At 38.6% G+C, this 1,153,433-nt stretch overlaps 3 protein-coding genes, 2 long non-coding RNA genes, 1 other non-coding gene and 2 pseudogenes across 18 annotated transcripts; 3 read left to right on the forward strand and 5 right to left on the reverse strand.

Annotated features, from left to right (window-relative positions):
- Positions 1–152,765: 152,765 nt before the first annotated feature.
- LOC106506593 (G1/S-specific cyclin-E1-like) lies at positions 152,766–154,582 on the reverse strand (annotated as a pseudogene).
- A 24,509-nt stretch (positions 154,583–179,091) lies between these two features.
- Positions 179,092–186,059, reverse strand: TRIML1 (tripartite motif family like 1). The gene is made up of 6 exons (XM_021077521.2): positions 185,515–186,059; positions 184,873–184,968; positions 183,172–183,402; positions 181,866–181,888; positions 181,589–181,686; positions 179,092–180,323 (listed from the first exon to the last, which is right to left on the reverse strand). The coding sequence occupies exons 1-6, from the start codon at positions 185,938–185,940 to the stop codon at positions 179,773–179,775; spliced, it is 1,425 nt and encodes a 474-aa protein (XP_020933180.1). The 5' UTR covers positions 185,941–186,059; the 3' UTR covers positions 179,092–179,772.
- A 19,807-nt stretch (positions 186,060–205,866) lies between these two features.
- On the forward strand, positions 205,867–219,830 carry TRIML2 (tripartite motif family like 2). Of its 4 annotated transcripts, none has more exons than XM_021078065.2 (8): positions 205,867–206,019; positions 206,196–206,586; positions 206,865–206,960; positions 209,262–209,456; positions 210,404–210,544; positions 212,357–212,379; positions 212,809–212,906; positions 218,300–219,830. In XM_021078065.2, exons 2-8 carry the CDS (start codon positions 206,398–206,400, stop codon positions 218,869–218,871), a joined length of 1,314 nt encoding a protein of 437 aa, XP_020933724.1. In that variant the 5' UTR covers positions 205,867–206,019; positions 206,196–206,397; the 3' UTR covers positions 218,872–219,830. The 4 variants fall into 4 exon arrangements, with proteins under 4 accessions (XP_020933724.1, XP_020933725.1, XP_084860387.1 ...); XM_021078066.2 differs by having other exon boundaries at positions 205,867–205,977; XM_085004261.1 differs by lacking the exons at positions 209,262–209,456; positions 210,404–210,544.
- Positions 219,831–296,132: 76,302 nt separating this feature from the next.
- ZFP42 (ZFP42 zinc finger protein) lies at positions 296,133–303,723 on the reverse strand. Of its 6 annotated transcripts, none has more exons than XM_005672653.3 (4): positions 303,657–303,723; positions 301,971–302,061; positions 301,711–301,780; positions 296,133–297,687 (listed from the first exon to the last, which is right to left on the reverse strand). In XM_005672653.3, the coding sequence occupies exon 4, from the start codon at positions 297,590–297,592 to the stop codon at positions 296,708–296,710; it is 885 nt and encodes a 294-aa protein (XP_005672710.1). In that variant the 5' UTR covers positions 297,593–297,687; positions 301,711–301,780; positions 301,971–302,061; positions 303,657–303,723; the 3' UTR covers positions 296,133–296,707. The 6 variants fall into 6 exon arrangements, with proteins under 6 accessions (XP_005672710.1, XP_084859147.1, XP_084859148.1 ...); XM_085003021.1 differs by having other exon boundaries at positions 301,711–301,870; XM_085003022.1 differs by having other exon boundaries at positions 296,133–297,710; positions 301,711–301,870.
- A 117-nt stretch (positions 303,724–303,840) lies between these two features.
- LOC146395138 (uncharacterized) lies at positions 303,841–851,428 on the forward strand. 5 transcript variants are annotated; one of them, XR_014831884.1, is made up of 11 exons: positions 303,841–304,110; positions 304,739–304,821; positions 324,512–324,607; positions 444,048–444,117; positions 580,267–580,343; positions 798,295–798,366; positions 804,296–804,497; positions 830,410–830,556; positions 833,073–833,442; positions 845,009–845,117; positions 846,326–848,899. It is a non-coding gene; the product is annotated as an uncharacterized LOC146395138 (long non-coding RNA). The 5 variants fall into 5 exon arrangements; XR_014831886.1 differs by lacking the exons at positions 804,296–804,497; positions 845,009–845,117 and adding an exon at positions 848,943–851,428 and having other exon boundaries at positions 833,188–833,442; positions 846,326–847,087; XR_014831885.1 differs by lacking the exons at positions 804,296–804,497; positions 845,009–845,117; positions 846,326–848,899 and adding exons at positions 839,531–842,539; positions 843,519–843,963 and having other exon boundaries at positions 833,188–833,442.
- LOC146395139 (cytochrome c oxidase subunit 5B, mitochondrial-like) lies at positions 472,491–474,143 on the forward strand (annotated as a pseudogene).
- A 149,326-nt stretch (positions 851,429–1,000,754) lies between the features above and the next one.
- LOC106506594 (uncharacterized) lies at positions 1,000,755–1,013,247 on the reverse strand. The gene is made up of 3 exons (XR_001301998.3): positions 1,013,102–1,013,247; positions 1,010,906–1,011,017; positions 1,000,755–1,005,863 (listed from the first exon to the last, which is right to left on the reverse strand). It is a non-coding gene; the product is annotated as an uncharacterized LOC106506594 (long non-coding RNA).
- An 83,499-nt stretch (positions 1,013,248–1,096,746) lies between these two features.
- On the reverse strand, positions 1,096,747–1,096,853 carry LOC146395140 (U6 spliceosomal RNA). Its single transcript, XR_014832976.1, has one exon. It is a non-coding gene; the product is annotated as a U6 spliceosomal RNA (small nuclear RNA).
- Between the last annotated feature and the right edge of the window lie 56,580 nt (positions 1,096,854–1,153,433).

A 1,153,433-nucleotide genomic window follows, 5' to 3' on the forward strand; every position in this document is an offset into this window, starting at 1 on the left:
CCAGGGATTGAACCCACATCCTCATGGATCCTAGTCAGGTTCTTTAACCTCTGAGCTGGGAAGGGAACTCCTGCCATGCCCTTTTATGATTATGCCGCTGCTCATGCTCTTCCAGTTAGTTGGAATGTCATTTCTTCCTACCTTGTCTGTCTGGAAAACTCCTACTTATTCTGTAAGGCTCAATTCGATGTCATATCATCTGGGCAGCTTTCCTTGGTCTCCTTAAGGGAAATTATGTCTCTCATCTGTATTCTTATAGCAAGTTATTGTGCCTTTTAAAAAATATGTTAAACTGACATACTCTACATCCACAACTGGTTAAAATGGTAAGCTTACGTTACGTATATTTTACCACTATTGAAAAAAGAAGAAAGGGAGTTCCCATCGTGGCTCAGTGGTTAATGAATCTGACTAGGAACCATGAGGTTGTGGGTTCGATCCCTGGCCTTGTTCAGTGGGTTGAGGATCCGGTGTTGCTGTGAGCTGCAGTGCAGGTCGCAGACGCAGCTCGGATCCTGCGTTGCTGTCATTCTGGCATTATTTGTATCCTGTGCTAGGTGGATCCCCACTCTAAAGCCTATCTGTTGCGGTAGGAATAACTGGCTTCTAGCTTGAGAGCTAACAAGGCAATTGCAGACTCTTCCTTCTCTCTGTCTGCAGTTAGAAGTTTAGACTTAGGTAAAAGAAATGATTGTTTTAATTATAACAGCCCTGGCTATTTCTGTCTTTACTGTCAACTACACAAGTTTGAACGAGTGCAAAAGTACTATTCTGCATTTTGACCAATGCCTCCTGCTGACCTACATGGATTACTTGTTTGCCTGTATTAAACATCATATAAAAAAATCTTATCCCTGAGGACCCTGAACTCTGTTATTTCCTATGTTTTCTTTCAATAGTCTCTCTTGACAACATTAAAGAGAAAAGAAAAAGAAAACAAAACAGAAAGGGCTTCTATAAAGATTCCCTAATTAACTTTTTCACACCTGACTTCAGAGAATATTTGTCTAGGTATTATGGTAGTTATCTTTTTAAGGACCTCTGTCCTCTTGCAGCTTTAAGATCTATGTCATCAGCTGAGACAGACTTATTTACCTTTAAACCTTCACACTTAACATAAAACCAGACACATAAGAGACACTGACAACTTAATTGTATTGTATGGGAGGAAAAGAAGACCACTGATCACTGCTTAAATGACCACGCCTAAGAAATTGATAAATTCAAATGCACTTGTAGGATAAATCCCAAGCATCTAACTAACTGGACAACTTGCAAAATCACAAGGTTAGGGAACATAAAAAACACATAAGATAATTCAAATGAATTGAAACTGACTAACAAGCTTGTGGATCAAATACTCAACATCGCTCGTGATCAGAAAAATGCAAATAAAATATTACTTTTAGGAGGCAGGATCAAGATGGCGGAGGAGTAAGATATGGGGCTCACCTCCTCCCACAAAGACATCAAAAAAAAAAAAAAACTACACGTAGAATGATTTGCATAGAACATCTACTGAATGTTGGCAGAAGACCATAAACCTCCAAAAAGGGCAAGATACCCTCCACATAACTGCGTAAAACAAAAGGAAAAAAAAAGAGGTAGGGGGAGAGGAATCAGGATGGGACCAGCACTCCTGAGAGGGAGCTGTGAAAAGAGGAAAGGAACCCATCCCTGGGAAGTCACCTGATGGAGAGATCAGCTGAGATGGAGGTACCTCAAAGCCACGGAGAAAAATACAGCAGCCAGACTGAACAGGGCAAAGGAGAGAGAGAGCTGCACAAACCACTGGTACCACCTCCCAGGACACTGGAGCCTGAGATGCTCAGGCAGGGGCTGGGCACTGAGACTCAGGCTTCAGAGGTCATTTCCAGTAAGAGGACTGGGGTTGGATGTGAGGAGACAGCCTGAGGGGCTAGGGAGTAGGCACACAGGCTAGGGAGCATGGCACTGCAGCCAAGGGAACCTGGGAGGAAGCCTGGGCCCAGAGGAGAAGTAAGGCACCTCTGTTGGGGAGGGCAAGAAGAGGAGGGAGGACAGGAGTATCTTTCTCATGGGTGGAACTAGAGATTCGTATACTAAGTGAAGTCAGTCAGAAAGGGAAAGACAAATACCACAGGATATTACCTATATCTGGAATCTAATATATGCCACAAATGAACCTGCCTACAGAAAAGAAACAAACTCATGGACTTGGAGAACAGACTTGTGGTTGCCAAGGGGGAAGGGGAGGGAGTGGGATAGACTGGGTGTTAGGGGATGGGAGATGCATTTGGAGTGGATAAGCAATGAGGTCCTGCTGTACAGCACAGGGAACTATATCTAATCACTTGTGATGGAACATGATGAGGGATAATGTGAGAAAAAGAATGTGTATATATATGACTGGGTCACTTTGCTGTACAGCAGAAATTAACAGAATATTGTAAATCAATTATAATAAAAAAAGTTTTAGGAGTTTCCGTGGTGGTGCAGCGGAAATGAATCTGACTAGGAACCATGAGGTGGCAGGTTCTATCCCTGGCATCGTTCAGTGGGTTAAGGATCCAGCACTGCTGTGAGCTGTGGTGTAGGTCGCAGATGTGGCTTGGATCCCATGTTGCTGTGGCTGTTGTGTAGGCCAGTGGCTACAGCTCTGATTAGACCCCTAGCCTGCGAACCTCCATAGGCCATGGGTGTGGCCCTGGAAAGACCAAAAAAAAAAAAATTTAAATATTATTTTTAATGTGAATATATCTCCCAGGCTAAGGTAATATACACATTTTAATGTATATTTATTCATGACAGGTTAGCTAAGCTTTTAAACAGCAATTTTTAAAAAGCACTTGTGGTATGCAGATTGTCCTGGGGCCAGGGATCAAACCCAAGCCACGGCAATAACCCAAGCTACAGATGTGACAATACTGAGTCCTTAACTACTAGGCCACCAGGGAACTCCCTAAGAAAGCACTTCAGCTAAATTTATCAAAAAAAAAACACTAACGAAAAATATTGAAAAGCTTTCTTTGGATTACTTGAATATTTGTTTTTCTTTCCTTCTTTGTTTCCACATTTGCTCTACTTATTTTCTATAATTTATATAATGGGAAAAATATAATATTAAAAATATTATCAAATTCTCACGCAAGTTAAGTACTAGAGTGTCTTTAAGTGATTCATGAGGTTAAATATTTAGCCATTTAATATTTCACTCCAGATTGATTATTCTAATACTTCAGAGAAAGCCAAAACATTCTTTTAACTGTTTCTTGAGTTTGCCAAGTTTGCTGTGGAAATTATATTTGCTGTTATTGCCATGTACCAATTAAGCCAACTTGGAAATGTTACAGACACACACAGCCTTTCTGAGCCTGTTTCCTCATTTATAAAATGGTAAAAATAATAACAGTGACTTCACAGGGGGTTTGTGAGGTATTAGCAGAGATAACAATGATAATATTGAGATTAAAAAAGGCTAGTTCTTTTCTTCCTGCAAGTACATCTCTCCAAGATCTGACAGCGCAAACCATGATCATATCTTCTCTTGAGCTTTCTACCATAGCCTTTTGGTTTGTATCGGAAAAGGCACCAACATCACTGCATGGGGCAGTGAATTGCATGTGCTTCAAACTGAGGTAACAAACAGTAAGAATAAGAAAAATTTTTTTGTCTAGTCTTAATGGAAATTATACGCTCTTGGGAAAAGCTTTAAATAGCCTTTGGAATGAAATACACCATTTCTAATAGGATTCAAATACTATTAAATGTGTTAGACTATTCAGAGAATAATGGTGCAAGTACATGTTGGGAAAAAAAAGATGAGTCTTGTTAATATGCTAATTTCACAGGCATATTTCTATTTGACAACTGTGGGTATTATTTTAATTAGAGTCATACTTACACTCTAATATAAGAATTACTACTAAAAGCAGGCTTAATTTCTATCAAGAATAATTTATTGTATTCTTTTCACTTTATTCTTGCGTCCACACCCATTGCAAATTATCTTGTCTCTTTTAATTAGTAGCCTAAAGCAGTCTTCTTGTTTTCTACTCGTCTCTGCTATTTATATCAATTTGTCTTTATTTTTTTTTCAAACTTCATTTAAATCTTGGTGTGATAAAACTTTAGAATAAAATAATAATAAAATAATTTTGCTGGCTTTTAAATAAAAATATATTTAGTATTATTTCCACTTACTTCTAAATTACGGGGAAAATATAAACCTTAGTGGGACACAATAGGAAAAATAGCAGATAAAAATTTTAAAGCTCTGTGTTGTAACTGGAAATGTTTATTTTATCTAACCCCCTGGGACTTCAGAATTGAGAAATTAGGCTAAACTGTTTGTATTTTGCCATCTTCCCTGCATAATTCCAATTCAGGCCAGATATGAAGTTACCCTTTTTCGGGGAAAAAAAAAAAATCCTCTTTTCAATCATTAGAGTCCATCATAATAAGACATACCTACTCTGCATATTCAGCTTGGCATATACAAATCTGAGTTTCTATTATAAATTAATGGTTAAATGGGTACAATTAAATGTCCTGTGCATGGTTTTTATCTTATTTTTTCTATAAACACAATTTAATCTATTAAATTGTTTCTGATATTGGTAGCTAATAACGTGAAGAAATATTTAATGCTTAATATGTATAATACATGTCTTTGAAACACCTTCCATATATAGTGGGCCAATTTCCAGCGAAAATACAATTTAGTAACATAATTAGGTCTAAACATTAATTTATATGTCAAATATGTCAATTTTGCTGAAACTTCCATTTGAATGTATTACTTTGGAGGAAAATTTAGCTCACATTTCAAGAGAGATGGACATTTTGCAATGCTGAACTAAATCTTAAAAATAGAAATACTAAATGTCTCCCTAAAATGGGAATTTATAAATTTAACAGTATTCCTCAGTATAAGACATTTCATTTAATCAGCTAACAGTGGTAGGTTGCATTGGATTTTTTTCTGCTTCTCTAAGTTGACTGAAATACATTCGTGTATTTTTCTTTAATGGGAACATTTGTTCAGCACATAATATTATTTCATAATGTCCAGTCTCTCTTCTAACATTCTGGTAATTTTCTCTAATTTAACTGCCTTCTACAGAATATAGAAGTGTTCAGAGGTATAGATTAACTGTGAGAAGAATATACATTTTCACCATACATAGAAAATCAGTGTCACATATTTGCTTGACTGTCAGTTGCGACTGGTATTGGTTTTCATCAATGTGCGATCGTAGGTCTTCCTTTCTTACACATATTTCTCTTCTATAAATCCACGTACCATAATTTACCAAAAACTTATATGCTTGGCTTCTAGGAGGTCCTTTAAAACACTGTGGTTTTAGAGGCACTCAACAAAATTTTCTAAGGAACTTCTAAAAATTTTTTTCTTAAATACTATTCAATGATTTTGATTTTTCCTTTCTTTTTTTTAAGATTTTTATTTTTCCATTATAGGTGATTTACAGTGTTCTGTCAATTTCTACTGTAAAACAAAGTGACTCAGTCATACATATATATATCTCCATCATGTTCCAACACAAGTGACCAGATATAGTTCCCTGTGCTATTCAACAGGATCTCATTGCTTATCCACTCCAAATGCAATAGTTTGTATCTATTAACCCAAAATTCCCAGTCCATCTCACTCAACTCTGGCTTTTGGTTACATGTTTCGGCTTTTAGATCTTCAAAAGATCTAGCTATTGGCCTGGATGTTTTCTGACTACCTCACTATGTCGTTCCATCTTCTTGTGATGTCCCTTTGTCCCTTCTGCTCCTGGTCTGCTCAAATGGCTTCTAAACTAGCTTTTCTAATACTCTTCCTGAAAGTCCTCACCCTGGATTTCAGTTCATCCCTAGCAAGCTCATTTCTGCTACCCAGGAACCACTGGTCTAGAATTCGTGATGAATTCTAATCAACACTCCATCATGGTAACATTTTCTTGCAAACCAATATAAGCTGAGGTCTCCATTACACAAATATCCCACATCTTATGTGGAAGGAGAGACAGGGCTAAGTAATTTTTGAGGAAGAATACTCATTTGTGTGGTTAAAATACAGCTGATTTAGCAAGTCATGCAAATGGAAATTAGAGCAATTCATAACAGACATCTACGTATAGTCTCCAATAATTTGAGATGATTAGTCCCTTACCTCCATGTTTATTTTTGGAGACTGCCATAGAGTAAATGAGATGGCTTTATGGGTCATTTGCTTCTATTTTTTCCAATCTGATTGTTTGACATACTCTACTGACTAAATGTACAAAAAGTGGCATCAAGGAAAACAGAAAGAAGAAAATTAAAAATCTGTGATAACCTGCAATGAGAAAATATTTTTTCAATGGAGAGTTGAAAATGGAGAATTGTATGCATTTAAAAGCTCAATCACATGAAATATTTTAGCTGTTCTTTTATTTTTTCTTAACTTTTGTTGTTCTTTTATTTTTTTCTTCTTTTTTGAACAATCTTTTAACTGTGTGTTAACCAGACCACATCCTATTTTATTTATAATTTTATTAATAAAAGATAGTTCCCATCGTCCTTATTGATAATCTGCTTTACAGGAAGCAAAGAACACACTAAATCTAAAACAGTCAATAACAAACTCTGCCTCAAGTAATAGTTTGGTCATCAGAAGTCAACATGTTGGGAGATGGGATTAAGATGTGGAATAGAAGGACTGGAGCTCAACGTCTCTCATAAAAACAACAAAATTTACAACCAAATGATGAGCAATTTTCAACTAAATGGACCAGAAACTTTAAAAAAGACATCCTGCTCCAGAAGACAAAGAGGAGGCCACATCAAGAGGTAGAAGAGGGAATTATACTATATAAGCAACCCCATACCTCCCGGGTGAGAAGCCCCACAGACTGGAAACTAACTGGTTCACAGAGACTCACCTACAGGAGTGAGAGTTCTGAGCCCCATATCAAACCCACACACATGGGGATCTGGGACTGGGAGAAAGAGCCCCCAGATCATCTCGCATTGAAGGCCAGTGGGGCTTGTGTGCAGGAGCTCCAGGGCACTTGGGGAAGTTGAGGTCCCAGCCTTAAAAGGTGCACACAGACTTTCATGTGCACTGGGTCCCAGAGCAAAGCAGGGTCTCCATGGGAATCTAGGTTGGGCCTGCTGTGGTTCCTGGAGGACCTCCTGGGAAAACGGGTGAATGTGGCTTGTGGGGAAGGACACTGGAAGCAAAGCTCTTTGGAATCTTCATCAGTGTGTGTTTCTCTGGAGGTGGCCATTTGTCACTGAGAAGTCCCAGGAGAAACAACAATCCTGATGGGATCACAGCCTGGCCTATCAGTAAACAAGCTGCATAAAGAAGCTGAGGCACACAGCCGCCTCTAATCTCACCCAGAGACAAAGGCCCACCTACCAGAGGGATAGGAATCAGCTCCACCTACCAGTGGGCAGACATCAGTCTGTAAAAAGGTCACCACACCAAAAACCTATACAAATGAAAAGACAGAAAACTATAACGCAGATGAGGGAAAAAGAAAAAAAACAGAAAAACAGCTAAGTGATCAGGAGATACTCAGCCTTCAGGAAAAAGACTTTAGACTGGTGATGCTGAACATGATGCAAGACATTGGAAATAAACTGGAGGCAAAGATGGATAACTTTCAGGAAACCCTGAGCAAAGAGATACAAGATATAAAACTTAAACAAGAAGAAATGCAAAATACAATAACAAATAAAAAATTCATTAGAAGCAGCCAACAGCACAATGCAAGAGGCAGAAGAATGAATAAGCGAAGTGGAGAACAGATTAGTGGAAATCGCGGATGCAGAACAGAAAAGAGAAAAAAGATTGAAAACAAAGGAAGAGAGTCTCAGAGGACTCTGGGACAATATTAAATACACCAATATCAGTATTACAGGGGTGCCAGAAGAAGAAGAGAGAGAGAAAACGGCAGAAAAAATATTTGAAGAGATAATAGCCAAAAACTTCCCTAACATGGGAAAGGAACCATTCACTCAAATCCAGGAAGCACAACAAGTACCATATAAAATAAACCCAAGGAGGAAAACCCCGAGACACATATTAATCACACTGACCAAAATTAAAGACAAAGAAAATATTGAAAGTAGCCAGGGAAAAGAAATAAATAACATACAAGGGAACCCCAATATGGTTATTGGGAGACTTTCAGCAGAAACTCTGCAGGCCAGAAGGGAGTGGCATGATATACTTAACATGATGAAAGGACAAAAAACTCCAACCAAGCTTACTTGACTCAGCAAGGCTCTCATTCAGATTTGAAGGAGAAATCAAAAGCTTCACAGAGAAGAAAAAGCTAAGAGAATTCAGAAACACTAAACCAGCTTTACAACAAATACTAAAGGAACTTCTCTAGACAGAAGAGAAAGGGCCACAACCAGAAACAAATACCACAAATGACAAGCCTCACCAGTAAAGGTATATATACAGTGAAGATATGAAATCATCCAAACACACTTATGCCACCAAAATCAGAAATCATGAGAAGAGGTGGGTACAAATGCAGGACACTGGAGATGCACTTGCAATTAAGAGACCAACAACTTAAAACAATCTCATATAAATAGAGACTCATATCAAAACTTCAGAATAACTGCAAACGAAAAATCTACAATTGAAACACACATAAATAAGAAAAATCAACTCAAATACAACATTAAAGATAGGCATCAAACCACAAGAGGAGAGAACAAGAGAAAAGAGAAGAAAAAAGAGCAACAAAAACAAATTCAAAGCAATTAATCAAATGGCAATAAGAACACACATATAAATAACTACCTTAAATGTGAACGGACTAAATGCCCCAACCAAAAGACACAGACTGGCTGAATGGATACAAAAACAAGACCCATATATATGCTGTCTTCAAGAGACCCACTTCATTTCTAGGGAAACATACAAATGGAAAGTGAGAGGATGGAAGAAAATATTCCATGCAAACAGAAATCAAAAGAAAGCTGGAGAAGCAATACTCATATCAGAAAAAATAGACCTTAAAATGAAGACTATTTTAAGGGACAAAGAAGGACATTACATAATGATCAAAGGATCAATCCAAGAAGAAGATAGAACAATTTTAAATATCTACGCACTCAACACAGTTTCACCACAATATATAAGGCAACTGCTAACGACCTTAAAAGGAAAAATCAACAATAACACAATCATAGTGGGGGACTTTAACACTCCACTTACAGCAATGGACAGATCAACCAGACAGAAAATCAGTAAGGAAACATAGGCCCTGAATGAAGCATTAAACCACATGGACTTAATAGATATGTATAGGACATTCCATCCAAAAACAACAGAATACACATTCTTCTCAAGTGCACATGGAACATTCTCTAAGATTGATCATATCTTGGGCTACAAATCCAACCTCAGTAACTTTAAGAAAAGTGAAATCATATCAAGCATCTTTTCCGACAACGCTATATGACTAGAAATCAACAAGAAAAAAACTGCAAAAAACACAAACACGTGGAGACTCAACAACATGCTACTAAACAACCAATGGATCACTGAAGAAATCAAAGAGGAAATTAAAAAATACCTAGAAGCAAATGACAACAAAGATACAACACTCCAAAACCTATGGGATGCAACAAAAGCCATTCTAAGAGGAAAGTTTATAGCAATACAAGCCCAACTCAGGAAACAAGAACAAGCCCAAATAAACAAGCTAATTTTACATCTAAAGCAGCTCAAGAGAGAAGAACAGACAAGACCTAAAGTTAGTAGAAGGAAAGAAATCATACAGATCAGAGCAGGAATCAAGGAAATAGAAACAAAGAAAACCATCAAAAAGATCAATGACACGAAAAGCTGGTTCTTGGAAAAGGTCAACAAAATGGATAAACTCCTAGCCAGATTGATCAAGCAAAAAAGAGAGAGGACTCAAATCAATAAAATTAGAAATGAAAAAGGAGAAGTAACAACAGACATCACAGAAATACAAAGAATCATAAGAGATTACTATATGCAACTATATGCCAATAAAATGGAAAACCTAGAAGAAATGGACAAATTCTTAGAAATGGACAATCTTCCTAGACTAAACCAAAATGAAATAGGAAAGATGAATGGACCCATCATAAGAACTGAAATTGAAACTGTGATTAAAAAACTTATCCAAAAAATTGATAAACCCTTAGCCAGACTTCTCAAGAAAAAAAGAGAGAAGACAAATCAATAAAATTAGAAATGAAAAAGAAGTGGAGTTCCCGTTGTGGCACAGTGGTTAATGAATCCGACTAGGAACAATGAGGTTGCGGGTTCGATCCCTGGCCTCACTCAGTGGGTTAATCTGGCGTTGCCATGAGCTGTGGTGTAGGTCGCAGACATGGCTCGGATCTGGCATTGCTGTGGCTGTGGCGTAGGCTGATGGCTACAGCTCCGATTAGACCCCTAGCCTGGGAATTCCATATGCCGCAGGAGTGGCCCTATAAAATGGAAAAAGACAAAAAAAAAAAAAGAAAAAAATGAAAACAGACAAAAAAGGAAAAAAAAAAAGGATAAGTAACTGCAGACATAACAGAAATACAAAGGATCATAAGAGACTACTATATGCAACTATATGTCAATAAAGCGGAAGACCCAGTACAAATGGACAAATTCTTAGAAAAGTACAATCTTCCAAGAAAAAGATGAAAAAGACAAAGATGAAATAGGAAAGATGAATGGTCCCATCATAAGAACTGAAACTGAAACTGTGGTTTAAAAACTTAAACAAAAGTCCAGGACCAGATGGCTTCACAGGCGAATTCTATCAAACATTTAGAGAAGAGATAACACCTATCCTTCTGAAACTATTCCAAAAAATTGCAGAGGCAGGGACACTGCCAAACCCATTCTATGAGGCCACCATCACCCTGATACCAAAACCAGACAAAGACTCCACAAAAAAAGAAAAATACAGGCCAATTTTACTGATGAACATCGATGCAAAAATCCTCAACAAAATAATGGCAAACCGCATCCAACAATACATTACAAGGATTCTACATCATGATCAAGTGGATTTATCCCAGGGATGCAAGGGTTCTTCAATATCCACACATCCATCAGTGTGATACACCACATTAACAAACTGAAGAATAAAAAGCATATGATCCTCTCAATAGACATGGGAAAAGCCTTTGACAAAATCCAACACCCATTTCTGATTAAAAAACCTTCAGAAAATGAGCATAGAGGAAACATACCTCAACATAACAAAGACCATATATGAAAAACCCACAGCGAACATCATTCTCAATGGTGAAAAGCTGAAAGAATTCCGCTCAGATCAGGAACAAGACAAGGATGTCCGCTCTCACCACTACTCTTCAACATAGTTCTGCAAGTCCTAGTCACAGCAATCGGAGAAGTAAAAGAAATAAAAGGAAGCCAAATTGGAAAGGAAGAAGTAAAACTATCACTCTTTGAAGATGACATGATACTACACTTAAAGAATCCTAAAGACTCTACCAGAAAACTGTTAAAGCTCATCCGTCCATGAATTTGGCAAAGTCGCAGGATACAATATTAATACACAGACATCCACGGCATTGCTATATACAACAATGAAAGATCAGAAAGAGAAATCGGGGAAGCAATCCCATTTACCATCACATCCACAAGAATAAAATACCTAGGAGTAAACCTACCTAAAGAGACAAAAAACACCTGTACTCTGAAAACTATAAGCCACTGATGAAAGACATCAAAGAGGACACAAATAGATGGAACCACATACCATGCTCTGGGATGGGAAGAGTCAGTATTATCAAAATGACTATACTACCCAAGGCAATCTACACATTCAATGCAATCCCTATCAAATTACCAAGGACATTTTTCACAGAACTCGAACAAAATATTTTAAAGTTTGTTTGGAAGCACAAAACACCCAGAATAGCCAAAGACATCCTGAAAAAGAAAAATGGAGCTGGAGGAAACAGGCTCCTGGAATTCAGACTATACTACAAAGTAAGTCATCAAAACCATATGGTACCAGCACAAAGACAGAAATATAGATCAGTGGAACAGGAGAGAAAGCCCAGAATTAAACCCACACACCTACGGCCAACTCATCTAGGACAAAGGAGGCAAGAATAGACAATGGAGAAAAGACAGCCCCTTCAACAAGTGGTGCTGGGAAAACTGGACAGCCACATGGAAAAGAATGAAATTAGAACACCCTCTAACATCATACACAAAAATCAACTCGAAATGGATTAAAGACCTAGATATAAGACCAGACACTATCAAACTCCTAGAGGAAAACATAGGCCAAACACTCTCTGACATAAACGACAGCAACATCTTCTCAGATCCACCTCTTAGAGTAATGACAGGAAAAGCAAAAATAAGCAAATGGGACTTAATTAAACTTCAAAGTTTCTGCACAGCAAAGGAAACCCTAAACAACACAAAAAGACCACCCACAGAATGGGAGAAAATCTTTGCAAATCAATCAACTGACAAGGGATTAATCTCCAAAATTTATAAACACCTCCTGCCACTCAATACCAAAAAAAAAAAAAAAAAAAAACCCCACCCAAAAATGGGCAGAAGATCTAAACAGACGATTCTCCAAAGAAGACATACAGATGGCCAAAAAACACACGAAAAGATGTTCAACATCACTCATTACTAGAGAAATGCAAATTGAAATCTCTCTGAGGTACCACCTTAGACCAGCCAGAATGGCCAGCAGCAAAAAGTCGACAAACAAGAAGTGCTGGAGAGGGTGTGGAGAAAAAGGAACCCTATTCCACTGTTGGTGGGATTGTACATTGGTGCAACCACTGTGGAAAACAGTATGGAGATTCCTCGGAAAACTAAACATAGAACTACCATTTGATCCAACAATCCCACTCCTGGGCATCTATCCAGAGAAAACCATGACTCGCAAAGACACACGTACTCCAGTGGTCATTCCATCACCATTTTCAATAGCCAAGACATGGAAACAACCTAAATGCCCAACGACAGAGGAGTGGATCAAGAAGATGTGGTCCATATACACAATGAAATCTTACTCAACCATTAAAAGGAATCAAATACTGGCATTTTTAGCAACCTGGATGGACCTAGAATTTATCATGCTGAGTGAAGTCAGTCATACAATGAGATACCAACATCAAATGCTTTCACTGACATGTGTGATAACCATTGTACAACTATAAATGTAATAAATTCATTGAGTAATAAGAAATAAATAAATAAAAATTTAATTTTACTGGAGTATAGTTGACTTACAATGTTATATTATGTGCTCTTAAAAATATCTTGGCAGGTTCATCCCATGCAGATGTTCAACATCAACATTATTAGAGAATTGCAAATCAAAACCATGATTAGGTATCACCTTACACCAGCCAGAATGGCCAGCAGCAAAGTCTACATACAAGAAGTCCTAAAGAGGGTGTGGAGAAAATGGAACCCTATTACACTGTTGGTGGGATTGAAAACTTGTGCAACCACTGTGGAAAACGGTATGGAGATTCCTCAGAAAACTAAACATAGAACTACCATTTGATCCAGCACTCCCACTCCTGGGCATCTATCCAGAGAAAACCATGACTGGTAGAGACACATGCACTCTGATGTTCACATTGCAGCACTATTTTCAATAGCCTAGATATGGAAACAACCTAAATGTCCATCAACAGAGGAGTGGATCAAGAAGATGTGGTACATATACACAGTGGAATATTACTCAGCCACTAAAAGGAATGAAATACTGGCATTTTTAGCAACCTGGATGGACCTGGAAATTATCATGCTAAGTGAAGTCAGTCATACAATGAGACACCAACATCAAATGCTTTCACTGACATGTGGAATCTGAAAAAAGGACACAATGAACTTCTTTGCAGAACAGATACGGACTCGCAGACTTTGAAAAACTTATGGTTTCCAAAGGAAACAGTTTGGGGGTGGGGGGATATGTTGGGGGTGTGGAATGGAAATCCTATAAAATGGATTATGATGAACCTTGTACAACTATAAATGTGATAAATGCATGGAGTAATAAAAAAATTAAAAAAAAAATAAGTGAACATGTCATGTGGCAAATATGACCCCCATTAAATACCTCAATGAAATTTGTAACTGATTCCTGTTAACAAGTCCCTGATTATAAATAATTATGACATCATTTTTTCCTCCTTTTCATTAAAGTAGAATCCTCAATCAATTGAGAAGCCCAATTTTATAATTTCTGATTAATTAGAAATTATTACACAGATAAATGGTTATATTTAACATTGCAAAAGAAACACAGTAAAATGTATAGGCTTAAACATTTTAGATAAAGTAATTTTTGCTGAACTATATGGCTTATTAAGGAAGGAATTCATACCTGACAGTTGAATGTGCATGAGATCTTTATCTTCTGAAATAAAACCTAATTAGTCAGAATTGGATCCCTATCAGCACTTCTGGTAAACAATTTTTACAAAGGCCTAAAAAGGAGTAGAGTTTCCAACTGCAAAGCCTATGAACTAGTGTGTGTGTGTGTGTGTGTGTGTGCGCGTGCGCATGTGTGCATGCGCATGTGAGTTTGGGCGGGCTGCCTTGCTCCTCAGGGTGGGCATCAGGTCACCAAAGCCAATATCTTTGTTAATGATAAAGACAGAAAATGAATGTGGGTTAATGATATTTTCAGCCAGTACGAAGTCAGAAGGCAATGAAACTAGTCAGAGAACAGAAGAAAACCTCAAAAAGATTTAAAGAGTTTATGACAACTCAGAGGAAAGGAGTTTCCAAAAAAAAATCAGGAGCTTAAGCTTCTGGAACACAAGGGACAGCAGAAGCCAGGCTACTCAGCAGCTGGAGAAATGTGAGAAGCAGAATGGTCAAATGGGAACTAAGGATCATGACAGACACCAGCCATATAGCAGTTTTTAATTGTTGTCGCAGACCAAAATAATAATAATAATAATAATAATAATAAAATGCCAAAGCTAAAGCAAAATACCAAGAGATGTGTTTCTTTTTTAAATTTTTTTATTGCAGTTAATTTACAATGTTGTCAACTTCTGCTTTAGAGCAAAGTCACCCAGTTTTACATATATATACATTCTTTTTTCAAATTATCCCCCATCATGTTCCATCACAAGTGATCAGATATAGTTCCTTGGGCTATATAGCAGAATCACACTGCTTATCGTTCCAAATGCAATAGTTTGCATCTACTAACCCCAAACTCCCACTCCATCCCCACCCTCCGCCTCGGCAACTACAAATCTGTTCTCCAAGTCCATGAGTTTATTTCCGTTCTATAGATGGGTTTATTTGCACCATATATTAGATTCCAGATATGTGATATCATATGATATTTGTCTTTCTCCTTCTGACTTAGTATGAGAGTCTCTAGTTCCATCCATGTTGCTGCAAAAGGCATTATTTTGTCCTTTTCTGTGGCTTAATAGTATTCAGTTGTGTATATGTACCACATCTTCTTAATCCATTTATCTGTCGATGGACATTTAGGTGGTTTCCATGTCTTGGCTATTGTGAATAGTGCTGCAATGAATATTGAGGTGCATGTATTTTTTTCAATGAATGCTTTGTCTGCATATGTGCCCAGCAGTGGGACTGCTGGATCATATGGTAGTTCTATATTTAGTTTTCTGAGGTACCACCATACTGTTTCTCCCATAGTGGCTGTACCACAAAGAGATGTATTTGAACCTCAAATGAAGAAGTCCGGTCTTGGGAAAGGAGTCCCTTCATTTGGAATTAGGTTTCCACAGATTGGGAAACACAAGTGGAAGTCTGAGACTAAATGATGAATTTCTATTAAAATCACAAGTGAAACTGATAATTAAGTGTCAATAATCTAGGAATCTCCAATCTTCAGTTTTTCAAATATCAAGGTCTGTCGATTCTATTTACTAAATACCTCTCAAATCTATTCCTCTTTAACCATTAAGTCACTTTCCTAATGCAAATACCATGATCATTTCTCATGTGAACAAAGCAGGAGCATCCTTAAATGGTATCCCTACATCCACTTCTGTCATCATCCTATGCATTCTCCTAATGTTCACTAAAGGGGAGTATTTTAAAATGCAAACAGGTACAACCAGAGCCTCCTGCTAGCCAGAATACAGTGCCTCTGTGTCAGTTTTTAAAGGGCACTTTTCTCAAGACAATTTACTTCCACCTGTCAAAACATTGTTAAAAGTTACTTGTTTTGTTAGAATAGGCACTTTATCACTGTCTACCGGAAAATCCCCACGATAAATGTATAAATGTATGTCTACCACGTGAAGAGCTCTCACTTAAATGTGGTTCTCATCTAGCAATAGGGAGTATGGTCGATCATATGGTAAAAACTTTGTAGGCTAGCAGATGATAACTAGACTTATCCAGGTGACAATTTTGAAATGTATATAAATATCAAACCACTGTGACATACATCTGAAATGAATATGATATTGTATGTCAGTTATACTTCAGTTTAAACCACATCATACATAAATCACATGTACCATACACAGCAGCCTTGTTCATCACTCCCATTATATAAAACTTTATCCCAAGTAAAAGGCTGGAAAACCTATCATATCTGCAAGGCTCTAGATCTTTCTTTGCCTATTCTGTTCTACCCAAAATACTCTTTTTCCAACCCCACCCCATATGGCTTTATTATTTCCCTCTCAGCTTCTATTTTCTGTTTAGAAATGTCATTTCTTCCAGGAAGCCTGTTTCCAAGACTGGAAGAGGGTCATCCGAGTAATATTGTACCTTAGAGCATCACAGTCTCTTATTCAATGTGTTTTTTAGTAAAAAAAAAAAATGTGAAAAGACACATGCACCCCAATGTTCACGGCAGCACCATTTACAATAGCCAAATATGGAAGCACCCTCTATGTTCATTGTCAGAGAACTGGATAAAGAAGATCTGATAGATACATATAACGGAATATAACTCAGCCATAAAAATAACAAAATAATGCCATTTGCAGCAACATGGCTGGACCTAGAGATTATCATACTAAGTGAAGTGAGACACAGAAAGACAATCATATGAGATCACTAGTATGTGGAATCTAATAAAAAGGATACAAAAGAATTTATTCACAAAACAGACACAGACTCAAAGACTTCTAAACCAAACTTAGGGTGAGTTACCAAAGGGGAAATACTGGGGAGAGGGATAAATTGGAGGGTTGGGATTGGCATATATACGATACTGTATATGGAATGGATGCTCAGTGAGGACCTGATTTATATACCACAGGGAATTCTGCTCAGTGTTCTGTGATAACCTATATGGGAAAAGAATCCGAAAAATAATGGGTGGGTGGGTGGGTGTTTGTGTGCGTGTAACTGAATCCCTCTGCTGTACAGCAGAAGTTAACAAAACACTGTAAATTAACTACACATCAGTTAATAAAACAATGCAGCAGTCTAGTAAGCAGGCTCTCATCAGACATCTAATGTGACAGTGCCACAATCTTGTATTTCCCACCCTCCAGTATTGTGAGAAATAAATGTTTATTGCTTAAGCCACCCAGTCTACAGTGCTTTTGTTTTAGTAGCCTGAATGGACTAAGATACCCTCTTATTTACAATAATTAATCCCCTGTCTAAACCTCTATTTGTATAAACTTTCTGGTACAAATTCCTATCAGCCTGGGCCTTCCTTGCTTTGGTTTCATCATTTTTATCAGAGACTAAAGACTTGCTCTTTAATTCCTGGCCTCAGAGTAAAGTGCCTTAGGAGTAAGGTTGGGAAAAAAAATTTTTTTTTGTCTTTTTGCCATTTATTGGGCCACTCCCACGGCATATGGAGGTTCCCAGGCTAGAGGTCTAATCAGAGCTGTAGCTGCCAGCTTACGCCAGAGCCGCAGCAACGCAGGATCTGAGCTGCATCTGCGACCTACACCACAGCTCACGGCAACGCCAGATCGTTAACCCACTGAGCAAGGGCAGGGATTGAACCCGCAACCTCATGGTTCCTAGTCGGATTCGTTAACCACTGCGCCACGACAGGAACTCCAAGGTTGGGAAAATTTTGGCCAAAGTGTAAAAACTTGCAGATGAATAAGTCCTGGAGATCTAATATACAGCATTGTGATTCTTATTCACTATATCATATTATACACCTGAAAGTTGCTAAGAGACTAGATCTGGGAAGAGGTGATAATTAAGTGACATGATAGAGGTGTTACCTAACCCTGTGGTGGTCATCATATTGCAACACGTAACTGTATCGAATCAACAGGTTGTGCACCTTAAACCTACCCAAAGTTACATGTCAATTAGAAACAACAAAAAGAAATCCTACACACACACACAGTACCTCTACTGAGATCAGACCCCTTATCATCCATCTTTCTCTTGAATTCCCATAATGCCTATTCTTCACTCTTTTCTTTTTACTTTCATTCCCATATTGGGCACCCCTAACTTGAACCATCTGCCTTGACTCCCACTTACAATTATCAGTATTTCACCCAGCCAGAAAGCCTCCTGGTACCTCCAGCTAAACCTGGGCCCATCTAGAAACAAGTCCTCAGCCCCTCGCAGAATGAGCTGTTCTTAAACCATCACATCCTATTTGCTTCCATACACAGAGACCTTCTGTTCTTCAATCGTAGCTCTGGCGTCCTTATCGGTTCCACCCCTACCAATGTGCCCATCTCCCGCCTCACATGCCCTTCTCCACTGTCCCCCCATCAACCCCCTTGTACTTTTTTCACCTAACTGTAAGTCAACAACACTTTCTATCTACTGACACTGTACCAAGTGGCCACTTGTATTATCTCATTCTCAGAGCAGTGAGGATTTATTTCATCTTTACACATATTTTGAAGAAATAATAAAGGAAGGCTTACAAGATGTAATGACTTGCCAAACAATAAGGTGTAGAGTTGGTACTCAAAACCAGGTCTGCCTGATACTAACATCCACATGTTTAATTACTAGACTAAATTGCTCCCCTAGCTCCGGAGTGGTTGAGTTACTAACCCTCTTGGGATGGACGCACTCCTCCAACTGAAGGAATCCAGACTGAAGTCCAGCCAGGAAAGCTGGTTCTTAGAGGCACAGAGGATTAGACTAAATCAAAAGAGAAAAAGACCTAGAATAATCAGGCAACTTGGGAGGGCAACCAGAGAATCAGTTACACCCAGGGAGTTGCCCAAGCAGCAAGTGTGTGACAGTTTCTGAAAGTTTAAGGGTTCAAAGGAGTGCAACATCCCATTTTAAACACATTCAGTACATGATCCAAAGACATGGCTGGTATGTTTTACTTCTTGCTCTTGGGAGAGGAACAAGGGAGAACCAGACAGGGTTTACACACATACAATAAAAGCCAGAGAGCCCTAGAGAAGTCAAGACCGACAGGTGCCATTTAATCCCTATTACCAAAGGGGCAGCTCTCTTAGGAAACTTTTTCAAATTCCTCTTCTATCTGCAACAGATGGCAACTCACCTCTGCTTAAATGCTTCCACTGAAGAGGAATTTGGTACTTGCTCTGCTATTCAACTGAAAAGTTTGTCAGAATATCCTTTAAGTTTAGCTCTGACTCTCATCATTTAGTGTTACCTGTTTCTTCTGGAACACATTTATTGGTGATTATAATTTTCTCTTTATCTAGACACTGCAATTTTTATAATACAGGCTCTATTTGCCTATTATATTTATCTATTATATTTGTAAGTAATCACATCAATGTGTCAGTTGTGGGTTTTTTTGTTTTTTTTTTAAGTTGTGGCTAATTAAACCCTTCAGATCCTTTACAGACACAGCCCTCTTCCAACAAAACAAAACTTGCTGATGTAGGAGAAATGTTTGTTTCTTCAGGGGCAGTGGGAGCCAGGAAATCCCATTCTTTTTTTAATTTTTGGGAAATGTTTTGGCCATACCCAAGGCATGTGGAAATTCTGAGGCCCAGGACTGAACCCATATCACAGCAGTGACAACGCTAGATCCTTAACCTGCTGCTCCACCAGGGAACCCCTACAGATGCATTTTTGCCATTTAAATATTAGGTTATCTTTCCTGAAAGTAACTTCTAACTTAAATAAATCCAAACCACAATTGTCCCGATTACACCAATCTTGCCTTTATAAAATTTACTCTTCAGATTGATCTGGGATGATGGCTGTTATGGACTGAACTGTGTTCCCCCAATATTTCTATTTTGAAGACCTAGCCCCTAGTACCTGAGTATGTGACCTTCTGAATAGGGTCACTGCTGAGATAATAAGTTAAGCTTAAAAGAGGTCATAATAGAATAGAGTGAAGAGTTCCTGCTGTGGCACAATGGGATCGGAAGGGTCTTGGGAGCACTGGGACGCAGGTTCGATCCCTGACCCACCACAGTGGATTAAGAATCCAGCATTGCTGTGGCTGTGGCTCAGGTCTGATCCCTGACCCAGGAACTCCATATGCCACGTGGTGGCCAAAAAAGGCAGAATAAAATAAAGGTGTCTAATTGCTTAAAAAAAAAAAGGGGGGAAGAAGAAGAAGAGAGTGGACCCCTAATGTGTGCTTATAAAAAGGGGAAATTTGGATCTGGAGAACATACAGGAAAAATGCCATGTGATAATGAAGGCAGAGATAGGAGTGATACTTCCACCAACCAAGCAATGAGAAAATGGCCAGCGACCACCAAAAGTTAGGGAAGAGACACGGAACAGTCTGCCCCACCACCCAGCCAATGCCTTGACCTCAGACACTGAGCCTTCAACAAATTTCCAGTTGTTTAAGTCACTCATTTGGTGACACTTTGTTATGTCAGACTTAGCAAACAAATACCACTGTCTGTACTTTTTGAATCTATCATTTAATCTGAACCCCCTCTGAGGATTTCTACTCACAATGCCTCCTGTAAATTAAAAGTATGAAAGTGGGATTTTTAAAGTCCCCTCTTAAATGTCTACCTATGTGGGCATCTTTTCATTGGTATGGTCAGCTCTTACTCCATCATTAGTGCATTTATTCATGCCCATCTTGAAGTGGAAATTTTGGCAATATTTAATGGGTCAAGAAATCTAAAACAAACAAACAAACAAACCGATAAGCCATGCTGTTAGAAAAAGTTTCCAGCATGGCTTTCCACATTCTAAGGAATTCTAAGATTGTTTTGTATGTCAAAAAGCTTAGGTTCACATACACAGACTCACATTAAGAATGCACAAGCAAGCTCAAAATATCAGGTACTTTCCCCGAGCTAAATTTCTACTAACTTTATACCAGAAATAATATAAATACATTTTGAGAATTTGAAATTTTCCAAGCATGGCACTAAAAAAAATTGCATGCATTATCCCATTTAAATCTCATGAATTCATCCCAGGGGGTACTGCTATTATTATCCCCTTTTAGAAATGAATTCACCAAGGGTTAGAAAAGCAAATTAAGTATCTTGCCCAAGGTTGCATAGCCAGGAAGTAATGGAATAAGAATTAAAATCTAAATTTGTCTGACTCTAGTATGCAAACTGTTAACTGTACATATGCTTCTCCTGAGAAAGAAAAAGACTCATTGCTTCAGCCACTTAAGTATTGCACAATGCTGGATAAATTAATTAACTTTCTTTTTCTCCTTTAAAAGATGAAAACAGTAGTGACATGAACCTTCTAAAAGTGTCTTTTGGATTAAACAAAATAATATAAAATTAAACATACATGGTGATTAGAAAACTATTATTTTTGTTACCTAGTAAATGCAGTTGATTCAGTAGGTAAAATCTTTCATAACATCAGGAAAAAAATACAATGGATGAAAATGTTTGGAAAAATTCAGTTCCTGAATGCAATCTAGGAAAAGTAATGATTTCGCTTCTCAGTCTTACTTCCTATACTTAGGCATATGTATGCTTCACTGAAAAAAAGAGTATAAAATTTTTTACCAAATTTAATATTTGGAGGAAAGTATACATACGTGTATGTATATGTATATTTGATGATTAAAAGGACGTACAAGACGGTTCATGATATCGCACGTCCAGTGTGAGTTGAGCCGGTACACAAAGAACCTGAGAAGACTCAGTTTGTTCCGTGGAAGATAACTAGGAGGAGGAACCATATCGTCTTCACACATTAATCCTCTGGCAGGAAGGATACTACCATCACCAAATTTTAAACAAATTCAAATTGCCTTGACAATGTATACCTTCACTTTGCTCACAAGCTAACTACTCTGTCAAATTGACATTTCACCATTTCGTATTTCAAACAAAAATTGCCATGTATATATTTTAATTGCTACAGTGGGTGCCACAGTCCAGAGCTTATCACAAACTCAACTTCATTTAATCATTCTAAGAATCAAAGTGATTGGGCTAAGCATCTTGTGGTCCAGACCCTGGGGATGGTTTAACAATTAGATGGAATTGTCTTACATGTGAGAGACCAATTGATTCATCAGTAATTAAACTGGGAAATAATCAACCTGGCCAAATCCGTCAAACTTGTATGGTGATTCATTTTTCTTTTCTACATCCTGACTATTCCTTCAATTCAACAAATAGCACACAAAAACATACTTCTCTCAAGTTTCTCACTTCATTATTTGCAAAAGAGAGGGAAAGATACTTTCTTAAAAGCCATCTCTTAAGACAAAAAAAATAAAAATAAAAATAAAGGAGTTTCTGTCGTGGCTCAGTGGTTAGGGAATCCAATTAGGAACCATGAGGTTGTGGGTTCAATCCCTGGCCTTGCTCAGTGGGTTAAGGATCTGGCATTGCCTTGAGCCATGGTGTGAATCGCAGATGCAGCTCGGATCCAGCATTGCTGTGGCTCTGGCATAAGCTGGCAGCTACAGCTCCGATTAGACCCCGAGCCTGGGAACCTCCACATGCGGTGGGAGCGACCTAAGAAATGACAAAAAGACAAAAAAAAAAATCTCTCTCTTTTGAGGTATACATTTTTAGGTCTACTCTTTAACACTATATTCCTTATGAAAGAAAGAACAGTAGAAACTATCCTTTGGGAAATGTCTTGGATACTTCTTCCCACTCCCCACTCCCTGCCCCCCATCCCCGTGGGTGAAAATAAGAGAAGCAAACCTGGGAGGAATGTTAAAATTTAAAGAACAAATTTAAAGAATGAATCTATTTTCTCCAGGTTCGTGTTCTCAATAATTGCACTTTAGTAGATGCTGGGATAGCCTAATTGTGCTTTCATTTTTGCCCATGTAATTACCTTCACTGAACTCAAATCTGGTATGTTTATAGTCCCAGCTTCATCATTAAGCTAAAAATTGAACCTTCTATCTTACCCTGAAAAATTCCAATTAAGCCCATTTGGAGCTTTCCACTGAATGCCAGCACTAATTCCTTTCTATAAAAGATCAAGGGTGCCAGGATGTCACACCAGAGAGAGGCCAATAGTCAGCTCATTAACAAGACTGATGAAGTATACTAGTAGCTCTGACTGATGTGAGCCTCTCAACTCGGACTAAAATCGCATCCAATGAGACTGTACGGGGGATCTGAGAGGTCATCTCTCATTAAAAATGAGTTTGTATGGACAGTTCAAAATAAAATCATCTAAAGAACTGAACTTTGGAGTGATGCCAAATCCTAACGAATAGACAAATGGAATTAGGCATTCTTTTATTTAGACAGTTGATCTGCTGAAGTAAGCAACACTACTAAAACTCATCTAATCTCTTGGTTTCACCTCAATGAGAAATGCAGTATGAAAACTGATTGTTCTTACTTTACTCCTAGCTTTCTTTCTATCATCAAGATAGAGACTGGGTTCCACAGTCAAAAATGAAGCATACATCAGTCTATCAGCTAATGTTTTCATCAGTAGTGTCATAAGCACTAATTAGTAGGTTCTGGGGTTTTTTTTCCCCCCTTTTTCTTTTTTTCAGTTTTTTTGTTTGCTTTTTAGGGCTGCACCAATGGCATATGGAGGTTCCCAGGCTAGGGGTCAAATTGGAGCCACAGCCAGCCTATGCCACAGCCACAGCAATGCCAGATCTGAGCCATGCCTGTGACCTACACCACAGCTCACAGCAACACTGGATCCCTAACCCACTGAGCAAGGCCAGGGATAGAACCCATGTCCTCATGGATGCTAGTCAGATTTGTTACCTCTGAGCCACAACAGGAGCTCCCTGTTATTTATTTTAATATTCTTAAGTGAATTTAGAATATGGGCCTTTTAAGTAAATAAAACGGCCAGCAGTGTTATCAACATTTAAACATGGTTACACACATTGGTCAACTTGGGCCCTGAGCAAATGAAGGAAGACAGGCTTGAGGAATATTTAGTTTAAATCATGGGGAAATTTGGAGTTCCCATTGTGGTACAGCAGAAATGAATCCAAATAGGAACCATGATGTTGCGGGTTCGAATCCTCGACTCACTCAGTGGGTTAAGTATCCGGCGTTACTGTGAGCTGTGGTGTAGGTCGCAGATGCAGCTCGGATCTGGCATTGCTATGGCTGTGGCGTAGACTAGCAGCTGTAGCTTCGATTAGACCCCTAGCCTGGGGATTTACAAATGCCGGGGGTATAGCACTAAAAAGACTAAATAGATAAATAAATAAATAAATCATGGGGAAATTTGAAATTAAAAAAAAAAAAAAAACCTTTCCACACAACTAAGGATACAGCTTTACTGAAAATAACGCATTCTTTTTCCTAAGGATTCTATGTCCATTCTGAGTAGAAGTAAATTAATCCTGCTTTCATCTTTCCTTTTTCACAGAGATACTGTATCTTTGATTTAAAAAAATTTTTTCCCCTTAAGAAAGTTTACAATGAGCTTGGAGGAGTCACAAAATACTTTAAGTTTGCTCATATTTTCATGAGACACTGCCTTGCAAATCCTAACTGGAATTAGGTATTTTCAATTAGCCAAAGATGAATGGATCTCTTAAAATAAGTCACATTCCAGAAGCTAATCCCATCTATTTCAAAATACTTCCTGTTTTAACTTTACATCCAAATTCTGGAGACATCCTAACTCATCCTTATGTAATGGCAAGAAGAAGCATTGTATATTGAACCCGCCCAGGGCATGGAAGGGGAAGAGATTCATAACTGTTCCCCACCCCTCCGATCAATGGCATAATTGCAAGTCTTAAACTTTGTTAAAGACAGAAGGGGACATACAGAACAGCGAGCCACAATGCTGATGGAGAGGGCAAAGGGTAAGAAGTACAGGCTTCTTAAATACTCCTTATTCGAAAGATCAAGAAGGAGAAAAAAACGGTATTAATAAAGGAGATGTACACATAAAGCTTTTCGCTAATGAATTGGTTTCCTTTGAGAAGTGAAATTATAAGCTGCCCCAGGTAAACCCCAGAGTAGCCTGGAATTGAAGAATATGATAGACCTTTCATTTCCTGCTGTTCTTACTCATTTGTCTTTTACCCAGACACACTGAAACACTCACCATTCCATAATTTTAATATGCATATGACACATATTAGGGTACAAAGTGTTCTGCATTTGTTTGTTTATTTTTATTTATTTTATAATGACAAACTTGGCTGTAAATCCTCTTTTCTATCACCTACGACTTTGCATGATTTTAGTCAGATTATTATAATTCTGAGTCTCATTTTCCTGTGTACTTATATAAAACTGAATCTAATAATACCTAAGATAGATATAACAGAAGAGAAATTTCACATCTAGCTATTTAGAACATACTAAAAATTAAATTTTAAAAATAACAAAGAGGAAGCATTATAACATGTAGATGGAAAAGTTAAGCTATGAATTCAAACCATACCCCCAAATCCATTACCAGTGGATCTGCCTCATTTTCTCCACCCAGGGGGGACTGAATGTGGAGCAAGGAAGGGCACTCTTCTGTCATAATTACCGTTTTCCTGGGAAGAAAAGAATATTCCGGGTCCCTTACGCCCCTGTTAGTATAAATTAATCCAAAAATAAATGAACCCCACGACTCTCAACATTGTTGATGTCAAGAATTATCCTATGGATATCACGTCAATCACAAGCATACTTTAAAATTCTAGTAATAATGCATATTGTTAGATGCTTGAGTCAGTACAATGCTTATGAAAGCGCCTACCCAGTATAGTTAGAGGGACTTTGCAATAAGGTGGACCTGAGTTGAATCCTGATGACAGCGCTGCTTAGCTCTGTGCCTTGGATAGGTTACACAGCCACTTTTAAATCTCAGTTTCTTCATCTATAAAATTTGATTAATTATGATTAACCTTCCTGAAAGAGTTGCTCTGAGGATGTAATGATGTAATCGCATAAAGGGCTTAGCACAATGCTTGCCTCATGTTGCATATAAACTAGAAGTGATGATATTAATTATTAACTAAAGAGTGGTCATTATTATCATCAGGCACATGTTCCTTCTTCCTGTAATATCCTCCTTCTTTGCTCTTTCTGTTGTGCTTCTAGTAATCCTCTAAATTTTTTTGCCCCTATAACCCTGGTGCCTTGCTTGATACTAAAAAGGAACTCAGTAAATTTTTGATGGAAAAATAAATGAAGGAACAGGTGAACGAATGACAAAGAGATTGAACAGATTCTTGGAACAGATGAGTGGCCCTTAAGACCATTCTCATGAAACTTGGGTCAGCAATCTCTTTCTGCAGAAAAACAGAAAGCAAATGTTCTAAGCTTTGTGAGCCACAAGATCTCTGCAACTACTATTCAACTCTGCTGCTGTAGCATGAGAACAACCATCGAGCATACATAAGCGCATCAGCATGGCTGCATTCCAATAAAGCTGTATTTATGGAACTGAAACTTGAATTTCATGTAGTTTTCAAATGTCATAAAATTTATTCTTTGGAAATTTCTTTTCAACCATTTAACAATGTAAAACAGGCTTACTTCATGGGCCACAGGAAAATGGGCAAAGTGGGCTAGATTTGACCTGTGGCTATAATCTGCCAATCATTGAGCTAGAGAAACAATGTAATCAAAATGGGGAGAAAATTTTGGCTTATTAGTCAATGTCCATTAGGCCCATCAAAATGGTACAAAAAAAATGTCTTTGGTACACCCCCATTTTCATGGAAATGTGAGAAGGCTTCTCTCATAATATGTTGCCCATAACTTAGACTTAATTTTTGTAAAATTCTTCAGTTTCTTCTCCCAGCCAGCAATGGATAAAAAAATTGTGAGTTTTAGAGCTTGAAGCTGTACCTCTATTAGCTATCTAGCCTTGGGCAAGCCCCTCTTAATTTTATTGTGTACAAAATTAGGGTAATAATTCCTATTCTTCAGTGTTGCTATTACTATCAGAGAGTATACATGAGGCTCTTAGATGCACAAGAAATTTTAGTGACGATTTTACCCTAACATTTAATTTTTAGAAGATATTATTTCTCACATCAGTTTCATTTTCTCCTGCTATTTCCAAGCCAGATGAGAGTTTTACCACTCACACTAGCAGTGTCTTGTAGTCACAGATGACAGGATTACCTATGAAGGTGGTCATACTTTTCCTGTTCTCACTGCTAGAATAGGAAACCGGAATTGAAAAGATATTCACTCAACACACCGTCTTTCCACGGCACCCCAAGTACCCTCATGTTATTGTATTATATTGTCTAAAATACAAATTCGGCAAGAGTGGGAAATCTCTTCACCTTGTTCCAAGCCATATCCTTAGCCCCTAGGAACAGTACCCTGTATAAAACTGGGGCTGGACATTTTTGTTGAATAAGAGGAGCATCTAAGTCAGAAACAGGAAACTGCCTATAATCTGAAGATTTCTTTGCTCACAGAGCAATTCTGAAGTAATAGTAATTAGCAGAAAAACAAACAAAAACCCATGAGATGTGCATGTTTCTTTTATGTGAGTGGTATTTAGATTTATTTAACCAATCAGGATCTGCATATTCATATGACAACATGATTTAAACTAACTGTAGTTGTTTCTGATTAAAGGGTCATGCTGTTTTGTAAGACTGTGATCAAATCACATCAAGCCTCTGTTTGAGGACTAGAGGGAGCAGAGAGGCTGGTGTGTCATAAGCAGAAAAGAGCTGGTACCCAACTCAAGGAAATGGAGAATGAAAAGACAAACCACAGTTCTCCCAGGTGGTAAGACCTATGTGTCACACCTGCACAGCATTATGGAAGATGGCAGGATCTTGGAAGGGAAAGGCATGTCTGTGCCTTAAAATCCAGAACTGATCCCAGTGTTCAGCCTCAATGGCAGCCATCGAATAAGTGATGGAGGTGAGGCCCCTAAGTTTGTAGCACACCTAGAATAGACGTGCCTGTCAGGTAGCAGACAACTATATTAATGAAAGTAATGCTGGCTATTCTAACAAATGCCAGTATATATCCAGTATGTATGTGTGTGTCCATGGGTGTATTTCTATATTTCAAACAAATTTATTTCCTACATACCTAACCACAAGAGTAGTTTCTTTCTTTTTCACATCAAGTTCAAATACATGTTTGTGATTGAGGAGCTGGCTCTGCAGCTTCTCTCATTCCTCCTTACTTGGCCTCTACCATCACCTACTCAGTCTTCTAAGTTGTCATCTAAAGCAAGCAAGCGGATGGCAAAGAATAAGCAGAATTATGTACGAGAAGTTTTTTTTAATTTTTTTTTTCCTTAGGGCCACACTTGAGGCATATGGAGGTTCCCAGGCTAGGGGTCCAACCAGAGCTGTAGCTTCTGGCCTACACCACAACGACAGCAATGCCAGATCCGAGCTATGTCTGCAACCTACACCACAGCTCATGGCAATGACAGATCTTTAAACCACTGAGTGAGGCCAGGGATTGAACCTGCATCCTCATGGATGCTAGCTGGATTTGTTTCCTCTGAGCCACGACGTGAACACCTGTATGAGAAGGTTTTTTTTAGAGTGGGTTCCTCAATGGACAGATCTACAGGCGAAGATTTGTATGCAAGCATTTTTTTGAGAGGCATTCTCCGTAACAACTGTATGAGAAGTTAGGAGGTCAGGGAGAAAGCCAAGTGCATTCCAAGTGCAGTGTACCTCACCCAATGCCACAGGGAGGTCAGAAGCTAGGATGGTCCATCTGAGCAATTTCAAACCAGACTCAGCTTTTGGCAAAAATGGAGTATTTTGGGGGGAGGGGGTGCAGAAGGGTGGGAAGGACGGAATTTACTTTCCCTCCTAGAAAAAAAAATTTTTTTTGTCTTTTTGCCATTTCTTGGGCTGCTCCCATGACATATGGAGGTTCCCAGGCTAGGGGTCTAATCGGAGCTGTAGCTGCCAGTCTACACCAGAGCCACAGCCACGCGGGATCCGAGCTGCGTCTGCAACCTACACCATAGCTCACGGCAACGCTGGATCATTAATCCACTGAGCAAGGGCAGGGATTGAGCCAGCAGCAAGGGGATTAACAGCCTGGCCTGTTTCAGTACACCAATCGTTCAGTGGCCAAGCACCGTTTTGATTGGCAGTTGAGTGGTCATCATTTGCAGATGGGAGGTCACAATGTACAGTGACCCGCCAATAGCAGAGGACCCCTACCTGCTGTAGCTGCGCTCCAGAAGTCAGGTGCCAGACCCAGAAACTTTGCTGATCAGGGATTGAAGAGGGATTCCTCCGTGTATAATCCATAGTATCTCAACAAATGCCTGGTTCATATGATGATTTTGTTCCCAATACTCCAATCTTCTGATTAACTACAAACCACCTGTGATTAACTATCAAAACTACCTTCAAGTAAAAGGTGATTGTGATCATTCTTTTTGCTTTTAGCAAACTCATAAAATAGGAAAATCAACCCACCAGGTCTGAAGAGGGAATGGGCTGTTTTAAGAATAGATTCTACCTTCTTCACAGAAAGGCATTAGAAGGAGTTCCCTTCGTGGCTCAGTGGTCAATGAACCCGACTAGGATCCATGAGGATGTAGGTTTGATCCTTGGCCTTGCACAGTGGGTTAAGGATCTGGTGTTACTGTGAGCTGTGCCATAGGTCGCAGACTTGCCTTGATCCTGTGATGCTGTGGTGTAGGCCAGCGGCTGTAGCTCTGATTCGACCCCTAGCCTGGGAACCTCCATATGCCATGGATGAGGCGAAAGAAAGAAAAGAAAAGGAAGAAAGGAAGGAAGGAAGAAAGAGAAAGAAAGAAAGAAAGAAAGAAAGAAAGAAAGAAAGAAAGAAAGAAAGAAAGAAAGAAAGAAAGAAAGAAAGAAAGAAAAAAAGAAAGGAAGAAAGGAAGAAAGAAAGAAAGGAAGAAAGAAAGAAAAGAAAGAAAGAAAGGAAGAAAGAAAGAAAGAAAGAAAAGAAAGGAAGAAAGGAAGAAAGAGAGAAAGAAAGGAAGGAAGGAAGGAAGGAAGGAAGGAAGGAAGGAAGGAAGAAAGAAAGAAAGAAAGAAAGAAAGAAAGAAAGAAAGAAAGAAAGAAAGAAAAAGAAAGTCATTAGATAGGAGGAGGACTGTTGGAAAAAAGATTTCTTTCTAAACCTGCAAATGAATACAACAACCCTCTTCAGGAACCTGGGGAAGTGTCAGAGTGAGGTGTTTTTAACCCTAGTTTAGTTTCCTCATCCTTTTGCCTCCAAGCTGGATTCTCTAAGACTGCTCAGTCGGTCATAGGCTCTTATCTCTGCTCTTTCAGTGACATTTGCGAGATGGGCAGTACTAAAGGCAGTTGCCAACACTGATTGCTTACCTTGGACTAGGCTTTGTTCTATGTGCTTTATGTGCATTTATTCGTTTAAGAACAATCCCAGGATAAAAATGAGGTACCAAGATGGTAAGCAAATTGCACAAGGTATGGTGTGTCACAGTGCCAGAAAACCGTCCCAAGCAATTTGGGACCAAAGCCAATATTCCTTTCAACCATATTATATGTAAGCTCCTTTCCCTAAGTTGAATTAAACCATTCTTCCAGACCAAAGATCACCTGCCTCTGCCATCACTGCAAAGTCCTTTGTGTCCACACCACTCACCAGTTATACTAATTTCTCTGCTCCCTTTAATTTTATAGTCTGGCCATGAGTTCCTGCTGTGGCTCAGTGCTCAGACACAGCTCAGACCTGGTGTTGCTGTGGCTGTGGTGCAGGTCAGATTACAGCTCCAATTTGACCCCTAGCCTAGGAACTTCCACATGCCACGGGTGCAGCCGTAAAAAGACAGGGGGGGAAAAAAAAAAAGACTATGGCCTAGTAGGTCTAAATCCCAGCACTCTCTCCCCTATACATGGATCCCGTCCCATCAATGACACTTGACAAGATGCTGCAGGGCCACTGTATCCTACAATGTCAGGGGCACCAGTCACATAAGACAATGTGAATGGCACCCTCAGGGCTGTACATGGCCATCCTGGAACTAGGTTTATCTTCCAAGACCCTTTCTTGACCACTGTTGCGTTCCCTGCTTGCTGTCCTAGTCCACCACTCACTCCACCTTAAGGTGTGAAATTCTTTTCCTAATTATTGATCTGTTATTTTGGACCCTCATCTGCTCCAATTTTTTCTGTGCCCATTTCCCCCAGAATGAGTTTTTCTTCCCTGTAGTTGATCAAAGCTTCCTGTTAGCAGCGGTTCTTGCAAAGAAATGGCTAAGATCTGGTATCTTTGACCAGCCTCCTATTGCCAGCTCCACGCTTGTTCTTTAAAGATCTATTCCCAAAGGATACTCCAGGCAATAAAATACTTGGTATTACTAGTTTGTCATTCTATTTTAAGTTTTTATGTAGGTGCTATGTCATGAATTGGAATGCATAAACACCTTATTTACACTATGCCAAGTTTCTAAACTACTCTGGCCATGTTTCCTTCCCCGTGTTCCCTCCCATAGCCTTGTTTTGTCTTTCAAAGCCCAGGGCCCAAAAGAAACGAATGGCACTTGGCCACTGAACGACTGGTATATTGAAACAGGCCATGCAGTTAATTCCCTTGCTGTGAGCCTTCCCGAAGGAGGCAACACCAGCCTCTGATGGCTGGATTTCAGGTGCTAGAAAAGCCTGTGATTGACTGCTACAATTGCAGTATTAGATGGTGTTCAGCTCGTGGGAATTAAAAAGATACCACATAGTTAAAAGGTCTATCTTACTGTACACATTTTATAAAATAAAAAGAACCCCCAAAAGGAGAATACATAGCTATATTACACATCTGATTTTCTATATGATGACTAAATCAATAACTGTTCATTGTAGAAAACTTGATAAATATAAGAATTAAAACAAGAAAAAGAGAGTCAAATAGTCACACCACATAATCTCAGTTGCTGGTTGGTAAATTCTTCCCTTACCTATCCTATAATCATCTATTTGTTTTTACATCTGTACTAGGCACGAGTATGCAATTTCAACTATTTAAAGGCTTTCGAGCAAAACAAGAATGTGATTATAGCTTGACCCCCACAAAGTTATACTTGGCAATTGCATAAGAAAAAAACTGGACTGAATGAGAATCTGGAGCCCAAAAAAAACATGAGAAAAAAACACAGGCATAAACAAATATTAATGTAGTAAAAATAAAAAGAAGGTAACAGGTGAGAGGAAAACTTCTATATAAGCATTTCTCTAAGTCAGTCTCTCCCACAGATTTCTGAAAGAAATCTAAAGGCAGCTGCCTCCAGATGGATAATGGTTTCAAATGTAACCACCTCAAGTTTTTCGTTTTTCGTTTGTATTTTTTTGGTTTTTTTTTTTTTTTTGAAAGTTGGGAACTGTCATAAATAAACACACTATCATTTATTTGCCTTCAATTTTCTCATTCTTACTTCTAATTCTTGCAACTAGGAAAAGAGAATTAAATTTATGCCAGTGTTAAATCTTATAAGATTGCCATCTTATCTTTTTTTTTTTTTTTTTTTTTGGCTATGCCCCTGGCACGCAGAAGTTCCAGGGCCAGGGATCGAACCCATGTCACAGCAGTAACCTAAGCCATAGCAGTGACAATGCCGGATCCTTACCCACTGAGCCACCAAAGAATTCCAACCATCTTATAATTTTTACCATTTCATTTAACTTGTATGATTTTCTAAAAATGCTACTTGGAAATTTCAGATTGTTAAGCGCTCAGACGTTAGAAAGTGTGCTTCCTTAGTTGTACTTGGTTTTTTTTGTTTGTTTTTGTTTTGTTTTGTTTTTAGGGCCACATTCGTGGCATATGGAGGTTCCTAGGCTAGGGGTCGAATCAGAGGAACAGCTGCTAGCCTACACCAGAGCCACAGCAACCTAGGATCCAAGCCACGGCTGTGACCTACACCACAGCTCACACCAACACCGGATCCCCAACCCACTGAGCAAGGCCAGGAATCGAACCTGCATTCTCACAGATACTAGTTGGATTCATTTGTACTGCACCACAATAGGAACTCCTAGCTGTATTTGATTTGATATATAAAATGTATATGTGGCATGTATACATTCTTTACTGCCTGCCAAAAATTAAAATCAAGTGTTCTAATTCACGGTCAAATGATGGATCTGATCACATTTCTAGATTAAGGGTCCAGAAAACACAACTCTTTCTGGAGACAAAAACAGTGTCCACATTAGGGAACAACTGAATGCTTGATGCATGAATGTGTTAGGTATTGACATAACTAAATATTAGCACTAATTTTTAAATGGCATGATTGGAACAAAGAGGCCATTAATATAAAACCATGATAAATGTTTACTCCACGTTCCATTAAGATAACTCAATAGTTTCATTTGAAGTGTGCTATGAAAGTCTGCAGAGTAGAATTTTTCTTTCTTTCTTTTTTTTTTGTCTTCCTGCCATCTCTTGGGCTGCTCCCGCAGCACATGGAGGTTCCCAGGCTAGGGGTCGAATCAGAGCTGCAGCCGCCAGCCTACGCCAGAGCCACAGCAACGCAGGATCTGAGCCGTGTCTGCAACCTACACCACAGCTCACTGCAACGCCGGATCGTCAACCCACTGAGCAAGTGCAGGGATCAAGCCCGCAACCCCATGGTTCCTAGTCGGATTCATTAACCACTGCGCCACGACGGGAACTCCGTAGAATTTTTCTTATGATGAATCAGATGATGGTTTAGAATTCCTTGGAGCTTCCTGAGCACCATGGGGCAAGAGGGGCAGGGGGTGGGGAATCAATTTATGTCTGTAATTACCACTGTCTTCATTCAACTGACTTATCCATGGAACTAAGTTGATTTGATTGGTCCCCAGAGAAGTGACGCATCCCCCACTAACAACTGCCTTCTGCGGTAGACTGGCAGAGAATACCTGCTTGCTATAAAGTTCCCTGAAAGATGAACGAACACTGAGAAAACCAAGCAATCAATGAACTAAATCTGGGAAGCAAGCAAAAAAATAGAAAATTGCCAGACATGCGTCTGCTCCTTCTTTTGGAAAATGAAGGAGGAAAAGACTCCAACAAACCAATCAACAAATTTCCGACTTCATTTAGAGCTGGCTATTTTCAGCAGTTCCCTTTTACGTAGCACAGCATGGGTTCCAAGCATTGTTTTTCCTAGCTTCAGGAAATGATTGCTTTTTATAGGCATTAATTTCATCATTCTAAAGCAATTCTATGAGTTAATTTAAAACTATACATAAACACATGGATTAATTTTGTAAGGTTTATCGTAGGAAAGAGTAGCCCAATATGGAATCAGTCATATTTGGCACATCAGAGGAATAAAGTCATGATTTCTGTAAGAGCACAAAAAGAAATGATGGTCTCACCCTAGAATTATTTTCTTTCTTTTACACTTTAAGGCCTTCTTCTGTGGCCCAGAATAAAGAGAAAAAAAAGATAAATTAACTATAATAAAAATAAATTATTAAAAGAAAACACGGGGAGTTCCCATCGTGGCTCAGTGGTTAAGAAATCTGACTAGAAACCATGAGGTTGCAGGTTCGATCCCTGGCCTTGCTCAGTGGGTTAAGGATCTGGCTGTGGTGAGCTGTGGTGTAGGTTGCAGAGGTGGCTTGGATCCCATGTTGCTGTGGCTGTGGTGTAGATTGGTGGCTATGGCTCCGATTCAACCCCTAGCCTGGGAACCTCCATATGCCGTGGGAGTGGCCTAAGAAATGGCAAAAAGACAAATAAATAAATAAAACACTTAATAAATAAAACACTTACATGTCTGATTAAACAACTTTATGTTTCTCACAATTTGATACTTCTTGCTATTCATGAATAATTTCCACGGAACAGTTTAAGAAACTCATAACCTTAAAAAGATAGACAGGGGAGGTCCCGTCGTGGCTCAGTGGCTAACGAATCCAACAAGGAACCATGAGGTTGCGGGTTTGATCCCTGGCTTCACTCAGTGGGTTAAGGATCCGGCATTGCCGTGAGCTGTGGTGTAGGTTGCAGACGCGGCTCGGATCCTGTGTTGCTGTGCCTCTGGCATAGGCTGGCGGCTGCAGCTCCGATTCGACCCCTAGCCTGGGAACCTCCACGTGCTGTGGGAGCAGCCCAAGAAATGACAAAAAAAAAAAAGATAGATATTTGCAATGTTTAAATTTACTAAGTACTTGATAATGAAGTGTTGGCATAAATGCTGGAGTTTGAAGAAGGGTATCTATAGGTACATAGTAAAGATTAATACGGCAGGATACTAAGAGGTACAACTATGATGTATACAGCAAATAAGCTACAGTGATATATTGTACAGCACAAGAAACACAGCCAACGTATTAAATAACTATAAATGGGGTATATCCTTTTAAAATTATGAATCACGCTATACCCCTGAACACATATTTTGTAAATCAACTATACTGCAGTTAAAAAAAAAAAAAAAGATGAATAAGGCAATGATCTTGCACTCAAAGATGCAGACAATCTACCATGAAGAACAACGAGCTGCCCCTACACAGAAGATGGAAGGATTGAATACAATTAGGTTGCAAGAAGGACTGCCCAGTGCCCCCAGCCTCAGGTCCCCCAGTGGATATGTTCTTTCTGGGCAAGGAGCCACTTTCTCTCTCCTCTGTCCTGTCATTCTGTGTCAGGAGTATGGCAATGGTAACTTGACCCCTTGACAGAGGAGTTGACAAGAAAAAAGGTGATGTTTATTCGTTGGAGTTTTGTTTTACTAAATTTCTATTTTTATTTTATGTGATAAGAACCCTGGGCTGGAGATAGATCCACCCTCGAACAAATGTTTGACTGTGCAACACACTACTTTTATGGAGAGGCACAATGTTGTACAGTAGATCTCGCTTAGCACTTATTTGTCTTGCATTACTGAAACTTTATACTGGCTGATTAGCAACTCCCCATTTCCCCCTCTGGCTCCTGGCAACCATTATTATGCTACCCGCTTTGGTGAGTTTGACTATTTTAGATTCCTCATATTGATCAAATCATGTATATTTGTCCTTCCATGTCTAGCTTATTTCACTTAGCATAATGTCATCAAGGTTCATCCATGTTGTCTAATATTATAGGAGTTTCTTCTTTTTTAAGGCTAAATAATATCCCATCCACTCTATTTTCTTTATCCATTCATCTGTCAATGGACATTTAGGTTGTTTTTGTATCTTCTAGAACTTCGTAAGACTTGTTTTGTGAAGTAGGAGGTGTCCTGGCCTGGAAAATGTTCCCTGCGTGCTGGAGAAGAATATACATTTTGTTGCTGTTGTTGGGTGGAATGTTCTGCATATGTCTGTTAGGTTCCTTTGGTCTAACATACAGACTGTTTTAAATCTTGTTTTAGCATCATTAAAAATATCCGTGTCAAGTCTTTTCTCAAATCTCACCTTCTAATGCCGTCTTTCTCACCTACCCTAATACAGTAACCTGCTCTCCTGTGCTCCCTCCAATTCTCAAGATGCCTCATATTCTGATCAACTTTATCCATTATAAATAGTACTTTTGACCTTGTATCTTATTATAGCACTTATTCATTATGCATCATTTTATTCCCTATTTTTCTCTTTAGAACATGTGCTAACAAATAAAGGCAAAGATTTGTGGCAGTTTTTACACTAGTAAACAGTGCTTGCCAAGGAGCAGGTGCTTGATAAATATTTAGAAGAGATGAATGAAGAAAGAAAATATTTAGGGGCAACAACTCTAAAGTTGATATAAGAACTTGAATCCGGGAGTTCCTTTCATGGCGCAGTGGTTAACGAATCCGACTAGGAACCATGAGGTTTCGGGTTCCATCCCTGGCCTTGCTCAGTGGGTTAACGATCCGGCGTTGCCGTGAGCTGTGGTGTAGGTTGCAGACGCGGCTCGGATCCCGCGTTGCTGTGGCTCTGGCGTAGGCCGCTGGCTACAGCTCCGATTCAACCCCTAGCCTGGGAATCTCCATATGCCGCGGGAGCGGCCCAAGAAATGGCAACAACAACAACAACAACAACAACAAAAGACAAAAAAAAAAAAAAAAAAAGAACTTGAATCCCAGCTTTACCATTTCCTAACGTGGGTAAGATATTTAAATGTTCTGCATCTCATTTTTTTTCATCCATAAAACTTAGAAGCTCATTCAATTGGTAATAAATGAAAAGTCACATGAAGAACTCAGTCTCCCGCACTCTAAAAAAATACAAACTGTTGTTGTTTTTAATATTAGCACATAGATATGCTATGCTGAAGTTAAACTAAACTCACCTGATTTTGCAAAAGAAATAGTAAATGGTGTACTTTTTAAATAATTTCCAGTGAATAGAAAAGTAATTGTCATTATTCAAGTTAATGCAGATGTTAGATTACCCAAGGCCTAGAGAATTATCCTGATATTTGAGATTGCTACTTCTAGGTAAGAGCTGATGGACAGAAGTAGGGGAAGTTCCCAGAAAGCATTAAACAATGTTTAAAGTTAAAGATTGAGGACTATTGCCAGAAAGAGTATACCCAGATAATGCATCAGCTTGGACAAGACGATTAATGGGTTTGAATTTCTATCTTTAAGTGATACAATCACATTGACATTTAGAAGTAATGTGATTGAAGATAAAGCTATAAAAACTTAACAAAAAAACCCACAAAACAAACAAAAAAAACTTTGCATTTTTAAGAATAACTCATTAAAAGACAAAAATATAATTTACCTGAACATCCCACCATTGTGTAAAGACTGTGGTGATCTAAATAGAAAGCCTTTAAAAAGCCATTCATGGCTACCTGAAAGTTTTCCTTTAACATGAAGATAATGGCCTTATTTCTTTCTAATAGTCTGTTTTGTAAATGAAAGTTTTCCTTCAAGCTAAAGACAGCATTCTTTCTTTTTTTTAAATGATTTTTATTTTTTCCATTATAGCTGGTTTACAGTGTTCCATCAATTTTCTACTGTAGCGCAAAATGACCCAGACACACATACATATATTCTTTCTTTTTCTCACATTATCCTCCATCATGCTCCATCATAAATGACTAGATAAAGTTCCCAGTGCTATACAGCAGGATCTCTTTATTATTTTCTATTTTTTTTTTCCTACCATGACTACTAGAAAACCTTTTTTACAGCAAACCATCCTCTCTTAAGCCCCACTTGAACAAGAGCCTAATGAGAGCAGTTCTCAGGTTTCTCTCAGCTGTCAGTCTCCCCCCTGCAGTGTCGGCTTAGCATCCCGGAGAGACCACCTTCACTGCGGTCATGCCTGCGGGGTGTGAGCTGGTTGGAGATTAAAGAAATTACAGAGGGGAAACATAAACATTCGGTATTATTGTATCAAGTGGTTCTAACTCTGAAACTGTCTATAACAGCACCAGGCAGGCATAGAAGGCACAACTCAGAGAAAACAAGGAAGATACCTCCCGCCAAAGTGTCCATGTACCTCTTAGATCACGTAATGCGGCATCAGCATTAAATGGGGCAGCCTTCTGACCTGGGTGACTTATTTCACTGTGTTAATCAAATTTCTTTCTACATAAATTTATTCAACAAAGGTATTTTACATCTCAAATGTGGAATTATTTGTTAAATCCCAAATGTGCGTGTATTTAGCTTGTGTTTTAGTGGTTCAAGTAATTTATACAAATTTAATGAATCATTCAGAAACAGAAAATTAACTAAATATAAAAGGTAAAATAACATGCAAGCTCATCCACAGATTTTTTTTTTTTTCCCCTTGCGGTATATGGACGTTCCCAGGTTAAGGGTCAAATAGGAGCTTCCAGGCTACACCACAGCCACAGCAATGCCAGATCCAAGAAACATCTGCGATCTACACCACAGCTCATCGCAAAGTCGGATCCTTAACCCATTGAGTAAGGCCAGGGATAGAACCTGAATTTTCATGGATCTTAGTCAAGGTTGTTACCGTTAAGCCACAACAGGAACTTGCCACAGATATTTTTTTAACTGTATCCAACTCAAAGTTTTTGTTTTTGTTTTTTAATTGCCCACTTAAAATTTACAAACGGGCAGTTAAAGGATGTCATGCAAAGAGGTACAGTCATAAAGATGGCTAAAAATGTGTCACAGCTAGGTAATAAATTATCAATTGTCAAAGAATGTTCTGGAGGGGAAAAAATACATTTATGATAATATCTACAAGCCTTTATCAGAAATGTAGTTTAAATTCACGAAAGCTAAACAAGCAAAAATGAGATAAGAAAGAAGGTACAGCCATTATGTGTGCAGACTTAGATTTTGACTCTACACAATGCTTTTTTTTTTTTTTTCCTCTTTTGTCATTTTAGGGCTGCACCTGTGGCATACGGAAGTTTCCAGGCTAGGGGTCAAATCGGAGCTGCAGCTGCCGGCCTACACCACAGCCACAGCAACATGGGATCCAATTAACAACCTAAACCACAGCTCATGGCAATGCTGGACCCTTAACCCATTGAGCAAGGCCAGGCATCAAGCCGGCATCCTCATGGATACTAGTCAGGTTAGTTAACCACTGAGCCACAATGGGAACTCTCCACAATTCTTTGTCTAAATTATTGCAGTTGGAATTAGCACTACTAAGATGCAACTATACTTCTGCATCCACATTTAACCAAATTTCCATAATAATTGTGTTAATGGAACACAGCAAGAACAGAGATTTCACTTACAGTAAAGGATGTCTGATTTAAGCATTCAACATTTTGCCTTTGATTTTTTTGAATGTTCTAAACAACTGACTAATCAGTTTCTATTTTAAGTGCCTCTGTCAGTCTCCATGGTTCTATTCTAGAGCCAGACTAGGATCTATCGATTCCTTCAAAAGGTGTAACTAATAGTATAACTTTTTACTTTATATTAAAGGTAATGGCCATTAAGGCACCACTGACAGGCATTCAATGTTTATCTCATCTTCACTTAAATGAAGACTTTGAGACACTCTGCCATTTTATTCATCAGAAATGTTTGGAAACCCATGCATGACCTTTTATGGCATTATTCAAGCAGCTTTGGAGCCTTCACAACTACTCTTTTGTCAAATCATCTTGCAAACAGTCCACATGACCAAATTATGTCAACGCTACTGGGAGATACTAGCGTTTTGTCTTTAGATTCAACTTTAAATTCTCAAGACACTTCTTTATTTAACCTCTGACTCAGGAAAAAAAAAAGGTCTGCAGACAAGGTCAGTCCAATTTAACACAGTGGTTGTTCACATTTTACCAAAAGGAATTTTAAAATCTTATTAGAATTTTATATACCATGTTTTTTACGACATCATTGATTCTACAGTTTCTTAGAATGTTACTTGTTCTCGTTAAATTGTGATAGAACTTACTACATTTAAGACGTGTTAGTATTTCCTTTTAAAATTAAATATGGGTATCCATTAAAAATGGTTTACAGAAAAAGATCTGGTTTCATTTTCAGGTAACATTTTTGTTATATCTGCCTTCCATTCCACGTCACAAATGTGTTGAACTCTACTGAGCTTATTTGTTTCTCTTTAATAAACCAACTATTAACTGTGCGTGGTTTTCATCAGTGTACATATAGCTATTAATATAAACTATGTACTCAATTTAGAGTAAATCCCCTACTTTAACAGTTTTTATTTTATTTTAATGAAGACTAACTATGTCTGCTAATAATGATTCTTAAAAGAGAAGTCACATTCAGGTTATGGAAGAATGCTCACAATCCCGATAATTTTAAAATAATTAAATATCTAAATTTGACATTTTCCTCTTTCTCCAAATGGCAAAATCACAGGACCCTTTGCTTTTCATGGTGCGAAAATCTAGCACAAAGTCAGCTACACTAGAAGACAGTGCTGTTTGCTCTTTTTACAATAGTGAAAGTTGAAGAAAACAGATTTCCTACTCTCAACCAACTAGTGGGGAAAAAAAAAAAAACCTATAAACCTAAATTATAAAAGATTGATAACGGAGAGCTCTAGGTATTTTTCACATGTACTACTAATTACATTTACCCAACCCTGTTTTCACAGCGTTCTTATTAAATTTTATCTCATTTGATTGGCTCCATCTCCTCTGTGGATCATCATGCCAAGAAACAGTGAGCACAACCAGGCTAAAGACACAGGCCTTCAGCAGGCTATCCAGACACTTATTCATGATAACAATGAACCATCAGTTTATTTTTTTTTATTTTCACGTACAGTGGTCTCCCGTTTAGTAAAAATTCACTAGGGCGACCATCCAGTGCACATTTCACAATTTTTCCCAAGGAACTGTCAAAAATATCTTTGTCAGGCACATGAAATGACGCTCAACACCATTAATTATCAGGGAAATGCAAACAAGACCACAATGAGATGTCACCTCAGAGCTGTTAGAATGGTTATTATCAAGATGACAAGAAACGGAGTTCCCATTGTGGCTCAGTGGTAACAAACACAACTAGTATCCATGAGGATGCCGGTTTGATCCCTGGCCTTTCTCATTGGGTTAAGGATATGGCATTGCCATGAGCTGTTGTGTAGATCACAGATGTGGATCAGATCTGGTGTTGCTGTTGTGGTGGCATAGGCTGGCAGCTACAGCTCCGACCCCTTGCCTAAGAACTTCCATATGCTGCAGGTGCAGCAATAAAGAGAAGAAAAAAAAAAAAAAAAAAAGATGTGGTAATGTAAACAATGGAGTATTACCCAGTCATAAAAAAAGAATGAAATAATGTCATTTGCAACATGAATGGACCTAAAGATCCTCCTACTAAGTAAGTCATTTCTTTTCATTATCTTTGAGAAATACAAATACCATGTGTTATCACTTATATGTGGAACCTAAAATAGTACAAAAATGAACTTATTTACAAAACAGAAAGACTCACAGACATAAAGTTATGGTTAGGAGTTTGGGATTAGGAGATACATATAACACAGGTAAACAACAAGGTGGTCCTACTGCAGAGCAAGGGAACTATATTCAATAACCTGTAATAAACCATAATGAAAAAATATGAAAAATAATATGTATACATGTGTATAACTGAATCATTCTGCTGAACACTGAAAACTAACACAACACTATAAATCAAATATACTTCAATAAAAAAGAGTATACCATAATTATGTAATACAATAAATACCACTACAATAGCAATTATCTTAAAGAGATATAAATATATCAAAGTAACATACTGCATACCTTGAATATACACAGTAACATGCCATTTTTCAAAAAAAGTCCTGGTCAAATTGTTTAAAGTTTTTTTTTGTTTGTTTGGTTTTTTTTGTCTTTTTTGCTATTTCTTTGGGCCGCTCCTGCGGCATATAGAGGTTCCCAGGCTAGGGGTCGAATTGGAGCTGCAGCCCCCGGCCTTCGCCAGAGCCACAGCAATGCTGGATCCGAGCCGAGTCTGCAACCTACACCACAGCTCACGGCAACACTAGATCATTAACCCACTGAGCAAGGGCAGGGATTGAACCCGCGACCTCATGGTTCCTAGTCGGATTCGTTAACCACTGCGCCACAATGGGAACTCCAAATTGTTTAAAGTATTGAGAGTTCCCATCGTGGCTAATGGACCCGACTAGTATCCATGAGGATGCGGGTTAGATCCCTGGCCTTGTTCAGTGGGTTGAAGATCCATCATTGCCGTGAACTGTAGTGTAGGTTGCAGACGCAGCTCGGACCCCACATTGCTATGGCTATGGTGTAGGACAGCAGCTGCAGCTCCAATTTGACCCCTTGTCTGGGAACTTCCATATGCCATTAGTATGGAACTAAAAAAAAAAAAAATTATTGATAATTCGGTATTACTTAATCTTAGTTCATTTATCCTACTTCCTAATTTCCACTTACTTTCTGAAAGTTCATAAGCCGTATTATAAAAACCCACTTTAGAAATCTGTTATAACTTGAAACTCAATGAAATATTATTGTCTTTTGTAGTAATTATCATTGCATTTAAAAATCACTGCCCTTTGGAGTTCCCACTGTGGTACAGTGGAAACAAATGTGACCAGTATCCCTGTGGATGCGGGTTTGATACCTGGCCTCACTCAAGGGTCGGGGATCTGGCATTGCCATGAGCTGTGGTGTAGGTCACAGACATGGCTCAGATCCCACGTTGCCGTGGCTGTGGCATAGGCTGGCAGCTGTAGCTCCAATTGGACCCCTAGCCTGGGAACCTCCATATGCTGCAGGTATGGCCCTAAAAACCAAAAATATAAAAAAATTAAAAAAAATTAAAAATGATTGCCTTTTCTTATTCTACTTATTTCCCCCAATTCCATGTCTTTATGGAAAATACACTATAATAGGTAAAGTTCAATGTCTTGGGATCTCAAAGTTTCCAAAATGGGAAGTGGCCGGAACAGATCAGGAACAGAAAGAAGAAACAGAAGGTTGCCAGGTATTGACATTTTTATGGTAGATATGGTCAGCTCTCTAAGTGACTACTCAAGACTTTAAAGTCATTTAGAGAGGAGTTCCCTGATGGCCTAGCAGTTGGGGACTCGACATTTTCATTGCTGTGCCTCAGGTTTGATCCGTGGCCTGGGACCTTCCACATGCCAAGAGCATGGTGTGGGGGAAAAAAAAAAAAAAAAGTCATTTGGAGAGTATCACAATGCCTACATTTCCAAAGATTTACACCCTAGAAGTTTATACCAACCTAATCTATCCCATCTATACACTTCCATTTTTCTCCTCTATATACACTAGAGTCATGAATTATATAATGGAATTAAAATATCAAGCTACTACAGAGTTAAAGACTGAAGAAAAGGGTCTTGTTTACATTCAATTTTTGTTGGCACTGTTGTAGTTATAATTGAGAACAAAATTGCTGAAAGAAAACTGTGTCATAGTTAGTGTACTCACACTCCACACATGTGTTCCTGGATAGCATAGTATATAAGAATTAAAATCAAATATAAATATGGCGCATCAATATTTACTCTACATAGGCTATAAAACCCTTCTTCTAAAAATAAACCCCTATCCAGGGAACTTACAATATTTTATTTTGGATATCTGGATCACTCAAACATTTTTCAATAAAGGGTTTCCAATGAGATGTGCATTAATATATTGTATATGTTCTTCCCACAAGTTAGCACATTCCCCTACTTGAGATTATACTTTAGGAGCCTATTTAACACTGATAGCTTGTAACACGTGGACTTCAAAAATAAAACAATTTATATATAAATATATACATATATGACACGCATCATCTTGTGTGGGTTTTACTTCAAATATATTAAATTACACAAAACTGGGAAAACTGATAATCATATTCAAAGACCTGTTGTGACCTGTGAAGTAAATATTTCTATTCTCCTTTTTTTTCCCATCCCATTCATTTATCTCTTCACTTATTTGAGTCCTACTATTTGGAAAATCTTCGGTTAGATTCTAAAGAATCTAAAATTTTTAAAAGTTATACTTTCCAATCTACCCAGGATGGAATGATTCGATGGGTGGGAAGAAGGATAACTAACATTCGCTTACAGCACATCCCTTCTCCTTTATGTGAGATACTCATGAACAAGTGATCTTTGTACTGCTATATAATCTATCATCTCATAATTGATGTTGCAGATTTGTGTTTCATTTCTTAGATCTGCAATACACACTGCCATGTTACCATTAATGACTGTAAAGAGCAGAGGAAGTGCTTAACTTATAATCAGAGTGTAATTTGAAAACTTGGGAGAGTGTATATGCCTAATTAATATTAATTAATGATAATAATGTCAGTGCACTTAAGACTACACTTTCTTCGGCAAATTAAAATATGATGAGAATAAAATCATACTTGAAATTTTTCAAAAAGTCCTTTTTCCTTCCATCCCTCTTAACATGTTACTTATGTTTACTTTTTTTTTTTTTTTTTTGGTCTTTTTAGGGCCACATCCATGGCATATGGAGGCTCCCAGGCTAGGGGTCTAGTCGGAGCTGTAGCTGCCAGCCTATACCACAGCCACAGCAATGCCAGATCCAAGCTGCCTCTGTGACCTACACCACAGCTCATGACAACGACGGATCCTTAACCCACTGAGCTAGGCCAGGGATCGAACCTGCAACCTCATAGTTTCTAGTAAGATTCGTTTCCACTACACCACGAAAGGAACTCCTACTTATGTTTACTTTTAAAAAGCAGATTTTCCTAGCAACATGAGCACAGTACTTTCTTTAAATTTTGGGGGGGTATGGGGAGGAAGAGGAAACTAGTCCACCTATGGAAGATGTTGTGATGAAATCTCAGTTTCCTTAATGACCATGAAATGCAGAACTTGATTTAGTTCATTCTAGTCATACACCTGCAGCAGCATCCTTGTGCTTCTGCCCCAGGGCAATGTGCCAAAAGCGGAAACGGCTTTTTGATTGGATAAACCTTATAGCTCATGAGTATAAAGACATGCTTCTATGATGGGGATTTTTTGGTTTGGGTTTGTTTGTTTGTTTTTATTTTTGTTTTGCAGTACATGATAGCAAACATTCAAACACTGTGATTTAGGCATTGCACTCCTCAGCACAGGACAACTCAAGCAAACAGGAGGCATCGTAACTCACAGGTGTTATATCTTATCCATAAATTACCAGCAGCAATGGATGACAGTGAAGAACTGACCCCCATCCATCGCCGCATCGCCATTCAGCTCTCAGAAGGTCTATGAGCAAAGAAGTAAAACATGATTTATGGTAAGTTGCAAGATACCACGCTTGCATATTGCGGCGTGTAGAGCAGAGATCAATTCATGGCTTACAAATTTGTCACAGGACAGTGCATCTTCCAGTCTGCCACTTTCAAATTAAGTGTCATGATGAGAGAAAAATATGGCAATGCCGTGGGGGAAAAAAAATACCACATTTTGATTAGGTTACAGAAATGGTGTGGGACAGTGAAAGACAGGAAACTAGAGTTCTCATTTGGTCACAACGTTCAGTCTAAGATCTAGGAGAGAGAAATCAGAGAGCAAGAACATAAAACAGAAGAACAGAAATCCTACAACCAAAATGAAGATGGTGTCTCAGATTGCAGTACAGAAAAAAACCATTACTGATTATCAAGGGAACTGTCCAACCTCTAACCGCTAACATTAGCCTCTAAATATTGTAAATGAAACCAGCTTGTAGCTTTATCATTCAAATAAAATTATGCACTATCATCATTCTGTGAATATTTATTTGAAAATCCTCTTAATTAATGCATTTTCACTTTTATTTTATGGCTTTGAAGGTGAGGCCAATTAGAAACAGGTGATTAAATGGTGGATCATTTTCTTTCTCCATACACAACTGTAAATTATTCTTATTTTAAGACTTAAAATCTATCTTGGGCTAATGGGTAGGGCAATTAAACAATTAAAACTCTGCTGACTAATATTAACTTGACTCTGCAGATGTAGGCCTGCCTTTATAGGATTTTCTAGAAGCTTTGTAGATTTGATTTGCATTCATCCCAGTTGCTTACATCAATACCTCAAGATAGAATCAGAAGGCATGGCCTTTAGATTCCTCTTGCTTTAGACAAAGAGCAAAAGAGCTATAGTATAAATATAAGTTAATGTGGGTTTTCCCTTGGCAAATGAAAAGTGCCCAGATATTCAGCTTGATGAAATGTCTTCTTGGATTCCACACACATTTTTAAACATATTAGCATGCCTGCATCTGAATTCTGTATCTTTGTCTTAAACCTGTTTCTGGAGTTCCCGTCGTGGCACAGTGGTTAACGAGTCCGACTAGGAACCATGAGGTTGCGGGTTCGGTCCCTGCCCTTGCTCAGTGGGTTAAGGATCCGGCGTGGCCGTGAGCTGTGGTGTAGGTTGCAGACGCGGCTCGGATCCCGCGTTGCTGTGGCTCTGGCGTAGGCCAGTGGCTACAGCTCTGATTCGACCCCTAGCCTGGGAACCTCCATATGCCGTGGGAGCGGCCCAAGAAATAGCAACAACAAAAGACAAAAAAAAAAAAAAAAACCTGTTTCTCTGCTTCACCTCAGTAAAAGTCCTCGCCATCATTCCAGTTGTTTACATATCTGCGGATCTCTCTGATATCTTCTTTTCCATCACCTTGTACAATCTACACTTTCCCAAGCCCTATCAACCCCAACTCCTAAACACATTTCAAGGCTATCCAGCTCTCTTTCTGTTACAACTCCCCTGGCTGCTGCCTCGGAGTGTAAGCCATCTGCCTCTGTCCACCTCTACAGCAACAGCTTCTCAATCGGTCTCATCATTTCTTCTTCCTCTTTTTTTTTTTTTTTTTTTCCTGTTTTGTTTTGTTTTGCTGTTGTTGTTATCCTTTGTCTCTTTTTTAGGGCTGAACCCACAGCATATGGAGGTTCCCAGGCTAGGGGTCAAATTGGAGCTGTAGCTGCCAGGCTACACCACAGCCACAGCAATGTGGGATCCAAGCCGCATCTGTGACCTCCACCACAGCTCTTGGCAACACTGGACCCTTAACTCACTGAGCAAGGCCAGGGATCAAATCCGCATCTTAAGGATACTAGTTGGGTTCATTAACCATGGAGCCATGACGGGAACTCTGGTCTCACCATTTCTATTCTTTATCCCAATGATCTTTTTAAAAAGTAAATCTGAATATGTGCCTCCCATTCTGCAAAGTCCTCCACGTTTGTCCATTTTGGATAAGGTTAAGCTCCAAATTTTTTTTTTTTTTTCCTTTTCTAGGGCCTCTTCCCACGACATATGGAGGTTCTCAGGCTAGGGGTCAAATCAGAGCTCTAGCTACTGGCCTACACCAGAGCCACAGCAAGCGGGATCTGAACCGCATCTGTGACCTACACCACAGCTCATGGCAATGCCGGGTCCTTAACCCACTGGGCAAGGCCAGGGATCGAACCCGAAACCTCATGGTTCCTAGTTGGATTCCTTAACCACTGAACCACGACAGGAACTCCCTAAGCTCCAAATCTTTAATGAGACACAAGAGATTCTTCAGTTTCTGGCTACTGCCTACCCCTTCAGCTAAACCTCACATGGCACCTTCCTCCTCCCTTGCTATGACCAGGCATCCTTTCAGTCCCGTTTCCCAATCTTTACTTGTGCTATTCTCTGCGCTCAGAATCTTTTCCTCCTCACCCCATGCTCCTGAGTAACTAATCTTCACTGTTTGGGGGCTAATTTCTCAGGAGAAGCTGTCCCTGACTTCTCATTCTGATGGACCTTCCCTGTTCTCCTCGCTCATAGCATCCTAGATTCTTATTACACTCACCAAAATTTGGATTTTTTAATTGTGTATTTGTTTACTTAACATCCGTTTTGTCCACTCAGCTGTCGACTTCACTACCGTTTATTCACCTCTCTGCATCCTGCATGGACAACAGCCTCTGACACAGGATCTGCCCTCCATCAAGATCTGTGTATGATTAGTGGTGAATCTCAATAAACTCAGATGGGTCAGACAAGGTCATGACTTTATTACATTGAAGAAAAATGAATCTCCATCAGAGCTTCCACTTTATTGGACTGGTAGGAAATTCAAGTGCAAATATTATGAGGGCTCTGTCTCCCTCAAAGGATCATACTGGAACCCAGTGGTGACCCCCCCAAATTGGGAAGATCCATTATTCTTAAGCTTCACAGTTCATTGCTGATAACTGCATGATTCAAGGTCATAAGGACCCTTCTAGTCTGATGCCTCTCTCTGTCTCTGTGCCCCATGTGGCAAACAAGAATCTGAGTCAATGCTGAAAAGCTGCCCAGGGTGCAGTTTCCTTCAGCATACTTTCTTTGAGGTCACCTTCCCAGAGCACCACCAGAGAGCAGAGAATGAGTCTTCTCTGCTCACATATGTATCTCCTCTTCCCACTGTGAAAGGCACCATTCTGATCTCCTCTTTATTCACCACATCTCACCCCTTCTCTCCTCTTGTTGTCCTTGAAGATATCTTACCAAGCAGACAGGATCTGGGTAGACTACCGAGAGATAATACTGAATCCTGCCCTTCCTACTAGCCGCATGGATTTAAACCATTCTCAACCTCAGTTTCCCCATCCCCCCCCCTTTTTTTTTTGCTTTTTAGGGCCACACCCATGATATATGGAAGTTCCCAGGCTACAGGTCAAATCCGAGCTACAGCTGCTGGCCACGGCCACAGCAGCACGGGGTTGGAGTCACATCTGAGACCTACACCACAGCTCACAGTAACGCTGGATCCTGGACCCACTAAGCAAGGTCAGGGATCAAACCCGCAACCGCAGGGATACTAGTCAGATTCGTTTCCGCTGAGCCACAGTAGGAACTCCAGTGCCCCCATCTTTAAAATAGGATGACAATGACACCTACCTTGTGGGATTATTAGAAGATTAAATTAATACAATATCTTGGCATAGAGACTGGTTTCACAGTAAACACAGAAGAAACGCTAGTTTGTATTACTGTGATAGATATAATCCAGGCAACTCTGCTTTTGGCTCAAGAGGGAAAACTTCCCTGGAGCAATAAGGTACAAACGGGTTTGGCTTTAATCGTTCCTCCCCGTAAATATTCTAGACAGTAAGACTTGTTTGCCTTTTTCATCACTACATCTCTGTCTCAGAGAATGATGTCCGGCCTTAGGGACTCTATAAATACTCCCTTCAAGAGTTCATTAAAAATCACTGTCTAGTTTCAGTAGCACCACAGGGAGACAGGGAAGCACCTGGCTTTTCCTTGAAGTGAAGTGCAGCAGGGAGCTGGCTGTCTCAGCCCCAAGGCCAGAGTCCTGAGAGCGTGCACTGACCAGGACAGGTGCAGGGTACCTGGAGCAGAGGTGCAGATTCACCAGGCTCACAGTAAGTGAGGGCAGAAGCCTGGCATCATGGCAGGAGGTGAGAACAGAAGAATCTGAGGGACCTGATACTGAGCAAATGTGAAGCAAGCGCTCGGGAGATGGGAGGAACCAGGCTGGCTTCTTAAGGGGCAGGCACAGCTGTGTCTGCAATGACCACACAGGAGCTCGCTGCCTTGCAGTATCCTCTTGCATCCTATGCAGGGGAGAATGGTGGGCACCTCATGGGTGGCTGTGAGGACTGAATTTATGTCAGATCTAGAAGAACAACTGGAAATAGGGGAGTTAGTTCACAGTGTGGGTCACCTCGTGGATGCCCAGCTAGATCCTAGGTCTGCGGGAGCAAATTCTTCCTCTTAGCAATTCAAGCCTTGGCACTGTGTACACCACCTGGAATCCAGCTGCTGCTCGGTGCATAATTCATTGTTTAAGTGAGTGAACATGAACAGGAGGGGAATAGAGACGGGCAGAGAAGCTGGCTCTTGAGGGGAAGTTCAATGTGCAAAGAGGCAGAGGGTAAGTGAGAGCATTCTAGGGACAAGGAATAATTTGAGCAAAGATGAATGGAGGGAAACAGAACAGGCTAGTCCTGGGAGCCAGTGTAGATCCAGAAGGGGAGCAGCAAAGGGAGAAGGGATGGGGGGGATGAGGCAGGTGAGGAGAGCGTGCCTTGCAAGCCACACACAAGCCTGTTTGTTACTAAATCGGTCTTTTTCTCTATCTAATTAATTTGTTAACTCTACTGAGAACAAAAAAACTTGTTAAGCAGTCCACCACAGTTTCAGCAAACCTAATTATATATCTGGGCTCCGTCTCATTTTGTCTTACTCTGAACATTGTCATCTACCCAAATGTTAACATTCTAAGTATTCTTGCTCGTTTTTATGAGGCACAGGTGATAAACCTGAATATTGATGCCACAAGCTTAATTAGAGAGAAACTCTAATGACAGTTTCAAAGGACAAGAACAATACAGATCTCAAACTAATTGCCATCATCTTAAATACTGAATTTTAAGTTTTTGATATATTTCTGTATGTTAAACGATAAGAATGCAATAGTTTACATAACAAAGGTCTTCAAGATACACTTCTTTTAAGGTCTTTGAGATACACTTATCAACATAATTTTTTTCTATTTTGTGTTATGCATATTATCTAAATCTTCATCTCAAGCAAATAACAATGATTTTTTCATATTAATAATAGTGATTTGTTTTATCAAGAAATAGGTTTGTACCCTATTTTTCTACTTCATATATTCTTCCTATATAGTTGCCATTTCAACTAACCCTGTTATTTGAAATTGCACTTGATCAAAATGGACAAGCCTATCTTGTCAACACCAAAGGTTTTCAGCTCCCTCTCCCACTACCCCACCCTCCTGCCCAGAACTCCAAAATGCTCTGTGTGTAACCCTTTCATGGTATTGCTAGTTTTGCACATTGTATTTGAGTTTATGTACATGGCTTATGTTCCCACTAAACAGTAGGTTCCTTGAAAAGCATACATCCCTGCAGGACATTCTAACATATCATATGCCCCCAAAACAAACAAACAAAAAAAAATCAAAAACCTCTCAAATGAATTGAACGAAAAAATGTTTAATAATATATTCCTACAAATACATGCTTTAAATTTAGAACATTTACCCTAGCAGAACCGATAACAAATTATATATTCAGTTTTCCAACCTCAAATGCATTAACTGGATATGGTAAAATATGAATATAAGAAACTTTATTTACTCCGCCCTCTGAATATTTCTTTATTCATGTATTCTAAGCATTTTTTTTTCATACTTCGAGCTTAAAAGGTTTTAGAGTGATGGCCAAGAAGAAAATAAGGTATACTTTGAATCAGCCTTAAGTGTACTATGTAAAATGACTGCTATAAACTAGAAAGGGCTATTTGAAAATTTTAGTAATGTTGAATTACTTAATAATTGCAGGAAAAACAACATATATAACATAAATAAGATACACATACATATATCTTTTAGTTCCTTTGGCTGTTACAGGGTCATAGATTGGTGTACCTTGCAATGCAATGATATGTTATGTTACATCATGTTATATTGTGGGAGAAGGCTTATCCTTAAAGTGAAGAGAATTCTAATGGCTATTAGCTTTCAAACTATAACATAAATACGACTGCCATGCTATAATGTTGGCACACTGCTCTAGACTGTTGAAAATTGGTATATTTTCCTTTCTTCCCTGGAGGAATTCAACCCATTTACAAACATGAACATGGGTATCTGTCTTCTTTAACTTTGTTTTTCCCTGGGGATCCTACTTTAGGACCTGGAAAGACATGTCATGAGCTAGAGAAGATGTACGCTGTAAACAACAACAGATTAAACAGAAACTATAAAGTCATTTCAAATAAAACATTTTATTTCCCTTGTGATCATGTTTTGCAAATAAATCTCAACCGAATGGCTGTAATTCCCCCAGCCTTGAGTCGGAAAGGATGAAAACATAAGAGAAATGCAACCTTGTTCTATGTTTATTCACCTGCACCTCTAAACAGGAAGTGAGCCAGTTCTATATATGTTATTCAGCTCTGGAAGGAACCGGTAACTCTTTTCTTTTTTCTTTACTACAAAAGCACTATCAATGCCTATATTTGATTAGATGGATGTTCTCAGATTAATGACCTGGCATAGATTCAAAAGAGTGTTGACATTATAAATTAGCATAATAAAAATCTTTCTGAAAAATTTAATAAGTAGATGGACTTGAAATGTTTACAATGACATTATGACATTTTAAATAATGCTTTCATATAATTGTTAATTGAGAATTTAAATACAGATATAGGTCTTTTAAAAATCACATGTTTGTGGAGATTCCATCATGGCACAGCAGAAACGAATCTGACAAGAAACCATGAGATTGAGGGTTTGATCCCTGGCCTCAACTCAGTGGGTTAAGGATCCGGCATTGCCATGAGCTGTGGTGTAGGTCAAAGATGCAGCTCGGATCCTGCATGGCTGTGGCTCTGGCGGACAGCTGTAGCTCTGATTCAACCCCTAGCCTGGGAACCTCCATATGCCCTAAATGTTTGTGTCATTTATTAAAGAACATATTGATATGTTTCAATAATACTGAAACATCAACTTCTTTAATGGCTCCTTCTAAAGTAATCAAATAATATATAGCTAGATTTATCTAAGTTCAAAATGATTTTTATAATAAACAGAAATGAAAACAAATTAGAAAAAAATGAAGTTTTTGAGTATTTTAATTTTTAAAGAAATGTGCTTGGAACTATTCAGGCACACAGGAAGATTCAATGAATTGCGTTTGCTTTTTAATTGTGGTGATGATGCTACTTTTCTAATTTAAAACTGGAAACAATTATTACACATACTCAGTTTAACTAAAAGCTGGAACAAGTTAAAATAATCATTAATAAGATGGCTAATTTTTCATACATTTAAATAGGGTTGGAAATGTAATTGGGGATGCGTATTGGAAGAAAATAATTATCTTATTTGCCCTATGGAATTTTAATTTTAATTTCTAGGTTTCCCAGCAAATACTACTCAGAAAATTTCCATCTTCCCTTTGCAGCAAAGAAATTTTAAATATTCATTACAGACAACACCCTCTCATACTGTTGCCCCATCCTTAAATTCTAAAGCTATGGAGCAATTCCTTGACCACATACAGATATGATATGAATATCAAGATGATTTGGGAGTCTGGGCCTTTACTTCCAGCACCCATGTATTTGCCACAAAATTTACAACCAACATGCTTTCATTCTGCCTTAATCAGGGTATTCATTTAACCTTGGTTAGAAAACAAAGAAAATTACTCCTGGTAGTTAATGACAAAATATAATATGTTAACAAGTGTGCTACCTCATAAAATAACAAATGGGTCATTTCAGTAACAGCCTTTTTGCCTCTGTATGTGAATGTTTCAGATAGGGCAAGAATTATCATTTTCAGTAATTAACAATATCTTAATATCATCTCTGACCCCACTGCTTAATCTCATCTTGATTTGTGAATTTCAATCACAGGCACTAACTGTAAAACCTCCTTCAAATTCCAAAAAGTTTTTTTCTCTTCTCCCTTTCCTCCTTTCCTTTCCCTTCCCTTCTCTCTCTCTTTTTGTCTAGAAAGTATCAGTTCAACAGATCAGATGAAAAGATGGTCAACATCATGAGTGACTAGAGAAACGTAAATAAAAACAAGGAGATGCCACTAAATTCCAATTCAAATGACTAAGCAAACAAAAACAAACAAACAAACAAAAAACACCACAGTTCCAATTGGTGGTTAAGATGCAAAACAACTGAAATTCTTTTTTTGTTTTGTTTTGTTTTGTTTTTGGCCACAGCCATGGCATGAGGAAATTCCTGGGCCAGGGATCAAACCCGAGCCACAGCTGCAACTAGAGCCACAGCAGTGACAATGCTGAGCCACAGGGAACTCCAAAATTCTTAGCTCTTACACATTGTTGATGGAAATGTGAAATGATAAAGCCACTTTGAGGAAGCGTCTGGTATTTTTGCATAAAACAAAGCAAACATATACACATCATTTGACTAGCTGATCCTATACCTAGATATTTCCCCAAGAATAATTACAACTTATGCTCACATACGTAAATATTTGTAAATATTGTAAATATTCACAATCTAAATATGTAAATATTTACATTGGCATTTTAATATATGTAAATCTTTATACTGGCTTTTTTTAACATAACCTCCAAATATTGGAAGGAACTCAAAGATCCTTCAAATGAGGACTAGATAAGCAAACAGTGGTACTTCATACAATGTAGTACCACTCAGTAGTAAAAAAGTAAACAAAGTACTGAAGCATGCAACAGTATTATTGGATATTAAGTGCTTTATGCTAAGTGAAAAAAGCAGAAATAAAAAAAAAAGTGACGTTTAGTACAACCCCATATATATGTCATTCTGGATAAAGGTAACATTACAGTGAGGAGAACAGATGAGTGGTTACCAGCAGGTAGGGATGCTGAGAGGGATACCTACAAAAGAGCATGGAGGAATTTTTCAGTCAGTGGAACTATTTTACATCTTTACTGTGATGGTGGTTCCATTGCTGTCTACAACTGCTAAAACTTATAGAACTCTTCTCTAAAAAGGAGAATTTTTTTAAAAAATTTTTATTATAGTTAATTTACAATGTTGTCAATTTCTGCTATATAGCAAAATGGCCCAGTTATACATACATATACATACATATATATATACATTCTTTTTTACATTATCTTCCATCATGTTCCATCACGAGTGATTAGATATAGTTCCCTGTGCTATACAGCAGAAAAGAGAGAATTTTAACATATGTGATACCTTAATTGATAAATAAGTATATGTAATATTAGGTGGTGATGGTTGCTAAGGGAAAAATGAATTAGGGAGGGGAGATACAAAACAGCTAATAAGGTGAAATCCAAGTGAGGGTGGATGAGGCAAGAGAAGACTTCGTGGCAAAGATGATTTCTGAAACCATCTCCTACAAGAAGTCTGGCGTATTTCAGGATGAACAAGATCAATGTGGTGAGAAGAAAGTGAATTAGAGAGGAGAAGGATGAAGTCAGAGAGTTGTGTGCAGGTGGAGTGAACATCAAGTAGAACCCAACAGGTCACAGTTAGGTCTCTGAATATTACTATGAGTGAGACAGGAAGCTATTAGAATACTTTGAGCAGAAGATCAACATGATCTGGCTTACATCCCAACAGGATCACTCTGACTGCTGTGTTGAGTAGAAGAAGGTAGAGGTCAACGTGAGAAGACTGGACAATAGATGGTTGCAATAATCCAGGCAAAGGATGGTGGCCTGGACCATAGATAAGGCAGTGGAGATGGTACAACTTGGTCATGTCACAGATATATTGTAAATATAAAACCAACAGATTTCTACAAACTGAATGTCAGATGTATATGCAAGAAAAGAGTCAAGGATTTCCCTGGTGGTTCAGCAGGTTAAGGATGTGGCACTGTCACTGCTGTGGCATGGGTTCCATCCCTGGCTCCAGAACTTCCACATGCCACAGGCAAAGAAAGAAAAGAAAGAAAAGAAAAGAAAAGAAAAGAAAAGAAAAGGAAGGAAGGAAGGAAGAAAGAAAGGAAGGAAGAAAGGAAGAAAGAAAGGAAAAAAGGAAGGAAGGAAGGAAGAAAGAAAGGAAGGAAGGAAGGAAGGAGTCAAGCAGGCACAGGTAGAAAGATTCTTGGACTAAACGACTGAAAGGATGGAACATATTAATTGAAATGGAGAAGATTATAGAAGGAAATGGTATATGTGGAAAGTATGCGGATATTAGTCTAGGACATGTGAGTTGAGGATGCCTATTATGGAGGGATCAAGAAGGCAGGTGGAATATCTGAGTCTGGAACTCAATGGAGAGGTTCCTACAAGTACACAAATTTGGGAGTCATCACAATAAGAAATGGTATTTAAAGCCATGAAGTAGTATGAGATCACCAAAGAAGGTGATAGAAAGAGAAGAGGTCCAATGGCTGAGGCTTGAGACAATGTATGCATCAGAAAGATAATTATGGGAACAGAGGCACCAAGAATCTGAACTAAGTACAATAAATGTTTTGGAAGATAGAAAAGATACAACGAGAACAAAACACTACAAAACCTAAACTCAGTAAAAATACTGAGTGAAAAATGCAATGGTTGAAATGAAGAACAAAGTGTTTCAAATACATAACAGAACAGATACAGCTAATTAACAAATTGCTACGCTAAAAGCTAAGTATAGGAACTTTTCAGAGAGCAGCAATTATGGGCAAAGAAGAGATGTAACTGACAGTCTAACAGAAATAAAGACTAAAAACAAACATGACAACATCGAGATTATGAAAGTTTCAAAAGGCCAGATAATTAAAATGAGGCTGAAAAATGTATAGGAAATAATGGAAATAAATATCCCAGAATTAGAGAGAGATGGATGAGGTGTTTTTTCATTATTATTTTAAAAAACAATAAGGCCAGGACAAAATGAAGGAAAATGTACCCAAATTAACCCAGAACTAAATTCAAGTCAATGTCAATACAATGTGCCTGGGGGGACAGGAGACCAGTAAACAGGGGGACATGAAAGAATCCTAAGGTGCTTTCTTCATAAAGAAAAATGAGAGACAGATAGTAATAACAGAGAATCAACTGAGACTCAAAAGGGGGGAAAATATAAATTAAATTTTTATAAATTAAATAAATTTTTCTTATGGAAAACAAAGGTAGAAATATTGTTGTCTTAAAAAACAGATTTTTAAGGCAATATCATTTTTAAAAAAAGAGAATATCATATATTCATACATAATAACGAGAACAGTAGAACAGATTCCCTACCACGTCTATCATAAATACATGGGTACCTAACCATGTTGGCTCCAAATATATTAAGCAATAATTAAACAAACTGTGGAGACAGATCATTAAGTCAACAACTACAGTTGGTGATTTTATACACTCCTCCCAGAAAATGATATATCAAGCAGACAAAAAAAGAAACAAACATATTGAAGTCTACCAATGTAATTTAACACATGAGCTACTTAATATACTGTATGTAGAACACAGACTATTTGAAGTCTCCATAAATACCAAGGAAGCAATATAACATCTCATTATACATCCAGTAACCATAATTAGAATAATTTTGTTTTTCTAGTCAGAATCTTGAGCCTGTATTTTGTATATTATTCAATTTTAAGGAAATTACTTGGCAATAAAAATTGAATGATTTTAAAAATAGTTGTAATGCATCAAATCTTGAGAAGGATAATTACAGTTATCTTAAAATAATTATAAATAAGATACAAAGAACATAAAAAATTTTCAAAGAAGGGAGATTCGATGTCCCCATAAACACCTATCCTTTTTGTGCAAGTGGACATTAACATTCGTTTTACAGAACTTAGAAACTCAAGGAAATGTTGGAACTACATTTTTTTCCTGATAGCTGAAATAACTTTGGAAACATTTTAGCTACTGAGAAAAATACTGAGTTCCAACAATGAATTTAGATTCTATCCTGTCCTTTTATTGAAAACTCATGAATCTATCAACTTCATTTCATCATGGAGGTATAAATGCCATAACAACCTAATGTGGTAAGAGAGAAGGATTTTCTAGGGTCAGTGGTATCATACACCTAGCTACAGATTTTAGCAGGTCTTCCATTTTCAAAAAAAAAGAAAGGAAGGAAGGAAGAAAGAAAGAAACCCAGTTTCATAATAGCCTGCATTTCATCTGTAATATTATCAGAGCTAATGCCACCCTTGATATGCCATTATTAAGCTGATTGCTTTGAGTGGCACCTTGACATTTACTGCCTTGAATACTGGCTGAGTAAGGTTATAAGTACTACCAAACAGCTCATATCAACTTTATTTGCTGCTTCCTAAAAGGCAGGTTCCATGTGAACAGACTGCCTTAAGTACACTTTCTTCTCCCATATCAAACAGATTAAAAAACAAAATCTTTGTTTATGTTGCATGTGGTCCAAGTATTAAAAAAAAGAAAAAAAATCAAAGGAATTTGGAGAAGCAAAACAAATACACCAGACATTACCCATCAGTTCCAATAGAAGGACAATGAGAACAAAACATTCCATTTTTTAAAAAAGCTCTCATGTTAACTAAAGTAATATGCAAATACGCTGACAATTATAGTCTACTCAATGCAATCAGAGTGCTTCAAAATATTACAAAAGAACTGTTATAATCCATAAAATTATTCATAACTACTTATACATCAGCACTCATTTGACATTAGTATTTCCCATTTGCATAAGTGATTCTAACTAGTGAAGGCCAAACCATTTAACAGATTATTTATTAATTAAGCAATTGATTAATGAGTAGAGACTGGAAAATTGTGATTTAATGTTTCAAAATTCATAAAAGAGAAATGACAGTTTCTCTTTTATGGATGCTCAACCTTCCTAGAGTGATGATCGTGAAACTTCTTACCTAGTCTGTAGTTACTGGTCTTCTGGTCTAAAGCACTCTGTCAAATTTCGTTTATTTACAATAAACATAAATTAATGGAAAAAGGTGCTTAATGTCAGATACTCTTCGTAAATTTTTTTCCTATAATGATTCCAACTAAGACAACATAGACCTGTGTGGCAGGAGTGAACGGAGTCCTAAGAATTTGCTTGTGCCCTTCACAGTCATTAATCCTGTCATCATAAGAGTTACATAGGACTCTGTTCTACCCCATTTACCAAACACTGGGAATTTCCTGAGTAGTGAGACAAGCTTCTTAAAACATGCAACATGCTTTGATAGTAGTCAGTCTTAGCCCCTTCGACCTTTGTGCCTGTCCTTCAGGTTCTCGGTATTGGCATTCTTACCTCTGACAGCCAGGAATCCTCTCCTGGCTGTTCCCATTCAGGCTGCCTGCTTTTCTGATCTATAGAAGATCCACATTTCCTGCATCCCCATCAAAACATATCCAATTCAGTCTCATTCCCCGCAAACCTAGCTTTAAAGATACTAATGCTAACATGCTACTCTCAAACAAGGCTTCTTCCATAGGTTGGGCATACAGTAAGCACTCAGATAACCAACATTCCATAGAACAGCTAAACTCATTTATTCAGTAACATTTCTGGACAAATATTTCTTAAGTATCTACTTTGTTCTATATATTGTTCCAGGTGTTGGGAACACTAGGAGAACAGCAGAGAACAAGATAGTTAGGGTTCCTGCACATACAGAATGATCTAGGGGATAAGGCAGTTAGTAAATAATTAAACAAGTGGATGTAAAGAAGATTATTTTCGGAGTTCCCGTCGTGGCGCACTGGTTAACGAATCTGACTAGGAACCATGAGGTTGCGGGTTCGGTTCCTGCCCTTGCTCAGTGGGTTAACGATCCGGCGTTGCCGTGAGCTGTGGTGTAGGTTGCAGACGCAGCTCGGATCCCGCGTTGCTGTGGCTCTGGCGTAGGCCGGTGGCTACAGCTCCGATTCAACCCCTAGCCTGGGAATCTCCATATGCCGCGGGAGCGGCCCAAGAAATAGCAACAACAAAAGACAAAAGACAAAAAAAAAAAAAAAAAAAAAAAAAGAAGATTATTTTCTAATAAAGTGATTGTTTTCTTGAGATACGGAAAATAAATGTGAGTTTAAAGAAGGAAATTAAGGAGTCCTAAAGCCCAACCATATAAACCACTATTAATATTTATTCTAATATATTTGTTATATATACAGTATATATATAAGATGCATATATGTTAGAAGAAAAGTATAAATTGAGATTATATTGATTATACCATTCTGTATACTAATTTAAAGTTCACATTTAATATAACTTTTAATCTTTGCTAATTCAATTAAATATCCATCTAAAATATTACTTTAATAGTGACAATTGTCTATCATTTAGAGTAACCATCCTTTTGAATTAATCCCCTGTATTAGATGATTAAGACTGTTCTTTTTTGGCATTAAAATATTTGCTGTCATCACCTTTACATAAATTGTTGTGTGTGTCTATTACCTTCTGATAAACATTTATGAATGGTCTTGATAGGTCAAGAGACATGAAAACGATATACAGTACATAGTATATATCATATATATGGTTAAGAAAACCTTGAATAACAAAGTTGGAGGACTCATACAACTGATCAAACCTATTTTAAAGAGAAATTATTTGTCAGTGCATTACTGGTGAAAGAATTACAAATATACTACAGGCACAGGATAGAGAGCCCCGAACACAGATATGGATACTTGATATATGACAACGACAGTATTGCCAAGTAGTGGGGGAAAGACAGTGTTTTAATAAACAGACATCAATTGCAAGTTCACGTGGAAAAACGCTGATCTTGACTTCGTCCTCAGCTACGAACCAAAGAATATAGGACCTGAGTATAAAAGGAGATGAAAACGGGATAATATCTTTGTGTCCATGGAGTAGACAAAAATAGGACACAAGCCCCACTGTTCATAAGAACGAAAATTGCATTAGAATTAAGAACATATGTTTCTCAAAAGAAACCACTGAGGGAAAGAGCAAACTACAAAGTAGAGAAAGGTACATGCAATCAACACAACCAAGAAAGGATTCATTTCTAGAATATAAAAATGATTCCCACAAATTATAAGAAAAATATAGGCAACTCCTCATTAAATTGAGCAAAAAACATCAACTGACTAGTCAGAAGCAAGGTTATGCAAATGGCATATCGGGAACATTTTCTTGGATGTGAAAGGAGAAGCTATTGATTATTTCACCAAGGGAACTCCTATCAATCGGAACTGCCTTGGTTAGACTACCAACAAATGTAGGGAAAGATTCTCAACCTCAGTAGGAATCAGTGATAGCTAATTGTATGCATCAGCCTGAATTAGGCTAAAGGATGCCCAGACAGCCATTTCAACTTTTTTTTTTTTTTTTTTTTTTGTCTTTTTAGGGTTGCACCCATGGCATATGGAAGTTCCCAGGCTAGGAGTTGAATCAGAGCTGCAGCTGCCAGCCACAGCCACAGCAATGCCAGATCCAAGCTGTGTCTGCAACCTACACCGCAGCTCACAGCAATGCTGGATCCTTAAACCACTGAGTGAGGCCAGGAATCAAACCTGCATCCTCATGGATACCAGTCGGGTTTGTTTCCACTGAGCCAGCACAGGAACTTCTCAACATTATTTTTGATGTGTCTGGGAGAGAGTTTCAGAAGAGCATAGCATTTGGCCAGGAGACAGGGTAAAGATCTGCCCTCTCTGAAGCAGACGGAATCAGCTAATCCCCTGAGATGAACCCACTCTCTTCTTGAGGAGAGACACCCACCTCCTCCTGCCCTGGGGCATCAGAGCTCCTGGTTCTCAGTCCTTTAGATTTGGACTGAATTACACACCGAATTTCCTAGTTCCCCAGGTGGCAGACAGCTGACTGTGGGGCTCCTCAGCCTCCATAATCACAGGAGTAATTCTCATAATAAATCTCCTTATGTATATCTCTATAGTCTGTGAGTTCTATCTTTCTGGAAAACTCTAATGCAGTCTGTGAAATATGTACCAATGCTACAATGAAATGCCATCACCAGAATGGCTAAAACAAAACAAAAACACCACCAAAAAATTCATATTAAATGTCGTCCATCAGAGGGAAATTTATAGCAATACAGGCCTTTCTCAAAAAAGAAGAAAGATCCCAAATTGACAACTTAACCCTCCACCTAAACGAATTAGAAAAAGAACAAAAAAGGCCTAAAGTCAGCAGAAGGAAGGAAATTATAAAGATCAAAGAAGAAATCAATAAAATAGAGAATCAAAAAACAATAGAGAAAATTAATAAAACCAAGAGCTGGTTCTTTGAAAAGGTGAACAAAATTGACAAACCCCTGGCCAGACTCACTAAAAAGAGGGGAGAAAGAACCCAAATAAACCAAGTTAGAAATGCAAAAGGAGAAATCACAACGGATACTGCAGAAATACAAAAAACCATAAGAGAATACTATGAACAACTATAAGGCAACAAGTTTGACAATCTGGAAGAAATGGACAATTTTCTAGAATCTTACAGCCTGCCAAAACTGAATCAAGAAGAAACACACCAACTGAACAGACCGATCACTGGAAATGAAATTGAAGAGGTCATAAAATCACTCCCTACACATAAAAGTCCTGGACCAGATGGCTTCACAGGAAAATTCTACCAAACATATAAAGAGGAATTGGTACCCATCCTCCTTAAACTTTTTTGAAAGGTTGAAGAAGAAGGAATACTCCCAAAGACATTCTATGATGCCACCATCACCCTCATTCCAAAACCAGACAGAGATACCACCAAAAAAGAAAACTATCGCCCAATATCATTGATGAATATAGATGCAAAAATTCTCAACAAAATCTTAGCCAACCGAATCCAACAACATACCAAAAAAATTATACACCATGACCAGGTTGGGTTCATCCCAGGTTCACAAGGATGGTTCAACATACGCAAATCAATCAGCATCATACACCACATTAACAAAAAAAAAAAGTCAAAAACCATATGATCATCTCAATAGGTGCAGAAAAAGCATTTGGCAAAGTCCAACATCCATTCATGATCAAGATCCTCGCCAAAGTGGGTATAGAGGGAACATTCCTGAATAGAATCAAAGCCATTTATGATAAACCCACAGCAAATATAATACTCAGTGGGGAAAAACTGAAAGCCTTCTCACTCAAATCTGGAACAAGACAGGGATGCCCACTCTCACCACTGCTCTTCAACATAGTTTTGGAAGTCCTAGCCACAGCAATTAGACAAACAAAAGAAATAAAAGGCATTCATATAGGAAGAGAAGAGATCAAACTGTCACTGTATGCAGATGATATGATACTATACCTAGAAAACCCTAAGGACTCAATCCCAAAACTCCTTGAACTGATTAATAAATTCAGCAAAGTAGCAGGATACAAGATTAACATCCAGAAGTCAGTTGCATTTCTGTATACCAACAATGAATCATTAGAAAAGGAATACAAAAATACGATACCTTTTAAAATTGCACCTCACAAAATCAAATACCTCAGAATACACCTGACCAAGGAGGTAAAGGACCTATATGCCGAGAACTATAAAACTTTAATCAAAGAAATTAAAGAAGATGTAAAGAAATGGAAAGATAGTCCATGTTCCTGGATTGGGAAAATCAATATTGTAAAAATGGCCATCCTACCCAAAGCAATCTACAGATTCAATGCAATCCCTATCAAGTTACCCATGACATTGTTCACAGAACTAGAACAAACAATCCAAACATTTATATGGAACCACAAAAGACCCAGAATCGCCAAAGCAATCCTGAGAAACAAAAACCAAGCAGGGGGCATAACTCTCCCAGACTTCAAGCAATATTACAAAGCCACAGTCATCAAAACAGTGTGGTACCACTACCAAAACAGACAGACAGACCAATGGAACAGAACAGAGAATCCGGAAATAAACCCTGACACCTATGGTCAATTCATCTTTGACAAGGGAGGCAAGACCATAAAATGGGGAAAAGAAAGTCGATTCAGCAAGCATTGCTGGGAAACGTGGACAGCTGCATGCAAAGCAATGAAACTAGAACACACCCTCACACCATGCACCAAAATAAACTCCAAATGGCTGAAAGACTTAAATATACGACAGGACACCATCAAACTCCTAGAAGAAAACACAGGCAAAACACTCTCTGACATCAACATTATGAATATTTCCTCAGGTCAGTCTCCCAAAGCAATAGAAATTAGAGCAAAAATAAACCCATGGGACCTCATCAAACTGAAAAGCTTTTGCACAGCAAAGGAAACCTAAAAGAAAACAAAAAGACAACTTACAGAATGGGAGAAAATAGTTTCAAATGATGCAACCGACAAGGGCTTAATCTCTAGAATACATAGACAATTTATACAACCAACCAATCAATGGAAAAATGGGCAAAAGACCTGAATAGACATTTCTCCAAAGAAGATATACAGATGTCCAACAAGCACATGAAAAAATGCTCAACATCGCTGATTATAAGAGAAATGCAAATCAAAACTACCATGAGATACCACCTCACACCAGTCAGAATGGCCATCATTAATACATCCACAAATAACAAGGGCTAGAGGGGCTGTGGAGAAAAGGGAACCCTCCTGCACTGCTGGTGGGAATTTAAGCTGGTACAGCCACTATGGAGAACAGTTTGGAGATACCTTAGAAATCTATCCATAGAACTTCCATATGACCCCGCAATCCCACTCTTGGGCATCTATCCGGACAAAACTCTACTTAAAAGAGACACATGCACCCGCATGTTCATTGCAGCCCTATTCACAATAGCCAGGACATGGAAACAACCCAAATGTCCATCGACAGAGGATTGGATTCGGAAGAGGTGGTATATATACACAATGGAATACTACTCAGCCATAAAAAAGGATGACATAATGCCATTTGCAGCAACATGGATGGAACTAGAGATTCTCATACTGAGTGAAATGAGCCAGAAAGACAAAGACAAATACCATATGATATCACTTATAACTGGAATCTAATATCCAGCACAAATGAACATCTCCACAGAAAAGAAAATCATGGACTTGGAGAAGAGACTTGTGGTTGCCTGATGGGAGGGGAAGGGAGTGGGAGGGATCAGGAGCTTGGGCTTATCAGACACAGCTTAGAATAGATTTACAAGGAGATCCTGCTGAATAGCATTGAGAACTATGTCTAGATACTCATGTTGCAACAGAACAAAGGGTGGGGGGGAAAAATGTAATTGTAATGTATACATGTAAGGATAACCTGACCCCCTTGCTGTACAGTGGGAAAATTAAAAAATTATTAAAAAAAAAATGTCGCCCATAATGTGGTAGATCTAGATCCCATACACTGCTGGAAGAGACCTAATTGTTTATTAATACTTGAGAAAACTGTTTGGCATTATTTATCAAAGTAAAATAGGCATTTCTTAGGGTTGCCTGGTTCTAGTCTTAGGGATATGTTCAACTGAGCTATGTAATAATGTGAATCAAAAGACATGGAAAAAATTGTTCCTAACAGCATTGCTCACACAAATTAAAAACTAGGAGAAAGTCCACTGTCCGCCAACAGTAGTAACAATAGATAAATTTTGGGGTACTCAACAATAAAAATGAATAACTGCCAAGATGAACCCCAGAAACATAATATTAAGCAAAAGCAGGAGTCTGCATTGTGGCTCAGAGGGTTACAGATCTGATGTAGTCTTCTTGAGGATGCGAGTTCAATCCTTGGCCTTGCTCAGTGGGTTAAGGATCCGGCATTGCTGTGAGCTGGTGGTGTATGTCACAGACACGGCTCAGATCTGGCATTGCTGTAGATGTGGCATTAGCCGGCAGCTGAAGCTCTGATTTGACCCCAGCCTGGGAACTTCCATAAGCCACGGGTACAGCCATAAAAAGAAAAGAAAAAAAATTTTTTTAATTAAAAAAAAGTAAAAGCAGCCAGACAAAAAAGAGAAAGCATATTGTTATATTCCACTGACATGAAGTTCTGAAACAGCAAAGCTAATCTCTGTTGACAGAAATCAGGACAGCGGCTGCCAGTGGGGATGAGTGAGGCATAGTGACGGCAAGAGGGAGCTGAGGGGGCATCAGAGAGGCTGCTAAAGTTCTATTTCTTCTGGTTGTTGGCTGCTTGGGAGTTCATTTTTGATCATTCAGCACACTGCTAATCTTATGATTTGTCCCTTTTTGTTACACATCCTATTCTTCGATAAAAGACTTGTATGTTTCATAATTGCACCAAATTCCTCTCAGGGTAACACAAAAGAAAACAATGTGTAGTGTCTACACAAACACAAATAAAACTGATTAAATGTTCAATTCTCACAATATAAACAAGAATGCAAGCAGAAAAACTCCTCAGGAACTTGGGTCCAATTTGAATTACCTAGAAACTTGCCAACAGTTTCCCTCTATGGGCAGAGTGTTGGTTCCATGGGGAAAACAACCCATAAATGTCCACATAAAATAACTCCAAAAGATATGAAATGCATAATTTAATATGAGAATGCTATTGTTCTAGTTGAATAAGCCTGTGGATTGACACAACATAAAACAAATATTTGGTGGAACTCTATGATTATTAAAAAATATAATTTCTCAATTATTCCTAAATTGTCTGTTCCTTTATTTGTATGAGAAGTCAAAAAGAATCACAAGTAAAACTTGACCTTGTCATTATAAACACCAGCACTTTCTCACTTGTCAATTCAGTGTTATTTATGGCTGTCAACACTAATAAGCCAATCAACCCTCATTCTTAGTCTATTACATGTACCATCAAGAAAACAAGACTAAGCAAATACAATCACAATGCCAAAACCATAGTACTTATTACAAATACTAAGTAATAATGGTACTTTGATAGCTTTCTGAGCTGGTAGTTGTGAAGTGACCTACAGAGAAATTTACAAGTTAAGAATATTAATAGGAAAGTGAAAAGCAAAGTAACTCCTGCACATCATTCTGCCATAGATGTTTTGACTTTTTTTTGTTGAGTAATACTAGCTTCCAGGCCCACAGTGAGGTAAGAAGTCACTTATCTATTACTTTGATTGAATTGACTTGTGAAATCCCCAAATTATACATTGGTATTCTCGGGAGCTATTTTAGACAGTAGTCAGGTTCCAAACCCACTGAGCCACAATGGGAACGCCCCCATTCAGCTTTCTTAATGCAGTCAAAACGGGGTCCAGGAAATTCTTACTGAAGGCTCTCAGTGCAGGAACAAGTCGTGACAACAGTAATCTAGATTATTAAGAAAATATTCTGGAGTTCCCGTCGTGGCGCACTGGTTAACGAATCTGACTAGGAACCATGAGGTTGCGGGTTCGGTCCCTGCCCCTGCTCAGTGGGTTAAAGATCTGGCGTTGCCGTGAGCTGTGGTGTAGGTTGCAGATGCGGCTCGGATCCCGCGTTGCTGTGGCTCTGGCGTAGGCTGGTGGCTACAGCTCCGATTCAACCCCTAGCCTGGGAACCTCCATATGCCGCGGGAACAGCCCAAGAAATAGCAAAAAAAGACAAAAAAAAAATTTCTGATAGTTCAAACCAAAGGTTATTTTTCCTCACTTGGCTATAGATTTCACTTAATAAAGCTTCTTCTAATACATGTTATTATCTTCATTTTTCTTTGTAGTCGGCTTTGGTAGGAAGTTTCTGGTCTCATATACTTAAACCTGAGAGTAGTAGGACACAGTTCCTAATGCGATAACAGTACTCATTTCTGTAAAAGAACTAATATACATTTTTCCCTGATCACATGAATTATGTAAATACAATTTTGTTTTGGCTGCAAGGAATCTGAGAAAGCTACCCTGGGTGTGATGAGATCAGAACATTTTTTGAATCATTTATACAGAGAGTAGAAAACAAAATTGTGCTAAGCATGGTACTGCCCTCTGCAGTCCAGGCATTTCATGGCCCCCATATGGTCATCAGCCTGAGTCAACTAGACTCAGACTCAGAAATACACTAATGAAGACAACAGGGCAATGCCCAGGCTGTTGCCATTAATGCCTGAGGATGGGAGCCATGCTTGGGACTGACAGGGGGTCAACACTGGAATGAGGATGTGGGAAGCAGTCCGAAGACTAAGATGAGAAAAGTTTCCTTCTCTTTTAGGGCTCGTGACTCTCTTCTGACGTGAAATTTGGAAACTAAGGCACGACAACCCCTGAAACATTTCCACTGGTAAACAGGAGCTGCCTTAACCACTGGGAATGAGGCTGAGAGCTGGACTCCAAAGGGAGTTTGTGATAGGTAATTGTTCTGAGCTGCCAAGATAGCTGTGTCTTATTCTATGTGGGTAATTCCCTTTTATTCACAATCCTGAGAAGTTTTTATGTAAAGTTTTAAGCTAGTCTCCCTTGTGCTGTGGGTAGTTGAAGCACGCCCCATTCTCCAAGTGGAAGAGCAGAGAGCCCACAGCCCCCTGGCAGAGGGAAAGGACCTCCATGCCCATGGAGGCAGTAGCATGGCCAACAGCAGGGGTGGGAGTTGGTGAAAAGGATGAAGAACCTGGGGAAATTGTTCCCAGACAAATGGGAAGCTGCTAAGCTGGAGGCCTCTTGGAAACTGCTAAGGGTCACTCTGAAAGGAAGTAATTTCTAAAAATGAGGTCAGTGGTGCCTCACACTATCATAAGTTGGATATTAAAAGTAAATGTGGGGAGTTCCCATTGTGGTTCAGCAGAGATAAACTCTACTAGTACCCATGAAGATGCGGGTTCAATCCCTGGCCCCATTCAGTGGGTTAAGGATCTGGCATTGCTGGGAACTGTGGTGTAGGTTGCAGACACCGCTCGGATCCCAAGTTGCTATGGCTGTGACGTAGGCTGGCAGATGTAGCTCTGATTCATCCCCTAGCCTGGAAACTTCCATATGACGCAGGTGCAGCCCTAAAAAGACGAATAAAATAAAATAAAAGTAAATGTGGCTTTATGTTTTACTCATAAGCTGGCGAGGTCTGAGATTTGGGGATTGCAGTAAATTTAAACAATAGACACAAATGATAGGTAATATGTAAGCATCTATACCTAGCCTGTATGTTTTTTAATTGGGGCTTTTTATTATTTAAATATATCTTTGTTTCTATTGTTATTATTTAATATTTTGTTGTATGTGTTCTTGTGATAAAATACTTACATATCCAAAAGCAAAAGTGAGGCAGGAAGTTGTTAAAAATAAAAATGATAAATAGTACCTCATACACACACAAAAGTATCACTAGATTTTCATTTAAAATGCATTAGCTTTTTATGCAGCAATGTGACCTAAGGAAATACACTTTGTAGTATTGTGGTTTAGTTTCTTTCTCTGAAACATGAGTTTAGGTGGATATTTTGAGGCCCCTTCTATCACTAGGCTTCAACCATGAAATTTATGTTCATGTAACTTTAGTATAATATCCTAAAAATATTTTCTATGAAGTGAAGGATTTCATTCTTAGAAACTCTATTTAAACTCTAAAAATATTTTCTATGAAGTGAAGGATTTCATTCTTGAAACTCTCAAGGGGCTGTGCTATCTTTTAAAATAGCTAAATATGAACACAATGAATATTTTCTGAGGGAAACATGACAATTTGGAAGTTTTAAATCCTAGCAATGAGAAAGATTAAAAAGATTTCCCTTAGTTCGAGCATCACATGGAAGTTCATATGAATTAATACAGCATGTGTCTGCGAGGCAAGGAGCATGTAAACAAAAGAACTGCACTTTAAGGTTGACCTAGACCAAAAACCTCCACCTTTCCCTTCACGCGGAGAATAATCAAGTGAAGAATAGCACAGCTAATGCAATCTACAACTGAGTAACTTTTGTCTTACACTTTAGGCATGCATGGACGTTTTACTGAGACACTTTGTAATTATTTCTATTCGTCCTGTCACTTTGAATTTGTGGGTTATCTTGTCACTTCATTCAATCAACAGACAGGTATTGACCACAAACATGTGCCTGGAAATCAGTATAGGAAAGAAGCATAAGCCAACTTCTCTTCAGTCTAAACAATGCAATATTCTTCAGTGATCCTTCCAGTTAAAGATGATGCTTACATATTAGCATAATAAGGAAGTAACAACCAGTTGAATTAGACTTCCCAATTAAGCAGTGGATTGGAGCTATAGTTTATGAGGTTAATATTGATAATAACCATTACTCTGCTAGACAAGGTAATATTCCAGCTTGGCTGCAGCCTGCACTTCTTATCTATCAAGCAGAGCCTTCAGTAATCATCTTAGGATGCTTTGCAACTTTCCCTGAGTAGAGATGTAAGCCATCTGGAAATGCGACCTTCGATGTTAAACCAAGAGTTTTCGGTCCTCATGGACAAGTACTAAGTAGTTGCATAAAATGTCAAGTAGTTACAAAAAAAAAATACTAATAAGCTAAGAGGAACTCTACGTCCAGAAAAATCTCCACATTGAGACCACAGTCATCTGCAGAGGCTACACATTCTTCCCATTTTTTTTCTAATAGTAAGTAATCCCTCGCCATTCCTGAGCAAAGACACGATAATCCAAACAGAATTCACTTTTACCAAAGGGATAATTTTTATGGTTGCAAACAAGTTGCATTTACAGGATTACAACAAATTCCTTTATACATTTTACGTATGCTTTTAAATTTGTTTCAAGTAAAGGGGCCTGTTAATGGGCTGAACTGTGTCTTCCAAAAAGATATGTTAAAGTCCTAAATTCTAATACCTAGAATATGTTTATTTGGAAATAAGATTGTTACAGATGTAATTGGTTAAGGAAAGTTCATTCTGGAGTAGAGTAGGTTCTTAGTCCAAACTGACTGTTGTTCTTATGTAAAGAAGACAGAGACATACAGTGAGAACATCCTGTGATGACAAGGACAGCGATTAAAGTGATGCAGATACAAGCCAAGGACACCAGCGGAAGTTAGGAATAAAAAAGGAAAGATTCCACCCAGAGTCTCAAAGGCAGCATGGTCCTGTTGACCACTAGATTTTGGATTTCCTGACTTTCTAACTGTGAGACTAAAAAGTGTCTGGTTTTTTTTTTTTTTTCTAGTTCTATTACTTAATTTTTTTCTGCTGTACAGCATGAGGATCAAGTTACTCTTACATGTATACATTTTTCCCCGACCCTTTGTTCTGTTGCAATATGAGTATCTATACATAGTTCTCAATGCTACTCAGCAGGATCTCCTTGTAAATCCATTCCAAGTTGTATCTGATAACCCCAAGCTCCTGATCCCTCCCACTTCCTCCCTCTCCCATCAGGCAGCAACAAGTCTATCCTCCAAGTCCATGATTTTCTTTTCTGAGGAGATGTTCATTTGTGCTGGATATTAGATTCCAGTTATAAGTGATATCATATGGTATTTGTCTTTGTCTGACTCATTTCACTCAGTATGAGATTCTCTAGTTCCATCCATGTTGCTGCAAATGGCATTATGTCATCCTTTTTTATGGCTGAGTAGTATTCCATTGTGTATATATACCACCTCTTCCGAATCCAATCACCTATCGATGGACATTTGGGTTGTTTCCATGTCCTGGCTATTGTGAAGAGTGCTGCAATGAACATGCGGGTGCATGTGCGTCTTTCAAGTAGAGCTTTATCCGGATATATGCCCAAGAGTGGGATTGCGGGGTCATATGGAAGTTCTATGGATAGATTTCTAAGGTATCTCCAAACTGTTCTCCATAGTGGCTGTACCAGCTTACATTCCCACCAGCAGTGCAGGAGGGTTCCCTTTTCTCCACAGCCCCTCCAGCACTTGTTATTTGTGGATGTATTAATGATGGCCATTCTGACTGGTGTGAGGTGGTATCTCATGGTAGTTTTGATTTGCATTTCTCTTATAATCAGCGATGTTGAGCATTTTTTCATGTGTTTGTTGGCCATCTGTATATCTTCTTTGGAGAAATGTCTATTCAGGTCTTTTGCCCATTTTTCCACTGAGTGGTTGTTTTTTTTGCTGTTGGGTTGTATAAGTTGTCTATATATTCTAGAGATTAAGCCCTTGTCAGTTGCATCATTTGAAACTATTTTCTCCCATTCTGAAGGTTGTCTTTTTTCTTTCATTTGGGTTTCCTTTGCTGTGCAAAAGCTTTTCAGTTTGATGAGGTCCCATGGGTTTATTTTTGCTCTAATTTCTATTGCTTTGGGAGACTGACCTGAGAAAATATTCATGATGTTGATGTCAGAGAGTGTTTTGCCTATGTTCTCTTCTAGGAGTTTGATGGTGTCCTGTCATATATTTAAGTCTTTCAGCCCTTTGGAGTTTATTTTTGGGCATGGTGTGAGGGTGTGTTCTAGTTTCATTGCTTTGCATGCAGCTGTCCAGGTTTCCCAGCAATGCTTGCTGAATCGACTTTCTTTTTCCCATTTTATGTTCTTGCCTCCCTTGTCAAAGATGAATTGACCATAGGTGTCAGGGTTTATTTCCGGATTCTCTGTTCGTTCCATTTGTCTGTCTGTCTGTTTTGGTACCAATACCACACTGTTTTGATGACTGTGGCTTTGTAGTATTGCTTGAAGTCTGGGAGAGTTATGCCCCCTGCTTGGTTTTTGTTTCTCAGGATTGCTTTGGCGATTCTGGGTCTTTTGTGGTTCCATATAAATGTTTGGATTGTTTGTTCTAGTTCTGTGAAAAATGTCATCGATAATTTGATAGGGATTGCACTGAATCTATAGATTGCTTTGGGTAGTATGGCCATTTTTACAATATTGATTTTCCCAATCCAGGAACATGGAATATCTTTCCATTTCTTTACATCTTCTTTAATTTCTTGGATTAAAGTTTTACAGTTCTCGGCATATAAGTTCTTTACCTCCTTGGTCAGGTGTATTCTGAGGTATTTGATTTTGTGAGGTGCAATTTTAAAAGGTATTGTATTTTTGTATTCCTTTTCTAATATTTCATTGTTGGTATACAGAAATGCAACTGACTTCTGGATGTTAATCTTGTATCCTGCTACATTGCTGAATTTATTAATCAGTTCAAGGAGTTTTGGGTTGAGTCCTTAGGGTTTTCTATGTATAGTATCATGTCATCTGCATACAGTGACAGTTTGATCTCTTCTCTTCCTATATGGATGCCTTTTATTTCTTTTGTTTGTCTAATTGCTGTGGCTAGGACTTCCAAAACTATGTTGAAGAGCAGTGGTGAGAGTGGGCATCCCTGTCTTGTTCCAGATTTGAGTGAGAAGGCTTTTAGTTTTTCTCCATTGAGTATTATATTTGCTGTGGGTTTGTCATAAATGGCTATGATTATGTTCAGGAATGTTCCCTCTATACCCACTTTGACATGAGTCTTGATCATGAATGGATGTTGAACTTTGCCAAATGCTTTTTCTGCACCTATTGAGATGATCATATGGTTTTTGACTTTTCTTTGGTTAATGTGATGTATGACGTTGATTGATTTGCTTATGTTGAACCATCCTTGTGAACCTGGGATGAACCCAACCTGGTCATGGTGTATGATCCTTTTGATATGTTGTTGGATTTGGTTGGCTAAGATTTTGTTGAGAATTTTTGCATCTATATTCATCAATGATATTGGGCGATAGTTTTCTTTTTTGGTGGTATCTTTGTCTGGTTTTGGAATGAGGGTGATGGTGGCATCATAGAATGTCTTTGGGAGTGTTCCTTCTTCTTCAACCTTTCAAAAAAGTTTAAGGAGGATGGGCACTAGATCCTCTTTATATGTTTGGTAGAATTTGCCTGTGAAGCCATCTGGTCCTGGACTTTTATTTGTAGGGAGTGTTTTTATGACCTCTTCAATTTCATTTCTAGTGATCGGTCTGTTCAGTTGGTGTGTTTCTTCTTGATTCAGTTTTGGCAGGCTGTAAGATTCTAGAAAATTGTCCATTTCTTCCAGATTGTCAAACTTGTTGCCGTAGAGTTGTTCATAGTATTCTCTTATGGTTTTTTGTATTTCTGCAGTATCCGTTGTGATTCCTCCTTTTGCATTTCTAATTTGGTTTATTTGGGTTCTTTCTCTCCTCTTCTTAGTGAGTCTAGCCAGGGGTTTGTCAATTTTGTTCACCTTTTCAAAGAACCAGCTCTTGGTTTTATTAATTTTCTCTATTGTTTTTTGAGTCTCTACTTTATTGATTTCTTCTTTGATCTTTATAATTTCCTTCCTTCTGCTGACTTTAGGCCTTTTTTGTTCCTCTTCTTCTAATTCATTTAGGTGGAGGGTTAAGTTGTCAATTTGAGATCTTTTTCTTTTTGGAGAAAGGCCTGTTTCACTATGAATTTCCCTCTGAACACTGCTTTTGCGGCCTTCCACAGATTTTGAGAGGTTGTGTCTTCATTATCATTTGTCTCATGGTATTTTTTAATTTCCTTCTTGATTTTCTCATTGACCCATTGGTTTTTTAGTAGCATGTTGTTTCGTCTCCATGTAGTAGGTTTTTTCTCATTTCTTTTCCTGTGGTTGATTTCTAGTTTCATACCATTGTGGTCAGAGAAAGATACTTGAAATAATTTCTATACTTTTAAATTTGTCAAGGTTAGCTTTGTGTCCCAATATGTGGTCGATTCTTGAGAATGTTCCATGTGCACTTGAAAAGAATGTGTATTCTGATTTTTTTGGATGTAGTGCCCTGAAGATGTCAATTAAGTCTAACTTTTCTATTGTTTTCTTTAGGATCTCGGTTGCTTTATTGGTTTTCTGTCTAGAGGATCTGTCCATTGGTGTGAGTGGGGTATTAAAGTCTCCTACTATGATTGTATTCCCATCAATTTCTCCTCTTATGTCTGTTAATATTTGTTGTATGTATCTGGGCGCTCCTGTATTTGGGGCATATATGTTGATGATAGTAATATCCTCTTCTTGGATGGATCCCTTAATCATTAAATAGTGTCCTTCTTTGTCTTTATGTCTTTTGTTTTAAAATCTATTTTGTCTGATATGAGCATTGCAACTCCTGTTTTCCTGTCATGTCTATTGGCATGAAATATTTTTTCCCACCCCTTCACTTTCAATCTATTTGTGTTCTTTGTCCTAAGGTGAGTTTCTTGTAGGCAGCAGATTGAAGGTTTTTGCTTTTTTATCCACTCAGCTACTCTGTGTCTTTTGATTGGCACTTTCAGTCCATTGACATTTAAGGTGATAACTGATAGATGATTATTTATTGCCATTTTAAACCTCATGTTCCAGTTGATTCTATGGTTTTCCATTCTTCCTTTCTTTTTTTGGTTGGATGGTCTCCGGTTATTATCTGCTTGAGTGGTTTTTTTTTTTTTTTTTTCATTTTTTGTGAATGCAATATTTGGTTTTGGCTTGTGGTTGCCCTGTTTTTTAAGTATGCTAACCCCTTCCTATAATCGTGTGTTTTGACCTGATGGTCCTGTAGGTTCAAACCCTTCATTACTATATTAAAATTAAGAAGAGAAACAAACAAGCAAAAAAAATTTTTTAACAGAGTCTATTAATTTCCTTACTTCCCTTGTCCACATTTTATGATTCTGATGACTCTTTTTTTATTTTTAATTTTATTTTGTTTGAAACATGTTCATGATTAAATCTGTATGCTGGCTTATTAGAGTGACTGCTCTCTGATTGTGGTTTCCTCAATCATCCTTTCTTTTTGGTTTAGAGAAGCCCTTTCAATATTTCTTTAAGCCTGGGTTTTGTATTTCTGTATTCTTTTAGCTTTTGTTTGTTGGAAAAATTTTTTATTTCTCCTTCTTTTTAAATGATATTCTTGCTGGATAGAGTATTCTAGGTTGTATATTTTTTTCCTTTTAGCACTTTAAATATCTCTTGCCATTCCCTCCTGGCCTGTAGAGTTTCTGTAGAGAAATCAGCTGATAACCTTATGGGGGTTCCCTTATAGGTAACATTCTGATTTTCTCTTGCTGCCTTTAGGATCCTCTCTTTATCACTAACTTTTGCCATTTTTATTATAATGTGTCTTGGGTCTATTTGGGTTCAACTTGTGCTTCCTGTATCTTGAACTCAGTATCCTTTAGATTTGGGAAGTTTCCAGCAATAATTTCTTCAAATATATTTTCCACCCCCTTATCTTTTTCTACTCCTTCTGGAATTCCTATTATGCGTAGATTGGACCGCTTTATATTATCCCTTAGGTTTCTTATATTGATTTTATGTTTTCTCATTTGGTTTTCTGTCTGCTGACCTGATTGTGTGATTTCCATCATTCTATCTTCCACATCACTAATTCATTCTTCTGCATTATTCATTCTGGTTTTTACTGCCCTTAGTTCAGTTTGTATCTCTGCAAATGAATTTTCTAATTTTTCTTGACTCCTCCTTATATTTTCTAGTTCCTTTCTGAGGGTGTCTGCATTACTATTCATATCGTCTCTTAATTCCTTCAGTATTTTCACTATTTCCCTTTTGAATTCCAAGTCTGTCAGAGTGCAGAGGTCTGTTTCATTGTTGACTGCTTTAAGTGAGTTCTCCTGTTGGTTTAACTGGGGGTGGTTTCTCAGCTTCTTCATCTTGCTTGTTGTTTTCTTTTTTTTTGGTGGAGTTGTACTCACCGTGGCCGGGCAGAGTTTGCCTTGGCACTGCTATGGAATGTTTCCCGAGGGCTGGTGGTGTTGGTGGGTCTTCTTTGAGGCAGCATGGCTTTTATGAGGGTGGACAGGGCTAACAGGGTCTCTCTGAAACAAAGGAGGACTTCGTGAGGGCAGACAGGACTGGGAGGTCTGCACTGAGATGGAAGCAGATTTCACGCAGCCAGCCAGAGCTTGCTCTGGTGTTTTTGGGCTGTGGGGCTCTTCCAGGCAGCTGGCGGTGCTGGGCAGCTATTCCACAGGAGTGCAGCACCACCACCCCCGCCCCCCGGAGTGTGAGAACAGCTAGCTGGGCCGCTGAGAACCCAAGGGGCTCTTCCCCAGGGCAGGTGAATTGGCAGGACCACCTAGGGATAGAGGCAGATATTGCACAGCCAGGCAGAGCTTGTTCTAGCTTTTCTGGGCTGCGGTTCTTTTCCAGGGGGTTGGTGGTGCTAGGTGCTGCTTTGCGGGGGTGTAGCCCCTCCAGGGGGCAGGCAGGCCAGAGCAGCAAAAGCCCCTGTGGTGGTTGGCTTCCCGCAAATGGTGAGGCCAGCCCTCCGGGATGGCAGGCAGTCTCAAGTCTGGCGCTCGCAAGCATGGGGCAGGGGGAGGGAAGATGCACTGGGAAGCACAGCTTTCTGATAGCTGGTGGGCAAGTGAGCTCGCTGTGGTGTGGGGAGTATTCTATGATGGCCCACCCCTTCTCCTCTACCCTCCTCAACACTGGCGCCTTGTCTCTCCTGCAGATCCAGCTCTTCTTCCAGGTTCCCTCTGATGTGGCTTTCCACTCCCCAGCCCTTAGTGTATTGCTCCTCCACCCGCCATGCTCCACTCTCTAGACTCCCAGGCAGTCTCTGCCCTGCCAATCCGACAGACGGCTTCCTAGACCCCCGGGGCAGTCTCTTCCCTGTGAACCCGACTGACCAGTTCCTAGTTCCCCAAACAGTCTCTGCACCGCCCACCCCAGCCCATTCCCGGGGACTAACCTCCGGAACCGAGGTCTTGGTGCCCAGCCCCCATCCAAGCATCTCCATTTTTGATGACTGGGTCAGTAGTTTGGATGATCTGTTCGGTCCTTACTCTGCTCTTCAGCTCTCAGACTTATTGCTGCACTCTTCTCTGCATCTGGAGATCCCTCCAATTCAGTTGATCTTTCCGTCAAGTAGGTGACTTTCCAGGGTGTGGGATCCCTTTCTCCTCCACAGTTCCCTTTCAGGAACACCCATCCAGCCCTAATTCCCCTTCTCTCACTCTCCTCTTTTGTCTTGTTTTACCCAGTTATGTCTTGCCGTTATTGGAGTTTAGGTTCTTCTGCCAGCGATTACTGCTGCTCTGTGCGAGTCGTTTCACCTGTAGATGTGTTTTTTGGTTGTTGTTGTGTTTGTGGGAGAGGGCAAGCGTGGCCCCCAACTCTTCTGCCATCTTGTCTCTCGGTCTGGTTTGTTTTTTGCTTTTCAGGGCCACCCCTGAGGCATATGGAAGTTCCCAGGCTAAGGGTCAAATAACACACTGTGGCCTACTCCACAGCTCACCGCAACGATGGATCCTTGACCCACTGAGAAAAGCCAGGGATCGAATCCATATCTTCATTGATACTGGTTGGATTTGTTACCTCTGAGCCACAACAGGAACTCCAAAAATCTGTTGTTTTAAGCCACCCAGTTTGTGATACTTTGTGACAGAAGCCCTGGGAAACTAATATAGGAGCTCTTGAGGAAGACCTTCATCACTTTAGATATTATTTTGTGTGTGTATGAAGCTTGGGTAAAATGAAGACTCCTGTGCCATCAAAGAGAAACTGAGGTTGGTCCAGCTCTTACTGCATACCTGACAGTGTTCTAGATATTTTATAAATATAATTTTATTTAATATCAAGTATTACCAAGTGCTCCACCCATATAATGAGTTAGATTCTAACATTACCCCGGAGTACAGAAAAAAATCTGCACTAATTCTGTTTAAATGAGTATCCTTTCAAGGGAGGTATTATTCTGCTCTACAGATTGTTTCTGGAGAATAAGGCAGATCTTATACCATTATGCAAATTTCATTGTATTAAGCACTAGAAATTTAAAATGTTTTACTTTGATGAGAAAAATAATTGGCAACTATCTCTGTCTTCAAAACTAATTACCTCAAAGTTAAATCTATAGAAAAAAAAAAAACAACATACAGACCTATTTTCTATTATATTAAATTAAATATGCTAATAATCATTAGGTATAATAAATTGCAGTGGCTCATATACCACACTATGATACATAAAGAAAACCCTTTTAAATCATTATGTTTAAAACAAATGATTTAAATACTTGATTTAGGTGTACTAATTATAGGTTTAAAAAAAAAACCTATTTTCTATTATATTAAATGTAATATGCTAATAATCATTAGGTATAATAAATTGCAGTGGCTCATATACCACACTATGATACATAAAGAAAAGCCTTTTAAATCATTATGTTAAAAACAAATGATTTAAATACTTGATTTAGGTGTACTGATTATAAGTTTTAAAAAAAACACTAAATTTTTTTTTAATGTTTACTTTGGTTGTTGTAGTTGCCACCATTATGGCTATAATGTCCCTTGGATTTTTTCTGACTTTCTTATAGTAGCGTTACAGTGAACTTTTTTTTTTTTTTTTGGCCATGCCTGCAGCATGTGGAAGTTCTCTGCCCAGGGATGAAACCCATGCCACGGCAGCAGCCTGCTGCTGCAGTGATGACACCAGATCTTTAACCCGCTGCGCCGCAAGAGAACTCCAAAAATCACTAAAATTTAAAAAAAATTTAACTCCATGAAACTATAGACTATTCTAGATTAGAATTATTTTATAAATCATTTCGATTGTCAAAAATTACTGGGTATTTTAATCTTCCCTTTTTTTTTTTTTGGTCTTTTTAGGGCCCCACCCGCGGCATATGGAGGTTCCCAGGCTAGGGGTCCATTCAGAGCTGTTGCTGCGGCCTACACCAGAGCCACAGCAATGCCAGATCCGACCTTGTCTGCGACCTGCACCACAGCTCACGGCAACGCCGGATCCTTAACCCACTGAGCAAGGCCAGGGACCGAACCCACAACCTCATGGTTCCTAGTCGGATTCGCTTCTGCTGCGCCACGACGGGAACTCCTTAGTCTTATTTTCTACCCTTTTTTTTTTTACTCGCTTTGTTCATAAAGTATTTCAAAACAGCTGCAAAATGCTACTGACTAATAAAAGCCCCCACAAACTTACAACATCCATATATCAAGATGTTGCATGAAAAATCAGCAACTCTCTAAATTTCTCCAGACATATGGTTTACAATGAAATAGTTTATTGCTGAATAAACATTAATCTCCGACAGAGGCAGCAAGTGCCGTTTCTCCACCTCTAGATTTTTCTAATTCACATTCTTCAGCTGAAAGCAAATACATCGTCTGAATTTACTTTATTCCTACATATCTTCATTTCAAAATATCAAGAACTTCCATCGTTTGGCAAGCCATAAAGCCTTGGAATTGATTTTTGGCATTATTATTCTTTATTATCAATTTGGGCACTCCATCAAAATCAGCAAGATGGGCTTTATAATTTAATTGCTCAATAATAAACATAAAGTAATACAAGCCTATACCCCAGGTTTTATATTTGCAAATTTATTGCGCATCTGTATATTATAATTCTTCTTTTGCTCTACAGCAAAAGATAATACATTTATAAAATATTAAAACTTTATAACATGTAATTACACAGATAAAACACTGATATATACAACCATATAAAGTGCTTCTGAAATTTATAATATACAGTCATCTGTAAAATAAAGTTAAACCTATAACAACTAAAATTACAAAATATCCACATGAGGAAAAGTTCTGTAATGATACAAATATACAGAAAGTCTATGGGAATCTGGCAGTGGCTGCTGATAAGAAATGGTGCAAAGACACATAAGATCATGTGTGTCTTATCCCTTTCTCTCTACCAATGTAAGGGAATCACCCAAAACCCTTCTCCCTACCAAGAAAAGAAGACTCCAAAGATGCACTTTGGTTCTGAGTTTGCTCAGAGGACTGGTGACTAGAGGTTTCACATATACAAATATATTTGTTCATTCACTTAATAAACAAATATTTACTGTTTGGTATCGAATACACCAAAATAAAAAAGATAAAGTTTTGACTTTTAGGAGGTCACTTGCAAGTAAGCAGAGTTTGTAAATGGCACTATTTGAGGCATGTTTTGGCTGGCTATTACTAAATGACAGATTACCCCCAATTTAGCAGCTTAACACAACACACATTCTTATCTCACTGCTGCCGTGTATCAGGAATGGCTCAGCTGCACCCTCTGCTTCTTGGCCTATCACAAGGCTGCAATCAAAATGTAGGTGCAGGGTCTATGCTTTCATCTGAAGGCTCAACTAGTGAAAGATTTTCTTCCACACTCCTTCAGTGGTTTTTTGCAACGTTCATTTTCCATGTGTTGCCAGACTGAAGCCTGCAGTTCCTCACTGGCTGTTGGCCAAAAGCCATACTCATATCTTTGCCGTATGAGCCTCTCCTACACAGCAGCTTTCTTTATCTAAACATGCAAGCCAAGAAGGCAACAGAGAAAGCCTTCTAGCAAACTGGAAATCACAGACCTTATAACTTAATTGCATAAGTAGCATTCCATCTATTTTGCCATATTCTGTTAGTTAAAATCAAGTCACTAATTTCAGGCCACTCTCAAAGGGAGGGGATTACAGGAGGTCAGAGACAAGATGGTGGGAGAGAAGGGCTCAAGTTCACCTCCACTCATGAAAACACCAAAATTACAACTGCTGAACAGCAATCAACAAAATAGACTGGAAGCTACATATATATGTGTGTGTGTTTGTGTGTGTGTGTGTGTGTGTATGTGTATTCTACACACAAAGAAGCCACACTGAGACTGTAGGAGGGGCACTTTCGTGATATAATCAATCCCATACCCGCCATGTAGGCGACCCACAGACTGGAAAATAACTGTACCGCAGAGGCTCTCCCACAGGAGTGAAAGTTCTGAGCCCAAAATTAGGTTCCCACACCTGGGGGGTCTGGCATTGGGAGGAAGAGCCCCTGGAGCACTTGGCATTGAAGGGCAGTGGGGCCTGAGTTGCAGGAGCTCCACAGGACTAGGGGAAACAGAGACTCCTCTTGCACAGGATTCTCGATGCACTGGGTCCCAGGGGAAAGCAGGGACTCTGTTAAGAATCTGGATCAGACCCACCTGCGGATCTTGGAGGGTCTCCAGGGAAAGAAGGGGGTGACTGTGGGTCACTGTGGGGGCAGGACATTGGAGGCGGAAGTCCTGGGTACAATCATCAGTATGAACTCCTCTGAAAGAGCCATTCTGGAAAAATCTGACCCCATCCATCAGGGCTGAGAAGCCCCAGGCCAAACAACAAACAGAGCGGGAATACAGCCCCACTCATCAGCAAACAGACTGCTTAAAGTCCTCTTAGGCACGCAGTTGCAAATGAAGTGACTGACAAGAGATTAATCTTCAAAATATACAAACAACTCATGCAGCTCAATATCAAAAAAGACAAATTATTAGAGAAATATAAATCAAAACTACTACGAGGTACCACAAATCAAAACTACTATGAAGGAGAGTTCCCACTGTGGTGAATATCCATGAGGATACAGGTTTGATCCCTGGCTTTGCTCAGTGAGTTAAGGGTTCCAGTGTTGCATGAGCTGTGGTTTAGGTCACAGACATGGCTTGGATCCCAAATTGCTATGGCTGTGTTGTAAGCTGGCAGTTACAGCTCTGATTTTTACCTCTAGCCTGGGAACTTCCATATGCCACATGTGCAGCCCTAAAATGCAAAAACGAACAACAACAAAAAAAACTACTATGAGGTACCACCTTACATCAGCCAGAATGGCTGTCATCCAAAAGTCTACGAGCAATTAGTGCTAGAGAAGGTGTGAAGAAAAAGGAACCATCTTACACTCTTGGTTGGAATGGAAATTGGTACAACCATTATGGAAAACATTAGGGAGGTTCCTCAAAAAACTAAAAATAGAACTACCATAGGAGGCAGCAATCCCACTCCTAGGCATTTATCTGGAGAAAATCATAATTTGAAAAGATACATGCACCCCAATGTTCACTGCAGCACTATTTACAATAGCCGAGACATGGAAGCAACTAAATGTCTGACAGGAGAATGGATAAAGAAGATGTGCCACATGCATATACAATGGAATATTACTCAGCCATTAAAAAAATGAAATAATGTTATTTGCAGCAACATGGATGGACCAAGAGATTATCATACTAAGTGAAGTTAGGCAGTGAAAGACAAACATCATATGATAACACTTAGAGGCACAATCTAAAAAAAAAAAAAAAGGTACAAATGCAAATGAACTTATCTCTTACCTGCAGAACAGAAACAGACTCACAGATTTTGAAAACAAATTTATGGTTACCAAAGAAGACAGGTGGGTGGGAGGGATGGACTGGGGGTTTGGGATTGGCATATGCACACTGGGATATATACAACGATTGGCCAATAGGGATCTGCTGTATACCACAGGGAACTCTATCTAATATTCTGTGATGATCTACATGGGAAAAGAATATGAAAAAGAAGGGATGTGTGTATACGTATAATGGAATCACTTTGTCGTACAGCAGAAATTATCACAACATTGTACATCAACCATACTTTAATAAAACTTTAAAAAATGGGGAAAAAAGGGAGGAGATTACACAGAACATATACAAGTAGGTGGGGATCACTGGAGGCCCTTTTAAAAATCTATTCGAAGACATTAAAATGACCTTCTTCCTGCAGTCATTTTTACCACCAGCAATCCATCCTAAATTCTCTGCTACTACTACTGGTGGAATCACTCTGGGGCACCAAAAAATTTGAGCCTTTATTATTGCATGTTTATATACTACCAAGGTTATGTTACATGATTAATTCTCCTATGCTATGCTAGGGGACAGAGGAAAGATCAATTTTGATAGGCTGCAACAGCAAAAGAAGTTTTGCAGTATGAGCTCATGGGGAGGAGAATCAACCCAGAGAATGCCATACGGAGAGGAAAGAAGAGAGGAGAGAGAGGCAGGGGTAAAAGCCTTCACTGATTGCCTGTTACCCTAAGACATCAGGAATAATACTGATAATAATAAGGCTACTTTTATTACCAGCTTAGTCATGGTCCCTAAATATTCCTACAGTCAGACTACTCTCAACCTCTATGACTGTTGCTGGTGATGAGACGTGTAGAATTGAGATTAGTGGGGAACTCTCCTCTGCAGACCCTAATACGCATGCTTAGGGAAAGAGATGAGAAGTACATCCGAGCTTTAAGAGGAAAAGAAAGGCCTACTTACTCTTACTTAGGAACTATAATATAGAATTCTACAAACCGTTTCTGCCTCTGGCAAACATCCCATTTTCACCAAAGAGTCAGTACACATTTGATTTGATGGTGAACTCAGAATTCTAACAAGGAGGGCATTTATGAGTGTCCACAGGCCCAGGACTTAAACTTTTTTCCAATGGGAAAGTTGGGTGTCTTTCTCACCAATCTATCTAATTTTGATGTTTCACTCTTCTGGTGAGTTTAGGCAGGACACCTCTCCTTAATTTGCTCTTTGCTGTGAAACTGAGGCTGCTACCACTGAAAGGGTGCACGTCTTTAATGTCTGTTCCTTCGCTAGACCATAAACTCAGTATTCATCGTTGCTTTCCCTATTTCTGATATATTCTGGTCACTCACTACTGTTATGGGAAAGTTTAATGGATCATGATACTCAGGTCTGGGGAGAGAATGGAACAGCCTCGAGGACTCCCAAAGTCTGCCTGTAGCCTTAATGCACAAGCTGAAGATAAAGATTTGCTGATCAAGACATGACTCATGAAAGAATCTACTTAACAAAGCCATATCATACTCAACTGTGACATTTTTATTTATTTATTTATTTTTGTCTTTTTGCCTTTTCTAGGGCCGCTCCTGCGGCATATGGAGGAGATTCCCAGGCTAGGGGTCGAATCAGAGCTGTAGCCACCAGCCTACGCCAGAGCCACAGCAACGCAAGATCCGAGCCATGTCTGCAACCTACACCACAGCTCAGGGCAACGCCAGATCCTTAACCCACTGAGCAAGGCCAGGGATTGAACCCGAGACCTCATAGTTCCTAGTCGGGTTCGTTAACCACTGCGCCATGACGGGAATTCCAACTATGACATTTTTAAAAAGGGGACAGTCACCTCACTGGTTTCATATTTTGTAGTTAGAGATTGCTGGTAATCTACTTCATTTAAGAAGCTCTATCATAAAAACAGACTTCACTCTCCACAAGGGTGGCTATGCCAAGTGTCCATGAATTGCTGACCAATTACTGTCAGATGGCTCTAATCAGAGAGCAGTTAGTATTGGAAGGCCTGGTGAAATAAGTTCTAAGCTATTTTTTCAAAAATACACATTCAGCCATGGAAACTTTAGTTTTTAAATCAGTATTCCTAGGAAAAAGATTCTTTTCAAATTTAAAAAAAAAATGATGTTTAAATAATCCTCCTTTGTAATCCAACCTTAACCTATGTTTGGACTAAACATCTATTTGCCTAAGGTAGATAATTTACAGAAAATCGATAGGAAACTTACAGAAAATCGACAGGAAACACGGCTGCCTTTACCTTGCAAGTTTAGATGAGAAATTATGTTACTTTGTCCTTAATGCTCTGAATCAATTATGCATTTTTTGGCAAAGGTTAGTAACTGTTCTCCAAAAGTCTGTGTTTTCCTGATTCTGTGTTCCTTCCCATGCGATCAACTGACTACATTTCCCATCCACTCTTGCTGATAGGAGTTCTAGGAGTTCCCACTGTGGCTCAGCGGGTTACGAACCCAACAAGTACCCACAGGGACGCAGGTTCAATACCTGGCCTTGCTCAGTGGGTTAAGGATCCAGCGTTGCCGTGAGCTGTGGTGTAGGTCCCAGACGTGGCTTGGATCCTGCATGGCTGTGCTGTGGTGTAGGCCAGCAGCTGCAGATTCAGCCCTAGCCTAGGAACCTCCATATGCCCTGGGTGCAGCCCTAAAAAGATCAAAAAAAAAAAAAAAAAAAAAAAAAGCATGCCAAGTACTTAGATATGTCAACGTGTAGCAAACAATATCATTCTTTATTAAACACTTTACAGAAATCCAAAAGGGGGAATTTTTTAAATTTCTCTGGTCACTTATCTACCACAATGTTGGGGAGGGAGTGCAGAGAGGAATGGTGGCAGCATCCTCTAGTCATATGAATTTAGGAACAATAATGTCAGAGTATACTCTAGCAACAGCAACAAAAAAACTCTTAAGCTAGAATTAATTTTATTGCCAAGTAGAATGTCTCCGACAATAGTTTATAAGTGGCAGACTTTTAACCATAATGACAGAAATGAAAAGATCGTAATGATTTTAAATGAGTTTTTTGGTGCGAGATCTGTCAAAATAATAAATTGGCTGTTTTTTTACTTGGTTGGTTGGTCTCTTCCCTAATGCCTTATGAAATATTCAAAATCTGTGGTTTAAACTAATTTCCTATCATCGCCTAAGATTTTAAACATTCAACGTTGTTGATCTTTTGAAAGGGCATTTGTGGCAGTGGAGAAGCAAGCAGGAGAGAAAAGTGCAGAAATGAGCTTCCTACTGAGTTATTTACTTGGAATAAGTGCATCCTAATAAGCATATCCTATACAATGCTTGACCTAAAGTATTTAACTATACAACCCAAGAGACAATAAAACATGGCTTACACTGAGAGTTCATTAAAATTTTATAAGAACGCTATAGAAAGAAAAAATTAATTCAGTGATAACCTGAAAGCTATAGTTACACTGCTAAAACAAAACCAAAACAAGAAACTTGAAAAGATATCAAACCAAAACTTTGATAATTATACTTATTATTAGAGAAATAAATAAAACTAAAATACAATTTAATAGGCTACTTTTTAATAGCATTTCCCAGCTTGAAAAATTTGTATCGTTTTATGTGCCCTCTTGTAGGCAAAACTGAAGTTATCACTACTCTACAGAAAAACAGAAGAAACAATTTAATGGATACTTTAAAATACCATTTATGTAACAAAATGATAATTTAAGATGCTTCAGGTCACTTACCTTCTGCTTTTTTTGAAGGACAAAAGTAAGTGGTGTTTTCCATTCTAAATCACAAACCGTAATTTTATGGTTCATTTAAACCACATAGCTATTTAGGAAAGTTTAAAAGAGATTAAGGGGAGTTCCTATGATGGCTCAGCAGTTAGCAAACCCAACTAGCACCCATGAGGACGTGGGTTCAATCCCTGGCTTTGCTCAGTGGGTTAAGGATCCAGCATTGCCATGAGCTGTGGTGTAGGTTACAGACGTGGCTTAGATACCCTGTTGCTGTGGCTGTGGTGTAGGCCAGCAGCTGCAGCCCCGACTGAACCCCTAGCCTGGGAACCTCCATATGCTGCAGGTGTGGCCCTAAAAGACAAAAGACCAAAAAAAAAAAAAAATTAAAAAATAAAAGAGATTAAAAGAGAAATAAAATTAAAAAAAATAAAAGATTTGTCAGCTTCTCACAATTTATTCAACTGCCTTGCTTCTGGCTGCTAATCCAGTGCTTTTATCACCAAGAGCCTGCTTTGAGAAAACTTTTTTCCTCTTTTCAATGTACTGTACATATTATTCAAATAGTTGCAACTGCCTCCTACATAACAGACACTGAATTAAACTGGGCATGGGAGTTAACAATGGAATAGATTTCACTCTTGCCCTTGGGGGCCTTAGAAGGCTTAGAATCTAGGCGGGCACGTGCACATTTTCTAAAGGAGATGCAGGCAGCATGTATGAGATGAGGCAACAAGACAGACTTAATTTCCTCTATATTATGCTCCACTTATTACGTAAGTCCCTGTGATATCCACCCTCATGGAACAACTGAGCAGTTAACACTTAAAATCTCGGCTTACGGAGTTCCTGTCGTGGCGCAGTGGTTAACAAATCCGACTAGGAACCATGAGGTTGCGGGTTCGGTCCCTGCCCTTGCTCAGCGGGTTAACGATCCGGCGTTGCTGTGAGCTGTGGTGTAGGTTGCAGACGCGGCTCGGACCCCGCGTTGCTGTGGCTCTGGTGTAGACTGGCAGCTACAGCTCCGATTGGACCTCTAGCCTGGGAACCTCCATATGCCGCGGGAGCGGCTCAAGAAATAGCAAAAAGACAAAAAAGTAAAATAAAATAAAATAAAATCTCGGCTTACGGCTGTGACGACCAGCTACTTTAACTCTGAGTGAGCCGAAAGATAATATGTGGTAAAAACTTCTCTGCTTCAACGGACATACAGCTCCCTCTCAACCAAAGAGTGCATTTATTGGCCCTCCCCCTCATCCAGTCAGATCCACGGTTGTGTCTCCATAGGAAGACTGGGTCCTGTCACCATTCACTCATTCATGAAGTCATTCTTTCAGTGAATACATCCTGAGCATTTACCATGTGCCAGAGTCTATTAATAGGTGCTGAGGATAAAGTGACAAACCTTAAACAAAAGAGATGAGAAAATCCTGTTATTGTGGAGCCTACATTCAGAGACTAAACACATTAAACAGGTAAAATATATAGTATTTGAGCGGTTTGATCTAGAATGGGGGTTAGGTGCCAAGAAGAACAAAAGTGAAAGCAGAGATGGGAAATATAAACTGCAGAAGGTGGGAGGCAGGGCTGACGGGAATTGCAGACAAGGAGCAGAGACAATCCCTCCAAGACGGCCTTGATGCATGTTAGTGAAGGTGGAAATAACGACGTGATGGTTAACTTTGTATCACCTGACTGAGCCAAGAGATGCCCAAATACTATGTGGTAAAACATCTCTGGAGAACAGATAAGCAGTGAGGTCCTACTGTACAGCACAGGGAACCATATCCAATCTCCTGCGGTAGAACACGATGGAAGATAGTATGAGAAAAAACATACATATGACTGGCTCACTATGCGCTACAGCAGAAATTGACACAACACTGTAAATCAACTATAAATCTTTTTTTTTTTTTTTGTCTTTTGTCTTTTGTTGTTGTTGTTGTTGTTGTTGTTGCTATTTCTTGGGCCGCTCCCGCGGCATATGGAGGTTCCCAGGCTAGGGGTCTAATGGGAGCTGTAACTGCCAGCCTACGCCAGAGCCACAGCAACGCGGGATCCGAGCCGCGTCTGCAACCTACACCACAGCTCACAGCAACGCCGGGTCCTTAACCCACTGAGCAAGGGCAGGGACCGAACCCGCAACCTCATGGTTCCTAGTCGGATTCGTTAACCACTGCGCCACGACGGGAACTCCCTATAAATCCTAAAATGTGTTACATACACTAATCTCTCTGTATACATGTATCTTAAATAAATTTATGTTTGTTAAAAATAAAAAAAAAAGTCGGAGTTCCCGTTGTGGTGCAGTGGTTAACGAATCCAACTAGGAACCATGAGGTTTCGGGTTCGATCCCTGGCCTTGCTCAGTGGGTTAAGGATCCAGCGTTGCCGTGAGCTGTGGTGTGGGTAGCAGACGCGGCTCGGATCCCCTGTTGGCTGTGGCTCTGGCATAGGCCTGGTGATTAGACCCGTAGCCTGGGAGCCTCCATATGCCGTGGGAGCGGCCCCAGAAAAGGCAAAAAGACAAAATAAATAAATAAATAAAAATAAAAAATAAATAAGAAAAGTCTTTGGGTGTCTGTGAGGGTATTTCTGGAAGAGACTGGCATTTGATTTGGTGAGCTGAGGCAATCAGATGGCCCTCCCCAGTGGGAATGGCCATCATCCAATCCACTGGGTGCCCAAACCAAACCAAGAGGCAGAGGAAGGGTGAATCTGCTCTCTCTCCATACTTGAGCTGAAAAATCCATCCTCTCCTGCCCTTGGACTTCAGTACTCCTGGTTCTTGGACTTTTGCATCAGGACTTATATCACTGGCCTCTCAATTCTCAGGCCTTCAGCCTCAGACTGAATTACACTCCCATCTTTCCTGGCTGTCCCACTTAACAGCTAGCTGAACATGGTTCTTATTGGCTGGCTTCCATAAATGCATGAACCAATTCCTATAATAAATTTATGTCTGTCTGTCTGTCTATTTATATATATATATCACCATCCTCTGCAGAACTCTGGCTAATACATTAAAAATTTCCTCAAGTAAACGTGATTAAAGCAGGAATTACATCACTAACTGGGGCCCCCATCATGAACTTATCCTCTCCAAGTGCAGAGCCGCTGCCATGCTTCACAAGCCCTCCAGCTCCCTTTCCTGTGCAGGGCCTCTTACCCCTGAGGCCAGGGCTGGGTAGCTCTCGTGCTATGTGCCCCAGCTCTTCTCAGGCCTCCATGACAGTTAACAAGTGTTAATATCTCACACCTCTCTAAACATATGGCGTAAATGACACACTTAATGCTTATACCAATCCTCTGAAGTGAGACAGTTAATAATCTCTTTACAGAGGTAGAAGCTGAGCTTTTACAGCTCATGTAAAAAGTCACACATCAAGAAAGAGGCAGAGCTGACCTTGGAACCAGTTAGTGGGACCCTAAATTCTGCACTCTTGTCTTTCTATCCAGCAATAGTCTGGTGCAAGGGACTGGGCCTCCGCCCTTTATCCTTACTGCTGAATTGCATCACAAGGACTCTTCCTAGGGCCTCGTGGCTGCCTAAACCTGCAATCCTGACCCATCCTCCAACCCATTATCTTGGTCCCAGAAATATAAGGTCTGGACAGACAGCCTGACCTTAGAGTCTAAACTGCATGATTGATCACAGGCAGCTGCAGACACTCCCTCCTGACTGAATTTCTCTTTCCAATGGTTTCTGGAACAAGGTAAAGACCATAGTGACCTTTGGATGCTAGAACTGGCTGCCTTGTTGCATCATGAGAGCCAGGCCTTAGAGCTGGCTCTCATTTCTCTACTTAACGACTATTAAGAGAGTAGAGGAGCAAGGGTGTGGCAGAGTGGGCAGGGCTCTCTAAAACAGCGCTGGAAGAGCAAGGGAATAAGAGCTGACGGTGGCTGAGTGCTGCCTGTTACTAGGCACCATTCTAAGTGCTTGGAACTTTTTTTTTCCTTTGCTTTTTAGGGCCACACCCACAGCATAAGGAGGTTCCCAGGGTAGAGGTCGAATAGGAGCCACAGCTGCTGGCCTACGCCACAGCCACAGCAACACAGGATCCGAGCCAAGTCTGCAACCCACACCACAGCTTACGGCAACACCAGATCCTTAACCCACTGAGCAAGACCAGGGATCGAACCCGCAACCTCATGGTTCCTAGTCGGATTCGCTTCCGCTGTGCCATAACGGGAACTCCTAAGTGCTTTGCACTTAACTCATTTAAAGGAAGCGATTCACCCTCCCTAGCCATCTTCATTTGGGTGAGCTGGGGTCACAGCCTGAAAGAGCTTTCCTCCTCACAGAGATTTGGGTGGAGAAAAGAGAAAGTCAAGTCCCTTTGAACTTCTTTGAAATGAGTGGAGTTGGAAGGAAAAAATTAAAACAGAGAATAATGCTTTGTTTGCCAAAGGTTAAAAAAAAAAAAAAAGTCTTAAGACACACTGTTCTTTTGTTCTGAGAAGCCACTTGAATGAGTTATGTAGTTATGCAAACACAAAGCAGCAGATATCTGTGCCTCCAAGGAGAGAATCTGCTCTGCAGCAGAACAGGAGAGAAATCATCTGTGTAATAAGCCAACCTGCACCCATGCAAGTTGCCACCGCTGTTATTCTTTATTATTAGGGGAAATGTATGTTAAACATGAATTGAGATGACTGTGTCCCTAAAAACCACAAACTGTTCAAGCAAAGGGTTTATGTTTTTTGAGCTGATGGGAAATGCGAAGCTAAGGGTCATGCTAAAGACATCACACATGTTCAGAACCATTATGGATTCTAACCGTGCACCCACGTAAGAGCCCAGCACCAAGCAGGACAGAGTCTGTCTGCCTCCTAGGCAGGAATGATGCCATCACAGCAGTCAGGGAAAGGCAGCTCTGGAAGTACGGGGAGGTGGAGACCCTGGGGACACCTGGGCATGGGCCTTGGCCTCCTCATGGGATGTGACAATGGCAATGATGTCATTCCTGGGGACAAGTGGGCACAGTCTACGGGCGTCCAGGGCAGGGGAGGAAGACTTGCGACTCTGTAGATATTGATAATATTAAAAGGAGGATTTGTATGCTCGCAGTGTGCACTGCACATTTAAGGAACATTCCAGAAAGTAATATTTCACACAGGCAAGGAGACCTCTAGGAATCAAATTGTCCTGGTCTTGGAATTCTTAAATGTGGGTATTAAATATTGGTGCATCACATCTGTACTACCTGAGCCCTCTGCTTGAACAACTTCCTAAATTTCCCCTTTCTTTGGGTCTGAAACCAGCCAGCCTGTCTGCCATGATGTTAGTCTCCAGAGAAACTGGGCATCAATGGCCTGAATGCCTTTCCTAGATGTTCTGAGACAAGGCTTTAATAATCAGCCTCCTCAGCATTCTTGCTTAGTTACTCTGTGGCTACATTCATATGATGCTTTTATTTCCTCAGGAACTTCCTCTTTCTCTATTTATTAAGCCAGAAGAGGAAAAAAAAGACTGTCCATAACTATGCTTATATAAAGATGATGATGCAGTTTGTGATTTTGATTTTTGTTTTGCTTATTTTTTCCGTTTTAGGGCCGCACCCAAGGCATATGGAAGTTCCCAGGGTAGGGGTCGAATCAGAGCTGCAGCTGCCAGCCTACACCATAGCCACAGCAATGCGGGATCAAAGCTGCATCTGCGACCTACACCATAGCTCATGGCAATGTGAGATCCCCCACTGAGTGAGGCCAGGGATCGAACCCACACCACCATGGACACTAGTTGGGATCATTAGCACTGAGCCACGATGGGAACTTCCAATACTTTAAACAATTTTACAAAGACTTTTAATGGAAAAAAATGGCATGTAACTGTGTAAATTTAAGGTGTACACTGTGTTACTTTGATATATTTATACATCTTTAAGATAACTGCCATTGTAGTAATATTTGTGGGAACTCTGGTTTTTCTTTTTCCTGTCCAACATTTAAAGAAAATTTTAATAAACTTTGTTTTTAACAAGTTTTGCACTATGGATTCCACACACTGAATTCAATAGGAGCAAGAAAAAAAAAAATCTCAAGTATTAATACATAAATTCCTACATGGATCCATAGGGTTAGAAACAACAAAAACTTTCATGATAAATAATATGTTAAAATATATTTGTTAAATGAGTGAATAAAATGTTGAGTAATACACTGAATAAGTGATAACTTGTAGACATATGACTTGAGAGGCTAGAAATGTTTCTTTCTATAGCACAACAGATAAATATTCACAAGATGCCAAACATACTTTCTAAATTATATCAACAGAAGCAAACACGGAGACCCACAGAGGCCTATCCACAGGGGGAGAGCAGGAGAGATGATTAATAATGATATTCAGTAGGTTTTTTAAATGCCAGTACAAGACAAGATCCTACCACAGATACCATGGTGCATAAGTAAACTTTTTATAGTAAATTTTGACTGTGGTAATAAATTTGGGATAAAACTTTTACAAGTCATTGAAACTTTATTACATCACACATCTTCATGAATGGATAAAGAAGATGTGGTACATATTTACAATGGAATACTACTCAGCCATAAAAAGAATGAAATAATGCCATCGGCAGCAACATAGATGGAACTAGAGATTCTCATACTAACTGAAGTAAGTCAGATACTATATGATATCACTTACATATGGAATCTAATATATGGCATTAGCGAACTTATTTACAAAACAGAAACAGACTCACAGACATAGAGAACAAACTTATAGTTACCAAAGGGGAAAAGGGGTAAGAGAGGGATAAATTAGGAATTTGAGATTAGCAGACACAAACTACTATATATAGGAGTTCCCATCATGGTGCAGTGGTTAAGGAATCCGTCTAGGAAACATGAGGTTGCAGGTTCAATCCCTGGCCTCCGCACAGCCGGTTAAGGATCTGGTGTTGCCGTGAGCTGTGGTGTAGGTCGCAGACGCAGCTCAGATGCCAAGTTGCTGTGGCTCTGGTGTAGGCCGGCAGCTGCAGCTCTGATTAGACCCCTAGCCTGGGAACCTCCATATGCCGCAAATGTGGCTCTTAAAAAAAAAAAACTACTATATATAAAATGAACATACAACAAAATTCTTCTGGATAGCAAGGGAATTATATTCAATATCCTATAATAAACCATAATAGAAAATATGAAAAAGAATATGTATATATGTATGTAACTGAATTACTTTGCTGTATGCCAGAAACTAACACAACATTGTAAATCAACCATATTTCAATTTAAAAAAAGAAAAGAAAAAAATGACTCATCTACAATAAAATAAATCTGAATGATAAATAGGTAGAAAGTATCCTCGTCCAAACTTTCATTCTTCAAGTATTTGCTATAAAGATTATAAAAATCACTTCTTGGCCTTTTGACTAAGATCAAGTATATAAAGACTGCAAACAGTTTTATCTGAGGATTTACAATAAAAGCACTCTAGAGGTTAGGGGAGACTTCTCAACTAAGAAATTCCAGTAAAAACAGGAGTTCCCTTCCCTTTAGCCATGAATTCCTGAACTTCAGGGCTCAGAGGTTAACAAACCAGACTAGGATTCATGAGGTTGCGGGTTCAATCCCTGGCATCACTCAGTGGGTTAAGGATCCAGCGTTGCCATTTGCTGTGATGTAAGGTCGCAGATGCAGTTAAGATCCTATGTTGCTGTGTCATAGGCTGGCAGCTGAAGCGCTGATTCAACCCCTAGCCTGGGAACTTCCATATGCCACAGGTGTGACCCTAAAAGAAAAAAAAAAAATTCCAGTAAAAGTAGACATATTTAATTGTACTTTCAAAAATTAAATTATAGGAAGATTCCACAAAAGTCAAAATATTTGAAAAGTAATTTCAGTACTTTTTCTTGCAGATGACAACTAAATATTAAACGGTTACTCGGCTATACTATATAAAAATCCCTAAAAACCAGTATAAAAAGACAAGGAAACCAAGAGAAAAATAGCGAAGAATAGAACAGAAAAATCCTGAAAAGGCAATTGCAAATGGTCAATAAGTATTTTTTTTTTCTTGTCTTTTGTCTTTTTGCCATTTCTTGGGCCATTCCCATGGCATATGGAGGTTCCCAGGCTAGGGGTCCAATCGGAGCGGTAGCCACCAGCCTATGCCAGAGCCACAGCAACGCGGGATCCGAGCCGCGACTGCAACCTACACCACAGCTCACGGCAACACCGGATTGTTAACCCACTGAGCAAGGCCAGGGATCAAACCCGCAACCCCATGGTTCCTAGTCGGATTCATTAACCACTGAGCCACGATGGGAACTCTGTCAATAAGTATTTTAAAATACTTTTAAAAGGTGCTTAAACCCACTAGTAGTCAGAAAATGTAAATTTAATTTAATTAAAAGTGAAACATTAGTTTACGGACGCCAAGCACATGAAAATTTTTAAAAGAGCGTTAAACCTACTGTAGAAAGGTGAAAGGGAATTCTCCTATGATGCTGGTAGAAATGCCCTGCTATCTCTATGTCTGGCTGCATCTATTAAAATGTAAAACATGCACTTTCTCCTAACCATGTTATTTCTAGGAATCCCTGCCATGACAGTGAGAGCAACAATTGAGAAAGATACATGTGTAAGGATATTTATTGAAGCACTGTTTATACTGACAGAAAAGAGAGAGGAAGGAAGTGAACAAAAACCAAGAAGAGGAATAACTGAGTAAATGAGGCCACATCTTTCCCTTAAATACCATGTAGCCAATAATAAGAACAAATTCCTTTTTACACCCATTTACTTAGAAGAATTTCCATTACAAATTATTGGATTTTTAAAATGGTGTGAAACAGAATACAAATCTTAATAAAAATCCTCCATAAGAAGGTGTGGAGAAAAGGAAACGCTCCTATATTGTTGGTGGGAAAGTTAATTGGTACAACCACTATGAAAAACAGTATGGAGGTACCTCAGAAAACTAAATATAGAACTACCATATGACCCAATAACCCCACTCCTGGGCAAATTTTCATTCAAAAAGATACATGCACCCATAGGTTCATTGCAGTACTATTCACAATATCCAAGACATGGAAACTACCTAAGTGCCCACTGACAGATGAAGCAATTAAGAAAATGTGGTACATATACACAATGGAAAACTACTCAGCCATAAAAAAGAATGAAATTATGCCATTTGCAGCAACATGGATGGAACTAGCGATCCTCATACTAAGTGAAGTCAGAAAGAGAAAGACAAATACCATATGATATCACCTATATCTGGAATCTAATATAGGCAACAATGAATCTATCTACAGAACAGAAACAAACTCATGGACTTGGAGAACAGACTTGTGGTTGCCAAGAGGAGGGTGAAGGGAGTGGGATGGACTGGGAGTTTGGGGTTAGTAGATGAAAATTATTGCATTTGGAGTAGATAAGCAATGAGGTCCTAGTGTACAGGACAGGCAACTATATCAAATTACTTGTGATGGACCATGATGGAGGATAACATGAGAAAAAGAATGTATATATATGTATAACTGGGTCACTTTGCTGTAAAGCAGAAATTGACAGAACATTGTAAATTAACTACAACAAAAAATTTAAATAAGTAAAAAAATAAAAGTCCTTCATGAATAAAAATAAATGCGCATAGGAGTGCCTGTGTGGTACAGCAGGTTAAGGATCCAGCATTGTCACTTCAGCAACTCTGGCCGCCGCTGTGGCACAGGTTCGATCTATGGCCCAGTAACTTTCACATGCCCCAGGATGGCAAAACAAAAACCAAAACCAAAACAAAACAAAAACAAATGGAGGAGTTCCTGTCATGGCGCAGTGGTTAACGAATCCGACTAGGAACCATGAGGTTGCGGGTTCGGTCCCTGCCCTTGCTCAGTGGGTTAACGATCCAGCGTTGCCGTGAGCTGTGGTGTAGGTTGCAGATGCGGCTCGGATCCCACGTTGCTGTGGCTCTGGCGTAGGCCGGTGGCTACAGCTCCGATTCGACCCCTAGCCTGGGAACCTCCATATGCCGCGGGAGCGGCCCAAGAAATAGCAACAACAACAACCAAAAAAAAAAATGCAGGAAAAAAAAATGGATATACATTCATATATACAAATATGCAAATTTTACGTGATAATATGAGTATTCAGAAAAGTACAGAATAACACACATCAAGATGTTATCATGAGTTACCCAAAAGAGTGGGTTAGGATGGGGAGGATGATATAAGTGAAGGCAGAAAGATTTCAGAGGTGGGGGTGAGCAAAGAAAGAAAGCTAGAACTGCAATGTCACTTGTTAAAATAGTATATTTACGTCTGTGTTATAAAAAATTACCAAAAAGTTAAACATTTAAAGTCACTTATTCTTTTTGAGAATTTGCTGAAAACAAAGTATCCAATTCCCCGGGGGGGGGGGGGGGGACTCTACATTTGCACATAGATATAACAATTTGCAGTAATTTTAAGGGGATTACAGATGCCCTAAAATTCATCCATGGGTACCAGATTAAGGCTATCTCAGTGTGTGGAGTGTGGATAGGAACCATGGCAAAATCAAATTTATTCCGCCATCACGATACCTGAAAAGACCAAATGGCATCGCTTTGGTCCAAATTTTACTACTACAGTCAAGACCATTTTCCCATTGAAAAGCAGCCAGTGTATACTCAGGGATTAGCTGGTTCAACCTGATTTATTTGATCACAAGTATCTATGTCAACCTCCCAAATCATACTGCAAAGTCCAACTTGTCTTTCTTTATGGCAGGAAAATCTTTGGGCTTGATTTTTTTTTCTTTTTTTTTTTTTTAGGGCCACACCTGTGGCACATGGGAGTTCCCAGGCTAGGGGTCGAATTGGAGCTGCAGCTGCCATCCACAGCCACAGCAACACCAGATCCGAACCACGTCTGTGACCTACACCACAGCTCGCAGCAACACCAAATCCTTAACCCACTGAGCAAGGCCAGGGATCAAACCCGCATCCTCATGGACAGTAGTCGGGTTTGTTACTCCTGAGCCACCATGGCAACGCCTGGGCTTGAATTTTTATACAAAAAAATGTTTTTAATTTTCTGGGGAAATGATTTTAGTGAACCAAATATAATTAGTCCTCTCTCTCTGTCTTCAGTTTAAACATAAAACATCCAGGTAGAAAAGAGAAGAGAGTTAGGTGGTTTCTAAATGCAGAGGCAATCCTAAAGGTTAGAGCAGAACTACACTTTTCAGGTCTGGCTTTTGCCTTTTTCTAACTCATGAGCCTTTCAGCTATAACATAAAAGTGTTTTTAAAAGCAGAAAGTTTTTAGAAAAGACGACTTAAGAGGTCCATGTGGTAAGGACCTACTTTCAATCACAGCCCGCCAAGAACATCAAGTATAACATGAAGTGCCAAGGCAAACGGCTGTATTTCCTTCTTGCTCATTCAGTCCGGAGGCCAGCCCTGAAGAAAAGTTGCCAAGTTACATGGTGACTTGGTAATGGGACTATTATAGACAAGGCACTAAATGAGTTTGAGAAACTCATTCATCTTATTGATTGTGCCTGCAATCTGGAGAGAATGCATTCACTTTGAGTACCGTACAAATAAACTTCTATAGCACCTTTGATGCAAACACATCCCAAGGCATATTTCAGCAAAGTACAACACTAAAATGTGCAAGGGTACTGTCAGAGAAAACGAACCGATCCAAATATACAGAACTAAAGTTTAGGTGTAAATAAAGCTTTACATTTAGCACTTTGTCTTCTAGCTTAAATCCCATATAAGAACTGAGGGGGAAATTACAAGTGCATGATCAAGGCTCCAGAAGTTTTCAACATTCATCAGCACAAAGGTTGTACTGAATGATCACAGAAATAACCTCCGGATATTTTATTATTGAGATTTTTAAATTTGCATTTCAGAATATGTGTATCTGTTCCAATCAAGCACTGACTAATTTGCTGTACAAATTTACTCTGAAGTTATTTCTTTTGAGTTTGCGTTTTGGGTTTGGCTCACTTCCTTGGTCACCATGGCTCGAGGATTGCTTCCTTTTCCTTGGGGGGACACAGCCCAGATGATGTTCATCACACCCTCACAGCTGCTTATCAATTTGTGACGGCAAAAACAGGAGCCAATGGTTCTTACATTCCCCTGCTACTGAAACCAGCTAGGGAAACCTTCATAAAAGCATTATCGGCTGACATGACACTCAGTGTATTTTCAATATTCTCTTTTTTTTTTTGGCTATTTCTTGGGCCACTCCTGCGGCATATGGAGGTTCCCAGGCTAGGGGTCTAATCGGAGCTGTAGCCACCAGCCTACGCCAGAGCTACAGCAATGCGGGATTGCGGGATTGCGGGATCCGAGCCGCATCTGCAACCTACACCACAGTTCACGGCAACGCCAGATCGTTAACCCACTGAGCAAGGGCAGGGACCGAACCCGCAACCTCATGGTTCCTAGTCGGATTCGTTAACCACTGCGCCACGACGGGAACTCCCCGTATTTTCAATATTCTATGGAGACACAGGAAAGTACCTTTTAGTTCCTCAGAAAAGAAAATTGGTCAGACACACCTTCCACATGTCAGCACGTATGATGCTCTAAGGTATCTGATCGTTCAATGAAACCTACAGTTTCTCCATCTGAGGCTGGTATCCTCCACTGATCAAATAAACTGCATCTTTGCCAAACTGCATTTTATATTGCTCTCCGTGTATACATAATAAGAATATAGAGAACTGGTAAAAGGTGTTAACGGTTCTCCTTTACTTAGAATTATTTAATATTTCTACCTGCTTTTTTAAAACATTATACTGCAAGTCATCAAGAAATTTTTCTCATATGGATAACACATTTTTCTATGTGCTACCCATATTATTTTTTTATATGATGAATGTAAATGTTCTTCCAGTGAAGACCATGAATGTTAATTTGTTCACATTTAAGGAGAGCTCTGAACTTGCGAACACATAGGCGTGTTTTTAATCATTAAGGGCATTCCTAATAGTAAAGGCATTTGTCATGGAAATAAGCATGAGGAACAAATACAGATACAGTGATCTTATGTGAACTCAAATATCTGTAGTAATTAAAGGAACTATAAGAAGATAGAGAGTAACTCTGAAATTTTCCATGTGCTATTCAGAGATCATCACATCACTGACTTTTTTTTTTTTGGCCACAACCTGCAGCATGTGGAAGTTCCCGGGCCGGGGATCGAACCACACCACAGCAGCAATCCAAGCTGCTGCAGTGACAGTGCTTGATCCTCAACCTGCTTTGCCACAAGGGAAGTCCACATCACTGACTTTTACCAGTGATTTCAAATACCTATTTGGCCATCTGACTAATTTCTCAGTCAGAGACAGATGGCAGAAACCCCTCTTCAAAACCATAACCATTCCCTTTGCATCATCTGAGGCCCTAAAATCTGTATAGCCTATGTGGAATAGTTTCCTCTTGCTATCTAACAAATTATTGCAAAGAGTGTTTAAAACAGTACAAATGTTTTCTCTCACATTTCTTATACGTCAAAGTCCGGGCACAGTGTGGCCAGATTTTCTGCTCTAGATCTCAACTGGCTGAAATCAAGGTTTGGCCAGGTGTACTCACCTGGGGCTTGGTTCCTCTTCCAAGTTCATTGTGAATCAAAGGATTTATTTCCTTCCAGCTTTAGGACGGCAGTCTGGTTTTTCTGCCGGCTGCTCTGAAATCCTAGAGGCTGCCTGCTGCTCTTTGCCTCATGTTCTGCTCTACGTGCACATCACACCACGAACACTTGTTTTCTTCCAGGCCAACTAGAGCACATATCTCTGTCGTCTTCTCTGTGAGCAGCCAGAGAAATTGCTCTTCTTTTACAGAGTTCACGGGATTGGGTCAGGCTCACCCCGATCATCTCCCTACCCAAAGGTCAACTGATTTGGAACCCTAATTGCATCGGCAAACTCCTTTCACAGCAGAACCTAGATTTAGTGTTTGACTAACTGGAAGGTGCATTTACACCAAGAGTCAGGAATCTTAGCATTCTGCCCTTAACAACACATAAAAATCTCTTTCCAGGCACCTCCTCTGAAATAATAAACAAATCCAATCAGAGAATGTCTATAACCCTGTCCTTCTGAGAATAAGATGAAATTTGATACATAAGGATTTATTAATAACCTCTGCCTTGAAAACTGTTGTGAGCATTATAGGTGAGAAAATGGAAAAGAATAGGCATTCTATGTACACTGGTGGCACTACAGTAAGGTGGCTGGGGAGGACAAGATGACCAAGATGCCAGAGGTGGGAATCACAGGTAAAGAACACCTGCTAAAACCTGAGGGGCTTGGGACTGGAGGCCACACAAAACAGAAACGGGAGCCAAAGCAGGACCCGCCTGTGTGGCTCAAGCCCAAGAGTACACTGTGGACCATCTGTAGCCCAGAGCCCTGAACTCACCTTCCAGCAACTGATGGAATCGGCCATGTGCATCTCAGTCTCAGATACTGCTCTCCTTGCAGCCCAGACTGAAGGAGGCTTCCCCTGACTTTTCACAAGGCTGGCTCCTTTCTTTCCTCTGGTATGATCTCAACCTGTCACAGAAACCTTTCTTCAACATGACAGCCACATACCTGCCCCTGACCTTCATTTATAGAGCCCTACTTTTGTTACAACCTGAAACCCTCTCATATGTATCCATCTGTCCCAGCAGAACAATAAGCTCTATGACAGAGGACTTGGTCTTGTTAATTACCGTGACAGCGTGCTCAATTAATATTATTAAATAATCAAATAAATGAATGAGTAATCCAAAGGTCCATAGCCTCTTATGGGCAGAAGCCACATCTGTTTACCCTTCTCCCTTATGTATAAATGGAAATAACTTTGTAACCACCTGGGTTTACAGATTTCCTGTGAAATCATCAACATTCACGGTCTTGTCCCGAAGATATGGTAGCACTAAGCAAAAACTGGGAAATGTTTACATCGTTACCTGAAACGTTACTTTCCAGAAGTCTGGGTTATCTTTCTGAGAAGCCCAGGAAATACCACATAAATCTTGGTAAAACACATACACAGGGAGTTCCCATCGTGGCTCAGTGGTTAACAAATCCGACTAGGAACCATGAGGTTTCGGGTTCGACCCCTAGACCTCGCTCAGTGGGTTAAGGATCCAGCGTTGCTGTGGCTGTGGTGTAGGCTGGAGGCTACAGCTCCAATTAGACCCTTAGCCTGGGAACTTCCATATGCCACCAGAGCGACCCTAGAAAAGGCAAAAAGAAAAAAAAAAAAAAAAAAAAAAGACACACACAGTATACAATCACAGGCTTTGATATCAGACAACTTAGGGTCAGATACTTGTTTCACAGCCTACTCTAGTTGTGTAGACTCGAGCAGGAGCTTTAAAATCTCTGAGCTTCAACATCCTCTCACAGAAAAAGATAAGAACCTGCTAACATTAAAAGATGCATACAGTTTGTGTAACATGAGCATGTGTAACAGGTTTGTAAAGTAAAGTCTTTACCAGGTACCTAGATACAATTACATTGAAGTTACAAAGTAAGACCCATGCCAACACATGCAGATTTCCAAACAAAGTTTTTAAGAACCACTTCCACAACCACTGAGCTCCTCATTCGGGTAAGGGAGCTGGGGAGAGAGCTGGTAGTGAGGGGGGAGAACTCTTGTGCCAAAATTTCTTGGCAGGAGCCATTGCTGAGTTACCAGTCCTCATTCATTCCCTTTAGAGGCCAGTTCTATCCCCTCCCTGCTCCAGGCACAGTGTAAGGGGGCCGGCCTCAAAGGGGACAAGGGGAGCTTGCGGTGTTCAGGGGCTGATGGTTGAAGGTCAGGTTCCCATCCAGGGTGTCTAGAAGGTGAGAGGACAGCTGACAACTAGTGACAGAACAGGAGAGGGTTTCCGTGCTGCGAACTCAGAGTTTGTCAGGTGTGACCTTCGTCCTTCTCTGTGCTGCACCAGCGGACGCTTCAAAGAGCTACCGGGGAGATGAAGAAAAGTACAAGGTGAAGAAATATAGGCGAGACCATGCAGGGCCCCTTCCATCAAGCTGCTTCCAGCTTGGCACGCCTGACCTGGAGGACAGAGGAGCTTTCTTATTCTGCGGAGTTCAGCGTTTCAAGCTGAGTATCCTATTAAATGAATCAAGACCTGTAGTAAGACTAAAAGAAGGGTCCAGGTCAAAAAAAAAAAAGAAAATGGGAGTTCCCGTCGTGGCACAGTGGTTAACGAATCCGACTAGGAACCATGAGGTTGCGGGTTCGGTCCCTGCCCTTGCTCAGTGGGTTAACGATCCGGCGTTGCCGTGAGCTGTGGTCTAAGTCGCAGACACAGCTCGGATCCTGCGCTGCTGTGGCTCTGGCGTAGGCTGGTGGCTACAGCTCCGATTCGACCCCTAGCCTGGGAACCTCCATATGCCGCGGGAGCGGCCCAAGAAATAGCAACAACAACAACAACAACAACAAAAGACAAAAAGACAAAAGACAAAAAAAAAAAAAAAAAATGTATACACTGCTATACTGTAACTTCTCAAGGAAAATGAACCAACCCACTATTTTTATTGAGTTAAATCATTTAAGAAATGACAGTACCTGTCTAGTACATATTCTATGGTAAAGTGCAGATCCACTTCCTCTCCAAAAAATTTTTGACAGAAATTGCAAACTGTAATTATATATATATATATATACACACACACATTTTACATTGTGTAGAATATATATGATATATATATACATGATATATTATATATATATATACACACACACACACACACACATACATTTTGCATTGTGTAGAATAACCACTAGTTCCAATACATACTTATTTGTCAAGAGAGATGATTATTCCCAGTAAGCAAGGTGTTCCCAGGGTCAACTCTGCTGATATTAAAGGGACAAAGGACAAAGAAAAGGTGACCTAGTTTGATATTTAGTAGATTGTTAGATACCTTTGAAAGTGTAGTTTCTAAGGTGTTCTGTGGAAGGGGGAAAAAAAAAACAGCTTATCGGGAATTAGAGCAAAATGGGAAAGAAAAAATGGTGACAATGACTGTTAACATTCTAGAGAAATGAGGCGGCAAAGCAGGATGAAGGCTTTTGAGTATCTCAGTAAGATCACATGAGGAGGAAGTTGTTTGGGAGGATGGAGAGAAGACTGTGATTAATTGCAAACCAGGAGGGAGAAACCAGGGCAAGGGAAAGATTTGAGGTACAGAAGGAAAAAGAGTAAAAAAGAAAGAAAAGAAAGGAAAGGAAAGGAAAGGAAAGGAAAGGTTTTTCCTTAAAACATAGAGAAGTTTGCACTTAAAAAAAAAATGAGTGAACAGTATCTTTTCATAAGAGCTATTATTTTGAAAGTAAATATGTCTTACTATATATTTTTATAGGGCATCTCACAATAATATCAAATTGGTGTCATTATGCCCATTTTAAAGATAAGAAAACTGAGGCTCACAAGGTTAAACTCTTGGCTCAAAGTCATACGAGGTTAGCAAGCTCTAAAATGTCTGCTCTTTTCACTACACCACTTTGATATACAGTTTGTTTTTTAGTTTTTTTTTTTTTAAAGAAAGAAGACCAATCAAATAGATATCAAAGAAAACATGTGGTGAGATTAATAATGGGATAATTTGGTGAACTCCTAACCAAATAATTTGTATTTCTCCTATTAAAGAAGCTAAGGTAATTTTTCAAGAACATGGAAGAAACATGCAATTGAAAGCTAACAAGAAGTGGAGGTTTGGAATAATTAATGTAGGAAATATTGTAGAGAAGTCACAAAATGTTCATTAAAAGACTATAATCTTTTATTTCTGCCAAAAAATAAAAAGTGGCCCTAAACTGAATCCTACGTGAGCTCCTGGGCCACTCCCCTCACTTCCATAATCACCATATTTTCAGTCATATGTATTACTGGTTTGACATTCAACACATCTTTCCTTCAGAGTATGAAACTAGAACTCAAGACACAATAAAAATGAAATGGCATGTGCTATGCAGTGGTACAAACCAAACCAAGGGAACCCAAGCTTTGGAGTGTTTCTTTTCAACCAAATCATACTATGTTATTGTTTGGGGAAATCAGTTCATTTCTAAAAGTTACTGTGAAATTGTGTTTGCCAGGGACAAGAAGATTTCGTCAAAATACTGCTTTATGTTTTGAGAGAATAAACGGTGGGACCAAATGGGGTTGTTATTAACCTTATAGTCCTTTCATTAGCCTCATCTTTCTGACTGTAGGAGAAATGAGATGCTAGGAAAAAGCTTTCTTTGCATTTTGCTGACCTAACAGAAGATGACTTTATTTAAATTATGGCTCATTTCATTGCCATCATGTTATATATTAGAAATTGATTACCCAATTTCTTTTGTAATAGCTTCATTATACTGGGGGGAGGGGCTTTCTTTTATTTTCTTTAGAACAAGAAATAATGAGTATGTGAAAGTGAAATCTTTATTTTTATTGTGTCTATGATTTCAAATAAAGCATTCTGAGGATAATTATAGCATTAATTTGAATTTCAGTACAATTATTATTTTCTGAGTAAAATAAGAGTGCTTACAAGGGCTCTTTTTAATCAAATATTTTCAACTTTTTAACACTTTACAATAAGTCTGACACCACTTTATAGCAAATAGAAAGAGAACTGGTCAAAAGTGCAAACACTTCCTAGCTCTATATTTTCTCAATGATCCCAACGTGCCCCTATTAAGTGTAAAATAGTCTTTTACAATTTTTTGAAACATTTTCAAACTTTTAATTAGTTAGCTATTCAGTATCTCTGATCTCTGAGCTAGTAAAATTTGGACTTAAACTTTTAAACAATAAACTTTAAATCCCTGAGCTTTGAGGAAAGGGATGAAGCTAGAAACAAGAAAAGGAGAGCACAAGTTAAATATAATGACAATTGTTTGGCTACTGAATGCCTTGCATTGTTTTTCATGTTTTCTTTTGAACTTACTGTTTGGGATCAAAATAAAGTGGTGGTCTCTGCCTTTGAAGAATTTTCAGTCAAAGGGAAAGTTCATACGCAAGTGAGGATATTGAGAAAGAATACCAGAATGGCATACTGGAACACTCATCGTTCAGAACAGCCCATTAATGTATGTCCCTCTGAGGCTTTGCAAATAGAAATGGCAACTGGAGGCGAGGTTAGTTACCACAGACTTCCCCAAGGTCAAAGCCATGAGGAGCACCATAGGAAATAGAGGATTTAAAATCAGGGCTAAGTTACCCATGCAGGATTACTTCTTATGACATATGCTTTACTAGTTTCCCTAAGTGACATCGAATATACTTTAAAATTCAGTCCTTAAAGTGCTTCCTTAAATTGGACAATATGCTTTTTTTTTTTTATTGAAAAGCTTTTTTATAGGATCAACTCTACGCTTTTCTTAATCCGATTATTATTTGAGACGGGGATCTGTGACTCCTATCAAAGAGAAGCTCAATAAAAACAGTAGGTAACCACAATTTATAATAGGAATTACAGACACCACTTAAAGAGCAAGAGTAAAGCCACTACTATAAAAAAAAAGGGGGGTCTTATTTTTTTCATCCAAAGACGTCCTGAGGACCCTTAGGACACCTTATCTTTACTAAATTCCATTATCAAACAAGTATCTAACAGGATTCTTACGATATTGAGAAAAAAAGGAAAAAGATTGTGGTTTTAATAGTCTTCGTATTCATAGTCTAGAAGCATTGAAAATTAATTTTGAACATGGATAATGATAACCAAATCCTAACCAAATCTTATGGTTTTATCTCTCTCTCTCTCCTTTTTTTTTTTTTTTTTTTTTTTTTTTTTTTTTTTTGGTCTCTTGTCTTTTTAGGGCCACACCTGTAGCATATGGAAATTCCCAACCTAGAGGTCTAATCGGAGCTACAGCTGCCGGCCTACACCAAAGCCACACAACACCAGATCTGAGCCGTGTCTGTGACCCTTACCACAGCTCACAGCCAACGCCAGATCCTCAACCCACTGAGCGAGGCCAGGGATCAAACCTGAAACCTCATGGTTCCTAGTCGGATTCGTTTCCGCTGCACCAAGATGGGAACTCCTTTATAGTTTTATCTTATGGTTTCAATCTCAGTTCTTACTTCCTTGGCCTGGCCCTCCACAAAACTGTGAATCTGAGATTAGAGACTATGATTCAATAATAAGTCTTATGCCTCATAAGAGGTGAATGTATCAAGAGTAACAGTGTAAGAAAGAGAGAGAGAGGGAGGGAAGAAGAGGCGGGGAAGGAAAGAAGGGAGAGAAAAATCATTTTGATGGGAAAATTAGGGAACACAGAGCAAAACTCAGTCCTGGAAAACCCAGAAACCCAGCTAGTAAAATGATTGTAGAAGAAAAATAAAACTACTTGCCCAAAAGCATAAGCAGAGACTAGAGGAACCTGTAGTACAGTCTTCAAAACTGTTGTTAAAGAACCTATTAAATTCTTGGATAAGCATCCTCTTCCTCTGCAGTTCTTAACCTGGCAGAGAGAAGGAGGTGGAGGGCTATCTGGCTAGTTGCAGTCTCAGGGATGGTAAATAAACAACTGAAGAGTACGTAAATCTCTTCAATGTGATGTGATTCCCACTGGCTTTCATCTCTACCATTTTTTAACAGTAATAGGCCTATGCAGTGTGACATATCTGAAGGGGAAGAGGGAGAATTTATTAATACCTCCAAAGAGCCATGTCCTCCAAACGCTAGACCCTCCGTGGCAGCATGAAGAAATCGATCATGCGCCATGTGCAGCGACAGCTGTGGTTCCCTAGCACGGCTTCCAAGGGATGATGAATTTGCAGATGTGGTCCACTCAGTATTTCTGAGACTTAAGAAACCTAAGCGACCTAAGCATCCCTGTGAATGCTGTTCTTCAGTGCAAAAGAAAAATATCTTGACTGTTCGGCTCAGAAGAGGCTCTTCATTTTTTCCTCAGTTGCTTCAAAGTTTATTTTTTAAAATTTTTTTTTACTTATTTTTTTAATCTTATTGGAATATAGTTGGCTTACAATGTGTTAGCTTCAGGTGTACAGCAAAGTGAATATTCTGTAAATAAAGATTCACATTTATATAAAATTCTGAAAGTTTCGCGGTATGCTAATGGAAGGAATTTGGACCTTCGGGATTGAGTTTCAGAATGTGGAAGCATCTTCTGTACGTGTGCCTATTAGCTCCAGAAGGCGCCCAACAAATCCTCCACGTGTGCTTTTGTGTTGGCTGGGAAGCCAGGCTGTCTGTTTATTACTATGAAGTTTGAATAATAGGACACCCTTGAGGCTGACAAAAGTCTTGGAATCCTACTCAAGGAAATAATGAAAACCAAGGGTTTTAAAAGGTGGGAATTAAAGATATGTAATAACTTCAGAAATCAATTCAGGAAGAGGAATGAGAAGGGAATGCCATCAGTCAGCTAAAAGTCAGGTACAGGGATAGAAATGCCCAAGTGCAGAAACCACTATACCCATAAACAGTCAGAACTAGAGTCACTATGCCCAGCCTTGAATAGGAGAGTCTTGGTTTATGACTATTATACAATGACTGACATGTTTCAGCATTCATCCTAGAATTTTTATTTTATTTATTTATTTTTTTGCTTTTTAGGGCTACACCCATGGCACATGGAGTTTCCCAGGCTAGGGGTCTAATCAGAGCTACAGCTGCAGGCCTACACCATGGCCACAGCAACACCAGATCTGAGCCACAGCTGCAACCTACACCACGGCAACGCCAGATCCTTAACCCACTGAGGCCAGGGATCAAACCCACCACCTCATGGTTCCTAGTTGGCTTAGTTTCCACTGTGTCATGAAGGGAACTCCAAGAAATTTTTATTTTTTCATAAAGAATCATTATTAATAGTTCCAGCAAAATAAGTCAGAATGCTTTTGATAGGAGTTCCCATCGTGGCACAGTGGTTAATGAATCCGATTAGGAACCATGAGGTTGCGGGTTCCAGCCCCGGACTCACTCGGTGGGTTAAGGATCCGGCGTTGCTGTGAGCTGTGGTGTAGGTCGCAGATGTGGCTCGGATCACGCGTTGCTGTGGCTCTGGCATAGGCCGGTGGCTACAGCTCCGATTAGACCCCTAGCCTGGGAACCTGCATATGCCACGGAAAGCAGCCCTAGAAAAGGCAAAAAAAAAAGACAAAAAAAAAAAAAAAAAAAAAAGAATGCTTTTGATAAACCTTCTTTTTGTACTTTCAGGTTCTGCCATGATCTCACACAGACTGTATGGAGCAAATGCAGTGAAGAGAGTTCTCCTTTTAGGGGGTGGTTATATCTGAAAGACTGAAACCCACCTCTCTTTTCCCAGCCTTTTCCAAACATACCATAACTAATCCCCTCCTCTCAAGACCACCTTGTGGGTTCCCTGCTAAATGGAATGTTCTCAGCAATCCCACTTCTGGGTATACATCTGGGCACATAGCCAAAGGGGATAAAAAACAGGATGCCAAAGAGATGTCTACTCTGCCAGGCTCATTGCAACATCATTCACAATAGCTAGATACAACATACGTGTCCACTAATGAATGAACAGGTCAAGGAGATGTGGTGTATATACAACAGAATATTACTCAGCCACGAGAGAGGAGAAAAATCCTGCCATTTGCGATGACATGGGTAAACTTTGAGGGCATTATGCTACATGAAATAAGCCAGATAGAAAAAGACAAATGCTATGTGATCATATTTACATATAGATCATACAGAATCTAAAAACAAACAAAAAAGTCCAACTCAGAGAAACAAGGCAGAAAAGTGGTTGCCAAGGGCTGGGAGGGTGGGGGAAATAGGGAGAGACTGGTGACAGGATACAGACTTTCAGCTATAATGCAAATAAAATCTGAAGATTCAATATGAAACATGGTGACTATACTTGAGAGCACTGTATACTTGAAATTTGCCAAGACTGCAGAACTTAAATGTTTTCACCAAAAAAAAAAAAAAGATAAAGACGTGAAGTGATGGATGTGTTAATTAACTACATGGGAGAATTCTTTCACAACGTTAACTTTAAATATCTTCCAATTTTATTTGTCAATTTTACCTTAATAATGCTGACTTTTTTTTTTTAATGAAATATGCTCCAACATCAGCAACTGTGGTCTGCCAAGTCTTTCTAATCTTAATGCAGATAGACACACTGAAATGACTGCCTCTGTAGGCCACTTGGTCTAGCAGACAAATTATGAGGTAGCCTGTTCCCCAACTTGTGAAATGCAAGAAGCCACTGGAGTGAAAATCAGTAGGGTCACTGAGAACACAAAAAAGGTATAAGTCAAATGTATGCAGCTTACAAGCAGCGATAGAGGCTGAGGAGTTTGGCCACAAAATACAGAGAGTTTTTTTGGCTTTTTTAACTCATTGATTAATCACTGGGATCTTCCCACAATATAAGACTATAATGTTGCTCATCAGTATAAATCAGTAATAAAAGTCATTTCTGATGTGCACCCATTTTTTTTTTTTTGCTTTTGTTTTGTTTTATTTTTAGGGCTGCACCCATGGCATATGGAGGTTCCCAGACTAGGGGTCCAATCAGAGTTCAGCTGCCTGCCTACAATACAAGCACCGCAGAACAGGATCCAAATCATTTCTGAGATCTAGACCACAGCTCATGGCAATGCCAGATCCCTGACCCACTGAGTGAGGCCAGGGATTGAACCCACATCCTCATGGATACCAGTCGGATTCATTTCTGCTACACCACAAAGAAAACTTTGCACCCATGTTTCACTAGATGTTTCCAGAGACAAAAGAATGTAATGATTAATACTATAGATTCTTAGAGATATGTATAGAACTTGGAGTTCCTGTCCTGGTGCAGCATAAACAAGTCTGACTAGGAACCATGAGGTTGCAGGTTCGATCCCTGGCCTTGCTCAGTGGTTAAGGATCCAGCATTGCTATGAGCTGCAGTGTAGGTTGCAGACGTGGCTCGGATCTAGCATTGCTGTGGCTCTGGCGTAGGCCAGCAGCAACAGCTCCAATTAGACCCCTAGCCTGGGAACCTCCATATGCCGCGGGTGTGGCCCTAAAAAGACAAAAGACCAAAAAAAAAAAAAAGAAGATATATATAGAACTTGATTTGAATTCCAGATGTGCTATACCAGCTTAACAACTTTGAACAAATTTCCATCTCACTTTCTCACCTATAAAATGAAGACAATACTACTGCCAAGTTTACAGAAATGAGTTAAAAGACCAATGAGTTAATATAGGTAAAACACTTTCTTGCATGTACTTGGCACAAGGGCTACATAAGCGTAAGATATTATTGTTAAGCACCTATTATATGCTGACCATTCTACACAATCTAAAGGTAAAACATCCATTGCTTTCCAATTTAATAGAATTGTAATTCTTTTTTTTTTTTTTTAAAGGTCCACATCCATGGCACATGGAAGTTCCCAGGCTAGGGGTTGAATCAGAGCTGCAGCTGCTGGCCTACATCACAGCCAAAACAACACGAGAACCGAGCCACGTCTGCAATCTACACCACCGCTCACGGCAATGCCAGTTCCTTAGCACACTGATCAAAGCCAGAAGTCAAACCTGCATCCTCATGGATACTAGTTGGATTCGTTACCACTGAGCCACAACATGAACTCCCTAGAATTATAATTCTTGACTACATTATTTACAACTATGGCTGAAAAATATTGCTTTTCCCTCTTCTCTTAGTGAAGGAAATAAAAATAATTCAAAAAGATTCAAAAGAATTCATAGAAAAAGTAATTTTTCAAAAATATTATAGACATTAAACACACAGTTCAACTAGGCATACTTTTATTTTATTTATTTATTTGGCCACACCTACAGCATGTGGAAGTTCCTGGGCCAGGGATTGAACCTGCACCACTCCAGCAACCTGAGCCACTGCAATGACAATGCCAGATCCTTAACCCACTGCACCACAAGGGAACTCCTGGGCATACTTTTTATTTCATCACCACAATTTTTAACAAGAAATTTTTGGTAATCATGTGAAAACTTTATTCAGGGAGAACATGGGAAACAGAACTAACCTACATTGAGAAGATAATAGATTCTATTTATTAAGAGCTGACTTTGTGCCAGCCACTGTTCTAAACATTTTGTGTACCCAAATCATTCACACAACTCCAAGAGTCTGTTACAGGTTGAGCTAGTCCCAGATGGAAATCCTGGCTTCACTTCCTTCAACAATCCACAGGGGGAGTTCCTGTTGTGGCACAGTAGAAATGAATCCGACTATTATCCATGAGGATGCCGGTGTGATCCCTGGCCTTGCTCAGTGGGTCAAGAATCCGGTGTTTCTGTGAGCTGTGGTGTAGGTCACAGACGCAGCTCAGATCCTGTGTTGCTGTGGCTGTGGCTGTGGCTGGCAGCTGTAGCTCCAATTAGACACCTAGCCTGGGAACTTCCATAGGTCACAGATGCAGCCCTAAAAACCAAAAAAAAAAAAAAAATCCACAGGGAAAACTGTGGAGCAGAGAACTGGGGGAACATTCTGCCTCCCAAAGCACTGTTGCTTCATTTTTATATTTTCTCTAAGGAGCTGAACAGCCATAGAGGAGGGTTGCTTATAGGGTAGCGAAGAGGCAGGAGAAGGGGTGGAACCCCTTGGTGTCAGGAGACCAAATTCCAAAAGAAGTAAAAAAAAAAAAAAAACCTTCAAACCAGGATGTACCTACTCTTAGATTTTACTTCCTGCCAAAAGAGCAGTACCTCATCCTGGGTTCAAGGAGACACAGAAGAAATATAAAAAGGCAGCACCAGAAACTCAATCAACTTGGGAGGGCCTGCCTAGACACCTTGACAGCTGCAACAGATGTCACTCTAGAAACAATGACCAGGTACAGAGGCCTGAGGATGTTAACAGACCCATCTGGACTCACTGAGAATCCTCTTGGGCCCTTGTCCTGGATTTGCTAATTATCCTGGTCAAAGTGACTGTGCCGGACACACCAGTGACCTTTGTAAATCACCCCTGGTTCCATCTCTCCCCACCTCACCCCGGAGCCCTTCTCTATCCCTGACTCCCCATGCAGAAGAGGAAAGTCTAGGTAGTGATTGCTTAGAGCCAACAGTGCACCATCTTCCCTGGCCTAACCGTTAATTTTTTTAAATTAACATATTTTTTCAAGCCACATAGGCATGACTTTCATGTGATCAATTCAGCAAACCAACTGATAATCATCTGAAAACCACCAATTAATTCATAAATGTTTACACTGAGAAGTGACAGTTGGATGGTGGCTATTTATGAGTCTTGCATGTTTTTCTGGCTCTTTGGGAAACTAACCTTGTAATTTTTACAACATGTATTTCAAGTGGGAAACTAACCTTGTAAATTTTTACAACATGTATTTGAACGTTAATCAAATAGAACATGAATGACACAAATTTAATATATCTTCTAAAGTCTGTACTGAGTAACAGGTACCAAATATTGTTCTCACCATTTTGATCAATGAGCCCATTAAGAGTTGTAGCTGAGGAGAATAAAATAAAATATATTAATAAACAAAGTGCACTGATGTTTTATTAATAACTATTAAGGTCAGCTAGAAGGATATGTTATGCCAAGTGAACAAGAAAAATGGTCAAATGACATGAACAGATAGTTTAAAAACTAGGAAATGCAATATATAAACATGTTTATGAAAAATTAAAGGGAAATGCAAATGAAAACATATTTCCCTTTTAAATCTCTTCCAGTAGGAGAAAATGGTTTTAAATGATAACATCTCTTGCTGTCAAGGGAACAAAAAAACGGATACTCTCACTCATATCTGATTGTGTTTTTAAATGCTCTAATACTTTTAGAAAGCAATCTGGCATTATATTAGGAGGCATTAAAAAAAAACCCTCCCACTTTCTGTGTGAGAACCCCATTTATATAAATCTGCCTTAAGGAAATAACCCAAAATATTGAAAGTTTTCAGTCTAATTCAGTATTATTTATTATAACATCTGAATAGAAATAAAAGCCCAGTGATAAAGAAATAATCAAATTATAGTACATTCAAGCAGTAGAATATTATATCAAGATATTTAATAATTGTAAACACACATGCAGCAATATGGAAAATGCTTATGACGTAATGTTAAATAAAAAACTCCTGAGATATCTACAATAAAGGAGACAAGAATATACAATGGATAAAAGACAGCCCCTTCAATAAGTGGTGCTGGGAAAACTGGACAGCTACATGTAAAAGAAGGAAATTAGAACACCCTCTAACACCATACACAAAAATAAACTCAAAAAGGATTAAAGACCTAAATATAAGACCAGATACTATAAAACTCTTAGAGGAAAAAATAAAACAGAACACTCACTGACACAAACTACAGCAATATCTTCTCAGATCCACCTTCTAGCGTAATGACAATAAAAGCAAAAAATAAGCAAATGGGACCTTTTGCACAGCAAAGGAAACCATAAACAAAATTAAAAGACAACCCATAGAATGGGAGAGAATACTTGCAAATCAAGTGATTAACAAAAGATTAATCTCCAAAATATACAAACAACTCAGCAGTTCAATATCAAAACAACAAACAACCCAATCAAAAAATGGGCAGATCTAAACAGACATTTCTCCAAAGAAGACTACTGATGCCCAAAAAAACACATGAAAATATGCTCAACATCACTAATTATTAGAGAAATGCAAATCTAAACTTCTATGAGGCACCACCTTACACCAGCCAGAATGGCCATCATCAAAAAGTCTGCAAACAATAAATGCTGGAGAGGGTGAAGAAAAGGGAAACCTCATTCACTGTTGGTGGAATAGAAATTTGTACAACCACTATGTAAAACAATATGGAAGTACCTCAGAAAACTAATTATAGAACTAAGATAAGATCCAGCAATCCCACTACTGGGCATATATATCCAGACAAAACTTTCACTGAAAAAGACACATGTACCCATATGTTTATTGCAGCACTATTCACAATAGCCAAGACATGGAAACAGCCTAAATGCCCAAAGACAGATGAATGGATTAAGAAGATGTGGTACATATACACAATGGAATACTATTCAGCCATAAAAAGGACGAAATCATGCCATTTGCAGCAACATGGATGGAACTAGAGACTCTCATACTAACTGAAGTAAATCAGAAAGAGAAAAGACAAACACCATGTGATATCACTTATATGTAGAGTCTAAAATATGGCACAAATGACCTACATACAGAACAGAAACAGATCATGGACATGGAGGGCAGACTTGTGTCTGCCATGCGGGAAAGTGGAGAGAGGGGGACTGGGGAGTTTGGGGGTTGGTAGATGCAGACTGTTACATTTAGAACTGATGGGTGATGGGGTCCTGCTCTATACCACAGGGAAGTATATCCAGTCTCTTGGGTAAGAATTCTATAGAAAATGAAAAAAAAATAAGGTTGTGTGTGGGTGGCTGGGTCACTCTGCTATACAGCAGAAATTGAAGGAAAATTGTAAATCAACTATACATTAATACAAATTCTTTAAACACCTCCAGTAAAAAATAAATACATTGATTTTCCTATCTTTATATGAAAACAATTCTGAAACATGGTTAAACAAAATATCCTTGAATATATGAGTATCTTTTAAAAAGTAAACAGACTTCTACTAGTTATATTACTCATCACCAGTGAAAGCCATTTGGTAAAACCACAATGAGATATGACGACAGACATACCAGAATATCTGAAATTATATTACATATATAACATACATATATAACATATATAAAGCTGATGATATCGAGGGTTTCCAAGTGTGTGGAGGAACTGGAACTCTCATGTACTGGTGCTAAAAATGTGAAATTGTACAGAACTTTAGGAGACAGTCTGTCAATTTCTTTTAAAGTTAAAAACTAACTACCATATGACTCAGTCAATTTTAGATATTTATCCAAGGAAAATAAAAGCATAGGTCTGCACAAAAATTTATACACAAATGTTTCATAACAACTTTATTTGCAGAGAAGAAAGGAAGAGAAGAAGGAGACCAGAAAAGTCAATGTGATTACTTTCTACATAAAACTTATTATTATTTTTTTGAGCCCTAAGCCAGTTACTATTTGGGGAACAGCTATATTAAGCTGCTAGGACTTGGGAAACATTTATGGGTCTCATCCAGGGTGGCTTCCTGACCAAGCAAAGTGAATAAAACTACACACATGCATTTAAGCTCTGCCCTGAGCTTGACTTTGTGCTCCTGGAATGGGTTTTGCTTAGGAGATAAGTTGTAAGCAGGGATGTTTGTTTGTCTGGGGTGATGTCAGTGAGACTGACTGAAAGGATGGAAGAATGGCCTATCTGAGTAAAAAACATCAATCTGAAATTAAATCTTCCTTGAAACTGCCCAGAGTAACTTATTCTGTCCTTTCAAGGGTGAGATGACTGATAGCAAAGTTGCAAGTACATGGATTCTTAAATAAATCTGCTTGTGTGTGGTTCAGATTTATGCTATTCCATGAATCCTTTCTGATACACAGAGACACAAACCTACTGCTAATGCCTCTGCACTCCACCAAAAACATATTTCGGTGTATTTATTTTTCCTCTACACTTCTGCATGGTATATGGAATTATTTCCCACAGCAGTCCAGATCACACATGGACAATGCAGAATGTGCCACAGAGCAAGACAAATGAAATGTAAAGTAAGTGACAAAGATGAGGCCCATGCAAAACAATCGTAAGATGGGCTGGGGTTTTGATTCATAGAAAAAGACAATAAATAGACGGTTGAGCATCTAAACAGGAGATAGTTTTTAAAGCACAAGGTGTGAGTCTGTACCAATATAAATAGATGACTGGATAAATAAACAAGTGGGAGGGAAGAAGAGAAATCTCTCTTGCAGAAGAATTCCAAGTAATTTATGGAGATGTTCTACCCCTGATGTGGAGGCATAAATCAGAATTCCGTTACGTGTGAGCTGCATGTAGTGACTTCCTTCCAAAAAGTACAGTGTGGAAAAGAGTGGGGGAAAGTAACTTTCAAAAGAGAAACCTAAGCAACACATCCTCAGCCAGGTGATTACCATCAAGATCTATGATGATAAATCATATCGATAACATATATCAACATATATCGTGATGAAAATGGCTCTTCACCTCTGTTCTCTGCTCCAAACCCAGCATCCCAGTCTAGTCATGAGAAAAACACTAGATAAATTCCAATAGGAAGACATACTGCCAAATAATTGAGTATACTCCTCACAAATTGTCAAGGTCATCAAAATCAAAGAAAGTCCAACAAACTCTCCCAGCCAAGAGGACCCTAAGGAGACAGGATAACTAAATTTAATCTGGGTTCTTGGATGAGATCCTGAAACAGAAAAAGGACAATAGATAAACGTAAGGAAATCTGAATCAAATCTGGCCTCTAGTTAATAATGTATCAAAATAGGTTCACTCATTGCAACAAATGTTCCTTAAGATGTTGATAATAAGGAAACTGGATTATGTGAGAACTCACAACTGTCTTAATTTTCCAGCAAATTTAAAACTGTTCTGAAAACAAAATTTATTATTAAAAAGCACAAGGATGAAATTATCTAGGCAAAGGATGAAAAGGTTCAAAATCAAAAAATTTTTTGACACACCCAAAGCATATGGAAATTCCAGGGCCGGGGTGGAAATCTGCACCACAGCAGCTGTCCAGGCCACAGCAATGACAACGTCAGGTCCTTAACACACTGAGCCACCAGGGAACTCCAAGAGCATGACCTTTTTTTTTTTTTTTTGCTTTTTAGGGCAGCACCAAGGCGTACAGAAGTTCCCAGACTAGGGGTTGAATCAGAGCTTCAGCTGCCAACTCACACCACATGGCAACACCAGATCCCCAACCCACTGAGCAAGGCCAGGGATTTGTTTCCACTGAGCCATGACAGGAACTCCCAACCATGACTTTCTTAGCAAATATTTATAACCTTTCACAAACATACATCACTGGACTTTAATCATTTATAATTTCTATAGAATTTCATTTGTGTTAAATTCACCAACCATTACTTCTGTTTCTTTTAAATTGAAATTGTATTTGTTTTTTGTCCAGGTAATACCATCACGCAGTCCACAAGTATGAAAAGTATGCACATCAAAAAATCTACTTAGACTCAGAAACCATTTGTTTATCACTTTCTTGCATATCTTGCCAGAGATTGTTTACAAGTCTATCAGGAAAATATGTGTGTATTTTTCCTCCCATTTTTAGACAAAAACACCTGCATACCACACATGCTGTTCTGCACTTTGCTATTTTCTTTGGGCCTATACATGTTTCAGATTTTTTTATAGGAGTAATTAAGAAGCTTTCTTATTTTTCAAAGAAAAGAAAAAGTGCAATTACCAATGATTATGCTCAAACAAGAGGTGAAACTAGAACTGTTAAGTGGCAAACCTGGATGTATGACATATTAGGATGGAGGAATGAGGTAATATATGCTTGCTAGGAGAGATTAAAGAAACTGGTACAAGTCAAGACACCTGCTATTTTTTTTTATGATTTCTTTTGGCCATGCCCACAGCACATGGAAGTTCCTGGACCAGGTATCAAACCCACGCCACAGCAGCAACCTGAGCCACTGTAGTGACAAAGCTGGTTTCTTAACCCACTGTACCACCAGGGAACTCCATAACTGTTATTTATTATTAGTATTAAACATTCTAAACATCTATAGGAAAGATATGTGCTTTCATATCATCTACTTTGGGGGCCAAATTTATATTCTCTTGTGAAAAATAAGGAGAAACAAATCCCTAAGTAAGAAAAGGAAGCCCCACTTCCAACCAGAAGGTATCCTAAAAATAACTCTAGGCAGATAAATTCTCCTTCGAGAAAATGGTAAAATGGTCTTTCACCATTTTACTCCCCTGCTCCAGCATAATCAGCACACTAAGAGGAATATCTTAGTCATGATCCATGAAGCAGATGTTCTTGTGCATTTTGTTCACTGCCCATCCCCAGAGCCTATGATACATTGCTTAAGATATATTTGTTGAATGATTGAATCAATCAGTCAATACAGGATAGAGGTAGAACAAACAACATATCAAAAGGAAAAATCAGAGCAGTACCAGAGTGCTAAGAGACTACAAAGGTAGGATTGTGTAATGCGTGAAAATGCCCCAGCTACCAACTTGCCACTTCACTTGAGATAGGTTGTTTAATCTCACTGAAATTAGGATGTCTCATCTCTACAACTGCATCAATTATGTGCCACAATAAAAAAACAGAAGAAGAAGAAAAATCATGTGGGAGTTCCCATTGTGGCCAGTGGTAATGAACCCAACTAGTATCTATGAGGATATGGGTTCAAACCCTGGCCTAGCTCAGTGGGTAAAGGATCCAACATTGCCATGAGCTGTGGTATGGGTCGAAGAAAAGGTTTGAATCCTGTGTTGCTCTAGCTGTGGTGTAGGCTAGCAACAGTATCTCTAATTCGACCACTAGCCTGGGAACTTCCATATGCAGCAAGTGCAGCCCTAAAAAGCAACAACAACAAGAAAAAAGCACATAGCAAGAGAAGCCCAGACTGGGGATTAAGATGGCGGAATAGAAGGACTGGAGCTCAACATCTCTTCAAAAAACAACAAAATTCACAACTAAAGACTGAGCACTCTTCACGCAAATGGACCGAAAACCTTAAAAAAGATATCCTACTACAGAAAAAAAAAGAGGAGGACACATCAGGAGGTAAGAGGGGCGATTTCACAATATAAACAAACCCATACCTCCTAGGTGGGAAGCTCCGCAGACTGGAAACTAACTGGTTCACAGAGACTCACCTACAGGAGTGAGAGTTCTGAGCCACACATCAAACTCTCACGTGTGGGGATTTGGCACTGGGAGAAAGAGCCCCTGGAACATCTGGCATTGAAGGCCAGTGGGGCTTGTGCACAGGAGCTCCACAGGACTGGGGGAAATGGAGACCTCATTCTTAAAAGGTGCATTCAGACTTTCACGTGCACTGGGTCCCAGGGCAAAGCAAAGTCTCCAAGGAAATCTGGGTCAAACTGCAGTTCTTGGAGGAGATCCTGGGAAAACAGGGGTGAACATGGCTTGTTGTGAGGGAAGGACATTTAAAGCAAAGCTCTCAGGAATATTCAGCAGCCATGCCTTTCTCTGGAGGTGGCCATTTTGGGAAAATCTAGCCCAACCCATCAGTCAGCACTGAGAAGCCCAAGGGCAAACAACAATCCAGGTAGGATCACAGCCCCGCCCCTCAGTAAACAGGCTATCTAAAGACCCCTCAGGCACCCAGCTGCCTCTAATCCCATGCAGAGACTAAGCCCCAACTACCAGAGGGATTAGAATTGGCTCCACCCACCAGTGGACAGGCATCAGCCCCTCCCATACCTACTACAGCCACAAGGGGGGAGACATCAGAAGTAAGAGAGGCTACAACTCTATTATCTGTAAAAAGGTCACCACACCAAAAACCTATAAAAATGAAAAGACAGAGAACTATAACTCAGATGAGGGAGAAAGGAAAAACCCCAGAAAATCAGATAAGTGTTCAGGAGATTCTCAGCCTCCAAGAAAAAGACTTTAGACTGTTGATGCTGAAGATGATGCAAGACATTGGAAATAAACTGGAGGCAAAGATGGATAATTTACAGGAAACACTGAGCAAAGAGATACAAGATATAAAACTTAAACAAGAAGAGATGCAAAATACAATAAGTGAAATAAAAAATTCACTGTTAGCTAACAGCAGAATACAGGAAGGAGAAGAATGAAAAAGCGAGGTGGAGGACACATTAGTACAAATTATGGATGCAGAACAGAAAAGGGAAAAAAGATTGAAAAGAAATGAAGAGAGTCTCAGAGAACTCTGGGACAATGTTAAACACACCAACATCCATATTATAGGGGTGCCAGAAAGAGAAGAGAGGGAGAAGGGGACAGAAAAAATATTCCAAGAGATAATAGCCGAAAACCTCCCTAACACGGGAAAGGAACCTCTCACTCAAATCCAGGAAGCACAACGAGTACCATATAAAATAAACCCAAGGAGGAATACACTGACACACATAATAATCAAACTGACCAAGATTAAAGACAAAGAGAAAATCTTGAAAGCAGCTAGGGAAAAGAAACAAATCACATACAAGGGAACCCCGATAAGGTTACTGGCAGATTTTCAGCAGAAATTCCGCAGGCCAGAAGGGAGTGGCATGATATACTTAATGTAATGAAAGGAAAAAACCTCCAACCAAGATTACTCTACCCAGCAAGGCTCTCATTCAGATTTGAAGGAGAAATCAAAACCTTCACAGATAAGCAAAAGCAGAGAGAATTCAGTAACACTAAACCAGCCTTACAACAAATACTAAAGGAACTTCTGTAGGCACAAAATAACAAGAGAAGAAGGAAAGAAAAAAGAGCAACAAAAACAAATCCAAAGCAATTACTCAAATGGCAATAAGAACAGACATATCAATAATTACCTTAAATGTGAATGGACTAAACACCCCAACCAAAAGACATAGACTGCCTGAATGGATACAAAAACAAGACCCATATATATGCTGTCTTCAAGAGACCCATTTCACTTCTAGGGACACATACAAATGGAAAGTGAGAGGATGGAAGAAAATATTCCATGCAAACAAAAGTCAAAAGAAACCTGGAGTAGCAATACTCATATCAAAAAAAAATAGACCTTAAAATGAAGACTATTTTAAGGGACAAAGAAGGACACTACATAATGATCAAAGGATCAATCCAAGAAGAAGATAGAACAATTTTAAATATCTATGCACCCAACACAGCTTCACCACAACATATAAGGCAACTGCTAACAACCTTAAAAGGACAACTCGACAATAACACAATCACAGTGGGGGACTTTAACACCCCACTTACAGCAATGGACAGATCAACCAGACAGAAAATCAATAAGGAAACACAGGCCCTGAATGAAGCAATAAACCACATGGACTTAATAGATATGTATAGGACATTCCATCCAAAAACAACAGAATACGCATTCTTCTCAAGTGCACATGGAACATTCTCTAAGATTGATCACATCCTGGGCTACAAATCCAACCTCAGTAACTTTAAGAAAAGTGAAATCATATCAAGTATCTTTTCCGACCACAACGCCATACAACTGGACAGCAACAGCAAGGGAAAAAACTGCAAAAAACACAAACACGTGGAGACTCAACAGCATGCTACTAAACAACCAATGGATCACTGAAGAAATCAAAGAGGAAATTAAAAAATACCTAGAAGAAATGACAACAAAGATATGACACTCCAAAACCTATGGGATGCAGCAAAAGCCATTCTAAGAGGAAAGTTTACAGCAATACAAGCCCACCTCAGGAAACAAGAAAGAGTGCAAATAAACAAGCTATCCTTACATCTAAAGTAGCTAGAGAGAGAAGAACAGACAAGACCTAAAGTTAGTAGAAGGAAAGAAATCATAAAGATCAGAGCAGGAATCAATGAAATAGAAACAAAGAAAACCATAGAAAAGTTCAATGACACGAAAAGATGGTTCTTTGAAAAGATCAACAAAATTGATAAACCCCTAGCCAGACTTATCAAGCAAAAAAGAGAGAGGAATCAAATCAATACAATTAGAAATGAAAAAGAAGTAACAATGAACAGCACAGACATAAAAAGGATCATAAGAGACTACCACATGCAACTATATGCCAATAAAATGGAAAACCTAGAAGAAATGGACAAATTCTTAGAAATGTACAATCTTCCAAGACTAAACCAAGCTGAAATAGAAAAGATGAATGGACCCATCACAAGAACTGAAATTGAAACTGTGGTGTAAAAACTTAAAACAAACAAAAGTCCAGGACCAGATGGCTTCACAGGCAAATTCCATCAAACATTTAGAGAGAGGTAACACCTCTCCTTCTGAAACTATTTCAAAAAATTGCAGAGGAAGGGATACTCCCAAACTCATTCTATGAGGCCACCATCATCCTGATACCAAAACCAGACAAAGACTCCACAAAAAAAGAAAACTACATGCCAACATCACTGATGAACATCGATGCAAAAATCCTCAACAAAATACTAGCAAACCACATCCATTAAAAGGATTGTACATCATGATCAAGAGGGATTTATCCCAGGGATGCAGGGATTCATCAATATCCACAAATCCATGAGTGTAATACACCACATTAACTGAAGAATAAAAACGATATGATCCTCTCAATAGATGAAGAAAATGCCTTTGACAAAATCCAACACCCATTTCTGATAAAAAAAAAAAAACCCTTCAGAAAGTGGGCATAACAGGAACCTACCTCAACATGATAAAGGCCATATATGACAAACCCACAGCGAACATCATTGTCAATGGTGAAAAGCTGAAAGAATTCCCAGTGAGATCAGGAACAAGACAAGGATGTCCACTCTCACCACTACTTTTCAACATAGTTCTGGAAGTCCCAGCCATGGCAATCAGAGAAGTAAAAGAAATAAAAGGAATCCAAATTGGAAAGGAAGAAGTAAAACTATCACTATTTGCAGATGACATGATACTATACCTAGAGAATCCTAAAGACTCTAGCAGAAAACTGTTAGAGCTCATCCACGAATTTGGCAAAGTCAGAGGATACAAAAGTAATACACAAAAATCAATGGCATTTCTATACACTAACAATGAAAGAGCAGAAAAAGAAATTAGGGAAGCAATCCCGTTTATCATTGCATCCAAAAGAATAAAATACATAGGAGGAAACCTACAAACCTACCTAAAGAGAACAAAGACCTGTACTCTGAAAACTGTAAGACACCGATGGAAGACATCAAAGAGGACACAAATAGATGGAAAGATATACCATGCTCTTGGATGGGAAGAATCAATATTATCAAAATGACTATACTACCCAAGGCAATATACACATTCAATGCAATCCCTATCAAATTACCAAGGACATTTTTCACAGAACGTGAACAAAATATTTTAAAGTTTGTTTGGAGGCACAAAACACCCAGAATAGCCAAAGACATCCTGAAAAAGAAAAATGGAGCTGGAGGAATCAAGCTCCCAGACTTCAGACTATACTACAAAGCAACGATCATCAAAACCATATGGTACTGGCACAAAGACAGACATATAGATCAGTGGAACAGGATAAAAAGCCCAGAATTAAACCCACACACCTACAGCCAACTCATCTATGACAAATGAGGCAAGGATATACAATGGAGAAAGGACAGCTTGTTCAATAAGTGATGCTGGGAAAACTGGACAGCCACATGGAAAAGAATGAAATTAGAACACTCCCTAACACCATACACAAAGATCAACTCAAAATGGATTAAAGACCTAGATATAAGACCAGACACTATCAAATGCTTAGAGGAAAACATAGGCCAGATACTCTACAGCATAAACCACAGCAACATCTTCTCAGATCCACCTATCAGAGTATTGACAATAAAAAGAAAAATAAACAAATGGGACCTAATCAAACTGAAAAGTTTCTGCACAGCAAAGGAAACCCTAAACAAAACGAAAAGACAACCCATAGAATGGGAGAAAATCTTTGCAAGTGATTCAGCTGACAAGGGATTCACCTCCAAAATTTATAAATGCCTTCTGCAGCTCAATACCAAAAAAACAAACAACTCCACCAAAAAATGGACAGAAGATCTAAACAGACGATTCTCTAAAGAAGACATACAGATGGCCGAGAAACACATGAAAGGATGTTCAACATCACTCATTATTAGAGAAATGCAAATCAAAACCACAATGAGGTACCACCCTATACCAGCCAGAATGGCCATCATCCAAAACTCTACAAACAATAAGTGCTGGAAGAGGTGTGGAGAAAAAGGAACCCTATTTCACTGTTGGTGGGATTGGAAATTGGTGCAACCACGGTGGAAAGCAGTATGGAGATGCCTCAGAAATCTAAAAATAGAAGTACCATTTGATCCAGCAATCCCACTCCTGGGCATCTATCCAGAGAAAACCACGACTCGCAAAGACACATGTACTCCAATGTTCATTGCAGCACTATTTACAATAGCCAAAACATGGAAACAACCTAAATGTCCAATGACAGAGGAGTGGATCAAGAAGATGTGGTCCATATACACAATGGAATATTACTCAGGCATTGAAAAGAACGAAATACCGGCATTTTTAGCAACATGGATGGACTTGGAAATTATCATGCTAAGTGAAGTCAGCCATACAATGAGACACCAACATCAAATGCTTTCACTGACATATGGAATGTGAAAAAAAGGACAGACGGAACTTCTTTGCAGAACAGATGCTGACTCACAGACATTGAAAAACTTACTGTCTCTGGAGGAGACAGTTTGGGGGGTAGGGGGATGTGCTTGGGCTGTGGGATGGAAGTCCTGTGAAATCAGATTGTTATGATCATTATACAACTACAGATGTGATAAATTCATCTGAGTAATAAAAAAAAGAAAGAAAAAATCACGTGGCATATTAGGTTACTGTAAAGATGAATTATACATACACACTGACACACGTGCATACACAAACATACATACACAGAGTGTGTTCAAGTATATCAATACACATATTGTATATATGAATGTATACAAACATAGAGAGGATTATTTTGTTGTTTAGTCTTTAAAATAGTCATTATGAGTATAATCAATGATAGTGAGGAAGATTAAAGAATGACCTCAATGATGCCAAGGAAATCAAGGAACTGGGCATTTTAAGAAAAAAGTTAGTAATAAGATGAAATCTAATACAAAAAAAATTAAACTCGAACATAACTATAAGGACAAATGGACAAATTCACCCATAAAAGAAAACAAAAAACAGGTTTATACAGTTTAAAAAAAATGTATCCAAATATAAACTGTCTAAAAGAAAGTGATGGAACATGATTGCAGGTAAATGACTAGACAATGATGTTACACCAGACTACACTGGATTCAAAGCAGATGAAAAGGGAAAGAGAAGAAGAGCACTTTGTAATTATAAAGACATAATTCACAATGGAGAATATAACTCTCATGAATCTTTGTATTTTAATTTCACAAATTAAACCAAAGCTGCAAGAATCAAAGGAAATGTCATCCTAATGAGAGATTTTCACCCACTCGCCCAGCTCCATAACAAGCCAAGGAAACCAGAAATAATGGATACAAGTGACTGAAATAAGAAAAAAGATTTGTGTATATTTGCATCTGTCACACTCTATTAACTGAAAACAAGTATTTGTAGAACATTTACTTGAAAGTGTATTTTCACACCAAAATCATGATTTCAATGATTTCCAAGATTTCCCCAAAAAAAATCAGAAAAAATGCCACATTCTTTAACCATAATATAAAAATACTAGAAATAATATTTTTATAAAGTAAGCTAAAAGATATTGAGTCATTTAATGTTTTTAAAACTCATTCCTGTGCTGGAGAGGGTGTGGAGAAAAAGGAACCCTATTTCACTGTTGGCGGGATTGGAAATTGGTGCAACCACTGTGGAAAGCAGTATGGAGATGCCTCAGAAAACTAAACATAGAACTACCGTTTGATCCAACAATCCCACTCCTGGGCATCTATCCAGAGAAAACCATGACTTGAAAGGATGCATGTACTCCAGTGTTCATTGCAGTACTATATGCAATAGCCAAGACATGGAAACAACCTAAATGTCCATTGACAGAGGAGTGGATCAAGAAGATGTGGTACATAGACACAACGGACTATTACTCAGCCATTAAAAGGAACGTAATAACAGCATTTTTAGCAGCCTGGATGGACCTAGAAATTATCATGCTATGTGAAGTCAGTCAGACAAAGAGACACCAACATCAAATGCTATCACTTACGTGTGGAAGCTAAAAAAAGGACAGACTGAACTTTTTTGCAGCACAGATACTGACTCACAGACTTTGAAAAACTTATAGTTTCCAAATGAGACAGGTTGGGGGGTGGGGGGATGCACTGAGGGTTTGGGATGGAAATGCTGTAAAATTTGGTTGTGATGATTGTTGTACACCTATAAATGTAATAAAATTCATTAAGTAAATAAGTAAATAAATAAATAAAACTCATTCCTGGGAGTTCCTATTATGGCTCAGCAGGTTACGAACACAACTTGTATCCAAGAGGACACAGGTTTGATCCCTGGCCTCACTCAGTGGTGTAGGTCACAGACGCAGCTTAGAACTGGCATGGCTGTGGCTGTGGCATAAGCTGGCAGCTACAGCTCCGATTAGACCCTAGCCTGGGAATCTCCATATGCCACAGGCACAACCCGAAAAAAGCCCCCCCACACACCAAAAAAAATCCCTAAAACTCATTCCTAAAGATCCTCTGGGTCAAAGAGAAGCTCAAAACTAAAAGAGAACAGCTTTAAAGTGGCAATAACAAAAATACTAAAACTATGGAATAATAAAGCTTTACACACGGACAAATGCACAGCTTACACATTTTGATAGTCTAGGAAAAGTGAATATAAAATAGTTATGTGTTCAAAGGAAAGGTTATAAAAATGGAAACAAAATAAAGTGGTCTATAAGAAGGAATTCATTTAAAAACAAAAACTGGTAAACAATTAAAATCATAAAACTGGTACAGCAACAGCTCTTTCAAAGTTTATTTATATGTTTTTCATTTATTCCCTTGATTAACAAAACCAATAAAATAGTTCAATTGCCTAATATTCATAGTAATTCCCAGATTGAAATATTATTTCTCTTTTTTAAACAATTTCTTGTCTTTTGAAATATCTTGAATAATACTTAGACGTTGTTCTATCCCATCTGGAGTTTCTTCTAAGGATCCTAAATAAAAATGCACATCCCATGAATGTTCTTTTCCTTAGTATAACTGAGTTCTTGGATGGCAAGAAGAAGAAAAAAAAAAAAAACCTAGCTCTGGCCATGTTAAACGAGAACAGAATTTGTTGGAACCGTATCTGTAACTGCCTGGCTCTAAGTACAGGCTTAAGAACCAGGTTTATTTATAAAAGGATGGGACACCAAGCCAGTCTTAGGGATCTGAGCTACAAGAACTGAGAATATCACCAGATTGCCTGATCTAAAGTAAATACTCTCCAACTATTTTTTTTTTTTTTTAGATTTTCCTGTCCTTGTACCATTCTACTTGAGATGTAATAACGGAGAAGATTTTAATCTCATTCTGCAGCTAGCACAGAGCAAAGTAATTGATTTTCAACACACCAAGAATGAGCACAATGGAGAAAGAGATAATTCTCCAAGAGGAAATGAAGATGCTGATTATCCAAAGAACCAAAACTGTATATTGATAGAGCCAACCAACTTTCATCACTTGCAATGTCCTGTCTTGTGTGTCCTCTCTCACCTTCTCATTCTACCGGAGATCTCATCCCCGCCCCCACGGCCTCCAGTTATTATCTAAATTCCCAAAATTCTCAAATCTGTATCTCAATTTCAGACCTCTTCCCTCAAGCTTCAGACCTTTATTCTCAACAATCTATAATAAATTTCTTCACTTTAAAAAAAAAAAAGAGGCATCACAAACACTTCACATCTGAAATTAAATGAAGAAAAAGCAGACATTTAAATGCCGACAGATTGGGATTTGGGCATGATGGAGTCAGAAATACAAAAAGTCTCTGCAGTGATATCTCATGAAGAGGGTTCTTTAAATTTAAGATTTCAAGGTTATGACCATTCCTTACAACAAAGTCGAGTGGGAGACAATGGCTTAAATGAAAGGAAAACCACGGTCTCTCAGGATAAGGAGGTTAGGAACTAAGAAATTAGGGTGCACAATGTGTCAACCACATAAACACTGGAGACATTTTGGATGATTCGACAGGATTCAGGGAGGAGAAAAAAGTGACCTCTTAGACCTAGTCTAAGACAGGACACTAATGAACTGAAATTCAAGACTTAAGCCTTTGCAAGAAAGCACCCCACGGAGGAAGTACACAGCCAGAAGTTCCCCGGTTTTTAAATCTCCAATGAATAATATAGGATAACAAGAAGCACAGTGGTGACAGCAATGAGATAAGTTAGAGGATGTCTAGCTGGAGGTCGTGAGCCTCAGAAAGCACAATGTTTCATGGAAAGGCATTGGAACAATAGTAGAGAAGTGCATAGAAGTTGTATCCACTTGAATATATTGTATTGGATATATTGTATACAACAATATGTATTGTATACATATTATATATAGAATTGTATAGAAGTTACGAAGTTTTTCGTTTGCAGGAGAATGAACTGTCTCTAAGGAATTATAGGCAAAATGCTGTGCTCAATGAAAATCCAAGTTTTAGTTAAAATAGAGAGGTGGAAAAAATATTCCATGACAATTTCAAAGATCTAAAGATCAAAGAATGGACAGGCTGGGGTCATAATGACAATTTTTGGAAACAACAGAAAAGCTGTGATAGGAGAGATGAGCAGAACTTATTGGGATGAGAAAACAGAAGAGGATATAGAGACCCAGAAGTGCTTACATCTTGAGAGGTTACCAAGAAAAACAGGGGGTTTTAGAGATGATGAGTCTATGGAGCCTCAGTTTTTCAAATAGACTAACCCTAGAATTTTCCTAGTTGGATGTGCAGGGGTCCGGGGAGGGGAAGGGGGTAGCTCAGAACTCTTACCAATGAACACGTGCTTCCCTGCAAAATAAATGTCCTCCTCCTTTTGCTAGCAGACCACTGTAAGGTAAAGTGACAGGTATGAATACAGTGGTAGTCTGCAGAAGCACTGCTCTGGAGTCTAAGACAGGACACTAATGAACTAAAATTCAAGACTTAAGCCTTTGCAAGAAGGCGCCCCCACGGAGGAAGTACGCAGCCAGAAAGTTTCCTGACCCTCCAAATCCATCCCCAGCAGCTTCCCAGAGTCTAAGATTTATTTTGAGCCCACAGTATTCTGAGATGTAAAGGCCGGGGAGCAGAGTAATTAAGATGTGGATCTATTGCTCTCCTGGCTTTGGGCAGTTATCTCACTTTTCTCACTTTAGATGCTTATCTGTAAAACAGATGTCGCTTCCCCCATGAACCGCTGTGAGGATTAAAGTAAACAGATCTAAAACTCCTAGCACAGTAGCGGAATAAAATATGTGTTTAATAAATGGTCGCTTTTATTATTATTTTTTTCAGAATAATGTTCTGGCTAGAAGCACACAGAGCTCTTCTGAGACTGCGCTCGCAGTCCTTCACGGAAAGATGGTGGGGAAAAGAGATCCAATTTTAGAATAGGTGTCTCACTTCCCTCACTGAATTTTCCTGGTACTAAGCCAGTCTTCCCTCCCTGCCCATTACCTGCCTTTAAAACCTGCAATCCAGTGGGGTTTTGGACCTCAGCAGTGGAAATTCTAATTCTTGATTCCAGGGAGGGACCACACCGTTCTGCATTTTTAAGACCGTTGGAGAATCTGGTGCACAGCCAAGTTTTCAGACCACAGTCAACTGTAGACTATGCTAGAAACTCATGAGAGTCTTCATCGGTGTAGGCGTTAGGTCGTAGAGAACAAGGAAAATCTCACAGATTTCACGGCCAAATAAGGGAACATTTTTGAATAACCTATGAATTATTTGGCTCAGTTATTAACCTTTACTTCCAGCTTAGCATCCAGACCAGAACGAGATTGTTCTTCAGTCACAGATCATTCCAGACACTGAAGGTCCACTCCCTGATTTCTCAACCCCCACCCTTTCCCAAACTAATTCATATTCTTGCCTCAATGTCTCTGCTGCTGCTGCTGCTGCTTTGTGTTTTCACACCAACGCTAAAAAAAGACATCTTTATTTCCTTTTTGGTAAACAGCACATGTATGCAGTACAGAACTCAAAAACCCAAACTGCATATAGTGGAAAGTTGATTTTCTTCTCTTTTCTGTTTCCCAGCCACCTATTCCTGCTACTTGGAGACAAACACTACAGTTTCTGAAACATCCTTAGCATGATAAACATATTTTCCATATACATGGAGTGTATTATATCTCTGCTTTGTATATTTTTCACATTACAATAGATACTAGAGAATTTATCAGTATGTATAGATATTAATCATTCTTCATAATAGCTGCATATTCTCCAACGTTTGAATGGAACAGCATTTAATTTAGTTAGCTTCCTTATAAAAATTATCATTTTCAGGCAGTTCTATATGGACCTTGAAGGAATAATATTCACACATTATGCTTAAAAAACAAGACAAGGAGGAGAAATTATGGGACAGCAAAACTAGGGAGAGTAGGAAAATATATTATGAAATGTTTGTAGCACGCAAATATTTGTGACAGATATAGATTACTCCAGATGGAGTTTTATGAAACAAAATAGAGAAACAAACACCTATGATCCCATCATCCAACTTAACTAGACCATCACCCATAACTTTGAGGCTCCCTGCCTGCTTCTGTCCATTCTATCTTCCTGCCTTTCTTTATAGTTCCATTAACATATTTATTGAATTTTATATTATAGAATCACACTGCATATTTGTGACTCACTTCTTTTATTTTTTTATAATTATTTTCATTTTTTTCCATTATAGCTGGTTTACAGTGTTCTGTCAATTTTCTACTACACAGCATGATGACCCAGTTACACATAATGTATACATTCTTTTTTCTCACATTATCAGGCTCCATCGTATGTGACTGGACATAGTTCCCAGGGTTACACAGCAGGATCTCATTGTTAATCCATTCCAAAGGCAAGAGTCTGCATCTATTAACCCCAAGCTCCCCCTCCACCCCACCCCCTTCCCCTCTCCCTTGGCGACCTCAAGTCTATGATTTTCTTTTCTGTAGAAAGGTTCATTTGTGCTGTATATTAGCTTCCAGATATAATATACTTCTTTTATAAATGTATTAGCTGTCAAGGAGTCAATCTTTCTGACATATGTAGTTCAAATTCATTCATTTAAACTGCAATGCAATATCCAATTCACAGACACTGGACAATTCCATTATGTATTTTTTCAGCAATAAATGTTTGGCTTGCTTGCAGGTTTTTATTTTCACTATTTTTAATAATGCTACTTATACAGGATTCCTTGGACAAAATGGGCAAACACTTCCCTGGTGCATATGCTAAGACTGAATGTGCTCGTGTTCAATTTACAAAATAACACCAAATTGTTATATCAACTTATGCTCTTTATAGTTTCACAGTGTCCTTGTTGTCCATCTTGTTAAAATTTTCTATTTTCATCCTTTGACTATTTACCAATGTATTGAGTGTAACTGGTATTTCATTGACTATCAATATTCCTTTCACTGGTTATTATGAATTTAAGCATCTTTTATGTATTAAAATATATAGCTGTACAAAATAAAGGCATTTTATGTATTTTATTGAAAATTTATATTTCCTCTTCTGTGAAATACTTGTTTCTATCTTTTGTCTACTTTTCTAATTATTTCTTCTACTGTGAATTTTTTTACATTTTGCCTATTTTTATTGGTTTACTACTTTATAAAAACATTGTATTTTGGAGTAATCTCCTTTTTCAATTTTATATATGACAAAAAAAAACTCTCAGTATGTAAACTGCATTTATTGTATCTTTTGATGAAAAGAAGTTCATAATATTAATGGAATCAAATTTATCAAGCTTCTCTTTTATGGCTTGCACTTTATATGTTAAGAAATCCTTTCCAGAGTTCCCCTTGTGGCTCAGTGGAAATGAATCTGACTAGTAACCATGAGGACACAGGTTCAATCCCTGGCCTCACTCAGTGGGTTGGGGATGCAGCGTTGCTATGAACTGTGGTATAGGTCACAGATGCAGCTCAGATCTGGTGTTGCTGTGGCCATGATGTAGGCCAGCAGCTACAGCTCCAATTCTACCACTAGACCAGGAACTTCCATATGCCACAGGTGCAGTCTGAAAAAAAAAAAGAGAGAGAGAGAGAAAGCAATCCTTTCCTACTGGAAGGCCTTAATGGAATTATTCTATATTTTTAAGTTTTCCTTTCACGTTTAAATTAGTGCATACATAGTTTATACACACACACACAGGTACAGAGAGAGAGAGAGATGGATGGTTGGGTGGGGGGTTATTTGTGGAACAGCACACATTTTCTCCACTGATGCTCAGTGCCATCTCATCATCTATGAAGTATCCACGCCTTCACTGTGCTGTTTCTAGACTACCAAATTTCTGTTATCTATTGGTCTATCCCTGTGCCAAGACCACTGTCTTATTTTCCGTGGATTATAATGCATCTTGACCCCTGATAAAGCATATCTTCCCACTTTCACTTGAAGAATTTTTCTCTACTCTTGGCTGTTTGTGCTTTCATGTAAGTTTTTTTCCATGAAAAATTTTAATTTTTCCCATTTCCTTATAAGTCCTATTGGATGTTTTTATTGAAATTGTTTTCATAGTGTAATTTTGATAAGAATTACACATTCACTTGTTGCTATTACAAACATTTTTAAATTATATTTTCTATATCTTTATTGCTCATGTATAGAAAGGCAAATTGATTTTAATATTACCCAGTATCTATCTTTAACTACTCCATTCTATAAATTTATGTGTACTTCTGTAGGGAGGTGGGGATGGAATCTCTACATAGACAACTACATCTTTGGGACAAGTGGCAAATTATATTTCTTCCATTATAATCATTATTTCTAGGATGGCTTGGACTTCTATTATAACGTGAATTAGGAAACATACCAGCAGGAAATTTTGTCTAGTAATGATTGCAAGAGAATAGTTCTATAGCATTCCCCCATGGAAAATGATGCTTGCTTTAGATTTTAAATAAGTAGATTTTTATCAGGTTAAAGAGGTTCTCTTCTACTTGCAATTTGCTAGGAGTTTTAGTATAAATAATTATGAATTTTATCAAATCCATATTTTCTGTTTCAACTAAAATGATCACATGCTCTTTCTTCTTTTTTTTTTTTTTTTTCTTGGCCATACATTTGGCATGTTGGCATGTAGAAGTTCCTGGGCCAGGGATCTCACCCACACCACAGTAGCAACCCAAGTTGCTGCGATGACATCAGGTCCTTAACCCACTGCACCACAGAAGAACTCCTAATTTCTTATTGTAATTCACTGCATTAATCAATGTTCTCTTTTTTTTTTTTTGTCTTTTTTTAGAGCCACACCTGCAGCATATGGAAATTCCCAGGCTAGGGGTCAAATCTGAGCTACAGTTGCTGGCTTATACCACAGCCACAGCAACACCAGATCCAAGCCATGTCTGTGACTTACACCACAGCTCACAGCAACGCTGGATCTTTAACCCACAAAGCAAGGGCAGAGATTAAACTTGTGTCCTTATGGTACTAGTCATACTCATTACTGCTGAGCCACAAAAGGAACTCCTTGATTTTCTAGTATTAAAACACTATTGCATCATTGGAATAAATCCTAATTGGTCACAATGAATGAAATTTTTTACACTGTGCTGGGTATTTTCTAATATTTTGTTTAGAACACTTACATATATGTTCATGAACAAGACTGATTTTTTTAGATTTTAGTATTTAGAATTTATTGGAAAACATTCCTTCTCTCTATGCTCTGAATGATTTCATATGAGACAATTTGAATTCTGGTCTTTGTCTTTTTCCTAGGAAAATTTGTTATGGCTGATTAAATGTCATTAATGATTATAAGACAACGAAAATTTCTTTTTTTCTCATATATTTACTAACTTAATCTCACCTGTTTCTTTTTACTCTTAAATGTGGCTACTGGAAAATTTAAATTACATACATAAGTGACTTGCATTGTATTTCTACCATGCACTACAGCTATAGACAATGCTAAAAGGGCATGGGTAAGATAAACAGGGATAGCATTTCTTTTTTTTTTTTTTTTTTTTTTTTTTTTGTCTTTTGTCTTTTTGTTGTTGTTGCTATTTCTTGGGCCACTCCCACAGCATATGGAGGTTCCCAGGCTAGGGGTTGAATCGGAGCTGTAGACACCGGCCTACGCCAGAGCCACAGCAACGCGGGATCCAAGCCGCGTCTGCAACCTACACCACAGCTCACCGCAACGCCGGATCATTAACCCACTGAGCAAGGGCAGGGACCGAACCCTCAACCTCATGGTTCCTAGTCGGATTCGTTAACCACTGCGCCACGACGGGAACTCCCAGGGATAGCATTTCTGTCATACCCTGGCATAGATTCAAATCTGAATTCCATTTCACTGGAATAAGAAATCAACTTAGGGATAAATTATGATTTATTATTTGATAAAATGTTTAGCTTACAGGGAGAGAAGAGTGTTAACTTAAATCAAGCTGTTGATAACAAGTATGTTTATGAACTTACACTTAAATTCTTATAAATCTGACTTTGATTATATAAAAGCTAAGTACCATTTTATCTATCTCAAATTGCTATTACATATACAATACAAATATACTCTCAATTATCAAAACCACCCACTTGATAATGTTTATTTAACTCAAATGAATTTTATTACATTTACAGTTTTACAATGATCACCGCAACCCAATTTTATAGCACTTCCATCCCAAACCCCCAACCCATCCCCTCCACCCAACCCGTCTCCTTTACAAACCATAAGCTTTTCAAAGTCTGTGAGTCAGTATCTGTTCTGCAAAGAAGTTCACTGTACCCCCTTTTTAGATTCCACATACTAAGTGATAGCATATGATGCTGGTGTCTCACTGTCTAACTTCACCTAGCATGATAATTTCTAGGTCCATCCATGCTGCTGCAAATGCCATTATTTCACTCCTTTTTGTGGCTGAGTAATATTCCATTGTGTATATGGACCACATCTTCTTGATCCACTCCTAGGTGAATGGACATTTAGGTTGCTTCCATATCCTGGCTACTGTATATATAGTGTTGCAATGAACACTGGAGTATGTGTATCTTTCCAAATCATGGTTTTCTCTGGATAGATGCCCAGGAGTGGGATTGCTGGATCAAATGCTAATTCTATTTTTAGTTTTTTGAGGAATCTCCTACTATTTTCAATAGTGGTTGCATCAATTTACATTCCCACCAACAGTGAAAGGGTTCCCTTTCCTCTATATCCTCAGCATTTATTATTTGTAGACATTTTGATGATAGTCATGCTGTCTGGTGTAAGGTGGTACCTCATAGTACTTTTGATTTGCATTTCTCTAATAATTAGCAATGTTGAACATTTTTATGTTTATATATCTTGGAGATTAATCCCTTGTCAGCTGATTCATTTGCAAGTATTTTCTCCCATTCTGTGGGTTGTCTTTTCATTTTGTTTAGGGTTTCCTTTGCTGTGCAGAAACTTTTAAGTTTAATTAGGTCCCATTTCTTTATTTTTATTTTTGTCATTACTCTAAGAGGTGGATCTGAAAAGATATTGCTGTGGTTTATGTTGGAGAGTGTTCTGCCTATGTTTTCCTCTAAGAATCCTATATTTAGGTCTTTAATCCATTTTGAGTTTATTTTTGTATATGGTGTTAGGAAGTGTTCTAATTTCATTCTTTTCCATGTAGCTGTCCAGTTTTCCCAGCACCACTTATTGAAGGAAATGTCTTTTCTCCATTGTATATTCTTGCCTCCTTTGTCATAGATTAGTTGACTGTAGGTGCATGTGTTTAATTCTAGGCTTTCTCTCCTGGTCCACTGATCTATATTTCTGTTTCTATGCCAGTACAATATGATTTTGATGACTGTAGCTTTGTAGTATAGTCTGAGGTCAGGGAGCCTTACTCCTCCAGCTCCATTTTTCTTCCTCAGGATGGCTTTGAAATTCTGGGTATTTTTGAGCTCCAAACAAGCTTTAATTTTGTTTTAGTTATGTGAAAAATGTCTTTGGTAATATCAGGAGTTCCCATGGTGGCTCACTGGTTAATGAACCCAACTGGTACCCATGAGGACATGGGTTTGATCCCTGGCCTTGCTCAGTGGGTTAAGGATCCAGCATTGCCATGAGCTGTGGTGTAGGTTGCAGCTGCAGCTGGGATCCCACATTGCTGTGGCTGTGGCAAATTATAGCTCCAATTTGACCCCTAGCTCAGGAACCTCCATAAGCCATGGGTGTGGCCCTAAAAAAAAGTCCTTGGTAATTTCATAGGTATTGCATGAATCTGTAGATTGCCTTGGGTAGTACAGCCATTGTAACAACATTGATTCTTCCAATCCAAGAGCATGGTATGTCTTTCCATCTGTTTGTGTCATCTTTAATTTCTTTCATCAGCATCTTATAGCTTTCAGACTACAAGTCTTTTGTCTCTTTAGGTAGGTTTATTCCTAGGTATCTTATTGTTCTTGATGTGATGGTAAGTGGCATTGTTTCCATAATTTCTCCTTCTGATATTTTGTTGTTAGTATATAGAAATGCAGTCGATTTCTGTGTATTAATTTTGTATCCTGCAACTTTGCCAAATTCATGGAAGAGTTCTAATAGCTTTCTGGTAGAGTCTTTAGAATTCTCTAGGTATAGTATCATATCATCTGCAAACAGTGATAGTTTTACTTCTTCCTTTCCAATCTGGATTCCTTTTATTTCGTGTGTGTGTGTGTATATGTGTGTGTGTTTTAGGGCCACACCTGAGGCATATGGAGGTTCCCAGGCTAGGAGTGGAATCACAGCTGTAGCCACTGGCCTGTGCCACAGCCACAGCCATGCCAGATCTGAGCTGCATCTGCAACCTATATCACAACTCACAGCAACACTAGATACTTAACCCACTGAGCAAGGCCAGGGATCAAACCTGCATCTTCATGGATGCTAGTCAGATTCATTTCTGCTGAGCCACGACAGGATCTCCTGGATTCTTTTTATTTCTTTTTATTCTCCAACTGCTGTGGCTAGGACTTCCAAAGCTATGTTGAATAGTAGTGACGACAGCGGACATCCTTGTTGTGTTCCTGATCTCAGTGGGAATTCTTTGAGCTTTTCACCATTGAGAATGACGTTAGTTGTGGGTTTGTCATATATGGCCTTTATAATGTTGAGATAGGTTCCCTCTATGCCCACTTTCTGAAGGGTTTTTATTAAAAATGTGTCCTGTAATTTTATCAATCTTTGCCTCCAGTTTATTTCCAAGATTTTGAATCATCTTCACTATCATCAGTCTTTTTATGGAGGTTGATAATCTCCAGATTTCTTAGCTATTTTTCTTTTTTTTTTTTCTTGCTCCCTTATCTGAGTCATAATTCTCTGCTTTTTCATTTTGTATAGATTTTTGGTGTGGTTTCCTTTTTGAAGAAAATGGAATTGTAGCCTCTCTTGCTTCTGATGTCTGTTCCCCTTGTGGCCGAAGTTGGTATAGAGGCTTGCTGTAGGCTTCCTGCTGGGAGGGACTGGTTCCTGCCCACTGGTAGGTGGAGCTTATTCTTATCCCTATGGTGGGTGGGGCGCTGTCTCTGGGTGAGATTAAAGGCAGTGGTGTATGTGTGGGGTGTCTCTTTAGGCAGCCTGTTTGCTGATGGCTTGGGGCTTCTCAGCTCTAATGAGTGGGGCCAGATTTTTCCAAAATGGTCACCTGTAGAGGAACACAGACTGATGATTACTCCCGAGACCATTGGCTCCAATGTCCTTCCTGCACGACAAGCCACAGTCACCCCCCTGTTCTCCCAGGAGATCCTCCAAGAACTGCAGTCAGGTCTGACCCAGATTCCTATGGAGCCTCTGCTTTGCCCTGGGACCCAGTGCACATGAAAGCCTGCGTGTGCCTTTCAAGCATGGGGTCTCCATTTCCCCCAGTCCTGTGCAGCTTCTGCACACAAGCCCCTCTAGCCTTCAATGCCAAATGTTTCAGGGCTTCCTTCTCCCAATGCCAGATCCCCAGGCATGGGGACCTGACGTGGGGCTCAGAACTTTCATTCTCATAGGTCAGTCTCTGTGATAGCTACTTTCCAGTCTGTGGGCAGCCCATCCAGCAGGTATGGGGTTGCTTCTATGATGTAATCACCCCTCCTACCATTTTGACGTGGCCTCCTTTTTGTCTTCTGGAGTAGGTTATTTTTTGCGATAGTTTGTAGCCTATTTGGTTGAAGGTTGTTTAGCAGTTGGTTGTAATTTTGTTGATTTTATGAGAGAAGGTAAACTCCAGTCCTTCTGATCCACCATCTTAATCCTGTATCCTTGATAATGTTTCTTCAGAAATGGTTACCGCCTTTTTTTTTTTTTTCCATTTTCAAATGTCTTATTTCCTTTTTTTTTTTTTTGGTCAGGTCTCTTGACATGCGGAAGTTAATGGGACAGGGATCAAACCTGAACCACAGAGTGACAATGCAGAGTGCTTAACTGCTAGACCACCAGGGGACTCCCTCTTATTTTCCCTTAAGTCAGATTTAGAAGCTATATATTTTGTGGTCCATTTTGTCTGTTTTGAAATTTATTGTTATTTATTTTATTCTTCTTTCCTTTTAAAAAAAATCTCTATTCAATCTTTATTGACTTGACTTTTTTCCTAATCAATTTTGCCTTGAGTCTGTTAATTTTTTTTTATTTCAAATTATTTCTTGGGAACATTAAGAATGTTCCAGCCTGTGACTCTTTGGTATAAGTACTGCAAGAATACATAAGAAACTTTATACTTTCTCTAACCTTTTTTTTTTCTTTTTAGGGCCACACCCACAGCATATGGAGGTTCCCAGTCTAGGGGTCCTATCAGAGCTACAGCTGCCAGCCACAGCAACATCAGATCCGAGCCACGTCCGCAACCTACACCACAGCTCATGGCAATGCTGGATCCTTAACCCACTGAACGAGGCCAGGGATCAAACCCTCAACCTCATGGTTCCTAGTCGGATTTGTTTCCACTGCACCATGACGGGAACTTCCTCTAAGCTTTCTTTAGACCCATTCATATGTGTCTTAATTCGGTGGGATTTGGTGTTTGATTTGGGAAAGTTCCTCCATGTCTTCTGGTACCTGAAGAGCTTTAGGAAGTAGGATGCCTCTCCTACTCTTCAGTCCACTAGATGGTTACTCATAATCAATGCCTGAGACTCCATTCCAGTCAATCTGAAGAGCCTCTTGTCCCAAGACTAGGCACTCCTAATGGCACCACGAGAGTCTTGGAATATTTTAGTCTGTTAAATCTAGCAAGAATGTGATGTTCACATAGCCCAGATCATTCGCTAGTCATTTTATCCGAGCAAAGGATTCAGAGCAATGGCAATAATACTGCAGTTACATCATGAAATGCGTATGCTTTATCACTAAATACAACATCTAGTGTATCTAAAAATGCAAAATCCAAAGGATAGAAGGGAATCAAAGAGAACCAGAAAACTATCCCCAGGAAGTTGACAGGGTTTGGTTCTTTCAACTTTCCACTGAAAATAAATGAGTGCTTAAGATAGAAGGGTGCTGGGATGTTGCAGGAACATCAAATCCTCACAAATGAGGATAGAACTGAAGGTGGAACACCAGAAGGAGATGGCCCCATTCATTTGCTAAGCACTTCCTTGCTGCTTCTGCAGGGAGAAACTCCCAAGAGCAGGCAGGGAAGTCTAGACAGACAGCTGCAGCCCATGCACATTAATCCCGTGGCAACCTTAAAGCTGGATTCTGATCTCACTGATTATTAAATTTCCTTATTTTCTAACATGTGGATTTAAAATTATAAATTTTCCTCTATGCATCACTTTAGTTAAAGCCTTCAGATTTCAATGTGTGCTACTGTTCTCTTTTGATTCTAAGTATTTTCTAATTTGCAATGTGATTTTACACAGATGCATAATTACAAAGCACACTTTGCAAAAAATAATCCAGGAGTTCCCATCGTGGCTCAGTGGAAACAAATCTGACTAATATCCATGAGGACGCAGGTCCGATTCCTGGCCTTGCTCAGTAGGTTAGGGATCCGGTGTTGCCATGAGCTGTGGTGTGGCTTGGATCCCACATTGCTGTTACTGTGGCTATGACTTGACCCCTAGCCTGGGAACCATCATACACCACAGGTGTGGCCCTAAAAAGACAAAAAAAAAATGAAAATAAAATTCAAGTACATAAAATTGTTCCTTAATGTCTTGCTACTTATTTTTTTAAGGGCCACACTCACAGGATATGGAAGTTCCCAGGCTAGGGGTCAAATCAGACCTGCATCTGCCAGCCTACGCAAGAGCTATAGCGACACGGGATCCAAGACATGTCTGTGACCTACACCACAGCTCACGGCAATGCTGGATTGATCCTAAACCGAGTGAGTGAGGCCAGGCATCGAACCCCCATCCTCACAGATACTAGTGAAGTTTGGTACCACTGACCCATGATGGGAACTCTCTGTTTTGTTACTAACTTCTAACTTGACTTCACCTTAATCAGAAATGCGGTCTCTGTGATACTGATATTTTTTAACATATTGAGTCTAGCTTTATGGCCAAATATGTCAATGCATACAAATAATCTATGTGCATTTGGGAGAAAAAAAGTCAATATACCTCATTGCTTTTATAGGAATCGATGCCTATTCATTACAAAAATATAGGAATTTTTTCTTCAAAGTTTCAATGTTTTTACTGATATTTGTTTTCCTGGTTAATCTCTCAATTACTGAGTAAGTGTGCTAAAGTTTCTTGCTGTGAAGATGGATTTGTCAATATTTCCTTGCAGTTACGTCAATTGTTGTTTTATATATTTTCAAGCTATGCCATTAGTTATGTACACATTTAGAATCATTATATCTTCCTGGTAAATTGAAACTGTAAGTGACTATTTTTTTCTCTTTTAATGCTTTTTTCCATAAAATGCATTTAGTTATTATTATAACTACACAAATCTCTCTTGCTTAGTATTTGTACAATGCTATCTTTTGTTTCTCTGTTTTCATCCTTTCGTTATCCTTAAACAAGTCTGTCTTATAAAAATTGGATTCTGTTTTGAAAGAGTTCAACTAGTTTACATTAATTATTAGCACTACTATATTTTTATTCATTTACACCACATTTTTATTTTCTATTTGTCTTTCTTCCAGGTCTTCTTTCTCCCTTCTTGCCTTTTGAAATAATTGAGTCTCTTCTCATTCTGTTTTCTCCCTCTACTGGTTTAGAAGATATGCATTTTATTCTTTTCATGGTTACTACTGAAACTTTTAATATAAAAACTTTATGCTTCACACCACTTCAGGGCCACCCTATTGCACAACTCCACAAGTTAATCACAGCAGTAGCCCAGCCCCGCTCTCTAAAATCCTTAACAATGAAAGAAACTTAAAAAGCTTTAACACCATAAGCTCCCACCCAGTTGAAAAGCCATTTTTGCCCTATATTTTAGATTTCTCTATATTTTAACCTCACATGTTAAACATTTTTATTATTGTTTTATTCAATCAATATCTGTTACAATTTATCCACATTTAAATTTTTTTTACTTCTCATTCTTTTTTAATAACGATTTTTATTTTTTCCATTATACCTGGTTAATGATGTTCTGTCAGTTTTCTACTGTACAGCATGGTGACCCAATTACACATAACTGTATACTTCCTTTTTTCTCACATTATCATGCTCCATCATAAGTGACCAGACATAGTTTACAGTGCTACACAGCAGGATCTCATTGCTTATCCATTCCAAGGCAATAGTTTGCATCTATTAACCCCAGGCTCCCAATCCATCCTATTCCCTGCCCCCCCTCCCCCCAGCAACCACAAGTCTATTATCCAAGTCCTTGATTTTCTTTCCTGTGGAAAGGTTCATTTGGGCCATATATTAGATTCCAGATATAAGAAATATCATATATCAGATACCATATATTAGATTCCAGATATAAGAGATATAAGAGGTATTTGTCTTTCTCTTTCTGACTTACTTCACTCAGGATGAGAGTCTCTAGTTCCATCCATGCTGCTGCAAATGGCATTAGTTTGTTCTTTTTCATGGCTGAGTAGTATTCCATCATGTATATATACCACATCTTCTTAATCCATTCATCTGTTGATGGACATTTAATTGTTTTCATGTCTTGGCTGTTGTGAATAGTGCTGCAATGAACATATGGGTACATGTGTCTTTTTTAAGGAAAGTTTTGTCTGGATATATGCCCAAGAGAGGGATTCCTGGGTCATGTGGTAGTTCTAGCTATCTCCATACTGTTCGCCATAGTGGTTGTACCAGCTTACATTCCCACCAACAGTGCAGGAAGATTCCCTTTTCTCCACACCCCCTCCAGCATTTGTTATTTGTGGACTTATCAATGATGGCCATTCTGACTGGTGTGAGGTGGTACTTCATAGTAGTTTTGATTTTTGTTTCTCTAATAATCAGTGACGTTGAGCATTTTTCAGGTGCTTGCTGGCCATCTGCATATCTTCCTTGGATAAATGTCTTCTCAGATCTTTTGCCCATTTTTCAATTGTTGGCTTTTTGCTATTGAGTTGTATAAGTTGTTTGAATATTTTAGAGATTGATTAGACCCTTGTCAGTTGCATCATTTGAAAGTATTTTCTCCCATTCTGCGAGTTGTCTTTTTGTTTCCTTTGCTGTGCAAAAGCTTGTCAGTTTGATTAGGTCCCATTGGTTTATTTTTGCTTTTATTTCTGTTGCTTTGGGAGACTGACCTGAGAATATATTCATAACGATGACGTCAGAGAATGTTTTGCCTATGTTCTCTTCTAGGAGTGACATTCTCTAAACACTTTGAAGATATAATTCTACTGTTGACCATCTCCATTGTCACTGCTGAAGCTAAAAGTCTAATTGTTTCTTTGTAGGTAATCTGTCTTTTTAATTGGCTGCTTTCATGATTATTATTGTTGTCAATGACTTTATTTTTAGAGCTATTTTAGGTTTATAGAAATGTTGAGCAGAAAGTACAGAGAATTCCCATACACTCTTCACCATCTCCAACCCCAACCAGTTTTCCCCTAGCATGAACATATAGCTTCAGCATGGCATATGTGTTAAAATCAGCGAGCCAATATGATACATTAATATGAGCTAAAGCCCACAGTTTATACTAGCCCTCACTCTTCATGTTGTACTTTGCATAGGGTTTGGCAAATGTATAATCCACCATTAACAGCTATTGTACAGAATAGCTTCACTGCCCTAAACATTCCCTGAGCATCCTTCCTTCCTTCCTCCTAACAACCTCTGATCTTTTTATTGTGTTCATGGTTTTGACTTTTCCAGAATGTCATTATCATTGGAATCATACAGTACGTAGCCTTTTCAGACGGCCTTGTTTCACTCAGTATTCGGCGTTTAAGGTTCCTCCATGTCTTTTCATGGCTTGACAGCCTGAGGGCTCAGGGGGCCTCCATACAAATTCACCTAAGAGGCAAATACACCTCTAGGGTAAGCTTCTACTTTCTTGGAGGAAAACAGTCTCATTTCATATGAGGAAAGACTAATTCTTCCTATTAGTAGAACAAGGGATCCTGCCCTTTGTGAATCAACAGTCACAGTATTACTATACTAAGGAATAGTTAACTCTTTTTTGGCAGGTTTTACATTACAGTAGCTACTACATTGGCTATAACAGATTCTTTAAGAAATCCAACAGCACAAATAGCTGCTTCTATTAATTTAAAATTTTTACCTACTTCCCACTGGTCCCTGTCAATGGACAAAAGTTTATCTTCCAGTATATCTGACCACATTAATAAAATCATATTTAACAGAGTCATTCTGATAACAAGGTTATTTTCAGATGTTGGAGACTGACCAAAATCTCACTATGATTTTCACCAATCTAGGCAGTTACCTTCATTCTAACACTGTTTTCATAGCTGTTAGTCAAAGCCCCCAAGACACTGTAAGTATTATTTGAGAAGCACAAATAAAGATCTCCCAGCTGAAAAATTTCCTTCCCACTAAGCTGCCACTAGGGAAAGAGAGAAATTAACATTTATTGAGTTTCTTCTAAATGTGAAGCACTCTCATAAAAATTTATCTCATTTAATCCTCACAATATGAGGCAAGATGGGTACTATTATCCAAATTTTGATACTTGGGGAAACTAAAGGATGATGGTTTTCTCCACAGGGAACAAACCCTGCCCTTTATCTATTGTTCCTCCAGGACAGCTCAGTGGTGGACCCAAAAGAGGTACTGAATAAAAAGTCAGTTGGATAAATGAGACTTGAAAAGACTAAAAAAACTTCCTGAGGTCAAAAACTTTCTAAGAAGCAAAGAACAGATTCAAAATCCATTCTGCCTCCAACCTTTATTAAAAGCCTAAGTTGCAAAGACATACAGATGGCCAACAGGCATATGAAAAAAAAATGCTCAGCATCACTAATTATTACAGAAATGCAAATCAAAACTCCCATGAGGTACCACCTCACATCAGTCAGAATGGCCATCATTAACAAGTCCATAAATAACAAATGCTGGAGAGGGTGTGGAGAAAAGGGAATGTAAATTGGTATGATCACTATGGAAAACAGTACAGAAGTTCCTCAGAAAACTAAATATAGAACTATCATATGACTCAGCAATCCCACTCTTGGGCATCTATCCGGACAAAACTCTCATTGAAAAAAATACATGCACTCCTATGTTCATCACAGCACTATTTACAAGAGCCAAGACATGGAAACAACCTAAATGCCCATCAACAGATGAATGGATTAAGAAGATGTGGTACATATATACAATGGAATATTACTAAGCCATAAAAACTAAAACTAATACCATTTGCAGCAACATGGATGGAACTAGAGATTCTCATACTAAGAGAAGTAAGTCAGAAAGAAAAAGACAAATACCAAAGAATATCACTTATTTGTCACATCTAAAGTATGAAACAGATGATCTTATCTAAAAAAACAGAAACAGATCATGGCCAAGGAGAGCACACTTGGGGTTCCCTATTCCTGCCACAATGGGCTGCTTGTGGTTTGCCTTCCAATCACAGAAGGTTCTATCCAAACCAGAGGGCGTGAAATTGATACCAATTCTAATGATAGGAGTTTATTAAAAATGTGGTATGCTTTCAACTTTGCTTGTAAACGTATCATTTTACTCACAAAATAAATATATTCTGCCAATAGTACCAGATTATGTTATCAATAGTGTCAGTGTGGGGAGTTCCTGTTGTGGCTTAGTGGAAAGGAACCCAACTAGCATCCATGAGGTTGCAGGTTAGATCCCTGACCTTGCTCAGTGGGTTAAGAATCTGGCATTGCCATGAACTGTGGTGTAGGTCACAGGCGTGGCTTGGATCCGACTTTAACATGGCCCTTGCATAGGGTGGCAGCTACAGCTCCGATTGGACCCCAAGCCTGGGAACCTCCATATGCTGCAGGTGTGATCCTAAAAAGCAAAACATCAAAACTTAAGAGTAACTGCAAACCAAAAACCTACAATTGATACACAAACAAATAAGAAAAATCAACTCAAATACAATACTAAAGATAGTCACCAAACCAGAAGACGAGAGAACAAGAGAAGGGAAGAAAAAAGAGCAACAAAAACAAAACAATTAATAAATTGGCAATAAGAATATACGTATCAACAATTACCTTAAATGTGAATGGACTAAACGCCCCAACCCAAAAGACAGAGACTGGCTGAATGGATACAAAAACAAGACCCATATATATGCTGTCTTCAAGAGACCCATTTCACTTCTAGGGACACATACAAATGGAAAGTGAGAGGATGGAAGAAAATATTCCATGCAAACAAAAGTCAAAAGAAAGCTGGAGTAGCAATACTCATATCAGACAAAATAGACCTTAAAATGAAGACTATTTTAAGGGACAAAGAAGGACATTACATAATGATCAAAGGATCAATCCAAGAAGAAGATAGAACAATTTTAAATATCTATGCACCCAACACAGCTTCACCACAACATATAAGGCAACTGCTAACGACCTTAAAAGGACAAATTGACAATAACACAATCACAGTGGGGGACTTTAACACCCCACTTACAGCAATGGACAGATCAACCAGACAGAAAATCAATAAGGAAACACAGGCCCTGAATGAAGCATTAAACCACATGGACTTCATAGATATGTATAGGACATTCTTCTCAAGTGCACATGGAACATTCTCTAAGACTGATCACATCCTGGGCTACAAATCCAACCTCAGTAACTTTAAGAAAAGTGAAATCATATCAAGCATCTTTTCTGACCATAATGCTATATGACTGGACGCCAACAACAAGAAAAAAACTGCAAAAAAACACAAACACGTGGAGACTCAACAGCATGCTACTAAACAACCAATGGATCACTGAAGAAATCAAAGAGGAAATTTTAAAATACCTAGAAGAAATGACAACAAAGATACAACACTCCAAAACCTATGGGATGCAACAAAAGCTACTCTAAGAGGAAAGTTTACAGCAATACAAGCCCACCTCAGGAAACAAGAAAGAGTGCAAATAAACAAGCTATCCTTACATCTAAAGTAGCTAGAGAGAGAAGAACAGACAAGACCTAAAGTTAGTAGAAGGAAAGAAATCATAAAGATCAGAGCAGAAATCAAGAAAATAGAAACAAAGAAGACCATAGAAAAGATCAATGAAACTGAAAGCTGGTTCTTTGAAAAGATCAACAAAATTGACAAACCCCTAGCGAGACGTATCAAGAACAAAAGAGAGAGGACTCAAATCAATAAAAATCAGAAATGAACATAAATACAAAGGACTATAGAGATCCAATACAAAGGATCATAAGAGACTACTATATGCAACTATATGCCAATAAAACAAAAAACCTAGAAACGTTGGAGAAATTTTTAGAAAAGTAAAACATCTGTTCTTGCTACATGGATGTGAGTCCTTTATTTTTCTGAAGATCTTGAATATTCTTAGTTTTTTATTCTTTTTTTTTTTTTCTCTTTTTCAGCCACACCCACAGCACATGGAGGTTCCTGGGCCAGGGCTGGAATCCAAGCCACAGCTGCAACCTATGCCATAGCTGTGGCAATGCTGGATCCATAACCCTCAACCCCCTGCACAGGGCTGGGGATTGAACCCATGGCACTGCAGAGGCAGTGCTGGATCCTTAGCTCCCCTGCCCCAGAGCAGGAACTTCCTTAATTCATTTCTAGTAGTTTTATTAATTATATTTTTGTGTGTTAAAAAAATAACAAAATAATAAAGGGCAAAACAAAAATAGAATCAGCATGGTGTGTCTTCCTGAACCTGGTCCCCTGAGCCATTGTCTGTGCCTCTACCAGACACACTGTGCCTCTGAGCTCTTCAAGGTGCCTTTGGTCCACTCCCAAGCAAGGTCCACTGCAGCACCTGGGGCTAAGCTGGCACTCAGTGGACAAATGTGACTGCCGTCATTACTTTCAGGTAAGAATTGATGGTCTTCCCCTCTGCCTATACCCTTAATATGTATTTGTTTTCTAGTTCTGCTGTAACAAATAATCACAAACTTAGTGGCTTAAAATAGTACAAGTTTATTACCTCACAGTTCTGGACATAAAAAGCTGGAAATTATTTTTCCTAGGTTAAAATCAAGGTGGAGGCAAGCCCGCATTCCTTCCAGAAGGTCTAGAGGGAAATGTGTTTCTTTGCCTTTTCCCGTGTCAAGAAGCCACAGGCATTCCTTGGCTGGTAGCCCCTTCCTTCATCTTCAAGATCAAGAGGGGAGCATCATTTCTTCCTTCTGACCTCTACTTCATTCTCACACCGTGTCCATAACCTCCCCAGCCTGCATTTCTATTTCTTCTCATGCCCAGTGATGCCCCACTAAATGGCTATTTCAAACAGCTGTGGTGGGGTCCACAAAATTGAGTGCTGACAGCATAGTTCACACCACGTCAGCCAGGCTGCAGGCTTTTTTCTAGGCATGAGACTGACACCACCACATGTGGAATCACAAGCTCTGTGGATGCACCGTCAGCTCAGTGCCTGAAATCTCCAAAGGGAGGAGCAAGTAAGCTCTACCCTCTTCCCATAAAAGGGGGATCTAGATATCTGAGGGCACAGCTCACTCTCTCCAAAGCAAGCCTCCAATCTCCAGATAAACCTCCAGCAGCTTCAACTTTAACACTAGCCCGCCTAATGCATGAGTAAATGAAAAAGCTATTTATCTCCAACTCCTTTGTAAGTTTAACATAAGGAAAAATGAGATTGTCACAGAGGTGATCTTGCTCCTCGGCGAAGCCTAAAGAAGTTCCATTTTAGGGGAGTTCCCGTCGTGGCGCAGGGGTTAACGAATCCGACTAGGAACCATGAGGTTGTGGGTTCGGTCCCTGCCCTTGCTCAGTTCGATCCAGCGTTGCCATGAGCTGTAGTGTATGTTGCAGACACGGCTCGGATCCCGCGTTGCTGTGGCTCTGGCGTAGGCCAGTGGCTACAGCTCCGATTCGACCCCTAGCCTGGGAACCTCCATATGCCGCGGGAGCGGCCCAAAGAAATAGCAAAAAGACAAAAAAAAAAAAAAAAAAAAAGAAGTTCCATTTTAACAGCCTGTCATACACGGTCAGCTCCTCTAGAATGCTACATATGTGTTCCTAAAATCATCACATTGGGCAAGACTGTGCCATAAAAACCACAGGGCTTATGCGTTTAATGGGCATAACGCTTAAAAACATTTTCAGTGACACATTAAAAAAAAATAGGACCCTAATAAATACAGAAGCACAGTTTTACAGTTGTTAGGTGGTTAGGAAATACATAAATGGGTTCAATACATATGGCACTTTACCTTGAAAAGACCTGAAGTGTGCCTGTAGACACAGGCATCAGAGGGATGGCAACCTATGACTTATTGTGATGTGGTGAAAGTAGGGTCATCAAGAGGGACAGGAAAGGAGGGACATCAGATGGACAGACGTACCACCAAATGTGGATCAGTGTGGCTTGTAACACATGCAGTGAATTGAGGTGTGTGTGCGTATACATGTCTTGCACATTCCTGGGTGACGAGGTTCAGCTGAGTGCTGTTTTCTGTGTTTGCCAACTATTTCTTATGGATGAAACCATGCGTAAGCAAACATGAGATTCCTGTTATGCTTGAATTCCTCTCTGATGCAGCCATTGTGTTGGAACAGATCTGCATTTTCAAAACAAGCATTACAGCAAGCCTGAATGTATTTGTCTATGAGTGTTCTGATCAAATCCTCCTGAGGGAGATACGCCAAAGGAGAGAAGCATATCAAGCTATTAAACATAAGTTGTTTTCACTTGTCAGGCATCTATGGGTATTACTGGACAGATGGTAGGAACTAGGAATCATTCTCCTACGTTAAAGCCGAAAAGGAGAAGACAGTGTGAAGATGCCTAACTGGGACACAAGAGGAAACGCAGGTAAGGAAACAATCCATCATTGCATGAAAGAAACAAACTTCCACTGAACTCCTGGTCCAAAAAATTCTAACTACATACTGTGTGGTTCCAACTATACGATGTTCTGGAAAAGGCAAAACTATGGCCAGAGTAAAAAAAAGTTAGGTGATTGCCAGGGTTTAGGAAAGAAGAGATGAGTCAGCAGAGCACAGAGAATTTTTATAGCAGTGAAACTATTCTGTATGACAGGACAACAGTAGATACTTGTCATTACACATTTGTCAAAACCCATGGAATGTACAAGAGTGAGCCCTAAGGTAAGCTATGAACTTTGGGTGACAACCATGTATCAATGCAGGCTTATCTGTTATAGGAAATGTACCTCTCTGGTGGAGGATATTGATGGTGGGGGAGGGGGAGCGTGTGGAAGCAGCAGGGAGGATATGGGAAATCTCTGCACTTACTATTTAATTTTGCTGTTAACCTCAAACAGCTCTAAAAAAATAAAATCTATTTTTTTTGAAATCCCTCCTTTGATAAAAACTTAAATGCAGACATTCCAAACACATGTGCAGTACAAGCACAACCCAGCTACTTGTCATTGGAAAAGCCCTAACCCTTCCTTAAGTGATATTGCTCCTCGTATAGAGATTTTTCCAACCCTCTCTTCTCAGTCACAGTATACCCTGGAGAGAAGTTGAGAGCAGGCAGAGGAGGGGTACCAAGTTCCAATTTCTTACACTGATCAGGCACAAGCACCTGTTGCATGACACTTTTGTGTCTGAACCAGTTTATCTTGAGAATAAACAAGAAGTGGTCGTTTTTGCATCTGCATAATGTTGACTGAAGAGAAGTTAAGTGAGCATGCATCCTGTGGTGAATTTCTTTTGCAAAAAAGAAGGGTAAGAAGGAAAGCACAGGGCAATGCTTAGAGCAGATGCCTAATCTGGCTCCAACGAAGAGAGAGATCCTGGGGTCAAGCTGAGAATGATAGGTCCCAGATGAGAGAAAAAGTGGTATTCTGAGTGCCAAAATACCATTCATGCTACTTCCTGTAGTGCTTTTTTCTTATCTCTTAGCAACACAATATCAATATATTCTCTCACTCTTTTAAAAAGGGCACTTTTAGGAGTTCCCATCGTGGCTCAGTGGTTAACAAATCCGACTAGGAACCATGAGGTTGTGGGTTCGATCCCTGGCCTCACTTAGTGGGTTAAGGATCCAGCGTTGCTTCGAGCTGTGGTGTAGGTTGCAGACGCAGCTTGGATCCCACGTTGCTGTGGCTCTGGTGTAGGCCGGTGGCTACAGCTCCGGTTAGACTAGACCCCTAGCCTGGGAACCTCCATATGCCGCGGGAGTGGCCCTAGAAATGGCAAAAAGACAAAAAATAAAAACAAATTTTAAAAAAATAATAAAAAATAAATAAATAAAAAGGGCACTTTTAGAAATTTTGCCCAGAGGGCACAGGACCTCCCCTCTTCCTTCCCCATCCTCTCTTCTCTCCTACCATCTTTCCAACAACCCTAACCTTGTTGCTGTTGGGCATGGAACTTGTTTCAGCTATTTATTCCTAGACTTTTAAGCCATTCTGTCATTATTTTAGGTGTAGTTGTCAAAAAAGTAAATGTATATGTAAGGAATCATGTTTTTTGGGGTTTTTTTTTTTTTTTTGGTCTTTGCAAAGTCTTTTTAAGGATGTACTGGCCATCGATTTATTCAGAAGGTCAGCAGGCTGTGCCAAATTATTTTCAAAGGCTGAAACATGATGATTCTCATACAAATATAGACAGTGATATGTCAAAGATTTTGCACAGCTCAGTAATTAGTTTGGGAACCAGTCAGAGAGTACAGTTTGTTGCAAGAGGAATAAGAAGCAGTTTATACAGGGAATCAGGGATACAAAAGAATGTTAAAATAAGATTGCCGGAGTTCCCATCATGGCTCAGTGGTTCACAAAACCAACTAGTATCCATGAGAACAAGGGTTCAATCCCTGGCCTTGCTTAGTGAGTTAAGGATCTGGTGTTGCCAAGAGCTGTGCTGTAGGTCACAGACACGGTTTGGATCCCACACTGCTGTGGCTGTGGCCAGTGGCTAGTGGCTACAGCTCCAAATTCGACCCCTCACCTGCGAACCTCCACATGCCACAGGGGTGGTCCTAAAAAGACAAAAGACAAAAAATAAAATAAAAAAATAAAGATTGCTTAGGGTAGATACAAAACTGGTTAATACCAATAAAACTAAAACCTTTGAGGATTTCTTTTCTTCCCATAATTCATTTTTTTTTTTTTTTTTTGCTTTTTAGGGCCTCACTCACAGCCACAGGAACATGGGATCTGAGCCTCATCTGAGATCTACACACACCACAGCTCACAGCAATGCCAGATCCCCGACCTACTAAGCAAAGCCAGAATTGGAACACCCATCCTCGGGGATACTAGCCAGATTTGTTTCAGCTGGGCCACAATAGCAACACCAGGAATCATAATATTTTTTTTCATAAAACCGGATGTCTCAAAGACAATGTCATCTTTATTTAAAAAAAAAAAAAGGATAGACGTAACAGCACTTACAAAACCATAGTTCATGAAAGGCACTGTACACTGTCAACTGATAATATGGAAAGGGCAGACCCCCAGCACAGCTGGCTGTGGGCTGCACATCACAACACTCATAACCACCTGCTCCACTTAATACAACACAACCCAGAGCGCCCAAGGGGAGGACAACAGCAACACGGCACTCCTCAATTTCAAGACATTGTTATGTATGTGACTAGTCCATCAAGTCAAATATCACCCTCCTTAACAGCATCTGGAGCACTCGTTGCTGTGCTGGAGGTGGCTGGTGTACTTGACCCACTTATTAGAAAGTCTAAGCATTCAATAAAAAAACACTTCTCCCTGTCCAATGCTATGTCCACAGAAACCTCCTATGGTGGAAGAGAGATGCTCTTCCACTTAAATATCTGTAACAGCTAATGCAGGCCTCTGCTGCAGCAGACAGGAGAGAACCTGGAGCAGGCACGTGGGCACAGCTGTCTTTGGTGGAGGATGCTGGTGTGGTCATGCTGTTCCCTGCCCACTGCTCTGCTTCTTACTGTTCTGTGGGAGGGTGAGGCTCCAGCAGGGAGAGGAGAAATCCTATTTCCTTCAGACAATATGGCTTTCTTTGCTTGGGCTCTGTCCAGCAAATCCAAGCTGTTTATATGGGTCTGGTGATGTTGTGGGCATCTTCAGCAGGAACCCCTGTGAAGTGCTTAAGTTTTGAGCTTCCTGTCCCCCTTATAACCATGGCAAATGGAACCATCCACTTGACACACTTCTCTATTTCACACCACTGATACCCTGAAACTTTTTGCATCAATTCGGATGAAGAGAAACGATACAAGAGAACACCGTGGGGAAATTCTAATCAGCCAACATCCAGGACACAGAGATCTAAAAGCTCTGCAATCTGTATGAAGACTTGCTGGGGGTACTGTGGCAGGAGCACCTCCTAAAAATCATTTAGAGGAGTTCCCATCATGGCTCAGTGGTTAACAAATCCAACTAAGAACCACAAGGTTGCAGGCTCGATCCCTGGCCTCGCTCAGTAGGTTAAGGATCTGGCATTGCCGTGAGCTGTGGTGTAGGTTACAGACATGGCTCGGATCCCAAGTTGCTGTGGCTCTGGCATAGACCTGCAGCAGCAGCTCCAATTGGACCCCTAGCCTGGGAACCTCCATATGTCGCAGGTGTAGCCCAATACAAAAAAAAAAAATTAAAAAAATTAAAAAGAAATCATTTAGATATGCAACCTGCATGTATACATTCAGCCAAAACACAATGGTCAGGAGACTTAAATGCCACTTAAGGGCCTTCTTTTTTTTTTTTTTTTTTAAGGGCCTTCTTAATGATTAATTCCATGGTAAGAATTTCATCTACTGAACAAGCCCCATCTGTAACATAAGCAAACTGGTACAACTCTGGAGGACAGATTTCCTCAAGTTTGGCAGCAATAAATAAAGATGAAATCCCAATAAACTGTAAAAGCGTTTTTACAGCTTTTGCTGTGTTGCCATGTACCGATCAAAGAAATCCTGCGCCAAGTAAAATGTCTCTCTATGAAGTTAATAGACTTCGCACACCTCCAGCAACCAATCCAGAAGAATTGCTTGCATTTTAGGCTGAAGAAGAGGGTGCCGCGGCATAAGGTGCTTATCCCTCAAGTACGTCTTTTCCTGGTTTAACATGATCTTCCATACCTCCTGTTTTTTGGTTTTTGTTTTTTGTTTTTTTTTGTCTTTTGAGGGCCACACCTGCAGCACATGGAGGTTCCCAGGCTAGGAGGTCTAATTGGAGCTGTTGCTGCTGGCCTACGCCACAGCCACAGCAATGCCAGACCCGAGCCACATCTGTGACCTACACCACAGCTCACGGCAATGCCGGATCCTTAACCCACTGAGCAAGGCCGGGGATCGAACCTGAAACCTCATGGTTCCTAGTCTATTCCTTTCTGCTGCTCCACGACGGGAACTCCATTACCTCTTCTCTATTTGCCCAGTTTAGTATAGGCAGTGTTTGAGGCTCTGGATGGTGTGTGACTCTGAGACTTCTACACAGAATTTGGGCGTACAAGCTCATCCTCTTCTTTGTCAGGTGTGGGAATAAAGGAGCAGGGGTTTTCACAGGCTGTGTTATGGTCCCAAGGCTGACTGCCACACTGGCTTCTCACAGTTCTGCCAATTTTGGTTACTTCTTCATCTGGATCTTGCAAAAAAAAAAAAAAAAAAAACGGCCACATTTGCCTTCCTTTTCCTGGAGCGAACAGAGACATCAGTGCCACTTTCCTCTTTCCTAGTGGCAGGTTCCTTCTCATCCCTTTCCTTCTTCTCCCTCATCAGGGCGCTGGGCACAAGTTCAGACCTCAGGCCCGAAGCCAGCACGAGCTGAGGCTGGAGGCAGGAGGCAGAGGTGAGCGGTGGCTGCGGGCCCAGCACAGCGGTGGCAGGATCCGCACCTGCTCCCATGCTGGTGGCCGAGCCAACTGCCAGGAATCATAATTTTTTTAAAAAAATACAATTTATTCTCAAGATGGCGGAGGACTAAGAGGACACACTCACCTTCTCCCACAAACACATCAAAAAAACACATCTAACATGTAAAACAACTTGCACAGAACATCACCTGAATGCTGGCAGAAGAACTTAAACCTCCAAAAAGGGCAAGAAACTCTTGACATAACTAGGCAGAACAAAAAAAGAGAGAGAGAAAGAAAAGAAATCAGGATGGGACTAGCATTCCCCAGAGGGAGCTGCAAAGGAGAAAAGGAACCCACATGCTGGGAAACCACCTAACTGATGGAAAGATGAGCCGAGTCAGAGGGACCTTAATGTCACCGAGAAAAGTGCAGCAGCTGAACTGAGAACAACAAAGCAAAGTGAGAGTTGCACACATCATCTGAACCACAGGCCCGGACACAACAGCCTGAGACACTCAGGCGGGGGCTGGCCACTGAGACTCAGGCTCCAGAGGTCAGTCCTGGGGAGAAGACTGGGCCTGGCTGTGTTGGGACAGCCTGAGGGGCTAAGGAGCAGTGTGCTATGGGAAGGGGAGCGGTACGCCACAGGCTGAGGAGGGGAACGCCACAGCAGAGGGAACCTGGGAGAAGATCTGGACCCCCCGAAGAGGCAAGGCGCCATCGTTGGGGTGGGTGAGAGGAGGAGGGGCAGATGCCAAGGAAACTCCCTGCACCAGAGCATGCCCTTGCCCACGGGCTCTCAGAGGGCAGCGTGGCTAGAGGCTACAAGAAGCCTCTTGCTCATTAAGGGGAGACTGGGCGCTTCTTGTGCAGGCTAACAGTGGCCAGGCACCTCTTGTGTGGGCTAAGTGCGACGTGATGCCTCTTGCATGATCTACAGGTGGCAGGAACAGACTGTGACAGTAGTCTCAGAGGTCAGAGGGAGGCATGACTGGCCACCACTGGGAGCCTGTGAGTGGGCTCCATCTGTGACCCCAGTCACCTCAGGGGTTGGCAAAAAAAAGAAGAAGAAGCAGGCACTGCAACCAAGCACCATATGCTATTGCTCTCACTTCCCTGGGAACACACCCGCCCTGCAGCTGCCAATGCCAAATACTCTGGGCGGCACCCAGACACTTGGTCACTGTTCATTCCCAAGACCCTACAACCAGGAGCATTTGGTGCAGCCCCCCCACCCCCACCCCCGCGTGGGCTCAGTGGAACAGGGTGCGGGTGCTTCTTGCATGGTGTGCAGGTGGTGGGGGCAAATCACCACAGTTATCTCTGACTCCAGAGGTGGGCATGGCCCACGGCCACCGGGGATACCTGAACAAAAATCACTTGCAACCCCAACCACCTCAGAGGGCACCACAGACAGGCCTCTGCTGCTGCCACTGCCAAACACTCTGGGCAGTGCCCAGATGCTTGATCACTGTCCCTTCCCAGGAACCTGCAACTAGGAGCAGCTTGTGCAGCACCTTCTGTGGGGGTTAAGCAGGACAAGGTGCTTCTTGCCTGGTCTACAGGAGGCAGGGGCAAACCACTGCAGTTATCTCTGGCTCCAGAGGTGGGAGTAGCTCGCCACCACTAGGGGTCCATGAACAGACACCACTTGCAGCACCATTCACCTCAAGGGCACCACAGAGGAGGGCATTGTGACCAAACACCACCTGTTGGTGCTATCACACCCCTGGGAACACATCTGCCCTGCTGCTGCCACTGCCAAACGCTGCAGGCAATACCCACACGCCTGATCTCTGGCACTTCCCAAGATCCTGCAACTAGGAACAGCCTGTGCAGCACCTTCTATGTAGGCTAAGTGAGATGGGTTGCTTCATGCAAGGTCTACAGGTGGCGGGGGGAAATTACAGCAGCCATCACTGGCTCCAGAGGTGGTCTGGCCCGCTACCACTAGGGGTCCCTGAACAGGCACCACCTGCGGTTCCAATCACCTCAGAGGAGGGCATTGCAATTAAACACAAGCTGTTGTTGCTCTCACTCCCCTGGGAACTCACGCACCCTCCTGCTGCTACTGCCAAATGTTCTGATCACCTTGCAGATCTGCCTAGAGCTCCTTACCACTTCCCAGGGTCCTGCAAATAGGAGTGGCCTGTGCCACCTGCCTGCAGGTCCTTGCTGCTACAGAGCACCCAACAACCAGGCACTGACAGCTGGCCTTACCCATTGCCTCCTTCTCCCTGAAAACACACTGAGCATCCTGGGGATAACAGCCTGCTCACACCAAAGAAAGAGACAGCAAATATCCAAACTCCCACACCAAAAATAAATAGCAACCCCCCAAAAAGTACAAAGGGGTACTCTTGCATAGAAGTAGCCTTACAAGACTACAGTTTGGCATACCCAAACTCACAGAGAAAGAAAAACACAAGCAAGATGAAGAAGCACAGAAACCATTCTCCGTTAAAGGAACAGGAGAATTCACCTAAAACAGTCAACAATGAAACAGACCTCTGCAGTCTGACAGAATTTGAGTTCAAAAGGGAGAGAGTGAAAATACTGAAGGAATTAAGAGACAATATGAACAGTAATGCAGATTCCTTTAGAAAGTAACTAGAAAATACAATGAGGAGCCGAGAAAAACTAAAAAACTTATTTGCAGAGATGCAAACTGAGATAAAGGTAATAATGAGCATAATGAATAATGCAGAGGAATGAATTAGTGACGTGGAAGATAGAATAATGGAAATCAATCAATCGGGACAGCAGACAGAAAACCAAATGAAAAAACATGAAAACAATGTAAGAGACCTATGGGATAATATAAAGTGGGCCAATCTACGCATAACAGGAATTCCAGAAGGAGAAAAAACAGAAAAGGGGATTGAAAATATATTCGAAGAAATTATGGCTGAAAATGTTCCAAATCTAAAGGATACTGACATCAAGATACAGGAAGCACAGAGGGCCCAAACAAGTTGAACCCAAACAGGCCCACACCAAGACATATTATAATAAAAATGGTAAAAATTAAAGAGAGGATTCTAAAGGCAGCAAGAGAAAAGCAAAGTGTTAATTATAAGGGAACCCCCATAAGGCTATCAGCTGATTTCTCTACAGAAACATTACGGGCCAGAAGGGAGTGGGAAAATATATTTAAAGCATTGAAAGGAAAAAATTTGCAACCTAGAATACTCTATCCAGCAAGAATGTCATTTAAAATAGAAGGGGAAATAAAGAATTTTCCCAAGAAACAAAAGCTAAAAGAGTACAACAACACTAAACCCATTCTAAAAGAAATCCTGAAAGGGCTTCTCTAAATTAAAAAAAAAAAAGAGGAGTTCCTGTCATAGCACAGTGGTTAACAAATCTGACTAAGAACCATAAGGTTGCAGGTTCAATCCCTGGCTTTGCTCAGTGGGTTAAGGACCCGGCATTGCCGTGAGCTGTGGTGTAGGTTGCAGACGCGGCTTGGATCCCACATTGCTGTGGCTTTGGGGTAGGCCAAAGCTATACTCTGATTAGACCCCTAGCCTTGGACCCTCCATATGCCATGGGAGCAAAATGCCCTAGGAAAAGGCAAAAAAAAAAATTAATTAATTAATTAATTAATTAATTAAAAAGAGAGAAAAAGAAGAATTAGGATGGAGGAAACCACAATTGGAAAGCAGATACTCCAATAAGCCAGCGCACAGATCTAAACATGAAGATGCTAAAAAAAAAAAAAAAAAAAAGACATCAAAATCATACAATGTGGGGAAGGAAAGTAGGAAAATATAGATTCTTTATTTTAATGATGTGTTTGAGCCTATATGACTATCAGACAAAAGCAAGCAGATATAGGAAGGGTTTAACATGCTTAAAACACAGGGTAACCAAAAGTCAAAACTGAACATCATATTCACAAAAACTGAAAAGTACTCAAACATAAAATAAATGGAAACCATCTAGTCAAAAAAGAAAAGAAGAAAAGAGAAACATGGAATTGACTGGAAAACAAGGTTTAAAATGGCAATCAATATGTATCTATCAATAATCACCTTAAATGTCAATGGACTGAATGCACCAATCAAAAGACACAAAATGGCAGATTGTATAAAAAAAGCAAAAAACTTCAATCTGTTGTCTACAAGCAACTCACCTTAGGGCAAAGGACACATACAGATTGAAAGTAAGGGGATGGGAAAAGATATTTCATGCCAATGGACAAGACAGGAAAACAGGAGTTGCAATAATCACATCAGACAAAATAGACTTTAAAACAAAGGCCATAAAGAAAGACAAAGAAGGACACTATATAACGGTTAAAGGATCCATTCAAGAAGAGGATATTACAATCATCAATATATATGCCCATAATATAGGAGCACCCAGATACCTACAACAAATACTAACAGACATAAAAGGAGAAATTGATGGGAATACAATCATAGTAGGAGACTTTAACATACCACTCACATCAATGGACAGATCCTCTAGACAGAAAATCAATAAGGCAACAGAGATTCTAAAGGAAACAATAGAAAAGTTACACTTAATTGACATTTTCAGGACATTGCATCCAAAAAATCAGAATATACATTCTTCTCAAGTGCACACGGAACATTCTCAAGAATTGATCACATATTGGGGCACAGAGTTAACCTCAACAAAATTAAGAGTATAGAAATTATTTCAGGAGTTCCCGTCGTGGCACAGTGGTTAACGAATCCGACTAGGAACCATGAGGTTGCGGGTTCGGTCCCTGCCCTTGCTCAGTGGGTTAACGATCCAGCGTTGCCGTGAGCTGTGGTGTAGGTTGCAGACTCGGCTCGGATCCCGCGTTGCTGTGGCTCTGGCGTAGGCCGGTGGCTACAGCTCCAATTTGACCCCTAGCCTGGGAACCTCCATATGCCGCGGGAGTGGCCCAAGAAATAGCAACAACAACAACAAAAAAAAAAAAAAAGACAAAAAGACAAAAAAAAAAAAAAAAGAAATTATTTCAAGTATCTTCTCTGACCACAGTGGCATGAAACTAGAAATCAACCACAGGAAAAGAAATGAGAAAAATACTGACTACACGGATTCTAAACAACATGCTACTAAAAAACCAATGGGTCAATGAGGAAATCAAGAAGGAAATTAACAAATACCTCAAGACAAATGATAATGACACAACCACTCAAAATATATGGGAGGCCGCAAAAGCAGTGCTCAGAGGGAAATTCATAGCAATACACACCTTCCTCAAAACAGAAGAAAAATCTCAAATCGAGAACTTAACCTACCACCTAAATGAATTAGAAAAGAACAAAAAAGACCTAAAGTCAGCAGGAGGAAGGAAATTATAAAGATCAGAGAGGAAATCAATAAAATAGAGATTAAAAAAAAACAATTGAAGAAATCAAACAAAGAGCTGGTTCTTTGAAAAGGTAAACAAAATGGGCAAACCTCTGGCCAGACTCACCAAGAAGAGGAGAGAAAAAACCCAAATAAACAAAATCAGAAATGAAAAAGAAGTCACAATGGATACTACAGAAATACAAGAAACCATGAGAGAATACTATGAACAATTGTATGCTAACAAATTTGACAATCTAGAAGAAGTGGACAACTTTCTAGAGACTTACAACATGCCAAAAGTGAATCAAGAAGAAATAGATCAACTGAACAGACTGATCACTAGAATGAAATTGAGTATGTCATAAAAAACACTTCCTACAAATAAAAGTCCAGGACCAGATGGCTTCACAGGAGAATTCTACCAAACATACAAAGAGGAACTTATACCCATCCTCCTTAAACTTTTTCAAAAGATTAAAGAAGAAGGAACACTCCCAAAGACATTCTATGATGCCACCATCACCATAATTCCAAAACCAGACAAAGATACCACCAAAAAGAAAACTACAGGCCAATATCTTTGATGACTATAGATGCAAAAATTCTCAAAAAAATATTAGCCATCTGAATCCAACAACATATAAAAAAGATTACACACCATGACCAGGTGCACAAGGATGGTTCACCATACGGAAATCAATCAACATCATACACCACATTAACGAAAGAAAAGTCAAAAACCACATGATCATCTCGATAGACACAGAAAAAGCATTTGTCAAAGCCCAATATCCATTCATGATCAAAACTCTTACCAAGGTGGGTAGAGAGGGAACATACTTTAACATAATAAGAGCTATTTATAACAAATTCACAGCAAATATAACACTCAATGGAAAAATTAATATTGTAAAATGGCCATACTACCCAAAGCAATCTACAGATTCAATGCAATCCCTATCAAATTACCCATGACATTTTTCACAGAACTAGAACAAACAATCCAAAAATTTACATGGAGCCACAAAAGACCCAGAATTGCCAATGCAATTCTGAGGAACAAAAACCAAGCAGGACGCATAACTCTCCCAGACCTCAGGCAATATTTCAAAGCCACAGTCATCAAGACAGTGTGGTACTGCTACCAAAACAGACATACGGACCAATGGAACAGAATAGAGAACCCAGAAATAAACCCAGACACCTAGGGTCAATTAATCTTCAACAAAGGTAGCAAGAACATAAAATGGGAAAAAGACAGTCTTTTCAGCAAGTATCGCTGGGAAACCTGGACAGCTGCATACAAATCAATGAAACTGGAACACACCCCCACACCATGCACCAAAATAAACTCAAAATGGCTGAAAGACTTAAATATAAGACAGGATACCACCAAACTGCTAGAAGAGAACATAGGCAAAACAATCTCTGACATCAACCTTACAAATGTTTTCTCAGGTCATTCTCCCAAAGCAATAGAAATGAGAGCAAAAATAAACCAAGGGGATGTAATCAAACAGACAAATTTTGCACAGCAAAGGAAACCAAAAAGAAAACAAAAAGACAACTTACAGAATGGGACAAAATACTTTCAAATTATGCAACTGACAAGGGCTTAATCTCCAAAATATAAAAACAACTTATACAATTCAACAGCAATAGAGCCAACAACCCCAATTGAAAAATGGGCAAAAGACCTGAATAGATATTTCTCAAGGAAGATATACAGATGGCCAACGAGCACATGAAAAACTGCTCAACATCCCTGATTGTTAGAGAAATGCAAATCAAAACTACCATGAGATACCACCTCACACCAGTCAGAAGGGCCATCACTAATAAGTCCACAAATAACAAATGATGGAGGGGATGTGGAGAAAAGGCAACCCTTCTGCACTGTTGGTGGGAATGTAAGCTGGTACAACCACTATGGCAAACAGTACAGAGGTACCTTAGAAACCTATGCATAGAACTACAATATGACCCAGCAACCCCACTCTTGGGCATATATCCGGACAAAACTTTCCTTAAAAAAGACATGCACCTGCCTGTTCATTGCAACACTATTCACAACAGCCAAGACATGGAATCAACCCAAATGTCCATCGACAGATGATTGGATTAAGAAGATGTGGTATATATACACAATGGAATACTACTCAGCCATGAAAAAGAACAAAATCATGCCATTTGCAGCAACATGGATGGAACTAGAGACTCTCATACTGAGTGAAGTAAGTCAGAAAGACAAATACCATATGATATCACTTATATCTGGAATCTAATATATGGCCCAAATGAAACTTTCCACAAAGAAGAAAATCATGGACTTGGATAATAGACTTGTGGTTGCCAGGGGAGAGGGGGAGGGAGTGGGATGGATGGGGTGCTTGGGGTTAATAGATGCAGACTATTGCCTTTTGAATGGATAAGCAATGAGATCTTGCTGTGTAGCACTGTAAACTACAACTGGTCACTTATGATGGAGCATGACAATGTGAGAAAAAAGAATGTATACAGTTATGTGTAATTGGGTCACCATGCTGTACAGTAGAAAATTGACAGAACACCGTGAACCAGCTATAATGGCAAAATAAAAATCATAAAAAAATTTTTTTAATTTTTAAAAAAATTAAATAAGAATCTTTCACCTTATAACATTATCATTAATTTTTAAATTCTGCTTTTAAATTACTTAATTGTGCTTAAATCACATGATTTTAGTGTTAATTCAGTTTCACAATTGCTTATTCACAATTTCAAAATCCAAAGCTAAAGGTGTTTTCCCCAGTGTAGTGGCTGAAAACCTATTCACAGGCAAACATTCACTGTACTGCCAGGAGAATTTTTTTTTTTTTTTTTGGTCTTTTTGCCATTTGGGGGGGCCGCTCCCAAGGCATATGGAGGTTCCCAGGCTAGGGGTCTAATCGAAGCTGTAGCTGCCAGCCTATGCCAGAGCCACAGCAATGGGGGATCCAGGCCATGTCTGCAACCTACACCACAGCTCACGGCAACGCCGGATCCTTAACCCACTAAGCAAAACCAGGGATCAAACCCGCAACCTCATGATTACTAGTCAGATTCATTTCTGCTGTGCCACGACAGGAACTCCCATGGAGCAGTATTACTATAGTAGAGAAATGTAAGATTATTTATTCTAGGTAAGGTAAGTAATGACTAAAAATATTCTCCTGGGAGTTCCCGTCGTGGCTCAGTGGTTAATGAATCCGACTAGGAACCATGAGGTTGCAGGTTTGATCCCTGGTTTTGCTTAGTGGGTTAAGGATCCGGCGTTGCCGTGAGCTATGGTGTAAGTTGAAGACAAGGCTCAGACCTGGCCTCGCTGTGGCATAGGCTGGCAACTGTAGCTCCCAATTTGACCCCTAGCCTTGGGAACCTCCACATGCCTCGGTTTGGTTCTAAAAAGCAAATAATAATAATAATAATGCTACAATCAAATATTAGTTGACCTGCTTAAAAGGTGCTGCCTCAAACCCCAGTGATGTGTTACACAACAAGAAGTGCGTTTATCACTTCTCTATAAACAAAACTCTTGACTTCCAAAACATATTTAGCCTAAGGGTGATAAGGAATGGAAAACCTGCATGATTTTTGTTGACCACGAAACGTAACGTTAGGCTTTTCTACAGCTGCTGAAAAAACTGCTAGCTGGCCCCAGACCTAATTCCCCACATTCCCTTTTAGGTATGTGTGTGCAGATGACTAGGGGAATCTGAGATGAAAACATATGTGATGCTGCTGTATCCCACGGTTAAAAGTCACACCTGTAGCTCTGGACTTTGTTTCCTTACCCCTAGCTGCTTCTATTAGCTTGAAATGGTCATGCCTGAAACTGACTTGGAAGCCATTTGCTGGGGGTGGCAGGACAGTTTGCTAGCCTCAGTCCCCCCATGACTCTGTGGAGCAGAGACCACATTATCACCAAGCACTGTTACATAAGAAAAATGCAAAGTTCTCTGCTATTTAATCCACAGTATTTGGGGAGTATCTTAGTTACAGCATGTGGCCTTTAGCTCTAATTTCTACAACAGCCTAAGCCCATGAGATCATCAACCTGAAAGTAGCATGTTGGTTTCATAATTTGTATTTATAATGTGTCCACAAATTTTTGAATAGGTTTCTTAGTTTAAATAAGATGCCCTTTCAGCTCATTGATTTTTTTTTTCCTCTCATTGAATCTTAACTAGCATGCAAAACAATTAGCTGGTCAGCACTGGCCCAAATTGACTCAATTGTTTTCCTTTTCTTTGTTTCTAGTCATTTAATAGTAAGTTTCTCAACTAACAACTTTCTCAAACAATGGGTTTTTGTTTATTTGTTTTGTCTTTTAAGGGCCACAACCTCAACATATGGAAGTTCCCAGGCCAGGCTAGGTTTAATCGGAGCCTACACCACAGCCACAGCAATGCAGGGTCCGAGCCACATCTGTGACCTACACCATAGCTCTTGGTGACACCAAATCCTCAGCCCACCAAGCAAAGCCAGGGATCGAACCCATGTCCTCACAGATACTAGTCAGGAGTGTTACCACTGAGCCATGATGGGAATTCCAAAGAGTGGTTTTTTTTATTTATTTATTTATTTTCTCTCAGATAAAGTACAGAAGTTGCAGCCCTCAGGGCTGTCATTGTGTAGATCTCAGGGGAAGAAAGGGGTAAAAATAATCTTGAGTCTCTCTCTCTTTTTTTTTTTCAGGGCCATACCTGTGGCATATGGAGGTTCCCAGGCTAGGGGTTGAATTGGCCTACACCACAGCCACAGCAATGTCAGCTTCAAGCTGCATCTGTGATCTATACCACAGCTCACAGCGATGCCGGATCCTTAACCCGCTGAGCGAGGCCAGGGATCAAACCGGCAATCTCATGGTTCCTTGTTGGATTCGTTTCCACTGTGCCACAATGGGAACTCCTTGAGTTTCTTTTTAAAAAGAACTTTTTAAAGGGCAGTAAAAGAATAAACATACACAAAATGTATTCTTATAAACTCTGGGGATCTCAGTAAAAGAATAAACATACACAAAATGTATTCTTATAAACTCTGAATTCCTAATCAGTTTGACCTCAACCGACCACCTTTTTATTAATATTCTAAAGATAAATGTGCTACCCAAGATGTTGACACTCTATCCAATCATATCAGACGGTCAGGAACATACCAATAGCCCTCTACATCTGCCAGTCAGCAAATCCACAGCCATCCTGAGAAAACTACTGGTTAAGGATCCAGAGTGCTGATGTTTACTTTGAAATATCAGTGGTATCCTCTAGTTACTTAACAACCAAGAACATAAGATAATCAGCAAATCCTCTGCCATACTGAGACGAGTATTGGTTATTTGAGGGTCCAGAGTATTAATGTTCCATTTGAACTGTTGGTGGTATCCTTAGTTCCTGAACAAGCAAGAATGTGAGATTTTATTATAATGATCCTCTGGTTTGGGGGAGGGGATGTTGGGGGTGGTTTTTGTTTTTTTTTTTTTTTTAATGACGGAACCTCTGGCATATGGACGTTCCCAGGTTGGGGACTGAATCAGACACAGCTCTGATCTACGCTGCAGCTACAGCAACTGCAGTAACGCCAAATCCTTTAACTCTGTGATCCTCTATTGTGTGACTATATTTTGCTATCATCTGAAGATCTTATATTGTGTGCCCCCAAAAAGTAAATTGTTCTACTGACTAGTCTGGTCAACTAAATGCAGAATGGAGAAAGAGAGGAAGGAAACTCAAACACAGAAAGGGAAAAAAAGAATTGAGTCTATTATAGTATCTTATTCCTTCCCACCTGTAATTTTTTTACTTAGAAATTCCTTATGAGTGAATTTGGTACATTAAAATAGTACAGCAGTTTCTGATATTTCAATGACCTCTGTCTTAATTCAAAATTGTTTCAACAGATCTTTATTTGATATTCTTCTACCCTTCAAAGCTCAATACTCGGTCCTATGTTCTTCTCAATCTTTAGACTTTACTAGAATAAAGTGAGGTCGTCTTTCAACTGCAGTTCCTATATATGACAATCGCTATAAAGAAATCCTTCCTACATCCCCAACCCATCAAAAGAACTAATTTTCTATCCCTAAAGCCAAGGGATTCACTGTTCTTTCCATATTTATGTACCAAAATCTCCCTCGAACTCAAATGCTTGATCAAACAAACTGGATCCTTCACCTAATTCCTATCAAAGAATAATACAGCCCAGTGGGTAAAACCAGTCTCTGGAGTCGGTAGCCCTGGGTGGATATCTAGTTTTTCCTCTTGACAAATGCGTGGCATTGGGCAACTTCCTTAACCTTTTCATAGTTGTGTAAATGTTATACACAGTACTTTAGCCTACAATAGATGCTTAATACATGTGAGAAGTAATTTTCCATCTGGAATACATTATCCCAGAGAATATAATCTTATTAGAAAGAAAATACATACACAGAGTAAAGCCTTCAAGTCACTGTTGTCCCCTGTGCCCTGATTTCATAAACAAGTGAAAGAAGCTTCAAAGCAGCAGCTTGCTTATCTATGCACTAAGGTGTGATGATCAGCCCCCGGGATGGAAAGCCAGGGTATAGTTCCCCAGAGGGCCAAGCTTCCAGGGAGAGGGAAAGGATCTGAACCCAAACACAGAGTCATGATACTGCCCATAAAGTGAAAGATAATGGTAGTAGAGCTGAGAAGAGGTACACAAAATGAAATGTGATTTCTAGCAGAAACTACTGAGTAGAGGTGTCTCCCCCAGCTTGCTCTTTGTAAAGACTTAGTCTCTTCCCTATAGGAGCTAATGAGAAAAAATAGCAAATTATTTGTTCAACTCCTGAGGAGTTAAGAACATTGCAGTACATGTGAAGGATATATTTCATTCTGCAACTGCGCTAATGATCAAAAATTACAGACATGGAGTCAGACCACTTGGGTTCGAATTTTATTTCTACTCCTTATTGGCTCTGTGAACATGGTCAAAGTTACTCAACCTCTCTGTGCTTCATTTCCCCACGTGGAAACTGAACATCATAAGGGGAACTATCTCCGGATGGTTGTGAGACTAAATGAGTAAATATACTTAAGTACTTGAAACAGTCCCATGCAAAGAGTAAGTGCTATAAGCATTTGCTTTCATCATTATTACTATTATCATTATATTTCAACACATTTCTTTTCTCATAGGAATTGTCCTGCTGATGACAGCAGAAAACAATTTAAATACCAGTGATGGGGTCAAGAGCAAGCACCTGCTTGTTGAGATTCTTTGTCAGAGGGAGAAGCTTGCTCTTTGAAACTCTACAAGCATCAGCTGTGTGTATAGGTGATAACTGCTGATGGGGAGCCAAATTTGGGTCATAAAAGGTGACATGCATAACCAAACTTCGCTGCATCTATCTTTACTCTTTTTTTTTTTTTGCTTTTTAGGGCCGCACTTTCGGCATATGGAGGTTCCCGGGCCAGGGGCTAAATCAGAGCTGCAGCTGCCGGCTACGACACAGCCACAGCAACGGTGGATCTGAGCCGCGTCTGCAACTTACAACCACAGCTCACGGCAACATGGAATCATTTAACCCAGCAACCGAGGCCAGGGTTTGGACCCACATCTTCATAAATGCTAGTTCAGTTCTTACTGCTGAGCCACATCAGGAACTCATCTTCACTCTTAACTTAGGAAGCATGTGCTACAAAGCACTGTAAACCACATTAATTAACAGTCATGTCCGTCTTCTCCCTACTGACACTTAGCCAGAAATTTCGTTGCAGAATCGGATGGAATAACCCAAAAGTTAAAGTGTTCCAACAATGCAAATGTACAAAACTTTCATCGGCTTGGATAAATTTTGTTTTTATTATCCCTCCCTTTGTATGCATAATGCACTTATCGTCCTACAGACAAAGCCAAATGGTACCAAAGGAGGGTGTTATCAGGCCTTAAACAGAACTCCAAATGGTATTCTTAGCTTGGAATATGACAGAGAGACAGTATATATGCATCTGTATCTGTAGTTACTCTTCAACAGAAATGAATTTTTTGTTGTGGTCAATAAACGTTTTCGCTTATGGTGTAACCTGCATATACCAAGTTACACCTGCCAGGCCCGCTCCGGCTATTATAGCATCAGTACCTAGCGCAATGCCTGATGGGTAGATGTTCAATCAATAGCTGTCGAACCGAATAAAAGAAGAAATAGCCCTTAGGTGGGCGTGGGGGAAGTCATATAATTCATGTTTGGCAGGGATAACCTGGACTGTAGTGTCCACGTCCCCAAAATAGCCCACAACACAGGAGATACTACGTACTGGACAGACTTATGAGCTAGATCTAGGCTGCATCCTTCAACCAGGTTACTGGTTCACTACTTCTTCCCCAAACCGAAAAGCGGGACCAATTTTCCCCTGCCGGGGGAGGAAACTGAGGCCCGGTTAGAAACTCGGTTCCCGAAGTGGCCCTCGCCCTGAGGCACGTGGGGTCCAGAGCGGCGCTCACAGGAGCCGGGCGGGAATTGGGATGGGGATGAGGACACCCCGCCACCGGGAAGAACGGTGGGCAGCGCACGGGGCGGGTGGGGCGCAGCGCCGGGGCGCCTCGTCTCGCTTCCTACCTCGTGTAGCGATGCCTTGCGACGCACTCCCGGTGCTCAACGTCTCTGCCTTCGGTGAGGCCGCTTGCGGGCCTGCGGGAGATACCGTGGCCCCCGCTTGAAGCCCTGAGCTCCAGCGCTGCAGGCTGCCCGGAAGCCTCGCCCACCGCCCCCCAGCCACCGCCCCAGCACCGCCCACCCGACAGCCAAGGCCTGGGGGAGGGCAGCTTCCGCCCTGCTCCCAACAAGAGTCCCGATTCCTAGGTAGGCGGTTTTGAACATGTTTAGAAGGACTTAGAAACAGTCTTAAAAAATGATTAAGGCTTTTTCGTTTATTTTCCAAGAGCCAGAGGGAGTTTTTATTCCCTCCACCCCCCCATCCAAAGAGGGTGATTTAAGGGTCCCTAACACACCCCAAGAAACGCCAAGTCTGAGATCCCTGAAGAAAAGGCAGCCACCCCTGCCTTTAGTTATGTATAGTATACTGAACACTAAAAACCTGTAAAGGCAGAGCTCATGTTGTGTTCTTACCACAATAAAATAAAAAAGAAGAGAAAAAGAAAAAAAAAATTTTTTTTTTTTTTTTTTTGGCCACACCTTCTGCATATAGAACATTCTGGGCCAGGGATTGAATCCGAGCCACAGCTGTGACCTACTCTGCAGCTGCGGGCAATGCAGGATCTTTTAACGCACTCGGCTGGGTGGAATCTCCAGCCTGAGCCTCTGGCTTCCAGGGACCCTAGCCCCTGCTGTCAGATTCTTAACCCACTGCGCCACCGCAGAAATCCAAAAAAAAAAAGATATTTTTTTAATATTTCTATAAGATAATGCACGGAAACATTTAATTTGACCACTTAAGAAAATGTAAAGCATGGTTTTACCAAAAAAAGAGAGAGAGAGAGAGGAAGGGAGGGAAGGAAGGAAAGAATGAAGACAGAATAGGTGGGAGACAGGCCCTTGTCTCCAGGGGATTCCCTGAAACACAAAGGACCTGCTTGCTAAACGCCCACTCAGCATCTGCCCTGCTGCAGAAACCCAAACCTGCTGTAAGAAGCAGCCACTTCTTTGAGAGTTTTTTACTAAATCTTATTAAATTTACATACATAGGAATTCCCATTGTGGCACAGAGATAACGAACCCAACTAGTATCCATGAAGATGTGTGTTCAATGCCTGCCCCCCTCGGTGAGTTAAGGATCTGGTGGCATTGTCATGATCCGTGGTGTAGGTTGTAGATCCTGTGTTGCTATGACTGTGGTGTAGGCTGGCAGCTGTAGCTCCAGTTCAACACCTAGCCTGGGAACTTCCACATGCTGCTGGTGCAGCCCTAAAATAAAATAAAAGAAAAAGAAATGGAACATATACAGTTCCATCTTGATACAGTTTCACAAGAAGTGTAATCAGATAAGCACAGACCATTTCTAACACCACCAGAGACAATACCTCTAACAGTTACGTTTTTAAATGTCTATTAAAATTTTAACTGAGAACTGAGGGTAACAGTCCTTTAGATGTATGCAAAGGGAAGAAAGGAACAATCTTACATTATTTCCCAAGACAGTTGGCAGAATTCAAACAACAAAAGATTTAGACTTTAAATACATAATCTAGAATATTGCACCTAGTATAGTGTGGTTTTCAATATGCCTATTGCTTAAAACTGATTTTACAAGATTATTAGTGCAAAAGGACTAGTTATAAAATTACTAGGATGTATATTAAAGCAGCATGAGTTTCTGTTGTGGCTCAGCAGTAACAAACCCAATTAGTATCCATGAGGACTCAGGTTTGATCTCTGACCTCTGTCAGTGGGTTAAGGATCCCAAGGTGCCGTGAGCTGTGGGGTAGGTTGCAGATGTGGCTTGATCCTGCATTGCTGTGGCTGAGGCATAGGCCGGCAGCTAAGCCCTAATTCGACCCCTAGCCTGGGAACTTCCATATGCCGAGGGTGTGGCCCTAAAAGGGCAAAAATAAAAATAGAAAATTAAAAAATAAAAATAAAATCAGCATGAATCCTTCCAGACTAGCCTTGAGAGTGTCCCCGGCTTCTCCATAGGAAGACCATTTTTGTTGAGACAGTATCAACACATCAGTCTGGTCCTGCTCTGTGTGGTTTCCAAGCTCTTCCCTCTCATGTTACCCCAGGGCCACTTCCCTCTGGCAAAACAGAGTCCAAAAGACCCCTGGTGAGATTCTCTTCTCCAGCAGTGTATGGAGCCTGCTTTTTCATTTCTGAGAAACTAGGTGATTGGAAGACAAGGAAGAGAGAGTGCCACTTGAAGGGGAGCAAAGCAGGTGAGGGTCAAGACGAGACTCTGAAGACAAACTAAGCTCCTTCCAGGGTTCTTCCTAAACCACACTCCCTGCCGCACCACACACACACACATCACACGCCACATACCAGACACCACACACTAATCACACACACCACACTATATTCCTCACCTAGTGGATAATCTGCCTTGGCTGAGCACCCTGGGTGTTTGTTTCCCATCCGGATGGAGGGCTGGAAACTCAGACTCTGTGAAGAGAAGCCGTCTCCTACCAGGATGAAATCAAACTAAATTGGTGGATGAACACTTTCCCTTTGAACCAAGAGTTATGGATCCATCATCATTGTGAAAAACACAGCCCAGAAAGAATACCAGTTTTGAATTTTGCAACTTATAATTTATAAGAATTTGCTGGAGGAGTTCCCATCATGGCGCAGTGGTTAACGAATCCGACTAGGAACCATAAGGTTGTGGGTTCGATCCCTGGCCTTGTTCAGTGGGTTAAGGATCCAGCGTTGCCCTGAGCTGTGGTGTAGGTTGCAGACACAGCTTGGATCCTGCGTTGCTGTGGCTCTGGCGTAGGCTGGTGGCTACAGCTCCCATTAGACCCCTAGCCTGGGAACCTCCATATGCCGCAGGAGCCTCCCTAGAAAAAGGAAAAAGACCAAAAGAAAAAAAAAAAAATTGCTGGCGTTCCCATCGTGGCTCAGTGGTTAATGAATCCAACTAGGAACCATGGAGTTTCAGGTTCGATTCCTGACTTTGCTCAGTGGATTAAGGATCTGGCATTGCCATGAGCCGTGGTGTAGGTTGCAGACAAGGCTAGGATCCCTTGTTGCTGTGGCTCTGGCGTAGGCCAGCAGCTACAGCTCCGACTCGACCCCTAGCCTGGGAACCTCCATGTGCCGCAGGAGCTGCCCTAGGAAAAAAAAAAGAAAATTGTTATCTGAATCTTGAACTGGAAGAAAAAGAATTGAGTCAAATAAAATGTGTTTAAAATACTCAAGATTTTTTTTTTAATCTTCCTAGTAGATGAAGAATGAGGATTAGATTTAGGAACTCAAAAGGATAAGCAATATGCTTTGAGGCCATCACAACTAGAGGTAGAGATTCCATCAGGGATGGAAACCAGGGAGTTGCCATCATGGCTCAATGGTTAATGAACCCAACTAGTATCCGTGAGGACACATGTTCAGTCCCTGGCCTCACTCAGTGGATTAAAGATCCAACATTAAAGTGAGCTGTGGGGAGTTCCCGTCGTGGCTCAGTGGTTAACGAATCCGACTAGGAACCATGAGGTTGCGGGTTCGGTCCCTGCCCTTGCTCAGTGGGTTAACGATCCGGCGTTGCCGTGAGCTGTGGTGTAGGTTGCAGACGCGGCTCGGATCCCGCGTTGCTGTGGCTCTGGCGTAGGCCGGTGGCTACAGCTCCGATTCGACCCCTAGCCTGGGAACCTCCATATGCCGCGGGAGCGGCCCAAAGAAATAGCAAAAAGACAAAAAAAAAAATTTAAAAAAAATAAAATAAAGTGAGCTGTGGTACATGCCTCAGATGAGTCTCAGATCCTGTGTTGCTGTGGCTATGGCACAGGCTAGCTTAGCAGCTACAGCTCTGATTCAACCCCTAGCCTGGAAATCTCCATATGCCTTGGGTGAGGCCCCAAAAAGACAAAAAAAAAAGGGTTGAAAACCAGGACTGTGAGTAGGAGGAAGTATATTTTTCTATTTTTTTTTTTTTCTTTTTAGGGCTACACCTACAGCATATGGAAGTTCCCAGGCTAGAGATCAAATCGGAGCCACAGCTGCTAGCCTATGCCACAGCCATGCTGGATCTGAGCTGCATGTGGGACCTACACTGCAGCTTGTGGCAACACCAGAACCTTAACCTACTGAGCAAGGCCAGGGATCGAACCTGCATCCCCACAGAGACTATGTCAGGTTCTTAATCTGCTGAGCCACAACAGGAACTCTGAATATTCTGAACTCAGAAGTTCATGGTTAGAACTGTGTGAGAGAGAACCATGGAAGGCAGTAGTCAAAAATGCCAGCTAAGGAGTTCTCACTGTGGCTTAGTGGGTTAGAGATCCAGCATTGTCTCTGCATTGGCACAAGTTCAATCCCTGGCCAGAGAACTTTCATATGCTGTGGGTGCAGGAGGCAGGGGCCAGAGAGGCCAACAGAGTACAGCTAAGGTAGATGCCAAAAGTGGTGGAGCCGGAACTTGAACCCAGGAGATCTGGCTTTACAACCCACAGGCAGAGGTACTCTGAAACTAGTTAAACTTGAGTTTCAAGACCCTTATTTGTCTGAGACCCTCTAGATCCTAGACCTAATGTTATACTTTGTAGTTCCTTATTAGTGTTCTTAATGCGGACCCCCCCCCCCATTTGTAATAAGCATCAGGTCTCACGAAGCCTGGTTCCTTCCTCCTTGCTGTTAAGATATCACAGGAAACCCCAGTACGTGACAGTCTCCTGTGTGTATGTGTGTCCCGTGGTGTGGGGAGGCAGTGCTTTCCCACCTTTCTCACACTGGGGCACACATCTAACATGTTTTCATAAAGCAGTAGAAGGAGGAAGAGGTTGTTAACCAAACTTTCAAAAAATAAAGAGGTTTGGGGAATGATCCAGAAGTAGGTCACGTGAACTGTGTCCCGCCAGACTACAAAATGGGGGAAGCTTAGACATTCCCACCTTGTGGTAGTGGGTTAAGAACCTGACCGGGGTTGCTGAAAAGGTGAAGGTCAGACCCCAGCTCGGCGCAATGGGATAAAGGATCCAGCATCGCCACAGCTGCAGCATAGGTCACAGCTGTGGCTCAGATTCATTCCCTGGCCAGGGAATGTCCTATGCCATGTGTGGGTGTGGCCATAAAATTAAAAAAAAAAAAAAATTAATGGGGGAAGCCTAAAAGGCAACAAAAACTATAAGGTTACACAAGTTGTTTGTCAAAATTAGAATTGGAGCTGGCAAGAAGTCAGGGTGTTTATTTAGCTGGATTGGTTAGGGTTTGAAATATTAATTATGAAGGGGGAGCTTTGAAACTACAAAGTTGCAGTGGGCAGCTGGTGTTCTTTGATACAGATTAGAAAATTCAGGTGCTCAATGATGCAGGAATGTGTGTGAAACTACATCCACAGTGGCCACCCGGCTCTGGCTCCATTCTGAATGCCTGAACTATAGTGGCTACATTTGGTTTGTTTGTTTGTTTGTTTGTTTTTGTCTTTTTAGGGCCGCAGTCTGGGCATATGGAGGTTCCCAGGCTATGGGTCTAATCAGAGCTGTAGCTGCCAGCCTACACCACAGCCACAGCAACGCCAGATCCGAGCCACATCTGCGACCTACAACGCAGCTCACAGCCAACACCGGATCCTTAACCCACTGAGCGAGGCCAGGGATCAAACCTGCAACCTCATGGTTCCTAGTCAGATTCGTTTCCGCTTCGCCACGGCAGGAACTCCTACATTTGGTTTTTAAGTGATCTTAAATATGTCATCAGGTTTACAGCCGGTGGTGACCGCCTCAAGCACCACCCCGAGGCTGAGGGACTCAAGATCTTAGGGCACCTGTAATCTGGAGCACCACTGCGTGAGGCACAGGGGTTGAATAAGACTCCATGACCCATTCCTCTGGGTGCAGTACTTCAAGTGCCAACAGAGCTAATGATAGGAAAGTTCACACCATGTCCTAGCAGCCCGGAGCAAAGGTATGAGATTGCCAAGACTGGAGAAAGAGGAGTGAGATTGCTACCTTTTATTGTTATATTTATTAGTTATTAGTTAATTTTATTTATTAGCTTTTATTGTATCTCCTATTTATTATATTCATTTATTTTTTACTTAGGTAATGAGATGCTCACAAGTATAAAGGGCAAAAGGACTTCCATAAATGGTAAGAAAACCATCCATAGAGGTTTGCTTTTTCTGCAGCTGAATTTTGTGAACTTTTGTGAACTGAATTTTACGAACTTTTGTGAACTGAATTTTACTACTCCCCTCCATCCCAAAATAGTAACACTTACCTTGGAAGTAGTTCAAAGACTGTGGTGTCTGTGTTTTCCATATTCCACACAAGCATGCAATGGCTTTTCTGTCCCCTTTCTGACAAATTGAAAAGTGGAGTCTCTAAAAGGGTCATGGCTGAGGCTAACAAAATTCACCCTGCACCATGGAATAGTTGTTTTTTTGTGTTCTCACATAATTATCACAGCAAGGAGTATTAACCACATTTTTGAGAAAAGGAAACTAAGGCCATGAATTTAGAACACAACTTTCAAGAAGTTCCCTGGTAGCCTAGGAGTTAAGAATCTTGGGTTGTCAATGCTGGGGCACCAGTTTAATTCCCAGCCCATGTATTTATGAATCCCCAGGCCCGGCAAAAAAAAAAAAAAAAAAAAAAAAACTAGCGAAAGTTGCAGCATTACTTTGTGGTGAAGTTAAGTGCTCAAACACAGGACTGTCCAATTTCAAATTCAAGCACTACTCCCCAGTTCCTCCCAGGATACATGTTTTGGGCATAAATGCAGTGCTTCTGGCAAGATCATAGAGCAGAGGAAAACATGTCCTTTCACTTGTCTTAAAGCTGTGTCTGCATCTTGAGTAAGGAAATGCCAATAAGTCAGATATTCTGGACTCCCTGAAGTGCACAAATGAACTTTTGTAGGGGGATAGATGACCTTCAAACATGTGCCTGCAGGGTCCACGGGCAGATTTCCTGCCCAGGGAGAAATACTTGAGGAATAACTAGAAATAGACCCAAAGGTTTATATACATGTGTGTTCACCACAGTGTTGTTTATAATTGTCACAAATGGAAAACAATCTAAATGTCCCACAGTAAGGAAATGATTAAATTAAATTAGGGATACTCATATAATAAAATATTACTCCCATTAAAAATCATATTATAGGAGTTCCTGTCGTGGCTCAGTGATTAACAAATCCAACTAGGAACCATGAGGTTTTGGGTTCGATCCCTGGCCTTGCTCAGTGGGTTAAGGATCCGGCATTGCTGTGAGCTGTGCTGTAGGTCAGAGATGCAGCTCGGATCCTGCGTGGCTGTGGCTCTGGCGGACAGGTGTAGCTCTGATTGGATCCCTAGCCTGGGAACCTCCATATGCCACAGTAGCGGCCCTAGAAAAGGGAAAAAGACAAAAAAAAAAAAAAAAAATCATGTTATAGACTTGTGGTTGCCTGGGGGAGGGGGAGGGAGTGGGATGGATTGGGAGCTTGGGGTTAATAGATTCAAACTATTGCTTTTGGAATGGATTAGCAATGAGATCCTGCTGTGTAGCACTGGGAACTATGTCTAGTCACTTATGATAAAGCATAATGTGTGAAAATAGAATGTGTACATGTATGTGCAACTGGGTCACCATGCTGTACAGTAGAAAAAAATTATATTGGGGAAATAACAATAAAAAATTGTATTTGTCAAAAACAATTACTTTTAGTACATGATCCTATATTATTTCTGGATGCTAAAAGAAATAAAACAACTTATAAAGAACATTATAAGAGCAAGAAATTTTTAATATGAACTATTTATAAAATATCATTAAATAATATCTATTGAATGTAAAACTTTGATATAAATGTAGTTTAACAAAATGTGCTAATTCTTAGAAGATACATGCTTACACATTTAAAGATGGAAAAATTTGTATTCTTCAAGAAATATCTGATAAGGAATTTCATAATCTAGTATTAAGGTAATTAATTTTCATTCTACTTAAAAATATATGTACAGGGATTTTCCTGTTGTGGTACAGAGGAAGCGAATCTGACTAGGAACCATGAGGTTGCGGGATTGATCCCTGGCCTTGCTCAGTGGGTTAAGGATCTGGCATTGCTCTGGCTGTGGCATAGGCCGGCACCTGTAACTCTGATTTGACCCCTAGCCTGGGAACCTCCATATGCCGTGAGTGCAGCCCTAAAAAGCAAAGCAAAAACAAACAAACAAACAAAACTATATATATATGTATATACACATACATACACATACATGGGGGAAAAGATTAGAAAGAATTCATCAAAACATAACACTGGTATCTCCATGTAGTGAGATTTCATCAAGTTCTTATTCTTTGTACATTTCAGCATTCTTCTAGTTTCCTACTAGGGCCTATTATTATTTTGTTCCCATTCCTTCAAGGTAGATGCATAAGGGAGAAATCTAGACTCAGGAAAAGTTGATGGAGCACATTCTTGAGTCAAAAGTGTAGGAAGGCCTTGTAAAGTAAAACAAAGTAAGATAAAAGTACCAATACTATTAGAGCAGAGGGTAGATAAAGACCTGATTTGAAGAATTGATGGAATTTATTGGTAAATCAGATGTCAGGGCTAGATATGTATAATTTTTTTTTCTTTCTAGGGTTGTACCCGAGGCATAAGGAAGTTCCCAGACTAGGGGTCAAATCAGAGCCACAGTTGCCAGCCTACACAGCAACACAGGATCCAAGCCACATCTGTGACCTAAACCACAGCTCATGGCAACGCAGGATCCTTTAACCCACTGAGTGAGGCCAGGGATTGAACCCACGTCTTCATGGATGTTAGTCAGATTCATTACTGCTTAGTCACAGGGGGAGCTCCCTAGTGACTCAGGTCTCTGCTGTGGTGCAGGTTCGATCCCTGGCCAAGGAACTTCCCCATGCTATGGGCGTGGCAAAAAAAAAGGAAAACAGAGCCAAAAATTGTCTTAAAAAATGTGATTCGTTCTTTTCCTCCACAGTCCCTGAGTTTATGTGATATTGTGGTAAAAATGCGAGTGGGGAACACAAAGAACAGAAGAGGACATTATCTGCAATTCAAAGTCTCATTCATATCTCCTCCCCTGCCTTTGAGGGCATAAGATTAAAAGGTATAAGGTTGAACAATAAAGCAGCTCTAGATTAATGAGAAGGGTGCACAGCAACCCTAAAGTAAACCCAGTTACTTACTGACCTCCTTCTATGATTTTCTATGATGATTAAGAAGTTCAGTAATCAGAGTTCCCATTGTGGCTTAGTGGTAATGAAACCGACTAGTATCGATGAGGTTGTGGGTTCAATCCCTGGTCTTGCTCAGTGGGTTAAGGACTGATATTGCCATGAGCTGTGGTGTAGCTCACAGACATGGCTGGGATTTCTTGTTGCTGTGGCTGTGGTGGTGGGCCAGCAGCTACAGCTCTGATGCAACCCCTAGCCTGGGAACTTCCATATGCCACGAGCGTGACCCTAAAAAAAAAAAAAAAAAACCTACGGGAACAGACACTCAGTACAGGGAGGCTGAGTGAGACCAACCAAAAGAAGCTTCACTCAGATACCATCCCCTTTCTAAACCCTGGCATGCTGGAATAGAAAGTGGATTTGACTTAATCTTCCAGAGATGAAAAGCCTCTTGCTCATAGCAGATAGCAAAATCTGGGAAAATAACCTCATATAGGGCATCTATCCAGAGAAAACCATGACTCACAAAGACACGTGTACTCTGATGTTCACTGCAGCACTATTTGCAATAGCCAAGACATGGAAACAACCTAAATGTCCATCGACAGAGGAGTGGATCAAGAAGATGTGGTACATATACACAATGGAATATTACTCAGTCATTAAAAGGAATGAAATACTGGCATTTTTAGCAACATGGATGGACCTAGAAATTATCATGCTAAGTGAAGTCAGTCAGACAATGAGACACCAACATCAAATGCTTTCACTGACATGTGGAATCTGAAAAAAGGACACGATGAACTTCTTTGCAGAACAGATACTGACTTACAGACTTTGAAAAACTTATGGTTTCCAAAGGAAACAGTTTGGGGGTGGGGGGATATGTTGGGGGTGTGGAATGGAAATCCTATAAAATTGGATTGTGATGATCATTGTGCAACTATAAATGTAATAAATTCATTGAGTAATAAGAAAATAACCTCATATAAAACTTCCCATTCATATAAAGTAACCTCATATAAACCTTCCTGTTCATAGAAAACTAACCTCATGTAAAGTTCCCATTGTGGCTCAATGGGTTAAGAACCTGACTAGTTTCCTTGAGGATCCAGGTTCCATGCCTGGCCTCGCTCAGTAGGTTAAGGATGAGGCATTGCCATAAGCTGAGGCACAGGTTGCAGGTGCAGCTTGGATCTAGCATGGCTGTGGCTGTGGTGTAGGTTGGCAGCTGCAGCTCCGATTCAACCCCTAGCCTGGGAACCTCCATAGGCTGAGGGTTCAGCCGTAAAAACAAAAAACAAACAAAAAAACTCAAAAAGTCCCTCAGCACCCACAGCCTTGATACATTTATTGGTAGAGACTTGGCTCTGTCATCTTTGAACATATTAACAAACAGGATGTTCCATCCTCTTGTGATGATGGTAACATGAACACTACAAGGATAGTGACACGTCTCTGCAGTATTCTGAAAACACAGTACAAATATTCCAGGCCCCAACCAGGGGAAGAAAGGTAACTTTTCAGAGGAGGCTGAGTCATGAGTGCAAGAGAGAACCAGGCATCCATCCTCCTGGAGGCGTTAGAATTGCCCCCGCATGCAGAGCTTTGCACACAAGGCAAAGATTCATGCACATAGCAGAGTTTTTGAGAGTCAAATAAATAAATACACTTGAAAAAAATGGCATATATTTATAAAACTGCCCTATGACAGAGGAACTGGGGATAATAGGGGCTAGTTCTAGCTCTACATTTTCAGCAATCAGCATATACAGAGGGACGTTTTCGTAATGAATCTGGTTAAAGACACAGGATCAGCTTTCTCCTACTGGTGTTAGAAATTGTCCACTTTGGCTGTTCCCTGGGGGCTCAAGTCAATGGAAACTCTTGGGGGTTGGGGGTTGGGCTTTCCTTTCAGATCACCCAATGGTAACACTGTCAATGCATTAATCATCCTAATTAATAGTCATCCATCGGTCTTAGATCTCATTCTCAGAGAGGCTGAGGGCATCTCCCTCAGACATGGTTATTGAGTGAGCAGATGGTAAGAGGGCCTGTGTTCGTCCCTTCGTTTGGGAGACAAGGGGAGAAGATGGGCCTGAGAGCCTCTTGGAAAGAGGCTGGAGGGAAGCTGTAGATGAGGGACTCATCTGTCACGTTGTAGAATGCGATGTGTCCAGACTCGTAGTCTAAGAAAACACCAACCTTACGCACTGGCTCTCTAACATGTTGACCCTTCAAAGGTGATGAGACCCAAAGGCTATAATCATCTCCAATTTTCAAGCCTATAAGTGAGAAGAGGTCCCCCGGTGGCTTGGGGAGGTTCCCCTTTCGGCTCACTGAGTCCTTGCAGATGCCCACCTCCCACTCCGTCTTGTTGCCCACTTCCACCTCCCAGTAGTGTCTCCCGCAGGTGAAGATCTGAGCCCCCAGCACGGTGGCAGACTGGTCAAATCTTTCTGGGTTGTCAGGTAACTGCTGTCGGATTCCTCCATGTTTCACACTTTTCAGGTCCTCAGACAAGATGAGATAGGCATTGGCTGTAGCTGGATCTAGAGTTATATCTGCTGCAAGAGAGGGGGAAAAAGGAATGAATTCTCATTGGCATTCTAGAAAACCCTCTTAGGTATGTGGAATTTAAGGGCTTAGTATCTCGTTCAATTTTTTATTTATTTATTTTTTAATTTTTGCTACACAGAGTTCCCGTCATGGCTTAGTGGTTAATGAATCCAACTAGGAACCATGAGGTTGCGGGTTCAATCCCTGGCCTCGTTCAGTGGGTTAAGGACCTGGCATTGCCGTGAGCTGTGGGGTATGTCAAAGACGCAGCTCGGATCTCACATTGCTGTGGCCCCGGCGTAGGCTGGCAGCTTCAGCTCCTATTATACCCCTAGCCTGGGAACCTCCATATGCTGGGGGTGCCGCCCTAGAAAAGGTAAATAAATAAATAAAAATAAATAAATAAATGAGAAAACTGAGGCTCATAAAGGTTAGGAAACTGGAGCAAGATGACAAAGGTACTGAGTGTTTGAATAGCAGTTCCTAATCAACATTCTTCATCATGCCATGCTTAAATGCAACTTCATATGAGTCAGTGCAACCATCAGTGACCATTTCACAAAACACATTGTGAGCCAGTTCTGAGAGACCTCCTCACCCAGCCTCCTGGGAGGAACTTTCCTGACTATCCAGATGAGTTTAGGGCCCCCATCATACCATTTTACACTTCTATTTATAGATCCAGTCCCAATTATCCCTGACTCTCTGTGTGATCAATACTGATGTCAATTTCACTGAAAATTCTGCAAAAGCAAAAGCCGAGTCTTATTCATTACTGTAAGAATGCCCAGTGCCTTAGAGCACAGTACTTGCTACAGCCCATAATAGGCACTTCTCAAATATCTGTGGAGTCTCAAGGCCATCAGACCTTCCTCTGAAGGTCAGATTGTCAGCAGGAAAACAAAGTTGAAAACTAATGCTGACCTCCCTAGATCTTAACCAGCCTAAATATTTGGAGCCTTCTAAAAGGATAATTCTCTGCATGATCCCTCATTGAGATTTAAGAGTTAACACCAGCTTTTATCCTGACAAGAGCAGAGGTAGAGATGCAGAAACCCCAGAGGAGGTGTGTGTGTGTATGTGCAAGGCAATGGGATGAACAAAACGCAGCAATGAAAACAAACACACGAAGGAGCAGGACTCAGAAAACAAAGCCAGATCAAACATCCACCGAGTCTCAGAGCTTCTGTCCCCTCCAGCTCAGCGATGGCATGTGGCCCTGGTTAGCTCTAGAAACCACCTCCCCAGGGTTTGACATATCAGGCTGACTTACTGCTGAATTTTCTTAGCATCTCCCTCATTCCAGTGATGTGGCACAGAGTCAGTTCAGTGGTGGTGGCCTCTGGACTCTGAAGCAAGAATGGCTCACTCCTGCAGGAAGGCAGAGACAGGCATTCAGTCTCCTCCAGGCAGGTGGAATGACCTGCTCCACCTTGAGAACTGAGCTCATTTTGGCCCAGTGGCACGAACACTCATCCCCACTCTGCTAACTTACTGCATCGGCACCACATTTCTGTGCCTCACACAACTGAACACAGACAGAAACCTACCTTTCCAGGATTCCTCTCACATCCTAAGGGTATAAAAGAAAAGAAGGTTAGTATCCGTGCACTTCGATCACTAGCAAAGACTGAATCTGTTTTGGATACAGTCCTTTGCAGATTTCACAGAATCCACTTTCCATGGCTCTAGAATGCCTAGAGTGGGAGAGCATATATAGAGAAACAAACAAACAAAAAAACCCGAAACTTCTTCTAGGGGTGACTTCTTATGAACACGAGACATTTCTCACAATGACTAGAGTTTTCCTCTTCTTGTATCATCCTTTTTTCAAGAGAATCTGTTGCTGACAAACTATTGGCCTCATCATCCATTGCTTCTGAAAGTCAGATAAGCAAAGGAAAGTAGTGTAGCCCAGTGTGAGCTGAAACTGAGCCTGGGTACGGTTGGAAAGACCCTACATTAAATAGTGTTCTGTGGAGCCAGTGCAGGAAAGAGACCAAAGCTGGAGTTGGCTCACATAGCTTATGTTTACTAAGTTTCCTGCAGGAGTTCCCGTTGTGGCTCAGCGGAAAGGAACCCAACTAGGATTGATGAGGATGCTTTTTCAATCCCTGGCCTCATTCAGTGGGTTAAGGATCTAGCGTTGCCATGAGCTGCGGTATAGGTCACAGACACGGCTGGGATCCTGAGTTGCTGCGGCTGTGGCGTAAGCTGGAAGCTGCAGCTCCAATTCAACCCCTAGCCTGGGAACTTCCATATGCCTTGGGTGCGGCCCTAAAAAAAAAGCAAAAAAAAAAAAGTTTCCTGCAGAATTCAGCAGCAGCCTCTGAAGGCAGTAGAACAAGGATGGTGAGGAACATGGGCTCAGGACACAGACTCCTTGGGTTCTATCACCTATTAGCTATTTGACAGGCAAATCATCTACCTGCCATATGTCTGAATTATTAAACCACTGCTACTATTAACTCATTTATTAGATAACAATGATAACAATCCCCAATAGGAAATATCATAATAGTATTTAACTTCAGCAGATCTTTGTGAAGATGAAATTTAACGTGCCCTGCACGTAGTAAATGCTCATCCCACTTAAAATATTTGGCAAAGCTGGGGTTGCAACAAGATAGGCACAGAAGAGATTGGAGCCATCATTTGACTTGTCTCGAGTAAATAGTCCTGTGTTTTTTCCCTTCTCCTTTTCAAGACTTTATAGACTGTTCCGTCCTTAGGAAAATTTTTTTTGGACCAGAGCTTAATTTTTTAGGTAAATAAAAGTTTATTTTGTAGGACTTGAAATATGATAGGTGACTAAATGTTGGTTTTTCCCCCCATTAGTTTCCCCGATATTCTCACCTCAAAAGACTCTACAATCGAGTTCTGACAAGTAGACTCTATCTGTCCGATGACTTTGCTCAGGCTTCTCATTTGCTGGGTCAGCTTGATCTCATTATCCCGCAGTTTCTTCAGGTTCTCTCTTTCCTCCATTTCCAGCAGCTGGAGCTGCAGCTGCTCCTCCTCCTTCAGGAACTGGTGCATTTTTGCGTATTCTGATACAACAACCTGCCGACAAGTCTTTGTCTCTTCCTGCCATCACACACACACACACACACACACACCCCATAATAAAGTTAGTAACAGAAACACTTATGTAGGTTTTTCATCCTTACAAAGGGATAGAGTTCCATTGTGACAATTCTTGAAAGCTGACACATAACCCATACATCCTACTGACCAGCTGGATAGTAATTTTTTTTTTAAGAATGCTTAAACTGCTTAATTTTTTTTTAAGACTGCATTCTCTCTCTTTTTTTTTTTTTTTCTGGCCACCCCCGCAGCTTGTGGAAGTTCCCAGGCCAGGGCTTAAACCTGTACTGCATTTGCGACAGCTGCAGCAATGCTGGACCCTTAACCTACTGTGCCAGATGGGAACTTCCTAGTTTGATATTTCAGAAGGTGTATGTGCTGTAGCTATGTGATTTATAGTAGTAATGAAAACCAAAATTTCTACTTCTAGGAGGCTGCCATTCAGTTGGGAAAAAACAAAAATAAATAAGCAAAAATATGACAGATGGTGGTCAATGCCATTACTTTAAAAAAATGAAGCAAATAAAATAAGGCCAAAAATTAGTGAAAAAAATGGACATTCATTTATTCAACAAATATCTATTTAATGAAAGTAGGCATGGAGTTCCCATCGTGGCTCAGTGGTTAATGAATCCAACTAGGAACCATGAGGTTTTGGGTTCAATCCCTGGCCTTGCTCAGTGGGTTAAGGATCTCGCGTTGCCATGAGCTGTGGTGTAGGTTGCAGACACAGCTTGGATCCCGCGTTGCTGTGGCTCTGGCGTAGACTGGCAGCTACAGCTCTGATCGACCCCTAGCCTGGGAACCTCCATATGCCTCAGGAACGGCCCAAGAAATGGCAAAAAGACAAAAACAAAAACAAAACAAAACAAAACAAAAAACAAAGGAAAGTAGGCAATGGGATACATACTAGGAATAGACACAAACATCACAAATGCTCCCACCTAAGAGCTCCAAGTTTATTGGGAGAATCATGTACACATTTATTTTTTAAATATCTGTTTAAAACATTTGGTTCCATGCCTTGCTAGACAGCTCACATTCAAATCTCTGACTTACCTCGAGCATTTATTCAGGTGTACTAATCCACACTCCCATCTTGCTTTATTTCCCTTTCTCTTAATTTCTTTTTTTTCCCCTAAAGATTCATTTTGTATTGATTTCCATCCTCTGTTATATATCTCTAAATATAACTGTTAATAATTATAATCACAACCAAAATAGAAGTAGCCACTGTGTGGTATAGACGCACAAAGAAGTTTGGAAAAATAAGCTGACCTGGGGGTGTGGGACTTGAGCTTGAGATCCCCAGATGGGCAAGCAGAGGCGGGCAGCCCAAAGCAAGGATACTGCATATCATAGGACCGGGACTGGAAAATTTTGTCTTTTTTCTCTGGTATTTCACAAGGTTTCACTTTAGTCCCCCTCATAGAATCACATAGAAAATGCAAAAGTAAAACAGATACTTACCTTACACAATATCACTCTCTCCTTCTCATGGGTTAATATAACCTGAGTTTCCTTTTTCTTTTTATGCAAAATAGTTAGGATTTCCTGGAGTTTCTCCTGCAATAGACACAAACTCTCTGTGGCAAAGGAGCAGAGCCCCAGGTCAGGAAGGGGACTTGAGGACCAATAACAAGATGCCTGGGACTCAGAACAAAGGGGGAAGCAGAATCCAAATCAAGTTTGTGGTCCGGTGCCTGAAGATCAACACCCTTGACAGCCACCGTAGAAAATATTATGGGGAGTTCCCGTCGTGGCTCAACGTGGTTAACGAATCTGACTAGCAAACCTAAGGACGACGGTTCCATTCCTGGCCTCGATTAGTGGGTTAAGGATCCAGGGTTGCTGTGAACTGTGGTGTAGGTTGCAGACACGACTCAGATCCTGTGTTGCTGTGGTTGTAGCATAGGCTGGCAGCTACAGCTCTGATTTGACCTCTAGCCTGGGAACCTCCATATGCTGTGGATGCAGCCCTAAAAAGCAGGGGGAAAAAAAGAGAAAGAAAGAAAACAAAGAAAGAAAGAAAAAGAAAAAAGAAAATATTTAGGAGGCAAGTGATGGAACCTGATTTGTTTTCCAGAATTTATATTGAGCAGCCAATCTTACTTTGTGGTGCTCCTCAGCCTCACTCAAGAGATTCACTCTGTTTCCTCCATGACCTTGGGTTGAGGAATCGTGGACACTCTGCTCATCATCAGACCACACCTTAGTGGCAGCCAGCATTCTCTCATAGCCTCCTTGGGCACCCTCACTTTGCAGCACCTGGCACCTGAGCTGCTTGCCGATGCCCGCGAGCCTCCCCAAACGCTCATTGGGCTGGAAATGTGGGATCTCCAAGGTCCTCCAACACTCAGGACAAGATAAAGGGGTGTTATGTTCCTCCCAGCTTCTTAGGAGACACACCAGACAAAAGCTGTGCCCACACTCAGTGGTCACGGGGCTGGTGAAATAGTCCAAGCAGATGAAACAGGTCAGTTCCTCTCGGAGATTCTCCATCAAATCTGCTGTAGACATCTTCTCAAAAAAGGACATCAGAGCAAGCTCAGGCCCCTATCCTGGAATTAGAAAACCCTCCCTGAGGATTTTGTTATGAGTAATATGTAGGTAATCGGTAGCTATGTTGTTATTACAAGAAATTCTTACTCTCCTCTGTGAGTGATTTCAGCAATTGACACAAAGCCAATTATGACTTAATGTGGAACTTCTACACACCAGGCACATCATCAACTGTAAGCTTTTAAGGAATCTTACCGCACGAGCCACATACTGGACACTGAGGATACTTGCCCCTAACATTTCTCTCTTTTTTTTTTTTTTTTTGGTCTTTTTGCCTTTTCTAGGACCGCTCCTGAGGCATATGGAGGTTCCCAGGCTAGGGGTCGAATCAGAGCTATAGCCGCCTGCCTACACCAGAGCCACAGCAACATGGGATCCAAGCTGCGTCTGCAACCTACACCACAGCTCACAGCAACGCTGGATCCTTAAGCCACTGAGTAAGGAAAGGGATCAAACCCGCAACCTCATGGTTCCTAGTCGGATTCGTTAACCACTGCGCCACCGAGGGAACTCCGCCCCTAACATTTCTTGTCTCAAAAGTTGGTTATTGTATATAAGTAGCACCATGAAACCATTGAAACACATTGGCTTTAGGCTGGAGGGTTGGGTAATTTGGTGTAAACCAGTATGGAGATTTAAATTATGATGAATTCTGATAATATCTGGAGTCTAGGAGTTCCCACTGTGGCTCGGTGGTAACGAATCTGACTAGTATCCACGAGGATGTAGGTTCAATCCCTGGCCTTGCTCAGTGGGCTAAGGATCTGGCATTGCTGTTGAGCTGTGGTGTGGGTCACAGACACAGCTCACATCCAGCATTGCTGTGACTGTGGCATAGGCCAGCAGCTACAGCTCCAATTCGACCCCTAGCCTGGGAACTTTGATATGCTGCAGGTGAGGCCCTAAAAATACAAAAAAGAAAAAAAAAGAAATCTGGAGTCAAGGCCAAATCTTTAGAACTTCACTAATGGGATCTAGTTGAAAAACTGAAGGAAGAAAACTGCAGTATATACTCCTTCTCACATTAGGCCCTTTTCTTGCCTTGACCAAAGCCTGTAAATATTTTGCTCCTTTGTCAGGTACTCTGTCCTTTAATTTCATTCACCACCCCTCAAATGAGAATAATTCCACTGAAGTATTCCCTGACTTTAGATGTACGATAGATTAGCAGAATTATATTTGTGCTTTGCCACCATCAAAAGCATCGAAAACGACACTGTTGTTCGAAGTTGCCTCAAAGAGCCATTACGCTATGGAGTGGATGGAAAGAATTGTATTTTAGTTTTAATTTTTATTTATTTTTTATTTTTTGCCAGGCTATCCGACAGCTATAGCAACGCAGGATCCAAGCCTCGTCTGTGACCTACACCACAGCTCACAGCAACGCCGGATCCTTAACCCACTGACCGAGGCCAGGGATCGAACCCATGTCCTTATGGGTGCTAGCTGGGTTCGTTACTGCTGAGCCATGACAGGAACTCCTATATTTTAATATAAATATAATTTTGCTCACTTATTTTCCCTCTTCGAAAATGCTTAAACTAGGCTTATTATTTCGTACTGGAGAGAAGTTAAAGGTTCAGACATTATTTTTAGAACTATGAAAAAATAAATGTACAGTATGCAGACTGTGTATCATGACCAGTGAGATTAGTGCTGAGTCCTATAAATTTACGGTCATACGCTCAGGAGTCAGTCCTTGTCCTGACCCACCCTCCACTCGTACGCCAGCAAGTGGAAGCGTCAAGGCTCTTCCTCAGAGTCTAACCAGTTCTCTCCCCCCATTAAGGTCATCATACCTTTTTTTCTATGTTTCTCCTGTCACTCTCCCGTTTGGCAGCCTTCCGTGATTCTCCCTTACCCATCAGTTTCTTCCTGACTTTCGTGGTTCCAACTGATTCTTCTTTCTCACTCATCTCCAACAGGATGTTGAGTGTTTCCTTATCTTGAACTTTTGTTCAGAACTTTTCAAGCCTGAAATGGTGCTTCCTCCACCTTCCTTCTTCCTGGCCAAAACTCATTTTTCTGAAGTCACTAATGTTTTAATCATACCTCCTATGTATAGCACTTGTGAATGAGTGGGATAAGAGTTTATGCTGGAAAGAGAAAGCACCAGAGCAAAGAGTTACACTGGTTTAAATAGAAAAAAATGGTAGCATCAGGTTGGGATTGTGAAATCTCTACTGTTTTGATTGCGTCTAGGCTAATAACTGGTGGCACAGCTTCAAAATATTGTTAGGAGTTAGTCGCAAAGTAAGGGTCTGGCAAAAAGAAAGCAGAAACGAAACAAAACAAAAAACTACAATAATATGAATTGCTATCACCGGAAAATGAATTTATAAACTATCACCTACATTGTGTTATTCCCACACAAACTCAAGAGCCTTTAACATGGGAACTCCCATTGCGGGGCAGGGGAAACAACCCCACTGGTATTCATGTGGACAGGGGTTTGATCCCTGGCCTCGCTCAGTGGAAGGGGGCTCCAGCATTGCTGTGGCTGTGGTGTAGGCTGGAAACTGCAGCTGCAATTCAGTCCCTAGCCTGTGAACTTCCATATGCAGGCATTGCAGGCCAAAAAAAAAAAAGGTCTTTAACATGGACCAGAATCAGTAGAATGATCAAGTTATGGTACATCACAAAGCCTGTATTCCGATTTGGAATGGGGAGATTGGCATGTTCTAAGTTCACACCACTCTGATCTGTTCCATACCACTTTCCTCTTCCAAGCAAATTCCTTTCAGGATTCCCATTGTGGCTCAGCAGTAACAAAGCCCACTAGTACCCATGAGGATGTGGGTTCAATCCCTGGCCTCTCTCAGTGGGTTAAGGATCTGACATTGCCTTGAGCGGTGGTGTAGGTCACAGCATGGCTCTGATCTGGCATTACCCTGGCCGTGGTGTAGGCCGGCAGCTGCAGCTTCAGTTGGACCCCTAGCCTGGGAATTTCCAGGGCAGGTGTGGCCCTAAAACAAACAAAAAACAAAAAATAAAAAACAAACAGTCATTATTCCAAATAAACTGCTTTCATAAACTAAACGCAATAACCATATCTTATCTATTGCTGACTAGAATTCTTTTGCACATAGCAAGGACTCAACTTGTCTGTAAATAAGTGTTAAATAAATAAGTAGAGGAACGATCTTGTTAAAAAAATCATGGTCTTAGCAACAACAACAACAAAAGACAAAAAGGCAAAAAAAAAAAAAAAAAAAAAATCATGGTCTTTTTTATCTAACTGGAAGCCAAGAGGTCATATAAGCCCGCTACCTTCTAAAGATAATGAAGAAACTAAGACAAATAAATTGAGTTGGTTCCTGAATATTTATTGACTATATGAGTCAGGTCGGAGCTAGGAAACTGGGTCTCCTACCTCCCTGACATTCTCTTCTGTTAACACCTCACAGCACCTCACTTGTTGTCTCATGAGCAACATGTGAAAGTTTCCAGTTATGTCGATGAAATGAACGTGGCTCAGGTGTATTCAGAAAGCAGCTGGATAGCTATCCTTATGGTGTGACCATGTGACAAGTATCTGAAATCGCTGGCCACACTCACTACTGGGAATGCAGAGTTCTTTACCTTCTCTCTGAACACACTGATTAGGCTTAATTCACAGATGAAGAAGTTTATGGAGGGGGCCCACCTTCCCCAGAATACATTAACACCAACCCTCAGAGCACATTAGAGCCAGAAGGGATTTCCAAGATCGACAACTCAAATACTTTCTTTTCTGGTCCCCTTCCTCTTGAGGAAGTGACCATAAGGATACCCCAAGCCATCCACAGTCACAACTGTCACCTACATGCAATTAGGGTTGATACACACAGAAAAGAGGAGTATTAATGATGTAGCATGAAAGCTTTATTCCTTGATGAAGGCAATGGGCTAGATGGGGACTTATTTGAAAAATGTCTTGCTTGAAACCTAGTTTTAAAAATATGTCATTTCATATCAGTGTGGAAAAGATAGATTATCCAACAAATGGTTTAGGACATGTGGGAGTAGACAGCTGGGGAAAAAAAGTAGGCTCTCTACCTAACAATTTACACCAATGCATATTCCAGGTGTGTGCCTGTGTGTGTGTGTTCCATACTCTAGTCATGAATTTCTACTCATTTCTCTTTGTATGGCTTTTTTCACCTCATTTACTTATTTTATTTTTGCATATGTTTTTGTTCTAGATTACCCCACATCTATTTTTCAAACGAGAAGCATACTTGTTAAACATATGGCCAATTATTGTGTCCAACGACTGAAGCACCTTGTAAGAGGAAAGCATGGTATAAATTTAAAATGGACAACTTAGGGAGTTCCCTGATAGCCTAGTGAGTTATGGATCTGGTGTTGTCATTGCTGTTGCACAGTTGGGCCAGAGAACTTCTGCATGCTGCAGGTGCAGCTAAAATTAAAAAATAAAAATAAAAATGGATGACTTAGAGAAGCATGTTAAAGCATGCTTTGGAATTTAGACACCACTAAGGAAAAGATTACGTTGAAAACAACTAAAAATATGAGTTCCTGCCATGGCTTAGCGGTTAACAAACCCAACTAGTATCCATGAGGATGCGCTTCCATCCCTGGCCTCACTCAGTGGGTTAAGGACCCTGCATTGCCATGCGCTGTGGTGTAGGTGACGGACTCATCTCGGATCCTGTGTTGCTGTGGCTCTGGCATAGACTGGCAGCTACAGCTCTGACTGTACCCCTAGCCTAGAAATTTCCACATGCTGTGGCTGTGGCCCTAAAAAGATGAAAATAAACAAACAAACAAAAACTAAAAATAAAGACTTCTATAAGTAAAGTAACAAAATAATGAATGTATGTTTTTAAATTACAATCTAAGAAAGAGAATTTGGAACACATGCATCAAATACCTAATCTTAAATTATGAAGAGGTCATACATAAACTTAAAATAGTAGTTCTTGTTACTACCTAGCCATTTAAAAATAACAGATCTATTTATAAACACTGACATGACATGACATCCATTAAATGATAAGGGGGAGCAATGGGAGGAATACATTTTTGCTCCTCCAAATAGTTTAAGTATAAACAATAAAAATTAGGTTATGTATGTATTTTTCCCTGTAAAGATAAGGTCATGCTATAGAGGTTGATAGTATCTCTACACACAAAGGCATAAAAAAAGTAAAATTTGGAGTTCCCGTCGTGGCGCGGTGGTTAATGAATCTGACTAGGAACCATGAGGTTGCGGGTTCGGTCCCTGCCCTTGCTCAGTGGGTTGACGATCCGGCGTTGCCGTGAGCTGTGGTGTAGGTCGCAGACGTGGCTCGGATCCCGCGTTGCTGTGGCTCTGGCGTAGGCCGGTGGCTACAGCTCCGATTCAACCCCTAGCCTGGGAACTTCCATATGCCGCGGGAGCGGCCCAAGAAATAGCAACAACAACAACAACAAAAGACAAAAGGCAAAAAAAAAAAAAAAAGTAAAATTTCATGACTAGGACACTAAAGTACAGACAAGAAAAGCAAAATAGATAAATGGGACTACACTAAACTAAAAGGCTTCTATGCTGCAAAAGGAACAATCAATAAAGTGAAAAGACAACCAACAGAATAGGAGAAAATATTTGCAAACCATATATGAGAGAAAGGGTTAATTTCTAAAGTATATAAGGAAATCTTACAACTCAGCAAAAACAGGTAAACACTTGGATTTCCCGTCGTGGCTCAGTGGTTAACGAGTCTGACTAGGAACCATGAGGCTGTGGGTTTGTTCCCTGGCCTTGCTCAGTGAGTTAAGGATCCAGCATTGCCGTGAGCTGTGATGTAGGTCACAGATGCAGCTCAGATCTGGTGTTGCTGTGGCTGTGGCGTAGGCCGGTGGCTTCAGCTCTGATTAGACCCCTAGCCTGGGAACCTTCATATGCCCCAGATGCAGCCCTAGAAAAAAAACAGAAAAAAAAAAAAAAAAAAGAAGACAAACACAATAAAACAAAAAACAGGGAATTCCCGTCGTGGCGCAGTGGTTAACGAATCCGACTAGGAACCATGAGGTTGCGGGTTCGGTCCCTGCCCTTGCTCAGTGGGTTAATGATCCGGCGTTGCCATGAGCTGTGGTGTAGGTTGCAGACGAGGCTTGGATCCCGAGTTGCTGTGGCTCTGGCGTAGGCTGGTGGCTACAGCTCCGATTTGACCCCTAGTCTGGGACTCCATATGCCGTGAGAGAGGCCCAAGAAAATGGCAAAAAGACAAAAAAAAAAGAGAGAGAGAGAGAGAGAGAGAGACACATGTTAGTGAGGATATGGAAAAATTGGAACACTTGTACACTGCCAGTGGGAACACAAAATGGTGCATTTGCTATGCAGGAACATAGAGAGTATGGAGGTTCCTCAAAAAAAATTAAAAATAGAACTACCGGAGTTCCCGTCGTGGCGCAGTGGTTAACGAATCCGACTAGGAACCATGAGGTTGCGGGTTCGGTCCCTGCCCTTGCTCAGTGGGTTAAGGATCTGGCGCTGCCGTGAGCTGTGGTGTAGGTTGCAGACACGGCTCGGATCCCATGTTGCTGTGGCTCTGGTGTAGGCCGGTGGCTACAGCTCCGATTGAACCCCTAGCCTGGGAACCTCCATATGCCGCAGGAGCGGCCCAAGAAATAGCAAAAAGAAAAAAAAAAAATAGAACTACCACATAATCCAGCAATCCCACTCCTGGGTATTTATGCAAAAGATCTGAAATCAGGACCTTGAAAAGGTATTAGCACACCTATGTTCATTGCAGCCCTATTCACAAAAGCTTAGATGTAGAAATAACATGAATATCCATTGATGGATAAAAAGAAAAGGAAAATGCAATGTATACACGCAATTTAATTTTTTCAGCCTTTTAAAAGAGGAAAGTGTTCCCATCATGGCTCAGTGGTAGCAGACCTGACCAGTATCCATGAGGACGCGGGTTTGACCCCTGGCCTTGCTCAGTGGGTTAAGGATCTGGCATTGCTGAGAGCTCTCGTATAGGTCTCAGATCTGGCATTGCTGTGGCTGTGGTGTAGGCCTGCAGGTGTAGCTCCAATTTGATCCCTAGCCTGGGAACTTCCATATGCTGCAAAATAAATAAATAAATAAATAAAAATAGATAAAAAGAGGGAAATCCTGCCATGTGGGACACATAGGCGGGCCTTAAGGACACTATACTAAATGAAATAAGCCAGTGACAAAAGGACAAATACTGGATGTTTTATTTATATGAAGTATCCAAAATCACGAAGTGCACAGAATCAGAGAGAAGGGTGGTTGTCAGGAGCTGGGACAAGGGAGAGGGATGGGAAGTTGCTCATCAAGTGTCATAAAGTCTCAATTATACAAGATACACTTAGAACAAAAAATAATGGAAAGATACACATCAAACTGGTAGAGTTTGGTATGGTAAAATTGGAGCATTGGAAGGAATCATTTTTACTTCTTTAACATTTTGTATAAAAGTAGAGTTTATTTTTTTGAACCATTTAATGTGTTCTCAGCACTTTCCCAGTAGGGAAATATTGGGGAATGGAGTAGGTTGTGGCTTCAAATAACCTGGTTAATGAGGCAGTTTTCTTCAGGTTGAAGAGTAAAGTCGTCTCAGGGGATTGGTTTCAGCTGTGATGTAATAGAAATTTTTTTAACAGTGATTTCAATGCAGCTTTTATTTACTTAACTAATAGGTATGAACCTCACTTATATAGGGCAATGAACTCAGTGCTGAAAGTGATATAAATATGACTAAAAACTACTTATTTTCTTTGGGAGCAGGATACATGTGTACAAAAAAAACAAACCCCAAAAACCCTACAAAGCACTAAAAGATGTATACCTTAACAGTGGTAGAGGAGTTCTCCTGTGGTGCAGCGGGTTAAGGACCCAGGGTTGTCACTGCAGTGGCTCAAGTCACTGCTGTGGCATGGGTTCCATCCCTGGCCCAGGAACTTCCACATGCTGTAGGCGTGGCAAAAAAAAAAAAAAGAAAAAAAAAAAACCTTAACATTTATTCATTAGATTATCTCATCATAAAACAGTATCTTTAGGGGAAAAACACAAGACTAGCTAGTACAAATAGAACTCCGGCTCTGTGCCAGGCACCATTCTTAACACTTTTATAAATTTACTTACTTAATCCTCCCAAAAGCCCTAGGAGGTAGATATTCTGGTCACACTCACAGATGAGAAAACAAACCCAAGTTATGAACCTTGCTCTAGAATCCACAGTGGTGGCCTAATTTCAGAGTCCATGCTACTACTTACAAAGTTATATTGCCATTTCCACAGGATTAAATGAGTCAAAAACATTAAATTCTAGGAGTTTACAACTGTGACCCAAACCAGGTTTGCTGGTTATTCAAGGATCCAGTCAAATCCAGCACCGAAGATCTTTGGGGTAACTGCCTCCCCCGCCAGCTGTCCAATGGTAATTGGTGCCAGATGCTGCCAGGTGGCGCTCCTCTCATGTTTATTGTTTGCAACCACAGAGGTTAAGGTCTCGAGAGAGTAGGTTTGTGGCACAGCTTTTTAAGAGCCCAGAGAGTCTCTTGAGAAAAACAAATTGGCACTTTCTTCACCACCCTTGCCCTTTCTTGGATTTTGAGGTGCAAAGATCTAAGAAAATATCTGTTGGGCGAGGACGCCAATTACAGCTGGAAAGAAACCTAGAGAAGAAGGAAGGTCTTGGGCATAGCTCGGAATTCATGAGTGTAGTAATCCATGCCAATAATCAAGTACTCTGTAAGTGTGCCTGGTGAAAATTGCTACAAGTATTAAGAACAAAGCGCTAATGCCTTTAAGGAGCTGTGACATGAGGGGCCAGGTAATACTGCTGTGATCATGACTGAAACTAAGGGAAGGATTTTTAAAAAAGAGAAGGATTTTTAGGAGTACTCCAGGAAGAGCACCCCTAAAAGACTGAACTCTTTGCTGTCTGTGCAGCTGGGGACACAATGCATGTTTTAAGGTCCCAAGTTAGGCTAGGAGGTTTATCCAGGTTTCATATATGCCACCTTCTAGACGCCTCCAAATGCCTCTTTTTAAATCCTTTTGGTGTCTTAGAGTTGTAGTTCTCAAACTTGGTTGTATATGCTAATTACCTGATAAGTTAAACAATGCCTGAAGCATGTAACCCACCTCCAGAGGTCCTGAGTGGACAGGTAGAGTGCCCGCATTTTCCTGGAACTTGACGGAAAAGTACACTCTTGAGCCCCAGCCCAGACCCAATGAATCAAAACCTGTGGACTGGAGTCCAGCAGTCTGTGCCTTAGCACAGGGTTTCCTGGTGATCCTGATGTACTCTGAAGTGTGGAAGCCACAGATTTAGGCATCACGATTCTTTCAGCTCTCCAGAACACTGTAATAGGCAAGAACGTTTGAGAACCAGTACTTCAGTGAATAAAACAAACTACCTGAGAAAATGAAGTTACATGGCAGCTGCAGGCTGGTCCCTTGGTCGTTTCCACCCTGCCTTTTACCAAAACTGCCTGGCTTCTTCCTCCTCTTAGAAAGCAGAATTTTCGGGAGGTCCCGTCGTGGCTCAGTGGTTAACAAACCTGACTAGTATCCATGAGGATGAGGACACGAGTTCGATCCCTGGCCTTGCTCAGTGAGCTAAGGATCCAGCATTGCTGCCGTGAGCTCTGATGAGACACGGCTCGGATCCCTTGTTGCTGTGGCTGTGGTGTAGGCCGGCAGCTACAGCTCCAATTGGACCCCTAGCCTGGGAACCTCCATATGCCATGGGTGTGGCCCTAAAAAGACAAAAGACAAAAATAATAATAATAATAAAGTGGAATTTTCAGCAGGAATGGACATAGAGAATAACATTCCAAGAGAGGTCAAGGGTAAAGGGATTAAAGTCTCATACAACTTCTCAATATGATAAGAATGGCAATTAGAGCCAAAATTTTATAATAACTATAAATGGAATATAACCTTTAAAAATTGTGAATCATTATATTGTACAGCTGTAACTTATGTAATATTTTTGATCAACTATACTGGCAAGCCATGATGCGGTGAACTCTCCACTACGATGATCATCATTCACCCTATGGTCTCGGCTCAGTTTAACCAGATACCATCTTAGAAATGCTTATTTTGTTGCTCTTCTGTGCATTTTGCCCTTGCCACCCCAATTCCACATCCTCAACTCTTCCCTAAACTTCTTTCTACCAAATAACTTTCATTCTTTAAAAAAGCTGTTTCAAAAAAAAAAGCTGGTTCAGGGAGTTCCTGTTGTGGTGCAGCAGAAATGAATCCGACTAGAAACTGTGAGGTTGTGGGTTCGATCCCTGGCCTTGCTCAATGGGTTAAGGATCCAGGATTGCCGTGAACTGTCGTGTAGGTCACAGATGTGACTCAGATCTGAGGTTGCTGTGGGTGCGGTGTAGGCTGGCAGTTGTAGCTCCGATTGGACCCCTAGCCTGGGAACCTCCATATGCCATGAGTGTGACCTTAAAAAGACAAAAAAAAAAAAAGACACACACACAAAGCTGATTCATGAATTACTGTTGTAGCTCAGTGGTTAACGAACCCAACTAATATCCATGAGGACGCAGGTTAGATCCCTGGCTTGCTCAGTGGGTTAAGGATCTGGCATTGCCATGAGCTGTGGTGTAGGTCACAGATGTGGCTCAGATCTGGTGTTGCTGTGGTTGTGCCATAGGCCGGCAGCTACAGCTCTGATTTGACCCCTAGCCTGGGAACTTCCATATGCCTCAGGTGTGGCCCTTTGAAAGAAAGAAAGAAAGAAAGAAAGAAAGAGAGAGAGAGAGAGAGAGAGAGAGAAAGAAAGAAAGAAAGAAAGAAAGAAAGAAAGAAAGAAAGAAAGAAAGAAGAAAGAAAGGAAGAAAGAAAGAAAGAAAATAGCTGGTTCAACAGGTAGCTGGTTTTGCTGTGGTGGTGGTCTTTGATTGTATTGCATGGCTTTTTTTAAAAGGGCTGTTAATATTGTTATAAACATCTGGTTCAAGCTGTAGAGTGATTGAGCATTTTGCTGCAAAGCTTGTAAAAACACTGTTTAGTGCATAGATTGGCAGAATGTGAGGTGCCTTATTTTTTTGAGAAAATGTATCACAGTAGCAGAAATGCTTAATTAAAAAATGTGGTGTTCCATCAAGATCAAGCTAGATTTAAAGGAAAGCCAGTTAACTCTATTACAAGTCAAGGTCTATAGCACAGGGAATGCTACTCAATATTCTGTAATAACCTATATGGGAAAAGAATCTGAAAAAGAATGGATATATGTATATATATAACTGAATCACGTTGCTGTACACCTGAAACTAACAAAACATTATAAATCAAGTATACCCCACTATAAAATAAAAATTAAATTGGGGAAAAAAAGAGTCAAGGCAAAAAGTCATGCAAAAACCCATCAAGTGTATGTTGTTGAGAGGGGAGACATGTTTTCAGTTTCAGGACTAGGAAACTAGATGAGCTAGGGAGAGCTGCTAACACAGTGAGTAAAGTTCAGAGTCCTACTAGGATCTTTGACAGGATCTTGGTGAGCATCCTGGCAGACATATGTGGTCAGTGTGCCACTCTATGCAAGGTGAAAAGGAACTGCAAAATAATCATGGAAGAAGGGATCAGTCAGAATCATGGTATGATGTCAGTTTGCTTGATGGGTAGGTACCCTGGACACGTGCAGCCTCAGTGCTCATACCCAGCTGAGGTTTCCAACCAAATGCAACCTCACTTAACCAGAAAGCTCATTACTTCCTAGTAGGTTAATACCTTTTAACGGATGAAAGAAATATCATAGCCAGAATCTTTTTTTTTTTTTTTGTCTTTTTTTTTTTTGTCTTTTTTTTTTGTTGTTGTTGTTGTTGTTGCTATTTCTTGGGCTGTTCCCGCGGCATATGGAGGTTCCCAGGCTAGGGGTCCAATCGGAGCCATAGCCACTGGCCTACACCAGAGCCACAGCAACACGGGATCCCAGCCACGTCTGCAACCTACACCACAGGTCACGGCAACGCCGGATCGTTAACCCACTGAGCAAGGGCAGGGATCGAACCTGCAACCTCATGGTTCCCAGTCAGATTCGTTAACCACTGCGCCACGACGGGAACTCCCCAGAGTCTTAATATTTTGGTATTGAACATGTAAAAATTACTTAGTGTCATTCCTAACCTTTAGGAGTATGTAGCTTATGGTAATAACCACCTAACTCCAATCTAGAATATACAATTGGGGAGTTCCCATCATGGCTCAGCAGAAATGAATCTGATTAGTATCCATGAGGATGCAGATTCAATCCCTGGCCTTGCTCAGTGGGTTTAGGATCTGGCATTGCTGTGAGCTGTGGTGTAGGTTGAAGACATGGCTTGGATCTGGCATTGCTGTGGCTGTGATGCAGGCTGACTGCGGCTCCAGTTTGACCCCTAGCCTGGGAATCTCCATATGCCGAGGTGCAGCCCTAGAAAGACCAAATAAAATAAAATAAATAGAATATGCAATTGAGTCACTGATTTAAGATTTTCAAATTTAAGTGGGGAGCCAAATGTATACAAAGAATTGCAATATTTAAAAACTCCAGATTATTCTTATAAGCTTAATTTATTATAAGATTTTAATGCCTAAGGGAGGTTTTTAAGTCAAACAACTTAAATACTCAAAGATATTGACTGTATAATATTGTTACTATAGGTGTATGAAGTATCTGTGGTAAATTGCAATGTAAATTTGAGGCATTTCCTTTTATAAATTGGCAAAATTTTTAGTTAACATTTCATAGAAGTAAGGTAGTATTAGGAAACTTGGCTGTGATTCAAATCCCAGATCTGTAATTTTCTGTACTGAGTGCTCTGGGTCAACCACTTAACCTTACTCTTTTTATCAGCTGTAAAATGTACAGATACCACATACCTCAGAGAATTGTGGGGAATATATAGATATAAAAAGAGCTTAGCACACTGTGTATCATATTCTTCCAAATAATTTACTTAGAATCCAAGATGGACTTTACGAGACTCTAAGATAGGAGAATTTGGTTTAATGTTTTACCCTTTGATTCAAAGATTCTATGATGTTTTCCTGTCAAAATTAAATTATATAAATTATGAAAGGACAATAAGAATAAATGACTAAGTAATTGATAAAATCTTCATAAAAGTTAGCTGCATCAAAGCTTAAAATAAGCAAAAAAAAAAAAAAAAGAGTTCCCATCGTGGCTCAGTGGAAACGAATCTGACTAGCATCCATAAGGACTCAGGTTCAGCCCCTGGCCTTGCTCAGTGGGTCAGGGATCCGGTGTTGCTGTGAGTGGTGTAGGTCAAAGATTCGGCTTGGAGCCTGCATTGCTGTGGCTGTGGTATAAACAGCAGCTACAGGAGTTCCCATTGTGGCTCAGCAGTTAGCAAACCCGACTAGCATCCATGTGGACTTGGGTTCAATCCCTGGCCTTGCTCAGTGGGTTAAGGATCCAGCATTGCTGTAAGCTGAGGTGTAGGTCAAAGATGCAGCTCAATTCAGCCCATGGCCAGGGCTGCAGCTCAGATTCGACCTCTCTGCTGGGATCTTCTATGTGCTGCCAGTGTGGCCATAAAAAGGAAAAGGAAAAAAAAAGAAAACCCTTCCAGAGACAGATTTATAAAACTTGTGAAACTGCGCAGATTTTCTTTCCATTGAGGTCAACCATGAGCTAAGATTGTCCTTTGACCTCCCATCTATGACACATTCCTCAATAGTCAGTCACTTATTTCTTTCTGTTTTTCTTTTTTGGCAGTCCTCTGCATATGGAGGTCCCAGACCAGGGATCGGATCAGAGCCGCAGTCAAGACCTAAGATGCAACTGCAGCAAAGACGGATCCTTAACGCACTGCACCGAGCCAGGGATAGAACCTGCTCCCTCCACAGTGGGAACTCCAGTTATTTCTAGTCTTGATTTTTCTATATATGAATAATACAGTGATCACTTTTTCAGCAGACATTCTGGAAACAATGAAATCGGGCATTGTTTTCTGGTGAAACTCGTTAATGGCTTAAGATAAATTGGTAAAGTTAAGGAAAGAATACGATGAGATTCTAGGGTAAAGGCTTGTAGAAGAATTTCTTCCCATGAAATTGTCAGCATATACATGATATTCATTTAAAACAACAAAAAAACCTTACTAAGGAGCTACTCTCTGGTAGGCACTATATAAGACCTTGGAGAAGTAACAAAGAACAAAAGAAACTGAAACTCCTGTATGTGGTCCCTGGTTACAAGGTATTTTCTAGGAGCTCTTTAAAATGCAAATTAAGTCTCCACCTCAGATCTACCCTAACAAAGATTCTTAGGGTGGAGCCCAGAAATCTGTTTGCATAAGCTGAAATCATTCTACTGCTCCCTGAAGTTTGATTACCACTGTCCTGGATTTATTATATGGATTTCCTACCTGATGAGAGGGAGGAATTTCGTCTCCATTTTTCTAGCTATTTTCCCTAAAGGAAATATTGCAGATTACAAAAAAAGGTAAGCTTTTCTCTGAAGATCATTTCCTTAATCTTTGTTTTCTTTATTTTATTTTATCTTTTTTGTCTTTTGGGGGCTGCACCCTTGGTGTGTGGAGTTCCCAGACTAGGGGTCGAATAGGGGCTGTAGCTGCCAGTCTACGCCACAGCCACTGGGGATCTGAGCCGCGTCTGCGACCTACACCATAGCTCACGGCAATGCCAGATACTTAACCCATTGATCGGGGCCAAGGATGGAACCCGAGTCCTCGTGGATACTAGTTAGGTTTGTTAACCACTGAGCCACGACGGGAACTCCAATCATAGTTTTCTTTAAATACCTAAACTTGATTTTAGTATTTATGGAAACTTGAAAAAAACAATTATATGCAATGGAATTGTATGAAAAGATAAATGAGAAAGCCAGGGCAAAATGAATAAGTAAAATTAGGAAAAACAAGATAAGGACAGGTATGAACTTAACACATATATAACATTCGTGAGACAAATTATTCTCCAACTTTGCTTTCTCTTGGTTTCTGTAAAAGCATTTAATGTCTCTTCTCTGTCTCTGTCCTTCAACCATTTCCCTTTAGCTGATTTGATTTTAGATATTTCTAAATACTTATTGTGCATTAGATAAAAAATAGAAAGAAAATAAGATGATTATGAATGGTGGGTCGTTTTAGAAAGGCTCTCTGAGAAAGGGCTGTTTAAGCTGAGAACTGTAGGGAGGAAAGAGGGAGCTAGAATGGCAAAAACTTGAGAGAAAAGCACTGCCAGCTGTGGGTTTTAAGTAGTATCCTGGTTGTGGAGCTGAGAGGAGTTGGAAGATGGGAGTGGGGCAGGGTTGAGTATAAAATAGTTGAGATGATAAATTGATGGTTTAAACTACCCTTCCATAGGAAACTTTAACGTGAATTAGGGGAAGGGAAGGTATTATTGATTGACATCTTGAACAGTGTTATAGATATGTTAATATGAAGTGCTTCTTAGACATTTAATTGCAAATGAGCTGAAAGTTCGGGGTCTGGGTAGAAGGTTAAATTGGAGATCGGTACTTAAACTTTTGGAAGTATATGTGACCAACGCTGGGAGACTTTGTAACTAGAGTTGAGGGAAGGGACTGGAACTGACCCTGGAAACAGCTGAAAACTTAGAGGTTCAAGAGGATTCGAAGCCAAAAAAAAGAATTCTGAGAAACAGACCAGTAAATTAGAATGGATGCCATTTACAAGATCTTTGGTTTTTTCTTGCGGGGGCGGGGGGGTGCTGCACCCAAGGTATGAGGAGTTCCCAGGCTAAGGGTCGAAGCAGAGCTATAGCTGCTGGGCTATGCCACAGCCATAGCAACTCAGGATCCCAGCCGAGTCTGCTCATGGCAACACCAGACCCTTAACTCAATGAGCGAGGCCAAGTATAGAACCTGCATCCTCATGGTTCCTAGTTGGGTTTACTAACCACTGAGCCACGGAGGGAACTCCCATTTACAAGATCTTGACGGCAAAGAGACGAAACCCTTCCAAGCAGAGGGTCCTGGCCAACTATGCTGACTGTTGAGAACTCAAATAAGATAAAGCCATTGAATTTCTAAACTTGTTCATTTTTGTGATTGATCAGTTGGGTTTTTTTCAGTCTAGGACATGTTCAGGGAGACAAGAGAAGCTATAAAGGTTTGAAGGACCAGTAAGAAAAAATTGGAGTAAATTCAAATCAAATCGAAGTGACAAGTAGAAAATATTTGCAATTTGTATACTAAAGGGATAAGTATTTTCGATGTATAAGTATCTTACAATCAAGAAAAAAGGAGCTCCCACTCTTGGCTCGAAGGGATTGGGAGTCCTGGGACTCAGGTTTAATATCCAGCCTGGCACAGTGGGTTAAAGATCTGGCGTTGCCGCAGCTGTGGCTCAGACCTGATCACTGGCCCGTGAGCTCCAAATGCTATGGGGCAGCCAAAAAAAAAAAAAAAATTAAAAGATCAAAAATCTGGGAGGAAAAAATAGCTGAAAATCTTAAACATGTGGTTCACAGAAGTAATGAAAATGGCTAAGCATATGAAAATAACTTTTTTCATAATAAAATAAACACAAGCTAAAATTAAGGATACCATTTCTCACTGAGGCAGAATATTAACTCAGGTACTCAGTGTAGGAGCATGGGCTGCGAAGCATTCTTTGATATGGCCATTGATTAACATTTGTGGCTTAAGGGCTCCGGGGAGTAACATCCCCATAGGCCTTGTTTACTATAGGAAGTGTACCTACACCAAGGTGGACAATAGTCCCTAATCCCCTGTGCCTCAGTTTACGGGAAGAAAAAGACAAAGAAACTATGAGATTTATAGGACATTTCCACCCCTAAGACCCTATCAGACAAGGACTGATATAGGTAATTGAAAAGACCAATGGGAGAAAGCCACATCTTTCTGGACCCCACGTTGGTACCCCCCCATCTTGAAGGAATAAAAACCCCTATAGGATAATAGAGAAAAGGGGGCTCTTCTCCCCCCTCCCAGCTGTCCTGGGAGCTATTTGCATTTCTTTAATAAAGACGTTGCTTGCTTGCTGCCTGTGTGTTCGAGGAGTTCATGCTGCGAACAAGAACCTGGATTCCTGAACAAGAACCTGGATTCCTGAACAAGAACCTGGATTCCTGTATCATCTTTCTGGTATCATTACCAAGTGGGTAGAGAGTTTGACACCTCATGTGGTTTGAAATGCAACCTTATGTCATCTTTGTGGTTGAGAATCTGGCAAAATGTACCAAAATCACAGGTGCATTTATATCTATAGTTACTGTATTAGAAATTAAAACTTTAATTGAAAATATAACATTTTTATGAAGAAAATTTTCTGAACAATTCTTGAGACAGTAGCATGGTTTTACAATTTTGCAAATTTCTTTAATTTCAGGTTTATCAAATGACTATTTGCTTCAGCATCCCATCTATTGCATTGTTATTTTAGTTGAAGTATATGAATAAAATCTGTCCTTACGCTAGTACATAGTTGGAACACGGGAGATCATTCTAATACCTTTTTCAGATAATTGCTGTTTTTAAAAAAATCGTATTAATGGGAATTCCTGTCATGGCTCAGTGGAAAAGAATTTGACTAGCATCCATGAGGATGCAGGTTCAATCCCTGGCTTTACTCAGTGGGTTAAGGATTCAGTGTTGCCATGAGCTGTGGTGTAGGTCACAGACGTGGCTTGGATCTGGCATTGTTGTGGCTGTGCCGTAGGCTGGTGGCTATAGCTCTGATTCAACCCCTAGTCTGGGAACCTCCATATGCCTCGGGTACAGCCCTAAAAAGACCAAAAAAAAAAAAAATATATATATATATATATATATATTTATGAACATTTTGTCTTCTGTAACTTTAAAATTCACTGATCTGTTTTATACTTTGAATCCAGCTTACCCGAGTAATCTTGTAAAATCATGCATTTGTCCTTTGGAAGATAATTGGTTCACTGAGTTTACAGATTTTCCAAATGTTGACACATTTCATGATACAATAGCAAAAAATCACAGTTGTTAATATCCTCATTGATTTCATCAGAAAAGATTAAGTATTGGGAAACTGTCAAGCTTAGAATAGTAGATACAAGTTTTCCCAAACTTTAATTTTTCCTTAAAAGCTCAAATTTTATCATTGGTAGCCAATATACTGTTGATTTCCTTGAAATAACAGGGTCATTCTGTCAGTATTTGAGAAAATGCCTTGTAAATCTCACTACATCTGAATGACCAGTTTGTCTCATTTGTTCTTTATACTAAAAATGTCCTATGAGAAAAAACACAGTTAATATGGCTTTCAACTCAATCATAGAAAATGCTTTCTCGTGAGACAGCCATTGTTGGGTTTTTTTTTTGTTTTTTGTTTTTTGTTTTTGTTTTTGTTTTTGGGTTTCTTTGATCATGCCCACAAGCATGTGTAAGTACCTAGGCCAGGGATCAAACCTGTGCCACAGAAGCGATCCAAGCCACTGCAGTGACAAGGCTGGATCCTGAACCCACTGCACCTCAAGGGAACTCTCCGATTGTTTTTCCATATGTGGTATAAATGGAAATTCTTGTCAATCAGAATGCTAAATTCTATATTCATGGGTTGATATTTCATATTTTACTATTGCATCAAGAACTGGGAATGTCCTTAAGAAAAATGGGCATTTTTTTTTTTTTTTTAACTGGGAGCATACAAGTAGGTAGAGATTTTTAAAATATGGTAAATGACTATGGTACTGTTTGGTGCTATTTCCTTGACTGATGGTAAGACACTGGTAGGTTTTATTGGTGGTGTGGTGGTTTTTTTTTTTTTTTTTTTTCCTTAGGGCTTACACCTGTGGCATATGTAAGTTCCCAGGCTAGGGGTTGAATCAGAGCTGCAGCTGCCAGCCTACACCAAAGCCACAGCAACCCAGATCCAAGTCATGTCTGCGGCCTATACTGCAGCTCACGGCAATGCTGGATCCTTTACCCACTGAGTGGGGTCAAGGATGGAACCTGAGTCCTCATGGATACCAGTCGGGTTTGTTACCGCTGAGCCGCAATGGGAACAACGCCAGCAGTTTTATATACTATCTGCAATGTCAACACAGTGAAAAGGCAAGTCGAATCTTGGAAATCACACTTTAAAACTGCTGCTTTAACATATACCCTAGCAAAATAACAATATCATCATATATATAAGAATGATCAACTTTAGAATTTAAAAAATTTTGCATGTCTTAAAAATTAAGAAGAAAGAGTGAAAGGACAGGAGATCTGGTTGATGGTCAAGTTTGTGTGGAAGTGAGAGCCTGAGAGGCAAAATCTAGGACATCCAAAAATGGAAGTTTGGGAGCTCTGCCATCTGTTAGGTCAATTCCTTTCAAAAGATGTTGTCAAAAGAGTGGTTAAAGAGACAGAATGAGAACAAATATAAATTACATATAGGAGTTGGAAAAATTAATACTTGGTGTTACGGTATACCTAACAATAGCTAGAGATGGGATTAGACAAGGAAACTAAGGCAGTTCTTTACTGGGAAAGTTTCCTAAATTCAGTAGGTAGTATATTTTAAGAATATAATTAAAATGTTTCTAGAGACAAGGTAGAATTGTTATTCAAAGGTAATCAGAATTGTCTGCAAATGGGGATGCAGGAAATTATAGATCCTTTATTTTGTTTCCTTAAAAATCTGTCTGTATATATGCTCACATGTATGTATTTACAGGTGTATGTGTGTGTATATGTATGCGTTCATATGTATATATGTACGCATACATATATACCATTTCCCTTTAGTATTTTTGGAAAGGTTTTATTTGGGGGTTGTTTTTATTTATTGTAAACAATCATCCTTTAAAGGACAAGTTCCACGTCTCGCAGGAGACACGCCTTTCCTGTGCTCTGGGCGCAAAACCCGCGTTGACTCACTCAGGCGCATGCGCACCTCTGGCGCCCACAGGGGAGTGCCTTTCAGGCATGCGCACCCAGAAGCCTGAAAGTGAGCACCGCGGAAAACTTGCCACCCAATGCTTCGCCTCTCTCCGGTTTAATCTGGAGGCCTTTGATTTCCATCTGGCTCTTCCAAGCACTGCATTGAGTGAGTGGTTCTTTAATTCTCGACCTGCGTGCCTAAGGCTAGGTAGGTTCTGCCTCTCTTTCCTCCCGGAGGTTCTTCGCATGCTCTTTTCCGCATTGCGCCTTCCTTTAAACACCATTTTTCTTTGGGAAGTGGTGTGCTACGTTGTCACTTTTAAATAATTTTCAACGCATTGCTTCAACTTCTCAGAAAACTTGAATGCTGGTGTAATTCCCTAGGTCTCCTTGCCCAAGCACGTAGCTGCCGAAGATTTGCTGGATTTGAGGAGTCAGGGTGCGTGGACCTGCTCCGACACTTGACTGCGACCGAGGGTGACAAGTGTATCTGCCTCAGAACGCTGCCGTGCTTTTCCTGTCCAGAGTGCGGGAAAGTATTCCTTATCCGAAGCAGCCCAGTCTTCAAGTGCGGCCACCTGCCGGAATGTCCAAAAGGCTCCGCTCTCAGTTAGAGCAAGCAAGCACAGAAGATGCCTGCTCTGAGATACACCTGGAGCCACCACAGCTGTTCTGCGATGAAAACCAAATCACGCGTTGTGACAAGTACCTCCTGTACCAAGAGCATAGGAATCACGTGGTATACAGAGTACAGGAGGCCGCTGAGAATTACAGGGTAAGCTTCATGCGAGTAGAAGAGCCCTGTGTCACACTGGCTGCCTCCTCTTATTTATTGCCTTATTTATTTGGGGAACAGATTTTCGGGTCCTCTAAGACTATTCCCTTAGTTGATGTTTAGCAAAGAATTCTAGATAAGTACCATCTTTAGACCTTCAGCTTCAAGGCTGAGAAAACATATACTCAGCTATTGGCCTTTCAGTTGTCTAAGATTAGGAGTCTGACTGTTTTAAAGCAATTACCTTACCTGGTATTCTGTCATATATTTCTCTGCAGAAGTTATTTCAGGAGATATTGAACTCATTGAAGGAGAAACTTGAAGTAGCTAAAAGCATATTGGCTGATGAGCAAGAAAGAGTGGTGTTGATGCAGGTCAGTGCTTATCTTTATTCTTAGGGGGAAATTTCCTATAATGTTGGATCACAAATAACAAACACTATCAAAAGACAAATGAAAAAGCAGGGAAAACGACTTGAAATCCATAGGTGGGTAAAAATCTCTTCACGTATAAGGAGCTCTTAAAAGTCAATAAGCAAAAGACTGGAAACTCAATAGAAAAATGATCAAAGATGTGGGAGTTCGTAGAAAAGAAAATGCAGATAACTTTTGAATACACAGGAAGATCCTGAACTTTGCTCATAAGAGAAATTCAGATTAACTGTATTAAATTTCTGAGATGGCATTTACATTCCTTATTGGCAGAGAGCAAAAAGATTGGTGATACAGGACTTCTGTTGGGGCACAGTGGCTTCAGGATCGAGTGTTGTCACTGCAGCAGCTCGAGTTGCTGCTGTGGCTGCGGTTGGATCCCTGGCCCTGGAACTTCCACAAATATTGGGGTCTCACTGTCAGGAGGTATGTTAGGTGCAGTGAAAAAAACAAAGGAACAAAAACAATCTGCCCTTGTGTGTTTAACAGTCTAGCAGAGGTAAACAAAACAAGTAAAATGGACAGTATGTTATATAGTAAGTGCTATACTTTTTTTTTTTTTTTTTTTTTTTTTTTTTTTTGGTCTTTTGAGGGCTGTACCCTCGACATATAGAGGTTCTCAGATTAGGGGTCGAATGGGAACTGTAGCTGTAAGCCTACACCACAGCCACAACCACAGCTGTGCCAGATCTGAGCTGCGTCTGCGACCTACACCACAGGTCACAGCAATGCCGGATCCTTAACCCACTGAGTGAGGCCAGGGATCAAACCCACGTCCTCATGGTTGCTAGTCAGATTGTTTCCACTGAGCCATGACAGGAACTCCTATACATTATTTGTTTATTTATTTGTCTTTTGTCTTTTTTAGGGCCACTCCTGCGGCATATGGAGGTTCCCAGGCCAGGGGTCTAATCAGAGCTGTAGCCACCAGCCTACACCACAGCCACAGCAACGCAGGATCTGAGCCGTGTCTGCGACCTACACCACAGCTCACGGCAACGCCAGATCCTTAACCTACTGAGCAAGGCCAGGGATTGAACCCGCAACCTCATGGTCCTTAGTCAGATTCATTAATCACTGTGCCACGACAGGAACGCCTACATTTTCTTTTTTAAAGTAGGAAAGAGTGGTGGGAGGTACTTTATTTGAAATAAAGTGATCAAAACCTCGTCATTCATAAATTGGCATTTGAGAAGACTGAGGAGGTGAGGAAATGAACTATGTAGTCTTGGGAAGAATATTTTAGGCAGTGGGAAAGGCAAGTACAAAATTCTCAAGACATGTGGACTTGGTTGGGGTTGAGAAGGAAGTAGAGGCTAATAATGAGATCAAAAAGGCAAATCATAGAGGACTGTTAATTTTCTTTTTTTTTTTCTTTTCCTTTTTTTTTTTTAAAGAAAATGATATAAAGAAGCCAGTGGAACCTTTCAACAGAGGAGTGATGTGCTCTAACTTCCATTTTCATAGGAACACTCTAGCTGCTGAAGTGAGAATAGACTATAGGAGGATTACAGCGCAGTGGGGGACCTAAGGGGGGCTGTTGCAGTCATCAGCGACAGGTGAACTGGGGGTAGTGGTAAATAGTGAGACTAGTCATGTTCTTGATAAATCTTGACTACGGTAGGATTTCGTAAGGTTAAATATGGTCATTAAGCCGACTCCTCCCAATGAATGTCTCTGGCTCAGACTGCCAGGTGATGGGCTTTCATGTCCACGTTCCTGCCTAGCATCTCTCCTTGGATGTCTGCTGGTTAGGGGGTGTAGCTCAGTGATTGGCTAATCAAAATCAACATATCTCAAACTGAGCCGTCCCCACTTCTGGAATCTGTCCCTTCCATAGCTTCCCTTTCTATGTGGTTTGTTGTTGTTGTTGTTGTTTGTTTTTGTTTTGTGACAACAACTCTGTCCTTTGTCTAAAAACCTTGGAGTCACCTGTTGATTTTCTCACAACCCCCATCCAGAGCATCAGCAAAAGCCATTGGTGCTACCTTTCAGTTTTCCTGGTCTCCTTTTTCGTCACTGAAGTTGTGTAGATTCCTCAGTTTTCTAAGTCAGTTAACATTTCTTCTCATCTGCTAAGATTGTAGTGATGTCTTGACTGATGTTGACTCTGAAATTCCCTTTGTGTTTTGTATTTCTGCCTATTATTTCTTCCCCTCTGTGCTTCCTTATCTTTGTATTAGAATTGTAGAATATTTACCTGTGTTTAACCTGAAATCTGTCATATCTATATCTATGATGTAGGAAGAGGAACAGAATTTGAAAGAGGTGATTGAGTCTGAATATAGGCTAAGGTTCCGGTTGATGATGGAAGAAAATGAGGTGAACTTCCAGAGCCTGCAAGGGTACATATTCAACCTGAACTTGAGAGAAGCCAGTCAGAACCAACTGATCGAGTTTGTTGCAAAACTAAAGGAGAAGTTCCAGGAAATATTACAGGTGAGATTTGGAAAAAGGCATTCTCACAGTATTGGGTAAATGAGAAAAAGAAGAGTAGAACATTAGGTCAATTCCAGAAGACATCATTTGACAGCCATGGATGTATTGAAAGAATGTATATAGTCACCCAGCAGTTCTATTTCTGATAACTTGTTTTCCATAAGAAGAAATCAGGAGGAGTTCTTACTGTGGCTCAGAGGAAACGAATCTGACTAGTATCCATGAGGACACAGGTTGGATCCCTGGCCTTGCTAAGTGGGTTAAGGATCTGGCGTTGCCATGAGCTGTGGTGTAGGTCTCAGGTGTGGCTCAGATCTGGCATTGCTGTGGCTGTGGCGTGGGCTGGTGGCTACAGCTCTGATTGGACCCGTAGCCTGGGAACCTCTGTATGCTGCGCGGTTGTGGTCCTACAAAGCAAAAGAAGAAGAAAGCAAGTTTTCAGATCAACAGTAGAGTATCATATGACATCATTTCTGTTCACTAAGAAAAAAATAGCATCAACATTTGCTTGTGTGCCTAGGTGGAACATCTTAGCAAGGACAGGAAGGAATCTGGTGTCAATGGTTTGATTAACTTCATAATTCTTATTTATTGGATTATTTTAATTAAATTATAGTATGTCTTAGTTTTATTTTAATGAAGGAGATAGAAAACTTCTTGGACAAAACTGCACAGCAAAAAAAAAAAAAAAAAGTGACCTGTTTTAGGTTCAGGTTGTGAACTTATTAAGTAGACTACGTGGGTACTATTCATGTCAATACGGATGTTTTATATCAGAGAATCAAGTTTCTATTAAGGTGACTTGCTTGACAGAGGGGTAGCCTAGACTTAGGTAATTATGTCTGTTTCTGGGGTAGCAGGCGGTAAAGCAGGTTTTTAAAGAGATGAGTGAACTTGTGGATAGAAGTAATTGCCAGTCGTTGAATAGTAATAAAATGCTTCTGCAGAGGCTGGACGATCTGGGGAGAGAGAACATGAATAAACTGAAAGAGAGTGAAGTTAGACTCTCTGAGCAGATCTGCAGCCTCCAAAAGATGATCGCAGAGCTAGAGAAGAAGTGTGGTCAATCAGCCTCGGTGTTACTCCAGGTGAGTTTCTGGAAATGACCTTCAGTACAGGATTTGAGAAATGAGAAGTAGACAGTACTCATTAGGGGTAAGTTCTAGAACACAGCATGCAGTGATCTTCAGTCATACATGAAGGCTTCCTAAAGCATCACGACTCATCATAAAATCATTGTATTTATGGAGCTGCTTTGTTGATCAGCAGTGAGCTGGAATTGAGATGTCCTATAGGATGGTAAATAGGGGTTCTTGTTGTGGCTCAGATGAACCCAACTAGTATCTGTGAGGATACAGGTTCGATCCCTGGCATTGCTCAGTGAGTTCAGGATCCAGCATTGCCAAGTGAACTGTGATGTGGGTTGCAGATGCAGCTCAAATCCTGTGTTGCTGTGGCTGTAGCATAGGCTTGCAACTGCAGCTCTGATTCGACCCCTAGCCTGGGAACTTCCATATGCCCCAAGTGTGGGCCTAAAAAAACAAATATGTGTGTGTGTGTGTGTGTGTGTATGTAAAATAATTGGTTAATCACATTGAGATGTATCCATACAATAGAATGTTCTTCAACTGTGAAAAAAGAATGAAGCAGGTGTTCCCATCGTGGCTCAGTGTAAAGAATCTGAGTAGAATACATGAGGATGCAGATTTGATCCCTGTCCTTGCTTAGTGGGTTGCAGATCCAGCATTTCCATGAGCTGTGATATAGGTCGCAGATGCAGCCTGGATCCCTGTGGGGTAGGCCAGCAGCTATAGCTCAGATTTGACCCCTAGCCTGGGAACTTCCATGTGCTATGGGTACAGCCCTAAAAAGCAAAAGCGGAAAAAAAAAAGGAGTGAAGCAGCTCTAAGTGCACTGAAAGATTATCTTCAGGTTATCTCCTTAAGTGAAAAAAACATGCAGAAAAACTTTTTGCTATTAGAGAATATGTATATACATAGATGCTCATTAACATTCAAACAGCCTCTGGCAAAATAAACACATTGTAATCAGAAGTAACCTTGGGAAACAAGGGTGAGACTTAATTGTATAGTATTGTATGCTTTCAATTTTGTGCAGCAACATGCATTGCCATCTCAATAAGCAAATTTTTGTCTTATAAAGACTATCCAGGGAGTTCCTGTTGCAATGGTTAACGAATCTGACTAGGAACCATGAGGTTGCAGGTTTGATCCCTGGCCTTGCTCAGTGGGTTAACGATTCGGCGTTGCTATGAGCTGTGGTGTAGGTTGCAGACGCAGCTCGGATCCCGCGTTGCTGTGGCTGTGGTGTAGGCCAGCGGCTACAGCTCCGATTCGACCCCTAGCCTGGGAACCTCCATATGCCGCGGGAGCGGCCCTAGAAAAGGCAAAAAAAAAAAAAAAAAGACAAAGACTATCCATATCCCTCTGCTGGGCCCATATTTGCAATGCGAGTGCTCTTCTTAGAGAAGCCCCTGCATATAAGCCCTTACATTCCATCCTAGAGCCTAACCTAGTTCCAGACAGTGCAGGTAGGTAGGACCCAGTTATGTTCAGTTGCTAGTGACCTAGTTCCAGATGCCGTTCCCAGCTTGGCAGGCTCAGTTCTTGCCATCCCAGGGTAGAAGGCAAAGAGAGGGGCAGAATTTGAATGATGAGCATTCTGAATGTGAGGGCTAGAGGATTATTTCCCTTGGGGATATAACAGTGATTTCAAGCATTTTTCTGATATTACTATGCAGTGTTGAAATTTGATATCTGAGAATTAGCACTATGATGCTGAAGAAATTATTTGGAAATCGTGTTTCATTATTATAGATGTTTTTCAGGACTTGGCTCAAATACCCAGGAGTAATTGTGTCTCTTTTTTTCGCCCCACAGAATGCAAGATATGCTTTGGAAAGGTAAGTTATTCTTTTTGGAAATGTTTGGGTTAGATTCATAGTCTGCTAGGTGAGCACACAGAGGTAGAGATGTTGGGGTGAGGGCGGCAAGCCCATGTCCTGAGATCCACTTTCTGGATGGAGGAGCCTGGGATCTAGACAGATAGCATTTATTTATGTATTTATTTATTGGTCTTTTCTAGGGCCGCACCTGTGGCATATGGAGGTTCCCAGGCTAGGGTCTTATCGGAGCTGTAGCCACTGGCCTATACCAGAGCCATAGCAACACCAGATCAGAGCCGTGTCTGCAACCTACACCACAGCTCATGGCAACGCCGGATCCTTAACCCACTGAGCGAGGCCAGGGATCAAACCTGCAGCCTTATGGTTCTTAGTCAGATTTGTTAACTGAGCCACAATGGGAACTGCAGGTTGTCCTTTCTTTAATAGGAGCGAGTCACTACTGCTTCAGTGTCTGGAGCCAGCACGAATCACAGACCTGAGTTTATGCCAGACGGGAATAAGCAAAATGCTAAAAGTGCTGCAAAGTAAGTTGTCACACATCCTTGATCACAGGTATTAAGGATAAAATGACTATCGTACCATAAATGAAAATTCCAGATAGCCTAAGGATTTAAAAAGACTCTGTATTTGTAGATATTTCTCCTGTGGTTTATATTTTCATTTACCTAACAGTGTCTTTTGAAGAGCAAAAGTTTTAGATTTTGAAGTTCAGTTTATCATTTTTTTTTCTTTTATGGTTTGTGCTTTTTGTGTGCTAAGAAATATATATATATATATATATATATTTCCTTTTAAAAGATTTAAAGTTTTTGTTTTGGCATTTAGGCATATTGTCCATTTAGAGTTAATATTTAGATATGAGTCAAAATATAGTACAACTCCCTTCTTTTTTTGTATTTGTATGTATGTATCAAATTGTTCAGCATTATTTGTTGAAAATCAGTCTGCAGATATGAGCAGATCTACACTGAGTCTGATAGGTCTGTTGATCATTGTATCTGTCCTTTTGCTAATACCGCACTAGTCTGATTGATTACGCTATAGGAAGTCTTAAAATTGGGCACTGTGAGTTCTCCAGATTTGTCCCCCCCCTTATTACAATCACACCTGTGACATACAATCATTTCCTGGGCTAGGGGTCAAGTCAGAACTATAGCTGCAGGCTTATGCCACAGCTTGCAGTAATGCCAGATCCTTAATCCACCAAGCAAAGCCAGGTATTGATCCTCACACAGTAGTTCAGGTTCTTAACCTGCTGAGCCACAATGGGAACTCCCAGATTTTTTTTTTCTTTTAAAAGTAGTTTTGACAAAAAAAAAACAAATAAAAAATAAAAAAATGAAAAAAAATTTTTTTGGCTACTCTAGATCCTTCCCCACATAAGTTATAAAATGAGCTTGTTGGCCTGTACAAAAAAAATGCTGGGGTTTTGATTGGTATTACATTGAATCTGTAGCACAGTTTTGGGTTAAGGTAATAGACTCTAGTTAGGTCTTTGATTTCTTGCAACAGTGTATTGTAGTTCTCAGCAAATAATGTACATTTATTTAAGTAGATAGATTCCTAAGTATTTTTAATTCTATTAATGAAATTAAATGTCAATTTCTAGCTAAGTAAATCAACTATAATAAAAAAATATTAAAAAAATAAAGGTATCAAGATGCAGTAAAAAAATTTTTTTCTAGGAGTTCCCTTGTGGCTCAGCGATTAACAAACCGGACTAGGATCCATGAGGATGTGGGTTCAATCCCTGGCCTCACTCAATGGGTTAAGGATCTGGCATTGCCATGAGCTGAGGTGTAGGTCACAGACATGGCTTAGATCCCACGGTGCTGTGGCCGTGATGTGGCCAGCAGCTATAGCTCTAATTTGACCCCTAGCCTGGTGTGGCCCTAAAAAGCAAAAAAAAAAAAAAACTTATAGCTGAAATTTCATTCATTTCTAGTTTATTGCTGGTATATAGAATTATTCATTTGCATATATTCATTGGCATTCTATCTTAGAACTGAATTGGTTTATTAGATCTAGTGACTTTCTTACAGATATTGGAGGGATTCTCTATAGAGATAGTCAAGTAATCTATTATAGACAGTTTTATTTCTTCTTTCCAATCTGTAAGCCTTTTCTGTATTTTTCTTACCTTATTTCACTAAGGCCTCCAGTATGATGGTGAATAGAAGTGGTGAAAATCATCTGCCTTCTTCTTGAACTTAGGGAGAAAGAAAACTGTCTTTCATCGTTAAATTTGATGTTAGCCCCAAGTTTTTCATATTGCCTTTTGTCATCTTGAAGATGTTCCCCCTCTATTCCTGGTTCCCTAAAACTTTGTATCGTGAACAGATGTTGGATTTATTAGATGTTTTTTCTATACCTACCAAAATATTCATCATTTTCCTTCAGGAATTGGTATGGTGAATTACATTTGCTTTATATGTTGAACCAGCCTTGCATTGCCAGGATAAAATCTTGGTAATGATGTGTTTTATCCCTTTTATATATTGCCTGATGGAGTGTACTAGTTTTTTGGGTTTTGTTTCGTTTTGTTTTGTTTGGCTGCATGTGTGGCATGTAGAAGTTCCTAGGCCAGGGATTGAACCTGTGCCACAGCAGTGACTGGAACTACTGAAATGACAGCAGATCTTTAACTCACTACACTGTATGGGGACTCCAACGTATTGGTATTTTAAAGACTTTTCACATTTATGTTAATGAGGCGTATTGATCTGTAGCTTTCTTTCCTTGTAATCATTCATTGGCACTGATTCATTGGCATTTATTTAATTCATTGGATTTTTATTTCTAGATAATCTAGCTATTTTGTCAAATCTACTTGGTCTTGCTTTTTTAGTTTCTTATATTCTTTAGATATTTTTTTAAGTTTTTCTTTTTCCTTTAAACATATTAAGCAAATATCATTTAGTCTTTGCTGGCAGTTCCAGTATCTAAAGTTCTTCAGATTTATTTCTGCTAGTCTCACTTAGTAGTGCTTTTTTACTTACAGAGTGTATGGTTAATGAATTTTTTTAATAGTAAGCTTTCCATTTTTCCTTAAATAGTATTTTTAGAAGTTTTTTGAGGCCAAGAATGAAGGTATACATTCCTTCAGAGAGAATTTGCATTTGCTTCTGCCAATCTTCTGGAAATATTAGGAGTCTGGAACAAGTTGAAGTTTAAAATTCAAGGCTTGTGGCTTTTAAGACCACTTGAATGATGATGTGAATTAAGCTTTAAATCCAAAGATTTAAGTTCATTTGCCTGTAAAACTTGCTGCTGGATTAGATGTTCAAGAAAGAAATCAAGGACTATTCCAGGTTTATGGCTTGATCAACTATAAAGCAATGAGTGTTCCATTAACTGAAAAGTAGAAACTGGGAAGGGATAGGTTTGGAGTTCCACTTTGGGTGGAGTATGTTTGAAATGCCTGTGTCATGTCCAGCTGGTGTTTGTCAGCTTGTTTATCAAGTAAGTCATGAACACATAAAAGATATTTAAAAAAAATTTTTTCCAGTCTTTTTTAAGGGCTGCACCCACAGCATATGGAGATCCCCAAACTAGGAATCGAATTGGAGCCGTAGCTGCTGGCCTACACCACAACCACAGCTATGTCAGATCCAAGCTGCGTCTTCAGCCTACGCCAGGGATCAGACCTGAGTCCTCATGGATGCTGGTCAGATTCATTTCTGCTGAGCCACAGTGGAAACTCCCTATAAGAGATATTTAAAACTGAGGCTAGGAGTTCCTGGCATGGCTCAGTGGTTAACGAATCTGACTAGGAACCATGAGGTTGCGGGTTCCATCCCTGGCCTTGCTCAGTGGGTTAAGGTTCCGGCGTTGCCGTGAGCTGTGGTATAGGTTGCAGACACGGCTCGGATCCCACGTTGCTGTGGCTCTGGCGTAGGCCGCTGGCTACAGCTCCGATTCAACCCCTAGCCTGGCAACCTCCATATGCCTTGGGAACAGCCCAAGAAGTGGCAAAAAGGCAAAACAAACCCCAAAAAACAAAAAAACAGCTGAGGCTATATATATTTAAAACTGGGGCTTGTTATGGGGTGAGTCATGAACATACAGAATTTTTTTTGTTAGTTTGTTTTTTGGGGCCATGCTTGTGGCACATGGAAGATCCCAGGCTAGGTGTCAAATTGGAGCTGCCAGCCTATGCCACAGCCATAGTGACACCAGATCTGATCTGCATCTGCAGCCTACACCCCAGCTTAGGGCAATGCTGGATTCCCAACCCACTGAGCGGGGCCAGGGATCAAACCCGCCTCCTCATGATTACTAATCAAGTTCATTACCACTGAGCCACAACAGAAACTCCGTCATATAGAAGATATTTAAAACTGAGGCTAGATGAAGTCACCTAGGGGAAAGAACACAAGTTGTAAAGGAAGACCCAGTACCAATCCCTAAAAAAAATCACAGTATTTAGAAGTTGAACAGAAAGAGACGAGAAGAACCAGTTGGAGATATGAAAGCACTTACCACTTTCTTTCATGTTTAAGAAATCATCAGGAGGAGTTCCGGTCATGGCTCAGTGGGTTAAGAGAATGCGGGTTTGATCCCTGGCCTCGTTCAGTGGGTTAAGGATCCCAAGTTGCTGTGGCTGTGGTGTAAGCCAGCAGCTGCAGCTCTGATTCAACCCCTAATCTGGGAACTTCCATATGCCCTGAGTACAGCTCTTAAAAAGAAGAAGAAAAAAAAAAAAATCATCGTAAACTTTCTTGACCTAAGCTTGATTTTTCTGGAGGATTCTCACAGATTTTCTGGCATCTAATATGTTCTCTTTTGATTTACTCAGAATCAAGAGCCTGCTGGCAGCAGTTTCTGAATATCTATGTCACACTCTGGTGATATTTAAGATGAAGAGGGCAATTCAGTCACAGGGTAGAGCCATGAATCAACTGCTCTATTAGGAGACTCTGTGCTTCTGGCTATTCCAGGCTTGGAAAGGAGCATTAGGGACTGGAATTGGGTCCCAGGTGACAGAGGGCTAAATCTGGATAGCAGGCTATTTTTACAGCCTGGCGAAATTCCTTCCTAGTTTTGATAAGTATTTCTAAACCTCTCTGTAGTGGTGTTTTTGTTTGTTTGTTTTTTTGGCGGCATGCCACATGCAGAAGCAGTGACAAAGCCAGATCATTAACTTACTGAACCACCAGGGAACTCCACAGGCCAGTATTTTTGTTTTGTTCTTCTTCCTTAGATAGATTGCATCTGCTTCCATTATCTCTTTGTCTTTATGTGTGTGTGTGTGTGTGTGTGTGTGCGCGCGTGCGTGCATTTTTCTCTTCCTTTTTTCTTTTTTGGTCACTCTGAGGCTTATGGAGTTCCCAGGCCAGGGATCAGATCTGAGCCTCAGTTGCGACCTACATCACAGCTGCAGCAGTGCCAGATCCTTTAACCTACTGTCCTAGGCCGAGGATCAAACCTGCATCCTGGCACTGCAGAGATACCACTGATCCCATTTCCCATTGTGCTCCTGTGATGTCCAATTCTTTTTTTTTTTAGGGCTGCACTTGCAGCAAATGTAAGTTCCCAGTCTAGGGGTCGAATCAGAGCGGCAGCTGCCGGCCTACACCACAGCCACAGCATCACCAAATCCAACCTTCATCTGCGACCTATACTAAAGCTTATGGCAACACTGGATCCTTAACCCACTGAGTGACGCCAGGGATCGAAACTACATCCTCGCATATACTCGTCAGATTCGTTTCTGCTGCGCTACAGTGGGAACTCCCTGGTGTCCACTTCTTGAAACAGAGCTTAGAGATTCTTTTATCTAGATTCTCTGAGGTTGCCTCTCCTATGTATCTGCCTGCAACTCATGCACACTCATTCAGAAGCCCCTGGATGTTAGAATCATCCATCTCTGGCATTGACAGAGCCCCAAGTTAACTAAATGTCTTTCTTCCTGCAGGACCTATAACTTTGGACCCTAAAACCGCTCATCCCTGTCTGATCGTATCTGAGGATCTGAGAAGTATAAGACTCAGAAATATCCAGCAGGAGGTCCCTGGTCACCCAGAGAGGTTGGACTTTAGTGCCACGGTGTTGGGTGTGGAGAGCTTCACCTCAGGAAGGCACTACTGGGAGGTGGATGTGGAAAAGGCAACCCAGTGGCAGCTGGGCATAGGCAGAGGCTCTGCCAGCAGACATGCTTCTGGAGACAAAGTCTTACTCACAGGATCCATGATGGGAACCGATTTTACTTTCTGGGCCTTTCCCCCTTTGAAAAGAGTCTCCTTGAGAGAGCAGATGCACAGAGTTGGAGTTTTCCTAGACTATGAGTATGGGCAGATTGCCTTCTATGATGTGACAAGGCAATCTCTCATCTATAATTTCTCTTATCTCACCTTCCATGGGGCTCTCAAGCCTATATTTTCTCTTTGCATCTCCAGGGGAGGCACGAACCCAGACTCTTTGAGCATCTGCCTCCCTCATGTTTCTTCCTGTACTGGTACTCTAAGCCCTCAGTCTTCTTTGGTGTGAAACCTAACACCACAAGAGGCCGGAATGTTACATGCGTGACTTCATATACATTATTTTACAAAGGAATCCAATAAAAGATTTTTTAGCACCTGAGTTAGAACCCAGGTCAACACCCTAGAGACTTTGCATTCACGTGGCTTTCAACACCCATTTTATGGAAGAGGTTACATTTACGCTGAGTCATGCATGATAATAACTGGACCTCATGCTAGTTAGAACAGCCAAGGCCTATTCAGCTTAAAATCAGGAAATTGGAGCAGACATATCCTGAGATCCTTAGGACAGGGTTAAGGACTCTAGAGATTTCTAAAAACAGAATTGGGTGTAAATCAACTAGACGTCAGTAAAAGTTAAAAAATTAAAACAGAATTGGGTATAATCAAGACTTTAGATCTGAGGATATCATGAAAGTGACATGTGGAATGCAGGCTTACTATTCCTGACTTTGTCAGGACCTCTAACATCGTTCTAAATAGAGGAAACTTAACTTCCTTGGATACTTTATCTCAGTGGGGAGGAGGTGTTGGCATAAAATCTGAGTATTTTAAAATTATTTCAAGTATTCTACTTTTTTCTTACAAGGAAAATTAGATTTCTTAAAAGAAGTCAGATAGTTCACTGCTTTGAAAAACATTATGTTAAGTAATATTATGACAGTGTTCTGTATTTGTCTTCATCCTTCTCTGATAATCCACTGAAAATTTTTTTTCTGCAGCCTTGCTTATGCACGATCATACAATGCTGAAAAAACAACAAAATATTAAAGAGACTTTTAGTGAAAGCTTTATCATTCTTTATCTCCTTTCATATTTTTAACAGCCTATGAATGTGAATTAATCTTCATTATTCACATGTAGAAACTGAAGAATTCCTGTCATGGCTCAGCGGGTTAAGGCTTTGAAAGTATTTTGGCACAGCTGACCTTCTGAATAAATCGATGGCTAGCATATTCTTCCGAAGACTCTGCTTGTGTATTTTCCTGTATTTCAATCATTTTCCTGTATTTCAGTTTTGCTAATTCTGGCTCATTCTTCAGATCTTAGCTCAAGTGTTGCTCCCCAAAGCACCTTTCCTGACATACTTAACAAGGGTGAATCTTGGGACATCATCACACAAGTTATGGCTTCTTACGTGCAAAGCACAGTTGCAGTTTTACATTTACTCGGATGATTCTTTGATTGCCTTTCTCACTAGACTAAATTCCATAGAGAAAAGACTGTCTATTTCTGTTTGTCCTTTCATCTTAAATGGTCTTTTGTGCATAAATTTTCAAATACATGTTGAAAGTGAGGAAAACAAAAATGCAATAAGTAGTGTGGTACATGATGGGACTGGGTGAGTGATGGTGATGGTTAAAGTCCTGGAAAGGAGGTGTACCTCTGTCAAACCTAAAAGATCAGTAAATCAGGAGTTCCCGTCGTGGCTCAGCGGTTAACGAATCTGACTAGGAACGATGAGGTTGTGGGTTCCATCCCTGGCCTTGCTCAGTGGGTTAAGGATCCAGCATTGCCGTGAGCTGTGGTGTAAGTCGCAGACACGGCTCGGATCCCATGTTGCTATGGCTCTGGTGTAGGCCAGTGGCTGCAGCTCCAATTAAACCCCTAGCCTGGGAACCTCCATATGCCCTAGAAAAGGCAAAAAGACCAAAAAAAAAATCAGTAAATCAATTTAGGTGAAATGGTGGTTTAGTTTGTTAGGGCAGCCCTAACGAGGTACCACAGGCTGGTGGCTTAAGCAACAGAAATGTGTTGTCTCAGTTGTGAAGGCTAGAGAGCAAGGTGTTGGCAGGCTTGATTCTCTCTACAAAATATTCCCTGTCTCTCTTAGCTTCTGATTTGCTGGAAATCTTTGTTCCTTATCTTACTGCTGTGGTCACTCACCTTTTCTGCCTGTTTTCACTTGGTGTTTTCCCTGTGTCACTCTCTCTACACATGGCCTTTTTAAAATAAATAAGGTCATCAATCATATTGGGTTGGGGGCCTATCCCACAGTGTGGCGTCATTTAACTGAATAATGGTTTTGTTTCAAATGGTCACATTCCGAGGTACAGGGAGTTGAGACTCTTGTGGGGTGTGCTGGATGGTGGGGGACGACGACAGTTCACCTTACAGCCAGTGCATTAGTATGAAAGTAGTTTTTCATGTTCAGCAGCAGGTTTGCAAATTCCGACTATCCTAAAAGCATTTGAGGAGGAGTTCCAGGGCGGCTCAGCAGGTTAAGAACCTGACTAGTGTCCATGAGGATGCCGGTTCCATCCCTGGCTTCACTCAGGGGGTCAAAGGCTCTGGTGCTGTGTGGCTGTGGCATAGTCCGGCAGCTGTAGCTCTTATTTGACCCCTAGCCTGGGAACCTCCATATGCCACAGATGCGGCCGTAAAAAGCAAAAAAAAGATCATAAAAAATGAAAGCACCTGAGGATTTTTTTTAAATCCCAAATGTTCCCACCACCCCCTCCTCCCACATTCTAATTACATCAAAATCTTGGACCGGAAGCCAGGCATCTCTTTTCCACAGCTTTCTTGGCGATTTACAACATGCAGCCAGGATTGAGAAGGAAGTTGGTAGAGGCAAGCAGACGACAGAGCTGGTGTGGTCAGTGACTATAACCTTTTGTGGAGCTTGTAATTTCAAGTCTTAAAAGGTAAAGATGTGTGGTGATAGTGCCGGAGAGAGAGGCTGTTAGGTGGAAGATAAGAGTGAGCCTTGCAAGCCTTCTCAAGTGGTGAGCAAGCATGTGTGGTTCACATGACTAGGGCTGCCCATCAGACTGCTCTTTTAGCAAGATTGTTGACTGGGTGAAGCAGAATTGGAAATCACTTTAAGAAACTGTGTCTTAGAGTTCCCGTCGTGGCTCAGTGGAAACAGTCTGACTAGCATCCATGAGGACGTAGGTTCGATCCCTGGCTGTGCTTAGTGGGTTAAGGATCTCGCATTGCTGTGAGCTTCGGTGTAGGTCACAGACCCAGCTCAGATTCCACGTGGCTGTGGCTGGCAGCTGTAGCTCCAGTTCGACCCCTAGCCTGGGAACTTCCATATGCTGCAGGTGAGGCCCTAAAAAGACAAAAGAAAGAAAAAAAAAGAAAGAAACCCTGCCTTGGGGAGTTCCCGTGGTGGCTCAGCAGTAACGAATCCAACTAGTATCTATGAGGATGTGGATTCGATCCCTGGCCTCACTCAGTGGGTTAAGGATCCAATGGGTTCAGGGTGCCGTGAGCTATGGTATAGATTGCAGATGTGGCTCAAATCCAGTGTGGCTATCTATGGCTGTGGCTGGCAGCTGTAGCTCTGATTCGATTCCCAGCCTGGGAGCTTCCATATGTCACAAGCGCAGCTCTTAAAAAAAAAAAAAAAAAAAATTTCAGGGGAGGTACTCAGGAAGGCTCACAGCCCATATGATCTAGACCTACTGCCTTCCCTGGTGAGTCAGGACAGTCTGCCTGGAATAATCTGGAGCTAAAAGAGGCAAAAGTGACCTCCCTGAGCTACTTCTCTTCATCTTATATGAAGAAAAGAAATTAATAGAGGAGAAAATGAATTCATGGAGAATGGGCAAGAGATTTAAAGCTTTGGTTTCTCAGATGTCCTGATTAGATTGGTAATTGCCATCGGTGGTACACTGGCATTAAAGCACATGGATGGGGGTGTTCCCATTGTGACCCAGTGGGTTAAGAACCCTACTAGTGTCCATGAGCATGGGCGTTCAATCCTTGACCTTGAGCGTCCTTGACCTACACGAGCGTCAGTGTAGGTCGCAGATGCAGCCCAGATCCTGTGTGGCTGTGGCTGTGGCTGTGGCTGGCAGCTGCAGCTCTGATTTGACCCATAGCCTGGGAACTTCCATATGCAGCAACAGCAGCCCTAAAAATAAATAAATAAACAAACAAACCACGTGGGTGGGGAATGGGAAAAGATGGAGAAATTTCTGTGCTAGTTTGAGAGAATGGGACATTTGCTCTGAAGAGAGCCACATGTGAGAGCAGGCATTTACCGCCACCTCCCCCCATCCTACCATGAGAAGAATTCTGTGCAGCAAGAGATAAATGTGGTAGGGTGACAAAGTTGCTGAATTTTAAATATGACAAAATATTAAGATTGAAGTTCATACATATACTTTCTCCATGGTAAGGTTCTAAATGCTTTATATGCTTTATTTCATCTGATTCTTCTAACTCTGATAGTTGCTTTTTATTTTCAGCTAAAAAATCACCAGATAGTGATACAAACCAAACTCCTCCTTTCTTTCTACTACGCAGATTGTATCTCCCTAAAGGCATTCAGATATCTGAGGTTGACTGGAGGGGAAGGTGGGGTAAAGATATGAAAACGAAATTCACATTTCTCCAAAGATGCAGTGGATGGAGACTTAATATAAAATTATTTTCATGAAATGTATTTATGTATTTGTAGAATAAAGACTTAAATGAATAAGATTTTTCCCCCTTAAATGAGTAATTAGCTTTGTGTGCATCTTAGTGAACATTCTAATCTGCTAAAGATGAGAATGTTTTGTGTTTCTTATTTAAGATAGGAAAACTATGCGGTGATTCCAGATGGTAGTGGATTTTCTGTTTGAAAGAGGGAGGGGGCCAAGGGTACCATTTGAAATCTCCTTAACTCTTTGGCCTGTGAAATTTCAGAAGCCAAAAGCTATTTCTGTGTTTGATGTTGTGATTCAGCACTTCAAAGAGGAGTGAGTTTTGGTCCATGGACTGTAAATGTGAATTTTCTCTGAGAATATACTGTCCATATTTTCAACATGGAGTTAGAAGCTTGTTGTGGGGGGAAAGGCAGAGATAATCCTAGTTTGCTGGGTCTTGAATGATTTGGGGAACTGGGGGAGGTGTGTTACATACTCACCTTCTCAAAGACCAAAGCCTCTTTTAAAGAATTTTATAAACAAGGTGTTCCCGTCCTGGCGCAGTGGAAACGAATCCAACTGGGAACCATGAGATTTTGGGTTTGATCCCTGGCCTCGATCAATGGGTTAAGGATCCCATGTTTCCGTGATCTGTGGTGTAGGTCACAGACGTGACTTGGATCTGGCATTGCTGTGGCTCTGGTATAGGTCAGCAGCAACAGCTCTGATTTGACCCCTAGCCTGGGAACCTCCATATGCTATGGGTACAGCCCTAAAATGACAAAAAGACAAAAAAAAATTTTAAAAGAAAGAACTTTAGGAGTTCCCGTCGTGGCGCAGCAGTTAACAAATCCGACTAGGAACCATGAGGTTGCAGGTTCGATCCCTGGCCTTGCTCAGTGGGTTAAGGATCCAGCATTGCCGTGAGCTGTGGTGTAGGTCGCAGATGTGGCTCGGATCCCACGTTGCTGTGGCTCTGGTGCAGGCCGGTGGCTACAGCTCCAGTTAGACCCCTAGCCTGGGAACCTCCATATGCCCCAGGAGCGGCCCTAGAAAAGGCAAAAAGATTAAAAAAAAAAAAAAAGAAAGAAAGAAAGAAAGAAAGAACTTTATAAACAAGATTTGGGAATAGGATCACAAGTATCTACCCCACCCCCAAGTCAGAGCCAGCGACCTTCCCAAGCGTGCAGATCTCTGTGGCATTTCGTTTTTTATGTGAGCTTCATGGGTTCCCTTTGTTTCCATTTACTTTGGGAATCACTGACACCTTTATTTTCCTCCCATTCATGTTCAGTCTGTCAGCCAGTACTGTTAACTCTACACTGGTAGCTCTACCTTCAATATATATCCCAACTCAAACTTTTTACTATCTTCCCTCTCACTCTCACCATACTAGTCTGAACTCTTTCTTTCTCTTTCCTCTTCCTCCCTTCCTCTTCTTTCCTTCCTCTTTACAGCCTTGGGACATAATGGAAGTTCCCAGGCTAGGGATGGAATTGGAGCTGCAGTTGCCAGCCTACACCACAGCCACAGCATTGCCAGATCTGAGCTGCATCTGAGACCTACACCGCAGCTCATGGCAATGCTGGATCCTTAACCCACTGAGAGAGGCCAGGAATCAAACCCACCTCCTCAAGGAGACTGAATTGGGTCCTTAACCTGCTGAGCCACAGTGTGCAACTTCCAAACCCTCCTTTTGCATTTAGGCTACTATGGTAGCTTTCTACATGGAGATTCCACTCTTGCCTTCCTGCATCCAGTCTCCACAAAGACCTTCCCTGAACATTCTATCTAATCCCCTCATTCTCTTGCCTCTTAACTCTGGCTGTGGCATAGGCCAGCGGCTATGGTTCCGAATTGACCCCTAGCCTAGGAACCTCCATATGCCAAGGGTGTGGCCCTAAAAAGACAAAATTTAAAAAAATGTAAACTACATTGGTAGTTCCAATTGTGGCTCAGCAGAGACAAATCTAACTAGTATCCATGAGGATTCAGGTTTGATCCCTGACCTCGTTTAGTGGGTCAGGGATCCAATGTTGTGTGAGCTGTGATGTAGGCAAGAGACGCGACTCAGATCCTGAGGTGCTGTGGCTGAGGTGTAGGCTGGCAGGTGCAGCTCCTGTTAGACCCCTAGCCTAGGAACTTCCAAATGCCGGGGCGTGGCCCTAAAAAGAAAAAACAAAGAAAAAACAAAGAAACTACATCACTGGCAAGGACTTCGAATGAATGGTGAAGATGACGACCAGCACATATTTATTCAGGGATCCCTGTATGCCAGGTATTTTGCCTGAGGAAACAAAGCAGACATCAGACATCCCTGACATCAATGAGCAGATGAGAATCCTTTTTTTTTTTTTTTTTTTGCTATTTCTTGGGCCGCTCCCACGGCATATGGAGGTTCCCAGGCTAGGGGTCGAATCGGAGCTGTAGCCACCAGCCTACGCCAGAGCCACAGCAACGCAGGATCCGAGCCTCGTCTGCAACCTCATGGTTCCTAGTCGGATTCGTTAACCACTGCGCCACGACGGGAACTCCCAGATGAGAATCTTGACTTGAGCTTTGCAGTTATGCCCATGCGACCCTAGCAATTGCTTTGTGTGTTGCCTTGTTCTAATTTTTTAATATGACAACTGCTAATAGAAGAGACTTCTCTAGTGTCGTTTCATCATGATCCATTGACCATCAGGTTTTGCCAACTTTGGGGTTAATAGATGCAAACTATTGCATTTGGAGTAGATTAGCAAGGAGATCCTGCTGTAAAGCGCAGGGAACTATATATAATCACTTGTGATAGATGATAGAACATGGTGGAGAATAATGTGAGAAAAAGAAATACCTGGGTCACTTTGCTGTACAGCAGAAATTGACAGACATTGTAAATCAACTATAAAATGTTTTTAAAAAATTTAGGAAAAAAGCCACCTTTTCGCTGAGACTGCTTCATTAGTAGAACCTAAGCCTAGAAGTGCCAGCAGCCATCTTTGCCACCTCATGGGTTGCCAGTTAAAATGCAGGATGCCCATTAAATTTGAATTTCAAATAAAGGAGTAACTTTATAGTAGAAAAAAAAAAAAAAAGGTTTTACCTACTCTGTCTCTGAATACATGACTTTAAAAAAAGCAGAACTCAGTATTTTCTGATAGAAGAGCAGACTGCTTTCCCAGCTCAGATATGAAGCCTGAGATGTATCCATAGGAAATGGAGGTGTAGCCTGATTCACTTGCTTCAAATGAAAGAGAAGAGAATCCACCGTAAGGAGGAGTTCAGCCTTTTCAAACAATAAGAACAGATGATCTTTGGAGTTCCTGTCGTGGCTCAGCAGAAACAAATCTGACTAGTATCCATGTGGATGTGGGTTCAATTCCTGGCCTCACTCAGTGGGTTAAGGATCTGATGTTGCTGTGAGCTGTGGTGTAGGTCGGTGGCTCAGATCTGATTGGACCCCTAGCCTGGGACCCTCCATGTGCCACAGTGCAGCCCACACACACACACACACACACACACACACAAAGCAGATGATTTTTTTTTTTTTTTTGTCTTTTTGCCTTTTCTAGGGCCACTCCTATGGCATATGGAGGTTCCCAGGCTAGGGGTCTAATCAGAGCTGTAGCCACCGGTCTATACCAGAGCCACAGCAACTCGGGATCCGAGCCGAGTCTGCAATCCACACCACAGCTCACGGCAACGCCGGATCCTTAACCCACTGGGCAAGGCCAGGGATAGAACCCACAACCTCATGGTTCCTAGTCAGATTCGTTAACCACTGAGCCACGTCGGGAACTCCAGATGATCTTTGTTTATACATGCTCAGCAGTAATTCTAGCCTTGGGGCAAAGGTCACCTAAAGTGTCTGCTAAACAGTTTCTAGCTACTTATGGGTAAAAATAGACCATTACAGGTTAAGAAATCCCAAAAAGCCCATTTCCCCATATTAGTCTGTGGATTTTGCTCTGGGAAATCTCCCTGTGGCTTTCCCACAAGGATCAAAATCCAAATTCCTTTTTTGTTTTTGTCTTTTGAGGGCCAAATTCATGGCATATTGAAGTTCTCGGGCTAGAGGTGGAATTGGAGCTGCAGCTGCTGGCCTACACCATAGCCACAGTGTTGCCAGATCTGAGCCATGTCTGTGACCTATACCACAGCTCATGGTGATGCCAGATTCTTAACCACGGAGAAAGGCCAGGGATCAAGCCCATGCCCTCATGGATCCTAGTTGGGTTCATTTCTCCTGAGCCACGATGAGAACTCCCCCAAATCCAAGGAATTCTTGAGAGCCCCATTTTGGTCAGTGGTTTCTCAGCGATGAACCACTTCTCTTTGAATATTTTTCTCTAAATGAGAGTTCTTATACAAGGATCAAAACTTTTCTATCGTTCTGAAAACGAGGTCGTGGAATTCCCATTGTGGTGCAGTGGAAACGAATCAGACTAGGTACTCTGAGGTCGATCCCTGTCCTTGCTCAGTGGGTTAAGGATCCAGCGTTGCCATGAGCCATGGTGTAGGTGGAAGATGTGGCTTGGATCCCGAGTTGCTGTGGCTGTGGCTTAGACCAGCAGGTGCAGCTCCAATTCAACCCCTAGCCTAGGAACCTCCATATCCCGCCAGTGGGGCCCTAAAAAGGCAAAAAATAAAATAAAAAATAAAAACGAGGTCCAAGAGAAGATGCCATTTGGTATCAAAAAATAAATATATTACCTGACCCCCTTGCTGTACAGAGGGAAAATAAAAAAAATAAATAAATAAATAAAATAAATATATTGCCTAGTTGAGAACATGATGGTTTTTGTTCCCCAGTGGAAGGTTAATGGATTATTCTTTTTGACAGTGTAGCCATGCTTTCATAGAGCATCCATAATGAATGCATTTTTTCTTTGGAGAAGATGCCTTATTTACCTCTCTCTCTCTCTCCTTAAAAACTGTGAATGCCCCCAGAGTGGCCACTCATTAAATATTTGGTAAATGGACTTCTTGTTAAAAATAAACGGCCTTGGGGAGTTCTCTTTGTGGCTCAGTGGAAACGAATATGACTAGCATCCATGAGGACACAGGTTCGATCCTTGGCCTCGCTCAGTGGGTTAAGGATTCAGCGTTGCTGTGAGCTGTGGTGTAGGTTGCAGGTGTAGCTCGGATCTGGTGTGGCTGTGGCTGTGGCATAGGCCAGCAGCTACAGCTCCAGTTCGACCCCCAGCCTGGAAACTTCCATATGCTGTGGGTGCTGTCCTAAAAAGACAAAAAATATCTGGGGTAAAAAGACAAAGACCAACAGTAAGAAGTAGAATCTGGCTGGAAATCTTCAAAACTATCATTAAATGTCCTCAAAGATGAGATCCTAGAAATACTGTGTATATATAAACAAAAAAAATTTTTTAAATAACTTAGCAATTTAAAAGGCAGCAGCAATGAAATTCAGCTTAAAAGGTGCAAGAGAAAACATCACAGAGGGAGCAGGAAGATGGAAAATGGCTGAAAAAGCAGAGGTAAACCAATCTTTTGTATCTGTTTAATCCAGAAACTTACCATCTGACCAAAGGGAGTTCCAAAGAGAACAGAGAAAGTGAGGAGAGGAAAATTTGAAACAGTGTTTTTTTTTGTTTTTATGGCTGCACTTATGGCATATGGAAGTTCCCATGCTAGGGTTGAATAGCAGCAGCTGCTGCCTGCCTACACCACAGTCACAACAATGTCAGATCCAAGCCCATCAAAGAAATTTTAAATCAGTGGATTTTTTTAAAAGGGTCCCTCATTTGCCAGCAGGATGAATGAAAACATCCACACCAAAGCAGGAGATTATCAGGGATAAAGAGAGAATCCTAACAACTTCCAAGTCACACCTGAAAAATCCAGTATCAGAAAGGCTTTGTACTTGTCAGTATTTTTTTTTATTTTATTTTATTTTATTTTATTTTATTTTATTTTTTTTGGTCTTTTTAGGGCTGCACCTGCAGCATATAGAAGTACCCAGGCTAAGGGTCAAATCAGAGCTGTAGCCTCCAGCCTATGACAGAGCCACAGCAATGCCAGATCTGAGCCGCATCTGCAACCTACACCATAGCTCAAGGCAATGCTGGATCCTTAACCCACTGAGTGAGGCCAGGGATCGAACCCGAAATCTCATGGTTCCTAGTGAGATTTGTTTCCACTGCGCCACGATGGGAACTCCAGTACTTGTCAATATTGATACTAGAAAATTGCAGTCAAAAGATATAAATAGGGTCTCAAATGGGGAGTTAGTGAAGAATATTACAGGGTTTTGGAGCATGTGTCAGGTAATTTCCCAGGTGTGTATGTTTTTTTGGTTTTTGTTTTTAAGGATAAAAAAATAACTTGACCGCTTTGCCAGGCAAAGGAGGGTCACAGTAGGCTAAAAGCCTTAAAGACTGTGCTCCCTACCCCTTAAAAACAATTGCAAGGAGTTCTATAGTAAAAAGGAGAAAAACAGGTTTTCAGATAGGAATCCGGCTTGGGACAAGCATGCATTCTTCTTTCTTTGGAGGAATCTTAGTCATCACAGCTGGAGTCAGGAGATCTCGGTATGATCACGATGGTGGGCTTCTGGGTTATTGCCCAGAATAACAGTACCAGTGTCTGGACTCACTGAGGTTCAGGTTCTTCATGTCTCCACACAGGAGGAATTCAGCGAGAGACATAGCGATAGGTAAGAAATAGATTTATTAGGATAGGACGCTTGTGAGAGATGCAAGCGGGCAGGCAAGGAAGCTCTGCCCCAAGTGTGTTTTATAAGGCAGAGAACTGACAGAGGTTGAGCTACCTTCATGACTTCATAGTATGGATGGTCATCCCAGGTGAGGTGTGTAAGGAGTATTGGTGGCATTGGTTATTGCTAATCCAGCTGTGTTAGGTGGTTCATAGTGTTTGGGAGTAAATCGCCTAAAACCAGTTGCTAAATTATCTTTGTTTGGTCTTAGTATTGTTTAACAAATGTGTAGGCATTATGTTGGTTTCAGTAGTCGTTTCTTTTCCTTTTTGTCTTTTTAGGGCTGCGCCTGTGGCATATGGAAGTGCGCAGGCAAGGGGTCGAATTGGAGCTACAGCTGCTGGCCTACACCACAGCCACAGCAACGTGGGATATGAGCCTCGTTTGCAACCTACACAACAGCTCATGGCAAAGCTGGATCCTTAAGCCACTGAGCGAGGCCAGGGATTGAACCAACATCCTCCTAGATATTAGTTGGGTTTGTTACTGCAGGAACTCCTCGGTTTTTCTTTTCTTTTCTTTTTTTTTCTTTTTTTCTTCTTTTTTTTTTTTTGTCTTTTTGTCTTTTTATCTTTCCTAGGGCCGCACCTGAGGCATATGGAGATTCCCAGGCTAAGGGTCTAATCAGAGCTATAGCTGCCGGACACAGCCACAGCCACAGCAATGTAGGATCCAAGCTGTGTCTTCGACCTACACTACAGCTCACAGCAACACCGGATCCTTAACCCACTGGACAAGGCCAGGGATCGAACCCAAAACCTCATGGTTCCTGGTCGGATTCGTTAACCACTGAGCCACAACAGGAACTCCCTGTTTTCATTTCTTTTTTTTTTTTTTTTTTTTTTTATTTTCCCACTGTACAGCAAGGGTGTCAGGTTATCCTTAGATGTATACATTGCAGTTACAGTTTTTTCCCCCACCCTTTCTTCTGTTGCGACATGAGTATCTAGACATAGTTCTCAATGCTATTCAGCAGGATCTCCTTGTAAATCTATTCTAGGTTGTGTCCTGTTTTCATTTCTTATGCAAGAAAACATTTCCTAGTCTCCAAGAGACTTCCTCCTTACCTTAACTTGTATACTCTGTACACTTTATGTACACATACTAATAGAGCAACTTGGTGTAGTATTTCTCTGTAGCTGCAGGTGGATGGAGAGATACAGGGTCATAAAAAATCAGGATCACCTTAGGGATGCTACTTTTTTTTTCCTTTGTGTTACCCAGGTAGTTAAATTTGTGTGAAAGCCATTATTCAGCCTCTTCCCTGTCTGCCCTCCCACCTCCCGCCTTCTTTAAGTCAATGGACTTCTTTCGTCTGAACCTCTGATGATTCTTTTGTGTTAGTTCCCTTGACTCATTGCTCTATGTCGGCCTGCAAGCCAATTCTTACAGTTTCAGGAACTGGGATAGCCAGTAGACACTGCATTCCTGACCAGTCCTGATAACGGCTCCACATGCCCAGCTGGCTGTTAAACATTGACCAGCACACCACTGCCTATAGGTGCTACTCTTAAAGTATTTGATTTTGTAATTACTTTATTTATTTATTTTGTCTTTTTAGGGCTGCATCCATGGCATATGGAGGTTCCCAGGCTAGGAGTCAAATCAGAGCTGTAGCTGCCGGCCTACACCACAGCCACAGCAACACCAAATCCAAGCTGCATCTGCGACCTACACCACAGCTCTCAGTAATGCCAGATCTTTAACCCACTGAGCAAGGCCAGGGATTGAACCTATGTCCTTATGGATGCTAGTCAGATTTGTTTCCCACTGAGCCACAATGGGCACTCCGTGATTTTGTAAATAATATTTACCAAAAAATAAAAAGCAAAGAATTGTTGAATTAGATACTTAGATACTCATTTGTTTTAAGGGATGCCATTTCTTATAAGCCCTCTAAGGTTATGATACAAAAAAAAAAAATTATGAAAAATAGAAAGGCTTTTAAGTCTTAAGGCTTTTGGCTTTGGAAACTGCTCAAGTAGGTTCGGGTATTCTTTTAACCCCCCCCCCTTTTTTGCATTTTTTTTTATGCTTTTTAGGGCCACACTTGTGGCATATGGAGGTTCCCAGGCTAGGGGTCCAACTGGAGCTGTAGCTGCTGGCCTACACCACAGCCACAGCAACGCAGGATCTGAGCCTTGTCTTTGACCCACCACAGCTCATGGCAATGCTGGATCCTTAACCCACTGAGTGAGGCCAGGGATCGAACCGGCAACCTCATGGTTCCTAGTCGGATTCATTTCTGAGCGCCATGACGGGAACTCCAGCTCTTTTTTTTTTTTTTTAATTTTAATTAAAGTATAGTTAATTTACAATGTGCTGATTTCTGCTGTACAGCAAAGTGACCCAGTTAAACACAAATATACATTCTTTTTTATATGCTTTTCCAGCATGGTTTATCCCAAGAGATTGAATACAGTTCCCTGTGCTATATGGACTCATCCATCCTCGACTCGTTCCCTTTTTCCTTAGCTATATTGTTTTCAGGATTTCATTAGCCCTCGAGCAAGCTGGCTGGCTGATGAAAAAAAGCTGAAGAACTCCCAGGGGTGGGTTGTCTTGTTCATCTCGTTATCAAAAGCTTCATTTGCAGTCAAGTAGTTGAGATGAGAATTCAGGTGATAACATTCTCGTCTTCTGAGATCAGTCTGTGTTGTACACCTGCTTATGCTTTTCCCAAGCCACCTTTCTACCCATCCTCCAGTTTACCTTTCAAAACATCTGACAAGCACCTAAAAAAATGCCCGGTAGCTAGTAGGTGCTCAGTATAGGCAATGATTGTCATGCAGTTAGACAACTGCCAAGTTATATATTAGACATGTCTAATATATAATTTAGGACTGCCTGCTATGATAGATTATTACGAACTGACTTAAAACAACAAATTTATTCTTTCATCGTTCCGGAGGCCAGAATTCTGAAATCTCCATTTTGGGAGGGATGTATGCCCTCTGAAGGCTCTAGGGAAACAGCTGTCCTTGCCTCCTCCAGCTGCTGCTGGATCCAGGTAGTCCTTGCCTTATGGCTGCATCACTCCATCTCTCCATGGCATTTTCCTCCTCCTCCTCCTCTGTGTGTCTCTTAGAAGGACACTTACCATCAGATGTCCTGCCCACAGAATTGCCCAGCTTGATCTCACTTTTAGATCCATGACCCAATTACGTCCGCAAACACCCTTTTACCAAAAATAAAGTCACTGTCACAGGATCTAGGACAATGCGGGCAACTTGGAGAAGGTCATCTAGGCAAAGGGAATAGCACCATAAAGCCATGGAGAAGAAAGTAGCTGTTTTGAGTAGGGAAATTAATGAGGAGTTCAGTAGTGCTGGAATATAAAATTGCTCTTTGGTAGGTGGTGAGTAAAGGTGAGACAGGAAGTGATTAGGGCCTCTCGAATGTTAATGTGCTGTGAAATCATCCAGGGTTTGTTAAAATGAGACTCTGATTAAGCAGATAGGAAATGGGCCTGAAATTCTGCGTTTATCTACAGATTACACGGGCTAGCGCCAATTTATACCAGTGGATCGAGATCCTGCAGGTGTAAGGAGGAAATACGTGTAACAGGGCAGAGCTAACTAGGGTGATCTGCAGCGCCTTGCTGGATGGAAACGTGTTTCTGGCAGATGTTTGCATTATTTTCCAAGAGAAATAGGAATCTATTTTTATTTGAAGTTATTCAAATAAAATTCTAATGGGAGGGGAGGGGAATTGGTCTGCTAGTTCTGCAAGTTTTTCTTTTTTTTTTTAAGCCTGCATCCATGGCATATGGAAGTGCCCAGGCTAGGGGTGGAATCAGAGCTACACCTGCTGGCCTATGCCACACCCACAGCAACACAGGATTGGAGCCGTGTCTGCAACCTACACCACAGCTCATGGCAATGCCAGATCCTGAATCCACTGAGAGAGGCCAGGGATCCAACCTGCGTCCTCATGGAGCGAGTCAGATTCGTTTCCACTGAGCCACACACAACAGGAACTCCCGAATCCGAGTTTTTATTTGAAGTAATTCAAACGAAATTTCAACGGGAGATTAGGGGAAGTTGGTCTGCTTGTTCTGCAAATGTTTGATCTCTGTGAGAACTTTTGAGATTCTTTTAGGAAGAATTGAGATTCTTTCTAGGGGAGAGGGCCAAGAATAGTCCTGAGTCCTCACTGCTGGAGGCTGAGATAAGGATGGCCTGAGGTACTGAGACCCACTATTTACTGTTGGAACGCATGAAATTTTTCCACCAAAAAGACCTTGAAGCATATTCCAATGGATGGAAATGAGGACTTCATTCTGAGGAGATGGAATGACTTTATGACATTACTTAGTATCCACCCCCTCCAAAAAAACCTTTCTGAGTTTTACAGAGTTTATCGTGTAACTGTAGAAAGATTAAACTATGGGGGTTTTAGTATGGCCACTGTTTGGCAAAAGGCAGTTTTCTCAAGGCTTCCCCAAGGCATAATTTGGCTTTGGGGGGTTCTTGACCAATCGTTTTCCTCGTAGAACATAAGTGGTAGGGAAAGCATCAGTGAAGGGCTTAAGTGTAAATCTTTTAAAATCAGACTCTGGGAGTTCCCATCATGGCTCATCAGTAAGAACCCAATTAGTATCCATGAGGTTGAGGGTTCAATCCCTGGCCCTGCTTACTGGGTTAAGGATCTGGCATTGCCCTTAGCTGTGGTGTAGATTGCAGATGTGACTTGGATCCCAAGTTGCTGTGAGTCGTGGTGTAGGCTGGCAGCTGCAGCTCTGATTCAACCCCTAGCCTGTGAACTTATATATGCTGTAGAACCCCTCTAAAAAAAAAAAAAAGTTTTCCTTGTAGAAGATAAGCAGTAGGGAAAGCACCAGGGGAGGGCTTGAGTATAAATCTTTTAAAATCAGGCTCTGAGGAATTCCCATTATGGCTCAGCGGAAATGAATCTGACTAGCATCCATAAGGATGCAGGTTCAATCCCTGGCCTCGCTCGGTGGGTTGAGGATCCAGCATTGCCGTGAGCTGTGGTGTAGATTGCAGACCCGCTTGGATCCTGTGTTGCTATGGCTGTGAGTTGTGGTGTAGGCTGGCAGCTACAGCTCTGATTTGACCCATAGCTTGGGAACCTCCATGTGCCTTGGGTGTGGCCCTAAAAAGACAATCAATCAATCAATCAATCAAAATTTAAAAAAATAAAATAAAATCAGGCTCTGATTCTGATTTGGCAAAATCAAGTAACTCAGTTGTCCTTGAAGGTCTTCCCATTGAAAGGTGTCCCATTCATGGTATTCTCAGAAGGCAGGGTTACACAGTAGCCTAGGGCCCAGTGTCGACTAAACACTGTTCTAACACCTCCTCCCTCCAAGAAAGAAAGCAGTTCACTAGAGAAGTTTGCATCCATCCTGTCCTCTCAGAGAGGGTTTGGGACAGAACTGTGTAGTTCCTTCCAGTGGGCTGATTAGTTGATTCACTATTATGCTGGGAACTAGGAACTAGGTCTTGATTGAATGGCCTGAGAGAGAAACTTAGCTGTTTTCCTTACACAGAAAGAAGGGTCTAATGTATTATCTTCCTTCAAATTTTGTTAGGAACAGCTCCTTATGATAGCTCATGGAAAACATGGAAAGTGTGTGTTGTTAATAGTCTGAGCTGTCATGAAAATGGAGAAATATGAAGCCTCATCCAGCTCCATCACACAAATACAACTAGTTAATTTGATACAGAGTATTTGTTGCAATTCCCCTTTCTCTAGTAGGGTTTTAGCTTGTGTGACTGGAATCACACCATGTATAATTATAAAATGCACTCCGTTGGCTTTGATGACTGAATTATAAGGCAACTTGTTTTTGAAATTATTTAATTTTTTATTTTTCGGCCACACCCATAGCATGTGGAAATTCCTGGGCCAGGGAATGAACCCACACCACAGCAGTGACCCAAGCAGCTACAGTGAAAACACAGGATCCTTAAACCACTGTGCCACAGGGACTGCTGAAATTTATTTATTTATTTATTTATTTATTTTGTCTTTTGTCTTTTTTTTGTTGTTGTTGTTGTTATTGTTGCTATTTCTTGGGCCGCTCCCGCGGCATATGGAGGTTCCCAGGCTAGGGGTTGAATCGGAGCTGTAGCCACCGGCCTACGCCAGAGCCACAGCAACTCGGGATCCGAGCCGCGTCTGCAACCTACACCACAGCTCACGGCAACGCCGGATCGTTAACCCACTGAGCAAGGGCAGGGACCGAACCCGCAACCTCATGGTTCCTAGTCGGATTCGTTAACCACTGCGCCACGACGGGAACTCCTGAAATTTATTTTTTGAATAGATGATACACTTCTCTACATCTGCTCACCATCCAAGTATCCCTCTCCAATGAGTCTGTAAATATACAAGCAAATGTATATTTCTTTTGAACAAACTAATCATAGTACTTTTCCACACATTTTTTCATGAAACAATACACCATGGAATTCTTTTTATTTATCTGTTTTCAAATTATCCCCGTAACACATGATGTTAAATAGCCCAGGGAGTTCCTGTCATGGCTCAGCGGAAACCAATCTGACTAGTATCCATGATGCAGGTTTGATTGTGGCCTTGCTCAGTGGGTTAAGGATCTGGCATTGCCTGAGCTGTGATGAAGGTTGCAGACCAGACTCAGATCCCGAGTTGCTGGGTCTGTGACTTAGGCCAACAGCTATAGCTCCAATTCGACCCCTAGCCAGGGAACCTCCATGTGCTGCAGGTGAGGCCCTAAAAAGATGGAAGAAAAAATAGCCTTGTATAATGTAATTTCATATAATACATGATCAATTATATTTTAGAAGGAAATTCCTAGAAGGATAAATACTAAATCAAAACTGTGTGCCTTAGAATTTTTTTTTTTTCTTTTTCAGGGCCTCACCCTCAGCATGTGGAACTTCCCAGGCTAGGGGTTGAATCAGAGCCACAGCTGGCAGCCTACACCTCAGCAATGCGAGATCCCAGCCCCATCTGCAACCTACACCACAGCTCATGGCCACACTGGATCCTTTAACCCACTGAGCAAGCCCAAGGATCCAACCCGCACCCTCATGGATACTGGTTGGGTTCTTAACCTGCTGAAACACAAAGGGAATTTTTTTTTTTTTTTGTCATTTTTGCCTTTTCTAGGGCTGCTCGCATGGCATATGGAGGTTCCCAGGCTAGGGGTCTAATCAGAGCTCTAGCTGCCGGCCTACACCACAGCCACAGCAACATGGGATCTGAGCCGCAGCTTCGACCTATACTACAGCTCACAGCAACGCCAGATCCTTAACCCACTGGGCAAGGCCAGGGATCAAACCTGCAACCTCATGGTTCCTAGTCGGATTCATTAACCACTGTGCCATGACGGGAACTCCCAAAGGGGATTTTTTTTTTTTTTTTTTTTTTTTTTGTCTTTTGCCATTTGTTGGGCTGCTCCCTCGGCATATGGAGGTTCCAAGGCTAGGGGTCTAATAGGAGCTGTAGCTGCCGGCCTACCCCAGAGCCACAGCAACTCGGGATCCGAGCCGTGTCTGCGACCTACACCACAGCTCACGGCAACGCCGGATCGTTAACCCGCTGAGCAAGGGCAGGGATCGAACCCTCAACCTCATGGTTCCTAGTCGGATTCGTTAACCACTGCGCCACGACGGGAACTCCCAAAGGGAATTTTTTTATATGTCATAATTCTCCACAGGAATACCAACATACATTTTATAAGACTTTTATTTTTTCTATTATACTTGATTTACAATGTTTTGTCAATTTTGCTGTGCAGCAAAGTGACCCAGTCATATGTGTACACACACACACACACACGTTCTTCTTCTCACATTATTCTCCATCATGTTCCATCACAAGTGACTATATGTAGTTCCCTGTGCTATACACCAGGAGTCCACATAGATTTTTTTACTTGCAATTGTTTCTTTCCCTTTGTTTTAGTATAGTCAAAGTATTTTAATGCATTATTTAGATATACACATACAGAATATATGCATATATAGATACATAGATATAGAGATGCTTAAGTGTGCATATATATACATATGCATATTACAAATTGATAAACTTTATTTTTATGTTTTTAAAATTTTTATTTATTTATTTATCTTTTGTCTTTTTAGGGCTGTACTCACAGCATATGGAGGTTCCCAGGCCAGGGGTCCAATTGGAGCTGTAGCTGCTGACCTTCACCACAGCCACAGTAACATGAGATCCCAGCCACATCTGCAATCTACACCCCAGCAACACTTGATCCTTAATCCACTGAGTGAGGCCAGGGATCGAATCCACAACCTCATGGATACCAGTCAGGTTCCTTAACCACTGAGCCACGACGGGAACTCTGATAAACCTTTATTAACAAATAGATCCTGTGACCATGTGTCCTTTTAAGCATGTAAATGGTAACTGAGTTTTCTGATGTATTCCACAAAAGGGGGGCACCTGACCAATGGGCTTAGGAACCTAAGGACCCACAGAAGAGGCTGTGGCCCCCCTGGCCTCCGGGGGAAACACTGGAGGCCACAGATGGGTGTTTGTGTTGTGTGGACACCGTCACTAGCAGAGGACATCCTTATAGTCACCAACAGGATCTGTATGGGTCATGCTTCACGCATCCACCCCCCCCACACGCACCCCTACACAGAGAGAGTGATTAAGAATAATGAAACATCTATGGAATTCTCTTGTGGCACAGTAGGTTAGGGGTCTGTCATTGCCACTCCAGTGGCTCAAGTCATTGCTGTGACTCGGGTTTGATTCCTGGCTGGCCAGGGAACTTCCACTTGCCGTGGGTGTGGGCAAAAAGAAAAAAGAAAAAGAAAACACTTGAGAGTTCCCATCATGGCTCAACTGTAGCAAACCTGACTAGGACCCATGAGGACACGGGTTTGACCCTGGGGCTTGCTCAGTGGATTAAGGAATCCAGCATTGCTGTGAGCTGTGGTGTAGGTCTCAGATGAGGCTTGGATCCTGAGTTGCTGTGGCTGTGGCATAGGCTGGTAGCTATAGATCCAATTCGACCCCTAGCCTGGGAACTTCCATATGTGTTATTGCAGCCCTAAAAAACAAACAAAAAAAACCCCCAAAAAACCCCCCAAGAATATCTAGCCTAGAAGAATCCTTCTGGATTTGAATATTCTATATTCATTTTTTAAAGAGTGTTAATGCCAGTTAATAGAGAAAATTTGGATCGACTACATCAAATTCTACCACCTGGAGATAAACCAATGTTGTTAACATTTTAAATATATTTCCTTTCAATTTATTCCCCTGTGAATGTACACGTATTTTTATCCTAAAAATAAATTAGGATTTGAGTATTTAGTATTTTGTATCTTGCTGATTTCATATTAAAATTTTTAAATATTTTCCTGTGTCAATACAAATATAAATCATTTTAATAGCTACATGGCTCCATTCTATCAGTTTGCCATAAATAAATTACCCAGGTTTTGACTGGATTCAATTAAGTTGTTTATAATTTTGCTTATCTGCACACATGATAGGCAGTTCCCATTGTGACTCAGCAGGTTAAGAACCTGAGTAGTATCCATGAGGATGCAGGTTCATTCCCTGGCCTCAATCAGTGGGTGAAGGATCCTGTGTTGCTTCAAGCTGGGGCATAGTTTGCAGATGCGGCTCAGATCTGTCATTGCTGTGGCTGTGGCGTAGGCCAGCAACTACAGCTCTGATTTGACACCTAGCCTAGGAACTTCCATATGCGTACAGCCCTAAAAAGACAAAAATAAATAAATTAATTTTTAAAAAAACACCTCTTTCTAGGAGTTCTCTGGTTGCACACCAGGTTAAGGATCTGAAGTTGTCACTCTGTGGCTCAGGTCATTGCTGTGATGTAGGTGCGATCCCTGGCCCAAGAGCTTTCACATGCCAAGGGTAGCCAAAATGAAAGAAAAGAATTAAAAGTGTTTCTATTTAGTGACTTGATTTGTGTTGAAGGAACAAATCTAGCCATTATGTAAGACATCTTGTTTGGGTTTGATGAGGAGAAGCTACTGAATTGGTAGTGGTTCAAGAATTGTGCAAAATCTAATCCATAGAGAGACACAGCTCAGAGCTCAGAGCTATGCTTCTAGAATTGCTCTGTTCAACACAGTAGCCACTAGCCACATGTGACTATCTGAATTTAAATTAATTAAAATGAACTGAAATCAAAATCAGTTCTTCAGCCAAACTGGCCCCAGGTCCAGTGCCCATCACTTACGGCTAGTGGCTCTCAGCTTGGACAGTGGTGTGGCCATAGAATATTTCCACTGTTGCAGAAAGCACTGTTCTAAAAAATTAAACTGTGAGCACTTTGCAAAATACTCTGGGGCCAGAGAATAGGTGCGGAGGATCCTATCAGCAGACTATTTTTGTAGTTCATTCAAAGATAGTGTTAGTGGAAAGGGAAAAGGGAATTGATGCGAGAGGATGCTCAGTTATTATAGGGTGTAAAACATGATGCTCTAACTTTTAACGTGGGAGTCTGGGAGGTAGAAGTGTCATAAAGAGAAATACAGCACACATAAGAAACAGCAGGTGCAAGAGGCAAGATCCTCTGCAAGTGTGCTGTACGGCGTACTGGGAGTTCTCCAGTTAAAGCCCAGGAAGGCATGGGCACTTGGACAGTGTTATATAGTTATGAGTAGACTTTTGAGATAGGTTGGCCAATCTTTTGTTTGTTTTTGTTTATTTGGTTGTTTGTTTATTTAGGGGGATTTGTTTGTTTTTCATTTTGGCTTTTATTTTAGCGACTGGATATGTGCAATTCTTACAATTTTTTTTTTTTTTTTTTTTTGTCTTTTTAGGGTCACACCCAAGACATATGGAATTTGGAAGGCTAGGGGTTGAATTGGAGCTTTAGCTGCCAGCCTACACCACAGCCATAGCAACACCAGATCCGACCTGTGTCTGTGACCTACATCACTATTCATGGCAATTCGGGATCCTTAACCCACTGATTGAAGCCGGGGATCAAACCTGTGTCCTCATGGATACTAGTCCAGTTCATTACCACTGAGCCACAATGGGAACTCCTGAATATGTGCAATTCTATTAGGAAGGGGTTTTTTTTAATTAAAATTTATGTGAGTGGAGTTCCCATCATGGATCACTGGTTAACGAACCCAACTAGCATCCATGAGGATGCAGGTTCAATCCCTGGCCTTGCTCAGTGGGTTAAGGATCTGACATTGCCGTGAGTTGTGGTGTAGGTTGAAGACGCAGTTCAGATCCTTAGTTGCTGTGGCTATGGAGTAGGCCGCGGCTACAGCTCTGATTCGGCCATATGCCGTGGTTGTGGCCCCAAAAGACCAAAAAAAAAAAAAAATTATGTGAGTAAACTGAACAAATCTTTTTTTTTTTTTTTTGTCTTTTTGTCTTTTTTCTAGGGCTGCACCACGGCATATGGAAGTTCCCAGGCTAGGGGTTAAATCTACAGCCACAGCAATGCAGGATCCGAGCCATGTCTGCAACCTACACCACAGCTCATGGCAACACCAGATCCTTAACCCACTGAGCGAGGCCAGGGATTGAACCCTCAACCTCATGGTTCCTAGTCTGACTCGTTTCTGCTACACCATGATGGGAACTTCTGAACAAATCTTAAGTGTGAAGCTCCTTTAGCTTTTACACATTTATGTACCAGTGATACATACTAACACTTGGCTGTAGATTAAGATTTCTGTCATACTCCAAGATCATCTAGTACAGCTTCCTAGACAAGAAGTAACCTCCCCAAAAGTAACCACTATTCTGACTTCTATTACAGGATTAGTTTTGCCTGTTCCTAGACTTTGTATGCATGGAATGATAGAATGTTGCCTGTTCCTAGACTTTGTATGCATGGAATGATAGAATGTTGGTCATGAGATCTTCCATGCTGCTTCTTGTATGAGTAGCTATCTTTCTTGTTGTTGGGATTGCTATGCAGAGGGGCATGGTAGAAACAAATCACAGTTTTCTAAATCTATTATTTTATTGGCAAACATTTTCATTATTGCCAGTTTTTAGTTATTGTGAATAAAATTGCTGTAAATGTTCTTGTACACCTTTTTTCAAAGACACATGCATTAATTTCACTTAGATATATGTTTAGAGGTACAGTTATTGGGCCGTGGAGTTCTGAAACATGCAAATAATGTATCCAAAATTTTATATATATCTCACATCTCTGAATTTTATTATTTGTTGCATGATATGTGTGTATGTGTACATGTGCATGCACACAAAGATCCATAGCATTTTTTTTTTTTTTTTTTGGTCTTTTAAGGCCACACCAGCATATGGAGCTTCCCAGACTAGGGGTCAAATCAGAGCTGTTGCTACTGGCCTACACCACAGTCAGAGTCCTCAATGCGTTAAGGATCTGGTGTTGCCGAAAGTCAGAGCAACGCCAGATCCTTAACTCACTGAGCGAGGCCAGGGATTGAACCTGCATCCTCATAGATCCAGTCAGATTTGTTTCCATTGTGCCACAGTGGTAACTCCTTCATGGCATTTTATAGAAGTAACATTAGCAATAACTAAGAAAAATAATGGATCACTTTGCTGTACAACAGAACTTGATGAGACATTGTAAATCAACTATACTTTCATAATAAGAAAAAAAGAAAAGATGCTTAGGCTGTACATGCTTATGAAAAGAAGAAAAATAATGGAGTGGCAAAAAAAAAATAATCCCATTCATTGAAAGAAAAGAACCCTCAAAATTATAAAATATCTGAACATTAACAAGAAATGTGAAAGGCTTATGGAAAAGTTAATAATAAAGTTTATTTAAAGACCTTAAAAGGAGGAAGACATGCTGTGCTTCTCAGCAGAACACTTTATATCATACAAATGCCAGTTCTCATCTAATTTCTAAAGTGACTCCAAATGTAGTCCTTTTGGGATTTTTCTTGGAACACAGCAAATGGTTCTGAAGTGTATATGGAATGATAAATGTGTGAAAAGAGCCAATAAAAAGTAACCAAAAAAAAAAAATAATAAGATGGGGACTCCCAACCAGATATACACAATAAATTATTCAGTAAACTGTTTGAAACAGTTGGCTCTGCATTTAGAAGTAAAATATATATCCACACCTCAAACTCAGTAATAAATTCCAGATGGATTAATGACAAGTGCAAACAAATTAGTCCAACACTGTAAAATAGACTGCAGAAGTTCTCTTAGGGCTCAGCAGGTTAAGGATCTGGTGTTGTCCCTGTAGAGGCTCAGGTCACTGCTGCAGTGTGGGTTTGACCCCTGGTCTGGGAACTTCACCTTGCTCTGAGCGTGGCCAATAAATAAATAAATAAATAAATAAATAAATAAATAAAAATTTTTAAGAAGAGAGAGACTATAGAAAGAAATAAGCGTTATAGTTTTGGAATAGGGAAGGCTTTCCTAAGCATGCCATAAATCCTAGATACCATAAAATAAAGGTTGAAATGTTTAAAAGTACATAAAGTTCAAGACAAATGGTGAAGTAGGGAAAATGTTCTGCAACATAATATGACAAAGTAGTAATAGTCTTAATACGGAGAGCTCCAACAAATCAGTAAAGAAAAGACAGAGTCCAACAGAAAAATAAGCAATGAACATGAAAAGGTATTTCACAATGGCAGAGATAAAAGTAGACAGTAAATATGCTTTTACTGTCACTAATAATGCACAAAATATTTATTTATATGCAAATATTTATAGCACCTTTATGCCAAGGTTATGTGGAAACAGAAACTCTCATAATAGCTTGCAGGTGATATTTGTGACTACAGTCTGTGTAGGGCACCCTGGAAAACATCTACTTAAATGCATTAGTTTTGATCCAGCAAGTCCAAGTCCAAGACTTAACCCATGAACATAACTGGACAAGTGTTCAAATATGGGTTATAAGACATTCATTGTAACATTATTATAATAAGGGAAATGTCAGTAGGGGAATGTCTAAATAAATTGTGAAACATTGGAGTTCCCACTGTGGTTCAGTGGGTTAAGAACTCAACTAGTATCCATGAGGATTCAGGTTCCATCCCGGGCCTTGCTCAATGTGTTAAGGATCTGGTGTTGCCAAAAGCTGTGGTGTAGATCCCAGATGTGGCTCGGATCTTATATTGCTGTGGCTGTGGCATAGGTCGGCAGCTGCAGTTCTGATTCGACCTCTAGCCTGGGAACTTCCATATCCTGCAGGTGCAGCCCTGAAAAAAAAAGTACATGAAACATTATGTGATTGTCAAAATGGAGATGGATGGACAGATGGATGGAATAATGGAAAAAAATCCTGAAATATATTTTGAGTGATGAAAGCAACTTCCAGAAAAACTTTTAACTTGATAATGTATTGAGAGCTCTGGGCTCAATAATTTACATGGATCTCCTCATTTAATCTTCAGAAAACTGATTGTCTACTTTTTCTTTTTTTTTTTTTTTTTTGTGTTTTTCCCATTTCTAGGGCTGCTCCCATGGCATATGGAGGTTCCCAGGCTAGGGGTCTAATCGGAGCTGTAGCCACCAGCCTACACCAGAACCACAGCAACATGGGATCCGAGCCATGTCTGCAACCTACACCATAGCTCATGGCAACACCAGATCCTTAACCCACTGAGCAAGGCCAGTGATCGAACCTGCAACCTCATTGTTCCTAGTCGGATTTGTTAACCACTGAGCCACGACAGGAACTCCCTGATTGTCTACTTTATCAAAACATTTATTAAAAATCAGGATCTGAGCCACACCTGTAACCTACACCACAGCTCAAGGCAATGCTAGATCCTTAGCCCACTGAGCAAGGCCAGGGATCAAATCCGCATCCTCATGGATACAAATCAGATTCATTTCCACTGAGCTACGGTGGGAACTCCCAAATATCTCTTTTTTTTTTTTTTTTTTTTTTTTTGTCTTTTTGCTATTTCTTAGGCTGCTCCCATGGCATATGGAGGTTCCCGGGCTAGGGGTCTAATCGGAGCTGTAACCACCGGCCTACACCAGAGCCACAGCAACGCAGGATCCGAGCCACGTCTGCAACCTACACCACGCCAGATCATTAACCCACTGAGCAAGGGCAGGGACCGAACCCGCAACCTCATGGTTCCCAGTCAGATTCGTTAACCACTGCGCCACGATGGGAACTCCCCAAATATCTCTTCTTAATAAGGGCCTGCCTTGGAGTTCTCACTGTGGCTCAGCAGGTTAAGGATTCAATGTCATCTCTGAGGATTTAGGTTCGATCCTGGCCTCGATCAATAGGTTAAGGATCTGGCATTCCTGTGGCTGTGGTGTAGCCCGGCAACTGCAGCTCTGATTCCACCCCTAGCAACTTCCATATGCCGCAGGTGCAGCCCTGGAAAAAAAAAAAAAAAAAAAAAAAAAACTCAAAGCACAGAAGAATATGTTTATAAGATTGGGCTGTGTAAGACTCCTCAGAATGAACTTACACTCAAAGCCCACAAAAAATACAGATTGATTTGGATTTAAAAATATTGAAACTGGGAGTTCCTGTCGTGGCACAGCAGAAACAAATCCGACTAGGAACCATGAGGTTGTGGGTTCTATCCCTGGCCTTGCTCAGTGGGTTAAGGATCCGGTGTTGCTGTGAGCTGTGGTGTAGGTTGCAGACACGGCTCAGATCTGGCGTTGCTGTGGCTGTGGTGTAGGTGGGCAGCTTTGGTTCCAATTGGACCCCTAGCCTGGGAACCTCCATATGCCACAGGTGCGGCTCTAAAAAGACAAAAATATATATATATATATATATATAATATATATATGTATATATGTATATTGAAACTGGGAGTTCACTGGTGGCTCAGCAGGTTAAGGATCCACCATTGTCACTGCTGTGGCTCAGGTCACTGCTATGTTTCAGGTTCATTCCCTGGCCTGGGAACTTCCACATGCTGCAGGTACAGTCGGGAAAAAAAAAAAAAAAAAAGAAACTTTCTTCACAACAGAAAGTTTTCTGTTTTTTGTTTTTCTTTTTAGGGCCACACCCAAAGCATATGGAGATTCCCAGGCTAGGGGTCTAAGCAGAGCTGTAGACGCCAGCCTATGCCAGAGCCACAGCAACGCAGGATCCGAGCCGCATCTGTAACCTACACCACAGCTCACGGCAATGCCAGATCCTTAACCCACTGAACAAGGCCAGGGATTGAACCCACAACTTCATGCTTCCCAGTCAGATTCGTTTCTACTGGGCCATGGCAGGAACTCCCACAACCAAAAGTTAAAAAAAAAAAAAATAACAAATGGCAAACCAGAAGACAAATAAATACTTCACGTCATAAAACACAAATTTACTTAATCTATAAAAAGCCTTCAAGTGAATGGAAAAAATAGGAATATATGGCAAGAATAGAGTAGTTTATAGATAAAGGAATGGAAATAGTTTTTGAACTTATAAAAAGATGTTCATAATAAGAGAAATGCAAAGGAAATCTATCTTGAGATACCATTTGTTACCCATGAGATTGACAAAAATCCAAAATTTCGACAGCCTACTTTTTTAGGGCTGTGGAAACAGGTACTCTTGTACTGATATTTGTGAGACTATGGAGTTCTTTATCCCCAATCACACTGGCCTTCTTTTGTATCTTTCCTCAGGAACTTCCACTTGAATTGACCTTGGTGCAGGACCCGGTAACTCCTATTCGTTCGTTCATCAAAACAAGTTTAACCTCACCTCCTGAAGGAAGTCTTCTCTGATCTTAGCTCCCACCTCTAATTGTCCTTCTGCCTCAAACAATCATAATACCCTTTCTTAGTACCCTCATAAATGGTATTTATTCATCGAATATTTGTTTTTTCCCAAATGAATTCAAAATTTGCAAAGGCAGTAACCTAGCAATCATTTCCTCTAATACTTGGCACCTAGTAGGTACAATTGTATAGCAGTTAAAGAGTAAACTTTTATTTATTTATTTATTTATTTATTTATTTATTTATTTATTTATTTAGTCTTAGCCCACTGAGTGAGGCCAGGGATCGAACACATGCCCTCATGAATACTAGTCGGGTTCTTTACTGCTGAGCCACAACGGGAACTCCAAGAGTAAACTTTTAATTGTGACTGCTGTTTAATTATCTTCTCTCAGCCTCTATTTCAAATAAATACACACCTCTTTGGAATATTTTGACTATTAGAGTGGTATTATAAAGTACATAACATAATGCTTAATACAGAGCAAACCCTCAAAAAAAAAGGCTGGGGGGAACTATTCTAACATTTAATTACAATTTTTGCCACTGCAGTGTGTACCTGCTTGGCACCTGACAGATCAACAATTGCCAAACTTCTGTCATCCTTATCTCTACCTCACTATTACCGCAATAGCTATGTTGTCTACATTTTTATTTACTGAATATCTTTCTTTACAATGACTGAGTTCTTAAAATTAAATGTCTACTATAACCTCATGCTAAATTAATATCCCCAAAATTATTAGTTTTTGTAACATATTTTCTGCAATAAATCATTATCTAATAAAATATGTTGCTGGGGATCAAGAGCAGTCATCATGAGAAGATGCTACTTGACTCAGTCTTTGGAAAATGCAGAGATAATCACTGGATGTTTATCATTTCTCTTCTTTGCATGTCTCAATTGCACCTATTAAAATTATTTATCTCCGTGTTTATCTTCATCATTATCTGGGATCTCTCAGGGCAAGGATTGTGACTGTAAATTCTATTGCCAGTGATTACCAAGACACTTTCCCAGAACAGCAGCTCAATAAATGTTTGCTAAATGAATTAAACAGCTTTTGAGTACCTACATTGATTAAGGAATGTGCTCAGCATGTTGGCAGAATTCAAAGGATAATCAGACACAGATTCCCAATTAAGAAGATAAAAAAACTACAGAAGAAATACTTTGGTAATATAAAAGTGCATATTTTATACATTTTGTATGTATATTATGCATATATAGTTAATTTTCATGAATGTAAATAATAATAAAGTTAAAACCCTTTCAAATGAAAATTAAGGTTGAGACATATCTCAAAAGTCAATGATAGGATTTTTTTTTTTTTTGTCTTTTTAGGGCCACACCCATGGCATATGGAGGTTCCCAGGCTAAGATGAATCGGAACTATAGCTGCTAGCCTACATCACAGCCACAGCAACGCCAGATCCTTAACCCACTGAGTGAGGCCAGGGATTGAACAGGGTTCTCATGGATACTAATCAGGTTGGTTAACCACTATGCCATGAGAGGAACTCAGAAGATGTGCATTATTAATATGTATCAATACTGATTTAAGATTTAAGGAAATACTGGAAAAAGTCAGGAAGAGAGAATTGCTAATGCAAAGCCACTGAGGTGGGAAAGTGAGGAAACTGTAATGACTGCAATTGCAGTAGAGTAGAAAATAGTAAAAATAAGTTGATAATATACAGAGTTCCTGCCATTTCATAGAAGTGAAAATACGAATGTCTTTAAACTGTGAGAATGATTAACAATATATTTTATTTCATTCATATTTAAAGAAAGAACATAAAAGTTACAATGTGATATCATTTTTTAGCACTAAGTTCCTAATAATCTTAAAATCTGACAATTGTGTTGGCTAGCATGACGGAAAATGGTGCCCTTATCCATTGTTGATGGAAGTATAAAGTGATATAATGTCTTTGGAAGGAAATTTGCCGATATTCATTAAAATTTTAAATACATTTACACTTTGAGCCAGCGATTCTATTCCTGGGTTATTATCCGCCCATACATGTACATATGAGTGATGATCGCCATACAAGAGCATTTATTACAACATTGTTTAAAATCACAAAATCCTGGTACCTTAAATACCCCCAATAACTGGTCAGATACTTTTGAGGAGATTCTCATTCAAGGAAACTATACCATCTTTGAGAAGAAGAGAGAATTTTGCAAAAATTAGTGTGAAATGACCCCATATATATATATATATATACACACATATATATACACACACACATACAGATACACACCAAAAATTAGTGTGACCCCCAAATGACCCCCAAAATATGCACATACAGATACAAAAGATAAGGTATAGGAAATATGTATAAGTTGTTAACATTTGAAAGAATAAAAAAGGTTAATTATAGGGTCTACACACACACACACATACACACTTAAATGGGCTTACAGTATCTCTAGAAAAATACAAAAGAAATTGGTAAAATGGTAATTGCCTCTCTGGATAGAAACTGGATATCTGGAGAGATAGAGGGGAAAATTACTTTTACTTTATACTTTTTGTTCGTCTTGAATTTTATAATCCTTGAGCCAGAAAATGTTCATTGAGTACCTACTAAATTCTGAGTAGTTTCATAATTGGTGGAGGTAAAGCCCTACTCTCATGGAGTTTACATTGTACAGGTATACGTTATGAAAATTTTTTAAGTGCATGGGACAAATATGATTAATGTAATGTAGCTAAAATAAATGTAATTTACAAAAATTTCTTCTCTGGGGAGTTCCCTGGTGGTCTAGTGGTTAGGATTTGGCACTTTCACTGCTGCAGCCCAGGTTCAATCCCTGGTCTGGGAACTGAGATCCCACATTAAGCCACTGCATGAAGTGGCCAAATTTAATTAAATCAAATTAAAATTTAAGAAATAGGAGTTCGCATTGAGGCTCAGCGGAAACGAATCTGACTAGTATCCAGGAGGACACAGTTTCCATCCCTGGCCTTGCTCAGTGGGTTAAGGATCCGGCGTTGTCTGTGAGCTGTGGTGTAAGTTGCAGACACGGCTTGGATCCCGCATTGCTGTGGCTCTGGCATAGGCTGGTGGCTACACCTCCGATTCAACCCCTAGCCTGGGAACCTCCATATTCCATGGGAGCGGCCCAAGAAATGGCAAAAAGACAAAAAAAAAAAATAAATAAATAAAATCTTATATTAATTTTAAGTGCAAATAAAACTTTTTTTTTTAACTGTAAGCATTTAACAACTAGAAAGCCAGTTCTTAAAGTTAAAAAGCTAGGGATCAGATAAAAGTTTCCTAGCATTTGGATAATAGATTTACAAGTTTAAGAATGAAAGTCTCAGAGTTCCGGTCATTGAGTAGCAGAAACAAATCCGACTAGGAACCCTGAGGTTTCAGGTTCGATCCCTAGCCTCACTTAGTGGGTTAAGGATCCAGCGTTGCCATGAGCTGTGGTGTAGGTCACAGATGCAGCTTGGGTCTGGTATTGCTGTGGCTGTGGTGTAGGCTGGGGCTGTAGCTCTGATTAAACCCCTAGGCTGGGAACCTCCAAATGCTGCAAGTGTGGCCCTAAAAAAGACAAAAGATGAAAAAAAAAAAAAAAAAGAGAGAGAGAGAATCTCAAATTTGGTAAGGTATGTCAAAGATTCTTAGAGTGTATTTTTTTTTTAACAGGTGTTATAAACTTTGGAAGAACAAAGGTGACAGTGTAAATGAAGCAAGAGGAGAAAAGAGATGGAGCCCAAATAGAATGTGCAGAATTTAGCTTTGGAGGTTTAAAGGGCAAGGTCTCAGTCATAAGCCTAAAGATGGAGTCTTCTTGATGTTGAGGCAGGATGTGCCAGAAGAGGAGGGAGACTAAAATGTCGAACTCAGGGATACATTCAGTTCCAGACGATTGCAAGACTTAAAAAATAGCAGAGGGAGTTCCCTTCGTGGCTCAGTGGTTAATGAATCCGACTAGGAACCAGGAGGTTGCAGGTTCGATTCCTGGCCTTGCTCAGTGGGTTAACGATCTGGTGTTGCCATGAACTGTGGTGTAGGTCGCAGATGCGGCTCTGATCCTGAGTTGCTGTGGCTCTGGCTTAGGCCGGTGGCTACAGCTCCGATTAGACCCCTAGCCTGGGAACCTCCATATGCCGTGGGAGCGGCCCCAGAAACGGCAAAAAGACCGAAAAAAAGAAAAAAAAAAAAAAAGCAGAGAATGAGGATCCAGGATTAGAAGGAAGCAGACAGGACAGCGTTTGAAATTTAGTTTTCAGAGTTTCACCCACACATGACGTACAAATATGAGGACCAAGATCAAGCTTGCAGAAAGAAGATGCATCTTTTGGAACAAAATCCATAAGAGGAGCCATGAAGCTAGAGGGATCAGTGAGTGCGTTAAGGGGAGGAAAGGCGTTTAGAGACAAAGCAACCAGGGCCACGAGTTTTATAAGGAAAACGTACTTGGAGTTCCCGTTGTGGCACAGCCGAAAGGAATCTGACTAGTATCCATGAGGATGAAGGTTCGATCCCTGGCCTCGCTCCGTGGGTTAAGGATCCAGCCTTGCTGTGAGCTGTGGTGTAGGCCAGCAGCTGTAGCTTTGATTCGACCCCTAACCTGAGAATTTCCATATGCTGCAGGTACAGCCCTAAAAACAAACAGACAAAAGAAAGAAAAAAGGATAACACACTTAATGAGGTCGCTGTGCAGGATGAAGGGAAGGCAGATAAAGGGAAAGTCAGCGGCTAGTTGTTTATATTTGTTTTTTTTTGTTTGTTTGGTTGGTTTTGGTTTTTTTGTCTTTTTAGGGCCAGACCCTCGGCTTATGGAAGTTCCCAGGCTGGGGGTTGAATCAGAGCTGCAGCTGCTGGCCTATGCCACAGCCACAGCAACGCAGAATCCGAGCTATGTCTGCAACCTACACTGAGGCTCACAGCAACACCGGATCCGTAACCTGCTGAGCGAGGCTGGGGATCGAACCTGTGTCCTCATGGATCCTAATCAGATTCATTTCCGCTGAACCACAACGGGAACTCCCATTAGTTGTTTAGAAAGGCAAATTTTGAAAGTATCCTGGAGCTAGAAGGCATTTTTTTTTTCCAGAAGTTTAATTGTAAGCTGCAAGGGAAGGCAGAAATTCAAGTAGAATGATAGACTATTATGAGGTCAAAATAGAAATGACCTAGGATGCTCTCTTCATACATTTCTTTCAAATCAGTTAATTAAGGCTGTTAAAATACCTTAAGGTGAATATGCTTGGTGTTATCAGGAAGACTTGCAATTGCTGAGTATTCCATACACTCTACACTAGTACTGTGGTTACCGTGATTGTTCTTATTCGGTTGATTGAATTAAATTCCTCTTTATTTTACTGAGTGAATTGCTCCATTATAATTTCTATGTATTCCCCCCAAAACTAGTCTCTTTACGATAGGATGCAGTGAAGTAGCCCACTGAGACAAGCAAAGTATAGGTGTATTATCCTCCTTTTGGTTGAGGTAGAAATGTATTTGTTTTTGTGGTATAATTTAGATTGGAAAGGGAGATGACTTCTATTAAACCACAGGGAAGTTTCATGACTGTAGATGGAAGGAATGTTTGTTAGGAGACTTTCCAATTGTATGCCGAAGGCTGAGAGGAGAGAGACGTAGCCAAACTTAGGGGAAGTGCCGAGAGGTGGCTTGAATCATTAGTGGCCTTGGCCATTACAGTCCTTGGAAAGCTTAGGGACATTGGGTGCCTATTAGTGGAGCTAATATAACATAAAAGGAGGGTATACTTTTGTCTGTTGTTAACTCAAAGAATTATATTGCCAACTGAAGAACAAATGCACAGCCTTAAAGTTGAGAACTATGTTTTAGTTGGTGGATTTGCTGAGAACCTAAGCCCAGGATATAGCCTCTCAGAAAGCTCTGAGGATTTGTTCCAAAGAGGTAAGAGCGGAGCCATGATATGCAGGAGTTTTTTCAGCAAAACAAAACAAGCCAGGTCATTGAACAGCAAAAGATTATTGCTAATTAAAGAAAAAAACAAAAACAAACAAACAAACAAAAAAAACAGGAGTTCCTGTCATGGCTTAGTGGTTAACGAACTGGACTAGTATCCATGAGGATGTGGGTTCGCTCCTTGGCCTTGCTCAGTGGGTTAAGGATCCATCGTTGCCATGAGCTGTGGTGTAGGTCACAGATGCAGCTCAGATCCCAAGTTACTGTGGTTGTGGCGTAGGCTCTGATTTGACCCCTGGCCTGGGAATCTCCATATGCCTCGGGCAGGTGTGGCCTTAAAAAGACAAAAGACAAAAAAAAAAAAGAAAAAAAAGAGACATCTCAAGTTAATGAATTTAGGACTTTTCCATATTAAGGGAAGATGCAAGAGTCTGGACTTTGGGAAATTACTCCTTTGATATTGCATGTTAACTATCTAGGGCCAGTATCCTGTTTTTCTCCATTCTGAATCCCCTCAGGGTGCACAGTTTGGAAGCAGCTGCAGTGGCCCCATAGCTTGATGACCACAACATTCTTTGTTTACTGAAATGGCAGGAGACATTATTGGTCCACAGTATCTATGAGTAAGGAAGATGGCTGTGTTGGCCTTATCTATAAAGATAGCCAGAGATTATTTACTTGTTTAGTTTTTTAAACCATGTAAACTAAATAGCAAACTTCGAATGTGGGTGCAGGTTTTGCCACCTATCTCAAGAGTATCTGCAGACAGGAGTTCCTATTGTGGCTCAGTGGTTAATGAATCCGACTAGGAACCATGAGGTTGGGGGTTCAATCCCTGGCCTTGCTCAGTGGGTTAAGGATCCAGCGTTGTCGTGAGCTGTGGTGTAGGTTGCAGACGCGGCTTGGATCCCGAGTTGCTATGGGTGTGGCGTAGGCCGGTGGCTACAGCTCCAATTTAACCCCTAGCCTGGGAACCTCCATGTGCCGTGGGAGTGGCCCAAGAAATGGCAAAAAGACAAAAAAAAAAAAAAAAAAAAAAAGAATATCTGCAAACATAAAAAGCTTACTTGAATGTTCCTGATTTGAATAAATGTTACCTATTTATTGCAAGACAGCCTTAACTTCATTTGAAGAAGATGATGAAAATCAGAAACAAACAATGTCTCATTTTCTTTAAGTAAAGATGAAGTGGGAGTTCCTGCTGTGGCTCAACAAGTTAAGAACTTGACAAGTATCCATGAGGTTGCGGGTTCGGTCCCTGCCCTTGCTCAGTGGGTTAAGGATCTGGTGTTGCCATGAGCTGTGGTGTAGGTTGCAGACGCAGCTCGGATCTGGCATTGCTGTGGCTGTAGATTTAACCCCTAGCGTGGGAACTTCCATATGCCGCAGGTGTGGCTGTAAAAATTTAAAAAAAGATGAAGTGATTTCGACAAGAAAACCACAAGCCATCAGGAGCAGAGGAAACTACTCTGTCAGCAGGACCAGAAGCCCTTGTGTGTCTTTTTCTTGCTTCCAGGAGTATTTGGCTCATTAAGTGTTTCCCAAAGAGAAGGGAACAAACTATTCCAAGTGACCATAATGTACTACCTGGCAAGAGTGTTCTGACATTGAAGAGTTGTCAGTTAGTCGTATATACATCTTTGAAAGAGTTGTCAGTCAGTCAGTATATACATATTTGGTCTTAAATGAAGGGATCTCTAAAGTAGAATAAACCAGTTTTTTAAAAATGTATGCAATGTAAATCAAGTTTTAGGGGAAATCAGAGCATTTATCCAGAGATATCCTTCTAATTCATTTCGTAGTTGTTAATGATGGTAGTTAACACAAAATTCTCCTCTAAGGAAATGAATTTTGTTTTTTGTTTTGTTTTGTTTTGCTTTTTAGGGCTGCACTCATGGCACATGGAGGTTCCCAGGCTAGGGGTCTAATTGGAGCTACAGCTGCTGGCTTACACCACAGCCACAGAAACGCCAGCCAGATCTGAGATCTGAGCCGTGTCTATTACCTACACCACAGCTCAAGGCAACGCTGGATCCTTAACCCACTGAGTGAGGCCAGGGATTGAACCCACAACCTCATGGTTCCTAGTTGGATTTGTTTCCACTGGGCCACAATAGGGAATCCGCATTTTGTTTTCTTGACCAGTTCTTCTTGTTTACTCTCCCTCTAACATGAGAGTTGTCCCCAGTATTGGTTTGGTTGTTATTATTATTATATTTATCTTTGTGAGTCCCAAGTTTTTTTTTTTTTTCCCCAAGGTTTTTTTGTTTTGTTTTGTTTTGTTTTTTTGCATTTGTTGTTTTTTGGCGGGCCGCATCTGGGCATACAGAGGTTCCCAGGCTAGGGGTGGAATTGGAGCTCCAGCTGCCAGCCTATACCACAGCCATAGCAACACCAGATCTGCACTGTGTCTGTGACCTACACCACAGCTCATGGCAACACCCAATCCTTAACCCACTGAGCAAGGTCAGGTTTTGAACCTGAATCCTCATGGATACTAGTTAGATTCTTAACCTGCTGGGCCACAATGGGAACTCCTGAAGTCATCTTTGTTGTTAGAGAGATTAGCCATGAAATACATCAAGGTTGGCCTGCTTGGATGTCAACTTAGGCCATTTTGTTTTTCTTTCTTATAGTAAATAAGTAATACTGAACTTTGTATAAGATTGTCCCATATTCTAGGAGTTCCCATTGTGGCTCAGTGGTTAACGAATCTGACTAGGAACCATGAGGTTGCGGGTTTGATCTCTGGCCTTGTTCAGTGGGTTAAGGATCCAGTGTTGCTGTGAGCTGTGGTCTAGGTCATAGATGTGCCTAGGATCTGGCGTTGCTGTGGCTCTGGTGTAGGCCGGTGGCTACAGCTCCGATTTGACCCCTAGCCTGGGAACCTCCATATGCTTCGGGTGCGACCCAAAAAATGGCAAAAAAAAAAAAAAAAAGATTGTCCCATGTTCTTAAATATTTGAGAAGTGTTAGATATAGGGACTTCATGCAATGCATATATTAATCCAGATAAATATAGAGTCAGAAGTAGGTCTTTTTCTTTCTTTTTGTCTTTTTACCATTTCTTGGGCTGCTCTCGCTGCATATGGAGGTTCCCAGGCTGGGGGTCTAATCGGAGCTATAGCTGCCAGCCTATGCCAGAGCCACAGCAACGCCGGATCCAAGCCGTGTCTGCAACCTACACCACAGGTCATGGCAACGCCGGATCGTTAACCCACTGAGCAAGGGCAGGGATCGAACCCGTAACCTCTGGTTCCTAGTCGGATTCCTTAACCACTGCGCCACGATGGGAACTCCCAGGAGTAGGTCTTAACCTGAATAAATATTTATTCAAAATGGTTACTTTTAAAAAAAGAAACCCTTGTCTAACAGAATTATTCTCTAAGGTTTTCTCATGAAAGTTTATTGTGTATGTTTCTAGATACTTTGTAATAATGTGTCAGTTATTATTTTCTTTTTAAACATAAATGAAATTACGCTATACTAATAGGGTTCTGAAACTTGCCTTCCTCACTAAGTCTATTTTGCCCTGCATTCTGTATGCATACAGAGATCCATGTAATTGTCTTTAAATTATATCGTTTTTATATTATGAATGTTCCATATTAAATTCAGCAAGTCCTCTTTTGATAAACCAACCCCTGACCATTTCTACATTTTTGTGACTATAAATATCTCTGTTTTGAATATCTTTCTAGATTACATTTATGAACTTGACAATTTCTAGACATAGAATTGGTAGGGGAAAAGGAACAGGCCAGTGCTTTAGAATCTAATTTTAAAATGCTTTGGTGTTTCATTCTTATTTGGAATTTGATGATGTTTAAGGATGTATTTATTCCCAAGAAACTTTTTTTTTTTTTTTTTGGTCTTTTTAGGAATGCATCCATGGCATATGGAAGTTCTCAGGCTAGGGATCAAACCTCAGCTGCAGCTGCCAGCCACAGCCACAGCAACTCGGGATCCAGGCCACATCTGTGACCTACAGCACAGCTCACGGCAACACCAGATCCTTAACCTACCGAGTGAGGCCAGGGATCAAACTCGCATCCTCATGGATACCACTCAGGTTAGTTACTGCTGAGCCACGACGGGTACTCTTAAAACTATTAAATATATTTACCAAAATCAGTAAAATCTCACTTATAATCATTAGCTAGTAATATCTAAATTGAATAAAAAAGAAACATGAGTTTTATGAATGTGGTAAAAAAAAATCCTTGTGTACACAGATGATGAAATTTAATTTCATCTCAGTTTAATAGTAGGGTAGCTATTAAATTTAATAGTAGGGCAACTGAATATTATATGCTTCCTAATGTCATACAATATATAGTACAACTTATAAAGTGAACTTGCTGGCGTTCCTGTTGTGGCTCAGTAGTAACAAACCCAACTGGTATCCATGAGGATGGGGTTCAATCCCTAGCCAGCTCAGGGGGTTAAGGATCCGGCGTTGCAGCAGGCTGCAGCATTGGTCACAGGTTTGGTTCGGGTCCCAGGTTGCTGTGGCTGTGGCTGGCACCTGTGGCTCTGATTCAACCCCTAGCGTGGGAACTTCCATATGCCTCGGGTATGGCCCTTAAAAAAAAAAAAAAATACCCTGTTGCTACTAAAATCTTTACATCTCACTTCCACATTACAGGAAATACAGATGATAAAGAAAGTTAAAGGTTATCATGAGGAAACAAGTACAAATCTCGAGAGTGGAATATTATTGCAACTCAACTCTTCTGTTCAGTATGTCAAAAAGATTTTAAAACAAAGAGGGGCTACTCTTCTAGATTAAAATATACCCAAGCTCCTGCTGTGTAGCACAGGGAACTATATCCAGTCACTTGCGATAGAACATGATAGAAGATAATGTAAGAAAAAGGGTATATACATATATATGACTGGGTCGCTTTGCTGTGCAGCAGAAATTGACAGAACATTGTAAATCAACTATAATAAAAAATTTTTAAAAATACACCTGAGACTAAACAAAATGAGAGTTTTGTCTTTGATTATATTTTTATGTAAATAAACATCTTCTTGGGCCAGAAACAAAGACATGGTCAAAAACCAATAGGGGCATGTCATAAAGACATAGAAATCAGTTTGAAAGCATGTCTCCTTGTAAAATTTGGGACAATTTGAGCATCCAAATGAGCAATGACAGAAAAGTATAAGAAAAAGTGAATAAAATTCGCTAGTGAGTCCACATTGGCAAGAAAAAAAAAATAAGAAGAGGGAAAGGAAAGTTATTTTTTGAAGAAAAGTTCTAACTAGTCTCCTTTTTTTTTTTTTTTTTTTTGCTTTTTAGGGTTGCACCTGTGGCATATGGAGGTGCCCAGGCTAGGAGTCTAATCAGAGCTACAGCTGCCACCTATACTGCAGCCATAGCAACATGGGATCTCAGCCACGTCTTCAACCTACACCACAGCTCACTGGCAACGCCGGATCCTTAACCCACTGAGCAAGGCCAGGGATCGAACCTGCAACCTCATGGTTCTTAGTTGGGTTCATTTCCACTGCACCACAATGGGAACTCCACTGACTAGTCTATTTTTAAAAAATCATTACATTATAACTAATTCTGACAAGGATCGTCAGTGAAATAAAGCCATTAAGTGAAAGATCATTGGGGAGCATGATATTGACACAGTATCAAATTATCAGCCAGGGAGTTCCCGTCATGGCGCAGTGGTTAAGGAATCCGACTAGGAACCATGAGGTTGCGGGTTCGGTCCCTGCCCTTGTTCAGTGGGTTAACGATCTGGCGTTGCCGTGAGCTGTGGTGTAGGTTGCAGGCTCGGCTCGGATCCCGAGTTGCTGTGGCTCTGGCGTAGGCCAGTGGCTACAGCTCCGATTCGACCCCTAGCCTGGGAACCTCCATATGCCGCGGTAGCGGCCCAAAGAAATAGCAAAAAGACCAAAAAAAACCAAAAAACAAAAAACAAATTATCAGCCAAAGGACAGCATATTAATCACAAAGATAAGAGTACTTTAAAGTTGGGATGTGGAAGACACCATTTGAACATCCTTAGTAGCCAATGTACTGTCCTTAATGTCCTGAAAAACTGACAGATATAAGCTTCCTGACATGACACACATATCACTCATGTGGTATTCCTTCCAGAAATGTTTAACCTGAATCTATTTATGAAGAAAACATTGTACGAATGCAAATTGAGGGATATTCTGCAAAGCAACTGCTCTTTTGAAGTTCCCATCATGGCTCGGGGGTAATGAACCCGGCTAGGACCCATCCCTGGCCTCGCTCTGTGAGTCGGGGATCCTTTGTTGCCATGAGCTGTGTTGTAGGTCTCAGAAGTGGCTCAGATCCCAAGTTGCCATGGCTGTGGTGTAGGCTGGCAGCTACAGCTCTGATTCAACCCCTAACCTGGGAACTTCCATATGCCTTGGGTACAGCCCTAAAAATACAAAAAACAAAAAAAAAAAACCAAAAAACCTGCTCTTTTAAAAGATCGATGTCATAAAACTAAGAAAAGCTGGGAAACTATTTTATTCTTTTTTTTTTTTTTAAGCCGCCTCTGCAGCATGCAGAAGCTCCCAGGCCAGGATTGAACCTGTGCCAAGCAGCAACCCAAGTCACAGTAGTGACAGTGCTAGAGCCTTAGCCCTCTGAGCCACCAGGGAACTCCTGAGCATAACTACTCTAGATTAAAAGACTTGGTAACTAAATGTAACCTGTGTGCCTTAGATTTTGAGTTGGAGAAAACAGCAACCAACCTAGCTATATTAGGACAAATGGGAAAATTTAAATATGGCAGTACTTTTGATAAATATATTGAATCTCTGTTTACATTTTCTTTAATGTAAATTCATAATATGGCCAGTGAGGTGTATGAGAAAGTGTGCTGGTCCTTGGGAGATGCCTACTGAAATCTTTAAGGAAAAGTGTGATAATGTCTGCAACCAAGAGTCAAAGGATTCAGAGTTCCCGTCGTGACTCAGCAGTTACCGAACCTGACTAGCATCCGTGAGGACATGGGTTCCATCCCTGGCCTTGCCCTTTTTATATTTTTCAACATAAAAAGTTGCCCTGGCCATCCATCCCCTCAGTGGGTTAAGGATCCACTATTGCCGTGAGCTGTGCTGTAGGTCAAAGACATGCCTAGGATCCTGAGTTGGTGTGGGAACTTCCATATATATGCCTCAGGTGTGGCCCTAAAAAGAAAAAAAAAAAAGTCAAAGGATTCACCCCACCCCTGAACCTGCCCAAAGTGTGTGTGTGTGTGTGTGTGTGTGTGTGTAGATAGCATGCATATGTGGCAAAATGATAACAATTAGTGAATCTATATGACAGGTGTATGAGTGTATTCATTTGCTACAGCTGCCATTATAAAATACCATCGATGGAGTAAGTGGCTTATAAGAGACTTTTCTTACAGTTCTGGAGGCCAGAGGTCCACGAGCAAAGTGTCAGCAGAATTGGTCTCCACTGAGGCCTCTCTCCTTGGCTTGTAGATGGCTGTTCTCTTGCCTCCTCTTCACATGATCCACCTGTGCTCACACATCCCCCCCTCCCCCAACTCTTTCAGTGTCCAGCTTTCCTTATCTTTTAAGGACAGAAGTCAGGTTGGATCAGGGCCCATCCTTGTGGCTTCCTTTTAACTAAATCATTGGTGTAAAGTTCTGTCTCCAAAACCAGTCATATTCTGAGCTTTAAGGCTTTAACCTATGAATCTTGGAGGGAAGCAATTCAGCCCATAGAAATAAGACTTTGGACTTCCTGTCGTGGCGCAGCGGAGACAAATCTGACTAGTATTCATGAGGATCTGGGTTTGATCACTGGCCTCACTCAGTGGGTTAAGGATCTGGAGTTGCCTTGAACTGTGGTATAGGTTGAAGATGGGGCTCAGATCTGGTGTTGCTGTGGTTGTACTGTAGGCCGGCAGCTATAGCTCTGATTTGACTCCAAGCCTGGGAACGTCCATATGCTGTGGGTATGGCCTTGAAAAAGGAAAGGGAAAAAAAAAAAAAAAAAAGGAAATACGTATTCATTAGCCTGTTCTTGCAACTTTTCTCTTTAAACATTTTCAACATAAAAAGTTGGGAGAAAAAAATGGAGCACCCGACTGGCCACAGTATACTTCTCTAAAATCAAATTATTTGAGAATCAGAAATAGTTTTGTACGTGCTTGTGACTAAATTACATAGACAAGCTTTGTAAGATACTACAGGAAGGATTTTTTTTTTTTTTGTCTTTTTTCTTTTTAGGGCTGTACCCGCGGCATATGGAAATTCCCAGGCTAGGGGTTGAATCCGAGTTACAGCTGCTGGCCTGAGCTACAGCTGCTGGCCTATGCTACAGCCACAGCAATGTGGGATCTGAGTTGTATCTGCAACCTACACTGAAGTTCAAGGCAACACCAGATCCCTGACCCACTGAGCGAGGCCAGGGATTGAACCCACAGCCTCATGGATACTAGTCAGATTGTTTGCACTGCGCCACAACAGGAACTCTGACAAAAAATATTCTTTTTTTTTTTTTTTTTGTCTTTTTGCCATTTCTTGGGCCGCTCTCACGGCACATGGAGGTTCTCAGGCTAGGGGTCGAATCGGAGCTGTAGCCACTGGCCTACGCCAGAGCCACAGCAACGCTGGATCGTTAACCCACTGAGCAAGGCCAGGGATTGAACCCACAACCTCATGGTTCCTAGTCGGATTCATTAACCACTGCGCCATGACGGGAACTCCAACAAAATTTATTCTTAACGTGACACATGTCAACATCATATTACTGCTAATCATTACCATCATCGTCTTCAGATTTTAAAAATATTTCTCCTTTGGTCTTTCTCCTATTATAATTTCATGACAAAATAAAAGAATGTAATTGCATTCACCTTTCATTTTTAATTCTTCTTGATATTTTTCAGTCCTAAAGCTTTTGTTACCTCAAATCATGATTTGTCAGGTTTTGTAATATCTGAGTACTGTCAGCGTTGCCGGTGTGTGGATGGGAAACCTCTAGGGAAAATCGAGTTCTATAGAAAAAGGTATTGGTGATTCAGGAAGTGCTGTTCATTCCTCTGAGTAAGTATTGAACCAATGCCCCAGCACAAGAGGTCCTATCTTTTTGAAAATGACATAAAACAGAGGTCTTAAGTGTGAGGCTCTTTCGTAAAAAATATCCAGACACTACCCTCTGTTTCAGATTTCATGAGCCGTCTTTAGATTTTTTTTTGAAATGTACATACAAACTTTTAATACTTCAGAAGAGGAGAGGAATTTTACTGAGTTGAGAAGATATCTTTATTAGCTGATCGCTTTTTTAAAAGTTTTTTCCCCCCTGAGTATAAGGTTAGTTTTTTTTTCATATAAAAGAATTGCAGGAATAAAGGTATAAATGAAATGAAAATGTATGCATAATCCCATCATCTAGAGCCCAGAATTGTTAGCATTTAACCAATGTATTACTTTAAAGTCTAGGTAATAGAGAAAAAGAAAAAAACCTTATCCTGCTTTTTTTTTTTTTTTTTTTTTTTTTGTCTTTTTAGGGCCACACCCACGGTATGTGGAGGTTCCCAGGCTAGGGGTTGAATCAGAGCTGTAGTCTCTGGCCTATGCCGCAGCCATAGAAATGCCAGATCAGAGCCATGTCTGCGGCCTACACCACATCTCATGGCAATACCGGATCCTTAATCTACTGAATGAGGTCAGGGATTGAACCTGTGTCCTCATGGATACTAGTCAGATTCGTTTCCACTAAGCCATGATGGGAACTCCTATGCTACCTTTTTTTGCATGAACTGTACCTCAGGATAACTAAGAAATTACTTCTTGACATAATTATTTTCAATCATTCTTATTCCTTGATTAATACATATATTAATACATACAAATATATTAAAATATTGTCACTCATTCCTTGATTAATATATACAAATATATTAAAATATTTCATTATTTCTCTCTAGATATTGCTTTAGCTGTTCCACAAATATTAATATGGGATGTTTTTGGAGTTCCCATTGTGGCTCAATGTGTTAAGAACCCGACTATTATTGTTTTTATTGTTTAAATTCTTCAAAATGATTCCCATTTGGCTTAGGAGCTTTTTATTAGTGTGTTGTTAATTTTCCAGACAATGTTTAAATCAGTCATCTGCTAATGATTTTAAATGTATTGCCTTTTCAGCAGGTCATAATCTGTATGATACTGAATATATCGAGGCTTTCTTACATATTTCATTTTAAGATTCCATGTACCTTGAAAAATTAATGTTTTTTCTGTGTGGTGAGTATAAAGTTCTATCTAATATCTCAAACATTATTTTAAAGGGTTTTTTTTTTCAAATTTAAGTTCACTTTGAAAACCATACCTGTTTATCCTCCACATCTAACTAATATTTTAGTTATGTATTTCAATAAAAGTTTAGAGAATAAAACTTTCAGAGAAGTTTAGGAAAAAAAAACAATCAGCCTTTAGTTTCTAATTTATTGATATAGTCACCACCAAGTCAACATTCATAACTATTCTTAATATGCCTCTTGGATTCCCGCCCTGTCTATTCTAATTCATTAGCTTCCGGAGCTGGTCACATCTCCGGTTTATCACTTTCCCTAATCTCTAGAGACACATCATGAATGCTAATCAGTTTTAACAGACGTTGGGGGAAAAATCACTCTCCTTTCAGTTCAGATAAATTTTATTTTAGCTAATAAACTCACACAAAACAGGATGGGAATCATTGAATAATTCCTTCTCGGAAGCAAAGTGAAATTTTAAATCCTATCCCCCCCGTTGATCTAATCTTACTTATGAACTAATAATGCAATGGTATTTATTTGCGATTCATCGTTGGGTGATTTTGTATTTGCCATGGTGGGGACAGAGGTAGGAGAGAGGTTGCCGAAGCAATTATTCTGAGAGGCGTAACTGTTACCAATCCTTCCCAGTTGGTCCCCAACAAGAGTCCTGGTCTATGTCATTCTAGCCAATAGGAAGAGAGCCAGGTCTGCTCAGAAGGAAAGGAAAGCTTTATTCTCTGGTTGCAGGGAGTTCCAGTCATGGCTCAGGGGAATTGAATCTGAGTAGCATCCATGAGGACACAGGTTCAATCCCTGGTCTCGCTCAGTGGGTTGGATCCAGCATTGCCATGAGCTGTGGTATAGGTCGCAGATGTGGCTTGATCCTGCTGTGGTGTAGACTGGCAACGACAGCTCCCATTCAGATCCTAGCCTGGGAACCTCCCTATGTTGTGGTGCGGTCCTAGAAAGACACACACACAAAAATGATAAAATTTATTCTCTGATGAAGAATGCAGAGGACACACTCCCTCCAAAAAGCCATGGGAGGGAGTTCCCGTCGTGGCGCAGTGGTTAACGAATCCGACTAGGAACCATAAGGTTGCGGGTTCGGTCCCTGCCCTTGCTCAGTGGGTTAACGATCCGGCGTTGCCGTGAGATGTGGTGTAGGTTGCAGACGCGGCTCGGAAGGACAAAAAGCCATGGGAGAGGCTGCTTTATGTGGTTTTCCGCAGCAGGGCGAGAGCGTTTCGGGGGGGGGGTTTCTGCGACACCGCGCCGCTCAGGCTCCAGGCCGCGGTGCCGGGCGCAGCGTCTCTGCACACGGCCCGCCTCGGTCGCCGCAGCCGCCATCTTGCGTCGAGGTGTCACGTGAGGCTTCCGCACCTCCTCGGAGGCTGAAGGTCAGAAGCGTCGGCGCGCAGTTGGTTCGCACCACGTACTCTTGTCCGGAGCATAGGCTGCAAGGCCTCTGCATGAGGCCCCTGTGACCAAGTGAGACTAGACTAAGCACAAAGGACAAAAAAAAAAGGTTAGACTTTATTTTATTCCCATATACATTTTTAATTGAAGTATAGTTGATTTAGAATGCTGTGTTAGTTTCAGGAGTAGTGTCCAGATTCTTTTTTTATTTCTCAGGAACTGTTAATGGGCTTCTGCCTCTTGCCTGGCGCCTTGTTCCGAGGGCGCTGAGGGCCGAGGTGCGGCTTCTGTAACTGCTTCCTGCTTTGGTGGGTGTCAGGCATCATCCCCTGGGGTGGGGGGAAGGAGCGGGCCAACCCCTTGCTGCCTTTAGGTGCGTATGGTTGTCACCGGGCCTCAGCCCTGACTAGTCCTCTCCCCCAGTGAGTGACCCCCAACGTCACCGGCAATTGAAGATCCAGGGCCCGAATATCAGAAAGAGGATAATGGTCATATGCCAGGTTTTTTCCTAAAAATGAAGGTCTCTTGGTCTTTTGTCTGTAGATGAGTGTGTCCTGATGTGGAGGCTCAGTGTGGGGCCTGCGTGTCCCTGGTCACACTTGTTTTCAAATGAGATGTTTCAGGTCAGAGAGTTGTTCACAGGAGGTGTCAAGGGAGCCATTGCCCAAGGTTGTCTCTTGGGAGTTTGGGAGTTTGGGGCTTCGGGGCGTCTTTTCTTGAATGTGATGTTCCCATGGAGTGGTTCCTACAACTTCATGGAAGATGGGTGGTTAGTTTCACCCAGCAGGGTCTGTGCCACCTAGAGGAGTGAGCTCGTCTTTCAGGCTGCCAGTTTTCCAGGGTTTTAGGTGCCCCCAGTCTCCTGGCTGGGAGAGGTACAGGACCAGGTGAGTGGGTGTGGACATCAGTCTTCTAGTCACCATATTCCATGAGGGCTTTCATGGTTTCTCCCACCTGGAGGGCATCCTTGACTTGGTCCATTTCAAGGGGACTAAGGTGTCCTATCTCTTGGGCTTGAAGAATGAGTCTACCATATAGGAGTTCAAATGCACTTGACTTTGGAGTTCTCATTCTGGCTCAGCGGTATAGAATCTGACTAGAATCCATGAGGATGTGGGTTTGATCTCTGGCCTAGCTCATTGGGTTGAGGATCTGATGTTGCCCTGAGCTGTGGTGTAGGTCTCAGATGCAGCTCTGATCTAGCGTTGCTGTGGCTGTGATGTAGGCCAGCAAGTGCAGCTCCCATTTGACCACTACCCTGGAAACCTCCATATACCATGGGTGTGACCCTAAAAAGAAAAAAAAAAATGCGCTTGACTTTAACATCACTTGGGAGCAATCAGAAGCAACTTAATCCAGTTTTCTTGAGTTGCCTGGTATAGCTTGGCTAAGGCTCATTTCAAGGTCTGATTGGCTCTCTCTACCTTCCCTGACGATTGGGATTTCCAGGATGAGTGCAAGGTTTATTATGCCCAGGAAGTCGTTATCCCTTTCATCACCTTGAGACACAAATGCTGGACCATTATTGTTTTGTAAGGCTCCTGGGAGCCCAAACCTGGGGCAGGTATTTGCTTTTAGTAATGACTTAACCGCTTTAGCTGCTGTTTCAATTGTAGCAGGACATGCATCTGTCTACTCGGAAAACATGTCCACTATCACCAAGAGATACCTGAAATTGCCCAATACTGCCAGCGTGAGCTGGTCTTCCCCTGCCAGTCTTGCCCAGAATATGTCTCTCTGGTCTAAATGGGCCTTTCAGGAGTTCCCGTCGTGGCTCAGTGGTTAACGAATCCGACTAGGAACCATGAGGTTGCAGGTTTGGTCCCTGCCCTTGCTCAGTGGGTGAAGGATCCGGCATTGCCGTGAGCTGTGGTGTAAGTTGCAGACGCGGCTCGGATCCCGCGTTGCTGTGGCTCTGGCGTAGGCTGGTGGCTACAGCTAAGATTCAACCCCTAGCCTGGGAACCTCTATATGCCACGGGAGCGGCCCAAGAAATAGCAAAAAAAAAAGACAAAAAAAAAAATAATAATAAATAAATAAATAAATAAATGGGCCTTTTGGCTGGGGGTGGACTTGGGGGGGAGTCAGGTGCCTGTTGTTGGAGTTGTTCATTATGCAGATGAGGCAGGTCTCAACTATCTGACTAACTATCCTTGTCATGCCAGGAGTTAACCATGGCCTTTGCTGACCAATGATATAGGGCATTCCTCTGATAATGAGTTGCTTAATAAGCTGCAGTTTGGGGAAAGCAATATTGCTCACATTTATTAACTAGCCAACTCCTAGATCTCTATTGAAGCCCCATTTTCAACCTTTGTCTCATTCTTCCTTTGTGTCAATTGGAGAACATCTGGATGGATGCCATAGTGTGATCCCCTCAAGTGGACGCAGTCTAGATGATTCTGGGGGCTACCTGTATGTGCATCACATCTATGTGATGTGATTAGGTGGCTTGGCAGAGTTGCTCTGAATTCAGCTGAAGGGTGCCTACCCACTGCACCCTTTCCTGGCATTGGAAAGATCTTTGTTTTGCAGGACAAGTTAGCTTTACTGTTCAGAGGAAGAACAATCACAGCATTGTCTTGTTCTAATGATAGTGACCAACTCTGATGCTTTCAAGGTCAGAATCATTTGTCCTCTAGATTGGGGTCAGTAAAAACATATTTTTATCTCTGGGGAAAAACAACCAGATCCATTTTTTTCCACTGAAAAGGGATTTTTAAGAGAGTGAAAGCACTTCCTGCCCAGATCATGCACATACACAATTGCTCAATGATAGGAAAATAGGTAACATGGGTAATCATCAGACTGTGAAAATCACTAGTCTGAGTTCTGTAGGAGACCACATGGCCAGAGAAGAGGCTTTGGGGACAGGTTAGTGGCTGCTGGGGAATACTGTTCTCATTTTAAATGTAAGTAAAACCTGCAGTCTAATCTCTCAAAAAAGAAGCATTATTATTGAAGAGTGGAGTTGTATCTCTGTGTGGACTATGGACAGTCAACAGTAGAGGCTTTTGAGTCGCACTATTACAAAATGGGTATAAACCCAGGTTCTCATACACTACTTTTTTGTATAGGAGATTCTATTCCAGAAACATTTTCTTCTACTGTTACTCGCTTTTTATTTTATTTGTTCAATTTTAGTTTATTTATATATTTATTTTTGTCTTTTTGCCTTTTCTAGGGCCACTCCCATGGCATATGGAGGTTCCCAGGCTAGGGGTCTAATCAGACCTGTAGCCACCGGCCTACACCAGAGCCACAGCAATGCGGGATCATCAACCTGCTGAGCAAGGCCAGGGATCGAACTCACAACCTCATGGTTCCTAGTCAGATTCGTTAACTACTGAGCCACAACGGGAACTCCATGTTACTTGCTTTTTAAAGTGTTTAGCCACTTGAAGGAAATCTGCTTATGTCACAATTTGTACCAAATCCATTCCAAGTTGTATGTTGGTTTTCCAGTTTTAAAAACTACAATAAAAACAAAAACAAAAGGAGTTCCATTGTGGCGCAGCAGAAATTAATGTGACTGTTAACCGTGAGGATGCTGGTTCGATCCCTGGTCTTGTCCAGTGGGTTAAGGATCCATTGTTGCTGTGAGCTGTATTGTAGGTCGAAGATATGGCTGGGATCCTGAGTTGCAGGGCCTGTGTTGTAGGCTGGCAGCTACAGTTCTGATTCAGCCCCTAACCTGGGAACCTCCATATGCTGTGAGTGCAGCCTTTAAAAAAAAAAAAAAAAAAAGCAAAAAAAAAAGCAAAAAAACCCCACCAAAAACCCCAAAATAAAAACAGAAACATAGCATTATCTATATTAAAATCACAATGAGAAATCACCTCGAACCTGTTAGAATGGCTGTTATTGGAGTTCCTGTTGTGGCTCAGCAGGTTAAAACGCTAACGTAGTGTCCGTGATGATATAGGCTTGATTCCTGGTCTTCCTCAGTGGGTTAAGGATCTGGCATTGCAGCAAGCTGCAGAGTAGATGCAGATGTGGCTTGGGTCTCTCACTGCTGTGGCTGTGATGTGAGCTGGGAGCTGCAGCTCTAATTCAGCCTCAGCCTAGGAACTTCCATATGCCACACGTGTGGCCCTAAAATAAATAAATTACATAAGTACATAAATAAATAAGGAAATAAATAAATAAATATGAGTCTTTGCTCCCAATGAAGTATCACTATCTGAACATTCGCCGTGGACTATATTGTTTCGGAGACATTTCTTGATTCAAGCTAATTTTATCCACGCCTACTAGTTGGAGCAACAGTGGATGGGGAGGTCGAGTTTGGAAATTAGGAAGAGACATGACACTGGAGTTGAGAGCATCAGTAGCCAATTTAGGAGTTCCCATCGTGGCTCAGTGGTTAACAAATCCGACTAGGAACCATGACGTTGCCGGTTCAATCCCTGGCCATGCTCAGTGGGTAAAGAATCCAGCATTGTCGTGAGCTGTGGTGTGGGCTCGGATCTGGTGTTGCCGTGGCTCTGCCGTAGGCCAGCAGCTACAGCTCTCATTAGACCCCTAGCCTGGGAACCTTCATGTGCCATGGGTGTGGCCCTGGAAAGCAAAAAAAAAAAAAAAAAAGCCAATTCAAGGGATGATGGCAGTAAGGATAACAGACCAGGAGTTCCTGATGTTGTGCAGTGGGATTGGTGGTGTCTTGGGAGCACTGCAACACAGGTTTGATTCCCGACCCCAGCACAGTGGGTTAAGGATCCTTTGTTGCCGCAGCTGTGGATTAGGTGGAGACTGTAGCTTGGATCTGATCCCTGGCCTGGGAACTCCATATGACACTGGATGGCCAGAAAAGGGGAAAAAAATGTATGATGATAGGCCATACGGAAAGCTCTAATTAATAAGAATACAGGTGATACCAAATAATGTATGTAGAATTTGAATAATTCTTAAGAACATGTTCACCAACTCCCAATTTTCCTGGTGCACTGCCATACCTGGAATCATGTTTTTATTTATTAGCTTTAGCTAAAACAGTTCTTTACTATCTGTAATTATGAGCAATATTTGTAAGCCACTTCTCTCCAGTGTAGTCTTGCTACAATCGTCCTTAATTATACGGCTTCTAATTTTGATCCATTATGCAGAACCATTCTTGGACTTCATATTCAAAAATGCAAATAAGGCATTCTATTAATTAGACACATGTGAATGGTTATTTCTGAATAAAAAAGATGCTTACAAAGGACCTCTGTTATATTTATTTGGGAGGATTTTTGGTTTGGTTTTTAAGGAAAAAGAACTCTAAATTTTTTTTGTTGCCCTCATCCTTTACTTCCAAGAGAGTAAGAGAAATGCAACCAGCCATCTCTCAGTAATTCCCTACTTTAGTATCCTGCGGTGGGTATTTGACATTTTGATGCAGGGGTTTTGATGTTGCAGTTTTTATACTTTCATTTTGACTCAGACTGAAAAACAAACAAGCTTTTCCTTCAAATGTAAATAAATCTTGTTAAAAATGGAGATTTGATTTTACTTTTTAAAATTTTATATGAGTGCTGAAATACTACTGAAAACAGAGTTATGATTTAAAAAGAGATTTCAAAGAATTTTTGGAAAGAGGTAACAGGTTGAGAGCTTGAACCTAGCTAGCATCATGTAAAATAAGGCATAACAAATAATCCTAGCCTCAGTGAGTTTACTGTATAACTTGAAAACAAATCCACCCACATGAAGTATTAAAAGACAATTTGTAGTTAAGAGCTAAGTTGTATTGCAGGGACCAAGAAGGCTGCCAGTTCAAAGCACTGAGGGCTGGAGCAGAAAAAAATGCTTTCTTTCTTTCTTTTTTTTTTTTTTTGGTCTTTTCTATGGCCGAGCTCATGGCATATGGAGGTTCCCAAGCTAGGTGTCTAATAGGAGCTGTTAGGGATCCGAGCCGCGTCTGCGACCTACACCACAGCTCATGGCAACGCCAGATCCTTAACCCACTGAGCGAGGCCTCATGGTTCCTAGTCGGATTTGCTAACCACTGAGCCAGGACGGGAACTCCAAAAAAATAATCTATAATGGTTCAAAAAATATTTAGGAAAGATCATTTGGGGCCAGTTATAATTTTATTGGATGTGATGGTGGTATTATGATTGCATTTACAATTTTCCTTGGAGTTTCGGGTTTGATCCCTGGCCTCACCCAGTGGGTTAAGGATCTAGCATTGCTGTGAGCTGTGGTGTAGGTCGCAGACGAGGCTCGGATCTGGCATGGCTGTGGCTGTGGTGTAGGCCTGCAGCAACAGCTCCAATTAGACCCCTAGCCTGGGAACCTCCCTATGCCTCGAGTATGGCCCTAAAAAGACAAAAGACAAAAGACAAAAAAAAAAAAAAAAAAGAGAGATTAATTTCTCTGCTTTTTGAATTATATGAGTAAATTATTAGTTTTGTAAACACATTAAACAACTAGAAATTGTACCAAAATGTATCTGTAAGGAAAAACAAAAATAGGGCACATTTTAGAAATAGTCAATCAGTTTTTTTATCAGCAGGTGATCTTTTAAATAAAAAATGATTATTACTGAAGCTTTAAAGGAATGAAAGATGAAGGCAGATAAAAAGAAACAATTTCATAGTATCCTAGTAAGTATTTTTAAAATAATACTTTAGAAACTGCCTGTTATTTTTAGAGCACTCACTTTTGTTGCTTTTATATCACATCTAGGTTTCTGCCTTATTGTTTATCACAGATAAATTTGCCTTCCAGCACTTCATTAACCTTTTCACAGATTCTGTTTTTACCATTCCTCTCTATTTGCTTATTATCTAGCAGAGTTTGAAAGGGAACAAGTTTCAGACTTCTTTATGACACAGTGGCTCACCTACTAGGCTATTATTTTCTTTCTTTCTTTTTCTTTTTTTTTTTGGCTTTTTATGGCGCACTTGGGCCATATGGAGGTTCCCAGGCTAGGGATTGAATCAGAGCTGCAGCTGCAGGCCTGCACCACAATCCACAGCAACACTGGATCTGAGCTGCATTTGCTATCTACACAACAGCCCAGGGCAACATCAGAACATGAGCCCACTGAGCAGGCCAAGGATTGAATCAGTTGGGTTCATTACCACTGAGCCATGACAGACCTCCTGCTATTTATTTTTCAAGTCAAAGAAGTTCTCCTTCCTGTCCTTCCTGGAGGAGACTGAGCGGGAGGCTTAAATCTGCATGATTGTTCAGTTGTTCTGTCGTATGTTCTTAGAGAACTGTATTTTTTCATTTGGAGTGTCTTCCTGACTTTTTAGATTATTAGACATAGCCATATTCAATTTAGAATCAAAGACACTTGATAAAAGAGTCACTTTTTACCTTTACAAATATACCCTATCCATTTTTAGGCATCCCAACTACATGCAAGGAAATACCACATATTTTGAGACTATTTTAATACTTTCTGTGGCTTTAGATTTTCTGCCAGGATGTTTCTGTATTTTTTTTTTCCACAAAGGAATTTGATTACTCAGATGATTACTCAATATTTGTCAAATATTGTAACTTGGGCTTTGTTTCTAGATATTATCATTTTTCTAATTTGCCTAAAAAAGGAATAATTACTTGGAGTTCCCATCATGGCTCAGTGGTTAATGAACCCGACTAGCATCCATGAAGACTTGGGTTTGATCCCTGGTGTCACTCAGTGGGTTAAGTATCTGGCATTGCCATGAGCCATGGTGTAGGTGGAAGATGTGGCTCAGTCAGATCCCGAGTTGCTGTGGCTCTGGTGTAGGCTGGCAGGTCCGATTCAACCCCTAGCCTGGGGACCTCCATGTGCCTCGGGTGTGGCCCTAAAAGACAACAACAACAAAAAATACTTATTCCTATCCAGTAACAGTAAATAAAAGGAGTCAAATTTTCCTTTCTACACCTGCCTCAGTTAAGGCAGTTGATCTGCACTAAAGAACTTTAAGCTAGTTTAAAATTAAACTAGTTTTTAAAAAATAGTCTTATTGAAATATAGTTGATTTACAAGTTTGTGGTAATTCCTGCCATACAACAAAATGATTCAATTATACCTATGCACATATCCATTCTCTTTCAGATTCTTTTCCCACATAGATTATCATAGAATACTGGGTAGAGTTCTCAGTGCTCTACAGTAGGTCTCCATTGCTCAGTCATTCCAGTGTGCATATGCCAATCCCAAATCCCCAGACCATTCCTCTTCATTCCCTATCTGTCACCTTTGATAATCATAAGTTTTTCAAAGTCTGCCTGTTTCTGTTCTGCAAATAAGTTCATTTGTATCCTTGTTTTTGGATTCCACATATAAGTGATGTCATATGATGTTTGTCTTTTACTGTTGACTGACTTTACTTAGTATGATAATTTCTAGGTCCATTTATGTTGCTGCAAATGACATTATTTCTTTCTTGTTATGACTGAGTCCATTGTATATATGTACCACATCTTTTTAATCCTAAGATTAAATTAGTTAAAAAAATTTTTAGCAAACCTCAAGAATCTGTATAATACCCTCTAGCCCAGTATTGAACATCAAAACACAAAATTTTTTAAATTTACTTTTTTTTTTTTTTTTTTTTTTGCTTTTTAGCGCAGCATCCATGGCATGTGGAAATTCCCAAGCTAGGGGTGGAATCAGAGCTGTAGCTGCCCGCCTGTGCCACAGCCACAGCAACGCCAGATCTGAGCCGCATCTGGGACCTACACCACTGCTCACGGCAATGATGGATCCTTAACTCACTGAGCAAGGCCAGGGGATCAAACGCCCATTTTTATGGATACTAGTCAGATTCATTTCTACTGTGCTACAATGGGAAGTCCCAAAATTTTACATTTTGTAATTAATCACTAAGCCGTATTGATTTTTTACCTAAACATCTTTTGTTTGAACTACCATAGGAAACACAACTTTTTTGTTTGTTTATTGCCTCCAGCCTTTCTCTATCCAATTCATTTTTTTCTCTCTCTCTTTCCGGAAGTTCCCTGGCCAGAGACTGACCATAAGCCACAGTAGTGACTCCAGCCACTGCAGTGACAAAGCCAGATCCTTAACCACTGCATCACAAAGCAACTCCTGTGTGGACATAATTTTTAAACTCCTCAGTAAATACCAAGGAGCACAATTTTGGGATTGTATGGAAAGAGTATGCTTAATTTTGCAAGAACTCACCAAGCTGTATTCCAAAGTGTCTGTAAAATTTTGTACTACCAGCAATGAATGACAGTTCTCATTGCTTCACATCTTCATCAGCATTTGGTGTTGTCAGTGTTCCAGATTTTGGCTAGTCTAGTAGATGTGTAGTGGCGTCTCATTGTTTTAATTTGTATTTCCTTAATGACATACGATGTGGAACATGATTTATATGCTTATTTGCCATTTATACATCTTCTTTGGTGAAGTGTCTGTTAAAGTCTTTGGCCTGTTTTTCAATTGTTGTTGAGTTTTAGGAGTTCTTTGTGTATATATATATATATATATATATATATTTTTTTTTTTTTTTTTTTTGTCTTTTTGCTATTTCTTGGGCCACTCCGGCGGCATATGGAGGTTCCCAGGCTAGGGGTTGAATCGGAGCTGCAGCTACCGGCCTACACCAGAGCCACAGCAACGCTGGATCCGAGCCGAATCTGCAACCTATACCACAGCTCACGGCAACGCCGGATCCTTAACCCACTGAGTGAGGCCAGGGATCGAACCCGCAACCTCATGGTTCCTAGTCGGATTCGTTAACCACTGTGCCATGATGGGAACTCCATCTTTGTATATTTTTGATAATAGTCCTTTATCAGATGTATCTTTTGCAAATATTTTTTTCCCAGTCTGTGGCTTGTCTTTCTCATTCTCTTCATGTTGTGTTTCTCAGAGCATTTTTAAATTTTTATTGAAATCTAGCTTAGCAATTATTTCTTTCATGGACCATAACTTTGGTGTTGTATCTAAAAAGTCATTTCCATAATTAAGGTCATCTAGGTTTTTTCCTATGTTATCTTCCAGGTATTTAATAGTTTTGGGTTTTGTATTTAGGTCTGTAATCCATTTTGAGTTACCTTTTGTGGAGGATGTAAAGTCTATGTCTAGATTCTTTTTTATTTTCTTTGATTCATTTTCTTACATGTGAATGTCCAGTTTCTCCAGCACCATTTGTTGAAAAGAGTATCTTTTCTGCATTGTATTGCCTTTTCTTCGTTGTCGAATATCATTTGATTGTATTGATGAGCATCTATTTCTGGGTTCTCCATTCTGTTCCATTGAGCTATGCGTCTGTTCTTTCACAAATACCACACTGTCTTGATTACTGTAGCTTTATACTAAATATTGAAATTGGGTATTGTCAGGCCTCCAACTTGTATATTCTGTTGGCTATTTTGACTGTCCATATGAACGTTGGTAAATCTGTCAATATCCACAAAATAACTTGCTGGGATTTTGATTGGGATTCCATTGAATCTATAGATCAAGTTGGGAAGAATTAACAATTTGACACTATTGAATCTTCCTATCCATGAACATGGAATATTTGTGGGTTTTTTTTTTTTTTTAATTTTTTGTCTTTTTAGAGCCACGCCTGTGGCATATGGAGGTTCCAAGGCTGAGGGTAGAATCGGGGCTGTAGCTGCTGGCCTACTCCACAGCCACAGCAATGCGGGATTCAAGTCGCATCTGCTACCTACACCACAGCTCATGGCAACACTGGATCCTTAACCCACTGAGCGAGGCCAGGGACCGAACCCACAACCTCATGGTTCCTAGTCAGATTCGTTAACCACTGAGCCAAGATGGAAACTCTGGAATATTTGTACATTATTTTGTTTGTCTCCATTTTGGTCATCAGTATGTTATCCTTTTTCTTTTTTTCATGTAGATCTTACGCATATTGTCAGGTGTTATGCCTAAACATTTCATTTTTTGGAGTGTTAATATAAAAGGTATTGTGCTTTTAATTTCGATTTCTACTTGTTCATTGCTTGTATATAAAAAAAGTAATTGACTCTTATATATTAATATTCTGCAACCTTGCACATTTACCTGCATGTATTTAATGGCAAGCTTGAATTAATATATAAAAGATGATATAGTAACCATAGTAGAACAAAATACTTAATTTTTGTAATGAATCATCAGCTTAAAATTTACTTATATTGCAAAAAAAGTTTTATTATTGAATATGGAGGCTATTATTACCTGATTTGTATCATGACTAGGTAATTCTGTACACAGATCTGATCAAATGAAAAAATGTCTTTTATTCTTTATTATTATTCTTATTAAAATAATTTGTTTTTCATTGGATTTTCAACCAAACCATGGAATTTCAGAACAGCTATGGCGTATAAATGAGAGGAAAGTGTGAAGGAAGGCATATTTGAAATAGTGTCAGGGGACTTGGGTTTTGGTCACATATCAGCATCCACCTGTATGCCTGTGGACAGACCACTTTATCCTTCTGTGCTTGGTGGAGTGAGGATGTATAAAAATAGACAAGACAAGAAAGATCCTTTGTTATAGATGGCAGATGACGCTATGCTAATGATTATAATAAAGCTTACTGTCATTGGAATGCCAAAACCCCATCTGCATCTGAACTTTTCTCATCAAGAAAGAATTCACTTCTCTACTGGTAGTCAGGAATCTTTGTCAAGGAGTCAGAATTTTAACTTAATCTTTAAAAATGTAGATTTTGATAACTGATTTGCAATTTTAAATATTAGTCAATAGGATAGTATATTATGGCTATTTGAGAGCAAGGCCTTTTGTGTCAGTTAAATGAAAATGTAAAATGTTGTCATTAGTTGCCTAAATTTTTCATTACAAGAAAATCTAATTTCATGGTTCAGACTCTCCTATAATTAATAAACAAAAGTAATTGGGGTCATCCACTATCACTTGGATATTTGATAGAAAGAGAATTAATTAAATTACCATTTTCTATCTGGTACTGAGCCTAAGAGACTTGAAGATTGGCATTTTTACTTTAAATTTGCCATTTTGATTAAAATCAAATACTTTTTGTTACATAGAAACAAACTTCTGTGAACATTTTTAGGTTATTTTTTCTGGTTTAATGATTAATCTCTTTGGTTTCCATAGATTCTTAATCCTCTTAAATTGATAATAATAATAAAAAAAATGGACACATGTAGATCTGTTCTAAAGAATTTTATATGTAATGACTCTAGTTCCTAGTTGCAGAAAAATAAAAGCTTTCCATTATGTAGCAACTTTAATTCTCAGATCCTTACACAGCATCCCATTTTATCCTAAAGCCAAACACAATAAAATAAGACAGGTGTTACTGTTTGTATTTTACAGATGAGGAAATTGAAGTACAAAAATTTAGTGTATTGTCCAAGGTCGCACAGCCAGGTAGAGGGAAAAGCCCATCAGGAACTGAGTTCTCTCAATGCTGAGCCTCAGGGTCCTCATTATTCTCCTCCTAAGAAACTACTGTCCTTGTAGAACATCTTCTGTTTTTTTTATTTTTTTTTTTTAATTTTTTTTTAAATTTTCTTTAAGGCATATTTTTAGAGGAAATTTTTTTTTTTTTTTTTTTTTTTGGTAATTTTTTTTTTTAGGGCCGCACCTGAGGCATATGGAGGTTCCTGGGCTAGGGGTCTAATGGAAGTTGTAGCCATCGGCCTATGCCATGGACACAGCAACACCAGATCCCAGCCCCATCTGTGACCTACATCACAGCTCACAGCAACACCAGATACTTAACCCACTGAGCAAGGCCAGGGATCAAAGCTGCGTCCTCATGGATACTAGACACGTTTTGTTTCTGCTGAGCCACGATGGGAGCTCCCTTCAGAGGAATCTTTGATGTGGCTCTTTTATTTAAAAGTTGTGGAGGGAGTTCCCGTCGTGGCGCAGTGGTTAACGAATCCGACTAGGAACCATGAGGTTTCGGGTTCCATCCCTGGCCTTGCTCAGTGGGTTAACGATCCGGCGTTGCCGTGAGCTGTGGTGTAGGTTGCAGACACGGCTTGGATCCTGTGTTGCTGTGGCTCTGGCGTAGGCCGGCGGCTACAGCTCCGATTCAACCCCTAGCCTGGGAACCTCCATATGCCGCGGGAGCGGCCCAAGAAATAGCAACAATAACAACAACAACAACAACAAAGACAAAAAAAGACAAAAAAAAAAAAAAAAAAAAAACAACAAACTAAAAGTTGTGGAACTCAGAGTTCCCATTGTGGTGCAGTGATAATGAACCTGACTAGTATCCATGAGGTTGTGGTTCAATCCCTGGCCTTACTCAGTTGGGTGTGGGATTTGGTGTTGGCATGAGCTGTGATGTAGGTCACAGATGCAGCTCAGATCCTGCGTTGCTATGGCTGTGGCACAGGCTGGCAGCTTCAGCTCCGATTTGACCCCTAGCCTGGGAACTACCATATGCCACCTGTGCGGCCCTAAAAAGATTAAAAAAAAAAAAAAGTTGTGGAACTAATTTAAACTACATTTTTAATAGTTTATACACTTATCTGTATGTATTGGGGCTTTTTTTTTTTTTTGTGGTGGGGAGGAGTAGGGACACAGAGTTGTGTGCTGCATTTGAATTTCCCTATGGACAATGAATAATAATTATGTAGTTGCCAAATTAGTGCAGCCAGTTTGAATGTTAAGCAAGCAAACAAGGCAGAGAGGTGTTCCCCCAACTCTGACAGGAAACTAATGACAAAACCTTTAAACCAAGGGAAAAAGAGCTCCAGAGTTAGTGAAGAGGTCTTTAGTTCAGAATCATTATCATTAGTAAGTGATTAGAGTAGAGCTTTTTAAAGCGGGCTGATGAACTATTTGCATCTGAATCATCTAGGGGCATTTGTTCAACTCCTGGGCTCCACCCACAATTTATTGAATCAGAATTTCTAGGCTGGGACTGTGAATTTATAACATCATCTAACTTCAAGAGGAACTGGAAGACTATTTAATTGCTTTCAAATACCAAGAATTTCCAGTTTTAAAAATACTGTGGATAAAGATGGAGCACAACTTCCCATTTCTTCAATGTGAGCAGCACGTAGTGACTTCCCTCCAAAAAGTGCAGTATGAAAAAAGATAACTTTACAGTGAAGAAACTTGGCAAACATCAGCTCAATTAATTAATTAAGGCCAACATCAACTGTGGTCAGTCATAGTATGTACTCTTGATATGAAGTGATGAGGATGACAATTTACCTCAATGATCTTCCTTTCAGAAACATATTACCCCAGCTTAATTGTGAGAAAAACAGCAGACAACTTCCAGTAGAGGGGCATCCTACAAAATATAAGATCAACACTCTGAAAAATTGTCAAAGTCCAGAGTTCCCGTTGTAGCTCAGTGGTTAACAAATCCGACTAGGAGCCATGAGGTTGCGGGTTCGATCCCTGGTCTCCTTCAGCGGGTTAAGGATCTGGCATTGCTGTGAGCTGAGGTGTAGGTCAAAGATGCAACTTGGATCCTGTGTTGCTGTGGCTGTGGCGTAGGCAGGCGGCTACAGCTCCCGTTAGACCCCTAGCTTGGGAACCTCCGTATGCTTTAGGTGCGGCCCTAGAAAAGACAAAAAGCCAAAAAAAAAAAAAAAAAAAAAGGTCAAAGTCCGAAGTCATCAAAAATAAGGTGTGAAATGGTGTTCCCATCGTGGCTCAGCAGGTTAAGGATCCAGCATAGTTATGCTGTGGCTCTGGTTACAGCTGTGCCTTGGGTTCAATCCCGGTCCTGGAAGCTTTCCTATGTCATGGCTACAGCCAAACAATAAAGTCTAAGACACTTGCTACAACCAAGAGGAACCTAAGGAGACAGTAAAGGAGAACTTAGGAACGAAATGTAATGCGGTATCTTGGATGGGTTCTAAGAATAGAGAAAGGGCATTAGGTAAAAACTAAGGAGATCTGAATAAATTATGTAGCTGTATTTGTTCATTAATGGTAACAAATGTACCATACCAATGTAAAGTGTTAATAATAAGGGTAACTGTGTGTGGCGCTCTCTGCTATTTTTTCAATTTTTATGCAAATCTAAACTTAAAAATAATTTCTTTTTAAGGAATGTGCTGGTGTGCTGATGGTAATTAGGGACAATCTCAGCAAATGGTAGATTAGACAAAGAACAAGGTTAAGCTGGCACCACTTTGGGCCATGCCTCTGCAGTTGTTGAAGGCAGGCTAGACCTGGATCAGGAGCAGTCAGTGCTTGAAGATTAATGTTCATGATGGAAGATTAGTTGGTCAAACACAGAGCGCTCTCTCTACATGAGATAAAGAGCCTTAGACAGACTAAATGTTCCTTTTGACCTTTTCTAGAATCTGTTATATTTAAATGAAATCATACAGTATGTATGGCTTTTGCACATGGCATTTTTCACTTCGGAAATATTTTGAGATTCATTTCTGTTGCTATATGTTTCAATAACCCATTCCTTTTGATTGCTCATGGGGGAAAATACGAGAGCTTCTTTAAGTCAGTGTTTCCTGAACAGATTTGAGAAAGACGAGTTGCTATTGATGGAGGGCTTACTGTGTACCAAGCCCTGTTCTAAAACAGTTTCAGTTAACTCATTTCATACTCCCAATAGCCCCCTGAGGTAGGCGTTGAATTAACCCATTTTACAAATGAGAAAAAGGAGACAGAGAGTTAAGTGATTTCTAGGACCTTCTACAAGACAAAGCTATATCTAATTCCAGGTCTGGCCTTTGGGCTCCTGTACTGATTGTTGCCAAGTGGTTTTCCTAGTGAGAGTGTCATTGGAGGTTCTTTTTTTTTTTTTTTTTTGACATTTCTTTGGCCGCTCCTGTGGCATATGGAGGTTCCCAGGCTAGGGGTCTAATTGGAGCCATAGCTGCCGGCCTACTTCAGGGCCACAGCAACTCAGGATCAGAGCTGCGTCTGTGACCTACACCGGATCCTTAACCCACTGAGCGAGGCCAGGGATCAAACCCACAACCTCGTGGTTCCTAGTCGGATTCGTTAACCACTGAGCCACAACAAGAACTCCAAATTTATTATTTTCTAAGGCTGCTCCCCGTGATTTTAACTCATGAAATTCCCACAAACATGCTATGGAATCTAGGCTACTGCCACATTAAAAGAGAATCGCTGTTTGCCCTGTCTGCATCGTTGGCAGAATTCACAACCATGAACTTTATTTTTACAATTTTCCTTTCACAACTGCTCTTACATTGTAGCTTTTGAAAAATTATAAGTGTATTTATGAGCCACGTAATTTAATTGCCAGTCCCTGTAATGGACCATTAATCTGTATATTAACTGATTCTGTTTGTTTAGGTGAACTTTCCTATTTATCTCTGAAACTGTGGACTGCTTGCAGGAAAAAAACATTTTTCTTACCAATTCATTTCTTCTCAGCTCCCAATACAATCTCTGGTATTAGTTACAAAATATTCAACAAAAATGATAAATGATTGTTGAAGTACATTAAAATTAGAAACTTCTATTCATCAAAATGCCCTTAAGAGAGTGAAAAATCAAAGACACTAAGTAGAAGACATAAAGATATTTGCCATAAACACACACACATACACTCACATCTGACAAAGACTCCTGTTCATCACTTAAGAAAACTTTATGGGGTTCCCGTCGTGGTGCAGTGGTTAACAAATCTGACTAGGAACCATGAGGTTGTGGGTTTGATCCCTGGCCTTGCTCAGTGGGTTAAGGATCCGGTGTTGCCTGTGAGCTGTGGTGTGGGTCGCAGATGCGGCTTGGATTCCCCGTTGCTGTGGCTCTGGTGTAGGCCTGGTGGCTACAGCTCCGATTTGACCCCTAGTCTGGGAGCAGCCCTAGAAAAGACAAAAAGACAGAAAAAAAAAGAAAGAAAGAAAGAGAGAAAACTCTTTATAGGAATTTTCTTTCTCATTTAGGAAAAACTGAAAGTATTTCTTAAAGTTCAATATGTGTTTGTGTATCTCCAATGAATGAACAGTTATACTTCTAATTTTACACAGAAGAAATGAGCACATTTTCCTCCAAAAGACATAATACTCATAGCAGCACTATTTGTAATAGCCCCAAACTGGAAACTTCCCAGACGCCACCCACAATAAATGGTGTTAGAGGTCAGCTGGGTGGGAAACTTTTGGGGAGGGTGGATAATGTCTGGAAGGAGGAAGTGGGCTTTGGGTGCCTTTATGATTTATACATTTTTGGGGGGTATCTAATTCTTCAATAAGGGATTTGCATTCAACAATAATTTGACTCTCAGAATATCTTTTCTTCTTGTCAAAACATGTCCTAGAACTGACCTTTCCAAATTTCATTCTTTCAACATACCTACCTCCTATGTGCCAGACACTACACTGGGCATAGAGGACATAGAAGTAAAAGATAAAGTTTCTCTCCCTTTATGTAGTTTATAGTGTAGTTTGTATGCTTCGAGCAGAAGAATATTACTGTCACTTCTGTACAAACCTGGACCAGAATTCATTGATGGAATGCTCTGTGACCCAATTCTTTTTTGTTTCTTTCACGTATATCCTTGACAGGGAAGTCCCTGTATCCAGTATAAATTTATATACATTTTCTCCTAGTCTCCAGACAAATTTACTGGTTTCTAAAATAAGATATTTAAATGTCACCCATCTACTTTCATTAGTCACATGGGAACATTATAAATCAATTTATATGATCTTTGCAATTGAAAAAAAAATTTAAATTTTTTTTTAAGGGCCGCACCCACTGTATGGAATTTCCCAGGCCAGGGACTGAATCGAAGCCGCAGCTGTGACCTACACTGCAGCTGTGGAAATGCTGGATTCTTTAACCCACTGTGTGGGGTTGGGGATGGAACCCATGCCTCTGCAGTGACTGAGCTGCTGCAGTAGGATTCTTACTTAACCCACTGCACCACAGCAGGAATGCCAGTGACCACCTTTAAGCATCATAAAAGGATAACATTTTATAGACACCACATTTCTTCTGAGCTGTTTCCTTAATGAATGAGTGATTTACAAAAATGCGTGCTGTACATTTTCTTCCTTTAAGACTTACTTGAGACATTATCAATTCCTCGTATTTCTTTTGGAAGGACACAAAAGGGACATCATTATCTACTCACCTATCTTTAAATGTGGGAAGCATGTGTCCAATTAAATCTAGTGTTTCCTCTTCATGGTTCTGTATGAATAATTAACCTTTCTAAGTGCTGACATCAGGAAGGTTTTGACTCTTTCTTCCAAGGGGAAAATAAAATGAAGAGTGGGAACTGATGCTTCTTTAGAATTTTCTTTTTAATCACTTTGAAAGATAGTTATAAACAGTAAAATATGAATGTTAAAAACTAAAATGTTGATTCTAAAAATTATTTTTTTATTTAGTCCATGTAGACAATTTTTATTATTAACGTGAGCTTCTCTAAAGTAGTAATGTTCTCTAATGCACTCGTTTAGAACAATATGGTCACCCATCTACTTTCATTAGTCACATGGGAACATTATAAATCAATTTATATGATCTTTGCAATTGAAACTTACCGGATGCCGCTGTGTTAATATCTGTTAATTATCATCCTTTTAAACCTAATTCTTTCTGTAAGTAAGAAATGCACTTTAGGACTTTTTTTATAGTTTAAATTGTTCTGCTCATCCTCCTACAGGTCTCCTACAAGGTTTTAGCCCCTCTAAGTTGATTTATAATGTAACCTTGAAACAAGGAGAAGCATTAGTCGACTGCTGTTTTAATAAATGGCTTGTCAGCTATTTTACAACTATGGTTATTTCCTTGACTAGAGGAATTTCTAGATAGCAGGCTTTTGAATTCCTAATTATTTTAAAGATTTGGCTGGACATTTGTGATCAAATCTGTCTTCTGTGCAAATAAGTATTTGACGGCTAGAGAGAAAGTAGTTTTGATCTGTTTTGATTTTACATATTCCAAATTTGTCATAGATTTACTAGTCAATTTGGTGGGCTGAAAATGTAATGAAACCGTTTTACATTTAACCTGTTGAAATACTATTTATCCTCTCTGTATTTTTTATTTATTTTGCAGCACAGAGTTAAATTATCTAAAGAAATCAGTAAAATTTGGGGATGTGAATTCTGCAAAACTCTTTAACTGCCACAGTCAAATTTAATTAGGCTCACTTTTCACAGTGATTTTTTTCCCCCAACGTGCACAAATACTACTTCATCTTAAACTGAACTTATCGGAAGTCTCTCCTTCCTTCTTTTTCTGCATCCCCAAGTTTCCATCTCCCTTAATGGCATCAATCCTTCCACTCTATCAAACTGAAAACCTTAGGAGCATTCTAGATGTTTCTTCCTCCACTCATGCATCCCGACCACTGGAAAACTTTACAGAAATATGTGGAAATATGTCCGCATTCCTCTCTCCTCATCTTTACAATTGCTGCCTTTGGGGGGCTTTCAGTATTTCTTGTAAACTGACAGGTTTTCTCCAGTTCTTTCTTCTCCCTTGCTTCCCATACATTCACAACTGTATCTCACAAAACAGTGTTCAATACAGCATGCAAATCTGAATGTATTGCTCTTCAGATTTAAGAATTTATTGGAGTTCCCGTCACGGTGCAGTGGTTAATGAATCTGACTAGGAACCATGAGGTTGCGGGTTCAATCCCTGCCCTTGCTCAGTGGGTTAAGGATCCGGCGTTGCTGTGAGCTCTGGTGTAGGTCACAGACGCGGCTCGGATCCTGCCTTGCTGTGGCTCTGGTGTAGGCCTGGTGGCTACAGCTCCAATTGGACCCCTCTCCTGGGAACCTGCATGTGCCGTGGGAGCGGCCCAAGAAATGGCAAAAAGACAAAAAAAAAAAAGAATTTATTTATCAAAATGATTTTCAAGAATATATTTTTTAAAAATATGTTTTTTAGGAGTTCCCGTCGTGGCACAGTTGTTAATGAATCCAACTAGGAACCACAAGGTTGCGAGTTCAATCCCTGGCCTTGCTCAGTGGGTTAAGGATCTGGCGTTGCTGTGAGCTGTGATATAGGTCGCAGACGCAGCAGATCCCTCGTTGCTGTGGTTCTGGCGTAGGCTGGCGGCTACAGCTCCAATTCGACCCCTAACCTGGGAACCTCTATATGCCGCAGGTGCAGCCCTAGAAAAGGCAAAAAAGACTATATATATAGATATGTATATATCTATATATCTATACATAAATATATATATATTTTTTAAGAAGATATTTTTAAAAAATATAGTTCTTGGAGTTCCCGTCGTGGCTTAGCAGAAACGAATCTGACTAGGAACCATGAGGTTGCGTTTTGATTCCTGGCCTCACTCAGTGGGTTAAGGATCTGGTGTTGTCATGAGCTGTGGTGCAGGTAGCAGATTCGACTTGGATCCTGCGTTGCTGTGGCATAGGCCGGTGGCTGTAACTCTGTTTCGATCCCTAGCCTGAGAACCTTATTTTAGGGTTGGTGCAGCCCTAAAAAAAGCAAAATACATATATTTAGTGTATATATATATATGTATGTGTGTGTATATGTATATTCTCAAATTATTCCTTTTAGATGGTGACATTTTTCGTGTATTTATCTTTTTTATATGCTTTATATTTTGCCACAGTTCTTCAACATGAGCTCAGTTCTTATAACAATAAGCAATTAAAACAAACAAACCAAAACACCCCCGAACAACTTAGAACTCTCCCTTCAGTGGCTTTAGGTTCTATACATGAGAAATTAAATTTCCTAAGCATAGGGTAAAAATCCTTTTAGTACAAGACCCCTATCCGTACAAGTTCCTGCAAGAACTTTTATATTTTTTATAACAACATTTTATTCCCCGACTATTCAATTCTGTTTCCTGCCTGCATGCCTTTTCTCTTACTATCTCCTCTGGCTGGAATTCTTTCACAAAGTTCCCTGTATAGTCTGCTCGGCTGCTGTAACAGAATACCACAGGGTGGCTTAGACCGCAGAAATATATTTTCTTACAGTCTGGGAGCCTGAAGACCAAGATCAAGGTGTTAGCAGTTTGGTTTCTTCTGCAGCCTCTCTCTCAGCCTCTCCCTGGGTTCTCACATGGCCTTTCCTCTGAGGCCACATATCCCTGGCATCTCTTTTGTGTGTCCAACTTCCTCTTCTTATGAAGACATCAATCAGGTTGGATTAGGACCCAACCTACACTCTTCTTAATTCAATCTCCTCTGATGCACTGGGGGTTCAGGCTTCAACATACAAATTTTGGCAGAACACATTCTGTTTGTAACATGCCGTTTTATACTCCTGCAGCACTTCTGGTTTTCAAAGCACTTTGCAAATGTGAATGTATGCCTTTATTATCTAAACCAAAGCTAACATAACCACTTGTTATTCCCTTAAAATTCAACACCATAGTTTTAGCAACACTGTCCCCAAATCATTAGTAATGGTAGTAATAATAGCAATGATGACAATAAAACAAGAATTGACCTCTCTCTTACCTTTTATTTTATTAACTTAAAATGATCCATTTATCATCTGTCAACACTATTAAAGTTAGACCTTCAGATCTAAAAAGGGTCTTAGAATTATATTCTAGGACTGGAGATCTTTTTTTTGTGTGTGAGTGATCTGCTTTTTATAATTGTTATTTTTTAAAGTTTTATCTAATTATAGTTGGCTTACAATGTTGTGATAATTCCTGTCATACAACAAAGTGATTCAGTTATACATATACACACATCCATTATTTTTCAGATTCTTTTCGCATATAGATTATCACGGATTATTGGGTAGAGTTCTCTGTGCTAACCAGCAGGTCCCTGTTGGCCAACCAAAGAATGGAACTTTTTACATGTATATCTTGCTATCTTGTGGTTCAGGATTCCACACATTATAGTTCCAGCATATTTCATGTGTTTCATTCTTACTCATAATGGATAAACCTAAGTGGCCTAAAGTACCATCTAGTCTAAAGGTCCTCAAAAAGACAAAATATTTTCCTAAAACTAGAAAACACCTACTGTTGGACCTGAGTTATATTTATAGACCAAGCAGAAGGGCCATCTTGCAAGTCTACACTAATGAGATCAGGACAAGTGGAGTATTCACTCAGTCCCACCCTCACTGTCTTAGAAAGGAACTAAAAATCAAGAATGTGGTAAGGAGTTCCCATTGTGGCTCAGTGTGTTAAGAACCCAACTGTGGGAGTTCCCGTCGTGGCACACTGCTTAACGAATCCGACTAGGAACCATGAGGTTGCGGGTTCGGTCCCTGCCCTTGCTCAGTGGGTTAAGGATCCGGCGTTGCCGTGAGCTGTGATGTAGGTTGCAGACGCGGCTTGGATCCCGCGTTGCTGTGGCTCTGGCGTAGGCCTGTGGCTACAGCTTCGATTGGACCCCTAGCCTGGGAACATCCATGTGCCGCGGGAGCGGCCCAAGAAATAGCAAAAAGACAAAATAAATAAATAAATAAATAAATAAATAAATAAAAAAGAACCCAACTGTATCCATGAGGATGCAGGTTCAATCTCTGGCCTCGCTCAGTAGGTTAAGGATCCGGTGTTGCCACAAGCTGCAATGTAGTTTGCAGAGGTGCCTCAGATCCTGAATTGCTGTGGCTGTGTTGTGGGTCACAGCTGCAGCTCTGATTTGAGCCCTAGCCTGGGAACTTCCATATGCCCCAGGTTTGGCCTGAAAAAGGAAAAGAAAACAAAAAAGAAAGAAAGTGGTAAAAAAATTATGAATATTCTTTGTATGTTATTTTTATTTTATCCAAAAAAAATCTGGCCATAAGAGAGTGTTAACACTTGTAAGAAAAACTTTATTTTGGGGGGAAATGACCTCAAGGGATGCCGTTGATTCTTTTTGATGATGGAATCCTAGGACACTGCTGAAGCTCTGCCTGGGAGTCTAGAGTGGGGAGCTGTGCTACTGAAAGAGAGATCCCAGAATTTCATTGTTCATTTAACAATACAAAATACCCGTGAAGGATGGCTGGTGTAAAGAGAGAAGGCGACCTGAGTTTTGTAAATATCAGACCTACCCATCTTAAAGCTATCCTTGGAAAATCTTCAAGTGCACAAGCCACAGTGGTTTTTGTTTCTCTCTCTCTTTCTCTTTCTCTCTCTCTCACTATATATATATATACACACACATGAGAACTCCAATATATATGTTTTAATTTTAGCAAACAAATGAAACTTCAAGATACTGACTTTAGGAGTTCCCATCATGGCTCAGCGGTAACCACCTGACTAGTTAGTATTCATGAGGATGCAGGTTTGATCCTTGTCCCTCACTCAACGGGTTAAGGATTCGGCATTGCTATGAACTTTGATGTAGATTGCAGACGCAGCTCAGATTTGGTGTTGCTTTGGCTGTAGCATAGGCCGGCAACTACAGCTCTGATTTGACCCCTAGCCTGGGAACTTCCATATGCTGTGGGTGCGGCCCTAAAAAGACAAAAAAAAAAAAAAAAAAAAAGATACTGACTTTATTTTCATCTTCAAAACACTTTGCAAAAATTAATATATATGCTTGTTTAAGACATAAGCATGATAATTCATATCAAACACCTATAATGTTCTGTAAGATTTTAGGAAACTCAAAAACCAGGGCCATGTTCTTTTTTTTTTTTCTTTTTGGGCACTCCCATCGCATGCAGAAGTTCCCAGACCAGGAATTGAACCCGCACCACAGCAACGACTAGTTGTAGTGGCAACATCAGATCCTTAACCCTTTGAGCCACAAGGGAACTCCGAGGACCATGTCTTGACACAGTATCCCTGCTAGAGATAATATTAATAAGACAGAGAATAGGAGTTCTCATCGTAGCACAGTGGAAACGAATCAGACTAGCATCCATGAGGACTCAGGTTCGATCCCTGGCCTTGCTCAGTGGGTTAAGGATCTGGCATTGCTGTGAGCTGTGGTGTAGGTTGCAGACATGGCTCGGATTCTGCGTTGCTGTGGCTCTGGTGTAGGCTGGTGGCTATAGCTCAGATTTGACCCCTAGCCTAGGAATCTCCATATGCTTCGGGTGTGGCCCTAAAAGGACAGAAGCCAAAAAAAAAAAAAAGAGAGAATAATAGCTAATACTCATTTAAGGAATCCTAAATCTACATTCTCTCCTTTTTTTTTTTTTTTCTTTTTTCTTTTTTCTTTTTTTTTTTAGGGCCGCACCCATGGCATGTGGAAGTTCCCAAACCAGGGGTCGAATTGGAGCTGCAGCTCCCGGCCTAAACAACAGCCATAGCAATGCCAGATCCAAGCCACATCTGCCACCTATGCTATAGCTTGTGGCCATGCTGGATCCTTAAGCCACTAGCAACGCCAGGGATCAAAACCATATCTTCATGGATACTAGTCGGGTTCTTAATCCCCGGGCCATAATAGGAACTCCCTAAATCTATATTCTTAACCCCAGTTATTTAACCTCCTGGGTGTTCAATGTATTGTGTTATTCCTTTTGATGTAAGTGACTGTAAAATAGTTTATAAGACTATAGTAGTTGGCATAAGTGATTTTTAAAATAACAGCTTTAATGAGATATAATTCACATACCATAAAATTCACCCTTTTAAAGTAACAATTCAATGGGTTTTAATACAAACACAGAGTTCTGCAACTATCAACACTATCTAATTTTAGGACATTTTTTATCACCCGGAAGAGAAGCCATTTCTGGTCACTGCCTATTCTTATGCCCTTGCCCCTGGCAAATACTAATATACTTCAGTTTCTATGAGTTTGTCTATTCTGGGCATTTCGATTATGGTGTGGGGAATTTTGTGTCTGGTTGCCCTAACTTAGCATGTCCTCAAGGTTCATTGTGTTGTAACCTGTATTAGTACTTCATTCCTTTGTACGGCTGACATATTCCATTGTATGGATATATTAAGTTTTGTTTATCTATTCATCAGTTAAAGGACATTTGGGTATATATTTGGAAGTAAAATTTCTAAGTCATATGGTAACCATGCTTAACACTTTAAGGAACTAATAAATTGTTTTCCAAAGTGGCCACACTAATTTACCTTCTCAGTGATGGAAGATTAAAACTTCTCTTTCATTCTTTCTTTCGTTTTTTTGGCTGCACCCGTGGCATATGGAAGTTCCCAGGCCAGGGGGCAAATGGGAACTGTAGCCACCAGCCTATGCCACAGCCATAGCAACACCAGATCTGAGCCACATCCGTGACCTACGCCACAGCTCACAAAACACTGGATCCTTAACCCACTGAGCAAGGCCAGGGATCAAACCTGCATCTTCTTGGATCCTAGTCATGTTTGTTTTTGCTGAGCTACATGGGACTCCATAATTTTTGTGTTTTTTTTTTTTTTTTTTTTGCTATTTCTTTGGGCCGTTCCCGCGGCATATGGAGGTTCCCAGGCCAGGGGTCGAATCGGAGCTGTAGCCACCGGCCTATGCCAGAGCCACAGCAACGCGGGATCCAAGCCGCGTCTGCAACCTACACCACAGCTAACGGCAACGCCGGATCGTTAACCCACTGAGCAAGGGCAGGGACCGAACCCGCAACCTCATGGTTCCTAGTTGCATTCGTTAACCACTGCGCCACGACGGGAACTCCCGATTTTTGTGGTTTTGATTCGCCTTTCCGTTAATGACTTATACTGCTCATCATCTTTTGATGAGCTTATTGGCCATTTATTTATCTTCTTTGGAGAAATGTCTATTCAAGTTCTGTGCTTATTTTTAACTGGATTATTTGTCTTTGATTGTTGTCTGTTCATGAGGTTAAGTTCAGCTCATCTGTCCTTTTACTTTTTTGGCCATGTTCACAGCATGTGATTCCTGGTCAGGGCCAGGGATCAGACCCATGTCACAGCAGAGACTCTAGCTGCTGCAGTGACAATGTCGGATTCTTAACCTACTGTGCCACAAGAGAATTCCTTATCTTTCACTTTTTAAAATTTTATACTGCTTGGAAATTCTTTAAGCTTTGTCTAATTGAACATTTATTCCTTAGATAGGCCACCACATATATCAGTCTCTTCTGGTTTTGGAAGAAGGATAACTATCTCACTGTTATGGCTTATTGAATAGAGATCTAGTGTATAAATTTGAAAATAAAATTAAAAATTCTTTTTGAAGGTGTTCTCATTGTACCTCGGTAGGTTAAGAATCTGACTAGTATCCATGAAGATGCAAATTCGATCCCTGGTCTCACTCAGAGGGTTAAAGATCCAGCATTACCTTGAGCTGTGGTTTAGGTTGCAGATGCAGCTTGGATCTGGCATTTCTGTGGCTATGGTGTAGGCTGGCAGCTGCAGTTTCAAGTTGATCCCTAGCTTGTGAACTTCCATATGCCTCAGGCGCAGACCTAAAAAAAGACCAAAAAAAAAAAAAAAATTCCTTTTGAATTTAGGTATATAAGCTAACTCTGTAGTAAAATCTATCTATATATACATACATATACAACGCACAAATATAAAGCAGAGACTATAAAATTCAAATTATGTATTTAAAGTCGAGTTTGTTATCTGTTGGGAGCTGTAGCCATTGTTGCATGATGAACTAACTCCAAAATTCAAGTGGCTTAAAACGGCCATTTAATTTTAGCTTTATTGAGGTGTAATTAACAGTGATATTTCAAATGTACATTTTGAGGAATATTCATATACCACATACATATATGGCGAGAAAATTTATGTTCTGTTCTTTGCAAATATCAGTTGTACAAATGATCAACTGTAGTCACTAGGTGAAAACTCATTTTTTGGTCAGGAATTTGGAAAAGGACTATCTAGGCTCTGTAATTCATTTGGTTTCACCTGGGGTGACAGGCTGGATGATCCTACTAGGATGGCTCTTTGACCCACATGTCTGACACCTCACTACCTCCTGGCCTTGCTCTCTCCATGTCTTGTCATACAGGGCCTAGGCAAGTGGCTGGCAACAGCTCCTGTTGCAGCAACTACCATTTTCCCAGGTTAGGGTAGTCATGATGGCCGTTGCTTTCTTAAAAGCGAGGCCTGGAGTTGGCATAGCTGTTATAGCATCATTTATGCCATATCCTATTGATCAAAACATTTACAGGCTATCAGAGACTCAAGAGAAAGGACATAGATGCCAACTCTCAATTGGCAGGGTAGCAAAGAATTTGCAGGCATCCTTAATCTGCCACAGTTTAAGATCTTTTAAGTGTACATATCTGATAGGCACAAAGATTTCTACTGTCCTTCCCTCCTCCCCCACAAGCATAAGTACCATGCTAAGTTCTCAGTAATCTGCAAATGTATAGGTTGCCTTAAAGATGAGGTGCTGTTATCCCTATTGTGTATAACCTTAACAACTTTTAAAATATTTAATGGCCACAATAATCAAAATTCTCTAAGGTTTTATTACTTCTTGGTTTGTACATCTGTATTTTATGATCAACATTTTGAGTTGCAGGACTCATATAGTATGCTTTTAATGGAACACACCTCAGGTCTTAGGAGTACTAAAAATAGGGTATCAATCTAGCTGTCTAATAGCTTTGATTTACTAAAGTCACAAAAGTTATGTTGGTTTCTTTTATGAACATAACTTTAGCCACATAGTAAAACATAGCTTTGTACAGGTGTTTTCACATGTCTGATCCACTGACATCAAAGGAATTCAACCCTGGGGGTCATAGAGAGAAGCAAAAGATCTAATAAAAAAGCACATGTTAACTGTTGATGTTCATTTACCAAATCCTACTTAAACTCTTGTACTCTCAAAGCTAATTTCATCCAATTGCCTTTTAATTATAGTATCTTGCTCAGAGTTGCAAATATAATGGCTTTTTAATATAACTTGCACTGTTCTGTGTCCAATGTAGGATGTAATCATGCAATTTATTCAGTCAGAGCTAGTGCCTTAGGTAATTAAAACATAAGCACACACGGATTTCTGCACATGCATATTTGGCAGGAAAGTAATATAAGAATCTGACAAGTCTGCTTTTGCACAGGATTCTTTCTTGGTAGAACAGAGTGGAAGTCCTCTATGCACCCATGTACACTGTAGCTAAGGTGAAATACAATCAAATATGACTGAGAGAGACCTGTGCACATCAGAGAATAAGGTAAAATCAACTAATCTAAAGTAGGAATGTTAGTGGTTTAACATGTTGTTAACTATCTAATCACAGCCTTGGTAGATATAATTCTCGATGCAAGATAGTTCTTCATTATCCAAGATGATAGGTGACAGACCCTCAGTCTCCCACCACTTCTATTTTGCAGTAACCAGTTTTTTGGTTTTTGTTTTTTAGAGCCACACCCATGTTAAGTGGAGGTTCCCAGGCTAGGGGTCCAATTGGAGCTATAGCTGCAGGTCTGCACCAGAGCCACAGCACGTTGGGATCTGAGCTGTGCCTGCGACCTATACTGCAGCTCACTGCAATGCCGGATCCTTAACCCATTGGGCGAGGCCAGGGATCCAACCTGAGTCCTCATGGATACTAGTTAGATTTGTTTCTGCTGTGGCACAATGGGAACTCTGCAGTAACCAGTTTTAAAGTGAAATGAGTAATGTTTTATTACCTATTTTTGAATTACATATAATTTTGATAATTTTATAAAAAAATTTTATAATTTTTAAAATTTATTATTTATTTTTTTGGTCTTTTTAGGGTCGCACCCTCAGCATATGGAGGTTCCCAGGCTAGAGACAGAATCAGAGCTGCAGCTGCCAGCCTAAAGCACAGCTACAGCAACACCAGATCCGAGCTCTATCTGCAGCCTACACCACAGCTCATGGCAGTGCTGGATCCTTAACCCACTGAGCGAGGCCAGGGATCAAACCTGTGTCCTCATGGATGCTAGTTAGATTCGTTTCCACTGAGCCACGATGGAAAATCCATTGGTTTTTAAATAGCCATTAAGTTACATTTTTGCACATTTATTCATTCCATAACTTATTAAGTGCCAACTAAATATGTTACAAGTATCAAGACTGATGGGCTCTGCCTGAAGACTATAGAGTTAGCTTTTATCTGTTAATTTTGGCCATTTAAAAAAAAAAAAGAGATACAGGCCGTGAATCTAAATACCAGCATTAAGACAAAAATATTTATTCATCAGGATTTGGGGTTTGTAAAATGCCAATATCTGGAGAGGTAAAAAATCTAGATGGATTGATTTCCTTCTGCATTTTTCTCTGGGTATGTATTCACAGATCCTGTGTTCATTCTTCTTACTTAAAATACAAATGTGGAAAGTGTATGTACATTTCTTTTCTCAAAAGATTTCAGATAACATGTCTTTTTTTTTTTGTCTTTTCTAGGGCTGCACCCATGGCACGTGGAAGTTCCCAGGCTAGGGGTCTAATCAGAGCTGTAGCCGCTGGCCTACGCCACAGCCACATGGGATGTGAGCTGTGTCTGCGACCTACACCACAGCTCATGACAACGCCAGATCCTTAACCCACTGAGCAAGGCCAGGGATTGAACTGGCAACCTCAGGGTTCCTAGTCAGATTCATTAACCACTGAGCCACAGCAGGAACTCCTCAGATGGCATATCTTTGTTAGCTAATACCTTTTCCCGTATTTTCTTTTTTCATTATATCCACATGCTTTCTTCTTCTAACATTCTTAGCAGATCAGGGTTCCTCTTTGAAAACAAAAAACAAAGCAAAACAAGAATTAGGAGGCCAGCCACTTAACATCTTTTCCTAAATCAGAATTTAACTAAGCCTTGGAATTCAGATACACAAGTACTTTCTCAGATCGATGTTCTTGTACATTTAAGCATTAGGGCTGTAAATACTGAACCTCTAGCCCGTTCAGCTCCAAGAAAGTGTATTCTACAGAAGCAAACCCGCCTATACATACAGAGGAAGCCAATCTTGATCTTTCTTGAGACCCTGAGTCTCAGGCCTCAACAGTTTGCAGCCTAAACCCTGCCATCGAGTCTATCTAGTCTTGACTACTTTCTCCTAGTCTTCAAAGATGCTATTCTAATACCAACTCTAATTCAACTCTGAAGTAGAAATCCCGAGGGTCAAATTAAACACAGTGCTGTCAAAGCACAAGCCAGACAAACATGATTCATTATCTTGATCAAACACCAAATCCTCATCCTAAATTCTATTCTCATGTGTTTGATTCAGAAAAAATTCCAATGTAGCCTATATTCCCTGTAACTCAGGATCCACATTCCTGTGGAAATGATGGTAAAAATTCCATACTAAATATAACAATTAAATTTCTATAATAGTCCACGGTAGTAATTATTAGTTTATTCATTTTTTTTTTTTTGACTTTTCCATGGCCGCACCCTTGGCATGTGGAGGTTCCCAGACTAGGGGTCTAATTGGAGCTGTAGCCGCCGGCCCACACCACAGCTACAGCAACGCGTGATCCAAGCCGAGTCTGTGACCTGCATCACAGCTCACAGCGATTCTGGATCCTTAACCCAGTGAGGGAGGCCAGGGATCAAACCTGCAACCTCATGGTTCCTGGTCGGATTTGTTAACCACTGAGCCACGACGGTTACTCCTGTTAGCTCATTCTTTAAGTAAAAATGTAAGCTCTGAATTTTTTTTTATCACATTTTGCCATTTCTAAAATTAAGATTAACCTTAGAGATCTGGTTTATATCGTATTGACTTGTTCTTTTTTTCCTGAATGGCTGTTTATGTTAACATATTACCATTACCTCCAGCAGAGTCTTAAATATCAAACTTCTTCCTACACTATGGCTTCCCTCTGGCTGTGGACCTCTTTCCTTGCCTTTACAGCCAAACTCTCTTTAGGGTATTTGGACATTTCCTATTAAACAGAGGTATCAAGATTTCTACAACTTGTTCCTTTTTAATGGACATTGAAGTTATGAATCAAATTACTGTTAAAATATTCTTGGGAGTTCCCGTCGTGGCTCAGTGGTTAACGATCACCCGTTGCTGTGGCTCTGGTGTAGGCCGGGGTCTACAGCTCTGATTAGACCCCTAGCCTGGGAACCTCCATATGCCGTGGGTATGGCCCTAGAAAAGACAAAAAAAAAAAAAAAGATAAAAATATTCTTTAGTCAACATCCTTGAACAAATTATCTTTGTACAATAGTTCACATATTCTGTAGAATGGAATTCTAGAAATGGAATTATTGGGTTTAAAAGAATGCACTGTGTGCCTGCCCAAACCATATTGAAGTTCTAAGCCCCAGTACCTTGGAATGTGACCTTATTTGGAGAGGGGTATCTTTATAGTTAAAAGGAGGGCACTGGGGGGGATCTGAGCCAATGTTTGGTGCCAGATATGCCCAAAGGGATGATGATATGAAGATACAGGAAAATGCCATGTAAATATGGAGAGTTATCTGTAAGCCAAAAGACATTTGGAACTGAGCCTTTGTCCACAACCTTCAGGAGACAATCCTGCCAATCAATAACTTGATTTTGGACTCTAGCCTCCAAAACTATGAGACAATACATTACTGTTGTTTAAGCCACTCAGTTGGTGGTACTGTTACGGGGGCAGCCCTAGAAAACTGATTCAGCACACCCCGCCCAACTGCTGGGACAATTTATGCCTTATCCAATCGTGTAGGAAATAACTTCCCCTCTAACCCCCCGCAACTTCACCAGTACTGAACAATCAATCTTTGCCATGTTTTGCTAATTTTGAAGACATAAATAAATGGTACCTTTTTTTTCTTCTTGGTCTTTTTAGGGCCACACCCGAGGCATGTGGAGGTTCCCAGAGTAGGGGTCCAATCGGAGCTGTAGCCACCAGTCTATGCCACAGCCACAGCAATGCAGGATCCTTTATTTTATTACTTTTTTTTTTTGTTTTGTTCTTTTAAAGGCTGCACCTGCAGCATATGGAGGTTCCCAGGCTAGGAGTTGAATTGCAGCTACAGCTGCTGGCCTACACCACAGCCACAGCAACTCAGGATCCAAGCCACATCTGTGACCTACACCACAGTTCACGGCAATGCCAGATCCTTAACTCCCTGAGCAAGGCCAGGGATCGAATCTGAGTCCTCATGGATGCTAGTGAAGATTAGTTTCCACTGAGCCACAACGGGAACTCCATGGGATATTGACTTTAAATGCATACTTCCTTGTTTTTTTAATACAGTGTTAGTACATTTCTGTGGTTTTATTTCCTTTTATTTTAAAAATTCTAAAGTTGATTCAAATGGATTGACACTTTCAAGTAACCTTTTACATCTATGCTGATTTCAATATTGTTTGATACAATAACAAAATGATTAAACAATTTGTTCAATTTAAAAAATGGTTAACTACTCATTCATTTATTGACAATCTACTACACAACTTTTATTCTCTAGAATTATCGCATGTATTAAGAAATTCATAAAAGGAAAAAGCTAAACTGGAAACTACCACCTTAAGCAAAATTAATTTCATATTTATAGTATGTGATATTAAGTCCCATATCCAAAAAAAAGGGTACGATTTGTAGTAATTAAGGATTATGCTTTTGAATTAAGTTCATCAATGACCTTACTATTGGAAGCACATCATAATTCTACATGCAAAGTTACAAAGTACTGTAGACTATAGGAGCATCTTTGTAACATTAAAAAAAAAAAAAAAATACCTTGATTTAAAAATTGTTTCCTGAAACAATAATCAGTGAGGCATATCTGTCCCCAATCAAAAATGCTTATCATGTGAGGGGATTATTTTCAGTCTTCTTTCACTGATTTGTATTGGCCTTTGTATGAGTTAAGAGGTGAGATTTCATGTTATTTGATTGAATAAACTTCCTGCGACAGCCTTCAAAGGGACACACGAAAGGTTTCTCCCCGGTGTGGATGCGCACATGTGTACGCAAATTGAAGGACAGTGAAAAGCGTTTTCCGCATCCTTCAAAAGTGCAGGGAAATGGCTTCTCTCCAGTATGAACCAGAAAATGCCTTTTTAGTTTTGCGCTCTCCTTGAAGGCCTTCCCGCATTCTGCACACACGTGATCCCGGGGACTGTGAACGGAGAGATGCTTTCTCAGAGAAGCTCTGCTGATGAACTCTCTTGTGCATCCACTCTCAGGACAGACAATTTTCTCTGGAGCACTTTTATTTTTACTTGGCTTCGTCCTAGCACATTCTGTGAGAGCTTCAGGATCTGAAAAGTCAGTGCTGGGTATTTTTCCAGGAGGAAGCTTCTTGCCTGGCACGTACTCAGAAAACTCAAGAAGTGAATTCTCTCCGACACTTGGTTGAGGAAGTTCTTGTTTTGCCCCCTTTTTCATGTATTCCAAGGAACAATCGAGAAGTGAGCTTGCTGTAAGCACCTGTTGAGAGAGCTCTTGTTCTGATCCTTCTTTCAGGCAGTCAAGGGACTTAAGAAGTGAGTCCTCTTCCACGAGGGGTTCAGAAAACTCCCCTCTTATTATGCATTCTATGTAACAGTCAGAGAAGGAATCCTCCTCGACAACCCGAAAGCTAGTCTCATAGCACACATCTTCATCGCTTAAGGTCCAAGCCTCGTCAGGTGGTTCCTGCTGGGCTGCCTGTGACTGGTCCCTGCTGACAGCTCTTCCACCCAGGCCTTTCTTTTCCCTTTTCTTCAGCTGTTGGTCCATGTCGTCCTGTGAGCTCCCTCCTTGAAGCTTTGCACCAGAATAGATCAACCACTTCCACGGAGTAGGGATCTGGGCGAGTCGTCTTCAGAAAGCACCTGCTTGAGATAGTTGCCATTAGCTAAAATACATTCCAACATTAGAGCCATTGTCAGAAAATGAACTCAAAAAAAGGGGCCTGGAACTCACTTTCCAGCAACAGAATGGCTACATGTATATCTTTATTTATTTATTTATTTTTTGTCTTTTTGCCATTTTCTTAGGTCGCTTTCACGGCATATGGAGTTCCCAGGCTAGGGGTCCAATTGGAGCTGTAGCCACCAGCCTACACCAGAGCCACAGCAATGCAGGATCCGAGCCGCGTCTGCAACCTACACCACAGCTCACGGCAACGCCGGATCCTTAACCCACTGAGCGAGGGCAGGGACCGAACCCGAAACCTCATGGTTCCTAGTCGGATTTGTTAACCACTGAGCCACGACGGGAACTCCGATGTATATCTTTAGCTAACTCTGTAAGAGAGTAAGAGAATTAGGTGTGACGTACACAGGTCGTAATCGTTTCTTTCCTGGGTATCCCCGACAAGTTACCTGACCTCTGATTGATCACCTAACATTCACTGGGTACTCACTATGTGCTAGCCCTTCTCTAGGCTATTCAGGAGTTGGGATACATCAGGGAAGAGACATAACAAAACATCTGCCTCATGGAGTATGTGCTCTTGTGCGCATACAAATAATGTACGTTTTGGAGTTCCCATTGTGGCTCGGTGGTTAACGAATCCGACTAGGAACCATGAGCTTGCAAGTTTGATCCCTGGCCTTGCTCAGTGGGTTAAGGATCCGGCGTTGCCGTGAGCTGTAGTGTAGGTTGCAGACGTGGCTCGGATCCCGCGTTGCTGTGGCTCTGGCGTGGGCAGGTGGCTACAGCTCCGATTCGGCCCCTGGCCTGGGAATCTCCATATGCTGCAGGAGCGGCCCTGGAAAAAGGCCACAAAAAGACACACACAAAAAATAATGTACATTTTATGTAATAAGGCAAAGTGCTATAGAATAACCCAAGGGATGTATAACTGAATCACTTGCTGTACACTTGAACACAACCTTTTACATTGGAGTTTCAATTAAAAAAAAAAAGTTCTCTTGTGGTTCCGTGGGTTAAGGATCCAGCATTGTCACTGCAGCTGCACAGGTTCAGTCCCTGACCTGTAACTTCTAAATGCCGTGGGCATAGCCAAAAAAAGCCAAGGGACTGGCAGAAAAAAGTTTGCAATTTTAAATAGAAAGGAAACTCCTGGCAAACCTTGACTGAGGTAGTGGCAGTTGACTGAAAACCTGAAGGAAGTGAGGGAGCAAGATATGCTATATCTTATGTAACACTCCTATGAAATTCAAATTAAATGCATAAAAAGTACTTAGCACACAGTTCATGGCATAGAGCAAATTCTGATCACTCACGTGCACTCCTGTTTATTTTACCTTTGTATTAATCCTTTAAGGAGAGTTGCTGAATGCCGTTTAAGTGCCAGGTACTATTCTAGAACAAGGGTGGCATTTTTTTCTTGGAAGAGCTGGAAAAACTCTTAAATTTTGTGAGCCCTACAGGTCCATGTCATAGTTATTCAGCTGTCACTGTAGCACAGAAGCAGCAGCTGACAGGACACAGAGGGTAATACACTGTAGAGGCTGATTTGGGCATAGACTGTAGTTTGCCCATCCTTGTTCTAGAAGATGGGGATCCAGAGAATAAACCATGGAAAATCCATGCATTCCCGTCTCTTATGTATGCAAGTCAAAAATAAAGGCACAAGTGAATTTGGCCCTAAATGGATTTTGATCATTCTCTTAAAAAATCTAAAACGTAGGAGTTCCCATCTTGGCTCAGCAGTAACAAACCCAACTGGAGTAATGAGGATGCGGGTTTGATCCCTGGCCTTGCTCAGTGGGTTAAAGATCTTGTGATGCAGCATAGGTTGCAGATGTGGCTTGGATCTGGCATTGGCCGGCACCCGTAGCTCCGATTCAACCCCCTAGCCTAGGAAACTCCATGTGCCACTTGAGTGCAGCGCCCCCCCACCCATCTAAAAGTAGCATAATATCCATGAAGATGTGGGTTCCATCCCTGGCCTCACTCAGTGGGTCAGGGATCCAGCGTTGCCATGAGCTGTGCTGTAGGTGGCAGATGTAGCACGGATCCCGAGTTGCTGTGGCTGTGGCTGTGGCTGTGGCCAGCAGCTGAGGCTCTGATTCAAGCTCTCCCGAGCCTGGGAATTTGCATATGCTGCCAGTGTGGCCCTAAAAAGAAAAAGTGTACTAATGCCCTACTGTAGGAACAAAAGTTAAATACTTTAAAGAAAGTAGTGGGATGAAAATTATCAGCTTGAAAATATTTTTAAATAGTTACTTTTGGTAAAAAAACACATGGAATGAGGAGTTGCCATTGTGGCTCAGTGGTGACAGACCCAGTGGGTATCCATGAGGATGTGGGTTTGATCCCTGGCCCTGCTCAGTGGGTTAAGGATCTGGTGTCTCTTGAGCTGTGGTGAAGGCTGGTGGCTGCAGTTCTGATTCAGCCCCTAGCCTGGGAACTTCCATGCCACAAGTGCAGCCCTAAAAAGCAAAATAAATAGGAGATCCTGTTGTGGTGCAGTGGAAACGAATCTGACTAGGAACCACGAGGCTTTGGGTTTGATCCCTGGCCTCGAATTATCCAGCATTGCCTTGAGCTGTGGTGTAGTCCGGCAGCTGTAGCTCAATTTGACCCCTAGCCTGGGAATCTCCATATACCGTAGGATCGGCCCTAAAATTAAAAAAAAAAAAGCTAAATAAATAAATAAAAAAGTAAAATACACTCTCTAGATATACATATACACATACATAAGTACATTATTATTTGTTTATAAAATATGTAAATGTTGTGTATGATATATAACTTGCTAAGGGAAGATTTTTAAATGTCTTCTAAAGCATTTATATATACATATTTTAAATAAATATATAATTTTATATTTTATGAATAAATTATATACTCAAACAAGTATAAACCAAATATTTATATTCAAATTGCCCAGGGAAGAGTTTTAAAATGTCTTCCTAAATATCTGCATATATCATATAAATATTTTTATACTACATATACACATTTGAGAAGATGTTTAAAACTCTTCCCTTACCAAGTGAAATGCATGCTTTCCTCTTATTTATTCTATGTATTCTTTTCTTTTGCCAAAAATAAATGGCACGGGAGTTATTGTTGCAGTGCAGTGGAAATGAATCTGACTAGTATCCATGAGGATGCGGGTTTGATCCCTGGCCTCGCTTAGTGGGTTAAGCATCCAGTGTAGTGGTGGTGAGCTGTGGCTTAGGCTGGCAGCTGTAGCTCCTATTTGACCCCTAAGCTGGGAACTACCATATGCTGTAGTTGTGCGGCCCTAAAAAAAAAAAAAAAAAAAAAAAAAAAAAAAAAAAAAAAAAAAAGAGGCACGATTTTTTTTGAGGTAGTTATTTTTAATTGTGGCTACTTAAAAATATTTTCATGCTATTTATATATATGTTACATTCCTAATAAATAATATATATAATGTTAATGGTACAAGTGTTATCTATTCTATCCTTTATAAAAATGAAATAAACCAGGGAGATTGTATTCAGGAATATTTGCCTAACAAAATCTTGCTCTCACAGTTAAAAAATAATTCTCGTTTAATTTAATATTTGTGAATGTGGCACCTTTGGAGCAAAATCACTAGCAATAGAGCTGAAGTTTATGTAAGAAAGAACACAGTAGCTCCCTCCTTCAATTAGTTCATTTAAAATAACTGACAAAATCCTACCCACCTTCATATTGCACATCTGTAACATATATAATAATACCATACTAGAAATGAAAAAATTAGGGATAATATCAGATTATAGAATTAAAAAACGAAAATGACCCACTCCCCATCCACCTCACCATAGGAGCATGTGCACAGGCAGAGGTTTACTTCCCATCAACATTTCACATCTCTGCTTAAACGGCACTTTGAGTCAGGCAAGCTTCCCTGATCCTGAGTCTCAATTAGCTCCCTATTTTACACTGACCAGAGCCTCTTGGTTCTCATTATTTAAGGTCTGTCTTACCTACTAGACTGTAAGCTCTAAGAAAGCAAGGGCCTCTTGTGTCCATTCACAGCCCCAGCAATCCCCACATCTGTAATGAAGTAAATTGAAGAATATGTATTTAGTAATCATTTTGGCGGTATCCGATTTAGCAACCTTGGTTGTGATAATTGTTGTACACCTATAAATGTAATAAAATTCATTAAGTAATTAAGAAAAAAAATACCCAAGTAATTTAAAAGCAAAAAAAAAAAAACCAAAAAACAAAAAACCAAACTTACTAGAAAACCACCTGGGATGTTAGAACACACTTGATGTAGAAGTTTCAAAAAGTTGGCTGTCAAAGATGCCTAGGTGTTATCTAGACATTTCCTATGAGAGAGAAAGGTATTTTCTTTATGAATTTACCAGTGTCCAAGTACAGCTTTTACCTCTCTAAGCTAGAGTCTCATTTGTCAGGTCTGACTATTATGCCATTTCTCACACACCACACAAACCTCTGAGAGCAGTGTATAAAACTGAAATGGCAATTTACTAATTAATTATGAGAATACACCTCTTGATATAAGTGCATTTTCCCACTGGCAGAAATAACCACACAGAAAACGTATTGGTTAAATATGGTGTAAAGACAAAATCTGGGAGCAACATGAATACTTAAAGGCATGAGACGTTCTCAAATTGTGACAGAAGTACTTCCAAGGTTGCATCATGTTCTTATTTGATCACTCGACAAATATTTAATATTAAACATTATCCTAAGTGCTGACCCTTAGCCCTGGTTTTCAGAGAGAGTTTGTCTGAGATAGTAATATACATAAACAAAATAGTTTTAGATGGAGAAAAATGCTGTGAAATGAAACCAATTAAGAGGACAAGTGGGAAAGGCTATCTTAAAGAATGTCTGGAAAGGCCTCCAAGGAGGCATTAGACCTGGGGGGAAAAAAAAAAAGGTATTAGCTGAAAGAGGTGGAAGAAGAGTGTTCTTTTCAAGCTGGATCAGAAAGCACAAAGGGATTAGCTTGCTGGACGGCGAAGAAAGCCACGCTTACTGCACAAAATGGCGGGCAAGACCACAGAGGCCTGAGCTAAGGTTGGGGACCCGCGGGAGGGAGCCATTTGCATTTCATTCCCCAACTGATGGGAACCATCAAGGATTCCTTTCAAACTAGGAAATTAGCGTACTCTGATTTAGGTTAAAAGATGACTCAAGCAGACTTGTGAAGAATGGATTAAGGGAGGCAAGAATGAAAGCAGACCCCCCCCCTCCAAAAAAAAATCCTTGAGGCTGTTTAGTGATGTAGGAGGAGAAGGCTGGTGGTCTGGGGCAGGCGGTGGCCCTGAGGTGAAATGGAGGCAGAGGGAAAATGGAGGTAGAACCTTCCAAACCTGCGCTCGGGTGGGATAAAGAGGGTCAGGGAAGTAAGAACCAGGAATGAGTGAGGGGCTCTAGTTTTTTTGTTTTTTTTTTTGTTTGTTTTTTTTTTTTTCCCCTCAAGTAATTGAGTGGATGATAGAGTCCCACTTGCAGAGATATTTGAAGAGGAAAGAAAGGGAAAGTTTACTCTCTTTATAATAAACCACTTCAACATTTTAGTATAAAAGACTGCTAGCCATATCTTGCCATGAAATACAAATTTTTGAAACAGAATAACATTCAACTTCAAGGAAATTTCAACCAGGCATCTTGCTTTCATGAAAGTGTATTTACTTTCCTCCTTTATGTTTTAAAAGTTTGAGGCCAGTGGCCCAAGACAGCTGTGGATTAACGCAGTTTAAACACTAGAAGTCCACGGGCCAAGGTCCACTTTCCACCTGGTTCTAGGATGATTAAAATGGTTCCCATCCGTAGTTTTCAACATCTTATTGACCGTAATCCACGGCTAAAAATACATCCGAAGTATTGAACTCAATGCACACCCCTTCGCCAGTCGCTGAAAGAAGCCGCCCCACTGAACCAGACTTACCCATGCTAACGCGACGCGCTCTATTCCCTATTCCAATACCTCTCAAAGGTAAGGCGTAGAAGAAACTGCTTCTCGCGCCCTCGACAGCTGCTGAAAAGAACCCGACTCGCCGGTTGGACCCACCCTCCTGTTTGATGGACACCTTGTCATCAGGCTACACCTACGTTTCAGCTATGCCTTGATTAGTTGCTTTTCCAAGGAAAGGCTCTACCAACCCAGTAAAGGTCTAGGGATCAGGTAGCGGTGGGCGTGGCAGTGGGCGTGGCTCTGCTGCAGGCCCGGGTGGGGTTGGCCGCCCCACCTGGCAGCGCACGGTCACCTTCGACTGCTCCTTCCCACCCCGCCCCCCCTTCTCCGCGCCGCAGTAGCTGGGCCTCCGCCACGTGGGAAAACCTTTGAATCCCAATTTTAGCTGGAAGCAGGCACTCGGTAAATGTCTATTGAACAAATGAACGTAAGTATAATCAAATTTAAGGAGTTATATGTCAGTGGAAGAAAATCAGTTTTGGTGGAGGCAGATTTTACCCTCTGGAGCGCACACCACGCTTTTCCCTGTGCTTTCTCTTATCTTCCCCCCCCCCCACACCTCCCCCGTCTCGCCCTACCCCCAGTCGCAGAAGAATTCCTATTGCTGCTTTTTCTTTTTCACCCATTAATGTGACTATTCATATCTCTAAAAGTAACACAACTTAACTTGAAAGCAGCGGTCAATCAACGCTTACCGTTGGCTATGGTCTAGTGAAGTTTAATAGTTCGTATAAGTACACAGACCATTAAAACAAAAACCAAATCAATGTTTAAAGGCCTCTTAAATTTTCACCTGATGCTTGCCTTCAATTCACATATATATCTGGGAGCAGTTATCGAGTCTTTTTTTTTTTTTTTTTTGGTGGGGAGGGGTCTGTTTTAGAATAAGCGCCAGTGAGAAAAATAAAAGATCATTTCTGATGGGGGAAATAACGGAATTATTTTTTTAACGTATTCGCTGATCTCCCCAGTAGGCACATCAGGTACCTGTCCATTTGATATCGAAGTTATATAAAGCTACCTAGCTCCTTGCCTTAAAACATTTTTATTTGCAGGCAAATTTCTGAAGGCAAGAATTGTGAGAAACTTCTTTGCTGTTCTCCGTGGTGCACTGCTGTGGTTTCTAGAAAATGCGCAGGCAAGTTCTCAGAGCGGGTTTGAACCAGACGTGTGGGTCTTTGTGTGTGTGAGATAGAAATGTTAATGTTTTGGGTTTCAATAAGAAATAAAACTCCAAAGAGCCGAAAAATCCTGAGGAAGCATTCTTTCCAAGCCTTGAGATGGCAATTGCAAGAATCTTTGCTCACTGGGGTGTTTCTCTTTCTCTATTTATATATAATGCCATCATCATCAATTATATATATATGTATACACACACACACACACACACACACGACACATATAAATGATGTATAAGTAAAATATAAATAAATGATATCACTTATGTATGTGTTATAGGATGACATATAGAGAAAGGGATGCATGTATGTGTTATATTGCAGGATGACACATATAGAGAAAGGGATGCACATCACTCCCATGGTTAAAGATTCTTTTTTTTTAACTCTTCGTCTTATTCACCAGACCACACCTTTTTGTTACCACTCCTTTCACCCTTGGAACAGTGCATACAATCAACTAGATTAATTTATAATTCCCCACTACCGATTCAGTCTGGTCACTTGGTTTGTGTTGGTATCACTATGCTTGTAAACTGGAGTCTGCATGTTTAGAAAATCTGAATTTACATTTCGCACTACACCTCTTACATAAATTATATTTGATCCCGTTTTGTCTTAGCTTTCTTTATCATGGCCCTAAGAAGTAAATCAAAAAGAAGGAACTCATCTGTTGTCATATGAACCCAGCTCAAGGGAAATTGAATTTCTCCAAAATGAGCTAGGGAACCAATTAAACCCTGAAACAAAACCTTTTGAAACTGATGCAAAGAGGGTGGTGAATAGAAATAAGTGGGATTTTTTTTGGATTGCTGGAATTTTAGTCATAGTACTATTTCTATGAATAACATTTTGGCTGGTTTTTTTTTAAATTATTTTGACAATTTATTTCTGTAATACCAACTAATATTTTCCTTAAAAAGCTTAGAATTCAAAAACTACAATATGCTGTAATTCATACCACACGTATTTAAATCCCCCCCCAGACCATGAGGATATGTATCCCCGGCCTCCGGGAATTCGTGGGCTGAAGTTGCAGGGCCAGAGGTAGGGTGAGGCAAGTAACTTGTCAGTTTTCTGCAAAAAGATTGAAGGGTGCCCCCCAATTCAGTAGTTAAGATTAATCATATTTTAATGCAGTATTTAAAAAATAAGGTTAGTGCAGAAATTCATGATGAACAAGATATTGAAAACTTAAATAAAGACAACAAAATAATCATGCCCTGTAAATGTTGCTATGCAGCTATGATTAGCACAATGCAGGGGAGGTATTGGGTATTATGAGAGCCCATAATGGGAGACTGTAACAGAATCCGCAATTTCAGGAAGCTTTCCCTAAAGGTTAGTCAGCTGATAATACAGCTTTCCCTAACAGTGGATGGAATACTTAGGAAAGGAAAGAGAACAAAAGTTCATAGGAAGAAGCTAGATCTTCGTTTCAAGAGCAATGGCAGTGGAATATTTCAAAACACGTGTCATATCTAGTCAACACATAGAAACCTTAAACTTGTAAGATTGTTTCATTGTTGGAGTTTGAGAATTAAATATTTTATATGCATTGTCTCTATCTTAAAACTAATTTTATAAAGTGATTACTATTGTTATTATTTTATTTGCATTTTAAAATGATTATTCTGACATCCAAAGAAAGTTTACACACTGGTGAGTAACTAAACTCAGAACTTGAGTGTGCTTAATTTTTTGAGACATAGCATTTTTTTTTTTTTTTTTACGGGTAGAACACTATTTTTATTAAATTCACTGGCATTGGTAAATTCTGAGAGGTTTAAGGGTGTAAGGTCCAACAGCACAACATACCAGCAAAATTTAAGGGGTCGTGTAACTATCTCTGTATGGGGACACGCCCTGCAGGGTAAATGCTGGAGTCTCAGGAGTCCGGCCCTTGGTTGCTGACCTCAGGTAAGACACTAAGCAGTCTTGTCTGCTTATAAAAAACAAGACTTCAGAACCAACAGCAATAGGATTGGAAAGAACCGATTCAAGATGAGGGCCGGTCTGAATCCGGATTAGCTGGGATCGGTAGAATGGCTCGTGAACTGTTCTGAAATCACTGGTTTCCAGGTCTTAAGATGCTTTTCCCAGACAGAGGAGACATAGCATTTTATATTGTATTATGGTGTTTTACAAATTCCATGGTTATAGCTTTCCTAAAAAGCCTACTGCATTATTATTTTTTGTAATTTATATTACTTTTTTACATACTTATTTGATCTTGATAGAAAGCTTACAAATTGTTGTTACCCATTTTATGGATAAGGGAATGGGAAGTCAGTAAGGACAAATGCCTTATTTGAAGCCACAGAGGTATTAATTTATGAGTCAGAGTTTAGAACCTAAGTGTTGCCATTGTGACACAAGTTTAAAAGTCATCTTCCAAATTTAGTCAGTTGTTTTTAAAATGTATTTTTAAGGTTTCCACTCTAAAAAAGCCAGTAAATAACATATGTTTCAGGGAGTTCTATTTGGCTCAGCAGAAATGAATCTGACTAGCATCCATGAGGACGCAGTTGCAATCCCTGGCCTCGCTCAGTGGATTAAGGATCCATGTTGCTGTGAGCTCTGGTGTAGGTCACAGATGTGGCTCAGATCTGGCATTGCAGTGGCTGTGGTCCAGGCCAGTGGCTATAGCTCCCATTCAACCCCTAGCCTGGGAACCCATGGGTGTGGCCCTAAAAAGAAAAAATGTATATATATATGTGTGTGTGTGTGTGTATGTATTTCTCCTTGGAATTTGGTATCTTAATAGAGTAGGATTTTTATGAGGGCATATATAGGCACATTTTGACTCTATGTATTCAAAAAATTGAGATGTAATTAACATAGTTGCAAGTAGACAACATAATGATTTGATATGTATGTATTTATTGCACAATGATCGCCACAATAAGTCTAGTTAATATCTGTCAACACACAAAGTTACAAATTTTTTCCTTCTCGTGATGAGAACTTTTAAGGTTATTCTCTTAGCAACTTTCAAATATACATACAGTATTATTAACGATAGCCACAGTTATATCTCCAGGATTTATTTATTTTATAACTAGAAATTTCTACCATTTTATCACCTTCAGCAGGCTACAGGGGTGGAGGAGGAGTGATGAGAAGGGCAGGGAGTGGGTGTGAAATTAGTGAAGGTGTACTCTGCATTTTTTAAAAAAAACTTTCTTTTTTTTTCTTTTTAGGGCCATACCCGCTGCATATGGAAGTTCCCAGGCGAGGGGTCAAATCAGAGCTGTAGCCATTGGCCTACGCCATAGCCACAGCAATGCTAGATCCAAGCCATGTCTGTGACCTATACCACAGCTCACGGCAACGCTGGATCCTTAACCCACTGAGAGAAGCTACGGCCATCCTCATGGATACTAGTCAGATTCGTTTCTGCTTTGCCACAATGGGAACTCCTAATAAGAAAAATCTTTTTGTTTATTTTTTATTTTTATAGTTTTTTTTTGTCTTTTCTAGGGCCGCACCCGCGGCATATGGAGGTTCCCAGGCTAGGGGTCCAATCGGAGCTACAGCTGCTGGCTTACACCAGAGCCACAGCAACTCGGGATCCGAGCCGTGTCTGTGACCTACACCACAGCTCGTGGCAACGCCAGATCCTTAACCCACTGAGTGAGGCCAGGGATCGAACATGCAACCTCATGGTTCCTAGTCAGATTCGCTAACCACTGAGCCACCACGGGAACTCCTATATTTATAGCATTTTTATTACTCAATTGCATTCATAGTTGTACAACAACCACCACAACTAAATTTTATAGCACTTGCATCCCAAACCCCCAGTGCATCCCCCTACTCCTAACTTGTCTCATTTGGAAACGCTAAGTTTAAAAAAAAACCAAAATCTTAAAAAATAAATCTTAATGGAAGCTATTTGGTTCTTCACACTGAACAGAATGAGGCTTGTATCAAAATCTCCTATATTTTCAGCAGATTTTATGCTCTTTAGATGAAAGCTATAACCACATAAACATTGTCTTGTTTCATTTTCTCTGTAAGAATTTAGCAGTGGGCCTCAGTGTAGGAGCTAGAGGCTATTTTTAATTTTTTTTCTTTTTTTTAAGGTTACTTTTTAGACTACAGATTCTTCTCAGATTTTGACAATAATTCATGAATGTTATTTGGCAATTTCATAAGATCCTTTCTTCCTCTTAAGAGTGAACTATCCATATAACCTCACTTCCTATTAAAGAACCTATTAAAAGTGGGCTCACCTGTAGAAAATTTCAGAGCTTGATCTGAGTTGCTCTAGGTAATTTCTCATATTTTTCCATAAAAATGTATGATTCAACCTCAGGTGGTATTTTTTTATTTTTTACTTTTTTTGCTTTTTAGGGCTGCACCTGTGGCATATGGAGGTTCCCAGGCTAGGGGTAGAATCAGAGCTAAAGCCACAGACATAGCAACACCGGATCCAAGCTGTGTCTGTGATCTACTCCACAGCTCACAGCAATGCCAGATCCAACCCGCAACCTCATGGTTCCTAATTGGATATCTTTCTACTGCGCCACAATGGAAACTCTCTCAGATGGTATTTTTAAAAAACCTTTCTTATTTTGAGGTATTTTGGGGTTTATGGAAGAGTTGCAAAAATAATACAGAGAATTCTCATTTATCCCTTTACCCAGCTGCAGTGTAGGTTGCAGTTGTGGCTTGGATTCAGTCCTTGGCCTGGAAACTTCCACATGCCTCGAGTGTGGTTATAAAAATTAAAAAAAAAAGAATTACTTTGGCTTTTATGAATACATTCTATATATCATGAGTGACTTAATATTACCTTTAGAGGTGTTTTTTTTTTTTTTTTCTTTTTCCTTTTTCCAGCCGTTCCTTCCGTATGGAAGTTCCCAGGCTGGGGTCGAATTGGAGCTGCAGCTGTCGGCGTATGACACAGTCACAGCAATGCTAGATCTGAGTCTCATCTGTAACCTACACTTCAACTCATGGCAACATGGGATCCTTAACCCACTGAGCAAGGCCAGGGATTGAACCTTCATCCTCATGGATACTAGTTGGGTTCCTTTCTGCTGAGCCACAAAGGGAACTCCCACCTTTAGAGGTTTTTCTTTTTTTTGTCTTTTTGCCATTTCTTGGGCCGCTTTTGTGGCAAATGGAGGTTCCCAGGCTAGGGGTCCAATCGGAGCTGTAGCTGCTGGCCTACCCCAGAGCCACAGCAACGCAGGATCCGAGCCCCGTCTGCAACCTACACCACAGCTCACGGCAATGCCGGATCCTTAACCCACTGAGCAAGGCCAGGGATTGAACCTGCAACCTCATGGTTTCTAATCAGATTCGTCAACCACTGAGCCACGATGGGAACTCCAGAGGTTTTTTGGCTATGTGTAATGCAGTAAGTAGAAAGCCAATAAAATGCACATCTATACAGGAGAAAATCATTGTGGCACATTGGATGCTCTAGGCTTTTTAAGATCTATATAGTCTAAATAGGAAAATGGTAGAACAATTTGTTTACTGTTTTGTATCATTTTTGAGGTGGTAGGTATAAATGATGAATATCAGCTTGTAAGTAATACTAGTTCTTTCTTATTTGGGCAAAGAAAAATGTATTAAAAAATAGTTGTGGGCAACACAGGCATGCATAGTTATTTTTGGTTTTGTTTTTATTTTAGAGAGAGGATTTTAAGATCTAAATTCATATTGTTCAAACTATGAATTGGAACCAATGCCTGAGCATTTTGTCATGGCCAAAAAAATTGAAAAAATGCAGCTCTAAATTGTTTGTTTACATATGTGGTTAGAAGTGGATCAAAATGGATAAATATGTAAACATTAGTGACCCAAAGAGTGTATTTTCTTTTTTAGCCAAAATTCTCAAATGTGCTGTAAGACCAGTTGGTTTAGGTGATCTGCTTTCTCTTAGTAGCCGATATAGCTCCTCACTTCTCCAGTTATATACTTTACTGTTCTACCCCCAAGATAATAGAGTAGGGATGAAATATATGAAAACTAATTTTTTAGCTACATCCGTCTTTTTAATTTGCAACATTTAGTATTTCAAATAGTTTATTAAAATGGTAGAAAGGCATAGAATATAACACAGGAGAGCCCGGAGAGGGGCTTGCCCACATAGGGAACCCTGACTGATCTATAGCTCCCCAAAATTTTATGTTGAAGTCTCATCTCCAGTGCGATAGCATTTAGAGGTGGAACCTTTGGGAAGCAATTAGTTCATGAGGGTGAACTCCTTTTGGTTGGAATTAGGGTCCTTATAAGACGAGGCCAAAGAGCTGGCTCATTCCCGTTACTGTGAGGATACACAGCGGAAGCTGACAGTCTGCAACTCAGAAGAGGGCTTTGGCCAGAACTGACCGGGCTGAGCCCGTGAGCTTGGATTTCTAGCCTCTAGGACTATGAGAAGTAAATTTCTCATAAGGTGATAAAGCACTCAGTTTATGAATTTTATTATAGCAGCTTGAATTAACTAAGGCACTGACTCATAACAAAGGTGACAGTGGGAAAAGGCGAGTGTTTTCAGAAGCAATACTGAGACAATTAGCTATTTTTGTGGCAAAGAAAGAATCTTAACTCCTTACTCTCACTGCATATATAAGTTCCAGATAATAGCTATAATTAGCTATAATTATGGATTGTAGATATAATTGTGGAAGGTAAATATAACACTGAGAAGGAAATGGGGGAATGGCTTCTTCAATCTGGGGTTGAGAAAGATTTCTTATTTAATACACGGAAGTACTGGATATAAAATAAAAAATAAGAAGTTCCTGATGTGGTCAGTGAGAACAAACCTGACTAGTATCTATGAGGATACAGGTTCTATCCCTTGCCTTGGCTCAGTGGGTTAAAGGATCTGGTGTTGCCCGTGAGCTGTGGTGTAGGTTGCAGATGTGGCTCGGATCATGTGTTACTGTGGCTGTTGTGTAGGCCAGCAGCTGCAACTCCAATTCAGCCCCTAGCCTGGGAACTTCCATATGCCTTGGGTGTGGCCCTAAAACTAAAGAAAAAATAAATTAAAAAATAATAAATTGTATGAGATCGAAATTATGAACTTTAAGAGATATTACTGAAAGAATGAAAGGTATATTTCAGTGATTTGTTTTTTTAATTTTTTTATTTTTTTTTGGTCTTTTTAGGACCGCAGCCATAGCATATGGAGGTTCCCAGGCTAGGGGTTTAGTCAGAGCTATAGCCACCAGCCTACACCACAGGCACAGGAACACCAGATCTGAGCCATGTCTGCAGCCTACACCATGGCTCATGGCACAGCCAGATCCTTAACCCACTAATCGAGGCCAGGAATAGAACCCCTGTCCTCATGGTTACTAATCAGATTCATTTCCCCTGAGCCATGACAGGAACTCCCACAAGTATTTTTTAAAAGGTAAATGAGATGCCACTTCCTCTAATAGTTTTCCATCTCTTTTTGAAAAAAATCCAAATTCCTTCTTAGAGACAACATGTGATCTTGCCTCTATCCACCCTCCTCCCTCAGCTATGCTCCTTTTTTTCTCAAGCAAAACCCCCATTCTTGTTCTTCCTTGGCCGTGTCAGGCTCATTGATAGGATTTTTACACTTGTCTTAATTCTGTCTGAAATTCTCCATGCACTCTAGTTCTTTGCTTCATTCTGATCTCAGCTCCAGTGGTAGGTAGTGGCCAGTGAATTTCTTCAAATGCTATTGTATTTCCATTTCCTTCATGACATTTTTTGCTCTAGAGGGTACTAACTGCCCCAGTGCTGGAGGAGAATACAGGTAGAAGAGAGAGGCAGCCCAGGACTAAATTTCAACTGTCCCACTTAAAATGCAGTCTAGGAGTTCCTGTTGTGGCTCAGCAGATCACGAACCCAACTAGTATCCATGAGGATGCAGGTTCAATCCCTGGCCTCACTCAGTGAACTCAGCAGGATTCAGCATTGTGGTGAGCTGCGGCATAGGCCTGCAGCTGCAGCTCTGATTTGATCTGCAGCCTGGGAACTTCCATGTACTGCATGTGTGACACTAAAAAAGGCAATCTAAATAGCAGAGCAAAGTAGAAGGTGGTGGATTTTCTGCAGTGTTCAGTTCTGCTAGGCTTTTTTGCTTGGATGAATACGAAGGCTCATGGCAGAGGTTTCTGGGCATATATTCACTTTTCTACAGAGGGAGCCAAGAAACCATTGCCATGGTAGGGTATGAAAGGTGTTTCTTGCTGACCCAGTCCAGGAATTCGTTGGGAATTCTCAGACATGCCTTACTGCCTGTTATAGCCTCTAGTATGGGAATTCTCCTTTCCCTACCCCTAGGGTTTCACCCAGAACAGTCAGTCATGAAATTCTAGATAAGTTTTTTATAAAGAAATTGTCATAAAAAGAATTCTCAACTTCCAAGAGAAAATAGTTTTAGCTCGAGCACCAGCTTGCACCATATTCTTGGATCCCTTTTTTCTGAACTCCTCTCCTTATTTCTTTTTAAAAATTTTTTAATTTTTTGTCTTTTGTCTTTTTAGGGCCACACCCACGGGAACTCCCATATATCTTATTTCTTATTGCTCCCTTTATTTATTTGCCAGCATCGTATTTTTAGTGTCTGGGTCTTTTGGGTTAAATCTCCTTAATGTTACTAAATATTCTTTTTTTTCCCCCCGTCTCTGTGCTTTGCATGTATATCCTCTGCCTGTAATTCTTTTCACAGTTTCATTTCAGAATATTGAATTGATTTTTGTTCTTATCCATTTGGTATTTTCTCTCTATGGTATGTTCAGAGAGATAGTAAAATTGTATATTTGGGGAGTTCCCCTCGTGGCTCAGCATTACCAAGCCCGACTAGTATCCATGAGGACACAGGTTCGATCCCTGGCTTTGATCAGTGGGTTAAGGATCCGGCATTGCCATGAGCTGTGGTGTAGGTCACAGATGTGGCTTGGATCCGGCGTTGCTATGGCTGTGGTGTAGGCTGGTGGCTGCGGCTCTGATGTGACCCCTAGCCTGGGAACTTGCAGATGCCTCAGGTGTGGCCCTAAAAAAAAAAAATAGGAACAGAATCATGTCCATTTATTTATTTGTTGGATATAGCTGCTTTTTGCATTATAGTAGCAGAGCTGAGTAACTGTAACACAAAACAAAATAGTTATTGTTTTACCCTTTATAGAAGAAGCTTACTGACTGCTGAACTATGCCAGTTCATTTACGAAATTCTGATGTTGTTTCTGTGTCCTTTGGACACACAGTCAGTCCAGTTTTCTATTTTCTCTTCGCACCTCTTATTCTATACCGTGGGATAAGTGTTCACTTTTTTCCTCATTGCTTCCCTAGATCTTTCTCTTATACTTCACACCACCAGCTTTGTTGAAGCTTAAGATAATCAGTCTAAATTAACTGCCATTCTTTGATGCTGTCAAAGCTAAGGACCCCAGTACTGATCCTAGTGATTTCAGTGTCCACACCGCTGATTCTTCTTTACCTCAGCCACCTCACGGTCCAAACTTGTCATTATCTGTTACTGCTCTGGGCTTCATGTTCTCAATTAAAAGCATCACGCTCTGTGACCATCACTCCCATCTTCCTGGATCACTTTCTGTATGTCTAATCCAACAGTCTGCCATCCACCGACTCTCCATCTTTTCACGTTTTCACTGTCCTTTAACTGCTCTTGTCCTCGCTTCCTATCTGGTCCACCTTAGAGTTCATGGCCCATTAGTTGATTAACTGCCTTAGGTACACAGGTTATCATCCTTTATCCTAAACCCCTGAGGTCTGATCTATTTCCAAATTCAGATTAAGAACATTTTTAGAATAATAGTATAGTTCCTATACCTTGTTATGTGGTATGTGTAGTGAAGCTGGTAATTATTCCCAAATAGGCAGATCAACAAAGGGTCTAAATAGTTTTCTGTCTTTTCAGGATGAATTTTGTAGCAAAGTGAGTTGTGAGCAACCTTATGACAACAAAACAAAAATTTCCCTTTTCAGATTATGCAATTGCAGAAAGGGATGTGGATCTGGACCTTAACTTTCTGGTTTTATTCTAAATCCATTTTCTTCTCCAGTGAAGTTGCCACCCAGTTTAAATGCAACAAGGCCAGCTGTGAGCTTGCATCCAGGCAGCTAAGCAGAATGCACCCTAAATGGATCTGTCCTGGAATTACAGTCCCTAAGGGACTGGGCCCTTTGTCATGTCAAGCAACTTAATTATTCTCACCGAGGGTGGTATCGCCCCTTAGAGGGCCTGAGTATTTTTGTGGAGATGTTTTTAGTTTCCTAATATGCTCAAGGCTAAACATTTACATATGGAAATACTTGTTATTTTATTATGAATAACTTTTATTTCTTTATAGTGTGGTGAGGACATTATACTGTTAAAAAATATGTGCAGGTAGCTTAATTATTTGTACAGTAGCAAAGAGGTGAGAATATGTGATATAAAAGAGATCATTGGGTCTGATTGGCTTGAGAACGACTGCCCCAGTTTACCTTCTCATGATTATTTATTTATATATTTGATTACTTGTATAACAGAACTATTGTTTAGAGCACTTTTAGGCCCCCAGCAGAATCCATTGAAGGTTCAGAGATTTCCCATAAACCCGCTTGCCCCGACTCATCCCTAACCCCTCCCCCAGTTGTCAGCATCCTGCACCCGAGTGGTACCTCTGTTACTTACACTGATGAACCTGCACTGACACATCATAATTACGCAAGGTCCGTAGTTTACAATGGGATTCTTTCTTGGTGTTGTACATTCTGTGGGTTTGGACAAATGTATAACAACATGTGTCCACAATTATAGTACCAAATAGCATAGCTTCTCTGCCCTACAATTCCTCTGTGCCTTGCCTGTTTATCCCTCTCTTCCTCCGTGTCATGATTATTTCACATTACCCCCTATTTCCTCAAACATCAAACATTTCCCGCTAGTCCCATCAGTTATCTTTTTTTTTTTTTTTTTTTTTCTGGTCATTTTAGGGCCGCACCCTCTGCATATGGAGGTTCGTAGGCTAGGGGTCAGTCGGAGTTGTAGCTGCCAGCCTATGCCACAGCCACAGCAATGCCGGATCTTTAACTCACTGAGAAAGGCCAGGGATTGAACCTGCCTCCTCGTTGAGACTAGTCGGGTTTGTTAACCACTGAGTCATGAGGGGAACTCCCCATCATTTATCTTATTGCACTGAGAAATAAAAACATTTTAAAGAGACCCTCTATGCCCTCTACTATCCAACTCACCTGCATCTTTCCCCAGGAATTTTGCATCTCCCATTTGTAATGTAGGTGAACTGTTTGGGCTTCCCTCCAGATGGATCGATCATCCTCTTCATTTTTCACTGGATGCCATGTTCTCTTGACTACTTAAGGACATCATTCACTTCCTCCCATCTTTGATTCTTTTCTCCTGACTTTGGATTATTCCTGTTGGCATTGAGGCTCACATGCTATGGTAATGAGAATCCTAGAAATAATTCCCTTGACCTCACATCCCCCTCTTTGCTTTGCTCACCCACCCCTTCATTGCTCCCTTTTATAGAAAACTCTTTTTTTGCTACTCAATTTAAGACCCACCAAGAACATCAGCATCACCTAGGAGCTTAATGGAAATATAGACTGCCAGGTGCCTGGACTATTAAATCAGAAACTGCTTTTTAGCAGGAGCTCCAAGATTCACAATGACACTATAGTGCTAATTTTCAATTCTTCGCCTTGTTTTTTGTCTTGTATCCACTTCACTCAATTATTCTTTTCTACTCTCCATTGAAACAGCTCTTTTCAGGGTCACCAATTACTTCCAAATTACTAAATCCAGAGGTCAGTTTTCACGAGTTCCCTGGTGGCTCAGTGGGTTAAGGATCCAGTATTGTTACTTCTGCGTCTCGGGGTCGCTGCTGTGTCACAGGTTTGATTGTTCTGGCCCAGAAACTTCTGCAGGCCAAGGGTGTGACCAAAACAGAACGAAAAACAAATAAAAAAACAAAGGTCAGTTTTCACTGCTTATCCTGCTAGATCTGTGCATTTCTTGACAAGGTTGGAATCTCCACTTACTGTGCCTCCTCACCTTCAAGGTCATTAACATCTTTGTGCAGGGGGCTCCGTCCTTGGGCCTTTTCTCTCCCTTGTACTTATTCCCTAACTGATTTCTTTTAGTAGTTTTCGTAGTCTTTAATACTGTCTATTGATCTGGCACTTCATGTTTCATATTTCAAGGCATAGATCAAGTATCCAGCTTCTTGGAAGTTCCATTGTGACTCAGCGGTAATGACCCCGACTAGTATCCATAAGGATGTGGATTTAATGTCTGGCCTTGCTCAGTGGGTTAAGGATCCAGTGTGGCTGTGAGCCACAAGTGTAGGTCACAGACAAGGTTTGAATCCCATGTTGCTGTGGCTGTGATGTAGCTAGCAGCTGCAGCTCTGATTTGACATATGCTGAAAGTATGGCCCTAAATAGAAAAAATAAAAGGTACCTCACTTCTCACTTGAACATTTACAGATTTTTGTAGCAGAAATTACAAAATCACTTTCTTCAGAGTGATTGTTCCCATCACTCTGTACTTCTAGTTTCTCAATTTTTTTTTTTTTTTTTATGGCCACATCTATGGCATGTGGAAGTTTCTGGAGCCATTGATGGAACTGCAGTAACAATGCCAAATCCTTAACCTCTAGGCCACCAAGGAACTCCTCCCAATTTTTCTATTTCACTTTATGTGTAAGCTCCTTGATGACAGGATCCATATCATATTCATTTCTTTCTCTTTTTTAAAGGGCTACATTTGTGGGATATGGACTTCCCAGGCTAAGGGTTGAATTGGAGCCGCAGCTGCTGGTCTACACCACAGCCAGGCAATGCCAGATGCAAGCCACGTCTGTGACCTACACCACAGCTTATGGCAATGCCATATCCTTAATCCACTGAGTAAGGCCAGGGATCGAACCTGAAATCCTCATGGACACTAGTCAGGTTCATTACCTCGAGCCACAACGAGAACTCTGCATCATATTCATTTCTGTGTACCCATATATTATTTTACTATTTATTTATCTATTTATTTTTTCTTGTCTTTTTGCCTTTTCTTGGGCTGCTTCTGCGGCATATGGAGGTTCCCAGGCTAGGGGTCTAATGGGAGCTGTTGCCGCCGGCCTACACCAGAGCCACAGCAACGTGGGATCCAAGCCGTGTCTGTGACCTACACCACAGCTCACGGCAACGCTGGATCCTTAACCCACTGAGCAAGGCCAGGGATTGAACCTGCAACCTCATAGTTCCTAGTCGGATTCATTAACCCCTGTGCCACAACGGGAACTCCTATTCTACTATTTAAACAAAAGGCTTTTATTCCTCATGTAACAAATGCTCAAATGCACATCGAAGAGAAATTTTCCTTCCTTTTAGGAATGTGTGCTGGGCTTAAACTTTCTATGTGTAGTTTGCTCTTGGTTCTGTACCAACATGCCTCCCTTTATCCTTGACTAGTCAATCCTCATGCATACAGTCTAAAGAGACCTAAAACTCTAGGCAAGAGGAGAGGTAATTGAGCACCAACTGGGTTTGCAAAGCAGCCTTTTCAGATACGACCATTGAGACCCACAGAGTATTGTATATACAGATACTATTCGAAGAACACAGTCCACAGAATAAATCATGGAAATCAGATCATTAGAATGTTCTTCTTTCAGACCTTTCCATGGCTTGCTCTTTCTCATCATTTATATCTCACCTCTAATGAGATCAGCACAAAAAGGCTTTTCCTGATTGTCCTTTCTGAAGTAGTACATCTCAGTCACCCTCTATCCCATTATGTAGTTTTATGTCAGTCATTTACTTATGACTCTCTGAAATTATTTATATTTTTATGTTTTTATTGTCCATCTCCTATCCTTGTGGAATGTGAGCTCTATAACTGTAGAAATAAGCATTGCTTGTCTGTGTTCTGTGGTTATCAGTAGCCACAGTGCTTGGCACATAGTATGTGATCAATAAATATTCATTGGCAGAATGAAGAAGCACATTGTGAAGATGGGAGAGCCTGTTTGGTCCTGAGCTCCATCTGCAAAGAATTGAATTATAAATCCCATATTAATATAACTTGGTAATAAGGAGATAAGAAGAAAGGAAAAGAATATTAATGATTGGTAGGTGTTGGACAGCCTTTGAAAGGCTTGGGCTGAAGTCTTTTGGATTTTGAGATGGTAAATGCTTTAGAAAGTATCTCCTGGAGTTCCTGTTGTGGTGCAGTGGAATCGAATCTGACTGGTAACCATGAGGTTTCTGGTTCTATCCCTGCCCTTGCTCAGTGGGTTAAGGATCCAGCAGTGCTGTAAGCTGTGGTGTAGGTCACAGACATGGCTCGGATCTGACATTGCTGTAGCTGTGGCGTAGGCTGGCAGCTGCAGCTCTGATTCAACCCCTAGACTGGGAACCTCCATATGCCGTGGGTGTGGCCCCCCAAAAAAGAAAGAAAGAATCTCCCAAGCTAGGATGAAAATATTTTACTAGGAACTTTGAAATACATATTCAAAAAATCCTCTCTGATGGACTAACTCAGCCATTTATTTGGTAAGAATAATAAATAAGTAGCTAGGCCTCCTTATCTTCCAGAGTCTGTATTTGGAGGCCCCAAACTTTTTAAAGTGTTACAATAGGACATTTTAAACCAATATGTGATTTCAAATCAGCAGCACTTACATCACCTGACAGCTTGTTAGGAATGAAAACTTTTAGTCCTTACTCTAGATCTACTGAAGGCAAAGACTGAAGCTGGGGGTAGGAGGTGTTTGAAGAGTGAGTAAAGGGAGCAAGTTATGCAGAGGAGGCTTAAGAGTTATTTGTTTTCACTTCATGGTCAAAATAAGCAACTTGGATGAACACACACGTCATGAAGTCTAGTGACCAGTTTAAGATAGCACAGATGTTTGGCATTACATAGAGAAAGGAGGACAAGTCTATTTTCTGACTTGATTATAATGAAACACTTTTTGGGGGGGGAGTTGAGAGTTTTAACCCAGTGCTTAATGATGTATGAATGTCCTCAAGGCTTTTTAGTATCTTTGGGGAAAGGGTGAGTCAGAAGGTGATAGGTATGGTTCTGTGAACTAGGTCAACCTGGGCCACCAAGGAGGCAGAAGGAAGGAAAAAGCTTGGAGAAATGGATAAAGAAGTTTGCCTGTGTGGGGGGCTGCATGGAGTAAGGGTTGTTGAAATAGATTCCTATATATATTTATATATTAGAAGGGATTTGCTTTTCCATTGGTAGGGAAGAACATAAACTGTTTTACAGATGTTATTTGGGAAAGAAGAAAAGAACTGAAATTGTGTTCACATAGACCTTTGGAGTGGGCAGCAGATTGATATCCTGAAATAAGAATTCAAAAAGGAATAGATCTATGCTTATTTGCTTAGATCTGGGGAGTTATGGTGATTTACTAATGCACTATATTGCCATGACATCTTTATGAAGTCATTTTAAGCTTTCCTATATTTTTAATTAGCAGTCATTTAGCCAATGCCTCCATTCCTTGGCAGCAATGGACTTAAATGGCTATGAAATAAAAAATGAATAATGTCCTCCACTCTAAACATCTGAGACTGACCAAGGAGAAATAATCACTCTCTGCATGTCAAAGATTTTTCTGAAGCAGAGTCAGAAATGAGTTTCACATTCCATCTCTATTATTCCTCCAGTTTTAACAACCTGCCTGACACAGGTCCCATTATAATGCTTTGCACTTAGTAAAGCTTTTCTTTACTGCTCAGAGCTCCCCCTGCCCCTCCCCAGTGAATGTAGTGAGCGAATCCTGATTCAAAAATGGAGAATTACAAATCAGGAAAGCAACTTTCAAGAGTCCATTTCTCTTGGAGACTTTTCACTCAAATCCACCACTGTCTTAATTGGCGTGCATTTTGGATGTGAGGGGGAAAGGCTAGGAGAGACATGGTGCATCCTTTCCCTATCATCTCAATAAAACGGCACCTCTGACTTGGGGTATGTATTAATAGAAATATTTAATTAGTCCATTTAGTATCGAATGTACTTTTTGTCGATATGAATAATCCTATAATATAAGTAAATTGAAAAGCACAAATATGATATCACTTATATCTGAAATCTAAAAATGATACAAATGAACTTATTTACAAAACAGAAATGGACTCACAGACATAGAAAACTTCTGGTTGCCAAAGGGGATAGGAGGGGGAGATAAATTTGGAATTTGGGGCTAACAGATACAGACTACTATATATAAAATAGACAGACGACAAGGACCTACTATATAGCACAGGGAACTATACTCAATGTCTATAATGGAAAAGAATCTGAAAAGAATATATATATAACTGAATCACCTTGCTGTACTCCTAAAACATTGTAAACCAGTTATACTTCAATACAAAAATTTAAAAATGTTTTTAGTAGTTCCTGCTGTGGCACAGTGGGTTAAGAATCTGACTGCAGTGACTCAAGTCCGTGTGGAGGTGGGGGTTCAATCCTTGACTGGTGCAGTGGGTTATGGATCTGGTATTACTGCAGCTGCCATGTAGGTCACAGCTGTGGCTTGGATTCAGTCCCTTGCTTGGGAACTTCCATATGCTGTGAGTGTGGCCATTAAAAAATTTTTTTTTAAATTAAAAATAAATACATAGGGAGTTCCCGGCGTGGCACAGTGGTTAACGAATACGACTAGGAACCATGAGGTTGAAGGTTCGATCCCTGGCCTGGCTCAGTGGGTTAAGGATCCAGCATTGCTGTGAGCTGTGGTGTAGGCTGGCAGCTGTGGCTCTGATTTGACCCCTAGCCTGGGAACCTCCATATGCTGCGGGTGGGGCCCTAAAAAGCAAAAATAATAAATAAATAAAAAGAAAGAAAACAATTGTAGTTGGTTTCCACTTATTAGATACAATTCAGTGCAATGCATGTAAAAAGGTTCACTGCAGATCTTAGGCATCTGTAGTTTCACAAGATTGTTTAAGCATAAATGAGTAAATATGTCTATATATATATTTGTTTTCCTCCCTTTTTTAATAAAGGGGAGCATATGCAATTTGTGGGTGTCTTTAGCAAACCCTTCACATTTGTGTACCTTCTCCGTTGTTTCAAACCCAAGGACTACCTGTGCAGCTGCTCAATTGTGAAGCAGTGTCAGACAGGGAAGCTTGATTTAGTGTGACTTTGAGCTTCTCCAAAGCTGTCTGGGTGAGACTCCCCAAGGCTAAAATTATGATAAATGAGGCAGAAAGCCACTTGCTGCTTCCCTTCTGATGTCTTGAATTTATTTATTAAGAATTATTATGAGTTTATTTTCTGAAAGAGGTAATCCATGTGCTCCCATACAAACAGTAAGAGGAAATAAGAAGAACCAAAAAAGGAAGTGTTTTTCCTACTCCTAACCTCTGTCCACCCTGTCTCATCTCCAAATACCTTATGTTACATTGTCTTCTGTGGCTTTTTTAGTTCATCATCTCTGTATAACAAAGAGCTGCCCTAAATGGTTACTGTTCACAGTTGGTATTTAATCCAGAGGCAGTTTTCATGGCTTCCTAGTTGTAAATTTAGGCGATGAATCCTGTAATCTGCCTTTTCAGGAATAAAGGAAACTCCAAAGACACATGAGAGCAGTAGTTTCTTCCCTACAGAATTAATCCTGCCTTTATTGATGCAGCAAATATTCACTTCTGAAATCCCTCTTCTTATTAAGATAGACATTCTGAAATAGAATTAGGAAAAATATATTTCATGAACTTGCTACCTATTTTTTTCTCCCAATCTATAGCCCCTTAGGCTATTGTGGAAAAAAATAAATAAATAAACCTTGAGTTCCTGAGACATTTCTCACCCTTCATAATGATCTTTAAATTTGTTTTCAGCTGTGTCCACAAAATTTCTAATTCCAGTTGATTGGGTTCACATAGAGAAACTGGAAGAATTTTGTCAAGCTACATATTTGTGTGATTTAAGCGATTAGAGTTTAAATTTTTTTTTTTTTTTCCGGTCTTTGGTCTTTTTAGAGCCACACCCGTGGCATATGGAGGTTCCCAGGCTAGGGGTCCAATTGGAGCTACAGCTGCTGGCCTACACCACAGCTCACAGCAACGCCAGATCCTTAACCCACTGAGAGAAGCCATGGATCGAATCCGCAACCTCATGGTTCCTAGTCAGATTCACTTCTGCTGTGCCACAACAGGAACTCCAAGTTTTAAATATTAACACTTACATAAAAATTAACATTGGCATAATGTGTATTTAAACACAAAATTCATATGGATTTTTAAGGTAAAATAGAAGCCTTCAAAGAAAAATTAAGCCTGAGGAAGCATATTTCTCTCTACCACTAGAGAAAGTCCTTGGAAGAGTTTGACAAGCATTCTAAACAGATAAATCTCTGTGGGAGTTGAATAACTTGGCATATACAAATGAAGAACAAAGAATAGATTATTAAAGTTGGAATGTGGAAGGTAAATGGTTCTTCAAAGGCTCAGTCAAGCGAACACTATTTAAGATGTAACTTCCATGATGGAAATAAAACATTGAGGAATTCTCTTGGTGCAGTGCAAACGAATCTGACTGCTATTCATGAGGATGCGGGTTAGATCCCTTGCCTTACTCAGTGTGTCAGGGATCCAGCATTGCCTTGATCCATGCTCTGATCCTGCATGGCTGCATCTGTGGTGTAGGCTGGCGGCTGTAGCTCCTGTTCAACCCCTACCTTGGGCACTTCCTATGCCTCGGGTGTGGCCCTAAAAAGCAAAAAAAACCAAAAAATTGATATCAAAATCTAAACCATAGTGATTGTTAATTAGCACAAGGAACATACGGGAAATTATTTAACTGGTGAAATGGGCAGAGTTCCCATGTGGCTCAGTGGGTTAAGGATCTGGCAGTGTCACAGCATTGCTGTGGCTCTGGTTACAGCTGTGGTGTAGGTTTAATTCCTGGCTGGGGAACTTACATATGCGACAGAGGCCAAAAAAGAAAAAAAAAAAAAAAAAAAAAAAAAAAAAAGGTTTGCAAAAGTAGGCAAGAAAGATTTATCAGCTTTTCCTTGAATAAAGGAAGTAGAGTATCTCATGGATTTGCATTCCTAATCTTGTCAGAGTAGTCCCTTAGGTCTGACATTTAAGCCTATGGCCCCACCCTCACAGGTAATGACTGTGGAATCTGATCCTATCAACAAAATATTGCATTTACTTTAAGTGAAATCTTTTATTCAATTTGCTTGTCGGAGCACCCAGAGACTGAGGTTGTATGACTATTTTTCTGCCTACTTGCTATTAGATATTTGTAGGATTGACAGAATGAAGTTCCAGATGTTTTTTTGTCAATGTTTTTTCAACCTTTTTTGTTAACCTGGGGCATCTGGAAGTTATGAGGCCAGGGACTGAATCTGAGCTTCTTTTGGCTGCAACCTATGCTGCAGCTGTGGCAATGCTGGATCCTTTAAACCACTGCCCTGGGCTGAGGACCGAACTCTTGCCTCTTCTGCAGTGATTTGAGCTGCCCAGTCAGATTCTTAATCCACCGTACCACAGTGGGAACTCCCAGACTTGCTTTTCTTTAGTATACCACTTAGAAACTCGATAGTAAAGGGCAAGATAAATAGAACTAACTGGAATCTAGCAATTCTTATGATCAGATTCTGACAGTTGTCTAATGAACTATTTTTTACATCGCTATCGGTATTTACATTTTAGGTTAAATACTAACCAAGTCGGAGAGGATCTACTGGTCTATCTTGGTGAATGTTCCATGTGGACTTGATGTTGGATAGAGTCTTCCATAAAGGCCAAGTGAGTCTGTAGCCACTACTGTTCAGTGCTTCTGATTTTTTTTGTCTGCTCTCTCAGTTACTGAGATGAATGTTAAAGTCTCTAATAATAACTGTGCATTTGTCTCTTTCTCCTTTTATTTCTATCAGCTTTTGCTTTATGTATTTTGAAGCTCTGTAATTAGCTGGCACACATTTAGACTTGTTACCTAGTCTTGATGGATTGACCCTTTTATAATAATGTAGTAATGTCCCTTTTTACTTCTGGGAATATTACTTGCTCTGAAGTCTAATTTGTCTGATATTAATATAGCTAGTCTGTGTTGTTATGATTAATGTTTATATGGAAAATAAGGTTTTCCTCTTGCTAAAAAAACCCTATAAACCTTTAGATGCTTGTGACAAGTTACTATCTCTAACAGTAGAAAGGGGGGAGTGTTTTGGAGGAATATCATTTTCAGATGCCTAACTGTCACTAAATTGCATATCACCTAATAAGTAATAGGTGACAACACATCTATTGTCAGAATAATTTCAGAATCCAATTCTGAGGTGTATTTTGTAGGTCTGAATATGAACCCTTCTACTCCAAATATCAGGACTCTGAATACTAAAGCCCTATGAAAAACAATACCTTAAAATGCATCTCTTAAAAATAATCTATTTGGAGTTCTCGTGGTGGTGCAGAGGTAACAAACCCAACTAGTACCCATGAGGACTTGGGTTCCATTCCTGGCCTTGCTTAGTGGGTTAAGGATCCGTCGTTGCCACGAGCTGAGGTGTAGGTTGCGACATGGCTCAAATTTGGTGTTGCTGGTAGCTACAGCTCTAATTCAGCCATTAGCCTGGGAACTTCCATATACCATGGGTGTGGCCCTATGAAGACAAAATATGTATGTATCTATATATATGTAACCTATTCGTTTGGTTTATTTTTAAATGACTTCATAAAAGATACAGCTTTGATATAGAAACTATTTTTTTGCTTTTTTTTTTGTTTGTTTGTTTTTGTCTTTTTGCCATTTCTTGGGCCGCTCCCACGGCATATGGAGGTTCCCAGGCTAGGGGTCTAATCGGAGCTGTAGCTGCCGGCCACAGCCACAGCCACAGCAACGCAGGATCCGAGCCGCGTCTGCAACCTACACCACAGCTCACGGCAACGCCGGATCATTAACCCACTGAGCAAGGGCAGGGACCGAACCCGCAACCTCATGGTTCCTAGTTGGATTCGTTAACCGCTGCGCCACGATGGGAACTCCTTTTTATGCAAACCTACAAAAACTAATGTTGATCCTCTTTGCTAAAACTATTGAATGGCCTTTGATATTCTTTCATGTGTTCAATAATGTATCTGTCTAGTCTATGAAATATGGTGCCTCAATTTGTTCAGGGATAATGGTACAATAAAATGTAGGCTTAAGCATGAAAACCTTGTCAATACAATTTACTATGTTTTTTTGGTAGGTTTACAGTGCTGCAAAAAAAATCATGACATTATAAAGCTGTACCTATAAAGCATCCAGCACATAATTCTCCTTCTTTCTATGCTAAGCAAGTTATTAAAGAAAAAAATATTAACACTTATTATGGGAAACATAATAATGTTTTATTTTTAGAATAATTGGTATACCCCCTGTTAATTAAAACATCTTTGCTTTCATTTTTGATGAAAGCAACATTTTCATTTTGTTTTACATGCCAAAGTAAAACAAATATAATTATTGCCTTTTTCTTCCAAGTCCTTAAAGAGATTACTATCATTCTGCACTTGGCAAATCTAGACTTACAAGTAAACAGCTGTTGATTTATTTCGTCTTCTCTAAGGAATTTTGATCTCCGTACTTAGACTTTTTTTAATCTATTAGTAGAAGGCAACAAAGGAGGTTAAAACCCATAAAATGCAAAAATATCTTGTAACAAGTTTGTTTAAAATGAGATTCTTGAGGTAGATATTGCTAGGTTTTGGAAAGGGGAGAGACAGTTATCTTTGATCTCTTTATTTCAAGCAGAGACTCACTAAGGAAAACAAACAAACAAAATCAATTGCTTTATAGGTTTGTGAGAGCTTAGCTCTGTTAAGGGAAGCCTCAGTGGGAAAGTTCAGCTACCAAGTCCTAGAATGGCAAAGTCAAACTATGAGGGACTGGATGGATGCTGGTGGTGGGCTAGAGATCCATAATGCTAATGAAGCATTGCAGGTCAAGTCTCTTGTAAGACAGCTGAGGAGGATGCGCAGGCCCCAGGAGCAGGAGCGGAAACGTTGAGACCTGCACTGCAAGAGGTCATCTCAAGAATAAAACAATACAAAATGTTATAGCCGGAAGGGAAAAGCATTATCTTGTCCCAAGAGATTAATGCATTCTTCATGAATTTAGAGGAGAGATTGTAGCCTAAGAAGAACATTGTACTTTGTATTCATTGAGAAGTTGAAAACTACCAAGCAAACAGACAGCCGCAAAAGGGATTTTACATTGTATCTCAGTATAACCCACCAGCTATTGGGCATGAAGTGTTTAAGCACTAATGTCCTGAGTTACCTTTGCTGGAAGAATGTGTGCCCTCCACCATGTCCTGCATGAAAAAGGGATTCGTTTTCAGTTGCAAGTAATGGCAGAAAGTGACAATGATCTGTAAAAGTCCTTGTGTATCATTTCAAGTTTTCAAAGATATTCATCTCTATGGAAAGAATGTAGACAACCACCATTCATTTTGAAGAGACAGGACATTGCAAAAATCTACAACCAATGGCAGACACAGTGTCAGAGAATATATTGGGAGAAAGATTTCTGCAGAAGCTGATCGATCAAATCTCTGTACACCATTTATATTTTGATTGAGTATTATAGGGGCAAAAATGGTATCTAAGCTGCCCTAATGTATTGCTTCTAATTTTCCTGAACAGTATGTATCCCTTCTCGGCCTTACCCCTGGAAGATTTTGCCCCCTGACAAGAAAATAGCCTAGTCAGTAATAATACTCTGTCCCAGTGATCTCAGTAATTGGCCTGAGGGGTGAGCTAATTAGTATTTCTCCTCAAGATGTAGATTTAGAAGCATTTCCTTGAAGTTTTTTTTTTTTTTTTTTTTTTTTTTTTTTTGCTTTTTAGGGTCGCACCTACAGCATATGGAGGTTCCCAGGCTAGGAGTTCAATTGGAGCTATAGCCTCTGGCCTGTGCCATAGCTACAGCAACGCCAGATCAGAGCTGCATCTACGACCTACACCACAGCTTACAGCAACTCGGATCCTTAACCTTAACCCACTCGGCGAGGCCACAGATGGAACCTGTGTCCTCATGGATGCTAGTCAGATTTGTTTCCTCTGACTCATGATGGGAACTCCTCCCCCAAGTTTTTAATGATTCCTCTACTTCTCACAAGATTATATCTTCTCATAGTATCCTGTGAATACTTCTTTTATATCATTTATTACATAGAAATATAGTTATGTGTTTATATGTTGGTCTTTAGCTTATCACCAGACATGAAAACCTCAACAAAAGAACTGTAAAAATTTGTCTCTTATCTCTAGTCTGATACAAGCTTGACACTAAATCATCATTCTATTAATTTTTGTTGAATGAATATTTTATCCCTTTGAGTACTTTTCAGTACCAATGCCCCTATTTAATTTGATTTCTTCCTATTCTAATTCTTCAACTAAAATACCACTTTGGCAATAATGAACTTCACTATTGAAAAGGCAAATCCTTTTTGAATTCCATATCTCTTTAAGTATTATTGCTTTTGCAGCATTTTTTAATCCACCTGTCTAATTTTGTAGGTGAATGTTTTAGTTCAAATATTCATGTTTATAAGTATTATTACAAAGGATAAATGGATTTATATTTTGATACTGGAAAAAATAGGAATGCTAATATTAAAACACCAGTTTCATTTAAACATTTCTTCTTTCGTGATTATTTTTACATAGATTAAGCTAGCAATTCATAGTAAATTAGGGAATAAAGCATCACTTAGTGAACTGAAGCAGCAATTTCCGTGCTGTAGAATTGTAGGGCTCACCTTGAGGAAGTAGGGGTAATGCAAAGGGAATATATTATATTTGACATTGTTCTGCCTTTAGTGTTACTTCACTAATTTAAACTCTGAAAACAAGGAAGTATTCAAAGTATAAAGTATCTTATCGAGAGATATAATGATTTCCTGTTGTGGCTTAGCAGTAATGAACCCGACTGGCATAAATGAGGATGCAGATTTGATGCCTGGCATCTGTGAGCTGTGGTGTATTTTGCAGACATGGCTCAGATCCTGCATTGCTGAGGCTGTGGTGTAGGCTGGTAGCTCCGAATCCACCCCTAGCCTGGGAACTTCCATATGCCGCGGGTGTGGCCCTAAAAAGCAAAAACAAAGGAATTCTTATATCTGATAAGATACTGATATCTAGTACCCATGTTGCCTTGCAACAGAGGCCATGTGTTTGCAAAGGCTGGGGCTTCTCATTTGAAGGTCAGATTAGTCCCTTCTGACATCGCATTGATTTTTTAGGAATTTTCAGATAGATTCCACTCTTTCTAAATATCACTGTATTGATTACATGAAGAGTGAAACATAATACGTAATGATTAAAGTGAGTTTTAATTATTGTGTATATCTTTGCTTGAGAAGGCAGGGAAATGTATATTTTATCCCTTTTTTTTGTCTTTTTACAGCCGCATCCATGGCATATGGAAGTTCCCAGGCTAGAGGTCTAATCGGAGCTACAGCTGCCGGCCTACACCACAGCCATAGCCAACACCAGATCTGAGCCACGTCTGTGACCTACACCACAGCTCAGGGCAACACCAGATCCTTAACCTACTGAGTGAGGCCAGGGATTGAACCGGCAACCTCATGGTTACTGGTCAGATTTGTTTCCACTGAGCCACAACTGGAAACTCCAGAAATGTATATTTTAGAAAAAATAATTCTTTTTTGTTTTGTTTTGTTTTTTTGTCTTTTTTGCCATTTCTTGGGCTGCTCCCATGGCATATGGAGGTTCCCAGACTAGGGGTCCAATCGGAGCTGTAGCCACTGGCTTACACCAGAGCCACAGCAACACGGGATCCGAGCCGCATCTGCAACCCACACCACAGCTCATGGCAACAAGCCGGATCCTTAACCCACTGAGCAAGGCCAGTGATTGAACCCGCAACCTCATGGTTCCTAGTTGGATTCGTTAACCACTGAGCCACGATGGGAACTCCTAGAAAAGAAGAGGTAAAAGTTTCACCTTCTGAAAGTTAAATTTTTAAAATTCTTCAGATATCTATTACACATTTCTTTCTCCAGTCTGATTGCTCTACATGCATCAGCTGTGGAGATGTTAGTGATAGGATGCTACTGACAAATGTGATTTTATAGAAAGAAATACATTAAAAATAAAATGAAGATAGGAGTTCTCTTGTGGCACAGCAGGTTAAGGACCTGGTGTTGTCGGAGTCTGCTTATGGCGCAGCAGGAAATGAGTCTGACTAGTATCCATCCATGAGGATGCGCGTTAGGGATCCGGCTTTGCCATGAGCTGTAGTGTAGGCTGACAGCTGTAGCTCTAATTCTACCCCCTAGCCTAGGACCATCCATATGCCACGGGTGCAGCCCTAAAAAGCAAAAATAAATAAATAAATAAATGAAAATAAAAGGTTAAAAAAAAAATGATCTGGCGTTGTCACTGCAGCGGTTTCAGTCACTGCTGTGGTGCAGGATCAATCCCTGCCCTGGCAACTTCCAATATGTCAAAAAAAAAAAAAAAAAGATAGCAAAAGTTATTTTTTATTCTTTCTCGGGTTTTCTAGTTGTCAAACATTTAATTCGGCTATTAAACTAATTCAAATCTCTATTTACACTATGCTGCATTGTGAGTCCAAGAGGTTTCTCAGAGGCTCCCACAGAGAGCTCGAAGCTGCTCCCTATCTTGAGGAGGAAAAAGCTGAAGATGAGGTCTGAACCAAGAATAATGTCAGAGCTGTGGTGGGACTTTCAGTATAGCCAACCAAGAGGGAAAAGGCTTCTTTTGTTTTTTTGTTTGTGGGGCTCCCTAGTTTGGAATACCTCCTGGTGCTTCCTATTCTTTTCTGTCTTTTGAATGTCCTGTGTGTGATGTCACATGAGAAGCCTGGATATCCTCAGCTTTGCTGTTCATCTTCTTCTGCTCTCAGGAGGCCAAGCAGAAACCCAGACATGGTTCAAAGGAAAGGAGGAAGGAGTGAGGAGGTGAAGCCCTGTGCTTGGCTAAGAAAAGATGTCCCTTCTTCACTAGGGCTTCCCGGGTTCACTGCACGTAGGATTTCCTTCCTTGGCCCTGCTCTTGGTGTTTCTATCCCCCAGGAACCTGTCATGACAGTGCTTTGATGAGTGATCTCCTCGGAGCTGGTGCCAACATTATTTCTTGTTCCTAAATCGAAAACTTTTTTTACTTTTCTTTTTTTGGTCTTTTTAGGGCTGAACTTGAGGCATATGGCGGTTTCCAGGTTAGGGTTCAAATTGGTGCTGCAGCTGCTGACCTACACCACAGCCACAGCAACACCAGATCCGAGCCACATCTGTGATCTACACCACAGCTCACGGCAACACCGGATCCTTAACACATTGAGTGAGGCCAGGGATTGAACCCTCATCCTCATCGATACTAGTCTGGTTCATTACTGCTGAGCCATGACAGAACTCCAAGAATACTGTTTTTGCTGGGCTAATCTTTGTGTAAGGGAGATTCTTTAAGGAGACTGGTAAGAATTTAACCTTAGATACTTTTAGTTTGATTTTTTTGTCTTGTTGATTCACATGCAGTGCCCACATCAGTATGTCTCTAGGGATTTTCTGTACTTGTGGGATGGTAGCCACCGGGTGTGAGACCTAAGAACAATGAGGAGTTTGAAACAGTTGTACTTGCCATTCACACAAGCAGATTTCTGTGGAAGATTTTAGGACAAGCTTAAGAGAGGAGCAGAGCATTCTTTGAAGATGGAAGGTAAGGATTTACTAGGCAGAGATCACAGTTATGTAGGGGAAAAGCTCTCAATGCTGCTTTGTAAATAGATCTACTGACAAACACATAAAAGCAAAAGGCTTGAATAATGCTTTTTAAGAGCTGAGTGTGGCAGGTGCCCTGATGGAACCATCAGAAGCTTGGGTGTTGGAAAAGCCTGAGTGGGAGCGTTGGCACCGAGACCCCATTTGCTCACTGGTAAAGAATGCTCACTTGGGAGTTCCCATCATAGCTCAGTGGAAACAAATCTGACTAGGAACCATGAAGTTGCAGGTTCAATCCCTGGCCTTGCTCAGTGGGTTAAGGATCTGGCATTGCCACGAGCTGTGGTATAGGTCACAGACATGGCTCAGATCCCTTGTTGCTGTGGCTGTGGTGCAGGCCGGCAGCGGTCGCTCCAATTGAACCCCTAGTCTGGGAACCTCCATATGCCATGGGCGTGTCCCTAAAAAGACAAAAAAAAAAAAAAAAAAGATAAGAAAAAGAAATGCCCACCTTTTTACAGATGGGGTGATTAAATGACAGCTCTTTGTCTTGCCTTCATAAGATGTGACTATGCAATACTAATATTACATAAATTTTGTGCTTTTTCTTAATTTGAATAAATCCCATGAAAACAAATGGCAGATGTGCTAGGATGGTATATGCATCATCTCAAGACAAAGGAAATACAAATTATTGAGAAGAATTATTATCTGAAGGAAAAGGAACTATGAGGAATTAAACTTACAATATGCGGGAGTTCCCGTCGTCGTGGCGCAGTGGTTAATGAATCCGACTAGAAACCATGAGGTTGTGGGTTCATTCCCTGGCCTTGCTCAGTGGGTTAACGATCCGGCGTTGCCGTGAGCTGTGGTGTAGGTCACAGACGTGGCTCGGATCCTGCATTGCTGTGGCTCTGGCGTAGGCCGGTGGCTACAGCTCTGATTAGATCCCTAGCCTGGGAACCTCCATAAGCCGCGGGAGCAGCCCAAGAAATGGCAAAAAAAAAAAAAAAAAAAAAAAAAAAAAATTTACAATGTGCAGCGAAAGGGGGTTATTTAAAAATAAATTATATTCTTTTTTCTTTTCTTAATTCTTCCTTTCTCCCTCTGTTCCCGTTCTTCTTTCCTTCTTTCCCATCTTCCTTCCTCCCTCCATCCCTTCCTTTCTTCCCTCCCTCCTTCTTTCTTTATTCTCAAAGCTATTTAGGTATTCTTTTTTCGTCTTTTTAGGGCCGCACATGGCAATGCTGAATCCTTAACCCATTGAACGAGGCCAGGGATCAAAACTGTGTCCTCATGGTTACTAGTCAGTTTCCTTAATCTGAGCCATGATGGGAACTCCGGTATTTAGGTTAGTTTCCTATGTTGGCGCAGAATTACTGTGTGCCCATGGACAAACAGTCCTCAAAGGATCCATGGTTTAGGATGAAGGTAGGAAATAATAGAATTTACAGAATAAATTTGTAGTACAGTTTTGCGGGTGATCATCTTCCGGATATAGCTCTTGATAGTGTTGCTATCTGTAACCATAATGAGTACAGCTCTGTGCTAGACACTGCACTGGATAGTTTACATATATCATGACATTTATTCTCATAATAGCATGGCAAGGGTGAGTTTCTTTTCTTCTCTTTCTTTTTTTTGGCTTTTAGGGCCACACCAGTGGCATATGGAGGTTCCCAGGCTAGGGGTTGAATCAGAGCTACAGCTGCTGGCCTACACCACAGCCACAGACATAGCAACTCAGGATCCAAGCCTCGTCTTCGACCTACACCACAGCTCACAGCAACACTGGATCCTTGACCTACTGAGCAAGGCCAGGGATCAAACCCACAACCTCATGGTTCCTAGTCAGATTTGTTTCCGCTGCCGCACAATGGAAACTCCAAGGTGAGTTTCTTATTCTGCAAATGAAAAACTGAATTTCCAAGTTTAACTGCTCAAAGTTCTCCACTGGGAAACTGATAATGCTGTGAAGACCCCTTGCCCCCTAATTGCCAAAGCTGATATTCTTTATTTCATCAGATTTGCTCTTCTGTTTGCTTTCATTTCGACTGTACCATTCCATGCAGTCTCCAGTGTTCCTATCCCAGAGATGTCCTGTGCACTTTGCCAAAGCAAAGGACTATGACGTTCTCTTATTTATGGTGGATTTGGTAGGTTCTGGCTCATTTGCCTTGATATCACACCTCACCCCATCCACACACCCCTAAATCTCAAATCCATATCCCCCAGAATCCTTTGCTCTCACTCAGAGCAAGTAAAGTTTTGCTGATGCAGAATGTCAGCAATGCTTCCTTGCTGCAGGGAGAAATTAAGGGACAATTAGAGAAGGTCTTTTTGAGGGAGATTTGGAGGATCTTTGAATCCTTAATTTTAGAGTTGGAGTTGAGCTGTAAAAACATTTGTAGTTTCTATAACTGCTAATACGGTCAATATTGTGAGAGGAGAAAATATTTTGCTTGAAAATATTTTAATAGGAGTTCCCGTCACGGCCTAGTGGTTAACGCATCTGACTAGGAACCATGAGGTTGCGGGTTCGATCCCCGGCCTTGTTCAGTGGGATAAGGATCTGGCGTTGCTATGAGCTGTGGTGTAGGTTGCAGACGAGGCTGGGATCCCGCGTTGCTGTGGCTCTGGTGTAGGCCGGCGGCTACAGCCCTGACTGGACGGACCCCTAGCCTGGGAACCTCCATATGCCACCGGAGCAGTCCTAGAAAAGACAAAATAAATAAATAAAATTAAAAAAAAAGAACATATTTTAATAACTTACACAGAGAAAGTGCTTCCAAAGGGACAAATGGAGTCATGTGCATAAATAAATGTAATGTGAATGAAAATAGCTTTCTATCTCAGTGTAGCTATACAATCATATAAAATTGTTTACTATTACAGTGGCTTCTTAACAACTGTCCTGGCTTCCTTCATTGTCCCCTTCCCATAGTACTTTCTCATATAGAAAAGCCAGTGTTCCTTTTAAAATTTTAAATATGATTGTATTATATTACACCCCTGCCTCAGTGTTTTGTTGTTCTTAGCATATGATCCAGCAGCTTTTGTCCTCGCTATAAAGCCCATGAATGACCTCATATCTGTCTACCTCTTCAACCATGGTCTCAAGCATTGTCCAAGGGTCCTAGACTCTCAATGTATATGTGTGTGCATATTCAAATACATGTAATATGGATTATATATATAACGAATGTCACGGATGAGACACTTCCACACCTTTAATTTGTTGGGTATTTGGGTTGTACTTTCCATTTAAAAACTTATTTAACAGGTGTTATTTCATAATCTTAATCCTGTGACATAAATAATATTTTAAATTTTCCCTATTTTATAATTAGAAAAATGAGGCCTTATAGGTTAAGTGACTTGCCCATGGTTTCCAGTTGGTATTTGACAAATTTGGAACTCAAATCAAGTTGATTTTTTTTGTTTTTTTTTTGTTTTTTGTTTTTTGTTTTTTATCTTTTAGGGGCACACCTGCGGCACGTGGAAGTTCTCAGCTGGGGGTCAAATTGGAGCTGCATCTGTCAGCCTACACCACAGCCACAGCAATACCAGATCCCAGCCTCGTCGCCTCTGTGACCTACACCACAGCTCATGACAACGCTGGGTCCTTAACCCACCAAGCAGGGCCAGAGATCAAACACTCATCCTCATGGATACTAGTTGGGTTTGTTATTGCTGAGCCACGATGGGAATTCCTCAAATCAAGTTTTATTAGCTCTGTAGTCTTAACAGTGACAGATATTTATCAACCAGTAACTATTTGTTAATATCCTGGGCTTTACCTTAATTGGTAAGATAGGTTCCTTGTCCTCTAGATACTTAGAATTAGAAGAGGAGATACAACTAATTCTATGATGCAAAGTAGAATAAAATTAAGGCTACAGGAAGTTCCTGTTGTGGCTTATCGGTAAAGAGCCTGACTAGTATTCATGAGGATGTGGGTTTGATCCCTGGCCTCACTCAGTGGGTTAAGGATCCTGCATTGCCGTGGCTGTGACACAGGCTGGCAGCTGTAGTTCTGATTCAACCCCTAGCTAGGGAACTTCCATGTGCTGCAAGTGTGGGCCTAGCTGATTTTGATACAAACACTGGGGAACAGCTTAAAGGAAGTAAGTTTGTTTTTCATTTAACTTTTGTACTGTATTGTTCTATAAATGATGTAAGGTAAAAATACATGAGTAGAAGAAATATACCAAGATAACATAAATTAAACAGATAATGAAAAATATGGGTTGGAAATATAAAACAAACCAGATATAATATGAAAACATGTGTACAATAGCGTCTGCATCTTCCAATCTTCCATACATAAGTCATCCTAGATTGGCTTTAAACTTTTTTTTTAGTCTTTTTTTTTTTAGGGCCACACTTGCAGCATATGGAGGTTTCCAGGTTAGGGGTTGAATCAGAACTGTAGCCATCAGCCTACACCACAGACAGAGCAATGTGGGATCCGAGCTGTGTCTGTGACCTACACTACAGCTCATGGAAACACCAGATCCTTAACCCCCTGAACAAGGCCAGGGATCGAACCTGTGTCCTCCTGGATGCTAGTCAGATTCACTGCCGCTGAGCCAACAGGAACTCCTGACTTTAACCTTTAAATTTTTTTTTAATTTTTAAATTTTTATTTATTTTTATTAAAAAAATTTTGTTTTGGCCACGCCTGCTGCATGTGGACCTTCCCAGGCTAGGAACTGAACCCATGCCATAGCAGAAACCTGAGCTGCTGCAGTGACAATGCCAGAGCCTTAACCTGCTGTGCCACAAGAGAACTCTGGCATTAAGCTTTTTGGAAGCAAACTTACAAAGGGGAAATGTATCAATTTTATACTTTCTAGTGTCCACAAGACACAAAGAATCCCTACTATTTACTCCTTTTATGATCATGAATTAGAAGAAATTGTTCTTGGAAGTTTACTATGAGGAAGAAATCGTGATAGACATTCCACATCCTTGAAAACATCTTCAAAGTTAATGAAAAAGCTATCCAAACAATTTGACAGGGTTATTTTTTTAAAAAACAACATAGGCTGATGGTAACATGTCACAGATAATTCAGCAGAAGGCTTATAAGCAGAGTTTAGATTCCCAGGACTCAGCTGATCTAGCTTAATCCTAAGAGTGGATTTTAGAAAAAGCTGTAAGAATATAAGGGCGGCTTAAGAAAGTGGCATTTGATTAAACCTGGAGAGGCAAAGTAGAAATGTGATAAAAAGCAGATTAATGAGCAAAGGGGAGAAAATGATTCTTTGATGGGGAAAGGTGCATGCATAGATCAGTGTGGGGAGAGCAGTGGGTCTCGGCACAGGCTATCTGTGTTAGAATCAGCTGGAAAGCTCTATATCTAGAGATTCTGATTTCATCAGTCTGGGGCTGGGTCCTGGACACAAGTTTTCAGAGCTCTCTGGAGGATCCTCAAATGCAGCTGGGAGTGGGCACGACTAGCTGACACCTTGTACCTCGAGGGTGGGTTGTGCACTGACAGGGCTGTCGTTACAGGTACAGCTGTGACAGGTAAGCTGACCCAGGTGTGGAAGGTCTTGAATATTGTTCCTAGGAAATTAGCTCCTCAAGGCTCCTCAACCATAGGCATGGGTCACTTAGCCTAGTACCGCAGCCAAACGATTTTGTTAATTACTTTTATCAATTATAATACTTGCCCTTTTGTGCTGGTATGTTGCCTTAATGTTTTACAACTTGGTTTTTAGTAACAACCGTATTTCCTTTTTTTTTTTTTTTTTTTTTTTTTAGATATGGCAAATTGTCCTTTAAAAATGTACGCTTTCTCCTCTCTTGTCACCTTCATAGGAACTAACCATGTTATACTCTTTGTTATGTATGGGTCTTGCTATTTGTTTCCTTTCCTTCCAGCCATGCAAAGCCTTTTGGGTTATTCTATCAATATTCTAGTCAGTAACTTAATGCACAGGTGATAAAATTACAGAATATTTCAGGTAAAACCATCACATGATTTTCTTGAATTCTTTTAACCATATTTTGAAAAGAAATATGATGTCTAATAATAAATCATCCAGACACAGCGGGAGCACTCTTGGCGATTTTAGTGAAACTTGTGTCTCTTGAGTTTACTAATGAAAATGAATGGGCAACTTCTATGTTCCACAAACTTTCCAAAACCTTCACTACTTCTCAATAGACAGCAGCTGTAATTGAATAGTATGCTTAGATTGATGTTAGGATTAAAGGTTATGAGCTCTGAAGACAGCTGAAAACTTAGATCCACAAAGTCTATGAAAGGCAGACTGTTGAAGTGGAATTTTGTGGGCTTTTTCGTTTGTTGCTTTTGTTTACTGTGTGTCCAAGGCTAATTATACTAATTAGATTCAGAAAGCATAAATGGAAATTAAAGAAAAAGCCATTCAGAAAAAAAGTAATAAAGCATCAGGAATTACTTTGTTAGTTGATGAGTAAGTGTAAAGAATTGAAGAGCTGTTTCATCCTTCACCAAATCCTATAAATATATGGTGTGGAAATGGAATTCTTCTGAGCAGAGGTCATATTCGGTGCTCATGCCGTTATCTTATCTTGGTCATTGAATTTGAGGACTAAAGATGAAGCAAAGTAAGCTCATAAAAAGATAAAATGTGGTGTATAACGAATCAGAAAATCCATTACATAGAATCAAAATCACTTCTGAGTTGAAGATTTGTTGAAAAAAAACTTTTTTCAATCTTTTTAGGGCTGTATCTGTGGCTGTGGAAGTTCCCAGGCTAGGGGTTGAATCAGAGCTGTAGCTGCTGGCCTATGCCACAGCCACAGTAACTTGGGATCCAAGCCACGTCTTCAACCTACAGCAATGCTGGATCCTTAACCCACTGGGTGAGGTCAGGGATAGAACACTCATCCTCATGGATACAGGTTGGGTTAGTTACCACTGAGCCATGGTGGGAACTCCTTGTTGAAAATTTTTATGAAATGTTAGTAATCCTACAAAAGTAAGAAACTTATTTGCTGAAGCACTTCCCAAAGTAACAATAATAACATAGGTTGCATGACAAGGGCTTGTGTATTTTTTGGGGGGTGGTTGGTAAAAATTTTTACTCAGAGTCAAATGGATGACTTTAAAATTTATTACATAAAAGCCAATGTGTTGTTTCTAGCTATCACTTGGCTATGTATGACATACCTTTATAATTATAGAGTTATACTATAGAAAACTCTGGTAACAACCAAAAATTTAATACTTTTAATATATTTAATTTTAAATATCAGAATTGAAGGAAACTTTCTAAAAATGACCCCAGGGAGTTCCCATCGTGGTGCAGCAGAAATGAAACCGATCAGGAACCATGAGGTTTCAGGTTTGATCCCTGGCCTTGCTTGGTAGGTTAAGGATCTGGTATTGCTGTGAGCTGTGGTGTAGGTCGCAGATGTGGCTCAGATGGTGTGTTGCTGTGGCTGTGGCCTAGGCTGGCAGCTGCAGCTCCGATTTGACCCCTAGCCTGGGAACTTCCGTATGCCACAGTTGTGGCCCTGAAAAGACAAAAAAATATAAATGAAAACAAAAAATAAAAAAAGGTATGGCAAATTGTCCTTTTAAAATGTACACTTTCTCCTCTCTTGTCACCTTCATAGGAACTAACCATGTTATACTCTTTGTTATGTATGGGTCTTGCTATTTGTTTCCTTTCCTTCCAGCCATGCAAAGCCTTTTGGGTTATTCTATCAATATTCTTAGTCAGTAACTTAATGCACAGGTGATAAAATTACAGAATATTTCAGGTAAAACCATCACATGATTTTCTTGAATTCTTTTAACCATATTTTGAAAAGAAATATGATGTCTATGTCAGTCACTTTTCTAATCACTTAGGATATAGCAACAAGTACCCCTTCCCTCGTGGAACTTACTTTCTAACATGGTGTGTTTATTTCTAATAAATGTAAGTGATAAATATCATAAATTATTTGCAAATGAGGAGCAACGAAAGAAAAAAACAGTATGCTAAGGGAAATCATGAGTTTAGAATGAGTTGCAATTTAAATAGAATGGTCAGGTTGAGTTTCATTGAGATGGTGATATTTGAGCAAAAATTTAAAAGAGGTGGGGGAATTTTCCAAGTGAAGGAATTTTGCTAGGGAAAGGGAGTTCTGGGCAGTGGGAAGAACCAGTGCAAAATCTCCAAAGAAAGAATAAACTGAGGAGTTCCCGTTGTAGCGCAGCGGAAAGGAATCCGACTAGTAACCAAGAGGTTTCGAGTTAGGTACCTGGCCTCGATCAGTGAGTTAAGGATCTGGTGTTGCCATGAGCTGTGGTGTCTGTCTGTCGCAGACGTGGCTCAGATCTGATGTAGCTGTGGCTGTGGTGTAGACCTGCAGCTGTAGCTCCGATTCGACTCCTAAACTGAATCTCCATATGCCACGGGTGCTGCCCTAAAAAGCAAAAAACAAAAACAAAACAAAAGAATAAACTGACTATTGAGATGCAGAATAATAGAAAATTAAGTCAGGTAGATAATGTGTAAAGGAGAGTTTGGAGGGTTTTATGTGAACTTTGGTTTTTACTCTGAGTGCAGCAAAACATCTGGTTGTCTTTTTGGTTTTTTTTTTTTTTAGGGCCACACCTGTGGCATATTGAAGTTCCTGTGCCCAGCACAGTCACAGCCACAGCAGATCAGATCTGAATCTATGACCTACACCACAGCTTGTGGCAACACCAGATACGTAACCCACTGAATGAGGCCAGGGATCAAACCTGCATCCTCATGGACACCATGTCAGATTCTTAACCCATTGAGCCACAATGGGAACTCCTGATTGATTAAGTCTTAACTGGGTTTACTGCTCTGTTGAGAATAGTCTGTAGGGGAATGATAGTGGTAGAAAGTAGATGAAGTCAGATGTGGAATACATGTTGAACCCTAGTCAAACAGGATTCCCTGATGGGTTGGATGTGAGGAGTGAGAGAAACAGAAGAGTCATGGATGACTCAAAAATTTTTTAGTCTGGGGGTTCCCATCGTGGTTAACAAATCTGACTAGGAACCATGAGGTTTTGGGTTCGATCCCCGGCCTCGCTCAGTGGGTTAAGGATCCAGTGTTTCTGTGAGCTGTGGTGTAGGTCGCAGACTCACCTTGGATCCCCTGTTGCTGTGGCTCTGGCGTAGGCCGGCAGCTACAGCTCCTATTAGACCTCTAGTCTGGGAACCTCCATGTACCACGGGTCTGGACCTAGAAGAAAAAAAGACAAAAAAATTTTTTTTCTTGGTCTGAGCAGCTGGAACTCATCAACTGAAATTGGGAAGCTGCAGATGGGGGAAAATCAGGAATTACATTTTGGACACTTTACAGTTGAGATTTCTTTTAGATATCCTAATGGAAATGACAAGTAAGCAGTTGAATGTATAAAACTTTGGACAAGAATTATATCTGAAGGGGTTCCTGCTGTGGCAAAGTGGGTTAAAAATCTGAGTGCAGTCTCTTGGGTAGCTGAAGAGGTGTGGGTTCAACTCCTAGCCCAGCACAGTGGATCAAGCATTGCTGTAGCTGCAGCTTGGATTCAGTCCCTGGCCCGGGAACTTCCATATGCCATAAAAAGAAATTTATCTGGAGATATGCATTTGTGAATTGTTGGTGTAGAGGTGATAATTTAAAGCCATAATCTAAATCAATTGTGCATTTATACATTATAAATTGGGGTGAATAGGCTGTCATTATAATTGGTCAAGTGATCTTAAACATTAAAATTACATAAAGTGCCTATATAGATATTCTTTTTAATACAAAATATTGATACCTTGGCTTTTATTCTCTTAAGTCTTTTAATCTAATTCTTAATCTTTCTTATGTGGAAAGATGTCTCACAAAGGAAAATTTATCACCCAGCTTAAGGAGGTTGTCTAGAGAGAATACAGCTTATAGAAATTTGAACCTGATAGGGTCCTAAGATGTGTAAATGTTTTTTACATTTATTTATTTATTTAAATGATTTTTATTTTTTCCATTATAGCTGGTTTATGTTTTTTCCATTTAATTTTAAAGTCTTTTTTTTTTTTTAACTTTCTGCATTCTTTCATTATGTTATCAAATTTGGGGGGCTGTTTAAAACGATAACCTATTTACTGAAGTAGGAAATATCAGAGAAATTCAGGAGTTCTGAATATGATTGATTCAAGATGCCTGTGAGATATTTCAAAAAAGTAAGTAGTTGGATTTCAAGAGGTCTTGATTTTTTTGGAGTTCTTGTTGTGACTCAGCAGATTTAGAACCTGACTAGTATCCATGACTAGTTCAATCCCTGGCCTTGCTCAGTGGATTGAGGATCTGGCATTGCTGTGGCTGTGGTGTAGGCCAGCAGCTGCAGCTCTGATTTGACCCCTAGCCTGGGAACTTCCATTTGCCGACGGTATGGCCCTAAAAAGAAAAAAAGCAAAATATAATAAAAAAAAATCTGGATTTTGGAAGAGTATTTCAGGGCCAGATTCAAAATGTGATCATCATCAATATCTGATTTTAAGTATGTCAGTATTTATTTATTTAGCTTTTTAGGGCTACACCTGCAGCATATGGAAGTTCCCAGGCTAGGGGTCGAATTGGAGCTATAGCTGGCAGCCTATTGCCACAGCCGCAAAAACACTAGATCCAAGCTGCATCTGTGACCTACACCATAGCTCACTGCAACGCCAGATCCTTTAACCCACTGATCGAGGCCAGGGATTGAACCCTTGTCCTCATGGATGCTAGTTGAATTCGTTACTACTAAGCCATAAGGGGAACTCCTAAAGTATTTAAAATCATGGGATTGAATGAGGTTATCTGAGGGGTAAAGACTAGGAAGAAAGAGGGGTACACATTTCATAAACTCTACAAAGTAATGATGTTGCAAGAGTCAAAAAAAAAATCACATTCTTATTTCTTTGCATTGTACCTTAGAAGCATAATTTGGCGTGGTTGTCATGACTAGTTTATCTTTCAAGTGAATTGCAACTGAATTAATTATGTAGTGATTTATATTGAATGACTTGATCCCATTAAGACCCAGCTATGTTCTTTTCATTGTGAACTTAGGATGGACTAAAACCTGCTGATTTGGTCTGAAAAGTCATTTTGACTTGCTCAGATTTATTTTATTTTTTTATTTTTTATTTTTTTTTTGTCTTTTTGCCTTTTCTAGGGCCGCTTCTGTGGCATATGGAGGTTCCCAGCCTAGGGGTCTAATCGGAGCTGTAGCTGCTGGCTTACACCACAGCCACAGCAACGTGGGATCCAAGTCACGTCTTCGACCTACACCACAGCTCACAGCAATGCCAGATCTTTTAACCCACTGAGCAAGGCCAGGGATTGAACCCGCAACCTCATGGTTCCTAGTCGGATTTGTTAACCACTGAGCCACGACGGAAACTCCTTGACTTGCTCAGATTTAGATTTAAAGAACTTGAGATGCTGAGTAGAGTAACACATACACCACCTGTTTCTATCTAAAACACAAACCAAAAGCCACACTGATGACAGTACATGTCTTATTTTTTACAATAACAATCATAACTCAGAGATGAAAGAAACCCTGGAAAACCATTTGGTGTTGTTTATGTCTTGGTGGTTTGGTGTTGTTAGTGCTCTCTTGTGGCTGGAAATGAGGAGAGTGTGAAAGAAGAATAAGTGAAAACTTGTAATTTTTTTTTTTTCTTGATTGTGGCATGCCGCTTGATGTGGGATCTCAGTTTCCAGACTAGGGATCAAACCCAGGCTGTAGTGGTGAAAGCGCTGACTTCTAACCACTAGACCACCATAGAACTCCTGAAAAGCTTGTATTTTGTTGTTACAGAGCTCTATTATTTTTTAATACAGAAATAGTTGCTGGAGTTCCTGTCGTGGCGCAGCGGAATCGAATCTGACTTGGAACCATGAGGTTGTGGGTTTGATCCCTGGCCTCGCTCAGTGGGTTAAGGATCCGGTGTTGCTGTGAGCTGTGGTGTAGGCCGCCGATGTGGCTCGAATCTGGCATTGCTGTGGCTGTGGCCTAGGTTGGCAGCTGTAGCTCTGATTGGCCCCCTAGCCTGAGAGCCTCCATATGCTGTGGGTGTGGCCCTAAAAAGACAAAAGAAACAAACAAACAAAAAAAACCCAACCCCAGTAAACTTTACTTAAAAAAAAGAAAGAAATAGCTGTTATTAGGTAGTCTCTCATTGCTGAAAGAAAAAACATTTTATTTTTAAAATTTTATTTATTTATTTATTTATTTATTTTTAGGGCCGAACCCTCAGCATATGGAAATGCCATGGCTGGGGTCGAATTGGAGCTGCACCTGCTGACCTACATCGCAGCCACAGCAATACCAGATCCGAGCCGCGTCTGTGACCTACACCATAGCTCACGGCAACGCTGGATCCTCAACCCACTGAGCAAGGCCAGGGATTGACTCTGAATCCTCATGGATACTAGTCAGATTCGTTTCTGCTGCGCTACAATGGGAACTCCAGAAAAAACTTTTTATTAATCCTACCCTTCACCTGTGACTACTTGTACTAGTCACCTTTTGTCTTAGAGACTTGCCATTGATTTCTTGTTCACATCACTTGAGAGCGGCTGAGTAGCTGAGGTTCTCCTGGACTCTGCATGTTTTTCCATTTCAGGATTCAGACTGAAGAAGTTTCAATTATGACTGAGACAGAAAAGAGAGAGGAGGGGAATTGCACAGGGAGCATAGAGCATACAATTGCATTTAAAGCAAATAGGAACAATAAATCAATTTACAACACCAGTGTTAATGGCTTGGTCATAAAGTTCCTCAGACATGTTTTCCAAAACATGTCCAAATATTTAATACGCCTCCCCAAAATAGAAGTGCACTGTATGTTTTCCTGTATGCCTTTGACAATTAACAGTATATCTTGGGAATACTTACAAATTAAATCATTCGTCTCTTCTGTTTCCGGAAGAACACAAATTTTACTAAGAAAAAAAATTGATTGATGCTCCCCTCGTGATGCAGAGAAAGCGGATCTGACTAGGAACCATGAGGTTTCAGGTTTGATCCCTGGCCTTGATCTGTGGGTTAAGGATCTGGTGTTGCTGTGAGCTGTGGTGTAGGTTGCAGATTTGGCTTAGTTCTGGTGTGACTGTGGCTGTCACATAGGCTGGCAGCTGTAGCTCTGATTGGACCCTTAGCCTGGGAACCTCCATATGATGTGGGTGCAGCCCTAAAAAAAAAAAAAAAAATTGTTTTTATTCCACTTGAACATTAGACTTGATATACTTACCGTTCCATATTTTTTTGTTTTTCATTTTTTAGGGCCTCACTTGCGGGCACATGGAGGTTCCCAGGCTAGGAGTTGGATCGGAGCTACAGCCGCCTGCCTACACCACAGCCACAGCAACGCGGGATCTGAGCCGAGTCTGCAATCTTCACCACAGCTCATGGCAACGCCAGATCCTTAACCACTGATCAAGGCCAGGGATCAAACCCGCAACCTCATGGTTCCTACATGAATTCATTTCCACTGAGCCACAATGGGAACTCCCTGTTCCACCAATTTTGAGGACTCGAGTGAAGGGGCAACTGATCCTGCCCCAGATGATCAATCTCTATCTCTGCTCAATCTCTATCTCTGACACACATGCACATACATGCCATCATATCCCCCAGAGCAGAGCTCAGATAGTCTAAATCTTTGTTCTCATAGTGTGAGGTTAAAATATCAGCCAGATAACTCTCTTTCTTCTCAGGTATCTTTTCTGGCTGCCACCTTTAGAAATTCTTTTGAGGCAACTCTGACAACAGCTATCAAAAACTACTCCAGATAAGATGACCACATAATTTATCAACCAAACTGGGCTGTTTTTTAGAGTAAAACATGGAGCCCGGGGGGATATTAATTATGAATGCCTAAGCTGAGTTGTCCTGAGCAATTCAAGCTATTCTGGCATCCCAGTTCTAGAGGGCATTTTCAGATGGCACCTCTATGTTTTTGGTCCCGATTTCTTTCCTACTCCATCGTACTTTGTTACCTATAAAAAATAATCAAGAAAGTAGGATTTTCTTTATTTTGTTAAATGGCTGGCAAAATGCATATATGACTGGAATGGTGAAGATCTATCAGCTTTTTCCTGTTCCATTTCTATAGCATTGATCTCCTCTGACCTATTCCATGCTCTATCTTTTGGTTCAGTTTCGTATCTATACCCCATTACACACTTGAATAGCTATTTAATCTTGCACAACACCCATATGGTGAGGTTTGAAACCTGGCACAAGAGTTAAAGGCAAGTAATTACCATCCACACTTAACATTTTATCTTCTTGCCATTTAAAAGCTTTTTATAGAAGTACTGATAATCTGGGTGATTAAAAGTCTAGGTTCTCCATTCTTCTGATGTATTTTCATGGCTTGGACACAACAAAAATTTAGGTTTTAAAAAGTTATAGTTGTAATCTTATCTAGAAACCTGAAGATAGTTTATCACACTTGCAAAAAAAGTGAACTCTTATGAAATGAAAAATAGGAAATAGCATTATAGACCAAGCACTTTATTTTATTAAACATAGAATATGCTCACAAAATAAATATGCTAAAATGAAACGTGAACTATTAAAAAAAAATGGCCAAGGATGCCCCAGTGATACCTCCTTACTCTCTTTCTTTAATAAAATTATGATACTAAAGTAATTGAAAATATCCTCTTCAATAATCATTTTGGAATGTCTAATGCACACCAAAAGTTCAACATTAAAGTGGAAACTATTAAATATGGAGCTAACGTATCATGCCACAATCCTGATGCTGATATTGATTAGCTCTACGACCTTGAAAATAAACATATAAAAATAATCACTTTCTTGAACATCTCCTGTTTGCTTCTCTGCATATAGCAGTAATCCTCAAAATGGTCATATTGGGTAGGAATTAACTATAATGCAGGGGGCTTTGCTTAGTGACAGGCTAGCCCCTTAACATGCACTTGTTTCTCTCCCATCTCAGTCCTAGAGATGCTCCAGAAAACACAAAGAGGGAGATTTAATATGTCAGACTTAAGTAACAATTATGGAAACCCCACTGGGCAAAATAAGTTGTCTTGGCTCTTAGTAAGTGGTGGCTTCAAATAGCAGAGTGTTGGCAACACAGAAGAGAGAGTGCAGAGGGAGGTTTCTAGTATCACTCTTTGCCCTGTTGCAACTGCAGGGCAGGAAGCTCAGCTCAGTGGTGGCCCGTGACTGGCGTCAGAGCTGGCTGGGAACCAGCTGGTTTGGGGCGAGGAGAGAGATGCTGGCTGATGGGGAGCTACCTGAGCTTTCACAACTTTCACTTAGAAATTCCTCCTCTGCTCCTCCCACTCTGCACACCCAGAAGGCTGGGAGATCAAAGCTGTGAACAACCCCTCTGTCTCTTTTTTTAGGGCCACACCTGTGGCATATGGAGGTTCCCAGGCTAGGGGTCAAATGGAGCTGTACCTGCCGGCCTACGCCACACCAACAGCAAGGTGGGATCCGAGCCATATCTGCGACCTACACCACAGCCCATGGCAACACCAGATCCTTAACCCACTGAGCAAGGCCAGGGATCCAACCCTCAACCTTATGGTTCCTAAAGTTGGATTTGTTTCCGCTGCACCACAATGGGAACTAGTAAAGCTAAACTAGATCATCAGGTAGCTTGGTTATATGTGCTGCCTGTGTTCCAGTGCTGCATGAGGTATTAACTTCACTGAAAAAGGGGATATCAGGGAGGAAGATATTTTCCTCTACCCTTCTGGGTTCTTCTGGCCGATCTATGAATTAAGTTGACATAAAACAGATTAAGAGGAGAAAAATCACACAAAAGCTTAATAACATGTGCACACGAGAGAGATCTAAGAAAACTGGGTAACCCACCAAATTGGCTGAAACTCTCACCTTAAAAACTATCTTCAGCTAAAGCCAAAAGAGGATGTCGAGGTCGTGATTTGGGACTTCAGAGGGGAGGCAGGCAATTCACGTGAAGATGAAAGAGCAAATGTTTGGTAAAGAAGTGTTTGCTGGGTCAGCAAAGACAAAGGGACACTGAGAGGAATTAGAGCAAACTTTGCTAGGTCTACACACCTAGTTCATGGTAGGTTATCTGTGACGGTCGCTCCCTTTTCTGGAAAACGTCCTTCACATTCTTTTAGGCAATCAGGGGTAAGGTCAAAGTTTCTTCCTAAGTCAAATCTAATCTACTTTCTATCTTCAAGATTTGCCTCTTCTGGACAGTTCACTTAAGGGATCCTACTAAATATAGCTCTCTGTGTCTGGCTTCTTTCACTTGGCATTACATTTTCAAGGTTCATTTATGTGGTAGCATGTAGCAATACTTAATTCCTTTGTATTCTGTTGTGCAGATAGACCACATTTTGTTTATCTACTAATCAGTTAAGGCATACTGGGTTGTTTCCACTTTTTGGTTATTATGAAGAAAGCTGCCATGAACATCTGTACACAAGTTTGTTTTGTTTATTTGTTTGTTTGTTTTTAGGGTCACACCTGTGGCATATGGAACTTCCTGGACTAGAGGTCGAATTGGAGCTCCACCTGCTGGCCTATGTCACAGCCACAGCAACGCCAGATCTGAGCCACATCTGCAATCTACACTGCAGCTCACGGCAGCACTGGATCCTTAACCCACTGAGTGAGGCCAGGGATCACACCCACCTCCTCATGGATTCTAGTTGGGTTTGTTACCGCTGAGCCACAACAGGAGCTCCTGTTGTGGTTTTGATTTGAAATAACGAATATCTGGTACCTGATAACTAACAACTGGTAACTAATGATCCCATTTTAATTTTACTCAGATATAGTATTCAATATTATTAAAATTCACATGAATTTTTGAAATTAAAAAAAAAATTATATTTGAGGTGAGACATTTTGGGTGATCACCCATGTCACCCTTTAGTGTTCTTCACCAGTGGGGTCACTGCAGTGAAAAAGTGTGACACAGTAAATGTATGAACTTCTTTTTTTTTTTTTTTTTTTTTTTGTCTTTTTGCCTTTTCTAGGGCCACTCCTGTGGCATATAGAGGTTCCCAGGCTAGGGGTCTAATCAGAGCTGTAGCCACCAGCCTACTCCAGAGCCACAGCAACGCGGGATCTGAGCCGCGTCTGCAACCTACACCACAGCTCACAGCAATGCCAGATCCTTAACCCACTGAGCAAAGGCAGGAATCGAACCTGCAACCTCGTGGTGCCTAGTCGGACTTGTTAACCACTGTGCCACAACGAGAACTCCCAGTAAGTGTATGAACTTCTGAGGCAGCATGTTACATATCCTGAGGCCCCACCAAAATACTTATTTCCTACCTCAAAGCTTTGATTTTCCTGTTTGTGGTGAAGAAATACTTTTCTAAGATTCTGTCTTCCCATTGGAATGCCCTTCCCCACATTTCCACAGACCTAACTTCCGCTAAGCTCCAAACTGCATTTTTTTTTTTCAGAACTCTGATAATAGTTTACCTCTGCTTCTCTAAGTGGCATTTAGCCACTTTTTGTCTTAAATTACAGTTTGATTTTGATTCTCTTTTGTGTTTTTGATCATGTTTAATTGCCCATTAGAGATTTTGACTCTTGGAGTTTGAAGATAGGCAGGTTCCACATTTTTGTTTATTTTTATTTTTGTATCCTCTAAAAATGACTGAAACGTTAAATGTTCTATTCATAGCTTTCTGATAAATGTCATTAGGGTGGCAAATAATCCTAACATAGATATTAAGATATATAATTATATGATGAAATTTTCCTCTCAGCATGACCTGTGCAAGGTCATTCCATACTTTTTACCAACGCTGTTTTCCTTTATCATAACTTAATGTTTTTATATGTAGCTTTAATAAATACCAGCATTAGGCAAATGCAAGAGGATATTTTTACCTACCACTAGCAAGAAACAGAGAAGAAACTATGTGGTATACCTAGGATATCCCTATTCTTTGTTTTATTCTTCTGAGGAAAAGGCCATGGGGATTACCTCTTTTTTTTCCTCTTTCAGTGGGAAGCAGGTTTCATCCATCATGCTACAAACTGCTTTGCACTTTTTTTTTTTTTTTTGATCACACACACAGCATGCAGAAATTCCTGGGCCAGGGATGGAACTCCTCCATAGCAGTGACTCAGACTGCTACAGTGATGACGCCATATTCTTAATCCACTGCACCACAAGGAAATTCCTGCTTTGCATATTCAATGCGTCATCTCTTAGACCTGAAGAAGGCAGCCAGATATTTCTTCTTTCCTCCACAAACATGTTTACCTTTTTTGTATTTTGCACTTCCTTTAGTGTTTTTGGATGTAACTCTACATGGATTTTCTGGTCTCAGGTGGGAGAGTCTGGGGTGCATTCGTCAGTATTAGCAGAGGCATTACTGATCCTGACATTCTTCTGGTACTTAGGGCGCACACTTGTCCAAACATGTCCTTTGATGGAGTCTTAAGCACACCACATATTCAGAAGGTATTTTTGACCCTAAGGGTCTTGTAGGATACTTTATACTTTCCTTGATGTGTCCTTTTATTGACATAGATGGTTTATTCATTGGCTTCAGTTTTGCAGTTTCTAGTGGAAAATATATTATAGACTCCTCATTTGAAGGAAAACAATACTGTCTTTACCATTGAAATGGGCAATGATCCATTTCACTTCTCAAACAAAATTTCTCCAGCATAAGTAATTTCACTTGGATTTATTTCCCCATGAATGCAGGAGTTTTCCCTGTTATTATTTGGGGCCCTCCTAACCAAATTTTATTTTACTTTATTTTAAATTTTATTTTATTTATTTATTTGTTTTTTCAGGGCCACACCTGTGGCATATGGAGGTTCCCAGGCTAGGGATCTAATTGGAACTATAGCTTCCAGCCTATGCCATAGTCCTAGCAACATGGGATCCGAGCCACGTCTGCAACGTCCATCACGGCTCACGGCAACACAGGATCCTTAACCCACTGAGGGAGGCCAGGGATCAAACCTGAATCCTCATGGATACTAGTCGGGTTCATTAACCGCTCAGCCATGACGGGAACTCCCTAACCAAATTTTAGATCTAACGTTGACTATTAATTGACTCCTTGATACTGAATCCTGCAATTCAAGAAAGTAATTCTATTTCTTAAGTCAAAGTCCTGTTCAGGCCTTTTCAACATCATTTTGAAACTTACTTGCTTTCCTGTCTTCCCTGTTGTTGGCTCTTTTCCTACTGAAAACTTCATTTTCCTGTCTCACTCTTTTTGGGTGTAATTTACATCTATTAATTTTCTTGAGACTAATTTATCTTGGGGCTTCTGGGCTTTCTGTTTGCCAGATTCATTTTTGCATGTTCTTTTGCAGTCTTTGCATAAATTTATCTAAATTTGAGTCCTTCCATCATCCTTCTTTCTATCACAAACATCAAATGAGAGCGGACATATTCATATGCTCTAACATTAATGCCAGGAAATTTTGCTGTAACTTGTTTAGCACTCTCAAAATAATTTTTCATATCTGTGTCACACCTCAGAACTTTGATGAGCTCCTTCCACTAGTAAATGGAAACTACATATTATTTTTTTTATCACTCTTTTTCTACCTTCTTGGTTATCATCTCTGGTGCGTTAAAGTAGTATTTGTACTGGGTTAATAAACCATGTCACAGAGGACATGCAGTATCAAAGGAGAATTTATTTTCCTTCATCTTCCATTTCCAGGAGTCACTTAGCCACACCTTTACCATAATCTTCTAGCAATCCTTTTGCTCTTCTGATTCTCTCAGTTGTCCCTTTTTTTTTTTTTTTTTTTTTGGTTTGACTCTTCCAAACCCACATCACTGAACTTGATCAAGGGTGAGTATTTATTGCTTGCATTTCATTTGACCAACTCTTGTTAAGCATCAACCATCAGGATAAGCCTGAGAAGAAAGTGAAAACATCTTCCCCTCGTCACCCCACTCAGGGGAATGTTTACTTCCTGGTGGTCCCTTTCTTAGGGCTGCCAGATCTAGCAAATGAAAACACAGGTTTCCTGGGTAAATTTGAAGTTAAATTCATGACAAATTTTAGTATAATGGGTTTCAAATATTATATGATTACCTGAAATTCACATTTAAACAGGACTCCTGAACCTGTGTCTTCCTTCTCTGTGACTTGAGTTGCAACATGCTGGGCATCATGATAATGTCTTGGGATTATGATTAGGACTCACTGATGCATTTTCTGTTTAGATCATCTAAGGATAATTTGGCCTTGAAAACTCTGTATATTTGTTTCCTGGGCAGCTGTAACAAAGGATCATAAACAGGGTGGCTTAGGACAACGGAAATTTATTATCTCAATTCTGGAGGCCAGAAGTTCAAGATCTAGGTGTCTGCAGGGCCATGCTTCCCCTGAGGGTATTAGAGAAGGCTCTGTTCTGTGACTTTCCTAGATGCTGATATTTCCTTGGCTTGAGGTAGCACAACTCATGTTTTCACAAGGAGTTCTCCCTGTGTGCATATCTGTCTTTTCACATTTGCTTTCTTTTATTTTTCTTAAAATTTTTAAAAGTTCAATGCATTTTATTGCATTTATAGTTGTACAGCCATCATCACAACCCAATTTTACCACATTTCCATCCAACCCCCAACCCATCCCTCCTCCCCCAAAACCTGTCTCCTTTGGTAGCCCTAAGTATTTCAAAGTCTGTGAGTCAGTTTCTATTCTGCAGAGGAGTCCATTGTATCCTTGTCTTAGATTCCACATATAAGTGATAGCATATGACATATGACATTTGTGTCTCATTGTCTGACTAACTTCACTTAGTTTTTTTTTCTTTTTGCCTTTTTCTAGAACTGCACCCATGGCATATGGAGGTTCCCAGGCTAGGGGTCTAATCGGAGCTGTAGCTACCAGCCTACACCAGAGCCACAGCAATGCAGGATCCGAGCCACGTCTGTGACCTACACCACAGCTCACAGGCAACCCTGGATCCTTAACCCACTGAGCAAGGCCAGGGATCAAACCTGAAACCTCATGGTTACTAGTCAGATTCATTAACCACTGAGCCACGATGGGAACTCCTGACCAACTTCACTTAGGATGATAATTTATAGGTCCATCCATGTTGCTGCAAATGCCATTATTTCATCCTTTTTTATGGCTGAGTAATATTCCATTGTGTATATGTACCACATTTTCTTTATCCATTCCTCTGTCAATGGATATTTAGGTTGCTTCCATGTCTTGGCTAGCGTACATAGTGCTGCAATGAACACTGGGGTACATATATCTTTTTGAGTCATGGTTTTTTCTGGATAGATGCCCAGGACTGGGATTGTTGGGTCAAATGGTAATTCTGTTTTTAGATTTTCTCTTCACATATGCTTTCTTTTTAAAGGACATTGGATGAGGGGCCCACCCTCCTCCCATATGACCTCATCATAACTGATTATATCTGCAATGATCCTATTTCTAAAAAAGGTCACAGTCTGAGGTAGTGGGGGCTAGGACTTTAACATATCCTTTTAAGGGACATAGTTCCCACCCATAACAGATGAGGAGCGATACTGTAAAAACTCAATTTTGATATTATTTACATATCGAGACAAGACAGAGCCCAGGGACTGAACCAGGTCCATGTTAATTAAAGATTTAAGCAAATAGGAGGATTTTTGTATAGAGTTAAAAAAAGTTCTTTAAACTTGGAACACCTTAATTTGTCAACAATAGGATGTTGCTACTATACAAAAAGTATAGAGCAGAGAAATTTTAATGATGCAGCAAATATTCATATGTTAAATGAATAAAGGTTATTTGATTATACTAATTTTCAATTAAATATTTTCTGGATGTGCTATGGGTTTAACCACTCAATCTCTACACATGAGGCAAAAATCTGATAATTATTAAAATTTCTGATTTTCTACAAGTGTAAATATAATTGGTGTAGTAAAGAAAATGAGTGTTATAAAAACATGTACTTTTAGAGGCCAAAATATCTCTGCTATTTTCATGTGAAACTAAAAACTAGAGCTATTTCCATTTTGGGAGAATACATTAGAGCATGAATTTATATAAAAAAATGAGGAGTTCCCACTGTGGCACAGTGGGTTAAGGATGTGATGTTGAATCTGCTGTGGCTCCAGCCTGGAGCAGCGGGTTAAGGATCTGGCATTACTGCAATTGTTTCGTAGGTTGCAGCTGCAGCTCAGATTTGATCCCTGGCCAAAGAACTTCCATAGGTTGTGGGCCAGAAAAAAAAAGAATAGTATATATAAAAGATATGGCTTCTTGCTTCACAAGCTTTGTGTACAATATCTTCATTTTAAAAATTCCCAAGTTCCCATGTGGCTCAGAGGGTTAAGAACCTGATGTAGTGTCCATGAGGATGCAGTTTTGATCCCTGGCCTTGCTCAGTGGGTTAAGAATCTAGCGTTGCTTCAAGCTGTGGTATAGATCAAAGACAGGGCTCAGATCCTGTGTTGCTGTGGCAGTGGTTAGGCTGACAGCTGCAGCTCTAATTCAGCCCCTAGCATGGGAACTTCCATATGCTGCAGGTACAGCTCTAAAAAGAAAAGTAAATAAATAAATGAATAATTCGTAATTAATTATTTAAGCATCCCTGGCTTTCTATGGCTTCTCATGAAACTAAGCACACTTTCTAAGCTCCTTGCTAAGCCTTGTAAGTTCTCCCTTTCTAGTACTTGTCTCCATCTTCAACCAATATCATATCAATCCTTCCACTCTCTAATAGCTTGCTTCTTTCCAGCCACACTGGTTTTCTTTTTATTCCTTCAATATACCAAACTTGTTCTGGCCTCAGGGCCTTAGCACTTGCTGCTTTTTCTATGTAGAAAGCTGTTCACTCAGATCTTGGATAAGGCAATCTTCTGCTCATCATTTGAGTGGGCTTTCCTGACAACTTAGCACTCTATGCCAAACCCACTCCTATCACATTGCCTTTTATTGGTTTTGCAAGTTTCAGTTTCTGAAATCATCTAGTTTTAAAAACTAGTTCTCGCTCTCTTCCTTTCTTGCTCTTTCTGTCTGTGTCTTTCTCTCTCCACTCCTGCCCCCAGACTGCTCCTGCCTGTGCTTTCTCTGCACTTGTCTTCTCTTTCTTACCTCTTTAAATAAATACTTACTTGCCTCACTAAAAACCATAAACTAGTTATCAACTCTCTGTTTCTCTCTGACAGATGGTAGCTCCATAACAGCTAGCTTGGGAAATATAATTAGATGGGGGAGGGGTGGACATATTTTCCAAAAGGTGTACCTATTCAATGCATTTAAGGTATTATGCTAAAATCATGTTCAAGACTGACAAAAGTTTGTAAGAGAAGCCATGAAAAAATAAGACCATGAATAGGTCAAGAACATAGAAGAGTTGTCCCTCACCAACAGTGACCTAGGCCCCACCAGATTTAAGAGTCTGGTTATACTGTCTTAATTTTGATGATTGAATGAGTGAGGGAAGGAAGGAAGGGAAGAAGAATGGAAGAAAGACAGGCTCTTAGAGCAATAAAGTTCAACACTTATGTCTTGAAATCATCACCCTATTCTCAATCATTCTAGACCCCCTTATGCTTCCTCTGTGTGAATGAGCTAGTCTTGCTTCTAATACCATGAGGATCTAGAGAAGGAACTGACAACATCCTTGTATGTTGAAGGTGTAAGAACTGCTGTAAGAACTAATCCGAAACATAATATTTGTGTTTAGGAATTAAGACAGCATTCATGTCAAAGTCATTGTTTTGGCCTAATTTATAAACTCCTTACTCAGGAGACTTTTGTCGATCAAACAAAGACAAGAGAAGTTTTAAGGGGAGTAGAAGAGGGGCTTTGAACATGCTGTCTTTATAGTCTGACAAATGCTTCTGCACACATCCCTTGAATCTATCTGATTTCCTTCTCTTTTCTTCACTCACTGAAACCTAAATATTTAATATGTGAGAGTCTGTTCAGATAAGAGTGGCCCAGTGCCAACTGTGGGTTAGTACTTTGCCTGAGGACACAAACAATTACAAACTATGGAGGGTTATGTATATCCAATGTTGTCAGTATCAGCTGTAATAATCAATGGGCTTTTTGTTTTACTCTGGTGCTTAAACCAGCATCTGCTCTGTCCTCATAACAAAAATGAATGGGTTTTTGAAACTGTATTTTATTATCCATTCGGCTTTGTGTTTGAAGATCAATATTGTTGCACACTTGATTGCATTTCTTCGTTACTAGTCAGTTTTCCCCGTAGGCTCTTTTTAATTTGCTGAAATTAACTGCAATCAGGGCTTCTTATTCTTGTCTGTAAAGCCCACATTTAAATTAAAAATGAGTTCTTCTCCAAAAATAGTTTACCGCTTCTGGCTATGTTCTACTCACTATAAACACACCCCCCCACACACACCCAGGCGCAATAAGCAAACAAAACAATTTAAATGAGAAAAGTAGATCATAGTATATTTTACAAACATAAACATTTCATAAACTTATAGAAATTTTACACTAAAATGTGTGAAAGTTGAGCTAATGAAGATTTACATGGACATTCTGACATTGCTGCATGAGGAACTGTATTTGTTTAAATATCAGCTTGTATTTTTACTTAAAAAAAGTAAAATAAACATTCAGTATTTCAGTTTCAGATATTTATTTATTTATTTATTTGCTTTTTAGGGCTGTACCTGAGGCATATGGAGGCTCCTAGGTTAGGGGTCGAATCAGAGCTACACCTTCGGGCCTACACCACAGCTACAGCAATGGGGTCTGAGCCTCGTCTTCCACCTACACCACAGCTCATGGCAATGCTGGATCCTTAACCCACTGAGCGAGGCTAGGGATTGAACCCACATCCACACGGATCCTAGTCGGATTTGTTAACTGCTGAGCCATGAAGGGAACTCTGTCAGATATTTAATCTTCCAATTTTTGTCCACAGCTTGCTTATAAAGATAAAATGACTTTCATCCTACTTACGTTCAACAGGAGTAAGGTTACTAAGAAACTCTACTTTAGAAGATTTCGATTTCTAAATTCAAAATATCCCTTACCGCATAGACTCTTCCCTCTACTGCTAATTAACTTTTTCAGTCTAATCAGTGTCTAACAATTATGTTCTAAATATATTTAAAAATTTACATTGTACAACTCCAAATATAATAAATTCATTGAGTAATAAAAAAATAAATTAATTAAAAAAATTAAAAAAATAAAAATTTATACCAGAAACGTTTAGCCTCTTCAACATTTACATTATCTGAAAATATTTATTTTACAGTATGCTTTGCCTGTGGCTACCTGTAATTTACTTCCAAACACTGGTATGAAACTTGAACATATTTCTTTTTTATCTAAATTTAATTCTAGGAGCAAATGTGTAAATTGTCTCTACATTTCAACATATATATTAACCTTTGTTTATAAATCAGAGACAAGAAATGTCAGCTTCAAAAAAACAATCTTTTTTTAACTCAATGAAGTTAAAAAACAATCTTTTTTTTTTTATTTTCCCACTGTACAGCAAGGGGGTCAGGTTATCCTTACATGTATACATTACAATTACATTTTTTCCCCACCCTTTCTTCTGTTGCAACATGAGTATCTAGACATAGTTCTCAATGCTATTCAGCAGGATCTCCTTGTAAATCTATTCTAAGTTGTGTCTGATAAGCCCAAGCTCCTGATCCCTCCAATTCCCTCCCCCTCCCATCAGGCAGCCACAAGTCTCTTCTCCAAGTCCATGATTTTCTTTTCTGAGGAGATGTTCATTTGTGCTGGATATTAGATTCCAGTTATAAGTGATATCATATGGTATTTGTCTTTGTCTTTCTGGCTCATTTCACTCAGTATGAGATTCTCTAGTTCCATCCATGTTGCTGCAAATGGCATTATGTGGTTCTTTTTTATGGCTGAGTAGTATTCCATTGTGTGTATATACCACATCTTTTAAGAGTAAGTGAAAACAGGTTAGTGGAGAAAACCATAAGTAGGCTTAAGAAAGTGATTCACTACCATAAACAATATGATAGCAGATCATATTTGTTACTATTTTGTGCCTTTTTCTTCCCTTTCCTTTTCCATCTTAATCATAAGAATAAATTGCAGTTGTTCTAGTTTTAGTAATCCTTTTAAAAGCTTTTGTCAAAAGCATGATGTCAACCATTCTTTTTTATATTTTTAGGGCTGCACCTCCAGCATATGGAGGTTCCCAGGCTAGGGGTCAAATCAGAGCTGTAGCTTCTAGCCTATACCACAGCCACAGCAATGCCAGATCCAAGCCAGGTCTTTGACCTACACCACAGCTCATGGCAACTCTGGATCCTTAACCCACTGAGTGAGGCCAGGGATTGAACCTGCAACCTCATGGTTCCTAGTCAGGTTCGTTTCCACTGTGCCATGATGGGAACTCCCTTATGTCAATCATTCTTGAGACAAAGTCTTTAAAAAAAAATCAATTAGAATACCAATGGGGAGTTCCCGTCGTGGCGCAGTGGTTAATGAATCCGACTAGGAACCATGAGGTTGCGGGTTCAGTCCCTGTCCTTGCTCAGTGGGTTAACGATCCGGCATTGCCGTGAGCTGTGGTGTAGGTTGCAGACGCGGCTCGGATCCCGCGTTGCTGTGGCTCTGGCGTAGGCCGGTGGCTGCAGCTCCAATTCAGCCCCTAGCCTGGGAACCTCCATATGCCGCAGGAGTGGCCCAAGAAATAGCAAAAAAAAAAAAAAAGAATACCAATGGAACTGGTATTTATGGAATCAGGTGACTTGCAACTCACTGGATTTTAGGAATTCCTCTTACTGTTGATATTTATTTACCAACATTGTAGAGTGTCTTTGGTGGGGTGATAACCTTTTTCTGGCTAGTCACTTAAATTATCATCAGGAGATGCTGCGAGTACCATTTACTTCTTTAAAACTTTCTGATAGGAATTCCCATGTTTTATTTAATGACAACAGAAAGGTTAAATTAACTTTATCCTGGGTCTATATATATGACATTATATATATAGATATGGATAGAGATGAGATGTTGAAATCTGAAATTAGACAGCCAATCGACTTAAGTACTAAGCTATTCCTATTCTAAGTGATGGCTAAATGAAATATGCTAATACTATTTCTTTAGCCTTCATAATGCCTTGTGCATGGTAGTTGCTACATAAATATTTGTTGACTGTATAAAGAGGGTGAAAAAAACAATTAAATTTTTACCTAGGGAAAAAGCATTGCATCCAGGTTTCAATCTGTCACTTGCCAGCTATATAACATTGCAAATGTGAACTAATCTGTTGGAGCTTTGGTTATTTATGTACGAATTGGCATGTCAATATTAACTGAGGAGTCGGTTAATATGACTCAGTGGGTTAAGAACACAACATAGTGTCCATTAGGATGGGGGTTCAATCCCTGGTCTCACTCATTGTCACGAGCTGTGGTATAGGTTTCAGGTGCTGCTCAACCCTGGTGTTGCTGTGGCTGTGGCATTGGCCAGCAGCTGCAGCTCTGATTTGATCCCTAGCCCGGGATCTTCCGTATGCTACAAGTGCAACCATAAAAAGAAAGATGAAAAAACAAAACCAAACCAAAAAACATGTAATAGATTTAATCACTGCACTTCAAACTCTTGCAAATATTTTCTTTGAAATCTTTCCTAAAATATAATCAGTTCTTGTAAGATATAAACTCTTATTTATCTATATAATTTAGAATATAGGCAGTGTTTGGCCCATGGCAGGCACTTTCTGTGAATACTTATGGAGTTAAGAGTTTCAGTAATTTTGTTTACCTAAATTTATCTATGTCTAATTTGCATCTGTCTTATCTTGTGATTACTCTAAATATGTTTGCCTTTTCACCAGCCTGTGAGGGAAAGCTATACAATAAATTGGGTAAAGATCATATTTAGTATACCTGCACCGCACTGTCTGTGCTGTTAAAATTCTTATGTTTCTAGTCTGTAGATTGAAAGGGCATAGCCCATTACCCAAGATATATCTTCTACATAAAAGATACAAAACAATAACAGGACATTTAATGAAAGCTTTCAGTAATCTTTCTTCCTGTCACCTTACTTTTTACCCCATTATAACCACTAGATATCTATTTCCATGCCTTTATGTTGTTAGTATCTAATGGATGTTATAAAAGAGGTAACAGAGGTAAGAGAACAAACATTAGATTGCTAAAGTTCAAGAAAAAGCTGTTTTTGCTAAGTAAAAAACCCAAATAGGCAAGTCATTTGTTCAGTTATAAGTGCCAGGCATCATAATCTCATTTCAGGTTGAAATTTTAAAGCAGTCTTTCCACCAGGAACAAGTACATCAATGAGTCTGAAGATGGGTCACATTTAAAAAATGACTATCATGGAGTTCTGCTGTGGTCCAATGGGATCACCAGCCTCTTGAGAGCTCTGGGACACAAGTTCAATCCCAAGCCTGGCCCGGTGGATTAAGAATCCAGCGTTGTCACAACTGCAGATTGGATCTGATCCCTGGCCCAGGAACTCCATATGCCTCAGGGTGGTCAAAAAAAAAAAAAAAAAAAAAAAAAGGCTATTACTTTTGGAGTTCCCATTGTGTCTTAGTGGGTTAAGAAGTCAACTAGTATCCAGGGTTTGATCCCTAGCCTTGCTCAGTGGGTTAAAGGATCCAGAATTGCCTTGAGTTACGGACGTGAGTATAAGTCCCGTCTTGCTGTGGCTGTGGTGTAGGCTGGCAGCTGCATCTATTTGACCCCTAGCCTGGGAACTTCCGTGTGCTGCAGGCGTGGCCCCAAAAAGAAAAAAAAAAATGACTATTACTTTTGGTTGCCATTCTCCTTTACCTGGAAATTCTGAGTTTATCTAGAACATCATTATTGTAACCTAGTTTGGTTTGAAGTTTCTGGTAAAACAATTAAAAAAAAAATGAAGGCACAAAGAAGAAAAAGGAAGAAAGATCTTTTATTATAGTCTCATTTTATGAAGCTTCAAATAAACTCAATATGTGTCTTTACAATGGTGGGTTTGAACAGTTATAAACACTTGAATCTGGAGTTCCTGTCCTGGCTTAGCGGATACGAATCCTACTAGGAACCATGAGGTTGTGGCCTTGCTCAGTGGGTTAAGGATCTAAGCCGGCAGCTATAGCTCCACGCCTGGGAACCTCCATATTCTGAGAGTGCACCCTAAAAAGACAAAAACAAACAAACAAAACAAAAAACAAAAAAACAGAAAAACACTCGACTCCTTTCCTACATCATTCTCTCCATCTCACCCATGTGCTGGTTCAGTCTTTTGTCTTCCCTTTGGAAAAAATTCTTAGAACTTCTGGCTTGCATTCTTGCTTCCAACATTTCTTCTTCTTCTTCTTCTTTTTTTTTTTTGTCTTTTTAGGGTTGTACCCAGGGCATATGTAGGTTCCCAGGCTAGGGGTTGAATCAGAGCTGTAGCTGCTGGCCTATGCCACTGCCACAGCAATGTGGGATCCAAGCCATGTCTGTGACAGCTCATGGCAACACACCAGATCCTCAACCCACTGAGCAAAGCCAGGGATCGAACCTGTGTCCTCATGGATGCTAGTCAGATTCGTTTCCACTGCACCATGATGGGAACCTCTTCTTTTCAATCATGCTCCCCTTGACTGCCGAAGTTATTTTGCTAAAAACCTATTTCTGTATGGCTCTATGTGATAGTGGGTTGTTATTGCTCTGATATCATATCCCACTGCCCTTTGCTCACTTTGTTCTGGCCATATAGGCTGCTCCTGGAACACACCAAGCAAACTCCCACTTCAGGGCCCTGTCACTCACTCTTCCCACTCCAGAGAAAACTCTGCCCCCAGATAAACATGTGACTTGCTATCTCAATTTTTTTAGAGGTCTGTGCAAAATTACTCCATTAGAGAGGCCTTCTCTGGCCACCCCATTCGTTTGGGGTTGTGAACATTGGGCCATAAGCCAGATTTGTCATTGGCCTCTTTTTGCATGGCCTGAGAGCTAGGGAAGGTGTGATATTTTATTTTATGTTATTTTATGTTATTTTATTTTTATGTTATGTTATGTTATTTTATTATTTTATTTATTTTAATTTAATTTAATTTTAATGTTATGTTATGTTATTTTATTTTATTTTATCCTTTTAGGGCAGCACCTGAGGCATGTGGAAGTTTCCAGGCTAGGGGTTGAACTGGAGCTGTAACTGCTGGTCTATACTGCAGCCACAGCAACACCAGATCCGAGCCATGTCTGTGACTTGCACCACAGCTCATGGCAACACCGGATCCTTAACCCACTGAGCAAGGCCAGGGATCAAACCTGAGTCCTCATGGATCCTAGTCGGGTTTGGCACCGCTGAGCCATGATGGGAACTCCGGGTGTGATATTTTTAAGTGGTTGGAAAAAATAAAAATGAAAATAATGGTTTGGAAATAATGTGAAATTCAAATTTTAGTATTCATAAATAAATTTTTATTGGAACATAATCACACTCATTCATTTATTTACTGTCTATGGCCACTTTTGTGCTATAATGGCAGAGTTGACACAGACCGTATAGCTGCAAAGCCTAGTATTATATTATCTGGCCCTTTACAGAAAATGTTTGCTGACCCCTGTTTTTTTTTTTTTTTTTTTTTTTTGTCTTTTTAGGGCCATGCTTGTGGCATATGGAAGTTCCCAGGCTAGGGGTTGAATCTGAGCTGCATCTGCCAGCCTACACCACAGCCACAGCAACTAGAGATCTGAGCTGAGTTTGTGACCTTCACCTCAGCTCATGGCAACAACAGATGAGCTGGGCCAGGAGTCGAACCCACGTACTCATGGATACTAGTCGGCTTCATTACCACGGAGCCACAACAGGAACTTCTGCTGATCCTTGTTTTATATAATGTTATATCTCTCATGCCAGCTCATCCCTCTCTTAATTCCTTTTCCTGCTTTGCTTTTCTTACCACTTATCACCATGCTATTAAGTAAATGTTTTTATTCAAATATAGTATACAGAAAAATGAAAAGATATATGGGTTACGAGATCTGCTACTTAGTCCAAGGCATAGAATATTACAGCCACTAAAGAGTGAGAAACCCCCACTCATTCTCTTCCTCCAGTGTAACAACTGTTTTGACTTGCAACTCCATAGATCAACTTTTCCCTCATGATCTTTATGTATATAAATCATATATAAATCTTTATATAAAGGAGATTATACCACATATAATTTTTGTGTCAGGCATTTTTCACTCATAATTACATTTGTGATATTTATATATTTAAAATTTTTTTATTATATTTGATTTACAATGTTCTGTCAGTTTCTGCTTTACAGCAAAGTAACCCAGTTGAACATTCTTTTTTTCACATTATCCTCTATCATGTTCCATCGCAAGTGATCAGATATAGTTCCTTGGGCTATATAGCAGAATCTCATTGTTTATTCATTCGAAATGCAATAGTTTGCATCTACTTATCTATACATTTTTATGTAGCAGTAGTTCATTCAATTGAATTGCTTATATTATTCCGTCACATAAATAAACCCCAGTTTTAAAAAATCCATTTTGCTATCAATGGACTTTTTTATTGTATCTGATTTTTTGCTAATACAAAGAGTGCTACTGTGAACATTCTGGTGCATATCTTATGGTGCACAAAAGTGTACTGTTCTATTGACTTATACCTAAGGGTGAAAGTATTACATTATAGAGTATGCAGATCGGCCTTGATAGATGTGGTCAACCAGTTTTCTAGACTGATTACCATTTCTACTCTCACAAGAAGTATTAGATATTCCAGGTGTCCCACATGCTTATCAACATTTAATAGTCTCTATTTTTTTTTCCAGTCACCCCCATGGCATATGGAAGGTCCCAGGTCAGGGACCTTCCATGTATATACCATATCCATATATAATACATATACGTACATACATATATACATATACCATGTATGTGGTATATTTCGCTGTGCTAATGGCATAGGGAAGTTCCCAGGCCAGGTGCGGAACCTGTGCCACAGCAGTGACCCAAGCCACCACAATGACAATGCCAGATCCTTAAGTGCTAGGTCACCAGGGAACTCTCATGAATTATATATTGTTTTTTTTTTTTTTTTTTAATTTTTTGGCTGCCCCACAGCATATGGACTTCCCAGGCCAGGGATCAAATCTGAGCTGGAGTTGTGACCTATGCCACAGCTGCAGCAACACCAGATCCTTAAGCCACTTCACTGGCACAGGGATCAAACCCGTGTTCCTGCTGAGTCCCTGCAGAGGCACTGTCAGTCCTGTTGGGCTACAGCAGGAACTCCTATATTTTTGATGTGCATTTCTTATTCCTCCTGTTAGAATCAGGTTCTCAACTTTGACGCTATTAGAGTTTTGGGCTGGATAATTCTTGGTTGTGAAGGCCTGTCCTGTGTATTATATAATGTTTAGTAGCATCCGTTGTCCTCTACCCACTAGATGCCAGTGGCACTGCCTCCCCATCTCTCCCAGAACCCTTCCAGCCCCCACAATCTGGCCGTAGTAGTGACAACCAAAAAAGTCTCTAGACAATGCAAAATGTCCCTGGGAGACAAATTCTTTCCCAATTGAGAACCAGTAAGCTAGATAATAAACTATATAAGAACAAATGCACTGGAGATCCTGCTGTGGTGCAGCAGGATTGGCAACATCTTGGGAGCACTGGGAGATGGGTTCAATCCCCAGCCCGACACAGTGGGTTAAGGATCTGGCATTGTCACAGTTGTGGCTAAGTTCGCGGCTGTGGCTCTGGTTTGATCCCTGCCCTAGGAGCTCCAATATGCTGCAGGGTGACCAAAAAAAAAAAAAAAAAAGAAAGAAAAAAGAATAAATGTATCGACTTTCCTTCCAAGTTTAGCACAGGGTTTTACCCATAGTAAATGCTTCAGCTATTAAAGATTTATTCCGTTGTCTCCATGCCGTATATCAAAATCACCTAGAAAGCTTTAAAGGAATACAATTCCCCAGAATCAACCCATACCCTACTGAATCCTAGCCTATGGGATAGGGTCAAGGAATCTGTGAATGTTAAAAGGCTTCAGGTCATTCGAATGAGCAGCTTAATCTGAGAATGACTGCTTCTTATGCATCACTTTTGTTAACTAACAAATAATTCAGAGTAATCGGATCATACTGCACATCTTCATGTAGATACAATGTTCTTCCCTTTTAATAAGTGCAGATGCAAGTTTCATCCTTGTAATTTATCTGAAAATTATGTTCAGTTCAATCTAGTCAATCTACAATACTTACATTTAGGAGTTATTATTCCTAATAAGGTCTTTGTTTTGAAACATATTTGCAATTGTAATTATTTTTTGTGCTTCCAGCTTTCTGTGAGAAATACAATAAGAAAAATTTCGTTAATTATACTATGTTTACATTGTTATATTCACCTTTTGGGGTAAAAATCAGAATAGTAATCAGAGCAGATGGCAATGAAAAAGAAATATTGACTTCTTCAGAAATAAAAGAAGAAACCAGTTTATATATGCCTCTCCATCTTGACTTTGAATTGTAAAAATAAATGATAAAAAGCATAAAAGAGATTGTATTTTGCAACTACATTTTTTTCAAGTGATATATACATTGGGCTGGTAAAATTACATTTTTATGCAATGGAAAGGCAATTTTTATATTTAACTTTTAGTTTTTATTGATTCTGGGATAGCTTATTGTCAGGTTTCTGTATATTTTCTTAGATGTACCAAGTAAAAAGAAATATATTTTGACTTACTGTCACAAACTACAATATCGATAGTATAATGCAAATTTTCTTTAAAAAAAATTCTGGAGCATCTGAAAGGTGAAGCAAGGTAACTGCTCATTTTCCATTTTTATGTTTCCTCATAATTTACTTTGTTTGGGTCCATTTTTTACGGGCCATTATTACACATCCACAAAACAACCCAGAATGATGATTAAATTGTGGATCTCCTTTATTGTGTACAATAAAGCCTATTATTGAAACATTTCAACTTTAAAAAAGTCATCTGTGCTATACGCTGCTGGTTCCCTACCCAGTATGCATTTTCTCCTTCCTTATGACCAGAACTTAATATTTTTCAAAGTGGTAACAAGTTTAGCTTAAAGTCAACAAACCAAAAGTCCTACATATCCCTTGCACCATGTGGTGCAATTCTGACTAATAACCTATGAGCAGAAGTCACTGAGTTGGATTTTTGGGTGAGCTCTTAGTACTTTGACTGCCATGTGCTTTTTCCCCTTTGCCCTTCCTCATCTATCCATAACTTGAAGGTAAACAACCATCTTCTAACAGTAGGGTAAAAAGTCATGAGGACAAAAGCTACGTGATAACTCTAATTCAACAGAAAGAGAGAAAAATGTGGGTTCCTGAAAACGTCATGATCCATTTGAACTAGCCTGTTACATGAGAAAACAAAAGTGGTACTGACACTTTACATTGTACTTTCTTTTATGTTCCATTGAACTAATTCCTAGCTGATAAAACATCTTTGGCCATAATCTTATTTTTTACTTATTTATTTATTTTTGTCTTTTTGCCATTTCTAAGGCCACTCCCTTGGCATGTGGAGGCTAGGGGTCTAATCGGAGCTGTAGCCACCCACCTACACCAGAGCCACAGCAACACGGGATCCGAGCTGCGTCTGCAACCTACACCACAGCTCACGGCAATGCCAGATCCTTAACCCACTGAGCGAGGCCAGGGATTGAACCCGCAACCTCATGGTTCCTAGTTGGATTTGTTAACTACTGCGCCATGATGGGTACTCCTGGCCAGAATCTTATGACCAGCCTTGTTCTCACCTGGTATTTTTGGAAATCTCCTTTCTCCTTATTCTTGAACTTGAGCAATTTTTATATCCATTCTGTCCTCAGCATCAGTGCCAGAGCTGTCAATTCCACTGACTGCCTTGCCTGTATAATTTCTACAAGGTTTAATTTGGGTCTTCTGTTATACTCCACATACACTGATTCAGAAAGCTGTTTATATTTCAGAATGTTTCCATTGTTTACCCATGCTTAATCCTGCAAAAATGTGGTGATCCATAGCTCTATGCTTTTATTGAAGAGTGGAGCCCTAAAAGATGGATTAGAAATTACTGACACAATCATCATATCAACTTGGGCTGTACTCTAGTTTAAAATAGGGTAGGCTGGGAGTTCCCATCGTGGCTCAGTGGTTAATGAATCCAGCTAGGAACCATGAGGTTGTGGGTTCCATCCCCGGCCTTGCTCAGTGGGTTGGGGATCTGGCGTTGCCGTGAGCTGTGGTGTAGGTAGCAGACGAGGCTTGGATCCTGTGTTGCTGTGGCTCTGGTGTAGGCCAGCGGCTACAGCTCTGATTGGACCCCTAGCCTGGAAACCTCCATATGCCTCCGGAGCGGCCCCAAAAAAAGCAAAAAGACAAAAATAAAATAAAATAATAGGGTAGGCTGGAGTTCGTATCATGGCTCAGTGCTTAATGAATCTGACTACGCAGGTTCAATCCCTGACCTTGCTCAGTGGGTTAAGGATCCTACGCTGCTATGGCTGTGGTATAGGCCAGAAGCTATAGCTCTGATTTGACACCCTAGCCTGGAAGCCTCCATGTGCTGTGGGTGCAGCCCTATAAAGATAAATAAAATGAAAGAAAACACTGTTTCTTTGGAGATTTTCTAGTGCCGGTATTTTTATATCCTTTTTCTTGGTTTTTCTGAAAATCCCTAAGTAATCCTCCTGTTTCCTGCATGGAAGATGTTAGCTGACGGCCAGCATTTTAGAAGCCAAAGGGGGAAAGGCTGAAACACTATCAATATTCAGTTTGTAAACTTTTACGTCTCTATTTTCCAGGATGTTGCCTACCTCTCAGTGTATCCTATACAGAGATTCTCTGTTTCTCCTGTGCTAGAAAATAAACTCCTGTCTTCTCCAAGAGAACAGTTGGCTGCCGGGCTGGTTGGATGGTGGGGAAGTGAGGACTGTTAGAGGGGAGTTTCTACCTGGTTCTTAAACAGATTTTCATTCCATTACCACCAATTTCTGGAGGTCTGTGGGTTTTTGCTATAAATCATGTTGTTTCCTCGCTCTCCTCATTGCCAGCCTTGATTTGAGCTTTTACAGGTCACTTACTCTGTTATGACTCATTCATTTTGCTTTCTACTTCCAATATTTTGTTATTTTTGCTCTTATGGGTTTATGCCTTAAAATAAAACAAATCCCTTTATTTAATTAATTTATTTATATAAACATTTTTTATGGCCACTCCTGCGGCATATGGAAGTTCCCAGGCTAGGGGTCGAATTGGAGCTGCAGCTGTCAGCTTATGCCATAGGCACAGCAATACAGGATCCAAGCCCCATCTGTGACCTACACCACAGCTTGCAGCAATTCCTGATCTTTAACTCACTGAGGGAGACAAGGGATTGAACCCACATCCTCATGGACACTGTTGGTTTCTTAACCCACTGAGCCACAATGGGAACCCCTATTTTTTTCTTTTCTTTTTATTCTTTTTTTTTTTTGTCTTTTTGCCATTTCTTGGGCTGCTCTTGCGGCATATGGAGGTTCCCAGGCTAGGGGTTGAATCGGAGCTGTAGCTGCCAGCCTACGCCAGAGCCACAGCAATGTGGTATCTGAGCCTCGTCTGTGACCTACACCACAGCTCACAGCAACGCCAGATCCCTAACCCACTGAGAAAGGCCAGGGATCGAACCCACAACCTCATGGTTCCTAGTCGGATTCGTTAACCACTGTGCCACGATGGGAACTCTTTTTATTCTTTTAATTAAAAAAAGTTTTTAATATGTTGTCTTTGTGCACACCTAAGAGGAAGAAGAAGAACATGCGTATTTCTAATCTCTTATCTTTAACCAGAAAATTATACTTTCATTCCAAATGTTTATTTTTAGTATAACAGAAATATTCATTTGTACTGAATGCTGAAATATATTTAAAAACTGATGGTAGGGTTCCTATCGTGGGGCAGTGGAAATGAAACCCACTAGGAACCATGAGGTTTTGGGTTAGATCCCTGGCCTTGCTCACTGGGTTAAGGATCTCGTGGCGCTGCCGTGAGCCGTGGTGTAGGTCACAGGCACAGCTTGGATCTGGCGTTTCTGTGGCTCTGGCGTAGGCTGGCAGCCATAGCTCGATTGGACCCCTAGCCTGGGAACCTCCATGTGCCACAGGTGCGGCCCTTAAAAGGCCAAAAGACAAAACAAAAACAAAACAAAAAATGGATTGTAAACCCTAGTGTATTTCTTTTGAGTATGTTTCCCCGGCACATATATTTAGTACCAATTTAATTGTTTAATATTTAAATTTATGACATATAATTATATCCTATATAAATATAAGATATATGAAATAATATGTTATATGAACATGCCTAATACATGTATACCTTAGTAAATCATCATTAATTTTGTAACTTTTTTTTTTTTTTTTTGTCTTTTTGCTATTTCTTTGGGCCGCTCCCGCGGCATATGGCGGTTCAATCAGAGCTAGGGGTCCAATCAGAGCTGTAGCCACCGGCCTACGCCAGAGCCACAGCAACTCGGGATCCAAGCCGCGTCTGCAGCCTACACCACAGCTCACGGCAATGCCGGATCCTTAACCCACTGAACAAGGGCAGGGACCGAACCTGCAACCTCATGGTTCCTAGTTGGGTTCGTTAACCACTGCACCACGACGGGAACTCCAATTTTGTAACATTTAAAAAAGAATTTCCCATTATATCCTGAGTATTGACCCAGAAATTATTTATTAGAATATGATTTTTAAGGGCTACACAATATTCAGTATTATAAATAAACACAATTCATTTAAAGTATGTATTACTGGGGAGTTCCTGTTGTGGCTCAGTGGAAACAAATCTGACTAGCATCCATGAGGACGCAGGTTTTATCCATGGCCATGCCCAGTGGGTTGAGGATCTGGTGTTGCCGCGAGCTGGGGTGTAGGTTGCAGATGCAGCTCAGATCTAGCGTTGCTGTGGCTATGGCGTAGATCAGCAGTTACAGCTCCTATTCAACCCCTAGCCTCGGAACCTCCACATGCCATGGGTGCAACCATAAAAAGACAATAAATAAATAAATAAAATATGTATTATTGGGCACTAAGATTACTTTCTGGAATTTTGTTTGTTTATTTTGGTCACGCTCTGGCATGCCTAAATTCCCAGGCCAGGGATTGAACCTGCTCCACAGTTTAAGGACAATTGCCAGGTCTTTAACTGCCAGGCCACTAGGGCACTCCTGGAATTTAATTTGTTTTTGATGGGCATTCTGCTCCCACATCTCGTTCTCCACAAGTGGTACACTGACCTTCATCGGACTCCCACGATGCTGAGGAGGTCCCTGACCTCTATCTATTGACAGAGTAGTACTGCTGAATCAGCTCTGGAAGAGCCTTCAAAAATACTCAAGAAAATTCTTCTTGAAAAACAGAGCAATGGGGAGTTCCGTCGTGGCTCAGTGGTTAACGAATCTGACTAGGAACCATGAGGTTTTGGGTTCGATCCCTGGCCTTGCTCAGTGGGTTGGGGATCTGGCGTTGACGTGAGCTGTGGTGTAGGTCGCAGATTCGGGTCGGATCCCTAGTTGCTGTGTCTCTGGCGTAGGCCGGTGGCTACACCTCTGATTGGACCCCTAGCCTAGGAGCCTCCGAAAAGGCAAAAAGACAAAAAAAAAAAAAAAAAAAAAAAAAACCCCAAAACAAAAAACGAAAAACAGAGCAATGGTTGCTGCAATCTTTCATGTGCAGGTTGTTTCTGCCGTTGTTACTGCTGTATTGTGTGTGTGTGGGTCTGTGTGTTGTGTGGTTGGAGAGAGGGTAATAAAAATTCCTCCTTTTTTTAAAACTAAGGGGGCCACCCAGTGTGCATAGACTTTTACATGCTCCATAGGATAGTGTGGCCAAGCTAACTATTATGTAAATACCAGTTTCTTTCACGTTCTGATGGCATACAGAGATTTATCTTCCCAGAACAGCTTTCGGGTTTGAGACTGGACTGTTCATGACTGTAAACCATGAACTTGCATACTGACTTAATTTATTTCACAGGTTTTGATTCAGTTATAAATGCACAAAACCAGCACTTGATTTTCTGAGAATCATGATTTATTTTTTTCAAAACACGTCTAATATGAAAAGTTTAATTTCCAACAAGACCCCACACTCCATTCCCACTAATGCAAATGCTAAATAAATTATACCACACAATGCTGAGCACTCTTGTGTCTGAAGACTAGCTTTGCTGCCGAGGTAGTGTTTAAACTACAGGCTCAGGGGCAAATCATTTAACCAGAACGCAGTTGCTAATCTTTTCTAAGTTTCACTTTGCTTGTGTAAAAATTAAAATGTATCTTTCCTCTTTACCACCAGAGGATTGATAGCGAGGTCAAATGAGATCATTTCAAGTTATTCCTAGTATTTAGGGAAGGGTGCAGAAATCCAGAGTCCTGAAAACAAAAGTTTTCTCTTCATTTCTCTACTTTAAATACCAATTCCTTTGTAACAAATACCTCTCCTCCATGCTTCTACAGCGTTTTTCTCAGGTGCAGACAAGATTATCTGGTAATATGTTTGTCTTTTCCTCTAGAGTCTATACTGTGAGCTCCCGAGGGTGGAGATTTTGTGTCTTAAGTCCCTGGCATCTTGGAGAGTGCCTGATATGTGATTGGGCTCAGTTAGTGATTGCAAATTGAATTGAGTGGGGAATGCTTTGAGAAGGGATTTACAAATATTACTTTGTAATGTCTTCTGTGTAGGGCTCTGCATTGTGCAAAGTTCTTTCACATGTATTATTCATTCTCTCATATTTGATCTTCCCAGCAATCCTATGAAGGCACGTGTTAATATCTTTATTTTGCAGAGAAGATTTAAAGTTTGTGGATAAGAGATGAAAAAATTAAGTACCCCTTGCAGTTCATGTAAACTCATGAAAAGGATTCACTTGGTTAGTGAGTGTAGGATAGTGTCATTTTGAGAAACTGAGTCGCATTATCTCTTTAGTACAATGGAAAGTTGGATAATCATCCAATCTCTACTCATCTTTAAAGACCTTATGGAACTAATCAGAGATATGAATGAAATAATTCAGTGCTGTTCTTCTAGAAATAATGAAAACCCTATTCTGTTATTATAACACAATGTTTTAATGTTTAGTTCTTGTTTGTAACTTACTCTCTTTACGCTGTTGGTTTCCCCTTAATTTTGTATCTCTTTTATCCATAATCTCTTTACCTTTAAATGATCTTTTATCTTTCCTGGAAACAGCTGACAATACTGTTTTTGAGTTCAGTACGTTTTCATAATTACATTTTTAGCCTTGAGGGAAAAATTGTATACCTCATCAAATCCTCTGGCTCTGCAACTGAGTAATTTTAACAGCTCGGAATACCACTTGCTGCTGCTATAACTTAATTGTGAATTAGGAAGAATGAAACTGCTTTATGATTTCTGCCAATGTTAAATTCTGTTTAAATCGAAGCATTTTACATCATGTTTTAATGTTGCCAGTAAGTGGCGGACTATCTCAGGTGTTGATTTCCATTGAGAGACCTTGACCCAGTGGACTAATGTCCATCAGTACGGATTTAATCACCTTACATCTCTTGGTACAAAGCTGTTCCTCAAAGTGACAACACATTGCTGGGTTTTTTGTTTTTGTTTTACAACAATATTTTGTTTGTAAATTCAAGATTTCTCAGCGATGTATTTTAGTTGGGCTATTTTTTTTTTTTTTTTTTTAATGTGGAATCCAACCTTCATCTTCAGCCTACACCACAGCCTGAGGCTGGGGGTCAAATCTACATCCTCAGGGATACTAGTTGGGTTTGTAACCCGCTGATCCACAATGGGAACTCCATTATCATTAATTTCTAATTTAATTCATTTGTGGTTAGAGAATCATGAGTACTGTCATGATTTCAGTTCTTTTAAATGTCTCAAGCTTTATTTCATGAACCAACATACAATCTGTCTTTGTGAATATTTCATGTGCCTTTGGAAGTAACGTGTAGGAGTTCCCGTCGTGGCGCAGCGGAAACGAATCCGACTAGGAGCCATGAGGTTTTGGGTTTGATCCTTGGCCTTGCTCAGTGGGTTAAGGATCCAGTGTTGCCGTGAGCTGTGGTGTGGGTTGCAGACGTGGCTCGGATCTGGTCTTACTGTGGCTGTGGTGTAGGCTGGCAGCAACAGCTCCGATTAGACCCCTAGGCTGAAACCTCCATATGCCCCGTGGGTGCGGCCCTAAAAAGACAAAAAGACAAAAAAAAAAAAAAAAAAAAAAGAAGGTAATATGTAATATGCTGTTGCTCTGTGTTATATTCTATAAATATCAATCAGGTTGTATTGATTGATAGAATTGCTCATCTCTTCTATATTCCTACTGATTTTCTCATTACTTCTATTAGTTGCTGAGAGAGCAGTGTTAAAATATCCAGCAATAATTATGGAGTTCTGTTTATTTTTCCTTTCAGTTCTGTCTTTAATTTTATTTTATTTTTTATTTTTAGGGCCTTACCCACAGCATATGGAGGTTCCCACGCTAGGGGTCCAGTCGGAGCTGAAGCTGTTGGCCTACATGACAGCCACAGCAACTTGGGATCTGAGCCAAGTTTGAGACCTACACCACTGCTCAAGGCAATGCCTTAACCCACAGATCGAGGCCAGGGATTGAACCCGAGTCCTCATGGATACTAATCCGGTTTGTTGACCACTGAGCCATGATGGGAACTCCTCAGTTCTGTCTTGTTCATGTATTTTGAGATAGTTTTCAGATGTATATACATCTGGGATTGTTATATCCTGTTGACGAATCAACTTATTTATTGTCGTGCAATGTTCCTCTTCAACTCTAGTAATAATACTTGTGTTGAAATCTACTTTTTCTGATGGTAATATAGTTATTTCAGCTCTTTTGATTACAGTTTGCATGGTATATCTTTAACTATCCTTTTTTTTTTTGTCTTTTCTAGGGCTGCACCCCCAGCACATGGAGGTTCCCAGGCTAGGTGTCTAAATCGGAACTGTAGCCACCGGCCTAAGCCAGAGCCACAGCAATGTGAGATCCGAGCCACAACGGCAACCTACACTACCGCTCATAGCAACGCCGATCCTTAACCTAGTGAGCGAGGCCCTGGGAACTCCCCTAACCATCCTTTTAAAAAATATTGATTTGTTGGAGTTCCCATTGTGGCTCAGGAGTTAACAAATCCGACTAGGAACCATGAGGTTGCGGGTTCAATCCTCGGCCTTGCTCAGTGGGTTAAGGATCTGGTGTTGCCGTGAGCTGTGGTGTAGGTCACAGACACAGCTCGGATCCTGCGTTGCTGTGGCTCTGGCGTAAGCCAGTGGCTACAGCTCTGATTAGACCTCTAGCCTGGGAACCTCCATGTGCCTCAGGAGCAGCCCTAGAAAAGGCAAAAAGACAAAAAGAAAAAAAAATTATTTGTTTATTTATTTTGTCTTTTTAGGGCCACACCCATGGCGTATGGAAGTTCCCAGGCTAGGGGTCTAATCGGAGCTGTAGCTATTGGCCTACACCACAGCTACAGCAATGCCATATCTGAGCTGTGTCTTCACTACTGCTGAGCCACAATGGGAACTCCGTAACCATCCTTTTATTTTGAACCTGCCTCTATCATTATATTGAAATGAGTTATTATAGAAAATGTATAGTTGGAATTTGTTTTTTATCTGACAGTCTCTTACTTTCCAACATCCCTGTCATGTCTGAGTCTGATTCTGATGCTTTCTTTGTCTCTTCTAACTCTGTTTTTGCCTGTTAGTATGCATTGTAATTTTTTGTTGACAAGAAAGTAAAAGTTTTTGTGGAAAGCCAGACATAATGCACTGGGTAAAAGAAATTGCAGTTCCTGTCACAGCTCAGTGGAAGCAAATCTAACTAGTACCCATGAGGACTCGGGTTTGATTCCCAGCCTCGATCAATGGGTTAAGGGTCCAGTGTTACCATGAGCTCTGGTGTAGGTTGCAGACATGGCTCGGATCTGGCATTGCTGTGGCTGTGATGTAGGCCAGTGGCTACAACTCCAATTTGACCCCTAGCTTGGGAACCTCCATATGCCACTGGTGTGGCCCTAAAAAAAAAAAAAAAAAAAAAAAAATTGCAATGAATAGGTCATTAATGATAGGATGACAAGTTGTGGGGAAATGGGAAGCATCCTATAGTCTTATGATTCTGTTTGTCTTTTAGTGAGCCTGTGTTCCTGGGCTATGATCTTCACAAGTGCTTCTTAGCACTGCTTCACTGGTGGGGCAGGAAGTATAGAAGGGGCTGAAGTTGAGTATTTTCCTTTCCCCAGGTTAGTTAAGTTCTGATAAAACCCCAGTAGACTAGGTTTTGGTAAAATAGTTTATCTTTAGGGAAGACCTTCTTAAGAAGTGGGTGCTCTGGGCATCTTTCAGAATAGCTATTTCCCCCCTCATCCTGCCAAAACCAGGTTTTTTTCTTTTTTCTTTTTTTTTCCCCTCCAATTGTCACTATGAGAAAATGATAGGGCTCCTGAGGTAAAACACAAAAGTCAGGAGGTACACCCCTAATACCAGGTCCCCAAGGAATTTTTAACTCTCAATCTTATCCAAACTGAGCCTCCAGATATTGGTAAGTTTCAGTGTAGGTTTTCCTGCCCCAGGATTTTTTCTTGTGGCAGATTCAGCTCTGGTAAGTGGTAATTTTCTGTATCCACTAGGCTGTCTCTCCACTTTTGAGGGCAGCAGTATGCCCGTTTTGCTCTCCCATCTATCCTGTCCTGTCCCTCCTGTGACTACTATTTTGTTTAAAATGGACCGATTCTGGAGTTCTCATATGGCTCAGTGGGTTAGGGATCCAGTGCTGGAGGTTGCTGCTGTGGTGCAGGTTCTATCCCTGGCCCTGAAACTTCCATGTGCCATGGATGTGGCCAAAATAGCAAGGATCAAAAATTTTTTTTTTTTGTCTTTTTGCCTTTTCTAGGGCCACTCCCAAGGCATATGGTGGTTCCCAGGCTAGGGATTGAATCAGAGCTGTAGCTGCCGGCCTATGTCAGAGCCACAGCAACACAGGATATGAGCCGTGCTTGCAACCTACACCACAGCTCACGGCAACGCCGGATCCCCAACCCACTGAGCAAGGCCAGGGATGGAACCCGCAACCTCATGGTTCCTAGTTGGATTCGTTAACCGCTGAGCCACAGCGGGAACTCCAGCAAGGATCTATTTTATCAGTGTGTTTTGAAGAGACTGTTTCAACAAATCCAGAGCCTCTGCATATTTATAGACTCCATCCTGGGTGGATCCTCAGCTCTGTACTCGATCCTTCCATGTTCTGCAACATTTTATGTTCCTCTCAGTGGCTTTATCCAGACTCTCTTGATTTTCCCTCAGGATGTCAAAAATCCTCCCTATCTCCACTCCCACTTTTCTCCCTGATAACATTGCTTCACACTTTAGAAGAAAAATTAAGCCTATGCAAATGTACCTATAGCTGCATCCATCGTCATCTTCTTATCGCTAAGCTTTGTCCTTTTTAAGATAATTCCTGTTACCCAGAGACCCATTGTCCCTTCAAAATACTGCTTCCCCTGAAGCTCTCTAAATGAAGGCTGGTTTTTTAAGTCCTTTAGGGCCACAGCTTTCATTTCTGTTTTCCACATTATGCAATTGCATTCACATACTTTATTTTTCTCCCTGTTACTGTAGAAAAATAACCCCTACTCACTCCCATAGAAAGTCATGTACCCAAATGCCATCCCTCCCTGACATGGAAGGACATCACACCACCAGTTACCTCTTACTCTTCTATTCAACATTTTTCATCTTGCTATTGAAACACGCTCATCAGCATGTCAATCTGCTGCATTTTTTTTTAATTAAGGAGGAAGAAAACCCTTGTCTTGACCCTACTTCTCTCACCAGCTACCACCCTTATCCTCGTTTATAGTGAAGGTATTAACAAGAGTTGCTATACACATTTTCTAACTTCTTTCCCCTTCTACCTTACTTCTCCCCACTTTTTCTTTTGGAAACTTTTAATTTTGATTTACCATATATATAAAAGTTAAATGAATAGTATGAGAAACTCCTATATATCTTATACCCGGGCTCTCCATTTGTTTATATTTTTGCTCCAGTTGCCATATTCTCCTATCTATCTATCTATCTATCTATCTATCTATCTATCTATCTATCTATCTATCTATGTATCTGTCATCTATCTACCTATTCATCCACAGAGACAGACACTCATTCTTTGTTTTTCCCTAGTCATTTGAGAAAGAGTTGGGATGCTATGTATATTTCCTAAGAAAGAGTGCATTCTCTTAGCTCCACAGTAAAGTTATCAAAATCAGAAAATTAAACATTGGTACAGTACTATTATCCCATATACAATCTACTTCCAAATTTTATCGTTTGTCTCAGTACAGCTCAGGGTCATGCATTACATTTAATTATCATGCCTGGTTAGTTGGCTTCAATCTGGAACCATTCCTCAGGCTTCCTTTATCTTTGTTGACTTTGTCATCATTCCTAAATGCACTCCTTTTAGGAGTTTTTCCTACCATTTTACTGAAACAGTTCTTAGCTTGAACAGTAATATCCACAGGGTTAATTCTAAAGGTCAGTTTTCCATTTCGTCTGTCAATAGCATTTGGCACAACTGATCACTCTGTCCTTCTTGATTCAAGTTAATAAAATCTGTCGGACCCCACTCACTGTCTTTAGATGTTTCTCCTGCTTCCCTGATCTCCTCTTCTCAGTATTCATTCCTGGTTCCTTCTCTAATCCGTCACCTCTTACAGTTGCCTAGACCCAAGGGCTCAGTTTTAGGGCATCTTCTCTTACCTGCATTCATTCCCCAGTGGATCTTACACCATCTCATTGGCTTTATATTCCACCTACATGCTAATCACTTCCAAATGCGTATTTTAGACCAGAAGTTTCTCACAAACTTCAGACTCAAGTGTTTAACTACCTACTTGACAGCTCCATCAGTGCTGAAACCTTTCTTCTAATATACTAATAATGTGCAAATAGGCAATTCCAGTATTTTCTCATGCCTCCTCTTATTGGATCTTTATGCTGCACATATTTCCCTTGACCTACTGGTTTAAAAGTTGAATTCTTTGGTGTTTGCTTTGTCCCTCTTTTCATTTTCTTCTTCTCTAATTGTTTTGCTTAGTAGATTTCGGGTCCTCTTTTGACACCCTCCTCCTGGCTTCCCCATCTGTTTTGTCCTTAGTTATTTTCCTTTTCCTTTAGATATTTTGAGTAATATCAACCAGGATTTGTACTATCCACTATTTTTATACTGATCATTTCTGAATATCTCTTAAGCCTCCATCTTTCCTCTGAGCAATAAACTCACATATCCAGATGCTTGATTGACAGTTCAATATCTACAGAGCAACAGTGTCCAAAATTCATTATTATTTCTCTGTAGCCTCTTAACTTCTCCCCCATCTCTTACATTGGTAAATTTTGTCTTAAATAGCCTGTCATTTGGGCATGAAATTATGGAGTCATCCTAAAATTTTCTCATCCTTTATGTTCAGTTAGTTTCTAAGTTTGTTTGGTTCTGCCTCATTGAAATCTCTCATTTCCCCTTTTCTTTTCTTACCGTCTTAAACCAGACCCTTACATTCTCACAAAGACTATGGGACAATGGCCTCCTATTATTTCTACGTGTTATTGTTAAAACTCTAAGCACTGCTGCTAGAATGAGTCCAGATGTTTGAATCATAGGTGTATCAACAAAATCAGTCAGCAAAACATTTACTATTGAGAATACTTTTATTTTAATGCAACATTATTATTTTATTACAAAGACAGTAAATTTCTTTTAATTTAAATATAGACAGTTTAGGAAACTTTGCATTTCCATTCTTCATATTACTAAGAACAAATTTGCATTTAATTCTTTTTCACCAAATCAAGCAATTATGCAAAAATATCTAATACTTCAATGTTTTCCAGAGAATTATTTCATTCAGTTTGTAAGTAAAGAAATTATTCATGGTTAAGCTATGTTTAGTGTTGTTTGTTTTAACTATAAAACATAATTAGTTTAATGTGCTTCCCATGAGAAAAATAATATAGTTCTTTCAAGAAGGTTTCCTTGGTATCATGAATAATTGAAATAATGAATTCCAGGAAACTGAGCCCAGGAAGTGAAATTTCTTTTCATGTTTCCTAAGAAAGTAATTCTTATACTGAATAGTAGTTGACAAAAAAGTCTTCAAAGTTTTGTTTTCCTTATGTTCTGGATTTTTTTCCTATTTTTTTTCAAGTAAAATAGATAGAGGAATGCCAATTATCCAGGAAACCAGTGAAATACTTCTTTCAAATTTAGTGTTGGTGTCCAGAATAGGCAAATCCATAGAAACAGAAAGTTGATCAGTGATAGTCAGGGATTGAGGGGGAGGTGAGATGAGCAGGGACTGCTAATGAGTATAGGGTTTCTTTCTTTTTTTTTTTTCTTTTTTATTTAGGGCCGTATCTGTGACATATGGAAGTCACTGAGCTAGGGGTTGAATCAGGGCTGCAACTGTGGCCTGTGCCACAGCCATGGCAACACTGGATCTGAGCCGCACCTGTGACCTACCCCGCAGCTTGCAGCAATGCCGGATCCTTAACCCACTGAGTGAGGTCAGGGATCGAACCCACATCCTCATGGACACTATGTTGGGTTCTTAACCACTGAGCCACAACAGGAGTATAAGGCTTCTTTTTGGGGTAATGGAAATATTCTAGAGTTGGAAAATGATGATGGTGGTGATAGGGTTGGAGTAGGCACAGGTAATTGTAGCAGTGACAGTAAGGGACCATAGATAGAGAGGGAAACCTAGGGAACTTTGGGAAATCACTGTAAGTTAATTGCTCAAGAAAGCCATCAGAACAAGGCAGGGGATTTCCCGTCGTGATGCAGCAGAAACAAATCCGATTAGGAACCATGAGGTTGTGGGTTCAATCCCTGACCTTGCTCAGGGGGTTAAGGATCTGGCGTTGCCATGATCTGTGGTGTAGGTTGCAGACATGCCTCAGATTTGGTGTTGCTGTGGCTGTGGCGTAGGCCGGCGGCAACAGCTCCGATTAGACCCCTAGCCTGGGAACCTCCATATGCCAAGGGTGCAGTCCTCAAGAGACCAAAGACAAAAAACAAAAACAAAAAAAAAACAAGGCAGGCTTGCTTGACTAGTGGAGGCAGTAGATTTGCCTCAGGTCATGGGCAGGGGATGAGATGAGGCCTGCATTCAGATTCAGACCGAGGACAGAAGTTTGAGGACCTCCCTTCCGCTGATTTGAATAAGCATCTTGACCTGATACCGAGGAGGAGCTACTACTCAAAATAAGAGAAGAGTCATTAGTTCCCATCATGGTGCAGTGGTTAAAGAATCCAACTAGGAACCATTGAGGTTGTGGGTTCAATCCCTGGCCTTGCTCAGTGGGTTAGGGATCCAGCATTGCTGTGAGCTGTGGTGTAGGTCACAGACGGGGCTCAGATCCCATGTTGCTGTGGCTCTGGCATAGGCCTGTGGCTACATCTCCGATTGAACCCCTAGCCTGGGAACCTCCATTTACTGCGGGAGCAGCCCTAGAAAAGGCAAAAAGACCAAAAAAAAAAAAGAGTCAGTCTTTTCACCCCCACTCCCTTTGGGTGAAAAAACTAGCCCATCTGATCTTGCGGGCAGAGTCTTCTTACCTGCCTGCTTGAGCCTCCCACAAGTATCCTGTCTTAATAAGTCTATTTCTTGTCTATCACTTTGTCTCTCACTGAATTCCTTCTGCTCAAAGACATGAAGAGCCTGAACCTCCATAAGTCCAGACACCGGGCGAATGATTCTAATTTAAAACTGTGGGGTTCAAGTCCCAATCTGGGTTTTGGCTAGGTTCGAGTCCCAGCACGTGGATTCAAGTCCCAGTTTGGGTTTAGTCCCGGTTCAAGTCCTGACACGTGGGTTCAAGTCCCAATCTGGGTTCTGGCTGGGTTCAGGCCATTAATGCTGTCAGTTTCAGTGGCACCAGTTTGCAAATATACTACAAAACAGGAAAGTATAAAAGGGTGCATTTTATGGTGTGTAAATTATATCTCAATTTCAAAAATTGGTTTTGGTATCAAAATAGTTAATTATGTTGAATTCTAAAAGCACCTTGGTCTCTTGCCAGACAGACAATTTTTTTCAGAAATGGAGAACTGTTCCTCAAAGGCTCACATCTGGAATATAAAGTCACTGACTGGGGTTAACAATCCTATAAGAGAGTAAAAGTGCCCATTTATTTACTGATATTTTTGACCCCAGGGCAGATACGTTCAGTTTCTTCATTTATCAAGTTGTGATACCATAAACAGTGAAAGATTTAGAATTATGAGTTGCTAATAAAGGTGTGTCTAAGTGTGATTGAAATGTTGAGCTATTTATATCCTGGACAAGTGGGTTTATGATTCTTTAGGAAATCCTCTAAAAGCTTAACCTCTCGGGATGTTACAAAATGGCATAGCTGGTCTTTTTGAAGAAATATTACTAGGGCAATTTTTCGTAATGGCTATGCATTTTTTCTCTAGAGGTCTTGATTCCATAAAACTGTTTTTTTCTTTCAAGTGACATCCTATGAGTTTGCTTTATATAAAAATTCTGTCATATAAAGGTGCACATTAGGGGAGGTGAGTACTCATCTTCTAAATGAGTTCATTGTAGTGTTTTTTGTTTTTTTTTTTTTGAAAAAAGTCGGTTTCTCTAGGGCATTTAAAACTACATTTCAGGAGTTCCTGTTGTGGGTCAGTGGGTTAAGAACACAATATAGTGTCCAGGAAAATGTGGGTTTGATCCCTGGCCTTGCTCAGTGGGTTAAAGATCAGGCATTTCTGCAAGCTGTGTCAGACGTTGCAGATGTACCTAGGATCTAGTGTTGCTGTGGCTGTGGTGTAGACCTCAGGTGCGGCCCCAGTTGGACCCCTTGCCCAGGAACTTCCATATGCCACAGGGGTGGCTGTAAAAAGGAAAAATGAAATAAAACTATATGCCTTATCTTTCCTGAGACTGATTCTTCATAAACACATCCAGTGTACATAAAAATGGGCTAGTGCTTAATGCTGGGGACTCCCATTCACATCAAGGAGAATTGCTCTGAAATGCCACAGCCCATTTTGCGCTTCAAGGTAGACAGAAATACTTCAAAGGAAGATGTCAAACTTAATACTTTCCCCTGAAATCTTAGACTTTTACGTTTTGCAAATTAAAAGGGTTTCACAGTCTACTGAAGTTTGTTTCCTAGCCCTCCTTCACTTCTTGGTTACCTCTGACTTAAATTTAAACATTTCAAATACAATGTTGTCTCTCCAGACTTAGAAAAAAAATTAAACACTGTATATTTCTTTTTTTTTTTTAAGTTTCTTTTTATTTTTGCTTTTTAGGGCCTCACCTGCGGCATATGGAAGTTCCCAGGCTAGGAGTCAAATAGAAGCTGCAGCTGCTGGCCTACACACAACCACAGTAAAGCCAGATCTGAGGCATATCTGTGACCTAGAGTGCAGCTCGTGGCAATGCTGGATCCTTAATCCCACTGAGCAAGGTCAGGGATTGAACCCATGTCCTCGTGGATACTAGGATTTGTAACCTGCTGAGCCACCATGATAACTCTAAGCCCTGTATATTTCTAATTTACATTGGATGAGTCAAAACATCAACTCGTAAGCTAACAATTTGCTGCTAACATTTAGGGATGCAAAAAGAAACTCATTTACATTTTTGATTACAAATTGAATCTGCTGTATATATCTGTAGTTCAGATAAAACAGAGGAGGAAAAAAAGACGGAGAATTTGATATTGAAATAAAATAACTTTGGCATCCCACAATACTACTTCTTTCAATTTTAAAAAATGTTTACAAATAAACTATATTTAACTTAAATGTGAAATATTAAAAATGTATATGTTGGCTAGAACCTCTGTTTGTTGACATATTTTCAGCAGTTGCACCTATTCAGAACAAAGGTGTAACCCTGGACACAAAGCAAAGAGGATTTCAAAGAATAAGTAAAAAAAAGCTGCAAATATTTGAGCTTGAATTATTTATTAATTCATGCATTTCTTTCTTCCTTTATCATTTTGCTAAATTAAATTGATTGCCAGTGATGTGGCAGGTCTTGGGTAGACAGTAATGAACAAATATAAATTATATAGAGAACTCACAGAACTTCCCACAGGTTCTCAAAAAGAGTCTATTGACTTTGAATTTTTTTTGAAAAGTTCATGTAATTGATTTAACCACATGATTTCCTCGGTGCTATTTATATATGGTAAATGAAACGTGGAGTACTAGGGGTGAACAAAATGCTTGAAATTGACATATAAAAAGTCCAGTAGCCTGGGGCTGCTCAATATGAGACAATATTAATTCATTTGGCTATTAATTATTATAATTGTATTTTTTAGAAAAATGTGTTTATCATTACGATACTTAAAAACAAAGCTCTAATATAAACAAAGCATTCTAAATATTTTAAATGTTATCATTGAATATTTTATTTTTATCATATAAATCAAATTTAAATTTTCTTCCCTAAATTTTATGTTTAGAGAAAAAATTATCAGAGAATCTCCTGCTTCTGTGCTTTAAAATCTCATGAGTATTTACACTTTTATTTTCCTTTTGACCTTTTCTCAATGTCGATGATATTTCTGTATTTAGATTAAAGCCAAAATGATGAAATTTTCATAATCTTCTAGTTTTTTTATCATAAATTAGATGTTGTTTTATAGATCATTTCTCTTTTTCTCCATGCAACATAGTTTTTTAAAAATGCATGTATAAAATACAACATCAAGATTAGCATATCTGTTACTGTTTCAGAATTGAAGTTGATTTCTCTGTGTGTAATTATTTTATACCATCTCTTCTCCAAATTTCTAAATATTGTGCTCAGAACCCAAGTGACTCTCAAAAAATGATTGTTTACCAAGTACAAGTTGGTCAAGAGTAGGAGTTTTGAAAATGAAATAAATGTTCCACGAAAAGAAACCAACACATAAATGCTGAGTACAGAGGAAATCTCTGAATTGTGAAAATGTGACACAGCAGGTGGTTTTTACCTTTTGACCTTCAGTGATTCCAGTCACTGGAATTAACAGGTTGGGTTTTTGCTGAGCACAAAGCAATTTCTGTGGCAACTTTTTACATAGGGCCAAAGAGCAAACTAAAAAGCAGAAAGTGACTTTGTGGTGATTTTCTGAGCAGCACAAAGACATCATTGAATTGTTTCTCTTTGTAGAGTGTAAGAAATGTCTGGCTTCATTGTGTGAAGCTAAACAATTCTTAGACCAGGCTTTCTAATTGTTTAGGCAGCAATGGAATGTATTTGGCACATTTTCCAGTGCTTCTTGCTTTTTTTCAATAGATAATACTTGAGTATCTAATAACTCTTGCAGCTCTGAATTTCAGAAAACATTATTTATGTTTTAGAAGATGCAGTACCACTAGGCTTCCCTATATCCTTTGGGTATTCAAATTATCAGTGACCTGTGAAAAGAGATGCATTTATTTAAATTTAATACTTCAATCTATAGGTTTCTATTTTATACTAGCTGATATTTCATTCAGTGTTAGCTTTTGTGATCTAAGAAAGAGTGAAAACTAATAAGGGAGAAAAGATTCATACAAAAAAGAATTATAACATGCAGGAGGATGTAGTTAAATACCTGATTTATTAGGAAGAGAAGTGACTGCATCAGGAGCACAAAGAAAAAGACCCTATGCAAAGTATGAGTAGTCATCAAGGTTTTCCAAGGAGTGGTAAGACTTGAACTAGATCTTAGTAGATGAATATAGTTGGATGGGCAGAGGGGAGAGAGAAGGAAACAATTTGTCCAGGCATAAGGAGGAATTTAGTGTGGATGAAGTCTTGGGGGTTATCTGGTCCAATGCTTTAAGCAGAACACGAAATTCCTTTACTTCTGTCATCATTTTTTGGCAGTCGTTTTAGTTTATTTATTTATTTATTATTTTAATTTATTTTTTTTTTACTTTTTAGGGCCGCACCCTCGGCATATGGAGGTTCCCAGGCTAGGGGTCCCGTCGGAGCTGTAGCTGCGACCTGCACCACAGCTCATGGCAACGCCAGATCCTTAACCCCCTGAGCAAGGCCAGGGATCGAACATGCGTCCTCAGGGATACTAAATTGGGTTTGTTAACTGCTGAGCCACGAAGAGAACTCCTCAGTTGTTTTAGTTTAAAAATGACCTTTAAATCCTCCCTTCAAGGCCAATTAGTCATAAAGTGTCATTGATATCTCTTTTGAAGTGTCACTCCTATCCATCCTTTCTTTTCCAGTCTTGTGCTGCCCCTGTAGTTGTGGCTCTTTCAAGAGCTTCCTAACACATCTTGCTTCTAGTATATCCCACCTCACATTTATCCTCTATACTAAAATGCACATCAGATAAATGATCTTAAAATGACTCTTTTCATCCTATCATCAACCACAGTTTATAGAATTGTCTTAAAAGCTTAGACTGTTATTTAAGCTCTCAACATGCTGAACAAAACTGTAATTTTCCTATCGCCTCCCTACCTCGATAGGCCTAGTCCTCCTTAGCAAGGCTAATATTTTTCTCTAAACATGTCGGGCCCACTCCAGACTTGGTGATTTTTCTCATGCTCTGAATGCATTTCTGAAATGTACTCTTAATTTCTTCTTCATCATGCTAAATCCTATCTACTTTTGAAGGTACAATTCTTTTTCTCCATTGAATCATCTAAGATTATGCCAACTGTAGTGAATCATACTTCCTGGGAGTCCTACCATGTTCTTTCATTGACTTACATAGTAGTTATACATATTATGCCATCTTGTTAATTAACTTTTTTGTATTTGCCTATCCTGTCTCTGTATAATCCTTCCAAGATAAGTACTGAATATCAATAACGTTTATGTGAATACTATGCAATGTCTAACTGAATCCTGTACATATTAAGTGCTTAATTAAACACTGTATTAATCAAGTGGTAAATGAAACTAGCTCTCCTAAGGTAGGACCAAATTTGGAGAACTCTGGAAATTTCTTATACTTAAACAAGTAGAGAGAGGTTAGTGCTTTCTAAATTTTGACTTTTGGATTCATAGACTAAAATTCAAACCCTAAATCACAAGTTTATAGAAAGTATCTAGTCATTAATCATCTGAAGTTGGGAGAAGTAACTTTAATCTTTAACATTAATGACAAAAGAACAAGACCACAGTCTTCCCTTCTCCCATACCTTTTCATATGACCTCTCAGAATGGGAGAAGATCTTGCTCAAAACAATATTTTCTTTTGACACATCATTTTTGGGTAATAAATATAGTTTTTGTTTCCTTATTATCTGAGGCTGTTTCTATAATTAATTCATTTATTTGCTCACTGAACAGTTAGAGACTACTAAATAAATTTAATACTTATTATAGGTCTGTGGATAGGGATGGAGGGATAGGAGGGGTGTAACACAGACATGATTCTTGCTCTTATGGAATTTATTATAAGTGATATTTAATTAAATAAGTGGTTGGTCACAATATCTAATTCATTTGTACTTTTGACTATAAAATCCTCTGCCATTTGTGTATTTAATGGTATCATTGACCATACCTTGCATAGGATGGCCCAAAAATTAAAATTACAATTTGCAAAAAGTTATTCCCAAAGAGTAAAATAATGTAATGGTGGTTTTCAGTAGGAATCAATTTGTGAGGTGAACGTGATAACCACTATCCCAAGGAATCAATTTGTTTTCTTTTCCTTTCTTTTTAAATGCTATGAGTGTATAATCAGGAGTTCCTGCTGTGGCACAGTTGGTCACCTGCTGTGGCACAATGGGTCAAGAATCTGACTGCAGCAGCTCAGGTTGCTTGGAGGTGCAGGTTCCATCTCCAGCCCAGTGCATTGGGTTAAAGGATCTGACATTGCTGCAGCTGTGGTGTAGGTTGCAGCTGTGGCTTGGATTCACTCCCTGGCCCAGGAACTTCCATATGCCGTGGTGTGGCCATAAAAAATGCTATCAGTGTGTAATCAAATATTGAAATACTTGGATGACTCTTAAGATGTTGATGGCCAGGAAGTTCCTGTTGTGTCTCAGCAGTAAGAACCCGACTAGTATCCATGATCCAAGAGGATGTGGGTTGGATCCCTGGCCTCCCTTAGGGGTTAAGTAAATGGCTTTGCTGTGAGCTGCGATGTAGGTCGAAGACGAAGCTGGGATCCTGACATTCTGTGGCTGTGGTGTAGGCTATTGGCTATAGCTCTGATGCAACCCCTAGCCTGGGAATTTCTATATGCCGTATGTGCAGCCCAAAAAAAGAAAGATGTTGAAGACCAGACCATATAAATATTGCTGTCTACTTTAAGCAAAGTCCTGTCTCCAACCTACTCATCGAATTTGAGGTTTTTTGCTTTTGTCCAAGCCTGTGGATCCCAGTTCCTGGGCTAGGGATCGAACCCGTGCCACAGCTGTGACTGAGGCACAGCAGTGACCATACCAGATCCTAAGCTGCTGATCCACGAGGGAACTCCTCAACTTGAAGTATTTAGATATGTATATATTATATCTCCAAATAGATTATACTTTTCTGTATTATAAACCATGTTTCTTTAAAGAAAATTTATTGGTGTATAGATGACTTACAATGTTGTTTTAGTTTCAGGTGTATAGCAAAGTGATTCAGTTCTGCACATATATATCTCAATTCTTTTTCAGATTCTTTTCCCTTACAGGTTATTACAGAATATTAAGTAAATTTCCCTGTGCTATATAGCAGGTCCTATTAGTTGCATATTTTATATATAGTAATGGTATATATTAATCTCAACTTCCTAATTTATCCCTCTCTACCATGTTTCTCTTTGGTAACCATAAGTTTGATTTCAAAATCTGTGAGTTTGTTTCTGTTTTGTAAATAAGTTCTTTTGATCATTTTTTTTTAGATTCCACATATGCATTATTATATGATATATGATCTCTTCATTTAGTATGATAATCTCTAGGTCCATCTATATTGTGGCAAATGGCATTATTATTATTCTTTTTTTATGGCTGAGTAATAGTCCTTTGTATATATGTACTGCATTTTCTTTATCCATTCTTCCAGTGATGGACATTTGGGTTGCTTCCATGTCTTGGCTATTGTAAATAGTGTTGCAGTAAACATTTAAGTGCATGTATCCTTTAGATTTACAGTTTTGTCTGGATAGATGCCCAGGAGTGGGATTGCTGTCTCATATGATAGTTCTGTATTTAGTTACAAACCATATCTTTCACACCTTTATGGTTTTGGTTTTTTTTTTTTTTTTTTTTTGCTTTTCAGTGCTGCACTTCTGGCATATGGAAGTTCTCAGGCTGGGAATCACATCAGAGCTGTAGCTGCTGGCCTAATCCATAGCCACAGCAACGCAGGATCTGAGCTGGTCTGTGACCTACACCACAGCTCACAGCAGTGCCAGATCCATAACCCATTGAGCGAGGCCAGGGATCAAATCTGCATCCTAATGGATACTAGTCGGGTTCTTTACAACTTATCCACAATGGGAACTCCTCACACCTTTATGTTTGAGCCTATGTCATGTCCACCTTCCTCTTTCTACCTATTCATTTTTTATGCAACATACTAAGCTGAACTTAAGTTCCAGTTTTTCTGTGAAGTCTCTAGTGCCAAAAAGCTGTAATAGAGCACATTTCCATATGCTATTTTGTTCATTATTGTTTCATGGCTTTTTTTTTTTTTTTCACTTGATCAGTTAGAAGGATATTTGTGGGAAGAGATTTTTTTCCCTGCCTGGTTTTAAAAAAGTTCCCCTTTGCCTAACATAATGCAATTTATATAATAAGAGGTCAATACATGTTTTATTCACAACTAATAGGCGTAGCTTGATATAACTAGACTTGTGATTATGCTTCTTCAGGTATGCTGCTGTAGAAAGAAGCAAACTAAGCAAGTAAGTGAGTGATGATTGGAATGAACATCTAATAGTAACAATTATTATTAATGGAAAGAATTCGTAATGGAAGAGATTTTTCTTTTTCCCTGGTGCAGTGAAAACCAAGGGTTTCAGTGAAAAGGGATAAAAAATTCATCGTTTTGCTTTGCTAAATTAAAGGGATCTGCCAAAGGCAGAGTTTCTCGGAAACCGATTTGGTTTTTAAATTATTTAAGTATTATTTTCTTGCTTTAATAAATCTACATTATCTCATGAGATACTTCCTTAATTATCTGGCTTCAGTATGGGAATATACCGAAAGTCTTCCTTATGTTAAAGGCTCCAGCGCTTTTGCTACGTAGCTGATCAATATTATCATGTACCCATGATGGAGATGGGCAAAAAGAAGACTGCCACTGAGATGTAAAGGCGTATACCCAGACTTACCTGCTATGAGCATACCCTTTCAGTAGTGCCTAACTCTGCCAGATGTAACAACTTTGAAATTAATTCAATAAGCTTTATAGAAGCTTAAAGTGGAGCTGATTAAAACAAAAACATGGAGTTCTTGTTGTGGCTCAGTGGAAACGAATCTGACTGGGATCCATGAGGACACAGGTTTGATCCCTGTCCTTGCTCAGTGGGTTAAGGAGCCAAGAGCTCTGGTGTAGGCCGCAGATGCAGCTTGGATCTTGCTTGGCTGTGGCTGTGGTATAGGCTGGTGGCTACAGCTCTGATTCAACCCCTAGCCTGGGAACCTCCATATGTTGTGGGTACGGCCCTAATAAGAAAAAAAAAAAAAAAAAACCCCACAAAAAAACAAAACCCACTCTGCTTCAGCATAGGGATTTTTCTATGTAGCTCATTTGTGAATCTTGATAAATAGTTTAAAGATATTTATTACTCCTGTGGATTTTCCTTTTTGTTTTTTTGTTTTTTTCTTTTTAGGACCTGTGCCATGTGTTAAGTTCCAAGGCTAGGGGCAAATCAGAGCTATAGCTGCGGGCCTATACCACAGCTCATGACAATGCTGGATCCTTAAACCACTGATTGAGGCCAGGGATTGAACCTGCATCCTCATGGATACTAGTCAGATTCGTTTCCACTGCACCACAGAGGGGAACTCCTACCCCTGTGTTCTTTATTTCTTTTTCCAATTTACTTCCTTCAACAACAACAAAAATAATAACTTTAGTGTGAAGAAATATGTTAAAATATCTTACTGGGCTTTCGGAAGTATAAATGTCCCATTCCCATCAAGGTAATTAGAAGATCTTATTTAAAGAGTTTTTTTAATGGCTGCAGGCACTAAAAATATTTGGTCTATATTAGTTCTAAATATATGCTGTTTATACTACATCGAAAACAATACAATGAACATTGTGTTCAAAGTCTACACATGCCCTCTCTGCAAAGCATAGAGCAATCTTCTGGTTCGAGATTATTGTACAGAATCTTAATTAGTATGATCTGTTGAAAGCCTAGTCTTGGTTAATATTTATGCAGATGTCTATGCTCAGCAGCCACCCAGTTGTGAACAAACGTAAATGAACCTTTGGTAAACCGTATGTAATTTGGTCATTCATTTTGCATGCGCTCAAACTATTTTGCAGCATCACTGCATGCATTATTTATATTTCTCTCTTATGCCTTGCTGATTTGAAATGAGCTCAGAGTCAACTGTTTATAGGCTAAATCTCTTAATAGGTGCTCTTGTAATGGAAAGGATGAAATCAGACTCGCAAAGATATTACTTAAGCAATTATCAGTGATAAGCCTCAATGTTGGTATGTTTAGGAACAGCGTCTTTACTGCTGGCCATCCACTCTTACTGTGAATGTTATGTTACTGACACAGTTTTGGGGACAAACTTGTTTCCAGTACAAACCTGCATTTGAAATTGGTGGTGTATGCCTATTTGAGGACCAGAGAGAAACTTTCTGTATCCAAACAAATGTTTCTGCTTAGTAGTCTATACCCGAGGCTCTCCGTGGCTGAGCCATTTCAGTGAGGTTACCTAAAGCTGCCAGCTGCTCTTATTCTGGGTCTAGAATTTTTTTTGTGGCCGCCAGAGCTTTATCTTGATTCTGCCCTTAACAAAGGATAATTGTAAAAGCACAGGATGTCTTTTTGGTTAGCATTTTGTTCTCATTCTCTGATGAAATAAATAAATTCTGTTATATGTATTTGTGTGTATGTAGGTATCTATGGGTACCTTGCCTCATCCATTTTGAAATCTGAAACTATTAGTGCTTATCTCAATATGAAAGTCTCTGTGTATGTGTGTGTGTGTGTGTGTTTGCTAGTGGCAGCACTTTTTTAAGAAATAAACTGCTCTGGGTCAGTTGAATGCATTTCTTTGTCTTTTGTAGAGAATTTTCTTTTTCTTTCTTTTTTTTTTTAACCTTCTCAGTGTACTCTTTCACCCTATCACAGAAATTTGGGAAAGTGGAAATAAAACAAAGGTGTAGAAGAGACAAGGGCAATGCCACCAAGGACTATTAGCACTAAAACGCTGAAAAACAGCTGTTCGAAGAATTTTGCATTTAATGGTAACTTGATGTAGAAGTTATAAAATGGAATAGAAATATAGACCCTAACAGAAGGTAGCTTCCTATATTGTGTGTGTGTGTGTGTGTGTGTGTGTGTGTGTGTGTGTATTGTCTAAGGATTATTTGTTAACCTTTGTGTTAGTATTTTGCGTTTTTCTTTAAAGTCATATCCAACTATGAAAATTTGAACAGGGAGTTCCCGTCGTGGCTCAGTGGTTAACAAATCCGACTAGGAACCATGAGGTTGAGGGTTTGATCCCTGGCCTCGCTCAGTGGGTTAAGGATCTGGCGTTGCCCTGGGCTGTGGTATAGGTTGCAGACACGGCTCGGATCCTGCGTTGCTGTGGCTCTGGTGTAGGCGGGTGGCTACAGCTCCGATTGGACCCCTAGCCTGGGAACCTCCATATGCTGTGGGTTCGGCCCTAGAAAAGACAAAAAGACAAAAAAAAAAAAAAAGGAAAATTTGAACAATGCCTTTCCCACCCCCCTCCCTTTACAGCCCCTGTATCTACTCTGAGCTTTTTTATTCTGGCCTTTAAATACAAAAAAAAAAAAAAAGAAAGAAACTGTCATAGAATGTATCATTCTTCTATCTCAGGATCTGAGATTTCTGAATTCTTTTTTTTTTTTTTTTTTTTGTCTTTTTGCTATTTCTTGGGCTGCTCCCGCGGCATGTGGAGATTCCCAGGCTAGGGGTCCAATCGGAGCTGTAGCCACCAGCCTACGCCAGAGCCATAGCAACGCAGGATCCGAGCCGCGTCTGCAACCTACACCACAGCTCACGGCAACGCCAGATCGTTAACCCACTGAGCAAGGGCAGGGACCGAACCCTCAACCTCATGGTTCCTAGTTGGATTTGTTAACCACTGTGCCACGACGGGAACTCCGATTTCTGAATTCTTATAATTATGTAATAGTATACAAACTGTGGAAGGAAAAACATACTACATATATTTCATCTCCATGTTTAGGATAGGGACAAAAAAAAATTATTCTTTTTTTCTCCCAAGACATGAAGAAGTGACCTTAAAAAGCTCTAAAAATTATTTTACACTGTCTACGAGCTTTTGAAAACAAACTTAGTGGTGTATGTCTTTAGCAGTTTCTTTAGCACAAAGCATAGTGCTTTGCTCAAAAGTAGTCTGTATTTGTAGTATGAATAAATAAATGATTGGATGGGTAGGTGGATGAATTATGCCTTTGGATCTCAGGAAGAGAGGAGCTTACAGCCTATGAACGAATAGGATGGTAGCAGTTTTCCTAGGATCAGCTACTTTCATAAGTACAATGTGAACAAATGGTCATTCATTTTGCCTACTGCATGTCATAGATTAATATTTCCTAATTAGAGAGAATTCTTTGGTTTCCACTTAGTGAATTCGTTTTAACTTTTCTTGCCCTCATTGTGTAAGAAGTGTCTCCAATGATGTCTAGCCACTCTTTGCCTAGAATTTGAGAGCAGAAACTAATTACATGCTTAAAATGGATTAGAATGTTTCATACACATTGGTCTGGGATGAATACCCTGCTAGGAGCAGACAGCTGTAATTAGAATGTGCTCCTATGTAGAGAATTTGATTAGAGATGAGAAAGTTGTAAATTCTTCATGGGAAGAAATTGTCCAATAAAATTAAAAATCACCAGAGTTCCTGTTGCAGTGCAGTGGAAATGAATCTGACTAGTTTACATAAGGATGTGAGTTCAATCCCTGGCCTCACTCAATGGGTTGGGTATCCAGTGTTGCCGTGAGCTATGGTGTAGGTGACAGACGTGGCTCAGATCGCAAGTTGCTGTGGCTGTGGTGTAGGCCAGCAGCTGTGGCTCCAATTTAATCCCTAGCCTGGGAACTTAACATATGCTGCAGGTATAGCCCTAAAAAGCAAAAAAAAAAAAAAAAAAAAAAAAAAAAACAAACAAACCCACAAACCCTGTATTTCATGATATTCTTTGTGCTTCTTATCCCACGTTGCTAGTGCTAAAACCTGTGATAGGAAGGTACATTAATAAACATGTAAAAATGAAATTGGTTAGCAGAAAATAGGTTTAAAATAGCCAAATCTTAGATCCCAAAATAAAGACAATGATTAAGGATAGTGCTGAGAGAGTTCCCATCGTGGTGCAGTGGTTAGTGAATCCGACTGGGAACCATGAGGTTGCGGGTTCGATCCCTGCCCTTGCTCAGTGGGTTGACGATCTGGCGTTGCCGTGAGCTGTGGTGTAGGTTGCAGACGCGGCTCGGATCCTGCGTTGCTGTGGCTCTGGCTAGGCTGGCAACTATAGCTCTGATTAGACCCCTAGCCTGGGAACCTCCATATGCTGCGGGAGCGGCCCAAGAAATGGCAAAAAGACAAGACAAAAAAAAAAAAAAAGGATAGTGCTGAGAAGCAGCCATTTAAAAATTTTTTTTATGATATTCATAGTTGTACAACCATCAGCACAACCCAATTTTAGACATTTCCAGAGAAGCAGCCATTTCTTTTGCAACTGGTTCACATATAATCTTCTTATGGCACACACACATATATAAGAGACCACCTCTTTTTTAAACTTCTTTTAAAAATTATGTGGGCGTTCCTATTGTGGCTCAGTAGGTTAAGCATCCAACTAGTATCCATGAAGATGTGGGTTCAGTCCCTGGCCTCAATCAGCGGATTAAAGGAGCTGGCATTGCTGCAAGCCATGGTGTAGATCCCGGATGAGGCTCAGATCTGGAGTTGCTGTGGCTATGGTGTAGGCTCTGATTTGACCCCTAGCCTGGGAACCTCCATATGCTGGGGTTCAGCTCTAAAAAAAAAATAAAAGAAAAATTATGTGGATGGGAACAACACTCACAGAAGCAGTAGTGGAGATGATTGAAAAACTTGGTGATGGGAAGTTATTTAAATCTATTTCAGGGAGTTTACATTGTGGCACAGTGGAAACGAATTCGACTAGTATCCATAAGGAAGGGGTTTTGATCCCTCGCCTTGCTCAGTGGGTTAAGCATCTGGTGTTGCCGTGAACTGTGGTGTAGTTCACAGATGTGGCTTGGATCTGGCGTTGCTGTGGCTGTGGCATAGGCTGGCAGTTGTAGCTCTGATTTGACCCCTTGTCTGGGAACCTCTCTATGCTGCAGGTGTGGCCCTGAAAAGCAAAAAAAAAAAAAAAAAAAAAGAAAAAATATATTTCAGCTTATAAGAGGAAAACACACCATGCCTACAAAAGACGTACGCATTCCCTTTAAAGCTGTATATTCTTTATGTGCTAGTCCCCATATGCTTCCTATCCTCCCTCCAACTCAGCTGTAGGTCTCCTTTGTAGCCAACTCCAGCTTTCATATATACCGAAGAATTCAAGAGTTAGAGAAATTCTCCAGAATTATGGCTTCCCATGCAATTGAAAGGAATGTAAGTGGTACAAGTGCCTCTGTTACTTAAATAGATGCCCAGGACATTTAAAGCAGATTAGAAAATCCTTTAAGAGCATTGGTACTTGAAGAATTTGGAGGGAAAAAAAACCAAAAAACAGTAAAACTAAAATTTACAGCTTCTCTGTGGAATTGAAGAATCCCACTTTTCATCAAGAACTATGGAGAATTTGACACCTTTTAGAAGTCTTTACTTAATGAATCTATTTTGAATCATTAAGCACGATTAAAGACACTACAGACATATAAGACTTTAAAGGAAAAATATCCACCAGCCCCTAGTTTCAAATAGTAGAATCCTGACTTTTCATTGCTAATCCAGCGGTGGGAGTAAATAGGGATAGGGTGTGTGTGTTCATAGTGGTCTGTGCTAAGTATCTATTGTCTGTGGCTTATTACCTGATAATACTGTCCACTGCTATCCTTGGACCACCTACTGTCTGGGTGACACCAACTTCATTCTTTTTATTTTCCCTTTGCCCTTCATTAGAAAATAAGCTTTAGGACAGTGTTTTCAATGGGAGGTTCCCTCCCATCCAAGGGATATTAGGGAATGTCTGGAAACACATTAGTTTGTCAGACAGTATGGGTGTTTTTGTGTGTGTGCGCTATTGGCGTCCAGTGGTAGAGGCCAAAGGTTCTGCTCAACATTGGACAATGTACAGGACAGCTCCCAAGGACAGTTATCTCTCTGACTCATAATGTCAGTATGTCCAATGATTAGGAAAAAAAACAAAACAGAGCAACTTGTCTAGGTAGAAATAGCAAAGAATCGTAATATTATCACTTTGTGGAAATTCTGTCTCCTACCAAGAGCATTTTAATATCTTGTTGCAAGTTGAGTTCCTTGTGAAGCAGACTTTAAGATGGAAATCAGCAAACAATGTATATTTTAGGGACTATTTAGGAATCAGCACCCATGGAAGGTTACCTTCCTCCCTTTCTTTCTTATGTAGAAAGCAAGATTGGGCAGAAGTTGAGCTGAGATGAAGTCCCAGTGAAGGAGTTAGCCAAATCCTCCAAGAGCTATGATGTTGGGATGAACTTTCAGAATTGCTCCAAGTGGTGAGTGGGCAGGTCCTTTGTAGCCCCCCTCACCCCTGTTAGTCGGTCATTAGATGTGGGCTGCCCTGCATGGAGCTGTGACTTGAGTAAAGCAGTGTTCTTCCACTGAAATCATCCCCAGCGAGACTTGACAGCCAAGGGCCATCTTCTGGTAGCACTTCAAGCCACTGGTGCAATAGGTTCTTGAAATGGAAATACAGCTGAGGAATCCCAATGTCTACCAGTTTCCTACAGTGTCCTGTAGGGAGGCTTCAGTCTATACTGCTGAAGTTAAATAGCTAAGGTTCTGAGTCCAAGGTTCAGGGTTTTTTTTTTTTTTTTTTTCTTTGTCTTTTTAGGGCCACACACAAGGCATACAGATGTTCCCAAGGCTAAGGGTCAAATCGGAGCTGTAGCTGCTAGCCTATGCCACAGCCATGGCCATGCCAGATCCAAGCCGCACCTGCAACCTACACCACAGCTCACGGCAACACCGGATCCTTAACCCACTGAGCGAGGCCAGAGATTGAACCTGCCTCCTCATGTATACTAGTCAGAATTATTTCCATTGAGCCACGACAGGAACTCCAGGTTTGGTTTTTCGGTGCTTTGAGATAGCCAAGATATTTCTTTCTTTCTTTCTTTCTTCCTTCCTTTCTTTCTTCCTTCCTTCCTTCCTTCCTTCCTTTCTTTCTTTCTTTCTTTCTTTCTTTCTTTCTTTCTTTCTTTCTTTCTTTCTTTCTTTCTTTCTTTCTCTCTTCCTTCCTTCCTTCCTTCCTTCCTTCCTTTCTTTCTTTCTTCCTCCCTCCCTCCCTCCCTCCCTCCTTCCCTCCTTCCCTCCCTCCCTCCCTCCCTCCCGCCTTTCTTTCTTTTCTTTCTTTCTTTCTCTTTCTTTCTTTCTTTCTCTTTCTTTCTTTTTTTCTTTCTTTCTTCCTTCCTTCCTTCCTTCCTTCCTTCCTTCCTTTCTTTCTTTCTTTCTTTCTTTCTTATTTCCCCAATACAATCTTTTTTTTCTGCTGTACAGCATGGTGACTCAGTTACAGATGCATGTACACATTCTTTTTTCTCATATTATCATGTTCCATCATAAGTGACTAGACATAATTCTCAGTGCTACACAGCAGGATCTCATTGTTAATCCATTCCAAAAGCAATAGTTTGAATCTATTAACCCCAAGCTCCCAATCCATTCCACTCTCTCCCCATCCCCCTTGGCAACCACAGGTCCATCCTCCAAGTCCATGATTTTCTTTTCTGCAGAAAGGTTCATTTGTGCCTTATATTAGATTCCAGATATAAATGATATCATAAATGATATCCTATGGTATTTGTCTTTCTCTTTCTGACTTACTTCACTCAGTATGGGAGTCTCTAGTTCCATCCATGTTGCTGCATATGGCATGATTTTGTTCTTTTTTAATGGCTGAATGGTATTCCACTGTGTATATATACCACATCTTCCTAATCCAATTGCCTTTTGATGGATATTTGGGTAGTTTCCATGTCTTGCCTATTGTGAATAGTGTTGTAACGAACATGTGGGTGCATGTGTCTTTTTAAAGGAAAGTTTTGTCTGGATATGTGCCTAAGAGTGGGATTGCTGGGTCTATGTATAGTTTTCTTTTTCTTTTTTTGGTCCTTTTGCCTTTTCTAGGGCCACTCCCATGGCTTATGGATGTTCCGAGACTAGGGGTCCAATCGGAGGTGTAGCCACTGGCCTACCCCAGAGCCACAGCAACTTGGGATCCGAGCTGTGTCTGTGACCTACACCACAGCTCATGGCAACGCTGGATCTTTAACCCACAAAGCAAGGCCAAGGATTGAACTCACAACCTCATGGTTCCTAGTCGGATTCCTTAACCACTGAGCCACGACAGGAACTCCCTAAGTCTAGGTATAGTTTTCTAAGGTACCTCCATACTGTTCTCCACAGTGGTTGTACCAGCTTACATTCCCACCAACAGTGCAGGAGGGTTCCCTTTTTTCCACACCCCCTTCAGCATTTGTTATTTGTGGACTTATTAATGATGGCCATTCTGACTGGTGTGAGGCAGTATCTCATGGAAATTTTGATTTGCATTTCTCTAATAATCAGGGATGTGGAGCATTTTTTCATGTGCTTGTTGGCCATCACAAGCACATCATATCTTCCTTGGAGAAATGTCTATTCAGGGCTTTTTCCCATTTTTCCCTTGGGTTGTTGGCTTTTTTGCTGTTGAGCTGTATAAGTTGCTTGTATATTTTGGAGATGAAGCCCTTGTCCGTTGCATCATTTGAAAGTATTTTCTCCCATTCTGGAAGTTGTCTTTTTGTTTTCTTTTGGGTTTCCTTTGCTGTGCAAAAGCTTGTCAGTTTGATGAGGTCCCATTGGTTCATTTTTGCTTTTATTTCTGGTGCTTTGGGAGACTGACCTGAGAAAATATTCGTAAGGTTGATGTCTGAGAATGTTTTGCCTATGTTCTCTTCCAGGCGTTGGATGGTGTCTTGTCTTCTATTTAAGCCTTTCAGCCATTTTGAGTTTATTTTGGTGCATGGTGTGAGGGTGTGTCCTAGCTTCATTGATTTGCATGCAGCTGTCCAGGTTTCCCAGCAATTCTTGCTGAAAAGACTTTTTTCCCCCCATTTTATGTTCTTGCCTTCTTTGTCAAAGATTAGTTGACCCTAGGTGTCTGGGTTTATTTCTGGGTTTTCTGATCTGTTCCATTTGTCCGTATGTCTGTTTTGGTAGCAGTACCACACTGTCTTGATGACTGTAGCTTTGTAATATTGCCTGAAGTCTGGGAGAGAGATGCTTTCTGCTTGGTTTTTGGTTCTGCAAAATTGCTTTGACAATTCTGGGTCTTTTGTGGTTCCATATAAATGTTTGGATTGTTTGTTCTAGTTCTGTGAAAAATGCCCTGGGTAATTTGATAGGGATTGCACTGAATCGGTAGATTGCTTTGGGTAGTACAGCCATTTTTACAATATTAATTTGTCCAGCCCAGGAGCATGGAATATCTTTCCCTTTCTTTACATCTTCTTTCATTTCCTTGATGAATGTTTTCTAGTTCTTGGCATGTAAGTCCTTTACCTCCGTGGCCAGGTGTATTCCCAGGTATTTGATTTTGTGAGGTGCAATTTTAAAAGGTATTTTATTTCCATATTCCTTTTCTAATATTTCATTGTTAGTATACAGAAATGGGACTGATTTCCAAATGTTAATCTTATATCCTGCTACTTTGGGGAACTTGTTGATCAGTTCAAGTAGATTTTGGGGTTGAGTCCTTAGGGTTTTCTCCATATAATATCATGTCATCTGCATACAGTGACAGTTTTACCTCTTCTCTTCCTATTTGGATGCCTTGTATGTCTTTTGTTTGTCTGGTTGCTGTGGCTAGGACTTCCAGTACTCTGTTGAAGAACAGTGGTGAGAGTGGGCATCCTTGCCTTGTTCCAGGTTTTCGTGGGAAGGCTTTCAGCTTTTCTCCATTGAGTATTATATTTGCTGTGGGTTTGTCATAAATGGCTTTGATTATGTTAAGGAAGGTTCCCTCTCTACCCACCTTGGTAAGAGTTTTGATCATGAATGGATGTTGGACTTTGTCAAATGCTTTTTCTGTGTCTATCAAGATGATCATGTGTTTTTTGACTTTTCTTTTGTTAATGTGGTGTATGACGTTGATTGATTTGTGTATGTTGAACCATCCTTGTGCATGTGGGATGAATCCCACCTGTTTGTGGTGTATGATCTTTTTGATGTGTTGTTAGATTTGGTTGGCTAAAATTTTGTTGAGAATGTTTGTGTCTAAGTTCATCAAAGAAATTGGTCGATAGTTTTATTTTTGGTGGTATCTTTGTGTGGTTCTGGAAGTAGGGTGATGGTAGCATCATAGAATGTCTTTGGGAGTGTTCCTTTTTCTTCAACCTTTTGAAAAAGTTTAAGGAGGATGGGTATAAGTTCCTCTTTGTATGTTTGGTAGACACCTGTGAAGCCCAGATAGCCAAGGTATTTCAAATGCTATTATACTTTTAGTTAATGTGACCACATACAAAATGCAACACTTGTTTGAAAAGTGTAGATACATCAAAATTAAGCTATAGGAGTTCTCTTTGTGGCTCAGTGGGTTAAGGACCCAGTGTTGTCTCTTGAAGTTTCGGGTTCTATCTCAGGCCTTGCTCAGTGTGGGTATGGATCCAGCATTGCTGCAAGCTACAGTGTAGGTTGCAGATGGGCTCGGATCCAGTGTTGCTGTGGTGGTGGTGTAGACCAGCAGCTGCAGCTCTGATTTGACCCCTAGCTGGGGAACTTCCACATGCCATGGGTGTAGCTGTAAAAATTAAAAAAAAAAAATTAAACTGATAGATTAATAAGAAATAAAATAGCAAGATACAAGGCAAAAAATACTTATTTTCTACTATATGTAAAACCGTGGAAGATATTTTAAAGAGTGTGTCTATTGCCTTTGGAATAGATAAGCTATGAGATCCTGCTGTGTAGCACTGGGATCTGTGTCTGGTCACTTATGATAGAGCATGATAATGTGAGAAAAAAGAATCTATACATGTATGTGCAACTGGGTCATCATTGCTGTACAGTAGAAAATTGACAGAACACTGTAAACCAGTTATAATGGAAAAAAAATCATTACTTATATAAAAAAAGAATGTGTCTCTCTGTTTACTTTCCATATTATTAATTAGTAAATACTGATGTCCCCATATTTTTAACTTTAAGAAGTCACCCTTAATTAAATCACATTCGATGTCAAAGATACCAACTCTGCTTTCTGGAAACAAATATCATCTATTTATAATAAAATTAGACTATTTATATATTACTCATATAAACACTAAACATACGTTGGGAAATACTTCATTAACAAGGGAAATGTATAAAATATAGTGCACTTTAACCAGTGAATATTTACTGAAAAACTGAAATGCTAAGGGAAATACTAAAAATTTCTCAATGAGTAAGAGAGTAAGAAAGATACTGTTTTTGTTAGAGGGGCATTCATAACCCAGCAGCATCATAAAAGGGGTACATAAAAAGTAATAAATATGATACACCCAAGGAGCAATTTGAGTCTTGTTTTAGGAGGTTTAGGGAGAAAACTTAACTGTATTTGGGTTAGGGTGATCAGAGAGAGCTCCAAGAAGTGCAAGTATAGACAGGATTTTGATGGATAAGAATGAATGATACGTGAGGTTATCTCAGAAGAAAAAGCATAAACATGTGATTTAAAAATAGATGTATGTTTTGAGGAGTAAATTGAATCTATAAAGAAATATTCTCTTTTCTACTTGACCTATGTATTTAACAAAATGAAGCCTCCAGAGTAGGTAGTTTGACCGTTTTAAATATTTACTATGATGAAGCCATATTTCTTTGGGTTAAAAACTTCTTTTTTTCATAGTTATAGGGTTGTGCTTCAATGAATACTTGTGTTTTCTTAAATCCTTGTAATCATTTATGTTTAGATATAGAACTTCCACTGGGAAAGAATTTATGAGAGGTAAACTTTTTAAAAAAAATTTTCTACTGGCAAGTAAACATCTATCAAAATGAGGCTCAGCCATTTTCAGGATGAGCCAGATAATATGGGTTGCATCCAGGAAGATCCAGAAGGGTCAGTTGCAGCCTTGTAAGAGATGCTGAAGCAGAGGACATAGCTGAGTGGTGTCCAGATTCCTGACCATAGAAATGGAGATAATAAATGGGTGTTGCTTTAAGGCCAAGTCATGGTGATATGTTGCACCGCAATAGATAACTAACATAGGCACTGAGTTCGTGGTGAGGCTAAGTGAATATTGGGATGAATGGCCCTGAAGGCAAACAGGGACCAAGAGCAAGGTCATCTCTATATGATCTTCACTACCAGCAGTGCAAGGGCAGGCGTGGCAACTTTTCACAACCTCTTCTCTCTCCTCACCTTTTCCGAAATGCTGGGATGACACCATTTCATTTTGTATACCGGTTGTAGAGTTATAAACCAATGGATGGGAAATATACAAGGATCTACTTCTCTTTTAAACAAATATCAGGTCTAGTTCTACTGCTATTATGGAAATAGAGTTTTTGGTAAAAGCCAGTTCCATGGAATCCAATTTTTTTTTTGTCATTTGTCTTTTTGGGTCTCACCTGCAGCATATGGAGGTTCCCAGGCTAGGGGTCCAATTGGAGCTACAGCTGCCGGCCTACGCCACAGCCACAGCCACAGCCACAGCAACGTGGGATCCGAGCCGCTTCTGCGATCTACACCACAGCTCACTGCAACGCCGGATCCTTAACCCACTTAGCGAGGCCAGGGATCAAACCCTCAATCTCATGGTTCCTAGTTGGATTCGTTAACCACTGAGCCATGATGGGAACTCCCTGTGGAATCCAATTTTAATATCTGGAACAAAAAAAAGACTTTGTGATGTTTAGAAAAATGTTCAGTGTTCTTAGTGAATTTAAAAATAAACTTTTTTTATGATGTTTTCAAGTCCTCATATTCTTGATTCCAGTTTTCTTTTTCCTCCTCTAATCTTTAATGTAATAAATGATTTTTCATTTAGCCCCTGAGAACAATGTGAAATATTGATTCCCAAAGGATATTATATTCTAATAGCTTACAGGGGAAGGGGGGAAGTAAATTGCTTTGTTTTTTTCCCCTGTAGAACAATGCTGTATTTTAGGAAATGAACAGAAATTAAGAGTTTATTAGATACAACTGTGGAGATGAAATCTAAATTAGGTTCCTTGTTCCTTGTCCCACTGATTCATTTTGTAACCTTGGTAAACCTCTCAGCCTTTTTGGTGTATGTGTGTTTTCCACAATGCTTTCAGAAATAAAACAGTAGAAAACGCTTTTGAAGATCTTTTCAATGTATTGTGCCATGTTTGACTGTTTATTTGAAAAAGTTAGATCAGAAGTTCTAACAAGAATCATATATATCATATTAGTACCTTGTTGTGGAACTTGTTTATATTTTTCTCTTTTAGTAATTTGGTGTCCAAGATTAGAAGATAATTTCTTTTGTTTAAAATTTAGTCACAGGAGTGCAACATCTCTTGCAAAATAGGGAATTAGTTAAAGTCATGGATGTAGAATTGTGACTATTTAGAAATGCCTAATAATTAGATCTTTATTTTACCTTTTTTTTTTTTTTTTTTTCTTTTAGGCCCACACCAGTGGCATATGGAAGTTCCCCAGCGAGGGGCAGAATTGGAGCTGCAGTTGCCAGCCTATGCCACAGCCACAGCAGTGCCAGAACTGAGCCGTGTCTGCGACATACACTGCAGCTTGCAGTAATGCTGGATCCTTTCACCCACTGAGCAAGGCCAGGAATTGAACCTGCATCCTCATGGATACTATTTGGATTCTAAACCCACTGAGCCACAATGGGAACTCCCTATTTTACCTGTTTTTATAAAGTCTTTCAATTAAAAAAATAAGCTGTTACATATTTTAGTGTGCTTGTAACTTTTTACTGTATTAGAGCTTGGTTTTGTTTATATTAACAAAAAGTTGCCCTTTGTAGTATTGGGACATTTTTATATGGTTAGGGAAGAGGAAAAAGAAAAATGAAACTGGAAAACTTAAATTAAAAATTGCCACTAAATCAAATTAGAAGTCATTTTTCACATAAAATAAAATGCCTTTCCTCTGCAACAAACAAAATCTGATAAGAAATCTATACTGACAAATAGCTTCTTTTCGAAGTATAGTGCAATTGGCATTCAGTGTTTTTAGAACTTGGTTATAAACAACTTTAAATAAAATACTTCTATGACTTAAGGTTTCAGTAAAGAGTATTATGGAGTGTTACTGAGAAAAATTTCACAAACAACTGGAGAAGCACAATTTTGAGATGATGTTTTCTTTAGAAGTTAAACTAATATGTGCACCTCTAATATTGTGGAAGGAGGAAAAGAAGAAGATGAAATAGTTAAACTTATGAAAATTATTGTTAGCAAAAAATTCTTTTTTCTTGATTTTTAATTTGAAGGAATGCTATTTAAGAATGACAGCATTATTTTGGAGAATAATTTTATGTAGGGTAAAGTTTTACATATTTTATCCAGTCTTATACATAATTGCTATGAACAACTTGTAAATAAGGGTAATAATATATAATATATAACGTATAAACATTACTATATGTAATATATAAACAAAATTAAATGTAACAGAGATGACTGTATATAATAATATGTATATTTTATATATATGTGTGTTGATTCTCATTATTTATGGCAGGTATATTCCAGAAAATTGCCACTAACACTGAACTAGCAAATACTGACCCATTGCTCTTAGGAGGAATAGATGGGTAGATAGATAGACAGATAGATACAGATAGACGATAGACACATAGAGGCATAGATAAAAGCACACATAGAACTAACATTTATTTTAGTTTTAAATCCCGAAAACAGCTCATCCTGGTACTTTCTATTTTCCTTTTCTAATTCCTAGAATTTTTTTCTATTCTATTTTATAAAAGAGAAACCGAGGTTAAGAAATGTTGAGATTGGAGTTCCCATCGTGGCTCAGGGGTTAAGGAACCCAACTCGTATCCATGAGGACTCGGGTTTGATCCCTGGTCCTGCTCAGTGGGTTAAGGATCCGGCATTACTGTGAGCTGTGGTGTAGGTTGCAGATGTGGCTGGGATCCCACATTGCTGTGGCTGTGGTGTAGGCCAGCAGCTACAGCCCCGATTGGACCCCTAGCCTGGGAACTTCCATATGCGGAGGGTGAGGCCCTAAAACGACCAAAAAAAAAAAAAGAAATGTTGAGATTTACTGCTTGAGGCCACTCCACAAGGTGGAGCTGGACCTTGTCATACTACACTGCACAGCACCACCCCCTACCGTCCATATCTCTGGTCATCTTCTGTGGTGGCTGAAACCAGAAGGTGGAAGTAGCGTCCTTGGCCTCTTTTGGGAACATGTGAAACAGGGGACTCAAAAAATTTTCTCGCCTTGTGCGTGTCCATAAATGACCAAGAAAGCATCACAAATATTACATTTGGCATTGCAAATAAATTTTAGTGAGTAAGCACATCTGTAAACATAAGAAATTCGTGAATAGTGAGGATGGACTGTGGTTAACTCTGAAAGGTATTACAGTCTTTACCCTAACCAGTACCACTCAGGCATGGTCTGATCAGAATGGGGGTGGGCAGCAAATAAATGGCATGGTTGTATTGGCCTGTATTAGCCACCATCCTGAGTTACATCAAACTGTAAAAGTCTAGAAGCTTCTCAAGACACATTTCTGGTTTTCCATATCAGATTGCATTTGTACTCACAGTTGGTAACACAGCAGTTCTACACTGTGCAAGTGTATCATAGCCTCTCTTCTTATTTACGTAAAAGCTCTCTTTTCAGCTTTGTGTAAATGCTTAAAGATTTCTTCCATTTAAGTTTTGATGTATAAACTCTAAAGATATATTAAACTATTGTTTCCCCTGTGATTCTCTAACTTCATTATATCATTTAAATTATTTTCACTTAAAATGCTTAAAAAATTGTATTTGGATTAAACATGATAATGATTACAAGTATCTGAAGATAAATGAGTTTCAGGAAAAACATCTGCGAATCCAACTAACTGATGACGCTGAGATGAAGAACAGCTTGAAGTCAGTTCTTGTTTATATGCTGTATAACTTTAAATATGTATGATTAGAGTCATAGAAGATGCTTTTAATTTATTTTTTCTTTTTAGCGCCACACCTGTGGCATATGGAGGTTCCCAGGCTAGGGGCCAAATAAAAAATGTAGCCACTGGCCTACACTGCAGTAACAGCAACGTCAGACCTGAGCCACATCTGTGACCTACACCACAGCTCACAGTAACGCTGGATCCCCAACCCACCGAGTGAGGCCAGGAATCAAACCTGCGTCCTCATGGATACTAGTTGGGTTCGTTAACTGCTTAGCCCTAATGGGAACCCCTTATTTGTAGATAATTTCAATGGCAATTTTCAATTTTACGCATTTATAAAAGGCTACAGTTCATAAATCTTAAAGTGTGAAGAACAAATTTTCTCTATATTCTCCATGAAACACTAGCAACGATTGCAAAATCTGTGTTTAAAAGTAAATAAATAAATTACACATAAAACATCAGTCCTTCATTAATAGTCTACCTGACAACTTTCCTCCTGATAGTAGGTATTTGTAGCTTCTTATTACATCCCTCACTTTCCAGTAAAAATGTTTTCCCCCGACACTGGATTTAGATTTCATATATTCAATTTTAGTAGCAGAGAAGATAGTCAAGAAAGTCATCCGCTCTAAAGTGACTAGGAAGTCTCAGGATAGAACCTGGCACTTACCCAAGAATGGGGCATATGTCACCCATCGTATAGAAGAGGTCTTCTCATTCAAAAGGAGACCAGGCACGCAAAAGTTATAATTGTTGATATTTTATTTGCCTGGAGTACACCAGGGAGATACTGTGCGCATACATCCTTAGAAGGATTCTCTGCTGATCTGAGAAATAACTAAGATTACTGAGAACTAGAATGATTCCAGATTCCCAGCACATTTCTATTAACCAGAACTATACAGACGGTGATCTAGTGAATGCCTATCTGTCTTTCTGGGTCATGGGACTCAGGGCAGTGGAGATGAGACCTGAAACCCCTCCTCTGCTCCTGTTATATAAAGGTTGTAGCTCTAATTCAAATTATAAGAAGGACTTGGTGATATTTTTGTAGGGTCTAATCAGACCTGCATCCTCTTCTGGCCCATGTGGATTATGTTTATAATTTTCCTTCTTTTCTTTTTCTTTTCCTTTTCTTTTTAAATTTTATGACTTTTTCTATTGTGGTTACTCCATTCTTCTGAGCCATTCTTCTTCTCTTGTTTGCCTAGACCAGGGGTTCTCTAGAATTAAAGTATGTCAGTCACTTGGAGATGTTGGTTTTGGCATTTTTTTTTTTTTTTCAGGGCTGCACCCACAGTAAATGGAAGTTCCCAGACTAGGGGTTGAATCAGAGCTGTAGCTGACAGCCTATGCCATAGCCACAGCAACACAGGATCCAAGTCACGTCTGCAACCTACACCACGGCACACAGCAACACTGGATCCTTAACCCACTGAGCAAGGCCAGGGATGGAACCCGCAACCTCATGGTTCCTAGTTGGATTTGCTAACCACTGAGCCATGACGGGAACTCCCATAAATGATATTTTTAAATAGTTAAATTTTCTTTGTTGCTAATAGACTTTGTATCTACTAATGTGGCAATATTTACTAATTATTTCTAATAATTTATCAAGCATAAAATAAATTCAGATATGTTTTAAGGAGATAGGTCAAAGCCCATCATAATTAGCATCATTTAAGCTTATTACTTCATATTTAAGCTGACTCAAATACTTATTTAAGTTTGTGCAGTTGTAATAAAAATACGTATTTTCTACGAACTCTGTACTTAGGCATCTGCACCAAGATATCTGATCCTTAGCTGGCTTCTTATCAAAGAGGTAAAAGTCAGTAATGCCAATGAAAGCATTAAACACTTTTATACCATCCTTGGCTGATTTCTCCATCAGGTAATTGAACATAGCAATAATAAATTGGGGTATAAACACATCAGTATATTTTGTGATCCCACAATAAAATATGGACCTGAGGTACCAATATGTGCAGATATCAAAAGTAATCTGGCATTATTTAAAAGAAATTATAGGAGAATAAGTATAGCAAAATACTCAAATCTTTTTTTTTTTTTTTTTTGTCTTTTTGCCTTTTCTGGGGCCGCTCCCGAGGCATATGGAGGTTCCCAGGCTAGGGGTCTAATCAGAGCTACAGCTGCCGGTCTACGCCAGAGCCACAGCAACACGGGATCCGAGCCGCGTCTGCAACCTACACCACAGCTCAGGGCAACGCCAGATCCTTAACCCACTAGGCAAGGCCAGGGATTGAACCTGCAACCTCATGGTTCCTAGTCAGATTTGTTAACCACTGCGCCACGACGGGAACTCCAAAATACTCAAATCTTAAGTATGTAACTCAATGATTTTTTATGTTTTCATATTTATGTTAAAATATATTAATATATTTTATATATCCATATAGCCTCAATACAGATTAAAGTAAATTTACAAGACCTCAGAAATTTTTCTTTTGCCTCATCACAGTTAATACCAGTTGCATACTCCAGAGAAAATTACTATTCTGAATGCTATCTCAGTAAATTAATTTCTCCTGTTCTGGAACTTCATGGCAATGGGATGATACAGGATAGAGTATTTTCTGTCTGGTTTCTTTAGCTTTTTATTACATTTGTGGTATTCATCCTTATTGTTGCATATGCAAGTAGTATTTTTAAGTGCTCTGCTGTATTTCTGTTTTATGAAAGCACCACTATTGGCTGACATTTGGGTTTTTTCTAGATTTTTACTATTATGAACAATGCTGCTACTAAAATTCACGTGTTTTGGTGGACATACACATTCACATTTCCTATGTATCTATCTAGGAGTGATGGATCATAGGCATAGTGTATGTTTAGCTTTGATAGTTGTGGAAATAACATTTTAAATTAATGCAATGAAATGATAATTCTCTACTTAGAGAACAAAGGATTGTTTTATAAAAACGAGGCTAAAAATAATTAGAGTCATTCCCGAAAGGACTGCAGATGAAGAGCTGATTAAACAGTTTCACAAGAATTAGAAACCAGCAAATAGGCTTCTAAAAATTCTGATAGCAAAAAGGTTCAGCTTGGTTCTTCTAATTACTTTTAGGTGTTTCATCTGAGGAGTAGTATGAGATGATGGCAGCCTAACCTTACAACGATTTGGGTAAACACTATTAAAGATGCTTAAGGGTCATATTGGTTTTCATGAAATGATAGTTTTGTTTTTCTCTTTCCAGTTATTTTCATGTTTCATTGCTTGGGATAGAGACTTTAGTCAGTGTTGAATAGTAGTATAAAATAATCTCTTTCAATGAGAAATAAAATGTCAACCAGGAAAATGGCATTAAGCAGGAGAGCCTAACAAATAATACAGCTTCCTGAAGTAAAGCCTGCATTAGCAGAATATCCAATAAAAGTCAGAAAATATATCTGACATCATATTTCCAAAAAGCATTATTTCAGCAATAGATAATGACATTGAAACCTGGCCCAATTTGGCAGTTTGCTCCTTGACATTAAAAATATAAAAATAAAGCCTACTTAGACAATTTTATAAGGATTTTGAAATAAAATAGGAAAAACAATTATGTCTGTTGATTTTCACTCTGACAGGGACTGTGATTCTAAATCTATTCTGAATATATTTTTTTCTGTTTCTCTACTAAACCAGTAGAAAATATGCATATCTTGTTTAGTTTTCTAGAAATAACAAAATAAATAAATAAATAAAATGTTCATGTCTTTTCATTTAGAAAACAACTTTTAGGAAAGGGAATAGAATCACGATGGAGCATGTTATAAGGAAATGTCTGCATTTTGGAAATAACTTCATGATTTTAGAGTTATGTGGATTTACGGAGCTCATTGAAAATTTTGACCTAAGCTGAATAGCCTTAGCTCACCTGACCCAACATATACCTGACAATTCCGGGGGGCAGAGTTTGCTTGCAGAGAAGTGAGTTTACTGATGAGTTGATAAGATGGAAGAATTATATTAAACTGTTACTGGAAAGATCTGAGATGGACTCCATTATTATGTAATCTATGGAACTGTGTCTTTGGCAAGGCTAAGATCTGAGGAAGTATTTTGGTCTGTGCTTGGTTAAAGAATAGATTGATGAGACAGAGTTTGTGGTGTTTGGCCCTGCCTATGGCATATGGAAGTTCCTAAGCCAGGGACCAAATCTGAGCCACAGTGGCAACCTACACTACAGCCACGGCAATGCTGGATCCTTAACCCACTGCTCCAGGCTGGGGATAAAATTCGTGCCTCAGTGGCAACCCAAGACACTGCAGAGATAATGCTGGATCCTTAACCAGCTGCACCACAGCAGGAACGCCTGCATTTTTAAATCTTAAAGTATAGCTTTAAAATTTTTTTAAATTTAATTTAATTTTTAAGGTTTTATTAAAGTATAGTTGATTTGCAATGTGTACAATAAAGTGAGTCAGTTATATATACATATATAAACCTATCTATCTATCTTCATTCTTTTTCAATTCAGGCTATCACAGAGTACTGAGTAGATTTTCCTGTGTTATATAGTAAGTCCTTGTTGCTTATTATTATTATTATTATTATTATTATTATTTTGTTTTTTTTAGGGCTGGGCCTGTGGCATGTGAAAGTTCCCAGGCCAGGGGTTGAATTGGAGCTGTAGTTCCATAGCAACACTAGATCTGAGCCACGTCTGCGACCTACACCACAGCCTATGGCAATGCTTGATCCTTAACCCACTGAAGGAGGCCAGGGATCGAACTTACATCCTCGTGGTTGCTAGTCAGATTCAGTTCTGCTGAGCCATGACAGGAATTCCTCAATTTTGTATATAGTAGTGTGAATATGCCAATTCCAACCTCCCAATTTTTCCCTCCCCCACAACGTTTCCCCTTTGGTAAATATAAGTTTGGTTTTGAAATCTTTGAGTCTGTTTCTGTTTTGTGAATAAGTTCTTTTATATCATTTTTTATTAGATTCCACATATTAGTGTATAATGTTTGTCTTACTTCAGTTAGAATGGTAATATCTGTGTCCATCCATGTTGCTACAAATGGCATTATTTCATTCTTTCTTATGGCTGAGTAATATTCCATTATCTATATGTACCATATCTTTTTCCTCCAGCCCCCTGTCGATGGATATTTAGGTAGCTTCCATGTCTTGGCTTTTGTAAACAGTGTTGCAATGAACGTTTGTGGTGCATGTATCTTTTTGAATTACAAATTTCTCTGGATATATGCCTAAGAATGGCATATATCATAATGTCATATGATTGTTGAATCATATGACAGCTCTATATTTAGTTTTTTAAAGAACCTCTATACTGTTCTCCATAGTGGTTGCACCAGCTTACATTCTCACCAACAGTGTAGGAGGGTTTCTTTTTCTCTATACCTTTTCTAGCATTTATTGTTTATAGACTTTATATATATATAAATATAAGTATATATATTTATATATATTATATATATTATGTATATATTTTTATGTATATATATTTTTAGCTGTGCCTATGGCATGTGGAAGTTCCCAAGCCAGGGACTGAACACCCATTGCTACAGTGACACTGCCTGATCCTTAACCTACTGCAACACAAAGGAATTCCTAAAAATAATTTTAATATTGTATCTTTCCTTTTTTTGTTTTTCTAAATTCCCTTAGAATGTTGTATATCCATGTCCCATATTTTCTCTTACTCTGTAGAACTCTGACTTCCTATTCCACAATTTTATTTGCAGAGCAGCTAAATTCAATCCAAAGGAAGCTACGCATTTTTACTGTTTAAGGAAATGTATAGCTGTATGAAAGAAAAAGCAGTGCATGTGTGATTTATGATAGAATGGTTCACACTTCTTTCCTGACAGTGTTACTTTGGGTGATTGTTACACTGAAATCATTATGCGAAGTGCATGTTAAATGTTAACAAAATTTCCAGCTGACTTTAATAAGGGAAGTGGAAATTCTAGTAAAGCTAATAGAAAGATTTGAGAGACTAAAGAAAAAAAAAGGATTTCAAAAGGGGGGAAGGTGATGTTAGGGGAGAGACTGCTCAATTATGCACAAAAAGGAAAAAAAGAAATGAGATGAGAGTGATGAAATGGGATATGATGAAATGAGAGTGATGAAATACGGCCATAGCCACAGCTCTGGAGTTGGAGTCATTCTAACAGAAACATTGAGTCCAGAAGGAAGGAGGATTAAGACTCTAAAGAAACTGCTAAAATGAAAGAGCTGGAACACAAGGAAGCCAATCTGAGTAGATAAGAAGGCGAGAGAGCCCAGAAATCATAAACTGAGGGCCTCCTGGCAGATCGCAATTTGGGGTAATCAGGTGGGTGTTCCGATGTGACAGGCCACAAAGTCTGTGCCTTGGGAAGCGAGAGGAAAACTGAAAACTGCTGAGAGACAGCAGGAGCCCTCTCTGTTTTCGCTCAACTCCCCTGGGAACACCAGCCTTCTGTTTTAGCTCCAAGGGTATTTTCATATTTACACTCAATGTACCATCTGTTATTTTGCTGCCTGACTCATTATGAAATCCCTCTACATGCTGGAGCAACGGAAATCTCTGTCCCTTTACTCTCTGGGAACAAACATCGTGAATGGCCAGGAATTTAGAGCTGCAAGCGATTATTCTCCCTGACCCAACCTGTCCGATACCCTGGGTCACTCTGGGTGATTGTGACTGCCCACTTCTCCAGCTGCTGGTCATCGGCATGTTGCTGCAGGCTTCTGCCTGGCCTGCATAATTCGAGGCTGCTTTGGAATGTTTATAAGCCAGTGCGGTAGGGGATACTGGAGGAATGTGACCAACACCTTGCTCCAAGGAATGAGTAAACTGGGCCATATCACAAGCAACGCAGTTACACCCAAAGATCTGCCCCTGATCATATTATTTAACTACAGGGAAAAAAGACTGAGAAATTAAACCTGAGTGCCACTTTCTCAGTAAACACTCTGAGCCAATTTTCCCAGGTCCATTTACAGGTAAGTGTTTGCATTCAAATGATGAACTCATGTCAACGGGGGCTAGGGAAGGAAAGAATTAAAACATTATTGGTAACAAATCTTCAAATTAGAGTATAAGATGAAGCTTCTTTAAGCATCATCTTTAGATTGAGTCTTATTTCTTGTAGAGCTGGACAAAGGAATACAGATGATAATAGGCTAAGGGTTTCTAATCTAATGGCATTTGTTTTAATTCAAGGGACCCGAAGTAAGGCCAGGATGTGTGGTACATACTAGCACAGTGGCCCCTATGGCCATCTCTGGGCGCCACATCTGTCAGTGTGGTGCTCCATTGTCAAAGGCTTCCATGTGGTTTCTGTAAAAATGGCAGCACAATGTTCTTTTTGGTAATGATGGAGAGGGCAGGATGCTCTGAACTTTTTTTTTTTTTTCCCCTGTCTTTTTAGGGCTGCACCCACGGCACATGGAGGTTCTCAGACTAGGGTGGAATCAGAGCTGTAGCTGCGGGTCTACACCACAGCCACAGCAACGCGGGATCTGAGCCACGTCTGTGAGCTATACCACAGCTCACAGCAATGCCGAATCCTTAACCCACTGATTGAGGCCAGGGGTTGAACCTGCATTCCAGGATGCTAGTCAGATTCATTTCCACTGAGCCACAATGGGAACTCCAGGATGCTCTAAACCGCGGACAAAAATACCTGGTCCTGATCTTGAGAAAACCGCTTAAGCATTTGACTCAATTATTCAGTGTATACCACCACCTCATTCTTGTCCTGGGAAGACAACTAAAAAGGGTTTGTGTAGATGCCAATGAGAACACATTATTTAAATTTAGAAACTTACATATCAGTGTATACACTTATAAGTGTACCAGTAATATGTATTATATGTAGCATATATTTATAGATAATATAGATATAAAAATCTGAAAGGAAAACTTCTGAGATTTTTGACCAGTCTCTCTAACAAATAAGAAGCACAATTCTTAGATAATTACAAATTGGAGAATAAACATATTCTTTGAAAGATGAGACAGGGAGTTCCTTCCGTGGCTCAGTGGAAATGATTCTAACTAGTATCCATGAGGATGCTGGTTCGATCCCTGGCCTTGCTCAGTGGGTTAAGGATTCAGTGTTGCTGTGAGCTGTGTTGTAGGTCACCGACATGGCTTGGATCCTGAGTTGCTGTGGCTGTGGCATAGGCTGGTAGCTGTAACTCCAATTTAGCCCTAGCCTGAGAACTTCCAGGTTCAGCCCTAAAAAGACCAAAAAAAAAAAAAAAAAAAAAAGGGATAAACTCTGGGGTATAAGACAAAGAGATGACATCACCACAAAATTCTCACAGATTATAATGTTTGTTGTACCAGAAGCTGTCTTCAGTTCATCAAGTTTCTGCTTTTTTTTTTTTTTTTGTCTTTTTGCCATTTCTTGGGCCGCTCCTGCGGCATATGGAGGTTCCCAGGCTAGGGGTCGAATCAGAGCTGTAGCTGCCAGCCTAGCCAGAGCCTCAGCAACGCAGGATCTGAGCCGTGTCTGCGACCTACACCACAGCTCACGGCAACGCCAGAACCTTGACCCACTGAGCAAGGGCAGGGATCGAACCCGCAACCTCATGGTTCCTAGTCGGATTCGTTAACCACTACGCCACGGCGGGAACTCCAAGTTTCTGCTTTTGATCTGAGGTACTTTTCTCTAATATGGTAGAAGGAAATGTTAGGTTCTGAAGACATCTATACCCCTTAAGAATGACAAGTGTCATTTTGATTAGTTTTGTTTGTTGTACAAATTCTGGCTCCCACCTATTTGCCACATTACTATTTAGCTTTTTTTCGTTCAAGCATTTTAGAGTACTTTCTGTATACTGGAGACTTTCTCAAGCCCTAGAAAAGCAGCACATCTCCTTGGTTTGAACTGAAAGTTAGTTCTCATTACTTTTCCTGCTGCTTAATTTCTTAGTTTCAGGTCAACAGAGAGCAATAAAAAATAACCAGCAAACTAAGCAAAAATATGTATATATATATGTATCACTGCTTAATGAATTAGACTGTATTTCCAATGGACAGATGGCATTGTGAATTCTAGTACTTGCCAGGTTGCCTTCTGTGTGCTATTCTAAAGAGTAAAAAATTAACAGGAGCATTTCTACACTTTGCAATAATATCAGCACAAGTGTGAAATAACTCTTCCTTTCAGTGTGCTCAACTTGTGCTTGGTTAGTCTATTATGCTATATAAAGACTGTGGGCAAAAAAAAAAGCGAACTTTAAGTGTGGTGTCTGTCACATCCTACACTGGCAAAGGGTCCTAGACTGTTTGCTCAAGGATGTAATTTTGCCCTTTGTCTTAATTAGCAGTTGGGAGATTGCAAGTCATAAAAACGGGATGACACAGAAAAATAAATGCATGTTCACCTGCAGCCGACAGTATTCTAAATTAAGTGATTTGCTCTTCTTCTGAAACTGACATAATCATGCTAGAAAAAGAATGATCTGATTTAAAACTGTGAGAGAAAATGTATGAATCAGAAGTAGAGTACTTTAGATAAGTATAAAGATCTTTCTGTGAACCACATAAACATTCTTCACTCTCTACATTTTCTTTTTATTAACAGTCACAATTGAGCATCAGGATTATTCCAGTTTTTTTCTTTCTTTCTTTTTTTTTTTTTTTTTTTTTTTGTCTTTTCTAGGGCCACACTCACAGCATATGGAGGTTCCCAGGCTAGGGGTCTAATCAGAGCTGTAGCCACCGGCCTACACCAAAGCCACAGCAACTCGGGATCCGAGCCATGTCTGCGACCTACACCACAGCTCATGGCAACGCTGGAACCTTAACCCACTGAACAAGGCCAGGGATTGAACCCACAACCTCATGGTTCCTAGTCGGATTTGTTAAACACTGAGCCACGATGGGAACTCCAGGATTATTCCAAATTTATTGTAAAAAGAGAAGGCACTGCCTCTGACCTTTGAAAACCATAGTTGCTGCAAAAATATAGACAATATTGTTATTTTGATTTTAATTATTATTACTGGAGATGAGATTTGTTTCTAGAATCTGATGATATCCAAAAGGTTAGTGAAGCTGTGATATCGCACCACAAGTGGAATTGCAAAAAGTGCCATTCATGGGGAGTTCCCGTCTTGGTGCAGTGGAAATGAACCTGACTAGGAACCATGAGGTTTTGGGTTCAACCCCTGGCCTCGCTCAGTGGGTTAAGAATCTGGCATTGCCATGAGCTGCAATGTAGTTTGCAGACACGGCTTGGATCTAGACTTGCTGTGGTGTAGGCCCGCAGCTGTAGCTCTGATTAGACCCTTAGCCTGGGAACCTCCATATGCCATGAGTGCGGCCCTAAAAAGTAAAAAAACAAACAAAAAGTGCCATTCACTATTCAAATAGCATTTATTGAACATCTCTTTCATTACAGACTGTATTTGGTATTTATCTCTAAGTAGGGTTACCAATTTAGCAAAAACAAATCAAAATGAAACAAACCGATAACCAATAGAGGAACCCTGGAAATTTGAATTTCATGTTAACAATGAATCACTTTATTATTATCATCATTTTCTTATTTCTATATTTTGCAAATATTGCGTGGACATACTTATACTAAAATTATTTGTTTACCTGAAATTCATATTTAATTGAGCATTCTGAGTTTATTTGGCAACGTTGTTTCAAAGACAAGAGTCATAATCTCTGGAGAGAAACTTACTGTGGTGAAGAGGTCAGCATATTAGTATTACTGGTTGAAGCCACTGTAGAAATGGAGTGAGTGACGTGCTTTATGCACACAGAGGAAGGTGTAAGCTAAGTTGGTTGGCCTAGCCACTTTTTTCCTCACTTAGAGAAATACCTACAGCCTGCTCAAAAATATTTTGTTGTCCTCTGATGCCGAGGTCCTCCAATTCTACCTAAGACTGAATTTTCTCCCTAACCTCTCCTCTTGGTAGAGGGCCATGTTCTCAGAAATGGCTCAGAACTGGAAATGAATAAATAAGTCAGTTCATCTCATCTGATCAAAACTGTGGAAATCTCTCTCACCTGGGTTTGTGAAACTGGGAAGCTTCTGAAGTCACCTGATAGCAAATACTGATTTTAAGCAAGATATAGTACAAAAGCAAAAACTGCTAACTGATCTGGAAGGTGTACCTGGTGTCAACTTTTATTTCTTACCTCTAAGAAATGGATGGTGCCATTATCACTATATGTTTCTATTTTTTAACACCAGCATCCGCAAGGCCTAGCTGAGTGTCTATCCAAATGCTGAATTTCTGTCATGAACTCATAACCACCAGATTGATGCCCCTCCGAAAGGTAGAAGTAGCCTGGAGCTAGATTGAGATTCTCTTCATTCTAGCCCTTGCTCTGCCTAATTTGCTACATGGCTTGATTCTAAATTAAATTAGAATCAGAAATAGAGCTTTCTAAAGAGTTTGCAACTCTAGAAATCCATAGCTTTAAAATTAAGAAATATAGATCTAGGAGTTCCCATTTTGGCGCAGCAGAAACGAATCATGAGGTTGCAGATCCCTGGCCTTGTTCAGTGGGTTAAGGATCCGGCGTTGCCATGAGCTGTGGTGTAGGTCACAGATGTGGCTAGGATCTGGCGTTGCTGTGGCTGTGGAGTAGGCCGGCAGCTCTAGCTCCGATTAGACTCCTAGCCTGGGAACCTCCATGTGCCATGGGTGCTGCCCTAAAAAGACCAAAAGACAAAAAAAAAAAAAAAAGAAAAAAAAAAAAGAGAAATATAGATCCAACCCTCTATTTATCCTCAGTTTAAAGCCTGGGTCCCCTGGAGTTCTCCTTGTGGCTCATCAGGTTAAGAATCTGACTAGTATCCATGAAGATGTGGGTTTGGTCCCTGGTCTTGCTCAGTGGGTGTTGCCGTGAGCTGTGGCATAGGTCACAGATGCAGCTCAGATTTGGCATTGCTGTGGCGTAGGCCTGCAGCTGCATCTTAGATCTGGCGTTTCTGTGGCATAGGCCTGCAGCTGCAGCTCTGGTTTGACCCCTAGCGTAGGAACTTCTATATGCTGCAGATGTGGCCCTAAAAAAGAAAAAAATAAAATAAAGCCAGGGTCCTCAAACTCAAATACCTATAGGGATCAGTTTGGTAACTAAAGTAGTGACAAGCCAGATGGAGTGCATTGTGGCTTGGTGAGTACATGCAGTTTCAGGCCAGTAGGTGGGTTGTTAGCCCCAGACAATGGTTATGATGAGGAAATGAGTTGGAGCTAGATCCTGAAAAGTCAGCAAAATACTTATGGAAGCTGAAAATGTATATTTTTATATAAAACCTTCTGATTATTACATGGGAGTAATTAATAAAATAATCTTAAAAACTGAGAAGAAAAACTCTGTCCTATAGATGTGGTCTTTCAGTTTGAGTTTGTCTCTGATTAAAAATATCATTACATCTGTAAGGCCTCCTCCCACCCCTGCCGCCCAGGTTTCAAAGTACTGGAATTTCTGTCCTATTTATTACCTTTTTCTTATGTTCTGAAGTAACATGCAGATTTTGATTTTAAACAAATATTCTAGAATTTGCAATGTGTATACTTGTGTTGTCTTCCTCCAATTAGTTATCTTGTCATAATAATTAGGATTAATATCTACTGAACATTTACCTGGTCCAGAAACTCTTGTGTGTGCTCTCTCTCTCTATAAAATTATGTATATATATACACATATATATAATTTTTTTTCATTTCATCTTCAACAAAACCCTGTGAGATAAATGTTATTATTGTCCTACTATACGTTTTTAATCTTTGCTGTTTAATGAACTACCCCAAAATCTAATGACTTGAAATAACAGTTTATCATTTGTAATGATTCTGTGGATTGACAATCTGGATGGTTCTTCTACTGGTACCACGCGAGAATAGTCACGTGGCTGTCATCATGTGATGGCTCAACTGAGGCTGGAAGGTCCAACATGGCCTGGATCACATCTGGCCATTGACTGTCAACAAGGGGACCACATGTCTTCTCCACAGGATCTCCCATCCTCCAATAGGCTAGATGCGGCCTCTTCATAGTGTGGTGCTCTCATTTCAAGAAGGTGAAATGGAAGCTGCAAAGTCTTAATTTCTAGATGTAGGACTTGCATAATGTCACATCTATTATAAACTATTGGTCTAAGCAATTCATAGTGCTAGCCCAGATTCAGTGTGGGAGAGAACTACACAATGGCATGTGCTTAGAAATATATATTTTATCCAGGGCTCTTTTGAAACAATGTACTGTGTACAGACAGCTAAACTCAGGCATAGAATATTGAATAATTTGCCTTAGATCATCCCATTTGTAAGTAGCAGACTGGGTTTTTTTTTTTTTTTTGTCTTTTTGCTATTTCTTTGGGCCGCTCCCGCGGCATATGGAGGTTCCCAGGCTAGGGGTCGAATCAGAGCTGTAGCCACTGGCCTACACCAGAGCCACAGCAATGCGGGATCCGAGCCGCGTCTGCAACCTACACCACAGCTCACGGCAACGCCGGATCGTTAACCCACTGAACAAGGGCAGGGACCGAACCTGCAACCTCATGGTTCCTAGTCGGATTCGTTAACCACTGCGCCACGACGGGAACTCCAGAACTGGGTTTTGAATCCATATAGGTCTCTTGTTACTTTAGGCCAAAAGTTGTAATTCCAATAAAATTACTATTTATTCAGTGAAACTTTCTTGAAGGATGACATTTATTTAGAGATATAAGTTTTGTATCTTTGTTTATAAAATCACCTTATAATTATTCTTGGAATGCCCATTTACTTAAAAAGCTGCCCATGGAGAGTTTTAAACAACTACAATTAATGCTAAATGTTCTGTACTTTGGTTTAAATGCCAAGAAAGATAGAAAAATACGAATTCACATTTAGATCTTCATTTTTGCCTTTATAGATAGAAAAGTTGAGTTAAATGATGCAGAAACAATTGCATCCATTTGTTCCATCTAGAACAAGGTGAGGGAGGGGAAAAAGGAAGGTAGCAAATATATCTTCTATTTAAAAGAAAAAAAGATAAACTTACCCATAACCATAGATAATTCTGAGAAATACCTCATAAAAATATTCTTAGATGTCTTTAATGGGGATAGGTGTGCATTTTGAAACTTGAATGCATTATTGGAAATGATTTTTCCAAGCAAATAAAGATTTCATATCCTAGAAAATTAAGTTACTGACTAGCATGTCAGATTAGACCAATGTCGTATCATTTCTTAACATTTTAGGGAAAGTATTGAGATACTTAATGTAAGCTCAAAGGGTTATTCATTGGTAAGGTTGATTTTTCTATTTTGAGATGCAAATCAACTTGCCGAGTTTAATTTACAACACTTTATTAAGGGCTCAAAAGTTGACCAAACTTTTATCAACTGTTTAAAAAAACCTAGCTTAATTTTAATTGGTCATCAATTATTTATAAATTGCTTGCTTTCTCCGAATAGTATTGCATATTTTTTTGGTGTGTGATTCTATTAGATTTGTATACAGGGGAACAAAACAATGAGAGTTACACTGAAATGCGTTTAATAACAAAAAAAAGTAGAAAACTTCTGGGGCTAAATTGTCGAGATTTGTGAGATATCAGAACTCACCATTTGAATCAGAGACACAATATTTATTCACTTCTTGGAGATGAGAAAGCTTGTGCTCCTAGGGTAAATACAGAAAAATCAGAGACTCTGTGTTCTCACTCCCGTGTTGTTAACTGACAGCTTTGAACTTGTCAAATGACTTACCTTTACCCAGTTTCTTTCCTTTATAATGGCAATGAATACCTGAGCTTGCCTTAGGGACAGAGCAGGATATTTTTGTTCTTCCATAGATTTAAAATAGCCTCAAGTGGCTGGTTAGGAAGATCACAGGCGTCATCATGGCATTGCTCTGGTGCTACCTGTGTGTCCAGTCTCTGCTGGACAGTAATGGGTAGAAGTCAGGTGGAGGCAGGGGTGGTGGGAGAAAAGTGCTTCTGAAATTGGAAGAGAGAACACAGTTCCCATGATGGACAGATTAGCGTGCCTCCTCCATTCCTCTCCACTGCCTTGTGAGAAAAGTCTGGATGGTTCCAGCCTATGAACATAACCAATGACTAAGGCAGATTTTTAAAAAAAATTTTTAAATTACAGCTGATTTACAATGTTCTGTCAATTTCTGCTGTATAGTAAAGTGATCCAGTTATACTTATACATATATACATTCTTTTTCTCACATTATCCTCCATCATGTTTCATCACAAGTGATTAGATAGAGTTCCCTGTGCTATACAACAGGATCTCACTGCTTATCCACTCCAAACGCTATAGTTTTCATCTACCAAAAATAAACCCAGACACCTATAGTCAATTAATCTTGAACAAAGGAGGCAAGAATATAAAATGGGGAGGTCCCTCGTGGTTCCGTGGAAATGAATCTGAATAGTATCCATGAGGATGCAGTTTCTATCCCTGGCCTCACTCCGTGGGTTAAGGATCTGGCATTGCCATGAGCTGTGGTGTAGGTTGCAAATGTGGCTCGGATCTGGTATTGCTGTGGCTGTGGTGCAGGCCAGTGGCTACAGCTCCAATTTGACCCCTAGCTTGGGAACTTCCATATGTTGTGGGTGCGGCCCCCCAAAAAAGACCAAAAAAATATATAAAATGGGAAAAAAAAGTCTCTTCAGCAAGTGATGCTGGGAAAGCTGGACACTGCATGCAAATCAATGAAACTAGAACACACCCTCACACCATGCACAAAAATAAACTCAAAATGGCTTAAAGACTTAAACATAAGACAAGACACCATAAAACTCCTGGAAGAGAACGCAGGCAAAACATTCTCTGACATTAACTGTACAAATGTTTTCTTAGGTCAGTCTCCCAAAACAATAGAAATAATAATAATAATGAAAAAAAAAAAAAAAAAACAGTGGGACCTAATCAAACTTACAAGCTTTTGCACAGCAAAGGAAACCATCAAACAAACAAACAAACCCCAAAAAGACAGCCTATGGAATAGGAGAAAATAGTTTCAAATGATATTTTCTTTTCTTTTTTTTTTTTTTTTTTTGTCTTTTGTTGTTGTTGTTGTTGTTGTTGCTATTTCTTGGGCCGCTCCCGCGGCATATGGAGGTTCCCAGGCTAGGGGTTGAATCGGAGCTGTAGCCACTGGCCTACGCCAGAGCCACAGCAACGCGGGATCCGAGCCGCGTCTGCAACCTACACCACAGCTCACGGCAACGCCGGATCGTTAACCCACTGAGCAAGGGCAGGGACCGAACCCGCAACCTCATGGTTCCTAGTTGGATTCGTTAACCACTGCGCCACGGCGGGAACTCCCTCAAATGATATTTTCTTATAATAGTATGAGGTAAACCAAATTTTTTTTCTTGGAAACTGTGATTCTGTCTTGATATACAATTACGGAAAACTTAATCCAGTGTACAAATACATTCAGCTTCCAAGACATGCTCACAGATTTTGAGAAAAACTGTGTAGATGCCTCAGCACTTAAAGAATATGATGAGGGGTTAGTCGATGCAAACTATTGCATTTGGAGTTGATAAGCAATGATATCCTGCTGTAGAGCACAGGAACTATATCCAATCACTTGTGATGAAACATGATGGAGGATAATGTGAGAGAAAGAATGTATATAAAAGTATAACTGGGTCACTTTGCTGTATAGCAGAAATTGACAGAACATTGTAAATCAACTGTGATAGAAAAAATAAAAATCTTACAAAAAGAAAAAAATATGCTGAACACATTAGAAGTCTTTAAACTAGATATTAATTACTCATTAATTCTACAGATATTATTAAACAATTATTATATTTAGGGTGCTCTACTTGACATTAGAGATATAATCTGAAACAAAATAAGACAGTCTTCATGTTCATGAGACTTGTAATGAGATGTTGCTTACTTCAAAAGAGAAAATTGACAGAATACTGTAAATGAGCTATAATGGAAAAAATAAAAATTATTAAAAAAAAGGAGAGATCTCATCTTTGCCAACATGTGTTGAGTGAAAGCATCACAAGAATCCAGAGAATATTAGTCTTCATGTAATGTGATTCTAGACTACATAATAATAAATGTGGCTGTATATATACAGAGAATATTTTGTTTTATGTAGCAAGGACAGGTACTAGAGTTTATTATATCCTCCATGCAAATAATTTTTGCTGAGATATTTCAAAGGGCCAGATTTAGGAATAAAAAAGAAAAGCAGCTGTGTTTATTTGCATATATTTGCATGAGCCCTGCACATACTTCATTGGAAATTTGAATTTTTAGAAGTTACCTCCAAGAGCTAATTTAAAAGTTTTCTTTTCTCAATACCTTCTTAGAAACCTATTCATGGTTTCCCAAGTATTCACACCAGAGATTTGGAATACACATTTAAAAGCTTTTCCTTGCTAACCATATTAAAAAGATACAATGTTTACTTTTCATAAATGTCATAGATGTGAAAATCTGCTGCAGTCTAAGCAGAGAAGAGGATAGCCAGAGCAATTGCAGTGTCTTGTGCTGGGGATGATCAAAGACAAAATAGTGACTACACATCCCATCTTTTTGCTAAGTCTGAGTGGAAGATGTGGTTCCATTTGTTATGTCCCTTTATGTCAAGAAGGAATAACCAGACTTTAGTGTATTTTTGAGTAGTTCAGGCTTTTATTGATGGTTCAGTTCTCTTTTTGTTTTCCAGTCGTGGTTGTTGTAATAGTTAACAACAGTAATAATAATAGCAGCTATGTTGTTATTTCCTTGATGCATGCCAGTCACTTTGCTATATGACTTTTTTTTTTTTTTGTCTTTTTGCTATTTCTTGGGCCGCTCCTGCGGCATATGGAGTTTCCCAGGCTAGGGGTCTAATCGGAGCTGTAGCTGCCAGCCTAGCCAGAGCCACAGCAACTCGGGATCCGAGCCGCATCTGCAACCTACACCACAGCTCACGGCAACGCCGGATCCTTAACCCACTGAGCAAGGGCAGGGACCGAACCCGCAACCTCAAGGTTCCTAGTCGGATTCGTTAACCACTGCGCCACGACGGGAACTCCTGCTATATGACTTTGTCATTTATTTAACTGATAGGAAAAAATCCTGTAAGGTGGTCAGTATAATTATATTCATATTCAGATAAAGAAACTGAAATTCACACAGATGACCTTGAACAAAGACATAGAGTTAATAAGTAGGGTAGCCAAGATTCAAACTAGACCTACCTGGTTCCAAATATTGGGATGCTCATCTCAACTTACCCTCCTGAGAAAAGCAAGAGGCAATAATTAAAATAGAACAAATAGGGAGTTCCCGTCGTGGCTCAGTGGTTAACGAAGCCAACTAGGAACCATGAGGTTGCGGGTTTGATCCCTGGCTTCGCTCAGTGGGTTAGGGATCCGGCGTTGCCATGAGCTGTGGTGTAGGTCACAGATGCGGCTCAGATTCTGTGTTGCTGTGGCTCTTGCGTAGGCCTGTAACTACGGCTCCGATTAGACTCCTAGCCTGGAAACCTTCATATGCCGCGGGTACAGCCCTAGCAAAGAGAAAAAAAAAAAAAAAAAAATAGAACAAATAATATGTGTAAGAAAAGCAAACCCAAGCCATTGAAATAGGAATAGAGGGGGGTTTAATATATACATAAAGTATCTGTGTGAAAACAATTATACATTCTTTATTTAAACTATATTCACATAGAAATATAGATGGCAAAATAGATTTTTTAAAATTCTCACCCTCTTTATTGATAGCAGCAGTTAAAAAAAAAAAAAAAAGCAAAAATCTAAATGATAAGCCAGGAATTGGATAGAGGGATATGTCTAGAATAGTAAATCAGTCTGCTGGCCCCTTTCACACTGGTTGTTCAATATTATAATGAAACATGCCCACTGCGTGAACTGAGAGTTTCAAAACTTAATGGTACTGATCTGATAATTCTTCCTTCCTTCCTTCCTTTCTTTAATTTTTTTTATTGTTATTTCACCAATACAATTTTTTTTCTACTGTACAGCATGGTGACCCAGTTACATGTACATGTATACATTCTTTTTTCTCACATTATCGTGCTTCATCATAAGTGCCTAAACATAGTTCTCAGTGCTACACAGCAGGATCTCATTGCTAATCCATTCCAAAAGCAATAGTTTGAATCTATTAATCCCAGGCTCCCAATCCATTCCTCCCCCTCCCCCTTGGCAACCATAGGTCTATTCTCCAAGTCCCTGATTTTCTTTTCTGTGGAAAGGTTCATTTGGGCCATATATTAGATTCCAGATATAAATGATATCATGTGGCATTTGTCTTTCTCTTTCTGACTTACTTCACTCATTATGGGAGTCTCTAGTTCCATCCATGTTGCTGCAAATGGCATGATTTCATTCTTTTTTATGGCTATGTAGTATTCCATTGTGTATATATACACCACATCTTCCTAATCCAATCATCTGTCAATGGACATTTGGGTAGTTTTCATGTCTTGGCTATTGTGAATAGTGCTGCAATGCATATGTGGGTGTATCTTTTTCAAGGAAAGTTTTGTCTGGATAGGTGCCCAGGAGTGGGATTGCTGGGTCATATGGTAGGTCTATGTATAGTTTTCTAAGGTACCTCCATACTGTTCTCCACAGTGGTTGTACCAGCTTACATTCCCACCAACAGTGCAGGAGGGTTCCCTTTTCTCCACACCCCCTTCAGCATTTGTTATTTGTGGACTTATTAATGATGGCCATTCTGACTGGTGTGAGGCAGTATCTCATGGAAATTTTGATTTGCATTTCTCTAATAATCAGGGATGTGGAGCATTTTTTCATGTGCTTGTTGGCCATCACAAGCACATCATATCTTCCTTGGAGAAATGTCTATTCAGGGCTTTTTCCCATTTTTCCCTTGGGTTGTTGGCTTTTTTGCTGTTGAGCTGTATAAGTTGCTTGTATATTTTGGAGATGAAGCCCTTGTCCTTTGCATCATTTGAAAGTATTTTCTCCCATTCTGGAAGTTGTCTTTTTGTTTTCTTTTTGGTTTCCTTTGCTGTGCAAAAGCTTGTCAGTTTGATGAGGTCCCATTGATTCATTTTTGCTTTTATTTCTGGTGCTTTGGGAGGCTGACCTGAGAAAATATTCATAAGGTTGATGTCCCAGAATGTTTTGCCTATGTTCTCTTCCAGGCGTTGGATGGTGTCTTGTCTTATATTTAGGCCTTTCAGCCATTTTGAGTTTATTTTGGTGCATGGTGTGAGGGTGTGTCCTAGCTTCATGGATTTGCATGCAGCTGTCCAGGTTTCCCAGCAATTCTTGCTGAAAAGACTTTTTTCCCCCCATTTTATGTTCTTGCCTTCTTTGTCAAAGATTAGTTGACCCTAAGTGTCTGGGTTTATTTCTGGGTTTTCTAATCTGTTCCATTTGTCCGTATGTCTGTTTTGGTAGCAGTACCACACTGTCTTGATGACTGTAGCTTTGTAATATTGCCTGAAGTCTGGGAGAGAGATGCCTCCTGCTTGGTTTTTGTTCCTCAGAATTGCTTTGACAATTCTGGGTCTTTTGTGGTTCCATATAAAGTTTTGGAATGTTTGTTCTAGTTCTGTGAAAAATGCCCTGGGTAATTTGATAGGGATTGCACTGAATCGGTAGATTGCTTGGGGTAGTACGGCCATTTTTACAATATTAATTTGTCCAGCCCAGGAGCATGGAATATCTTTCCCTTTCTTTACATCTTCTTTCATTTCCTTGATGAATGTTTTCTAGTTCTTGGCATGTAAGTCCTTTACCTCCGTGGCCAGGTGTATTCCCAGGTATTTGATTTTGTGAGGTGCAATTTTAAAAGGTATTGTATTTCCATATTCCTTTTCTAATATTTCATTGTTAGTATACAGAAATGGGACTGATTTCCAAATGTTAATCTTATATCCTGCTACTTTGGGGAACTTGTTGATCAGTTCAAGTAGATTTTGGGGTTAAGTCCTTAGGGTTTTCTACATATAATATCATGTCATCTGCATACAGTGACAATTTTACCTCGTCTCTTCCTATTTGGATGCCTTTTATGTCTTTTGTTTGTCTGGTTGCTGTGACTAGGACTTCCAGTACTCTGTTGAAGAACAGTGGTGAGAGTGGGCATCCTTGCCTTGTTCCAGGTTTTCGTGGGAATGCTTTCAGCTTTTCTCCATTGAGTATTATATTTGCTGTGGGTTTGTCATAAATGGCTTTGATTATGTTAAGGAAGGTTCCCTCTCTACCCACCTTGGTAAGAGTTTTGATCATGAATGGATGTTGGACTTTGTCAAATGCTTTTTCTGTGTCTATCAAGATGATCATGTGTTTTTTGACTTTTCTTTTGTTAATGTGGTGTATGATGTTGATTGATTTGTGTATGTTGAACCATCCTTGTGCACGTGGGATGAATCCCACCTGGTTGTGGTGTATGATCTTTTTGATGTGTTGTTAGATTTGGTTGGCTAAAATTTTGTTGAGAATGTTTGTGTCTAAGTTCATCAAAGAAATTGGTCGATAGTTTTCTTTTTTTGGTGGTATCTTTGTCTGGTTCTGGAATTAGGGTGATGGTGGCATCATAGAATGTCTTTGGGAGTGTTCTTTTTTCTTCAACCTTTTGAAAAAGTTTAGGGAGGATGGGTATAAGTTCCTCTTTGTATGTTTGGTAGAATTCTCCTGTGAAGCCATCTGGTCCTGGACTTTTATTTGTAGGGAGTGTTTTTATGACATATTCAATTTTGTTTCTAGTGATCGGTCTGCTCAGTTGTTCTATGTCTTCTTGATTTAGTTTTGCCAGGCTCTAAGTCTCTAGAAAGTTGTCCATTTCTCCTAGGTTGTCAAATTTGGATCTGATGATTCTTAAAATAAGAGAAGTATAAATCCAGATATTATAAAGAAGAGAATTAAGATAAAAATTGCAGATTTAGGACTGTTACATTATGACTTGATTTTTAGCCATTTAGATCATTTTGCTTTGAAGGAAAGTGGCAATTTTCATAATTTAGCAACTAGTTGATGCTGCACACTCTGCTCAGACTTACCAAAAAATAAGTTCTTGTTTAAATGCAAATGTTCTTGAAAAAAATAGAGCAGAAATCACCTCCCTGGGAAGAGGTATGACTGTCCTAAATAAACATTGCTTTTACATCTTCCAGTGCTCGCAAACCTATGATTATCTTCTTCCTCAATTCAGGAATTTGGCTCCACATTTCTCTACATTCAGATTCCCTTTACATGACTCACCTTCTTTCCTTTCAGTCAAGCCAGCGTCTTAACTCGGATGCTTTGTCTACATATACCTGTGGTTCCTGTCTCACATCATTGCTGTAGTATAAATGCAATAAATATCTATGATGCAATCTTGGCTCCTTTTCTTTACCTACTGAAGATTCAGTTTAAGTCTTACCTGCTACACAGGACTCTTTTTTTTTTTCTTTTTGTCTTTTTAGGGCCGCACCCGCAGCATATGGAGGTTCCCAGGCTAGGGGTCGAATCAGAGCTGTAGCCACCGGCCTACACCAAAGCCACAGCCAAGCAAGATCCTTAACCTGCTGAGCAAGGCCAGGGATCGAACCCACAACCTCATGGTTCCTAGTTGGATTTGTTTCCACTGCACCAGCATGGGAACTCCAGGACTCATTTTTTAAGAGTTTTATTATAGGAGCTCCCTTTGTGGCTCAGCAGCTAATGAACCCGACTAGGATCCATGAGGATGTGGGTTCGATTCCTGACCTTCTCAGTGGGTGAAGGATCCGGCATTGCTATGAGCTGTGGTGTAGGTCGCAGACACGCCTAGGATACCTCGTTGCTGTGGCTGTGGTGTGGGCCAGCGGCTACGGCTCCAATTCCACTCCTAGCTTGGGAATCTCCATAGGCTGAGGGTGCAGCCCCAAAATAGCAAAAAAAAAAAAAAAAAAAAAAAAAAAAGAGTTCCATTTTATTTATAACCTATTATGCTTATGATCATTAGCACAACGCTTATTATACTGTGTCTGTGTCTTGTGTCACTCAAACCTACTTTTCTCTAACCTGCTCTGTGGGGCTAGGGGGGAAATTTTGTGATGGATAATCATCGTGCTTTGCCCTCTGGTTTCTGCCTACAGAAGGCACTAGAGGCAGACAGGAAAGCAGAAGGAGGCTTCTTTGTGTCAGCCTTGTTCACCAGCTGCTGCATTTGAGTCTACCTTTGTTCTCCACTCTCAGAACCATTCTCACCATCCTTGACTGAAATACCAGCACCAGCCAGGTGCCCCACCCCCGTCTCTGTCCCCTGCACCAGCCTGGAGATGGAAGTCCCAGCTCTCCTGGGTCCTACTCAGACACTTGAAGCACTCCATCAACAGTAACTGCTCTCCTCTCACTGATTTTTTTCAAAATTCTGGGTTATGATAAGTCCATTCTCTTCCCTTTATTCCAACCTGGGGGGTATTACTTATGAATCCCCCCATCCCCTTTCCACCTTTTCAAACCTCCAATAATTTTTTCTGTTAAAAAATGCTGGTGTCGTTTCTCTTTTCATGAGTGCTCTGACTGAAACATTCCTGAAAATGTACTTGAAATAATTTCAAATACAGTAAAAAATATGAGTAAGGATACCACCACTTGAATATTATGTAGGAGAAAAGAGAGTGTAGTGTTTTCACCTGCAGGCTTTGAAGTTCAGCAGGCCAGGTGTGCATCTTGGCTAGGTTACTTGCTATGGTGTGGGCCTGATGTTTTGGAACATCTGTTTCCACACAGCTAAAATAGGGGTAATGCCTATTTTCTTGGGTAGGTATCAACAGTAAATAATATAGGACATGTGAAAGACTTAGAACAGTGCCTGGCACACGCTAAGTAGTCAGTAAGTTGTAATTAACACAAGAGAAATAAAGGTGACTAAACTGAAGTGGATGTATGTGTTCAAACAGTGTGTGTGTATTTCTTTAAGGATTTAACTGATTGCTGTATAATTACCAGATGTTCAGAAAGATTATCTTATTAATTTTTGTAAAACTTAGCACTGGAAATTGAATTCTAAAAGAAATCTATCCAGTGTAGGATCAGTCGCATAGGTTCCTATCTACCACTTAACTTGCTTCTCACTGTCTTCTCCTGTTTCCCATTTTAATAAATTTCCTTTCTCGTAATTCATTTCCTTTTTCTCTATGTCATGCATTTATTTGTATTTTGTAAGCACTTCATTTCTGTCCAGCATTGAGTTAGCAAGTATAAACCATTCTATTTATTGGTTATTTTATCTTTACAGCACACTAGACTTATTTCAAATAAGTCTTTGGTGCAATTCGCTGAAAGAAACCAATGCTCCAAATCTCTCACATTTGGTCCACTCATCCCTGACAGCCCCTACTGCGTATTTTCTCACAGGAATGGATAAACTGCATCATCTGGAGAATAGTTGCAATTTTGAGACAGTTAAAATTTTTTTAAGTTTCTAAAAATATGTATTATGGGCCTCAATATTCACAATGAAACTTTTCTGGAATTATACACCTTTTACAAAATAAAGATACAGTAATATTTTAAGTATCCTCCTCAAGGCCACATGTATTTATTGGTAGATTCGGGAAACCCAGTGAAGTCTTCTTTCTCACTATATAAGGTCATTTGATTATCTGCTCCATGAATTCTTAAGGTTACACAAATATGAGGTATTCCTCCTTGGCTATAATAGTCATTGAGGAAATGACTGAACCAAGCTTTTATTTATGTCCAGTTTCTCTACTTTTATATCTTGTTCTCAGTCTCAGAGCTGAAGTGGGCAAAGCATAGCATATTTGAATCATCTAGGAGACATTTTATTTTCAAATGATTTTGGAGAGTTTGTGTGCATGTGTATATGTTGTGATGTAGCTGAGGAGCAGGACAGTGAGGACCAAGAAGCTCTGTGTTAGAGTTGCCAAAGGAGCTCACCAAATGTCCTTACCTAAAAATATTTTTATTTATTGTTATTTTTTGAAATCTCATCCATGGAAGTTCCCAGATCAGGGATTGCACCTGCACCATGGCAGCGACCTGAGCCATATCAGTCGCAAAACTGGATTCTTAACTTGTTGAACAACCAGGGGACTCTCCCCCCAAATAATTTTATTTATTTACTTTATTTATTTATTTTTTGTTTTTATTTTTTATTATTTTAAAAGTATAGTTGATTTACAGAGTTTCATCAAGTTCTGTTGTACAACAAAGTGACCCAATAATTTTAAACTCGAATGCTTCTCTGCCTAAAATGGGTTAAAGTATTCTCGATTAAAGTTAGAGAAAAGAGTTTATATTAAAATAATTTCAGAAGTTCCTGTTGTGGCTCCTTAGTAATGAATCTACTAGTATCCATGAGGATTCAGGTTAGATCCCTGGCCTCTCTCAGTGGGTTAAGTATCCGGAATTGCTGTAAGCTGTGGTGTAGGTCGCAGATGAAGCTCATATTAGACCCCTAGCCTGGAAACTTCCATATGCCATGAGTGTGGCCCTACAAAGACAAAAAAAAAAAAAAAAAAAAAAAAATTCAGACATACACACCCATCCTAATGTTTAATCTGCTTTAATATTGCTGTTATATAAGAGCTTCAGGATGTGTCTAGGATCACATGTTCATTAAAATGATTTATTTTACTAGTTAATTTTTATCAGTTCTTCGCATGGCCAGATTGACAACAGCACAATTAATAGGATAATTCAGTGCCCTTTGTGAGGCAGTGCAGTAAGTTTGAAACAGTACCCAGTGGAAGATTAAGCAATTTAGTCTCTCTTCCCATCTCTGTTACTCATTAGTTTTTTGGCTCTTGGAAGACACATGCTTTCTGCTACATTATTTATCACATCCATAAAATGAGCTGAAAGGTGAAGTCTACAGATACCAAACACTAATTCTGTAATTTCTGATTTAAACAAAATTAGGTTTTCCACTACCAGGTCTGTTGAAAGACATTCATGGACATAACTATCAAAACCCTATTAACATACACATACCACAGGCATACACACACACTGACATGCACATCTGAGGGGTTTTGTGGTTTCATGTAAAGGAGAGTATAGATGGTTATTTAATATGATATACACTTTATATTGTATCTCTATTGTTTCTATCTCTATCTCTGTCTCTCTGTCTACACACAGAATGGTCAAAGAAATTAGCCAAAGTACAGTCTTCTGAATTTTAAAAGGCAGATGATGGTTTTAATTTGTTCCTTTGCTCTGTTGCCCTCAGAAAATGGGCTCCATATATAGAGCTGTTATTTCTAGCTTTTTCTTAGAAAGGAAAAAATAATAATTTAATGTTTTGAAGTAAATATCTGTGGATAAATGTATATATATCTTTATATGTAAGGTGAACTGAAGATTATTCAACTGTGGGAAAATTTCTCAAGACTATATTAAACTAGAAATTTCTCCTATGTGCATGTTTGGATAAAATACGTACATATGTGTGTAATATTTTTATAGAGATCTAAATGTTTAATATAAAATTTAATTATTTCTTTCAACTTTAAAATTTATTCTATTAAAAGTCAAGAATGTATTGCCTTTGTAAAATTCGATGTACTGTCAGATATCATCTTTCATTATAGGAGTAACAGAATAGAGCCACATCTAAAGATAAAATAAAATAGCTAGTGTAATAATCTACATAATATGAAAACAAAAGTTTTATGCTGATTTACCTACAGTCTTTATTTTGACACAAACATTTTTGAACACTCTTGAAAGCGAGAACTATAGACTCAGAAAGGGGTCAGAAAGGACATAAATTAGGATCAGCGGCCTCGATTTGCTCTACCCCCAGTGGTTCTTGTGGAATATTCAGGGGTGATTAAAAATAGAATTCAGTGGAGAGCCTTTAGCTCATGTGTACAAAACAAGATAAGACTCCCTGTAGATCCCAGTATTAGTCTTTCAAGTTCTTAATAATTTTGATGAAATTGCTTGACTTCAGTATCAAATCAGATGTATTTTTGAACACTATCTGTTTGTTCAGCTTGCTTCCAGTCTATTTCCTATTATATCTTTACTGTTTTTAAGTGTACACAATTAAGAGTTTTAAGCAATGACAGGATAAATTTTGATGCTTTAAAAATGCTTTATTTAGTGGCATTTGGACATCTTAAAACTAGGCATGTTAAAATATGCTATGCTTCTTGATATGGTTCTTTAATGATAACTAAGAAGCATCGTTGCAGTAATTTGCTGTGAAATATTCAAGAATTATAGGTTAAATGTATTTTCTTTAAAATATTAATTCTACATATTTTATAATTATTCTATAGTTTTGTTTCCCTTTGTGGCATTTTTTGTCGTGGTCTTTTGTCATATAATATGGATAAAAGACTAAATTTTTTTATAGAATATGAAGAAGTTAATTTCACTTAAAATATGTATATATTTTTATTTATTTATTAATTTTTAATTTTTATTTATTTATTTGCTGCTGCACCCACGCCATTTTGAACATGCTGAACCAGGGATTGAACCCATATCACAGCAGTGACCCAAGCTTCTGCAGTACCACTGCTGGATCCTTAACTCACTGCACCACAAAGAACTCTTTAAAATAATTCTTTTTTTTTTTTTTTTTTTGTCTTTTATCTTTTTAGGGCCACACCCACGGCCTATGGAGATTCCCAGGCTAGGGGTCTTATCAGAGCTACAGCTGCTGGCCTACACCATAGCCACAGCAACACCAGATCAGAACTGCATCTAGGACCTACACCATAGCTCATGGCAACGCCGGATCGTTAACCCACTGAGCAAGGGCAGGGACCGAACCCGCAACCTCATGGTTCCTGGTCAGATTCGTTAACCACTGAGCCATGACGGGAACTCCCTAAAATACTTCTTGATAAAAGTCTATGCCCAATCAAATTACATGTATATTCCTAAAAAGATTATCTTGTTTGTTTGTTTTTTGCTTTTTTGTCTTTTGTCTGTTTAGGGCGACACACATGGCACATGGAAGTTCCCAGGCTAGGGGTCAAATCGGAGCTGCAGCTGCTGGCCTATACCACAGCCACAGCAACGCGGGATCAGAGCCATGTCTGTGACCTACACCCAGCTCATTGCCACGCTGGATCCTTAACCCACTGAGCGAGGTCAGGGATACTAGTCAGCTTTGTTACCACTGAGGCACAATGGGAACTCCCTAAAAACAAGATCTTAAAAATTTCGTTCTAGTCATGATATCTCAGTGCTCTACTACTTTAAGTTTTTTTGCTAAATGTTTTGTGCTTATATTTATAACTTGACCTTTGCCAATAAATGTAAGCTAAAGATCATAATCTTGAAGATCTTGGAAGCAAGGGTTGAGCCAAATAGAAATTGTAATTCCAGTGCCAGGATTTGAGTTTTGCATTGATCTGGTTTGCATCAAGGGTCACCGTTTTCAAAGAAAGCAAGAAAAGTAAGTTGAACTCTCACTCAGTAATATTAGAAATCGTTTGTGGGAAGTATTTTTTGTATCCAAATATTTCAAAGGAAGAAGGAGGAAGAAACATAAGATCATTGAAAGATAACTCAGGAGGTTTCATAAAAGGAAAGTTTACTCCAGGAAAAATACAGGTAGAGAGTAAGAGACTGTGAGGTTGAAAAAAATAAAAGGTAAAGAAGTGACAGAGAGATGTTTAGGGAAACATATAAACTTTGGGTCTGAAAAATTATTAATAACATATAGTGAGAAATTTATAAGGACAAACAATGAACACTGTTTTGTATAAATTAGATTTCATATGCATTTTGAACGATTGTGGAGGAATGTGTGCTTCACCCTGAAGACCTTGGAAACATGCCCGAATCCAAAAGCTCTAATGCTACACATAGCATCTCCACTTGAACCTTGCTTTTATTACCATATACTTCATCTTTGCCTCCCAAGTTCTTATGGTAGTAATTGTTGAATTTCTCAGTACAGAAAGCCAGCCTTTCATAAATATTATATGTGCCTATTATTGGCAGACACAGTGTCAGTTTTTAAAGAAATATGGAAATTCTGTAATTTGCAGTGATTCATTATTTATCTTATAATTTTTATGAATACAAGGGTCTCTTATTCATTAAAAATAGAACAACAAAAATATTCATCTAGCCATTATCCTCTTGATTGATCTTTCCCATTAAGCTAAAGATCCAAGCAGAGCACCTGAAAGCAACCTTAATTCTTCTTCAGAGATCATCATCACACTAAAATTATTTGCTCTGGAGATCATTAATTTCTTTTTATGGATATAAATTTTTTTTGTTCTGGATTGAGGTAGATTAACATTCCTTTTCATTCATCCCATTCAAGGAATTCTTAGTACTAAAGCAGAACTAAATGGCACGTATTAAACATCATTCATTTAATCTTGGGGGAAGACAGTTCCAAAGAAAGTTTGATGAGTAAATTGAGAGTCGTTCTTTGATCTCATGGTAGGAGTGACAGCCAGGGAATGTCGTTTTATTTCCCAGGAAATACATGGCTTTGTATGTTACTCGTGCCTATAACGAGGTATAAAATGATCCCATAATTACTCATCATTATTTAGATGCCAGAAATTCATGAGATTGGCACTTGTGCCCCTTTCTCACCTTTTGAGGAGCCTCCTGGCTTCTGCACTGTTGCCCCTTGGTGGTCATTAAAATGATTGGTCATTTCCAACTAAATCCCAATCATTCTGCACAGACTGCTGTTTTAACAGTTAAGGAAGGAAAAACTTCTAAAGATGGTTTCATGATGGGAAAATACTGTGTGTGATTGTAAAGAAAACAGAGCATTTTTAAAGAAGTAATCTTCACTTTGCATATGGCTTAGTTACCATATGTTCCAAATAGAAGGCAGTTGTACTTCTGCAAATTTATCTTTCAGAAGACAGCACTGTCTGGGTCCTTCAAAAGCATCTATTAGAATAAGTCTCTTTCAGTCATTTCATTTTTAACAGCAAAGTTCCGGTTTTCCTGAAATGATTTTAAACTTTGATGTTTATAAAAGTCACTCTACCTAGTGGGTAAAAAGGGAAGGAAAGCTATTTAAAATAGGATTTAGTGATTTTTCCTAGGGGTATAGGTTCACAATTGCAAAAGTGCATGTGGTTGTAAATAAGTCACTCAGAGTTAATTTGCAGAATGAAAGACTTTGTTCTACCCATATGGATTCTTTGGTTCCTGAGAACTTGGAAGAACAAAGTGCTAAACCCCAGTGGAAGCGTAGGAGTGTCTTAAAAGAAAATGGTGCTTGAATTTTTTATTGTGCATGTCCGCTCCTCAATCTTATTATTATTATTATTATTGTTATTATTATTACTATTTTGCCTTTTTTAGGGCTATGCCTGTAGCATAGGGAGGTTCCCAGGCTAGGGGTTGAATCAGAGCTGCAGCTGCTGGCCTACACCACAGCCACAGCAACGTCAGCTCCAAGCTTCATCTTCCACCTACACCACAACTCACGGCAACACCGGATCCTTAACCCACTGAGCAAGGCCAGGGGTTGAACCCGCAACCTCATGGTTCCTAGTCGGGTTCATTTCTGCTGAGCCACAACAGGAATTACGGACACACTTTTCTTTTCTTGTTGTGTGTTCCTATCTTTATTTTTTTCTAGATTGTTCTTTTTTTTTTTTTTTTTTTTTTTTTTGGCTGTGCCCATGGCAGTGGAAGTTCCCAGGCCAGGGTGTGTTCCTATCTTTGCAAATACCATTTTCCTCCAATCTTCTTTGTATTTTAAAGCAACTTAGATGTTAAAAAACCACATGCTGTGGAACAGATTAAATTACACATCTAACATCATTGTGATGATGGTGAAGATAAGGTTGTCTAAGATGAATGTGAAGAGTTTGAATGAGAGTAGAACAATGTAGACTCTTCCATTTTATAGTGTCTTGTTGTCCAATTTGGTAGCCACTAGTCAGGTGAGCCAATTTAAATTAAAATGAAATAAAATGAAGGAAATTTTAAAATTCATTTCCTCAGTTGCACTAGTCACATTTCAAGGGCCCATTACTACACATGGCTAATGGCTACCATGTTAGTATAGCTATGAAACATTTCCATCATGCAGAAAATTCGGCCAGATGATGTTGTACCAGAGTTTAAATTTAAATGTCTGGTGAGTTAAAATAATTCATATTGTAAATAGACATTTGACTGTTTCATTTATATGCTTATATTTCAAGTTAATCAAAGACATTCTTGAATAAATTGGGAAATTACATTTGAGGTCATTTTGTATTGGGCACACATGGTAATACATTTTCAATATAAATTGACTGTTTTTATTTTCTTAAAAGTCAGTGCCTCAAATTCTCCATGCACTTTGTTAACTTTGGGACATGGCTGATACTGACAGCAACTTTTGAAAAGTATTAAAGTCACTGATTCTCAGGTAGCAAATATAGGATTTCATATTTAATGAAAGTTTCACCACTACCATAATCCCTGATTTCATTTCATCATGACATTTACTCCTATAGGTTTCTGTTCTACGAAAGGACCCAGAGGCATCAAATAACATGTTATGTGAAAATGTAATACAGAATAGTAAAATTTCTATTTAAGAAAGAGCCGGAATTGTATTGCCTTTAAAATATTTTTTCCCCTGGACTTGATAAGCAATCCTTGCAGGATTAGTGGTTTCTCCTACCAGTTGATACAGAAACACAACCTCTATAACTGAGTCTTAATGGAATTTAGGAAAAAAAAAAAAATATATATATATATATAAGAGTAGCTTCTAAGTTTAAAGATATTAAACCTGCCCAGCGTTCTAATCAGAAGTCCAGGAGGGTTTTTTCTTTTTCTTTTTTCTTTTTTTTTTTTGCAGGTAAATTTCTTTAGTTATGTGGATTTCAGAAAGGAATTTTAGCGAAAGCCTTTCACTGCAATGAATCTTTTCCTCTCACTACTTGCCTCTTTTAAAAACCTCCTTAACTGTTGTTACATTTTGTTTCTTGAATATGGTAGCATTGAAGGTAAAATTCTCCTTTTGTTACATTTTACTTTAATATATGTGTGAAGAAGTAACATCATTAACTTGGCAGCATCCTCACCATCTCCCTCTGCATCCAGATCTCCTCACTTCATTTCACTCCTCCTATTTTTGAAAATAGAGAAATTTAGAAAGGACAGAATTTGCCCAGTGAGAGCCTTCAGAGAGGAAGAGTCTTCTCTGTGGAAGTCCTACGCAACCCCTCCCCAGGGTGTTGTTCAGAGATGTGGAAAGGAAGCTGGGGAGGAAGTGCCATTAAGAAATGTAGTGCACTGCAAGCAGGGCGTTCTGAAGGAGGGATATTCACGAATCCAATGTGAACTGAGCTCCAACCATTTTACTCTGAGCTGTCTCGGGGCTCCACCTAAAGCAGTCGTGGAGTTAATTGTCAAGCAAAGGAGAGAGACAACTTAATCACCCCACAAACACATTCAGCCAAATGTATTCATACACAAACGTGTGTCAGCCATTGTTCTAGATTCTGGGATAGAATGATAAACAAGGCAGAAAAGACTCTGCCCTGAGTGAACATATGTTCTAGTGAGGAGATACCAACAAACCCATAAAATTCCTTGAAATAGATACTATTATCACTATAGAGACTATTGATTCATACTTAATTGAGGAAATTGAAGTTTAGACAGATTAAATAATTTGCTGATGACATGATATAGTCCAGCAATTTTAGTTTGCAGGTGAGGATTCTGAAACCAACAGATGAGAATTAATCTCCTTGTGGTAGACTGGATGATGGTTAATGCTGCCCTTCCTCCTCTGCCATGTGAATTTGAAGGATGATGGTTAGGGGAATGACCAGCGTTGATCAAGGATGATGAAAAAGAGGCTGAGGAAGGAGGGGATGACAGAGAGGGTGCCAACAGTGAGGATGACTCTTAAGCACCTAGTGACTAACTGAGGTTTAGAACTCTTGTCTCGCTATTTCTTTACCTGGGCACTTGTCTAAAATTTTCACCAGATACTCCTCTAGTACATGGTCACTGTTCTTCCCGTGTTGTTACATACTGCCTTGTGCCTAGTCCCATTTTCATTTCCTTTGATGCTCTTAGTAGTTATCTGAGGTCTTAGCCTGTAATTTTGCTTTCAGTTTTGATACCTCTTTGTGATTTAATGATAAAAGGGATGTATGATTTTATTTTATTTATTTATTTATTTTTTTATTTTCCCACTGTACAGCAAGGGGGTCGTGTATACAGGATGTATGATTTTAAATGCAAACTATTACATTTAGGATGGATAAGCAATGAGGTCCTATTGTATAGCACAGGAAACCATATCCAGTCTCTTGGGATAGACAGGATGGAAGATGATATGAGAAAAAGAATATATATGTGACTGGGTCACTCTGCTGTACCGCAGAAACTGGCACAACACTGTAAATCAACTATACTTTAATAAAAATAAAATAAAACATAAAATATATATTTCTTCTTCCCTCTGAGGTTGGGTTTGACCCCATAACTTCATTTGGCCAAAGCAATTTTGGTATGGCTCTTTGCCTAGAGCATGCCATAATAGCAACTTCCCTTCTGCCTTGACCCCCAAAGAGACAAAGGGAGCAGAACCAAACTTAGAGCCTAGTCCTGCCAACCTCCAGGCTAAAGCAGAACTACCCCAACTGGCCAGTGGATCACTCTTTTGAAATATGACTGATGCAAATTTGTGCATTTTCTATATTGTATTTCAAATGAACTCATAAATTTTACCTAGTAGCAATTACCTTGTATGTGAAATTTTATATCATGATTTCCACTGATAATTATGAAGATTTTACCCTATTTCTACAGATCTTATAATTATAGTTTTTAATGGATTCTACATTAAGTGAATTAATGTAATTTATAATTTATTTCCTGAGACTATGTTCCATGCTTGTTCTGAACTAGAATTACTGATTTAAAGAGTGTAAAGACTTCTAGCTCATGTTGCCAAATTGCTTTCCAAATGGTTGCAAAAATTTAGGATGTTACCAGCACTATGTGAAAGTAATGCTACTTCATTGCTCTTTTAATGTGAAACTTTTCATATTTATCACGTTTCAATACTTTCCCACATTTTAAAGCTAATATTTAGTTAAAATATTTTCCTCTCTTTTGGGAATTGCATGTTCATATCCCTTTACTATTTAACTAATGAATTTTTTTACTGTTATTTTCTAATTTGCATGATTTTTTTAAACAAAAAATGTCTTGCTTGTCATTATCCTTAAATACATTGATGCTTTTATTACTTTATGAAAGAAAAACTCAGGTGGAGACTTGGGGAAACAATTGTAGTCTACGTATTTTTAAAACACTAATTAGAGTTATTTTAGGTTTATGGTGTAAAGTATGACTCTAAATGGATTTTTCCTGCCAAATTGCAAAGCACTTAATTCAAATAATGCTTATTAAATACCCCTTCCATTCTGCATAGTTTTGTGACATCTCTTTTAGTATATGCTGCTAGGTCGTTAGGTAAGATAATTCCATCTTCCTAAGTTAACTCTTCCAGTAGTTGGCATAGCTATTCTTTAATAAATTTTTGAGAATAGAAAATATAAGTGGCATTTGCTTTTATTTCCTAGTATTCTTCACGGGAGGCAATCAGTAAATGTTTATTGTTGTTGACCTTGGAATAAAACATGGAGAAGAGAAAAATTTCGACTATTCCATTCCTACTATTCTGTGTCTGTTCTCCCCACTTAGGTCAGTGGTAACACAAGGCATTTTCCTACAATAAATAGCAAAACACTGATTATGTGATCATCTCTGAGATAGAAATGAATCTCATAGATGGGTCCAATTACTGAACATTGAGACTTATTTGGGGACTTTCAAGTGGACTGAATTGTGAAGAATATAGTCAGAGGATCTGGAAAAGATTCAGAGCAACAGTGCTGAAACAAAAAGATAATTGGAGTTTTAGAAAAGGCTGATGCAAAGAAGAAACACATAAAAATGGATCAGTGGGGTTGCTTCGAACCATCCATTTTAGTTTCTTTGTATGTCAAAGAACATGAATAGTAAGGGGAAGCAATTTAAGATTCCATTTAATTTTTATAAGCTTCTTATTGTTTTTATTTTTAAAACCCCCCTTTCCCCTTTCTCTTATTTAGCAGTAAAAATTGTTTGAAATTCAAAAGAAATTCTAACTATTAAGAACAGACAGGAAAAGAGAAACTAAAATTCATTCTTGGTGTATCTGAAAGATGAAAGTCTGAGTGCTGATAACAAAGGAGTGGGCCAGACAGGTCCATCATCAAAGCCCAGAGAAGAATGACAAGAGAGGGCTTTGGAGCCATCCCAGAGCAGAAGTGGTGCTGAGATGAGAGCTGCTGGGAGGCCTGGGTGCATGTTAGGATCTGTCTGCTGTTTCCCTTCCTTTAAGTGTCCTTCTGTGTCCTTCTCTTTCTTCTTCAGCATTTCCTGCCTAGTAGATGTGTTTATCCCTTGGACCTCTCTTTAATTTGAAATATCTTGCTGGGTAATATCAGCGATATGCAAATCATCTTCAAATTTATGGCTCTGAGTTTTGCCATTCAATTAACGTAAATGTCCCAGACATTGCTTCTGGGATAACTTTTGTGAAGGCCCCACAGAAAATTCAAATTTAGTATTTTCAAAGCCAAGTTCATTAATCCTCACCATTCCACACCAGCTACATCTTCTATATTCCCTTTCTTAATTAATAACTTCAACAGGCACACAATCAGTCAAGCAAGAAATGCTGTAGCCTCCCCAATTTCCTGCTGCTTCATACCTCAAATTCAAATGTTCAAACCCCATATTCAAGTCAGCCCTCCTTTTCAAACTGTCTCTCAGTTCAATCTTACTGAGATTTTTATGAGCTCCTTTTAAAGTCTTGCCTGGAGGATCACAATAAGTTCCGATTTTACTCATCTTAATCTCTTCCATCTCTGATCCCTTTTTCTTTCTAGTGGGTTTTTTTCCGTAAAATACATATTTGATATCGATAGCCTATTTTATTTTCTTTTGGCTGTATCTGTGGTATGTGGAAGTTCCCAGGCTAGGGACTGAACCTACGCCACAACAGTGAACTGAGCTATTGCAGTGACAAGGCAGGATCCTTACCTGCTATGCCACAAGGGAACTCCATGATAGCCTATTTTAAAATAGCCATTAATGTCACCATTTTGTCTACTGCGTAAAATCCAAAATGTGGTCTCCCCCTACCTTTCCAAGCTTATTAATTGCCACACACATTCATGTACTCTAACCTTGAGCCTTGCCAGGCTATTTTCTTTCTCTATGTTATGCAGTGTCAGCCTCTATGACCATACAATTAATTCAAAAGACTTATCAAGTTGGAGTTAATCCTGTTCATTTTTTTTTTGCCATAGCATTCTTTTATACTGTGTAACACTTATAATTGTTTTACAGTAGTGGTGTTTGTACATTATAGAAAGTACAGCTATTACTAATTGAAAGGCAGGTCCAGTGTAATCTCTCCATTTTTGTATCCTCCTATGTTGTCCGTAAAAATTTATTGTGACAGTTTGCACATGGGATGTTCCAGTCAATATGCTTTATTGAATGAAATCTCAACTTCCATTTAGATAAAATATTCTACATTGAACCCTTGCTCTTACCTGCTGATACTTCAAAACCCACATGTTTCTGCACAGAAAATAACTCAAAACAATTCACCAGGAGTTCCCATTGTGGCTCATCAGAAATGAATCTGACTAGTATCCATGAGTACGCAGGTTCGAATCCTGGCCTCACTCAATGGGTTAAGGATTTGGTGTTGCCGTGAGCTGTGGTGTAGGTTGCAGACGTGGCTCAGATCTGGTGTTGCTATGGCTGTGGCTTAGGCTGGCAGCTACAGCTCCAATTGGACCCCTAGCCTGGGAACCTCCATATGCTGTGGGTGTGGCCCTAAAAAGCAAAAGCAAAAAAAAAAAAAAAAAAAAGATACACCAAAAATTCGTAACTGTGGTTACTTCTGCCGAGGAAGATTAGGTGGAGGGTTACAGCGGGAGACTGGAACTTTTCACCCTATGATCTTTTGTACAGTTTAAAATATTATACTATCAATTTTGTAATAAAATCAAAGCAAACAAAATAAATGCCATAGCCACCGGCACAGACCCAGTCATGCTTGTTTAAAGACTTGAACATACTTCAAGCCAACTAATGTTGTTTTGAGAGCACACTGTAAGAGTGAAAAATGATGCAGTCCTTTTTTTGTTTGTTTTTAAATCAGAAAGTTTCATCATGTCAAATTTTAGAAGAATTAGATGTCATGAAGAGTTTAAAATTTCTTCTTGAATGTACATATACATTAAAATACTATTTCAGATTTTAAAACAGAAAAGGAGATAACATTGGAAGTATATAGGAGTTCCTGCTGTGGCTCAGTGAGTTAAGAACCCAACTAGTATTTATGAGGATGCAGGTTCGATCCCTGGTCTTGCTCAATGGATTAAAGGTCCGGTGTTGCTGTGAGCTGTGGTGTAGGTTGAAGACTCGGCTTGAATCTGGTGTTGCTGTGGTTGTGGCGTAGGCTGACAACTATAGCTCTGATTTGACCCCTAGCCTAGGAACTTCCATATGCTGCAGGTGCGGCCCTTTAAAAAAAAGTTGGATGTGTATAGCTTACTAATTGCTGAAATTTTTAAATATTTTAAAAGATAACTCTGATTTTTTTATAATTACAATTTGAATAACTTCTGTTTAATAATTTTTTTTTTTTTTTTTTTTTTTGCTTTTTAGGACTGCACTCCTGGCATATGAAAGTTCCCAGGCTAGGGGTCGAATTGGAGCTACAGCTGTCGGCCTATACCACAGCCACAGCAACTCAGGATCCGAGCTGCCTCTGCGACCTACACCACAGCTCACAACAATGCCAGATCCCCAACCCACTAAGTGAGGCCAGAGATTGAACCCGCATCCTCAAGGATCCTAGCCGGGTTTGTTAACACTGAGCCGCAAAGGGAACTCCCTGTTTAAGAATTTTTAAAAAGTAGCTCTCCATAAGGCCAAAGGGAAACTAAGTGTAGTCCACGTATTTATCCCAAGATATATTGGATCATTCATGCACTCATTTAAAAAAAAAGTTTAGAAAAATATATAATCAATTTATCTATAATTTAAGATGTATGAACAGTAAGACCATCAAAGTAGTCCTACATACAATGGAGTTAATGAGCCATAAACTTACCTTGAACGAAAGTGCTGGCTTTGGATGGGGCTTATACATAATTTGTAACTTCAATGATATGATCTTCCTCTTCCTTTTACTGTACTATAATTAGAGATGTAGGAAATATAAATTATTCTTTTCATTTATTGTGCATATTGAAGAATTAATGTCATAAAATCCCTTGACTTCTTCCTATTTTACCAACAGTGATTGTGAGAGATAAAAGATTGTTCTAGGAGCAGCTTGCACTCCTTTTCAGAAGTTGACACTAATCTCCCTCTCTCTTTTTTTTTTTTTTTTTTTTTCTTCTTTCTTCTTAGGGCCGCACTAGGGGCATTTGAAGGTTCCCAGGCTAGGGGGGTCTAATCGGAGCTACAGCTGCTGGCCTACACCACAGCCGCAGCAACGCAGGATCTGAGCCGAGTCTGTGACCTACACCATAGCTCACAGCAACGCCACATCCTTAACCCACTGAGCAGGGCCAGGGATTGAAAACGCAATCGGATTCATTTCCACTGTGCTACAACGGGAACTCCCCATTTTTTTTTTTTTTTTTTTTCTTGACGCAAATCTCTTGAGAGCAGATACAGAAAGAAATAAGCTGGAGATTTCCCATCATGGCTCAGTGGAAACAAATCCAACTAAGAACCATGAGGTTGCGAGTTCAATCCCTGACCTCGCTCAGTGGGGTTAAGGATCCTGTGTTGCTGTGAGCTGTGGTGTAGGTCACAGATGCAGCTCAGATCTGTTGTCGCTGTGGCTGTGGTGTAGGCTGGCAGCTGTAGCTTTGATTAGGACCCCTAGCCTGGAAACCTCCATGTACTGTGGGTGCAGCCCTAAAAAGACAAAGAGACAAAAAATAAATAAATAAATAAAATAAGCTGGCAAATTAAGAAATTACCAGTGAAACTTTCCTCTTTTCACTAGGCATACAACATACAGCCTAACTGAGCAAGTGTTATTTCCCTCTGCAGGAGACTCTTCATTATTTTCAAGACATAAAGAACATCAATTTTAGGATTTGGGGGAGGCTAAAAATTATTGGTAAGTTTAATATCTTTGATATCCTTATAAAAGCAGAATTTACACTCTTGAAAGAAAACAGGTTCATTAAACTCCATACTGGAGAAAATATACTCTAGACCCATTCTATCCCTCTATTCTTTCTTTATGGTACTGTACTTTTCATGTTTCCACATTTTCACATTTTTGCACAGAATTTGTTTTCATAACTACCTTTTGGAAGTGAAATTTTCTGTGATAAACCAAAATCATCAGTATAACAGTTCCAGACGATTATTTAATACTGGATGTCAATAGTACTCGGTAACTTGTTTCTGAATCTGACTTAAAGCATAAACATCAAAATGTTTATCACTGCAAAATACGAAATAAAGGTCACTTTTTTTGAGTTCAGCAACAATAATAACCAAAGATTTAATTGAACAGGAAATGGCTGGTTATGTTTTCTTTTCCTTTCTTGCTGAAAGAATATCAATCCCATAATTTCTGTTTTTTGTTTCTTCTTTTTTAAAGTTGAGGTATAATTTATATATAATTACCACGATAAAGACAAGGAACGTATCATCTTCTGTTTTTGAAGTTTGAAGAGATATGTAACATTTCATATGGTGCTTTAACTGTGGGGTATATGCATTGTAAACAGGCAGGTGATGTGGAGTAAAACACTTTTTTTTTGTTTTGTTTTTTTAGGGCTGCACCAGAGGCATATGGACGTTCCCAGTCTAGGGGTTGAATTGGAGCTGTAGCTGCAGCAACTCCAGATCCGAGCCATGTCTGCAACCTATACCACGGCTTATGGCAATGCCAGATCCTTAACCCATTGAGCAAGGCCAGGATACTAGTCAGATTCGTTTCCGCTGAGCTTTGATGGGAACTCCCGTAGAACACATTTGTAAACTTCTTCAAGGATAACCTGCCTGCCATCCTCTCACCACTAACCTCAAGCCCACACCATCTCTATCTTGAGTCTTTGAGGAATAGACCATCTGCCTATTTCCTGAAGATATTGGTAGGTATTCTACTTAATGGCGTCTTCACATGGCATACTATTTAATGGGAAAAAAATTTGGAGTGCATTGGCAAAAATAAAAACTTGATTGACAGTAGGAAGCCAATAATATGTGTCATCAGTTCCTATCACATTGTTTTCCTTATGTAGAAATACAACTTAAGGACTAAAAGGTATGGGTGTTGTTTTAGTTACCTAAGAGTAAGGTGGACAAAGGAGAACACATAACAGTATAGAAAATTCTCCTTAGAAGGGATATGTCATCATGTGCTGAGACCAGCTCAGCAGGTGAGGGCTGAAGAACGGGTGCTGTGGAACTTAAGAAAACGTTAATATAAAACAAGACACAGAGACATTTATCTTAATTAAAGGTGGGAACCCGGGTACTCAAGTCTCAGGGACCAAGAGCTCTGCCTCACGAAACCACACTGCTTTTATTGTGCTCTTTAGGATTACATCAACTGAGGAGGGGATTGTAGATGCAGAATATTGTTCTTTTATTATTTTGAAAGTCACATAGCGGGTAGCTGCTTAAGCTTTTATTCTGACCTTTCGGCATTTAATAATCATTAGCATTGAGGAAGCTTGGTGTTAGCTGTCTATGCATAGCATGTAGAGAATCATCATCGTGCTTCATCAAATGGCATGCCTATCTGCAGCAACCCAGAGGTGCCTAGGTTTGCACCTCATTCTCCTTGCTGATGCATGTCCCGCTAACAACCCCTCATAAAAGAGGGCCTTGAGGCTCCTCTTTCTCTTATTCTAACAGGACATGCTGTGCAAATACTGTGCCTATCTGCACAGGTCCAGCATGCCTAGACCAACGCATTGTGACCTCATTCAGCTGACTGCATGAGTAACGTGTGCCTTTTGGTCTTTGTGCTTAAGCTTAAGTTATTTACCAGCACTGCAACTGATTTTCAAGCAGGAATAGAGGGTAAAGTTAAATAAAGCAGGACAAGATGGAGTTTTTAGCATAGAAAATAGAAACAGAGGTGAAGAAAAGATTGTAGAAACATGTCTCCCAACAATCATGTCAATAACACTAGAGACTGTCAAACATTATTTTCTATCACAAGTGGCAGGATGATATAATGAGGCCATCAGTGTATCTGGAACAGAAGACCTGCATCTAAGTCCATTATTCTTTACTGTCTGGGTAAGCATGGGCAAGTTTCTTTTTTTCTTTCAGAGGTTCAGCTACTTCCTTTTAAAATGAGGTAGATGAGCTAGATTGGGGTCAACAGTACTTTCTCTAAGGGCTAGATAGTAGATTTTTGCTCTGTGGGCCATATGGCCTCAGTTGCTACTACCCAACTCTGCACTGTAGTGCAGAAGCAGCCAGAGACAATATTTAAGCAAAAGAGTGAAGGAGCATGAAAGTGTCTATGTTGTAATACAATTTATTAACAAAACTAGAAAGTAAGGAGTAGTTTCCTGACACCTGGACGAGATGATTTCTAGAGCTCCTTTCAGTTATAAATGCCAATTATTGCACTAAGAATGTGCTTCCTTTCCAAGTATTGGAAGTTGTCACAGAATTACATTTGGAAAGAAGATACCCCAAGAGGAGATTTAGTTTCTTTATCTACTTCAGGCAAGATTAGACTTAAATCACTAATGAAAACAGCTCTCCAACTCCTGATCTAGTAAAGGGATAAATCTCCCTTTGCATTTTTTCCCTTTTGTAAAATCACCATACAATCGGTAATATATCTAAAGTTAGTGAAAGATTTTGGAAATATCCTTAATGGTTTTAGATTGAATATCTTGCCATTTTAAAAAGTGACTTTACACATGATAGAAGACAGAGGGATGATAGGTCTCTTTTTCATTATTCTTACAGCTTCAAACCCTCAGAAATCATTCTTTTCTCTTAATAGATCCAAACAGTATAAAATTTTTCTTCCATACGAAGAAATTGTCATAATTTTTTTTTTAGATTTGGAATGTATATTTAATAGATTAGAAACCATAGCTCTTCTGTCAGCCTTCAAGCTTTTCATTCCGTTTATCTTTTTCATTTAAGTTACTTTATGAGCTTTATAAATAAAACATAAAGAGTGCCCAAGACAATATAGTGATCAGAGTTTTCATGTAATAAAAACTACCAGAATAATCTAATCTTAACCAAAATAACATTTATGATCATTGTTACCTTAGAGTGTAAAAAAGTTCATTGATATAAATCTTAATTCAAAATAGATACAAAAAGTGGAATACAATTATAAATTATGTCAACTAATGTTAGCATTAAATTTTACTTCTCCATTTTTATGCCTTGATGTGCAGATAATCATTTAACTATCTTTTGGAAATGAATTGATTTCCCTAAGTTCTATTTAGTATTCATTATATATTTTTTACTGTCATATAAATAGGATAAATTACATAAAAACCCATTACAACTCAAAAGAGACAAATGCTCCTTAAGATTAGGTTAAATTTACTCTAAGGTCCAGAGATATTTGCAGAAGCCATATAAGGAAAGTGATTTTTTATATGTATATATATATAGTTACTGGAGTTCCCTGGTGGCCTAGCACTTAAGGATCTGTGGATTGTCGCTGCTGTGGCTTGGGTTCAGTCCCTGACCAGGGAACTTCCACAGGCCTCAGGCATAGCCAAAAAAAAAAAAAAAATTACCAGAAGTTATTCCTGTTTTTATCTTCAACATCTTCCAATCTTCCATCATGTGTTCTTTTTCTATTAAAGCCCAACTCAAACATCACTAGCTTTCAGCTTTGCACAAGTTAATAGCAATTCTTTCAGGGCTAGAAAGATATCTATTTTATACACTCCCATGTTGTCAGCACCCAGGAAAATGTGTAGCCCATGTAGTTGTTTATAAAGCAGATTGGCTTGGTTTCGTATGGCATTGTCTTTTTTTTTGGTCTTTTCTAGGGCTGCTCCCGTGGCATATGGAGATTCCCAGGCTAGGGGTCTAATCAGAGCTGTAGCCGCTGGCCTACGCCAGAGCCACAGCAACGCGGGATCCGAGCTGCGTCTGCAACCTACACCACAGCTCATGATAACGCCGGATCGTTAACCCACTGAGCAAGGCCAGGGATCGAACCCTCAACCTCATGGTTCCTAGTCGGATTCATTAACCACTGAGCCACAACAGGAACTCCTGGTATGGCATTGTCTTTATCACCATCATCATCACTGTCACCATCACCAAATCACTGTCCTGTTACTATGTCATACATTGTACCAGCCACTTAGATCATTTATAATCATACAACAAATGTACACATCAGATATATATATTTTTTCCTTTTTCATTTTCTTCAAATTTTTAGTCTTGTCAGGTTGTTAATGTCTGCGGTAAAGAAATACCAGAGCCAGGATTTGAACTTAGGTAGTCCAGTACCTTAATATACTATTGTATGTGTGTGTTTTACTACACCCTCAGCACGTATAAGTTCCTGAGCCAGGGATCAAACTCACACCATAGAAGTGATCTGAGCTACAGTAGTGACAATGCTGGATCCTTAACCACTAGGCTACCAGGGAACTCCTATAAAACTCTTAGAAGACATAAGCGGTAACCTTCTTGACATGGGTCTTGGTGATAATGTTTTTAACTTGACACCAAAAGCAAAAGCAACAAAAGCAAAAATAAATGAAACTATATCATACTAAAAAGCTCCTATGCAGCAAATGAAACCACCAACAAAATGAAAAAAACAAACTACTGATTGGGAGAAAATATTTGCAAATCACATACCTGATAAGGGGCTAATATCCAAAAAATATAAAGAACTCAAACAACTCGCAAAAAAAAAAAAAATAAACAATTTCATTAAAAAAGGGGGCAGAAGATCTGAATAGAGATTTTTCCAAAAAAGACGTGCAGATGGCCAAGAGGTGCATAAAAAGATGCTCAACACCAAGGAGAGGCAAGATGGCGGAAGAGTAAGAGGACACGCTCACCCTCTCCCACAAACACATCAAAAAAACCATGTCTACATGTAAAACAACTCGCACAGGACATCAACTGAATGCTGGCAGAAGAACTTAAATTTCCAAAAAGGGCAAGAAACTCTTGACATAACTGGGTAGAACAAAAGAAAAAAAAAGAGAAAAGGAATCAGGCCAGGACAAGCATTCCCAAGAGGGAGCTGTGAAGGAGAAAGGCAACCCACACCCTCGGAAGCCACCTAACCTAAGGAAAGGCCAGTGGAGGTGGAGGGATCTCCAAGATACTGAGGGAAGCGAAGCAGCAGGTCTGAGAACCGAAAAACAGTGGGAGAAGCACAGATCACCTGAACCACTGGTGCAGACCACAGCCTGAGAAGCTTGGGTTGGGGCTGGGCGCTGAGACCTAGACTCTGGAAGTCAGTCCCTGGGAGCAGGCTGGGGTTGGTGATGTGGAGACAGCCTAAGAGTCTAGGGAGTGGTGCGCTGAGGAGGGGGTAGGTGGTACACTAAGGGCTGGGGAGTGGAAAGCCATGGCAGAGGGAACCCAGGAGAAGGTCTGGACCCACAGGAGAGATAAGGTGCCATTGTTGGGGAGGGGAGAGGAGAAGGGGCAGGCCACTGCCATAGAAAACTCCTTGCGCCACAGCTTGCACATGCTTGCCACCCCCCCCACCCCCATCACAGAGGGCAGGGCGTCATGCAGCACCCTGCCTTGTGGGAATCAGAGAAGCCAAGCTCCTGGCTGAATCCCTGACCTTCGAGAATCTGGCACTGCTTTGCAGCGCTCTGGCCTCTTCCCCACCCAGGAGAAGCTCTGTTCCTTTGCAGCGTTCTGGGCCAGCCCAGACCTGGGGAAGCCATGCACCGATCGGCATAGCTCTGCCCAACCCCCCAGTAGCTGCATGGTGCTTTACATCACTCTAGGCCGTCTTGCCCTGCAGGAAGCCACCCTACCCACCCTAGACTGTGCCTCTGAGGTGCAACCCCTCGCGACCAGGAGTTGCTTGCTAGCCCACTGTAGACCTGATGTCTCCAGCAGTGGGAAGCCGCTTATTAGTCCATGGTGGACCAGACCTGCAGGTGGTGGGAGCAAACCACCGCAATTATCCCTGACTCTAGAAGTGGGCATGGCCTACCACAGCTAGGGATAGCGGAACAAAAATCACTTGCAGCCCCAACCACTTCAGAAGGCATCCAGAGAAGGACACTACCACGGAACTCCACCTGATGTTGCTCTCACTCCCCCTGGAGCACACACATGCACTGCAGCTGCCACTGCCAAACATTCTGGGAGGGGCCCAGACGCTTGGTCACTGTCCCTTCTTAGGACCCTGCAACTAAGAGCACCTTGTTCAGCACATCCTGTGGGGGCTAAGCAGGACCAGGTGCTTCTTGAATGATTTACAGGTGGTGGGGGCAAACCACCACAGTTATCTCTGGCTCCAGAGGTGGCAATGGCCCGACACCACTAGGGGTTGGTGAACAGGCACCACTTGCAGCCTCATTCACCTCAAGAGCACCGCAGAGGAAGGCGTTGTGAACGAATCAACTATTGGTGCTCATGCACCCTTGCAAACACACCGGCCCTGCTGCTGCCACTGCTGAATGTTCAGGGCAGTACGCATATGTCAGACCTCTGTCACCTCCCAGGATCCTACACCTAGGAATAGCCTGTGCAGCACCTCCTGTGTAGGCTAAGTAAGACGGATTACCTCATACATGGTCTACAGGTGGCAGAGGCAAACCACTGCAGTTACCACAGAAGCTAGAGACGATCGTGGCCCACTCCCACTAGGGGTCCCTGAACAGGCACCACCTGTGGTTCCAATCACCTCAAAGGAGGGCATTGCAATCAAACACAAGCCTTTATTGCTCTCACCCCCCTGGGAACTCACACACCCTGTTGCAGCTACAGCCAAATTCTCTGGTCATTTTGCAGATCCTTCTAGAGCTCATTACCCGTGCCCAGGTCCCCGCAACTAGGAGTAACCTGTGCCACTTTCCTGCAGGTCCCTGCTTCTGTTGAGAGCCCAATGAACAGGCAGTGAATGCTGGCCTACCAATTGCCCCCTTCTCCCTGAAAACACACTGGCATCCTGGGGATAACAGACTGCTCACACCAAAGAAAGAGACAGCAAATATCCAAACTCCCACACCAAAAACAAAACAAACAAAAAAACTCCCAAAAATACAAAGGGGGTATTCTTGCATAGAAATAGACTTATAAGACTACAGTTTGGCTTTCTCAAATTCACAGAAAAAAAAAAAAAAAAAAGCAAGATGAATAAGCTCAGAAACCACTCCCAGTTAAAACAACAGGAAAACTCACCCTAAAGCAGTCATCAAGGAAACAGACCTCTGCAGTTCGACAGACTTTGAGTTCAAAAGGGAAATAGTGAAAATACTGAAGGAATTAAGAGAGGTTATGAACAGTAATGCAGATTCCCTCAGAATTGATGGGAACTATAAAATATAAGGAGGAGCCAAGAAAAACTAGAACATTCATTTGCAGAGATACAAACTGAACTAAAGGCAATAAAGACCAGAATGAATAATGCAGAGGAATGAATTAGTGACGTGGAAGATGGAATAATGGAAATCACCCAAACAGGACAGCAGACAGAAAATCAAATGAAGAAACATGAAAGCAATATAAGAGACCTATGAGATAATATAAAGTAGGCCAATCTATGCATAATAGGAATTCCAGAAGGAAAAGAGAAAGAAAAGCGGATTGAAAATATGTTTGAAGAAATTATGGCTGAAAACTCTCCAAATCTAAAGCATACTAATATCAAGATATGGGAAGCACAGAGGGCCCCAAACAGGCCCACACCAAGACATGTTATAATAAAAATGGCAAAAATTAAAGGTAAAGAGAGGATTCTAAAGGCAGCAAGAGAAAAGCAAAGCATTAATTATAAGGAAACCCCAATGAGGCTATCAGCTGATTTCTCTGCAGAAACACTACAGGCCAGGAGGGAGTGGCAATATATATTTAAAGCACTGAAAGGAAAAAATTTGCAACCTAGAATACTCTATCCAGCAAGAATATCATTTAAAATAGAAAGGTAAATAAAGAATTTCTCCAACAAACAAAAGCTAAAAGAGTACAGCAATACAAAACACATTCTAAAAGAAACACTGAAAGGGCTTCTCTAAAAAAAAAAAAAAAATAGGAAAATCTAGGATGGAGGAAACCACAATTGGAAAGCAGTCGCTTAAGTAAACCAGCATACTGATCTAAACATGAAGATGTTAAAGGAAAAAAAAAAAAAAAAAAAAGACATCAAATTCATACAATGTGGGCAAGGGAAGTAAGAAAAATTAGATTCTTTTTTTTAAGGATGTGTTTAAGCCTATATAATTATTAGGCTAAAGCAAGCAGATATAGGAAGGGGTTAACACACTTAAAAACAGGGCAACCACAAATAAAAACTAGACATTACATTCACAAAAACTGAAAAGAATTCAAACATAAAATAAATGGAAATCATCCAGCCAAAAGAAGAAAGAAAAGAGAAGCATAGAATCAACTGGAAAACAAGGTTTAAAATGGCAATAAATATGTATCTATCAATAATCACCTTAAATGTCAATGGAATGAATGCTCTGATCAAAAGACACAGAGTGGCAGATTGTATAAAAAAGCAAAAACCTTCAATCTGCTGCCTACAAGAAACTCATCTTAGGGCAGAGTACACTGTTAGATTGAAAGTGAGGGGATGGGAAAATATGTTTCATGTCAATGGACCAGACAGGAAAGCAGGAGTTGTAATACTCATATCAGACAAAATAGACTTTAAAACGAAGACCATAAAGAAAGACAAAGAAGGACACTATTTAATGATTAAAGGCTCCATTCAAGAAGAGGATATTACAATCAATATATGTGCCCCTAATATAGGAGCACCCAGATACCTACAACAAATACTAACAGACATAAAAGGAGAAATTGATGGGAATACAATCATAGTTGGAGACTTTAACACCTCACTCGCATCAAAGGACAGATCCTCTAGACAGAAAATCAATAAAGCAACAGAGATTCTAAAGGAAACAATAGAAAAGTTATACTTAATTGACATTTTCAGGACATTACATCCAAAAAAATCAGAATATACCTTCTCAGGTGCAGATGGAACATTCTCAAGAATTGATCACATATTGGGGCACAAAGCTAACCTCAGCAAATTTAAGAGTATAGAAATTATGTTGAGTATCTTCTCTGACCACAATGGCATGAAACTAGCAATCAACCACAGGAAAAGAAGTGATAAAAAACCGACTCCATGGAGACTAAACACGTGCTACTAAAAAGCCAGTGGGTCAGTGAGGAAATTAGAAAATACCTTGAGACAAGTGATAATGAAGACACAACCACTCAAAATCTATAGGATGCTGCAAAAGCATCAGTGCTCAGAGGGAAGTTCCTAGAAATACAGGCCTTTCTCAGAAAAAAAGAAAAATCTCAAATCTACAACTTAACCTACCACCTGAATGAATTAGAAAAAGAAGAACAAGCAAAACCTAAAGTCAATAGAAGGAAGGAAATCATAAAGATCAAAGAGGAAATCATTAAAATAGAGATTCAAAAAACAATAGACAAAATAAAAAAACCAAGAGCTGGTTCATTGACAAGGTAAACAAAATAGACAAACCTCTGACTAGACTCACCAAGAAGAGGAGAGAAAAAACCCAAATAAACAAAATAAGAAATGAAAAAGGAGAAGTCACAATGGATACTACAGAAATACAAAAATCCATAAGAGAATACTATCAACAACTATACGCCAACGAATTTGAAAACCAAGAGGAAATGGACATATTTGTAGAGACCTACAGCCTGCCAAAACGGAATCAAGAAGAAACAGATCAACTGAACAGACCAATCACTAGAAACGAAATTGAATATGTCATAAAAACACTCCCTGCAAATAAAAGTTCAGGACCAGATGGCTTCACAGGAGAATTCTACCAAACATACAAAGAGGAACTTATACCCATCCTCCTTAAACTTTTTCAAAAAGTTGAAGAAAAAGAAACACCCCCAAAGACATTCTATGATGCTACCATCACCCTACTTCCAGAACCACACAAAGATACCACCAAAAAAAGAAAACTATCGACCAATTTCTTTGATGAACTTAGACACAAACATTCTCAACAAAATTTTAGCCAACTGAATCAAACAACACATCAAAAAGATCATACACCACAACCAGGTGGGATTCATCCCACGTGCACAAGGATGGTTCAACATACACAAATCAATCAACGTCATACACCACATTAACAAAAGTCAAAAAACACATGATCATCTTGATAGACACAGAAAAAGCATTTGACAAAGTCCAACATCCATTCATGATCAAAACTCTTACCAAGGTGGGTAGAGAGGGAACCTTCCTTAACATAGTCAGAGCCATTTATGACAAACCCACAGCAAATATAATACTCAGTGGAGAAAAGCTGAAAGCCTTCCCATGAAAACCTGGAACAAGGCAAGGATGCCCACTCTCACCACTGTTCTTCAACAGAGTACTGGAAGTCCTAGTCACAGCAACCAGACAAACAAAAGAATACAAGGCATCCAAATAGGAAGAGAAGAGGTAAAATTGTCACTGTATGCAGATGACATGATATTATATGTAGAAAACCCTAAGGACTCAACCCCAAAATCTACTTGAGCTGATCAACAAGTTCCCCAAAGTAGCAGGATATAAGATTAACATTTGGAAATCAGTCCCAAATAGTCTGTATACTAACAATGAAATAGTAGAACAGGAATACAGAAAGACAATACCTTTTAAAATTGCACCCCCAAAAATCAAATACCTGGGGATATACCTGATCAAGGAGGTAAAGGACTTATATGCTGAGAACTAGAAAACATTCATCAAGGAAATGAAAGAAGATGTAAAGAAAGGGAAAGATATTCCATGCTCCTGGGCTGGACAAATTAATATTGTAAAAATGGCCGTACTACCCCAAGCAATCTACCAATTCAGTGCAATCCCTATCAAATTACCCAGGGCATTTTTCACAGAACTAGAACAAACATCCCAAAACTTTATATGGAACCACAAAAGACCCAGAATTGTCAAAGCAATTCTGAGGAACAAAAACCAAGCAGGAGGTATCACTCTCCCAGACTTCAGGCAATATTACAAAGCTACAGTCATCAAGACAGTGTGGTACTGCTACCAAAACAGACATACGGACAAATGGAACAGATTAGAAAACCCAGAAATAAACCCAGACACCTAGGGTCAACTAATCTTTGACAAAGGTGGCAAGAACATAAAATGGGGGGAAAAAAGTCTTTTCAGCAAGAATTGCTGGGAAACCTGGACAGCTGCGTGCAATTCAATGAAGCTAGGACACACCCTCACACCATGCACCAAAATAAACTCAAAATGGCTGAAAGACTTAAATATAAGATAGGACACCATCAAACTCCTAAAAGAGAACATAGGCAAAACATTCTGAGACATCAACCTTACGAATATTTTCTCAGGTCAGTCTCCCAAAGCACCAGAAATAAAAGCAAAAATGAACCAATGGGACCTCATCAAACTGACAAGCTTTTGCACAGCAAAGGAAACCCAAAAGAAAACAAAAAGACAACTTGCAGAATGGGAGAAAATACTTTCGAATGATGCAACGGACAAGGGCTTCATCTCCAAAATATACAAGCAACTTATACAGCTCAACAGCAAAAAAGCCAACAACCCAAGGGAAAAATGGGAAAAAGCCCTGAATAGACATTTCTCCAGGGAAGATATACAGATGGCTAAGAAGCACAAGTAAAACCGCTCCACATCCCTGATTATTAGAGAAATGCAAATCAAAATTTCCATGAGATACTGCCTCACACCAGTCAGAATGGCCATCATTGATAAGTCCACAACAATTGCTGGAAGGGGTGTGGAGAAAAAGGAACCCTCCTTCGCTGTTGGTGGGAATGTTAGCTGGTACAACCACTATGGGGAACAGTATGGAGGTACCTTAGAAGTCTATACATAGACCTACCATATGACCCAGCAGTCCCACTCTTGGGCATATATCCAGACAAAACTTTCCTTGAAAAAGACACATGCACCTGCATGTTCATTGCAGCACTATTCACAATAGCCAAGACATGGAATCAACCCAAATATCTACTGATAGGTGATTGGATTAGGAAGATGTGGCATATATACACAATGGAATACTACTCAGCCATAAAAAAGAACAAAATCATGCCATTTGCGGCAACATGGATGGAACTAGAGACTCTCATCCTGAGTGAAGTATACGTCAGAAAGAAAGCCAAATGCCATATATTATCATATATCTGGAATCTAATATATATCACAAATGAACCTTTCCACGGAAAAGAAAGTCATGGACTTGGAAAATAGACTTGTGGTTTGCCAAGTTGGCAGGGGAGGAAGTGGGAGGAACTGGGAGCTTGGGGTAAATAGATGCAGAATGTTGCCTGCGAGATGGAGTAGCAATGGATCCTGCTGTGTAGCACTGGGAGCTCCGTCTTGTCAATTATGATGGAACACATAATGTGAGAAAAAAGAATGTATATATGTATATGTAACTGGGTCACCGTGCTGTACAGTAGAAAGCACACACACACACACACACACACACACACACATATATGATAAAAAAATTGATGCTTAACAGTATTTAATCATCAGGGAAATCAAAATCAAAATCACAGTGAGATATCACCTGACATCTCTTAGAATGGCTATTATTGAAAAGACAAGAAATAAGAAATGTTTGGGGAGTTCCCATCATGCCTCAGTGGTAACGAACCTGACTTGTATCCGTGAGGACATGAGTTTGATCTCCTTGCTCAGTGGGTTAAGGATCCGGTGTTGCAGTGTGCTGTGATGTAGGTCACAGACATGGCTTGATTCTGTGTTGCTGTGGTTGTGGTGTAGCAGCTACAGTTCTGATTTAACCCCTAGCCTGGGAACTTCCATATGTGGTGGGTTCAACCCTAAAAAGACCAAGAAAAGAAAAAAGAAACATTGATAAGGATGTGGAGAAAAGGAAACCCTTGTGCCCTGTTGGTGGGAATGTAAATTGGTGCAGACATTATGGAGAGTCCTCAAAAAATTAAAAATTAAAAATAGAACTACTATATTACTCAGCAATTCCACTTCTGGGTATTTATCTGGAGAAAACAAAAACACTGACTCAAAAAGATATATATATATTCTCATGTTTATTGCAGCATTATTTACAGTAACTAAGACATGGAAACAATCTGAGTTGGATGAATGGATAAAGAAATTGTGATATACATATATATTAGAATTTTTTTTGTCTTTTTTTTTTTGCCATTTTTTGGGCCACTCCCATGGCATATGGAGGTTCCCAGGCTAGGGGTCTAATCCAAGCTGTAGCCGCCAGCCTACACCAGAGCCACAGCAATGTGGGATCCGAGCCGCATCTGCAACCTACACCACAACTCACCACAGTGCCAGATCCTTAACCCACTGAGCAAGGCCAGGGATCGAACCTGCAACCTCATGGTTCCTAGTCGGATTCATTAACCAGTGAGCCACGACAGAAACTCCGAATTAGTATATTATTGAAGGAAATCTTGCCATTTGCAACAACATGGATGGATCTCGAGGGCTGTACTAACTGAAATAAGTCAGAAAGAAAAAGACAAATACCTTACTGTTTCTCTTATATGTGGAATATAAACAAACAAAAACAGGCTCATAGAGATAGAACAGATTGGTAGTTGCCAGAGGTGAGAGGGTAGAAGTTGAAAAAAATGAGTCAAAGGGGTCAAAAGGTAAAAAAATAAATTAAAAAATTTCCTTTCTGAGTTACCAAAAAAAGCTCGGACTCAAATTATCAAATACATATTTATATGTGACACAGATTTAACAATCACAGAGGGAAGTTGAGTGGTTGCTATACATATATAATGAAATGTCTCATTCCATGAATCACAAATACTTGTATATATTTCAGAAAGTCGTCTCCTTCTAAAGATGGCAAAGTTAATTTCCAAGATAATACTTCTTGACACTTAAAAAAAAAAAAAAATCACACAAACTAGGTAGAATGGAATCCCATCCAGTAGGGGTGAATTAAAAATTTCCAGAGAATTTAGCTCTCTGCTTCTTAGGAATCCAGTTCTGGATTTCTTCCCTGACTGTGCCATGAATATGCGTTCTCAACTCAGAATTCATCTCTATGTATCATTTCCCTGGCATGCATTTGGGAAGATATTTCATCACAAAGCTGATGTGAATATTATCTATTTAAAGTTCATTAAAAAAAAAAAGGTTAAAAGGAATGAAAGCATGAAGCATGCCTGGGATATCAGCAGTTACTGATTGAAAGTAGCAGGATTGTCAGAATTAATGCAAGGCCTGTAGCTTTGTTGGTGTTAAACCTACAAGTTTTGCACCTCAAAGAGAATCTTCTTTCAATTGATTGAGTTTCTCAGTGGTGACTCCCTTTATTTTGCAGACTCCCAAACTTAATAAATGTGTTGGAAGAATTTTACTTAAAGGAACATTATCTTAAAAGAGACAAGAAAGGAAAGTGAGAAAATATATTGGTTTTACTCTGGAATAAGCAGTCTTTCTGGCTAACTTGGTCTCAGCTGGATCCTTAGAGAACCAGGAGGCTTTGAAACACAATTTGCAAATGTTTTCAGGGCTAGTTTTGAGTTGGCTTGGGTTGAATCATATGGGTGCCCCTATACTTAACGGATTATATAAAAGCAAAAAACCAAAAAAAAGCCTCTCTGACTTTGAAAGAGCTGCATCATCTCTGGTTAATATCAACAAGAGGATAAGTAAATTTGTGATACCCCAAATGGCTTTCATTTGAGGAATCAAGAATCACTTTATGAGATATGTTTGGTCTCCATTATAGGTAGAGAGCCATTCTGAAACTTTCTAAGGAGCAATTGAAATTTAGTGATGAGGAATAGCAGAATGATTTGTCTTTTCTGTTGAGATTTGCCTTCGAAACTGAATTCATATCTTCTGTACAAGAAGGTTTTTGAAAAATGCAGTTTTAAGGAACAAAAAGAAGGAAAACAGCAGAGAAAACCTAATAGACCTCTGATACTAACTTGTATCACAGTTCCCTTCCTCTTTTGAACAATAGTTATTATTACCTACCTAATGCCTTATTGCTTACAAAATTTACTCACATCATTTCATAAATAAATAAATATTTAAAAATCTTACTGTCACCAGCTTCTACCTATTGGTAAAAATCACTCTACCAAAAAACTGCCATTTCTCCTAGCCCCCTCACCTCCTTGTTGTCTTGATTAGCTGACCCCAAACCATTTATTGAATAGACTGTCCTTTCCCCACTGTCACTTTTGTCATAAATTCAGATTCTCTATTCTCTTCTGTTGACCTATTTAACTATTAGCCTATACCACAAAGTACAAATTACTATACTTTATAATTGACATTTATATTTGATAGTATAAATCCTCTAGAAATATTCCTTTCATTTAAGATTTCATTGACTATTTTTTATAATGATTTTAATTTTTCTCCATTATAACTGGTTTACAGTATTCTGTCAATTTTCTATGTACAGCATGGTGACCCAGTTATACATACATGTATACATTATTTTTTCTCACCTTATCACACTCCATCATAGGCGACTAGACATAGTTCCCAGTGCTACACAGCAGTATCTCATTCCAAAGGCCATAGTCTGCACCTATTAACCCCAAGCTCCCCATCCATCCCATTCTTTCCCCCTCCCAAATGTCCATCGACAGATGATCGGATTAGGAGATGTGGCATATATACACAATGGAATACTACTCAGCCATAAAAAAGAACAAAATAATGCTATTTGCAGCAACATGGATGGAACCAGAGACTCTCTGAGTCAGAAAGAGAAAGACAAATACCATATGATATCACTTATATCTGGAATCTAATATACGGCACAAATGAACCTTTCAACAGAAAAGAAAATCATGGACTTGGAGAATAGACTTTTTTTTTTTCTTTTCCTTTTTAGGGCCACACCCAGGTTCCCAGGCTAGGGGTCTAATTGGAGGTACAGCTACCAGCCTACACCACAGCCACAGCAACACCAGATCTGAGCCACGTCTGTGATCTACACCACAGCTCACGGCAATGCTGGATCCTTAACCCACTGAGCGAGGCCAGGGATCAAACTTGCAACCTCATGGTCCCTAGTCGGATTTGTTTCCGCTGAGCCATGATGGGAACACCTCTTTGACCCTTCTTGACCCTTTGCATTTCCATACAATTCTAGAATTTTATTGTTAGTTTATACACACACACACACACACACACACACACACACACATACCATGATAAGATGTAAATTGAGACTGCATGTAATTTATAGGTCAATTTGGAGATAATTGATAGAAATGAGCCGAAGACTTAGGAACTTAATGAAAGAGAATATCCAAATGACCACTAAATGTATTATTACTTTATTACTCATCAGAGAAATATAAATTAAAATCACAGTGATATTTCACTACCAGATGCCATAATGTTAAAAATGAAAAACCCAGACAGTATCAAGTGTTGGTAAGAATGTGGAACAACTAGAATTCTTAGCCAATAACACTTAGGGAACCTATCCAGCAAAATGTAGTAAAAATGGCCATTATGTATATATCATGACACAGCGACTTCACATCTAAAATACACCCAATAGAAAATATCTTTATCCAATATGTATATGTATATTTAAACATACTATATATATGAATAACACACACACATATATATATGTATATATGTGTGTATGTATGTATGTATGCAGATATGTTCATTGCAGCACTATATGTTAATAGACCAAAAGTGAAGCTATTGGAAGGCCAACGTAACTTTGGACAAGATACTTACCTCTCTGTGTTTTGTGCTCATGTGTAAAAGCAAGAATCATAATAGCACATTGTTAATATTATTAATTAAGATAGCTTTGAGAATTAAGCAAGTATATATAACACTTAGAACAGTGCTTGGCATGTAATAAGTCATATATAAATATCTATTATTAAGATGAAACTCATAGCAATAAGAGAGATTCTGTTGTCTTGGTGTCTTAGGTTTCTGCTGTGGCTGGAGCACATTTTGCTTTTGTTCGGAACTCTTTGGGGGAAAACTGACAAAGGAGAAAAATCCATGTTTGTACTGCTTGCCTTATTATCAATCAAAGAACATTCATTATCGTCTCTCCACTGTTCCAGGTATCATCATTATCAAGTCAGACAGCAGCATTTATTACCTGCTTCCTATGCGCAGGTGCAGAAAGGAGTATTTATTAAATGTCCGTTTTCACATTGTGTCATGTTCTTTCTAAAGCGAGTCAAAAAGCAGAGTTCCTGTTCTAAAATAAAACTGTGATTCACGATTGTGTGAGAATACAGTTCCTGTGGCTTTGAATTGCACCCTGCGCAGTGTGAATTCCAACTCATAACTGATGACGGACATGGTCTTTATATTATTTAACACTTACAATGATGCTTCTATGGACCAGTTAGCAATATTATACTGTCTAGGTATAACGCAATTGAGACAATAGTATTGATCAACCCAGTTAGTCCTCTGTTCTCTGCAAACAGAAGTATTCATGGTCAAGAACCTTACTAGTTTTGTTCTACTTCATCATTTTAAGAGCCATTCAGTTAGAATAGGTACTATGCTGACTAAGGTGCAGACAGGTGTGGAATGAATCATAGAAGGGCAAAGGTGATTTCTGAAAGGCTCTTTACAAGCGGTTCTGACTCTCAATGTTTATTTCAGGGGCTTTGGTCAATACTGAGGTGGAGACCATGGCTGGATGCCAAAGAGCATTCTCAGTGACTTTGAGTTGAACTTATCCACTGTAGATCTTTTATAAACTTTGCACTAAGTAGAATCTTGAAGTTTCTGGACATAAGCCAAAAGATGTCGATTCCAGTTTAGGACTAATAGATAAGCTAGAAGAGTTCTTTCCATTGATCTTTTTTTGGAAAGATATAAAGCCAGTGAGAGTAGTATCTGCTCCCTTACTAATAAAGAGACATAAACCTTTAGCTGAGATTCTGTCTTTCAAACCAAGATATAATTTACTTTCTGATTTTTTACTGTTAAAAATCTGTTGATTCTTTATAAATAGTTTGAATATAAGTGTTTTTTTAGGTTATTAATTCTATCTTTCACAATTGATATGTGAGCCAATTACTTTGTTCTAAAACTGAAAAATTTGATTAGAATTCCAGAAGGAATACTAATTTGTTGATTCCAATATCTCCTTCTAGATATAATTACCTTTACATGTGTCCTATTTTTCATATTAAGAACGTCTCTGAATAGAGAGTATAATATTTTCAAAATATACATCAAATCTATGCATTTATCCTTTCCTTTATTCAACAGATATTTAATGTTTATTGATTAGGTACCAAGTATTTTTTAGGGACTAGAAGTAGAACACTGGGAAAGACATACCACCTCCCCACCATCATAAAGTTTACCTGACAATGAGGGAAGAGAGATGATAGATAAGTAACCAAATACATGGACTAGATAATTTCAGGTAATGATTAGTACCGTGAAAATGATGAAATGGGTGCAATTACAGAGAGTTCTTAGGGCATATGCAGCTGTTTTCTATGGCATAACTAATGAAGAGAATTTGTACTGTTGGACCCAGACATGATGGGATCTGGAGGCAGAGTGAGTTTCATTGTTGGGAAATTTACTGAAATTTCATTCAGTAAATGTTTGTTAAAAGTCACGATTGGAAAACAAATTGTATGTCTTATCCTGGAATTTCCAAATTGTACAACTTGATGAAAAGACAGTATGTGCATGTGTTTGTGTACATACATGTCTGTGACACAAAGCTCAGCAACTCTTTAATTCTCCCTGCATTAGTGAACAATGCAAGTTCCACAGACCCTTGGTACTGAAGGAAGAAGAGCAAATCCATGAATAAGCTTCAGCAGTCTCATCATTCCTTTAAAATCTGATTAACTATCACCACAGTTTATTTATTTTTTGCACTTTCCCGATATAGCTCCAAATTGCCATCTTCATCTTCCTCCTCCCTTTTTTTTTTCTTTTGTCTTTTGTCTTTTTTAGGGCCACACCCATAGCATATTGAAGTTCCCAGGCTAGGGGTCAAATCTGAGCTGTAGCTGACAGCCTATGCCACAGCCACAGCAACGTAGAATCCAAGTCACATCTGTAACCTACACCACAGCTCACAGCAACGCTAGATCCTTAATCCACTGAGCAAGGCCAGGGATCGAACCCGAGCCCGCATGGTTACTTTAACCACTGAGCCACGATGGGAACGCCTTTCCTTTATTTTTTTAATTAAAATACTGTTGATTTACAATGTTGTGCCAATTTCTGCTGTACAGCAAAGTGACCCAGTCATACGTATATATATATACATTCTTTTTCTCATACTATTTTCCATCATGGTCTATCCCAAGAGATTGGATATAGTTCCTTGTGCTGTACTGTAGGACCTGATTGCTCATCCATTCTAAAAATAATAGTTTGTGTCTACTAACCCCAAGCTCCCAGTGCATCACATCTCCCTCCCCACTCCCCCTTGGCAACCACAAGTCCATTCTCCGTGACTGTGAGTCTGCCTCTTTCCTCTAGATAGGTTCATTTGTGCCATATCCTTAGACTCTACACATAAGTGGCATCATATGGTACTTATCTTTCTCTTTCTGACTTAATATGAGAATCTCTAGTTGCATCCATGTCGTTGCAAATGGCATTATTTCATTCTTTTTTATGGCTGAGTAGTATTCTGTATTCCATTGCATATATATACCACATCTTCTTAATCCATTCTTCTGTTGATGGATATTGAGGTTGTTTCTATGTCTTGGCTATTGTGAATAGTGCTGCTATGAACATATGGGTGCATGTATCTTTTTTTTTATTCAGTGAATTTTATTATATTTAGAGTTGTACAACTATCATCATGACCTAATTTTAGAACATTTCCATCCCAAACCCCCAATCCTTCTCTCCCTCCTTACCTGTCCCCTTTGGTAACCATAAGTCTTTCAGTCTATGAGTCTGTCTTTGTTCTGCAAATGAGTTCATTTGTATCCTTTTTTTTTTTTTAGATTCCACATGTAAGTGATAGCATATGACGTTGGTGTCTCATTGTCTAACTTCATTTAGCATGATAATTTTAGGTACATCCATTTTGTTGCAAATACCATTATTTCATTCATTTTTGTGGCTGAGTAATATTCCATTATGTATATGCATCACATCTTCTTTATCCACTGCTCTGTCAATGCACATTTAGGTCACTTCCATGTCTTGGCAATTGTATGTAGTGATGCAATGAAGATTGGGATAAATGTATTTTTTCAAGTCATGATTTTCTCTGGATAGATGCCCACAAATGGGATTGCTGGATTATATGGTAATTCTATTTTTAGTTTTTAAAGGAATCTCCAAACTGTTTTCCGTAGTGGTTGCATCAATTTACATTTCCACCAGCAGTGTAAGAGAACTCCCTTTTCTCCACACCCTCTCCAGTGTTTATAGTTTATAGACTTTTTTCATGATGGTCATTCTGGCTGGTGTAAGGTGATACTTCATAGTAGTTTTGATTTGCATTTCTCTAATAATGAGTGATGTCGAACATCTTTTCCTGTGTTTTTTGGCCATCTGTATGTCTTCTTTCAAGAAATGTCTGTTTAGATCTTCTGCCCATTTTTTGATTGGGTTGTTTGTTTTTTGATATTGAGCTTTAGAAGGTGTTTATATATTTTGGAGATTAATCCTGTGTCATTTGCTTCATTCGCGAATATTTTCTCCCATTCTGTAGGTTGTCTTCTTGTTTTGTTTAGGGTTTCCTTTGCTATACAAGAACTTTTAAGTTTAATTAGGCCCCATTTGTTTATTTTTGTTTTAACTCTCATTACTCTAGGAGGTGGATCTGAGAAGATATTGCTGTGGTTTATGTCGGAGAGTGTTTGGCCTATGTTTTCCTCTAAGAGTTTTATAGTATCTGGTCTTATATTTAGGTCTTTAATCCATTTTGAGTTTATTTTTGTGTATGGTGTTAGAAAAGGTTCTAATTTCATTCTTTCACATGTAACTGTCCAGTTTTCCCAGCACTGCTTCTTGAAGGGACTGTCTTTTCTCTATTGTGTATTCTTGCTTCCTTTGTCATGGTTTAGTTGACCATAGGTGCGTGGGTTTAATTCTGGACTTTCTATCCTGTTTCACTGATCAATATTTCTGTTTTTGTGCCAGTACCATACTGTTTTGATGACTGTAGCTTTGTAGTATAGGCTGAAGTCAGGGAGCCTGATTCCTCCAGCTCTATTTTTCTTTCTCAGAATTGCTTTGGATTACATGTATCTTTTCGAATTGTAGTTTTGTCTGGATATATGCCTGGGAGTGGGATTGCTGGATCATATGATAGTTCTATATTTAGTTTTCTGAGGAACCTCCATACTGTTTTCCATATTTGTACCAATTTACATTCCCACCAACAGTGTAGGAAGATTCTTTATCTTCTTCCTCCTAAATACCTACCCTTGTTCTCACCCTTCACACCTCAAATTGTTCAGTCCTGTGTTACTTTAGTCCTGTTCCAGCTTCTATGCCTGCATTTGTCTCTCTGCATCTATCACTGGTGCTAACCAAAGAGACTCAAGAAAAACAAAAAGATATTATAAAAAGCAATGCTTATTTTTCTATTAAGTCACTATATTCACAATCTCATCAGAAGAGGTCATCTTTAGGATTGTTGTATGTTTTAACAGAGTTAATATTATGTAAGGTATTTAGACCTATGCCTGGCATATGTAGTAATTACTATACATTTATGTATTAGATTGTATTATATAGAAGCATTATATTATATATATTTGTTGTCATTACCATTATTATTATTATTATTATTATTATTATTATTATTATTATTATATAACATACCTTAAATGGATGGTAAGCTCCCAGGGATGTGGACACAGGTTTGATTGGCCTTTCTGTACTAAGTTTTTAACACTTGATGGATCTTTGATGAATATTTTGTAACGTGATAGTTTAATTTTAATAGTTACTTCACTGCAAAAAACTACATTATTGCTATAGTATTTTAGTGGGCATATCCTTTTGCCATGAATCAATAAAGTTTCTTAATTTTGTACTTTTAACCAAGGAATCATAACAGGGATTCATCAGATGTGAAAAAGAATTACTTTTTCATATGTATTTCATAACTTAAATGGAAGAAGAATTTAAAAAGTTGAAAACTCTCATGTACTTCCAAAGTGATGCAGTTTTGGACCCTGGAGATTTGACGCATATATAATTTATTGTAGAAAACTGAAATAATATCACTTGCTGCTTTGCCTTTTTCCTTCTAACTCTAAATGGGGCCAGCGCTTGTATAAATAATGATATGCAGCAGGGCTAAAGTTTGGAAAGGATGTTATATAACTTATTAAGGATCTGGAGAAAATTCCTGTATTAGTAATGATAAACCCTCAAAGTAGTTTTAAGAAAAAATTACCTTATAGTCCTTCTCTGCCAGAGTGTAAACGTAGCTTGGCAAATGACAAATGGTTGTAGTTTCTGTATCGTTTATGACTTTATTAGTATTCTTTTCCTATGTAGCTTTGTATAAAAGCCAAGTTTAGTTCAATCAGTATTATTTGTCACAGTTTTTCAGTAAATGGAAATACGTTATGTACTCAAAAAAGGAGATAAGTGCAGAAAAGAAGAAGACTATGGAAAATGTATAGTAGTATATAAATGTTTTGCTTTTGCACAAGATTGAAAAAAATGAATTTTCAAGCAGAAACTCTCTCTACCGTCTAATGTAGACGGACCTTTTGTTTTAATTCAATGTTCATATTTGGAGGGTTTAAGTTTATATTTAAAATATTATACTCTATCCTTTTTTACTAGAATCATTCTCAAAATGAGAGGAATATATTTAAAATTTCATATAGCCCTTTTATTCTCTCCTTATCAAGTCATATGATATTTAGTGTGTTTCAGCCCAATAAATGTCAAATTTTATTTTCATTTTATAAAAGTTAGCTTTTTAAATCCAGCCTTACTTCACATACCCTAAATTTAGCTTTGTATAGAGATTATTTGGTCACATTTTTAATACAAAAGGCATGATTACTGATATTGTACCTCCTGGAATGAAAACCTGAATATTTTTATGTTAAACAAACACATTGGCTTACATTTCGATTTTCAAAATGATTTCATGAAGTATAATCATTTTGCTTATACAATTCTATGGAATGCACATACCTGTTATTTTTAGCTCTTAGCTTTGCAAAGCAAGATTAAGTCAAATTATGTAGGATATTATATTTTACCATTAAAAGTGAAGTCTGATTGGACTCTCAAGCTTGTCTCTAAGTCTTTTGAATCAGCAAATGTTTTTCTTGTTTCCCATTAGCTGGGAAACTTAGTGCTCTATGGAGTTCACCAAGGGTATGTTTTTTTGAGGTAATCCCAGAGCTCCTAAAAAAATCCATCATCATCATTATCATCATGGTATATGTTACTTCATTCATAATTTCTTTAGAGTGTTGATGTAATGGGTTACATTAACTGATTTTCTAATATTGAACCAGCCTTGCGTACTAGGTATGATCACTGTATATAGCTGTTTTTATACATTTTTGTACTCAATTTCTAATATTTCATTGAGGATTTTTTTTTTTTTTTTGTATTTTTGCCTTTTCTTGGGCTGCTCCTGTGGCATATGGAGGGTCCCAGGCTAGGGGTCGAATCGGAGCTGTAGCCACCAGCCTACACCAGAGCCACAGCAATGCAGGATCCAAGCCACGTCTGTGACCTACACTACAGCTCACGGCAACACCAGATCCTTAACCCACTGAGCAAGGCCAGGGATCAAACCCGAAACCTCATGGTTCCTAGTCAGATTCGTTAACCACTGAGCCATGACGGGAACTCCTCATTGAGGATTTTTGCATGTATTTTCCTGAGAAATATTATTCATAGTTTTTCTTTCTTATACTATCTCTCTAGTTTTGGAATTAGGATAATGTTGACCTCATATTGAATAAGTTAGGAGGAAGTATTCCTTCTCTTTCTGTTTTCTGGAACAGATAAAAGAGAATTGGTATTGTTTCTTCATTAAATGTGTGGTAGAATTCACTGGTGAAACTACCTGGGCCTGATGCTTTCTGTTTTGGAATGTTATTCATTGTTGATTTAATTGCTTTAATTGATATAGGCCTATTCAGATTATCTATTTCTCTGTGAGTTTTGATACATTGTGTCTTTCAAAGAGTTGGCCCATTTCATATAAATTACCAGGTTTTTGGCTATAGAGTTGTTTATAATATTCTTTAAAAAAATAAAAACAATTTCCCTTTTTTTAACTAAAAAAAATTTTTTTTGGCCATGCCCATGGAATGTGGAAATTTCCGGTCCTGGGATTGAACCTGTGCCACAGCCGCAACCTGAGCTGCTCCACTGACAATGCCAGATCCTTAAGCTGCTGAGCCACATGGGAACTCCTATAATATTCTTGTATTAGCTTTTTTTTTTTTTTTTTTAATGAATGCATCCATGGCATATGGCAGTTTCCAGGATCAAATCCATGCTGCAGCTTCAGCCTACACCACAGCTGTGGCACTGCCAAATCCCTCAACCCACTGCACCAGGTTGGGATTATATCTGCACCTCTGCAGCAACTGCAGCTGCTGCAGGTGGATTCTTAACCCACTGCACCACAACAGGAACTCTTTGTGTTATCTTTTTGATGTCCATGAGATCTGTAGTGATGACCCCTCCTTCATTTCTGATATAAGTACTTTATGTCTTGCATCTATAACTTCTAATGCTTCCTCTTTCATAGGGCATCAAAATCATATATCTAGAGCCAGAAGGGAATCCAAGAAATGAATGATCGTATGATCCTATTGGTGGCAGATTAACCCAATTTTATCTTATTTTATGGACAAAGACATTAAGGCCCATAGAGAATTGGTGAGAAGCCCAAGTCTGCTGGCTAGTTTTTGGAGAGCCCATATGAAAACCCAAGTCTTGGAGTTCCCTCTGTGGTGCAGTGGGTTGATGATCTGGCTTATGTCTGTGGAGGCACTGGTTCAATCCCCGGTCTGCTACAGTGGGTTGAGGATCCAGCACTGCTACAGCTGTGGTGTTAAGTTGTAGCTTTGGCTTGGACTCTCTCCCTTGCCTAGGACTTCCATATGCTGCAAGTGTGGCCATTAAAAATAAAAATAATCAAGTCTTACTCATGAACTACAGAGAACTTTCTATCACAATGTGTTTCCTTTTCCCCTCTTCTAGTTTTTTTTTTTTTTTTTTTTCTTTTCTTAACTCCTCAACTCCCATTCACGGAATTTTAACATACTTGGGACTGGCAGACCTAAGAAAGTGGACAACTGAAAGGGACATTTCCTATAAACATTTTAAAACTTTCTAGTTCTCAAAATACATCATGAGTCATGCCAGAGCTATAGAAAGCTTCTTGTATACTTGATTTAGAGGACAAATATTATTTTCCCAGATATTGGTTATCTAATCAATAAAGCTCACACCATCCTTGTTCAAGAAGTGAAAAAGCAGAGACAGATGTGGAGTGGAGTGTTCCAGAATGAAAGGATTCACATTTGTTACTTAATTCTTGCATTTCATGAATCAGTAGCTTCCATTCACCCTCACTGAACTAAAACTGTTTAAAAAATCTGAACCTATAACTCCCTTATTCATTACTAATGCAGTTCAACTTTCTCTTTCTTTCTTCTTCCTTCTTTTTTTTTTTTTTTTGTCTTCTTGCCTTTTCTAGGGCCGCTCCCATGGCACATGGAGGTTCCCAGGCTAGGGGTTCAATCGGAGCTATAGCTGCTGGCCTACGCCAGAGCCACAGCAACACAGGATCTGAACCGTGTCTGCAACCTACACCACAGCTCATGGCAATGCTGGATCCTTAACCCACTGAGCAAGGCCAGGGATCAAACTCATGGTTCCTAGTCGGATTCGTTAACCACTGAGCCACGATGGGAACTCCCAGTTCAACTTTCTTCATTGCCTAAAATACCATTTTTCATTTCTGTGTACCAGCCCTGTAACAAGAAGAGTGTGTGCGTGTATGTGTGTGTGTGTGTATGGGGGGGTACACTTTGGACTTCATGGGTTAAAAGAAACATAAGGAATTATAAGAGGAGACAAATGAGTAAGTTGGAAGTGACCAAAAAGAGATGAATAGTGGGAGAATGTACTAAGAATGCTCTATTATTTCCCGTGAGAAAATGAAAGTCCCCAAAATGTTTGCTCACTTGTTTCTAAATCTAGGAATAGCTATTTTACAGAAAAGTTGGAGACGAGCTCTATAGAGAACTACATTATTTGACTTGGGCTACAATTAAAAAAAAAAACAAATTTGATTAAATAAAGGATATGTAAGTTACAATATGGGCTGACAGACAGCTTGGTTCCCCAAGAATTGTTGCCTATTAAAAAAAAAACCTTTCAATTCACTAAAATGGTTTATTTCTAATCTCATATTTGAAGTTAGAAGGTTAGAGGTGCTTATGATGGAAAGATTTATAATGACAGAAATATTGACAGTTGCCTTGGAGGTTTCTCCTTGACCTAGTAGTTAATAGTTCTGGGATTACTACATAACATGATTCTCATCCTTAGACTTCAGAATGGTGAAGACCCTGCTCTGGTTTCCCTAAAACCCCTCAAACTGACTCAGTATTTACTCTTGATAAAGTGTTGCTACTATTGAAGATGATGATGTTGATGATGATGCTGGGAAGGAGGATGATGGCTTTTTCAGGAACACTGAGGTTACCTAAAAAGAATATACCCTGCGTAAACTCCATAAATCCTTAACTTTAGCCAGCCCATGGGAAACAAGAAAAAGGGCAGTTGATTTGGTAGAGCAGTGTTTTTCAGTCTTGACACTACTGACATTTTGGGCTGGATAGTTATTTGCTGTGGATCTGTCCTCCTCATTGCAAAACATTAGCAGCATCTCTGATCTCTACCATCATGTATCAGTAACACCCTTCCAGGTCTTCCGCTCCCAGTTTTGACAAACAAAGATGTGTCCAGATGTTACTAAAGGTCCCCTCAGGGTTAAAATCACTCCTGGTTGAGAGTCACTGATCTAGGGTTAAGATTGAGAGTCCAGGTCAGACTTCACTTTTCATGCTACCCTTTAATAGACTCCCTAATGTGACTCAAAATTTCTATTAAATCTTCCCAAGTATTTTTTTTTTTTGTCTATAAAGTCTGATTCTTCTTATTTAAGAGCTATTTTTGAATACCTGTTACTGTAGGTTCTTTGAATGTATGATTAGGGCTGTTGTACTCAGGGAGTTTACAACTGAGTAAACAACATGATCTATTCTTAAATGGCTTAAATGACTAGATATCCTTAAATGATTAGTATATCCATAGTCTATACTAAATGACGTGGAAATGAATAATAACATGCACCATGTGTTCAAGGTGAAGCAAATCAATAAAATAAGCCTCAGAAAAGCAGCATTTGAATTTTACCTTGAAGGTTTGGATCAAATTTTCAAGAGGTGAAATAGAAATAATTCCTGACAGTTGGATTGTCCTATGAAATAACATTGATCTTGAAGGAATGTCAAGTCCATCTGATAAGGCAACTTTATGCTTAGATTGACTCCATGAAAAGAATGCAGTTCTTTGCTGGCCAGACAATCTGACATTTACATGGAATGAGCCTCAATGATTTATGTATATCCACTCAAAGAGACGAAATTATTTTTAATGTGCTAACAAAACCAGAGATCTGAGTGTATAAGGCTTTGTCCTCCAGACCCTGCTGAATTACGCAGAGCACTTTGGGAAGCATCTCTCACTCGGCTGGCCATCTTTGTGGGCATGGGTCCTGCTCATCTTAATATTAGAAATAACATGTGCAGAGAATACTTATTCATTGTGACCCCTGCCTACAATCCCCTGCCTTTGGTCGTTGTAACTTGTTGGAGTACTTATATATGATAAAGTCACACATAACACAGTCTGACACAATCTGAAAAAATCTCTGAATGACATGGAGGCACTCAAGCCCCGTAGGTACCATCAGGCCCCCTCTTTTCCAAGCCCAAGACAAGAGCTCAGCTGAGTCAATCTCATGACAAGCATCTGAAACATTTCTTTTATCTTTTCTTTTTTTTCTTTTTAAGGCTGAACCTGCGTCATATGGAAGTTCCCAGGCTAGGGTTTGAATTAGAGCAGCAACTGCCAGTGTACACCACAGCTCACAGCAACACTGGATCCTTAACCCACTGAGCAAGCCAGGGCTCAAACCCACATCCTCATAGATACTAGTTGGGTTCATCACTGCTGAGCCACAACGGGAACACCCTGAAATATTTCTGAATAGGTAAGATGATTGAGTGTATAATATGAGCTCTGCCAACAAATTAGATCTCAACAAGAGCTGGTATTTTGGTGGGACAGTTCATTATGCAGGTGTGTCCTGGAGATTTGGAAATACTTAGTATTTGGGAGCTTTTATCTACCAATTCCTTTAGCAAGTCCTGGTGACCTCAGTTCTCTCATGTTCACAGCTTCTTTCATTATCGCTTCATTGAAAACCACTGAAGTATATGTTTGACTTTGGGATGAGGATATGGGGCAAGTGAGTACCAGTGGGAAATCCTCCTTTTGTTCTGCATCTCTGCCTACTGTCTTATTAGCCTCTGGGCCAAGGGGGTTCAGAGGAAGGGACAACACGTTCACACTTGATCATTGGAAAGTCTCCACATGGCTTCCAGATTCATTTGACATTTTGGCATCAAGGCTACTAATTCCATTGATTGAAAGATACACCGTTATTTTCTACTGCTAAACTAAAGAAGATGCTGCCAATGAATCTATGAAATAATTTTTTAAAAACATGGAATTTTAAAAAATGTTATTCTTATGAAAGAACTTCTGGAGACTTAGGCAAGATTTTTTTTTTTACCATGAATTACTTTTGTAGATTAAAAAAAAAAATGTTACAAGCAAAATAAATTGGGAAAGTATTCTCAATTTCTTCACACTGAGTGTGAGGTTTCTAAAAAAGTATTGCCACTTAGTGTCCATTTTTTTTTCTACATGATATTGCGCATCACCATGCCATCAAAAGGGTGTTCTATTATCACTATTGGAATTTAGCTATGTCTTTTGTCTTCAATAGCATTTTTTTTTTTGCCTGTTATAAGCATTAGTTTTTGCTGATAGGTCAATACTAAGATATAACACATATCCACTTACCTGTGGATATCTTCTTTAAAGCTCTTTGTTGTTGGTTTGCAAGAAAATATGAAATTTTGGTTATTCCTCCAAAGTTTTAAGTTTTTAACTCATATCAAGTTTATCTCCATGTCTTCTTGTGAACACAACAACTTTTTATTTCAAAGACAAATTATAGTGCAATCCTTCTTAAATGATAATTAAACAAGAAAAGAGGCTAAGAGCAGGTAGCAGAAACCCAGTCAAGGCTCATATATAGTAATCTAGTCTGGAAGAAAAGGTTAGATCTAGCAGGGCTTCAGCCTCAGAAGAAGGGAAATTGAGAACCAAGGTGAGTGTTAGAGGCAACTAATTGTCAACAGATGGCATTCACTCCTTCCTTTAAAAAGAAATCCAGTCACGATTACTTTGCAGAACTGAAACACTGGCTGGCAAAGGCCCTGAGGGCCCACAGTCCCAGTGGGATTGCAGCAGTGTGCTCCATGGCATCTGGAGGTAGTTTTCCTACTGATGAGAAGCAGACGGCTGGGCTGGAGAGGAGAGCATGATGGCTTCATGGAAGGGATTGGACCCACTTAATATGCTATAGCCCCAAAGGCAGCTTCAGGCACCAAGAAAGACCCTCATTCTCCTCCAGCACCAACAAGTGAATAGTGTGCTGCATCTGTGAGGAAGACAACAGTGCCGCCATCTCATTCCGGCTGCACAAAGGTGTGTTTCATCGATGCCCTAAATGTGGAATCTACAAACTGGTGTCCTACCTAGTGAGCCTTTGCACCAACTCACTCACAGTGTGCTGTCAAGTTCCATCTTTCTAATAAAGATTACTCATTGGCTCAACTTAAAAAAAAATTGCCCAAGTCTTTCCTGGGATCCTGGCATTTCAGCTAGTATTTCCCAGCATTCCTTGAAGCTAGGTGTCATTAAATATCTAAGTGGACACAGACAGAAGTGATGTGGTGGCTGAAGCATTTCTGAAATAAATGGAAGTTGTGAATGTAAGTTAGTAACCATAACGGAAAAAATGTAGAGGGACAAGAGAAGAGCTAAAAATAAACCTATGAAGGATAGGAGTAAAACAGAATCCAAAAAAGGTTTGGAAAATACACGTCAAGAAGGAGGCTAAAGGAAAGAGAATTGAATGAGAATCAGGTCCTGCTGAAAGGAGACAGGATGATTCAAGGAGAAGTCAGAGAGGGTCAAGGAGGAGAGAGAAAGGCAAATGAGACCTCATTCCAGTTGTGCCTCTTTCTGTGGGGGTGGAAACTGCAGGGCTTCCTACAGAGCACACTGGACTAATTATTTTTGCCTCCAAAATATAACTGGACTTACAACCTACATTGTGGCTTTATTTCACATAAATTAAGGAATTAGTTTATATATTTCCATGCACTCCAAGCCTATTCCTACTCATTTAAACCATTGTTTATAGTTTCATTACTCTTTTTTCCCCCAATTTCTAAAGTTTTATTGAAGTAGAGTTGATTGACAATGTTGTGATAATTTCTGCTGCACGACAAAGTGATTCAGTTATACACACATCCATTCTTTTTTAATTCTTTCCCATATAGATTATCACAGAATATTGGGTAGAGTTCCCTGTGTTATGCAGCAGGTCCTAGTTGGCCAGACATTCCATATTCCTCAGTGTGCATATGCCAGTCCCAAACCCCCAGTCCATCCGCCCCATGCACCCACCTGTCCCCTTTGGTAATCATAAGTTTGTTTTCCAAGTCTGATAGTTTCACTACTCTTCATAATTAATTTTCTTTTATTATTTAACATTGGTAAATAGAACTGAAATCAGGCCAAAAAAAAAAAAAAATCCGTGTCTTGGAGTTCCCTTCATGGCTCAGGGTTAATGAACCCGACTAGGATTTATGAGGATTTGGGTTTGATCCCTGGCCTCCCTCAGTGGGTTAAGGATCCTGTGTTGCCGTGAGCTGTGGTGTAGGTTGCAGACATGGCTCAGATCCTGCATTGCTGTGGCTGTGGTGTAGGCTGGCGGCTACAGTTCTGATTCGATCCCTAGCATGGGAACCCCCATATGCCGTGGGTGCGGACCTAAAAAGAAAAAAAAAATCCGTGTCTTAATAAAAAGTTTATTTTTCCAGACATGGGTATAAAGTTCTTCCTATGCATCCTCAAAGTATTCCTTATATGTTAAGATTGAATATTTCTTTAAGTGAGAGGCAAAGAAAAAAACTTATATTTCAAGACTGAAATTATTAATGAAAAATAAATTTATAATATTATTCAATCAGCAGGGAGATTTTAGAAGTCACATAGAATGAGCTATTTTATAATATTTTTCCAAAGTTGACATCATCACTCAGTGGGAATATTCTCAGTTGAACAAACATGTATTAATGATGTGTAACATTTATTAAGGCCTTTCTCTGTATTAGAGACTGAGCAAAATGCTTAATTCACTGTTGCTCTTTCACCACAAACAACATACAGGAAAGCCAAGCTTTAGTAAAGTCAAGGGAAACATCCAAGTTTCTCAGGTGGTAAGTAAGGAGATGAGGTTCAGATTCAGGCTGTTGGACTCTAAAGCTCATTCAATTAACCATTATTATATATTGGTTAATTTGAAGGCAGGTATGTTTTTGCTATTAGCTTTTTATTGGGACTGTTAAAACATTTTCCCAGGTATCTCTTAAGCATAAAAATTGTCCTTTCATACCATAGAGTCAAAACATTAAATGAGGTATGTTTCTGGAGAAAAAGGAAAGTGTCTTATTATTATTATTTTTTTTAAATTTTAAAGTCATATTTACTTACTTTCTTAGGAAATAGAATTTCCCTTACATAGTAAAAATAGCCTTTGGATTTTATAAGGTAGTTGTATGAGGATATTATAGATATTACATGAGCTTTCGATTATTGATTTTATTTATTTGGCTAGTTCTTTCAGTAAGTGAATTGAGGTGCTATGTCATGTTTGGAGGTACAGAGAGGAGTTACAGTTCTAGCCTTTGCATTGAGGTCCCTCACATTTAATGTATAGCGGTGATAAATAGTCGATTTGTTATTCCCTTCATTAGAATCAAAGGAAAGCAATTTCTCCAAATGTTCCAGTAATGCTTTTTTAAAGGAAATTGCTAAGTAATCCTAATCTTGATCACATGACTATAATTTTATTTTATTTGATTTATTTTTGTCTTTTTGCCTTTTCTAGGGTCACCTCTGCAGCATATGGAAGTTCCCAGGCTAGGGGTCGAATCAGAGCTGCAGCTGCTGGCCTGCGCCACAGCAATGCGGGATCTGTGTCTGCAGCCTATGCCACAGCTCACAGCAGTGCTGGATCCTTAACCCAATGAGTGAGGACTGGATTGAACCCACATCCTCATGGATACTAGTCAGGTTCCTAATCACTGAGCTACAATAGGAACTCCTATATATAATTTTGACAATCCTGTATCTCACTTCCCTGTCTCTCACCTCTGGCCCTCTATCACCTGAATTCCTTCCCCTCACTACTCCATACTCATTTTATGCTTTATTTCACTTCATTTTTTTATCAGCCTTCTCATTTATTCATCTACTTATTCATTAAAAATATTTATTAAGAGTATATTCTATGATATGCTTATGTACTGTCATGCTGGATGAGGTGCTTATATCTTTAGTTGGTGTATGATGATTCAAATTTGGACTATTCACTGGGTAGCATCATCATGAAAGTGACTAGAAATGGTGATTAAAATGGTGTGTACACACACACACACACACACACACACACACACACACACACACACACTCTAGAATACTGCTCGGCCATGAAAAAGAATGAAATAATGCCATTTGCAGCAACATGGACGGACCCAGAGGTTATCATACTGAGGGAAGTAAGTCAGACAAAGATCCATGTCATATTCCACTTAATGTGGACGCTAATAAAAATGATACAAAAGAACTTATTTATAAAACAGAAACCAACTCACAGATTTCAAAACCAATCTTATGGTTGCCATAGGTGAAACCATTGAGGGGAGAGAAGAATTGAGAGGGTACGAATAATATTTACACACTACTTTTTAATGTAGGTGATTGATGAGAACCTACTATACAGCACAGGAAAATTTACTTAATAGTTTGTAATAACCTGCATGGGAAAAAAAGAATGGATATATTTATATATGTGACTGATTCACCATGCTGTACACATGAAGCTAATACAACATTGTAAGTTAGCTATACTCCAATAAAATTAAATTTAAAAAATACTTTCCTTCCATGTGATATCAAAATGGCTGCCAGAGACTTGCCATCATTCTGTTGATCCTTTGAAAAACCTGCCCAGTTTTGTGTTTTGTTTATGCTCCCAGAAATTTATCCTGCTCTTCTCTCATCCTTCTGTATATCTGAGAATTGCTGGTAGGCATGTTAGATAGTAGAAGGGATACTGAGAATGTGAAAATATTTCTGCAGGTAGCCAAATGGATTATATTAGAAGTAGCTCTAATGTTAACAACTTTCATTGCCTTCCTACTATGTGCAAATCTCTGTGCTAGGGATTGATGACCAAAAGATGAATATAGTACAATTCCTCCTTTAAACGATTTGAAATAATATAGCAAAGATGGGATGTATTTAATTGCATTTCTCAAATTAAGCCATTGGATTAAAAACATTTAAATATCCCAGAAAATATTCAGAATCCCATGTATTTTAACATTTTGTTTAAAAGAATTTCTTAAGGACTATTTTTAAAATATTTTAACTGAAAAAATTGCTTGGTAAAAGTAAAAATGGCATTTTCCTTCTGAATTACAGTTAATAAGGTGGACATACTCTTTATTAAGTGTTCTAATAGTATAGTTTCACATTAATAGTATTTTATTGTGTCTTCACTTTCAATTGTTTTAAATACAAATGCAGTTTTCCCCTCTATATATCTTTAGCTTTCATTATTCTTAAAGGGAAAAGGCATTGCATTTATGAGGTTTGTATGTGCTCTTATGTAAAATTGTTTGAGGCAAAACAACTGTAATAGAAGCACAGATCTCCTTTCTAAAGTGCATAACCTAAGCTCGAGGGCAAGGATTTCATTCAATTTGCATCTTTGAAAGGACCCAGTTATTGCTTTATCATAGAAGATGTTCAGAATGTATTTGTTGAATTTATCTCTATGTAATTAACACATTCTATAGGTTTAAATCTTCATTTATTAGATCAGTGCCTCTTCTTCACTTGTTTTCGCTGTCAAGCAATAGATCATCTATTCTGAGTAATTTCTTCCAGGACGATATGTCGCAGATTGAGCTGATGTTTTCTCCAGTAATTTAAAAGGTTGAGGACAACATGAGCATTAAAGAGCTACCAAAATATTACAGATGTGCAGCATTAGAAAAGACAGTGTTCTGCTTTTTTTGTTTTCCAGCTTTTCTGGGATTAAAGGTTGCATAATTTTAAGCCCATGAAATATTAAATTTCCTTGCAAATCTTTGAATAATGTTGTATTTAAACAGTGGCAATATATATGTACACACACATAAAATATACTTACTACTGGCTGAACAACTAGTTAAAATATGAAAATGAAATCAGTAATTTAAAATTTATGTTGTTTACCTGTTTCCCTTGCTCAATTAGTTATCTTTTAGGTCATGTTTTTGATTTATTTATTTACCTTTTAACATTCAGAATTGGTCACCAAAGCAATTTTAATTTTAACTTGGTAAGACAGATTTATTGCTGCAAAAGTTAAGGATGCAAATATTTCCTGAAGTATTATCCATTGGGAATTTGCTTTGCTTTATATCTGCAAGAACAGGCTCATGATAATGTGAATATTTAGTCTTAATTACACTTAAGAAACCTACACACACTTCAGAATTTTGCAGACACTGTACAGATCTCACAGGACCATGGGATGAAGTAAGTTAATAACATCCTCCAAAAGGATTCTGAAAATTAACATTTAAAATAAAAGTCATGCCCAAGCCAGTAGATGAATAGCCAAAGGAACAGTTCATATTTCACATGATTACACAGCATCCATTTCACATTCTTTGGGGAAAAAAGTACACGTTGAATTTTATATCTGGCAATTAAAATGAATAAATTTAATTTTCATAACTAAAACAAATTCCATGTTACCAAAAAGTTCTGAGAATTAAAACCAATGCTACAGGCAAAAATATAATTATTAAATTTTTTCTCACATAGATAAAATGAGAAAATGTTTCTTACGGTTATAAAGGTTTTATGTCTATCTCTTGATCTTGGGGGTCTTTACAGTTTCTAGCGGGCTACTAGGTAAGAGCTTTGAGACAAATTTTGGTTTATAGACTTTAACTTTTATAACGAATCACCTTGACCTCCTTTACCAGATGGGTATGGCCTGAGGAGGCAAGAATTAAACTATACAACCACTGTGGAAAACAGTATAGAGGTATCTCAGAAAACTAAATATAAATCATCTGGCAATCCCACTCCTGGGCGTATATCCAGACAAAACTTTCATTGAAAAAGATACATGCACCCATAGGTTCACTGCAGCATTATTTACCATAATCAAGACACGGAAATAACTTCAATGTCCATTGAGTGTATTAAGAAGATGTGGTACATATACATAATGGGATACTACTCAGCCATAAAAAGAACAGAATAATGCCATTTTCAGCAACATAGATAGTGAAGTAAGTTAGAGAAAGACAAGTACCATATGACATCATTTATATGTGGAATCTAATATATGGCACAAATGAACCTATCTATTAGAACAGAAACAAACTCATGGCCATGGAGAACAGACTTGTGTTTGCCAAAGGGGAGAGGGATGGACTGGGAGTTTGGGGTTAGTAAATGCAAACAACCGCTTTTGGAGTGGATAAGCAATGAGTTTCTGCCATACAGCACAGGAAATTATATCTAATAACTTGTGATGGAAAATAATATGAGAAAAAGAATATATATATATATATGTATATATGTATAACTGGGTCACTGGGTCACTTTGCTATACAGCAGAAATTGAATATTGTAAATCAACTATAATAAAAAAAATAAAAAAGAATTAAACCAACCACCTAGAGAAAAGGGATCCTACCTATTATGATTCTGGATCTTTGCATTTTTGCCTCATCCTGGACCTTATTATTATCTTAATAATCAAGTTTCTTCCTATCATCTGCAATCTCTCTCTTTCTACCTTCCTTTTGTTCTCTATTTCAAACATGTATACAGATGAAGTTTTCAGTAGAACATTTACTTAAAGTTACTCTCCCATTTTTACAAATATATTTTAAAAATATTTCTTAAACATTTTTTTATTTTTAAAGTTTTATTGAAGTGTTTATAATGTGATAATAGCTACTGCACAACCAAATGATTCAGTTATGCATATACATGCATCCATTCTTTTTCAGATTCTTTCTATATAGATTATCACGGAATATTGGGTAGAGTTTTCTGTGCTGTACGGTAGTTCCCCATTGGGATATCATTCATTTCATATCTTTTTTTTTTAAATGGTTTTTATTTTTTCCTTTTAGTTGGTTTACAGTGTTCTGTCAATTTTCTACCGTACAGCAAAGTGACCCAGCCGCACATACATACATACATTCTTTTTCTCACATTGTCCTCCATCATGCTCCATCACAAGTGTCTAGATATAGTTCCCTGCACTATAAAGCAGGATCTCATTGGTTATCCATTTCAAAGGCAATAGTTTGCATCTATTAACCCCAAATTCCCAGTCCATTCCACTCCCTCCCCCTCCCCCTTGGCAACCACAAGTCTGTTCTCCAAGTTCATGTTTCTTTTCTGTGGAAAGGTTCCTTTGTGCCATGTATTCCAGATATAAGTGATATCATATGGTATTTGTCTTTCTGACTTACTTCACTTAGTATGAGAGTCTCTAGTTCCATCCATGTTGTTGTAAATGGCATTATTTTGTTAAAAAAGATGAAATGAGAAAGGCTGGCAGGGGACAGATCATGGTAGAAGTCAGAATTCAGGGTTTTGTTCAAGTAAAATGAGAAGTCACTGGAGGCTTTCAAATGAGGGTAGGAAGAGAGGGTAAAATTATTACATAAAAATAAAAGTATATTGTGATTGGCATGTGCACACTACTGTATATGGAATGGATAGTCAACTGGGAACAGGGAACTCTACCCAATATTCTGTGACAACCTATATGGGAAAATAATCTGAAAAGGAATGGATATGTGTATGTGTGTATAACTGAATCACTTTGTTGTATAGCAGAAAGTATCACAGCACTGTTAATCAACTCCACTTCAATAAAACTTAAACAAATGGGAAAAAAAATTCTTAAACATCTCCACTCTGCTTTGTAACCAACATTTACCTTTTCATTCCCATATTGATTATCTTGTTTGGAGTTTCAGTCCAATCTTAGCTTTAGTTGGACTATAAGAATAACTTGTTTTTATTGGTGTAACTATAAAGGGCAATTTCATTGTTTATAAAATGTTGAAAACATTGGCTTTCCCTCTCAGTTTGCTGCTTTGTTTATATTTTTCTGTAAAGTCTATCAAAACCTCTTAAATATTACTTGCTATTAAAGGTAAAGAGGACACAGAAATGAAATTGCCTGAGAAATATGTTTATCTGAGGTCACATGTGGAAATGCAGAATAGAGCATTAATTTGGGCATTGTTGTGAAAAGAAATTATAAAGAGATAAAGATCAGTTTTGTAATTTCCAACATTTTTTGTCATCTGAAAATTAGTGTTTTCTATACATTATTTAAAGATGTTTGAACAGTATTGACATCACAAAGCTCTGAGCTCTAGTCATTGTTTTCATTGCTCTTCCAAAGGTGCAAGTAACACCTCACAGCCCTGCTTTCAGGAAGGCATGTGCTCGGTACAAGGCCTGTAATCATGTTCTTTCATTGATATAACAGAATAAATTAACTTCTGTTGAGCTTGCTCATATATCTCTCTTCCATGCCAGGGATTTCTGCCCATTTTCATTAATTAAAACTCATACACTCACCAAAACAGAGCTAGAATGTACTTTTGGAGGTCACTTTTGTCTTTTACAGATGTGTATGGAACCCAAATTCCTTCTATAGTGCATTGCAATTAAGAAGGACTTATTTCATGGGTTCCCTTTTCCTGGCCAAAAATTTATTAATATGCTTGAAAAGAAAAACCGAAGGAAAAAATCCTTTATAATTAGAAGATGTTGCCTGGAGCACTGTGAGAATGATAATCTGACCCATTTTTGGCTGCCTTTAGCGTTTATTTCCAAAACTCATAAACATATGTGCTTTGATGCTTCCTTTCTTTTTTTGCCCCAGGATACCATAAAAAAATGAAAATAGATTCTTACAAGTAGATTTTGCTCAAATGTTCTTCCAACATTTTGAGGTAGACATATCCCAAAGGTTGATGATTATGAGGACTTGAGTACATCATTCACAGAAATAAATGGTTCACCCTTTCATGAAGTTGGACATCTAGACCTCAACTGCAGCATTTAGAATGGCCGCAAACCTGCTGTTAGAATTCTGAACCTAGAAGTTCCCGTTGTGATGCAGCAGAAAAGCATCTGTCTAGGAACCATGAAGTTAAGGGTTCTATCCTGGGCCTCTCTCAGTGGGTTAAGGATCCGGTGTTGGCTGTGAGTTGTGGTGTAGGTCACAGACACGGTTTGGATCTGATGTTGCTGTGGCTGTGGTGTAGGCTGGCAGCTGTAGCTCTGATTGGACCCCTAGCCTGGGAACCTCCATGTGCTGCTGGTGTGGCCCTAAAAAAAAAAAAAAAAAAAAGAATAATTCTGGACTTAGATTAATGAATAGAAGGAAAACAAATTTCTTGTAAAATGACTTTTATATTTGCCACCACGTTATAAAACTATTACCAAAAGCTGTTTAACTAGAAAATATTTCTAAGCTCACTGGAAAGGCAAAGAGTTGCAAACTATACTGCGTTCAGCGAGAGGTTCTTCAATATGAACCACCCTTTCTTTGTCTTGCTAGCAAGTCAGTTTCTTGTAGAGCTGCTAAGTTAGATTCAATATTTTTAAAAGAGGGGATTATTGTAAGAAAAAAAATCGAAAGAGCATTAAGAGGTCCTTAAAAAATGCTCTGTTATAATAATGACACAGAGTTAGATTTTTTTTTTTTTAATTTGTTTCATCTTCATTCTTCCAGCAACAAAACTGCCTAGGGCTGTGGTCCTGCTAAGCTGCCCCTGGAAACCATTTCTGCACTCCTGCAGGCAGGCATGTTCTTTAGGAAAAAGCTCACTTTGGTACTGACCAAAAAGAAGGAGAAAAGGAAAAACAGCTGAAAATAACTAGTCACACAATACTAAATGACTCATGATTTCATCATCAAAAAGGCTATTTTACCTCTTTCACTGCATTGACAGCAAAATGTCTCACTTCATAAAGGACCCTAGACCGTAAATCATTACTCTTGCACATGGGCCTGAGAGTTGATGCTGGCCCTGGTTCAGGTGGTAATGACCCTCCTGAACTCTACTCTGTGATCCACACTGGCCAAATCCTGATAGCATCTATTATCACTATCCTAAAAGAAACTTAATCTACAGACAGGAAAATGTAGTTCATTCTAGTAGAGTGCCCTTCTGACAGATGGAATAATTAGTTTTGACCCAGCTTTAGAGCTAGTTATGTTATTTTAAACAGTCATGCTGATAACTGTTTTATAATTTCCTGGGTTTTGATATTTTATGGGTACATAATAACTGTCCTCATTTATTAAGTTTATCACTGCTTTACAGAGGCATGAATACATTTCAATTAGATTTATATAAAATGCTGAATCGAAAATTCTTTTCAAATAGAATGAAACAGTCTATCATCTTAGTTCAACCCACTCAGATAATTTGATCCATTTGGCTTAATACACATGTAAAACAAATTGCTCTAGTAGATTTGCATATAAAATAGCTCCAGTCCTAAAGGCTCTAATATAAACAGTTAATTCCGTGTTTTTATCTTGCAGAAACACTAGTTTCCCACACAACAAAAACAACCCTATAAAGTTTATATTTCAAAATTATGTTAGGGAGGAAAATGGTACATGACACAAATAGTTCACCTTTTCTGCTCTGCTGTTCAACAATGAAACGTTCCCTAGACCATTTCAAATATATTCTAATGATAACTGCTTGCACTCATTAAAACAGAGGCACTACAAGAAGTTCCTATAATTCTGAGTTTAACTCATTATTCACATTGAGCAAAATTCTGCTGGAAATGTCATTTAATCTTGGAAAGATTGCTTGGGCTTATCTTAATATGCAGGTCTGCACAAAATATATTTGAAAACCATAAAGAGTTCATGAACCTCTTATTGAAACAAACATTAGAATATGCTCTTGATGGGCCTGGAAAATCACAAAGCCTAAAGAGTGTTTATTTTTAAAAACATAGTAGTGTAGTCATTTTAGTACTACACTACTATGTTTTACTAAATTTAGTCATTTAGTGTAGACTAAATTTTTTTTTTTTTTTTTTTTTGGTCTTTTTTAGGGCTGTACCTATGGCATATGGAAGTTCCCAGGCTAGGGGTTGAATTGGAGCTGCAGCTGCCACAGCCACAGCCATAGCACCCTGGGATCCAAGCCGTGTCTGTGACTTACACTGCACCTCAGGACAATGCTGGATCCTTACCACACTGATCCGAGACCAGGGATTGAACCAGTGTCCTCATGGGTACTAGTCGGGTTCATTACCACTGAGCCATAATGGGAACTCCAACTAAAATGTGTTTAGAATATCTGGGCCATTAAATGAAGAATATTGTATTTAGTTCTTTCAGCATGTCAGTAAGACAAACTCAGATCTTTGAAGCCAATTACAGAAGTCACAGTAGAATTTTGTTGCATCGATTTCAATCATTAATTTTTCTAACCTGAAATATGATGTCGTATATTGTGTGGTGTGAGATAAATGGATGGATAGATAAGATAGATAGATAGATAGATAGATAGATAGATAGACAGACAGATAGATGTCACCAACATTTGCCTGACTGTGGACAGCTCTGACTTGCTTTAGAAATTAGTTTTAGGAGTTCTGGTCGTGGCGCAGTGGTTAACGAATCCAACTAGGAACCATGAGGTTGCGGGTTCAATCCCTGGCCTTGCTCAGTGGGTTAAGGATCCGGTGTTGCTATGAGCTGTGGTGTAGGTCACAGATGCAGCTCAGATCCCGTCTTGCTGTGGCTCTGGCTAGGGTGGTGGCTACAGCTCTGATTCGACTCCTAGCCTGGGAACCTCCATATGCCGCGGGAGCGGCCCAAGAAATTGCAAAAAAAAGAAATTAGTTTTAGAAAATCTTTCTAGCATTTACTAATGCCCTCTAAGAAGACTTTCTTATTCTTCACATTTCTTAGCATAACAAAGGCACGTAGTCAGTAGCCGATAAATATTTACCAGTATATTTACAGGAATTCAATCAGGAATTGGAATCATAGAGATGATACCAAAATAATTTTTATAAGTTTCGCATGACCAGTCCAGCAAAACTGCACTAGAATCTTGTTGTTTGACTTACAGTGTTTGGATTAAAATCTATTCAGAGTTTTATTTTGCTTGTGTATTTTGGTACGTGTGTGCATGTGTTTCTCTAGGACTAGGAAATAATATGAAACTTAAAAATTTGTACACTACTATAGGATGACATTTATTTTTCTTGTCTGTTGAATATAATAATGAGCATCATAATAGTTAATGCATCTCTTCTGGTATATATATCAGCTCCAAGATGCTTTATGTACTGTCCAGAAATAGCAGTGACTTTTCTTTTGAGATATTGCTCCTTTTGCAAATATTTCTTTGAAAAGATAAAGCTCAAATATGAATGCATCAACTAAGATTTTTGGTGGTGAGACAGTTAGCAAATTAACATTACCTCTGTGGTATAGGCACACCAGACAAGATAACTCTTATTTTGTGCAATCTCTATCTCATAAACTCAGCTTCATTTTGCAGAAGCCAAGTCTTAAAAGTTGTTATTACATATATATGCATATTTATTGCGGTAAGAACACTTAACATGAGGTCTTCCCTTAATTTTTTAAGTGTGCAATACAGTATTATTAATTACAGTCACAATGCGGTACAGCAGCTCTCGAGAAGTTGTTCAGCAATGATGAGGATAATTTCCACCATTATAAAGTTTAAAAAAATGTTTTCTGGTATTTGACTAGGAGTACATTTTTTTGTTTAATTATTATTATTTTTTTAATGCCACTGTTTTCTATCCTCAGGATAAACTTGCTGTTTATTGAATCATTGCTTTTAGTATTTGAAAATAGCAAGTAGTATGTCTTCCCATTAGATACAGTCTGATAAGGCATACAATTTCCGGGGCTCTGTGTTTTACAAACTATTTAGCACTAACTTCCTGCAACACATACTTGTTAGAAGAGCAAAGGCTCAGGGCAGGAAGTTATCCTTCTTATCATCTACTTTCAGCAAACCTAGTAAAATCAAAGATTGCTGCACTAAAAATACTTATTAAAAAGTTCATATTCCAAATATGCTTCCATGGGGCTTGAATAGCTAAAAAAAATTTCTGAGCATGAAACACAGTTTTGAGCCAGGTGGCGCAGGCTGATATTTGATGACACTTTTGTGATTGTCCATAATTAAGCCAGGGATCTCAATAGGTTTAATCAATTACAGAATGACAAGAAAATCTATTGTAACATAAACTAAGTTTATGTTTAAGTTCTTTTTGAACACTTTGTCAAATATAAGCTAGGTATGGATAAAGTTATTCGGTAATTCTCCTACTGGATGGCAAAGAGACAATTAACAAATTCTTGGGGGGGAGTGACTGATAGTGAAAGTAGCAGGTTTGTGACTTCAGATAAAAATCAGTTAAATTTTTTTCCATAGCAAATGCTTCAATTTGTTAAATAAAACTAAAAGCCATTACGGTCTTCCTTGATCAGTTCCTTGCTAGATTGTATTATTTGGACACAACTTTAAAAGATGCTTAGGATTTCCCGTCTTGGCTCAGGGATTAACAAACCCAACTAGCATCCATGAGGATGTGGGTTCTATCCCTGGCCTCCTTAGTGTGTTAAGGATCTGGTGTTGCCATGAGCTGTGGTGTAGGTTGCAGACACTGCTTGGATCCAGCGTGGCTGTGGCTGTGGCATAGGCCTGCAGCTACGGCTCCAATTTGACCTCTAGCCTGGAAACTTCCATATGCCGAGGGTGCAGCCCTAAAAATTAAAAAAAAAAAGTGCTTAAATATTTCTCAAAGATAATAGTTGACAATAATCTTTATACATTGTCCTTTTTTTTATAGTTGTACAACAATCATCACAACCAAATTTTATAGCATTCCTATCCCAAACCCTCAGTACTTCTCCCCACCCTCCCCAACCTGTCTCATTTGGAAACCATGTTTTTCAAAGTCTGTGAGTCAGTATTTTTTCTGCAAAGAAGATCATTGTGTCCTTTCTTTAGATTCCACATGTAAGTCATAGCATTTGACGCTGGTGTCTCATTCACCATCTGATTGACTTCACTTAGCATGATAATTTCTAGGTCCATCTATGTTGCTAAAAATGCCATTATTTCTGTCCTTTTAATGGCTGAGTAATATTCCATCATGTATATGCGCCACATCTTTATCCACTCCTCTGTCAATGGACATTTAGGTTGTTTCCATGTCTTGGCTATTGAAAGTAGTGCTGCAATGAACATTGGAGTACATGTATCTTTTCGAGTCATGGTTTTCTCTGGATAGATGCCCAGGAGTGGGATTGCTGGATCAAATGGTAGTTCTATGTTTAGCTTTCTGAGGAATCTCCATACTGCTTTCCACAGTGGTTGCACCAATGTACAATTCCACCAACATTGTACTAGGGTTCCCTTTTCTCTACACCCTCTCCAGCACTTATTGTGTAGACTTTTGGATGACGGTCATTCTGGCTGGTGTATGGTGGTACTTCACAGTGGTTTGATTTGCATTTCTGTAATAATGAGTGATGTTGAACATCTTTTCATGTGTTTTTTTGGCCATCTGTATGTCTTCTTTCGAGAAATGTCTGTTTAGATCTTCTGGCCATTTTTGAATGGGGTTGTTTGGTTTTTGGTATTGAGCTGGAGAAGGTGTTTATAAATTTTGGAGATTAATCCCTTGTCAGTCGCTTCATTTGCAAATATTTTCACCCATTCTGTGGGTTGTCTATAGATTGCCTTGGGTAGTATAGTCATTTTGGTAATATTGACTCTTACAATCCAAGAGCATGGTATGTCTTTCCATCTGTTTGTGTCATCTTTGATTTCTTTCATCAGTGTCTTATAGTTTTCAGAGTACAGGACTTTTGTCTCTTTAGGTAGGTTTATTCCTAAGTATTTTATTCTTTTTGATGCAATGGTAAATGGGATTGTTTCCCTATTTCTCTTTCTGATCTTTCATTGTTAGTATATAGAAATGCAGTTGATTTCCATGTATTAATTTTGTATCCTGTGACTTTGCCAAACTCATTGATCAGCTTTAGCAATTTTCTGGTAGAGTCTTTAGGTTTCTTAGGTGTAGTATCATGTCATCTGCAAATAGTGATAGTTTTACTTCTTCCTTTCCAACTTGGATTCCTTTTATTTCTTTTACTTCTCTGATTGCCATGGCTAGGACTTCCAAAACTATGTTGAAGAGTAGTGGCGAGAGTGGACATCCTTGTCTTGTTCCTGATCTCAGTGGGAATTCTTTCAGCTTTTCACCATTGAGAATGATGTTAGCTATGGGTTTGTCAAATATGGCCTTTATTATGTTGGGGTAGGTTTATTCTATGCCCACTTTCTGAAGGTTTTTTTTTTTTTTTATCAGGAATGGGTGTTGGATTTTGTCTAAGGCTTTTTCTGCGTCTATTGAGAGGATCATATGGTTTTTATTCTTTGGTTTGTTGATGTGGTGTATCACACTGATTGATTTGTGGATATTGAAGAATCCTTGCATCCCTGGGATAAATCCCACTTGATCATGATGTACATTCCTTTTAATGTATTGTTGGATGTGGTTTGCTAGTATTTTGTTGAGGATTTTTGCGTCAATGTTCATCAGTGAAATTGGCATGTAGTTTTCTTTTTTTGTGGAATCTTTGTCTGGTTTTGGTATCAGGGTGATGGTGGCCTCATAGAATGAGTTTGAGAATGTTCCTTCCTCTGCAATTTTTTGGAATAGTTTCAGAAGGAGAGGTGTTAACTCTTGTCTAAATGTCTGATAGAATTCACCTGTTTAAGCCATCTGGTCCTGGGCTTTTGTTTGTTGGACATTTTTTAATCACAGTTTCAATTTCAGTTCTTGTGATTGGTCCGTTCATCTTTTCTTTTATCTTGGTTTAGTCTTGGAAGATTGTACTTTTCTAAGAATTTGTCCATTTCTTCTAGGTCATCCATTTTTTTGGGATATAGTTTCATGTTGTAGCCTCTTATGATCCTTTGTATTTCTGTTATGTCCATGTAACTTCTCCTTTTTCATTTCTAATTTTATTGATTTGAACCCTCTCTCTTTTTTTTATTGATGAGTCTGGTTAAGGGTGTATCAATTTTGTTGATCTTTTCAATGAACCAGCTTTTCGTTTCATTGATCTTTTCTATGGTTTTCTTCATTTCTATTTCATTGATTTCTGCTCTGATCTTTATGATTTCTTTCCTTCTACTAACTTTAGGTCTTGTCTGTTCTTCCCTCTCTAGCTGCTTTATATGTAAAGTTAGGTTGTTTATTTGAGCTTTTTCTTGTTTCCTGAGGTAGGCTTGTATTGCTATAAACTTCCCTCTTAGAACTTCTTTTGTGGTATCCCATAGGTTTTGGAGTGTCGTATCTTTGTTGTCATTTGCTGCTAGGTATTTTTTAATTTCCTCTCTGATTTTCTTCAGTGATCCATTGGTTGTCTAGTAGCATGTTGTTGAGTCTCCACGTGTTTGTGTTTTTTGCAATTTTTTTCTTGTTGATTTCCAGTTGTATAGTGCTGTGGTCAGAAAAGATGCTTGATATGATTTCAATTTTCTTAACGTTACTGAGGCTTGATTTGTAGTCCAGAATGTGATCAATCTTAGAGAATGTTCCATGTGCACTTGAGAAGAATGTGTATTCTGCTGCTTTTGGATGGAATGTCCTATGAATATTTATTAAGTCCATCTGGTCTAATGCTTTGTTCAGGGCCCGTGTTTCCTTACTGATTTTCAGCCTGCATGATCTGTCCATTGCTGTAAGTGGGGTGTTAATGTCCCCCACTGTGATTGTGCTATTGTCAATTTGTCCTTTTAAGGTTGTTAGCAGTTGCCTTATATATTGTGGTGAACCTATGTTGGGTGCGTAGATATTTAAAATTGTTATATCTTCTTGGATTGATCCTTTGATCATTATGTAATGTCCTCTTTTGTCTCTTAAAATAGTCTTTATTTTAAGGTCTATTTTGTCAGATATGAGTATTACTACTCCAGCTTTCTTTTGATCCCTGGTTACATGGAATATTTTCTTCCATCCTCTCACTTTCCATTTGTATGTGTCCCTAGAAGTGAAGTGGGTCTCCTGAAGACAGCATATATATGGACCTTGTTTTTGTATCCATTCAGCCAGTCTATCTTTTGGTTGGGGTGTTTAGTCCATTCACATTTAAGGTAATTATTGATATGTATGTTCTTATTGCCATTTTATTAATTGTTTTGGATTTGTTTTTGCTGCTCTTTTTTCTTCCCTTCTTCTCTTGTTCTCTCCTCTTGTGGTTTGATGACTCTCTTTAGTGTTGTATTTGAGTTGAATTTTCTTATTTGTGTGTGTTTCAAGTGTAGATTTTTGGTTTGCAGTTATTCTGAAGTTTTGAAACAGCAGTCTATATATATATATATATATATATATGTGAGATTGTTATAAGCTGTTGGTCTCTTAATTGCAAGTTTATTTCCAGTGTCCTGCATTTGTACCTCCTTCTTCTCACAATTTCTGATTTTGGTAGCATAACTGTGTGGATGATTTTGTGTCTTTACTGTATATATCCCTTTAGCAGTGAGCCTTGTCATTTGTGGTATTTTTGTTTCTAGCTGTTGTGTTTACTTTTCTGCCTAGAGAAGTTCCTTTATTTTTTGTTTTAAAGCTGGTTTGGTGTTGTTGAATTCTGTTAGCTTTTGATTAACTGTAAAGCTTTTGGTTTCTCCTTCAAATCTGAGTGAGAGCCTTGCTGGATGAAGTAATCTTGGTTGGAGGTTTTTTCCTTTCACCATGTTAAGTGTATCATGCCACTCCCTTCTGGCCTGCAGAGTTTCTGCTGAAAAATCTGCTGATAACCTTATTGGGGTTCCCTTGTATGTGATTTGTTTCTTTTCCCTAGCTGCTTTCAAGATTTTCTCTTTGTCTTTAATTTTTGTCAGTTTGATTATTGTGTGTCTTGGGGTGTTCCTCCTTGGGTTTATTTTATATGGTACTAATTGTGCTTCCTGGATTTGAGTGAATGGTTCCTTTCCCATGTTAGGGAAGTTTTTAGCTATTATCTCTTTGAATATTTTTTCTGTTGTTTTCTCTCTCTCTTCATCTGGAACCCCTGTAATACGGGTGTTGGTGCATTTAATGTTGTCCCAGAGTTCCCTGAGACTCTCTTCATTTCTTTTCAATCTCTTTTTCTCTTTTCTGTTCTTCATCTGTGATTTCTACCAGTCTGTCCTCCACCTCACTTATTCATTCTTGTGCCTCCTATATTCTGCTGTTGGTTGCTTCTAATGAATTTTTTTTATCTTAGTTATTGTATTTTGCATCTCTGCTTGCTTAAGTTTTAAATCTTGTATTTCTTTACTCAGTTTTTGCTGTAAATTATCAATTTTTGCCTCCACTTTATTTCCAATGTCTTGCATCATCTTCAGCATCATCAGTCTAAAGTGTTTTTCCTGGAGGCTGATAATCTCCAGATTGCTTACCTGTTTTTCTGGGTTTTTTTCTTTCTCCCTTATCTGAGTTATAGTTCTCTGCTTTTTAATTTTCACAGGTTTTTAGTGTCGTGTCCTTTTTGCAGACAGTAGAGTTGTAGCCTTCTTACTTCTGATGTCTGCCCCCCCTTGTGGCTGAAGTTGGTAATAGGGCTTGCTGTAGGCTTCCTGATGTGGAGACTGGTGCTGCCCTCTGGTAGGTGGGTAGGGCTTTATCTCTGGGTGAGATTAGAGGGGGCTATGTGCCTGGGTGCTCTTTAGGTAGCTAGTTTACCGATTGGTGTGGCTGTGATCCCACCTGGATTATTGTTTTTGCCTGGGGCTTCTCAGTGCTGATGGGTGGGTTCAGATTTTCTAAAAATGGTCACTTCCAGAGAAACACATGCTGATGCATATTCCCGAGAGCTTTTCCTCCAGTGTCCTTCCCCACAACGAGTCACAATCACCGCCCCCCCCCTCGTTTTCCCAGGAAATCCTCCAAGAACTGCAGTCAGGTCCAGCCCAGATTCCTAGGCAGCCTTCCCTTTGCCCTGGGACCCAGTGCACATGAAAGCCTTTGTATGCCTTTCAAGAATGGAGTCTCCATTTTCCCTAGTTCCATGGAGGTACTGTGCACAAGCCCCACTGGCCTTCAATGCCAGATTCTCTGGGGGCTCTTTCTCTCAATGCCAGATCCCCAGGTGTGGGGATTTGATGTGGGGCTCATAACTCTCACTCCTGTAGATGAGTCTCTGTGATATAGTTACTTTAGTCTGTGGACTTCCCACCTGGTGGGTATGGGATTGCTTATATCATGTAATCACCCTTCCTATCTCTTGATGTTGCTTCCTCTTTGTCTTTTGGAGTAGGATATCTTTTTGAAAGTTTCCAGTCCATTTGGTTGAATGTTGTTCAGCATTTGGTTGTAATTTTGTTGTTTTTATGAGAGAAGTTGAGCTCCAGTCGTTCTATTCTGCCGTCTTAATCCCGTCTCCTACACATTGTCATTTGATTCCCTTTTAGCCAAGACAACAGATAGTTAAAGAATGCTTAATATCAGAAGTGAGATCAAAAATAATTTTTGTTACCTTGCGCTATCTTTGTGACCAATTTCATAGATCCACTTGGATTTTTACAGTGTCTGGAGGGCAACTGACAAATGTCAGGACATAGATTAATTTCAGAGATAACCAAGTGGGATTTGAGCAATAATTTGATTTATCATCAAATTTTCCAAACTGTGTTTTAGCAAATACCAGGCTAATTCCTTGCTCAAATAAGTATGGGAAATATTGGGTTAAGTAAACACATTTCTTTGTAGGACTTCTCAGTACTTTTAATACATGAGTATAAATAGCAAATCTAAGAATGCTCTGTAGGTTACATCTGCTGGTGCTGCCCTCAGTAGTATTTTCAGAATACTGCTTTCTGAAAAAGGCCACATTCCTTCCTCACCACTTGGCCAAGCAGCTTTCTTTTGGGTGAAGTTTCCTGGAGGGTAGGCTTCTAATCAGCTGACCCCTGATCCTTAGCCACTGGCTTGCCTCTGTGAGTTTGCTGTCTCCTGAGATTTTTGTTTTTCCTTCAAAATGTCTACACAGAGTGACCTAGTTACCATTTAGAGTTTATAATTTTTAGCCTTTATTTAATTTTACTGCTACTAATTCTCATAGTTGGCTACTATTCTTTGAAGCTTCTCTTATTACTAAACTGCATGGAAAGAGTATGTTGTAAAAATGTTGTAAGAAATAAGAGCTGGTATATGCTGAATCTGACAATGATACAATGTACTTGATTTGATTAGCACTTCTAAAAATTTCATTCTCTTTTTTTTATTACTCAAATGAATTTATCACATCTGTAGTTGTATAATGATCATAACAATCTGATTTCACAGGATTTCCATCCCACAGCCCAAGCACATCCCCCCACCCCCAAACTGTCCCCTCTGGAGACCATAAGTTTTTCAATGTCTATGAGTCAGCATCTGTTCTGCAAAGAAGTTCAGCCTGTCCTTTTTTCTGATTCCACATGTCAGTGAAAGCATTTGATGTTGGTGTCCCATTGTATGGCTGACTTCACTTAGCATGATGATTTCTAGGTCCATCCATGTTGCTAAAAATGCTGGTATTTTGTTCATTTTTATGGCTGAGTAGTATCCCATTGTGTATATGTACCACATCTTCTTGATCCAGTCCTCTGTCGATGGACATTTAGGTTGTTTCCATGTCTTGGCTATTGTAAATAGTGCTGCAGTGAACATCGGAGTACATGTGTCTTTCTGAGCCATGGTTTTCTCTGGATAGATGCCCAGGAGTGGGATTGCTGGATTCATTCTCTTTTAATATTTCTCTAGCAGAGCATCTTGAGAATTAGCAGATAACTTGTTAAAGGATAATGCAAGGAAACTATAATCTCACATGTCACCAACCTGTTTCTCTTCCTGAGCCAAATGAACATTTTAGGAAATAAACAAATACATTTGATCTAAGTAAAAAATGAGGGTCCTTCTATCCTAAGTCACAGTGTGCTTTATTTTCTAAACTTAGAAATAACTGCAATAGAAGAACTCTCAGAAGGGACCTTCATGTTGCAGGAAATTGGTGAGGCAGAGAAAAAAAGATAGTTTTTTCATCATTATTTTTAAAGGTGATTGTATTGATATTATCTAAAAAGTCCAAGGCGTACATCTTTAGCATTCATCAGTACAAGAAAACTTCATGAAACATGCTAAGTACTCTCTTCATTTTTGCTTGTAAATTCTTAATAAATTTAGCTGCAGGCTCTTGATTTCATTATTTAGTGTGAATATGAATATCTGCAGTACTGACACATGCAAGAATGCACTAATGCTGGACTCTGACCTTGGTGCCCATGCTCATTGCTCAAATTATCAGAGTAAATTGAAAACTCAGAGGAAAAAAAGAAAATTTATTATAGTGCTATTTTAAAATTTAATTTTTCCTCTTAGCTAAGGTACACTTAAGAAACAAATCTCTCCTTGCCTATGATTTCTAATACATGTGCAGTAAAAGGTCTTCCACATGTAAAATTTTTATGTTTTTCCCTGTATTTCCCATTGCCTTCTGATTGCAACTGGTAGCCTGTCCATGCTTTAAACACACACTACTCTGGATCTGTGACCCAAATAGTAAAAACTGTTCCAGGATTCTTCAAGATGAAATAATATACTCAAGTGAAAAGCAAGCCTCTGTTTAAGGTCATGAGTACAATTCTTTATTGTTATAAACAAACAAAAAAAAAGACACGTTGAATTAAAGAGCAGTGGACGTAGAAAGAAGGAAATCATGTTGATGATTTCAGAAATAATTTCTATCTGACATAAAACCAGTTATATGACCTGGCCTGAGAAATTTTGGGAAGAGCAAATTTGATGATCTATCTCAAAATCCAAACTAAATTTAAGTAATCAGAATTAGAGTCAGAAATGTGTTTTAACATCAGCGTGTGGAGCACTGAGCAATTAGCCAGATACACTGTGGTGTGTTCCCAACTTTTCCCCAAGTATTCTAAGATAGCCTATTGTGACCAGTATGTATTGTCTTCTCCAGAGTGTAAATCCTTTGTTTCCAGGGTGGCCTTCATGGTTGCTTTGATGAGTTTTCTTTGTTTTGACTCCAACAACAGTGTGCATTTCAGCTTCCTTTCTTTCTTCCTTGTTAAAAAGAAAACAAACCCATCATTAACTATCTTAAATGAGAGTCTGCTATTGTTTCTATTCAACTGAACTAATAAAATGAATAGCAATGGGAAATTTTCTGATGGATGCCTTCTAAATGATTACTATTATTGGCTGGATGCCTTTAAACTTATGTTAAATGGGGAATGGCATGCTATCAAACAAAATCTTTTGCTATTTTTAGTGTGTAGATAGAAAAGCTCAAGAAAGAAAAAGAAAGTTATTTTTTCCCTTGCAATTTATAATGAAATAAAACCAGATTGTTTGGGCTGTTTTACTAACCATTAATTTTTTCCTATGTTATCTAAAACCAAACCACTACAGAACAAAACAAAAACTTTCTCTCATATCTACATACTGAGGATTCATCTTTACTGAGCTTCCGATGATTTATTCTTCATGAATCTTCCAAAATTTATTGTCAACATGTGTCATTTTTTTGGCAGAGTGAATTTTTTTTTTTTTTTTTTTTTGGTCTTTTTAGGGCTGCACCTAAGGCATATGGAGGTTCCCAGGCTAGGTGTCAAATTAGAGCTGTAGCTGCCAGCCTATGCCACCTAAACCACAGCTCACCGCAATGCCAAATCCTTAACCCACTGAGTGAGGCCAGGGTTCGAACCTGTATCCTCATGGATACTAGTCAGATTCTTTTCCACTGAGCCAAGACAGGAACTCCGGAAGAGTAAAATTTAGATTTTTTTTTAATGTGCTTCTTTAATAATATCCATCTTCAAACTAATCACCAGAATTTTAATATTTTAACAAAAAACAAATACAGATACAATTGTTATCAAAGTAATCTTTGTTTGGATAGTCACATTTTATTTTATTTTATTTTTTCTTTTTAAGGCCACATGTGCAGCATATGGAAATTGCCAGGCTAGGGGTCAAATCAGAACTGCAGCTGCCAGACTATACCACAGCCACAGCAACACTGCAGCTTGAGGCAACACCAAATCCTTAACCCATTGAGCAAGGCCAGGAATCAAACTGCATCCTCATGGATACTAGTTGTGTTCTTAACCTGTTGAGCCACAGCAGGAACTCCTAGCTACATTTCAATCTGTAACTTTGCAATGTCCAAACTACCCATGGAGTATAATTTGTAGCTTGGCCATAGGTGTACAGTAGGATTAAACAGCTTTCAGACAGATTTATATTATATGAAAGTAGCATTGTTTTTTTCTTTTCTTTTTTTTTTTTTTTGGACTGTACCTTGGGCATATGGAAGTTCCCAGGCTAGGGGTTGAATTGGAGCCATAGCGACTGGCCTACACCACAGCTATAGCAACACCAGATCCGAGCCATATCTGCAATGTACACCACAGCTCATGGCACCGCCAGATCCCTTACTCACTGAGCCAGGGATTGAACCTACATCTTCATGGATACTAGTTGGGTTTGTTACCACTGAGCCACAATGGGTACTCTGTCTTTTTTTTTTTTTTTAATTCCAAATCACAAAGACTGCAAATTAATTCCTGTAAGGTGCAGAAGTAATCAAAACGAATAAATGCTCCTGGTATAGGTTATCAGCAATGCCTGTTATCTCCACCTGGAGAACATACCCCAGATCTATCAACTCCCCATTTCCACAACTTTCTCTTGATTTCAAGCCCTCCCTTCGTCCTCTTCCATTTCTACAATCTCTAGGCTGATAAGATTCTTTCCCTGCTTCAGTTCTATCAGATGTGAATAAGATCCAACCACAATCTGGGAAAACCCTCTATTGATTTGTTTCTATGCTTCAATTCAATATCCTGAGTTTGACCCACAGTTGAACCTACACAGCATGTTGGGACACTTTCTTGACACCCTGACTTCATCTCACATCTGCCTCTCCTTTTCTTGCCCATTCTCCGTGTGGGGACTCAGCTGGCCTTCTCTTCTCAAATCCGAGCATCCTCCTCCCTGAGGTCCATGGCACTAGCTATTTTCTCTGCCTAGTGCTCTCTTCCCCCGGAGTTTCCCAGGGCTCACTCTTCTTTGTCGTTTCATCTAAGCTCAATATGATCTTTTGGGAGCTTTACTTAACCACCCAACCTAAAATCACACTCCTCCCAATTACTCCCCATCATTCCCTACCACATCACTCATTTTTGTTTTCCTTATGCCATTTATCATTATGATCTTTGAATTTTCAGTTTGGTGTTTGCTGTGTGTCTTCTCCTGTGGAGTGAATTTCAGATACCTTTAACAATTCTCTGTCCTCAGTGTTTAGATCAATGTCTTATCAGGATACATTTATTAGATTGAATCATTGTGACACAATAGGTTACTCCCTCCTCCTTGAACTCTCTTGGGAGAGAATACTCTGTGTTGTTGGTGGTGGTGGGAGGCAGTACTATTTTGCTATCAATCTTTTTTTGTTTTCTTTGATAGTTGTTCCCCCCCCCCCCACTTTTCATGTTGGAATGTGCCTGGGTTCAGAGATGGATCTTCCTTTTTTCTCTCCACACTTACTCCTTGGATAAACTCATCTAATATCATGACTTTTCAATCATCTCTGGTAGGCTGAATAATGGCTCCTTAAAGATGGCCACATCCCAATCCCCCAAATATTTGAAAATATTATCTTCCATGGCAAATAGGACTTTCTTGATATAATTAAATTAAGGGTCTCGAGATGGGATGAGTACAATCTTGGATTATCCAGGTGGTCCCAATGTAATTGTAAGGACCCTCATAAGAGGGGGGCAAGAGGTCCATAAGCAGAAGATGGAACCACAGAAGCAGAAGTTGAAGTAAAACACTGAAGATGGAAGAAAGATCCATGAGCTGAAAAAGGCAGAGAAAGAGTCTTCTGGAACCTCCAGAAGGAACACAGCTCTGCTAACATCTCAATTTTGGCCGCATTCAACACATCTCTCCCTCTCTCTCTCTCTCACACACACACACACACACACACACAACTCTCTCTCACTCTCTATATAATATATGTATATATAAAACTGAATCACTTTGCTCTACACCTGAAGCTAACACATTGTAAATTAACTATATTTCAATTTAAAAATGCTTAAAAATGAGTCTATATGTTAAAAAAAGAAACACGTGAAAAAGTAATAATAGTTGTCATTAATACAAACTAATACAGTTTACAATAGTATCAAAAAGAATAAAATACTTAGAAATAAAAGTAACCAAGGACGTAAAATATCTGTACAATGGAAACTAGAAGATATTGATGGAAAATTGGAGAAGAAACCAAGGAATGAAAAGATAACCTATGTTTATGGATTAGAAGAGTTAAACTGTTAAAATGTTCATACTACCCAAAGCTTTTAATAGATTCAATGCAATCTCTATCAAAATCCCAATGACATTTTTTCACAGAAATAGAAAAAAATAATCTTGGAGAAAGAACAAAGCCAGAGGCATCACACTGCTTGATTTCATGCTATTGTACAAAGCTGCAGTAATTTTAAAAAAGTATGATACTGGCATAAAAACAGACACACAGACCAATGGAATAGAATAGAGAGCCCAATAGATGTAGTTGACATCTACAGTCAGCAAGGGAGCCAATACCTCTCTCTGGGTAAAGGGTAATCTCTTTAATAAATGGTGTTGGAAAAACTGGACAGCCACATGCAAAAGAATAAAATTGGCCCCCTGTCTCACACCACTTGCAAAAATTCGCTCAAAAGGAATTAAAGACTTAAATTGAAGACCTGATACCATACATTTTCTAGAAGGAAATGGGGAACATTCTCCTGACATTAGTCAATTTCACTATGATGCCAAAAGCACAAGCTACAAAAAACAAAAATAAACAAGTGGAACTACACCAAATTGAAAAGCTTCTGCACAGCAAAAGGAAACAATGAGCAGAAGAAAAGGCGGCCTATGGAATGGAAGAAAATATTCAAAAATGGTATGTTGGATAAAGGGTGAATATTCAAAATATATAAGTAACTCAACAACTCAATAACAAAAAAAATTTTTTTATATTAAACAATTTTTTAAAAATATGAGCAAAGGACATGAATAGACATGTTTCCAAAAAAGACACACAAGCGACCAACAGATATATACATGAAAAGATGTTCAGCATAACTAATAATCACGGAAATGAAAATCCAAACTATCATGAGATATCACTTCTCACTTGTTAGAATGGGTGTCATCAAAATAACTGAGTTAAGAGGTGTTGGTGCCGTTATAAAGAAAAGAGAACCACAGTACACTGTAGGTGAGAGTGTAAATTGAACACTATATCTAGAATTTTAAAAAAAGTTTCTCATGAGTTCATTGACATCTGAAAAAAAATGGGCAAAATTTTGAAATAAAAACAAAATTCCAAATACTAATTCCTATGCAGTTTATTAAAAAAATCCATCCCAAATGTCCCATCATTATAAATATGTCCATGCTGTAATCACATCAGACCCTGTTTTCCAGACTCTCTAGGGTTCATAGAGGTAATTCATTAAATGTCTAATTTCTGGCGTTCCTGTCGTGGCGCAGTGGAAAGGAATCCGACTAGGAACCATGAGTTTTTGGTTTGATCCATGGCCACGCTCAGTGGGTTGGGGATCCCGAGTTGCCATGAGCTGTGGTGTAGGTCACAGATGTGGCTTGGATCTGGCATTGCTGTGGCTGTGACGCAGGCTGGCAGCAACAGCTCTCATTAGACCCCTAGCCTGGGAATCGCAGGTGTGGCCCTAAAAAAGACAAAAGATGAAAATCAATCAATCAATAAATCAATTGTCTAATTTCTATGAGCCTTTCATGCCGAATTCAGTAAAACATTGGCATTTTAATGTGGTCCTTTCCTATTTCTTTATCCTTTCTTGCTTTTAAGAAATGAGGTGATCCTTTTTTTGAGTCTGTGGAACTATTGTCTCAGACTTTAGTCTGGACATTAAATAAATACGATTGCTTTGTAACTGTCCTGTGAGCCATCTACCTAACATTAGTACAGGGGGCTCTGATCTCTACCGTTATATTGAGTTTTTCTGTGTTCATTAGTGAACAAAAGTGAGAAAATATATTAATAAAGGTACAAATAGAGACTTTTACTATTCCGCCATCCTGTATCTTTATTAAGGGAGGAAAATGTCAGTTGCAGGGCCTGATCTTCGGTGCTCATTATTGGAAGGAATATTGCATAGCTGCCTGGAACGCTTCCTAAATTGTGAGACCTATTGGCTTCAGTGCTTCTGTTGCATTGGACTGTCCAATTTAAAGTGAAATTGTGACTCAAGTTTTATGACTAAATGACACTTAGAAATCAATTAGGATTTTATTGAAAATTACATTATTGAATATATGAGTGCTCATAGATGGGAAGTGCAGATGGCTGTGTATATGACCTGAAGGCTTGTTACCTCCTGGTATTTATATAATGTTTATATTTTGGAGAAAAAATTGTCTTCATACATATTGTTACCCCTTATCTACAACAGTGAATTTGAAAAACTGGTCTAGACATTCTGGCATTGCTAGTGATGTCGTCTTCCTGAAGGTATTAGAACTTGCATGTCAGTTATAGTTCAAAGAAGTTTTACTACCATTTAATCTTAAATAGTATGAAAATTCAAATGCTTTCTTACTCAAATCTTCAGCATTTACTTTAGCTCTGCTGATGAGCAGGTTATGAGAGCTGAAGAAATCAGGAGTTGACTTAACAATGTTCTATGGTTTTTTTTTTTTTTGTTATCACAAAGAATTCCTGTTCAAATACAGATTTGTATAGTTCTTCACCAAAGAATCAATTTTTGAAAATTGATATCATAGAGGATGAGGCATATGAGATATGCTTTTTTTCTGTTTTCTTTTTACATTTCTTGCAGAAAAGGATTTTGGTAAAGAAAAGCAATAAGGTAAATGCAACTGGTCATAGTGTGTCTTCGGGATAGAAGCATCCCAGTAACCTAAGGTGCTTCAGTTATAGTTCAGGAGAATGACTGTGTCTCTTTAGGACCAAGATAATGTAATAGAATAGTCACTGATACTATAAATTGACACTATAAATTTTATGGACAGACACCATTCCATAAAAAGCACATTTTATTTTCCCAATTCCCATTTTGGCTAGAAGCTTTCAAGCCAGTGCTGTCAAATGTGTTAGAGTCAATGTTCTGCCAAAACGATCAACACACTCTCAACCTGCTCTCAAAATCAGCCTCGTGATTGGAGTAATTGACTGAATAGAGGCAGAAGTAGGGCGTGCCTAGTTCTAAACCTGTGAGAAAGACTGAACAGCAACTGAAATTATAAAGAGAATGCCTTCAGAGCATGTTTGTTGTTGAACTTTATCCAGAAATAAGACAAGAGACCAGACCAGATGATGCTTTAAGGAGAAGGCTTGCCTGACTACTTTCCAGATAAGGACTGTTCCAGTATGGTATAGGCATGTGAAAAGCTGATACAGCTTTTCTAATATAGCCAAGTTAAAATTTAAAGCTTGCTAGTCTTAAGACTTAAGAGAAATTACTTAACATTTATAAATACAGATTTCTTCAATGTTGAATTGAGCTTCTTTAAAGAAGGATTGTTATTTATACTTGTGAGATTTAAATAAGAGATAGGTATAAAGTAGGATGTACATAATAAGAATGAAATAGATGTTAGTGTTCTGTCTGTCCTATTATTCACCTATATTTACAGTAACCTTGGGGAAGCTGTCTAATGTAGCAAGAGGTTAGGAGAGCAGTCTCTGGAGTCTATACAACAAAAACACCAAAACAGACAGAAACAGAAATAACAACAAAAGAAACAAACTGTTTGCAAGTCCCAGTATTTCTATCTGCCCAGCTATAAATTGGGGTTTCCACAACCCTTTCCTTGGGTTTAAAATTTGCTAGAATGGCTCACAGAACTTAGGGAAGCATTTACGTACAGTTACCTGCTTCTCATAAAAGGATGCAGATGAACTTTTGGGTGAAAGAGATGCTTAGGACAAGATCTGGGGTGAGATGCATGGAACTTCCATGCCCAGTCTGAGTGCACCCCTCTCCCAGCACCTCCACATATTCAACAACCCCAGAACATTCTGAATTTTGTACTTTGGGGATTTTTATGGAGGCTTCATCACATAGGCATGATCCATCAAGTCAATTTCCAGCCCCTCCTCATTTCCAGGAGAATGAGGGGCTGGGGCTAAAGCTTTCAAGCTTCTCATTATGGCTTGGTGACCCAGCGCCCATCCTGAAGTTAGCTGGGAGCCCACCAAAAGTCACTTCATTAGAGCAAAAGGCACTTCTATCACCCAGGAAATTCCAAAGGATTTAAGAGCTGTGTCAGGAACTGAGATCAAAGACCAACTATTAGAATAAAAGATCCTCTTACTGCTCTTATCAGTTAGCAAATTACAAGGGTTTTACGATGCCTGTGCCAGGAACTGGTGGCAGAGACCAATATATATAATTTCTATTATTTTACACTAGGGTAAGTTTTTTTTTTTTTTTTTAACCTTCTGTGCCTCAATATTTTCAGACCTAAAAGGATTAAAAATACCTACTTCATAGATTCGGTGTGAAGATTAAAGGAAATAAAACATTAAAGTGTTTAGAACAAATGCCCAAGACATTATATGCATTAACAGGAACACATAATATGTGTCAGTTAATTAGATTATGTATCCGTTTAATTCTGGGCATCTCATCCAACAATGAAGGAACTCATTGCTAACAACTCTGTGCAAGAAATAGTGTTAGATGTGTAGAAATAACTACAGTACTCGCCTTTCAGGAGCTCGCTAGATAGCGGAGAAATGCATGAAAAGATAAATACCTAAATAAACCTATAAGAATTCAGTACAGATGTCTATCGTTGACTATAAGAATAGCAATGCTCTTGAGGAAAGAGAATTAACTTTGCATTAGAGTAGACTGGCAAAATGTAGTGGTGTCGATAGTAGATGAGCTGCGTCTTGTGTGATTTATAGAATTTGACCATTCAGAGAGACAATGAAAGGGCACACTAAGCAAATGAAACTTCAAGGGCAATACATAAGACATCAATGATAAATATTCCAACAACAACAACACCAACATAACCACAAAAGCAAAGTAAGACACTTACTAAACATAAAACCAAGCACTCAGCTAAGCACTTAAATTTATTATTTCGTTTAATCTTCTTTATGACCTTATAGAAAAGGTAGAATCATTATCCCCATTTAGTGAAGAAAACAAAGCTTAGGCAGTTTAATTAATTTGTTTGAAGTTACTAAACTAGCAAGTGCTGGGCTACATTTTAATCCAGATCTAGCAAACTCTAGGTCCTAGCTCTTAACCTCAACTGTTTTGTTTCCTCTTAAATAATCTTTGTATACGTTATACCACTGAGGACCCTCCAAACAAACCCAGATCGGCATGACTGGTCAGATTATGCAAGGTGGCGAGGTGTTTAATGCAATGTCAGAGAATTTTTATTTTCTTTTTTACAGAATGGTGAATCCATTGCTATTTGGAGCAGTGAAGTAGTGTACCGTTTTTTTTTTTTTGAAACGATATTTTAATCAATAATCCTCTTTTTCTTGAATACGCAAGTATTTTTAAAACACTGCATTACCGCATTTTCTGTTATTTTATATAGCCAGTCTGAACTGATGTTTCTATAAAGGAAAGAACCTAACGAAGTGAGGAGAAGATTACATTATTTATTTTTTTTGTCTTTTTGCTTTTTCTAGGTGTGGTACCTACAGCATACGAGGTTTCCAGACTAGGGGTCTAATTGGAGCTGTAGCTGCCAGCCTATGTGACAGCCACAGCAATGCAGGATCCCAGCCATGTCTGTGACCCACCACAGCTCACGGCAATGCCAGATCCTTAGCCCACTGAGCAAGGCCAGGGATTGAACCCACAACCTCATGGTTCCTAGTCAGATTTGTTAACCACTGAGCATGACGGGACCTCTGAGAAGACTGCATTTTTTTTATTATTATTACTCAATGAATTTATTACATTTATAGTTGTACAATGATCATCACAATCCAATTTTATAGGATTTCCATCCCACACCCCCAGCACATCTCCCTACCCCCCAAACTGTCTCCTCCAGAGACCACAAGTTTTTCAAAGTCTGTGAGTCAGTATCTGTTCTGCAAAGAAGTTCAGTCTGTCCTTTTTCAGATTCCACATATCAGTGAAAGCATTTGATGCTGGTGTCTCATTGTATGGCTGACTTCAGTTAGCATGATAATAAGATTGCATTTTTTTTGAAGGTTCTTTCATTTGCATTTGCAAAAAAGCCTGCTGCAGATTGAAGTCCATATCATAGTTTATATTTTTTTCATGAGTCTATGAAGTACATTTTTCTCAGATTTTTAAGCCTCACATATAAGGATATAATCCACATCCCTAGGCCATTGAGAAAGGAAAAACACCTTAAATCCTGAGATTTAAGATGGCAATCAAAGGTCAATACATTAAGAATTACTCGCTTTGGTTAATTGTTCACAAAGTAACGACAGGGTCCAACATCGATGAGTTGAAAAAAAAAAAAAAAGAGGCAAGATAAGGTTTATTCCAACCAATAAACCCATCTGTGTTCAAGCAATCAGCTGCTTGAAATGTCCATAATATAATCATCTGAGGATACACTTATACATTTGTAGAATCATTACTTTGGCTTATCTAATTGTCTTTGAAATTAAATAAAACATTTTTTTTTACTATTAAATTTATTTTTATTTTTATTTTTTTATTATTTTTTATTACTCAAATGAATTTATCACGTCTGTAGTTGTATAATGATTGTAACAATCTGATTTCACAGGATTTCCATCCCACAGCCCAAGCACATCCCCCCCACCCCCAAACTGTCTCCTCCGGAGACCATAAGTTCTTCAATGTCTGTGAGTCAGCATCTGTTCTGCAAAGAAGTTCAGCCTGTCCTTTTTTCTGATTCCACATGTCAGTGAAAGCATTTGATGTTGATGTCCCATTGTATGGCTGACTTCACTTAGCATGATAGTTTCTAGGTCCATCCGTGTTGCTAAAAATGCTGGTATTTTGTTCATTTTTATGGCTGAGTAATATTCCATTGTGTCTATGTACCACATCTTCTTGATCCACTCCTCTGTCGATGGACATTTAGGTTGTTTCTATGTCTTGGCTATTGTAAATAGTGCTGCAGTGAACATCGGAGTACATGTGTCTTTCTGAGCCATGGTTTTCTCTGGATAGATGCCCAGGAGTGGGATTGCTGAATCAAATGGTGGTTCTATGTTTAGCTTTCTCAGGAATCTCCATACTGCTTTCCACAGTGGTTGCACCAATTTACAATCACACCAACAGTGTAGTAGGGTTCCTTTTTCTCTACACCCTCTCCAGCACTTATTGTTTGTAGACTTTTGGATGATGGCCATTCTGGCTGGTGTAAGGTGGTACCTCATAGAGGTTTTGATTTGCACTTCTCTAGTAATGACTGATGTTGAACATCTTTTCATGTGTTTTTTGGCCATCTGTATTGTCTTCCTTGGAGAACTGTCTGTTTAGCATTTCTGCCCATTTTTGGATGGGGCTGTTTTTTTTTTTTTTTTTTTTTTTTTTTTGGTTTGCAGCTGCAGAAGGCATTTATAAATTTTGGAGATGAATCCCTTGTCAGTTGTCATTTGCAAAGATTTTCTCCTATTCTGTGGGTTGTCTTCTCATTTTGTTTAGGGTTTCTTTTGCTGTGCAGAAACTTTTAAATTTGATGAGGTCCTATTTGTTTATTTTTCTTTTTATTGTCAATACTCTAAGAGGTGGATCTGAGAAGATGTTGCTGTGGTTTATGTCAGAGAGTGTTTGGCCTGTGTTTTCCTCTAAGAGTTTGATAGTTTCTGGTCTTATGTCTAGGTCTTTAATCCATTTTGAGTTGATTTTTATGTATGGTGTTAGGGAGTGTTCTAATTTCATCCTTTTCCATGTGGCTGTCCAGTTTTCCGAGCACCACTTATTGAACAAGCTATGCTTTCTCCATTGTATATCCTTGCCTCCTTTGTCATAGATGAGTTGGCTGTAGGTGTGTGGGTTTAATTCTGGGCTTTCTATCCTGTTCCACTGATCTATATGTCTGTCTTTGTGCCAGTACCATATGGTTTTGATGATTGTTGCTTTGTAGTATAGTCTTAAGTCAGGGAAGCTGATTCCTCCAGCTCCATTTTTCTTTGTCAGGATGTCTTTGGCTATCCTGGGCCTTTTGTGCTTCCAAACAAACTTTAAAATATTTTGTTCGAGTTCTGTGAAAAATGTCCTTGGTAATTTGATCACGATTACATTGAATCTGTAGATTGCCTTAGGAAGTATAGTTATTTTGATAATATTAACTCTTCCAATCCAAGAGCATGGTATGTCTTTCCATCTATTTATGTCATCTTTGATTTCTTTCATCAGTGTCTTATAGTTTTCAGAGTATAGGTCTTTTGTCTCTTTAGGTAGGTTCCCTCCTATGTATTTTATTCTTTTGGATGCAATGGTAAATGGGATTGCTTCCCTAATTTCTTTTTCTGCTCTTTCATTGTTAGTGTATAGAAATGCCATCGATTTCTGTGTATTAATTTTGTATCCTGCGACTTTGCCAAATTCGTGGATGAGCTCTAACAGTTTTCTAGTATAGTCTTTAGGATTCTCTAGGTATAGTATCATATCATCTGCAAATAGTGATACTTTTACTTCTTCCTTTCCAACTTGGATTCCTTTTATTTCTTTTAATTCTCTGATTGCCATGGGCTAGGACTTCCAAAACTATGTTGAAGAGTAGTGGCGAGAGTGGACATCCTTGTCCTGTTCCTGATCTCAGTGGGAATTCTTTTAGCTTTTCACCATTGAGAATGATGTTAGCTATGGGTTTGTCATATATGGCCTTTATTATGTCGAGGTAGGTTCCCGTTATGCCCAATTTCTGAAGGGTTTTTATCGGAAATATGTGTTGGATTTTGTCTAAGGCTTTTTCTGCGTCTATTGAGAGGATCATATGGTTTTTATTCTTCAGTTTGTTAATGTGGTGTATCACACTGATGGATTTGCAGATATTGAAGAACCCTTGCATCCCTGGGATAAATCCCACTTGATCATGATATTCAATCTTTATAATGTATTGTTGAATGTGGTTTGTTAGTATTTTGTTGAGGATTTTTGCATGTATGTTCATCAGTGAAATTGGCCTGTAGTTTTCTTTTCTTTGTGGAATCTTTGTTTGGTTTTGGTATCAGGGTGATGGTGGCCTCATAAAATGGGTTTGGGAGTATCCCTTCCTCTGCAATTTTTTGGAATAGTTTCAGAAGGAGAGGTGTTAGCTCTTCTCTAAATGTTTGATAGAATTCACCTGTGAAGCCGTCTGGTCCTGGACTTTTGTTTGTTGGAAGTTTTTTATTTTTTTATTTTATTTTATTTTATTTTATTTTATTTCTTAATTTTTTCCTGCTGTACAGCATGGGGATCAAGTTATTCTTACATGTATACATTTTTCCCCCACCTTTTGTTCTGTTGCAATATGAGTATCTGGACATAGTTCTCAATGCTACTCAATAGGATCTCCTTGTAAATTTATTCTAAGTTGTGTCTGATAACCCCAAGCTCCGATCCCTCCCACTCCCTCCCTCTCCCATCGGGCAGCCACAAGTCTTTTCTCCAAGTCCATGATTTTCTTTTCTGTGGAGATGTTCATTTGTGCTGGACATTAGATTCCAGTTATAAATGATATCATATGGTATTTTTCTTTGTCTTTCTGACTCATTTCACTCAGTATGAGATTCTCTAATTCCATCCATGTTGCTGCAAATGGCATTATGTCATTCTTTTTTATGGCTGAGTAGTATTCCATTGTGTATATATACCACCTCTTCTGAATCCAATCCTCTGTCAATGGACATTTGGGTTGTTTCCATGTCCTGGCTATTGTGAATAGTGCTGCAATGAACATGCGGGTGCATGTGTCTCTTTTAAGTAGAGTTTTGTCTGGATATATGCCCAAGAGTGGGATTGCAGGGTCATATGGAAGTTCTATGTATCGATTTCTAAGGTATCTTCATAGTGGCTGTACCAGTTTATATTCCCACCATCACAGTTTCAAATTCAGTACTTGTGATTGGTCCATTCATCTTTTCTACTTCATCTTGGTTTAGTCTTGGAAGATTGTACATTTCTACGAATTTGTCCATTTCTTCTAGGTTTTCCATTTTATTGGCAGATAGTTGCATATGGTAGTCTCTTATGATCTTTTTTATTTCTGTGATGTCCGTTACTTCTCTTTTTCATTTCTAATTTTATTGATTTGAGCCCTCTCTCTTCTTTGCTTGATAAGTCTGGCTAGGGGTTTATCACTTTTGTTGATCTTTTCAAAGAACCAGCTTTTCGTTTCATTGATCTTTTCTATGGTTTTCTTTGTTTCTATTTCATTGTTTTCTGCTCTGATCTTTATGATTTCTTTCCTTCTATTAACTTTACGTCTTGTCTGTTCTCTCTTGAGCTGCTTTAGAAGTAAAGTTAGCTTGTTTATTTGAGCTTTTCCTTGTTTCCTGAGGTAGGCTTGTATTGCTATAAACTTCCCTCTTAGAACTTCTTTTGTGGTATCCCATAGGTTTTGGAGTGTCGTATCTTTGTTGTCATTTGCTGCTAGGTATTTTTTAATTTCCTCTCTGATTTTCTTCAGTGATCCATTGGTTGTCTAGCAGCATGTTGTTGAGTCTCCACGTGTCTGTGTTTTTTGCAGTTTTTTTCTTGTTGTTGATTTCCATTCGTATAGTGTTGTGGTCGGAAAAAATGCTTGATATGATTTCACTTTTCTTAAAGTTACCAAGGTTGGACTTGTAGCCCAGAATGTGATCAATCTTAGAGAATGTTCCATGTGCAGTTGAGAAGAATGTGCATTCTGCTGCTTTTGGATGGAAGTCCTATAAATATTTATTAAGTCCATTTGGTTTAATGCATCATTCAGGGACTGTGTTTCCTTAATGATTTTCTGTCTGGATGATCTGTTCATTGCTGTAAGTGGGGTGTTAAAGTCCCCCACGATGATTGTGTTATTGTCGATTTGTCCTTTTAAGGTTGTTAGCAGTTGCCTTATATATTGTGGTGAACCTATGTTGGGTGCGTAGATATTTAAAATTGTTATATCTTCTTGGATTGATCCTTTGATCATTGTGTAATGTCCTCCTTTGTCTCTTAAAATAGCCTTTATTTTAAGGTCTATTTTGTCAGATATGAGTATTGCTACTCCAGCTTTCTTTTGATTCCCATTTCCATGGAATATTTTCTTCCATCCTCTCACTTTCCATTTGTATGTGTCCCTAGAAGTGAAATGGGTCTCCTGAAGACAGCATATATATGGGCCTTGTTTTTGTATCCATTCAGCCAGTCTATGTCTTTTGGTTGGGGTGTTTAGTCCATTCCCATGTAAGGTAATTATTGATATGTATGTTCTTATTTCCATTTTATTAATTGTTTTGGATTTGTTTTTGCTGCTCTTTTTCCTTTCCTTCTTCTCTTGTTCTTTTCTGCCTATAGAAGTTCCTTTAGTATTTGTTGTAAGACTGGTTTAGTGTTGCTGAATTCTCTCAGCTTTTGCTTATCTGTGAAGCTTTTGATTTCTCCTTCAAATCTGAATGAGAGCCTTGCTGGGTAGAGTAATCTTGGTTGAAGGTTTTTTCCTTTCATCATGTTAAGTATATTATGCCACTCCCTTCTGGCTTGCAGAGTTTCTGTTGAAAAATCTGCCGATAACCTTATTGGGGTTCCTTGTATGTTATTTGTTTCTTTTCCCTAGCTGCTTTCAAGATTTTCTCTTTGTCTTTAATTTTTGTCAGTTTGATTATTGTGTGTCTTGGAGTGTTCCTCCTTGGGTTTATTTTATATGGTACTCGTTGTGCCTCATGGATTTGAGTGAGTGGTTCCTTTCCCATGTTAGGGAAATTTTCGGCTATTATCTCTTGGAATATTTTTTCTGTCCCCTTCTCTCTCTCTTTTCCTTCTGGCACCCCTATAATATGGATGTTGGTGCGTTTAACGTTGTCCCAGAGTTCTGAGACTCTCTTCATTTGTTTTCAATCTTTTTTCTCTTTTCTGTTCTGCATCCATAATTTCCACTAATCTGTCCCCCACCATGCTTATTCGTTCTTCTGCCTCCTGTATTCTGCTGTTAGCTGCTTCTAGTGAATTTTCTATTTCAGTTATTGTATTTTGCATCTCTTCTTGTTGAAGTTTTATATCTTGTATCTCTTTGGTTAGTGTTTCCTGTAAGTTATCCATCTTTGCCTCCAGTTTATTTCCAATGTCTTGCATCATATTCAGCATCAACAGTCTAAAGTCTTTTTCCTGGAGGCTGAGAATCTCATCTCTTAGCTGTTTTTCTGGGGTTTTTCCTTTCTCCCTCATCCGAATTATCGTCCTCTGTCTTTTCATTTTTATAGGTTTTTGGTGTGGTGACCTTTTTACAGATAATAGAGTTGTAGCCTCTCTTACTTCTGATGTTTGCCCCCCCCCCCCGCCCAGGGCTGAAATTGGTATGGGGGTCTTGCTGTAGGCTTCCTGATGGGAGGGGCTGATGCCTGGTAGGTGGAGCTGAATCTAATCCCCCTGGTGGGTAGGACTTAGTCTCTGGATTTAATTAGAGGCAGCTTTGTGCCTGATGGGTCTTTAGGTAGCCTGTTTACTGAGTGGCAGGGCTGTGATCCCACCCGGATTTTTTTTTGCCCTGGGGCTTCTCAGCACTGACTGATGGGTGGGGCCAGATTTTCCCAAAATGCCCACCTCCAGAGAAATGCATGGATGCTGAATATTCCCGAGAGCTTTGCTTTCAATGTCCTTCCCTCACAACAAGCCACGTTCACCCCTGTTTTACCAGGATGTCCTCCAAGAACTGCAGTCAGGTTTGACCTAGGTTCCTGTGGAGACCTCGCTCTTCTCTGGGAACCCAGTGCACATGAAAGTCTGTGTGTGCCTTTTAAGAATGGTGTCTCCATTTCCCCCAGTCCCATGAAGCTCCTGCACACAAGCCTCACTGGCCTTCAATGCCAGATGCTCCATGGGCTCTTTCTCCCAGTGCCACATCCCCACACCTGAGATTTTGATGTGGGGCTCAGAACTCTCACTCCTATATGTGAGTCTCTGTGAACCAGTTAGTTTCCAGTCTGTGGAGCTTCCCACCCAGGAGTTATGGTGTTAATATTTTGAAATCTCCCCTCCCACTTCTTGATGTGTCCTCCTCTTTTTCTTCTGGAGTAGGATATCTTTTTTAAGGTTTCCGGTCCATTTGGGTGAAGAATGCTCGGTCTTTAATTGCGAATTTTGTTGTTTTTAGGAGAGAAGTTGAGCTCCAGTCCTTCTATTCCACCATCCTAAATAAACTATTGAATAAGATAAAAGATAAAACTCAAGGGAGAACAATGGATGTAGGGAAAGTTGTTCTTGAGGAGAAAATAAATTCCAAAGTAAAGGACTTTGGTCAAAAGTCTGTAGTAACCATTGTATGACTTCTCAATCTGTCATGAATTTGAATCCTCTAAATTTGCATTTGTAGCTCTTTGGATTATATTGCATTCACCTCCTGATAAATTCCACCGTATTTCAATTATCTTTTTAAATGTCATAAAAGGAAAGTTCTTAAAAATAACACCATTTTCCAAGTGCAATTCTTAGCTACCCAGGACTGACACTGACAGTTCAAAGTTGAATAGGTATCAAAGGCTATTTCAAGTAGAGTACAAATCTTCATTCCACACATTACATGCAGTTTAGAATTTGTTCCTTTAAATTTTAATTTGTATCTCTTTAACTTCTTGACTTCTTTCTTCCTGGAACATTCATCTCCATGAAAAAAAACTTTACCAGGCCCCTCAGCAACCAATAGTAGAATAAGGTACTGGGAATGTGCATAACTGGGGAAAGGAGTCAAGGATGCTGTCATCAATGTTGGCAAGTCTGTTCCCCTCCCACTGTAGGAAAGAGAAATTTTCACTAGGAAAGTCGGAAGTTTAGATTACTGCTCTATCAGTTGCTAATGGTGGAATCTTAGACAAGATGCATATTCCTTCTGAATTTTAGTTTCCTCGTTAAAAAAAAAAAGCCCACCTCCTGAGGTTATGTGAAACAATAAATAAGTATTTTTAATATGTATTTTCAAAATGCTTTGCCTAGGACTGGCACAATAATACACAAGTAAATGTGAACTCTCATTTTTAAAGTGGATTTAAGCATCAGTAAGTTATTGGGCTAGAGATTTTTAAGACCCTTTGCAATCTAAGGGTTCTATATTACTCATTTCTTAAATTACTTCTCCGTACCTAAGATTCTGTACCCAATTTCAAAGTGTGTGGGGATTCTCCCACACCACCAGGCAGTTATCTGACATCAGATGGATGACCTACATTCAGCGCATTCTGACTAATCTACTCAGAGACATCATCAGAGTCCACAAGTTAAGGGCTCAGTCCCAAAAGATCACCTTTGCTTCAGGTGCCAATCTCCAGTCCAAGTTGTCACTCATGCTTCTGACTTACTGGCTATAAATCAGGGGTTGCCATGACTCTCTCCTTGGATTGCCTTAATTTGCTAAAGTGGCTCATAGGACTCAGGAAACTAGTTCATGCGCTAGACTACTGGTTCATTATAAAGGATATTAAAGGATATGAAACAAGAGCTAGATGAAGAGATTCATAAAGCAAGGTTCTAAACAAAGGAGCTTCTGTTCTTGGGAAGTTTGGGGCACAGAGGCATGTGGAAGTGTTCTGGTTCTCCAACCTGGGTGGTCTCCAAATTCTGTCATTTTGGGTTTTATGGAAGTTTTATTATAGAGACATGATTGATTAAATTGTTAGCCATTGGCAACCTACTCTACTTCTAGCCCTTCTCCCCTCCCTGGAGGTCAGGGGGTGGGATTAAAAGTGACAACCTTCCATTCCTGGTTGGTTCCCCAGGCAACTAGCCCCTTAATTAAAAGTAGACTCATTAACATAACAGACACCTTAATTGTTCTTATCACCTAGGAAATCCCAAAAGTTTCAGGACCTCTGTGCAAGAAATAGGGACCAAGACAAAATACACATTTCTTATAATACAAATCACAGTATCATAGTAACTCTCATTTTGCCCGTAACGTATATAGACATTTTTGGGGGGTTATTTATCTTTTCAGGTGTTTATCTCGTGTTCACCTCGATAGTAAGTTTCTTGAAGGCAGGCACTGTGTCATGTTATTGCTTTTTCCCCCTGGGTACTATGGAGCATAACCTCCTATACAAGATGATTTTCTAAATCTTGTTTCCATTAAAGGTGCTGATCAATGTCTTGATAAACTTTTCCCCTGACTTGTTAGTATTAATTATTTCAGCTCACATGGATGTTTTTGTTATTCCTAGGGAGTGAGGTAGGTGCTTTGGAATATGCTGAAGGATTTCTAAATATCCCAAAGATTCCGTTTATTCCCAAGGAATGGTTTAGACCTCAGAAACATCTGGCTCATTAAATGAGTGTTTACACATATCCTGCATGAATTTGCTTAAAGATTCATAGAGTGACAACTTTGCACCAAATTATACTTTAGTGGCTTCCAGCATCTTTAAAACTGGGGAAAAAAATCACTCCAGTTTTTAACTGTTTTTCAGTCTGTGCCTGTAGCCTGGGCCAGTAATGGAACCCAAGCCACGGCAGCAACCCAAGCCATAGTGTGACAATCCCAGATCCTTAACCCGCTAAGCTATCAGGGAACTCCTTTTTTAAAAATGGTTTTAAAATACTAAGGGTGGTTTCAGTACTGATTTGAGAAAACGATTAGGGCTAAGTACAGAGAACAGGTGGACCCAAACAAATATGTAAGTGTTGCCAGGATAGACTAAATTCTGAAGCATCCCAGTCACTGCCTTTTACGGAATCAGCTACAGGTGGAAATTGCTCTGAGGAATCTTCCTAAGCCTGTGTTTTCATGGAGGGAAACACCTCTAAGCTTGAAGGGTTATACGTGGAGGAATGATTCCAGTGTCTCAAAGGATGGCTAGAACGAAAAGTATTCAACTTGTCTCTGAGACATCATGCATTCCCCATATTGAAACTTATATCTGCAGAGCTAGTTTTAGATAGTTCTACTGTGTGAAATTCAAAAAGTTCCCCTACTCTGCTGTGCTCAGTCCTTGGAAGCTAGTTTTGTGCCTGGCCTTCTGAGATTTTTCTTCCATCTGCAGAGCTGTTATCCTGTACTTCAGAAGGAAAGATTTGGAACAGAAGGGAAGGGAAATTTTACCTTTCTGCAGATGTCCCCCTAGGATGTGGTTCACTTTAAAACACAGTTGCATTCTTCCACTGTGTGGTCAAATGGATGCTTATATTCTGTGCAACTCAAGGCAACCATAAAGCTAAAAGAAATAATTGGAAGAGTGTCACCGAGGCTGTTTTTACATACTTACCCCTGCCCAATCTTTTTGTCTGATATTCATTTTTGAGTTTGCCCTCTACTGCTATCTACCTTTCAGCACTGGATCCATTCAGAGTCTGCCCTTTCAGACACTCTAATTTTCCTGCATTTAACCTTTAAAAAATTGACAATTTTTCTCCTCTTTACAATTTTATGACTTTTAAGTCCATAGAAAGCAGGAAATAAAATGCCATTTCCTTTCTCCAAATTAAAAATAAGAGAAATTTCAAAAGAGAACAGAAAACGAATTGTTAGACTGTCAAATCTTCCATGTTAGGGTATCGGTTAATGACATCAAAATGGATCAAGTATAGGTCAGCTCATTTGCATTCAAGCATTTCTTTAAAACAATGTGACACAGGAAGGTTTTCTACAAACCTGAAATGCAGCTATTTTAGCATCATCTTCTAAAACTTACTATTTATGTTTAGCCATTGTTTAATAAATTTTGACTTGCAGGAGAATGTTAGGAAATAAAAGAGTAGCTAAGAATTATGACCTTTAAGTCATTATTGTTTGTTACCTTTGTTTAGAAATGTTGTCAAAGATTTTCACACAATTTACCAATCTGTGAATATTGAGTTGGGCATGCAACCATGAGCTCTAGCTCAAGTAATAAGAATACGTAAAATGTAAAATAGCTATATTTGAACACATGGTCAGATATCATCTAACAAATGAGAAGATATCTGAAATAAAAACCATCTTGGAAAAGTTTAGACTTTCTAAAACATTCAGTTATCCAAAAAAGAATGTGTGTGTGTGTGTGTGTGTGTGTGTGTGTGTGTGCAGCTGTTTTAAAACAAGCCATTCATGGAGTTCCCATTGTGGCTCAGTGGGAACAAACCCAGCTAATATTGATGAGGATGCTGGTTCGATCCCTGACCTTGCTCAGTGGGTTAAGGATCTGGCGTTGCTACAAGCTGTGATGTAGTTTGAAGATGTGGCTTGGATCTGGTGTTGCCATGACTGTGGTGTAGGCCAGCAGCTGCAGCTCTAGCTCCTAGTCCCCTAGCCTGGGAACTTCCATATGCTGCAGGTGTGGCCCTAAAATAAATAAATAAAGGAATGAATAAATAAATAAATAAAACAAAACAATCCATTCATTTTAAATAGAAGTCCTATGGCAAAGTTAGGCAACTAATTAACAATAAGAGCAAAGCCCTTACTAGTGTTCCCAAGAGGCCTTGTTAGAAACTCTGCTCCATTTTTTCCATCAGGTTTTATCAATCGCAAATTACAGGTAACTACTTCCTTTCTAGTTTTTCATATTTTCAAAAATCATTATGAAGGCAGATTAGTGATATTTATAACTATTATTACCCTATGTGTTAAAAATTAGCAGTAATTATGAACATATCACATAGAACAAGATATTAGTAAACTGAGGTCCAGCAATGAAAGAAGCTAAGTTGACACGTTTGGTTGCTACAAACTTCCTCTCACCCTGCTTAACCTGCTTGGGCCCTGCTTGGGTCCATCTTGTCATTGTTATTTTTTAATTACATGTATTGCTTTTATAGTGTTTGGAGCAGACTCAATTGTAATTTTTGTGGAGTACAATATTTTTAATAAAACTCTACAGTGGAATCAAGATTACTCCTTTATAATAACTTATTGATGTTCAGTTCTAACTTGATTCTTAGCAAGATAGTATTTGTCCTGTCTGACAAGTATAGGGACGTTTCTGCAGCATCTATGCTCTCCAAATTTTCCAATTATCTATTCACATGTGTTTTTAGATTTTTGGTCATGGTAGAAATGTATCAAATTATAGCAGATTAGCATTTGAAGACTAATGGGAAGCTGTACCCAGACATGCACACACAGGTGTGTGTCCGTCCACATGTGTGTTGTATTAGCCCCTTCCAAGCAGAAATCTGCCACTAGTTGCTTTTCCATATAATTCCCTCCAAATGAATTTTTAGGCCCATCATAGTGGTAACTAATTATCCACTAAGCGTTGTCTTTTCTAATGCTACTTCAATTCCCTCCCCTCAAAAACCTCTCTGGGAAAAAATAATGTATTGGGGCAGAAAAATCTTAGACCTAGGAGCTTAGGAATCTAAGAAGACTTACATTATTGGTGGAAAATCAATTGGTTATGACACATTTTCGAGGAAGGATTTGAGATCAGTTTAGCCTAAGGCTATACTTGCTCCTGCCACTCTTTTTGTTCAAAGGCTGACATCCTACTAAGGAAAGAGACAAACATCTAAAAGCTTCAATCAGGAGTTCCCTTTGTGGCTCAGTGGTTAATGAACCCAACTAGTATCCATGAGGATGCGGGTTTGATCCTTGGCCTTGCTCAGTGGTTAAGGATCCGGTGTTGCCGTAAGCTGTGGTGTAGGTCCCAGATGTGGCTCAGATCCTGTTGCTATGGCTGTGGCATAGGCCAGCAGCTGTAGCTCAGATTCGACCCCTAGCATGGGAACAGCCACATGTTGCAGGTGCGGCTCTAAAAATAAATAAATAAAATAAAACCTTCAATCATTTATGAATCAAAGCTCCTATTAGGCAGTGTTATCTGATCTTCCTTGGTGTCAATTCATATTCTTTGTGCATTGCTGATATTTTTAATGAAACACGTGATTACAACATTGTTCTTTCTAAAAAGCCAGCTCCTTCATACTCTAAAGCAACTTGAAGAAACTTAACCTTGATTTTAGCCAGGCTATATAAATGGCCTAGTAGTAGGCTTTTCATGACTGTGTAGGGAATGATGAGTGGGTCCATTTAAAGGCAATTCCCCTGATCTCTCTTAGCTGAATATGGAAGGGAGTGATATCCTAGAAAATTCTGCTGGCTTGGCAGATAGACTGCTATTAAAATAAATTGGTTACCAAGTGTTTATTATGTTTTATGTTTGTCTCTCATTGTAATCCTTCAAAATGTGTTTAAACAATTAATTGCCATAATATCTGGACTTCTGAAGCTTGGAAAGTGACCCTAAGTAGATCGAAAGAGCTGTGAATCCCTATTTGGGCAAGACAGAGAAGAGGGTTGTGGTTGTTGTGCTTGTTAATTAATCACATATTAATTTTGCATTTTTTGAGTGTTCACAACTTAATGTGAACAACCAAATGTACTTAGAGAGACATATTAGGCCACTATGGTCTTCTCACACACTGTGCATTCAAGAGTCAAGTGCTGTTTCTTATTGGGGACCAAGGGGGTGAGGCAGTAACTCTTGAGAATTTTCCTGGGTGGGGAAAGGGTTGGTAAATATTTTGTATTTTATATTTGATTGACCAGTCTCCTCATAGGTCGATTAGGCAGTCATTTTGTTGGTAGACGTCTAAATTCAGTATCCAAGCTCATTTCTTTTGATTTGTTCTTTCGCCTTAGTGATATTATCTAGGACGCCAGTGTCAGTGTGCAAGTGCAGGGGGCCGGTACTGCTGTCCTTCTTCAGAATGTAGGCATGTATTCAACCTTTCTGATTTGAGTGTAGCAACTTACACCTTGTAACCATGCACAGCTTTCTCTAGCAAGTAAGCTTCACATGGCCAAGAAGAAGAGCCAATTTCTGTTTAGGGTCAGGTAACCTTAACTGCCCCCTACACAGGCTTGCATTCAATCTTACTGCTATTAGCTTACCCTTACCTAGCATTGGGGGGTGAGGGGTGGGGGAAGGGCTCCAACCCTGCCCTGTTCATTGCATTCCAGCCCTGGAGAAGTTTGTATCTATGTGGCACATGCTTAATAAAACACTCTCGCCTTATATGATGACATGATGTCCTTTTATTTTTATCCTCCCAACAAACCTTAGTGATTATTACTATCCTTTGACATATGACCAAAAAAAAAAAAAAAAAAAAGAAAGAGAGAGAAGAACTTGGAAGAGTGTTTCCTCATGAGTGTGGTCTATGAAACCCTGGGGGTCCCCAAGACCTTTTCAAGGGGTTCTTGAGAATAATCTAATTTAATAATGAGACAGTTTTTGCCATTTTCACTCTTATTCTTCTTTGAGTGTGTAGTGGTGTTTCCAAAGATTACATAAGTGATTATGTCATCACTCTTACAAATAATAAAATGTGTGCTTGTGTGTTCCTCTATTTTAAAGACTTCTCTGTATTAACTTTTAGTAGGGTAAATAACAGTAGGTATAACCCACATATGCAAAAGTTCTTTGTAATTTTGTAATTACAAAATTTTAAGAATAATTTTGTAATTTTGTAATCTCAGTAATTTTTAAAAGTGTAAAGGATCTGAAGACCAAAGAATTTGAGAACTGCTGCTTTAAAGGAATAAATTCCTGGTAGTCCACAAGGAACCCAACTGATTTTTAGGAGAAATGAATTGGCAACACAGACATTCTGTGGTCTTTGTAGTATACTGCGACTCCCTGACATGGTATATTTTTGGATGTCAGAATCTTCTCTGTTGTAACAGAGAAATGCAAATTTCCTGGAAGGTAGACTATATGTGTCCAGCAGAACAGCCCCCATTATATTCACCGTAATTAGCAGACAAATTTTCATGAAGATCTACAGATCTCTCTTTTCTCTTTTGCACTCAGAATTATCACAGAAATCCAGCTTGAATTCAGTTTACTTTGGGAAACTCGATATTGTTAAAACTTCACTGGGTGGCCAGTGGTGATGCCTATGTATAAGCCTTTCTTTGAGGCCATTTGTTTGTAGTTTACTCTTACCAAGCAAAAGTGATTTCTATGGATGTTAATCTCTTTGATGTTCACAAGAGAGAAAAAAAGCAAAAATTTCTTACAAGGCAGTCAGTCTTTGAAAAGCCTAGATATAAAAATTATTGAATCCTTTTAGGTTACTGTCTGACTCTGGTTATTGGGAATCTACCTGGAAAAGCTGCCAAATTTGACATGTTTGTGTGTGATGCATACTAGAACATATTTTACAAAGGATTTTTTTTCTAAGATATTGGACTTTGATGTACGTTTCTGTGAACCAAACACCGTGTTTTCAGACATTTAGAGTTTCCTCTCTTGCAAATTATGATGGAATTCTTTCACGGGGTTTTAAACTTATATTTACCGTAGTAAGAATCATCATAAGTTAGGAGTTCCCGTCATGGCACAGTGGTTAACGAATCTGACTAGGAACTATGAGGTTGTGGGTTCCATCCCTGGCCTTGCTCAGGGGGTTAAGGATCCGGTGTTGCCGTGAGCTGTGGTGTAGGTCACAGACATGGCTTGGATCTCGAGTTGGTGTGGCTCTGGTGTAGGCCGGCGGCTACAGCTCCAATTAGACCCCAGCCTGGAACCTCCATATGCCGCAGAAGCGGCCCTAGAAAAGACAAAAAAAAGACAAAAAAAAAAAAAAAAGAATCATAATAAGTTATAGATAATATTTTAGAGGAATGTTCAGTTATTAGATTTTGAAGAGATTATTTTAGACTTCAAATTATATAGAAACCCAAAAACTTGACTTAAGATTAGATTGTAAAATACAAAAAAAGTAAAATCTGATGATTTTTTAGCATATCAGAGATCCTTAAATCAACTACCTGATCAGTGAGAACACTTTCCAACATCCCAGTCACTTTATTTGCATCATATTTCCTAGAGTTCATGAATAAGACTGATTGGGGCAGTGGAATTGATTGTACGACAATCCCCATTAATCATTAAGACAGCTGAAATGAGCTGATCAGCCACAGGACAGTTTGTTTATTTGTGTGTATGAACATAGCTTTAATTTCCAGCACAGAAGTCTCGGAGAAATATTCTTAATGCAGTTTTTTTTTTTTTTTTTGACTGAGTCCACATTAAATTGTCATTTTCTCCAGTATTGTAGGGAATAAGAGCTCAGGGACATGGTCTCGGCATGTTGACACTGCATTTAAGGTTTGTAACAAAGGACCTTATTCTGCACCCTAAGGGTTAGAAATGGGCTCTGATAAATCTACACCAGGAAACCATTTGCAGGTGTTTTCACAGTGAGGATGGAGTGAGCCTCTGTCCCCTGAACAGGAATAAAACACCCCCGAGGGTTGTGATTATAATGCTCTCTGAATTTTTGCAGTTTGCTCTCTCAATATCTGGCTACAAGCAAGGTCTAGACTATAGAAGACATAGATGTGTTCAAAGAGATTCCCAACTGAAAATATGATTTTCCCCTAGGAGGTTTTTAGATGAGTACAAAGTCTGAAAGCTAGTGTCAACACAAAGTAGGTGTTGATTTTGAGAAAACATTTGGGAAAGACATGAAAAACATTTGCTCTCTGCATTCAAAATTTCTAAAACATGGCACAGGTAATGTATGAAGGAATATTCACAAAATATCTCTGAGAGATGTTCTATTTGACAAGATGATTAAACACCAAGTTCCATACTTAATCTTTTAAAGAAGATTTTTTAAGAAACTGTAGAATCCATCACTGAAAAAGAACTTGGGCAAGAGGGCAAGAGTTTATGCAAATGAAACTTGACTTTCATTTTTGTAACTAATTTGCAGTAATGTGAAAACTTCTTCTTCTTCTTCTTTTTTTTTTTTTTTTTTTTTTTTTTTTTTGTCTTTTTAGGGCCTCACCTGCAGTGTATGGATGTTCCCAGGCTAGGGGTCCAGTCGGAGCTGTAGCCGCCAGCCTAGGCAAGAGCCACAGCAATGCAGAATCTGAGCTGCGTCTATGACCTACACCACAGTTCCTGGCAACGCCAGATCCTTAGCCCACTGAGCCAGATCAGGGATCAAACCTGCGTCCTCATGGATCCTAATCGGGTTTGTTAACCACTGAGCCACATCAGGAACTCCCCAAAAACTTCTTATACGACCTTGAAATGCTGCTATTTCTATGAAATCTATAGGTTCCGTAGTTATCTGCTTTCCCCCTTTAACTATAGACCTTTAGAGAAATATGGCTTGTTTCTAGATTGTCAACTACTATTTGTTATCTTCTTTAAACTTGTACTTGTACATAGTTGTTCTTTTATAGATATTGGATTTTGATTTCCTTTTGCCTCTAATTAGTACACAAGGGTTGCCTGCTATTTCGCTCTCACTCCCTCTCTCTCTCTCTAGCAAAGGAGAAAATACCGGAAAAACTATGAGCATAAAAAATTGATGTTTTCATCTTTGTCATGACTCTCAAAAATAGAATGTTGAGTCACATTAGAAAAATGTCCATTTCAGAAAACTTCTCCCTTCTACAGGAGAACATCCCCTTTATTCTTGGACATGTCAGGAGTTATTTGAAGTCTTTTTGGAGCAACCAGCAGTGAGATTTGACTACAGATTCATGCTGGTTTAGAATGACTTACTTACTTTGGACTATTTCTTTCTTTCTTTCTTTCTTTTTTTTTTTTTTGTTCTTCGGGGTTGCAACTGCAGCATATGGAAGTTCCCAGACTGAAGGTCAACCTGGAGCTACAGCTGCTGGCCTACACCACAGCCATAGCATCACTGGATCTGAGCCTCGTCCGTGACCTATACCACAGCTCAAAGCAACGCTGTACCCACTGAGTGAGGCCAAGGATCTAACCACACTCTCATGGATACTAGTCGGGTTTGTTTCTGCTGCACCACAGAGGGAACTCCTGAACTGTTCTTAATGCAAGTTCACGCTTTACATGTTGGCATGATGTGTGCGTCTGTTTGACAAAATATCAAGCCTTCAGAAAGAGTTTTTTGAAGACTGAAATCATTATTGCTCTGACAAATAATTCAATATTTGTTTTTCCTAATGCCTCCTATATATTTATATGTGTTAAATTTATTTCATATCTGTCATCATATTAGCACAATGTCTGGTACATAGCAAAACAGTGCATGGGACTCTATAAGCCAATATTAAATTGAATTTATTTTAAATACTCTAAACTTATATTCAGACACAAATATTGCACATACACATAAACACTTTTAGATCCAAAGTCTTTTTTTGCTCTAATGATTTTCATCTCACTCAACGTAAATAATTCATCACTTACATGTACTATTTCCAATAATATATATCTTGCACAATTAATATCCTAGTAAAAGGCACTTTTTACTTTCTGTATTTTCAACTAGTAGCACAGAGATGCTATAACCAGGTGGTCTGTTCAGATATTGATGTGTGTGTTTGTGCATGTGTGTGAGTTTTGCTTTTCTTTTTTTTTTTTTCTCACATTTTCAACTGTCTTTTCCTTCCATTCATAAAGATACTACAGTGTAGCAGGGGGGAACATGGTAAAAGATCTAAATTCTCAGGAGAAATTAGAGACTTCAGATGAAGAGGGGGAAATGCAAAAGGCAATTGGTTGATAAAAGAAGAGTATTTTTAGCACAGCAAGTAGAAGAGAAGGGCTATTTTCTCACCACAAATTAGAAGAAAAAAGTGTGTGGGGGTCGAGGGAAAAAGAAAAGAGGGATATGTATTCCGTGGCCCCCACATCAGGAAAGACCTGGCTTTAAGTCTGCGTAGGAGAGTGGATACACAGGATGCTGGGGAGAGGGAAGTAGCTGCAATCTCAAAAAATATCTCCTGTTTTGGCTCAGCAGGTGAAGAACCTGACTAGTATCCACGAGGACGTGGGTTTGATCCCTGGCTATGCTCAGTGGGTTAAGGATCCGGCGTTGCCATGAGCTGTGGTCACAGACAAGGCTTGGATCTGGCATTGCTGTGGCTGTGGTGTAGGCCAGCAGCTGTAGCTCTGATTTGACCCTGAGCCTGGGAACTTCCATATACCGAGGGCGTGGCCCTAAAAATTAAAAAAAAAACAAAAACAAAAACAAACAATTCCTTGTCCCCTAAATGTGGCAGAGAATCATTCAAAATTGTGGTTGAGAATGGGGCCATATGGAGTGAGTGACAGCAATCTTAGCGGTAGCACAGATACTGATGATGATGCAGGAGCAGCTTGTTGCCTCACCAGCTCCACCCTCTTGATTTATATCCTGAAACTGTGGCACAACATCCTGATGGACAGGATCTCTCAGCATGATGGAGACTGGGCATCTGGTCTATGAAGCAACTGTTTGGCACCAGAAAGTTGTCCAGTTAAACAATACACAGCTGAATAGTAAACAAATTATATTGCTAAAATAATGGATTTCAAAAATCTGTTATTCTTTTTTTTTTTTTTTTGGTCTTTTTTGCCATTTCTTGGGCCGCTCCTGCAGCATATGGAGGTTCCCAGGCTAGGGGTCAAATTGGAGCTGTAGCTGCCAGCCTACGCCAGAGTCACTGCAACACGGGATCTGAGCCGCATCTGCGACCTACACCACAGCTCACGTCAACGCCGGATCCTCAACCCACTGAGAAAGGCCAGGGATTGAACCCGAAGCCTCATGGTTCCTAGTTGGTTTCCTTAACCACTGAGCCATGACAGAAACTCCAAAATCTGTTATTCTTTTGGGAAAAATAGTTATTCCTGCATCAGAGAATAGTAACCTGGAGCTCACAGAGTTTGAATAACTGACTCGAGCATAAAACTGGTAAGCCTAAGAACTGGGCTAGGCACACCTTAGTGTGTAACTCCTGTTGGATCTCTGATCCACTTACTGCATTCCTCTGTAATCCAGAATTAAAACCATAGTCTCAGGTGATTAAGTGGAAGTCTTGTGCAGAGACAGTACATGGACAGTTTTGCCTTAGACTGGAGAGTAAATCTAGTTTGAAATAGGAGGAAGCAGTGTGCAGACCAAAATTGAGTTTCCTAATTCAGTTTACAAGCACTAAAGCTGATATTTGGAATCTGTGTGAATTCCCAGCTATTTCTCATCTGAACCAGAGTGTTTAGGACAAAGATACTAGCACCCAACCATTCACTAACGGGCACACATCAGATTCATGGCGATAAAATCTATTCGTACTATCATTTCTCAGCCAAGTAGTTAAAAAAAAATGTATGTAGTATTATATACCATTAATATATGTATTAAAAATCAACCAAATTCCGTGCTTTTAAGCTTATAAGATAAAGCTTTCACACCTCCTTCACTGTAGTTCCAAAGACTATGACCCCTTTTTGCTTTATTGTGAAGTTCATTTTATATCCCCATCCCCTTTGAATTATTTCAAGCATATTTTGAGTTTATATTTTAGCACTTCTTCCACTTCGGAATTTCTAGTTTGCATTTTACAAAGTTGTTTTTATTTGGGCTGATATTTATTTCTTATCTTAGCAAAACTTCTTTATGTTAAATTGACCTTTTCATTTGTCTTCTTACCCTCTTCAAGTTGAGTAGTCCCTGTTTGGTTAACTTGATGGGGTCCATATATTTTTAACCTATATCTATGGGGATTTGTTGGTTGTGATCTCAAACCTTATTCCAGTTTTTCTGTCAGAGGTTCCAAATAGGGAAGGATCATTCTTTTGGGAAGTGGTGATTGTAGAAAGAATGGAACAGTAAATGAACATTATATAATTCAATCTAGACCAATTCAAAGTTATTAGAATATCTTTTTATTGATGTATTTATTTAAAACATCACAGCACACATTCTAAAAATAATTGCCATCATGATATATAACTTTCATTGTCCCAGGAAACTTTCTAGGAGGTTTATTTGTATTAAGGCATATAATCTCCATAATAATCCTAAATATAGGTAAGCTCCAATTTACAGATGAGAAAAGGGAGATAGAGGTCACACAGCTAAGAAGTAGCAGTGCTAGGAATACTCGTGTGTGTGTGAGTGTGTGTGTGTGTGTGTGTGTGTGTGTGTAGTTAAATGGTCAGTGAAATCCATTGCTGAATCTTAACAAAATTGTTACTTAAGAGTGAGACGAAAAGGAGTTCCCGTCATGGCGCAGTGGTTAACGAATCCGACTAGGAACGATGAGGTTGTGGGTTCGATCCCTGGCCTCCCTCAGTGGGTTAACCATTTGGCCTTGGCGTGAGCTGTGGTGTAGGTCACAGATGCAGCTGGGATCTGGCATTGCTGTGGCTCTGGCATAGGCTGGCGGCTACAGCTCTGATTAGACCCCTAGCCTGGGAAACTCCATATGCCATGGGAGCAGCCCTAGCTAGAAAAGACAAAAAAAAAAAAAAAAAGAGTGACGTGAAAAGATCAAGTTTTGTTCATGATTAAAGACATGGGGTCATTTTTCTCCTTCAGACAGAATTGCCCCTGTCTTTCATGGTTCAGTACAAGGACCCTTTGTACCCTTCTAGTCTCCTTGGATGATGATTCACCTAGCTTAGGTGTGACCGGAATAGATGGGCTGACTCAAAGACCATTCCCTCTGTGATTCAGGGTCTCAGTGTCACTAGAAATGCACTCCTCTGAGTCTAGGGCATGAAATGGAAATGCCTTCCTTAAGAGTCCAATTGATTCCCAGAGACTAAATCTAATGTTGGGCAGAATGTCAATTGTATTAATGAAAATGACTGCAAAGCCTAGTTGAAAATTTGGGGACTTCAGAATTAGGAACTCTAGGGAGCAAATATTTAAGCTCCACTGCTAAGTAGCTGAGTGACCTGGACAAATATCTTCTGCTCTGATATTCAGTTTCTTCATCCATCACTTGCGAATGTTTAACTTTCAAAGTTTGGGGAGTGGTTGGAAACAAGTGATGCAAACACCCATGCATGTAGGTTCTCAATAAGTTCTAAGTATAATTTTATCCAAAGGAAAAAAAAAATTCCTACAGAAGAGGAGAACATTTATTGGTTCTTTATCCTAAACAATATTTCTCTCCAACAACAATAATGTATTTAGAATATTTTTTCCCTAAGACCCCTGAATAACTTATATATGATGACCCACAATTTAATTAATGAGAATGCCCAAGCTAGTTTTGGAGGACTGAAAGCCACATATTGTAATTCACATGTCATGGTCAGGATTACAAAATTAAAGCCATGAATTTTCCTCAGAGGTCCTGTTCCAACAAAGTGGTTCCATCCTGAGATTCCTCAATTCTGTGGGTGCAAGAGAGGTAGCAAAGAGGTTGAGGGAGCTTGTCTCAGCTCGTGTTGCTGCAACAAAATACCATAGACTGAAGGATTTAAAGAACAGACATTTATTTTCTCACAGCTCTGGAGGCTGAAAGTCAGAAACCAAGGTGCTAGCAAGGTCAGGTTCTGGGGAGAGTTCTATTCCTGACTTGCAAAAGGTGACTTTTCCCTGTGTTCCCCTGGACTTTCCTTGGTGCATGCTCTGGAAAAGAGGGAGTGATTGCTCTCTCCCTCTTCTTACAAGGACAGTCTCTCTTCCTGTTCTTCTAATCTTTTTTTTCATTTCACCATGTGGGTTTCACCCTCATGTCCTAATCTGAATCTAATCACCTCTCAACAGTCCCATCTCCCATACCATCACATCAGGGGTTAGGGCTTCAATATATGAATAAGGCGGGGGAGGGGGAATGACATAAACATGCAGTTCATAAGAGAGCAATTTGATTTCTTTATTTTTATTTTTAAAATATTTTTATTTTTTCTATTATAATTGATATACAATGTTCTGTCAATTTCTGCTGTACAGCAAAGTGACCCAGTCATACATGTCTATATATATGTGTGTGTGTGTGTATATATATATATATACACACACACACACACACATTCTTTTTCTCACATTATCCTCCATCATGTTCCATCACAAGTGACTAGATATAGTTCCCTGTGCTATGTATCATTGGATAAGTAGGATATCATTGCTTATCCACTCCCAATGCAGTAGTTTGCATCTACCAACACCAGACTCTCAGTTCCTCCCACTCCCTCCCCCTCCTCCTTGGCAACCACAATAACAGGGCTGTTTTAAATGTTTCCAAACAGTGATGTGGGATCCCTAAACATACCCTCTGTAAAGTAGCTCAGGCTGATAAAAAACCACAAAATGCTTTGCTGTAATTTTATCAACTCTGTGATAAATAATTGTCTCACATTGATCATGAATTTAGATTAACATGTCTGCTTAACAAAACAAGAATAATATTACTTAATAAAATGAAATTTAATGGATAAAATGTTTCAAAATATGGTGTCATTGGTGCTGGAAAGAAAAACAGAATAATTTCAGGTCTAGATGGTAAAAAGAATAGTAGCATGGATTTAAGGGAAAGTAATCAGCACATGACTAAGACATGCTGATTTTTCGACATCCTAGCAGAATGATCTTTCTGGCAGTACTTAACCAGATAAAAAGAAATTTTGGGGAGTTCTCATTGTGGCTCAGAAGAACCTGACATAGTGTCCGTGAGGTGCGAGTTCGATCCCTGGCCTTGCTCAGTGGGTTAAGGATCTAGCATTGCCGTGACCTATGGCATAGGCTGCAGACAGAGCTTGGATCCCGTGTTGTTTGGCTCTGGTGTAGGCTTGCAGCTGCCGCTCTGATTCGACCTCTAGCCTAGGAACTTCCTATGCCACAGGTGCAGCCATAAAAAGAAGAAAAAAAGAAATTTTCCAATGGAACATAAAGGAATTTCTGAATCAAAATATATGACCTATCAAGTCTGTGTTTCAAGTGACCAGGAAGTGGTAGTAGGACATCCTCAGCCTCTTAGACATAAAAGCAATGTTTCGAGTGTGGGTAGTCCCAGGGCATTCTGCGTTTTTGTGGAGGTGGGCAGAAGTAAGAGTAAGGGTAATGCATATAGGGCATGCAGCTACCACAGAACAGAGGCAGAGAGCAGCTGGGGGCACAGCTGGCACAGTCACTGATTAGCAAAGAGTTCATTGAATGAATGAGCAGAGGCATGCCAGATGAAATAGTGCCGATTAAGGTGTTGCAGCAGGGACCCGGGAGAGACGTGCAGGCCTGCAAGAGAGGAGCACTGCTCTTAGGAGTCCTTTTGTACCGGATAATCAAGGCACTGGTAACAAGATATCTTGTTGTCAAGTAAGTGCATAAAGAGCCTCTAAGTTCTCTGATACATATGCAAGTAGCATAATACCCTCTCCTGACAAAGTATTTACAGAGTGTTGATTTAGTCTTCCTCAAAGACTGAGGATAACCACCCCAGAGTGAGGAGACTCTGACCTAGTTCTGAAGATTTTTAGAAAAAAAAAAAAAAAAAAAAAAAAAAAAAAAAAAAGGATTTCTGCCACCAATTCCCACACTCAATAACAGCTTTATTTGTTCAGCCCTTACAGTTTACAAAGTGCTTTTCATAGATTTTCTCATTTAGATTTTCATCACTGGCGATGCAAGAAGCACACAGTTCATTCCTGTTACGGATAAGCAAGGGGAGGCTCATCCGAAAACATAGTCAAGTTCAAGTTGCTGATTAAGGAGTAGAGTTGGGTCGTTAATACAGGGCTTCCAATTCCCAGTTCTTGCAGCTAAATCATGTTGACTGCAGATAAATACTGTCAAAAAGGATTTTTTGGTTCCTCAGCTACCTCATACAGTAATGAGGATTCAGTTTTTCTTGATTGGTAAAAATAAGGATAGAGAATATTACTGGCAGACATCTGAGATGGTTATTTAAAAAGATTAAACCTATCCAGCATAACTGTGTTAACCTTTCTACCTAGGCTATATTTTCTATCTTTTTAATCATCTCAGGTAGGTCTCATTTCACTATTTAATTATTAGAATTTGTGGTAAGCAGTGAGATAAAGTTACTTTACCCTTTCTTGCAAAACACAGTTGTCACAATAAGATAATTATGTGTAGAAAAAAGTGAACAGTTAAGAACATAACAGCTCCTATCTTCTACAAATGAATGAATAGAAGAACTGCTGACAGTTAGAAGATTATTAAAATCATTCTTTCACAATTCAGTGGGGCAAATTAGAAGCTAACAGTAAAAATGTGCTTAAATATAAATTGGCACAAGCTGTCTTAAAGAGATGTTATTGTTCTCATAATACTGTGCTTTTAAATTATAGTTCTTGTTTTTGATCTTAAAAGTGGAAACTTTATATCCTGGGATCACATTTCCTTAAACATTTTATAATGTTGTGTGGTCATATGAGATCCTGCATATAAAAGCATTTTAGGACTGATATTGTGGAAATATGAGTTAAGGACAATAATTGTAGAGCAATTGCTCTGTATTTCACGCATAAGCCTTGCATATATATTGCTCACCCTATAAAGTAGGTATTATTATCTATATTTTAGCCAAGTAAACTGAATGAGCAGAGGTTGGAATTGCCTCCAGATTTCACACAGCTTTTGTGCTGAGCTCAGGGAACAGACCCCATCCTCTCATTTCAAATACAGGATTTGCTCCATTTTTTTCACTTTACCTTTCCAACTATTCCACAAGATTCATACAGCAATTTTCTACCATTCATCCCAGTTAAAAATGTAGATGGCATTCAATTTTAAAAGTTTTAGTCCCTTTTGTCTCCTCTGTAATGACAGAATGTACAGAATGTCCTTAAGAATAAGACACTTTTTTTTTTTTTATTTTCCCACTGTACAGCAAGGGGATCAAGTTATCCTTACATGTATACATTACAATTACATTTTTTCCCCATCCTTTGTTCTGTTGCAATATGAGTATGTAGACAAAGTTCTCAATGCTATTCAGCAGGATCTCCTTGTAAATCTATTCTAGGTTGTGTCCGATAAGCCCAAGCTCCCGATCCCTCCCACTCCCTCCCCCTCCCATCAGGCAGCCACAAGTCTCTTCTCCAAGTCCATGATTTTCTTTTCTGAGGAGATGTTCATTTGTGCTGGATATTAGATTCCAGTTATAAGTGATATCATATGGTATTTGTCTTTGTCTTTCTGGCTCGTTTCACTCAGGATGAGATTCTCTAGTTCCATCCATGTTGCTGCAAATGGCATTATTTGGTTCTTTTATATGGCTGAGTAGTATTCCATTGTGTATATATACCACCTCTTCCAAATCCAATCCTCTGTTGATGGACATTTGGGTTGTTTCCATGTCCTGGCTATTGTGAATAGTGCTGCAATGAACATGTGGGTGCATGTGTCTCTTTTAAGTAGAGTTTTGTCCGGATAGATGCCCAAGAGTGAGATTGCAGGGTCATATGGAAGTTCTATGTATAGATTTCTAAGGTATCTCCAAACTGTTCTCCATAGTGACTGTACCAGTTTACATTCCCACCAACAGTGCAGGAGGGTTCCCTTTTCTCCACAGCCCCTCCAGCACTTGTTATTTGTGGATTTATTAATGATGGCCATTCTGACTGGTGTGAGGTGATATCTCATGCTAGTTTTGATTTGCATTTCTCTTATAATCAGCGATGTTGAGCATTTTTTCATGTGTTTGCTGGTCATCTGTATATCTTCTTTGGAGAACAGTCTATTCAGGTCTTTTGCCCATTTTTCCATTGATTGATTGGCTTTTTTGCTGTTGGGTTGTATAAGTTGTTTATATATTCTAGAGATTAAGCCCTTGTCGGTTGCATCATTTGAAACTATTTTCTCCCATTCTGTAAGTTGTCTTTTTGTTTTCCTTTGCTGTGCAAAAGCTTTTCAGTTTGATGAGGTCCCATGGGTTTATTTTTGCTCTAATTTCTATTGCTTTGGGAGACTGACCTGAGAAAATATTCATGAGGTGGATGTCAGAGAGTGTTTTGCCCATGTTTTCTTCTAGGAGTTTGATGGTGTCCTGTCGTATATTTAGGTCTTTCAGCCATTTTGAGTTTATTTTTGTGCATGGTGTGAGGGTGTGTTCTAGTTTCATTGCTTTGCATGCAGCTGTCCAGGTTAAGAATAAGACACATTTTTTTTTTACACATTCAGAATATTGACACTTACAAGACTGCTACACTTTCCTACATGTTAGTTATCATAATATGTCAGGTGTGTGTGCTTTGTCATATTTTGCATATTTACAATATGGATCTTTTTTAATTTATGAAATAACTCTTATCCATCTCTGGTATCAACAGTGGTCCCTATAATATATAAAGCTCAAACTTTGTGTGTGTTACTCAAATGTGATTCCTCACTCTTCTCCCGGACCTTGAAGAGGCTAGAATCCGTGCCTTTGCTGAATCTTTGATTATTTGGAATATTTGCATTTTCTGTTTTAACAACAGCTCAACAGGCAATGAAAAAGGAAAAAAAAAATCTAGCTCCATGCTTGCAGACTTCTTATAGGTTAGGAGAGGGCATATCTCATAAGGTAGCCTAATCAATCGCATTATGTATCTCATAATTCAGTAAAAGGTAGTCTATGTAACACAAGTCAGTGTATGTGATAAAAGACCGAATGTGTAGTACAGGGTATCATGTGCTAAGTGGCAGATGAGTTGCACACACGGTGGGGCTGAGGAGGTCAGTGTGGTCTGGGATGGCTGGTAAAGGTGGCGTGGAAGAAGCAGGCAAAGAGTCGGTCTTGACTCACAAAGGGCAGGTTCACTCCAGTTGTATAGAAATGCCCAAAGAAATGGATCAAGCTTGCCATGGTCAGAGAAAATTGTCTTCTTAAGTGATCTTCAGGCACTTCCAACTCTTTCCCTGACCAGACACCCACCTACCCTCCACACAGGCACACGAACACACGAAGGTCTCCCAAACTTACTGTACAGTGCTCCTGTATCTCCAGTTTTTAATTTAGAAACTGGTAAGTGATCCATGGCTTTGCACCCTTATGCTGCAAGTGTCTAATCAATCGCAAAGCTCAACTGAATCTCCTCCTACATATCTCTCCAATCTTCCTATTCTATCCATCACCACCCAATTCAAACTACTATTCTTCTGTGCCTGGATTATAGGAACAGGCTCTTTCTTGTTCTAAGTCCAGTCCCCATGCAGCTCCTAGAATAACGTTTCTGAAATGTAAATTTAGTTGCTCTTTCTGCATCTAAACAGAGTGACTTCTTCTTTTGGAGAGGGCATTGCCACAGTGACAACTGTAACTTCTGTGCCCAGCAGTGCTGGGTCCACAGTTGGCATTGCCAGTGGGCTCAGTGGGCAGTGCCAATTAAGACAAGCAGGCACTGCATGTGCATGGGAAAGTGGGCCAGGAGATGTAGGCGGATTTCTCTCTGAGCATCTTTGATAATTTCCTGGAGGTTCCCAGATAAAGAGCAGGTGATAGAGAACGTTTGAGGGGGTTGGTTCATGCTCTTTAGCTTGGCTAGGAAGGACCATTGTGGTTTGAGTACTAAAATGTTCTTATTTTTACTCACCAGCTGGAGACACCTGAGTTAAACACTAATATATAGCTAGTGATTCGGTACTGCTCCATGATCTATGTGTCCTGGATATGATATAACTACCCGTATCTGTCCTACCCTGAAGTTCCTTTTATTCCTACACTACTCAATTTAAAAAGACACTTTCTTTGAGAAGTTTTTCTGGTCCCCTGCCCTCAGGCAGATTTAGGGCCTCCTCTGTTCTCCCACAAATCAGCCCTGACCTGGTAGAGGTTGTCTCACAAAACTATAGTCTGTGTGTGCCCTCTGTATATTGCCCACATCTGCTTGTTCACTGATGCCCCAATCACCACTGCCTGTACATGGCAATCGCTGCAGAGCTGAGTCAGAGAGAGGAGAAAGAGAAGAAAGGATTTGTGTGAAAACTTGCAGATTGAAACTTTTCTGCTCCCTGAAACTCAGTAAGTGTGTGTCTTTGGAAAAGGGGGAAGGGGAGGCAGATTGGAGAGAAAAGGATTGTCTGTCCCCAGGGCCCCAGGAGTGGAGTATATAGGATCTTTATAACTCATGTGGTGGCATAGGTATAAGAGGAACCCTCTCTCCATCCATCCCCCACTCCACCGAACAGGACCTGGACCACTTCAAGGTTTTTATTAAACAGAGTGAACCTACTTGCTCTAATTCTGATGTTCAAAGTGTTGCTGACGCATTCTGCAGATTTTCTGGGCATGTTTGATGGAACTTAGATGCTGCCCCATGGAAGGAACATCAGGAGTTTTAAAACATGAATGAAAGGAATTAGAGAATCAGGTTATCTTCTAGATGAATATGTTCTAGAGATCTGCTGTACAACTCAGTGCCTGTAGTTAACTGGGCAGCATGTGCACTAGAAAATTTGTCAAGAGGGTAGATAGCATGTGACGTGCCCTTAATGGACCCCCCACAATACACACAGAAAACCAAAGGAACACGGGGAAATTTGGAAGGGGGAGGACGTAGGATATATTTCTTTGATTGTGGTGATGGTATCACTAATGTTTATATATGTCTAGACTCATCAAATTCACACATTTAATAGGTACAGTTCTTTGTATGTCAATTATATAGCAATAAAGCTGTTAAAAAGTTCTCTTGTAGCACAGCAGGATAAAAATATGGTGTTGTCACTGCAGTGCCTTGAGTCGCTGCTGTGGTGATGCTCCGATTCCTGGCCCAGGAACTTCCACATGCCTCAGATGTGGCCAAAATTTGTTTTTTTTTTTTTTTTTTTTTTCGTTTTTTGTCTTTCTGTCTTTTGTTGTTGTTGTTGTTGCTATTTCTTGGGCCGCTCCCGCGGCATATGGAGGTTCCCAGGCTAGGGGTTGAATCGGAGCTGTAGCCACCGGCCTACACCAGAGCCACAGCAACGCGGGATCCGAGCCGCGTCTGCAACCTACACCACAGCTCACGGCAATGCCGGATCGTCAACCCACTGAGCAAGGGCAGGGACCGAACCCGCAACCTCATGGTTCCTAGTCGGATTCGTTAACCACTGCGCCACGATGGGAACTCCAAAATTTGTTTTTAAAAATTAAAAAAGAGATGTATTTTCAATAATTATATACCATTTGAAGAGAAAGATGGAAGTAAAAGCTGCCATCTGCTTGATGGCAACTTTGCCTTGATTTTTCTGATTACTGAAGAGAAGATGTTTAGAGATTACCGCTATTCCTTTCTCCTTCTCCTTTTCTTCTTCTGCTTCTGAATTTGTTGAATTTTTTTATACAGAGGCTTTAAGGCCAGTTTTTGCATGTAAGCCAGGTACTAGCCACTGTTGCTTCTGCTTTGTTCACTTGCACTAATTTCCCTCCTTAACTATCTTTGAATTGCTTTGACTTGAATTGTGAAAGCAGTGACTTTTTTTTTTTCTTTTAAGTTTTGAAGTTAATTAATACTTCTCAAATTCATGGCTTTTTAACAACATGAGTATAAAGCGATAAAGGCGTTCTTGTTGAATAACTTATGAAATACTTTTTCTACATGTTCATCATTGCCAGTTTTATTTAAAAATAATTAACTAAATTTATTTAACTTAGGCCACACCCACAGCATGTGGAAGTTCCTGGGCCAGGGATCAAACTCGAGACAAAGCAGGAAGTCAGAATCCTTAACTGCTAGGCCACCAGGGAACTCTCCAAAAAATTTATCTTTTAAAGTGAGATTTAAGAAGTTTGTGAAAAGTTAGAAACTTCTAAGTAAAAAGAAGAAAATCAAAAGTATTGGCTAGCCCTTTACTCAGTAATAAACATTAAGATTTTGAAGAATATACTTAATTTATTTATCATTTATGTGTTTGTGTATTAACACGGTGGAATCATATTGTACATAAGGTTTAAAATCTACTTTTTCCAAATGATCCTAAAGTATATCATCAGGTTTACACAATAGCATTTTTAATGATCAGTTCATACTTCATTTTACAGATGCAGAATAAATCAAACAATTCCTCTGCTGTTGAGCATGGAAATGGTTTCCAGTTTTTTGCTATTACAAGCAACATTTGATGGCCATGCTTTTAGCTAAATCTTTGCCTGCTCTCACCATTATTTTCTCTGGATTTGTTGAATAACTTTACATTTATATTTTAAGACTTTCAGCACGTATTTCCCAATTGTCCCCAAGAAATACTCTACTAATTGGTACTATTACCAGCCATGTGGGAGAAAGTTTACCTCCCCTCTCTACCTCTTATTCTATAGATAGCAATTCTTGAGTTTAGGGAAAACCAGAACTCATCTCCTAAGGAAAACTCCATGTCTCACATAACTAGTTGTTAAATTCAGATACATCAGGTATCTATCAAATATCTTCCCCCTACAGCACAGAAGATAGGCTTTTCACCGGCAGACCTCAGTGCTTTTTAAAAAATATTTTTTCATTATCTTTCATCTATCTTTTGAATCGTAAGATCTTCCTGACACAAGAACAGAGAGATACAAGATCAAAGAAAGAAAACATTGTTAGCATTTGTTTTCTTTTCATTTGAGCATTGAAGAGAGATATGTATAGAAATATGCTAAGCATATAAGAAACTCTAAGGAATTGAAAGTTACTTGGAAAAATACAGTAATGAGCCAAGAAATGTAAATGGAATCCATGGAAATGAAAGTGACCTTCCTGGAGGGTAGACAGAACACATACTGATTGTAGCTTCTGACACCTACCTCCAGGACCACTGAGAGAAGCACGGGATCCTGAATGAATTTACAGCATTGATGACATACACACACACACACACACACACACACACACACAAAGATAAGAGAGAAAGAGATCCTTTGCTAACTATTGTGTACGTTTGTGTGTATGTGGAGGGAGGGGATAATGGAAGCGTGTAAAACAAATTCAATTAAATGTTTATTTGAAAATTTTGGAATTCCTTTCTTTTTCTGAAAGGATTAGATCATGGAAAAGAAGTTCAAAATTAGACGCATATCTGATAATTAAAGAATTTCTAGAACTCAGGAGAGGGATTCTGCCTAAATTATAAATGTACCTAATGCAAATAATGGCAAAAAGGATAGACAGAGCACCACTAGTTAACAGGAAGGGATTAGAATCTTGTGATGTTCTAATACAACTGACCAGTGTCTCTATATAATATATTTTGACTTCAGAAATCAAAAATTCTTGTACTAGAGTTCAATCTTAGAGGAAATAATCAAGGAATTTACAGTAATTTTTAGATGAAGAAAAGATCTGAAAATTTAACTCTGTAGTCCCTTTATAAGCGATTAGAATGGATGCTCTTGAAGAGTAATTCTAAGTTCTAGACTTCTACATCCTTCGAGAAAAGACTAGCACACAATTTCATTTATTTATTATTTATTTATTTATTTTGCTTTTTATGGCCATACCCCTGGCACATGGAAATTGCCAAACCGGGGGTCAAATTAGAGCTGCCACTGACAGCCCCCTACGACACAGCCACAGCCACAGCAACGTGGGATCCAAGCCGTGTCTGTGACCTACACCTCAGCTCACAGCAACGCCAGATCCCCAACCCACTGAGCCAGGCCAGGGAACAAACCCACATCCTCATGCATATCAGTCGGGTTTGTAACCCGCTGAGCCACAACGGGAACTTCTGAATAGCACATAATTTTAATTAGAAAACACATGAGTTCTGAAAAACACTCTTTTGCATAGCATAACCAATATGTGTAATAGTTTTAATCCTTACATATATGAATTCTTTGAAGACAATTAATCCACAGAAAATACCAGTGACATTCACCATTTCCCAAAATGATCATTTCAGAGAGCAAATCAAGCCAAAAAAGGACTTCTGCTTAAAATCAATTATTTGATACCAATTCTGTAAAGAATGGGATTGTAGCCATGTTTTGCTATCAGGCACCTGGCCCATTCAGATCCCCTCGTTATCTCCTCTCCCTATGGCTCATGTTTGCCCAGTGACTATGTAGAGGCCTTTTGTAATCCATGGAGGCCTTAGTCACTGGTTTAACTCTATGTCATAGCCGGCCCAGAGCTGTTTTTGCGCAGATTTTGGCTTTGCCTCTCATAGGCACCATCTTGAGTTCACCTCTTTGCATGGGGCACATTTATGGCCATGCTCTCAGCAAAATGCCGAGCTCCTCAAGGCACGGATCACATTGAGCTGTGAAAGGTGACTTCCCTGTGTCTCCAGGGGTTTCAAAGACCATCAGTTTGGGCATTTTTTCCTGGTTAATTTCACTGATTCTCAGAAGAGAGCATTTAACCACATCTCTTATTTAGTTGTTTTCCATAGCTACCTGGCAGCATAGGTATATACAAAGCAGATGTGAGCCTGAGAGTAGAAACTTTGGGGTTAGTAGATGCAAACTATTGCATTTTGGAGTGGATAAGCAATGAGATCCTGCTGTATAGCACAGGGAACTGTATCTAATCACTTGTGATGGAACAGAATGGAGGATAATGTGAGAAAAAGAATGTATATATATGTGTGAGCGGGTCACTTTGTTGTACAGCAGAAATTGACAGAACATTGTACATCAACTATAATAAAAAAAATAAAACCTTGACATCACCTGCTGTTCTCTTGACATAGGCAAGAGCTCCAAAGAGTCAACAGGACTTCCCTGTCCTCTTACAAAATGAGAAGGAACATCAGAACAAATGAACTGTTCTAGAATTGTAAAGAAGATAACCCTTTAGTGATTTTGAGAGAGCCCCTTCCAGAGCATGGTGAGCAAATTACCCGATTATAGGATGTTGAGGAGACAATGGATGGGATGAGAAAATGGAGGTAATACCCATAAGCTGCTTAATAAAGATTTTAACAGTAAAGAAAAAAAAAAAAAAAAAGGAGAAAAGACACAAAGGCACAGTAGGATCTTCGGGAGTTTTTTTTTTTTTTTTAATTTGGGAGAATTTGGGGGTGTTATTGCACAGAAAGAAGAAAGAGAAATGGACGACGATGTTGAAAAGGAAAATAAAAAATAAAACCCTGAGTGGGTGGAGGTTGGCAGGGCACCTCCGGCCTTGGGAGAGGATATCACTCTGAGCCCAGGTAGCAAGTGGGCTGTGGAGGCGGACTTACGCCTTTCCTATGGGGGGTCAGATTTTGGATGGTGTCCACATGCTCTGAGTCAGTCTTCTTGAACTAAAAATGCATGTTATAGGTAATAGGAGGGGCCTTTACTAGGATATTGAAATCCAGGGCTATTTTCCCTGAGCCTTTGGTCTTAGGGGACCCTGCAGAGCTACACACTGAGCAGCATCTCATGCTAGGGAGGTTGACCATGTTTTACGAAAACATAAAAGAGATGGGTGAGGCTCCCATGCCCACAATATAGTCAAAACTCTTCTATCACTTTGCTCAAAGCACTGTGGGACAATGTCTTTCTACTTTAACACGCATCTCAGATTACTCTCCAGTAGCTTCTTTCCCTTCCTGGACTGCCTCTAGTCCTTGTGGTGTCTATCCTGATTTTGCCTGCAGAAGACATTCTAGGGAGAGGGCAGGAAGCACACACTGAGGTTTGCTTTAGGGCCTGCACTGCCATGGATGCTCCTGGCCACAGCTCATAGGTCATGATTCCAGGGACAGTAATTCTCACTTTCGAAAAATAAAAAGTATTTTTTCTAAGTGAATTTTTTTCTTGGCCACTTCTTGGGTCACCCGGAAGTCCTGGAGCTCAGCAGCAACCTGAGCCACAGCAGTGAAAATGCCAGTTCCTTAACCTGCTGAGCCACCAGGGAACTCCTCTGAGTAAACTTTATACAGTCAAACCGAAGCACACACATAGCTAGTCATGTTTGGCCTTTTTCCCAGAGACGATGCTTCCTGCAGCATTTTGGATGTGTGAATTTTATAAAGTGCATTTATTGCTTTTTTTTTTAAACAAATTTGATAAGAGGCAGTTGAATGACAATGAGGTGAATGAGTCTATTAGTTGTAAGATGAAAGAGTGTTTAATGTGGTGGGACAGGTGATTTTAATAGTATGGGAGGACTCCACTTTAGGAAGGATTCCTATTTGTCTTTTTTTTTGTCTTTTTGCCATTTCTTGGGCTGCTCCCATGGCATATGGAGTTTCCCAGGCTAGGGGTTGAATCGGAGCTGTAGCCACCGGCCTACGCCAGAGTCACAGCAACAGGGGATCCGAGCCGAGTCTGCGACCCACACCACAGCTCACGGCAATGCCGGATCCTTAACCCACTGAGCAAGGCCAGGGATCGAACCTGCAACCTCATGGTTCCTCGTCGGATTCGTTAACCACTGCACCAAGACGGGAACTCTGTATTTGTCTTTTTTTTTAATTTTATTTTTATTTATTTATTTTTTTTCTTTTTAGGACCACACCCATGGCATATAAAGGTTCCCAGGCTAGGGGTCAAATTGGAGCTGCAGCTGCTGGCCTATGCCACAGCCACAGCAACGCCAGGTCTGAGCTGCATCTGTGACCTACACCACAGCTCATGGCAATGTTGGATCCTTAACCCACTGAGTGAGGCCAGGGATCGAACCCGCAACCATGGTTCCTAGTTGGATTAATTTCCACTGCTCTAAGACGGGAACTCCCTATTTGTATTTTAAAGGAAGCGAAGCTTATCCTAAACTTTGTATTGCATAAATAAACATATTACTATACGTAAACTCCAAGGAACTTCTGTGCTATCCCATCAACTTGGCAGAAGTTGAATCCAGAAAAAATAAAGCATGGTCACATAAAATTAAGCCTTTTGATTTCTTGACATTATCTGGGCATGAAAAAAGTCCCCTACCTGCTGAATTGTAGCTAAAACCTTAGTTTCTCAATTATAATGAGTCAAAATAGAGAAATGTGAGGCTAAAGAGAAATGTGAGTCATGGACAATGAGATGCCCTATCCCCAAAATTCCTAATATGAATTTTTTGTTGTTGTTTTGTCTTTTGTCTTTTCTAGGGCCATACCCGCAGCATATGGAGGTTCCCAGGCCAAGGGTTGAATTGGAGCTGTAGTTGCTGGCCCACAGCAACGACTCAGGATCTGAGCTGCATCTGCAACCTACACCACAGCTCACAGCAATGCTGGATCCTTAATCCACTTATAGAGGCCAGGGATCGAACCCACAACCTCATGGTTCCTAGTTGGATTTGTTTCTACTGCACCACAATGGGAACTCCTTCTTTTTTTTTTTTTTTTTTTGAGTTGTATTACTTCAGAGAAAAAGGAGACTGGGTGTATAAGTAGCCATGATATTCAACTGCTTTCCAAAGTTATAGAAATAAGTCTGACACACTTTTGAAAGTAGCACCTCTTATGCTCTATTAGAGTAGTAACAGCTAGACATTATTCCGAGCATTGACTTCTGCTAGGCTCGAATTTACATAATAACTTAGAGGTTAGAAACTAAGAACCCATTTCATCCATGAGGCAACTGGGGTTCAGAGAAAAAACTGTGGTCAGATGCTTTACACGTGGAGGTGCCTGCACCCTAAAGACCACAATCTCTCTCTGTCCTCTTGATGCTCATGCGATTGTAGGATATTGCTGTCTGATGAAAGGTTAAGGTACAGTGTGACATTACCCAAAGCAAAGTAAGCCAGCTGAACAGAGAAATGTCACTTTCTATTATAATTAAATTCAAAAATTAAAAACAGAAAGATGCACTGTGAGATGAAGTCAAGTGTTGAAAGTAGTATTGGTGTCTCCAACAAAGCACCGCATTGAGATGTGGCTGGGGAACCTTGAACAGTCAGAGGTTAGTGGGACAGAATAACTCTGAACCCCTTTCTTTCTGGTTCCCCCTTAATTCACCCTTGAATTCTCTAGCATATCATCTGTATTCTGCATAACATCTGTACACTCATTAAATATCTAGTCCAAGAAGAGGGCATGAAAGGAAAATCCCCCCGGAAACAAGGAGACAGCACCATTGGAATTGTCTGCTGCCACTTGCACTGTCTTGCCTGGGCGAATAATCTCTCTCAAATGCCCTTTCCACTTTGTCCTTAAATAGAAATGAACAAGCCCTTCTCATGTCAAAGCTTTTGTTGACAGTAACTATGAAAAAATTGAGATTTGTCAAATTTGGCCTGAACCATTACCTGGATCTTTACAGAAAAAGTTTGCTGACCCCTGCTCTAGATAGAGTAGGTGATTTTAGATTGGATCATTCTTTTTATGTTGCATAGTCTTAATACAAATATTACTAACTTGGAAAGACATTTTTTTCCAGTATCCTCACATGTGGGACAAAGACAATAAATGAGCTTACGTCTGGTACCTGTTTTCCGTGGTGGAGTCCCATAAACTGCCTTGGCTGGCCTCTTTGAAGACCCGTATAGATGTTTGCTAGGAGAAAATTAATGCTGACCAAGGATCAGAGTTCTTCACTCTTATCTTTGTGTTCCAGACATGAGATCACCTGATAAATTATTCTTTCCAGAATCAGACCAGCTGGCTAACTTGTCTATTTTCTTCCTCAGAAAAACAACAACAAAGCCTGAGTTATCTCTTTCATTATTCACAAGTTAAACCTCATCAACTGTTTTATCAGGCTCCTATGCTGGAGCGTCCTAACGCTCTCTTAGCTTAAATTCAGCATCAGGCATGTTTGAACAAGCTTCAAAGGCAGCTTCCGTCTTCCCTGTCCTTTTAGGATTATAGACTTGAAACCCTTGAGGGACGTAATGGCTTCTCTTGAGAAAAGCTGGGCTACAGTCTAAGTGTGAATGATGTTCAGAGAGACACTGAAGAAGGCTGGTGTTTGAAGTTGTGCCCGAGCCTGCTCTGCACTCTTCAGATAGCCCGTGTGCTTTCTACCTCGTCTGATGCTGCCAACGGGTCATTTCAAGAAAAGTCACCCGTTGGAGTTATTTCCAATAACAGTGCTGTTATATCCAACTGCTCATTCGCTTGCTGAAACACAGGCAGGAACTTCGCAAATAGAATTTCCTGAGGCAAGTGAACGGATGTGCTGATGGCAGCATGATGATGTAAGAAAGACTCAGCCTGTTGGGATCCGAATGAGCCAGGTTCATCTCAGATTCTGCCATTTCCTCTGTCATGTGGCAAGAGGCCTCTGAGCCCTGTGAGTCTCAGTGCCTCACCTGGAGAACGGGGTTTCCCACCAGGGCTGTTTGAGGATTAGGTGTGATAACATAAGTAACATACCTAGTTGCAAAGCTACCAGGTGTGTATAAACATTTAAAAGCATTTATTTTAATTAAAGGAGAGTTGACTTACAATGTTGTGCCGATTTCTGCTGTATAGCATAGTGACACAGTCATACATGTATGCATACATTCTTTTTCTCATACTATCTTACATTGTGGTCTATCCCAAGAGATGGGATATAGTTCCCTGTGCTGCGCAGTAGGACCTCATTGCTTATGCATTCTAAATGTAATAGTTTGTATCCACTAACCCCAAACTCCCAATCCATCCCACTCCCCACCTGCCCCCCCACACTTGGCAACCACAAATCTGCTCTCTGTGTCTGTGAGTCTGTTTCTGTTCTATAGATAGGTTCATTTGTGCCATATTTTAGATTTCACATATAAGTGATATCGTATGGTATTTGTCTCTCTCTTTCTTTTTTTTTTTGTCTTTTGTCTTTTTAGGGCTGCACCCGTGGCATATGGAGGTTCCCAGGCTAGGGGTCGAATCGGAGCTGTAGCTGCCGGCCTACACCACAGCCACAGCAATGCCAGATTGGAGCCGAGTCTGTGACCTACACCACAGCTCACGGCAACGTCAGATCCTTAACCCACCAAGCGAGGCCAGGGATGGAACCTGCAAACTCATGGTTCTTAGTCAGATTCATTTCCACTGCGCCACGACAGGAACTCCCTGTCTTTTTCTTTCTGACTTACTTCACTCAGCGTGAGAATCTCTGGTTGCATCCATGTTGCTGCAAATATTATATTGTTTCCATCCCCTAGGATTCTAAACATTTTTCATATTTTGGGACATATGCTTAAAAACAGGACCATTGAAACACTATTATTTTAAAAAAGGCCAATAAAACATGCATTTATATACCCAGAAAAACACATGCAACTTAATTGTATATAATGGAAATATAACCTTGATGTCACTTAATGGGGAAGGAACCTCCAGTCTGGGTCTGATAGTGCCATGACTCCCCTCCCTGGCTTATAATCTTTATCAGCAAAGTGAGAGTGGAAACAAATGCTCTTGCAGGGCTGTATAAAACATCCATTTCTGTGATGTTCAGGTCCTGATTCCTTTATGGGAATGTCTACATGTTGTTCACAGATTCTCTATATCCATTTTTCTTATTTCTTTACATGAAACTATAGACAGGTATATACAAGATGCATTTATGTTTGCCTTGGAATGTCATTTTGTACTTTAACATATGTATGAATGAATTTTTGGAAATATGCTTTAAACAAAATGATGAAGCCTCACCCTCAGGCTTCCCCTCCTGCCTTCTGCTCAAAGCCGTCCCTGGCTTCCTAGACTGTATGGAAAGGCTAAAGCACATAACATATCCTTTTGATAACAAGCGTCAGATTAAGCTAGTTTCTTCTGTACTCTCTCTCCCACTCTTTTGCTTTCCTTTCCTTAGGGGGTTTTTCTCATCACTATTTCCCTCATTTGGGGACGGTAATGAAGTACTTTGGTTTAAACATATCCTGCTTGTTTGCAGGCAGCACGTGGGACTGAAAGCCAGAGACACCGAACCATATTAACCACAAGCTATTCTGCTTCACTATATCAGTGTGATCCATGAAAGATAACTGAAAGTTGATTAAGTTATTTTCCGGAAAATAATCTTTATTTCCACTTTGTTTTTGTTTTCTTGTGGCTGATTTCCTTCACTGAAGTGAAGTGGGGTCTCTGTTCTCCTGAAACTCTGTGCTTTATTCTCTCTCTCTCTCTCTCTTTTTTTATATCATGCTGCAAGCTATTATTATGAGTGTAGTAATGAACACAATAAATCCTCTTACTGTAGGCAGATAATCTCTACTCCACAGGATAATTATCAGATCTCATGGGAATTTGTTTTTAAACTCACTTCATAATGATGGCTCTCTTCTCTGAAGATGCTTCATCACCTCTAATAGAATGTAATCACAAATCGGGGTGGGATGTGTAGTAGTTGTTCAAAATCCATCTCCTAAGAGGAAAGGAATGGGGGAAGTTCATTATATCTAATGGCCCTTGATCTCTCAAGAGGGTAGTCCTTCCCACCTGACAGAAAACAGTGGTTTGAGAAGCCAGGAAACCTGATAAGTAGCTTAACTGTTTCGTGAAAAGTGAGTGGTCCACTGGTATTGTATGTCAAGGCTACTGTCTGAAGAAGAAGCACTTAGGATTGCGTATTCCTTAAAGAGAAACCGCTAAGCAGAATAAGGGTCAAAGCTAATACTATAAAAATAAAAGAGGAAGAAATCCTTTTGAATTTTAAATCATCTAACTGTTGGCAAATAGAGGTTTTTCATTTCATTACAGCAACTATCTTGAAGATTTTACATATTGGCAAATATAGCAGATAATGAACTATTGATCTGAAAGAAGTTCAGGAAATGCAGAGCTTAACTAAATCGTCTATTTTTCATTGGAAGGTAAATTGATGTAGTAGGAGAAGAGGGGGCAATCTATTGATTCACCCCCCCAAATCCTTCTGATCTGTAGTGACAAAAGAAAGAGAAAAAGAGCTGAATATATTCTAAGCCCAGTTTTCATCTAAGAAATAATTCTGCATAGAAAGTAGAACTTGCGCCTCCTCAAATCTGATATCATTGTCACGATAGTCTACTTTGTGACCCATTTTGAGTTTTATCAGCACCACATGTAAAAGAATAGCAGCTGAATCTTTCATCTAGAAGCAGATGCTTACCATGTGGTGCTAAGTGAAGGGCTGTGGATTTCATCTTGCTGATAAGAGGCAGGAGTACAGATAATCTTTCCTAAGATGTTTTCCCTTTCACTCATTCCTGAAATCAAGTGAGTTGAGGCCAAGTTGTGGTGGAGATTCTTGCTTCTGAGAAGTACACTGCTTTACCTCTAACGCCCCAGCCAATCTTAAGATCCTAAGTTGGATCCTGTCAGTGTCAGCAATAGCAAGCAAGGTGAAGGGCACTGCAGTGAGCTGGAAAAGAGAAGTTCATTAACTCATTAGATTCATTTTGCTATCATTACCCATGTCTTTAACAAATATCCATTGTGCACCTGCTATGTGCCAGGCACCGTGTCTGGCTTTGTGGGATCAAGAGATGAGTTGGGCACAGTTTAATTACTCGGGATAAATAAACAAGCAAATCCCATTCATATCAAAATGTAGTAAGCTCTGTGACCAACATACAGCCACAGTGCTAAGAGGTAATACAGGAGAATCTAAATTATCAAGGAAGGAGTTCCCATCATGGCTCAGTGGAAACAAATCTGACTAGCATCCATGAGTACGCAAGTTTGATCCCTGGCCTCGCTCACTGGGTTAAGGATCCAGTATTGTGAGCTGTGGTATAGGTCACAGACGTGGCTCAGATCCCATGTGGCTGTGGCGTAGGCTGGCAGCTACAGCTCCGATTTGACCCCTAACCTGGGAAACTCCATATGCTGCAGGTGTGGCCCTAAAAAGACAAAATAAAATAAAAATAAATTATCAAGGACGTTTCCCCAAGATCTGAGTAGTTGAAGCAACCCATCGTGCTTTATACATCCAGGAGGAATGTATGGAGGCATGATCTGCGTGACTCGGTGAAGGAACTCAAAGAAAGATCTACAGCAAAAATTGCAAATATCGAGAGTATCAGAGAACAGGGGGCACACCCAATCAGTGAGGGAACTTGGTGCTAACCGAGGAGTTAACACTTTATCAGGAAAGCCCTGGGGAGTCATTGAAGGACTTAAATCGGGAGATGGACATGACTACATGTGTGATTTAAATATAGCCTCTGGCAACTGTGTGGAAGATACACCTGGGGAGCCAAGACCAGAGCAGGAAGAACACTCTGCAAAACATAGAATTAGTGCAAGAAATTATCAAAATCTGAATAGTAATTATTAAGTTTAAATATGTGTCACAAACCAGTAGGATGCTAAGTATTTTGTAAACATTATCTCATTTAACCATCACAATGAACCTATGGAATAAATATCAGATATCCATTGTGAAGACAGATGAACTGAAATGTATAAAATCTAGATACTTTGACTGAGTTTGCATGGATAATTGGTAAACCAGAATTTGGACAAACGAAACCAGGTTTATTTGACCTCAGAACGCATGCATCAGGAGGCATCAGGCAATACTTTCAAGGTGAATGGTAAGAGGAATTTAAGGGACAGTTCTACCATTCACCAAAACAAATAAACAAACAAACAGGTATAGACACAGCATTTCAGGGAAAAGAGAATGAAATACTTGTGGATATGCTGAAGTTGAGCTGCCTGTTGCTCATCTGAAGAGAGATGCCCATTGAGCTGTTATATACTTATCTGGAGTTTAAAAGAGTCTGGGCCAGATGTCCACTTACAGGCCAATCAGAGAAAGTCACATAAATGGATACTCACAAAGAGGTACAAAACAAAACACTGGGAAACGTTGCTAAGTAGAAGAGAAGCCCATGAATAAAGTCAGAAGAGTATCCAGGATGAGTCCAATACAAACTCAATCCACAAATTTTTTTTTTAACAGTTTTCTTTCTCTCTCTCTTTTTTTTTTTTTTTTTTTTTTTTTTGCTTTTAGGGCTGCACCCTTGGCATATTGAAATTTCCCAGGCTAGGGGTTGAATCGGAGCTGCAGTTGCTGGCCTATGCCACAGACACAGCAACGCCAGATTTGAGCCTACACCACAGTTCATGGTGATGCCGGATCTTTAACTGAGAGAGGCCAGGGATAGATCCCATGTCCTCATGGATACTAGCTGGGTTCATTCCTGCTGAGCCACAATGGGAACTCAATCCACCAATGATAATTATGTATTTTATGTACACAAAATACTATCTTTGGTCCTGTAGTTGATGCAAGAAAACAGTGTGACATTGGGATTTCCTCTAAAAAGTATAAAAGTGACATTGGGAGGAAAGTCACACGCACCCATACAAAAGGTTAAAATTAATACAAAAATCCACAAAACCACTAAGCAAAGTAAGAAATGTCACCAGGCAGAACACTATAAATTTCCTGAGTGGTTTAGGAAATAAGGACGCAAAGTTAGGAGAATTGAGAAATCACTGGGTGAACTGGTGAATAAGAAGGGATTCGCGGAAAATATAAAACAACTGATTTCAAACTTAGCTCTGCATCAGACTCAACAAGGCATCTTGTTTAAAAATGCAGATTTCTGGGCCCTTCCCGCAGTTCATCTGATTCATTTGCTTAGAATTTGGGCTCAGATATCTGAGTTATTGACAATGACTCCAGCCATTTCTGAAACAGATGCTCCATCAGTTCCAACTTGAGAAATACTCTCTTAGAGAATGTTAAAACATGGACAGAGGCATTGAGTGGTATGTAGTGTGTGGGCTAGGGGAAGGGGTGGGTGTTTAAGATGAAGAAAAGGCAAGAATGAAATCAGGACGACATAAGAAATGAAAGACTGTTTTCACAGATGGTCAGTAGAGTCCAGACTGGGAAACACTGAGAGATGGAAGTGAAAGATGGAGGCCTCTCTAAGAGAATCTTGATTACCATTGATGATTTGTTCTCAACAAAAGGAATTTAACCGGGACTTAACATTAAGTCTCACTCAATAGAACTCTGCTGTCTAGAATAAATAATATACATCACACTGTTTTTATTGTTGGAGAGTCTACAAGTTCTTCTGTGTATATGCTCAGTTTTAAATCCCTAGGAAAAAACTAAGACTTGAGAAAGAACGAGGTTGAAGGGGTTTAGTCAAAATCATAAAATACTCCATAGCAAATAAAATGCATAGATTTGATCAAGTTATTTAGGTTGCCCCATAACCATTTTTTCAACTAGGCAATAATAACATTGTTTCATTTAGGCCCTTACTCTTGAAATTTATGACAGTTTCAGAAGAACTTTTTGCTCCCTATAAGGTGTTGCTTAAAATTCATGCTTAATATCAAAAAGGAAACAACCCAATCCAAAAATGGGCAAAAGATCTAAAGTGATGATTCTCTGAAGAAGACAGACAGATGGCCAAAAAGCAGGTGAAAAGCTACTCAGTATCACCAATTATTAGAGAAATGCAGATTAAGACTACTGTGATGTATCACCTCACACTGATCAGAATGGCCATCATCAAAAAGTCTCCAAACAAATGCTGGAGAGAGTTTGGAGGAAAGGGAACCCTCCTACTATTGGTGGGAATGTAAACTGGTATGACCACTATGGAGAGCAGTGTGGAGGTTCCTTAAAAAACTAAATATAGAGCTACTGTATGATCCAGCAATCCCATATATCTGGAGAAAACCATAATTCAAAAAGATACATGTATCCGAATGTTCATTGCAGTACTATTAACAATAGCCAAGACATAGAAGCAACTAAATATCCATTGACAGAGAAATGGATAAAGAAGATATATATATATATACAACAGAATATTATTCAGCCGTAAAAAGTAGTAAAATAATGTCATTAGCATCAACATAGATGGGCCTAGAGATTATCATACTAAGTGAAGTAAATCAAAAACAAATATCCTATGATATCACTTGTGTGTGGAATCTAAAAAACTGATACAAATGAGCTTATTTATAAAATAGAAACAGAAGTACAGACATAAGAAAATAAATTTATGGTTACCAAAGTGGAAAGTTGGGGGTGGATAAATTAGGAGTTTGGGACTAACATGTATACACTACATGTATAAAATAGATAACCAACAGGGACCTACTCTATAGAACAAAGAACTCTACTCATTATTCTGCAATAACCTATATGGGAAAAGAATTTGGAAAATAGATATATGTATATGTATAGCTGAATCACTTGGCTGTACACCTGAAACTTATACAATATTGTATATCATCTATACTTTAATATAAAATAAAATTAAAAAAACCCCCAAAACTTGTTCTTAAAACACACTAAATGTTAGTAATTACTGTTAGTAACAACTCGTGCAGTTACACCTCCAAGCTATAGATGTGAAAATACAGGTAAAAGATGGGGATTTAATCCAAGATTCTGACAATAAGCTGATATGCCTTTGCTTGCTCTTATTTTGACATTTATTTTATAAATTTTGTCAATAGCCCACAGACTTCTTTTATTTGTTTCAAATAAAGAAACAACTGTATTTTGAAGTAAAAAAAAAAAAAAAAAGGAAATAACCAAGTCCATTGTTCATTTCCTGGCTTCTTCTAAGTATCTTAAATCCATTCTGATTCAAATAGTCTTTCAAATACTTAATCTTTAATTGCCTGGGATGCTTGTCTTTAGTCTCTTTTGCATGGAAGTGAGCTTCTCAGCAAAATTCCTCCATCTCCTAGGACAGAAGTCTCTTTGGATGTACATCTTCTCCTAAAACAAAACCCTTCATTTTCTTTTTTTTCCCTCCAAACCCTTCATTTTCTATCTTTTACCTCCTACTGGGTGTCAAGTTTCCTCTCGAACTCTCCAATGCTTCTTAGCTTATACTCTGTTAAATTGGAAAATGACTATCATCCCATAAAATTTTATGCATCCAGCATAGATAATGAATGTAGGCAATTAACAAAGACACTCTCTTTTTGTAAACTCAGTGCTAAGATCATTTCAAGTTCTGATACTTATGTGTATATGAGCATGTGAACATTTTGATTTCAAATATCTTATTAGTAAACAAGATAGATATACATCAGATGATTCAGTCCTCTAAAGGCCAAACAGAGAAATCATTATAATTCCAGAGCAGTAGCAGTAAACACTTCCTTGTGGCCTTATTCCAATGTCAGCACTTCATTTTAATGATAACTGCATCTCTGCTGTTCATTGTGAAATCCTTGAATGTACTTAACAGCCTGCTCAGAGTGTGTTGAGTTTATGGGGATGACCAAATGAAGCCTGAAAGTTTATTGTAAGGAATTGTGCAGATTATAGGAGAGAGATTCATTCTAATTTAGGGCTGAGCAGTAGCATGCAAAATGTAAAGGTTTGAACAAAACAGTGTTTCAGCAGGTGCAGTCATGCCTGTGCTCACTCTTCATCATTGTCAAGTGTCTTCCCCTATTTTTCTCTTAATTCCTGATTAGCAGCTGTCATAGCTCTCCCCAGAACATGATAACCCTGAAGTGCTTGTTCCGATAGTACTCTGCAGTTTGCAGAGCATCTTTTAATGAATCTTTTTAATGTTCTCAACAACCCCAAGAAACAAGCATTATTATGTTTATTTTATGTATGAGGAAAAGGAGGCTTAATTAAATGGACTGGGAATAGCTAGTTCGGTAAGGGTAGCTATCTTCTTCCTCCTGATAGAATGCATATTGGTGTGTGTTGGGTTTCCTTTGGCTGCTGGCATGCACTTCATAGGCCGTCCCCGTGGTGTGTGGTCCTGTGGGTCAGCAGGTCCCTGCTCCCACCATGGAAACTGTAACGGACCAGATCCCTTTCAGGCTAATGCCAGGCAGCCAGGGTGTGGATCATTACCTGGACTCATTTACTTTAGCTGAATTTGAGGAAGAAAAATTAATTTGTGGAAAAAATGCCAAGATAAAGAAAGAATGAAAATTTCCTTTTCTTAGGTGTGTCTGCTGGTGGCAGCATTTGCTAGGCCCAGCAGTATAGGAGAGGCCCACATACCACAGAACTAAACATTTAATAGTTCTAAATTAAGCAACTGTTTAATAATATACATAATATAGCTCTATTCTTATGCCTTGACAGTTATAATTTTCATGAAAATCCAGGTGACCACGACTGAATTTAGAATTCTGGGATCCCTTGGGGTTGCGTGCTGGATTTTAAAAGCTTGGGGAGAATGGTCCAATTGTGTCTGGCCCTGGCCTGCTGGCCCTCCCTCTTTCTCTTCCTGCTCCTGGCTCTGTTCTGCTTTGTAAGGAGTTAAGTGCCTTCGTGTAGACATCCTAGCCTGTAGATTCAAGCTCCATTCATATTTCCCAACAGCAAGCTGTCCCTGCCCACCCCTGTGGTCCATTCTTGATTTGAGAGAGCCTGTGAAGAGACCTGCATGAGCTCTGGAAGCAGGTTTAGGATATTGGTGCAGGGAATTCTGGGGTCTTGTGTATCCAGAGAATAGTCAAGAAGCCGGGGCTTGGGCTCTGGGTGAGCATGTTCCCTTAGCTTCATAGACCCCCCCCCCCCTTTTTTAGGGCCTTACCCGCAGCCTGAAATTCCCAGGCTAGGGGTTGAATTGCAGCTATAGCTGCTGACCTGCGCCACAGCCACATGGGATCCGAGCCACGTCTGTGACCTACACCGCAGCTCGAGGCAATACTGGATCCTTTAATGCACTGAGTGAGGCCAGGGATTGAACCCACATTCTCATGGATCCTAGTTGGGTTTATTACTACTGAGCCACAATGGAAACTCCTTCATAGACATTTTTTTTTAATGATTTTTATTTTTTCCATTATAGTTGATTTACAGTGTTCTGTCAATTTCTACCATACAATAAAGTGACCCAGTCATATATATATATGAATATATTATATATATATATATATATTATTTTTCTCATGTTATCCTCAATCACTTTCCCTCACAAGTGACTGGATATAGTTCTCTGTGCTATACAGCAGGATCTCATTGCTTATCTACTCCAAATGCAGTAGTTTGCATCTGCTAACCCCAAATGTCCATCCCATTCCCTGCCCCTCTATCCCACTCCCAGTCCACCCCACTCCCTCTCCCTCCCCTTGGCAACCACAAGTCTGTTCTCCAAGACCATGAGTTTCTTTTCTGTGGACTTTTGCTTCAGGAAGGTCGGATTCAAAAAAGTGCCAAGATGCAGATTTTAAAACCCAGAGTTTGAGTTCCTACTGCGACATGAAGGTGATACTGCGTGATGGTGTCTCATCTAGGAATTCGTTTTTTTCTTAGCTTCAAAAACCCCTTTGATTCTTGCTGGTTTTCTAAACAGGTCTTCTTACCTCATTCTTTCAATCTCCAAGACCCCTATGTACTCTCAGTCTATTCCTTTGGCTTAGAATAGCCATTTTGGTTGTGTGTTACAACTGGAAATCTTATTTGATACATACTGTCTCCCTTCTCTCCCCCACAGGATAAGGATGGTAGGGGTTGGCCGTGACTGGACAATGATGGCTGACAACAGCCTAAACGATTTGACGTACTCTTAGCCCATGATGAATATTCCACTATCCTCATGAAATGCTCCTCTACCTTTCTATATATTCCATCAGCCTCACTGTTTCTTCCTGCAAAACAACACGAGTTAACCGCTCAGCTGAAACACTGAGAGAATGACCCAGTATTTTGTGCTGGTTATTGTAAGCACTAATTATTTAAAAAACAATAAAAAAATATCTTACAAATTGCCAAATCAACAGATACCCATTATAGGACAGATTTGTAAATATAGATAAGCAAAAGGAAAGACATATACCCATAGTCATGTGATGGTAGTGCCCAAAGAAAACCACTATTGTTAAAAGATCATTTTCTGTGCATATCTTTAAGAGAAAAAGTTCATACTGTACATGTTCCTTCAACAGAAGTTTTATTCCCCAACTCTGTTAAAAACACGTTCATTTCAATAGCTGTCCACATTTAATATTTTTAAATGGGTAAATATTATATCATTGAATGATGTGAAATTGTTTAACCCAATACTTATTGTTGAACATTTTGGTTATCTTAAATTTTTACTGTCAGAGATCATATTAACAAATATCCTTGAAGTAAAATAATGATACATGTCCTTAATTATTTCCAAAGAAAATTTTTCTATAAGTGGAATATTCATTTCAAAGACTTTTCATAGCTACAGTATTAGAATGCTATTTAAAAACACTGTAACCCATGCAAAGGGTAATTATATATTGAACAGCATTCATCTAGCATATATTTTGATTAAGATCTAGTTAAGTATGAATAAAACCCAGTATTATTCAAATCCTTTATATTAACTCAATCATGTAAAATACACTTTGGCAAGATCTTCACATAAATCTGAAGGGAAATGAAGATTTCTTTCACTTAATAGTGACCCATTTTCCTATTTTTTTCTTTAAAAAAAAAACAGGTTTATTGTGATATAATCCATATACCATACGATTAACTCATTTAAAGAGTACAGTTCATTTGTTATTAGTATAGTCACAATTGTACAACTATCCCCACAATTTTGGAAAAAAAAAATTTTTTTTTTGACTGCACCTGTAGGATGTGGAATTTCCCAGGCCAGGGCCTGAACCTGCACCACAGCAGCATCTCAAGCTGCTGCAGTGACAATGCCAGATCCTTAACCTGTTGTGCCACAAGAGAATGCCCTAGAAAAATGTTATTACCCATAAAAGAAGCCCCGCACCCCTTACCTCCACCCAATTTCTCCATGTTTCCTAGGGATAGGCAGCCACTTAGCTACTTTCTGACTTTATTTTCCTCTTCTTGACACTTGATATAAGTGGAATCACACAATATGTGGCCCTTTGTGGTTGACTCCTTTCACTTAGCAACATTTTAAAGGTTCATTTATGTTGTAATGTGTGTCTGTGTTAGCAATTTGTTCCTTTTTTGTTCTTGCTGAATAATGTTCATTGTACGAATATACCTCATTGATTTAACCACTTATCAGATGGACATTTAGGCTCTTTCCACTTTTGTCTATTATGAGTAATGCTTCTATGAAAGTTTGTGTACAAATGTTTGTGTGAAAGTATGTTTTAATTTGTCTTGGGTACAAATGTAGGAGTGAAATTGCTTGATTGCATGGTGACTCTGTATTTAAAACCACGTGAGAAACTTCCAGACTCTCTGTTTTCAAAACAGATATAAACTGTTTCACAATGTTTATGTTGATACTTAAATTGATTTTCTTTTAAAATTCATTTTTAAATAAAATAATCCAACTTTACTCCAGGATCTATAATCGTGGTTTCATAAAGTTATTATATGTTTCTAACAGACTTGATATAATTAGACATTATTCCACTCTCCTATGAATGTAGATATTAGTCGTTTTCTGTCTATGGTTTCCAAGAATTTATTGCTTATAGTTTTATCAAACATCATGACTAAGCTTTGGAAATGTTCTATTAATTAAGAAGCACTAGGTGGTTCTCAGTTCAGAACACTGTATTCTCTGATAGGAAAATTCGTAAAGTATACAAGTTTGGAAAAGAGATTTTAGCACATCAGGAACTTAGATTTTTATTTTGTGTTATTTAAATTTTTTATTAAAAAGATGGGTTTTTATTAGTATTTGACTCAGTTTAGAGGAGGACATCTGATATGAAGCAATGGTGATGTAATGCTAAATAAATACGAGATCATCTCATTGAATGTTGAAAGGTAAATCGACGCAAAGAAAATAACTCTATGACATTGCTTTTAAAAACTACATGTGAATAAATGTGCAGCTTTATTTTATGGTATGAAAGTGGCATTCAACCCCTGAGGTAACAAACTTTGATACACTTGAGACTTTGAGAAAAGGCTGAAGGGCAGAGTGGTGAATTTACTTTCAGAACAAAATCCACATGCATATATTGTAGGTCTCAGATGGATTTGCAGAAAATCTTGTTCTCAAATGGATAAAAGTGTGCAAAGTCCTTTGAATAAAAAAAAGAGAGAGAGAGAGAGAGAGAACAGTATCAGTGGTGTAAGCTATAACAGGTATTTCATCAGCAAAATCAGGGATGACTCCCAGGGATCTGGAAGAATCAAGCTTTATATTGATGTATATTCCAAGAAAGGATTTCAGTTCTCCATTGCATCAAGGACAAGACTGAGTGAGAGTCAGATCTAATCTCTTGATTTCTGGAGGACAGTCTAAGCAGATGAGATGGCCAGACTGAAAGATTCATAATAAATCTGAGGGAAAGAAAGGCTGTGAAAAAATGTTAAGATAACTACAGAATTGTTTTCATTAGCTTTGCTCACAGCTGCCTTCACTTGACCACTGTTTCATGGTGTGAACTTGAACAAATCTCTCCAAGCAAGATGGAGGCAGCTGTATCCCAGGCTTATCATGTGGATTAAATGGGATAATGTGTGTACAAGCATTACCTAAGTTCAACTTTCTCATTGTGTCTGCATATAATAAGCATTCAAAACCAGTAATAAATTGAGTGCTTACTCTGTGCCAAGGACTTTTAAAATATACCTATTAACTCATATAGTCTTCACATCAACCCTAAGAGGAGGGTTGTGTTTTTTTTTAAACAAATGAGGCACTAAAACTCAAGTACAGAAAGGTTTAGTGATTTCTCTAAGGTCACACATCTACTAAGTAATGAGCCTGCAAAATGAACCCAGGCAGTAGTTTTAAACATAATATCATTATTACTTTGGATATAAGGTTAGGGTCATAACACAAAATTACTATATTTTAATGTAGAATTATTATTTTTCTACCAAAATTAAATTATTTTTCTACCAAAATTAATTTATTTTATGAATAAAAATAAATCTAGGAGAAACAGGGTTATTTCATGGATTTTGCAATCATCCTTAATAAGATAACTTCATGAAATGACATCATTCGTTTCCCAAGAGTATTTGATATCAATTCCCATAGGTCACATAGAACAATTATTGTAGTGTTTGAGTCAATTAAATTATCTAGGAATTAACTCTCAGTGATTCTAGGCAGGTAACTTCATGACTCTAACAAATACATCATCTAAAAGCCAAGAAGACTCAACACTCTGCTATGTTATAATTAAAGATGTCTGTCATGACTCAATCACAAGATCTTTCAACCCCTCCTTTAGGGTATTAATCACTGTAAATCAAGCCCACACCCTAAAATTTAGGCCCTCGAGGTACGCCCCACATCAAATTCTAGACTAACATCTAGAGTAATTTCTCTGGTAAAGCAAGCATTGACACTCTGAATCTGACTTAAGGCTTTGACTCTGTAATCCACTGTGTGTGAATAGTGAGCCTTTTCTTTCTCAGACACAGGTGATTGATTCTACTAAGCAAGCACCTTCCAACACCCACCAAATGCCAAAAATACACTGTCTAGTATGGTAGCTACTAGCCTATTGACACTGACCTGTCACTACCCAGAATGGAGATGTGCTATAAGAATAAAATACATATCAGATATAGAAATCATAGTACCAAAAAGAGGAGTACATGTTAAAATGATAATATTTTAGGTATATTTGGTTAAATTAAATGTATTATTAAAATGAATTTCACATGTTTCTTTAAGCTTTATTAATGTCAATACTAGAAATGTGCAAATATATGAAGAAACATGTAAATATATTTGAAGTACATCATATTTCTATTGGGCAGTGCTGCTCTAAGAACTCTGATTGGAAGATTCTCATGTTTTCAGGGAAGATGGAGAACTGAAATCTGCAAAGTCTACCCTTAGCCAGAGGAATAGAGTCAAACCTTAAGGGCAGATGAAAGAGCCATTTAGAATAAACTCATGATCTCAGTAAAGTGCTTGAACAAGCAGAAGAGTATGAAGCTCAGAAAAAGAAATAAAAGAGGTAAAGGTGGGAGATATTGGAGTTAATAATAAACATAGTAATCAAAGCCAACTGAATAGCTAATTACCTAGAAAGGATATAAAGATGGGAAAAAATAGAGTTCAGGTTAGAGCCTCCAAAGATATCAACATATAAAAGATGGAATATTATAGCAACTAAATCTGAAATAGAGTAGCAAAAAAAATGAAGAGAGAGAGAAACATAATAATAAAACAGGGAAAGTGTAGGTCAGATAAGTCAAGGCAGGAATATTATTATCCTGATTTGTGATAAGGCTTGAGGATAAGATCAGAAATTCCTTCCTATTGGAAGTTCCTGTTGTGGCTCAGCAGTAGCAAAACCAACTAGTATCCATGAGGATGAGGGTTTGATCCCTGGCCTTGCTCAGTGGGTTAAGGATCCAGTGTTGTCATAAGCTGTGTTGTAGGCCCCAAGTGTAGCTCCGATTCGACTCCTAGCCTGGGAACTTCCATATGCCGCAGGTGCAGCCCTAAAAATCAGGAAAAAAAAAGAGAAATTCCTATAAATTTATTTTTTTAATTAATTGATCTATTGAATGGCTAAATTTGAAGATACAAAGACCCCTTGTTCTTTAACTATAATTAACTCTTTTACATGTAAGGAACCATCCTCGAATTAGTAAAATTAAGAGCAACCTATGAAACATTTATAATTTTGCCATACTTGCCAAGAGGGGAATATATGAACTAGCAAGTGTAGCTAACTGGGTTCAAATCAGGCACTGAAATATTCAGTAAGTAATGCAAAAATGATCTGAGTCATGAACAGTATACCAACTTGGCACAGGGGTAACTGAGTTTAAGAAAAGCCTCAGAGTATAGATTTTCTGTTTGCATAGTAATGTTTCTGCTCGGTATATCTGTGTCACAAAAAAACTACTTAGTCAGATTTTATTCAAATGTTACAGGATATATTTGGAAATTGTTTGGCTTAAAATATAAACTACATGGCAGAGAGCAAGTTCATGTGGGAAGGGAGTTCTGAGCAGAAGCTGACAGTCAGTTCCCAGGTCAATGAGTCATGAACTGCTGCCACACCCAACTCTGACAACAGACCTCCATTATTTTATCAATGGTTAAGAAATCTCCTGAGCAATGCAGAGCTGGGCAGTGAGGATTGATAATGGAAAGTTATACTAGGTTGAAGTTATTTTCTGTGAACAAAGCAGTGACAATAAGATATGTACTCCCCTTCAGAAGTTCCCGCTACGGTGCAGGGGGTTAAGAATCGCACATCACTGTGGAGGCAGGGGTCCAATTCCCAACTGGTACAGTGGCTTAAAGGATCCGGTGTTGCCACAGCTGCAGTGGAGATCACAGCTGTGGCTCGGATTCAATCCCTGGCCCATGAACTTCCCTATGCTGTGGGTAAGGAAATAAAAAAATGATAAAGATAGATGTTATTAGTGGTTGACTTGGATAGGCTGTCCACTGTTACCCCTAAAACAGAGCTAGAGAAAAGTTTTCTCTTCATACATTGACGAAAGATTATTGCCATGCAAAATTAATTTTGATCAACTTTGTATTTAAATTTCTGTTTTTTTCCCCCCCTTCTTCTTAGGGAACTATTCCTTGACTGCCTCATTCAGTAGTGTGTTCCATCACTGTTTCTTTTTCTATTCTGAAAATCTACCCCAAATATCAAAGGGCTAGTTTTCTTCATCTGCATCAGACCCAGGCCAAACCTTTTATGATCCCATCTATTCTTTCTCTTTTGTGTGTGCCTATTTTCCCCTTTCTTCTAAGAAGAAGATTTTCCCCATTATAAGTTTTAAATAAACCTCAGAACAATGACTAAATTAACAGTGCGTCATCAGATGTGTTTGCCTTGGCCCAAAATTCTCTTTTTGACACAGAATCTCTTCTACCGAAACATGAAATTGAACTGATAGCTTAGTTATGTATGTGTCAACTAAAAATTTGGCACTTGCCATCTGCCTCTACAAGGATTAGGTCACGAGCCCCTGCAGTCACTGACCTTCAACACCTTCTGAAAGGAATTCAGGGTGGAGATCAGGAATGAGGCACTTTGTGCCCTGGGAAAAACTGATAGAACAGGCCTTCCCGCAGTTCCCTGAGGTTCTATTATTTATTATTTTTCTGAGTAATTTTCTCTCTTTCTTTAGGTTAGATCTGTTATATTGAATACTTGTCAAGGCAACTAATGCTTCCATCGTCTCCATTTTGCTGATAAACCTACCCCGAAAAATTTATTTCAGAAGCACTTTAGTTCTAGAATGTCCATTTCTAATAGATTCTGTTTCTCTGCTGAGATTTTCTGCTTTTTAAAGATTCTAAGAATGTATTCTTATCCTTCAGCATAGTTATAATAGCCACCCCAAACTCCTCATGTAGATCGTCTAAGGAATAGTTGCTGTTGACAGTCTTTTCTCTTGAGAATATTTTTCTTGATGATTTCTGTTCTGTTGTTTATCAAGTAATATAAGATTATATCCTGAACACTTTGATAAATTGTAGAAACTCTGGATTCTGTTATTTTACTCTGAGGAACATTAATTCTTATTGTTTAAAAAAAATCAAGCAGTAGCTAAACTCCACCTGCAAATTCTATCTCCTCTATGATGAGTAAAACCTTAGTTAGTCTATTTGAAGTCTAGAGAGTTGAGCTGTATTTTTAGGTAAAATTGTTTCCCCTCTAGAGTTCTTTCCTTTTTGTGATATGCTACTTCACTTACTAGCTGCTTTGATTTTTTTAAGTTAGTAAGTTCGTGGGTTGCCATCTGAGTTTTGGTTACCCATATGGCAACGACTGCAGACTGCCCTCATTCTAAAAGCAGTTAAAATAAACAGACAAGAAACCCTTGAAACTCATGCTGTTCTCCTGTTCTAAGGTGGACTTCCCTCTGTTATCTACTTGATTTTTTTTTTTTTTTCCTCTCCAGTGGCTTCAGACAGTTGGGTTTTCTTTCAATATTTGGTCCTGAGTTTTTAGCTCTTATCTATGAGTAAATTGGTCTAATAGAAACCTACCTAGGCACCAATGGAAAAAGAACATTTTCCTATTCTTTTAATAAAAAGGAGAAAGTGAAAATTTATTTCTTGAAGGTTGAAAATATATCTGCAAAATGATCTATTTCTTTGAAATATAGTGGTTTAGACTACCAATTCAGTTTTTATTTAAATTTTTCATTTATTTAAATTTTGTAATTTTCAAAATAATTTTAAAGCATAGTTTAGGCAATTATTAATTTCCCTTTATTTCTCAAATTTATTTTCATTTATTTATTTATTTTTTTGGTCTTTTCTAGGGCCACTCCCGTGGCATATGGAGGTTCCCAGGCTAGGGATCGGAGCTGTGGCTGCCGACCTACGCCAGCCAGAGCCACAGCAATGCAGGATCCGAGCCACGTCTGCAACCTACACCACAGCTCACGGCAACGCCGGGTCCTTAACCCACTGAGCAAGGGCAGGGATCGAACCCTCAAGCTCATGGTTCCTAGGCAGATTCGTTAACCACTGCATTGCGACGGGAACTCCCTCAAATTTATTTTCATACAATTTTTGCAATAGTGTCTAAATATATTCTATAGCAGAAATGTACTCTTTTCATTCCTCCTATAACTCTATGTACTTTTTTCTTCCCTTTTTAATTAGGCTGACACCTTGTTAATTTTACTCATTGTGGGAGGGAAGGTAAATAACTTTTATATTCACTGATCATTCTTGTTTTGTTTCTATTTTATCAAGCTCTCTTTACATTTATTTTTCCTTCCATCTATAGACATATCTCGTCCATGTATATGTGTGTGTGTGTTTATGTATAGTATACACACACACACAGAGATATCTTTTTTTAAAAAATCTTGGATGTAGGTCATTTTTTTTCCTTTACAAAAAGGTATATTTTAGGCTATAAATGTTAAACTACATTTTTATTAGTGTCCAAATATTTTTCATGCTTAAGATACTTTTTAAATATTTTAATTATATGTAACATCTCTTCAAAACTCAAATCATTTAGGAACTCCTTTATCCCAGTTACTGGTATTAGAAATATTTACTGTCATTTTCTTTTGATTTCTATTGTACTTGCATTCATTCATAGTCTAATAAATAGCATGAAGGAACAATTTGGTAAATTTGTTAACATATATATATATTTTTTTAATGTGTTTTTTTTCCCGCCATGACCTTATACATGCAAGATCCAAAACTTTGTCTTTCACATCATCTTGGGTGATTGAAGTTAAGACAGGAGAAGGAATGTATAGTCAGAATGAAAATAGCTTGAATAATAACATAAGGAAAGTAGCAATGGAAGGTTTGTTAGTGGGGAGTGGAGGAAGGGAGTGATTTTAAGGCTACAGTATCATCCATGATTTACCAGAAATCTCGGGGAATTGCCTTATTAGAACATGAACTTTCACCTTGTGGACTTGCCCGATAAAGAATTCTGGTACATGAACATTAAAAAGAAACGTAAAAATCACCTAGTTATAAATGTGGGAAAAGTTAACCGAGATTACACAAGCATTAAGAAAAGACTTGACTCAGAGATCTGTGATTATGAGTCAGTGGCTCTTTCCTTTACCTTAGTAATTCCCCAAATCATTCATAATCCTAGAGATTTAGAAGATATTTTAATTATTTCAAAATGCCAAATATAACACCCTCCGAAATATCTCACAAACTAAAAATGTCATTATAGTAAGCAGATATGGCAGTACCAGTTGTCATATGGTATTAGGAAAAAATATTTTAAACTGTGGATTTAGATGAGAGACACGAAATAATAAAATAAATCCTTGGTGGGAAATTTGGGAGCTATTGCTTGTATCATGCATATAATCAACCTTATTCTAACTTGAGAAACATAAGTTTTGGAGCTCCTGTCATGGCGCAGTGGAAACGAATCCAACTAGGAACAATGAGGTTGCGGGTTCGATCTCTGGCCTTGCTCAGTGGGTTAAGGATCTGGCATTGCTGTGAGCTGTGGTGTAGGTCACAGATGCAGCTCGGATCTCGTGTTGCTGTGGCTGTGGCGTAGGCCGGCAGCTGTAATTCCTATCGGACCCCTAGCCTGGAAACCTCCATATGCTGTGGGTGCGGCCCTAAAAAGAAAAAAAGAAAAGAGAAAAAAAAAAAGTAAGTATTTTCAAAATCTTCCAATAGCCAGCATACAGTATTATCCTATTGGCCTTGTAGCAGTCTTAAGAATTAAGGAACATTCATTAGTACAAGGAGTCCATGCTTGTTTCATGTTCACTACAAGAGTTGTTAGTGAAAACTGGCTTTAAATTATATGTAAGCTGTCTCTAATAATAATTTAATGACATATCTCACCATGACATAACACTTCAGAATTGTTTTCTTTTTAAATATGAACAACAATCATGTCACTAGGCAACTAAAAAGGAGGCTTCAAAAAATAAACATTCCTTGAAAAATAAATTTAATTTCATTTTAACCTGAAAACGGAAGATGCTGTCTGATGCAGATAATAAAAGTTGTTGTGGATGCTTTGAATAATTTCACTTGTAGGTATTAACATTTTGAATAATTTTAAAAAGTCATTGTTCTTTTAAAACCATAATTTTACTAGCACACCTATAGATCAAATCTTAATCATTTTTCTTCTTAATGTTCCAGCTTTCTTCTTTGTACAATTCATATATGAAGAGTTATCCAATTCATATGAATTGTTCTTTATATAAAATGGTATCTGTATTATGTGTCATAGCTTTTGCCTTTTTAAGAGACATAAGCAATAATTCAAATGAAGAGTTCCCTTCATGGCTCAGCAGTGACCAACCCAATTCATATCCAAGAGGACACGGGTTCAATCCCTGGCCTTACTCAGTGAGTTAAGGATCTGGTGTTGCCTTGAGCTGTGGTGTAGGTTGTACACACGGCTCAGATCTGGTGTTGCTGTGGTTGTGCGGTAGGCTGGCAGCTGCAGCTCCAACTCAACTCCAAGCCTGGGAATTTCCATATGCTGCTGGAGTGACCCTAAAAAGACAAAAAAAAAAAAAAAAAAAAAAAGGAAGAAATAATTCAAATGATTTTTCTAGTTAAAAATGGTGTTATATTATTTTCATAAAACAAGTTTACAGAAATTAGTTATTGATGAAATTTAAACTATAAAAAGACTATTTTGCAAAGGATGGCTCCTAACATGCTTCAACTTCAGTAAAGAATGTTTAAACAGAAACTTAATTAAATCAACAAAAGGGAGAATTTCCTGACCAAGAAGAGTTGATATTGAATTTCATTTGGGTCTCACGAGATGTATGTTAATTGGTTAAGTATTTTCCTAGCTTAGATGAATCTTCCAATTTAAGATCTCATGGGCAGAAGTAATACATTTAAACTTGTGTGAAAAATTACATAAATAAATGTAAATGTAAATTTGAAGCTTATTCAAGCTCACTGAAATCTTTGAGAATTATTTTTAAATTTTAGAATTAAGATGGGCTTTAGAGATTATCCAGGCACTAAAATATAGAAAGTTAGAACTACTCAAAGCATCTACAACATCATAAACCCCTCAGGTTTAGATAAGGAAACTGAAGTTCAAGGGAATCTAAGAAACTTGTCCAAAATGATTTACCTGGTTTTAAGCAACATTCTTACTAAAATTATACATTGTGAGTTCTATCATTATTCCACATGGAATGAGAAGAGTGGGCTCAGGTATATTTTTAGCTTTTAACCTTTAAATCTGTTTCATAAATATGCTCTTCTTCATTGGAATCTGAATGTCAGCACACTTCTAAGTGCTGCAATGCTGGGAGTCCAAATCCAACTGTTAGTTCTATTCCTTTAAACATTCAGCTTCTGCACATTCAATAAATCTATGGAAGACCTTGGATGTTCAAATACTAGTGTTAGAAAACAGTGTTTCCCCTGTCAGCTGGTAGCTTTTATACTGACAGAAACCATCGTCGTTCAGTGCCCTTTGTTTGGTTTGACTTTTATTTTAATTGTTTTTGAGCATCTATTCTCCAGAAAAGAAAGCTATCCAGCATAATCTTCTTCAAAAAAGACAGGATTCAAAGCTTATGGAAATAGTAGTGGTTGAAACGGAGGACAATTTCTTGAATTGATTTGAAGAAGGAGGCACGGCTGTCTAGAGTGATGTTAACTGTATTTAACATAAGTGATATACTGGGTTCAACAGAAGGCTGATGATCGTTTTGGTTTCCGTGTGAATCCTTTCTCAGTCATAGGCAAGTTGTTTAATTTGACAGTGGTTGAGCAATCCGTGATTCATAGCTCCACAGACAAGAGAGGATGTAATTTTCTGGTCTTCATTATTGAGATCAATAAGCAAATTGTATAGGAGGCCGTGCATGTCTGAAATAATGAAACAGAGTTGCCAGAACCTGTTTTCTCTATTCTGTCTCTTTATTTCACAAAGGACCCTGAGAAAGCTGGGATTTGGAAATAAACAAAAATAAATCAGTCCTGCTAGTTATTTATTTTAGCTGAGGCGTACTGCGCACTACTTGAGTTGTGTGAAGGAAAAGTGCATAATAAAAGGCCATTACTTTTCTAAGGTCAGAAACAATGAATAATGAAAGCAATACAGAAAATGTATAAGATGTGGTAGTAAGTGTGTCTGCGTAGGAGGTTGAGTCCTGAGGATGGGAGCTGGCAGAGAGAAGAGATATTTTATTCAAATATGGCATAAACTAGAGGCTGAATTATTATGCTTGAATCCTCTCTTCCAAACCAAGTTACCATATGCTGACTATATTCCACTTTTGTGCTTCATAAATTATGAATCAAAAAATGCTGTGCACATAAATCATATTTTGTTAAACTCAGCTTTGAGTGGGTACATGTTAACTTATTTTAAGTCCAATCCTGACTGTTTTTCCCCCTTCAGAATAAATTCTTTATTTTTATCACAATCCATTTCTTAATGCTTTACTTTCATTTTGGAGTTATCAGTTACGTAATATGAAAGAATTTTCATGAACAATTCTTAAGGAAAAATAAATTATTCTTCATTTAGGGCCTATTAAACACATCGAGTCTCAAACAAGAAAATATTTTGAAAGTTGATTATATTTCTTTCAGGCGTCATATTGGTTTTCACAGATATGGTTTTTGAAGCAAATATTAATACCACTTAATCAGAACTTTTGTCTAACATTATCTATTCATACAACAAAATGAAACTGCCCAAATGCACATCAATGGGCATCAGTAGTAAAATTCTAGGCTTGGTTTAATATGCTATCAGTAAGAAAATGGCTGTGTGATATATACTTTCTAGAAAGGAAAGCAAGATGCCCAGGATAAAAACTTCAGAGGAAGTTTACACCCCAAATATCCTTTCTTTTTCTTCAAAGGATCCAGTGATGATGGCCATTCTGACTGGTGTGAGGTGATATCTCATTGCAGTTTTAATTTGTATTTCTCTAATAATTAGTGACATTGAGCATCTTTTCATGTGCCTACTGGCCATCTGTATGTTTTCTTATGTCTATTTAGATCTTTTGACCAGTTTTTGATTTGCTTGTTTGTTCAATTTTGTATAAAGCTGTATAAGATGTATATTTTGGAGATTAATCCTTTGTTGGTCACTTTGCAAAGATTTTTCTCCCATTCTGTGGGTTATTTTTTTCTTTTTTTCTGATTTCCTTTGCTGTGTGAAAGCTTTTAAGTTTAATTAGGTCCCATTTGTTTACTTTTGTTTTTATTTTCATTACTCTGGCAACTGGATCCAAAAAGATATTACTTTGGTTTATGTCAAAGAGTGCTCTGCCTATGTTTTCCTCTAAGAGATTTGTAGTATCCGGTCTTATATTTAGGTCTTTAATACATTTTGAGTTTATTTTTGTGTATGGTGTTAGGAAGTGTTCTAATTTCATTCTTTGACATGCAGCTATCCAGTTTTTCAAGGACCACTTATTGAAGAGACTTTCTTTCCTCCATTGTATATTCTTGCATCCTTTGTCATAGATTATTTGAACATAGGTGCATGGGTTTATTTTTGGGCTTTCGATCCTGTTCCACTGATCTATATTTCTGTTTTTGTGCCAGTACCATACTGTTTTGATGAAGGTAGCTTTGTAGTAAAGTCTGAACTTGGGGAGCCTGATTCCTCCAGCTCTGTTTTTCTTCCTCAAGATTTCTGAGGCTTTTCAGGGTCTTTTGTGTTTCCATACAAATTTAAAAATTTTTTGTTCTAGTTATGTGAGAAATGCCATTGGTAGTTTGAGATTACACTGAATCTGTAGATTGCCTTGGGTAGTGCAGTCATTTTGACAATGTTGATTCTTCCAATCTAAGAGAATGGTATTTCTTTCCATCTCTTTGTGTCATCTTCATTTTCCTTTGTCAGTGTCTTACAGTTTTCATAGTACAGGTCTTTTGTCTTTTCAGGTAGGTTTATTCCTAGGTATTTTATTCTCTTTGCTGCAATGGTAAGTGGGATTGTTTCCCTAATTTCTCTTTCTGAACTTTCATTGTTAATGTATAGAAATTAAAGATATTTCTGTGTATTAATTTTGTATCCTACAATTTTACCAAATTCATTGATGAGCTCTCATAGTTTTCTAGTAGCATCTTTAGGATTTTCTATGTATAGTGTCATCTGCAAACAATGACAGTTTTACTTCTTGTTTTTTGTTCCAATTTGGATTCTTTTTTTTTTTTTTAATTTTTTCTTCCCTGATTGTAGTGGCTAGGACTTCCAAACTATGTTGAATAAATGTGATGAGTTTGGACATCCTTGTCTTGTTCCTGATCTTAGTGAAATGCTTTTCATTGTTGAGAATGATGTTAGATGTTCATTTGTTATAAATGGCCCTTATTATGTGGAAGTAGGTTCCCTATATGCCTACTTTCTGGAGAGTCTTTTTTTTTTTAATTCATTTTTTCCACTGTACAGCATGGGGGCCAAGTTATACATACATGTATACATACTTTTTCCTCCTATTGTTGTGTTGAGATGTAAAGTATCTAGACATAGTTCTCAGTGCTACACAGCAGGATTTTATTGTAAATCCATTCCAAGAGCAATAGTTTGCATTCATTAACCCCAAGCTCCTGATCCCTCCCACTCCCTCCCTCTCCCCCCAGGCAGCCACAGTCTATTCTCCAAGTCTATGATTTTCTTTTCTGTGGAAAGTTTCATTGGTGCTGTATATTAAATTCCAGTTATAAGTGATATCATATGCTATTTGTCTTTCTCTTTCTGACTTATTTCACTCAGTATGAGTCTCTAGTTCCATCCATGTTGCTGCAAATGGCATTATGTCATTCTTTTTTATGGCTGAGTAGTATTCCGTTGTGTGTGTGTGTGTGTGTGTGTGTGTGTGTGTGTGTGTGTGTGTGTGTGTGTGTATACACCACATCTTCCTAATTCAATTGTCTGTTGATGGACATTTGGGGACTTTCCATGTCTCGGCTATTGTGAATGGAGCTGCAATGAACATGTGGGTGCATGTGTCTTTTTTTTTTTCTTTTTGCCACTTCTTGGGCCACTCCCGCGGCATATGGAGGTTCCCAGGCTAGGGCTCTAATTGGAGCTGTAGCCGCCAGCCTATGCCAGAGCCACAGCAATGTGGGATCCAAGCCACGACTGCAACCTACACCACAGCTCACGGCAACACCGGATCCTTAACCCACTGAGCAAGACCAGGGATTGAACCTGCAACCTTATGGTTCCTAGTCAGATTCGTTAACCACTGAGCCACAATGGGAACTCCTGCATGTGTCTTTTTTAAGGAAAGTTTTGTCCGGATATATGTCCAGGAGTGGGATTGCTGGGTCATATGGTAGTTCTATGTATAGACTTCTAAGTACCTCCATACTGTTCTCCATAGTGGCTGTACCAGCTTACATTCTCACCAACAGTGCAGGAGGGTTCCTTTTTCTCCACACCCCTCCAGCACTTGTTATTTGTGGACTTATTAATGATGGCCATTCTGACTAGTGTGAGGTGTTATCTCATGCTAGTTTTGATTTGCATTTCTCTAATAATCAGTGATGTTGAGCATTTTTTTCATGTGCTTGTTGGCCACTATCTTCTTTAGAGAAATGTCTATTCAGGTCTTTTGCCCATTTTTCCATTGGGTGATTGGCTTTTTTGCTGTTGAGCTGTATAAGTTGCTTGTATATTCTGGAAATGAAGCCCTTGTCAGTTGCATCATTTGAAAGTATTTTCTCCCATTCTGGAAGTTGTCTTTTTGTTTTCTTTTGGGTTTCCTTTGCTGTGCAAAAGCTTTTCAGTTTGATGAGGTCCCACTGGTTTATTTTTGCTTTTATTTCTGTTGCTTTGGGAGACCAACCTGAGAAAATATTCGTAAGGTTGATGTCCCAGAATGTTTTGCCTATGTTCTCTTCCAGGCGTTGGATGGTGTCTTGTCTTATACTTAGGTCTTTCAGCCATTTTGAGTTTATTTTGGTGCATGGTGTGAGGGTGTGTTCTAGCTTCATGGATTTGCATGCAGCTGTCCAGGTTTCCCAGCAATACTTGCTGAAAAGACTGTCTTTTTCCCATTTTATACTCTTGCCTGTTTGTCAAAGATTAGTTGACTGTAGGTGTTGGGGTTTATTTTGCTGAGAACTATAAAACATTCATCAAGGAAATTAAAGAAGATGTAAAGAAATGAAAGATATTCCATGTTCCTGGATTGGAAAAATTAATATTGTAAAATGGCCATACTACCCAAGGCAATCTACAGATTCAATGGAATCCCTATCACATTATCCATGACATTTTTCACAGAACTACAACAAACAATCCAAAAATTTATATGGAACCACAGAAGACCCAGAATTGCCAAAGCAATCCTGAGAAACAAAAACCAAGCAGGAGGCATAACTCTGCCAGACTTCAGGCAATATTACAAAGCCACAGTCATCAAGAGACAGTGTGGGACTGGTACCAAAACAGACATACAGACCAATGGAACAGAATGGAGAGTCTTTTTAATCCAAAACTGGGTGGTGAATTTTGTCAAAAGATTTTTCTACATCTATTGAGATGATCATATAATTTTTATTCAGTTAGTTAATATGGTGTATCACATTGATTGATTTGCATATATTGAAGAATCCTTGCATCCATGGGGTAAATCCCACTTGATCATGGTATATGATCCTTTTAACGTGTTGTTGGACTCAGTTTGCTAATATTTTGTTGAGGATTTTTGTGTCTATGTTTGTCAGTCACATTGGACTGCAATTTTCTTTTTTTGTAGTCTTTGTCTGGTTTTGGTATCAAGGTGTAATTCTAATGAATTGTAAGAGTTCTGTATTTTGGATATCAGCTCTTTATCAAGAGATAGGATTTGCAGAATTGTGGCTCAGTGGTAATGAACCTAATATCCATGAGGATGTGGGTTCGATCCCTGGCCTTGCTCAGTGGGTTATCATCAAATACTGGCTATATTTCCTGTGTTGTACAATTTATCTTTGTAGTTTATTTATTTTATACATTGTTGTTGGTACCTCTCAATCACCTCCCCTGTTACCCGCCCCCCTCTCTCTATTGGTAACCGCTAGTTTGTTCTCTGTATCTGTGAGTCTGTTTCTTTTTTGTTATATTCATGGTTTGTTTTATTTTTTTAGATTCCATGAATAAGTGATATCATACAGTATTTGTCTTTCACTGTCTGACTTATTTCAGTTAATATAAAACCCTACAAGTTTATCCATTTTTTTTCAAATGGCAAGATTTCATCTTTCTTATGGTTGATAATTTTTCACTATATATGTGTATATGTGTGTGTCACTGTGTGTATATATGTGTGTGATATCTTCTTTATTATTCTGTTGATGGACTCTTAGGTTGCTTTCAAATTTGGCTTTTGTAAATAATGCTGCTATGAACAGCGGGATGCATGTATATTTTCAAGTTAGTGTTTTCTTTCTTTCTTTTTTTTTTTTTCAGATATATCCAGGAATGGAATTTCTGGGTCATATGGTAGTTCTTTTTTAGTTTTTTTGAGAAACTGTTTACCACAGGGGCGCCACCAATTTACCTTCCCACTCCCAGTGTATTTCGTTTGCTAAATATTTCTTTGCCAGAACAATTTGGCATGTAGAAATTTGGAAATTTAAGTGCCAACAAAGCAAGAATGCTGCAACTTTATTTTCAGGATTTAAAAAGTTTGCAATATTGCAAAACTGCCAGGTGGCTGACTGGAGTAGCAGTACATTCCTGCAACTATGGACAGATCGTTCAATTGATAGATTGCAACAGGAGACTAAGTAATTGGTGGCAAATTTTCTAAAGGATCATGTTTCTTCTCAATGAGAATCTGCAGCTAAAGCACCTTTGCTTGTGGGGAATAAATAAGTCAACCACAGACACTGAATCCATTTTTTAACACCATGGTTACAAAGATGAGTAAACCATTGATATGGTTCATTCATCTATCCTGCCACCATAACTAAATTTTCTCAAATATAATGTTATTGCCATTCTCCCCTGACATGTTACCTAGGAGCCAGGAAGTCCACAATAGAGACTCTATGAATTTTGAAAGCATGCAAAGTGAGCTTGATCTCCAGAGTTATATCAGTCTATTTTTCCATGACACATTTTGTAAACTAGTTTTAAATCACATTACCTTGTTTGTGATTCTGTCGCAGTAACTTGCCCATGTATTTCTTTTGAAAAAATTGAATGATCTGCTTAAAACGGCCTCTTTTATTTTCATAACACACTGTTCCCTTGCCTCTCTCTATCCCATATTCCGTAACACACTTCCAAATGATCCCTTCTTTTAGAATCTAGAATGTTAATGCTTTCCTAAAAGGAAATAAACTGAACCAAGCTGCAGGGTTGAAGAGCTTTATAAAATTACCAAAACCATGTCTTATTTCATTGGCTCAGGTTTGGTGGAGAAAAAGGGATGGATCTGGACATACAGTGTCTAAGGCAGATCAGGGCTCTGGAGAACAAACCCTGAAAATGAATGACTGAGAAATGAAGACACCAAGTTTCTGGTAGAAAATTTACCAGCTGTCATTCAAATTGAAGTCTGCCTAGCAATGTAGTTAAGAAATCTGAAAGATGAGATTATCTCAGCCATAATTTCACTTTGTTAATTCCTCTTATCAGTTTATGCTCAGCTCAAACTGTTGTTTTAGTGCAAATGCTTTAAAAAGTAGTACTTACCTTGGCTAGATGTTTTTCCTTCAATCCACCTGTGTTGATTCTCTTATCAATGAAGTTCTTAGTTATCTGATATGCTCTGAATCAAAGATACAACCTGATTACTTCTACATGCTTCTCTTCAATGTCTGATTTTGCACCATTCTTTATTTAAGAATTTCTTTAAGAGCGCTCCCAGGGAAAATAGCTCCCCCACAGGACCCAATGAAATTTCCATTCCAATTAAGAAATTTGATCGCTGTTTTAACAGATTTCCCAATTATTAATATAAGCGCTTTGTTAGAGCAACTCCTTCCTGCTTCTTCCAACCTTTTAGAAATTCTTCCCTCAGGATATATTTAATAGAAAATAGAGCAAACAATTCAACCATTATCCATACAGCAATCTTTGTCTTGTCTTTTTTTGTAACAAGTAAAACTACAAATTATAAGATAAATAACTGGTCTTACCCCAAACAATAAAGTATTCAAATAAAACTCTTATATAAAATAAAAGAAAGCAGTAATACTTTGATGGGTGTGAAAAAAATTTTATTTGCAAAAGTTACTTCTTACAGTAGCTATCAGTATGTTTTCACTTGTCCTGGCTCACAAAATATAATCCTTGCTTCCTGCTGAAATAAATATCACATTTGTTTTTGTTAATCTATTAATATAAAATCAGTTTTTTAAACAAGTTATTATAAAGCAAGACAAAATTTAATTGTAGGATGCATTTTTATGGGATTTTGCAAACTTAAAAAACAAAGAAATTACAAATTTAAATTTTATGGGTTTTGATCTAATATGAGTTTGCAACAAAAGTGATATATATAGTGTTCAGTTTTTAAAAATACTTTATCAATTTAAAATTCAATATGATCATCATTGTATACATGATTTGGTAACTGAACGATTTGTTAAAATAATTTTGGAATATAGGAAGACATTTTATCATCAAATGTTCAAAATATTTGAACAAAATATGAAAATCTCAGAAGAGTAAGTAAAATTCTCAGAGAATATGTCCTCTTTTGAGGACAATTCCTTCAATGTAGAAAATACAGTATTTTTTGAGTAGTTTTGCAGAAAGAAATTTATTTAAGACAAAATAAAAATATATACACATTTAAAAAGCATAGTTATATTCACATATTTATTTTCTTTTTCTTTTTTTTCTTTTTAGGGCTGCACCTGTGGCATATTGAAATTCCCAGGCTAGGGGTTGAATCAGACTTGCAGCTACTGGCCTATGCCACAGTCACACCAATGCCAGATCTGAGCCTTGTCTGCAACGTACACCACAGTTCATGGCAACGCCGCGCCGCGTCCTTAACTCACCCTCCCTGAGTGGGGTCCGGGATTGAACCCACGCCATTATGGATGCTGGTCGGGTTCGTTACCACTGAGCCACAATGGGAACTCCCTCTGTATTTATTTTCAAGAGGAACTTTCCTTTCCTTCTTGTTTTCCAAATGAACCTATTGCCTTGTCTCCAACTCTTGATGTGTCCTCCTCATTACACCTGTAATCATATACTGTAAGCCTTTTTCCAGCCAAGAGAGAAGGTGAGCAGCTGCCTTTATAGCAGAACTCAGTGCTGCAGCCAATAGGAATGTTGTTAAAACCAAAAGCAAGAGTCATTTTCCCACTCTTTCATCTGTCATTCCTACACCCGGTGTTTCTTGCTGCCAGCCCAAGTGAAAATCCATCCAACCCTACCTTAACTTTTATCATCTTGTGTGGCCGTTGACTGTCTTGATTGTCAATTCATTTACTCTAACTAATATGCAAAATGCTAGCAGGACTCTTTCCTTCATTTGAATACAGTCTGAATATTTATAACAATATTTGATTTACTTTAAAGGTTTCCAAGATGTGTACATAATATCAGGTTTTCACTTTTTTTTTCACTGTGAGCTGTTAGAATAGAAATATTATGATACTGAGTTAGACTTCCAAGAAATTATGATTCAGGTTCATACACTGCAGAAACCCAGCTTTGCTGGCAATTTTCCTGGCTTTGCTAAAGGACTAACTGGGTGTCCTTGGGCATATGATTTAAACATTCTTCCTAGGATTCCTCAACTTAAAAATGGGCATACTATAAAAAATAAACTTGAAATATACAGCTATTAGAGGGTCCACCAAAGGAAAAAAAATACAAGTGAGAGTTGAACACTCTCATTATAACAAAATTTTCTTTAAGATCTAACTTAATTCATAACTCTTGGAACACGTAACCTATGCTTGTGATTTCTGTTTAATTTAGAACTACCCATTTTATGAAATTTCCATGGGATCCCTAATTTGAATAAATTTCCTCCAACTCTAAGGGGCAGTCACTATTTAATCATTTAAAATATTTTATTTCAGGGTAAGTTAAAATGTGTTCAGTTGGGAGAGAAAAGTGCTAATAAGCTCCTTGAGTAAGGCACATAATTTAGTGCAGAAATAGGGTTTGACATAAAGCCAGACCGCCAGGAGCAAGGATCCTCCTGTGTTCTCTATGGAGTGAGTAGCCCTTGATTAAGAAGTTTATGCTGCCACAAGTTCTCCATAAACACAAAAGTTACAGACAAACATCTTGGGGTGACATTGGTGAAAAGAATTAGATAACCCACATGTATTGTTTCATATTGGCAAAAATTCATAAAGCTAAGTAATGGAAGAACAAATGTTCTCGAATTATTGCTTATCTTTTATCAATTTGACTGTGTCAGAGAAAGACAATGCCACCAAACTAGAGCGGCAGCATGTTACCTTGAAGGAGAAGGGGCCACATCTGCAGAACCTGAGAGCCAGCTGCTTCTCTCTTATTGTTTAGATCTAGGGTCTAGGGGATGGAAAGAAAGGGAGGCTGTCTGCTTCAAAAATTGTGAGAGACAGGGACCCAGGAGGGAAGTGAAACTACTGAGTAAGGGGATAGCGTTGAGCCTCTGTGAGGAGAATCCAAATCTAAATTGACTTTTCCTTTAGCAAAACCTCTCCTCAGTAAGAGCCATGAATTCAGTGGTTTTAGTACAGATTTTAAGAGATTGGTTTCCAAGTTTCTGGACATATCAAGAACACCTTAGGTATCTACGGCAGGACTCCACCAAAAGCTTCAACCTGGGCTTGCAATGCAAATGCAGAGTCCATAAAAGGAAGTGGCAATTTCAACTCATAAACAATGTGAGAAAAGAAAACAGAACTTTAAAGAAGGATTTTTTTCCTCTTTTTATGCTGTCTTTTAATTTCTAAGTTAGTTTTCTTTGCTTATATCTACTTGACTGATCTATCTCTTGGTGTTGACAATCAGGATGTTGGCTTAGACCTGTTCCTGGCCCCTGTGTAACCAATAACATACCTTCACAGGAAAGTCTTTCTGCCAATCAGGTCTGCCATGTGAATAGCGCTGCCACCTACTGGTGTTTATCTCAAACTGCAGCTTGCGTTAGCCTGGAACCTGTGGTTGGTTATATGGAGAGTAGAACAAGAATTCTAAAACAAGAGAGTTCTAGAAGACCTTTGGAGATTTTTCAGTCATTGATTTGGTCAGCCCATGGGCCTAGTTTATCAATCCTTGATCTAGAATATATATTCTATATTTTCTAACAATATCTAGTGTTTCATCACAAGTTTAGCTATATACATACGTGAATGCATTTGCACATCTGTCTGTCTATCTATCTGTCTGTCTTTCTATCTTCTATCTACCTATCATGCTTCTTGAAAATGCCACCAAAATAAGCTGTTCCTCAAGCAAAGCTGAATTTACTACTTATTGTGATGAAGGACACACCAATTTGACAGAACCTTAGTAACCTCTTGGAAGGCTAACAGCAAGGATAATATATTTACAAAGATTTTGAAGTGATTAGTTTAAGGTGGGCTTTTCAATACAGGGACTCAATTAGCCCTGAGTAGAGTTCACCATAATATAATTTAGGGTGGTGGACACAGTGTGGTCTGGGTTTTGAGGTGAGGGTTTCAGTCTTGGAGAATAAACAGTCTTTTGAAGCTACTTATTGAAAGTTGAATAGTCTAATGTTCTTTAAACTGCTTTGGGGGAAATTCTTCAAGTGAACAATAATAATGTTTGTACTTGTTTACCTTTTTGGACAAGGGTTTCTTGAAAAGGTAGAATGTTGAGGAAGACAGCTGAATAGTAAAGTCATATTAATATAGATAGTAAATTATATGTGTGTTATAGGTCATATGTGTAACCTTATGTTACAAAAGCCATATATTTTTAGGAAAATTACTTTCTCTTTGTTCGGAAAAATATTTTTGAAGCAAAGAGTAAGACTCTTGAATAATGACCTTGAATAGTCATAGTGCCCTAAATTATTGTTAGGTACTTTACAGTAAAGTGTAATGATTGCACACCCTATGAAATTATAACATAATAGGAAGAGAATTACTTGGGTCTGTTGACTAAGTGGTATTAAAATATATGCAAAATAACATAAAAACAAATGAAGGGTAGCTTAATTGTTTTCTGGAATAACTAAGTTAATTTGCATTCCACAAATTAAAAGTGAATAGAGTCTAGGACTAAGAATCTGAAAATATTTATGGGTAATATAGATTAATAAAATGAAGTAATAAGTTAAATTCAGAAACTCCTCTAATTTTGAAAGGAAGATCCCCAAATAGATGGTTGCAGTTTTTGTTGTCATTGCTATACAATGAATGGCCAGAATCGAAGAAATGTCTTAGAAGCAATGAGAAACTGACTTTATTTCTTTACACAAATTAAAATCCAGCAAATCCTTCTTCAAAAAGTTAGAGTGGTTGATTCGAATATCAGATGGTAGCATATTGGAGGAAATATATATCTAATACATATCTAATACATATCTCCATATGTATATATGTATTATATATGTATACATGTATTATATATGTATGTATGTATTATACATATGTATATATGTATGTATGTGTATATATGTATTATATAGATATATATGGCAACCAAAGAACAGCTAACAATGATCTGTCACGTAGGGCAAGGTGACAGAAAATGTTACCATAAAAAGTGCAACACAAACAAGAAAGCAGAGGCATTCAAGGCACTTTTCCTAGTCATTGCTATTTGAAGAAATAAAACATAATTTCCAAAATAGCAAGTAAAAATTTGAGACTAAAGAAGCAATGTGTTAGGCAAAAATATTCTAATCTCAAAAAAATTGAAATTTATTTTTTAAAGAAAATGAATCATTATGTTTATTATAATTATTCCTCCTTTTTTAAATCAAACTTTCTTTGATGGTTGTGGGCACTTGTTTCTTCTGAAGGCAACACGGCAGCCATACTAATGTCTTTAACCAAAACCCTGAAATTGTGCACTATATGGTTCTACACGAAGGGGGTCATGCATCATATACATTAAAAATTAATCCTTTGGGGAAGTTTTCAAATGTCGTATTATAGGAATAATTGAAAAATAACTGGCTCTGGGATTCCAAACTAGAGAAAACTTATAAGACAGAACAAGCAGTGATTCTTGCTATAGACTTTTTCATACTTTATGAATCACAGGTACAATGCCATTACCAGCAGCGATTGAAATCGTTTCCTGAGGGAACTCTTTTACTCTATGCCCCTTAGACACACTTTGATCTTACAATCAAAATTTTCTCTCTGTTGCCTGAATGATAAACTTCAAAACTCCTAATGCGATGCGATTTATTTTAGATCTCTAAGCTGAAATTTAGGAAGTGGAAAGCTGGCGTTATTTCACTACCTGCAACAATACATTCACTTTTAAAATGTATTTTCTACCCAAGCAAGAGAGCTCCTTGATATATCCAATGCCACATGTGCAAAGCACTCATTTTTAAGTAACAAGTTATTACTAAGTGTATATTTATTTTTCTCACTGTACCAGTACTTTATATTGAAAGCTACCACAAATACAGACCACATCAGGACCCTTTAAGAAAGTATTTGGGGCCATTTAAAGTCAGTGGTACACCACAGAATTATGTGAGTTCTTGTGGGAATCCCACCTTTTGGCAGAGAAATTCTGTGGTTTTTGCAAATTCTGGAAATAAATGCATGACTCCAATGGCATTTTTATTTTTTAAATTTTTTAAAATTAATTTATTTTTTCTAATGGCATTTTTAGACATCCATATTACACGTGGCAAGAACAATTTAAGTATGACTTAATTGGCAAGAAGAGTCAAGGAACAGCTAATGCTCCTTTTCACCAGGATTGTCTAGGAAAAGTAAATTCCTTTCTATCTTTGAAATCCTAACTCATTAAAATCCTATAGCATCAGAGTTGCTCCTAATGGAAGAGCAGACAAGTTTCAAATCATCGTTTTGCTGTAATTGTTCAATGCTGAGTGTAGCAGTAAGAGTTTCAGTCTCCCTTTTCATCCTAAACTATTTTGTAAAGTTTAGCTATAAGCACACCAGAAGCCTGAGGCAAGGTTTGCTGGCAAACACCCTAATGACAGCAAGGTGGTAATTTTGTGGAAGGAACTGCTCTGTGACAGAAGAGTCGAGAAGCTATTTAGCCCAGAGGGGAGCAGGTAGGAGCAGGATGCTCCAGGAATGCAGTCTCAGAATTGGCAGAGAGTCAAGTTCTCAGTGAGTCCAGAGAGAAAGGTCAAGAGGCAAAGGTGGGAGGGACACACAGGCTTGGCTTAATCTTATGACGTGTTTAACACTGTCGGAGCAGTCACAGGATTAGAGCAACAATATCCCCTCTCGCCAGAAGTCCCTTCTCTGCAGAAGCAGATAGTGACGTGTTCACACTGGAAAACTGGGCAAGGCTTTACAAGAAGCAAATTATTATTACTTCCTCTGGTGCTCATTACACTAACATTAATCATTATAAATTCTTTTAGTATGACATTATTTCCTCTTCTTTGTTCTCACAAGAAAACCTCCAGCATGTGTCACTTGCCAAACAAACCAGTGAAGAAGGTCGACTTATTTTTTTGACTCTTTCTGGCCATGAGTAATTTTAATTAATTAATTAATTAATTTTTATTTTTTAAAATGAAGACAAATCCATGAAGAAAAAAGTAGGCATGATTAAAGTTTGACTGAACTGTTTTCACCTTTGATTCTTGCCCTGATAGAAGCCAAATCATACCATCATTGTCATTTAGACTTAAGTTCTGTCAAATGTCTGTTGCATACACTCAAATACTTTAACATTTCTTTCAGTAGCTGGTATATAAAAATCTTTCTTGCATTTAATAACTTTTCAACCTTGTTTAGATGATCACTGCATTAGTTTCCATATTATATTTTCTGTTAAGGTTGGCAATTTTTTCCTCCTTCCACTCCATATCTTTTTTTCATAATAATAGGACATGTAGTTTAAGGCATTAAAATTAGCTCATGGTGCTAGACAATTTTGGAACTCCTAGTTTGAGAATTAAAGAACTAATGCTGGAGTAGTTAAAACAATAGTTTTTTATGTCATGGTCCATTTATTTAAATTAGTTGGATTTTTAAACAAAGGTAAGTGTCGAAGTTTAAACTATCTTGTTTTCCCCCAGAGAGAATACCTCTATTCTTTCCTTACACAGACATGAGAAATTTCATGATGTTTTCATGATAGAGAATACTTTTCTCTTAGCATAGTTCAATTTGTTATTGTTATGTGCCCTTAAGAACTGCCTGCTTACTGCTAAAAATGCAGAATAAAGTTTCCTTGATACTATCTGGGTGTAGGATTGATTAAGGTACTTATTTATATTATCTTCTATGCTGATACCGCATAACATTGTCCCCAAAGAAGTATATATTGATTGGAATCACAATTTTTTTTTTTTTTTTTTAGTTTTAGAGATTTTGGTTGCTTTTTTCAAATTTGGGAGATTTTACTCTGTTTCAAAAAAGTGCCTACATAATAACCACATAAATTGTGGAGCAAAATATTGCTTTTTCATGGAGTTTAAAATACTCTGCATTCATGCCTATATATCCTGATATGAGTGTTAAGTCACACATGGTTAGTTAAAATGTCTTTTATGTCACCCTGTTCATTATATAGAAATAAATTATCAATAATTTAGAATATAAATAATCCTATGTATAGCCAAGAAGGAAGCAAAGTATGTAAACAATCTTTGAGAATTCAAGAATAATTTATTCTGTCATCAATTTATTAAAACTGTGGAATACTGAATATTATTCTTAGGCTATATACTGGGAACAGATATGGCCCTTGCTTTTATGGAGCTTATAGTCTATGGAAATGATAGATGTTAACCAAGTCATAACATATAAATAATACTAAATATGTAATTTTAGGTGGGATCCAAAGAATGATTAGGGGTGAGTCAGATGAATAGCAAGGGAAAAAGTGTTCCAGGCAGAGGGACAATTGTTCAAAGTCCTGAGAGGAAGAATAACACAAAGATAAGACTATAGACAGGATAACTATATATATATTTAGTTATAGAATTATTTTAAAAAATTGGGAAGTTATTCCTGCTAGTTTCCATATACTCCAAACCAGTTCCCACTATTGACATCTTATATGAGTATAGTACATTTAATGAAGTAATATTGTTAAAATTTTATTGACTAAGTTTCATAGTTTCTTACACTTCCTTAGCCTTTTTGTTTGTTTGTTTGTTTGTTTGTTTGTTTTTAGGGCTTCACTTCCAACATATGGAGGTTCCCAGGCTAAGGGTCGAATTGGAGCCACAGTTGCCAGCCTGCGCCACAGCCACAGCAGCGCAGGATCTGAGCCACATCTTCAAACTGCACCATAGCTCACAGCAACACCAGATCCTCAACCCACTGAGCGAGGCCAGGGATCGAACCTGCATCCTCATGGATACTGGTTGGGCTCGTTACCTCTGAGCCACAATGGGAACTGTAGACTTCTTTAGTCTTTACAATGTCCATTTTGTGTTCCAGAATCTTACCCAGAATACCACATTGCTTTATTTGTCTTCTTTCCTTAGGCTCTTTTTGGATGTAATGGTTTCTCAGACTCTCCTTATTTCTGATGACCCTAACAATTTTGAAGACAACTACTCAGGTATGTTACAAGATGACTCTTACTATAATTTTCTGATTTTTTCCCATGATTAGACTGGGGTTTTAGTTTTTTGGGAAGAAGATCACAGAAGAGGAGTGCCATTTTCGTCACATTATGTCATGGGCATATACTCAACGTGCTTTATGATTTTAAATTTGATTGCCTCACTGAGGAAGTTTTGTCAGTTTTTTTCCCACTGAAAAGTTATTCTCCTACTCCCATTTCCAAAACCTCCTCTTTGGAAGGAAGTCTCTAAGTATAGCTCACACTGGCTGAGTGGGAGTTTTATGCTCCACTTTCTCAAGAGCAGAGTAACTGCATAAACTAATTTTTTTTTAACTTAAGAGATATGTCTCTGTTCCAACATTTATTAATTTATTCAGCCATTTATTTCAGTAAGGACTCATGAATTTTTTTTTTATACTTTAGGTTATAATCCAACACTGGTTTATTTCATTGCTCAAACTGTTCCAGCATTGGCCATTGGGAGCCCTTTCGGTTAACTTCTGTGCCCCTTTGACATGCTCCCACCATGTGGAATTTTACTTTGGGGAAAAGGGTAGCTTCCTTTCTTTCTGTCACTACAAGGTGCTCCAGGTTCATCATGTGTGTTTTCTGCCCTGGTATGAGAACTGGCCATTTCTCTAAAAGGAATCCTGATTGCTTTCATGAGAGAATGTACTGGAAAGTGAGATCTGGGCACTCAGTGTGTTGTTCATTGCTACTGAGGTGCCATTTATTTTAAGTCTCTTCAGCTGACAAAGTGTTGAAATATACGTGAGCATCCTAACAGGTATACGTACACATCTATACACATCTATGTAGGTAACCATCTGTATGTATATTCAGCTGGACATGAGGTTATAATGATGCCTTCAACTCTAGTCTATCAGCACATGCATTATTCTAACCTCCTCCTCTTGCTGATCTGTAAATGCTCACTCCAACTGTAAGAAACCTGACTGCCTCCACCCACCATCTGTTACATAGGTGTTCAGTCCTGGTGTACATGTGTAACAACTTAGGGATTTTTAAACTCTACCCTCATAGGAAATAGCATCATCAACTAGAGTAGGATGCCTATGTTGTCAACACATCAGTGAGGTAATCTCATATATTTATAATATAGTTGGAATCTCTTGTCATAATCTGCATTTATTTCTGGGATCTTCCGCCTCCTATTTATTTATTTTTTTTTCTTTTAATTTTTTTGCTTTTGAGGGCCACACCTGTGGCATATGGAAGTTCCCAGGCTAGGGTTCGAATGGGAGCTACAGCTTCCAGCCTAGGCCACAGCCACAGCAACGCAGGATCCAAGTCATGTCTGTGACCTTCGCCACAGTTCGCGGCAACACTGGATTCTTCACCCACTGATCGAGGCCAGGGATCAAATCCACATATTCATGGATACTAGTTGGATTCGTTTCGGGAGCTCCACAACGAGAACTCCCCAGCCTCCTATTTTTAAAAAATGTGCATACATTAAGGTTTACCCTTTGTGCTATAAAATTTTATCAGTTTTAACAAATACATAACATCTCCATCCATCATTATAATATCACACAGTATAGTTTCACCATCTTAAAAATCCACTGTGCTTTGCTAATTCACCTCTCTTCTTCCCTCCTGGAAACTACTGATCTTTTTACTATCTCTGTAGTTTTGCCTTTTACAAATGTCACATCATTAGAATCAAACAGTCAGTAGCCTTTCGGACTGGCTTCTTCCACTTAGCAATATGCATTTAACTTTCCTCCATGACTTTTTGTGTCTCCATAACTCATTTCCTTTTCACTGTATATTATTCCCTTGCATGGATCAAGCACGCTTTGTTTATCCATTTACGTATAGAAGGACTTTTCGTTTGCTTCCAATTTTTGGCAATTATGAGTAAAGCAACTATAAATATTCACACATAGGATGTAAGTTTTCAAATAAAATAGGTATGTACCTGGGGGCACAGTTATTGGATGGCATGGTAAGACTATGCTTAGCTCTGTAAGAATTTGGCAACTGTCTTTCATTCCCATCAGAAATGAATGCGCATTCCGGTTGCTCTGTACAACTTCGTGATCATTTGGTATTGCAAGTATTTTTAGATTTCAACCATCCTAATAGGTGTGTGATGGTATCATGCGGTTATTTTAAATTACAGTTTCGTAATCACATGATATTGAGCATCTTTTCATATGTTTATATTCCATCTTTTTGGAGAGACTTGACTGTTCAGCTATTTTGTCTATTTTTAAACTTGGGTTTTTTTCCTTATTGTCGAATTTTAAGAGTTCTTTGCAGAGGTTGGATAACATTCCTTTATCTAATATCGGCTTTGCATGTTTTTACTCCTAGTCTCTGGCTTATCTTTTCAGAATCTTGATACTGTCTTTTGCAGAGCAGAAGTTGTAACTTTTAATAAAATCCAACGTACCAATTTTTAAAAATTGTTTAGGCTTTTGGTGTTATATCTAAAACTCCTTGCTAAAGTCAGGGTAACATGGGGTTTTTTTGAAAAATGAGTGTCTCATTATTGTCTTAATTTGTATTTCTCCAATGACTATGATGTGAAGCATCTTTTTATATGCTTACCAGCTGTGTCTGTATCCTCTTTGGTCAGGTGTCTGATAAAATATTTGGCCTATTTTTACTTATTTATTTATTTATTTATTTATTTATTTATTTCCCCACTGTACAGCAAGGGGATCAAGTTATCCTTACATGTATACATTACAATTACTTTTTTTTCCCCCCACCCTTTGTTCTGTTGCAACATGAGTATCTAGACAAAGTTCTCAATGCTATTCAGCAGGATCTCCTTATAAATCTATTCTAAGTTGTGTCTGATAAGCCCAAGCTCCCGATCCCTCCCACTCCCTCCCCCTCCCATCAGGCAGCCACAAGTCTCTCCTCCAAGTCCATGATTTTCTTTTCTGAGGAGATGTTCATTTGTGCTGGATATTAGATTCCAGTTATAAGTGATATCATATGGTATTTGTCTTTGTCTTTCTGGCTCGTTTCACTCAGGATGAGATTCTCTAGTTCCATCCATGTTGCTGCAAATGGCATTATTTGGTTCTTTTATATGGCTGAGTAGTATTCCATTGTGTGTATATACCACATCTTCTGAATCCAATCCTCTGTCGATGGACATTTGGGTTGTTTCCATGTCCTGGCTATTGTGAATAGTGCTGCAATGAACATGCGGGTGCACGTGTCTCTTTTAAGTAGAGGTTTGTCCGGATAGATGCCCAAGAGTGGGATTGCAGGGTCATATGGAAGTTCTATGGATAGATTTCTAAGGTATCTCCAAACTGTTCTCCATAGTGGCTGTACCAGTTTCCATTCCCACCAGCAGTGCAGGAGGGTTCCCTTTTCTCCACAGCCCCTCCAGCACTTGTTATTTGTGGACTTATTAATGATGGCCATTCTGACTGGTGTGAGGTGGTATCTCATGGTAGTTTTGATTTGCATTTCTCTTATGATCAGCGATGTTGAGCATTTTTTCATGTGTTTGTTGGCCATCTGCATATCTTCTTTGGAGAAATGTCTATTCAGGTCTTTTGCCCATTTTTCCATTGATTGATTTGGCCTATTTTTTTTAATGCAGTTTTATGTTTTCTTATTATTGAGTTTTAAGAATTCTTTGTATATTTTAGGTAACAGTCCTTTATCAGATATGTCATTGACAAATATTTTCTCTCAGTCTGTTGTTTATTTTTTATTCTCTTGAGTCACATAGATTTTTCTCTTGTTTTCTTCTAGAAGTTTTATAGCACTTTGTTTAACATTTAAATTGAAGATCCATTTTGAGTTGCCTTTTGTGAAAAGTGGAAAGTCAGCGTCTGTATTTTTTGCATATGGATATTCAATTATTTCAACCATTTGTTGAAAGATTATTCTTTGTTGAATTGCCTTTGCTTCTTTGTTAATAATCAATTTACTATATTTGCATGAAAAGATATTTTTGAACAATATTATTGAGCTGTAATTTCATCCTATAGACTCCTCTGGAGTTCAATGTACAATTCAATAAATTTTGTAAATTTATGTAGCAATCACTGTAATCAGTTTTGGGTGTTTTTTTTGTTTTGTTTTGTTTTGTTTTTTGTCCTTTTAGGGCTGCACTCATGGCATCTGAAGTTCCCAGGCTAGGGGTTGAATCCGTGCCTACACCACAGCCACAGCAATACGGGAACTGAACTGCATCTGCAACCTTCACCACAGTTCACAGCAATGCCGGATCCCTGACCCACTGAGGGAGGCCAGGGATTGAACCTGCGTCCTCATGGTTACTAGTCAGATTCGTTTCCACTGAGCCACAACGGGAACTCCCTGAAGTCAGTTTTTAAAAAGATCTTGTGTGCCCATTTGCAGTTAATCCTAACCCTTAATCCCAGCCCTAGGAAACCTTGAATCTAATCTGCTTTCTGTCTCTTTTTGCCATTTCTTGCTAGTATGACCATTTGCATACCAGTTTTTGTGTGGCTATGTTTTTAATTTCTTGGGGTAAATTTCTAGGAGTAGGATTGCTAGTTCATATGGTATAGATTATATTGTTATTTTCTTTTTTTTTTTGGGTAATCGTCATTCCAGTGGGTGTGAAGTAGTTTCTCACCCTGTCTTTAATCTGAACTTCCCTGATTGACCAAAGGCATTAAGCAAACATCCTATTGTATGTTTATTAGCTATTCCCATACTTTGTTTAGTAAATGCCTATTTAAATCTTTTGCTTAGTTTTGAATTATCTTTCTTCTTCTTATAGATTTGTAAGAGCCTTTTATTTGTACTGGAAATAAGTCCTTTATCAGACATACAATTTGCAAACTTTTTCTTCCTGTCTGTAAGCTTGTCTTTTCATTTCCTCAAGGTAGATTTTGAAAGCGTAGAAGTTCTTAATTTTAATGAAGATCAATTCATCATGTTTTTCTTTTACGGATTGTACATTTAGTGTCATATCTAAGAATCCTTTGCCAAATCCAAGCTCACAAGAAATTTCTTCTGTGTTTTCTTCTGGAAATTGTATAATTTTAGTTTTTACATTTAGGTCTATGTTTCATTTTTCAACTAGTTTGTGTGTATTGTTTGAGTAAAGTGTCTAAATTCTTTTTTTGCTTTTTAGGGCCACACCTGCGGCATATGGAAGTTCCCATGCCAGGGATCGAATTGGAGCTGTAGCTACTGGCCTACATCACAGCCAGAGCAATGCCAGATCTGAGCCGCATCTGTGACCTACACCACAGCTCATGGCAAAACGCCAAATCCTTGATCCACTGAGCGAGGCCAGGGATTGAACCTGTGTCCTCATGGATTCTAGTCAGATTCATTTCTGCTAAGCCACGATGGGAACTCCCTCTAAATCCTTCTTTTCACATGAAGTGATCCAGATGTACCAACACTCTCTGTTGAAAAGATCATCCTTTCCTCATTGAATTACATTGGCACCTTTGTCAAAAATTAGTTAATTTTATATGTAAGAGTTTATTTTTGGACTTTCAGTTCTATTTATTGATCTTTATTTCTAAACTTCTTTCTGTACTGTACCTTCTTGATTATTATAGCTTTATAGAAGTGTTAAATTCAGGGAGTATAAGTTTTCTAGCCATGTTTGTATTTTTCAAAACTTTATGGTTGGAGTTCCCTTTGTGGTGCAGCAGAAACGAATCCGACTGGGAACCACGAGGTCGCGGATTCAAACCCTGGCCTCGCTCAGTGGATTAAGGACCTGGTGTTGCCATGAGCTATAGTGAGGTTGCAGATGCAGCCTGAATCTGATGTTGCTGTGGCTGTGGTTTAGGCCAGCAGCTGTAGCTCCTACTGGACCCCTAGCCTGGGAACCTCCATATGCCACGGGTGCAGCCCTAAAAAGAAAAAAAAAAAAACTGTATGGGCTTTTGGCATCATCAAATTCACCTTCCTCAGAGATCTCTGTATCAAAACATGACCACCGTGCATGCAGTTCTCAGACAAAAACCTTGGAATCACCTTCTTTTTCTTTTTCTCTAATACTTCAAGATTAACACAGCAACAAATCTTGCAAGCTCTACATGACAGATTATAAGGTCCAAGAGTGGAAAGAATGGATGCTGGGAGATTAATTAAAAAGTGATTAAAATATTTCCTGCAAACAAGGATATGGTTCACACAAGGATGGTGGCAGCAAAGTGTAGAGAGGTGAATGGATTTGAAGTATATTTTGAAGGTTAGAACCACTGTGATTTTGCAAGGGAATGAATACAGGCAAGTGAGTGAGCAATAACCTTTTACTGAGACTGGGACTCTGATGAAAAATGGGTTTGAGGGAAAGAGTTTAGGAGATGAAAAGACATGTTTCCATTTCTTTTTTTTTTTTGATTTTTAGGACCTCACGTGCGGCATATGGCTGTTCCCAGGCTAGGGGTCAAATTAGAGCTACAGCTGCCGCCTACACCACAGCCACAGCCACGGCAACGCAGGATCTAAGCTACATCTTCGACTTACAACACAGCTCGCAGCAATGCCAGATCCTTAACCCACTGAGCAAGGCCAGGGATTGAATCCGCATCCTCATGGATACTAGCAGGATTCGTTACTGCTGAGCCACAGCGGACTCCATGTTTCTAAATATTACATGCTTTAAATATTAAATATTACATATGAACCCTTCAGACTTAGATTCTGTAAATCAAAGCAGTGGCCATTTTATAGACTCACCTTATTCAAACTCTTAGCAGTGTATGACACAGTTCATCAGTTTTTTTCGTCTTTAAGCAATTTCATCATTTGGCTTAAAGGACCCCGGCTCACTCTTGGTTTGTTTTTTCTATCCCGTCGGTGTTGTCTCCATTTCCGTTGACGAATCCCCCTCCTCTTCATGATGTCTAAAGTTGGACTGCCCAAATTTGTTCTCCTCATCCTTTGTTTTTCTCTGTCTTTGCTTACTCTCTAGTTGATTGCATCCAGTCTCTGAGGCTTTAACGCCACTGCTAATACAGTAACTCCTGAAACGGAGATCTCCAGCCTTAACTTTCACTTCAACTACAGAACTGCATCTTCAAAGCCACTTCTATGTCTGAGAGGCAGCTTAGCTTTAACATGTCAAAACCTGAACTCTTAATTTCTGTGCTAACTTCTCCCCATCCAGAGTCACTTTCCTTACTGCATCCCAGTCAATAAGTGGTACCGGTAGCACCTTTAACAGGTCAAAAACTGAGGAGGCATCTTTTAGGTTTCTCTTTCTGTCATAGCCCATGCCTAATCTAGCAGCAAATATTGTGGACTTGATTTTCAAGACATAAATTATAGCTTATCATTTCTCATCACATCTGCCATTACTGCCCTAGTTTAAGCCTCTGTTATGTCTATTCTAGTTTCACTTCTACCACTCTTGTTTCTTTAAAGCCTATTTACCATAGAATGATCATAGCGATATTTAAAAACTTAGTCAGACACATGACTTCCTATCTAATTTAAAAGCTTAAGTCAGACTTACAAATCCCTGGTCTAAAACCACTTAGCAGATCCCCACATGGAATTGAACCCCCAATCCCTATGTGGGCTGCAGTGTCCTAGTGACTTGGGCTTTTCTTCATCTCTAGTTTATCTCGAGTTCTAATACACTACCAACCTGTCTTCATTTTGCTCTGGCCACTCAGACTCTCTCAAGCACACCCTTCAAATATCTGTTGAAGAATAAATTAATTAGGTAATTATTAAACATAATCATAGGAGTTCCTTGGTGGCTCAGCAGGTCGAGGATCTGGTGTTGTCCCTGCTGTGGAGCAGATTTGATCCCTGGCCTAGGAATTTCTGCATGCCGTGGGGGTGGCCCCAAACAAACAACCCCCCCCCAAAAAAAAACCCCACATAACCATAAACAATATTAACTTATTTTTTATAACATAGTGTATTCAAAGCCATAAACCAGGGGAAAGTGAAGGAAAAAGGGGCAAAAGCTAGACAAAGGGAAGGTAATGGAAGTAATATAAAATAAGAAGTATTACTCTAATAAGCAGTGATATCTAGTACAGAAATTTTATTTTATTTTATTTTATTTTTGTCTTTTTGCCATTTCTTGGGCCGCTCCTGCAGCATATGGAGTTTCCCAGGCTAGTACAGAAATTTTATAAGGAACAAACACCATAACTCAAAATTCAAAGCCTTGATTGTAACTAGTGCCCATCTACACCTTAGCAGGCACTGAGTGCTCCACTGTGGAGTCATCGACAGTCGCAAGAATACCTCTGAATCTTTAAGAGAAGATTAAAAGATATTGACCACATCAAGAAAGCAAGAAAAGAGCTTAAAATGATTAAAGATAAGAATAAATTTTATGAATTAGTTTAATTTTCCAATTACCTTACTGCTTAAAAAAGTGACTTTGCTTATTTGGAGTATTCAATTCAGTGAAATAATTCCTTTCTAGTAATGCTGTGTGTGGCTCTGCCTGGGTACCCTGAAGATGTGTGACTGGAGAACTGTTCATTACTATGACATAAAGACATTCAAGTTAAATAATAATTTTTCAGTTAGCATAAAATTAATGTTTTTCTTTTTAAATAGTATATTGCTGTGTTAGTTTACTTTTACTTTATGAAACCTTTTTCGAGAAAGTATAATAAACTATTTTTACCTCTCATTAAAATAGTTTATGCTCATTGTAAAAACGTAGAAAGAATGGGAAAAAAAAAATCACCCATAGTCCCACCAGCAAAATACAAACACCAATAAAATGTATGTATCATTACAGTCTTTCTTTACATAATTGCATTCTTAAACTTATGTTACTTTATTTTCAATTATTAATTTAAAATTATTATTCTTTGTGTATCTAAACCTATGCAACATTTCAAAAATGTACCTTAAAAAAATAAATCATTTCAATATTCCAGACAATGTGGTTAATGCCTTTGTTTTTCTAAGTATACTGTCCTTGTTTATTTAACAATGTCTGGAATACATTTTATTTATTTTAAATACTTTAAAAAGAAATTCTCTCTATGAAGAAAAAATAAAACTAATAGAACATAACATGTGAGTTATGGCATTGAAGTATTCATAATAAAAACTTAAGTATGAAATATAAGTAGCTACTTATTCAAAGCAGTCACTAATCTAGGGGGGGAAGAAAAGCAAACAGTTCCAATTTAAAATATATTAAAGCTGCATAGGTAAGTTAGAATCCCAAATGAAATACACAAATATTGTTTTAAATTGTTGTAATTTAATTGCCATGTATATTGCCAAAACTGTAGAAGGGGTCCAGTAATTCATGACAAAAGTGGAACTGTATATTGCCATTCAAATTAAATATTTTATTTCTTTTCTGAAGAGAATTCTAATTAAATCGACATAATCTACTTACATATGGAAGAATGCTTTACCAAGATTTTACTTACCAGAAATCTTAAACTTTGCATTTATGTCTCACTCTCTCTCCCTTTGATGATAAACTCTTATCTTTGCCTTACTGTATATCCAGTTTCTTGGGATAGACATGATGGAAGATGGTATGAGAAAAAGAATGTATATATATATGTATGACTGGGTCACTTTGCTGTACAGCGGAAATTGGCACAACACTGTAAATCAATATACTTTAATTAAAAAAAGAAAAGAAAAAATACTCTTATCTTTGAACAAGTTCTAATGCTTAAACTATAATAGTAATCAGACTTGTAGGAAATGATTACCAACTTGTTCTCTTAAATAGTTTTTACATTTAAAAGCATCTTAGAGGTCACCTAGTCTCATTATTTTTTAAAAATCCTTTCAATGAGATCCATGATAGACAGTCATCCAGCCTTGACTGGGACATTTCTAGTATCTGGGAGCTCACAAATCATTCACTCCATAATTGCTTATTCATTCTTCCATTACTCATTTATTTAAACAGTATTTATTGATTATCTGCTCTTTACCTGCCAAAATACTTGACATTGAATACACAATGTGAATAAATCTGGAGAAACATGAATGCCGCTAGAATATATATATATATATATATATTTTTTTTTGGCCATGCTTGTGGCATATGAAGTTCCCAGGCTAGGGGTAGAATCGGAGCTACAGCTGCAGGCCTACACTACAGCCACAACAATGCAAGATCCAAGTTGAGTCTGTGACCAACACCACAGCTCACAGCAATGCCGGATCCTTAACCCACTGAATGAGGTCAGCGATCGAACCTGCGTCCTCATGGATACTAGTCGGGTTTGTTACTCCTGAGCCACATCGGGAACTCCCAGGATGTTTTGTTTTTACTAAGCTTATATATCTCTTTTTGCTACTTCTGTCTTTTCCTAATTATGAAAATGGTGGCTGTGAAGAATAATTCTAATTTTTTTTTTTTTTTGTTAAACATGTATTTAAAAAATAAGACAGGGTAAAAAGAAGTAAATGTGAAACAACTTTGTTTGCTAAGAGAGAGTCCTACAAATATTGGTATTTTTCACATTACCTCCCTTTATTTCCTCTCCAAAAACTGTGCACAGACCTTACATTTCTAGGCTAAAAACATCTTTAATTTTCTTCATGTCATATAATCCCAGCAAAGTTGCCATATTTAAAATGACCTTTTGTCTAAAATTGTCTCTAATATGTTTTTAAGTATGGTAGCCAGAACTAAAAAGGTAGCCATTATCTTTTAAATCGTGTAACCAGAACTAAACATAGATTTCCAAACACTGAAACATAGACTTTCCTGAACACTTGCAGCTGGGTTTAAACTGCAGTAGTTTTGTAAGGGGAGGGGGAGAGAATCACACTACTAGCTCATATTGAGCTTGTTTTAGATATAAAGTATTCTGTCTTATAATACCGATTGAGTATTGATAAGCTAGAATTCTATTTATTTTATTTGTTTGTTTAGACTGCTAGGCAAAAATTTTCCTTATTTTTTTCTACATTTTCTCTCATTGTTTTAATCTCATCACTTTAATTTACTAAATTTTGGGGATTATGGCAAGTTCCCTTGTGGTGTAGCAGAAACAAATCTGACTAGGAAGGAACCATGAGGTTGTGGGGTCAATCCCTGGCTTTGCTCAGTGGGTTAAGGATCTGGCCTTGCCGTGAGCTGTGGTGTAGGTCACAGACACGGCTCAGATCTGGTGTTGCTGTGGCTGTGGTGCAGGCCAGCAGCTGTAGCTCTTATAAGACCCCTAGCCTGGGAATCTCCATATGCCACGCCGTGGGTGCAGCCCTAAAAAAGACAAAAAAAAAGACACATAAATAAATAAATAATTAATTAATTAATTTTGGGGATTATGATTTTGTCCGTTGGATGTACAGTTACCCATACTTCCTTGCTTTAAATGATTTGTAAATTTGATACTCTTTATATCTTCAAGTTATTGATTTAAAAAAAATGTAAACCGGGTCAGGATCATGGGCAGAAACTTCAGAAGGAAACAGATAATAAACCAATAAATCAATCCTCCAGCTTGGTAGTGAACTTCATCTTGATAATCAGTTGAAACAATAATCAATCCTTTTTGTCTCTTAAGCCAGTAGGGAACCTCACTGTCCATACTTTCTTATCTTTATATGAAAAAAATTTCAAATATCTTGATAACAACCTGAAGGCTTGTAGTATTTCCAGTATTTTCTTCATTGATTAGTCCACTTACCCTGCTACAAAAGCAACTCTTGTTTGGAGTTCTGTTGTGGCACAGTGGAAACGAATCTGACTAGTATCCATGAGGGTGCGGGTTTGATCCCTGGCCCCACTTGGGGATCTGGCCTTGCTGTGGGCTGTGGTGTAGATCGCAGATGCTGTTCAGATCCTGCATTGCCGTGCCTGTGGTGTAGGCCAGCAGCTGTAGCTCTGATTTGACCCCTAGCCTGGGAACTTCCATAGGCCACAGGTGTGGCCCTAAGAAAAAAAGCAAGAAACTGTTGTTTGAGGAAATTTCTTATGCAACCCTTCCTAACTTATCATTATCATTATTATTATTATTTTACTTTTGTTTCTCAAATATTAGTGAACCACATATATCTTTGATAATCTGTTCTGGAATCTTGTCAGGGATATACCTATGTTTTATTTTCTTTTTTATCTTTTATTTATAGTTGGCTTAATTTTATTTTGGAATGATTTCTGTAAAAAAGCACATATTTAGATTTTCTTTTTTTTTCGACTGGAAGATAGAATTAGATCATTTAATCCAATCTCATTTTTAAAATGAATAAATTGAGGCATAGGGAAATACATTTATGTCAATGTAAATCTAATCATGCATTTCCTTTAAGGAGGTCCTTCACCATTTTCCAAGGACAACCCTAATTTACTCAAGTTAACTTCCAAGTTGAAGACAGCCTCAGAATTTCTAGATATGACTTTCTATCATTATGAAGTTGAGCATTTTCATAACTATAGTCAAGAGAGTTTATGATTGGCCCGACTCCATCTATTCCTCATAATTTACATTAATAAGAATTATCATTAGATGAGAAAGGGACAAATTGAATACAACCATTACATTAAGTATAATATACCAAGCTGTTGACCTTACATCTACTATTGAAGGACAGACCAAGAAAAGACTGCGATTTCTGTGATAGGAGCTGAAGGGCAGACCCCAAATTACTGTTGTTTCTGTGATACAAACTTGCCATAGAAAATGTAACATTTTATCTAGAAATAATTTGAATTTTGCAGAGCCTATATTTTAGAGGTTTCAAATCAGCATTCACTGTATAATATTTTTAACAATCGAAATTAAAAACCTGTGGCCATTCATGTTTCCCTTTCTCAAATAAACTGCATTTCTTTCAGCTACGCAGAGTGTATTAATGTCATTAACTTTAAACAATGAAAATAAAGCATGAATAGAACAAATAAACAAACACAAAAGACACAACCCTTAAAATGTGAATTTTTTTTTTTTGCTCGTAGCACTCTTTGCAAAACCCAGCTCTGTGTTAGGCCAGGTCTACTGAATTAAACAGGCGGATTGAGGCTTTTCTTTCATTTTGAAATTCCTGATCACTTGAAAACTATGCAGTCTTTCACTTTGCTTTGGTTTTACAAAGGTGGTTTGAAAAGTTGTAATGTATTTAGAACAGAGAGTGACATTCATCCTGGTTGTCTGACAATTATGCTCTTAGTGCCTTGAGAGCAAGAGATAGCACATAATTTCAAGGTTAATCATTATATTCGTGTCTACAATAACAACAATTAGATTGTTTCTTATATGCTAGATCTCATTATTTTTATTAAACTTTAAAATTTCGCAAACAATAAGTGAATGCATTTCATTGTAAATGATTCAGTCAGTATACATAAAATAAAATTCAACCTTGATAAAATTATTTTCCTATATCCCTCCATCTACATACCTGGCCCCAGAACCGACCATTGTCTTTATGCGTTTCACATATGTATATATTTAAAACTATATGTATATGTGTAGATTTACGTATTTTCTACATGTATGCTTTATATTATAAATGTGTATATATGAATTATATGTTACACTGTCTTGTGGGCTTTAAAAATATGTGGAATCAATTTTTTATGTATTGTTCTTCAATTTATTTTTTAATTTAACAATATGACTTTGAAAATTATTTGGTAATACGTGTAGATAAAACTTGTTCTTTTAAACAGTTGCATTGAACCAAGAACCCTTGTTTACCTAGTTATACTGATGGGTATTTAGAGGTTTCCTTACATCCCCAATTCTAGAAAAACATATTTTTACAGGATTAAAATATTTATCTAGGGCAGATTCTAAAAAATTAAATTGTTAGATGATACTATATATATTTTACATTTTATAATATTCTACCAAATTTCTTCCCCAAAAGAATACATCATTTATACTCACCAACACTGAATTTGAGTAGCTGTTTCTCTATAACCTCACCAGCACTATACACATTCTTTTAATTATTTTTTTAAGCAGATGGACACAAATTGTTATCTTATTGCTATTTTAATTTGCATTTCTTTGATTATCACTGTAGTTGAGGATTTTTTGCTTAAGTTTGTTGGTCATTCATTTTTCCTCTATGAATTATCTGTCTCTATATTTTACTCACTTATAAATTACATTCTTTGTACTTTGAAACATTGATTTTAGAAATTTTTTACACAATTAAGTATTCTGGATGTTATTTTTTTGTTGTATGTGATAATAATGACCCTCACGACTAATGAGTCCAGGCACCATTCTAAGCAGTTTAGATTAGTTGTTTTAATTCTCTCAGTACAGTGAGCCTGGCAGGATTGTTCCCATTTTACAGATGAGGGAACTGAGACATAGAAAGCTGAAAAACCTTGCTTTTCAGTGTCATAGTAGGTGGCAGAGCTGGGTACAAACTTAGATGATCAGACAAACACAGAATCAGTTTTCCTAAACGATGTACAATAGCAGATGAGACCTCTGATATTATATATGTTTCATGTAGTAGAGTTTTTTTTTCCCACTTGGTCTTTAGTGTCTAAACAGAAGAGTTTAAACAGAAGGAGAGTTTTAACATCAAAAGTACACAGGTGCTGGAGTTCCCATTGTGGCTTAGTGGAAATGAGCCCAACTGGTGTCCATGAGGATATGGTTTCCATCATTGGCCCCACTAAGTGGGTTAAGGATCTGGTATTACCATGCGCTGTGATGTAGGTCGCATACGTGGCTTGGATCTGGCATTGCTGTGGCTATGGCATAGGCCAGTATCTGCAGCTCCAATTTGACCCCCAGCTTGGGAGCTTCCATATGCCACACCTGAGGTCCTAGAAAGCAAAGCAAACAAATAAACAAAAATTTTTTAAAAAGTACACTGGTACTTTTCATGGTATATTTTTTTATTATATAGAAGTTTACATTTTATGGACCCTAGTTTTTTAGTCTTTTCCTTTATTGTTTTTCCTCTTTATTGCTTTAGGGCCTTGTGTATTCTAAAGATCTACCATATGGTTTCCTAATAATATTATTGTTTTACTAAATTTAGAATGTATGATATATAATCTGTAAATTTATTTTTGTCCCACATGTTGATAACCAGGTTTTTAAGCTCTATGTATTGAGTTTTACCATCCATCCTTTTTTCTGCTGTTTTGAAAGATTACTCTTGTCATCCTTTGAGTTAGTTTGCATGCATAGGTCTATTTCTACATTTTCTATTCTGTGGCACTGATTGTTTTTTACTTTCTTATAACAAACGCTAATTCCAAGCAGTAGTTAAATGTTAATTGAATCACTACTACAACCCTTTGATTTGCTTCTTTTATCTTTAAGGGCTAGTTTCTTACCTTTACTTTCCAGCCTTGTCCTATCTCAGAAATGTCTTTAAATGTGACTAATATACAAAATATATGTTTATTTGTTCTTTTGTTTATGTTTTCTAAATTCATTCTCCCAATCTGTTTGTTGATTTTTTTGAAAATATATTAATTTTTATTTTAACTGAATTAATTAAAATATGGAAAACAGATATCTCTGTTACATTGAACTCTCAAACTGGCATGGGATGTGGGTTCATTTCTTTACACCATCCTTTATTATGTTCCTAAATATAATTTTGTAGGTTTTTCTGTGATTTTTTTTTTTTTTTTAACTTTTTTAGGGCCCTACTTGTGGCATGTGGAAGTTCCCAGGCTAGGGGTCAAATTGGCATTGTATCTGATGGCCTACACCACAGCCATAGCAACGTGGGATCTGAGCAGCAACCTACACCACAGGTCATGGCAACGCTGGATCGTTAAACCACTGAGCAAGGTCAGGGATCCAACCTGCATCCTCATGGATACTAGTCAGATTCATTTCTGCTGAGCCATGACAGGAATTCCCAATTTTGTGGTTTTCTTTATACATTAGGTTTTTCTCAGTAGGTTTATTCATATTTTAATTGTGAGTGTTGTGAGTGTAACTGGGCACTTCTCTCTTTTTTTTTTTTCAAATTGACCACTGCTGATGTTATTGATTCTGGTCTGCTTTCATTTAATATGGTGGGCTGGCTGAAGTCACTTATCAGTTTATCAATTGATTTTCTTGGCTTTTCCAGGTAGAATTTCTTTTCTTTGTTTCCCATTATTCTATTACTTATGTATTTCTCTTGTATTTTATTTCAGGACCTTCCAAGAGTGTTGAATAGTAGTATTAGTGGTAGAGGGTGTTTATGTCTTGCTGTTGGAATATTTAATGAGTGCTTCTAATGTTTCCTGCCAGTTATGATGCAGATTAAATGGTACCTACCTTCGTCAAGGAGTTATACTCTACTTTTTGTTTGCCAAATAATTGTTTGTTTGTTTGTTTGTTTTGTTTTTGTCCTTTTAGGGCCACACCTGTGGCATATGGAAGTTCCCAGGCTAGGGGTCCAATCAGAGCTGTAGCCACTGGCCTGTGCCAGAGCCACAGCAACGCAGTGGGACCTACACTACAACTCACGACAAAACTGGATCCTTAACCCACTGAGCGAGGCCAGGGATTGAACCCGTGTCCTCATGGATGCTAGTTAGGTTCATTAACCCCTAAGCCATGATGGGAGTGCAGCCAAATAATTGTTCCATTTGTTTGCCAGTGTCTTTAGGGAAGAGGTTAGATTCTACCCCCACCCCCTCAGTTTTATTGCAATATAACTGACATAACTATTGTGTCAGTTTTAGGTGTACAAAACTGTGATTTGGTATATGTATATATTTCAGAATGAGCCCCACAATAATTCTAGTTAACATCCATCACCAATAGTTACACATTTTTTTTCTTGTGATTAGAACTTTTAAGGTCTACTCTCTTAGCAACTTTCATATACAAAATATAGTATTGTTTTGTTTTGTTTTGGCTGTACCTGGGGCATATGGAAATTCCTGGGCCAGGGGCTGAATCCATGACACAACTGTGACCTATAGCACAGCTGCAGCCGTGCCAGATCCTTCACCCACTGTGTGGCCTGGGATCAAACCTCTGCAGAGATAACTCCAGGTTCCTAACCCACTGTACCACAGTGAGAACTCCTCACAATACAGTATTGTTAACTATGTCACCCGGCTGTACAAAAGGTCCCCAGGACTTATTCATCTTATAACTGGAAGTTTGTACCTTTTGACCATCTTCAACCAGTTCCCCCACCCTTCATCCCCGCCTCTGGCAGCCACCAATCTGTTCTTTATTCCTATATGTTCTTTTTTTTTAAATTCCACATATGGCAGTCTTTGTCTTTTTTGGTCTGACTTAATTTACTTAGTATAATGCCTTCAAGGTCCATTTGTGTTTTCTTTCTCATGGTTGAATAATGTTCCATTATATTCCATTTCCTTCATTTATTCATCTGTTGATGGACATTTAGGTTGTTTACATGTCTTCACTATTGTGAATAATGCTTCAGTGAACAAGAAGGTGCAGATATCTCTTTGAGGTGGTAGTTTTATTTCCTTTCGCTATATACCCAGAAATGGCATTGCTGGATCATATGGAAGTTCAATTTTTAATTTTTGGAGGAAACATCATACTGCTCTCCATAGAAGCTGTACCAGTTTATTTCCACTAATAGTGAACAAGGGTTCAAGAGGGTGGATTTTATCAAATAATTCTCTAGAATCACACTTATCCTCTAAAACTCATAGTAATCATGCAAAGTCAGAGTGTGAAGTGAGATTCGAAGAGATTAGGTAGACATGTGGAACCAGCCTCAGGAATACTAGAGAGAAGCGGGGAGCTCTTAGGAACCAAAGGAAACCAAGGAGAGGAAACTGTGTTTTCCCTTCTTTCTGAGCTTTGTCTCATGTTACTTGGGAAAATGATGGAAGCCATCCTGAAGGGGACTGACATCTTACAATGCGAACTCCATGCCAGTTAAAGTCAAAGCTTCCATGATTGTATCTTTGTCTAAAGTTACACAACCATGAGCATGTCTGAGAAGAAGAAAATATCCATCAGTCTGAACTGCTCTTTGCATGTCAAATGTGTCCTCAGTATGGGATTTCTGGACCTTGCCAGTTGTTTAAACTAAACGGATGAACTGCTATCAAGCACATCAGCCAAATTTCCTTCCAGGGCAATTTGGCAGCTGTCATATAGATATAATAGCAGGGTTCCTTTGGGTTGAAATGTATTATTATCTAAAATTCAAATGTTTGGTAAACATCACTGATTTTGATAATATATTTTCTGCTGTATTATTTCCACAACTAAATATCTATGCTATTTGGGTATTGTTGTGAAATGTCTTTCTAGCTATTTTTTGGGGGGGCCATCGTTATCCATCATCTCTGAAGTTTTTGCATTTTTTGTTTTTTTAATATTTGCAATGTTTCAATATTTGAATTTTTCCCTAAAAATGCCTCTTGTTTAGATGCAAAATACATCCTTTTAAAAATGCAGCTATGTTTAATAATCAAAACAAAAATAACCTTTAAGGAAGCAAAATTTCTTTCTTGGAATTTTTTTAAAAATTAATTTTTTTAATTTTATGATTTTTACTTTTTCCATTATAGTTGATTTACCATGTTTTGTCAGTTTCTACTGTACAGCAAAATGACCCAGTCATCCATGTGTGTGTATACACACATACACACACACACACACACATATATTCTTTTTTTGTCTTTTTTTTTCCCTTTTCTAGGGCTGGTTCCCACGGCATATGGAGGTTCCCAGGCTAGGGGTCTAATTGGAGCTGTAAACCCCAGCCTATACCAGAGTCACAGCAGCATGGGATCTGAGCCATGTCTGTGACCTACACTACAGCTCATGGCAACGGGCAACGCCAGATCCTTAACCCACTGAGCCAGGGATCGAACCCGCAACCTCATGGTTCCTAGTCGGATTCGTTAACCACTGTGCCACTATGGGAACTCCTGTTAGCTCATTAAGTAAAAGAATCCCACTCCCTCCCCTTCCCCCTTGGCAACCACAAGTCTGCTCTCCAAGTCCATGCATTTCTTTTCTGTGGAAAGAGTCATTTCTGCCATATATTAGATTCCAGATATAAATGATATCATTTGGTATTTGTCTCTCTCGTTTTGACTTTCTTCACTTAGAATGAGAGTCTCTAGTTCCATCCATGTTGCTGCAAATGGCCTTATTTTGTTCTTTTTAGGGATGAGTAGTATTCCATTGTATATATATACCACATCTTAATCCATTCATTTGTCAATAGACATTTGGGTAGATTCCCTGTCTTGGCTATTGGGAATAATGCTGCAGGAACATATGGGCACATGTGTCTTATTCAAGGAAAGTTTTGTCTGGATATAGGCCCAAGAAAGGGATTGCTGGGTCATGTGGTAGTTCTAAATTCAGTTTTCTGAGGTACCTCCTACTGTTTTCCGTAGTGGTTGTACCAATTTATATTCCCACCAACAGTGTAGGAGGGTTCCCTTTTCTCCACACCCTCTCTGGCATTTGTTATCTGTGGACTGGCCATTCTGACTGGTGTGAGGCAGTATCTCATGGTAGTTTTGATTTGCATTTCTCTAATAATCAATGATGTTAAGCATTTTTTCATGTGCTTGTTGGCCATCTGTGTATCATCTTTGGAGAAATGTCTATTCAGGTCTTTTGCCCATTTTTCAATTGGGTGGTTGGCTTTTTTGCTGTTGAGTTGTATAAGTTGCTTGTATATCTTAGATTAAGCCCTTGTCAGCTGCATCATTTGAAATTATTTTCTCTCTTTCCTTAGGCTGTCTTTTTCTTTTATTTATTGTTTCCTTTGCTGTGCAAAACCTGTCAGTTTGATTAGGTCCCATTGTTTATTTTTGTTCTTATTTCTATTGCTTTGGGAGACTGACCTAAGAAAACATTTGTAAGGTTGATGTCAGAGAATGTTTTGCCTATGTTCTCTTCTAGGACTCTGATGGTGTCTTGTCTTATATTTAAGTCTTTAAGCCATTTTGAGATTATTTTTGTGCCTGGTGTGAGGGTGTGTTCCAGTTTCATTGATTTACATGTGGCTGTCCAGTTTTCCCAGCACCAGTTACTGAAGAGACTCTCTTTTTCCCATTTTATATTCTTGCCTCCTTTGTCGAAGATTAATTGACTGTAGGTGTCTGGGTTTATTTCTGGGTTCTCTATTCTGTTCCATTGGTCTGTATGTCTGTTTTGGTACCAGTACCACAGTGTCTTGATCACTGTAGCTTTGTAATATTGCCTGAAGTCTGGGAGAGTTATGCCTAAGGAAGCAAAATTTCAAATAACTATGGAAGAATTTGCTTGTTCTGTTTTAGTGTTTTCATAGTAAAATATTACTTTACTTTGGGTAAGAAACTCTTCAATATCCTACTTAAACTTTCTGTGAAAAGAAGCCAATTATCCCAAAATTGCTAAAATTTATTAGAAGCACTTTACAAGAAAGAAAATTCCCTTGATTTTTTTCACCTTTGATCTAAATTACATCCTTAAATACTACATATTTTACAAAACAAGGAAATTAATTCCTTTTCCAAGAAGAAGATCTTTATAAGAATTCCATTGTCTTTGATTAAGCATTAAGTGCTAATGCCTGGGTAATAGGGAACCTAGACAGTGACATTTCTACAAATATTTATGACTTTCTTATCCCCTATCATATTCCTTTCCTTCCTGCTTATGTAAATGCAACAGGAGAGCCTGATGTGACACACGAGCATCCTATAATCAGAAAATGCCTTTGGAGTAAATTGGCAAAACTGTAAGCCATTCCTCAGAGATAAAAATATAGATGGTACACGCATGGGAGAATATTTTGTAGTAATTAAAGAAATTCAGCTTTAAAAGATAGGTATTATTTTATATCTATTAATTCTGCATTTAAACTAATAACACATATAATTCTAGTAAAACAGAAATGTTCATATAGGAATAAAAACGGTGCTGTCTCTTTAGAGAAAAACGTGGTAATGTGTATGAAGAGCAAAAGTAATGAACACCCATTGGTCTTTAAGCCTCACTTGGAGTATTTAATAAATAACTCAAAAGTAGGAAAAATCTATGATATAAAATTTCATTTCAATATTGTTGATCATGATTTTAAAAAATGAATTAAAAAAATCCCAGAGTATTCATAGACAAGATTTGTGTAGGTAAATTATAGTACCTATATGAAATCCTCTATAATCTTATATGTGAGAAGTTACCCAAAGGAGACACTAAAATACGTATATATGCAATTGAAAAATAATCTTTGTCTAACTACCATATTGGAGAGGCAAGATTCATCGGATATAGTCAGATATCAACTTAATGTCTGTTCACTTCTTGTTAAAGCCTTTCTGTGGCACTAATTCTTTCCATCTTCTTGGATGACATTTAGCTCAGGTACTATGATTCTCTAGTCGTTCTTAGAAAATGGAAAGACCTACCAGTACTTTATAAAACAAATAAAAATTGTCTATAGATTTCATTTTAGAATGAGTTTATTCTAGGAGAGTAATTACAACATTATATTTATTTAAAACTATTATTTCTTTTATTCATAATCTTAGTCCTGAGATGGGAAAGGGGAAGTGTGGTAGATTTCTTCTCTCTTTTTCTTCTTTGCCCATCTAGCTTTCTTCTCCATCCTTTATTTAGTAAGGGACACAAATGTCTTACTTGACTGATATGAGAGAAGGAATAGCCATTCTTTGGACTTGGCAGGTTGTTTAAACTGCGTCATCCATCACTGAGTGCTTACATGACTTCTTTGAAGAGCTTCTTCTATTTATGGTTCTCTTGATATTGGTGAAGTGTCTTTAATAACTGGTTGCTGGTAATTTTGATAACCTCTGAGGCATCTGGAAATCTTTTTCACATTCTCTAGAGAGTATTTAAAATAATCCTTACACATCCTTTGCTCTGCAATGTAGTAAGCTCTCCTCACATGCCCAAAGTTTCTTTTATTTTATATTTTTCATGACTGAACCAGACCAGGCTTTCAGACCCCAGACTCTGGAACCCCATGGCAAGCTCTTTGATCATTTCTCATGTCTCGAAGTGAGGCGAAGACACCCTCACCCTGGTCCACGGGTTTGGGGGTATGTCATGTCATGATAGTTTTCTCCAAAAATCTATTCCTCTTTTCCTCACTTGTCAAACCATTTGGACCCTTTGCTTACAAGTTCTTCATGGTTTCTCTAACTTTGTTTTGGAATATGATTTCTGTTATTCAGCAATTTCAGTGAAATTGAGTTTGAAATAGTCCCATGTAAAAATTCTGTACAATTACATTATTTATTATGGTCACAAAGCAGAAACATTTTAAATACTCAACAATAGGGACATGGTTAAGTAAACCATGGTTACTTATGTTGAATACAATGCAGCCATTAAAAAAACAGTGTTACCTCATGGGACTGTTAGGACAGAACATTAGGTACATAACAAATAACACAAGGTTGCACACACTCTGTGAGTATAATTATGTGCCATATGTGTATTAAATTAAGAATTTTAAATAATATTTTATTTTTATTACAAAAGAAATTTTTACAAGTGATTAAAAAACAACGTATTGTTGAAAGACTATTAAATCAAGGTGTCTAAAAACTTCTATGCTTGCTATAGAAAGGATATTTATTGGAGTTTGCATGTTGATAACACAGGTTTTTTTTTTTTTTCAAAATTTTTTAACTTTGTATGACTTTTGATAGAGGTAGTCCAATATTGGAAGGCGAACGCTACAGCAGATAAGGCTCCCAGGGGCAATAGCGCAATGCTATGAGGTTACATTTATCATTCTAGAATCATTCATTCTTCAGTGGATTAGATCATATTTAATTCATTTTTGTACTCACAAAACTTTCACAATAATGGAATTAAGTGGGGACTCAGTAAATGTATATTAAAATGAATGAATTAACGAATCAATCAGATATTTATGCTGAATTTTTTTTTTTTTTTTTAAGGGCTGCACTTGCAGCATATGGAAGTTCCTGGGCTAGGGGTCAAATTGAAGCTGCAGCTGCAGGCCTATACCACAGTCACAGCAACACGGGATTTGAGCTGCATGTGCTACCTACACCTTTAACCCACTGAGTAAGGCCGGAGATGGAACCCACATCCTCATGGATATAAGTTGGGTTCTTAACCTCCCAAGCCACAGTGGAAACTCCAAGTCCTATTGTTAAATTCCTATTTCTATTATCTTTCCTGTGGTCCTTTTTTTCAGGCTATGTGATATTAATTTTTTTTTTTTTTGTCTTTTCTAGGGCCGCTCCCGTGGCATATGGAGATTCCCAGGCTAGGGGTCTAATCAGAGTGTAGCTGCCGGCCTATGCCAGAGCCACAGCAACTCGGGACCTGAGCTGTGTCTGCAACCTACACCACAGCTCACGGCAACGCCGGATCCTTAACCCACTGAGCGAGGCCAGGGATCGAACCCACAACCTCATGGTTCCTAGTTGGATTCGTTAACCACTGAGCCACAACGGGACCTCCATATGTGATATTAATTAATTTATGATGTTAAAATGCCTTATGTATATATTCCTTAAAGTATCAAATGATGTAGGATAATTATTAGCCAAAAATGTCACAATATTTTGTTGTGTGTCTAACCTAGCACCCAAATTTCTCTACTTATGTAGTACAGTCCTTGGCTGATGTCTAAGTAAGCTATTTAGCCTATTCTCATCACTTCAATTAATAGTAATTTTTATTTGGGAATATAAGTTTTCCTCCTATTTTACTAAAAATGTGAAGTACAGTAGGAAGCACCAATTATACAGCTGATATGAAAAGTCAATTTATAGTTTAGGAAAGATATCAACTTCATGATTTGGAATATCTGAAAGTACTGCCTTCTCTAGTTTTGCATCTTGGTCAGTTATCTGATAAATTTTTACTTCATGTATTGCTCTTTAGTGACCATCCTAGAATATGACCTTAGAAGGAAAACCATTATCCTGGGGGTTGCAACTTAGAACATTGGGAACATCAAAGGTTTCTATGCATTATTTCATTTGCTTTTCACACCCTGCTGGGTATGCATTACTGCTTCCATCTTAAAAGATGAGGAAACCCAGGGTTAGGGAAGTAACTTGCATGTTCACAAGCTGTATGCAAAAGTCAGATCTCAAACTGGATGTTTCTAACTCCAGAGTCAATAGAACTGATTTGGCTCCCGCTCCCAAAGGACTTGGTGTAGAAATGGGCAAAACTGTTTACATTCTGGGTACTAGATTCCTCTTCTGTAAAATAAAAATGATTGGATTAGGAGATTCCTCAAGTACCCATCTACTTTATCCATGTTTAATATCAGACTTTGGGGTGTAATATCTTTGCTTTCAGAACCTTTAAACAGCAAGAGTCACATGCAATTCATAGACTTTCTGAATGATCAGTTATTTACCATAGCATGTACTCTTAGGGAAAGTACCTACCACCGTGTTTAGAAACAAGGCTTCCTAAGGGTTTAGTAAGCTCATGCCGCCATCGCAGCAGCAGTATAGGGTGCCTAGTGCAAGCCTATGTTTAGGAATTCAGGAATATTGGCTCTTAGCCCTTTCTAAGACATTTCTTTCAAGAACATGAAGATGAATGAAGCAGATTGATCAAAGTGCTATCCTTAAAACTCTTTGTAGTATGATTGCAGCAAACTGTTCCTATGGGAGCATTCAGGGCCAGGTTTCTGTCATCTATATTTTATAATATCCATGGATTGAGAATTCTTTGTAATTCTTACTTTTATGTACATTACAAGCAGCTACAGTTGGGAGAAATATAAGCTTATTACAGTTTGAAGAAAGACCTTTTAAGGACTTTTTTTTTTAATGCAAAACCATTGCTGTATTAGGTACAGAATTAACACTATAATTAGAATAAATCAAAATGTTCCTGCATTGGTTTCATTTTTAGGAAATGTTAACTGCATGTTTCTTTATGCTCTGTCTATATGATGGACTTCCTTAATTAGATTATGAGTTTGGGCTTGAAGGTCCAACCTCAGGATAATTAAACCACTGGATAATTAAACATATTTCCTGAAACTTACACTTGGAAAATATTTTTGTGGCTATATTTCCATGTCTTACCTCTTTTATGAACATATAATTTTTTCTTTTCTTATGAATAAAGTGTGGAAAAAGCAGTTGATGATCTGCTACTATAATAATAAATGGATTTTAATTTGGACAATTATGTTTTTGGTGTAGAGCTGCATCGTTTTGGTTTTGAGCTGCATTGATCAGAGAGGCTTGCAGTGGTCATTTAAAATCCTACCTCTGTCTGCCAGGCTGAGCTTGCGCAACAGGAGCCCCTACTTGTGCCAAAAAGTGAAGTGTCATTTAATTGTTGGTATATTTCTAGTAAATTCCTGGGAACTTGTACACATTGTAAAGTAACACACTGGACTTGTGATTAACTATCAGTTCTTACAAAAAGCAAATTTTTATCTACTTGGGGAAAGAACAAAGAGAAGTGAGGAAAATAGAGGATGAACGTGAAGCAAGTGACTGAGATAAAAAAAAGATGAACAAAGATGCTTAGATTCTAAAACAAACAACAAAGGAGGGGAGCAAAAATAAGATTATGGATACTTGCATAATCAAATGGAGGAAACACTTGTCAATGCAGTCTCCAAGAGCAGTTGAAAGAAGTGAATTTCATCAAGATGATCAATGGATTGCAGAAAATAAGACTTTCTCATAACTTACTGAAACCTTGGGAAATTCTGTCCTCACACATTTGGGGTTGCTTTCCCTGGGACCCAGCAGAAACAGGGGCAGCCACACCTGGAACTGTGCCTCCTGGCACCCGTAGAAGGGCAAACACAGAACTCCTTCACCAGCCTCAGTAAAGCTTCTTTCTAAGGGGGATGACGGTACTGGGATACACCAATCCCTGCTTTGCAAATTACTCTGCCTCAAGACAGGGTATAACTCCCACCACAAAATCATTTTCCTCACTGGCAAGATGGAACTAATAATAAATGCTTAACAGTAGCCAATATTAAACCACATAGGTTAAGAAAAATGTATGTAAACACCCCCTAACATTCTAGAGGATCGACACATTCTTCTTCTTCGTAACTTCTTTTAACAACAGTTCCTCTCTTTGCTTTCCTTTTTTTTAAATTTTTTTATTGTTATTTCCTCAATACAGATTTTTTTTCTACTGTACAGCATGGTGACCCAGTTACACATACATGTATACATTCTTTTTTCTCACATTATCATGCTCCATCATAAGTGACTAGACATAGTTCCCAGTGCTACAAAGCTAACCTCAGCAAATTTAAGAGTGTAGAAATTATGTCAAGTATCTTTTCTGACCACAGTGGCATGAAACTAGAAATCAACCACAGGAAAAGAAATGAGAAAAAAACCTCTCTTTTGCTTTCAAAATGACTTTGATAATTCTTTCTTCTTTCAGGTGTCAGTTTCCTAACAGCTTTACCTGCCCCTCAACCTAATTATGATAATAGCCGTCTTTCTAGGACTCTCCTTTCTGCAAAAGGGCCAAGACTCCAACTACATTTACCTCTTCATGATTTGCATGCTGCTGTCATTTATTTTATTTTTTTTTAATTAATTAATTAGTTTGGGACCACACTCATGGCCTGCAGAAGTTCGGGGGCCAGGGATCCAACCTGTGCCACAGCTGCTATCTAGCCACTGCGTGGCAACAGCAGATCCTTAATCCACTGTGCCACCAGGAAACTGCTGCTGTTATTTGCTTTAATTCTCTCTTTATATTTTAAACTCTGCAAGACATGACTATAATTTTATGTAGTTCATGTTTACTTAAATTTTCTATATATTTACCAGTCTTTCTTTTGGTTTCTTTCTGTATCTATAGCTTTCCAACTTATACCATTTTCCTTCTATTAGGAAATTTTTCTTTAGTGACAAGCTGTCTCAGTTCTGTTTATCTGAAAATATCTTTATTTTGCCTTCATTTCCATTGAAGGATTTTTACTGGGTATGGATTTTTGAGTTTTCTTTTATCCCTTTGAGATTATGATTCCACTATTTTCCAGCTTCCATTTCCAGCTATCGAGAAATCTGTTTTCAGTTTATGAAGCACTTTACCTATGATCTGTCTTTTTTCTCTGGCTGCTTTTAAGATTTCCATGTGTTTGATGTACTATAGTTTTACTAAATGTATCAAGATTTCTTGGGATTTAGTATCTGTGTTTAGAGCTGTTTCATCAATTGTGGAAAATTCTCAGCCATTCACTCTTCTAATACTGCCTTTGTTTCTTTCCACCATCGAACTGTAATCTTGTCATTTCCCTTCATTCTTTTGGCAACATTTATTAAAGAAGAAATCATATTTTCTGCCTCCACATCCTTACCATATACCATTATGCATTACATCTTAATTTTCCTGTAATGCTAAGTCTGATTTAAGTTTTCCTGTTTATTTCTGTTCACTAAATCCAAATGCTTTGCCTTGCTTCTCTTCAGTTTTTCTATGGAATTCATCACGATTTTCCATCTTTTTCTTTTCTCTTAAGATTTCTCCTCTTTCTGACTCTAAGAGAAAATTAATTTCTTACTACAATCCTATCATTCAATATGCCCTCTTCCCCTCTTCCCCTCAAATCTGCAAGATGATCCCTAAGAGTTTTTTTACCACCTGCCTTTCTCTCATTTCTCACTTAGAGATCCTATTGCCTATCTACCCCCACTTAAGGCTGCCATACCCGCATCGAGGGATGGTAGTCAGCTGGTGGCCCTGGCCTGGCAGTACCATGTGTCTGTGGCCACTCTGCATCAGGCTTGTCAGTGCAGTGTTCCCCTGGTATTAAATATTTTGAGTGTAACCCAGGATTATCATCCCCAACTTCCACCTCCCTAATAAGTCCATGTCCCATATTTTCAGTTGCCTTGGAGACATTTCCATTTGATTTATTCTGAACACCTTAAACTCAACTTGCCTAAAGCTGAAATCGTTATTTCCACTCCCACCTCACCTCTCTCCCCACGTTTCTCACTGATATCCACATGTCTCAATAAGAGCACTTGATTTTAGATTTTATATCACATTTTATTCTAATTTCTGTGTATTGGCAATTTTTAACATTTCTTTGAATATTTTTCTTATTCTTTTCCCCTTCCCTTCCCTTTGGCGTAACTGAATCCAAACATGACACAGTAGCATGTGGACTTCTATCTGACCCCTACTCTCATCTATCTGATGTGCCAGAGCCTTATCAATGTTAGACAGCACCACATTTAGAACACTGTTTCATAATCACAAAAGCCACTGCTGCTTAGAAAAATATATATTTTTTGAAATGGCCACACTTGTGGGTGGCATATCTAGGGATTGAATCTGAGCCGTAGCTATGGCAATGTCAGATCCTTTAACCCACTGTACCAGGTTGGGTGCAGCGACCTGAGCTACTACAGTCAGATTCCTAACCCACTGTGCCATAGTGGGAACTCCTACAGAAATACTTCATAATTATCTGTATTGAAAGCCCAGCTTTGGTTTTGTTTTAATTTCCAATTCACAGGAAATAATACCTTTATGAAATACAATAAAGTGAATTACACAAGAATAAAAAAAAACATACAAAATACAGTGCCACTTTCTAAATTATATGTTTCAGCAGATACAATTATACCATCAAATTGCTATACAGTTTTTATGTGCTCACTGTCAATTTCGCATCATGGATGGTACCACTTTGAAGACTAGCACAGCCTGCAGATCACACATGAAGTGGACCACACTTCAGTCACCAGGACACTGATTTTCTACTGTGCCTACGGAGCAGAATCAATAGAGGGTTTTTAAAATATGCAGATGTCCATGCCCCTAAGAGCTAATGAATAGAATCTCTGGGAGTGTTGCCAGGACATGGCCATTTCAGAAAAGCTATAAAATTGATTCTGATACTCAGCCAGGGCTGAGAACTACTGACTTATGGAGAAAAGTGCACACTTTCAGTTCTCTATAATCTGGTTCCAATCCACCTCTTAAATATTATCAAAATCACTTCCTTCATAGATCCCATACTTCAGTCAGCCAGGACATTTGACCTTTCCAAAATATGATCTACTCTTCCCCACCTCTCTTGCCTACACTCTGCCTTTGCTCCTATCTGAAAGGTTTTGTCACCATCTCTACCATCAATATCCAGTCCATCCTTCATATAATGAATAATGCCCTTCATGTATGAAACCATTACCAAAGAAATGAAAAAATTAATTTTGCCTTCATCTAAATGTCTTAACTACTTTAATACTTATCATACTTATGATAGCTTATTTAAATTCTCATTGAATAGGCTTTATAATATAAAGAGAGTGGGGAAAAAGGAATTTATATTTAGGAGGGCTGCATTTGAGTCCAGATTCAACCTCTTCCTAACTGTGTGACCTTAGGTAAACCCAATAACTTCTCCAAACAGGCACATTGGGAATAAAAATCCCAATCTTTATCACAAGATAGCTGTTGTAAGTAGATGAGATAATGCATGCTAATGTCAGTACAAGGTGTTATTACTTGCTTTACTAGATTATTAGCATGTTTGGGGAAAAAAAGTAATATTCTTTATATTCCTACACTTCCATTAGGATGTTTGAGACAGCAAGAATTCATTACATATTTTCAACTAAGTGAATAAGCAGATTTCTTACATAATAAGATTTCTAGTATAGGTCCCAATAAGCCATCTTGCCCCAAATAATATCCAGTAGCTTATTTGATATTGGTGCCTGAAATTCCAGCATTAGAAAGTTTTTCCTTTGGATGAGCATTGACTAAGCTATCTAAGATAACTGATTGAGTCCTTCTTACTCATACCTTTATGTAAATCTCTTTGTCAGATTATTTTCTCCTCTGAGAAAAAGTATCTAGTGTCACATGAAGATACAGAGAAGTTACTAAAAAGATGGGAAGGAGGGTTTGAAAATACCAAAGACTAATCTAATCCATTTAAACTTTTTTTTTCCATGAAAGGAATCTTTCATGAGATTGATCAAATGATAATAGTTTATCTTTACTGATAAATTACTAAACCCTTTACATGAATTCTTTTCAATTTTTACAATTTGATTATGTTAACTACCTTTAGCCTCATTTTGCTTTTGAGAAAAATGCAAACTTAGGAAGTTGAATAAGGTTAAATGACATAATTGTAGAGTTATTTAACTAGTAGGTAATGGAGGAAAAATTTGAACCCAGCTTTGACACTGGAGCTCAAGTTCTTGGTCATTAAGCTCAACTACCTTTTTAGAGCAGATTTCTAGTAAAACTCAGACTGTTGCTACTCTTCGGTAATTGCCCAATAACCATTTAGGCCTAAGGTTTGGTGTAAAAATGTATAAACATACAGTGCCTGCGTACAAAGCCTCTGCATTCCATTGGAAGGCAAGTCAAATAACAATTATTTTAAGATTTCTAAGCACAGAGTATGATGGAAATACACAGGAAGACCTGACTATGAAACCCAGCTGGGAAAGATGAGAGATGGTAGGCTTCTTGGAGGAAGTCATATAAAAAACACTAAAAATTTTCTTCAACATGAGCAGAGGATTGGCAGAAAAAAAGGAAATAACACTGAGAAAAGTGGAGTATTCCATACTGAGGAAGAATCTGCCAAGACTTGGATATGAATAAAAATACTGGGGGGTAGTTCAGCCAGTTGTGGCTCAGTGGGTTAAGGGCAACATAATCTCTGTGAGGGTGTGGATTCAATCCCAGCCTTCCTTGCTCCGTGGGTCAAGGATTCCAGCTCTGATTCAGCCCCTAGCTTGGGAGCTTCCATATAATGCAGGTGTGGCCATAAAAAGAAAAAAAACATGTGTATACACACACACACACACACACACACACACACACACACATACATATATATGAGAATTGTCTTGATAGGAAAAAAACATGGTTAGTGTGGAAGAACCTATTCAGAGATTACGGCTGGAGGATATATTTAGAGGGGCAAGGCAGGAGACCAGGGAAGTTTCAAAACAAAAAGTTATTGTATAGATTCTTTATCTTGTGGTTTACAGAAAAAGAAGATATTTATTTATTTGATCTAAAGCATTTCTGAATAAAGGTAATATATACTTGGCTCTTATTTAAAAAATTAGTGTGTTTCAGAACTTATCTCATGCTTCTATGCTTTAATTTCTGCAACTGCTTTCAACAAGAGACATTTAATAAGAAACATGCTAACACTTAACCAAAAATAGCTACTGGATGAAAAGTTCTATGACATGGATGCTTACCATTACCATGAAACTAGTTCTAGTGATCTAATGGAATTAGTAATCTAATTAGTGATCTAACCAAAAAAATATTGCACTGAATATTAAAATCAGGACTGTTCTAGGAATATAAGTTTGAACATATTCTGATTATAATTCCCTGAGTCTGATCAACTGAACAACTACCTTTCTTGGGCCCAATGGCTGTGGGTTCTGTAGGCATTCAGGGCCTTGTATCTTCCCCAAAACAATCCAGGAGAAACTACAGATACAGGGAAAAAAACATATCAGAAACACATACACAAAGAAAGAAAGAGAGAATGAAGGGGGGGAGAGAGAAATGAGAGAGAGACAGGCAGGGAGAGAGAGAGAGAGAGAAAGAGAAAGGATGGAAGGAAGGGAAAGAAAATATAGACTAAATCATCATTAAAAATGCAAAGAGAGAAAGAGGAAGAAGGAAAGAAGGAAGGAAGGAAGGAAAGAAGAAAAGAAAGAAAGAAAGAAAGAAAGAAAGAAAGAAAGAAAGAAAGAAAGAAAGAAAGAAAGAAAAAGATGTTATGAGGAACCAGGGAAGACTGAAAGCTGACGGCTATCTCAAATTGGTGTGGGTTGGGAAAGTGGGTAGTAGAATCCTGGGGTAGAGGTTGCCTGCAAGTTTTAGTAAGACAACAGAAGAATGGGTTGTGGGAAATCTTTCTATTATTATTATTATTATTATTTTTAATTCACCAGTAGTGTTGGTGCTTAGTAACAGCTCAGATTTTTATATATGTATCTTGAAGTCATATTAAGGTAGACCAAAAATCCTGCCCAATGTGAAGTATTTTTTTTAGAAGTTGTGGACCTAACAGTTTTCCTAAGACATCAGTGGCTCTAACCTCCCACGTAACTACCTTCAGGGCTGATGGACTAGATTCTGGGACGACTGCTCTGTCCCAGTGGAACATCATCTCTAGGTTTAAGGATAAACGTGATGAGAAGGACTGTCTGGTGAATAGTCATTGATGCTAATGATTCAGTGGTGCCTAAACTCTTTGCACTTAATCTTATTACTACCTTTTCCCTTAAACCACTGTCATAGAATATGACCTGGCCTTAGTTCTCTACACATTGCATGAGTTCATAAACAAAAATAAAAGAAATGCAAAGAAATAGACATGATCTGCCTTGTAAATGAGAATTTTATTACAGCAGACAGACAAAGAATCTTTTAAAATGAAAGATAAATATAATTAAGCTAATAAGCTAAGATATTAGCAATGTGAAACAGAATTAGAAACCGTAAATTCGGAGTTCCCGTCGTGGCGCAGTGGTTAACGAATCCGACTAGGAACCATGAGGTCGCGGGTTCGGTCCCTGCCCTTGCTCAGTGGGTTAACGATCCGGCGTTGCCGTGAGCTGTGGTGTAGGTTGCAGACGTGGCTCGGATCCCGCGTTGCTGTGGCTCTGGCGTAGGCCGGAGGCTACAGCTCCGATTGGACCCCTAGCCTGGGAACCTCCATATGCCACGGGAGCGGCCCAAGAAATAGCAACAACAACAACAACAACAACAAGACAAAAGACAAAAAAAAAAAAAAAAAAAAAAAAAAAGAAACCGTAAATTCAATGTAGAGGAAATATTAGATAAGAAAATAGAATAGGGTAAAGGGTACAAAGCATGGGGTGAATAGTTTGATGGGTACAACTAAAAATCAAATAAATGAGCTTAAAGACCAGATTAAGAAAAATCTGTAAAGAAGAACAAGGAAGAATAAAGCAGTTGAGAATATAAATGAAAAGCTAAAATAAATAAAGAACAAAAAAAAATTTTTGGAAGAGTCCCCAAAGGACAGAAAAATGAAAAGAGAAAATGTGAGGAATTAATAGACATTTTTAAAATTTAAAGAAAGTTGAAAGACTCCAAAGAGATAGGATTTAGAAAGGGCCAAATGGAGAGATGAGGAAAAATTAACACCTGGATATTAAAATAACGAATTTGGAATTCAAAGGCAAAGGGAAATTAAAAGAATTTCAGCAAAAAAGATCACATGCAAAGAAACAAAAATCAGTTTAGCAATAGATTTCTCAACAGCTAACTGAAAATAATGACAATGTAATGTTATTTTAAAATTAGTCAAGAAAAAGAACTGTGAATCTAAAATAGCATAACCAGAGAAGTTGATGTATAAATATGAACACTTAAAAGATTATTCTCATGTATAAAACTCCTCAAAAATCCTTTACTATGTAAAACACCTTTTGAAGAACAGAGCTAAGAGATGTTGAAAGAGAAATAGAAAGTAAGTAAGAAGAAATATCTTAGTTAATCTCAGAAAAATAAAACTAAAGATTGAAAAAGAGTAAAATTATATTGACTATAATTCACAACCAAAATTCTAGATAATAATAACATAATAAAGACAAGATAAAGGAAATAGTAGAAATAATCCAGTTTTTAGTGTGTTAGAAGAAAGATGTACAAATTTAGTAGAACAACAAGGACAAAAGACAAATATGAGTCAATATAATAAAATTAGAATATGTAGCTTTTAAACCAGAAGGAGAAAATTTTATTTTATTAAAAGTAGCAAAGGAACAGGGAAGGTACAAAAAGAGAATAAATAGAAAATACAAGGAAAAATATGGCAGAGATAGGACTTAATTGAATAATAATTACAATTTATGTTTAAATTGAAAATGTGAATTAAGATGGCAGGAATAAGATCTAAGTTCATAGTAATTACACCAACGAAAACTCAGAGTAAACTTCCTTCCTAATTGGATGAAGAAATATGTTGCTTGAAGGAGAGACAAACTGGAAAAAAAAAATACTCAGAAAGATTGAAAATAAAAGGATAGGAAAAAATGTATATCAAGCAAATATAAATCAAAGAAAGTTTGATATTTTCTTGTACAGTTTACACGGTGCTGAAAGACAGAAGTTAACACCATGGTGAAACCAAATGAAGAGTCCGATGCAGTAGAGGTAGGAAAGAATTTAGCAATAACCAAGGGACACTCAGGTGAGTCCTGATCAAAGACCCAGGAGCATCGCAGGGGTGAGGGTACAGATTGAGTTAGCCTCTGGCTTGGGAACGCAGCCATTGGTAGGAACAAGAGGGACCTGGAGCAGCTCTGAGAAGTAAACATTGAGATCCATTTGTGGAGTGATTATTAGAGGGTATGTGAAGGCTCCAGGCTGTTTTGAGATGATCTGCTATAGAATATCGAACACCTATTGTGATGGGGGAGTTAGAATGTTAAAATGTATGACCATGTACTCCTAAATAAAAAGAAAGAAAAAGAGATGAAAAAAAATGAAGACGCCATGGTAAATAAGCAAAAGAAAAAAGGGAGAGGGGGAAAAAGGGAGGAGGGAGCAAGGAAATAAAGAAAAGAATAAGCTATAGTCAAGAATAGATTATAGCAGGACTTTGCATGGTGGTTCAGCCATAAGGAACCCAACCATATCCTTGAGGACCCAGGTTCGATGACTGGGTTAAGGATCCGGTGTTGCCTTAACTGTGATGTAGGTCACAGACATGGCTCAGATCTCAAGTTCTGTGGCTGTGGTGTAGGCCGGCACTGATTCAACCCCTAGCCTGGGAATTTCCACATGCCACATGTGTGGCCCTAAAAAATAAATAAATAAATAAATAAATAAATAAAATACATTATGGCAAAAATAAAGGGCAAAACCCCAGGGTTTTTCTAAAACTGATGTAATTGTGTGTCTTGCTTTGCCTATAAAATAGCATTATTTCTGCTTTGGATGACAACCAATTGTCTTGCATGTAGTCCTAAAGTTTTGAACACCTGAATTTCTATTTTTTTGTTTATAGGTATATCTGAGCTAATGAGACTCCATTATAAGTAAAATGAAACAAAGACAAAACAGAATGTGTTTTGATTAGATAACCAAAGCTGCCAATGCTTGGTTTCCCCCACTGGGGACCACTGTGGAGCAGAAACACAGACGTTTACTCTGTCTGACCTTTCTTCTATCTGTTGTGAAAGTTACAAAGTAGGAGTTTTGTCCGACTGGCTCCTGCTCTCACTAAGGTTGACTCTGGTCTCCTTTTGCAGTGGCATCTGTAACTGACAGCCCAAAGAGGAGAAAGTTCATGACATTTTTATTTTCTGAATAGAACACAGAAAAACAGATGTAAAAATTGACTCTACCAAAGTTTCCTTCCAGGAAGGGAATTTATCGAACATAGAGCATCTTTTCTAATTATAAGAAACTCCCATTTGAATACTGAAGGCAGAAGCTCGTTCTGAAATAAAACGTGAAAGGTTAGTACGCAAAGTCTACTGGCATAGAGATAGCATTCCCTATCATTTTTGTTAATTTTTTAACATTAATTATTAATAAACCTTTCACGTGGTATGTGGAGAATATGCAAATGTCTTTCTCATTTTGTCTTTTTCACAACCAACATCAGGAAAAAAATAAAAGGCCCTACCTTGACCTGCCTGTTTTCCACAATGGCCTCTATTAATTGAATTTTCCTTTTTAAAGAGTCCATGGTGTTTTCAAGCTAGCAACTCTGAAATCATGATTTTTATTACTGGGAATTATTAATGTTTGGTTTACTATTTAATATTGCATCTCTCAAAGTCAAAACCTGAAAGTAAATTTAATTTCAGATGGTTTTAAGGTTTTCATAGTGAGATGCTTCAGAACATCATCTTGTGCGTGGAGGTAGATATTAAATGTGATATTTAATAGAGACAAATGGACACAGGGAAGCAGGTTTTGTCAGTAATACTTTGCTGGGCTCTGCCCTTTTGAATATGAGTTAATGACATTTGTTCCATGACCCATTTCTAATGGTAGCAGGTCTTTTCAAAGAGGATGGCATTGCCATGGTTCAGAGGTATGAGAGTCATACCATTATGGCACATTAAAAGCAAGTAGATAAAACTTAAATGTTAAATACCTCACAGAATAAAGAGCCACCAACTAATGAAATAAAGAAATTATTTGCAAACAATAGATTGTAAAAATGGTACTTGGTAAGAAAATGTCTCGATGGTCAAATTCTATTTTAAAATATAGTTACAGTAACTGGACTAAATAAACATTGGGAAGCACACTGCTTTTCTAATTCAAATATCATCTCATCGTAGATCATATGTTTCACGCAGATTTTTTTTTAAATTTATGTAAAGGTAGTATGTTTGTCTATCTTCACTCTCAGAGCTGCCATTTTTCTTCATCTGATTTTGTTTCACTTGGGTTTTGGTTACAATATCTGGGAACAACTGATTATTTCTCATTCCTGGTTATAAAACATTTCTATGTGATCTCGGCTATAAGTCAAGTGGTTTTAAGGTCTTAGAATCAAAATCCCATGTTATCTGTACTGGACTCATGAGTTATTTAATATCTCTAATCAATGGATTTCTCCTCAGAAAAAAATTTAATCTCCATCAATTATGAGATCATCAATTCACTTAAGCATATTCATTTAGTGTTTCTTTAATGTACTGCTACATTGTGGTTTGTCATGGAGAAATACAGAATTTTTTGAGTAGATCAAATAGGAACAGCAAGCACATGTGAACAGACCAATGAGCAATTTGATGTAATAACTGAGCAAACATGATTATTCATCGTAGAGAGTTTACAGCAAGAGAATGATTCTCAAGGGTGAATGTTAAGGGCGAATTTATGTAGAAGGGGACTCTGGATGCTGGAAAAGATTATTTCTTTTGTCCTACACTCATTCATAGCAGCTGGTCATTCACACTGATCCCAGGTTGTACTGAGTTCCTAGAAAACAAATTCAGGTATGATGCTGCATGTGAAGGTACAAATGACCTACAGGCCAATATCTATATATGAAATATACCCTATACACAGGGAATGCATCCATCATACCTTGTTCAGAGTTCCCTTGCGTACCTCAAATCTGTCATTTGATCTTAGTGTCTCCATCTTTACAATCCTATTACTTATTTTTCTGTGACCAGGCTTGTACTTTACATAGTTTACTTTTTTTTTTAGTAAGGTTTTCCTTAATTTATAAAATTATGAAATAAAGTAACAGAATCTTAATTATTTTGTTTTTTTTATTACTCAAATGAATTTATCACATCTATAGTTGTATAATTATCATCACAGTCCAATTTCAAAGGATTTCCATCCCGCAACCCAAGCACATCCCCCCACCCCCCAGACTGTCTCCTCCAGAGACCACAAGTTTTTCAATGGAAAATATTTGCAAATGAATCGACTGCCAAGGGATTAATCTCCAAAATTTATAAACACCTTCTGTATTTCCATACCAAAAAAACAAACAACCCCATCAAAAAGTGGGCAGAAGATCTAAACAGACAGTTCTCCAAAAAAGACATGCAGATGGCCAAAAAACACACGAAAAGATGTTCAACATCACTCACTATTAGAGAAATGTAGATCAATACATAGTTTACTTTGGAGTCAACATGTAGAAGACAATAGCAGAAGGAAGGAACTGGAGGTTGGAAGAGAAGTTTTGGGTTTTTATAAAACCTTACATGAGAGATCAATAGCACAGTGCTTGCATTTAGACACAAGGAGCAAAGAGGAGTCCAATCCACTAAGTATTATGGAGAAAACTACCCAAACCTACAATTAGATGTGAAGGAAGAGTGATTATCACACAACCCTAGTTAGTTCAGAGTGGGTATCCTTGACTACTGTTGCTTCACTGCTTGAGACACAGCCTCTCCTTGTAGTGCAGGACAAAGCTGTTCCATCTAGCCAGTGTATGTCCCTTCCTGCCAAAAGGAAAGAAAAGAGAAAGAGAGCACACTCCTTAAAAACAAAACAAAGCAAAACAGGGTTCTAGCAATTGTACTTCAAGGGGAGAAACAGCTACAAACTTTGTCCTGAGAGGCCACATGCCCATCTGAAATTCAATGTTTTATTAAAGAAGACGAAATGGAAAACAACTCCCAGTTGTAAAAAAGAAAGAGGAATCTCCCACCCCCACTCACCCAGGAGAGTAGAAGAATGAAATTAGACCTGGATGCTTTCTTTGTTTTCTTGACCCAATAGTAGACAAGTTGATATAGATATAGGTATAAACACAAACACGTTTACGCATATACACAGGCATATATATGTAGGTGTGTGTGTATGTGTGTGTGTTTGGGGCAGTAATTTCTAGGCAAACCACTCAAATACTCTACACACATGTTGACTTAAACCACACTTTTGTAGAAAGCTAAAAAGGAAACAAAACATTTAGATTGAGTTATAAGTACCCTATGAGAAAGATAACATTCTCAAACCAAATGGTGTTTTAAATTCTCTTTGATTTAAGATATCACGTTATTTCCTTTAAGTGAGAGTAGAAATGGAGGAATTTAGGAAGTTGAACAGAGTTGCTAGGGCGTTGCTATAAACATGAAGTGCTCGTAAAACTTATAAGGAATATTACTTCAATAATTAACTTATTATTGGGAATATTATGTTTCCTGATATATCTTAAAATTTGACATATATGCCTTTTTATCATTTCACAGTTTCTATGTTATTCTTATTATCAATTGAAAATGCAATGGTTTGATTTTCAAATCTATAGTTAGTATACCAAACATTCCATAAATGTAATAATTTTCCAATTTTCTTTTTTTGCAAAAATCAATTTCAAATATACCAAACAATGGAATAAACTAGGACCTCTTCTTGGCAGCTGTATTCTGTTGACTATCCAACTGGGTGTTACGGTCCTAGAATTTTATGGCTCAGTTGTTGTTTGTTGTTGTTTTCCAAACACAGTTATTGCTTTGGGCCATTTTCTGCATGAGGAGTCATAAAGTGTGAAAAAGAAAACAGACTGACTGGATCTCTAACGATAAAACCCAGCATGTTTGGGAAAGTAGCCTTAGATATATTTCAAGGTAGCTGTGTTTGGAAAAGAGAGCCAAACTTTAAGTCCTAGGTGGCAGAGATAATAACCAGACAGGTCTCTTATAACATTTTTTTTTCAGGGAGATAAGAATGTTAATGAGGTCAGAGAGCAGGTCAATGATGGCATAATAGCTTATACAGATATTGTACTGGAGAGAAGATGAAAAGGAGTTTAAGAAAGGAAATAAGATTTTAACCTTTTGGTTAAGTCCTTTGAAAGGAAAGGATTTCGTTATTATGCATACTAGTGACTTCATTTTTCACAAAATAGTAAGACCAATAGCATTTGATTCTGCAGCTTCTATTCCATCAGTACTCATATTAAATGGTTGCATTTTTAAACTTTAGAAATTGCATATAAATACATATACTGGGCCGCTTTGATATAAAAGGTATCAGAAAGTTGATGACGTTATGGGGAGGAAAGGAGAGGTCATGTTTTGGTTTAGAGCATCCATATTCTAACAGATCTCAACTAGAACCACTTTGTCCACACAGAAATACTACTTCATTGCTGACAAGACTGTCATAGGTTTTTATACCTGCGTTTTTATGGACTGTAATAACAGAAAGTCACAATATTTGGAATTTAGCAAGTAGTTAATGAGACTGGGCAGGCAATTTACATTTGTCATTTCTAACAGTGTTTGGGGAGTCCTTTTAGGAAATGTCTCATTTTAATCTGATAATTTTGGTCAGTAATTATATTCTATCCTTCCTTTATCCAGCTCCCTCTTACCTATTTGCCAAAACAAATTTTGTATGCATACAAATTTTGTATGATAAATTCATGTACATGAAAGCATTTTACACACTAGGTGCTATCTGAAAGTGAGTTACTGTCATTTTAGAGTAGTTAGTAAAAGAACTCATTCTTGTACAATAAGAGGGGACAGGCTGGACCCGTGTTCTTTTGTTCACAGATCAAAGTGTAACACTAGACACTCAAACAATCTAGACTTCCCTGTCTTTAAAATTAAAAGGTGGTTGAATTAATGACTTCTAAGTTTTCTTTTCATTTTAGGTATTCAGATGTTAAAACAGGTAAATCCATTGGTAGTTCAAATAGCAGTGAGGTGAAATACTTCAAAAAAAAAAAACCCATAGCAGGTGTTACCCTTGTGGCTCAGTGAGTTAAGAACTTGAATAGTATCTCTGAGGATGCAGGTTCAATCCCTGACCTTGCTCACATGGGTTAAGGATCTGGTGTTGCCATAAGCTGTGTAAGTCACAGATGCAGCTTGGATTCTCCATTGCTGTGGCTGGTGGTGTAGGCTGGCAGCTCTGATTCCACCCCTAACCTGGGAACTTTCATATGCTGCAGGTGCGGCCCTAAAAACAAAAACAACAACAGAAAAACAAAACCCATAGCAAATTCATCCATAAAAATAAATGAAGTACTGATAAATGCTACAACATGGGGCACCTCAACTACTCTCTGCTAAATGAAAGAAGCCAGACACAAAACACTGCATTATTGTACAATTCCATTCATGTGAAATGTCCAGAATAGGCAAATTTATAGAGACAGAGAGTAGATCAGTGGGTACCCAAGGCTGGGAATAGGACTGGGGGCAACTAGGGAGTAATGGTTACAGGATGCAGGGTTTCTTTGGGCCTGGGTGGTGGTGGTGGGGAAATGAAAATATTCAAAAATTGATTGTGGTAATAGCTGTACAACTCTGTAGTTACAAAAAGCCAACCATTGAGTTGTGAGCCTAAGTGGGAAAATTGTGTGGCATATTAATTATACGTCAGTAAGACTGCTTTGAGAAATCTTTTGGCTTTGGTGGTGCCAAGGATGGACATTGAACATATCACAATTCTCTTTTACTGGATGCCAGTCTCTGGTTCAAAATTACTTGATTGTCCTCACTGATGAAAATTATCACTAGGGTGGAAAGTACAAGACAGGGATATCTTTATCTTAGGTATTTTCTTGCTGATCCTGTCAACCTTTTGCTGTGTCTTTACCTGTCAGTGTTACTGTTTTTACTCACTCTCATTGGACAGTGAAGTTTTCATTGTCGTGGCCTCTTACATTTCAACCTATGCAGCTTTCTGGAGCCACTCCTACCCATCACAACCACAGAACTGGACTTTACCATAGCAATAAACACTGATCTGGAGAGTATTATTCACAGCTAAGCAATAATAGCACGTGCATTTGCATAACATATGCATCATCTAATTTTGCTCTTGTAGTTTTGTGAAGTAATTAGAGAAGATATTATTGCCAATTTACAGAAGAAGGAACCAAGCACCATAGAAATTAAATGTTTTGTCTAAAGTCAAACAGCTATTAGGCTGCAAATCCTGGATCAGAATTTAATCCTATCTTATGTCAAAAGCCAAGTTCTTTCTTTCACATTGTGCTGACTCTTTTACCAAAATGAAAAAAACAGCTACTCTTTTGGAATGCTCTGTACTTTTAAAATAGAGTTGTTATATAAAAACTTCTAGCAATAGAAATAGTCCAGAAAGCATGGAGAGAAACTGAAACTTGAAAAAAATTATCAAACAAAGATTTAGGAAAAGTTGACTTAATTAAAGAATTTTTTTTATTTTTTATTTTTTGATTTATTTTTAGGGCTGTACCAGTGGCATACGGAGTTCAGGCTAGGGGTCAAATTGAAGCTGCAGTTGCCGGCCTGTGCCACAGCCACAGCGACACAGGATCCGAGTCACGTTTGCAACCTACTCCACAGCTCATGGCAATGCCAAATCCTTAACCCGCTGAGCAGGGCCAGGGATGGAACCCACATCCTCATGATACTAGTTGGGGTTCATTATTGCTGAGCCACTGTGGGAACTCCAGGATTTTTTGTTTTACAAAAAGATTCAATATAGAGTGCCTCTAGAAAGAGAGTGCTGGTAGGAATTTAAAATAGGATTTGATTTACAGAAATCAGAGGCAGTTGCTAGATTGAAATATGAATGAGAGAACATAAACTAAATCTTAGTTCTTCTACTAACTATTTGAGTATATTGTGAAGCCTACAGGAGCTTCGATTTCCTTAATAATAAATCATGCATTGAGAAATTATCTCTCATTCATCCATTCGGTCATTCATTCATTCTACTGTTTCTACAGCCATGGAGTCGTAACAGCTTCCTGCCATTGCTTCCTGCCATCTCAGTGCCTTAGGCTCCCCTTTCTTGATGAAAAAATGTAACTTATAGGTTCTAGGGATCTACAAACCCCAAGCAAGATAAACATTAATAAAAATACATCAACATGCATTATAATCAAACTGTTGAAAACCAGTTATAAAGAGAAAGTCTGGAGAGCAGAGATAAAAGTAAACCAAAAATAAGAGATACACTGTTTTTACCAGAAACAATGAAAGCAAGACAACAAGGAATCTTTAACGTGTGGAAAACAAAAGCAAATGTCCCTTTTCAAACTAGAGTTCCACATCCAAGAAAAATAACTTTCAATATTGAAGGAGAAATAAAGACATTTTCAAGAAAGAGCTGTGAAAATCAGCCCCCAGATGACCTGCCCTACAGGAAATTTTAAATGTAGTTCTTCAGGGTGAAGGAATGTTATGTCACATGAAAACTTGAATATTTACAAAGGAATGAAGATCAGCAGAAATGATATATGTATGGGCAAATATCAAATACTCTCTTTTAAAATTGTTTTTCTAGGAATAGATTTGTAAAGCGAAGTGATAGCTTATTTTAGGATTTATAAAATATATAAAAGTAAAGTGAAAGGTATAAAAACAAATGATTGGCCGAGTGGGCAGGTGTGGTTGGAAGTCTAAGTTTTGAGGTTCTTACATCGTCTACAAAGTGCTTTAGTATTTGAAGTTGGACTTCAAAGAGAAGCTAAAGATGCACATTGTAATTCTTAGAGCAACCACTAAAGCAGTAAAACAAAGCTTTATAGCTAAGAAACAACTTTAAAACCTTCATGAGTCTATGTATAGTATCTCAGCATCAAATCTATTTTACTTGTTCAAATACACCTACTTAGGTTTTATTTTTTTTTATTTTTAATTTTAGTCTTTTTACGGCCATACCTCTGGCATATGGAGGTTCCCAGGCTACTGGTTGAATCAGAGCTGTAGCCGCAGGCCTCCACCACAGCCCCAGCAACATCAGCTCCAAGCCGCGCCTGCAACCTGCGCCATAGCTCATGGCAATGCCAGATCCTTAACTCATTGAGCAAAGCCAGGGATTGATCCTGCGTCCTCATGGATGCTAGTCGGATTCATTTCCTCTGAGCCACAACGGGAACTCCTACTTAGGTTTTATTTAAACATTTGATTAAATCTATCTCATCTTTGCTGCTAATGGAAAGACCTTTAAGACACATTTGAGAGTGTGCCAACCATGAATAGCCCGTTGATATTGAGAGGATGTACTTCTTAAGAAGCCTCTGTAATTTCACCTCAACATTCAAGGTCTTCACTGGGCAGTGTTTTTGCTTTTTGTCTATCATTTTTGTGCCATCTTTAAAAATAGTGGCATACCTTATAAGTGGGCTGGTCACCAATTAGGTAGGATCATACTATAGTTGTATCGTAGATGCCATTTGTACCTTGCATCTTGCCATCATGTCACTGATCTATATATATTGTGTTCAGTGGATCTACTAGCTTCATTACTGTAATGCTTTTTTAAAATTATTTATTTATGTATTTATTTAATAGTTATTTTCCTAATGCATTTTTTTCTACTGTATAACATGGTGACCCAGTTACACATACATGTACACATTCTATTTTTGCACATTATCATGCTCCATCATAAGTGACTAGACATAGTTCTCAGTGCTACACAGCAGGATCTCATTGCTAATCCATTCCAAAGGCAATAGTTTGCATCTATTAACCCCAAGCTCCCAATCCCACCCACTCCTCCCGCCCCTTGGCAACCACAAGTCTATTCTCCAAGTCCATGATTTTCTTTTCTGTGGAAAGGTTCATTTGTGCCGTATATTAGATTCCAGATATGAGTGATATCATATGGTATTTGTCTTTCTCTTTCTGACTTATTTCACTCAGGATGAGAGTCTCTAGTTCCATCCATGTTGCTGCAAATGGCATTATGTCATTCCTTTTTATGGCTGAGTAGTATTCCATTGTGTATATATACCACCTCTTCCGAATCCAATCATCTGTCTATGGACATTTAAGTTGTTTCCATGTCTTGGCTATTGTGAACAGTGCGTCGATGAACATGCGGGTGCATGTGTCTTTTTTAAAGAAAGTTTTGTCCAGATATATGCCCAAGAGTGGGATTGCTGGGTCATATGGTAGTTCTATGTATAGACTTCTAAGGTACCTCCATACTGATTTCCATAGTGGCTGTACCAGCTTACATTCCCACAACAGTGCAGAAGGGTTCCCTTTTCTCCACACCTCCTCCAGAATTTATTTGTAGACTTATTAATGATGTCCATTCTGACTGGTGTGAGGTGTTATCTCATGGTAGTTTTGATTTGCATTTCTCTAATAATCAGTGATGTGGAGCATTTTTTCATGTGCTTGTTTGCCAACTGTACATCTTCCTTGGAGAAATGTCTATTCAGGTCTTTTGCCCATTTTTCAATTGGGTGGTTGGCTTTTTTGCTGTTGAATTGTGTAAGTTGCTTGTATATTCTGGAGATTAAGCCCTTGTCAGTTGCATCATTTGAAAGTATTTTCTCCCATTCCATAAGCTGTCTTTTTGTTTTCTTTTTGGTTTCCTTTGCTGCGCAAAGGGTTGTCAGTTTGATTAGGTCCCATTGGTTTATTTTTGCTTTTATTTCTGGTGCTTTGGGAGACTGACCTGAGAAAATATTCATAAGGTTGATGTCAGAGAATGTTTTGTCTATGTTCTCTTTTAGGAGTTTGATGGTGTCCTATCTTATATTTAAGTCTTTCAGCCATGTTGAGTTTATTTTCATGTATGGTGTGAGGGCGTGTTCCAGTTTTATTGATTTGCGTGCAGCTGTCCAGGTTTCCCAGCAATACTTACTGAACAGACTTTCTTTTTCCCATTTTATGTTCTTGCTTTCTTTGTCAAAGATTACTTGACCATAGGTATCTGGGTTTATTTCTGGGTTCTCTATTCTGTTCCATTGGTCTGTCTGTCTGTTTTGGTACCAGTACCACACTGTCTTGATGACTGTAGCTTTGTAATATTGCCTGAAGTCTGGCAGAGTTATGCCTCCTGCTTGGTTTTTGTTCTTCAGAATTGCTTTGGCAATTCTGGGTCTTTTGTGGTTCCATATAAAGTTTTGGAATGTTTGTTCTAGTTCTGTGAAAAATGTCATGGATAATCTGATAGGGATTGCACTGAATCTGTAGATTGCTTTGGGTAGTATGGCCATTTTTACAATAACAATTTGTCCAACCCAGGAGCATGGAATATCTTTCCCTTTCTTTACATCTTCTTTGATTTCCTTGATGAATGTTTTATAGTTCTTGGCATATAAGTCCCTTACCTCCTTGGTCAGGTGTATTCCCAGGTATTTGATTTTGTGAGGTGCAATTTTAAAAGGTATTTTATTTCCGTATTCCTTTTCTAATATTTCATTGTTAGTATACAGAAATGTGACTGACTTCTGAATGCTAATCTTCTATCCTGCCACTTTGGGGAACTTGTTGATAAGTTCAAGTAGATTTGGGGTTGAGTCCTTAGGGTTTTCTACATATAGTATCATGTCATCTGCATACAGTGACAGTTTTACCTCTTCTCTTCCTATTTGGATGCCTTGTATGTCTTTTGCTTGTCTGGTTGCTGTGGCTACGACTTCCAGTACTCTGTTGAATAACAGTGGTGAGAGTGGTCATCCTTGCCTTGTTCCAGGTTTTCATGGGAAGGCTTTCAGTTTTTCTCCATTGAGTATTATATTTGCTGTGGATTTGTCATAAATGGCTCTGACTATGTTAAGGAGTGTTCCTTCTATCCTCTTTGGTAAGAGTTTTGATCATGAGTGGATGCTGGACTTTGTCAAATGCTTTTTCTGTGTCTATCGAGATGATCATGTGTTTTTTGACTTTTCTTTTGTTAATGTGGTATATGGTGTTGTTTGATTTGCATATGTTGAACCATCCTTGTGCACCTGGGTGAATCCCACCTGTTCATGGCTTATGATCTTTTTTATATGTTGTTGGATTCAGATGGGTAAAATTTTGTTGAGAATTTTTGCATCTATATTCATCAAAGATATTGGCCTATAGTTTTCTTTTTTGGTGGTATCTTTGTCTGGTTTTGGAAGTAGGGTGATGATGGTGTCATAGAATGTCTTTGGGAGTGTTCCTTCTTCTTCAACCTTTTGAAAAAGTTTAAGGAGGGTGGGTATAATTTCCTCTTTGTATGTTTGGTAGAATTCACCTGTGAAGCCATCTGGTCCTGAACTTTTATTTGTAGTGAGTGTTTTTATGACATATTCAATTTCATTTCTAGTGATCATTCTGTTCAGTTGATCTATTTCTTCTTGATTCAGTTTTGGCAGGCTGTACATCTCTAGAAATTTGTCCATTTCTTCCAGATTGTCAAATTTGTTGGCATACAATTGTTCATAGTATTCTCTCATGGTTTTTTATATCTCTGTAGTATTTTTTATGACTTCTCCTTTTTCATTTCTGGTTTTGTTTATTTGGGTTTTTTCTCTCCTCTTCTTGGTGAGCCTAGTCAAAGGTTTTTCTATTTTGTTTACCTTTTCAAAGAACCAGCTCTTGGTTTTATCGATTTCTTCAATTGTTTTTTTAATCTCTATTTTATTGATTTCTTCTTTGATCTTTATGATTTCCTTCCTTCTGCTGACTTTAGGTTTTGTTGTTCTTCTTTTTCTAATTCATTTAGGTATTAGGTTAAATTGTCGATTTGAGATTTTTCTTCTTTTTTTGAGAAAGGCCTGTATTGCTATGAATTTCCCTCTGATTACTGCTTTTGCAGCGTCCCATAGATTTTTAGTGGTTGTGTTTTCATTATCATTTGTCTCAAGGTATTTTTTAATTTCCTTCTTGATTTCCTCATTGACCCATTGGTTTTTTAGTAGCATGTTGTTTAGTCTCCATGTAGTAAGTTATTTCTCATTTCTTCTCCTGTGGTTGATTTCTCATGTCATGACATCGTGGTCAGAGAAGACACTTGAAATAATTTCTATACTCTTAAATTTGTCAAGGTTAACTTTGTGCCCCAGTATGTGATCAATTCTTGAGAATGTTCCATGTGCACTTGAGAAGAATGTATATTCTGATTTTTTTTTGATGTAATGTCCTGAAAATGTCAATTAAGTCTAACTTTTCTATTGTGTTCTTTAGGATCTCTGTTGCCTTATTGATTTTCTGTCTAGAGGATCTGTCTATTGACATGAGTGGTGTGTTAATGTCTCCTACTATGATTGTATTCCCATCAATTTCTCCTTTTATGTCTGTTAGTATTTGTAGGTATCTGGGTGCACCTATATTAGGGTCATATAATATTGATGATTGTAATACCCTCTTCTTGAATGGATCCTTTAACCATTAAATAGTGTCCTTCTTTGTCTTTCTTTATGGCCTTTGTTTTAAAGTCTATGTTGTCTGATATGAGTATTGCAACTCCTGCCTTCCTGTATTGTAAATTGGCATGAAATATCTTTTCCCATCCCCTCACTTTCAATCTATATGTGTCCTTTGCTCTAAGGTGAGTTTCTTGTAGGCAGCGGATTGAAGGTTTTTGCTTTCTTTATACAATCTGCCGTTCTGTGTCTTTTGATTGGTGCTTTCAGTCCATTGACATTTAAGGTGATTATTGATGCATATGTATTTATTGCCATTTTAAACCTTGTTTTCCAGTTGATTCTTTGTTTCTCTTTTCTTCCTTTTTTTTTTTTTTGATTGGATGGTTTCCATTTATTTTATGCTCGTGTACTTTTCAGTTTTTCAGAATGTAATATTTGGTTTTGACTTGTGGTTGCCCTATTTTTTAAGCACATTAACCCCTTCCTATATCTGCTTGCTTTTGCCTGATAGTCATATAGGCTCAGACAGATCATTAAAATTTTAAAAAAATCTGTATTTTCTTACTTTTCTTCCCCGCATTGTATGATTTTGATGACTTTTTTTTTTTTTTTTTTAACATCTTCATGTTTAGATCTGTATTCTGGCTGGTTTAAGTGATTGCTTTCCAATTGTGGTTTCCTCCGTCCTAATTCTTTTTCTCTTTTCTCTCTCTCTCTTTTTAATTTAGAGAAGCCCTTTCAGTATTTCTTTTAGAATGTGTTTTGCATTGCTGTACTCTTTTAGCTTTTATTTGATGGAGAAATTTTTTATTTCCCCTTCTATTTTAAATGATATTCTTGCTGGATAGAGTATTCTAGGTTGCAAATTTTTTCCTTTCAGCACTTTTAAATATATCTTGCCACTCCCTTCTGGCCTGTAGTGTTTCTGTAGAGAAATCAGCTGATAGCCTAATTGGGGTTCCCTTTAATTAATGCTTTGCTTTTCTCTTGCTGCCTTTAGAATCCTCTCTTTACCTTTAACTTTTGCCATTTTTATTATGATATATCTTGGTGTGGGCCTGTTTGGGTTCAGCTTGTTTGGGGCTCTCTGTGCTCCCTGTATCTTGATATCAGTTTCCTTTAGATTTGGAAAGTTTTCAGCCATAATTTGTTCAAATATATTTTCAATCCCCTTTTCTTTTTCTTCTCCTTCTGGAATTCCTATTATGTCTAGATTGGCCCACTTTATATTACCCAATAGGTCTCTTATTATTGCTTTCATATTTTTCATTTGGTTTTCTGTCTGCTGTCCCAGTTGGGTGATTTCCATTATTTTTCTTCCACATCACTAATTTGTTCCTCTGCATTATTCATTCTGCTCTTTATTGCCTTAAGCTCAGTTTGTATCTCTGCAAATGAATTTTCTAGTTTTTCTTGTATCCTCCTTATATTTTCTAGTTCCTTTCTGAGAGAATCTGCATTACTGTTCATATCCTTTCTTAATTCCTTCAGTATTTTCAATACCTCCCTTTTGAACTCAAAGTCTGTCAGGCTGCAGCAGTCTGTTTCATTGTTGTCTGTTTTAGGTGAATTTTTTTCCTTTAACAGAATGGTTTCTGTGCTTCTTCATCTTGCTTATGTTTTTCTTCTTCTGTGAGTTCAGGGAAGCCAAACTGTAGTCTTGTAAGGCTACTTCTATGCAAGAATACCCCTTTGTATTTTGGGGGGGGTTACTATTTATTTTTGGTGTGGGAGCTTGGATATTTGCTGTCTCTTTCTTCAGTGTGAGCAGGCTGTTGTTCCCTGGATGCTCAATGTGTTTTCAGGGAGAAGGAGGCAATGGGTAGTGCCAGTAGTCAGTGCCTGGTTGTTGGGCCCTCACTAGCAGCAAGGACCTGCAGGCAGGTGGCACAGGCTACTCCTAGTTGCAGGGCCCTGGGAAGTGGTAATAAGCTCTAGGCAGGTCTTCAAGGTGACCAGAGCATTTGGCAGTAGCAGCAGGGTGGGTGAGTTCCCAGGGGAGTGAGAGCCACAACAGCTTGTGTTTAATTGAAATGCCCTCCTCAGAGGTGATTGGAACCTCAGGTGGTTCAGGGACCCCTATTGGGAGCAGGCCATGACCATCTTTAGAGTCAGTGATAACTGTAGTGCTTTGCCCTCGCCACCTGTAGACCATACATAAAGAAACCTGTCTCACTTAGCCCACATATGAGGATAAGAGGTGTTGTAAAGGGTGCTCCTAGTTGCAGGATCCTGGGAAGTGACAGAGATCAGGCGTGTGGTACTACCCAAAACGTTTGGCAGTGGGAACAGCAGGGTGGGTGTGTTCCTGGGGGTGCGAGAGCACCAACAGGTGGTGTTGGGTCACAATGGCCTCCTCTGTGGTGCCCTTTAGGTGAATGGGGCTGCAAGTGATTTTTGTTCACATATTACCAATGGCGATGGGCCACGCCCACCTCTGGAATCAGGGGTAACTGTGGCAGTTTGCCCCTGCCACCTGAAGACCATGTAAGAAGCCCCTTGTCCCACTTAGCCCAGGCAGGAGGTGCTGCACCAGTTGCTCCTAGTTGTAGGGTCTTGGGAAGGGACAGTGTCTGGGGGTCATCCAGGGCATTTGGCAGTGGCAGCTGCAGGATTGGTGTGTTCCCAGGGAAGTGAGAGCAATAGTGTATGGTGCTTGGTTGCAATGCCCTCTTTTTTTCTTTTTTGGCAACCCCTGAGGTTACTGGGGTCACTGGTGGAGCCCACTCACAGGCCCCCAGTGGTGGCAAGTCATGATTCCTTTGGCCTCTGAGACAACCGCTGCAGTCTGTCCCTGCCACCTGTGGGTCCTGCAAGAGGCACCAAGTCATGCTTAGCCCCCTTATGCCCTTAGCCTACACAATAGGTGCCTGGCCACCAATAGCCTGCACAAGAAGCACCTAATCTCCCTTAGATGAACAAGAGGCTTCTCGTTGCCTGTAGCCTCCTCAGAGCCACCCCACCCTCTAAGCCTACTGGCATGCAGACTCTCCAGCACAAGGAGTTTCCTATGGCGGCCCACCCCTCCTCCTCTCCCCTTCCCAACAATGGCACCTTGCCTCTCCTGAGGGTCCAGATCTTCTCCCAGGTTCCCTCTGCTGTGGTGTTCCCCTCCTTAGCCCATGGCGCCCTGCTGCTTAGCCCTCATGCCATCCCTAGTTCTCTCCCTGGGACTGACCTCTGGAGGCTGAGTCTTAGCACCCAGCCCCCACACGAGCATCTCAGGTGGTGTCTGGGCCTGTGGTTCAGATGGTCTACTCAGCTCTCACTCTGCTTTGCTGTTCTCAGTCCAGCTGCTATGCTTTTCTCAGCACCTTTGAGATCCCACCAACTCAGCCTATCTTTTGTCAGTTAGGTGGTTTCCCAGGAGGTGCATTCCTTTTCTCCTTCACGGCTCCCTCTAGGGAATGCTAGTCCCATCCTCATTCCTTTTCTCTCTCTCATCTTCTTTTGTTCTATCCAGTTATGTCAAGAGTTTCTTGCCGTTTTTAGAGGTTTAAGATCTTCTGCCAGCATTCAGTTGATTTTCTCTGTGAGTAGTTTTACATGTAAATGTGTTTTGTTGATGTGCTTGTGGGAGAAGGTGAGCGTGACCTCTTACTCCTCTGCCATCTTACTCTGCCTCCCTGTAATGCTTTATTAAGTCTTTCTCTCTACCAATTCTGTGGTAAATAAAAAGTAGAAATAAAATCCTTTTAAAGATGAAAAATTTTTTATTATTACTCAATGAATTTATTACATTTATAGTTGTACAATGATTATCGCAATCCAATCCATCCCACAACCCCAGCACATCTCCCCACCCCCCAAACTCTCTCCTTTGGAAACCATAAGTTTTTCAAAGTCTGTGAGTCAGTACCTGTTCTGCAAAGAAGTTCATTATGTCCTTTTTTCAGATTCCACATGTCAGTGAAAGCATTTGATGTTGATGTCTCATTGCATGGCTGACTTCACTTAGCATGATAATTTCTAGGTCCATCCATGTTGCTAAAAATGCCGGTATTTTGTTCCTTTTAATGGCTGAGTAATATTCCATTGTGTATATGTACCACATCTTCTTGATCCACTCCTCTGTTGATGGGCATTTAGGTTGCTTCCATGTCTTGGCTATTGCAAATAGTGTTGCAATGAACATCAGAGTACATGTGTCTTTGTGAGTCATGGTTTTCTCTGGATAGATGCCCAGGAGTAGGATTGCTGGATCAAATGGTAGTTCTATGTTTAGTTTTCTGAGGAATCTCCATACTGCTTTCCACAGTGGTTGCACCAATTTACAATCCCACCAACAGTGGAATAGGGTTCCTTTTTCTCTACACCCTCTCCAGCACTTACTGTTTGTAGATTTTTTGATGATGGCATTCTGGCTGGTGTAAGGTGGTACCTCATAGTGGTTTTGATTTGCATTTATCTAATAATGAGTGATGTTGAACATCTTTTCATGTGTTTTTTGGCCATCTGCATGTCTTCTTTGGAGACTTGTCTGTTTAGATCTTCTGCCTATTTTTTGATGGGGTTGTTTGTTCTTTTGGTATTGAGCTGGAGAAGGTGTTTATAAATTTTGGAGATTAATCCCTTGTCAGTCGATTCATTTGCAAAGATTTTCTCCCATTCTGTGGGTGGTCTTTTCATTTTGTTTAGGGTTTCCTTTGCTGTGTAGAAACTTTGAAGTTTGATTAGGTCCCATTTCTTTATTTTTGTCTTTACTGTCATTACTCTAAGAGATGGATCTGAGAATATGTTGCTGCCATTTATGTCAGAGAGTGTTTGGCCTATGTTTTCCCCTAAGAGTTTTATAGTGTCTGGTCTTATATCTAGGTCTTTAATCCATTTTGAGTTGATCTTTGTGTATGGTGTTAGGGAGGGTTCTAATTTCATTCTTTTCCATGTGACTGTCCAGTTTTCCCAGCACTACTTATTGAGCAGGCTGTCTTTTCTCCAAAGACGAAAATTTTCTTTGATGGCCATGCCATCATTTCCCCTCCAGTTCTGCCAGTAAACAATGTCGAAGAAAAGAAATAAAAAATTTGGGATTAGAAGGTAATGATGACGGGATGTGCCTTAATAGGTTTGGTGGAATGGAAGGACAGAGCAAGGGAGGCTCCCCAAAGAATTGCTTTTTTGTGTAATATTTTATTTCCTTTCTCATATTTATCTTGTAACACATACATGTTAAAAGTGTTTCTTTGCCTATGTGATGTTCAAATCTCCCAGAATAAATAACAATTGTTAAAAAAAAAAAAAGCTTTAACTGCAAAGCCATCAGGATAATCTGGTTCCCTTATTCACAAACTCTGCTCTAATTGTGACCATAGAATGATGTAACATAAATCGTCTTGTGAAATATATTCTCTTCTTTACTGTATCCTTTATTTTTGTGTGTGTGATTTTTTTCAGCAAATGAAATCTAAAACTGTGCCAGTGACAGCAAATAAAATAATTATTTTGGTGCTGACTGCTGCTTTCTAGACTTAAATTAAACATTCTCTACTGTAATGCTGTCAATAGGTTAAAATATTATCTTCTATGATAGCTAAACAGTCTTATATTTAATCAGTTTTCAAGCATCCAGAAATGAATGTTAATGTTAATTTTTTTTTCAGTTACAAAAATGATGTAGTAACATAATCCATTTAGCAGCCTTCTTCTAGTTAGGTTCTTTTCTTTTCTTTTTTTGACAATACATCTTTAAAATGTATAATATACAGTAGTGAAACATGTACATTAAAATTTTTCACAAAAACATCAAGAAAATATTACCATTAAAGATACAGTTATAGGAGTTCCCATCACGGCTTAGCGTAAATGAATCTGACTAAGATCCATAAGGATGCAGGTTTGATCCATAGTCTTGCTCAGTGGCTTAAGGATCCAGCATTGCCATGAGGTGTGGCGTAGGTCACAGACATGGCTCAGATCTGGCATTGCTGGTTACAGCTCTGATTTGACTCCTAGCCTGGGAACCTCCGTACGCCGTGGGTACAGCCCTAAAAAGACCAAAAATAAATAAATAAATAAATAAAGTTATATATTTGAAATTCATTCAAAAAGTCTTTTCTTCCTAAAGTTACACCAGGTCATTTCTAAATAATAACTAATATTTTAGCAGTCTTAACAATTTGCAAAGCACTTCCAGCCCTGCATAGCTGTGGTTCAGGGAAATGACTTGTTCAAAGTTACTTAGCAAATAATATACAGAGCCCACAACCAGATTTTCTGATTTTTAAACCCCTGTCTCTGCAAACAGTCTTCCATCTCCATAATCTTGGTTTTTAAAATTTTTTTTTAATTAAAACATTTTTAAATTATTATTTTGGCTTTTTAGGGCCACACCTGCAGCATATGGAGTTTCCCAGGCTGGGGGTCGAATCAGAGCTGTAGCCACTGGCCTACATCACAGCCATAACAACACTAGATCCAAGCTTCATCTCTGAACTACACCACAGCTCACGGCAACACCGGATCCTTAACCCACTGAGTGAGGCCAGGGTTGGAAACTGTGTCCTCATGGATGCCAGTGAGATTTGTTTTCGCTAAGCCATGACAGGAACTCCTTGTTTTTTTTTTTTTTTTTTAATTTTATTGTAGTCGATTTGCCATGTTCTGTCAATTTCTGCTGTACAGTAACGTAACCCAGTTATACATATATATACATTCTTTTTCTCATATTATTCCATAACCTTGTAATACCTCTCCACTCCTGATCCTTATCCTCCTCATCCACTCCTTATTTTTTCTCCAATTTATGTAAACTCAATTTATACTACATACATTAGCAAAGTTTCCCTCAATTGTTATTTGAATGTTATGTTCTGTCTTTGCAACTAAATTGAGGATGTTAAGGCAGGCAGAGGTTGAATGTGCTGGCTGTTTCTGTAATGTCTCTCTCCTGGTTCCATAACATGCACCTAGGTGCAATACCATTTGGTGTCAAAGTACAAATGCAGGAGTTCCCATCCTGGCGCAGTGGTTAACGAATCCGACTGGGAACCATGAGGTTTCGGGTTCGGTCCCTGCCCTTGCTCAGTGGGTTAATGATCCGGCGTTGCCGTGAGCTGTGGTGTAGGTTGCAGACGCGGCTCGGATCCTGTGTTACTGTGGCTCTGGCGTAGGCCAGTGGCTACAGCTCCGATTTGACCCCTAGCCTGGGAACCACCATATGCCCCTGGAGCGGCCCAAGAAATAGCAAAAAGACCAAAACAAACGAACAAACAAAAAAAAAAGAAATGCATTTTTTGTGTACCTTACAGCATTTCTTAGTTCAAATTGATTGGAAGTTTCTTTGATTTAGTTCACAGGACCAAAGTGCATGTGGACATGTCCCAAAGATTCTGTAGCAGTAAATGGCATTAAGCTTCTCGAATACATGAAAAGTGTCTGATCTAAGCAGAGGTTTGCTGAATTTTGTTGATCCAAATTGTATTTCCTGAAACTTAATTTTATCACTTTTCATTCAGAGAAGTTCCTAAATCCCTTCTTAAAGAATGCTTTTATGTTTTTCTGCTCTGAATGTTGAAAAGCTTCCAATGGGACCTGAAAGCATGGTATTTCATCTCCTGGAGTTTCAGTGAATTTTTTTTTTTCCTTAATAGCTCAGTGAAACTGGAGAATAATTACTTTTTCAGTTAATGTTAAACTGATGGCATTTTTAAACAAAAAGCTGGCAGCAAATATTATGTCAAGCTATAGTGCACTGAAGAGTGGTTTGGCCACTTTGCAACTCACCTCTGAAACATCAGACTTCATTTGTCGTGCCAAGTGCAGCATTAAGAAAGAACACAATGGAGATAGAAAGGTTGAGGTTTTTTTTTTTTTTTTTTTTTTTTGGTTCCAGGTGTAGAGTTCTGTATCTCCACACACTGCCACATGAGCCTGACTTTCCAATCCTTTTTATAATGAGGCCGTCCTCTTGCGAAGACCCCAGTGTTCATTTTCTCACAATCTAAAATTCATGTACATACAGACAGGTTAATATTGATAAGCTATTTAAGTGCTTTAGTGTTTCTCTGGTTTGTTTAAAACTCTGGACAAATTTAGTCTTTTGTCACACTTTTTGAAATGTTTTAAGAAGACAAGAAAGTAGTATTTTCTGACAACAAGCCAAGCATCTGTACAGATTATGCCAATGACTGAAATGAAGGGTTGTAAAGCCTACTCATTCATATAATCTTAGCAGATATTTCTGTCACTCAGGACACATCAGAAATTGTTCTTTTTTTTTTTTTTAATGAGCAAACTCTGTGTTGGATCCTGTGGGGATTTAGTAAAGATGAAACAGTTGGAGTTATGATAGCTACCTAAATAACTCTATTTAATGCATGGTAGAATGGATTGAGTTTAATAGGAGATGCACAGATAAAATGCTTTGTGGAAAAGAAGAAAGCTGATCTTCTTGTTGAAGGGGCTGAGAGATGGTGAGGGAGGAATGAGGGCAGTGTCAGAAGGCTGGGTCAGAGTTGGATACGATGTGACCTGAACTGTGGATTTCTCCCAGAGACCCAGGGGGCCAAGCAATCCAATGTGAGAGGGATGGATTCTAAGTCATAAGAGCAGAGTCGGAATCAAGATTGGGATGGCACAGCTGGGAGTTCAGAGGTGGGAAGATGAGAATGAGAACAGTTTGGGAACAATAAGGACGGATGTCAGACACACGCTAAATGGGGTTTGTAAAACATCGAATTTGAGGTGCTTGACTTGGGCTGCTCCCTTTATTCAGCAAGAGGTTCACATGGAGGAGATGCTATGTAAGCAGCGAAAGGTTATGCCCAATTTTGCTGGCACTGATGGCTGTTTTATTTGTGTATATGTGTGTGCATCTGAAGGAGGACTGGATTGTTTGTGCCGCCGATTACGTGATTACTACCAAACTTACGAATGGAATAAAACTTTATTTGATCTTGGAAACAGTCATCAAAAGAAAATATTCAGAATCAAAAAATCACTTTAAGCTCTAAATTGTCAATGAAGTTTAGGTTGAGGCAATCAACTGAATAATACAATTTTTAGTCTTACCTTTAATTAGGTGTGATTATAGTAGATATAGGTTATCTAAAGATGTAAAGGGGACAACCAGAAAATTGGCACACTTTGGTCTTTGTTGTATTGTCTTTTTTCGGTTAAGAACTTTACTGTGGTATATTTTACATATCATGAAGTTTACCCATTTCAGATGTACACTTTAATGATTTTTGGTTACTTTGACAAGTACTGCTATTATCACCATAACTTAGTTTTAGGATATTTTCACGCTCCATCTAAGATCCCTTCTGCGTACTTACTGTTGATCCCTTTTCCTTCAGCCCCAGGCAACCATTAACATACTATCTTTATAAATATGCCCTTTCTGGATATTTCATATAAGTGGAATCATATAGCCTGTGGTCTCTTGAAGTCTCTGGCTTCTTAGCATAATGTTTTTGAGGTTCATGCATGGCATAGCATCTGTTAGCAGTTTGTTCTTTTTTATTTCCCAGTGGAATTCCATTATGTGGATGTATCACGTTTTTATTCGTTCACCAATATTTAGGTTATTTCTGGGTTTGTCTGGAATAATGCTACTGTGAACATTTATGTGCAGGTCTTTGTGTGTCTATATGTATTATTTCCCTTGGGTAAATACCTAGAGTGGAATCCTGAGTGATAGGGTGGTTTTATGGTTAACAACTTGATAAAATGCCAGATTGTTTTTCAAATTGGCTGCAGTGGTCCTGTTTTAGTTTTTTGTTTTTGTCTTTTTAGGGCCACACCTATGGCATATGGAGGTTCCCAGGCTAGGGGTTGAAATGGAGCTGTAGCTGCCGGCCAACACCACAGCCACAGCAACACGGATCCAAGCTGTGTCTGCGACCTACACCACAGCTCATGGCAATGCCGGACCCTTAACCCACTGAGCAAGGCCAGGGATTGAACCCGAGTCCTCATGGATACTATTCAGGTTTGTTAACCCTTGAGCCATGACAGGAACTCCAGGCCTGTTTTCTTTTTTCTTTTTTTTCTCTTTTTATCTTTTCTGGTGCTGCACCCTCAGTATATGGAGGTTCCCAGGCTTAGGGGTCCAATCAGAGCTGTAGCTGCCGGCCTACGCCACAGCTACAACCACAGCAGATCCGAGCCACGTCTGTGACCTACACCACAGCTCACAGCAATGCCGGATTCTTAACCCACTGGGCAAGGCCAGGGATTGAACCCACAACTTCGTGATTCCTAGTCGGATTCATTAACCACTGGGCCATGATGGGAAATCCCAGTCCTGTTTTTTTAATGTTTATGGTGAAGACAATATCTACTGTTACTACCTCTATCTGGTGGTTTTTTGTTTTAATCTATGGGCCAGGATTATGTCAGTATAATTCTTTCCATCTAAATCTCACAAAAATTCCAGGTGGGTAGGAGGCACCAGTATTATTATTCCCATGTACATCTTGGATTTCACTCTGTTCATCACTTCAGTTGCTCCAGCGTCGGTAACCTGGTATTTAACAAGCATGCCGAATACATCAAGGGGAAAGGCCCCACGTGGTCTCAGGGAGAACAGAGAAGTTTCAATATTGGTTGATATTTGAAGCCTGAGTAATTTATGAACAATTCTAAAATAATGTATGGCTGAATTGAAGGAGATGAAGGAAGAGGCAAATCTTTGTCTTGAGTGACCCATTTATGTAGGAAATGTCATGCATTTTAGAAGGCGAGGAACCAGACTGGCACCTGAGAAGTATCCCATGACTGCCCCATGCTGGCTGTAACTCAAGCTTAGCTCCTGACAGGCCTGAGACCAGGTAAATGAATTCTTCCAGGGCACAGCCTAGTCCTATTTATCATTATATCCCTGATGACTAGATCGTAACAGGGGCTTGATGTGTACTTTGGTTGATCAAATGTGGCAACACATAAATATACACTTTTCAGAGATATTCTCAGAGGAATTAGAATCAGATCGTGATAAGTACATACCAAAGAGAAGCACCAAACCACAGGATTGATAGATTATGATTGCCAAAACTCTAAATCCATACTAGCAAGGTAATTCTCACCCTGTGCTTTAAATTACTCATTATGAATTTTCTCCCAAGGCCAAATTAAGTTTACGGGGGTGCTTTTATTGCATGCAGTCATATTCACTTGGTCTCATTAAAAAAAAAAAACACATTAAAGATGGTCTAGCAGTGTGGAACTAGGGTATGGCAAACATTTTTAGGGGGAACAAGGCAAATTTCCTCTGTGTATATGGTATTAAATGAAACAAAATAGTATCTAAATAAAGTCATAATTTTTCGTGCCGGTTAAGAGTTAGATTTAGGAGTTCCTGTTGTGGCTCAGTGGTAATGAACCCGACTAATATCCATGAGGATGCGGGTTCAATCCCTGGCCTTGTTCAGTGGGTTAAGGATCCAGCATTGCTGTGAGCTATGGTGTAGGTCACAGATGCAGCTTGGATCTGGTGTTGCTGTGGCTGTGCTATAGGCCAGCAGCTACAGCTCCAATTCTGCAGGTGCAGCCCTAAAATGACACACAAAAAAAGTTAGATTTAGATCCTAATAGCATCTCAAATATTTATTTATTTATTTTTAGTCAATCTTGAAAAATTTTTTTTATTGTTATTTCCCCAATACAGTTTTTCTTCTATTGTACAGCATGGTGACCCAGTTACACATACATGTATACATTCTTTTTTCTCACATTATATGCTCCATCATAAGTGATTAGACATAGTTCTCAGTGCTACACAGCAGAATCTCATTGCTAATCCATTCCAAAGGCAATAGTCTGCATCTATTAACCCCAAGCTCCCAATCCATTCCACTTCCTTACCCCCTTAGCAACCACAAGTCTATTCTCCAAGTCCATGATTTTCTTTTCTGTGGAAAGGTTCATTTGTGCCGTATATTAGATTCCAGATATGAGTGATATCATATGGTATTTGTCTTTCTCTTTCTGACTTATTTCACTCAGGATGAGAGTCTCTAGTTCCATCCATTTTGCTGCAAATGGCATTATGTCATTCTTTTTCATGGCTGAGTAGTATTCCATTGTGTATATATACCACCTCTTCCTAATCCAATCATCTGTCTATGGACATTTAAGTTGTTTCCATGTCTTGGCTATTGTGAACAGTGCTTTGATGAACATGCAGGTGCATGTGTCTTTTTTAAAGAAAGTTTTGTCCAGATATATGCCCAAGAGTGGGATTGCTGGGTCATATGGTAGTTCTATGTATAGATTTCTAAGTTATCTCCATACTGATCTCCATAATGGCTGTACCAGCTTACATTCCCACAACAGTGCAGAAGGGTTCCCTTTTCTCCACACCTCCTCCAGAATTTATTATTTGTAGACTTATTAATGATGTCCATTCTGACTGGTGTGAGGTGTTATCTCATGATAGTTTTGATTTGCATTTCTCTAATAATCAGTGATGTGGAGCATTTTTTCATGTGCTTGTTTGCCAACTGTACATCTTCCTTGGAGAAATGTCTATTCATGTCTTTTGCCCATTTTTCAATTGGGTTGTTGGCTTTTTTGCTGTTGAGTTGTATTAAGTTGCTTGTATATTTTCGAGATTAAGCAAATATTTATTTTTTATATTGAGGAGCTTTAACTTAATAAATACATAATAATTTTCTCTAATTGACTTTGAATGAAGACAAAGGCAGATAAATAATTAAGGCAAAGATGTTGATTGATTATGTCATTGACATACTTACTTCTTGATTAAAGCTGGAATAAATCCAATGGTGGAAAGACAATGCATGACTGATATTTTCATGCCCTGCTTCAGTGTTTGCTCAGGAAACAACTTGGCAATAATCATCAAAAGCCTTGAAGATGCTTGTGCTTGTCAACTAGGTAATCTCTCTTCTTGAGATTTACCCAAAGAATATAAATGTAGGAAATATGGCAATACTAAGGGAAAGCTCTCTGAAGAACAGTATTAATCACAGGCTCTTCTTTCCATTTTTGGCCCTGAAAACCACTTATTTAGGCAACAATAGAGGGTGATTATGTATATATCAAATAACCCACTTAGTGGCCTATAAGATAGCCATTAATAATGTGGGTGATTATAATTATGTGGCATACAGGAAAATGCTCATGATGAAGTCCTACATAAAGCTGATATAAAGTCTTACATGTGTTGTAATAAATTTATTTATTTTTATGTATGGATGAAAAATTCCTGAAATATTGTACCATAATTCTGACAGAATTAGGGTCCTGTGCTTAGGGACTCTGTCTCTTTTCTGGTTCCATGTGCAGTTATGTTATATCAAGGAAAATGAAGAACGATGATGAAATTAATCATTAAACTTTTAGTTTAAAATAAATCTTAAATTTTCTTGTCCTTAGGGCTAAATAACTTTTATTGATTGTTAATCATGGGCTGTATATGAGGCTTCCGTATATGAGGTTATTTAACTTGATTACTGATTCACAGCACAAATAACATTCTTACCATCATTTTGATTGGGAAATGGTAGCTTAGAGAGGTCGGTGTGTCAGGTGAGGTTAAGTAAGGTGGTAAGTACAGCATTGCATGAAATCCCAGTCCTGGCCAGTTCCCACCAGAGCATAACCTCTTAACCAATGTACTTGTCTAACCTTAGAAACTGGATCTTGGCAATAAACTTGAGACCCTTCTGATGAAGTGCATGAAAGGGAAAAAAAAGTACGTTTTTCCTAGATTTGGGTTTTGCATAAACAGAATTTTCCTGTGTTTGAATTTTTCACGGGTAGTCGGGACATTTGGGAACATGAAATCAGACGCGGGGGATCGGAAGGCAGAGCAAGCCAAAGCTCTTGGCATGTTTCCTCTTGACTAGTTTTGCTTTTCCACTTCAGTTGACTCTAAACTATCACCACTTGATTGCCTTGTTTCTGGGATCATTGGGTTAGGTTTCTTGGGGATGAGAGAAGCTGACCATATTTGGTATTCCTGGACAACTCTCCATTGTCCACATAGGAGAGTTTTGGGAAATATGCAGTCTGTACGAAATAAAGCAGGAATGGTATTGCCTGCTCAGTGAATTGTAAAGGTGAAGTGTTACTATAGCTGCAACCCTGATTCCAGGGCCAAGGTCACTGTCAAATGTGACCTTTCAAATGGAAAGACAACCTACAGGATGGGAAAAAATAGTTTCAAAGGATGAAACTGACAGGGGCTTAATCTCCAAAATATACAATCGACTCATACAACTCAACAGCAAAAAAGCCAACAACCCAATGGAAAAATGGGCAAAAGACCTGAATAGACATTTCTCCAGGGAAGATATACAGATGGCCAACAAGCACATGAAAAAATGCTCACCATCACTGATTATTAGAGAAATGCAAATCAAAATAACAATGAGATACCACCTCATACCAGTCAGAATGGCCATCATCAATAAGTCCACAAATAACAAGTGCTGGGGTGTGGAGAAAAGGGAACACTCCTACGCTGTTGGTGGGAATATAAATTGGTACAGCCACTAAGGATGGAGGTACCTCAGAAAACTAATTATAGAACTACCATACGATCCAGCAATCCCACTGCTGGGCACATATGCAGACAAAGCATTCATTGAAAAAGATAACATGCACCTGTATGTTCATCACAGCACTGTTCACAATAGCCAAGACATGGAAACAACTTAAATGTCCATTGACAGATGAACAGATTAAGAAGATGTGGTACATATGCACAATAAAATACTACTTAGCCATAAAAAGAACAAATATAATGCCATTTGCAGCAGCATGGATGGAACTAGAGACTCTCATACTAAGTGAATTAAGTCAGAAGAGAAAGACAAATACCATATGATATATCATATCTGGAATCTAATATATGACACAATTGAGCCTCTATCTACAGAAAAGAAATAAACTCATGGACATGTAGAACAGACTTGTGGTTGTCGAGGAGGAGAAGAGGGAGTGGGATGGACTGGGAGTTTGGGGTTAGTAGATACAAACTAATGCGTTTGGAGTGGATGAGCAATGAGGTCCTGCTGTATAGCACAGGGAACTATATCTAGTCACTTGTAATGGAACATGATGGAGGATAATGTGTACAAAAGAATGTATATAAATGTATAACTGGGTCACTTTGCTGTACAGCAGAAGTTGATAGAACATTGTAAATCAACTATAATAAAAAATAAAAAATAAAATAAGATAGAAAAGACAAATGGGACTTTCACTTGAAAAGAGTGGGTGGGTGGTATTTCCTTTCTCTTTCCTTTGGATGGTCTGACTCACCCTGTCTGATCAGCTGAGACAAAATCCACTAAGAACAACTCTGAATGAGAATTACAGTAACAGCCTTTGTCTGACAGCAAAGAGATTTTCGTGAGCCAATGTGTTTGGCCTGGAGATGAGCCCAAAACAGTTTTACACTAAAGCTGTTGAGTCTGTCTGAAAAAAAAATATTTGTTTGTACCGACTATTTGGAATTTGAATGGGGAGTAGGAGGATCCAACTGATAGCTACGAAGTGTGACAGTGTTTATTTGAATTAGATGGTTAAAAAGGGAGTCATATCCATTCTAGGAAAGAAGCTCTTTTCATTGGAAATGTCCATACTTGCAATTTCCGTGTGACTCTCCCACTCTCCTTTAGAATAGATTTGACACTTTTGCTTTGAAACCAAAGCAAAAACAAACAAGGAAACCAAGCTACTATAATATCTCCCACGATCTTCCTGTGATACAGCACACTGGCGAAGACTACCTTATGCGATTGCAGAAAGAGAACAGCACAGTTTGGAACAGTTTTAATAGAGCCCAAAGCCACCTTGCCATGTTCAAGAAAAATAAGGAACTGAGTAGATTTGGGTGGAATAATGCCCAGAACTGGTACCATCACACTCAGTATAGGACTGTGCAGGAAGTTGAAACACAACCTCCTTTCTTACCTGTGTCATACTTTCTTACCTGTGTGTGCCCTCTCCTTGAATTGTTAGAATTTCACCCAGTAAAGATTTCAGCCTCAATCGCCAAGTTCATATATTTTGTGCTCCTACTGGCCCGAAGAGGAGCAATTTGTAACAATTTACCCAGTAATAAATAAATGATCCTATTGTGATAAAACAAATAGCCTTTAATCATGGAATTTTTGTTGTATCCTTAATGAACATTGATTACCATCAGGATTATAATGATGCGATCTGTTACAATAAATTTTTAAGTAAACACTGCTACACCTGCAAGCAACCAGAGGAAGATTTGAAATCAATCCAGCAACAGGCATTCTCTTTTTAACCTTTCACGTTCTCAGCTGCCATTTGCTTGGAGAAGGATTTTAAACGAACATTAAACATTTCACAAAACCTACTTTCTGTGCTCAGTAAATTATTTCTTGTTAGAACAGTTTTTCAGGCTAATTAAGATGAATTGTTTGTAATGAACAGAAACCTGGCATTCATAGATTGGCTTCAAGTCTGAATTCTAAACGACTAAAAGAATAGGAAACTTGAAATTAGAAAATGATTACACTATAATTTGCTGGTTAAAGAGAGTACGTATTCGTGATTCAGATGGCTACACATATTTGGGTCATGTTTTCTAAAGCATTGCCAATATTTAAAACATAGTTTGCTTGCAAACTAAAGGTTAAAAAAAAAAACTTTTAGAAAGGTCAGAGATTCAATTTGAGTGCCTCTTGAAAAATTAGAATTTTCCCCAGAAATTTGTTTGTTGTCTTTCTTCAGAGATCCATTTCCTTCCTTTAATTTTCTATTTTCAGATTTTCCTCATTTCCTCAATTCCTGGTCTAAATGACATTTTATAAGGGGAAGGATGTTCAACTGACCAAATTTGGTGACTTTGGTGAAATAAAATATTTTTATTTTCTATAAAGTCATAGGATTGAAACTAGATGATCTGTTAAGACCTTTTCAGCTCTAAAATTTAATCATTCCAACTAGTTTTTCATCATTATCATGTACTCTCATTGTGCTCTGCGTAGCCTTTGTGCCCAGGATTGTTATCTATGAAGATCCAGCTCAGTGGTTCTCAGACCTTAGGAGCAAGAAGCACAGGGTGGGGGGAATGGTGTTAACATTCAGGTTCCTTGGCCCTGACCCTGTATTCATGTTTAATAGGTCCAGGGTGGTCTTAGGAAGTGTGTTAAGAGCCCATCTATGTCGAGTTTGTGGCAGATAGCCTGTGGACCCATCCCTGTGGACCAAATGGTTTGGTGGTTTATTGACCAGTTTTACCTAATAACACACCAGAAAGTTACAGATGGCGCAAAACCCAGCTGACTTCATGCTGATCATCATCTATTACACGCAAACAAAACAATATCAAAAAAGGCACATTTTAAAGAATTCTGCTTGATCAAGATTCTCTCTCTCTCTTTTTTTTTTTGGTCTTTTTAGGGCCGCATCTGCAGCACATGGAGATTCCCAGGCTAGGGGTCCAATCAGAGCTGTTACCACCGGCCTACGCCTGAGCCAGGGCAACACCAGATCCAAGCCGTGTCTATGACCTACACCACAGCTCATAGCAATGCCGGATCCTTAACCCACTGAGCGAGGCCAGAGGATTGAGCCTGCAACCTTATGGTTCCTAGTTGGATTCGTTTCCGCTGTGCCATGACAGGAACTCTTCAAGATGTCTCTTCTTGAAATAGCTTTTTAGGAAGGGATCTAAAAAGGAGAGGATATTGAGAGAAGAAATACAACTTCAGTTCTAACCACTCGAAAATCACTTTTTCAGTCTCTAGAGAAAAATATGGGTCTTGTAAGACACCTGTTGAATCGAGTGCATAGTTATTTGAAACCATCAAGTTGAGCTGGGTCATTTTGTTTACATCTCATCACATTACCTTCTGAAACACTTTGTGATACCTGGCATTGAGCTCCCTTGGTTTAGTGCACGTCAGTACAGCTCCTTCCTGCTGACCTGGGAGGAAGGAGCGAGGTTGGCCCACGAACCTGAGGCTTACAGCACTGATTCTTCTGTGCTTCATTTGTCCATGCAGGTTGTCTCTGTGGCCACTGGTGTGCTTGTCTTCCTACCCTTTTCCATAGGAAACCCACTACCATCAACACTTTCCTGATTTTTATAGACTTTTACTGAAGGGTTGAAGAGATCAGGGAAGGGCCATGGGTCATGCAGTCTCTGACTTCTTTGTCTGTCTCTCCACTGTTCTCTCTCTCCTTTTTAAAATCTTTAAAGCAGAAATTACTCTCTTGTTTCAGAAAGGACAGTATCCCTAACACGCGACTTCTTTTTATCAAGACCCATTTTCTAGAAATCTGCAGTGCTGTTAGGATGAATAGTTCTCCTTTCCCACCTTGTTACTTATGGGGCTTCTTCCAAGTTCTACAATAGATACAATCTATTGATAAAGAGCTTATGATGTTTATAATGCACCCTTGGAGGTTGCTGGGGACTGGCAGATTGGGAACTATCGTCTTATGGTAAAGTGGCTTAATTTGGAATGCTAGCCTCACAGTCTCCATCCTGCACAGGTTATTTGCACTCGATATAAACATCATTTGCATATGCTACACACAACTTCTATTTGCATATCGATATTTCCACCCAAACAGTTCAGTGTGGGTGAATGATCGCTGAAATTCAGCATAAATGTCAGCCCAAGCACATATAGAACATCTTTTTTTTTTTTTTTTTTTGCATTTTTAGGGTCACACCTGTGGCATATGAAGGTTCTCAGGCGAGGGGTCCAATTGGAGTTACAGCTGCTGGCCTATACCATCACAGCCACAGCAACACAGAATCCGAGCCACTTCTGCAACCTACACCACAGCTCATGGCAACCCGCCAGATCCTTAACCCACTGAGCGAGGCCAGGGATTGAACCCACAACTTCATGGTTCCTAGTTGGATTTGTTTCCAGTGCACTACGATAGGAAATCCTAGAATATCTTTCTTCAACTCCCCATTTTCAAAACTGAGAGTGTGAAGTTTGGGCCTAGACATCTCCTTAGGATCTCAGTCACTACTCATTGAGCCCCCTTTGCTCTACAACAGCCAGACATTATGAAAAGCTTTTTTTTTTTTTTTTTTTTTTTTTTTTTTGTCTTTCTGTCTTTTCTAGGGCAGCCCGCGGCATGTGGAGGTTCCCAGGCTAGGCATCTAATCGGAGCTGTAGCCACTGGCCTATGCCAGGGCTACAGCAACATCAGATCCAAGCCACATCTGCTACATACCCCACAGCTCATGGCAACGCCAGAGCCTTAACCCACTGAGTGAGGCAAGGGATCGAACCTGCGACCTCACGATTCCTGGTTGGATTTGTTTCCACTGTGCCACGACAGAAACTCCAGAGAAGCTGTTTTTCATGACCTGACACACTGTTTGAAATATTTGGTTGCCATACTTGCTTCTTTGGGATTTATACCATTTATTTGCGCCCAGACTTGTATCTGCTGCATCACTTGATAAACATTTAATTTAATACACATTAGCATTCATTTATTGTTCTTATTATCCTGCTTGTAACAATGACAACTTGTGTGGAGTACCTCCTAGGTGTGTGCCAGGAAGCTGTATTGGTGGCTTATACATATTACTGATGTGTGTTATTAACAATCTCGCAACAATCCTGCAAAATAGGTATGGTACCATTTTACAGATTTAGAGACTGTAGGGCTCAAAGAGGTCAAGAAATTCAGTGATGGTGACAGAGCTCTTAAGTAGCAGAACTGTGATTTGAACCCGAGTCTGCTCATTATGTAAATGACAATAAGATGATGAGGTCAAAATGGACAGATATTATTAAGATTTAAAAAAGCACTTCAGGTGATATTACTACATTGCTCTGGTAGAATGTCTATAGGTTTTCAGTGCCAATGACCACGACTTGAAATTCTGATTACTCAGTGTTCTCCATTCAATGTGGCACTCACTGGAACCAACGAGGTCCTTGCACTTAACCTGTCTGATTGGACTCACTACTGAATACCTCCATCAGCCTCAGATTGCTGAGCGGCCACAATTTCCCTGATTGTAGGAAGGGTACTTAAAATGAAGGCTGTGGAGCCAAAAATTTCTATTTTTGAAAATCCTATGAAGCATAAACTGCATAGGATCCTTTTCTTGCAGAGAATGTGAAATTGTCCTTATCCGTTTATTTGTAATATTGGCACCTGGGATAACACAGTATCTGTGTTGATAAGGACCCAAGGTGCTACACAATTTAGAAATGTGTTTGTGAGTCCTCTTACTCTGTACGAAAAATGTCTTAAAACCTCCAGGTCGCTCTACATTAGGTTACATAGTTTGAAATTACGTTAGTTGCAGAAACATCAACTTTGCTGACATCAGATACATTTTGCTCTCAGAGGAAGAATGAAAACAGCATTAGGAGACTGTTAACCAGAGAGAGATGCTGTATTTTGACTCAACCTGATGTTCATTCACTAGGTCTCATATGATTATATTCCGCATCTCACATAAAAACTATACTCATGTATACACATAAAACATATTTAGCTGGTTTGTGGCAGAATCTAGTACACAGACTCTTTTCTTCATTGATCTTTTAAGATCAAAATTTAGATTGCTAAAACTATGTTTGCAAATCATGACTGTTTAACCAGATTTGCTTTTCTTTAATCTTAAAAGAAGCTTTCTGTTTTTCTAACTGTAACATGAAAAAACACAATTTCAACTGCGGTCCAACTCCGAATTCAAAGAAGATGACCTTGACACAGGCTAGTTCTAATGCGACTGCAGTGAAAAGCAGCATAAGAAGTGTATTTTGTTTTATATCAGGTCATTAGTAGCAATGTGAATGAGATATCTTAGAAGTTATGACCCAGAATATGGTTTTATAATTAACTTACAATTTATTTTAAAATAGAAATTTACAAGTAATTTGGAGAAAACATTCTAGATACTTAGGTAAACAGCTGCCACGAACAGGCCTTAGTTATTTCATCTCATATGTATGGAACAAAAGAAATAGGTAGCATGAGATGTGTTTAATGATAGAAACAACAAAAAAGAAGAGAAAAAATTCTTAAACCGGAAAATGCTCCATAAAAGCGTATCAGGTAAGGCCTGGAACAGATGCAGACGGAATACTTCTCTTTCTGCTCCCAGAACCCCTGAGGCCAGGCTTACATCAGAAAAGGAACGTGCATCTCATTAAAAACTGTAGTCTTGAATCTGTCGTAAATCTTTGATTTTTAACTCAAGAATGTAGTCCTCTTACATCCTGACAGGGTTAGAGAAAGGAAGCAAGGTTTTTTTTTTTTTTTCTTCTTAAGTTAATTAAGAGCCTGCTGTATCTTTAAAGTGTTCTTATTCTTACAAAGAAAGAAAATGCTAGAAAGTGTGTTTAAAAATGTAATAGATGCTTCTTCAAAGAAATTAACATAATACATTTGGGAATAGGATTGCTGCAAAATGAAAATTTTAACTATGGCATTTTAAACCTACAGAGCCAGATGAGCATGGCTACAGAATGTGAATTTAAATAAATATTCTGTTCATACCTGCTGCATGGAGGGAAACTTCTGAACATAGTAATTGAGTCATTTAGATAGATGTGAAGTAGAATATTTCTGTTCTGCTGGACTTTGAGTTGGTGGAATATGATATGAAAATTGTGATAAAAATGGAATAGAGTACAATTAGTGTATATATAGCATCAGTGATAAATGCATTTTATGAAAGCAAAATACTGCAGGATAATTACTATAAAATTTGGGGTAATGAATTCAGGACTGTGGTTTGTCTCTGAAAAGAATCGACAGCCTTAACCTGGCTCCCAGTGATTATTTGACGGGTGTCCACCACATGAAAACCTTCACAAAGGAAACACAGCAAAGGGGCCTGAACACGGAAACCAACAGGTTTATCTATTTTTTGCTCACTCCTTCGAGAATATTTGTAAAAATCTCGCCAGTTTGGTCTGCAAAAGAAACAAGCACGTGTGTGGTCTGATTGGAGGAGTCAGTAAACAGGGGTGGCAGAGAAAAGCATATTTTGCCACTGCCATTTCTGTTAGTAATTATATTACAGTCCCTTTGGATTATACATATTTAAAAATCAGACTAGGGAATGGACTATATAGTGCCACCCTGCAAACTCTCTGGTGCTGTTTTGCCCCTAGATAAATGTAGAAATTAAAAGCGTTTAAAAAATTTGACAGCAATTTGGAGTTCCCGTCGTGGCGCAGTGGTTAACGAATCCGACTAGGAACCATGAGGTTGCGGGTTCGATCCCTGGCCTTGTTCAGTGGGTCAAGGTTCCGGCATTGCCGTGAGCTGTGGCAGATGCGGCTCGGATCCTGCGTTGCTGTGGCTCTGGCGTAGGCTGGCAGCTACAGCTCCGATTCCACCCCTAGCCCGGGAACCTCCATATGCCGCAGGAGCGGCCCAAGAAATGGCAAAAAGACAAAAAAAAAAAAAAGAAAATTTTACAGCAATTTAACAGGATTGTTTTATGTTTATCAATTCTCGTACTGAAAAAGGAGTTGTTTTTTGTATGTCTTTGTTTTTTTAAATATCATTTTTCTAGTAGCTCAGTTTTTATTTTACTTAACAATGTATTGATTCTGCAACAAACTGGAAAAAAAATCCCACCTGATTCTTTACCAGAAATAGTTGAGAAATCTAAGTTCGGATTCCAGCTAAATAGAAGCCAGCTGGATAGAGCAGGGGGTCAGAAAACTATAACCTGTGGGCCTGATCCCCCCGGGGTTTGGGGTTTTTTTGTGAGGGGGAGAGGCTCACAAACAAATCTGTCTTTACATAGGTATGTTCTCAATTGATTTGATAGTAGGGAATACTAACTTTAAATCTCAACTAAGCAAAATGTTGTTGGCCTCCAAAGAAATTAATTCTTCTCATTAGTAGGTTTACATTACAAAAAAATGTGTACTTGATTTTTATTAAATTCTGAATTTTAACAACAAAAATTTGTTTTCCCCCTTATTATATATGAACATAAATGATACCTTGATTTTTTTTCTTGGCCTTCAAGGCATAAAATATTTATAATCTAACTGTTTCAAAAAAAATGTCCACACTGAGATAGAGACGTGTTTTTTAACTCATAAGAGTTCTTACAACTGTAAAAAATGTGTATGTCCTTTAAGCCCAAACAAGAATGGTTTTATGTGTGTGCATAGTAATATGATTCAAGTACACACAGATACTATTGTTAAGACAATCCAAATTAAGTTTTTCTGAATTAAATGCCTTTTTCATTAGGTATTTTATTTTCATATATTTATGTATACATTTGCATCTTGAAATAACACAGGAAAATTCCTTTTTAAAAAGTAGAGGAGAGTATCAAATGAAAGCTAGAAGATTCTCTTCAATCTCTTTCCAAAACCAATCCAGCTCCCTAGAGAAAACTTTGAAACATTTCTCTTTTAAATTCTGCTGGTTGTTACCACCAGAACTCTAAACTACATGCTTCTTTTCAGTTGATCAATTTTAGATATTACCTCTTAATTCCCCTTCATAGAAGAGAAGTGTTTGAACTTATTTACCACTAATTCCTCTCACCTTTTTTTTTTTTTTAAATTAAGGGAGGTAATATTTTAGTTTCTCTCTTGATATCATTAAATTTTTTTAGGTAATAATGCTTGTAAATAATGTATATAAATGTTTAGTTTTTGTCTTTTCCTAACAACTTGAAAGATCTCTTAATGCCCCAACTTGTTAAGGTGCCTATTTTAACCTATTTTAACATATACCTTCCTCAGTTCTTTCTCTCATCTTCTATTAGCTTTACCTTTGTTATGTCAGACTGATAGCATTTGCATTCAGATCTGTAAATGTATCGAATCTTTTTAAAGCCAGTTTTAAGATTTGAAAATAGATATATGACCTTTGCTTTTTCTCCATGTCCCTGGCACAGTAATTGCTTCAATTCGAGTTTGTCCAGTAAGATGCAATTCCTGGACAATTAACAATTGGAAAAGAAACACTCTTTTCAATGGGCACAGACCTCTCCTTCCAAAACTTCTCTTCCATATTAATTTCTCTTGACTTTTCTTTTATATTATCACTTTGCCTTTTTATTGTATATTCTGGGAAATTTTCTGTGCTTTCTTTTCAGCTGACTAGTGTGATTTTCAGCTCAGTGGATAATTACCTGACAACCTTAGTTTTAATTTTCTTTTTTCTTTTTTTTTTTTTTTTTTTTTTTTGTTTGCCTTTTCCAGGGCCGCTCCTGTGGTATATGAAGGTTCTCAGGCTAGGGGTCTAATCCGAGTTGTAGCCACCGGCCTACGTCACAGCCATAACAACTCAAGATCCAAGCCGCATCCTACACCACAGCTCATGGCAACGCTGGGTCCCTAACCCACTGAGCAAGGCCAGGGATCGAACCTGCAACCTCATGGTTCCTAGTCGGATTCGTCAACCACTGAGCCACAATAGGAACTCCTAGTTTTAATTTTCAATACCTATTTCTTATTCTCTAAAGGTTCTTTCCTCATAGCAACCTCTTTTCTCAAATTCCTAGATAAATTAGAATTGTTTACATTTCTTTCCTTATTTTTTTTTGCATTATTATTTTTGTTTCCCCCAGGATCAGTTGTCCTCATTGTTTGTAGTAGTATTTATGTTTCACAATCCTGGTATAACACAAAAAGTCTGGTGTAACTGGAGCCTGGACTGTGAGGGTATCTCCGCTGGTGCCTTTTACCATCTTCTTGGTTAATGGATCATTGCAGGTGGGATCTGCAGAGCTGGGGCAGAAGCAATGTGAGACGAGGGAGGATTGCCCTTCCTTTAAAGCAGCCACAAGTCAGAGAGCATTTCTGAAATAATGGGAGCAAAGAAATCCCTCAGTCTGCCCGACTTCACGTGGACAATGGTCTCCATTTGGATGCATTCTAGCAAGAAGATGATGTAGGGAGAAGAGAAAGGTGTAATGAACATTCTAATTGCCTCAGACATCATGACAACCCAGACAGACTGACTTTTTTGGTAGGTTTATGACACTGAACAGACTGGTATGTAAGATGCAATGGAATATCTGGGATCCATAGATTATCTCTATGTGCAGATAATGATCACTCCAGATAGGATGATCCAAACCTAGTGAGAAGCTCAGTATACTTGCCCTTTGGTACACAAGGATAGGTCTCAACACACAAGAAAGCTGGACCACTCCAGATAGACAGCACACATTGCAGAACCCTTGGGCCCCTGCCCACACTGCCCTGGACATTCTTCCTAGGAAGGAGGTTGGACTGAGATCATTGGGAGCCCCATGGACCACCTTTTATTTCCTCTTTCCATGTATAAAATAGTTAGCAAGATTTCCCCAAGTTTTGGCATGGCAAGGATTTCACATGTCCATTCAAGCCTTCAAGGTGCATTTAGGCATTCAGTGAACATGGCAAAACCACGCCAATTTAGAAATGCTGGCAAAGATGGACAAAAGGTCAACAACAGTCCCCCCAAATTATATGCATTTATAGGGCATACTTAATTTTTTTGAAATTAATTTGAAAATTTATACCAGTGTGCATGTTTTTAATACCTGTCATGATTTTGACATTAATAAGGCATGAAATAACAATTTTACACCTCTTATTCCTCTCAGTATGCAATCAAGGCTCTTTCAGTAGTATCTGCTGATTCTTTCCAAAACCTGTTTTAGTCATTGACTAAATGTTACTCATCAAATACTATGTTGAAATAACAAAATGATCAATCGTATTAGCAATAAAATATGTGAACAACTAAATGAAGATATTAATGTTATATTAATAATAATTAAGAAATACTAGATGAAAAATAATGACCATGAAGATCTAATGACTGGCCTGATTAAGGTGGCTGAAATCACTTGTACGAGGCAGCCAGGATCTATGTTAGGGTGATTAATTTCTGTGAATAAAAGATCATTGATCTTGATTCACACTGATAAAAAAACTTCTTAAAACCAAAATTAAAAGGAAGCAATATATTTAAAGCAGTATGAACACTATCTACAGTCAAGTTAGAAAGGATGCATTGCATAGACTCAACTGTTGTGTTCACTCCTCTTTCTTGCTCCATATTTTAAAAGATAAGATTTTTAGTTGACGTCTTAAACACATTATGTTAGACACTATATGTAGTCAAATCACCTTTGGTTTGAAAAAGCATGGACAGATACACAGCTGAACAAAAGTGCATTTTATGCCTCTCGTTTAGTGTGTAAAACCTGATACACCATGATGTCTACATACCATGTTCCTTCGCTTCCCTAGCAGCGGTCCCAATTCCAAAACGCCTTCTATTTTATCATTTTTATGATGCCTGGAAATCTCTCTTATCGCTTGAAGCTATTCTTATGAATCCAGTTATTTTTATATATCACCACACTAATTAGACTAAACCACACACTATGTCCTATTATTTGAAATTATACATGCATATTGTTTTCTGGGATTGAAGGACTTAATTTTATGATGTTAATGTTGTTATGGTCTTAGTTTTAAAAGAAAGGGAAGGTTTTAATGACTATTTTCTTTTATATTTTTGACAGATTTTCAAACTCTTAGGGGCCACATGATGACTATAAATGCATAGTAATCAGGAACCGTACAAATGTTTTTCTTTTAAACATGTAATTAGGTTGTATTATAGAATTTATTTAGACAACTAAATTAAAAAATAAAATCAATACAATTTTCTGCATGTGTGGGACTCTGTTTAAATTGAATGAATAGCTTCATTTTGCAATGTTCATCAAATAAAATGTAGAAATAATATGTTGGCGATGTGGTGTGATCCTAAAATTCCACTAAAGTTGTACGATAACATGACATAAAGCCTATCTTTTTCAGTGAGCATTTAAAAATAATGAGCATTTTAAAAACATTTAGTCAGTTGGACATTTGTCTCCAAAGGAAAGAAAAAACCTAACGAAAAACTCTATGGTTTTACTAGATCATCATTTAATTTGAAGTTGAGATAACCGGTAGTATTCCTGACATAATTTTACTTTTTAAATAAATTATCCTCACTACATTTTCAAAGTCTAAGTTATGTATGATAGCTTATAGCCTTTATGAACAAAACATTATGTATATATCTTATGTGTATTATTTTAATGTATATAAATATATATATTATATATGGTATATATCTTATTTTCACACTCTGAAAAATTATGGAATGTAAAATGCTGTAAATAACCATCTTATTTTTTCACAAGTCACTTATAAATACCGTCTTAATTGGCCAACATGCAGAAGATGCAGAAGTAGTGAAGACTTGCACAATAAGTTAGGTATACTTACTTACCAAATTAGGAGACTGAGCCACACATGATAGGGAAAAAACTTGCTAAAAATCAAACAGCACATTACTGAAAGAGCTGGGCTTATGGAGAGCAGACCCTAGAGTTCCCATGAGTTATTTAGAGCCTGTATCACACTGTTCCTTTATATCTCTAGGTAGCGCTATTGGTCAGCAGGCAACACAAACTGACAGATTAGATTAAGCAGAAAATAAGAAAGTGGTAGGATATTGCAGAACTGACAGAACAAGAGGGAGTCTAGAAATTCAGGTTGCATAACCTATAGTGACCAGAGGAGTTGCAAACTCAGCCAAGGTCAAACCACCGAAACATTGTGGGTTGACTATAGGATACTTGATGCAAGTTAACTGTATTTGAGCCTAATTTACATAGACTAACATACGCAATTTTAATGTACAGTTAAATAACTTTTGATAGGTGTGTACACATCTGTAATGATCATCCTGATCAAGACGCAGAATATTTTCATGACCCAGAACTTTTCCCTCACAGCCAGTTCTCGATCCCACCTTTGAGGCAACACTGAATTAATTTCTATCACTTTTGATTAACTTTGCCTGTTCCAAAAAGAAGGTCATATAAATAGATGGCCATACTATGCAGTCTTTTGTGTCTGGCTATTTTCACTTGGCACAATGTTTTGAGAGTCTTCTATATTGTATATTTCAATGAGTTGTTTCTTTTTAGTACTGAGCAATATTCTGTTATATAATATTTAACTGCGCATATGCATTCATCAGTGGAGGCACATTCGGGTTGGTTCTACCTTTGAAATATTATGAATAATGCTGTTATCAGCATTCTTTTATACATAGGCCTTTGTATAGACACATGTTTTTATTTCTCTTGGGTAAATACATAAAAGTGAAACTGCTGTGTCATACTGTAAGTATATCCTTTATGTGAAACTGAAAGCACTTTTCTTTCTCTCTCTCTCTCTCTCTTTTTTTTTTTTTTTTTTTTTTTTTTTTGCTTTTAAGGGCCACACCCGCAGCACATGGAGGTTCCCAGGCTAGGGGTCCAATCTTAGCTACAGCTGCCAGCCTACACCACAGCCACAGCAACACAGGATCCAAGCTGCATCTGTGACCTACACCACAGCTCACAGCAATGCCAGATCCTTAACCCACTGAGCGAGGCCAGGGATTGAACCTGTAACCTCATGGTTCCTAGTTGGATTCGTTTCCACTGTGCCATGAAGGGAACTCCCTAAAGCAGTTTTCTAAAGGCATCGTATCATTTCATAGTTTTGCTAGCAATGTTCCATTTGCAATTGCAATTCCAGGTTTCAACAATATTTCATATTATCACTCTTTGTATGTGTGTCCATTCTAGTGGGTTTCACACAATATAAATATAAATATTGTGGTTTTAATTTGTATTAATGATACTGAGCATATTTTCATATGTTTGTTTCAGGTGTTCATGTGTATTGGCCTTTTCTTCTTTTTTTGGTGTGTCTATTTGAGTATTTTATTTCTATTTTATTTGGATTATTTCTCTTCTTACTGAATTGGAAGAGTTCTCTTATTTCCTGGACAATTTCTCCCAGTCTAGCTAGATGTTTTTCATTTTCTTGATAATGATTTTTAAAGAGCAGAATTAATTTGAAGTCCATTTGACCATTTTAAAAAGTGTCTGCTGCCTTCTGTGTGCTCTCCAGGAAATCTTTGCCTGTCTCAAGGTCATGATGCCTTTCTTTCTTCTATGTTTCCCTTTTAAACCTTTTTGTTTTGCACTTCTGTTTAGGTCCATAATACATTTTGAATTAATTTTTGTGTTGGAGAGAAATAGAGTCAGAGTTCTTCTTTTTCTCCCCTTATTTGGATGTCTAGTTGTCCCAGTGTTTATTGAAAATAGTCTACTATCTCTTATTAAATACTTTGATGTCTTTATAAAAAATCAATTGCCCCTATGTATTTGTCTTTATAAAAAATCGATTTCCCCTATGTATTTCTTTGGACACTGTGGTGTATTCCTCTGATTTTTATGCCAACACCAAACTCTCTTACTTACTCTAGCCTTGTAATATGTTTTGAAATCAGGGAGATTAAACCGTCCAACTTTTTCTGCTGCTGTTCTCCTTCCTTCCTTCCTTTTTTTCTTTCTTTCTTTTTTAGGGCCACACCTACGGCATATGGAAGTTCCCAGGCTAGGGGTCAAATCAGATGTAACCACTGGCCTACACCACAGCCACAGCCACAGCAATGCTAGATCCGAGACGAGTCTGCAACCCACACCACAGCTCATGGCAGTGTCAGATCCTTAACCCACTGAGTGAGGCCAGGGATCAAACCTGCATCCTCATGGATATTAGTGGGGTTTGTTGCCATTGTGCCACAACAGGAAACTCCTTTCCTTTTTTCTTTTTTTTCCAGAAATTTTGTTTTTTTAAATAATTCCTTTGATTTTTACATGAAATTTAGAATCAGTCTGTCAATGTCTAAAGGAGGGGGGAGCCTTCTGGGATTTTGATTGGAATTGCATTGAATTCCATTTGGGAAGAATGGATGTCTTTGTCAATACTGAGTCTTTCTAATACTGTGTCCCACAGGTCTGGGTCCCTTCAGTGCTCGCTGATCCCCACCTCTCATTTCAGCAGGGTTGGCATTCTCTCTGTGGGCTCCAGCTCCTCTTTTTTTCAGCAAGGAAATTGTTCTAGGCTGAAAGCTGGGGTCAGGGGGCCCTTATGGGGCTCATCTCCTGGATCCTCTTTCTCTCAGGCATCACCTGCTTTTGCCTGCTGTCCAATCCCAGAAAATCATTTCCTGGAGTATTTTGTACAGTTTGAGTTGTTTACAAAGACAGTTACTTCTCACTAGAAGCAGAAATATCCTGGTGCTTTCATCTTCACCCATCTCATCAGTGGATTTGATTTTTTTTTTTTTTTTTTTTGCGCTTTTTGTGTGTGTGTGTGTGTGTGTGCTCTTCAGGGCTACACTTGTGGTATATGGAAGTTCCCAGGCTTGGGGTCAAATCAGAGCTGCAGCTGCCAGCCTATGCCACAGCCACAGCAACTTGGGATCTGAGCCCCATTTGCAACTTACATCACAACTCAAGACAACGTCAGATCCTTAACCCACTGAATGAGGCGAGGGATTGAACCCACATCCTCATGTATACTAACTGGGTTCATAACCCGCTGAGCCACAACGGGAACTTCCTCATCAGTGGATTTTTAAAGCTGATTACCATGAATGCTGTACCACCTGGGCCTTGATCTCTGGGCTTTAGTGTCTGCCTCTGTAAAATGTGGAAAATAATAGTTTCTACCTCATAAACTTGTGAAGATAAAATGAGTAAAACATTTAAAACATAGTCTGAAACATAAGAAGTATACAAATATTAGGTGTCATAATTTTCGAATCACTCTCTCAAGATTCAAAAATCTGGAACAGGACCATACAATTGGTAGAGCTTGTTCATGTGCTCAGGTGATTCTCCTGATTCTAAGAAGAAGGGGTATTTAGTTCTTTTAACCTGTTCATCAGGGAGTCTCTTGAGAAAGGAAGGGCTTGAGATGTTGAGTTCCAGAAAATTGAGAAGTGTACATTGAGGAAGGGGTTTGAACAGAGAACCATGGAGATGCAAAATCGGTGAAGGTTCCTGTGAAGGTTTCTATTTAGCATTGTTTGCCATCAAACCATAAGAGAATAATTGTACGTATACATTATATACATGAAAGCTCAAGGCATTTTGCTAAAATCTTCCAATCTTTTATGTTTCTCAAATTCTTTTTAAAAATATGTATGTGTTTTTTAATATACAGCAGAATTCTCATATTTAATAAATGAGAATGTCACTTATAGGACATATAATCATATTAATGTGTTTAGCAAATGGATACATTTTTTTCTAGAATCCATTTTATATAATTCAAAGTACTTTTCTCATTAAATATGTATTGTACTAAAGCATATATTTTTCTGTGAATTTTCTCTACTCTAAAATGTTTAGATACTGCTTTGAAAGAATCCTAAGATACACTATTTTTTTGGACTTCCCTTATGGCACAGCAGGTTAAGGATCCAGCATTGTCACTGGAGTAGCTTGGGTTGTTGCTGTGGTGTGGTTTTGATCCCTGGCCCAGGAACTTCCATATGCTGTGGGCCTGACCAAAAATATATAGAGTTTTTTTTTTTTTCAAAATTCTGCAAACTAGTGGATGGTATAGAAGAATACAGACATGCAGAAACCAAAGAAGAAAATAATCAACGCAATTGGGGCAATTCAGAGAAACCAGGTTATTCTCATACTTCTGTTTGTGTCTTTTTTTGTGGATGTGGATGTGCTGAGAGCAAAAGGGTTGAGTAGGAAGGAAGAGAAAAAACAACGGAGAGGAAAATAAACAGTTTTAAAGATAGCGGGCATTTTGATCATCAGTAAGTAAGTTCATCATTTTCTCTCAACTTGAGGTAGCACCTTGCTCTGAAAGACCTCAGTAACAGAATTTTCCCTGTTCTAAGTGAGCGCTAATCTTCCCTATCCCCATAACAAAAGCCAGGATGAATCTCATCCACTAGTGCAAAAGCAAATAATCTCCCACTAGCAGAAGTTGGCCAAATTGGATTGCTCTGGACCCCTTCGTTTTTCATCTTGCTAACTGTACCCCAATCATATGTACCCCTTGTCCATGAATACTTTTGGGAGGCTGCCTGCCTCATCCCATTAGAACCATAACACAGGGCAAATGCGAATTGTGTCGACGAATTGTGTCGACGCTTTCTACAGACTTCTTGGAAAGATGTGAGATTGTTTTTCTAAGAGGTGTACCAGAAAGAATAATCTTTTATTCCTACTGAATGTAATTAAGTATGTCTCTCCTGCTAGCAGCTAAACTGCAGCTTTTAACTAGAAGGAGAGATTTAGATTAAAGCTAAAGCCAATTTGGGGCTGAAATAATACTGTAGACAACAGGGAGAAAAGAGACGGAAGACATCTTTCTTTGGTCCTATCATTGTACCCCTTGACCAAGGCTTTGAGCCAGTGATTTCCCTCCATTGTTTAAGACAATTTGAGTTTAATGTATCATTACATGCAAGAGATTATTTGCCTTACAAGCAAATAATACACTCTTATAGAATGATAGTTTCTATTCACTTTCTGTCTGAAAACATTTTTCAGTGGAGAATTCCTATGTCCCTTTTCCTCATTACTTTTAAGGAAAAAACCTCATAATTTGAAATCATAGCTCTTTGTCTACTCAAGTTCAAGTCCAACCATTTTCTCATCCAATAATGCAATTTCAATTTTTTTCACCTAGATCCCATGTTTGCATTTAAATTTTAGTTGTTATTTTTTTTATATTTCTCTGGCATAACTGCACATTTCTTAGTCATTTCTTAGTTATTTCTTCTCCTAGTACTTCATTATATGTGGACCTCTCTTCTCATACCCTGATTTAGGAATGTTTCAATCTGAAATATGGAATCTCTAAGAGGTAATTCAATAGCTTCCTACAGCTACCATTTATCTTAAAAGAATAGAGGACCTAAGGCCCAGTGAAAGTAAGTTTACATGAACAATGACATTAGCATTAGAAAATCAGAATTAGGAGTTTCCATCATTGCTCAGAGGGTTAAGGACCCAACATAGTCTCTGTGAGGATGCAGATTTGATCCCTGGCCTTGACTCAATGGGTTAAGGATCTGGTGTTACCGCAAGTTGCATCATACATCACAGATGCTCAGATCCGGTGTTGCCATGGCTCTGGCATAGGCCTCAGCTGCAGCTCCAATTCGACCCCTAGCCTGGGAACTTCCATATGCTGCAGTGCAGCTGTAAAAAGAAAATAAACAAAAAATGAGTAAATAAATAAAGGACCTAAGGCTCAATGAAAGTAAGTTTATATGAAGAAGGAGATTGGTATTAGAAAATGAGATTTAGGAGCCTTTGTTAAATTGAAAATAAAAGCAATTATATTTATAGCTATTATCATCTAGAAGTAGTATCACATTTTGATTACTAATGAAATAAAATATATTCATTTATAAATTGACTCTATTTTCCAACTCCTTTAAAGTATCTATTTAATAATTTCTTAGTTTCATTTCTTAATATTTAAATCTGGAAAAACATTAAAAGGTGGGATGTATTCTCAAATTTTTGAAATATATTTTCTGTCTGACATTAGATGTTTGTGTGATAATAACAAAGAACTGTATTAGAGATGGGAAAAGCCCAAATTCAGTAGAAAATGTATGCTCTATGTTTTTCCAGTCATATGGATGGATTTGTGTCAAACAACTATGGTTTCTCAGCTCTCAGTCCTTAACTGATAAATTTTATATATATATAAATTTTATATATATAGTGTGTATATGTGTGTGTATGTGTGTGTGTATATATATATGTGTGTGTGTGTGTGTGTGTGTGTATATGTGTGTGTGTGTATATATGTATATATTTTCACTATATATATATATTCACTATATATATATAGTGAAAATGGAGGAAGACTCTAGAAACAAGTGACCCAAACCAAGATCAGCAGAATTACCTTGATGAGTTGAAGTGACGAGACACCTCTTTTATGAAGTAAATGGACACCTCTTTTGGATGTAACCATAAAGGAGTATGTACAAATGAAATGAAACACTCCCCCAGCAAAGAAATCTCTTCTCAAAAGGCATTGTTCTTTTCTAATATAGATAATGGGTCCTCTTGTCTTCCTTCAATTTCTGTGCTTTGTAATTAAAATTAAAAATTAGCCATGATAGATAGGATTTCATTTGAATAGTAAAAAGGAATATTACTATAAATGCAGGCACTACATTATGAGCTGGCAGATTTAAAAAAAGAACAGTACTTTTTCAATCAAGTTAAAATACTTATTAATTAAAATGTTTATAGTAGATGCCCTTTTCCATCCATGTGTATGCACCCAATCCTGGCTGCTCTTCTCTTTATAGCTAGTAGTAAAGCTTTATGCATACTTGTGACAAATTCTTAACACTTGTGGGGCTTTTCAAAAGAATGCATTAATGTTTGAAAGAGACAGCAAAACCAACCTTGCAGGGGGCTGAAAAATGTTTTACCAATCCAAAGAGGAGTCCAAAGAAGTGAGTAAAGGGCACAGCTTGAATGATGAGAAAAATGAGGTAGAAAAGCAAGGTGAAAATAGGGAAGGGTTTTTGAGAGCCTATTAGCAGAAACAAATCAAAATAAATCGTTAAGCACCCAGTGTGATTATCATGTAATGAGGTGAATATTCCTGTGTGGCTTATGGAACTACCTTCTTACTTCAGAATCATACCACACTCTTAAATCTGCTCACATTTGTCTTATGCTGATCCCCATAGCAACATATTTCCCATTAAGCAAAACCGAAAATATGGAAGGTTATGAACTTCTCAAGGGCAAACATGGTGTCATTCATAATGGTATATCCAGTCCTTAACACAGTGTGTGGCACATAGGGACATTCAATACATATTTAATGAACAAATACATTAATTTTAAATAGAAATGTAAACATAATTAAAATTATAATTACACGTAAATTTTAATATCCGGAAGTTCTCCCAAATGTCTATGCTTTTCTGAATTTTAGCAAATTTATTCAGCATGGTTAGTTTACCTCACTTTGAAACTATGTATTAAAGATGAGCATAATTTTAATTATTTTTTCAGAATATATAATAGAGCTTTTTCAATAATTATTGAGCTCTTTTCTTTCTACTAACATTGAATATTGTGGCAGAAAAGCCCTTGGCTTTAGGTTCCTATTTCTGGGTTTGAATTTCTGATCTACCACTTATTGTGTCATCCTGGGCAAGTTATTTAAAGCTTCTGAGCCTTTAGGAGTTCCAGTCGTGTAGCGCAGTGGAAACGAATCCAACTAGGAACCATGAGGCTGCAGGTTTGATCCCTGGCCTCACTCAGTGGGTTAAGGATCTGGCGTTGCTGTGAGCTGTGGTGTAGGCCAGCGGCTACAATTCTGATTAGACCCCTAGCCTGGGAACCTCCACATGCTGCGGGTGTGGCCCTAAAAATATAAAAGACAGGAAAAAAGAAAAAATAAAGAAAAAGAGCTTCTGAGCCTTTAAATGAGTACAAAATACCTTATACTTATTAAAGTATTAATATTATTATATTACTAATTGTTAGAATTAAATGAAATAATTGGCGAGATAATGTATAAAATGTCAACTCCTCTCTTTCTCCCTTCTGAATTTTGAGGGGATTGACTGAGAGGCAAGAACTGGCCTTGTAATATTCTGGGCAGAAATGGTTTATATTTAGTTGGAAATTATTATAATTCTCTACTTCTTTGAGGAGGTGTCAGAAATGTGTTCTTTCCCTATCTCCAACAATCAAAATCTATTACTACTTTTCTTTTTATAATTCAAATGCCTATTGTTAAAAGCCAAAATTCAACCAAATAATTTTAAAGATCAACAATTCACGAACAGGGCAGTATCCCATCTAGCTGAGAGAAAGAAGCTCCAAGAGGCTGTGTGAATGAAAGACTTTTACAGGCAGAAGAGAGTGAGAACAAGGAAATTATACTAGACAAAAAAACTGGATTGCTTATTACAAGGAGTTTCACTTTCTAGGAGTTCCCATTTTGGCTCAGCAGGTGAAGAACCCAACTAGTATCCATGAGGATGTGGGTTTGATCCCTGGCCCTGCTCAGTGGGTTAAGGATCTGGCATTGTAATGAGCTGTAGTGTAGGCTGCAGATATGGCTGGGGTCCCACATTGCTGTGGCTGTGGCATAGGCTGGCAGCTGCAGCTCCAATTAGACCCCTAGCCTGGGAACATCCATATGCTGCTGTGGGTGTGGCTGTAAAAAAAAAAAAAAACCAAAGCAGGACCACTTTCCTTGAGGAGGTCTATCAGGCAGATTACTTAACTAGTGTGATTAGATTAGGTGATTCCTGAGTGACTCATTTAAGATTTCCATTTCTTGAAGAACTAGAACTGTAATTAAGTCTTGGTTTAGTGAAGTGGGACTTATCAGACGTGACTCCATTTGGGGCCTGTTACTTTATTTTTAACACCATTTATCTGCTGAGAGTTAGTTTATCTAGTGGAAAACCGTGTTTCCAGCAGAAATACATTTAAATAGTTTTTTTTCCTAGAAGTAAATAGGAAAAGTTTTGCAAACTCAATAGCATTATTATTTTTCCTTGTCATTACCTGTTTGTCTTTCAATACCCAGCTCAAGTACATCGTTTTCCACAAAGCAGCCTGCATCAGCCTCACAAAATTCTTTGTTTCCTGAACGCCTTGAGTTCCTGTTTGGTTTGTTTCGAGCCCGTATGTGGTGATATTTTTATTTAATTAACAAACACGTGTGTATTAGAGCCCAACAGTAAGTCAGTCTGGGGATATAGAGATAAATAATAAAGAGGATTCAAAAGTTTATTTTATAATGTGATATTTATAATAGATACATGTATTTTAGCTCTACTTTTAGAATTTAAACGGCTTATCTTTACTACATTTACAGAGGGTTGTGGGAAACTTTGCTATACACAATTTTCCTATTATATTTTACAATGAAAAAAATCCCACGACTAAATTTTAAATGTTTTAAATAGTGCTACTTAGAAAGAATCTAACATTCTCATGATTAATTTTCTTTCTGAATCAGATTTATTGCAGTCTAACAGTTACACAGAATTGAGACCAAATTTTTAAGAATAGTCTTAGAAGTTAATCTTAGCAAGGTCAAGACTAAATGCTCAAAAACACATCAGATGATTGTCAACCTTATGCTATTTTTTCAGATGTCATTAATTATTCTGTTACTCATCTTCTCTCTTATGTAGAACTTTTTTTTTTTTTTTTTCAATTCAAATTTGGAACCAGTATTATTTTGCATGCATTGTATTATAGCAGAGTCCTTCATTTGTTCTCACAGACTCTGGGAAACATTTAAAAATTCTATAAATTAATTAGAAGTCAACCCCTACTCCATCCTGGATTTCAATATAATACATTTTAAAGGCAAATGCAATAGATTCATGTACATTATATTTTTCATCCAAGAGTAGGTTCTCTTGTATATGATCATGCAGTTATACTTGTGCTTTTTGGAAACACGAAATACATTTATTGCATGTTCATCATCCCCAAATTCATAATGAACATAGAATAACTATTGGTAGATCTTTATACTAAAGAATCTGTTAGTTCCTGGATTATACCTGCCTGATGTACTTAATTTAAAATGCTTAACTATGTTAATACTGTACTATCTTCATTCAATGTAGTTTTAAAGTCCATTTTTAAAATACGCTATCTTGAAGTTCCTTGGTGGCCTAGAGGTTAGGGATTTGGCACTGTCACTGCTGTGGCTTGGGTTTGATCCCTGGCCTGGGAACTTCTGCATGCAGTGGGCAAGGCCAAAAAAAAAAAAAAAACCCAAAATATTCTATCTTAGCTCATTATACCCAAGGTCTGGTTCTGCTCTAATAGCCAAAAATAAGTGACCATTAGGTCTTCCTTTTGTGTGAGTTTCCATTTAACCATCCTTAATTTCTTTAATAATTGAAAAACGGTGATGTTAGTGTTAAGTGATATAATTAAGATAAAGAGATCCAGGAATTTTATGAACATAATTGAAATTAACATTAAGGGACACAGCTGCCAGGATTCTAACATTTTCCTCTGGAATTTGTTCTAATGATAAAAGAAATGTATTCAAGCAGCATCATCATAGGCAAAATCTAGTGAAAATTTTTTGCATCAACCATCTTTCAAAGAAATAAATATCAGTCTGATTTATGAGTTTATGGATTTCTTAAATACAGACCTTAATATTTTGTCACCAAGTTTTAAATGAAATTGTGTATTACATTGCAATCATTCTGGGTTATTAGAGGATATTAATAATTGACTTCCTCAGGGAGAAAACTTGTGGGCAAATCTGCCGTAATTGCATCAATGTATGTCAATATTAGGGAAGGACAAAAGTAGACAAATATAAATTTCCTTTCTCCACAAAGTTTTGGATAAATAGTCATTGAAGAGTGACTTATGATGCCTATTTCTCAGCAAGAAAGAGTCCTTTAAGAAAGTTGTAGGTGGGTATATCCATGTTATCACAATAACAGTTGATAGACCGGTGAAGATCTGTTGGCACTTCTTAAATGCACTTCCCCTCAAAATAATAAAAGGCATAATTTTGTTTTATTTAAACATATAAGTTTTATTATTATAATTTGATTATTATTGGCAACATAAACCACAAAAATGTCATTAGCAAATGAATCATATATGTACATGTGTGTAAACAGCTTCAGTGCACTAGCATCATCCTTTGTAGTGTCTGTGAAATTCCTACAGTGGTGGTTGCCCTATTACAATAGGCTAAGAAAGAAAGAAAACAAGCTTCTACATTGTGCAGAGTAGGTACAGAGATATGTAGCAAGTGGAAACAAATCACGGCATAGGGTTTCTTCAGTTGCCTTGCAAAGTAGCGCAGATGCAGAATCGGCATTGTCATCTGCCATGAGTAGGTGAACCTTTCTTTTCCATCAGAAACTAGAAGAGAAAATGGTCTAAACCAGAGCGTTTCATTGCCTCTCTGTCCCAGGAAAGGTCTGAGCCAGGAACTTAGATAAAGAAATTCGGCTCCAACCTTCTGTTTCTCATCGGCATGTTAAGTGATGCATTTCACTTGCTGCAGTGAATTGTGAAGGTTAGAATCCTGAGGAGAGGAAGACAGGTCTGAGCCGGGCATCATTCCCGTTCCTCCTGATAGACTTCTACATGTTTGCTTTCATCATTTAGATCCAATGGCTGAACATCAATCATGCCTACATTCTAATGTAAATATGAAAGCATACTCCTAAGTAAAATATAAAATGGATTTTGGTCCATTTGGTGACTTAAATTATCTGCTCGATTGCTTCTATCCATTAGTGTGGATAATAGAAAATTGACTGAACATCTTTTCTGTACAGGAACAATCGAATTAGGCTTTCCATCTACAAAAGTGACTATCACAATTACAGAAGGTATTTAATACCCACTATAAATCTTCCCTGAAAGTAGGGAAAGAATAAATAATAACTGTCTGAGGTATTTAATGGCTGGGAAAAGGGAAATTAAATACCACAATTATTCAAAATTATATTAAAAAAAAAAAACTTGTGGGCTGCCTAAGCCTTAGGACTGTGTTATTAAGTAATATTGCATTAAGTAAACATGCGTTAGTGTTTCCTTAACAATAGTTCAGCCACCACACCAGACTTTAGCTCCTAAATATTGATGAAAATTCTTTCTAAGAAAGTAAGATAGATGTAGTCTACACACAAAAATTCTTTAAAAAGAGTCTGCTCTAGAAAACACAGCATATTCTTGAAAGGTCAGCTTTTTAATGGGAGCTATAAAGGAAGCTTCTGTAAACCAGTACAGACCTAGTGTTCCCAAGATGCTTAGGGGCATGTTGGTTGTATGATAAAGGACCATGCTCTATCAACACTTATAGTTATATTTAAGACTACACCTCTGGCAAAAAAAAAAAAAAAGGGGGGGGGGGAATTGTACAAAATTGAAAATTAATTATAGCTTCAGTTTAGCCTTCTCTCCCTTTATTTCTTCCTTGTCTGTCTCTCCCTTTCTCACAACAATCTAAGACTGTATTTAGCATCTATATTAAAATACTGCAAAGATGAATACACAGAGCTGAATTAAGTATTTCTTCTACATCTTTAGATTAATATTTAAAACACAAGCAAGTTGGGAGTTCCCTGGTGGCCTCGTGGTTAAGGGTCTAGCATTGCTGCTGTGGCTCAGATTTGACCCCTGGCCTGGGAACTTCTGAATGCTGTGGGCATGTCCAAAAAACCAATAACAAACAGAAGAAGCAAAACAGATAAATAAACCAAAAAGCTGCAAGCAAACTATTAAGTTGAAAATGTCATGGAAAAATCTCCAAGAGTTTGACTTCTGCAACCTTATAGCAGAATTTGTTTATACATGCTTGACCCCACTCCTAGTTTTTGCCACTCACGACTTGGCTCATGGAAAAGAATCAATTTGAGTTGTTCATTGTTATCCAGCTAGATGGTAGAAGGGCCCAGCCAAGAACACAGTCTAAACTCTGTAATAAAATGATTTGGAGGAGGATATAAAATATTGGGAACACAGATGTTTTGATCTAAACCTACTTACTACGGTTTGTAATTTAATGCATTTATTGGCAATGCATTTTTTGGCTTATATTACATCTCAACTTACGCATATATAAATTTGCTTTATCCATTTTGACTTTCTACTATCTTCTGAGTTTGTCAAACTCATGTGTGATGAGGAACGTTATATTTGCCAAGTCAACAATCTTCCAAATATCCAGTGCAAGATGCCATCAATAAACATGCCCTGGAATGTGATATTCCAAAGGTCATGGTTGCATTTTGTTCGTATTTACACCCTAGCCACTAGCTGCAGGTGGTTATTTAAATGTAAATTTAAATTAATTAAAATTAAATAGTGAAAATTCACTTTCTCCCTTGCACTAGCTGTTATTTCAAGTGCTCAATAGCTTGAAATAGCTCCATAGATCAAGTGTGACTAGTGGCTACTGTCAGATACGGAACATCATCAGCATCATAGAAAGTTCTCTTAGTGCTGATAGAGACGAGTAATACAAAGAGAAACAATATATTCAGGAGGGAGGAGAGGGAGAGACAGAGACAATTGACAGATGAGGTAGATGAATAAGGAGGGAGGAAGGAAGGAGAGAAAGGATGAAAGAACAAGAGAAGAAGGAAGAGAGATAACTAGCTGGTATTCTGAAGCATGTTAGATGTGTTCTGCTGCTGGGTAATTGTGTAAGAAGTTTGCTCAACAGCACCTTTCTGAGGCTTATAAAATGTGGATCTGGTCCACAGTGGCCAGACCAGAGGAGCTGTGACTTATTACAGGCACCCCCGTCACCTCAATTAATACAGCATGCCCATGGCGAAGTAGAGGCTTTGAAGCAGAGTAAAAAATAGTGGCTTTCAAATTCTTCAGGCAAAAAAAAAAGACAAAAACAGCAGTAATGATAATTTAGGACATGGAGCCTCTGACATTTATATTAGCAGCATAGGGATACGAAAACGATAAAAATGTCTGTGTATCTGTGGTTTACATCCATATTTATAACTTTTCCTTGAAGATTGTATACTACAGTCCCACCATCCCCATCTTTCTGTCATTTTCCACTTGTTTTAAAATCATAGTATATTATTCATGGGATTAATTTTAATGTCTTACAAGCCATTTAGCAGAGCTAATATACATCTGTTACTAAGTATCACATACTACCAGTGAGGATTATGATCCTTGTCTAATGAAGACACGCAATAAGTTTTTTTTTTTGAAAAGTATATAAAATGAAAATAATTTTAAATGAACCTATGAGGTTACATAATCCTTTCCCAGAGCCGAATAGTTCTCCGAAGAATGGCCTTAGTGTTTTGTCTCAGCCCTGTTGGAAATGGTCCATATAGCGGTATGGCTGCTCTGCTCCCTCGGGAAGCTCCAGTGTGCAGAGTTCAAGCTCAGAATCATCATAGACTCTTGTGGTGGCCGAGTGGGGTTTTCCTACCATGTGGTGAGGAAGACCATAACCTACTCATAAGCAAGAACACACAAAAAGCTTTTATTAAATATTCTCATACATCTACATGGACTTTTTGCTTTCATCTTATAATTTTTAGTTGTTATTCAAAACATCAAATCATTCTAATGGGAAAGCAAGTTGCCTTTTCTTCAGGAATGATGGCACTCACACATGAATACAGCCAATTTCAGAAGAAATATTTTAAAAACTCAACAATATGACCCACGAGGCAAATTACACCAATATTAGTGGGATACTATCCAGACTTAAGATCCAGTTCCCCTCCCAGCAAAGGATGCTTTTAATCAAAGGAAAGCGTCCAACTGACCTCTTGCTGTAAGTAGGCAAAGTTTATTTTAGTTTCAACCCACATGTTCTTTTATGTATGGGTCGTATGTTAGGATATTTTGCTATGCCAATGCTATGCTAAGTCTGGAGATGTGGCAATGAAGAAGAAAGCTATACTTTATGATTATATGGAGTTTAGAATTTACATGTAGTAATGGATATCCTACAGGTTCTTGTTGTTGTTGTTTGGCCAGATCCTTAACCCTGACCTCAAGGCCACAAGGGAACGCCCCAATACATTCATATGTAAACATTTATCCTGTTAAAATTATAGCAGGGTATCATACACATATGTAAGTTTAATTAAGGACAATTACTGATTGGAAGGAGAATATATAATAGGTTGACTTAACCAGGCTGGGAAGTCAAAGAAGTCCTCCTGAGCAAGTAGCATTTAACCATAGCTATTTCCATGTAAAGAAATTAGGGAGAGGCTCACAAGAAGAGCGAAGAGTCTGGAAAAGAGAGTCTAGAGTGTTCCAGAAACTGGAAGTGTACGTGCCTACTACAAAGAAGAAAGTGCTGAACTTTGCAGCTAGAAAGGAAAGTGGAGCCTGGCAAAGGACATGGCAGAGGACGAGGAGTGGGGGGGGAGGAGGGGGACTGAGTGTGGTGCCGTGGAGTGTAGAACAAAACCTTCTGGAAGGCTCAGAGGTGCTCTGGGGAAGATGGTGAGTGAGCTCCGTGAATGCTATTTTGGTGTAGAGTGGGCGACAATGGCAATGCTATCTTGAAATGGGTTAGGAAAGAGTGAGTGGTGGAGGAGGTAAAAACTAACTAATGCTTTTGAAAATGTTGGCGTTGAAAAGTGGAAAGAAAATGACAGTTACAGGCAGTTGTTCTATTCTTATTTTTAAGGATGGCAAATACTAAATTAGATTTTAATGCTGATGAGAAAAGTCCTACAGAGAAGGAAAAATTAGAGATCGAAAAAAAGAGGGTAATCAACAAACATAAGAAAACTACAGAAAGGATAACATTTCAAATAGCTAATATTTCTTTCAAATATTATATACATATATCTGGAAAAATATTGTGCTCTGTACTATGTTATGGAAATTCTCTGTAATTCTCTTTCCTAATTCTAATTAATTTGTTAAATTTTAATATTTAATCATTTGGCATTTTCCTGACACTATTCATAACATTCTTCACTAATAATTGCTTGTGTTAGCTCAGCATTCCCCTATTACTAATAAATTTCTAGGTCATATCATTATTCATATAATTAATGAAATTTGGGTTTAATTGGCCATTCTCAATAGTATGTATCTATTCTTAGGTAGAACCTTGTACTTGGGACTAAAAGAATTTATGCAATGGAATGAATCCCTTGATCCTCTGAATAGAGAGGAAAATAAAGAGTAAAGGAGGGAGATAGAAGGAAGATGACAGCTCAATTCAGCCATCATTTGTGGTTCCTGGGACCACAGCAGAAAGGAGGGTTGGGAGCTGCAAGCAGTTAAAGCCAAGGGCTCCCTCTGGACCTGTGGGTACAGAGTTCAGGCAGGTCTTCTCCTTCATAAGCTAAAGGAAAGCTGGAGGAACAGCATGCAAGAGCTCTGGGTGACAGGCCTAGAGAGAGCTTGGCAAAGAGCTTTTCTGACCCATAAAAGCAAAGATGGTGTCCAATCACTTGACTCTCTGATCACTGACTCCTAAAGGTCATGCTGGTCTTCCAGAAACATGAAGAAATCACAGCACCTGAGTAGATACTCAGAATTTTCTCTTCCCTTGACATCAGAGAATATGAGCATTTGAATCTGGACTATTAAAACCAAGAAAACCTTCAGATGAATTGGTATACATCAGAAATCAGTACCTAGAGTGTGTAATTTGAAGGTATTTTATTGACAATGGAAGATGAAGAAGTGGAAGAAGAAGAGAAACACTTAATAAGCTTTAATATTATCAAACCTAATTGAAATATATTAAAGAACATCCAAATATATGGAAAGGTGAAAAATATTTTGGATAGGAAAGCTGCAGAATATTTTGGAAGTGAAGGTTGAATTTATGTAAATCCTGTGATCTAGCAGTTCTACTCCTACATGTATTGGCCAAACAAACTCTGATACATAAAGGCATTATTATCGTTATTGTCATCACGGTTAACACTTACTGAGCATTAAGATTATAGACATCTGCAGGTAGTAATTCATTTCTTAGGTTGTGCCCTATAAAAATGCTGATATTTGACTATTTTTTAAAAAACAAAATCCATAATTACATATGCCCCAAGCTAATATTCTTCTTAATATTCCTATGAAGTAGATATTCTTATTTCCACTTTATTTATTTATTTTTTTCTTTTGTCCTTTTAGGGCCGCACCCACGGCATATGGAGGTTCTCAGGCCAGGGGTCGAATTGGAGCTGTTGCTGCCAACCTACACCAGAGCCACAGCAACCCCAGATCCGAGCCGCGTCTGCAACCTACACCACCGCTCACAGCAATGCCCGATCCTTAACCCACTGAGCAAGGCCAGGGATCGAACCTGCAGCCTCTTGGTTCCTAGTCGGATTCATTTCCCCTGAGCCACGATGGGAACTCCTATTATTTCCACTTTAAAATGGGAGACTGAGGCCCTGGCACAGCAATGCACCTACACCACAGCTCATGGCAACACCGGATCCTTCACCCACTGGGCGAGGCCAAGGATTGAACCCGCATCCTCATGGATACTCATTGGATTCTTAACCTACTGATCTACAATGAGAACTCCTTGTTTTTTATTTTGTTTTGTTTCAAAGGAGAAAAGCATAGTTTTATTTCTTTGCCAGGCAAAGGAGAATGCGGCAGGCTCATGTCTTCAAAAACTGTGTGTCCCACCTGGGAGGATGGGATGAGGAGTTTTACAGCAATGATGTAAGGTGGGGATTGCTGATAAGGATCAGGGTGTGTGCGGGGCTTGTATTCCTTTAATCTGGCCTCAGGGGGTCTCCTGATGAACTTCTATGGTTCAAGGTCATCAAACTGTGAACTTCTCTCTGGAATGAAGAATACTTCTGCAGAAGAGCTCAATGATTGTTCTGTGAATCTGTGTTTAAGAGCCCTATAGGGTCCTGCTTGGTTTCATTCCCCCCTTTTCTTCGATACTCCTTAATCTTGAGGAGAACAGGTGTTGGACAAGAAAGGGAGTAATTGTTTTTTGTTTATTTTTGTCTTTCTAGGGCCATACCCACGGCATATGGAAATTCCTGGGCTAGGGGTTTAATTGGAGCTGCAGTTGCCAGTCTACACCATAGCCACGGCAATGCTGGATCCTCAATCCACTGAGCATGGCCGGGGATCGAACCCACAACCTCATGGTTCCTAGTCAGATTCATTTCCACTGCACCACGACAGGAACTCCAAAAGGAAGTAATTGTTTTGACTAAAGATGTTAATCATAAACTCCACAGAGGAACTCATTTTAGGGGGACTCCATTTTAATCTCCTTTTCTTTCAACCTTCCCCACATTTTTCAGGAAACAGGACAACAAACACTCTGGCTTCTTCCTGCTGAAATGGAGCATAATCCTGCCTCTACTTTGGGGAATGGACAATGAATTAGGAATTATTTCTGAGTTCCAAATCTTGGATTTATGATTAAAATCTTAATCCCTTGGTCCACCATTTTGGTGCAACAGACCCAGTTAGAACAGCAGGAGTGACAACCAGAACTTTTATAGACAGACTAGATCTCATTCCCTGAGGAGTTTGGGAAAATAAGCCTAAACACTGGGGAGGCTTGTCAAGCCAGTTATCTAATTTTACATAAGTAGGTTTTAGCTTCTGATGTAGATTAACATTTACACAACAGGAGCTACTGGCCATTATTCCTACATCTCTTCTTTCTGTTAATATCTAATCTAAAGCAATTTCATTCTTTAAACTTTGAAGAGTTATAGAAGGGGATTTTGAAAACAAAGTTCAGCTACCAGCTTCCAGCAGACACTGCTTTGAAATGGCTGGTGGCATCTGACACAGCTCAGAAAATGCAAGTTCTTAAGAAGTCACATCCACCATAGTCACCAAGTTTTACCATGGTTACTCCATTTTGACTTTCAAATGCATCCCCCTCGTCAGTGGCCAAAGCATTTGTGCCATGCATGTCCAAAAGGCTGTAAAAGAGGCTACTTTGGTCAGTAACGTTTAAGTTAAGCCATGAATAAGCCAGAATGTCTTCCTCATACCTAAATACATGAAGATTTTTTCCCCTTCATTTTCCCTTTTGTTTGTAAGTCTTTCAATAGAAAATATTGATGATCAAAATATCTGTCCCTCGATGCCAGGGTGATTCAGCTGTTTGCCCTGGGTGTGAACGTGTCCCTGGCTGCTAGGCTTCCTTTAAATTTTCCATGCTGGGGAAAACTGACCAGGTATTGTGCGTAACCTCAGAGGTATGTTAGTAAGGAAATGCTTTATAGGCAATACATTTTGTCATTTATACCTGTCACACAGCGTTGTACCGTTGCTATCAGCAGTAGACCTGAAGCAAGCAGCAATACATCATGAGCAGTCACTCTGTGATGACTCCACTAAATAATTTCCTTTTCCTTCTGAATGTAAAGGCAAACGTGTGGCCAACACAGTAACTTTCATAAATACAGACTTCAAAAGCCTATGTGTTTAACTAGAAGGGTTGGGGTGGGGGAGGAATAAGGAGTTTGGGGGACCAGGAGGGAGAATTTGAAATTTGAAGTTGAGAAGACACAGATTTTTTGGAAGATAAAAGACATGGAAGATGGATTATAGGAGGATAACATGGGAAGAGGGATTTGCAGTTCTAAGTGGGGATAGAACCTCGGAGGATAACATGAGGGTTTATCCTTCCTTCGTGGGAAGGGGTGTGTTCCACACATGCCCCTTGAACTGTCAGTGAGCCTTGGGTTACCCTAGAGAAGACCAGTGCCTGGCCACGCTCTTTTTCATGAAGAACTGAGGTGGGCACAGAAGCAGAGCTCCCTTGTGGCCCAGATGGTGATGCATGAAACATGTGAGAGAGGAAGCCATTCTCTCTACCTGGACCCCGGAGATCCTTTGTCACCACAAGGAGAGGACTTCCTCAGCATCTGGAGTCAGCATCTTGCAGGGTCAGTGAACTTCTCAAGAAGGGCAGATGAGAAGTAAAACTTCCCCAGAAGGCTTCCTGGGGAGCCACAGCCAAAGGGCAAGTAAAGTGGAAGGGAGGTTTGGTCTCCTGCTGACACACCAGGCTGTAAACCTTGAAAACTAAAGATTCCTGGAAGACTTGGGGGAACTGATTTCTAATAACACGAAGATGGACGATTTGCTCATTACAAGCACATGTACATCATTGTGTAAGTGAAAATAGATCATGCTTAGCAATGGGAAGATGGGTTATACCTATTTTGTTCAATGTATAATTGTGTGTTGTATAATGAAGAATGTTAGCAGTGTTTTTAGCATTGTGAGGATTATTTTTTAGAAAATTAGTAGAATTTAACTTTTAAAAAAATTTAAAAATTAAAATTAAAAGAATTAAAATTAGAAATCAAAATTAAAATTAAAAAAATAAAGTGAAAAAAATTTTAAAAATCAATTAAAATTAAAATTAAAAAGGAGTCCCTATTGTGGCACAGCAGAATCTGACTCTGAACCATGAGGTTGTAGGTTTGATCCCTGGCCTTGCTCAGTGGGTTAGGGATCCAGTGTTGCCATAAGCTGTGGTGTAGGTCGTAGACGCAGCTCGGATCCCGCGTTGCTGTGGCTGTGGTGCAGGCCAGCAGCTGTAGTAGCTTCAATGCTTTGATTCGATCCCCAAACTTGGCAACTTCCATATGCTGTGGGTGCGGCCCTAAAAAAATAAAATAAAATACACACACACACACACACACACACATGTAAAATAAATAGCATAAATTAAATTAGTAGAACTTAATTTTTTTTAATTTTTAAAAAGCTTAACTTTTTTAAAAAAATGGAATGAATGAATGAAAGAGCAATTGTGTGAGAGACAATAAGAGCTAGAGTGAAATAAGAGAGACAGAAAGAAAGATATGGAGAAGGAAAGAGCATGAGTTTGACAGAAGCACCTGGGATGGGGAGGAGAGCTAGAGACCCATAATAGCTCTTCAATCTGTCTTTATAGAAGTAAACAGTCCTTAATAGTGAAAACACGGAGCTGAAACTTTAGAGCTAACGGCTTGGTTTCCATAAATTCCAAAAAGCTCATTATACTGATTAAGAAACAGTCTAAAGATTTCCTTAGAAGAGTAACAGAATGAACTGGATTTCTGTTGAATGTCATGTCTTAACTTAAGGCTTAATATATGGACTGTTTGCATTTTCTGAATTGGGTTTTCAGCAAATTAGCAGCAAATGAATCATCCCTAATTACTCAGATTGGATTAAAGGAGAGTGTTTTCCTATTTAAAAGGTAGGCTGGGGTCAATTTTGTGACAGAATTATTTATGTTTATGCATAAAGACATCTGGTGGCCTGAAATTTCCATTTCCATTTCCATGCCTTTTATGTTTTCACGAGTTCTTACAAGTTGAGCAGAAATGTCTGTTTCCTGCTAAATCCATTAGAAACTGATACAAGGGTGAGAAGAAAGGATGTCATGGAAAAGGTAGGGTATTGGAATTTAAAAGAATGTAGAATAACAAAGCAGACTACAGAATACATGGGTGAAAAGAATTATCTTCATCTTCAGAATGGAAAAGTTAAGGTGCAAAAAGTTAAATCAGATATGTGCTCTGCTTTTTAGTAATACATGCCCTACAAATGGACATGAAATGCTGCCATACTGTAGTTTTAATTTGCTTTTCTCTGATCGCTAATGAGTTTGAGCATGTTTTCCTGTTAAGCATCCCTTGTGCTTCTTTTACTGAGAAACTCCCATTCATATCTTTCGCCAATTGCTGCATTATTTATCATTTTTAAATTCATTTATAAGAATTCTTTGTATGCCCTTCATACCAAGTCTTTGCTGGTTTTGTGTTTTGCAAATACATTCTTCCTACTTTAGGGTTTTCAGTGGTTTCTTTTTATGATCAGAAAGGTCTATATTGTAATGTAGTGGAATTATCAATCTTTTATGAATAGTTCTTTAATATATTTTTAAAAAGTTATCCTATCCTGAGGGAATTAAGATATTCCCTATCTTGTTTTTTTAAAGCTTGTAGTTTTGCCTAAAATATTTAATTCTTTAATCCACCTTAAAGTTATACATCTAAAGGATGTGAGGTAAAATACAATTTTCATTATTTCGTATCTATGACTAAATGAACTAATACCATTTATAAGCAGTCTCTCCTCTACCAATGAACTCCAAGCCTCATGCCATTAATTATCAAATTTCTGTATGTGTGGGTTTATTTCTGGAGTTTTCTTTCTACTTCCTTGGCTTATATGTCTCTTATTTGTCTGGCTAATTTAATTACCTTTGTTTTACAATAAGGTTCAACTTATCTGATAATAAGCTCTCACCTTGCTTGGCCCTGTACTATATACGTTTTAGAATCAGCTTGTCAAATTATATGAAAAAAAAATCTATCTTTTTAAAATGGCATTATACTGAACCTGTAGATAAACTTGGGGAGAATGGACATTTTTGTGGTATTGACTTAATGTCTGGCTATAGTTTCTGATAGGAAAGATTATTTAGCTGACAAGCATGACTTTTTAAAATATTAAAATTAATTTATATCTGAAGCAGACATTAATAAGCCTGGATTTAAAACAAGGTGATCATTTATAAAAATCCGAAGCGTTTCTTCAGTTTTGGAGGCCAAGGACCACTTTACAAAATGGAGACACATTGTACAAAAGACTCCTTACATGAGACACTTGTTCTTTGTAAAATTCACTGAGTTATAAGAAGGGAGAATCAGCTTTTGCAATTCTAAGGAATCTGATTCATCTGCTTTGAGTTCATAGATGCTAAAATAATATAAAAATCATTTCTTATAGGCTACTAGAAGTCTAAATTCTTTTCAGTTTAGCTATAATTCCTTTATGGAATTGCTTTTTTTTTTTAAGCTGCATTTTTCTACGAATATATATATTTTGAGTAACAGTCTCCCCCAGACATCCCCTTATGCAGGCATTCGGATTTAATGCATTCTTTTCATGGTGAGATTAACAAGCCACTGAACTTAAAAGGATCAAAACTTCAGAAGCCCTTTTTTTTGAAATGCAGGTCTCAGAATTCACTTACAGATTCAAAACTGGTCCAAAGTTCTTATTTTTATCGTTCATAGGTTTACATAAGCAGAGCTTCCTATTCAATCCCTATATCCCATGGATAGAAAGCCGCTCTTCCAGACTGGCTGACCAGACTCCCTCCTCATCCAAGGGTGGTAAATGGGCACCAGAGGCTTGGGCTGCTTAGCTGAGCTGACCCCATTGAAAGAGTCCCTGCTCAGGCGAATGCAGAAAAGGGCAATGTCATTGGGAAAAGTTGTCACTGGTCCTCCTTCCATGCAGTGAACAAAGGCTCAAGCTGTTCTACACACCCAAAGAGCAGGAAATTAAAGTCAGCTCACAGTACGAAGGTTCAGGGGTGGAAAGAGAAAGAGTATAGGAGAACTGTAAACTTGTCTTGAGGGGGAAAGTCCCCACTCCTATTAGTGAAGTGGAGCCCAGGAAATGGCCTGTTCTCTGACCCCAGTGAGGAAGACAAAGAAAAGGAAAAGTGTAAGGGTAGGGCAGAAATTACCCCCTAGAACCACCTGATCCGAACCCCGTGTATTAGACCAGACTAAGCCTTTCTTCCTCGTGGACACCTGAAAGCAACCACCATGTCCACATCCAGGGCACATGGTAATAGTATTTGCTGGTTCATATTTGTGTCAGCTCTTCTAATGGTTACGGGTGTGGCAGTGGCAGGCATTCCTCTCAATTTAGACTATAATAATTTGCTGTGTCTTGTGTTTATAGACTGAACATTCTCCAAGGACATAATTCACACTATATGCATATGTCTCTTCCCCTGCACGTAAAACACTGCTGTATCTCATGAGGAATCATGGTCAAAAGGCACGCTGATCCCAAGACTCCCCCTGCACAGAAGTCCATATGCAGATCTGCCAACTAATGCTTCCTAAGGAAAGTGAGGTTATAGCAAGCAAAACTATGGTTCAAAATGATGCCATTATTGTGAAAGAGAATGAGTAATTTCGAGGGTCTAACTTAGCGAACATAAAACCCCCAGACAGAGCAAAGGCAAAGAGATAAAACAAAGCAAATAAAATGAAGGTGCACACAAATGCATCTTTGAGGTATGGAGGGTACAAGATATTCTGTCCTGGAGTACCAAGTGTCTTCAGTGAATTGAGAGCTCTGGAAGATGCAGTCCGATTTTAGGCGGCAGGTTCACATTGCTAGTCCTTCAGCGACAGAGGCATGCAGTCATCTAAGCCGGTGCCTTGAGACTGTTAGATGACCCTGTTCTTAGCACTGATGTCAGACCCATCACCAGTTAATTTGCCAACTGAATTCGTGAGATGCCTTGTCTCTTCTAGCATAGAAATGGCTTCATTCATTAGAAGAAACTAAAAATTACTTGTGAACCTATTTGAAACATTTGGGCATATAGGTGTTGGAAATTTTGAAGAGGTCTGAGATTTCACGGCCAGAGATCCATTGGTGGTAAAGGAGACAAAGAGGAAAACTGCCAGTGGAATCCTAAGATAAAATCCTAAGAGCCAAAAGAAAATTGGTTTTACCTGAGTGTAATAGATGTGCACGTGCGCACACGTGCACACACATACACACACACACAAATTGTTGATAATAGCCAATCTTCAAAATTTTAATTGTATAGAAAATTCAGAATTTTCAGAAAACTATTGAAAAACAGTGATATATAGAGGAAAACAGAGAGTTTTACTTGCAAGTTTTCTCTACCTCTTTAACAGACTCCATCAATTTTAGATTTGGATTCTCAGAATTGGAGTTGTGGAGGCTCATTTTTTCCCCCTCCTGACTCTATAGCTACAGTTTACATGACAAGTCTGAATCTTGGGTTATGACTATATGGATCTACCAACCAGATTTTCCCAGGGTGAAATAGTTGGATCTGGGAACTTTTCTCTTGTGATGCATTCAATTAAGCTTTTTCTGTGAAATATCATTATTTACCAAAGTAGTAAATATAAAATGCTAACTATATTAGATTATTTGCAAAAAAAAAAATGGATAGAACATAGAATAAGGTTAAACAGATAAAGTTAAATTCACTGTACCTTTGGCAGTGGTTGTGAAATTATTCCCATCACCCTTTAATTCAGCCCTGGCTTTCCTTAATCATTACAGAGAAACAGTTCATTTTTTTTCTCATTCTTCAGGCCTCAGCATTTCCAGAGATCTGGCCTAGCATAAACCTTACTGGGTGTTCACAAATCCTGCCTACTTAAAATAGGTATGATTTCATAGCAATTTAGGGTTAGTTAATGGACTTCTTAGGTTTATTCAAAAGATGATTTTGGTTTGCCCAGTTAACAGTCCCAGTTACCACTGGTATATTATCTTTACCCCATCTCAGCAAAAGGACCAGTCCCTACCCCTCTGCTCACTTTTTGCATTGGTTATCTGCTTCCTTTCATTTTAGAACAAAGCTGGAACATTTAAAAAATAAATAAATTAATTAAAACATCCTAACTGTTCAAGCATGTCTGTAAACCACAGACCTTTATCTAATGTTTGTTGTTGTTTTTATCACAATCAGCAGATTTTTTTCCCCCTGATGCCCAGACTACCATATCACTCACTCTAATTAAAGGCTTAGGCTCTTTATATGCTATACTTCAATAATTAAGATTATGAAACAGACAACCTAGGAGATTCATAATGCATATTTAAACTTGCTTCTTAATGGGGCTTTGCATTTTCCCCTCTCTGGCCATTGTAAAATTCCATCAGACAGAACCAGTAGTAAATTCAGGGCCTTTTCTCTATCCTCTCACTCTATTTTTGGTCCTTGCTCCATATGTCTGTTTTTTTTCCTTCATTGAAAAGATGGAGAAGCCAACTTCTTTGTAGCTCAGAAAATATCAATGGCACTTTTTAAAGGTTAAATGATAGCCAAGTAGGATTATAAATTTCAGGTAGGGGTGTATGATGTGACTGAGCAGATTTCAAACAATGACTTTAGCTTTAACAAAGTATATCTGTTGCTAAAATAGAAAATAGAATTTGGGGCTCTTTAGTTGTAGAAAAACAGCTGCATATAAACCACTATTACCTAAGAACTTTTTTTCTATCACAAATCAAAGGCACAAAACCAAAATATGTCAGCATTATCAGTATTTTGGCAAAAGACACTTTTTCAACATCTAAAGTTCACATTGCTTTTTTTAAATAATAACGAAGTGGCTCTTGGGCCCAGTGGGAAAACTCTACAGCTGGTCCATACCTTTAGAAATGTTTAAGATATCAATATTCTCTGCAGAAGTCTGATCTTCAAAAACTGCAGACTGGAACTTCCTGATGGTCAAAGTTTAGGAAAAATAAAATTTTGGGGGTAAGCATATTGTAGTACAAATCCAGCAATGGTTACTTTCAATCCTTAGGTTCTATATACACAGCTTATAAAAGCTAAAAGATACACCCCTTTGATTTAAAAAATAATGTCATAAGGCAGATATGTATCTTTTTCACAAGGTGACATTGTGAAAATAAGAAATAAAAATATTTATAAATACATTTTAGCTTTGTGCTAAACCTGCTTTTTCATCTCAAAAATCGAGACGTTTGTTAGCATCTTGTTTGTTTTTTCCTCATTTATTTCATAGTTCTTTTTTAAAAAAAAAAGAGTCTGAGTCTAGAGCCTCTTCCCATCTCTTTAGAACTCTAACACATCTGTGTCCTTTCAGTAATTTATGAATGCAGAAGCCGTGCATGTCTTCATGTGACCAATTTTCTTTCCTAGGGTAACTGGGCAAAATTGGAGGTTAGGTTATTTGTCTTTGGTATTTTAAGCTTCAACCACTAACTAGCTTTAGCCTGGATGCCCGGAAGACATCATGCTGCCCTCCCTGCCCCCACCCCCATTTGGTCCTCTGACCTGTTCCCCTGTACTTCCACAGCCCTCGCCAGAGCAAGCCCAGTGCTGACGGAAACTGGAAAAATTTTGCTGTCCTTGAAATATCAGGCTCCTTATTCCACTATTATTCAAGATAAACTTTGGGTGGCCTTACCATTTCTCAGGATATACTTGCTGGTTCTGGGACAATTTCCAGACCTGGCACAAACTCTCTGGAGACCAAACATTCTGGTTTGTTCAGAATTATTAATAGTGCCCCTTGCACAGTCAGAAATACCCCTGTTTGGACAATAAATTGTATGCCTGCCTTAGCTATAGATCAATACTTAACTTCAATTTTTTGACAAAGAGCAAATGGGTTGAGTCTTGAAAAGAGAACACGGGTTTTAGTGATTCGGATATTTTGCTGGTTTTTGAGAAAGCAGATTAATTGGGGTTTGGGGGCTTTAAACTGGAGTGGAGTGAATTGAAAAGTGACTGAGCTGGAGAGGAGGGCAGGTTCTTTCCCATTTAAGCAAAGCGACTCAAACGAGTTATTTCCAAACTCACCTGCCTTCTTTCCTCCTCTTCATAGCCTATCAGCAGCTCAAAAAAAAAAAAAAAAAAAAAAGAAAAGAAAAAAGAAAAGTTTTCTTTGTTGAATCTCCTATTTCTTGTTGCCAATCCCCTCCAAATCTATTCAGGCTCTGCACTAGAATCTATAGAATTTTGTTTCATTTTTTCTTTCATGGAGAATTAGTGCTTTGTTCCTGTCTGCTCCAATTCTGTTGTAAGATCTGAATCAAAGATTCCCATTGGTTTTGCCACAGCTTGAATTATTGTCATCACCTTCTAACCAACTAGTGTTTCTTCCATTCTAATTTGTCTTCCCTACTATTGACAGACTATTATTTCCTAGAAAAATATGTATCATGCTCAGCCTGCTTTAAAACTTCTGTCTGCTTTCTATTAGCCAATAAGGTAAAGATTCAATCGTTTAATAGGGCATAGGAGATCTTTCAAAATCTGGTTTCCAAGCACATTTTCTTTCTTTCTTTCTTTTTTTTTTTTTTTTTTGTCTTTTTGTCTCTTCTAGGGCTGCACCGACGGCGTATGGAGGTTCCCAGGCTAGGGGTCCAATCGGACCTGTAGCTGCCGGCCTACGCCAGAGCCACAGCAACGCAGGATCCGAGCCGTGTCTGCAACCTACACCACAGCTCACGGCAACGCTGGACCCTTAACCCACTGAGCAAGGCCAGGTATTGAACTTGCGTCCTCTTGGTTCCTAGTCGGAGTCATTAACCACCGAGCCACAATGGAAACTCCCTCAAAGCACATTTTCAAATGTAGTCCTTGCCCTGCTCTTCGCTAAACTGAAACTCAGACCATACCAAAGCCTGTTAGTTCCTAAAGACACGTCTTCTTCTGTTTCTTTGCCATTTTCTGTGCTAGAATGTGCTCTTCTTTCTCATTCCCACTGTACCCTTCTGTGCCTCCTAAACGTCCATATAGCCTTCAAGTTCCAACTCAAATGTCATCTCCACTCCAAAGCTTTTTCCAGCTCTTTCTAAAGCAGTTGTGTGCTGCTTTCCACTGTACTTTTAAGATGCCTCTGTTCCATTGCTTACAGTGTAGGTCCTAGTTGGTAAGTGACTATCTTACTTTAAGGGCAGACAACCAAGCTTTGATTTGTCTCTGTATGGACAAGAGTTAACAAATTGTAATACATATTAGTACTCATTATGTATTTGTTGGTGCAGATTAAGACTCATCATAAATTTCACCCAGAATTCTTTGTACCTATGTTCTACCTTACATTGAAAAACATGTATTCACTTTTGTTTTCATTTTACATAGGCTCTGCTTCCCTTCAGTCTCATTATTCTTTTTGTTTCTGAAACTTAAGAATTTGCAGAATCCCAAGATAATGTCAATGGTTCTGCTGATGTCAGTTGAGGGAATATAATATAAATTAATTTTGATGTTATAGATGATACTTCATCACTACAGTGATAACATACAACAATACCTACGGTGAGTACTGAAATTTCATAGCAATACACAATCATAAGTTGGTCAACCAGATGATTCAGAAAACGCTCATATTAATTTTTAAAACATTTTTTCAAATTAAAACACAAACTAGAAAAAGACTCTTACAGAGAACCCCAGACCTCCCAATACTACTTTGAGAACCACTGTACTATGGAAAATTCCCTTCTACTTCTGTGCATTACCAGTTAATTATCCAGACAACATTCAAGGGTCAGAAAATAAATACTATGGGTATTCGCCCACAGAGGGAACTCATTCCATCCTCACAGTCACACCTCACCAATGAAGAAACAGAGTTTGACTATGGAATAGGATGAAGACTAGAAGAAGACAGTGAATGCAGAGAAGGAGAGAATGGGCAAGGAAGGGAGGCAACAGCAGCAAAACAGAACTGAACTGTCTCTGGGTAGATGCTGAATGTCCGCCTTGATGAATTTATCCGGGAGATAGTGCACCACAGGCTCTAGAAGTCTGCCATGAGCTACCCACTCTGGTATTTGGGTACCGTTCCACTCAATCATACATTTCAATGTTCAGTGTTATGAGTCTATGTCTTCCTTTAGAATGGAACATTGTCTCTGTAAAAACACTCTTGTGTTATGGGGTAAAAAAGAAAAAATAGACCAAGTGTTCTGTTTCGTTTTCTACAGCAATTTGTTAGTTAGGATTGATTTCCTTTTAGCCAACCTCAGTCTTCAGCTGTATGAGGAATTGGGGCTATGACTCATAACAGGAGCAACAACAAATATATACATCGTGGAGTTGCCACTGTGGCCCAGTTGGTTAGGAATCTGACCACAGCTGCTTGCGTTACTGCGGAGGCAAGGGTTCAATCCTGGCTTGGCACCGTGAGTTAAGGGATCTGGCGTAGGTCACAGCTGCAGCTCCGATTCAGTCCCATGAGTGTTGCCAAAAAGGAAATAGCAACAACCAAAAAATCGCATTTGTTAAAAGCTTAAGTGCCAGGGAATGTTCTATTTATTTTACATATAGGAAATCACTTAGCCTGAGGAATAACTCTATGATTAGGTGCTGTTATAACTCTCATTTTGGAGATGGAGACACTGCCAAACATTAACATCTATTCGTTTTGCCTTTATGGTCATCCAGTCTCTTTTCAATAGAACTTTTGGTCATGAAGAGGAAATAAAATAAGGACAGGCTGACTTGGAAGAAGCACATCTGTACAGTTAGAAGTAAATTCTGAGCATATACTCTGTGGAATGTGACCATTTTTTGGTCATTTTGACCAAAATAAATGTTAATTCAATGTACATTTATTAAGCTTGAACCTATAAACACTGGGCTATGGGCTAAGAATAGACGGATGCAATAGAAATAATCATTGAGAAACACATGTGAAAATACTTTATAAATGAAAAGTAACCTATTTTCAAGGAGCAATGTTTTATGCAGAAGACTTTACCTTCATTCCCGAAGCTTCTAGTTTATTCTTTCTACTCCATCAAAGAATTTACCAAGCAAAAGCATTTTCACTTTAAAATAGGTTTTTTTTTCTCTATTCCTTCTGTCTGAAGACTAAAACTCTATTTATTGCCTGCATTTTGATAAAAGTGACCAGAGAAGATTGCAGTGTATTTAGATGGGACTTGGATTTGTCCACTCAGAAAATTTTGTTGAGCATCTACTATCTGTGAGGCTCTGCTAGGTAATGTTTAAACAGCAGTGAACAAGACAGAAATGGTTCTGAGTCGCATGGAGTGTACTGTTTCATGTGTGCTTTGGTGGGCTATGAATAGGTGAAAAAACATCTGCTATAAATCAACAAAGTTATTTATTCAAATTTCCAGCCATAAGGTGGCACACCTCCAGTGATTTATTGTGCTGTGCATGTTCCTGCAAAGTCTCATTAGGACCTTTAAACTAAAAATATCTGATCCAGCTAAATTTTGGAAAAGGAAACTATTATTTGAAGAATTCATTTTCAGCAGCTGAGTGCCTCAGGAAGTTAGTAATGCCCTATGGAGCTTTATGCTTCTGGTCCTCTCATTGGAAACCAGCAGAGGTTGGAACAGTTCTTAGTTATTAACATCTAATGGCTGTTTTGTGACTTCTCAAGTGCATTGGGCTCCTCCTCTCAAGTCCCAGGGAATGGAAAGATACTTATTTGAATTTAATTAACTCAGAGGAGATTCAGCCTAAAGGATAACGATTGAATATGCTTAGTATTGAATATTCCTACATCTTCGCTAAAACTTAATGATGGATTTGCCAGACTGCTAATTGCCAGGAGTATGTGGAGTAGAAGCCCCATGGAGAAGTAAAGCCAAGGGCAGGAAGTATCTCTCACCAAGGTTCTCCCTCTGTGATTAGGTTACAATCTCACCTCTCTCTGTATCCGTCTTCCCACAGAATTCCCTTTGCAGCAATACCCCATGCATTCCAGGTAAAAGCTCTGGAAAACACAGACAAGAAAGGCAGTGCTTTTTCTTTAGGGCAACTTCTCCATCTATCTTTCTCTCCCAAATGTGTGTCCACACAGGTCCCTTTACTAATGGAAAAGATATTTTCATTTTGATAAGAGTCTTCAATAACTTCCTTTTGACCACCCAAATTCATATCTAGAGTAATGAGATGCTCCACATAAACACCATGGGATCTTGCAAATGCTCTGAAAACCTGTAAAAGTAATTCGTTACATATTTCTTGATTCTCAAATATTCTCAAATACTTATTGCAGGCATGCTATGTGTCAGGCACTGTGTGAGGACGTGTAAGCATAACAGTGAGCAAGACAGATAGAATTACTGTCTTGTAATTATGTTTTATGGAGTCTACAAACTCATACATAGATTTATTTACCTACCTATTTAACTCATATGTATCATGTGCTAGGTCCTGTTTAAGTGGTTGGGAAAGATTTCAAAATAAATAAATCGTTCAAAGGAAAAAATGCAGGGTCCCCAGACTAGGACAATGGTAGTAGAATTACGAAAGGAAGGAAAAGTCTTCCAAGGTAGTTTGGAGGTAGAATCAGCATTGGATAAATTTCAGGGTCGGGAGTGGGGGTGGGGGGGAGGAAAGTAGATATTGATGGAGAGGAATTTAAATTACTTCAGAGTTTCTTCCGAAGGTTTTTTGGGAGGATAGCTGGTGCTCTTAAACCAAGTTAGAAGAAGAAAGAGGAGAAGCAGTTGGAAGGCAGGGTTAAGGGAGAGGGAAGAGTAAGAATAGTGAGAGGATGAGGAAAGCACTGAGCTAAACCAGACTTGAGATGATACATCCGTCCACGTCCTTTTAGATTCAAATGAGAGACTATAAGCCTCTCTAATCTCAAGAAATAAGTGAGTTCTCTGTATTAGATACTCATGGTAGAGATTATTTTTTATCCTCAATCTTGTTCTCAAACAAGGGAATAAAAAAGGCTTAAGGAGTTCTTGTTGTGGCTCAGAGGTAACGAATCCGGTATCCATGAAGACGAGGGTTCCATCCCTGGCCTAAGTGGGTTAAGGATCCGTCGTTGCAGTGAGCTATGGTGTGGGTCACAGATGCAGCTAGCTTGGATTCTGAGTTGCTTTGGCTGTGGTATAGGTGGGCAGCTGCGGCTCCCATTCGACTCTTAGCCTGGGAACTTCCATATGCTGCAGGTGTGGCCCTCAAAAGGCCAAAAAAAAAAAAAAAAAAGTTCATTAAGAAAGGTTTAAAAAGCCATATAAAGAAGTTCCTTATGTGGTGCAGTGGGTTAAGGATCCAGCCTTGCTGCTGCTGTGGCTTGGATTTGATCCCTGGCCTGGGAACTGCCATATGCCTCGAGTTGGTGGGCTTGGGAAAGTCTACTTTAAAATAGGATAAAATCGGAGTTCCCATCATGGCTCAGTGGTTAACAAACCCAACTAGCATCCATGAGGACATGAGTTCGTTCCCTGGCCTAGCTCAGTGGATTAAGGATCTGGTGTTGCCATGGGCTGTGGTGTAGGTCACAGATGGGGCTCAGATCCCACGTTGTTGTGGGTCTGGCATAGGCTTGCAGCTACAAGTCCAATTTGACCCCTAGCCTGCGAACCTCCATATGCCACCAGTGGGGCCCTAAAAGACAAAAAAAAAAAAAAAAAAAGACAAAAAAAATAAAGTAGGATAAAATAAAAATGAGGATATCAGGGCTGTGGTGGGCATTTCTTGCCTATGAAATAAATCTCGCCCCTAAATTAAAAGCCATCCTTTTCTGCTGCTTGTACTTCTGGAACTCCCTGGATCTCATCCTATCCAAAGTCTGGTTGTTTGAGTTTTTCTTCATTTCTAGACCTTTTCAAAAAAGTTTTTTTTTTTTTTTTTTTTTAATCAGTCAGAGCAGATTTTTCTGGTTTTCACCCAAAGAACTCTAACCTGATTTTTAAGTTTCCTAGAGGTAGGATATTGCAAATCACAGAATCTCAACAGTGTCACCAGCTGAACTCAAATGACATGAAATATAATGAAAGCCCTCTTCCTGGCTGGGCAGTTGGAAATCCTGTGATATAGCAGCACCCAGTGATTGGTTAACTGATTACCTTGGGAATCAGTCCACATATTTCCTGGGTAGTGATTAATAATAACAGAATTTTGGCATATGCTGACTAATTCTCAAAGGTTCTATAAAAAGAGACAAGTTTTACTTCCCATTAAAAACTGCAACATGTAAAAGCATAAAAAAAAGCAAAAGGAAAAAAAGAAACCTGTTTTTGTTTTGTCTCATTTTGTTTCTGGACTGTAGCTAGAAATTTGTGATCACTGAGAGATTGAAATCTTGGAGGGTATAAAGCGAGGCTGATGGGCTGAGCTAAGTCAATGTCCCAAAGCAATAAGATAAAAAAATAGGAGTGGAGAAGCAATGAGATCCTGCCATATAGCACAGGGAATTATATTCAGTCACTTATGATGGAACATGATGGAGGATAATGTGAGAAAAAAATGTATATATATTATATACATGCTATGTGTGTGTGTGTATGTATGTGTGTGTGTGTGACTGAGTCACTTTGCTGTACAGTAGAAAAAAAAATTTGGGGAGGGGGGTCTTTTTCGGGCCACACCCACGGCATATAGAAGTTCTCAGGTTAGGGGTCAAATCAGAGCTGTAGCCATCAGCCTACACCACAGCCACAGCAACGTGGGATCCAAGCCAGGTCTGCTACCTACACCACAGCTCACGGCAATGCTGGATCCTTTGACTCACTGAGCGAGGCCAGTGATTGAACCCGTGTCCTCACGGATCCTAGTTGGCTTCGATACCACTGAGCCATGACAGGAACTCCTGTATAGTAGAAAATTGACAGAACAGTGTAAACCAACTATATGGAAAAAATAAAAATCATTAAAAAAAAGATTAAAAAATAGAGTGGAAGATAAGATGGGACCTCAGGAAAGAAAGGTATGGCAGGCCAACCCAAGCACCTCCTGGTAAAAGTCTTTACTGAAAAAAGTCAAGGTTAAGATGAAGCCTTAGGACAAGGGACAGGTAACCTTGGCTAGACTCCTCACCTGAGGCTTATGTTTTAACATCCTGAGAGAGGCCCAGATGGGCCCGATACTAGCTAAAAGGAAGCAGCCCGTGTTGGAGAAAGCTATCTAATGCCATCTCAGATATGACAATGAAGGTAAAGAAAGGAAGATCTTCACAGAGATCATTGGAAAAGACAGGTGGGCTAAGAAGCTCTCTGCTCAAAGGGCTCCAGTGATTGCTTGGTCTGCACCTGCTACTCTTCTGTTGTTTTCTTTTGGCTGCTTTTCAAAAGAGGAGGAATCAGTTTTGTTTTGTAATTACGTTTGTTCATTTCCAGCACTGTATACTATGTATACTGGGTATGGTTAAGTATGTAATTGACATTTATTTATTTATTGTCTTTTTAGGGCCACACCTGAGGCCTCTGGAGGTTCCCAGGCTAGGGGTCCAATTGGAGCTGAAGCCATCGGCCTACACCACAGCCACAGCGATGCAGGATCCAAGCCATGTCTGCCACCTACGCCACAGCTCACCACAACACCAGATCCTTAACCCACTGAGCGAGGCCAGGGATCAAACTCACATCCTCATGGATGCTAGTTGGGTTTGTTAACTGCTGAGCCATGACGGGGAACTCCTAACTGACATATATTTAAATATATCATTTAACCATAGGTTGGTCCACCAGCAAAAGCTAATCTGGACCTGACCTAGAGAAATTCCTTTCACCCAAAGATCCTGACTCTAGGTATGGAGGCAGTTCCTTGTTCAGAGGACAAGATTTTATGACTCCCTTCCTTGAGGAGGAAGTGAGTGGATTTTAGATGTATAGTTAACACGTGCATTAAATTTGGAGTGGGCTTTTTTGAATGTGTGTGTTTGAAAAGAAGAATTGAGGTGCATGTCGGAATGAGATGTTCAATATTGTGAACATCTGTTGTTGTTTGCCGCCTATTTTATCAGTGAGTTTAAGCTAAGAACTTCTTCCGTTACAAAACCCTGTATTCAGTGACTTCCAACAAGGGTTTATCTGTTGTTCATATTGTATGTTCATATGAATTAGCTCTGGCCCCATTTTCTCTGTTGTCTTCACTCCGGGACCCAGACTGGTAGAGCTGCTCTTCTCTGGGACATTGCAGTGGGATGAGAGAACAGAGCAGAACGTGCCTAATTCTTAAAACTTCTATGTAGAAATTACACCTATCACTTGTGCTCACCTGTCAACACTGGGGGAGGATGGATATCATCCCTAGAGGATAGGCTTCATAAAGAGGGACTCTGAACAGTCTTCCTTTTTCTGGTAATAGCCACCCAAACTTCTCTTGAAGAATAATCCTTTGCTAACTCCTAATGAACGTGGGTTTGACAGAGTCGACCTGGATCCAGAGAGGGTATGAGAGAGAGCTAAGCTTAGCTAACCAGAGTTTCCCATTTCTCTGGTCAAAGCAAGCCCAGTGAAATTCAATTCCTGGATTAAAAAATTCCATCCGCTGGAACAGCTAAGAAGAGAACCTATAATCCTGGAGTTACAAGGAGCCATCTGGATGGGAAAAAAGCCTAAGAATGAAATACTCACAGAAGCAAACAAAATTGAAAAAGAGTGTGTTAAGCTCCGGCCTGATGTTAGTATTTGAGTCCTTGTCTCCCCCTCCCCCCACCCCAGGTCAGTAGGAAAAGGTCTAAATCTCAAATTCCAAAATAGGTTTAAGTCTGTATTTTTTTTCCCCTAAGAGTCAACGTAGGTTTGTGTTCCTTGTAACTTACAGATTCCTTATTTATAAAGGGAGGGGCATTAGTGCCTGAAATACATTTCATGTAAAAGGTTCTCTGTACTTTGCTAAAGGGGCCCAGAATTTTGGTTGCAAGCTCCCTATCTATCAATTCAAAGAGGAGAAAATTTCATTAGTATACAATACTATTACTATACCATATTTATATTGTAAGAAATTGAAGGGTATATGTTAAAAATGATCAAACATTGGTATTTTCATTTGCTCCAACCCAAAGCAATTTGCAGTACTACATTGTGAAAACAAACCATTTTCCCAGCAATCACAGCTTTTCTGAGAGTAAATTTATACCATGGGACATTGATAAAGCTTGCTACACAAAGTGTAGTCCACAGACCAGCAACACAGGCAGCATTGGGAATTTGCTATAAATGCAGTATCTTAGCTTCCACTCAGACCTACTAAAACAGAGTATGTACTTTCACAAGGTCCCCAGGTGATTTTTTGCACATTAAAATCTCAGAAGTATTTAGAGAAGATGTTATGTGATTTGGAAGATATCTTTAAGAGCATTGCTATAAAACATGCATTAAAATATTTATAAGATTGTACAACATTTCTCATTATAACTTAATGGCATAATGTCAAGTGATTCTAGGAGGATTGAAAAATATCCTAGGAGGGGGTCTTTGGAAGCAGTTCAGATAATTTATTACTTATGTGTTTCTAAAACCAAAACAACTCATATATCAACTAACTAGTAACACCTCTATCATCCCCCCTATCATAATGAAGGGAATCCATAAACTTCATTGATTCAAGTAAAATGTAGGATCATCTTATGGCATGGTTTACTTCCTCTTTCAAATCTCTTTCCAGTCTAGGGAAGAAAGATGAACTTGACTTTATCTGATGGTGATTGTCCTCTTACATTTGAATACAGATTGATATGCTGGGTCTTGCGACTCACTGTGACTCCCAGGATAGCAGTAGTAGTGTTAGCAGGTGGCCCCAGTTCTTCAGCCCTCTCTGAAGAGATTCAACTGGATAACACTGGAAACTGGAGACTGACTCTCATCCTTCATGCTTTCCAGGCCATGCTTTCCATATCACAGCCCAGTTTTTGCCCTCCATCCTGCTTCATTTTTTTCCCTCCCACCGCCACAAGAGAAGAATTTTCACCTGCCAGGTTTAAAGAACCATCTGGGCAGAGGACAGAGCCAATCTCACATTAGATACAAATTCATTGTAGAGGGGAGAAGTAGTAAGAGAAGGGCAGTTGACTTTCTTATGGCTGAGTTCTCAATGCACAGAAGTCATTGCTGCGAGCATCAGTGTGACAGATTACACACTACAAATGTCCTGCCTTCCTATTAATCAGAGGGTGGATTATGCGGCTAACCCATGGAGAGTGGTCTGTGTGAGTACAGCTAACCTGGCTTCATAGGGTATTCCTAGGCATGAGGCACCAGACAGAGCTACACAGCGTCTGGTAAAAATCATTTAAAAATAATTAGATTTAAAAAATCTCTCTGCTTCAGCTCCTGGGATACATTTGCAGTTGGGGAGATCTTTAAATACAGACTTAAGCTTCTAATTAGTGAAGGTAGCATTTGGGTATAAATCCAGCATAAGTAAACATTCCGAGCTCTTTCATTTGAAACCAACAAAAATAATATTTCTTTTTTTCTGCTATTGCTTCTTCTGACATTTTTTTTAAGGGAGTTATCTCTGCCATTTTACAAAAGGATGGCACTAGAGAAGCTTAGTTTTCTGGATTAGAAGCCATTTCTCCTGTTGGTTGGGACTAAATAATGGGATGAAAACGGGTATTTTGGACATGAGTTTAGACCCCTCTACCAATAGAACAACTTAAAATCAGAAAGACAAAATGCCAAGAGCTTGACAAGTATGTGTCTAGCCAGTTTGCTTCCTTTTCCATTTCCTCTGCATCCATGGATGTTCAATCAGATGATATGGTATTGGTTCAAAACCATCCCAGGAGCAAATGTGGATGAACATGGTGGTCAAAGATGGGCAGTATTTGGGGTAATATTGACTTAATATTCTTAAAATTCATAGAACATTACTTTTATAATGAAGTAAAATTCTTCTGTGTAATAGGTGTTAACCAAAAAATTCTCCAAACAGCTGTAAAATCCATAACTGAGGGATTGATCTAAGAAAACTTTATGGATGTTCTTAACAAATTAATATAGCCATTTTGATAAATTCATTTGAGGAAACAAGACACTCATAACAGTAATAGAAAGAATATACAAAATAGGAAGAGAAGAATGTGAAAAATAATTTATGTTATTGAAATATAAATACAGTAATCCTATGTTTTAGAAATCAAATATACACTAATTTTAATATCATCAATTGGTTCTAGGTTTTTTTATTCTAAACTTCTTTTTTATACACATCTTCTTTATTTTATGATTTTTATTTTTCCATTATAGTTGACTGTTATAGATATTTTTGCTGCAAGAGTTTTGCGACAAATGTGTTTGATGCATAACTTATTAGCCCTAAGGCAGTTTTGCCGTAAAAGGTAAAATAACAAAAATAGAAAAGTGATATTAAAAAGGACATACTGAAACATGAGAAATAAGTATCAAAAAGACTTTATACAAAACGGTTGAATATATTTAAAATGTATGCAGATTCATGGGGACATTGTGCAAACAACTGACTTTATTTTGTGGATTTACCTAAGTGTTTGTCTTCCAATTCTTTATACTTTTTTTTTTTGGCTTGTTGATTTGTCTCCTCATTCAGCATTGCATTTTTTTCTTTTTCCCTAAAGTTTCTTTCTTCATTAAGAGAGGTATCAGTTTCCCAGAGTTTCCTTTGTGGCTCAGTGGTTATCTAACCCAGCTAGGATCCATGAGGATGTGGGCTTGATCCCTGGCCTCACTCAGTGGGTTAAGGATCTGGCATTACTGTGAGCTGTGGGGTAGATTGAAGACGAGGCGCAGATCCTGAGTTGCTGTGGCTGTGGTGTAGGTTGGCAGCTGTAGCTCTGATTCGACCCCTATCCTGGGAACTTCCATATGCTGCGTTTGTGGCCCTAAAAACAAAACAAAACAAAATAAACATACGAAAAAAAGAGAGAGAGAGAGCTAGAGATATCAGTTTCCAAATATGTGGTGCATGCTTATGACTGAGCTTTGTATTGTGTTGTGAAAATCTCTACACTGTTGAATATTCTTGGCATATGTTCTTGGCGATGTGTCTGTTAATAAATGTTTCAAAATTTTCTTGGAAATGTGGGTTCAACTCTGCACCTTTGAGGCCCTTGGCCTCTTTCTCCTCCAATGTAGTGTGTTTCAAAATAAGAAACCATTTCTTGGAGAAAATCTTTGTCGTCTGTAATAATGTTTGTATTATATATGTCAAACCAAACTGTCAACCAGTTGCTTTATCTTTTATGATAAAATTGCCTTACAGCCAATTAGTTATGTGGCAAAAATGCCACAAAAATGTCTGCAGCAAAGATATTTACAGCAAAGAAGCTTGCAGTGAAAATATCCTTTCTTCGTTCTTTTCTATGAGTTTTGTTCTTTTTTCCTCTAGAGAATACTGATAAAGTAGTCTGAAAAATAAAAGTAGTCTGGAAAGTAGTCCAAAAATCAGTGTTCTGGGGCATATCCTTAAATTTACAGAAATAATTATTTTGATGGGACCAATGTATTAAAAGAAATAAAGATATGTCATTAATATATATTAAAAAACATGTTTATCCCTTATTAAAACTGCTGTTTTTTTTAAAAACAAAGGATATCATATTAATCTTTTGTGCATGTTTTATTGAGTAACTTCCTATGGACTATGCCTCTGCTTCCATTGCCTCTGTTAAGTTTTATTCCATCCTTTAAGAATTACTTTTCCTTCGGAGTTCTCTTGTGGTGCAATGGGTTAAGGATCTGGTGTTGTCACTGCTGCGGACATAGCTCCCCACCCCCAGATTACTTTTGTTTTGAGGGGAGAGGGTCTTGGAGAAGCTTCCTATAGGCAGGCAGCCATGACAGTGTTACGTGACTCTCCAGATGGGTGTAGGGAACAAAAGCTCTCAAAGTAATAGATTAGGAGACTAAACAGGCAGAGAAATTCTGAGTGGAAAAGTAAGAATTTGATGGAGGACTCTGTAATACTAAAGCTTATATCTCTACAGAGAACCCTCTTAGTTTCTTGAAAGCAAAGGGTTGTGTCTTCACCTTTCATTGTTCAGTGCTAGCACAGCACCTGCTAAGTGTTCACTAAGTCTTGTGAATTTTCTCTTTTAAACATGTTTTCACACTATCCCCTCTGCTCCTTTCAAACCTCCCTGCTGCCACTGTAGGTCATTCCCTCATGTGGACAATTGCAATTGCCTCTAAAGTTGTTTTCCTGTCTTTTATTATTTACCTTCAATCAATCCCCCATGTGATCCATGTTCTGCTAGTCGCTTAAGTACCTCTTCAGATGATGGTACTTTACAATGGATCCATGTAAGGTCCATGGGTGTCTTCTGAACACCCAATGTGGATTCTCTTACAATACTCCTCCATGAAATATTTCTTGTTATCTTTGTTGAAATGACCTTTTATACCTGAAAAAAAAGTCTTATATATATAAATGACTTGTCCTTTAAGACATTTTAAAATTTTCTCTATGGAATTGTTTTGAGTCTACCCAGAATTGGTATCAGCGGCTCTCTTCTCTAGCACTGGGTCTTGTACAAACACTGTTATAGTGGATGTTACCCTATGTTGTAATGATTTGGCTTTATGTCTGGTTCCTCTACTAAACTGGAAGTTCCTGGAGGCAGGGATATCTTATTTGGCACTATATCCTTAGAACACATGCACTTGGGTTCAATAAATGTTATTAAATATTGAACAAATGAATGCATAGTCTGTGTTTGAGCAAGAACACACTAACTAGTGCCAAAAGGACATTGTTTTCCTTATTAGAAGTTATAATCTATGACAAAGAAGCTTATCTACAGACAGAGCATGAATTCACAGAACCCCGGGTCTCTTGGCATGTTAGGAATAGCAGTGTGACACCAAGTATCTTGGGAAATTGTGAGCAGGATGATATATTAGCTTCTTACACTACCTAGAAATCCACCCAGATTATACCACATTTCCTAAAGTCAACATCAAAACCCCAAGCAAGAAATTGCTCAGTGGAATGGTATGGTTAGGTCAAGGGAGCAGAGTTCACATGGAAGAAAAATCTAAAAATAATGGCCTGAGAGTTGACAATGCTTCCCTCTAAGATAAAATTGTTTCAGAAGGGTATTTCTTACTACTGGCAAGTTGAATAAACTTAGTATCAATAGCTCAAAGTTGGGTTGAACCTTAAGACGCCTTGATTTCAACTTCCCATTTCTGGAAAGATGCTGATCCAGATTCAACTTGAATACTACCAGTGATGGGAATCTCATCATTTTGGAGGCAGCCATTGAATTTTGGATTATTCATGCTGAGTTGAAATCTGCCCCTTTATATTTTCATCCATGGATCTTGATTCTTTTTCCTGGAGCTACATCTAATTGTTTTTCTATATGAAAACTTTCCATGTGTTTGAACACAGCTATTGTTTTTCTCAAAGCTTCCTTTCCCCAAGATTAGAAGCACTCCATATCATGTGATAATTTCTTACATGATGTTGGTTTAAAGCTTTTCAGCTTCTGTGCTCATAGTCCAATGGACACCTTCCATTGTGGTACTCAAATGTGAATGTAGTCCTACAGATGTAGCTTAAGCCGGGCAACCAATAAGAAGACATTCCTCACTTTGTGTGTTCAATAACCTTCTTAATTATGGTCAAATATTGTACTAGATACAATAAATTCTTGGATCAAAATACTGTAAGCCAGGCGTCATTCTTGGTGTTGGGAAAGAAAGGTGATTAAGACAGTCTTTGCTTTAAGAAGCCCACATCTAACACAAACTACAAATACTCTCTTAATACATTGTCATGTTATATAAGTACTATTTTTGAGGTATAAGCAAAGTGTGACCATCAAGTAACTTATATATTAGGTTTTTGGACAATTGAAGATCTATGCTTATTTTATATGACTTGATATTCATCAAGATCAGCCTAATTCCAACCATGTGCTGTGGATTTTTAAAAATTGAAATGTTGGACTTTATATGTCTTTCCTAATTTCGTTTTGCTGATTTTGTTGTAATCCCAACATATCAAGGTCTTTTAAATCTTTATTCCATCATCAAATATGTTAGTTTTACTTTCTAAGCTTTGTGTCACCTCTAAGTCTGAGATTGACAGGGCAACTGGCAGCTTTTTACATGAACACAATTGTTTGTGTTCTGCTTTCCCAGCAGAAATTATGTTTGGGAATTTGGTTAATGGGAAGTGGTCAGGCATATATTTAGAAAAGAAAGTTTATTCTACTCTTGACAAATATAGATGCTTGGAATTCTATCTGCTGTGACTCACATAAACTAAGTACAGAGTTTTCTCATTCTCAACCGCTGCGTGGCGTTAGCTGTTGGCCTACAGTGAAGTCCCAGCCTGAGAAACACAAAAGGGAGACATTTTATACGTGTGTGTGTGTGTGTGTGTGTGTGTGTGTGTGTGTGTCTACCAATTTCTTTTTTTCTTTTTCTTTTTAGGGCTGCACCCACGACATATGGAGGTTGCCAGGCTAGGGGTTGAATCAGAGCTACAGCTGCCAGGCTGTGCCACAGCCACAGCAATGCCAGATCCGAGTTGCATCTGTGATCTACACCAGCTCACAGCAACACTGGATCCTTAACTTACTGAGAGAGTTCCAGGGATTGAACCTGAAACCTCACGGTTCCTAGTTGGATTCATTTCTGCTGAGCCATGATGGGAACTCCTATTTACCAATTTCTGACCATCAAAAGCCCTACTTCAAGTTGGGCTTCACCTTAACTCCAGCCACCCAGGGGAGCATGTCATGTGTTTATAATGAACTTTCCCTGAATCTTGGCTGGAATGACCTCTTACTAGACCAGCCTCAACTGACTACCCTGTATAAATAGTAAGGTTTCTGCCTTTGCACTCCCTCAGTGCCTTGCCCTGCTTCGTTGTTTCCCATGCCTCTTAGCACTCTTTGGTATGCTATGTATGTCTGTCTGTTTATTGCTGGGCTTTCTCTAGCACACATGCCCATGTGCCCTAGAATAAAGCCCTATGAAAGCATGGGCTAGGCTTTATTTATCATGCCCCCTTGGCTTTGAAGAGTATCTGGCACTAGCACATGTTCTATTGATGTGTGCTCAAATAGATACTCATTCAATAAATTCATGATTCTGTAGTAAAATGTTGATAAATTATTCATGCACCTAGCTGGCAAAAGAGTAAATAATGATGATGATAATAATAATAATAATAATAATAATAATAATAATAATAGCAGGTGGAGTTTCTGTTGTGGTTCAGCAGTAACAACCTGACTAGTGTCCATGAGGACTCGGGCTCAACCCTTGGCCTCTCTTGCGGTGTTGCCATGAGCTGTGGTGTAAGTCACAGACATAGCTCGGATCTGGCATTGCTGCAGCTATGTATAGGCTGGCAGCTGCAGCTCCAATTTGACCCCTAGATTGGGAACTTCCATATGCCATGGGTGTGGCCCCAAAAAGCAAAAAATAAAAAAAATAAAAAATAAAAAAATAAAAAACAATGATAGAAACATATGAGAACGTTGTGTTTATTTGACCCTTCCTGCAAATATAAGATTAATTATACAAAGAATTTTGATCTTCTCTAAATGAAAGAACTTCATATATACTTTTACCGTATGCTGGTGTTATTTATGATATGCAGGTAAAAAAAAAAGTTTATGAAAGAGTAATAGTAGATACCAATTGCCAAATGCTAAATAATGAGCTAATTGCTTAATATATATTTTGTCACTAAGAATCACAATATTCCCATAAAGTAGATTTTGTTTTATTTTTTGCTTTTTTCTTTTTTTAGGGCTGCACCCTCATCATATGGAGGTTCCCAGGCTAGGGGTCGAATTAGAGCTACAGCTGCAGGCCTATGCCACAGCCACAACAATGCAGGATCTGAGCCACACCTTCAGTCTACACTACAGCTCATGGCAATGCCAGATCCTTAACCCACTGAGCGAGGCCAGGGATTGAACCCACAACCTCATGGTTCCTAGTCAGATTCATTTCCATTGCTCTACAATGGGAACTCCCCATAAAGTAGATTTTATTGTGTACCTCATTTAGACAGAAATGGAGGCTTGGAGTTCCCTAGTGGCTCAGTCCATTAAGGCCCCAGCAATGTCACTGCTGTGGCTCTGGTTACAGCTGTGGCACAGGTCCAGTCCCTGGCCTGGGAACATCTGCATGCCACAGGCCTGGCCAAAAAATAAAAATAGAGACTCAAAGGACTTCAGTCATTTATCAATGACCCATCACTCAAAGCACCAGACCATATGTAAAACTCCTCCAACTTTGCAACACTTATTCTTGAGTAATAATAAAAGAAACAAATGTCTTTCTTTTAGGAAAATTCTAGTACAGTTGCCCTAGTACAGCTGGGGAATTTTTATGTTCAGGTGATCAGAGGTCTGTAATGGGTATCACTGCATAATCGAGATGGTTATACTTAGAAAAGTGACCGCCAACACGACAGCTGGATATTTTCCACCCTCTGCTTTTCTTGAAAATCAAATTTGCCAGGAAAGTCAGGTAAAGTGATGTTTTTGCAGCTGTCAGCATTCTTTACATCTGAAACAGGTTATGTGTTTTCTATTGCATTCATCACCCCCTTCAACAAAGATTTTATCATTCAAATGGGAGAGCTGTGTGAGGAAAAGTTTGTACCTCTCTCTTGCTGGCAATTTTGTTAGGTAAGATAAACTACAAAGCTTGCTCTTCAGACCTTCTCTGAATTCTGAAACTCTCACAGAGGCAATTTCCACCCAGGGGTTACCAGGAGGAAGTAAAGGGATGGCCCATAAACCAGACAGATGTTCTGGGGAAGGGACAAAAAACAGGATAGCACTGTGACATGGGCCCTTTGTAGAGCTATTCTTTCAGTTTCACCCATGCTAGATTACCCAAGGTCAGCAATTTTGGATATCTAAGATGTTGGAAGCATGAGAGAGAGAGATTCGCTGGATTTTTACCTCTAGTGCATGTCCTAGTTATTGATCCCATGCTCATACTCTTTGTTGAAATGTATGTGGTCTGCTCCTACATTCAGGTCATAAATTTCTTATTTGAGAAACCCCCTCTTTCCTTGCACATCCAAGCATCCTGTGTTTCCTGTCAGCATGATGTGCACAGACAAATAAAACGGATGAGAAGGAAAAAGGAAAAATCTGACACTCAGCAAAGACCACACCAAGGTGCAATTCTTAACACAATTTCTTCAGCATTGACCCTGGAGGTCCCTTGCCTGTCAATAGTCCTGTGAAGGACGAGTGGGTTCCCATAACAGCTGCTGTACCTTCCTCGTCTCTTTCAGCAGACTTAAAAGTATCGGATTTAAGAAGGCTCAGGGGCAATGAACCCAACTAGTATCCATGAGGACACTGGTTCGATCCCTGGCCTCACTCAGTGGGTTAAGGATCCGGTGTTGCTCTGAGCTGCAGTGTAGGTTGCGGACGCAGCTTGGATCCAGTGTTGCCGTGGCAGTGGTGTAGGTGGGCGGCTGCAGCTCAGATTCAACCCCTTGCCTGGGAACTCCATATGCCGTAGGTGTGGCCCTAAAAAAAAAAAAAAGCCAAAAAAGAAGGCTTGGGTTTCCTCCCAACAGGCCTCTCAGGCCCTGATCTTTGTTAGGACAGGAAGAGATAGGCTACTATCGGACAGGAGTCTTATTCTGGGCTAGAGCTTCTGAAGGTTTTGTAACAAAAGATGGTGAGCTTATTAGCATTAGATGAGAGTATGGACAAAAATAAGGCCAACACCTGTGTAAAACTATTATCCTCAGATCTCAATCTGGTTTGGAGGCAGCCCCTTCAGGGAAAGAATGGGTTCTGCTGTAGACCCATTCTGTTTCTCTTCATCTAAGCAGAAGGTGTAGGGAACGTTGCCCATAAATCCTATTTCCTAAATAGGCATTGCCATCTTGAAAGCAGACCATAATCTTGCATCAGACATGAACGCCTTGAACACCAGGCAGAGTCCTCCCAGAATGCCAGCTTTCTCCAATGCAGGGCCAGTGGGAGACGATGCAATTGTAGTCACCTTTTCCCAAACACTACTTTCCCTTCTACACTGCAAGAGTAAAAAGTAATAATAACAACTGGAGTTCCCTGATGGCTCAGTGATTTAAGGATCTGGCATTGTCACTGTAATGGCTCAGGTCGCTGCTGTGGCGAGAATTCAATTCCTGGCTGCAGGCATGGCAAAAAAAAAAAACAAAAACAAAAACAAACAAAAAAAACCCCAACCCCAAAACAAACAAACAAAAAAAACAATCAAACAAAAACCCCCAACATATCTAGTGAATGGAGTAAACTCAGTAACTTGAAAACACTTTATTCATAAAATAAAAACATGATTAACTATCCACTGTGTGGGGGGCATTGGGTAAATTTCTAGGAGTGACGCAAGTGTGGCGTAAACCAATACCATCTCCTTCAAACTCTTAGATTTTTTTTTGCAGGGAGGGCAGACTTGGAATCAGAATTGCCAAGTGATCTCATCATGTCATGTCTCTTCTGTAGCTATGAAAGTTGTCCCCTCACCCTCAATTTCCTTGTGACAAGTCAGACTGCCTGTCCTGGGGGACAAGATGGTCCAGGGTCTGTCTAGTCCAGCCAGCCTCTTCCAACATCAACTTCCCCTTTGCTCTGCTGGCATCTCAAGCTTTATCATCAACAATCTGCCCACAGTTCCTTTCATGTTCTACAGTGTTTCCATCTCTACTGCCCCCTTCATTAGAGTGCCTTTACCTTGTTCATCTTAAATAAATTCACAGCATTTAAAGACTCCTTCTTGAAGTCTTTTCTGAGTTTTTTACATAGACGTGAGCATTCATTCTTCAAATCCCCTTAGAGCAACTGCTTCCATCAGGATTTGAAAGGAACTTATCGCGAGTTATTGTCTTCGCATTAGAATGTGTGCTTTTGAGAATGAACAGTTTCTAGGAGTTCCTGACATGGCTCAGGGGAAACGAATCTGACTAGTAAAAAGAAAAAAAAAAATTACTGACAGGTCTGTTTAGTTGTTTGACAACTTCTGATTTTAAGAATCCATTGTGACTCAGTGGAAATGAATCTGACTGGTATCCATGAGGATGCAGGTTCGATCCCTGGCCTTACTCAGTGGGTTAAGGCTCCATCGTTGCCATGAGCTGTGATGTAGGTCACAGACGTGGCCTGAACCTGGTGTTGCTGTGGCTGTGGCGTAGGTCAGGAGCTACAGCTTTGATTTGGCCTGTAGCCTGGGAACCTGCATATGCAGTGGGTGTGGCCCTAAAAAGACAAAAAAAAAAAAAAAGAAAAAAGAGAGAATGAACAGCTTCTATTGTTGTTTCCTTAGCATGGATCCCAGCACCTACTATCCCATAGATCTGAAAATATTGTGAAAGAGTAATTGTGATGTAAGTATTTAACAAAGCAGAAAAAGAATGTAGCAACAGCAATATGAGACAAGGGTTAGTTATAGTTGGGAAGAAGGAAGAGTTCATAATGTGTCTGTGATTAGTGAAGCTTGGATTGGAGAGGTGGGTTTCAGCAGCACCTTGAAGAATGGGCTGAAGGAGTTCCCATTATGATTCAGTGGGTTAATAACCTGACATAGTGTCAGTCAGAATGTGGGTTCGATCCTTGGTCTTGCCCAGTAGGTTAAGGATCTGGCATTGCCACATGCTGTAGCGTAGGTTGCAGATGTGGCTCAGATTCAACCCCTAGCCTGGGAACTTCTGTATGCCTCAGGTGCAGTTTTAGAAAGAAATAAAAAAAGAAAGAAAAAAATAATGAGCATGATTCAGGAAGGAAAATTTTTTTTAAGATGAAGGGAGGAAGGGAAGAAAGGTTTTTTAAGATGAAGTTTCAACCTAAAGGGAATCAGAATGATCTGAAACATTCAGCTTAATAAAGGCTTACAATCTAAGACAGCTGAAGCAGAGTGTGCTTGTTTATGGTGATTTATATCTATCATGAAAAGATTGTGGTCTTCATTTAGAAGGCAACTGGGAGCCACTGAGGGTTCATGAGAAGAAAAATTACATAGTATGATGCTTGTTTTAGGAAGATAATTATGGCAGCAATGTGCAGGATGGTTTAAAATTCAGTGTCTTAGAAAACTGGGAAAGAAAATATTTCAAAAAGAATGTTGCCAGTGTGAAATTATATGAGAACTGAGAAAAAGCCATTTGTGAGCATAAGGAAAGCAGGAGGGTGGAGGGGGAGAATAAAAACATTACCAGCGTTAAGCAGAAGAGACCAAATGGATTGAGTTTGCAAGCTAAGTGGAAGAATTACCTTTGGAAATTAATGTAGATTCTTTCTTCTAGGAAAGGTGAGAAGGAGGGGGAAGTGGTTGAAAATACAGGACTCTGAGGTAAAGCAGGGTAGAGAAGATTTTGTATTGATAATTCCATATTAAATTAGCACCTCTTTCATATTTTGATTTAGGGCAAGACAAGGTCTTGTGATGACCATAGGAGAGTGTGGGATGTGTTCTGAGTTTGCATAGAGTGGAGAAGTTCCAGAACGGTGCTGTCAGAAATAAGAAAAGGAGTTAATTAGTGTGCAGTAAAGAACTGACAAGACCACTGAGGTCTTGCCTGAAATAACATAGCATGCGTTTTTTTTGTTTTGTTTTGTTTTTTACTGCTTAGTTATGCTTTTTAAAAAATAGTTTTAAATTATAGTTGATTTACAATGTTCTGTCAATTTCTGTTATACAACAAAGTGACCCAGTTACACCTATATGTACTTTCTTTTTCTTACAGTATCCTCCATCATGTTCCACCACAAGTGAACATGATTGAATCTAGTGATTGGATATAGTTCCCTGTGCTATACAGCAGGACCTCATTGCTTATCCACTCCAAATGCAATAGTTTGCATCTACTAACCCAAAACTCCCTGTCCAACCCACTCCCTTCCCTTCCCCCTTGGCAACCACAAGTCTGTTCTCCATGTCCATGAGTTTGTTTCTTTTCTGGAGATAGGTTCATTTGTGCCATATACTAGATTCCAGATGTAAGTGATATCATATGGTATTGGTTTTTCTCTTTCTGGCTTATTTCACTTAGTATGAGAGTCTCTAGATCCATCCATGTTGCTGCAAATGGCATTATTTTGTTCTTTTTAATGGAAGTGTAGTATTCCATTCTCTATATGTACCACATCGTCTTCTATAATCCATTCATCTATCGATGGACATTTAGGTTGTTTCCACATCTTGGCTATTGTGAATAGTGCTGCAATGAACCTAGGGGTATATGTACCTTTTTCAATGAAAGTTTTGTCCAGTTAGATGCCCAGTTTTCTTTTTGTGGAGGCAACTACTATGGTTCCAGTTATATACTCCTGACTAACAAACCACTCCCAATTCTGTGGCTGAAATCAATGGTCATTATATTATATTCATGATCTCTGGGTCATAAATTAGGGCAGAGCAAGTCCAGGTGGCTCTTTTGCACCACATGGCATTGATGGGGTCACTTGGTTTGTTTAGCTGGTAGCTGAAGAGATCTGCAGAAGGCTTTACTCTCATGTCCAGCACTCTTATAGGGATGGCTGGGAACTCACACACCTGAGTGCCTTTCCCATGTACTCTTGCTTTGTTGCACATCTTCCTCTCCATCAGGATATTCAGACATGGGGAAGGAAGCAGCTGGGCTCTGCAGATCTGGCGCTAGAAACTAACACAGAGTCACTTCCACAATTGTCTCTTGTCCAAAGTGGGCAGAAAAAGGAGACTTGCACATATTTCTAAGTGGAAGGAGGGCATGACATTTTTTGGGGGGGGGTGAGGGGGTGTAAGGGAAGGTTTTTATTTTTTCCTCAATGTGAATCATTCTAATGTCAATCTAACATGTTTATTTTCTGTTTTCTGTCATCTCCCCTGGAATATAAGTCACATAGAAGAGGGAGTTCCATCTGTTTTGTCCCAGCTATATGATATGTAATAGACAATAAATATTTGTCACATATGTTATAAGAAAATGTAGACAGAAGAGCAGATAACATGGGCATGAAATGCCTGGGTTGTGGTCGCCCAGGAAGGTAGGGAAGGATGGTAAGAAACTACAAACTGCATTCATAAGGGCTACAGCATTTCCCATTAGCCATAGTGGCTCAGTAAGCCTGTGGTTTTCACCTCCAGGAAGCAGCCATCTCAGCATCTTTAGGACATGTGCTCCATGGAGCCAGTGAACAGATTTATGTTTATCCCAACTGCAAGCCCTCCATCAGTTAAACTTAGGGCACTGAGGAGTTACTAGTTAACCAGACAGTTTGGAGGAGTCCTCATCTACATTTCATATAGTGGCCTTGAGGGTTGATGAGTCCTCTGAAACTGCATGGGCAAAGGCAGCATCTCAGGATGAAACCACATGGGCAAAGGCAGCATCTTAGGAGAAACTCTAAGAGTCTTGTCTATTTCTTAAAGGGATATCCGAGCCCAGAATGTTAAAAAGCACTGTCAGGGGAAACGCACCCGACTAATATCCCTGAGGAGGCTGAGTTGATCCCTGGCCTAGCTCAGTGGGTTAAAGATCTGGCATTGCCATGAGCTGTGGTGTAGGTCACAGATGCACCTAAGAGCCCACATTGCTGTGGCTGTGGGGCAGGCTGGCAGCTGTAGCTCCAATTCAACCCCTAGCCTGGGAACTTCCATATGTTGCAGGTGTGGCCTTAAAAAGACAAAAAAAAAAAAAAAAAAAAAAGCACTGTCAGAATAAACTATTTTTGGACTTTGCCTTTTAAATATAAAAAGCTAAGCCTTTCAAATACTATGGATAAAAAAAAAAATCACCTGGAACAGGAAAAAAATGCTTCTCACATTAGCTGAAGCCACATATGTAGCAAGCAAATGGCTGCAATAATCTTTAATGATTCTCCAGGAGCTGTTAGGTTTGATTTGGTTGGTAGCACATGAACCTGTGTGGATTTACGGGTAAAGTCAGGCTAGCTACAAAGGGAAGCCATGTCAAAAATCACTTTAAAAAAGGAAAAAAAAAAAGAGATTTTTGGAAATTTAGACTGTGAAAATGTATGTTTCCCAATTAGTGCTTTAAAACCTCTGATTATAATGTGGTATGTCTTAAAAAAAAAAAACACAACCCTTAAGTATATGTTAACAACTTGAACTAAAATTATAACTCCATTATTTGAAAATACTTTCATATGTTTTCTTTCCTTGTTTTCCATTCCATTACTTACTAAAAATAAGAAGTTTTTTTTTAAAAGCTTACAATTGTCAAGCTTTAACAATATACCAACATAATAGAGATATACACAGTCGAGTATTTTAAAACTTGAATAGTTTATAAGTTGAGGCTGTAAAGACATCAGGTAGATTATATCTAGAAACATAAAATCTATAGTTAAAATAATATATGTTTAAAGCAGTGCAGGAGTGTTAAAATGCATAGGTCTTTTAAAAAGTTTGGTTTCTTTTCTCTCTCTCTCTCTCTTTTTTTTTTTTTTTTTTTTTTTTAAGGGCCACACCCACAGCATACAGAGGTTCCCAGACTAGGGGTTGATTCCGAGCTACAGCTGCTGGCCTACACCACAGCTCACAGAAACGCCAGGTCCTTAACCCACTGAGCGAGGCCAGGGATTGAACCCATATCCTCATGGGTACTAGTTGGATTCGTTTTTGCTGTGCCACAATGAGAACTCCCTGGTTTCTTATTTTTAAGTGTAACTATTTAAAGGATATCGCCATCAGAATTTCTTGGCATGATCTAAATTCCAAGCAGACCAGAAAGCTGAAGGCTTCATCTCACCTGCAGCTGGATTCTTTTCTCAATGCCTACATTTTGTCAAATGAACCACTATTGCATTGGGCCACTCTTGTTTCCTTTCTAACCATGGAGATCTGGTACCTTCATCTTCTCATCTGGAACCTCAGATTCTGCAGCCTTCTGGGTAGTAACTTACAAATATGGTACAAACACCAGCCTGAAATAAACAACCACACACAGTCAGAATTCTTTTTTTCCTCCCTTTTTAGGGCCACACCTGTAGCCCATGGAAGTTCGTAGGCTGGGAGCTGCATTGGAGCTGCAGCTGCTGACCTACACCACAGCCACAGAAATGCCAGATTGGAGTTGCATCTGTGACCAATGCTGCAGCTTTCGGCAGTGCCGGATCCTTAACCCACTGAGCAAGGCCAGGGATCAAAGCTATACCCTCATGGATGCTAGACAGGTTCATAACATGCTGAGCCCCAAAGGGAACTCTCCTCAGCATTCTGATTCATTCCTTCAGCTATTCATTTCCATAGCTCAAAACCCATCAGTTTTCCCTTCTACTGAAATGTCCACTGCCTCAGTCTAGATCTTCATGATTTTCCTCTGAGATAATACTTTTGCCCCTTCTTCCTGATGCTAAACTACTTTTTTTTTTTTTTTTCTTTCAAATGCTGCTGAGAAACATACCTCTGTAAAACATTCCAATAATGGCTTTTCTCTTCGAGTACCAAAAATGGTTTCTCATTGCTCAATGAATTGATAAATCAGTCTGTGGCTCTCCTACCAGTGTAGTGGGACATGGCCAGTTAGACAAGTGTTAGTGAGAATTAGGCTGTAATCTCTGACCGATTGGTTCACAATGAAGGATCCAACCAATGCAGAGAGGGAGACTTTCTTTTTCCTTTTGGTCCAGCTTAGGATCCAGGATCTAGAAGTCAGCTGTGTCAAGATATGGTATTAGTACAACGTAGATGAAGTGAGTCTGAATTCACTACATGGCACAGGAATTAGAGGACACAGTTTACTTACTGGGTCATAGGAACTTGTGTCCAAGTAAAGGTTGCTCTGAATCTAAATATATGTGCTGTGTGTGCAAATGGTAGAGAAACTTGAAGGTGACATGCCACCAGGGTCTTTGTTAAAGACATTTGCATTAAAATAAAATTAATAAGATAAAGCATGCAAATACTATGGCCAAATTTATTTTTATCAGTTGCCAACGTGGACTTCCTCAGCTAAAATGGATCGGCTCTTTCTTTGGTCCCCCAAATAGTACCTTACCTTCTAGTCAATATCTCTGTTAATGCTGGAACCCTTCTTTTGCGATATCCCTTCATATCTGCTCAACCCAGCCAAGTCCTTTCATTCTACTTTGTATTTTATTTTGAATGCTGCTGAGATGGAATTGAGATCCAATTCCATTTCTTTCATGAAGCACCTCCAACTTCTTCACATCATTCTGACTTATCTCTTCTTAAAACTTCTGTGCTAACGGTGAATAATGGCCATGTCAGATACTCTTAGTTTCACAAGTGGAGAGTAGAGAACATGTCTTTAAGTTGTTTTGTGTCTTATTAGTAGCCTAGCATAGTGCTAAGAGCAATAAATAACCTTTAGATGATTCTTGTAATCAAAAATTCAAATGTTCCAAGAAATTATTAATCTTGGGGATTATATCATTTTTTTTTGAAAAAGGAAAGAAGTATATATTATAATTATGAAACCACCAAATTTAAGACCTGGAGTAGTGTTAGATACCATATCCTTTGACCTCCAAAATTAATGGATGAGGAAATTTGGTAATTTGCACAAAGCTAAGCAGTAAACCAGTGACTGATACGAGGCTAGGATTTAGCACTCGAACCCCCTCAATACTCTTTGCTAAACTGAACTATAGTGGATAGCATATAGTATACACAAAATTGAATGAAAATAATTTACCTATCCTTGTCTTTTGAGATTATGAATGGTGTGCCTTCCTATAAGTTGCAAAATAAATAGTATGACTATGACTGGGGCTGATACTGCTGGTTAGCTATCAAACATCCATTCTGCTTTCTTCCTTTCCTGCTTTTACATACACAAACAAATGCATACAGAAGGATGTCTATGTGCCATCTAAAACCTGTGTTGAAATGCCATTTGGTATGTTTCTTCTTACTAATGAGATGGAAACTCTGCTAGGAAGTGATCTTATTTCCAAATAAAAAGAACAAAATCCTTATGTGGAGAAGGTTTTTGGATCTTTATCCCTTTTTTTATATTTGGAATGCAGGTGTGATATTGGAAGTATAGCAGCCATCTTGTGTTTGTGAGAATGAAAGACATATCAAGGATTAGGAACAGTGCAATAGGAAAAGTTTGAGCATTCATGAGGAACAGATTCTGTCTTGAATCAACTCCAGACTTCTGAATAGGCACTATAAATCTCTGACTTGTCTAATCCATTAGTTGTCAAGTTTTCTGTGACTTTTGTCTAATCACCCTCTCCCCACAAAAGACAAGATCACAAAATATGTTAAGATGCAATGGAGTGAGTCACCAATCCATTCATATTTGACTAATCCTTTTGCAGTGTCTTTGCTGCAATGATAGTTTTTATTTTATTTTAAAAATTATTTGTATATATAGCCATTCTTTTTTCTTATATAGGTTATTACAGAATATGTTTTTCTTATACAGGTTATTACAGATTTCCCTGTGCTATACCATAGGTCCTTGTTAGTTATCTATTTTATATATAGCATCATGTGTGTGTTAGTCCCATTTTCCTAATTTATCCCTCCACCCCTATGGTAACCATAAGTTTGATTTTGAAATCTGTTAGTTTGTTTCTGTTTTGTAAATAAGTTCTCATCTTTATTAGGTCTCACACACAAGTGAGATCATATGGTATTTGCTTTGTCTGGCATACTTCACTTCACATGGACAGATAATTTCTAGGTCTGTCCATGTTGCTGCAAATGGCATAATTTCATTATTTTTTATGGCTGAGTAATATTCCATTATATATATGTACCACAACTTCTTTTTCCAGTCCTTTGTTTATAGACATTTAGGTTGCTTCCATGTCTTGACTGTTATAAATAATGCTGCAGTGAACACTGGGGTGCATATATCTTTTTGAATTAGGGTTTTCTCTGGATAGATGTCCAAGGAGTGGCATCATATTGTAGTTCTATATTTTGTTTTTTAAGGAACCTCTAGACCGTTCTCCATAGTGGTTGCATCAATTTACATTCCCACAGTGTAGAAGGGTTTCTTATATTCCACACCCCCTCCAGCATTTATGCAATGGGGCTTGTTAATACATAACAGCTGAAGTGTTTTTTTAAAATAGCCTAAATATGCTAAGCACTATTCTAAAGCCCTTTAAATATATGATCTTATTTAATAACCACAATCATGTGAAGGCTGTATTGGTATCCTCATTTACACAGATAGAGAAGAAAGTTTAGAGAGGTCATTTATCTTGCTCATGTTCACATGGATGTCCCTGGAATACCAATGACCATGTTTTGTTTATCTGTCAAACCGTATAACAAACCATGTGAGGTTAGTCACATAGTCAATAGTCAATGTAGTGTTTTAAAACTTAAGAGAGTTGATTAACAACTTTATTTTATTCTCTCCAAATGAAATACTAAAGCTGCAGTAAGGAATTCCCGTCATGGCTCAGTGGTTAACAAATCTGACTAGGAACCATGAGGTCGCGGGTTCGATCCCTGGCCTCGCTCAGTGGGTTAAGGATCTGGTGTTGCTGTGAGCTGTGGTGTAGGTCACAGATGCGACTTGGATCTGGCATTGCTGTGGCTCTGGCGTAGGCCAGTGGCTACAGCTTTGATTAGACCCCTAGCCTGGGAACCTCCATATGCCATGGTAGCAGCCCTAGAAAAAGGCAAAAGGACAAAAAAATAAAATAAAAATAAAATAACACAAAAACCTGGCAATCTACATGTCATCCAGACAGAAAATTAGTGAAAGTTGGAATGCCGGTAGAAACCATCAAACTTAATAATTTCATAAATAACCCATTTTATTATTATTATTATTATTATTATTATTAGTTGTCTTTTTAGGGCCTTACCCATGGCATATGGAAGTTCCCAGGCTAGGGGTATGTTGGGAGACATATTTCTACAATATTTTCTGAGCCTCTTTGCTTCTATTTTCTATGCTGAAAACTCCATCTCGTCCTGCTTTACCTTTACCCCATGTTCCTGCTTGAGAAGCAGTTGCAGTGCTGGTAAATGACTTATGCTTAAGAACAAAGACCTAAAGGCATAAGTTATTCATATGGTCAGCTGAATGAGGACATAATGCATTGGTCTAGGCATGCCGGACCTGTGCAAATTGGCACGCCGTTTGCACAGCATGATATGTCCTGTTAAAATAAGAGAAAGAGGAACCTCATGGTCCCAAGTGGTTTATGAGTGGTTGTTGGCAGAATATGCATCAGCAAGGAGAACTGAGGTGCAAACCTAGGCATGCTGGGTCGCTGCAGATAGGCATGCCATTTGTGGAAGCGTAATGATGATTCTCTAGATGCTATGCATAAACAGCTAATGCCAAGCTTCCTCAAATGCTAATGATTGTTAAATGCCTAAAGGTCAGAATAAAAGCTTAATCGTCTACCAGCTATGCGACTTTTAAAATAATAAAAGAACTTTTAAAATAATTTAAAAAACTATATGCACCTACACCCCCGCCCCCTTCACTTGATATAATCCTAGAGCACAATAAAAGCAGTGTGGTTTCTTGAGGTAGGGCTCTTGGTCTTTGATTTAGATATATGCCTCTGTGTCTTGTTTTATGTTAACTTTTTCTTAAGTTCCAGAGCACCTGTTCTTCAGCCCTCACCTGCTGAGCTGGTCTTGGCAGGGGTAGAATCAGGGCTGCAGCTGCCAGTCTACACCACAGCCACAGCAACCCCAGATCCTTTAACCCACTGAGCAAGGGCAGGGATAGAACCCACGTCCTCATGGATACGAGTCAGGTTCATTACCCCTGAGCCACAACAAGAACTCCCAAAAATCCATTTTATAACTGATTGTATATTTTGCTTTGGCTCTTAAACTTGGCCTTCCATTGATCTGGTAATTATTCCAGGGATAACAGCCTCAAACAACAAACAAAAATGTTATATTCCACAGCTTTTTAGCACTTCAACACCAGCTCCATTTAAGTAGAATAACTGCTAGATTTACTTTCCTCCTACAAAAACATGATTTAAGTTCAAGTTCTTAAATGGAATAACCCCCCAAATCTTTTAGATAAATCATGAGTTCTGATCTTTTATTCTCTAGGGATTATTTTGTTCATTGTTGCTTCAGAAAACAAAGGCAAACATGAAAAAAGAAACAGCGTGTCCCTAGATTAAAAGAGTGAATAAATACATATTATAATAAAACAAGATAATTGAATACTTACATCATTTAAATAGCCATTAATCAGAACAACTTTTAGAAAGTAATTATGAATCTAGTTGTATCTGCTTAATTGAGAAAAGGGATATTTTGAAGTCAGATGTAAATATACTTTGAGGTAAAAATAAAATATCTTTCACTCTCTAACACTAGACAATTGAGATAAAATGTTTCCTGGTTTAAACTTCTTGTATATTTGCCACAATAAAATGGAGACACTTTCTCATGGCTTATATAGATAATAGATTTATCTTCTTTACCCAGTGTTCAGCGTTTTGGGTGAGAGTCAGAATGAAACTCCCCCAAATTTGTAGTTTCAGGAGAAAACTTATGGAAAACTTAAAGAAGACTCAACCCACATTAACTGAGGAAGAGCTTGGGTTTTTTTTTTGGACCACACCTGTGGCATATGGAAGTTTCCAGGCTAGGGGTCAGATTAGAGCTGCAGCTGCCAGCCTACACCACAGCCACAGCAACGCAGGATCCGAGCCAATTCTGCAATCTACACTGCAGCTTACAGCAATGCCGGATCCTTAGCCCTCTGAACAAGGCCAGGGATGGAACCCACATCTTCAAGGACACCAGGTGGATTTGTTACTGCTGAGCCACAATAGGAACTCCCAGGAAGATCTTGTTTTTAATGTGTTGTATGAATCTCCATTGAGATCCTTCACAAGATACTTCTCCATCTTCATTGAATTTGCCGATGCTCCCCATAGTACAGTTTCATTTGGCTGAACACATGCCAGGTCTAATGGCTGCTGCATGACCTCCAGTGGGATTATTTTAGAGGTAATTCCAGTTTAGAAGAAAATCCTGAGTCCCTAATGTATTGTAACAATCCATTATTCTTTGTTAGAGAGATGTGAAATGTAAGACCTCAATGAGTTAGCTTAGTGGAGAGACAGTATTTACAAACAAGCACAAATAAGAGAAAAACAGAGACCAGACTACAAGTCAAGTTGAGTGCCACAGATGAGAAGCATGGTCAGACATCAATGGAGAGAAAGGTCCCCGCTGTCACAAAACCTGAGGACTGTGCAAGCTGCCCTTTGAATTCATTCACATGTCTATATGATACTCACTTGGGTACCATTGTGTGCCAGAGATAGTGTTAGACTCTTACAATAGAAGAGGCTGTGGCCTCAAGTAGTTTGCAGTCTAGCAGAGAATAGAGGAAAAACCAAGGAAGCGAGTAGTCGTGATGCAGTGTGATAAAAGCTGTGCTAGAGAAATGCACAGCTTCCTGGAGTTAGAGGAGAGGGAGCGTCTCATGATGGGCAACACAGTGAAGCAACTGATCAGGATAAAAGGTAAGCAAGTCTTTTAATCAAGGAGATATTACTTCTGGGATTGCTGGATCACATGGTAGTTCTATTTTCATTTTTTTGGAGGACACTTCATACTGTCTTCCATGGTGCCTGCCCCGATTTACATTGACACCAATGACCCATAGAGGTTCCATTTCTTCCACACTCTTGCAGACATTTGTTACTTCCTGTCCATTTGATTATGGCCTTTCAAACAGGCATGAGGTGTTATTTCATTTTGGTTCAGATTTGTATTTCTCTGAAGATAAGTGTTGGCAAGCACATTTTCACAGGCTTGTTGGCTATTTGTATATCTTTGAAAAAATATGTATTCAAGGACTCTGCCCATTAAAAATACAGATTTTTTTTTTTTTTGCTATTAAGTTGTACAATAAATGAAAATAGGATCTGTAAGAGATCTGTTACTTCCATTGCAGCATTATTCACAATAGACAAGATATGGAAAAAAATGTAAGTGTCAATGGATATATAGATAAGGATGGTGTGATAAATATATTGGAACGTTATCAGGCCATGAGAAAGAAGGAAATCCTGCCATTTGAGACAACAAAAGACGGGCTTTAAGGACATTATGCTAAACAAAATAAGTCAGAGAAAGGCTAATACTTATAATATTACTTATATGGGGAATCTAAAAAAAAAAACCCTGAACTTCTAAAAACAGAAAGGAGATTTGGTGGCTGCCAGGGACTGGGAAGTGTTGAGGAAAATGGGGAGATGCTGGTCGAAGGGTATGAATTTCCAGTTATAAGATGAACAAGTTCTGAGGATCTAATATCCAGCATGGTGATTAGAGTTAATAATACTGTGTATTATATACTTCAAAGTTGCTAAGAAAGTAGATGTTAAATATCCTCACTACAGAAAATAAGTGGTAATTATGTGACGTGAGGGAGTTAACACAATGGCAACATTTTAAGTGTAGCAATTCAACACATTGTACAGCTTAAGCTAACACAATGTTCTATGTCAGTGATCTGTCAATAAAGCTGGAAAAAGTAAAAGTATTTGTTGAGCATCTAGTCTGTGAATTCTTGTATAGTCTCAATGAAGTATGTTAAATTTGAGGATAAAGTGCTTTGGGAGCTAAAGAAAATTAAAATTTTTTATGCCTTTAGGATGGAAGGTTTCAAGTAAAGCCTCCAAAAGGGAGAAAGCAATTGAGCTGAGTGCATGTTTACATAGAGAAATTAAAGATTAATAGAATAATAAGCACAACAATGTAAAAAAGCATCAATGTGGAGAACAGAGGAATTCTATCCTGCCAAGACCAAAGGAGGCAGTCATGAAGGCAGAGGAATGAGGCTGGAAAGTTACATTGGGGGTCAGATAATTTAGACCTTGTAGCCACTTAATGAGAAAACTAGAAGTCATCCACCAAGAGGGTGATGTGAAATCCATGAACATAAATGTCTTCAAGAAGAAGATATATATTAAAATCAAAGCGCTAAGAGCAGAGAAAGACTAATCCACTTCCTTTCATAAATGTACTTAGGAAGGCCAAGAAGAATTGCCTACATTAACTGCTAATTTTACTAGTCTTCACCTATGACATGAAAATTATTGATGTACCATCAGTAGATCTCAGGCTTAGTAGTTTTCCTGTGGGGATGAATTTGCACTGAATGTCAAGGCGGCCTTGTTATCATCTTTTCAGGAAGGTTGGGCATTGCTTAAGAGTTGTGGGTTGCGGCTTAGACACAGACAAAATGTAGAAATAGGCGAAGTTGTTGTTTAATCTCCACTAAATTTGGTGGTGGGGAGAGACAGAGCACGAGAGAGGAGAGAGAGAGGGAGAGAGAAAGGGATGTTGAAAAGAGATGCAACATGAAACAATTTAACTTTCCCATTGAATTACAAATCAGTATATATTTCAAGAACAATGTTTAACTTCTTTCTATTTTTTAAATGATTTTTATTGTTTTCCATTATAGCTGGTTTACAGTGTTCTGTCAATTTTCTGCTGTATAGCAAAATGACCCAGTCACACGTACATATACATATTCTTTTTCTCACATCCTCCATCATGCTCCATCATAAATGACTAGACATAGTTCCAAGTGCTATACAGCAGGATTCATTGCCTATCCATTCCGAGGGCAATAGTTTGCATCTATTAACCCCAGATTCCCAGTCCATCCCACTCCCTCCCCCTCTCCCTTGGCAACCACAAGTCTCTTTTCCAAGTCCCATGAGTTTCTTTTCTGTGGAAAGTTTTATTTGTGCTATGTATTAGATTATAATTAAAATAATTATAACTCAGCAAAATTGGATTTGGCAAGAAATATTAGAAACCCAATGCCTTACAACTTCTTTTCTAAACCTCCTTAAATCTCCTTCATATGCAGTCAGGATTCATGGCTTGCCAGCTCTGAACCAGGGGGCATTGTGTTTTGTTCCTGGCACTGGAATTTCAAACTACATTCTACCACTTCTAATTCTAAGGGAGAGAAGGTTCTTTTCGGATCATTCTGAATATGGAGTTCCCTTCATGGCTCAGTGGTTAACGAATCCGACTGGGATCCATGAGGCTATGGGTTCGATCCCTGGCTTCACTCAGTGGGTTAAGGATCCAGCATGTCTGTGAGCTATGGTGTAGGTCACAGATACGCCTCGGATCTCACAGTGCTGTGACTGTGGTGTAGGCCAGTAGCTGTAGCTCTGATTCAACCCTTAGCTGGGGAACCTCCATATGCCGTGAGTATGGCCCTAAAAAGTGCTGCCCCCCAAAAAGTCAGATCATTCTGAATCTAAGGCAAGTATGCATGAACAGCAATTTCCAAGAACACAAACGCACCACTTTGAGTCTCTTTCACTCTTCTAAGATGAGTGTCAGAGGGAAACAAGGAACATGGAAAGAGTTTGCTAAAATAATAATGAGCAAAGCCCTATGAAACAGCTACTTTGGTTCTTTTAGATAGGCTGGCTGCCTAGGGGGTGACCTCGGGCATGTTCTGAAGCAAAGAACTGAGATTTAAACTAAAAGATGGTGAAGGGATGGTGAGAGAGAGGGAAGTAGTTTCATATTTCTCAGGCAAAGCTGTGAACACATTTCAGTGACATAGAACTGGTTGCATATAATTATGTTTAATATTAATATGCAGGAGTGGAACAATTGCTCATAATAATATATGTGCCATCTCAATTTAACTTTTATTCTCCATAGATAGTTTTGCAATATATTGTTATTTTCACCCACATTAATGAATGTGACAATCTCTCAGTTCTAAGAAAGAGAATAAAAATGTCTTGGCCCACATTCATCCTTAAATGAATTTATAAAAAAGCTCTAGATATTCCCTAGATATTCATATCAGGAACAACTGATTTTAATGTCTTTTTGATGTCTTCTCAGAACATATATTAAGAAAGGCAGGGGCTGCAAGACAAATTTTCTTGAAAAAGACTTAAGTGCTGCAGAATTCTAGAAAATGTTTATGGCAAGGGAATTGCAATTTGTTTGCATTAAAAAAAAGGGTGTGCAGTTGAGTCAAACTTAAAACAATGCTGAAATCTTTCAACTTGCCAATAAATTAAGTCAGAAATGCAAACTGTAGGAGTTCCCGTCGTGGCTCAGTGGTTAATGAATTTGACTAGGAACCATGAGGTTTCAGGTTTGATCCCTGGCCTTGCTCAGTGGGTTAAGGATCTGGTGTTGCCATCAGCTGTGGTGTAGGTTGCAGACATGGCTTGGATCCCACATTGCTGTGGCTCTGGAGTGGGCCGGTGGCTGCAAATTGTACAAGAAAGAAATAAAAACATTTGAAATGCAACATTTATCATTTCAGAAAAAAGCCATAACATCAAAAAAAAATATCTGTACTGTGTGGATACTGCTGATTATTTCCATTATCTGTTCAGTAGTAGAGAGAGACTCATGAGCAATAGATGGGAGAGTTGCAGTTTTCAGCAAATTCATAGTTACTTGCATCTTAGCAGATGAGCTTTAAATGAGAAGTACTGTGTTGCTTACTTTGAAGTTTTAAAAAATGCGTTTATTATAAATAATGCTATGGACTGTAGGCTCCACACTGCATCCAGTGCCTCTTCCACTCCACTGTTAGGACCCTCATTTAGGCTCTTGCTATTTCTTAAGGGAGTCTGCAAATCCCCCTCTTCTGCCACGCCATGTCTTCCTAAGTCATTGGACATTACTGAATCATCACTCCTCTTTCCCATTTCCCATGTCCCATTTTGGGGGGACCTCTTTTGGTATCCCCCACTTTCCCATTTCCCATGTCTCATTTTGGGGGGACCTCTTTTGGTATCCCCCCAAAAGATGCTGAAGTTCCAATTCTTATACTCTTGAATGTAACCTATTGGGAGATAAAGTGTATGTAGATGGTCAAGTTCAGACAAAGTCATCAGGGTGGACCCTAATCTGTTATAACTGTGTCCTTGTTAAAAGGGGAAATTTGGACACAAAACCAGAGACAGGCACACAGAGACAACGGTATGTGAAGATGGCAGTTATACTTCCAAAAGTCAAGGAACTATGAGAAGCTAGGAGAGAATCCTAGAGCCTTCAGAGGGAACAAAGCCCTGCCAAAATCCTGATTTTGAACTTCGAGCCTCCAGAGCTATGACAGTAAATTTCTGTTATTTAAACCACTGAGTTTATGGTACTTTATTATGGCAGCCCTAGCAGACTCATTCATGCTACCCCATTCATTTTGTTCTGCTGCCCATATATACTTTCTAAAGCTCTGCCTGACTCCTGCTTCCTCAGTGATGATGGGCTACACTAGCTCCCACACCCAGAAAATGTCAGACACAGATTAGGCGCTCATAATTTTTTGTTGAAAGCAGTGATAAATGACCAAATTAATTACCTCCTCCCCTGTTAAGAAAATTACCTCATTCCAAACACTTAGAAAATACGCCACCTGTCTTCAACCTGCTTTTCCAGTCTTATTTATTCCCATTGTCTTAGACGTATCGTATCATATATTACAGTCGAACTTGGCTTTTAGTGATGCTTTCATAACTTGCACTTTATGCATTTAATATTTTCATGTCCTGTGTGCCAGGCTCTGCGATGTTCACTTTGCCCTCTTATCCCTTGCTAGGCTCTCCTTCCAATTTCAACTGGTCATAAACCTAGATATTCTTTGAGGCCTGTTACCCACCTACTTTGGGTTGAGATTAGGCTGACAAGAGAGAGGCAACAGCTTGGATGCAAAATTTAAGGGGTCACCAAAAAGCTCAGTAATAAAGATAAATAATATTGTAGTGCCATATTTCAAAAATTAAAATTATTGTAATAATGCATGATGAACATAATACTAAACATTTAAATAATTACCATGGGTATAATTCAATCTTGCTCAGCACAGCACTGGGTCGTCACCCTTCAGCAGACCTAGGGAGCCGGCTATTACCTAGTTATTCATCCAGACTCAGTCTCCACCCTTCTCCAACTTATTTGGTACCTTAGAAAGCTATTCTTTAGAGACTTGCATTAATGATCTCTTTTTGCTCTCTGCCTTCTGACCAGTAGAGAACAGATTATCAGAAGACACTAGAATTATGTATAAGTTTGGGGTACCTATTCTTTGGTCCCTCTTTGATTGAGTAGTAGCAGTGGCTGCACTCCTGTACAGAAGGTTGTAGCTCCTCTCCCCCGCAGCTGTGATCTCCTAACTTTGCTCCTTGGAGCCCAGGAGTAGTAAAGACTTGCTACTATTGCCGTGTTGCCTCCACATTCCTCCTTGGCTCCCATAGTTCTGCCCACACTTCTGTAAATAGATTCTTTATTAAATTCCTCTCCAATATCCTTTTTGAATGAGATAAATGTTCCCTGTTGGGACCCCTGGTTTTGGACTAAGCTACAACTTACACAATGACTAAGCAGTGTCTAAGCAGTGTCTTAATCTCCATTCTGTCATTAGGAACTGAGTATGATGAGACCTTGTCCCCACAGCAATGTCTCCTTGTGAATCCTCAAGCACTGAACTGGCCCCTCTGCCCTTACAGGTCATGCCCCCATCCAAATTTGGCAACTTTTTTCATGTATGGTGAGTAATTTTTAATGATTGTTAGAACTAGACAAAATACAAGCATAATTAGTGAAATCAAGAAAGTTTAGATTATATGAAGCATTTATTTAATAAGTTGGGTATCCAATTAAAACTTCTCTTAATTACTAACCCAACTTGAATAAAAACTTTTTTTAAACCTGAACAGTTGAGGTAATTAGATCTATGATATGATTCTAGACTGAGCTCTAGGCTGAGTTGAACTCAAAGAAATGTTTCATATGACTGCATCAGTTCCCATCATGCAAATCATTTATTTGTTACATTAATACCAGCAAAACAATATTCAAAAACAACTTATGTGGCCTGGTGTAAAATATCTAACAACATAATTCTTTCTCATAAGGATCATAAAATTTAATTATCATAATTTATTCATTACCACTTGTGTGTTAATAATTTAGATATGATAACACTAATTTTTGATTCCTAAATTTTAGTGAATGTTTCAACTTTTAGATAATTATTATGAATTTACAATTGCAATCCCCTGTTGTAGGAAGCTAATGTTATCTTAAAATAGACTAGTAATACAAAAATGAATAATAAATGGCAGATTTTAGACATATTTATACAAAGTATTAATTTTCATAAGACATAAGATAATATTAAGATAAATAATATACAATTATTTTTTATAAAAGTTAACTAATACATACTTGCTTGTTTCAAGACATGATATATTGTAACAGCAATATAATGTCTACTTTTTTTAATTTGGCTTATGACTTTAATATAAAGTTCTTAGAGATTCTCAGAAGAACAGATCTATATAAATGGAAATTAGGAGAATCTAAGATGTCCTGATTGTAAAATATATGACATTCTACTTACTCATATCCAACCAAACTCCCCTTCCCTTCCTTCTCATCTAATACAAGTCATAATATATTTGTGTTTACATTGTGGGGAGGTGGGGAACATAACTTGAAAATCTCTTTTTTATTCTTTACTTCTTTTAACTATTGGAAGTGTCAGAGCTTCACGATGGACACTCACGTAAGACATTAGTGTTGACATTAGCTACTACATATTGTGGAGACATCCTTTATAAGATCAAATATTCTGCGTCTTCTAATTTGGCTAAAATTTTATTTTCTAGCGTTATTTATTATTGCTAAAATTTTCCAATATTAAAAATAGAAATTCACCCATAATTCAAAGAATGAGCTTTTGAAAGTATTCAAACAACTCAAATTTCAAATTCTCAAATACATGAGTTAGTGGACACAGGCAAAAAGGGAAAAAGTTAGGCTTTTCCTGTGCAGATAGATCAGTCAGAAATGCAATGAAATCAATCCATTTCCAGCGGCCACAGAAGACTTGCACTAACGCAAACATTTTGTGTGTGTGTGTATGTGTGTTCCTGCGATTTCATTTGAAAAAGCAAAGGAGTTCCATTAAACGTGGATTGAGGCCCCAACCACCAAGTCAAACCCATGCAATGAGAGATGAAAGTAGCTTTCTAGCTCAAAGACTGCACACTAAACTCATCTATATTTTTCAGCTGCCAGAAACTAAATAAATAAATAAGTCCCTGTGCTTAACATTTACTTGATGCCTTGCTTTTTTAAAGACTGAAATGGCAAGTCAGATGAAGGGAAAAACACAGCTAAGCAGGTCATGGTGGAGAGGCCCCCATCTGCTCTAGGTCCCCCTCTCACTCTTTCCGAGAGATTGGCCAACATAATGCACTCATGCTCACACTCACCAGTCTCAGCATCATAGACAGTCTCTTGGGGCTGTTACTTCACTGCCCACGTATTTTAAATGTAAATTAGAATACCTACTGAAATGGATTGAAAAGAAAAATCATCTAAGATCAATTTCACAGGCCAAAGGAAAGCAAATCCATAATAGGGATATTCAAACAATAGAGCACATAAAATAGCAAAGATGTCAGGCAGTTTGCCCAAAAATTACATATTCCTGGTGACCTAAAGTCCATTTGCATAGGCTGCCTTGCTGCCTTTGTAATGTTTTGTCTTTCTTCCTCCACTGGTTTTAGGGCTCCAGTGAGATTCAACCCTTGCAGTTTATAAAAAGCCTTCTACCATGCTCCTTCAGTTAAAAATTGCATTACCATAACAACAATTTTATAGGTAATCACTTCAATGTCATGCACTTATTGTGATCATCACTGAACTCTGTGGATCAGAGCCTCCCCGTCCTGTGGCAGGAGTTCCTAGATATGAATCTGGGGAGAACAGCTAGATGTCTAATGAGAGCGGCCAGGGCACAGATGCCTTATTTCATTTTTGTTTTTTATCTCCTCTTATCCCATTCCCAGTAACATCTATTTTTTTTTTAATTTCAGTATAGTTGATTTATAGTATTATATTAATTTCAGGAGTACAATATAGGAATTTGATATTTTTATAGAATATAATACACACAGTTATTATGATATATTGACTATGTCCCCTGTGCTGTACTTTACATCTTTGTTATTTATTTTATACCTAGCAATTTGTACTTCAAACCTCTTCACCTATTTGCCCCTTTCCCATCTAGTAACTGCTAGTTTGCTCTGTGTCTGTGAACCTGTTTCTGTTTTGTTCTGTTTGTTCATTTTTTTTTTTTAGGGTCTACATATAAGTGAAAACATACAGTACTCTCTTTCTCTGTCATATTTCACTAAGCATACTTTCCAGGTCCATCCATCTTGTCTCAAATGGCAAAATTTCATTTTTAAAATTAGGCTTAAGGGGGTTCCTGTTGTGGCGCAGCAGAAATGAACCTGACTAGTATCCATGAGGTTGCGGGTTCCATCCCTGGCCTCACTCAGTGGGTTGGGGATCTGGCACTGCCATGAGCTGTGGTATAGGTTGCAGACATGGCTTGGATCCCGTGTTGCTATGGCTGTGGTGTAGGCTGGGAGCTGTAGCTCTGACTCAACACCCTAGGCTGGGAATGTCCATATGCCACGGGTTCTGCCCCAAAAAGCAAAAAATAAATAAATAAAATAAAAAAAAATAAACCCACAAAAATCATAGACTTAAGGCATAGATTTAGTGCTTCTATGAACACACTTTGAAGTTATATTTATCTCAGTTTTAATTCTGATTGTACCATTCGCCCACCTCACGTTTGGCCCAGTGATTTCATACCATTAAGCCTTTCTCATCTATAAATGGAAATGATGGTGAAGGCACTTAACCCACAGGGTTGTTATGGGGATTGAATCAAATTATACGTGTACATAGTCAAGCCCACTGCCCACAGCTACAGAAGGTAGCTGTTTCCAAAAGTAGCTTCAATGTTTGTTTTTCCTTCTGCATTTCTCCTTTGCTTCTAATCAACCCTTAAAGTATTCCTGTCTCTCTCCTGCTTTCCCACCTGGGTCTTTTAGGTCAAGGACAGAGGTGCACACTCCTCCACATCTGGACTCAGGCCTCCATTCCCGTGTCGACTCCCATCTGTGCCCCCACAGACTCTACCATCCAGACCCACTGAGCTTTTCACCATCTGTACCACTGAGGGTCTCTTCGGGGTCACGTCTTTGTGTGTGCTTCTCTCTCCTCTGTGTGAATGAACTCTGGTTTACTTTCTAGAACAATACGCAAGTGTCACCTCCTCTTCTCCATGCAGGTTTCTTTTTTCTCTGTATTCTCATTGACCTTGGCAGCACTGATCTCCTTGTACTGTAATTGCTGCTTATGAGTTCATGTCCTAAGGTACTGATAACTACACCACAGGAGTTTAATACATGTTTGTTAAATAGAGGCCTGGGCATATGTGACTCTGAAATGAGAAACAGCCATATCCTTCTATCAAATTCACTGTTGTTTAGTGGGATGACTAGAGTTAACAGTACTGTATTGTGTATTTGAAGAGAAGATCTTAAAAGTTCTCAGCACAAGGAAAAAAAATTAAAACCATGTGTGGTAATAGATGTTAACCACTTCTGGGTGATCATTTCATAATGTATACAAATATCAAGTAATTATATCGTATACCTGAAACAAATATAATGTTATATGTCAATTATGCCTCAATGAGAATAAAAACAAGGCAAAACCTTGTTTGCCACCCCCAAAAAACACCCAACAAAGTTCATGCACCGTGAAGTCCCTGCCCTCTAGACATTAAAAGTCCTCAAGGAGAAATGGACATGTAAACAGAAACAATTACAACATAACATGCAATGAAAGAGGCTGTTATGGCTGCACAGGGGATTATCACTTATTTCAATACGAAAAAGTTAAAAAAGATACTCCAAAAGAGTGGAAACCAGTGCTTGAAAAGAGCCATCTCTAGAGTATTATTATTACTGTTTATCTTCTTTTTTGAATTTTATAAACACAATAAATTGCAAACCTATTATCAGTGAGGGTGTCTGTGAACTTAAAATTCTGGTTAACATAAGCAGCTATGTAGAGAGATTATTAGTCTTGGGTTACAATTTCAAATAATTCATATTAACATATTCTTAGCACTAAAATCAAATTGACCATAACTGCATCTTTGATAATTCAGAGGGCATTTTAGAATGCCGCAATGGCTCAAGGTCAGTGTGAAATTAACTCCTAACACGTAAGGTAAATGGTTATTTGAACCTTGTTTGAATTATCTTTAAGCATTTACTGAAACATCTAGAATTTTGCCACCCAATGTATAGGACTACCTAGTTGATAGTCGAAGGCCATTTGCTGTTATGAATAATATAACAGCACACTCATTCATATTCCCTCTCTTCCCCCTCTTCTCCATATTTAAGAAAACAACTCAGGAGTTCCCGTCGTGACTCAGTGGTTAACGAATCCAACTAGGAACCATGAGGTTGCGGGTTCGATCCCTGGCCTTGCTCAGTGGGTTAAGGATCCGGCGTTGCCCTGAGCTGTGGTGTAGGTTGCAGACACGGCTTGGATCCTGCATTGCCGTGGCTCTGGTGTAGGCCGGTGGCTAAAGCTCCCATCGGACCCCTAGCCTGGGAACCTCCATATGCTGCGGGAGCGGCCAAAGAAATGGCAAAAAGACAAAAAACAAAACAAAACAAACAAAAAAAACAACCAAGAAACCTCAATAGGACTAGATGCATGGACATGAGGAATTTCTGCAAAATTAGGGAGATGACCATTTTGTTAACTTTTATCAAATTCTTTCAAAATTTGTCTTCAATTGAATTAGTAGATAGATTTCAAATTAGTCACTCAGGTAGTTAATAGCTGGAATCAATTTTCATTAAGAACTGCATTTCCATCTTTGTTCATTGTTTCTCTTGCTGGATGAACAGTTCTTTGAGAACTCTTTTGTATTAAATGTCATTCATATACAAAGACCTAATTCTTAATCATTTTCCTTAATATTTTTTTCCCTACCAAGTCCATTCAACAAATGTTCACAATTTAACTTTCCTTGGGACTCATACTTTTTCCTAAAAATTTTAGAGGAGATTTCACAGAAATAGCTAGTCTACAGTCCCATTGCTAACATCGTAGGAATATTGACAGTCAACCAGCCATGAACCATTAAGTGGAAACAGGAGTAACCATGTCTTTTATGTGTTTGGATGTACGTATTATGGATTATACATATTTTATTTTTGGATACATTCATTAGCTTTATGTATTATAGACAAATATAGATATTTATCAAAATGAAAGTGAGGTATATGAAAACTAAGGGAATTACAGGTCACTATGAAATGTTAATTGATATCCATAAACTTGCGTCTTTTCACTTGCCTTTTAAAAGACTGACATTGCTGCGTCTTCCTTCTGTACAAGAAGTGTGGACATCCTCATGCGCCTACTTTGGAAATCATCAGGAATAGGGATTACATACATGATTACGCAGCAAATGAAAATATTTAATGTCACACAAAATGGACTGATTTCACTGCACGGGTGTTGCCCCTTCCAAAACCAACAGTAGCCCTAGTAGAGCCATGAATGCAAACAAGCAGAGGGGGACCATGTTCTGCTGCTTTCTTCCAGGGCGCCTGCAGCTCTCGGATTACAGCTACCAGCTTCCAAAAGCAACTGTGGATGGAAATAAGTTTTAATTGTGAGTGAATACAAAAAGGACTCTTCTAAAGAAAACACTCGTTTTACAGTACACAGTAGCCTGGCTGAAATAGCAGCACTCTTTTTATACTCTCATTCTCGGAGAAATGAAGCCAATAATTGGAAAATACACAGTAACATACTTTTATTCTTCTTTTCCACCTTAATCTGCCTTCCGGAGAAGGAAGGTGAAAGAAAGCTCTCCTTTTTTTTTTTTTTTTTTTTTTTTTTATGTCTATGTGTTTTGTTTTTATCAAATAAGATAAAAATCTTCTAAGTTTTATAATTTTTTTGTATGGTTTAAAAGTCAAAATGATGTATAAAGGCTATAGATGGGAAATAACCATGTTTTTTTGGGGGAGTTGTCCTTTTTTTATTTTTTATTTTCTTAATTAATTAGTTAGTTTTTTTGTTTTTTAGGGCACATGGAGGTTCCCAGGCTAGGGGTTGAATTGAAGCTGTAGCCACTGGCCTATGCCACAGCCACAGCAACACCAGATCCCAATCTGATCTTCGACCTGGACCACAGCTCACGGCAAAGATGACTGAGGGAGGCCAGGGATGGAACCTGTGTCCTCATGGGTACTAGTCAGATTTGTTTCTGCTGAGGCATGACAGAAACTCCATATTTTGTGTTTCCTTTGTATCCTTTGGTGGTTCCTTATGTCTGCAGGTATATCATTTCTCCACTTTCTTCGTAGTGTGCAAAAGATTACACACTACGAAGATTGTTCTATACCTTTATTATTTGCCTGTAATATATCCCGAATATTTCTTCCATATAAATATAAATGAGTATTTGCATTCTTTCTTACAGGAGTATAGTATTTCATTGTGTAGATGTGAAACGTTTATGCATTAATTACTTTTAAAGTTAGGAAAATGCACACTGTAAGTTTCATGCTTTTCTTTAAAAATAAAAGTTTTTAAATTTGATGGGGCTATGTTACACCAAAGGTTAAAAAAAAAAGTGTTTAAATCCTTTGCCCTAAGATCTTCAATGAATGTTATAACCACAAATCAAGAAATGATAGTTTTATATTCATACTGCAAAATGTTCTTGGTTCCATGTATAAAAGGTAAGCACACACTTGTAGTTGATATATCAGTATAACAGCTGCTATCTCTAAATGCAAAGACCATTCAAAAATTGCCACAAAAGCAATTTTATAAAGATTAATTGAGATTATACTTTGCCTCATAGTACTATATTATTTTTAATGACTTGTTATGTCACGCTTTTTTCTTCCAAGTTAATAAACTCCTTTCTTTCTTTGTATATTGGAAAAATATGGCAGAGCTGAGGGTGTTGGGTATTTGTGAAGGAGTTTAATCTTTGCAGCAATAAATACTTTTTCTCTGTGTTTTTGAGGCTATAGTATGTTATTTTCTTGATATTCTCTTGGATTATCTGAACCACTAGTTCTCTCTGTAGAGTAGTAAGTAAATCAAAACCAAGGATATCCACATATTTCTCAAAGACACTTAATGACGTACATCCATAAACAGGGAAATGCAAACAGGGAAATGCAAATGAGATTCCCTTTTGGAATCTCTGATCATTCTACACAGATAATTCAACCAAGTACAGAGAGGTTAAGTAGTCCATGATTGCATAGCTGAGCTAGGATTTAATTTCAGGAATGTTGATTGTGACTGGTCCTCTTGGTCCTAGGAGCCACTGCTTTATCAATAAATAACCTATGTGTATGTAACTGTATTACACACAGGAAGAAATGAAGAAAATAATTGGATATATTTTTTGTAAGGATAAGGGCCAAACTTCAGAGAAAGTTTAATGCAAAATCACTTTTACATTTTTAAAACATTTAAAAAGTGAATTATCAATTTACTGGCAGTTGTTATAAAGAGTATTATATATGGCATGTTAGTCATATACTGTGTGTTTGCTAGATGGTTTCAGAGTAGGTAGAACCATAGGAAAGAGCTAAGCAGCCAAATCAAACATTTTTGGTCTTTGGATCTGATAACTGAAAGACTACTTAATTACTGTCTTGGTGGAACTCACTTCCAGAGGAAGAAGACAAAATGGATTCAGATAGGTAAATGCATTCAATTAGCAATTATTGAGAACCTACTATGTACCATGGAGTGTTCTTTATTCTAGGGGTATAGTGGTCCTATCTTCCAGGAGGAAAGGACACCATTTTTATAGTTTCCAGAAGGTGATAAATCCTATGAGAAGGATCATAAGGAGTGGATGGAGTTTTAATTTAAAATAAATGGTCAGGAGGGCTACCTTATGGCTCAGTGAGTTAAGTTTCTGACATTGTTACTGCTGTGGCATGGGTTCAGTCCTTGCCATGGGAACTTCTGCATGCTGCGGGTATAGCCAATAAATAAATTAATGCATTAAATAAAATAGATGGTTAGGGAAGGTGCTGTGGGTTGATTTATGAACCCTCCAAAAGGCATACATTAAGGTCCCAATGCTTAGTTCCTCAAATATGACTTTCTTTGGAGATACAGTCTTTGCAGTGGTAATCAAGTTAAAATGAGGTGGACCTTAATCTAATATGACTTATAAAAGAGGGAAATTTGGATACAGCAGTACATGCAGAGGGAAGGAGATGTGAAGACACAGAGGAATGTGTGAGCATGAAGACAGCCATCTCCCAGCTGAAGAGAGAGTTCTAGAACAGACCCTTTCCTCACCGCACTCAGAAGGAACCAACTGCTAACATCTTGATTTTGGACCTCTGGCCTCTGGAACCATGAGGCACTACATTTCTGTTGTTTAAACCACACGTTTTGTGGTACTTTATTATGGCAGCCCAAGCAAACTAATTCCAAAAGTTTCACTGTGAAGGCAGCATTTGAGGTTTGACTATGGAACTATTTGAGGGATGGTTGAAATATGTTCTCAGGGGACAAAAGCCTGTGTCCAAAACTCGCACATGGCCACTTTCTACCACATTCCATTGATCAAAGTAGGTCTCCCTGTCAAACTCAAAATCTAGGTGGCCAAATGCAAAGATAAATGAGTCTGGAATTCATGGAAGCAGACCAGGCTGCAGATAGAAGCAGAGGAATCATCAGTGTACAAATAATAATTAATGTGAAGAGACTGGATGAGATTAATAATTAATCTCATTAACGAATGTGATGGAGAAGAGACTCAAGGTTTGAATATGTTGGAACTCAAAATCTATGAGTTCAGGATGAGTGGAAAGAACTCAAAACTAAGACAAAAGTTGCTTCAGAAAAGGTCAGATGATGGAGTTCCCGTGGTGGCGCAGTGGTTAACGAATCCGACTAGGAACCATGAGGTTGCGTGTTCAATCCCTGGCCTTGCTCAGTGGGTTAAGGATCTGGCGTTGCCGTGAGCTGTGGTGTAGGTCGCAGATGCGGCTCGGATCCCACGTTGCTGTGGCTCTGGCGTAGGCCGGTGGCTACAGCTCCGATTCAACCCCTAGCCTGGGAGCCTCCATATGCCACAGGAGCAGCCCAAGAAATGCCAAAAAAGACCAAAAAAAAAAAAAAAAAAAGAAAAAAGAAAAAAGAAAAAAGGTCAGACGAAAGCCCAAGCCCGGAGAGTTATGTCCTTGATCAAAGTGAAGAAATCATAGTAAGGGAGAAAAAGTGATTGGCTATGTCAAATATTGCATAGAAAACAAATGAGTTAAGAGTTGAGAATTAACCACTGAACTTAGAAATGCTGAGGCTCTTGGTGACATTGATGAGAATAGAGAAGCAAAACTCTGGTTGAACTGAATTTAAGAGAAAATAGAAAAAGAGATTTGATACAATGGATAGGATCATTTTCAGGTAATTTTACTATAAAGAGGAGTGAGAAAATAGGGAGATTCAACAAAGGGTAAAGTGGGGTTAAGAGATATTTTTGGGGAATAAAAGCATGTGTGTGTAGCGATAGGTATGATCTATAAAGAGGGAAAATTACTGAAATTGGTGACACAGAAAAGTGCAGAGGGAATAATTATTGGAGTAGTGACCTTGAATCAAGAAGAGGGGCTAGATAAGTTGTTTGTGTATTTTAGAGATTAAACCCTTGTCAGTTGCATAGTTTGAAACTATTTTCTCCCATTCAGTAAGTTGTCTTTTTGTTTTGGTTTTTTTTATGCTTTCCTTTGCTGTGCAAAAGCTTGTCAGTTTGATTAGGTCCCATCGGTTTATTTTTGCTTTTATTTTTGTTGCCTTGGGAGACTGACCTGAGAAAACACTTGTAAGGTTGATGTCAGAGAATGTTTTGTGCACTATGGAAAACAGTATGGAGGTGCCTCAGAAAACTATATGTAGAGCTACCATATGACCTAGCAATCCCACTCTTGAGCATATGTCCAGACAAAACTTTCCTTGAAAGACATATGCACCTCTATGTTCATTGCAGCACTATTCACAATAGCCAAGACGGAAAAACAACCAAAAAGTCCATCAACAGATGAATGGATTAAGGAGAAGTGGTATATATACACAATGGAATAATTGTGTATTAACTACTAACCAATAAAAAAGAACAAAATAATACCATTTGCAGTAACATGGATAGAACTAGAGACTCTCATACTAAGTGAAGTCAGAAAGGGAAAGACAAATACCATATGATATCACATATCTGGAATCTAATATATGGCACATATGAACCTTTCCACAGAAAAGAAAATCATGGACTTGGAGAATACACTTGTGGTTGCCAAGAAGGAGAGGGAGGGATTGGGGTGGACTGGGAATCTGGGATTAATAGATGCAGACTATTGCCTTTGGAATGGATAAGCAATGAGATCCTGCTGTGTAGCACTGGGAACTATGTCTAGTCACTTATGATGGAGCATGATAATATGAGAAAAAAGATTGTATATATGTACGAGTGACTGGGCCACCCTGCTGTACAGAAGAAAACTGACAGAACACTGTAAACCAGCTATAATGGAAAAAAATGAAAATCGTTAAAATAAAAAAAAAGGAAGAAGGACTGGATGTAGTGCCAAACTTGAGGGTTTGATTGTAGGAATGCACAGTTTATTTACAGCAGTGGTCCTCATCCCATGGAAATTTTGCCCCCATCCTCACCCCAGAGAACATTTGATAATATTTTGAGATGTTTTTTGATTGTCAGAGTCGGGAGCATCCCTGAAATCTAGTGGGTGGAGGTCAGAGATGCTGCTAAACATCTTCCAATGCAGAGCGCAGCTTCCCCTCAGTGAGAATGATCTGACCTGACATGTCAGAAGTGTAAAGGTGAGGAGTCCGGATTGATTGTGAGAGAGAGAAGCAGGAAGTGTATTTTATGCTGGTGGGAGGTTATGGGGAGCTTGAAAAATGCTTCTTCTTATTATGTGGTGGTTAATTTTACATTTGTTCGGCTGGGCTGTGATGACCAGTTGTTTGGCAAAACACCAGATTAGATGTTGCTGGAAGGTATTTTTTAGATGTAATTAACATTTCAATTAGCATACTTTGAGTAAAGCAGATTCCTCTATGTCATATTGGAGAACCTCATCCAATCCATTAGAGGCCCTGAGAACCAAGGCTAAAGTTTCCCAAAGAAGAGGCAGTACAGTCTCGACACTGCAATACAGAAATCCTGCCTGAGTTTCCAGCCTGCAGATTTGGACTCAAGGCTGCAACATCCATTCTTACCTTAACTTCCAACTTACAGATTTAGGAACGTCTAGAAGCTTCCACAATTACATGAACCGACTCTTTAAAATCTGTCAGTCTCCCCACTCCTCCTCCACGAGAACCCAACTTCATTTTTTTTTTTTTTTCTTCAGAGAAATAAGAAGCAACACTGCCAGATGCAAGTGAGCACAAGGGGGAAGTATTGCAAGTTAGAATGGAAAAGAGGGAATCCATTTGATTGCCTGGCTGTTTTACAAGACAACTTGAGGTTAATGATTCCAGTCGGCTTGAACGTGTGCTTTAAGGAAGTCCACTTTGGCCTTGAGGGAACAGATGTGGATTGTTCTCATGTACCTGTGATGGGGGTGGGGTGAATGGAAAGATGAATATGACCAATGTTGGTTTTGCTAGGGAAGCAAGGTGGAACAGGGGTGAAGGGAATTGGAGGTGTGGGGAAAGGAACAATTATAAAAAATGGACCACATAATTTCAGCTGGATAAAAAGGGAAATTAGAATAAGAAGGAGTGGAGTTTCTGGTGGTGCCTGGGATTAAGGATCCGGTGTTGTCGCTGCAATGGCTCAGGTGGCTGCTATGACACAGGTTTGATCTCTTGCCCCAGAACTTCCACATGCTGTGGATGCGACCAGAAAACAAAAAAAAAAAAAAAAAAAAAGAACAAGAGGATGTTAGAGACAGTGAAAGCTGAAGGGAGTCCTTCAATGAAATAATTTCTAGTGGGATGGAAGGATTTGTATTTTCGAGAGTGTTCTAGAACAGTAAGAGGCAGTGGAGGGAGCACGTGACATAGGAAATGAAGATTATGAGGAGTCTGTACTTATTAGTAATGACAAAGTCTAGGATATGACAAGGAGATGGAGGGGCTAAATTAGAGGAGAAGACGAGAATATTTGACAAGAAAGGAGGTCAAAGAACCAAGTGGCCCGTTTTAGGAGGATTATCTATATGGATATTGAAATCACTAAGAATAATGAATGAGTCGTGTTAGAAAGAGGTCAGGAAGTAAGAATTTCCAGGACTGAGAGGCATGAGCTGCAGATCACAGCTGCCTGGGGGTCAGTGGTCTGATGATGTTAGATTCCCAGCAGGGAGGTCGTGTGGAGGAGAGGGGAAAATCATGCAGAAATGACAAGGAGTTGCAAGAGGCCCCCCCCTCCCCAGAAGGCCCATCAGTATGACGTTTGAAGGAGAAAAACAGCCATTACTCAGAAGGGCTGTGGGAGGAGCGATGTCCAGAAGGAGAGACAAAATTCAATAAAACCAGAGAGTAAATGACCTTTCCTGTCAGGGCCACTTAGAAAAGTCTCAAAGGAGAGTTTTAAATTCACCCGGCCTGAATCACCTGTCCATCCCTGGCCAATTCTTCCTGAGAGGATGGGGTATTGAAATGGATTCTATTTGCCAGCACCACATTTCTTGAAAGAGTTAAACATTAAACATAGTAAAACGAAAGGAAAGAGTAAAATTAAAGCAAGCCCAAGTAACAGGACACAATGATTCTTCTTTTTCAAGAGAAGATTTATAATAATATAATGTAGTCTTAGTATTGGTAATAATACATCATTATGTTACTTGGGAGTTTAGGGACAGGAAAGAGAAAGAAGTGAGCCAGCATACTAGGAATATTAAAGACCCTGAATCTAAAATCCATAAATCCTAAGTGTTCCTTGAATTTATTTTATTACTATTCTTTTCTCATTGACACACTGCTACAGTCTCTTTTAAATTGGGAGAGTTCATCACTGTAGGCATATTCTGAAAGGTGGGTCTTTTTAGATTATGAAAGTAGTAAATTCAGAGGAAGTATTTTTATAAAGCAGGCAATTATGGGTTGTTCCAAATCTATATCACTTAAGTGAAGCCGAGAGTTGAATAACAATGCTCAGTGGATATTATGACAAAAAAAAAAAAAAAAATTGGTTGGTCAGGGTAGGCTATTATCACCCTTCTCCAAAGAACTAGAGTTCTAACTCCATTGCATAATTACTCAACTTCCCAGGTCACTTGAATATACACACACAGCCATTAATGATCATCTTCTGAATAGGAGAGGGGTAAATTGGAAGAGATAGAAAATCAAAGTGGATGTCTAATAATGCAACTCACAATTCAAACACCGAGGGTGGAACAGGACAGGGATGGGGAAAAAAGAACCATTACCAAAAGAAGTCAGCTCCTTGATCTGAAACGGAAATTGTAGTATTCGTCAAAGGCAAGGAATATACCACAGGAATCCCTTAACATACCTTTAAGGGCTTTTTCAGCAGAAATCTTAAATTTGAATCTAGCCTTGACTCTAGCGAACTAGTTAACTTGGAGCAAGCCACTTACCATCTTTGAGGCTTGATGAATATATTTCAAAACCTGTAAACTGATATGAAACACTCATTATTGCTCTTATTATGATGTTCTACTATATATGGTTATATGATGTATGTGTATATATTATATATATGCATACATATAAATTGATATAGATGTGACATAAGCTGGGGATATTTTATTTAGTGTCTATGCATTGATTATTAACAGGCCTGAGCTCATATTTCTCCATCTGTACCTGTGCAGAGTTGTTTGGAAGGTTATACACAATTTTAAATAATTTCTGGAGTTCCGGTTGTGGCACAGAGGAAATGGATCCGACTAGGAACCATGAGGTTGCGGTCTGATCCCTGGCCTCGCTCAGTGGGTTAAGCATCTGGCGTTGCCCTGAGCTTTAGTGTAGGTTGCAGACATGGCTTGGATCTGGCATTGCTGTGGCTGTGGTGCAGGCTGGCAGCTGTAGCTCTGATTAGACCCCTAACCTGGGAACCTCCATATGCCATGGATGTGGTCCTAAACAGAAAATAATACTACTAATAATTTCTGCTGCCTATAGGTACTTAAAACTGGAAATTATTAATCTTCATATAAACTATCTTCATATAATTTTATATTCCTTGGTTTTAGATGTTATCACCTATTTGAAGGTTTGGAATTTTATTTAAACCTTCCATTCTTCATTTTTAGTTCTAAAAAACAAAAGAGGAATGATATTATATGCATTTCTACTACTGGGCTTTGTATCATCATCTCTGTACTGCTAGCACTGGATGCAATAGAGAGTTTGAATGTGTTCAGAAAAATTGTGACTCAGAAGTAGAAATGAGTCCTATCAAGTGCTTCTCAGAAAGTGTTCTGTGAGAATGAATGGTTACACTTCCGCAGCCACAGATCTCTAGGCTTGTAACAGCAGTGATATTTCTAAGTAGATCAGAATCTTCTGTCAACTGTGAAAGAAATCATTTTTAACTCTGTTTACTATCATTTCTGTCAGGAAAATGTGGAGGGACTCCACGATCTCATATTAGATTCCTTTAAAAATTAAATGATATTGGCAGAAATAGAAAAATTGGATTGGTGAGCAATTGCCAAGCTCATGATTGTACATTCAAATACATGATGATACACTTAAAATAAATGTAAATATTATGATACATGATTAAAGTATTTTATTCTGATGTAATTTTAATATACCATTATGTGTTCATAATTCAGGGTAAATTCCATTGCATTTTTGTGAAACTTTTTTAGCATCTTTATTGCTATATAATTGATAACCATTTGAAGTTTACAATGCACTGGTTTTTAGTATATTCAGAGTTGTGCGAGCATCACCACAATCTTAATTTGAAACATTTTTATCAGCTCAAAATAAACTTGGTTTTGTTCACATTCCCTCCATGAACCTTCCTTCCCCTATTCCCCCAGTCCTGGGCACTAGGCTAATATCCTTTTTTTCTTGGCTTATTCTGAACCTTTTAGATACATAGGATCATACAACATGTGGTCCTTTGTAATTGGCTCTTTCACTTAACGTAATGATTTCAAGGTCCATTCATATTATGATATATATTGGGACTTTATTCCTTTTTATTGCCAATAGCATTCAGGTTTCTATTTACCTATTCATTAGTTAAAGGACATCTGTACTGTTTCCACTTCTTGCTACTTTGGATGATGCCATCATGAATATTTATGTACAAATTTTCATGTGGATGTGTATTTTTATTACTTTTGAGTATATAGCTAAGATGGAATTGCTGAGTTATATGGCAATTCTGTTTAACATTTTAACAAATCTGTGGGGAAAAAAAGGAAACACAGGTTACCAATATCAAGGCAGAAAAGGAGAACTTTTACCTAAAAGTTCGATTCAATAAAAAGAGAATGCGAATACATTTGGAAATAAAGTCAATGACCTATCAGAGTGTAAACTGGGTCTTGTCATTTCTTTTTTCAAAAGTCTTTAAAATTTTTCCCATTGCCCAAAGTACTTTCATGGACTTTCAAAACATTCGTCAAGTAGTTTATAGAAACTAACACCCCTTCTAAAGCACTATATTTGGCATAGTTAAAAGCACAAAGTCCCTTAGGCATATCTACTCTATACTGGGGAGAGTTTGCTAATAAAATTGCTAATTAGCAGCTTATCAAGATATCCGTGTCACTGTGTACCGTGTAATGCCCATGGGCCAAATGTAAATTATTCATAAATTAACATAGGAAAAGCAAAAGCTAGATCAGCAAGTTGAAGGTCTTATCTACCTGTTATACTAAAATGCTTGTTAACCCATGATTATTAAAGCTGCATATAAATATAAATAATCACTTCTGAATAAAAAAATACATTATAATGTACCTTAATTAGCTTGATAAAACTTCCAAATTAAGTTTATAAAATTGTCAAAGTTCAGTCACAATTCCTCTTCGTTAAATCTAAAATTTTTCTGGTGAAACCTACACAATTCAGCTTAAATAAACATAATGGTAATTAGTTATGAAAAACGCAAAGGGAAGATTTTTAAAAACCAGGATCATTGTCCTACATCTCTAATTCCTATGAATTTTCCTAAATTCTCCTCCATTAGTATTATTTCTAAACACAATTGCAATATTCAAAAAATTCATGTCAGACACATAAAGTGCCATACTTGGCATTGGGAAAATCTCACAGAATTTATTTTCCACTAGTAACAAAGAGAACAAAGACATTGAAGTGGTTCGTAAATGGTCACTTATACGAACTAGGCAAACAACTGAATACACCTATGTAACAAAATAGATATTTGTCACTCTTGGCTAGATACTTTCAGTCTTCACTAAGAATTAGTTTTATTGCTACATGATAAAAAATAATATTTGTGTGCAACAGTTGGCTGTTAGATTTTCTACTACTATAAACAGTTTATTCTCAAAGATGTCAGATCCCTTCAAGTTCGTTAGTCAATATCCATTGTTCCCTGTACTGTTTTCAGCCCTTACTAGCTTCGAACACCATCACAACAAAGACAGCCCAAGCACTGCTCTCCATGGCATTGCAGTACTGGTGTGCTCCTGATGAAACCGGGCTCTTTGTTCATTAAACATTCCATTCATAGCTGACTACCACCAGAACTGTACACTCAGCTCTGCTCCAAAAAACAAACCAAAGTATTTAGGAGGGTGCAGATTTAGTACCTCCAAATGGGTCCAAATCAAGAACTAACAAAAAATAGTGTGTTTTATTTATGGAACATTTTTCGTATGACCTAGTCAGTGTGGAGATCTTTTTTTGTTTGTTTGTTTCCTTGCTTTTTAGGGCCACACCGTATATGGCGGTTCCCAGGCTAGGGGTCGAATCTGAGCTGTAGCTGCTGGCCTGTGCCACAGCCACAGCAACACAGAATCTGAGCCGTGTCTGAGACCCACACCACAGCTCATGGCAAGGCCAAATCCTTAACCCACTGAGCGAGGCCAGGGATCCAAACTGCATCCTCACGGGATGCTGGTCAGATTCGTTAACCACTGAGACATGACGGGAGCTCCCAGTGTGGAATTCTTCGATTTATTATTATTATCGTTATTATTATTATCATTTTGCTTTAGCCCTTATGACAACTTATAAAAAATTTATTTTCATAAAAATCATTTTAGAGGTGAGGAAATGGGGACTTTGAGAGGCTGGTAACTTCACCAAGATCCTGGAAGTAGTGATTGTTGCTGAGTCAGATTTCTGACCTCCAAGCCTGTGGTTTTTGCCATCGTGCTCCCTCTATAGTGTTCAAGACAATGGGCTTCTTCAAGGTCAGGTCATTGACTCCTGACAATGCTTTACTCTGCTTTACTCTGACAGCAAGATTCAGCATGTGAAATAAATTGCTCTCTTTACAAAGAGCGTCAAAAAATAATCTGGTCTCCTCCAGGAGCTTCCTGCTTCCCATTTCTGATCTACAAAGTAGTAGGAATCTTTCCATTCCTGCTTTGCACTCTGGTTAATATTTCATTTCTACTGCACAATCAGCTTTGGTCTGGTGCCCATCAGAGAAAGAGGGAGAAGGTTTGTGTTAAAATTTTTATAATAATCTTAATGGAATGCAGGGTAAAATGATCAAAACTGTGGGAAAATGAAATCCAGTGTAACAATATGAACATAACACTTCCACGCATAGCAGACACTCAATGCTGAAAAATTAAAATAACCTGCTGATGAAGTTGTATCTCTAAGGGAACAAGTCTGTGTTTCTGAGTTTTAATGAGTGTTCACAATGTTCAAGCAATTTGCTTATTCCTCTTTAATTTATTTGTATTGAATAGAGCTTATTCAGCTACCAGGAAATGTACTCGGCCTTGTGACAGCTAAGACAGAGGTGTTTGTGAACACTTTTGGAAAAGAAAGTTTCTATGGATTAAAAGCAGAAGAGGTTTTGAGGATAGCAAATAACAAAGTAATCAAGTCTGGTGGCCTACAAATGCAGGCGGAAAGGAGGCATTGAGAGAAATCAGCCCTTCCAGAAAGATGCTTGGCCCAGGATCATTAAGAGGGTCAGATGCAGAGGTCTCTTTCAGTGCACAAAGTCTTCTGGTCCAAGGGCGCTGACCCAGTCATTCACAATGCTTTAAACTGACCACCTCTAACCTCTCACTTTCCAAAGGCAGGAAAACCTTATGTCCCTCAAAATCAAAGAGACTGAGTGTTACCAAGGTGAAGGGTGAGAGATTATATTTTTAATGGTTTACAAACATGCACCAGCATTCCCATTATGGCTTGGTGGGTTAAGGTCCTGACATTGTCTCTATGAGGCTATGAGTTCAATCCCTGGCCTCACTCAGTGGGTTAAGGATCCAGTGTTGCCATAAGCTGTGGCATAAGTTGCAGATGTGGCTCAGATCTGGTGTTTCTCTAGCTGTGGTGTAGGCCTCAGCTGCATCTCTGATTTGACCCCTAGCTGGGGAGCTTCCATGTATTATAGGTATGGTCATAAAAAGAAAAAAAAACAATAATTATTCCTTTTCAAGGTGTTATATACTCTATCCTTTTTAGAGTTATGCAGATATGGAAACAGTTATTCTAAAATGCTGCTCTTCATGTTCATGGCTGGATAGAAAAAATACTGTGTCACTCCCACAACACCAAATGAACTGCCTTGTATATGCAACTGGTGTGATTTAAAAACATTCTTTTGCTTTTTGGTGAAGATTTTGCTAATGTTTGCTATTATTTTTAAAATGTTTGATGTTCCAGTGAGCGCTATAATTAATTTTTATTGAAACTCGAAAATGGTTCCATGATGGAGATGATTTGCTATCTTTGGTTGTGAAGGATCATTGAGATTTTTTAATAAGATTGTGAAAATTGCCTTGAGAGCTAGAAAGTGCTATGCAAATTAAGGTATTACTTTGATTTGATACTAACAAAAAGAATAGCAACACAAATATTTGTCCTTTGGTCTTGTCTAAAGAAATGCACAGTTATACTGAATTCTATTAAAAGTAAGAAGTAAAGAAACCCCCAACACTTACCCTTCAATTAAGGAAAAATATGAAATCACATTTAATTTTCTTTCAACACCAAGAATATATCATGCTCACTCTTTCTTCAAGGCTTACATATCCTCACGTAGTTTCTCCTATTTGAACAACCCACCATCAACCTTTTTACTTGGCTAACTTTTTCAGTCTAAGCTTAGGCATCATTTAGCAATATGAGTTGAGGAGATTCCTGTGGAACTTGGGGAGGAATCAGTTTCACCTCTGGTTTGTGATGTGTACAACATAAAAATGGGCTATGTGAGATCTCTTAATAGGCAACATAATTCAAATAAAGCAATAACCTAAAATAGAAGTGACCATGACAATGCCCTTCTTGTCTCCATGTTCAAATTCCCCTGCCTATGCTCAGATTCAGAAAAATTTTTGGTGGACTTTGTCATCTCCAGCATTTGGGATGGGGCTTGAGCCAATCTTAGAGCTACCTGGAGCTGGGAAAAGTCAGCTGATATTTGGAATACACAGGCGCAACCAGAAGCATGTAGCCTGCTGTTAGGAGGTTGGCAAAAAGTGGGGGGAAGAAAAGAGAAGAGAGTGCTCACTTTCATTTATGATACATTTCAGCCCAGAGATGCCTGCATGCTGTTCAGGTGATTCATTGATCTGTCTCATCCACCTCTCTGGATCATAGATTCATGACGTTGTATGGTTGTCGGGTCTGCTGTGGACTCCAAACACAGCCTCTTTTATGGATGAAAGGCAAATTTATAGACAAAAGGACAAATGGTGTGCCTGGTGGTAGTGTCTTTTGGCCCTTGTAATCTTTCCAGAAAATTCCAATCTATTAAAACCCTTCCATAAGATGCCAACAATGCACAACCAACAACATTACATCCAAGTTGTAACAGGGCTCACAGAATAACACTGTGGGACTAGTATCCAGCAAAACTGTTTCAATCTGTCACTATCCCCATTAACTTTTGTTTTAGAAAAGATTCAACCTGTGTTTTTTTTGGGGGGGGGCGGGGTGGAAATATCAACAAATGACCATCTTTGGTAGCTTTGTTCTCTCCCTGATGATTTCTAAAAATGACCTGTGCCTCTTCAAGTGATTTATGGGTCCATAAAAGACTTTTTCTTTTTGAAAATTTAAAAAAGTATTTCAGAAAATTACATTTTGCAAAATCAATTGAACAATCTGGGGGCAGGTGCTGGGTAGTTGTTCCTTCCTCTGTTTGAAGGCAGTTAGAAAGGAGTGTGGGGGAAGGATTGTGACAAAGAACTTGAGAAAGATAGTGCTCATGGCCATCCTGTTATTAGCGAGAGTCTTCCTTGGGCAAAATGGACAAGTACTACTGATCTTTAAGAAATTTGAGATAGTTTTCAGAATTTAAGAAATTGCAACATTAAAGGTGGCTGAAGACTCTTCAGGTCAAAAGTGGGGAGTGATCAGGGTCTAGAATATGACTTTTGTTCCTTAAATCCTACAACCAGTGGAGCTTTCATAACTGGGTAAAATTAACACATGGTGTGTTTATGTCAGCAGCATTCAGCTAGAGTCCTAAGAAACACCTTTGGTCACGGATCTATTGACCTTTGCAAGTAATTCTCTCAGTAGTCACTTTGTGTATGAGCTCTGAAGTCACAAGAGCAGAGTTTTCAATTCTGGCTTCACTCCTCAGTAATTGAGTGACTCAGGGTGTCAATTAACCTCTTTGTGCCTCTGTTAATTCATCTACAATGTGAGAATAATTATAGTATCTACTTATCTATGTGCAGGGATAATAATAGTATCAACCTCAAAGAGTTGTTCTGAGACTTAAGATGATGCGTAAAGCATTTAGAAGAGTAGTTGCTTAGCAAGACTTCAATAATATTAGCTATTAATATCTTTATAATCTCCTAAATTTACAAACAAGCAAGCTGAATGTCAGAGAACCTATTTGCTACAAATTATGGCTCCAGGAAGTGACAGGGCAGAGGGTAAGATCCACCTGATTACAAAACACTTAGTCTTTTCCACATCATCATGTCACAGATCTGCATCTAGGTCAGAAGGAAAGAAGAAAAGCAGGCAGGTCGTTGGTTTGGTTATGCGAATGATAAAGGAAAAGGAGGGCTGATTATGGTAGAATGGTCAGTTGATGACTCCGCACTACAAGTTATTTGAGCTGGTGACTTAGTCTGGTATATAAGTGTGGGAATGACTTCAGAAAATGAAATGAGTGGTTACATTTTGAAGCTATCCAAAATTTCATCCTACATGGGTTATGTGATATGGGATTATAAACCAGTCTCCTAAGTCTGTTGTGATTTGTAAATTAAAAAGGACAGACCAAAATTATCTTTTAGCCCCCTTTCACATTTAAATCTTTGACTCTGTTATATGCAATTAGCACTAGGTTTTTGTCTGATCTAAACTTCTTTCACATTTTAAATGAACCCTTGCTACCTTATTCATGAATATTTATGAAGCCCTTACTAAGCATATAAACTATTATAATTATTATGAAAGTTAAAGAGATAAATTAGTGTTAATCTTGCTCTGAAGAATGTTACATTCTAGTAGGAAGAGCAGGGCATATGCACAAAACATTTCATTTAAGGGAGAAAGCAATTATTTCTCTTCTGAACATGTAACTGAAATGCTACTGAAATTCAAACCTTGAAAGATATGGTGTTGGAGAAGGGTCTAGAATTTGAATGTGAAGACATAGGGGAGGAGAGAGAGATTTTGGAAAAGTTTAGGGAATATGAAATGCCTGAACAAAACATGTCCATCCCTACACAGTGCATGGACCAGAGTGTGGGGAATGGGCATTGGGAAATAGAAAATGAGGTACCACCTCTCTACTTCTGAGATAAGAAGGACTGGGAGTGTGGGGTCAGGGTATGTCCTTGGGAGCAGCCTGGGGGCAGTAGGGGGCCATTGCAAGTTTTAAGCAGAGTATGACTAGATAAGAGCTATCTTTTTAGAAGAATATGACAGCTCATAATATGGCAGGGGAAAAGAAACTAGTAAAAAATGGCCATAATTCTTAATGTACATCACCGAACAGACAAATATGTGTCTTTGATTGGTGGACCTGGTTTAGCCTTTTGCCAGCTCATTAATATGCCTATTGAATGAATAAATAATGTTTTAAAATTAGAAAACAATGAAAAAATGCTCTGCCGACCCATAATAAAACCCAATAGACTTGAGCTGACAAGGATTAACATAATCCTGACAAAAATATAATAGCATTATAGAAAGCAGCTTAAAGAACAGGAGTGTTTTTGTTCACATGACCAAAAATACCACCTAATCCATTAAAAAGTACATGTTATTTGCAGAATAGCCCTGTTTAATATTTTATTTTTACTCATTTCCATATGTGCAATCAAAGCTTCAGTATAGTTCACACCCAAGCTTGTGCTGTGAAATATGATAGTCTGTTCAAACAATATTGTAATTACACAGCCTCAAAAAATTTACGCAAAATCTTTCAAAGAAAGTTTCCTCCACACGCTGTTGTATAATCAGTTTTGGGGTCCTTTTACAGTATTTCTCTCTTGCTTCAGTTCAGTTTTGGGGGTGTATGCATGGAGCTCAAATGAAATACAACTAGGTGAGGTGAGTCATTTAAGCCATACTTAGCATAAATACTTAGAATCTTTATTGATGGCTAAGTAGGAGCCTAGTAACTATAAGGACTTTATTGAACAGGTCTCCTTTCCTTAAGCACTTTTTTTGACACTATTAATAGGAGTAAGACATTCTTTTATACTTAAATCATAACTCTTGGGTAAATGATAACTTGCAAGCTTACACTGGAGTTTACAAAATTACCAGCTCCTGTAGAGTTGAATGATATTGCAATTTTAAAAGTCAGCCTGGAATTCCTGTTGTGGCTCAGAGGGTTATGAACCCGACTAGTATCCATGAGGATTCAGGTTTGATCCTTGGCCTCGCTCAGTGGGCTAAGGATCTAGTGTTTCTGTGAGCGGTGGTGTAGGTTGCAGATGAGGCTCGGATCTGGTGTTGCTGTGACTGTGGTGTAGGCCAGCAGCTGTACCTCCAGTTTGACCCTTAGCCTGGGAACTTCCATATGACACAGAAGTGGCCCTAAAAAAAAGAAAGAAAGAAAAGTATTGCCTAAATGTCTTAGTAGTTTCTATGTCTTTTATTATATGACCAACATTTTTGGAAAAGGGGGCAGATATGCCCCTCAGCCTCTTCTTTAGAACCATTATCTCTTAGAGAAATGCTTTTCCCATCCCATTTTTTACCTGCATTTTACTAATGCTCTTCATTTATTCTGTTAAAAATCTCTGAGCCACAGCCCTTACTCAAAGAATGGGAGGGTGGTTTCTATGGACTGTAGAGTACAGTGAGGGTCTAAGAGTAAATGTTTCTGATGTCAAGCAACTTGCCCATTTTGCTTCTCCATGGGCATTTAAATGCATTTGGAGACCTGAAGGGACCCCCAGTAAAAGTAAAGTAAGTCTATGTCCTCTTATCTGCTTCAGTTAAGTCTTCTTGCTAACTGGTTATCTGAAAAAGTTAGCAAACAAGAGGCTTAAAACATGATCTTACATACTGTGATATTTTATCCATCTATTTAATTGGTTTTTAATTTATTATCTATTTAATTTTTGATAGGGAGCCAAACCCATTTTTGAATAGGGGTTTTACAAATTGGGGATCCAATTTCTTTTTTTCATCAATCACATCCATAATGCATAGTTATAACTTTAGAATTAGGGCTTCTTAAAATGAATTAGAACTTAATGACAATCGCACAGCAATATGAATGCAGAATTCCAATGAACCTTCTTCTCCACACCAGTCTGCTTCAGTTGTATTGCCCACATATTGTAACAGTTTGTGTTCAAAATTCTTCGTGAATTTTTATTAGTTTCTTATAGAAATAGCAACTCTTCCCTTTTGCACTCAAATTTCATCACTTATTTATTAAGCAGCTAATTAAAATATGTATTTATAATAATAAGTAAACTGGCACAAACAAATTTAAGAAAAAATACAAGCACTTGCTAAGCATAGAACTCAACTATTGGGAGCAGAATTGCACCATAATAGTGGAGCATAGCAACCAGCCACATGATTTCAGTGGGCTATGGCAGGGATTTTTAACAGAATAAATAAAGAGCATTAGTTAACTGTTGTTTTAGTTAAGTAAAGATTGGTTAAGTAATCTTTTCTTCCTTAGATTTGTCAGCATTTGGACATCTTTGCTGACAAAGATTTGAATCTCTAAGGTAGTTGATTATTTCAAGTACGTATAATATATAGAAGTTATCTCGATCCTGTGTAATTCCCCCAAATAAAGTTTATTTCATAATTGGTACATTTCGTAACATACCAAATTGTAGCTGAGAACTACTAAGTATTACCAAGTACTCAAAACTTAACAGGTACGCTGCTCAGTGTTTTTAATCAATTATTTATTTAATCTTTTTAACAGCACTGTATTTAATACTAGTGTTATCAGCATTAGTAAATGAGGAAACTGAGGCTCAAAAGTGTGAAATTACTTATCAAGAGTCTCAAGAGAGTTCCTGTCGTGGCTTAGTGGAAATGAATCTGACTAGCATCCGTGAGGACACAGGTTCGATCCCTGGCCTCGCTCAGTGGGTTAAGGATCCGGCATTGCTGTGAGATGTGGTGTAGTTCACAGATGTGACTTGGGTCTGGTGTTGCTGTAGCTGTGGCATAGGCCAGCAGCTATAGCTCTGATTCAACCCCTAGCCTGGGAACTTCCATATGCTATGGGTGCAGCCCTAAAAAGATAAAAAAAAAAAAAAAAAAAAAAAGTCTCAAGGTAATAGACAAATGCTACAGATTAAAATTCGTATTCCTGACCATAAAGCCTAAGCTTTTAACCATCATCATTTTCTACTGTCCTATTTGTTAATACATTTTTTTTAAAATCTATATTTTGGGGATCCACTTAATGGATTTCTCAGCAATTAGGTTTCTCAATCTTGATTACTTTGCTATTAGTCTCTTTCTAAATATATTAATCTTTAACTTCTCTGTCTAGAATTTTTTTTTTTTTTGTCCCTTTGTCTTTTTAGGGCCACACCCGTGGCATATGGAGGTTCCTGGACTAGGGATCCAGTTGGAGCTGTAGCCACCGGCTTACACCACAGCCACAGCAATGTGGGATCCAAGCCACGTCTGTGACCTACACCACAGCTCACAGCAACGCCGGATCCTTAACCCACTGAGTGAGGTCAGGGACCGAACCAGCAACCTCATGGTTCCTAGTCAGATTCGTTAACCACTGAGTCACAACAGGAACTCCTCTGTCTAGAAATTTAATTTCTAAATTTAAATGATCAAAATTCAAAGTTTTCATGACAGTATTTTCACATCTTTCTTACTTTTTAAGGATCTGAGGTTTTTTTAATTTTTATTCTTTCTTCCTCTTTCCTCCTCCTTCCCTTTGTAAAAATAGTGCACACGATGACACTTATTAGTGTCCTAAGTGGTCTCACCTGCTTCCACCCCATCTCCCATCAGTCTATCCAGAGCCCAGTACTCAGAGTAATTCTACTAAAATGTAAGTCTGAGCATATCATTGGTCCTCTCTGACCTTCCAGTGGCTTCCTGACTCATCAGCACCTGCCTGATGTCATTTCCTTCTGCCCTCTTTCTCTCTGTTCCAGCCGCCATCCTCCTTACTCCTTTTTTTTTTTTTTTTTTTTTTTTTTTTTTTTTGTCTTTTTGCCATTTCTTGGGCAGCTCCTGTGGCACTTGGAGGTTCCCAGGCTAGGGGTCGAATTGGAGCTGTAGCCACCAGCCTACACCAGAGCCACAGCAATGCGGCTGCAACCTACACCACAGCTCACAGCAATGGCAACACCAGAGCCGCGTCTGCCGCGTCTGCAACCTACACCACAGCTCACAGCAATGGCAACACCAGATTCTCAACCCACTGAGCAAGGCCAGGGATCGAACCCGCAACCTCATGGTTCCTAGTCGGATTCGCCAACCACTGAGCCACAATGGGAACTCCACCTCCTTACTCCTTTTGAACACATCAGGCACACCTCTGCTTCTGGGTTTCTTCATTTGCTTGTCCCTTTCCTGCACCCCACTTCTCCCAGATGTCTACTCTCTCACTACATTCATCTTTTGGCCCAAACATTATCCTTTCATTGGAATCTTTGGTTGCCCATCGTAATTCACATTATGCATCCCAGTACCTTCTGTTCCCCTCGCCCACTCACTATACTTTTCTCTTTAATACTCATCACCTTCTAATAGTGTGTTTATTTGATTCATCTGTTTCATGTTATGATGTTTAGGTCTATTTCACGGCTGCATCCTTAGAGCCTAGACAAGGGCTCAGCCCAGAGTAATGCTCTACATTGCGTCTGGTGAATGACTAAAAGAATGAATGATATTTCATTAAACATATTTTATCAAATCATAATGCATGTGTAGGAACCTTAACACGTTTAAAAGCATTTGTGAAACTGTAGGCAAAGATTAGATATTTAGACTTAACATTTATCGTGAGATACAATAGTGTTTTACTTTGACAATTCAAAATTGTTATTTAATCATAGGAAAGATTTTCAAATGCTGACATTTTGTCACCTAGTAATGGTATAAAGGAAAATGTGTCTGTATAATATACATATAAATTACACACACACATACATACACATATACATATATATATATTTACACACACATATATGCGCACACACAGACACACAGCTCTATGTTAGAATCTTAGGAAGTATATTCTCAGGTTTTATTCAGCAGAAAACACCACAGTATTCTGTCTTGTAGTAGCTTTATAATCTGCCAAACCAACTTCATCTAAGTCTCTTACAATTAAGGGACAAAGAACAGGTATAAATTGAATGTTTCAAAGAGTTCTTCAGCTTGAAAGCTTGGCTGGGAGGGAATTACATTAACCTGTTCTTAAGGTCTTGAGAGGCTTAAGAGTTCAGGTTGATTGAATTACACAACTGAAGGAAACATTTTCAAATCATGCTTGCTCTATGAGTTTTCCTGGGAAATGCAGAGACCAAAAATAAATAACCTGTCTCAACTTGGCCCAGAACAATGTCACATGCCTGCTAGGTTAGTAGATGTGGAAAAATTATACCCATCGTGGCTATTTAGAAGAAATAGTCTGGTTTTCTGTTCTATATTTTTGCCATAACAACTCCTACTCATTTGAGGGGACAGATACATCAAGTGTAATTCTAAGATCAATATTGGGGGGGGGGCATTTTCACTCACATAACAACCCAGCTGTGTCCACATCTGTCTTAGTAATGCAAGGGTTTGAATTAGGAAATCTGTGTGTTTCTTTCTAATTCTATTGGGGTATGACGTTAATGAATCTGAAAATGCAAAATTTGTCTTGTAAGATTTTGCAAGGCCCAAACCATGTCCTCTACCTCTAGCCACACTATAGCCCTGCTTATAATTTTCTGTGAACTCTAGTTGTTCTATAACATGATCTTTAGAAAACTCCTGAACTCCTGGATCACTTATTTCACATTCCTAGGTTACTAATTATATTCACTAACCTGGCCAGAAGAACTCCTTAAAAATCATTTCTCCAGGCAGACATGTGAACAAGCGAATCTGGAGGATACATCTGTAGCAGGTTTAAGACAAAAGAAAACTACATTCAGTTGAAAACTCCACTTTTGGCACATTCAATTCTGAATTGCTTCTGGATAAGTAGAGAAAATCACTGTATCCTTTTTTTTTATTCAGTTTTATTGAGCTATAACTGACGTACGGCATTGCATAAGTTTAAGCTGTACAGGACAATGATTGACACACACCATGAAATGATTATCACGAGTTTAGTGAATATCCAACATCTCATAAAGATACAAATGTAAAGACATAGAAAAATATATATATATATTGGTGATGAGGACTCTTAGGATCTATTCTCAACAACGTTCATATGTATCAATCAGCAGTGTTGATTGTATTTACCACGTTGTATATTATATCCCTAATTCTTACTTATCATATAACTAACTGGACATTTGTACCTTTTGACCGTCTTCATCTAATAGGCAGAAAAAAAAAAATAAAAATGGGAGTTCCCATCATGGCTCAGTAGAAATGAGTCTGCCTGGCATCCATGAGGATTCAGGTTTGATCCCTGGCCTTGCTCAGTGGGTTAAGGATCAGGTGTTGCTGTCAGCTGTGGTGTGGGTGGCAGACATGGTTCAATTTGATGTCGCTGTGGCTGTGGTGTAGGCCACCAGCTGCAGCTCTGATTTGACCCCTAGCCTGGGAACTACATATGCCATGGGTGTGGCCCTAGAAAGCAAAAACAAACAGACAAAAACAAAACAAAAAAACAACAAGGTCTATATAATTGTATAAGGGAAAGAGTCTAGTTCACTCATGATTTCAGTTAGTGGTAATGTGGAGTAGGATTATATCAAATCGAGCATATTTCAGTTAGTTTGTGTCAGCTTTATGAGCAAGTATTGGAGAAAAAGTCTTGAAAATGGGTCAACAAATTTGGTGGTTTTTTAAAAAGACAATTTAGATTTTAAAAAATGAGTCCTACTACTCTGGATCTGTTGCCGTTCCTGGAGTTAATCCCAAATAGGTTTGCCCTAAGGGCTCTTACGGGGGGAATCAGTTTGCTTTCCACACCCTCTCCTTTTTGACTCAGAAAGGGTCTTTATTAGCCATGTTGAACCAAGTACTTTCCTGGCTACCGTTTCCTACACTCATGTCTAGCTCCTTGCCAAGTATATACATCAAGGAGAAAGAATTTCACACAACTGTTAACTTGTTATCTTTTATAAACCTCAACTATACAAAGTTGAGTTGGGGTGATGGAAAAATTAGTGTTTCTCTTTCTAAGATTTCTTGCTGACCATCACCATGCAAAGCATAGAGCTTTAGAGTTTAGGTGCTTAAATATTCCCAGGGGCATTCTCCAATTTCCATGGAGAACTCCTTTTTTTTTTTTCTTCCTCGCCATCACCTTTTTCTCCTCAGTTCTTTCTCTGAAATCTCAGTTTTCCCCCATGCACTAGACACAATACTCCCTTTCTCAGCATTTATGGAGTCAAAACTCCACACTTAGATTCTGCAAACTGTTGCTTCTTCTATCTATGATTATAAGTCAAAACATTCTAATACTCCTCCAACCTCAACTTGGATTTCATTCAAATTTACCCTAATTTCCACTCATCACATCTTTCATGTTACAGCTAAAGATGCACTTCGTTTAAAACACGTTCTTTATTTCTCTATCTCAAATTACTTTAGAATTCATTAGCCTATCTCTGTATTATTTGTTCGTATTTTAAATATTTTCCATACAAATTTTTATTTCCCCTTTCATAGGTTAAATCCAGTAACGAGACTTTATTCTCTCATTTAGAAATTTACACTTAGAATCATAGAGTATTAGGCCCACAATTCACCTTAGCGATCATCCAGTTCAATGGCCTCATTGTAATGATTCACAAATGGAATTATTTTACAGTCTCCATTAACATATAACACAATGTACATGGTAAATATGCAATAAGCATGGTTGAATAAATGGAATTTAACTGTTCTCATTACCTTTATGTGGTTGGCAGCATTTATTTACCACTTCTATGTGAAACAGTGGTAGATGCTCAAGAAATAGAATTGAAGTGAAGCAGTCACAAGATGAGACAGATCACATTAAAGCAGGCGACTCTATTAAAGTTGTAAACATGGCGGAGGGGTGGGGGTTGGTGTGACGTGCTGGTAATCAGGTGACTCCTAAAGAGGGGATTTCTCTTGGGGAATGTAGGTTGCAAGGAATCTTTTAATCTTTTGCACATTAGTAAAGGTTGATTTAATTAAAAGAGTAAGATTTTAGAAGTTGAATGATAGTCCTGAAACATCCAGGAAGATGAAGTACTCATTCATTATCTCGTATGCTCTGTCATTCAATGTTAAATTGTAGGATCAATTCTTTAGAGAGAATGTGTTCTAAATTATATTAACATTCCTAATTAGTTCTATTCTTTCCTATAACATGATTCTTCTAGGACAGTTCCTCTAATTGTTGAATTTGAGCATGCATTTATGGTTGTAAGAGAAACCATCTTTATTTAAAGTCATGTTCCTCATTTTGGAAGCATTTAATTTAAATATCTAAGTTAAAAATGCAGTTAGTTGGTCTCTGGATTAAGAGAGGATAGGGGTTAAGCCATGCTCAGGAGGTGAATGATTGCCCAAATCTATTTAATTGGTTTCTTTCCTGGGAGAGTCTACCTTAAAGTTCAGAAAAGACAAGAAAGGAGAATCAAAGTAGAAAGCTATTTTAGACCAAGGGCAATGAGTATATAAAGTTAAATCTAAATTACAGGATTAATAACTGAGTAAATAGAAATAGCTAAGAAGTGAAATAGGCAGAATATTTGGGATTCAAAGTAAATGCTGTACACTATAGAAGCACAAGATTTTCCTTCTTTTTTTTTTTTTTTTTGACTTCTTAGGGCCACACTTGCAGCATATGGGAAGTTCCCAGGTTAGAGGTTGAACTGGAGCTACAGCTGCCGGCCAAAGCCACATCCACAGCAACAGCAGATCCAAGCCATGTCTGAGGGCTACACTGCAGCCCTTTGCAATGCCAGATCCTTAACTCACTGAGCAAGGCCAGGGATCCAACCCACATCCGAATGGTTTGTTAACCACTGAGCCAAGAATGAAGAAGGGAACTCCATTTTTTTTTTTTTTTTTTTTTTAAGGAGACTCACCTGTAGAACATGGATGTTCCCAGGCTAGGGGTCAAATTGGAGGAGCTGCAGCCGCTGGCCTATGCCACAACCACAGCAATGTAGGATTTGAACCACATCTGTGACCTACACCACAGCTCATGGCAACACCAGATCCTTAATCCACTGAGTGAGGCTGGGGATTGAACCTGCTTCCTCAGGGATACTAGTTGGGTTCATAACCCACTGAGCCAGAACAGGAACTCTGAAACACATGATTTTTAAAAACTGTAACACACATTCATGAAAAAATTCAGACACTGTGTAAAGGCATTTAGAGGAAAGTAAAAGTCTCCTTTCCCACATTTAATTTGAACTTCTTAGCAATATTTGTTATCTGTGTCTATTGATTCCTTTTCAAAACTTCTCGAACACACCTCCATCTTTATTTCCATATCCATCTGCCTACCAGCCTGCTTACCTACCTATCTACCTACTTATTTATCCATCTTTTGTCTATAGCTATCAGTATCAATCTATGTTTCTCTGTTCATGGGTACATGCAGTTTTAACAGGAATTATTACACATTTCGCTTTTCAATGTTCCCTTGTGTTTTAAAAGTTCACAACATACCTTGACATCTTTTCAAATCAGCAATTGTATTTTATCTCCTATTTTTTTTTCACTGCAAAATATTCCATTATATAAGTGTGTAATTTTTAAAATCTAATCACTGCCTTATTTATAGGCATTTAGATTCCTTTGGGAGGAAGATCTTTTCTTCTACCCAACTAGATTCTTCTGGCTGGTCTGAAAATTAAACTGATGTGAGATAGATTAACAGGAAAGAAATCACACAAAAGTGCAATAGTATACATGGGAGAGACTCCAGAAAACAATAATTTGCCAAAGTGGCCAAAATCCTCACTTTAAATATTACTTTCAGCTAAAGACGAAAGAGGCTATTGGGGGTAATGGTTTGGAACTTTAAGGGAGGAAGGCAAAAAGACATGGCCAATGGAAAAGCAAGGTTTGGTAATCAACAGTTGGCTGGGCCCTGAAGAGACAGGGGACACAGAAAGGGCTTTTAACATACAGGCTTTGCTAGGTTTCTCCCTATCTATACCCCTGGTTTATACTATAGTTATCTATGGTTACTGCTCCCTGCCTGGAACAAGTCCTCTGTCTACATTCTTTGGGCAGCTAAGACGGAGGTCAAAGTTTCTTCCTGAATCTTTTGGGCATTGACTGTTTTCAGCTCAAAACAAGCCACATGCCAAAGAGATATTTTAGGGTGGCAAATATTTTAGGGTGGCAAATTTTGCTCCGCTGAAATACAAGGTTTCTTGTAGTGAACCTCCCTGGGCATATAACTCTGTGATAAATTCGAGGCATTTTAAAGGCTCCTAAAGAGGAGAAGTGAGCAATGCTTTCAAGAAGGTTATATAGTTAGAGGAGAAATGAGTGAAAATTGTTTTTACCAGGTGGAATATTGAATTGCAATTGGTGTCAGAGCCACACTGCATAGGAATATATGCATATGAAAACTCTCATTCGTTCAAACAATTTTTAGGTAAAGCCAAGAAAGTTAGAGACATTTTCCATATTTTAGAACCCACTTAACACTAATTATATAATCCAATTTATCATTCTGAATATTACTGTTTTTTTTGGTTAAGTTCGAATGAAAGGCACTTATGCAGAACAGAAGGAGCATTTTTGTCTTGGCAACATTTTTCTTTTTTTTTAAATCAGAATCAGCAGTGAGTCTGTCCAGGAACTGAACTTTGTCCTAAATCATTCTCTACTTAATTGTTTGTCAGAGCTTCCCAAACTACCAGTGGTTCTTTTCCTCAAGCCTTATAATTCCTGCAGACTTTAGGACAGAAAAATAATTGTTGCTTGGGAAAAACTAATTTACAATACTTTCAAAATCCATGGATAGTCCATTCCAGGTCTCTAATCTAGGATAAAGCCAATGATCTCTCTCACAAGGATGACATAAAGAGAATAGTTATTGTAATATTTGCAGAAAAACTTCCTCTTAAAAGTATTTAATAACGAATTTCCCCTATTTTAGTTATGTGAAAAATTGTGAGGGTGAAAATGGGGTGAGAGATAAAATACATGCACATACACAAACATGCACACACACACACACACATACACATATAAGTATATTTGATCTTTAGTGAAACTCTTAAAAATCTTTAGTCCTCTGAGGATGATACTCCTGCAGTAGGCATTGGTACCAAGGTAGGTTCTCTCTGGGGTTATAGGGGTATGTAACTGTACCTTTTTGTCCTGCCCAGGTAAGGGAGGGGTGTGAAAGGAATTAAGATCTGAAAGAGGTCTTCCACAAGAGAAATCATGCACACAAGTCCAGACAAGATCTTTGCAAGCAATAGAAAGAGAGCTAAAGATTGGAAGCAGCATTGCTGTCCTATTTATGATGGTGGATGCATTTAGTTCAGTGCTTCCCAGGAAGTTCCTGTTGTGGCTCAGTGGTAATGAATCCGACTAATATCCATAAGGATGTGGGTTTGATCCTTGGCTTGCTCAGTAGGGAAGGATCTGGCATTGCCATGAGCTATGGTGTAGTTTGCAGATGTGACTCAGATCCCCAGTTGCTGTGGCTGTGGTGTAGGCTGGCAGCTGCCGCTCCAATTCGACCCCTAGCCTAGGAACTTCCATGTGCCGCCCGTGTGGGTCTAAAAATAAAAAATAAAAAAAATAAATAAAAAGAAAAGAAAGAAAAGATCAGTGCTTCCCAATCTTCCATTTGCACATGAATTTATGGACCTTACTAAATTGCAGATTCTAGTTGAGTAGTTATGAATTTCTAACTCCCAGGTGATGCCAAGGCTACCGTCCTTTGAGTTGCTAGGTATTAATGGGAAGATTCCTTGTGGAAATGGGAGGCAAAGCTGATTGAAACTGGCAATTGATAGTGAGGGCAAATAAGTTCATTTCCTTGGAGAGGCTGATGCTCATGCAAGGCTTCAAAGGACTGCAAACATAGTTGTGTGAATGTTGATGAAATACTTAGCAATTTCTGTTACTGTTGGAATGCTAATTTCAGTAGCTGAAGAAAACATGTTTGGCAAATAGCATCAGAAAATAAACCGTGGTTGCGCATTGCCAACCAAAGAGTGTTGCTCGCCATCTGGCTCTACAAGGATTGAGTCACTGGCCACTGTAGTCACTGAGCTGACTTTCAACATACCCTGAAAGGAGTTCAGGGTGCAGATCAGGAATGATGGAACTGCGCTCTGGCAGAGCAGGCCTTCGGATAGATATTTTTAGGAGAAAAAATTTTGAACCCAATTTCTAGCATCTTCCCTTATTTAGAAAATTGCTAATGTCATTAACTAAGATTCCTCTTAACTAGCAGCTACCTTCTATGAAGATGTCTGCTTGAGTGCCCACACCCTTTCTCCAAAATCACATGTATGCTGATCTCCTTCACCCCTTTGTAGGAGTTCCTCAGGGCTATCTCAGAGGCTGTCTCCAGTCTCTGGTCCTCAGTGAGGCTCCCAATATAACTGAAACTCACAGCTCTCCCATGTGTTTCTATTTCAGTCAACAGCATCCAGTTCTCAGAAATCTATTTTGGTCTAGAGTTATAATTGCACTTCATTGGACTCTGGAGGATGGATAGGAATTGAAAGGAACCAAGAGGAAAATGGGCAAGAGAATTGGAAGAAAGGGACCCCCAAATATCTATAATCCTCTGACCCATCATAGCAGAGATGTTAGTAGCTCTTTGTGGGCAAAGATTTGCTAGAAACATACATACCCTATGTCTGCATACACAAATTAATTTCACTGAAGAGAATTCGTTTGCTTAGCTATTGTTCTCCAGTGTGAAATTTACACTGACAAATTACTGATGTAAAGCAAGCTTTCATTTTTAAAGCAGTTTTTCACCTCGATTTGGTAAAGCCATATACTTTCAAGTTTAGATTGTTTCACACAAGGAAGATGACAAATTGTATCATATGGAACTATAATTCCTCCATATATTGTCATGTCTCCTCCTACTATTACAGCTAAATATGTCATGAAAACTATCTAAATGTTCATTAATATGATCATTTAGATCTGAATTTAAGTGATCAATTTATTCCAAATCTTTAAATTACCTATGTTAATAATACAACCTGTATATTGTAGTCATGTTAAAGAAAATTTTAATTAGAAGACTAAAGAACAATAGAAACTATAGAAAATCTTTTAAGTTCTGAAGATAGAAAAAAATCAAACTTTGTAAAATATAATCAAAATGTTTCCAGAGTACTTACAGTTTTAAACATGAATAGAGAAAGAAAAATTAACATATAGGGAAAAATGAAACGAAATATTTTTATATACTATTGACAGTCATATGAGCTGCAGTTTTCCCTTTTCTATTTATTGATATCATTATTTTCAAGAAGCATAGCCAAAGCCTGGTATTTTACAATTGTTCAGGAAACATATTTTTTATTATCTGAATAATACTCAAGGAGTTTCAAAAATGATTGCTTTTGTTGAAGAGAGTACAAAAGTAATGTATTGACTTCAAAATGTCCTATTTCAAAACTTTCCCATTTTATATTTCTTTTTTTTATTCATGTACATTTTATAATTAACTTCCACATTTTGACCAAAGAATGGTGTGTCCTTCGGCCTAACCCCTGCTTTTGTTTATGCATGGATGTGTTTTGTGCTTTCCGTATGTAATCACATTTTGAAATTAGATTTAATGCCTTAAATTTGGGTCGAAGTGTTGAGAGAGAAACACCAGGTAATTTGACTTTTAAAGCCAGTTCTCTTACTTTCTGCTCCATCTCTATATCATTTTATTGTTCTCAGACTCTTCTGGCAACATAATTGAAATGGCTTACACCATTTTGAACCACACTTAGCTCCTTTAAAATGTTAAAATATTGAAGCTAGGAAATATACCAAAAGTATGTTTAATCCCCCCCCCCATTTCTAACTAGGTAGGAAGCAGTCCATCAACAACATTTATTGGAGTCTCACTGGGTGCTGTGAGCAGTGGAGTAGATTATATGCAGAAGTGTTGAAAAACCTTGGGGAATGTATCCAGTCTAGGAAGATTTGGCTCTCTTCAGATTTTGCTCCTACAAAGGAAAGAGCCTTTTCGTTGCCAGTAAAAATTCAGATGAGATGATAGAGAGGTGAGGAACTGACCCAGAATCAATATGGCTAATCACAAAATTTAAATAGATAATCCTAAACCCTCAATGATGATAAGGTTGAACAGTAACATAGTTAAAATAAATTTTTTTTTTAATTTGCTCTATATATCTGGAAATCCAAGTCAAGGAAGAAATCAAGACATAGCAGCTATGTAAATTTATGCAAGTTTTGACTGAGGGTTCTGTCTATCTATGCATCTATGTTTCCGTCAATCTGTGTGTGTGGGTATGTGTATCTATAAGTATGTATGTATCTATTTTTATGTGTGGGTACATTTTTATGTATATATTTATGGTCTATCCATTATCATTTTATTTTGATTCGAAATCAGAACTTTAAGTTGTTAACTTCCTCCTAATCTGATAACTGTTTTATGGTTTATCTCAATATAGAAACAATATAAGATGTTTTACAAGGGAAACGTCTTAATCTCGGTGATAGAGAAGGGGCAGAACAAGATTACAAGTCTGTGTCCTCACTATACCCAAAAGTTGCTATTTGTTTGAGTCATCACTCTGGCTTGATAAAAAAAGAGAATGTATATTTAGTGTGCGTGTATTATTCAAATGAAAATGTCCAGTTGTATTTGATTCAGTGTATGTTATTCAGTTACAAACCAATAACTAAAAATATACAATGCAATGTGTCCCGATTTTAAAACCACATTTAAAAAGTTGCTTATATTCTTCCAAACCATACCAGGGAATACACGGTCAAAGAAATAACACTCTATAAATATTCTATAGGTCCTTTATAATTGGTTTATAGGTTTCTTTTAATTTCATAAATCACATCATTGCAATATTAGTAAGCAAATGTCATAATCCATTATCTTCCATCTTTCAAGTCTATGGCCATTTCTAAATTTGTCAACCCATTAATATTCCAAATATTATTTAGAGGTGATTAAAACAACAAGTGGAGTTCAAGGTAGCGGCGTCAACTACCAAATTGCTTTTCTGCCTTTTCAGATTAATATGTAAAAAGTAGCATTGCTAATTATCTTTTTACAAATAAGTTGTATCACTGTGGGCATGGTGTCTACATAAGCCAGAAACATCACTTTCTTTCTCTAAAGTGATAAAAACTCATCACAGGCAACATTTATTGCTAAAAACCCCTGAAAAAACATTGAGGCAAAAGAAATACAGATAATTTTGAGCTCTATTGTGCTGGTTTTGTAGGTTTGTTTTTATTTCCTTAAAACATAATATATAAATACTTAAAGTCTTTGAGGAATCAGTCTCCAGATTCTGTTTTTATTTACTTTTTATTCTTGAATTTATACCCCGATATCCATGAAAGGAAGAAAACATCTTTTCAATAGAGCTTTTCTTAATTCAGACGTGAAGAATTCTACTTCTGGAGTCATGCTACTCTCTTCATCTCCCTTCTCTTTATCTCTCTGTTCTTATTTTTCTCTTTTCTTAATGAATGTATATTGAAAAAAATTCCCTTTCCCTGTTTAGAGGTGAGCAAGAATTAACATGAAAAGCCACAATGAAATTCTGCTGTATTTATTTACCTGTTTTGTCAAGGAATGAGAGGAGACCCCTAAGTAGATCGACATTTTTTTCCTTTTAAATATGAGGAACAAAGCCATTTTGATTTATTATTTTCCTTCAAAGGACAGGTGACATTTCCTGCAACATTAACTTTAATTCATAATCCCCTTTTGGCAAGCCAAAGAGAATTACAATTGGAAAGATTTTCACAGTCAGACACTCCACTAGAATGAAATGCTGCAGAGCACTTCACTTCAGCCAAACCAGCAAAATCCTTCCATTGCCAATTTTTCTTTTATATTTTGAAGTTGGCCTCTCAGCACAGATTTGATTCACACCATTTAAAAATAAATCTGGCGTCTGCAAAGCAGAAAATTCAGGCCGTGTTGTCATAATATCCATATTTCCATTTTTATGCCTGGAGACAACCTAGACTTCTAAAGAGAGCCACAGTTCCTCAGTCTATGGTAAAAGTGAAGACTAACTTTACTGTGAGCATTCACGTGATTTCTATATTTACCAAAGGAAAAAAGTACCACATTTATATGTGGTACATTAGACATTTTTATGAGTGATTACATTCCATGAGAAAATATGTATTTGTGTTAAGAGGTTGCCCCATGGCAACGATTGATTTTGAGATATAGAGCTTACATAGGAATTTGAATTCAATATCAATATGCCATTTTGTTTTCACTTCATTGTAATGATTTCATCATTACCTGCTTAAACATCAACTAAACAATCAATAGTGTTTGCCTGGCATTGTGTGGTAACGCGCCTCTAAAGATGACTCTTAACAGTTCTGTTCATGATCCCTGTACATGCTGCTCTGACCTTTGCTGGCTCCCTTGAATTCTGTGATGGCTTCGACTAAGAGGATAAGGAGGATGTGATGTTGTAGGACTTCTGAGCCCAGGCCTCAGCCTGTGATAACTTCCACTGCCTTCATCTTAGAGCCTTGAGCCACTAGGTATGGAATCCAGATTATCCTGTATGATGCATGTAAGAGTTTGTGTGTGTGGCGGGGAGATTATGTGGAAAGGACCTGGAGGACAAGACATCACAAAAACTGCAAGACCAGAAGTGTCACAACTAAGAGGGGTCTAAGGGCTTGACAACGAAACACAATACGGTGTTCTTGATGAGATCCTGGAACAAAAAAGGACATTAGGTATAAAGTAAGGAAATCTGAAAAAGGAAAGAAAAAAATACAAGACATTTCTCCAGAGAAGATATACAGATGGCCAGCAGGCACAAGAAAAAATGCTCAACGTCACTAGTTATTAGAGAAATGCAAATCAAAACTACAGTGAGGTACCACCTCACACTGGTCAGAATGGCCATCATTAACATGTCAACAAATAACAATTGCTGGGAGTTCCCATCATGGCTCAGTGGAAATGAATCTGATTAGTATTAGGAGGACTCAGGTTTAATCCCTTGTCTCGCTCAGTGTGTTAAGAGCCAGCATTGCCATAGGCTGTGGTGTAGGACACAGACATGGCTTGAATCTGGTGTTGCTGTGGTGGTGGTATAGACCAGTGGCTACAGCTCTGATTTTGACCACAAACCTGGGAATCTCCATATGCCTAAAACTACAAAAAAAAATAAAAATAAAAAAAAATAAAAACCCCAAATGCTGGAAAGGGAGTGGAGAAAAGGGAACCCTCCTTCACTGTGGGTGGGAATGTAAATTGGTACAACCACTATGGAAAATAGTATGGAAGTACCTCAGAAAACTAAATATAGAACTACCATATGACCCAGCAATCCCACTCCAGATGAACTTTCATTGAAAAAATACATGCACTCCTATGCTCATTGCAGCACTATTCACAGTAGCCAAGACATGGAAACAACCTAAAAGTCCATCAACAGATGAATAGATTAAGAAGTCTCTGTGTGTGTGTGTGTGTGTGTGTGTGTGTATACACACACACACACACATGAATACACAGAGTGGAATACTACTCAGCCATAAACAATAACAAAATATTGCCTATATAATGTCTATATATATAATGGAATACTACTCAGTCATAAAAAATAACAAAATAATGCCATTTGCAGCAACATGGATGGAACTAGAGACTCTCATACTAAGTGAAATAAGTCAGAAAAAGAAAGACAAATACCATATGATATCACTTATATCTGGAATCGAATATATGCCACAAATAAATCTATCTACAGAAAAGAAACAAACTACTCATGGACATGGAGAACAGACTTGTGGTTACCAAGGGGGAAGGGGAAAGAATGGGATGGATTGGGAGTTTGGGGTTAGTAGATGGAAATTATTGCATTTGCAGTGGATAAGCAATGATATCCTGCTGTATAGCACAAGGAACCATATGTAGTCACTTTTGATGGAGCAGGATGGAGGATAATGTGAGAAAAATAATGTATGTGTGTATATATATATATGTATGTATGACTGGGTCACTTTTCCGTACAGCAGAAATTGACGGAACATTGTAAATCAACTATAATAAAAACTTTAAAAAACCCCACAAGTATGGACTTTAGTTAATAATTATGCATCATGACTGGTTTAGCTGCAACAGCTGTACCAAACTAAAGTAAGATGTTAGTCATAGGGGGAATGGGGTGTGGGTTGTGTGGAAACGCTCTAAACTATAAATATAAAACTATAAATATAAAACTCTTCAAAAAAATAAATTCTACCTCCTTTTTAGATATGTAACCTGTGGGAGGGTCATTAGGGAGCTAAACATGAAGCCACACCTTCTCCAGCCTCCATTTGTCTGCAACGGCAGAGAAACTCCCAGTGAGACAGCAGAAGAAGCACCCAGCAGAGCCTCAGCCAGTCCACAGAATCAAGAGCTAATGAAACAGCTGCTGAAGTCTCTGTGTGCTGGGATTGTTTATGATGCTGCAATAGGTAAAATAAGCAACATGCTGCTTTACTTTGGTTGTATCAGTGATACAGGCCTATTTTCTTTTATTTAACTTCAGAAAAGGAACCACTAAGAATTTCATTCTATTGAGAGGCATTGAGATGTCGGGAGAAGGGGCTGCTTTTTTGCGGAAAATGATAGCTTAGTTTGAAAAATGTGAACATACAGGTTCTGGGGTCAGAAACCAGGGTTTGTATGTTCTGTTTACTTCCAACTAATAGTGTGCACTAGGCGTTACTCCTCATGAACTAAAAGATTTTTTTCTCCTCCGTTAAACATGTTACCATGCCTCTATCATAGTTAGTGTGATAATTAAAAGATATAATACATTTAGGCTCTTAACACAATTCCAGGCACAAAGCACTTGTGCATAAAATGTCAGATGCACAAAACAGGCCACACCGTCATGTCATTTCCTCACCCTCCTCTTCACCATTGCTTAGTTAGTTGCTAGTCTAGGTCTAGTTCTTCTGAAACCACATCTGAGCAAATCTTAAACTCTGTTATTGAGTAATTAGCATATGTCAAATATTTTACATATATTATCTCATTTAGTTTTTATGGCTACCATCCAAGGTGGATGTTATTACTTTCTTCTATCTAATGAGAAACATGTTTTAAACCCTTTACATTATCTGCCTAAACTCTAATAGATAGTAAGTGAAAGAGTTTGAATCTAAGTCCCAACTACTGGACTTCAAAACCTACACACTCAAACATGCTATGTTTTTTCTGTTTGTGTAATTTAATATTTTTGGTCCTTTTTAATTCAATATTGCTCCAAAGTACACTTTTTTTGAGCTTGCAAATGATGGATTTGTCTTATATAATGCTAAAGGAAATGCTTCCTGTCTTCAGGTTACTAGGCTCACAAGCTGTTAAAATTATTTTTTTTTTTCCATCACAAATCCCAGTCTAATTTTTTTCTTAAAATTATTTTATTTATATGAAACCAGCTAGATATTAACCAGTTTGATCTCAGAATTTTTTTAAGTTGTTTTTCTGTGAAACCCTGCAGAAAGGAAGAGATGGAAAATACACAGACACAGACACACACACACACACACACACACACACACACACACACACACACATGTTTATATGGCTTACGTTGAAAAGACCTAGAAGTAGAATACTCAAGTCATGGAAGGAAATATTTTTATACTTAAAGGAAGAAAAATTCAGTACATCTAGATAAGGATCAAGAAAAAAATCCCCCACAATACTGCAGTGATTGAGCCGAAGTGTAGAATTAAGTTGTGATGAAGGGCAACGGATGATAATGATAGAGATATGAAAAGGAAAAAATAAACAAGATAGGAGGAATACAGCATCATCTGCTAATACTGGCAATGTTCCCAAGAATTCAGCCACAGTGGGGAAAACCAAAGTTAGATAACTAACCTCTGGTCATAATCTCTGAAGGGTAAAGAAAGAAGCAACAGGAGAATTTCTGTGGAAAAATCCACAAAATAACATTTCAAAAAAAGGCTTAAAGTTGATTATTTGCAAAATACTCTGAATGCCTAAGTCCATCAGTTTAGGAGCTATATTTTTAAAACTGGAAAATGGTTTTCCTCCTGATAAAAATGGCATTTCCATTTCACATTTACAGCTTTAACAGAAGCAGGACTGAGAAAAGAGAGGCTAAAGGAAATCGGGATGACAGAAAATAGCCCCTTACAAAGGAGACGAAAATCAGCTTTTGAAGTTTTTTAATTTATGAGTAAGGAATGGTTTATTACTTCTAATTAGACAATCAACATTGAATATCATCTTTGTAGTTTTCTATAGCAAGATGTAAATTCTGCCTTTTGTGGCTATTTATATACTTGCTGCATTTACTTTATTTTATTTTTATTAGAGTATTGTTGATTTACAGTGTTGTGTCAATTTCTGCTGTAGAGCATAGTGACCCAGTCATACATATATATACATTCTTTTTCTCATACTCTCTTCCATTATGGTCTATCCCAAGAAACTGGATATAGTTCCCTGTGCTATACAGTAGGATTTCACTGCCTATCCATTCTGAATGTAATTGTTGGCATCTACTAACCTCAAATTCCCTGTTCATCCCACTCCTTCCCCCTCCCCTTTGGCAGCTATGAGTCTATTCTCTATGTCCATGAATCTAACTCTGTTTTGTAGATAGGTTCATTTGTGCCATATTTTAGATTCCACACTTAAGTAATACCATATGGCATTTGTCTTTCTCTTTCTGACTCACTTTACTTAATTCCTGAATCTCCAGTTTCATCCATATTGCTGAAAATGGCATTTTTTTTTATAGCTGAGTAGTAGTCCATTGTGTATATGTACCACATTTTCTTAATCCATTCATCTGTCTGTGGACATTTAGGTTGTTTCTATGTCTTGGCTATTGTGAATAGTGCTGCAGTGAACCTAGAGGTATGTGTATCTTTTTGAATGAAAGTTTTGTCTGGATACATGCTCAGGAGTGGGATTGTCCCGGATTACGCACCTGAGTCCAGTCTCATCACGAGAGCCTTTAAAAGGTGATAGTCTTTTCTGATGGGTTAGAGAAATGTGACGTGAAAGAGACTCAGCCCACTGCTATTGGTTTTGAGAATAGAAGAAGGGGCCATGAGGCAAAGGATGTGGCCTCTAGAAGCTGAGAATGGTCCTCATTTATAGCCAGGAGGGAGATGGGAACCTGAGTCCTAAACTGCAAGAACTTGAGCTCTGCCAACAACCTAGATAAGGAAACAGAGATTCCAGACAGGAACCCAGCCAGGCTGCTTTGATATTAGCCCCATGGGATGAGCAGCAGACTTTTGACCTAAGATAATAAATTTGTGTTTTTTTAAGATGCTGAATTTGTGGTAACTTGTTAAAGCAGCAGTAGAAAACTTATGCAAGGTTAATGATTATATCTTGCCCAGCTTACATTTTTTCAGAGCATAGCACAGTGCCTTAATTATATATACGTAACTATATTATATATAATTGTTAGATAACTTTATGTACTATATATAATTTTATATAATCATTAATAATTGCTAAAATTACCAATTACTTATTTTCTGGTCCTAAAATCAAACATAAAGGGACATATCTTTATCACTCCTATTTTTACAGATAAGGAAACTAGGTTTAGTGAGAACAGAGGGTAATAAGCATTTCTATTTCTCCTTTGGATTTTTTTTAAAGAATTTTTTTGTTTTTTTCCATTATAGTTGATTTACAGTGTTCTGCCAATTTCTACTCTACAGCAAAGTGATCCAGTCTCTCTCTCTCTCTCTCTGTCACACACACACATTTTCCTTTTTCTCACATTATCTTCCATCATGTTCTATCTCTAGTGACTGGATATAGTTCCCTGTGCTATACAGTAGGATCTCATTGCTTATCCACTCCAAATGCAATCATTTCCATCTATTAACCCCAGACTCCCAGTCAATCCCACTCCCCCTCATCCCCCTTGGCAACCACAAGTCTGTTCTCCAAGTCCATGGGTTTCTTTTCTGTGAAAAGGTTCATTTATGCCTTATATTAGATTCCAGATATAAAGGATATCATATGGTATTTGTCTTTCTTTTTCTGACATTTCACTCAGTATAAGAGTCTCTAGTTCCATCCATGTTGCTGCAAATGGCATTATTTCATTCTTTTTTATGGCTGAGTAGTATTCCACATCTTCTTAATCTTCTTAATCTGTTCATTTGTCAATGGACATTTTCAAAGCTATAGAAATAACTTATTAATGTGTCCACTGTGGTGGACTTAATTCAAATACCCTTCATATTCAGCTCATCAGCCACATCTATGTTAACCATATAGAAATTAATTATAAATACGGGGAGATTTTTTTTATCAATGTGAACTTTAAACAAAAAATGATACAATTTATTTCAAAAACTAAAAGCATGGATGTGGGTACCAAGGAAATCATGCTTATGAATCCATCAAATTTTATATTGTTCATTCAGAACAGATCTTATGTACTGCTAGAAACACTCCCAGTCCAATTAACATTTTATTCAAACTAAAAATAATATCCAGTTCCAACAAATGGACTTTAATAAGCTTGTACCTTTTCCTTTTGTGCTTTATACCTCCTGGTACACAGAATGTTGTAAATACATTGTTTAAGTGAATAATCGAAGGTATGTAGGTTAATGACTTAGCAAAGAAGCTGTAGGATCCCTTAAAGATGTTAACTGTGTCAGGACTGGGGTTTAGCCCAGGCCAGCAGATATTTAAAATAGAAAGGAAACAAGTGCAATTTTATCCACTGGATAACTCTAATTTGCTCGTCTGGAACAACATCAGCATAGCATAGAGCTTCCTAGGATAGTAATGATAATGAGGAGGAGGGGGAACAGGGCAGGCAGCCTCTACGGATGGCATTTTACACTCCGTGGGGCACTGATTTTCTCCTGAAATGCCGGAGGCATCTTCTGCCACATTTTATAAGGGTGGAAATCCAAGCATTGCAAGGTTGGGTATTTTGTACAAGAGCATAGGTGAAGCCCAATCTCTAGGTATGAAGGTGCATAAAATTAACAAGTTCTCTGTTTATGCATTTCAACTTTTCATGGTTTCTCTCCTCAAAATATTCTATCTTTAAATTGCTGCAGGTATCCATCAGTGAGAAAAAATTAATTGGCCCAGTTAGTTAATGTATAAGTAAACATTTTGTTTTTGTTTAGAAATAAGTGGCATTGATGTGATACTTAAGTAAATGTTGGCCCTAAAAATGTTTTCATTACTTCTTTGCCTTTTGCTGCTGAGTCCTACGCGTGCTGATCATGATTACTTTTGCAAGACGTCTCTAATGTGTGACAAAGTAAAAACACTTGATATTTAGATTTCCAAATTAAGATAATGATAAATGGGATGAAATCAGAGCTATATAATATATCGGGGCTGTATGTGTATTTCAGTTGTGTATCAGAGCTATGTATTTCTCAGATATTTATTTTTCATATGTGTGTTTTTCATATGGGATAGTTGAGCTTCAAAAGTTAAGTTCTCAATCAGTTCACATTTTCAAGATCCTTTTTATTTCACTTTTAAGACATAGGCTCTGAAAAAATGGGAGAGGGTATAAAAATATAAATATATATTTCTGAGGAGAGGGAAGTAAATCTGATGAATATTTGCTGGCAGTGCTTGGCATTCATTGGTGTATAGATGCATTACTCCTATCTCTGCTTCCATCTTCATGACACCTTTTCTGGGCCTCTGTGTTTTCTCTTCCTCTTATAAAAAGACATTTATCATCAGATTTAGGGTTTATTCAAAATCCAGAAAGCTCTCAAGATCCTTACCATAATTACTTCTACAGAGACCCTTTCCCAAATAATGTCATCTTTACAGGTTCTGGGGATTGAGACTTGGACATACCTTTTCAGGAGCCACTGCTTAACCTGCTATACTCATCTTTAATACGTATGCCTTTTTATTCTATACTGTTCACTCAATCATCGGCCATCAATCTTGTATGTGTTCTGCCTTAAGATAACAATAAAATACAGTGGCTAAGAGCATGGACTCCTGAGCCAAACAGCCTTTGTTCAAATCCTGGCTTTGCTATTTTACTAGCAGTTAATATTAGATGAATTACTTAACTCTACCTTGGTATCTTACTTGTAAAATGTACTTAATAATAACACAGAGTTCATAGAATTTTTTCATTAAATAAGGTAGTATGTATCAGCATAGACACATGAATGTTGCCAAATATCATTATGGGAAATTGCTTTCTTTAGCAGGACCTACTATTTTGAAGTGTGATCTCACCCCCCAGGATAGTCAGTGGAATTGCTAGTCCTGCAAAACTGCATTTTATATGGGACAGATGAAATTCAGGATCTTAGGTCAATAACTTGACAATATGGCAAGGATGGTTTAAGTATAGAGTATGCTCAGAGAAAGAAGGTTTCTTGTATCAGCTCTGGCCTGAGATAGAACCCTCTGGCCACTGAGGGTTGAAGGAAGTGGGAAAGGATGGGGAGAAAATAGTTGTTCCTGTTCATGTATGTTGAGTTTGAAGTAACAGTAGACATGGTTAGCCAGAGATTAGAAATTGGTACAACCACTATGGAAAAAAGTATGGAGATACCTTAGGAAACTAAATATTGAACTACCATATGACCCAGCCATCCCACTCTTGGGCATATATCCAGACAAAACTTTCATTGAAAAAGACATATGCACTCCTATGTTCATTGCAGCACTATTCACAATAGTCAAGACATGGACACAACCTAAATGTCCATTGGCGGATGAATGGATTAAGCAAATACGGTATATATACATGATGGAATACTACTCAGCCATAAAAAAGAACAAAATAATGCCATTTGCATCAACATGGATGAAACTATAGACTCTCATAATAAGTGAAGTAAGTCAGAAAGAGAAAGAAAAATATCATATGATATCAATTATATGTGGAATCCAATATATGGCACAAATGAATCTTTCCACAGAAAAGAAATTCATGGACTTTGAGAATAGACTTGTGGTTGCCAAGGGCGAGGGGGCAGGAGTGGGATTGACTGGGATCTGGGCTTAATAGATGGAAACAATTGCATTTGGAGTGGATAAGCAATGAGATCCTGCTGTATAGAACAAGAAAGTATATCCAGTCTCTTGTGATAGAACATGATGGAGGATAATATGAGAAAAATAATATATATATGTACATATATACACACACACACATATATATACACATATATGTGTAAAAAAATTAAAATACAGTGAAAGCTTGATGGTGGAAATATTTTAGTTATTCACAGAGAAATAAATGAGAAAACCAGGGGAGAAAACTTAGAAAAAGAAAAATAACCCCAGAAAACAACATAATCTCAGAAAAAAATTTGGTTGAGGAAGACAGAAGATGGAGAGTTCCCTCCAAGGAAGATCGAAACAGGTATTTAAGGGTCAAAGTGAAAAGACAGAACACACAATCTCATGGAAATTAAGGGAAGGAATCTCATGAAGGGGATAAACACCTATCAAATTCTTTAGCAGGGTCAAGGATACGGGAAATACATTAGCCTTTTCTCAGTTTGCAATTAGAAAGCCAGTATTGAATTTTAGATGAGCAGTATTTATAGAGATTTGGGAAATCCACTGAAATTTCAAAAGGTTGCACACTGTGCAAGTAGAGGAATTGGAGCCAGCAATTACTCCAGAGCTTAGCAATAAAAGAAATGAGTTTAAAAAGGCTGGTAGCAGGATTTATTCTAAAAGTAAGATTTTTGAGCAGATTTGAAGATAGTGAAGATGAAGCTAATAGAGTGTAATAATTGAAAAGATAAGAGGGAAGGTGATTTGTATGACAGCTTAGAGGATGCAGAAGGGGAGGGGAGATAGGAGAGGGATGGAGACCTCAAGACAGAACATGATTTGATTCAGTCAGACAAATATTTCTACAGCCTAGAGAAAGAATCTTCCTGGATTTCTTCATTGTTTCAGCGAATATTTATTGAATCCCTTCTACAAGTTTAGCTCTAAACAAAAGACATTGAAAAATGCCACAGCCCCAAAAATGCCTTCATAGACCTCACTTCTAGGTTTTCTGTGAGCTTAGATCTAATTTGGAGGTCTAAGATGCTAATCAAATAGCATGTGACATTTAACAGCTGTGCCGAAACCCAGACATTGAAGATGGTGTCACCGAGGTTCAATAGTTGATTCTAACAGAAGGTTAAAAGTTCCTGAGCTGCAAGTCTAGATTTCTAGCTGAAACAAGGTTTCTTAATCTCAGCACTATAATTCTTCATATGTGGAGTGTCCTGTGCATTGTAGTAGAGCCTCCCTGGTCTTGCTGCTAGAGGCGGGTAGCAACTCCCAACCCCCAAGTTGTGACAACTAAAAACATCTAGAGAATTGCCAGATGTTCTCTGGAGGATGAAATCACCCAAGGAAGCGGCCTGAGTGAGAGAAAATACTATAGGCCTGACTCACTGAGGTCCAGCTCTGGAGAGAGGAAGAAGAAGGTGGCTGGAGTTATGTGGAAACTCAGAGGAGTGAGAAGAAAAGAGGCCATAGTAAGAGTGAATAGCAGTGGCTGTGTGAGTGAGGGGCCAGGAGAGTTGAAGTGATAGGGGAGTGTAAAGGCTGCTTTCAGTGTCAACATGACTGGGCTAAGGAATGCCCAGACAGCTGGAGAAAGAGGATTGCTGGGCGTGTATGTGAGGGTGTTTCCAGAAAAGACCAGCACTTGAATCAGGAGACCAAGAAAGGAAATGGCCCTCCCTGATGCTAGGAGGCAACAATCTAATCTGTGGAGAGCTTGAATAGCATGAAAGGATGCAGGATATGAGGATTTGCTCTCTTGTCTGAGCTGGAACAGTCCTCTTCTGGGCTGGGCTATGGGCACTCCTGATTCTCGGGCCTTCTGGTGGGACTGAGTCACATCAGAAGCTATCTCCTCTTATATGTTCGGTTGGTTCTGTTTTTCTGGAGAACACTGACTAATCAGGGTGTTGGTAATAGCATCAGATAGAACTTGGAAATCAGAAGACTTGGATTTGAACTTTGATCCTCTCTGTGTGACCTGAGTAAAACATTTACCTGCTGAGTCTCAACCACTTCCTCTGTAAAATGAGGGTAATATCACAGGTTGTTTGGTTGTATTGTAGAGTTAAATTCTGCATATTAAATTATTGTATACAATAAAATGTGCTCTACAAAAATAACACTTTTATTAAGTCTGAGCATACAGGAAGAGAAAAAGAAAGTCAAAGGTAAGGTAAAAACTTTAGCAATTCCACAATGAATTTCATATGCATGCTTTGGAACATATGCAACACTTCAAAGATGAGTAAGTTAGTAAAACCTCAACTTTTTTAGATCTGTTTCTAAAAACTTGCAAATGCTTTCAGTGCTCTCTGCATAATCATGATGGAAGACAGATTTTCACAAAATCAGACTAGAGAGCTTGGATAGTGGCCTAAAATTATGTGTTCTTTTTTTGTGTCTTGTGAATTTAGAAATAGGACATTTCTGGTTTATTTTAATGTGTTTAAATGTGTGTAAAATATAGCTATATCTGGGCCCAAAAAACCCTGTGTTTTTACCACCCTCATGGTCTACATGGACTAAAAATACAATACTTTTCCAAAAGGGTTTCAATGCCTAGATCCTGCCTGTCTTTTATTGTCAATGTATAAACTCCAGGTAACATAGGTTTATGATGGAAATGCTGACAGTCTTTTTGATCTACCAGTTCTAACATTCTAACTTGCAGCCCTGCCTAACACCACTGTTAAAGGTTATTCAGAATGATCTTTCAAAAAGGAGGACTCTGAGAAGGTGCATTTAGATGAATTCACACCACAAAAACAAGACGTATTGACATTTAAATTAGTCCAAGATGGTACTCTTTTGGTCTTAATTCTAGGCCGATGTCAATCTGGTTTTTTATTTTATTTTTTTTAGGGCCTCACTCGTGGCATATGGAAGTTCCCAGGTTAGAGGTTGAATTGGAGCTACAGCTCCAGTCTACACCACAGCCACAGCAATGCAGGAGCCAAGCCACATCTGCAACTTACACCACAGCTCGCAGCAACATTGGACCCTTAGCCCACTGAGCGAGGCCAGGGATCAAACCTGTATATTCATGGATGCTAGTCAGGTTCGTTACCGCTGAGCCACAGTGGGAACTCCCAATGTCAATCTGTTTTGAGTTTTAAATGTGACCTTCTCCAAGTGGGTGTGGAAAATCCTTTTTTAAAATGTATGTAAAATATTGCAACTATTCTTTTTGATTAAATCTGCCTTCAATCATCTACATATTCCTGTCCCCAGTGGTCCGTTGGATGCATGACTGTGATGTGTTCTTGTGTGCACTTCATGGGTAGAGAGAAAGGTTCATTTTGGCTTATACTTGGCATTAGGGTTTGTACTTGTTTATGCGTAATTATCCCAAACCAAACAGACCTCTGTGTGTTAAGAAAACCATCAGAATATCAAGACCAAGGATAAAAGATTGCCTGGAAGTATTAGAAAAATCATTCATGCTACTTTCTTCTTTCTTTCTTAGAGATTTTTTTTAACATGAAAACTGGTGATATGTATGTACTGAAGTTGAACAAATTCAGTAAAATTTTAGTTTCGCATAATTTTCATTAATATAAACATTTACTTGCTATTTGAACTTCAGAATTGGCACCAAGCTACAACGATTACCAATTTTTAATCTTCTGGAGCTTTGTGTACATGACAGAACTGAGCACTGGAAGATAACAAATCAATATAGAATGCTTTATAGTATAATTTCCCAAGCCCCTTATTAAGACTTTTTTATAAAATATAAAAGATGTAATTTCTATATACCCATACATGATGCTAAAATCGTTTTTCTAGTTTGTCTTTCTTGCCTATAAAGTTGTAAAGTAATTCACTTATTTGTCTCCGAATGACAGTAAAATTTCTATTATTATAAAGGATTTTACTGAAAAGATGCACATTAAAATAAACCAGAAACACTGAAGCAATTTTTTCAGTGGAATTCATGTTCCTGTCTTTTTAAAAATGGTCACATGAAATAAGAAAGATAATGAATATCCTTGGTGATATTTTTGCTATTCAGAAGACACATCTTCCATGTACTAAATCTTCTCTTATCAAGTAAAATTTGCTATAGCTTCAATGCAGAGAGCTCTTTTCAATTATTCTTTGAAGTTCTTATGTTTGGATTTTCACATTCTAAACACAAAGGCCTTTTTATAGGCTCTATTCTTTTTTTAAAGTCTGCTATATTATTCTGAACATTGTGTATATTGCCCATTATTTGTTTGCAGACCTTCTGGACATTTTCCCCAGTACTGTACAAATTGGATCCCTGGAGATTTTTCTACTGAATACCTCTTTCATTACTGTTTCTTCTATTTATTTCTAAAAACATGTTAATATTGGATAGTACCCTAAGATTGGAGTGTTCTCCCTGATTATGGTACATGAACACATTTTCCAGAAAAAAGATAACTGCAATTTTTAGGCCAACTGTATGTAAGCCAGGAATGAGATGCAGTGAAGTAGGAAGAGAATGTATTATGACTTTGATGTTTATGGAAATTCCATAATTTTTTTAATGTTGTGCTTTGAGTGCACAGTCCTACAGCTGCCAGCCTTACTCGGCAATGATCTGCTCTATTTTCAGCTGCTGTTTCTAGTCCTGATTTCTAAGACCGTTATGGGTGTATGTGTCTATGTCTATGTCTATACACATACGCATATGGAGAGAGAGAGAGTGAGAGAGAAAGTGAGCTCAGAGGTGAAGCAGCAGAACACGCCTCTATTTTCTACAACCTTTTTCTACAACTTTTCTCACTTTATCCCAATTGTTACCATTTTTGTCTGCAAGAATCCTGTTATTTTTATCACTCAAACTTCCAATGTTTGAAAATGCTCCTGTTTATAATCTGCCACTTGTGTCTTAAACATAATTTATCTCTTTCACCTAAAGTCCAACACCATGAATTAGTTTTAAGTCCATCACCATCATTGTTTTTTTTTCTTTTTAGGGCCACACCCATGGCATGTGGAAGTTCCCAGGCTAGGAGTCGAATCAGAGCTACACCTGCTGGTCTACACCATAGCCACAGCCAATGCAAGATTTGAGCTGTATCCACAACCTACACCACAGCTCATGGCAACACCGAATCATTAATCCACTGAGCAAGGCCAGGGATCAAACCCACATCCTCATGGATCCTAGTCAGGTTCATTAACTGCTGAACCACGAGGGGAACTCCAACCATCATTAATAGTAACAAGCCAAGGTGTGGATAAATATTGCATTGTATAATACAACCATTTTATGTGTTACATTGCTTCTAAATATTTGACTATCATATAGTTTTTCAACAATTCTAACCTAACTCCTTCTCTTAAATATTGCTTTTGATTAAAAACTAATTTTCCCACTTGCATATGTGTCCCCAATATCCTGTGACTGAATTTGTTTTTTGTCTTTTTTTTTTAAGGCCACCGCCACTGCATTTAGAGCTTCCCAGGCCAGGGGTCCAATGTCCAATCAGAGATGTAGCCACTAGCCTACACCACAGCCACAGCAACACCAGATCTGAGCCACGTCTTCAAACTACACCACAGCTCACAGCAATGCTGGATCCTTAACCCACTGAGCAAGGCCAGGGATCGAACCCTCAACCTCATGGTTCCTAGTTGGATTTGTTTCCACTGAACAACGGGAACGTCCTGTGACTGAGTTTATTCTCTATCCATATTTTCTCTCTTAACTGATTCTATATTTAAAAAATTATTTTCAGCATTCATATTTAATCCATATGCATAATTTCTATCATTCAGTGAGTCATTTAAAGTTATTTTAGTGGGAAGTTATAGGAAAAATAACTTAAGACAGAAAAGTGGCTGCTTTGGCTCCTGCAACTAACATACCTTGCCATGGAAGTGTCTATGCAGAAGCTCAAACTAGTGAGAAACCAAGTGGGTTGTGGGGGAGGATGGAGGTAGTGCAGTTAGATCTCCCTACCAAGGGGGATAGTTTATCACTTACATTGATTAAAATCATGGGTGTGTAATTATAATAGAAAACACTACCTGGTGTATTTTTTTCACTTTTAAGAATTCTTTCTTCTTGGTATAATTAACCTTTTAGTAATTATGCATTATTACTATTATTATCTATTAAGTAAGTATTAAGTATTTACATGAATTTAAAGTGTCAAAGTAGATTCAGAGAATTAGAGCTTCCATCCTTGTCTGTCTCCCTTAGATAACCCTTATGTCTTTTTAAAACTACAGGTGGTTATATCTATTTAGCGCACCCCCCCCAATGTATAGACATATATGTGCCATAAATATGTTATAGAACTTTCTCACTTTTCTACAACAAAGGGAGCTATACAATAAGCACTGTTCTGCATTTTTTTTTTTTCGCATTATACTCTGGTGATGTTACCATGTCAGTTAACAGAGTCCTCGTTCATTTTTTACAATTGTATTACATTGTACACCATTATACAGTGGTGATTTACACAGCTGGGCCATTTTCTTTTAACGAAATAAAAGCTATAATAATAATAAAAATATGTTTTAATTATTAAGAAAAATTATTTTAAATATTATAGGGACACACAAATATATTCCTTTATCTCCACAACAACTCCGTTTATGTGAGTTCCTATTTGGAAAATATCTCTACTCAGCTGTAATCATTATTAACATTTTTGAAAGCAATTCCCTTTTATCCAATTCCCAATCTAAACCCCAAAGTGAAAATACTTGAGGGAAGTTTCCCCTTTCTCTTATCAGCAAAACTTTTCCTCATGAGTTGATGTTGGTGTAAAAAATTCCACCCCATTTTTCTTTTTTTAAATCAAAAACATTACTGACATTACTGACAGGGAGTTCCTGTCGTGGCTCAGAGGAAACAAATCCAACTAGCATCCATGAGGATGTGGGTTCGATCCCTGGCCTTGCTCAGTGGCTTAAGGAACCAGCATTGCTGTGAGCTGTGGTGTAGGCTGCAGATGAGGTTCAGATCTGGTGTTGCTGTGGCTGTGGTATAGGCCTGCAGCTGTAGCTCTGTTTCAGCCTCTAGCCCATGAACTTACACGTGCAGCCCTAAAAAAAAAAAAGCACTGACAGGCATATTTAGTTGTTTGACAACTTTTGATTTTGTTTAAGAATCCTAATCAAGACCGCCTGTCATAGGTCACAGGCAAGGAATCTGACTAGTATCCATGAGGACACTGGTTCCATCCCTGGCCTCGCTCAGTGGGTTAAGGATCCGGCGTTGCCGTGAGCTATGGTGTAGGTTGCAGTCGGGCTCAGATCCCATGTTGCTATGGCTGGGGTGTAGGCCAGCAGTTGTAGCTTGGATTCGCCCTCTAGCCTGGGAACCTCCATGTGCCGCAGGTGCAGTCCCAAAGAGACAAAAAAAAAAAAAAAAGAGAGAGAGAGAGAGAATCCTGATCAATTAATGTCCAGCTTCATTGTAGCTTCTTACTGTATAGCATGGTTCTCTGGCCATGCTGCTCCCCTCCGCCTAGGATACTGGAATTCACCCTGTCCTGCTTAGCTAGTGGGCTCCTGTTCTGAAGAACTTATTTTTGATCTATTCCTTCAGGGACGAAATTAGGGGCTTCTCCTTGACACTGTAAAAACACTGTGTCTGTCACTCTTAGCACTTATCACACTAAGTCGTTTACTTGTTTGCTCCCCTCTTATCTGATCAAAGTTCCTCTGGAACAGTCCTGGGTCACGCTACTCAACACCTTCAACACTTAACATGGTACTCAGCACGGTCGGTGCCTTCGAAAGTCGTCTTTTCAGATGGTTAATTGTATCACATCTCTTATTATACGCCTAAAACGATGCCTAAACATAGATGGAATATACAACATCTGTCTTGAACTGCAAAGTTTAAACTCCTAAAGGGACATTAACATCTATTTAGGTTCACTTAACATTAATACCTCTACTTTTGCTTAATGTTATAAAAAGAGGATTTACCAAAATTTTTCAATTATAGAAAATGGATATGGAATAGAGTCTATGGGTTTGGAAAAACAACAATAACAGCACATTACTCATAGATAATGAGATTTTGTTTATCTCTTTCCCGTAGCCTGCAGCTACAGTATTGTTGCTGGGTCATTCTGCCAAGCATTCTAAAGCATTTATCTCTCATTGAGTTGAACAGAATGCAGAACTTTCCTTCTGACCATAGGAACAAAACTTTTTTTCTAAAAAAACAGTGTCTAGATAATTGGAGGGTGACTGTGTTCTCAGACATTTATAGAATAAATAACATTGAGAAAATAAATATAAATTTTTTCTCTTAGGTTTCCTTTGATCATTTTTAACAAGATTGTATTCTTTTTTTTTTCTGGCCTAAATATTGTATTACTCACTCTGAAATACCCTCATAAAAGTTCATAAAATTCTTGCATTAATTACTTGCACTTCAGAAAATAGCATCTGTTCTGTGAACTATGAATAGTAGAAACATATTGTCAAGAGCAGAATGTAGACTTTTTCTATTTTAAAACTGGATTGAATAGGAATATACTATATAGGAAAGGAAAGCATAACACTTCACATAATAACTTCATGATGGAAGTGAGCTATGTATTTCCTTCTAGAAAGCCTGAGGTAAAATAGTTGCCATAAAATAACAAAGATAATATTTTTCCTCAAGGAATCTCTGTATCATTTTAGTCATACCTATACACTTTTCATAAATTCGCTATTAAAAATGACTAATGAAAATAATGGTTCTTTGGTATTGGTAAAAAGTCAATATGTTGATTCTGGTGTTTTCTTAGACTTTATGGATAGTAAAAGAAAAATCCTCGCTTTTTACTTTTAATTAAGAATTAGCATCAGCAAAAATAGTTTGTTATTACCTTCTTTCTGGGACTGTTTCCAAGTTTTAGAGATAATTTGTTTTTAGGAAATCCAAAAGAGAGATAAGATGCCATTACAATTACATTAGCTACATATTTCTATCACTACTGATATAAAAATCACATTATTTAAATAACTATATGTAATTATACACTGTTTTTTTGCTGAGGCTGGTTCAGATTTTTTCATATGTTGGATTTCTTCCAATTGCCCTTTCATATCCCATATCCACCCTTCACCCAGCTCTACCTGCTTTCTTTTTTTTTTTTTTTTTTAGGGCCTCACCCGTGGCATATGGAAGTTCCCCGGCTAGGGATCGAATCAGAGCTGTGGCTGCTGGCCTGCACCACAGCCACAGCAGCATGGGATCAGAGCTGCATCTGCGACCTACACTGCAGCTCACGGCAACGCTGGATCCTTAACCCACTGAGCAAGGCTAGGGATCGCACCCACATCCTAGTTGGGTTCACTTCCGCTGGGAACTCCCTCTACTGGCTTTCTACCCCTAAGAGTCCAAGTAATACAAACTAAATCAATGGGCTTGCTTCCTGACTTCAGGTTGAACCTGGCTGATGCGAGGCATCAGTAGGAAATCGTGGCAGAAGGAAAGTGAGATCAGGCTTTTTATTTCTCTGGCTTTCTCTCTGCTAGGTATCTGTGGGCAAGCTTTGCATGTCCAGAAAAGACCACAGCTCTTCTCAGGCAGCCTTCTCTGTACAAGAGTCTCTTCGGATTTTGGTAAAAAAACATCCCCGCTTTGCTCCTTCAGGCCTCGTCTTAGAAGCAACTTCCTGCTACTAGTCCCAGCTATTACTCAATCCTGTGTAGCTTTTCTTAAACCCTACCTATGGCTTTGTAAATACAGACATACCTTGTTTTACTGTGTTTCATTTTACTATGCATCACAGATACTGCATTTTATATAAACTGAAGTTTTGTGGCAACCCTGCATCGGAGGGGCCATTTTTCCAACAGGCTTTGTGCCCTCCGGGTCCCCGCGTCGCATATTGGTAATTCTCACAATATTTTAAGCCTTTAAAATTATTATTATATTTGTTAGGGTGATCTGTAATTGGTGATCTTTGGTGATACTATTGTAATTAACTTTTTATTTTGTATTTTTTAATTAAGGTAGGTACTTTTTTAGACATAATGCTATTGCACACTTAATAAAGTGTGAACATAACTTTTTATATGCACTGGGAAGCCAAAAAATTCTTGGGACTCACTTTATTGCAATATTTGCTTTATTGTGGTGATCTGGAATCAAAACCACAATTCTCTGAGGTATGCCTATAGTCTTCTACTAAATTCTCCTCAAAATACCCAATTTGAGCGAGTGGTCTGTTTCCAGGCACGACTCGGACTGATACATACACTATTTTTGAGTGTTTCCTTTGATATTCGGTCCTTTAGTTTCTATGGAGATTTATTAGTGTTCATAGGTATGGTGTCAGAATAGACACTTAATAGTAAATTTGCAGACAGCCAAGGCACAAGTAAAAATGAGGAACAGCCATCCAAGATGCACTATCTGCCATAGACTTTGTAGTCTATAAACTTTAGTCAGAAGCAGCGTATCTCATTCAGAATCACATTTCTCATTTTCAGGACACAATTACAATTAGCTTGGCTCTCCGTTTTCCCTCCCTAAGACATTTTAGAAGCTACAAATTGGAATGCAAGAGCTTAAAAGCACACTAATTGCGAAATTTAATGACAGATGACAGCCAAACAGCAAGAAAAGTGACAGAAAATATAAATAGAAGACACAGGCCTTAAAAAACACAGCTGTCTAGAGCAAAAGGAAAAAAGTAAACATTTCTAGACACCTTGATAGACCCCGGAAACATCATCACGTTAACCCAAAGGACAAACTCACGTGCATAATGGTGAGCCCTGGCTAGACTGCGCTGCATCTCATAACACAGGTGAGCATAAAATATGTTAGGAAAAAAAAACCTCTCACACTATTTTTGTGCTTTCAGTAGGGGAATGAGGTGAATTTACAATTTACATCAGAATTTTACACAGATGTATACATCACATAGAGTCAATAGCATGAATTTAATTCTATTTTCATTTATTTCTGGTTTACTACTTGTATTTATTTATTTATTTATTTATTTATTTATTTATTTATTGGTCTTTTTGCTATTTCTTGGGCCGCTCCTGCGGCATATGGAGGTTCCCAGGCTAGGGGTCTAATCGGAGCTGTAGCCACCAGCCTACACCAGAGCCACAGCAACGCGGGATCCGAGCCGCGTCTGCAACCTACACCACAGCTCACGGCAACGCCGGATCCTTAACCCGCTGAGCAAGGGCAGGGACCGAACCCGCAACCTCATGGTTCCTAGTCGGATATGTTAATCCGCCACCACGGGAACTCCTACTACTTGTATTTAATCACTCTACCTCTACCTCAATTTTTGACCATTCCAGTGTACTTAAATGTGATCTTTCCAACTGTTTGCTTGCTCAGTTTCTTTCCTTCTTTTCTTTTTTTTTTTTTTTTGTCTTTCTGCCTTTTCTATGGCTGCTCCGGTGGCATATGGAAGTTCCCAGGCTTGGGGTCGAATCAGAGCTACAGCTGCTGGCCTATGACACAGCCACAGCAATGTGGGATCCGAGCCTCTTCTGCGACGTACACCACAGGTCACTGCAACGCTGGATCCTTAACCCACTGAGCAAGGCCAGGGATCGAACCTGCAACCTCTTAGCTCCTAGTCAGATTCGTTAACCACTGTGCCACGATGGGAACTCCATCAGTTTCTTGACTTCCTCTTTCCCAATAATCTTTTACTTCACCCGACCTCAGCTATGTGCTAGACCTTGCAATTACCAATATGTAAAAGGTGCCATTATTTCTAGCCACAAGTCCCCATTTCATGACCGTCTCCTCTTTTCCTTCCACCTCAATCTATAACAATTCTACCAAAGCTAAATTCCATGATCAACCATCATAAGCTCTTTCTTGAATACATGCTCAGCGTGGTGGGCTGAATAATCGCCGCACGAAAGATATCCATATCCTAAATCACTAGACTTGGTGAATATTCCTGCAAATGGCAAAAAAGGAAGCTGCAGATGTGATTAAATTAAGAATCTTGAAATGGACAGGGTATCCTGGCTTTTTCGTGCAGGTTCTAAGTGCAATCGCATAAATATTCATGAGAGGGAGACAAAGGGAGACACAGAGAAGAAGAGAAGGTTCTATGAGCATGATGATGGCAGAGCTTGGAATGATGCAGCCACAACAAGCAAAGAATGCTGGCAGCCCCCAGAAGCTGGCAGAGGCAAGAAATGGATTCTCCTGTAGGGGGAATGCGGCCCTTTTGACATACTGATTTGCAGCCCATTGATAAATGATTTGAACTTCCGACCTTGAGAGAATAGATTCCTGTTGTTTTACATGGACCCTATTGGTAGCCATTTGTTACAGTAGCCATAGGAAAGTGATAATTCCATTTTTAATACTTGGGTGAAACCACAATCTTGGTTAAATTCAACGTCAGAATTTAACCTGCAGAATATGATCTGCAGATGTGTAGATTTATGCCTCATCTGCATTCAGGCAGCTGAATGTGAGTAAATAAAAATCACAACCAGTTCCCAGGCTAGGGGTTGAATCAGAGCTGCAGTTGCTGAGCTATGTCAGCAGCCACAGTCACACGGGATCGGAGCCACATCTGTAGACCTATGCTGAAGCTTGAGACAATTCCAGATCCTTAACCTAACTGAGTAAGACCAGGAATCGAACCCTCATCTTTGTGGATACTAGTCAGGTTCTTAACCCACTGAGCCACAGTGGGAACTGTGTTGTTACTTTTTTAAAGTGATACCATCTTTCCTTGGCTTCAGTGGCCTCATGATAGGTATCCATGCTTCTACCTGTTTCCCCATTGTTTCAATTCTCAGCACATAAGCGCGTGTTCCTTTTGAATGTAGGTCAGAACAGGTCACTCTAGCCAAAAATCTTCTAATTTCTTGGAGTAAGAATCCAAAACCTTGCAAAGGCCGCAAGTTCCTACACGATGAAGTCCCTTTAAGCATATTTATTTATTTATTTTCAGTCTTTTTTGCCTTTTCTAGGGCCACACCCGCGGCACATGGAGGTTCCCAGGCTTGGGGTCTAATCAGAGCTGTAGCCACCAGCCTACGCCAGAGCCACAACAACACCAGATCAGAGCCACATCTTCGACCTACACCACAGCTCATGGCAACGCCCAATCCTTGACCCACTAAGGGAGGCTAGGGATCGAACCTGCAACCTCATGGTTCCTAGTCAGATTCATTAACCACTGAGCCATGACATTTATTAAAACTTCCTCTTCCTGCATTCTGCTGTCCCTCATATACACCAGGCATATTCCTGCCCTGGGGCCTTTGTACTAGCCATTTTGTCTGCATGTATCTCTCCTTAATTGATGCATATGGCTAAATTCCTCACATCTTTTAAATAATTTCACTTAAAATCCTCAGAAAGGCCTACCCTGATCACCTGATAAAAATTGTACTATCATTGAACTTTTAATTCCTCTTGTCTTCTTGTATTTTTCTTTTTATTTCCCAAGGGATTTACCACTTTCAAACATACTAATTGTTTACATAGTTTTATGTGTAGAATTTATCGCCTATCTCCCAGCCTCTGGAATATAAACCCTTCGAAGGTGAGATCTTTGTTTTGTTCACTGATGTACTATAAGCACTTAAAAATTACCTGGCACATGGAGTTCCTGTTGTGGCTCAGTGGGTAACGAATCCGACTAGGAACCATGAGGTTAAGGGTTCAATCCCTGGCCTCGCTCAGTGGGTTAAGGATCCAGCGTTGCCATGAGCTGTGGTGTAGGTCACAGACGTGGCTCGGATCTGGCGTTACTGTGGCAGTGGTGTAGGCCAGCGGATACAGCTCTGATGGGACTCCTAGCCTGGCAACCTCCATATGCCGTGGGTGCAGCCCTAGAAAAGGCAAAAAGACAAAAAAAAAAAGTTACCTGGCACATAGTAGGTGCTAAAATATTTATTACTTTGTGAGAACCAATTTAGAGTTGCTTAAGAGGTATAAAATTTTTATTATAGAAGATGTAAGTGTAAATTAATATTATAATTTTAATAATTCATGTCAATCTATAAAGCTCATCTTAAGAAGTCTCACCTCTTCAAATATGTTACTTTTGAAAAAAATCATGGCCTGATATTTTTCTTATGTTGACCTGGAAATTTACTGGTTTTATTTTGGAATTTCTATTTTAAAAATGACACTTAAAAAATAATCTCTTCATAACAGCATATTATGGCCATACTCAAAGGATTATGTAATAATCAATTTGATGTTATATATGCTTAAATTTATACAAATAAGCTCTGTTATCCATAGCATTAGAATGTTAAAGAGGCAGAATAAAGAACTAATATATATTGCATCTCTAGCTTCTATATTTAAGATGTATATCTTTCATTCCACTATTAAAATTGGTTTGTATTTCCAGTATGAGGCTAAGTAATTTACATATGCTGTTTCAATGAATTAGCTCAACAATCCTGTCTACTAGGTAAAATATGCCTTTTATATGTGGGAAAACTGAAATGAGAAGAATTGAAGTCATATGCTCCAAATGGCACGAATAGAAGTTGTCAGAAGGGGTCTATAGGAGTTCCTGTTGTGGCGCAGCAGAAGCGAATCCGACTAGGAACCATGAGGTTGCGGGTTCAATCCCTGGCCTCACTCAGTGGGTTAAGGATCGGGCATTGCTGTGAGCTGTGGTGTAGGTTGCAGTCACGGCTTGGATCTGGTGTTGCTGTGGCTGTGGCGTAGGCTGGCAGTTGTAGCCCCAATTGGATCCCTAGCCTGGGAACCCCTAGCCTGGGTGTGGCCCTAAAAAGACAAAAAAATAAAATAAAAAGAAGGGGTCCATAATCCCAAAGCCTGTGTGAGACCCACACTCTGCTATGAGAGGCACCTGTGCTAATTTATGTAGGAGGCTAGATTCAAACACCATTTTTAGGGGCACTCCTTTCCAAAAACTCAAGTTCTCACACTGAAAGGAATGCAGTTCCATAGTAATGTACAGAGTAACTCTTTTTGACATCCATTCCAGAAACCCAGGCATTCTGAACTTAACTCGTTCTCAGCTTCAAAGATACTTTTGGCTGCTCTTCCTCCAAAAGTTGGCCTAATTTTATCACATGACGTACTAAAGTACAGATGATGTAAAAGACATTTTCTTTATCTGTGGATGTGAGGAGACCGACCACTGATGTGGACTCTTCCAAGAGGATGCAAAGCACACACACACACGGAAAACTTCTCCAAAAGGAGAGAAACCTTCGTGTTTTCCGCATGAACATAAGGCTGAAGTAAAAAGCAGTAAAGAAGAAAACATCTAGCCATTTTTACGAAGTTGTTAGGCCAACCCCTAGGACTGAAAAGTTGAAATCATAGAAATCTATAATTTACTCTCACTATTGTGAAATGTCACTGAGGAGGTCTTCACACAAATATGCCTTGTGGTGGGTAAATTGCTATGAAAAACATGAGCTGGGGGGAATTCTTCCATTTTAAGATCCTAAGAGCAGCCGGATGTGTAACCACAGGCTGTAGTTTCAAAGCCTTAGAGGACCTACAGGCTGACATTCTGGCTCTGCTCACATATAGTTCCTGGATTTTATCTGTAGTTATTTAAAAGTGAGTCATTTCTGAGGCATATTTACTCTGAAGTTAATGGTGAAGAATTATATTTCAAAATAAAGCATCATTTTTTTCCTCAAAGCATCTGTAACCCTAAAAATAACTATCTAAAATTATTCCTCAAAACAGCAATGAATGAAGGAATAAGTTAAAATTGAATAAGAAAGGGAATAAGCTAAATAATAGTGAATATGAGAAATAAAACATCAGAGTTGGGCGTCTACTTATATTACTCAAAAACAGAAAAATAGATCCAAGGCCTTTTTTGTAAAATGTGATTTTTTTCTAGAATTTCTATTTCCTAATTTTTTTAAAAAAAATGAAGATCCATAAATTTCTAAATTTTTGCTATTTCTAGTATAAGAATTGTTTTCTCCAAATATTGTTCTGATCTTTGTCTTAAAAAAATATAGTGTTATTGAGATATAGTTCACATGCCATAAAATACACCCATTCAAGTGTAAAATTAATGGTTTTCAGTACATTCACATACTTGAGTGTCCATCAGCACAACCAATTTTAGACCGTTTTCATCACCCTTAGAAAAAAACCCCAAAGCTTTGTTGTCACACCTTGCCCCACTCATCACATCCTCTGCAGCCCTAAGCAACCGCTCATCTACTGTCTGTCTATAAATTTGCCATTTCTGGCTGGACATTTTATATAAATGGAATCATATTTTATGTGGTCTTTTACATATAGTTTTTACTTAGAATAATGTTTTAGAGGTTCATCATGTCGTAACATATGTCAGAATCCATCCTTTTTTCTTGCCAAATAATTCCGTTGTGTAGTTTTACTACTTTATATTTAACCATAGATTAGTTAAAGCATAATTGGGTTGTTTCTGCTTTTTGCTGTGATGGATAATGCTTCTATGAATATTTTGGTACATTTGGGCATGGACATGTTTTCATCTCTCTCGGGTATAGACCAAAGGGTAGAATTGCTAGGTCATAGAGCACCTCTATATTTAGCGTTTAAGGAAGTGCCTATTATGCATATGTTATACATTTTAAATTGTTGCACAGTTCTTTTTAGTTTGTTCAGCTGTTTTTCTTGTAAGACAAAGGGTGACAACGTCCAAGCTCTTTACATGTCCCACCTGATACTGGAAATTCTGATACTCTCATCCTCTTACCTGAGAGCTTATTGTCATTCTGAATCATTGGCTTCTGTACACCAGGCAGAGCTGGGACAGAGAGCTAAGTTTAGCTAAGCTGAGTGGTTTTGGTGGATCTGAGCTTTCTCTTTTCTGAAGTTGTGTTAAATATGCTCTATTCCCTGAGGATGATTTGTCTTCAACTTGATACCAATTCACTATGGAGCCTTGTTTGTTTTTTGTTTTGTTTTACTGTGGATATCCCATGTACCATCCATCCAAGAGTGAGACAAGGTTAAGGGAGAAAACTTATTTTTCTTTCCTTTATCTTTTTAAATTTTTTTCTTCATTCGCTCTCTTTCTCCAAAATCTATGTCAGTGTTGTTACATTTTTTTGGTTTACTTCCCACTAGTCTGTGTGGGTTTTTTTTTTTCTGATTTCTAAATTTCTTTCTTTTTTTTTTTTTTTTTTTTTTGCTACACCTATAGCATATGGAAGTTCCTGGGCCAGGAACTGAATCTGAGTTATAGCTGGAACCTATGCCAAATCCTTAAATGATAGTGGGAACGCCAAATTTTTTTGTTAATCATTTATTGGACCTGAGAGATTCTGTATTTACTATCATGGTAAAGTCTACTCGGAAGTTTGAAGAAATTTTTCAAGTAGAACACGTTAATCAGTATTTGGAAGAAAAAGGTTTAGAATTTGTTACAAAGGAAGCAAAACAAACAAATATATATATATATATATATATATATATATATATATTTTTTTTTTTTTTTCTTCAAGGAAAAGACAATCTGGTGGGGGGGAGAATTCAGTGGCAGAGCCCATGAGTGGTGGTCAGTAGATGCAGGGTTTATCCTGGGTGTGCCACTGACCCTGACACCGTGTGACTTGGGACAGAGGCATCTCCACTCTTCAAAGATTATTTGAGCATTTAGTATTTTCCCAACATCAATCACATCACTGGGGATTTAATGATGAATAAAACAAATTCCTACCCTTAAGTGTTTGTCATTAGGAACAACATTCCTTTAAAATAGGAATTTTAAAATATTTTTTTAAAATATGGAGTTTCACTGTTTCTTTATCTGCTTAGAGCTCACTTTCCTATCTTAAGATGAGAGGCTTGCCTAACTACCATTTGATACCATACCTTTAATGTGAGCATTCTTGGATGCACAAGGACAAAAATGCTAGAACTTTAACAAGATATGTGATGAAAAAAGAAAGGATCTCTGTCACGGCAAATTCATCTAAAGAAAACACTAGATTCCAGATATGTTATATCATATGATATTTGTCTTTCTCTTTCTAATTTACTTCACTAAGTATGAGAGTCTATAGTTCCATCCATGTTGCTGCAAATGGCATTATTTTGTTCTTTTTTATGGCTGAGTAGTATTCTATTCTGTATATATACCACATCTTCCTATTCCAATCATCTGTTGATGAAGCGGAAAGGAGTGGGATGGATTGGGAGCTTGGGGTTAATACATGCAGACTATTGCCTTTGGAATGGATTAGCAATGAGATCCTGCTGTGTAGCACTGGGAACTATGTCTAGTCCCTTATGATGGAGCATGATAAGGTGAGAAAAAAGAATGTATACATGTATAACTGGGTCACCATGCTGTACAGTAGAAAAAAAAATAATGTATTGGGGAAATAAAAAATAAATAAATAAATAAAAGGGAAAAAAAGGAAAACACTAGAGCTGATTGATTGTTTGCAAATTTAAAACTCTTTAAAAGGAAGGGGAGGCCCATCAGCATATTAAATGCCCATCCTTTCAAAAAACAAGTTCTTAAGTTACTAGATAGGACAGTGGGATATCTGATGTGCTTGGGCTCTATACTCTGATTTCTTGCCAACTTAGAGGAAACAACTTTTTTTTGCTAATCCATGTAATACATTTTTTAAAACTTTTGTTTAATTGAGTTGGTGTACAGTAGGATATGTTTCAGGTGTACAGCATAGTGAGTCACAATTTTGAAAGGTTATAGTTATTATAAAATATTCCACTGATCCATATTTCTATCTTTGAACCAGTACCATATGGTTTTGATGATTATTGCTTTGTAGTATAGTCTGAAGTCAGGGAGCCTGATGCCTCCAGCTCTTTGGCAATTCTGGGTCTTTTGTGCTTCCAAACAAACTTTAAAATATTTTGTTCTAGTTCTGTGAAAAATGTCCTTGGTAATTTGATAGGGATTGCATTGACTCTGTAGATTGCCTTAGGTAGTATAGTCATTTTGATAATATTAACTCTTCCAATCCATGAGCATGGTATGTCTTTCCATCTATTTGTGTCATCTTTGATTTCTTTCATCAGTGTCTTATAGTTTTCAGAGTACAGGTCTTTTGTCTCTTTAGGTAGGTTTACTCCTAGGTACTTTATTCTTTTGGATGCAATGATAAACGGGATTGCTTCCCTAATTTCTCTTTCTGATCTTTCATTGTTAGTATATAGAAATGCCATTGATTTCTGTGTATTAATTTTGTATCCTGAGACCTTGCCAAATTCATGGATGAGCTCTAACAGTTTTCTGGTAGTCTTTAGGATTCTCTAGGTATAGTATCGTGTCATCTGCAAATAGTGATAGTTTTACTTCTTCCTTACCAATTTGAATTCCTTTTATATCTTTTACTTCTCTGAATGCTGTGGCTAGGACTTCCAAAACCATGTTGAAGAGTAGTAGTGAGAGCGGAGATCCTTGCCTTGTTCCTGATCTCAGTGGGAATTCTTTCAGCTTTTCACCATTGAGAATGATGTTCTCTTTGGGTTTGTCACATATGGCCTTTATCATGTTGAGGTAGGTTCCCTCTATGCCCACTTTCTGAAGGGTTTTTATCAGAAATGGGTGTTGGATATTGTCAAAGGCTTTTTCCACGTCTATTGAGAGGATCATATGGTTTTTATTCTTCAGTTTGTTAATGTAGTGTATCACACTGATTGATTTGTGGATTTTGAAGAATCCTTGCATCCCTGGGATAAATCCCACTTGATCATGATGTACAATCCTTTTAATGGATTGTTGGATTTGGGTTGCTAGTATCTTGCTGAGGATTTTTGCATCTATGTTCATCAGTGAAATTGGCCTGTAGTTTTCTTTTTTTGTGGTATCTTTGTCTGGTTTTGGTATCAGGGTGATGGTGGCTTCATAGAATGAGTTTGGGAGTATACCTTCCTCTGCAATTTTTTAAAATAGTTTCAGAAGGAGAGGTGTTAGCTCTTCTCTAAATGTTTGATGGAATTTGCCTATGAAGCCATCTGGTCCTGGACTTTTGTTTGTTGGGAGTTTTAAAATCACAGTTTCAATTTCAGTTCTTGTGATTGGTCCATTCATCTTTTCTATTTCATTTTGGTTTAGTCTTGGAAGATTGTACTTTTCTAAGAATTTTTCCATTTCTTCTAGGTTTTCTGTTTCATTGGCATATAGTTGCATGTAGTAGTCTCTTATGATCCTTGGTATTTCTGTGATGTCCATTGTTGCTTCTTCTTTTTCATTTCTAATTGTATTGATTTGAGTCCTTTCTCTTTTTCCTGATGAGCCTGGCTAAGGGTTTATCAATTTTGTTGATCTCTTCAAAGAATCAGCTTTCAGTTTCATTGATCTTTTCTATAGTTTTCTTCATTTCTATTTCATTGATTTCTGCTCTGATTTTTATGATTTCTTTCCTTCTACTAATCTTAGGTCTTGTCTGTTCTTCTCTCAAGCTTCTTTAGATGTAACATTAGCTTGTTTATTTGAGCTTTTTCTTGTTTCCTGAGGTGGGCTTGTATTGTTATAAACTTTCCTCTTAGAATGGCTTTTGCTGCATCCCATAGGTTTTGGAGTGTCATATCTTTGTTGTCATTTGCTTCTAGGTATTTTTTAATTTCCCCTTTGATTTCTTCAGTGATCCATTGGTTGTCTAGTAGCATGTTGTTTAGTCTCCACGTGTTTGTGTTTTTTGCAGTTTTTTTCTTGTTGTTGATTTCCAGTCGTATAGTGTTGTGGTTGGAAAATCATATGCTTGATATGATTTCGATTTTCTTGAGTTACCTAGGTTTGATTTATAGCCCAGGATGTGATCAATCTTAGAGAATGTTCCATGTGCACTTGAGAAGAATGTGTATTCTTTTGCTTTTGGATGAACTTTCCTATAAATGTCTATTAAGTCCATCTTGTCTAATGCTTCATTCAGGGCCTGTGTTTCCTTATTGATTTTCTGTCTGGATGATCTGTCCATTGCTGTAAGTGGGGTGTTAAAGTCCCCCACTATTATTGTATTATCATCGATTTTTCCTTTTAAGGTTGTTAGCAGTTCCCTTATATATTGTGATGATCCTATGTTGGGTGCATAGATATTTAAAATTGTTATATATTCTTCTTGGATTGATCCTTTGATCATTATGTATTGACCTTCCTTGTCCCTTAAAATATTCTTCACTTTAAAGTCTATTTTTTCTGAGTATTGCTACTCCAGCTTTCTTTTGATCCCCGTTTGCATGGAATGTTTTCTTCTATCCTCTCACTTTCAATTTGTATGTGTCCCTAGAAGTTAGGTGGGTCTCTTGAAGACAGCATATATATGGATCTTGCTTTTGTATCCATTCAGCCCATCTATGTCTTTTGGTTGGGGCGTTTAGTCCATTAACATTTAAGGTAATTATTGATATGTATATTCTTATTGCCATTTTATTAATTGTTTTGGATTTGTTTTTGTTGCTTTTTTCTTCCCTTCTTCTCTTGTTCTGTCCTCTTGTGGTTTGATGACTATCTTTACTGTTGTATTTGCGTTGATTTTTCTTATTTGTTTGTGCATCAATTGTATATTTTTGGTTTGCAGTTCTTCTGAAGTTTTGATATGTCTCTCTCTCTCTCTCTCTCTCTCTCTCTCTCTATATATATATATATATATATATATATATATATGAGATTTTCTTTAAAGTTGTTGGTCTCTTAATTGCAAGTGCATCTCCAGTGTCCTGCATTTGTACCTACCTCTTCTCATGATTTCTGATTTTGGTGGCATATTTGTGCATGGATGATTTGTATCTTTATTGTATATATACCTTTACTGGTGAGCCTTGTCATTTGTGGTATTTTTGTTTCCTGTTGCAGCCTTTTCTTTTCTGCCTAGAGAAGTTCCTTTAGTATTTGTTGTAAGGCTTGTTTAGTGTTGCTGAATTCACTTAGCTTTTGCTTATCTGTGAAGCTTTTGATTTCTCCTTCAAATCTCAATGAGAGCCTTACTGGGTAAAGTAATCTTGGTTGGAGGTTTTTTCCTTTCATCATGTTAAGTATATCATGCCACTCCCTTCTGGCCTGCAGAGTTTCTGCTGAAAAATCTGCTGATAACTTATTGGGGTTCCCTTGTATGTTACTTGTTTCTTTTCCCTAGCTGCTTTCAAGATTTTCTCTTTGTCTTTAATTTTGGTCAGTTTGATTAATATGTGTCTAGGTGTATTCCTCCTTGGGTTTATTTTACATGGTACTCATTGTTCTTCCTGGATTTGAGTGAGTGGTTCCTTTCCCATGTTAGGGATGTTTTTGGCTATTATCTCTTGTAGCATTTTTTCTATCCCCTTCTCTCTCTCTTCTCCTTCTGGCACCCCTATAATATGGATGTTTGTGCATTTAATGTTGCCCCAGATTTCTCTGGGACTCTCTTCATTTGTTTTCAATCTTTTTTTCTCTTTTCTGTTCTGCATCCATAATTTCTACTAATCTGTCCTCCACCATGCTTATTCATTCTTCTGCCTCCTGTATTCTGCTGTTAGTTGCTTCTAGTGAATTTTTTATTTCAGTTATTGTATTTTGCATCTCTTCTAGTTTAAGTTGTATGTCTTGTATTTCTTTGCTCAGTGTTTCCTATAAGTTATCCATCTTTGCCTCCAGTTTATTTCCAATGTCTTGCATCATCTTCAGTATCAACAGTCTAAAGTCTTTTTCCTGGAGGCTGAGAATCTCCTCATCACTTAGCTGATTTTCTGGGGTTTTTTGTTTCTCCCTCATCTGAGTTATAGTTCTCTGTCTTTTCATTTGTATAGGTTTTTGGTGTGGTGACCTTTTTACAGATAATAGAGTTGTAGCCTCTCTTACTTCTTGTGGCTGAAGTTGGTATGGGGGCTTGCTGTAGGCTTCCTGATGGGAGGGATTGATGCCTGCCCACTGGTAGGTGGAGCTGATTCCTATCCCTCTGGTGAGTGGGGCTTTGTCTCTGGATGGGATTAGAGCTGGAGCTGTGTGCCTGGCCAGGGTGGGGGGGTGGGGGGTGGTCCTTTAGGCAGCCTGTTTACTGATGGGTGGGGCTGTGATCCCACCTAGATTGTTGGTTGCCCTGGGGCTTCTCAGTGCTGATGGATGGGGCCAGATTTTCCCCAATGGCCACCTCTAGAGAAAGGCACACTGCTGAATAGTCTGGAGAGCTTTTCTTCCAGTGTCCTTCCCCCACAACAAGCCGCATTCACCCCTGTTTTCCCAGGAGGTCCTCCAAGAACTGCAGTCAGGTTTGACCCAGATTCCTATGGAGACTTTGCTTTGCCCTGGGACCCAGTGCACATGAAAGCCTGTGTGAGCCTTTTAAGAATGGGGTCTCCATTTCCCCCAGTCCCATGGAGCTCCTACACACAAGCCCCACTGACCTTCAATGCCAGATGCTCTGGGGGCTCTTTCTCCCAGTGCCAAATCCCCACACGTAGGAGTTTGATGTGGGGCTCAGAACTCTCACTCCTGTAGGTGAGTCTCTGTGAACCAGTTACTTTCCAGTCTGTGGGGCTTCCCACCCAGAGGTATGGGGTTGCTTATATTGCAAAATTACCCCTCCTACCTCTTGATGTGGCCTCCTCTTTGTCTTCCAGAGTAAGATATCTTTTTGAAGGTTTCCAGTCCCTTTGGTTGGAGATTGCTCAGCATTTAGTTGTACATTTTGTTGGTTTTAGAAGAGAAGCTGAGCTCCAGTCCTTCTATCCAACCATCTTAATCCCATCTGGATGCTAGTCTCTTTTTGTATAGTTATTATAAAATATTGACTAAACTCACTGTGTAATACTTTCTTCAGTTTAGATATTACCAAGCCAGCTACTATGTTCCATAATTCTCAGTTGTGTAATCATTAAAAGAAAATATTACAGTGGTTTAAAACAATAGGTAAACAAAGGATCAAGGGATTTTATTAATTATCCTCCTAATTCAGGGACAAAAGAGCACACTAAGAATCATTGCATATTCCCCTCCCCCCCCTTTTTTTTTTGCACAAATAGCTGAATATTGAACTCCAAAAGGAGAACAGGTGAAAGATATGCTTGGGGCTCCCTTCTCTCCCCTGTGCAAAAGGTGTGGCTAGAAGAGAAGAACAGGGAAGAGCAGATGCTAAGTATTTAACTCTCAGAATACCTGGAACCTTGTTTCTGAAGCTTCTTCATCTTCAAATTATTTATTCCATATACAGTTCATTAAAATGTCACTTAAAGATGAAGAGAGGAGTTCCTGTCGTGGCCCAGTGGTAATGAATCTGAGTAGTACCCATGAGGATACAGGTATGATTCCTGGTCTTGCTCGGTGGGTTAAGGATCTGGCATTGCCATAAGCTTTGGTGTAGGTCGCAGATGCAGCTCGGATCCTGCATTGCTGTAGCTGTGGTGTAGGCTGGCAGCTGTAGCTCCGATTCCCCAAGCCTGGGAACTTTCACATGCTGTGTGTGAGGCCCTAAAAAGAAAGACAAAAAAAAAAAGATGAAGAGAAATAGCAAATAATAGTATCTTTCATCTAAAACCAGAAAACTTCAAGCCTTCTCAAAAGATGTTGAGAAAGGAATAAAGCATTAACTGGGAAAGCTTTGCTTACTTGTGTCTCAAGTTCTCATCATCAAAGTTAAATATCAAGGTATTTTTCCATGAAATTTAATAACCAGTTTATTCTTTTTTATAAAAATACAATTTATTTGCTGTTATATTGCTAGCAGAAGACTGGAAATAACTCAGCTGTCAAATAACAGAAAAATTGTTAAATTATGGTTTATCCATACAATGAAATTCTACAAAACTAATTAAAATTTATAGATGTTTCCTCTTATTCTGTGTGTGTGCATGTGTGTGTGTGGTAGGAGGTAGTGTCAAGGCAGATTTTGATTCTGAATTTAAAGAATGTCTAAGACATATACTATTTTATGAGAAACAAATGCTCTGTGGATGTTAAAATATAACAAGGAAACCAACCCCCACTATGGGCACTGAATTTTGGACCAACACTAAGCGCTTCATTAGCATGTTATCTCTTGGACCCTAGATGGGTCTTTGTTCCAAATTTGTCTTTAAAGCTACCTGGAGCAGCACGGTAGCTAGAGAAGTGATATTAGTTTTAGGAGACAGCCTTTAATCTAAGTGCACTTTCTGGAAAGAAAATGGATTTAGTGGGAATTCTGTTGCAACCCCTGGGCTCATTTCTTTTTGAAGTGTTTTGTAGTCCACAAGCACCATGGGCTCTGACTCTGAACCAGTTGCTTTGTATTTATTAGTCATTTACTTCTCATAATAATCTAAAGAAGGAGTGCAGTCATTGTCCTTGTTTCAAAGGTAGGATTAAGGGAAAGTAAGGTGACTTACTCAGGACCACACGCCCAGTAAGGAGCTGAACCAGAACTGAAATAAAAGCCATCTGACTCTAAAGACCTTGCTTTTGTTTACCATCCTTTCCTCTCTGAGGCTCAATTTCAGCCCAAAATGCTATAAACACTGGTCAAAGGTGGTTGTGGTTTAAAGAAAGCCAGACTCCTGTTGGCCCAGATCCTTGCCCCAGCACTATATGGCGATACAGCAAACTGGCATAGGAATCTGGCTCAGAAATGCCTCTAACACCAGGGAGGATTATCTGGCTTACGTTGAATGGTTTTATGTTGGGTTCCTTTCAAATGTGTCACTGAGGCATCATTAAATGATGCCACACAATCACATATTCTGGGCATCTAACAGCAGGAAACAGATCTACCTGCAAGCATTCCAAAAGACTTCATGATTTCTTCCCTGCCTTGTACCCACCAGCTAAATGATGAATTCACTCTTTTCCACAATGACTCATGTTCTTCTTGATTCTCTATGAAAACTCACACTTTGTGCCTGTTTAAATGTTGCCCATGCTCATGATTCAAAAGATATGCAAGCTTTCCCAGTTTTCCTAAGTGGAAGTAACAGTTCTTTCCAGATTTTCATTGTGATGGTTGCCATTCATTATCCTCCTCATCTAAGAGCTCTTTTATGCCTTCCTTATTTCTCTTCCCTAACCATAAAAGCATGTCGGCCAAACCAAATTTGGTCTTCTGTACTCCACAATGCCTTGTCCATAATAGGAATTCAACAAAATTTTTTTAAAAATAAATAAATGATAAATGAACAAAGTATGTTGAAGAGCCAGGATGCAGGGGAATCTTGACAAATCTTAAGGGAGAGGTTGATGGAAGCAGACATTCACGCAGCAGTTGAATAATTTGGCGTTGCGTCCATCCAGCAGGACAGTTACTCAGAGGACATGATGCTTATTTTCATGCAGCATTACCAGATGCCTATGAAACTCCTCTAGCAGACTTTTGTGGGGATCTTGCTGTCATATTCCATCCCGGTGGAGGTATATGGAGACCAAAAAATCAAATCAAATCAGCATGGAGTATTTAGGATGAAATAGCTGTCTTGGCATGTGGACATATTTGAGGGGTCGCACAAGAAAACTAATAGAGAGACAAGATTCCTCCACCTAATTTCACTTTCTATTCCAATAAACACTTGCCAGACTTTCTTTCCTATCAAAAAAGTGCTAAGTCCTACTTTATAGAATGCATGGTGGAATAATCTATTTAAATCTGACTCCAGAGGTACCAGATATCACTAAGCCTTCCTTGGATTCCTTGGTAGTTGTGGGAGATGCAGATTGGGCCATGGTTTAGGACCTCAGACTCTCAAGGTTCAGCCATTGCTCTCAGTATCAATCTCAGTCTTTTTCGTCCTGACACTTGAACCACCAATAGCAGCTCCTTTGGCATTGGCATCATGTAAAGTTATCAATAAAGCAGAGGTGAATGTGTGCATTGATAAAAGAGAGTGTCTCTTCTCATTCTCATCTGAGCATAAGCTTCCTGATATTAAGGTCAATTATTTTTTATGTCTTTTTAGGGCCACACCACTGCAGATGGACCTTCCCAGTCTAGGGGTCAAGTTGGAGCCACAACTGCCAGCCTACACCACAGCTCATGGCAATGCCAGATCCTTAACCCACTGAGTGAGGTCAGGGATTGAACCTGTGTCCTCATGGATGCTAGTCAGATTTGTTTCCACTGACCCAAGACAGGAACTCCAAGGTCAAATTATTTTTTATCTAAGACTGGTTCATGGCTTTCAAACCAGAACAAGGGACTTAAGAGTGACGTGTGTGAATGTCATCAAAGTATTGGCAAAGTTGATGGCAAGGTTCCCCACTGCACATAGAGAACACTTCTCTAGCAAGTTCCCTGGATTCTCTTCCGCTTACAGGGGGCTCAACTCACACTGACAGGTTTACTTCTGCTTTTCTAGGCTGACTGTTCCCATCCTGCTGACACATTCTTTCCATAAATGGTGTTGATCTGGTTTCTGTATCCCAGTTCCCACGTCCTGGGTGATAGCCTATATGGGGAGATCTCCTCCTGCCCTGCTTTAAATAATTTAGCCTCTGGGAGCATAAACATGGAATTCACATGCTGGAGCCCAGTTACCCTCCCCGCTTTTGCTTCTTCAAGTAAGAGTGTCCCACTCAGCCAGGCAAAGTCTATTTTTATGACTCTTAATTTTTCACTCTGAATTTCAACTCCTTTATTTTACACATTTCTCCAGAGCTAAAATAAATTATGATTCTTTGTTTGTTAAGAGTCTTCCTTCTTCTCCTTCAGAGAGCTCTCAGAATCTCTTTTCTTGAGCTTTCCTAATTAAATACAAGATAACAATTTCCCTTCATTGTCCTAGCAACCAATTCCCATGTTGCAAAAAAATCCCTCAAAGCTGAAATATACTTGTAAAACATCTTGATTCTAATTTATCCTCTTGCAGGGATGTCCATAGTTCCATATTGACCAGATAAGAGGTAATAAAAGATACCAAATATGCAAGATTTTGCATAAATTTTTTTTAATTTATTTTTTGTCTTTTTAGGGCTGCACCCACGGCATATGGAGGTTCCCATGCTAGGGGTTGAATTGGAGCTGCAGGTGCTGGCCTATGCCACAGCCACACAGAATCTGACCTGCATCTGTGACCTACACCACAGCTCACGGTAATGCCAGATCCTTGACCCATTGAGCGAGGCCAGGGATCAAACCTGTGTCCTCACGGATGCTGGTCAGATTTGTTTCCCCTGAGCCATGATGGGAACTCCATAAAATTCTTTTTTTTTTTTTTTTAATTTCCCCAATACATTATTTTTTTTCTTCTGTACAAAATTCTTACTAATGTTTGACTGGTCACTCTGTGTTGATTCACAAACTCCCTTATTCTTTGCCTTTACTTGGGAAGGCTAGAAAGCTAAAAAGTACACTATGCAGACTTCTTTAATGCTAGGATTCTACAATGATGCACTTGTGAGAAATGTGGAAGGCAGAAGTGTGCTGAGTCCATCTTCCTGAAAGTTTTGGATGGTGCTGCTGGAAGAGGGTGAATTTCCAAGCAAGTTCATGGAAATATGAAGTTCCTCCAGCACCAGACATTGTCCATTATATGGACTTTTGGACATGAAGACTAAATGGTGGTAAAGGAGTCAGTTTTAGCTTCTTATTTGCAGCAAAGCTCCCATGTTGCGGTCTCAGTTCTATTTTCTGTTCTGTGTTGTTTTGTGTGTAATTCCAAGAGATTAAACCTAGACTTGTTCCTTGGACCTTCTAAAGATCTTGCAAATATCTAACCTACTGTATTGGATGCCTTTCTGCTTAAAACACCTGGAGTTCTTTCTGGTTCCTGAACCAAGCCCTGACTGATACACTGCCCCCATTACATGGAAAATGTGAATTCCAGGGACTTCCAGACCCATCCTTCCTAGGAGGCCTCCACCAGTCTCAGCACTCAGCACTCCTGCCAGACAGTGTGTTCTCATCACGCCATCCAGAATCTATCATGCATGTCCATATTTCTGTGCTCTGGACCTGCCATTTACTCTTAATCATGTCCCACCCCCTTCTTCTTGGCTCCTCCCTGACTCCCTTTCTTGCACTGCATGCTTAAGAATCTTCTTCCATTTCTTTACTTCATTAGAACTAAGTCAACTACTTCTGCATCCGGTATGTAGATCTGTGGCTGAACTTGTCACCCCACATGGCAGGACGTCTTCAGATTTCTACTCCTCTTCTAGACTATTAGTTCTCTGAGCTCAGGTACCTTGAACCCCCTTTTTCTCAAAAGTCTAAAAAATTAATAATAATAACTTAATAAAAATTTGAATGCATAAATGGAAATTATTCATGGCTTCTCAATGGCTTTATATTATTTCTGTCTCCCCTATGCTTGGGACACTTTGCAGCTGCCTATAAATAATAGTGGCCTTTTGGATGACAATGTTGTCCAGCCATGAATAAAGTAAAGCATTAAAATTTTCCACCCTCATGAACAGCATTTACACATGTTTTATGGCTGTTTTCATGCTGATTTACCCCACTCAAAGCATTTGCATTTGAATAGGATCTGATTTATAGCATAAATGCTCAGAGGAGAGAATTGGATCTGTTTAGCTTGTTTGATATAGATACTGCGGCTGAATCTTCAAAATATGCTGGAGGATAATCATTTAAAGACTCATGCTAAGTGGAACATTCCTTCAGAGGCTTTTCCATTCTGTGCTTGTACAGAGAATATCCCTATTTGTTGCTTCACGTGTATAAAGAACAGGTAGTAGAAAGTGTCTTCTACTCTAAGGGGACAAATTACAGCAGGTGGCTATTTTATGACTTCTGAACACTGGTCTTTTCTTTTATGGGGATTTATATTTCAATGTGGCTTGAGAATTATTATAAGATTTCTGTTAATGCTGAAATGTGCAGCTAACTTTGTAAAATTTTACTTTCTACTAAATTTCTCATTCTATCTGATCATTAAAAGATAAATGTATTTATGGGATGGCCAAAGCAAGGATTGTATAAAAGTTTGTCTTTGTTTAATAGAATTTGAGAGAATTGAATTTTCCTGACAGTATGTACTTTTAACCTTTTTTTTTTTAAATAACACTTTTTTGACTCTTTTCACCAGAAGACAGGTTATTCTAAAGAAACATTAAGTGATTTCTTAAACCGAAAATTACTACCACCATTTCATGATTTTATGTTTTCTTTATATCACACACAAAGTCAAAAGTCAGTAATGAGTGCAAAATATTTATTAGGAATGAAGGTATGAAATAGGGTTATAATGGAATATTGACAGATTTTATATTGTTTTGATAACCATTGCTAAACTCCCTAAAGAAATATATACTCCCTTCAGGAGAAAACACACTGAAGGTGTTTTTGTAAATGGGTTATTTTCACATGAAGCTCATTCCAAGCTACTTTTACCAACCAGAAATCTTTGTATCTTTGAGAATAAAATGGAAATTTGTCCAGTTATTGGACAATGAAGACACTGTCACCATCAACACACATAGAGAATTTGGGTACATTTATTTTACCTACACATCTGTTAACTGTAGGCCCTATTTTTAGAGACAAGTTGTATTCTCTGATTTTAATATTAAGGTGAATTGAAAATACTCTCTTAAAATATATTTCTTTACATGTAAACATGTAAATGCTTTGTCATTGTTATGGCCACTCAAGGAATATGATGGCCTCCCTGCCACCAGAAAATTTGGACAGGACGTCAAAACCAATGGCTCCATACACATACTAAAAGGGTGTGAACAACTCATTTCTGACATAATATTTTAAACAGAGGAGGGAAAACCTCCCAAGTCGACCCCAAAATGGAAGAGAGCAAGAAAGAAGCCTGGCCTTGGGTTTCTATGGTGGTTAGAAAGTGAGGGGATGAGTTTTTTCAAGTGGCATGAACTTCTTGGTGCCAAGAGAAAGAGCACCCAGACTTTTGTGTCAGCTTGTCCACATGTAGGACACAAGGAGAGAAGAGAGCTATTAGGCTTCAAAGCAGTCAGCAGTCAGATATCAACAATCGATATACAATATAATCAACAATCAATCAACAATATAATTATGCGAGGGTGAGTTCCCGTTGTGGCAGAGTGGAAATGAATCCAAGTAGCATCCATGAGATGTGGGTTCAGTCCCTGGCCTCGCTCAGTGGGTTAAGGATCCAGCAGTGCTGTGAGCTGTGGTGTAGGTCACAGACACAGTTCAGATCCTACATTGCTGTGGCTGTGGCATAGCCTGTAGCTCTGATTCTATCCCTAGCCTGAGAACTTCTGGGCGTGGCCCTAAAAAGCAAAAAAATAATAATGATAATAAGAATAATTTTGCTTGGAATGTTCTCCATTACGGAATATTGAGCTCCCTTAGGAGGTTAAGAATGCTTTGTACCATGCAACCTGACAAGCACAGCAGAAGGAACAAGAGCCTTGTTCACATTCTAATGTTATTACTTGTTTGTTTTCTTTTCACAGGGCTCTAGCGAGCAATGGGTGAGAATAAATGGATGCAAAACATCCGGTGCACCAGGCAAATGGTCAATAACAGTAAGTCTTAGCGTATTTTGCTTGAGATTTTCTTAAACTCTGGCATTTATGGCAAATTTGGTTGCTGTAGCTATAGATGAAATAAAAATCAAGTTTAAACTTTGCCAAAGATAGAGTGGCTCACTAGTTAAAATGGCAAGGACAGATTTTAATTAGTAATAACTACTGCAATGGAGGAAAGAGTCCAGCATGAACTGAACTCAACGGAGGTGAATGGGAGTTTTAAAGACAAAAGGTGTGTTTAGGAAGGAGGCAATCAAGGGCTTGGTGAAGAGAGTCTGGTAAGTGAAAAATTACTAAGAACAGAAGTGGGGCTTGGTCTGTGTAAAACCTGTCTGGGTTTGCTAACTGGTACTCGTCAAAAAAAATCGGGAAGTTAAGCTCCTACTTTCCCACAGAGACTGGGAGACTGGGGTGATTCAGGTGTTGGCTGGAACCATGAATTTCGTTGGCAGCCTCAGGCAAGCACTTTAGGGGTGGCTTAGTCTTCCTGGGGCTACAGCCTTGAGCTGTTAGAAACTATGTTAGTGTTTTTTCAAGTCTCTCTCCCTCTTTTTTTTTTTTTCCTTTCTAAGACTGTACTTGTGGCATATGGAAATTCCCAGGCTAGGGGTAAATTGGAGCTACAGCTGCAGGCCTATACCACAGCCACAGTAATGCCAGATCTGAGCTGCCTTTGTGACCTATACCCCAGCTCATGGCAACGCAGGATCCTTAACCTCCTGAGAGAAGCCAGGGATTGAACCCACATCCTCATGTATGCTAGTGGAGTTCCTTACTGCTGAACCACATTGGGGATTTCCGTTCAAGTCTTTGTAAGTCAAGCATGAGGACTCAGCAAGAAGAATGTTTAGAGGATCCTGGCTAGAGTTTGGTCAAGCAGAGAATCTTTGTCAAGTTAAAAAGGGATATTAGAGAAATGGGCTTTGGAAGTTTATTCTAAATTTTAAAACTGCTAATATTGTTTACTAATACAAATTTTAAAATCCTTTGACTTGTTTAAACATAAAAATCTTAGCATATGGAGTCATTCACATATCAACATACAGTTGAAAAAGTATATGAGATTTATGATTTTGGGGGGGAAGGGTTTACAAGGCAATTTAAAAAACGTTATTTTGAAATAATTGTAAATTCATAAGTTGCAAAATATGTACAGGAGCTGCCAAGTATGCTTCACTTAGTCTCCCCCAATGGTAACATCTGACATAATTATAGCACAATATTGAAATCAGGAAATTGACAGTGTACAATCCAAAGAGCTTACTCTGATTTTATGGGTTTTATTCTTACATAGGAAAGTTAGTGTTTTAATTCTACAGTGATACACTGCATCTGAAATGCAGGGGAAAAAAAAGCCATTGGTTATGCCAAGCTTTGGCATGGACCCATAACTTGAGTTGTATGCTTTTCAGTACCTTTAACTCTGTAATTGCCATACACAAGGCTCAATATTTTCTCTCATTCTTTTGTTTTGTTTTGCTTTAATTTTTGACATAATGTCAGACTCTGGTAAGAGTTACAAGAATTGCACAAAAATTCCATATTCCATTTAGCCAGATTTCTCAAGTATGCATATTTTATCACATTTGCTTTACCCATCCCCCCCCACATACATACATACATATGCAAATGCACATTTTTACATGTTTTCTTCTAAATACTTCAGTGTTTATTTGGAAGCAAAGACATCCTTTTTTCCAACCCCAGTACTTTTTCAAAACCAGGAGATTAACATTGACACAATATTATTACATATAGAACGTATTCAGATTTTGCCAATTGTCCCTATACAGTAAAGGAAGTCACTGGTCATGTTCTTTAGTCTCCTCTAATTTGGACCACTTCCTCAATAGCCTTTGTTTTCCATGACATTGACATTTTTAAAGAGCCCATGCCAGTTATTTTGTGGAATATCTGTTAATTTAGATTGGTCCTTTTTTTTTTTTTCCCCCTTGTGATTAGAGTCAGGCTATGCACTTTTAGCCAAAAATACCACATAGGTGACTATGTTCTTCTCAATGCCTTGTATTTGGAGGTGAAAAAAGTTTATTTGTGCCATTATTAGTTATATTAACTTTGATCACTTGGTTAAGGTTGTTTAGACAGCTTTGTCTAGTGTGTGGTTATTAATTTGTATTTATTAAGACTGTGAGAACACAATCTTGTTTCCCTCCTTTTCCTCCAACCCTTTAAGGTTCAACTAAAATATTGCTTCTCTACCTAACGTATTCTCCACTGTATACCTCTATTACCAAGAACTTAACTTCATGACGGTATTATATTGAAGAGTAACTTTGTTTTTCTATAATACCTACTAGATTAGAAAACTTTGCCACCAGAGACTTTATCATATTCATCATTGTATAGTCTAGAAAAATAACATGTTCTCAGTAACTATTAATAAAATAATTTAGTAAATAAATGAATGAATTCCAAGAGTTAGAATTGAGGTGTTATCTTCTCCATTTTATAAAGAAGAATATTGAAAATCGACAGATGATGAATTTGACAGCAAGCTCTTAACAAAGCTGTTGATTAGGTAACAATGGATGTTACTGAGCTCATTTTCTATGAGTTCAAGAGGCTACTTTAATTTACTATAACCCAGGAACAGAGAAGGCAAAAGACAAGCCTGGATGGATTAGAATCTGTTTCCTGACTGCTGACAGCACACAGGCTATCAGTTAGTGCTAGGAAACAGCCCACCCACAGCTAGTGAGAGACAACAGCAATCAGAATTCTCTCGAACTCTTTAGTGGGTTATCGGGAAATCAGCTGACCTAGACTGAACCCAGCCGGGCTGGCTGCACTCTTCAGGCTGGATCTAGTTATGCTCCATTCTTCTCTCATTCCCCTCGGAGCAGCAGACTCTTTGAATCCAGGGGAACTTTAGACAGAGGCCATAGCATGCAATGCCTCCCTGGGTTAGTGTAGAAGCAGTGCCTGTAACTAATTTCCACCTGCTGTTGGCTGAAGCCGAGCACATCGCTGTGCCCAGCATCCCATCTGAATGGATGCAAAAGGAGCAAAGAATTCGAAGAGTAATAGGAACAATAAGGCAACCCTTGCAGAAATACAAACATAGGGATGTATATACACCAACTTCAAGTTGAGGTGGGACACAACGAGGTTGCAAATCATGTGGGAAATCCTGTGGGTGTGCATGGGTGCAGCACAGGTGTCTGCCTGGCACTTGCTGGCTTCCCTCCGTATCCCCTGTGCCCTTCAGAGTCCATACTCTCAGAAATCCCATCTTTCCAGTGACATACATGTGTGCTATCTAAGGCATTTAGACATTTTGAGGGAGTTTCTGTAGTGGCTCAGTGGTAGCGAATCTGACTAGTATCCGTAAGGACTGGGTTTGATCCCTGGCCTCGTTCAATGGATTAAGATCCTGCCCTGCCCCCCCACTTGCTGTGCGCTGTGGTGTAGGTTGCAGGTGAGGCTGGGATCTGGCGTTGCTGCGGTTGTGGTGTAGGCTGGCAGCTACATCTGATTGGACCCATAGCCTGGGAACTTCCATAGGCCATGAGTACGGCCCTAAAAAGACCAAAAAAAAAAAAAAAAAATTCTATTTACTACATGTCCAACTTAATTCACACAGTGGTTGGAGAATAAAAAGGCACACAAGAGAAAAATACTGAGAAGTTGCAAGTAACTAATAATGTCTTATTGTTATTGCTACTTTTTTGCTCTTCCATCCAGATGCCAGTTGCTTCCCACAGGGCATGAAGATGCTCATATCCTGAATAGGAGAACTTGCTCCCCAAGTAAAGACATCCAGGTTTATGCTAGCTTGTATTGGACAGAAATGAATGAATTCTTCAATTTCTAAAATTCCAAGGAAAAACACAAGAAAATGTTGTGGAAGTCAGGTTATTTTCCAGCAATTAACAGAGAGAGAGAAAGATGAAGAAAATTCCAAAAGCAAAGCATCCTTCCCTAGAGTTCCAGTTTTCAATAACTATTTGAACTGAATTTTTAACATGTTTGCCTAGTGCTACTTGAAAAACAACTTCTATCTCCAAACACAATTCAATTAAATAAAAAGCACAATAAATCTGGGTAAAATTCACTGAGGTCTCATCTGCTTCATGAAGAGCAGATTTAAAAAAAAGCATCTTTCCCTCAGATATGCTGACACTTCTGTCACTATTCAAGCCATAACTGTAAAAGTCAGGCTCTGCTATTATGGTTCTGTGGGTCTTGTTGGCAACAGAAAACAAATGTTTAAGTCTTTAATATGGGAATGTGAAATAACTGCTTTGTTCTGCCATTTAGTCGTGACAAGTCTACATCAAAACAAAAAATGCAACCAAACAATTACTTGCCAGGTTCCTTTTATCAGGAAGAAAACCCAACTGTTCTTAGTTTTAAACACAGAAAGTATAAAGAACTATTTAATACGTAGATAAAAAGAAAAGAAGCATACAGAGCCAAAAGCATGGGTTAGAGAACACACACTCGGGAAAGGTATTTACTGACTCCATGATTTCACTTACTGCCCCCTCCCCAACAAAATATATCTTCGTAGCCTTCAGATTAAAGATTGACTTTCTGTAGTGCCAACATTCCATTCTATTTATCATCAACCATCTTTTTTTTCTCAGCCTATTTTTTGCTCTCTTTTTAGAAGAGTGATTGTGTGTGTAAAGGAGAATAGATTTAGAGTTTCTAAGCAGCATCTGTGAATAGATTGGTCACTGGCAGAACTAAACAGTGGCTAACTTTGATATTCATAGGCACCATTCTTGGAATAGCTTTCTTAATTTTCATTTCACTCTCAAACTTAAATATTTCCAACAGGTATGTGAGCACATGTTCAAGACTGACTTGAAACATTTTCCTAGATTGCACTTTGGTGATTTGCATTTTGCAACAAACACATCTCATGCAAGCGTGGCAGCAAAGACAGTGCCTATAGTGTGCGAAGCATGCTGGTCCTTCCCTCTCTCATCTCAGACTTCTTGCCTATCTGATAGTCAATATTCTTACCAATCTTTTTTTCCATTAAAGAAAATTTTATTGGAGTATAGTTGACTCACAAAGTTGTGTTAGTTTCAGGTATATTACAAAGTAAATCAGTTGTACATATACATATATCCATTCCTTTTCAGATTCTTTCCCCACATAGGTTATTACTCAGTACTGAGTAGATTTCCCGGTGCTATAAACAGGTCCTTATTACTTAACAATTTTATATATAATAGTGTGTATATGTCAGTCCCAACCTCATAATTTATCCCCCCCCCCAACCTCATGTTTCCCCTTTGGTAACCCCTAAGTTTGGTTTTTAAATCTTTGAGTCTGTTTTGTAAGTGATTTTGTATCATTTTTAAAAATTAGATTACACATATTAGCGATCTTATATGATATTTGTTTTTCTCTGTCTGACTTACTTCACTTAATATGATAATCTCTAGGTTCATTCATGTTGCTGCAAATGGCATTACCATGAGCTGTGGTGTAGGTCACAGACACAGCTCGGATTTGGCGTTGCTGTGGCTGTGGTATAGGCTGGCGACTACAGCTCCGATTAGACCCCTGCCGTGGGAACCTCCATATGCTGTGGATGGGGTCCTAGAAAAGACAAAAAAGACAAAAAACAAAAAAAAAAAGCAAAAAAAAAACTTTGAAATGCTGAGTTGTCTGAATTAAATCTAGGGGCTATTTCTTCAATTTCTGCAGTGCATTCTAGAGAAATATTTCAGATTAAATACCTTGCCCTACAACTTGTAATGGAAAGCAACAATGTATAATTAGATTTAAAAATTTTAATCAAAACTATCTTTTACGGAGGTCCTATTTACATGACTCAAGGCCAGTCTTACAACTTGAAAGGGAAATGTATACAGAAGAGGTACACATGAAGGATTCCTGTGCCTTCCTCCCCCACAGAGGCCAAAAGCTCATCTTCACTTTCTAGGAACTGGTTGTTCTCTGTGGCTTCCTCATAATGACCATTACTTGATCATGCATTTGGTGGTGCTTTTCTGAATACAGAAGTTCCAAGAGTCTTTTGAGGAGCCTGGTTCTTTGTTGTGGCTCCTGAATCATCCTAACGACTCTTTTTCCTCTGCTGTCTGTGACCAGTGACTGAACTTAAGGCGTTCCCACTAAAATGAGAGGTACGTGGAATGTGTTGATCTAAATGTTATTCCAAGAGATGCTCACACTTATTGTGGTGATATTATGGTAACTATGCAGTGATTGGACTGTACTACAAGGATCTGCTGTCTCGGTGCTTTCACCTTCTGGACCATGAGTTCCTTGGGAACAGATTCTATGCTTTCTATAACAAGGTTTCCCACATGTAATGTTATGGATAAATACTATTTACCCATTAAATAGTGGTAATACCTATGAGATACAAAATGTGAAACGCATTTCAAAACCATTGAAATTTTTCTAAGATAGGGGCCTGTGGCCTGTGTTTATTTAATTATTTATTGGTAGCAAACCGCTTATGAGACCATTTCTTTTTTTTTTTTTTTTTTGTCTTTTTTTGCTATTTTTTGGGCCGCTCCTGCGGCATATGGAGGTTCCCAGGCTAGGGGTCGAATCGGAGCTGTAGCCACCGGCCTACACCAGAGCCACAGCAACGCGGGATCCGAGCCGCGTCTGCAACCTACACCACAGCTCACGGCAACGCCGGATCCTTAACCCACTGAGCGAGGGCAGGGACCGAACCCTCAACCTCATGGTTCCCAGTCGGATTCGTTAACCACTGTGCCATGACGGGAACTCCTGAGACCATTTCTGATACACAGTCCTAAGAACACTGTCACTTATTGCATTGTAAATGAATTTGCCCTTGTAAGACCAAGGAGAATTCTTGACACTGATTAAGAGAAAAGTGTGTATCACTAGTAAAAACAAATGAGCCTTGGGTCTTTCGAGTATAATTTTGACTCGCAAAAGTAACGTGTGTATAGAACTATAATAAATCATAGAACTAGTAAAGTGGTTTGGGTGCTGCAGGAACAATGCTATTATTAGGAAGCATTTTTTTGATATCTCATGGTTCATGTATATATATATATGTTTTTGTGTATGTATGTGTATAAATCATATAAATTAACTTATTAATTGAGAATTTTCATTGGTATGTGTGGTTAATGAAAAAAAAAATAATCAAAGTTATTTCCTTGACCCCGCCTTTGGTCATAATCCAGAACTATTAGAACCTCCATTTATTCTCCCAGAGAAGAGCTGCATTTTCAGACAAGAGAAAATCTTGTGTTTCCTAGGAATGCTACCACTACTCTGTCATAAATCGAAAAGCTCTAATAGGTTGGGGGAAGGGAAGCTGCTGTAAGGAACCATAATTAAACCACTCTTTGAAGGCAACGTGTGAAGGTAACTAAATCCATTTATCCCCTCCACTAACTTCACTCTTACTGTGTGTTTGCTAAGCCTGTATCAGAAAACCAATTACAGATGTAGCTTCTGCACCTTGCCTGCTATCACTGAGGAGCAGCTAATGTCCTGTAAACACTACTCTGTTATCTCATTAATTGAAGAAACACAACTCAAAAGGGAAGTATGTTTACTGTGAAGGTAATTAAAAGAAGTACTGAAAAGGCTGGGGACTCAATGCCAACTTGCCTGCCTTTCAGGAAAAGTGAATAACCTCAAACTTCCATTTAATGCTCAGCCATATAAATTCTCACCAGGTAGTTCTGAGGGATCAAGTCATATACGTTAGATATAAAGTTTGTTCTGTAAAGATTCATGATTTAAGGAAACATTGTCTCAAGCATAAAATAAATATTTATGTCTTAGACAAAGGCACTCCGAACTAATAGCCAAGAAACATGCATGCAGTTTAGTAAGTGATTTTTGACGGTAAATCTGAAGACTCATGAATAATTCAGGTACAAACAGGATAAGAAGAAATGGAACTACTCTTCACCTACAGTTTTCTGGGAGAGATTTCATGACCAGGTACAATTTCAGGAGCTTTTTGGGGGATGAGGGTATTTGAATTGGTGGATTCAATGCAATATATAATTTATTCTTAAAAAACACAGATACACTAAAATTTTAGACTATATGCAGAGAATATCTCAGAAAACAAAGTTCAAAAACAGTAAGCCAAATCTTCTTCAAGAGTAAATTATGCCATAAAGTTCTGCAGCAAAAATTTACTTAATGGTCTGAAACAGTGAATATGCTTCCCATGGTACCTCAGCTGTGAATGGAGAGAGATTAGGAACACTTACGAGAAGAACGAAGTGAGCCCAGAGTTAGTAAAAAGAAGGAAACAATAAAAGAGCAGAAATGAATGAAATGAAACTAAAAAGACAATTGAAAAAAAAATCTATGAAACTGAGAGCTTATTCTTTGAAAAAACAAAATTGACAAACTTTTAGCTAGACTCACTAAAAAAGACTAGAGAGAACTCAAAACTAGAAACAAAAATAATAATAATAATTATTATTATTATTATTATTATTATTTCACATGGAGGTTCCCAGGCTAGGGGTCCAATCAGAGCTGTAGACGCTGGCCTATGCCACAGCCACAGTAATGCAGGATCTGAGCTGTGTCTATGACCTACACCACAGCTCATGGCAACACTGGAGCCTTAACCCACTGAGCAAGGCCAGGGATTGAACCTGCATCCTCATGGATACCAGTGGGGTTTCTTAACCACTAAGCCATGATGGGAACTCCCAGAGAGGAAAATTATAACTGATATCAAAGAAATACAAAGGATCATAAGAGATTCTTATAAACAATTATACATCAATAAATTGGACAACCTAGAAGAAATTACTAAATTCTTGGAAACATACACTCTTCTAAGACTGAATTAGAAAGAAATAGAAAATCTGAATAGAGTAATTGCTAGTAAGGCAGTTGAATCAACAATCAAAAGCCCTCAATAAACAAAAGTTCAGGACCAGACAGCTTCACTAGTGAATTCTACTAAATGTTCAAAGATGTCATACCTAGCCTTCCCAAATGCTTCCAAAAAATTGAAAAGGAAACATTTTCGAACGCATTTCACAAGGCCAACATTACCCTGATAGCAAAATCAGATAAGGATATCACAAAAAGAAAAGTGCAAGCCAATATCCCTGAGGAATATAAATGCAAAATTCCTCAACAAATATTAGCAAACCAAATTAAATAATATATTTAAAGAACCCTTCGCTGTGATCAAGTGAGCTTTATTCCAGGGATGTAAAGATGGTTCAACATCTGCAAATCAATCAATGTGACATCACATTAACAAAATGAAGACTACAAATCATATTATGATCATCTCAATAGATGCATAAAAAACATTTGACAAAATTCAGCATTAATTTATGAAACTCTAAACGGAGTGGGTATAGAGGTAACTACTTCCACATATACGACAACCATACAGCTAATATTGTACTCAATGGTGAAGGACTTAAAGCTTTTCTCTTTAGATCAAGAGCAACACAACTATGCTAAGCACTTTTACTTAACAGTGTTGGAAGTCCTTGCCAGAGTGACTATGCAAGAAAAGGGTAAAAAGTCATCCAAATTGGAAATGAAGAAGAAAAACTGTCAATATTTGATGATGGAAGATTCTATATATGGAAAACTCTATAAAGACTCTGCAAAAACAAAACTGTTAGAACTAACATGGATGAACCGTGAGGGTATTATGCTAAGTGAAATAAGTTAAAAAAAGACAATCACCATATGATGTCACTTATATGTGGAATGTACGAAACCAACCAACCAAAACAAAACAAAACTAAGAGACATAGAGAACAGATTGGTGGTTGCCCAAGGGGAGGGAGTTGGAAGGTGGGTGAAATGGGTAAAGGGGGTTAAGAGGTACAAACTTCCAATTATAAAATATGTAGTATTTACTTATTATTGCAGGGGGTGTAATGTCCAGTATGGCGACTATAATCATTAATAGTTTACTGAATATTTAAAAGATATTAAGAGAGTAAATCTTTAACATTCTCAACACAAGGAGAAAAATTTGTAACTTCATACAGTGACAGATGGTAAATAGACTTATTGTGGCGATCATTTTGCAGCGTATATAAATATTGAATCATGTTGCACACCTGAAACTAATATAATATTGTATGTCAATTATACTTCAAGGAGATCCTGTTGTGTCTCAACAGGTTAAGAACCCGTCATAGTGTCCATGAGGATTCAGGTTCGATCCCTTGCTTTGCTCAGAGGGTTAAGGATCCAGCATTGCAGGTGGCTGTGTAATAGGCTGGCAGCTGTATTTCTGATTTGACCCCTAGCCTGGAAACCTCCACATGCCACAAGTGTGATGGTAAAAAGAAAAAAAATTACACCTCAATTTAAAAAAAGAAAATGGAATTACTTACACATCAACATACTTTCAGTATAAATTACTAACAGTCAAATACTCAGTAAATTGCCAATATCAAAAGAAAGAATATGATTCTAATTTAGCTTAATACTCTTTTCATTCTGCTCATTAGAATCCCAACTGTCTCTACATAAAGGACTTTCTGGGCCAATTTACTTTAAAGTCCCCGTCTCATGCAGGATGCTGCAAATGTGCACGTCTATCTTAATTTTCTTAAATCATTTTTAATTAGGTATTTACAAAAGCAAAGAACCAATGTATTTTCCTGTGCCTACCTCTCATTTAATGTGTACCCGAAGGTCAAAAGAGCAGTAAAATACTGAAAACTTGAAGGATAATTTGAGGTGAGTGTTTGCTCCGTGTTTAACAGCTCAGTATACCTTAACTTTTTCTTCAAAATTTTCAGTTTTTCTTCAAAATTTTCAGAGAATTTAAAGTGTCATTCTCAAGCAATCAAAGCACATAGTAAGGAACTAGCAAGAATGGCCACACAAAGTTGTGATGATAAAAATGGTCACACAGTGCTCCTATACATTTGGTAAATGAGCCTTGTAAAGAATAAATCCAGGCAATAGCTGCTTTGCTGGCATAACTCAACCTTGCCTGCGGGATTATGTTGTAGAACGTCATGACCTCACTGAACGGTAGGAAGAACTACTTGGATAATTCTCTGCTCCTGTGACTCAATAACTTTGGTCACGTCTTGGGGTTATGTAAAAGTTAACAGTGGGCATTGAGGGCCAGAATCCCCACCTGGGGTCCCCTGTGAGGGGCGCTTTGCACCAACAGATTGTAACTCCTGTGACAGCGGCTTGCTTTCCATTTCTGCACCAGCAAACCAATGTGTAGCAGAAATGGGACCGAGATAACTTGCTGCAGGTCCAAAAGTGCACCCTGCATGGTTGCAGGGGACTGGTGACCTTGGTGCCTCGTCTCAAGACTTGTAGAATCTGCCTCTAGAACTCAAACAGGTTGAGACGGCACCCAGGACCTGCTCAGACTGACTGCACAAATGGATCAAGTTTGCCTAGACTGACTACTCTCTGGATCTTTTAACAAGTAAGATTTGTATAAGTTCCCCTGGATACCCAGAGGAGCTGGCACAATTCACCCCACAGCAGAACCAGCCTCAGCATTCAATCAATTCAGGACTGGGCAGACCCACCCAGTTTGTATCTTCTACAGTTATGATTGCTAATTCTGGTTGATAATAGGATCTGGTAAATTCCAATGGCTTTTGTCTTTCATCTCTCCCCTCCCACCAGTTTAAGAGCAGTTAGGAACACAGGGGCTCATTTCTTTCAGACTGCTGGCCACTATATATGTGGGCACCAAAAAGATTCTTGTCTTTGCTTTTGCTAAATTTATTCATTCAAAAAAAAAAAAAAAAGAAGAAGAAGAAGATGAAGAAGATGAAGAATGAGCATCAGATGGAGATCTGCCAAATTTTCTGTGATTTAATTTTTCTTTCTTGGCTCCTTTACCTTCTCTCAGGAAAATTTCATGGAGAGTATTTCTCAGACCTTTTCCCATTAAGCCAGGTTTCAGACCCACTTAGCAGAAAATATAGAAAATATCTCAACACATCAGGTAAGGTATACTTTTTTTGTACAATTGTTATCTGTAATTACATAAGAAAAAAATAAAATAATTTAGAGAAAAAGTAAGTACTTGAATGTGGAAGAAGAGAGGGATCCATCTAGGTTTTTGGAATAAAACCTTACCTTTTGATGTATTCATCTATGCTGAATGCTCTGGCTGGTCTCAGATTCCCCTTCTTAGGATACCAAAGCTCCTTGCTTTGGGATACATGTCAGTACCTTTCATTCTGTACAGCATTTCTTTTCTTTTCTTTTCTTTTTTCTTTTTATGGCTGTATCTGCAGCATATGGAAGTTCCCAGGCTAGGGGTAGAACTGGAGCTGCAGCCATAGCAATTGGTACAGCCAGATCTGAGCCATGTCTGTGACCTGCACCACAGCTCATGGCAACGCCAGATCCTTAACCTACTGAGCGACTCCAGGGATCAAACTCACATCCTCATAGACACTATGTAGGGTTCTTAACCCATTGCACAACATTTCTATGAAGACCTTCCTTCACTTCACAGTTCTAAACAGGGAGACTGAAACCCCAGTTGAGTGCTTAGATTTAAATTCTATCTTCTGACTTCCAAAATTTGATTTTTACTTCTATACTTGCCTTAATGCTTTAATGGGAATTATTTAAGGACATGGGAATTTATTGGCAAGATTAACATGATGCATTCGGAATTTCTATTATTCTCATCTCCTGTCAAAACCAAAACTATAGCTCTGTTCAATTCAATTAAAATTTACAGGGCATAGTATATGTTCATGCCAGTGTGCTCAGTACTAAAAGCTATAGACAGGTGAGGAGATTCCATCTCTGCCCTCAAGTAATTTCTATCTAGCATGAAAAAGGGAAATAGGATTAAATTCAACCAATCTTCGACAATCTGATGCATAAGGCAAGCACTGTATCTCGCGTCTTATTTATGTATCATTAGAAAACCACGAAAGGCTGTGGGGCTGGGAGAAAGGAAAAATTCATTTCCCAGTGAGGTGGACCAGCCAGGAAGGAGCCTGATAGAGATGGTGAAGACTCAGGAAGAAGAGACATCTAAGAAGATTGAAGGGAGTCATGAACAGATTTTCTTTGCTTTTACAACATGGCTTAGAAGAAGATACTTCTTTTGGAGTATCTGTTTCCTGTTTAAGTCGGCTTTGTGTGCTGAAGACTTCCCCACCCAAAGACCATGTTAACAGTAATGACAACCAAAGGAAAGGTGGGGGAGAGTGGGGACAGCTGACTCCAGCCCTGGGTGATCAGTCAGAATCGAAGGCGTCAAATGTGTAAGGGGTCCTGGGGGGTAAGAAGCAAGATCTCCTCTCCCTGCTTAGGCTCATTGCTTCTGAAATCTCCCTGGCCAATCTTCCTTCTTGCCCACCTGCCTTGGGCAATGCTCAGAACTCCTTGGATGGAGGCTGAAGTTCATGGAAAACGAAGGTGAATATTGTTCTTGGACTACGTGACCCTTACCAGTTGTGTTGAAAGGATTCCCTGAGGCAGGAGGAGAAATAAGACAGGACAAGAAAATAACTCCAGGGAAAAAGTGAGAGAACTAAGTTTAGAATGGCATCTATATCCCTGGGGAAAAGAGTGCAGAATGAACTGGTTTGGGAAGAGAAAATGAGAACATTGGAAACCCAAGGACAGTAGGAAGAGTTTCCAGCTGTGAACAAGAAAGAAGACTGTATTCCTAGTTCGTCATACTCTTCAAAATACACAGAAAATGACCCATGGTTTTCACATCTGTCCTGGGGATTCCTTCTTTCTCATAGTTTCTTATACCCAGATTTTCTCTCTTGAAAATTAGTTGATCTTGGAAACGTTTACCACTTTCTAACTTTATGTCCTCTTCTTCATTGTGCTTTGAGAAATTCAGATTGTTTTTTTATATTTTAATTTTTTTGATCATGTATTTGTATATATATTTTTTCTATTACCCCATGAAATCAGATATTCAGCCCTGCACTGTGTCTTTGAAATGTTGCTTCTAGAGCTTGGGTTTTAGCCCCACTGCCAGCATGGAACGTAGGAGATCTTTACTCTGGTGGGGCTGCTGTAACAAAAGACCACAGACTGGGGAGCTTGTAAACAGCAGAAATTTACTTCTCACAATCCTGAAGGCTGGACATATGAGACCAGGGTACCAGCATGGCTGAGGGAGAGCCCTCTGCCGGGTAGCAGATCTCTCACTGAAACCTCATGTGAGAGAAGGACTGAGCCAGCTCTCCGGCATCTCTTGTAAGGCACCAATCACCTCCCAAATGTCTCGCCTCCTAATGCCATCAGCTTGGGCATTAGATTTTCGATGAAGGAATTTTGAAGGGACAGAAACTTTCAAACCATAGTGTAGAATTCACAAAAGATCATTCATCTCCAGGATGATTTTCCATGCTTTAAAATGACTTCCCAAAAGGATAAAATAAGGAGTATGGAAAGAGAAAGGGCAGAAAATTTGTGATTGAGGAGACAAAGTGAACTATTTGAACACATCAAGACTTTCTAGCTAAATTCTTTCAGTTCAACATAGAATATATAAATAATTATACTTGCCAAGTAAGGTAGCATCTTGAGTTCCCACTAAATGACACAGCATTTTTCACTGTTTGCTGATGTCATTGATTTCTCAAAGCCTATATAAATTAAACAATATTATTCTCATATGAAAGCTGAAGTTAGTCATTGAAGTAGTCAAATGTTGAATCCAGCATGGTCTGATTCCTAAGTCTTTGCATTTTTTTTTTTTTTTTTTTTTTTAGGGCTGTACCCACGGCATGTGGAAGTTCCCAGCCTACGCCGCAGCCACAGCAACTCGGGATCCGATCTGCATCTGTGACTCACACCACAGCTCACAGCACTGCTGGATCCTTAATCCCCTGAGCAAGGCCAGGGATCGAACCTGCATCCTCATGGATCCTAGTCGAATTCGTTTCTATTGAGCCACGATGGGAACTCCAATCTTTGCATTTTTATACTTCCAAGATAGCTAACGCAAAGATCTGCTGGACTCAACATGTGAGGTGAAGTTCAAGTTGGGAAAGAGTGGTGCTTATCAGTGTTTTACCTATGTATAAAGTGCAACAAAATTTATTAGACATTAGGAGGCCCCCCTCCACAGGAAGAAAGGGACCAGTTTCCCCTGAAAGTCACAAGTTTGTGACTGAATCATAATAATTTACTACTTCATTAATTTACTTGCTCTAATACAGACATGTTCTTAAAGCAGTTTCCACTTGGGTTTACAATTTGTTTCTCAAATAAAAGTCTGTGTTTATCTCCTCTCTCTAATGGAAAGAAATAAATGCTCTTATGCTTAGCAGAAAAGTAGCTTTGCAAATAAGCAAATACACCAATGGTTTTTGGATTATACCCCCACCCCCAATATCCTTGCTAATATATCATAAGAAGCAGTGGCTGCATTTGAGTTTGGCAGAATGCCACAAGGAAATTCAATACCAAATGCCTGAAGTTTAAAATTTCCACATGGAGCTTCCACTGTCACCTCCACACGGCACTATCAGCTGTGACTGACGGTGCCAGATGTCTGAGTTGGAAACCTTACACGTATGCCAACATTCTCACTGCCCTGAGACACTCTTTGGGTTTCAGATAAAGAATAGAGAATTGCCATTGCATTAGAAATCCACAAATGTCAGTTCAAAGGCAGGGGGGTGGGTGGGGATGTGTCGGGGGTGGGGGGGGGAAATAGACGTAGATGAGGAGACAAATGTGTGATAAGAAAAGTACACAGATTCTTTGCACACTGAATCAGCTTTTGAAGAACCGTTGTTCTTTATATAAAACATGCCTCAAAGTAAGATTAAGACTTTATTTACACGTTTGGCAAGATTACTGAATTTCCATAAAATATCTAATCTGATGAACGTGGGACTAAGCAGCAATGTCTGATAAACTCAGATGTGCTCTTTTGTTCGTATCTTCTGTCCACCTTTGATTTGTTTCTGCATCTAGAATCAGATATAATTTAGTTGACTGAAGCAAGGGTTTATGGAAATATGACAAGAAAAGCACATTCCCCACAATTTACTATTTTAATTACACGAAGAAGGAAAAGACCATAAGATTCGTCTGCCAACAACTGTCTCAGAATGAAAAGGGAAAGCACATTGAGAAAAATATTCTATGTTCTTTGTTACTATGACTGCTAAAACAGCATTTCATCTTTGGATTTTTGTAGGATTTTTTAAAATAATGAAGTACCTTAGGAGTTCCTGTCATCGTTTAGCGGAAACGAATCTAACTAGCATCCATGAAGATGCAGGTTTGATCCCTGGCCTTGATCAGTGGGTTAAGGATCCAGCACTGCCATGAGCTGGATAGGCAATGCTGGATCCTAGCAGACACAGGATAGGTGTAGGCTGCAGACACAGTTTGGACCCCACGTTGCTGTGGCTGTGGAATAGGCTAGCAGCTACAGCTCCAATTTGACCGTTAGGCTGGGAACCTCCATATGTCTCAGGTACGGCCCTAAAAAAAGAGACAAAAAAAAAAAAATAATAAAGATCTTAGAAGGATTTACTATCCAAAATGTATAAGGAACTCACGCAGCTCAGAAACAAAAAAAGAAAATCTGATTAAAAAATGGGCAGAAGACTTGAATAGACATTGCTCCAAAAAAGGACATACAAATGGCCAACAAATACATGAAAAAGATACTCAGCATCACTAGTCTTGAGGGAAATACATATCAAAATCATGAGATATCAATGCACACCTGTCAGAATGGCTATTATCAAAAAGGCAGATAATAAGGACTAGCAAGGATGTGGAGAAAAATGAACCTAGGGCACTGTTGGTGGGAATGTAAATTGGTGCAGTCACTGTGGAAAACAGTATGGCGGTTCCTCAAGAAATTAAAAATAGGACTACCATATGACCCAGAAATTCCATTCCTGGGTGTATATTCAAAGGAAATAAAATCACCGTCTCAAAGAAATACCTACACCACCTCTGTGTTCACTGCAGCATTATTCACAATAGTCAAGACATGGAAACCACCTGAGAGATAAATGGATAAAGAAAGTGAGGTATACGTGTTTGTACACAGCAGAATGATTCTGCCATAGGAAAGAAGGAAATCCTGTCATTTGTGACAATGTGAGTTGACCTTGAGGGCATGATGCTAAGTGAAATAAATCAGACAGAGAAAGACGAATACTATATGATCTCACTTATATGTGGAATCCAGAAACATCAAACTCATAGGAACCGAGGGTAGAATGGCGGTTGCCAGAGGCTGAGTGGTGGGGAAAATAGGAAGATGTTGGTTAAACTTCCAGTTACAAGATAGATAAATTCCAAGGATCTAAGGTGCAGCATGGTGACTATAGTTAACAGTACACTGAAAAGGTGCTGTAGAGTAGAACTTTAATGTTGTCACTGTAGGAACAATAAAATAGTAATTGAGATAAAGAAGCAATAACTAACCTATTGTGATAAACATTTAACCATACATATTCATATCAAATCATTATATTATACACCTTAAAATTACACAATGTCAATTATATCTCAAACAACAACAAAACAAATAAATAATCTTCATAAGCATCTCAAGCTGAACAATTCCATCAAGCTGTCTTTACTTTTTTCATGAAATACAACAGTAACCTTCTAAATGGTCTTACCACCACTGTTCTCTCCTTACCTCCAATGCAACCTCTATTCTGTTTCTAGAGTATTCTTCCTAAAATAGAAAGCCAGGCATGTCACTCCACTATTCAAATGGAGGCAGGGAACAGATACAGTTCAAATATCTCTACAGCCTCTCTAAAGCCTTCCCCAGCCACTCATTACTTCCTTGTACATTCCTCCAGAGAACTTTCACTAAAGCAATGATACTCTGTCTTCCTGTTTCTCTGAATGTGAGACTATACTTTTGCCTTGGCTAGCAAGTACTAGCTTGTTAGAGATGATCATTAAATAGTCAGGTATTTTGCAGGCTGGTTGTTGAATTGGTTAGTAGCTTAAAATTGTCCGTGATAGAGTTTATACCCATAAATTGACAAGCAATATACATAGGGACTCTTTTTCTTTTTCCAAGAGGTGGTTTTTGAGCATACCTGGGTTTGTCTGCCTAGACGAGCTGAGTCTCTTCATAATCAATAGAATTGCTTGAATTATTAATGTGATTTCAATCAGCTGAAAGTGATTTGGACATAAGTAAAACAAAGGCAATTACAGAAAGAACGATAGAATTTCATGCATTGTCACAATTTGAATTACAATCAGATTACAAAAAAACAAGTATGAATTTCAAGTTTATAAATACTTGGGGATTTTATTCAAAGATCACATGATCTGTAGGTCTAGATATAGTGGGTGAAATACAGGAATGCTGGCTTATTAATCGTTGTGTCATTATATATCATGCAATCTGGCATGTGGTTGATCCTCATTAAGTTCTTATTAAGCAACTTTCCACATGAAAAACCATAGAATATATTTCTGTATCTGAAGGGTTGGCTGTTTTTATCCAGTCATATAGAATCACTGCTGGAAACTGGCAGCACCCATATGGTAAATCTTTTGTTCAGAAACAAAAATTAAGCCACCTAAAAAGCAAAAGAAAAAAATTTCTCAAAAAATATGAAAAATAATTACCATTTTAAGGATATTATATATTGAGCATTTTGTACATGTGCTCATTTTTTGGTAAGTGTGTATATATATTTATTTATAGAACTATATTATATATTATTATATGTGTTAGCTACTTAATTGCTTAGTGTAAATATATGTGTGTATAGTAACATACTATATGAGTATGTTATGAGTAACCCACATTACTTATATTGGAAAAAATTATTGGACAACCAAAATTTGTTCACATACCTTTGTGTTTAGATTTTCTTTTTTTTTTTTTTCCCACTGTACAGCAAGGGGGTCAGGTTATCCTTACATGTATACATTACAATTACATTTTTTCCCCCACCCTTTCTTCTGTTGCAACATGAGTATCTAGACAAAGTTCTCAATGCTATTCAGCAGGATCTCCTTGTAAATCTATTCTAAGTTGTGTCTGATAAGCCCAAGCTCCCGATCCCTCCCACTCCCTCCCCCTCCCATCAGGCAACCACAAGTCTCTTCTCCAAGTCCATGATTTTCATTCATTTCAAAAATCATATATAAGTTACATTGCTGGTTATCAGTTTTCGCATCAGTATTACCAGAGGAGATACATACATGATGAAACCCAGAGAGCCATATGGGAACCAGCCCAGGGTTAAGCCTACCCTTTTAGATAAGCTTTATCCAACACACTTATTTTACAGACGAGGTGGTAGCATCAAGAGAGGTTTATTTTATTTGTTTATCATCAAACAATTGGCTAAACTAATAGCCAGGATTTTGATTCAGGTCATTGAATTTTAAGTTAGCATGTTTAATAATATATATAAGCTTTGGGGTGTGTGTGTGTGTGTGTGGTGTTTAACTTTAGTGATCTAATTAGCAATCCAGTCCTGAGCTGGGTGCCCACAGAAGTAGTCTCAGTAAGAATGACAAGCAAGTTACAGACTCAAACCTACAGTTCATATTTGGGTGAATGAATACGGACTTTCCCAGATTTGTGTGTGTGTGTGTGTGTATGTGTTCTTTATTCACTGTGTTCTTTACCTATTATTGTTCTTTTTTTAAAAAGTAACTTTGAATTTCGAAGTATAACATAGCAAGATCACTTTCTATTTGTTTTCTTCTAATTTCAAATTTGTGTGACTTTTCAAAGTAGAAGATTATTAATAAACAGTTTTATCAAACTACTTTACCATCGATAGTGAAGGTTTAAAAAAAAAATAGTTCTCAACATATAAACGGCTTTATCGTACTTGATAATTGCTTTCTACTGGCTGTCCCATTTCCTCTATCTCTAACAGAATAAATTTTGGAAACCCAGTTTAGCTCAATGTATCTAATTATTGAAAACACTTACATGAGTGTGTTTTCCACGTATTTTATTTTGGGCAGAGTATCTGCTACCGGCCCCCAAATTTCTCCTTGATTTTTCAGGAAGGTCACGATATTCCTTACAACTTTACAACTTAGATTAAATATGCCTCACAGCTTAAATTTTACAATTATGGCCAAAGAATACAGATTCTCCCTCACATGATACCATAGTTTATGCTAGCGGATAACCAGTTCCAAACATTCACACTCCCTTGTCTTGTTTTTTGCAATAATGATCTTGTGGAATTTCAAAATTCAAGAGATAAACTTGCCAGAAAAAGGAAAGTATCTTTTAGTTCTTATTGAGGGCAGAGACCATATATCTTCTTTACATCTTTTTAACTTAAATGCTAAGGACAAATGAATTATCAATAAATGTGTATCAAGTTGAACTGGATTTTTTAAAAAATGTGATCCAAATTTTTAAAAAAACTCAGCTCTCTTAGAGGATTCATATTTTTTTCAAAATCTCTTTAAGTTTATATCCCACATAATTATATTTAATGGATATTTCCACAATATTATTGTTGAAAATCATATCTACTTATTACATTAGGTTATTTAAAACTAAAAAGAAATGATTTAGGAAAATAAGTTGTCCTTTTGATACAGAGACATTTTCAGAATCTTCTTCCAACTATTCAATGCTTATTAACTCCTGAAAAATACTTTTGTACTAAACAAAAAGATGCTTCAGTAAAATAAATTAGGCTCGAATACACATTTATTACAAGTCCCCAAATATAACCTGTAAGAAAGTGTGTGTGGGCTGTTGTCCAGTATTGAGAGACAGGGAGGCTTGGTAAGATTCTAAATTAATTTATTTCTCCCTTTAACAGTTGCTCTTGTGAGATTCCTGTGACATAATGAAGAGTGGAATTAAGTAGCCATGAGCTGGCCATCATCAAAACTTATGAAAATTTGTTTTACTATATAGTGAATTGTTTCTATACCTCAGTGGCATCTAAATAAAGATTAGTGATTAAAAAAATAAAACATCAGAGTTCCCATCATGGCTCAGTGGTAATGAACTTGACTAGTATCCATGAGGACGTGGGTTCGATCCCTGGCCCTGCTCAGTAAGTTAAGAATCCAGCATAAATGTCAGCTGTGGTTTAGGATCCAGACATAACTTGCATCTGGCGTTGCTGTGGCTGTGGCATAGGCTGGCAGCTACAGCTCTCGATTTGACCCCTAGCCTGGGAGCTTCTATATGCTGCCAGTGTGGCCCTAAAAAGATGAAAAAAAAAAAAAAGTAAAAGGTCTGGAAGATAATGGAAAATGAAATTCCTAAATTTCTTTAATTCATAAGTTAAATAAAATAATATTTTGTAAGATACATTGAACTATTAACATCTTAAATTCTTAGAAAACAGTAAGAGATTTTATATAATTTTGTTAAATTATCATCCTTTATTAATTATGTAGTTTAATTCTGCAATCAACACCTTCAGTAATAATGAACATTTTAAAACTTGACTCTAGAAATACTCATAATAAAATGCTTTGAATACTCAATGAAACAAATATGATATATACTTTTAATTATATTTATCTCCTAATTTTTCCACTATTGTTCTATTGGATGCATTGCCACATTTGGTGTTACTTTGGAATATATTTTCAAATTTCAAATGTTCAAATATAGGTTCCTACAGATTTTCACATACTAATGAATATTTAATTCCCGGATATTTCGATGCATTATAATATCATGCAATTTACCTTGTAATAAGACAATAAGATGCAATTAAATTGAACACAAGAATCAAGTGCCTATCTCTGTCCCAAAGAGAGCATAAAATTCAAAATCTGTTTATAAAATGAGAATTTTAAATGTAGTTTAATGAAACAAATTTTTCTTATATGAGTATTATAAATATTTAGGCAACTATTTATTTTACTACCTAAATAGGTGTGATATAACTGATATAAGTGTATTTGAAACTACTTGTATGCAAAAAGATAATAAATTAGATGTATAGCTAGATAGTTTTGTTAGTTTCAAATTAGAGGCAGAAATCTAGAAATGTATTCTACTTCCTGTAAATTATTTTTTTGTTTTGATTTGTATTCATATAGGAGTACATAAAAAATGTGAGGTTAATCTGACAGAAGCTACCCTGCCGTTACTCTTCCAGTTAAATTTTTATGCTTAGGTTTTGGCTGAACAAGTGACATATTCATAGCACTTAAAATTGATGAATCAATTACTAGGTATATGACTGTTTAGGTGATTTAGAATTTATTGTTATATATTGTCAACCTCCTCAAATACTTCTCATTAACTTCTATGTTATGCATTTTGAGTTTTAGGATAAGGAAATAGTTTGAAATAGTTCTGTGAGTAAAAGTTGAACAATGTTCTGAATAACTTTAAACCTGAAGAGGATTTTTTTTTCTTTTTTTTTTTTTTGGCCGTGCCCTCATTATGTGAAAATTCCAGAGCCAGGGATCAAACCTGCTCCAAAACTGTGACCCAAGGCACAACAGTGACGATGCCAACTGTGCCACCAAGGAAATCCTGAAGAGGATTTTAATTGAAAAATAATCTAGCTTGGTTAAGTAAATCGCCAGGTTATAAAGATTTCAGAGTGTTGGGGGGAATAACTAACACTCTAGTTGCTTTTAAAATTCTGTCTAAAGATTAGAGAAGAATTTAATGAAAAGTGAGTTAATCTTAATTAATCAGGATAACACAGAAGAAAACCATGTTTTCAGAAACTAAAGTGAAATAAAATAGAATGGATAATTTTAATAAAAACTTACATAATATGCTGTAGTGGGTATTTTCCTTTTATTTTATATTGAATTTACTTATTATAGATTATTAAATTTATTTTTAAATCCTGTTTATAGACTTACATTTCCTGTCTATAATTTATATCATCTTTGCATCTGTTCGCAGAAACTCTTAAGTCCTTGTGCTCCATCCCTGTTTAACCTAAGGATGGACTAAAAACGCTTACTGTATCCTTAAAGACTGTGACTATATTTACCACTGTTCTACAGACTCAGGAGTGCTGCCAGCTGCAGATTTCACAACATGAAGCTCCTTACCCCTTCCTAAAGAACTGGGCTGCTCAGAGGCCACTGTCAGATCCCTGGTCCCGGGTATTAGAGCTAGCAGAATAACGAGCCAGAGTCCTTATTTTGAGAGCTAACTCCTTAGTCACCTGTTGTGTCCAGGAATAAGGTAGAAGCCTTCCCTGAAACCTAGGTTGTGGCCAGACGTCTCAAATACCAAGACGTGGTTGTCCCACCCACTAAGATGGTTTCTGCTATGCTGTTTGGCAAAGGTTTCACCAGTCCTCCTCTTGGGCTGCCTGACCCAGCACGAAGACCTGCACAGCATCCTTCTCTGATAGGACAAAGGGCAGGAGCATCTTTCCTAGGGAGGCAGAGGAGCCAGGTATGGTTCTTAATGCCCTTCCTCTCAACTTTCAGGCTCTTATTCTCTGCTGCTACTAGACTGAGCAGAGACGCAGACACCCTCGGCACGGGGACAATGAAAAGAACTTTCACAGTGACCAAAATCAAATTAAATATTTCCCCAGGAGGGACAATCAACAACACAGCAAAGAATTTTACTTTTGTATAAAATTATTGAGATCTTACAATGTTATTCTACCCAACTCATCCTGGAATCTCTCAGGGTAGCCATATGTCAACCCTGTCCTTCGATGTTTAATTTGGTGGCACTGACTTTTCTGAAAGTTGGGCTTTTATTATAGTGGCAGTGGGGAGAGAGGGAGTTTAGTAATGGAGTACTAGTAATAGTAAAGCCACAGCTTTGTACATATTACTAAACCATAATCGGGGTGGGTCATTTCGTGAAGAATTTGTATGCCATTTCTAAGGATGAAAACATCTTTTAGCAGATGAGGCTTGAGTGTCAAAAACTTAGAATTTCCAGGATAATCTTAAAACTTATGAAACTAATAATATAAGAATAATGCTTCAGAAAACCCAGAGTTGTAGCAGAATATCTAGAGCATATGGTCGTCATGAATGTAATAAATAGTGCAACAGCTTGGGAGAAAATTGCAGTGGGATTTCTTTACAGCTTGAAAAGAACAAGGAGTCAGACTGTGTAAGACACTGCTGCGATGATTACAATGGACAAGGCCCGCAGAGCTTCTTTTATACTCACCGTGGCAACACGAAACTACCTAGTGTGACTTGCTCAAGAAATCAGAGGTTCAAAACCCACGAAGCAAACATGCCTTTGCATTATACAGAGTTCATGAAGCTAAAATAAATAAATAAAATCCCAGTGTAAATTTAATTTGCATTTTCTCTGTATGCTCAGGATTATCCCCAGGCTTTGGGGTCCAAAAGGCGTAGCGCAGAAAAATTCAAAAGCTTTCCATGAGGGAAAACAGCGTGCTCAGGAACCAAAGTCGTTCCAAAGTGATGGAAGAGCTGACTTGTCATCAGACCCTGGGTGCTAAATGGCACCTCTTAGGTAGTAAATTTCAGCTTTGGATTTTAAGGTCCTACAGGGCAGGATAATTCTCTTTGTATGGGTCCTAGAACAGCACTCTGCACATTTGAACATTTAATCAGTGCTCCTTAGTAATGAAGATAGGATTTTACTGCCCAGAATCAAATTGGTCCTGAGAGAAAAATTGCCTCACTCTAGGAGCTAAGCGCTTTCTTCCGAGTTGCTGAGTGGCCTCCCTGAGCTCCACATTGTGAAACATCCTCAGGTAAAGAGCCGCTTTCACCCCCTCGAGCCTCCCCAAGGTCAGGCCCAGGGATGACTCAAAATAGAGCGCAGATTACACTGCCCACTGCACTTAATACTTAGAAAACTAACAGCGGCTCTTGAAGGGTCACCTATCCACAAGGCCCACAAAGTCAAGACTGCCCCCTCACCGCCGCGGACTGACAAGCACTCAAGGCCCAGAGGTCCTTAAAATGTCTTGAGAGACTATTGAAAAGATAATTCCCCTCTAACATCTAGAACATTCTTCCTTTTACTACAGTGAGAGAGTACAATAAGCACGACAGGTCCACGCATCAGACTCAACTGGCCAAGTGCAGGCAAGAGTCCTGACAAGGCTGGTGGGGTCCAAGGGCAGCAGATGGTGCCAGCGTTGGAGGTGGGGGAGGGAAGGAGGGTCTGAAATCCCGTTCCTAAGGCCAACTCTTCCTTTCCCGGATTCCTGCTGAGATGGGTTTTCAAATTTGACTAGTTCTACCCAATATCCTTCCAATATTTTCCTTTTCTCCGAAAAGTTTCTGTTCATTTATCCTTTTTGAAAAAAAAAAAAATGATGGAGTTCCCATTGTGGTTCAGCAGTAATGGAACCCAACTAGTATCCATGAGGATTTGGGTTCGATCCCTGGCCTTGCTCAGTGGGTTAAGGATCCTGCATTGCCATGAACTGTGGTGTAGGTTGCAGATGAGGTTTGGATTTGGAATTGCTATGGCTGTGGGATAGGCCAGCAGCTGTAACTCTGATTAGTCTCCTACCCTAGGAACCTCCATATGCCTCAGGTACAGCCCTAAGACAAAAACAAAACAAAACAAAACAAAACTATTATTCAAGAACCCTGACTAGTAGAAATGGGTGCTTTGCAAATGTCCTCATTAACAAGGTGTGTTGATAAATAAGGGGAAAATTAGAACTATATGTATTATATAATACCATTTTCATTGGAAATATATTCCTATATCCACAGGAAAATGGAAAAATAACAGTATCATCAGCAGACATAATTTGAGTCCTATTCTGCTGGAAGCGAATGCTGATGCATGGCCACTTTGGGTTCTCTGCATCCAGAGATGTGCAGTTAAGGAAAGGAAAAGCCAGCTCGGTGAAATGATTGACTTGACCAAGTAGGACCACGGGTCACAACGGGACATGGGGAATATGTGTGGGACACAGTGATCCACTTGGGTTCTCTTTCTATCCTTCAGGGCTGAGAGTATAATCATCCTCCCAAGTAAGCTGTGGGGACAGGCAGAGGTGACAGGCAGAGGTGCCAGCCAGGATGAGGGGAATCAGAATGCACAGACGAGGAGGGAGGTGACATCGAGCAAGTATGGGGCGTGTACAAATGCTGCTCTGGTTACTGGCAGGCATGGCTCCTCCTCCAACTAGTCATCTTGTAAATGGGTCTAAGCTCATAAGTGGGACTAGATAGAAGGGGAAATGCCCATGAAAACAAAACATTAACACAGAATTCCCCAAGTACATGCCCTACAAATAATAAGGCTGTGTAATCAACCACTGATTATCTCACCTACTGTAATACTGCTTGTGCCCTGGCTTCTTCCTATAACGTGGGAGGATGGCAGCCATATGAAGTTCCAGAGCCCCGAGCCTGAATTCTGTGCTTGGATTTGAAATGCTGTCCCAGCTCCTTCTTTCAACCAAACTGTGAGCCCCTCTTTCCTGGGGCTTTGGAGGTAATGGGAGAACTTGTTTACATATGTTGCAGAAGAATCTGTAACTTCCCAGGCTGGACAGGCCAGGTGGCCCTGACTGAAAAGCTGTGAGTTGCTAGAGCTGAAGATGGCAGTGTTTCGGCAGCTTCCAAATTATCTACCACTAAAAGCTCTCCTGAGTGCTGTTAGAGAATTTCTACAACCTACGTACGCCTTTGTAAATTTCACGTGTAGCCTGTTCGATCCTTAAATGTGTGGATTGATAGAAAAAAAGCAATAAACTTCAGGTTAGATATTCTGGGTTTAAATCTCAGTTCTGCCACATAAAAGCTGATGAAGTTGATATATTTTTTTCACTGACGAAAAAAATATTAGCCCACTAAAGAATTTTAAGGAAAAGTTTAATGAAAATGTAGTTAAAAGCAGACCTGACACCTATTAGAGGTCAATGTTTGTGAGTTTTTAAGGTAAACTTGGATTCTTGGCCATTGAACTACATTTCTCTTTTGCCCTGACTTTATTCTCCCTCTTTGCCCTTGTTATTTATTCAACTTGACTTTAGAATTTTAAGTCTTCAGATTTGAAATTTACAACATCAAGATGTAGTTAAAATTAGGAAAACTGAAGCAATTCCAGAAACTAGATAACGTCTTTCCAGCATTAACTATGCCATGCTAGGATACCAACAATAAATATTTTTAAAGATGTGATTACATTCAACACCTTGACTTTTCCTATCTGCAAATATTGTTAACAATTTGCATAGCATAGTAACAGGAATAAACTATTAGGCTTCCTGACTGCTTTTCTTTCATGGTGAATTTCATAATTATGTATAATAATATAAATTCTTGTGATCAAAGGTGTTCTTGTTTTAAATACTTATTGCCTTTGCCTGGATAAAGATGAAAATTAGTCTTGGCCCTATGACTTACTTTGAACAATGGAAACTCTGTAGAAATGATACCTGTCACTTCTTAGAGAAATCCTTAAGGTCCAGTGGATGTTTTGCCTTTTTTTTTTTTTCCTCTGCAAAGGCCATACATTTTCCAGATAGAGACAGTTCCATCATCCTGACTTAGGGATCAGAATCTCTAATCCCCCAGAGCCCAGAGTCACCAAGATGGAAAGCCCAGTCTCCTAGTGGGTTACTGAGCATGATGATAAGCAAGGTCACCCTGCTTCTGAGCTTTAGTTCCCAACCAATGTATTTTCCTTATTTGGGAAACACAGTCCTATTTAGAGTCTTTGATTCAAGTTTCGTATAGCATCTTGAAGGCATGTGACCCATCCTCACAAAGTGACAGTGAGCTGGTGCTTTGGCTGCATGCTTAGCAGGCCATTCTACTGCTCGGTCTTGTCTGCAGCACTCTGTAATATGACTCGTGGACTGACCCCATGATCTCCTATTTGCTATAAAAATCAGTCCATTTTATGCTGAATCCCAGGCCAGCTGGTCAAACCCCCTGTAAACCCTTAGAATAGGAAAGACAAACCTCAATCTGAAATGTGTCTATTTCTGTGATAACAAATTATTTGCTCTTCCAGGGTGGAAGGGTCCTATGTACTCAACTTGCCACCAAGTGGCCAGTTGATTTTCTTGAGAAGCAGTGGCCATAACTGAGGCTCAGTGTTGGTCTCTGTTGCTAGCAAATTGGACAGCTGATGGCAGAAATAGTAAGTCAGCCTTGGTAAGTAGGAACCAATACAGAGCCTCCATTTCTTCCACTCTTAAGTTGGCAGGCCTTTTTGTGACCAAGTACATGGGCAGATTAATATTTTCAGGTGTGGAAAATGCAGCCTCTGAAACCCAAAGAGGCTTACCAGGCATTGCATTTTATAATTCCTGGTAGGAGGTGTGATGCAAATTTACTTTGGCTGGTGTGTCTTGGCATGGTGCCCACTGTCTCTGGCTGTCTACAATTTTTAGTGACATGGAAGACTTCTGACCATTCATAAGGTTTATATCCTGCCCTCTGGAGCCCATATATCTAAACATGGCTTCAAACATGCTGGCCCCCTCTGGCACATCAGACTCGATGAGCATGACAGAGTGGCACAGTGTGATAGTCTGCAGGCTATGCAGACATCTCCAAACACCGCAGATTATATTATGACAGAAGGAGAAAGATTTAACAAAGCCCCAGGGCAACAGTTTAAATGTATATATTTGCTTTTTTTTTTTTTTTTTTTGGCAGTGCCCGGGGCATGAGGAAGTTTCCAGGCCAGGGATTGAACCCCACACCACAGCAGTGACAATGCCAGATCCTTAACCTGCTAGACTACCAGGGAACTCCCTATACTTCTAGACATTATAAGTGAATGCCAATTGCTTCTGATTTTCTTTTCTGATAAGGGTAGGATCAAACTCTTTTCTCAAATCAAAGGACACATGTACCTCAGGCAATATTAATCAAAGGTATCTGGCATGGACACTGCAACTGAGGCTACTGCTTGTTGTCAGCTGTCACCCTCAGGATCCTTCTGGCTTCAGGAGGAGCCAGAGCATTAAATTAAATGCAGACATGATCCTCTAGCTTTCAAGGGAGGCGCTGATTTCTGCCACCTCCCCTACTACCCTGGGGTGCAATACTACTTTAAATTAACGACTTTCAGAATTCCCTTTGTGGTGCAATGGGACCGGCGTCATCTTGGGAACAGTGGGATGTAATTTCGATCCCTGGCCCAGCACAGTGGGGTTAAGGACCTGGTGTTGCTATAACTTCGGCTTAGGTCACAATTACGGCTCAGATCTGATCCCTGGCCCAGGAACTCCATGTGCCTCGGGGCAGCCAAAAAAGGAAAAGAAATGTAACCATTCGAGGTGTGTGAGAGACAACTGTTAACCATTTTCACCCGGCCTTCCTGCTCTCCCATCTCTTAGTCTATAGACCCGGGGCCCAGTGTGGACTGTGCCAAATCCCCCATTCTACATTTGAGGGCCTGGAAAATGACTTCTGAGCAGTTAGTAGACCACATGGACCCGTTCGGAGCCTGGTCCCAGGGGAAGCATCATGTGTCACCTGGGCCCACCTTCCCCACCCTAGTGGAGGAATTCAAACACCTCTTCAGGTCTCTCGGCTTATTATCAATGCGGGCCTCAATCCTAGCCCAGCTCAGTTTCAATATATCCCCTTCTCTACTGGGAAGTGACCTGAATAAATGGCCAGCAGTCCTTCTAGGGAAGGGCTGGAAAATCGGTACTGTAAACAATGCTGTGTTGTTTCAGGGTCCTGACCCCAGGGGTTTCCATTCTTTTTCAATCAAGTGGTTCTAAGTCTGAAAACTGACATCCAGAAATTAGACCCAGTAAACCATGTCTGTCCCTGAAGACAGAAAAGAGCTGAAGGCTCTGATTCCTGCACCCAGCAGAGGAGGCATCAGGATGGTCCCTGGTGGGGGCCTGGGCACATCCTTTACACCCCCTCTCAGTCTTTTAACAATAAAGTTCTCACTGATAAAACACATGAGCCTCAAGCAGCCACAATTAATACTACCTTTAGATAATTATAGGAGGTACCTGTTAGACATAGTGAAAAGGAGGTAGAGATTGATCGTGGGCTGAGTGATTATTTCTGAAGGTGTGGCCTGATGAGCACACAGGTTCAATATCCTTATCAAAAGCCTTCTAGAGATCACACAGAAAGTCGTTACACTGGGGGCTGGACAGAAAAGAAAGCTAAAGCAGTTCTAACATCCTAGGCATCGAAAAGCAAGGGCTGTGACAATATCTCGAGCACCTTTTTTTTTTTTTTTGCTTTTTTAGGACCACATCCGCAGCATATGGAGGTTCCCAGGCTAGAGGTCAAATCAGAGCTACAGCTGCTGACCTACACCACAGCCACAGCAACGCGGGATCCGAGCCCCATCTGCGACCTATACCATGGCTCACAGCAACACGGGATCCTTAAGCCATTGAGGGAGGCCAGGGATCAAACCCGCATCCTCATGGATCCTAGTCATGTTCATTTCCGCTGTGCCACAAGAGGAACTCCCCTCAAGCACCTTGAAAGAAAATGACAGTCTTGAGCAGTTGAAAAGGGTGAGATGATTCAAGTCATGACTCTAGGAGCGAGATCCAGAGCCCAGTGTTAAAAATGCACATGAAGAAAAAGGCTGGATGGTGGGCATCCCTTCCCTCTGTGCTGAGTGACTCTTGGGGTACCATCCTCCCTAGACCCTGGGCTTTGTGGAAAGACTTCATGAAATTTTCCACGAGTCCCTTTGGCATCCCACAGTTCAGAACCAGCTGGCAGCTTTCCTCAAATCGCCAATACACTCCTTCACTACAACCAGTACAACCCAGGCAGATTTGAACTCAGTGTAGCAAAGAGTCACAATGGAGAAAATTCAGTATGGGAGAAATACTCATGGAGGAAACCAACAGGAGAAATGGAAGAGCCAAAACCTTGAATATAGAAAAAGAGAAAAAATAAAAAAACAAAAATTCAAGAAGTGTATGTGCAAGCAGTATCACTCGGGTGAATGCATTTTGTTATTTTTAGACATTTCATTTTATTTCATGTTTGGGCCTTTGTGGACACGTTTAGGAAATCTCATTTGGTGGACAGTGGCCTATTTCCTAAAGTTTATCAGAATCCTATTATACTCAAATCCTCTCCTAAAGAATTTATTCTTGGCTTTGGATTGTCCACAAATCCAATTAGCACGCTTTCAACTCCATTTACCAAGTATTTAATAGCAAGACAGAGTAGAATGAAATTGGAAGGGATTCTTCTAAAACATGAGTTGGCATTAGGCTACTACAAATATATGCAGTTCATATTCTAAGATTTTCCCCGTAAGGTTGGGATGAAATCCAAACTATTACTGTAATAGCAATAACAATAACTGATATTAGTATATCACACATTTTTTTTATAAAACTAGTTCATAACCATCATTTTAGTTATTCTTTTTAATAACCCTTGGAGGGCAGATAAGCATTACTAAATAAATTCTTAATACAATGTTGATCTGAATTTGGAAGATGAGAAAATGGTTATTTATCTTTGTAATACTGATAAGAAAACCTAAAATGGCTTAGGCAGTTTGGAATACATAAAGTTGAACTTTTATTCAGTATTTCAGTATTGCCTATTAACCCTGTCCCATGATATCAAACTGATTTTTTCTGTCTCGAAATATTCATCATATTCATTCTCATCTATTGTCTACTATCTCAATAGTTGTTTACTATTTTTACAGATAGAAAGGAAGAAGACAACTCTCTAAATTCTCTCTCTCTCTCTCTCTCTCTCTTTTTTTTTTTTTTTTTTTTGCTTTTTAGGGCCACACCCACAGCATATGGAGGTTCTCAGGCTAGGGGTTGAATTTAATTGGAGCAACAGGTGCCGGCCTATGCCACAGCCATGCAGAGTCTGAGCTGCGTCTGTGACCTACACCGCAGCTCATGACAAGGCTGGATCCTTAATCCACTGAGCGAGGCCAGGGATCGAACTTGTGTCCTCATGGATGCTAGTCAGATTCGTTAACCACTGAGCCAGTCATCTAAATTTTCTGCTGGTCAACATCTATTGAGCACTTGACAATCTATTGAGTCACTACATCTGGCCCAGGGTGGCTTTGGCTGCTGCCTTAGGCAGTGGTTACATGTCTCATCATCCTATCTGAGAGCTTCTCCATCCTTCCACTTTACTGAGGAAACTTTACTGCAATGGACCTCTGTGACCATGTGGTGAATGATGTAATTTTCATTAAATCCTCTGCAGGTCAGAACCATCAACAGTTTTCTTTAGAAAATGCAGTCCCTCACCGTCTCCTTTGAACACTTTGCACCCTGACATGCACTCCCAGCAGCCAAGAATCACCAGGAATTATAGAAGCAACTGGCCCCCGGATTCTCTAACTCCAATCAGGTGGGGTTTTTTCATTGTTGTTTATTTTTGTTTGGGTTTTTTGGCATCACCCCTAGCATATGGAAGCTCCCAGGCCAGGGACTGAACCCACACCACAGCAGCCGCTGCAGTGACAACACCAGATCCTTAACCTGCTGCGCCACGATGAAACTTCCCCAATCGGGTGTTTTAAAGCTACCATGACGCCAACACAAATTTATACTCTCTTTGCCTAGCAGGAACACTCTAATGTCTAGTTTTCTGTCTAAAGACACCATTAGGATCTTGAGATTCTGGCCATCACTGGCTGAGAAATCCACTGTGGACTATGGACCTGGTGATGGCTTTTGTAACAGACGCAGCACCTGACCTGGGGGATGGCCAGGCCGAAGCTACGCCTCTCCTAGCGCTCTTCCCTCCTAACTGGTCCTGCCTCTCTGCAGCATAAGGCTGATGACCAAAAGAGGGAAAGGACTCCCCTTTCACAGAGTTCTGAGCCACCACGGATGTGCACCTCCATATATCTTGAGGTCGCATTTGGCTTTTCCAAAGCCCCAAAGTAGGGCTACACAATGAAGCTCATCTTCTGCATTAGAATTTCCACCTCTACCCTGAAAAGCTAGCTTTCCAGGGGTCTGCTCTGAGTCTGTAAAAATAAGGCTATATGTTTAAAAAGCTTTCTTAAAATCCTTGCTATCTTTAAGGATAATGAATTTTCATGGGAATATTACTTTTCAATCAATCCCATCTCTTTTTCTCTGTCAAAATTTTCTGTCATTTTCTAGGCCTCCCTAAGGGAATTTTAGTCTCTTCTGCCATCAAGAGATGGCGGTCATAGATGTCCCCATCTATATGAGACGATAGATTAGTTTTTACATGAAACAGACCAGAAACTTTTTAATATGAAAGAGAAGAGTTAAACAACAAGGTCCTACAGTAGAGCACGGGGAACTATATCCAATCTCCTGGATGGAACATGATAGAAAAGGATATTTTTAAAAATGTGGAAAAGAATGAGTCATTTTATTGTACAGCAGAAACAGGCACAACGTTGTAAATCAACAATAATTCAAAAAAAGAAAGAGGAGTTCTCGCTGTGGCACGGGGGAAATGAATCCAACTAGGAACCATGAGGTTGCGGGTTGAATCCCTGGCCTTGCTCAGTGGGTTAAGGATCCAGTGTTGCTGTGAGCTGTGGTGTAGGTTGCAGACATGGCTCAGATTTGATGTTGCTGTAGCTGTGGTATCGGCCAGCAGCTGTAACTCCGATTAGATCTCTAGCCTGGGAACCTCCATGTGCAGTGCAGAGCTAAAAAGCAAAATAATAATAATAATAATAGTAAAAGAAAGAAAAGAGTTGACTCATCACACCAAAAATACTATGCAAAAAAAATTGTTTTGCTGTTCTGATTCACTTTGGCTATAGACCAAAGTGTCAAGGATAAAATAAATGGTATCATCGTTGTCTAACTTGGGTCCCCATAGAGCAAAGGCTGTGGAGGCAGGTGCTACCCTTTTAGCAGGGACTTCAATCCCAGAGACACTGGAAATGGGTGGTGAGTGTGAGCAGAGGATGAACACAGGGCGGAGAGAAGCCCCTTCCCACTAGTCACCGCTCAGCCTCCCACAGGCATGTCCCCACCATAATCCACAATTACCTAACAGTAACTGTCCATGGAAGACATGTGCATGTATTCCAAAATATGACTCCATGTCACTTTGTGAACTGTATTCTGAAACAGACTTAATATTTAAGCAATGTAGTCACAGTTTTGGAAATGACATGGCTTATCTTTTTTAATTCATTGAGAGCCGTGAAATGATTACTTTTCCAGGCTTGATGAAATCAATAGACATGAATTAACACAAGATTTAAGGCCAAATAGATAACCTCTCCTCTCCTTCCCCCTCCTACCCCGACCACAGCACCCATGTATACTAGAAAAAACTCCCTTGAAAATAGAAGGTATACACAGTTGTCGAAAAAACATTTGGAAGAGTTGAAGGGACATAAGCCATGTTTCTAGGGACAATATAGGATCCCTTGCTTGCAGTGACCCCTGCCAACTCTGAAAGAGGAAAATGGACATATTTTGACATCTTGTATTCATACACAAAGGAACTGATTCAACTGATGTGTTCAATACCTTTCTGAATGTAATACTAGAATGAGAATTCAGTGAAGGGTTGTGATGAAATTCAACAATAGTCCCAGGTTTTTCTCACACTATGTTTTTCTCAGCTTAGGTGTTCTGACTTGGTATTCTACAATTCACACATAACGTGTAATGTAGTTATTCCATATATAATCTCAGCAGTTAACATATGACCCCTTTTGTCATGTTTGTTTTTCAAATAAGGAAGCATCAATGAGCCATACATCACCACTCTTTTTCCTGATTTGCAAAAAATCGCTTCTACCCTTTTAAAGCTGAGATACCCTCCAGCGAGATCAAATGTAATGAGATGACCTCTCTTGCATAATTCCTTTCAAATATGTTCAGAGAGACACTCTTTTACCACTTTTATAATTACAGACCAATTTCATAGAGTCCTCAGCAACATTGCCTGGAAGAAAATTCACACAGATTGATATATGTGATGAGAAATATTTCCCACAATTTTGTATTTTCTCACGAAATCTGCTCGCAGCGGTGGAAAGCATTCATATGGAGAAGCGCACTCTGAAACATTAGCAACCAGATGAATGGAGCGTTTGCTGGAGAGGCAACAAAAACCAGTAAGATGTGTAGCTCCACCGTGATGTCTGCAGGACAGTGATGTGCGTGGCTCAGTAAACCCGGCCCTGGGCTCAGGGGGCATGGAGTCTCCCCCAGACTCATCCCTGCGTCTCCATACCACCCTTCATCCCGTTCATGCCAGTCTCTGCTCCCTTTGATTTGCTTGGTAAGAGGTGGGTGCTGGATGAGGGAAGGGGGTTGTGTGGATGGGGACAGGGAATGCAACAAAGTAATACATCAAAGTTCAAGTAAACTACTATGAAGTCAATGGACTCATCATAAGGTCCTGTGATGAAATAATGGCTTCCCTGACTCTCTAATATGTGCGTGTTGGTTGATAGCCTAAGGGAATGACCCTCGAAGTCTCTGACTGATAAACAGCATCTCTACCTGAGAAAACTCTTGGGGCGGGGGGGATTGGTAACAAGGTGGGCTAGCAACACGTAATCAAAGTTGTAAAACATATCAAAGAGAACAAGTTCCAGGAATAACCAGAATCCTTGAGGAAGGTGGAGCAGGGTTGGCTACTAAAAGGTTGCTATAACCTTGTCTCATCCTATTTCAGTGAAATCCTTGCTCAGAGGAATAGACAAAAGAAGATTCAGTGGTTCTGAATGTGGTAAAGACTTTCTAGTTGGCAGCATTAGCTTATTATCACCCCATTGTGCCTCCTGTATATCTGCAGAGTTGCTGGGGATTTTTAAAGACAATCAGAAGTAAAACATGAGCACTTGGTTTTATATTAATGTAGAATATCTGAGTTCCTAAGTTCTATTTGGCATGCTTTTAAAGGAGTATCTTCTCAAAGTCTACTAAAATCTAAAATGAATTAGAGGACTGATTTCCTTTGAAGATTATATGTTAATTCTCTGCTCATCATTCAATTTCTCCCCCAAAAGGGATTTCATATATAACTAATTTTAGAATTTAAAAGTGATTAAAAACCCAATTAAATTGAACAATGAGAGTGTAACATAAAAATTAGTAATGTGTAATGTTGTGGAGGTTTTTGATGTCTGATGATTTTTATTTGCTTACTTTTTAACACATGAAGCATTATCCTGTATTAGAAGTACAGGATTATTTCTTAACTTCACTCTCACCCTCTGAACAGCACTCTGATGATGGCAACAATTAGATTCTATGATTTAAGCTGCCCTAATTAGAAGACCAGGCAGAATTATATATATATACACATATATATATAATTCTATATATGTAATATACAGACTATATTATACTATATGATATACATAGAATAAATGCATATATATGAAATCAGAAAGCAGGTATATTGAATACACACATATATTATATATAATATATTGTATATACAACATATTCTAGAACCATCACTTGTGTTTCCATAGGCTTATACACCTAAGGAGATTAAAAGTATCCCCATAAGTAGTTATACAATCAGCATTTCTTAGGTAACAAATTCCTGCAACACATCCAAGAAAGAGGCCAAGGCAGCCAAGGATGTCTCCTCCAGAGACTCTGTGAAGGGCAAACAATAGCTTGTCCTCGTTTGTGTGTGATATGGCTCATGTCCCTCCCATTCAGGAGTCTCACTCCTGTCCAGGTACTGGCCCCGGGGTTTCCTTGGTCACAGGTTGTAGTTTTCCTAGATCCCAGCCCTGGGCTACATGTGGTTTACAGCAGGCGTTGCTCTCCCTCTGTGGGCTGCCCTGAACTTAGAAGGCTACCTGCAGCTTTTGTGACGTTGTTTTTCCATACACGTTGTGGTCATCTCCTCTGTGAAGAACTCTTACACAAGTCTCTGATGTGAGTAAGTCAGGGGGAAAGTGGAGAAAGAAGCAGATCTCTCACCCTGACTCACTGTTCTGGTCACCCTGCCTAGTCAGCCTAGAAACTCTCCTCACCACCGTGGCTGTTCTTCCTTCTCTTGCACGTAACCAAACACATCTGCATTTTCTGGGGAACAAAGCTGAGGCTCAAAATTTGAAACACTCTCTCCCCAGTTACCTATTTTTAATGCATGTTTCTAATATATGATGATGAAATAGGGAACTAGTCTACATTAAGGCAGTTTTACAACCCAGACAATGTATTCTGCTCAAGGGTCACATGTCAGCCGTGACACAAAGGCCAACCTGGTTGATTAAGAAAAGTAATGAACACAACACAAACAATCCTTTATTTCTCTGTCGTCATGTAATCAAAAGAGGTGACGTTCCACTTTGCAAATATTTTCAAGTTCCAAGAGAGATATTGCCATTAAATTATGCCTATGTAAACATCTACTTATATCAAAATAGCTCTTGTTTTGCACCTCTGATGTTGTCCTTTACAATCCTAGCACTCATTCAATTCAGCTTTTTACTTCTTCCTACGTTCACTTATAGAAAATTTATTTGCTTGTAATATGTCTACTATGGAAAAAGTACTTTTTTTTTCTTTGTCTTTTGTCTTTTTAGGGCTGTACTCATGACATATGGAGGTTCCCAGGCTAGGGGTCAAGTTGGAGCCATAGCTGCAGGCCTACACCACAGCCACAGCCATGCAGGATCTTAGCTACATCTGCGACCTACACCACAGCTCATGGCAATGGATCCCCAACCCACTGAGCAAGGCCAGGGATCGGACCCACATCCTCATGGATACTACCTGGGTTTGTTAACCACTGAGCCATGATGGGAACTCCTGGATTAAGTACTTCTTTGGGCTAAGGTAGTTTCTCCAGAAATGCAAATGATCACCATGCACTATCTTTAACTAGCAGAGTTTAATTTGTCAATTTGCAGTCCCTCACAGAGAGTGAGGTCCAAAGGCAAAGAGTAGGTTTTGTTGTGACTATTGGAAATGGGGCTTTCACAAGCATACATTGCCTCTTGAAGAGAATGCCACACAGAGGGATTTGAGTTAGAAAGCATAGGAGAGCTGGTGTGTGTAGGGAAGAAGATGGTATGTGGTAAGGAAAGGAAAGAAGAGGCATAAGATGAACTTGCCAAGACCATGGTAGACAAGACATAGGCTTGAATGTCTCCGAGACCAGGGTAAGGGGACAAACCATCTATTTTTGTCTGGCACTGAAGAGCATCCTTGGACATGGGACATTTAGTTCTAAAACCAGGACAGTTGCTTATCCTAACCCTAAACCAATGGAAACCACTGTGTCTGAGTTGGGGTTGTGATGCTCGGTCAGGACAAAGGAATTATATGCAGCTTGTGAAGTATATATACAAAGCAAGGTCTGGAAGTTTCTCTCTGGATATCAATTCTGTGTCTCTTTTCTTATTAGGACCATCAAAAAATAGTCCTTTTGCTCTTAGAACTCTTTGTGCTGCTAGAAAATAATTCATCACCTAAATTCACTTGATGCTTCGAAAAACGGTTCTTTAAGGAAAAACAGCATGGCTCATTAACTCACAAAATTAGTTGAAAGGGCTCTAGACACTGTTATAATGCAGGGAAATTTAATTTTTTTCTATTATTCAAAGTATTGCCTTTCAGTTAAATAGAACTTTGCCTGTTACTGTGATTTATAAAAACACTCATATTACACTATTAAAATAGAATAATTCTAAAGTCACTCATTTACTTTTGCTCACTTATCACTTCAAAGTAGTAACAAATGTAATTAACATTTACATCAGTCCACACAGTTAAAAAACGTATTAAGTTAATTCATTTGATTTACATATCAAAGAAGATTTTTGTTTCATTTTTTCAGGAAAAACAGTATCACCTAAATAAATCTCAATGTGTCTTTTACCAAAGAGTTCACATTCAGCTTAATTTTGTTGTCCATATTTGGGCTGCAAATTTCTTCATATATGTAAAAAAACTACTCTTTTCTAAATCCAAAGTATTACTTTTTTACAAATTAATTAAATTTAGTAAAATCATTTAGTGAATCATATTCTTAAGTGTCAAAACTGTTGGCTTTAAGATGTCTGATAACTACAAGCTGTGCCTGAAGTTTAAGGAAGAGGGGAAAAGAGTTGTTGCACCAATACCATAGTCATCGCATAATAAGAAGTGAAGCCTGGAGTTCCCATCATGGCTCCGTGGTTAATGAATCTCACTAGTATCCATGAGGATGTATGTTCAATCCCTGGCCTTGCTCAGTGGGTTAAGGATCTGGCATTGCCATAAGCCATGCAGACACGGCTGGGATCTGGTGTGGCTGTGGCTGTGGTGTAGGCTGGTGGCTGAAGCTGTGATTCGACCCCTAGCCTGGGAAATTCCATATGCCACAGGTGCGGCCCTAAAAAGAAAAAAAAAAAAATTAAAAAAAAAATCAGTGAAGCCAAATGTTTCCCTGACACCCTCAGCTGAAAAGACCATATCCTACACCTGAGATCTGCCCATTTTTACTTTCTCTGCCTCTGTAGAGTCATTGTTATGAATGCTCCAACTGGAACAGGCTGGGACCTGGGACCCTTGGATGCAGCACTTATACCTGGACAGAAATTTCCTGCAGGAGTTCTCATCATAGCTCAGTGGTTGACGGACCTGACTAGTATTCATGAGGTTGTGGGTTTGATCCCTAGCCTCTCTCAGTTGGTTAAGGATCTGGCATTGCCTTGAGCTCTGGTGTAGTTCCCAGAAGTGGCTTGGATCCCAAGTTGCCATGGCTGTGGTGTAGGCTGGCGGCTCCAGCTCCCAGACCCATACCCTGGGAACTTCCATATGCTGCAGATGCAGCCCTAAAGAAAAAAAAAAAAAAAAAAAAAGACAATAACAACAAAAAACTCCCTTTCCTCCAGCAACAAAATACAAAGAAACTATAAAGGACTGAAAATAGCTGCATGAATGTGCCATTGGGGCAAATAATGAACAAGAAACAAAAAGGCCAAAAACCTACCTGCCACTTCTGAGGAGTCAGGAGCAAAAGCAAGGTACTGTGCATACACCCTGCACACAGTACCACCAAGGGGGTGGGCAGACCATCTAAGCCACCCTTCCAGCCCAAACCCTGGTCTAGCGCCTACAACTACAATCATCCCATGTAAGGGACCAGCTGCTGTTCCCCCCACCCCCACCAGGGAATGAGCAAGGGCACCTGTTACTAATTTTCATTCCCTTCTGCTGCTCCATGAGTCCCAATAAAGCCTTGTATGAATTCCTCCTCTGGCCTCTTATCAGTTTCTGCTGATTAAGGAGGCCAGGAACCATTCAGCTATGCAATGTAAATTCCTGTAGGTGCTTCCTACAGTGATGAATGATTCGTCATGGCCAAAAGACATGAGATTTACTTTTAAATACATATTCTATCTTTATTTTATCATTAATGATTGTGATTATCCAGTTTTCACATAACCCAGTGTCCCCAAATAGAAAGGCAAACTGATGCACTGAATCTGAAAGAAAATCCAGCAAGCCTTCTAAACTTATTTTCATGTTTTTATTTGTACGTGTTATGATTGAAGAGCCTTCTAAAAAAGATTGCTTTTAGGTATAACCATTTGACTTTAACTTACTGAGTAACCTGGTCCAAAGAAAAGCCTAGTTATTTGGTCCAAAGAAAGACCAAAATACAAAGGAAAGGCATGGTGGCATCCTTGTTACTGTATATATTCAAGCTGAACTTTTTTTGATCACTGGGAGTCAAAACAAGTTTTTAAAAAATAGAAAAGAAATATGTGGAAGAACTTTTTGGACCAGGAAAAGACAATGACCCCTCTCTCTGTCGACTACTAAATAATGTCAGCCCTTTGATTAATTATTGAAACCCCCATCCTGAAGCCACATGGTAAACCTCTGAAAAATGCATTTGCTGGTCCAGCCTTACTACTCTAGGAGTAAGATTTTGCTTTTGATTAACAAACTTTTCTTCAAGAAAGAGAACACTGAGCTATAGTAATATGTGTTTTCAAGAACCTCACCTATCTACTGAATGATCTATCTTGCTCTGTTTTATAAATTCTATTCTTTTGTGAATAATATTCATTTTAATGATGATATATTAGGAATGCTTAACATGAGGATGCTTTAGTCATGCAATCAGGAAGCAGGAAAGGATGAGGAAAGTGATGACAGGGAGTATGTTTACCTAGTCATGAACTTGATAAGTATTTATTGAGCATTTGCCACATGCCAAACCCTGCTGAATGACTGGGGATACAGTAGTAAACAGGAAGAGTAAGATCCCTGGACCTCAATAGCGATACATCTGTAAAGATGAAGTTGGAGGAGTTTGCCACCCTTCCACAGCAAGCAACAAAGTCAAAAACTTTTTTCTGGTTGTGCTGAGCCTGAAAGTTGTGACTTTCTGCCCTAAACAGGTAGTGCTGTCTATCAAGTCATTCCTGGCGACACTGAAGGGCGAAGATGCTCAGAGCAGAAGATTAAGTTCAGCGTACCTCATCCTGGGATAAGAAAAAAAAGGAATCACCTTCCAGTTAGCTGGCCAGCAACTGTGGCCCATGTTTGCAAATGCCAACGTGGATTTGTGACTGGCATCTGAAGTGGAGGGCAGCCTTGTAGGAGTGAGCCTTTAAACTGGGGATCTGACACTATCTCCAGGTAGATGGTGTCAGAATTGAGCTGAAATGTAGGATACCCAGCTGATGTCAGGGAACTGCTTGGTAAGGGGCAATACCCCACACATTGGACTTGGGTTCAAACTCTTGGCTTCTTTCCAGTCTATCATTATAGAACTGTGCTCTCAAGGAGATTCTCATGCTCAGCTGCAACTTAGTTGAAAGTTAAGGCTCATTTTTGTAGGCAAAAGAAGAAGAGCAATTAAAGGCTTTCGTTTTGGAATCAGAATGTCCAGGTGTGACTTTTGGATCTGTCCAATTTCTATGACATTAAGCAACTAAAACCCTCTAAACTTTAGTCCTCTCCTCAGAAAGTGGTAATGGTAATTGTATTTACCTCATAGGATTGCTGAGCTTAAATGAGATGATGTGTTCAAAGAATTTGGCACAGAGCAGGATGTAGAGTAGGCATAAATAAATATTAGAAATTATGTATAAGGACCTTACCTACCACTCTTCAATAGTCTTAGGGAAGTCTGAGTTATTTATGTTCCACTTTGTTAAGAAAGAGAGATTCTGGGTCTAATGAATTGATGACTTTGAGCAGAAAAACTCAAATTTATCTTAACTAAAAGTTTCCAACAATTGGAACATATTTCATGTCTTCAGAATATAGACTTTATAAAAGTAACTGGAGATGTTTTAACTATAGGATTCCGAGTCAGTACCCATTTTTCCTCTTAAACACACAATTGTCCTCTAAGATTTAAAAAAATTCCACAGCCAAACTTATGTCATCTTGACGAGATAAAGACCACTTCTCTTAGTCTTTTTTTTTTTTTTTTGCATAAAATAAAGGCTTCTAAAAGTTAACTTTCATCATTATGAAAGGAGAATATTAATGGACTCTTGAAGACACACATAAGGAGAAAGAAGCCCATGTTCATATTTCTCATCTGGCCTCAAAGAGAGATCACTTGGTCACAGCTTGGGGTCAACCGTCAGCTCCACCATGGAAAGAAATGACCTATTTCATTTCAGTATTTTTCACTGGAGATGAAGATATGTAAATGTTTAAAGGGTGATATCTGGATAGACCTATGCAAAAAAAAAATCCGTATGTGTGTGTGTGTATATATATATATATAGATATATATGCTTAACTAGACAAAAAGTATAATAAATGCATTTCAAATGCATGCATTTTACTTAACAACTTAGTTTATTAAAATTCTATAAACATTTTATTAAAGCTTTTGTAATGCCACTTCCAGGGAGAAAATACAATTTCAGAAAAGTCATCTTAGATTTGTCTTTCAGGAATATTTCACCTTTTTTTTTTTTTTTCCATCTGGCCTGAAAATAAGGGCAGACTTAATTCCTTTCAACTATATATTTAAAATAACTCCTGGAGCAATGAGGTTATGACAATGGAAATTCCTAATTTTGGTTAAAGACTACTGTTCCTCTCTTTACTTCCTCAGCCCTGATTTCTCAGGACCCAGCCATGGCAGCGAGATCATAGCAGTAGAAGCTACCCCCTGGTAGAGTGAGGGCTTGAATAGGATGGGACTGTGGCCTAGAGGAGAAGTTTCTATTGCCATGCTTGCTGGAAGCCAGCAGGTTCTGGAGCTGGTTTCCACCTTCAATCATCCCAACCCACTCTGCATCCAACCCAGGAAATGGCATTATTAACATTTTGTTTTTGAACTTCATACTCACCCCTTCATGATGTAGTTGTTTAGTGCTTCCAGAACAGTGGCAGGAAATAGAGTGACACAATGAAAATAATTAAAGAATAGCATCATATTACAAATGGATGCAATGTATAACTAAATATCAAGTGAAGTGCTCAATTAGGAAGGTGAATGTAGAAGGACCAAGGTATTCTAGAGAATGTTGGATTTTTGAATCGGGAGAGTTGCCTGGAGGTTGGTGAAGACGGACACAGGTGAGAGGTGAAGAGTGCACCCAGAAACTCAAGGGATTCATTGTTTGATGGGTAGGAGCAGAGACTGACAACCAGACAGAGGAGTTTGGGATGGAAGACATGGGAATCAGGAAAAACTTAAATGTTCTGAGTAGGTAAAGTGTGATGAGCAATAAATAACGTTAAAATCCCCATTTTCCACTCTGTAAACATGGATGTGTTTTCACACTCCTACAGTACAAATATATCATGCAAGGAAAAATTTGTTGGGAGGAGGTAGGAAATAAATAAATGTGTTGACATCCTTAAGTGAGAATCTTCACATGTCTCAATTTGCATTAACTTTAAAATCATGGACCCTTCTTTTCAAAGTTTACTTAAAATCCATCCAGTCACATGTAGATTCTGGCAGCAGCTGTGATAGCTTCATCTACAGCATGGAAAAGACAACGGGAAAGTGCACAGTAGTTACTGTATCTGTGAGCAGTTAGATAAAGTAGACACTGGTGCTACTTTATTTTTGGTTTGGAATTATATTCTTATTTCTGAAGCCCTAAAACCCACACTCTAGAGAAATCTTAAGGAGACAACAATCTAGTGGGATCTGATAGACAGCTTAGGAGAACTTGCCTTGGTGTAAGCTCTGATGGGGGCCAGCGGGATGCTGGGCAGAGCACAGGGCTGTTGAACCAGACTGAGACAATGACAAGCAGAGGAACATGAGGCACCAAATTCTTTGTGAACAGGAACAAAGGGCACCATCATCACACAGTGAAGTCTGGCTCAGCCCTATATTGGCTGAAAGCAGATTGGCCAAGCTATAAAATGGGAAACGACTTTCTGGAAATCTTGTTTATATTCGTATTATTACATGCCTCAGGGTTTCTAAAATGCCTAAGCAATATTTATGAAAAAAAATTATAAAAGGAGGAGTTCCCGTTGTGGCACAGTGGAAACGAATTCGACTAGGAACCATGAGGTTGTGGGTTCGATTCCTGGCCTTGCTCAGTGGGTTAAGGTTCTGATGTTGCCGTGAGCTGCGGTATAGGTCACAGACACTGCTTGGATCTGGCATTGCTGTGGCTGTGGTATAGGCCGGCAGCTGTAGCTCCAATAGGACCCCTAGCCTGGGAACCTCCATATGCCACAGGTGCTGGTCTAAAAAGCAAAAAACAAACAAACAAACAAACAAACAAACAAAAAAAACCAGGAGTTCCCCTTGCGGCTCAGCAGGTTGAGAGCCTGACATAGTGTCTGTGAGGATGTGGGTTCGATCCCTGGCCTGGCTCAGTGGGTTAAGGGCCCACTGTTGCTGCAAGTCACAGATGCAGCTCAGATTCCTCCTTTCTGTGGGCTCTGGCTGTGGCTGTGGCATAGGCCAGCAGCTGCAGCACCAATTCTACCCCTAGCCTGGGAAATTCCATATGCTGCAGGTTCGGCTGTAAAAAGGAAAAGAAAAAAAATTAAAATAAAGAAGTTTAAAAAAATTTATAAGCAAAAACTTTTAAAAAGTTAAAATTGGATGACCTTGTAAAAACATCACACACAACATGTACTTATTTTTAAATTAGTTTTTACACTGTTGTCAAAATTCACACTTTGTAGTTTAGTTGCTTAATGTGCCTAAGATTAAAATTTCTTTCTTTTTTTTTTTTGTCTTTTGTCTTTCTTTTTAGGGCTGCATCCGTGGCATATGGAGGTTCCCAGGCTAGGGGTCTAATTGGATCTGTTGCTTCCGGCCTATGCCGGAGCCACAGTAACACCAGATCCGAGCCACATCTGCGACCTACACCGCAGCCCATGGCGACGCCGGATCCTTAACCCACTGAGCGAGGCCAGGGATAGAATCCTCAACCTCAGGGTTCCCAGTCGGATTCGTTCCTGCTGTGCCAAGACAGGAACTCCTAAAATTTCTTCACACAGGACAAATACTGACAGGCGTCTTCTACTTGAAATGCTTTTTGTTTTTCCCATGTTAAGAGGGGATGATTAGATTCGTGTTCTCAAATCAAGGCAAAAATATCTTTGAGACAGTATGGTTATTACGTAGGTTTTCCCTTTTTAGTGCTCTTTTTAAAAAGGTACTGCAGTTCATCTTTAAAAATTAAAGTCCACTGACATGCAGAATGATCATAAAATAGATGTTTCATTGTTAGTGTGGAAAGTTTCTATAACTGGGTTTTAATTAAGTTAGTTTAAATGGATATTTCAAAACCTGAGTGGGTGTGTTAATAATGTGCTAATATATGCAGCTGGTAATGTCTTTTCTCCTATTGACTGTCAGTGAATTAAACTTTTATCAAGATTTGCCCCTGTCATTTTTTCCTCAACACCCCCTTTCTTTTTTTGTTCCCTGCAATCCTGAAAATACTCATCACCAGAAAATAAGACTGTGAAGCCATATCACAAGGCTTCACATCAAAACTTCCATTCTTCATCTTTCCATATTGTGTTCACCTAACCTAGGATGTCAAACAGCATTTATGCTTCAAAAGGAAGCCTCCGTATGTCCTCCGAAGATCAGGCACAAGAGACATTGGTCTGAACACGGAGCCTGCTGTTTGAGATGCCCTCTGGCTGGAGGTCCCTGGTGGCTTAGTGTGTTTAAGGATCCATCGCTGTCACTTCAGTGGCTTGAGTTGCTGCTGTGACTCTAGTTTGACCCCTGGCCTGGGAATTTCCGCATGCCGCAGGTGCAGCTGAAAAAAATAAAAAGATACACACTGGCTTTCATGATAGGTCATGAGGAATGAACTGGTGGACACAGGGAAGTCTGCTCACTAGCAAAAAGTCAAGTCCCTCAATATTTCATCCTATTTTTATTACTGGGATCTCAGGGTTCTAATTCACACAAGCTCTCTGGAATCCAGGCCAGGTAGCTAAAGACAAGATCTGGATGAACTAAGGAGACTTGGCCCTCTCTGCTTCCAGCACTGATCTGATAAGACTGAGCTCTCCCCAGCGTGCTCCAGGCCTGGGTGGGCTACACCCTGGATGGCTGCCTCCCCTGTTAACAGTACACATCTCAGGCTAGGCAGACATCAGCTTGAACTTTTTATTTTTTTTATTTTTTTGCTTTATAGAGCCATACCCATGGGCATATGGAGGTTCCCAGGCTAGGAGTTGAGTTGGAGCTATAGCTGCCGGCCTACACCACAGCCTTTGCAACACCAGATTGGAGTTGCATCTGTGACCTACACCACAGCTCAGGGCAACGCCGGATCCTTAACCCACTGAGCAAGGCCAGGGATGGCACCTGTGTCCTCATGGATTCTAGCTGGGTTTGTTAACCGCTGAGCCACGAAGGGAACTCCAGCTCTAACATGTACCTGTGCTCCTGTTATCTCTAGGAGCTGCTGCAATTCCCACCCCAAATGTCTTCTGTGACCCCAGCTTCCTGTTGTCCGCACACCTCTCCCAGGCATGTGGCCCTCTCATGCTCCCAGCCCCCCTCCTGAGGTTTGTCTTCAGCAGCATTTTGCTTCTATGCATTCTAGCCAAGGTTGAGGTTTTGGAGATCTTTCAAGAACATCAATTTCCTCTTACACCTTAAAAGGACTGAGCTAGAGTGTCAAGAGGAAAAGTAGTGGCCAAATGACTCTTTAACCCACTGGCCAGGTTTAGGTGAATCAAGGTAAAACATCCGGTGTTCATGCCTAGATGCTGTATTGACATGATGATAGAAATACTCTGATCCGTAGAAATGGACTCGATGACTAAAACTCAGACTATAAGGAAAATAAGTATTATTCTGAATTTAAGTTGCAAACTCTAGAATACCACGTAGAGTTTCAGTAAAACAATGTGATGGGCTAATTGGTTTGATAAAGTGGTTACGAGGAGGTGACAAGGAGTGGGGCTAACCAGGTTGGTATCTTTTCTATATCCTGGTGCTACTGCCTTTACTTCCTTGTGTGCCGTTTGGACCAGTTTCTGAATTTCCCCAAGCCTCAATGTTCCCACCTGGGATATGGAAACATTGACTCTCTTCTATGATGGTTGTGAGGATTTAGTGAACTATTACGTAGTTAGAAAAGAATCAAGAAGTCCCATCTGTTACTGCTAAGGGATCAGATAACATATGAACAGATCACTCTTTGCAAACTAACTTTGCCTCAATGAAAGGCAAGTGAAACGCATGCTTTTTGTTGTTGTGGTGGTTGTTTTTGTTTTTTAGGGCCACACCCGCAGCACATGGAAGTTCCCAAGCTGGGGGTTGAATTGAAGCTGCAGCTGCTGGCCTATGGCACAGCCACAGCAACGCGGGATACAAGCCGAATCTGTGAGCTCCACTGCAGCTCACGGCAACACTGGATCCTTAACTCACTGAGCAAGGCCAGAAATCGAACCACAGGCTCATGGAGCCTAGTCAGGATCATTAACCACTGAGCCATGAAGGGAACTCCCTGAAACACATGCTTGAAGAAAAAACACACATTCATTCTATCTTCATAACTGATAAGAATCTGGCAAATATGTTCAGCATACAAATCACAAATAGAAAACATAATTAAATTCCAAATAAACTTATTCAGTAAGTTGTGTTCGCCCCAGCTTCTAGTAGCTCAATGCTTTCAACCATCCCTTTTAAGCATCTTCATTGTGAAACCTTTGAAGGTGATTTTATAAACTTGTTCTTTCGTTTCTTATTCTCAAACCTCCCATAGGTACCAGGTCTATAAAGCCCAAGAACCCTTCTTCAATCTGTCAATGCAGTCCCCACTTTCTTCCTACGTCTTTACTTAGAGAGGGGTTTGGAAACTGAAATGTTCCCCCAATTCAAAACAAATATCTCATGATCCTCGGAGAAATGGCCACCTTATCTGTATTAAAATGGCACTTGCTTGGCCCCAGCACAGAACCCAGAATGGACAAAGGAATCAGAAAGTTCATCATGCAAGGCTGGCCTAGAGTTCAGCTGGAAGAAACCACACGAAAACAACCACTGCAAAATGAGACGAAGTTCCTGATATTTCCCTACAGATGCAGACCTGGGGTTCTCTCCAGGGAAGGTCCTGCTAGAACAGAGCATCTCTGTTTCCCAGTGCTTCATGGCTTTTTCATACCCATTCAGAAGAAATACGCAAAAAATATACACACGTATGGGCAGATTAGCAGTGCCCTTCTGGATTCCTGAGGAAACCACTGATCAGCAAGGCCAGATCTCTCCTTAGGAGAAGAGCCAGGAGTGGCTGCATGGCCTTCCCTGGTCTGTCTAACTCCTCAGCACTCCCCTCTTCTACCCTCCAGCCTTTTTTATCTCTCACTGTGCCACTGTATTGGTAATCGGACTCTGAATGTCATCAAACAGAAGGCAGTTACCCACAAAGTGCTGTGCCATCCAAAAAAGAAGCTAACAGCAGGTGATCTCTTTACTCCAGATATGAGCATTGTGTCAGAGGAATGTCATGCCATAAAGAAAAAAATAGGTAAGCGTGTATCATACCTGTATACATTTATGATGACGTTTATGGCTATATGCACTGGTCTTCTTGAGCTGCTATAACAAACTATCACAGACTGGGTGGGTCTGTGTTGTTGTTCAAGTGGGTCAAATAACAAAAACTTACTTTCTCCTAGTTCTAGAGGCTATGGTCAAGTCTCACAGGATCCGTTTCTGGTGAGAGTTCTGTTCTTGGCCTGCAGATGGTTGCCTTCTCACTGTGTCCTGACATGGCCTTTCCTTGAGTGGAGAGAGACAAAGAGAAAGAGAAGGGGAGTGGGGAGAGGAATTCTTCTTATAAAGCCATCGACCCTATCAGATTAGACCTCATTTACCCTAAATTACTTTCTAAAACACTTATCTCCAAATTCGGTCACATTAGAGGTTGGGACTTCAGCATAGAAATGGGGTGGGGTAAGATTGGTACAATTTAGTCCATACTATGCAACAACCATATCAACACCACTCTTACACACATTTATTTAGGAAACGAACATCGTCTATTATAATGAATCGCCAGGTCATCCAGCGCACTGTGTAGCCCTTACCAAACACTCTCTCTCTCATTTCTAGTCCTATTTCCATAACACGATGGCTTTTCTGATCATATTCTTCTCCTGCTGGGTTCAGTTAGCACACACAGCGCCATGTCATCTGCTGGTACATGAAATCAACAACCCTGCTTTCCCCACGCCAGCCAGTTTCCTCCCTTGCATGTGCCCGTTCTGTTTTATGAGGTTTGAAATTATGGTGCTTTGACTCTCCAGGCTTCTCCAGTACCTGAATTTCCCAAACGAAGGTTCCTAGAGTTGTTTATCCTTCTACCCTTCTGAGAGCTGGAGGCTGTACCGTAAGCACTGGCCACCTCACACCCGTATGTTTGCATTTCATGTCTGAAACTTTCAGGCTTCACACCCTTCTGAAAGCTCACTGATTTGTCAAGGAAAAAGAGAACTCATTTCTTTTCATGGTGATCATCATATTTTACTCTGTCTCCCTGAGATTTTTCTGTTTCCAACCAGGATATCACTTCTGATTTCTGTCTCTCACCATTACGTTTTCTGAGAACTTTTCTCCTGCCACACTAATTAACACACACACACACACACACACACACACACACACACACACACCAGCCACCAGACCCCAAGCATACCCTGTATTCAGAGGTTTTTTTTGGGGGGGAGGGCCTGCACCCACGGCATATGAAGGTTCCCAGGCTAGGGGTCGAATCAAAGCTGTGGCTGCCAGCCTACACCACAGACATAGCAACACAGGATCCAAGCCGTGTCTGTGACCACAGCTCACAGCAATGCTAGATGATTAACCCACTGAGTGAGGCCAGGGATCAAACACACATCCTCATGGATACTAGTCAGGTTTGTTAACCACTGAGCCACGACGGGAACTTCAGAGTATGTTCTTTCATAACTTCCTTCAGGAGAAAGAGAGCACATCTCATTGGCCCCTTAAGCCACCTCCCCAATATACTCAAAAAAGGAGCCTTCAGGCCAAAGCTCAGTGTATTTCCTAAATGCAGGCACTAGAGCTTGGGATTTTCTTTAAGATTTTCAGGGAAAGTCATGTCAAACTACCATGACAGTCCTTGCAGGCTCCAACTATAATAACAGAACACTAAACTCAATCATGAAGCTATGATGTAAATCATACGTGTCTGGGAAGTCTAAATCTAGAAACAGTTTTAGATGGTTTTGAGTTATTTGGAGGGGTTTTTAAAGCTTAAATGGTTTCTCAGTCAACATTGGAGGGAGAATAAAAGCTTCTTATTTATGACTAATCTCCAGGTTGTTGTGACTTTATTTCATGCCTTTCCCTTTCAGGACCTCGCTCACCTGCCCACTCCCCACCACTGCAGCTGAAGGGACCCACAAGAGGGGCTTGATCTAAACTGCCTCTTGAGGTTATTTTGATTTAGGAAAGTAGGCTTGAGAGAGGCTGGTCACTCTCTGTGGGCTTTTTGTGCTAAAGGGATATAAGTCTAAGATTTGCAGGGTGCTCTTCTGCCTCAAGGAGCCCAGCTCCAGAGGAAAATGATGGGAGCTGATGCTCAGGGAGAAGCAGACGGATGATCCGGGCAGTCCTAGAAGGAGAGAGGATGACTGAGAAAACCATCTTGGTTTCCAAGGACACTCCCAACTGCTCTTTCCCCTGGCTTTTCTGAGCCTGGCCACTAGTTCTTTACTGGAGCGCCAGGACCTTCGTCTAGGGAGTGGGTTAAATGGTGTCATGGTGTGAATGTCCATGTCACTCCTCAAATTTATACGTTGAAAGCCTAATCTCCAATGTGATGGAGTATGGGGGGGGGGTTGGGAGGGCAGAATTAAGTCATGAGGATGGAGCCTTGTGGATGGGGTTCGTGCCGTCATAAGGAGAGATGTTACAGAGCACATGTACAGACACGGCACGTCAGGAAGCAGCCCCTCATCAGACACTGGACCGCTGAGACCTTGACCTTGGACTTCCCAGCCTCTAGAACTGTGAGAAGTAAGTGTTCATTGTTTAAACCACTTAGTCTCTTGCAACCCAGACTAAAATATATGGTGAACCCCAAGAGATACGTCAACCCCAAGCCTCAGAATGTAAGCTTATTTGGAATAAGGGTCTTTGTAGATACAAATAGGGTCAAGATCTTGAGATGAAATCATCCTGGATTAGGGTGGGCCTCAAATCCATTGACGGATGTCCTCTTAAGTGACTGAAAAGGAGAAGACAGGCAGAGACAGAGAAGAGAAGATGATATGAAGATGGAGGCAGAGCTTGGACTGATACTTAGACAAGCCAGTGGGTGGCGAGCATAGCTGGGCAGCCCCAGATGCTAGATGAAGGCCAGGTCAGGATTCTCCCCCAGAGTCTTCAGGGGTGTTGTGGTCCTTCTGACACTTGGTTTTGGACCTTCGGCCTCTAGAATTGTGAGAGAATAAATTCCTCTGGTTTTAGGTTTCCTGGTTTCAGCAGTTTTGTTACAGCAGCCTTAGGAAACTAACACATTCCATACATCTTCTAACGCATTCTCTTAAAGCTTACATGTTTAGTTTTAATAGTAAGTAAAAGTTATTTCACTAAGACAGAGCTTATGTGTAAAAAACCATTAAAACAAAATTTAAAATCATTGTTATTGTAGGACAAGAAGATATCAATTTTATTTTGTTTTATTTTTTTATTTTTTATTTTTTTGCTTTTTTAGGGTCACACCTGTGGCATATGGAGGTTCCCAGGCTGGGGGTTGAATCAGAGCTACAGCTGCCAGCCTGCACCACAGCAGTCACAACTCCAGATCCAAGCTGCATCTGCGACCTACACCATAGCTCACAGCAATGCAGGATCCTTAACCCACTGAGTGACGCCAGGGATCGAACCCGCATCCTCGTGGGTCCTAGTTGGGTTCGTTAACCTCTGATCCATGACTGGAATTCCTGACAAAATATTATTTTACATCATGTTGAAATATTAAACTATTGAATCATACCAAGGAAACACTGTATAGCTAGGACAGCAACCTCCCTATAATCACTGTTTGACCATTTAACATAAGCTCCACACTGAATATAAATATTTTCCCTACTATTCTAAGTGTGAAGATACTGGTATGAATTTAATTTCTCAAGGTTGTGTTTTCTAATCATCCATGGAAATGATTATGCCTTTTACTTTAGATACCAAAGTGAAGTACACATCTCTAGACTGCTAAACTGAAAACAGGAAAAAATCATCTGCTCGGAATAGGGAAAAGAGGAATTAGATTCTGAGGGCTGTAGATTGGAATCACTACCCACAGTCTCTTTCACAAATTGATGGGAATGTTCTCTTTGGCTGTCCCCCATTCACTAGCTGATTCTCTAATATTTGGAGCTATAGTAAGAGAGTCCATCTCCCCCCAGGAGGACATGAAACCCATAAACTCACATAGACCTGGAAAACAGACCAAAACACTGGAACAGGAGATGATTTAGTCCAGCTCATTCAGTTTACAGAGAAAAGCTGAGGCCCAGCGAAGTGACATGAACCCCTGGCAGCAGCATAGCTTGTTAATGCATCCTTACCGTAATAAGCACAGGACAAGGGAAGCAGAGGGACAGGACTGCTTAGAAATGTACAGGCCTGCCAAGGAGGGAGAAAAAAGAAATCAAAACAGCAGCAAATATGAAACACTACAAAGATTTTAAAATGCTATTTTGTGGTCACTGGAGGAAACTGATTTCTACCTTCAATTCCATCTCTCTGTCCCTGAAGTGAATAAGAAAGAGAAGTTCATGTTTCCTTTGAAAGCTATGTTGTCTGTTCAATAAAGTCTCAATAGTAAGAAAATTAGGTTCTGCCCTGCCCTTGTCTTTATTCTTCAGCTGGGTATAGATTCCCAAACTATGTCATACATCTGCAAGTAAATTAATCCAAGAGAAAAGAAAATGGTGCTTACTTAAAGTTCAAGGCATTTCTTAAGCATAAGCATTGGGTCCAATGGGTCACCGATTCCATTTTCAGAACACTGATAACAAAATCCATATGTTTAAACATTAAGAAAATAGTAACAAGGAAACCTTTTACTTGTTTTTGCTTCTTCTCCATGACATTTCTTGAGGGTTTAGGCATTTGGCCCCTAATTTGATTTTCACTTCACTGCTCCGACAGCCGAGCCATGTAACTTGGCATTAAAAAAAAAAAAATCAGTATGACTGGTTGAAATATATAATTTCCTGGCTTTGGGGAGGCACAAAATGTCTGGACACTTACTTCCCAGCCATTTTTGTTGGTTTTATTGATGTGAAGGGACATATAGCTTTTTGACGAAGGATGAATTGGAAAGAAAAGACAGAATATGATGATCTGGTTTCGAGTCCAGTGGTGTGGAGATGAACTGGGTAGCTGAGTCCTGACCCAAATCCCTGTCCTCTTTCCCACACCAGGACAGGGATGTCAACTGAGGCTTCTGATTTCATATTCTTGTCATTCCTCAGCCAGGAAAGTTATATTTTGTTTTGTTTTTAAAGCATCACCACTGTGTTTTCTGTAATCTTTACAGTCATTTACTTCGCATCGCCTCTCAATCTTTGAAATTCAGTCTTGCGCTTTCCCAGTAAGATCATCATCCTTACCAGGCAGTGCTTCCCTCAGGCTTTCCAACTGCAAGCTGCCACCCTGGCAGCTTGGCTTCCACAGGCCATTCTCCAGTCCACCCTCAGCTCAGTTCCAGCCTCCTTGTAAACAACAGGTGCAGGTGAGATTTTTAGATTTCAAGGAATTCCGAGGCTCCTTTCCTGCCTGCCTTCAGCTGTAGCCGTGCTTGTTGCTACTCACACAGGGAAACAGCAACTGGTTAGGAAACCACTCACTTCTTGGAATAGAGTATTGAATGGTCTCAAAATCTTTAGTTAGGAGTTCCTGTCGTGGCTCAGGGGTAAAAAAAATCTGGCTATTATCCGTGAGGACGAGGGTTCAATCCCTGACCTAGCTCAGTGGGTTAAGGATCTGGCATTGCCATGAGCAATGGTGTAGACAGCTGATTTGGCTTGGATCTCGAGTGGCTGTGGCTGTGGCCTAAGCCCACAGCTGCAGCTCTGATTCTACCGCTAGCCTGGGAACCTCCTTATGCTGCAGGTGCGGCCCTAAAACAAAACAAAACAAAACAAAACAAACAAGAAAAACATTAGTTACACTGTTTGGGGACAGAGGCAAGACTCTGCTGCCCTTTGAGCTCTAACAAGCCATACGGAGCCATTTTCTTAACTAAATTTAAAAACAGGCAATGCCCAGAAGTGCCTATATCTGCTGAGCTTATAAATTGTGAATGAATGGCATAGGGTTTGCATTGTTGTGGAAAAGGAAAGTCTGAATTTTAAATATCTGCTTCTCAAAAAATAAACACGAGAAAGAACAAGCAAGAGAAAATAAAATGAAAGCAAGTTGAATCCTTTTCCTACAAGGCTTAATGCAGGGCTGCAGTATAGCTGTGTGGGCAGTGAGGGTGACCAAGCAGGTCCTGTAGCAAAGGTGAAGCTGGGAGTGGTTCTCCCTGGAGTTGTTCAATGCAGTGGCCTCAGCTTGGGGGTAGGACTTGGGGAAAGTTGCCCCAGGAGTAGGCAGGTTAAAGACAGATCCCTTCTCACCTTGAACTTGCCTAAATGTCATGGTCATTTCATGCAAGAGCCCTGGTAGGACACCCTTGAAACAGCCTCAAGATTAGGAGGAACCCCCTCTTATTGGGTTGGAGGTCTAGAGACTATTTTTTCCCAGTCTCTCAGTGTGTTTGCTTTGTTTAGAACTGGGTTTACCCCAAATTTAATGCCCCCGTGCCCTTTAAATGTAAGAACATGCATATGTTCTTTATCGCTTTTCTCCATTCTGGTATATTCCAACTTTTCCAGGCTATTGCCATTATTTATCATTCCACTAAAATGTAAAACTAGCTTCAGAAATGGCAAAGGAGAAATCAGAGACAGAAATCAACTAAAACCAGTCCCCGAGCTTCTACTTCTATGTAGCAAATGTGACTTATTTTCTTATATAGAGTGCTTTTTGGCAAAGTGAAAATGCCACTCTTTACAATGCGCGTGCGCGCGCACACACACACACACACACACACACACACACACATCAACTTGTCTCCAGAGGTAAAAAGACCATTTGATAAGATGTCAGTTTACTGAATCAAATCTATGTTTAATATTACCTCAATTTCATATTAAAGGGCTTGTGTGCTCTTTTTGGAGACAATATTCAGTACAATCCTATGTAAGCTCACTTTGATAGTGTTTTTGTTTGTTTGTTTTGTTTTGCTTTTTAAGGCCGTACCTGCAGCAGATGGAAATTTCCAGGCTAGGGGTCCAATTGGAGCTACAGCTGCCAGCCCACGCCACAGCCACAGCAACACAGGATCTGAGCCGCATCTGCGACCACAGCTCATGGCAATGCCAGATCCCTGACCCACTGAGCAAGGCCAGGTATAGAACTGGCAACCTCATGGATACTAGTCGGATTCATTTCCACTGCACCACAACAGGAACTTCCTAGAGTCATTTTTAAAATTTCAGTGATAACAGAAATTTGGTCAAATTATTTTTGACTTGTAATCTTTATTTACCAGTATTTATCGTTTTGTAAAATTTAGTCCATTCTTTCCATTTTGAATAATTCAGCTTTGTTTTCTTTCTTTTCTTTGTTTCTTTTTCCCTTTGGATTGAAATAAAACTTACTGGAAGTTCCTGTTGTGGCTCAGTGGTAATGAACCAGACTTGTATCCATGAGGATGCAGGTTCAATCCCTGGCCTTGCTCAGTGGATTAAGGATCCTGTGTTGCCATGAGCTGTGGTGTTAGGTCACTGACACAGCTCAGATCTCGCATTGCTGTGGCTGTGCAAAAAATAAAAATAAAAAAGATTCTAAAGAGCTATGAAGTGGTGGGGACTGGGGACTGCTAGGCTGTGAATCTTTTTCTAACTAATCATACAACAATAGACAATTCCTCAGCATTATGGTACCTCCATTTCATCTGGGAAAAAGAGAATTGGAATAGACAATGTCTAAAGTCTCCTGAGACTCTTAATTAATATACTTTTAAGTCATATATAAATTCAGATTAAAAGAAGTCAGAGGAAGTTAAAGAGGGTATGATTGTGAAAAATTTACCTATTATTTTTAATATTGCTATTTTTCTTTTAAAAATATTATGTTTATAAATGATAACTATTTCTAATTTACAAATTTATTTTTGTATCTAACCTCTTTTGGAATATCATCAGAAATCCACAGGGTAGATGCTGTTAAACTGACTTTTAAGTAAAAAATACCAAGACATAGAAAAGTTAAGAGTAAGTAAAAAGTATAATGTATAAAGTATAACCCAAGTTTTCTGAGTTCTAGGAGTATACTTATTCTTTTATCCAAGCTACTTCTTCAAAGGTATAAGAGGCATAAATAAATAACTTTTTAAAGAAATATTGAATACATCCCTAAAATACTAAGATTAATTCCAGTAAATTTGAGGGAGATAGTAGAAAACAGCAAAGAAACTGAGCTCCCAAAGGCTCAAAATATTACACATTCAAATCTCTCCTGTATGCAGGAGCAAGAATGAGAACAGGCTGTTATTAATGTCTGTTATGAATATATGCTCTCTTAGCTTCGTTCCCTGGAAACAGACTCTAAATTGGAGACTTTTTGTGTGTTGTAAATTTATTGGGGATTGGTTTGGGGAATTATACATGCAACAAAGTAAAAGAAGCAGGATTGAGCACATGGCAAGGCTGAACCATGATGCAGTTGCAACACAAACCTCAAATGAATCTTCAGGGAATTCTAGAACTGAGATACCTACAGAGCTGTTCCTTATTGAGGCAAGGGAACCGTCCTTTATATGCCCTCATTGATCAACATTGGAGGCAAGCTTTCCTGGGATGGAGACATAGACTTAGACGGAGAGATTACCTTCTGTCAAGGGAGATTTTCACATAAGTACTCAGCCATGAGATGTCAGCACCCAATAGTCCCAGGTATTCCCTTCTCTCCTTCCTGAAGCTCGGGGGGCAGGGGGGTCCTAGGTGGCACACAACGGCATCAACTACCCATCCCATCTCTTGGTTAAGTGGACTCTCTTTACCTGGCTATCAGAAGTCCAATCTAAAAGAAGTATTTGGAAAAACTAAAGGGAAGAAAAAGAGATGTCTCCTCAAATCTATTATATCTATGATTGCCAACCCCTTATATTCTCAATTGAAATTCCGTTATGCATGTTGCATGCATTAGGAGATCATTCTGGTTGCAAAACACCGGGGACTGAACAGGAAATTTCTACTCATAAAAATATTAGAGAAAAAAAAAAAGGAATCTAGGAGGTGACTGTAGCATTGCTTTCTTTCTTTGTGGGAGTTAGTGCGAAATCGTATAAAAGATGTAAATTTTGAAGGGAAATTGAATCTAATTCCATCTACCTCTCTGATCATGTTTATTTATCCTTTTCATCAAAAGCATTCTGTATATAAATTGTCTAGTTAACCAAGAAACATTTAGATAACCTATGGTCTATAATACAGCTCTAGTCCAGGCAATGTGGGGGAACACAAAGAAATATAAGACCTACTCTGATCTTTCTCTTGTATAAAAGAATGAAGCACATGTCAACGGGTAGATGACACAAAGGAGTGATCACAATGCAGAGGAAGAAATACATAGGAAGTATCTTAAACAGGAATTAAACGAGATAAAGAACCATGAGTAGATTGGTCATATTATAACATAGAGATTCCAATGGGAATGGTGGGTAGAAAACGAAATAGATTGGATCAGATAGAGCAAGATTGTAGATAGCCTTAAATGCTGAGCTAATTAATGAAGATGATGGTGAACAGGTTTTAAGGAAGAGATATAAGCAAATTGGCCTTCTAAGAGGCATGTAAGAAGCATGCAAAATGGATTGGATTAATGGGACAACTCAAGGGTCTGGAAATAATATTTAGCATTCAAGGGCAAGTTGACTTTCTCGCCTATCAGCTTGACAAGTGTGGATGATCAGGTTTTTATGGAAATGGCCTATGAGATAAAAATGTAGAAAATTAAAATGTCCCTAAACATTATTATCCCTGTATAATTACTGTTGAATTATTGATCCAAAAATTTTGTTATTAAAAAATCAGAGCACTTAACAATCATTTTTTGTCTAAGCTCATAATATGGTGAGTTCTCTCATGGCATAGCAGGGTAAGGACCCAGCATAGTCACTGCTACGGCTGTGGTCACAGCTCCGGTGTGGCTTGATCCCTGGCCTAGGAACTTCCACATGACCCCTGCCCCCGCAAAAGGCCACAATATACACTAATTTTCTCCAAAGATAACCTTTTTTTTCTCTAGATTTTTGAATAACAATAAAATATTTGGAAAACATTTGTCTAGACTCTTCGAAAGTTTTCCAGGGAGTTCCTGTCGTGGCTCAGTGGTTAATGAATCGACTAGGAACCATGAGGTTGCAGGTTCGATCCCTGCCTTGCTCAGTGGGTTAAGGATCTGGCATTGCCATGACCTGTGGTGTAGGTCACAGACATTGCTCGGATCCCACGTTGCTGTGGCTGTGGCGTAGGCCGGTGGCTACAGCTCCGATTAGACCCGTAGCCTGGGAACCTCCCTATGCCGCAGGTGAAGCCCTAGAAAAGGCAAAAAAAAAAAAAGCAAAGTTCTCCTAATATTTTCCAAGATATGTTACCTTTGTTTCTCTAAATGTTTACCTTGCATTCTCTCTGACAATCTTGCATCTAGATGAAAATCTAAACATTTCTTTCCACTCAAGAAATACATTAAACTGCAAACACATGATATCCAGGGTTTGAACAAGACAAAACAAACCAAACTTGAGATGTTCATGAACTTCCCATGATTCAAAATCCAGAAATCTGTATACATTCGGCTGCAGGAACTTTAACAATATGTATAATGTGACAGGCTGTCTGCTTTACATCGAGACAAAATAAATAAAAATGCTAAGGGTTTTGTGGAACTCAATACACATGGACATTATGATACATTAGGTAGGAAGTCTGTTATGAACATTAAAACAGCATCTTATATATGACTTCACAATAAGGAAGCTGACCCAATATCTGGTGGATACACATGATCACATCTCTTTTATTTTCTCAAGCATCCACAATTTAGACAGTTCCTGATAAAGAGAACACTCGATTGACTTTTAGTTCAGTTTTCTTTCAGTCACTGCCATTTGGATATAGACTCTATGCATGAACCTCTTCCTCTACTTACCTTGTAAAGATTGAAGGTTCTCACAACGAGGTTCTAAGCACTCTTTTCTTACTCCTATACATTCTGTCCTGGTTGATCTCAACCATCCCCCCCGAATGGAAATACATCTCTAGGCTGAAAAACACTAATTCTATCATTAACCTCAAAGGTACTCCTAGATCTAGGGTTTTATTTATTTATTTATTTGCTCTTTAGGGCCACACCCACAGCATATGGAGTTTCCCAGGCTAGAGGCCAAATTGGAGCTGCAGCTGCTGGCCACAGCCACAGCCACAGCAATGCCAGATCCGAGTTGCGTCTGTGACCTACACCACAGCTCATGGCAGCAACACCAGATCCTTAACCACTGTGTGAGGCCAGGGATCAAATCCGTAACCTCATGGCTCCTAGTCAGATTCGTTTCCACTGAGCCGCAACGGGAACTCCAATCTAGGTTTTTATCCAATGGGTTATTTGAAATCTACATTAAATGCCTCTTAGGCATCTCAAGTAGCTTGATGTTTCCAAATATGTTGTCTGAACTTCCCAGATAAATTCCTGGCATAGTCATCCACATTTCAGTGAATGGTACCATCATTCATTTAGTCAAGAACCTAAGATTTCCTTTGAGCTCTCCCTTCTCTCATCCCTCACATCCACCCATCAGCCTATCCTGGTGTTTCTTCCATGTAGATCTTATACTCACCTAAGCTCCTCTACCTTCACTCTCATCACCCTGATTCAAATTATAATTATGTTTTGCCTGGGTTATTCATTCACTGCTTTCCCAATTTCTGTGTTTACGACTTTCAACCTTCTCAACCAGGAAGCCGTAAATTTTTTTTTTTTTTTTTTTTTTTGCTTTTTTGGGCCACACCTGGGGCATATGGAAATTCCCAGGCTAGGGAATCAGAGCAACAGCTGCCATCCTACACCACAGCCACAGTGACACAGGATCTGAGCCACATCTGCGACATACACCACAGCTCACGGCAACACTGGATCCTTAACCAACTGAGAGAGGCTAGGGATCAAACCCACATTCTCATGGATATTAGTCAGATTTGTTTCCACTGAGCCACAACAGGAACTCCCAGAAGTAATTTTTTAAAAATGTAAATCCTACCTCTTTTCTTGTCTTTTCATGTGACTAGATCATCCTTATCCACTGAGTTTCAGTTTAAACCTCACTTCCATAAAGGGCTCCCTTCTCCAAACCATCTTGAAGTAAGTACTCTAGACTTTTTTCTCCAATATAGAGACCCAATTATTATTACATAAGGACCAGGAACCCTATATTTGTTCTTTGTAATTCTTTTCACAGTCTGGATTTTATTTTATTTATGTGATTACTTGCTTGTCTCCCGCCATAAGAGTGTGAGTTGGGAGTCAGGATCTATACAAGTTAGGTTCCTAATACTAAACAGAGTGCCGGTCACATAGAAGATAGGCCGAACATATTCTGGAGTGAATAGGTAAATGCGTGGGTGAAAGAAATTTGGAATTGGAATTTAAAATGTCAACAGTCCTAATATTAAAAATTCCTTTCTAGAAATTATTTTCTGAGTACCTAGTAGATAAGTGAGTGGTAGAAGTGTCCAACTGCCACCATCTTGGAACAAAGTTCTTTGCAAAGTTATACTATAGAAAAATACAGGGAGTGAAATATTTCCATGGGAAAAAATAGACTGTAATAAGGCTGCCACAAATTTCTGGCTGTCTCAGAAAGAATTGGCAGTCTACAGTTGAAGCCAAGCCAAGGACAGTAAATAGGGTGGGGTGATATATCTCAGAAATTGTGTACTTTGGCAAAGTTGGAGGAAGGCAGTTTTTCAACTGCTGCTTCTACTATATTTGGGCACAAGATATTATCATTAGTCTTTTTCTTCCTTTCAAGAATGACACAATTTACAATTTTAAGAAAACTAGTTTTTTTATTTCTAAAGATAAGCTCTAATTTCATAGTCTTCACATTTAATAGGGTGTGAATTAATAGTCCCGGAAAACGATGTCATAATTTGGACATTTATTAAACACGTCAATTTTATTTAAATTTGCAACAAAAGCACCATTATAATTAGAACACTCAGGCTTAGCTTCCCCTGGCATTGTAAAAGAGGACAAACTGGTAAGACACATTTTTAATACTAAATTAAATGAATAATCTTTGGAAGCTCATTTTATAGTTTTGGAAACAAGACTAGTTTTCTTCTCAAAGGGAGGAATTTTATTCTCACCTCTAACATTATCTCTATTCACTGGGATTTCAACTTCATTGCCAAAACTCCAATCCCCATTCATGATTTTGACAATGATGTATTTTGCTTCCTGAGGCAGAGATAAAGCTATATGGTCATGAAACCTTCCTCTATTTTCCTCCTGGGACACAACAAGACTGTCTCCCAGTCTAGCTTAGAGTTAGAGTGGGGCCATACGACCAATGCATGTAGAAGTGATTTACACCACTTGCAGGTTTGACTCCTATAGCATCATACAGGAGCCTCTGTGATTGCTGGGCAAAGGTGGAGTCATCCAGTGAGTGACTACAAAGATTTCAGATCCACAGCATAGAAGGAACCTTGATCCCTGAGTAACTTCATGGAAAAGAGCCACTGCCCTTCATCTTGAGCCTGCTGATTGGATTGTGATAGATGCAAGATATAACTTTTATTTTAAGTAACTGTGATTTTAGTGTCAGTGTCTTTATAGAAATTAGTCTTTCCTAATACACCTGTAAAATACAACTTTTCTAACTATTTAGTTAAAAGTTGTGATCACTTGTTCTAATTCTATTATTATGTTAGGTATAGGCATACCTTGTTTTATTGCACTTCACTTTATTGTGCCTCAAAGATACTGTGTTTTTTACAGACTGAAGGTTTATGACAACCTTGCATCAGTCGAATAGTGCCATTTTTCCAACAGCACTTATTCATTTCCTGTCTCTGTGTCACATTTTAGTAATTCTTATAATATCTCAACCTTTTTCATTATTATATTTGTTTTTATGATATGAACTGTGATTGGTGATCTTTGATGTTACTGTGGCAAAAAGATTGCAACTTGCAACTCGATAGAGGCTTAGATGATGGTTAACACCTTTTAGCAATAATATTTTTTTTTGTCTTTTTGTCTTTTTAGAGCCACACCCATGGCACATGGAGGTTCCCAGGTTAGGGGTCGAACTGGAGCTGTAGCCACTGGCCTACACCACAGCCACAGCAACACAGGATCCAAACCGCATCTGCAACCTACACCAAAGCTCATGGCAATGCCAGATCCTTAACCCACTGATCAATGCCAGGGATCAAACCAGCATCCTCATAGTTACTAGTCAGATTCATTTCCGCTGAGCCACGACGGGAACTCCAATACCATATTTTTAAATTAAGGTTTTACTTTTTTTTTTTTCAGACATAATGCTATTGCTTAATGGACTACAGTATAGTGTAAACATATCTTGTATATGTACTTGCATTTTGAGATTTGCTTAGTTTTGGTGATCTGGAACTGACCTAGAAATATCCGTGAGGTCTGCCTGTGCTATACTGCACACTTTATGTAAATTATCTTATTTAAATAGATAAGAATTCTTAAGTACCTTTCTTGCCAGTTTTTTGGTATCATTTTATGAACTGTTTTATTTCCAAGAGTTCGGTTTTTTGTATGCTTAAAAACTTTTTACCTTGGGAAATTTTAAACGAACAAAAGAAAAAAGATATCACAGTGAACCTCCATGTCCCATCACCCAGTTTCCTTAAATACCAACTCCTGGCAATCTTATTTACTTATAGTTTCATCAAATTTTCTTCCCTCCCATTTTTCAGTCTCTTGGAGCAAATTCCAGACACCCTATAATTTCATCTTTAAATATTTCAGAATGTATCTCTGAAATATATGAAGAATACAATTTTTTTTTCTTTTTAGGGCCACATCTGAAGGCCAGGGGTCTAATCAGATCCGCTTATACCACAGCCACAGCCACAGCAACGCAGCATCCGAGCCAGACCTGCAACCTACACTGCAGCTTGTAGCATCGCTGGATCCTTAACCTACTGAGTGGGTACAGTGATCGAACCCGTGTCCTCATGGACACTAGTCAGGTTCATTACCTCTGAACCACAACAGGAACTCCAAGCATACAGTTTTTGAAGTCAGGCTAAATAGAGGTTTAAATTCTGGTTCTATCACTACTTCTAATTTTGTCGAGATGTATGCAATTAAAATGCCCTCTTGAGACTTTGTTTATCTATCTGATGGCCCTGTCAGTGCTTGGTTCAAGTAAGCATTAATTAAATATTCTAGGCAAAATACTTAATATAGGTCCTGACACTCAATAAGAGTGACTTAAATATAAGTGATATCATGTATACTGTAAAACAATGCCTTTACTTCTTGGAATATTTATCAGTCATAATAAGAAGACAATGAATAACGGGGATAAGGGGAAAAATATACCAGAAGACTTTTTTTTTTTTGCCACTGGATAAAGCAGCTTAATGCAGGATCTCAGTTCCCAGCCTGATTGAACCCAGGCTGCAGCAATGAGGTGAAAGCACCGAGTCCTAACCACTAGACCACCAGGGAACTCACCAGAATACTTTTCAAAAATATATTTTTAATCAGTTTATTACTATAAAAACAAAATCTGCTGGATCCAAAGAACATACCAGGGCAATTAACACGGGGAATGTGGATATGTAAACAAGCTTTATAGTGTTAAGATCCTGCTATACAGTTGTGAATATATCAGAACCAGTAAACTAATTCAAGGGGGAGTCTTGTTATTTTAGGGAGAATTTCCTCTCATTTATGATTATATGGCTTAAAGGAGGATTCCAACCTTTAATGACAAATTGGGAGAGAACAAACAAAGCAATTCACAGTCAAATTACAAGAACAAAATAAAGTTATATGTCAATGCATAGTAGGAACAACATTTCCTGCTATTAATTATGAATAATAAGTAAAAATTTTTGCATTTCAGTTGCTTGTCTAGTGATTAAAATAATAAAATTATTTAAAAATCCTGTAAATATTTTTCAAATATAAAATATTACCTTAACATTTTTTTCTTGTCTTTTTAGGGCCGCACACCTGGCATATGGAGATTCCCAGGCTAGGGGTCAAATGGGAGCTGTAGCTGCCAGCCTATGCCACAGCCACAACAATGCCAGATCCAAGCCATATCTGCTACCTATACCACGGATCCTTAACCCACTGAACAAGGCCAGGGATCAAAACTACATCCTCATGGATACTAGCCAGATTCGTTTCCGCTGAGCTACAACAGGAACTCCAATTACTTTAACTTATAAAATCTCATGATAAGAATCAAACATTCCTCCACAGTAAAGAAATTATTCACACTGTAAATGCATGCAGAGCACTGAATATTTGCTTTTAAGTGGGGAATACCTTTTAAGACTCTTCAGAAGCATGGTGTTGCACATATTTCATTTCACCCAATTAGTCCAGAGCATTCATCTTATATATTTTCATTGAATTCTTCTTTGAGAAATTTATCTGATGGGCACCAAAGCTTTCCTTTCATCTCATAAAAAAGCACATGTAGATTTTAAAATTAAATATTAATATTAGTATTAGTTCCATAATAATCAGGGATCAAAAGTAAACTCTCTCCCCTTCTTTCTTTCTCTTGATACAATTAAGATCGTCTTGAGAGTATCTTATTAAAAATACTCTCCTATAGATGTAGCCTATTAGATACAATGTGGTTTTAATTGTATTTATAACCAAGGATAATTCTGTTTCTCATTAAGTTCTCACTTGGTACATTAGGAATTCTGAAGCCAAAGAGTAGTCATCCTTATCATTAATTGCATTCATGGACTGCACCTAAAGTGCCCCGTTTTATCATAGAGGAAGTGAAGGGTAGCAAAAAAGCTTTGAACAACAGCACAAGCAAGAGAAACCGATCCATAAATCAGCATTAGTTCCTCCACCTGAAGCAGGAGGCGACCCCCCCACCCCCAGCCCTAACTTCTACCAGCAGCCACTCTTAAGACTCAAGCGGAGCAGTCTCAGTGTGGAATTTAGGCATTTTGTTGTGGATAGTACCAGTTCTTCTATCTAATGATAGTCTCAAAGGACTGCTCATCAACTCCTACCTCTGCAGCACCGTATGGAACTTCCTTTCTACTGCCTGAAAAAGTTCCTCCCAAATAGAACTATTTCTCTAAAAAGCAGACAACGTATGCCCCAACTTCCCCACACAAAGAAATTTCCACTGACGGTTTTCCCAAGTGGCATGATGGATTCGTGTGTATCATACAGTCCCTCAGAAATTTTGTTTTTTAAATTTTAATTTGTGGTGCCTCTGGAACAAAGTTAGCAACTATGTGGTAGATCGATTTCAGATTTCAGATTATTTATAAGAAATTCTGAAAGACAGACGTTGCATATACAGGTAAATAGGCATCAACATAACATCAAAACAAAGTGTATGTCAAAATTCTTTTCACTGCAATGGCTTTGGATTTAAATATAAGGGAGCCCATTTCTAGCACAATCAAGGAATTTTTTTTTTAACAGTCTCTGCACTAAAAGAATTCAAGATATTTGATTTGTATTTAGAAATTGTTTCTAAAAACCTTCATTACCAAAAATATTAGATCAGCCAAAATATAATATTTTAAAAATCTGTGGAGGATTTCTGGCTGCCCACCCCAAAGCCACTAAGCTTAACATAACTTGAATAGTTGAGAAGTTATATATATTATACAAGTTTCTCAGTTCATTTGGATCATTGTGATAAAAATACCGTAAACTGGGTGTCTTTTAAACAAAAATATAAATGGAGGCTCTACCTTCATCACCAAGTCATTTCCCAAAGCCCCCACTTCCTAATGCCATAAACTTGGGGTGTTCAAATTTCAACATGTGCATTTGTGGGGCACAAACATTCAGTCTATTGGTTGAAGACCGGGTCAGATATGGAATTTTAAATTTAATCTGAGTAAGATGCAGTGGAATCTGAATGTATTAAAGTTGGATTTGACATAGACCGTAAAAGAATGACTCAGAAGGGAACTTTGTTTCCAACAATACGAGGCTGTAGCAACCCCCGAGGTGTCTTTCCTTCCACAGTCGTGGGAATTATGTGATGTCATTTCTCACCACGCACAAATCCAGCATCTACGAACCATCACCACCGCTGCCGGGACCACTGCTGCAAATTGGTTCTCCTGGGGAAATGGCTGCAGACCTAAAAGAAGGGAGAAGTGCACGTGTACAGGGCATGAGTAAATGCGGAGCGCATTAGCATGTGTGTTTAAAGAAATGGGAGGGTTTATCATTCATTCATTCAACAAGGATTTATGAAGGTTTTCTGTGGGCCATACTCCATGCCAGATGCTGAGTATAACGGTGAACCAATCAGACACGAGCTCTGTGCTCACGGAAGTACCCTGTACTTAGACCCTGGTGGGGAAGAAAGATGCAGTCACACAATAGAAATGTAAAGTGCCGGAGTTCCCCTCATGGCTCAGTGGTTAACGAATCCGACTAGGAACCATGAGGTTGTGGGTTCGCTCCCTGCCCTTGCTCAGTGGGTTAAGGATCTGGCGTTGCTGAGAGCTGTGGTGTAGGTTGCAGACGCAGCTTGGATCCTGCATTGCTGTGGCTCTGGTGTAGGTTGGCAGCTACAGCTCCAATTCGACCCCTAGCCTGGGAACCTCCAAGTGCCACGGGAGCTGCCCAAGAAATGGCAAAAAGACCAAAAACAAACAAACAAAAACACCCCCCCCCCAAAAAAGAAAGAAATGTAAAGCACAAGTGTGGAAAGTAGTATGACAAAAAGATCTATACTGTGATATGTATTCGTATTTGGGGGGCTGATCTAGTCAGGGTGGTCAGGGAAAGGATTTTGGGGGGCAAGATAGCTCAGCTGAGAACTAAAGAGTTAGCAGGGGCTAAGGGAGCGAGAGAAAGAGCAGAGTACTTCCCAAATAGACCATTGTGTGGAGTCTGGGGCAAATATTGGTCAAAGAGCGTCTGGTGGCTAGAGCTAGGAACTAGAACAAGTGTGGTTCGGGATGCAGCTACAGCGGTAAATCCACAGACTGCTTAAAGAGATTTATTTTTATCCTACTATCAGTACAAATCCATGAAAGCACTTTAACGGGGGAAGTGGCACAATCAATCTTTTTTTTTTTCTTTTCTTTTTTAGAGCTGCACCGGTGGCATGTGGAGGTTCCCAGGCTAGGGGTCTAATCGGAGCTACAGCTGCTGGCCTATGCCACAGCCACAGGAACACAGGATCCAAGCCAAGTCTGCAACCTACAACACAGCTCACTGCAATGCCAGATCCTTAACCCACCGAGCAAGGCCAGCCAGGGATAGAAGAGCTTCCTCATGGAGGCCAGTTGGGTTTGCTAACCAATGAGCCACAAAGGGAACTCTCTCAAATGTTTTAATTCAGAAATTATTACACTGGATACCAAATAGAGATTGCTTAGAAGCTTTGATAAATACAATTTAGTAAACATTGATGCATATATATCTGTATCTATATCTGTATATAGTTTGAAAAGCAACATGTAATGGCAATCCATTTTCTGAAACTGCAAGTTAAATTCAACACTTTAGGCCTGGAAGAATCAGATTTTACTGCTTCGTACATGTATCCACATGCCAAAAACTCTGGTGATTTATTCATAGTCTTTTTTAGTAACTAAATATAACCATTGTTAAGATTTTTCTTCATGATAATTAAGAACAAAAAAACTCAGAAAGTTTATATATACTGTTATCCAAAAAGACATTCATTGTTTTAACTCTCAGAATTGAGGTTTTAAAGAAACCAAACATAAAACCTATATGAGCAAAATTAATGTTTTATAGATTCAAAAAAGACATTAAATTGGTTACCTTCTCTCCCATAAATATTTGTAACTCCTTGAAGACATTGAGTCAGGTGAATATTGACCACTTCCTTAAGTGACCAACAGTATACTTTGCAGACTGTAGGAGGCTGAAGAGTACTTTCTGACCTAGTGCGTTTTCTAAGTACTAATACATTCTACTTTAGAAGCGCACTTTGATTTAGTAGTTAGGGTAATGGCTGTGCACTAAATGTTTTGTGTTTTAGAGAATGGAAAGTCTAAACTATTATGTTCCAACTGTAGTAAGATAAAAAGAATTTCCTGCCTGGTGAAAAACATGTTTCCCAATAAAACAATTGACTCTCCCAGAAATTTGTATTCAAAGAAGTGGGAAGTAGAGGATCGGTCCTAAGACTGGAAAGGTTAAAAAGAGGCTCTTGAAAGCACAAAGGAGTTATAGTGTTGGGACTCAAGGTGGAAGTTTACAGACAAGATGCTGTCTGTTATGTATTTTCCCAGTGACGAGGCATTTACAGATTAGCCAAGTGTTACGGAGTGAGTTGATGGATCTGACCAACCTGACAACCCCGGGGGGATTTTGATGTGGGAACACTGGGTAGCCTGGCTACGAGACTTTAAGGAGCTCTCTTTCTGCTCTCCTGGAATTAAAAGCAAATTCCAAGACAGTGCTTTTCCTTTGGTTTAGGAATATCTGGGTTAGGAGGTAGAACTCCAGGCATGTGCTGGCCTGGAGGACTTCCACCAGGACAGCTTGGCTCCAGGAAGGCTCAAGGAGAGGGTGCAGACTCATGAGGGGCCATCCCACTTTTAAACAATGCCCAGAGAACTGCCAGACTCAAGAATTGTCCTAAATACTCTAAACTCCTGAAGGTAGTTACATACAATTACATACAATCCATTTTATAGGGATGCGTTCCAGTGTTTCCAATAATGGAGCTCACGTTAGAGCTGCTGATTTGCTCAAGTCAAAATTTTATCTCTTTGTATTTTGATCATAGAAGCAGACTTTGAATCTCTAATGCAAAGGCTTTGAGAGAATGAAGCTACTGTACTTTTTTTTTTTTTGTCTTTTTACTATTTCTTTGGGCCGCTCCCGCGGCATATGGTAGTTCCCAGGCTAGGGGTCCAATCGGAGCTATAGCCACCTGGCCTATGCCAGAGCCACAGCAATGCGGGATCCGAGCCACGTCTGCAACCTACACCACAGCTCACGGTAACGCCGGATCCTTAACCCACTGAGCGAGGGCAGGGACCAAATCCGCAACCTCATGGTTCCTAGTCGGATTCGTTAACCACTGCGCCACAACGGGAACTCCAGCTACTGTACTTTTTATTATAACTTCTGAGGCTTTATGATTAACACATTTTTAAACAAATAAAAACTATTGTGTTATAACAATTTAAAACTATACAGAAAAATAGAATATTAAAAAAGAGCTATCTTACCACCCAGATACAACAACTGTTAACGTTTTGCCATTTTGTTAATCTAGAGCTATACTCTATATGTAAGTCTACGCTTGTATCATACTTGTGTTTATCTGTTTGGCTATATCACTTAGCATAATACAAAGATATGATTCTTTCTCCTAGATTCTTTAGTGTGTGAGAAAATGGTCCCCATAGGACCATAATAAAATACCTAACAAAATCAACAATAATTCCCTAATAATGTTGGATATCCCATCTATATTTCAATTTTCCCAAATGCTTGTTCATTGGGATTCAATCAAAAGCACTCGATGCAGGAGTTCCGGTCATTGCGCAGGGGAAATGAATCTGAATAGGAACCATGAGGTTGCGGGTTCTATCCCTGGCCTTGCTTAGTGGGTTAAGGATCCAGCGATGCTGTGAGCTGTGGTTTAGGTTGCAGATGAGGCTCGCATCCATTGTTGCTGTGGCTGTGGCCTAGGCCAGCAGCTGCAGCTCCAATTGGACCCCTAGCCTGGGAACTTACATATGCCGCAAATGCAGCCCTAAAAAAAAAAAAAAAAAAAAAAAAGCACTAAATGCATTTGTTTGTTATGTCTCTTAAGTCTTTCTAAATCAAGTAGTTTCTACCTCTTTTTTTTTCTCTCCAAGGTATTAACTTTTTTAAGGTATCAAACCAGGTGTCTGGTAGAATGTCTTACATTCTGCATTTGTCTGATCGTGTTTTCATGATTTATGTGTTAATCCCCTTTATTTTCTATAAACTGAAATTTAAAGCTAACATCATGACTAGATACAAATTAGGTGCTTTTGTAAAAAACAGTTCATGGAGAACATCTGTATTTCTTATCGCATTTCATTTACAGAATGTCTGCGTTGTTCACAGTTAAATGGTGCCACTGGATTAATTTTGTTATAGTCACACCTTTCCACCATAAACGTATGCTTTATCCTTTGCAATTAACAAGTAATCCGGAGTTCCCGTCGTGGCGCAGTGGTTAACGAATCCGACTAGGAACCATGAGGTTGCGGGTTCGGTCCCTGCCCTTGCTCAGTGGGTTAACGATCCAGCGTTGCCGTGAGCTGTGGTGTAGGTTGCAGACGCGGCTCGGATCCCGCATTGCTGTGGCTCTGGTGTAGGCCAGGTGGCTACAGCTCCGATTGGACCCCTAGCCTGGGAACCACCATATGCCACGGAAGCGGCCCAAGAAATAGCAAAAAGACGAAAACAAACAAAAAACAAGTAATCCATGGAAAGACACTCAGCAATCTGTGCATATTTTGTTTACCAACATTTTACCAAAAAGTGTTTCCATCCATGGAAGTTTCTTCCCTTATCTCTTTCATTAAGATTAGCAAATGGTGGAGATCCCATCGTGGCTCAGCAGAAAGGAATCCAATTGGGAACCATGAGGTTTCAGGTTCGATCCCTGGCCTCACTCAGTGGGTTAAGGATCTGGCGTTGCTGTGAGCTGTGGTGTAGGTTACAGACCTGGCTCGGATCTGGCGTTGCTGTGGCTGTGGTATAGGCCAGCAGCAACAGCTCTGATTAGACTCCTAGCCTGGGAACTTCCATATGCCATGGGTGCGGCCCTAAAAATAAAAAAAAAAGACACACAAGAAAAAGATTATCAAATGGTGATTTTCTAATTCTATTTTTTTACATTTATTTTTATTCTTCTCAAAGTAAGTAAAAGCTTTTTTTTTTTTTTTTTAATCAGCTGGGGTCACATTTTAAAACTCCTTGAATCTACTGTTATTATTGAAAAAAATCGGAAATCGTATTTTGTTCTCATCCTTTAATTACCCATTTTCAAAGTAAGAAGTTGGTATAGTGCTCATCTCCAGTGGTAATATGTGAGTTTGCTTTTTATTCTTTTTTCTTAGTTTTTTTTTTTTTTTCTTTTGGCCTCGCGCAAAGCATGTGGACGTTCCTAGGTCAGAGATCAGAGAATGAAGCTACTGTACTTTTTATTATAACATCTTTATTTTAAAAACTGCAGTGACAACACCAGATCCTTAACCCGCTGAGCCACAGCAGGAACTCCCCTTTTTCTTAGTATTACTATTAATTCAATGATATGTATTTATGTGAAGGATCCCAATGAATTATAATTACCGTTGTTATTATTGATGCTTCAATACTCCCAATTTGGACCAGTACTTCAGGCTGGCAACTGTGTCCTTTTAACACAATCCGTTTGTCCCTGAATACTTTCTTTCTCGGAATATGTAAGATATTCATGGTGTTAAAGGCTCAGCTGTTACCACACCCTCTCACCTCTTTGCTTCCCCCTTTAGAATCATCCATTTCCTAAAGGTCTCTGATTCCTTCCGTGTGAATAATAATTGGGAAATGAAATATGAGTAGGGGACTGCTGATTGCCACCAGGAACATTATTGTGTCTAGATTTTTTTTGTTTTGATAGAGCTAGAACATTTGTAAAATTATACTTTTATTTGCTACTTTTCAACTTTCAACATTACATTTTTTTAACTTTTTAATAATTTTCATGTATATCTCTTTTCTATTTTATTGCAACTCTCTGGTCTTAATATGACTATTACTGTGAAAATGAAACAGCTGAGATAATTTTAAGAGTCCCCTGCATTTTCTGGGTTTTTTTCCTTCTTTTGTTTTGTCTTTTTAGAGCCAGCATATGGAAGTTCCCAGGTTAGGGGTAGAATCGGAGCCGTAGCCACCCTATGTCACAGCCACAGCAACACAGGGTCTGAGCTGCGTCTTCGATCTACACCACAGCTCCTGGCAATGCCAGATCCTGAAGCCACTGAGTGAGGTCAGGGATTGAATCCACATCCTCATGGATACTAGTCAGATTCTTAACCCACTGAGCCAAATGAGAACTCTGTCTTTTAACCTTAGAATATATCTCTAAGTATAAACAGTGTATGTGGTATGTTCTAAGTCCATTCTGATGTGACTATTTATACTTTGAAAGATTTGTAAGAGTTCACACATTTTATTTGTCTTATAAAAAACATCCCTCTACATTGCCTTTCTAGTGGAGACCTTCTACTAACTTCTAGTTAAGCTTTAGTACGAAATCTAGTCGAATTTGGTTCTATATTTGGTTCTATATTCTATATTTCTATAATCTCTCTTATTGCTTGTAAACTAAAATTCCTCCCTCCAAATAATAAAAAATTTCATTCTCTGACACTCCAACCTAATGTCAACTCCCTCGATTTCTTCCTCACTTTTAGAATTTAACATCTTCCTCCACAATTAACAGGGTCTTCCATAGTTATACCGGCAATTATGTTTTGAAAGACACCTGATCATATTTTTATGCTGTTTGACATCTGTTGTGAATGGTGAGAAGTCATTTTTGGACCAATCACAACATGACACCCAGACACTCAGAAGAAATTAGAGTTAGGGATGAGAAATAATCCACAGTTGAGGTGGAAAAGGGAAAGACTTGAGTTGTAACAATTATTCTGACAACTCAGGAAGAGGAACTTAACTAGTTCTACAGTGGAGAAAGTGGGAGGACTTTGCCTACAATGACCCCAGTTAAGTGTCTAGTTTGATCAAATCCTCAAAGTAATGGCTAGGCTTTCTATTTCTTTCTACCTGACACCAGGAGCTTTTTCCATAGACTTTGAAGAGTTGTGGAAAATAATTTCATAATACATTCTTGCAGTGTTTTTCCTCATGGATTTGGGTGTCTTCTTTCTGTAATAACTTTGACCCTCTCTCAGTATTTACCATTTACTGGATAGATGATATATTTCTCATATAAATAATTTTGCAGGAAAGTTTACAAAGCAGAATCTTGCAGTGCTCCATGTAAAATTCTGCTGTTTCTATAAACTTCACTAATAGTCTGCCCTAATTCTTGTAACTAATCTAAATTACTCTTTACCTCATTCTAAGACTCAGTGACAAGATGAAATGATTTTTAAAATGATTTTAATTTACCTGAGAAAGTTATCAAAGTATGCTAGGTATCCAAGAGTAATACTTTAAAAATAATAAGAGGGCGTTCCCATTGTGACTTAGCGGGGACAAATCTGACTAGTATTCATGAGGACACAGGTTCGATCCCTGGCCTCACTCAGTGGGTTAAGGATCCGGCATTGCTGTGAGTTGTGGTGTAGGTCACAGATGTGGATCGGACCTGGCATTGCTCTGGCTATGGGGAAGGCCAGCACATATAGCTCCAATTCAGCCCCTAGCTAGGGAAACTCCATATACCATGGGTATGGCCCTAAAAGATAAATAAATAAGTAAATAAATAAATAAATAAATAATAAGAGAGTTATTATTGGAAAAGAATATTTAGTGAAATTTGTACTGGTGTAGATCCTTCTAGGTCTTGAACAACATACTATAAAACACTAACTTAGCATCTTCTATGTGATATTTTTATGTCATTTTGTTTTGTTTAGACTCAGAACGTATACTTTAGATAACAAGAGCTCTCAGATGGAATAAATAATGTTAACTAAAGGGAAAACTTAACTGTAGTAAATTTTAAAGGAAACGTAAGTATACAGAATTTAACTACATGAAAATTCTTTAATCCTATGAGTTTTCAAATTCTATGAGTGTTTCATTCTAGGCAGTATTCATTCTCTGTGTGCATTTTTAAGGGCATCTAATTTTGAAGGAAACAGAACAATGTGGAGAAGAAAGTGTGAAAATGCTTACTGTTGAATATTTGGGAGCCTGAACAATGACCTTGAAGATTTATTGCTAATAATGAAAAGGACCAGCATTATTTGTGAATTCACATTAGAAATACTGAAATCTAAGAGCAAGTTTTGAAGCTCAGATTCACAGATTCTTCTAAAATCTTTCATTTTTCTTTTGAATAAATATTAACAGTAGACAGGAGAACCATACAGAAGAGACTAGAGAACATCTATGTGAATATATTTGAGAGAGAACTAGACAGTAAAATAGTAGTGAAGCAAAAGAGAAGAAATGAATTACATCCATAAAAATACTACGAGATTGTTCTTCAGCTACTGCAGAACACAAGCAATAGCGTCTCCATCCTTAGACATCTTAAATAAGAGCATTTGGATATGTGACAGCTGTGGCAGTCAGATAAGGAAAGCATTGTGAAATAGTAGAGAAGTAATTTTCCTGCAACTTATTTATAGTCACTGGGGCTATAAAGGTAGTGGGAGAGGGGTGTGGGTGGTGTCGGAAAATCAATCCCAGCCTTGGAGAGAAAAAACTCAATACTTATTCTATAAACATTTTACATTGAAACAGTGATACTGTTATTCCACCTCATTTCCCACACTTTTTAGATACAAACCAGCCCAGTGAAGAATCCTCATCGATGCCCAGCTGCGTTTCTTGGTCATTGTCAAACGTTGTGAGCCAGCCGTAAAGCTGCTAAGAGTCATTCAGTTTTAGCAGGTTCTAATGACATTGGTGTTGACAGAATAATATGCATGGCATGTAGCCGGACGGAGCCTCGTGGAGATCTAATAACCTTCTGGCCTAATGTGAACGCCTCTTATATCTCCTGAAAGAAGCCAAGGAGAGTTATTTGAAACAACGTACAGAGACACACTGTCTTCTGTTCCTAAAATTTCCACTGGGCATCTAGCCCAGATATCAGCTTGGTTACAAAGTTCTACACACGTTACATGGGAAATCAAAATCTAATTACTGACCAGCGCATGGCTCCAGCATCTTTAAACCCTTTCCTGTCCCCTAGCTGAGTACAGTTACAAAAGCAAGAAAAGGGGGAGAAAAAGAAACATTGTTTTTCCCTTCTAGGAGGGAGAGGCTATGAAATCATAGGGAAAAAATGTCCCAACAAAATACACTGTATAATCTTTTAAAAATATCCTGGATGCCCCTTTACCCTGAGTGCTTCAACTGTGAAAATAATATGTCTTAAAAATTGTAAAATGCATCTTTTAAGAATTAGGCTTTTCAAGTAGATTAGTTCTAACACTGTGGCTATTATTCCCACAGCATCCCCAAGGGGATTAGCTTACTTTCTCACAGAAAAAAAGCAATGCCATGTATGACGACTCCTAGAAAGAACTCAGCCTGCTCTGGAAATAGCTACGTAGTCTTCCAAAAATAAGAATTTTATGACCATGGGAATCCCAGGGTCAAAAATCCCACCCCCAGGGATGACCGTCTCCTGACAGCTAGCCCTCCTCCTTTAAGGGGAGCCAGTGGCTTTGATGCTGTTCTAACACCAGTCTTTTTCAGAGGTGACCCAGAGACCTTGTGGATCAGATAGAATGAAGGGGTGTTCGCTAGGTCAGCAGGAGTGGAAAGAATAAAGATTAAAATCAAAGGGAAAATCAAAAGAAGACCCATTTATTCTGGAGCATGTAGGATCAAATACAGAAAAAGTGGGAAAATCTAGTGTCTCTCTCCAGCTACTGCTATGAATCAAAATACACTTTTTACTAATTCTTTTAAAGAATTTGTTAAGGGCGTTCCTGATGTGGTGCAGCATAAACGAATCTGACTAGTAACCATAGGATGCAGGTTCGATCCCTGGCCTCACTCAGTGGGTTAAGGAGCCCATGTTGCCCTGAGCTGCGGTGTAGACTGCAGATGGGCAGCTCAGATCCCAAGTTGCTGTGGCTGTGGTGTAGGCTGGCAGCTACAGCTCTGATTCAACCCCTAGCCTGGGAAATTCCATATGCTACAGGTGCGGCCCTAAAGATCAGAAATAAAATAAAAATAAGAGTTTGTTAAATCATCTCGCCTTAGAAATCTTCCTGTATCATTTTTTTTTTTTTTCCTCCATGAAATACAGGTGGGGCACTTGGAATGTAACTTAAGTGAAAATAAATTCAGTAAGACTCAGTCTCCCCTGCCTGAGGCATAGACTTGACTCGCTCTATTCACCAGGCACTTGTCACACACTGCCTTACTTCCTGATTTTATCGATTTGTGTACGTCTGACTTATTTCCCTTAATAAGGCATACAATTCTTGAGCACAAGGACCCTGTCTTATTGAGCTTGTCTCCTTCAAAGTGTGATAGTTCCCTAAGGAGGACCAGAGGTGGCAAGATAAACCTGGTTCACAAAAGCACAGCCAGCAGGAAACAGAATCACGTCACAGAGAAATGCCCTCATCTTCTCCTTCTCAGACACTGATGACTATTTATATAGAAAGTGCATAAACAACCTGACAGAAAATTGAATGGATGTGGCCATAATAATTGATTCCATTTTTAGAAAAAAAAAACACATTTAAACATTTTAATATAATTTTACTCTTCTTTCCCCAAAGAAATTGTATATTTAACCTCAGGGTTACAGGGTGACAACCACAATTATACATGCTTGGATGTAAAATGTTTTTAATTTTCTGTAATAGGTCTAACATTCTTCCACATCATTCAACTGGGAAGTAGAAGAAAAAGAGTACTTTCATTTACCCATTAAGAGTATATGTCATTCTTGGGAGTTCCCGTTGTGGCTCAGTGGTTAACGAATCTGACTAGGATCCATGAGGTTGTGAGTTCGATCCCTGGCCTTGCTCAGTGGGTTAAGGATCCAGCGTTGCCGTGAGCTGTGGTGTAGGTCACAGACGCAGCTCAGATCCCGTGTTGCTGTGGCTCTGGCATAGGCCGGTGGCTATAGCTCTGATTGGACCCCTAGCCTGGGAACCTCCATATGCTGTGGGAGTGGCCCAAGAAAATGGCAAAAAGACCAAAAAAAAAAAAAAAAAAAAAGGGGGTATATGTCATTCTTCTGGTATTTAAACAGTGATTGTGCATTAACTTCACCTACTTTGGATAAAGGCTCAGTCTTTTGGATTGCAGCTCACACAACCCTCCCACATGCATGTACATAGCACACGTATGTACACACATGTACAAACTATAAATGCATATAATACATATAGACAGCTCCTTCACGAGATGGTATCCAGGTGAATGAAGAGGAAATCAGATGCTCTCAGCAAAAGGGGGAGAGAGACTTAAGTCAATGAGTTTATATTTGCATCTGCACTTGTCTTTGTTCCAAAGGACCAAGTGAAATTGTCACTTGTTCTAGTTACTCTGTTTGAAGACTGTGACCATTCCTTGGTGACTGGTGCTATGGCTACCTCTGAGTATAAGCTTGATCCATGGTGAAACCCTTCTGGGGATCTCTCACCATGGTGGTTATTTGGCAGAAGGACAAATATTTTACAATCTCACTTATATGTGGAATCTAAAAAAACCAAACTCACAGAAACAGTGAACAGACTGCTGGTGCCAGAGGCAGGGAGGGGAGTGGGAGAAATGGGTAAAGTTTGTCAAAGGTCACAGACTCCCAATTATTAGATAAACTCTAGGGATGCAGTGTATAGTGCAGTAACTAGAGTTAACAATCCTATATTGTACATTTGAAAGTTGTTAGAAGAGTAAAGAGTAAATCTTAAACTTTATTACTAGAAAAAAAAATGGCAGTAACATGAACTAATATATGTATTAACTAACCTTATTGTGGTAATCATTTTGCAATATATACAAATCTCAAATTGTTACGTTTGTACATCTTAAGCTTACACAGTATTATATGTCCATTATATATCAATGACGTTGGAAAACAAAAACTCATCACACTGCACACCTTAAATGTGTGTGGTTTATTGTGTGCCCATTATACCTTAAAGTTGTTAAAAATGAATAAATATATTATTTTTTAAAATAAAGAGAAGACCATCTCAAGAAGAGAAAAAAGAATGTACAAAGCCATGGAAGCCTGAGAGAGGGGTTCTGGGTCCTTCAATTAGTAGACATTTCAGTGTGACACCAGGATAGGTGAGGGAGGAGGACCCATGAGAAAGGAAAGGACAGCAGAATGGAGAAATCAATTCTACAATTTTGGTTCACCTTAGAGGTTAAAATGTTTCATCTGTTCATGCATTTCTATTCCCTTTGGTTCTAGAAAGGAATCCTGGCAACTTAATTGTCTGCAATAAAATGATCCTGTAGATCTTCCCATAAGTCTATTGGATGGGCTCTCCAGCAACACTACCATATGCAATTTCTTTGGTGGAACGTGCAAACCTAGAAACCAAAAAGCGAACAAAATGATTCAATGTAATGTTAACAGAATCCAATTTGGAAAAATAGGTTTTGAGAAGCAAAACAGAAATATTAAAAATAGTCATTCCTTAACTAGGGAATCCAGGATAGACATGAGTGAAAGTGAGTTCACATACATTACTCTTAATATTATGGTAAAACCAACCCAAATGGTAAGAAAAAGTCTGTAGGCAGAAATTTGGCATGAGTCAGAGGAAAGCCTCCATCATCCAGGAAGATTTTTCAGATTCTAATTTATCTAATTCTGGGAGTATTGACAGATTTGTTTAAAGAAACACAACAATACAGGAAAGAAGCTAGATGGAACTTGCCAATAAACAAAATATGTCAACTTCTATGCCAAATTATCTTGCCAATGCGTTTTAAAAGCAAGGCCCAGAATTATTATTAAGTGATAATTAAAAAGAAAACATATGCTCAGGGCCAGCTTGATTTACTGGGGGAGGGTAAATTTTGACAGCCTTGTACTTCATAAATTTGTGAGTAATTTCTGCTATATAGTGGACTAACCCAGGCTAATCTATATGCTTTAATTAATTAAAAATACCCATCTATGTACAATCAACTTACTGTTTTCTCTTGCCATAAGTTTAATCATTAATTCATGATGAGTCATTATGTAACATTAAAAACATTTTCATTTAATTATTATAAATCCCCATTTTCAGAGAAAACCAAATCCAGCAATGTTCCAGCTAACAAAAGAAAAGAAGCTGAGCTTTAAGAATGATCTCTCTGAAAGTTTTAATCAGATTGGAATAATTATAGAGACTTTTCTTTATCTAAAATTAATGTCAGTCTACAGAATAAATAAATTATCTCATATACTAGCATTGGCTTATACAGTTATGATAAACCTAGACAATAATGAAGAAGTCACAAAATGAGGCCATTTTCTCTGGAAATTTTGACTTCTACCATACTCCATCCACTTATAGACACTTATAACCAACCTATATGCCATTTTGCCATATGCCAAATTCTTAGAGATGCTTTATACCATAATGATTTTGATCCTAAAGTTACTCAAACTATATATTTTAAGGCCCAGTTCACTGAACCTTGAGTCCAGCCCACAGGAGCAGATAGAAAGAAGAAAGAGGCTCTAATTTCTTTCTTTTAATTCTCAGAGTATATTAGAATAACTCCAGGACCTAGTGTCACAGAATAGAGCAAAATATTACTTTCTGTTTTAGATACGTGCTTGAACACAATCATGGAAAAATCACTATGGGTAAAAGTTGGAAGGCTGTGATCAGGGTGTTCTACCAACTCTCTCGTTCTAAGATTTACATTTTGGTTTACAAAGGAAAGTTTACTTTCTGGAAAACAGTGCAGGTCTACTTGGGCCTGTTAAAAGACTGTACATTCTACATTGGCTACAGAAAATGAATGCAGCAATCAGAGCCCTGGGATTATTTGCCTGAAAGGATCTGGAGAAACACAAAGCTGCTTTTATTAACGTCTTTCTAGAGATCCGACTGCTGTGATTAGGATGTGTAAATTGAGGGGTTTGCTTTCTAATATGTCCCTTTTCATGCTCTATTCTGGGTCATGACAATTACTTGGCCTACTTGGGGCTAAGGGCAGCTAGTGCTGTAATAATTGCCAAAAAACCCCTCTTGGAGTCAAAGTAACACATTGGGAATTTCACTTTCAGTCAGGGAGAGATCCCAGGACAAACACTTAATCTCTGTCTGATACATTCTTCCCAGTTACCTTTACAGAATGACTGAAGTGTCCACAAGTGAGCAGTTGTTTTTTTCAAAGCTTGTGCATTAAAAAAAGAAAAAGAAAAACACGTATGCCGTCTGAATGTTATATTCTTCAATATTAGAGTGGCAAAATCTTTTTAGCACTACGGTATTGAGTCTTGCTGACTTTCATCTAGTTTGCCCATGACTAAAGTGATCCACGTGGATTAAGGCAATAATTCAATCTGAATGTTTGCTTTGTATTTTAAAAACAAATGAAATGTTGAACAGTTGTCAGGTGTTAGCTTGATCTTTATTGTAACTCTTTGCTAAGATTACTAGGATTACACTGAGCACTTGAAGTAAGATTTGAATAGTGACAAACACCAGGTTACTATTATCTGGTTTCAGCATCAATCAAAGAAGTATTAAATAATCAGATAATGTCTCCAAGCTCTCAAAAAACTAAATCCCTTTATGCTAATCCACACATGCTACTAATCATAAGGCAACCACAGAAACTACACCAAAAAAATATATATATATATCTATATATATATGGTTCCATTCATAGAGCCTGTATTCAATATAAATTAAGAATTAAGATCCTGGAATTTCTGTCATGGCTCAGCGGAAACGAATCTGACTAGCATTCATGACGACCCAGGTTCGATCCCTGGCCTCGCTCAGTGGGTCAAGGGTGCGGGGTTACCATGAGCTCTTGTGTAGGTCACAGATGCAGTTTGGATCTGGCATTGCTGTGGCTGTGGCTAGGCCAGTAGCTATAGCTCCTATTGGGCCACTAGCCTGGGAACCTCTATATGCCACAGGTGCGGGCGGCCCTAAAAAGCCAAAGGAAAAAAAAAAAAAAAAGAATTAAGAGTTAAGATAATCTCTTCTGATTCTTCCATACATCTTATATCTGTAGGCAAGAAAAAAATATCTGTTGGTTGCAGGACCTCTTCTGGCTTATAGAACTCAAGATCTTCATTTTTGCCTTTGGTGATTCCTTCATATTTTTCATCCACCTTTGTATCCAACTTCAAAACTGCAAATATAATTATGATAGAATCATGGCATTTTTTAGTCTGAATTAGACCTTCAAAATGGTTTAATCTGAACCATTTGCTTTATAAATAAGAAAACCGAAGCCTGCCAGGTTATAGTTCATTTTTAGTAAAACTTCTGATCCACAGCTCGATTTTATTTTTATGACACAAAATTGGATGATTTAGAGAGCAGGCACACAATAAAATTCCAAAACAAAATTCACAATTCTTTATGAAGAGGAAAATAATTAGAATTTTTTAGCCAAAAAATCTCTAGAACATTGCTTTCATTTTCATCTGATGATATGGGTGCCTTTATGAACATTTTAGTGAAAAGCAAAGATTCTAAGTATACCAAAAAGTCGACATGTTTACTTTTGTATATAATCCCCCTGCCGCTTTTTTGGCTACATGCATGTTTCCACAATTTCCTGGGCCAGGGTTAGAACTTGAGCCACAGTAGTGACAGCCTTTAATTCTTAATCACTAGGCCACCAGGGAAATTTTACACTTGCCCCTTGAATTGTGCAGGGCCCCTTATAAGGAGGTTTTTTTTCAATAAATACTTTGAAAAAATTTTGAGACTTGCAATAATTTGAAAAAAGCTCTCAGATGACACATGTAGCCTAGAAATATCAAAAAAATTAAGAAAAAGTTATGTTCTGAATGCATAAAATAAATGTCATTAGTAGTCCACAATTGCAGAGACATAAAGTGAGTGGTATTTAATATAAAATTAATAATACATTGGTTTTCTTATTGTTTTATAACTTTGTTTTCAAAGACTCACATTACCATCTCTCTCTCCTGTAAATGGAGGAAAAAAAATATCAGTCTATCATCATAGGTTTTTTTTTTAATTGTAACAATGTTTCCAATACAGTATTATAAATTTGACAATACTGTATGCTACAAAAATTGTATAACAATTCATTCATTATTGAAAAGACCAGGCTACCATGAAGCAATCCTATTGATTACACAAGGCTACCATAAAGCAATCATATTGCTACTTCTTGGTTATCAATGCATGAATTATTATGCTTGTAAATAAATACAAACCTTTTTCACAGTATCTTTTCATTTTTTGATATCTAGTATGAGTAAGACATATAACATAGTGTTTTGGGTCATATAATATATCATTAAGAAGGTACTGACAGAGGATTGGTCTTATAAACAGACAGTGGAAACTTACAGTATCAACAAATACAATATAATACTGTAAATTACTTTCTCCTCCTTATGATTTTTTTTAGTAGTGTTTTCTTTTCTCCAGCTTATTTTGATGTAAGAATATAGTGCATAATACACATAACAAACAAAACATGCGTTAATCAACTGTTTATGTTATAAGTAAGGCTTCTGGTCAAGAGTAGGCTATTAGTAGTTAAATTTTGGGGCGAGCCAAAAGTTATAGGTGGATGTAGGGGGGGCACATGATCAGTGCCCAAAACCATCACATTTTTCTCATTTGGTGATAATGATGGATTGACTTTTTTTCTCCCTCTCCCTTCTACCCTTCATTTCTCTCCTACATGGTGAGATTGGTGCCAGCATTGCTTTGAGGAGATGGTTCCCTCCCAGTGAACATCCACTTTTCTCTGCAACTTGGTTTCCATCTTCCCTAAAGCCACTGAAACCTGCATTTTCTCCTAGATCGAAATCAACAGCCTTTCTCCCACGATCTATACTCTGTACTCAACGGAATTGAATGACCCTCTTCACTCCCTATCCCAGTCCTGCTCTGAGTTATTCCTCCTTTAACTTCTTCTGTGTCTATGGGTATTTTCTAAGACTAATCCTTGATTTCAAGTTTATTAGTAAAAATTAAGGAGCTTGGAGTTCCCATCATGGTTCAGCAGAAAGGAATCTAGCTAGTATCCATGAGGACACAGGTGCGATCCCTGGCCTTGCTCAGTGGGTTAAGGATCCAGCCTTCCCATGAACTGTGGTGTAGGTCACAGATGTGGCTCAGATCCGGCATTTCTGTGGCTATGGTGTAAGCTGGTGGCCACAGCTCTGATTCAACCCCTAACCTGGGAACCTCCATATGCCGTGGCCCTAAAAGACAAAATAAATAAATAATAAAAAATAAATTAAGGAGGTTGACAACAATTTCTGAAACAGAGAAGTCTCAGTATAATAGGATTTTTAAAAGACTACACTTCTAAAGGCAAAATAAAGTCAACTGACCATGTAACGCTCATTGCCTTATTTCACATAACATTTCAAGACTGCAAGTATCACTTTTCCAGAAGCCATCAAACTAGAATGATAAAACTAGTTTTTCCTTCTTGGTTCCTGTCCTATGCTATGCAACAAATCTTTTAATATTGGATTGATTTCAGATCTATCATGTTAAAAATGAGAGAACCCTACTCCAAATTCTGTCCAGGTACAGTCTCATTTCTCTGCTTCCTTTCAGAATAAAAAGTGCAGTTACTTGTGAAATGACATTAGCAGTATAATACTCATATATGTTTTATGCCAGAAAGAGTAATCCAAAAGATTCTTGAAAAAAATAACTGCTCAGGAGTTCCCATCGTGGCGCAGTGGAAACAAATCTGACTAGGAACCATGAGGTTTCAGGTTCAATCCCTGGCCTTGCTCAGTGGGTTAAGGATCCGACGTTGCTGTGAGCTGTGGTGTAGGTCTCAGATGCGACTCAGATCTGGCATTGCTGTGGCTGCGCTGTAGGCTGGCAGCAACAGCTCCAATTCAACCCCCAACCTGGGAACCTTCTTATGCCATGGATGCAGCGCTAAAAAGACAAAAGACAAAAATAAATAAATAATAAATAAATAAGATAGCTTGGATTTTCTTCATAAGCCCAGATCCAAGAATTGCAGCAAACTCAGAACAAGATAAATGCAAAGACAAGCACATCTAGGCACATCTAATCAAACTGCTGAAAAATTAAAAAAAACAAAATATCTTAAAAGCAGCAAGAGGAAAAAGATAATATATATATAGAAGAACAATGATTTAATTGAGAGCTTACTTCTCATTGAAAACAATAAAGTTTGGAAGATAAGGGAATGACATCTTTAAAGGGTTTTAAGGAAAACAATACCAGCCAGAATTATAATATTCTATTTTTAATAAAAATATCCTTCAAAATATGATTCAAATAGAGATTCGCATAAACAAAACCTGCGAGAATCCATTGACAGTAAATCTTCACGGCAAGAAATAATAGTACTTCTTCAGAATAAAGGGAAATAATACTTAAGGAAGACTTGGAAGGAAAGAATGGCAAATATCTGAATTGATAAATAAGCAGGTAAGTATAAAAGACTTAAATATGTTTTCAGATTTGGGAGTTTGTGATTTTCTCTGTCTCTGCCTCTCAGATTTTAATAATTTTGGCTGCCTACCTTTGCCTCCAGAACACAGTGAAGCTCTTATTTTCTGCTTGGGCCATTACCCCAAGGGCATAAACTAAGGTAATTCTCTAATTTCTTTTTCTCAGGTAGTTTCTGTGTTCTTGCTCTCCAATGTCTTCAAAGAGTTGTTTTTTATATTTTTGTCAAGGTTTCCTATTGTCAGAAGGAAGGTTAGTCTTATGAGCTACTCAGTCATGTCTGAGACAATAAGTCAGCCAAGCAATTTTTAAGGAGAAAATCAAAACTAAAGAACTTAACTCTGTATTTCAAGACATTATGAAGTTATAGCAATTAAAACAACATTGCTTGATGTAAGGAGAAAAAAAAAAAACACACACAAAAGGAACATTAGAGAGTCCAGAATAGATTCACATAGATGAAACTAAGTTTATGATAATGATGGCATTGCATCTCATAGTAAAATGTATAGACCTTTCAAAAACTGATGTGGGGAAATTGGAAATATATATATATATAGAAAAAAATATATATATACACCTAACTCACATTATATTCAAGAATTAATTTTTGAAGAATTATAGATCTAACTGTTAATTATAAAATAGTAAAGTTTCTTGAAGTAAACACAAGAGAATAATGATCTTTGTCTAGGCAAAGACTACTGAAACCAAACACCAAAAGTACTAAATCACTATATTTAAAAATTAAATTACATTAAAATTACAATATTCTGTTCAACACTGATAAATTAAACAATACCAATAAAAATGAAAATACATGCTCTTGGATTGGAAGAGTCAATATTATCAAAATGATTATACTACCCAAGGCAATCAGCAGATTCAATGAAATCCCTATCAAATTACCAAGGACATTTTTCACAGAATTCAAACAAAATATTTTAAAATTTGTTTGGAAGCACAAAAGACCCAGAATCGCCAAAGACATCCTGAAAAAGAAAAATGGAGCTGGAGGCATCAGGCTCCCTGACTTCAGACTATACTACAAAGCAACAATCATCAAAACCACATGGTACTAGCACAAAGACAGAAATATAGATCAGTGGAACAGGATAGAAAGCTCAGAATTAAACCCACACACCCACAGTCAACTCATCTATGACAAAGGAGGCAAGAATAAACATTGGAGAAAAGACAGCCTGTTCAATAAAGTGGTGCTGGAAAAACTGGACAGCCACATGGAAAAGAATGAAATTAGAACACTCCCTAACATCATATGCAAAAATAAACTCAAAATGGATTAATGACCTAGATATAAGACCAGACACTGTAAAACTCTCAGAGGAAAACATAGGCCAAACACACTCTGACATAAACCACAGCAACATCTTCTCAGATCCACCTCTTAGAGTAATGACAGTAAAGACAAAAATAAACAAATGGGACTTAATTAAACTTAAAAGTTTCTGCACAGCAAAGGAAACCCTAAACAAAATGAAAAGACCACCACAGAATGGGAGAAAATCTTTGCAAATGAATTGACTGACAAGGGATTAATCTCCAAAATTTATAAATACCTCCTTACCACTCAACACCAAAAAAAAAAAAAAAAACCAAACAACCCCATCAAAAAATAGGCAGAAGATCTAAACAGACAAGTCTCCAAAGAAGACATACAGATGGCCAAAAAACACACAAAAAGATGTTCAACATCACTCATTATTAGAGAAATGAAAATCAAAACCACTATGAGGTACCACCTAACACCAGCCAGAATGGCCATTATCCAAAAGTCTACAAACATTAAGTGCTGGAGAGGGTGTGGAGAAAAAGGAACCCTACTACACTGTTGGTGGGATTGTAAATTGGTGCAACCACTGTGGAAAGCAGTATGGAGATTCCTCAGAAAACTACAAATAGAACTACCATTTGATCCAGCAATCCCACTCCTGGACATCTATCCAGAGAAAACCACGACTTGCAAAGACACATGTACTCCGATATTCATTGCAGCACTATTTACAACAGCCAAGACATGGAAACAACCTAAATGCCCATCGACAGAGGAGTGGATCAAGAAGATGTGGTACATATACACAATGGAATATTACTCAGCCATTAAAATGAACGAAATATCAGCATTTTTAGCAACATGGATGGACCTAGAAATTATCATGCTAAATGAAGTCAGTCAGACAATGAGACTCCAAGATCAAATGCTATCACTTACATGTGGAATCTGAAAAAAAGGGACAGAATGGACTTTTTTGCAGAACAGATGCTGACTCACAGACTTTGAAAAACTTATGGTTTCTAAAGGAGACAGTTTGGGGGGTGGGGGATGGGCTGGGGGTGTGGGACGGAAATGCTATGAAATTGGGTTGTGATGATCATTGTACAACTATAAATGTAAAAAATTCATTGAGTAATATATAAAAAAAGATTCTACATAGCTTTCATCAGATTTATTCTTAGTTTCTTTTTATTAACATTGCTATTTGTAAATTGCCTTTGTTTAGTTAGAATGTTTAATTCATTGGTGTTGGTGTGTAAAAATGTAATTAACTTTTATGTTTATCTTAAATCCAGTAATCTTACTAAACTTTCCAATGAATTGTACAATTTGTCTCTACATTATTTTGGATTTTTCTAAGACGATCATACCATTCTGGACATACTGAAAGTTTTATTTATTCCTTCTGATCTGTATATATTCACTTATTTTTCTTGTCTTATTGCACTGTTTAGTTCTTCCAGTAGAATGCTGAATAGAAGATGTATAGAGAGCATTTTTGGCTTGAAGAAATGCTTTAAGTATTTTGCCTTTGGGTATGACATTTTGTAAGGTTTTTAGAATCTCATTACTGTTCTGGAGTTTGAGAAAAATAAGGTTCTATCATAAAAAAAGCATTGAATTTAAGTGAAAGATTTCTCTATAAGTATTGATCTGAATATATACTTTTCTCCTTTAAGCTGTTACTGTGGAAGAAATGTATTTTCTGTTTTTGCTTTCTGGAATAAAACCAACTTAGTCACAATAGATTGCCCGTTATATACCTTGCTGCTGTATTTGGTGAGCATATTTTTAGGGTTTTGTGCATCCATGTTCATGTCCAAGATTAGCCTGTAATTTTCCTTTCTCAAACTGTCCTTGTTTTGATATCAAGATTATATACTTCTTATCTATTGATTTTGTAAAACTATCCTCTGAAAAAAATTACATAAGAATAAGAATATCTATTTTTTTAGCATAGAAAATAAAAATAAAAAAATTAAAATACAGTGAAAATTGTGTTTGCTTTTTATTTTGTTTTGGGGTTTTTTTGGTTTGGTTTTGCCATAGTTAAGGATAGAAATAATACTAAACACCTATCAGAATAAATATAATATATTTAAATATAATATAAAATTTTCAGGAGTTCCTGTTGTGGCTCCATGGAAGTGCATCTGACTAGCATTCATGAGGATGCAGGTTTGATCCTTGGCCTTGCTCAGTGGGTTAAGAATCCAGCGTTGCTATGAGCTGTGGTGTAGGTTGCAGATGCAGCTTGGATCTGGCATTGCTGTGGCTGGGGTACAGGCTAGCAGCTATAGCTCTGATTCGACCCCTAGCCTAGGAACATCCATATGCTATGGTGCAGCCCTAAAAAGACAAAAAAAAAAAAACAAAAAAGTTCAGTAGTAAGGGTTGTCAAGGTTATGTGGCACCAAGAACTCTCACCTATGTTTTTTGATAGGAAAGTAAATTAGTGACCCCACTTTGAGGAAACACTTGGCAGGGCCCATTAAAGCTAATATAAGTGAAACATCTAAAACTCAGAAATTCCACTTCTCATATACGCCTAAGGAAAATGTATACTTATGGTTACTAAAAGATATGTACAAGAATATTTATAGTAACATTATCTCTATAATCAAAAATGTAATGAACCCACATGTATATCAGCAGTGTAATAGATAAACAGATTTACATACAGTCATACAAAAGAATACTATCCAAGAATGAAAATGAACAAAACCATGCTACTCACTCTAGTATGGATGGATTTCATTAACACAATATTGAGTAAATGATGGCAGATAGCTCAGGCATATAAGAATACTTAACTTATATACATTTTTCGGACTATCAAAACAGGCAAAAGTAATCAATGACAGTAGAGATCAGGATACTGATTATTTGGGAAGAGGATCAGAGACTGCAACGGAGCATAAAGGAAAAAATTAAGGTTCTACCATTTTTGACACGAATAAAGGCTGCAGGAACTTGAACGTTCTTTGAGCCCTACTTTGTGGTTTATATATTTATAGGTACATTTACTGTGCTTTGAAACAAGAAGAAGCTTATTAAACATGCAGTTTGGTAGAGTGGTACCCAACGGCACAATGATGAATGGGCAAGAAAGAGCAACAACAGCAAGGTTACAAAGAGAATTGTTTTGAATTGAGTTTTTCTAGGGCAACAGTTTTCAAGTTTTTTGAAGCCAAAACCCTACATTTCTGATGCTTCCTCAATCTGAAAAAGGATGTCCACAAAAAAACTATGGCTAACATCATATTTTTAGGTCCACACTTGGGGCATCTGGAGGTTCCCAGGCTAGGGGTTGAATTGGAACTGCAGCTGCCAGCCTGCACCACAGCCACAGCAACACCAGATTTGAGCTGTGTCTGTGACCTACACCACAGCTCATGGCAATGCCGGATCCTTAACCCAATGAGCGAGGCCAGGGATCGAACCCATGACCTCACGCTTCCTAGCTGGATGCGTTTTTGCTGTGCTATGACAGGAAATCCTAATATCATATTTATTGGAGAAAATTTGATGTTTTCTCCATGACTGTGGAAATAGGATCAAGATGTTCACTCACACCACTACTAGTCAGCATTGTACCGGTGGTGTTATCCAATTCATTTAAGCAAGAAAAATAAATGAAAGTTTTGAAGCTTGGCAAGAAAGTACACTTCAACCATATCAAGACTGTATATGTGGAAAATCCAATGCTTAAAAGATTCTTCAAAACCAGGATTTTCCAATTCCCCAGTTTATCATTTTAATCCATAATCTATAATATCTTATTGTTAATTAATGAGAATATAACATGTGTTCAATATATACATTTTTTGAGATAGATACATACATTGAATGAGACAGATTCAAAATTTTAAGTGTAGGTAAGCTTGGAACCAAAATTTTATAGTTTTATAACATGGTTCCAATGTCTGAAATCTTTAAAGTTTCACATTTCTTTATAAAATTTGCATACAAATTATTTCTTCAAATGACTAAATTTCTTACCATGCAGATATTAATATTATAGAACTACTAAATATAATAATTTAAATGTCCAGTGAATGCCTAACAAAGCTAGCTTAACTGTACTAAGAATGAGTATATAAGTCATCAAATTCAAGTACAGACTTAAGTACTAGGGCAAATATTGTCTAAAGCTTGTCTTTTCATCTTTAGCTCTATTCTGTCTTTTATTTTCATATTATCAAGAAATTTGGTGTGCATGGGTATTTGAGAGTGTGAATATGTGTGTGCGTGTGTGTGTTCTGTGTCTAATGCTGGATAACACTACAAGTGCTCCAGTAGCCAAGACACTTCTAGAACAAGGGAACTGGAACTTTAGTACATGGTTTCCTGTGGGAAAATTACCTTGGATTATAGGAATTGATCCAGAAGGCTTTTTAGCTAGCATCCAGCTCAATAAGAGGTCACATTTTTCAAAAGTGAGTTTTTAGTTTTGTATGTTTATGTACTTTGAATTCCACTCGGACTTTGTAGGATTTAAGCTCTTATTACTTTTTAAATATATTCTCATAAGGCTATTTAGGTGTTCTCTTTCATGAATAGCTTCAAATTGAGTTCAGAAACCCAAGGCAAGGGTATTCTGTGTGTCTTAACCCTTAAAGTTAATGACTTTTAATCAACCCAGCAAGAATCTAATGACTTGTAATCACTTGCCAATTGATTCTGAGGTTTTGTTTTGTTTTTCGTTTTTTGGGTAAAATTAGTCTAGGTGAAACTGAGAAAGCTCTGGCTGCTGGGGAAGGTGTTTAGGGTGGTGGGAACCATATTTATGGTCTTTTACTAATTATTATAAGGCCTATGAATGGTGTCATAAATAAAGTTGCATGTATAAGAGACTAAATAACTGAAACATTAAAAATTCCTTCTCTAACTTCATTTCTGTGACTTTAGTGCTTATCATTTGCAACAATTCAGCTACAAATAGAGGAATACACACACAAAATTATGCAATCAAGTAACCGATTTTATGAGATGCTTTATGTACAAAGATATTTGGTTGATGCAAGTTACTCCATAAGAAGAAGATAGAATACGTATGATAATGAATCATATATACATTTGTTAAGAATCTACCCATGAGCCAGGATCTGTACTACTCATTGTATATCAAAAGATGAATAAGCCATGGTTCTTTTCTCTAGGAGTTTACACTGTCCCAGATTAATAAATAAATACCTGGAATAAGGAACTTGATGAAAAAGAAATACTCTACAGGGTATAAAATTTGAAAATGCATGCACAGTCTTTCAGGTCCTTCATACAAAGCACACATATATCTTTATACCTCTTAGAATTTGCTTGTTAATACCCATGTGGAAGTTCAGGAGGCTGACAAAGGAATCTCAATATAAGAAATATTTGATGGAACCAGAGTATTGGCTAGTCTCATTTGAATTGTAAGAAATGTTTCAGAGAATATTCAAAAACCGTTCTTATAGCTCGAGCGATGGAAGATAATCTAGTTTAAGACTAACACTATTCAAAAGCATTATGTATTTAAAAGAGTGCTTTATGATTAGGTATAATTGGTTGTAGTAGTGATAAGACACTGGAAAAAAATGTCATTATTCGTTACTATTTTTTAAGATAAGAGAAGCCTGACATTATGGAACAATTTTCACTACCATGATGTAAAAAACTGTACCAATAAGGAGAATTTTAAAAATAAAGCAAAAAAAGTACAATGCTTCAAATACTATCCTCTTTTTTTTTTTTTTTTCACTTAGAAAATGGTTAAGAGCAGTTCAGCCCTACAATTTTTTTCCAGCAGAGAAACAAGGACAGTCAGTGTTAGCAGCAATAGAGGACCCTCGTGAAACCATGGCCTTTTCTGCTTTTGAACATGGTCAATACCTAATTTCTCCTCCATCTTGCTGCAGAATCCCCCACTGACTTATTCATTTTTAGCTGGCACTCTTTACTCTTTTTAAGTGTCTGCCAAAATCTTCTACTTAACTACTATGGCAAGAAAAAAAGTCATCAAATTAGGAGAGTGAAGAAAGAATAAGACCATTGTCTGTGCAAATACCTTCCAAACTGGCCTGTCATTTTCCCCTGGAAGGGAGATTTGAATTGAATCAACTGCCCAAAATCTTAGGTTCTGTTCTCGGACTTATCACTATGATTTCATGTGAGTTCAAATCTCTTCAATCTTACCAGCCTTCCTTCTTTAGAGGGAAGACAAGTTGTGTATGATTTCTTGTGTTGCATATATATGGGCAAGCGTCTGGTTATGGCTAATTGGATACCTGATAGCTTTGACTTTTGGGAGGTGTCTCCCTTTAATTTTTTTTTGTTTGATGGTATTAGATGATTTCAGTAATTCTAGTATAAACATATATGTATCTCTATATATGTCATGTGTACCTATGTGTGAGTGTATGTGTATAGCATGTAATGTGTGTAGCTTTATAAAAGATAGCTTTATAATAAGCACATTGTTTATTGTCCTTTGACCAAGTACAAAGGCTAATTTGAGAACTTTTGGAATGATAGTCAGAAATCTCTCTGATTCCTTCATGCATCTGCGTGCCTCTAAGAATAGAAATGAATATGATAATTCAGCATGGTAACCGTGCAGATCAGAAAATAAAACCCATTGGTTTTTCTTACAAAACAAAAACTGAAATGTGAAGTTTTGCTGTTATTGTTGTTGTTTTAGACCAGAGGCTGGCATTTCTTCTGGTTTCTCTCTCATCCCCCAAGGCCATTTTCCCCCACCACTCTTGATATGATGACTCTCCACTAACCCCAAGGAGGGGATCTAGTTTGAAAACTCAAGAAAATTCAACGCTAACTGCTATTTGCACCAATAAAACATGGTATGTTATCCTTGCTGATAAACATACATAAAAATCCTCAATCTTTCCTCCAAATTTTACAATTCTCTGAGTAAATTAATAAAAAAGAAACAATTCTATTAGCATGAATAAAATTATTATGTAAATTGAAGTTCCCATCGAGGCACAGCGGAAACAAATCCGACTAGGAATCACAAGGTTGTGAGTTTGATCCCTGGCCTCGCTTAATGGGTTAAGGATTCGGCATTGCTGTGAGTAGTGGTGTAGGTCAAAGATGTGGTTCAGATCTGATGTTGCTATGACTGTGGTATAGGCTGGCAGCTGTAGTTCCAATTTGACCCCTAGCCTGGGAACCTCCATATGACGCGGGTAAGGCCCTAAAAAGCAAAAAAAAAAAAAAAAAAAAAAATATTATGTAAAGAACTTTAGCTAAGTAAACATAAGAGATGGTAAATCATAGGCATAGAATCTTTTTTAAAAATTTTTTAATAGTATAGTTGATTTACAGTGTTGTGCCAATTTCTGCTGTGCAGAGGCATAGAATCTCTATTGCTTCTTCTGTCTGGAAGGAGACTTTTCTAGTCTTTGCCTGCTTTCTTGTGTCTCATTGAGGTTACAGTTCAAATACCATCTACTGAGAATGGCGATTCTTAACTATCCCATCTTACAAAGCATCCCAGGCTCCCATCTCCCCATTACCTTGTTTAGTTTCTATGCACTTTGATCTCTATTTATGTTCTTTTGTTAATTGGCTGGCTGCCTCTCCCACTAGCCTGTAAAGCTTCATAAGAGCTGAGAACTTTACTTGCCAAATCACACACTATTTCTAGCACCTAGAATCATGCTTGGCATATAGTAAGTACTCATGAATATCTGATCAGTGAATGAAAGAACACATAAAATGCTCTTGTTTTTGCTGTAAAGGAAAGGATTGTATAAAAATAAAAGGATGACCAATTGCAAGCCAAACTCAAAACTAATTTTACATAGAAGTACTTGTAATTTACCAGATAATACTTACTGCACACTTGACTTTTCAGACCTCAGTGTATTAAATTTCCTGAAATTTTTTGTATAATTGCCATCCTACATAAGTGTGAATAATATGCAAAATGAATAATAACAAATAATAGCAAATGCAAAGTATTACAGAGAAATAAAATGGCTTCTCCATGTGACAACTGGCTCAAAGTTGAATTCTTAAATAATTGGATTAGAATCAGTACCTTTTTTTAAAAATGAATTTGCAGATTGAGACACAATAATTCTTTTTTTTTTTTTTTTGTCTTTTTGCTATTTCTTTGGGCCGCCCCCGCGGCATATGGAGATTCCCAGGCTAGGGGTCGAGTCGGAGCTGTAGCCACTGGCCTACGCCAGAGCCACAGCAACGCTGGATCCGAGCCGCATCCGCAACCTACACCACAGCTCACGGCAACGCCGGATTGTTAACCCACTGAGCAAGGGCAGGGACCGAACCCGCAACCTCGTGGTTCCTAGTCGGATTCGTTAACCACTGCGCTACAACGGGAACTCTGAGACACAATAATTCTATCCACACTATAAACTCATGAAACATAGCAATTATAAATTAATCAAAGTACACAGTAGCAATAAAAATTCATAAGCTAGTTCCCTCATAGGAAGGTCATCTATGAACAACCAATCAAGCAGTGTAGTACAAAGCAACAGGAATTATTCATTTTGATCTGTGTTCTGATCACTAAATGCTATTACACTGTTTTTGAATTCTCATTGAAAGGAAGAACTTTAAAACAATGGTATTTTCTTAGCCATCAAATCAAAATCTGAGTTGCATGACTCTTAAAGTTCTTCTCATGGTCATCTTTTTTGCTGTTAAAATATTATAGATTATTATGATTCAAAATCATAATAAAATTACAGGAAATGATGGTTTGAAAGGATTTTGATCAAATTATGTTGCAAGAGCACTTGCCTACAACACTTTATTTTTCTATGTTTAAGTGTCAGATCTGCCATAAGGCAGAAGTTTTGTTAGCAGTTGCAAACTAGAAAAATTCAGTTGCAGATTCACAATAGGCATTTTCATATGTTTTGAATAGAACATCCAAATTCATTCTCTACTGTATTAAGAGACAATGTATATAAAAATTATGTTTTGTAAACTAACCACCTTTCCTTGGCCTTGCTGCAGGGAAGTTTTATTTTTAATGTTAAACCCCACTGATGATGATCTATGTGATTCATTTCAATATCTGTACTCAAAAAGCGAAAATTTGATAAATATAATAAAATTTCAGAATGAGGGTTTGTGTTACTATAAAAGGTGGACATATGTGGGGAAATGTGTATTTGCTAAACTAGAATCTTTTTTTTTCACTGTAATGATAACTGATTCTCTGTCTCTAATGTAGTATCTTCCAAGTCAGACCACTAAGAAAAACTGATTCTGAAAATCTGACATAACTGTGCCGGAATTTCATGTGATTATGTTGAAGATTTTCTATCAAGAACATGTCCTTACATAGCTGAAGGTTTGGGAAACTAGAAGACCTCTAAAAATTAAATGTCAGTTTGTTAAAATCAGTGACAAATTAGAAGAATTTATTATGAAACAACATGGAGACTCATAGGTTTACATCTAGTACAGCCAACTGGAGACTCTCTTTGGTCATTACAATGTAAAGGCATTTTGAAATATTTTTGAAACACAAGTTTGGAGTCAAAATAATTTCTGAGCCTCTTTTTCACTGCACTGAAGAAAATTTTAGTTATTTACCCAAAGATGCTTGCAAAGCCCTAATACCTTGAGAAGAAATTGATATAGATGGTAATTGATTAACTGATGCATTGGTCCTGGACAACAGAGTTTCTAAGTCCCCCATGTCTTCTTGCAAGACTAAGTTGCAATATGGAATTGTATATATTATAAAGTCACCCCTCCGAACTTGTATGTAATTCATACCATCCAGTTACATTCTTAAATTTTTCTAGAAAAAGTTAAATTCTTAAATTTTTCAGACCAGGCCATGGCTTGATTCAGTGTATATTTTGCAAGAGAATATTATTTAATAGTTTTTAATTGAGAAAAAGTTCAATCATTTTATAGTTTTATTTTTAGTTTAAATGATTTTTAACAAACTATTTATATTTTCTAAGTCTTCTTGTATTCTTTTCTTACAATCATTGCTAAACATAAATTGGCCCTTCTCTTAATGAAATCAACTGCTGAGGACATAGTCTTTTGAAGAAGGTTTACTTTAAAAATAATCAAGTCCAGAAATGATATTGCAACATCATATTCTCATGGCACCTTAGTCATAATCCAAGAAAATATTGTTGTTATTTGAAAACATTAAGTACCTATAATAATATGTGTGGCAATCTGGCTAAGGAGCATATTAAAATCTACCCTGTTGAAAATGCCAGGAAAAATTAGTTTATGGAAAACAAAAAGAGTTCCCATCGTGGCTCAGCAGTTAACGAACCTGACTAGCATCCATGATGACACACGTTTGATCCCTGGCCTTGCGAAGTGGGTTCAGGATCTGGCATTGCCATGAGCTGTGGTGTAGGTCACAGACTCGGCTTGGATCCCGTGTTGCTGTGGCTCTGGCATAGGCCAGCGGATGTAGCTCTGATTTGACTCCTAGCTTGGGAATCTCCATATGCTATGGGTACGGCCCTAAAAAGACATAAATAAATAAATTAATAAATATGCAAAAAATCTCAGATTTTTAATTACCAAGTAATATCCAAACTCAGTCTTTCTTTTCTCCTCTATTTCTACATATTTTGCAATTTTTTTTTTTTTTTTTTTTGGCAGCACCTGTGGCATATGAAAGTTCCAGGTCAGGGACTGAATCCAAGCCACAGGATCCTTTAACCCACTCCACAGGCCAGGGATCAAACCCAAAACTCCACAGTGACCCAAGCTGCTACAGTTGGATTTTTAACCCACTGCACCAGCCCCAGGAACTCCTGGAGAACTTTGGTAATTTAAAGATGAATGAAACCAGCACATAATGGAGCTCATTATTCAGTCTATTGGAAGAGAGATATGTGAATAATAATTGATTCAGGCTATGATGTGTAGAAATTGTAGCCCTCATACATTGCTGTGGGAATATAAAATGATGCAGCCAGACTGGAAAAGATTTTGGCAGTTCCCTGAAACATTAAACATGAGTTCCCTTGTGGTGCAATGGGTTAAGGATCTGGCATTTTCACTGAGTCATTGCTGTGGCATGAGTTTGATCCCTGGCCCAGGAACTCCCACATGCCATGGACATGGCCAAAAAAAAAAAAAAAAAAAAAATTAGACATAGAATTACCACACTATCCAGCAACTCCACTCCTAGAAATCATCCAAGAGAAATGAAGACCTAGATCCAACAAAAACTTTTGTTCACAAGTATTCAAAGCAGCTTTATTCATAATAGCTGGAAACAGAAATAATCCAAATGTCCATTCATTGATAAATGAATACATTAAATGTGTTATATTTATACAATGGAATATTATTCATCAAGAAAAGAATAATGAATTACTGATACATGCTAGAACACAGATAAACCTCAAAAACATCTTTAGTGAAAGAAGCCAGCGACAAAAGACCACGTATATTTATCTATTTATATGAAATATCCAGAATAGGCAAATCAGTATAGCAAGTAGGTTAGTGGTTGTCTAGAGCTGGGGAGGAAGGTGTGGGTGGAGTTGGAAGAGGGGATGGAGAGTCACTGATTATGAGCACGAGGGGGTAATAAAAATGTTCTAAAACTAGATGATATGGCTGTACAATTCTGTGAATATACTAAAATGATGGAATTGTACACTTTAGGTAAATACACCTACACTTAAGTTGGTGTATAGATTATGTATCAATAAAGTTATTAAAATACAACGTCATGTGTTCTAAAATTAAAAATTAAAGTACTCCTGAAGGATGGAAAAGAGAATGAATAATTCTTTATGTCATAGGGTAAGGGAAGAAATAGAATGTTTGAGGTTTTCTAGAAGAGGAAACTTTTAAACTAGATCTTGAAGAATAAGTACAAATTCCCTAAATTGAGAACATGCATCATGTTAATGGCAAAAACTTGAACATAGGAAAGACCATACTTTATCTAATGAATGGTTGAGTAGTGGGAGGATAGATAGACTTATGGGAGGAAGGGTAGTTGGAGGGATAGAGAATAGAAAGAAATAAGACTGGTTAAAACCCTTTGGGCCATGTTAAAAAATGATACACTTCTTTGCAGATGACTGAATGCTATTAACGTTTTTTGAAAAGAAACTTTGCATACTATTTTCCATTTTAGGGAAATAAAACCCTACACTTGCAGTTTAGATTTTCATCTCTGATCAAAATTGTCTATGGAATCTAGGAATTAACTACATTTAACTGGGTTTGACTGTCCATCAGTTTAATCAGTATGAAGAGCAGAACTCTTCCACTTTCTGGGAAAGATTTCTTTTACCTTTGGGGTTCAAGGTGGAACTGACATAGTCTTATAGACACAGCTTTCTGACCACAGGTTTATCCAGGTTTATCATTGAGCCAAGTAAAGTCAACCATAGTAACCATGACACAGTCCAAAGTCTTTGGTCCATTGTCATTATTTTTTTTTCTCTAATTGGGACTAAGAAATGAGATTCCCTTTCTGCTTAATGGTAAACCAGAAAGATAACCCAAAAGCTTCTGGTTTCCTTGGTGCCAGCATCACAGAGGACATTTGTTTATGAAAATTAAGTGGAGAAATAAAATCTGGCAGCAGTTAGAAACCAAGGGCACCCTGATGGTAACAAATCCAGGGTTCTAGCAATTTCTGAGTTCTCACCCCACCCCTCTTGCAATTTGGTAACAGGAGCCAGCTTTTGGCTTAAGCTGGTTAAAGCTGAATTTCAGTCACTTGTGGAAAAATATTTCTAACAGCAGTAGAGCTGGCCAGTTTAACCAGTCACTAGTAGTTTCTTGCTGGCTTATTTGATTCACCAGAATTTATCTGTCTTCTGATATTTGGACTTTCCTTGTTTACTTGGAACCCGGATATTCAACTCAGAAGCAAGAACAATGTGTATATACTATGGAAGGGACAATTGAAAGGGAAGAAATGAAGAAGTTCCATCAATTTTTCATGTCAGTTCTTGGCTGCTAGATGTTGTTATATCCAAAATGACATGTTTACTTTTAGAAAGCATTTGCAACTCAGAATGTAGGTCAGATATACTAAATATCTGGCATGTGTGTCAACTCTCCCTCGATACTTTTGGCAGCCATGGATAGCTGACAGCAGAACTATTTTACCAAACCTGGATGTACCCTAGGATTCTTTCTTCATGAACTCCCTAGAGGAAGCCACTGATAATTAAGTAGGGATTGCAAGTGAAATAAACTCTACTTGCCCAATAAGGTTAGTGATAATTATCTTAATAAAATCTTTATGACCCTCTTTCTCTCTTCTCTATAAAGTTATACCCTACTACCAGTTTAAGACAGAAACCTGCTTTCAGCAAATCTATTATTCATGTATGCCATAGTGTTGGTTTAAGAAAAGAGTTGCCTTTCCCAGTGTATGTGCGTTTTAATCCTTTACTACAAACATTGGATGAAAGGATTTCCTTTTGGCGATCAAGAATTTCAGGCATCTGAGAGCAAATGGAAGAGTTATTTCAGGAGGACTTTTTCCCAGAGCTCCTGAAAGCCTACCAGGTGTTTGGGGCTAATCCCCCTTTTTCGGAAGTCACATTGCCTATATTCCACACACCAGGTCCACTGCAGACAAAGAGAATTTGAGAGAAAGTCTGATCTGGTTCATTAAAACTGTTCATTTTATGGATTAGCTCCAAAATCTGTCAGATTTTATTTCAATATCCCTCAATATTCTAGAGACCTAAAGTTTAAAATGATACATATTTTTTCCCACCTCATAGATTCTCTGATTTCTCTTAGCAAAGACAGTGGTGGGGGTAAATCAAGCAGCTGTTTATAAAAGCTAAGCTCTTGAATTCTTGCAGCAACTGTCAGGAGCCTGTTCTCTTATAAACACACACACACACGCACACACGTTAAGGAGACTATGACAAACTAAGGCCATCAAATTAATTTAATTTAATACACACAAACATTTATACTAAAGGTGGAAATCATAAAATGTGCATGGAGGGAAAACCTTGTCTCCTTTTTCCCCTCCTAAAGAAGTCTCACTCTTCTTTGTCTTTTTCATAATGTTGTCAAGAAAAATGAAGGGTCTGAGATTTTATCCTAACTAGAAGCTAATATGTTAGCTCACTGAAGTTTCATGGATTCTGTCAAAAGTCATGAGACTCACGGGTTAGTGACAAATGACTTTGTGATTCAAGAAATAGCAACAGTCAGAATATCAGCATTTTCTTGCTCCAGTTCCACAAGCCTAATTCCCAAAGGGCAACTCAGAGGGTCAGGTGACATTTGTACCTGCAGTGGATTGTATTAAAGTAGAGAAATCTAGGTCTCAAGTAATTCAAGTATTTTATAATGAGCAGTAAACTTGCTTGCCCATTTGTCTAGAAGAGTATAGTATCATATCTGTAGTATACTATATTATATAATAATAATTATTATATTAAGCAAACCTAGCTTTTACCCTAGAGATACTATCTCTATCTTTCAAGGCTGTTTGCTATAAAAAAAATTTCCTGGAAAAAATAGCATATAACAACAGCAGTCAGTGTCTCTGCTCACAAGACCTAAAAATGAAAGGAGCCACATGGAAAATTCTCTCTCAACAGATGTGTGCACAAATTCTTACCTGTTAATCAATATGATTTGGTTATATTAAAATCAGTATAAATACAATTAATAGTTATCAATAGATTTCATGATAAATGTTCTCACTGAGAATCTTTTTGAGTGTAATATGAACTGACTACTGCTATGTAATGGTGGAAGAAATATTGCCAATGTGTAAATTCAGAAAACATTAAATTTCAAAAGGAAATAATGACATTTTATGTCTATCGTATTCCAAGAGTGGAATACACATTGAAAACAGTCAGGGGAGAATTTTAATTAGAGTAGCAGATTCATCAGTCTAAAATCAATTATTTAAAGATGGACATTGATTTGCCTTTTGTAACAAATGTGTAAAAATAAGAAAATAAATTGTGTGTGACCCAGAAAAACAGCTTCTTTTTAGATAAAATATATACTTGACTAAAATAATCATATATCTATGCCATCAAATGACAGTTCAAGTTTTATTACCTAAATTTATAATCAATAGCAGCTTTAAAATATGGTATTTCTTGGAGTTCCCACCGTGGCTCAGTGGTAATGAAACCAACTAGGATCCATGAGGACACAGGTTTGATCCGTGGCCTCACTCACTGGGTTAAGGATCCAGCGTTGCCATGAGCTCTGGTGTAGTTCGCAGATGCGGCTCAGATCTGGCATTGCTGTGGCTGTGGTTTAGGCCAGCAGCTACAACTTCGATTCAACCCCTATCCTGGGAACCTCCATATGTGGTGAGTGAGGCCCTAAAAAGATGAAAAAAAAAATGGTATTGATAGCTATGAATAAAATTGGACACACACTACCCTGTAATATTTAATCAGGTGATTGAAGTCGTTCCAATATTTTTACTGTAAATCTGTCAGGTTTGTTAAATGCCATTGTCCATGCACATGAGTCACATAGAAGCTCTGCTCACAGTCCTGGAATGGGCAGTGATCCCACTTCCAAGCTTATTTCTGCTTTGAAGAACTCTCACTGCAGGCACAAATTGGACCCTGCCTTCCCCGATAAATTCAAGGTCTTATCTTTTCTAGGTTGGCTTCTCACTTAGGAACCTGAAACAAGAGAGACATTTTTTAGGAGCTGCCGTAGAATTGATGGCCACTGTTTGAGTGGTATGCCAATCACTAATCCAGGGAACTTGATCCAAGACCACATCTGGCGGGCTTCAGACTAGACTGAACCTTTTGGGCCACCTGAACGCCATGCTATTATCCATGGTTTCAAGGCTCTAAATACTCCAAATTCTAGTTTCTTTGGCTCCCCTGCTCCCCATTTATCTATTCCTTTCCAAGCATTAGTTTAAGGGACCACATACCAGGTCACTACAGGTCAATTAAAATCCTTTGCAAAGGCAGAGTTGCCCTCCCGTAGAGTGAACTTGCATTAAACTCTTTCCTCTTTATCATGGTCCTTGTTTGTTTACTGCGCCATATGCCTGAATGTTAACTCAGGCTAATGTTTCACTTGTCATTAGGCTAGCTTGTGCTTTGTACTAACAACCCTTTCATTCTTCTGTCATTGCACATAAATCTTTACCCTGTTCAAATTAGTCCATTTCAAGTTATCCTCCTCGAGTGTGGCTTCCTGATCAACATGTTGCTGCCAGTTTCCAACACGGAAGAAAACCAGCATGCTGTCCATGCTTGGTGAAGGTTGGTTCAATTTTAAGAACCTGGTTACAGCAAGCACTATAAGGACCACTTTTGTTTTTTCTACTTCCTGCCCACATAAGCAGCAGAGTGTACAGATTGAATTAACCCAGTAAATGTGGTACTAGTTTGTATTTTTCTTCAGTGTAAAACCATAATTAGTTTGTTTCCTTTATACCGTGCAAAATGAACAAGATGGATTAGAGTGGTTGCTTCAAGTAATTATGTAATTAAGATTCATGTGCACTGCTAAGTGAATTCATAATCTTTAGGAAATTCTTTTCAATTATGACTACTGCAGAGTAGGCAATGTTTTCGCTTTTAAAATCTCAATGAATGTTTAATTATTTCCTTAACATGCCAAATTAGACTTTATTGACATATTGGCCTACAAATTTTCCTGTTTATATTTAAATTTTAGTTGGCTTAGAAATGCTCTAAAAAGGTTCATGATCAAGTCTGAAAATCTGAATTACCTAAAGAGCACTTGTTAAAAATTGCCCTAATGCACTTACTGAAACTAACAGTCAACAGCTTGAATTTTATGTACCTCTCACTTCTAAGAGCTTGCTATGAATTAAATCTGTATGGCTTGACAATAATATTATCTGAACATTCAGAACTAATGACATTGCTGCAAATATTCTGCAGGAAGCTAAATCAATATGAAATTCAAAAGTGCACAGCAGCCTTATTTGCTTCATAATATACCTATTTACCTTTTAAAAATTACAGCATTGTGATTTTTTAAATTAACCATCATTCCATTCTAATTTGTCTTACATTACTACCTAAACATAATCAATCAGAAATGAACAGAGAAGTTGTTCATTCAATATTTATAACCACCATTTAATAATTCACATCTAATGAATCAGAAAATATTCTCGCTTGTGTTATAATTATCTTTGTACACATTTTATATTATTCTATCTCATTGTCATCAGCCAAAGCATCTAATACAATACACTGAACATAGATATAGACATATTTGCTGAAAGAAAGGTCAGAGAAAGGAGGAAGGGAGGGAATAACCACTTCTAGATGTTTTTACTAATTATTTTGCACATTTTCAAAAGTTAAATATAAGTTTCACTGTAAATAGGTAAGAAAAGAAAAGATTCCAATGAAAAGATTCCAGTGAAATCAACACTTTGACTTTTTGCAGTGAGATCATTAAAATTAATTCAACCCTTCTCGAAAAAAATTTACTTTTATATGAAATTGAGACTGTGATAGTAAATACTTTAATTTCAGGGATAAGATAATAGAAATGTTTTCTGGTATTAACATTTTAATCTTTTACAAAGGCATTGGATACTCTCTAGATTAAATATGATAAATGTATTTACAGTTTATAAACAATCAACTAAACTGTATTTTCAAATATGAAACCATCCCATCACTACTTTCAAATATTTTACTTAGCTTTACCTTGAAAAGAAGTAATATTAACACCAATATTTGTACTAAGGATTATCAAGTTCTTCAATAATTATGAATTTTCACAAGACCTGGGGGGGGGGGTCCTAAGATTTCAGGTCATAAAAATAAGGACAGTGTTCTTCTGCTTTATTAAGTCTGAGCCTTTCTATCTCCATTCTCTCATCCTTGTAACTCCATCTTTGGAAGTGGCATCTATGTTAACCTCCAAGTGAGGATCTTCCTTACAGCTTCAACTCAAATTACATATATGTTGACCAATTGTAAATCGTAATTTCAACCATGGTTGTTTCTTCCAAGCTCCAAATATCTTCAACTGCCCAATCCATATTATAATTTGAAAGTAGTGTTACTTTCACTGAAAAAATGAATTTTAACACCACTCCCACATCTTCCTGTTTGGATCAGTGGCACCTATACCCCACCTGACACGTGCTTTAAAATGATTTTTTGAACTGCCATATCCCATCTCTTTTCCCTCAATTGTGCTGGAATTAGACTTTTTTGTTTGTTTGTTTGTTTTTGTCTTTTTAGAGCCGCACCTTCGACATATGGAAGTTCCCAGGCTAGGGGTCAAATCAGAGCTACAGCTGTTGGCCTACACCACAAGCCACAGCAATGCCAGATCCAAGCCTCATCTGCGACCTAAACCACAGCTCACGGCAATGCCAGATCCTTAACCCACTGAGCGAGGCCAGGGATTGAACCCGCATCCTCATGGAAACTAGTCGGATTCATTACCACTGAGCCACAATGGAACTCTGAATTATAACTTTCATAACGTTTTCCAGGACCCTGTTTTATCCTACTTTTAGACTAAGAAAAACGAAACAAAACAGAAAAGTAGTCCCATTATTTTCTGAACACGCTTAGGTAATACAGTGTCCAATGGTGACTTTTAAGACACAGAATGAAAATTTAAAAAAATAGAATGTTAGGAGTTCCTGTCATGGCTCAGTGGCAATGGACCTAACCAGGATTCAACCAGAACCCAACTAGAAAAAAAAAAAAAAGAATGTTAGAATGTTTAGTTCCATGAAATAAACAACACTTTGATCTTCATTCAAAGAGAATCCTCCTCTGTTATACAGCTAAGATGAGGGAAATGACAGCCTCTCCTCGCCTCCCCCACCCTCTTCCTTTCTTGATTGCTGCTACTTCTGTGCCTACAGGTTTGGAGAGGATAGAAAGAGAGGTCAAGAAATTCCTGGGAGTTCCCGTCGTGGCGCAGTGGTTAACGAATCCGACTAGGAACCATGAGGTTGCGGGTTCAGTCCCTGCCCTTGCTCAGTGGGTTAAGGATCCGGCGTTGCCGTGAGCTGTGGTGTAGGTTGCAGACGCGGCTCGGATCCCGCGTTGCTGTGGCTCTGGCGTAGGCCAGTGGCTACAGCTCCGATTCGACCCCTAGCCTGGGAACCTCCATATGCCGGGGGAGCGGCCCAAGAAATAGCAACAACAACAACAACAACAAAAAGACAAAAAAAAAAAAAAAAAAGTAATTCCTTAGTGAGCTAGGAGGAAAATTTCTTTCTCTGAGTCTGGAAATTGTTTGAAGAAAACCTCCTCTTTGAATGTTGTTAGGTTATCCAGAGTCTTCCTCCCCTTGCTTTCCAGCTCTGTTCATCAATAGGGATCTCTGACTTGTAATTCACCTCTATTCTGGCCACTTAGTCCTTCTGGAGTTTTTCAGAATTCAGAGCTTGGCAGTTCCCATTGTGGTGCAGAAGTAATGAATCTGACTAGTATCCATGAGGATACGGGTTTGATCCCTGGCCTTGCTCAGTGGGTGAAAGATTCGGTGTTGCCATGAGCTGTGGTGTAGGTTACAGACACGGCTCAGATCCAGCATTACGGTGGCTGTGGTGTAGACCAGCAGCCCCAGCTCCAATTCCACCCCTAGCCTGGGAAATTCCATATGCCTCGGGCACAGCCCTAAAAAGCAAAAAAAAAAAAAAAAAAAAAAAAAAAAAAAAAGACAATTCAGAGATTGAACCCCAGCAAATCTCTTTACAAGTAGCTGCCTACAGCTGGGCAGGAGGAAAGCAGTTAAACCATCCATGAAGTTATTCCCACCTTGTCCAAGTCATCAGCCAACTCAACCCCTGTAGAGTGAGAAAAGAACAGTAAAAAGGCATTTTGAGATGAAACCTTGAGGAAGCAAGACATAAATTATGAAAAGGAAGTTTCAGTGGGCCCTATGGTAAAGTTACTTCCACTCAGCGTGTAAAGGAAATAATCTGATTTAAATTTTAGATTCACAAATTAATTAAATATCCATTCTATTTCTTAAAAAACTCTGAAGATCTGTGAATCTATAAAAAATTTCAGAATAATTTCTCCTCCAGCCATAGGAATACAGTCTGCTTTTTTTTTTTTTTTTTTTTTTTTTTTTTGCAGACTGTCTAAGAAAGTGAAGTAAAAAACCCCAAAGGTTTTGGTTTTATCCATATTCACCCATGGCTGGGTGGATCTGACCTAAGTTGTTCGCTGGTAGAATTTAGTCTCAACCCCCATTCTGTCTGATACATGGCATTTTAAAGCTGAAATTGCCTAAGACCTTTAATTTAACTTCCAAGAAATAGTTTGGAAAAATCCCACAAAGGCAAAAAATGTTGGCAGCAAGAATGGAAAAGTGAGCTTCGTCAGGACAAAAGGACAGACCTAAGACCTGCAAGTAATCAGACACTCTTCAAAGGAGGTTTCTTAAAGTCAGAGCATGTGTTGGCTGGTTAGAAACTCCACACCAACTAATTCTCTCCAAAGGTTAAATTTACACCAATTCAATATCAGAGCTTTCGGTGCAAGGTTGATATTGAAGTGTGATATTTAATTCAGTGGCACAGAATTTTCCTGTATAATTAAATCCAAAGCACTGGCTAATGTGACTATAAAAAGGACACTTGGTTATCCAAGTACTGTGACTCTAAGACTATATTTATTCATCTAAAATGTCCAAGATATTGAGAAGTAAACTGATAAGTGATTTGTTAACTGCAGGGGGGAGGGGAAGAGTGGGAAAAGGACTGCAAAAGGCAAGAACATTAGAAGAAAACTACAGTAGCTCTTTAATTTCCTTCTATAATTGTTTTGCTTTGCTTTTTTATATAAATTAAAAAGCCTGCAAATGTGCTTATTCATGGCCTTACCAGAAAGAAATACATAAAGAGAAAGACAGAAATCCAATTGACTTTCCATAGTTGAAATAGTTCAAATGATCAGTTCAGAACAATTTCTAGGAGAAAAATAAAATTAGATCGTAATGTGAGCATACTTGTCCTCTGCATCCTCTGAAGTTGCAACAAAGCACAGGGAAGCTGAGCACACATTAATCAAGATTAAGAGGAAGATGCTCAAGGCCATTAAGCATCAAGAAGTCGGTCTAGAAACTAGACCCGGATGCGGTCTGCTTTTACTGCTTCCCAACATTATTTGATGACAGCTGTGAAATTTGAACTCATTTCCACTTTTTCCTTTCCACTATTGTCACGTTAATTAGTGTATTTCTAGTCACGCCCCACCTAGTGTCAGCTGATTACAGTCTATAGTATTTCATGCAGGGTCGGCCATGTTATCAGCGGGTTAATAAATTATTTAGTAATGATGATTGCTAATTGTGTATTTCATAATGCTCACAACAAAAACTGAAATCCTCACTTTTCATATGGAAAAACAGGAATGCTAACTTGCTCACTTGACTTCCCCAGCGCCATGTACACAGGTAGAAAGTGTCAAAGTCAGAGTTTGAATATGTACCTGATGTCTTCATTCATTCAGGGCTCATACTCATACAACCACTGCTCTTTATTTTCTCCCCCGTTATGGTTGGCCTCTCATTCTCAATGCTTTTCGTGTCAAAAAGAAAAGTGTTCTCTTAATAACTCACTATAGAATTTGTTCCTAAATAACCTGGCCAACTTCCATTGTCCATCTAGTAAACTGCATTTTAAAGAAGCTTCTAAATACCTGTAAGGACAAGGCCTAATTCTATCAAATAACTTTCTATCTGGATGCATTGGAAGCAATGGGCACATGAAAGTTTGGGGACTGGTTTTCTCTCATATCACATTAAGGAAACAACATTTTTGTTTGTTTGTTTTGCTTTTTAGAACTGCACCTGTGGCACATGGAGGTTCCCAAGCTAGGGGTCAAATTGGAGCTACAGCAACCGGCCTACACCACAGCCACAGCAACGCAGGATCTGAGCTACATCTGTGACCCACACCACAGCTCACAGCAATACCAGATCCTTAATCCACTGAGTGAGGCCAAGGATTGAACCCACATCCTCATGGTTACTAGTTGGATTCATTTCTGCTGTGCCACAATGGGAACTCCAAAAACAACTTTTAATGCCATCAGTGTGGAAGGAAAGGCCAGCTTCTCTTGGTAGTTCCCCTCTCGTCCTGGGACTATAACTTGTACAAAGAAAAATATCCTGGGAGATGACAAGGACAATGGTAGATAACAACATTGAATAGAAAACTCTTCCTACATAATTGTGGGATATTTATCTTTCATTTAAAATTCCTATTAGTAGGCAAAATCCAACTAAAATCTTTTTTAAAAAATTATATAGAGAATAACATGCATATCTCAGGCCAGGCAATATCTTCTATTAACAGATTTAATTTCCAGCAATTAAATAAGCCATCTTCCTCAACATCATCAAAAAAAATCCAATTGTCTTGCCTAAGCCATTTCATTAGCTGATGGCCAAAAATGAAATAACATCCTTAGCGTTTTTATAAACTTGATTTGCAATATATTTTAGTTGAGTGATTTTTTTTTTCCCCTCATGATCTAAAATAACCTTAAGATCTCCATATAATACCTACTGCCCTTCTGTCAAAGTCAGAAGTCCTTTCACTCTGATATGCTGCCTTCTACACCTTGCTACCAAAATCCCCAGGTTCCTAAAACATCAATGAGTCTCCTACCTGAAGTTGCCCTTTGAGGTGTTGTATACTTTTGAGTCATCTGTCTTTAGTGTCACTCCTCTGCTTTTCTCCCACTCTAGCTTCTGGTAAATATCACCTGGCATTTGTATGACATTACCATGACGACATATTATGCATGCCACCTAAGGAGGTTCCATATTATCAGCTCCCCTGTAGACTAGCTCCCATCTCTGGGAAACGCTGTGGCCTCCTAGTTCTTGTTTTCTATGTCATTAACAGCTGACACTCATCACAAGTGGAGTGGATGGAGTCAGGGCTGCCCAAAGAAAATGATTCCATCCAGAGTGGAACAGATATCACTAATGACAGGCGATGTTGCTAATCACACCTACCACTTATTGAGTACTTACTGCATGCAAAACAGTTGCTAAGTGCATTTCTTCCTCTCAGTGATCTTACCAGAATGTATTCTCTTCCTTAGAAATTTCCAAAGTGAGGAACTAAAGTCCAGAGAAAAGAGGTCATTTGCCCAAGGTTACAAACAAGCAATTAACAGAGTGGAGATTTTAACCCAGGCATCCTAACTCCAGGGTCAGCTTGCCCAGCAATATTACCAAGTGCCCATGGCAGTTTGAGTGGATGCTATGGAGAAGGCAGAGTGGTGGGCAGCAAAGCAAATGAGGATGGATGGGCTTTCTGGATGAACAGTGTTAAGTGTATCCCAGACTCTGCAGTTGTTTGAAAAGAATAAAAATCAGCGTGAAGGGGATATCAAGGATGAACGCTTTCAAGACTGAGTAAATTCATTTTACTCAATCTCTGTGTGTAAGAATACAGATGGCTGCATAATTTAAGCCAGTCTATATAAATAATTAGCAAAATAACTCAAGCCCTTGGCCTTTGGGAAAATCGCCAGTGTGGTTCCAGATGCTTGGAGGATGTGCTCCCTGGACCAAGCCAGGCAGTGTCCCTTTGGTGAATTAGTACAGTTCTGTGAATCACACCTCAACTTGTAGGCTATGGACTGTATTTTTTATTTATTAAGCAACCATGAAAGACAAAGCTGCAGGGAATTCCCAAAGCACCAATAAACAAGAAAAGAAAGCCCAACTGTTGTTTTGTTCACATTTCAGTTTTCCCACATGCCCCTCTTCTCAAACTGCAAAATTGCTATTCATCCCCATGTTGATTTTAACAAAATGTGGTAATCTATAGGGATCATTTTCTTTTAGGAGCAAATAGCAAGGAAGTTTGCTATTTGAATCTGCCTTCCATTGATGCACTTGAGTATTTAAATAGAACAGTTAAAAGTAATGAGCACTTAGTATCATTTGCTGTCTGCATCAAATCGCTCTTTCCCATTATCTAAGAGAAGGTGTTTCATTCTGAGCTTCTCAGATGAAAGAGAGAAGACTTTTTTACCTGTTTTTTGTTTTTATTCTCCTAATTCCTTGGTTCTCCCAAGCCTTAGCCCAACCACTTTTGGATGCTGACATGCTTTCTTTAAATGATAAATAGCTCCTTGAAGCCATCTCAGCAATAATGCCTTCTTCCTGCTATTAAAAGAGCTGTCAAAATTGCTAACTTTACAACATAAGTGTTTTCCCTATGATTCTTGCTCCAAATCAGCGATATCAGCTTCTTCCTCTGTGAAATTCTTTATAAGATAAAATAAATAAAGTAAAAAAAAAAATGATTAGCATATTTTACTTGTAGCTCAATATGTGACTTGCTATTCTGCCAAGGCAATGATTTCCAGTCAGAAGTGTCATGGTAAAAAAAAAAAAAAAAAAAAAAAAAAAGATTTAAAATTAAACTTGCTGTTGTTCGGTGACCCAGGCTTTGGAGTGTGTGGCTTCACTCAAACATTCATTCTCTATATGATCAAGAATTTAGCCTCAGAAATCTCAGTTTAGATACAGTGTCTGTTTTCCAATTAGATTGTACTTCCCCCCCGCCGCTTAGCCTGGGTTAATGGAAACACAAGGCAGAGAAATGGCCCATCCAGAGTGGTGCCCTGAGTCAGTGGCTCAGTTTGCAGTGAACAGTGTCCATCTGGCTGATGGTTTGCTTGCCACCCTGCTCTCCACTATCCCGGGGCCTCCCTGAACTGGCCTTCCTCACTATTTCAAGGAGTAATGGGGAAGCATCACATCTCATAGGCTTCTTCTGTGGAGAAAAACATCTCCACCTAAAACACACTAGATCTGCTCATACCCAAGGGGTCCACCCACTAATGACCAGACACGTCTTACCCGACTCTAACAACTTTATATTGCATTACAGTATGCTTTTTTAAAAATAAGAAAGTGCTTTTATTTTATTTTTATTTTATTTTTTAGGGCCGCACCTGAAGCATACATAAGTTCCCAGGATAGGGGTGGAATCAGAGCTACAGCTTCCAGCCTACACCACAGCGACAGCCACAGCAACGTGGCATCCAAGCCACCTCTGCGACCTGCACCACAGCTCACAGCAATGCTGGATTCCCAACTTACTGATTGAGGGCAGGGATCAAACCTGCATTCTCATGGATCCTAGTCAGGTTTGTTAATTGCTGAGCCATGAAGGGAACTCCCAAGAATGCTTTTATTTTAGTGAATTGACTAATTCATTATTTTTTTACCTTTAAAAGAGTAAATTAAATATCATTGTATATGGAACAAATGTTATAAAGTAGACAAAATGATGGTACTTTAGATGAATACAGGGTCCTCAGTGAATATTTGTTGCAAAAAATTGAACTTGACATGCTCAATTTTTTTTAAATGATTTTTTTGAACACGAACATGATTTTGTCAAAACATCCCTTTGTCAAGTTCAATTTTTTTTTTTTTTTCGCTTTTTAGGGCCACCCCTGCAGCATATGGATGTATTGCAACGCTGAATCCCTGGCCCACTAAGCAAGGCTAGGGCTCGAACCTGCATCCTCATGGATAGTAGTCAGATTCATTTCCACTGAGCCATGACGGAAACCCCAAGTTCAATTTTTTGCAACAAATATTCATTGAGGACCCTGACCCATTAAGAAAAGTATTTATTTGGTCATCCTGAGCAAGGAAAAATTAACAAGATAGTAAATTTAACTAACATGAATCATCAATCTTAGAAACAGAAACAATCCTCACCCCTATCTTTACTCTGTAATCAGTTTATCACCTTGATTTATAGGATAATTACCTAATCCATCTTGCATATGGAGACAAGAATTCATCAACCTGAGGTACTTAAGTGTATTCATCTTTAAAAGAAAACTCCAACTATCCAGCCACTATGTCCTAATTCATTAGCTATGATCATCACTCAATACTTTCTAGGGAAAAGTCATTCAAAGGAAATACTTATGAGAATTCCTTTTCTGACTCAATGAGAATTCTAATATTTTAAAATTTATGCCTACAACATGGAAATACTATGGTAATATTTCTCCAACCTTGACTCAGTTTGAGGGGTATAATTCCTAGCTCTCCCTCTTCTGAGAAGTAAACTCTTGTAAGCCTAAGACCCTCCTGAACATGTCATAGATTTTTCAACAATTGTTATCTTCTCCTGTTCCTTCTCCTTTCCTCTGTGTGGTGGGGGTGGGGGAGTGGGGAGATTATATCTGTCGGAGGAGGTAACACTTGGAAGCCTCAGTTAGATGTTAGGTATTTAAAAGATTTAAAATGGATTTCCTGTAGTGGCTCAGCAGAAACAAATCTGACTAATATCCATGAGGACACAGGTTTGATCCCTGGCCGTGCTCAGTGGGTTAAGGATCCAGCATTGCCATAAACCGTGAGGTAGGTCACAGACAGGGCTTGGATCTGGTGTTGCTGCGGCTTTAGCATAGGCTGGCGGCTACAGCTCTAATTTGACCCCTAGCCTGGGAACCTCCATATGTTGCAGGTGAAGTACTGAAAATACAAAAACAAACAAACAAACAAATAAATAAATAAATAAATGATTTAAAATATTAAATGTTCTTCCTTTTAGTTTTTTATTTATTTGATCCACTCAAGTCTTCTATACTTGTTAATCTGCTAGAAATACAGAAATATATTTGTTTATAATCAATGCAAACAATACCAAAGTATATTTGGGAAAAATGTAAACTCTCCACTGTTGCCATCAATTTCATTCCCACCCCCCCCAGAAAGAATGAAAGCAGTGTCCCTTGTACCTTTAGAAAGTTTTTCTATGCATTTACATACATAGATATATTCCTAGATGAATAAACAGAACATTTAGAATGAATAGTGTTTGTTATCTTAATATAAAAGGAAACATATAAATATTTCTTCCAAATTATTTTCTAATAATAATAGGTCTTCAAGATGTTTTCGTGTTTATATTTTCAGGTTTTTACTATTCAACTGCCAGAATAGTTCTTTGTATAGTTTGGGATATTATCTAACCATTCACTTTTTGAGCAAAATTTATAATATTTTATATCTATCTATGTGTATATTTTAGATCATCCTGGTTTGAATACTCTTATATATGCCTCCTTTGACAGCAGTGAACAGGTATGCACTAAAGATATTTGGACATTGTATTTTCCCAAAGGGAAAAAAGAAAATTCTAAGAACTCTACATCTACACATTCTTACATTAGCAGAGTCAGACACTAGGGTCCTAGAAATTATATATCTTCCCCCTCAATCTACAGAACACATCCAGATGATTTCTTTAAATTGGGTTATGTATTTCTCAGTATGTCCCTCCAGCAAATTTTCATGCCCATGTAATCTTTCTTTTCCCACATCAATTATCTCTATCAGGTTCTGTAAGATTTGTCCTCTAGATTAGCTGTAATTTCTAGTAGCCCCAGGTTGCCTAACATGTGAAACCATCAATGATGTTTCTGGTAGGAAAAAATTTGGCTGAATGAAGTTAGCTGAAACCTATCTATTTAACTCAACAATTTGTTCAAAAATTAGTACGTGTGAGAGCTCTGTTAAAAATGAATATATACAGGAAATGATTTTTCAGGTATTCTTTGTTCAATAGTGTGCAATCACCTATTAACCTTTTTAATACTTGTACAGACCATTTTCTAAAATGCAAAGTGGGTATATTATATATTACATAAACATCATGTCTCATTTATCAGTAGAAATGATCTCATAGCATTATTTTTTAAATGTACCATAACATCATTTATTTAGGCTATTTTGTTTCATGTTGTGGAAAGTTTGAATTTTTGCCATATGTTGGAGTTTCTAGGTAATATCTTTCTCTAATTTTTCAATACCAATTATCAAGCATTACCTGCTTATTTCCCTATTTTTTTAACCTTCATTTCTAATCCATTCTTGGACAACTATGCCAATTCTGTCATTTTTGATAGAAAAACATTAGATCAATCCAAATGTCAAACAAAAGTGGCTTAGTCTAAAAAAAAAAAAAAACTGTGCAGTTTTTTTTTAACCTGTGCAAAAAGGAAAACGTATCCAGATTTACAGAGTAGGCATGATTGTCTTTAAATTGTTATTTTTAAAGTAGGGAAATCTTGTCTTTAAAATTTTATTTTTATTAATGATTAATCATTAAATTCTGCTTCCATTTTCATTTTTTTTTTTTTTTTTGTCTTTTGTCTTTTTTTTTGTTGTTGTTTTGTTGTTGTTGTTGCTATTTCTTGGGCCGCTCCCGCGGCATATGGAGGTTCCCAGGCTAGGGGTTGAATCGGAGCCGCAGCTGCCGGCCCACACCAGAGCCACAGCAATACCAGTTCTGAGCCGTGTCTGCGACCACAGCTCATGGCAATGCTGGATCCTTAACCCACTGAGCAAGGGCAGGGACCGAACCCGCAACCTCATGGTTCCTAGTCGGATTCGTTAACCACTGCGCCACGACGGGAACTCCCATTTTCATTTTTTTTAAGAGAAGTATGTGTTTTATTTTACACAGAAAAAAATTTTCAGGTTTTAAAATACAAATTTTTAAATACTTTAAAAACAGAAAAATACAAATGGGAGCACAAAAACCCTAGAGTTTTACCTATCCAAACTATCTATTAACCTTTATATTATCAGTACAGGTTATTTTATAAAATATAAGGTATGTTTGCTATATATTATAAATATTTGTGTCTTACTTGTCAGCAGAAATGGGATTATACTATCATTGTGCAACCTACAATAATTTATTTAGGCAATTTAACAAATGTTAGATATTGATTTTTTCCAACATCTTCTTATCTTAAATAGAGTGTGCAGGAATAATTTTAATATAAATTAGAATTGTTTAATATAAACAAAAAGATAGAGATTCAGAGAAATGATTGGTTAAACATGAAAGACATAACGAATTACATGAGCTATTAAAAGGCAAAAAAGTAGAAAAATTTCTATAAATTGGAAAAGAATGTAATAATGTGTAAAAGTCTGCAAAGTTGCAAAAATAACTAACACTAAAAAAAATAAAATAAAAGCAAAGCTTAGGAATTTTCATTTAAACTCCATCATCATTTCAGCCAAAATGACCTGCTGACCAACTTGCTTTTAACTAAATTGCTTTCGATGAAATTACATTCTATAGAATTGGATTTGTCCACATTGCTTTAAGTTTTTTTTTTTTTTAATGGTCAAATTATATGTTCTATCAAGGACAGAATTAGGAATCTGGAAGCCATTTTTTTCCCCATGTTTAGCTCTTTCTTCTCTTTTGCATCTCTCTCGGTCTCATCATCTTTATCCTTGGATTTTATCATGAATCAATCTCTATCCCTGGACCATGAGATTCTTCCTATAAATGTAAATGTCCTTTGGAAAATGACCTTCTTCATACCATACTTTCAGAAATATTCTACAGAGTTATGACTTTTTAACCATATAATATCATGCTATTAACTCTCCGTTTATCTCCTAGTTTTAGGATGTTCTCTTCAGTCTTTTTTTCAAACTAATTTTCATGTATCATTTTACCTCTTCTTATAAGATGAAAACAAAACTTTTCAGGTAAACTCTTAAAGAAACATTCAGGCTATATAAACCAGTGAATGAACCAACTTGGTTATTCTATTGCTCTTTGCAAAATTTTATGATACCATACTTTTCCATTTATACTAAGAGTACTATATTTTCCCCTCCTTATGGCTTCATCCTCCAATTCTCAAAATTGTCTGTACAATGTTATTCACCTAATAGCAATGCAATAGAAAAAAAAAAAAGAACCCAAATTATCAATATACCAGTATTCTTGGCCTTTCTACCTTGAATTCCAAAGATTCTTATCTGAAAAATCATCTATTTACCTCTTTTCTATAACCCCAAGTCCAAACAGCAGGCTATCCTAGTAGTTGTATCTAGGGCATCATAGTATCTTACAGTGGAAGTTTGGTAAGTGTGAGATGTGGTGGACATGGTGCGTGAGAGTGTGTTGAGTGAGGGTTAAGAGATAAGTAGGAGCAAGTGAAATAGGGAGGCAAAATGGCCCGAAGGGACAGGGAATTTTTTTTTTTCTTTTGTTTTTTGCATGTGTAGTTTTCATGAATGTATAATATTGAACTGAGAAAATTATATTTGGAAGCATTTATGGTCCTGTATCATGGACAGAGTAAAAATGTATGGCTGGACTTGTTAAGAAAGTAAAAAAGCAAAAAATGATGCCTCAAAGCCTGTGCAGTCAGATTTGTGCTTCTTTTTACCATGACTGTAGAGTCTGTGTCATGTGGAGGTAGTTTGTACATGTGATCATCTGGACAGGGGGCGAATAAGTTCGCCTGATAACTTTCACACAGGTGAAATTAGACTAACAGCCATCCTCTACTTGATGACAGCTCCAGGTAACACTCTAACACCAACGGGCAGTCGGATCCCTTGCCTTCATTTAAATTCCATCCACTTAACAAATTTGCACAACAATCACCAGCTATGTTCCATCTCAAATTTCTCTCAAGTCTATAATAAACCCATATCCTATTTTGCATTAATCCCTTTCAGCCTAACCACATCACACTCAGCATTTCGTTTGAGAAAGGAACCCAAATCTGTCATCTGAGCAATACTGAACTCTTATCTTAACACGACTAGACAAGTTGCGGTACTTAGGACATGGCATTGTTCTGGAGAGAAAATTGAGAAATCATGATTCATCTATAAGTCCCTCTAAACCCATGGCATCCTTTTATCACCACCACTCCAAGTTCACCAGAACTCACACTGGCAGTAATAGGAAAGGAATAGCCTTGGAAACATATCAGATGTTGAGTTCAAAGGCTCCAACAGTGGCAGGAAGATTTTTTGAAAGAGATTCTACCATAGTATGGGGCTGTTCTCAAGAATTTATCTGGACCTACTTTGTAACCTCCCTGTGTCTCTCATTTTCCTTGCCAAGACTTCTGTCTGTTATTAGCCCTCAGAAATGTATCTTGATGTTTGCCATTATTTAATTCGCAATATCCTGTCTTATGAAGGTTGTGTTGGTCCTTAATTCATGTTTCCCCTAAATCTACCTATTTTGTTCACTATTACCACCCTGGCACCTAGGACTATGTTTGGAACATAGTATATGTGCCCATTTGACCGTGTCTATATTCTATGTCTTCTTTATTACTGTCTCAGTTCCAAAAACTCAAACTATGCACCCTAAGGTAGCATAAAAGATCTGCACCAACTTTCATCATCAAAAGAAAAGAATTCTGTTCATAATAGTTAAGTTAAAGGTAAGAGAAAGTGCAGAAAAATTCTCTGTTAAGAAAAATGATTAAGGATCAAATGATGTTTTGCAATTGCTTACAATGCTCTAGGAGCTGAAGTTTGTGAAGAAACCTTGACTAGTAGTTTCTAGGAAGGTGATTACCTTTGCTAGGGTGGTCAGGAATGTCTCCTCTGGAAATATTTTAGCAGAGAACCAAATAATGAGAAGGAGACAGCCATGTGCAAACCTGAGAGAAGATCATTCCACATACAAAAAAAGACCAAGTTCAAAGAGCCTGAGGTTCAAAGGGTGAGCTCAGCATGTGCCAGTGACAGGAAGAGCAAATGAATAGTAACAGGTATTACACAAATGATGGTAACAGGTATTATACAGATTAAAAAAAATAATTAAAAAGTAATATTTAAGAATGTGGTATAGGTTGTTTTTTCACGTGGACATTGTTATGAATAACGTGGACATTGTTAGATATTCTGCCCAGAGATCTGAAATAAAGAAAATCAGTTCCCTCACCTGCAGTAATATACAAGGAAACATTTACTAGACATGTGCTATATGTGCTTCCTTAATTTACTATTTTTAATAAATTTTACTGAAGAATAGCATACATATACAGAAGCACCCAAAGCCTAAGAGCAATCAGTATACACATCCCACTCTCTGAAATCAACCATACAAATGTTTTCTTAGGTCAGTCTCCAAAGGCAACAGAAATAAAAGCAAAAATAAACCAATGGAAACCATAAAAAAAAGACAACCTACAGAATGGGAGAAAATAGTTTCAAATGATGCAACTGACAAGGGCTTAATCTCTAAAATGTACAAACAACTTACACAACTCAACAGCAAAAAAGCCAACAACCCAATTGAAAAATGGGCAAAAGATCTGAATAGATATTTCTCTAAAGAAGATATGCAGATGGCCAACAAGCACATGAAAAAATGTTCAACAACACTAATTATGAGAGAAATGCAAATCAAAATGACTATGAGGTACCACCTCACACTTGTCAGAATGGCCATCATTAACAAATCAACAAATGACAAATGCTGCAGAGGGTGTGGAGAAAAGGGTACCCTCTTACACTGTTGGTGGGAATGTAAATTGGTAAACCACTATGGAAAACAGTATGGAGGTACCTTAGAAAACCATACATAGAACTACCATATGATCTAGCATTCCCACTCTTGGGCATATATCCAGACAAAACTTTCCTTGAAAATATACATGCACTGGTATGTTCACTGCAGCACTATTCACAATAGCCAAGACATGGAAACAACCCAAATATCCACTGACAGATGAGTGGATTAGGAAGATGTGGTATATGTACACAATAGAATACTACTCAGCCATAAAAAAAAACAAACTAATGCCATTTGCAGCAATATGGATGGAACTAGAGACTCTCATACTAGGTGAAGTCAGAAAGAGAAAGACAAATCCCATGTGATATCACTTATATCTGGAATCTAATATATGGCCCAAATGACCCTTTCCACAGAAAAGAAACTCATGGACTTGGAGAGCAAACCTGTGGTTGCCTGGGGAGAGGGGGAGGGAGTGGGGAGGTCTGGGAGTCTGGGGTTAATAGATGTGAACTATTGCATTTGGAGTGGATAAGCAATGATATCCTGCTGTATAGCATAGGGAACTATATCTAGTCACTTGTGATGGAACATGATGGAGGATAATGTGAGAAAAAAGAAGTCATACATACATATATGTATGACTGGGTGACTTTGCTGTGCAGTAGAAATTGACAGAACACTGTAAACCAACTATAATGGAAAAAATAAACATCATAAAAAAGACAATTCTAATTATATACCTGGCCATATTTTAAGCATTGGATAAAGGGATGAAATGAAAGAAATCAAGTATCTTTCATATGACACATATTTGAAAGGCAGAAGATAGAAAATTGTTCTGTAAACAAATGAGACCATTTTTCATGCTGTTCATTGCTATGATGTGAGAAAAGCTGGGCAGCTGGTTAGTTACAACTCTCATTATATTTGGCTTTACTGATATTGGATTAGCAAAAGAAAAAGTCTACAACTTTGGTTTTTATTTTTCATATGTATAAGTATCACCTGGGGAACTTGTTAGGCATTCACTTACCCAAGGTTCCACCTCAGAAACTAATTCAGTAAGTTTGTTGGGACCTGGATATCTGCATTTTAGTAAGCATCTTATGCAATTTCAAACAGCTGAATGTTTGGGGGAAAACCTTTTTTTTTTTTCTTTTATAATATTTTTTTTTAATTTTCCCACTGTACAGCAAGGGGGTCAGGTTATCCTTACATGTATACATTACAATTACATTTTTTCCCCCACCCTTTCTTCTGTTGCAACATGAGTATCTAGACAAAGTTCTCAATGCTATTCAGTAGGATCTCCTTGTAAATCTATTCTAAGTTGTGTCTGATAAGCGGGAAAACCTTTTTAAAGAATGATCTAGATGGTACAAATTTAATCTACCCCAGGACATTTTGGAGAAATAGAGACAGACAGAAAAAGAAAGGAAGGAAGGAAGGAAGAAAGAAAGGAAAGAAAGAAAGAAAGAAAGAAAGAAAGAAAGAAAGAAAGAAAGAAAGAAAGAAAGAAAGAAAGGAGAGAGAGAGAGAGAAAGAAAGAAAGAAAAAGAAAGAAAGAAAGAGAGAGAGAAAGAAAGAGGGAGGAAGGAAGGAAGAAGGAAAGAAAGAAAAGGATTCCCTTGTGGCCCAGTGGGTTAAAGATTGGGCATTGTTGCTGCAGTGGCTCAGATCGCTGATGCGACAAAAGTTTGATCCCTGGCGTGACACAAGTTTGATCCCTGGCCTGGGAACTTTTGTGGTGTGGCCACAAAAAGGAAGGAAGGAAGAGAATGAATAGATTGTTCCGCTGCATAGCTCCCAGTGAAATAGTTGTCCCAGTTAGGCGAGTATATTATCACTGTATAGATTTAGTAATACTTGGAATTTTAAATATTAAGGCAAATGATCAAAGAATTATACATTCTCAGACTTGAAAAGTTGTGCGTTTGAATATTTATACAGTTGGAATTATCAAGAATTATAAGTAAGATATTTCATATAGATTTTGAAAGATATATTACAATGGAAGCAAAAATAAAAGAGTTATGAACTATAGGTATAGATGGAAAAGTGTATGTTTTTAGGGATATCTGTTTACAAAACTTTGGTTAAAAAAGCTTAATTCAACTATTTTAGGTGGCAAAATACTCCTTAGAAAATGGTAAATTAAGGCTAGATTCTTCAGAATTTTTTTGCTACTGGGAAAATCTCTTCAGTTTATTTTGCCACATAGGCTGCTTTCTTAGGTCATTATGGAGCTGCAGGCAATTCTGTTTTAATAAAAGCCTGTGTGAGTAGGAAAGTAAGGGAAGAATTATTAAGGAAATGTAAAGTATCATCAAAGGAAACAAAGCCAATGAATGTTTCAAGATATAAAAACGGAAATAATTCATAAATTAAATAGAGTAATGATACATTTAAGCAGCAAATGTAACATTATAACTGACGAAAGCTTGATCTCAAATACACACACACACATAAATATATATAAAGTTACCAGTCACAATCTGCTAAACAAGTGCTTATTATAATTTTTAAAAACTTGCCCATAAAGAAATATAAATCAAAAACTATATAAAAATACATAGAAACACAAATAAAAACAATTTTGTTACAATTATATATTGCAGTTAAGACTTCAAAAATTAATTTCAGTAATATGCATAGATGCCTAAACTTACGGCAGTATGTGCTGGCTCATTTCTACTTCAGAGCAATCTGGTTAAGATGCAAAAAATACTGTTGAGGAAAAAACTACAGGAATAATATTATAATAAATAACATACCAAAATGCTCTATGGAATTATATTACTACACAGAATTATAATATTGTATAAATTGTGGAAGTCAGAATAAGATCCTACGTTTCAACAAATTATGTGTGTAAAATACACGCACAAATATTAGTAAGAATTGAAGTAAAAATTTACAGAATGCAAACTATTTTTGTTTTTCGTGTTCACCAGTGTTTTGTTTTTGGTAGAACATTTCTCAAGCATCTTAGGCAATAGATATTTAAAATTCCCTGACATGCTCTTTATAAATAGAAAACAGCACATCATATGTGAGAAAGGATTACTTTTTGTTTTTTGGAGCCCCTTCATGAAATGTGGAAGTTCCTGGGCCAGGCATGGTACCTGTGCCACAGCAGCAAGACAAGCTTCTGCAGTGACAACACTAAATCTTTAACCTGCTGTGCCACAAGAGAACTCTGGAAGGGTTGTTTTTGTTTCTTTCTGTTAAGGAGCTCAGAATCAGCCTCCTGTGAAAGTTTTTATTCATTTCTCTATGGGTGATACAACCTTCAGAATAACATTTACCTCTTGTCTTCCTGGCATCTCAATCTAAAAACCTAAGGAAATAAGACCACTTTTCAGCCTTTCCCTCACTAAAGATTTTTTATCAGTCAAGAGAAGTGCTGTGCTCAAAACAACTAGTGCACTCAACATGGAAATTGTCCATCTGTTTCAAGACTTGGGAGTCACATCCTGCTAGCTTCACCCAACACGTGCCCTTGCCTCCACTGGACTTACAGTCACATCCACTTACCTGTGATAATTTATGTTTCCATAGGATGAAGCATATGCCCCCAACAAATACAACTGTTCCTTGCTGGCTGGGCTTCTGACCCAAATCCTACCTCTTCACCAAATGTTAGTTCAAATTTATCAACGGCAGAAACTTCAAGAATTACCTTTGTGCTGTTCTCTAAGTCCTAAAAAGAACAAAAGAATCTAAACCCTTGCTTCATACAACTTGAAACCCAACCTGACTTTTCTAAATTCTCCATAAGGAAAAGGGCTCCAAAAGCAAAGGAAAAGATAACATGTATGATAACCTCAGACATTTTTCAGTGTTGCCTAAAGATCTGGTGCTCTCCAAGGGCAGGGTTGAAACAAGACATTGTTTGTGACCAGACTGTAATTTTAGCATCTCAGACCTCTCCTTGAGGACAGATCTGTGGAGGAGAAAAAGCATTGTCAACATTTGCCAGTCTGAAAATTATTTTCCAAATATTTGCATAATAATGCCTACACTAGACTTGCAGCATTGCTTTCCGTCTTTTTAAAAAAAGTTTCAAAAGATTTACATAGTTTCTTAACATACTCTATGTCATCTGAGAAATTCTTTAGACTTGTGTAGGGGAAGGAGGTAGAAGTAATTTGTGAAATAACTGACTGGGAAAGGCACTTAGAGAAAAATTTAAAGTACATGTGTAAAAAATATTTATATGAAAAATGTAAAAGACTGTCATCATTTTCCCCAGAGCATAATATTGCTCAGTTACATAATTTTTGTTGGAACAGAAGGAAGTGGACAAGCAGAGAGAAAGCTTAGGACTTGAAAGGTAAGTTATGACTTTGCACTGATAGTTTCTAAGAGGAAATTAATTATGTCTCTCTTAATAGAGGGATAATAAGGGGAAGTGGAAATCCACAGAAGAGAGAGAAAAAGGCTATAAAACTTTTGATACTTGAATAAGGTATTTTAATTCCCAGATGAGGGTCCGGTGACAAGTACCATAAAATCACACTGGCCCAGTAAAGACTTAGGATGAGCTAATTTTACTCAAGGATGAAAAAATCCCAGCATGAATAATAATTGAAGATTAGGGGGAAATTTAATCACACTTAACTTTGTAAAAAAAAATTCTGACCTAAATTATATGTTATTCGTTTAAATGCACAGTATTTAAATGCACTAGATAATAATTCTCATAGACACTAAGTATAGCTCTGTTAAGTGCTTTTTGTGTTCTAAAAGAGTAGGAAAGGGGCTTTGGTTTAAATCTCTCAGTTAATCATGCTTATAGGAAGTCTAGAGGTTAATACGAGGACTTAAACTATCTCCACACATCCAGTGGATAAATATGGACATTTGAAGTATAATGTCCCGAAGATACAACATTTTTAAATCTTTGAATTGTAGCCTACAAAATACATGAAAATATTTTTTAAATATTAGTGTAAATATATCCAAACTTTAAAAAAAAAAAGATTTTCAGCCAGATATATTGCCAACTGGTAACTTAAGAAAATTTAGGAAAACCCACCTAATATCTACTACTTTGATTCCTCATCTTTGAAATATACTTTCAGTGAACAATATTCTAAGTTCTATGTGAGGTTGGAAGAGAAAGTTAATTACATTTCTGAACTTTCCTGGATGGATTCAGATGTTCCAATTTATTTTTTTCATTGTTGGGTCCAGAGATAAAGTCAGAAATATGTTCACTATGACCAGGAAAAAGATCTTCTCTCTTGAATTAGTATTTCAAGACTGTTTTTTGTGTGTGTCTCTTTGCCTTTTCTGGGGCTGCTTCCCATGGCATATGGAGGTTCCCAGGCTAGGGGTCTAATTGAAGCTGTAGCCGCCGGCCTACACCACAGCCACAGCAATGTTGGATCCAAGCCGCATCTGTGACCTACACCACAGCTCACGACAACGCCGGATCCTTAACCCACTGAGCAAGGCCAGGGATTGAACCCAAAACCTCATGGTTTCTAGTCGGATTCGTTAGCCGCTGCACCACGATGGGAACTCCCCAATACTATTTATTACTGCTAAATTGCAATTTGTCTTCCAATTTGCTTCCCCATATGGTCATGGACTGTTTCCCCATTTTATATCCCTACTTAATCTACAATGTTTCTATCAAAAAGTGATGTTTCTATCAAAAAGTGATGTTTCTAAGGGCTGCACCTGGCAATCTGGTGTTAAAAGTGTTTTCTTCCAGAGTTCCCATTGTGACTCAGCTGTAATGAACCCAACTAGTATCCATGAGGATGCAGGTTCAATCCCTGGCCTTACTCAGTGGGTTAAGTATATTAAGGTTGCCATGAGCTGTGGTGTAGGTCACAGTCGGTGCTCAAATCCTGCATTACTATGGCTGTGGCGTAGGCTGGCATCTACAGCTCTGATTCAACCCCTAGCCTGGGAATATCCATATGCTGCAGGTGCAGCCCTAAAAAAAAAGACAAAGTGGGGGGGGGCGGTTCTTAGAACAGATAACCAGCAATAACTTAATTTGCCTCATGATGCTCCATTTTCTATAGAATTGTCTATCTTCCCTCAAGAAGCATACTCTATACGTCCAACACTAAACCTGTGCTAATTTTAAAGAACAGAGTCTCCTACTTAGATAATCAGTACACTTCCACATCTCATTTCAGTTCCTGTACTCAGATATTCCTCTTAAGTGCTTTCATAGTTATAATGAACTGTTTGGTTTATAAACTGTAATGTCTGCCATGAAACTATCAGATATTTCTCATGCATTTTGGACTCTATTCCGGATGTTAGGATTCTCTTTGTAGCTGAGTTGTGAAGACAGTATTTGTAGACTTATATTGAACTTTGAGTTTTATGGAATCATAGAAATCAAAATTCTTTACCCTCGTGGCCTGATCATAGAATTTAGTGAGTATTATTTAATTTTCAAGTTTACCTCTGTATTTAACAAAAATTATGCATTTATTAACAAGTTTCCATCATTAATAGTGATGTATATCTAGAAACTTTCTTCTGGATTTTTTTTTTTCTAGTGATATTTTCTTTTGGCTGTAAAACCAGGCAAAATTCTAGGCCAGTCCCATTTCTTCTTTTTATTAACAGTCAAATTTTAAACATTACTTAAACTCTCTTACTTTGCTTTCTTAATCTGTATAATAAACATAATACCACTGCCATGGGCCATTATAAAGATGCAGTGAGAGGTTATGCTCAGTAAATACTATTTCCCTTAACCTAACTTTTTAAAGCCTTTCTTTTTTTTATAATTGCAACATTTGGGGCATAATGGCAGATTCACATGAAGTTGTGAAAAAAGATACAACTTACCTTTCAATCAGTTTTCCTCAATGGAAACATTTTGCAAAATGATAGTACAATATCACAGCCAGAATATACAATTGACAGAATGCACAAGTCTTACAGAGGTTTCCCCAGTTTTATTTGCAGTACTGTGTGTGGGTAGTGTGTGTGTGTGTTTAAAATGTTATGTAAAAATAGTTTTAAACCTACAAAAGCCGAAAGAATACTACTAGGAGTATTTCTTCTCCTTCTTAAATCATTTTAACTTGCCAAGCTGATGCCTGTCGCCTTCCAAATATATAAGTATGAATTTCCAACAAACAAGGACATTGTTCTACATAATTGTAATATTATCATCAAAATCAGGAATCTAACATGGATACATTATTACCATCTAATCTAAGATTTTTTTTTCAAATTTCACCCTTTTCCAATAATAGCCTTTATAGAAAAGGATCCAATTCTATATAGTTAAGCCCCATACGCAGTGGATATATTCTTCCATTTTACTTGACTTATGTGAGTTGACACTTGAAAGAATTATAGGTCAGTTATTTTATAGTGTGTTCCTCAACTTGGGTTTATCTGAGTTTTCGCTCTTTTTTAAAATTTTAAAAATTGTTCTTCATGTCTATATTCAAGTTGAGTGTTTTTGGTAGCAATAGCAGAAAAGTGATACCATATTATTCTCTTTGCATCATATCAATTTATAAACAAATTCAATTCATGCTGTTCCTGGGGATATTAAACATAAGCACTTGATTAAGGTAGTTTCTTCCAGGTTTCCCCAATTGTAAAGATTCTCTCTTTTACCTTTGTATTAGATAAGTATTCTGTGCAGAAGTCCTCTGAATTTATAGAAATATCTTGTGCATTATTTAACTCTCACAAAAATGTTTTACATGCAATCGATGTTTTTGGCTGAGTTACTTATAACTGTGATTATGACCAAATAATTTTATTATTCTATAGTTTTCTTCTCTGTTTATTATTTGGCATTCCACTTTTACGAAAATTTTTCACCGTTCCTCATGTAGTCATTCATTTATTTATTCATCCATTCATTTATTCATGCATTCATACTCTGCATGGACTTGTGGATTTCTGTTGTTTTCAGTTGATTACAATATGTTGCTATTGTTAATCCTTGCAATGCTCAAATTGTCTTAGGTTTGACCAGTGGGGATCTCAAGCTGGTTTGCATATCCTTTTGACATGGTTCTGTCATTTGGGGAGCATTTCTTTATTTTCTGGTACATCAGGATGTTCCTGGCTCATCTGTTTCTTCCTTTCCCAGCCCATGATTCATCAATTTCTCCAAGGAGTTCTGGTTCCTTTTAGTGGAGAATGGTATTTATAAATTAAGATCTGAGTGAAAGATACTCATTGCTATAATCCCTGCTTCCAGGAGGATATATATGAATTATGTTGTATACAATTATATTACCTATTCATATATCTGTATTTGTTTTTCTTTCTTTTCTTTCTTTCTTTCTTTCTTTCTTTCTTTCTTTCTTTCTTTCTTTCTTTCTTTCTTTCTTTCTTTCTTTCTTTTTCTTTCTTTTTCTCCTCCTTCCTTCCTTCCTTCCTTTCTTTCTCTTTCTTTCTTTCTTTCTTCCTTCCTTCCTTCCTTCCTTCCTTCCTTCCTTTCTTTCTTTCTTTCTTTCTTTCTTTCTTTCTTTCTTTCTTTTTCTTTTCTTTTTCTTTCTTTCTTTCTTTTTCTTTCTTCTTTCCTCTCCTCCCTCATTCAGCTTTTCCTTTCTATCACTATCTCTATCTATCGAAAACTATGAATTCACATTAATATTTCCATACCCAGTCCAACATTATAGGGTTTATTCTAGTTTTCTCTTTTACCATATTTGTAACTCCCTTCTCTTGCAGCAATAAATCTGTCTCTGTGTTTCTCAATATAAATAATTATTTGACTTGTTTACCTTCAGAGGTATCTAGCCCGTATCAAAGTCATTATCACCCTTCTCTCCACCCTCCATATCTCCCCATCACAGATGCAAACTCTCAATCTTCTTGCTTTCTGAATACTCTGCACCAGCAGCTACCACTTCGTGCCTCCCCATGGATGCCATCCTCACCCAAACTTTTCACAGTAGATGCCACTATTCACCGCCCCCACCATTTTCCTCAACTCTCTGATGCTCTAATAAACAGGGCCAGGCTGCCACCAGTGTATCCAATCCCCCAGACACTCTTGTACCTCACTCAGATCCTAAAAGCCCCCATAGCCATTGCCTTAAAAAAAAAATGGAAGAAAGGAGGAAAGAAAAGGGAAAAGTTCACAGAAAGAACTTCAAGTCAGCGATTTATAGAACTATCTTACACTACACACAAAAATCAACTAAAATGGACTAAGAACTTACACATAACAACTGAAACCATAAAATTCCTAATAGAAAACATGGGGAAAAACCTCCCTGACATGAACTTTGGCAATGATTTTTTGGATATGACACCAAATGCTCAAGCACTGAAAGCGTAAATAAACATATGGGACTATGTCAAACTAAAAAGTTTCTGCACAACAGGAAACTATCAACAAAATAAAAAGACAACATGTGGAAAGGGAGAAAATACTTGAAAACCATCGATCTGATAAACCGTGTATCTGAAAGCCATGCATTTGATATCCAAAATACATAAGAAACTCATACAACTCTACAGCAAAACAAATAACTCAATTAAAAATGGGCAAAACAGCTGAATAGATATTTTTTCCAAAGAAGATATATAAATTATCAATAGGTATATGAAAAGGTGCTCAACCTCACTGATCATCAGGGAAATGCAAATCAAAATCATAATGAGATATCACCTCACACCATTTGAACAGCCATTATTTAAAGACAAAAGGAAACAAGTGTCAGTGACAATATGGAGAAAGGGGGACCCTTTTGTACTGCTGGAGAGATTGTAACTTGGTATAGCATGTATGGAAAACATTATGGCGGGCCCTCAAACAATTAAAAATTGAATTACCTTATGATCCAGAAATCCCTCTTCTGATATACATGCAAAATGAAAATAAATCAGCACCTAGAAAAAAAATCTGTGCCCCCATATTCACTCTAGCATTATCTACAATGCCCAAAATACAGAAACAACCTAAGTGTCCACTGATGAATGATTGGAAAAGAAATTTTTGTATGTACATACAATGAAATATTACTTGGCTTTAAAGAAGAGGAGAATTCTGCCATTTGCGACAACATGCATGAAAATGGAAGACATTATTGTAAATGAAATAAGCCAGAAGCGAAAAGAAAAATACTACATGGTCCCATTTATAAGCAAAACTTGTAAAAAGTTGAATACATAAAAGGAGAGAATAAAACAGTGTTTACCAGGGGCTGAGAGGTTGAGGAAATGGGGAAATGTTGGTCAAAGGCTATAATGTCTCAGTTAAGTAGAACAGTTAAGAGTTAGAGATCTAACATACAGCATCATGGAGTTTCTGTTGTGGCTCAGAGGTAACAAATCCAACTGGTATCCATAAGGACACAGGTTTGATCTCTGGCCTTGCTTAGTGTGTTAAAGATCCAGCGTTGCTGTGAGCTGTGGTGTAGGTCATTGCCGACATGGCTTGGATCCCATGTTGCTGTGTCTGTGGTGTAGGCTGGCAGTTGCAGCTCCAATTCAACCTCGAGCCTAGGGACGTCTATATGCTGTGAGTATGGCCCTAAAAAGACAAAATAACAACAACAACAACAACAATAATACTATATAGCATCATAACTATAGTTAATAGCACTGCATTGTATATTGAAAATCTGCTCAAAGAGTAGATTTTTGGTGTTCTCACAATAGCAATAACAAAATGTTAATTCTGTGAGGAGATGATATGTAGTAATCATTTACATATATATCTCAGTCAGAAACATTCTGATATCATTGTATAGCACAGGGCTTGGGGAGATTGAAAACAAAGTAATAAATATTTGATGAATAATAAAACATTTTTAAAAATCAAGGGACTTATTTATCATCTATCCCAACAGAGATATGATAGGGAAAATTTTCTCTTTTTAACTGGCAGTGTGGTTATGTCAGGGAGAAAGAATACTGAAGGAAAAGTTAATTTAGGATATTTAAAATAGGCCAAGAGTTGTCCCCTGAAAAATTTACAGAGTTGTCATGATTTGGCTTTAGAGTCTACAACCTCCCATAAAAATTAATAAATAGATATCTTAACTAAAACAGAGTCAGGAAGCCAAAAGGGGGAGCTCTCCACCCTACAAGAATTGAAGATCCCAGCACGAAGAAGAAAGATGTCTTGCCTGGCAAGAGCTCAGCCAATGAGAGACTGTCATAACGCAGCCAATGAAAAGCCTCTATACTTCAAACTCTTAATTCCTCCTCCAGTGGACACTTTGTTTACTACAGCCCTCCCAATTTCCTTTCTCCCTCTTTAAAAGAGTGCTCCTCCCTTGCTGATCCTGAATAAACTGGAGAAATAATGGACAGACTATTTGTTGAACATTAACACCCCTCATTTATGCCTTTCTGCTATCTCACATATTGTGGGCACCTAGTACCCCCATGGACTCTTCTCCCTCTACATTCAGCTATTAGGGAAATATTTGAAATTCATTTACATATTGTTCATAAGCAAAAGTCAGGGTTGTTTTTTTTTTTTTTTTTTTCTGAGATAAATAATACCCAGAGACTAGATGCTAAGTATTCTTTACCTACCGAACATCATTTTCTAAACAGATGGCCTTCCTAGACACCATCCTTGTCTTGTATCTCCAACATGCTTAAACTAAGATCATGACTCAGTTCTTGACCCATGTATCACATATCTAATTCTCCCTGTCTTCACCAGACCATGCTTTTGCTCTAGATAATATCCATACCTTGTTCGTGCTTAGTAATAAATAGAAAGATAGAAGGAAATGACTTCTCACTTGCCCAGGAAAAAAAACTGATTGACTGTAGAGTGGATAGGAAAAATATGGAAATTGGAATCAAAGATATGGTCCTTTGGGTTCCTACTGACATTATTGAGGAAGGCAGATGATAGAAGACAAGCACAGGGGGACAGCACATGAGTTTGTCTGACACTGGATCAGAGGTGCAAAAGGCAGGTGAGTTTATACGCAGAGACCAAGGCAAGACCCCAGAGAGGTGGTTCTTCGAAGCTTGAACCATAGGCTGCTGTTGCCTCTGCTGACAGTTGTGGTGGTCACACATTCAGAACTTCAGTCAGACTTTCTTTAGTTCCTTCCCCTATGGTTTCTACATGGTGAGGTGTTTTATTGAATGTCTGGAGTAGCAGCATAGGAAAATGTCATAAAAACGGAGGAAATTAAATGAAACATGCCCGGTAGGAGCTGAGCATGAATGCGCCAGTTCCTGTTCTTCATTGCTGTTCTTTCCAGATGTGCAGACCTTTCTTGAAATAAAAAAAGAATGGTTAGCGGTGTCTAAAAATATCTAATTGGATTCAATGACTGTTGTGCTAGAAAGGTGTTTTTCAGAAGTACTTCCTGGAGAGAAGGAGGTAGGAGAAATTGTATTTTGGCTGGCCTGGTGACATTTTCCTCTTGGAGGATTGTGACTGTTTTATCTGGCTGTCATCCTTTTGGCTTTGCTGAATGTTAACCCTCTGATGATATATTAAGAGTCCAGTGCCAAGGTAGCTGTTCAATGTCTCCACCTCAGCTCTTGTTGGCTGGAAGTTGAGGCACATTGAAAAAAACAAAATATATTGCTGTGGAATACGGGAGAATATTTTCCTATGGATAGAACCTTAATGGATGTGTGGGAACGAGTCACTGTGTCTTAAAAAGTTTTTTCTCTTTTTATTGAAGTTGCTTGAAATCTTCCTACCTTTCACTCAGTGGTGTAGACTGGGGTTTTTACCTCCTGCTGTTGACAGGGTTTGCCTTTCTGAAGGCAAGTCATCTTCTCAATAATTTCCTCAATGGTTCTATTTCAATACCTTTCATGATGAGTGATTAAACTTTTGGTCGTCTTTTTTTTCCTCTTTCTAACTTCACTCACATACAGTTTTCTTTACCTGAAAGAGGGAAAAAAATGTACCTTGATCTTTGAAACTGATATTTCATGAAGTTGCACCTGCCATTAACAAAATTTGTACCCTTCATATTTTCTTGATCTTATCGTTTTTCCAGCCCAAAGTCTAAAATGAAAGAACACATAGGTTCAATCAAAGGAAAAGGAGAGAGGCATCCTGCTATATAGCAAGGCAACTTTGACATGTTTCTTTTATTCAGAATATTCAATTCATTCCTACATTCATTTAATAACTATCTATTGAAATTTACAAGCTACAAGGTAGAGAATTACACATTTTAGGTGTCATTACACCATTTAGATGTAAAGATCTATAAGATACATTCTCTGTCCTCAAAAAGTTATATTCCAGTAGTTATGAAAAAGATACATTTAGAATAGAAGTAATAAGGGAGTTCCCATCATGGCTTGGCAGTAACGAACCCTGACTAGTATCCATGAGGCTGCAGGTTCAATTCCTGGTGTTGCTCAGTGGGTTAAGGATGAAGCATTGCTATGAGCTGTGGTGAAGGCCACAGACATGGCTCAGATCCTGCATTGCTGTGGCCGTGGCATAGGCCAGCAGCTGCAGCTCTGATTCAACACCTAGCCTGGGGACTTATGTATAGGAAGCATGAATCATGAAATTATTATATTAATTTTACTTTATGAATCAGGGAATTATTTTATAGGGAAAATTCCCTTTGATTTGGGACAGGAACACTAGTTGAATTTTGTCAGATAAAAATGGGGTGGGAGGAAAGGAATTCGAACAGGGAAGACTAGGATAAACACGATCATTAATTGACAAGGGCCTGACCAATAAACTTGTTTGCTCATATCACATATTTTTTTATTTTTTATTTTCTTTTATTATTTACTTATTTATTTTTTGGTCTTTTCTAGGGCTGAACCCGCGGCATATGGAGGTTCCCAGGCTAGGGGTCCAATCGAAGCTGTAGCCACCGGCCTACGCCAGAGTCACAACAACGAGGGATCCGAGCGGCGTCTGCAACCTACACCACAGCTCATGGCAACGCCAGATCCTTAACCCACTGAGCAAGGCTAGGGATCAAACCGGCAACCTCATGGTTCCTAGTCGGATTCGTTAACCACTGTGCCACAATAGGAACTGCACATATTTTCTCACATAGGGAAGACGTCACCTTGATATTTATGCCTTTCTTTTCTCTTACTGTTCCTCCTAGTTCTACCTTGATAGGGCCCAAGGGAGCTAAGGAAAATATGAAAGTTTCCAGGTGTCCCTTTCCAAAACTGTCTGCTTAAACTGAGGTTTACCCCCAATCCATTGGCTTTCAAGGCCCGAGAATTACACGTAAGTGATGAGAGGGGCACTACTGTAGCCCCCATATGCATTTTCAGACATATAGATTTTTAGCATGGGAAAGGCACATGGGCCCCCTGAAAGCTTTCACAGTTTTTTGGGTTTTTTTCTTAAACAACTACCCAACTTCTGCTTAGATACACCTGGTCTCATGGGACTTACTATTCCAAAGAGAGTCCATATTTCCTTCTGAAAATACTATTACAAATTTATTTTTCACATTGGAAAAGAAAGTGGAAACATGACCTTCTTTTCTCCACTTCTCTCAGGACTGTTCCTAAAGCAGTCAGCCAATGAGAAAATCCTCTTCTGCTACAGATAAACTCTATTCTCTCTCTCTCTCTTTTTTTTTTTTTTTTTTGTCTTTTTTTGTCTTTTCTAGGACCGCTCCTGCAGCATCTGGAGTTTCCCAGGCTAGAGGTCTAATCGGAGCTGTAGCCACCTGCCTACACCAGAGCCACAGCAACACGGGATCCTGGCTGTGTCTGTGACCTACACCACAGCTCACGGCAACGCCAGATCCTTAACCCACTGAGCAAGGCCAGGGATCGAACCCACAGCCTCATGGTTCCTAGTCGGATTCATTAACTATTGAGCCACGACGGGAACTCCTATTCTCCTTAACATTCATTAACTACCGGCTTCTCTCCATGGGAAGCATACAGAATGCTTCCAACTCTCTGACCCATGATGTGGGATAGTGGATGGATTATTTTGAGTATTTACTACTAAATTCCAAAGACCTCAAAAATATTTTCCAGGAGTTCCCATTGTGGCACAGTGGTAATGAACCTGACCAGCATCCATGAGGATATGGGTTCCATCCCTGGCCTCACTCAGTGGGTTAAGGATCCAGCATTGCCATGAGCTGTGGTGTAGGTTGCAGATGTGGCTTGGATCCTGGATCCAGCTTTGCTGTGGCTGTGGTGTAGGCTGGCAGCTCCAGCTCTGATTCGACCCCTAGCCTGGGAACCTCCATATGTAGCCCTACAAAGACACACACACACAAAAAAAACCTTCTAAAATAAAGCTCTTACTATTAAGAATGTAATGAATACAATCATCTTGGCAAAATAATAATAATAATAATAATAATAATAATAATAATAATAATAATAATAATGGATTTATAAACCTCTTTCTTTATGAGCCATTCTCTTACGGAATCAAATACCTTGGATTTGTAGAGCCTTTGTTTCAGAATGTTTAAAACACAGCAAGGCAGTAACTGAGGAGGCAAGAGTGGCAATGAATATTATGCTTTCAGGGATTATTCACCAGAGTCTGGCTGTGAGAGCCTATTTCGTGAAGGGTGGTAATGTCAGGACACTGGGGAAGACCACTGATTGCTAAAAGCACTGTTGAATCTTTCAGAAAACAAAAGCGTAAACCCAAGCTTAGAGACTGAAATCCAAAATGGTTCCAAGTTTTGCTTTGACTACAGGAGCTTTCAACATCTCTGAATAAAATAAAAATCAATATAAAAGTTCTGCATCTCTCAATGTTTTGGTAAGTAAGGCTTCTTTGTTACCACCTATTTAGTCAAGGTGAGTCCACCTAGAGAACTTCCAAAATGCCTTGGGTGCTTTTAAGACTGTGTCCCTCACTGGCTACTGAAATGCCTCTTTTCAAGTTTCAAGCAAGTTCCTGGATACCAAATCTAATGGCTTCTCAACCAATTCTCTCTGTTTTGAAGAGCTGGACACCCTCCCTTAGATACTCTATCCTCATAGAAGTAAATACATCAAGAAGAGCTAGAAAAACACAGAGCTGCAATTCAGAGCTTGGATAAGAACTTAAACTAGTTGGCTGATGACATTTTTAGAAATCTTTTTACAAAAATTGATAAATAAGAAGGCACATCTCATTAAAATTATAGATTTGCTTTTCACACATAGCTCTACAGACTATTTGGAATTTATTTTATAATACACTGTGAGGTAGGCTCAGAGTCATTTTTGTCTACAGAGTCAATTTTTCTAATATGATTTAATGAATATTCTGTCCTCTACCATTGATTTTCCATGCCAGCTCAACTATATGCCAAATTCACATATATAAAAGGATTTGCTGAACAAATGTGTTCTCAACTTAGTCTATTTATCTGTTTCCATGCTAATGCCACACTCTTTAATTACTATACTTTTGTAATGTCTTAGTACAGTAGTTTGGGTTTTTTTTCAAAATTGCTTTAATTATTTGCGAACTCTTGATCTTCAATATATTTTTAGAATCAGTTCTTCAAATTCCCCCGTACAATCCTGCTAGAATTTTTATTGGGAATATTGAATAATCAATGTGTACATTAATTCAGAGAGAATTGACACGAAATGGTGTTTCTTTCCACTTAGGTTTGTCTTTGTTAAAATTCTTTACTAGAATTTTAAAAGCACGTGTGAATGTTTGTGTGTGCACATGCGTGCATGTGAAAATCTTATGCATTCTTAAGTTAAATTCAATATATTTACATTGTGGTGTTTAATTTTTATTATGTTTTAATTTGTTATTACTGATGTAAAGAGGTGCTATGAATTTTCAGGTTGATTAATCTCAGACTTTTGCTGAATTCTTATTAACATGAGTAATTTTCTGTGTAAGTGACCAGAGCATCTTCTAACAATAGTTTTTAAAACCCTTCACTTCTATCCTTATCTTTCTTGGTCCCTTTTTTCAAAAGTTATTCAAATTTTTTGTATTGGCCAGAACCTCCAGAATCACCTAACTTATTTCAATTCCTAGTTCAAATATTACCTTTTGATCTACTTATTTAAACTTGTAACTCCCACCCAGTATTCTCTTTCCCCATTCTTGTGTTATACTTCTCAAAAGCACTCTTACTTACCAATATTCTAAAATATACATGATTATTTTTATTTTCTGCTTATTCTGTTAGAATGTAAGTTCTGTGAGGACAGGATTTTTTGGTCCGTTTTCTTTCTGACTGCATCCCAGTGTCTAGGAGGGTGCCTGGAATATACTGGGTGACAAACAAATGCCAGTTGAATGAATAAATATTGGATAGGTAGGTGGTATTCTTTCATATTCCTTAAATTAAAGAAATGTATCTAAAATATGAAAATTTCTAGTAAACATAACTTTTTATGGTAAAAATATTTTTTTCTAGTCCTAGTGTTCTGGTTTGTTTAGAATAAATAAAGGTTTATGATCAGATCATGGACATGGAGAGCATGTGGTTGCTGGGGGAAGGGGGAGGGAGTAGGTTGGATGGGGAGTTTGGTGTATGCACATTGTAACATTTGGAATGGATGGGCAATTGGGCCCTACTGTATGGCACAGAGAACTGCATGTGATTGGGTCACTTTGCTGTACAATAGAAATTGAAGAAACATTGTAAATCAACTATACTTTGATTAAAAAAAATAATAAAGGTTGGAGTTCCAGTTCTGACACAGCAGAAGCAAATCCTACTAGTAACCATGAGGATGTGGGTTTGATCCCTGGCCTTGCTCAGGGGGCTAAGGATTTGGCGTTGCCATGAGCTATGGTGTAGGTTGCAGACGTGGCTTGGATCCTGTTGCTGTGGCTGTGGCATAGGCCTGCAGCTGCAGCTGTGATTGAACCCCTAGCCTGGAAACTTCCATATGCCATGGGTGCCACCCTAAAAAGCAAAAAAAAAAAAAGTTTATTTTCTGCATATGTTACAACAGAGGCAACATAAAATGGTGATTAAAAACCTGGTCTCTGAATCCAAATAGGCAGAATTTGAATCTTAGCTTTGCTTCTAATTAGCAGAATGAACTTAATTGGACTAATTAATCTCCCTGGGTTTCAGTTTCTTCATCTTTAAAACATGGATAATAGTATTACCTACCTCATAGTGTTATTATGAAAATTTAATTAGTTAATATTTGTAAAGCCCTAGACCAGTATCTTCTGCAGTGTAAACGCTTTAATAGTGTTGTTAAAAAAATACTGTAATAATCGTGGAATTTTTCTCCTTAATTCGTTTTATGGTGTTTTAATTTGTAGGGTTCTTTTATTATGAAAATTTTTACATTCTAGAAACATATCAGGCTTATTCTCATTGAATTCATTTATACTATTCTATCAGATTTAATTATTTACAGTTGTACTTAAGATATTTGCAACTTCCTTAGGAATAAAATTAACATTTTTTTTTCTCCAGTGATGAATTTAAAAAAAAAATGATACTAGTCATAAAATGAATTAGTAGTTTTCAGTTCTTCCGTATTTTCTGAAACAACTCATGTAAGATACAGATCCTCTATTTCTTGAATTTTTGGTAAAGCTGACATTCTGAGTCTAAAGATTTACTTGTAGGAGGAGAAGTACTGAGAAGGTGCTTGAATATGAAGGTTTCAAGAACTTTAATGCATATAACCCATTATTTTGCCAAAATCTATAATTTTGTAAATTATATATAATTTTAATTTGCTAAAATGAGGAAACTCTATGTTTGTAAAGTTGATTATTTTTATGGAGGATCTGTTTTGACTCAGTACATATTCAATTTTAGAAATATCCACATGTGCTCTTTTATTCCGTTGTATTTGCGGACACTCTGTAGGTATAGTATTGTGTATATGTGCACAATACTATACATGTATGTATGTATGTAGGAAAAAATACATGTATGTAGGAAAAAATTTAAACCATATTTTAAACTGTTATAACCTTATTTTCAATCTCATGTTTTTCTGAGAGAAATTTTTTTGGCCACACCCACAGCATATGGAAGTTCCTTGGCCAGGGATTAAACCCTCACCAAGCAGCAACCCAAGTCACCGTGATGATGCTAAATCCTCAACTCACTGCGCAACAAATGAGCTTCAGAGAAAAATCTTAAATACATAGTGGGGTCTTATCCTAGTGATTTTAAAATCTAACATGAAAGCAGTATCTTTTTTTTTTTTTTTTTTTTGTCTTTTTAGGGCCACACTCACAGCATATGGAGGTTCTCAGCTAGGGGTCAAATCAGAGCTACAGCTGCCAGCCTATACCACAGCCACAGCAACACCAGATCCAAGCCACATCTGCAACCTATACCACAGCTCATGGTAACACCGGATCCTTAACCCACTGAGTAGGGCCAGGGATCAAACCCGCATCCTCATGGATACTAGTCAGATTCGTTTCCACCGAGCCACAAAGGGAACTCCAAAAATAGTATCCTTTGATGTTAAACTCGTTTATATTTAGTCTAGGTACATTCTATTGAGATATTTCTTTCAACACATACAAAAGTATATATGCACAAACACACACCGTTTTTCTAATCTTTACTTTTATCTCTATCCTAGTGTTCCTCTGATTTATTGGAATTTCTTCTACCGATTTAAAAGTTTATTTCCTATTTTTATTATCCTGGTGGTTATTCAAATTTAGGACTATATTTACAATAAATTCCTAAAGATTCTCAATATTGTATATTCCCACTAATAACAAACTTATCATTCCTTATCTCCCTTTGCCCTCTCCTCTTCCAATATCCTTTGGCGTGTCAGCCCCAGAGCCTTTATTTAAGTATAGTTGACCCTTGAACCCCATATGGAGTTAGCAGAGTCAAGCCTCTGCGCAGCTGAAGGTCCACATATAACTCAAAGCCAAGCCCTGTATACCTGTTTCCTTCATATCCTCCGTTCTGGATCCATGGATTCAACCAACAGTGTATTGTGTAGTACTACAGTATTTACTAATAAAAAAAAAATCCTTGTATAAAAGGACCCACATAGTTCAAACTTGTGGTGTTCATGGGTCAACTCTAATGACTCATTTAGATTTCCTAAATAAGGCTTGATAAATTCTTTCATGGACATTTCTTTTTCAGGAACTTATTTCCTTAGCCAAAGAATATTCCTATAAGGCTTTTTTCAAATGGATCTGTTTCCTAAAGTTTAATCAAACTTTATATCATTTATATAATCATCTTTATTTCACTCATATTCAACATCTTGATAGTATTTTCCATTGCTATCTTTTATTTTCCTTTTTTTTTTTTTTTTTTGGTTGGTTGGTGGGGGAACTCACCTGTGGCATGTGGAATTTTCCAGGTTAAGGGTCGAATTGGAGCTGCAGGTACTGTCCTAAGCCACAGCCATGGCAACACTGGATACAAACTGCATCTGAGAACTACGCCACAGCTTGTGACAATGCCAGATCCTTTACCCACTGAGCGAGGTCATGGATTGAACCCATATTCTCACAGAAATTATGTTGGGTCCTTAACCCTCTGAGCCACAGTGGGAGCTCCTCCATTGTCATCTTTTATCTAATATTATTCATAATTGGAGAACTTCAATATCAGAGAATATATAGATAAAAAAAAAAATAGGAACTAGGTTCAGAGGGAAGAACTCTATTCTCACTGTCCCCAAAGAGAATTCTTTGTAATAAATTACTCAACTACTGCCTAAAGTGTTTTGCCCTGAAAATAGGGGATCTGCTCGCAATTCTTCAGATTACTACCCCTAATATATCTAGGAATTTATATGTAAGTTATGATAACATGTATAAAATTGTATATATACTACTAAGAAAGAAAATTAAAAAATAAGGCAAACTCTTTCAATATCCCCTATTATTTAGTGTTCTTGCTTTGATCTAAGACAATTCAGAATAAATATATAAATCAGAATACTCTTCACCACGTTGCTATTCCAGGCTAACTTATTAACTATCCATTTTTCATTCTTATGGCTGCCTATACTATTTACTTGCTACTTTAAAATAAATTTAATGAAGTCCACACATTTAAGTTTTATTTTTGAAAGATATTATTAACAGCTAAGAAATTGAAAGAGTTTATTTCAATGATTTCTATAAAATGTTTGTCTGTATTCCCTTTGTTTTAGGATTATTTGAAGAAATAACTGACCCTCTGCACTTTCAGAGCACCTCTAAACACATCTGGTCTACAAGACACTGAAATAGGACAAATTTAAAACAAAGCTAAAAGTTAGTTTAAAAGAATACTAAACATTTAAAAATTCTAATTAAGATACTTTTTTATTTTTAGTAAATTTGTATGATTGTTCTGTCCAAAAATGGTTAACTGGGAAGTAATTAATTTTGTTCAACCTTGAACCTTAATTTTGAGAGTCATATAGTTTTGTTTATGACAGTGGGAGATGGTAGCAGTCAGCCTTGAACATGCTCCCCAATGGTTTTACACCTACTGGTATTTATACCTTCATGGAATCCTTCTCATTGAGTATGACAGAGGTGATGGATGTCATTTCTATGATTATATTACATGAAACTCAATCGTTGCAGATTGGACTAGAGTTCATCCTTGTGGGCTTGATGAAGTAAGTGGCTATCTTGGAAAAACCCATAAGACAAGAACTAGAGCCAGCATCTAGGACCTGCGGGCAGCCTCCAGCTGATAGCTAGTGAAAAGCCAAGGAATGTCAGTCAGTCATTCACCGTCAAGAAAAAGAATTCTACCAGCAATCTGAATAAGCTTGAAAACAGATTCTTCCTTAGTTAAGCCTCCAGATGAGCCCAGTCAACATCTTGGAACTCTGAGTAAAGGACTCAGACAAGCGGTGCCTGGACTCCGACTCACAGAAACTGTAGGATAATAAATGCGTGCTGTTTGGAATTCCTGTTGTGGCACAGCAGGTTAAGAATCTGACTAGCATCCATGAGGATGCAAGTTCGATCCCTGGCCTTGCTCAGTGGGTTAAGGATCTGGCATTGCCACAAGCTGCAGGATAGGTCGCAGATGAGGCTCTTATGCCTGTGGCATAGGCCAGCAGCTGCAGCTCTGATTCGACCCCTACCCTGGGAACTTCCGTATACCTCAGTTGCAGCCCTAATAAGGAAAATAAATATAAATGTATGCAGTTTTAAGTTTGTGTCAATTTCCTAGGCAATACTAGAAAATGCATGTATGATAATACCTAGACGTGATAAATGGAGAAAGCTAAAGTTTGAGGAATCGTTCATTTTTTTTTTAGCCTAGAGAATGCTAAACACAGAAGATATTCTTATGATCTGGTGAAATGAATATGATAATAGAAAATGTAGGAGATTCTTCAAATTGCTTATCCAAAATGAAAGTGAAATTAACTCTGTCTTAGGTGGACCTCAAAATTGGAAGGCAGATAAAGCTGTTCGTACATAATTTGAAAAGGCCTTTGATCACTGGTATTTGATAAAAAGCTTTTAAAAGAAATCCATAAAAAAGACACTGATGTAACAGTAAATATTGGGGAGTGGGGTGGTGGGGAAAGGCTTTACTGAAACTTCCACAGTAAAACTCCACAAGTTATAAAATAAGTTGATTTTTATTTTGAATAAAAATAAGATTATAATATGTTAGCTCTAAGAATAAAATTAATCAAATGTTAGTTGATGGATTGGGCTTTTTTCCCTCATAATATTATGTTATGGAGGTACAGGCTTTTCTACTTCATGTTTGATTTAATAGCAAAATTAAGCTGTTTATTTTTTTTTAATTCTTAGATTTCATCAGTTTATCCCATGATCTTTTCTAATTCTTCCATGGTGAAGTCATTCTATTTTACTAAGTATTATTCATCAACTTTGTTTCCTTTCCTTTTCTTCAGTTATTAGCTGGTCTAGACAGATAGACTTTCGTTTGTCTTTGGGTTTGTGGTGATCTGAGCAGTTCTTTCATATCACTTTTACTGACTACATGAAATATCACATGTTTTACCATAGTCACCCTTTCACTTTGCAAAAAGCTTTATTTTCCATCGTATTGTTGACTATCTAACAATTTGCAAAACCACTCCCCGTCTCATGGCAAAGACAGACTGTAATATTAAACCTCAAATGTGAAATCTGCAAGAGCAAGGATTTTGTCTGCTTTGCCTATTATAGTCTCTTCCAAGATCTTAATGCAAAAACCTCAATTTATACTTTGAAATCTGCTCTACCTTCTATTTCTAGCCTCATTCAGACCACAATTTCCTATCCTTTTTATTTCTAGTCCTCTGGAAAAATACACAGAAGTTAAGTCCATGAGCTGGACTTCCTTGAGTGTTTACAGTTGGGAGGGGTTACTCGGTACCTTCTTATAGTTTCAACCCATCTCATAGAGTGGACTCTACGAACCAAGAGAGAAGGAAAAGCTTCAATGCTCTACATGCTAATAGAACCAAGAAAAGTTTCTGCATGTATCTATTTGTTGTCTTCTAAAGGTTGCAGGTCCGGTTTACCACATCTACAACGCTATCCACAGTGTAATGCATACATTGAGTATAAGTCATTCATTCTCCTCTGCAATCTCTCCTTGTCCCATTTCTATACTTGCTATCTTCTAGCCACAGACAGGTGCCTGGCACAAAATCGCTTCTTAACAAAGAGTTGTTGAGTATAAGAGTCAAATATTCTCAAGCAAGAAAACTAGTAATATGTTTAAAAATACAGAACTATGTATAAATATTAGTGGTAATAGATTTCTTATGCCCCCATGAACAAATGCAAATTTAGCTGTAAAAAATATCACTGAAGAGAAGGATTCCAGGGAAAGTTTTGCACTTTACACTAAGTGTTGAGCAAAGTTAATGTGTTATAACTCTGCGGGGTCCATTTGCATTTAGCAAGCAACAGGCATATACATGGAATCAATTATTTTTTTTAAAAATATGGACATGAGTAGACATGATTTTCTAATGATCAGGTATGAGCAATGGCAACACAAACTTGATTACCACTGGCTCTGGGAAAAATCCAAGGCTTCCTAGTAGATAAACTTATGGTATATATAGTTCATTAGTTTCGTTGATTAAAACACAGTGAGGCTCCAATCAGAATCTGAATTCACGTGGAGATCAAATTATCTTCACTCTGTACCATGGCCAACTCTTAACTCCAAGCAGCAAACATCTGAGCTGTTGGTCTCAAGATGATCTGAATGAGAAGAGGGTGACGTTTTAACCATGTCCTTACAAGGGGAGAATCATTCACAGCTGTAAAAATTGCCATTTGGGGCTATAAAGGCTTCTCTTCTGCAATTACAGCTGATTCAAAAGAACAAAACGAAACATTAAATGATCTTTTAAGTAAGGTACTGGGATGGGATTTTTCTTTGTTACAGTCGAACTTAAAATACATCCACCAGAGTAAAGTGACATCTTCATTAAAATCTAATTCCAACCCATTAGATTTGCTGTTATGGTAAGTAAAATAGATTCAGTTGTCATATACAAAATGAAAATGGCAGCTACATTATTGACTATAAGACAAAATAAGTAATAATTGGGATGAGTAAATTGGATCTCAAGCCCAATTTATATAGAAAATTTCAATCCAGGAGGAGAGTTTCAGCATAATGAGCCTTTTTCTTTGTTTGCCTTCGCTTACCATTGTAATGATAATGGGCCGGACTGTACTTCCTTTGTTTTTGTTACTGTTGTTACTGTTGTATTTCTTTTGTTTTTGGCTCAACTGCACCTGGATTTTTCTCATCAAATAATATGAAAATGTTAAATTCTGGTTATCTTATTTAAGAAAGGATATGGCTTTCCTGGCTTGTTGGCATTGAAAGTTTAATATATGACAAATGTAGTATCGCTAAGTCGAGAAAAAAATAAAAAGCAATAGTCGGACCAACTACTTGCCATTTGGACACTATTACTATTCTATCTTTTCTTGGAATATTGACAGAGTCAATAAAGATTATTAAACTTTCTGATAATTATAAAGCGACACAGAGCACCTTAATTCATTTCATGAACTTTTTGATTCTAAAAGGTCAAAAGATGAATGAAAACTTTAATAAATTCTAAAGTAACATTTAAATTTTGTAATTAAATAGTTATTAACATTTGTACTGAAATGTAATGCTTTACTCTTTACTGTTATATCAGCAACACTTATATTATATTTAAATAATGAATTTGTACAATAAAAATCTGATCATTAATTGAGCTACAGAAATGTTTTGTTATAAATGGGCATGGGCTACAATTTCAAGCATTTCTGTTAAGAAATGAGTTTCTTTTTGAGGTTGGCAAATGTATACCAGTTTTTTGCGTTCGTTTGTTTTTTCCACTTTTTATGGTCACAGGTGTGACACATGGACGTTCCCAGGCTAGGGGTTAAATCGGAGCTACAGCTGCCAGGCTGTGCCAGAGCCACATCAGCTGGCCTACGCCGCAGCCGCAGAAATGTGGGATCCAAGCCACATCTGTGACCTATACCACCGCTCGCGGCAATGCCAGATCCTTAACCCACTGAGCAGGCCCAGGGATGGACTCCACGTCCTCATGGATGCTAGTCAGACTCATTTCCACTGTGTCACAACAGCAACTCCAAATGTATACCAGGGTCTTTTTTTTTTTTTTTTTTTTTTTTCTGGTACAGAATCACACATTGCTTTTAGTTTTTAGTGTTCCTTTAGTTTCTGTAATCTAAAATGGGGTTTATTTCTTTCTTCACTTTTCATGGCTTTGATATTTTTTCAGAGAATAGGCCAATTATTTTGCACACTGGCCCTCATTTTGGGTGTGTCTGATGTTTTCTCATGATTCAAGTCAGTTGACGCATTTTCAGCAGGGGCCCTGATGTAAGTGATGTCATAAATTTCTCAGGGCATCCTGAGAATCAGGAGACCCACAAGTGGAAACATTTTACAGAAGAAATTTAATTATCATTCTGCCATCTTAATCAATTAGTTTCTCTTTTTCTATGAACATTTCCATAATTTTTTCATACTTGTAATTGCTGAATGATATAATTTTTTATTCTGTTTCCTTTTCCAACATAGCATCTTATGTCTTCAGAAAACTTCATGATTTTCATGTGATAATTGCATAATATGAAGCAAAATTCATGTGCCATAATTTAACAGGCTGTATATTTATTATTGGGCATTCAGATTGTTTCAAATGCTTCACTATACTTTCATTAAGTGAGTTATAACCAGGTATGTGCCACACTGCTGATGGAGCTATTAGGTTCAACGGAACAAAAAATTATGACAAAATATTATGGAGACAAAGGTGAGGTTCTTCTTTATTCTCAAGTCTTCTGCAATAGTCTGCCTTTTCTCAATCAGCAGACTTACAAATGGAAGCTTTGCAACAAGCAGGATCTGGCAGGGAATAAAGGTAGGACCAATATGCATTCACTCCCAACTAGAAAATAATTTTAAATGTAGGCTGTGTCATTTTTCTTGATGAACTACAGAATGGCTTTGTATATAAGTGTGCTTGGGAGACAATGTAATTTAAATTGGCTTAAGATTGCTAAAAATTATTATTTTTTAAGAGAATGAACTTATTGTGCAAAGCCTTAGATATATAGCAAAGAATTTTATTCATGCTTTCTCTAACTTTTACCCTAGAAAAGACAATATCTAAGAGAAGTTTCTGCCCACTTACACAAGTGGAGAAAGAACAAGGGTTTTTTTTTTTTTTTTTTTACGTAAGGCAACTATTGTGAATGCAAGCGAAAGGCTATCAGGGGATCAGAACTAGTATGTTGATATTCCCTGGTGAAGACTTAAAGATTCTCCACACAATGTGAGATGTTCCACTGGTGCCAGCAGTGGACCATTTGGAATAAATTGAATCAGAGTGGCAATTATCATAATGCAATGCCAGATTCTCCAGACAGAAAGTTGGAGGGAAAGCAGAAAGGAAGAGAGAAAGCGCCTATTTGTGATCCCTTCTTAGGCTGCATGGTTGCCTAGGTTCACATCAATTCCTTGTAGCTGCATTTCTAAAACTTGTCCAACCACCAAGCTACAGAAGAGCCTATCTGGGAATCCATCTGCTGAGTGGGAAGGAAAGAATTCTTGTGGCTCTTGCTGGTTACCTCATTGCTTAATGTGAGTCTTCCCTGTATCTAGTCAACTCATAATTATCTGCTCTAATGGGTCTCTGAGGGAGGGGTGGGAAAGGGTAGCTGTGACACAGATAATACCGAATAGCAAAGACTACAAAATATTTTCTGTTTGTCTTTGTATATATCATATGCTTAAGAAGGAAGTATGTTTATCTTTCTAATTATGTTTTACTGAGGCTAATTTTTTAAAATTCCCATGCCAATGCAAAAGCTATTTCATGTTACAGAGATAGTAGGGGGAAATAGCCTAGGTTTTATTTTCTTTTTAATTTTATTCATTTATTTATTTATTTTATTATTATTATTATTTTTTTTTTGCTTTTTGCCTTTTCCAGGGCCGCTCCCAGGCTAGAGATTCCCAGGCTAGGGGTCTAATCGGAGCTGAAGCCACTGGCCTATGCCAGAGCCACAACACAGGATCTGAGTCGCGCCTGCAACCTACACCACAGCTCACAGAAACACCGGATCCTTAACCCACTGAGCAAGGCCAGGGATCGAACCCACAACCTCATCATTCCTAGTCAGATTCGTTAACCACTGAACCATGATGGGAACTCCTAGCCTAGGTTTTAAAGTTGAGATAAAATTCATGAAATTGGTAAATTACAAACCTGAAGTATGTTTTTCTGAAAATGTGGCCTCTCCACTGTTCCTGTGCCTCAGTTCAAGTCTTCATTACCTCTTAACCAGACTCCTCATTACTCATTCTCTTTTCAGCTTCCCCCTCTTCATTCCTGTAGTCAGGGGGTGGGAGGGAGTGGAGTGAAGTCAACAGCCAGAGTCCAGGTTCCAGGGGTGGGGGTGCTCCCATGCTCATCACCACCAATTCCTCGAGGATTCCATCCTCTGTATCCAAGGGCCTATGAGTAGTTTAACCTAATGAAAGAAAAAGTCCAGGGAGTACAGTGCACACGGCAAGGTTTTGCTTGGTGATCCACAGATAGGTAGACTCAGGTAACTGCCATGCCAACAGATGGCATTCCTCAAAGCAATGAGAACAGACAGCATGGGAGTTCCCATCGTGGCTCAGAGGTAATGAACCAGACTAGTAACCATGAGGACTCAGGTTTGAACTCTGGCCTTGCTCAGCGGGTTAAGGATCTGGCATTGTCGTGAGCTGTGGTGTAGGTCGCAGAGGCTCAGATATCGCCTTGCTGCAGCTGTGGTATAGGCTGGCAGCTCCAGCTCTGATTGGACCCCTAGCCTGGAAACTTCCATATGCCACAGGTGTGGCCCTAAAAAGCAAAAAACAAACAAACAAAAACAACCATTTTGGAGAAAAAGGAACACCAGACTGTATTTTTTTTTCCTCTTTGCTTGTCTGGTGTGACAATCCAAACTTACTGTGGGCAGGCAATTGACTCTCTCTCTCTGTGAAGTAGATAGGAGGTCACTTGCAAGAAAGTTTAGGAAGAACAACGTGAACAGAAATAGTTAATGGGTTATTTCAGTACAGAGATGGTTCTAAGGCAGATCTCTTTAGGTTATGCCTCTATTTGAAAATCTTCAGTCACCTAGCATTTATGGCATTAAAACAGTATGTGTCATAGTTGCAAAATTTCCAACTGGCCTTTCCAGTTTTCTTTGTGTCACTCCCCTACTAGGCCAAACATACACATACAAAAAAAAGATTTTCCATTCTCCAAAGGTGTGTGTTCAACTTAATATGCTTTTAGAAGAGGATCACTGCTGAAAGAATATGGGCTTATAGCCTAAATATAGTCTCCAGACCCACATCCACCAGCAGATTTGTTTGGTCAAGCATCAAAATGTTATTATTCTTGAAAAAGGCAAAACGGAATATTACCACTCACCCTGCTCTTTTGCCCTATTTACGGATTTACAAAGAAAAGGATGTCCCTGAAAAGGGCATAATAATAAAGTGCTGCCCCAAAGTTTCTGTGAATGTATAGTTCCCTGGGCTTGTGGTCATAATTAAGGTTGGTGAGAAGGGGGACTACATTTCTCCTTTCCATGCTCCTTCTCTAGGTCAAAAGAATTATTTTTATTACAGATAAATTCATATTTTTCCTTTTATTTTTATTTTATTTATTAATTGAGTTACAACATTATGTTAGGTTCATGTTACTACATAGTGATTCAATATTTTTATACATTACAAAATAATTACTACAATACTCTAGGTCTATCATATTGTTGCAAATGGCAAGATTTCTTTTTTTTTTTAATGGCTGAGTAATATTTCTTCCTTTTAGCCCTCACATATTAGAAAATCCTATTGGCTTCTATCTAAATTATATTCAAAATTGACCGGATCTCCATCACTGCCACCGCAATCCCAACAAACCCCCATAGGTTGTCCCTTGGACCCCAGCAAAATCCCCTACATGTGCTCCTTTTTCCTCCACTGCTCTGTTAAGGTTCCTCCTCACAAAGGAGTCAGAATGACCCAGTTAGAACGTGAGTTACATTATGTCACTTTTCACCAGGCACCTTTTAAGAGCGTCTACCCATCATAGTGTAAATCAAATCAAATCAAACCCCATGCCCTTCCACCTGCTCCCTGAACTCACCCTTCAACTGCCAACTCTTTGATCTCATTTCCTGCCTCTTTCTCCTGCTCATAGGACTCCAGCCTCAGCCACCTTATTTTTCCTCAAAATACCAAGCCCTGCCATGGACCATTTTCAATTGTCTAGAAGCATCCTCCAAAACTTCTTTTTTTCTTTTTTCGTCTTTTGTCTCTTGAGGGCCGCATTTGCGGCATATGGAGGTTCACAGGCTAAGGGTCTAATCAGAGCTGTTGCTGCCAGCCTACACCACAGCCACAGCCATAGCAATGCAAGACCTAAGCTGTATCTGCAACCTACACCACAGTTCACAGCAGCGCCAGATCCTTAACCCACTGAGCAAGGTCAGGGATCGAACCCATACCCTCAGGATATTAGTAAGATTTGTAACCCACTGAGCCACAACAGGAACTCCTCGTTGATCGTTTTTTATTTCCCGTCTGTAGAACATAAGCTCTCCAAAGACAGAATTCTTTGCTTTATTTACTAGTATATCATAAGTAGCTAGCTAAGGAGTTTGACACATTTTTAGTGCGTCTTAAGTAATGGTAGTTAAATGAAAAAATATTGGCTATCATTGTTGATACTATCAATAACACAAGTTACTCATCTCTACATACATACACAAGAGTCTCACAGCTCCATTTCTTTTCCACATCATACAAAGCACACCCATCATAGGTCTAACATTTTTGAACATCAATCTTACAAGGTAAGAGTGGAAGAAAAAAGAACAAAGTTAATTACTTTTGTACTGGGTTAGTCAGTAAGGCTTATGTCTTTAATATTTCTCAAGAAATTTTCCTTTTCTAATAAATGATGAAGTCTAATATTTATGTTTCAGGCTATGTTTCCACTATAATCCAACTGAATATTTATCATCAGTATTCAGTACGTGTTTTATAGAAAAGTAATAAAAAATGCCTGTTTAGACATTTCAGAAAGCCATTTCTATATGACTAAAATTACAAGCTCTTGGGGAATCAATGAAATGAATGTCATTTTATCTGTCACCGGTCCAAAGAGGGCACATTTGCTATGTGAAGTCTTTTCACATCTTCCTGAGGCATTCTGGTTTGGCATTTTTCTTTTTTTCTTTTTTCTTTCTTTCCTTTTTTTTTTTTTTTTTTTTTTTTTTTTGTCCTGTCTTTTTAGGGCTGCACCTGCAGCATATGGAAGTTCCCAGGCTAGGAGTCAAATTGGAGTTGTAGCTGCTGGCCTATGCCACAGCTACTGCAACACAGCATCCAATCCACAACTGCAACCTACACCACAGCTCATGGCAATGCTGGGTCCTTAATCCACGAGAAAGGCCAGGCACTGAACCTGTATCCTCATTGATACTAGTTGGGTTCATTATCGCTGAGCTACGATGAAAACTCCTGGTTTGGCATTTTTCATTCGGAATATTCTGATGAGCCCATTCAACACCACATAGATGACATTTTTTGATTATTAAACTGGAAATCAAGCAAATACAAGAGTTGACCATGTGGGGACCCTTTAATGATAATTCCTGCCCATGTTAGCCGTGGTTTTCCCATCACTGTAACAATCTTCAACTGTGTAATCAGTTAGACTTTAATTCAGTTCAGGATTAATCTCCAAGTCTGAGCATCTCTCTAGTGGAACACTGCTGAGGATTAGCCAAAGCTGAATTCTAAATTCGGAGATCAGGAGCAACAGAGGAGAGAAAGGGAGAGGAGGAAATGACTGCCAAAATAAAGATTGGCTTTCGTATGTCTGCTTTCTCCCCTTCACGTCTATAAAATTCTGGAAGACCAGTTTATTTTGGAAAATTAATCTTTCCTTTAGTACACAACATATTTTGCAAAAAAAATGGTTTATATAAAAATATCTATACCAAAGTGGCCATGGTGTCCATTATAAGTGCATACATATTGTATAAGGCATAAGGAGAGAAATAAAATCTGGTTCATATTTCTTCCCTTGGGCAAATCCCAACATCTGCCCCCCCACACCCGCCCAAGTAATAGGCTATTCAGTCTATGCTTTGTTTTGCTTCTTTTGGAAGCAATGAAATTTGTATGATTAAGATTTAGAGAAGTCTTCATGTGGTCATGTGCTAAAGCACTTTAAGCATTAGTGAGCTGTTCTACATTAGTTAGCTATTCCTATGGGTTTTGTTTCATTAAGTGGAAAGCCATCCTTAATATAAAACAGAGAAGAGCATCCATGTAACCTGCTCACCTTGGTTGGAAGACACTTATTGAAGAACATAAGCCCTGGATTATGTTTACCTGGGTTCAAATCCCAGCCCTACCACTTACTAACTGGGCGAGATTGGGTATGTTACTTAACCTCTTTCCATCTCTGGATTTTCTCTTTAAGGATAATAATAACACCTTCCATAAAGGATATTTTAGGATTTCACCTAAATAGTGCTGTATTAGTTTGCTCAGGCTGCCATAACAAAATACTATAGCCCATGGAGTTTGCATTGTAGCTTAGTGCTAACAAACCTGACTAGTATCCATGAGGATACAGGTTCGATCCCTGGCCTCTCTCACTGGATTAAGGATCTGGCATTGCCAGGAGCTGTAATGTAGGTCGCAGACATGGCTCGGGTCCGGCATTGCTATCGCTGTGGCATAGGCTGGCAGCTGAAGCTCTGATTCAACACCTAGCCTGGGAACTTCCATATACCGCAACTGTGGCCCTACAAAAACAAATATACTACAGACCAGTAGCTTAAATAACTGCTGAAGCAACAGACAGTCTTGTTTTCTCACAGTTTTGGAGGGTGGAAGTCCAAGATCAATGCGTCAGCATGGTTGGTTTCTAGCGAGAACGCTCTTCCCAGCTTGCAGATAGCAGCCTTCTTGCTGTGACCTCACCTGGCCTCTTTGTGCACATACAGTCCTGGGGTGCCTTTCTCTCTCTCTCTCTCCTTTTTTTTTTTTTTTTTTTTTAGGGCTGCACCTGTGGCATATGGAAGTTCCCAAGCTAGGGGTCGAATTGGAGCTGCAGCTCCTGTTCTGCACCATAGCCACAGCAATGCCAGATCCAAGCTGCCTCTGCAACCTACACCACAGCTCACAGCATTGCTGGATCCTTTAACCCACTGAGCAAGGGCAGGGATTCAACCTGAGTCCTCATGGACACCGATCAGGTTCATTTCCCCTGGGCCACAACAGGAACTCCACCTTTCTCTTCCAAAAAGGACACCAGTCTTACTGAACTAGGGCTCCACTCTTATGAGCTCATTTAACCTGGAATACTTTCTTAGAAGCACTACTCCAAATACAGTCACAGTGGGGCTTAGAAATTCAACATAGGAACTTTGAGACAACACGATTCAGTCCAGAGCAACTACATATTATACCGTGCCTGGCCCATAGTAACTTTACAATAAATATGAGCTCCCATTATGGGATATGCTTCTACTTTTCTCTCAGATGTGTTTATGAATCCTACTTTCAACAGTCATCATCATCTTGGCTGGTTAAAAACCCAGCTTATAAGTAGGGGCAAATTTACATGAGTACTCCTCAATGCGTACATTTATTTAAAACGACAGTGAGTGTAGTTTTGTTTCTAGTGGGGTGACTTAAACACTGACATATACACTACACTCATTAATCTATGAAAATTTATGCAATTTTTGTAAAAGTCACCTTACTGTAATCTTTCACAGTATATCATTGCACAATAGCCAAAGCTAGTCTGTGGCTTGCTCTTGTACCGCATATAAGCTAAGAATTATTTAATATTTTTTAAATGCGGCAAAACACATGTGCACACGTACACATGAAAGAATTTGTGGCTGAGACTGTATGTGGTTCAAAAAGTGGAAAATATTGACTATCTGGCCCTTTCCTGAAAGAGCTTGCTGACTTTGCATAATGCATAGACTCTCATTTGAGCCCTTCAAGTACATCCATTTCTTGTCACCAGAACATCTCAGCTTTTCTCTATCCTGAGCCAAGTTTTACTAGTTACCCCCAACATTTTCTCTGTTTTGTCTTTATCAGGGGGAGAAGTAGTTCTATAGGTTCTGGCATGTCTCACCAACTTCTGAGAAATATACCAAACAATTTCACCTTTTACTGTTTCCTGGGACCCAATGGTGGCCCCAGAAGTGAGTAGCATGGGGGCTTTGAGCCGCTCTTTCTATTTGATACTCTTATGGTCAGGCTGGACCATAAGTTTGGCCTGTGCATCTCTGAAAACTCCTTCTCTTCTCCTGCTTTCCATCCACCATGGGCTGGGAAAAGAAGGAAAAGAAAGAAATCCCTTTTGAAGAATAATGTCTATCAGGTTTCATTAGATTCTTTTCCTATAGTAGGTTCTTTAATTCTCATAACAAAACTTTATGGTTAAATGCCATTATTTCTGACTCAGATGAAGAAAAGGAGACTCATTAATTTTCAGAAGAGTTAATTTACTTGAATTCAACCCCCTCGTACTCTGCCTCCAAAATTCAAGTCCTTTCATCAAAGAAACCAACAAAACTGGCTGACGTGAACTATACGTAACATAAGGATGAACAGACTAAAACGATGCTTTTGTAAATCAACTGCCCAGTGTTGACATGTCCTGAGACATCCATTTTGTTTTCCTCTTCGATCTGAGCTGTGTTTCAGATAGTTCAGTTGTCTGACAAACAGCTTCTAAATCAGTGAGGTGTGATAACACCTCCCTTGTTCACATATATCCACGGAGAACATCCATTCCATACACTCACTTAATGGTAAATATTGAGAATGTACGTGTACTTATGACACTAGAGAAAAAATCAGTATGGTTAGGGAATGATGCCCCATATATAGTGTTATGCACATAATGGTATATAAATAAATAAATACACACACACACACACACACACACACGTGCATACACACACGTACACACACCATTTATGCAGGTATGCACCCTGGAGACTCAACTAGAGCATTTCTGCTCACTTCCATTTTACTCCTCCAGCCTTTCCCCTGAGGCAGGTTTTAAGTTAAACTCCTGGGATATATCTGATGTCCACTCTTATTCCCAGCCTAAATAACATAGTACTTCTGCATAACTTTCCCAAAACAGGAGGAACTGAATCATTGCAAAGACACATATTCACTGAAACAGCAGAAGCCCAAAGTGCAGGATTCAATAAATAAATTATTTGGGAGATCTTTCCAATTACCTAACACCACCTTTAACTGACTAAATACTTTAATTTCTAGATCATGATTACGTCCATGGTATATATGATTGTATTTGGACAATAGGCAATATTTGAGTAAAAAGAGAAAGAACCATTTCGATACCACACCAATTTAACCATGAGGGTTAGCTTCAGGCAAAGTCTGAAAATTTCATCGAAGCAGGGGAACTTCTGGGCTTTAAGGGATTCGAGCTATAAGGGGAACCATAATGGCACATTCAATTTTTCTTGCCAATGTTTTTGAAAAGCAGGTCACAACTGAACGTATATGAAAAGATATTAATTGAAGTGGAAATTTACTTTAGTTCTCTTTGCACATTTCTTTCCATGTGAAGAGCAGGTGGGTAGTCACAGGGAAGGACTGGATTCCAGATGGAAAACAGAAGGTTGTAAAAGTCACTCTTTTCCTGGGATTTGGGTTCCCAAAGCTGGAGCTCTTTCAGAGCATTGTGCTAAGGGAATCGGTGTGGTGGGGGAGTAGTCTGACCAGCTAACAGGAAAGAGAAAAGCTTCTCTTACAGAAAGGCTGGGGAATTGCTGGATTTCCCAAGCAACAGTGACCTCTGCTTCACCCCAAGAGTTCCTGCAGGGTGTGGGGTAGTGGAAAGTCTTCAAAGAGGATTCGCTGTATGTATGCCAAAGGAAGACGAACTCCAGGATCGGTGTCTCTGAGCACTAAGAAATCTCCTAAGATGGCTACGTGCAAGGTCCCACAGATTGGGACAAGGAGATTCCCAGGTACCACCGTGGTGACCTAAAGATAAGAGAGTGCTTTTCCCAATTTGTAGATACTACAAGAAATTCTCATATTGCAAGAGAGAAATCCCCAGTAATAACTGAGATGGAATTTCTAAGGCAAAATATTTTGATTTTAAAATTATAAAAGACTATAGAGTTCCATCGTGGCTCAGTGGTAACAAACCCAACTAGTATCCATGAGGACGTGGGTTAGATCCCTGTCCTACTCAGTGGGTTAAGGATCCGCCATTGCCGTGAGCTATGATGCGGTCATGGAGGCAGCTCGGATCTTATGTGATTATGGCTGTGGCACAGGCCACCAGCCACAGCTCCAATTCAACCCCTAGCCTCAGAATTTCCATATGCTGAGGGTTTGGCCCTAAAAAAAGATAATAAAATAAAATAAAATAAAATAAAATAGGACTATGGTCTCTATTCCACTGCTGGGTTTATGGACCAGTCTCACACAAGTACATCCCCGAAGAGAGTTCTCCCTACAATGGTCAAATCATAGGGCTCTTCCAACCTCCCACGGGGCTGGCGATGCTGTAAACCAGGGCCACCGTTATTTATGCCATGGGGGCCACTGCTGCCCAAGAGATGCCGTTCACATATCAAGTGGCCCCCAGTCTGCAGTGATCTCTTCTGCTTTACACAAGGAAATAGGAAATACCGCCTTTTCTTCTGCATCTCCTATCTCCCCCGTTACAACTTCAATATGACTGCAAAGGGGACTCTTTCATATTGTTATCAGCCCTTCACTCTAAATTCACAAAAAACTTTCTGGCTTTTCCAGATCTTTTAGATAACATGTGCAAACAAAAAACCAGACTAACTCTCTTCCCCGCAGCACAGCAGCGGTGCCTCGGGCATAATTCTGAGACTGACTGTTTTCTCATCCTTGATACTTCCGCCAGGGCCCCTCTCCTTCCAGGTCTTATCCTTCAGGGACCTGAAGGCTGCCTGGAGCTACTTTTCCTGGCAGTACCCCACCGCCAAATTTTCCCTGCAACTCATTTCTCAGAACAACTTCCTTTGCTGAGTCTAATTTCTTTGGGGCTTTATCCTAGGAAGGAAGGAAACTGAGGAGTAAAATAGGGAAGAATCAAGAGTCCTAAGGTTCCAAAGCAAAAAAAGAGGAGTTCCCATTGTGGCTCAGCAGTAATAAACCCAACTAGTATCCACGAGGAAATGGGTTCAATCCCTGGCCTCGCTCAGTAGGTTAGGGATCCGGCATTGCCGTGAGCAGCGGTGTAGGTCACAGATGCCATTCGGATCCCACGTTGCTGTTGCTGTGCTGTAGGCCAGCAGCTGCAGCTCTGATTCAACCTCTAGCCTGGGGACCTCCATATACTGCAGGTGCAACCCTAAAAAAAGAAAAAAAAAAGAATCTTAAATTTCCAAATGCCATAAATGTGAACTGAAATACTTCATTGGTTCATGGAATCCAAAGAATACGTTTATTAAAAATTAGAAAAAAAAGAAGGGATAAAATGACGCTAGAATATCCCCCACCTCTTGCCTCTGCTTGAGTCTCTTTTACAGGAAAGCAGTTTTTTCCCTACAACAAAGACTTGGCCTTATGGCCACTGACAGCTCCCAAATTGTACACACTAATCATCGCTTCCCAAACTAAAAAGGGAATCGGTTTTAGTTTCAGTGAAATACACACACACACACACACACACCCATATACACACGCAACTAAACAAAACACAGAAAGATTTCTAATGTGCTTGGTTTGGGTCCCTTGTCCATTCAAAAATCAATTAATTGTGATCAGAGGAAAAGGAATTATGATTGTCCAGTTCAGATCAAGGTGGATCCTGTAAGAACATAGTACCTCCCACTATAGCACATGGAAGTATTTTCTAAGAAAAGAAAGAATAATTCCTAGCAGATAAATATCTGTATGGTAATATTTTGTGGTGTCTATTGAGCCAGACATTGGAATAGATATTTGCACATGCTTTAAAAAAGATGAGGAAAAGCCAGAAAACTTTTGTGTGTGTGAATTTGGAGTGAAGGGCTGATAGCAATATTAAAAGATCCCCTTTTCAGTCATTAAAGCTGTAACGGGGCAGGTGGAAGACAGAGAGGTTGCCAGCAGCCACCTTAGGAACGTGCTGTCGCTCTGAAGACCAAATTCACTTTTGGAAATAAATACCAGTATTGAAGGACTCAGATTCAACCACAGCCACAAGATTACTTTTAAAAGTATTATCCGTATATTGATCTTTATTTTTCCTGTTTATAAACTTTGCTTGATCAAAGGAATTGGAGTGAAAAATCCAGAAAAGTACAGAAAGAATAAACATTGACACTTTTAATATGTATTCCTCCGGTCTCCTCTCTCCCCACTCCCTCTTTCTATATAGGTCTATATTTCTTCCCCCTCTTTCTAGATCTGTACCTATATCTCTGTCTCTCCTCTCTCTCCCTCTCCCCCTGCTCTGTCTCTCCATGTATATGTGTATACACACACACACACACTCTCTCTCTCTCTCTCTCACTCACACACACACACACACACACACACATACACATTCTCACACAAGGATCTTGAACCCTCCTTCCAAATCCTTGTCCCAGGCTCAGTCTGGTAGTTGCTTTATCTTGAGGAGGTCCAGAGTTGCCATATTTAGGGGAAGCCCTTTCTGTAGTGGTCACAGTGGCAGAGTTCTTGGTTGCAATGGCTACTCACCAACTGATGTAGAGGTCCTTTGATAGTTTAACAACTGGGATGGTGGTATGGCCATCTGTATCGGTATGTACTGATGGAGTTATTAGCTTGGGACATATTATAACTCCTTATCATTTACATTTTCTGCACTTAGCAAAATCTAGTGAACACTTTCCTATGGCAAAATATATTCCTATACGAGAGCTTTCTTACTGGTCTTTGATGATGAGCTATGGATATGCCAAGATAATGATCCCCTCAACTCCTGCAATGGCTAGGTGGGCAAGTACCACCAGTTTCCATAACCCATCACCTCCAGCCCACTGCACTGTTTTCCCTAGTATGTTATAAAAATACTGTTGTTTTCTTTCTGTGTCATGATATTAAAACATTTGGGAAGAACTCTTTTACAACATGGTTTTTAATGAGAATATATCATTATATATTATATGTCTATAATATGGTTTTAAAGTAACCATTCCCTATTAATGGACTTTTATCCTGTTACTCTTTTTTTATTTCTAATGGACACACTTATAGTATGTCTGGTTATTTTCTTAGGTTGCAGAAAGAGGATTTTTGCTATATTGGATCCTATTTAAGACTTACGGAGTATAAAACTTTCCTGCCTGTCTCTGAGTATCTAAGAATACAGCTCTAGACCTGGGCTGCATGTGTGTGCATCCCTGTTTCATCACCTTATTAGATGTGTGACAATGGCCCTGTGATTTAGTCTCCCTGCTGAAAATGACGATAACCATAATATTCACCTCATCTAATGGCCATGGGGATCAAATGAGTTAATACATATGAAGTTCTTAGAACAACTCTTGGCTCATTGTTGGTCATTAAATATTAGCTGTTTTCTTTAGGGGCAGTCGATTCTGCTCTTTTAAAGTTTGCCTATTTTCACTCCCCCAGGTATATGTAAGAATATCTTTTCTCTCACAATCCCAAAGAAATTGTGAATTCCTTTGGGAATCCGATTCTTTATAATCATTGCCATCATAGAAGAGGTAGGCAAAAAAAATTTCCTTTTAGAAAAATGGACTTCAATTACTTATGAGGCTGAAATTACGAGATTACAAATTTTTGCCAGAGATACATGTTCTGTCTTTTGCTCATTTTCTATTGGGCTGTTTGTCTAAATTCAGGGATTTTTGTTTTTTTAATGGAAAACTTTCTGAGCGTCCTAGGCAGCCGTTTACACCACTCTGGATAAAATGAAAAACAGGAATGTCAACGTCATTGGAACCTTGCAGACATGCTCTAGTCAGGGAGTTGTGGTTTTACCACCTTGGCTGCCCACTGCAGTCATCTGGGAAACTTGCAAAGGTGCTCAGAACTGGACCACACCCGCCAGAGATGGTAATTTAATTGGTGTGATTTAATTACCTGCCAGAGGGATTGTTAAAGACTGCGGGAGTGATTCTAATGTGCAGCCAAGATGGGGAGCCATGGTGTAGGTGGGTACTGATTGATTTGGGGTCACTTGGGTATGTCTGTGGGGCCAGGCGTTGGAGAGAATGACTTTCATAATCGGCTGACTCTCCAGGCCAACTGAGTCACTTGCCACCGGGTAAACTGGCTGTAGAGCCTTCTGACTAGGCTCTGACAAAACATCCAACTCAGCTAGACTTTGCAATGTCTTTACATTTTTGCTCTGGGCAGTGGCTTTTAAATTTTTTTTGCTTAAAAATCAACCCAAATGTTATCCTTGCATTTTGAAAGTGGAAAAGATCTCAATGTAACTGATATTTCATGTTCTTGGCTGTGTTTCTTCTGTGTTTTGTTGCTACTGATGAAGCAAACAATCACCAGAAGATGAAACACGCATGAAACAGACTGGCTACCAGGCACCCTGGGTGCAATGGTTTTGCTCTTTTGTCTCCTTTGAGTGTAAGTGTCTTGAGATGCAGTATTTTAAGGAGAGTATACTTTACTCGGACGACACACTCCAAATTGAAATTGTCCTGGAACTGGGAATGTTCAACCACAATGTAATTTCAGGGGAAAGATTTAAGAACAGCTTCAAAGAAGTCAGAAATTTAAGGACAAGAAGATGCTGATGTGTTAGGAAAGTCTACAATATTTGCTTCTGTGGGTTTGAAGATGTAAATAGAAACAGCTATGGCAAAGAACTTCTATAATTAGCTTTCATCCTGATTCCAAAAGTTGCTTATTATGGAGCTTTTAATAGTATGTAAAAACCACTGTTTAAAACTCTTGCTTTGAATTTTCTGGCACTTTAATGGAAAAAAAAAAAGTATTTTCAGGCATTGGTGCTTTCTCTAAAGTCATGTGCTAAACAAGGAGAAGGCTTCTGTTGCCAAAATGTTTGGGGGGAGGGTAGCTACTCTGGTAATTTTCTTCTCCCTGGCATAGTTTTCTCGAAGAGTCAGAGCATGAGTTTAAATCCGAAATTAAATGAATTACTGCTCTAAGCTGGTGAGTGTAGTTATGGACAGACACTGGTATTTAGACCAAACAAATGTGCCCTTTAAGCACAGTGACCGTACCAAGTTGTTTTTCCAAAGCCACAGCAGAGAACTATCCTGCTCAGATAATCAGACCTCCCTGGAACCACCACCTACAATGGTGTCTGCGTTCAGAAGCAAAATGGGGGCAACCATGTCCTACACTGTAAAGTGAATCCTCGTCACTTCCCCTAAATCCGTGGTGACAAGGCAGTATCAGGTCCCTTTCCTGAGGTCCCCAAAGATGCTATTTCATTATTTGTTTTTCCACTTTGGTCTAAATCCTATATGATGCAAATTGAATCTGAAGAAAGACCTGGAATAAGCCCCAACCAAATTTTACCCAGATGCAAAGGAGACCAGGTGGGAATAAGAGGAAATTAAACCCTGTCTATAACTGAGTATTATTGGTAAGTGGTCAAGGAACATTTATGGCATTCTTGAGTTCTCATTTAATATTTTGAAGTTTCAGAAAAAAAATGTAATAGCCATGGTGACCAATGGAATCAAATACGTGAATTAAGTCTAACTACAATTGTGTTGCTCATTACATGCCAGAAGAACAAAGTTAGTTGTGGACTAGACTCTTGGATACGAGAGAGGGAAAATGTAGCCCAATGTACCCCCTGATTTGCAGAGATGGCAGGGAGCCTTGGAGTATACCCTGCAGAAATTAGCCAAATGAGATTACTTCTGGGTTCCTCCGAGAATTCAGGATGCTGTTTGGACACCACTGTGGGATTCCCCTGGGCTCACTTGAACACACCCAATAGGAAACGAAAAATTTCCAGCAGTGGTTCTCTTTTTTAAAAATGATTTTTATTTTTCCCATTATAACTGGTTCTGTCAATTTTCTACTATGCAGCAAAGTGACCCAGTCACACATACATACATACATTCTTTTTCTTACATTATCCTCCATCATGCTCTATCATAAGTGACTAGATATAGTTCTCAGTGATATATAGCAGGATCTTATTGCTTACCTATTCCAAAAATACCTTTTAACATTGCACCCCAAAAAATTTAAATACCTGGGAATAAACGTGACCAAGAAGGTGAAAGATTTACATGTTGAGATCTATAAAACATTAATCAAGGAAATTAAAGAAGATTCAAAGAAATGGAAAGATATTCCATGCTCCTGTGTTGGAAAAAAGTAATATCACAAAAATGTCCAAACTACCCAAAGCAATCTACAGACTCAAGGCAATCCCTATCAAATTTGCCATGATGTTTTTCACAGAACTAAAACAAACAATCCAAAAATTTATATGGAACCATAAAAGACCCAGAATTGCCAAAGTGGTTCTCAATCTTTATTTCTCAGAATTATCTGTAGAAACTTTTAAAAATTATTCTTATCTATAGCCCATCCCAGAATGTCTGAATCAGAATCTCTGGTGGTATACATTGTGAAGACATATTCATACGTATTTTAAATGCACCGCAAGTTGAGCACCTCTGAATTTAGGTGACTAGAAGGGTCAAGTTCTCCATAAGAAACTAGCTTTTCTAAGGGTTGAGGGACCCAGAGAATTTTTAGGATTGGCCCAGATGATCCCAGCAGTCTCTTTATGGGAACTTAAATCATTTAAGATGTTCTAATGAACAGGATCAGTTATAGAAAGGAGAAAGGACAATCTTTAATTGTAATGGATCTGTGAATATTAAAAAGCTGTGCACTTGAAAGTATTCTTTCAAAAAATTTTTTTCTGCAAGAATTAAGTTTGGGTATGACTTTTATTTTTACTGTTTGTAAATTTTCCAAAAAAAGTATAAATCCTTCAGTTAGACAAACTTCATTGTCTGTAAATATACCTTTCATGTAAATATATTCCTGTTTTTATATTTGTCATATTATATTATTCCCAAGAGTGTTTCCATTAGAAATTATTTGCCAAAATATGATCATACAGTTCATAAATAAATTCTATGCAATTTATTTGAGGAAAAGGAGTGTATGCAGGAAGGTTGGACTAATATTTATTGAGCTTTTCATATGCATCCTTTTAAAATGGACTGGTTATTCTTCTCATTTTGCTATTGAAAAAACAACATTTCTTCTCATTTTGCTGTTGAAAAAACAACAACTGAAGTTCAGGTTAAGAGAAATCTCTGATACCATACAGTTTACAAGTGATAGTGTCAGGATTTATATTCAAGACTGGCTGATTCCATAAGTCATATTTGCTAAATTGCATTATAATAGGACAATCAATAGAGAAGCAAGTTTTGTTTCTTAGTCCTTAAAAACATATCATTTCATAGTTCACCTGGGGTTTCTGCTATGGCAAAGCAGGTTAAGGATCCAGCCTTATCATTGAAGCAGTTCAGGCCACAGCTGTGGCTCAGATTCAATTAATCCCTCACCCCCAGTAATTTTCATATGTTGTGGGTGTGGGCTCCAAAAAATTTATCTGGAGGATTAGTCTGTACTCACATCCAGGCCATAAAGAGTATGCATTGGGTATCCAATAAGACTTTTTCATCTTTCTTATTTTTTAATTTTTCATGAGGGATTATTCAGACACCTTAAAGATTCATTCAGGGGTGGGTGTCCAATTTTTTTTTTTTTTAAATCTACTGTCTTAACTGAGAAATAAGGCAAAAGAGTAAGGTAGATTTTTTCTTTCTTTCTTTTTTTAGGAGGTTCCCAGGCTAGGGGTCCAATTGGAGCTGCAGCTGCTGGCCTACACCACAGCCACAGCAACTCGGGATCTGAGCAACATCTGTGACCTATACCACAGCTCACAGCCATGCCAGATCCTTAACCCACTGAGCAAGGCCAGGGATCAAACCTGCATCCTCATGGATACTGGTCTATTGAGCCATGATGGGAACTCCAGAGCAAGGTAGATGGGAACCAAATCACTGCCTTTATTGTGGACAGTTTGAGCCGAAGGATACAGTTTAACTCAGGAGGAAACTGGGCTCCCTGAAAGTGAATCTCAGTTTTAAAACAGATGTCTATCTAGGCACAGGCTACCCCAAAACACTGAAAGCTTGAAGGAGCAGTGTTAAGTGTATGTAAACATACTTTTAAGAGAAAATGAAGAGGAAAAATCTAGTTCTCTCCAAACTTGCCAATCTGGTAAGTGACTCCCATTGGGAATAGAGAAAGTCCAGCGTTGCTACACCAATGGATTGCTCTTCAAATGGGAAAAAAATCAGAATTAAAGAAAAAGTGCTTCTCCTGGTCAGAAAAATATGCCAGGAAGTTTTTCACATGCTTACTAAAAATGTGTAAGGAAACATCTAAAGTTAAACTTTATTTGCTGAGTTAAAGAAGAAGCAAAAGGCTAGCAAAACCACTCCCCCACCCACGTATTTACAGCCCAGTTCATTGAAGAGGAAAGATGAAAAGCCTCTCGTGGAAAGTGTATTTAAATCCAATGCTTCTAATATATATCTAATCAAGCACATATTAAAGTTGGGGATTTGAGGTGACATGACTACTCTCAGTGGCAGAGAAGTTGCTCATTAGGACATTTCTACTATACTTTAAATACTTCTTGCTTTTTATTTCCTTCATCTCTTTGGTAAGATGTGCTTTAAATTCAAGTATCTTAGAGGACACCTTCTTCACCATAAATCCTCAGTTCTATACGAAAACAGACACAGCAGAAACGACACCATTATCCACTTAGTATCAGATGTTCTTTTGATTCTTCTTTTGTCTGTTTGAAGAAATATTTCTGCAATTTAATATTTGTAAACATAAGGGGTATTTGTTCAGCTGGTAGTTCATTTATACTAGTACACAACAAATTAATTCACAATTAATGTGAATTTACTTAGTGAAATAATTTCCGACAATTTCTTACTCTTCATGAGTTTTCAATTTACATGTTAAAAACAATGTGTAATATGAAGGCATATTTCTAAATAATTTAGGCCAACCTTCCTATCCCACTCTCCTAAAAAGCTTTTATATCTGATTCCTTAAATTTGAGCCAATATTTGTCTGATGTAACACCTCAAAAATCAGAAATAGTAGAGCTGGATAGCACTGGGCTAATACCCTCATTTTGTAGATAAAGGAACTTGGACTTAAAAAGATTAAATGATATGACAAAGATCAAAAAAATAACTTTTTTAATAGAGTTGAAACTGGAATTAAGGTCTTCTAACCCCCTGAACGGGGTTTCAATATCAGTTCCTTTATTTTCCAATTTATTTTTTTACTGCTATTGTCTAGTTTAAAAATTCTACTTCCTAGGATGACGTTTCTCAATCCTAGTTGCTTTGTTTTGCAATTTAATTTGATTGTAGTTTTTGTTTTTTTTTAATCTGGTGCTATTCTACAGTAGGAAAATGTTCTCCTTATTGCTGCTTTTATACTATAATATAAAAAGTTCTAAAAATTTGAAATCACATGATATCAAAATTCACACAAAGCATTTGGTGTATCTCCACGCAGCTCTAATTTTAATAGGCAATTCTAACTTTATGAAGAATATGCCTCGGCACTTTCCACTTAACTAAATGTTTCAGCGCATAACTTTGTTTTCCCAGACTTGCCGGTTCATTCAGATTTGACTCCCATCACCTGCATTTTGCAGAGGTCTCTTTGCTGCTTCCAAAAGTATGTGTCAGATTGTAATAATGTTTATTACATGAGAAGATGTTAAGTGCATTTCCCAAATAATAAACCCTGTTTTCCCCTCAGCTTCTGGGAGTAACTTCAGAATCTCTGGGGATGACCCTGTCTGTTCTCAGAGGTTCTCCTTGGGGTCTGACTGTGTAAAACAAATCTGCCTCTTTTCCAGACACACTTGGAAGTCTCTCTTTTGTCCCCGTTTGATTTAAAAACCTGCTTAGCTGCTCCAGATCAGAAAAAACATTACTTTCCTACCCAAAGGTTTTTGCACCAACCAAGGCTCATGCGATGGTCAAATTCATCGTCCAAAATTTTTAAATCAGGTTTTGCGCCTCTTAGCAATGATGATACAGTCATCATACTCTTCCAATACAAAAACATATGAATCAGGGCATAAATGTTTAGAAATATCTTGTTGGAAAATAAACAGTAAAATGCAGCATAACCTAGCATATGCCAACGCAGTGGGAAACAACCGGTTCCAAATGAAATGAGCCTAATTTTCTGACCCACTGGTGTGTGAGTGACTGGACTTGGATGGGGCACAAAAGAAGCCATCTGAGGACCTAGGCTGCCAGAGGAAAGGACGCTTTTAGAATCCTGCCCTTCTCAGGAGCACTTCCACTTTGATATGAGATCCACTTTGATGTGAGTAGAGAGGACAGCGCTGGGAATGGACTTGCTCCCTCTGTTTCCTCCCATTCCTTTCATGGCTGCAGCAGCAATACCCCATCTCAAATAGTTGAAGCTCCATCAACAGCTTCCAGGCTCTGGGGACAAGGAAAAGTTGGAGTCCTCCCCTACAAGCCAGACCTTCTCTGCCTAAAACATCATATAATTAGGATCGATTGCATTTTTAGTGTTGAATTGATGTCTCTCTTCCTTCTGCAGGTATGGACCCCACCTAGCCATCAAATTGGCAATCTGAAATCCATGGTTAGGAGTTCCTATTGTAGCTCACTGGTAATAAAGCCGACTAGTATCCATGAGGACATGGGTTTGATCTCTGGCCTTGCCCAGTGGGTCGGAGGTCTGGCGTTGCCATGAGCTGTGGTGTAGGCTGGCAGCATCAGCTCCAATTTGACCCCTAGCCTGGGAGCTTCCATATGCCACATGCGCGGGCCTAAAAAGCATAAATAAATAAATAAATAAATAAATAATAAAATGCATGGTCAAATGTCTCTCTTCACCCCATTTTTTTGTCTTTTCATAATTTTCAGCCAAAAGAGAGAGAGAGAACAGAATGTTTCAGGAAATTTTAGGGAGCCAAAAAGTATGCTAGATGCATATATGTCAGATGTAGGATCTAAGGGGAATAAGAAATCCAGGAAAAGTTTAAACATCAGAATGATTCTAAGAGGAAGCAGTCTCTGGCTTGGCCCCTTAATGGACAGCAGGCATGATGCAGGGAGCATTGTAAGTCATTCTTTTCCCAATTAGGTCTGATTTTCCCTGACGGTACCATAAAACCATGTCTCCACATGGCAGTAAAATTCATATTCCACTGATCAGTCAGGTTCTTTACTGCTGATTAGGTTTCCTGAATAAGTTCAGTAGTAGCCCTAATGAAATAGTTTCGAATTTGATGGATAGAGAGAGTTGGAGCCTGGTTTAATAGCACAATTTCAGTTAAGATCTTCACAATTCTTGCCAAATGGAAACGAAAACAATGTTTCAGCCTATTCAACCTGCCATATTCACGACAGGCAAGTCATTGCTCCTGAAGCCTCACCAGCAGAGCTGAGTCACATAGGGAAGGTCACTGGCATATGGGAAAGACCAGCCGGTCTTGCTATGGCCCTGATCTGTCCAGGATCATTTACTTCATTCCATGGTCAAGAGTTTCCTTCCCTGTAAAATGGGCAGTTGAACTAGAGATCTCCTGCAAATGAAACCACTGTGGCTCTAGGAACAGGACAAAGCAAATGTTCTGATCACATCAAGTCTGCCTTCCTTCGTGAGAACATCTCAGCCAAAACAACCACAACAAAAAAAGCATGGCATCTGAGAAATGAGTGTTTCAATTGCTACCTCCCATCAGGCCTCCTTTCCCTTCCCATTGCTAGCAGGTCCCTAGGTTTTGCTATCCCCATGGCTGCAATGTTACTTACAGAGGTCAAATGAGAGGCAAAGACACATGGACAAAGACCATCAGCAGATACCTTCTGCTTAGACCCATGATAGCACTGTCTTGAAAACAACAAATGGGATAAGGGGGTTCTTAGGAGAGCAAAGGTACAGCAGCCACCAGAATTTAATGTCAGACTTCTTCCAAGCTCCTCTGCTTATTTTCATGAAAAAAACAACCAACCAAACAAACAAAAACAACTATGGTTCCACATAGAAGCAGCAGCATTGGAAGTTCCTACTGTGGCTCAGCAGTGATGAACCCAACCAGCATCCATGAGGATGCAGGTTCAATCCCTGGCCTCGCTCAGTGGGTCAAAGCTCCAGTGTTGCCATGAGCTGTGGTGTAGGTCTCAGACATGCCTCAGATCCCATGTTGCTATGGCTGTGGTGTAGGCCAGCAGCTGCAGCTCCAATTTGACCCCTAGCCTGGGAACCTCCATATGCCATGGGTGCATGGGTACAGCAAAAAAAATAAATAAATAAATAAAATAAAAAAAAATAAGAAGAAGCAGCTTTATTTGCAATTGAGATTCCAAATGTTCACATACTTGTTCATAATTTTTCAGGAAAAAATCAGAGAACCGTGTTCATCTTAAGTCTGTGTGTGTGGTGAGGAGAGGGGACCCTCAACAGCCGTGCAAGTAGGGTCCAAGAAAGCAGGGATTCTTGTCCATGTTAGAAAACCTAAGTTAGAAGTGAATTCTGAGAAGACAGTCTGACCGTGAGATGATAGCAACCCACATATAAAGACTACTGGGTCAAGAAGGACTCACTAGGAAACTTTTAGAGAATTAACTGTTATGTCTTAGAACATAAGACTACAGGTAGATGTGCAAAGGTTACACTTTCTTTTCTTTCCAGGAGAAATTCAGACTGTCCTGTGATGCACTTGGAACAGCGACTGGGCGTGGAAGGTGGATATCATGAAGGAAGCCACTGAAGGAAGAACTCTAGCTGGGGAGGTAGGACATGTTTTTCCTTTTTCTCCAGGAACAAGGGCCAGATGAACCTTTCCTTTCTGTCCCGTTTCCTTTCCCTTCTCCCTCTTTCTGCCTCCAAGTAATATAGGGTAGGAAAGTTAGCAGACATTTGGTCCTGTCCAAATGTAAGACACTTGGCCCATAAGATATTTAGATCATGCCAAATTGTCCTTGAAATTGTTCCATGAACAAGTCTGTCCTCCATGTCTAGGAGTCTGTTTCTTTTCTGTAGACAGGTTTGTTTGTGCCTTATTTTATTTTCTTTTACTTTATTTTATATTTTTAGGGCTGCACCCATGGCATATGGAAGTTCCCAGGCTAGGGGTCTTATCAGAGATACAGCTGCAAGCCTACGCCACAGCCACAGCAACAGGGGATCCGAGCTGCATCTACGACCTACATACACCACAGCTCAGGGCAACGCCAGATCCTTAAACCACTGAGAGAGGCCAAAGATCGAACAGGCATCCTCATGGATACTAGTTGGTTTCATTAACACTGAGTCACAATGGGAACTCTATTTGTGCCATATTTAGATTCCACATATAAGTGATATCATATGATGGTGTTTTTTTTTTCCTCTTAGTAGCTACTTTTTATAAAAGACTGAAATTCAGAAAGGTTAATTGATTGTCCCAGAGTTTAGTAACTCCATGTTCTAAGTACTCAATATGTTTTTGTTTCTCATGACATCAGAATTTTTAATATGAATATTCAGAAGTATTAATTTTGAAGGCAAATTAAGAGTCTTTTCTATGTATGATGTTAGAACATAGAACTGTTATTCCGAAAATAGAAGGTACTCTTAATCGGGAAAGACCTGATTTGTTGAATCACAGCTAACCAGATCTGAGAGTACAGCAAGGGTCTTCAGATGTTCTGAGACTCTTTCTCCTCTGTCCAGCAAAGGGTAATGGGTATTTAAATAAAGTGATACATTTAAAGACTTGTGCCAATAGACACAATCCTTGCTTAATGTTCCATATTTTTGAGAAGTGAAAATTTTTCCTGTCTTTCGGAAATTATACTTAGATTTCTAAAAATGATAAAAAGCTATTCACACTTGGTGTCATAAAGACCTGCTAATTACATCTTCATTTTAACATATACCAATCGTAAGAGAGCAATTTTTAAGCTTCCTCTTGGAACCCACCACATAAAAGACGTGCTAAAAAAAAATGCAATGCTCTATAATTGAGAAAGGTCCCCCAAATAAAAGAAGTAACTTTACAAGCATTCAAATACAATTCAAACCCAGAGGTAATATGGAAGAGATTTTTATGTACTTTAGGTTGACATGGAGGCTTGCCTTTTGGTCTCTGGAAGAAATTAAAGACACACAATAGGCAGTTCAGTAATGACTGAAAAGGGTGTCTGAAACCTTACTTTCTCTCCATGCTCCCACCCAGGTGGCATCAATTTATGTAATTGTCTGATACATAGAACTTCTGAACAATGAATAAAATTCACCCCCTAATAAGCTGAACTATTTAAATGACGATCAAGAGTTCCTCCCAGAGACTTCATAAATTTAAAAATCCATTCCACTTTGCACATATTTTTAGCTGCTTTTATGCCCACACTTTTTGCTGGACATGAGAGAAGATGCAGAAATGATTAAGTTGAGGTAACTTCAGAGAATGAAAATGCTATGGGAAATTTAGCCTAGCATACAGTGGAGTCAACGCAGAATGGGTGGTGTAAACAAAGTGGTGTAGGAGGAGAGAGGAAGAAGCATTGATTCTGCCTGGAGCACAGAAAAAAGGCATTGGAGAAAATAACCTTAGAGTTGACACTCCAAGACTATTTATATAACATGGGAGGAAAGTACAACTCAGATACAGAGAACAAGAGGGGTAAAATGTAAGTGTCAATGTGAAGGATGCTTTGAGTGATAGCAAGTTCTCTGGTTTAACTAGAGCACAGAGTAGATGGCAGCAAGAGGCATCACTGTGGTAGGCAGAGTAATAGCTTGCCCAGCAATGACTATGTCCTAATACCTGGAGTCTGTAAATATGCTATCTTTCGTGGCAAAGGAGAATTAAGGATTCTGACCAACTGATCATAATATAGGGAGATTATCACGGATTATCAAGGTGGACCTAATATTCTTGGTAGGATCCTTAAAAATGGAAGAGAGAGGCAGAACCTGTCAGAGTGCTGAAATATGAGAGGGAGCTGACCTGCATCGCTATCTCTGAAAACAGAGGAAGGGGACCACAGCCATGGAATACAAGGAGCCTCTAGAAGCCAAAACAAACAAGGAAATAAATCCTTCCTCAAGCCTTCAGACTGTAATGCAGCTCTGATGACACCTTCCTTTTAGCCCAGTGAGATCCATATCAGACTTCCGACCTATATGACCGAAAGATAATTTTCTGTTGTTTTAAGGCATTAAGTTTTGGTAATTTGTTACAGCAGCTATAAGAAACTGATACACAGGAGACATTGCCAAGGGCCAAAAGGAAGAGCTTAGAGGAATGTCAGAGATATTTGGACTTTTTTCTAAGAATGAAATACTGTGAAAAGCGAACCGTGATTGGTTCTCTGCTTTGGAAAGATGAATGGGGAAGTAACACCAGAGGAGGGTTAGGTCAGAGGAAGGGAAATTATTGGAGGTTGTTGCAGTAACACACAATGCTGAGTTAGGGCCATAGATCTAAAGATCAGAAGATGTTATAATAATGATACAAGACACTGAATAGGTGCTACAGATCTACAGTATCTTAGATATAGGGGTAGAAGTAAAATCTTGGTACCCAAGTCAGAGGCTGGTTTAGATCTATTTCACAAAGCTTATTCATGTATTCATTTATCACCATTTTGTTTCTCCCAGAAGGAAAAATCCTGCTGAAGAGCAAGTCAAGAAAAGATTGGCTATAACAGGGCAGTCTTCTGTGACTGAGCCCCTCCATAGAAAAATCACAACAGGGAACAGGATTCAGAAACCTGCGGGTCCAGATATTTTGTCAAGAACTCAGAGGGTATTGAAGATTGTCCTGTGTGATGACTTTCTCAGCCACAATCTGACTAGATCTATATCAGTTAATTGTATTAATCAATTCAGATAAATTATATGCAACTCAGTGCCTTCAAAGAATTTGGGAATAAGCAAATGACATATGGTACATTGCTTCCATTCACTCCATCATCCAAATAGTAACAACTAAAGGTCAAGCCTTGGCAAATCCCAATCCTAGAGTTGCTTAGACTCTTCAAGGAGGACAAAGAGTTTATGTTTGTTCAGAGTACAGAGGAAACACAATGCCTGAAAAAACTGGCAGGGAGTTCTCGTTGTGGCTCAGTGGTAATGAAACCGACTAACATGCATGAGGATACGGGTTCAATCCCTGGCCTCGCTCAGTGGATTAAGGATCCAGCCAGCATTGCCATGAGCTGTGATGTAGGTCACAGATGCTGTTCAGACATGGTGTTGCTGTGGCTGTGGTGTAGGCTGTCAGCTGCAGCTCTGATTTGACCCCTAGCCTGGGAACTTCCATATGCTGCAGGTGCAATCCTAAAAAAACAAACAAACAAAAAAAAAACCCAAAACAAAAAAACTGACTGGCAAATCAGCAGAGGCTTTTTCGAAAAGATAGGTTTTGAGGATAGTATAGAAAATACCAAGACAAAAAAGAAGACAAGCAGAAGGTAGAACACTGGCAAAGAAAGGAACAGTGAAACCATGTGGCATTTGGAAAACAGGAAATACTGCCTTCAGATGTTCCCTCAGGAATATGTCAGATCCTTCGTCTCTCTCTCTCTCTCTCAATTATATTAGAACATAAAAGAAAAAAAAAAAAGGATGCTTTTTTCCCTCCACTCTTGACTCTCTTCTGGAAAACAAAACCAGTAAGATACATACATATATATCTACATGTTAGGAGGGAGGGGGGAAAGGGCATTTTTTCAACTTTACTGAGATCTGGTCGACACATAAAATTGTAGGATATTTAAAGTGTACATTGTGAAAGGATTTCTCCCATCGATTAATGATCACATTCATCACCTCACAGATTTGTCTTTTGAAAAAAAAAGTCTTATTTGCCTCATAACCAAAAATTTGTTCCCTCCTCTTGCCAACCTCTCCCTGTTTCTCTCACCCTCTAGCCCCTGGTAACCACTTTTCTACTTTTTGTTTCTGAATTTGATTTTTTTTAAAGATTCTGCATGTGCAGTATTTTTCTCCCTCTATCTGCTTTATTTCACTTAGCGTAATGTCCCCAAGGTCCATCCATGTTGATACAAATGGCGGTATCTCCTTATTTCCCATGGCAGAATAGTATTATACATATAACAATATATAATATAATAATACTATGTATAACAATACATAATAATACTGTGTATAACAATATATAATATAATAATACTATGTATAACAATACATAATAATACTGTGTATAACAATATATAATATAATAATACTATGTATAACAATATATAATATAATAATATAATACTATATATAATATATAACAATAATACTATGTATAATAATGTATAATATTAATTATATATATCACATCTTTACTCATTCATTGATAGACGCTTAGCTTAACATAACATATTATAACATATAATATACATAATACTAATTATATATGTGTATCTCACATCTTTATCTACTCATCCATTGACACACACTTAGCCTCCATATCTTAGCTGTTGTGAATAATGCTTCAATAAAACATGGGAGTACAGATATCTTTTTGTATCCCATTTTCATCTTCTTTGGATCTATACCCAGAAATGGCTTGCTGGATCATAAGGTAGTTCTAGTTTTCATCTTTTGAGAAACCTTCATACTGTGTTCCATTAAGGTTGCACCAATTTACATTCCTACCAACAGTGCATAAGGATTCCCTGGAGAAAGGGCATTTTTGATGATAATTTTGAATCAGATCATACCGTATCTGAAGCTAGTCACTCCTGGAATTTCCTATTGAGCCTATAAATATCCTTTTTAAGAAAAACAGCATTAGTTTGATTTTAGTTACTGACAAGAAAGGGCTCTTGATTGATATAAGTAACCCAAGCCAAAAAAAAAAAAAAATCACTAAAGGTATTTTGTTCTTTCATAAATATTCCTGAAAGCACTGAAGGTGTCTGTCAGAAAACCATTCATAAAGGCAAAAATAACATTCATATACACATACACCTACATAAACACTACCTCTATATTTGAAGCTGCCAAAAATTCCAACAAAATAGGATAGGTACCCCTAGGCTTTAATGCAACAGAATTGTTTCAATTCCTTGCTTTCCATAAGAAAGATTTTATTTCCCCAGTTGATCAGAGAGCATTCTTGGAAAAAAGTCTGTTGATAGTCCCCTTGCCGAGTTTTAAATAGCCTGAGTATGTGTGATATATCTTTTGTAGTGAGTACTTTAGAGAAAAAGCATTGCTTTTAAATCTCATGCATGCCCCAAATGTAATGTGAAATAAATTCCACTGTGAATGAGCTCCTGCCATGTCTAAAAACTGAATTGTAATATGCAAGTTTCTCCTCGACAGGCCATTTTTTTTTTTGTGGTCTTAAAAGCAGCAAAGCTAAGAGGATTGATAAATTTTAAATCTCTCTAGCAGATTTCATGTAAAGCAGTAAGTTTATATCTCCATGCAACTTTAGTAGCAAAAACATGAGTAATTCATTCTGAGGTTTCCCAGGAACTCAAGCCTGTTCAATTAACAGGGTACCTTTTTACTCAATACAGGAAAGTTGGGAGGAAGAATAATAATGATACTGACAGCCTTGGGTCTTCCCTCCAGGAATGTGTATTTCATCTTTAAGATGAACCTCGTCTCAGAGAGGGTGGTCTCTGAATTTTTCCTTCTTCTTTTTGGCATGCTTCTGAAACTATCAGATTGTAATGTAAAGCTCCAAATCAATCAAATCTGTTTGGTGACTCACAGCTATAGGGAGGGAAGAGCTGAAGTTTCCTCTGTGATTCTCTCAACCCTCAAGGGTGAGGAGTCTTTTATGAATTCTCAAAGAATAGCGTACTCTCCCTAGAGTCCTCCACAAATTCAGTAGGAATCGAATTTAAATGGCCAAAAGAGCTGTCGTTCACTAAGCACATACTACGTGCAAGCACTTCACCTGCTTTTCATATATCACCTCTCTTAATTCACGCCATGATCTCCCAGAGATCCTGTTATTTCCAATGTAAATTGCCTGAAGATCAGTGAGGTTAATTAACTGAATTAAGGTCACAACGTTTTTAAAGAAGCCAAATTCAATTCAAATCTTGAGCAGTCTGTCACCAAAGCCCCCCCTGTTCTTTCCACTCTGCTGTGCCTCCCTGCAAAAGTGCCTCGAAGGCCTCATATTGAAGCTGTGAAGTAATGCTTTAGAATAAATACAGTTAAAGAGGCTCTGGCTGGCTTTCTTCTTCCACACCTCAGATCATTTCACGAACTACTAAAGCAGAGTCTGTAACCTGAGAAAAAGTCTTCCCAGAGGCACTTCACCTGCAATCACTGAAGATAAGAAAGCATTCCATACACCACGCCACTCTTAACACAGCCCACAGAGGTCACTCCGTCACCATTACCAAGGTCTCATGGCTGAGCAGAATGGTAACAATGGACCAAAGGGACATCCATTTAACAGATCAGATTTGCAAATATCACCTTCTGAGTAACAGTCATGTACTGTACCATGCACGCCCAATATGAATTAAAATATGCAAAATAAATAGATGCACATGCAAACTTTTTTCAAAAAACAAGCATTTGCAATTGTAAATGGAAACTGAGGCTGTACAGACATGAATTGTGTAAATAAGTGTTAGGACATTCACGTTTTATTTCTTTAGCTCCGAGAACTTCACAGCTGCTCTTAATGTGTGTGTGAATATATTATGTGTGTGTTTTGAAAGAGCCACCTTTCTTAAAATTATCTACACATAGCAGATTGCAGCAGAAATTTTTTTCTCAAATATCTAAGCTTTCCTAAAACACTAAACTTTATTCTCAGAACCCAGTTAGGAATGAAGTAATCCACTGTCACCTCTTCTGAAAAAGAAGTATATCATTTCTTTCAAACTTCTTAAGAGTTTTTTTTTTTTTTCCTTTAAAATAATTTCATTAGCCTCTGGAGAAAATTTATATAAAACATAAGATTTTATAGATTTTTTTTTTAAATTTCCCTTTCCGTGCTCTTATCAGTTATATGCCATTGAAACTGGGCAGGCTCATTGGTTAAAAATGACAGACTAAGAATGTGTTATAATGTTAAATTGTACTCTAGTAAGGTATATATATATTTTAAAATCATGGCAAGATACACCTGAAATTTTCCATGTTAACCATTTTTTAGGTGTACAGTTAAGTAGTATTTAGTGCATTCATATTGTACTTAATCGCTGCTATCCATCTCCAGAACTCTTTTTATTTTATTTTATTTTTTATTCATTTATTTATTTTTTGTCTTTTTGCCTTTTCTAGGACCGCTTCCCGTGGCATATGGAGGTTCCCAGGCTAGGGGTAGAATTGGAGCTGTAGCCACCGGCCCTCACCAGAGCCACAGCAACACAGGATCCGAGCCGAATCTGCGATCTACACCACAGCTCACGGCAATGCCGGATCCTTAACCCACTGAGCAAGGCTAGGGATCAAACCGGCAACCTCATGGTTCCTAGTGGGATTCGTTAACCACTGCGCCACGACGGGAACTCCTAGAACTCTATCTTTCAGAACTGAAATTGTCCTTGTAAACAATAACCCTCCACTTCCCCCTCCCCTCAGTCCCTGGAAACCACCATTTTACTTTTTTGTTTCATTGAATCTTGACTACTCTAGGTGCCACATATAAGTAGCATTAAGCAATATTTATCTTTTCATGATGGGTTATTTCACTTAGCATAATGTCCTCAATCTTCGTCCATGTCATAGTATGTGTCAGACTCTCTTTTTAAGGCTGAATTGTAGTCCATTGCCCATATATGCCACATTTTATCTATTCATTCATTGAGGAACACTTGAATCGCTTTCACTTTGGGCTACTATTATGTATTATGCTGATATAATCATGGGCCTACAAACAGTTTTTCAAGATCCTGCCTTCACTTCTTTAGGTAAATGCTCAGAAGTAGAACTGCTGGATCAGATGGATAATTCTCTCCAATTTTTTTAAGAACTGCCATGTTGTTTTCCACAGTGGCTGCACCATCTTACAGCCTCACTAACAGGGCAAGTTTCCCATATCCTCACCACCTGTTATTTTCTGATTTTTTTTTTTTTTTAATTTTAACTTTTCTAATGGGCATGAGGTGGTACGTCTCATTGTGATTTGATTTGCATATCTTTTAAAATTAGCAATGTTGGGAGTCTGCTCACGTGCTTATTGGCCATATATGTATCTTCTTTGGAGAAATGTGTATTCAAGTTTTTTGCCTATTTTTTAATCAAGTTGTTTATTTTTTGTCGTTGAGGCATAGGAGTTCTTTATATATTCTGGATATTAACCCCTATCAAATGTTTTACTTGCAAATATTTTCTCCCATTCTGTACATTTGTCTTTTTCATTCTGTCGATTTAGTTCTTTGATGCACAGTTTTTAAAATTTTGATGCAGTTCAATCATCTGTTTTTCATTTTGTTGCCTGTGCTTTTGGTGTCATATCCAAGAAATCATTGCTAAATCCAATGTCATGAAGATTTTCCCCTGTTTTCTTCTAAGAGTTTTATAATTTCAACTCTTCCATTTAAGTTTTTGATGCATTTTGAGTTAATTTTTGTATAAGGAGTAAGGAGTTCCACTTTATTTTTTTGCATTTATATATATATTTTTAGTCATCGATTCTCCTTATTCATGGAAGTTTTATGCTATACAGTCATTTTACTTAATTAATTAATTAATTAATGTATTTATTTATTTATTTATTGCTTTTTACGGCCACACCCACAGCAATGGAGGTTCCTAGGCTAGGGGTCAAATAGGAGCTACAGCTGCTGGCCTACCCACAGCCACAGCTACAACAGATCTGAGCTGAGTCTGCAACCTCCACCACAGCTCACTGCAATGCCAGATCCCTCACCTACTGAGTGAGGCCAGGGATCACACCCACATCCTCATGAATACTAGTTGTATTCGTTTCCGCTGAGCTACAATGGGAACTCCTATACAGTCATTTTAAACATTGAATTAGAGAATAGAGGAAATGTAGGATTAGTCTCCTGTGAGCCTATGGTCACATTTTTGTCAACTAATCAATACACAGTCTTGTTTTATGTGTGTTTCTATTTAAAGATACCCCATTCAATGCACATTGTTGATTTACTAACATTGAGCTCAGACAACCTGAATGAATCTTATCTATCATAGTAATTTTCTCTATAAGATAACACAGCCCTGCTCTTAGGAGCACTAGAATGCACTCAGCACAATGTTTGGGGGGGCGTTTTAAATAGCAAAATCACCAGCAAAAAAAAAAGAAACCATAAAAATGGAGAAAAGATGGCACTAAATTGATCATGAAAATGATACTTGTGTACAGTATGAGAGCAGAACCATGAAGGCAGAGGGCTTCCTTGTTCCATTTCAGTTGGGAATGTGTGCAGATCACCTCAAATGTTTTGCTGCTCTGCACATATCTGCAAATAACCATGAGAGCACTGCTCATATTGATGCGGAATTACAAATACATTTTTTAGCAAGTAGGTGAATTAGAAAAAGTCAAATCCATGAATAATGAGAATTGTGCAAATACATATTTCTACTTTGCTTCAGTAATCCTTATCTCTCTGACATCCATTGAGAAGAAGAATTAGATGTGCATAAACTGAGGAATAAAGATGTATATATTTTAGTCTTGGTTCCTTATCAGGGACTTCTATATAATTTATTTGGTCTCCCTCACCACCCTCCCCCAAACCAACCCTCTCTCACCCTCAGACATAATTTCAGAAAGCATGAGAAAAAGATGTTTATTCTCATTCTGAAATTATACTCTATAGGGTTATTTGGCCCAAATCACTGACTTTTCTAAAGATAGGTCAGATCGACTCAAGTATCTAGACCATTTAAACAAATACATACCTATTACGAAGATAGATACACCTGACTAGCAAAACTCAATGTCTTAAATATTTGAACATATATGACTCTCATACTTTGGCTTGCTGCCACGTAGCATATTATAAGATCAGACTATCTAACAACTGCTGTGAGTTCTGACCAGCTTGGCTGTGAGGCATGCCACTGGAAATTTACAGGATGCAATATTGCTATGTTCACTTCCTTTAAACAGCACTAACCTGAGGTCACACATATGAGCCCCAACAATTCTGACATACCAATAAGATTCTGGTCTCTGAGAATTCAAGGGTAAACAGACATGGGCCTGGGGTGATTCTAAGTTAAAGGCAATCTTGCGGAAGCGCTGGGGCTCTTCAAGCTGCTTTTTCCTCTTGAGACCTCCCTCATGATTTTCCAAGCAAATGAGTCCATTTTATTTAAAACTAAAATGAGATTACGAGGAATTCCCATTGTGGCTCAGGGGTAACGAACCCCACTAGTATCCATGAGGATGCAGGTTCGATCCCTGGCCTCGCTCAGTGGATTAAGGATCTGGCATTGCCATGAGCTGTGGTGTAGGTCACAGACACGGCTCAGATCCCATGTTGCTGTGGCTGTGGTGTAGGCCAGCAGCTCCAGCTCCAATTCTACCCCTAGCCTGGGAACTTCCACATGCCACAGGTGTGGCCCTAAAAAGCAAAAAGAATAAATAAATAAAATGGGATTACATTTAGAGTGGGTAAGTAATGTGATGCTACTGTAGAGCAGAGGGAACTATATCCAATCTCTTGGGATAGAACACCATGGAAGATAACATGACAAAAAGAATATATATATATACGTATGACTGGGTCACTTTGTGGTACAGCAGAGATTAGCACAACGTTGTAAATCAACTATAATTTAGAAAAACAAACAAACAAACAAAAAAAACCACAAGTTAAAACTAAAATGAAGTTTTCTATTTTATTTCCTATTTCTAGCATTTACAATGAGTGCCAATTATGTCTATATATGTGTGCATACTTTTGTATCGAAAGATGGGAAACATATTCATAGATATGTGTCCATTTTTCTTCCTTCCACATGTCTAAATCTCAGAGTTTTATGACTACTTTGTTTGAGACTGGTGCCTTCTTCAACAGAAATAGACCATGCCTTCAGATGTTCTGGTGGGTTGAATTGTATCCCCCAAAAGATATGTTTCATTCTTAAACTCCCACACTTGTGACTGCACCCTTATTTACAAATAAGGTCTTTGCAGATGTGATCAAATTAAGATAAGGTTATAGAGGATTAGAATAGTGTCCCTATAAGAGAGAAATTTGGACACAGAGATATCATACATGGGAGAAGGTCACAAGAAGACAGAGACAAAGGCTGGAATGATGTGCCTACAAGCCAAGAACACCAAGGACATCTGCCAATCATTAGAGGTTAGGGAGAGGCAAGGAACCATCTGTCGCTGGAAACTTTGGAGAGAGCCCGGCCCTGCCTTCAGAACTATAGGAGAGAATAAATTCCTGTGGTTTTAAACAATCCAGCTTGGAGTTCCCTTCGTGTCTCAGCAGAAATGGATCTGACTAGCATCTATGAGGACACAGGTTCGATTCCTGGCCTCGCTCACTGGGTTAAGGATCCTGTGTTGCTGTGAGCTGTGGGGTAGGTGAAGACGTGGCTTGGATCTGGCATTGCTGTGGCTATGGTGTAGGCCAGCTGCTACAGCTCTGATTCAAGCCCTAGCCTGGGAACCTCTATATGCCATAGATGGACCCTAAAAAGATAAATTAATCAATCAATTAACAAACAAACCACCCAGCTTGTGGTAATTTGTTAGATCAGCCCTTGAAAACTAAGACAGGAGGCTTTTCTGGAAACAGTACTGCTTATATAATGCTTTGTCTGTTTCATTCCAGAGAATTATTTCTTAACTGTGTCGTACAAAACATCTATATAATTTTCTCATTTTATGAAGATGGAAACTGAGATTCAATGACATTATTTGTTGTAGATCAGGGAGATATAAAGGCGAAGAGTCAGAAAAGTAATACAATCTCCTGACTACTTGATTTGTGTTTCTTTTCAATGTACACATTTGCAAAGAAATTTTAAACTAATGGTTGAGAGAACAAACACATAATTCTTTTTTTTTTTTTTCAAACACATAATTCTTTATCATCCTTTTAAACTACAACTATAGATTTAGCAGCAATCAGGAAATATCTTCAGGAGTTCCTGTCATGGCTCAGTGGTAACGAACCTGACTGGCATCCATAAGGATGTAGGTTCAATCCTTGGCCTTGCTCAGTGGGTTAAGGATCCAGCATTGAGGTGAGCTGTGGTGTAGGTCGGCAGCTGTAGCTCCAATTCAGTCCCTAGCCTGGGAACTTCCATGTGCCACAGGCGTGGCCCTAAAAAGCAAAAAAGAAAAAGATGAAAGAAATAGCTTCAGAGCTATAGGAGTTAGCATCTCACTGTTCCAAATGTAGCTTAAGATTCTGCCAGAAATAATTTGAAATACCACCTATCACATTGTCTTGGATTTTGTTCCTTTTCTGGTAATGGCATCTGTAACTGGATACAGACTTGCATCATTTAATTCATAGTTCTAGCAGATTAAAGATTTTCTACCTCCCTTTTCCCAAATGTGCCCCTCACACACATACTCATACACACCTACCATAAGGGTTAGAACTTAATTGAGTTATTAGGTACATATAAAAAAATCTTTACATTAATATATTTCCCAGTGAATAAGATCTATTTCTCCCCAAATTATTATGTGTCTGAAGAGCAACGAGGGAAGGCTCAGCATCAAAGATAAGGGGGGTTGGGGAAGATGTGTTATCCTCAGTGATGGCAAGAAGCACCCACATGCATCATTGCAAAGACAGAAATTCAGAGCTTACCAGTCACTTCATTCTATTAAACCTAAACAGTAAATCTTATTTCACAAAGGTGGTCAAAGATAAAATATGACTTGTTGTTGTTGTTATTGTTTGCTTTTTAGGGCCTCACCTGTGGCATATGGAGGTTCCCAGGCTAGGGATCCAATCAGAGCTGCAGCTGCCAGCCTACACTACAGCCACAGCAATGCTGAATCCTTAACCCACCGAGCAAGGCCAGGGATCGAACCTGTATCCTCATGAATACTAGTCGGACTCATTTCTGCTGTACCACAACAGAAACTCCTTGAGTTGCTTTATTAATACTTTAGGTTAAAGTATATAACTACCATAATTAAAAGCTATCTAGTTATTATTCTTTTTCACCTACAAGTAGGTATCTAATAATAATCAGATATATTTACTTTTCTGAATTCCAGAGCATTACATTGGATTTTCTTCAAAATTACAACTTTATGTAGTTCCCATCGTGGCTCAGTAGTTAACGAATGCAACTAGGAACCATGAGGTTGTGGGTTCGATCCCTGGCCTTGCTCAGTGTGTTAAGGATCCGGCATTGCCCTGAGCTGTGGTATAAGTCGAAGACGTAGCTCAGATTCTGCATTGCTGTGGCTGTGGCATAGGCTGGCGGCCCTAGCCTGGGAACGTCCATATGCTGCCAGTGCGGCCGTAAAAAGATAAAAAGACAAAAAAAAAAAAAAAAAAAAAATTACAACTTTAGGTATACTTACTGCAGCTTTTTGGTGGATTGTCTTCAAGAATTATGGTTACTTACAGAGGAATTCAATCAAATTTATTTTTCATTGCCTTGCATTTTAGTTACTGAGATTCATTAAAATGCATTACCACCTGTGCTTTGGGGTATTGCATGTATGGCGGGACTTATTTTAAAATTAAACTGTGTTTCATGGCTAGATATGTACCAGTATTTACTGACAATAACATGGATTTTTTTTTTAAGCCATGCTACTTTATAGCAACTTCTTCAGTTTCTATATAATGTTACTGTATAACCAAGCATTTTGAAATCTTTCTGGTTTACATATATATATATATATATATATATGTGCATATATTCTATATATATTTATTTATGCTACACTTCAAAATTAAAATTAGTTAATGCATGTATGTCAAAAGTTCTTAATATTTTTTTCAAAAAGTTGTCCTTGTGTAATTAAGAAACATCTTACACTTTAGCTATCAAACACTGGCAAATTAATACATTGAATAGTCTACAGCTATGCTAGTACAGGGGCTGTTAGCCATGTGTGGCCTTTAAATTTAAATGAACTAAAAGTAGATAGAAATGAAAATTCAGTTCCTCAGTCACACTACTCACACTGCTGATGTTTAATAACCACATGTGGCTAGTAGTTACATTATTAGACTGTGTGGATATTAAGGATTTCTATCATTGTAAGAAGTTCTATTGGACTTTGCTGGTCTACAGCATGAAATTCAGAATTTAAACTTAAAAATATATTATTTGAAAAGAATATAAAAATGGGGAGTTCCCGTCGTGGCACAGTGGTTAACAAATATGACTAGGAACCATGAAGTTTCGGGTTCCATCCCTGGCCTTACTCAGTGGTCAAGGATCTGGCATTGCTGTGGCTGTGGTGTAGGCCAATGGCTACAGCTCCGATTCAACCCCTAGCCTGGGAACCTCCATATGCCACGGGAGCGGGCCAAGAAATGGCAAAAAGACAAAAAAAAAGAATATAAAAATAGTCCGCTTATGTATCCCAAAGAATAGCTTTTAGGACTCTTTAAAACAAAGGCTGAAAGAAAAGGAAAAATAAAGGACATAAAACTTTTTGCATAAAATGCTAAATATCCAGAGGTCCTACTTCAAATTCCTCTGTTTCTTCAGTTCTGATTCTCTAACTTCTGAATCAAGTTGATGTACACCTAGTGGCTATATTTTCCAGGTCTTTTCCATTTATTTCAATAATTTGCATGCTTTCTATCACATAACCAGCCTGTGTATCATAGTGTGATAATCCATAGCTACACTGCTTGGAGTGTTCATTTCAATTAGGGATTTAGCTAGCTTTCTGAAAATATCCAGATCTAATTCTAAATGTCCTGGTACATAAAATATAGTAACACATGAATATTATATACAATCTCTTCTCATTCATGTTATGGAAAAATGCTAGGTGGACATAAAAATATACATAATTTATATGGTAGCATTACATCTTAAAATTACATTACACTTTTTTAAATTAAGGATTTACCATTATTGTTTGTTAATTCAAGGAGTACTTTATTTATTTATTTATTTATTTATTTATTTATTTATTTATTGTCTTTTTTGTCCTTTTAGGGCTGCACCCGCGGCATATGGACGTTCCCAGGCTAGGGGTCAAATCAGAGCTGTAGCTGCCGGCCTGTGCCAGACCCACAGCAATGCCAGATCCGAGCCACATCTGCGACCTACACCACAGCTCACGGCAACGCCGGATCCTTAACCCACTGAACAAGGGCAGGGATCAAACCCGAAACCTCATGGTTCCTAGTCGGATTCGTTTTCACTGCACCACGATGGGAACTCCAAGGAGTACTTTATTTTTTAAATGAAGTTTTAATCCACACCTGGAAAAAGGAATGAGAAACTAAGACCAGTCATATAAAATACTACCTCTGCGACTGAAAAATAAATTATTTAAACAGAGTGTAAAGAGGTAAATTAAGTCTCTCATTTAAATTTCCCCTTCCTGTCATTCATAATTTCTAGGTTTTGGTTTCAGTGTGAATGTTAGATAAGGAAAATAAACAAAGCACTCCTTCAAAGAGTCTTAAGTAATATGTCATAAAAATTGCTCAAGGTCAAAGCTCAAACAGCACAGGGGAAAACTGCTGGCCGTTTAGGGAGCTTCTGACTAACAAAGCAATAATTTCAAAGATGCGGGGGTGCCTCCAGCCAAAACCAGGAAGAAGGTTTTCCTACAGAGAATACTGTTGTAATGGTGTGTGCTCCTAGGAAAGAAATGGACTTTAATAATGTAACAAGTCTGTCAAAACCCCACAGCAATGTACTTTGGTGTCTGGCCAGAGAGATGTACTTTTAACAGTAGAAATACTGCTCTCATCTCTTTCCCCAATCATCAAAATGAAAAGAGTTTCATTTTGCTATTTCTCAGTGGACAGTTCTTTGTTACAAAAATTAAAAACAGGATACAGAACATGTTCAAGTTGTAAAGCTCACTAAAGGTATGTTAATTTAACAAGACATGGTATGCAATTGCCTAAGTATTATAAGAATGTCCTTTCAGCTATCATATACCAACCTACCGTAAGAGAAACCTAATGTTTATTGTTGCATAAGCAAAGATAAACACAATTCATAAAGTAATGAGGAAAAGGAGAGGGACCAGCTGGGTATCAATCATCAATACCTTTTAAAATTGTTTCCACTTTCTTTTTAATCTCTTGTAATTTCTTTGATGTCTTTGGCTATATCCCTGGAAGATTCAGAAAAGGAAAAAAAAAATGAGCAGATAATTAAAAAGAAAGCGTGTATAAGAAAGAGAGATAGGGAGGTCCCGTCGTGGCTCAGTGGTAATGAACCCAACTAATGTCCATGAGGAAGAGGGTTTGATCCCTGGCCTTGCTCTGTGTTAAGGATCTGGCATTGCCGTGAGCTGTGGCATAGGTTGAAGACGAGGCTCAGATCCTACGCTGCTGTGGCTGTGGTATAGGCTGGCAGCTGCAGCTCTGAATCGACCCCTAATCTGGGAATTTCCATGTGCTGCAGGTGTGACCCTAAAAAAGACAAAAAAAAAAACCCAAAAAACAAAAACATAAAAGAAAGATAGATCGGAGTTGGTTACAAGGTAAATTTCACATAACTAATAAACTGTACATATATGTTTTGATATTTTACCAAATCTTCAGCAGCATGCCATGAGCTAAAAAAAGACACTAATTTGAGCTGGTTAAATCTAATGCAGTGGGAATATATATAGTTTTACATAACTTCTGGCATCAAGTAAGGTATTAGTTAATTAATCAGAACCAATGAATAATTATATAATAAAAAGTATATTTACTGCAACATCATCTTGTATAGACACATAACAATAGTTCAATTATAATTCAAAGAAGGGAGACAGCACAATTAGCTAGATTCACTTTGGTGAAGAAAATAAGAATTCATCTGGCCTTGATGGATTGCTCATATACATAGAAGAAGAAAGTGGGGAAGAGGGTCCTAGCAGCCTAGAAAGAAATGGAGTCAAAAGTGAGCATTGCCAGAGTTCCCAAGGTGGCTCAGAGGGTTAAGACTCTGACTAGTATCCGTGAGGATGCAGGTTCGATCCCTGGCCCCTCTCAGTGGTTTAAGAATCCAGTGTTGCCATGAGCTGTGGTGTAGACTGCAGACACGGCTTGGATCTGGCATTGCTGTGGCTGTGGTGTAGGCCGACTGCTGTAGCTCTGATTCACCCCTAGCCTGGGAACCTCCATATTCCAAAGGTGCAGCCCTAAAAAGAAAAAAACAAACATTTTTAACAAAAACAAAAAAAAAAAGTGAGCATCTCAGCTCAGAAAAAAATTCAAGTCCATTTTTCCAATAGGAAAAATGGGATTTTGCACATGCACTGGAGAGTTATGGAAAATCAGATTACAAGGATCAGATAAAGTCCATATTCAGAACACAACCATACCTTTCAAAGCAGGCAAAACTTTCTAAGTCAAAAGGCATTTGCATACATCCTCTGTTGTAGGGCCTCAATGAAATAAAAGCCCAGACGTACAATAAAGAAGAAACCTAAACTAAGAAAAACAAAGATACAGGGAGTTCTTGTTGTAGCTCAGTGGTAATGAATCTGACTAGTATCAACTAGGACTCAAGTTCGATCCTTGGCCTCGCTCAGTGGACTAAGGATCCAGCATTGCCATGAGCTATGGTGTGGACTGAAGATGTGGCTCTGATTTGGCGTGGCTGTGGCGATGGTGTAGGCTGGCAGCTGCAGCTCCGATTCAACCTCTAGCCTGGGAACTTCCATATGCCATGGGTATGGCCCTAAAAAAGACCCCAAAATAAGAGATAGACTTGAGGGTCAACTGTAATGAGTGATTGCAACAGATTTCTGAAAATCGTTGAAGGGCAGGAGTATGCACAGCCTACTCTACTGCTGAGAGGTGGGGCCAAGGGTGGGGGCTGTCCACTCATGGGGCTCTGAGGGGCCCAGGGTTCCAGTCCACAGGACCTGCTGAGGGCTGAGGTTGTGCTGTGCAGCTGGAGAGAGTGAGATTAATTGAATCAGCACTCACACCCCTCTCTCCTTATCCAAAATGGAAAGCAAACAAAAGCTGATGTTACCCCAGTGCCAAACCCCAGAAGTTCTTCTCTAAAGACATGGAAAATGTTTGGGGAAAGCTGCTGCTCCCAACATGATTGCTGACATCCCAGAATCAATCTTTCTGTCCTGGTATTGGGGATTTGGAGTCTGACAGCTGGCTCCTTGTCACTTACTGGGAAGTGGGTTAACCAATCAGTCTGCGTTGCCTCTCTTCATATGCCTCCGTTCACATTTTTTAGACAGGTGGGAGACCTGGCTAGAAAAGAGCCACACTCACCGAGCAGCAAGTGCCACTCCCACCAGACTCCCACCTGCCTATTTGAATGCAAATGCAACACTGCTGTGAGTGAGTGTTTCATCAACATCTCTGCTTCTCCTGATGTACAGGCGGGAAGCCTGGATAGTGCTTTGCCTAGACTGACTTGGTGCGAGGCACCTGCATGATATCTGGACAGTGCAACAGAACAGGAAGCTGGGCTTGCTCCAGCATCAGCGGGAGGCATGACTTCCGCAGACAGAGGAGGTGAGAGTTTTCCATCACTGCTCACGGGACCGCTTGGGAGTGACTCGGGCTCTGGTCTCCGTATTTGCTGATTTTCCAAAGACTGGAAAAACTTCCTGGACCTAAAACACACCCCAGTGCTTCCTATGATATTATAAACCTCTAATTTCCAGTGTTCTTCCTCTAAAGAAATACCCAGCGTTGTTTCTCTTTTCCTGAATGAAATTTGGCCCATTCAGAAAACTATAAAGAGATACAAATATTACCTTTACTTTTATATGTGAAAGTAAAATAAATTGAAAACATCAACATGCAAAAAAAGCTAGCCCTAGAGTAAAAAGAGCTAATTTAGAAAGGAGAAGAAGACACTGGGGAAAAAAATAACTTAAAAAGTTGGATTACTATTCTTAGACAAATCTTTTTTTTTTTTCCTTGTCTTTTTAGGGCCATACCCATGGCATATGGAGGTTCCCAGGCCAGGGGTTGAATCGGAGCTATAGCTTTCAGCCTATACCACAGCCACAGCAACACCAGATCTGAGCCACATCTGTGACCTGCACTGCAGCTCATGGCAATGTCGGATCCTTAACCCACTGAGCGAAGCCAGGGGTCGAACCTGCATCCTCAGGGATACTAGTCAGATTGGTTTTCACTGAGCCAAGATGGGAACTCCAGACAAATCTTAAAATATAAGACATCTCTGAAGCAAAACAAGATACTGTAAAAAGGAAAAGGGAATAAAAGATATTTAAATATAATAGCTGAAGTAAATGACTCAACAGAAGGATTAGAAAACAACTGTGAAGAAATAAAAAATAAAAAGCTTAAAGACAGCAAGATTTGAAGATACAGAAGAAAATAGAAAGAAAACTTAAATGGAATTTTCAAAGAAAAGATAAAAAAGAAAAGTTCAAAATCTAAAGAAGGGCATAAGTATTTAATTGAAAGGGACACTGATTTCCTAACACATTAAAAAAAAGAAAAAATTGATTTTTAAAAAACTTTTGTGTTCAACTAGTTATGGACCAGCTAGACACAAAGAGTTATGCCAGCAGTATTTATTTTATAAAAGATAGTCTTTTAAAAATCAAGATATAGACTTATTATACAATAAACTACAGTAATATTTAAGCAAAATCCGGTTTCATAAGATTCAGAAGTCTTTTCTATGTTTGCTAAGATTTGGCACAGTGTCAATGCCTTCAAAAATCAAAACATATGCCTCATGGAAGATAAAATGATTTATAATTGAGGCTTGGGTACAAATTCAATCTGTTCCTCTTCATGTTGTGGTGAAAAGGAGCATTTTCTTCGAACCATATCAGTGAACCAAAGGCAAAGGGGATGCTCCTTACCACGAGGACCAGCATACTAGGAAGAGGAACACTCCGCTTGGGTGACATATACATTTCATCCCACTTACCAACTCCGTACTATTAGCTGTGACCATTTGGAAGGCTTTGCTGAAAAAGATTTTAGAGTTGAGTGTTGGCTCTGTGGGAAAGGGTCCTTATCAGTTAAGCAATTTCTCTTTTGTATTACAGAACAGGAAAAAGTTGCATGTATCACTCACCTTGCAATTCACTAGCTTGATATATTCTGCCCTCATACTTCCACATATCTTCCTTAGAGTCTCACGTTAATCTTATTACTAACATGAGAGAATAGCACTGAAGATATGGATTATGTCTATATGTCCCTTTTTTTTCAGAATGGTTTAGATCTTTTGAGGGTTGTCTGTCTGTAAGCAACCTAGACCTCAACCATTAAACAAATAAAAACAAAAGCACGGAGCTTAAGTATCTGGCACTATGCTAAGTAATAGGAATATCAGGATGAATAAAACACAATTCTTGCTTTTAAGGAGACGGCACCCTAGCACCAGAGAGAGAGAAATAAATAAAAGATAGGAATACAATGCGAGAAATACTTCCACTTATGTCACACAGAACACTATACTATCACAATAAAGGGCATTACCTAGGAAAGGGAAAGAATTTCTATAAAAAGAAAAACTTTAGAATGGAGGCTTGATGAATAAGTCAATATTTGGCAAAGATTATAAGAGGTGGACATAGTCATTCTACGTATAAAGGACATAGGATGTGTAAAAGTGCTGAGGTGCTAAAGAATACAAAACATTCTTTTCTTCTTTTATTTATTTATTTTTTTAGGTCTTTTTAGGGCCAGGCTGCAGCATATAGATGTTCCCAGGCTAGGGGTCCAATCGGAGCTGCCAATCTACAGCACAGCCACAGTCACAGCCACGCCAAATCAGAGCTACATCTTCAATCCACACCACAGCTCATGGCAACTCCAGAACCTTAACCCACTGAGCAAGGCTTGGGATCCGACCTGCATCATCATGGATCCTAGTTGTGTTTGTTACCACTGAGCCACGATGGGAACTCCAGAATACAGAACATTCTTGTCTGGCAGCTGTGAGGGTAGGAGGGTGGAGTAGGTAGGGTGAATAAAGGAAAAGTGGTAATAAGCCAGACACATCAGGTAGCTTATTTGGTGCTAGGGGGTTTTGGCTTTTTCAAACAGAGATGTGAAATTCTGAGAGTATACATTCCCTTAGGGTCCTAGGTCAGGCGGCACTGTCCTCCATGCAACAGGGAGCTGGCCACTTGTAAGTGTCTAAGGTGTGGTACACAGAGCTGGCATCCTGTGCATCTCATTCACACGCCTTCCTCTTATCCCCAGGTGCCCTTTACCTTATTTATTTATTTATTTTAGAGCCTCGCCTGCAGCACAAGTTGCCAGGCTAGGGGTCAAACAAGAGCTGGACCTCCAGCCTACACCACAGCCACAGCAATGCCAGATCCAAGCCCCATCTGCGACCTACACCACAGCTTGTGGCAATGCCAGATCCTTAACCCACTGAGCAAGGCCAGAGATCGAACCCACATCCTCGAAGATACTAGTCAGATTCATTAACCACTGAGCCACGACAGGAACTCCTGCCCTTTACTTTAGTATGTAAACTGTCTACTCACGTTGCTTTTGCTAAGTGGCAATAGCACTGGAACACTTGGAGGATTTTGATGGTTTTTTTCCCACTTGCTCTTGATCACCTCAAGGTGATCTTTCATTCCTTAAAGAAGTAATCCCCTCCTCCTGTTATTAATACCCATTATTCCCAGTACATTTGTTTTTCAATTTCAGCAAGCATTTAATCTCCACACCTCTGCTGTCTTATCCAATCTACAGCCCCTGTGATCATATCACATTAAACACTCACTTAGCAATATTTTGAACTTTCTTGCCCCTTTTTCCTTTTGTACCTTTCCCTGGGGCCAAATCCCAACCCTGGACCAACCCAAGAACTTTCCTTCCATTGTCACACCACACTGGGGAGGAGACCACACAAGCACACAGATGCAGTGCAGTAAAACACCAGAGCTGATTATACTGTCCCTAAAGGCTCATGATTAGAAATTCAGACATTTTGCAAGTCGACTGTTAAACCATTGACGTCAGCCATGTTGGGAATGTTTATTGCAGCAAAGCTGGTAAATACCACAAATCAGGACATTTGATTTTTTTCCAAAGACCCAATTTATCAGCATTCCACTGTCCCTTTTCTGCTCTCCAGACCCACCTGGGCGCTCATCTTTACCAGATAATCCATCTACGTTTCATCATCAACCTTCCACTCCAATCTCTATGAGTTATTTTCCAAAACGCCATCCTCCTCAGACCTCTTATTTCAGTCCTTCCTCACTCTCCTCACATTTTTTGTGCCCCCCCCCCACCTTGCCCCGTCATGTGAAAGTTCCCAGGTCAGGGATCGAACCTGCAATATAGCAGTGACTTGAGCCACTGCAGTGACAAGGCCAGATCCTCAACCCGCTGCACCACAAGAGAAGTCCTTTCCTCACATTTGATGAAGAAAATAATTTTATCAGCCCCCAATTCTCTCAGTATCCTGCCACTTCCACTGTGAAACTTCCTCACATTCATCCATTCTAATCTTTTCCTTCTTCCCTCTTGTTAAAAAGTTTTCCCCTTTTACCTGGATCTCATCCCCTTCTGCCTCCTGAGAAACTTCTGTCCAGCTATCTCTTTTCTCTTCTGTATATATACTAGTTTTTTCTCATTTGTTTATAAACATTCTCAAATTTCTCTAATTAGAAAAAACATCCCTTAGCTCTCTAGATCTCACCAATGATTATACTCTTTCTTTCTTTATTCTTTATTTTGGCATTAAGCTAGTCTTGCTTTTTTTTTTTTTTTTGCTTTTTAGGACCAAACCTACAGCATATGGAAATTCCCAGGCTGCGGGTCGCATCAGAACTACAGCTGCCGGCCTATGTCGCAGCTACAGTAATTTGGGGTCTCCGACAACCGATCGAGGCCAGGGATTGAACCTGCATCCTCATGAATACTAGTCAGGTTCATTTCTGCTGTGCCACAATGGGAACTCCAAGCCAGGCTTTTCAAAAGACACCTCTCTACCCACTGCATCTCCTTTGGTAGCTCCGGAGCCACACAGCTGTGGTTAAGATTCAGTGTTTACTAGTCACAATAGCCAAGACATGGAAACAACCCAAACGTCCATCGACAGATGATTGAATTAGGAAGATGTGGTATATATACACAATGGAATACTACTCAGCCATAAAAAACAACATAATACCATTTACAGCAACATGGATTGAACTAGAGACTCTCATACTGAGTGAAATAAGTCAGAAAGACAAAGAAAAATACCATATGATATCACCTATAACTGGAATCTAATATACAGCACAAATGAGCATTTCCACAGAAAAGAAAATCATGGACTTGGAGAAGAGACTTGTGGCTGCCGGGGGGGAGAGGGAGGGAGTGGGAGGGATCGGGAGCTTGGGGTTAACGGATGCAAACTATTGCTCTTGGAATGGATTTACAATGAGATCCTGCTGTGTAGCATTGAGAACTATGTCTAGATACTTATATCGCAACAGAACAAAGGGAGGAAAAAAATGTATACATGTTAAGTGTAACTTGGTCCCCATGCTGTACAGTGGAAAAAATAAATAAAATTAAAAAATTAAAATTTAAAAATAAAAAAAAAAGATTCAATGTTTATCTCTAACTATTTCTGCCGTCTTAGACAAGTGACTCAATCCCTCTGTGGCTCAGCTTCCTCATCTGAAAAACCAGGGAGTATAGTCATACTTATTTCAACAAAGGAGTTGATACAGCTGACACACTCCAAGAAGTACCAGACACATAGCAAACAGCAATTACCACTTACGCACTATAAACTCCACTCCCCCAGGCTGTCAGCAATCCTCATGTTGCTAAATTTAACGCACATGTTCCAGCCTTTATGTTTTTAACTTTTATGCAGCATTTGACCCTGCATCCTTGTAATCCCCCCTTCCCTTGGGCTCCCTGCCACACAATCCTCATTTTCTTCCAACCTCACATACGGTGTTCTTCCCCATATAAAAGTTTGCAGTGTCTGACATGCCATGTTCTTCCTTGACCTTGGGCTTCTTGGAAATGTCCTAAGTCAACTGGTCGACCCCCAAAAAAATATTTTTGAGACTTTTATTATTAATAATGATCATTGTCAAGAGAGATAGGCGAGTGAGAGTTAGATAACAGGTTCAAAACAATCCTTACCATGTGTTGTGTAAACTAATTTGAAGTTGCAGTTTCCTGTCCTGTTTGGTATCACTATACTATTCATGAAAGGTTCACTGGCACTGAAGTGATCACAGGTTACAGGTAAGACCCAGTTCATATTATAATTCATGTCCTCTTAAATAATAGTCGGACACAGAATAATTAAGGAGTCAAGCTTCCGGCATCTTCCCTAAGGGGTCAGGTGCTATTGATTGCTTCATACCTACACCATGTTCTTACAAGGATGGGAAAGTCTCCAACATATTTGCACCATCCACACCTCCTGAACACCACCCACTTCACCCATGCAGGCTTCTTCCTAATGTGCACTCTATAAACCTGCACGCCTCTTATTTTCCAATGAAAGTTCATTCTAAGGTGAATTGTGCTAAGTAACAAGCCCCCCACCCCCCATTGATGAGAGCTAATCCAACTGAAACACTGTAGGAGCTACTTCCACAGAATTCTCTTCTGTCTTTTACGCCAGCTGAATACCGCAGGAGTGATCTGGCCATTCCCATCTAGCGAGGTTTTACCATCTCCAGCGAGGTTTTATTAAGTGAATGATAAGCATCATAACAGGTGAACCACTCTCCTTCCTGCATTTCCTTCAACCTCTCTTCTATTGGAGAAGCATCCCAGATCGTGATGTCTGCATGTATGTATGTATTTATCTGTCTTTTTAGGGCTGTGCCCGCAGCATATGAAGGCTCCCAGGCTAGGGGTTGAATCAGAGCTGCAACTGCTGGCCTACATCACAGCAACAGCAATTCAGGATCTGAGCCAAATCTTCGACCTGCACCGCAGCTCATGGCAATGACGGATCCTTAACCCACTGAGCAAGGCCAGGGATGGAACCTGTGTCCTTACGGCTACTAGTCAGATTCATTTCCACTGAGCCATGATGGGAACTCCAACCAGATTGTTATTTTTATGTACTTCCTCTGAGATACAGCCTCATCTCCAAGGAAGCTTGGTCAGTGCCTCGACCGTGAGCTCCGCCCTGCTCTGCAGTAGCACTGTTGCATTTTATTGAAATTGTTTATATACTTACCTTTTCTTCTAAGACTGTATGTTCCTTAAAAGCAGAAAACTGGGTCATTATTCCCAGGGGGCCTCCATACACCTGGTATCATGTAGGCGCCTATGTGAGTGATTTTGGAATCAATGAAAGGGAACAAGCCTAATAGCAGCTTATATTGGGAACTGCTATTTTATTCACAATGAGCAAATATTTTGAATACCCATGATGCAAAAGGATGTGCACTATGATCTGGAAATATGAAGAGAAATAAGTCAGAAGCCCCAAGCCTGTGAATTCGCATCCTAGTTAGGTAGGCAGATAGACAGATACAAATAATTAAAAAAAAAGGCAATGGTAATAGAACATGGATAAAGATGTTCATCCCCACTTCCAGCGGCAAACACCAACTGATCAATTCCGTCAGGGTAGCACCAGCCTCATGTTCTTAAAATTGATCCCATTCTCCAAGCTTGAGTCAGTAAGTTTTGACCTTACCCTGGTCAGATAATTTTGTTAGAAAAGAGCACATGACACATTTTAGGGCCAATGAGATGCAAGGGGAGTTTGACTAGGATTTCTGAAAAAGAAATCTTACCCTTTTAGAGCTTCCAAAAGAAATATTTCCTCTTCTAGTCTGTGTGAATTATCCATAAAAGCCTGGAACTGCAGCCTTTTACTATCATGAAGGCAGTCGATCTTACAAAAAATTTAACATCATAGAAGGCAAAGAGGAGAGACAGACATGCTGCTGAATCAAACCAGCCCTGAAGCTGTCTCGCATAGGCTTTCCATTATAACCAAATTTCCCCTTATCTCAGTTTTCTTCCTACTTTCCACTATTTATATTTGAAAACAATTAATTACATGTGTTAAAATAGGACACAGAATCCAGACTCCAAGATTTGTATTTCATTTATTCCTCAGTATGCAATGGTGAATAAAGCTGCCATTTTGACCAATGTGGCCTGTCACTTAGATTAATTTTAACAAGTACACTCATGGAGTTCCCGTCGTGGCTCAGCGGTTAACGAATCCGAGTAGGAACCATGAGGCTGCAGGTTTGATCCCTGGCCTTGCTCAGTGGGTTAAGGATCCTGCATTGCCGTGAGCTGTGGTGTAAGTTGCAGACGTGGGCTCGGATCCCGTGTTACTGTGGCTCTGGCGTAGGCCAGTGGCTACAGCTCCGATTCGACCCCTAGCCTGGGAACCTCCATATGCCATGGGAGGGGCCCAAGAAATGGCAAAAAGACAAAAAATAAAAATAAAAAATAATTTTAATAAGTACACTCAGATACTAAAGTGGTCTGGTGCAATTAACTAAACCACCAGTAGTTTTGGCACTAGGTAAATGATCAACCTGGTTTGAACTACCAGGCATTCCCTGGAGAAGAAAAAAGAATCTGGGAGAAGAGAAAAATGATACCACATGAATCTTAAGGAGAAGACTGAAATGGAATAACCAACCCTCACAGGCATGATGCTGCCTCCTGTAAAAAAAGAAGTTCTATGCAACTCATAGAATGGAACAGAAAAAAATTAAAAATAACTATAAAATCACTGCAAGATGATTAGGAACCAAGTCTTTTTAAGACAGGATTCAAACGTATCTACTACAGAGTGACTTATCCCCTAGTGCATGAGGTTTAGCTGAATTCCTTATATGACTGAGGTCAAATAAAATATATTTTTCAAGTTCTTTGAAAAGTTATCCTCATGCTTGTTTGGAAAATTTAGCACAGCAGCAGCATTCAGAAGTAAATCCCAGCCCTACAACCTGCACAGAAAAAAGGCATAAACTGAATCTTATTACTTCTGCTGCTTCTGTTTCCTACACAATCCAACGTAACTGAAAAGAATTAAATTAATTTAACACTTACAGATTATTAGTTTATCTCAATAATTTCCCAGAACATTTTGTATGTGATTAGTTTAGAATATTTGTGTTTGGTAATTAGTCCAGCCACAAAAAAATGCCTGATTCCACAACCTCACTTCAAAGTGATGAAAGGATTATTCTTATGCACTAAATCCCACTGCCAAACACAGTTGGCCTGTTACCCTGGCAAGCTGTACAGGTACAATGTGGCATAAGGGCAGTGCATGCCATAAAGAGCTGGTGAGTTACAGTAAAGAAGAAATGATGGGCTCACGTAAACAAAAGACTGAGAACAGTCTTAAAGCAGGATTCCTCAGTTGCCACACTATTAACGTTTTGGGTCACTCAACACATTTTTGTCCTGTGCATGGTGGGATTCTTAACAGCATCCCTGGCCTTCACCAATTAGATGTCAGTAGCCCCAGCTCTGACAATCGAACACCTCTCCAGGCATAACCTGCCCTGATTGAGGACCACTGGTTTAAGTAAAATAATTTTTAAATGAAATCATGATCAATTGGTGCTTTATAAGTATTGTCCAATTTTTACAGGGCCTTGAAAAGTAGATACAATCAGTTCAGCTTAAAGAGAAATGCAACTAGTGTCAAGATGGAGCCAACAAGGGCCCAAGGCCGATCAACAGTCCTGGATTCAAATGCTAACTATGTCTGATCCTGTGCTGGGCCTTGGATATTGAACAGTGACCAAGACATAATTTTTGTCCTCAAGAAGTTTCCAGTCCTTTGATGTTTGGCTGAGGGGTTGTCATGGAGACAGAGAGTGCTATGGGGAGGTATCGGAGACTACTCTCTAGGCAGTCTTGGAATTGCAAGGAGAAGAGGTCAGAGTGACCTTTCTGGAGAAAGACCTGAGGGCTGAATTGGAATTTACAAGATTCATGGAGGCCAGGATGGGGTTTGGAGGTGAGAGCAGAGAGAAGAGCATCCCAAGGAGGGCAAGCAGGATTTACTAATGCCAGGACTTAAAAGAGAACATGGCATAGTTCAGGATGACGGGGGGAAAGGAGGAGAAAGAATTGATTGTGCTTCTCGATGTGTCTTAGAGAAAAATGATGAGCTTGAAATAAGATCAGTTATTTCCTAGGACCCTCATCATCTCTTGGAAAAAGCTTACCTGTGCTTCCAAGAAAATCCTGGTCTCTATATATGAGTCAGCCGTGGTGTGTGTGTGACAGTCAAATCGGTGCTGTGTTCATGACTAAGCAGTAAAAATGAAATAACACTGATATGAGATCATCTCAACCTGTTGAAAACAGAAAATAGTAGGTACTCAGTAGGCATCAATATCATTTATTTAATTTTGTTCCTGTTATTGCTTATCTCCATATAGCTTGGCATTTTTTCCAAACATTCACACATACACATCTAGTAAAAATATACACGATATCAAACTTCAGAGGTTTCTAAACTGTTACTCTTTTATTAAGCAAGAGGCACAAGGGGCCTCAGAAGTCTATTCAGAGTCTGAGGGATTTGAATCTCAAGAGCTCCAGAGCCAGTTTAGGTGAACTGTACGGAGGAGGCAGACATTTGAAAAAAAAGTCCAAGAGCAGACAGTTCTTTACAATGTGCTTCAGTTTGTATAAAAGATCCTTGCATGTGTGCCTCATGAGCATATTTTGTATATTATAACTTCCTTTCGATGAGTGTAAATTAAATACTTAACTGTGTCTCCAGATATAGTGAGCCAAATCTTCTCTTCCATGTTTTTCCACTGTCTTCAACTTGTAGTTTGAACTTCATCATTACACCTAAGGGATTTAGGAGAACAGGGAGGTATAGTGTGGTTTAAAGAAGCTCATTGACAGGACAGTCAAGAGATTGGGGTCTCTTGATACTTTATAAACAGCATGATTGACATTGTGCTGCCATAGATAAGTCACATGAATTGATTTACATATGTCCTGATCAACCTCACCAGGTTGTTATGGGAATAAAAACAATGGATTCATAAAAAAATACCTTAAAAAGTGAGATTGGTAATGAAAATATCTTTGTGTGTAAAGTTTGCATTTTATGGCTCCCAAATTCTAAGCTTCTCCATTTTTAAAAGTTTGAAATGTTCCCTCTGCCTCCACTAAAGAGAAAAAAGAACTTTCATGAGACCTCAGTCTCTTCTAGACCTCAGTAGATTCCTTTCTCAACCTCCTTCTCAGGCACTGGCACTTTTTTTTTTTTCCAAATGCCCACCCCGCAGCCAACCTCCTTTCTCCCTACTGGAACAAAATCATTACTATGTCAGTAACTGTAATTTATTTCATATTTAAAAAAAATTCAAATGCATCCCAAACTTTTCTTCGGCTGCATTTTCCTCTTTAGACACCATCTCATTTTTTTCCCCTCCTTTACAGCTAGAAATCTTCTAAAAGATACTTTGACACACAGTCTCTGTTTCCTCTTCTTCCATTAATGTGTCCATCCACCCCAATCTTCCTAGTCTGTCCCTAGATTTCCTAACATCCAAGTCACTAACTTCTGATCATTCTTTTCACTCCTCATCTAAGCTATCACTCACTTTCTTGCTGTGCTTTCTTTTGGAGAAGCTGTCTTCCTTTCCAGTCACTAGACTTTCCTCCCATCCCAACCTCTCCAAGGGTTTGGCTCCCCTCAGTGAGTCATGCAACTCTTCCTCTATACTTGGCCACTGAGTTTTGGAGTCCGTCAAGGTGCTCTCCTCAACCTGATTCTATTTTTATTATATAGTTTTCCCCACATAGGTGTCATCTATAGCCACAGTTCCAATAACCTCTGTGGTGGAGCTCACTGACCCCTGAAGATGTTTTCTTCTTTCCCACGGCAGCCTGGGAGAGAGTGTCCTTTATCATACCTGCCACCATTTGCAGTTATATTTCTCAGTCGCCCAGTGATGAACAACCACAGCCCTCATACTATTCTCAAACTAATGGGAGAAGAAACCGTACCTGCTTTACTCAGTCTTGAATTCTCAATGCCTAGCAGCGTTCTTGTCACATAATTGGCACGCAATCAAAGTGGATTTAACTGAAGGACTAAAAGATTGAAAGTAGAAACGAGTGAGTGGTAAAATTGTCATGGATTGTAGTCTACAATGGGACACCCAGTGTTTTCTTTCTTTTCTTTTCTTTTTTTTTTTAATTTTCCCACTGTACAGCAAGGGGGTCAGGTTATCCTTACATGTATACATTGCAATTACAGTTTTTCCCCCACCCTTTCTTCTGTTGCAACATGAGTATCTAGACATAGTTCTCAATGCTATTCAGCAGGATCTCCTTGTACATCTATTCTAGGTTGTGTCTGATAAGCCCAAGCTCCCGATCCCTCCCACTCCCTCCCCCTCCCATCAGGCAGCCACAAGTCTCTTCTCCAAGTCCATGATTTTCTTTTCTGAGGAGATGTTCATTTGTGCTGGATATTAGATTCCAGTTATAAGTGATATCATATGGTATTTGCCTTTGTCTTATTTTCTGATTATAAAAACAATTCCTGTTCCCTCAACTTAGTGTCTATTGATATGTCACCTTTTGGAGAAGTTTTCATTGATTGCCCTAGATTAAAAGTATCCTTTCCCATTATCTGCTCTCTCCTTAGACCCTGCTTTATTTTTTGTATAACTCATTACTATTGGATATAATCACATGCATATGTGTATATTTATTTTCTATATTTCCAGACTAATCAAATGGTTGAGGGGGAAGGGATGAGAGTAGCAGTCCCAGGAGGAAGGTTTTTTTTTTTTTTAAATACTGATATTGTTTAGAATTGAGTGATATTAAAAAGATGACTGACTTATCAGCAGGTAATTTTCTTTAATTCTCTACAGACAGCGCACACTTTTACTTGCATTCAGAACAGACCACACCCTCTTAGTGCACCAAGGTAAACCTCATCAGAAAGAGAGCTTTTGTTTTTTTTCATTGCTTTTTCTCATATTAGATAAATGAAAGGTCCATATAAGCATTTTGGAAAATAAAGATTAACATAAAAAGGAAAACAAAAAAATAGCCACTTGTAATGCCTTAACCCAAAGGTTCAAAATTTTTTCTTACGTTTTAACAAACTTTCTTCCATCTTTTTCTACATATTTTTTAACATAACTAAGAGCTTGAAATGTACTCACATATCTGAAATTTAATTTTTTTCCTTAATAAAAGGAAAGTAGTTAAATGGACACAATTTGAAAGCAGACAGCCACAGTTCCAATCCCTTGACAGCCGCTTATTGTCTTGTGAGATGTTAAGTCATATACTTAACATCTCTGAGCCTCAACTTCCTGATTTTAAAAATAGACTAATTACATAACTGCCTCATTGTATTGTTACAAAGGTTAAACGAGATAATCTATGTGCCTGGCTTGTGATAAATGAATGTCACACTTCCGGGGTATGCAGCCGCTAAAATGGTCCCCAGTGATCCTAGCCTCTGGGTATTTGCATCCTTGTGTAATCTCCCTTTGATCTTGGACTGTGACTCAATGCCAGAGAAGTAACTAGTGACTCAATGTCAAAGAATAGAATATAGCAAAAGGAATGGGGATATCATTTCTGAGAATTGGGTGTAAGGAGGGTGGCTTCTGTCTGGTATTAAATTCTCTTGCTCTCCTTAAACTCCAAGGGAAGCCAGCTGCCATGTGTGAGCTGTCGTAGGGAGAGGTTCCTTGTGGCAAGGAGCTGAGGGAGGCCTCTTGCTGATAGCCAGCAAGAAACGAAATTCGGACAACAGCATGAATGAACCTGGAAACCATCACATGAGATCACAGTTGTCATGATTGGTGTGCATGGGTTAGAAAAGGAGCTTTCCAGCATAGCAAGGTTAAGAGAAAAGAGTTTATTGAGATGAGAGATGCTGCTATCACAGTGGGACAATTTCCGGATAATCAGAGAGGGCTGACCCTAAGCATGTGGTCTTGTCTATTTTTATAGCCCAGTGAGAGAGGAGAGGTTTTTGTGATACACCTGCTGATCTGCTGACTCGTTGGGGGAAGAGGGGTCTTAGGATACACTTGCTTGTTTGTTGGGGGTATGTAAGACCCCTATAGGGGTGGGGTGAGGAGTGGGCCACATACCTTTCCTAGTAGGGGCAGTAAAGAGTAGGCCAGGATTCTCAAGGTGGGTGAGGGGGCCACTACAGTGATTTGGGTGGGGTGATGATAAGGGTCTGCTCCTTTTTGTCTTGGCCAGAGTCTTTGAGTTCTATCTCCCTGAAGAGGACTTGAAGCCCCACAACACTCACAGCCCACCCTGGACTGCAACATTTTGAGAGAGCGTGAGGCAGTGGCACTTAGATAAACCAGGCCTGGATCCCTGATCCACAGAAAGTGTGGGATAATAAATGTTTGTAGATTTAAAATGATGTCTACATTTTGAAGTACGTTGTTCTGTAGTTTTTATGAATGGGCAATTTCAAATGTTGGAGAATGTGGAGAGCCTTCTAGGATATAACAATTTTCTTTCCCACCAAGATTTTGAAGAAGAGATACAAAACAGGACTGGGAGATGGGAAGTCAATATACCTTCATTTAGTAGTAAAAGCTAAGCTTCAGTATGTGCCTTAGTGGGGTAGCCAAATAATCTTGCTAACTGAATATTAGAAGTAAGCAGACTTAAACACTATCATGGGTAGCACTGGATGAAGCAAGCTTTCTTGCATGGTTGGAAAGAAGATGACTCAGGAAAAAAATTCTGTCAATGGAGAGGAACAGAAAGCAGAAGTCCTATGCAAGCAGCTGGATCCCCAAAGGAAAAAAAGGCTAGAGCAGATCATATCCAGTTTTTCACCCCAAAGTTAGCAGCTATGCCAGGAGAAGCATGAGTCATGGGGCAGAATAAAACCAGGAGACAAAACTGTAGAGTTCCTTGCACCTAGGGAACATAATCAGTACTGATTAAGTAGTACTACTTTTCTAAATTCAGCCTTTCCAAACTACTTAGGAATATTGGTGTAACAGTTGTACCACATTTATCGTGAAAGTGTACTCCCGTTTATTAAACTAAGTACCTCCTACTAGAAATTTAGGTTATTTCAAACTTTTAGTGTTACAAATTTTGCTGCCATGAATGTCTTTCTCTTTATTTCCTCAGCATAACTCCACCCAAGGAGAATTGCTAACTCAAAGGTTATGAGTATTTAAGTGTTTCCTCTCTATATTGCTAGATTGGTCTCAAAAGTCTGATTAATTTTCACTCCTATCAGCAGTGTATAAAAATGTGCTTCTGACCCTTGAAACCTTGTATTTTAGACTTTATTTGATAATCTTTGCAAATTTGATAAGTGAATCATATCTTGTCCTTTTTTCAATTTGGGATTCTTTAATTCTTGGTAAGGGTGAAGAATTTTCATTGTTAATTGGTCATTTGTATTTATTTCCTTTCCGCTAAATTATCTGTGTGTGTCCACTGCTGGTGAATCTACAGGCATCAACCACCTCTATCCTTAGGCAAACACTCAATCACCCTCTCCTCTGGAACAGTGTGATCCCACAGAGAAAAGTCTCTTGGAAAATGCCACTGAAAGTTTTGGGTTATTCTTAATATTTCTATAATTCCTTTTTTCAAACTTATTTTTTCTGGAGTGTTTCATACTCTATTATGGCCCATAATAACACCTAATATAGCATGATACAGTGTCAGGTTTTGTTCTAAGGCCTTTCATAGACTAATATACCAAATCCTGGTATCCACCCTATGAAGCAGCTACTATTTTTATAGCTATTTTCAGAAGGGGAAGCTAATAGAGATTTAGTTGTTAGTTGTTTCAAACTTTTAGTGTTATAAATTTTGCTGCCATGAATATCTTTCTTTTTATTGCCCTAGGTAAAGCAGATAACAAGCAGCACAGCTGGGATCTATACTCAAGAGCTTCCATGCCAAGATCTATGAGTTTATCCACTAATCCACCCACTACTAGACCATGGTTAACCCCAGAGGATAATGGACTCAATTTTCCCTGACAAGTCATACTCAATAAATAATGTGTCTGAACATTAAAAATGATAAGGATTCTACCCTGCTCTGATAAGTTTTTAATAATAAAATGATTTATTTTCAAAATAGAAGAGTTTACTTTTTTTCTGATTTTAAATGATGTTCATATTTTGATGGTTGAAATGCTCAGGGATTGCAAAAAATACAAAAAAAGTTATGTAAGTTCATCCCTCAGAAGTAGAAAAAGCACAGGAAAAAATAGTCTATTTTGGTGTTGTTGCAACAAAATACGATAAAGTGAGGGAGGGAATTAAAAGCATAAAATCCTAGTTGCTCTAAAAGACACTCAGACCACCCTATGACTATACATATTACACTGTAACATTTAAATGTTACCAAAGAAACATATATATTGGGGGAAATTTAATTATTGAGGTAAAATCATTTAAAATTCAATTATAGAAAGGAGATTTCATTTAATTAAAGAAACAAAGCATTTAAAAACAGCCCAGATAATCTAGGATATTTGTGTTGCTTCTACTAATTCTATGCCCCTCTTCTATTTAGAACACTAATTTGTTCCATTTACATTAACAAGAAAGAACTTACCACACATTTAAGTTAATCAAATTTATGTAGTAATTCATGGGTGAATACAGTTTTGGTGTACACTACATCCCTAAAGCGATGCTATTAAAAACACTTGACTTCCATTTTACTGAATGCTCTAAAGTTATGGCAAATATTTAAGATTATTTAAGATTGCTTTTTGGTTAATAGAGCTATTTGAAAATCATACAATCCCCCATAACAGGATATGCATAGTGTTTTAAATGTCACATTTATTTAATTTGAAAAATATAAACAGTGATTTTTAAAGCCTAAAATAGTCTTTATTTGAAAACCCTTTTAAGCTAAATGTTGATTATTCTTCTAAAATCTTTAATTATCTCACACCTTAATTGTTAGTATTACAAAGTGAGAATTGATCCCAAATATATATTTTCTGGTCTTAAATTAACACCCATTTCACCTGTTTCAAAATACTGTGAAAAATTACACTTCACAACGTGGGACATAATATATTCAGGAAAAGGCAAGCACCATAATTTTAACCTCTGTGTAACAGTATACCTGGTTCCTGGAAGACATGCCACCAATAACTGTTGCCTATGATTTCTATTTAAAGGTAAGTATGTTAGATCTGGAATATGTTTTGTTTTCATACCAGTGTATTACCAAACTTCTCTTTCATTAAGTGTTTAAAATGCAGGGCCCTAAGAAAAACAAACCAAAAAAATACGCATATACATAACAATCATTTTGGCAGCAATCAAATGATTCCTCTGTACTTGACCTTTTTGACTCCCTTTCTTTAGAGATCAGATATTTGAATTCAAAACTAGAGGGTTTTTTTTTTTCTTTTTCTGTTTTTATTTTCTCTATCTTCCGTTAAATGTGCTAAGTATTGAGCTATAGTAAAGCTTCATGATATAGAAAAAAAGAGCAGAACTAAGGGTATAGCCTAACTTCACCTCTAACATCTAACTGTGAGAAAATTTCTGATTTGCAAAATAATAGGACTTAGTATTTTTACCTCATAATGCTACCTAACGAAGTCATGATATTACCTATCATCATCATATTTAATAACTGCCATGGCTCTTGTCTATTCTTTTAAGTACTCTGTCATTTCTTTTCAATGTTATTTTTATTTCTAATTATTCAAGGTAATCAAAGATGTGCTTCTTTCACAAATAGACTTCTGCAAAAAATAGAAAAATTCTAAAAATGTGAACGGGTAAAACCTAAAAAGATAAACATTTTGGAAAAGCTGATGAAGAGTGGAAAAGTTCCAAAATCGATGGCATGATGATGAGATACTGTGACAGTGAGGAAGTCTCATCTCTTCTATTTCTGGTTTTGTTCAGGGCTAGCCAGGGAACACGAGGGAATCAACAGCTTACATGATCTTATACACCCCATCTCTGCCGCTGGGCCTGAAGGTCCTTAGATACACCTCTAAGGTGTATGGGGAGGGAGTCATTCTGGCATTGAGATGCTTTGGACTGTACATCAGCCCTGGAGCAGGCAGGACATCCTGCACTGAAGCCAGGGTCATGATGCCCAGAGGGCAGCTATGGCCAGCCTCTGCTATGAATAATCACAGACTCCAGTCTTTCTCTGATCAGGGACCCTCTGTCCCATCTACACCAAATGTTGATTAGTGCTGACATTGAAACCAAGTTGTATACGCCCCAAGACTCACTTTTTAAAATCTGTTTATGCATGGTAACAAAAATCATAATGCTGTGCAGGACAAAAAAATAAACCCTGGCTAATATATGTGTTTTACCAACTCACGAACTAAATTAATGATTTTTTTCCTTAAAAATCAATGAAACAAGGAGTTCCCTGGTAGCTCAGTGGGTTAAGGATCCAACATTGTCACTGATGTGGCTTGGACCATTGCTGTTGTGGGGGTTCTATTCCTGGCCCAGGAACCTCCACATGCTGCAGGCATGGCCAAAATAATAATAATAACAATAATAAACCAGAAAATAATTCAAACAGAAACAAAACTATATTCTAAAACTATTAGAGCCAGTTATCAAGATATTTTTTCAAAACGAAGCCAAACTGAACCTATGATTTACTGGGTGGAAGTCCTTAGATAACCCAGTGATAATATACTTGGAAGAGCTTTCAGAAAGAAGGCAAGCCCCCAATATTAAGTGAGAAGCTCTGAATTTTCGCACATCCCCTTTGATCCCCTAATTACACTGAGGCTTGAAGCATGACTTGCACCTGTGGGAAAAGGATCTGCTCCCTCCAACTGGAATTCTGTCACATGCCCCCTCCATCCTCTCCATACTCAGAGACCAAAAAACCCATCAAAGCCCAAAGGGATTGATCTCTCCACCACGAAAGCTATAATTTTCTCCATTGCGCTTCTCTCTTCCATTTGGGAACTTATCAAACATATTATCAAGACCTCTTGTGACTGTCTTTAAACTGTCTTAAAACAACATGAACAAGGCATGGTACATTTACAATCCCTAAATCCCTACTAGATACAGGGTTTATGTGAATACAGCAGCATGTCCTACCAAAAGTCCTGAACCAAGAGGAGCTTCCGGCCACCAAATGGTAATTCTTCAAGTGGATAGCCACTGGAATCTCTCCTGAAATTGCCTTCTCGGTCCCTCGATAGGGGAACCATCCTAAGCATTGTGTTTTCATGCAACTGTGCGCAAAGGTGCAAAGTGATTAAGAGCAAGGAAGAGTCTCCTTGTTCCCTTCAATCTTTGAAGGAAGCTCCAAAATCTTCCTGTTATAGCTCATTGCCCAATGGAGATCATGCCTACTTCTAGAATCTCCGTACCCTAAGAACCAAATCAAGGTGCTGGTGGGAAAGGAAAAAAAAAGGGTCGGGGTAGGATGTTTTAGATATTGTATCTAGTTTAGATGAACATATGTAACACAACCAACCTATAAGGAAGGGGAAGATTTTGATCTTTTAGCAACAGCCGCAAACCCCCCTGAGGTTCGAATACACTAAGTAACTTGTCTTAGACCACAGGACTAGACAGGAGTGGAGCAGGATTGAAATTCAAGATTCTCCTGCTCTAAATAGATTCATTCTTAATATTAAGTTCATATATTAATTTCCCTTTTGACTGTTAAATAATTTAATGGAAGTGGGTATGTTTGCTTCAGCTTTGTATATGTACATATTTATTGTATAAATAAAAAATAACTCCCTCAACTCTATTCGGCAAGATATTAATTTCCATAAAGATATTGAAAGGCTTAAGCAGAATTTACAATAGAAAGAGAATGGAACTTCAGAAAATAGTAAGCATTGAATACGGAGTAGATAGGGAGCCAAGGGGACTTAACTGTATTTTAAAACACAAAGCAAGCTACTAGTTATATGGCAAGAAAATTATTAGTATTAATAATGAATGACAATAACACACCAGCAGTTACCGTGATTCCTATAGTCTTTTCTGTTGGTCTAATGATGTAGGAAACAAGGTATTATTTATTCTAATTTTGCTATAGACTTCTATATTATACTACTAATGTGTCTTAACAAATTTTAGGATTACTTGTGATAATCTAAATGGTAATAGAGACACCAACATATACCTAAAGCAGTGGGTGACCCAGAGACCTTTTACAGTAGAATATTTTTGAGCAGACTTGTTTTGCTTATGCTAATGGTAAAATGAGTTTGCTTTTTAAGGCACATTTCAGCGGGTCTAAATGCAGCAGAGTCCCTGAAGGAACCAAGTATTAAATTAACTCTCCTTTGTATAGTTTTAAATTCTCACAGTGACTGTTTGATTTTGCAATTTTTCTCACTGCCTGGTAAGGGCAAATTCTTTACATTAAAATGCTATGTTCAAAACTGGGACTGCTATTAGTAACTGGAAGCATTTACCCAACAATTATTTGTGCAATTATTTGTATTTTTTAAAACAAGATGTCTTTCTGTCAAATGAGCACTTGTGGCATAGACTTCCATCCTAAGAATTAGTTAAACATCAAGAAAAACCAGCATGCATTCATAAAGAATCAAAGTCTTTTTTAACTTCCATAAAGTCTCATGTTCAAAGGTAGGGTTTATGCAGAATTTCATTTAGAAATATATCTATAATCACTGCGTTTGTACCTTCAAACTGAGCATAAGGCTTCAGGCTGCAATATACACCTACACATTACAGCTGCCTAAGTTCTTCCATCTCTTTTTAAATTCTCTTCTTACTTTTAATTAAAATGCATTAAAGAAAGAAAAAAAACAAATGGTTGTTGAAAGTAGCATTTGAATGGAAACGATTGCTCTAAACGCTGCTGTTTAGGAAATGTATGGCATGGGGTACAGCTTTGCAAGGCGTCAACAAGTACCCACAAAATAACATGAGTATCATTGATTATGAGGCTGAATGGAGGGAAAAGGACGGTTTCTGGGATCTGACTTCCAGATGGAACTTCTCAGTTTATGAGCTAAAGCACCCCCTGAATCTTTCTCTTTTTGTAATCATTTGTGTTTTCATAAAATGTGGAAATGTATATAACACTGAGTTGATTTTCTATTGCTGCTGTAGAAAACTAGCTCAGACATAGTCGTTTAAATAATACAGATGTATCATCTTAGAGTTCTAGAGGTCAAAAGTTTCAAATTATCTCTCTGGGCCTAAAGGTAAACTGTTGGGAGGATCTCATGCCTTTCTGGAGGCTCTGGAGGAGAACTGGTTTCTTTGCCTTCCCCAGCTTCTGGAAGCTGCCCTTATACCTTGGCTCATAGCTCCCTCATCTTCAAAGCCAGCGCCGGCCAGTCAAGTCACATCCTGTCCCTCTGACGCTCACTCTTCTAACACACGCCTACACACCTAATCAGGTTTCTGAATCAATCCTATCAGAGAGAGGCAAAGCTTTTTCACCCTGATTTCCAAGGATTCACCTTTTAGTCGTTGTTGCTAAATCCAGTCTTATGTAGTTTCCTTGCTGAAGCCATTCTAACCCCAACGACGCTAATTCTGACAAAAAGGTTATGGTTACATCTGCAGGTAAAAGTCTAAGTCTCCCTTCAATATAGGCCTACACCATGCATCCTGGTTCATTTATAGATTCATAGTCTGAGGACTCATAACTATACCTTATGTTTTGATTCTAGAAAGATCTGAGACTCTGTCCTGCATGTTGATGATGTTGGTTTTAGAATGTAAGAGCTTGCACACTCAAATTAATGTGGCACAGCTATTGAGAAGATAATTATGTCCATCACACAGAGTTTTGTTCCATGGAAAATGGAAGAATACACTCTGTCTTAATTAACATGCTCAACCTAAAACAGCTAAAGAATGTTGAGCTTCTTAGGCAGCCAAATTCCCTAAAAGTTTTATTCTTCGGCAACATTAAATTATTGCAATAAATATTTACGAAATATGTATTATGTGCCAGGCTTAGCTTTAGGCACAGGGGGTACATGAGTGTACAAAAGAGAAAAATGACTTGAGTCTAACATGTTTCATGTTTCAGAGCAGCGCATTCAGGAAACCTCAGATAAAAGAATTTGTCATAAGAATTCTCTGCGCAGGAAGTAAGCAAGCACAGGCTGCCTTCCTCATGGTCTTGTTCTTCCCTAGGCCTGCTTCTCCTTCAACTTGTATTCAATTTCATTATTTACCTTTTCATGTGTTCTTTTATCAGCATTCACCCATCATTCCAAGAATGAAAGCTCAAAGAAGGCAGAGAATTTTATCTATGTTGGTCACTGCGGCTTCTTCATGGCTTAAAACAGTGTCTGGTGCCTAGTAGATCCTCAAGATTTTATTTGTTGGATGAATGAATAAATAAGTGAACTTTGCCTCTTCATCCACTACTGGCTGCTCTCCTCCTTGGCTCATACTTTATCCAGTTTCCATGGCCTATGTGTTCCACGGCAGCTACTGAACAGAGGGAAGTCTTAGTATTTTATACCTTTAGCTCTCATAGCTTTTGCTTCTTCATCTGTAAAATGAGAGTAATAAAGGTTTTATTAGTTATCTACTGCTGTATAATAAATGACCTCCAAATTTAGCGGCTTTCAACAATTTAAAAAACAATTAAAAGTATTATTTCACATAATTTCTAGGGGCCAGGAATCTGGGAGTGGCTTAGCTGGGTTCCTAGAACTAGGGTCTACTAGACAAGGTCTCTCATGAGGTTGCAGTCAGGAGACTGAAGTCATCAGAGGCTTAAATGGGGCTGGAAAAATTACTTTCCGGTGGCTCAAAAGCCAGTTCAGGTGGTTGACAGGAGACCTTCAATATGTGGTCTTTTTCATAGAACTGCCTGAGTGTCCTAATGACATGGAGCTGGCTTCCCTCAGAGAGTGACCCAACAATAAGCAAGGCAGAGGCCACGTAGCAGTGTGATCTAGACTCAAAGTCACACAGCATCCTTTGTATGAAATCCTATTGTGGACGTGAGTCAGCCCTGTTTGCTGTGACAGGAGAGCACACAAGGATGCCAATTCCAGGAGGCAAGGAGCATTTGGCATCATCATCTTCAAGTCTGGCCACCAGAAGATACTGGTAGGGTGGTGGTCGGCATTGAAATAAATCTTACACGTAAAGTACCTGGCATGGTGCCAAGCACACAGTAATTAGGAAATGTCAGCTCCACTTGGTTGCTCAGGCTTCAGTGAACTTTTATCACACTGGTAGAAGATTCCCTCTCAGTGCTTCCTGCCGACATTCTGCCTTTGCCTATGGAATTCATACTTCTTTCTCATCCAGTCATTCATTCAACAAATCTGCTATCCTCAAATACTACAGAACTATGACAACTTTATCCACCTAAAATGTGCATCCTTGGCACTTGTCACATGGTGAAATAATGACTCTAAATTTCTGGTCTATCCCTGCAGTATTAGAATTTCTTGGCACCTGTGCATTGATATTATCTTCCAGATTTCCAGAGTACAGCTGGGGTCTGCCAGTGGTAAGTAAATTGGCCACCTTTTCTAACCCATTCTGATAACTTTGACCCTCTCAACATTACCTTCTATGCTTCTGGTCTTTCTCTACCCTATCATGGCCTCAGCTTGGGTGTTATGGAAGCAGACCACTGGGGTCGACCACTATTGCAGAAATAAAAGAGATAAGAAAGCAAATGAGAACAAGTCTTTGATAAGAGGACTGAAGACCAAGCTGGGAACATAGAAAAACAAATCTTTCTAAAATGATCTTTTCATCAAATCTGAGATTAATTAGAGGAAAAAGAAGAAATTTTGTAAACCTCATTCCTCTTGATTTTTTGAATTATAAGCTGTTTATGAGCACTCTCCTATAAGCATTATTTTGCACATTTGAAGAAATGAATCACAAGCTTCCCCTGAAGCCAGCACCTGTTCAATTTTGCATTGCCAGCAAGGGGGGCCACAGGGGTCAAGGCCTCACTCCAGGGAGTGAGCAGAAGATTAAACTTCAGCTGGAATGATGGGAGAAGCTGGTCTGCTGAGTCAATACCAAGGACCACGTTTAATTTGATGTTTTCCACACACGATCAAAATTGCTTTTTTTTCCTATCTGTAGAGCTATTGCCTCCTCTGCTTTCTTTTATGGGTTCCCTGTAGAGTGTGTGTTATGCTCTAGTATTTGAAATTGATTGTGCAGATTCTATTTCAAGGGTGATAATAAACCTGGTACAAAAGCTGGGGTTAGTGAAGGTGACTATTAACCTTTCTTCTAATACGGTTGATGGATTTTTGCCTTGTGGCACCAACTGATTCCCAGTGTGATCTGCTGATGACTTCAATTTAAATATCACCTATAGATAAAGAATCAGAAAAGAAAGATAAATCGTTGTCTGAATTTTTGCAGGGAGTGCTAAAAGGAGTTATCCTTCATTATGGCCAGATTATTATTACGCATTTTGCCATTACTGAATTCATAGATAAATTAAAACCTTTTATTATCTGCCATGTAGGGATTAACACCTATAGAATAACACATTTCTCATTTGCTTATGAAGCTAAAGATCAAAGTGCTAAAAGACTTGAAGCAATTATAAGATCAAAATGACTCTTTCCATTGTATGGTGAAAAGAATTTAAGTTTTAGAATTAGATAAATCAGACTTATTGTCCTGTCTGGGAGTAGTAACTTAATTTCAGCCTTGGTTTCTCTGTCTGCGGAGAGAAAGAAGAATTCCTGCTTGTCAGTTCTGTTAAGGTTAAGTTAGTTAACATCTGCAGCACCTAGAAGAATACTAGGTGGATGCTGAAAAAAAATTGTGTGATTTCTTGGAGTTCCTGTAGTGGCTCAGTGGATTAGGTATCCACGAGATGTGGGTTTGATGCCTGGCCTCGCTCAGTGCGTTAAGGAGCTAGTGTTGCTCTGAGCTGTGGTGTGGGTCACAGATGTGACTCAGATCTGGCGTGGCTGTGGCTATGGCTGTGGTGTAGGCTGGCAGTTTGACCCCTAACTTCCATATGCCACAGAGGTGGTCAAAAAAAGAAAAAAAAAAATGTGAGTTCTCTTCCAGAATGGTTTTTACAGCATAATGTACAGGTTTTCTTTTTCTTTTTTTTTTTTTTTTTTATTTCTGGGTGTAAAGAATCTTAGGTTCTACTCTCATTTGTTGTAACAGATTTCCTTCCGATAATGTATTGTCCTTCAGATAAGGGGACAAATGAATTACTCAATATCTGACTGGGAAATAGATTTTTGGACTTATTGTCATCTTCAAATGTGGATGTAGATTGGATTACGACTGTTTTGACATTAGTAAAAGTATATACAGGAGTTCCCAGCGTGGAACGGTGGTAGCAAATTCGACTAGGAACCATGAGATTGCGGGTTTGATCCCTGGCCTCGCTCAGTGGGTTAAGGATCCAGCATTGCCATGAGCTGTGGTCGCAGACACGGCTCAGAACTGGTATTGCTGTGGCTCTGGTGTGGGCTGGCAGCTGCGGCTCCATTTGGATCCCTAGCCTGGGAACCTCCATATGCCACAGGTGTGGCCCTAATAAGAAGACAAAAAAAGCAAACAAATAAAAATATATACAACAATTATAGCTGTTCATTATATGGCAGTTTTTGTGGGCACTTTGTGCTCTGTTTACTATTTCAAGGGGAAATCCAATAAATTTCATTTTTGTAGTTTAAAAAAGATTTTATTTCCAAATGATTTATCAGCTAGAAAAACTATAAACCTCCTGACTCAAGACTTCGGTAAGGAAGAGATTTGATGCCTCTTGTAAATTCTCCATCACAAACAAAATCAACATTTCTGTGATATAAGAATCACAACTTGACCATTATCAGGCACTATATGCATGCATTTAAGTGTCCAAAGTTAGGATCAAAAAGATATCCAACAAGGACCAACTGGGACTATGACACAAGAGTCTAGCTTGAATTTAGAGTTACGTAGGAATTACTATGTAAGGGGAATCATGACTGTCATGGGTTGCAAATAAGTATGCATCTAGATAGCTTAAAGCAACATTTCAAAAATGGATATATGCTGTATCAGTATAGTTTTTTTGTCCAAGTAGAAAACCAAACCTCTTATTTCTTGATATTACACTTTTGGGGAGTAGGAGAAGAAAAAGAAATTTATTTAAGAATTTTCAAAAATAATGTTGAAAACAACACAAAGCCCCAGGAATCTCAGGGATATGATAATAATTGTTCAAAAGCTGCATCTTTGACTGAAAAGGATAGAGGTGGAGAGCAAATCTAAAAAGGCTCAAGATTTTGAACACTTCAAAAGCTTAAAAATGTGAAAGACAGACTCAGAGACATTTTTATTGAAACATCTCCCTTGTGCTGAAGAAATTAATACATATCCAAGGCTATGGCATATGTATGTTTGTGTTGGAAAATAGCCTAATGTGTTTAATGCAAATTCTTAAAGTAATGTATTCAAGGCATTGTATGCTTCTCATCCATGGTATAAATTTGGATTAAGCAGCAGAACAGAAGGTTTGCTTCATTCATTATGGGAAAAAATAATTGAACCATCAATGAGTAAAAAGTGCTAATGGACACAACTCAGTAAAATGTCTTTTCACCCTAATCCCCGGCAGTCAGATTCCCTGGATTTGGGGTGCCTGTGAATGCCTGGAGGAGGATGGAGAACCGTGGCCTTCCCTGTGAATCTGTCTGAATTGACATGGGCTTGACTTCTCGCTGGGTTTGCCTGCTCAGCTGATTTTGCAATTTTGCTTTCTCCTAGAGTTTCTGTCTTTCAGGACCTGAAACACTTTTTCTCTCTACATACTGAATTTTATGACTAAAAGATAACTAAAATACAAAGATGGCAGGAGAGGGGAAAGGGCTACAGGCATGCTTAGCAAAATCTTGGCAGAAACTAAAAAAAAAATGTTTTCTTGCTAGAAACTGGTTTGACTACTTAAATCTGGGTGTGTGTAGGGAAATTTTATAAATTCAGGATTGGGACTGCTGGAGAGGCCAATTTTGTTGCCTTGGCCTTTGTTCTAGAAAGAATATGCTTAGTTTGTTTTGGGTTTTTTTTTTTTTTTTTTTTTTTGTCTTTTTTTTTTTAGAGCCACACACATAGCATATGGAAGTTCCTAGGCTAGCGGTTGAATCAGAGATGCAGCCGCCCTACACCACAGTCTCAGCAATGCCAGATCCGAGCCTTGTCTGAGATCTATACCATAGCTCACAGCAATGAGCAATCCATAACCCACTGAGAAAAGCCAGGGATTGAACCCGCATCCTCATGGATACTAATTGGGTTTGTTACCACTGAGCCACAACCGGAACTCCCAGAATTTTTTTTTTTTTAATTGCTTGAAAATTTCACATAGACTCATTGATTTTTTTTATGAACCAAACCTGACTTCGACACTTAATTCTGCCGATCATTATGTGCCCTCTGCCACCTTCCCTCTTTAAGCCCTTGTTTCCTTGTCTGGAAAACAAAATCCTAATAGTCCCTATTCCTCACGTTGTGAGAATTAGATTGGGTTTCCTTTGCATTCAAAGCACAAGTGATTGTTACATATTAAGCCGCAAAACTTTTTAATTTTTTTACCTTTATTCTCTGTAGATGTTGGTTCTCTTCTGTTTTTCCTAGAAGAGTTCTGAGCAGTTTTCTTGCCTTCTCATCAACATCTTTACTCTGAGAAAACCATTCTTCCAGGTACCTGTGGAAACACACAAAGGAGGTCTATGACTTTCCAGAGCTCCCTCTCAAGTGGGGTAACTCTGCACAAAATAACTTCAAAACCACAGTGTGGATTGTTAGAGCAGAGACATAAAATTGCTAACTTAAGGAGTTTCAGAGGAAGGCCTGGCTGTATAATTTGGAGGTCTAGTGCAAAATGAGAATAGAGAGGCCCTTGTTCAAATTTCAAGATGGCCAGAGCAGAGCATTGAACCAGGCAGGCGCCATTTCTGAGTACGGGGCCCCATTGGACTTTGTGTGTCTCACACCCATGCAGCAGGTCCTGACCGGATGGCCATATTCTTTTCATGCAAGAAAATCTACTGTTGAAAGATATAGCAGCTCAACTTGACATGGAAGAATGGACAGAACATTGAAGAATGGGTAGAATAGTCTGGGCAAAAGAGAATAATTGTGTCAAGCCACTATGGAATTAAAAGTAGGGTTTTTAAAAGTGAGACTTACAGGGGCAAGTTGATTTGACAATTTGGAGGAAAGGGAGATGAGGAGCTAGTAGAACTAAGTTCAAATTTTCTACCAAAACAAAGCAATCCAGGAGTTCCCTTTGTGGCTCAGTGGGTTAAGAAGCCAACTAGTATCCATGAGGATGCAGGTCCTATCGCTGGCCTCCTTCAGTGGGTAAGGATCCTGCGTGGCCATGAGCTGTTGTGTAGGTTGCGGCCATGAGCTGTTGTGTAGATTGCAAACATGGCTTGGATTTTGAGTTGCTGTGGCTGTGGTGTAGGTCGGCAGCTGCAGCTTCGATTTGATCCCTGGCCAGGGAACTTCCCTATGCTGAAGATGCAGCCCTAAAAAGAAAAAAAAAAAAAAAAAGCAATATCAATCTGATCTTGAGAATATATGCAAGATCAGATCAATTCAGGAAGATGTCTCTGGTGGCAGAAAGACCAGAAGGATTGCTTTTATGAAAAAGGGAAAGGAGTATGGGCAGAAGGAACTTTGAACGTGAAAGTGACTTGTTTCTTACTCAGAGAGTAGAAATGCTCTTCTCCTTCTATTTCTCTGAAATCTGATGTGTGCTGGTTTTTTTTTCCTTCCCTCACACAAAGCAACGATCTGTTTCTGTTTTGAAGACATCTTCAATTATACAATGCAGGCCACAGAAAAACATAATGGAATTTTAACCAGATTGTTTTTCCCTCTATAGACAGCTTTTCAGGAACATCTCCATTCTGGTTATAGAAGGAAAGCTTGAAAATACCCCCAAAGTGCATTAAAAACCTATCACCTTTTCTTGGCCTTTCAAACTGAATTGTGCTCCAGAAACACCATGTCATTGCGTATTCCAGGCCATGCATTGAAGACAACAGGGGTGAAACCCTTGCCCTATCCATTGCTGAACAGAAGTGCAAGTCTGTGCACGTCTGTGTGTCTGCCTCTTGTCCTGACAAACTGTCTTCAGTAGTAGGAAATTAAAACCTTCTTCCTTCCTTTTCTGTTTTTCTTATAATAACTCAGCCTTGAGTCAGAGGTACATGTTCAGCCTCCCCAAAGCGCTGCTGTCATGCAGAAGGCGTTCCTTTTGTTCCCTAATTTATCAAGTCTTAAGGAAAGCTAAAATGTTCAGGACCAGAGGGAGAGCATCAGCCATCCCCCGAGAGTGGAGAATGCAACTGGGGAGCTGTTTTTCAGCATCTATATAATGCAGGGACTAGAGCTTCATCCGTGCTGCAGATCCCAAAGAAACGGGAGCAAAGGATGAATATGTGTTCATGTCAATGGAAATTCTTAAAACTAATTACAGGTTTTAAGGAAGGACTCTCCTTAAGGTAAAAATTCAGAACTTTTGTTTTCCTTTTGCTCCTCCAATAAATTTCTACTGTCTCTGTTAAACTAGGCAAATGACTTAAGTCTCTTCAAACCTCGGATTCCTCAAGAATAGATGCTTGCTAGGATCCCTGAGCCTTAGAACATGGGTGCTGACATTCTCTGCCCAGGGGATCTCTGTCCCAGGTGCCCACAAAGGGGAGAAGATGGGAGGACCCACATTCTTGCCCAAATATGTGCCCACACAACGCCCGTGCCCTTGAGTGCAGCACTTACCTCTCTAAATGTCTATATTTCTTAAACGAGCCTAGTTACCCTTGTCATTTTCTCCAGGAAACGATGCAGATTACAGGCAATAATTAACATTCCTCTAACCATGTGCAGCCAGTGTAGGATTGAGTCAGCAGCTGCTGGTCAAGCTCAATCAGACTGGTGGTGGGAGGGGAACAGGATGGAGACAGGGGGAGGAGAATGCAGATTCAGACACATCATGAAAAACCTGAATTTCTAGGGCTCTAAGAACAGGGCTGAGCCTCCTTTTAAACTAGCATTTCCTCTGTAGGTCTATTTCATAATTCCAACCAGATTTTAATACTGTTTCCTCATTTTAGCTGCTTTTTAAAAACCACAACCATTCACTTCACTTCTTGCATTTCTCACATGCTATACACACACACTAAAGGAATGTCTCATATTTGCACTGAAATAATTTTGCTATTTGAAATATGCATGACAGTAGGAGCTAGGCAGAGCGGCCCTCAGGAAATTTCTATTATCTGAAGTCTGAATTGCAGAAAAAGAGCTACATCAAAATTCCTTATTATGCCAGAGAGCTAAGAGAATAACGTGGCAGGAATCTCAGATGGTCCAGGAAACAAAGGCTTCTCTGGTGACCACAGATGTAATAGGTGTGAGTATGAGAGAGATGCAGGTATTTGTTGCTGTCCTGGAGAAGGTAATGGGGTGAGGATGGGCAGTTTCCTTAGATCATTTTCCACTCAGTGGCTTTTGGGTAATACCTCCAAGAAGGTGCCAAGAATAACTCGGAACTTTTTGAGCTGCAAGAATGGAGAAAAATATACTGCATGGTTAAGGGCAAGAATATTGTAACAAGTCCTTCCACAGTGCCAGTGATACAAGGTCTATAGATTTTATAGTTATTGAAATATGAGAGGGCAGATAGCTATCGATAAACAGTAATAACAGAACCTGGTATCAGTAATGTCTCACAGTCTACACTCTCATTTGTATTATTTCTCCCTTTATAGTGCATATTGAAAACAAAACTCAAAGAGGCTTAGCGATTTGCCCCAAGTCACATAGAAAGAGGCAGAGCTTACAGATCCCACAGCTTAGACTATAAGTCTTGCTGCTGGTCTTATAACACTTTATCTCTCAAGGAAGGGTGGTTTTCCTAGAGGACAAGGCTTTTCATTTTCTTTAAACCACTCACCTTATTGTTCCTGTCTCGTTTTCTCACAAATAGTATATGTCAGTTTTAATAAGTTGTAATCAGAATATTATGCACTGATATGAATGCAACAGAGAAAAAAATTCTCTCTTGCTTCTGTATTGTGGAATTTCCTTAGAAGATAAGAACACCTTTGTCTTTGTGATCATTTTTGTTTTCTTTCATTTTGTGTTTTACTGTTTCTAGTATGGCTACATAGTACCGAAATGCAAGAAGTTTTGCAATTCAAGCATTTGCCTCCAAAGGGATAAAATTGTTCAGTTCAAAGAGTCACTGATACTTGGTGAATTTAGCAAAACGCATAAAACACCAGCCATGAGTTTTAATTTCTGCTCCATTACCAATGGAATTATATTTTTACTAGAGTCGATGGGTGAATTTTAATTAAAGAAGGAAGCATCAAGCTTTCTTGAATTGTGTTTTACATTGTGCTTTTTTCTCATATTATTGTATACCTGTACATTCCTATTTTTTTTTTTTTTTAAGAAGCTACTACATATAGGCATCTTCTTTCTCATTTGACGGAAAGTTTGCCTGAGCTGCCTAGAATACTTCTCTCCTTTTACCTTTACTATCCTGCTATAGAAGGTCAAAATCTCTCTTACAATTCACTTCCATCTGAGCAGCAGGGCTGAACCAAGCTCAATGTATCTGCAGATGCTGGAAGAGTCAGAAAAGCACTGGATCCTTCTTTACCAGCACGTTGCAGCTAATTGATGCTCCCTGAACACCCTGCTTCTTCAATGATCCAGCACCATAATCCTTTCAATTTCATGAGCTGCTGAAGCTCACTGTGGAGATGGCTCAGAGACATACAGATAATGTCAGTGGTCAAGGAGAAAGTCTTAGAGGAAACTGCTCTGAGTCAATCTGTCTTTTGTAGGTACTGTGGCAGTATTATACTGCTGTATGTTATACACAAAAGTTGAGTAAATCCTAAGAGTTCTCATCATAAGGGAATTTTTTTTTTCCTTTTCTTTTGTAACTGACCTGATGGATGTTCACTACATTTAGTGTGGTAAACATCTCATGATATAGGTAAGTCAAATCATTATGCTCTATACCTTAAACTAACACAGTGCCGTATGTCAGTTATAGCTCAATGAAAATGGAAAATTAAAAAATAATTTCCAAATATACAAGAGTTTCAGTGATATGAAAAGAAATCCTTCAGTCCTGGGTCTACTCTCTACTAACTAACACTGTGACCGGGACCAAATGCTCAAACCTCTGTGAGACTAGCTTTCTCCTATATAAAATGAAAAGTGACAAGAATTCTCCTGCAAGACCATCTGATAATTACATAAAATAAGATGTATAAAAATCGGGGGACATATTAAACTATTGAGATACCCTTAAGCTTTTTAAAAAGTGGCCCCATTATGGAGTTCCCGTCATAGTGCAGTGGAAATGAATCCAACTAGGAACCATGAGGTTGCGGGTTCGATCCCTGGCCTCCATCAGTGGGTTAAGGATCCAGCGTTGCTATGAGCTGTGGTGTACTTTGCAGATGCGGCTCGGATCTGGTGCTGCTGTGGCCATGGCCTATGCCAGCAATTGTAGCTCTGATTAGACCCCTAGCCTGGGTATTTCCCCATGCCATAGGCGTGGCCCTAAAAATAGGACAAAAGACAAAAAAAAAAAAAAAAAAGCGGCCCCATTAAGGAACTTTTTTATTTTTTTATTTAAACATGGTGGCTTTGACATCATCTGAATGGTTTCAAAATAATGTCAAAGCAAGGCACATGTGCCACAAAAATAAAGTTAATGGAAGGTTGCATATATAGCATTTCATTCCTTAGATAATTTCTCTGTTGCTTTTTTACCTTTTGATAACTTATTTACTCTCCTGATGACATACATGAGACCAAGGTTATTTTTTTCTTTGTCTAACTTAAAATATATAAAACCAGTGAGCAATACTTACTTATCCATTTTTTTTTCCATATCAGTTAGGTATATTTAAAAGAACAGTCTTCGTTGTTTTTTCTTTACTTTTCTTTTTTTCAGTCTTAGTGTTTTGATCCCTGCTCTTACCAGAAAACTCATAACAGAAATATAGCCCCAGGGGTAGATATTCAAATTGATATGTTTGTATAGCTTCCATTAGTGATCTGAAGTATATAAAGTGTGTATTAAAAGATTTCCCTATGCTCCATTCACCCCTTCATGACCTTTGCTCAACCAGGGTGCTCCAGCTGGCTGCCCTGAGGGCTCAGCAGTTAAGCTATATAAAAGAAGCATTTTTTGAAAAGCATACAGCAAGATGTTGAACTCAAGCTCCTGGTAACCTGCAACCCCACTCCAAGACTGCCGTACTCAGGAGGCACATAAAATGCCTTCCTCTTTCTCTCCTCTTAATTCTGCAAGCACCAATGATAAGAACCTAACAAGAACTGCCTTTTTATCACTAGAAGATGCTAGAGTGGATCCAGAAGAAATCAAAAGTTGGAGGGGTCAAACTGGGCACCGGAACAGTTCTCTCTGTTACAGGAACTTTTCTGTATGTTTTGATCCAGCGTTGGCTGGGTTTCATTCTTCATGTTGACAGGATCTGAGAGAAGGCAATTGAGGCAGAATCAAATGAAGCAAACAAAAGCTTCATTTTACTGTTGTGGCCTGTTACTGATTGGTGCAAAAGAGCTTTTGAAACTATCACTCTGATGTGCAAAAAAAAACAAACTCAGCAAACAGGCTGAATACTATAAAGCCATTTTCCACACATACACATCTGAATAGAATTAATTAGCACTCTTCATTTTCACACATTTTTAAAGGCTCAAACTAAGCTTTGTCTAACCCTTAGAAGTTCAATTTATTTCCCATGCACAATATTTGAAAATGTGAGTTCTGTATACCAATGTGAACACTTGTTTAATATTCTTTTGAACATTGGAATAAATAGAGACAAGAAAGAGAAAAAGAGAAAGGGAGAAAGAAAGGAGTTATACAGGGAGGGAGGAAAAAAAGAAAGGTATTCTTGGAAAGAAATAAAAAACCTTAATGTCAATTTTCTCTGTAACTGAGCAGGACCCTTTAGGGCCTTTATCCTCTGCTTTAGCTCCTCTCTGAAGTATAACATGTATCTTGTTGGAGGTTTACAGGAACATCATGACCTGACTTCTGTGGGCAGTTGCAAGAAGAAAGGATTTTCACACCAAGAACTTTGCAAGAACCAACAACCCCTCCTCCCTCACTTTGTCTTTAAATGTGCTTTGCAATTTTGGTCCTGGGAGTTTGGGTTATTTGAGAGGCATGAGCTGCCCATCTCCCTGCATGGCCATGCCATAAACTTTTCTCTGCTCTAAACCCTGATGTTTTCATTTGTTTGGGCACATGACTTGTGGTCTACTCTGGGGAGGTTCCAAGTTGATGGAAGGTGGGAGGTTGAAAGAAACAAGAGGAAAAGCAAAGACCATAAGGATATTAGACTGTAATTTTTCAATCAAAGTGAAACAATATCTGAAAGCAAAAATACGTTATCATGTGTCAACCCAGTCAAAAATCTTTGTAGAACTTTCCATATATCTATCTCTATCTCAAAACCCATGAAACTTCAACATGCAGAGGAAAATGGTTTAGAAAATGGAAGATGATACCTAAAAACAGTTTTTCTTATTAAAACCTCACTTTTGTAGAGGTCTATAGGACAGCATATAAACATCCAGAATCTGTTGATTAAATAAACATTTCCTATTTTAATCCAAATACATGGCTTTTGTACAGTTATTTTAAAGGGTATATTGAGGAAAACTGCAGCACAGGAACCATTTTTCCTCTTTGGAAGATAAGTTATCTTGTTCTTTATTATTAGAGACCCAGGCTGCAGAACTGGTTTATCGTCCTGACTTAGTAACCTTGTTACTACTCCCAGGTATGGTACAGAGCACAATGTCGAGACCATACCCTAAGACTGAGAAGACTGTCCCAGCATTGCAGGACTAAAAGCTGGAGAGCCCACATGGCAGAAGCCTGGCTATGACAGTTTTTCAGTTGGGTGGATGCATCTAGGATGTGGAGTAAAGACATGGAGCACAGCAGAGCACAGAAAAACAACCCCGCACAGAGCCTGGGATTCTCTCAGGGATTTTAAACTTTGTAGGCATCTTCCTATGTGCCTAACTGACTACTGAAGAATGATTTGGCTTCTGGAAATAATTTAGGTAGTAAATATGGGATGATGATCAGGATAAAGATAGTCTGTAATTTGAGGTTAGACTCTATGACCCAACATAGCAATTTCTCAGTGGTTTATAATTTTTGCTTCCAATCTTGAACTGGATAGAGTACAAGTGTAAGAAAACAAATGACCATTTTTCCTTCCAACATTCTAAATACTTCATCTGGATTTGGGTACATTTTTGAATGTTCATTGTGTTAGGAAAGATAATATTATCTTAAATCATTTCTCTGTCTGAATGCCTATTCATCAGATAGGCACAAAGAATCTACATGTTTTTCATATCATCTTAGAAGTTATGACATGTCTCTCTCTACACACACACACACACACACACGCATGTGAATTATTTATATTTTCAGTCATTGATTCTTGTAACATAATATTTGAAGTTTAAGAACTTTATTTGGGCAATATTATATTAAGTATGAAAAAGTTATATACCCTCAATGGATAGTGTTTCACATTTTGAAGCTAATATGTGAAAAAGATATGCATAAAATGTATATATATATGACTGGGTCACTTTGCTCTACAGCAGAAATTGACAGAACATTGTAAAACAGTTATACTTTAATAATTTTTTTAAAAATTTTGCTAAAGAGAATATGGGAAAAGTCAAGTGAATCTTTGATAGATAAAATAGTATTTTATTTATGAACATCAAAGGACCTCAAAAAATCAACAGATGTTCAGAGGACAAATTGTGTTAATGCTTTTCATATTCTTGTCTATCTTAGTGAAAACATTTACCATATTATGTACCCATGCAGCTATAAAGCAGCAAATCTTTAGAAAATGCTAAGTTGTAGAATAATAATAACTAGAAATTTTGTATTATTTGAGGTTTGGAACTGAAATGAAGTGCACAATTTTTAATAACCACCTGTGAATGCGCAAAGCCACCACTCAATCATAGAATGTGATCAACTATCTGAAAAAAGGGACTTCAAAGATGAAAAGGAAATTAAGGCAGGTAAATTCTTTTCTGAGGAAACAAAGAGAAAACTGAAGTGTTTTGCATATTTGTATTATAGAAGCAAACTGGCCTCTTATATTCAAAATAGTGTAAATGACTTGTGAAGTTAATGACCAAACACACAAACATACACAATTTTTTAGTAAATACATGGGCCTGTGAGGATTTTTCTTAATTGAGGTAAAGAGGCTAATCTAGAATCTAGTCTCTCTCCATTTATGTATAAACCTTTACATTTTGTGAAGTTAGCAGTTTTGTCAATCAAGTCATCAGCATAATGAAACAGTTGGTTTATTGCACACTTCAGATAATGGAGCCCATCATCAACTGTACCAAAAAAAGGAGACATAACTTACACTGCCTATATTGGAGAAAAACAGGTTTTTAAGTTATAATTTTCATGGTAAATGTAGTATCAAATGTAACCATAAAAGTATTAATGTGGTATAGTATTTTGGTACTGAAAAATATTGAGTGATATGTTTGCATTACATAAAAGCAATAGTGTTATTGCTTTTCAGGAAGGACTCTGTCTAACCAAGACAATTTCTGCACATCTTTAATGAAGGAGCTTAATGTTTCCCTTGATAATTATCTTATAGTCTAACAAGAGCTCTACTCAAGAGCTTTTGCTATATGTAATAGTTGCTCCAATTCCTACCCATTTCTCCCTGAAGAGAAATCATTGATTTCCATTCTTTTGAATGCCTTAAAAGGCTTTCAGGTAAAGCTTTCCGACTTAGGACAAATATGAGAATATCTCTGGGACCGTGGCCTGATCTCCATGAAGCTCACACGGGTCATGTCTGTGAGTCAATTGTAGTGAAGAAGGGAGAAAAATCTCATATAAACTGCTAATTATGATCCATTCAGTCACATGTAACATGAAACAATTTGAAAAGTGCAAAATAGAATGTTTAGTTGTTCTGATTGTGTAATTACACCAATGTGTATAGATCTATAACCAAGTATGATTTTATTACTCCTCACTGATGGAGGAGCATATAAAGCATATAAAGGTATAAAGTTTCTTTTAAGAGCAATAAGATATGATTTTGTCCAGAGTATAAAAGGACATATTCCTTCTCCAAGGGGATATGTAAGTGGCACAAATAAAAAGGAAGTCAAAATGTCATTTAATTATTAACTAGGCTAAACCACAAAAACTCAGTTACTGAGTAAAGTGAACTGAGCAGATGGTTTAAACTAGACCCAAGTGGCATCTATTTTTCCCCCAGGAATGAATCTTACCACCAGATGGCCACAAGAAACTAAAGCAACCAGTATTTACATATAAGGAAAGGTAAAGAAAAGAAAAAAGATTTCTACTGGCTTTCTTGTCCAGCCAGCTCTACAGAGTCAGGAACTAAGGAGACACACTTAACTTAAAATGCAAATGTGAGCAATCAGGTCAGTATTTCATCCACTTGGCGGAGAACAAAAAAGTGATGGATGGGGGCTGGAACCTTGACTCCTAAAAAAATGTATGTGTATGTATGACTGGGTCACTATGCTGTATAGCAGAAATTGACCTAACACTGTAAATCAACTATAATTTTTAAAAAGTGTAAAAAAAAAAAAAGAATTTAGAGGATTGAAAAATTCAGGCCTATTCTCTCTTAGCCTGTGTGTTGGATACAATCCTCCCTCAGTATTCTTGGGGGATTGATTCCGGGACCTCAGGGGACACAAAAATCCAAGATGCTCAAGTTTCTGTATGTAAAATGGCATCTATTTGTATGTAACCTATGCACATTCTTTAAAGCATCTCTAGATTGCTTATGATACCTAAGACAATCTAAATGCTACATTAATATTTATAAATAAATGTAAATGGTAAATAAATAGTTGCTACCACATAGCAAATTCAAATTTTGCCTTTTGGAAATTTCTGGAATTTTTTCCTTATATATTTGATCTGCAGTTGGTTGAATGCAGGACCCTCAGATACAGAGGGCTGAGTGTACTCTGCAAAAACAGACAGAGGCATCAGCTCCCCTCCAGGATATCCTGCCATAGCCCAAGTTTCACATGCCTTCTCCATGATAACTAAAGTGGGGATCAGGAAACTCCAGACAATAACCTCCAACAATCTGGAGAATCTCCCATCAAAGAAATTCCAGGCTAATGATCTAAAGTTGGAATCCTTTTCTCCGTAGGCAGAAGTTCTACTAAATAGAAGAAATTCAGCCTTCTTTCCTAGTGTTGTCTACTGGATTGCATGTCCCTTTAATTATACAATACAGTGTTATCAGCTGCAGTCACCATATGTCCATCGATGGATGAATGGACAAAGAAGACGTGGTATATACAGACAACAGAATATTATTCAGCCAGGAGAAAGAAGGAAATCATGATACTTGTGACAACATGGATGGACCTTGAGGGCATTATGCTAAATGAAATAAGCCAGATAGAGAAGACAAATACTGCATGGGAATACTTACGTGTGGAATCTAAGAAAAAAATCAAACGTAAAAATAGATAGGAGAAAACTAGTCACCAAGGTCTGCAGTAGGGGCGGGGGCGGGGGGAGGAAGAGGTTGGCAAAAGATACAACTTTCATCTATAAAATGAATGAAGTCTGAGAATCTAATGTATGACAAGGAAGGTCTATTCTTACTGATCTCTGTATGTTTGATGAATGAATGGAGCAGTGAGATATACAATTAATTTTTTTTTTTTTTTTTTTTTTTGTCTTTTTGCCATTTGTTGGGCCGCTCCTGTGGCATATGGAGGTTCCCAGGCTAGGGGTCCAATCAGAGCTGTTGACACCAGCCTACGCCAGAGCCACAGCAACGCGGGATCTGAGCCACGTCTGCGACCTACACCACAGCTCACGGCAACGCCGGATCGTTAACCCACTGAGCAAGGGCAGGGATCGAACCTGCAACCTCATGGTTCCTAGTCGGATTCGTTAACCACTGCGCCACGACGGGAACGCCTACAATTAATTTTTGAGCTAAAAGTCATTTGAAGGAAGATGTACCACCAAACACATCAAACATAACAATTATTCATTATAATATGTAGGCTGAAAGATAATGACACAAACTGTTTGCATTATTTTATTAATTACACATATAAGGCTGTTATTCAACTCAAAGTCATAAAGTAATATAAGAAGGTGCAAAAGAGGAACATCCATCAAGGAGAATTCCAAGGGGATCTGAATATTACTAATATTGTTTTAAAGTTTCCAAGCTATAGTACACATCTAGGTAATTGAAGGAATAATTTTTAAGCCTTCCATCCTTCACATGTATGCTGCAGATATTCACTTGGTCAATCAACAAAATGTCAAGAGTGCTAAGTTCCAGGATTTGTACTAGACACCAAAAGTTCAGAGAGAAAGAAAGAATAACTCTCGGCCTCTTGGAAATCCTATTTTAGCAAGGTATGAAAACATCAGAAGGAATAGTCTGCAAATCTTTGGGAATGTGGGAAAGGATGTATTGGATTTCATATACATCTAAATAAGCAATTTGAGGGAAATTTTTATCAGATCTGAAGCATTTTCAGATATGTCTCCACGTGACCTTTGGGTGGGAAGGAAATGGGTATTAGGTGAAGCTGGGGTAAGGGTAGACCTAGGACTGGGAGCAGTTAAGGAAAAGAATATAGCATGATGGAAGCATAAAAGTATACAATGTTTTCCAGAGAGTTTCCTGATGGTTAAATCAGATTGTGCAGTTAAGGAAAGGGGTGAAAATTTTCAAAGAAAAGGGTGCTGGAAAGTGATACTTTAAGGTAGATGGCGTGGGGGGCAGCTTGTAAATACTCTTGGCCTCCATGTTGAGGAGTGCAGACACCTAGCCCTTTGATGTTGCTCTTTGATACATTTTCTCCTGCTCCTATGTTCCCCTAGATAATCATCTACGCTTCCCTTCTTCAAGCCTCAGCTCAGGCATCATCCCACCGGGAAACTTTCCTGAAAACCTAAGGTCTGCTCTCCACCGAGCTCCATTACACTTGGGTTCCCTCTGGAATAACATTTTCCATATTAAATTAAAAGGACCAGTTTTTGGCTAACTTCCCACCTCACCAATCACATATCTATATTCATTTTTAGGGGAAGGCTACATCTTATTCCACTTTGTATCCCATCTCCAAGTTAGGATGGGATGACCCATAGGACTTTTGGATGACCCTATTTTTAAACTGTGCATTTTAAGTAATAGGAATTTAGGTTTAAAAGTATTAAGCCTAAATGTGACATGGTTGATTCTTTGCTTTTAAATAATCACTTAGCAGCTATCTGGAGGCTGGATGGTAATAGGCAGAGACTATCATAGCCTAATAAGAAGATGAGACATAGCACTGGAGCAAGCACGAGATCCTGAACTAGGGGCAGTGGCCAGCAGTCACTTTAAGAATCAATAATGGGTGAGGAAAATAAGAACAGGTTGGTAAAAGGCTACAAATAAAAAGATCTGAGGATCTAACATATAAAATATGATGACTGCAGTTGATAACATTGTATTGTATAACAGATATCTGCTAAGAGGATGGAAGTTAAATGTTCTCCCCAAAAAGGGGGGAAGAGGGTAAGTAAGTGAGGTAGTGGTTTGTTAATTAGCTTAGTTGGGGGAATCCTTTCACCGTGTATATTAAACCATCAGAGTCCACTTTAAATATCTTATAATTGTGTCAGTTATGTCTCAATAAAGCAGAAGAAAAGGAATCGATCAGACACAAGGACTATATTGAAATGGTAACAACTGGGAAGGTGAACTGAACAGAGGGAAAGGCCTAAGATGATTAAGTCTTCTGATCTGATGAACAGAAGAGACAATACAATCATCTATAAAAAGCAAAAGATCTGTGTGAGGTTGCTAATGCGGTGCAATTCAGTATTCATTAAACCTTTGAATCCCATCAACCTTTCCCATAAATCAAAGAATATTTCAGTTTGGCCTTTCTCATTCTTGCATTAGCTATTGTGGCGTCTGCTGATTTTTGCATTCTGGAATACTTACCAATAGTGTGAAATAAAAATGTATCTTCCATTTTTTTCTACTTAGAAGTCCATTAGCCTTTTGTGTAATTCCAAATGTAACCAGTATAGGAGAGGAAAATTTTTTATATTTTACTTTCATAAAAGATGGTACACTCGGATTTCCAGTCGTGGCCCAGTGGTTAACGAATCCAACTAGGAACCATGAGGTTTCAGATTTGATCCCTGGCCTTGCTCAGTGGGTTAAGGATCTGGCGTTGCTGTGAGCTGTGGTGTAGGTTGCAGACACAGCTCGGATCCCTCGTTGCTGTGGTTCTGGTGTAGGCTGGCAGCTACAGCTCCAATTCGACCCCTAGCCTGGGAACCTCCATATACTGCAGGAGCGGCCCAAGAAATGGCAAAAAAAAAAAAAAAGATGGTACACTCTCTAGGTAATCAATTTTACATATTTACTTCAATTGTATCCATTTCTAAATGTTATGAACCTTTCCCTTGATACCTATATAATTTTACATAATTTTCAATGACTTTCAATTCCATCACATAGTTGAGCTTCATTCCAGTTACTAAATAATGGGTTTTGAGAAGACCAGAATAAAAATCAAATATAAAATTCAAAGCATTACGCTAATGTAATATTTATTTCTCCTGCGTGGGAACTTGGATATACATTGGAAGAAAAAAAATACAAACATTGGATTTAAAATGGAAAAAAAATTCAAAAATCACTAAAAATATTGAAACAGTCTCTACATCAGATCTATTCTATTTACCATTAGAATCAAATTTTGAAAGGAGTATTTCATGAAGATGAGATTTCATTGTTATCCATGAAGATTTTCTGAGTGTGCTGATTTATTGAAATGCAGTATAAGAGCATGGGACCTAAAGTTGGAGAGGCTGACTCAAATTTTTTTCTTTCTGACAAATTTCTTAATTTCTCTCTGAGCTCCCATTCCATTATAAAATGAGCAAAATAATTGTATTAGTTAAGATTTTATAGGATGCAAGTTTTAGAAAGGTAATTCAAATTAGTTCCTTTTCTGTGTGAAAAGGAATTTACTACTGTAGGTTACTGAAAAGTGCTGAAAGTGGTAAGTGCTAACTTACTCAAGCAGTATCCCTGTGGTCAAACAATGGCTCTTTCTCTCTCTCCAGTGCTTGTGACTGTTTTCTTCAGGTTGGCTTCATTCCCAGCCGCCAGAAGTCAGGGCCTATACACATGGTGGGAAAGTTGCTGGTTCCGGTTTTTTTTTTTTTTTTTTTTCCTCATTCTCTCTCTTTCCTTCCTTTCTTTGCTTCTTTTCTATCCTTTTTTTTTTTAAGTATAAACTGAGATGTCTTATATAATTCTGCAACAGAGACAAAAATGGCACCTTCCCAGGAAGAAACAATTACTCATGCTTGGATCATGTGACCAACCCTGAACCAATGGTGGTTTCAGGAAGAAAAATAATTCTGATTATCCAGGTCATAGGTCCAGCCAGCACTTGCTCCAGGGGAGCAAGATCAATTCCACCCAACTGCAAGGTTTCTTCCAGAATTATTGCCAAATGAGAAGCAATAACAGAGAGGCAAAAACAGTTTCCCATTATAATAATAATAACACACAGTCCAAGGTGGTTGGAAGATTAAATGAGATGATATATAAAAGCACATTAGAAAATTCAATAAAAGGTGATTTATTATTAATTACTCATTCATAATATTAATAGAATCATGGGCTATTCTTATCTTCTGCCTACAGAAGAATGGCCTATCTCTGCCTAACCAATTCCTGAGCCTTTAAGTTAAAGGTAAGAAATGTAGTGTTGATGAAGCAAAGACAGTAAGGGATCATATATTAAAGGGATCCTATGTTGAGAATAAGGGATCGTATATTGAGAGTAAGGGATCATATGTCATATACTGAGTCCCTACTTGGTGTTAGACAGTTCTAGGTGCTGGGATACGGTGATGAAACTCAACAGATGCAGTCCCCCCCCCTTGTATACTTGTGTAAACAAAAATAATTTCAGGTATAATCAAAGGTTTCTAGAAAAGTAATACAAAGTAATAATGCCAAAAATTGCCTAGGCACGATTGGGTGGCCTTAAGAAGGCTTGGCAAGAAGTGACAAGACAATAATGCAGTAAGAGATAGTCAGCACCTGTTGACTGGAATGTCATGCGTGAGAGAGAGAAAAACAGTGATGAAGATGCAGAGAAAACAGGATCTAGTGGGCTATGATGAAGGATTTCAATTTGATTCATGTTAATCTAAAGGTAATAGAAGCCATTGAAAGATTTTGATTTTGACCAGGAATAAAATGTGATTGGCTTTAGGGTATTTAAAAAAATCAGACTATCTTATTTTTAAAAAATTATTAATTGAGGCAAATGTGGACACAGGAATACCAATCAAGACGTTTCTGCATTCCATGCTGTGATGAGAGTGACGTGAAATGTGGAGATGACCATAGAGGTGAAAAGAAAAGTGTGTCAATACCAGGTAATTTTGGAGATAAAGTTGACAAAACTCCATGTTGGATCGGATATGGAAACTGAGAATAAAAGCGTCAAGGACAGTTTCTAGGTTTTAGTCTTGAGCAACTGGGTGGATGAAAAGGCAGGGAGAGAAATAAATTTAGGGATAAAAGAATCCATAAAGGTTTCCTTTCAGCCATGCTGAATCTGAGCTCTCTAATAGACATCTGTGTCAAATAGGCAGGTGATCACGTAAGTCTGGAGTGGCTGGGCTGAAGACACAGATGTCAGAGTCATAGGCATCTAAATGATATCAAAGCCTCAATGTTGGGTGAAACATCCTAGGGAGAGGTTTTGAATACAGACATGTAGAGGGCCTAGCTAAACTCTGAGTCCCAAATATTAAGGTGCCACGCATAGAAGAAGAAGATAGCAATTTAGATATTGAAGAACACAGGTATCAGTGAAGTAAGACAAAGGAAGCCAGAAACTTGGGATACTGTGGAGAGCCTTTTCAAGAGGAGAGATGAGTGTGGTGTCAAATGCTTCTGAGAGAGAAGGTGTTATGGTGTCAGAGATTTGACCATTGGATTACATAACATGGAGCTCACTGGTGATCTTGACAGGAATCGTTTCTGTGGATTGATGGTAATGGAAGCCCAAAATGGAGTGGGCAGTAAAGGAAATGTGGAACGAAGAAAGGAGAAACACGGCAGCAGTTACAGGTCAATGTCCTCAAAGAATGGTTTTCTTAAGCCCTGACATGTGAAAAACAAGTTGATAATTATAAAAATAATCCAGAAGAGAATGGGAAACTGTAATGCCAAAAAAAGGTGTGGGAATGGGTTATTATTCATGGGTAAAATTCTAAGAAGCAGAGAAGGATGAGACCCACAGCACCAGCGAAGGAAAGGCTCTTGATGGAGGCTGGAGCCCTCACCCGCTATCACAGGAGAGGAGGAAGGTACCGTGTATGGATGGAGAAGGAAGTAGTTATTTTTTTATTTATTTTTGCTTTTTAGGGCCACACCTGCAGCACATGGAAGTTCTCAGGCCTGGGGTCAAATAGACGCTACAGCTGCCAGTCTACACCACAGCCACAGCAATGCCAAATCTGAGCTGCATCTGCAACCTACACCACGACTCACGGCAATGCTGGATCCTTAACCCACTGAACAACCACTGATCAAACCCGCATCCTCATGGATCCTAGTCGGGTTCATTAACCACTGAGCCACAAAGGTGACTCCCAGAAGATGAAAGTATTCAGATGGATTTGATGGTGGGCAAAAAGGAAGACATTTCCTTCTGAAAACTTCTATTTTCTCAATAAAATATGTGACGATGTCATTATCCGATTAATTAAAACAATGGGGGCATATTGGAGGTAGCAGAGAGATGACAAGACCTAAGATTGTTGTTTCAAAGTGTAAACCGGCAAACTGTGCAGGGGAAGGTGTGAGGATGAGGGTTGCAGAGACCGTCAGGTGAGGTTTGTGGGCACTGATTTAGGCTGAGCTCAGGAAACTGGCTTGTGTGTCATCTTTAGAGACTTTTAGTACACAAAGAGTTGGGATTAAGCAAGTTCAGGATTTTGCTGGTAAAATCATATTGGCAAAGAGAGGCACGGAAGTTAAGGTTGTTTGCAAGGGAACAACTAGACTTATAGTCAATATAAATTAAAATATGGAGGAAGAAAAGTAAGGTTGAGGATTACAGATAATTTTAAAAGTGTCATGGAGTCAGTGAACACTGAAAACACAGAATAATAAGTTTTGAAGAATTAATGCAAGAAAAGATCAGAGTTCACATTGCTGAGTTTGGAGAAATTTGGGGAGAGGAAGAAACACCTCGGGATAGCTTGGCATGTGCTGTATGTGAACATATACACAAGCATTGTAGGAAGGCTTGTTTATTATCAGTGGAACTCTTTCCTGGCATTTTTTTGAGGCACCCCTGCAAAGATTCACAATTGCTTTACAAGGATGTTTTGAAATAGGATTGGCATTTCTTTGAGCATGACTCAGCCCTGAGAATATGCTTGACTGAACTGCACAGGGGATTCTGATTCTTTATAATTATCAGATCTTCATCAGACCTACAGAGCAGCCAGGATGATGTTTTAGAAGATAAGCGGTGCAAACTTTGGTAAAACTAAAGTTTTACTGGAACCCAGCCATTTGTACACATATGGCCTACGGCTGCTTCAGCACCACAGCTGCAGGACCGCATAATGAGGGTGCAGTCCACACAACAGAATCCACAAAGCCTAAAACATCTCCTATCCGGCCCTTTACAGAAAATGCTTGTCCATCTCTGTTTCAGAACACAAGTCCAATCATGTTGCTCCCACTTCAAAACTTCCAGTGACTTTCTTTTTTCTTTTTTCTTTTTTTTTGCTTTTTAGGGGCACACTTGGTGCATATGGAGGTTTCCAGGCTAGGGGGTCCAGTCGGAGCTACAGCTGCCAGCCTACACCACAGCCACAGCAACACAGGATCCAAGCCGTGTCTGTGACCTACACCACAGCTCATGGCAACATGGGATCCTTAAACCACTAAATGAGGCCAAGGATTGAAACCACAACCTTCTGGTTCCTAATCGGATATGTTTCCACTGGGCCACAACGGGAACTCCCTTCCAGTGACTTTAAATTCAAATCCAGATTTGTTAGCCCAGTTCTGTCTTCACTCCCCACTCCCCACCACACTCTCCTTCCAGCTAGCTCTTTTATCCACGGCTATGGAGGTCTGCTTTCTGTTCCTTCAATGAGACAAGTGCCTTACCTGCCCTGTGCCTTTGCCATAGCCGTTCCTCAGGCCAAACACACCCTGCCCTAAATCTTCACATTGCTGGTTTGTCTCACCACCTCCACGTCTCCTCCCAAAGACCTGCCCCAGAGCGTGGCACTACACACCACGCTTCCCTTCAGAGCACTCAACAACTTATTGAAAACTTAGTGTTTTTTTCTTAACTTTCTGCTTCTTTCCCTGAGAATGTAAGTTCTCTTGGGATGGGACCCAGGTTTAGTTTTGTTTGCTTGAAACAAAACCTAGAGGCTGACACAGAGGAAGTGGTTGTGAATAAATGAAAGCAAAGGAAAAATAATCAAGTGCTAAGCACTTCAGAATATTACTTTTTTTTTTCTGCAATACTTCTCTGAAATCCATCCTCTAAGGCGCTTGTGCTGTGATTACGCTTAGTGCCTTATATATAGTGCACAGACTCTGAAGCCACACTGAATGACAGCTCTGCTCCTTGCCAGATGCGTGATCTTTGATGAAGCACGTAACCTCTATTTCAGTCTCTCCATTTGGAAAATGTAGACAAAACAGTAGCTATCCCAAAGTGTTGTGAGGATTAAATGCATGTAGGCATCTGAAGGGTTTCAAAGAGTGTATGGCTTGTGGCAAGCACTGAACAAGCAATGGCTGTTTTTAGCATCATCATCAACATCCCTAGACCAAGCAACTACTGCCAGGGAGGCATCCTAACAAGAAAACACAGATGCTTCTGTCAAACTCCAGATTGTAAGGCTGGGGTGGGGTTTGCTCACAGAAGATGTGGTGGTGTGTGATTATGATTTTCAATCTTATTTGAATGCTAAAAAGAATAAATTAGCAGAAAGACAATGCTACCTAGAGCACATGTCAACTATGTGGGGATTTGGACATGCCATGTTACCTGTTTTGGTCTTACGTCTCTCACTTGTAAAATAGATTATTTCTAAGCTCTTTCCAGGTCTCAGGGTTTATGATTCTTTTGTAACCATAAATCCAGACGTAATACAAAGGGGGGAAACTTAAAAATTAATTCCCTACTTAGTTTTCAACAAATTCTAACTTTTTAAAGTCTATGACATGAGCCGGTTTTATTTTCACCCTGATTTGTACAAGCAGTATTTCTGGGTCTCACAAAATTCTTAGGCTGTAAATTAAATACAATTGTAGGCTCTTTCATGAATAGATGAAAGGAGGTTAAATGACTTTTCCAAGGTCTTTCCAAAAATTATTTTAGAAGATCTGAGATTAAAATAAAAATACTTATTCCAAGTTTCTTGTCACTTCATTCAATTAGCTTTTCTTCTCTCTCGCACAGTTAACTTGGTAACGTTCTCCTGTTAAAAGTGTAATCTTGGATGAAATAACTGTATGTCACTCCAAAGAGATTTCAAAGTACCAAGAATGCTTTCTGGATTATAAATTCCTAGCAAACTTTACTTCATATAGACCACAAAGTATATTCAAATTAGCTAATAAAGAGTCAAATTTATTTCGTGTGAGGAATTAGATGTCAAAGGGGAATTATAAAATATAACCATTGCAGAAAACTCTTACTTTACATTCAGTGGTTGCCGCTCCTTTTCATGCCATTTGTCATGTAGATAATTATTTAAGTATCTGTAAATATTTGTCTTAAGATCACTATTCTAGATTGGGGGCGCTATTTTCTCATTTAGATGTCAGGTATCGTTAAGACAACAGACATTAAAAACAGCTAGCAGAAGATTATCTTTGTATGCTAGAAATCACATACATGAAAATAATATTTGTCAAACGTTTACGGTGCATTAAAAAACTGCATTTAAAAAGCAGAAAAACTAACTTTTGTCAATTTATTTTCAATCATTTACAAAAGGATTAAGAATAACAGTTACATATATACTATATATATACATATATTTACAGATAAAAATAAATAAATCTGCCTAACAAAATAATTTGATGAAGAGAAAGATAGGAAAAGCATCAATATGCGGATTATTTTCATGAGCTTTATGTTCCTTTAAGATAATACCTTAAAAATACAATGAATTTTATTCGTACTATTTTCTGGCCCTTGGTAATTTTTGTCCCTCTGAAACTTGGGGGAAAGTTGGAATCTACATATCACTACATATCACTTGGAACTGGACTCTACATATCACTTGGAATCTACATATCACTCAAGCGCCAGAGATACCAATAATCTCAAGGACCAGATATTTCACAGGAACATCACACTTTACGTGACAACCTCCCATCCCCAACAGAAGCCATGGATCATTTCTCTTTAGGGAAACCAAATCAAATCTAATCAAAACAAAAAAAGACAAGCCACACTTTCCAATTTTGCAGTCAGAATATATCAAAGGGACATTTTCTTAGAAGAAAAGAAAAATCAATAGGCATATATTTTATAGTACAGGAATCACAAAAGCCCAAATTTCGTTTCCTATCATCTCTCAGTGTCCCACAAGGGATATTTGTCATTGTCATAATTATTAGACTTGTCGAATAAAGACATGTTCCAGAATCTTCCAGGAGATATATTTCAATAGCACTTGGGGTAATTTACACAACCGGCTTCCCCCCTCAGCTGGGAAAAAGCCATTGGCTCACTGAAGGTTGCTAAAGGCGCGGGGCGTGGGGGGGTCTCTTGGTAGCCTAATTGGCTTTCACTTTGCCCCCCCCCCCCCAGTAGATAATATCCCTCACAAATGCCCTTGTCTATTTTCACTCCACTTCCCTCTTGGTCTGTTCTTTTCCTCTCTATTTTGGCAGTTTCCTGGCTTCATCCACGTATCTCTCTGCCTATATTCTTGCAACAGAAAATAAGAGGATATGATTTAAAAGTGGTAAATATGAATTGGCAAAGAAATACCATTCAAATGCCCTTCTTCTTTCCAACTCCTGACCTGTTCATCTCTTTGAGAAGGGCAAGATGTGCAGTCAACAGAAGTCATTGGATGATATATAGTATTAATAGGAATAGTTTTCTCCAATCAGGTTCACATCACCATTTGGGGAACATATGAAATGAGAGACTTATCTCCTTTTGTAACTTTACTAGGGAAAATACATATTTTACCTAACATGGTAAGATTATGACTAATAACACCAAATTATAGCTAATTAAACTCTCTCTCTAAGGTATATGAACTGATTTATGAAGCCAAAAATTTGGATTAGGCAATAGTCTCCACATTGCAAAGGGTAAAATTCCAAGGGGATTTTTGCAATCCATTACAAGTGCAGAAAGAAATTTTATTTCATAACTTTTACTTTCTATTTTCGTACATGTGTAACAGTGCACTTACTGTGTGTTTTATAAATGTGTCAATATATGTACAAGTTGGCACTGGGCAACAGAAGTTTTGGAGGACTTCGGGATGAGAGTATCTTCTATACCTAAAATACTGATTTTAGCCATATCAACCAAGACCCCTGATAATATTCTCTTTTCAAAATTTTTGAATGGCAATTTTCAATTAGGCATAAGCTTTGGCTGTTTACAGACTTGTCGTAAGTAATACTTGGGCTTGATCAGGGTCTTTTCTAAAGTTATAGAGAGATCCCCATACCTGACTATTGATCATAGTGAGGTTAATAATCCAACCACAAAGAAGATGGCATTTTCATTTGTTTTAATCCAAGGTCATCCATCTCCTCAGAGCCAGTTATCCACGTGAGTGGTACCACAACCTGCTGGTCTGTGGGATTTGCACAAGGCACAGCACTAGCTGCAAGGTATTTTCTGACAATAGTTGTCTTGGCATTCAGAGACAACCCTCTCAAGGTGTGCAGTGGGAACCACATGGGAAAGATAGATTATAGAACAGAAGGCTCTGTTTTCCCCTTATGGGAAAAGCAAGAATGATATCATCTTTATCCTAATTTCTTGGCGAGACGTTTCCTGAAGGACTGTGAATTTTAAAAATTTCTCTTTGTGTTAAAAAATTGCCACTGATTTCCAAATTATTTCAGTGGTCACCATGATAAATCTTGGTAAAACAAACACAAAGTTTTAACATGATAAATGCAATACCAAAGGCCAATATTAGGAGAAAATGCTGCATTATAACCAGTACAAGGAAAATATAAAATGTTAACCAATGATGGGCAAATTTTTTTCTTTTTACCTGCAGCCTATGGAAGTACCCTGGGCTAGGGGTCGAACGGAGCTGGAGCTGCCGGCCTACACACGATCCAAGATGCATCTGTGATTTACACCACAGCTTGTGGCAACACTGGAGCCTTAATCACTGAGCAAGGCTGGGGATAGAATCCACATCCTCACAGACACTATGTTGGGTTCTTCTTTTTTTTTTTTTCTTTTTTTTTTTTTGGTCTTTTTGCCATTTCTTGGGCTGCTCTTGTGGCATATGGAGGTTTCCAGGCTAGGGTTCTAATCGGAGCTGTAGCCGCCAGCCTACGCCAGAGCCACAGCAATGCGGGATCCGAGCCGCGTCTGCCACCTACACCACAGCTCACGGCAATGCCGGATCGTTAACCCACTGAGCAAGGGCAGGGACCGAACCCGCAACCTCATGGTTCCTAGTCGGATTCGTTAACCACTGCGCCACGACGGGAACTCCCTATGTTGGGTTCTTAACCAGCTAAGCCACAATGGGAACTCTTAGTTTTTAAATATTAGTTTAACACTGCCCCTAACTAGCTGTAAGACTTTGGATGAATTTCTTAACTACAACATACTGCATCTTTCCTTCTTTGACAAACTTGGATAATCCTAACTTACCAGCAATATTTCTGTGTGTGTGTGAAATCCTAGGCTGTATTTCTTAATCAGTAAAGTGTAGCTATCATTATTACTTTTATTATTGTTGTTGTTGTTATTATTACTACATTGGCCACATAAAACTTGACCAAAATGACAAGTCTTTATTGAGCTTGCTAGAATTCTTTGGACTAAAGAAACATGCTGTGGGGATGGTTTTAGCTCAAATTTCAGATATTATACTTAATGTTATAGTTAATGTTAACATAAGAAGATTTGCAGTTTCTCCAGAATTAGTTTACATAGAATATGCAACGTCTAGGGAAAAGAGCAGCACTTGAGCTTGAATATCTCTGATCTTCCATGACAAAGTAAAAGTAGGAAAACTATTAAGCATCACAGGCCGACTGGTGACAGAGAAGAGATGTTGATGAGATGGCCAAATCTAAGCCAATTCAAGATAAATAAAAGAATGTACTGCTTTGTCCCAACTGTGGGTTTTACAACCCGACCTACCTAAGTTTGGATCTCAGTTTACCCACCCAGACATGGGATGCTGAGGACATAACTTCAAGGAGCCTGTTTTCTCCTAGCAACACATATTCCCTATAGCCATTTCTTTTTCTTTTCTTCTTTTTCTTTTTGTTAAAACATGGTTGATTTACAAAGTTGTGCCAATTTCTGCTGTACAGCAAAGTGACCTAGTTGTTCATCTATTATCTTCTGTCTTTTTCTCTTTTTCTCATATTATCTTCCATCATGTTCTATCACAAGTGATTAGATGTAATTCCCTGTGCTGTATAATAACACCTCATTATGTACCCAGTTTAAATACTAACCCCAAACTCCCAGTCCATCCCACTCTATTCAGAGGATCCTGATCGAAGATGTCCAGGAGAAGGCTTAAAACTCTCAGATGCTATTTAATATTGGTGAGTTTTTTTCTTTTTTTCCCATAGAAATGCTGGTGAACTACTAGGCAAGTTTATAAATACCACATTTTTAAAAAATGAGTGAAAATATAGATTGAAAATAAGCAGTGGTGCCTGGAAGGTATGCCCATTTAGCAAAAGACTCCTTGGTAATTAGAGAGGAAATGAAAATTCCATATTTAGCTAACAAACATCAAAGAAAGATAAAGATAGTATTGAGTAGCCCTTAGAATGTGTTGCCTTTTCCTCATTTCCTACTCTAATTATTAAGGGCAACAGAACCGTTTTGTTAATTCTCAGTAGTGATGAGGAGCCCCAATGCAAATGACTAAACACCCAGATTAATCACTAAATAAATAAGTCCAATTTTAAAAAAGAAACATAAAGTGCTGAGATATAGGATGCGATCTATTCATTCTGTAATTGCAGCTGAATTTTAATTATTTTGGATAATACCTTATTCCACATATGCAAATGCTCCTTAATACATTCAGGTAATATCAGATGTCCTCACAGTTTTCATGCCCAAATCATTATTTAAACACTGAATTAGTCCACTAAGAAATTCGTATGACTGATTTATATTAACATATACCAATCCATATTTTAAAATGGCTTTAATCATCTTCTCATCTTTAAGTTTTGATTATTCCTCAAACTCCAGAATGCCACAATTACTATCTACTAAAGTCACAGGAGTTCAGCAAGCAAGGAAGCAGGCATTACACTATTAACCGGTTCTCGTAGATTTTATTCTCAATCAATAACGATCACAGTCACTAAGGCAAACGTGATCATTTTCTGTATCTGTTAAACTGGAGGCAATAAGTAGTTCAGCTGTCCTCAGAATATTCGATTTTACATAAAAAGATTTTCATTCTCCAGCAGACCAAGGGTGTTCAAATGAGGTACTAAGGGGAAAAAAAGCCAAGTTTGTGCATGCAAGAAAGCAAGCAAGCAAGCCATTATTCTAGAATCCAGAGCACTCAAACCCACCTTAAAAGGTTATCATAGAAACATCTTACCCAGGTCTGTTTCACTAACATAAACTTATTTGATAATAAATAACATACTCTTGAAGAAAGGGCCCCAAATCAAGTTATATCTCACAGTTGAAATAAATACGAGAAGACTGACAAATCTCCCTCCATAAATCCTGATGATTTCATGTTCCCTTCAATCAAATGGGAAAAAAAACGTAGAGCAGAAAATGAGGTTGTATAAGTAGAAAGTGTGTGTGTTTTTGTTTTTTTGGGGTTTTTTTTTTTTGTCTTTTTGCCTTTTCCGGAGCCACTCCCCGGGGTATATGGAGGTTCCCAGGCTAGGGGTCTAATCTGAGCTGTAGCCGCCGGCCTACACCACAGCCACAGCAAACACGGGATCCGAGCCACGTCTGTGATCTACACCACAGCTCACGGCAACGCCGGATCCTTAACCCACTGAGCAAGGCCAGGGATCGAACCCGTAACCTCATGGTTCCCAGTCAGATTCATTAACCACTGTGCCACGATGGGAACTCCAGAAAGTGTGTTTTTAAAGTACCCCACGTGATCCACTGTATCAAGGAGATAGGTATGACAGAAATAATATTTGTTGAACATTAAAGGGGATTAAAAGGAAAAAAGAGTCATGTTAATAAAACTTCTTAACTGAAAAGTTATTACCTAGTCATTCACAGTACATGGAATCAGGGTTCCTGTTTTAAGGTTACTTGAGTTTGAAGACAGTATAAACTGTCCTTCTGTGGGTATATATGCTACTAGTGAGCAAAGGAAAACAGATGCTCGTCAGTTCTTAACACCTTCTAGGGTTATTTATCCATCTTCTTTATCCATTCCTCTGTTGATGGACATTTAGGTTCAGAAGGATCTAAATAGACATTTCTCCAAAGAAGACATATGGATGGCCAAAAAACACATGAAAGGATGCTCATACATCACTAATCATTAGAGAAATGCAAATCAAAACTACTATGAGTTATTTCCCAATTTAGGATAAAATGAGCTGTTTCAAGGAAAGGAACTTACTACAACTGAGATTATGAACACCCCAAAGTTTTGTTAACCAGCCACGGGCTGTTTCACAAACCAGCTTGTATGTCATACCTGTTGACATTGGCTGGAATAGCTGCTGGAGGATGAGACTTCTGGTCTTACCCTCACTTTCAACAACTACCTGCAATTGTGGTAACATGCCTACATTTTTTTTTAAGTTTTATTGAAGTATAATTAATTTACAAGGTTGTGATAATTTCTGCTGTACAACAAAGTGACCCACCCAGTCCTACATAAACACATATCCATTCTCTCTCAGATTCTTTTCCTACACAGATGATCACAGAATAGTGGGGAGAGTTCCCTGTGCTCTACAGCAGGTCCCCGTTGGCCAATCATTCCATATACTCAGTGTGTATATGTCAATCCCAAACCCCCAATCCACTGCCCCACAATGGTTCCCTTTAGTAACCATAAGTTTTTCAAAGTTTGTGAGTTTCTTTCTGTTATACAAATAAATTCATTTGTATCCCTTTTTTTAAGATTCCACATAAGTGGAATCTTAAATTCATACGATGTTTGTCTTTCACTATCTAACTTCACTTAGTATGATAGTTTCTAGGTTCATCCATGTTGCTGCAAATGCATTATTTCATTCTTTTTTAGGGCTGAGTATTATTCCATTGTATATATGTGCCACGTCTTCTCTATCCATTCCTCTGTTGATGGACATTTAGGTTCAGAAAAATCTAAATAGGCATTTCTCCAAAGAAGACATACAGAAAGCAAAAAAAAAGTGAAAAGATGCTTAACATTACTAATTATTAGAGAAATGCAAATCAAAACTACTATTAAGTATGCCCTATACCAGCCAGAATGGCCATTATCAGAAAGTCTACAAATAATAAATGCTGGAGAGGGTGTGAAGAAAAGAGAATCCTCTTACATTGTTGGTGGGAATGTACATTGGTGCAACCACTAGGGAAAACAGTATGGAGGTGCATCAAAAAACTAAAAATAGAACAATAATTCCTGGTCATCTATTCAGAGAAAACCATAATTTGAAAAGATACATGCACCCCAATGTTCATTGCACACTATTTACAATAGCCAAGACATGGTAGCTTGCCTGCATTGATACAAAAGCATCAGTACTTTATTGTACTAAATTTTAATAAAAGGACTTTTATTCTACTCTCTACCCTAAAGACTTTTTTTTTAATTTATGGACCTCTTTTAAAATTGCAACATGAAATGTCTTTACCTTTGGTTCTTGACTTTGATTACAACCTTGAAGTTTATACTCTCCAACTGCAGTTAAGAATGAGCTAGAATTCATCCACATATCTGCATATTCTAAATTATCTAAGTTCAAGGCTGAGTATCAAAATAATGTGTGTTTTACACCGGTTTTGTTGTCTCTTGTAAAAACACTCACAAACAAAAAGCTTCTGCATTCCATTGTTGACATATAGAGAGAGATGGAATATACTGAGTGAGCCTCTTGGATCACTGTTCACTGTAGTGAAAACATCACCTGAGATCACCTTAAGAGGACTAATGGGAAGCATTTATTCTGACTCCAAAATGAAGCAATGATTCTCATAAACAATTAAGTCATATTTATTGTCTGGACATTATTTCTTTAAATGGTGGTGACCCTCTTCACTTTGGCTCTCCATTAACTTAGAGATAAGACTTAGGGTTGTTTCTAGTAATTGTGTATCAACTATGCAATATTAATATATATTTATTCCTGAATGTATTAGTTTTCTACTGCTGCATAACAAATTACCCAAAACATTAGGGCAATAAACACTTATTATCTCATAATTTCTGTGGGTGCAGCTTAGCCAGGTGATTTTGCCCCAAGGTCTGCCACAAGTTTATAATTAATTTTTGACCAGGGCTGTCTTCTCAACTAAGGACTTATGGAAAGGAATATCTGCTTCAAAGATCACTTACGTGGTTGCTGATAGGATCTGGCATTTCACAGGTTGTTGGACTAAAGTCCTCAGTTTCTGATTGTGGGTCAGAGGCCTTGCTCTGTTCCTTGTCAAAGGGCCTCAGCTCACATTCATGGCAGACTAAGAAAGCAATAGAAAAAGCAATAAAGAAGATGCAAGAAACTATCTTTTTGTAAAGTAATCTTGACGTGATGATGAGACCTCACTTCTGATATATTCCATTCAATTAAAAGGAAACCATCAGGTCCAGCTTACAGTCAAGGGGAGAGAACTGCACAAAACATGGAGACAAAGAGGTGAGGTCATTGAAGGCCAATTTAGAGGCTACTATTTTTATTTTCTTATAGCGATCTCCCTTTGCCCTAAGTTTTCAATATTTTTATCCTTTGTATTTTATCTACTTCAATAACCTTGCTTAACGTGCATACATATATCATGTGATAACATATGGTGTCTAGTAAATGTCTGTTGTGTTAGGTTGAACAGCCTTGGTCATTCATTTTAACAACTGTAATAACTACTTTATTAATCCATCCACTAGCTATAGATCTGTTTTGAGGACCAGGTACACCATGGTTTTTAAAAAGGAAGAAAAAAGTCCTGCCTTCAAGAGTGGTTGTGGGGAGTCCATATAGAAAGGAAGTAAGACTCTAATCATCATCCATTCAACCCTTTAAATTCTCTGACTCAGTGCCCACTATGTCAGTTACTCTTCCGTCCACAAGGTTTTTTAATTCTGTAGGATAGAGTATGGCTCAGGAAGAAGTTGGAGCTAAGGTTCTAGGTGAGCATCAGAGACTGGGGCAGGCTATAGGCTTCACACATAAATCTCAGATATTTTTTAGTGAAAGGTTTAACAGTTTGCTATTTTTGATCATGACATATGCATGAACATCATGCTCTCCATGCAAAATATGCAGTGTCCAAATAACACAAGAGTTATTTGACATGGACACACCCATGTTAAGGCAGGCAGGACCATGCCAAAGTGCCATGTGCTAAGAAGGGAATGCCTTGTGGGTCCTCTTGGGCTCTGGATGGTGGTACTTAGAGGCTTAAATTGTTGGGCCTTTTTTTTTTTTTTTAATTAGACAATCGATGCCACAAAATGTATCCAAGTGATAGAACTTCTATTCGGCAAGTTTTATTAAAGTACCACACATACAAAAATGTGCACACATCATCAGTGTAAAAAAATTGCATTTTTCTAATCATGTTTAGGGAGGTGAAATAAATTATAAAGATTAAAAGTTTGTATTTAGGATAGTGTGATGCAAATAAGTCTAAGGGTCATTTAGCTCATTCACAGCAATGTAAGGGCTACAGTTCCCATCCTGTGGCTCCTCCCAGGGCTACTTCCAAAGCACTACATCCCATTGTTCTCAAAGAGAAATTACACATATAGAATCCATTTTCGAGACCCTTAAACATTTTGTTGTTTATAGATTAATTATTCAAGTGCAGGTATTTACTTACGCAATTCTTCATAAGATTAACAGTAATTAAATGTTCAAGTAAATTTTGGAAAAATCCAAGTTGAAGAAATTTATTTAAATTTAAAACCTATTTATTTTAATTTAAAAACCTATTTAGATAATAGGTTTTTCTATAGCAAGAATTCTCTGACCCTTGATTATGTTAAACCTCAATGTTAATTTACTCACCATCGAAATGTGAATTATATTCTTTTAAAATAAAGCCACTTTGCCTACTGAGGATAAACCTAATCCTGTCTTGGTATATTTTCTTCTTTAATACGCACTGGATTTGGTTTTCTAGTTTTATAATATAAATTATTTTTAGGATTTTTTTCACACCCATATTAAAAACCATGGTGTCCCTAGTCCTTGAAACAGACCTACAGCTAGTTGATGGATTAATAAAGTAATTATTGCAGTTGTTAAAGTGAATGACCAAGGCCGTTCAATTTAACAGATATTTATTAAAGACATACCATATATTACCATATGAAGTAAGTCAGAAAGAGAAAGACAAATACCATATGACATCACATATCTGGAATCTAATATACAGCACAAAGGAACCTTTCTACAGAAAAGAAACAAACTCGGACTTGGAGAACAGACTTGTGATTGGAGGAGGAGGAGGAGGGAGTGGGATGGACTGGGAGTTTGGGGTTAGTAGATGCAAACTATTGCATTTGAAGTGGATAAGCAATGAGATTCTGCTGTATAGCACAGCAAACTATATCTAGTCACTTGTGATGGAACATGATAGAGGATGGCGTGAGAAAAAGTCATATTCAGTATGTATAACTGGGTCACTTTGCTGTACACAAATTGGCAGAACAATGCAAATCAACTATAATAGAAAAATAAAAACCTAAAAAATAGTAAAACTGGTCAAGAATTTTTCCTTTTATGTGTCATTTTTGGGTTTTGATATAAGGCTTACGTGTTTGCAGAATGGGTCAGATTTCCTGCTTTTTTTTTTTACCATTAATAAGCATTTGTTAAATTAAAAATTAAATAAGTTAACGATATGCATTTTGAACATCTGGTAGAATTCACCTGTAAAACCATCTGACCCTGTTGTTTTACTTGAAGATTTTTAACTTGCATCTTTATTTATCCATTTTATTTGAAGATTTAAAGATGAATTTGTTTTAATACTTATAGCATAATTCAAAATTTTAACCCTCTTTAGATCATTTCTATACATTATATTTTCCCAGGAATTTATCCATTTCATCTCAGATTTCAAAACTGTATGAATGTAGTTGTTGGTGGTGGTATTATTATCTTTTAAACTTCTAGTTATAGGAGGCAGGCTTAGGGCCAAAGGTGCAGGTAGTCAGTATTTATTTTCACTCATAGTATTTATTTGTGTCTTCTTGCCCTTGATCAGTATTGTCGGGAATTCATCTCTTCTGTGTGATTTTCATTTTCAAGTATTCCAATTTTGGATTCTGAGTTCCCTCGTATGATTTCATGTTTCTACAATACATTTCCCCGTTCTAGCCTTTCCTCTGGATTGTGAACTCCAGTATCTCACCTGGCCCTCAGGCAAACTTTCTCCCTGAGTTTGGATTTCCCTGATTACTTATGGATGAGATACTTCCCAAGATGTAGGAATATGCCCCACATATAATCTTAACCACTCCTTACACTGAGGAGAAGATTTGGATATCATGTGATAAAATGTAACCAGATCTTTAGTCCACCCTAGTTCTGGCCCTTTAGGCCAATTCTGTCTCAATCAGAAAACGCACACTCAGGTTGGAGCAGAGAAAGTCTCTATGTCTCAGGAGCTGCTTCCCATCTTCTCCTGACTACCTGCACCTTGGGCCCTAAGCCTGCCTTCAGAGCCTAGAATACTGTGGTGCTGTCCCTGGCACCCCAGAACCTTCCATGCTCCTTCATGGCCTTTATCCACTGAGCCCACAGACAGACTTGGCCACCCTGACACTTTCAATCTGGAAAACAATCCACGCCACTGGCGTCTTCTGTTCTGCCCCCCAACTCTCTGTGTCTTTAGGGGGGTGTGAGTCCCTGAGACAGAGAGAAGACAAGTCTAGAGAGAAAAAGGGAAATGGCTAAGCCCTAGAAATGGATGCCTGAGAAGAGTTTTCCCCTAACTGCAAATAAAAGTCTGGAGCATGATGGAGGATAATATGAGAAAAAGAATGTATATATGTATGTGTGACTGGGTCACTTTGATGTACAGCAGAAAGTTGACAGAACACTGTAAACCAGCTATAAGGGGAAAAAAGTCATTAAAAAAAAAAAAGTCTGAAGCTAAGCCTTGGGGATCGACTACACTTGATCCTTCATGTCAATTCCTCTTTGGAAGACTGGGCAGCTATCATGTTGCCACTTAAAAGTAGGTCGGATAATTTTAATACAAAAAAATAGGCCTCTTAAACAATCTTTTGAATTTTTATTACATATATTTTAAGCGGATTTTTCTTTCTGCATCATGCATTTTCTACCTAATCTCTGACATGCTGCTCACTCACATCTAAGAAATACGTATACGGCCCGGTAACTGGATAAGCTACGCTGGCTCCCTGTGTGCCCAACACTCCCTCACAATTTTCTAATGCCTGCATTTCATCTTGATATGGCTTTGTACCCAGGTGACAACACAAGTCAGGCTGTTCATTTCCTTGCCCTTGACATTATTTTGTCCAACGCGGATAGCAGACTTAAATATGAAAATGCCCTAACTAAAGTGACTGTGATAGTTTATTCTGCAATCTTTCCTTTTTTCTCCTTTCATAAATTGGCAAAGAATTTCATCAATCAAAGCCCAGGAAAGAAAATTCTCCACTTCTTTTAAACTGTTTAACAAAGGCTGTGTCATTTTTAATCACCTACGTGGGGATCAATGCTAAAAGGAATAAACAGATACTCTCTCTGAAGAAAATTGATAGCAAATGAGCCTAAAAAGTCAAGTTTGGCTTGGTATCAATCACTTGCTTAATTGTCACCATCTTCAGGGCTCTTGGCCTTTGAGACAGGACCCCAATGTCAGAGAATGTAAAAGGTGTCCTGTGTCCCTCGAATGAAGGGCTCTTGCGCTGTCTGTCCCCCTTTTTTGCTACATCTAACAATCTGGAGGTGAATGTGCTTAATGGGCTTTGTCTGTGAAAAGTTTCATTTCTTTTTTTTTTTTTTTTTTTTTGAGGGAAGCTATAGCCCTGGACTTGTCTCCTCATGCACTCCACCTTTTGACAGCACGGAGCCTTTATTTATGAAAGACATTTAATTAATGCCCTTGGATATACTGTTAACCTTTGAAATGGTTTCCTGATGCATGGAGGCCCTTTCTCTCCTGCCAGGAATTGATTTTGGAAATGGCCCTGTCTCCTTGTGGCTTAAAATTCAGAGAAAGGAAGAAACCGTGCAAAGCGTAGCAAGGCAGGGGAGAGAGCCCCGTGAAGAGTGGTGATGAAGCCTTTGCATCAGTATCTGGAAAATACAGGTCATTGAAAATGTGGGGAATCAACTTCAAAGAAAGATGATGGCTGTACGAAAAGATTATAATATCATCCCACTGAAACAGAACCACACCACTGAAAATATAAGGCAGTTTTCAAATAAACTAAATCAAAGCTCTCAAATTTCTAGTAAGATAATATTTTTTTAATGGCATAGATGATGGATACACAGAGAGGGGAAGGAAGGACACAACTTTTAGGTTAGAAATTTTATTGTATTTTCCTGGCATGGCTCCCAGAGACCTTTGCAAGGAAAAGGATGCCAAGAGTTGTTCTTCAGAGGCTTTATTCTATTAATGTAGGGGTTTTTTTAGGTTTTTTTTTTTTTTGTCTTTTTAGGGATGCACTTGCTGCATATGGAGGTTCCCAGGCTAGGGGTCAAATTGGAGCTACAAATGCCAGCCTGTGCTACAGCCACAGCAATGCCAGATCTAAGCCACATCTGCGACTTACACCACAGCTTACAGCAATGCCAGACCCTTAACCCACTGAGCAAGGCCAGGGATTGAACCTGCAACCTCATGGTTCCTAGTTGGACTTGTTTCCACTGTGCCACGACAGGAACTCCTATTAATGTAGTTCTTATTCAACATAGAGTTGTGTAATGAGACAAATGTTACTTAATTAATGTTATTTCAGAAAAGTGATTTTTTCAAGGAAGGAGCAATGCTTTGGGACAAAGCATGTGAGAAGATGTATTGCAGAAGTTTCCTCATGTTTGTGCTTACCTATACCAATAGGAACTCTTGGTATACTTAAATTACTATGGCCCTCAATGCGTTTCCATGGTAGGACAGTCAGTGGAGACCCCATAATTTTGTCATCTCATTAAAAGAAGACCATAAGGAGACCATATTGGTTTGTCTGCTTGGAAGTTACAGAAAAGTCAATCTACCACTGATAAAAAATAAATGAATCTCTATTTTCAGTTACATTGTTACCACTTCAGTTTTTAGATCTTCACTTACAAAACCTATCTGTCTTCCACACTAGTGATACAAATTGCTTATTATATTAATAAGGACCAAGCAATAGAGATCTGAGTAGAATAACAATTTGGAGCCCATTGGACTATACAATAATTGCATTTTCCCAACCATGTTGTTCGTATTAAGCTCCCTATTGCCCGATGAGAAATATCACTGCACCACGTTTCCCCTTGAAAACCTTTGCATTTTCAAATTAGGAGACAGGGGTATGCTTGAGGCTGTGTTACCTACCCTCACCATTCTAGCTAGCATGGCACATTCTGTGGAGAATGCTGAGAATTGGCGAAAAGTGACAGAACATTCTTTTCGCCAGCCAGTGCCTCCCAACCACTTCACCCCTTACTAATCAGGAGCATAGCGGAGGCCTTCCGGTAATCCGGTCACTTCTCCACTGGTGAGGACCACTCAGCCAACTGCTGCCCTGGCATGTGTGTTCTTGGCCAGGTCTGTTGAGAGGAGTGCAGCCCAAGAGCTGTGACACGGCCAGAAGCTCTAGAAATAGAAAAAGCAGGACAAATCATGAGTCACAAAGTCTTCCCAGGGAGGAGATGAAGAATGTTGCAGGCTCCGGAGTTTTTCTGACTAGAGCAGGGAGCCAATTTCCTGAAAGCAACTTCTTATTTTAAGGTTCCTTCTGTATTTTGTCATGAATGTTCAAGATCTTAGATGCCAGAAGATCATAAAATCCAATCTTTATTTTGCTGGTGAGAAAATGAAGGACCAGGGAGCAGTAATTTCCTAGTGGCGCCCAGCTTCACAAGAAACAGCACAGTCTATAAGCATCCGGGAGTTCCCTTTGTGGCTCAGCGGTAACGAGACTGACTAGGATCCATAAGGTTGCAGGTTCGATCCCTGGCCTCACTCAGTGGATTAAAGATCTGATGTTGCCATGAGCTGTGATGTAGGTTGCAGACCTGGCTCAGATCCCAAGTTGCTGTGACTGTGGTGTAGGCTGGAAGCTGTAGCTTTGATTCGACCCCTAGCCTGGGAACTTCCATATGCCACAGGCATGGCCCTAAAAAAATGCAAAAAATAAAAAGTAAAAATATGTATATATAAGCATGTGATTCTCCAAATCCTTAGTCTGAGGTTTTTACCAATATATAAAGGGAAATACAATTTTGATGTGTAGCTAGAACAGAGGCAGTCAGAGATGAAATGTTATCTTATAAGCGGTAAGAGATTGTGATATAAAGTGTTTGCTTTTGTCCTGTGTGTAGTGAGTCCTGAGAAAGGGTATCACTGTGATGCCACTGCTACTGTTGTCTCCCACTTTTCAGGAAGGTGGGAGGGAGGAAGGTGTCTTAACATATCCTTTGTCCTGAAACATACAATAAGGCCAGGGTTAAACTGAGATCTCACTTCAGCACTTATCATTGTCCATTGACCTATAATGAAAAGTACTATCTTTCTAATTTTCCAGAAGACAGCAAACATCATATTTGGTCATCCGTGAACATTACCTAATACTCTGGTCTTTGGAAATGATAGTCAAGGATTGAAGTCTGTCCTAGCCACTTAGAAACCAGTACAATGATTCCAGACATCGCTTTTAGGATAACGCTAAGCACCCAAATATATGATTGATAGTCAGAATGCATACATCTGGTCACGACCTTCATTGCTCTTAATTCTTTCCAGGTACCTTGTATGTACTTTATAACATACATGTAAAATGCCAATTCTTATAGTAGTTTTCTCCATCTGCACTGTGAACTCTCAAGATCAGTGGTTTGAAGTATAAAGGGCACCACATTGCAGATGGCCACTTACAGAGTTTCTGATGGGGCAGTAGGTGTGAAGTAGAATCCTAAAATCTCCCATCTGCTGCTGGTATTGATGACCAGGGGACCGCACTCAGAGAATCATCACACTAAAGAAATATGAATTATAAGTTATTACAGAACTATTAAAACCGACTTTTTACACTCATCTAAAAAATCATTGAAGAACACGTTAAATTAGTAATCATTATTAGTAAGAGAAGGGAGGTGATTGAATTTGATTGTACACTGACAAATACTTTATTTGTATTGCTTGAACTCAGTCAATAGAGAATAGATGTATTTAATACTTGTGCAATTAAAAATACATTTAAAAAATAAAAATAAACTACGTTTAGTTGATGGTCAATGGATGGCTAAAATTTTCTATTTTTTTGTGGGCACATATCTTAATTTATGTTTTCCTAGAAAATTATCCATTTCATTATTTTTTTCCTTTATGTGTGTGTATTGAGCTATAGATATCCCAATAATTTATTTTATTTTCTCCATATCTCTTATTTTTTCATTGTCATTGATATAAATGATAGGGATTTAGCCTGTTTCCTTTTGATTATTGATTTTGTTTTCATTATGATGAGACAAATATTTCTGTTTTGGAGTATATTTATTTAGTATATACTAAAGTTTTCTTTGTGTTCCAATGTATGACAAAAATTTATAAATATATTATGGCTATTTGAAAAGACATCTAATTATAGGATTTAGCATATACATATTTGACACATTAATCATGTGTCATTAATATCCTCTGTATTGTTACACATGTTTTCATCTAAAGATATTATCTGTAGTGAATTGAGAGGGGTACTATAGTCTTCTAACCAAATCATAAACAAATAATAAATCACACTTTTAAAAAAGTCTGCTTTCCCACACATGCTTCTCCTCTCTCCATCTTTGAACTCTTATAAATTAAAATAATAGAATAAAAATACTATTATTACTCAGAATAATGACAATGAGAAAAGAGAAAATAGGAGATGGGGCATTCAAAGAAGCATTTGTAAGACAGCAGTGAAGGACTGAGAAATGACTACGCAGAGCAGAATTAGCTACAACCTAGTCATCTGAAGTGGGGAACCCAATGAAACGAGCCATGGTGCCAGAGAAACCCCAGGATTGCTCTGGAGGTGCACGTGCTGGGCTGGGATGCAGGTCTTCATCTACAGAGCTCACTTGAAAAGTCTGCATAAGGATAGTCAACCTCTGGGCCTCTCGCCTTCAATGCCAAGAATTTTTCTCCTCAATCATGTCATCCATGCCCCTCAGGAGGCAGGAGGCTATTCTGTGTATAATTTAAACAGATGCTCTAGACTTAGGGACACAAAACACAGTAGAGCACTGAGTCTATAGAGCAATGGCTATAACATAGGGAATTAAGTGAAATGCATACAGAGAACTAATGAAGGGATTCTCAACTCTTTTCCCTTGTCCCACTTCAGAATCCTAACAGCCAAGCCTTATCTCTTCTCACGCATCTGCTACACCCTGCCCGGCCACACAGCAGAAGTTGGAGACAGACTTCTTGGAAGATTATTCTCGGAAAGACCTCTAGATACTGATGTTTGGTGGGACCTACTGGAATAACTAAATTGAACCCACTTGTGTAGTAGAGATTCTACCAGTTGAAATCTTCTCCTTATAAACAGATTTTCTCGCCAATTTTTCATGCCTTTCTCTCAAAAAAACAAGCTTATAGGGAAAAAAATCAAGAGCCCTTTGAAAGAAAATGTGAATTTGAAACATACAAAAGCAAAACAAATATGTATACATAGTGACATACATAGTTCATATATAAAGGGGGAATAAACTCTCCAGTTGCTATCCTCAGAATCAGATGCTTTTAAATAGGCACAATTAGAGATCAAGAAACAGTACTTGAAAATCAATACATAAAGACTCATAAGTAAAAAAGCTTGAAAGATAAAAGAATGGCTAAGAATACATAATAAAAATATAAAATGATAAAAAAAAGTTGAGAAATAATTTAGGAAAATAGAGATTTGATATGAAAAATAGGCATTCCAGAAACAGAAAACAGAGAAAATGGAGAAGAAAATTGTATATTAAAAACCCACAAATGTATGTGCTAATTTTCTAGGACACTAGTTCATCAGTGACCAATATGATATTTTATTGCCTTGGCCAAAACTGTGAAATAATTATATTTATAGCAGACTTCTGGTGATAGGCTAAAAAAGGATGATGTTTATTCTTAAAAAGTCAAGTATTAGCCTAGTAGGCCTATTATTTAGAGAAAGAGTGAAACGGGCTAAAAAGATTGTAAATATCAATGTGTTTGATGGAGAGATGGCGCAGAGAGAAGATAGACATTTCCTATTGTATATCCTTTAGTTTTACTATTTAAGTTTTTACTACATACATATATTATGTAATAAAAAATTATTTTAGAATAAAATTTATAAAAACTCTTGAGAAACACAGAGAAGACCATCCTACTAATATTTGGATATTTACAATTAGTAACAGAACACACTGACAGGTTGTGTCTTTCATTTCAATACCTCTTCTCACATAATCCATCGCTGCCTTTCTTCCCAGCCCTTCCTCCTGCGCCAGCAGGAGATGAGAGATTTTAAACACAGAGGCTGCAAATCAGGGAATTCAGGCACAAGAGGAGAGCTGTGGAAAGTGAGGGACCCTCATTCATGCTCGCATAGAAGAAGAGGGGTTTCTTTTGCTCTTTAAGCAATAAATTTACAGAATATATTGGTAATTTTTATTACCTCAAAAATCTATTTTATGGGATGAGTTTAAACATAAATCTCCAAACATGCATCTGAGAAGTATTTAAATACTGCCTCATATTATTTAGCAGACACGGTGCTGCTTGGTAATTAAGGAAAAATCCTTTTAAAGTAAGACAGGTGTCGGCGTTCCCACCATGGCTCAGCAGTTGAAGAGCCTGACTAGTATCCACGAGGACATGGGTTTGATCCCTGGCCTTGATCAGTGGGTTATGGATCGGGCATTGCCATGAGCTGTGGTGTAGGTCACAGACATGGCTCAGATCTGGCATTGCTGTGGCTGTGGTGTAGGTCAGTGGCTACAGCTTCAATTCAACTGCTAGCCTGGGAACCTCCATATGACGTGGGTGTGGCCCTAAAAATTAAACAAAATAAGGTTAGACAGGGGTGTATTTCAATGTTGTTTTTACCCATTCCCCGCAATGGGACCTTGGAAATATTTTTCAACCCCTATCTCGTCTGTGAAGTGAGGGTTGTAACAATAGCCACTGAAAGTGAGGTTGAATGAAATTCTTAGTTCAGTGTTTGGTATTACATGGGGACAAGTAAATACATTTTAAGTCATAGAATTAACAGAATAGCCACAGTAATACTCATTGTAACTAAAGGACTTAGGCTAGGAATAATGTGAAGAAAATTTACAATTGTATGTAAAATAGTATCCGAATTTAATTTTAGTCTTTTTTTTAATTGTTTTTGCATCCTTAAATAATGTTTGCTCTATATGTGATAGAATTAACTAATTTAGTTTTAAGATCTTTATTTTTAGTATTCTTCATTAGGGTGGCAACACTAGATGGGAGATAAAAAAAAGAACAAGATGGGTAGGTATTTTAAAAATGTAGATACCATAAGCCTAATTAATCAAGAGTTTATATGTATGACCTCATCTACTATGAACAAACAACCATAGGAGAAAAACACATTTCTTGAGTTGTTCACAAGAAGGCTATGGTTTCGGAGATGGGATTAAGATGGCAGAATAGAAGGACTGGAGCTCAACTTCTCTCCTCAAAACAACCAAACTCACAACTAAAGGCTGAGCAATCTTCACCCAAATGGACCGGAAACCTTAAAAAAGATATCCTACTCCAGAAGAAAAAGAGGAGGACACATCAAGAGGTAGGAGGGGCAACTTCGTGATATAAACAACCCCATATCCCCCGGATGGGAAGCCCCACAGACTGGAAACTAACTGGTTCACAGAGACTCATCTACAGGAATGAGAGTTCTGAGCCCCACATCAAACCCACACATGCGGGGATCTGTCACTGGGAGAAAGAGCCCCTGGAGCATCTGGCATTGAAGGCCAGTGGGGCTTGTGCACAGGAGCTCCACGGGACTGGGGGAAATGGAGACCCCATTCTTAAAATGCGCACACAGAACTTCACGTGCACTGGGTCCCAGGAGAAAGCAAAGTCTCCATAGGAATCTGGGTCAAACCTGACTGAAGTTCTTGAAGGACATCCTGGGAAAACAGGGGTGAATGTGGCTTGTTGTGAGGGAAGGACATTGAAGGCAAAGCTCTTGGGAATATTCAGCAGCTTGCCTTTCTCTGGAAGTGGCCATTTTGGGAAAATCTGGCCCCACCTGTCAGTCAGTGCTGAGAAGCCCCAGGGCAACCAAAAATCCACCTGGGATCACAGCCCCATGCCTCAGCAAACAGGCTGTCTAAAGACCCCTCAGGCACACAGCTGCCTCTAATCCCATCCAGAGATAAAGTTCCACCCACCAGAGGGATTAGAATCAGCTCCACCTACCAGTGGGCAGGCATCAGCCCCTCTCATCAGGAAGCCTACAGCAAGCCCCCATACTGACTTCAGCCACAAGGGGGGCAGACACCAGAAGTAAGACAGGCTACAACTCTATTATCTGTAAAAAGTTCACCATACCAAAAACCTATAAAAATGAAAAGACAGAGAACTGTAACTCAGGTAATGGAGAAAGGAAAAACCCCAGAAAATCAGCTAAGTGATGAGGAGATTCTCAGCCTCCAGGAAAAAGACTTTAGACTGTTGATGCTGAAGATGATGCAAGACATTGGAAATAAACTGGAGGCAAAGATGGATAACTTACAGGAAACACTGACCAAAGAGGTACAAGATATAAAACTTCAACAAGAAGAGATGCAAAATACAATAACTGAAATAAAAAATTCACTAGAAGCAGCTAACAGCAGAATACAGGATGCAGAAGAACGAATGAGCAAGGTGGAGGATAGATTAGTAGAAATTACAGATGCAGAACAGAAAAGAGAAAAAAAGATTGAAAACAAATGAAGAGAGTCTCAGAGAACTCTGGGACAATGTTAAATGCACCAACATCCATATTATAGGGGTGCCAGAAGGAGAAGAGAGAGAGAAGGGGACAGAAAAAATATTCCAAGAGAAATAGCCGAAAACTTCCCTCACAGGGGAAAGGAACCACTCACTCAAATCCAGGAAGCACAACAAGTACCATATAAAATAAACCCAAGGAGGAATACACCAAGACACATATTAATCAAACTGACCAAAATTAAAGACAAAGAGAAAATCTTGAAAGCAGCTAAGGAAAAGAAACAAATAACATACAAGGGAACCCCAATAAGGTTATCAGCAGATTTTTCAGCTGAAACTCTGCAGGCCAGAAGGGAGTGGCATGATATACTTAACATGGTGAAAGGAAAAAACTTCCAACCAAGATTACTTTACCCAGTAAGGCTCTCATTCAGATTTGAAGGAGAAATCAAAAGCTTCACAGATAAGCAAAAGCTAAGAGAATTCAGCAGCACTAAACCAGCCTCACAACAAATACTAAAGGAACTTCTCTAGGCAGGAAAGAAAAGACAGCAACTGGAAACAAAAATACCACAAATGACAAGGCTCACCAGTAAAGGTATATATATAGTAAAGATACAAAATCATCCTTGCACAATTATGCCACCAAAATCAGAAATCATGAGAAGAGGTGGGTACGAATGCAGGGCAGTGGAGATGAATTTGCAATTAAGAGAACAACTACATAAAACAATCTCATATACATATAGACTCTTATGTCAAAACTTCAGAATAACTGCAAACCAAAAACTACAATTGATACACAAACAAGAAAAATCAACTCAAATACAACACTAAATCTAGTCATCAAACTACAAAAGGACAGAACAAGAGAAGGAAAGAAAAAAGAGCAACAAAAACAAATCCAAAGCAATTAATTAAATGGCAATAAGAACATACATATCAATAATTACCTTAAATGTGAATGGACTAAACACCCCAACAAAAAGACATATACTGGCTGAACTGATACAAAAACAAAACCCATATATATGCTGCCTTCAAGAGACCCACTTCACTTCTAGGGACACATACAAATTGAAAGTGAGAGGATGGAAGAAAATATTTCATGCAAACAAGGATTGAAAGAAAGCTGGAGTAGCAATACTCATATCAGACAAAATAGACTTTCTTCATTTCTTTAAAATGAAGATTATTTTAAGGGACAAATAAGGTCATTATATAACAATCAAAGGATCAATCCAAGAAGAAGATATAACCATTTTAAATATCTACACACCCAACATAGGTTCACCACAATATAAAAGGGAACTGCTAACAACCTTAAAAGGACAAATCAACAATAACACAATAATAGTGGGGGACTTTAACACCCCATTTACAGTAATGGACATATAAACCAGACATAAAATCAATAAGGAAACATGGGCCCTGAATGATGCAATAAACCAGATGGACTTAATAGATATTTAGAGGACATTCCATCCAAAAGCAAAAGGATACACATTCTTCTCAAGTGAAAAGGGAACATTCTCTAAGATTGATCACATCCTGGGCTACACATTCAACCTTGGTAACTTTAAGAAAATTGAAATCATATCAAGCATCTTTTCAGACCACAATGCTATATGACTGGAAATCAACAACAACAAAAAATCTGAAAAAAACACTAACACATGGAGACTAAACAACATGATCCTAGATAATCAATGGATCATTGAAGAAATCAAACATGAAATTTAAAAATACCTGGAAGCAAATGACAATGAAGATAAACCTATGAGATGCAACAAAAGCTGTTCTAAGAGGAAAGTTTATAGCAATGCAAGCCCACCTCAGGAAACAAGAAAAAGCTCAAATAAACAAGCTAACTTTACATCTGAAGCAGCTTGAAAGAGAACAGACAAGACCTAAAGTTAGTAGAAGGAAAATAAATCATAAAGATCAGAGTAGAAATCAATGAAATAGGAGCAAAGAAAACCATAGAAAAGATCAATGAAACAAAAAGCTAGTTCTTCAAAAAGATCAACAACAATGATAAACCCTTACCCAGACTTATCAAGAAAAAAGAGGACTCAAATCAATAAAATTAGAAATGAAAAAGGAGAAGTAACAATGGATATCACAGAAATGCAAAGGATCATAAAAGACTACTATATGCAACTATATGCCAATAAAACAGAAAACCTAGAAGAAATGGACAAATTCTTAGAAAAGTACAATCTTCCTAGACTAAACCAAGATGAAATAGAAAAGATGAACAGACCAATCACAAGAACTGAAATTGAAACTGTGATTAAAAAATTTCCAACAAACAAAAGTCCAGGACTAGATTGCTTCACAGGCGAATTCTGTCAAACATTTAGAGAAGAGCTAACACTTTTCCTTCTGAAATTATTTCAAAAAATTGCAGAGGAAGGGATACTCCCAAACTCATTCTATGAGGCCACCATCACCCTGATACCAAAAGCAGACAAAGACTCCACAAAAAAAGAAAATTACAGGCCAATTTCACTGATGAACATTGATGCAAAAATCCTCAACAAAATACTAGCAAACCGCATCCAAAAATACATTAAAAGGATTGTACATCATAATCAAGTGGGATTTATCCCAGGGATGCAAGGGTTCTTAATATCCTCAAATCTATCAGTGTGATACACCACATTAACAAACTGAAGAATAAAAACCATATGATCCTCTCAATAGACACAGAAAAAGCCTTCACAAAATCCAACACCCATTTCTGATAAAAACCCTTCACAAAGGGGGCATAGAGGGAACCTACCTCACCGTAATAAAGGCCATATATGACAAACCCATAGCTAACATCATTCTCAATGGTGAAAACCTAAAAGAATTCCCTCTGAGATCAGGAACAAGACAAGGATGTCCACTCTTGCCACTACTTTTCAAAATAGTTTTGGAAGTCCTAGCCATGGCAATTAGAGAAATAAAAGAAATAAAAGGAATCCAAATTGGAAAGGAAGAAGTAAAACTATCACTCTTTGCAGATGACATGATACTATACCTAGAGAATCCTAAAGACTCTACCAGAAAACTGTTAGAGCTCATCCATGAATTTGGCAAAGTCGCAGGATACAAAATTAACACACAGAAATCAACAGCATTTCTATACCTCAACAATGAAAGATCAGAAAGAGAAATTAGGGAAGCAATCCCATTTACCATCGCATCCAAAAGAATAAAGTACCTAGGAGTAAATCTACCTAAAGAGACAAAAGACCTATACTCTGAAAACCATAAGACACTGATGAAAGAAATCAAAGACGACACAAATAGATGGAAAGATATACCATGCTCGTGGATTGGAAGAGTTAATATTATCAAAATGACTATACTACCTAAGGCAATCTACACATTCAATGCAATCCCTATCAAATTACCAAGGACATTTTTCACAGAACTTGAACAAAATATTTTAAAGTTTGTTTGGAAGCACAGAAGATCCAGAATAGCCAAAGACATCCTGAAAATGAAAAATGGAGCTGGAGGCATCAGGCTCCCTGACTTCAGACTATACTACAAAGCAACAATCATCAAAACCATATGGTACTGGCACAAAGATAGAAATGTAGATCAGTGGAACAGGATAGAAAGCCCAGAATTAAACCCACACACCTTCAGCCAACTCATCTATGACAAAGGAGGCAAGGATGTACAATGGAGAAAGGACAGCTTGTTCAATAAGTGGTGCTGGGAAAACTGGACAGCCACATGGAAAAGAATGAAATTAGAACACTCCCTAACACCATATGCTAAAATAAACTCAAAATGGATCAAAGACCTAGATATAAGACCATACACTATGAAACTCTTAGAGGAAAACATAGGCCAAACACTCTCAGACATAAACCACAGCAACGTCTTCTTAGATCCACCTCTTAGATTATTGACAATAAAAACAAAAGTAAACAAATGGGACTTAATCAAACTTAAAAGTTTCTGCACAGCAAAGGAAACCCTAAACAAAACGAAAAGACAACCCCCAGAATGGGAGAAAATCTTTGCAGGTGAATCAACTGACAAGGGATTAATCTCCAAAATTTAGAAACACATTCTGCAGCTCCATACCAAAAAAAACAAACAACCCCATCAAAAAATAGGCAGAAGATCTAAACAGACAGTTCTCCAAAGAAGACATACAGATGGCCAAAACACACATGTAAAGATGTTCAACATCACTCATTATTAGAGAAATGAAAGTCAAAACCACTATGAGGTAACACCTTACACCAGCCAGAATGGCCATCATCAAAAATTCTACAAACAAGAAGTGCTGGAGAGGGTGTGGAGAAAAAGGAACCCTACTACACTGTTGGTGGGATTGTAAATTGGTGCAACCACTGTGGAAAACAGTATGGAGATTCCTCAGAAAACTACAAAGAAGACATACAGATGGAATAGAACTACCATTTGATCCAGCAATCCCACTCCTGGACATCTATCCAGAGAAAACCACGACTTGCAAAGACACATGTACTCCGATGTTCATTGCAGCACTATTTGCAGTAGCCAAGACATGGAAACAACCTAAATATCAGTTGACAGAGTGGATCAAGAAGATGTGGTACATATACACAATGGAATACTACTCAGCCATTAAAATGAACAAAATATCAGCATTTTTAGCAACATGGATGGACCTAGAAATTATCATGCTAAGTGAAATCAGCCATACAATGAGACACCAACATCAAATGCTTTCACTGACATGTGGAAGCTGAAAAGAGGACAGTCTGAACTTCTTTGCAGAACAGATGCTGACTCACAGACATTGAAAAACTTATGGTCTCTGGAGGAGATAGTTTGGGGGGTGGGGGGATGTGCTTGGGTTGTGGGATGGAACTCCAGTGAAATCAGATTGTTATGATCATTATACAACTACAGATGTGATAGATTCATATGAGTAATAAAAAATAAATAAAATAAAAGTGCTCTGAAGCAAAATTTTAAAAAAAAAGAAGGCTATGATTTCAAGAACAATTGAAAGCCACGTGAGTTACACCTAAAAAGTCTACTTCACTGGTATGGCTATTGAATAACAGTGTCCTAGAAGATAAAACTTTTAGCTCTCAGTAAAAATAAAATTTTGTTTTTCCCTAAATGTTTCCAGGTTTTATTTCTTCTACAGACTAGAGAGTAGGTGTTTTAATTAGTTACATTCAAGCTCTAGGCTTTATCCTCTCAGCTGAGTCAGCAAACACTCTGCACATTGACCTTTAGGCAGCAGTGCAAGGCTCATCCATCTGCAAATGCATAAAGCTGAATAGGAAATGGAACTGTCCCTTGGGCTCTCCACATAGGAAGGGAGTCTTTCACTGTGACTCTTATCATTTGTTCATAATACAGGCTTGCTTCAACATGAACAAAATGTCCATTATGAAAATTGAAAAATGAATGACTTAACAAGACACTGTGGATATAAATATTATGCCCTTTTTAACTGACAAGTGAAATGAAGCTAAGAAAGATGAAGTACAGTCCCATAGGCTACTCAGTCAGTGGCAGACACATACTTCAAAAGTTTTGATCTTGAGTCCCTGTCAGCATTCACCTTCCACAACCAGTGCCACTTTTCCTTGTCTTGGCTTCAATGTCAACTAATTTGGCTCTTTTGAGAAGGAATTTCTTTCAAGATGGGAGGAGAGTCCTCGGAAGGTGTTCCCTTCCATAAGTCTCAATTTGAAATTGAGAGAAACTGCTATGAAATCCAGAAAGAAAATGAAATATGATTCATTAAACATGTAAACTAACAAGAGAGATGTACAGCCATGTTACTACTGTAATAACCATCATGGCCAATTCGTGAAACTTCAGAATTTACATCACAGATTTACAAAGGAGGCAACAAGAATTACCTCTTTTGCAGTGATTGTGGTTATGAAAGGTGGGTACATTCCAAAGATGCTAGAATATAATTTGGATTTCTAACATCCTGCATGTTCAGAAAGTCTACAAAATGCTTTTAAAAAGAACAATTTAAACAGACAGGCAAAATGAACACTTCCTCTAAAAAAAATGCCTCTATATTCCAAAGATACTTCCACAGTCTTGTGGAAATATGTTGTTTGGATGACAGATTTATTTATGCATATATATATATACATACACACACACACACACACAAAGGATTCATTGTTCGAATGTACTGAAATCAGAGATAGAACCGAACCACAACAAAAATTACTTTTCTATTTAAAACTGGCATTTCTAGGGATAGCTTCTAATTTGTAATATATTTGATACCATCTAACAGAATTCTACCTATAGAATTAGTTCTGAACACCCAATTCCCAGCATACTAAGATCTACTGCAATGGACTTTATCTCTACAAAGAATTCCACATTTCTTCTTACGGTTTGTCACTTAAATACTATATAGAAAAAGGAACTGTTGACAATTACAGACTAAAAGGAGGTATTTTAGGATCGGGTGAGGAAGACAGGTATTGAACTATTATGATACAATTTACCTAAAAACTATTTTTAGGAGCTGCTTAATAATGCTTGCTCAGCTTTAGATTAATGAGCTGTATTAGGAAATATCTCATAGAGAAAGGATGCATGAAGATCTGGATGACAGTGTGTCAAATGGCATCATATTTTCCTCCATCATTAGGAAAGTGACAACAAGGACTGAGAGATCCACAGATTCTCATCCAGCTGGTGATTTTAGAAATCTCTGTATAAGAATGAAAATTCACGCACACATAAAAGCTATATGTATAACATCCCTCAAAACACTTGTCCTATTGATCTGGAGGATCTAAATATGGTCAGATCCAAGAAATACCACAAATCTCCTGGAAAAAAATAGAACTCAAGAACAACCTTGAAATATGTCTAAAAAGAGTATGAGTCCACTTTCCTATAGGTTATCCTGGGCCCCTCCTGGTCCCATGCCCACTGTCACACTTCACTTCCTTCTTAGCCTATGTTCCACAGCCCCTGCACAGATGTGCAATTCTTTTTCAGTCCTTGGTTCTATCTCATTTCCCTGAGGGGAAAAAAAAAAGAAATGAAATACAGAAGGTGAGCAAGACAAAGACATGTCAGTATGCAGTAACGTGGCCCCTTCTATTTTAATATTATGGACATTGAAATTCTCACCCACACAGCAACTGCAAACTCCTGTGTTACGTGTGCTCTGTGGGTAGAGAATCACCTTGGCCTTCAGAAGTCTGTGGGTGATGTCAATTTCAGTTGCTGTAGGATAATTCCATACAAAAATCTCTTGGAGTTCCATTGTGGCACAGTGGAAACGAATGTGACCGGTACCCATGAGGATGTGGGTTCGATCCCTGGCCTCTCTCAGTAGGTTAAGAATCTGGCATTGCTGTGAGCTGTGGTGTAGGTCGAAGATGCTGCTCAGATCCTGCATTGCTGTGACTGTGGCGTAGGCCAGCTGGTGTAACTCTGATGTGACCCCTAGACTGAGAACTTCCAAAAGCTGTGAGTGCAGACCTCTAAAAAGACAATAACATTTTGAAAAGATAAAATCTTATTGTTTAGATGAAGCCACATTCCGTGGGTATTTTGTATTCTTAAATCTCCTTGCCCCATGAGAACTAAGTTCCTATTTAACTGAAGGCTCTAGCCTTGCATAGGTAGACCCTCTTGATTACACATCTTCTATTGTGGCAAGTTGACGTACTACCTTTTCCTGAAATAGGTTTTCATCTGTATTTTTTAGGTCAATAATTTTATTTTTTTACTTATTTTATTTTATTTTTGTCTTTTTAGGGCCGCATCTATGGCATATGGAAGTTCCCAGCCTAGGGGTTCAACTGGAGCCACAGCAATGCCAGATCCACAACATCTCATGGCAACTCTGGATCCTTAACCCACTGAGCAAGGCCAGGGATCCAACTCACGTCCTTGTGGATACTACTAGGGTTCATTAACCGCTGAACCATGACAGGAACTCCTAGGTTCATAATTTTAGCTCTAAGTGGTAAGCAAAGGAAATTTTGTCTAAAATAACTAACTAAACTAACTAAACAGACTAAACTAACCAAACATTGTACTATTGCAATATTTCCAGAGATTTGCTTGTGATAACACTTAAATCTGAAGTATGATTAGAAAGGTAATATAGATTTTTGGAAGAAAAAAGATTTATTATTTTATTACTTTATCTCTGGTTATACATTTTCAAGCATCCAAATAACATTATTCTCATGATTTTGAGAAGTAAATAGGAAGTGGTAAATACTAGCAAGTGGTAAATAATATATTAGGAGCATTTGAGAAATTAAAAAAGAATCAATCAATAATAATTTTTTAAAAGCTCAGATTAATGCCTCTAGAGCATTTACTGTTGGGTTAATCAGACAGTTTTAATCAGTATATTCAATGTATGTTGTTTATTAGCACATATTTCTTCAGGATTTACATCCATACTTCACAATTCACACATATAATATCAGCATTTACAATCTTTCTGATGCCCTCCTCTTAATATCATGTGTAATCTTTACTGAAAAAGTCTCATCTCATGTCAAAGTCTTCACTCGGTTACTAATAGAAAATATGAAGGAACTAAAAATTGGGACGAGGTAATAATCTGTGTGTATTTTTACCACAGTTCTTGGCACATTTTACTGAAATTCTAAATCTATATTCTATGAGCTATAAAAATATAGATCACAAATTTACATATCTCTTTCCTCACAGCTTTTTAGATGATATGATAAACTTCTCAAAGATAGCATATTTTAGCTGACATAAAAAAATGTCAGCTTAGGACTCTGTCTGGCACAGAGTAAGAAAGCAATAATATTTTTGCTAAACTCATTTAAACCAATGGTAAGAGGTTATTTATCAATATTCCTAAGTAGAAGTGGCCCAATATATAATAAACACTGCTCAACCAAACTGATTTTTAATAACAGCTAGATTACATTAACTAAAATATTGAGAGGCTCTTGCTTTACACATAAGAACTAAAACTTTAAAAATTTTCAAACGACAGTGTAATGAACATCAATATAATATTTAAAAAGCCTATGGAATTGAAACTAGGCAACAGGTACATGTTATGAATAGAAAATAGGCATGATATTTTCAAAAAAAATGATGTTTTAATAAGTAACTATTTAGCAGTAGAATTTAAAGTGTTATATGTTTTGTAAATGTATTATTTAAAATGCCAATTCATAATTATTTTATTATTTTAATAAAAGATGCCTTTGTAAAATATCATCTTAGAAAATGATAGAGATATGAAAATTGATAACTTTGTGACTTGAGGTAAATATTACTTGATAATGATAGGTAATTATTCCTCTTCTATTTGCTGATATTAAATTTACAATGGCTTAATGGTTATATTCAGTAATTGATGAAACAGATGCAAAGATACCATTAAGAACACAACACCCACGTAAATGTAAATGGACTTAACATTGTAAGAGGTGAGGTAATGAGAAAGATCAGTTCAAAAACATTAATGAAACCCATGTTTCTGGAAGGGCAACATCATTCTTTCAGTTTTTTGGAAGGGTGGGTGCACGTGCAGCTTTTGGAGGTTCCCAGGCTAGGGGTCGACTGGGATCTGCAGCTGCTGGCCACAGCCACAGTCACAGCAATGTGGGATCTGAGCCACATCTGTGACCTACACCACAGCTCACAGCAATGCCAGATTCTTTTTTTTTTTTTTTTTTTTTTGTCTTTTTGCTATTTCTTGAGCAGCTCCTGAAGCATATGGAGGTTCCCAGGCTACGGGTCGAATCAGAGCTGTAGCCACTGGCCTATGCCAGAGCCACAGCAACGTGGGATCCGAGCCGCATCTGCAACCTACACCACAGCTCTCGGCAACACCGGATCCTTAACCCACTGAGCAAGGGCAGGGATCGAACCCGAAACCTCATGGCTCCTAGTCGGATTCGTTAACCACTGCGCCACGACAGGAACTCCACAATGTCAGATTCTTAACCCACTGAGTGAGGCCAGGGATTGCACCCATGGATCCTAGTCAGGTTCATTACTGCTGAGCTACGATGGGAACTCCTCATTCTTCAGTTTTTTGTATAGAATAATATGGAAAAAACTTTAGGAAGTAACTGCATGGAAGGTGCCTTCACATACATGTTAAAAAAAATTGGGGGCATTTATCTGGAGAGTTTCTCTGTATAATGCCATGACTGAATTTAGAAGACATCTGGATACTTGGCTATTTTGAACAATTTTTTTTTTCACTTGAATATTTAACTTCATAAAAACATACCTTGTTGCAGACTAATTCAGATTTCTAGATGTTATTATATTGACAAAGGACTTAATTTAAAAAAAAGTAAACAGCCAAAAAGAGGAGAAGCATGCACTAGGAATCATATAAATCTATTGGTTATAGACAGTGGTAAAAACAATTTCAAACCACTTTATCAGTGGTTTCCAAATCAGAGCTAAGTGATATAAATGAAAAAAAAATTTATTGAAAATAAGATATCTGCATCCAGGCAACAGCAATAATTGGACATCAGGCAAAAGTTATTTCAACCCTCTGAGGTTTGGTCTCCCATGTAAAAAAAAAAAAATTAGGTTAAACTTAGTAATTACTAAGGAAATTTCAGAAAGTACAAAGTTTATAAAGGAAACCCTGGCTAACAGAGCCACCGCACAAGAAAAAAAACAAAAAGGAATACAACAGAAAATATACATGCTTGGTTTTAATGAACAGTGAATTGTTTTATGTGGGCAAGTAGAAAGAAATATACTATTCCTGTTGACAAGCCTCACCACTAGCCCTAAGTCCATGAAACATTCATAAGGCCCATGAGTTGATGGGACACAAATGAAAAGCACAGATCACCCTGATGATGTTCAAGGGGCACTTCTTCCAACGGTTTTCAGCAGCGTGATCTGTATAGACAAAAAAAAAAAAAAAAAAAAATCCAACTTTAATAATGACAGCAGTATCTTAACTCTGAACTTGGCAGAAATATAGTCCCAGTGATGTTAATTTTTCAATGTGACAAACCTTACCGCAACTGCTTTCTTAATAACCAATCCGCAGATGTTGCCAAATCGGTGTGGGGTTTAATTCAATTCTAAAGATTAGTATTATTATTTGGGTAGAGTAAATGGAACACTAACAGGAAATTATTTATTTATTTACTTATTTACTTACTTATTTATTTATTTATCTTAGGGCTGCACCTGCTGCATATGGAGTTCCCTGGAGAGGGGTTGAATTGGAGCTGCAGCTGCAGGCCTACACCACAGCCAGGGCAACACCAGATCCGAGACACATCTGTAACCTACACTGTAGCTTGTGCCAACGCTGGATCCTTAACCCACTGAGCGAGGCCAGGGATTGAACCCACATCCCCACAGACAGTATGTTGGGTTCTAAACCTGCTGAGCCACAATGGGAACTCCTAAAAGGAAATATTTTTAAACACCATTTTTAAAACGAGGAAAAAATCAGCACTTTTGTCTGAATAACAAACCTTCCCAGGCAGACAAGCCGGGCATCTGAATGTGATTTACACTGTTCACCTAGGTACACACAGGGAACCACAATGGGTGATGCCCAAATATCACCTCAGTACCCAGTCTAAGCATATGCCTTGAACTCTCCATGGTAGGCGCTGCGAACTGAGGTAGAAGTAGACACATTTATTCCTAAAATCTTAGAATTGATCCTTTCCTGCCCAAGCACTGCCCAGGACTGATATCTGTTACCTGAAATTTAGCCTCACCAAACACCTTAAGGAATTCTGACAATGAACTCCAGGACTACCAGCCAAGGAAAATGGAATTTATTTCTCTGCCCCCAAATCAGCATCCATAACCCAGTGTCTACTAGGCTTAGAAAAAGGCCTGATGACATTATTTATTTGTCCTAAAGACGAGCCTTTTGCCTTCCTGAGAAAGCTGACTTTTCCTGCCACTTGGGCTGGAGTTACACCCTAAAATTTGGCCCTTTGGTCTAGACAGGGAATCCACTAAGTTCATGTCAACTACCCTCTAGTTTCAGATGCTAGACACACTCCTTCCATCCTTAAATTGCTGGCTGGGGCCTTGCTTAAAGTAGAGCACCATGAAGCTTAGGAGGTAGCATTCCATGTGCTGCATCCATAGTCTTGTCTAGTGGCTCTCTGGGCTTCCATGCCCTGTTCAACAGACCAGACCTCTGGGACAGTAACCTTACCCTGCCTGTCACCAAAGTCATGACCGTTCCCCAGACACTGTTATATAAAACACTGGCCACCCCCACATAGAGGCCCGCTCTCCACAGGGAGAATCCCATGGGCCGGATTCTGTCTATATTGTTTTTCCCTCCATTTCTGCTGAGGTCCCCGCATGTCTCATAACTGAAGAGAAACAATATATGAATGTGCAAAGCACTTAGAAAGTAAAACAAACATGTTATAATAAATAATGGAGTAAATACAACCAAGGGCTGATCAGATGGTATAGCCTTTGCATGTCACAACAGAATATCAAAAGGAACATATTTCATTGCAACATTAGTTACAATGTTGGATCAGGCAAGACATAAATACAACCTAGCTGTCTACTAATGCGTGAATGGATAAAGAAGATGTGATATAGCTAGATATCTATATAGATACCCATATATATTTATATGTGTATATACATATATACACGTATGCACACACACACAATATTAATTCAGCCACAAAAAGAAGGAAATCTTGCCATTTGTAACAACATGAACAGACCTAGAGGGTAATGTGCCCTCTAGGCATAATAGAGAAAAGACAAATACTGTATGATTTCACTTATATGAGGAATCTTAAAAAAAAAAAATTCATAGGCAAAGAGTTCAGATCTGTGGTTACCACAGGCAGAGGGTAGGAAGTGGGGGAAGTGAGGGAAGGTGGTCAAGGGTACAAACTTCTAGTTACAAGATAAATAAGTACCAAGGCTGTAAAGCACACCACAGGGACTACAGTTCATATTGCTGGATAGTATAATTGAAAGTTGTTGGAAGAGTAAAATCCTACAAGTTCTCATCGCAAGGGAAAAAACCCATCTTTTTCTTTTTTGTGTATTTCTATAACATGGTGGCTATCAACTACACTTATTATGGTAATCATTTCACAAGATATGTAAGTCAAGTCATTACATGGTACACCGTAACGTTATACAGTGCTCTAGGTCAATTATAACTCAGTAAAACTGAAAAATTTTTTTAAAGATAAAAGTAAAAGAAAGAAGAGGTAGGAGTTCCTGTCATGGCTCAGAGGAAATGCATCTGACTAGCATCCATGAGGATGCAGGTTTGATCCCTGGCCTTGCTCAGTGGTTAAGGATCCAGTGTTGCCATGAGCTGTGGTGTAGGTCACAGATGCGGCTCGGATCCCGAGTTGCTGTGGCTGTGGCGTGGGCCAGTAGCTACAGCTCCAATCCAACCCTAGCCTGGGAACTTCTATATGCTGCAAACTGGCCCTAAAAAGACAGATGGACAGACAGACAGAAAGAAAGAAAGAGGTATAAACTGTGGACAAAAAAATAAAAATAAAAATTTCCTCAACTTAGATAAATTGTTCCCCCAAGAGCATTGATAGAAATATTGTTAAGAATAATATCAGATACCAAAAAAAGAAGGCATTGTATGTAATAATTAATTGCATCACCTCACTACAGACACTAGTTCAAGATTCCTGATGGGGATGATGCCCAATGTTTCTTTGTCCACGGTGTGTGTAAAATTGTGTTATTTCTGAGAAGGAACTTCTTTGGATTACCATTTAAATAATTTAGATTCTGGAAAATATTCACATTATAATTTCTCCTCTCAAAGTGCAAAATAACTTCCATGAGACTTTCTGATGAACATAATAAAGCTTTGAAAAACACCTACAAGTAACTTTATTCAAAACTCAAGCTGAAGTTCTTCCCGAGAAGCCCTTCACCATGGCTCATTTAAGTTCCCTGCTGCCACTTGGTTGAGATGAATGAGCATACAGATTTGTGGCTATTATTCAAATGAAGGCAGCTTCCCAGAAGGCTAGCTTAACAGAGCACAACCTGTCAGGTTCTGCTTTTGAAGGTTGAATCTTCACAGTGCAGAGAAGTAAACACCAGAGGAATAAAATGTAAGACTGGTTTATCCCAAATCACAGAATCTAAAGATTGCCATTACTTTAAGTTTCAAATCTAGCTTCTCTCCTCCCACACTGTCTCCGCTTCCTTCTATTCTCTTAGAGAATTTTTCTAAAGGTATGTTAGTATTCAGTTGTATTCCCCAAATATCTTTGCCTAAGTAGGTGACTGTGCTTTACCTTTTTTTTTTTTTTTTGGAAACTGAAAATTTTTCATCATCGTATTCCTGAATATCTTCTAAGATATGTAAATGCCCCTAAACACAAAATAAGAAGTCTTGTCTTCCCTCAAGTCAATCTAGTATCTTTTCTGTGACACATTATTCCCCTAGGAGCAGCCTATTCCCCTAGGAGCAGCCTGGATGAGGGCTTGGAGAAATTTTGCTCCATATCACCCTTTAATTTTAATCTCAGTCCTACTAATCATGAAATGGATGGTTACTGTTTCCATTAAGATACACATATAAAAATATATAATATTTTTAAAGATCCAAGTGGCAGTAGAGGAGATCTGATGGCTCTGAAAGTCTTCAAAATCAGTGACTTGACAAGTCATTTATAATCACAATCATTATGCCAAGACAAATCACAATAATGAGGGCTGTGGAAGTAATCAGATCAGCAAAATTTCAGTTTCACTAATTCACTAATAATCACACAGCCGTAATTTGGGCTCCTTTGGACATTTTCCTTCCAAACTGAACTTGAAAAAGTAGACAGAAAAAAAAAAATAGAAAAAAGTAAGAACAGTCTAATATCCAAACTGAGTTCAATACTGTTGTTAGGAGCAGTAGGGAGACATGAGGCAGCCCGAGTTTTTGGCAAAAGTACATTTTGATTCATTGACTCCGCTCCCAACTATGTGACCTTGAGCAAGTTACTTAGACACTCGGTGCTCCAGAATAATCTTCCTCTTCTCTGCTGTGATTTAGGTGAGGCTGATGTGCTGGGCATGGTCAGCTCCACCTCTCACCCGATACTGTGGAAGAGAGTGACTGAGGCTACTCTTCAGAATCATTGGGCACTTCTAAACATTATGTCTCAACTTTGGGGCCTCAGTCTTATAAAATGAGATAATTTAACTAACATCCCATTTCACTGGTCTAGCTACCGTAATTATTTTCAGTGTAATTATGTTGCCTTTCTGTAGCACTGTTCTCATGTTATTTTTTTTGCTTTTTTTCTTTTTTCTTTTTTTTTTTTTTTTGCTTTTTAGGGCTGCTCTTGCAGCACATGGAAGTTCCCAGGCTAGGGGTTGAATCGGAGCTACAGCTGCTGGCCTACACCACAGCCACAGCAACGCAAGATCTGAGCTGTGTCTGCAACCTACACCACAGCTCACAGTAATGCTGGATCCTTAACCCACTGAGTGGGGCCAGGAATTGAATCTGCATCCTCATGGATACTAGTCGGGTTCATTTCCACTGTGCCACAATAGGAACTCCTTTTTCCAATATTTTAATTTGAAAAATTCATACACTAAGAAAAGTTGTAGAAATCATAAAGGAATATCCATATGCCGCTTTCATCCATTTTAAACATTTTGCTACATTTTCTTTCTCACCCTTTCCCTTGCATGTGTATATGTGTATGTGTGTGTATCTATATCTACCTCTCTACGTAAGTGTGTATTTTGCTGAATCGTTTGAGACTAAGTTGCAGCTATCACGACCCCAAACACGTCTCCTAAGAACAATATTCTCTTAAAAAAAAAATACAACATTCAGCAAGTGTGACATTCATCCAATACAGTTTTCCAATAATGTTCATTTTAGCGATTTTTTTTTTCTGATTCAGCATTCAGTCCAGGATCTTGCATTACATTCAGTTATATTTTGTTACTTATTATAAGATTACTAATTTTATCATTTGTCTCCCAGTTTTAGGCTAGATTATAAACTCCTGAAGATAGATACTATATTTTAATATTATTAAATATCTATTTAATAATAGATACTATATTTTAATATTTTAATCCATACTTTCAGCATAAGCACTTTTCTAGAACATAAAGGGAGTTGGTAACTGTTTTATGAAACTCTGGTTGGAAGTTGTCAGTTTTTCCCATATTAAGTACTAAGCAAGAAATGTGACAGTGATATTTTTCATTAAAAAAGTTGAGAGTCAGAAATTATTTTGCCCAAATTCTTACTTCTTCAATAAAATCCCAAAGAGTAACTCGCTAGCATCACAAAGCCAGGGAGAGCCAGAGAAGGATGAGAACCACGTTCCCAACCCCTAGACACCATACATTCCATCAGGCCGTGCTGACTTTCTCAGCCACTCTCAGAATCTGCTACAAATATGCAAAATGTTACTTTCTTGATCAGCATCTATTAATCTGGGCAAAGCCAAGTCACTAATGAAAAGAATAAGCATAATTTAATATCTTGTACTACCCTTCTCCGGTCTGAGCCATTCTCATTTAGAAAAACAACCATGGCACCGAAGCAACCTTTCATAATTGAGATAGATGTGGATCTGCTATCACTGTGCATCAAACAACAAGCTATTTTCCACCATCACATGGGACATTGTTCAGTGTTCAACTGGAGTGTCGGAACATGAATATCACAATCAATTTAACAATTAGCATTTTCCGAGACAATAGACACATTATTGGTTGGAACAGTAGCACACACTTTAAACAGAGAGCCATTGAATCACTACTTAATGGCTGTTTTAGTCCCTTTTATGTAGGCTTAATGAACAAGGATGAACATTAGGGAAAAATTTATTTGGAAATTCATTATAAACATATTTTATTCAAGCAATATAATTTTCCATGTCTTTCCAAGAAAAGAAAATAATATGGATTTTAAGGATTAAATCTCTTACTGATTTTTCATGGGCATGAATATAAATTCCCTGACATTATCATGTAATATCATAATATAATGTCATAATATAACAATATTGTATAAATTAAAACACATTTTCCTTTTATCACCTCAGAAACATGGGTTACATCCTTAAGAGAAACTTAATTCATGTTGTATTTCATAATTTTACCCTAATAAAAGTATCCATTTTATACATAAATCATTAAACTGCAGTTTTTCCCATGATAAGAAAGGAGAAGTAGAGTTTCTCTGAGATTTAAAAATCAAAGAGGTAATTCCTTTATATTCCTAAAGTCATTAGGCAGATATATGGCTCCCTTGACTAAAGCATTTCCTTTACCAGATAAGATTTACAGCTATCAATGAAAAAAGAGGCAGAGTCACCTCCTGGGGAAGAAGCGTCTTGGGGGAGGGAGAGAGGAAGGAATCTCTCAAGAGATCAAGACCAAGAGGCAATTTCAGTTCTGAACATCACAATGACAGAAGTGCAATGAAGTTTCATCAGAGGGGGGAAGGTGTGTGTGTGCGCTTGCATGTATTTGGTTTTTGTCTATGGGTTCCTCCTCTTCCACTAGACTGTAAGCAATTTGAGAATAGAAACTTCCTTTTTGCCTCTACTCTCCACAGTGTTTCAGTGTTTCACCCAGTGCCTTGAATGTAAGAAATGCTTAATGAATATTTGCTAAAGAAAGGAAGGAAAGAAGGAAGGAGGGAAGGAAGGGAAGGAGGGAAAGAGAGAGGCAGAGGAAAAGAAGAAGGAAGGAGATAAGGGAAAGAGAAAGGAATCAAAAAAATCTCCCAATGAAAAACTAAATTTTCTCTCTTGCCATTGTGCAGCTTCCTTAAAACTTTTTTTTTTAAGCCTTGTCTACCCTTGAACTCACACACATCTTGGGCTCCAACAGCTATGCATCCACCACCTTTGTCTTCCACCAAGATCCTCTCCTCACCTTTTCTCAATCTTCATAACCCACGGTGGGTCTTGCCACCATGGCCCATCCTGAGGCTGTCTCCTCGCTCTCTTGGGCTCTGACCTTCCTCACTAGGCTATGCGCATGCCCTTTGCGCCCTCTGGAGCACCAAGTCTTCCCCAAAAGAGGACTTCCACTTCTTAATTTTAAAACTTCAAAGAAGCCATGGTAATCAAAGCAGAGTGGTTGGCATCAAGACCAACATCAATGGAACAGAAACAAAAGATCAGAACTAAACACTTATATTTATGGTCAATCGATTTCTGACAAAAAGCCAAAGCAATTCAGTGGGAAAATATAATTGTTTCAACAAATGGTGCTGGAATTATTAGCTATCCATAGGCCAAAAATAGTGAGAATAATCATCATCTTAGCTCTTTATAACACACCACACATGAAATCAACTCAAATATAAAAATAAAACTATAAAAATTCTATGGAGTTCCCATCCTGGCTCAGTGGTTAACAAACCAGACTAGCATCCATGAGGATGCAGGTTTGATCCCTGCCCTCCATCAGCAGGTTAAGGATCCGGTGTTACCATGAGCTGTAGTGTAGGTCGCAGACATAGCTCCTATACTGCTGTGGCTGTGGTGTAGGCCAGCAGCTGTAGTTCCGATATGACCGCTAGCCTGGGAACTTCCATGTGCCTTGGGTGCAGCCCTAAAAAGACAAGAAAGAAAGAAAGAAAGAAAAGAGGCAGGGAGGGAAGAAAAGAAGGAAGGAAGGAAAGAAAGAAAGAAAGAAAGAAAGAAAGAAAGAAAGAAAGAAAGAAAGAAAGAAAGAAAGAAAGAAAGAAAGAAAGAAAGGAAGAAAGAAAGAAAGAAAAGAGGGAGGGAGGGAAGGAAAGAAGGAAGGAAGGAAGGAAAGAAAGAAAGAAAGAAAGAAAGAAAGAAAGAAAGAAAGAAAGAAAGAAAGAAAGAGAGAAAGAGAGAAAGGAAAGAATTCTAGTGTAACCATGAAAGAAAATATTTTTGAAATTGGGGTAGGCAAAGATCATTTTAAGATGTGGCACTAAACTAAATTCATGATCTATAAAAGAAAAATTGATAAACTGGACTTCAGCTCCCTCATGCTCTTCTCCTCCAACTGGCCTCCTACACTCATCACTGCTAAAAAGGAGGCACCTCTGCCTCCTTTCAAGGAGGTCCACTTCACCTCCTCTGACTCCAACACCCCTCTCTGGGGCTTCTACAAACACCCACGTACCCCTCCCTGTGCAGAAACCCCGCTCATCCAAATGGGTTTTAGAACCCCACCCCCAGTGGTGCAGACACCACCTCTAACCTGCTTAAGCAATAACATGCGTACTGTGTGGCTGCCCTCCCCACTTACAGGTGCCTACCTACCTTGCTCAGCCCCATCTAAAGGCTTCCAGAATGAGAAGGAAAAGAGTAAGGATGAATGGGTTTGAACTTAAGAGTCAGTGTTCTACCTGGTTATTGTTTGCATCTTTAAGTGTCTGTGTGGAACACACATTATCAGCATGTCTCCATTAAAAGTCTAAGATATGTAGCCTATATATTCATCAGATCATATACATTCCTTGAAAAAGATACCAAATGCACGGGACAGAATAATGCATCTTCTTGGGTTCTCAACAAATATTCATTGGCTGAAGGAAATATATTTATTTTGCTACATACTCAGCAGTTTATTTGAAACCAAATACCCCATCATAGTTCCTGAGAGCCATAAATTATATATTGTGTCATAATTAATTCATTAAATACGTACAAGCAATTGAATTAATAAATTTAACTTAAGAATTGTTCACTCCATACTTTTGTTTTCTAGCCATGAACACCAAAAAAAATTCTTTTCTCTTAGTAGAAATTTTTAATGAAAAATCTATAGTGAATATGTTGCTTTATTTGGAACTAAATCATTTCAATAGGCAGGGTGACACAATTGTGGCTGAAATCTATGACATTAAATTGACAATAAAATGTCTATTTTTTAAAATGATTTGATTTCAAGTGGCTATAAACTTCTGTTATAATACTGGCCATTTAAAATGAACTTCTTCGTATGTCTCAACATTTGCCAAACTGAAGGAAAATCTATTCTTGTAATAAGCCCATACTGAAGAAATAAAAATTTAAAATAGTCAATGCCAGATATTAGAATCCTACATCAATATAAACTATACTATTTTTATTTAATTTATAGTTGAATACCTTCTAAAATCTTTGGTTATGATTTGTTTTAATAGTGAAGTTTGTTATTATTTCTATTGGTTTATGACTATCTAAATATTATTAAAGCCTTGCAAACAATGCACTGTATATACACATAGAAAATAATGGAGACAGATGACCTGTTTTAGCATTCAGCTTTTGAAGTGATTGGAAACTTTACAAATCAGAAAACGGGGGGCGGGTGCCGAGAACTGGTGAAAGGAAAATGGAGAGTTTCCATCTATCTACATTCAAAAACTAAAATTAGCTCTATGCAAAGTTAATCCAAGAAACAGAACATTGGTGAAGATGTGCATGATAATTTAATGGTACGATTCGTACTGCCTTGGATTTAACAAAACTGTATTTCTCTCAATCCACAATATAGTTGGATATCCTTTGTTTAAATGTTTCAAAGAGACACTGACTTCATTGGGTAGGTCTGGATTAAAGTATGGACATCTCCCAATCTTTCTACTCCACAGACTGCATAAATTTGAAATTTTGAGAGGTTGGGTTTCTACTGGCTAAAACCTTGCTTAGCTAGAGAAAGCGCTGAAGTTAGAGTTAGCTTCTTTCACTGCAGATGGACTTCTAGAACGAGGGCTTTTATCAATTCAACAATGCCTCATGATTTTCACAATGTCTTTCAGGCATAATCTCCCAAACAGTGTTAGATTTTCAGGCAATCCAACAGCAGCTCCAGGTTTGGGTGTCATTTGTCCCTATCCTCTTCTTTGAGACAGGTCCCTGCATCTCTCTAGCCTTAGTCTTGGATTCTCTATTATCAAGCAGCCTATGACAATAATATTGTGATGCTAATCAGATTAGCACACTTTAATTACTATATTTCTGCAGCTTATTTTATACTAATTAAGGCCAGTAAAATTTCCTGCTAATTTAATTAATGAAGCCACTCATCTTTGACAGACATCATCTTTCTTGCTTCATCCACATATGTAAACAGAGCCTGAAGCCTGCAGCTGATTCAATTAAATCACCATTCTAGAAGGTGTAACTATCCTTATCTCTGACCAAGGACAAGCAAAAACCCCTTTATATAATGACACCATGACCATCAACACTAAGAAACTAGTCTCTTACTCAGCACCTCAAGTGATCTAGAGTTATAATAACCAATTTGTGGGTACCCTGCTGCCATAGTCACAATCCCAACATAATGCACTAAAATGATCGTTTTCACCAACAAATTTCTAAGGTGAAAAGAAAATCAAGCAGCCATATTTGAATTGCCTGCTTGGAATTGAATTAATTGGTTATTTTAGCTAAAACCTCTATCCAAGTTCTCATATAAATCTAGTTTTTAATCTATAGATTCCAAAATAAACACAACTCAGTTTAACCCCATTTTAAAAATGGGTTGTATTTGTAAAAAGATTTCTTCAATTATTTTCTTCTAAGACAAATGTCATTGGTGGTTGGTTTTCCTGGTTAGCTCAAAGAGTATATTTAATCCATAACTACTGTTGTAACATAAAACTACTCACCAAAACTGTATAGCTTGTGAGCAGGTCAATTCTACCTACTAGTCAATTCTCAACTACTCAGCTTCCTTCCTTGCATCTGCTTCCAAGCTCATTCCTTTGCTAAAATATCCCAAGTAGTTTCATAAACAGCCATGGTGGCAGAAATTCCAATGCAGATGGTGATCCATATCACAGGCAGAAAAAGACAATAATGAACTAATTTTGACTACTATGAATTTGGAAACTTAAAGCTCTGACATCCCACCAAAATGACTGGTAGGTGCTTGTACTTTTTTCTCCAGAAAAATACAGGAAAGCATTTGTGTAACCTGGTTACTTACACAAAAGTCAGGTATCCTATGTCAGAATGCCCTGATGCTTGGACTTAGCATGGAAAGAGCACTAACCCTTTAACGTAACTCTAAGGTACAAGCTTCAGATTGGGTCTATATGACCGTGAAGATCTCTAATACTCTCCTGTTCTAAAAGTAAATTGTGTTAAGTTAGGAAAGCATGGAGTTGAGAATCCCAAATACCCAATGTTGGAAATATTTTTAGCCCTCTGAGTTTCCCCAAGTTTTTGCGATCCAAAGGAAAATTATAATGAACTCATTTATTTTTCTATATGCTTCTTTAGGATTAGATATTGGATGATATGTGGGCTTCATGGATTGGGATTCTGTACTAGAATAAGTTCCAGTGACAATAAACGGTTGCTTTGAAACAACTGGTTTGTTAAACTGTGGTTTGGCATGTCCTGAAACTTGATTTGCTTCCCATTCAAAGCAGCTAGTTCTTCCAGACTGCTAAAAACTGTGGTAAATTGACCCTAGTAATGACTTCAATTCTTCAGACATACCTGTATTCTCTTTCTCGGTAGAGCCCTCCCAAGTGGCTGCTGGTCTTGGTTTTGTCACTTGCCTTGACTAATGGGACATTTGTAAAAGAGATATGAGTGGAGATTTAAGAAGTCTTTCCTCTTACTATTGTGGGTACCCTGCTGCCACAGGAACAAGCTCAGGATAGTCTGATGGATGATAAGGAACACACAGACCCGTTGCCCACCCTGACCCGGTTGACATCCAGTTAACCCCCAGGAGCAGAACAGCCAAGGTGACTGGCAGTTGACCACAGACACATGATCGTTATCAGGAGAAAAACTGCTCAGCTAAGCACATCTCAAATTGCTGATTTAGAATTGTGAGCTAAAAACAAATGGTTGTCTTTCAAAGCCATTGTTTTGAAGTGGTTTGTAATGTTGCAAAGGTTAACTTATACAAGAGCCAATAAAAAGTTCCTAACACATTTGCAAAGTAGAGTGGCAAAGTTGATTTCCCCTTTCTCGGGATTATTTTTAGGAGTGGAAATTAAACCATTATCTATAGTGGAAGGAATACCACGAGGATAATATTTGGCTCCACTTAGAAAAGAAGAGCAAAGTAGAGGACTTTATTCAATTTCAGCACTTGCTGTAAAGCCGCAGTAATCAGGGCAATGTGGTTACCATAAAGATTTACATATAGATCAATGGAACAGAACAGAAAGTTCAGGAAAAAACCCTTATATTTATGGTCAATTGATTTTTTTCAAAGAGCCAAAGAAATTCACTGAGGAAAGGATATGATGCCAGAATAATTGAATATCCATGTGCAAAAAATAGCAATAATCATCATCTTAGCTCTTTATAACACACCACGCACAAAAATCAACCCAAACTGGATCACAAACCTAAATCTAAGAAATAAAACTCTAAAAATTCTAGTGGAAACATGAGAGAAAAATATTTTTGGAATTATGTTAGGCAAAGATTTCTTAGATATGAGACTAAAATCATTATCTGTAAAAGAAAAATTGATAAATTTGACTTCAAAGTTTTTGAACTTTTGTTTTTTAAATAGACACCATTAAAATTAAAATATAAGCCACAAACACATAGAAAATATTTTCAAATCACATATATCATCAAGAACTTGTATATTGAATCTATAAAGAGCTTCTACAACTCAATAATACAGCAGAAAAAAAAAAAAAAAAAAAAGGGAGTTCTCTGATGGCCTAGCGGGTTGAGGCTCCTGCGTTCTCACCGCTGTGGCTCTGGTTGCTGCTGTGCGGCATAGGTTCAATCCCTGGCCCAGGAATTCCCACAAACTGCCTGTGTGGCAAAAAAGAAAAAAAAAATACAAAAAAAAAAAAAAAAAAAAAAAAAGAGAGAGAGAGAGAACCTGAAATAAACGTTGCAACTCTCATTAAAAAAAAAAAAAAAAAAAAAAAAAAAAAAAAAAAACTTAAAAATGGGGAAAGGGAGTTCCCCTCACAGTGAAGCAGAAACAAATCTGACTAGGAACCATAAGGTTTCGGGTTTGATCCCTGGCCTCCCTCAGTGTGTTAAGGATCCAGCATTGCCATGAGCTGTGGTGTAGGTCGCAGAGGCAGCTTGGATCTGGTGTTGCTCTGACTGTGGTATAGGCCAGCAGCTGTAGCTCCAATTCGACCCCTAGTATGGGAACCTCCATTTGCTGCAGGTGCAGCTCTAAAACAACAAGAAAAACAAAAGAAAAAGAAAAAATGGGTGAAGGAATTGAATAGACCTTTGCCCAGAGAAGATATAGAAATGTCCAGTAAGCACTTGAAAGAATGCTCAATAACATATATTATTAGATAAATGGAAATCAAAATCACAGCAAGGTACTACATCAAAGCCACTGGGATGTCCATAATCAAAATTCAGATAATAAAAATATTTGCAAGGAAAATTTGGAACCCTCCCACATTGCTGAAACATGTAAAATAATACCAGACTTTGGAAAACTATTTCCTTTTCTTAAAAAAAAATAAACATAAACTTGGGATATGGCACAAAAATTCCATTATTGGCTCTCTGTTCAAGAGAAAAAAACTGACATTTATAAAGGACTGGTGTCTGAAATGTTCACAGCTGCGTATTTATGAGAGCCCCCCAAAAATGGACACAATCCAAATATTTATAACTGGTGAACTGATTGAAATACACGCACAATGTGGTATAACCATACACTGGAGTACTATGTAGCAATTTACCAGTAGCACAAGCTACTAATATATGCTACAACGCCACAGGTGAACTTTCAAAACATGCCAAGTGAAAGACGCATTCCAAAAATTGTATTGTATTCTATTATTTGACTTACTTCAGTTTCTTAGAAAAAGCAAATCTATAGAGCAGAAAAGAATCAGTGCTTGCCTGGGGCTGGAAATGCGAGAAGAGACTGACGGCAAGTGGGCACAGGGGACTTACTGGAGTGAGGGAACCATTTGAAAACTGGGTTGTAGGGATGGTTACGCTGTTCCATAAATTCACTCAAAACTACTGATTTGCACACATTTACTTTTCAGGTACGTAAATAATACCTCAGTAAGTGGGACTTCCTCTTGAAAGAGTGGGAAAAAAAAGGAATGGGTAAATGCCTGAATAAAATGATTTGGACTTTGACGATAGAGAAAATACAGTTTTAAAAGACTGACCCCCATTCTGCCTCTGTGTGCAGGTGTATATGTTTTAATGATGGATGTGCTGAAATGCTAACACTATTCTTGTCTTTTGGCTTTATGTTAAAGTGAAACCTTTCCTAACATAATCACTCTAAGCAGGGGGGACTGGACAGCAGGGAACTTGTGAGGCTGCCCACAGTGTGTCTGGGAGGCCAGCAGAAGGACAGATGATGTCTGCGTAACAGCTCGTAATCATGGCATCTGAGAAATCACTTTCCCCAGCGCTCTCCAGCCACCCTTGCTGTCAGCGGCCATCAGCACACCTTAGCGTGGTCAGTCCCCTTGGTCTGTCAGACGCCCAGCTTCAGATCCACGTGAGGAACATCTAGGTGGTCTTAATGGAGCATATGGTTCCATTTTGCTGATTTGGTCCAGTTGTTTGAAAACACATTGTCTTAGGTAGCATGCTGTTTATCACATTTCACTATTTTTCAGGAGAGGTTTGAAGAGGAGAGAAACATGGTACATTTTCCTGATGTAATCTTACTTTCTCAAATTTGAGAAATAAATTGTTTTATTACTTTACCATGGAAAAGAAGATTGCACCCTGTCTTTGTTTTAACGGTATTTATAAGAAAAACCCATTGTTGTGATAAACTAAATCTGGCAAGGATTAAGGGAAAATTCTCCACCGTTGCTTAAAGCAAAGTCCATACATAGGTCAACTAAACCATCCCTCTGCCAAAGACAGACTGTGCTTAAAAAACCACACCCAGACAAATGAAAGTTTATTCTATTTTTAAAGATTTCCTGGGGAGAGGATCATAGGAATTTTTGCCCCTTGAGGCATTTAGTCTGTCTGAGAAATTCATTTTACATAGGATCATGATAGAAACAAAGAGCATATGATCGTCTGGCTGCCAAATCCAAGGGGTTTTATTATTATTATCATCATTGTAAAATACAAAGGACAAAGTAGAAGATAAAATTCATTCACTGTGTCTGGTGTGTTTCTGATTCATGAAACAGACCCTTACATTTTGTTAAGGTTAGGTAAGTGAGTCTAGCCAAGGAGCTGAGTTTTGTGTTTTAATTTGAGGAATCACAGCAATAATAAGGCTGCTGAATATAAGAAGCTAAAGCCAAGAACTGTTTTCTCTGGAATTCTACTATGCTTTTCCCCAGCTATCACACTGAAGGAATTGTAGTTTAGCTAGTAAGAGATAGTTCCATAAATTTAAAGTATTTATGGGGCATTCTCAATTATTATTCTAAGATACAGAACATCCTCCAGCATAAATGGAAAAGTCAGCTCACAAGTAGTTTAAAATGAGAAAGACTGCATAACAAAAAAGTCATTTGAATACATATAAAATATAAATAAGCTTCTGGGCATATTTTAATTTAAAAGAAATCAATGCTCTGCTGAAATAATTTTAATTACTCAAATTGCCCATTGTCATGATGGGCTAAGACTCATTCTTTTTTCTAATTAAATGTGATCGTTTGCTCAAATTGTTCTCTTCTCAGTGGGTAATGGGTACAAACTGACCTTGTGAAAAGAACTAACTTCCAAAAAACCCCGAATACTTCTCCTCACTTCAGTTTGTTATTTAAAAAAACCCAAACAGGAGTTCCCGTCGTGGCTCAGTGGTTAACGAAACCAACTAGTATCCATGAGGACACGGGTTTGATTCCTGGCCTGGATTAATGGGTTAAGGATCCTGCGTTGCCATGAGCTGTAGTGTAGGCCAGATCCTGCATTGCTGTGGCTATAGCACAGGCCAGCAGCTACAGCTCTGATTCAACTCCTAGCCTGGGAACCTCCCTATGCCACAGGTGTGGCCCTAAAATGTAAAAAACAAACGAACAAATGGGGAGGGCATGGAGATGGAGCCAGCTTTTGAAGGGCTTACTCCATGCATATCTGAGGTAAGGAAAAGAACAAAGAAGCAATAAAAGAAAGACTGTCCATCTTAATGAAGATCCAGCTTGCTGCCTAGCTCAGCCCAGGTGTGGGCCTTGAGCTCCTTCAGAAGGCCGCTCTGCAGAAATCACCCACTTTGTTCTCTTGGCCACCACCCCTCATTCTTTCCCTCACCGTCACCCGCCCATATATAAATAAATGCATGAAAACGCCAAAGTCAAGTTCTGTCTAAGGTAAATATTTAACCCATATCTTGCCCATATTTGCCATCACACTCAACAGATATTCCCATACGTATTAGTCATTTCACTTCCTTATTTGTCATATCTTTGGTATCTTTCAAGAAGGAGAGGAGCATGCTGGGAAGGGCAGACCTCAGCGGGTCCATGTCGCTGAGGTAGGTGGGAAAGGAGAGTCCAGCCTGCCCAGTGTTCTGAGCCCATGCCAGTGGCTTCTACTTCATAACACTTAGGTCAGGAAGACACTCACACAGATCTACCTCTAAGAGCAAATGCGGACCACCCCTGGGGACGCAGTCCTGACAGAGAAAGGTGACCCCATTGAGGATGATGGTGACCCCACCAACTCACGTCCAAGAGCAAAGAGAAAGCAGAGCCCTCATCTGCTCTCTTGGAATCTCAAGGACCAGGGAATCTGCCCAGTGCTAGACAGAAGTTCACATGCAATGAGACGCATCCGGGCCCCGGGTACCTGGGTACACATGCGCCCTTTGCATGGGCACAGAAATTATGTGCCCAGGCCAGTCTTAAGATCCCACAAAGGAAATTATAGAGTTCTAAAAAACTGTGGGGATAAACTGGCTCGGAAATCTTTGATTATCTTAGAAGGAACACAACATTCAGAGTAGAGGAAAGCCACAGATAAACTTTGGTTTTCATGTGTGTCATCAAGAAGCTTCCCCCCAATCCCTAGATGAGAGAGAACCCATTAAACAGAGATGAAAATATTCTCTTTGGAGTTTGGTTAATTCACTAAGGATTTAAATAAGTCTTCAGAACTCTAGGTTAAAGAAAATGTGCAATAAGCTCAAACTTTCATATAAAACATGGATAGTCATAAGCAGAAAGGGGTAGGAACTGCCAGAGAAGATTGGGGGTTATCTGTAAAGAAGAGGTTTCTATATTAAAAGGTACAAAATATATCTAATTTGAGAAGAGGATTATTAAACTCATGCTACTAAGTCTTTAAACAAAGAGAAAGTCATATATTTAGGCTAGGAATTAGCATCTCTTAATGAAAAACCCTGTGTGCTTTAAATATGTTAGGTATTATAATGCTTGCTTTGCATAAACTTCCTATTAAACATCAGAGGAGTTATTTGAAGTGGCCTTTAGCAGTAGTAGCAGTAGTAGTAGTGGTAGTAATTACTAACAGAGACATTGAAAATTAGAATAATGAAATAACTTAGAATTTTTGATCTCATGATTACAAGAGTAAGGACTTGAATCTGAGTTTCGTAGATGTTAAAATTTTTGCTTTTTAAATTTCCCTATTGTGATTCCCAGAGATTTGGATTTTTATGAGTGCTTGATAGGCCTCGGCTCAGGACATTCCCTGTGGTCGTGACTAAATGCTCTTGGCCTTTGAAAGGCAAGGACTTAGACCATAGCTGTGAGAGTTCTCCCACAAAAGGCTGGGAGATTCAGGGACCCAGACTGAACATGAGCCTGCAGAACTAGTTGTCATGAGTCTGCAAGGTGCTGATTTACTCCCTTTCTCTAGCCCTTATTCCCTAAATCCATCAAGTCTCAACATGCATGTAGGTACGAGTTCCTACCTGTCTCAGGTGGGATTCTCTGGGAAACCCACCTGAGGTGGAGATTTAATTGCGGGAAGTTTGTGGGACGAATACCTGTGGAGAATTGAAGGAAATGGGATGGGGTGGATGAAGACATGAATTGTGACACAGCTGCAACAAAGGTTTACCATCCCTTCAGCTACCAAAATTCCCAGAAGTTGGTGGAATAAGTCCCTTTTAGAACGGGGGTGGCAGGTGAATGGCACTCATAACTCCCATAACACCTATGCCTTCTGTGCATCTGCTTAGACCAGCTTGATGCAGCGAAGCAGCACGGCTAATTGATGAAGAAGTAGATTCCCTTTGGGAGGTCAGCCTGCCAGCAGTGGTGCAAGCACCCCTAACTCACCCAGAGCCACCAGTTCCAAGAAGCAAAACTTCACCCTGGAAGTGCTGCATTTATTAAAGAGCCAGAAGTGGAAACAGAGATAGAAAAAGTCACAGGCAAGGATTTAACTGTACAGGTTGGTGAACTTGAGGAAGGCTGTGATCTCTGCTGAAGTTAGAGATGCTCTGCAGAAGTAGAACACTGTATGCAGCCCTCCCTCTGGCCCTATGCTTATGACAGGGGCTCCACAGAATATCTGAGAAAGGGATAAATGAAGGAAAATGATTTGACACCAACACGGAGTGAACATCACTGTAGACAAAACCTGCTGGGATACGGCATTGTAGAAAAGGAAGCTAGTCTCTGGGTTGAACACATTCGTATATGTCATACTAAATTCATTTTATTAAAGAGTGTTGGGTATTATACTCTATTATTGTCAGAATGCTTTCAGCAAGTATTTTCCCAAAGAGCAAATATTAAATCTGATTGCATCCTGAGGTTCTTTGTCTATAAGTGATGGGCATGGCCCAGAGAGCTTTTTATGCAATCAATAAAAATGTATCAAACACCTACTATGTACCAAACACTCTTCTAGTCACTGGAGACAAAAAAAATTTACTGAACTAGTATTTTCAGATATCAAAAGTCATGAGTATTGAAGACAGCTAGTTACGAAGCGATTTGATAAGTTCTACAATAGTGTTACATACAAATTGCTATGGGAGCCCAAAGGAAGAAGCAATCAGAGAGGGATGACAATAACACTCTCAGAAATAATGGTAGATGTTGAATTGAATATAGGAAGCACAGTTTGAATTTCTAGGGCCCTGCAATCTAGCAGCCCTAAAGCTAACATCATTGCTGTTTTAATGTCATCCTTGCAGGGGCAGCAGGCGGGATTCTAGGGTAATGGTAACAGCAAAAGCAGAAGGGGAAAACTACTCAAGTAAGATAGGGCTTCTAAAGTTATTTTCCACAAAATCTAAACAGAACTTGACATTTTCCTTCAAAGAATGCAGTTATGAAAGGGAACATAAGCACAACTCAACCACCCAACCCTTTACATTTTTTTCTGTTGTAGTCATCTCAGCCTTTCCAATGTACAGATACTTTATGATCAAAGAAAACTGACCTTGATTTCAAAACCACAATTTAACAGCTCACTCGGAGCTATCCCACTTCCATCCCCATTCCTTCAGAAAGAGAGTTCTTTCTTGCTTAGACTTTCTTGAGCTCATCAACAGCTTAATTTTTGTTTAGAGTTTTTAATTTTTTTAATTTTTATTTTATGTCTTTTTAGGGCTGCCTCTGTGGCACATGGAAATCCCCAGACTAAGGAATGAATCAGAGCTGCAGCTGCCAGCCTCACCACAGCCACAGCAACGCAGGATCTGAGGCGCATCTGCAACCTGCACTACAGCTCGCAGTGACACCAGATCCTTAACCCAATGAGCGAGGCCAGGGATTGAACCCTCATCCTCATGGATACTAGTTGGGTTCGTTTACTGCTGAGCCATAATGGGAACTTCAGTTCAGAGTTTTTTATTTTTTAAATATATATATATATATATATATATTTGTGTGTGTGTGTGTGTGTATTTTTAGGGCTGCACCCATGGCATATGGAGGTTCCTGGGTAGGGGTTGAATCAGAGCTATAGCCTCTGGCCTACACCACAGCCACAGCAGATCCGAGCTGCATCTGTGACCTACCCCACAGCTCACCGCAACACCAGATCCTTAACCCACTGAGCAAGGGCAGGGATCAAACCTGTGTCCTCGTAGATGCTAGTCAGATTCATTTCCACTGAGCCATGAAGGGAACTCCTAGAGTTTTTTAAATGGCAGTTAGGAAATGAGAAAGGATTCACCTCTTTAAAAAGCAATGTAAGGTCTGGCTGGGTATTTATCCTTCTGCCTGGGAAAGTGATTTCAGGGGTCTGTTTTGGGATTGCTCAGACTTTTCAGCTGCCTCCCACTCAAGCGAAGCATTCCTTTCCTGGGGCAGAAAGTTGAGAGGGGAGAGCCATTCTCCAGAGCTTCTGGCAGATTCTTTCATCACGAGTAGCCTACAAGCAGAAGTTTAGACTCACCAATTTTCCATGAAGCATATGGTCAAATTTGGGGGTTTTAAAATGGGAAAAAACAAAACAAAACAAGGTGTTCCCCTGTGGCACAGCAAGTTATGCATCTGGTGTTATCACTACAGTGGTTCCAGTTGCTGCTACCATGGTGTGGTTCAAACCATGGTCCAGGAACTTCCACGTGCCACAGCCCTGGCCAAAAAGTAAATAAATAAAATAGGAAGGGAATGGTATGTGACTATTTAAATCTCGGATAAAACTTGCCACAAAGAGGTAGGGAGTAGGGAGAGATAGAGAACCGTTTCTATTGGTTTAGAACTTCGCATGAGGCTTTGAGATTTATGTAGATCTAATAATTGAGCACAACCCTCTAATAGAGATCTTTTTTTTTTTTTTTTTTTTTTGGCTTTTTAGGTCCGCACCTATGGCATATGGAAGTTCCAAGGTTAGGGGTTGAATTGGAGCTGCAGCTGCCGGTTAAAGCCACAGCCACAGCGGATGCAGGATCCAGGCCACATCTGTGGCCTACACCACAGCTCATGGCAATGCTGGATCCCCTAACCCACTAAGCAAGGCCAGAGATCAAACCTGTATCCTCATGATTACTAGTCAGATTTGTTACCATTGAGCCCCGACGGGAACTTCACAGAGTTCTAAATTCAGTGCCAATGCTGGAATGAATTAATTATGTGATATTATATAAGAAAACATTTGTTTTCATTCCATACTGCTTTATTATTTGATTTTTATGAGACAAAGTTTTCAAGAGAGTGAAAATGTGCCAAAGGAATGATAAACAGAAATACATGAAAATATCCTCATGTGGAGTAGCCACTTTATAAAGTCCCACTAACCCAGTACATTTCTCCCATGATAATTATGCCCTGTGCTTCCAGCAAGCACCAGTTTCCTCTTGGCCTACTGAGGGTGGGATGTCCTTGGCCACAGGGCAAAGGCAGAAAGGAGTCCAAGGCATACACAGAAACAATAATTGAAGGTGACAAACTTGAATTCCGCAGCAATCTGGCAGGACCAGCAGATGGCCCAGTACACTGTCTGCCACAGTATGTACTGCAGCTGCCTGCTCTGTCGGAAACCACCCCACTGCAGCCTCTGAATTACAGTCAGACATTGCTGTAGCTCAATCACACCCCACGGCAAACACTCTCTTCCATGTGAGTTGATAAATCAATGAGAAAATAATTGTTGGCAAATATGTTGATTAGAATCCTGAAAGAGGAGTTCCCGTCATGGCTCAGTGGAAACGAATCTGACTAGTATCCATGAGGACCCAGGTTCAATCCCTGGCCTCCCTCATTAAGGATTAGGGGTTGCTGTGAGCTGTGGTGTAGGTCACAGATGCAGCTAGGATCTGGCGTGGCTGTGGCTGTGGCATAGAGTGGCAGCTACAGCTCCCATTCAACCCCTAGCCTGGCATTTCCATACGGTGACCCTAAAATTAAAAAAAAAAAAAAAAAAAGAATCCTATGAGAATAATAATAATAAAGATAGTATTAACATTTCCATTTGCTGGCATTCTAAAAGATGTCAGAGTTCCCGTCGTGACGCAGTGGTTAACGAATCCGACTGGGAACCATGAGGTTGCGGGTTCGGTCCCTGGCCTTGCTCCCTTAAGGATCCGGCGTTGCCGTGAGCTGTGGTGTAGGTTGCAGACGCGGCTCGGATCCCGCGTTGCTGTGGCTCTGGTGTAGGCCGGTGGCTACAGCTCCGATTCAACCCCTAGCCTGGGAACCTCCATATGCTGCAGGAGCGGTCCAAGAAATAGCTAAAAATACCAAAATAAATAAATAAATAAATAAATAAAAATAAAACATGTCAAGGATTAGAATGGGTCCTTGAGAAACATCACCTCCACTTGTAGTTCTGTAAAATAAGTAGCCCATTCCTTAGAAAATTAAATGCCCCCAAGTTAAATGACTGACCTGTGTTCGCATAACTACCAAGTTGCAGAGGTTGCATTTCCGACAACTCCATATTTTCATATCACTATGGTTCCCTTAAATAATAACGCGAATGCTGTCAGATACCACCTATTGAGCATATTGTGTACCTGGTATTCAACCATGAACTTTACATATGTCATTGTATTTAATCTGCAATACAGTCTTTGATATCAGGTAATGGCATTTCCATTTACAAAAATCTCTTATAAAGGTAAAATGTGGAGTTCCCATCATGCCTCAGCAGTTAACAAACCCAACTAGCATCCATGAGGATGTGGGTTCGATCTCTGGCCTTGCTCAGTGGGTTAAGGATCTGGTGTGGCTGTGACTCTGGTGCAGGCTGGCGTCTACAGCTCTGATTCCATCCCTAGCCTGGGAACCTCTGTATACCGGGGGTGTGGCCCTAAAAAGACAACAACCAAAAAAAGTAGAATGTTTGACAATCAAGGTAAGGTTTGGGGACAGTTATCATTATCTGTGTCACTGTAGGCATGATGGATCTTGGTCTCCTATTTTTGTTCAGGGAATAGATTGAATGGAATGTTGTCTATATCTCGATAATTCTATAAGGCTTTTCTAGAAATATCAGCTAACATTATGCTCCTTGTACATCTTTTACCCAGAGGGAAGAATGACTGCATTAAACGGATCTTAGTGGTTGAGAGCATAAGCTTCGGAGTCATCCCAAACCGGTTGCGAATCCAGGCTGGGTCATGTCTGAACTACATGATGACCCTGTAGATACTATTTAATCTTTCCAAGCTTCCATTTTCTTATTTGTAAATTATAGATAATAATACCTAACTCATATGTATTTGTATTGTGCAAATCAAATCAGACCATGTCCATAAAACACTTAGTACAATGTCTGGCATCTACTAAGTGCAAAATAATTGGTAGCTGTAGTTATTTTAAAACAACAATAATCACATTTTATTGACTGCATCAGCTAGAATTCAATACAGCTGCTTTAAAAGAAAAAAAAATAGCAGTGCCTAAGAAAGATAGATATGAACTTCTCTCTCATGTAAAGAAGCAGAGCAGATCTCCAGGACACATATGATGGCTACATGGTGTTATTATGGAGACCCACAGCGTTATCTTTATTCCATTACCTAGACAATTGCTTCTGTTCTCAAGATCACCCATTGTCTAAGGTGGCTTCTGAAGCTTAAGCCAGCACATCTCAGTCTTGCGTCTAAAGGAGAAAAAGAAAGACCAAAAAAAGGGATTCTCTGAAGCTGAGTCAGCTCCCTTAAAGCTACCCTCCCAAAATCCCATGCAACTCCTTGGCTTCCACTTCATTTGCCGGATCTCAGGGACAGGACCACGCTATGCTACGGGAAAATTAAGACGTATAGTCTTTTATTATAGGAAAAATTAGGCCAGCTAAAAATATCAAGATTTGTTTCTAAGGTGGAAGGGAAAGTTGGAGAAGGCGACTGACCGTCTGACACACTGGATGAGAATGATAGTACCCTGATCAGAGGGTGTCAGGGCCGATGGAAAAGTAGCGATCTCTTAGTTCCATCATCTTAAAAGATGAATAAACTCCCATCCAGGGAGATAATAGGATGTATGAAAGACTGCATGGGGAGTCAGAGGCTGTGCCCAGACAGAACCCAGATCTCCTGACTTCTAGTCCCATGTACTTTCCATCAAATCTACTGCATTTCTAATAAATGACTTTTTAAAAAATCTCCTGTTAGAGGGATATGACCTGATCTTCATGTTAAGGCTTCTTGTTCTTGTTTCATCCTCTATATTGTTTAAAAGTGGTCACAATTCAATTTGCCATTGTAAACACTGTTTGTAATCTGCTAACGGCCATTTTACCAAGGCAGTAAATACAATTCTGTCAGCTGCTCTACAGATATTATTTTCTAAGCCTCTAATTTTGCTACTCTCCTCTGAGTTCATCTTATTGTTCCTTCAGTTTAAATTTTATCCCTTGAAGATGTACTTTGCCCTTCCTGAGGTTATAGCCATGGAAATATTAGAGAGTCTGTAATTTGCAAGCTTGTGCTTTTATGAAAGAATATTTAGTTCACATGTTTCTATCTCATTTAAGCTAAGAGCTGTGAAATATTAGAGTGCTATTTGATATCTAGGCACTCCTGAGGGCCTTTTAAATAGGCTTTGAAATAATCTTTTATTTTTAGAGATAGGAAGCTATGTATTGCTAAAAGCACCTTAGAAAATGGACACAAGCAGTGAAAGATTAGAATTGTTAAGTGCCGGCCAGTGAATTTTAAATGAATCATAAATTAGAGTGATTTCTCTAGCTCCTAATTAAAGAGGTTTTAATCACAGGCAAAGAATAAACAACATAAAAGAACATGTGGCATAAGGCAAGAAATCGTATTATTTAGTTGGGAGGAAGTTGTGTTAGAAAAAAAAAAAAACCTATGCAGTCACATTAACTTGCCATACCTTCCAGGCATGATTTCAAAGGGAAACAAGAATTCCTTTCTGCCATCTAGAAACCTAGATTTACCTTAATCACAGATTCCTTTGAAAATAACTTAGTAGGGAATTCCATATTTTAACAGGATATCTTCTCATGGAAAGATGTTAATCCTAAATTGGTAAATTGAAGAAAAAAAATACAACAAGCTATAAACAGAGCCTAGAAAAAAGATCTCTTTAAAAAAAATAACAGGAGTTCCTGTCGTGGCTCAGTGGAAATGAATCTGACTAGCACCCATGAGGACATAGGTTCGATCCCTGGCCTTGCTCAGTGGGTTAAGGATCCAGGGTTGCCATGAGCCATAGTGTAGGTTGCAGACACAGCTCAGATCTGACATTGCTGTGGCTGTGGTGTAGGCCGGTAGCTACAGCTCTGATTCGACCTCTAGCCTGGGAACCTCCATATGCCATGGGTGTGGCCCCAAAAAGACAAAAAAAAAAAAAAAAAAAAAAGAATAATAGAGACAAGCATGTACACCTGGATACTAATAGTAAATATCTCGAATGGCAGAATTATGAGGAATTCTCCCCTTTTTCAGTCTATATTTTTTCTAAAAGGAAAAATATATCTGTTAATCTTTCAATTATGTATATATATATACATATACACACACATATAAATAATATACACTTATTATTATTTTTTTTTAATGGCAGCACCTGAAGCAGGATCAAATCAGAGCTACAGTTTCTGGCGTATACCACAGCCACAGCAACACCAGATTCGAGCTGCATCCATAACCTACACCACAATTTACAGCAACACCAGATCCTTAACCCACTGAGCAAGGCCAGGTATCGAACCCACATCTTCATGGAGCTGGGGTCAGGTTCTTAACTTTCTGAGCCACAATAGAAACTCCAATGCTTCAAATTTAAAGGACAATTATCTGATAACAAACAATTGATTTTGAGAGAAATCAAATAGTCTTATTTCAAAATGCACAATTTAATGAAAGGACAAAATGCACCCAATGACCGTTTTATATTGCATGGACAGAATATCTATTATATTTGGGGATATTAGGGCTCCCTTTATCCAACAAAACATTTGGTCCTCCAGAGGTGTTCAAATTTATCTACTCCTGTTTTTACAAATTTTTTTTTATTTCCCCAATACATTATTTTCTTTTCTACTCTACATCGTGGTGACCCAGTTACACATACATGTATACATTCTTTTTTCTCACATTATAAGTTACTAGACATAGTTCCCAGTGCCACACAGCAGGATCTCATTGCTAATCCATTCCAAAGGACACAAGCAAGATGAAGAAGCTCTGAAACCATTCCCAGTTAAAAGAACAGGAGAATTCAGCTAAAGCAGTCAACAGTGAAACAGACCTCTGCAGTCTGACAGACATTGAGTTCAAAAGGAAGACAGTGAAAATACTGAAGGAATTAAGAGAGGATATGAACAGTAATGCAGATTCCTTTAGAAAGGAACTAGAAAATATAAGAAGGAGCCAAGAAAAACTAGAAAATTCATTTGCAGAGATGCAAACTGAGCTAAAGGCAATACAGAGAATGAATAATGCAGAGGAACAAATTGGTGACGTGCAAGACACATTTCTACAAAATTTGAAGATAAAAAAATTCCTTAAAAAAGTTCTTTAAAAAATTATGTAAAATGAAAAATAAATCCTTTGTTTTCCTGATGTCCACACGATGATACTATTACTTTTACTATGGTATATTGGGAAACAAATGAAAAACAGAAAAGGAATACTTCGTATGAACTTATTAGCCCTAAATAATAAATTAATCTTTTGTTAAATTTGAAAAATAGCAGTACAAGTAAACGGCATATGTTATTTATTCCATCTATGCACAATGACAAGGGTTCATGGCATGTATTGATTAATAACCACTGGCAGTAATTCCAAATATGTCAGGAAGCTGAGAATGGGAATGTCTGGTAAATTCACTTGAGTTCCTGCCCTCTCCACTGTGTGCACAACCTGAGTTATCTGCCCCTTAGTCAATAAAAGGAAATTTCCTCCAAAGGCAGCCTTATCCTCACATCTTCATCCCCCTTCTGCCCGTGCTTTCTCTCAACTGCCTGCCTCTTCTTGTGCCAAGGGGCAGGAGATAGTGATAGGAGATCCAGAAAGAGCCCAAAATCAGGGCATTGGGTAGAAACCAGAGTGTTAGGTGCTGACCTTCTGCTTCAAAGCTCTTCTCCCAGGTGCTCCTCCGTACCTCATGCCCTTGAGCTGCCCCACCATAGACCAATCCAGTGTCCACTGCAGACACTGCAGCTTCAAACCCTTTCTGTGATCTACAGTTCTCACACATGTAAAAGGAATCTAGCCCAAGCATAGACTATGTCCATTTCTGATCAAACCTCATAAACTAAGAGCACAGCCTAATAGAAGAAGTCCACATCCATTAAGGTGAGACTCTTTGGGAAATTAAATTCAACTATGCAGAATTCAAAAACTTTGTTTTGGGCAGGGAAGATGCACAGAACTGCCTCTCTGAGGTGTATTTGAGTCTCTTTCAAAGGAGCCTTCCAAGAAAGAACTCATCCTACAACCTTATGAGCTGACTGGCCACAATTCCTAGGAGATTCAAAATGAATAATGATTGGTCCTATATAAGTTAGACTTGCTCCATTTTCAAAGGAAAAAGAGAGCTGTGCGTCAAAGGCGAAAACCCTGCATCCTGAAATCTCTGCAAATCATTGGGGCACAGCAAAGTTCCCTCAAGAGATCGTGTCATCTGGAGTAGATTATGACTCAAAGGAAACCAGGCAGAATAAATAGCAGGTGAGTCAAAGGAAGATCAGGGTGCCCAGGGGGTAAACAGATTATGATCCAGAAAGGTAGGCTTTGTGCTTGCAATTTCGATTTCTTGGCTGATAAGACACCTTACCAAGACTTAAGCCACCAAAAATGAAATGAGAGTTGATATTTTCGCCCTGTTATGTTTGAGCCTCTTTGTGGCTAGCCTGCTTGCCAAGAGAGGAGCTGGCTCACGTTTAGCATTTTCTTGTCAATTCTGACTTGAGAAAAGCCTAGGCCTGCTGCACAGGGGAAATAAAGCATAGATTCCTAAACTTCAGATGTTTAACCAGGTTTTGTTTTTTTTTTTAACCACTGGTCTGTTAAAAATGAACCAGAGAACTTATTCTTAAATTATGCTCAGTTCACTCCTTGGGCAATTTCTGGGTTTCATCATTCTGGATGTCCAGCTCTTTTGATCAAATGATTCCAGAAATTTACTGCACTTTTTATGGCTCTATCACCAGAGAATGTAGATTCTCCTCTTGGTTTACTCATTATCTGTTTGTGTATATTGATGCAGGAGTGAGCAGGATAGCAGGTGCCAAGACCCAGGCTGTCTTAGTCCTTCCCGAGCCGCTGACCACTGTGTAATGAGAGGACGACCATGTCCACTTCGCACAGGCAGTCTTGCCTGGAGCCCAGCCAGATCCAGAGATCCTTAATTGTCTTCTCCTGGAAACTTTCCAGAATCTTTGAGTAAGATTTGCATCAAGCCCCAGGATATATACCTGGCCCTAACTACGTGCCTTCCTCTAAGGAGTGACCTCCCAGAATTATGAGATTGGGTTGTCCAAAAGCAAATGCATCTTGTGAGATGCCTAAGAGACACAGACTATAGGGATTTTATCAGAAGAAAGTAGAACGAAGTCCAGGATAGTTTCCCCCACTATATTAGTTCCCTATTGTTGCTGTAACAAATTGCCAGACTGAGTAGCTTCATACAATACAATATTTACAGTCTTGGAAGTCAGAAGTCTATATCAGTCTCACAAGACTGAAGGCAAGCTGTCAGCTGGGCTGGTTCCTTCCAGAAACTCTAGGGGAAAACCCGCTTCCCTGCCTTTTCCCACTTCTAGAGGCCACCTTCATTCCTTGGCAAGTGGACCCTCCTCTGTCACCGAAACCAGCAGCCTAGTGTCTGGCTCCTGTCATCACAGCACCATCTTCTGTAATCAAATGTCCCTCTCCCTCTCTCCATATGGATCCTTATGATTACATGGAGAGCCCAGCAGGATAATCCAGAGTAATCTCTCCATATGGAGACCCATAACTATATCATATTGGTAAAATCTCCTTATGAGGTCACTCACAGGCTTCTGGGGTTAAAACGTGGATATTTTTTAAGGAATCATTATTCCATCTATCATAATCAGAAAATAGGGACGTTTATGGTTACATTAGGTAGGATTCTCCAAGAAACATAATAAATAGGATATATATAATATATTATACAATAATTAATACCATATTAAATACCTTAATACCTTATATTAAATCTTTCTAGATGTATATTACATATAATTTATCTAATATATATATAGATATTATGTCTATATTATAATGATCTATGATAATATAATTATCTATAGATATTATATACTATACACATATATCTAATAATATAATAACATTTATGTATTTAATTATATATTTATTGCCAGATTCAGTACCTTCATACAATAGACTATTTACAGTTCTGGAAGTCAGAAGTCCAATTTTTGACTATATTTATATTATATATTTATGCATTTATATTTTAAAATATTATAATTATACATATAATTATATATAATATAATTATATATGATATAATTAATATAATATTAACATATAATCTAAGAAATATTTTATATATTTATTATATAAATATATAATATTTACACTAGGTATTTAATATATGTATTGTATTTTATGCATATTATAATTATATGCATAACTATATCTAATACATATTAGGTTTTATAATTATATAATATACAAATAACTACATGTCTAAGAAATATATTTTTTATAAATATGTAATATTTATATTATGTATTCAATACACATGTTTATATTTTAAATATAATTATACATCTGAAAGAGCTAGCATATATATTTCTAAAAATATTTTTATAATCTCTATCTAGAAAGAAATTTAACATAAGGTATCAGTGGCAGTTGCCCTTGTGGCTCAGCAGTAGCAAAGCCAACTAGTATCTGTGAGGACCCGGGTTCCATCATTGGTCTTGTTTAGTGGGTTAAGGATCCTGTGTTGCCGTGAGCTGTGGTGTAGGTCACAGACCTGGGTGGGATCTGGCATTGCTGTGGCTGTGGCTGTGGCATAGGCCAGCAGCTGTAGCTCCGATTCCACTCCTACCTGGAAACTTCCATATGCCATGGATGAAGCCCTAAAAAGACAAAGGGAAAAAAAAAGGATCAGCTCACCTAATTATGGAGGCTGAGAAGTCCCATGTTCTGCTGTCTGCAAGCTGGAGATCCTCAGAAAGCCGTGGTGTAGTTCATAGGCCTGAAAGCTAGAGAGCAGATTGTGGATGGTGGAGAGCCAGTCCAAGCGTGAAGACCTGATGATCAAAAGAGCTCAGGACAGAAGATCCAAGTCTCAGCTCCTTGCTTAGGCAAATCCTGTCTGCTTCCCCCTTTTTGTGGACTGGATGATGCCCGCCTACTTTGGAGAGGGCCAGCTATTTCACTCCAACCACCAATTCAAATACTTGTCTCTTCTGGACACATCTTTACAGATCCAGAAATAATGTTCACCAGTTACCTGGGCTTCCCTTGCCCCAGTGAAGCTGACACATAAAATCAACCATCACAAAGATGTAAGATATCTTATTCTAGTAGACATTTTATACTCTATAGATATACATCATAGGATTTGTGGACTCCAAAAACCCTAATTTCACAATTACTGGAAAGAAAATAGACAAATCCTTGTCACTTGTATTTGATTTTTCCCTTAGAATTACAGTGCTTATGCTGAGTCATGGAATTGTTAGACTTCAATTTCCACCTTTATTGAAAATATTCCTGAGTAAACCAAATTAATCCTGTTTGTCTTTTTCTTATTTTGCCATGTAAAGTGGATCTGTCCTACTCTATGTAGCAGATTAGTTTTGAATTATTAAAATCCAACTGGACTTGTAGCCAATGACTTCAGTTATGTAAAAAAATCTATAATTAATAAGGCATCTGCTCCTATAGGTTGGAGGGTAGTGGCAGTTGTTGGATGAATAGCACAACACCCAGTGAACTATCAAATACATAGAAGAATTTGTGCCGCATCACACATTTCAGGCTCGTCAATGAAAATGGGATTAAAATGTAAAATAAGAGAATTAGAATTCATTAATAAACTTTTGTCAATGGAGACCATAATTCAATATTATAGAACCTAACTAATCAAAACTTATGTAATTGAGAATTTTTATATATCCTGAAAGGCAAAGAATTTTAATCTATTAAAAATTGATAAAGGCCTTTACAACATTTTCTTTTAAAATAAAACTAATATTTGAGTTCCCATGTGGCTCAGCAGTAATGAACCCAGCTAGTAACCATGAGGATGCAGGTTCCATCCCTGGCCTTGCTCAGTGGGTTAAGGATCCTGCCCTGCCACAAGCTGGTACAGGTCACAGATGCAGCTTGGATCCTGGGTTGCCGTGGCTATGGCATAGGCCTCTGGCTGCAACTCCAATTCGACCCCTAGTCTGGGAACTTCTATATGCTGCACATGTAGCCCTTAAAAAAATAATAATAAAACTAGCATAACTATTTGTAGTCAATACTAAAAACTTAAAAAAACAACCTCATAAGTTAGTGGGATAGATTTAAGCAAACAAATCATAGAATTTTGGCTCTGATTATGCTACCTATAAGCCGTGTACATTAAGACAAATAGTTTGATCTCTCTGAACCTCAGTTTCCTTATTTATAAAATGTGAATTACATGCCTCTTTCAAAAGATTGTTGCCATAAATAAACGAAATATCATATGCTAAATACTTTGTGAATTGCTATTAAAAGGTAAGATGTTATTTTGAAGGGCCTACCATGCACTATTGCTTATTTACAACTAAATACTTCTTTGATTATATATATTTTAGCAGTTTAAAATAATTTAGGTGTCCATAAATTTAAAAGTTAAAATAACAAAACTCATCTGTGGCCCCAGAAGACTTCTCTAAACTCCACACATTGGTAGTTGCTATTAGTACTTTATCATATAAAAAAACACCAACTCCCAGGAATTAAATTAGCACCAGAAAAAGGGACATGATTATAGTGCTAAAGTGGCTAAGATAAATGACACTGAAGTTGGCTATTTTGTTAGATGTAAAAGTGACCTGAAGAGTAGTTACAAAAATATTTCCATTGAAACCTGCAAATGTTTTCATTTAATACATACACAGTATTTTAATTTAATACATACTTCATGAGCAGATTATCCAATAACATTTTCTAAAATATGAGAAATCGATAACAGTAAACATTATAAACATCAACCCTGAAAAACAGGCTGTTATAAAGCTGCAGCTCTTTAGCTCACTGAGCATCCCATAGGTCTGTGCCCCGCAATCCTCTAGCTTATGTCTATCCAACAACCAGTGTCCCTTCTAATTGGTCCACACATGTGCTGTCCTGAGTGTTCCATAATATATCACCTCTGCCAACATGTAAGCCAACTTCTGTCCCCAGTCTGCTCTCCAGATCATGGACCAAACCTGAAACCTAATTATACATACTCTTTCCAGTTTTCCATGCACCTGGCATTTCTGTTCATTACTATTCTAGTGAGGCATGTTGTTAATTATAGTAGCCACTCAATAAATATTTGTGTGTGTTAAATCATTCCAATATGAGATAAAGAAAAGTAGGAACTACCTTAGTTTCCTATAAATTATACATACAAATACTACTTTGGGAAAATAAAAGGCTGTTAAAATAAAATTTAGACGTTATAATAGGTTATAACATTATAACATAGGTTATAAAATGATAATATATTATAAAATTTTATAAAATTAAATAAGGAGCAGGAAACAGATTCTCCTAAATTGATAAAGTTTGTAAAAATTGGATCAGATTTTATGAAGAACAATTTGACAATGCCAAGGAGAGAGTATTTAACAGTTCTCCCTTTTACCAAAACAGATAAATTCCTTTATCTGTTTCTAGGAATTTGGAATATGTTATACTTAAATGTGTGTAATAAAAAAGAGACTAACAAGATTTAAGAATACAAATGGTCATCAAAGAATCACCCACAATAGCAATAAGCAAAAGGAAATTTCTTGAGACTAATATAGAGTGAGAGAAATAAATTGTTACTTACATAAAATTAACATTTCACTCATAGTTAATACATTCATTAAACACATTATATAAAATGTTAAATTATACAATATGCACTGTTTAATTTTAATTTTAACCAATGCAAAATTTTAAATAAAATTAAATATAAAAGTAATAAAAAGTAAAAATACATGAAAATAAACATATATCTACACATTTTCTCTAAAAAGATTTAGGCCAACATAGAAATAGTGGTTGTTTTTTGAATCAAGTTAGTTTTTTTATTATTTTCCCCTTTTCTTTTGTATTCTCCTAATTTTCTACAATAAACATGTTTTAATTTCATAATCAGAACAAAAAACTCTCTAAAATTAAAATAACACCCTGAGGCAAATAAATATCCATTGTAGCAAAAATAAATTCCATCTTACTGTAACAAATTCCCTGTTAACTAATGCTTTATTATGTACTAGGCTCTGTGGATTCAACAAGGTCATTACTTATGTGCCACTCATCAAAATAAATGTTTAAAATATCTTTCTATTTAATTTCATCTCAAAGGGATTTGGCAAAATGCCTACTTGAATGCATTCTTGAATATGTCCAAGAGGATACTGATTTGATTTTATAAGTCAACCACAGAAGACGATGAACACAGGTACCACAACATCCTCAAGTGAATTATAACCAATTTACTTCTAATCAATGGTACCTCAATGGCCCTTAAATAAACTGCGTCAATACAATCACTAGAGCGGATCGCTATCATCTGATTTTGACTCAGGAGAAGAATGCTGTACAAATATTTTCCATTCATATGACAATTTTGGTTGTTTAAAGATGTTTTTTAACACCTGTGAAAAGAGCTCTTACTATCTAGGACTCTCAGTTACCGCCGATGCTTTTATCATCATTTTATTTTATTCTATTTTACTCATTTTTTAAATAATGCAGTGCAGTATGCCAAAAATATGAAGCGCTTCACGAATTTGCATGTCATCCTTGCACAGAGGCCGTGCTGATCTTCTTTGTATTGTTCCAATTTTAGTATCTGTGCTGCCAAAGCAAGAACTATCATTATTTTAAAGATATTAATTAATTAGAAAAAGTTAGTGTGCTAGCTTCAGCTAAATTAGCTTCATAAGATAATCTTTGTCAGAGAAGATACCTGGAGAAAAATAAACTTAGTCACTAAGCATTGGGCAGGACAGAGTTCCAGGGGTTTATTAGGCACAGCCCTGCTGAAAATGAACTCACACATAAATGTTTATGTCAGATCTACTGGGAACTTCAGTACAACAGATGGCTCTTAGGAAGGGCAAAGAATTGGAGATTCACAGGGGAGTCATGAAGATCCAAGGCTGGTTTAATATGATACAAGAGAAACAAGGCTATCAGTTGAGTTGGAAATGAATTTGAACATCCTGATTTAATTTTCAGAAACATAAATATTATTGCATTTATTCGTAAAAACATAACGTTAATTTTCTTGTCTCTGAAACCCTCCTCAGCCATTCAAGATATTCATTCAGGCTTCAACTCATTTTATCAGTGCTTTAAGAATCCTATAATTTTAGAAACTGTTTCATCTACCTAATCTTATTGTATTGCAAAATAGTCCCTGCCTACGAAAGTATTTTGTGGAATTCTTTACTGAAAAATGTGGATTATTTTTGAGATGTTTCAGTCATTGCGTGGATGAAGTATAAAACGCACTTGGGATTGATATAAATCAAGGATGGGAGTTACCACTGGATACCCCACTGCAATGGTTAAACGGAATAGAAACGTGATGCTCAAATAAACTGACTCTGCAAGGAACAGTGCCTTATTTGATTGTATGTTTTTGTTTCATAGAAGAATATTGCAAGCTTCTAAATTGGGTATAAAATGACAAATTGTTACATGACTGTTCTTATCTATAAGACAAGGGAGTTGAACAAAATTATTTCTAAGTTCCCTTTCATTTTTAAAATACTATGATTCTACATTTTTCACTCACAATATGACAGTAATGGTGACTCAATGCTACCACAGCAGCCCAGGAAGGTTTTTTAATGACCATTGACTACCAACTATTATTTTCCATGTCAGTGGCCCAGAAAAAGACTTGAGGTCCACTTGGAATTTATAGAAAGTAAGGTACTAAAAGCACAGATTAAAGTTATCCTTTCTGAGGTTTCTTCAGAGATGGGTTTTTATTTGAATAATTGAGAAAGTGGGTGGTTTTTTTGTTTGTTTGTTTGTTTGTTTTTTGTATTTTGTCTTTTGAGGACCACACCTGCAGCATATGGAGGTTCCCAGACTAGGGCTTGAATCGGAGCTGTAGCCGCTAGCCTACACCAGAGCCACAGCAACGCGGGATCTGAGCCGAATCTGTGATCTACACCACAGCTCACAGCAACGCCGGATCCTTAACCCACTGAGCAAGGGCAGGGATTGAACCTGCAACCTCATGGTTCCTAGTCAGATTTGTTTCTGCTACGCCATGATGGGAACTCCGAGAGAAAGTATTTTTTAACCTATTTCTCAATGTTTTGGGCAAACCACACAAATCTTCATCATCTTTAAAAATAGAAGTGATTCAGTAGAGTAATGATGCCCCACATCATTCATTCCAATTTTCAGAAAGTAAAACATGTCTCCAAATCTTAAAAATCTTATCTTGGCTGGATGAAGATGGAACAGGGATGTTTTCCAAAGGTGGCATGGGAGTTCCGTTGTGGCTCAGTGGTAACAAACCTGACTAGTACCCATGAGGATGAGGGTTTGATCCCTGGCCTTGCTCAGTGGGTTAAGGATCCAGTGTTTCTACAAGCTGCGGCATAGGTCTCAGATGCGGCTCAGATCCAGTGTTGCCATGGCTGTGGCATAGGCCTCAGCTGTGGTTCTGATTTGACCCCTAGCCTGGGAACGTTCATATGCCACAGGTGCAGCCGTGAGAAGAAAAAAACCATAGAGGGATAAATAATATGGTCCTTCAACCTTCTCCAAAATCTAATATTTCAAATATTTCATGATTCTGTCAACTGCTTATAATATATATATTCAAAGATATATGTATTCAAATACATATGATTCTATGTATAAAAGTATAATTGTAGATATGTATTCAAATATATATGATTGCATACATATGTATAATCAAAGAGAGGAGTTGTAAATTGGTAATTTGGGAGTTAACTCCTTTGATGCCTTGGTTACTTTTACTTTTGATGTTTTATATCAACCGTTACAGTTCTCAATATCCCTGGAGAACACGTAAATTCCTGTTACAGTTTGACTTCCTGATCTTCTAAAAAGGAGATGAATCAGCATCCTTAGCTACAGACATTATAAAAATCGATACCTTCACATCCTGATTTTCGTCTTTAAGTATTTCCTCTCCACACACCTATAAAAGAATGCGAAGCTTCCTATTTTTAACCTGCCTTAATTTCTCAGTCACCTCCTCTGTAGCACAGTCACAAAGTAAGGCTTAAAAATGCCTTTGCCTTTTCTGTGCAATCTGCCAACCAGTAAAAGGGAAAAGGATTGCAAATGCTGAGGTCCCCAGGAGGACCATACCCTGGAGTGGACTCCAATGATATTCTACTCAGTCACTCATTCAAAACAAACCACTTCAGACTTCTTGTTTCTAGCCAACGCTGGTTTATTCATGCAGCACTCAAGCATGCTGAGTCTCACTGAAAAATCTATTCTTTTTGTTGTTTTTCCGGGGCATTTTTTTTTAGGGTCACAGCCACGGCATACACGAGTTCCCAGATGAGGGGTCAAATAGGAGCTACAGCTGCCAGCCTGAGCCACAGCCACAGCAATGCAAGATCTGAGCTGCATCTGTGACCTACACCATAGCTCACGGCAACACCAGATCCTTAACCCAGTGAGTGAGGCCAGGGATCCAACCCACATCCTCACGGATACTATTCGGGTTCGATACCTCTGAGCCACGACAGGAACTCCTGAAAATGAAATCTTAATTTCCTTCACTAATGGAACCCATTTTATTTCTTTTAAGCCCTGCCTTTGATTATTACCTCCTGACACCAAAAAAGCAGTGATAAAGCATTCTAGTGGATGACACCTCATGATATGTGTTACGCCTGCTATAAAGTAATTAGTTATTTAACTTGTAATAACTGCTCATTAAACTGAAATGCAATACGTATGAGAAAATCTGGGAGTCAATTTAGCCGCTTAGAAAAAGCTATGGTCCGTTAAGCTATCAAGAGCAAAGATCTCTTTGTGTATAGGTGTGATCTGCAGTGTATTCCCACTTTACTTTTTAATACCCTGGATTGTGACGCCCTCAGTTTAGTTATTAGCAAACAGTGTCCTTATTATACAAAAAGTGTAGACAGCCATCAACTACTCCCCTGATAACAGACAAACCAAAGGCTCAACTCTCATGGAGAAGCCCTTTGCCAGGGAGATGATCCTTCAGCTCCAGCCTGAGCAGGGTAGGTCTGCTCGGCTGTTCTTAATACCTGCCTGGAGAACAGACTCTGCTTTGATTCTTTGGCTGCTGCTCTGCTGTTACTTTGTTGGGTGCAGGAGACACGTGCAATAAACAGGGAGGAAGATGATACTGGACTTAGCTATGAGACAGGGGGAGGGGAAACAATGGACTTTAACAAACAAACACTATGGCAGACACCCATTTTGTCTCTGTATTTCAAAGGAAATTAACCTCTACAAAGAGAAAGGAAAATCTCCTTTTTTTTTTTTTGTCTTTTTTGCTATTTCTTGGGCTGCTGCCACGGCATATGGAGATTCCCAGGCTAGGGTCTAATTGGAGCTGTAGCTGCCAGCCTATGCTAGAGCCACAGCAACGCAGGATCCGAGCCGTGTCTACAACCTACACCACAGCTCACGGCAACGCCAGATCCTTAACCCACTGAGCAAGGGCAGGGATTGAACCCTCAACCTCATGGTTCCTAGTCGGATTCGTTAACCACTGCGCCACGATGGGAACTCCGGAAAATCTACTTTTTAAACTTGACTTCTGACTCTCTAGAAGGAGATTACACAATAAAAACAAAGGAAAGCACAAAAGGGATTGGAGAAAACAGATTTGTTTTTCTTCTATGTCTATTTTCTGAAGGCACATAACCTGACCAGCTCACTTACTCTCTAGATCTCATACTTCCTAGTTTCCTTATATTTAACGTTTTAATGTTAATTGCCTCACAAGCGTTAAGTTCTGCTAAGAGAGCCTGATGACCTTGGGGAAAAGATTTCTCACACACACGCACACGCACACACAGGCTGTTCACTACTTTCATCTTCATAGCCTAAGTGTCAATCACGTATATTGTAAAAAAAAAAACACTATACAATGTTTATGCATATGGGCCATTCAGATATGTAGTAGGCTCATTATACATTAACTTAAATATTCAACTGCATTTGTTACTCTGTAAACATTCTGAGGTTGATTTTTTAAATTTGTTTTTGTGGAATATACTAGGTAGACTAACTTACATAGTATAGCCTCCTGTATTTCTGCTCTGAAATTTTTAATGAAAAGATTCGGTGTGGGAGAATCGCTGGGTCAGATGAATCTGAGTCCACTTATAACCCAAATATAAGCCCGTTTGTTTTATTTCCTTCACTAATCAAACCTCTTCAGTGTATACTACTGAAGATGAATTAGAGGGGCCCTGTTTGATTTAGTTTGTTCAGTGAACAGAGATTTACCTTACTCATCAATTCAAAAATAAGAGGTACCAAAGTCCAAAGTAAATAGTTGCGAATACAAATGTATCTTTTAAAGATAAACTTGACTTTCTAGAAATGATATGCATAAGTTCATGACTTTTCACCTCATTTTAATACAATGAGAAAATTGAGATTTTTCAGACCTCTGACTTTTTTTTTTTCTTTTTAGGGCTATGCCTGTGGCATATGAAAGTTCCCAGGCTAGGGGTGGCCTACACCACAGCCACAGGAACACCAGATCTGAGGTGCATCTGTGGCCTATGCCACAGCCTGTGGCAACCCAGAGCGAGGCCAGGGGTCAAACCCACATTTTCACAGATACTATGTCAAGTTTTTAAGTGGCTGAGTTACAATGGGAACTCCAGACCCCGGACTTTTTAAATGATTAATTCGATGTCCTTTAGAGCAGGTGACCTTAACTAGCCCTCCTGCTACTTCCCCATCCTAACCACCACCAGCACCGTTAGACTTGAGAGAGGGAGGCAGAATTCATAGATGGACTTAGGGGGCTCATTAACATACTGAAGCTGTTGTTGTTTTACCTTTATGTGTATTAGGGCTCTTATTTGCAAACAACAGAAAACAATTCTGGTGAACTTAAATAAAAAGTGCATTTACTGGAAGGATATTGGATAGTTTGCCAAATTTACTGGGAACAAATTTAATCACATTGGTAGGAGTTTAATTTGAAATTTATATCTCCCATAAGTTTTCAATTGATGAAAGTTGTCAAGTGTCTTCACTGGTCACCAGAAAAAAGAAAGAAAGAAAGAAAAAGAAAACCTGTTGGCAGACATGGAAAAGATCTTCATTCTGGGAAGAAAAATAAGGTATTAAAAACTTGATGTTGTTACTTGGCTGTAAGCTATGCTTTTTCTCAAGCCCACATTAAAGAAGACATAACATTGTATCCATACTATCCCAGAATGAAGGATGCAATTAGTTTCTGGGTCATATATGGTTCCATTATAAAATATTCTGTCTTTTTTTTTTTTTAATTTTAGGGCCTGCACCTGCAGCATATGGAGGTTCCCAGGCTAGGGATCTAGTTGGAGCTATAGCTGCCAGCCTACACCACAGCCACAGCAGCGTGGGATCCAAGCCTATCTGGGACCCAAACCACAGCTCACAGAAACGCCAGATCCTTAACCTACTGAGAAAGGCCAGGGTTTGAACCTGCAACCTTATGGCTCCTAGTTGGATTTGTTTTCGCTGCGCCACAACAGGAACTCCTAAAATAGTCTATCTTTAAACCAGTATTTGAGTAAGTGGGCTCCATAAAAAACTTGCTAGAAAATTTTTAATCACTTGCTTTGTAGAATTTCCTCCCTTTTCCTATTTTCTTTTTTTCTTATTCCTTTCCTTCTTTCTTTCTCCTTTGTTATATTGAAGAACTGTACATAAATGTGTGTGGGAAGGACTTACACATCATGCAGTTTTATCTTACCCCATCTACACTACAATGGTCACTGGTCACAGTTTGAACTTTCATTTAAGAACTGCCTTTGCTTTGCTTTGCTTTGCTTTGCTTTCTTGGCCACACCCATGGCATGTGGAAGCTCCTGGGCCAGGGATTGAACCCGAGCCACCGCAGCAACCGGAGCCTCTGCAGTGACAATGCCTGATCCTTAACCTACTGCACCACACAGGAAGGTCCAAGAACCGCTTTTCTAAAAGCTGAAGAAAAAAATAATAATTTCTCAAAAATAGTTGGTTGTAAATAATAGTAATACCAAAAAAAAGGACGGAGAGCCAAATGTTAAAATATATAAATTTATTAATATTTATTCAAGAAGCTTTTCAGAACATTTTAACTAACCTATAAAATCTGATAAAGACCTCTGAAAAGAAAATACCACATGCCTCATTTTGTGTATCAGAAAACCAAGGCAGGAGATCCCGTCGTGGCTCAGTGGAAGCGAATCCAACTGGGGACCACGGGGTTGTGGTTTAATCCCTGGCCTCCCTCAGTGGGTTGAAGATCTGGCGTTGCTGTGAGCTGAGGTGTGGGTCGCAGACGCGGCTCGAATCCCGCGTGGCTGTGGCTCTGGTGTAGACCGGCAGCAACAGCTCCGATTGGACCCCTGACCTGGGAACCTCCATGTGCCAGGGGTGCGCCCCTATAAAGACAAAAGACAAAAAGAAAAACAAAAAAAGAAAGAAAATCAAGGCAAAGGAAATAAAGACTTTCCTAGGCGTAAATTGTTAAGCAATAATCAAAGGACTAGAGAATAATTAATATCATCATAGTAATGCAGTTCAGGCCTCTAGGCCATGAACAAGGCAAATATTAAGGTAGTGTGATTATTTCAATTAGGTATGAAATGAAGTTAATGTGTTAAGATCCAGGAAATCAAAGTGATGGAGCTTAAATAATAAGTTGGAGTAAGAAAACCAAAGAGAAGAAGGGTAGTGCTGGTGAGACAGGGAAGTTATCCAAGGATCTTGTTCTATTCAGGAAATAGCTGCTGAGAGCTGAGAATTTTCAGGAAAGATGACGATCTGAAAACATATATTTGAATACGTTTAGAGTAGTTCTCAAGCATCACACCAAAGAGTTTTTAACTTTGGGCAAGTAGTCTACCAAAGCAGTATTTCACAAAGACATGTCTGGTTTTTCCATGAATAGTTGAGCTAGGGCACTTATAGGAAGAATAAAAAGGAAGAGTAGGAGTTCCCATCGTGGCTCAGTGGTTAACGAATCTGACCAGGAATCATGAGGTTGAGGGTTCAATCCCTAGCCTTGCTCAGTGGGTTAAGGATCCGGTGGAGCTGTGGTGTAGATTGCAGACACCGCTCTGGTGTAGGCCGGTGGCTACGGCTCCGATTAGACCCCTAGCCTGGAAACCTCCATATGCCACAGGAGCGGCCCTAGAAAAGACAAAAAGACAAAACAAAAACAAAAACAAAAAAGGAAGAGAAAATAAATTACAAAAATATTACGACAATACCTATTATACTGGTAATACCATTCACATTTGAATGACTTAGATAAACATGCAAGAAGTTGAGCCAGGTCACCCATTCAAGTGTCCTGACTTCAAATTATGGGCTTCTTCTAGATTTATGTTGTGTTATAGACATTGCAGTAAGAGAAGAGAAACTCGAATTTACACATGAGTTTGAGGGTGAAGTGATAGAGCATCAACAGAGCATCATTTATTTAGTAACGGGGATAACACTCAGAATGAAAGTAAAACCCAGAGACAGCGATTTCAGGGAAAGTTAGAAAAACAGTGTTTCCAGAGAGGACATCAGTCTTTGTGGTGAGGTAGGATTCCAGGTTCCTTGCTGAGGGAGGGAGACAGAGCTGCTGGGCCCAATCAATCCACACACATAGTTCTGGAATGTTCTCAAGCCTTTCAAGTTTTCTGTAACGATAAAGAGGACTGATGATAAGGTGAAGTGGGATATTCCTGAATTGGCTCAATGAACACACTAGTAGTTACGAGTGGGGTGAAGGAAGGGGGGAGGGGAAAAGTTATTATGGGATTATATGAAATCGTGTAGGTGAACTTTTGCAAACTGTAAAGCACTACAGAGATTAAAGAATCTTTCCCTTGATTAAAAAAATTGTATTTTAAATACTACAAATGTTGATGAAGTGAAATGTTATCTATCAAATAATTACGAAGGAATTTTTATTTTTGTCTTTTTAGGGATGCACCTCTGGCATATGGAAGTGCCCAGGCTAGGGGTTGAATCCTATGCCACAGCCACAGCAACGCGGGATCCTAGCTGCATCTGTAACCAACACCACCTCTCACAGCAACCCTGGATCCTTAACCCATGGAGCGAGGCCGGGGATCGAACCTGTGTCCTCATGGATGCTAGTCAGATTCATTTCCACTGAGCCATGATGGGAACTCCTACTAATGAATTTTTTAAATGCTTGCAGTTGAAGGTAGGTTAAGGGAGAAAGAAGCCTATGGTACTGGTGAGAATTAATCTTTCTGATTAATCATATAAAGCTTGGAAGAGGAGTCCAAAGAAGCCTAGGGGGTTGAGGAAAATGGAAAGAGGTAGAAGGGTGAGAGTGCGAAGAGCATGCAGGAGATAAGACCCAGACATGTTAATACCCCACCAAGTGGTGTGAACACAGAGAGGTTCAGCTAAATACAAGGTGTTTGATGAATGGCTTAGCTAAATGCGGAGGGGTTGAAATGGGCTTCATGCTCCTAGAACTCTGCCAATAGTATCCCTTGACCCTAGAAGAGGAATTCTCTGGCACCGTCACTGCGTTTCTGGGAACGCTGTCAAATTCCCAGCCACCCAGTGCTACTGCCTTTGAACCCACCTGGCATCAACTCTGAAAGCTGTGCTTCCTGGCTCTGAGTCACCTAAAGCTTTAGGTGGATCTATGTCCACTACAGAACCCAGAGGGTCCGAAGCTTCAAATAATTTTAAATCAAAAGTTTAGCCTCAGGGGGCATAAGGTCAATTGAAAGTCAGGTTTGTAAAATCCATAAAACAGAATGAATAAAATAAAATGAGAAATGTGCACAGAGCAGTCACTGGAAGGAGAATTTATGCTCTCTATTATACACAATCCAGACACTCAGAGAGGAAAGATAATATAAGACCTGACCCCAAAAAAATGTTTCTGAAGAAAGAGTTTCAAGAGATTACTTTTAAGTGCATATTACTCTTTATCTACAAAGGGCATTATCAGATATGCCATGAAAAATGGCTCTTAATTTGGTCAGGATTACCCTCTTCTCTTTCATTGGTGTCTAATATACTAGTAAAAAATACTAAGAAAATGTACTTTGCAGCAAGCACATAGGAAAGGACTTGGAATTTAGTAGCCATAGTCCTTTGGTCCTGGTTCCAAGGGTTGCGACCTCACCAAAAAAAAAAAAAAAAAAAAAAAAAAAGGCAAATATTTATTTTCAGTGAGGCTGTAGGAAAAATGATGAGCAGGCTCAAAATAGCACTTATAATGTAATTGTTAAGGCTCAGCGGAGGTGATAAACTTTTAAAAAAGAAATGAAAGAACAAAATCATACTTGCCAAGAATATATTTGGGAGTTCTCTCAGCAACAGGCATTTGAAATATGATCTGAGAGAATTAAAGCAACGCACGAAGCCACAATAGTTACTACCGAGCCCTTACATTGGTGTCTGTCCAATTAACTTAATATTTCCTTTCATTATGCCCACACCATTAAAAGGCATTCATTTTATGGACTGTGGGATGATAAAAGGGATTATTATTTTGCCCATATCTGTAACATCGACTGGAGGACGGCGGCACTTAAGTTTCTCACACACACAGTCCATAAATTCAAGAACAAACTCTCTCCTCCACCCCCAACCTTTTCAACCCCAAGGCGTTCATCAAGGAAATATTTCAACTGGAAGAAAAAGGCAGCTCCCTGGCCAAAAGGGCAGGGGGAACCCTAGGATACCCCACGATGCAGACTCTAGAAAAGAAGACTTGTTCACCCTTTCACGTCCATGAAACAGACATCAACTGAGCTGCTCTCAGGGCTGTGCAATGAATTCAGTCTGACCAAGGAAAGAGTGCTTCTTCTTTCTGATAAAGTGTGTGGGCGTGCAAAATGAATTCCTTTCTTTAATATAAAAAGAGAAACACATTGAAAGGAAAATAAAACTGTCTTTGGGGACACAAGCTTGAAGGAAAGAACATGTCAGCAAATGGCTAAAAACTGGGGGTGGGGGTGGGGGTGGTTAGTAGATAATTTGATGGCTTTTGAGAGAATGAAGCAAGATACTTGGTCAAGGTTTGGGGTTTGTGTTATTTCCTAATTCCATGAACAAATTCTTACTGATCTTAATGGATATGCAGATGTCCGAAGATACACTCACACACAAGACATGGTTTCTCTCCTTCAGCTTCCATTTGAGAAGAGAACTATACGCAAGTTAAATGGCTAGTTCTCACAAACTCAGTAAGTTAAATGGCTAGTTCTCACAAACTCAGTAAAGGTTATTTTATTCTGTTTTCTCTGCAAATAAATGAGAAGCAGAATAATGTGGACCAGTTCAGCCTGATTGCCTGCTAATGAGTTTCTAAGGAGTCTGCTAATCATCGAAGATGAGATTCGATCCCACAAATGAACTTACAGTATGTTTGGGAAATGACATATAAAACTCAATGTGATATATGCCAGCAGAAATAGGTAGCACGTAGAGAGGCAAAGCAGCAAATGACAAATTCTATCTGCAGGGCATCGGGTTAGATTTGCCAAAATGAGATCATGGAGCTGGTTGCGTGATGGTGGAAGGACGTGGGGGAGTCCGGACAAGGGAAGAACATTTTTCACAGGGCGGTACCCTCGTGGGTCCAAGTGGAGTCTCACCGAAGATGTTTACATCTAGGGAGTAGGTATTGGCAAGATAGAGTCTTTGTTTCCATACCACTGAAGAAAGAACACTTAAGAATTGTCTAAAGTTACAGACCCTAGAGCAAATCGTTAGCACTCATGTTAGCTCTGGACAATATCAGTCCTCATCTTGATATAGGGTAGAAGAAAAATATTTGTTTCCATTCCAGTCCCATTTCCAAAGAAAATGCAGCTGAATTTCCTCTATGAAAGAAGACATGAGAAGTTACATTTTCATTTGCTGACTGAAAGCAACAGGGCTATGAATACACAAGAGAGCTCTGGGAAATTTTTTCCCTGCAACAAACGTGTAGAGAAAACTTGCCTAAAACCATATTCCTGTTCATTAGATTCTAAAGAAGAAATAGATTATGTATGTGATGCTCATATATTTTTTAATCCTTGTTTTAGGGGTATGTTTAATGTGCATTCAGTGAAATGTTTAAGATTTTCATTTGAGCTGTGTCAGAGTCTCTCTTGTTTCAAATGTAACACACCTAATTACTTTGTATGGAATATCATGTCAAACCAAATGGGTATATATTTTCTAGGTTTTTAGCAAACTCCAAAATTCTAGAAATGCGTCTAATATGCTTAAGCACGGCACTACTCAAGATCTTTTCCAGACAAATGGATAAATGAAGAATGATAATCACCTGTATACAATTCTTTGACCATGTGTTTAGAATCTCCATGTGACAATTACAGAATAGATGTATTGAACAAGTTTGTATTTGGGGAGAGATATTAATTTCCGTTTCTTCAGAAATATCCATCAGCTTCTTTGATTCATGTTATTCTAACTTACAAATACTTGCTTTTCCTAAATTCAATCGAATCATGAAATATGAGTATATTCAAGTGCTTTTTAGAGTTAGAAATAAATAGTAGGTGAGACCTTAAGACTGGGGTTTTGTTGAAAATCTTCACTTAGTTTTTAAAATTGTGCCTGAATTACACTCTTTTGAATAACTAAATCTTTTTCTTCCCCTTTTGCTCAAGGACAGTTTACTGATTATCTTGCAAATGAGCAATGCACTAATACCTCTAAGTCGATGGATGGAGAACAAATGTTATCAACTCACTGGCCAAATAATATATGCTTTGTGATTGAAGTTCCTATCAGGTAGTCAGTGGGGAGGCCATACATTTGCCAAATGTATAATAAAGGGACTATTTATTAGGTGAGGGCAAGATTATAGGAAACTCTAAGAGTCAGAACGATCAGTATTCTGGAGATAGGAATGGTGGAGAGAGAGACAGAGACAGAAACAAAGACAAAGACAGAGAGATGAGGAGACAGCTTACTTAGTTTCTTCTAGGCTTCCTGCAGATTAGACCCAATACACACCCTGAAGAGAAGAGAGACGCATTGATATGAAGCCTATAGTCAATCTCCAAAGCCCAGAGTACAGTGGAGAAAGATTGAGAGTGTATCCAAAAGGAAAAAGAAGATAAACTACACTGCAATAGACCTACAATTTAGGGCTTGACTTTTCACCTCCTATCGCTGAAAATGCCAACAGTGGATCTTAGACTCAAACTTTCCAAGCTTTGATCTGGTGGTGTGCCAATCCTTTTCAAAACACATTTTTTTTTTCTTGCTGTTGGAAAGCATTGCTCTAGTAGAGTGGAGAATGGTAAGCAAAACGAACAAGATGCAACTATCCAAGCATCTAAATTACTTCTGGGGAGTAATTTAGGTAATAAAAAAAAAAATACGGTTCTTGGGTTACATATGTTCATGTGCTCCTCTTTCAAAAAAAGTATAGAATCCATCAATCACTGGCCAATAAATGTTTTTAAATATATACCATAGAGAGAGATTTATTGATTCATATATTCCATGGTCAAAACCTTATAGCGAAAATGCCACATTCAATATAATGCTCTCTTAGACTGACAAAAGCAAGAATCTTTACCTTTAGCAAAATTTTACTTTAAGTAATCACTACAGATTTCATCCTATATTTAATTATCATACTTCTTCTAAAACTAACTTTTACATATCTGAAAAAGTTTTTTGTTTTTGTCATTTTTTTAGGGCCACATATGGGACATATAGAAGTTCCCAGGCTAGGGGTAGATTTGGAGCTGCAGCCACTGGTCTAGACCACAGCCACAGAAACTAGGATCAAAGCTGTGTTTGTGATCTACACCACAGCTCATGGCAACGCTGGATCTTTAACCCACTGAGTAAGGCCAGGGATCAAACCTGAATCCTCATGGATACTAGTCAGTTTCCCTACCACTGAAACACAATGGGAACTCTTTTTTTTTTTTTTTTGTCTTTTTAGAGCCACACCCACAGCATATAGGGGTTCCCAGGTTAGGGGTCTAATCCGACCTGTAGCCGCCAGCCTACACCACAGCCATAACAATGCCAGATCGGAGCCACATCTGCAACCTACACCACGGCTCATGGCAACGGTGGATCCATAACCCACTGAGCGAGGCCAGGGATCAAACCCGCAAACTCACGGTTCCTAGTTGGATTAATTTCCACTGCACCACAATTGGGAACTCTTAAAAAAGTTTTTATGCCTTCTCTCTATATAGAAAAAAATCTTTTTTTTTTTTTTAATTGAAATCCCCTGAAGGATTTATTTATTTATTTTGTTTGTTTTTTGTTTTGGGATTTTTTTTTTTCATTATAACTAGTTTACAGTGTTCTGTCAATTTTCTACTGTACAGCATGGTGATCAAGTTACACATACAAGTATACAATCTTTTTTCTCACATCATCCTGCTCCATCATAAGTGACTAGACATAGTTCCCAGTGCTATACAGAAGGATCTCATTGCTAATCCATTCCAAAGGCAATAGTTTGCATCTATTAACCCCAAGTTCCCAATCTATCCACTCCCTCCCCCTCCCCCTTGGCAACCACAAGTCTATTCTCCAAGTCCATGATTTTCTTTTCTGTCAAAAGGTTCATTTATGCCATATATTAGATTCCAGATACATGATATCAAATGGTATCTGTCTTTCTCTTTCTGACTTACCACTCAGTATGAGACTCTAGTTCCATCCGTGTTGCTGCAAATGGCATTATTTTATCCTTTTTTATGACTGAGTAGTATTCCATTGTATATCTATACCACATCTTCCTAATCCAATCATCTGTTGATGGACAGATGTTGTTTCCATGTTTTGGCTATTGTGAATAGTGCTGCAATGAAATGCAGGTGCATGTGTCTTTTTCAAGGAAAGATTTGTCCAAATATATGCCCAAAAGCGGGATTTCTGGGTCATATGGTAGTTCTAGGTATAGTTTTCTAAAGTATCTCCATACTGTTTTCCATAGTGGTTGTACCAACTTACTTTCCCACCAACAATGCAGGAGGGTTCCCTTTCCTCCACAACCTCTCCAGCATTTGCTATTTGTGGACTTTTAAATGATGGCCATTCTGACTGGTGTGAGGTGTCACCTCATGGTAGTTTTGATTTGCATTTCTCTGATAATCAGGGATGTTGAGCATTTTTTCATGTGCTTCTTAGCCATCTGTATATCTTCTTTGGGAAATGTCTGTTCAGGTTTTTTGCCCATTTTTCAATTGGGTTGTTGGCTTTTTTGCTGTTGAGTTGTACAAGTTGTTTGTATATTTTAGAGATTAAGCCCTTGTCAGTTGCATCATTTGAAACGATTTTCTCCCATTCTGTAAGTTGTCTTTTTGTTTTCTTTTTGGTTTTCTTTGCTGTGCAAAAGCTTGTCAGTTTGATTAGCTTCCCTTGGTTTGTTTTTGCTTTTATTTCTGATGCTTTTGGAGACTGACCTGAGATAGAAAAAAATCTTAATAAGAGAGAAAGTTCAGTGAATAAAGTTTGTTTGGATACAGCTTATGTATGAAAGAAGTTGAGATCTAATTTATTCTTCACTATATTCAGTCTTTTATTTTTTATAGTGATTTTTATTTTTTCCATTATAGCTGGTTTACAGTGTTCTGTCAATTTTCTACTGTACAGAAAGGTGACCCAGTCACACATAAATGTATACATTCTTTTTTCTCACATTATCATGCTCCATCATAAGTGACTATATATAGTTCCCAGTGCAATAGAGCAGGATCTCATTACTATCCATTCAGTCTTTTAAAAGCAATTTGAAAATTAACTTTTCAAACTTGATTTGCAAAATATTTTTTCTGTTGGATTTGGTTCTCTTGCTAAGATCATCTCATTTACTAATTTTTCAGTTATGTAAATATTTTCCACCGAAACAGTGAATTTCAACTGACTGTTTCATTGTCTGCTACACAGAAACATCTCAAAGTCAGGAGCTCTTTTCAGCTCTGAGTCAGTGTACACTGGGAGCAGTAGGAGTGGATGCTGTGATACTACTTCTCAAAACACATTCTTTCTCACAAAGCACCAAATTACTACATTGCTTGTCTTTAAGTTTCACTAGTCAAATTTTATCTAGCATAATAACTTATGCCCATCACAGAAAGCATTGGCCTTTCAGGACTAGCTACTTAAAAGGTAGCTGAATCCAAATAGAATCAACTATTTCTATCTCAAAAAAAAAAAAGGGGGGGGGTCTTTTGCCTAATCCTTATCTGAAGTAGGGCTTGAGATCATAAACAGTTCAGCAGTTTAGTGAAAATAAAATGTATTTTCCTAAGGACTTAGATGTTTCTTGTCACTGCCAGGAGTTTCCAACGTTCTGAGTTTTTATTCCCAGGGTCACTGATGCATTTATTAACATAATTTTAAATTTTCATGGGAATAGCTAATGTGGTAGATTTTCAGAATTAAATCAGGTTCCAAGGTACTGCAGTTCTCAGAACCTTTGTTAAATCTTGATAGTTTATCTCAGTCAAAATTATTTATCATGTCTTTTGTTATTCTATTGCCCCTCATTTACACATATCATAAATTAATTTGTAGTTATCATTAGCCACCTATACTAACCTCTAGACTATCTAATTGTACAAGCAGGTACATTTTTATATATTCCAAAGGTCTGCTACTAATAGTAACTGCTCTGTACCTAATAGTAACTCAACAAACTTTTGTCAACTGAATCAACATCTTTAGTATTAATATTTGGCCATACTCTCATTTTAGGAAGTGTTTATAACCTTCTGAAGCTCTTTCTACAAAGGAACATTTTTTTTCCCATTAAAAAAGTCAGGTCTTTCCTCTAAGATAAAACCTAAAATTGATACTGTTGAAAATTTCCAAACACATCAATTTGGGGCATTTTGATGCTCGGGTCCAAACACTTCTGCAGCACTTTCAAAATTGTGGCAGGAACAGTACTATCTTCTCCAAGAATGTTTACAATGAGATCCTGCTGGGTAGCATTGAGAACTCTGTCTAGATACTTACATTGCAACACAACAATGGGAGGCAAAATTATGTATACATGTATGGGTGATTTGGTCCCCATGCTGTACAGTGGAAAATAAATAAATAAAGAAAAAGAAAAAAGAAAAAAAAAGAAAAGAAACTTTTCTTTGAACACATCTTTCTCTGAAATCTTAACCCATTTAGAGTAAGAAAAATGGGATAATATTTTATAAAGATATCCTATTCCATATTATATGGTGTTTTAATATTGAATAATGTTTTTCATGTATGTAACTATTCTCATGACAGCAAAAATCATAAACTCTCACAGGGTAGGTAATATGCCAGATTCTTCTAGGCGTTACATCCGTAACAAGGCAATTTCAGAGCAAAAGGATGTGATGATTTTTTTCCAACTAAACTATTTTATATCTTGAGCTGGGCCATGGAATAATGCAGAAATAGTTTTGGTCCATTGTTTGCAAGACAGCTTAAATCTCACTTTAGAATATGGTTATACTGGACTTTTAATATTTTATTCTTTATAATAATTTAATTACTTAATATTTTATTCTCTAACATTTTTTACATGTGGGATTATTTTGTTTTCTTTCTTCTTCTATTGTTTCTTTTGATATTTTATTAAATATGTTTGACATATAACATTGTGCAAATTTAAAGTGGACTACACATTAATTTGATACATTATACATTGTAATATGATTGCTGCTGCTGTGATATTAGCACTTCTATCATATTACATATTCATCCTTTCTTTTCAGTGGTGGGAAACAGTAAGTTTTAGTCTCTTAGCAAGTTTGATGATTACAATACAATGCTATCTATCATCTATATTCACTATACTATGCATTATATCTCTAGGATTATTCACTACTTTGAGCAAGTTTGAGTGCTTAAACATCTTTCCTATCTCCCTATCCCTCATTTCCTGGTAAGTACCATTTTCCTTTCTGTTTTTGTGAGTTTGACTCTTTTAGATTCCACATATAAGTAATGTAATAAAGTATTTGTCTTTCTCTGTCTGATTTATCTCAGCATAGACTCGGGGTGTATTGAGTGAGTCAAGGTGACTATTTAACACATCTTTAAAAGACAAGAAAAAACAATTTTTCTCAATTCCAAAGGTCAAAGACTTTAAAAGATAAAATGTGCATAATTTCCTAAATCTTCCTTTTGGCTTTTTGAGTAGTTTTTTCTCTCTTTACTATCATAAGCAAGATATATCAAGAAACCTTGGAGCAGTAAGAGGGGCAATCGAATGGAACAACTCTATGCTATTGGAATTCTCATTTCAGAATTATAATAAGTTCAGTGTTATGGAACATCCCAGCTCAGATTCAGTTAGGGCAATGGCCAGGAAGATGCTTTGTTGAATTGTATGGTAAGTGGCAGAATTAGATATTTACTTTACCTTCCTTCCAAATCATAAAGTACATTCAAAATTTAACCAGGCATTATATGCATGTATAGCTAACATTTAAAATTTTCAATATTTCAAAATACTTTCATAAACTCCCAACTGAAAGAAGGTGTGTCATTTTAACTACAACTACTCTACTGGCGGCAGTTGGGGCCGAAACTTGAAAATACCTAAGCAAATTTGTTGATGATAATACCACTATTACAGTAAAAATGATAACACCACTATTACAGTAAAAATGACCCTTTGTATTTTCGTCTGAAGATGTCAAAGAATTTTGAAAATATCAATTCAGTCATCTTCAAAGCCTTTCAATTTATATTAAGATAAACCTACACCAACATAAACCTCCTTTCCACATTGTACATTTTCCCTGATAACAGAAGAGAAAAGCAACATTTTCCCCCAAGTTGCACATAATGAAAGCTTGGACCTTTGAGTTGTTAATAGGATAATAAGCCAAAAGTCTTCAGGAGCAATGCTTGTGATTTTCAGATGCGGGAGAAGCACTAGAAAAATGGAAAGGCAATGAGAGTAAACAGTTTTCTAAAGCCATCATTTGGTTTCTGAAGAAAGCGCTGAATCGGATGCTCGGTTAAGAGATACTGATGCTGCACGAACACAAAAATGAGTTCATCTCTCAATCTCTGCAGGTTCCGTCTCTGGACCTGGTGGGAAGGGAAAACTGCACTGGTGTTACCATTTGCAACAACACTGACAGACCTTGGGAGAATTAAGCTAGTGAAGTAAGTCAGACAGGGAAGAGGAAACATTGTACGACCTCATTTATAAGTGGAATCAAAAACACCAAACCCATAGAGACAGAGAAGTAGTTACCAGGAGCTGAGGGATGCACAAAATGGGGAGATGTTGGTCAAAGGGTTCAAGGCTCCAGATGCAAGATGAGTAAGTTCTGAAGGTCTGTGTACAGCATGGTGACTATAGTTAACAATACTGTACCGATCACTCCAAAGTTGCTATGAGAGTAGAGTTTCAATGTTCTTACCATAATAACAAAAACAAGATGTTATTTACATGAGGGAAAGGATGTTTTAACTTAGTGTAAACACTTCAAAAAATATATGGATATTAAATCATCACATTGTACATCCTAAAATGATACAATGTTGTGTGTTAATTATATCTCAATAAAGGTGGGAAAAAATAAAAAACCAAACTGAGATAAAATCGGCTGAACCATCATTAGCTAATGAATAATTTACTGAGCGTTATATATGGTATCACATTTGAAAAATTACATTCACATACAACAAAGTAAAACAAATCAGAAACAATTAGCCCTTAAAGTCTTAAAATTTTTTTTTTTAATTTACTTCTAAATCTTCGGCCAGGAGCAGGCTGGAAAATAATTTTGCTCAGGTTTGCATTCATTCTATTTTTTTGTCTCAGTAATTTGGCAGCATTTGTTGGCCCTCATTTTATTCCATCCTGCCTCCCACCCCAGGTAATTCAATAAATGACAGCTTTTGTACCAGCCAATCTTTCCTTCCTTTAGGCTTTGAAGGGTTACTGCAGAGACTTCTCAAGCCATGTAAACTTTTTCTAAATATTCAGGAATTTTAATCAATTATATGCCAATAGCTTAGAACTTCTATTTTGCTTTTTTTTGGGGGGGGGGCATATGTGTGGAAATGTGGAAATTCCCAGGCTAGGGGTTGAATAGGAGCTACAGCTGCTGGCCTACACCACAGCCACAGCAATGCAGGATTCACGCCACATCTGCAACCTACACTGCAGCACACAGCAATGTGGATCCATAACCCAATGAGTGAGGCCAGAGATCAAACCTGCATCCTCATGGTTACTAATCAGGTTCATACCTGCTGAGCCACAATGGGAACTCCAGGATTTTTTTTTTCTAATAGCAATACAACATCTGTTCAACAGCTGGAAGTACAAGAGAGACAGTTCCTTTGACACTGTATGCAGAATGTCTTCTCTGTCTGCAAGATACTGTAGTACCTTAGACTGAAAGAAAGTGAACATCCAGATTGAATTACAGGACAGAATTTCCCCCACTACTTAAAAAGTTTTACGTCTGCAGTAGCACTTAATAAATCCTCTTGAACCACCAACCAAAGTTAAATAGCTCTATCTTCAGCATCTCTGATAAATTTCTGTTGCATGTCGGTTTTGTGGAACATATTTCATATGATTTACCTTCCCATGCTTTGCTTTTCATTGATACAGTCACTTTTCAAAACAAATTTAAGTGTGCATATCAAGTTATTTCAAAATTCATGGTTAAGATGTACTTTTAACTTTATACACATAAATATTGGTCACTGTTTATATATTTTGGTGTAACATTGATTTTTTGTATTCAGGCATTATCAAAAAAATTTGAGTCTCTACTCTAGTGCCAGCTTTGTTAGATGCTAAAGAGAGAAAACAAGACAGGAAAAAAATAAAATTAAATAAATAAATAATTGTTTTATCTTACTGATGGAATTAAAATTTTACATCTGTGTACTTTTCTATTTGTTGTGTTTCTAAACTTTATTTTTACCATCAAGTACTACTTTTGTAATAATAATATAACTCAACAAGTTGTTTCTAAATCATGTAAAACTTCTAATGTAAGAGGTTTATATGCTCCAGGAAAGGAATTGGAAGACTTTTTCTGGGGAGTCTTAAAAAACAGAACACAATCTAAGAATAATGATGTTGGAGGTTTCAGAGAAGAAACCCAAGCAGATCTCCTTAGAGTGTTTTACTTACCTGAATGGAAAAGACATTGCATCCATACAACAAGAACAATATGCTATAAAAAAGAACAGTGTTGGAGTTCCCATTGTGGCTCAGTGGAAACAAATCCGACTAGCATCCATGAAGACGCAGGTTCAATTCCTGGCCTCGCTCAGTGGGTTAAGGATCTGGCATTGCTGTGAGCTGTGGTGTACGTTACAGGTACAGCTTTGATCTGGTGTTGCTGTGGCTGTGGCGTAGGCTAGGGGCTACAGTTCCAATTCAACCCCTAGCCTAGGAATCTCCATGTGCAGCAGGTGCAGCCCTAAAAAGACAAGACAAAAACAAAACCAAAAAAAGAACAGTGGGAGTAGATAAATCGGGGATAAAAGCAGTTACTAGTTGCAGTGGTTAAAAAAAATGCACAGAAAAAAATTTAAATTTTGTATATTATATTGCTCAAGTGTTAATAGTGTTTTTATGGTCCTAATACTGTGAGTTCTGAATTTGATGTTGATCTAACCAAAATCACCTAGTATTATTTTATATTAGATTGAAGGGGCAGGAGTTAAGAGAGAAAGATGAGGAAGAGATTACAAAGAGCTAAATTCTCAGCTCCCATTTTAAGAAGTCAGTAGTGAATACCAAGAAGCAAAACACTGTTAAATATCAAGAATTAACAATATATACCTGTTCATTAGAGACACAGCAGTGAAAACAACGACAACAAAATTACAAGAGTTGAAAAGGAGATATTTTTAGGGAAAATACAATAAAAGTGAGGGAGGTTAGGGTGAAAGGTTGGTGATTTTTCTAACAAGTTTTATAGAATTATTTACTTCTTAAAAGTATGTTCATAGATAAATTACATAAAGTAAAACCAGAACAGATGCTGACTCACAGACATTGAAAAACTTATGGTCTCTGGAGGAGACAGTTTGAGGGGTGGGGGGATGTGCCTGGGCTGTGGGATGGAAATCCTGTGAAATCAGATTGTTATGATCATTTTACAACTACAGATGTGATAAATTCATTTGAGTAATAAAAAATTTTTTAAAAAAATTAAAAAAATAAATAGTAAATAAATGAAACCAATTAGGACCTATGAAGTATACAACATTAGGACCAAGAATTGTTTCTCACATGGCAAAGAGCAGAGAGAGGAAGCAAGCTTTCCTGTGTCTCTTCTTATAAGGGCACTAATCCCTCATTACCCAAAAGCCTCACTTTCTAACACTATCAATAGGGGTTGCGATTTCAACATGTGAATTTTGGGAGTTCACAAACATTTAATTCACAACACATGTCCACTGTCATTTTGTTGAGGGGATGGCTTTCACATGGACTCTTCCCATTCTAATCTACCTTAATCTTCCACAGCACAACAGACAAGGGACTGTTATTTACAAAGGAATCTTCTGAAATTTCCACAATAATGGAGGAAAGTATCCCATAGGATTTATAATAACAAATTACAAGTGTTTTTCTATTGAAAGCAGCTTCTTAAGAATTGCAATCCCGGAGTTCCCGTCCTGGCGCAGTGGTTAATGAATCCGACTAGGAACCATGAGGTTGCGGGTTCGGTCCCTGCCCTTGCTCAGTGGGTTAACGATCCAGCGTTGCCGAGAGCTGTGGTGTAGGTTGCAGACGCGGCTCGGATCCTGTGTTGCTGTGGCTCTGACGTAGGCCAGTGGCTACAGCTCCGATTGGACCCCTAGCCTGGGAACCTCCATATGTCGTGGGAACAGCCCAAAGAAATAGCAAAAAGACAAAAAAAAAAAAAAAAAAGAATTGCAATCCCACTTGATATGGTCATCAACCATTTTTTAAGATGCCATATTTCAAGTGGGGCTTAATAATCCCCCTTTCAAATATTACAAAAATCACATAGTCCCATTCCAAAATTTCCCTTTCTCTCTCTACACAGCTCCAAAACTACCTCCAGGTACCTGCATGGGGTACAGTTCTTCCTGTCTCCCAATCTTCAGTGAACAACTGCTTCAGTGAACAACATTACTTAGTCAGACAACCCACAAACAGACCTTCTAAGAACAAGCAATAATGAAAATATAATGGCAGTCTAAATCCAGAGTTTGAAAACAAACCATTCTCAAAAGAAAGCAAAATCTGTAGAGATGGCCTTTAACAAGAGGATTCAGAGCAGTTTAGTTCTTTGGGGCCATAACTTCAAACTCTCCATTCCAAATGAGAATTTTCTCTAGACATAACTATAAAATGGTTTTCTAGGACAAGAAGAAAATATCTCTCAAAGACAGATTCTTCCTTCTGATGGTTAATTTTATATGTTGACTTGGTTGGGCCAGAGTGCCCAGATATTTGTTCAAACGTTATTCTGAAATGTCTTTGTGAGTGTTTTTGGATGAGATTTACATTTAAATTAGTGAATTCTGAGTGGAGTTCATTGCCCTCCATAATGTGGGTGAGCCTCATCCAATCGGTTGAGAGCTTGAATAGAACCAAAGATTAACCTACTCCAGGCAAGAGGGAATTCTCTAGCAGACTGTCTCTGGACTCAAAATGCAACTCTTTCTCAAGCCTCCAGCTTGTCCACCACCCCCATCAAATTTTGGCTTGCTAACCTCCACAATCACATGAGTCAATTCCTTAAAATGTCTGTTTCAATAAATACATGCCCATCCTATTGGTTCTGCTGCTCTGGAGAACCCTGCCTAGTATACTCCTCTTAGAAAGCAAAACTATTCCTTACAGTTTTTAATAAACGGAATTCTAGTCTTTCCTCATCTCAGACTCAAAATAATTTGAGTCCAGACCAAACCAAGGTCACTTTGTTACATTAATATAAACAGCCTCTCACTAAATGTGGCGGTTCAGTAACCATTTATGCTTTGAGGCCAGGAACAGTGAGGAATCAGGCTTATTTATAAAGTCTAAGGAGAAGGAAGAAAGGTGGGAAAAGAAAAGCGACTGGAAGGATTTCTGCAAATGGTTTTAAGTCACCCGCTTCAAACTAGGCAGAGAGATGACTTGCCTTCTCTAAGAAGACTCTCACATTGATCATGGAACCAAAAACGATGCACTGATGGAAGTGATAGCAAACAAGTAATATTATGGAACACATTTTGGTAAATGTATGTCTCTTAGCAGTTTCACACTGAAATGAGACTGCAATGCACAAGGAAGGGGATTATTAATAGCCCCACTTGAAATACAGGCATCTTAACAAATGGCTGATGACCACCATATCAAGTGCGACTGCAAGTCTTAAGAAGCTGGTTTCTATAGAAAACACTTGTAATTTGTTATTAACAATGGTTATTAAATGGCCCTGGATCCTTTTATTGTCACTGTTGCTGTTGTCATTTGCATTTTATTACCAAACATTAGAGACTGGAAGAACTGCTTAGGACTCTCTTGTGGGAAATGTTCTATGACTTTGTGTGTAACATTTATGAGCCCACTCTTTCTCCATGATACCTAGGTAATAAAGTAAAATATGTGTCTTACTAGATGGATATAAATTGTTTCTCCTTAACTTCAAGCTCCTTAAGAAGCTCTATAGTTTTTGTTTTGAAAATAAAGATAATATCTGTCACTGAATTGTAGGGAAAGTAACATACTTAAGGCACCAAGTATCATGCCTGGCATTTGGGTATTTGACGTGCATTCAACAAATGGTGGGCATTATTGTCGTGGCTTTCTTTTTTTAAATCTTTGTTGTTGTTGTTGTTTTTTAAGGCAGCGGCACGTGGAAACTCCCAGGCTAGGTGTCGAATGGGGCTGCAGCCGCTGGCCTACACCACAGCCATAGCAACACCAGATCCAAGCCACATCTGTGACCTACACCACAGCTCATGGCAATGCCAGATCCTTAACTCACTGAGCGAGGCCAAGGATCGCACCTACATTCTCATGACTCATACAGATTTTAATCCTCACTATCATTTGGCATATTTGTTTGCACAGAATTATCAAATATTGATTGAATTAGAAGGCAAATGCCATAAAAAAAGATAATACTACATTCTGTAACAATGATGATATTGATTATATTATTTAATGTGGACTTGAGTTTATAGCATTTATTTCAAAGTTGCTAATTATTGGCGTTAAATAAGATTAACAGCTGTGTCTAAGCAGTGGGTCTCACTTCTCAGGAATTAGTAAGTGCACTTGAAATACTTTATGACTTACCAGTGTGTACATTTCTTAAGCAAAATTAAGACTTTTAAATTCTATTTTTAGAATCCCAAACTTCTGTTACTACTTTCTGTGAACTCCAAGCATGATTCATCGCATTCTATTCCTGATTTCTCTATATTTCTTACCTGACCTCTCCTACTGTCATAAAGTAAAACCAATTGATTCCATCATTAGAAAAATTCACCACAAGTGACAAGAGAAAAAAAGAATTTAAACAAGGGAGTTCCCGTCGTGGCACAGTGGAAACAAATCCAACTAGGAACCCTGAGATTTCGGGTTCAATCCCTGGCCTTGCTCAGCAGGTTAAGGATCTGGCATTGCCGTGAGTTGTGGTGTAAGTCACAGACGCAGCTCGGATCTAGCATTGCTGTGGCTATGATGTAGGCTGGCAGCTATAGCTCCCCTAGAAAGCAAAAAAATAGAGGAGCCACTGCAACTGTACCTCCACAGCTTGGAAAATTTGATTGCTAGTAGACCTAATACGTTACTTTGGTCTGTGAGTTACGTACCCTCAAAATATGTCTTCAGATTTAACATATAACAAGTCATGGGAACACTACTGTCAATGCTGCCCCAGTCATCCCCATAGACAAGCACAATATTTTCCTTTCAGAAGGAAAGGAAGCCTCTTGATTGTAAGAGCAGAGCCATAGAGTTATTCCCTTTCCCTTATTTTTTAACTCTTCCCATTACTGCTGAATTCTTCAAGGAGGAAGTCTCCATTCATGGAACCATGCGTGTTTAATGAGCTCTCTGAAATGTGCTGTTTCCATTTTTTAAAAGAAAAGTGCTCAGGGGCAGAAGCTTCAGGAAGGCAACAATACGAAGAAAGAATTTAATCATATTGTTCTCATTGGACTTTTTATAAATCCCACCTATATATAAGGTTTTGAGTTTCTACTGAAATTTCTTCTAAAATAGATTTAAATAAAAATATAGTAAATTAATTGAAGGAAAAATAGTAGGTACATAGGAAAGTACATAAGAACACATTAAGTACACAGAGGAAAAAATACAAAAGTCATTGATGAGATTCAATGTTACCATAAATATAACGGAACTCTGAGAAAGACTGCCCTAGAGGCCATCACATGTTTTACCTAGAGAAAGCTTAGAGAGGAAAAGGAATGCTTTAATATGATCCAAAGAATAGTGGATACACTATTTAGAATGCAGAGTTCCTTATTCCTCTTCACATATATATATTTTTTTCCCTAAACCTTCTATTTTCTTCTTCATAGCTACATATATTTATTTCAAGTTTCAACCAAATCTAGGCTCACGGCAAAGAAACTAAAATTTCTGTCCATCTCACCTTAAATTTCCTTTTATTAGTTGCCTCATTTTATCTATATTTCTTTTTTTCTACACTAGATTATAAGTTCCTTGAGAATGAAGACCATGTATTATACTTAGAAAACATCAGAGTATAGATAATGCCTGCATGTGTATATGCTGATTGACTCCAACGGCCTTTGTAGCAAATCAGGTGAAGGAGAAAAAAAACCACATGACATCATAAGACCACTCCGTGGCTTACTTCTTACAAGATTTGTTGTAAAGCCTTGAGAACTAACTGCAGTGGAAATGCTACTCACAAGCCTAGGTTGACCCCATTAGAAGGGACCTAAGAGATATGTTAGGCCAACTCCCTAATTCAAGAAAATTTTAATCTAGGTAAATTAAAACTGCAGATCAAATGGTCATAGTTCATCGTGTGACCCTAAACGTTTAGAACCAGAAGAGAATACACTCTTCCCAGTTCATGAAGCCTCTTCACTGTAAAATTATATGTTCAATAAGGATTTGCTGCACACTTACCTTATATGTGCCAGACATTCAAAATAATATGTGAACTTACCCTATAAGCAGCTTAAAGTCTAGGGCTTGACATATGTTATTATTAGGTGCACCCTGAAACAAATGCTCAAAAGACTTTTAGAGCTGTTTTAATAATAGAAAACCACATAAAATGTCAAAGTCAATACTTTAATACAAATTTCTTACCTTGAGAAAAGCTGGTATGATTCATCCCGAAGCTGTTTATAAACATTTTTTCTCTGAAAGGTCTACCAGGAACCCAAACATTATGCCAATTCAGGATGTTTACATTTCTAAAGTTTCAAGCAGGTAAATAGTACCTTTTGTATGGTATATGTATTTCAAAAGGTAGCAAAATTATCAACTTCCTGCCTCTGAAAGTTGGGCTGTGCTTATCCATTTCTTTAATGCTTACAGGAACCACCTAAACATTAACTCTCTCAAAAACAAATTGATGCTCAGTTCTATTTTTCTCAAGACTATTTGTCATCATTATGCAAAAGCTTGAAAGGCATTCCTGTCCATGCCTCTTTCCAAATACATTCTCTGACCTATACTTTCTGGAATTAATATTTACCATGATCATGATGTCTATGTTGGTTATCAAGGAATATATGTGACATAGAAACCATGGCTTAGTATTTTCAAATTTAGTTAGTATCCAGTTAGCTGTATATCTGAATAATCAATGATTACATACATTTATATATATTATATATAATATTATCTTGACATCTCAGAAAAATAAGGAATTTAGGAGAGGAAATACAATTGTAAAATTTGGAGATTTTTTTTCTTTTTCTAGTTTAAACACATCTCCCACTAACATTAACTCTTATTACTTGTGTATGGGTAAGTGAAATGGAAAACCAAAATAAGCGTCTGAATTATAACACTCTTTTCTCAGTTATGTTCCTATTTATTTGGATTATTGCCTCACACCTTCAACATATATTATACATGTATACTTTACCTAGTAGAAATTAAGTTTTGCCAATATCTTGAGTATGGTATTAAAATTATTTTTATTCCCTTCCTCTATTTTCCTAAGTATATAATTTTGAAAGTACAATAGCCATTGTTTTAGCAGACAGGTTTTGAGCTTATAATTTTTTTAGTTATTGCCAAGTTTAAAATATTTCCATTTAAATTTTGATACCTTAGAATTAACTGTTGATATTTACCTTTTTTTTTTTTTTTTTGGCTTTTTAGGGCTGCACTCGTAGCATATGGAGGTTCCCAGGCTAGGGTACAATGGGAGCTACAGCTGCCGGTCTACACCACAACCACAACATCAGATACAAGCTGCATCTTCAACCTACACCACAGCTCACGGCAACACCAGATCCTTAACCCATTGAGCGAGGCCAGGGATCAAACCTGCAACCTCACGATTCGTAGTTGGATTCGTTTCCACTGCAGCACCACGGGAACTCCCTACCCATTTTGAAAAGGAAAGTTCTAAAGATGACATCAGTGGTGAATGCTGCCAAACATTTAAAGAAAATTTAATACTAATCATTCTCAAGTTCTCCTAAAAAGGAGAAGAGGAAGGACTAATCCTCCATCAGCCTATGAAGTCAGAACTACCCTGATACCAAAACCGGATGGAGACACCCCAGAGGAAGAAAATCACATGCTTCATGAAATCCGCAGCAAAATACTAGCAAACTGAATCCAGCGGCATATTAAGAAGATCCTAAGCTAAGATTAAAGGGAATTTATCTCATGACTACAAGGGTATTTCAACATACAGAAAGAAATCAAGGAGTATCCCTTATGGCTCAGCAGGTCAAGAACTTGATTAGTGTCTGTGAGGATGCAGGGTTTGATCCTTGGACTCGCTCAGTGGGGTAAGGATCCAGCATTGCCACAAACTGCAGCCTAGGCTGCAGGTGCAGCTCGGATCTGGCATTACTCTCCAATTTTGACCGCTAGCCTGGGAACTTCCATATGCCACAGATTTGTCCCTAAAAAGAAAAAGAAGAAAGGAAGAAAAAAAGAAATCAATGTAATACATTTTTGAGGAGAAAAAAGTCACAGGAGTATCTCAAGGGATACAGTAATAGCATCTGAACAAAAAAGAAAGCCAACATCCTTTTATGATAAAAAACATTCAACAAACAAGGAATAGAAAGAAACTCTCTCAACCTGATACAGGACATTTATGAAAATCTCACAGCTGACGTGATACATACTCAACAGTGAAAGACTGAAAACTTACCCCTAAAATCAATAACAAGACAAGACTATTTCTCTGATGGTTTTGTACACTAATCTAATTTTGCCAACTAAATTACAAGTCATTTGAGTGAAAGCAAAGCACTTTTTACTTCTCTGCAGTTCACCTAGGTCATGCTGGAAATAGAATTTTTAAAAAATCACCTTTGGGGGAGTTCCCTTTGTGGCTCAGCAGAAATGCATCTGACTAGCATCCATGAGGATGCAGATTGGATCCCTGGCCTCGCCCAGTGGGTTAAGGATCTGGTGTTGCTGTGGGCTATGGTGTAGATCACAGAAGCAGCTTGGATATGGCCTTGCTGTGGCTGTGGTGTAGGCCGGCAGCTGCAGCTCCCATTGGACGCCTAGCCTGGGAACTTCCATGTGTCACAGGTGCGGCCTTCAAAAGGGGGGAAAAATCACCTTTGGTTGACGAACTGCTTTTGTTCTGTTTTGAAAACAACTAAACTGGACTCTTTTACACCAATGGAAAAATTTTTGGAGTGTTTTTACACTTTTGTTCTGAAAATTAAAGAATAGGGAGCAATATCTTACTGAGCCCTGAACTGTGCAGCATTCTTTCTTAGACAAAATAAAATTTTAAGATCATTTCTTGTATATGTTCCTACTAAAGGAAAATTGTTGACATAGATATTTAACTTTTAAAACCATCCCACCTTAGAAGCTCTAAAATCACTACGAAAAACTAGAAGTAGTTTTGATGCAATCAACACATTTATTTATATACCCACTGTCTTAATTCTTAAGCACATCTTTGAAACATTAAACTTGACAGTTTTTGAAAAGGTGCCTTATTTCAACCTAAAACTATGAGAACACCATAATGTGGCTGTTTCCTTTCGAAAGAAGGAATGCAGGGGAATTTTTTTTTTTTTCCTGCTTAAACAAATGCTATTGTTTTATTGCCAATTTTTCTTTAAAAATACCCATTAATGAATCCAGCAATCTTATTTGGTACTTTTAATCAGTTAACAATGCTGTTAGAACTTGTTATAAATTCTCACACACTATAAGAAAGTTCCACAGCCTTTAGTCATTCTTTGAACCTGTACCTACCTATCTGACAAGTTATTTCCATGATGCTGCTTTAATATTGTATAGTTCATTATGTAATGACAGGGTTTCCATAATACCACAATGAAAACTGTTTTCTTCAGTTTTATTTCATGAAATTGATGATAAATTTATATTACATTGTCTTAGTATTTTTGCAACTTATTAAATCTGTATATGTCTGCTAAATGGCACATCAAATGTGAATTCCATTCAGGCTTTTTTTTTTTTTTTAGGGCCATATCCGCATATGGAGGTTCCCAGCTAGGGATTGAATCAGAGCTGTAGCTGCTGGCCTACACCACAGTCACAGCAAGGCCAGTTCCAAGCCCCGTCTGTGACCTACACCACAGCTTATGGCAATGCTGGATCCTTAAGCCACTAAGTGAGGCTAGGAATCGAACCTGTGTCCTCATGAATCCTGAGCCATGACAGGAACTCCTCCATTCAGTTTTATGCACTTGGAAATACCAGAAAATGCCCCTTAGAGCCTGAACAGAAACTTGTTTTCTCCCCCAAAGTTAAATTTTTACTCATTTATGTCAGTCTTATGGAAATTCTGGTTTATTTGCACTGTTTTGCTTTCAAAAACCTAAGATTTATTACTTGGAATGCCGTACTTTCCAGAAATATTTGATGTTTTTAAATACTCAATTGATTTGTTATTGTAAGAAACATAAAATTGAAATATGATGTGAAAATAAACTATAAAGAAATTCAAAGTGCTAGATTAGCAAACTAGAACCTAATGGAACTGTTATTCACAACATTTACCCCATCAAAAGATTGTCTATTACTTCAACCTGCGTACACATATTTTCTATTTTCCCCTGCTTTGATTCACAATCATCTTTCTGTCATCTATGATATAACCAAGGAATAAGCAAAAGCACACAAACAACTTATAAAGCTAAATTCAACATCCGAAAGTCATATTTTAACAAAGTATTTGATACACTTTTTCATTTTCTCAAAGGAAAAAGGGAAAGTGAAACTGATAAATTAGAATTTAGGTCATTCATTGTCATTCACTTAGCCACAAAACAATCAGGTTCTGTGTTCTTACTATGTAGCCAATATTGTACTAAGTATCCTGGAAAACATAAATGAAATAAAAGATCCATTCTCTGCCTGTACAGTGCAAGCCACCAATTTATATTTGTTCCTATACAAACCCTAGGTAGATATCGATGTGCAACAATATTGCCAAACCAGAAAAAGAACAGGAGTAACCTGGTTCCTAAAATAAAGTTTTCTATAGGTATTTTCAGCAAGTAGACCATTAAAAGCCAGGCATCCCAAATCCCCTTCTAAAGAAACAGAGGGCAATTAAAAGATGAAAACCTATTTACTTACTCATCAAAAAGGTATGAAAATTGCCCAAGTAGAACTTGGCTGCAAAAGGCATGAACCATTCCTAGCATGCACGGATCTTTCCCCTTTTTTTTGGATAGGTCATTAACTTCTCCCACTGGAAGGAAATCTCCACATTCCACACTACTTTAAATGTTTTACCTTGAATGCTATAAACTAGTAGCCCTTCAATGTCTGGTAAGTAACATATCATCAATCACCCCTAGCAATGAAAATCAAGTATGAAAAGGCACTAAAGCATGCTGCATTTATAAGAAACTGAGCAACACATCCATCATTTGTCTTTGACTCTTGAAGAGGCAGCAACTACAACAAACAGGGGTCCAAGGGAGGGGAGATAAGAAGATATTTCAAAATAAGCAAAATCTAAACTAACGAGCTACTGGAAAAAACATAAGTTTTCCTTAAAAACATTAACTAGAAGAGATAGCCATGCTTTGACTTTAAAATCAACGTATCTTTACATAGTAAAGTTTATCTTTTTTACTAAAGATTTTGAAAGACAAAAAGAACATAAAATATGCAAAAGACAGCCTCTGCCCCAAATGTTCTTATCAATATGAAACACACATTATTTCTAACACAGCTCAGCAGTGATTCCCATAATGACGTATTGTTTGAATTACAAAAGTTTTTCAAATCTCATTCTAACCCTAGCAAACAACTGTAATTTATATATTACTATATAAGCCATAATTAGCAGTATGACCATATAGATAAAATGTGTATCACTGATGCACATTTTAAATAATACAGGAAATGCAATGGTCTATAATCCAGTTTTATATCATGTCTGAATTGTGACAAGAAAAGCTCTACAAAAATACAATGTATTTAGAGATTAAGGGGGAAATTTTTGCGGGGGGGCCGTACCCACGGAATATGGAAGTTCCCAGGCTAGGGGATGAATCAGGGCTATAGCTGCCGGCCTACACCACAGCCACGGCGACACTGGATCTGAGCTGCATCTGCAACCTACACCACCACTCACTGGCAATGCTGGATCCTTAACCCACTGAACGAGGCCAGGGATCAAACCTGCATCCTTACGGATACTAGTCAGAGTCCTTTCCACTATACCACAATGGGAATTCCCACGGGGGAAAATATTAGACTGTCAACATTTCAAGCTGCAAGTCTGTGTTTAAAAAAGACATTTCCAAGTAATGAAACAGACTATGACTCCATTTGTATTTCCCATGTTCACTTTTCACATTCACTGAAAAGACATCACTGAGAAATGTCTTGTAATTTCTGCAGGGGAAAAAAGGCAACCACCATTCAATTCTCACAGAGTATTTCTCTTCAAACTGCATAGAACATACCTTACCCATTACCCAAACCCTTGCACTGTGTAATCCGCAGTAAACCAAAGAAATTAAAGATGAGCTTCTTTAAGAACAGAATCAAAGGAATATATAGGTGAGAATATTTGGTGTAAGACCAGACACCCAGAGTTCTTGCCTACAATGACAGGACACATCACAGAGGTAGATGCTAAGAAGATTCTTGAGCTTGGCCCAGGAGAGATACTAGAAACTGAGAACAAAAGGATAGACTTTTAAGCCAAAAGGCCTATTACCAATTCATCTTTTAGTGCAGAAGTATAACAGTTCATATATAAATACATTTGTGATCTATAAAACCAAAAGGAAATTTTGCTCCCAATTTGGGGATAGAACGCATTAAAGACAAATAATTAGAACAATTTTTATAGAGAAAAAAAAAAAAGACACTTCCTTTACAGAGTCTGAAAATGCCTTGGGTCAAAATAGAAAACGTGCAGTGGACCAGGAACAAGTTAAAGAAAAAAAAAATCTGGATGCAACAATAGCTCTACTAACATAAGAAATGAAAAATCCATGAATCCCATGATGAACACATAGTACTCAGCATGAAACATTCAAGGTCAAAGGCAAAAACTAATTAATCAATTGATTGGTCTTAACGCTTTATTCTTCGAAAATTAAGTGTATCATAATACTTCAAAATATTAGTTTTTATTTAAACCAGAATGGAAAATTCTCTATGCAATTATTTCCTGAACTGTTCATAAGCACAATGGCTTTCTGCTAAAAGGTGTGAATAGCCTCAGTGCTGAGAATGGCCCCATAAAATTCTGCAAATAAAAACTATTGCCTTTTTGACATTTTCTCCAGTGCTGTGTATTAAATAAAAAGATGGGGATATGGGAAAATATACTTGTTTAAAATTTTTGATCTAGTCATGTCAGTCAAATTAATTTGATGTAAACCAGAACTCTAAAGCTAACAAACAGAATTTCTGCCTTCATTATTTTCGCCAATTTCTGGAGAAGAGGGGAATCAATGAATTCGATTATTTTCTTCCATGTGTTTCTATAAAGCTGTGCCAAGTAAAAAGAAAATAGACATACATCGTCTCCTAAGGAAGACAAATATTATGAAGCAAGTCTTTATTTCTGCAATTTGAATTACACAAATAATTTTTGTGGAAAGGCCATGCTTTGTTCACAAACACTGAACTGAGAAATTTTTTACTTTCAATTAGTTTTCCCAGCTTCAGCACAAATGACACTATAGACCAGATAGGTCTTTGTTTGTGGGGAGGCTGTTCTGTGAATTCTAGGATATTTAGCAGAATCCCTGACTATTCAGTACAGCCAGCAATACCATACTCTCATTTGCAGCAAAAAATTACCACATATTTCCTGGAGGACAAAATCATACCAGCTGATGATAAGCAAACTTGCATTTGCCTTTTCCACTAATATGTATATCAGTAACAAAAGCATCGATAGGTAAAACTGCTGGCAACTTAGCACCAACCAAACAGTGGCACTTTCATAATGAATCCTTAATATGTATCATCCGAATGACAAAAGAAATTTAGGTTATAAAATTATGGATGTAATTGAGATAAACCTAAAGAACAATGGTTGTTGTAATTGGCATGTCCTCACTCCACGGATTCCCAACTCAGGTACCCAAAATGCCCCACCCCGAAAAATAACTGGAATTACGCCTAACGTGGGATGTCTAGAACAGGGATTCTAATCTCAGGTACCAAAGGATTATTACTGAGGGATTGCTCCCTGGAGGAACCTCAAGGAAAGGGAGGGAACACAAGAGGGAAGGAGAAAGAGCCAAGTAGGAAGTGTTTTTAGTTGTGACCAAGCTTCAGCCTAATCCTAGGAGAGTCCTGGAATATAAAATCTGCACCACATAGTCAGAGCTGCCTGGAGGACAACTTGCTTGGAGACAAGGGGCTGGCCTTTTATATGACATCAGTCAGCCATTGGCTGCAGGCCACCAAGTACGGTATAATCTCCAGGGCAAAGAAGCTCCTTAAATCATGGGCAATTCTTCAGAAAGGAGAAAGCTGGGAACCTGTTCACAATCACCACAGAGCAGTTGGAGGATGGGAGCTCCGGGACAGCAAATGGATACAGGGAACCAATATTGTTCATTGCAGATGGCTTTCTGTAACAAGAGAACAATGAGCTACCTCCTCACATAAAAGTTGAGCTTTCATTGGCCAAGGCATGGAGCATATAGGTACTATTTTGTTTACTGTCAAGTATCTCATTGGAAATAAAGAGCCACAGCCTAGAATGCAAGGTGTTGTGTAAATAATATGACTCACATATATAAAAGAAAAATTATAGACACAAGAACATTCAATGAGAAATTTTAAGGAAAAACATTCGATTAGTCCACTGATTATGATCAAGGCTTCTCATTAGAATTTACGTAATTATATACTAGTTTTCACATTGATAACTAAACTCGAAAGTATATAATCTTCATTTTTATGGCATATGACATAAAAATTTTGTTTATGAAAAAAATGAAAATGCTACAAAATTATTTTTTACTATTACATTCAATTAGAAAACATTATTGAATATCAAAATGAGAAGTTTTTCCCTTTGCTTTGCTCTAAAATTTTTTCCAGAAGTATTTGGAAAAAACAACAGTTCTTAAACCTTGTAGTCTCAGGCAATCCCATTTAAATTACTAAAAAAGTAATGAGAACCACAGAAGCTTTTTTTTCTGTGGATTTTGTCTATCTACATTTATTTGTTAGAAATTAATACTGAGAAAATTTAATATACTTATTGTTATTTTTAAAATATAACAATAACAACCTATTACATGTTGACACATAGGTTTCAAAAACAGTGAGAAGAGTAACATTGTTTTGCATTTTGCAAATCTCTTTAGGGTCTGGTTTAATAGAAGAGCTGAAAAAGTGATTTGGTCAAAGTATATCAATAAAGTCATTTTCATACAGATACGTGTGAGGAAACAGAAGAGTATTTTAATCACCTTTTCAGATAATTGTGTATAGTCTTTTTTACTATGAGACCCAAACGTGACAATTTGTAATTTTTAAAGGATAGTTGCAAAGTAGAATCTGAAACCATATCAATGAACTTTGTATACTCCTATACTAAAGTTCCCATTCTATTTTACAACTTAAATGAATTTTTTTAACCTGGGCATGTTTTTGTAACATCATGCATGGCCATGTGCAAAATATTGATTTATTGAGTTCCACAGATCTTCTGAATGTTATCACATTCCACTAGTCAGTATTTTTAAAATCACATGTTTAATATCACCATTGATTTTATCAGCAAAGTCTTTGAGTATCAGGAAGCAGTTAAGTTTATAGGGGCAGACAAGTTCTTGCAAATTCTAATTTTCCTTAGCCATCAACATTATTAGTTCTTTTCCTTAAGATGACACACCCACCTAATTTATTTTTTAAAAAATCTACCAAATATTTATGTAAATAAACACAGTTTATCTGTCACTCATTCTTTCAAGTAAAAATAGTGCATCCTGCAATTGCTTAAGGACGTTTCCCCAGAACAATGGTTACAATTCAGTAAGCATCACAAGTGCTTTATTTGTACTTTCCATTACGCGAATATTAAAAAGATGTGTGCTCAGAGATTGATACTGACAGCGTTAATTTTTACTGCTTCATCAAGAATAGTCTCAAGTGAAATTAGTGTGAGTGTGTGTGTGTGGGTGTGTATTGAATGTGAGTATACAACACTGATGAATACAATAACTACCACTACACTTTGGTGCCACCACCTGGATCTGTGCTAAGGTGCCCCTGTTTTATCCATTGTTTCTTTTGCATAATTAGCATAAATATTAGTAGCAAACACAAATAATATTTTAGTGTTACCATGAAAACTGTTTTGACTCACAGATCTCCTGAAAGCTACTCTCGAAAAACCTCAAAAGATCACAGATCACAACTCTGAGAGTAAATAAACATTCAGTGACGTTTTTCTAGGATTCTTGCTGTGGTCTCACATATTGCTTTTCTGCATTGGTGCCACTCCAACAAGGAACCAGATCACAGAGTTAAGGAAGATTCAAATTTGGTAATAGTTTTGTGTCAGTCAAGTCATCAAAATAACAACGTCAAGGAATTCCTGCTTTCTTGTCTTTCCCTCTCAATCTCAGAAGTGTTGAATGGAGAACTGATTTCAAATGGTGCAAATCCAGATACTGGTTAAGAAAGGAGAGGATGAGAAACAGAGTATCTGGGGGAATGTGCAGGGGTGATGGAGATGTTGATGTTAGGAGTTACTAGGCAAAGGTCTTTATTTAATGTCTCAAATATTTAATTAGGTTAAAAAAATCAGTTGATCAATCAAATTACTTCTGTGGTCACTTCCCATTCTACTACTCTCTGGTGAGGGGTGGAAACACTTTTGTGTCCAGTTCCTTCACAACCATCTTTCTCGTCATTAGAATCCATTATGGCTAAATTTGGGATAGTGCTTTAAGAAGCAGTCAAATATGGAAAAGTCATTTTGCATCCTTTTAATCAAGCACAGCCCATATTAGAGCTATCTTTAGAAAACAGAAGGAGCTCCAAGGAAAATTCCTTCATATCAGATTTAGGAACAATTAATCCCTAATAGACTATTTGATGCTATATACTGCCAATACCATCATTGCAGAGATTTTCATTAAACTATTATTATTGGGTCGGGGGAGAAACTGTCTGTATAGGGTTTATCTCTACCCTATTGAAATATTGTGAATGTCCATTTGACCCAGTCTGAAGTAGGTCTTTAAGTTGATTCCCATACCAAATCCAGCCACTGTATAGTATTTCAGTTATCTTTGCTTCATTGCACACTGGAAAACTATGTGCAGAATCTTGGACAAACTACTATAACAGGATTTGTAACATTTGTGATGTGGATTACATTTTAAAGTGGTTTTGCAGGTCAAGCATATTGAGGAATTACTGTGAAATCAAGTGATGAGAAAGACCCATGATTCTACAATCAATAAATTCTATACAAAATTAAATTGGAGGGAGTTCCCATTGTGGCTCAGTGGGTTACGAGCCTGACTAGTATCCATGGGACTGCAGGTTCAATCCCTGGCCTTGCTCAGTGGGTTAAGGATCTGGTGTTGCTGTGAGATGTGGCATAGGTCACAGACGCAGCTTGGATCTCGCATTGCTGTATTTGTGGTGTAGGCCAGCCACTGCAGCTCCAATTCAATCCCTGGCCTGGGAACTTCCACATGCTGCAAGTGTGACCCTAAAAAGAAAAAAGAAAAAGAAAAAAACAAAACACAAAAACCTGGAGAATGCTAAACTATAATAATGTGCTAAATTGTTTCCTGGAGTTCCCATTGTGGTACAGCAGAAACAAATCCAACTAGGAACCATGAGGTTGCAGGTTCGATCCCTGGACTCATTCAGTGGGTTAAGGATCTGGCACTGCTATGGCTCTGACGTAGGCCGGCAGTTGTAGCTCCAATTTGACCCATAGCCTAGGAACCTCATATGCCACAGGTGCACCCTAAAAAGCAAAAAAATAAAAATAATAAATTAGTTCCTAATCATATAGAGAGAATATTACAATATCAATGATGAAGAATATTTTGGGAATCCAAGTTTAAGCAAAAGTCTTGAGATTTAAGGACTGCGTTTTCTGATATTAAACAATATTTTGTCACCTAAATATCCACTTACTGAAGAACTTAAGAGAGAAAGTTCCTTAATAAATGATGTTAAATATACTCAACTTTTTCATATCAAGAATTCCGCATACTTATCTAACTGATAGATCTGTTCTCCAAAACACTTCAGGATTTCTTTTTTTTACCTTCTAGCCTCTTTACATATATCAAGAAAAGGAGGGGGAATAATATCACTTTTCAATCAATTTAAATAAATAACTAGTTTTTCTTAGAGTAGTTATCCGTTGCAAAAAAAATGAAATGGAATTATTTATTTTCTCATTTTTTTCATTTCCCTTTGGAAATGCAAATGAAGTCTAGATGTCTTTTTCTACCTTACAATATAAGTTGCTAATGAAAACTGCTTAAAGAACTTCATATATATTTAACATATTAAGCAGTATCTCATATATATATATAAGCATATACATATATAACATATCAAGAATTTTCATTTTTCTTTATACCTGACACTCCAATTCTAATTAGATGCAAACTATTTCACAGTAATCTTTTGATTTCATGGGTCTTTGCAACCTCTCTTTGTGGAATTAAATCTTTATTCTACATTTCTTCAACTATTCTCAAAGGGCTCACATTGAAATTGATTCAACAAGGACTATCATGAGTTTGTAGATGGCTGATCACAACTGCCTCTGGAGCATTCTTCAAAAGAAGTTCTACAGATAGTTCCCCAAAGCCTCTTATTTTCCTAAGAGAGTGAAATCCATCTTAATAGTTCCCTGTGAATATAATTTAAAAGAAAAACCCTTTACTGAGTTAACCATTATGTTACTAAAATAACTGAGTTAGCAGTTAAAAAAACAGAAATCCCTTTAGTGAGTGATATTAATGGCTTTTACTATCTTTCTTTGCTCTGGATAGCTTAGTAAAGTTGATAAAATAGAATTTCCCCTCGTAGATTAATACTTCCATGACTATATCTTGCCAAAAGCAGGAAGTGCAGAAACTACCCATTGCTGTTCCTCTATGCTAGCAAAATCTAATGAGATCAGGCCAACAATTATCAAATCATAAAATTCCAACATTTCACTAGTTTTGACCCACTAAGCTATCAATTTCAACTGAATATTTCTAAATGAAAAGGAACCTAATCCCAATCATTTGGGTTTTTTTTTTTTTGAGATAATTTTGTGCTGTCATCAATATGTAGCTTTGCCTAAAACACAGTGGATTTAAAGCGCATTGTCTTCACCTTGAAGCCCACTAAAGTGAAACCCCCCCAAAAAATGAATGACCCACGGTCCAAGCACAAAACTACTCATTGCTATTCCAAAGCTGAGTTCTGATACAATCAGAGGCATTAAGTAGAATGATATAAATATTATGAGATAATGTTCTGGAGAACATTAACAGAATAACTAGCTTGACCTTAATTATATGATATAATTAAATTAGAATGTTATTTAATAAAGCAAAATTAAAATGTTGTCTCAAGAAAAATACAAGGGAAAGAAGAGACCATAACTGATCATTGAACAAAGACCATGTTATACAGAACAACACATCATATTAAAAGTCAAAAGGATGAGCCCTTCACCTTAGCAATACACTCAGAGTAAACACGAAAATCATACCGCATTTTTATCTGCCATAAAATCAAACAAAAGAGAAATCAGTTTATGTAGTTTATATATTATATAAACCATGTTAGTCTATGTAATATAATTATTATATTATCATTTAAATACTGAGCTAATTATCATTTAAATATTTCGCTGTGTTGTCTTTTCCCAGACTCAGCCATTCCTACCTAGTAAGTAAATATATTTCATAGCTATATATTTTGGGAGGAAGAATCTATCAGTTACATTCTAAACTCCTGTAGCAATGTTAGGATAATGAGTGAGGAGATTATCAAGTAGTATCTTTAAGGAAGGTATTATTGCTTTATCATCATTTGTATCTATTTTTAAGTATGTGAAAAGTACATTATGCTCCTATATTCAAAACTAATGGCCAATAGCCATATTTATATGAGTGTTTTCAATTTTTTCTTACAGGACAAAATTGGTATTAAAGTGACACAATGTTTTTCGTATTGTTGGTATTTTTAGTTCTAATTTTAATATAAATATTTTTTGTTTTCAGATTGTCAAGTCCAAGTTTGTATAAGGTGCCATGAAACAGACGTATATGCCATTATTAATATATTCTGTAACAACAGAATAAGGAGTAAAATATAAACACTGTAAAAAAAGAGAAACAAATTTTCATTATTTGTAAGACATTATTTCACTATTTGCATCACTTCATTGTCTAAATGCTCAATCCAAGACAACACTTTTTTATAAAAACGTAGAAGAGTTTATTAAAGTGACTAGATATAATATCGTCATATAAAAATCAATAGTTTCCAACAAACTACTAATTATCAATTAGAAAACGTAGCAGGGAAATAACCTATTTACAATAGCAATAAAAAACAGAAAATGAGAAATAATTCTAAAGAGAAAAATAGGATCCCATAAACAAAGTGCTATAACATTTTTTTTGTCTTTTTAGGGTCACACCAGTGGCATATGGAGGTTCCCAGGCTAGGGATCAAATTGGAGCTGTAGCCCCTGGCCTATGCCACAGCCACAGCAATGCCAGATCCCAGCTGAGTCTGACCTACACGACAGCTCACAGCAATGCTGGATCCTTAACCCACTGAGTGAGGCCAGGGATCAAACCTGCATCCTCATGGATACTAGTCAGGTTCATAAAACACTGAGCCACAATAGGAACTCCAAAATGTTATGAAATTTTGTTGCTTATATCTAAAGAAGAAATAAGAAAACTCAATATTATACAAAATTCATTCTCCCAATTTAATTCATAAGTTTGATGCAAAGCTGCTTGGCAAATTATTCTTAGGTCTGTAATAGAAAAACAAATAAATAGTTTAAAAAAAGAATGTTGAGAATAAAGACAGTGAGTAAAGGTGTTACCTACGGCATATCTATTTTATTTTTTGTTATAATTTTTTTATATAATGATTTTTATTTTTTTCCATTATATCTGGTTTACAGTGTTCTGTCAATTTTCTACTGTACAGCATGGTGACCTGTTATACATACACGTATACATTCTCTTGTCTCACATTATCGTGCTCCATTATAAGTGACCAGACATAGTTTCCAGTGCTACACAGCAGGATATCATCACCACATATCTAAATGAAGCCCTAAGAATTAAACAACACTGCATATAATAGGTCTGTAGAACCAGGTAGATGAATAATAAGCCTGGGTGAATATATGGATTTAGACTGTGATAAAGATGACAAATGAGGGAGTTCCCTTCATGGCTCAGTGGTTAACGAACCTAACTAGGATCCATGAGGATGCAGGTTTGATCCCTGGCCTCGCTCAGTAGGTTAAGACTCGTGTTACCATGAGTTGTGGTGTTGGTCAGATGTGGCTCGGATCCCACATTGATGTGACTGCAGTGTAGGCCAGCAGCTGTAGCTCCAGTTCAATCTCTAGCCTGAGAACTTCCATACGCTGCAGGTGTGACCCTAAAAAAATTTAAAAAAAATAAATTAAAAAAAAGATAGCAAATAAGTAGGAAAAAGTCTGGATTAACAACAAATTATGAGACAGTGTTTCACTTGGGGAAAAAAGGGAGGAATACTCTAATCACCCCATATACCTCTAAAACTCTAGATGTTTTAAAAGTTAAATATTATACAGCAAAACTATAGTGGTATAAGAAAAAAACACAGAGTGTATGTTTATAATCTTGAGATAAAGTCTTCTGCAGTAACTGCTAAAACCTAGAAATCATGATGAAAAAGAAAAATACTGATGAATCATGCAATGCAGAATTAAAAGTTACATATGAAAAATAACACCATTCAAAAATGAAATCAAAAGATCAACAAAAACTCTTTGCAATGTACAAATAATGTCAAAAAACAGAGGCTTCTGCAAAACAGTAAGCAACCCAATGGAAAAGGGGAATGTACATGGCAAAAACAATTCAAAGAAAGAATACGCATGACTATAAACATGTTAAAAATGTTTAAGATCGCTAGCAGTAATACAGAGTAAAACAATGAGATGCTGTTTGTCTATTTTAGCCCTTTAGCTTGATGAAATTTGAAGTTTTATACTACCTGGTGATTGTAAGAATTACCAAACAAGAATTCTTGTAATCATAGTTGGCTCAGTATAATTTCAAACACCAGTTTAGAAACTTAATTTGCAAATATCCATCAAAATTAGGAATACATTATCCTTTTAATTCAGTAATTCCACTACGAGGATTTATCTTTCAGAAGTATTTGCACAGGTGCCTGGATAGGGTCTGAGCAAGCTCTGGATGGTCAATGAAGCATTGTTTATGATTACTAAAAACCAGACAGATAGTGAAGAGGGACTTTCCCATTTTACTTTATGAAATTCTTTACTCTCTGAACCTTTTACTAAGAGATTTCATTCAGATTAATTATGTTATCAAAATAATAATACTACTTTTGTAATACTATAAAGTTAAGAAAGGAGGGAAAATAGAACTCAGATATACATGTCTCACTAGTCTAGCCTAGCAGCCAAAGAGAGTTCCATCTGATTTTCTAATTGGGTAAAGAGAAAGTGTGGTTTTTAACTTTCAGTAATTTTCTGAGAGCGTCCCAAATGGTATTTTCTTTAACTTACTTAGAAATGGCACAATTTCCACACATGAAATACCTGCTTTCTGGAAGAAAGAAAATGGACACATGACAGGACATGATTGTTTCATCAGTACTCCTGTCTCAATGTTTTTTTTGTTTTCAGAGTGCTACCTTATCTTTAGAGTCTATGGTGTCCCACTTTTGTCAAAGGAATAATCGTAAAGCTAGAAATTTAGGTTAACATGGAAAGATGGTAAAGACAGCTCATAAAATCCAGAACTGTAAGTGACCTTAGAAATTCCTCTTACACTTTACTTTTAGAGGTGAAAACAACTGAGTCTTAAAGGAATGAAGTGGCCTACCCCAAGGTCATATAGCCAATAATGAACAAGTCAAGAATTAAACCCAGATCTTCTGAATCAATTCCAGATCTCATTTCTGTTACATAAAAGCAGGGTTTTGTTTCAAACGTAACTTTCAGCACAGAGAATCAACATGGAGAACTCAGTATTTCAAATCAAGAGACAAATGGAAGTTCTTGTTGTGGCACAGCAGAAATGAACTTAACTGGTATCCATGAGGGTGCAGGTTCAATCCTTAGCCTCGCTCAGTGGGTTAAGTCTCCAGAATTGCCCCGAGCTGTGCAGATGAGCCTCAGATCTGGCATGGCAGTCACCGTAGCATAGGACAGCACCTGTAGCTCCGATTCGATCCCTAGCCTGGAAACTTCCATATGCCGCAGCTGTGGCCCTAAAAAGAAAAAAAAATGGGCAAATATATAACAACCTATAAAACATATATTAATGGTTCTGGGAATAGAGGCCAAAATTCTAAAGAGGACATCATCAACCACCTTTTGCAGAATTGCTCCCCCATCTCTACCCCTCCTGGTGACCTTGTCAGAGACAAGATGCTGAGTTGAGGAAAAGGGCTCTTAACACACAATTATACCTTATTTGTTCTTCATCCAAATCTGTGACCAAAGGATGGAGCAGACAAAGAGGAAAAAATCAATACTGTTGCATTCAGTTGGAGTGATGTGATTGAAACCGAAAGAGGAACATGATGGATAAAAGAGTCCCAAGTGACTGGACAGCCAAAGGAAAGGTCTTGGCAATGAGACACACCTACCAGCACAAATATTTTGGGAAATAACATTCAAGCTGAAATCTATAAATCTGCTTTTTGTTGAATGGCTTCACAGAGGTCTGGGGAGCTTTTATAAGGTTTGTGTATATGATACAAACCAATAGGACTGATAATGAGACCTCTGCTCCAAATGAGCCATCAGTCACATGGTCTGACTCAGAAGCTGAAACAGGAATTTCAGCATTTCTCCTTTTGTCCCTTTCCCAACTATACCAAAGAAGTTTAAAAGACACGTTAACAGGTACAGAAATATGTTCAATTTAGGCCACATGTTCCTTCTTTCATTCTTTCTTCATCTGACAAAGAGATATTGTTAACCATATAGGAGGCATTGTGCCAGAGCTGAGAACAAAGAACAGATGCAATAGGTGCCCTGACATTGGTTTCTGTGTGGTCTAGCAGGGGATGCAGAAAACCAAACAAGTAGCAATACCTGTGTGCAAAACATTAATGATGAGGACATAATTGGTAGTTGATAGGAGGGGAAATTTTAGTGGGGAAACAAAACTCCTTTTTTTTATGAGGAGAATTGGGGTAAAGAAAAGGAGAATGGAGTTCCCGTCGTGGCGCAGTGGATAACGAATCTGACTAGGAACCATGAGGTTGCGGGTTCGATCCCTGGCCTTGCTCAGTGGGTTAAGGATCCGGCGTTGCCGTGAGCTGTGGTGTGGGTGGCAGACGTGGCTCAGATCCTGCGCTGCTGTGGCTCTGGCGTAGGCCGGTGGCTACAGCTCCGCTTAGACCCCTAGCCTGGGAACCTCCATATGCTGCGGGAGCGGCTCAAGAAAAGGCAAAAAGACAAAAAAAAGAAAAAAAGAAGAGTAAAAAAATATTTCAAATAAAATAAAGAAGCACAAAAGGCTAGAAGATAGAGAAATAATGGCATAGTCAGAAACTTGGACTAGTGGAAGTATAGTGTACAAGAAGTAATATGAAGTACAGTCAGAGTCATGATAAACCAAATTAAGAAGACTGAATTTTAGCATAAAGATAATGGGAAACTATTGAAGGATTATAAATATAATGCTGTTATAATACTTTAAAAATATTTCACTGGTATTATCAGTGACCAAACTTTGTAAGAAATATAGAAACTTATAATCCTTGTTGCCCAATAAATATATTACTGAATACACTCATATTCCTGCTGCTAGAGATTGGGTCATCCTAGAGCAACCGTAAGAGAGGAGTCTGCTCTGTTATATATATTATAAACTAGAGGTATATGTAATCCATAATATATAAATATATTAGAACTAATTATATGTATAATATATAATTAGAATATGTGTGTATATATATGATCCTTTTCTGGGCTTAACATCTGCTTAAGATAACTCTAGATTTTACAATTAGATTCATACCAAGCTCTACTTAAAATTTTGCAGCCAAGACCTCCAGATCAGTCGACAATGAACAATATCCAAATAATAAATATTTATGGAAAGTCTATTGAACACAAGGATTAGTCCTCTCCAAGGATTCTCCATAGACAATCACAAACCAGATATAGAATCCTGGAACCAGTCAAAACTAGCAAGAGCCTGGAGGAGTCAAGAAATGAGACTGAATTAACTAGAATGTTTACCTTTCTGCCTGCTACTCTGAGTATCCTTAGGATGAAATTTTCTAAATATGATTCATTTGCTTCCAGTTGCCCATCAATCAACACATAATGGAGGATATACTATGTGTCAGGCATATATTGCTAGGTGACAGGAACACGGAGAAATTAGACCTAATTCCTGCCCCTTAGAAACTCATAAACTAGTGGGGAAGACAGACAATAGAGAAATTATATATGTGATTAACATAATGTAGGAGTTTTTAGGGAACATACATCAATAGTACCTAATCCAGTCATTTGGAAAAAGAAATAATCCTGGTTTTAATTTAAAAAAAAAATTCTCCAAAGCATGTAATAGTATTAACACAAATATGATTGCACTACAGTTAGTTCATTGTGTATAATTCTCAGAAATTGGCTGTTTCCAATTTTCCTATAAATTTCATCATTTTGTACAAAAATGCTCGAGGGTGAGCAGTTCTTTGAATTGTCTTTCAGGCTCTCAAATTCAAGAATGCAAGTCTGAAAATTCTTAGGATGCCATTTAGACCACCCAGTTCTGCCAATATCTCTCCTTGGCTGATTAGAGTTCAGATCTGACACCAAAAATCTTCCGGGCTATCTGTCTTCCTCAGTTCTAAAGAAAAACCCTTAGACCAAACTCTTGGTTTCTTTCTTTCCAACGCTTAACATTTGTGAATTTGCTCTCCTCGTGAATAATGCAGACTTGGTAAAGTATCTTTCCTGGTAAGAACTTTCGAAACTCTCTAGCACAACCCAGATTATTCCCAGAGGACAATTACAACAGTAAGTTATTACTCAGAACATCATGTGAACACAGTTAAGTGAGGTGATGGAAATTAAATAAAGTTAAATCAAAATTAACAAAAAGGAAAGGAAAATGTCTTGAGGAAATGAAACTAAAAGCACAAGTAATCTGCCAAAGACACTAAACTATATAAATAACTATTCAAAGGTATTGGGTATCAGAGGAATACCGGTTTCTAAATCATTTAATCTATTGCATTAAAAAAAATAGTAAGGCCCGGATGCCCAATCACCAGGGGAATTTTAAAGGGTCATCTGACTGAGTTGCCTGAAACAGAATGAAGAAGAAACTTAAGATACTTATTTTTCCTACATCAGCACTACACTCAAGCCAAATCACTTGAACATATGAACAAGTTTCATCTTAGATTCATCTTAATATATGTATCATACAAGACCTTTATCATTCTTTGAGTATTTCATTTATTCAACAACCAATCATTTCTTTCATACTTTTTCTTAATTATTTTATTTCCCCCCTTCTTATACCATCTTTTCTTTAATCAAATATTCTGGGGCTAAGGGACTAAATTAGAAATTATTTGGAACACAGTAAGTATGAGGTTTTGCCCACCTTTCATTTTCTTAAATTTTTACTTAATCTTATGACTGGATTCAGACAGTCAGACAGGAGAATTCTGTTCCAAAGGCAATGATAACACTTTTGTCTTTCCAAGATGTTAGAGCCAGAGATGGTGACTAGACTTGGTAGCTTGGGGCTGTCCAGGACCAGCATTGGCCTTCATCACCACTTTACAACAAGAGAAATATCCCTGCCAGACTATCCCAGATGGAAATTTGGCTGTGCTTGTCACCAGTCACCTCACTTGTGCCTGCCTATGTCCCATGTCTGATTCTCCAGCTATTCTGGCAATTCTGTGAATTACCCAACATCCTTTCAATAAAATTCTTTCTGTTTAAATCAGACAGAGTTGGTTTCTATTTCTAGCCACAAAGTGCCCTGAATAAAACAAGGAGATTTATTGGGCTCTCAGACCATTTGTGTGCTATTTCCTGGATGGTGCTGGATGGCGCCCTAAATTTATTACTCACATATATTTCTTAGGAACCAAAAGTAACTGGTAAAATAGAGTTGGACTCATTGTACCGGATAGATTGGTCTCATTCTAACCCCAGACTTCAGGTTGTTATAGGAATTCCATTTAATAAGCCTGAAGTTAAACAAGATAATAAAAGAGTTACTATCCACCTGGGTTGAGTTTGAAACTTTCCTGGAATTGGGAACAGTTCAGTCCAAATTCACTGAATCTTCCACAGGTAAACCAACATCAAAGGAAGATTTAGGTCTTTAGTATTCTTTGACTAATTTTTCCTGTCTCTTTATTTTGTTCATCTTTTGCTAAAGCAAAAATGTCATGTGGAATGAACATTCATGCAGTTCTCCTCACTTCATCCATTGTTGACTGATATAACCTGAAGGAATTCATGCCTCCTCCGAAGTATCCAATTTAAATTAGGTTTACATAGTCTATGAAATTGTGATAGAAAAATCCAAAATTACTCTCCAATTTCAGTTAAGAATACACTCAGCTGTGAATAGCAGAAAACCCTACCACAATGATTTAATACGTAGTATATTTGAAACATTAAACAGTGAGTCTAGACTAATTCACCTCAACAACACCATTAGGAACCCAGGAACCTTCCAGCTTCCTGTTCATTCATTCCTACCATGTTTTCTTTCCTCTCTCTGATCATGGATGCTAGATGTCTTGCAAGTCTAAATATCACTTTCATGTTCAAAGCAGAAAGGACATGCAGGGGGTAAGGAAAACCTTTTTCTTAGGAAAAACTAGTTATTTCATCTGAAAAATGAAACTCTTGTGGGGAACTTCCACCATCATATGATTGTACAGAGCTTCACACTTTCAGCTACAAGCAAAGTTGGAAATTCAATAGTTGCTTCCCAGCTCCATGGTATAAGAAGGTAAAGAATGAACTCATTCAAATGAGCATTAAATGAGTCAATTTAGAGTATAGGTCATGTCTAATTGCACAATTTTGATCAAGAAAAAGACCCAATGTAGAGTTCCCATCATAGCTCAGTGGAAACAAATCTGACTAGCATCCATGAAGATGCAGGTTCGATCCCTGGCCTCACCGAGTGGGTAAAGGATCTAGCGTTGCTGTGAGCTGTGGTGTAAGTCACAGACCTGGTTCAGATCCTGCATTGCTGTGGCTGTGGTGTAGGCTGGTGGCTACAACTCCTATTTGACCCCTCACCTGGGAACCTCCATTTGTCATGGGAGTGCCCCTAAAAAGACAAAAAATAAAAATAAAAAAATTTTTTAAAAAGAAGACCCAGTGATTCCAAGGCCCCAATGGAAATGTGACCAGATTTCTGGTTTCTGTTTGTTGTGGTTTACTTGGTCCACAAGTATACGAAGTAGAGCATCATGCTCATTTTGAAGCAGACATCATTTCTGTTTAGCTAATTGTCTATTTTATTTTGGATAACCATCTGCATTACTTATCTATTGCTGCATAACAAATTACACCAAAAGTTAGCAACTCAAAACAGCAAACATTTATTATCTCATCGTTTCTGTGAGTCAGGAATCCAGGTGTGGCTCAGCACCATGTCTCTTCCTCAAGGCTTCTCACAAGGCTACAGTCAAGCTTGGTCAGCAAGGGCTGCAGTCTCATCTAAAGGCTCAATTTCCCTCTGGCTATGGCCAAGGCTTCCTTTGGTTCCTTGACACAGGGGCTTTCCAAAGTACCACTCATGGCATAACATCTGACTTCCCTCAGAGGAAGCTAGAAAGAAAATCAGAGAAAAGGAGAGCAAGATGGAAACCACAGCTTCTTTTCAATTTCATCTCAGAAGGGATATCTCATAACAATTTCTATATTCTATGTATGGGAAGATGGGTACCAGGTCCAACCCTCATTCAAAGTGAGAGACTTACTCAAAGGCATGAATACCAGGAGGCAGGTTTCATTAGAGAGCCATTTAAGAGGTTACCAACATTATATTCATTGTCTACATAATTTGTCAATCAATTGGATGTTAGTATGAGACAGTAATTCTAATATGAGTAACTTACATATTACTTGATCATATCTTGGATACACTGAGAAGAATTGGGTATTATAGTTGGAAACTAGTTTAAGAAAATACTTTCTTAAATTCCAAGCTGAGTTAAATTTTGCTTAAATAATTCTTTGGAAAGCTGCTAACCAGATTCACTTAGAGTCACCTTTCCAGTTCCTAGGCTACATAAAAGATCAGATTCTTTATTATGTTAATTCCTGAATTCCTTTATAAATGTTATTACAGTGAATAATGTCTTATGTTGTCAAATTCGATATTAAAAACGGCTATTGACTTGAGATATCTATCCTGTATTAAATTTCTTCATCAGTTTTATAATTTCTAAGTTTCTCCATTGATTTTGCTTAGTTTTCTATTTTAAAGGTCCCATCATCTGCAAATAAATGAGACATTATTTTTCTTATTCTCTTACATTAACTAACACTTCCAATATTATGTTGAACATTTGTAGTTATAAGGAAAACTATTTTTTTTCCCGTTTGCACCATTTGTAAAAATTATACAACTACACCTTTTTCAATGGTTATGACCATTGCTGGAGTTATTTACTTTAGTAGAATATCTGATATTGAATATCATTATTTTCTTTGGGAAAAATATGTGCACTTATTATGTATTTTAACAGCTTATTAAATTTAATTGTTTGGAAGCTTTCTGTTGTACAGGATAGAGATTATCTTCCTGAGAGTTAAGTAAAAGTATATTTAAAACTACTAATTATTGGGGCTCTTTTGGGGAAAGAAGTATTTGATTACATTTTAATTTATTCCCTGATAATTGTCCTATCCAAGTTTTTCACTTAATCCTGTGACAACTTTGTTTTATATATAGCTCCAGAAATTCACTGATTTCACCAGTTTTCAAATTTTTAGCCATTCTGTTGTTCATGATATACTTTTATCATATTTTGATCTCTATATTATATAAGGTTATCTGTAGGTCCTTTAAAATTATCCTTTTGTCATTGATCTCTAATTCTATGATTTTTCTTTTATAGAATTTGAGATTCCATTTACAAATATTCACATATGTGCAGAAAAAATGTGTATTCTATGTTTTGGAGTATAAAATTCTGTTTACATCTCTTGTTTTACTGATGCCAGAGTTTTTTTTTTCCCCAATTCTACTAAATCCTTCCTTTTTTAATTTTTGTTTTCTTAATCAGTTTGTCTTTTCAAAGATATGTTAACAATACTAATTATTAATAGTTGGTTTATCTACTTTATCCTCATCATTTATCTTTTAAACTTTTTGGCCACACCCACAGCATACAGAAGCTCCCAGGCCAGGGATCCAATTTGAGCCATAGCTGTGACCTATGTTACAGCTGTGGCAATGCCAGATCCTTAATCCACTGCACCGAAGTGGGAATTCCCAAATTATTTTTTTCATAATACAGGTCTATGTATATATTTTCCTACCTTACTTTTTAATCAACTATTTATTTTTATTTTCTAATATAAATAATATTCATATTTCAACTTATGTCATTTAGTAGCTTAAATTGTATTTTGTCTGTTATTAAAATTGATAATAGTTTTACATGTTTTAACTAGTTATTTTCAATTTTTCTGTTTATTTGCATTTTAAATTTCTGTTGTAAACAATGTACTATAGCATTTTATTTTCCCTAAGTATCTCTGTGATTTGATATGCATGTTTAATTTATTGATGTTTACTTTAGTTACTATCATACTATTATTTACTCCTGTCACCCTATTTCACATTTCCTATGTAGCTATCCTTTCTTCTTAATTTTTTTCTCTCTTCCTGCCTTTCTTTGATTAGATTGATTTTTTTTTTCTTCTGGTTTGGAAATTAAATTGCAATGTCTAATTTTTGGTTGGATTCTGATAATGTATTAAACCTTACACTTAACTTTTTTTACAGCCCATTAATATTTATTTCTTCCTCTTGAACAAAACAAGGACCTCAGCCTGCTCTAAAAATCTTCCAATCTCTGCTTGTTCTCTATTCCTCACCATATTTTAGTATAATCTAAACTTTATATATAGATTATTATAGAGCTATGCTATACAATGCAGTTACCACTAATCACATATGTCTATTCAAAATTAAATTCCCTAAAATTAAATAAAACTTAAAACTCAGTTCCTTCGCCACATTAGCCACACTTTATAATAGCCATATATGACTAAGGACAAACATATTGGACAGTGAAAATAAGAACATTTCCACCAAAAAGAAAGGCCTACTGAATAGCACTATTATATGCAAATAATTACACACACTTTTTTTTGCTATTGTTTATTTTTTCTGAAAACATTTCTCTGTATAGTACCTTCTGTAGGATGTTTCCTATAAGATTTTATATGTTTTATATGACTTGTATATTTACTTCAGAATGCTTTTATTTTATTCAACGTAGGATTTAAATAACAGTTTACTTATACAGAAAACACTAAATTTGAGATTATTTTCCTTCAACCTTTGTAAAATATCACTTTAATAGTGTGCTCTTGCCATTGAGAATTTTGATGTCAATTAACTTATAGTGAGATGCTATTTTTTCTAGACATTTTTAGAATTTTGTCTTTGATATTTTAAACTAAATATAATATTTCAAGATTTGGAGTTTTTCTTACTGATGTTGTTTCTTGCTCTATGGGCCCTTTTGATCTGATTTTTTTATCTTTCTTTAATTCTTACTCATTATGTTAATAACAAACAAAAATGCTGGGCTCCATCCAGTTCCATTCAATGGATCAAAGTTACTTTTCCTATTTCTACCTTCTCTCTCTATTTTTGTTCTTCTTAGATATTTTCCATCTCTATATTCCTTTATTGCACTTCTAGGAAAATTCAGTAGCTAGATCCTTGATCTCACTGATTTCTTCTTTGACAATATCTACTCTTGTGTTACATTTTTTTATTCCTATTGCCACTTGATGCCTCTTCTTCACTTACTGTCCCTGCTTTGTATTTGCAATATCTTCTCCTCATATCTGAAGATAGCCATTGATTTTGAATTTTTGTTGTATTTGATCCATCAATTCAACTTTCTCTGACAAGGTCCTTCAATACCTATTTTTCCTTCTTTCTTTTTTCTATTTTTGTCTCTCTCTCTCTCTCTTTTTTTTTTTTTTTTTATGGCCACATCTAGAACATATGGAAGTTCCCAGGCCAGGGGTCAAATCAGAGCTGCAGCTGTGGGCGACACCACAGCCACAGCAAAACTGGATCCAAGCCACACCTGTGACCTACACTGCAGCTTGCAGCAAAGCCAGATCCTTAACCCACTGAGCAAGGCCAGGGATTGAACCTACATCCTCACAGAGACTATATTGGGTCCTTAACCCACTGAGCCACAACAGGAACTCTCCCCCTTCTTTTAAGGGCTAGTACATCTCCTCAATTACCTTTATATTTTTAACCTTTTTATCTTCCTATGAGCTTAAATTCTGCTAAAATTATTGATTACCTGAGTTGGTAGCCCTTATTTGGGATTATAAATGAAAGCTTAGACCTAGCATGTGCTCTTTTCCGGCTATCTTTCGGAGGTATGGAATTGACGTAGGGAGAAGAGCCTCTGTTACTGCAAATCTGGAAGCCTTTTCCACCCCAAAATCCAATCCTACCATTCACTGAACTCCCATTTCTTTTGCCCAAGAGTCTGGAGTCTGCTTCTCTCTGTTGGAATTTTCTCATCCATTAAGCAAGGAGAGGGTACCAGCCTCCTCAGTTGAGATGGTAACTCTCAGTGACCACATAACCATTCCCCAACCCCCACAATAGTACTCTCATGTTAACTGGCTCATCCACTGGTGCTGGCTGCTTTGTCTCCTCATGTACAGAGAAAACGATGATTCATCCAGGGCACTGTAGGATGAAGAGAGGAGGACAATTAGAAAGCTCTTTCTCACAGCACAGCAGCCACTGGTTAGGGGCGTCTGGTTCTCTTCAGCGTTGGGACTGCTGTTTACCTCCCAGGAAATGACCCTAACACCCTTTGTTACCACTAGAGCTGTACTGCTTCTGTTATCAATCATCTTCCCTGTTGCCTGTGTAGCATTTCCAGGTTGAGCTTAGGGAAAGGAGCCAGTCCCCCGTGCTATTTTGCTGTCATGTCCAGACATCTTAGTTTGTTGGTCAAAGTTTATACTCTGACCTGATTCAGACATGGCCATAGCCCAAGTCAACAAAGAACAAGTGATGCCTTAATGTGAAAAGATTCCAAGAACTAAATGACTCTACAACTTGGAAGGAAAAATTATACATCCCATTCCCAATGAAAACTGGCCCAGGGAAAAACTTCGTTTGGGGAAAAAAAAAAAAAAAAGCCTGAAATGGCTTATCCATTCCTATCTTCCATTATTCCAGAGTTTGAAAACAAAACTATTTATAATTTTTCTCAAAATATAAATATGGAATACTGTTACAACTTCTCAAAAAAAAAAAAAATCTAGGAGTTCCCATTGTGGCTCAGTGGTTAACGAACCCAACTAGGATCCATGATGACGCGGGTTCGATACCTCACCTGACTCAGTGGGTTAAAGATCCAGCGTTGCCGGGAGCTATGGTGTAGTTCGCAGATGCGGCTGGGATCCTGCCTTGCTGTGGCTGTGGTATAGACAGGCAGCTATAGCTCCAAACCGACCCCTAGCCTGGGAACCTCCACATGCCACGGATGAGGCCCTAAATAGACAAAAGACAAAAAAAAAGAAAGAAAGAAAAAAAAATTCTATACTCTTACCATCAAAATGGTAGAAATAAATTGTTGGCAATCAAAGATATAACTAAGCATAATCACTACTTTATCAGAAAAGTTGTATACTTTTATTAATCACTTTCAACTGCTTTTTATGTGTCAGGTATTTCCAAGTATATTGTCTTACCTATTTTTGTCAGTCCCCTTGAGAAGCATCCTTAGAGATAAAGTTGAAAAGAAGTTGTGACATGTCCAGGGTCACCCAAGTAGTAAATACTAGAGCTGAGGTTGAAAACCAGGTAGAAATTCTTTCTTAACTGCCTAACTGGCAATTATGTTTAAACAGTATTATGGATGCACATCATAAGATAAAGGCAATTACTCTGGAAACATTTACATCTGTCAAAAAGCTGTCTCAGATGTACACCTGGAAGCCATGTACTTTGACTTAATGTTTGATTCATTTTTTTCCCTTAAAGCTTTTTTTTTTTTTTTAATCTACTTATTATTTCAAAAACACACTGCTACCTTTCTGGGGGTAAATGTGGTAGTTTCAGGATGAAGTCACACACATGGAGCACCTGGGCTCTGTGGCTTCCTCCATGTGGGCAATGTTTAAGGAGTTTTCATTTAAGCAATGAGTCTTTTCTAGAATAGAGGGATTAGAACGGGATCTAGGATAAACTGAGAGAATAGCTTTTCAATGATTTATTCAAGCAAAATTTAACTGAGTGTAGAATGTATATGTATTTTTCTCTTTTACCAGTTTCCAAATATTAATACTAGATTCTTCTCAGTCTATCCAAGTTACAGTCAGGTAATAAATGAATTACCGAGTAGAGCCAACTATAAGTCTTATAATAACACTTAATGAATCAAATTAGAAAAAAAATATACAGTTACCTGCTTCATACCTGCCCAGATATTTAGGTCAGAGATTTTTTTTTTCACCTAAAGAAACTGTACCTTAAAAAGATGGAATCACTTTCTACTTCAGATCTTACAGAACCAGTTACTTTAGAGGATGCCATTTTAATCACTTTATTATGAACAAGAAAATATAATTTATGGCAGAAAAAAAACTACTGTAGTGACCTCTACCACTGCTAGTTTGGGGTGCCTGAGGAACTCACCTTCAGAACATGTAAAAAAAAAATTATTTTGAACATATATAATCTTTATTCTCATAGATATATGACCAATTAGAAATAAACATTATAAATATACATATTTTAAAGATGAATGAAAATAGGTACATATGTGTAGGATAAAATTTCTAATGACAAAGTCATATATAATTCAAAAATACTACTTCTCAAAAATATATGGAATATGGCATGGAAAATATGACAAGACAAAGCTCAAAAAGTTGCTCTAGTGATGAAGATCCATTATGTAAAGATACATGTGACAAGTTGAGCAAAATTGTTTTACACGAGTTGGAAGTGGAAAGAATTCGGCTCAATTATTATATTATGTAATAACGGTACTTTAAATGTGTAGCTAAAACTAAATTTATTAAATGTTCTTAGTCAGATAGCTGATTATTTTACTCATACTCCCAAATGGTCATATGTTCAAGATGGGGGGGAAAAATTCCAGAATCTTCTCACTAACTATGCTTTCTATTCAAAAGCAACTAATATTTAGGCGTCTGCACTAAATCTCCAAATCTCTGCCATATACCAAGTACAGAGGTTAGCCCAGCAAAACGAGCCAGCAAACCTTCTGCCCTAGAAGAAGCAGTCAAACGATCGTGAAGTGTAAACACAGCCAGGTGTAGGGCATTTCTGCAGGTATCACATACAATGGTTTGTTTGATTCACTTTCCTGAGCAAATGTATTTGTGATATTAACATCGAAGCTATCAATAAAAATATTGAGTTAAATTTAAATAAACTAAAGGAGAATAAATATTCAGCAATGGCCAACCAAAACACATTCTTGATTCTCAATGAGTACATAACTTCCTCAGAGCAAAAAAGAAAAAAAAAATACCATTAGAAAAGATTTTTTTCCCCTTATGTTACTCAAAATAAACGAATCCGGGTTAGAGAGCTGGGTAGGAAATCTCCCCGCCACCTCAAAGTTAGCGATGGCCAGAACTAATATGAAATTCACAAGTAGGACCTGCAGCATGCCTCAAAAAGAAGATTGATGATCAGGGCTATACGGAGAATCTTGGTGACAAAAACATAAAAGCTGCCTACTAATACATAATGGCCAATGTAAGAAAGCCTAAAATCAGCCTTACAAAATCAGGTCTGCCATCACAATTTCATCCAATTCCATTCAACCTTTCCAAGATTTTCTCTGCAAAAATCAGATCTTAATCTAGACCAAAGAGTCTCAAAATTAACACTATTAACACTTGGGACCCAGTAATTCCTACTTGGAGAGGGGGCTGTCCTGGACACTGTAGTATATTTGGCTACATAACTAGCCTCTATCTCCCTAGTAGATGCCACTAGCATTCCCTCCCTACTTGTGACAACCCAAATCATCTCCAGATAATGCCAGATGGTCCCCTGCAAGGAAATCTCCCCCAGTTGAGAACAGCTG

This window comes from Sus scrofa, chromosome 17 (genome assembly GCF_054392235.1).
Source record: "Sus scrofa isolate SSC_HxYL_T2T_F1_AM1 chromosome 17, Sscrofa_HxYL_maternal_Yorkshire_Landrace_v2.0, whole genome shotgun sequence".
Lineage (NCBI taxonomy): Eukaryota > Metazoa > Chordata > Mammalia > Artiodactyla > Suidae > Sus > Sus scrofa.

Bases quoted from the DNA above. Each gene is read 5' to 3' on its own strand.
- ZFP42 (XM_005672654.3), bottom strand. From the start codon at position 297,592: ATGGACCAACAGCTGAAGAAAAGGGAAAAGAAAGGCCTGGGTGGAAGA.
- TRIML1 (XM_021077521.2), bottom strand. From the start codon at position 185,940: ATGTCCTTTTTTGAGAAGATGTCTACAGCAGATTTGATGGAGAATCTC. The intron at 184,969-185,514 runs GTAAGATTGGCT...TGTCTATTGCAG, and splicing joins AGGCTGAGGAGCACCACAAA to GAGAAACTCCAGGAAATCCT. The intron at 181,687-181,865 runs GTAGGTTTCTGT...GCCTTCCTGCAG, and splicing joins GTGAGAGGAATCCTGGAAAG to GAGTGAGCCATTCTTGCTTC.
- TRIML2 (XM_021078065.2), top strand. From the start codon at position 206,398: ATGTCCAAAAGGCTCCGCTCTCAGTTAGAGCAAGCAAGCACAGAAGAT. The intron at 206,587-206,864 runs GTAAGCTTCATG...ATTTCTCTGCAG, and splicing joins AGGCCGCTGAGAATTACAGG to AAGTTATTTCAGGAGATATT. The intron at 209,457-210,403 runs GTGAGATTTGGA...ATGCTTCTGCAG, and splicing joins AGTTCCAGGAAATATTACAG to AGGCTGGACGATCTGGGGAG.